This window comes from Lutra lutra, chromosome 4 (assembly GCF_902655055.1).
Source record: "Lutra lutra chromosome 4, mLutLut1.2, whole genome shotgun sequence".
Classification (NCBI taxonomy): domain Eukaryota; kingdom Metazoa; phylum Chordata; class Mammalia; order Carnivora; family Mustelidae; genus Lutra; species Lutra lutra.
In genome coordinates this window covers 67,099,793-68,253,225 of record NC_062281.1, presented here as the reverse complement: position 1 = coordinate 68,253,225, position 1,153,433 = coordinate 67,099,793, and the positions used below count along the sequence as shown (strand labels likewise).

At 38.1% G+C, this 1,153,433-nt stretch overlaps 14 protein-coding genes, 4 long non-coding RNA genes, 4 other non-coding genes and 5 pseudogenes across 63 annotated transcripts in view; 11 read left to right on the top strand and 16 right to left on the bottom strand.

Moving 5' to 3' along the window:
- Positions 1–46,330, top strand: part of TRIM55 (tripartite motif containing 55) — a 64,145-nt gene extending 17,815 nt beyond the window's left edge. Inside the window, exons 5-12 of one of the 10 annotated variants that reach the window (XR_007126756.1) lie at positions 3,036–3,269; positions 3,614–3,636; positions 3,740–3,864; positions 5,362–5,615; positions 6,958–7,210; positions 36,028–36,146; positions 43,531–43,732; positions 44,290–46,330. Coding sequence is in view for 9 of the 10 variants with exons in the window: in XM_047726724.1 (XP_047582680.1) it covers positions 3,036–3,269; positions 3,614–3,636; positions 3,740–3,864; positions 5,362–5,615; positions 6,958–7,210; positions 8,586–8,673; positions 25,005–25,110 (1,083 nt within the window). In the remaining variant the exon portion in view is untranslated. Of the gene's footprint in view, positions 1–3,035; positions 3,270–3,613; positions 3,637–3,739; positions 3,865–5,361; positions 5,616–6,957; positions 7,246–7,663; positions 8,245–8,585; positions 8,674–23,694; positions 23,790–25,004; positions 26,002–36,027; positions 36,147–43,530; positions 43,733–44,289 lie in introns of those variants that run through there. The other 9 variants (XM_047726724.1, XM_047726726.1, XM_047726728.1 and 6 more) reach the window with 9 other exon arrangements.
- On the bottom strand, positions 26,884–37,596 carry CRH (corticotropin releasing hormone). Its single transcript, XM_047726734.1, has 3 exons — positions 37,491–37,596; positions 28,754–29,057; positions 26,884–27,999 (listed from the first exon to the last, which is right to left on the bottom strand). Exon 3 carries the CDS (start codon positions 27,983–27,985, stop codon positions 27,395–27,397), a length of 591 nt encoding a protein of 196 aa, XP_047582690.1. The 5' UTR covers positions 27,986–27,999; positions 28,754–29,057; positions 37,491–37,596; the 3' UTR covers positions 26,884–27,394.
- Positions 46,331–109,271: 62,941 nt separating the features above from the next.
- Positions 109,272–216,244, bottom strand: LOC125098665 (uncharacterized). The gene is made up of 6 exons (XR_007126903.1): positions 216,129–216,244; positions 214,938–215,124; positions 183,746–183,841; positions 131,323–131,618; positions 129,903–130,070; positions 109,272–109,390 (listed from the first exon to the last, which is right to left on the bottom strand). It is a non-coding gene; the product is annotated as an uncharacterized LOC125098665 (long non-coding RNA).
- LOC125098664 (protein BTG3-like) lies at positions 196,878–197,512 on the top strand (annotated as a pseudogene).
- A 3-nt stretch (positions 216,245–216,247) lies between the features above and the next one.
- RRS1 (ribosome biogenesis regulator 1 homolog) lies at positions 216,248–218,589 on the top strand. Its single transcript, XM_047727689.1, has one exon. The coding sequence runs from the start codon at positions 216,370–216,372 to the stop codon at positions 217,465–217,467; it is 1,098 nt and encodes a 365-aa protein (XP_047583645.1). The 5' UTR covers positions 216,248–216,369; the 3' UTR covers positions 217,468–218,589.
- Positions 218,590–219,439: 850 nt separating this feature from the next.
- ADHFE1 (alcohol dehydrogenase iron containing 1) lies at positions 219,440–258,687 on the top strand. 5 transcript variants are annotated; one of them, XM_047727229.1, is made up of 16 exons: positions 219,440–219,540; positions 226,346–226,383; positions 228,461–228,507; positions 229,289–229,342; positions 229,531–229,685; positions 229,831–230,027; positions 231,595–231,672; positions 232,778–232,883; positions 235,380–235,532; positions 238,629–238,727; positions 241,834–241,912; positions 242,099–242,195; positions 244,773–244,930; positions 251,571–251,645; positions 251,940–252,690; positions 252,898–253,156. In XM_047727229.1, exons 1-15 carry the CDS (start codon positions 219,476–219,478, stop codon positions 252,021–252,023), a joined length of 1,485 nt encoding a protein of 494 aa, XP_047583185.1. In that variant the 5' UTR covers positions 219,440–219,475; the 3' UTR covers positions 252,024–252,690; positions 252,898–253,156. The 5 variants fall into 5 exon arrangements, with proteins under 5 accessions (XP_047583185.1, XP_047583187.1, XP_047583186.1 ...); XM_047727231.1 differs by lacking the exon at positions 251,571–251,645; XM_047727230.1 differs by lacking the exons at positions 251,571–251,645; positions 251,940–252,690; positions 252,898–253,156 and adding an exon at positions 258,287–258,687.
- Positions 258,688–278,239: 19,552 nt separating this feature from the next.
- Positions 278,240–302,206, top strand: VXN (vexin). Its single transcript, XM_047728416.1, has 6 exons — positions 278,240–278,765; positions 283,100–283,155; positions 290,812–290,962; positions 294,990–295,051; positions 297,859–297,950; positions 299,778–302,206. The coding sequence occupies exons 1-6, from the start codon at positions 278,699–278,701 to the stop codon at positions 299,959–299,961; spliced, it is 612 nt and encodes a 203-aa protein (XP_047584372.1). The 5' UTR covers positions 278,240–278,698; the 3' UTR covers positions 299,962–302,206.
- Positions 298,821–304,522, bottom strand: LOC125099062 (uncharacterized). Its single transcript, XR_007127017.1, has 3 exons — positions 304,430–304,522; positions 299,136–299,259; positions 298,821–298,963 (listed from the first exon to the last, which is right to left on the bottom strand). It is a non-coding gene; the product is annotated as an uncharacterized LOC125099062 (long non-coding RNA).
- Positions 304,523–371,503: 66,981 nt separating this feature from the next.
- Positions 371,504–411,508, bottom strand: MYBL1 (MYB proto-oncogene like 1). Of its 3 annotated transcripts, none has more exons than XM_047727459.1 (16): positions 411,061–411,508; positions 401,048–401,153; positions 400,661–400,732; positions 398,033–398,125; positions 396,468–396,688; positions 391,856–392,030; positions 389,617–389,688; positions 388,804–388,908; positions 385,037–385,270; positions 383,612–383,980; positions 381,139–381,281; positions 380,509–380,623; positions 376,287–376,403; positions 376,089–376,193; positions 375,463–375,642; positions 371,504–374,156 (listed from the first exon to the last, which is right to left on the bottom strand). In XM_047727459.1, the coding sequence occupies exons 1-16, from the start codon at positions 411,078–411,080 to the stop codon at positions 374,028–374,030; spliced, it is 2,256 nt and encodes a 751-aa protein (XP_047583415.1). In that variant the 5' UTR covers positions 411,081–411,508; the 3' UTR covers positions 371,504–374,027. The 3 variants fall into 3 exon arrangements, with proteins under 3 accessions (XP_047583415.1, XP_047583416.1, XP_047583417.1); XM_047727460.1 differs by having other exon boundaries at positions 385,037–385,135; XM_047727461.1 differs by lacking the exon at positions 375,463–375,642.
- A 15,429-nt stretch (positions 411,509–426,937) lies between these two features.
- On the bottom strand, positions 426,938–458,180 carry VCPIP1 (valosin containing protein interacting protein 1). The gene is made up of 3 exons (XM_047723585.1): positions 455,190–458,180; positions 444,307–444,393; positions 426,938–432,655 (listed from the first exon to the last, which is right to left on the bottom strand). The coding sequence occupies exons 1-3, from the start codon at positions 457,891–457,893 to the stop codon at positions 431,784–431,786; spliced, it is 3,663 nt and encodes a 1,220-aa protein (XP_047579541.1). The 5' UTR covers positions 457,894–458,180; the 3' UTR covers positions 426,938–431,783.
- Positions 458,181–481,850: 23,670 nt separating this feature from the next.
- Positions 481,851–635,349, top strand: SGK3 (serum/glucocorticoid regulated kinase family member 3). 7 transcript variants are annotated; one of them, XM_047723589.1, is made up of 18 exons: positions 496,172–496,276; positions 557,043–557,210; positions 566,085–566,293; positions 572,461–572,544; positions 578,134–578,206; positions 586,193–586,268; positions 593,441–593,528; positions 598,439–598,488; positions 600,994–601,051; positions 606,224–606,307; positions 606,419–606,550; positions 610,363–610,475; positions 610,566–610,602; positions 611,189–611,275; positions 622,601–622,696; positions 624,734–624,889; positions 629,642–629,731; positions 633,543–635,349. In XM_047723589.1, exons 3-18 carry the CDS (start codon positions 566,216–566,218, stop codon positions 633,711–633,713), a joined length of 1,473 nt encoding a protein of 490 aa, XP_047579545.1. In that variant the 5' UTR covers positions 496,172–496,276; positions 557,043–557,210; positions 566,085–566,215; the 3' UTR covers positions 633,714–635,349. The 7 variants fall into 7 exon arrangements, with proteins under 7 accessions (XP_047579544.1, XP_047579543.1, XP_047579545.1 ...); XM_047723592.1 differs by lacking the exon at positions 496,172–496,276 and adding an exon at positions 549,181–549,276; XM_047723590.1 differs by lacking the exons at positions 496,172–496,276; positions 557,043–557,210 and adding exons at positions 549,185–549,276; positions 561,726–561,871.
- LOC125099436 (U6 spliceosomal RNA) lies at positions 501,413–501,519 on the top strand. The gene has a single exon (XR_007127165.1). It is a non-coding gene; the product is annotated as a U6 spliceosomal RNA (small nuclear RNA).
- Positions 611,624–612,836, bottom strand: LOC125096740 (dnaJ homolog subfamily A member 1-like; annotated as a pseudogene).
- A 1,382-nt stretch (positions 635,350–636,731) lies between the features above and the next one.
- LOC125099260 (60S ribosomal protein L39-like) lies at positions 636,732–637,162 on the bottom strand (annotated as a pseudogene).
- Positions 637,163–637,541: 379 nt separating this feature from the next.
- Positions 637,542–670,865, top strand: MCMDC2 (minichromosome maintenance domain containing 2). The gene is given in 15 exon segments (XM_047728720.1): positions 637,542–637,650; positions 640,391–640,583; positions 640,678–640,808; positions 640,877–640,936; positions 642,951–643,146; positions 643,979–644,101; positions 644,220–644,333; positions 647,258–647,383; positions 649,063–649,300; positions 652,927–653,132; positions 655,586–655,752; positions 656,449–656,628; positions 659,979–660,121; positions 665,038–665,147; positions 670,476–670,865. Coding segments are annotated over 14 exon segments (2,055 nt in total). The 5' UTR covers positions 637,542–637,650; positions 640,391–640,489; the 3' UTR covers positions 670,643–670,865.
- A 1,623-nt stretch (positions 670,866–672,488) lies between these two features.
- On the bottom strand, positions 672,489–676,089 carry LOC125097569 (uncharacterized). The gene is made up of 4 exons (XR_007126555.1): positions 675,939–676,089; positions 673,591–673,703; positions 673,297–673,361; positions 672,489–672,907 (listed from the first exon to the last, which is right to left on the bottom strand). It is a non-coding gene; the product is annotated as an uncharacterized LOC125097569 (long non-coding RNA).
- Positions 673,434–673,521, bottom strand: LOC125099565 (small nucleolar RNA SNORD87). Its single transcript, XR_007127275.1, has one exon. It is a non-coding gene; the product is annotated as a small nucleolar RNA SNORD87 (small nucleolar RNA).
- A 23-nt stretch (positions 676,090–676,112) lies between the features above and the next one.
- CSPP1 (centrosome and spindle pole associated protein 1) lies at positions 676,113–957,916 on the top strand. Of its 15 annotated transcripts, XM_047725298.1 has the most exons (32): positions 676,113–676,254; positions 725,604–725,700; positions 807,762–807,870; positions 815,713–815,812; positions 843,193–843,296; positions 844,017–844,040; positions 848,072–848,152; positions 849,310–849,411; positions 851,156–851,598; positions 862,868–862,966; positions 864,325–864,392; positions 878,534–878,627; positions 880,090–880,147; positions 882,093–882,301; positions 884,679–884,800; positions 885,155–885,233; positions 903,426–903,555; positions 905,579–905,726; positions 914,672–914,824; positions 917,693–917,805; positions 920,934–921,083; positions 921,484–921,630; positions 924,110–924,214; positions 926,182–926,248; positions 927,032–927,149; positions 938,719–938,858; positions 941,194–941,334; positions 943,302–943,348; positions 945,449–945,512; positions 950,538–950,647; positions 955,087–955,225; positions 957,058–957,916. In XM_047725298.1, exons 3-32 carry the CDS (start codon positions 807,772–807,774, stop codon positions 957,264–957,266), a joined length of 3,663 nt encoding a protein of 1,220 aa, XP_047581254.1. In that variant the 5' UTR covers positions 676,113–676,254; positions 725,604–725,700; positions 807,762–807,771; the 3' UTR covers positions 957,267–957,916. The 15 variants fall into 15 exon arrangements, with proteins under 15 accessions (XP_047581254.1, XP_047581251.1, XP_047581258.1 ...); XM_047725295.1 differs by lacking the exons at positions 676,113–676,254; positions 725,604–725,700 and adding an exon at positions 797,382–797,584; XM_047725302.1 differs by lacking the exons at positions 676,113–676,254; positions 725,604–725,700; positions 957,058–957,916 and adding exons at positions 797,382–797,584; positions 956,424–957,042.
- TCF24 (transcription factor 24) lies at positions 695,569–705,564 on the bottom strand. 2 transcript variants are annotated; one of them, XM_047725319.1, is made up of 3 exons: positions 705,338–705,564; positions 704,328–704,740; positions 695,569–698,000 (listed from the first exon to the last, which is right to left on the bottom strand). In XM_047725319.1, the coding sequence occupies exons 2-3, from the start codon at positions 704,715–704,717 to the stop codon at positions 697,887–697,889; spliced, it is 504 nt and encodes a 167-aa protein (XP_047581275.1). In that variant the 5' UTR covers positions 704,718–704,740; positions 705,338–705,564; the 3' UTR covers positions 695,569–697,886. The 2 variants fall into 2 exon arrangements, with proteins under 2 accessions (XP_047581275.1, XP_047581276.1); XM_047725320.1 differs by lacking the exon at positions 705,338–705,564 and having other exon boundaries at positions 704,328–704,753.
- PPP1R42 (protein phosphatase 1 regulatory subunit 42) lies at positions 707,067–766,418 on the bottom strand. Of its 3 annotated transcripts, none has more exons than XM_047725316.1 (8): positions 766,237–766,416; positions 759,736–759,952; positions 756,122–756,288; positions 754,706–754,844; positions 751,225–751,341; positions 725,916–726,033; positions 717,473–717,603; positions 707,067–707,101 (listed from the first exon to the last, which is right to left on the bottom strand). In XM_047725316.1, exons 2-7 carry the CDS (start codon positions 759,862–759,864, stop codon positions 717,473–717,475), a joined length of 801 nt encoding a protein of 266 aa, XP_047581272.1. In that variant the 5' UTR covers positions 759,865–759,952; positions 766,237–766,416; the 3' UTR covers positions 707,067–707,101. The 3 variants fall into 3 exon arrangements, with proteins under 3 accessions (XP_047581272.1, XP_047581271.1, XP_047581274.1); XM_047725315.1 differs by having other exon boundaries at positions 766,242–766,415; XM_047725318.1 differs by lacking the exons at positions 707,067–707,101; positions 717,473–717,603; positions 725,916–726,033 and adding an exon at positions 734,974–735,126 and having other exon boundaries at positions 766,242–766,418.
- On the bottom strand, positions 760,592–760,721 carry LOC125099564 (small nucleolar RNA SNORA51). Its single transcript, XR_007127274.1, has one exon. It is a non-coding gene; the product is annotated as a small nucleolar RNA SNORA51 (small nucleolar RNA).
- COPS5 (COP9 signalosome subunit 5) lies at positions 779,560–797,292 on the bottom strand. Of its 4 annotated transcripts, XM_047725314.1 has the most exons (9): positions 796,824–796,962; positions 796,576–796,666; positions 794,435–794,669; positions 793,132–793,260; positions 792,391–792,456; positions 791,776–791,861; positions 786,276–786,387; positions 781,891–782,039; positions 779,560–779,795 (listed from the first exon to the last, which is right to left on the bottom strand). In XM_047725314.1, exons 3-9 carry the CDS (start codon positions 794,618–794,620, stop codon positions 779,711–779,713), a joined length of 813 nt encoding a protein of 270 aa, XP_047581270.1. In that variant the 5' UTR covers positions 794,621–794,669; positions 796,576–796,666; positions 796,824–796,962; the 3' UTR covers positions 779,560–779,710. The 4 variants fall into 4 exon arrangements, with proteins under 4 accessions (XP_047581270.1, XP_047581267.1, XP_047581269.1 ...); XM_047725311.1 differs by lacking the exon at positions 796,576–796,666 and having other exon boundaries at positions 796,824–797,288; XM_047725313.1 differs by lacking the exon at positions 796,576–796,666 and having other exon boundaries at positions 796,816–796,954.
- LOC125099567 (U11 spliceosomal RNA) lies at positions 813,727–813,859 on the bottom strand. Its single transcript, XR_007127277.1, has one exon. It is a non-coding gene; the product is annotated as a U11 spliceosomal RNA (small nuclear RNA).
- On the bottom strand, positions 828,399–828,919 carry LOC125097568 (coiled-coil-helix-coiled-coil-helix domain-containing protein 2-like; annotated as a pseudogene).
- Positions 957,917–959,124: 1,208 nt separating the features above from the next.
- Positions 959,125–1,107,624, bottom strand: ARFGEF1 (ADP ribosylation factor guanine nucleotide exchange factor 1). Its single transcript, XM_047725294.1, has 39 exons — positions 1,107,069–1,107,624; positions 1,058,091–1,058,121; positions 1,057,413–1,057,569; positions 1,056,076–1,056,222; positions 1,054,202–1,054,381; positions 1,051,443–1,051,719; positions 1,047,398–1,047,508; positions 1,036,222–1,036,397; positions 1,034,937–1,035,070; positions 1,031,126–1,031,360; positions 1,021,550–1,021,649; positions 1,021,088–1,021,227; positions 1,020,873–1,020,981; positions 1,019,994–1,020,195; positions 1,013,149–1,013,260; positions 1,012,604–1,012,809; positions 1,012,255–1,012,339; positions 1,006,758–1,006,929; positions 1,004,629–1,004,780; positions 1,000,911–1,001,039; positions 999,865–1,000,023; positions 999,471–999,621; positions 993,481–993,571; positions 988,454–988,494; positions 988,190–988,359; positions 987,441–987,592; positions 987,124–987,296; positions 986,167–986,327; positions 985,080–985,210; positions 981,881–982,010; positions 980,642–980,777; positions 980,423–980,561; positions 978,664–978,736; positions 970,298–970,430; positions 966,550–966,689; positions 964,861–965,029; positions 963,378–963,516; positions 962,291–962,408; positions 959,125–960,587 (listed from the first exon to the last, which is right to left on the bottom strand). The coding sequence occupies exons 1-39, from the start codon at positions 1,107,190–1,107,192 to the stop codon at positions 960,423–960,425; spliced, it is 5,550 nt and encodes a 1,849-aa protein (XP_047581250.1). The 5' UTR covers positions 1,107,193–1,107,624; the 3' UTR covers positions 959,125–960,422.
- LOC125099058 (60S ribosomal protein L26-like) lies at positions 1,039,043–1,039,757 on the top strand (annotated as a pseudogene).
- A 19,588-nt stretch (positions 1,107,625–1,127,212) lies between the features above and the next one.
- Positions 1,127,213–1,135,398, top strand: LOC125098754 (uncharacterized). The gene is made up of 3 exons (XR_007126940.1): positions 1,127,213–1,127,331; positions 1,130,483–1,130,637; positions 1,135,131–1,135,398. It is a non-coding gene; the product is annotated as an uncharacterized LOC125098754 (long non-coding RNA).
- Positions 1,135,399–1,153,433: the final 18,035 nt, after the last annotated feature.

Here is a 1,153,433-nt window from a genome sequence, read left to right as displayed (position 1 = left end):
CAAGGCCAGACACCAACAATAAATGGCAGAATGGTTTGAGAAAATGATTTAACTCTGCTGGACTTCAGTTTCCACATGAGTGAAATGATTGCTCTGGAGCAGGTTACTTCTGATATTCCATGCAACTTCAAAATTCCACAACTTAATAATTCAAATTAAGGATAATTAGACCTAAGTTTAGTAAGCACTGATATAGTACCCATAATGTGTCAGGTAATATTAAAAGGGTTTTATACAGCATGTAGTTTTATAATAATAATAATCAAGCATGAACTGTGCATAAGGTAGCATTTGATATATTGTAAATAAGTAAATAATAGTTCTATTAAATGATAGTAATTTTATTAAAATTAATATGGTCAAAATTACTAGAAAACCCAATGGAAATAAAATATACTTGGAATTGAAAATAATGTAAAAATAAAGTGGTTATTTCATTTAAACCACTAGATAAAACACTAGCCATGACACATCATTTCGCATCATTCTCATTATAAATAATTTGGGTTTTGTGAGCTTGAATGTTCTCACACATATTAAATCATATGGAAGAAAACTTTTCAGAAACAAAAGTATTCTACCAGTATCACATCTTACTATTTGTTATACATGTTTCAAGTGTACAACTTCTTTTAGAAAAATAAGCTAGAAACCATCAAATGTTTGCAGTAAACATTAGAGCTTCTGAACATCAAAGAGGCATATTTCAGGAATGCGGTGAGCACAAAGTTTCCTGTGAGCTTGAACAGAAAGCAATACAGGGAAAGAAAGTTTGATTGGGAAGCTACTAACAGGCTTCAGTTCTGAGGCCTCATAATGGTCCAGATCTCAAGCTAAAGGGCTGGAAATGGATGCAAATTTGGCAAGCCCAGTGATTTCCAGGTCTGGACATGCTTTGTGGGCTTTTGTCCTATTACCTTGACAACTGTCAAGGCTCCATGGATTTTCATCCCCTCCTCACATCTCCTCTGCTCCCGCTCATCTTTTATAGCCAAAGCGGGCATTGCTTCCACTAAGAAGCTCTTATTGAGCCATCCACCCCTGCTCCCCTTGAATGTCTTGCACCCATAAACTTCCATAAAACCTGCTATAAATCTTTAACATATTTCAATTATTCAGCCTACCTCCTTCATGCATTATTATTGTACAGAAAATATGATAAGAATTGATTGTGTTCCAAGGGAAGCAGTGGAGTGAGGTGTATTTCCTGCACATTTTTGGAGTATCTTCATAATCAACTATTTGGTTTAGGTTATCCATTTTTTCCCCTTACTCTAAGAATAGTAGAGAAATTGGGGGGAAATGAAACAGTTTTAAAAAACCTGTTTAACAGATATATACTGAATATCTGTTGTCCAAAGTGGTATATGTCCTAAGCAGACCCAGATTCTATCCTTAAAGAGCCTATACTTTAGATATTTAAGAAACTCATGTATAGGAAAAAAGTGATACTTGACACACAAGAGACCAGTGTTTACTAAAATGAAAGAACATGTAATAAGGGTCACAAAGGTCAGAGATGTCAGATAAATTGGACGGATTCCCAAGAAGCCTCCACTGGACAGGAGAGCTATGTTGGATCATTGGTGTCTCAAAGCCTGTTTTCAGCTGTAAAGGTCCTGGACCCAGAGAAGGTAAGGTCCAAGGAAAGTGGCATATATACACACCAAGCTTACTGGAGCTTGAAAAACCAAAAGGCCAATGATCAGGCCAACTGCAAAGTTAATTATGATTTAACATGGACTCAAAGAGAAGGAAGTTAAATGGTACTAGAGGTGTTTCAGCCACACAATGGAAATGCACAAGTCTAATCTCCCATACAGCCTTTCTCTCTTTCTCTTGGGGACTCAAAGACCAAATCCAGTATTTCCTTGTTTTAGACAGTATTGGATAAATAGAGGACTAGGTGGATAGAGGTATATGCCAGTAGTGGTAAATATTATGGGATTTCAGAAGAACTAAAAGATGGCATTCAGTCATAGAAATCAAATAACATTTTATGGAAGAACTGGTATTCCAACAATGTCTTTAAGATTACTTGGAGTTGGAGCACCTGGGTGGTTCAGTCCTTAAGCGTCTGCCTTCGGCACAGGTCATGATCCCAGGGTCTTGGGATGGAGGAACGTATGGGGCTCCCTGCTCAGCAGGAAGCTGGCTTCTCCCTCTCTCACTCCCCGTTTGTGTTCTCTCTCTCGCTGTGTCTCTCTCTGTCAAATAAATAAATAAAATCTTAAAAAAAAAAAGGATTACTTAGAGTTTGCAACTGTGAATTGGGAAAGAGCATTCTAAAAGGAGGGGAAATGATGAGCAAAGAAAGTGAGTGGTTTGTTTTTGCTGGATACAGGGCATTGTGATGAAGAATAGTACAGTACTATGAAGGAAAGCTGGAACCAGGTCATGGAAAAGCTGGAAAGTCAGTTATGAAGTTAAAATATTATTCTTTGGAAAATGAGTAGTCAGAGAAAAAGCACTGTACCGCAGGGAAATGTACTCCAGGAAAATGAATTTGGCTGTAGTGTATGGGTTTGCCTGTATAAATTCCAGATGCAGAGGCCAGTGGGAAGAACCAGAATCTCCATTCGAGGACTGAAACTAGGACAGGAGTAGTGTAGGTGGAGCAGAGAGACTGAAGGGTACAAACCAGGAAGTATCATGGTGTTTTCCTTACACACACATGCATATACACACACTCACCATAAAGCAAAATATAAAACTATAAGCTATCTAAGCAATATATAATTTTTTAAAAATGTGTCCCAATTTCTATGAAATTCTCCATTTATAAAGAACATAATGAAAAAGCCATTGATCCATTTAGTCAATTTGGTTGATTTGGGTTTGTCTAAGCATCAAATTTGATAAATATGAGATTTTCAAAGTATCAACACAATGGGAATCTCTATCTAAGGGACAGCTTGAAGGGAAAAAAATACCCTATATATGCAAATTTTCTTATCCTCCAAAACATTCCAGGTGATTTTGCCAAATAGACACTCTTTCAAACACTTTCTAACATGAGCTAACCCAACTAACAGGAATGCTGCAGAAAACAGAAACAGGAACTCTGTGAAAAGTTTGATTACCTGTATGGCATCCTGGAGGAGAGGAAAAATGAAATGACCCAAGTCATTACACGAACCCAAGAGGAGAAACTGGAACATGTCCGTGCTTTGATCAAAAAGTATTCTGATCATTTGGAAAATGTGTCAAAGTTGGTTGAATCAGGAATCCAGTTCATGGATGAGCCAGAAATGGCAGTATTTCTGCAGGTAAGTCTCCTTTTGGTACCTAATAGAACTAATCAAGAAGGTGGGTGCTGGAGAAGTAGTTGTCATCATATTTTTGTTATTTTATGTATATCTCATTTTGATTTATTTTACCAACTACAATATAAGCTCATTATGTGTTCACGTCTCCATCTGTTTAAACAACTTCATAAGCATATATTTAAGGGACCATGACATCACTTAATATAAGAAGGTTCTGGTATAAAACAGCAGTTATTCATAGCATTTAGAAACTAAGCTCTGAGATTTTCAGAGTCAGCAGAGGAAAGAATTAAGTCTTTGATGAAAAGAATTTAAGTAAGTCTGTCTTTTGTTTGCTTTCACAGAATGCCAAAACCCTGTTACAAAAGTAAGTAATTTTCATTTTATGGAAAAATGCATACTTTTCATTTTTACCCGAGGCTATCAAACATTAGACTGTGACAGAAAGTGGCAACTTGTCTTTGTTGCAGAATTTCTGAAGCATCGAAGGCATTTCAGATGGAGAAAATAGAACATGGTTATGAGAACATGAACCACTTCACAGTCAACCTCAATAGAGAAGAAAAAATCATCCGCGAAATTGATTTTTACAGAGGTTTGTTTTTCTTGTGACCATTTGGCCAAAGTTGCAGGTGTGTGAGAGCTGCAGCTGGGTTCAGCAGGAGAAAGAGGGGATTCAGGATCACCTCCAGAATAGATGTCGACAATTATACAAGGATCATAATCCAATGTGAAACTCTATTTCATTACAGATTCATATATTTGGTTGACAGTGTTTAACTTTGCACAGCACAGTGCCCATTAGAATGCCATTATTGGGCATTTGACTCTGAGCAGTCAAACACTTAATAATTGATGGTGATGATGATGTCTCAACAGCAACCCTACACGAGGCGTCAACCACAGTGCTGTGAAGTATTATGGAGTGCAAGGTTAAGGATGAGATAAAAATAAAATGTAGAAGACATTTGGAGAGATAGTGTAGCACAGCCACTCAATCGGACTTTAGAGGGCAAGAATAGTAATGAGTCACAAAATAAGTCACACCTGGAAACAAAACTGGCTCTCTGTGACCAGCTGTATTTCATGAGTTATAAATGCATCTCTACCATTTGGCCCAGAGACCACCCTCTTGGAAGTTAGTCCTCATGAAATAATTGAAAAGAGGAAAATAACCTTGGAACTGACCAAGGTTATTGATGGTCTTGATTCATCATGGTCATCTAGATGACAAGACACCTTGACTAGACCACTAATAACCAGGAAGCTATATCAGTGTATACAGATGTAACTTTATTTTTTTTAAAGATTTTATTTATTTATTTGATAGATAGAGATCACAAGTAGGCAGAGAAGCAGGCAGAGAGAGATGGGGGAAGCAGGCTCCCTGCTGAGGAGAAAGCCTGTTGCGGGGCTCGATCCCAGGACCCTGGGATCATGACCTGAGCCCAAGGCAGAGGCTTTAACCCACTGAACCACCCAGGCGCCCCCAGATGTAACTTTAGAAGCAAGTCTTCAGGATGTATCTTTTTTAAAAAATTACTTAATATTGTCATCTCTTCTTAATATTTCCTGTGGGAATATTAAGATCAATGTATTAGAAAAAGAGTCATGGCATTAACTGTGGCATAAGTCAGCATTCACTGAACAGAGGAGCTAAGGCATTAAAACAAGACAGGGTTTTGTATGTTTTCTGAGAAAGGGAAGAGAGTTGTATTTCCATTTAATTTGACACAGATAAACAAGTGAAAATCTCAGCCCCAGCCCTCCAGGAGCTTGCAGATGTGACAAAGTATGGTATAATGTGGCCAGGCTCTGGGTGTGGGGGTCAGGTACATAGTTCACAGTAGTAGTAAGGACTGCACTTTGTACTGGGAAGGGGAACAAGGAGGATGGAGATGGTTGGGCCCATCTTCACATTTCTCCTGTCCACATTTAACTAGAATGTGGCATATTTGGGCCATAGTCCAGTGTCTGATGGAGAAGATTTCCCTAGCCTGACTTTAATCTGGGCTGTTAAGTACTGGCCATTAATTGATTTCATAGCTGCAGTGGTAATTATAATGATTTTAAGAACACATTACCTTACCAGAAGATGAAGATGAAGAAGAAGAAGGAGAAGGAGGAGAAGGAGGAGAAGGAGGGGAAGGAGAAGGGGAAGAAGCAGAAGTGGAAGAGGTAGAAAATGTTCGAACAGAGTCATCAGGAGAAGAGGAAAGTCCAGAGAAAGCCTTGGAGCCCTCTCAGCTGGCCTCAGAGCTCCAGGCTACCACAGGGGCACTTCCAGTTTTCTCCCCAGAGCCACCTCCAGCCCTGCCACCCACTGCAGATGTCCCAGTGACACAGGTAACCATTCACTAATTCCCTCCCACAGGACGCACAGGTGTGCCTCCTTGCTGAACAGCCCAAACAATTTATTCTGCCTTAAGAAAAGAGTAGCTTTAGGCCAGACATTTGTATGTGAAAGACAAAGAATTCAGAGCAGTCACAATGTCAGGAGGGAAGGTCCACTAAGTGATTCAACAGTTCGTTGTTATCATTGGTTGGTAAGACTGAGTTTAACACAATTTTCCCACCAATAGCACCCTCAAATCTGAGGCAATCTTTGGAAATTTTGTGTGCAGGGGAGAGGGCTATGTGTGTAACATGTTAGTTCATAGAGATCCAATGTCATGAAGATTGGGTCTGCTCTGAAACCATTTGTGGGGTACAGGGTGAGAAATAAAATGAGTATACCTTTAGAACTTTGAATTTTCTGTAGATAATAAAGGTAGTAAATAGAGAAGTCATGCTAGTTTATCCCTGTCACATCTTTCAGTAAGTGGGCAAACAAATGACATCTAATTTTCTATATATCTGTCATTCGATGAGATTATATGTTAAAAGAACTGTTATAGAGATTTCCTAGGAGATAATTCATCCCAAATCCTGTATCTGTATGGCTGACCCTTAGTTTCTAAGATGTCACTATCCAGTTTTCAAGCCTTTCATGACACCTTCAGCAGAGAGGTCTCGACTTATGGAGTCTGTGGGCAATGTAGATTCATCAAAAAGGTGTCCTGGTTTTGCACCTGCTTTCAAAGTGGATTGAAAGTATCGATAGAAACAAAATGTCAGGGGGAAACTCTGAATTAAAGAATTACATTCTATGTTTGGTCTCCATAGGAAACCAGGCTAAAAGATCATTTACGGTTCCTCGACTCTTGAAATTCTGGGTATACCAATTGCCCTGAGTTTGAAAGAGGTGTGGTAACTAAATGAGAGGTGGATTTGATCAATAAGATCAATTTGGGATTTTAGAAAAGAGGTTTGGTGAGCCCACCTGGAATGTCAAAATATTAATCGTGGCCAATAGATCAACCTTTCTCCTCTATCAGATATTTTATAAGTACCCTTCATTCCAGGCATCTGCTATCTGTCTCAGCCTACCATCTAGAGAAGGACAAGCACAGAAAACAAGAGTGGGCACGTGAAGGTGCCCAGACAGAGGAGCCTGGGCAGCTCTCCTTCCCTGAGTTCTCGCAGAGGGTGGGATCAAGTTGAACATGTGCTAAATCAGGCACTGCACAGACAGCTCACTGTTTTCAAACCCAAAGGGAACTAAAACCGACTGCTTTTTCTTCTTCTTCTTCTTCTTCTTCTTCTTCTTCCTCTTTTTTTACTTTTGAATGTATCTGCCCCAATTAAGGGGGAGGTTGTGCCGACTGGCTCTCAGCAGACCACAGAGTCTGAAACTCCAGTCCCTGCAGCAACGGACCCTGCGGATCCCTTGTTTTACCCTAGTTGGTATAAAGGCCAAACCCGGAAAGCCACCACCAACCCACCTTCCACCCCAGGGAGCGAAAGTCTGGGACACATAGGGCCTCCTGGTTCTGAGGATTCGAATGTGCAGAAGGCAGAAGTGGCAGAAGCTGCCGCCAGTGAGAGGGCAGCAGTGAGTGGTAAGGAAACTAGTTCAACTGCCGCTACTTCTCAGGTTAGTGTTGATGCTCTCGTGTTGGAATGCTCCCCCATGCCACCTAGCGTCCTGCTGGGGTCACAGCAAGAAAGAAGGGCTTCCCAAGGGGCAGAAAGAAACCCTGGCTGTGGGGAAAATGCAGAAACAACTCATCCCCCAATGTGGGCTTGTTTGTTTGTTTGTTTGTTTAAGTCTGGTAAAACAAAAAAGAAAACAGATTGACTTAACTCTATGAGGTGACCCCACACCTGGCTTCCCGGGGGAGGGGGTCCAAGTACACCGGACCCTGACGCATGCAGTCGGAAGCTGCTTTGTCTGCGGTGCCTGGCTGCTGGCCCAGGTTTCCCTTTGCCAAGGCCACTTGCCCTTGCTCAGCCTTTTCTGTGTCCTCCCTGGGCTTCCAAAAACTAATCCCAAGCTTTTGTGTCATTCCCAGCAACCGTGAAGGAGCACGTTTGAACTGAGCTCTAAGTCTGCTCTGGAAAATAACCTCTGATTGACTCATGGATTCTGGGAGTGTGTTGGCTATGGCTAGAAAAAGATAGTCTTGGCTTGATTAAACCAGAGCTTCCTAAACATGAGCTGCTGGGAGCAGAAAAGCACAGGCTTTCCTACATTAGGCTTTTTTTAAGGGTCACTTAATACCTTTTTTTTTTTTTTTTTCCTTTTTATAATGTACTTTGAAGGCCATGTCTTTTTCCTACAATGGGTTAGATGTTTGCATGGCTCAAAGACTCCCTAGAAGAAATATTCTATAATTTCTTCACAAGGAAGAATGCTCATGGTTGTTCCATCCTTATGAACATTCTTAAATGATGTGTGGACATGAATGTTGCCCAGACATGGGACATCAAAGAAATACTCCCTGGTTTCATGCGCCGGGTCATCAGGTGATAATGAACAACAAACGGCATTTTTCAAAAAATCAGAAAGTTACTTATTTCTTGACTGTATCTGCTCAAGTGAACCTTAATTTCATGAGGTAATAAAGGGAAATTATTTTTGGAAAACTGAAAAGTAACATGTTTTTGTGTCATATATTTGTTTTCACAAATGAAAAATGACAAAAATAAATGTTTGGTATAAGGAAACATTTTAAGGTAGTTTTTCAGTTAAAAATGGAATGTAAAGTTTTCTAGAAAATTTATGGGAACTTTATTTCTAGAAAGTTAATTGGATTTCTTACATATTTAGTGGAAGTTGAGTCAGGAGGAGCTGTTTTCTGAAAACAGTGGTGCAAAACCCCATAATAGGAGAATGTAATAGGGCTCCAAACCAAAATGCAAAATCCATCTAAATGATGTTGAAAATATTATTTGTGATAATATCAGTGAAGCTTTCTTCTTGTTTTCTCACAGGAGTTAGTAATCTGCCTAGCACTTTTGGCTTTTCTTATACTTCACTACATCTGGCGTCAGATTCAGTGCTTGGTTTTTACTTTAATGGGTAGGAAATATTTTCTTTTCCCTTCACTAACATCTCATGCAGTTTCTTCCATAATGTTCCTACTCTATAGGCTCAGAGATCAATTTCTTCCCAACTTTGAGGCTCAGCCATCAAAAAAGATTGAAATTCTAGATAATACTCATGGCTTCAAGCTCCCTACAATGCAATCACCTCAAGGTGCCTTCCTGAGGAGAATTGCTCCGTTATCTAATCCTGCATGGAGGGGAATCCTGACTCAGAGGGCAATTATTCAGTAATCCACTAAGAATGGACCCTCCAGAATGGCCATGAGTGGAGGCCAGTTTCAAAAGTGTTGTGAGGATTCACTGCTCTTAAAGTAGAGGGAGGACAAGTTCAGGAATATATACAGTTTCCATAGATTAAGAAGCTACATTTCATATGCTTACACCAGAGACACCCAGGATGGGGCTGGATGACTCCTGTCAAAGATACGCAGGCAATCCTTGCACTGGTGGGCAGGTGGTCCGGGGGACTTCTCAGTTCTCTTTGAATCCTCAGAGTCTATGGTCTTTGCTGAGAGAGGAGATCTCTCAGAGAAGGATACCCTGGGCGCAGCACCATCAAGGGGATTTCAGCCAGGTGAGATCTGAATGAATAAAAAGCAGGAAGATCAACATTCATCCACCAGACATAAAGAATGAGAACCAAAGAAAAGTCATAAAGCCAAAATCTTTCCTTTTCCTACCCAAGTCTTTTCTTAATGACTGTTGTAAGATTTGCATGGGAACTGACATCTTGCTCCTTTAACAGCCTTTGGGAGATTATCAGTTTAATAATATTTAAAGATTCAAGCCTCATGTTCTTTTGAGTAAATGACCCTGTTGGACCTGAGGCCCAGCTCCTCGTGCCTATAACTCAGAATCAATTCAGGGTGACTGGTGCTGAAAGGCCTCAGCTATTTCTGGCCCATTGACTTTTTCCTGGGTTGACATTGACTCTTCTGGAAGCTCCCATCATAGTTCCTTTCTGCCTCATTAGCTGTCTGTTCAGCAATGACGGTAGGATCTCCATGGGTCCCTGTCATGTCTGAAACTATGGGTGACTAGGATTTACCCCCAGTGTCTAATAGTGAGCCAGAAACCTGTGTACCCTAGAATGTTCCTAGCGTCCTTACAGTCTGCTTAATATTTGTGGTGAAGAGCAGTGGGTAGAAGCATTGGCCATGGACTCAATGGGGCAAATGAGGGAGAGAGAAAACACCATATTTTACGGGAGTATCCTGAATCACTGTGGATCTGAATAATTGTCTGAAGAGTTCAGTTTATATTCTGAGAATTCAGGTTTGGGGTTTTGTTGCCATATATTCTTGTAATGCTTCTCTGAGGCTGCAGGGGGAAGAGTCATGCTTCTTGTCTGCCATCCACTGAGCCCATGTCATGTACCCTGACATTCACATGCCTGACTGCTAAGATGAGGGTGAGACAGTTGGGAGTGCCCTGGAGTAGGGTGATTGGCATTCACCATTGCAAAGAATATGGACAGATCAATAGAGACCTCACCATAGTATCAGATTCCTGGCCCCTGAGGATTTTTTTTTTTTTTTAATTTGACAGAGATCACAAGTAGGCAGAGAGACAGGCAGAGAGAAGGGTGGGGGGGAAGCAGGCTCCCTGCTGAGCAGAGAGCCCAATGTGGGGCCCGATCCCAGGACCCTGGGATCATGACCTGAGCTGAAGGCAGAGGCCTTAACCCACTGAGCCACCCAGGTGCCCCCCCCGAGGAATTTTGCAGGCCTGCTTCATTTTCACCACTTCAGAACCCGACTCACTAAATTAATATTTGTCCAACGCAAGGTTAGCTTATTGGGATTCCCTGCTTTATTATTAGCCTTTCCCTGGACATTTAGGATGTGACACAAAAGTTCTCCTCGATTCCACGATGGTCTTACCTCTCTTTACTATGTGTCAGAGAATCAGGTTGCCTGAGAATCTCAAGCATTTCAGGTTCACCGACTGATCTATAAACTCACTTCAGTCCCTTTCAGGCTTTTAAGAAGACAAATGTTCTGTTTCCAAGTGCCTTCTTCACATCCATTCACACAGTGAAACCTGCCCTTGCCTTTGCTGCCTGTGATTTCTGATACCGTACAATCTCCACTTTTTCCCGTACTTTCTCTCTTCACCCAATTGCATAGGCAGATTATATGTTAGAAACTGGTCGTGGCAAAAAACCAGACATCCGCAGTCTCCACCAGTGGCCACCTGGGATTCAGAGGAACACTGTTGCCTTTCCCCCACCACCCATTCTTGAAAAAAAAATAAATTTCTCAGCAAGGTTTGGATTCATCCCTGTGGCAAAACTGAATCCCACAGAAGACAGACTCTTCTGCAGGAGGCACTTTGAATCCTGCAACATTCTATTTCTCCCAGAAAACCCCATGAAAGCCCCTGGACATGAACTGGTCTTTAGCTGCAAAATTGCCCTCTAAGTTTCCACCTTTCTAGGCCGTAACTGTTGTATGTTCAGTCAATGCAAAGAGAGTTTAGGAGAAATAACATTTGATCTACCTCATGTATTAATGTTTACATTTATTTTGAAAAAGTTACATCACACCCTAGTCAATCTTAGAGGACAGGGCAGTAATAAGGTGGGAAAGAGGCGGGTCAGCTGCCCTTGGAAAGCAATCTCTGTGAGCCTCATCTCCTGGGCATGCCTTATTGTGGCCATTTCCAAGTCCAGTCTGCTTCCCTCCTTTGCCCTTCCTCTTATACAACTTACATGCAAATTACATCTGAGTGTTAAGACAAGGACCACTCCCACAACCTACACTCATGGACAACTGAGCATTTTATTGGGAATATATGTGGCAGTTAGATTTTTCCAAAGTGGGACCAGCAACAATGAAAGACCCTCCCTGTTTCCCTTCCTCCCTCCCTAAGGAGGCTTAGTGGCCCTGTGTGGAAGAATTTGTCCAAAGTGTTTAAAGGAAGCTGTTCAGGGAACAGGGATTTCCAGAGAAATGTCTTCCTGTTTGGTGGATTAAGTTGGCTGCTGTTCTGGCTGATACTTGAGCTGGACCATGCTGGCTGCCTCAAGGTCAGAGGGTCTCCTATTCCTCCCTCCCCACACCCCAGTGAGAGTCGGTTGCTTTGGAAATAGGGACTTTGGCATTAAAATCTCTGCAAATTTCTGCCTCTATAAGAACTCCAACTCACATATTTCACCAGAGTGTGAAGCTGTAGTTATAAGAGAACCTAGAAGCTTTACCATATCATAGCTATTTGTTGAAGAATAGAATAGTTACTTTCACATTCCATTCTTCAAGTCTGAAAATAGACAAACAAGTTGGGTAGGAATTCTGTCTCAGGCACTGGAAGGATCTATGAAATTAATAAAAAGGACTTAGGTTCCTGTCCTCCCACTTCTCTGCACCAACTCTGGGCATTTACTTTCTTTGAGCCTCAGTTTTCTCACAGGGAAGATGAAGTAATTACAAAAAAAAAGATTCATTGATTTACACAGTAGAGAGTGAGAAATGTAGTACTAAGAATTTTATAAATTGTTTCAGTATGTTTTCATTGGGAGGGTTACAGACTCAGGCCTGATGTAAGCCACACCAAGGGACAATAGTAACAGGTTTTCAGTGAAACAGACAGCCCATCGCATTTCTCAAAATATATGTCCTGCCTTGAAGCTCTTCCATAAATGTCCATTTCCCAAACTCTCCCAAATCTCTTCCGTGGCACGCTTTCAGCTGAATGTTTACAGAGCTGCAATTACCCCTTTTGATGCCATAAACTCCATAAAATCCATTACGGCTCAACTCTAAAGACCACCTGAGGGCACTTACAGACCTCACTGCCCAGTAGAGCAAATTCTTAGAATGTACGCGGTAGAGCTAATCACAGAATAGTAGATGAATGAAGAGAAGAGCAATATGTGGTTTAAAAATCTACCTGTTATAGTTCAATCAGTTTTGACAAATATGTAGCCTTCTATAGCTACTACACAATTAAGATGTAGAATATTTCCATCAGTCTACAAAGTGCTCTCATGTGCCTTTGCAGTACAGTTAATCCCCTCCCTGCATCCCCGTGGGTACAGTGTCAATCTTCCTTATGCGTTAGCCATTCTAATGGATGTGTATTTTATGTCATTTAATTTGCATTTCCCCAATGACTACTGAAGTTTAGCATCTTTTCATGTGCTTCTAAGCCATTTTGATATTTTCTTTGATGGAGTATCTGTTCACAATTGCCCTATTTCTTTGGGCTGTTTATCTTATTGGAGAGTTGTAAAAGTTCTTTATGTTATTTTGGACAAAACTCCCTTATCAAACATGTTTTACAAATATTTTCTCCTAGCATGTGGCTTGCCTTTTCATGTCCTTAAGTGTATTTTGAAAAGCAACCATTTTTAGTTTTGATGAAGTTCAATTTGTCATTTTTTTCCTTTATGCTTTGTGGTTTTTGTCTTAAGAAAGCTTTGCTTACCTCAAAAAATCACAAGGATTTTATCTCATTTTCTTCTAGAATTTTTATAGTTTCAACTCTTAAATTAGATCTAAGATCATTTTAAGTTAATTTTTGTATTGTGAGAGAAGGATCGAGGATTTTTTTTTTGTCTGCTTATTTTCCATATAGATATTTGATCCAACACTATTTGTTCCAACACCTCCCCCCAGTGAATTACCTTGATGATTTTGTAGAAATTCCAATGACCATATGTATTCAGGTCTATTTGTAGATTCTCTACTTTGAACCATTAATCTGTATGTTTGTCCCTCTACCAATACTGGCACTCTCTTATAGTTTTATGGAAGTCTCTAAATCAGGTAACGTAAGTCTTCTAATTTATTGGTTTTATTTGGCTTTATTGGTTTCCCTCTCTCTTTTTTTCTAAATTTTCTATTTCATTCATCTCTGTTCTTTATTATTTTCATCTTTATGCTTACTTTGGGTTTAATTTTCTCTTCTCTTTCTAGATTCTTAGGGTGAAAATTTGAATTATTGATTTGAAATCTTTCTTATTTTCTAATATAAGCATTAATGCTATAAATTTTCTTCTACTTACTACTTTAACTGCATCCCACAAGATTTGGTATGTTGTATTTTCACTTTCATTTAATTCAGAATATTTACCTTGAGATTTGTTCTTTGACCTATGAGTTCTTTAGATGAGTAGTGTTTATTTTCTACATATTTGGAGATGTTCCAGATATCCTTCTGTTTGATTTCTGGTTTGATTCTGTTGTGGAGAGAGAATACTCTTTATATGATCTCAATCCTTTTAAATTTAAGATATGTTTTATAGCCCAGAATATGGTCAACCTTGGTGGATTTTCCACGTGCATTTGAAAACATTGTATTTTCTGTTGTTGTTGAGTGACTGTTCTATAAATGTCAATTACATCAGTTAATTGATAGTGTTTTTCTTTTCCTTTTTTTTAAGAATCTTTTAAAAAATTTATTCATTTGACAGAGAGAGAGATCACAAGTAGGCAGAGAGGCAGGCAGAGAGAGAGGGGGAAGCAGGCTCCCCACTGAGCGGAGAGCCCGACTTGGGGCTTGATCCCAGGACCCTGAGATCATGACTTGAGCCAAAAGCAGAGGCTTAACCCACTGAGCCACCCAGGCACCCCAATTGATAGTGTTGTTCAAGTCTATGATATCCTTACTGATTTTCTGTTGACTTGTGTTATCAATTGCTGAGAGAAGAAGTTTGAGATCTCTGATTATAACTGTTGGTTTGTGTATTTATCCTCTCAATTCTATTACTTTTACCTCATGCATTTGAAACTCTGTTTAGGTGCATTTATATTTAGCATTGCTCCATTGTCTTGAAGAATTTATCCCAAGATAAGCGTTAAGCAAAACAAAATTCTTTTCTATCTCTCTTTTTTTGTGTGCGTCTGCCTGCTTTAATGGGTATGAGGGTCCTCATACACATATACTATCTTTTAAAGTAACTTAGCAAAGTTAGAAGGCAGGTGGGGAGAGCCTAGAGGAGAATGATGCTGACAATCCTTAAGGTGTAGCAAGTGTCCAGCAATAGGGAAGGCCTCATAGCCCCAATCCAACAATCCCGTCTCCCCTTCTGCCCCTAGCAATGTACAGGGCCAAGCATTTCAGGAACTGAAATAGCTGACATATCTAATGCTTTTAAGTGACTAGGCTGAACTTTATGATTCAATGACTGGTTGTCACTGGTCTGTGGTGCCCTATTTTTAGTTCTGATGTAATTAGCTGTATAAGCAAATGTCTCTGTATATTTTCATGATACACTTATGCCCTAATTCACTCCTTGTCTTATCTAAACCAGTTTTCACATTATTGACAGAGGCCACCCTATCATGGGCCAGGGACTTCCAGCACCAAGCTGCCTTCTTGGCTAAGAAGATCTGAGATTCCCAACCCAAGTATTGACAGGCAGGAGCGCATGGTCCTTTCTACTGTCTCAAGTGTTTCCAGATTCTTCCTATCTAGCATATCATGAGTTCAGACACAGAACCTAGGAACCACATTGGTCCCCTACACCTTTGAGCTCTTTTTTAAATTTTTTTAATTTATTTTTATAAAGATTTTATTTAGTTATTTGACATACAGAGATCACAAGTAGGCAGAGAGGCAGGCAGAGAGACAGAGGAAGGGAAGCAGGCTCTCTGCTGAGCAGAGAGCCTGATGTGGGACTCGATCCCAGGACCCTGAGACCATGACCTGAGCCGAAGGCAGAGGCTTAACCCACTGAGCCACCCAGGCGCCCCTGAGCTCTTTATTTTAAAATAGCAAAAGGGATATATGGAAGTCAATGCCAGTGGGCAAGTGTCACCAAGGAAAATCAGTCCATACCATCTTAGTCCCCAGTTCAGGCACTATAAATATTACCCTGTGAGGTTACAAAGGTGCTCCCAGAGAAAAATTAAAAAAAAAAAAAATTTCATAAGAGAGAGAGAGAGATAATGGTGGAGGGGAAAGGAGGAGAAAAAAGAAAGAGGAAGAAAGGAAGGCAGGAAGGCAGGAAGGAAGGAAGGAAGGAAGCCTATGGTTTAAAAAGTAGGGGCTTGCAGAGTCTTTTCCCTTCTTGAAGGGTTTATCTCGTAGGTTCTCAGAAACCAATATATGTGTCCCCAGATCTGAGACCTTATCAAATTTCTCATCATTCCAAGATTTGGTCTCCTAGAAGATATTCATGTCTTCCTAAACCAAGATGAACATTAGGCCAAAGTTCCAAGGAAAAGCACCATGTGGAATCCTGGGTCTCCACAGGTGTCATATGCAAAAAGATAAAATCATATTCATGCAAATGATCTTTGAGACCAAACCATTGATTCTGATTTCCAGGGCAAATATTAATTCTAGTTGCCACCTGAAGACTGAGAGGTGAGAGATGTTGGTCGCTAGAGGGCTGGAAAGCTGCTTTTCTGAGTGAATTTAATCTCCCAAGGTTTTACAGAACATTTTAAAAAATTAAGCAGGAGACCAAGAACATGATTTCCCATGAGTGTGACTACAGGTCCCATGTTCTTTGAAATGATCTATTTAATTTTCCAAAACAAACTGAAATGAATGAAAATTTAACTATGTTCTCTAAATTTAATTGAGGGATTCAGGGTGTCAAATTATTTTCAGACAGAAATCCCTACTGAGAGCAACTGGCTTGTGGGTTTTTTGTTTTGTTTTGTTTTTTTTTACAAACTCGGAGATTCAAGCTTACAAATTGCTGATATGCCAGCACCCTGCCTGTGCTGGAATTTAAGCTTGGTAAAAATAGAGAGAAAATTGATCAGGGCTCAGGACTGGCCTATATTTACTGCATAACACCATCAAGGACTTAATAACTCTAGCAGTTATAAGAAGTTATGATAATAAAATGCAGTCCATTTTACATAGAAAAAACTATAGGAGAGAGTAAGATTTTTCTTAAGGAAGTTTTAATGAGACCATTACATTAACATTATTAATGCTTTTTCATTTGTATTCTTCAATTGCAATTATTTTTCCGGCTTTTTTTTTTTTTTTTTCCTGTTGGGAAAGTGACTTCCTGATTACTGTCAAGTTGGGGGCTTTTCTAAAAGGACCAAAAAATGTCTATACTAAAATTGTAGGCTCTATTTCTCAGGATCAAATAGCATCCTTGGTAAAGGTTATTTTAACAGGAAGCTAAAATGGATGTATCCATTTGAAAGAGGGAAATACATGTTGTGTGTAAGCAGTATAATGAACTCATTTCCCGGGGCAACCTGTGCCTACAGCCCTACAATTCCATGAAAACAGTAATGCAGGCTCCAGGGAGAGCTCTCTGGGGGAGTTCTTACAACCAAGCTAGCTGAATTTTGCTTCCAGTGTCTTAAAACTGTTTATTATTCTAATTTAACCCAAGACCCTTGCTAGTGTTGCACATACTGGGGATTTCTTTTCTCCCACTACAACCGACAAAGAATTAATCCATCACCACGTTGATGCATCTGAAAAACCGATGCTGCGTGACAGGGCTGTCACTACTGTGTGTCCCTTGCTTTGTCATTTACAAAGTCTTTCACAGACGTTCTCTCATTCAAAGCTCACAACAATCCTGTCCAGGAGGAATCGTTAGGCTTGCACATTTTACAGGAGGCGGGAGCTTAGAGCCCAGTGATCTCTTGCCCCGCCCCACCTTGCCCCGCCCCACCTTGCCCCGCCCCACCTTGCCCCGCCCCACCTTGCCCCGCCCCACCTTGCCCCGCCCCACCTTGCCCCGCCCCACCTTGCCCCGCCACGGAGTGTGAGCTGTTAGCGTGCAATATACCCTACACCAAGCTCGCGTGTAGGAAAAGTGAGTGAATCCCCACTTTACATGGGTTGATGAAGAAGCCAAAATAGGGGCTCCCCTGCTTTCAGTCCCAGCTCTTGAGGCGCTGGCACAGACTCACGGGGCAGAGAGGTCTTTTCTAGGCCTCGCTGCTCGCAGGCGTGTGGCTGACCGTTGCAATGGCGGTACCCTCATTCTTAGTTGCACCCCACACTGCTGACCAACCTGCCTCTCTAAGTCTGACTTCCAGTGCTGGAAGTGGCCCCTCCCGGGAGTCTCCCATGCTCAACAGCAGCCGCTTTTCTCTTTGGATTTGTGGTCACTGTTAATCTCTCTCAGCACTCTCATTAGCGTTACTTTGAGCAAAGTCCTAGCCTCCTTGAGCCTGAGGTTTCTCATCTGTAAGTTGGAAATAGTAATACTATCAGCCTCCCAAGACTCTAGAAGAGGACTTGTTTGGCCTATTTGCCCAACACAAGGCGCAGAAGCTCCCGTCTGTGAGGAATTAATGATCAAATGAGCAGTTCTTTGTAATTCAGTACTTCTTTCAGAGTGGGTGAGAACACAGACTCTACAATTGAACACACAATCATCAGGTCCACATCAGAGAAGAAGGCTGGTTTTGTTCGTCAGGTTGTGATACCAACGTTTTAGCTTCTTCCTGCTCCCCACCCCGACCCCATCAGTGCCTAAATACCATGTTTAAAACAAAACAAACAGTACACACACCATAAATCTTACTCTGGATTAAGAAAAAGTGGTAAATTTAGTTTTTTCTTGTTTCATAGGTCTTAGGAAATTATTCTGCTTTCTGGTCTTCCCTTAACGAGGAGCAAAGCTCCCAAATCAAATCCACCCACTTCTTTTTCTTTTTAAAAAAGATTTGTTTTACAGAGTGAGAAAGAGAGAAGGAGTGTGGTGGGGAAGGACAGAGGGAGAGGGAGAGAGACTTTCCAGCAGACAGCCCCCTAAGTGCAGGGTCCAAAGACACCCACAGGGCTGGATTCCCGGGCCCCAATATCATGACCTGAGCTGAAATCGAGTTGGAACCTTAACCAGCTGAGCCACCCAGGCTCACCCATCACCCATTCCTTTACTTAGTGTGTACAGCTGCAAATCCTCCCAAGAAAAAATGCTTTTAGTGGGTGTTTTCCTTCTATAGCTCTTTTGGAGTGTACCTATTTTCTTCTTCCTGTAGCATTCACAGAGAGTGTGCTATATTTACACACCTCTGTGCTTCCTAATGCATCTCAGTTGCTCCACCACCAAGCAGAAACATCTGTATTCCTGTGAAAGAAATAACCCGCGGTAGAAGATCTGCCCAGCAGAATTTCCAGGGCTTAGACCCTCGGCTGTGAATTACAGACCACATCCTACTTATACCTCAGACACTGATGCGTGGTTCAGGTTCTTGGACGTATTCTCTTTTCCAGTCTGAAATCCATAATGCTTAAGCTATCCAAGGGCCTGCAGTTCAGGAATGCTAAGTAAGGAGCAGGCCAGTACTTGAGTTTAGTCTTTCTGACTAAACATTCTAGGCATGACCTCAGCAATCCTACTCATACCTGTTCCCAGCCTCTGACTTTGATTCTCTGACCCGGCCTAGCAGGTTCAGAGTAAAAACAGGGTGGTTGCCCACTCAGCAGCCTCAAGTCTAGCCTTATCCCTTCTATCCACATTCCTTTAAGGCAAATGGATTTCATTATAGATGGGTAAGTGTCCTTTTGAATTGGCCAAGGAGGACTGGCATTTAACAGGTGGGAATAACCAGATCCTTCTTTCAGGTTGAATTTGTGATTGGCATACACAGCAGCAGAGAGGTGATAGAAGCCCAAGGGTCGGGGCTTGGACACAAATTTCCTCACTGACCCCAACATCCCTTCAATGGTCTGACACAGTGGCTCCCATGTTCACCATAGTTGTCCCTCAGGATAAGACATGGACATTCCCATGCTATGTGGCAGGGGTGTACATTAAGCCATTAGCAGCATCCATTAATGTCTCAGTCATCATTCAGTTGATCAGATACCTTACTATCACCTAGACAAGGCGAGGAAATGGAACACAGGCAGGTAAACAACAGACCAGGATCATCAGTGGTAGAAAGAATGATCATTTGGGGAAAAGCAGATGCAGGCACCTCCTGGAGTCTCTAGGCAGCCTTGAAGAAGCCTGAGGGCACTGGTTACTGATCAGAGAGCCCAGCTTTTCACTTGGGCCAGCTAAAAAAAAATTTTCCCTCTTAAATGTGAACCCAGACTTGTGCGAGAGTGACTATCAGGAATGCATCTGTGTGGTTTGGGTCAGCCAGTGGATCATGTGGTGCAGGATGTATTTCGGTAAAGGGGCTGCTGCTGTTGCCTCCATCCTAGGATAAGGGCATTTCACTAGACTGCACCAGTTAGATCCCCTCTCCTAAGTGCCCAGGGACACATCTGGCTTCAGTTGAGCACTGAAGGCAGTTTTATGCTTTGTCAAGAATCTTGCTACAAGAAGCATGCTGGCTTAAAAAAGAAAAAAAAATCACGTTTAGCATGAAAATCAAGCCAAAGAGGGGCACCTGGGAGGCTCAGTGGGTTAGGGCTCAGGTTATGATCCCAGGGTCCTGGGATTAAGCCCCGCATGGGGCTCTCTGCTCAGTAGGGAGCCTGCTTCTCCTTCTTCCTCTGCCTATGGCTCTGCCTACTTGTGCTGTCAAATTTATTTCAAAAAAAAAAAAAGTCAAGCCAAAGACTCCATTGAGCATTTCATGCTCTTCTCATCAACGCTTTCCTACTAAAAACTAGCCTTCGGTTAGAGTAATAGGTTTGTGTGTCTTTAGAGACCACAAAGGTAACATTAATGTAAAAGCAAGCCAGGTAAAAGAAAAATGTTAATAAAAGCGTAAATACAAGATTTAATTTGCCTTCCTCTTTAATCTGAGCATAGCAACTATATAAGCACAAAAAAAAAAGGGCCACTGAAACCAGCCTTGCAGCAAAGCAGGCAAAAGGGAGTAGTGAGCACCATGGAAATCAGAAGAGAGAGAGAGAGCATACCCAATCCAAGGGGACAAAGAGTGGGGGTTCTCCATGCAGGTGCTGGATTGCTGTATTTCTGCTTTGTCAAGAGAACCTGCATATCCAGATTTTAATGTGAAGTCTCCTATTTTTTTTTCTTAATTTCTAATTGTGGTAAAACCCACATAACATAAAAATTACCATCTTAACCATTTCTGAGCATACAGTTCAGTAGTCTTAGTATATTCACATTGTTGCACAACCAATCTCCAGAATTTTTAATCTGGCAAAACTGAAACTCTGTATCCATTAAAAAACAACTCCCCATTCTACCCCTTCCCCCAGTCCCTGGCAACCTCCATCCTACTTTCTGTTGCTATGAGTCTGACTTCTCTAGATACTTCTTGTATTCTGTAAATTGAATCACAGAATATTTGTCATTTTGTGGTTTATTTCACTTAGCATAATGTCCTCAAGGTTCATCCATGTTGTAGCATGTGTCAGAATTTTCTTCCTTTATGAAGCTGAATAATATTCTTTATATGTATATGCTACATTTTAGTTATCCAATCCATCCATTGATGAACACTTGGGTTGCTTCCACTCTTGGCTGCTGTGAATAGTGCTCCCATGAACATAGGTGTGCATATATGAGTCTCTGCTTTCAACTCTTTTGGGTATATGCCCAAAGGTGGACTTGCTGGCTTATGTGGTAATTCTATGTTTAATTTTTTGAGGCAGTGCCCCACTGTTTTCCATACCAGCTGCACCATTTTACATTCCTACCAACAGTGCACAAGGGCTTCTCTTTCTCCACATCCTTGCACCTGATTTGTTAATGTTGCAACTAATTCAAGTTTGTATCAAGATACCACTCAAGCCACACAGTTCAGACCAAGTAAACACAGTCCATAACCTGGAACTGTCCTGTGCACAGAGACAGATGTCCACAGGCCTCTGGAAGAATGCATGCTCCTTGATCCCATCAATAAGCAATGATTCTAGATGACCTCACTTGATAGGATGATGCCAGCACATCATGAAGCTTTGGGTGGAAAAACCTCTCATCGCCCTACTCTTCTATGAAGTAAGAACCTTGTATCATAATCTGACATTAATTTTTTTCTTCTCAAAAAAAATTTGATAGTAACAGGAAAAAAAAATCCAAGGAAAGTATTTTATTTCTGCGTGGATCTGATTCATGAATACCTGGCATTCCTGGTCAAGTTCATCTAAGAAGATAGTCTTCCTCCTAAGCAAATGTATATCACTCCTCTCTACGGTCTTTTGTGGAGCTCAACTGAATTGTATCTCGCAGTTGAAACAGGGAAAATGCTGCCTCCCTAGTCCATTTCCTGCTTTTATTTTATGCCTAAAATTCATTTCTCAAATTATCTGAAGCCCCATAGTGACACAGCAGAGTGTTAGGTGATGGTTGTAAGTTTGGTTACTGGAGAAAAATGTGTAAAATTTAGTGTAATAAGGGACTAATAATCCTTTCTTCATCTTTTTATACATCTCAAATTAGACTGAAATGCAGGACAAACACAAAAGCAGGTAGGGAATTTCAGTGCTTGTCATGTTCTGTCCTTTGTTCAGCCCCATGGAACACCTGTATTCCCAAGAAATAGCATTTCCTGTGATAGAGGAGCATTTGGAAAACTACCTAAAGGAATACATATATACAATTCTATCTGAGGACAGCTATAGGAAAAAGGTCTGTTTATGATTTAATGGGCCGTACTCATAGAAACGAGGTTTCTAAATCTTTAACTCATTCTTCCTTTAGGAAAGAGCCATATATAAAGTTGGGCTACTTGGAGATACACTGGATAGATCATGGATAAACATGATTACAGTATGCCACAGGAATTAAATCCTATAATAACCAATTCTGACAAGATGATTGCAAATATAATCATTTTTCCTCACTGGGGGGGTCACTGCTATTGTATATAGTTCCTCATTAGCCGTCCCCAGGTGATTCTGCATGGTAGGGGAGCCTCTTCGCTAACATAAGAAAGGAAAGAAAGCAGGAGAAGGAAGGGGTGAAGAGGGAAGGAGGAAATGCACATTTTAAGAACACTTAATGTAAGTGAGGCATGTGCAAAGTGCTTTAGATGTATTACTTTATTTATTCAGTACTTACAACAGCCTTGTGAGATAGGGTCTCATCTCTATTTTACAAAAAGAAAAACCTTAGTTTTTTAAGTCAGAGGTTAACTGACTTATCCAAGTCATACAGCTAGTAAGTGGCTAGGCTGGGATTCTATGCCAGGCTCAACATCTTGGCATAAAACATCTTTGCTGAGATGGTTGGTGGGTCCCCAAGTTTACATAAACAAGACCAAGAAGATGGTGTAACCACCTGAAAATACTCAGGATAAATCTCTGCTCTTGGCAAGCACTCCGACACTGGCTTTTCTTCTATGAAAGACAGCATCTGTCCATATCATTTAGAAGGAAATCTAATAACTGCACAAAAACACAAGGAATATTAAAGGAGCAACCTAAACTACTTGATACTAAGTTTTGAAGGCTGTCAGGTACTAACAGCTAGAACTTTTTCAATGGAAGATAGATTTTCTTCTCAAGTACAGAAAAGCACAAAAATATATACAAATCCCAAAGGCAGTATCAAATCATTTGTTAGCCACCAGCAGTTTCGCAAAGATTATATCCCTCTACAGAAAATACCTTACGCTACTAGTTTTGCCCTTTAGATAGTTCAGAACAGCTGTCATGGAAGATTCCTCTAGATTAGGGTCTGCTTTCAAGGAAAAGAGGCTACAAAATGCACACTCCTGGTCTGTATGTTTAGGCAGAATTCAGTATCCACTTCTATAAAATTGTGGTTAGAGAAAGGTTTTCCACAGCTCATTGATATGCCCAGATCACTTGGATTGGGGGTTTATTTGGTTGTTTTTTTTATTTTGTTTGTTTTATTTTGGTTTAGTTTTTTTTTTTTTAATTTTGTTTTGTTTTTAGGATTAGTTAGAGTAAGGTGACTACAGTGGGGAAGAGAATAGTTTGATGTCCATAAAAAGGCACAGGGTTCTGTCAGGATGTTGTTTTTTCCACGTCAACTTCAAGGACACAGAGGTATCTAACCCATTACTAAATAGAATCTAATAGCATAATAGTAGCCTTTAAAAAAAAAAAAGCCCAATTTCACTTGATGTCTCAACTATTCCTTCATGGAAAACTACTTGCTTTGGTTTTATTCTACTGTGATTGAGTATGATTTCATGGCCTTTCTAAACTTTCTATTAAGGAACAACATGGCAGGTGGAAGGATAATCCCCGAACCATAAAGACTTGGGAGAATTTTACTGAACTTGAAACATTACCCTAAAACACATATTTATGGTAAAATCTGGGAAGGTGCAGGAAAAGCACTCATTTTCACTCTAAACTATTTTAAGTGGCAACAACACAGCGTACTTACCAAAATTCTGCTTTGTCATGTCAGCTTTCTATCGTCCATTCATGTAGCAGCTTCACAAAATCACCCCGGGCTTCTGCATTGAATGCATGTGCCTACCTCATTGCTTTGAAATCAGTGCCATTCTAATCCAGCAGGATAATTTTACTAGTGAAGTCATCAGAATTTGTTAGGCCATCTTCTGTAGCTCTAGGAAGAGCTGTGTTTGTCAAAGTACCTTTAAATGTAAGGAGTCTGAGTATACACATCAAATTGCATTTCAGCAAGACTTCTTTATGATTGTCCCCCATTTCATCATTATTTTTTCAACTCAAAACATCAAAAATTAATTTCACTTATGAGATTAGATTGGTCAATTACTTCAAAATCACAACAGTATCTGTCTGGTATCTATAAAGGATAGATACCTTTTATGGAGCTATCTATATAAAAAATAGATATCTCTTTAGAAATTTGATGTCATTAGATGTTATTGCCTAGAGAAAAAAAAGTCCTTTCATTCACGATTTGCTCAAAACTAAGCTTGCAGCTTTGCAAAAAATATACTATTTATGTATAAATATATAATGTACAGCACCATATAAGTTTAAAGTGTAAGTGATTTGACTTAACATATATTATGAAATGATGATCACAGTAAGTTTAGTTAACATCCACCAACTCATATAGATGCCAAAAAGAAAAAAGTGTGTTTTTTCTCATGTTTTTTTTTCCCTTGTGATAAAAACTCCTAGGATCTCCTTAACAACTTTCAAATATGTCAGACAGCGGTGTTAACTATAGTCATCATGTTGTACACTGCGGACTTTTCTAAACACAAGTTCCTATTAGTTCAATGCCACTTTCGGCTTAGTAAATCATATATATGTGAACTTAAAAAGAATAGCCTGGACCCTTTCCCAAGAACTTCCCTCCACTGCATGCATTACTGCTGCCCCTTTTGGGATCATGAGCGTGAATTATTTTCATGGCTCTTGGCCATAGCCAAGACATCCTGAGCTTGCTTTCCATCCCTAATAATAATTATGTTCTATATAATAATTATTATTATTATCCTTTCTCCTGAGTAGAAAAGTGACTGGACCAACCCAAAAGGACTAGGCTCTTCTTCCTCTGATCCAGATTTTCTTCTGTTGCAGATTGGATTTGAGGACCCTCCCCTCCAGGTACAGGCCGCAGCTTCAGGGAGTGGGAACGGAGCTGGTTCTGAGCCAGCCCGTCATGTCTTCTCCTTTTCCTGGTTGAACTCCCTGAGTGAATGATGTTCATTCCAGCTGCTGCCCTCTGTCTGCCTGGCTGAGATGCACACCAGCAGCAGGGAACCTAGGTGAAATTAACATGATGCAGGTGATGAAAGGGACCTCTGAACAGGATTTCTGCAAAAAAAAGAAGAAACCCTTAATTCCAGATGACTTTCCAGAGGGAAAACAATTTTGAGAAAATAGTTGCTGAAAATATTGGAAAAAAGAAATTTGACCTTATGCAAATCTTTTATTGTGTGGGAAACATTATGAAGAGTAGGTGTGATACGTGTGTGTGTCCGTAACAAGTGGCAAGTGTTAAAAAAGTGTGCACTACACTCTTGTCTCTAATAGGCACTGGCTTTTGTTATAATATCATAGTAGCTCTCTCTTTCTTCTTTAACATTGCAGTTGGTCAGTGAAATTCAGTGTTAATTCAGAAGTGACTGATTTATCAATATATGGACAAAAGGTAAATCATTGACCAAAGATATGAAACATTTTACAAAGGTTTCCTCTTTTCTATAACAGATGTCACTGAGGTATACCCAGAAATGTTCCTTAGCTCTGGTGACACTTCTTAGTCCAGAAGGCTGAAGGCCTAGGACATTTCTGGTGAATTTTTCTGATCTTAGTTAGATGTGCAGATATCAAGCACTTGAATTGAAAAAGAATTTCCAACAGGAACTGTCTATTTTCTTATGTATCTACTGAGGCACAAACCTGGTGAACCATAGAATAACTGTGTGTATTTAAATATCTATACACACACCATACCTATTTAAAATACATATATATATATTTAAATCATGATTTATTTGTCCCACCATAATGCCTCTTTCAAAAGTATTACTTTATTCTGTATGAACTCTTAAATAAATGCTGTTTTTAACAACTTAGTCTTATAATGACTTATTCAGTGTTTCATGTGATCTTATTAATATGTTAGTCAAGTGTATTCAAAGGGTCCCAAGGGAAGAAGCATCTTCATACATCCAAATTAATTTCAGAGTATTATACATTCAACTGAATTTTTTTTAAGTTATAACTCAACTACCAAAGACAAATGCACTGTAAAACTAATTGGATGTGCCTGTTCCATTTTCAAAATGCACAGTTTATATTCTTAAGAATTACAGTAATGAGGATTGGTATAGACATAAATGAGAAGAGCATTTGTGAAGTTATTAAAGTCAAAATATTTTTTATATAAAATATTTTCCCAAGTGCCATTTTATAGCATTTAAATTCGTTGCTTTAAGTAGAGAAGCTATCAAGTTTCTCCTATTAAAAGTAGGCACTGAAAATAGCATAGAAAAAGTATATCTTTGGTACCAAATAGTAGCTTGATAAAGTGAGTCTTTCTCATACCAAAAACAAAAAACAAGCAGTGTTGGCCCTATAGTTTGGAGGAATACCTTGCAAACCTTTCTCCTCTTTGCCTTTCCTCTTTCCCTGACCTCTACAATTATTTAACATTTTATAGTTAATCAGGGTTAATTATTATTTCCATTATGAATTGATCTATTCATAGAATTATCAAGTCTTAAAGCTGGAAGAAACTTCCCAAATTATTTTAACTTAACCTCAGAGGTGTAATCTGAGGTACAGAGAGGCAATTGCAGTATCTGTGTAAGCCACTGGTGTATGTTTGTATTTTTAGTAGGAAATTAATGCAAGGAGTTTTGTTTTCTCTTGTGCTGAAGTCAGGGTGAAGAAAGCCAGTAGCTGAGAGCTTTACTCCTACGAACATGGAAAAGGAAAAATAAAGTCACCATTATCTTTGCAGCTTTTATTAAAAATATAAATATTCAACATTCTCTTACACAACCAAATTGACCAAGGATTGGAAAGATGTTTTATTACTGAAACGTTTACAAGGAAAGGTTGATTCAAAGAGCTTACAGATTTTGTTTCACCCACCCAAGAGAATGACATTCTCTTTGGCTCAGACCACAACAAAATAAATTGGGTGACTTCTGTCTGCTTCAAAACATTTCCTTCTGGGTCTATACTTTCTAAACACCATTAAAGACACCTGGAAATGGAAACTCAGAGTAGACAATACAAATAACATTTTGTTGCTGTTACTGCACGTGAATACACTTTGTGCATGCTAATTAAGGAGTATAGGCTTTCTCGCTGTATATCGGCTAGGCTTCAAGCTATAAAAAAATAAACAAATGGTATTAGAGCAACGCTATGATACAGAATATTGTATTATTTTAATTTTTTTTTCATTTTTTGTGTGTGCTAAATACTGCATCTTTTTGGCCAAACGCACCGTTTTATTTCCCAATAATCTCCATCAGTTTCCTGTTGCTGTGAGCTTGCTGCGCTAACTGCTCAGCCCTGGCCATTTCCAAGACTTCTCGTAAGAGGTGGAAGGTGAGATCCAGCGAGATGGGAGGTTCCTCGGATCGCCTCTCCCTCTCCGGTGTCTCCTGGCGGCTGCCGAGGGCGTTCTCGGCTCTGCGCTCGGCGGGACCTGTGGGGCTGTCGAGCGGGCGCCGGGGCAGCGGCAGCTGCTGCAGCAAAGCGCGGAAAAAGTTGGCGGCCGCCTCGTCCGGCGAAAGGCGGCTGCCGCTGCCGCCAGCGACAGGTGAAGAGGCGGGCAAGAGGGGAGCAGCGGGGCTCTTGTTGAGGTTACCCAGGCGGAGGAAATATTCCTCCCCCATGCGAAGCAGGACGGGCCGAGCCTGCGGCTGTTGGGGCTGCTGGGGCTGCGGCGGCAGCTGGAAGAAATCCAGGGGCTGGGGGTGCTGCGGGGCCTGCCGGGCGCCGGGGATGGGCCCCCGGCTGAGGAGGGCCCTGCATGGCGGGCAGGGCAGGAGAGCCACCAGCAAGACGCCCGCGGACAAGAGCAGCGGCAGCCGCATGGTAGGGGCGCTCGCTGCGGCACAGAGGTGGGTGGAGAGCGGAATGAGAGAAGGGAAGAGAGAAAGAAAGAGTTGGTCAGAGTTTAGCTCAAATGGGAGGTGCGCTTGGGGTCTTTCTACCGGATACACACAGACGTGCCTCGGGGGTTCAGGCAGGCACTGTCCGCGGTGCTGAAGCTCTCGAACTAGGACTTCTAGAGTTGGGAGTGAGCTTGGGGGAGGAGGGGTTTCAGGAAAGGGGATGCCTACAGGGCTCAGCACTAAGCTCAGCCCCTCGTCGGGCTGGATTGACCCCTCTTCCGAGACCCTCGAAGGGTCTCTGAGCCCCCTTTCTAACGATCCCCAAAACTGATTCCCCGAACTCTAGAGAAGATCTACAAATTTTAGATCTCACCCCTACCCCCCCCCCCCGCCCTCTCCGGATCTTTCAGCGTTGTCCTCCAAATTGAGAACTGCTGCCTCCTCCTCCTTTTTCTCCATCCCAGCCCTTGCGTCCTTCTCTCAGGGGTGGAGATCGATGGTGGGGACTCGTCTACAAGGCCAGCGAGGAGTAACTGGTAGCAGCCGTCTAAGTTTGCTTTTGACACATCCCGGCTACTACCGGAATCTTGAAGCACAGTCAGCAAACACACACACGCACACACACAGGCGCGCACACACTCGCACTCACACACATACTCTCAAAGGGACACCCGGCTCCTCCGCGCACACCATGGCAGTTTAGGCAATGCAAAGTTGGAGGTGCGTTTCCGTCTAAGAGCTCCCTACCTTCTGAGGTGCTTCTGCAGGTGAGTGGGGCGCTGCCGCCTCTCTGCAGAGGGACGTCTGCGGGGCTTTTTCAGGGGTTTTCTTCCCTTCGCCTTTCTGTCCTCACTCTCTTTTTCTTCCCCTCTTATCTTTCTCTTCAATCTCTCAACGGACTTGGGCTCTGAGTTTCTCCACACCAGAGCCTGGAGTGGGATTTTATAGCGTCGACCCTCTTCAGAAACCACGCAGCATTTGCCTAATAAGCTGACGCTCTCTTGACAGCTCGATTGCGTGCTGCCTCTGCTCCTGCATAAATCATAGGGCCCTGCCAGAGAACGAGGGGCAGAGTTTTGCTATCTCAACACTGAATCTCACATCCAATTATATCAACAGATATTTATCGCCTCCTTGGTGACGTCAATGAGCCCTAAAATGGAAGGGCTTCTTATGACTTGTCCATTGACAAAAATTCTTGAATGAGATTTCCCAAGTGTGAAAACATACTGATCTCTTACTATGAAAGGCTGACTTTGGGGTCAGAAGGACATCGAATGAGAGGGGAGGGAAAAAGAAAGTGTGAGGGACAGGAGGTCTATCAATGCACAGTCCTATGGAGAAAGCAGCAACCAGTTCTAAGGGTTGGATCTGGATCCTCCTCTTTCCTCTCCCTCCTAACTTCTCTGACCAGTTGTCTCTGGCAACACCTCAGTATCTGAAAATAATACTTTGCTAGAGATAGGTGTTGCATCAACTTCCTGCCTGGTTAAGAATGATGAACAAGGAGATAGGATTGTGGGGATATCTAGCTTTTAAGCCTCTAACTGCTTTTTCTTCCCCAGAGCAAATAAAGGAATTATGAGTCTGCAGAAGCAAGACCAATAAGTCTCTTGAAATGAGGCTCAATTTTTAAAAAAAATGATTGGCAGGAGCTGCTTTCCATAATGAAGTGGCCCAAACTAGGGTCAGTTGGGGATGTAGTGAGATTTTAAATTCCCCCAGAATTTCACTGCTCCCTCTTTGTCTCTCCTGTCAGAATCCAAAATTAATAGTGGATTTTCTTATTCTCAAATTAGAGAGAGAAAGGATTTGTGAGAGGTGCATGAGTTATACAATCTTCATTTGGTCTACCTGATGCAAACCCAATGAAAGAAGAAGCATTTATTCTAACTTCCGGTTTTATATTGGGAAAGGCTCAAACTGCCTGATAATAGGGCTGAATTCATCACCTGCACTTGTCATTGATGAATATTGAGCCCATAAAAGGGTAATCTCATTCATTTTATTTCTAAATACTATTAACATCCATTATAGTATCCAACAGGGACACCCAGATTGTTGTTGGTTTTTTTCTTAATCATCTTTTTTTCCAAATTTAAATGCATGGAAACCTGATAAATACATAAATGCTCTCTGCTACCACAGAATGGAATGCTAAGCTTGTAAAACCATACTCAAATTTCAAATTAAATTGACACTATCATATAAGTAGGAGGCCGTTACCTCTAATTTTGCAGTTCAAAATGAAATTCCAAATTCTGGTGTCTGTGATTTAATTCAGCCTCTAGATAACCATGAGTTATTTATCAGAAATCTCCTGTTGCTCATTTCTGGTTAGCCCTGCTGCTTTCTTTGTAGCTACATGACAAAAGATGCAATACATATTTCAACTCCCATTTTGGGTCTATACTAATCCACAACTGCTCTTAGAAACAAAAGGAAGGTAGAAAGAGAAATGCTGGCAGTTTCCAGAGAATTCAGCATACAGTTGGATCATTGTGCTATGGAACGTACTTTTAGATGAAATGTACATAAGAGAACAAAGACATGTGTCTTCTGGGAAATACGTAGGTTGTTAATGGAAAATGAGAATTATAGAAAATGGTTGAGCTTCTATAGGGAAGCAGTGTTTTATGTTGATGGGGGCATACAGAACCTTGGTTTTTGTTACTGTGAGCTTTTTTTTCCCTTTGAGTGGAACTTAACTTTTTGTTTAATTTCCTTTATGACCCCTTTACTGTCCCCAGTGGCAGAATCAGCTTAGAGGTCAATCTGGAGGTAGAAGTAGATTTAGAAGTTCAGGTAAATGGATACAGAAAAAGAACTAGGAAAAGGATAAGACCATGAATTTAGCTGGGAAGGCCTGAGAGGTTCCTCCAGAGAAGATATACATTTTGGACTCTGACTAACCCTACATCCCTTCAGATCTCTCTCCTTTGGGCCATATGAAGGTTGTTGTTTTAGTATAGCTCTCTCATCACTGTTGAATTCTTGCTGTCAGATTTTCCTGGAGTAGGTAGTTGGTGGGAGACAGAGTTGCTTTGAATAGGGTGAGGACAAAAGGCCTGGATCCCAGAGGAGGAGGAACTGGGTAGAACAGCCCTTACTCAGTGATTAATCCAAAAGTAAGATCTCATTGAATCACTGACTTGAAGAGATCATTCCGTTTAAATGAAAACCAGAAAGGTTAAGTGAATTACCTAGTTAATGATAAAGTCAGAATTAGAATCCAGTTCTTTTGACTAGCAGCCTGTACTATTTCTGTAGCATAACAATATCTTTTGAGCCTCCCCCTTTTCTAGGAGACACACAAACAAATAGACATGAGAAGATAAAGTTAGATAAAGTGAAACATTCACACACCAACCCTAGACTTTCTTTTATTAAGAAATCTCCTAAGGCATAAGACCACAGAGATTTTCTTTGCATACTGATGCCCCAGCACCTCATCTTAAATCTCTGGGTGCACACACTGCAATTTACCTTTCAGCTGAATCTTGTATTATAATGTGAGGTTTTTAATGTATTGCCAATTTACAATGCATTAGTTTGATCTTCCACCTTAGTTCATGTTGGAGAAAAGGGATCTTTGGATGAAATACAGAGTTCTGTGGTTCTCAAAATAATTATATAAATGTGTGATTGGAGAAATAATATGATGCATAGGACTTATATGTGCAGTAAACTGAATGTCCAAGTCCGTAAAAATCACCACTGATAGATTTGATCCTACATGTAGGAGTAACTAGTCACTGGAGAACCAATTTAAATGCTTTTAGAACCTAAAAACACAAGCCAAGGAACATGGGCATAAAAATAGTGATTACTTTACATTTTAAACATTTTTTCAATAAAAACATACTATAGGATATAGTTAAATTTTGAAAGACATGGCACAGTAGCCCAATTAATAAAGAAATATCAGATATAATAGAACTGCTGGGCTTATCCTTGGCATCTGCATCTCCTTGCACTTTTGAGGAACATCCCAACATGTGCTTCTATTAGCAAAATTCATGGCAAACAAAGACAGTATCCAAGTTTGCTAACTGAAACATTTGTTGAAAGGAATCTACCATCTCCAATGACAGTCTTTTAAAAAGTCTATGGTAGATGTTTTGGTAACTGTTTGTGCTTCAGATATGTTAGTAACTGCCTTCAGCTTTCATAGGTAGGACTAGGGAAAGGATCTCAAACAGCACAACTACCTAACTGCTTTACCACTAATGATAACTTCTATTATCAAAGCCACTTATCCCTTGTAGAAATTTGGAAAAATCAGGAAAGTATAAAGAAGAATTTAAGATTCCTCAATTCCAAAATTGACAGATAATCTCAGTTAATATTTTGTGTCCCTTGAGAATTTTTCCTGACACATACACTTATGTAATTGAGATAATAATATGCTTCCAATTTTGAATCTCTGCTTTAAAAAAGAAAACAATCTCTCTTATTTAAAACATAAAAGTTATTGGTTGAAGGAATCTTTTCCAGATTCCTAAATTAGGCTTAGGATCTGTGCTCAGTGCTCTCCTAACATCATGAATGTCCTCCATCATAGAGTTCACATTTTTAAATAGTTACTGGTAAATATGTCTTCCTTTCTGGACTGTAAGCTGTGTGGCAGAGACTTGTCTTTATAAACTTCCTTATTCAGTACTCACAGCCCTAGCACAGTGCCAAAACATAGTAGATAACCAACACACCTTCTACATAGATGAACTAGAGAAAATGTGTTGAATGAAGTATAGAAAATGACCCATAAGCCACCCATCGAAAAATAACTAGATGAACATTTTATAAAATTTTGCAGTCTGCTTTTTTTGTTTAAAATATCTCAAATATTTTCCTATATCTAAATAACATCCATTTTATTGACTGCAAGGAGATGTATCACAATTTCTATACATTCCTCATTTTAGATCACCATACTAATGACCTGCTTTGTAATTTTTCTTCTACACCTTATCCTTGTACCTTTAGGTACTACATCTACAGAATCATTTTATGATCTTTCAAATATAAATAATATCTCTTAATTTCCAGATGGTAATGAGAATATTAGTATCACTTCAGCTTTTCAGCCTCCTGCATCTTGATCTCCCAGGCTCTCTCCTCTGTACTTTTACTTCTAGGTTGTCAGTGTTAATCTTTTTATAATCGTAGTTAAGTCTTCAGTGTTTTGACTATATATTGATCTAAAAGTCAAAAAGCAATACAGGTTTTTAACCATTGACTATGTAAAACTTGTTTGCTGCATAACCAAGTCATAGACTCTGATTATCTCTCCTTTCTTGTTTTTGTTTTACCAAATAATCTTTTTTCATATTCAACAGTCTGATTTTTCCTAGAATTACTCTCTTAATTTTGTCCCCCCCGCCCCGATTTTCTATCATGACAATTAATCTTATCAGGCCTCCTCTTCTATTTAAGACCCCTCTCCTTGAGCACTATGACATGCTGCTTTAGACTGGTTACTTTCTAAATCTGGTGCACAAAATTGAATTCTCAATTAAATTCATTATCTAGAATCGCATGATTTATTTCTTCCTGATTTCTGAATGTATTTTGCTGGAGCACATCCACAGTTAGCTTTCTAAGAAAGGATGTATGGTAAGTAGATTTTCTGACTTCTTGCATTTCTGAAAATGATTTTATTTTATTCATATAATTGCTTTCAATGATACTTTAGCAAGGCACATAATTCCAGGTTGAACACAATCTTACTGTAGGACTTTGAAAGTATGGTTCCCTGTGTTTTATCATCTAATGTTGCTGATTAAAAAAATCCAATTTATTCCGATTCTCATTTCTATATAGGACCCTTTTCCCTCTCATTCACACTTGAAGATTTTCATATTTTCTCTTTGTTGCTGATATTCTGAAATTTCACAATGATATTTGGTCTTTTTTCATTTATCTATTTGAATTTGGGGATTCTTATTCTTCAAGTGTTTAAAAATTTCTTGTATTATTTTTATTATTTTTTTTTCCATTTTCTGTTCTTTCTTTCTGGGACTTTTATTGTAAGATGTACCTTTCCTGTTGGTCCTCTCTGTTCATTATATTCTCTCTTTTTAAGGCTCTTTCTTTTGTTTTCTACTTTCTGGGATGGCTCCTAAATATCCTCCAACTCCTCAGTTAGTTTTATTTTATAGCCATATATTCAATTTCCAGGCCTTTTATTCTTTCTCCGTTCTTTCTTCATAGCCCTTATTTTTGCTTTACAGTATAATCTCATCAAATTTCTTTAAGAATATTAACTAAGAAAATTAGTCTTCTTTCCCTGAATCATCTATTCCATCTATGGTCATTTAAAAAAAAATTTTATATACCTTGGCTTCTCTATTTTATGTTGGAGACTTCCCTTAAATCTCTTAAGGTAACCTTTGTATAAATGGCGGTTCTCTCACATTTAAGAATTAGGTGACACAAAGCTGGCTGGGAGCTATCTATGAAGAACAAGGACCTTGTTATCAAGCAGCCTTCCATTTAGGGTGATTAGAAAGACAGCGAAACAGTCAATACTGTGGGATGTAATAGCCATCAATGTCAAATTATAGAAAACTTTACTGTGACACTATTCAACTTCAACTGAGGAAAATTTATGTATTAGTTTGTTAAAACTGCCAACACAAAGTGCCATAGACTGGGTGGTTTAAAGAGAAATTTATTTTCTCACATCTTCAGAGGCTAAAAGTCCAAGATTAAGGTGTCAGCAGGGCTGACTTCTTCTGAGGCCTATTTCCTTGTCTTGCAGATGGCCATCTTCTCCCTGTGACTTCACATGGTCTTTCATCTGTGTATATGACTTAATCTCATTTTCTTACAAGGACACCTCTTATACTGGATTAAGGCCCATCTATATAACCTCATTTTACTTTAATTACCTCTTTAAAGGCCTTATCTCCAAATATAGTCACATTCTGAGGTATGGGGGTGGGGGGCTGGTAAGAACTTCAACATATGAATGTTGGGGGGATGTATTTCAGCCAATCACAACATACTTTACAAATGTTTATTTCTTTGCTTTTTGCCTAACAGGTAGATATTTGAATGTTCAATGTTCTCACAAAGGATGAGAAAGATTGGTAGAGGGATTAACTCTTCCATATATAGACCTTCAAGTATGCTCCCTATTTTCACCCCTTTTCTCCTTCCTGCCTTTGGCAATACTTGGAGTTTCTAAGTCCTGAGCCCCTCCTGAGTTCTGCAGGTGGGATTCTTCCTCAGCTGCCTGCTCCTTTGTGTGGCTTCTGCAAAGACTTCCATACCTCTTACATAAGATACTCCATCTTCTCTGTTTTCCTTCTTCAGCTACCCCTTTGCAGACCCATTATAGCTGCATCCTCTGCCTTGTTTCCTCAGATACCACTTCATCTTCTCTGTTATTTCAGAAGTTTATTAAAGCCTCTTCTTATCTGCTTATGGTCCTCATCCTATTCTCTTTATCATTTGGGGTTTATATTATCATTTTAATGGGATCTCAGAGGGAGGGAAGGTAAACACCCATGTATTTTGGAAAGACTTCTGAATAGAGAAAAGTAGATTGTTAGAGAGGAGACTGGAGGAACAGGAGGCAGATAAACAACCTATGGTCTTTTGGTCATTACAACTGGGCCTCTGTAGCAAGAACATCACATACCAGTGATGCCAAGAGCTGTATAAGACAATGGCAGGGTCTCCTATGATTGCTCCAGGAGCCTGGGACACTACCTGTGGGTAGCCACACTCCTGTTTAGTGAAGGGGTAGGGCTTCCTTTCAGTTCCCCATCAGTCAATAATTCTCTCAGCATCCAGAAATCACTAGGTGCCTCATCTCCTTTCCTCAGAAAATGGTAAGGATTTTATTATCTGTCCCTTTATTTTTTCCAAAAGTTAGGAAGTAACTAACTCTAGGGAGATGACTCAGAGCTATAGAAAAGGGGCACGTTTCTGCTTCTCTAACAAGCCCTTGCCTTGATAGACATGACTGACCTTTCTATTTACATCATAATACATTGAGTTTTCTGTTTTAGGCTCCAGATAATGGATGGAGGGCAGTGAGAAGAAGTGCGTGAACTTTCTGTCATGAAGGGCAATTTGCAGCAACTAATCATCTTACAATAGTTGGTCATCGACCAAGCATCCTGCATAGGTATTTATATTCATGAACATTTCTTGACTTTAAAGAAAGATTTCTCAAAGAGCTCTCCTAGGAATGTTACTGGTGTTACAAAGGGAAAATAACAGGGGGGTGGGGATATAAAGAAAAGTTAAACACATTTTTTACTGCAAAAATTTCTAGTACTTTAAAATATTTTTCCTGCACTGTGAATATTCAAGTCTTCAGCTTTTCCCAGACTTATTTGACCACAAAGAAAGTATACTGTGGGACTAATCGGGAGATATAATAAGTCAAGGCATTTCATGGAGAGTCCAGCTTTACTCTTTGGCATCCATATTAAAGTACATGACTGAGTCATCTTCTACGACTCCTGGGAGAAACTTTAAGGATGACACTTTTTACCCTTGAAGAGAGGGTTTCAAGAGAGGGTATCTATTCCAATGCTTCTCAGGATTATCTGACCTGGAAAGGGTCACGTGGGAAAGAGCTGTAGAACTCTCCCTCACGACCCATAAATGGTCAGGTCTAATGCATACCTCCTCGTGAGGAGAAGAAGATGATCTCTATGGTAATTTAACTCAGTCAAAATCTGTGAGCCCACCTTGCAAAGGAGGACCTTCTTTGGGTATGAAAAGGCAGAAGTGTCCTAGACAAAACTGATTGCAATGGGTGATACTGGGTTTTTCACTAAAAAAAACTTGGTCACTCAAGAGACAGGATACAGTGAGGGCTGTAAAGGTGGACAGAGTGATGAGCAGTCAATATTTAGGAGCTGTGGATTTCAAAGATGTTGTTCCTGGTTGTAGGTGTAGACCTTTTCTGAACCTTGTTACAAGCTCTTCTCATCTCCAAGGCTTCTGACATTCACCTGTGGGAAATGTGAGGTTAGCTTTCATTAGGAAATCTACAGTTATGTGTGTGTGTGTGTGTGTGTGTGTGTGTGTTGTGTTTTCTGTTTTCTAGCTCTTTGCAAGATTACTTCTCATTCTGTAGCCCGTAACTCCTGGTACACTGCTTACACATGGTATTTACTGGTGTTTAGATTGACTACTAGATTGTTCTACTAGTATTACTAGTACTAGTTCTGACTAGTAGATTGTTCTACTTAAGAGAAGGACTATGTTAATTCGAGGTGGTCTCACAATTATGAGTCAACAAACCCTTGAAAGGATGGTTATATGAAACCTATATGTGGGAAAGAAAGGATCTGTCTCATTTGCCACAGTCACTGTTCTCTTTCCCATGAATTTTAGAAGTGATCTAAGCAACAGTGTTCCCAGGATAATGAAAAAGATTTTAATGGCCTCAAGCAGCAGTGAAGTTTAATGTTCCTATTCATATAAAGTTAAATATAGATACATAGTTGAGCCTCACCTCATTTTCCATCTTGTTTTCCTTGTAATTTAATTGTCAATAGCTGTGAAGTCCTGACTTGTGCTAATGTACTCTTCACAGCAACAATAATTGCAATAAATGATTTTTCAAATTTATATAGAGAAATACAATTATATAATCTGATAAATTTCTTCTGTAAAAGAAGTTACTCAGCTTTTTGACGCAGAACCATATCTGATTCCTATTTATAATGGAATTTGTTCTAATATCTTTACTTGAAGTTTTCAGTAAGAACAAAGCTCTTCAAAGCAGCCTTACAAATAGAATAAAGAATGTTACCTGGTTCCCTGTTCCTGTGGGGACGCACTAGACTTCTGATTGGCAGTTGTCCAATTACTGCAATATAGTTTTGACTCTATTATTTCCTAGGCGGGTGACCTTAGACAAGTTATTTAAATTTTCCAAACTTCTTTCCTTACTTGTCAAGCCAATATAAAATGTTGCTTGCTTTATTTGTCCCCTGTAGAGTTATGGGATTAAATGAGATAGGGAATTCAGGGCCTAGACTAAAGAAGCAGTCAATAAATATTAGGTATTACTGTGGTCAGCTAAAGACATGGTTGTTGTTACTGCTGAAGGCAGTGATTCTATTTAATCTCAGTTCCTCAGAGCCTAGCATCAGTTCAATATTTATTAAGCTTAATGCTTATTAATGAAATAAAATAAATGTAATCACTGAGATTTTCTAATACCAGAGGTTTTTCAGCCACCCAGATGATTTAAGAAAAAAAAAATTAATAGATTTTACTTTTTTTTTAAGATTTTATTTATTTATTTGACAGATGGAGATCACAAGTAGGCAGAGAGGCAGGCAGAGAGAGAGGGGGAAGCAGGCTCCCTGCTGAGCAGACAGCCTGATGCAGGGGCTGATCCCAGGACCCTGAGATCATGACCTGAGCTGAAGTCAGAGGCCCAACCCACTGAGCCACTCAGGCACCCCTAGATTTTACTTTCTTAAGAGAAGTTTTAGGTTTACAGAAATATTGAGCAGAAAGTACAAGGAATTCTCACATACTCTTTCTCTCCACGTTGGTTTTCCCCTATTGTTGTCATTATTACTAATGTCTTACACTGGTATGCTACATTTGTTACAACTGATGAGCCAATGTTGATATGCTATTACTAATAAAGTCCATTGTTTGCTTTAGGGTTCACTCTTTGTGTTGTATATTCTGTGACTTTTGACAAATTCATCATGTCATGTGTCCACCATTACAGTATCACATAGAATCATTTCATAGCCCTGAACATCCCCCTGTGCTCCATCTATCCAGCCTTCCTCCCTCCCTCCCTTCCTCCAAACCCTGATCTTTGTACTGTCCTTATAGTTTTGCCTTTGTCATTATGACATAAAGTTGGAATCATACAGCATGTAGCCTTTTCCGACTGACTTTTTTTTTTCACTGAGCAATATGCATTTCAGGTTCTGTCTTGTCTTCTGAAACAAAGATACATTTTTACTTAGGAATAGCATAATTTTGAGTTGAGAAATATCTGTTTAGCTGGTGTCACCCTGCTTGGTAGATGCCTGCTCACTTAAGGATTATTTTTGTGTTGAAACTTCTGTTCTTAGCCTGATCATTTATCCATTTAATTGAAAGTAGGTGTACTCAAAGGGGAATTTTACATTATAAGGAGGGGTTAAAAACAACAATTAACATTCCTAATAAAAAATAAAATCCAAGAATATATACATCTCTTTTCTATTCCAAGATCAGTAAGTCCCTCACTTCCTAATGGGAGCACCTTCATTGCCCCACAGGCTGCTACAGACTTGTCTGTCAGTGTCTCTGACTGGGTGATCTGAGTGGATGACCACTCACATCAAGTTGGCTAATGTTTCATTTATTTTCTCCATACCCTAAACATTCTTGGATGACCTCACTATTGTTCATTCTTAGTCTCTGGTCTAAGGCCAGGCAACAGAAAATAATCATTCATCATAATTTTTTAAAATCTCCTTTACTCATCTGTTTCCCTGAAGTAATCTCCAGACAGATACCCCATCTCCTTTATTCAGTCAGAGGGACGAGGTGGGGACAGCACAGGTACAGTTGCCTTCACAACTTTCCAGGAGGCCAGCCTTGGACTACCAGGCCTCTTCCAAATCTCATTTCCTTGATAATTTCAATGTTCATCCCGTTCCATCAAATATTCTGAGATACAGTTTCTTGTGCAGCCCTTCAGCTTCTTGTTACCTTCTTAATGTTTACACCTTTCAAGTACTTATAAACAGTAAGTCTCTCCACTAGTCTAAATTTAGAAAATGCATAAATATATTTATTTGGCTCCTTCAGTGGCTTTTCTAGGCACTTGAACTTTTCCTAGGGCTTTTCGTGAGAGAAGATGGGAAAGCTTAGTCTTTTTACTAAATTTCCTGAAGCTGGATCAATTTTATTTCTATAGAAGAGCTGCCATGTTCCTTCTGCTCCTATTTCTATGTCTAATTGTGGGGGTGGCTCCTGATCTTACAGCATGGCGCCACTGAGACTCCATTGCCATATACACAGGTGGCCTTCCTGTACAGTGCTAGGGTGGTGAGACTGGTCAGGATGGGATTGGGAGCATCAGGAAGGGGATGGCTCAAAGCAGGGCCCTTATGTCTACGCAAGTCTCAGTAGCATCCCCAAAGTAATGGCAAGGCCTCTGAAACCAAGTCAACTCTCTCCGACAATGAGCATCTTCTTTGGGCCAAGAATAAACATAAGAATGAACATAAGCAGTGACTGAAAATTGGGGCTTTGAGTTTTTAATGAAATACAAAAATGTCAACCCATGTTTCTATCTGCTGGGATTTTATCAGAAATCTTCTGATGGAAGGGTGCCCTGAAAGGGGCTGAGCAGGTTCTCAGGAACTAGCCACAGAGACTTCTCCTCTGGGAACTTTGGGACACTGCAGCAACTTCCATTTTGGTCAAGGAAAGTATAATAATGGCTTCCCTTGGTTTTGCTTCTTCCAGAAGCCTTTACCTTCCTTATTTCTCTTCTCACTGGAACTCTGCTAAGAAGCAGATGTTATTATCTACAGTCTACAAATGAAGAACCAGAGGTTCAGAATGTGAAAGTAACTTGGCTGATGTATCCCAGCTGATATATGGAGGCGTGCTGGGATCCCCAAAGAGCTCCTCTGTTCTCTTCTTCTCCTCTTTCTCACTCAGGCCTCCCAGAAGCTCTGGGGAGGGTTAGGGAGGGGTCAGATGATTTCGAAGGAACAGACCCCATATTTACCCCATGCTTCCGGTTTGTCTCCTTCCTCAGCACTAACCACAAGGTGTGATTATGAGGAATACCACACTACTTGTGTTCATGTCACTCACAAGAACACTATCTGGTCTTGGTGGGAACATCCCTGCAAACTTACCTAGGTATTATCCATAGTTATTTGCTGTTTGCTCTCGGTTTTTCTTCTTTAATTTTAATCCTCACACCTCTTCTATATAAACTATGATGAACATCCCATCCCATCTATCATTTGCAATCATTCCTAGGAGCAATGGGGATAATCTACTAAAAAATGTGCTTATCCAGATCTTCAAAATAGATTCCAACCTCCCCAAATCTCTGGGCCTTGAAAATATTTATGTGGTTTCTCATTCTATAACGGATGTTACATTGATGTTTATGCTTCACACCAGTTTCTAAATTAATATTTGCTATATGGAGGCCTGCTAATTAATATGTACCTTTCCTAAAATTTCAAATCAGCTATTTGAAATGGGAGGAAGGCAGAAAGCAACTTGCAAATTCTGTGCATAATGAAGTGAGGAACAAGCTCACATAATGAAGACAAACAATTATACAACATTTGCATGATTCTTTTTTCTTGCAACATGAGACAAGACACACGGAGCTGATTAGCATGCTGCCTTTGCCGTGAGTTTTGTTTCTTATTTCCCCACCATTTCGGAGGATTCTCAAAGCCTAGAGCAGGTCACACTGTTTTGTCAAAGTTTTCTTATGTTATCCTAGGAACAGTTAGGCAACCAAGATCACCTTGCCAAATTCAACCTGATCCTGGTGACTTCCGTTTCTGTGATGGTATTGGGGGTGTGTTCCTCAGCTGATATACATATGCCCACAGCAAGACCCCAATTCAGGCTCTAACCACTGAATCACCTAGCCAGAGAGTACTAAAATTCTTGCTAGTCTCCAAATTTTTACTGAGCTTCGACTATGTCCCAGCCCCCATGTTAGATGCTGGAGATAAAAATGAACAAGTAAAATACCTGTTGCCCTTGAAGTATTTACTGCCCATCAAGGAAGATATGTTAACAACATCTATAGTAAGCATTCTGTGAGTATGAAGAGGGGAGTCTACTCTGACAGGTGGGTGGAGAAAGGTTCTGGAAGAGCTCCACAGAAGGAAATTGATTCAGGCAAGCTAGGTATTCATCCAAGGTGATTGAGAGGCTATCAAATAGCATGGTTAAGAGCCCACCTTGGTCATATAAATTTTCTGTACCTCAGTTTCTTCATCTGTAAAATGGGGATAATGGTAGCACTTACCTCATACAGTTATTGCTATGAGGATTAAATGAGTTGTATAAAAAGACCTTAGTATGGGTTCTAAACACATTAAGTGCTCTGTAAGTGTTAGCTCCCATTATCTGAACTATGTCAGGAGCAGGAGAGGGAAGTCACAGCCTCAAGAAATGTTAAGTGCAAGTAAAGGCAGGATGTAAGGCAGAGGAAGAAATCCAAATGGATCTCATCATTCTGGCTTGGGTGATGGGGCAGTTGGTGAACATAGCAGGAGAGCGGTTTGGTATAAGAAGATGGCAAGATTTATTTGGGAAATACTGAGACTAAAGAATCTGGGGAATATTCAGAGAGAAACATCTAATCAGCAGTTGTAAATAGGAACGTGAGCTCTGGAGAGAAGTCTGAGCAGGGCTAGAGAACTGGAATCCTTAACAAGAGGTCGAAGCCATGGCTCTGAATGTTCTAGGGAGTGGGATGAGAAGAGAAGCTTATGAGGGAGCTGAGGACAGTCAAGATTTAAAGGGTAGCTGGAGACCATGGAAGAGACTGAGGAGGGGCAGTTCAAGAGTGAGGAGGAGAACCAAGAAACCATGGTCTCATGAGGCAAAAGAGAAGAGAGCTCTTGAAGGAGAGAGCAGTCAGAAAAATAAAATGCTGTACAGAACTGCCATGATAAAAAGATCAAGAGAGATCCATTTGGTTTGGCAGCCAAATCCAGGGGTCAAAGGGCTTGAAAAAGCAAAAGGGAACACTGAGAAAGCACAGAGATTTTAACTGCAGGAAGCAACCACCTCCTCTAGGGCTAGGGAAACAAAAGGCAGAAGTGGGGGCCACTGGAATCCAGGTCCTTGGAGGAGAAGCCCCACGGAGCTAGGCTCTGGTCTCTAAGAAGGGAGTGCTGCCCAGTGGTACTGACACCTCTGGAGCCTCAGAGAGCTGGGACTCAGGGAAGGGAGCCCCTTCAGCTAGACCCAATGTCTTGGAAGCTTGAAAGATGGACCCAGGAGAGGAGAGGCTGGGACCTCTGAGGAGAAGGGCATGATGCTGGCTCTGAGGGTGCTGGCAGAAGCAGGAGACTGGAATCAACTACTCCACATGGAGTGTGCGCATGTTACTGGAGAGATGCTGACCAAAGCAACATACAAATGGGGAAGAACAAACCCTTCCCACCTCCTTCTGCCTACCAGATTCCCTCTAGTGTCCCCTCTCAGGAAGACCCAGTGGAAACCAGATAATAAAGGAGAAATGGAGTTTGCAGACTGCTGGTCCCAGGATCCCAAAGCAGAACCCAGAACGGTGGTTTGAGGCTGAGCAACTGGTTTTATATTTGTATGACCGTATGAGCAGAATTTCAATGGTTTGGAGGAAAGCCATCGAACAATCAGTTGAGAAGTAGAAGTTAAGACAGTAAATCAGGACCATTTTTCCCAAAAAGTTTTGCTATAAAAAAGAGGAAGATAAAGTGGTAGATAGAGGTAGATATAATGTTCAGAAAGGGCATTTAATCATTTGTTTGTTTGTTCATTTGTTTACCAAGAAGGAAGACCCTAAAGCAAGTTTCAACCTGAGCCTGCAGCAACTTGAGTTCCATACTGATGAGTAAAGGCACCTCAAGGAGATGGGAAAGATGGAACCCAGGGCACAGGTGCAGGCGCTGGTCAAGAAAGAAGCAAGAGAACATCAATTCCTCTGAGAGGTGAAGATGTTGCACAAAACCAACCAAACTCAACACCCACTTTGTAAGTGATGTGCTTAGTCTACTAAATAATCTAAACTATCAAATGATCGAAAGTACCTCTCCTCTTTCCACCAAGGAGATCTTTCAGGTCTTCACACACATCATTACTGAGACCCTCTTGGACCACCCTATCTAAAATTTTAACCCATCCTTACCACATACTTAAAAACCCCCTTTCTATTTGTCTTCCTTAGTGCTCACATTCTATCTTAATTATTGGATCTATTTGTTGTCTCTCCAAAAGGCAGGGATTTTTGTCTGTTTTGTTCATTGTTGTAACCCAAAGTTAAGACAATACTTGACACAAAGCAGGTGCTCAATAAATATTTGCTGAATACATGAATGAATGAAATCCCCATTGTAAGTACTACTGAAACAGAGAAGAGGATACATATATTAATCAACTAGTATTCAGACACCTTCTTCTGGGCCCTGTGGGAGACATGGGAAAGGAAAATAGAGGAGTCTATCACAGAATTTATAATATTCGAAGAAATGAAACAAATTAGCACATATGGTAAACAAAGAATGACTGAACTCTGCCTTCTTTCTTCCCAGGCTCTATTTTCCCCTTCAGACTGGTCTCCAAACATCTGTCCCTTTCTTGGATCCCTGGAGACTCACAGTCCACAGCATCCTTTCTGCTCCCCAGCCCAGGATTCAGTGCTTTCAGCTGGTCAAGGTCATGAGCTTCAATGGGCAGAGTTCTTGGCCACCTCCTGGGAATAAGATTAGAGGGTCTGGGCCCACTGGTGCAGGTTTCTCACACCTGACATGTGTGTGTTTTGAAAGCCTTATCAGAGCTGACTTTGATGGGCAGCAGGAGCCCTCCAGGTAACAGGCTGCCAGTACTGTCAGCCCAAATTGGGTGATGGGGGTTGGGGGTCAAATCACCAACTGTCAAGGTGTTAGAAGAGATCTCAGACTGCTTCATGGATGCAAAGGATGAAAATCAGCAACACTGAATAAGCATATGCAGTTCTTAGATGAATCATTGGGTAATAGTGCAGTACTCTGGACTATTCCCACAAAATTCTGCTTATTCTTTTTTGAGCAAACCCAAATTTAGTGTGCTTAATGTGTATGCACACATACACATGACACACAGAACTGCAAAGACATCACACACACCTACAATACACAAACACAGGCAGATACTGAGTATGTACATGAAGACACACAAACGTACACATACACACACACTGCAAAGCTTGTCCTCAGCCAGAGAGTTTGGAGAAATAACTAAAAGAATAAATGAATGAGTGAATGAAATTAATGTTTTACCTGTAATCACTTAATAGAGGATAGAACACAGTAACCACAGTAACTCTCAACCCCGCCGGTTTAAAAGAGTTTCTTACTGAGATCAGAGTTTAAGTTCTTTTTTAAAAAATTCAAAAGGGTTCCTCCCCAAAGCTTTTGCTGTTACTAGAATTTATTATTTTAAAGGATCCAATTTATTGGGGACGTTTTCCTTTAAAGAGAGGAAATCTCTCTAAAGAGAATGGCAGTGTGTTTACTAGTAAATCATGCTGAAGCAGCAGAATTGGGTTCATGGAAAGGGCACTGGATTGGGAGCCAACTGAACTGGATTCCATTAATGTCTCTTTACTATTGTTAGATGCAACTGTGTGCAAATTACCTCTTCTCTGAGAGTCTCAGTTACCTCATTTATAACTGGGTGGTGAGGTAGGAGAGTGTTTATTTAAATATAGTGCACTGACCATCCACACTCATCTGTATTCTGTCCTAAGACTTCCTATAATAGGGAAAGCCACAGATTGGTTCTCAACTGGGTGGGAATTTTGCCCTACTCCCCAAGGATATTTGTGAATGTCTGAAGACACCTTTGGTTGTCATGACTGGCATCTGGTGGGTAGAAACCAGGGATGCTGCTAACCATCCTTCCACACATAGGACAGGTCTCACAACAAAGAATTATGCAGCCCAAGATGTCAAAAGTGCCAGTTAAGAAATCCTGCTCTTGACCCAACAGTTGATCTTGTACTTTTAAACCCTCTCCTTATTGGCAGACTGACAGATATCTATCTACCTACTGTTATGGACTAAAAAGTAAGCTTCCAAAATTCGTATGTTGAAGTCCTAACCTTCAGTACCTCAGACTGCCTTTGGAGATAGGGCCCTAAAGAAGAGGCAATTAACTTAAAAGGGGATCATTAGGGTGGGTCCTAATCCAATAGGCCTGCTGCATTTATAAGAAGAGGAAGGGACACCAAGCACACACATACTCAGAAGAAAGGCCATAAGGGAACACAGTGAGAAGATGACCAGATGTTGGCAAAATAGAGAGGCCTCAGGAAAAACCAAACCTGCCAACATCATGATCTTGGACTTGCAGCCTCCAGAACTGTAAGAAAATAAATTCCTGTTGTTTAAGCCACATGGTCCCTGGTATTTTGTTATGACAGCCCTAGAAAACCAATATACTCACTTTGCAAGTAACAAGAGGATTCTTTTCCAAAGCAGTGGAATACCCACAGAGAAAAGACCTCCAACCTGACAGCTGTGGGTTGCCAGGACTATTGCCTACTTCCCCACATCACATTAAAGGGAACTGCCAAACTGCAAGCATTGGCCACTCCCCTTCCCCCCTTACACACACACACACACACACACACACACATACACACCCTCAAAATCAGCTTATTGTCTGGTTCTGAAATACGATGGAATACTCAAATATCATTGGACTTTTGAAGAAATTCCTCAACATAAGAGAGACCAAGATAAGCAAGCAGAATATGTAACTCTGAAAGGAACAGGCATACTTTAGAAAAAAGCACAGTTTAACTTTTAGAAACTCTTTAATTATTATTCCTAGAAAGAGAAAAAAAATTATTGCATCAACAAAACACAAATAGCTAATGAGGAAAAACTATTATAAAATGAAAATGTGACTCTGAAATTCAAATAAATTGTGGATAAAATCTAATAAAATCACCAGGTAGTAGAATACAAAGCAGTGAAAAACCAAGAAAAGGTAAGATATAGAGAGGATCAGCCTAGGAAGCCTCACATCAAATCAACGGAGTGACACAGAGAGAAAACAAAGAGGAAGAAATCATCAACGAGATATCACAAAGGATTTCCAAGAGTCAAAGACTTGAGTGTACAAATTAAGATGCCAATCAAGTGTCCAAGGCAATGGAGCTACCTAAGTCACATACAGGCATATATGCATATACACATCCAGGCTCAGCATTACAGAAGTTCAGTATTTCAGTAATAAAGAGAAGGTACTAAGAAGCTTCAGCAGGAAAAAGAGAAATTTAAAAGATACTTATAAAAAACAAAAACTCTTGGGGCGCCTGGGTGGCTCAGTGGGTTAAAGCTTCTGCCTTCCGCTCAGGTCATGATCCCAGGGTCCTGCAATAGAGCCCTGCATCAGGCTCTCTGCTCAGCGGGAAGCCGGCTTCCCTTCCTCTCTCTCTGCCTACTTGTGATCTCTGTCTGTCAAATAAATAAATAAAATCTTAAAAAACAAAAAACAAAAAACACCTCTTACCAGCATCAGATCTCTCATCAGCTATATTGGATCTATGAACACAGTGGAGCCAAGGCCTTCAAGATTCTGAGTTAAAATGATTATCAACCTTGAATTCCATACAACTAAAAATCAAGGATTAGGGTGGAAAAAGCCATTTCCATAAATGCATAAACTGAAAAATATCACCTTTCACACTTGTAAGCAAGAGAGACCTCTGCCCTTTAGAAGTGCAATTTCTTGAGGTTCTAAGTTCCCTCCTGGGCCTGGGACTTAAGAGAGAGATGGGGAGAACCGAACTCAGATCTGATTTTGTATGTGTTCTGGTCCAGAGGTGTCTTCTTTGAAATTTCCTAAGGCCTCCTCCAGTGCCTGGGACCAGCCAGGGTCAGCAGAACCCCCCTGTAAAGCACCCTAGCCCAGACCAGGACCCATGTGGGTCCTAGTCTTCTTTCATCCCCCCCTTCATGCTCTTCTACCACCTACCCTATCCATACACCAAAAGGTTTCTTCAGATCCTGGGCAGACCCTGGTTCCCAGAGGACATCCTGGCAAGCGGAATGCTCATGCTGCATGGTTCATAAATTCTTTCATAGAATTGTGTGAGACTGGGCTACCAGAATGGCAGTGACATGATGATTTTTACTGACTCTCAAACACTGGATATAGGACAAGTTCAACACCAACAGACCATTGGCTTAAGCTGTGTGTGTGGGCCCATGTGTCAACTCTTCTCTGGCTTTGTTTTATGGTGGTTTCTCTGACCCTTAGTACCCAAGGGCAACCCAGGATGGCAGCAGGTATCCTTTATTCTATGTGATCCCAACTGAAGTTCTCTCCTGCCTCCATTGATGTAAAGACATTATGCTTCCCAGGTCAGCTAAATCTATGCCTGGTGAGAGACAGCCCTTCCTTGTGCGAGTGAGGCCTCTTTTCATTCCTCCTACAGTCCTCTCTGCTGGTGCCAATGAATGGAAGGCAGGGTGCAGTTAACATTAACATACTCATTTTCTGGGAAGGTAGTGGTTGCTGCATAAAGAATTCAACAGAAGAAAGATTTGAAAGATGGATTCTTCTAGATTTCTGTTACAAAATTTCAAGTGGTAAATTCAACATAGCCAGAATGGAAATAATTGTCCACATTTGCCTGCATATTCTGGATAAGAACTGCATTTGTAGTCATCATCAATGAAATATAGCAACAACTTTTGAGGGAATCATTAGAAGCCAATATTCACAAATGGTCTGATGGATGATAATGCATCATAACAATAACCAGTGTTCAACAATGGTATTACAGAATTGCAGAACACAGATCTATATTGTTTCAATGCATACAGTTTGCCACATGAACTCACAGGCATTGTGATTAATAACAGTATTGCTATTTTTTTTTTCTCATGGTGTAAGATAGTAAGGAATAATGCACTTGACAATAAAGAATATGGAGAATAAAGAAGAATCGTCACATATACTGATTGAATATTAAATAGATAAGATTCTTTCCATTACTCTAAATTTGCTCCAATAAAACACTATATTTGACATGTGTCAAATGTCTTGAATTTAATAATACTTTTTAAAATAAAATTATTTATGTAGAAAGAGGCCTCACAAAAATTACTTGTCTGAGGCCTCATATACCTAGGGGCAGCCCTATTTTTAGGAAATTACTTGAGGATCTGCTTTAGCCCATCAAGTAAATTTGAAAAAAGAAAACAAAAAACCAAAGTGAGGTGATCCAAGAAATAGGAGAGTCAACCAAGAAAAGAAAAGAGAAGTCTCAAAATAACAAATATGAATATAAATCTGGAAATCAATTAATGTAGATCAGAAGAGAATGGAGTGTTTCTGGGGAAAAAAGAAAATAGCTAATATAACTTAAAAATTTTGAAATGGAAAAATGATAACATAATTGTGATATTAAAAAAGGAAAAATGTTCATGTCTTCTGCCCATTTCTTGATTATATTATTTGTCCTTTGGGTGTTGAGTTCGATAAGTTCTTTATAAATTTTGGATACTAGCCCTTTATCTGACACGTCATTTGCAAATATCTTCTCCCAACAGACATTTCTGCAAAGACATCCAAATGGCCAACAGACACATGAAAAAGTGCTCAACATCACTCAGCATCAGGGAAATACAAATCTAAACCACTGTGAAATACCACCTCACACCAGTCAGAATGGCTAAAATTAACCAGTCAGGACACGACAGGTGTTGGCAAGGATGCAGAGAAAGGGGAACCCTCCTACACTGTTGGTGGGAACACAGGCTGGTGCAGCCACTATGGAAAACAGCATGGAGATTTCCTCAAAAAATTGAAAACAGAGCTATCCTATGACACAGCAATTACACTATAGGTATTTATCCTAAAGATACAAATGTAGTGATCCAAAGGGGCATGTGCATCCCAATGTTTATAGCAGCAATCTCCACAATAGCCAAACTAAGGAAAGAAGCTAGCTAGATGTCCATCAACAGAGGAGTGGATAAAGAAGATGTGGTGTATATACATAATGGAATATTAGGCAGCCATCAAAAAACCAAAATCTTGCCATTTGCAATGAAGTGAATGGAACTAGAGGCTAATATGCAAAGTGAAGTAAGTCTGTCAAAGAAAGACAATTGTTGTATGATCTCACTGATATGAAGGGTTGGAGAGGCAGGATTGGGGGTTGTGGGGGAAGGGAGGGAAAAATGAAACAAGATGGGACCAGGGAGGGAGACAAACCATAAGAGACTCTTAATCTCAGGAAACAAACTGAGGGTTGCTGGAGGGATGCGGGGGTGGGAGGGTGGGGTGGCTGGGTGATGGACATTGGGGAGGGTATGTGCTATGGATAGTGCTGTGGATTGTGTAAGACTGATGATTCACAGACCTGTACTCCTGAAACAAATAATACATTATATGTAAATAAATAAATAAATAGAAAAAAGAAGAACAAAGTTCAAAGTTGCCTGGGTAGCTCAGCAGGTTTAGCATCTGACTCTTGATTTCAGCTCAGGTCATGAAATTAGGGTCATGAGATTGAGCCCCACATGGGGCTTTGCACTGCTGAGCTTGGAGCCTCCTCATGACTCTCTCTCCCCCCTTCTTCTGCCCCTCCCTCTCTCTCTTTTTAACAAAAAAAGAAGAAAAAGGCAATTAGAAACTCATGAAGGGCACCTTGAGTGGCTCAGTCTGTTAAGTGTCTGCCTTTCACTGGGGTCATGATCCCAGAGTCCTGGGATCCAGTTCCAAGTCGGGCTCCCTGCTCAGCAGGGAGTCTGCTTCTCTGCCCCTTCCCTAGTTTGTTCTCTCTCTCTCTCCTTCTCTCTTGAATAAATAAAATATTAAAAAAGAAAAAGAAAATCATGGAAAAACAAAATGCTGGGGCATCTGGTTAGCACAGCCTGTTGAGCATCTGACTCTTGGTTTTGGTTCAGATCGTGATCTAAGGGTCATGGGCTCAAGCCCCATGGCTCAAAGCTTGGTGCAGAGCCTGCTTGGGATTCTTTCTCTCTCTCCTTCTGCCCTTCCTACTCATGCTCTCTCATTCTCTCTCTCAAATAAATAAATAAATAAATAAATCTTAAGTTAACTAGACTTGCTGTGGTAATCATTTTGCCATATATATAAATAATGAATCATGTTGCATACCTGAAACCAATATTAAGTAAAATTGAGAGGGAGGGGAGGTTGTGTTGAAATATGACAGGTTACAAAGAATTTTCTATGTTATTCTAATTATTCCTTTAAGTGTAAACTTCTTGGTTTTCCTATTATGTATAATTCCTATTGGGAATAAAATCTTTAGAAAATAAATAAATAAATCTTAAAAAAAAACAAAAACAAAAACAAAAACAAAAATGCTGACAAGAACCAATGTAATCACAGTCTTCCACTTGGCTCTATAGTAAACCACATTTACTTACCACACTTAGGTAAATGGGGTTTATTGACTGTAATCCTTTATAAACAACTTATAAACAAGACATGAAACACTCAGGGGAAGTCTGGGTGGCTCAGACAGTTAAGCGTCTACCTTCCGCTCAGGTTATGATCCCAGGGTCTTGGGATCAAGTCCCACATCAGGCATCCTGCTCAGCAGGGAGTCTGCTTCTCCCTCTGCCTGCTGCTCCCCCTACCTGTGCTCAATTTCTCTCTCTCTGTTGCTCTGACAAATAAATAAAATCTTTTAAAAAAGACACAGACAATTATGATCATAAAACAGAATGTAAATGTCACCAACTTCAGCAACACAGACATAAAAATTTAAATGATGGAAACTGGGAAGTGGGAAGAGGGGTAAAGGAAATAGTGGGGTGCCAACACCTTCATCTTTTAAAGTGTGAAGCCAAGGATTATAGCCTCATGATAAATTTAGGAATAAAATGGTATACCTTCTGTAGTCACAAAGTTATCCCATGAAGAAACTAACAATAGTGTTAAGACTATATTGGGAGTCTGGATAGGGAGACAGTAAGTCTAATGAACTAAATTTTCATATATTAGAGCACTAGATACAAAATAATGTCTAAAATTGAATTCAGCAAGATATTATCTTCTACAGAGTGGGATATGATATGCAATGGGGTAAGAATTTATCTTTCATGACAAATATTTTATTTTAAAATTATATGAAGATTTCAAAAAAAATTATATGAAGGTTTCTTTGTTAAAATTAAGTTTTAAGGGCCCCCTGGGTGGCTCAGTCAGTTAAGCATATCCCTTCAGCTCAGGTCATGATCCCAGCATCCCAGCCCCAATGTGGGGCTCCCAGCTCAGTGGGGAGACTGTTTGTCCCTGTCCCTCTCCTGCCACTCCCCACTGCTTGTGTTCTCTCTCTGTCAAATAAATAAATAAAATCTTTTAAAAAATAGTGCATCACAGCCATGCACTCTCAAACTGTATCTGGACAGCCATTTTACTTTGTATGTTACACATTTATGATTGTTGTCAGACTACTTAACAATGAGAAAATTCCATCTTTGTGATCAGAAGACAATATTACTAAGTATTTTAAAATATAGTTGATATATTTCTCTAAAAAATAAGTTTTAAATGCAAAAGAAACTAAAATATGATGGCTGGGCAAGATGATTTTTAAGATTCCTTTCACATCTAAAATCCAAGAAGTGCTTCCAAAGCTTAGTCCACTCAGGGAGAACCCTGGAATTTTTCCCTTCAGGAAAGCTATGTGAACGCAAGCTAGTCCATGCCACTGGGAATCTCACAAATATTATTTTGATACATGTCAAATTTCTACTCCTGACCTTATTTTATCTTCTCAGTAGCTCTACTAAGCAATTATTATAATCATCTGGGTTTTAGAGATGTAGTTCAATGAGACTAAATTAGCTTTCCTGAGTGACATGAGTTTTAAACTGCTAGAATGCAGTTGAATGCATGGCTTCCTTGTCACTCTAAGTCTTCTTCTTTCCCACTATATCATACCTCTTGCTGGGCAGAAAGAGAGAAGTAAGAAAAATTCTCTGCCCAAGAGCCAGTTCCCCAGTGAGATGTGTATGTGTGCATGTGTGTGTGTGTGTGTGTGTGTGTATACACACACACATACATACATACATACATACATAAGCTCCCCCTGGGAATCCGATGGAGAAGGCTGGCAAACTATAGTCTTCTTTTCTCCTTAGGCTCATGAAAAACAGTGATCTGTCAGTGCACTTCACCAAACCTTCGAGAGCTCATCAAAAGACTTGGAAAGGCCCGTCTAAGCAATGGGCACCGACACAGCATACAGCATCCAGAGGGCACTGGCTACAACCATTTGGACTCCCCAGCTGCAGCACTTTTCCTTACACTTGACCCACCCTCATTCTTGACATCTTTTGGAAGTCCCAAGTCATGGTGACATACTCCTACATTTCTTTCTCATGCTGCAATGAGGACAGTGCTTCCCAGACACGTGGCTGTCAGGAGTGTGGGGACTCCAGGAAGATTTGGGGTGGGCTGCAGCACATGCCTGTCAGACAGAATTTCCCAAAACCTGTCTTCCCAGGGAGCGCGGGGCCACTCATGTTACCTGTACTGACTTGTGCCTGGTGCTGCACGGCTGCAGAGTATCCAGAGAGGGTATGTTTCATGTTACAATAACAACAGAGCCCTGACCTGCAGAAATCCATGAGAAACTGGAGACTGCTTATATAAGTTTCAACTGAAAGTATTTTGTATTTCAAGTGGCTCTGCCAAATTGGAAACTGCACCCTCAGAGCGACTTTGTGAAGTCACTGTGGTCCCCACGTGATTCCTCCTCCTTCTTTCTCTAAGTGTTCTCCTTTCCTTGCCCCCAGTGCTGGCTACCAAGAGACGAACGCCACGGTGCACCCTCCATTTGGGTCAGAACAACACTACCTCTCCAGACTTCCTCCTCCTTCCCTCTTTTCTGAGAGTCGCATTTAGGAGGCAGCCCAGATAACTTGATAATGAATGGCACTGTACACTATATATTGATGTGCTGTCCCTCTGAATAACATGTTTGCATTCTGCAGGAGGCCTTCAGTGCCCAAGTCTAAGGGCTTGACAGATGGAGGAACATGTGGGCCCTGGCAGGTCTACTGAAGAGTGCGGCTGATTTGAAGCAAATAACTCGAAACTCCTCAAATCACCTCAAAGAGGCAACACCTGATGTCACTGATACAGAGTGCCAGGGCGTCCTGGGGCACAACAAATGACATAGGCCACTTAAAAGTTCCATTGTCCTAGCACTCTGTTTACTGAGGTGATGCCAAATATTTTTCTTTGGTCTCTACATATTTCTTAATATTACATTTAATGTTATTTCAGTTTCATAATCAGGTCTCTGGCCACACTAAGACCCAACGTATCAAAATTACACTATTTAGGGGCGTCTGGGTGGCTCAGTGGGTTAAAGCCTCTGCCTTCGGTTCAGGTCATGATCCCAGTGTCCTGGGATCAAGCCCCGTATTGGGCTCTCTGCTCAGCAGGGAGCCTGCTTCCTCCTCTCTCTCTGCCTGCCTCTCTGCCTACCTGTGATCTCTGTCAAATAAATAAATAAAATCTTAAAAAAAAAATTACACTATTTAGTAAAATAAATCCAGCAGATCACTTCCACACTCAGAGAGGTAAGTGCACCACTTCCTTGACATGTGGACTTATATATTTTTTTATTTACTTTTTTTTATTAATTTCTTTTCAGCGTAACAGAATTCATTGTTTATGTACCACACCCAGTGTTCCATGCCATACGTGCCCTCCATAATACCAACCACCTGGCTCCCCACAACCTCCCACCCCCACCCCTTCAAAACCCTCAGATTGTTTTTCAGAGTCCATAGTCTCTCATGGTTCATCTCCCCTTCCAATTTCCCTCAACTCCCTTCTCCTCTCCATCTCCCTATATTCTCCATGTTATTTGTTATGCTCCACAAATAAGTGAAACCATATGATAATTGACTCTCTCTGCTTGCCTTATTTCACTCAGCATAATCTCTTCCAGTCCCGTCCATGTTGCTACAAAAGTTGGGTATTCATCCTTTCTGATGGAGGCATAATACTCCATAGTGTATATGGACCACATCTTCCTTATCCATTCCTCCGTTGAAGGGCATCTTGGTTCTTTCCAGTTTGGCGACCGTGGCCATTGCTGCTATAAACATTGGGGTACAGATGGTCCTTCTTTTCCCTACATCTGTATCTCTGGGGTAAATACCCAGTAGTGCAATGGCAGGGTCATAGGGAAGCTCTATTTTTAATTGTATATTCTAAATGAAACAGGAACCAATGTTTTATTTTTAAATTTTTTAAAAGTATCTTGGTTTTTTTCCTAAGATTTATTTATTTGAGAAAGAGAGAGAGTGAGTGAGTGAGAGAACACAAGCAGGGAGAGCAGCAGAGCAGAGGGAGAAGCAGACTCCCTGTTGAGCAGGGAGTCTGACATGGAGATCCATTCCAGGACCCTGGGATCATGACCTGAGCTGAAGGCAGACACTTAACCAACTGATCCACCCAGGTGCACCCAAATAATGTTTTAAATCAATATCTAAGATCTGTCTTTTAGTGGCTAGGATATATAAACTTAGCCTCAATTTCTTGAATGGATATGCAATAAACTATTTATAACATTTTCTCTGTCCTACTTAACTTATGACTAATCCTAAACAATTAGAGAGTCAGATAGCCGAGTATTTAAAGAAGCAAACATCCCAAATAAATAGAGGGTCATTTCTAACTGAAATCTAGAGCCCCAAGCCCCTACAGCTACATGGCTACGGGGTCATTCACCAACAGCTCCAAAAGGAAGCTGCAAAAGGAATCCTACAGAATCCTGCAATTTGAAAATAAGGAAAAACAAAGGTGCCTTAAGATCTGGACAGCGTGGTCATCTGGTGGGAGCCAGGAAGACTCCCCAGGCACCTCTAATAACTTCAAAAGCAATCTTCAGCTTTCTATATACCTCATGAAATTTTACCACGTGGACCCTTCTCTTGACAATTTGGGAAATAAAAACCTGCATCAACTGCTGATTTTTTATGTTGCCAACATCCCTAAAACCTTTCAACACCTCCTCCCCCTACAAGAGAAACCTTTTATAAAGCAAGGCTGGGTCTGCCCCCAAAGCCTACCATTTCACTAACACTTAAAAACATTTTCTCAACATTCTCAAGCAGTGCTCAAAATCAGCCTGATATATATAGAGCCTCCATTGTGGAATAACAAGATTATTTTTATCATTTTCCGATTCTCAAAAATCTGACCTGTCACCAAAGAACTTCTAAAAATATCAGGATGATAATGATATCTTTCGTCATTTCCCTCCTGGCTAATGGCTGCATTATTAGAGTTGGATTTTTATTTATTTTCTGAGGGTCCTCTCTATCACAGCACTCATCTTTTTCATTGCTTCAAGATGTGGAACAGAATAGCTATCTTGGGAAGGTGGCTGACTTTTTCCCCATCTTTAAAGACAAGGTGTTTTTGCAAAACATTCAGCTCAATTCATTCTCTGCCTATCTCTCTCTTTTTTTTTTAAAGATTTTATTTATTTATTTGACAGAGAGAGATCACAAGCAGGCAGAGAGGCAGGTAGAGAGAGAGGAGGAAGCAGGCTCCCTGCTGAGCAGAGAGCCCGATGCGGGGCTTGATCCCAGGACCCTGAGATCATGACCTGAGCCGAAGGCAGCGGCTTAACCCACTGAGCCACCCTGGCGCCCCTCTGCCTATCTCTTAAATCACATTTTTGTGTTGGAAGTATATTGGAACGGATCCTAGAAAACAAATGCTGACTTAGAAGAAGTATTTTGGTTTTTTACCACGGCCAATTTAATCCAGCAGCAGCATTACTGAGTGCCTACTATGTGCCAGGAATATAAAGATGAATAAAATACTTCTCAAATAGCTCACAACTTACCAGAGTAGACAGTCCTGCTAACAAATAACAATAGTAGTCTATGAAAAGAGCTATAATTTCATTGTTGTTTGTATAAACATACAAGAATAAAAACACCACTAAGAGAGCAACAGATACTGTCTAGAGAAATCAGAAAGGAAATGGGAAGCTGAATGATGTATTAGAGATAGAACCCAACAATCTCTTGCTGCTCAGAGAGTCTGTCCCAAACTTGATATATCTGGGATTGAAAACAAAACAAAACAAAACTGGTTTTAGAGAGTTATTTAGAAATGTGTGCTTTCTGGATAGAATTTAAAATACACCTGTGAGGGTAAGTGCTCCCCCATTTATTCTTTGGTGCTCATTTTGGTGTCTTTTTTAGTCATGGACAGATCAAAGTATCTACTCATTGGTCTTCCAGATTCCTGAACAAAGGAGTGTTCCAACTGTAAATGCCTCACATGGAGAGGACTCATTACTCTAACAATAACAAATTCTATTTTCAGATTGGGCAAGGTACATCAATATGTTGTCAACTATTATATTGTCTATTACATTGTCAACAGGTTTTCCCATACTTTGACTATAGGTCTGGGGAGAACAAAATAGAGGAGACTTGGATCCAAGCAGGGACAAGAGTAGGCCCTTGTTCCAGTGGTAGGAGGCTAGGACCAGAGGGGAGTGAGAGCCAGTAAAGGACTGGCTTCATAGGGACATGACAGTGGAATCTAAATATTGTGACAGATGGTATCTGATTTAGGTCTTCCTTTTCCCTGCAGAAAAGTTCATCGAACATCATTATCTCATGTTGTTGTGTTAGTAAGTACTGGTGGATAAAAAGAAGGTTCTATATCCATGCTTTGCAGTTGAGTGAATTAAGTAGGCTGTGACATCAGAAAAATCCTTATGAGATGGCCAGAGATAAGTGGGGCAAAGCTGGGAGAGGGGTGGGACTTGGGTAGCACCTAGCTGAGTGGCAAGGGAGAGACCTGGGGTCCCACGTGTTCCTTTTACAAACTCCCAACCAAGCCTCCTGCTTTCAGCCCTGCTCAGCACACTTGCCTTCATGGATTCCATGTGTTTCCTACTCTAAGCCCTTCTGAGGTTCTACCTCAAAACTGGCTTGTTGCTTTCTCATTCCTTCCTATTGGCTTCTCTCCCCTGCAGACAAGCAGCTTTCAACTGCCCCTAGTCCAATAAGCATGTTACTGTCCTTCCGTTTGCTTTCCCACTTCCAAAACTGAGTTTTTCTCTCTCACCATCTCTCCTTTCTCTTGTTCTCATAGGTTCATGCATTTTAAATTTCTCTACTGTGAGGTTTTGCACAGGAGTGGAGATGAATGCATGTATTCAATCTGTGGTTTTCTTTCTCAATATATTGTATTTATCTATTCATTAACATTCTATTTACTTGAAAATAACATGACACCAGGACCTTGCTTACAATTAGCACTAGACATCCAAAATCAAGACCCTCGGGGTTGGAATGAATTGTAAAGGTCAACCTGTCTCTCATCAGATGTTTAATCCTGGAAACTCTTTAGCTTGCCTGATACAAATTTAATTTATTGAGTAAAAATGCATAAAGCTAGGTTTATGATTTTATGTGTCATTATATATCATACTTAATAATACTAACAATAGCTGCCATTTATGATACACTTTCCATGTGCCCGGCCCTGTGGTAAAGGGCATTTATGCCTCCCCACAATCCTATGAGGAAGTATTATCATGGTCCACTGCTCCAACCACCCCAAGCATTTTGCAGAGAAGGAACCTGGGGTTTAGTGCAGGTTTAACCCTCTTCCTGATTACTGGTAGCTTGTACATGATAGCCAGAGCCTAGTTTTGAGCCAGCTTTCTCAGATTCTAAAGCTTACTCTCTTAGCTGTGATGGTTTCAGATTTAACACTGTAAGACTCTCAAAGAACTTAATTATTCCTGCAGGGTATCTGGTGTGTGCTTTCTGCTTTTTTCCCACTTGTAGTTTTAGCCACTAATAATGTTGTACTTGCTTATTGTTGTCTACATTTGGGTCTTTAGGCTTATGATCCACAGTGGTCCCAGGCTTTTGTTTACCAGATTACTTTTCTTTTAAATTATTATGAACCCAGAAAATAACAACAATTTTTAAATTAGCTTAGGTCAAACAATGAAGGTAAATCTGTTGTCAAAAAAGACATGCTAATAATTTCTAGGTAGACAGTTGCATTTATCATCCATTATATAAAATCACTATAGCTTACATATTGAGTATAGTTAAGTTAGCATACTGACCAAGCCAAAGATTCTGGGTTTGGTGGGTTCTTTTTGTTAAAAATAATCAAACGGTTCTCCTGTCAACAATTTCAATGTTTGAGGGTATATCATTAGAAGAGGCAGATGTAATAGGAACTATCTGGAACCCCAAATCAGAAGACCTAGGGTTGAGTCACAGCTCTGCATTTCTGTATTTTGAACATTCATCTAATTTCTCTGAACCACAGCTTCAGAATGTGTAAGAAAGAGAACCTAATTCGCAACAGTACTTTGAGCACCACTGAGCCAATGTATGTTTAAGTGCTTGGCAGAGAGTAGGAGCTTAATAAAAGCTCATTTATCAGCTTGTTCCAAGAGACTCTAGCAGTATTGAAGAAATACTTGTTGAATAAATTAGGGAGTAGGAGATACATTGGAGGATATGTACAAGTAAAGAGAAGAGGTTGGATGTCTGAAATCCCTTTCTAAAGCATCCCCAAGATTCCCAGAGATGGCCTCCCTAATTATAACAGCTATACTAGTCATGGAGAGGCCAGAAACTCAAAGTGTCTACATTTAATTGTGTAGGGATCTGCGATATGTGGTACAGTATTACCTGTGATTTGTTTTACTGCTACCATTATTAATTATAAATCCTGCCCAGCAAGTCACAGCACTGAGTTTCATCTGAGTGCAGAAGATAGTAGAATCTTCTCTTAGACTCACTATGGATGTCTCCCAAGGATAAGCAATGCCACAGGAAAAGCAATTTATCTAGGTAAATACTATTATCTTCTAATGTTTAAAGTCTGCTAGACATAAATTTAAATACCAACGGAAAAGTCTTGGAAAGGTTTGCCTCTGTCCTAGGTCTTCCAACATCAGAAAGACTCCAGAGAGAAAGGGGGACATTTTTATTCTCTTGGGTATTTGAGAATAATGGCTCAGACGGGAGGTGGCATTGGGAATCCCACAAAGAACTGAATACTTAGGCTTAAATCAGAGTAGCCCCCATGTGCAGATGTTTCTACAGAATGTCCGGTAGGGCCTTTTATACCAGGAATACAGAGAAGGTGCAGCTAACTCCTGTAGGGTCATTTCAGATTGGATCCAGGCTCCTTAGAAATCCTTTGTGTTTAATCCCAACACCAGAATGGATGTGAAAAATGGCTTGATATTCTGGATTCATGGAGAAAGGAAGGCATGGGACAAAAGATCTTTGTCTCATCTCTTTCCTGCTTACCCCTCAAATGGTCCTTTCCTAGAGACACGTACCTCTCAAGCAAGAAATCATTTTGACTCTCAAAGACATCTATAAAAAGTGGGTGATCAGAGTAGTACAATGGTCCTTAGTGGGCCAGGAGCTACAAGATTGAACCCCAATCCCAGGTCTGTCACTGACAGAGCACTTCAAATTACTTAATCTCTCTGAACCTAGGTTTGTTGTTTTTTAATTGAAAAAAAAAAAAAAGAAGAAGAAGAACAGGGGAGTAGATTATCTCTCTAGACCCTTCTAATTCTAAATATCTCTGATATATCCATTAATCTGACAGGAATGAGTTTAGCTAACAAAATCATATGACTAGCAGGGAACATTCCATAGCTAACACTATAATCAAATACTTCTTGTTTCCTCTGTTGAGTGTCTGATGGAACTGAGTTAAAGGGTGGGGCTTCTGGATTATTGTCTGAGCTGTCCATACCAGAAAAAAAGATGAGCTGTGGCCTTTAAGCTGTTGAAAAGTTTTCTCACAATCTAAGTAACTTTGACACTATGCATCACAGCCTGACAATTAAATTTCTTTTCTCTCTAAATTTCAACCAGTGGATATGCTACATTGAAACCATTCTGATGTAAAGACATCTCTTTTCTCTCATCAGAGCCTAAAAAGCTGTCAGTGCCAGTTTCCTTATTAGTAACCAATCTGCTTGCTCAGACGGTGCCTCTCAGTTTATACCAAGAGAAAATGCTGTTCTCCAAGAACAGAGGAGCAAACACAGCTGAGGAATCGAGTAGAGCTGGGGTGGTTTGCAGAAGGCCACGGGAGCTGAAATTAAATGTGCTGCTCACCTCACCAAGACAGGAAAAGCAGAGTGATGCATACATGATGCCTGGGAAAACACTCTCTATGACTGCATTCAAGGAATTGCTCAGCTCATGCCTTGGCCCATGATTGCCTTTTCCCTTCATTGGGCACTCTTTTGAACTAGCACGAGCGACACAGTTTTCTCCGAGGGAGCTTCTTCCAGCTTGACAAAATAACCATTGAACCCCATTCCTTTCCTGCCAATGCACAGGAAACATGCTGTGTACCATCTGCAACCCAACCTGTAACTAGTTTATTGCAGAGCAAGGCAGTCTGGAAACTTGGTCTGCACCCCCCCAAAACCTCTAAGACCATTGAGCAAATGGGTCTCAAGGAAATCTGCTGAAAAAGGAAATCTGCTGAGGGTGGTTTGTCACAAAACAACAAGACCCCAAAGACAGGTGGCTGTTAGGCCCAGTGGAGGAAAATAAAACAAGGAGGACACTCAAAGGAGAAAGAATTTTTATAGACTTCCATGTGAATATCATGGGAAGTGGAAGTTAGGACATGGGTAATGGAAGTGAGGGAGGAAGGGTGGAGAGAAAACTGGCATCCCAGTAACGGAGAGCTCTGGATTTGAAGGCAATGGGAGTAAACTGGGAATCCAGCAAAGTCCATATTTTCTGTGGACATTTTTGTTATCCTCTGTACTCCCTCTCTTCCCCAGCTGATGGAGCCAATGGTTCTGTCCTGCCTGCAGTCTTAGATACTTTTCAAAGGAACAAGTGAGCAATTTTTTGCTTCCAAGAGCCCCTATATTCCTTGATTCTCAGACCAGAAATCTCTTTGGAAATTTAGGTGACACTATTCATTTTACCATCATTAAAATGACAATATCTTGCTGAACTAAAACACATCACCAGAAAAGCCAAGAAAATCAATCATTTGGATGTAAGCACTGAAATTCTCCACATGGGTTCTTCTGTGTTCTCCAATAATACTCACTCTTCTGTCACAGCCTGGTGGTTAGCTGAGTGTAAGTACTTTATTTTTTATTTCTTTTTTACTGTGGCCAAATACACATCCAGGAGAGTGTACATATTAGAACTGCACAGCTTTACAAACTGAACACAGCCATGCAACCAGCACCGAGATCAAGAAACCAAAAATCACCAGAAACTTCTTTCCCTCACCCCTTCCAGCCATTCTTCCCCTTAAGAGCAACTATTATCTGGCCTTACAACAGTTTAGATTGGTTTTGCTGGCTTTGTACTTTATAAAACTGAAACCATAAGGTATGTTCTTTTTTCTGGCTGTATTATTTCCCTCACCAGTGTTGGTGAGATTCATCTATATTGTTGGTGCAGGTACAGACTATTCTCATCACCATGCAGTAAGGTATCCTGCTATAAATACACCACATGTACCATTCTGCTGGGATGGGTTCTATGGTAGCTTCCAATTGGGGCCTATTTTAAATAGTGCTGCTATGAACATCTTGATACCTGTTTTTTGTAAACATATGTAGTCAGTCATATTTTCTTATAATATCTGGCCCTACAGTAGATAGTCATATATTTAGCTGCTTTTCCAGACTCCATTTTAAAAATCTCAGTAAGAAAGTATGTACTGGGTGTATTTAGAAATCTATTAGAAACAAAATAGGGTTATTGGACTTTCACATTGTCTCTCCACAATATTTTGTCAGTTGTTCTCTAAAATTAAGCAGCATCAAAATCAAAAGCTTCTGCACAGCAAAGGAAATGGTCAAGAAAACAAAGAGGCAACCCACGGAATGGGAGAAGATATTTGCAAATGACAGTACAGACAAAAGGTTGATATCCAGGATCTATAAAGAACTCAAACTCAACACACACAAAACAGATAATCATATCAAAAAATGGGCAGAAGATATGAACAGACACTTCTCCAATGAAGACATACAAATGGCTATCAGACACATGAAAAAATGTTCATCATCACTAGCCATCAGGGAGATTCAAATTAAAACCACATTGAGATATCACCTTACACCAGTTAGAATGGCCAAAATTAGCAAGACAGGAAACAACATGTGTTGGAGGGGATGCGGAGAAAGGGGAACCCTCTTACACTGTTGGTGGGAATGCAAGCTGGTGCAGCCACTTTGGAGAACAGTGTGGAGATTCCTCAAGAAATTAAAAATAGATCTTCCCTATGACCCTGCCATTGCACTACTGGGTATTTACCCCAGAGATACAGATGTAGGGAAAAGAAGGGCCATCTGTACCCCAATGTTTATAGCAGCAATGGCCACGGTCGCCAAACTGTGGAAAGAACCAAGATGCCCTTCAACGGAGGAATGGATAAGGAAGATGTGGTCCATATACACTATGGAGTATTATGCCTCCATCAGAAAGGATGAATACCCAACTTTTGTAGCAACATGGACGGGACTGGAAGAGATTATGCTGAGTGAAATAAGGCAAGCAGAGAGAGTCAATTATCATATGGTTTCACTTATTTGTGGAGCATAACAAATAACATGGAGGACAAGGGAAGTTAGAGAGGAGAAGGGAGTTGAGGGAAATTGGAAGGGGAGGTGAACCATGAGAGACTATGGACTCTGAAAAACAATGTGAGGGGTTTGAAGTGGCGGGGAGTGGGAGGTTGGGAGAACCAGGTGGTGGGTATTGGAGAGGGCACGGATTGCATGGAGCACTGGGTGTGGTGCAAAAACAAGGAATACTGTTATGCTGAAAACAAACAAACAAACAAACAAAAAAAGACAAAGTACAAAGTCAAAGTAAGCATGAATAAAGTTTAGGAACATTTGTCCCAGAAAAAAAATAAAAATAAAATAAAATCAAGCAGCAACAAGTAAGCTTAAGCTGCAGTCTTAAATCTTATTACTGTGGGATCACAGCATTCTCACTTGACAGACTCCTCCTGCCTCCTGGCAACGGCTGGTAATCACCCCAGTTACGTCGTCTATTTTCAGCTCATATAAAATTCTTCCTTCTTTTTTTTTTTCAAAGATACTTTTTCCCAGTCTAATTTTTCTTCCTTAAAATTCTTTGATTTTTAAATTAAAATATAAAGATAGACTAGTTCAGCCTAGTATCCTATCTTCAAAATGACACTGAAAAATGTTTTATGGGAATGTGGGAGAGAATAACCTTTCTACTTCCTCAGAGGAGATCCTTTGTTCTGTATTTTAATATGGAAACTTAATGAGCAAATTCAGAAAAATTATTCCCAGGCTGTGTGTGTGGTGGGGTAAGAAGGTGAGTGATTAAAACATGGTCTCCTGGGGCGCCTGGGTGTCTCATTGGATTAAGCTTCTGCCTTCAGCTCAAGTCATGATCTCAGGGTCCTGGGATCAAGCCCCGCATCAGGCTCTCTGCTCAGCAGGGAGCCTACTTCCCCCTCTCTCTCTGCCTGCCTCTCTGCCTACTTGTGATCTTTCTCTCTGTCAAATAAATAAAATCTTTAAAAAAAAAAAAAAACATGGTCTCCAAATTCTTTTATATCCCTCCCCTCAAGAGGTAGAATCTGAGTAGACTGTGACTGGTTTGATCAACTGAGTAGAGGAGAAGTGATGCCATGTGACTTCCTGGCTGGGTCATAAACAGCCATGCAGCTTCTGTTTGGTTCTCTTGGAATGTTCACTTTCAGGATGCTCCCTCTCAGAATCTAGCCACCAAGCTATGAGGTATACAAGCCACCTGGAGAGGCCACGTGTAGGTACTTTGGCCATTAATGTTAGTTCAGGAGCTTTTGAGTTCATCCCAGCTGTTACAGAATTGAATTGTGTCCCCCCAAAAAGATATGCAGAAGTCTAACTCTCAGTACCTCAGAATGTGATCTTATTTGGAAACAGAGTCATTGCAAATGTAATTAATTAAGATGAGGCCATTTGGAGTAGTGTGGGCCCTTAACATGTTCTTATCAGAGAGAGGAGAACACCATGTGAAGACACAGATACACAGGAAAGATGGCTAGGTGCAGATGGCATTAGAGAGTGAAATCATGCTGCCATGAGCCAAAGAGCACCTGGGGAGACCAGAAGCTGGAAGTTACAAGGAAGGATCCCACTCCCCCCTCCCCAGAGCTTTTGTAGGGAACATGGCCCTGCCAACACCTTGATTTAGACTGCTAGCCTCCAGAACTATCAGACAATACACCTTTGTGGGTTTTTTTTTTTTTAATTTTTTTTTTTAACACCTTTGTGGTTTTAAGCAACAAAAATTTGTAGTATTTTCTTGCGGCAGCCTAGGAAACACACCACCCAGATGCCAAACATGCAAGTAACAAAGCCCTCAGTGATGTCAGCCCCTAGCCAATCGAGTCTTCTCAGCTGAGAACCCAGGCACTGTAGAACAAACAAGCCATCCCTACTGTACCATTTCTGAATTCCTGCCCCACAGAACGTATTACGGTGGGGTTATCTTGTGCCTCTAAGTTTGCAGTATTTTGTCATATACTACTAGAAAGTGGAGCAGGAGCCATTAGAGTTTCAGGCATGGGAGCCTGAGGCCAGGCCCCTCAGTCTACCCTACACAGAAGACAGACCTGTCATCTCTGCTCTGAAAATGTGCTCAGCATCAGAGTGTCCATTGACAGAAAAGAGTAACTCAATCCTAGGGTATTCTGCAGGAAGCACGGGCTTTGAACCTGGAACAACATGTGCTATAAGCCAAGCCCATGCTAAAGGATTTCACGTGGGTTATCTCATTGAATCCTTCCAACAGCCCAAGGAAGGGGGTCCTATTTTAGGGCCACTTTTATAAATAAGGACACTGAGGCACTAAGAAGTTAAGAAACCTGCCCTGAGTCACATAGTTCATAGTTGGTAAAGCATAGGCTTCACACTTAAGGAAATGGTACCAAGAACCAAGAAGTTTACTACAGTCATTGGAAGGAAAGGATATGATGCAGCTGGTTTTCAGTGCAAGACAGTGACCCAAATGTTTATTTGCTTACTTAATGGACATTTCCTGAGTTCTCTTCTGTGTTATTTACTGTGTCACTTTGGGAAGGCACAGTCTTATTACCCTAAAGATTCAGACACGTAAACAAGCACCTTTTTAGTTTGATCCAAAGTTGAACTATTCAAAAGAAACTGTCTTGATTAGGAAAATGAGGGAAAATAAAGTAAACCAGTGTAAGGAAACAGTGGGGTTTCCTTGCTGGTAGAAACAGAGAGAAAGCTGAAGTCAATGATAACTAAAATTCTAAACTATAAAGCAAGCTTGGGGTTAATCAAGAAGTAGAATGTGAAATTCAGCTGTGATTGGGTCCTATGAATCCAAGCAAAGCCCCACATACTCTCAGTGGCCCAAGGCATCTGATTAGATCACATCTACCTTGGTAGGACAAAAATACTCATGACCACATCTAGATGAGTTCACTTTTAAACTTAATTTTCCCTTCAATCAAAATGTACTCTTCCAGGTCCCAATGGAAAGGAAAAACTAGGAGAAGGCATGGAGAATAGTCTGGTGGATGAAGGCATTTTCCTGCTCTCCTGATGCTCAGGACAGCCTGGCCACAATGGTCCCTCAGAGTGGTCACCTGGACAGATAGGTAGAGAAACAAATTCCAGACTCAAGGAGTTTGCCTGTGATGGAAGGCCCTGACTGTCGTCCAACCACTTGAAGGGTGAGGGTGTTGTACTGTTTTGCAAAACTGGCAGAAATAGGTCAATGAAGCTCCTGGAACCTTAGCTCACTCTCCTGGCTTTTTGTCCCCTCAGCCCAGTCACGACCGCTTTAACCTTTTCTTCAAGTGGAATGTTCCTTCAAGAACTTAAAATAGTTTCCAAAAATGTCTCACAGGAAACAGAAAAGGTGAGGGTTACATGGAGCTGGCTCACCCATTTTGTAAACTCAGATGAGTACTTTGATTTTTATTTCTGATATACTTTATTGCTGCTTTAAAAGGAGACAGCAAAAGGCATCTGGGGATGCTCTGTCAGGGAAGGAGTTCAGTCCAGGACTTCTGTAGACCCTCTAGAATATCTGGCACCCACTAGTCATCTGTGAGGAAGGGGAGAGACTGAAACCCCTAAAAGCCAAATAGTATTCCTTATTTCTGCTCATCACACAGCAACTCATTACCTACTGGCTTCAGAGCAAGGGAGACGTATTTGTAATAGAAAATAGTGTCTGCTATAGAGAACCTTTTGTTAACTCAATTATCTTTATTATGTCCAATGGACATGGAGCCAGGGTCACAACCAAAGCATACTTGGAAATGGTTTCAAAATTCTCCCAGTACCAATTGAGATATGCTTTTAACCTCCTAATATTTGCCCTTTCTCCATAGGAGTGCATCAAATGACATGGAGATGAATGGTCAATAGAAGATCCACTGAGAGGAAGACCTCTTTGAGTCTCTTATCACATGAAACAGTGCCTGAAGACATGATGAATGACGGACATTTCTGTCATCACACTAACTTTAGTGTGAGAGGCAGTATACTTAGAGTCTTCTGGGCCAAAACTTATGGGTTTGAATCCAGGCTCTCTGTAGTTTACTAGTTGTGCAATTTCAAACAATCTCTCTGGGCCCCTTTCCCTTATCTAAAATGGGACAATAACAGCATCTGCTTTCTCAGATAGTTGTAAGGCCCTATAATAATTGTGCCATAATGTATTTTCTATTATTTGTTATTAGTGTAGGAAAGGGAGCAAAAGAGTAGACTAAAATGAAACAACTGAGACCCTGAAAGTTAGAAAGCTAGTCCCAGATTCTGTGTCCTCCTTCTGAAACCACTTTAAAATTTTATTTATTTATTTTGACAGAGAGAGATCACAACTAGGCAGAGAGGCAGGCAGAGAGAGAGGGGGAAGCAGGCTCCCCGCTGAGCCGAGAGCCTGATGTGGGGCCCGATCCCAGGACCTTGAGACCATGACTTGAGCTGAAGGCAGAGGCTTTTACCCACTCAGCTACCCAGGCACCCCCTGAAACCACTTTAACCATCAGCATCCATGGTGGTTCTCCCATCCATGTGGAAAGCATATTCAGCAAAAACAAAGAGCCCTTAATTGTTCTCAAGTCACCAGAAACACATAGGAAGTCACATAAAACCAAAGTGAGATCTCCTGCTTTTATTACTGTAAAAGTTCTACTATACCTTATTGACAAGCTTCCCTGTGATGCATAATTAATTTGTAGGGCCATATAATCAAGGATTATCTGAAAACCAGTCAAGGGTGGCTAAAGTAGATTGGATTTGTCTACCTGTCAAATTGCTTTAACACACAAAAGTAGAGTGAGTAGAAGATGGATAATATGAGGTAAACCATAAGGGTTACCTTCTTTCCAATCCTATGCCAAGATTGGTCCTTGTTCCATAATAAGTGGTCTTCTCTGACAACATGCCTTAGATCTCTTCCTTTAAGAGTCACTGTCCCTTAAACTCAATAGCCCCCTCTTAGTACAATGCCTGGCACACAGTACTCTTGGTTTTTCAAAAAAGAATGACTGGATGGATGGATTGATGGATGGATGGATGGATGGATGGATGGAGAGATAGATGAACATCTCTTCAGATAACTAATCCATTTGAAAGACAAGTATCTAGCTTTTCACAAATCCCCAAGATTTTAATTATGGAAATTTCTGGATTGGATTTCACCCAAATCAGTTTTCTGTACAGACACAGGCTTTTTGTGCATATCATTATACTACAAATTGTCTTTTCAATTTCCACTAAAATTTTATCTCTTACTTGATGAGCAATTTTTGTACTAGCTGAGACACCAGCTGAAATAGTTTCACAAAGTACTTTTTTTCTCCTTTCTGTGGAGAATATATGGTGAATTGCTTATATTCATAGAACAGGGTCACTGTTGATTTTCACATCCCACTGTGTGATTTACCCAAAACTTCTGTTTTCTTAAACTATAACAGTCTTCGACCTCAACTTTCTCTTTACTTCTATCAGCAACACTGGGTTACCTTCCTTCCCAATCTTTTTCTAAAAACCATAAAAAAGTTCTAATTCTTTTATGGACACCACAAAAGATGTGGAGGTCTGGACAGTCAGCAAGGTGAACTCACTGTCTAAGGCTATTGATCTTACATACTAGTCAAGAAATATGGCACACAGAATTTGCTCCCAACTTGAGTCCCTATGACACAGTATCTCAACTTTCAGTCTACCTCCACTCACACTATATGGCTTCTCCTATTTAAAAAAAAAAAAAAAGCCCCCTCAGTAATAACCAAATCTCCTATGTACAACCACCTGAAGAGTGTAACATCAATATCATCAATATTTCAAAATATTTTCTATAAAGTAAGACAGTGAGCAAATTTGGGGTTTTTGTTCTTTAGCATCTGTTCAATGAGTTGGAGGAGGCCTTCAAGTTTTTCAGTTAATTATAATTCCTATTGCAGATAACATCATTCACTTTAAGACTTAGAATGAAGGAGTATTTTTGATAAGGAGTAATGTCAAGTAGTGTATGCTATGAGGTAATAAGTGCAACTCACATATACATATCCTTCCTTTGTGGGCTGGTCTTTCAGTTTCTAGTCTTAAGAATTCAAGCCAGCCTCTGTATTCTGGGCTTTGAGGCTTGAGCAGATAGAGTACTACTTGCTTCTCTGGAATTACTTTGCTTGGGTTACACCCTATTAAATATTCCAGGAGTTGTTATCTATTCATTTTAGATCTATATGAATATTAAGATATGTGGGGTATATCTAAAGATATTTCCTTTGCTGCCTGGAAATAGAACGAACTTAAACTTCAAGTTGGCTATTCAATCTGCAAATGCTTCCACTAGGAAATCTCCTCTAAGATTGTCTTTGCACAAAGGAAGATGTTCCTGGGCTGAATGTTTTTTTTTTTTTTTCCGGTTGGCCCTTGCTCTATTTTCATCTTGGTCTCAGCCCAGCCTACACCTCATTAAAACCATTTCTTTGTGGATTGACGAATAAAAAGGAAACCAATGACATGTAAAAGAACCTCTGTCCTAACAAACCCAGCTTCATAAAGGATAAAATCTCTTTATTGATAACAATATCTGACACTGGAACCATGCTTCACCTTTTCAAAGCCATTGGTTCCATAGGAATTCTCTCTTTAGAGCTCTCTGAGGTTGGCAATTATCACAGCGAAGTGCATGTAATTATCTGTTCAAGCCTCCTGACTGCTGGGAGACAACCCTGGGATCTCCATTCAGGGCATTAGATGTAACTAGGTTTCTAATTACACATTATGCAGCTTTGAAATGCAATGAAATTCTGGATTTCATTCAATTGAGAAAATACATCTAGATCCCACTTAGAGACACAATACCCACTATAGCAGCTAATGGCTCTGACCCAATGGTGGCTAGATGGCAATGCTACTAATCCACACATACCCATCTCTTCATGGTAGTCACGATGCCCAAGTCAGCTGGGCAGCAATGTGAGTCAATTATTAAGAAGCTGGTCCACTGTTTTTATGAAACAGATAACATCACATAATAGTTGAGGGTTTAAGGCATGCTTTGAGTTTAGTTTACAGCAGTTTTCCCAAGTAGTATGAAAATCAATATACCCCGAGATGCCCTCTTCTAGATCAGATCAGATTTTCCAAGAGATTCATATGCTCAGGAAGGTATGGGAAGTACCAGTTTCATAAAAATCTTTATCTAAAGAATGACTACAAAAGCAATTCAATTTTATTTCTAATATTTATGAAGTGAATACTGAGTCCTTCCTGCTAGATTCTCTGGCAGACACAAAGAGAAATAAAATAAATAAATAATAAAATAATTTCCTTCCTCTGTATCATGAGTTTTGCATATTCATTTCTAAATCCTCATGACAAATGTAAGTTGCAGATTCCATTTTACAGATAAGGAAGCCAGGGCTCAGAATGGTTAAGTCACCATAGCTAATAAACAACTAAGTCCCAGTCATTCTGGCTCCTTGTCACTACCTCCAGTCTTATGTTTCTCCACAAGAGAGAGAAGATACATGCCTGGAGCAAAATACAAGCAAAATGTTGTCGATGCCCAATGAGGGTAGAGATGGCATTAAGCAAATAAATTATTAGTGTGATCTGGACCAAGCCAGGAGGACTTCAAGGAGGAAGCAGGAGAACAGGCAAGATTAGGCAGATGAGAAGAAGGGAGCATATTATGGGGAGGAGGAAGGGCAACATTACAAATGCCATAGAAAACTTTATCTCGTGTTCTCAAACAAATTCTGAGGTTTACAGGTTTGTGAAAAGCTCATTTGAAATGGGCTAAATTATTGATGATGATTAAATGTTTAGGACTTTTCAGAAACTTCCACTGCTGGGGCACCTGGGTGGCTCAGTCAGTTAAGCATCTGCTTTTAGGTTCCCTGCTCAGCGGTAAGTCTGTTTCTCTCTCTCCCTCTGCCCCTCTTCCCATTTGCACTCTCTCAAATAAATAAAATCTAAAAGGAAGGAAGGAAGGAAGGAAGAAAGGAAGGAGGGGGAAAGTTCCACTGCCACCAGTCACATTGTTCTGCTCCATGAAATTCATCAGAGCATGATGTTGCCAAGGCCTCAGACCCCTTGGGAATGCAGGTTGCATGAAAATGCTAGGCAAGCCACCAAGCCCTGCTGAGGTTATGCCTGAAGGCATAGTGGAGGAGGGAGTGGAGGAGAACCAGACACATGAGCCCAAGGCCAACTGCAGCAATGGGTACTGTTGTTGATACACCTAACATCTTTTGTCCGAATTTCTCCTCAGGAAGAGAGGCCTGTGGGCTGCGTGGAGGAGCTGTTTCTCCTTTCCTGTATAAAGGAGTAGATCAGTCTGTGGAGTGGGGTGACTGTGGTAGCCATGAAAATGCATAACTCAAATCCCCTCCTGTGGAAGTGCTATGATCTGACAGCACCAGCTGCTTCCTCTCTCGACACCCCCTCACATTCACAATGGGGCCACGTTCCTCAGGCTGCTCCCAGCCAATGGCTGAGCACGATGCCAGCATTAGCACAGGTCCTTTTCTGAGAGATGCAGGAATCCTCCAAGGGATGACTTTGAGTTTGACCCAGGCCCTCCCATCAGAGCTGCGGTCCAAGGATCCATCCTATAGGATCACTGATTAAGGCAAGGAAAAGGATGCAGGGAAATCATTTTGGGGTAACAGAGGTCTGGGCTACCTACTCATGGAGCTCACTCGTGCCCTCCAGTGTTGCTTGCTCTTGACTCCAGATGCATGATTTCCATTCTTCTCTCAAAGAATGCCAGTGGGCCCGACTGACTTTTTGATGTGGGAGTACACTGGCTCCAGCTCCTAATGAGCAGTTCCTAATGCATATTCATTTGGTGCCACAGGGTCAAGCATTCCATCTTTACTAGGGCCTAGTAACAAACCAGGAACTGCTTCTCAAAAGGTAATAAATTAACAATACTATATAACACACTTAAAAATTTAAGAGGGTAGATCTCATGGTAACTGTTCTTACCACCATTAAAGGGGGTGTGGATAAAGCAAGAGGAAACTTTTAGGAGTGATAGATATTGGGACACCTGGGTGGCTCAGTTCATTAAGCATCTGCCTTTGGCTCAGGTCATGATCCCAGGTGCTGGGATCAAGTCCCGAATTGGGCTCCAAGCTCAGCGGGGAGCCTGCTTCTCCCTCTACTTGCTGTTCCTCTTGCTTTTGAGCTCATGTGCTCTCTCTCTCTTTCTTTTATGTCCTCACCTGGCCTTCCGGTGCACAGCCTTCCTGAGTATGGATATGTCTCTTCTTCTTATAAGGGCATTAATCCCACCATAAGGAACACACCTTCATGACCTCGTCAAACCTTAATTACCTCCCAAAGCCCTCTTCAAATATCATATTAGGGGGCACCTGGGTGGCTCCGTGGGTTAAGCCTCCACCTTCGGCTTGGGTCATGATCCCAGGGTCCTGGGATCGAGTCCCAGATCAGGCTCTCTGCTCAGCAGGGAGCCTGCTTTCCCACTCTCTCTCTCTGTCTCTCTGCCTACTTGTGATCTCTCTCTCTGTCAAATAAATAAAATCTTTTTTTAAAAAACAAATATATTTTGGGGATTGGCGTTTCAACATATGAATTTTGTGAGGGGTGGGGCACAAACATTCAGCCTATAGTACCTGGGTCCTTGCCAGGTGTTAAATCCCACGTCCCAAGAAAGTGTCCCCAAGAAAATGAATTCCTGTTCATCTAGCCAGACACTCCAGCCCCCTTAATCAAGCACCTCCAAAATCTAGTTCCAGGGGTATTTCCTTGATGGCAGGTATTTCCTTCATTCTTGAAACTCCTTTTGTGCCCAATCTCTTTCCTCCTTCATCAGGCGCAGCATGTTTTCAGTCAAGTTATGCCAGGATTTAACCTGCTATCCACCTGGCAGCCAGGTGAGGAAGTGGGAACAACTCCTGTTGTCTTGGGGAGGTGAGGTCTCCACAGCATCTCCCAGTGCAGGGGAAGTGCTACAATGTACAGGGGAAACTCTGAGGGTTTGAAAAGGCTGCAGAAACATCCATCCAGATCCCTGCTGTGTTCCAGTGTCCCAGGTTCTCTCAATCAAGGCCCTGATCTTAGCATGACAGACCTGCTGAACATCTGACTGTCTCTGAGCTCTGCAATTCTGTCTAGAGATGCTGCTCAGTGGGTCTCTTTGTGAGCTATCAAAGCCAGCCTCTGGCTCCCACAGTTAGCCTTTAACTGCTCGTCAAAGGCCCTCAGTTCCTCACAGACAGGCTCCCATCTCGTTCTCTGCAGGGCATCAGCACAACGAAGTAATAACCAACTTTTGCAGACCTCTTCCTCTCCCCACCCATAATTTTCAGTTCTCCTTACTAGGGTATTTTCTCTGGTCACCACTGGTTAAAGGTTGAGCATCTGGGCCTCCACCCTGTGCCGGGGATTACCATGCACTACATATCACTCAGGATGGTACCCTCTTTGCCTTCTGAGCTGTTTCACAAACTCATCTTATTTGCTTTCTCAGACCGCTCTTGGCACCACTTGCATTAGTTTGAACCCTTCAAGGGTTAGATGTGCAAGAGATTTGTTGAGGGACATGCCTGTGAAGGATAAAGGGGAGGAAGCAGGAAAAGACAGGGAAGACCCTCAGACCACAGTGCAGGTCTGACACCTGTGAAGGAAAGAGAACAAGAGGGGACTGGGTAAGGGGACTGGGTGTGGAAGAGCCAGGGACTGTAGCACAGTCCTTAGAAGCATTCAGTTGGACTGAAGGGGAGTCTTCCAGTCACAGTCACCAGATACCCACATCTCTCAGGAACGGACCTGCATTTCTACCCTTGCTATGGTCAGTCATTCATTGCAAGTGGCCCACAGGAAACACGACCTTGTAGGAATATGGTAGAGGCTCCAGTGAGCTAGCAGCTGGGGCTGACAGTTAACAATGCTCCCTAGAGCAGGAGATCTGAGTAGTGCATTTTCATGAGCACCAAATAACACACTAATGACCAAACTAAGTCTGGCCAAGATGTTAATGACTGATAATGGCTTGAGGCATTAGTCACTTTAAATAACATTCACATTTTGATAGCTCTATACAAAGAAACAACAATAATAGAGTCATTTTAAGATGTGTAACAGGACCCATGGAAAAAAATAACTTGGTGCAATTGAGTCTTCCTTTACTCTCCTCAAATCATACCATATAGGAAGCTATTCCACATGGTACATATGCCCTTGATATTCTCATAAAATGGAAATAGTACCATTTTAGAATTCAAGAGATTAAGTTTCGGAGTAGGGAAAGGAATGCTCAAAATAAAGTCCATTTCTGTTTCCCTATCTTAGGCTGAGAGGTGAGTAGTATTACGATTGAATGAAGCAATTTTCCACCGGCATTTTTAATAGCCAGTGAAAGAGAGTGGTGATGCCACCCTGCGCCGCCTCTTAAAACTAGAAGGGACGCTATAATTCATGTCCGTGTACATCAGTCTCCTGCCTGGCAGCAAACCTGTGTGCAAGGTTCTTATCCCAAATTCCCAGAGGTTAATCGTCCTTGGCTTGTGCACCTCCAGTGACAGGGAACTCACTGCCTCCTGAGGTAGTCATTTTGTGGCAAGACAGCTCTAGTTCTACAATGTTTTAAAAGTGATTGAGTCAGCACTCTTTGCCACACTTGGCCATATTTTCCACAAATTACCTCACTGACTCCTTACAATGACCAGACAGGATGATTTTTCCCCCATTTTAAAAATGGGGAGCCTGAGAAAGAGTGGCCCTTGGTATACCCAATGTCACATAGCTGAAATTCAACTCCAAGTCTAGTTCTATTCCTCAGTCTCCTCACAAATGCCTTAGATTATGTTGGAGTCAGTCTCTAGTTTCCACTTTTACTAGTTCCAGTTCAAAGAGAACAAACCTAATATTATTTAACACATGACATCCCTTCAAATATTTGGGTTATTCTATAACATTTTAATATCCAGGTTAAACACCCAATTTCTTGAACTATTCTTTGAATACATCAGTCCCAGATGTCCCCAAACATGCTCACCCAGACACACTTTAAGTCTCTAATATCCTTCCTAACACGGCACACCCTACACTGAGCATATCTTCCAGGCATCTTATAACTTGTGCAATGTGGAAGGAAACCATCATCTCCCATTCCCCACACACTATACTTCTGTTAATGCAACGACATTATGCTACTGACTCAATAAACTTATAAATAACTTAAGCCTCTAGGTCTGCTCCACATTATCAAATTGTATTCACATATTCTATATTAGTAAAAGTTTGGGGTTTTTTAAAAAATCATATTCATTCTGTTTAACTTAGAGCATATTAAAAATCAGTCTATTGCTCCAGCCTGTTCTTAATGCCCATGGTAGCATTTGAAATCATATGATCATCTATAAATTAGTGTTTTTGAAAGAGCATCTGAGGATTAACAAACACTGTAGAGACCAGCCTATTCCATTATCACCTATTACAGGATCTATTAAGACCTCATTCCCTCCTTCACTTCTAGTATCCTCTCTATCATAATGCTCCTGTTCCCTTCCTACTCATAGCAGAGCCCCTTGACAGAAGTGTCAGCTTCACCTGGGAGCTTGTTAGAAAATGCAGACTGCCAGGCCCCATCCCTCTTACGGAACAGAATCTGCACTTCAACAAAATTGCAAGTGATTCTACGTGCACACTGAATTTTAGCTGCTTCAGTCTATGTACCTTGATCAGGGGATTTAGCCCCTCTGCCTCAGTGTCCTCGCCTATCAGAGGGAGAAGGATGAGAGGTGAAAAGCCCTACAGCCCCTAAGACCTCTAATTCTCTGCCTTTTCTTACTTCCTCAGTTGCCTTGAATTGTCCCCAGAACTGTCCTGCAGTTCCACCATAAAGGCAGGGGAAAATTGATGACTGATACAAAGATATACCTCATCCCTTTCAATATTAATAGCCATAAATGAGAATCTTTAACTCAGGAGTGGCAAGGCTCTGTATATGCAGCCTAGAGTCATTCGATCTCTGTCCTAATTGAATTCCAGATTTTTAGCTGAGTTCCAGAAATATGACACTAACTCAGAGACCCATGCCACGAAAGGGCTCTGAGATATGTCCTGTCCACCTGGAGAGATGGGGATTTAAAAAGGCACCTCTCCATATGAGGTAAAAGCACAGGCTCCTTTGGAATCAACAGATTGGAGTTCAAATCTAACCAGTGTGCTCATCTATAAATTAGGAGTAGTAAGAGCACCCATACTGTGGGTCACTGGGATTATTACATGAGATTATTTCTGTGACATGCTTAGCCCAGAAGAGCTCAATAAATACTCATTATTATTTTTATTGTTATCCTTTCATATCTAGAACAGAGATAATTTCAATTATCTCACAGCACTGGTATAAATATCAAATAATGTGTATGAATCTACTTTGCACATGGTTACAAATTACCCAACATTTGTTTTTTTCTGACTTCTACTGATCACCCACAACACAGATGTATAATAAAGAACAAAACTGAAAAAAGGTTTATAGGTATCTGTCCTCTAAAAACCTGAACATCAAAATGAGGGTAAAAAGAAGAGAAATAAGCCAGAGAGGCTGGGCTCCAATCAAATTTGTTGCCCCTACACAAACTTGCAGTGTCACCACAACTCAATATTTAATCTATGTGTGTAAGTCAGCATTCTACAGAGAAACAGAACCAATGGGAATAAGACAGGTTGATTGATTTTAAGGAAGTGGCTGAAGCCCAGAGGCTGCAGGGCATGCTGGCGAACTGGAGACCCAGAGAAGAGCTGATACTGCAGCCTGAGCGCACAGACAGTCTGGAGGCAGAAATCCCTCTTCCTCTGGGAATAACTCGGTCTTTTTCTCTTAAGGCCCTCAAACCAACAGGATGAGGCCCACTCACTTTATAGAGGTAATCCGCTTTACTCGAAGTCTACTGGTTTGAATGTTAATCTCATCTAAAAATACTTTCATAGAAACAGCCCACCTGGTGTTTGACCAAGTATCTGGGTACTGTGGCCTAGCCAAGTTGATAAATAAAATCACACATCACACTATTTTACAGGTAAATACTGGCTCAATACAGTTTTTATTATATCTTGTCTTCCAGCCCCATAAGTGACTTATTCTACCAGAAAAAACAATGATTGCTTTGTTCTGCTTGTCCACTGCAACCACAATTAGACAGACCTGTACCCCTGAAACAAATAATACATTATATGTTAATAAAAATAAAAGAAATTGATAGATCCCTTTACTTTTTTAAAAAAGGAAAAGCCCTCCAACTTACTATGAATAACATAGTTAATGTTGTTACATGGGTGCAATATACCAGATCATATACTAGGCATTTTATACACTTTCACCATAACACCCACCAATCCTGCAAGCTTAAATGATCTCTCCTCTACTAATGAGAATGCTAAGGTTTCTAACAGTTGTATTACCTCACCCAGTATCATACAGTGAGTCACAACAGAACCAGAATTTGAATCAAGTTCTGTCATATTCCAAAGCCTTTGCCCATTTTACTATCACACTGCTGATGGCAAAGACAACTTAGTACAGTGATTCGTTTTTAAGGGGAAAAAAAGGTTAAACATTTTTAAAAGCTGGAACAAATGGCTCCACTAATTTTTCTATCCTTTTCTTCCCTTTCACTCTTCACTGCATTAGTATTTAATGTCATTTTAGGTGACAGAGAGAGAACATTCACCATTCCCTGTACATGATTTGTTCTAATAATATATCTTCCTCTTTTCAAACTGATTTTCCTTCACCAGTTAGTTATGATAGGTCTATCAAGAGAAAGTTACTGCATTAAAATAAAGATGCTCTATGGTCAGCTGCAAAGGTACCTTCTTATCCTGGGTGGTCACTTTAATGGCAATCTGTAAGAGGTCAGATCAGCTCCTCAATGCTCTCCTGTGCCCAAAGATAGTCATTCTAAGAGCAATGGGGTTCCTTGTCCTCTGACGACTGTATTAAGCATTTTAAAGTCTAGATAGAAATGAATTGTCCAGGAAAATCACAAAGCTCATGAAGAGAAATTGACCCAGCTCTAATGGACTGACAAAAAGAGGATTTTTTTTTAAAAAGATACTTTTATTAGTCACATAATTATCTTAATTGCCACTGCCCCTTAGTAATGTTCATTGTACAAAAGCTGTTAACACAGATGTTGTCTCTTCAGCATGGACTCCCTAACTGGCACATGTTGTCACTTTAGGTAAGATCTTCATATCCCTTTAAACTTCAAAATGCTCACCTCACAATTTTAAGAGGATTAAATGAGAGAATGCATGTGAAAAGTTGTTTAAAACTATAAATAAAACTATTTGAAAATAAAATTTTTTTTTAATTTTTATTTATTTATTTGACACAGAGAGAGATCACACACAAGTAGGCATAGAGGCAGGGTGGGGAGGGGGGTGGGGGGAGAAGGCTCCCTGCTGAGCAGAGAGCCCGATGTGGGGCTCCATCCCAGGGATCGTGACCCGAGCCAAAGGCAGAGGCTTTAACCCACTGAGCCACCCAGGCGCCCCAAAAAGCTTTTTTTAAATAAAAAAGAAACTCATTTGAAAGCAATTCAGTAGTCAAAATTTTATCTAAACAGTTTAATAACCCAAAGTTGAGAATACCCAGTAAATAGTAGTGTTGGATTCAAACACCATGTGAACACCAATGCTCGTGTTCAGAACAGCTCCCCTAGCTCATGCATATCCAACTTCCTTAAAACAATACATGAAGTCCCTGGGTTTCTGGTGCAGAGCATAAAGTTGTACTGCACAGAGCAAGCACATCTGGGACAGCTCACAGGAAGAAAATAGAGATTTCCCGTTCTAAAAATTTATATTTATATATAAATATATATATTTATATATAGGATATTTATATTATAAATATCATACATATTTGTATGATATATGACAGTTCTAAAAATTTATATGATATGACAATAACAAGTTGGGAAGATGAAAGAAATTTTCTAAACTCAGTAATAATAACACATTATAACCAACCATGATAAAAAGTCTTTCCATTCTTGCTATAGAAAACATGACAAAATGGCTGTCATTGAAAGAAATGGTAAAAAATTTACAGACAAAAATCTAGGCGAAAAATTCTATGACAATGTGTTAGGCATTTAATTCTATGACATTTGTTTTTAATCAGCTCTTTTAAAATCTGTACTTTGTTGTGATTTCTTGGTATAAGTAATTCTGTATCAATTTTGTATTCTAGTTTTTGTATTTTTTTTAAATGAGAAATAACAAAATTTTATCGGCTTTTGCCCCTTCAAAACTGAGTTCTACCCTGATTGCAGATTCTCTAGTAGGAGAGAATGTGATTAAAAATAGTGATTTGGGAAAGCAAATAAGAAATTCAGGCTTAGATCCTATTTAAACTTCTATTTCATAGTGATTATTCTTTTTATTCTCATAAGAATATCAATTTACCACAATTTAAGGAATACAAAGAAATCTTCATGTGAAAATTACTATAAAATAAGGTGTGTTTCACACAGTAATTTCAATGAAACAGTTATTAAATATTAATTGGGGAAATGTTTATAATAAATGTGATGGCACATACCAGCTCCCCATCTTATATAAATAGTAATGAGAACATGTATTTTATTTGAGCTAATATGATTACATTATGAATTCTTAAGTGGAAGTTAATCAAATATAACAAGTAACAAAATGAAAACAAAGCCTGAAAATATAGCACCCAAGACAATGATAAGTTGAGCTAAATAAAACTATCATGACATTATACACCTATGATGTTGTAATTTATAATAAGAAATAAATATATTTGGTCTTTGCCCTATTCCTGGTACAGAGCTCTTAAACCCTTATAAATTCCGAAGCAATAAGAGCACTAAGAACATCTTTTGTTTTTATATTTGGTCTTTGACCCCGGCCCCTGAAACCCTCATAAATTCTTAAGTGATAAGAGCACTAGGCTCCTTTTGTTCTAATGAGGTGACTCTGAGTGGGCTCTGGATGGCTCCTAGATGTGAGGGCTGGTCACCAGAAAGACCAAGCCATGATTAGAAGCTTGGAATTTTCAGCCCAATCCACCATCCTCCAGAGAGCAGAAAGGGGCTAGAAATGGAGTTAATAATTGATCATGTTTATGTAAAGAAGCTCCATAAAATCCCAATAGTATGGGGGTTGGAGAGTTTCTGGGTTGTGAACACAACCACATACCAAGAGGGAAACACACTCAAACTCCATGATGGCAGAAGCTTCTGTGCTTGGGAACTTCCCAGACTTGGCCTATGTACCTCTTCATTTAACTGTTCACCTGTATCTTTTACCAAATCCTCTATAAATTGGTTTTTTTCTAACATAATAATAATAAGAAGAAGAAGAAGGAAGCAAGTGAGGGAGGTTGGAGAAAATCATCTTTTCATCTCATTAAGAACGGTTATAAGAAAGAAGAAAAAGGGTGCCTGGATAGCTCAGTTGGTTAAGCGACCTCCTTCGGCTCAGATCCTAATCCTAGAGTCCTGGGATCCAGTCCCGCCTTGGGCTCCTGCTTTGAGGAGAGCCTGCTTCTCCTTCTCCCTCTGCCCCTCTCCTTGCTTGAACTCTCCCTCTCTCTCTCTCTGTCAAATAAATAAATAATATCTTTAAAAAAAAAAAAAGAAAGAAAAGAAAGAAAAGAAACTGGTTATGAGAGAGAGCAAAGAGAACAATTAAAAGACTATACATATGTTTATATTTATGTTTATAATTATAAGTTATATATGTAAGTGTGTGTTTGTTCTGGGTCTTTAGACCCAACTAAGTTTTTTAAGTATTTAAAAACTGCTCAAGAATATACAATCTAGGTAGGGTGAAAAAACAAAAATCACAAATTATTCATAATGGTAGGGTAGAACGCCAAGGTAGAGACAGGGTTATTAAGCAATATAACATTATTGTGACTTATTTAAATCTAAAGAATTGTCATGATTTAGTAGAAACTACTTCTAGGTAAAATAATAATATTTGTGGAGTTAAGAATTGCCTTGCCAAACAGAGTTGTTTGTTGTTTTTTTTTTTTTAAGATTTTGTTTATTTATTTGACAGACAGAGATCACAAGTAGGCAGAGAGCCAGGCAGAGAGAGAGAGGGAGAAGCAGGCTCCCTGCTGAGCAGAGAGCCCAATGTGGGGCTCGATCCCAGAACCTTGGGATCATGACCTGAGCCGAAGGCAGAGGCTTAACCCACTGAGCCACCCAGGCGCCCCCCAAACAGAGTTTTTAATAGCATCTGGCTAATAGATCTTATCACAGCTTCTGCCAATTTTTTACTAAAATATCTATCCATATATATATATATACTTGAGAAAATAAAAACATATAGCAGAATTATAATCAAAAAGGGAGGATTCTAACTCTCTCAGAGGTTGACAAGTCACACAAACAAATATAAAACTGGAAAGCATTTGAATAACATGATTAACAAGCAAAATCTAATAAAACATTACTTTATATACCACAAAAGGGAAAATATTCTTTTAAAACTCCTACATATTAGAAAATAGTATGGAGTTTCCTCAAGAAGCTAAAAATAGAACTACCCTATGACGCAGCAATTGCACCACTAGATATTTACCCCAAAGATACAAACAGTGATCCAAAGGGGCACATGCACCCCAATGTTTATAGCAGCAATGTCCACAATAGCCAAACTATGGAAAGAGCCCAGATGTCCATTCAGAGATGAATAAAGATGTGGTATATATATACAATGAAACGCTATGCAGCCATCAAAAAGGATAAAATCTTACCATTTATATAGATGTGGATGGAACTGGAAGGTATTATGCTGAGTGAAATAAGTCAGTCAGAGGAAGGAAATTATCATATGGTTTCACTCATATGAGGAATATAAGATACAATGCAGAGGATCATAGGGGAAGGGAGGGAAAAACAGGAATGAGAAGAAATCAGAGAGCAAGACAAACCATGAGAGACTCAGAAAGAAACTGAGGGTTGCTGCGGGGGAGGTGGCTGTGGGGATGGGGTAAATGGGTGATGGGCATTAAGGAGGTATGTGATGTGATGAGCACTGGGTGTTATATGCAACTGATGACTTACTGAAGTCTACCTCTAAACTAGTGATGTTTTCTATATGTTGGCTAATTGAATTTAAAATTTAAAAAAAAGAAAATAAACCAACTAAGCAAATTCACAAACTATAAACAGAACAACAAAATAAATATCAATAGAAGTAGAAAGTTCTAAGCAGAGAAATTAATAGAATGAAAAATACAGAAGAGTAGTCATGATCAAGAAAATCAAGAACTAGTTCTTTCAACAAACACATGAAATAAACCTTTAGCAACTGATGACAAAAAAAGAAAGGACATAAATAAAAATATTAAAAATTAGAAAGAGTAGGTAATTTTAAATAGAGAAATACAGAACAATATTTAAATCGTAAGAAAATACTATAAAACTTTGTGGAAATAAGTGCAAAAACCTAAAAGAAATAGGTCACTTTTAAGGAAAATTATCAAAATTAGCTCAAGAAGTAGAAACCTGAATAGATAAGTAACTATACAGAAAAATGAAAAAGCAGTCACAGATCTAGCCCTGATAAAAAGGCACTAAAACAATAAGGTTTGAGTTCTACAAAATGCTTAGGAAACACATTAATGTTATGTTATGTTATTCACACTATTCCAGAACATAAATAAGAAACTTCTCAACTCATTCTGCTAGACTATCCTAACCATAATTTCATAATTGAATAAAAATAGCAAACACACATGCACATGTGCACACACACAAACACACACCTATAGGTCATTCTCACTCATGAACATGATTATAAACATTCCTGTATAAAATTATTGGAAAACAGAATCAGCAAGACAGCTATTGAATATGCATAATAGGGACGCCTGGGTGGCTCAGTTGGTTAAGCAGCTGCCTTCGGCTCAGGTCATGATCCCAGCATCCTGGGATCGAGTCCCACATCGGGCTCCTTGCTTGGCAGGGAGCCTGCTTGTCCCTCTGCCTCTGCCTGCCACTCTGTCTGCCTGTGCTCGCTCTCGCTTCTCTCTCTATGACAAATAAATAAATAAAATCTTTAAAAAAAAAAAAAGAATATGCATAATATTCTGGCAGACTTTATCCCAGGATTATAAGAATTCTTTTTTTTTTTAAAGATTTTATTTATTTGACAGAGAGAAATCACAAGTAAGCAGAGAGGCAGGCAGAGAGAGAGGAGGAAGCAGGCTCCCTGCTGAGCAGAAAGCCCGATGTGGGGCTCGAACCCAGGACCTGGGATCATGACCTGAGCCGAAGGCAGCGGCTTAACCCACTGAGCCACCCAGGCGCCCCAAGAATTCTTTATTAGGAAGTCTATTCATGAAATTCACAAGATTAACAGATTATATGGAAAAATTTAATCTTTTCAAATTACTCAAATTTTTTTGATAAAAGTAAAAACATTTAATGAATTAAAAAGAATACAGTAGCAATGGGAGGGAGGACTTTCCTAAGGTAAAATATATCTCTTAGAAACATAGAATAGGGGTGCCTGGGTGGCTCAGTTTGTTAAACAACTGCCTTCAGCTCAGATCATGATCCTAGAGTCCTGGGTTCGAGTCCTACATCAGGCTCCCTGCTCGGCAGGGTGCCTGCTTCCCTCTCTGACCCTCTCCCTTCTCATGCTCTCTCTCTCTCTCTCTCTCTCTTTCATTCTCCCTCTCTCTCTCAAATAAATACATAAAACCTTTAAAAAAAAAACACAGAACAAGTATTATACTTTGAATTTGAGAAACAAGGCAGAGGATCACAGGGGAAGAGAGGAAAAAATGAAACAAGATGAAACCAGAGAGGGAGACAAACCATAAGAGACTCTTAATCTCAGGAAACAAACTGAGGGTTGCTGGAGCAGAGAGGAGTGGGAGGGATGGGGTGGCTGGGTGATGGACCTTGGGTGGGTATGTGCTATGGTGAGCACTGTGAATTTTGTAAGACTGATGAATCACAGACCTGTACCCCAGAAACAAATAACGCATTATATGTTAATGAAAAATAAAATTTAAAAAAATGTTAAATATTATACTTTGAGTTGACATTAAAATAACTCTTTCTTTTTTTTAAGATTTTATTTAATTATTTGTCAGAGAGAGAGAGCACAAGCAGGCAGGGTAGCAGGCAGAGACAGAGAGAGAAGCAGGTTCCCCGATGAGCAAGGAGCCTGATGCGGGACTTGATCCCAGGATCCTGGGATCATGACCTGATCAAAGGCAGCCACTGAACCAACTGAGCCACCCAAGTATCCCCATTAAACTAATACTTATTAAAATCAGAAGACAAGGATACAGGCAGCCAGCGAATACTATACTGGAACACTTACCCAAAGCATTAAGATGGCAAAAAGAATAAGGGAAAAATGTCATTATCTGTACAAAATAATGTTGTATAATACAACAGAATCAACCAAAAACTGTTAGAATTAATAAGAAACCCCCAAAGTTGCAGGATATAAACAAACCCCCAAAATTCTATATCTTAGCAATGATCAATTTTAAAAGGTCATTTAAAAAGGATTCTATTGGGCACCTGGGTGGCTCAGTGGGTTAAGCTTCTGCCTTCAGCTCAGGTCATGATCTCAGGGTCCTGGGATCAAGTCCCACATCAGGCTCTCTGCTCGACAGGGAGCCTGCTTCCCCCTCTCTCTCTCTGCCTGCCTCTGCCTATTGCCTGCCTCTCTGTCAAAAAAATAAGTAAATAAAATCTTTAAAAAAGAAAAAGGATTCTATTCAAACTAGCAACCAATAAATAAACAAGCTTATAAGTATATCTAACATAGGAACTATAAAAATTAACTAACAACAGAAGATTAGAATAAATAAGAAATATGCCCTTCAACGGACAAAAGGATAAAGAACATATGGTCCAGGGCGCCTGGGTGGCTCAGTGGGTTAAAGCCTCTGCCTTCAGCTCTGGTCATGATCCCAGGGTCCTGGGATCGAGCCCTGAGTCGGGCTCTTTGCTCAGTGGGGAGCCTGCTTCCCTTCCTCTCTCTCTGCCTGCCTCTGCCTACTTGTGATCTCTGTCAAATAAATAAATAAAATCATTAAAAAAAGAAGATATGGTCCATATATACAATGGAGTATTATGCTTCCATCAGAAAGGATGAATACCCAACTTTTGTATCAACATGAATGGGACTGGAGGAGATTATACTGAGTGAAATAAGTCAAGCAGAGAAAGTCAAGTATCATATGGTTTCACTTACTGGTGGAGCATAAGGAATAACACCGAGGACATTGGGAGAAGGAGAGGAGAAGTGAGTTGGGGGAAACTGGAGAGGGAGACAAACCATGAGAGACTGTGGACTCTGAGGGAAGGGGGTTGGGAGTTAGGAGGGCCTGGTGGTAGGTATTAAGGAGGGCATGTATTGCATGGAGCACTGGGTGTGGTGCATAAACAATGAATCTTGGAACACTGAAAAAAAATTAAATTAAAAAAAAAAGGAAGAAAACCATTATTTTAAAGTTGTCAATTTTCTCCCGAAATCAATCTATAAATTAAATGTTATCCCATACAAATCCCAACAGAATATTTTTAAAGGAACTTGACAAATTGGTTCAAAAATTCCCGTGGAAGAGAAGAATATAAAAACAACCAACATGCTTTTGAAACAGAATAACAACAGCTTTTCCTATAAGATTTCAAAAATATACTAAAAGGTTGTTTTAGTATTAAAGTAGTATGGTTAAGAAATAGGATAATAAATGGAAGGTAATAAAGAATCCAGAAATAGTAGTCTCTCTCACTTGTTCCCTTCCCTTGCCACACACACATACATGTGTGCATGAGTACACTCTGGTATTTGGTTAATATTAGATGTGACATTTCACATCAGGGAGAGGGGAGTAAAACAGAAAAGTAATTTAAGAATTTGAGGTATAGACAAAAAAACATCTTTCCCTCTACCCATCTTAGGTTCCCTGCTTGGGGCCTTGTATTTGGACTGACAAAAGAGAGATTAACAATAGTAAAGCATAAATGTATTTAATATAAATTTTGTATGACACAGAAGCCTTCATAGGAAATGAAGACCTGAAGAAGTGGTAAAATCTGAGTCTTTTTCTACTAGGTTTGATGAAGAGTAGAGAGTTGTGAGAAAATATGCTAGACAAAAGGGTATGAGCAAGGGTAGTAAAGTAGGAGAAATTCAGTAAGCCTAATATGTTTGGATTCCTCTTCAATCCCTCCATCTTCAAAGACAAGGATGCTCCTTTCCTCCAGGTATAAGGAGAGCACCTCTCATCTGAGGGTCTTATGACTTTCTTCCAGGTAGAAGGGGGTTGATCAGAAAGTTCTTCTTGTACCTGCCATTTCTCAGATTCTTCTAACTTAAAATATTCAAAATGCCAAAGGATCATATTTTGGAATAACATGTCCTAAACCCTGTCACATGTAAAAGCTATTTATTGCAATGCCATCTGTAATAGAAAGAACTTAAAGGAGTGTCCCTGAAACAAAGCATCAATAGGAGGATGGTTAAATAAATTACAGTAATCCACACTATGGAATACCATATAGTTATTAAAAAGAATAAAGTGGACCAATTGTACAGGAATAAAAGATCTCTAAAATACATGAGCTGGAAAAGAGCAAGTGGCAGATAATTCCTTGCAAAATAAAACAACCTCTATATTCACAATGTGTATATGTACACATATGTATGTAAAAGAGCAGTGAAATGACTAGAAAATTATATTATTAACGATGAATAGGGAAATGGGTATGTTTATGTGTATACAGGTGATAGCAGGCTTTAAAGGAAGATTACCATATTTTATTCTACATCCTTACTTGTTTTAATCTCTTATAAGAATGTAGTTATATACTGCTTATATAATAATATACAATTTCATAAACAACAATATTCAAATAATCAAGATTTTATCTCCTTTTAGGGGAAACACAACAGCAGTAAGAAGTCCTGGAACATACTAGTTCTGCCTCTTAAATTATCTGGATTAACATTTCCTTATCTATAAAATGAGGATTTTGACTAGATTATCTCATTTCTCTAATAAATTTTATATTTCTATGAGCCTATAAAATATAATTAAATATTTTTTCACTTTTTTATACTTTATTTCTAACTTGCATTTAACAATACATCAGTTTTATGGTTATATTACCATTTACTACAAGTGCAAAAATTAAATTTTTGCTTAAGTAAATTTTGTCTGCCACAAATACAGTTACCTACTTCTATACTTAAAAATGATAGAGTTTAGTTTGTTATCATAACAGAATTGCTACATGGTCAATGAATATTATAATGAAAGACAGGATACAAATCACACAATTGTTCTTGTTGGGAAAAAAATGTGGCTAATTTGACTTTCTTAAACTCTCTCAGTTCTATTCATTAAATCTGAGAAAAGAAAATGACATAATATAAGATTTCCATAAGAGAAGATCAAGCCTTTCTCCAGAAGAAGTAAAGAAAGAGTTTAAGCTAGAAAAAAAAAATGCCCTTCATTTGAAATATTTTTTTTTATTTTTATTGATTTATTTTTCAGAGAGGGAGACAGATAGAGAGAGCATATGCAGGGGGAGTGGCAGGCAGAGGTAGAAGCAGGCTCCCCACTGAGCAAAGAGCCCGATGTAGACCTCGATCCCAGGACCGTGGGAACATGACCTGAGCCAAAGGCAGACGCTTAACCGACTGAAATACTCAGGCATCTGAAATCTTCAAGAAAATATGTTCCCAATTCTTCAAGGTATTGAGACAAAGGCAAAATGACATTATTTGAGGGGGGGGGGAGATTATTTTCATGCAAAAGTGCCTGAATGATTCACCTAGAACTTTCTCTAGATCATCACCCTGATAGTGAATCCTCAAGGAAAGAAAAAAAAGAATTTGTAGGTTCATCAGCAAAGAGTTCTACCTTCATAAGCCACCCAGTCACTCAGAATCCAAATATAATTTGTATCCTGGTTCAGGAGGACATATAGTTGGAAAATGGAAAGAGTTCATGAGTTCAAGAATAAAGCAAGAATATCCACTCTTTCCACTATTGTTCAACAGTACAGAGAAAAATGACCAAATAAGATGTTCCTGGCTTGACAGTAAAATCAAAAGCAATAAAAGCAAAAATAAACAGGGGTTCATCAAACTAAAAAGTTTTTCCACAGCAAAGGAAACTACCAACAAAATGAAAAGGCAAACTGTCAAATGAGAAAAAATATTTGTAAATCATATACTTGAAAGGGGTTCATATCCAAAATATATAAAGAACTCATACAACCCAATAGCCCCCACAAAAAAATATGATTAAAAAAACGGGCATTGTATCTGAACAGACAATTTCTGAAGAAGACATACAGATGGCCAACAGGTACACAAAAAGATGCTCAACATCACTCATCATCAGGGAAACGCAATGCAAAACCACCATGAGGTATCACTTCACACACATTAGAATGGCTGTTATCAAAAAGATATGAGTTAACAAATGTTGGCAAAGATATGGAGAAAAGGGAACCCTCATGCACTATTGGTGAGAAGGTAAGCTGCTATAGCCCCTATGGAAAACAGAATGGGGGTTTCTCTGAAAATTAAAAATAGAGCTACCATATGATCCAGCAATCCCACTTCTGAATATTTATCCAAAGAAGATGAAAACGCTAACTCAGAAAGATATATGCACCTTCATGTTCGATGACTGAAGCATTATTTACAATAACCCAGGTGTCCATTGATAAGTGAATAAAGATGATAGGGGATATGTATATGTGTGTGTGTGTGTGTGTGTGTGTGTGTACACATACACAATGGAATATTATTATCTAGCCATAAAAAAGAATGAAATTTTGCCTTTTATGACAACATAGATGGACCTTGAGGGCATTATGCAGTGTGAAATAAGTCAGACAGACAAATACCTCAATATCTCACTTGTATGTGGAATCTAAACAAACTGAACTCAGATACAGAGAACAGATTGGTGGTTGCCAGAACCAGACTTGGGGTGGGGATTGGGGGGAGCACAAATAAGTGAAAATGGTCAAAGGGCACAAACTCCGGTTATAAATAAAATAAATATACATCCTAGGGATGTAATGTACAGTATGGTTACTATAGTTAATAATACTGTATTATATAATTTTGCATATTTTAAAGATGCTAAGAGAGCAAATCTTAAAAGTCCTTACACAAGAAAAAAAAATTTGTAACCACCTATGGTGACGGATGTTAACTAGACTTATTGTGATGATCATTTCACATTATATACAAATATTAAATCATTATACATCTCAACTAATATTATGCAATCCCAATCAAAATCTGCACAGGTTTTTCTGTAGAAATCAATAAGTTGAGTCTATGAACATATAAATGATGTAGAATGCCAATCCAACTTTGAAAAAGAAGAACAATGTTAGAGGACTTGCACTAGTTGATTTTAACTTCTTATGAAGCTACAATAATCAGAGCAATGTAGTACTGATTGCCTCTGGGTTGACTGGAATGGTACATAAGGTAGCTTTCTGGGGAAAAGTAAAAGTTCTGTATCTTTTGATAATTTCACAGGCATATAATTTTTCAAGATAAATATATCTGCATACCTGCCTATTTGTGGTGCTTGAGCTTCTTTGATAGACAAAAAAAGCAACAGCAGTGGAAGAAGAAATGAAGAAAGAGAAAGAAGAGGAGGAAGAGGAGAAGAAGAAATGCTTGCTTTCACAGCAGCATCAGGAGAAAGACAGAGACAGATAATGGAGAAAAAGTATAATAAGGAAAGTATATAACATGTTAGAGAGTGACAATATTGTGGGAAAGAGAAAAGTCCAGTAGGCTAAAGGATCATAAGAGCCCTGGGAGGATGCCGTTTTATACTGAGTGTTAAGATGATCTCAGTAGAGCAAACACCTGAAACCACGTTCCAACTTCTTAGAGGAAAGAACATTCCAGGCCTTCAGGCCTAGGAAGTGCAGGGAAGCCAGTGTACCCACAGGAGAACTTTCTTAGTGCAATTCCAATAGAATGGAACTTCCTGTAAAGATCCAGTGAGCACCTCCCTGAGCTGTTCCACCTGAGCTTAGTGAGCGACCTGCTGTCTAATGACATATGTTAACCCAGAGGACAATGGAAAGAAGAGAGAAATTGTGGCTCTTTACATTGGTTATCCCATTCTGTGTACACTTCAATGTTGCATGCTCGAGGCAGGAGGTGAAGTGCCTCATTGCTGAGCTCTGGTCACATATCTGGCATGGACAGACACTGGTGCACTCTCAAAAATTTTGTTTCTGAGAGATTAAAAACTAAAAACAAACAGAACAACCAAACAAAAACAGTGTTCATTTCCCAATGACTCTCAGGTCTTAATCATTCCCTGCACTGGGGTAGAGAAAGGGCAAATTACAGCAAATAAGAATGTTCCAAGCCCTTGAGAGCCCGCCAGAGGTAGGCAGGTGGCTTCTGGAAAGAAAAGAGTACACACGACCATAGCCAGAGTGCACAATTTTGAAGACAGTGGATATTTACTGATTTCCCAGAATATAGCACTGTGTGGTCACACAAATGGGAATTCACTCTGGTGTTGTTTTCTAGAAGACAGTCTATTTTGCTTGCTGTGTCTGTGATGGGCACCCGTGTGATAACGACAAACATCAGTTGGCCTAGCCAGTTCAAGCAGCTTTCCTTAATAATCTCTTTCTTTTTGTTTTTGTTTTTGTTTTTAACCTTGGGTCTTCATAAAGGAAGCCAAATACTAGTTGGAAAGAGCTGAGCCAACACTGTGATTCCTAGTTAGACATAAATGCCAAATACAAAAGAAAGCACAAATATTGGACAATGATCCCTCCTCTCTCAGACATAGCCCAGCTTAAGAAACTCATATCTAGAAATCAGAGCAGTAGCAGAGCCTGGAACTGTTTACTTGGAGATGTGAAGCAAGTAGGAGGAAATTTAGCTACTATTTTATAGTTCACTCCTGCCATTAAGTATATAACTGAGCCTAGTTTAGGGAAACTCCCTGCTAACTAGCCTGTACTGTCACTATGGATTCAAGCCACTGCTCTAGTTTAATGACTCCATAGAAACAGGGAAGGATCTACTTCATGGCAGTTAATTTTCAGTTCTACAGTTTTAAGAAAATATTTGGTATTTACTTAATAATGCTTATTAACTCAAAATCAATGTGAGTTAATTAACATGAAAGTGTTATCTAATCTTCTAATGTGAAGCACTTAACCGATGTGTTTCCCAAGTTTTCTCCCCATTGTATTCAGTTTTAATTTGTGTGACAAGTTTCACCTCACAAAATGCTTCCTCCTATTTGATTTTTCTTAAATGCATATTGAGATCTGTTTATATATTAATTTCTGCTAGAACGGTAAACTTCTCCTCCTTCACGTCTCTTCCCCAAAGGACCATAAAGGCCTCTTGAGTGGCTATAAATGTCTCTTTATAAACACTTAATTAAAAACGGTGTCACAGTTAGAGTCAATCTGGTCTGCACTCTGATGCCAAAAAGCAGTCTTTCAAGCTGTGCATTTTACTCTTAACTTTCCAGTGTAGCTTTAGAATCTCAATCAATTCTTTAAGACATGCAAATGTTCTTTTCCCTTTGGCTTAGCAGTAGCCACTGGGAAATACATATGTATAATTCCTTCCTGGTTATGCGTGTGCTGTAACAATAATCAAAGCCAGATGCCAAAGAAGCTATTTCAGAGCGTTTTTCCAACATTTAACTTTCAGCCTTCCTCTTGGCCCAGCCAGGTGGATCTTGAAAGTGCCACACAAAAATGCAGCCTGTTTGTAGGATTAATCTTAATGCATTCTCGCAACTTAATTTCTATTTCTGCTGTTGGGCCTCTTGACTACAGCTCCCTCTCCCTCCAACCTACTCTCCACTCTTGCTGGGGTGTTCTAAGGATGTTTCCAGGCCTGCCACAGACAGCCCTCTAGGTTCATCATCTTCATCCCCTTAACACCCAAGCCCAGTAACATACTTGTGCTCTAATTGTGGCATCACTAGCAATTCCCAAAGACACCATGGGTTGCGTGTCTTTGTACACATTCCCTCTACCTGCAATGTCCTTGTCGCCTGGTGATCTTCCATCCATCCTTCCACAGTCGGTTCAAAACCCATCTCCTCTGTGAAGTCTCTCTCACTGCTCTCCCCCAACCTGGGCAGAGTTGAGAATTCTCTGCTAGTTCCCATAGCACCATGGGGCCCTTCTCTACCCTAGTATCTATCATATAATCTTTAATTATGACTTTCATTACTGTCTCCCCACTAGTCTGTAAGCTCCTTAATAGTGAGGATATTTTTCATTCTTATATTCTCAGCTGCAGCACCATGCCTGGCATCTGACAAGCAATCAAGAAGTCTTCCTGGAATAAACAGAAGCTGATACAAATGTGGTTAAGTATGGATTTTCTGGCTCTCCCACACATTTGGAAGCATGTGAATCCCACACTATGGAGATGGATGACCTCTGCTCAAAGGGGGTCTAAATTCCCAAGCAAGAAAAGAAACCTACAAATGATACCATTTCTAAATGCCCTCTCACTGGATCCTTATCTCTGTGTCTGATGGTATATGGGAAAGGATCATGGAAGCATTTCTGCTGAAGGCATCCAGAACACACTACTATGGCATAACAATTATTTTGAGCTGCAAGTATTTGAATTCCTGAAAAGCTTTTTCTGACTAAACGCAGAACCTCCAAAAAAACCTCAAAGAGCTCAATTGTCATAAATTCCCTCCTCAGAAGCAAGTAGGGAAGATTCACTCTTCCACCTAAACACACAGTGTTAAAAAACCATTATTTCCCAACTATTTTCCTAAAAGCCCATTTACCTTTCCAAAAAGTCACTTGTTTTCCCTTAAGTGCGTTTGATCCCTACCCTTTCCCCTATTAGGAAGTCATTTGTTTTCATAAGTGCCCTTCTCCCTCTTACTTTTCCCTATTAAGATTGTAAATAACCCCCAAATTCTAACGACCCCTTTGAATCATGTTTTTCTGTGAACTTCCATGTACATGCTTACATGAATAAAAACCTGTCTTTTCCCTCACTGATCTGTGTTTTGTCAGTTTAATTTGAAGGCCTCCAAACACTGAACCTAAGAGGGTAGAAGCAGTTTTTCTTCCCCTACACACATTAATCTGTGCATGTGTGTATATGTATTTATGTGTCTATAGATACACACAGTCACATGGACAACTGGTCATGCCTACAGAAGGCTCCTATGGAAGATTCTGTTTGAAGGAAGAGGTCGATAGCTAAAATAAACAAATAAAAAACAAATAAAACACCAAGCCATAAAATGAGGCCATTTTTGTTGATGAAATTTCATCAGTTTTACAAAAATATGAATGGCCTAAGACCAGAACAGCAAGCTGGAAGGTAACCTATAGCTCCTACAGTGTAGGAGAAAGAAACCCAAAATTAGAGACAAGACACTAACTTTTGAGCCCTGTTCTGCAGGATGTGACCGCCTCCCCCATAAGATTCCTAGGCTGCATGAGAGTAGTGACTCTTTCTGTTTTGTAAGCCATGGAATCCTCAGGGCCTAGAAGAGAGACTGGGACATGGTAGCCATTCAATGGCTAGCTGTCAAACAAATGAACAAAGTCTCTTGTATTTATCTAAGGAACTCTGGATTCTCAACTTGCTAAAGTAACTTTTGTAAGCTGCAAATAATCAACTTTGAAATACCTATTTTAAAGATAAAACAAGCATAAAGACCTATACCAGTGAGTTGTTTTAAAGATTAAGTAAGATAGTTCCTGTAAAATACACAATAATGCCTAACACACAAAAAAATCCAATAAGGATTATTTTTATAATTAATATTACTATTAGTACTCCCTGGCAGAACTGAAGTTTCTCCTTGAAGCACTTTCATTATTAACTCCTTAGAGGCAAGGTATACGAAGGCTGGCTATTCTAGGCAAATTTGTTAACTTCTCTGAGTCTATAGTTCTTTAACATAAAACATGAATAATAATGCCTTCCTTCCAGGGTTGCTGTAGGGTCAGTAAGGTAATATAGATACTCATATAGTTGGCTTTCAATAACTATTAGCCAATTGTCAATCAACAGGCTCATCTTGGTGATAATAATGCTAATAATGACTGCACTTGGGGTGTACATTCTATGAGTCTACATAGATCATTCAGTCATCACAAGGTAAGCATTATTAGCCCCATTTTATGATGTAGAAACTGACACTCATAAGGGTTAAGAAACTTGTTTGACATCACACAGCTAATAAGGAGAGGAGTAGGATTAAAAGTGACATATACCTCAGCCCCACAGCACACAATCTTTTCTCTCGGTCCTGCAACTTTTGCAAGCCTTGCCCCGTGAACTCCTGCCTGCCCTGTCTGCATTGTCCCCAAGAGGGACACGTGTTACCCTGCATGTCAAGGCTAAAACACAGCACACCTCCACCCCTCATGAATCTGTCAGCCACAGAGACTGTCCATGGCAGGCAGGGACAGGGCTGTCCTCTACGTTGCTGGTTAGAGAAGCAAATTTGTCATCCACCCATAAGCAAGTATAAAGAATTTCAAGACTGCTTTTAAATCGGCCTCATTTTTATACCATTTTATCTCCACTCTTTCTCTTCTTTCTCAGCTTTTTCTAATCTGTACTTTACATATGTTTGTCAGATATCTGAAAGCATATTTGGAATAAAGTAGGAGTATCATAAGTAAGCTGGCAAACATACTCCACAGGGGATGCACTTGAATGCCCCAGGAAAATCCAGAAAGCACACTTCACAACAGAAGCCCTGTAACAGGAGACAAAAGCCCTGCATTCCAGCCCAACTCCCTGCTGAGTGCCAAGTGAGTCACACAGGAAAACCACACACCTTCACAACCAAGCTGCACCAAACTGCCTCACTGAGCCCCAAGAAGTTGTGAATGAGCTCGTGACTGTCCTGGACACAGGTCTCCAGGCAAAACAGACCTCAAAGAAACAGAGGCTTAGAAGCCTAACCTTGTACAACAGTACAACTGGGGCAGGAAGACAGAACCAGGGACCATGGTGGGTGCAGGCTTGAAAGAAGGTCCAGCGGCTTTCTCACAAAGTCAGTGCCTACCCAGGAGCCACCAGCAATTCTCAAGGCAGAAAAGGGGTGCAACAGAGAAGTCTTACTCCTGGTGCTGTTCTCAAGGAACAATAGAGAACAAGATTTAGGCATTGTTTTCAGAGATGCAGAGTCTACCTTCAATCTTGCTGCCTTTTCAAAGCTGGTGTCACCACTGCATGGTGAAACCTAAAATTTTGTCACAAACCACCCCAGCTTCAGGTCTAGATGGGTGCTGGTGATATTTTAGTTGCACAAGGGAAGGTGGGTATTTTTAAAACATAAATTAAGTCATATATCTCCCTTGCCTAAAACCCTCCAATGAGTTTCCATTTCACTTAAAATAAAATTCCAAGTCCTCAACAGACCCTACAAGGGTATGGCCCCTGCCTGCCTTTCTGAGTGAGCTCCCAACCCTCTCCCCTACCTCCCTGTACTTCAGCTACCAGAGCCCCCTCATGACGGAAAGGGCTGAGCCCACCCTGTTCTTCTCTCAGCCTGAGATGCCCCCAACCAAGATCTTTGCAAGGCTGGCTCTTGGGTCTAGCTAAGCCAGCACCTCCTCAGTAGGGTCACCCCTAACATCCTAAACCCCCAAAGAGTCATTGCGCATCTCATGACCTGGTTTTTTTTTTTTTTTTTAATTTTATTTTTTATAAACATATATTTTTATCCCCAGGGGTACAGGTCTGTGAATCGCCAGGTTTACACACTTCACAGCACTCACCATAGCACATACCCTCCCCAATGTCCATAACCCCACCCCTCTTCTCCCAACCCCCCTCCCCCCATCAACCCTCAGTTTGTTTTGTGAGATTAAGAGTCACTTATGGTTTGTCTCCCACCCAATCCCATCTTGTTTCATTTACTCTTCTCCTACCCCCTTAACCCCCCATGTTGCATCTCCACTTCCTCATATCAGGGAGATCATATGATAGTTGTCTTTCTGTGATTGACTTATTTCGCTAAGCATGATACCCTCTAGTTCCATCCACGTAGTCGCAAATGGCAAGATTTCATTTCTTTTGATGGCTGCATAGTATTCCATTGTGTATATATACCACATCTTCTTTATCCATTCGTCTGTTGATGGACATCTAGGTTCTTTCCATAGTTTGGCTATTGTAGACATTGCTGCTATAAACATTCGGGTGCACGTGCCCCTTCGGATCACTACGTTTGTATCTTTAGGGTAAATACCCAGTAGTGCAATTGCTGGGTCATAGGGTAGTTCTATTTTCAACACTTTGAGGAAACTCCATGCTGTTTTCCAGAGTGGTTGCACCAGCTTGCATTCCCAACAACAGTGTAGGAGGGTTCCCCTTTCTCCGCATCCTCGCCAGCATCTGTCATTTCCTGACTTGTTAATTTTAGCCATTCTGACTGCTGTGAGGTGCTATCTCATGGTGGTTTTGATATGTATTTCCCTGATGCTGAGTGATATGGAGCACTTTTTCATGTGTCTGTTGGCCATCTGGATGTCTTCTTTGCAGAAATGTCTGTTCATGTCTTCTGCCCATTTCTTGATTGGATTATTTGTTCTTTGGGGGTTGAGTTTGCTAAGTTCTTTATAGATTTTGGACACTAGCCCTTTATCTGATATGTCATTTGCAAATATCTTCTCCCATTCTGTCAGTTGTCTTTTGGTTTTGTTAACTGTTTCCTTTGCTGTGCAAAAGCTTTTGATCTTGATAAAATCCCAATAGTTCATTTTTGCCCTTGCTTCCCTTGCCTTCGGTGATGTTCCTAGGAAGATGTTGCTGCGGCTGAGGTTGAAGAGGTTGCTGCCTGTGTTCTCCTCAAGGATTTGGATGGATTCCTTTCTCACATTGAGGTCCTTCATTCATTTTGAGTCTACTTTCTTGTGTGGTGTAAGGAAATGATCCAATTTCATTTTTCTGCATGTGGCTGTCCAATTTTCCCAACACCATTTATTGAAGAGGCTGTCTTTTTTCCATTGGACATTCTTTCCTGCTTTGTCGAAGATGAGTTGACCATAGAGTTGAGGGTCTATTTCTGGGCTCTCTATTCTGCTCCATTGATCTATGTGTCTGTTTTTGTGCCAGTACCATGCTGTCTTCATGATGACAGCTTTGTAATAGAGCTTGAAGTCCGGAATTGTGATGCCACCAACTTTGGCTTTCTTTTTCAATATTCCTTTGGCTATTCGAGGTCTTTTCTGGTTCCATATAAATTTTAGGATTATTTGTTCCATTTCTTTGAAAAAAATGGATGGTACTTTGATAGGAATTGCATTAAATGTATAGATTGCTTTAGGTAGCATAGACATTTTCACAATATTTATTCTTCCAATCCAGGAGCATGGAACATTTTTCCATTTCTTTGTGTCTTCCTCAATTTCTTTCATGAGTACTTTATAGTTTTCTGAGTATAGATTCTTAGTCTCTTTGGTTAGGTTTATTTCTAGGTATCCTATAGTTTTGGGTGCAATTGTAAATGGGATGGACTCCTTAATTTCTCTTTCTTCTGTCTTGTTGTTGGTGTAGAGAAATGCAACTGATTTCTGTGCATTGATTTTATATCCTGACACTTTACTGAATTCCTGTACAAGTTCTAGCAGTTTTGGAGTGGAGTCTTTTGGGTTTTCCACATTTAGTATCATATCATCTGCGAAGAGTGATAGTTTGACTTCTTCTTTGCCGATTTGGATGCCTTTAATTTCCTTTTGTTGTCTGATTGCTGAGGCTAGGACTTCTAGTACTATGTTGAATAGCAGGGGTGATAACGGATATCCATGCCATGTTCCTGACCTTAGCGGAAAAGCTTTCAGTTTTTCTCCATTGAGAATGATATTTGTGGTGGGTTTTTCATAGATGGCTTTGATAATATTGAGGTATGTGCCCTCTATCCCTACACTTTGAAGAGTTTTGATCAGGAAGGGATACTGTACTTTGTCAAATGCTTTTTCAGCATCTATGGAGAGTATCATATGGTTCTTGTTCTTTCTTTTATTAATGTGTTGTATCACATTGATTGATTTGCGGATGTTGAATCAACCTTGCAGCCCTGAAATAAATCCCACTCGGTCGTGGTGAATAATCCTCTTAATGTACTGTTGAATCCTATTGGCTAGTATTTTGGTGAGAATTTTTGCATCTGTGTTCATCAAGGATATTGGTCTGTAGTTCTCTTTTTGGATGGGATCCTTGTCTGGTTTTGGGATCAAGGTGATGCTGGCCTCATAAAATGAGTTTGGAAGTTTTCCTTCCATTTCTATTTTTTGGAACAGTTTCAGGAGAATAGGAATTAGTTCTTCTTTAAATGTTTGGTAGAATTCCCCCGGGAAGCCGTCTGGCCCTGGGCTTTTGTTTGTTTGGAGATTTTTGATGACTGTTTCAATCTCCTTACTGGTTATGGGTCTGTTCAGGCTTTCCATTTCTTCCTGGTTCAGTTGTGGTAGTTTATATGTCTCTAGGAATGCATCCATTTCTTCCAGATTGTCAAATTTGTTGGCGTAGAGTTGCTCATAGTATGTTCTTATAATTGTCTGTATTTCTTTGGTGTTCGTTGTGATCTCTCCTCTTTCATGCATGATTTTATTTATTTGGGTCCTTTCTCTTTTCTTTTTGATAAATCTGGCCAGGGGTTTATCAATCTTATTAATTCTTTCAAAGAACCAGCTCCTAGTTTCGTTGACTTGTTCTATTGTTTTTTTGGTTTCTATTTCATTGATTTCTGCTCTGATCTTTATGATTTCTCTTCTCCTGCTGGGTTTAGGGTTTCTTTCTTGTTCTTTCTCCAGCTCCTTTAGGTGTAGGGTTAGTTTGTGTACCTGAGACCTTTCTTGTTTCTTGAGAAAGGCTTGTACTGCTATATATTTTCCTCTCAGGACTGCCTTTGTTGTGTCCCACAGATTTTGAACCGTTGTGTTTTCATTATCATTTGTTTCCATGAATTTTTTCAATTCTTCTTTAATTTCCTGGTTGACCCATTCATTCTTTAGAAGGATGCTGTTTAGTCTCCATGTATTTGGGTTCTTTCCAAATTTCCTCTTGTGATTGAGTTCTAGCTTCAGATCATTGTGGTCTGAAAATATGCAGGGAATGATCCCTATCTTTTGATACTGGTTGAGACCTGATTTAGGACCGAAGATGTGATCTATTCTGGAGAATGTTCCATGTGCACTAGAGAAGAATGTGTATTCTGTTGCTTTGGGATGAAATGTTCTGAGTATATCTGTGATGTCCATCTGGTCCAGTGTGTCATTTAAGGCCTTTATTTCCTTGTTGGTCTTTTGCTTGGATGATCTGTCCATTTCAGTGAGGGGAGTGTTAAAGTCCCCTACTATTATTGTATTATTGTTGATGTGTTTCTTTGATTTTGTTATTAATTGGTTTATATAGTTGGCTGCTCCGACGTTAGGGGCATAGATATTTAAAATTGTTAGATCTTCTTGTTGGACAGATCCTTTGAGTATGATATAGTGTCCTTCCTCATCTCTTATTATAGTCTTTGGCTTAAAATCTAATTGATCTGATATAAGGATTGCCAATCCTGCTTTCTTCTGATATCCATTAGCGTAGTAAATTCTTTTCCACCCCCTCACTTTAAATCTGGAGGTTTCCTCTGGTTTAAAATGAGTTTCTTGTAGGCAACATATAGATGGGTTTTGTTTTTTTATCCATTCTGATACCCTGTGTCTTTTGATTGGGGCATTTAGCCCATTAACATTCAGGGTAACTATTGAGAGATATGAATTTAGTGCCATTGTATTGCCTGTAAGGTGACTGTTATTGTATATTGTCTCTGTTCCTTTCTGATCTACTACTTTTAGGCTCTCTCTTTGCTTAGAGGACCCCTTTCAATATTTCCTGTAGAGCTGGTTTGGTGTTTGCAAATTCTTTCAGTTTTTGTTTGTCCTGGAAGCTTTTTATCTCTCCTTCTATTTTCAATGATAGCCTAGCTGGATATAGTATTCTTGGCTGCATGTTTTTCTCGTTTAGTGCTCTGAATATATCATGCCAGCTCTTTCTGGCCTGCCAGGTCTCTGTGGATAAGTCTGCTGCCAATCTAATATTTTTACCATTGTATGTTACAGACTTCTTTTCCCGGGCTGCTTTCAGGATTTTCTCTTTGTTACTAAGACTTGTAAATTTTACTATTAGGTGACGGGATGTGGACCTATTCTTCTTGATTTTGAGGGGGGGTTCTCTGAACCTCCTGGATTTTGATGCTTGTTCCCTTTGCCATATTGGGGACATTCTCTCCAATAATGCTCTCCAATATACCTTCTGCTCCCCTCTCTGTTTCCTCTTCTTCTGGAATCCCAATTATTCTAATGTTGTTTCATCTTCTGGCTCGAATTCTCCCCTCGTGATTCAGTAGCTGTTTGTCCCTCTTTTGCTCAGCTTCTTTATTCTGTCATTTGGTCTTCTATATCGCTAATTCTTTCTTCTGCCTCATTTATCCTAGCAGTGAGAGCCTCCATTTTTGATTGCACCTCATTAATAGCTTTTTTGATTTCAACTTGGTTAGATTTTAGTTCTTTTATTTCTCCAGAAAGGGCTTTTATATCTCCCGAGAGGGTTTCTCTAATATCTTCCATGCCTTTTTCGAGCCCGGCTAGAACCTTGAGAATCGTCATTCTGAACTCTAGATCTGACATATTACCAATGTCTGTATTGATTAGGTCCCTAGCCTTTGGTACTACCTCTTGTTCTTTTTTTTGTGGTGAATTTTTCCGCCTTGTCATTTTGTCCAGATAAGAGTATATGAAGGAGCAAGTAAAATACTAAAAGGGTGGCAACAACCCCAGGAAAATATGCTTTAGCCAAATCAGAAGAGATCCCAAATCGTGAGGGGGGAGAAAGGGGATAAAAAGAGGTTCAGGAAGAAAAAAAAAAAAAAGAAACAATTAAAAAAAAAAACAAGAAAAAAATATAAAAAGGAAAATATATATATATATATATATATATATATATATATATATATATTAGATAAACTAGTTAAAAAACGTTAAAAAAGAAAAGGGTAAAAGTTAAAAAAATTTAGCAGAAGAAGAGAAAAACAAATTGAAAAAGAAAAAAAAATTAAAATAACTGCAAGGCTAAAAAATCATGGGGAGAAAGCCATGAGTTCCGTGCTTTGCTTTCTCCTCCTCTGGAATTCCGCCGCTCTCCTTGGTATTGAAACTACACTCCTTGGTAGGTGAACTTGGTCCTGGCTGGATTTCTTGTTGATCTTCTGGGGGAGGGGCCTGTTGTAGTGATTCTCAAGCGTCTTTGCCCCAGGCGGAGTTGCACCGCCCTTATCAGGGGCCGGGCTGGGTAATCCGCTCAGGTTTGCTTTCGGGAGCTTTTGTTCCCTGAGCGCTTTCCGCTTTCCGTAGAGTTCCGGAGGACAGGAATGAAGATGGCGGCCTCCCGGTCTCTGGCCCGGGGGAGCTGAGAGCCCGGGGCCCACTCCTCAGTGCGCCCTCAGAGAACAGCGCCCAATGACTCCCGTCACCCTGGCCTCCGGCCGCGCTCCGAGCTGACCGAGCCTGTGACCGGGTCAAGGTAACCCCGAGCTTAGAGCTCACTCCTCAGCTCTGTCTCTGTAGCTGGCTTCCCCATTCTAATACCTGTAAGCTTTGCGACACTCAGCCACCCCTGATCCTTCTGTGACCCTGCGGGACCTGAGGCCACACTGACCCCGCGTGGGCTTCACCCCGGTTAAGCCTCTGGAGCGATGTCCCTCAGCGGAACAGACTTTTAAAAGTCCTGATTTTGTGCTCTGTTGCTCTGCCGCTTGCCGGGAGCCGGCCCCTCCCCCCGCGGTCTATCTTCCCGTTGCTTTGGATTCACTTCTCCGCCAGTCCTACCTTTCAGAAAGTGGTTGATTTTGTTTCTAGAATTGCTGTTCTTCTCTTTGATCTCCCGTTGGATTTGTAGGTGTTTGCAATCTTTAGATAAGCTATCTAGCTGATCTCCCACTACCTGAAGTAGTCTCAGCCTGCTACTTCTCCACCATCTTCCCCCCGCCTCCTGGTTTTATTTTTTAATGGAAGTATCACCATCTGAACTTATTTTGACCTTACTGCCTTCTTGTTTATGTAGCTTCTTTTTGCCAGAATGTAATTTCCATGAGAAGGGGCACTTGTCCTATTACCTCATTAAGCTCTGTGTCCAAGCCTTGATTTCATACCACAGAGCCAAACCCTCATGTTATCCTCTTTGCACTAGGAGGTCTCATATCACAGAAGGAACTGGTCTGACACCACAGTGCCTCTGGAAGGCATTTTGACCCAGAGCAACCTACCTCCACATCATAAAGTGTTGTCTCCATAAATATTTGTGGCAGAAAGGCAAAAGCAAGAAAGGCAGAAGAGAGGAGTTGCATGGGTCTTACTCTATTTATACAGTCCCTCATGCTCCCAGCAACAAAGACTCTGACCTCCCTTTTGCAGAACTCTAGGACTTCTCTCATCCAGGCAAGCCTCAGGGTCACAGAAGATGCTGGGTTCCTGGGAGCATGGACTATGTCCTTCCTACTCACTGGTGTGTTGGCTGGAGCACCAACCATGAGGCACAGCCTCTGACCTGGAGCTAGCCCTCAATAAAATACATGTTGACAGAGTAAATAAGAGTAAGGATGAAGGAAGATGGCTGAAGGCAATCCAGTTTCCCCCATCCCTGATGGCACTGTCCATCAAGGAGGCTTTGAAAGCATTACGGCAGGCCTCCCATCTTAAACATGCACCTGAATCATCCCAAAGAACTTCTGAAAAATACCAATTCCTGGATCTCACCTCCAGATTCTGTACTTCCAGGCTGGGGAGCTGATGCAGAGCCAGACTGCAGAGTCATGGTATTCAATCTTAAGGGTTCATTGATGGCTAGAATCCATATGAGGATTTTCTCCTTTACTTGGTCAATGGCCCAGAACTTCTGGATAATGATGAAGCTCAGTCATTCTCTATGCTGTATGGAACCTTGTACCCTGTGGGCATCTGAAGGATGTTGGTTGATATTAACAGTAATAAACCTTTCCTTTAATCCTTCTGAGCATCTTTTAATGAGGAATCCAGTTCTGCCATGTCATTGTGAATGACTGGCTTACAGGTCTTGAGCTAAGTATAATAGAATTCATCTAGTTATGAGGCAGGAAAATGAGTATAACCTTCCTGAATGTAGCCGGCAGGTACTGAGAAAGAGGCCAAGCCCTCAGCTCAGGCTGGGAGGAAGTGAGTGTAGCCTTCAATAGAAGTTTAGTAAGTGCTGCAAGAGTCACTTGAAAAGAAGGTGACAGAAAAACTCCAATGGAAAACCAGTCTTAAGATAACCCAAAAGTAAGTCTTAAAAGAGAGCCAGTTTGGGAAAAGGTAAGGTATCAAAGGCGAGAAATCAAATACCAAGCATGACCTCCCAGCAGAGAGCCCAAAACAATACAATGGTCTTTCCAGTAGGCAAGATATTATTAATGAGGTACTTTTCCTTCAGAGAGATCAAAGCATTTTGCTGTATGACTCACATTTGCCCTCTGCATTGTGATTAGATGATGACTGTGGCTGGGACAGAGGTGAGGAAACTGAGGCATGGGGGAATAAAGCAAAATGAAGCTGTCTGCATAATCTACCTGGGGCAAAGTCAAACCCCACATGAGTGGGTCTCCAGATTATAAAGCCCAGGTTTGTGCCCACTGACATTAGCCCACAGCTCATATTACAGCAACAAAGTACAGTATAGATTAGTAAGATCCAAAGAATGAAGTATCTGGATTAGGAGTTGTGAGGCTCAGACTGGCAGACTAGCTCAGATCTCTAAAATGGGCTCCCCAAAGGCTGCCCCGTGACCAAACACATCCACCTCTTAGCCCAGCCCTGGGTCAGCAAGACTGAATGGCCAGGTATGGTCTGGTGTGAACCAGGGATCCTCATTAGGGCCTCAGCCATAGAGAAAGAAGGGAGGAGGGGGGCCTCTTCAGGTTGCAACTCAGCCCCTCTGACCACAGTAAAGGGTGGAGAGCATACTGGTGGGACCCCTAGGCCACCCTCAGCCTTGTCTTCCTCTCCACACTTCCTACAGGTGACTGTCCATACCAGGCAAAAGCCTGGACAGGGTCTCCTAAGTTCTTCACATTATCCAGGGCCCTGCAGATGTTTCACTGGTTCCTCAAACTTAGCAGGCCTAAAATAGCACCGATCTTCCCCAGCAGACAACTGCTTCTTTTCTGTCTTCCCCAATTCAGGGAAGACCACCAGCATCCAGTTGGGCATTGTACCCCCACATCTCCATTCTGCGCCACAGATAGCCATCCACCCTCTCCTCAGCTGCACCTCCTCCTGGTCCTTCTTCTCTTAGCCACTGCCTTGATTCTGGATCTCAATACTCCCTGCCAGGGTTGCCACAGCAACCTCCCTCCCTAAGCTACCCTTCACAATGGCATCTCTGCAATGTTGCCAAGCTGGCTGTAATGGAATTCCTTTGTAGTTCCCCATCACTTTCAGAATTAAACCCGAACTCCTTAGTGTGGTACCAGGCCAAGATCTTTATGATTTAATCAATACACCCTCATCTCTAGTCTTTTTTTAATAGGAAGTGGGAAACTAATAACAAGGACTTAGGGATTATCCAAGTGGAGAAAGACCCCACCCTGTTTCTATGCCCCAGTTGTACCAAGAAACAATGTACCATGTCTCTGTCTCCATGCCTGGACAGGGAGCTCCCTTCCCCTCTTTCTCCACCTGGATAACCCCAACTCCAAGTATTAGTTTCCTAGTTACCACTGTAACAACATACACAAACTGGTTGGCTGAGGACAGGAAATTTATTATCTTATAGTTCTGGAGGCCAGAAGTCTGAAATCAAGGTATCAGCAGGGCCATGTTCCCTCTAGAGGTGTGAGAGAAGGAAGAGTTCCAGGACTCTCTCCTGGCTTCTGGTAGCTCCTTGGCTTGTGGCAGCATAATTCCAATCTTCCTGAGGCATCATCCTTGTGTATGTGTGTGTGTGCACGTGCACACGTGTGCACCTTTGTGTCTAAATCTTCCCCTTTCATCAGGATACCTACTGGGTTAAGGCACAAGCTAATGACCTCAATTTGACTTAATTAACTCATAAATGTGTTAACTCCAAATAAGGTCAGATTCTGAGGTACTAGGGGTTAGGATTCCCTCATATCTTTTGCAGGAGGGACAAAATTCAATTTGTAACAGTCCTTAAAGCCACAGCTTACACATCACCTCCTGGCTGAGCAGGGCTGGGTGCCCTTTCCCCGCACTTCCCTGTATCCTGTCTAGTCCCTGTCACATCATACTTATAATCCACTTCTCTGTGTCCCCCATCCTACCATGACTCTGAAAAAAGGAACCAATACCTTCATCTCTGTAGTCCTAGGTCCTCCTCTGCCCAGTGCTGGGTACATCATGGGCATCAAACATTTGGGGTTGAGGAATGAACACAGATGGTGATGGATTTTGCAAGCTGTGCCGCTGGCCCCATTACTTGCCTTCACCACAGGAGTACAAGGGAATACACGGTCAGCAGGCTTGACTGACCTCTGTCCAGACTCCAGGCTCAAGGACAACTAGGTGAGCTGGCAAATTTAGTCCATTTGTCTCATACCAGCCTGATCCTGATAGCTGTAAACTTCAGTAAAGACAGGGACCCATGGGGCGAAACTTCAGGATTGCCAAACCTTTGCCTTGAATATCATCGTTCAAGTATATTCATGAATGGCTGCCAAAATGAAGAAAGATTTTTTTCTTCTGGTTGATTTCCCTACTGACCTTTCTTTGAGCCTTATGAACCCGTTCTTCTAGAAAGAGATCCTTGAGATGGAACAGCAACTATAGACTCAGCTACAAAGTGCAGCTCACCTCTCCTCCAGCACTTATCCTCCTGGAGAAGTTAGGAGGCTGCAGATTTCACTGCTTCTTCACGTCTCACCCCCTGCGTGCCAAAAGCTACTTGGAGCTGGCCCCAGACCCTGCTGTGGCTGGAGCAGCCAAGAACACTGCTTGGTGCTGTGCCCTTTGCTTCTGTCTATAGCACCCTGCCTTCTCAAAGCAAGTTTTGAAATTAAAACCACTACGTTCCACCTCAACTATAGTAAAATATTGAGAATTCACTTGGAAGTATGGGTCACAGCTGCCCTTCAGTAACTGCCATGCCTAAGATCATGCCTGTGTTGAGGTTTTAATCTCCAACTTAATGAATTGTGAAACAGGACAGTCTTCTCTGTGCAGGACAACTCACCCAAGCAGGCCTGGTCAATAAGCATATGTTCAGATTCGCTCTTTTGTTTCCAGTGTGCTCTGGTGGGTTTGTGGCAGCATAATTCCAATTTGTCTCATACACATCCTTTTGATGTGCTAAGATCCTTCATGGTGATGGCAAAGTCCATGATTGCGTTCAGAGGAGTAATGCCACACAGGTGGGAACATACTCATAGAGGAAGAATCCTGCCACTTCCATGCTGCAGAGATTCTTTAATGTTCTCGAGAACATGAGTTCCCCATCCTGAGAGCCTCTGCTTTGCACCACTTGTCATTATACGAAAAATGGCTAGTTTTTATTGTATATCACCTCATTAACAATAATTGTGGTCATTTATTGAGCATCTGCTAAGTACCATTAAGCCTTCACAGCAGTCCTAGCTGTGAAATGGAAAGAAAATGAAATGAAATGCATCCAAACAGGAAAGAAAGAACTAAGATTGTGTTTGTTTGCAGATGGTATGATCTTATATATAGAAAACCCAAAGATTCACCAAAAAAATTCTTAGAACTAATACACAAATTCAGTATTATTGCAAGATACAAAATTAATCTACAAAAATCAACTGCACTTCTATATATGAACACTGTATCTGAAAGAGAAATAAAGAAGACAGACCCATTTATAACAATATCAAAAACAATAAAATATTTAGGAATATATTTAACTAAAAAGATAAAAGATCTGTTACACTGAAAACTATAAGATATTGATGAAAGAAACTGAGGAAGACACATAAATGGAAAGATATCCCATGCCTGTGGATCAGAAGAATTAATACTATTAATACTATCTATTAATACTATTTAATACTAATTAATTTAATACTAATTAATACTATTAAATGTCCATACTATCTAAAACCATCTACAGATTCAATGCAATCCCTATCAAAATTCTATTTTTTACAGATGTACAGAAAATAATCCTAAAATTCATATGGATACACAAAAGGCTTAGAACACCCCAAGCAATTTTCAGAAAGGAGAAAAAAGCTGGAGGCACTACAGTTCCCGATTTTAAACTATATTACAAAGCCATAGTAATCAAAACAATATAGCATTGGCATAAAAACATATAGATCAATGGAACAGGATCAAGACCCAATGAATACAGGGTCAACTGGTACTTGACAAGGGAGCCAAGAATACTTACTGGGTAAAAGATAGTCATTTCAATAAATGGTGCTGGTAAAACTGGATATTCACATGCAAAAGAATGATACTAGACCCCTATCTTATACAACTCAGAAAAATTAACTTGAAACGGATTAAGGACTTAAATATAAGAAACTGTAAAACCCCTAAAAGAAAATAAAGGGAAAAATCTCCTTGACACTGGTCTTGGCAACAATTTTTTTGGCTATTACACCAAAGGCACAAGCAACAAAAACAAAACTAAACAAATGGTATTACATCCAATTAAAAATCTTCTGCACAGTAAAAGAAACAATCAACAGAATGAAGAGGCAACCTATGGAATGGAAGATATATAGGCAAATCATATATCAGATAAGGGGTTGATATCCATAATATATGAAGAACTCATATAATTCAACAGCAAAATAATAATAATGATAATAATCATAATCATCTGGTTAAGAAATGGGCAGAGAATCTGAGTAGACATTTTCCTGAAAAAGACATACAAATGGCCAATAGTACATGAAAATATACTCAATATCATTAATCATCAGGGAAACACAAATCAAAATGACAATGAGATATTATCTCACACTTTTAGAATGGCTATTAAAAAAGAGACAAGAGACAGTAAGTACTAGCATGGAAGTGGAGAAAAGGAAATTTTTGTGCACTGTTGGTGGGCATGTAAATTAGTGCAGCTACTATGGAAAAGAGCATAAGTTTCCTCCAAAAATTAAAAATAGAGTTACCATATGATCCAATCCTACTTCTGGGTATATACCCTAACGAAATAAAACCACTATCTCAAAGAGATATTTGCTACCCCACCACCATGTTCATTGCAGCATTATTTACAACAACCTAGACATGGAAACAACATGAGTGTCCACTGATGGATGAATGGGTGAATTAAAGAAGATGTGCTATACACACACATACACAAGGAATATTTTATAGCCATAAACAAGGAAGAAAATCCTGCCATTTGTATCAACATGGATGGAACTTGAGGGTGTTATGCTAAATGAAAGAGGTCAGAGAGACAAATATTGTATGATCTACTTAAATATCTAAGAAAAGATAAACTCATAGAAAAGAGATTAGAAAGGTGGCTGCCAGGGGCTGGGAGTTGGAGGAATTGGAGAGATGTTGGTCAAAGGGTACAAATTTCTAATTATAGGATAAATAAGTTCAGGGAATCCAATGTATTTCATAGTGACTACAGTTAACAATACCTGTATTATAGAAAGTTGGTGAGAGAGATCTTAAATGTTCTCATCATACACACAGAAATATTGTAATTATGTGAGGTGATGAATATGTTACTTAACTTTATTGTAGTAATCATTTTGCAACATAAATGTATCAAATAATCACATTGTACACCTTCAACGTACCCAGTGTTATGTCAATTATATCTCAAAAATGCTGGAAAAGAAAAGCCTTCACAGCAACTCTCTGAATCTTTATCCCCACTCTATTAGAGAAGAAACAGATGGCTTATCTGCCAAATACTCACATGGTCAGTGGTGGCAAAGCCAGTGGGCCAGCCTGGGTGTGTTTGATTCCTGGGCCCATATTCTTCACTAAATCATCTTCAACACCTTCAGGTCTCCAGAAATCACAGTCAGAAATAAAACTCTGAAATGGATGAAAGACCTGGATGTGAAACAGGGATCCATCAAAATCCTTGAGGAGAACACAGGCAGCAAACTCTTAGACGTCAGTCACATCAACTTCTTCTTAGAAACATCCCCAAAGGCAAGGGAAGCAAGGGCAAAAATGAACTATTGGGACTTCATCAAGATAAAAAGCTTTTGCACAGCAAAGGAAACAATCAACAAAACCAAAAGACAACTGACAGAATGGGAGAAGGTATTTGCAAATGACATATCAGATAAAGGACTAGTATTCAAAATCTATAAAGAACTTACCATATGGTTTCACTTACTTGCAGAACATAAGGCATAGCACAGAGGACATTAGGAGAAGGAAGGGAAAGATGAGGGGGCAGAAATCAGAAGGGGAGACAAAACATGAGAGACTATGGACTGTGAGAAACAAACTGGGGGTTTTAGAAGGGAGGGGGATGAGGGATGGGTTGGCCTGGTGATGGGTGTTAAGGAGATCATGTACTGCATGGAGCACTAGGTATTATATGTAAACAATGAATCTTGGAACACTACATCAAAAACTAAAGATGTACTGTATGGTAACTAACATAATGTAATAAAAAAAATTTAAAAAAAAAAAGAACTTATCAAACTCAATACCCAAAGAACAAATAATCCAATCAAGAAATGGACAGAAGACATGAACAGACATTTCTTTCAAGAAGACATCAAATAGCCAACAGACACATGAAAAAGTACTCAACATCACTCAGCATCAGGGAAGTACAAATCAAAACCACAGTGAGATACCACCTCACACCAGTCAGAATGGCTAAAATTAACCAGTCAGGAAACGACATATTGGCAAGGATGTGGAGAAAGGGGAACCCTCCACTGTTGGTGGGAATGCAAGCTGGTGTACCTACTCTGGAAAACAGTATGGAGGTTCCTCAAAAAAGCTGAAAAGAGAGTTACCCTATGACCCAGCAATTGCATTACTGGGTATTTACCCCAAAGATATAAATGTAGTGATCCGGAGGGACATGTTTATAGCAGCAATGTCCACAATAGCCAACCTATGGAAAGAGCCTAGATGTCCATCAGCAGGTGAATGGTTAAAGAAGATGTGGTAGATATATATACAATGGAATACTATGCAGCCATCAGAAAATGAAATCTTGCCATTTGCAATGATGTGAATAAACTAGAGGGTATTATGCTAAACAAAATAAGTCAATCAGAGAAAAACAATTATATGATCTCACTGATATGAGGAATTTGACAAACAAAACAGAGGATCATAGGGGAAGGGAAGGAAAAATGAAACAAGACGAAACCAGAGAGAGAGAGACAAACCATAAGAAACTCTTAATCTCATGAAACAAACTGAGTGTTGCTGGGGAGTGGGGGAGGGAGGGATGGGGTGGCTGGGTGATGGACACTGGGGAGGGTATGTGCTATGGTGAGCGCTGTGGATTATGTAAGACTGATGAATCACAGACCTGTACCCTTGAAACAAATAATACATTATATGTTTTAAAAAAAAAAAATCTCTGAATGGAACAAAACTGAACTTTGTCCTCTTGCACTTCCAGCACAGAGTATGTAAACCCATCTTCCTGGCATAACTGGAATCTTCCTCAATTGTCTCTTCCACCCCCTGCCACCCCCAGTTGTTGACGCAAATGCTGGGATGAGGCAAGAAGGCCACCTGAGTGAAAGCACAGAATGAAGCAGCTCCAAAGAGATGAAAATAACCTCCCTGTACCCAAGTAAACCTCCAGCATATTGGGCCCTGTGGGAAGCCTTGCAGAGCCTCAATATAACAGCTGTGACTTAAGTTCCTGTCCCCACACTTTCTACAGACTATGCAGAAATGACATGGGTTCCTATATGCCTCACAGGGGAAAGCAACCCACCTCCCACCAGGCAAGCAGAGACAAACATATGTCATGGGTTCCTATAGACGTCACTCCTTCCACCAAGGCAAGAAGCCAGACTGGACAGGAGTCCAGGGTTTGAGTCCCAAAGATTTGTAGGAACTGGGTATATAAAGACAGGAAGCTGAGAAAGGGCCTCAGCTGACCCCAGCAGACAGGACTAAATACATACTTTTTTAAAAAAAATTCATTTCTAATTCATGCACATGGATAGAATGACTATGGGCCTGGGAACATTTGCCCAACTGCAATCACGACATTTCATTAAAGCATTGTTGACCCTGCAGGAGAAGCTGGGGGCACTAAAGGAGAAGTGTCTGCATCCCTTCTGCTTAAAGCCTTTCAGTGGCTTATCTTCTCTTTGGGAGAAGTCCCAGCTCGTCAGCCTGCACAATGTGACTCCTGCCCTAGCCCCAGGCCATCTCATGCCTGTGCTCCTGAGCTTCCACAGATGTTCGAACATACCTTGCTCTCCTCTCTCCAAAGCAGCTGTGTCTGTACCCAGAACATTATCTCCATGTCCTCCTCACCAGCTGACAGTTGCTCATCATTCACATCTCCACCTACCACCTCCTCCTGGAGCCCTCTCAGCTCCCTCATGTGCAGGTCAGACACTTCTAAGTTGTCTCCTAATACCTCCACTTGCTATCAAAGCAGTCATGCTGATGGAAACTATTACAAGACAGAAATCTCCCTGAGGGTAGGATCCAGATCACTGTGTTGTTATTATGCATTGAGTGAGCAATATTGTACTGGAAACACAAACTATAAATGAATGGAGCAAATGAATTCAGGGATAAAGCTTGATTTAGTCTCTCTGCCCCTGAGAGGTCTCCATCTGCTCTAAAATTAGATCCCTATCATCTTGTCTCCAGGGTCTGTCCAAGCAGGGAGTGCCAAGCCAAGGATCCACTCATATTCTTTGAGTTTTGACTATCTCCCATTAAAAATATAACCCATAAACCCAGACCAAGGATCCATCCTTCAGACACCAAAGGCCAAACCTGACATGATCAATAAGAGGGCTGCTCTTGCCGTCAGCACCAGGAAATGAAGAGTGATCCTGGCCCCGCAGCTCAGGGACACCGGCAGCTGCCCCAGCTCTGACAGATTACCTTGGATGCACAAAGAGTGTGTCTAAGAAGCAAAGAGGTTTCCTGTGCAGGAAGACGAGAACTGCACAGATATGAAGCTTAGCTGGTTGAGAGAAATTAGCAAAATGTTACTCTGTCATTTAGATGTATTTTCATTTTTCATTTGGCTCAAAGATATGCTACATTTTCTTTATGAATAAAAACTGCTACCAAATAACAATGACCTGTGCAGGAGATGGAACCCAATGTAGATTCCTTTTAATCCTAGAGCAGGAGAATAAAGCTGTCTCTTTATTATCAAGATTAATCTGACCAGATTGGAGAGTATTTTGGCATTTTTCTGCCTTTAGATTTGTTAGGAGGAGGCTTCAAGGGAAAAGCAACAATGTGCCAGTCACCCCAAGAGCAGCAGCTGCCCCTGGGCAAACTCTACACTGGCGAACTCTCACCCAACATCCTCCCCAAACCTGAAAAGTGGCCCAGAGAAAAGACCTTTTAGGCTTTTCACCCAGTTCTCAACAATCTCTCTTCTCTGGACAATGCCCCTTGCCAAGCTAGGAGTTCCAGTCATATTTATACTGTGACCTACCCTCCTGGCTATGGTAACCTATGTGGGCCAGAGCTGGAAATTCGGAACTGGGGTTAAAAGTGTCCAGTTTCCATCTGGGTTGGTCCCTGGATTGGGGAAAGCCCAGGGTCTTTGCAGACAGCCATTTTCTGCCAAGTGGACAGAGGAAGACAGTAAGCCAGAGCGTGGAAAAAAAAAAACAAGCCGGAATCAGATGCAGTGACAAGAGAGGGACTTTCTGGATTCCCCCACCTAGACCCTCACTACTCCCTTTCTCCAACACTTTCCCTTCTGGCCTACACTGCTGTCCACTGTAAATGAATTCCCAGACACCCTCAGACTCCGTGGAGCTCTACTTCTACCTGACTGATCCTCCTTGACTTGACAGAATGCTGGATGGAAAGAGCATTGATTTCAGTGCTGCATTTGTTTGTCTCCCCAGATCACAAGTGCACACAGTTTCCCCAGAACTCAGGTGTGCTCAACACATATTTATTGAAAAAGTAATGATATCACCCTCCTTGAAGGCTTCTCAGTGAAGGCTGCTCATTCATTTTCTTCCTAGACACCATGAAGAAAGGTGGACATTGTCCCTGCTCCTTACTGCTGCTTCTAGACACCCTTCCCCCTCCCTTATAAAAACAAACAAAACCCTAATAATGGCTACTCTTCTCTCAAGTTTATGACATCACAATCATCCATCCAGCTCAACTGCATTCCTCAGACAAGTTCTCCCCCACTTAATATGGACCCTCATCAGCCCTGGGTCCGATTCCAGCCTTTGGTAATTGCTCCTCAGGGTTACACCGAATTCATTTTGGAGTAACATTTGGTAATGGCCTGGTGAGAACTGATATGTCTGGATCATGGTAGCTACACGGTTGAGACCATGTATGCTAAATAAAGAAGTGAGTTCAGTCAATTCTGGTCAGTTTGGCTCATGCAAGCAGTTAAACTAGGGAAGCTGGCTTTGAGAAAATGCTCACCTCCCTTCCCTTTACAATAAGTGCTTTGACCTGAGTGCCTTCATTCCTCTCTAAAACTGAACTGAGTGGACATTACAGCTTTGGCACTTCTCTAAGACAATTTATTTGGCACCGTGAATAATATCGCAGATTCTTTATGTTTCATCCACACCAAAATGTAACACCACCATTCATTTATTACCCCTGTACAGAGCCAGGATAAGGAAGGTCAATATCTGTTGCTTGGGTGATGCAGTCTCTCTTTACAAGGCCCTCATGACCCGTATGTGGTTCAGTTATCCCTGAGTAACTAAATCCTACTGGGGAGAAGTACTGCAAAGAAAATTGTAATTATGCACATACGTAGCTGTCTGCACCACGCTTCAAAACCCTTTTATTTCTTGGTCTCTGTGCAACATGAGAGCTGTGCATGTGGAACCAATTAGGACCTGAGAGCTTCTCCCCACAAAATCAGAGAGCACGTTACTACTGGGACTCCCTGTCTGACAGAAGCTGTGGGGGTAAAAGCCACCCGCCCAACCTGGCAGGCCAGGTATAGTTTCACATGCTTTCCCAGGGCCCTAGCACAACCTCAAAAAAGCAGAGTTGAAATTGTTTGGCACTCAAAAATCAGACTCTTTGGTGCCCCACTGCTGCCCACTGCTTCCTAAGCAAGGAGAATCGTGCAGATGAATAAAGGAAGACATAGGAGGCCCTAACTGGGAAAAGTGACAATTTACATAAGGCCAAGCTATACCCTTGACCAAATCCAGACATCTCCAAGGAGGCACCAATGATAGGTGGGTACACATGCCTGCAAAGTCACTCCCGTCTGCACACTGGGTACACAGCAATAGTAATGACCCATTCTAACAATCTGCCAAGAGAGTCTGGCCATGAGGGGCTCATAGCAGAGTAATATGTACCACTAAATACACACACACACACACACACACACACACACACACACACATATACACACATACACTTGTTCTTGCCTCCCCCTACGTGAAGCAGCTCCCACATGTAGTGCTATGGTACAAAGAAGTCTGGATGGTCACAGGTAGGTGGGATGGCAGTGATATTTCATATCCTCTTGCTCACTGGTCTTGGCTGTTGCCTAAACCATCAAGCTCAAAACTTATAATCAAATGATAAAATTATCTGAATCAATCATGTACATCTTACTTTCCATTTCAGTATGTCATATTAACTATGTTATACTGTATAGCTCTAACGCATGTGATTGGCCCACAAAATCTTTAAGATTCCAGCTTTCCACTTAGGAATTATCAGCCAAAACAGATATAATATGCTGCATGAGATTCCTTTTCCAATTCAAGTCCTCACCAAGACATTCATCCAAGCACGTGAGCACATCTAAATTTGTTGTTCGTGGTCACGCTGCAAACTGACTTCAGATGAAAATTACTGAGCCTTCCCTCATTGATCTTCTCCCAGACCGTCCCCCCACTTCCAAGTCACATTTCTTAGAGCTTACGTGCCCACTATCCTGCCAGTTACCTCACTCTGTTCTTCCACACTCTGCCAAGGAGAAGGCCTGGCCCCCTCCCCTAAAAAAAGGTAGCAAATATCACTAAATTACAATGTCCCTGATACCAAGCAAACTAGACTATTTCAGACCTAAATTGTTTCTAGGAAGCTTGAGGTAAATTTATCAAAAAGTTGCTAAAGTCTATGTTTCTCTTAGAGGCAGCAACACACAGGCTGACTGAACCATTCCAAAAAGATGGTCTAGTCACTGAAAAACCTGACAGCCAAGGGCTCAATTCAGGCAAGTCTGGATTAGTGAAATGACATAGTTGATGGGAGAAAGAAGAAACCCACAGGAGTGGCAAGATTCTCCTCCTCATAGAGGAGGAGGGGGATCAGAGAGAGGCTTACAGTAGTAGGTGTTAGAAAAGTTTAGAATTCTGTTTTAAAGTTCTATGTCTTAGTCAAGACGATTTGATGAATTAGTTTTGATATAAACTGGTATCTTCTTAGCTTTAGATTAACACAATCTGCACAGCAGTATTCATTTTAGCATTGTTTATGATGAAAGACTGAAAGTCTATATGTGAGAGAACATAGTTAAAATTCATTTTAGCATTGTTTATGATGAAAGACTGAAAGTCTATATGTGAGAGAACATTGTTAAAATAATGTTACTCCACTCAATGGAATATTATGATATAATTAAAACAAGGATTCTGAAGACTGTCATACTATGGAAAATACTTAAGAAGTAGCAATAAGTCAAATGGCAAAGGGAACCAAAGTACACATAATCTATGTTATGATTTCACATTTTAAAGTAAAATTTATGCAAAGAAAAATATAGTCGGGCAGACAGTTCACCAAAACACAAATGGTTGATGTGTTTAGGTGATGGGATTATAGACTTTTTTCTCTTTTTTCTATATACCTCTGTTTTCCAAATCTAATGAACATGTACAACTTTTAATGAACATATTTTATAATAGATACTTATTTTAAAATATAAGAAAACTGTCTCAGAGACCACACTATAGAAATCAGAAGGAATCAGAAAAATACAGTTTAAAAAAATACAGTTTAAAAAAAATATGAAACTAACCTGTTCATCTGATGAAAGATGAGGGAATGCTGAACTGACTTAGAGGCTACTAGGGCAACTGCCCTCTAGAAAAAAATCATGAGACTTAATGCTGTGGACACAACCCCACATTTTTCCTTTCTCTCTTTTGCTTTACCACAGGGAAACAAAATATCAAGCAAGATTTTTCTTTTGATAACTAGAAGCAGGCCATGGAAAGCCTGCAAACACCTGCTACATTTTTAATTTTTACTCCTCTGTTACTTACAAGGCTTTTAGCACAGATGGTCTTTTTAAAGACTCTCCATATTCAAGATGCTGGACATTCAAGAGCTTCAAAACACTTGATGCGTTTTCATAAAGGTGATGACCTAACAGCTTTCTCAGCATTTAAACCTACTGGTTGATTTCCTCTCCTAGGTATTGGGTATTGTCTACTTTTCCTCCAACTGTTCTCACCTGTTTCCTCTGACCTCTTCATCCTATCCAAGTCCCTGTGAATTCACACTACGTTCTCTGCAATATAGAGGGGGGTTTCCTCTTAAACCATACAGGCCTCAAAAAAAAAAAAAAAAAAAAAAAAGGAGGATTATTAACCACAGGATCTTATTCAAATTCCAACAGGGGAAATTGCATTTGCCTTCTATCATTTCCCCTGTCATTTATTCGAAATACTATTTAATATCCCTTTCAAAATAAAACCTGTTGCAGAAAGGGCTGCCTCAGAGGGACCTGCCTCTTCTAGCACAGAGGAGATGATGTTTCAGAGATGTATGACTAATACTCCTGGGGCAGGAGCTGAGTACACTGGGATCCTTTGGGAGTAAAGGTACCTCTGAAGGATCAAATTGGTTTTTATTTTATGAGTGCAGTAGACAGTCCCATTAGACAGATTTTTTTCCCTCCAGCATTCTGCAGCATCTTCTGACATTCAGAATCAAGCCAAGAGCTGCTTTGTAATAGTGTGTGGATGACGCATTACACACTGACTCTGTGACATCATGTCATCTTGTTCTCAGTTACAGCAACCCAATGTGCCTGCCCTGCACACCCCAGCTCTGTGAGTCACTGCAGGATATATTGTCCAGGAAATGCAAAATGATGCTCTTCTTAAAAATTCATGATTTAAAAAATTGAAGCTTCCGGCTAGGGAATGTAGAGTGAAAAAAGTAAACTCTCAGGAGGGGCAAGTTCTCATTTCTGTTTTTCTTTTCATTATTGTTTAAGATCCTACAAGGGATTATAGTTTATAAATAAGCACAGCAAATGGTTATTTTCTTCAGTGTTTTATTGCCACAAAAATTAACTTTATTTTTCACCAACCAGAACTTCCCATTATAAGCAGCTATGCCACTCCACAGCCTAAGAAACTTTCACCATCGGGGCACCTGGGTGGCTCAGTGGGTTAAAGGCTCTGCCTTCGGCTCGGGTCATGGTCCCAGGGTCCTGGAATCCAGCCCCATGTTGGGCTCTCTGCTCAGCAGGGAGCCAATCTGCTTCCCTTCTTCTCTCTCTCTGCCTGCCTCCCTGTCTACTTGTGATCTCTGTCTGTCAAATAAATAAATAAAATCTTAAAAAAAAAAAAAGAAGCTTTCACCATCAAAAATGTTTGAATATCTATGTGTGTTTTATGGGTGTTGAATATAATTGTCTAAATAACCACCACTTACGCCTGAAGAATTCTGCAATACTAAACAATCCAGACACATACAAACTTACAGTGAATTTTGACAATGATAGAATAAAGAATAAAGTAAAAATCAAGAATAATCTACTAAGGAGAAAATTAAAATTTAGCCTTATCCAAATACTTCCAATCTGAACCAAAAAATCATGTGCTTGACGCCAAACACTGAGAATTCAAAGTTTAAAAACCTTTTCTTCTTCTGTCTCCACCTTCCAAATTTCAATAAATAAATGAATTGGTGAACCAAAGGTCCAGTGAACAAAAAATGGAGGGAAAAAGAGAAACAGCACGCATCGGGCTCTCTGCTCAGCAGGGAGCCTGCTTCCTCCTCTGGGGCGCCTGGGTGGCTCAGTGGGTTAAGCCGCTGCCTTCGGCTCAGGTCATGATCTCGGGGTCCTGGGATCAAGCCCCGCATCGGGCTCTCTGCTCAGCAGGGAGCCTGCTTCCTCCTCTCTCTACCTGCCTCTCTGCCTGCTTGTGATCTCTCTCTGTCAAATAAATAAATAAAATCTTAAAAAAAAAATAAAAGAGTAGGAGAAACAGCAGACATTAATCAAGCTGGGATGTTAATAAGGATAGAATCTCTTTCTGGCAAGGCTGACCTTTCCAAACCAGTACATAGTACTTGTCATTCCTAAAGCTTAAGACACCAGGACAACCAGACAAATAGCAAGAGCCCAGAACCCTCAGGGTTCAAAAGCAATCAGGCAGACAGCACACATTAAATACCCCCACTTGCCTCAAAACCACCACCCTTTTCCAATTAGAAATGCACTGTTGGGGTGCCTAGGCATCTGACTCTTGGTTTCAGCTCAGGTCATGATCTCAGGGTTGTTACATTGACCCCTGGGTAGAGCCTGCTTGAGACTCTTCCTCTCCCTCTCCACCACTTGTTCATGCTCTCTCTCTCTCTCTTAAACAACAACAACAACAAAAAAAAAAGTAAGAAAAGAAAAGCACTGTTAATGAGAGGGCAGCATCATTTGGGACTTTGGTTGCTACAGGTTTGATTTGGACTGATGTCTGGTTAAATCTCAAGGAAGTAAGCCCCATGAAGGTATGGGCTCCATGGAGGAGGGATCACTCTGCATAGTCACTTAACAGGAAAAGAAAGCCCTGGAACCACTATTGGATTTGGAAGTCAGTCAACCAGCAAAACCTAAAGGACCCTCTGGACCCAGACACTCTGTTACATCCCCAGAGGAATTTAATTCTCTCTGTGCCACAGTCCATTTATCCAGCAACAATAAGGGCAACTCAAGTCCTCTTCGCTGGGTATGCAGTTGAAAATTCAGGCAGCCTTCCAGAGATACTTCATGTACAGGTACGTACATGCCTAGCTATGCATTCTCTTTGCTTCATGGCTGGAGCACAGCTGGAGGTAGCAGGTGGGAAACAGAACAACTTTGCCTTTTTCCCCAGTATTACTCTGGGCCTGCCATGGGAAACTTCACTAGGGGTCCCAAATAGGTTCAAAGTCAATGTCCTGGAAGCAATAGTAAGGATTACAGCTATTTTTAAAAAGTTGTCAAAATTTCACAGTTATAGTGATGTTCATCTAAGAACCTAGAAATAATGGCAATTGCATGGCTTAAAATTAATGCAAAAGAGTAAAAGATACCCAAAGGCATCTAAGGCAAGATGGCTCCCAGGCTTGCAGTTTTATCACAACTTCATTGAAAGCAACTTCTATTTTAAAAAGACCCAGTCAATCAGAAGAAAGATCCAGTCACTATGGAAAGCTCTAATGGCCACTCGTTACTGATACTACAAAAAACAACTTGATGGTTGCACAGGTAGAAATTGTCAAACAGCTTTCCAGAAAGGCTATGCTTTTTTATATTCTCAACACAGCAATGTGTCAGTGATCTTCTCTGTATCCTTGTCAGCATTTGGTATTAGCATGTATTTTTTTAGTCATTCTGATAGGTGTATAAAAATATCTCATTATACTTCTATTTTGCATTTCCTTAATGGATAATGATATTGTACATCTTTTTGTGTGCTCATTTGCCCTATGTATATCCACTTTGGTGGAATGTTTCTCATGTCTTTTGACTAATAATTGGATTATTTGTTCTTTTACTGTTGAAGTTTGAGAGTTCTTTATAGGTCTTAGATACTAGTTGTTGTCAGATAATGTGGTTTGCAAATATATCCTCATAGTCTGTAGCTTTTCTTTTATACTTTTAATGAGGTCTTTCAAAGAGCAAATGTTTTAAACGTTGGTCAAGCCCAATTTATCAAGTCTCCTTCTATGAATCGTGCTTTTGGTATCCAAACTAAGAACTCTTTGCCTCGTTCTAGATCTCAAACTGAATTTTCTCATGTATTTATTCTAAAAGTTTTATAATTCTGCAATTTACATTTAATAAGTCCAAGATGCATTTTGAGTTAAATTTTGTATAAGTCATGAGGTTTAGGCAAGATTCATTTCTCTCTGCATGTCCAACTTCTCAAGGACAATTTGTTATACAAGTTATCCTTCCTGTATTTAATCCCTTCTGTATGTTGGTCAAAATCAGTTGGGCAAATCTGTATAGGTCTATTTCTGAGTTCTCTATTTAATTTCATTGATCTATGTGTGTAACTCTCTACAAATGCCAAACAATCTTGGTTAGTGTTGCTTTATAATTAGTTTTGAAATTGGTTAGAGTGATCACTCCCACTTTACTTTTCTCTTTCAAAATTACTTAACTATTCTGGTTCCTTTGCCTTTCCACATAGATTTTAAAATAACCTGTCTACATCTATAAAAATCTTGCTCGGATTTTGATAGGTATTGCATTAAACATGCATATTCTATTTGGAGAGAATTGATGTCCTTGCTATGCTGAGTCTTCTAAACCATGAACATATCTCTATTTATTTGATCTTTGATTATTTTTATAGTATTTTGTAGTTTGTATAATACAAGTTTTATTTATGTTTTGTTTGATTTATATCTATTTCTCTTTTATTTGTGCAATTATCAATGGTACTGCACTTTTAATCTCAGTGTCCACATGTTCATTACTAGGATAGAGGAAAACAATTCAATTTTGTGCTGGATTCACTTAATGATTATAGGAGTTGAGTTTTGTTTGTCTTCTGGAGGGGTACTTCTTGGTAGATTTTTCAGGATTTTCTAACAGACAATTATGTCATCTACCTCTAGAGATAGATATCTTCCTTTCCAGTATGTACAACTTTTATTTCCTTTTTTTGCTTCTTGCACTGGCAAGAATTTATAGCACTATGCTAAAGAAGAGTGATGAGAGCTGCTGCTTCCCACTTGTAGGAGGAAGACATATAGTCTTTCACCATTAAGTTTGATGTTGGCTTTAGGATTTTGTAGATTCATTTTATCAAGATGAGGAAATTCCCCACTAGTCCTGTTTTTCTGAGAGGGCTCTTTAAATAAAAATCTAAAAAATCTAAATTGCCAAGTGTATATATGTGAAGTTTGTATGAATATTCCTGTATTATCCTTTTAATATTTGGAGGAGGAAGACCTTTAGTAATATTCCTGCTCTTTGTAATTTGCATCTTCTCTGTGTTTTTTCTTTGTTAATCTTGCTGAACATTTGTCAATTTTATTGACTTTTTCAAAGAATCAACTTTTTGTTACATTAGTTTTCTCTACATTTGTTTTTAACTTCATTGATCTGTTCTTATCTTTATTATTTCCTCTCTATGCTTTCTTTGAACTTATTTTGTGGTTCTTTTTCTAAATTCTTGAGGTGAGAACTTAGATTATTGGTTTGAGACTTTTCCTCTTTTCTATTGAAAGCACTAAATGCTATAAATTTCCCTTAAGTACTGCTTTGGCTGTGCCCCCACAAATTTTGATATGTCCTATATTCACTTTCATCAGTTCAATTTCTTTTTACTTCAGTATAATCTTTGATCCAATGGATTACTTAGAATTGCACTGCCTTATCTCTACATGCTTGGAAATTTTCCTGTTATTCCTCTGCTGGTGATTTCTAGATAATTCCATTGTGGCCAGAGAGCATATACTTATGACTTCTGTTCTCTTAAATTTGTTGAGGTTTGTTTTATGGCCTAAAATATGTTCTATTTCGGTATATGTTCCATAAACACTTAGAAAGAATGTATATACTGCTGTGGCTGGGCAAAGCTTCCTATAAATGTCAATTAGATTTTGTTGGCTGATGATGTTGTTGAACTCTTCTATATTCTAGCTAATTTTCTGTTCAGTGGTTCTACCAGTGTTGCTAGAGGAGTACTGAAATCTCCAACCATAACTGTGGATTTGTCAATTTCTCCTTATAGTTCTATCAGTTTTTGCTTCCCATTTTTTGCAGCTTACTCTCTAGTACATACACCTTTAGGGTTACTATCTCTTCTTAGTAGACTGATCTTTTATAATTATATGATGTTCCTTTCTTATTCTAATTTTCTTTGCTTTGCAATATACTTTATGTGATATTAGAAAGCCACTCCTGATTTATTTTGGTTAATGTTTGCATTTTTCATCTTTTTACTTTCAATCTTTCTATATTGTTATATTGAAGTGTGTTTCTTATAGACATCATATAGTTGGCCATAGTTTTTAATATACCCTGTCAATCTCTGTCTTATAGTTGGTATATTTAAACCATTGACATTTAATACAATTATTGATATGTTGTGACTTATGGATGCCATTATATTTTTTGTTTCTCTTTGTTCTTCAAGTATTCCATTTCTGTTTTCTTTGGTCTATCTTAAACATTTTTTTTTAATTTTTATTTTTATTTATTTTCAGCATAACAGTATTCATTGTTTTTGCACCACATCCAGTGCTCCATGCAATCTGTGCCTTCTCTAATACCCACCACCTGGTTCCCCCAACCTCCCACCCCCCACCCCTTCAAACTCCTCAGATTGTTTTTCAGAGTCCATAGTCTCTCATTGTTCACCTCCCCTTCCAATTTCCCCCAACTCCCTTCTCCTCTCTAACTCCCCTTGTCCTCCATGCTATTTGTTATGCTCCACAAATAAGTGAAACCATATGATAATTGACTCTCTCTGCTTGACTTATTTCACTCAGCATAATCTCTTCCAGTCCCGTCCATGTTGCTACAAAAGTTGGGTATTCGTCCTTTCTGATGGAGGCATAATACTCCATAGTGTATATGGACCACATCTTCCTTATCCATTCCTCCGTTGAAGGGCATCTTGGTTCTTTCCACAGTGTGGCAACCGTGGCCATTGCTGCTATGAACATTGGGGTACAGATGGCCCTTCTTTTCACTACATCTGTATCTTTGGGGTAAATACCCAGTAGTGCAATTGCACGGTCATAGGGAAGCTCTATTTCTAATTTCTTGAGGAATCTCCACACTGTTCTCCAAGGAGGCTGCACCAACTTGCATTCCCACCAACAGTGTAAGAGGGTTCCTCTTTCTCCGCATCCCCTCCAACACATGTTGTTTCCTGTCTTGCTAATTTTGGCCATTCTAACTGGTGTAAGGTGATATCTCAATGTGGTTTTAATTTGAATCTCCCTGATGGCTAGTGATGATGAACATTTTTTCATGTGTCTGATAGCCATTGGTATGTCTTCATTGGAGAAGTGTCTGTTCATATCTTCTGCCCATTTTTTGATATGATTATCTGTTTTGTGTGTGTTGAATTTGAGGAGTTCTTTATAGATCCTGGATATCAACCTTTTGTCTGTACTGTCATTTGCAATATCTTCTCCATTCCGTGGGTTGCCTCTTTGTTTTCTTGACTGTTTCCTTTGCTGTGCAGAAGCTTTTGATTTTGATGAAGTCCCAAAAGTTTATTTTCGCTTTTGTTTCCTTTGCCTTTGGAGACATATCTTGAAAGAAGTTGCTGTGGCTGATATCGAAGCAATTACTGCCTATGTTCTCCTCTAGGATTCTGATGGATTCCTGTCTCATGTTGAAGTCTTTTATCCATTTTGAGTTTATCTTTGTGTACAGTGTAAGAGAATGGTCAAGTTTCATTCTTCTACATATAGCTGTCCAGTTTTCCCAGCACCATTTATTGAAGAGACTGTCTTTTTTCCACTGTATATTTTTTCCTGTTTTGTCGAAGATTATTTGACCATAGAGTTGAGGGTCCATATCTGGGCTCTCTACTCTGTTCCACTGGTCTATGTGTCTGTTTTTATGCAGTACCATGCTGTCTTGGTGATCACAGCTTTGTAGTAAAGCTTGAAAAAAAAAAAAAAAAAAAAAAGCTTGAAATCAGGTAATGTGATGCCCCCAGTTTTATTTTTGTTTTTCAACATTTCCTTAGCGATTCAGGGTCTCTTCTGATTCCATGCAAATTTTGGATTAAACATTTTTTATTGTTATTTAAATAATTTTTAAAAATCCTCAGACTTACTATGTTATTTTTTAATGTACCTCTTTGTATGGTTTTTTAGTGGTTGTTCAAGGTACTACATTATATACAGATAACTTGCACCTCTACTGATACCGTGGGGCAGGGAGGTAGTATCACTACCCCTGAAAATGCTGAAAGTCCTAACTCTCTACTAGGTCTCCTCCAACAGCACTCTAGCAGAGGGGTTTCCTTATTACAATGTGAAGAAGGTAAGTCTTTTCCAATGTGGGTTAAGGTAGGGCCATGGTTTTCCTGTGGTATTTGACTAGAGTAGAACAATTATCTTAAAGTTTTCTGTCTTGAGATTTGGCTGGAGTGGAGGAGGTGTAAAAAAAAAAAAGTTTTCGGTCTTAAAAAATATAAATAAATAAATAATAGTTTTCTGTCTTCCTAAGCTGCCTCTTTCCTAGTCCTTTTGCTACAGACAGCAGGCTTTAACAAGTGATTTCTTTGCACTTGGTGCTTCCAGATGACTGGTTTATCAAGCTCCAAGTCTCAGATTTATGAGACAAAAAACAAAACAAAACAAAACAAAAAACCCACAGGGAATTTACCATTATGTTGTTCCTTGAGTCTTAAGGTTCCTAGCTTTTCTGTCTTCTTCTTTCCACCTTTCATTCTTATATATGTTTTATATATACTGTCCAGGGTTTAGGTTATACTTAACCAAATAGGAAAAAGTACGTCTATTCCATCTTCCCATCTTCCCAGTACTGTAAGTGCTTCTTCCTTAGCTATTTAATAAAGAACACTTAAAATAACTAAAGAAAGCACCAGCTAGCCATTATATTGTCATATAAATATATTCACCATCAGTTAAATATATTTATTGTAAGATAAATAAACGTTATCATAAAATTTAAACTGAACTGGTATTTACTCTGATTCTCATTATCAGAAAACTGGATTTTTCTTTAAGGCAAAGAGAAGTTTTCTTCGAATGTGAAAATGATTCATTTTATTAATTCAAAAGACTGTTCAATTATCAACTTGATATTATGAATGTTATTTTTAATTTATTTATTTATCTTAGAGAGAGAGAGTGATAGTGGGGGGGGGCAGATGGAGAGAAAGAGAAACTTCAAGCAGACTCCCTGCTGAGCATGGGGCATGACATAGGGTTCCAATCCCACATTCTTGAGATCATAACCTGAGCTGAAGTCGAGGCAGACACTAAACTGACTGAGCCACCCAGGTGTTCAGTTATTATAAATATTCTCATATGAAAGTACATTTGTATCAGCTTGTTATAAATGCTGTAATTTGTGGCAGGTTAAAGATAGAGCAGTTTTTTTTATTATTATTAAATTCTGCTACAAATACTAGCATCTGTTACCACTTACTAAGAAAGCAATCTGTTTTCTTAGCTAGATAATATCCCAGTCTCTGTCTTCTTAAATGCTCTAACCATACCTTGTGTAATCTTTTTCAAGAAAAACATGAATTCTAAAGGCAAAATTCAGTTAATCGCTCAATCAGCCTCACATGACCAGAATCTTCTAAACTGTAGGAAACAAGACTTTGTTATATTTAAGTCTCAGGCACCAACTCCATATGTGAGGGAAGGAAGCTTCCTAGTTTCTTACACCCTTTCGTGTAAGAATAGAAGAGTGTCTCTAAAATATTTCAATGTTTTCATGAATATACCCACTAGCATCCCCCTACATATCACAGAGAATTCAATCGCTGAGGAGTAAAGTACAGGGGTGAAGAAGAAGTAGTGGACAGAGCATTTTACAGTTTTTCCAGAAGTGGAGCAGCTAATAACCATTCTGTTACAAAGTCACCTCTTGTAAGCTTCTGAAAGTCTCTACAAGCTTCTGAAAGTCATTTTAGGCTGGGATAAATAAAGCATTCTTTACAAAGGCTATTTTCAGGCTTTTAAAAAAAAACTTGCATTCTAGTAGAAAAGAGGGAGGGGTTAATAAAGTCCACCCACCTGGCTACCATTACCCGGTCCCCTCCCCAGGACAGTGGTTCTCAAATTGTGACCCCACACCAGACTTACCGAGTCAGAATCTCTAGAATTAAGGTCTAGAACCAGCATATTTAACAATCTTGTGGTAACTGGGAGATCTCTGCCTTTGTACTTCAAGGAACATAGTTTGAAAATCACTGTGCTTCAGTTAGTTTAATAGTTAGCATAACACAGAGAAAATCAGACCTTTCTGGGGAATATTAAGTGGAAACAGAACCACCAAAATCTCCAGTCACAGTGAACAATTAAAGGGCAGCCACCACAGGTGGTCCTGGGGTCCAGAGCAGGAATGTCGTCTGTACTGAAGACCAGACCACGCCAGGGTGGCTTCCTATTGTTTTTTGCTTCATTGAGTTATGAGGTGAATGGTAGTATAGTATAGGTAAAGGTAGAGGGGTTTTCTTTCAAATTCCTTTTTTTTTTAATATTTATTTATTTATTTGACAGATGGAAATCACAAGTAGGCAGAGAGGTAGGCGGCGGTTTGGGGGCGGGGGGAGCCGACTCCACCCTGAGCAGAGAGCCCGATGTGGGGCTCGATCCCAGGACCCTGGGATCATGACCCGAGCCGAAGGCAGAGGCTTTAACCCACTGAGCCACCCAGGCGCCCCTCAAATTCCCTTTTTTATGAAATAACTTTTTTTAAAATAGTGACTTATTAAAACATTTTATGTCTTACTAAAACATCTTACTATGGAAACACGACATTTAGAGAGAAATCTATTAGTCAACAAATGTCAATTCATGAACAGTGTTCTTTCTAAAGTTAACACGAATAATTTAATTGATCAGCACCATCAGCTAACATCAATCACCAAGGGGACAGAGGTAGCACTCCAAACAGAGAACAGAAAGAAGGGGTTTGGAGGAAGTGTGCTGCATGAAGTCACATATATATAGAACAAACAAATACCTATGCTGCCAAAAAGCAAAACAAAACAGGGTACCTGACAAGCCCTCATATACCAAACCACCAGAAGCAGGCAATGTTAATGTTAACACTGCTTTTACATGAACTGTTTATGTTTTAATATCTGATTTCAGATTTCCCATATCGCTTCTCCTGTATGTAGGGATTTCACAATTTTGCCTATTAAAGCAATAGCAATATTTGACTGTACTTTTAGTATCTTAAAAACAAGCCAGGATGTCCAAGAAAGGAATAAACAAATTTTAAAATATTTATTTCCAAAGAATATATAGTGGCATATGGGAAAACTCTTTATACAATGTTAATTTAAAAAAAAACAGAGATATAAATCTATATTTTGGTATAATAATGAGTTTGATCCCAATTTTATAAAATTTGCATACATATGTTTATTTGAGATAGGTTGAAAAGAAGACTGGAGTGAAATAAATGTATTGGCACATTTATTTCAACTCTGGATATTGAGTATATTATTTTCTGTTTTACATATTTTTGTTCTAAAATTGTCTACAATATATATTCATTTTATAATTAGGAAAAAATGTATTTTTTACATGACCAAGTTTCCATTCTCTTGAAATGTTTCTAGAATCTTTTCTACTTAGTCATGTTCTTTTTAACAATAAAATCATCCCCAACATATTTGAAAATATCTTTCAAGCACAAAGACATTGACCCCAAATATGAACACAAATCACTGAAGTTTTAAAATTCTACTATCCTATAAAGAAGAAGTGGTTCATATATACAATGGAATATTGCTCAGTCATCAGAAAGGATGAATACCTATCATTTGTATCAACATGGATGGAACTGGAAGGGATTATGCCAAGTGAAGTAAGTCAAGCAGAGAAAGACAATTATCATTTGGTTTCACTCATATGTAGAACATAAGGAATAGAGCAGAGGACCATAGGGGAAGGGAGGGAAATCAGAGAGAGAGATGATCCAGGAGAGACTATAGACCCTGGGAAACAAACTAAGGGTTACAGAAGGGAGGAGGGTTGGGGGAATGGGTAAGAGAGTGATGGGTATTAAGGAGGACATGTGTTGTGATGAGCACTGGGTGTTATATGCAACTAATGAATCGTTGACCACTACATCAAAAAAACTAATGATGTACTATATGTTGGCTAACTGAACATAGTAATTTTTAAAATTCTACTATCCTAGATCTTTCCATATGCCATGTATTGGCACATTTGTTTCATAAATAAAGAAGCTATAAGATAATAAGGAATTTTACCAGAACCTGGTGTGTCTGCCATATTGCCATTCACATTCTGTTGTACTTTAGGCTTTATAAAGGATATGTCAAATACTAACAACTGAGACTTCACCTGTTAGAGAGGCATAGCTTGAGGATATAAATCATACATACATCCTGTTCCTAATTAAGGAGGAAGACTGACATATGTCATTGGAGACAACATAACAGACAGCTCTTCTGTGACACCAGGTTTTACATTAGTCAAAATGTTGCTTAGGAAATACTTGTCAGGATAAGACAAGGTTATATATACTGTTACCCATGGGACTGAGGACAGTCCCAACTATATGTGTACAAGACAAAAAAATTGCTACATAAAATCTTTACTCTTGAGTTACTCCAGTGATATATATAGCAAAGTGAATTGAGATTTGAGCAAGGGGGCCCATGGATGGGCCTACACATTAGCTTTGTTGGAGAGATGTAGGGACAAGTTATCTCTGCCCATAGCTATAACTCACCAGTTAGCTGATTAAGAGCCCTGGGTTTATTTGTATTTCTTGGGCAGAGGACACACAGGGCCAGGATGGCTGTTATGAATTAGGGCCTTATGAATATCATGTGTTCATTTAGTAACCTGAATACTTCATGCCTTTTTTATACTTAGCATTTCATAGATCCCATATATATTTAGTGTATAATGAATATTTAGTACCCAGGACCTCGTGAATATTAGAGATATTTTGATCTTTTGATTCCTTAAAACCAGATAGAATGTATAAAGTTATCTAAAGAAAGAATGTGCCATAAAAACTGTAGGAAAAAAGAAGTCAGCCACTAACTGGTTGATTGAAGAATCATTCTACTACTCTCTTGTCACTTTCCACCATAGAGTATAAAAAAGCCAAACACTTCCTTTTCCAGCCTTCTTTGCAGCTGGAGGGATGGGAGACAGGCACATAAGGAGACCATGCAATGGGGTCATATTACACAATTCTGACAAGTGAAAAATAACTGGAAGTCTGCTGGGGATGTCTACAAGAGGTTTTGCTTTCATAACAAAAGGGACACTCCTCCCCCTATGTCCTCCTACCTTGAATGAAAAATGTAACCGCTACAATCAGAAAGGACATGGCATTTAGACTCTAATATATCTGGATTCAAATCTGTTTTCCCACATACTGGAGGTGCAATATTGGGCAAACACTTTAACATGCTTCAACTGTAAATGGGTTTAATAATACCTGTAGATGTTCCAATGAGAAGAGAATGATGCACCAGAATGGTCAGATGCTTGAATCCTCAGCTGTTTTGTTCTCTCCAACTGGCAGCTTCACAGAATTGCCAGATTTTAATCAGAAGGCACTTGCCACTCTCCAGGTGCAACCACATTCCTTGCTCTGCCCATGTCTCTGAAAAAAGTCTTTATTAAACTCTCTCAAATGGACCATTTCAGGGTGCCATGAACTTTCTGCTAGAGCCCCAACTGATGCAACCGCTGATGAAATAGGTGTATCTGAGGTGACTTCACTCAGACCAAGAGTAACCAGTCCAACCACGCCTCAGAGGTGCCCTTCAACCCAAAGACTCCTGAGCCAAGCCTTCCTCCCCTTAATGTCTGTTATTCTCTCCCAAGTTACCAGGAGAGAACTCTGGTCTCCTACCTATCTCAGGAACAAACACACACACACACACACACACACACACACACCACACACACACACACACACACACACACACACCCATCCCACCCCAACCAAAGAAAAGGAAATAACATCCAAGCGGGGTCAATAGCTGGATTAAACTTTCAGAAGAATAAAGAAAAAGCAGGAAGGACTAAAATACTTTAAACTCCATCTAATTTCATGTTATATCCCTAAAGCTTACCATAGTGCAGGCAGTGAATGAATAATAAAAAGGACTGCCCATGTCCACATTCCCAGTCCAGCCCAGGAAAGAAGGAAAAGCAGAGATGAAGGGAGAAAGCTTCCCTCACAACTAGGAGAGAGGAGGAGAAGGCCAACAATTACTCAGTAATCTCAATCAGTCTGGGATTATTTATATGTTTCATGTTATATACTTACCCTCCATTAATTTTGATCAGGTTATCAAAATCCTGAATTTCCTTATTTCCACCTGGTATTATTTCTCTTTTTTACTCTAGATTCCTCCAGAATTTGGACACACTGAGGTGTTGAGAAGCAACTTTCCTCAAGCTTAGTGGCCAACTTCCATTCATTGTGTAGCATGAAAATTAACACAACAGAATCCCAGTTCCTGCCAGAATTGAGCCATTTCCATAACCTTAGTGGCCTTGGGCTTTTCCTTCTGGCCTGTTGGGCTGCTAGCTCTCTGGTCTTCTGGCACCTCAATGCTATTTATACTACTCTATTCCCTAGTCCTGCTATCTTAAGATATGTCTTTACTGATGCTAGGACAGCCACTTGCTATTGACAGCAACTTACCAGTAATCAGCAGCAATTAGCAGCAGCTGCCTGAGTTAACACACATTAGAAGTAACTCAGCAAACTCCGAGGGAGAAACCTCTGAGAATTCGGACAATGACTAACCTCTTCTCATCCTCCAGCTGCAGAGGAAGCCTTACACCTATCTCCCCAGAACTCTAAAAAGGCTGCTAATGTACACTAGATCTTGTAAACTCACAAGGAGCCATTCCTTCTTGGGGTCTGCAACATATCTTCCTGGAACTCCTTCCATGAAACGTGGTTTGGCATGCTCAGGTGTAGCCAGATGGCAAGTGACTAGCTTCATGTTATCCTCAGTGATGAAGGTTCAAAAGTCATTCACCTCGAGCTTCTTCCATCAGCAAAGTGGCACCAAAGGATATCACAGGGGTGATGTTCAGAGGTGGCTCATAGAAAATGCATCTTAATACCCTCATTATTCCATTCAAGACACAAATCGGCAGTGCCCACCATCCAATGGCCAGAAGTCGAAGTCTGCTGAAAAACAAGACATGGTCATCAGTGTGGAACTGCTGGTCAACTCCTAGAGAAAACCAATCAGCAATCTACCTACATATCATTAAAAACAAACAAGTATTGCTCCTTTCTGCCCGTGGACGCCGCCGAGTAAGCATCGTTAAAGTCTCCCCTCCCACCGCCGTCATGTCTAAGTCAGAGTCTCCCAAAGAGCCTGAACAGCTGCGGAAGCTCTTCATCGGAGGTCTGAGCTTTGAAACAACCGATGAGAGTCTGAGGAGCCATTTTGAGCAATGGGGAACACTTATGGACTGTGTGGTAATGAGAGACCCAAACACCAAGCGCTCCAGAGGCTTTGGGTTTGTCACATATGCCACTGTGGAGAAGGTGGATGCAGCCATGAATGCAAGGCCACACAAGGTGGATGGAAGAGTTGTGGAACCAAAGAGGGCTGTCTCAAGAGAAGATTCTCAAAGACCTGGTGCCCACTTAACTGTGAAAAAGATTTTTGTTGGTGGGATTAAAGAAGACACTGAAGAACATCATCTAAGAGATTATTTCGAACAGTATGGGAAAATCGAAGTGACTGAGATCATGACTGACCGAGGCAGTGGCAAAAAGAGGGGTTTTGCTTTTGTAACATTTGATGACCATGATTCTGTAGACAAGATTGTCATTCAAAAATACCATACTGTGAATGGCCACAAATGTGAAGTAAGGAAAGCACTCTCTAAGCAAGAGATGGCTAGTGCTTCATCCAGCCAAAGAGGTCGAAGTGGTTCTGGAAACTTTGGTGGTGGTCGTGGAGGTGGTTTTGGTGGGAATGACAACTTTGGTCGCGGAGGAAACTTCAGTGGTCGAGGTGGCTTTGGTGGCAGTCGAGGTGGTGGTGGATATGGTGGCAGTGGGGATGGCTATAACGGATTTGGTAATGATGGAAGCAACTTTGGAGGTGGCGGAAGCTATAATGATTTTGGCAATTACAACAATCAATCCTCAAATTTTGGACCCATGAAAGGAGGCAATTTTGGAGGCAGAAGCTCTGGCCCTTATGGTGGTGGAGGCCAATACTTCGCCAAACCACGAAACCAAGGTGGCTATGGTGGTTCCAGCAGCAGCAGCAGCTACAGCAGTGGCAGAAGGTTTTAATTACTGCCAGGAAACAAAGCTTAGCAGGAGAGGAGAGCCAGAGAAGTGACAGGGAAGCTACAGGTTACAACAGATTTGTGAACTCAGCCAAGCACAGTGGTGGCAGGGCCTAGCTGCTACAAAGAAGACATGTTTTAGACAATACTCATGTGTATGGGCAAAAAAAACTCGAGGACTGTATTTGTGACTAATTGTATAACAGGTTATTTTAGTTTCTGTTCTGTGGAAAGTGTAAAGCATTCCAACAAAGGGTTTTAATGTAGATTTTTTTTTTTTTGCACCCATGCTGTTGATTGCTAAATGTAATAGTCTGATCATGACGCTGAATAAATGTCTTAAAAAAAAAAAAAAAAAAAAAAAAAAAAACAAGTATTAAGCGCCTCCTATGTTCCAGGCACAGTGCAAGCACTGGTATTCAGAGCTAAGGAGTTCACAGGCTGGAAAGAGTGAGAGATCTAAGTAGATAGTTATTATACGGTATGAGAAACAATGTGATATCAGCAAGTACTGTGTGCTAGGGAAGCTTCTAAGAGATATCGGGAAAGACTTCCTGAGAAGATGATGCTCAAACCAAGCCTTAAAGAACAAACAGGATTTGTCAGCACAGAGATGGCTGAGGGCACATCAGGTGCATATGGTCTAAGACAATGGGAGAAGCTGGGATCTTTGAGGTCCTGTACTTGTAGTTCAGCTGGTAGGTCAGGGAACAAGAAAGGCGTGAAGTAGCAAGAGATGAGACTGAAGGAGAGTCAAAGGAGGAAAAAGTCTAAGGGTTCTCAGTGAATTCCAAGGTTCTTCTAACCACTGTCTCTATTTTCTTAAAAAAGAGCCATGAAAAAATGAAATTTTAGGAATAGAAGAGAATTTGGATATCAACCACCTATTTTATACACAAGTAAACTCTGGCCCATGGAGGTCAAATCAGGGTAAGAGGCAGCACACTGAAATGATGGGATGATAGCAGTTCACATATGTCAAACATCTTACAGACCACCAAGCTGTCTCACTTACCACATATCAATAATGGAAGGAAACATGAACAAGTCAAAAGATTGAAGTTGTGAGCTCCCTCAATTGCTTCCTGGGGTGAGTGATCTTCGGTAGGCCCTTTTATGGCTCAGGATCTCAGTTTCACATCTACAGGATGAAGAGGCTGGACCACGAAGGGTTTTTCCAATTCTAACACCCCACATTCCTAAAAGCTGCTACTACTGAGTCTTTACTGCCACGCTGGAAAAAAATAACTTCTCCCTCAAAGGCCTGAAGTTGTAATTTTCTGAAGGTTTTCAGGGTAGATCTGACCCATATTTCTTTTCTTTTCTTTTTTTTTTAAAGATTGGGTGATGGATTGACTGATTGGACAAAGAGACACAGCCAGAGAGGGAACACAAGCAGGGGGAGCAGGAGAGGGAGAAGCAGGGAGCCTGATGCGGGGCTCAATCCCAGGACCCCAGGATCATGACCTGAGCTGAAGGCAGACATCTAACAACTGAGCCACCCAAGCACCCCTAACCCATATTTCTAATCATAATCCACTTTTTGCTTAAACGAACTTATCACAAATAATCTAACACCATCCTTATTAAAACGTCTCCAATTAAAAAAAAAAAAAAAACAAAACAAGGTGCCTTCATAAACTCTGGAAATCCCTCTAATCCCCAAAGAGTCAGGACTGCACTCCAAACTGAAATTGTTTCATGATATGCAAACAAAGGCCCCAAAATTATAGCTTTCTTTTTTAGTTTAAATTTAGGCACTAAAAACCTACAGGGACATTCCATAATAAAGAAATGAATATATTGCACCTTCTGCCTTTCTCATCATTTATTATTAAAGACATTTGCAGGAGAGCAGGCTCACATTGCTCAGGAATCCATTCAGGCCTGCTGGTAAATCTCATTATGAGGTGAGGAGCACAATCCAAGAGGTCCTTCATCTTACGGAGAGTGGAACAATGTGGCTGTCAACACAAAGATTGAGGATGAAGGCAGGCACTACACAGCAGGAGCAAAATGATGCCTCGGGAGCAGTGATCATATTTCAGGTAAATGACCTGAAAGTCAAGAGAAGAGAAAAAACTAAAAATGTAATATGCTAAGTTTTTCAACAATGGCCATTTCTTTTTAAAATAAGGGTTCTGTGCTTCAGGGCATTGTGCTCTGGTGTGGCATCTGAACATGGAAAGCTCAGCCTGTCCTCAAGGAGTTTACAAGGAACAGGAAAGATGACAAATGAGAGTAGAAGGCAGCAAGAGATGGATATCAAAAAATCAGAAGGTGAGTCCAGAGAGGACAGAAATCACATGCTAGGCGATCTGTGAGACTGCAACCAATTGGGGCAGAGCAGGGTTGTGGCAGGAGGTAAGTGAGGCATCTATCTGCCCACCAGGCTGTCTGGACCACGTCCCTAGCACCAGTCACTCTCCCTTTGCTTAACCATTTCCCTCCTTGCATCATCTAGATTTCCTTCCTTCCTCTCCTTCTTTCACTTGTTCATTGTGTATTCTTCCACTAAAATGTAAGCTCCATGAGAGCAGAACTTTGCCTTGTTCTCTTCAATGCCTAGAACAGTGACTAGTATGGAACAGGTACTGAATAAATGGTAGGAAGCAAGGCAGGCATGCAGGAAATAAGAGGGCGGGGAGGGAAATAGGAAGGAAAGGTACAATCCACAGAAATGAATTCATGTCCCTACTCATCTTTACCTTACATCCTATTTACATTTTAAAGTTTGATGTGGATTCCTTCCACTGAGAGAGCTACCCCTGCTCCTTTTAGCCCACCTAATTCTTAACTTGGCCCTAAATTCTCTTACAGTCCTGTGCCTGGCCATTCCCCACCATGTATCCCACCAAACTACACAATCATTTGTACATGCCATGTCTTTGTTCCTGCTATTCCTGTGCCTAAAATAGCATCCTTCTTGTACCTTTCTCTGCCAGATAAACTCCCACTCATTCTTCAAAACACAATGTAGCAATTTAGCAATATATAACAAAATGTTAAATAGCGCTCCTTTTAATCCATCTATCCACTGCTATAAATGTATCCTTGGGGTTTCCTCACACAAGGCAAATGTTAGCTCTTCTAGGAAGTTCTTTCTTAACTCTGAGGCCAGGCCACAGGCTCTCCTGTGTTCCAACAGCACACAGAGCACCACTTTCTTTCTTTTTCTTTTTTTTTTTTTTTAAGATTTATTTATTTATTTGACAGACAGAGATCACAAGTAGGCAGAGAGGCAGGAAGAAAGAAGGAAGCAGGCTCCCTGCAGCAAAGAGCCCGACGTGGGGCTCAATCCCAGGACCCGGGATCATGACCTGAGCTGAAGGCAGAGGCTTTAACCCACTGAGCCACCCAGGTGCCCCAGAGCACCCCTTTCATGTACCATTTACCCTATAATGTATAACTGTTTGTTTATAAGGTATTCTCCTCATAGTAAACCTGACCAGCTCAGGAAACATATATAGGCAGACAGACAAAAAGGTAAGCAAGAGAGGAAATAAATACATAAATACATACTTCCAAATAAAAGCTGGGGGTTGAGGGGAAGGATAATGCAATCTCCAAATAACGAATGAGAATCTTCCTTTTTAACTTATTGTGCACTTATTGTGTCTAATGTTGACAAATTTTTAATCTAAATTCTCCTCTAAGTGTCTGTACTATGCACTTTGATATTCTATGGTATGTTGCAGGCATCTAGGTCCTGTCTGCCCAAAGTATGCTGTAAGATTACAGTGGGCAGAATCCATATCCTGTACATCTCTGCCTGTCCCCATGCCATCTAGCACATGGTACACAGCAGGATTTCAATTACTACCCGGTTGACTGGTCACAGAAATAAATGAAGGCACAGGTGCTACTGACAGGTTTGAAACATCATCTATTAATAAAGAGATCAAACCCATGGAGGGAGAAGGGACCAAAAATGGCCCCTGACTAGCTCATATTAAAAACAAACAAATAAAATCTTTAAAAAAAAGGGGGGGGGGGCGCCTGGGTGGTTCAGAGGGTTAATAAGCCTCTGCCTTCGGCTCAGGTCATGATCTCAGGGTCTGCTTCCTCCTCTCTCTCTGCCTGCCTCTCTGCCTACTTGTGATCTCTGTCTGTCAAATAAATAAAATCTTTAAACAAACAAACAAAAAACCCTCTGAGGCTACAGATGAGTATCACTCTTATAATCTGAATTTACTGTCTATAACATGAATTTGTGACTTGTGAGAAAGAAACCTTATTTTGAAGGAGTACAGAAACCTATAGGAAGTATATCATAGTCTCTGATTTCTATACTCTCTATTTTCTGAAGAAGGAGAAGGAAAAGGAAGAGTATCACACACATAATTAATAAGAATGAATAGGCAAGTCACAGATTGGGAAAAATTATCACAAAACATATATATGGAATATTATTGCACATATACCAGATGGGCAACATTTTTTAAAATCTGACATTAATCAATGTTTTCAAGAATGTGGCTCACTGGGAACTCTCATGCATTGTTGGTAGAAGTATAAATACATCCAGGTACCTATAGTTGATTCTCATTATCGGGAGTAGTTATGTTCTATAAAGTTGCCACAAACACTGAATTAGCAAATACTTTCTGCCCCTGGGAGAAAAAGGGTTAGTTTCCTGCAAGTCTCTAATCACAATATTTTTGTCAACCATTCAGTACATAAACTTGTTTTATGTGTGTTTCTGTTCAAAGACACCTTATTTAATATGTGTTATTGATTCATCAACATTGAATTCATGGCTAATAGCACTATAACTTGAGTCTAAAGGAAACATCTAAAATACATATATTCTCCGTAGGGCATACCATAGCTTTCTTATGCTTAGGAACACTAGACAGCACTTCAGCACTACACTTGGGGCCCATTTTAAACAGTGACATCAACAAAAAAACACAAGAACATTAAAAACTTGGCAGCAACAGACATGGAAAGAACACTTGTCTACAATGAGCTGAAAAAAGAAGTCAGAGTGCCACCTGATTCAACCTCAGCTGGGAAGGTGCACATTGGCAAGTCAAATATTTTGCCACTCTGCACCTGTCTGTATTTGACCATGAAAGCAGCATGAGGACTGATTTTGGAGTTACAAATAAGTTCTATCAAGTAGGAGAAATCAGAACCTGCAAATAATGAGGATAGACTGTACATTGGAAGAGAGCATTTGTGGTCATTATTATAAATCAATTCAATGACGAGCATGCACTGTAATCCAGCAATTCCCTCCTAAGTATAAACCCTATAGAAAGTCTTGCACATGTTCAGCAGAAGGTATATACAGGTTCATTTGTAATACATCACTCATAATAGCCCCAAATTGGAAGCAACCTAAATACCTGTCCCCAGTAGAATGGGTAAATATATTATAGTAGAAGAGTTACCTAATTGCAATACTATATAGCAACAAGCATTTTTAAAATTTTTTATTTAAATTCAATTAGCCACATATAGAGCAACAACCACTTTTAAACTACAATTACATGCAACAATGTGAATGAATTTCACTAAGTGTAGAAGGAAAGATGACACCCATAATGTAGTTTTGAATGAAAGAATACTCACGGTATGATCCCATTTCATAAAACATAAAGTTTTTAACACTCCATTTTTTGTTGAAGAATATAAACAGGTAGTGGTATTACAAGGAAAAGCCAAAAAATTATTATAACAGATGGTTAAAATATGTACATAGGTTTGTGATGTGGAAAACAAAGGCAAAAGAAAAAATTAAGTTTCTTTACTGCTTACAGCCCAATGACAAGTCCTTGAAACAGGCAGAGTGGCATTCCTCTAGGAACTTGGCTGCCTCAATGTTAATACTTTGTTAAGGGCAAAAGGCAATCTTAGCCCGAACCCCCCCAGGATCCTGCAAGTCTACTTTAAAATTTATTTAGATGTATATAAATAATGTACAATTATAAAATATAAATATAATATATAATTACATAAAATATAATTATGTATAAAATATAAATATAATATATATTATTAATATATAATATGATATATCTAATATATTATATATAGAATTAATATAATATAAATATAAAATATATATTTATTTATACTTCAAATAAAAATTCCTTTAAAAACTTTATCTCTACCCCCCCAAGATATATGTTGTTGCCAATCATCCCCCAAGCACAGGGAACACTGATATACATCTGAAGGGTCTCATGACTAGGGTTTTATCAGACAGTAATAAATGACCTTTTCCCTAACAATAACTAGCCCCCTCAAGGTCCTATAAACCTTGCTTCCAAAATTCCTTAGAAACTTACACTATCCCTAACCCCTTCCCAACTTGAAAGTATGTGACTGGCCACTCCTCATAATCCCAGTGCAGCTCTTTCTGCCCATGGGTTCTGGTCCCAGCTTTAATAAAACCACTTTTTTTGCACTGAAGATGTCTGAAGAATTCTTTATTGGCTGTCAGCTCTGAACCCCAACATTTCCTACATCACTCTGCATACACTTTTCTGTGTATATAGTATACTTTGCTATATAGAAAAATTAAAATGTTTTTTTTTTAAGGGTCAGGATGCTCCGCGAGTAAAATTCTTATATGAAATGGGAAAGGAAGGCAAGGAAGACCTACTTACAAAGAGGCTTTTTAGCTTTTTCCAATGTTTAAAAGATTATCACCTTAATAAGAGCATACATCAACTTGCCTTTTCTTAATATTATATATGAGTTGGAGGGCCTTATCTTGTAATTAAATAAGCAAAACATGCAATGAATATATAGTGTATTTATACGCTTCCATTAAATGAAAGTAACCAACCAAAAACTAATCCTGAGTCTTTTGGTTTAAACTAGCATATGAGAACCATTAAGTTAGCCAAAGCCATATCTGAGCCACAAAAGTTAGTGCGTGAAATTGCATCTGACAGAAGTACCTAGAACCTTCTACGTAGAAGTGTACTAGTAAGAGCTCTAAGCACCTTGGAAAACAAACAAAAAGTCAAACTGTCTGAACAACAACATCAAAGCCCACAAAATGTGAAACAAAATAATCCTCACAATAACCAATTTTTCTATAGGATGTATAACTTCTCTTTTGATCATGATATTCAGTGGAGAGAACTTTTCATCTGTTAATCCAGAGTACATTACTTGTCCTATACAGATGAGTGACCTTGATTAATCATGTAACTGCTCAGGCCTCTGGTTTTCTCTCTGTAATACATACGTGTGGGCCAGCCATCTCTAAATTGCTTTCCAGTGCTAAGGTTCTCTGAAATCAAGAGTGAATTTTTTTTTTTAATTTAAATTTAGTTAGTGAACATACAGTGCAATACTGGTTTCTGGAGTAGAATTCAGTGATTTGTCACTTACATACAATACCCAGTGTTCATCACAAGTGCCCTCTTTAATCCCCAACACCCACCTAGCCCATTCCCCATAGAGGGAAATGTTTTTAAAGGAGAACCCTTCACCTTAATTCTTGCTCAACCTACAATTCATCTGCATTTAAGTGATAAATGACCTGACAACCAAAGAAAATAATAAAATCAAAAGGCAATAAGAATCTCAAGGGAATTATTATAATTATAATCTCCCTTACTTAAATTGACCTAAAATGAAGGTTGTTACCAATAAATCCCTCAGCATGTAAACCAAGAACACAGACCTTAGGGAACCAAAAGGGGGACATGATTAAACTGGAAGAAAATCACACATTTGAGAGTACAGTCATCTCATAGTTTCCAAATGGCCTTCCTCCAAACTGTTCCTCACTGGCCCTCATGAAGTTTCACAAAAGAACTCATTAGGCTTTAAGAAGTGCCGGTTAACATTTGTAATATGTGTTTCAGGTTATAATATGTTGCTAAATGTGAAGAAATAAAATCAATAATCTTTAATTCAAATAGAGCCATAAACATATTCAATTACCTGTTTGCCACAACAGCTACAGATGATATGATTTTCACCTTTTACTTAAAGCATTAGAAGGCAATTAGGTCAGGAGCCTTCAACAGCCAAATGGGTAACTCATCACTTCCTTATTAGCACAGCCCTATGGGTCCTGGCCTTCACTACTGGGTCTGGGTGAAGAGCTAATGTTTCTGAAATGCAATCTTTGTCCTCCACTGCCAGTACAACTAGCAAGTAAGGAAAAACTGATTTTTTTAAGGGCCTGTGTGGAGGAGACTGGTGTTAAATTCTACTTTGGTGTTTTAATAAACTGTTAAAATTAAAGATCAGATAATCTTATGAACATTTGGGTTTGTTAAAATCATCTTTCTCCAAATTTGAAAGTCTTCATCACTTTAAGCCCTACTCTCTCCCAGGAATTAACTCATCTAGAAGAGTCTTGATTTCACCAAGAGGAAAAAAGATATTCTAGATGGAACTTCCATCTTCCATTGGAAGAATGATGCTAGCTAACATCTACCAACTGCCAACAATGCCAGGCACTGTTAAATGTTTTACGTGCATCATCTCTTCTAAAACCATAAGTCTAAGTGGCTAAAACTATCATGATTCTCACTTTGCAGGTAAGGACAAAGAAGGACTGACAGATTAAGTAATTTGCCCAGGACCACACAGGAAATACTGAGTCTAGGACTGGAACCCTGGAATCCAGACACAGTCCTATAATGCATATCTTTTCCTCTACAGATTGTTGTCATAGTTGTCCTTCCAGTCCTACGTTATAGTAAACATCATTTAAGTTACCCAATAACGTCTTCCTCTGAGAACTGCCTACACACACACACACACACACACACACACACACCAGAAGAAGCCTGCAAACATGTACCTACTATGTTATTTCACCTCGGTCATAGCTGACTGGATCATGAGTGGACAACTGAGCTGTCAGGCAAGTCAGAATCTTAACAGAAAGCTCTAGTGTGGAAGCATTAGGAGCTGTCATCGTAATAGACAAGTTCTCTGGTGGTTGCTGTGTTTCCCAGAGCTGCCTGGCTTAGCCCCTTTCTGCCTACTGCTTATCCAGTTTCCCTAGAATTCCATGAAGTTTCTTTTCATGACTCTAGGTTACATAAGAGTGGTAACCAAGACACAGTCATTTATTCATTCAGTAAACTTTTCAAGCATCTGCTATGTGACAGGCACGTAGATGGAAACTTAGTGGGTGGAGCCTGACATTAAAACAACTAACCACACAAATAAATACATAGTTTTCAGTTGTAAAAATTGCCACAGCAAAAAGTATGGGTGCTATTAGAGAGGGAATTACTTTTATCATAAATGAGATAATTTATGTAAAGCACTTAGCACAGGGCCTGGTTCCTAATAGGCTCTCAGTGTATGTAATACTTTGGCCAAATTCTCTCTAAATAATAAATAATAGTTCTGGCACAATGTCTTCCTGGTTGAGGCCCAAATCCTGCCAAACTGTTCTAATTGACTGCTAATTTACTCCCTGTCTTTGGTTTCTGCTGCCAAATTATTATTCCCAAAATATCCTTTTATTATGCTGCCTATTCGTATTCCACGCCAAAGAATTTGGACTCTTTCCTGTAAGCCAGCTGTGAGGTCTCAGATGGGAGAAATGTAGGTAAGCAGGATTCTTGGTCACCTGCCCCCTACCCCAGGGAAAATAAAGGTGCCCATGGGGGCAAGAGAGTGCATGAAGAATGAATACATTCTTCATGTATTGAAGTACACAAAGTACCGAATACAGCACTCATAATTTCTATTGGGTTAAATAAGTAGTCCAGCAATCCAATCTAAGCAGGTCTGAGGTCCACCCTTCATTCTTCAGCACTGGAAAGACTGCTTTGATCACTCAGAGCAAACATCTATGGAAATGGTGAGTTCAGTAAAAACAAGTTCAACCATCTGTTCCATCTTCTTCGCCATACCTGGGGTGTTGGAAACATTCTCTTTTCCAAGCAGAGGGAGCTTCAGCAGAGGGAGACTCAGGTGCTACTCTGCCATCTATTCTCTCCTCCTCCTCCTCTTCCTTTTTCTCTTTCATCTCTCAGTCTAAAACATGTTGTGACATTCAATGCGGCTGTCATTCAATGCGTGGAACCGCAGCAACCACCAGAGAACTTGTCTATTATCTTGTTATTCAAGATAACAATCAATGCACAGTATTATGCACAAGGACCTAGCTGGTTTACAATGGGAATTATAGCTGTAGGAAATAGGGTTTATTCCTGGGAAGGATAATGAAAGCATTGAGAACTTGATTTTATGAATCATACTACCCTGTGTGGAAGCGAAGTTCACTTATGAAAAAATCATAACCGTTCATAAAACTAAATCCAAGACTGCCCCTGAAGGAGTAGTGAGTTCAACAAAACACATTCCTTTTTCCAGAGAAACGCTGTGATAACCATTAAATGACAACTTTGAAATGAAGTAGCACTTGGGAAATTTACTTACAAATTAGCAATTAAATGTAAACGTCCCTGCCTATCAGCTTCTTTCTCCCTCCAATTTTTAAATGTAAATTAAAAGAGATCCTTAGAGAATGTTCAGCAGAAAAAGGCAGAAGTAAAGCAACATTTTCTACCTCTACAGTGCTTGTCGACCCAATCAATTTAATGTGGGTTGGGCACCCCTCAACCTGAGTCCAGGAACCTCTACTTTCCTCCTTATCATCAAACTGAATTCTAGCGGAGACAGAGGGCACTTGTCCATGGAATTAGTGGGTTGGGATGCCAGCTGCTCGGTCTGCCTGCCTCTCTCCTATCATCGACTCTCACGTTTCTCAGGAGGCCAAATGGAAAGGAGGTAATAAAATTCTCAAATATGTTTTCCGGTTGATGACAAATTCAAAAGCCATTGTGCAGATTTTGCCCCCAACCTTCAAGTCCTGGGGGCTTGACAGAATAAAGTGGAAACACTTTAGGAAGGATAATTGGTATTCAGAGCAGACTTCAGAATAAACTATATGTTTAAATCTGAGAGCAGGAACCATTCATTCAACATTTATTGAGCCAGGAACCTGATTCAGAGCTAAGCATTCAAAGATCAATACCAGAATAGTACTTGCCCTTAGGGAACTCCTAGTCCAGTAGAGAGACAACCACTTTAAATATTTTCAGGAACAACACAGGTTTATATAGTATTGAAAAAAAAATTTTTTTGATGCCCAGTACCCACTACCCTTCTGATATTAGCACTTGATTTTGCCTACCCCATTGGATTCAGTCTGGATATAATAACTCAGTCATGATATGATGTCCAAGACCAAACCAAGTCAACTGGAAATCAATCTCACTGAAAGTTATACACAAGTTTCTACGGAACTACAGAAAAGGATTCATAACTCAGCCAGGAAAGATCAGGTAAGGCTTCCTGAAGTAAGTGATACTAAATCTGAGTCATGATAGCCAATCAAGAGTTAGGGAAATAGGGTCAAAAATAAAGACATTTAGGAGCATAATGCACAAAAGAAAAGAGATATATATCAGTGGAGGGAAGAAGAACAGCACAGTGGAGACACACATGTATAATTTATTCCAATAAAAAGTTTGAAAATAATATTGATATTTAAGCCTCACCCCATATCTACTGAATAAGACCGGGCATTGGTCTTTTTTACAAGGCTCCCAGATAATTCTAACTGCAGCTAGAAACTGCACACCAAACCATTAAAGGCAAACACCTGTACCAGCACAGCAAACCCTTCACATTCTGGTACCAGACTTCACTTCCCACTTACTTTTCCACCTGTTGGCCCTCCCTGCCCCCCCCCCTTTTTTAAACCAACAGTACTAAATTTCTTATAGGTCTTCAAACATACCACGCCTCGTCAACTATTTACACAGGCTCCTTCCTCCTCCGGACTCTAGGAGGCTACCTTCTTCCTTGCTGGGCATCTGGAAAGTTCTCCTTCTTCATGGCCAGCTCAAAGTCTAGCTTCCCTGGAAAGCCTTTCCTGACTCCACTACAGATGGAGGAGCTTCTCTCTGTTCTTCCCCAGCACCTATCCCTAACTCCACTGGAGTGACCATCTTAGTATCTTATAACACTTTTCACCTCTCTCTCCATGCTAGACTCTGAGCAAGGATCTTGTCTTATTTCTGTATCTCTAGCCTGGAACATATTGCTACCCAACAAATATTTGTGAAAATACAGCAAAGAGGAAGGAATCCACCCACCTTCTTCTTCCGACGGATACTGATTATACTAGCCACTATTTCTTCCACTCAAGTAGAAAGCCTTTAAGTCTTTAGAACTCCTTTTCAGAGTAGTCATGCAAGAGGAACCCTTGCTTAACTACAGAAATAATCAGTTACTCCTATTTCACTTTGATATCTTTGGATGTATTCAAAGTTGAGGAGGTAGAACAGACTGCCTTAGGCCAGGAAATCTTTTCAGTGTCTTATATAGCAACTTCTCCATCTTTGCCAATGTTGAAGAATATACAGGAGTACAGAGATCAACAGTCTATCTCCTCACCTAGATCATAGGCCCCTAGGGGACAAAAGCAACAGTTCATTCACTTTGAATTCACAAGTCATAACGTGGTATCTAGCTTAGAAGAGGAACTCAATAAATGTACAGAAATAAAATAGTCAATAGGTTGGGGTCCCAGCTGGATTCCCTCTGGGCCAATAGATGAAGTCTGTGTCTATGCAGAAATCATCCCCTCATTTCATTTCTCCAGTCAAGACTTTAAGGATCCTGGATTCTTATTCCAGCTCTGTCACTTACTGGCCACATGCCCATGTCTTCTTCCTTTCTCAGAGCCTCAGTTTCCTCAGCCAGAGAGTTTTCATTCAGAGTTTATGCAATTGCAGTCAGATAGTGGCTTGGCTAGAATCACCTTGAATGCATCGTCACTCACAGATCTGGCAATTAATGCTTGCATTTTCATGGGATGTAATCTGGGCTGTCAGCTGGAATACCCTGCACATTGCCTTGGCATGTGACTTGGGCTTCCTCACAATGCAGTGGCCAGGTTTCAAGAATGAGTGGCCCAAGAGAGCAAAGTAAATTCATGGCTTTTTTTTTTTTTTTTTAAAGTACATGGCATTTTTTTACCTAGTTTTGGATGTCACCCTCTATCACTTCTGCTGTACTGTACTGGTCAAGGCAGTCACAGGGCAGTCACAAAGATCCCGATTTCAAGGAGAAGAAATATAAACCTCATCATTCTATGGGAAGAACATTAATACCACATTTTAAGAACAGCATGTGGGATAGAAAATATTGGGTAGTTATCTTTGAAAAATGCAATGTGCCACACCTGCCTAGGATGACTATGCAGAGTCCTATATCATACATCAATCATATATCATATATGACATATATCAATGAGGCAGTGATATGAAGTACTTAGCCTGTAAATGGCATATGGTAAGTGCTCAATAAACAACAGCCAGAGGTTTTTGTTTTGTTTTGTTTTGTTTTGCCAAAGGTATTTTTTTAAATTAGTGTTAAATGGCACTTTCGCTTTCCACCTATGCCACAGAACCACACAGACTCACCTACAGATGAACTATGTAGTCACGTGGCCAAAGAAGGTCATATCACCAGTAAGTGGCAGAGAAAGGATAGAGCCCAAGCTATCTGGCTCCTGAGTTTGCCCCCTTAATCTCTATACCAAGAAATCCCTCTTTCAGAACTTTTTCTCATTGATGAACCTGAGAACCTGAGGAAGGAAGAAAGCAGCCATCAGTGAAATGAGCAGCTCATTAGGTTGGGAATATCCAGTACTAACTTTATGCCTATGGACACTGGTGGGATAAAGAACATCATCCAATCCATATGGAACATTAGCCAGGGCTCAGTTCCCAAAGAAGAGGATCTTCCTTGATCCTAGCATTGACTATGAACAGCATTTCGTTGTCCACCAAAACCATCCTGGGTCAGGAGAACCTGTTCATATCACTGTCTCTGTACCAATGAAGCTACAGAAAGGCAACTCAGGCAACCAGTGCACCAGGGAGGCAGGGGTTTAGCTGAGCTAAGTGCACAAGGCTGAGGAGAGGTAGAGATGGCCTCTCCTCCCTGGGGAGGCAGTAGGGTTTGAGAACATGGGCCCTGGAGGCAGTGACCTGGCTCCACTTCTTACCAGTTAGGGGACCTTCATGGTCTGAGCCCCAGTTTCCTTGTTTGTAAAATAAGGGAGTGACAATAAGACAACCCTTGATGAAGGGTTGCTGTGGGGATTAAAGAAGCCAGGGTTTGGAAAACAATGGCACCTAAAAAGTGTTCAAACAGCATTAGTGATGGTGAGGATTCTAGTGTTCCAGTTTAGGAAGCTCCGGAGCCCAGACGCTGACTCTCTTGGCAAACATTTAGACAAAACTATGCAGATGTGAAAGGCTGGAGACCCCTACCTACCACCCAGGAGCCTGATGAGACCTGCTGCCCCACAACTTGCATTTCTCCTTCATAACCTACATTGCATTGGCATTTCTTTTTCAGTTTCTGTCTTCCTACATAGACTATGGTGCCCAGGAGGGCACAGACCTCTTTTCTTACCTTTAAATTCCCAGCACAGTGCTTGGTACCTTGGTACTCAATAAATATTTGTTGAACTAACCAACAAATGAATAAAATAAAAATTCAACTCCCTGCTCAAAAAACAAAATAAATTTTTAAAAAAATCTCAGCCCTGTTGTCCAAATAGACAATATAAGAATTTAGTACGCTCAGGCGCCTGGGTGGCTCAGTGGGTTAAGCCTCTGCCTCTGGCTCAGGTCAAGATCTCAGTGTTCTGAGATTGAGCCCCGCTCTGCACTGGACTCTCTGCTCAGCAGGGAGCCTGCTTCCCCTTCTCTCTCTGCTTGTCTCTCTGCCTACTTGTGATCTCTCTCTGTCAAATAAATAAATAAAATCTTTAAAAAAAAAAAAAAAGAATTCAGTACGCTCTCCCTCCTCCTTATAGCTGTCATCATCTTCTCTACCTCTTGGGACTTCTTTCCTTCAGTAAGACTCTATTGAGGACCTATTTTGATTAGGTGCTGGGAAACAGTAAAAATTTTTTAAAAATAAAGATAAAAACTCTGCCTTCACAGAGCGATTTCTAGTATGGGAAACAGACACTGAAAAAAGCAAAATAATAAATAAATATAATTTCAGATAACAAGTGCTATGAAGGAAATAATCAGGATATTACAATATAAAATTTCTGGGTTGAGTAAGCTTATAGAACCAGCAAGAAGCATCTATCTGGAACTATGCTGACATTAAGTGGCCAGGACTTTTCTTCCTCCCTGGGCCTAAGACAGCCCTCTCTGAAGGATACTGGGCTGTTAGGTCATTAGGAGGCAGGATTCTGACACAAGTGCTCAACCCAGGAAGGGCTCTTCATCTTTACCAGAAATCCATGCAGGCTAGGGAAGCTCCTTCTACCTACTAAGGCAGCACCAGCAGGGACCTGTTAAAACTAAAAGGGCACCAAGCAGACCAAAATAGTACAACAAAGGCTCTGAAAATGAAATTATCAGTGAAACCACAGCCTACAAAAGGAGCCCAGGACTTGAATGCTAAACCTAAAAAGGGTGACTGCCTGCCAAAAAAAAATAATAATAAATAAGATCCAGAGTCTCATGTAATAAATAAGATATCCAGGATACAACCCATCATACCAAGAAACAAGAAAATCACAACTTGAATGAGAAAAGATAATCAACTGACACCAACACCAACACCAATCAGATGTTGGAATTATCTGACAAGAATTTTAGAGCAGCCATTGTAAATGTGCTTCAGCAAGCAATTAAAAATGCTCTTTAAACAATGAAAAAATATAAAATATATAAAATATATTTATATAACTTTTTATTATATAAATTATGTATAAATATATAAAATTCATATAAAAATATAAAATCTCAGCAAAGAACTATAAGTTATAGGAAAGAACCAAATGGCAATTATAGAACTAATAAATATAATAATCAAAATTTTTAAATCTGACTGGATGAATTCAGTAGTAAAGTGGAGATAACAGGAGAGAATCAGTGAACTTGAAAATACTTCAATACAAATTACCCAATATGAACAACAGGGAGAAAAGAAACCAAAAAGCAAAACAAAACAAAACAAAAGCAGTCTCAGGAACTTGTGGGACAACAATAAAAGATCCAATACTGGCATCACTGGAGACGAAAAAGAGAGTGGTTAAAAGAGTATTCCAAGAAATAATGGCTTAATATTTCCCAATTTTGGTAATAAAAAAAAATAAAGTGACAGATTCAAAAAGCTGAGTGAATCCTAAATAAGATAAATGCAAAGAACTCTATACTAAGACACACCATAATTAAACTTTTGAAAACTGAAGACAAAGAAAATCAAAAGCAGCCAGAAGCAAATGATATTACCCATGGAGGACATCAATTTAAACGACACCAGGTCTCTCCAATTTCTCATCTAAAACCATGGATGCAAGAAGGAAGTAGAACATTTTTGAAGTGCTGGAAAAGAAAAAAACTGTCCACAATGAATTTTATATCTCACAAAACTATCCTTCAGGAATAAAAGGGAAATAAAAACATTCTCAGATGAAAGAAAACTTAAAAAAAAAATGTTGCTGGAAGGTAAGGAATGGCTAAAACAGGTTCTTCAATAGAAAGGAAATGATAAAAGAAGGAGACTTGTGGCATCAGGAAGGAAGAAGAAACAACAGAAAGGGCAAAAATGTGGGCAAACAGAATAGATTACCCTTCTAACAAGTTTTCTAAATTATACTTGGTAATTAAAATAAAAATGATAATAATGATACTGAACACAATGATATTTAAAAGTGGAAAAGGTAAAGGGAGCTGAATGAAAGTAAGATTTTGACACTTCACTAAAAGTGGTAAATGCTGATACCATTTAACTGTGCTAAGTCACGTTTGTATACTGAACACTCAGTGCAACTACTATGAAAATGATACAAAATGATACACACGCAAACACTAAACTGACAAGTTAATAGTTTTGACAATCCACTGAGCCTGGTTCTAAGAAACACAATGTTTTTATCTAATACCTGACTGTCGATTTATGAAAAATATACTAATGGCAAAATGTTTATATGTTTGACTCAAACCAGAAATTGCATTATAGTCTGTTAACAATATATAAATTACTAAATGGCCCACTTGATATTTTTCCCCTGAGATGTGTTTAAAAGGATTTTCTTTATCTTATACATGAATGACTTCATGATACTTTTTTATTAATGTGGGTGAAATTACCATATACGCAATAGAAAAGAAAATATTTTCAAGAAAGTACACATAAAATAAAATTCAAAAAGTTCTTTATTCTTTGATAGGAATAAACTTAACCACTGAGGTTAAAAAAATAAATTCATGCCTCAAAGAACATTAGTTTAATGAGACGAGTCAGGAAAACTCTTTCCTTGAAACCAGTGTTTTAGAAGATCCTAAGATAATTGTATTCCAGGTAGATAAGTACCCTATGCAAACATCCTAAAGCAGAACACAGCTTGGTTTCATCCAAGAGTCTTCTATCAACTAGATTAATTATTTGTGTACCTTCTCTAATTGTTTTTTCCCCTAAAACACACGGATTCTTTTTGCCATAAGATTTTCACTGACACCTGCCATAAGGAAAAATACCAATCAATAACAAGAGCAGCAAAAATGGGAAAGTTAGTAGGATACTAGTAATCTCTCAGAGTAAATGGGGTCTGGATTTGTCTTGTGTCCCTTTTCTCCATCACTTCAAAAATGACTCCATGGAGGTTCCTACCTTTCTACCTTATCTCTTCCCGAGAGAGAGAGACACACACACTTTTCAATCTTTTCAATCACTTATCTTGGTACTTTTTTAAAAAGATTTTATTTATTTATTTGAAAGAAAGAGAGAGAGAGAGAGCACAAGCATGGAAGAGGGACAGAGGGAGAGGGAGAAGCAGACTCCCTGCTGAGCAGGGAGCCCAACTTGGGGCTCAATCCCAGGACTCTGATGTCATGACTTGAGCTGAAGGCAGACATTTAACCAACTGAGCCACCCAGGGGCCCCTATCTTGGTACTTTTAATATAGAAAACAAGTGTCAATCTGTGAACTTTTTCAGTACCCTGAGATTACTGGCTCTCAAGCAGGAGCAGTTTTGCTCCCCAATGGGACATTTGGCAATGCCTGGACACATTAAGACTGTTATGAGTGGGAAGTAGCTGCTACTAGCATTTAACAGGGAGAGGATAATGCTGCTAAATATCCTATAATGGACAGGACAGCCCCCACAACAGAGGATCATCTAGTCTGATGTCACCTGCGTTAGATTAATGACTATAAATGTGCATCCTAAGGGAATTCCAAGAACTCTGTCTCCCACCCCAGTGTCTAATCCTGATTTCTCCTTGAAAAGTCACCTTGATCTTTTTCCCAGAACATCAAAAACACTATGGGTAGTAATTCCCAAAAGATGCTCCATGTGTTATATGACAAAATTGTTCTACGGTGAAACAAGTTTCATAAATGTCTGGTCAAACAGAGATATATAGTTCCTCTTATTCTTCAAAACTGGCTAAGCTAGGTCAATAGAAATGGCTAAGGCTACAGATCAGAGTAGAAATGAGCACCAAGAACTATAGCAAGAGCTCTTTAATGACTACCAAAGAGGCAAAGAGGAAGATAGGGAGACTACAGTCTAGCATTCCACTGATAGAGGCTGGAACCAAATATCACTGCTGTTACTCACACCCATTGATTACCTTCACCTAGGCACCTAGGTGGGGAAAGTGATGGAGACACAAGTAACAGTGGTACCAGGAACTGTAAATACCTAAGTGAGAATTTAAACCTACTATTAGTTTCCTAGGGCTACCATTACAAAGTACCAAAACCTGGGTGGCTTATGAAACAGAAATGTACTGTCTCACAGTTTGGGAAGCTACAGGTTTAAGGTCAGGTTTTGACAAGATTGGTTCTTGTTAAGGACTATGAGTGAAGGATCTGATCTGGGCTTCTCTACTCAGCTTATATATAGCTGTTTTCTCCCTGTATCTCCGTACAGGAGATACAGGGAGTATTCCCTTGATGTGTATCTATGTCCAAATTTCCCCTTTTTTTCTAAAGGATGTCAGTCATTGGATGATGGCCCACTCAAAAATAATCCCGAAGTCTGTCAAACCTCAGACACAAAGTTCACATCTGTGGAGAGCCCACCTGTGGTGGCCCCTTCAAATCTATCCTATCCCCTACACCTGCTGCCATTTATTTATGTTAAATGGCACTGTAAATTGTAGCAATTATGTGGATCCTGACCTGAAAATCATCAGTGCTTATGCACCCGCTTCACAGACATTGTACTCCCCTAGAGAACTGGCTGCATTCCATTATGAAGTTTGAGTCTTGGAAACTATTCAGTGGCAGGTGTAGATAGCCAATAAATGACCCACTGATGGCCTGCTTTGGTGTTTGAGCAGGAGCCATAATCCAGGGGAAGTCATTCCACATCAACTGTCACTGATAATGACATGGTGCCAAATGTCTGCATATTCTTACTTCTCTCTGTATTTTTTATTTCATTTAAAAATATTTATAATGTCCTTACTATGTGCCAGGGATACAACAACCCTATGAGATAGGTATAACTGCTCTTCCCATTTTATAGATGGGTAAATCAGAAAGCACTGAAGGCATAACTTACCCAAGGTCACATAGCTAGTAAGTATAAGAACTCACATTTGAACTAGGCAACCTAGTTTCAGGATCCATGTTGTATTCATTGGGCTCTGCTGTCTCTACGTTGGCTTTGTAAGCCAATGTTATGTGACAGAATTTGTTCAAACCTAAACACAGAAAAATTCTGAGTATTCCACTCAGTTCTAAATATATGGACATTGCTCAGAGCAACCCTGCAAAATAGGTACTCTTTCTATTCCCACCTTATAGTCTGGTAAATTGAAAGACAAAAGGAGGTTAAGTAATTTGTCCAAGGTCACTTACAGTGTATCTCAAAAATAATGCTAGATGCTGGAGATACAACCTTGAACAAAGAAACCACGGTTCCTGCCTCACTGAACTGAAGCCACAGATAAGGACACAGCCAAGTAAACAGGCAACTGTAACACACTGCAGTAAAAGCTCTGCAGTAAAGGTTCTGAAAAACTATCTGAAGGGTTTGAAGAGGTGGGGGGTGGGATGTTGGGGGAACCAGGTGGTGGGTATTAGAGAGGGCACGGACGGCATGGAGCACTGGGTGTGGTACAAAAACAATGAATACTGTTATGCTGAAAATAAATTTTAAAAAAAATGATTAAAAAAAAAAAGTTCTCTGCACTGTGCCAGCACACAGAGGTAGTAGTCAGCCTTCCCTCGGGACACTGAAAAGACTTCCTGCGGACTGCTATTTTGACTTAAACCTGAAGATTAAGTTCGAAAGGCACAGAGATCGTAAAAAGGGGGAAACTTCCAAGAGAGTAAACTGCATTTGTAAAATCAGAAAGCAAGACAAAGGGCACAGTTCATTCTAGGAGTTAAAAGAAATTTAGTAGGATTTGATGTGTAAAATGCAAGGAAATGGAATGGCAAGAAATGAAGTGGGAAAATAACATTATGCCCTAAGAACAATGAGGACTCACTGAGTTTTAGGAGGTTAGAATAGCATCATCAGGTCTACCTTCAGAAAGATAAAGCTATAAAGCATGGATTGGTGGAAGGAAAACCAAAGTCAGAGAGTTCTTTCTCTCCATTCTGGGAGTCACTGAAATAAATCCAACTTAATATTGTGCCAGAATTAAGCTTAGTGATCAACTGTCTCCATGGGGTGTGTGGTATAATAAAAAAATATATTTACGCCCAGTTTCTGGCAGAACTCTTAGAACCCTTGGAATTTCCTTAGCAATAAGAGTGTCTTTTGTTATTCAAAAGGAGCCTCTTTTGAGCACATGTTATTTATGCCTAGGAATGATATTGGCTGGGGCCTTTAGACAGTTTCAGGATAGGACCGGTCACCAGAAAGACCAAGTGATTAGAGGGTTGAAACTTTCAGCGGCACCCACTAATGTCTGGAAAGGGGGAAGGAGGAACTGTAAATTAAGCTCTATGAAAATTCTTAAACAACAAGATTTGATGAGTTGGTTAGTGGACATATAGAGGTGCTGGGAAAGTGGTATCCAGAGGAACCGTGATTTACAGCCAGTCAGTCAGAAGTACAGGTAACAACCTAGATTTGAGACTGGCATCTGAAATACAGAAAGTTTCGTGAAACTGAGTCCTTAATCTATCTTCAGATAGAATGTGTCAAAACGGAGTTAAATTTATAGGATACCCTGTCAGTATCACTGAGAGTTGGAGAACTCTGTGGTGTGAAAAAATAAAAACAAAACTTTCACACATGTAGTGTCAGAAGTATTGAGAACAGAGGAGAAAAAGAGAGTTTTCCCTTACAGGGTCAAAGAGAGTGGTGTCCTGTGTCACTCCTAAGCCACTGATTTATACAGTTAGATAAACGGTGGTGCCATTTGCTGGGTGGAGGGCACCAAAGGAGAAGTAAGTTGAGAGACAGCAGTAAAAATGAGTTCCATTTTGGACATGTTTGGTTTTAAGAGACTGTAGGACATCCAAAAGGCAAGTGGATAGATGGATCTGAAGCTAAAAAGAAATCTGGACATGAGATAAATCTTTTTAAATTATCAATAAATAGGTGCCTGAGTGGCTCTGTTGGTTAAGTGACTGCTTTTGGCTCAGGTAATGATCCCAGAGTCCTAGGATCAAATCCCACTCCGGGCTCCTAGCTCCATGGGGAGTCTGCTTCTCCCTCTGACCTTCCCTCTCATGCTCTCTTTCACTCTCTCTTTCTCAAATAAATAAAGAAAATCTTAAAAAAAAAAAAACATAAGGGAAAAGAATGAACTTAAAAAAAATTATCACTAAATAAGTGCATATAGAACTCAAAAGACTAAATGCATAGACTAGGAAAAGCGCAACAGGGAAAGAGAACAGGGTTTCAGGTGACATCATCTTCTAAGTGCTAGCCAACAAAAGAAGCCTACAGAACAGACTGAGATGGCTCATTCAGAAGTAATAAGGAGCTGAGGCACATGGGTATCAGAGAACCCAAGAGAAACTAAAGGAAGTCTTTTCAAATGATTTTTGTGCTGTAGACAAGTCAATTAAGCAATAAATGGGAAGTATCCATCTGATTATGCCATATTGGAAAAGCAAAATGTTTGTTTCTGAGGGTTGTTTAGGAAGACAATCGTGGGCCCTCTGAAAAGAAAGGAACTTAACAAGCAATCATCTCTTGTCCTTCACTGTTGTAGGCCTAGCTGGTAGCTGGAAGATAAATCACTCAAGATCTTTGGGTGCCACTTGCAGCAGAAGAACAGCATCTTCAACTCTGTTTGGGGGCATTCACGTAATAGAACTTAATGCTGAGCTAATTTTCTATCTTTGGGTTCATTCTTTGGCAAAAGTTATAATCAAAGAGTTGGATATAATTGTGAAGGAGAAAACCTGACTCAAGGATCCTTATCCTACCTGTTGCCAATGATCTAGTATCCTACATTTTCCTATTCCATCTCCCAAGATACTATAATCCCTGAAGGCAATAGTTCGCACAGGTGTGTGTGCTGCAGCCACAGTTAAAATTTTTCCCTATATTCATCCCTCCAAATCAGACAGGTCTTTCCTACTTTCCCCTTTTTTAGAGTCCCATGAGCAGGAGATAAACCACTTGAGAGTACTGCAATGCAATGGAAAAAAGCTACTGAATCTGCAACCAGAAAACCTGGGCTAGATTCCCAGTTTTACCATTTATCAGAATGATGTGACATTTCGGTAGGTCATTTTTCCATTAATCTCTCTGAGCCTCAGAATACCTACCTCTCAAAGGTACATAGATTGGGAGGAGTGGGAGGGAAGTGTGTCAAAACTCTCTTTTAATGTAGTATAGAGTCATTCAGTCTTCCCACTGGATCTCTTGGATTCTTGGAACTACAGTTTGTCTAGCATGGAGTCAGATTTGCTTTGGTATCTGGTAAATCAATGGACTTTTTTTCATGTAAATTTCTGTGAGAACATTATTTCTGAAACTCTGTAAGAAGAAACAAACACCTCACTTCTGGCTGGGCTGAATTCTCCTGTGTTTAAACAAAGAGAGGTGTGATGAGCCTCAAAGGAGGAATTTCTTGTTACTTCCTGTTTTAGCAGCCTTATATAGAAATAGCAAACTAGAATTTTATGGTGCTTTACCATCTCCAAAGCACTCTTGCACATTTGATTTAAAACTACCCCAGGATAGCTGGCCCAAACTGTGATCTCACAACAGACTGAAGGCAGAAGCAGATATGAAAAACTCTTCTTATTATGAAAAACTGTTTTCTATCAAGCCAAACATAAGAAATTAGCAAAAATGTAAAACAAGGTGGCTCTTCTCTCAATTTTTGTCTTAGAAAATATAGTTAATTTTAATAAAAATATGTTAATTATATTAATATCTAATGGCTTTTTAATGAATTAATGTATAATTGTTTTAATTTCTAATGTGGAAACTATCAATAGATCAAACACATCAACCAAAACTGGGAGACGCAATGATTTTTAAGAATGTAATGGGGTCCTAAAAAAAAAAAAAAAAGAAAAGAAAGAAAGTAATGGCATCCTAAAACAAAAAAAATGTCTGAAGACTACTGTGTTGGTGTGATGCCCAGTAAAATGAAGTTTTATATATTTTTTAATTAGCTAATTGTCTTTATCAAGTTCAATTAGCCAACATCATTAGTTTCTGATGTAGTGTTCATTAGTTGTGTATAAGATTCAGTGATCATCACAATGTGTGCCCACCTTAGGAATTTTAAATATTTTTATTAAAAAAAATTGCCATTTGGAAATTACTAACTGTTCTTTGGGTTCTGATGATAGCCACATGGAGTTGCCTTGAAGCCTTCACTGTTCCTGGACAAGTCACCAAAATGTCCTTCAATTACTAACAGACATTGTGCTGGCATCAAGTTTCAACTCCCTCAAACCCACAATCACTAAGAGACTAAGCTTAAAGACTGTCCAAGATGGAGTGAGTGAATTTGTGGAAGAAGCCCAGAGGCTTCAGGTAGGGGCCAACAGGAAGGAAATGAGAACCCCACCTCCTTTGCTTCCTGCTTCAATTACTATAATTGTCACTTGACTGTGTTGGGAGGAAGAGATTCCCAACAATATTCCTCAGGGACACCCTAAGGTTAGGGGTCAGGTAAAGGGATCTTACCAGGACTTGGAGACAGCTAACCCACAGTGGCTACTGATCCATGTACAGATGGAAAAGACCATTTCATTAAAGGAAGTTATTGAGGACCTAGGGCTGCTTGAGCATGGGGTACCCATGGGGGAGGGAGGAAGTCCTTCCCCATTCCTGCCCTAGTCAGTTCTGGTCAGCGCAGCAATAGCAATGGCAACAAGCTTTGTATTTGGCAACTTCAATACCACCACACCTTCTATGACACAGATCCTGAATAAGTGGACTGTATGCCCAGGTTGGAGCAGTGACACCAGTGAGTGGGAACAGCAGCAGCAGACTAGAACAAGTGCCTTTATAGTAACGACCACTTTCCTCCCTGCAAGGCAATATTAACTGAGGCTGACGTCCTGGATTAAACTCCTAGTGTTCATGGACTTACCACTGAGGCGCCCCCTCCCAGCCTCACTTCACCCAGGACCTCTGGCTAAAATGCAGGTGGGGGGTCAGGGGTAGCAACTGGGAAACCACTAGGAGGTGACGTTTTTTGCACTCTAAACTGATGATACTAAACACCTCAGTTTCAGTGTCATTCCTGTGGTAGGCAGAATAATGACCTCCCAAAGACGTGGAGATATCCAAAGATGTCCATGTCCTAATCCCTAGAAGCTGTGAATATGGTACCTTACAGGGCAAAGAGACTTTCAGATGTGATTAAAATTAAGGACCTTAAGCTTGGGAAATTGTCCTGGATTATCCAGGCAGTTCCAATCTAATCACATGAATCCTCAAAGCAGAGAATCTTTGCTGCTCTGGTCAGAGACAGATGGGACAACAGGTGCAGAGAGAGGTTATATGAGGAAGGCTCCACCAGCCATTGCTGCTTTGAAGACAGAGGAAGGGGCCACAGGTCAAGGCCACTGAGAAAGGTAAGGAGACAGATTTGCCCCTAGGGCCTTCAGAACTGAACCTAGTTCTACCCTGATTTTAGCCCAGGGGAGGCCCATGTTGGAACTTCTAACCTCCATAACTACAGATAATAAATTAATGTTTAAGCTATTGAGTTTGTGAAAATGTATCACAGTAGTACCAAAAACAATTACTAAACAGGGCCCTGCCCAAAGAGAATTCCTAAACTCTCTCATAAAACATTAGCTTGAGGATTATATGGCAATAGCTAGAAGGGACCGGGTGAGCACAGAGTGAGAATAAACACCTCTGGAGAAGCTCAAATAGGGGATCCCAAGCAGCAGGAGACCTGGGAGTCCTTTGGTAGGTCACCCCCAGGCCCAGGAGCAAGTGATCTTAATGATTATATTATTGAAATCTCTTGATTACCATATCAGGACTTAATTTTAAAAGTTACTTATGGAATCATCTCTAGTCCCTGCATCTTCTCATGCATGATTCTTCTCATCAAATGGCACAAGTTCTTTTGGGAATAGTGTGTGCATTTTGTTTGTAAGTGGAAGCCTTGCTATTGGCTTCCTGGAAGGCCCAGATAAGGTTTTCTCTCATATTTCTCTGGCAAGGGCTTGCTTAGAAGAGGTCAAGGCAGCACAGTATCATTGTTAAGACCAGTTTTTGGAGTCAGACAAGTAGGCTTGAAAACTCACTTTCTACCACTTACCAGCTGTTTGGCCTTGTACAATTTCTTCGTTCACCTCCCTATGCCTCAGTTCTCTCAGCTGCAAAGTGGGGAATAATTATAGTACTTCCTCTTGGAGTTCTCTATGAAGATTTAATGAAATGATGCATATAAAGTACATGACATAGTGTTTTTACTATGATGTAGCCTGTGTGGGTCCTTTGAGGGACCCAAGGGTTACATTTACTTTATTACAAAACAGACAAATGGTCCTTAAAGAGAGATTCATCAATGTGTGCATGCCTCTCCCATCAGTGCAACTGACATAAGTCACAGCTACCAGCCAAATTAAAGTGGGATCACGTCTGTTCTCAAGAACAGGGAAGTTACCCTAAACAATTCAATAATAACATTTAACCCTTTTGGGGATTGGCCATGTGCCAAGTGCTAGTCTAAACCACATACATACATTCAGTCTTCAAAATAAACCTATACCATAGTGCTAAAACTATACCATAGCGCTATAACTATCCCCATCTTACAGATAAGGGAATTGAGGAACAGAGAGGTTAAATAATGTTCCCAAGATTACACAGCTGAGAAATAGTGAGACCAGTCATTCTGCTCTGAAATCCATACCCTCATGATGTAGTGAAATCATAATATGTCTTTGAATCAAGTCATAGTATGAAATATAAACCAATAAATCCAAAAGTACTGACCCTCCCCTTCATCAAGAAATAGGCAAGTACTGATTGGTTATTAATGATTTAAAGGAGCCAATTTCCTCAAAGAGTCAAGGGTTCCTTGGCAACTTTATATATATATATAAAGTTATATAAAGTTTTTATATATATATAAAATATAATATATAAATATATATATATAAAATATTTATATATATTTATATATATAAACTTTATATATATATAAAGTTACCATATACATATATATATATATAAAATATATATATTTTTTAATTTAAATTCTTGGTGACTTTTTAAAACTGGAGTTTAGGATAGGCTTAACTGATCTTACGTAACTACTTCTGTTGGGTGTTACACAGCATTTAAAATTTTGAGCAAAATTAGTATTATTTTAGGAGAAATATGAGAAGTACTTTTTGGATGAGTTGTTCCCCTTGGCCCTTGTTAAAGAACAAATATTCAACTGAGTAAATCTGAAGATCTAATTGGCTTTATTCAGTGATTCATGAACCCAACAACATCCTATTTAGCAAATGGAGAAATGCTCTGAGGAGTTATATAAAAATGGAAAGTTTTTATGGGAAGGAGGTTGGTGCAAGGAAGTTATTAGTAAAAGAAAAGAAAGATCGTTTCAAACAAGGTCACTTTCCCTTAGGGGGAACCACAGGTAGTCTTATTAGGTAGTTGACCTCCTCTTCCTTTGGGGGATGGAGAGAGTCCCTGTGACAGATTACCTCATTACAGCTGACTAGAAAATTCCTGAGCAATTGGTTAAGAATTTATTTCTGGGGGAGACTGAAACTGCAATTAGGTTAGGTATTGAGCCCCAGTTTGGTGACTCCATTTTGAGCCTGTGGTTTTCTTTTTAACACCCATTTAGCAAGGGCATTGTACAAAGGAGTTGGTTTGGGACACTATGGAAAGAAAGTATTAAACCAGACCAGACCTAGGACTTGACAATATCCATTTATCCCTTTGTCTTTTCAGTTTCTCCCTAGGCATTCTGCTAACACTTTATTCTTGCTGGGTAACTGATTATTTTGCTTTTCAATGGCTGCCCCAGTGACCTCAGCTAAGCTGTTGGTTGATCTCAACCCTAAACCATCATATTCTCCCTTATACTTGTCCTAGGTAGATCTCAAGGAGCTCTCTAAACAGTAATTACTTCTCATAGTCCCCTGTAGAATCCCCTCTGAGACCAGAGTCATTGAGGGTATAAATGAAAGAAAAAGTCCTGGGAATAAGGAAATTTGAGCCTCCTCCTCTCAACCTGGGGCTGTAGTTGCTGGTCCAATGAACATTTTGTTTGGCTCTGACTGGGATTTCCCTTCTTACCTTCCTGTGTTTTCTTGAGCCCATCTGCTTTCAGGGAATTAGGGCTGAGGCTGTAAAATTAAAGGTTCTTTATACTTAGTTTTCTTCCTTCTTCCCCACTCCCCATTTCACCATCTCAACTGAAACAATTCCCCAGGGGTGCCTGGGTGGCTCAGTGGGTTAAGCCTCTGCCTTCCGCTCAGGTCATGATCCGACTCCTGGGATCGACTCCTGGGATCGAGCCCTGCATCAGGTTTTCTGCTCAGCAGGGAGCCTGCTTTCCCCCTCTCTCTGCCTGCCTCTGCCTACTTGTGATCTCTGTCAAATAAATAAATAAAGTCTTAAAAAAAAAAAAATCAAAATCCATAGTGTCCTTTAAAAAAAAAAAACAATTCCCCAAAAGACTTTAAAAACCTTAACCAAAGTGTTCTCACTTAGCAAAACTTGCTACTAAGGCTTCTACCCCAGTTGAGGCAAGCATCTCAAAGTCAGTAATATAACTGGAAAGTGATTGGACTTTCACATCTGCGCCAACCACCTGCCTGCATAATGAATCATATAATTGGCACAGGTTAAGAAAATGTGAGATTATTTTTCAGATACACATAGTTGTGATTTTAAAGATAAAATAATGTGGTGTCTCTAATTTGTTTAAGTAAGTCTAATTATTTAGCATTTGTCTTCTTTGTTGGATGATATACTTTACAAGGAAGGAGAATGTGTATGCTTTATTCTCTCCTGTATCCCTGACCCACAATAGATGCTCAACAAATATTTCTTGACTGAGAAAATTAATATGAAAGTATCAAACAAAGTGCAGCATGAAGAGCAGTATGATCTCCAGAGACAGTAACCAGCGGGCCCCTCTGTGAATGCTGCTTTTGGATGAAGGGTTGTCACCAAAACAAACACTGCCAGCTTCAAAAATTTTGAATAGTACTAATCCTATAAAATGAATAGAATTTCAACAGACACTTTAAATGCATTTTATTTTATTTCTCTCATTTCTCAAAATGTTCTTCTTATTTTTCATGGATTTCAGTGAAGAAGAAATTCCAGTATAAATGTTACAATAAAAGGCAGAAACCTGGGGCACCTGGGTGGCTCAGTCCTTAAGCGTCTGCCCTTGGCTTGAGGTCCTGGGATCTGAGCCGCATATCTGGTTCCCTGTTCGGCGGGAAGCCTGCTTCTCCCTCTCCCTCTCCCACTTGTGTTCCCTCTCTCACTGTGTGTCTCTCTCTATCAAATAAATAAATAAAATCTTAAAAAAAAAAAAAGGCAGAAACCCTTTCTTGTCTGTAGAAGCACAGGTATGTTTTCCAATTTACTTTTGCCACAACTTCCCAAAGGAAACTCAAAGCTTGCCAAATTAAAATATTGTTAGAACTCAAACAATTCTGGGTCCTGGGGTTCCAGGATGGAGCCATGAGTCAGTCCCTGCTCAGCGGAAAGCCTGCTTCTCCCTCTCCCTCTGTTGCTCCCCTTGCTTGTGCCCCCACCCCATGAAATAAACACATAAAGTAAAAGAACAAAAAACAAACCTCAAACAATTCCACAATTCAAAGGAAGGCAAGTTTTTAATCACCTCTGGAATGTTCATCTTCAATAACATTTTTTAGGGCGAAGGAAGGATAAGCCCAAATAGAGCTCTAAAATTTTGAGCTATCCACTTTTATAACTCTGTTGGTGATAGAATTGTTGTTGCTTTGTCAAATCCTCCTGCAGTCTGACCCTTCTCTGTGGGAACCTGGTGATTAATAAAGCCCTGAATTGCTTCTCCTCCGGCCCTCACAGCTGGTAGGGGAAGTGATGGATATCACAAAGAAACACTGAACCAAGTTTTAAGGACAGAAAGGAAATGGCTCGTGACTGACAGGGAAGCATACCTAAATCCCCAGGCTATAGTTGGAGCTTTCCCCATCCGCCCTATAGGTCTATAGGGTGCAAGTTAATGAACCAATGAACTGTGTTTCCTTTCTCAGGTCCTTTGCTGATAATTAGTTGATTCAAGAGTGTCAAACAGAACCATGGCTTTTTCTGTGCTGTGACTCAAGTGCAAGTGTTCCATAGGAGCTAAGATTACAGGGACAGTGTCCCAATTCAGTGCAGATGATGAAATCTAATCAAACAAGGAAGCGTTGGAGAGGGGATGGAGTGATAATGGGCAGTGAATGTGACTTTGATTTAGAAAGTGACTTTATATCATCTGAAATAACGCAGTAACTTTCCAAAAAGACAGACCAAATTTATATAATTAGGTTCCCCAGACTACTGAAATTCCTTTCTGATAACTTTATTCTTTTGCTTTTAATAACGACTCTAGGAGAACTGGTATAGATGGGGAGGGCAGAAAGGGATTAGACATCCTCAAGCAGCAGACTGCCTTGAACTTAAAAAAGGCCAGGATCTGAAACCTCAAAGAGCTCTTGCCAAGAGAACATCTATAAGATGCACAGGGATTTATTGATTATAAAATGTATTGAAGGGGATCAGAATATGCCAACTTATAATATGCCACACTGGCATAAGATAACTGTGAAGCAGTAGAAACAGGAACTCTCCACCCTCCTATCTGACTAACAGCAGGGCAAATATTTCCCTTCCATAAAAATAATTTCCATTTGTAAATGTATGGCCCCCAATCCATTCCAAGAAGAGAACACATGATGTAATTAATATAGGACCATCCTTTTCTTATCTATCCATGTATTTAACAGACTTTGTTACTCCCCTGCTTAAAATACTCCAGTGGCTTCTCATTCTACTCAAAAGTAAATCCAAACTCTTTACTTTAGCTGATGAAGCTCAACAATCCAGCGCCTACCAATATCTCCAAATTTATTACATGCCTGCCCACTTAATATTTTCCAGCAAAACTGGACTTCTTTCTCTTGCTTGAATACGCCAGGCTACAGTTGTCAGAGTTAGCAAATAAAAATACAGGGTGCCTGGTAAAACTTGAATTTCAGATAAAAGTGAATTATTTTTTTGTATAAGTATGACCCATACAGTATTTGGGACACACTTATACTAAAACAGTACATATTCATTGTTTATCTGAAATTCAAATTTAACTAGGCATCCTATATTTTATCTGGCAAAGCTCATCCTTGTCTTAGTGCCTTTGCACTTGTTGTTGTTCCCTTTTCTGGAGCCCCTTGCCCCCACTGACCTTTCTTTGTCATTCAAATCACAGAGCAAATATCGCCTCCTCAGAAAATCAATCTCTGGTCATCCAATCTACATGGCTCCCAACACACACATCTCTCCCTAACCCAGTCACTCTTTATCTCATCACCTTATTTTTTCCTTTTTGACACATAAGCTCTATTAAGGCTGGCACTTTGTCCACCTTGTTTTCTCTTATATCCCATTACCTACAGAGCCTGGCATATAGCAGATGTTCAATAAAATACTTGCTGAATCAATGAATGAATGTCCTCCCAATATACCAGCCTGGATAACACCTGTACATCTGAAAAAGACTGATGTAGTTAGAAGTGAAAGGTCTTTTGCTTCAGAAAATGGAGGGGAGAAGTGTTACTAGAAGTAGCCATACAAACTGATCATATGCTACTTGAACTACACCCCTAGCCAAATTATTTTATTAACTTTACCATCAGAAATTAAGGAAAAAAGGAAAAAATTCTAATTCTTGGAAATGACCTAAATCATTCAAATTACCTTCCTTTCTAAAAAAAGGAAAAAAAAGGAGAAAATAGCAAAGTAAGCTTCGAATTTCAAGAAAACAAAGAAAAACTATCATGAATAAAATTTTTTTAAGATTTTTTACTCATTTTTTAGAGAGTGAGTGAGCATAAGCAGGGGTAGGGGCAGAGGGAGAAGGAGACTCCCCGCTGAGCAGGAAGCCCGATGATGAGGACCTCCTCTATCCAAGGACTCTGAGATCATGACCTGAGCCAAAGGTAGACGCATAATGACTGAGCCACCGAGGTACTCACAAATTAGATATTTAATATTGTTTATTCTAAGTAGCATATTAATTGCAGCTCAAATGTTTGACATAATAAACCTCTATTTTGTGTATGCTTTATAGAACAATTCTCTTGAATTAAAATATGCTTATTACCATGTTTAATAGAATTTGTACAATATTTTAAATTTTATGAAGTATTTTAAAATGTAGAACCCCATTTGATCATTCTGCATGCTCTAATCTGGACCACAGTTTTTCTATATTCAATTATTACAGAGGATACAAATTTAGTGTTACCATCACTTTTATGATATCATTTTAAAACCTCCAGGTAAAATATTGTTCCTGTCGGGAAACATCTGAATTACAACAATCTGTCTACAATGCCATTTTCAAGAATGCTTTACTGTAGAAAATAACAACTGCCTTTATATGGTTAGCTTTTTAAATTCTTAAATCCTATTGATCTTAATTTACCTGGTCAAAGTAGAATGAATGCACATTAAAGTGAGTTTCCTGATTTCTACTTTTTGCATTACAACGAATTACTAGTTCTTCAGGAAACTGTCAGTGAAAGAGAATACCAGAACAAGTATCTCACAACACATTTAGAGATTCTGTAAAAGCATGGTTACCATGGTCTCATACTCTAAACCTACATTTCTTGTTCCCATGCTTTTAAAGTTGAGTAGTCTTTAATTCTTCTTCAAAGCAGTTACAACAAAGGCTAAAGTTGAGTTGCTCTTCTGGGCTTCTCCCTTTAATGGCTGAGAGAGTAACTGACACCTTTTTGGCACAGGGATAATTTCATCTGTCAATGTGGCGTAGTTCCATTTGCTTCCTCATCCTTAATCTTCAGTTCTCTCTCACTGATACGCTGAACTTCTTCAGGACAGTCTGTTAGAAGTGAGCTATGGAGCTGCTGAATTAATTGCCTTTGCTCCTGCCATACCAGGAAGTCCAGCAGCAGACAGATCATGTGACTCCAAAATGGATAATTCAGACATCAGCCCAAAGTGAAAATGACTGGAAAAGGCTATAATCTTGAGTTATTCTTCATCTTTTTTGAACTCCCTATGACACACTTAATATGTTTTTGTTCTTTGTGCCAAGTAACACAACTACACAGCCCAGAATGCCAATTATTCCATTTTCCATGAGCTAAGGGATTGGAAGTTTCTTCCTAAAGTCTTCAGACGATCATACAGATTGCATTTCAGTTCTAAGCTTATCCTTTCACTCTTCTACATCTTCCAATTTTTACCAGCATAAAGTAAAACAAACCTTGTCCTCTTTTTTCCACCTGGCTATCCCCCTCCATAACACCCAGGAGACATCAGTGCCACTCCCAACTGAAGACTCAAAGGAACTCCTGGCAGTTATCCACCTGATTCGCCTGCTTCAGGAGAGCTGAAGACTCATACGCTCACTCACCCGCTCATTCGATATATATTTATTAAATGCCTCTGAGGCATGGTGCTAAGTACTGTGAGGAAATAAAGATGATTCAGATCCAGGGCTTATCCTGAAGGGGTCTAGTAAAAACATGCATACAAATAAACATTATAATGGCAGGAAAGAATGTGAGGTAATACATGGAGAAAAAGAGACTCTATAGGAGAGGAAAAGATAAAGAGTTGTTGAAGCTGACAGGATCTGAGAAAGCTTCATAAAGAAGGTAGCATGTGATGATAAGGTAGGTTTGAATCTCAGAGAGGGAGGGAAGGACATTTAAGCCCAACCACAAACTTGAGCAAATAAGGCAGTAGAACAGAGCACCAGAGCATACAGCATCTCCCAACAGACCAGTACAGTGCAGAGAACTGTAGACTTAGAATCGAAGCCCCTGGATCAAGCCCCAGCTTTGCTTTTAGTCCTGTAACCTTAGTCACTTAACTTTTCTGAGCTTCGTTTCCTTCTGTAAAGTGGATAATTCTTTTTCAAACTTGCACGCAGTTGTACAAATAAAATAGGATAAAAAGTTAAAGTGCATGTTTATAAATAACTTGTATCCCCTTTTCTCAAGACATTTCTCCCTAATTGTCCTGAATTTCTGCCTCCTGATTACTCCCCACAATTTCCCTCACCTTGCTTTCAATACCCCATCATCTCCCATCAGAAAAATAATTAAATCTCATTAAAGAGTGATAACTGCTTCTTGCAAGAGTGAATATAGGCACTATGGGTTTCCCTTTGAATTTGGCTTCAAAATGACACCCTTACTAAAACTATCCACAGAATTTACCCCTCTGAGAAACAAACGTCTTCCAAGTTCCAGCATATTGGTATTTTGGGCTTTTTTTCCTGTGCTAATTCACTGTTAGATATGCAGAAGAAATGACCTAATCATTGGTCAAAGTCAAAGACACATATACAACCTCAAAATGTTCCTTAAGATAATCACATCAGGATTTCCTTGAACCTTAGGTTATAAATTATAAGCAATTATGTTTGCATGATTAAACCCCTTCTAATATAAGCCTATAATCATAAAAGAAATGAAACATATAAATACTCACGCATATTAAAATAGTTACACTGCTGATCTTGATAATTTAGAATTATCTTATATTAATTATATCTTATATTAATTAAGATAATATTAGAATTATCTTCCTCTTAAACTTGAGTTAAAAAGTTGGGTATGGGGGCACCTGGGTGGCTCAGTGGGTTAAGCCTCTGCATTCAGCTCAGGTCATGATCTCAGGGTCCTGGGATCAAGCCCCGCATGGGCCTCTCTGCTCAGCAGGGAGCCTGCTTCCCCCCACCACCCTGCCGCCTGCCTCTCTGCCTACTTGTGATCTCTGTCAAATAAATAAATAAAATCTTTAAAAAAAAAAAAAAAGTTGGGTATGGCAAAAAAGAAATCGCAGAGTCAGGGTTTATAATTTTCATCTTTGTATTTCAAATTACTGATACAGTGTCCAGCATGTGCTAGGTGCTCAATAAATATTCACTGGACAAATGAATGAATGAGTAAAAATTACGTCTTTCATCCTACCTTCAGTCCCAAATTCCATCACAAACTGTATGTTCCATTAGTACCTTAAATTCAATAAGTTATAAACCAAACTTATCTCTCCCCTCAAAAAAAATCCTCTTTTTATGATTTTCTATTTCTATTATTAGTACCATCATTCTCTGAATCACCCAAGTTCAAATCTGCATTGGTTCCTCATCTCATATTCAGTTATCAATTATCAGTTATCAATTCCTGAAAACAGTTTCTTTAGGATGTTTCCTACATCTGTTTCTTCTTTTTTCATTTATCTCCACTGTTGACCACCTAAGACCATGGACCAATTTATCTTCCTAGGACTCTAATCACTTTGCTCCCTAGAAGGAAGGGGTATGCCTCCTTTTTCAAGGTGCCAAACACTAACCTGGCATTCAAGATCCCCCATGATCAGATCCAGAATTACCTTTCCAGCCCTAACTTGTATGGGTCCATTATATACACCTTATGTCCCAATTTGACAGGATTACAACTCATCATTCTGTTCAGACATTACTCCTTTTTTTGTTTCAAGTTTTTATTTAAATTCTAGTTAGTTAACAAGTCAAACTCTCTCTCTTTACAGATGACATGATACTTTATGTAGAAAACCCAAAAGACTCCACTCCCAAATTACTAGAACTCATACGGCAATTCAGTAATGTGGCAGGATACAAAATCAATGCACAGAAATCAGTTGCTTTCCTATACACTAACAATGTAACTGTAAAAAGAGAAATTATGGAATCTATTCCACTTATAATAACACCAAAAACCTTAAGATACCTTGGAATAAACCTAATGTTAACAACACTTGTTTCAGGAGTAGAATTTAGTGATTCATCACTTATATATAATATCCAGTGCTCATCGCAAGTGCCCCCCTTAATACCTATCACCCATTTAGCCCATCCCCCACCCACCTCCCCTCCAGCAACCCCCAGTTTGTTCTCTACAGTTAAAAGTCTCTTGTGGTTTGCCTCCTTTTTTTCTCTCTCTCTTCCCTTATGTTCATCTGTGGTTTTTTTCCCTTAAATTCCACACATGAGTAAAATCAGATAATATTTGTCTTTCTCTGACTTATTTTGCCTAGCATAATACATTCTCGCCTTATCCATATCATTGCAAATGGCAAGATACCACTCTTTGTGATGGCTGAGTAATATTCCATCGTGCGCACCCCCCCACACACACGTCTTCTTTATCCATTTATCAACTGGACATTCGGCTCTTTCTATAACTTCACTATTATTGTAATGCTGCTATGAACATCAGGGCACATGTGCCTCTTCAAATCAGTATTTTTGTAGCCTTTGGGTAAATATCTAGTAGTGCAATTGCCAGGTTGTAGGGTAGTTCTATTTTTAACTTTTTGAGGAATCTCTATCCTGTTTTCCAGAATGGCTGTACCAATTTGCATTCCCACCAACAGTGTGAAAGGGTTCACCTTTCTCTGCATCCTCTCCAACATCTGTTGCTTCCTGTATTGCTAATTTTAGCCATTTTCACAGGTCAAACTTTATTCCTTTTCTTAAGCCTAGAGAATCTTTAAGTCCAGCCTTGATGTCCAGTTTGAACATTTCCTCATCTATAACTCCTTGGTGACCTCCTTGGCCACAATAAGTATCCCCTCTATGAACTCCCAGACCACTAAGTTCAAGCCTCTCTTACCACCTTGGCTTTGCATTTTTAAAGTTCGAGCATTTGTCTTTATTATCCTCACTGGCTCATAAATTTACCTACTTACTCAAAAATAAGTATGGAGTACTTACTGCTACGCTCATGGAACCTAGATAAACACTGAAAAGTCAGCAATAAACAAGATAGTCATGGTCTCTGCCCTTGTGAAGTTTCCTCTGCCCCAAGAGATAGAAGAGTGTTCAAGGAACAGGAAAAAGCCAGAGCGGCTAACGGGGGAAAGTAGATGAGGCAAGGTCAGGGATGCAGACAGGACCAGAGGCCTCATAGGCCGTCTTAAGAAAGGGAATATTCTTTTAAATGTGAAGAAGTCATCAACGGTTTTACGCAGAGGAAAGAGATAATTGGATTTAGATTTGTCTCCAAAGGTTTTACTGGCTACTGTGTAGAAAATGCATTACAGGAAAACCAGTTAAGGAGGCTGTTCCCATATCTAGGCAAATAATGAGAGTGAAGATAGGGAAAAGTAGATGAATCGAGTACATTCTGGAAATAGAGATAAAGTCCACATGACTTGTTAATGGGTTAAATATAAGGAGAAAGAAAGAGAGGCATTAAGGTTGACTCCTAGCTTTCTGACATGAGCAACTGTAAGTACAGCACTGATTTATATGGAAAATGTTGGGGACAGAGCAGGTTTGGGGGAATGATTGGTAGATGAGAGAGGCTTCGACATATCTGAATGTTGATGGAAATTATCCAGTGGAGAGGAAATGATAGAAGATACAGGAAAAGAAGAAACCAATCCTCAGGGGCCCCAGGGTCATAAATTCTGGGCTACCTGCCAATCTAGGTGTTGGAGGGCTCAGTTCTATTAAAGTAAATGAGACCTGGGGCACCTGGGTGGCTCAGTCAGTTAGGCATCTGCTTTCAGCTCAGGTTGTGATCCCAGGGTCCTGGGATAGAGCCCCACATCAGGCTTCCTGCTCCGTGGGAGGCCTGCTTCTCCCTCTCCCACTTCCCCTGCTTATATTCCCTCTCTCGCTGTGTCTCTCTCTGTCAAATAAATTTAATGACCTAAAAAAAAAAAAAAAAAAGGAAATGAGACCTGAGACCACAGTCACTGGCTAATCAGGATGGAAGACTACTTGGTTATACATGCATGAATGAATGAATGAATTTATTCAATGACTAAAATTCTCTATCCTATTACTTATAACTTTCAGAAGCAACATTAAAAGAAGAAATCTTAGAACATTTTTTGTCATTGTTCCCTATCCAGCCCCTCAAGAAAGAAATCTTCACTGGAAAAAGGCAGGTTACAAAGCAGTATTCATTGCGTAATCTCCTACATGTACATGTGTGCACATATACATATTCTATACATATGATAAATAATAGAGGATGCATTAAAATGTAATAGTATCTTTATAATTGGATTACAAGTATTTTTTTCATCATCTATATTTGACAAATTACTACAATGAACATGTACTATTTTTGTATTATGAAAAAAACTAATAAATTTGTTAGATAAATACCTTGGGCTCTCAGACACACCCAAGTTCTAGGAAGGAAGGAAGAGACTAGCAGAGTCAGCAGCATAGCTTTATTCAAGGCATTTGGTCTGTCTGTTTGCCTGGTCTCTCCTGCCACAAGAAGTATGTATATCCTCCCCAAGCCAGGTGCTGTGGTCCCAACCACCATTCCCTCCTATGCTAGCTGCCACTTGCCCAAGAGAGTTCCTTTTTCCATATAGAAAGTCCAGACAAGGGGTCCACCACCATTTCTCATGTCACCATGTATAGTGTTTTTTTTTATGATTTTTTCAATAAATATTGCATTCATATATTTTAAAATTCAAAAGTACAGATAGTATATCATGAAAACACCTCCTCAAATCTCTGTTCCCTCTACCTAGCCCCTTTCCTTTGGGGAAACAAATGTTACCAATTTCCTGTGTAACCACCTAGAGATAAATTATAGATGGAGTAATAATTTTTTTAATTTAAATTCTGTTAGTTAACATACAGTGCAATATTGGTTTCAAAGTAAAATTCAGTGATTCATCACTTATGTATAAAACACAGTGCCCATCACAACAAGTGCCGTCTTTAATACTCATCACCCAACCTGCCCATCTCCCACCTACCTCCCACCACCAACCCTCAGTTTGTTCTCTATCATTAAGAGTCACTTTATGGCTTGTTTCCCTCTCTCCTTTCTTTCTTTTCCCCCTTCCCATATGTTCATCTGTTTTCTTTCTTAAATTCCAAATATAAGTGAGATCATATGGTATTTGTCTTTCTCTAACTTATTTCACTTACTATAATGCATTCTAGCTCCATCCATATCATTGCAAATGGTAAGACTTTTTAATGGCTGAGTAATATTCCACTGGGCATGCATGCACATGCACACGCGCACACACACACACACACACACACACACGAACACACCACATCTTCTCTATCTATTCATCAGTCAATGGACTTTTGAGCTCTTTTCATAGGTTGACTATTATCGATGATGCTTCTATAAACATTGGGATGCATATACCCCTTCAAATCTGTATTTTTATATCCTTTGGGTAAAATAACTAGTAGCACAATTGCTGGATCATAGGGAGTTCTGTTTTTAATTTTTTGAGGAATCTCAAAAATGTTTTTCAGAGTGGCTGAACCAATTTACATCCCTACCAACAGTGTAAGAGGGTGCCCCTTTCTTCACATCCTCACCAAGACCTGTTGTTTCTTATGTTGTTAATTTTAGCCATTCTGACAGGTGTGAGGTGGTGTCCCATTGTGGCTGTGATTTGTAGTTCTCTGATAATGAGCGATGTTGAGATCTTTTCATGTATCCGTTAGCCATCTGGGTGTCTTCTTTGGAAATGTGTCTATTCATGTTTTCTGCCCACTCCTTAACTGGATTATTTTAATTCTTCATAGATTCTATCAGAAATGTCATTTGTAAATATCTTCTCCCATTCCATGGGCTGCCTTTTAGGGTTTTTTTTTATTGTTTCCCTCACTATGTGGAAGCTTTTCATCTTGATGAAATCCCAATAGTTCATTTTTCCTTCTGTGCCCTAGCCTCCAGAGATGTGTCCAATAAGAAGTTGCCATGGCCAAGGACAAAGAGGTTTCTGCCTATGTTCTCCTCTAGGATTTTGATGGTTTCCTGTCTCACACTGAGGTCTTTCACCCATTTTGAATTTATCTTACTTCTTATTTATTTGTATGGTGCAAAAAAGTGGTCTAGTTTCATTTTTCTGCATGTGGCTGTCCAATTTTCCCAATCCCATTTGTTGAAGAGACTGTCTTTTTTCCACTGGATATTCCTTCCTGATTTGTCGAAGATTAGTTGACCACATAGTTGTAGGTCCATTTCTGGGTTATCTGTTGTGTTCCATTGATCCATATGTCTGTTTTTGTTTGGAGATTCCTCAAAAAGTTAAAAATATAACTTCCCAATGATCTAGCAATTGCACTACCAGATATATCCCCAAGGATACAAAAATACTGGTTCTAAGAAGCACATGCACCCTAATGTTTATAGCAGCATTATCAACAATAGCCAAATTATGGAAAGAGCCCAAATGTCCATCAACTGATGAATGGATAAAGAAGATGTGGCACACACACACAGAGGAATATTACTCAGTCATCAAAAAGAAAGAACTCTTGCCATTTGGAACAATATGGATAGAGCTAGAGCCCTCTGATCTAGGAAACAGTCATCAGTTTAAGAAATCATTGACCCCTTCCCAGCACACTGTGGAGGGTGGGGCAGGGGGAGAAAAAGCCCAGCACTAACCACCTCAGTTCTCCTTGGAGAACAGCCTCTTCCTCCAGCCCCCTGTTCTAGGATGACACAGTGAGTAACAACTAGTCATAAAAATCAGACTCTTTCATTTGTTTTTTATTATGTGGTATATTACTAAAGATTTAAATACAAAGGAAAAAATTGAGAGGGGGGTTAAGTAACTTGCACAAATTTTATGGAACTAAAGTTGATAAATAGTAAATAACCAAGAGGGTCTAGAGGCCTTAGAGGCCCCACGCCATGTAATCTCTACCAGCACCCCAACACAAGCTTTGAAATGAATAAATGCTGTTTCTCAGGATTATATGTATAGAGCTCTGGAGAATAGTCTTGAAGCCCCAACATCTACCAAACTAGCACAACCGCTCTGGAAATTCTATAGCTACACAACAGACGAAGGACAGAGCTGGTACATGATTTGACAGTGACAGAGAGAAAAGAGATGATTATCACTCATCCTAAAGATAACCCTGGGAGACAGACACTATTATCCCAATAGGGACACACCAAGTCTTTACCGATGAACAAATATAAGTTAAGTTGCTTGTCCAAGCAACAGTAGCTGAGGCAGGATTCCAACTCATATCACTCTTTCCTAAACCTAAGAGAGACAAGGGCCCAGTGCGAACTCTAGCTCAGGACCTCATGTCTTCTCAGAGTCCTATCTTTTGAGGGCAGACACATCAGATGTGCCTAGAGCACACCTGCCTAATTCCAACAAAGGTCTTTGAGAGAAATCAATAGGTATTTGTTGAAAATAAGTACTTATCAAGTCATTTCTGAGGAAAAACAAAAACAAAAACAAAACCTAAAAAGACCCTTCACAAGAAACCAGCCTCAAAGAAGCAATGCGAAGAGGCTAGCTGAAGGGAGAGGTGGTCTTAAGTACTTTTCCACTCCCTGAACAACTTACTGGGCTCCCCCCCCTGCCCTTACCCTTGTGATTAATAGAGCCTCAAGAGCTGTTCAGTCTCCAGGCCATTCCGCTCTAGGAAGCTTTGATTTGAAAAATGAGACAAGTAGTTTCAGTGCTGTCATCAATAGGAAATTAGGAGATAAAAAGAAATCTATTTAAATGGCTTTTAAATATTCACAAGGAGAGCCATTGGGTCTTGGCCATGTTCCTCTCCTCTGTGCCCCTTGCCCAGATACCCCATTGCATCAGAATAATGAACACAAACTATGCCACTGTCAGCAGATGCTGAAGACAGTTGCAGTGAGTACAGCCAACAATGGCCTGAACTCTCTTGCCCCTCAGGAACTTAGATCTTTGGGGATGAGGTTCAATAAAGAGTCTTTGAGCTTTTTTAGAGCAAGATGCAAGATAAGATGACTGGAGAGGTATAGCACAGGAAAATGACAATCTGATTCAAAAGAAGCCTTGCACCTTAGTTCTATGTAACTGTTTAAATTTGAGACTCAAACAATAATCTAGAGGCCCCTGTAGTCTGCAAATTTGTGGTCCTTTTTCCTTCAGAGAGGCAGAACAGGAAGTGGTTAAGGGCATGAGTTCCCATATCAAACTGGTTTCAAATACTGGCTCTACTGCTTACAAGCCACGTGACTCTGGCCATATTTAATTTCTCTGAGCCTCAGTTCCCTTTACCTCAAAATAAAGATTATAACAGCACTTTCCTCAAAGGACCCTTTTACAGATTAAATGAAACTATGGACACAAATTTCATTGTACACAATTAAAATCAGCTGTAATTATTTAAAAAAAAAGAAACTCTTAGGGGACTATAAATTGATATAACTTCATTTGACGCAATTTGCTGAATGCATCAAAATTTAAAATGTGAATTCCTGGGGTGCCTGGCTGATTCAATCAGTGGAGCATGCAACTCTTGAACTTGGAGTCGTGAGTTTGAGCCCCACCTTGGGAATAGAGCTTACTTTAAAAAATGTGAATTCCCTTGGAACTAGAGATTCCACTTCTGTGACACTTATTAGAAATAAACAGATGTAGATGTAAAGATGTTGGCAGATACACTATGTAACTGAAAAAAGCAGCAAAGTAAACATGCATCTATAGAGGAATGGTTAAATGAATTAGAATTCATTTTTACAAAGATATGTATTTTGTGGTAAGAAGAATAAGATATATGTGTTTCAACAAGGTAACAAATCCGTAATATACCATTCTGTGAAAAAAAAAAAAGGATTCAAGGTAGCATCTACTATATGAACTCATTTGTACAAAATATATAGATACATATTTAAATTTGTACTTAAAAGACCAGAATGATAGAAACCAAATGCTGGCAGTCATTAGCTCTGGGGAGTAGGATGGGCTGGTGCTTGGAGAAAGCAGACTTTCACTCTTTATACAGTTCTCCATTAGTTAAATTTCGACAAGCAAGTGATATTTTACATTTTTTAAAAGATTAGCAAGCCTCATACTTTTGAGTTTAGCCAGTCATAGAAAAATTAAGCAAATCAGATACGGACATAACTAGCAACTGAGGCTTTAAGCATATAACCATGTGGTTCATTTCAGCCATTTCAACTGGGTAAAATCCAATGTAATAAATAACAGAATTATGAAAATTTTACTTTGGGATACCTTAATACACATTAGTTCTCAAATTGTTTAACTGAATATATACTTTGTTTTCAACTAGTCAATGCAACCTTTGTTTTCTTTTTATTTCTGATCCATGAATTCCCTCACAAGCCTATATACCTTCCTGATAGGTATCTCCTCCTAGATATTCCAATGTGCTTGAAACTAACGTGTCTAAAACCAAATCTATCATCTTCCCAAAATATCCTATTTTTCCAAGGATAGTCCCACTCTCCCTGCCACCTGGCCTTGAAAGTCTCACTCTTGGGGTGCCTGGGTGGCTCAGTGGGTTAAGGCCTCTGCCTTCGGCTCAGGTCATGATCCTGGGGTCCTGGGATTGGGCCCTATGCCAGACTCTCTGCTCAGGGGGGAGCCTGCTCCCCTCCCCACTCTCTCTGCCTGCCTCTCTGCCTACTTGTGATCTCTGTCTGTCAAATAAATAAACAAAATCTTTAAAAAAAAAAAAGTCTCACTCTTATTGAGTAGTCAGGCCTCAGTCTTACTCCAGTCAAGTACTTTTTGTTTTTGATCCACAGTATCCCTGACATCACTCCCTTCTTTGCCATTCCCCAGGCCAGCCCCTAAAAACAGATATCCCACCTCAATGTCCCCTTGTATCTTGGTTATAGTATCTAGTACACTGTGGACATCTCCCCACTGCACCCCCACCAACTGCAATTCCTAACAGACTATAAACTCCTCAAAAAAAGGTTCATTTTCTATTCATCTCAGCACCCAGCATCCCGCCTAGGGTACAGTGGGTGCTAGTTTAATATTTTTTTCAGTGAACAAAGAGATGGAAAGAAGTAATTGGTCTTTCTTTCTAGTAGATTCTCCTTTTCCCACTTCCTTATCCCCCACCTATTTTCTTCAATAATTCTCAATAGTTATAATTCAATAGCATCATCATCATTGGTAATTTGCCACTTCTCAGATGAGAGCATAATCCTTTCAAATTCAATCATGAATGAAGTTTAAAGGGCTTTATTTGATATATTCAGTGCTTTTCAAAGAAACCTTGAAAAATTCAAAGCTATAGAACCTAAAAAACTCCAATAGGCCTTAAATTTCCATTGAGACTTTTACAAATCAGTGAAAATGAGCATTTATGAATCATTAGAGGGTTAAAGACCAAGTCCCCTAATTATCAATCCTAAAATATTATTTTATAAGGGAATGCACACATATTAAGAACAAATCATGTAATTTACAAATCATTTCTAAATAGCTCTCTATGATGTTCAGCTTATTAGGAGTTGTTAATATTCTATTACTCAGAGGTCATTAGCACATTCTGCTGGCAGTATAGATCAAATAATATCAAGTGACAAGGGGAGAACATGAAATATTCCAATTATGATTTCTTTTAAAAAGGGCTGCCATAACCTTCTCCCCAGAGTGCAAACTATATCCTGCAAACTCTGAAAATGCTACAACCTTTCTCCATTAAATGAGGTACCATCAGGGGAGGGAAAGATTACCTAAATAGAATAATAGCTAACATTTAATATGTGCCAGGCACAGTTTGAAGGGTTTTCCAATAATTCACAAAATCCTCACAAACAGGTAGTTATTATCCCTATTTTATTTAACAGGTAAGGAAACCAAATCCCCACTGAGATTTTAAGTAACATATCCAACCAAGATTGTATACCTCTTAAAAAGGGAGCCACATGTAGAAACATGGAGCTATGCCACTCAGACTCCCACTTCAAGGAAGGCTTTGTGGCTAAACACTATAAAGATGTATTTCTTGCCCATGCTACATGTCTTCTGTAAGTGTCAGGGTGGCTCTGTTCACTCTGGTCACTCAAGGACCTAGACTGATGAAATACTCATCATCCTGAATGCTTCTGATTTTCAATCCAGAGGCAAAGAGAGACCCCTGAGAGTCTAGTATTATTAATTAAATGTTCCTGGTTTAAAATGACACATATCATTTCTACATAAAGCTTACTGGCCAGAATCACAAAAAGATGAGAAATGGCAATCCCACCACGTGATCAGGAAGGAGAAGAACTGAAAATACTTGATGAATTGTACTAATCGCAGTCACATCTAGTGACAGAGATAGTCAAGGTCAGGGGTTCCCAAACTTGGCTATATGCATCTTAATCATTTGGGGAGTTTTTGTTTTTAGTAAAAATTGCCAGATTCCAGCCCATATCTACAAAATACAAATGTCCAGAATGGAGGCTGGAAATACATAACCCCCTTGCAGGCAACATGAAACCAATCTAAAACTATGCATCTGAGAATCACACCACTAGAACAGCTACAAGATTCCTTCCAAAGAAAGAATGCTATAAAGCAGGGCACAGACTTTAATAGACTAAGTTGTTTTACATATGCAAATTTAATTTTTATTAATTTCTTAGTCTCTATTAAATCTTTCTAAAGTATATTTTATGTATTCATAAATTATATGGAGTAAACCTCTCTGTGTTGACTCTGATTTCTATCAGCAAAGAATTCCCACCTTCATTCCAGCACTTTGTTGTCATCATGGTCCTGACTTCAGGAGACTCAGGAGCTAGTATGGCCTGCTATGGCCTAATAAACCATCTCCCTGGACAGCACAGTCTGTGGCTATGACCAATCCCTTGTCTCCCTAGTACATGCCCTGACTTCCAATCGCCATCCAAGTCTCACACACTGAGTACTGCTTGTCATAGAGAGAATTTTGATTAAATAGGCCCTTGATGGAGTTTATCAAACATATACAATGACTACTTAAATATATACAAACACAAAATTAGCCATATGCAAATTATACTCTAGCTTTTGTACAACTATAAAAACAACATAAATGTATGAAATAAAACCTAACAACTAAGAGATTGAATGCTTAAAATCAGAATGTCTAAGTTAAAACTAATTATTCCTCTTACAAATTGTGTCCTTTTGAGTGTTACTTAAACTCTTCAGGCTTTGGTCTCCTTATCTGTAAAATAGGAATGATAATAATTCCTATTATATACATTGCTTCAGGATTAAATTAAATAATCCACGTAAAGTATTAATGAATGATTATTTATTATTACAAAATCAATAACTTATAAAATCAAATAAAATACAAATTGAATATAATGTGATACACAACAATATAATGTGATAACATGATATTTTCCTGAAACCAAAGAGCCAACATGAATATGGTACTTAGCTATGACAGGTTGAGTCCCACATATCTATACTACTAACTGCATGATGACTCAGTTTACCCATCATATACCGACTTCTGGGAAAACTGCATTTGTCCAGTACACCATGATGGCTATGACCTTTTCCTGGAGTGAAATGCATTACTTGTCCATTGTCTTCCTCTGTACTATACCCATGAGTTATAACACAGTATTAGCACAAAGGCAGGCTTTGTGCTATTATGTGATACAGATTACATATCTGTATTTGGTAATAAGATGGCCATTAGGATTAGCCAGAAAATGTTTACTCCTATTTCCTAAACTGTCATCAAAATGAAAACACAATAAAGAACATTCCACAGGGGTGCCTGGGTGGCTCAGTTGTTAAGTGTCTGCCTTTGGCTCAGGTCATGATCCCTGGATCCTGGGATCAAGCCCCACATTGGGCTCCCTGCTTGGCAGGAAGCCTGCTTCTCCCTCTCCCACTACCTCGCCTGTGTTCCCTCTCTCATTGTGTCTCTCTCTGTCAAATAAATAAATAAAATCTTTAAAAAAAAAAAAAAAAAGAATATCCCAGCAAATCTTATGAGGAACCCTGCCTGGTTCCTTATGAGGAACCCCAGGAAGCCAAGAAAAAAGCTAATGGTGCTGGATGCCAGAATTTAGATCTTAAATGATAACCCAAGTATAAGAAAATGAAAGTTAACATAAATGCAAATTCCTACACTCCTGTCCAAAAGACAAACCACACAAGTATAACTGGGAAGATATATCCTGATAAGAGCACAAGTTTTAAGAACCAAGAAATTGTTTGATTGTCAATAGGATGATGTGCCTGCCAAATAGTAAGATCTTGGTTACATTATCAGAAGCAAAGTCTCCAAAATAAAGTGAGTTCTACCCTGCTCCATGCAAGTGAGATCATACCTAAAATCATGCATTTGGTACCATATGTAGCCCTTTAATAGGTTTATTAGTAAATCAGAACCAGTCTACTGTGGTGATTAATAACATGGAATCTAGAGTTCAGGGAATTGGATGGGAATTGGAATATCAGCCCCAGCATCTCAGACATGTTTGTTCACCACTCTGGGCTTTAGTTTCCTTATCAGCCAAGTCCTGATACTAATAATATGTATCTCATGAGACGGTTGTGAGAATTAAATCAGAAAATACATAGTAGTATGTACTGTAATCTAAAGGTAAAATGCTGAACACAATGTTAAGCCTTTAACTTCTGGCCCAGTGGTATTTAAATAATCCATTGGAAGTCCATCATTTTTGTTATTTTGGACATACTATGTTTTCATTTATCCAGAAAATGAAGCAAGGTTCAGCAGATGCAAGTTTTCTGGTATCCATTTTTAGTTTAATAAAAGAAAGAATTTTTTAACCATTATTGCTGTCTAGTAATGGGGTGGCCTGTCTCTGGGGATAGCAATGGCCCTGTCAGTAGAAGTATTAGAACTGAAACTAGGTGGCTATGGGGCTCAAACTAGATTACTTTTTAAGTCCCTTCCAACCATAAGAATCTATACTTCTATCTATATAATGATGTGGTGATTTCAAATGGAGTCTAGAAAGAAAAATCACCTGAGTGTATAAATAAATGAACCCAGGTTCACTTACTGAGACACATCTGCACTTGTTATAAACACTTTAATTTAGAAAATAAAATTAAAACTTGCATTTCAAATAGTTTTACAGCTATTTTCCTCATGAAAGATTAGTGCATTTTAAAGATTTTATTTTTTTTTAAGTACTACTCTACACCCAAAGTGGGGCTCAAACTCAGGGCCCCATAATCAAGAGTTGTATGCTCTACTGACTGAGCCAGTCAGGTACCTCCCACCTTTTAATTCAATTTAGTTAAAATACACTCTGTTCTTAGTTTCAGGGGTAGAATTTAGTGATTCATCAGTTGCATATAACACCCAGTGCTCATTACAAGTTCAGGTGCCCCTTTTACAGACTTTTTTTTAAAGTAATAGGTTAGTGTATTTTAATGATAAATGTTTGCAGTACATTACAAAGAAACAAGATCTCTAAGAATATATATGTAATAACAAACAAAAAACTGGGTGTATAAAAGTTTAAGTGAAATCCCAGAGCAGCAATTGTGTAATATCCTCTGAAAATGTGTAACAAGACTTGACTTTATGTGGAATCACTACATTATATATGTGAAACTAATATAATCCTGGATGTTAACTATACTGGAATTTAAAATTTAGAGAAAAAAGGGCTTGATTTTGGTTCCTCCTTCCACTTTCAGATCATGAAAAAAATCACCCAGAAGTGTATGAAATTCAATGCATTGAATATAGATGAACACAAAAATGCATATAAGAAAGAAACTATCACCAGATCATCTCAAAGCTATTCCTATGGTTAAAAATCTGCCTTTATGACTTTCATGCAAGAAGCAATAATGTCCCACTGAACAATTTCATACTTTTAATGTCATGAGGCAGTTTTGTAAAAATGAATATGGACGCTTTTGACACACTTCCTTCATATTGCTAAGGAATATACCTCCCCCAGAGAATGTTCATTCTCTGCCTCTACAAAGAGCATGATAGTCTCAACCCCTGGTATTTCCTCTTTAATAAATAGGGAATTTGTACATGGGCCAAAAAATGTCATTAAACACACTCCCTTTAGTCACTTGGTAATTTAGTTGCCATGGTAATCTTTGGTAAACTTGAAAAGTACTTTGAAGGGGTCATTTCCAATGCTTGTTTTTAAAATCCTAAAACTTTTAAAAGTCCTAAAGGATAAAGAGGCTGAAAACGCTTATCTCTTCAATGCCTCACCAAGGATTCATCGAATGGAGCACAGCTATTCACAATGTGACATGCATTATACCTCTGACAATGATCATTTCATCATTTCCCACCTCAAGATCATTCTTATAGACTGCCCATATCTTCCCAACTGAGTGAAAGCATTAACTTGGTTCTCCCTGGCAGCAAAGGGAATTAATTCATGAAATAAGCACTTTCCCATAATAGTCCCCAAAGCTTTTCACAATTGAGCAGTGTCATTTTTGGCCTTCCATCAATAATAGGGTGACAAATTATACTCTGAAGCAGTTTAACAAAGGAACATCAGATAACTTGGGACTTGAACAGATCCAGGCTGCTACCCAAGGAAACATTGTCGGACATGAGGCTCTGATGATTCATAGCTCTAACCCACTCTGTTCATCAACCATGTCAGGGCTCAAAAGGTTTCAGGAAACACTGTCTGGAAGACTTTTTTTCTGCCTAATAGCTACATTTGACAACTGACCTTTAATCTTTACTTCACATTATCATCCTATCATTAGCCAAGGATAATACACGAGCATTTTTCAAATATGATTTGATGGACTGAAGGTGTTCTAAAGATTTTTCATCCTAAGACACTATTATTAGCTTTATCAGACTCTGACTCTATCCTGCATTTTTAAAAAGAACTTAATTAACTAAAATTAATGGTTTCATAAAGTTGAATAAGCAGTCACACACTATTTGTTTTATTCTTTTCTGTGGGGCTCTCTTGGTCACATTAGAATATGATAACACTCATGAACTAAAGCAGTGTAGGCTGTGTGGTAGAAGGAGCACTGACCTGGAAAACAAGAGTCTGCTTTAACCTTAAGCAAACCATTTAATATCCTTTAATCTGTTGCCTCATCTGTAATATCTGAGGACTGAACAGAGCAAGAGAGCATGTGGCTCCTATCAGTATAGCTAGAACACAGAGGAAGAAGTAAAATACAAGGCAAAATGAGGTTTGGCCATGTAGGGAGGGGCCATACCTTGCCTTGTGGGCCTCCTCAAAGATTCTGATTATTTACGGAGAGCAGGAGAATATAACCTACTGAAGATATAAGCAAGGAGGTGATGTGATCAGAGATTTATTCTGGAAAGTTCACTATGGAGTTTGGATTCTAGATCAAAGCAAAGACATGGAACCCAGTTAATAAACTGCTTCGGTAGACTTGGGATGACCTGCTTATTATGTCTCTGCCCCTGAGGCAGAGGCCACTTCACTACCACCCAAATAGATCCAGCCCTGTCCCAAAGCTGAACTACTTTTTTAAAGGTAGATCCTAATCCTGCTTTCACAAGATTGTTAAAAAGCCCAGCACAGTGCTTTATCAAACTAATAGCAGTCCTATTCTCCATTCTCCCCACCTTGGTCCCAGGATCTTTTGGTTATGGGATCTTGGGATACTTACTTGCTACCTGAGGCCCTTAAAGTCAGAAGTTCCAGTCTCCATGTTGAGACTTCCTGGCTATGTGAACTTGGGCAGGTTGCTTACTATTTGCAGCCTTGGGATCCTCACCTGCAAAAAGTGGGGTAATAACTATCTCACAGTGTGCTCAGGATGATCAAATGAGATGACTTATTGAAAGCATTTCAGAAATCATTCTGCACATCTTGTGCTTCCCATTCCTGGTAATCAGAGAGCAGACCCTGGACCTTCCAGCCGGTTCCACCGTGGGTGGGCCTGGTGTGGCAGGCTCCTTTCTGCCCTTGGGAGCTGCACTAAATAAACCATCCCCTTCTTCAAATACACAAAACCATCATATCATCATAACAGATGACTGCCCTATCTGAAGGCCCTGCTTTGGCCTCACTCTTATTTAGTAATACCCACTCTGAAATACCCCTTTTTTCCAATAATCTCACTTTCTCTCACTACTAGCTTCTGTTTCTCTTAGATCACTCCCCTCCATTCTCTGCTACAATTTTCCTGTTAATGATACGAGTTCAGACTATTCTAAGAGAATTGAGGGTAGGAAGGTAGGAGAGGCTAGGAAGTTCCACAAAAGTTCCTAGAACATGTGTGCATGAGGAGGATGGCTGCTGCTTAAACAAACCTCATTAGTTTTCCAGCTGCCTCTGTGTGTGTATCTTTCCATCAACAGTGATTATGCAAATGTGATATTTGTTTTAATGAGCATGTCAGGTGTGTTTTGCTGTAACATTACATATGATTGACGTGGTATTAAAGTAACAACTTGATGACAACTGCATACGAATATGTGGAGCTGTAAAAAATAGAGGTCTGGCAAGCTTCTCTCTTCTAACAGTAGTACAATCTCTGCTGGACAATAGGAGCCGAAGTATCCTCTAGAGCAACTCCCGCAATGTGAAGAAAATTCAGATATTCATAATCCAAGCATAGTCATCCATACCTGCTGACTTCTTTGAGGCACAAGATTCCTGGGCTCCAACTGGCCAGTTGACTTAGGCAGGCGGTTTTCAGACCATATGTGGATTGCTTTGTGAAGCTGTATAGGGTTGAGGAAAGCACAAATTATATTCTGGAAGATACAAAATAGCAGAGTATGAGCATATAACAGAGTATGGATTCCCGTTTCTGCTCTTTCTTGCTGTATGATCTTAGTGGAGTTACTCTGTGGATCTGAATTTCCTTACCTATAAAGTGAAGATATGGGACAATGCCTAGGGTGCTGTAAGAATTTGATGAGGTACTAGCAGCAAAGCATTTAGCTTCGTATACGAGCCCTCAACAAGTTGTTCATGTTAGTAGAGACAAGGACAACCAAAACATTAGTTTTCTGTCCACTAGTCCAGTCTCTGTTCACTGTACTATATATTAGTGAAAATACTGCACCCTAGATCTGTCCTCCCATATTTTCCTCCCACCTCCAGCCTCAATTCTCTCTATCTTGACTGCCTCTCTCCACCTGTATTGAAAAATGTCAAACCCTCTTTTGAAAGATACATGTAAGTGACCAAAATAATGGGAACTACTAAAAAAAAAAAAAAAAAAAAAAAAAGGATGGGATAAAGATGGGAAATATTGGTATCTCCTTCTCAAGGGCTCTGACAGTTGTCTGACAGGATCAAGAAAAGAGCTCATTGGCAAGAAGGCTCTCCTCTGCAATTCCGATTCTTTCATTACTAGTAGATGGGCAAGGAGAAAGGTGGCCTGCTGGAGGAAGATTCCACCCTTCTCTGGGACACAAACAGGGACAGTACCAAGGAAACCAATACACCAAAATTGAGTAAGTTACCAAGACAACTTTTTATTAAAATCCATTTTCAGTTCTTTGATTTTATCATATGACCTCTAGTTATTGCTCTGGCTCTCCCTATCACAATACGTACTTATATATATATATTTCATCCAAATCACACAAGGTGACTATTAAAACACCAAACATCGGGGCGCCTGGGTGGCTCAGTGGGTTAAGCCACTGCCTTCGGCTCAGGTCATGATCTCAGGGTCCTGGGATCGAGCCCCGCATCGGGCTCTCTGCTCAGCGGGGAGCCTGCTTCCTCCTCTCTCTCTGCCTGCCTCTCTGCCTACTTGTGATCTCTCTCTGTCAAATAAATAAATAAAATCTTTAAAAAAAAAAAAACACCAAACATCATAAACCACCATTTGGCCATTTTATCTTCCTACTCCAGGATCTAGAAAAGTGTATGATGGGAAATTCCCAAATAACAACAATAACAGCAACAACAAAACTGATAGAATACCTGAATTCTTATGAAAATGATAGTAAGTCAGAAGGTTTTGATAATTTCCTCTTGTCATAAAGGTAAAAACAAATTTCATTATCTGAAAAGTCTGAGCATCAACAAGGACAACAACCCCTTATCCAATATATAGTTGCAAATATTTGGTTCCATTTTGTAGGTTGACTTTTCATTTTGTTGATGGTTTCCTTTGCTGTGCAGAAGCTTTTTTGTTTGATGTAGTGCTATTTGTTTTTTCTTTTGTTACTTGTGCTTTTGGTGTCAGTGTCAAAAAATAATTGCCAAGACCAATGTCATTGAGTTTCTTCTCCATGTTTACTTCTAGGAGTTATGAAAAGAGGATATTGAGAAGATGTTTATTACAGCATTATTCACAACAGCCAAGATATGGAAACAACTTAAGTGTCCATCAACAGATTAACAGATAAAGAAGATGCAGTATGTGTAGAAAATGGAATATTATTCAATCATGAGGAAGAAGTCCTACCATTTGCATCAACATGGATGTACCTTTAGGGCATTACACCAGTGAGATAAGTCAGATGGAGAAAGACAAATTCTCTATGATATCACTTAAATCTGTAATCTAAAAAAGCTAAACTCATAAAAACAAGAACCAGAGGGGTGATTATCAGAAGCTTGGCAGGTGGGATGGGGGAGTGGTGGAATTGGGAGACCTTGTTTAAGGATATGAACTTGCAACTAATAAATAAGTTCTGGAGATCTAATGCATAGCAGAGTGATTATAGTCAATGATACTGTATTATAAACTTTAAAGTTGCTAAAAGACTAGGTCTTAATTGATCTCACCACAAAAAGGAAATGATAATTATGTGACATGATGAAGGTGTTCATTAATGCTACACTGGTAATCATATTGCAATATATACAGAAATAAATCAACATTTTGTAACTTTAAATTTATACAACAATATATGTCAACTATATCTCAATTAAAAAAAATTTAAAACCACACACTAAAACCAAGGGCAACAAGTCTGACATTTAGGCTTATTCTCTTTCCAACAGTATGCAAGTTCTTTTTAACTTTGGGGCCAGTACCAGTAGCACTCTATTCCCTTCAAGTTCTTCTAGAGAATTTCTGCTCAATCTGCTCTTCTTAAAATGTAAACTCTTTACATATTTACCCCAAATTGTTTACCTTATGAACTAAGGTCCTATATTTCCTATGCCATTAGCAGACCAATGATGTCTCAGAATTTGATCAGCTAAACTTGGGTGTGAATCTAGTCTATGCTCTTCTTGGATTTTATTATAAGATGAATTTGTACATTTCAAATACTGGAGGCTTCTCTGAAGCTGAAATATCTGAAATTTTAAAAATAGCTTGGTTTAGGGTGCCTGGGTGGCTCAGTCAGTTAAGCATCTGACTCTTGATTTTGGCTCAGGTCATGATCTCGGGGTTGTGAGATCAAGCTCTGCCTCTGCTCATGCTGAGTGTAGAGCCTGCTTAAGGTTCTCTCTCTCCCTCTCTCTCCATCCCTCCCCCACCTGATCCTATCCACCCCACTGCCATGTGCACATGCACATCTTCTCTAAAAAATAATAATAAAATAAGCAAAAATAAATTTTAAAAATAATTTCAAAATAATAATAAAAATAACATGGCTTTAAGATCCACAAATAATGCAAAAACTTTTAAATAATTAAAATCAGCCTTCTCACTCATGAAAATTTTAGCTAGAATTCCTAACGAAATAAACTTTAACTCATATAAAATAGAATTAAATGTTTCCAACCAGGTTGCTCAAAAGACCCAACATGCCTAAATAATTAATTGACAGCCAGGAACTGGGTATCATTTCCAAACCCCCAAAATGGGGCTGAGCTGAATGAGCAAAGAAAAGACTTATTAAGTCAGCATGTCTCGGTGAGGCCTTCCTAAGCAGACAGCACAGTAACACCTCATCCTTCACCAGAGAAATAGCAATTCACCATCATATGCTACTATCTTTTTTATTTAAGAATAGCATTTAACAAGCTTATTTTGGAATCTGATTCGTTATCATTTTTAGGAAATGTAAAGGCCTTAAACCTTTTCCATACTGTGTGTGATTATAGCTAATTAAAGTTCACATCTTTCACAGAAAGGTGAAACATCAGTTCTAATTTTATATACTAGTGTGATAAAGAGCATAAAGCATCAGATTGAAGGTCAGGAGACCCAGGTTCAATTTCTGACTTCATCACTACTTCTCTCGCTTTTCTTAAATGTCTCAGTTTTTCCAACCATAATATATGGTCAGAGTTCACTAGAACTTGTTACATCTCCTTAGGACAGATTATGTCATCAGCATTTGTTTAAAAATTATTCAGCCCATACCATGTGCAAGACACCATCCTATTTGCTAGAAATACAATAGTGAACAAGAAAGGCATGATTCTAATCTCACAGAGTTTACATTTGTTCCAAATATATTCACTGCTATCCAATCACTGATATGATACCTTCACGAATTACTGAGGACATGTGAAGCCAATAAGTTATTTATTTACTTATTTACTAACTGACTTGGTTAAAGTCAACAAATATTTATTGAATGCTTATAATGTACAAGGCATATTCTACATGCAATGAGAAAAAAAATATGTCCCCCACTAGACTTACGCTGCAAGAAAATAGAGGTCATATTTGTCATTGCACTCTGTGTCCCCACTAGCCTGGTACCTGGTACTCAGAAAGTACCTGACATATAACTGCTGTAATGACCAAATGAGTAAATTTGTGAGTAGGAAAAAAAATTGTGGGCCCTGCTCTCAAGGGATTAGTATGTAATAAGGAATTTAAAGCATATGTGTATCAACTATAATAAATCATGATATGTTATAAAAAGACATGAAGGACACAAAAGTATTAAAAGCAGGAACTCCAAACAGATCTAGCGTATCAATGTTCATAGCAACAGATTCACAATAGCATAAAGGTGAAACCACCCAAATGTTCATTAACAGATGAAAAGAGAAACAAAATATGGAATATCCATACAACGGAATATTATTCAGCCTTTAAAAGGAAGGTAATTCTTTTTTTTCCCAAGATTTTATTTATTTGCCAAAGAGAGACAGCGAGAGAGGTAATACAAGCAGGGGGAGTGGGAGAAAGAGAAGCAGGCCTCCCGCTGAGCAGAAAAGCTGACACTGGCCTTGATGAAGGGCTCGATCCCGCCTGAGCCAAAAGCAGACACCTAACAACTGAGCCACCCAGGCGCCCCTAAAAGGAAGATAATTCTGACACATGTTACAACACAGATGAGCCTTGAATCATGAGACCAAATAAGACACGAAAGGACAAATAATGTACAATCACAATGACATGAGATAACTTAGAGAATAGCCAAATTCATAGTGACAGAAAATAGATTGGTGGTTACCAGGGACTGCGGGGAGAGGGAATGAGGAGTTAGTGTTTAATGGACAGAGTTTCTGTTTGGGATGAGGATAAATTCTGGTAATGGATAGTGGTGATGGTTGAACAACAATGTGAATTTACTCAATACCACTGACCTATACTCTTAAAAACAGCTAAGATGGCAAATTCTGTGTTATATATGTTTTCCTACAACAAAATACAATGTAATTCTAAAAAGACATGAAGGAGTTTCGGAGGCAGTGACATCTGCCCAGCCTAACCAAGGATGGGTTTCTTAGAGGTGGTATCATTTCAGCCTGCTCTCCACTTAATGCCTACAGATCAGAGTCATCACTTACTGGTAAGAACCAAGCATTTGAAAAATTAAAAAAATAAAATAAAATTTAATTTTAAAACAACAATAACAACAAAAACATTACATTTCCCAGAATTATTTTTTTTAAATTTTTTATTTGAGTATAGTTGACATACTATGTTCCATTAGCTTCAGGTACACTACATAGTGATTCAACTTCTCTATATGTTATGCTATGCTTACCACAAGTGTAGTAACCATCTGTCACTATACAATGCTATTAAAACACCACTATTAAAAAAAAAAAAAAAAAAAAAGAACCAAGCATTCGTTTTCACAAGGTTCATGAGTTCTATAGGACTCCTTCCTATACAAGAAACTGGTCAGAGTGGTTGCTTCTCAGCAGAGACACTGGAAGTCTGGAGAGTTAAGGATATAATGGCCTGGGGTGAAATTATTTCCTTTTCACTATACATTTGTTCCTTTTTAAAAATTTTTGGAGGGGAGGGGAAAAGGGAGGGAGAAAGAGAAGGAGAGAAAGAATCTCAAGAAGACTCCATGGCTAGCATGAAGCCTGATGCAGGGCTCAATCCCAGAACCCTGAGATTATGACCTGAGCCAAAACCAAAAGTTGGCCACTCAAATGACTGAGCCAGCCAGGCGCTCCTATGCTCTGGGTTTTAATCTTGGATCCTCTTGTAATAAATTGCAATTTATTCATAGAGATATTTGTGGTGGCAATACCCTGGATTAAAAGACAAGCTTCCTTAGACTCCTTTACAGTAGGTATGGCTAAGTGATTAAATTCTAGCCCATGAGAAGTATTATGTTATTTTCTAGAAGATTCCTTTTTCCTTCACTCTGCTTCCTTCCAGGAAGTGATTTTGAGGAAGGCACATGCTGAGGATGATGGAAGAGACTGGACACTTGGTTGCTGGTGGGATCCTGAAGCTTCCATCCAATACGTGGTTCCCTCCTGTGGATTTCTTTTATGTGACAAAATAAACCACTGTGTGGTTAAGACACAGTTATTAGGACTTTCTATTATATGCTGTTTACATAAGCTTTCTTTCCTTTTCCCCCACATATTCTTTCTTCTTTGGGCTCATTTTTTTGTCTATTTGTTTGTAATTCCTATACTTTCATATTTTGTAACTCACTCTCTGTTTTCTGGAAGTTTTCACTTTCTTGCTTCCACAGCGTTTGCAATCCACTCTGCCTTTTGCATAGGGCTGCTACTAGATATTCTCCTCCACCTATGACTGCTGTGGCCCATCATTCTCCACCTATGACTACTGAGGCCCATCATTCTGGCCTCTACACAAAATGCTGCACATTCTGCAGTTCTGCTATTTTACAGTTGGTTCCCACTAGGAATATCAGCTCCAAGAAGGCAGAGCTGTCCTGTCTACTTCCAACTATACTCCTTGAACTTAGAGCAGCACTTGACTTTTAGTAACCACTCCATAAATATTTCTTTGTGTTTATTTAGCAAATATTTATTGAGCCCCTTTCTAAGCAAATTTCTTCACTACGTTCTAGTATGGGAGAAAGAAAAATAAACATTCAATCAATCAATCAATGAAAAAACAAATGAAAAGCTAACCTAGTATTTTACCAGGGAAGAAGTGCTATGGAAGACCAGAGCAGGCAAAGGGGATTGGAGAACTCATGGTAGAAAAGGCAGGAGGGAAAGGAGGTCACAGTTTCCAATAAAGAAAGGACTAAATTGGCCCTTAGAGAAGGCAACATTTGAGCAAAGACTTGAAGGAAGTGAGGAAGTGAGCCATTCAAATATTCCAGGGAAGAGCATTCCAGGCAACTAGTACAATGAAGAAATAGCTAGTACAAAGGCCCAGTGGCTTCAAGAAATAGTGTTGAGGACACTGAGCCTAGAAGAAAGTGAGCAGGAGGGAGAGATTTAAGAAGAGATCAAAGCAATCTCAAATTTTATAGGTCAATCTCGGTTTTTTGGCTGTTGCTCTGGGTGACACAGGGAACCACTGCAGGGCTTGCAGCAGAAGAGAGACACGATGTAATTTTAATTTTAGAACACTCTGGCTGCTGTGTTGAGAACAGACAATAAAGGAATAAGAATGGAAGTAAGAAGACCAGTAAGGAGACCTATAATATTCAGATGACAGTTAAAAGCTTGGGCCAAGATGTAGAAAGTAAGGGGGAAATGATCAGATTCAAGATATATTCTGAAGGTAGAGACAAAGGGATTTGTCAGTCAATTGTGAGTGGAGTATTAAAAAAAGAAAATACTCCCTTGAATGATTCCAAGTCTTTCAACTTGGACAGCTGGAATAATAGTGTTGCCATTAACCACAACTGGGAAAACTACAAGCGGACCAGGTTTGGAGGAAGGATTTTAGTGTGGCTCTGTGAAGTGGGAGAAGTCTATTAGACATTCCAGTAGAGGTGTTCCACCAGATAGCTGGATATACACACCTAGAGTTCAAAGAAAAGTTCTGGGTTAGGAGTATAAACTTTGAGGTCATCATGAATATACGAAAAATGGGCTCTGAACAATGATAAAACCTATTTTCCTTTCTTGAAGGAATCTTAACGTTTTGCAGCTAAAAGAATGACTTCCAAAGAGTGTGAACAAGACCGTTAACCAAGGAAACAAATCAAAACCTCTATGATGCTTCCCATTCTTTCAGTTTAAGGCAACATGTCTCAAAACATGGTCTGCAGATCCCAAATCAGAATAAAACAAACATTCTTAGTGATTCTCACACATACTCAAATCCAAAAACCACCCGCTCTGTGTGTATAACTCTGAGGAAGAGAGTGTCATCTGGAAGTTTCCACTTTCATATCCATAACGGCAACTAAGTGTGGGTTACACGTGATGGACAGAACCTAAAGACAGAGTCACTAGGAATCCCTGATAACCAATTCATTTTATAACAGCCATAGACTGACACATGTTGCATGGGATCTATCAATATTCAAGGAAATATATTTCTGGGTAACACTCTGATTCATTTCCTGTATCATCTCCATAGCAACCTTGACCACTTGCCTTTAAGACAGATTTCTCTTGCTCTGAGTTATAATAACTTTGGTTCAGATGAGCATGTTTCTAGAAAGATGCTGCTGTTTCTCAGCCATATCTGCTTTTCTGGTGTCAACATTTAGAAATTTATATTCTCATGAATTTTTCAATCCTTGTCATCTTTATTTTTTTTTCTTTTACTAGTTTTTTGCTTGCTGATAAAGCTTAAGAGCACATGAGACTATATTATAGTCTCATAAATTGTAAAGTCCTTTCAAAGTGATTGGTTACTCAAAGAAACAAGCACAGAAGACACTTGGAAGGCCTATCCTTTAGGGGAAATGCTAGTTCCAAGAGACTGCGCAAACAAATTTAACAGGTTTCGTAGCTAAGTAATATTTTCAAATTTTCTGGGCCAGGAAAGCCACAAACCAAAGATCTCTTCAAATAGTTTGTCAGAATGTATGGCAGCTATAGGTTGTACTCAGGTACATTTCCTGCCTGGCCCTTTTGGGTACTAGAGTTATCATTCCTAACCTACATCAATTGTTCTCATGGGTTCAAGAACCTGGAGCTCTATTTTCAATCCCCTATATCAAAAAGAAAAAAAAAAAAAAAAAAAAAAACAACAACACTTGGCTCAGTATGTTATTGAGAATCTGGTATTAGAGAAACTTTAGAAAGTACTTAAGCCATTTTTTTTTTACTTAAGCCATTTTTAAATTATAAAACCCAAATTTGTGATATCTCTAGGTTTTATTTTCCAAAATTCTGTGTATCTCTGACTTTAGTTCTGCTGAACAAATAGTTTACATGTTAAATAACAGCTGTCACTTTCATTTGTCTCGATTCTAAAGTAAAATCATCTTAAATTTTATAATTTTATTGTATAAAACATTAATAAGTTTGATAGTTTGCATATAAGTTCAGCAAGAGTATAGAAGGACTAAAAGTCCAGAACAGAAATTAGAGATCCTAAGGATCCATGATCATGTGGTACAAGAGTCCCAGGCTGCAGGCCCATAGCATCTCTCAAATAGGCTCTGACCTCACCTCTGTACCCAAAGTGAACAGGACCCAGGAGGGGAGAGAGCTAATGTTACAGAGTCAGAAAGTGCTATCTCTGATGACTCCCTGGCACCATCTTAAGCACCTGATCCTACCTGGGATCTGGTGCTGGTGAGAGGAGAGCACAGTGGAGGCAGTAGAAGAGAGTAGTAGAAGACAGAGTTCCCTGGGGAAGTCACTCCTCTGAACATAAACCAGAAGGGGCAGCAGCATCAAATAAGAAAATATTGACTTTTCCTAATTAAACTTATGAGCTTATGACTCTTGGCAGACAGTAAGTTTCTAAATTATATCATTTTTTTACTTCCTCCTGGTTACTACTAAACAGATCTGAAAGGGCTTCATAAATATTAAGATAACCTTTCAAACTTTTATCGTCCACTTTTTTTAGATGGTACTTCATTCATATCTTGTTTCTTCCTGGAAGGCCCTGGATCTTATTCCCAAACTATTGAGGTACAGGATTTCCCTTCTTTCCACACATGGTAAGTAGGAAGTACCTGGCTATGAAGAGCACTGGGACCAGTAAGGGAGTGTGAAAGGCAAGCAGCAAATACATGTACATTACAATATCTGGGAAGTACTGCCCCTTTGTATATGCCTTCCATAATGGCATTTTGTCTTTCCCAGTTGGATTAACAATCCCTGCAATACAGGCATCTTATCTTTCTGTGGCATTTAGTAATCTGTTGCAATGGACATTCACTAAGAATTTGTTGACTCACAAGTGATGCAAACTAGAATATGTAAAAAATAAAGCTATCCTACCTACGATGTGTCCATTTTCAAGGTTGCAAATAACATAAGATGCTGTCATGAATGTTTAATAGAAAAGCTGCAGTGTGCAGGTTACATACACAGCTAATCTGGGAGCTATAAACTGGGAGAAAAATATAATGTAACAGAATGTTCTCAACACTTGCCTGCTTACAAGAAATTGAGAAATTACAATTTGGAAGGTATCAATAGTGTCTGCTAAATCATCTGTTATTAAATATATTATCAAGGGAATAAATCCTTTTGTTGCATATTATAAGAAAACAGATTTATACAAGATGTCAAAGGAAGGAAAGAGAGGGGAAAGGATATGTTGTAAAATATCCTTTGTTAAAATAGCAGTCGCCATTTCCCCTTTATTTTTATAGCTGTTAAATGACAACAGAGACAACAAAAACTAGTAGTCATTAAAAATTTCCAACTATATACATTTATACATTCAATTATACAATATTGCCTTACTTAGCAATTCTTTTTTACAACAACCACAGAAGATAATTCACAGAATTACCTCAAAGGGATCTCTAGCTGCTCTAGTAAAAACTTAGGAAATAATTTAGTTTCTCCACAGGACCATTTTCAGCAAGTCAATTATGACGAACTAGTTGACTGTGAACTCTAACCTAGCTAACAACATCGTGTGTTTATTGATGCAATGCTTCAAGCAATTGGACGGCGGGGGGGCAAAGAGAGTCTATAAGAAGCAGAAACAAGAGCTGAGGTACAGCAACATCACCACTATCTTCAGACAAGGCAAGGAAGGATGTGGCTAGAGACTACTGGCATGCCTCCCTCTCTGGGTCCTGCCCCTGTGACCTTCTCCCTACCCATGCATATCCCCCTATTACATCTGCTCTGACAACTGCCATCACCCTCCATAGTCCTTGCATGTATGATTTCTCTCTTGAACTAAGACAGTGGTCGCCTACCTACCTGGACTCTGTTTCCAGACTCTTTCCCTTTGACTGCCACTTGAGTGAAATTTCCATCAACGGACAGGTTTAAATCACTTCATTCCATCAACTTCCTAAGGCCTATAGCTCCTGGAGAACAGAAACACTGTCTTTCTCACTCTCGTATCCCAGTGCTAGCATGGCTCCTGGCACACAGTAAGTTTTCAGTAAATGTTGGTTGAATAAATATAGAATGAAGTGTGACATGCAAACCCCTTTATAATCTGGCCCCATCTGACCTTCATAGCCTCACTTTCCACTATCCCTTCAAATGTTTCAGCAGTTCAGAATTGCTCTATTTTCCCAAACACACAATGCATTTTAAAATTTCTGATCTCTAATGGAGCAACTCTGTTTAAAAGATTTCTTGCCCATTTCAATTTTTACCTCCTAATTCATGTGGTGAAGTTCTGACTGACACACATTAAATGAATGAATGAGCCAACAACTCACGGAATACCCTTGCCTCTATTCCTACATCTCACTGGCAAGACCACTCTGTCAACACTGCTTCTCCAATCTCCTTCCTGTCTGGATTCATATTCTACCACTTAATAATATTAACTAAAACTAGCTATGTGAGTCTGCACAAGACTCAGTTTCCTTATTTGTTTTTAAAAATGTGGTTTGGGAAACATTCTGGGATGATGTCAGCCTTGGTCTTTGTTTCTACTCTCATTCTTATTTCTCCCACTTTTTTTTTTTTTAAAGATTTTATTTATTTGACAGAGAGAGAGAGAGAGACCACAAGTAGGCAGAGAGACAAGCAGAGAGAGAGTGGGCGAAGCAGGCTCCCCGCCAAGCAGAGAGCCCAATGTAGGGCTCGATCCCAGGACCCTGAGATCATGACCTGAGCCGAAGGCAGAGGCTCAACCCACTCAGCCACCCAGGCGTCCCTCTCCCACTTTTTGATAAAAGATCTGGAAATAAAATATTTTACCGTGTGCTCAGGAAACAGAAGGATAAATAAGCACTTATGAAACACTTGGTGTATGGAGGGGGAGCAGAAAAAGAGATCAGAAAAGTAGGTTTGGGGTGGATTTGAATATATTCATTGAATATCATTTAACAAGCAAAATAAATAGCTAATGGGGGAAAAGGGGTGTGTGTGTGTGTGTGTGTGTGTGTGTGTGTGTGTGTGTGTGTTTGTTTTGGGTGGCTCACTGTTAAAGACAGAGGCAATCCTACCCTCATTTGACATTTAGTTCCCAAGGAAATTCAGCAGGGCAGCCAGTGGAGGACACATTTTGTTTGTAACTCCAGGAGGACCAAGCTACTGCAAGGAAACTGGCTTCTCTGAACAACCATGGGACAATGCTAAGATTGCCTAAGGGAGAACCAGAGCTGGAGACCACTGATCCTCCCCAGTATTGAGAACCACACTGCTTAAAGAGACCCCAAATTCTGCTCCATATGGGATTCAACCCCATCCCCCTATAGCTGATAAGAGCAGTAAAGAGTTTGTGGACCATACCTGAATAGGTGGCTCCTACTAAGGCAGATTTAATGGCAGAAGAAACCTAAGGAGAACTTTAATTAAAACATAATGATAACTCTTCCATACTGTTTTTCCAGAGTGGCTGCACCAGTTTGCATTCCCACCAATGATGTAAGGAGGGTTCCCCTTTCTCCTCATCCCTGCCATCATTTGTTGTTTCTTGTGTTGTTAATTTAGCCCTTCTACTGGTTTGAGGCAGTATCTCACTGTAGTTTTGATCTTTATTTCCCTGATGATAAGTGATATGGAGCATCTTTTCATGTGTCTGTTGGCCATCTGGATGTATTCTTTGGTAAAACATCTGCCCATTTTTAAACAGGATTATTTGGTTTTGGTATGGAGTTTTATAAGTTCTTTATATATTTTGGATACTAATCCTTTATCAGATATGTCATTTACAAATATCTTCTCCCATTCCATAGGTTGCATTTTAGTTTTGGTGATTGTTTCCTTCACTGTGAAGAAGGTTTTTATCTTGATGAAGACAACTCTTGGGTAGATTTTCTTTTTTCAGATTACATTTCTTTATTCACTTTTTTAAAGACTGGTTTTATGGATAGATCTATTTGAAGGAAAGAAATATATCTGGCAACTTAAAAAATAAACATTACTTCAGAATTTAAAACCTACAAAAAGAATCCAAAAAATACTACTGCTGAAATACAAAGTAGTAATCAGGATTAGTAAGCTAGAAGCTCTATAAGATTAAAAATATGACAGAGGCTTGCTGCCGCATAGCGCGGTCCGCTGTGGCGGCGAGGTCGGTTCCCGGCCTGGAAAGGGTCAGGATGCCAAATCTGTGGCCCCAGAGCGGCGGATGCAGGAAAGATGAAGAAAGAAATTGCTGCTGTTGTCTTCTTTTTCACAAGGCTAGTTCAAAAACAAGGCAAGTTGGAAAAAAAAAGGCAGTTGAGAGGTTTGCTGAGAAATTGACACTTATACATCAAGAAAAATATAAAAATCACTGGTATCCAGAAAAAACATCAAAAGGACAGCCTTACAGATGTATTTGTGTCAATAAGTTTCAGAGAGTTGATCCTGATGTCCTGAAAGCCTGTGAGAAGAGCTTCATCTTGTACAGTGATCTAGGCTAGGCTTACCGAAGGAACTCACTCTTTGGGTGGATCCATGCGAGGTGTGCTGTTGGTATGGAGAGAAAAACAATGCATTCAATGTTGCCAGCTTTGAAAATGAGTATGAGAACAAGCATGAAATCTCCAGGAAAGTTACCAGGGCCCTTGATAAGGTTACTTCTATCATTCAGGATCCTCTTCTTCAGATGAAGAAACAAGGAAGTAGAAGTGAAACCCACTTCTGTGACTGCGACCCCAAGCCCTGTGTACCAGATTTCAGAATTGATGTTCCCACCTCTTCCAATGTGGCACCCTTTGCCCAGAAAAAAGCCAGGAATGTACCAAGGGAATGGTCATCAGAATCACTATCCTCCTTCTGTTCCATTTTAATATTGGACTTGAATATTTACATATTATACATGAACTCTGTTGGATACGAGAATACTGTAGCAGCAGAAGATCTGTTCTAGCACCTTTGAGCATTTACTTTATGGAGAGTATGTAAGTTATTTATACACAGGAAGTCTATTTTATGTCATTGTTTAGAAGAATTGCATGAAATCATATATTTGCAAAAAAAAAAAGTAGTTTGAGGCATGACAAAAAAATATGACAGAGAGAAAATACAAATAAATGGAAATCATTCATGAAAAGAAACATGGAAGACAGTTTCAAGAAGTCAGATATGCAAGTGAAAATAAAGGCATTCCAGAAGGAAGAAAAGAAATAGAAGACAAGCCACAATCAAATAAAAGGAAAAATGAAAAAAGTTTTCCTGAGCTGAAAAAAAAACCCCTGACATTTCAAACAGCAGGGGCAACCAAGTGCCACGCAGGATTAACAGAAAAATATATACCTTTAGGCATATTCTCGTGTCACTTCTGACCTCCAAAGATTAAGAAAAATTAACATACACTTCCAAAGAGAGATCACATTACTTAAAAAGAAAAGAGAGTCAGAATAACTATCACATTCCTCCCTGATAGTACTAGAGTCCAGGAGAAAAAAAAAAAGAAAAGGAATACTGTTTAAGACATTTGAAAGAAGTGAATATAATCCAAGAATTCTACTCCTGGCCAGAATATCATTTATATGGAAGTTGGAGAACCTTCTCATTGGTGGGACCCCTCCATCTGGGGCCTCCTTCAACTTGCCTATGCCTGACTGAGTAATAAACCTTTGAATTACTTGGGGTCATGTCTCTGGTGTGTTATGTCTTAACATGAATACCTTTAAAGGAGGGAAGAGAGAGCCCTGCAATATGCAGGGCTAAATCATAAGAGGTAGAAGAAGGGCATTTTCAAACATAAAAGAACTCAGAATTTATACCACATATAAATTTTTTGAGGAAATCAAGAGAGAATACCTCAATTGAAAGAAAATTAAAACTAAATAATAAATTCATTGTAGGGGTCTAGAGTATAAGAAACAACTGTGATCCATGAATCTAGCAAAATATATAATTATGTCAAAATACATGGTGGTATTATGTTTATATAAGAAAAACAGCACACTTCTCAAGAGCAGGAATGGAAACCAAAAGATGAAGTGAATAATATCTTTGAAGTGCTGAGAGAAAATAACTCTCTATTGAGACCTGCATCCTCAAATAAACTATCTTTTATTAACTGGGGTAAAGACATTTTCCAATTAAAAAATCCAAGAGTTTGCCATAAGGAAACTTAACGAAAGAATTTTATAAGAATGTACTTCAGGAAGAAAGAAAATGAATTCAAAGTTTTAAGAGATAAAAAGAAAAAATGAGCGAAGATATTAATATACAAATCGATAAATTTAAATACATCACCTATAACTATAATGATGTCTAATTTAAGAGTTTAAAAAATAAAACTAACCTGTACCCCTGGGGCTAATAATACATTATATGTTATTAAAAAATAAAAAATACATATAAAAAAAAAACTAATATTGGCCAGCAATAGTAAATAATCTGATAGAGGATGATCAAAGTTCAGTACCTTCTACTATTTAGTCAGGAGTGTTAAGACATTGATTAACTTCACAACTCATTAAGTTAAATACAAATAATTATTAAGAGAAGAAATCCATGTCCATCAAAAGCTGTCATGTGCTAGGTGTCCAAATAGAAACCCCATTTTTTAAATCTATTTCACTCTCCTATTTTTATATACATGGTTTGCTTTAATATATTTTGATTCTGAATTCCAAAAGACCAATGTCATCCTCAAAGTGAACAAACTATATCTAATCTGCTCTACTTTTTCAAAGAAGTTTAAAAAAAAAGAGTATATATATGGAAAAAATCCAACCCAAAAGTATATGTATGGAAAAAATCCTTTTCCTTGAAAAGGAAAGCAGTGCCTAACTTCCAAATAATTAGAGAAAAAATGGAAGATTAAAAACAAATATGGTATTGTTCAAAATGGAGAGGGATAAAAAAGGAAAATAGGACAAATTTTTTAAAGACAGGTTAAAACAAACCCAAATATATATCCTAAATTCCACTGAAAGTTAATGGATTTAACTTCCCAGTTAAAAGATGGAGACTGTCAGGTGGATTTTAAAATTCTAGCTATATGCTACTCACCAGAAACATAGCTAAATCAAAAAGATGTAGAAAAGGTGAATATAAAAGGAAGAAAAGATATATTCTGGAAAAATACAGAGAACTAAGTGAAATTCAAAGTATCATAAATCAAAATGTTATAGGAAGCAGTAAAAGCATTACTTGGAGGGAAAGATATAGCTTTAAATACTTACATCTTAAGAAATAAAGTGTGAGGGGCGCCTGGGTGGCTCAGTTGGTTAAGCAGCTGCCTTCGGCTCAGGTCATGATCCCAGCGTCCTGGGATCGAGTCCCACATCGGGCTCCTTGCTTGGCGGGGAGCCTGCTTCTCCCTCTGCCTCTGCCTGCCATTCTGTCTGCCTGTGCTCGCTCTCTCTCCCTCTCTCTCTGACAAATTAAAAAAAAAAAAAAAAAAAAAGAAATAAAGTGTGAAAACTAACGAACTTAAGTCAAACTGTAGAAGTTTAAAAAAAGAATAACAAAATAAAATCTAAGTTGAAGATTAATAAAAGTCAAAATTAACATGTTAAAGATACAATGGAGAGTATCAATTAAACTGAAAAATAGATCTTTGTAAAATAGAAAATCTCTAGTAAGACTGATCAAGAAAAAATGAGAATAGACAAAATAATATTAAGAGTTATATGATAGATATAACCCTAGATAAAGAGGAGAATTTTTTAAAGAGACTATTATAAAAATTTTATGCCAGGAAATTTGAGCTGTTAGAATAGACAAATTTCAATGAGAACTGTGGAACTCCAGAGCTAGGGGAAAATAACACATAGAATTCATGACTTTTTTCCCCATGATCCGTTAGTCTTTCAAAGTTAAATTTTTTTATTTTATTTTTTTCTTATTCTATTTTTTAACTTTTCCTCTTTCCCAGTTTAACGTTTACTTTATCTTATCAATGCCTCTTTTAAAAAAATCTTTTAAATTTTTCATTGTTATATTTTATCCCTTCATTGTATTTAAACTTATTTTTTGTAAACATATAGTTTTTTTTCTTTAAAATCTTGGGATACAATTTCTTCTAACAGATCAAAATACACTCTAAATCTAGTGCATGGCTTTGTTCTAGTCTCCAGCCTGATCACATTCTCTCCTCTTTTTTTTTTTCTTTTTCCAACCAACTTCTTATCAATTCCTTTTTTAGAATCTTTTTTTAATTTTCATCTTTACAGTCATATTCCATCCCTTCATCATGTTTACCCTTATTTTTGTATATATGTAAGTTTTTCCTTCTTTAAAATTTTGGAAGGTAGTTTCTTCTAAGAGACCTGAATACCCCCAAAAATCAAATGGGTAGCTCTGTTCTATTCACCAGTCTATATCTATATCTATATATTCATTCCCCCCCCCGCCGGTTTCTTCTTCCCCTGGTTTCGGGTCTCTTCCAATTTGGTTAGCATATATTTTTCTGGGGTGTTTGCCACCCTTTTAGTATTTTGTTCTCTCATTCATCTATTCTTATCTGGATAAAATGACAAGGCAGAAAAACTCACCACAAGGAAAAAAAAAAAAAAACAAGAGGCAGTACTGATGGCTAGGGACCTAATCAATATGGACATTAGTAATATGTCAGAACTAGAGTTCAGAATGACGATTATCGAGGCACTAGTTGAGCTCAAAAGAGCATGTAAAATATTAGAGAATTCCTTTCTGGAGAAATAAAAGAACTAAAACCTACCAAGTAGAAATAAAAAAAGCTATTAATGAGGTGCAATCAAAAATGGAGGCTCTTACTACTAGGATAAATGAGGCAGAAGAGAGAATTAGTGATATAGAAGACCAAATGACAGAGAATAAAGAAGCTAAGCAAAAAAGAGACAACTACTGGACCATGAGGGGAGAATTCGAGAGACAAGTGATACCATAAAACAAAACAGTATTAGAATAATTGGGATCCCAGAGAAAGAAGAAAGAGAGAGGGACAGAACATATGTTGGAGAGAATTATGGTAGAGAATTTCCCTAATATGGCAAACAGAACAAGCATCAAAATCCAGAAGACAAAGAAAATCCCCCTCAAACTCAATAAAAATAGGTCCACACCCCATCATCTAATAGAAAAACTTACAAGTCTCAATGACAAAGAAAAAATCCTGAAAGCAGCTTGGGACAAGAGGTCTGCAACACACAATGGTAGAAATATTAGATTGGAGCAGACCTATCCACAGAGACCTGGCAGGCCAGAAAGGACTGGCGTGATATATTCAGAGCACTAAACAAGAAAAATATGCAGCCAAGAATACTATATCCAGCTAAGCTGTCATTGAAAATAGAAGGAGAGGGGGCACCTGCGTGGCTCAGTGGGTTAAGCCTCTGCCTTCGGCTCAGGTCATGATCTCATGGTCCTGGTATCGAGCCCCGCATTGGGCTCTCTGCTCAGCGGGGAGCCTGCTTCCCCCTCTAGCTCTGCCTGCTGCTCTGCCTGCTTGTGATCTCTCTCTCTCTGTCCAATAAATAAATTAAAAAAAAAAAAAAAGGAGAGATAAAAAGCTTCCAGGACAAAAAAAACAAAAAACAAAACAAAACTAAAAGAATTTGTAAACACCAAACTAGCCCTACAGGAAATACTGAAAAGGGGTCCTCTAAACAAAGACAGCCTAAAAGTAACAAACCAGAATGGAACAGAGACAATATCCAGTAACAGTCACCTTACAGGCAATACAATGGCACTAAATTCATATCCTTCAATAGTTACCCTGAATGTAAATGGGCTAAATCCCCCTATCAAAAGACACAGGGTATCAGAATGGATAAAAAAACAAGACCCATCGATATGTTGTCTGCAAAAAATTCATTATAAACCCAAAGACACCTCCAGATTTAAAGTGAGGGAGTGGAAAACAACTTACTATGCTAATAGACATTAGCAATATTAATTTATATTTATATATATATTTAATTTTATATATAAATAAACATTTATATATTTATATATATAAATATAAAAATATAAATATATTATATATAATATATATAAATATATAATATAATAATCTAATAACAAAAGAAAGCTGGGGTGGCAATCCTTTTATCAGGTAAATTAGATTTTCTAAACTATTTTTATTAACATATAATGTATTATTTGCCCAGGGGTACAGGTCTGTTAATCATCAGGCTTACATATTTCACAGCACTCACCATAGCACATAACCTCCCCAGTGTCCATTACCCAGCCATCCTATGCCTCCACCTCACCCCTCAGCAATCCTCAGTTTGTTTTGTGAGCTTAAGAGTCTTTTATGGTTTGTCTCCCTCCTGATCCCAGAACAAATTAGATTTTAAGCCAAAGACTATAATGAGATGAGGAAGGACATTATATCATACTTAAAGGATCTGTCCAACAAGATCTAACAATTTTTTTTTTAAGATCTCACAATTTTAAATATCTATGCCCCTAACATGGGAGCAGCCAATTATATAAACCAATCAATAACAAAATCGAAGAAACACATCAATAATAACAGAATAACAGTATGGGACTTTAAAACCCCCCTCAATGAAATGGACAGATCATCTAAGCAAAAGATCAACAAGGAAATAAAGGCTTTAAATGACCCACTGGACCAGATGGACATCACAGGTATATTTAGAATATTCCATCCCAAAGCAACAGAATACTCATTCTTCTCTAGTGCACATGGACCATTCTCCAGAATAGATCACATTCTAGGTCACAAACCAGGTCTCAACTAGTACCAAAAGATTGGGATCATCCCCTGCATATTTTCAGACCACAATGCTCTGAAACTAGAACTCAATCACAAGAAGAAAGTTGGAAAGAACTCAAATGCATGGAGGCTAAAGAGCATCCTACTAAAGAATGAATGGTCAACAAGGAAATTAAAGAAGAATTAAAAAGAATTTATGGAAACAAACAAAAATGTAAACACAACTGTTCAAACTCTTTGGACACAGCTAAGGCGGTCCTGAGAGGAAAGTATATAGCAATATAAGCCTTTCTCAAGAAACAAGAAAGGTCTCAAATACACAACCTAATCCTACACTTAAAGGAGGTGGAGAAAGAACAGGAGGTGGAGAAAGAACAGAAAGAAAGCCTAAACCCAGCAGAAGAAGAGAAATAATAAAGATCAGAGCAGAAATCAATGAAATAGAAACCAAAAGAACAGTAGAATAAATAATGGAACTAGGAGCTGGTTCTTAAAAGAATTAATAAGATTGATAAACCCCTGGCCAGACTTATCAAAAAGAAAAGAGAAAGGACCCAAATAAATAAAATCATGAATGAAAGAAGAGAGATCACAACCAACACCAAAGAAATACAATTATAAAAACATATTATGAGCAACTATACTCCAGCAAATTTGACAATCTGAAAGAAATGGATGCATTCCTAGAGACATATAAACTACCAAAACTGAACCAGGAAGAAATAGAAAACCTGAACCAGGAAGAAATAGAAAACCTGAACCAGGAAGAAATAGTAAGGAGATTGAAACAGTAATCAAAATTCTCCCAACAAACAAGGGACCAGGGCCAGGCAGCTGCCCAGGGGAATTCTACCAAACATTTAAAGAAGAATTAATACCTATTCTCCTGAAACTGTTCCAAAAAATAGAAATGGAAGGAAAACTCCCAAACTCATTTTATGAAGCCAGCATTACCTTGATCCCAAAACCAGACAAAGACCCCATCAAAAAGGAGAATTATAGACCAATAGCCTTGATGAACATGGATGCAAAAATTCTCACCAAAATACTAGCCAATAGGACCCCATGGTACATTAAAAGGATTATTCGCCATGGCCAAGTGGGATTTATTCCTGGGCTGCAAGGTTGGTTCAACATCCACAAATCAATCAATGTGATATAATACATTAACAAAAGAAAGAACAAGAACCATATGATATTCTCAGTAGATGCTGAAAAAGCATCCTTTCTTCATCAAAACTCTTTAGAGTATAGGGATAGAGGGTACATTCCTCAATATCATCAAAGTCACCTATGAAAAACCCACAGTGAATATCATTCTCAATGGGGAGAAACTGAGAGCTTTTCCCCTAAGTTCAGGAACAGGGCAGGGATGTCCACTATCACCACTGCTATTCAGCATAGTAGTAGAAGTCCTAGCCTCGGCAATCAGACAACAAAAAGAAATTAAAGGCATTTGAATCAGCAAAGAAGTCAAACTCTCACTCTTGGCAGATGATATGATACTTTATGTGGAAAAACCCAAAAGACTCCACTCCAAAACTGCTAGAACTTATACAGGAATTCAGTAAAATGTAAGGAAATAAAATCAATGCACAGAAATCAGTTGCATTTCTATACACCATCAGCAAGACAGAAGTAAAAGAAGGAGTTGATCCCATTTACAATTGCAACCAACACCATAAGATACCTAGGAATAAACCTTACCAAAGAGACAAAGAATCTGTACTCAGAAAACTATGAAGTACTCATGAAATTAACGGAGGAAGACACAAATAAATGGAAAAGCATTCAATGCTCATGGATTAGAAGAACAGATACTGTGAAAATGTCTATGCTACCTAAAGCAATCTATACATTTAGCATAATCCCTATCAAAATACCAACAATTTTTTTTAAAAGAACTGGAACAAATAATCCTAAAATTTATATGGAACCAGAAAAGACCCCAAATAGCCAGAGGAATATTGAAAAAGAAAGCCAAAGTTGGTGGCATCACAATTCCAGACTTCAAGCTCTATTACAAAGCTATAATCATGAAGATAGTATGGTACTGACACAAAAACAGACACATAAATCAATGGAAGAGAATAGAGAGCCCAGAAATGGATCCTCAACTCTACGGTCAACTAATCTTTGACAAGGCAGGAAAGGATGTCCAATGGAAAAAAGACAGTCTCTTCAACAAATGGTGCTGGGAAAACTGGACAGCCACATGCAAAAGAATGAAACTGGACCATTTTCTTACACCACACACAAAAATACACTCCAAATGGATGAAAGACCTCAATGTGAGACAGGAATCCATCAAAATCCTTGAGGAGAACACAGGCAGCAACCTCTTTGACCTCAGTCACAGCAACTTCTTCCTAGAGATATCACCAAAGGCAAGGAGAACAAGGGCAAAAATGAACTACTGAGACTTCATCAAAATACAAAGCTTTTGCACAGCAAAGTAAACAGTCAACAAAACCAAAAGACAACTGAAAGAATGGGAGAAGATTTCACAAATGACATATAAGATAAAGAGCTAGTATACAAAATTTATAAAGAACTTACCAAACTCAACACCCAATGAATAAATAATCCAATGAAGAAATGGGCAGAAGACATGAACAGACATTTCTATAAAGAAGACATCCAGATGGCCAACAGACACATGAAAAAGTGCTCACTATCACTCAGCATCAGGGAAATACAAATCAAAACCACAATGAGATACCACCCCACACCAGTCAGAATGGCTAAAATTAAGTCAGGAAATGACAGGTGTTGGCGAGGATGCAGAGAAAGGGGAACCCTCCTACACTGTTGGTGGGAATGCAAGCTGGTGCAGCCACTCTGGAAAACAGTATGGAGATTCCTCAAAAAGTTGAAAACAGAGCTACCCTACGACCCAGAAATCACACTACTGGGTATTTACCCTAAAGATACAAATGTAGTGATCTGAAGGGGCATGTACACCCCAATGTTTATAGCAGTAATGTCCACAATAGCCAAACTATGGAAAAAACCTAGATGTCCATCAACAGACGAATGGATAAAAAAGATGTGGTATATATATACAATGGAATACTATGCAGCTATCAAAATAAATGAAATCTTCCCATTTGTAACAATGTTGATGGACCTAAAGGGTATTATGCTGAGCCAAATAAGTCAATCAGAGAAAGACAATTATCATATGATCTCTCTGATACGAGGAATTTGAGAGGCAGGGCGGGGGGGTTTTGGTGGGTAGGGAAGGATAAAATGAAACAAGATGGGACCAGGGAGGGAGACAAACCATGAGACTCTTAATCTCATGAAACTGAGGGGTGATGGGGAGGGATAGGGTGGCTGGGTGATGGACACTGGGGAGAGTATGTGCTATGGTGAGTGCTGTGAATTGTGTAAGCCTGATGATTCACAGACCTGTACCCCTAGGGCAAATAATGCATTGTATGCTAATAAAAAACAAACAAACAAACAAGCAAACAAACAAAAAACACTTCTCCATCAGAAACACGGACACAAGAGGGTATAAGCTCCCTGAAGGCAGCTTCCAGCACCTTATGTTCTGTACCCCCCTGAATTCAGAACAGTGCCTGGCCCAAAGCCCCCTTAACAACAACAATAACAATAACAAAAAAAAAAGAACAGGCAAATTTCTAGAAATATATATCCTACTACAACTGTTTTGAGAAGTCAAATGGCTTCATCTTTTAAAATGGAATCAGAACCTTAAAAATCTCTTCACCAAGGTAATACCAAACCTAGATAATTTTATAGGTGAATTTTACCATACTTTCAAATAATCAGATGTTCCAATCTTATTGAAATTCCACCAGTGACCAGAAAAAGGAATACTCCCCAATTTAGCCAGTGAAGTTACTATATAACATTGATATCCAAACAAGACAAAGATAGTACAAAGAAGAAAAATTACAGATCCACCTCACCCATGAACATAGATGTAGAAATGTAAACAAAACATAAGCAAACCAAAATTAGCAGTATAAAAAAAGATAATACATCATGATCAGACTGGGTTTATACAGAATGCAAAACCTATGAAATACATAAATATAATTTACCACATTAACAGATTAAAAGAGAAAAAACTATATGATAATTGTTGGGATTAGACTAAAAAGGTTCATATCCTGGTTTACCATTTACTAACTGCAAGACCTTGGGTAAGCTACTTAATGCTGATGATCATCAATTTTCTCATCAATAAAATGAAGGAACTATTAATATCTACCTCTGAGTCCTATTTTTTTTTAAAGATTTTATTTATTTATTTGACAGAGAGAAATCACAAGTAGGCAGAGAGGCAGGCAGAGAGAGGAGGAAGCAGGCTCCCTGCTGAGCAGAGAGCCCAATGTGGGGCTCGATCCCAGGACTCTGGGATCATGACCTGAGCCGAAGGCAGCGGCTTAACCCACTGAGCCACCCAGGCGCCCCTCTGAGTCCTATTTTGAGAATTTGTAAAGATGATCTGTGTCGAATGCACTGTATCTGCTCCATAAACACTGGCTACATGTCTTTATTTCTCTTGTTACCATCTACAAGAACATCCACCCATCTTCCTCCTCCCCTCTATTCAAACCAGACCCAGGCTCAAAGGCCAACTCCAGTTCCTCTTCTTTCATAAGGCCTTTACCATTACTCCCTTTAGCCTTCATTTATCTACCTCTTCTACACAGGACAATAGTTCTTAAACTTCTGAAGGAGGAGTAGAGAGTCACAGATGTCTTAGAGAACCTAATGGAGGATTAAAAGGATCTATTCACAAAACTACACATGCACACACATTTGCATAAAACATAAGGGGATTCCTGTCCCTCTGAAGCCGATTAATGGAACCACAATTAAGAACTACTGTCTTGGGGTACCTTGGTGGCTCAGTGGGTTAAAGCCTCTGCCTTCAGCTCAGGTCATGATCCCAGGGTCCTGGGATAGAGCCCCGAATCGGGCTCTCTGCTCAGTGGGGAGCCTGCTTCCTCCCCGCTCTCTCTCTGCCTGCCTCTCCGCCTACTTGTGATCTCTGTCAAATAAATAAATAAAATCTTTAAAAAAAAAAAAAGAACTACTGTCTTGGGGACACCTGGGTCCTTGGGGACACAGTGGGTTAAGCATCTGCCTTTGGCTTAGGCCCTGATCGCAGGTTCCAGGGATAGAGTCCCAAGTCAGGGTCTTTGCTCAGCAGGGAGCCTGCTTCTCCCCCTGCCTGCCATTCTTCCTGCTTGTGCTCATTCACATGCTCTCTCTTGCTCTCTGACAAATAAATAAAACCTTTGGGGGAAAAAAATAAAAGGAAAAGGAACCTCGGTCTTCAAGTATATGCTTCACCATCACCCACTCTTTCTACCTGAGACCATCTTAACAAAAAGCACAGGATGCTGCATGGAGCTAGAAGCAGCAGAGAGAAGCTAGTGAAGCTCAATTCACAGATAAGGAAACAGAACCCAAAAAGGTGACGTGACTTACCAAAGCCATCCACAAGTACAGAGTAGCAGAGATGGAGCCAGAACCTGTCTCCTGACTCTCTCAAAGTTTCTCTGCAAAAGTGTGTTTGAATAATTCATCTCCAACTCACAGAACTCTAAAATTGAGAAATAATGTTAGCTCATTTTTGAGATGGAGCAATGATCCCTTGGGGAATCCATCCCCAGGTAATCAGGCCAGAAATTACTAAAACTTATTCTCAGAATGATAGTTACTAAACATACTAGCAACAAAATTATATCTTATTCTATTTTACCTTCCTTGTATTGAAATGCTCTCACTAGCTTTATCTGAAGCAACACCAAACCAGGAAACTCAAAACTGCCCCAATTTTATTATGTGAGGGGAGTTTACTTTGAAGCTTTTTAAAAAACTCTTCTACAACTGTAACAATCAAAGAACATCATAAGCCCTAGATCTTGGGCCCAGATAGACACAAATAAAGTCAATCCACGATCTTTCATTCTCATAAATAAATCTTCTATCTTCTTTCCTAAGAGAAATTTTTCCAGAACAGCTAACAAATAGTAAAATGTATTATACCTTGCTCTACCCTACCTTTCAATTCTCAAAGAAGTTTAATGGTAAGAGGAAAAAAACAGAAAGAAAAAAAGAAAGAAAACCATCATGAGTAACTTACAGAACATAATAATCCACCCCCACATTATTTTTTTTTTTTAATTTATTTGACAGAGATCACAGGTAGGCAGAGAGGCAGGCAGAGAGAGAGGAAGGAAAGCAGGCTCCTTGCTGAGCAGAGAGCCCAATGCGGGGCTCGATCCCAGGACCCTGGGATCGTGACCTGAGCCGAAAGCAGAGGCTTTAACCCACTGAGCCACCCAGGGGCCCCAACCACCCCCACATTATTAAACACTGATTAGCACTTGTGTAGTCAGTCTCCCTATGCACGCAAGGAGCTGTTTCACTCTGTGGAGTCATACAACCAACCTGGAAATGAGACAATGACTCAGGAAGAGGGAGAAGTTTGTAAAATGGGATATATTGGAAATTATAGGAAAAACAATATTGGAGCATCTGAAGAGCACAGGTTTTTAACAAACGTATCTTAGAGATGAATGGTAAAGGCCACCTAGTCAAAACCTTTAATTTTCCAGGTGAGTAAACTGAAGCCAGAAGCCTGAAACCTAAAAGGCCTCACCTCTAAAATCCATAGGCTTTCCAGAGAAGGGAACCTGGGACCCACAATAAGAAGTCAGCTTGCCCAGGTGAAAATTCATACTATCTTGGATAATGAGACAAGTACTATAATAACTGGAAAATTCCAGGAACATTATTTATATGTTCTAAATTCTAAATAATAAGTCCGTCTTAGGCTTTGGGGAAAAGTATACCACAGACACTGGATCTTCTGCATTACCAAGTGGCTCACAGGGTCCTAGATGAGGCTGTGGTGCATTTCTGGATGCTGTCAAGGACAGTGTCACACTACTTGTCACAAAACAAGTTTTTTTTTCTTTACTGTCTTTCTTTAACAAGGAAAAACACCTAGAAAATTGTAGGCTACAGCATTTTCCCTATTTGTGGTTATATTTTTAGTGTTTCTATCCATTGTTTTTATTTTTCATAGATCATAGTCTAAAAACAGTGGGGTTAACAATCTTTAGAAATAATTCTAAGTTAAGAGGGACCAAGAGGGACCCAAAAGGGTTCAGTCAGTTAAGCGTCTGTCCAGCCCCACATCAAGTCCCACATCAGGCTCCTCTCCTGCTTCTCTCCCTCTCCCTCTGCCTGCTGCTCCCCCTGCTGTGCTCTCTCTCCCTTTCTTTTTCAAATAAATCAATAAAATCTTTAAAAAAAAAAAAAAAGGAAGGACCAAGAATTAATGTTTATTTGGCATAACAATAACTTCATTATGTACTCTTGATATTGCTTATGTGGGAAATTAAGCAGAAAAATTTTATTGGCAGATTAATATATGTTCATACATGGGTTATAATTGCAAAGACAAATTGAAATCTGCATGACAATGAAGTTACTTTCCTTAGGGGAAAGGAACGCAGGACTCAACTGCCTAATCTGGAGTAAATCTCTCTAAAGTTTTATGAAAACTGTTCAGACTCTATTAATTAAGAAAAACACAAAAAGATTTCTTGCTCATTGCAATTTTACTCTCGCGAGTTAAAATATAATTTAAAAATATTTTTTAAAACAAATAGATCTAAATTCTGTTGTTAGATTCTTCAAGTGCAAATATCCCTAAAGTTCTGGAACTTCAGTTTTCTCTTTTAAATCCATCTTTCATTCTTATGTCGCACCTCTTATACAGGTAAAGTCTAGAGCCAAACACAAATCTCATTCCCTTGGGATTTAGTGAAGTCTTATGAAGGAAAACCATCAGCCAGTGGTGCTTACATATCTTACAGGTAGTCATAAGATTTTGGGAAATGAAGCTTTCTTGGCAAACTGCATTTGCCAATTTTTGAAAAACAGAAACTGTTGTATATTTCATAGATAGCAAATCAACTTAATTCTAAAATGCTACCATCATTTTTACTCTCCTCAAATCCAAAGTTCCCACTAGACAAATGTACAATGTTTAGTTATTATTCTATCTGCTTTTATACTCTCTATACAAAATCTTGATGCTGTATCTTCTCTTCATTTGTAAAACAAAACAATGGATTTTTATATAGGTTTCTGACTAAAACTGAAGCATATGAATACACAGATTTTGTCTATGATTAGGAAATTTCCAAAATTAAATTTTCCCTTCAAGTACTTCCAAATTAAAATTATAAATCAGTAAAAATGAACCATGTGGAAAAAAATGTAAGCATTTGAAGGGCCCCTTTCTGCTATTTTATCAAATTACTGGCACGTTGAACTTCCTAGACAAAAATACTCAAAATAACCATGTTCACAGCAGGATTAAAGATTGAATCATCCCTAACAATTTCTGCTACCAAAAAGGGGCAACTGAGAATCATTTAGAAAGTAAATCTAAGTTAATGCAACATCAAAAAAATGAAAAAAAATGTTTTGCTGAACAAAGTAGTTATGTTTTGGGGGAACATAAAAGTATCATTTTGTGCCTTTAACCTTCTAGCCCCTGACTGCACAGAAAAAAAAAAAAAAATCTCAGTATAAGTTCACTTTTGTTGCTGAAATACTTCTCAGTAGGTGCTAAAAAAAAATAATTGTTGGGCGCCTGGGTGGCTCAGTGGTTTGGGCCGCTGCCTTCGGCTCAGGTCATGATCTCAGGGTCCTGGGATCGAGTCCCGCATCGGGCTCTCTGCTCAGCGGGGAGCCTGCTTCCCTTCCCCTCTCTCTGCCTGCCTCTCTGTCTACTTGTGATCTCTCTCTCTCTGTCAAATAAATAAATAAAATCTTTAAAAAAAATAATAATAATTGTTGATTGTTCTGTCTTGTGCCTTATTTTTGCCTTTCTTAAAGAATGTTCTCAGCTACCTCTAGAAAGGTAGTTAAGATAGAAAGATAGGAGTGGGGAAGAAATATTTAGAAACCAAGCATAAGGAGCACTATCATGCCAAGGAGTAAAGAGCTATTTGGGGCCAGATCATGACCATCCAAGACCAAGAATAATCACTGTTTTTGTTAAGTAGAGAAGGGAGTTTATGACAAGAGTGATTTTGCCAGATCAGGGGAAGCAAGTCCTCTGGACTGACTTGAAGAGAAAATGCAGGGAAGGAACCATGAAGATGCTTCTAGAATAGTTCCCTGGGTCCTGGCTGGAAATAGGTAGCAGTCAAGCTGGGTAATTTAAGAAAGTCAAAAAGGGACTATTACAAAGATGTGAGCACGGTTTAAGGAAACTCACAAAGAGGAGTAACACAACAGCAAGAACCATACCAACCTCCAGGCCTGCAGGAACCAGGGGAGCAATAAGAGGAACTAAGAGCTGCCTGATTGGAGCTACGGCCTTTTAGAGGAACCAGCCAACCCATGGCAATCTACAGAGGGCTAGGGGCATACATGCCCTCACCTTAAACTCTTAATTCTTTACCCTCTGATGTCTGTCATTGCTTCCTGCTAACCAAATCCAGCTGGAAGCCAAATAGCAGAGTAGAGAGAGGAGCTGGAGAAATAGATGGAAAAGACCCAGTCTAGGGAAAAGGTAGTGGCAGTGGGAATGAAAAGATACAAGAACAAATTTAACAGAACTTTTAGACTGTTTAGATTTGGAGTTAAGGAAAGCTGGGGCACCTGGGTGGCTCAGTGGGTTAAGCCTCTGCCTTCAGTTCAGGTCATGATCTCAGGGTCCTGGGATCAAGCCCCGGGCTTGATCTGCTCAGCGAGGAGCCTGCTTCCCCCTCTCTCTGCCTACTTCTGATCTCTCTCTCCCTGTCAAATGGGTAAATAAAATCTTAAAAAAAAAAAAAAAAAAAGCCAAGGATGACATCATAGTTTCAGGCCTGAGTAGCCAGACTAGAATGATGATAACATCAACTGAGACTGTTTTTACTAACCATTGTACTCCCAATGTCCCAGCACAGTACCTTGAGCGTGAAAGGTTTTCCATAAACTTTTGTTGGGGAAAAAAATGTGAATGGATGGATGATGGAAGAAAGAAAGCAAATTTTCAGGAAAAGTACGCGTAATGTAGTCTTACATATACTGACTTTAGAGTATTGTGAAAGAGCCCACCAAGTGGTTGGAGATTTCAGTCTGGACCTCTGAAAAGGAAAGGAATAAAGCTGTACCTCTAAGAACCAACTGCACAAAAGTGGCAGCTGATAACAATGAGCGTGGATGAAATGGCATAGAACTGGGTATAAAGACAAAAGCAGAGTCTCATGACCAAACTTGGGATCTAACTGCCTTATGGGACAAAAGAAGGTAAGGAAATCAACAAAGAGAAAAGACAAAGGGAAAAAAAAAAAAGAAGATGTACAATCATTTTCTGTACTGTTAAAGTACATATTCACATACATTTGCATATCTTTGGTAGGCTTTCTTTTTCTTGACACTCCAAAATCCTGCCTCACATAAGGATAATACAAATGCAAGCTGGAGACCACCACTCACCTACTTCCCTAAGAGTTTTTTTAAGCCACAAGTCCCAATCTTACTAATCTCATTCACCTTGAATCTAATAGCCAACATAGATCCTTTTTTGAACTTAGAAAAGTCTATTTAATAGGTTTATTAGTTCAAACAATTATGTATTGAATACCAACTATATATCCAGAATTATCATAGCCAAAGTGGAAGTAAAAATCAGTCTTCCATCATAAGGAAATTAAAATTGACTTGGACTGTAAAAAACTATTCAGCCAGCATTAAACAATTAGAGTTCAATTAAGAACTGACATATGATTCAAACCAAATAGCATTTCACACAGTGAGGATTCATTGTTTACCATTTAACACCTGTTGATATTTACTTTTTTTTCCCCCTAACTCTGAAGACTGAAAGAGGAGCGAAAACCTACAAATGTGTCCTTCCTGTCAAAAGCCCAATCGTGCCATATTGTAAATTTCTCTTAACCTTTCCTTCTTCCTTACTGTTCCACACAGTCTCAATAATGTTTGTTTCTAATGTCTGAAATATGTCAATCATTCAAATGTTGTTGAATGAATGAGATGCTAAGCCAAGCCCAGAATAACCGTGTCAATGTCTGTAACACTCTCCTAAGGCAAATCACAAAACCTTTTAGTGGTCAAGGCGAGGTTCAAGACAGTTACCTAATATGGGCTTTGACTTAGCCTTGACCCCACAATATGAGTGGTATTAAAGATTTGCTGAGTACATAGAAAACCCCTGCAAATCCTAAAATGTTTTTTGTTTGTTTATGCGGCTCTATTCATAACTGCCACCTAAAATGCTTTTAGAAAAGAGGATAAAAGAAGATACTCTCTGATGCATAAAATGTGCTCACTAAATGTGTGATAAGCAAATGAACAAAGGGAAGCTGAGGAAAGATAGTGAACTCCAGAAACCAAACTAAGGGGGCAGGTACAGTAGTTGGGACTGTGCCTAATGCCCTCTCTAGCTGAAACTCGACTGAATCTATTTCCTAAGGGCTATTATGTCCATTTCCATGGGTAATTTTCCAGCATAACCCCCTCTTCACTATTCCCAACTTCCCATTAAAAATCAAAACCAAAACCTGTAAGCCACACAATCAGCCATGTGCCTTCCAAACTTGACATACATACTCATCGCCCAGAGATCTTGTTAAAATGAAGGTTCTGAATCATGACATCTGGGTTGAGGCCAGAGACTCTGCAATTCTAACTTCTCAGGTGATGCTATGCTGCTGGTCAACAGACCACACGCTTTTGTGTATAAAGGGCCTGAAAGACATTGCAGAGAATATACCTGTCATCTTAAAGCAAGAGTTAAGATCATTCCTGCTCCCACATTTCCTTGTTGTATAACCCTAGACCCTTAGACAAGTCATTTTACTTCACTGAGCCTCCTTTTGTGGAATATGGTGATTAACAATTGCTAACACTTACTGTTTACTGTATACTAGGAAATAATGTTTCATACTTTCAACTTATGAAATGGACTTAGGTTAAACAACCTGTCCAAAGTAGGTACTGTAAACCTAGATGTGATTCTTGGTAATTTGATGCAAGAACCTGGTGCATAATCACTGTATAAGATTGGGTCTTTAGCTTACTCCCAAGGTGATTAGAAAGGTAAATAATTGGTATTTAGCTGGTATTTAGCTAACATTTGTTGGGTGCTCATGTGTTGCAGACCAAGCTCCCTCAGAGACATATTAACTCATTTAATCCTTACAAAAGCCCTCAAAGGTAGGTACTATTACCACCCCATCTTATAGCTTTAAAATAGGCCAAATACCCGAAGGTCCAAGAGCAGTCAGGAGTGGAACTCAGGCAGTTTCACTGCAAAGCCCAGCTATCTTTTGCCACAAGCCTGGAGAGGATGTGATCCTGGGGCTCTGGGCTACCAGACCTAGGCTCGGCGGGAAGGACGCACCCCCGTGCCCACTTAGAGCAGTCTAAGTTCGCTCGCAAAGCAAAAAAACCTTCCACAACTAGCTTTATGTGCATCTTTGGGAAATGTCTTTCTCGGTCAACACCCAAGACCCCCATGAAAGGGTTCAGACTCTGGTAAAAATAAAATTTATGTAGTCCCAGAAAGCTGAGAAGCGAAACATCTAGTGAACTGATTTACCCTGAAATTGGTAACAGTCGCCCCTGGACCCCCCTCAAATCGCGACGCCCCAAATTTGCACCACCCCCCTCCGCCGCCGCATCCTGGGAGAGACAGTCCCAATTGGGCCGTGGAATTTGCAGTCTACGCTCCTTGCACCAGCACCGCCTACCTCCGGGCTCACGTCAAAGGGCCTCCGGTCCTCCCATCTGCTCTCCAACACCGCTCTCTGCCGGCCTTTTCTAGGGTTGCCGGGACAGAGAACCTGTTCCGGCTGCCCCGGAAGTGAAGCTTTCTCTTCCGGAACTAGCTTCTAGGCGACCGCACGTGGTGGCGTTTCCCGGGCTTGAGCCGGCGTTGGCAGAGTAGTGGTTTGAACTGTCTACCCGGAGCGAACGAGCCCAGGGGGAGCCATGGAGGGCCAGAGCGTGGAGGAACTGCTGGCAAAGGCGGAGCGGGACGAGGCAGAGAAGCTGCAGCGCATCACGGTGCACAAGGAGCTAGAGCTGGAGTTCGACCTGGGTAACCTGCTGGCATCAGACCGGAACCCCCCGACGGGACTGCGGCGCGCGGGAGCCACGCCGGAGGCTGAGCTGCAGGCCCTGGCCCGGGACAACACGCAGCTGCTCATCAACCAGCTATGGCAGCTGCCCACCGAGCGCGTGGAGGAGGCGCTGGTGGCGCGGCTGCCGGAGCCCACCACTCGCCTGCCGCGCGAGAAACCGGTGCCCCGGCCGCGGCCGCTTACACGCTGGCAGCAGTTCGCGCGCCTCAAGGGCATCCGTCCCAAGAAGAAGACCAATCTGGTGTGGGATGAGGTGAGTGGCCAGTGGCGACGCCGCTGGGGCTATCAGCGCGCCCGTGATGACACCAAGGAATGGTTGATCGAGGTGCCCGGTGGTGCCGACCCCCTAGAAGACCAGTTCGCCAAGCGGATCCAGGCTAAGAAGGAACGGGTGGCCAAGAATGAGTTGAACCGCCTGCGTAACCTGGCTCGCGCGCACAAGATGCAGGTGCCTAGCGCGGCTGGCATGCACCCCACGGGACACCAGAGTAAGGAGGAATTAGGCCGCGCCATGCAGGTGGCCAAGGTGTCCACCGCCTCTGTGGGGCGTTTCCAGGAGCGCTTGCCCAAAGAGAAGACCCCCCGGGGCTCCGGCAAGAAGAGAAAGTTTCAGCCCCTTTTCGGGGACTTTGCAGCTGAGAAGAAGAGCCAGTTGGAGCTGCTTAGGGTGATGAACAGCAAAAAGCCTCAGCTGGACGTGACAAGGGCCACCAATAAACAGATGAGGGAGGAGGACCAGGAGGAGGCTGCCAAGAGAAGGAAAATGAGCCAGAAGAACAAGAGAAAGGGGGGCCGGCAGGGTCCTGGGGGCAAAAGGAAAGGTGCCCCGCCCAGCCAGGGAGGGAAGAGGAATCGGGCCTTGGGAGGCAGGATGAATTCTGGGCCGCCTCCCTTGGGCGGCAAGAGGAAAGGAGGACAGCACCAAGGAGGAAAGAGAAGGAAATAATTTTCACCCTCGGACCCGTCTGTAAACCCTAGAGCTATACTAAATGTTAAGGTCTAGTTACGGGGGAGTTGGTGGGGCAGGAGGGTTGTTGAAGAAGGTGGCCGCTGCCTTCACTGAGGTTTAAGGAATAGACTGCCCTCCCTGCCAGATAGTATTATAAATGTTGGACTCTACAGATTGCTTTCCCACAACCAGGAATTTGGCTGGAGATTAAAAGATGTATTTGAGGACCCAAGAATCCAGGAAAAGTTAGTGGAAACTGGGAACGAGTTGTATATTTAAACAGACTTTTCTTTTTAACTTTGGACATATTGTGGGGGAGAGTTGGTCATCTTTCAGACTTAAAATTGATTCTGCATTATTTTTATAACAAGGGAATGTATCCGATGGGAACAAAGATTATTTTCAAAACTGGACTTAAAAATAACTCTTCTAAAGGTTTTTTAATAAAAGTGTGTCTGTCTAGTGTGACTGTTGACATTTAGGCCATTGCTAGAAATTCTAAGTAAAGCCAGGGGATACAGGGTTTCAGATTATTTTTATTTACTTTCTAAAAAACATAAAGCAGGTAATTTATGATTTCAGTGACACCAAAAGAAGTATGGGTTTTTCTAATAAGTATCAGATACAACATAGGAAGTGTAGTACAACTGGTGTCTCTTTGAAAAAAGATTTGGTGCTTTTAATACTGTAAAAACATTGATTGGCTGTAAATTATAAATTTGGGTTTCACTAAATAATGGTAATTATCCTCATTAATCCAGAAAATACTTAAATCTTTTTCAGCATTTATGTCCCCAATTTTTTTAAAACTTCAGGTAGAGTCTGTTTTGAGAAGAGATAAACCCACCAAATCTTTACTGTAACAGTTATCTTTGATTCATTTGTCAAACTGCCCTTAACTGGTTTGATTAGGTCAAATGTGCATAGCTTTTATGGATCTCTTTCCCTAATTGATTTCTGAAACTTGTCTTTGTAAAAATGAGTATCTCCTGAGGAGGATTCATAGTAGATCTAGAATCCAGGAGAGCCTTTTTGCTGCTGTTACATGCCCATGAGTTACTCTGCTCAGGTTTTTGGTCTGACCTTTGATAGTATATTAAAGTTGGGAGTTAATCTTTTTTCAGTATTGCCTAATTTTTATGTTATCTTTAGAAATTGCTATAGAAAAAAAGATTAATTCAAATTTCATGATATGTTACTAAAAATACAGATGTTCAATTGTTCTGTCTTAGGATACTTTCTGATTAAGTTAAAGTTGAATTTTTGCCACCATTGATCAACTCTCCCCCTGGGAAGTGGAGCCCTTGTCCCTGCTAAGCCCCAGAGTATAGTATAATCATGGAAGGTACAATTGTAACTACTGATGAAACCATTTAATGGTAACTTAACTTCATCAAAGGCTATTCTAGAGCACTTAACACCTTTTAAGTTCTCACCTGTCCAGGGTGTTTTGTTGTTACTGTTTTGTTTTGGGATTTTTCTGTGTTTGTTTGTTTTTAGACTTTAGATTTAGCAGTTGGACACAACACTGGCCCTGTTTTCAAACAAACAAAAAAAACCGGACTTTTTGCAAGGTCCTTATTTACTATTAAAACAGTTTAAGTGCAATGTCTTAATTTATTTGGAAAACAGGAAGGCAAAGTAGCATTTTAAAGGCATCAGTGGAAAAAGAATGCCCTTTTTTCCCTTTCCCCATATCCCCAGTATGTGAAATAAAGGTTTTTAAGTAGGGACACAAGGAAGCACCCACGATCCTACAAAGCAGTTACCTTTACAGCAATTTCAGAGGTGGTTGGTGGGACTGCTGGTAGGGCACTTGAGATTTTGACTCCTGGGAAAAAGGTCCTGATCCAAAGAGGGCTAATGCTGGGGCAGGAAAATTAGCATGGGGGTGGGGGGGGCAGTCTCCGCCCCGAGGGCGGGAGCTGGAACTGGAGGCCGGTGGCCGGGATTGGCTGGCGGAGGGGCGGAGGGGCGGAGGAGGGGCTACTGGAAGGAAGACTGCATGGCCATGGCTGCAGCCACCCGCACCCGTGTCGCGCACTTGCTGAGGCAACTGCAGCGAGCAGCGTGAGTGCAGGGCCGATGGGCGGGCGGGGGGACCAGAGGATGCCGCTATGCCCACGCAGTCCTGAGTGCGACCTGCCGGGCCCCGCGTGGTCTTACTCAGGTTACTTTCAAAAAACTCGGGGAAGGAGATCCCACTGCGCGTGCCCTCTTCACGTCAGAGTCGTGCGCCAGGTGGGACCGCATTGTAGCGGGGTGCCATGCAACCATGCACAGGGCAGCGAGGCAAGTTGCACCCTGCTTGTTCTATCGTTAAGGAAATAGGCGCAGAGAGGACAGTGCCTGGTCCCATGTCATGGTAGACATTGGAGGGCTTGGCACAGTGACCGAGACAAATGCATATATCCAATCAGCACATTTGTATTGGGTGTATGTTATGTGCCAAAAACTATCCAAGGTGCTGGAGATACAAAGGTGGAAGACTGGAGCAGTTTAAACTCCAGTGGGTAATTGGATGAGGGGACAGGGTTTGTGAAACGGGCCTGTGAGGAACAGAAGGGACAGGGAGTGCAGAAAAGAAAAACGGATGTGAGAAATTGCCAGGAGCTTCATTCCCTGGTATGTACAGGACGTTGGAGTATTAAATGTTATGACATGGCTGACCCCGCCCCCGTCCAGAAATAGAAGGTATATCATAGACCCCTGATAATATTTGTGGGATGTACAAATGCATAAGTCAGCCTGGGAAAACATGTAAAATTTTGATCTAATAGAGATAAGAGGAAAGGAGGGGGACTAGAGAGGAATTTGAGGTAACTGGAAGGAATAATGCTGTTGGCAAGAGATGTAGTTCCAGGATCTAAAAGAAGTTAAAATCTGGACCTACCTTCATGGAAGGAGGGGAGGGTGGAGAAGACAGGCCCTGAATAATAAGAATATAGCACTTATGAGGCACTTACTATGTGCCAGGCACTGTCCTACATGCTTTACATATGCTGTTAATAGTAACTGTAATCCTTACAACCCTATGCCATACTATATTATTATCCTTATACTACAGATAACAAGAAAACAGCATGAAGAAAAGGAGTCTGTCCAGTGTCACACAGCTAAGCAAATGGCACAGCCATAATCTGAACCCAGATATTCTAGCTTCACGGTCCTTGTTCTCAGTCCTATGCTAAAGAAATTGAATTATGTCCTGCAGATAATAGGGAATTATGGAAGCTATAGTTCTAATACTTTGAAATGCCCAATGGGGGGCAGGGAATTCCATGGCTAAATAAATAGGAAACTACCGACTGTTGCATAGTGCTTTTAGGGTCAGGATAATTAGCATACAAAAGACTCTGAGAAGTCCTACAGAGATGGAGGGGGAAAAAAAGGTTAGCTGTATTTAAACTCTTTGTTCTAAATCTGTGTTACCACAGAAGTTTTTATCAAGCAACACTATTCATATCCCTTGGAACCAGTGTCATGAGAACATGTTTTTGGAATGGTTGTATGACAAAGGAAGGTGGCATCATTAGAATATGTCCGCACTTTCTGGTGGCAGTGTACAGTCAAAGGAAAAGCTAGAAGTAATTGTAATGCTCCAGCTAAAAGGTGATGGCTTTGGGTACCAAGGAGAGCCAGCTGGTACATGGGGTAGATGTGAGAAATACTGAGTCTGTCAAAATCAGCAGGATTTTGTATCTGATAAGTGAGACGGGAGGAGAAGTTGAAGTTTCTAGATGGGGTATTAGGTTAACACTGGGGTCATTTACCAAGATAAGACTATATGCACATTAGCTGTAGGAGGAAGATGATAACTTACCTTAGGAACTTCAAATTGGACATGTCTCAGGTGAAAAAGACCGTCAGCAGGTAATTGATTACATTGTTCTGGAGCTCAGAAGTGAGTTGGAACTCACCCACGTGTATAGAGGACAGTTGAAACTGTGGGTGTGGAAGCAAAGGCCTTAGCAAACTGTAAACCTAGAAGGGTTGAGAATGAGGTCTCCAGGAGCAGCAATGTGTTAAAGCAGGGGTGGCAAAATGGGGCTTATTTTTTAAATAGGATATGCATTTAGAAAGTTGGAGATTTCAGATAAAATTTTTGGAAAATTGGAAATGGCATCATTGGGCCCACATTTCATCTGGAAGGTCTGCCAGAGCTGACATGAAGTGGTGGCCACCTCCTCTGAACAGGGCAAGAATTCCGGCTTCCCGAGAGACCCTAGCACATAGCCTGCCACTCATTCGGCACACCGGCTACACAGCCAGCCAGGAGCTCTGACCTCCCATTTACATTATCTACCAGCCGCCTTATGCACTTGCATTTGCAAATGATTTGCACTTTGAATGAAGGAAAAGGAGCAAGTATTAAAGGACAGGAACATGGCCAGAGAGGCAGGAGAAAGCCCAGGAGGGAAGGACTGCACAAGCTGCAGATTTGCAGTGTTCTCATCCCTGGGAGTACAGCAAGAAACAAAACAACCTGATATCCCTGGTGCCTAACTGTGTAGGTGGGGCAGGTGGGGTGGACAATAAACCAGTAAAATTTAGGGTATATTACATGTTGATAGGTATTGAAGAGAAAGTAAAGGAGGATGGCTCGTTGCAGGAGGGGATGCAATTTTAGAAGAAGACCTAACTATTAGTATCTTATTGCTGATATAATAAATTACCATGAACTTGGTGGCATAAAACAACACACGTTTATTCTCTTACAGTTCTTAAGTCCAAAATCAGTTTTACTGGGCCAAAATCAAGGTGTAAGAAGGCCACACTTCCTTCAGAGGTTCTAGAGGAGAATCCATTATCTTGCTCTTTCCAGCTTCCATTGCACTTCTCACAATGGTAAATCGTAGCTCCTTCCTCCGTCGTCACAGCCACCAATGTAGCCACTTGCTTCAGTGGTCACATTGCCATTATGTCAAATCTCCTTCTGCCTCCCTCGTATAAGGATGCTTCTGATTACATTTAGGGCCCACCCAGATAATCCAGGGTATCTTTCCATCTCAAAATCTTTAATTTAATCACATCTGTAGAGTCCCTTTTGCTTTATAATGTTCACAGGTTCCAGGTTATTAGGACCTGGATATCTTCAAGGTCTCAGCCAACCACGCTTGCTGAGAAGGTAATGGTTACAGGAAGACCTGTGCAAGGTGGAAGGAAAAAGCAAGCCATGTGGCTCTCTGGGAAGGTACTCGGAAGTGGAGAATACCAGCATGGTTTCAGAACATGGTGAATGGAGCAGAGTGGGTGAGGGGAGATGAGGTCAGAGATGCTGGGGGCTAGAGGGGGGCGGGCAAGGATGAGCCCAAGGTGTTTTGCCCTAACAAGTGGAAGGATGAAGTTGCCATTAAACTGGGGTGGGGAAGAGGCTTTAAGGGAAGACCAGGAGCTGAGTCTTGAGCAGGAGCTGAAATGCCTAACAGACATTCAAGTGGAGGTGTCGGAGGAGGCAGCTAAATCTGGAGTTTAAGCAAGACATCTAAACCAGAAGGATAAGAGCACAGAAGTCACTCAAGACCATGAGACAAGGTGAGTTCACTCAGGGAGTGAGAGTGGAAAGAAAAGAGAGGGATTCACAGGCCAAACCCCAGGACCCTCCAGCATTCAGAGTCAATGGCATGAAAAGAAACTAGGTGAGGAGCAACCTGGAAGCCAAGGGAAGTTTACCAGGGAGAAGGGAGTAGATAGAAGGATGCTGCTGACAGGTTGTACAAGATGAGGACTGAACTCAGAACTGAGTGGTATATTAGCAAGATGAAGGGCATTCGTGACTTGGCAAACTGTTGGTGGAGTCACAGGGCAAAGGTCAGTTGGAGGGGGTCCTAGAGAGAATGGGAGAAATTGGAGAGCCTTTACAGGACTATAGGCAAGGAGAGCAGTGGGGGCAGCATCAGGAGAGGGAAGAATAAGAGAAGGTTGTTGTTCATATAATAAAGGGGAAAACATGGGACGTCTGGGTGGCTCAGTCAGTTAAGCATCTGCCTTCGGCTCGGGTCATGATCCCGGGGTCCTGGGATGGATCAAGTCCCACGTCAGGCTCCTTGCTCCCCTGAGATTTAGTGCACAGGAGAGGTGCTGACCTTTACTAAAAACTTGGCCAGTTTATCCTAGCCAGTGATACTGGGAGGAAAGCCAGAATAATCAGACCAGAACCAGAGGTTGGGTAAATGAGAGCCTTGCTCTACCCATGGTTTCCTCAGCTTTTCAAGAGTAGAGAAGCCCATCAGTGGTTTCAGGCTGTCCTAAAACAGTGGGGGAACCCACAGTCCATTCTTCTTACCCAAGCTCAGGTTCTCTGTCTTGGTACAACAGGAGATGAGAGAAAAATCTCAGAGGATTTTAAACATCTGCATTTACTTACTCATTTACTCATTTCTTCAGTCAGTATTCCTTCAGGTGGTATTAGTTTGTGCCTGTTGCAATGCTAGCCATTATAGATGAGGTTGTGATAAATGGCAGATCTTATCTTGCCACCACAAAATTTACAATCTAGAGGCAGATGCAAACAGAAGAAGAGTGATAATGGTTCTAATTGGGAGGGAAGCATAGTACAGACCACAGAGGGAGAGTGCCTACCTGGGCCCAGCCTTAGGGAGGACTGCCCAGGGTAAGTGACATTTCAGCTGTCACTAGAAAGGATACTAATTACCTGGAAGAAGAGGCGGAAACATGTTTCAGGCAGAGGAAATAACAAGGACAAAGTTCTGGAGGCAAAAAAGAGAATGTGTGGCCCTCCCATTCACAAAAAAAACGAACTTTCCAAGAGCTCCGGAGATGGACAGAGATGAGATTACCAGGCTAGAAAGATAAGCTGGGCCCATGAGGCAGGGCCAAGTCTGAACTTTATCCAAAGGGGGTGAGGGGAGAGGGCATCATTGGAAATAAGCTCCTGACCCCTGTGTGGCAAATGTGGAGCCAAGAAAAGCCCGTTAGGGGCTCTGTAGTTATTCAGATGAGGGAGGACACTGAAACCAGAGATTGGCAGAGGACCCACGAGAGGTGATGGATTTGGCTAGAGAAATACTGGGGGGCCTTGAGTGTTTGCTATAAAGAGTGAAGGGTGAGCCCAGGATAGAACCCAATATTTAAGGAATGAGCAGAGTGGTAAGGGAGCTGGAAAAAGAATAATTAGAGGAAGCCCAGGTGAGTAGGTAGTCCTGGAAGCCACGGAAAGCATTTCACCCATCCAAGGAGGGGGTGGCTCAGTGTTCACTGCTAGGAGAGCAAGGTGCTGGGAGGGGGGGAGGTCCTGAGAACTAGGAATACAGCAGGAAAGCTGGGACTTGTTGAGACAGCAGCCAGATTTCAGGGAGCCAGGCAATGTGTGGGAGGCAAGAAAATGGAGCCAGCAGACCTAGGCCAGGAGGGGAGACCCAGAGAAGATGAGCAAGCCAGAGGGGACAAGAGGTTGAGACTTTGAAGCATGAAACTCTTAAATACAATGACAAAGATCAAGTGAGGAGGAAGACTAGGAAACACAGGACAAATGGAGGCCCCAAGAAGGCAAGAGAGGATGGGACTCAAACCACAAGTAAAAAGTAGAAATGATTAATCAAGGCAGCCTCAGAACCTAAAAAATATAAAATAAAAAGGGGGAAGAGTTTAGGAAAGCATGTGCTCCCACATTCCTGGTCATTGGAAAGTTTAGAGTCTGGAGATTTTCTTCCCTTTGCCTCCACTTTCTTGTCCTTGGAGGGTGTAAAGCAGGGAAAGTTCTCCAAAGAAAGCCCACCGGTGAAGGACAACACCTTGGCGTTGCCAACTGTGTTTTCCCTGTGGCAGCCTGAGAATGGCTCACCCCGGCTGGGATGGTCGGGACTCTCAATACTTGGCACTTTCAGCCGTGTCCAGGAGGTGGCAGTGTTGACTCATGGTGGTGCTCACACCGGTTTCCTGGTGGCTTTGACTCAATCTGTTTTTGAGGTCTTGACCATTGAGTTGAACGCTCTTCTTTCCTTCTCCACCTTCCCCCTCAGATGTTTTCACTCCAAATTTAAAGGGGGGATGGAGTGGTTGTCCACTCACGTATCTACTGGGACCCCCACTAGGACAAGGTCCTCTGGCAAAAAATAGAAACATACAACCCTTTGGTGCCGCTCAAATGCACAGCAAACAGGAGAAGAAAGGGACTATGCAGGAAACAGGAGGCTACCAATACTGAGAAGGGAAACGGAGCCAAGGGCAGAGAAACAGAGTGGGAACTGAGAAGAGGTGAGGGATTCGAGGAGGACAGAGTGACAGGCATGAGCCCACTTTAGGCCACAGGGGAGCGGGGAGAGGGGGACTCAGCCACAGGCCCAGGGGAGGGAACCAGCACAGGGAGGCATCCAAGGGGCTGCAGGTCCCTGGAGCTGGGCTGAGAAAAGATGGAGGCGTGAGGTGGTGACCAGTGAGGACTGCATGCCCACTGAGGGCTTCTCAGAGGCCCAGAGTCTGTTTCAAGAAAATAAACACATTGAAGACAATGAGAAAGTACAAATTCCCCTGGGTGGGAGGAATGGGAGAGGAAGTGCATTGAGTAGTTAACCTTGGGTAAATTTGGTAGAAGTTCCTAACCTGGTACAAGAGCTGGGACCTCATAGACACTAAGACTCCATCTCAAACTTCCTTGTATCCCCAGAGGACTTATCTCAGCTTCCTGTACACATATATTGAGCACCAACTGAATAATTCCTGAAAGAATGATCCTGCAACACTGGAAAGACTCTGAGTGGACTTCTTGTCCATGATGATTTCTGGGTTTTCCTATGGAGCATTTGCCAAAGCTACTACTTTGATAGCATCTCAAGAGTAGAATGCAGTGTGAGTCACATTAAAGCATCCTATCTTCTGGCTTTCTAGTTTCACGTTTTTTTTTTCTTTTCCCTAGATGCCAGTGCCCAACTCATTCTCATACTTACTCCCAAGGTAATAATACATTTTGTGTTTTTAAAGTGGCCAAAATTTCCAAGCCCTCCATTGGCACTCATAATACATTTGGGAAAATGATAAATCAAGGAAATCAAGGGATGTGAAAGTTGGAATGGTTGCCTTTTCACTTGCAACTGGTAATATGTAGTTCTAATTATATGACGGTAGCTGAACGTGTGCTGATTATGTTTGACTCAAGTATATATTTAATGCTATTTATGATAATTTTCTATTTCAAAAAGCATTATTTGCCAAAGCTAAAAATGGGGGCATAGATGAGATTTTAAGATCATCTGAGTTAATCAAATTAATCAAGATGAAATCTTTGGACAGTCTTAATACATCTCAGGAAAGAAAGAGGCTAAAGAACAAAGGTGGTTCCTAGAAGGAAAAAACTTGTTTGTATCAATTTAAAAAAAAAATTATATTTCTTAGTAATTAAAAATAATAACAAAAGTTTTCAGTTCTCACAAACATCTTAATCCTTCCCAACTCCATTGTCCACAGAGCAGCAGGAAACTCATTGTAGCTTCAGCATGTCCTCAGAATGTCACATGAATTACTGACACAAAAACTGATTTCACCTCTTAGAAGGAAAGGTCAAATCTAAACAGCACAGTGAGAATGGAAACAAGGGGGGCTGCCCGTACAGGAAACTAAGCAGAACCCACAGAGGAGCCTGTTGGGGAGTAGAACAGAAAGAGTGACTGAGGGCTTTTTCCTGCCACCGGTGTGGTTCACCATTCAAGACAAGCCAAGGGACCTCCCAGTCATTAATGACCGTCTGCTAGGTGAAAACATGGCCAGCCTTTAAGGTCCTCGTGAACATATGCAGAATTTTGTCTTTAGCTGGTTCTTTCCAATTCTTAGTTGATTTCAACAAAGAATTAGTAGTCTCCTGTTTGGGAGCATAAAATTAGTAAATTAAAGAAAGATAATCCCACTGTTTTCTAGATTCAATTTATGTCTTTCCTAAACTTCAGTAGCAAGATTAATAAATTATTTCTTTACAGTAGATAAGGATCAAAGAAATTTGAATTTTGATTAAGGATACCCTTGCTCTCAAGAATCCAAAGGTAGATTGTTGTCTAGTTTTGGTCTCTTGTTCTTTTTTTTTTTTTTTTTTTTTAAAGATTTTATTTATTTATTTGACAGAGAGATCACAAGTAGATGGAGAGGCAGGCAGAGAGAGAGAGAGAGAGAGAGAGAGAGAGAGGGAAGCAGGCTCCCTGCTAAGCAGAGAGCCCGATGCGGGACTCGATCCCAGGACCCTGAGATCATGACCTGAGCCGAAGGCAGCGGCTTAACCCACTGAGCCACCCAGGCGCCCTGGTCTCTTGTTCTTTAAAAAAAAAAAAAAAAGAAGAAGAAGAAGAAGTAGTGGAAATTGTTGCAGACTTTTTTTCAATCTTATGACTGACGAGGAGTGATGAAAATAAGGATAAAACTCATTAAGTGGGGCTGTCTTGTTCTGATATGACAGGAAATCATTTCTGCCATAACTAAAACCTGATATTATAAAGAAGTATCAGTTTATAAAAATTTTTATTAAATCTTACAAACAGAACTAAATTTTTACATACTTTAACTTGAAAACTATAAACGTCTTACTGTGATAATTTTTTCTCTATGGAAAAATATTTTAATTCAAACTGATCACAGTTGTTACAAGAAATGTAAGCAGGACTCTAATTAATTAATTTACTAATAATTGTTCTCTAACAGTAATCTAACTCCAGAGTCTAGAGGGTATTTTTTCTAGAGGATTTTTAGACATTGTTTCGAAAGTGTATTTTATTTTCAATGAAGAAAATATTTTAAATAACTATTTTCACACAATCAGCATCAAGTTAGCATTACATTCTCTTAAAATGCAGATTTTAATTTCAATTTGATAGGCAACAATGAAACTTGAAAATACATTTTGGCTAAGGCTTTTAATTTTCTTTTAAAGGTAAGTCTTTTTAAGGGAGATGCTTATGTTCACTGCTGAAATACCAATTTACTATCAAAAACCATTATTTTTGCTTTGTTTTTGAGGCCTACTCTAACGCTAATTTCTACATTTCTGTAGCTCCTGGATTTGCACCTTCTGGGAAAACAACAGATTATGCCTTTGAGGTAGATATAATCAATCCATTCTTTCTTTTATGAATGACTTGAAAAAATACTAGAGTATTTTGCTAATGCTTTTTTTTTTTTTTTTTTTTTTTTAATTCACGAGGGACAGAGAGAGAGGCAGAGGCAGAGAGAGAAGCAGGAGGGACTTGATCCCAGGACTCTGGGAACATGACCTGAGCCGAAAGGCAGATGCTTAACCAACTGAGCCACTGAGGCACCCACTAATGCATTATTATCTCATTTGAAATCTATTATTAATTGGTGTTCCCTAATCTCATTATTTGATCATACCCCATTTAGCAAAGTACCTTGTTGGGGTAATGGAATACAAATCTTCAGATAACATGAGTAATGTTTAGATATTGTCTGTCTTTTGTTCAGCCATCAAAACAGGACAAAGTCCCAGTTCTACAAACTCTCTAACGTACATATGTTGTAGGTTACAGCTTAGATTTGTAATTATAACAATTCTAAAAGAGGTCCAAGCAATCTTTTGAAGCAAGAACAAAGGAGCAATGAATTCTGACGAATTTTTATCACACTATAATTATATAATTATTTGTTTAAATCTCTGTCTCCTCCTAGTTCAGGAGTCATAAATTAAAATGAAGGACATGCTAAGGAATATATACTTTACGTGCTCGCTTCAGCAGCACATATACTAAAAATAGGAATATATACTTTATTCTCTACACAGTAAGGAACGATTCATTTCATTTATAGGTTTTTAGAAATGAAACACACCTATATCTAAGTCTTTTTTTTTGTTATTTTTCCGCAGATGGCCGTTTCAAATATTAGATATGGAGCAGGAGTTACAAAGGAAGTGGGAATGGCAAGTATTTAAGATTCCTACAGTCTTTTTGTTAGAAATGTTACCTGTCTTTTAAAACAAATGCAAACCGACAACAATTGAGTCCTTTGTTTTTAAAAATGTGCAGTGTTAAGTTAGCCAGAGAGAGAGAGTCTATTGCAGTTCTCAGGCAATGAAACCTAACTTATAAATTATTTTTGTTGTTTTAGGACCTACAAAACATGGGTGCTAAAAATGTTTGTTTGATGACAGACAAGAACCTCTCCCAGCTCCCTCCCGTACAAATGGTTATGGACTCCCTAGTAAAGAATGGCATAAATTTTAAGGTTTATGATAATGTGAGGGTGGAACCAACAGATAGAAGGTATTATTTTATTGCTGCTATTTACTTTATGTAGAAGCCAACACATCTCACTGTTGCTTAAAACTTGCTCCAGGCCTTTAATGGTGTGGCAATTTATTTCTGAAAACAATAATGACATGATGGCTTTTCTTTTCCCTTCTCTAAGCTTCATGGAAGCAATTGAATTTGTCAAAAGCAGAGCTTTTGATGCCTTCGTTGCTGTCGGTGGAGGCTCCACCATGGACACCTGTAAAGCCGCTAATCTGTATGCATCCAGCCCTCACTCTGATTTCCTAGACTATGTCAATGCCCCCATTGGGAAGGGAAAGCCTGTGTCTGTGCCTCTTAAGCCTCTGATTGCAGGTAAAGACTGTTTGTACGTTTTATTTTGCAATTGGCAAAAGGTCTTAGGAAAGATGCAAGCCAGGAATTTTAGGGTATGTTTCCAAAGCTTTCTAATTTCTTCATTTCAGTGTAGTACAGTGTTTGGAGAGCAGAACCGATAGCAGTTCATTTATGTTTTAAAATTCTGATCATTATTGCACAGACGGACGATTTGGGTCAGTGGTGGGAAAGTTTGCAGATTTATGCTAGGCAGTCATTGTGTGAAGGAGGAGGGAAGGTTATCGTTTCCATATTATTAGATCCCTCTGTTGGCAGGTTTGTCTTCTAAACCCCTCTCTGCTTTGTCGCATTCTGCCAGCCACCGTGGAGTTTAAGGGGAACATTCGCTATTATTTTTCTGGTGTTGACTCAACCCTTTCTTCCACACAATGGCTCTTCAGCTGACCTGGGGCTTTGTCTCTTCTCTAGGACATGTGGCCAGCATGGCCACGTCTCTCTGGGCAGCATCTGCTCTGTGGCTGCCCTGGGGACAGACACACAAGTCCAAGTCAGAATAGCTTTTCTGTCCCGCACAGAGCTTGGTATCTTTGGGTCTTTTCTTCCCTCCCTTCTATTTTATGGCTGTTAGCGTATTACTGCTTAAAGTTTTATAGTGAAAATGCACTAACTGGTAACTGGACAATATCTGTCTGAAGTTTTGTCCTCTCTCTTCTCCTCCTCAAATGCCCCCACCGTGAATGGGCCCCATGATGGTATAGGAGTAAGTTGAAGGCAGATGAACTGCTTTGATGTGAATGAGCAATCAGCAGGGAGCAACATAATTGATGTCTGGCAAACGGAACCCTCTGGTGAAACTGTGTCAGCATCACACAGAGGGGTGATTAGTAAAGTTTAGAAACTTGACAGAACTACAAAACCACGGAGACTAGCAAAGGCAGAACGTTACTGTGCTTGCTGCCAGGAGGGAATAAAGATGTCTTTCAGAGAAGGCATGTATGAGTTTTCTAACCGAGATGCCGAGCAGCCTGCCTCTGAATGCCCGGCTGCAGCTGCGTAAGCTCGGGTGCTCGAGTTCCTGGGGTTCCTAGCTGTTGATGCAGAAACAGGACACATAATACAGGGTAAACATACACACGTGTTAGTACAGGTATGGACACCATACATACATGTCAGGCCTGTATACATGCTGGCGCAGGCAGTGACATCATACATATGTGTTAATACAGGTAAAGCTATCACACATACTCATCGAAGTGCATGTAGACGTTAGACATGCCTACACGTTACGCAGACATGAACACCGTGCACGTGAAATGTGTGCATATTAATGGAGACACTGCCATCACATATGCATAGGAAACGTGTTAATGCTGACAGGCACGCTATTACGCATGCATGTAAATGCCGACACGGACAGACATATGAAGCATACATGCGGATTAACATAGATACGGACCTCACGTGAGCAATAGGGGGATCAGTGCTTCCTTCTCTAACTTTGTTCCTTGCTTCCTAAGGTTGAATTAAGTATCTCCACTGACCTTTACTTAGATGCATTATGTAAATTAATGTTATTTTATTCAAGTCCCAACTACCTCAGGAACTGGGAGTGAAACTACAGGAGTTGCCATCTTTGACTATGAACACTTGAAAGTAAAAACTGGTAAGAACTGTGCCCATAAAAATCGTGTTTAATTCTCTCTCTTACCTTTCAACCCCGTGGCCTTTTCTTTAATCCTAATATTTAAAAATCAAGGAGTTATAGAGCTAAGGGCATGTATATACACACATTTTCTTTCTTTTATCAAGTACATGTAAAAATATGAAACAGTCTAATAAACTTCTCTTTGAGAATTACCTACAAAGCATACTGAAATGCCATAATCTTGATTGGCCATTTCTCTGCTCAAGTTAGTAACTGTACGTCAGTGCTGAATGATTATTCCCTTTCTTGGACATCTTTTCAACACTTTTTTCAACATTTTAAATCAATTCCATTGAGATATAATTTTTATATAATAAAATGCATACATTTTAAGAGTCTGGTGAATTTTGGCAAATAGATATACCCATGTAACCACTATCCCAACCAAAGTATAAAACATTCCCATCACTCCAGAAAGATCCAAAGGTCCCAGGCTTTTGTAGCAGAATAAATTGATATTTGGCTGCACATTTATAGTAACTTCTCTTTTTAAAATTAAATGACATTATCCTTTGATGTTACTGAAGATAACAGTAGCCAATACTTGAATTTAATCTTACAGTTTTTCAAAGACTTTTACATAATACTTTCTAATAAGAGCCTTACATTAGCTATGTGGGATAGAAGCCCTATATGGTTATGATCTAATGGAGAACTCAGAGAGACTAAGTGACTTGGCCAAAGACAAATAGCAAGCTGCAGAACCAGCACCCAAACCACCAGTGTGCTAGTAAACCAGCTCTCTGGCATTTAATCATTTAAGCCCCAGTTTCTAGTATTGGCCAATTTCTTTGGTGTAAATACTCCCACCATTGACAGTGACATCATTCAAACCAGAGTTGGGAAGAGATGTGCACACTTGGCTCCTTCAAACAAGGAGCCTGAGATCCACTGAAAAACCCAGGTTTCTGACTCCAGATCTCTTTCCACTATTCTTGTTGCCTCCCTTCATGAGAATGAATCTCATATTTTTAATTTAAGAATAAACTGTTATCCTAAAGTAACTTAATTTCTTAAAATGGTGTCCATACCTTTTGCCTCTGTTGAAAAATCCCTGTTTTAGGCATTGCTTCCCGAGCCATCAAACCCACACTGGGACTGATCGATCCCCTGCACACCCTGCACATGCCTGACCGGGTGGTTGCCAACAGTGGCTTCGATGTGCTTTGGTAAGTACCAGTGCCAACGGGAAGGGCTTTTCCAGGCCCTGCATCTCTGGACTGTATTTTCTTGCTGAAAGCACTTGCTAAGCATACCTCAATTAGTGTTCCACAACCACCCCAGCTTTGGCTGTCATTATCCCCTTTCCTAGATGAAAACATGGAACCTATAAAGGATGGTGTTAAGATGAGCTCCTGGATGAGCCTTAGGCCACTGTTCTGGATCCACTGTGCCAGCCACAGCTGCTGCCACAGGGACACAGGGAAAGGAGTGGGTGGAGCTGCCATGCAGCATCTCAGACCCTGCGTCTAGGGCTACAGGGAACAGGAAAGAGTCAGGGCTACCATAGCATGGAAGAGGGCAGGAAAGGGAGCTGACATCCCCTGAGCGGGATTGTGCTCACATGTCAGGACTTCGCACACATCACCACCTCACTACAGCTCTGCACCACACAAGAAAGAAACCTGCCGTGGAGATGTTCAGTAACTTGCCAGAGTCATGCTGCGTGTTCCCTGGGCTTCAGCTGCCATGGCTCCCTGATCCGTGTTCCTTCCAGGGGCCTCAGGGAGACCCACAGATGCCTTTCACATTCAGCATGTCCCAAACTACCTATTTCATCTACTTGCACGTGTACATTTTTTCAAATTCTAACATCTCTGAACTCAGAACACGTCTTAAGATCTGTGGCGCAACGGTACGATTTTCTTCCTCAGTGGTATTTTTAATGATGCGTCTTATAATGCATGACATCTTAAATTCAATGAAATCCCAATTTATTCTCCACCTCCTCCCACCACCTCACAGCTTCTCCTGAGTCCCTTAAGTTAGTGAGCAGCAGGGCTTGCTATGAACTTCTTTCTTATGTCCGCACATGGCCCAGTACCTCCTACCACTTGTCTTGCTGGGCTCTCTCCTGTCTGCTCCCTCCACTTGAGCCTCATTGTTCCCACCGTGGTTCAGACCTGCCCAACTCTTGCTTGGATAATTGCAGTGGTTTCCTCATCAGTGTCTCTGCTTCCATCCCATAGTCCTTCTATCTGTCCTCCATACCGGCCTCGGCAAGTTTTCAGAATGCAATATAATCATCACATATACACACACCTCTACCTGACAAGTCTTTTAGTGCCTTTCCACGCCTACTGCCAGACGGCCAAATTTCTTTGCCCTGGCATGTCCCCAATGCTCAGCTCTTTATCTCTTTGGAGAATTCATATTCCAATTCCACTGGAGCACCCTACCCTTGATGGAGCCTTTGCTGACAGCCTCCCCACCTTTCTTCTCCTCAGGTACAACTGACCACTCCATCCTTTGCTCTTCCGCATTGGGTGGACTTCCCTTTCACATGCTCATCTTCACTGCACTGTGAGCTGGATGAGGACAGGACCATCCTACTCCCCTCTCCATCCCTGCCCCTTGGCACAGTGACTGTCACATCATAGGTATTTGGTTAATATCTCCCCACATGGATGCTCCATTCTTGCACTGCCCACAGATTGGACAGATTAAGAACCATAAAGCCATAGCATCCATCCACCAACTATTTAAAAGAATTTCCAATGGTTTGTTCAAAAGATGTTAACTGCTTCTCAGGTGTAGAAGAAATTCTCCATTCTAAGACCAAAAACCATAATTCATGCCTGAAACAGTTCATCTTACATTGTGTTCCCAAAGCATCACTGATCTAGATGGCTATGTTTTGTTTTGTTTTGTTTTGTTTTCTCTCTTCTGCATTTGATTCATTAGAATTGATGGCAGGCCATTAGGTGGAGGAAATTTTGAAGCTTGGTCCTTGAAATAGCCAACCTTTAGTTGAGAGAATATCAGAAAAAAGAACTGAATTTTATTTTTCAGGCCAAAATTTAATAATAATGAACTGTAAGTTTTACAACGTGCTGGTCATTATTCTAAGTACTTTATGTGTACCCCCTCTTTTAATTTTTACAGCAGCACCAGGAAGGCATACTATTGTTTGTCCTTGTCTTAGAGTCACAGGTTAGATAGTGAGTTACCCCACGGCTGCTACAGGAAGGTCTGGTGCTAGGATTTACAGCTCACCCTGGCGTCTGTGCTCTCACCCATTGCACTGTACTCTTAATAGAAGGCTCATGTAACTATGACCCTCCTTAGGTAACAGGAGTTTAATGGTAAATATATTTTACAAAGAAATCATTTTTTAGATTCAGGGCTTTTCTTCATGACCCAAATAATGTAAAAATTCAACATCATAAAGATTTATTTGCACTAGAAAGGGGCCATATGTAATCCAGCGACATATACTGGTCAAAAAATAATGCTGTTAATATAAACTTCACTGTTAATTTCTGTAATAAGCAATGACTATTGTAGACAAGAGTCTGACCTGGTGGAACGCACTGTGATTATCACTGCCACGGAGCTTATCTGCAGTGGAGTGAGTACTGAACATGTCCAAGAAAGTCTGTAATCTGAATGGAGGGGAAAAAGAAGGTGCTTTCAATCTGTGTGTTTTAAATATGTCTTGTTAGCCATGCCCTGGAGTCCTACACTGCCCTCCCCTACCACATGCGGAGCCCTTGCCCTTCAAATCCTATCACCCGGCCAGCATACCAGGGCAGCAACCCAGTCAGTGACATCTGGGCCATCCACGCACTACGGATCGTCGCTAAGTATCTGAAAAGGTATGTGGCCCAGAGGAGATAGAAACGGAACAGAACGGGTACCTTGCTGGCTCAGTCAGTCAAGCATGCAAATCTTGATCTTAGGGTTGTAAGTTCAAGCACCACATTGGATGTCAAAATTATTTAAAAATAAAATCTTTAAAAAAAAAAAGAAAGAAAGAAACAGAACAGGAAAACCACATTCCACCCTCACATAAAATGTAGTGTGCCAGATCCTGAAATAGCCTGAGCACGCCTGTTCACCAAAAGATTAGTCAGTGGATATAGAGGAACACCAGAGACCAGCAAGCTCTGGAAGGATGAAAAGATGGGGAGGGATGCATGTGAGGACAGATGAAACGTGAGTCCTTCAGTCTGAAAAGGCAAAGGCAAGGGAACAAAATATGAGCCCCTGATTTCTGAAGGATGCATCTAGAAGGATTATTCATCAAAGCCTTGAAACCAGAGCTCAGGTGAGGGCAGATGTCCTCTGAGATTTGGCTACACCAAGAGCTGAAATGAGACCCAGAGAGGCAGATGGCCAAGCCCATGCAGGCCCTGTCTGAAGGCAGAGTCAACCCAGTAAGCAAACTCACATGAAGTGAATTTAAGAAACCAATGTCTAGCAAGGGGAGATGGAGAGGAGAAGGGAGTTGAGGGAAATTGGAAGGGGAGGTGAACCATGAGAGACTATGGACTCTGAAAAACGATCTGAGAATTTTGAAGGGGTGGGGGGTGGGAGGTTGGGGGCACTAGGTGGTGGCTATTGTAGAGGGCACGGATTGCATGGAGCACTGGGTGTGGTGCAAAAATAATGAATACTGTTATGCTGAAAAAATAAATAAATAAATAAAATCTTAAAAAAAAAAAAAAAAAGAAACCAATGTCTAGAGTTGTCTGTCCCAGGAGATATAAAAAGCTTTCTGTGGGGTGGCTGGATGACGGACATTGGGGAGGATATGTGCTATGGTGAACACTGTGAATTGTGTAAGACTGGTGAATCACAGACCTGAACCCCTGAAACAAATAATAACATTATATGTTAATAAAAAATAAAATAAAAAATGTGGCTTTCCTGAACTGAGATATAAGTACAAAATACACATCAGATTTTAAAGATAGTATGCAGAAAAAGAATGTAAAAATTTCAATAATTTTTATATTGATCATATCTGAAAAATGTTATAGTTAAATATTATTATGGTTAAAAAAAATAAAAATAAAAAGCTTTCTAAAAGATTTCAAAGGATTTATAAATGCTATAGCCATGATTGGCTCCTAAGAGAGCAAAGATGTACTTAGAGATGAAAGCTGATCCCTGAGACATTAAGACCTACGCAAACCCAGACTCACTCTTGTACATGTAACAGAAGCAAAGAGCATGGCAGGTTGGACCTAGATGTAAACATGGTGCTTCCTCTGGCCCCAAGCCGGTAGCTGTACCGGAGAAGGAACTCAGATTGCATTTTGTCATAAAGCAAAGGGAAGGGACACAGAGCTATTTCAGGAGACCATCAGGGAGCAGGGAAGCACTTGCCTGGGTAGTTGCAGATACAGATAGTGGTCAACCAGCATGAGACAGGGACAGAAGGCTTGGCAGAGCAGAGTGGAAGGTGAGGGGGTGTAAAGGACAGAAGGAAAGCTAAAGCCCCATCATCTGCTCTTTCATCTTGGCATTCAGGGAATAAGAAACGAACGCTGGGTTTGGAAAGGAGCCACAGATGCCTAACCATTCCAAATGAAAGGAGAAAAAGGCTGTAGCACGCTTACTGCATAACAGGAGCCCTTACTCCAGGCAAAATCGTGAAAAGCAAGCAAGGGGTGGTTTGTCATTCTTGGCAGTCTTCGGCTTCCTCCCTGGGCAGGGTTTCTTTTTTTTTTTTTTTTTTTTTTTTTTTTAATTTTATTTTTTATAAACATAATATATTTTTATCCCCAGGGGTACAGGTCTGTGAATCACCAAGTTTACACACTTCACAGCACTCACTATAGCACATACCCTCCCCAATGTCCATAATCCCACCCCCCCTCTCCCAACCCCCCTCCCCCCATCAACCCTCAGTTTGTTTTGTGAGATTAAGAGTCACTTATGGTTTGTCTCCCTCCCAATCCCATCTTGTTTCATTTACTCTTCTCCTACCCCCTTAACCCCCCATGTTGCATCTCCTCTCCGTCATATCAGGGAGAACATGTGATAGTTGTCTTTCTCCAATTGACTTATTTCGCTAAGCATGATACCCTCTAGTTCCATCCACGTTGTCGCAAATGGCAAGATTTCATTTCTTTTGATGGCTGCATAGTATTCCATTGTGTATATATACCACCTCTTCTTTATCCATTCGTCTGTTGATGGACATCTAGGTTCTTTCCATAGTTTGGCTATTGTAGACATTGCTGCTATAAACATTCGGGTGCACGTGTGGGGCAGGGTTTCTAAGCCAGCATGTGCAGGATGGCTGAGCTGCATGTGCAAGGGGCCTTTGAGAATTTGCTTTTACAGAGTGGCGTCGGGACATCTAGAGCAAGCAAAGGCTCATCCTGCAATAACATCCCACTTCCATCACTTCCATAAGGAAAAATATTAAAATAGTACATGTGGTTTCAACAGATACTAAAAGAGGCCTCCAGAGGGTTCTATTTGGGGCAGTGTCACAGAAAGAAAGATGGCCGGGCAGGCTGCTTTTAGCCTACAGGTAGCCCCAGGCAACAGGGACTCATTTCAGAGAACCAGTCTGGGCCCTGTCCATTCCGAGTGTGTGTTTACTCGCAGTTCATTCACAGCTGCCGTCAAGCTCACTGACAAATGAAGAAGAAGAATGAGTCTTGGGGCACTTTTCTAGAACAGCTCACAGTCCAAGGGTCAGTGCCTTGCTTCCCCCAGCACTTTCATCACATGAGCAGCCCGACAGCATATTTATTATGCCTTTGCCCAAAACCATTGATAAGAAAATATGTTTCCCTTCAGTTTTCGTTGAGAAGACAAGGTGTCGTTTGAATAAGTTGCCTAATTTTTCTTCCTACCAAGTAGAATTTCTTTCTTCCCAGGTCTTTCCCTACGGCAGCTCTTGATTCGATAGGAAATGCCAATGTTGATGTAGGTATTTATATCATCCACAGGGCTGTCAGAAATCCTGACGATCTTGAAGCAAGGTCTAATATGCACTTGGCAAGTGCTTTTGCTGGCATTGGCTTTGGAAATGCTGGTGTTCATCTCTGGTGAGCAAACTTGAGATTTTATTTCTTCACCTAAGCTATTGCTTTTAATTTAAAAAAATGTTTGTAATTTAGGACAAAGGGTAAGACCTAAATATGCTATAGAAAAAAGAAATTTAACTGAGGGTCCTGGAATGTTTTCTTAATTCAAATGTAATTTATTGGGTCATAGATTTTTGTTTAAGTTTTATTATATTTTTTTAAACATACTCTAACCCTAATGTGAGCCTCCAACTCATGACCCTGAGATCAAGAGTCACGTGCTCCACTGAGCCAGCCAGGTGCCCTCATAGATTTTTTTTTTTTTAAACAGGCTTGAGATACACGCTATAAAATTTACTGATTCAAAATGTATAATTCAGTGGGATTTAGCATATTCATGGAGTTGTACAGCCATTACCACAATCGATTTTAGAACATTTTATTGCTCTGAGAAGAAATTCCATACCCTTTGGCTGTCATCCATCAATCCTCCTACACCCCCCAGTCTTAAGCAACTACTAATCCACTTTCTGTCTTTATAGATTTGCCTGCTCTGGATATTTTATATTAATGGAATTAGATAATTTGTGGTCATTTGTGCCTTTAACTTAGCAAAAGGTTTTCATGGTTCATCCATACGTGCATCACTATGTCGCTCCTTTTTGTTGCCAAGTAACATGCCACTATATGGATATGCCACATTTTATTTTCCATTCATCAGAAGATGGACACTGGGCTGTTTCCACCTTTTGGCCATTATGAATAATGCTGCTATGAACATTTGTGTACAAGTTTTTTGTGTTGATATACGTTTTCATTTCTGAGTATATACTTAGGAGTGGAACTGTTAGGTCATATGGTAACTCTGTGTCTAAATTTTGAGAACTACTACTGTGATCCACAGAAGCTCTACCATTTTATATTTCCATAAGCAGTGGATAAGGGTTTTGATTTCTCCACATCCTCACCATGTGTTGGGGATTTTTAGAACCTCAAATGCAAGATTTTTTTTTTCCTCCTACTAATCTCTCACAAAAAGAAAAGGATCAGAATCATTATCTGTAGCCCAGAATTGACTTGTTAGATCAGAACTTTTTGGTATGATGCCTTAACATTGAATACCTATGATCACTGAGAATTAAGAATAGGCCTTTGCTGTGGAGGGTATAGTGGAGTCACCCCAAAACTTGGCTGCTGAGAGCATAGATTGATAACACCTTTCTAAAAAGCAGGTGAGTGGGGTGCCTGTGTGGCATCACTCACCTGCTTTGTGGTTGGCACAAAACCAACTCTTGGTTTTGAGTCTGGTCATGATCTCAGAGTCATGGGATCGAGCCCTGTGTTGGGCTCCACACTCACTGCAGAGTCCGCTTAGGATTCTCTCCCCTTCTCCCTCTGTCCCTCCTGCTAGTTCTCTCCCTCTCTCAAGTAAATAAATAAATCTTAAGAAATAAATAAATAATAAAATAAAAAGCAAGGGAGCAAAATCTCCCAAGAGCCTGAAAAATGTTTATATCCTTGGGCCCACTAATTTTAGTTCTATGAATGTAGACAAAAGAAATCATCATCATATGATCAAAGAATTTCTTTATAAGGATAGTCACCTAAGTGGTATGTATAATCGAAAATTTTAGAAACAATCTAATTTCCAACAGTTTGGGAATGGTTAACTGAAGTGCAGTACACAAAGAATAAATATGGCTATTAAAAATAATGTTTTAGGGGCACCTGGGTGGCTCAGTGAGTTAAGCCTCTGCCTTTGGCTCAGGTCATGATCTCAGGGTCCTGGGATCAAACACCCCATGGGGCTCTCTGCTCAGCAAGGAGACTGCTTCCCCCTCCCTCTCTGCCTGCCTCTCTGCCTACTTGTGATCTCTCTCTAACAAATAAATAATCTTTTTTAAAAAAAGAATATTAAGTAACCAAAGCAATGTTTGAAACTGTATGCACATATGATCATAAATTGAAGATATGCATGATAAGACTAGAAGAAACATTGTATAATGGTTATCTTGAAGAAATAGGATCGTGGACCATTTTAATTTTTACAAAGAACATACACAACTCTTAAAAGAAATCAAACTAAGATGTTGGATATCACTAGAAAGTTACTTTTGAAAGCTACATGAACCCTTTCACATCATGAAAGCACACTAAGCAATAATTTTCCACATACTGTGAAGCCCAAGAAAGGTCAAGCATATTCCCAAATAGCAATTCAGAGAACCAATAGCTTCTGATCCATCTCACGAAAGGGATAGGCAAGGGATACCTTTTTGGTATCCCTTATACCATTCACCAAAATACTTGGTCTTCCTATGAAATGTTAAGTCTTTTGCTGAATAAGCCCAAAGTCATCCAGTAACCCACAGAAAAAGACTTATGGACCATTTTACTATGGTAAAGCCTTTCATTTACAACATATTAATTATAAATACATAAGCTTCTCACAAGATATATCTTCCGGGTCATCCAGTAAACTAAATTAGTCCTGTTTGTTCACCAAGAATTCAAGAGTATATAAAAAGTGTTTTTTCATCAAAACAAATCAAACCTCACAAATAAAAACCATGATGCCTTTACTTGATAGCCTTTCAGACTACAATAATCATTTATGAGTCAACTCTATTAGTATGTAACATTTGAAAAGATGTATCAATTATCGATGGGACAGATCACTGGAGGGTCAAGCTTGCATGTCTAACACAGCACATCTTGGCTCTTAAGAGTCCCACCCATCGTCAGCTGTGCAGGGGCACGCTGCCAAGCCAGTGCAGAACAAAACCCAAAATGCATGCCCTGAAGCTTATTAAAGAAACTTCAAAGTACATTCTCGATTTCTTCAAGATCATGAAGTTAATCAATGTGTTTGGGAAGCAATTTCTGCATTTGACCTACAACTCTACGAGCATTTAAATTTGAACATTTCAGAGGTTTTGTTAGCGAATACACAAAATGTCCAATGCAAGAATATATTGTTATATCAAAGAAAACAGAATGTATCACTTTGTGAGATAACTCTTTTGTCAAGAGACTGTGAAGGGCTCTCCCATAAAAGTATGTGTGTTTTGTTACTTTGAATTTCTGATAGCTATGTGTCAACATAAGGACTTTTTTTCTTTTCTAGCCATGGAATGTCTTACCCAATTTCAGGCTTAGTGAAGACATATAAAGCAAAGGATTATAATGTGGATCACCCACTGGTGGTAAAATCATAACAAATTCTTTATTTAAATTTCATGTTCTTTGCAGTTGCCATAAATGTATTTGTTATGTGGATTTGTCAATTCTTGATTGCTTGGAGTATAGGGTAAAGTAATTCAGTATCTAGAATAATGCAGGCTGAAGACCCAACTTTGCCCCAATGGTCACCACATTTTGTTTCTCTTCAGCCTCATGGCCTTTCTGTGGTACTCACCTCCCCAGCGGTATTCACTTTCACAGCACAGATGTCTCCTGAACGGCACCTGGAAACGGCAGAAATATTGGGTACGAACCATTACTCATGAATCTGTGACCTGCATATGTGGAGCATTTTGTAGGGTTGCTTCTGCGGATAAACTATAAAGGATAATAATACCCATAAAGTTTCTCTGAAAGAGTTTAATAATAAAATGTGAGTGACCTGCCTAAAGTCCTATCTAGCACTAAAATTCTGTAATTTTGCTTCTAATAGTCTATTAACAATGAAATGGAACCAAATATTGCTTATGTTAAGGTTGTAGTAATGCTATTTATCTTGTTTTCATCCCTAAGGAACATGAAACTCTTTACATAATATTAATATTGCAAGTGCCTTTTGCTACATTTAATAGGTAATAAAAAGAATCTTGTTTCAGGAAGTAACAGTACATGCCCAATTATAGAAAATCTAAACCACCAGAAACTTTATAAAAAGATCCCAAAAGAAGAATTTGTTTTGCTGCTCTGTAGAATAAATAATGTCTATAACAAGACATCCACAGTGCTTTCTGAATCTCACAAGCAATAAAATTATATGCAGCCTAGCTTCAATGTTAAGTAAAAATTTAGGGTATTTTTCTAAGATGAGAACTCTTTCAAGTAGACTTTGAGAATCTGATTAACTTTCCAAACATTCTATTCCCATACTTATGTTCAGGGTAGGGAGGGAAAAGCTAAAAAGAAACTTCATTATGCTCTTCTAGCACCAGCCATTGGAGAGGTTATTTCCAAGAAGATAGGCATGACCACAGACTGCTTCCATGTGCCCTGCTTCACCTCCACGTCTCACACTGATGGGTGTGCTTCCGTAGAGTTCCAGGTGCTGGGCTGTGCAGGGAATGCTAATGAGAGAAGTCCACGGTAGAGAAGCAGAGCAGCGGCTCGATTTCCCAGCATGGGCTACTGGAATATGGTGCCCACCTTACCAAGGATCTTCTGTCCCTTTCCCTTTTGGATCGGGGGTGTTTTTTAGCCATTCTGGGCACTCAGATAGATGCCTGGTAAATATGCAGTGGCGAGTTGGAAGGAGCCCAAGTAGTAGGCTTGATGTATGGTAAATGAGAAAGTCTTAGAGAACTCAAAGCTAAAATTCCAGGCAACCAACAATGTTACTGAGAAAGCAATTCCTCCAGTAGACAAAACTCAGGGTAGAAGAACCCACCAACTCTTCTCCCTTGCATAGGAAGATTTGTTTACTGTGATTCCATACTTAGCCATTAAATATTTTAACTCCCAACGTAATTTTAGGTTTTCTCAGCTTTATACCAACTTACTCTCTTTCCTACCCTTTTTTCTAAACACTTCACAGGAAAACCCAGAGGCTTTGATGGTGTGTTTTATGGCAGCAATCCCAGGAACATAAAAACCTCACAAACCTTATATCATGTGTCACCTTTCCACCTAATCCGTATTTCAGCTGCCACTGTGTAATACAGACTGGTCTTGTCAGGCAAGGTTTACCTTCCATCCAGCCGCTCTGCCAACTAGTCTCATATCGGGTTCTATTTATACCTTTTCCTGGATTACTAAAACAGCTTTTGCTGTCACAGAAGAAAAAAGTTAAAACTAATTGAATAGTGTGCTTCAGTAGGGACATAAACTATACATTCTAGTCTCTTTTTGAACAATACAGAGAAAGGCGGCTTAGACTCAACATGACGTGTTTGGGATAATGACTTAAGCCACATCTGTTTGTCAGAGCTTCACTTCCTGGCAGTGAATGTGTTCGACCAGAACGGCTGAGGGGCTGGAGAGCTAAGGGTCTGGGGACTCTCACTGCTACCCTGCCTGAGGCCAGCACCCCTAGCTCTTCCACACTGATGTCTCTCAGATTTCATGTATCGATTACTAATCGTGTCCAGATTTCCACCCCTTGGCACCCGCCTTTCCCCTTCACCAACATCATTATTACCTACAGAGTAAATACTGTTTTCTGAGAGTCTTTATGTTCTTAGTTCTGTCTGACTAGTTCTGCAATATTTACTTAGAGGAACCCGCCCTGCCCTTTGGCAATGAGGCCCAAAATAAGTTTTATAGCTATAGAAAGGAAATACTTCCTTCCCTTGCCGCACATAATCCATTTTTGTAATTTTCCTCCTATGGGGCAATGTTGGAGCTTTTCTACCTCTATGTCCTTGCCTCATAAGGTCTTCTCCTAAGATGTTGCTGTGAGAAAAGACACTGAACACATAGACCTCTAGATGTCAGCAAATTCCAGGCCTTGAAAGTTACATAAGCTGTGCTTTCTCCTACAAGTGCTCCTTCCTCCTCATCCAAACACCAGCCTTCTTTTTTGGTCTCCTCCCTGTGCTTCTTTGCTTGGCTGAGTTCCTCTTCTTCCCACCACACCAGGGGCGAGCAGTCCATTGCAAATGTGAAAGCCAGCTCAGCCTCAGCCAACTTCTCTACAGAGGACCTCGGGGTTCTGCAGGCTGGCCTGGCCCATCTGTGTTCCGTGGGGTTGGTCGCTGGGCTGGCCTCCATGTGGAGGCACAACAGTGCTCTTGTCCTTGGTGGTAGGGAAGCAGCAGGTTATATATTCAGCTATCTTGTGACTGAATGACACCCTCTCTCTCTCTACAGTCAGCACTTTGTGTCTTCTAGGAGCTGACACCCGCACTGCCAGGATCCCAGATGCTGGGCCTATTTTGGCAGACACACTCCGGAAATTCTTATTCGATCTGGATGTTGATGATGGCCTAGCTGCCATTGGTTACTCCAAGGCCGATATCCCTGCATTAGTGAAAGGAACGCTGCCCCAGGTAAGAGATGCAGTGTGTCCTCACTCCCTTCCGAGAAGTACAAAGCTGCTGGGAAAACATGGTCCATTTGGGGTGTCTTGGGGGAAAGGAAAACCCAGGGGTCCTCCAGCAGCTTTCAGGTCCCCTCCACACCAGACAGCAGCTCTTCTCTTCCCCTGTGGGAAGAGGCCAGTCTCCCCCACCTTTATATTCTTCCATAAAACTGGCTTTTTTTGAGCTTTTATGATATAACTATAAGGATCTTTTATAAAAACTCAAGGCAAAAGCAATCACATTTGTCTTGAGGTATAGCAAAATTTCCCTTTTTACCAGTTCTGCTCTTTTAAGAGTCTTCTATAAAACCACCTGAAGCCGTTCCAAAAGGACTACTAATATTATTTTATATTATAAACATTATAAATTCCTACTATTTTGTGGAAAAATAGGCATAGCCTTTAAATCAATATTATTACAAAATCACTTTTTAATGTATCTGGGAGAGTCTATTTTATACACATATATACCTATCTGTGTCACTTTGGGTCTTATTTAAATGTTGCTTAAGAATTTAAACTGAGCTGCCAACCTTGATTAGGTAGAATCTAATAGATGTAGAGATTCCCCTCTAAATTTCTTACGGAGAGAATTTACCTTCCCATTGCACCTCTCTCACATTTTGATCAGATACCCTTGTGCTGTATCAGAATCTAATAGGCTAAGACCCCGCTCACTGTAACTCACCATAAAATAGAGCCAGAGCCACAAGCTCTCGGGTTTTGGACCACACCATGCTCACCGTGCCCAGAGTGCTGATTTAGTCCCCCTGTCTAAAATGGGAAAGACATGGATCACTTAAACACAGTAAGGATACGAGGGCAAGGCACTTCTACCCAGAGTTAAGGCAAACAGATCTTATTACTGATTCTGAAACAGAGTTAACTAGACTATCCACCCTGCACACACTCCTGCTTACTCTGAGTGCTTTTCCCTCACCCCACTCTAAACAAAAGCCTCACACTAGCTGCTTCTCTGCTTGGCAACTGCTTAGAATGCTGAAGACCTCACCACTCACATAAGTTGATACTAGTACGGACTGGGTCAACGGACTCACATGTCCTAGGAGGTAGGTAGGTAATAACAATGAACAAAGTAATTTAAAGCAGCAGGGAGTGATGGGACTTTGGTGAACTGGGAAGTTCCCAATCCATCTTATTGCGTGAGTGCCTTTTCAGCTACAATGCATTATCCCCCCACAGAAATTCAGGTCCCCTCGCTGAGTTCCCAATTTCCAAAAAAAAAAAAAAAAAAATCCAATTGGTAGAATTTCCAATTTCCAACAAAAATCAACAGTATGGATGTTTGTATTGTATTCCCTGATTACCCACTGTACAAACCAAACATGGCCCATGGGCCAGCAGGTTCCCTGATTTAGACCACAACCCAATGGCCTCAGCTGCATCTAAAAATATATAAATGAGGGGCACCTGGGCAGCTCAGTCGTTAAGAGTCTGCCTTCAGCTCAGGTCATGATCCCAGGCTCCTGGGATCGAGCCCAGAATTGGGCTCCCTGCTTGGCGGGAAGCCCGCTTTTCTCTCTCCCTCTCCCCCTGCTGGTGTTCCCTCTCACATGGTGTCCCTCTCTGTCAAATAAATAAATAAAATCTTTAAAAATAAAGTAAAATAAAATATAAATAAATGAGAAAAAGAAACGTCTCTAAGTGTAGCTGAGCACTTGGGCTAACTCACAAATGCTTAGTTCTAAGCAAAAGTCCAAGGGACTAAATAGCCAAAAGATAGGACCAACACAGATATTTTATCCAAACCTACTAGGCTGTAAATTCCATGAGTACAGGGACATGTTTTGCTCACCCCTCCTCAACTGCACCAAGCACAGGCTAGGAAATGTGTCTAATGGACACATACCTGCAGCCCTCTCTCTTCCAAAGAATTCTGTGCAGATGAACATAATAGCTGAATGGTGGTAACTTTTTCAGAAGTTTCCTTATACTTAGTAGGGCCCACCTAATGACAAAAAGCCATGAAAGGCTGAGACCAAGTGATCACCACAGTTTTGACATGGCCTTTGGCTCTGACAGCACGGTTCCAGTGATAGTGTCCGTTCTGCAGGAGGGGTTCGGGAAAGTTCTGCTGCCTCAGGAATGTGTGTTTGTCAACCTGCAGGGATGGTAGCCATGATTTTCGGCTAAAACTGTGTGATATTCTTGGCTATTTCATTGCTAGCGGCAACGCATCTTCCAGCCATCGGCACATGCTGGCAAGTGTTTGCTGTTTAAATTCTACTGCACTCAGTCTTTTACTTTCAGAAACTGTTCCAGAAAGCAACAGATCCAGATTAACATTTGAGACCATCTACTAACACAGCGAGCTAATTAGGTATCATATTAAATGCCTCAGGGCATGTATCATAAGGGGGAAATCACAGAGAGCAAACCCTTAATTAGACAAAACTAATTTCTTAGTTTCACAAAAGATGCAAGGTAAACTGGATCTTTTGAATACAAGTCCTGTCTGTAGAGGAGGCCAGGATCTCCTCACGCCGTATTCAAGAGGCAGCCCCAACACGAATGCTGCTTTTTCCATCACGTGTCTGTGATGGGCGGGGGGGGGGGGGGGGGGGGGGGGGGGGGAGACGTAATTTTAATAGACTAGCACTAGTTCCATTTTGGAGTCCATGGAGTTGAGTCCGTGTTTCCATATACAGAGAGGGCAGGGGATTCACAGGACTTCCGGAGGGATCTCCGCCATAAGCCTGTTTTGCAGATGAAGAATGATTATGGGTTTTTTGTTTGGTGTTTTTGGCAGTGGTGGACATTTTACAGGAATGCTATGGCAACTTCAGAGTTTTACACACACAGCAGGCTAATCTTCACTTACTAGGATCTACAGGATTTAAGGTCATGAGAGGAATAGCCTGGTTGCTGCGAAGAATATTGCCAGAAAGATTATTTACATAGTCAACATTTGATAAAGCTTCTTTTATGTTCAGCAAGGAGGGATCAGTTTTCTCTGGAAGGAACAAGCAGGCCAGTATTCTTGACCAAACACCACATCCCATACCGGTGGCAGCAAACAGCAGCCCTGTGTACGGAGGCTTCCAACCGCCATAGCCATGCAAGGGGAACAGGCAAGAATAAATTAATCTTCCAAGTGGGGTTTCTGAAACCTCTGGAAAAAAACATTTACATTTCAAATCAAAACATTTCATTTCTGAGGAGAGCTGTCTACCAAAATGAGCACTTCCACTCCCTGGCTGACAGGCCAGCCGAAACGTTATTTTATGAATGTGCTAAAAGCAGTAGTGAGGATTTATTTCAGTGCCCATGTTAATCAGTTGTCCTTCGGTCTTACACGTCTATAAATAATAGCGCATTGCTGAACACATCTTAATTTCAGGGAGTTTAGCTTTTATATGGCATAGAGGATATGAGTAGGGAGAGATCACAAACTTTACGTCCTCATCTAACCTATCGCGGGGTATTAGATATATGAGGGAGAAACTCAGATCAGCTTGGCCTCCAGTACTTCTGAGACTCCTCAACTACTTGAGGAACAGGATCATTTTAAGGGCCTCTGAGCTCATCAGAGAAGATTCTTGTTATAAACAGAACAGTGTGGCAGGAATTGTCAGCCATAGTCAATGCTGAACTTCAGTCCTCAACCCTGCCAACACAGATGTACGCCACCATGAACAAGTCTCTGCCTTGCTATGGATTTTAAAAATTCTTTAGAGTCTCTGAAGATCTGCTGCAGTGTAAATATTTACTTTGGCTTTACCCATACTCCTCAGCATGTCCCGCCATCCTTCTCCCATCTGTCCATCCATCCATCCTAATTATTTTATTTATTTGTTTGACAGATAGATTACAAGTAGGCAGAGAGGCAGGCAGAGAGAGAGAGAGGAGGAAGTAGGCTCCCCACTGAGCAGGGAGCCCGATGCGGGGCTCGATCCCAGGACCCTGGGACCATGACCTGAGCCGAAGGTAGAAGCTTTAACCCACTGAGCCACCCAGGTGCCCCCCCCTAATTATTTTTTTAATCATGGTAAAATATACTTAACATAAAATTTACTATTCCAACCATTTTTAAGTGTACAGTTCAGTGCCACTGAGTATACTTAGTGTTGAGCAACTATCACTACTATGCATTTTTATAACTTTTTAATCATTTCGAATAGAAACTCTGCTTTATTGCTTAATGGTGAAATAATAACTCTCCTTTCCCAGCCCCTGATAAACTCTATTCTATCCTTTGTCTCTATGAATTTATCTATTGCAGTTACCTCATATAAGAGGAATCAAACATTTGCCCTTTTGTGTCTGCATAATGTCTTCACTTAGCATCAATCTTTGATGTGTCTGAATTTCATTCCTTATTATGGCTGAGTAATATTCCATTGCATGGATATGCCACCTGTTGCTTATCCCTTCATCTGCAGAAGGACACTTGAGTTGTTTCCACCCTCTGGCTATTGTAAATAGGGATACAATGAACACTGGTGTACAAATATGTTTTAGTCCCTGCTTTCAGTTCAGTCTATTATATACCTAAATAAAATTATAGGATCATAGGGTAATTCTCTGTTTATCTTTTTGAGGAACGGTGAAACTGTTTTCCATAGAGGCTTCATCATTTTACATTCCCATCAACAGTGCATGAGGGTTCCCATTTCTCCACATCTTCACCAAGATTTCTTATTTTCCATTTTTTGCATAACTGTCCTGATGATGGGATGTGAGAACTCATTGTGGTTTTGAATTGCATTTTGTTAATGACTAAAGATGTTGAGCATCTTTTATGTGCTTACTGGCTATATATCTTCATTCAAGAAATATCTAGTCGAGTCTTTTGCCTAATTTTTAGTTGGTTTGTTTAGGGATTTCTGCTGTTGAGTTGTAGTAATTATTTATATATTTATATTCTAGCTATTAACCCCTTATCAGATCTATAATTTGCTAATACTTTGCTCATTGAGTTGTCTTTTCAACCCTTGAGAGTGTCCTTTGATGCATAAAAGTTTTAAATTTTGATATAGTCCAATTTACCTATTTTTTTAATTGCCTGTGCTTTTGGTGTCATATCCAAGAAATTATTGCCAAATCTAACATGAAATTTTCCTGTTTTAGTTTTAGTTTTTAGTTAGAGTTTTAATTTTAGCTCTTACATTTAAGTCTTTACATTTAGGCCTATTTTGAGTTAATTTTTAATACATCCTTCCTATTTTCCTTCTCCCTTTTACCTTACAAATACTTACTGAGGTCCTACTATATACCATGCATTGAATGGGATACAGGAAGGAAGAAAATGAAATCTCTTCATTCCCTCAAGGAGCTTACATTCTAGTGAGAAGACAGACAATGGGCATCTAATCAAATATACAAATAAGATACAAATGAAATCATTTCAGATAATGATTAGTGGTATGAAGGGAAACCTGGGTAATGGGATAGTGATTTTACCTGGGACAGGAACTCCGGCAAGGGTGGTCACAGAGGTTTCTGACTAGAGGTGAAGGCAGCCATGTTAAGATCTAGGAGAGGAGATGTGGGAGAAGTGCTCCAGGCAAAGGGAAAAGGACCTGAGACAGGGTGAAGATGAGCATTTTTGTGGGACTGAGAGGGGATGGTGGGGTTAACGGAGATGAACTGATGGGAGAATAATCAGCGCTGAGGTGAGCCACAAGGCAGGAACAGAGTGGCATTGGAGGCCATGGTCTTGTCATTGCAATGGGAAGCCCCAAGAGAGCATTTAAACAAGTAATGATATGAACAAATTTATACTGGAGGGAAGTTATCACTCTGGGCTGTATGGAAATGGCCTCCAAGGGGAGAGAGTAGAGCAAAAGTGGAAACAGACTTTTGGAGGCAGGAGTCAGGATGACTTAGACTTGGGTGTGGTGGAACAGGAGGTGATAAGTGGTCATAGTGGGGATTGACTTTGGAGGTAGATCTGACAAATTTGCTGGTGGATTAGAGAAGGGAAAGAGGAATCAAGAGGACTCCTAGGCTTCTCCCTGAGTGACTGGGTGTCACTGCTGTGATGAGAAAAATGGGAGGCAGGTGGAGTCCGTTCTGTCTTGATGATGTGAATTTTGAGATGCTGATATCCCCCCTCCCACCATTTTCATTAATTCGAGAAAGAACTGTCGAGCACCCTAGCAGGACTGGGCACGAAGAGTGGGCACAGCCCTGCCCTCATGGAGTTGCCTCACCTACCAGCTATGCTCCCACACAAGTACTTATCCTAAGAAAACAAACCAAGAGGCCCAAGAGAATGGAACCCAAACTCTGGCATATACCTTAATTTCATTTAGGCCCAGAAATTTGGACACAGGGTAGTCATTATGGTATCTTTTAATCTCCTGTCCCATTGGGATTAAGGAGACCCTGCTGGGGGGTATACATTGCAAGAGGGTGTGCCATCTTCACTGATTTCACTCACTAACAGGAGAAATTGAGCAAGTCACTGAATTCATTTAGGAAGGTAGAAATAAAACCTTAGTTCATATTAAAAAGGAGTCACTTATTGTCCACAGCCTGAAAGATGATGTCCTAGTGAAGTCTTTTTTAATATACCTTGAGTCCAAGTTGCAAAATACTTTGTCTTTGAAGTGAGGGACAACCCAGTTCTATTTCCTTGGCAGCACCTGCTGTGCCTGGGACAGTGGTTTCTGCACAGAGACCCTCCCCTGGCCGAGGCTGCTGTCCAATGGAGTTTGGTCAGTATTGCACTGTACCCGAGGTTCATTAGGTTTTGTACTTTGGGCAGAAGGCTACTGGCTTCTGAACATAAGGCAAAAGCAATGGCTTTTGAAAGCTTTGTGGGAAAGTGGAGTCACTTGATAAACTTCTGAGTTGGGGGACCAGCTAGCATGAAGCAAACAAGAAATAAGATTTTTAAAGATAGGACCATTCTCAAGTTTCTTACTGCCAAGTTAACTTACATAACCTAGTAGCTTTAACAAACTATCTTTTCAAAACCCTGGGTAAATCCTTTTTGCTTCCTGTTTCAGGAAAGGGTCACCAAGCTCGCACCACGCCCTCAGTCAGAAGAGGATCTGTCTGCTCTGTTTGAAGCTTCAATGAAACTATATTAATTTTCATTCTCGCTGATAGAATTACCACTGGCCATCACAGTCCTAACAACAGAAGCCAAGCTAGCCAGAACTGTCTTTTCAACTCCACATAAAACATACCTGTTACCAGTTTTGAATGTAATACAAACTTATCCTGCAAAAGATTCCCTGTGCTCAAAGTCAAGCTACTTCCATAAAACGGTGGGAAAATGACCACTATGTCAGACCTTGGGCTAGACTTTAAGGATCCATGTTCCTGCCCCAAACCCCACAGATTGCCACTGCTCTATTTACCAAATGGGCAAAAACTCAGTATCAAAAACATAAATGTACATATCCTATGCCCAGTAACCCCAGTCTAGAAATTTATCCTACAGAAATACTAGCACAAGCATGTTAAGAAGTATGTCAAGGATGTTTCTGGCAGCACATTTCCTAATAAAAAATATGAAAGAACCTAAATAGTCACTAATAGTATAGAGATAAATCACAGTATATTAAGTAATGGAATGCTATAGTGCTATCAGTAAGAATGAGATAAATCTATTGGAAATATGCCTGTGATATACCACTAAACTGGAAAAAAGCAGAACAATTATATCTTTACATGGTCTGACTTTTACTTACTAAATTATATATAAATATATGTCTAGAGAGACAGAAAAGGAGACATGTCAAAATATTAAAAGTTGGGGCGCCTGGGTGGCTCAGTGGGTTAAGCCTCTGCCTTCAGCTCAGGTCATGATCTCAGGGTCCTGGGATCGAGCCCCGCGTCAGGCTCTCTGCTCAGCGGGGAGCCTGCTTCCTCCTCTCTCTCTGCCTGCCTCTCTGCCTGCTTGTGATCTCTGTCAACTAAATAAATAAAATCTTAAAAAAAATATATATATATTAAAAGTTATCACTGGAGAAATGGAATTTGGGGTATAGAGAATTGAGAAAATAGTCACTTTGTGTTTTATACTTCCTGTTTTTATTTCATCAACATCTATATTGTTTGGCTTTGTTACAACAAGCACATTTTCTGATTTTAAAAGGGCCAAAGAAATAAAGGGGCAGAACAGAAAAATTCCACCTCATTGTTTTAGGTCAGATTCATCTTAATTTATAAAAGTACTAGTAACTAATATTTAAGGATTAAAACAGACTCAAAGAGGTAAAATATTAGAGACTGATCCTCAGATAAATAAATTGTTCCTTTGAGAAAAACACTAACATCCTACACGGTAATTCCCTCTTTGGAAAGATATGTTTGGTGCTCAGAATAAATTAATTCAAAAGGAAGCAGTGTTGCAGTTTATAGACTTCAGCCTTGCAAGTAGAATCTAAGGATGGTCGTCTGCCTGCTATCCCCAGCCTCCAGAAACTTCTACAGCTCATTTCTCCTCATAAAGGTTCCCACACTGATGTTTTTTGCCTGCACCAGCTTTGGCAATCTGGATCTCGGTGTACTTGGGATTTAGTCATGTTTTAAACTGAATTAAAGTTTTAATCAAATAAGTTATGTATATATAATAACATCAGGACTTTTAAAAATGCAAGAGAAGTGCATTACTTCATTACTTGCCTTCAGCCTGGCCAGGCCCACTTTGTCTGTATAAAGTTCTTTATTTCCTTAAGATCTTTTAAATAACACTGAGATAATGTTGATAGGTTTCTCTAACTATAAACATAAAATATGGTCAGTACCAAAAACTGCTAATACAGAGATAAACACAAAAGAAAGTATTTGTTCCTACTGTACCATCCAGAAGACAGCCACTGTTAAAAATTTGGTTTATGTTTATTATATGCATGAATGTATTTTTGGCTTAGAAATGATATCATTAGGGTATAGTTTTAATTCATACAGAACACTCAAATCATTTATACCAAGTGGCCAAAAGGCAAGCATAGGACAGTACCAAAAGAATTTCAGTTATACCTTGCAGACCATAACTAGCTAAAATTCACTCCAGCGTTTCATGAGTATCATGGGTTGTGAAGGCAGAAGCTGTGTGACTAAGAGTACAGCTAAACTCTCTGGCCATCTGAGATCCTTCAGGAAACTTGAGTAAAAGTTGTTAAGGTCTCAAAACAGCTTTGGCACAGCAAAAACATGTATGCGTCTCTCCATCAACCCACCCTCCCAAAAAAGTCCAGGCAAGATCTAGAACCCTTATATTCTACAAGGTGACGTAGCATCACTAGAATGACATTAGGTTAGGGGTCAAGGGCTGTGGGCTCCACTCCAGTCCCTTGGTCTGTCTTGAGTTTTACTCAAGAGACCAAGGCCTCTTCCAGCTTGAAGATACTATGCCTAGATTTTATGTATCCCATAGTCCTTACTGTGTGATTTTGAGTTTAGGAAATGTAAAATAATTTGAGACACAAAAATGCATTCTCAATCTCAAATGTTCGATGCCTTTACTACCAGTAGCCAGATGTCTAAATGTGACTCACCAGGAGGAGTGTTTGGTATTCATACCGATGATGACTCTGTAGAGGAAGGATTTAAAGGTCAGGCATGAAGAAACAGATTTAGGAAGACTTCGTGTTTTTTATCTTAATACCCATCATGTTGGTCCTTACAATTTCAGAATATGGAAAAGTGTTTCTTGACTAACCAGCTATTAAAAGAGTGTGAGAGAAGAAATTCAGCCCATTTCTTTAAACCAAACACTTTGATATTTCTGAGACAACAAGTATATTTTTCTAAGTCAAATCCTAGTTCCTATTACCTTTAAAAGATGAAAAACTTCTTAGGGGTTATAGCTCCATTTATATGGATTAATTTATTTGCTACGGCAAGAAAAATTAGAATAATATTCAAAAGTTTGTATAATATCACTTTCACAAAAATACCACATTTGGTGGAATTTTCACTTAAAATACATGTGTATCCCTAACTTGTTTTATGATATAGAATACTGATTTGTTTCAAGCACATCAAGTTTATGATTTTTGTCAAGTGCCACAATAAAAAGCCTATTCGTTTTGTACTCCTCTCACTTCTCCATGCACCAGAACGGCTGTGCTGGGCTTGGCATTTCTGCATAGCTGTGGACACAGCTGTGGGGCATTTTCCAGTGGTCAGTAAAGTCAGTCCACTTTTGTAAAATACAGACAAGTACAGTATCAAAATAGAGAGCAAAACTTGCTTTCCTGACCTTTTAACCCAGAGAAAGATTAATGGTTGTTTGGATTAGAAACTGTACCCTAATGAGGGACTGTTGCCTCCAGGGAGTGGGTCTGAGAAAGGGGACTGTTCACCTCTGGGTCAACATTGCACATACTGCCCTGTCTCTGATGACCAGCAACCCCAAGCTGAGACAGCTGTCCAGGCCCTCCATCAAACGCCTGACCCTCAGCTGTAGCGGAGGCTGGCCCACATCCCCGCCATCACCATCACAATGGTCTGCCCAGGGTAGTCTCCAGGGATGAGCTGCAGTTTGAATGGGCAGAAATTGCTTCTTGAAGCCCTACGTTCAATTACCAGCAGCTGGGGGTGGGAGGGTCTAGTTTCTGTTGCTATTATTCCACTGTCTTTCCAACCACCCCACAACTCTTAGAATAAATGCACACCCCCTGCAAATTGCAGTAACTGTTCGTGATTTTGTCCCATGTGAAATCCCTCATGAAACTCTGTGCAGAACAGCCAACTTTAAAGTAACCCTACTTCATTCTTTCTGGCTTTAAGTACTGGCTTTTTAATTTGGGGATTTTTAATTGGTTTTCCAATTTATAAAATTGGAAAACTGATTAAAATAATCATGAGCGAAAAAGAGAAAATAACTACCATCATGCCATTACCCAAACACAGCTGCTATCATTTGATATACTTCCTTTCCATCTTTTTCATTTGGGTGGTGTAATTTCCAGCTCATTTCCCTTAAGGCATGACATTTTAAGTATTTTCTATGTTGCTACATAATCTTCATAATTATTCTTTTTAAAGGTACACAAAGTTTTCTTGAATAGAAATTTAAACACATCCTTATTAGGGGCATCAAGATTGCTTCCAAATTTTGACCCCTACTAGTGACATAGCAATGAATAATGTGTATATGTCTTTTTTTTTTTTTTAAATCATATTCTAAATTAAGTTAACCCCAAATTGAATTTTTATATTACGAGTATGGACATTTTTATGACTTTTGATTCATACTACCAACTTGCTTATACTCCACTATTGTCTTTGTGTCCCTTCTCCTTTAATCCTCTCTTCAAAATACACAGTATAAGCCAGCAAGAAATGAAACGGAACTCACATGGATGACCAGGGCTAGGCTATTTGTGCAGACCTGCAAAAGTCTCCTGTGGTGTTTTTTTTTTTAATATCAGTGTACCTTAACAGTTCACATGAACAGATTAAAATTTTCAAATAAAATTATGAGACTTTAGTGTTACTTAATTCAAACTGTAGATCACCAAGACCACTTGTCACTTTTTTTTCCTTCTAGAACCTTCCATGAGACCCTAAACCTGTGGGCTTGTGTTATTCATTGCCCCCCGTTTTCCTGGCCAAAAACAAACAAACAAAAACCCACAGGGACATTATAAATATCCTTTTCTATAAGGCTGTTCTAGAACCATCCAGGCCTATGTGCAAGAATTGCTACACTGGGAGAACATAACCAACAACCATCTCCACCAAGATCCCTCCCACGGGTCTAAGTTGCCCCTTTAATCAAAAACCTCTCAAATCTTTGCAATTATGCACATTGGTCCCATGTGCCTTTGGCAACATTTACCGGAGACCAACGTGAACTATATACCAAGCATTGCATTGGAGAAAAGAATGTTTGTGAGGCAACATACAAATGGAAAGAGGTCCAAAGAGAACCACCAGGCTGGAGTGGCCACCTGAGTAAGGACAGGCTAATTTTCGTTCATTTTCTATATCTCCTTTAACTCCTATATACTCAGTACACAGCTCAGCACCTTAACAAAATATTTTCCCAAAGGAGGAAGGAGATCATGTACTTGGGAAGAGGAAGATTGGGGTTCTGCAGGTAGCGGTGATGGGGGGGGGGGAACAAGGGAATGATTACAGGAACATGACATTTAGGGGTTTTTTAGTAATATTTAACCAAATAGTGTCACTTTATAAATATAAATATCAACACTTAGGAAAAGTGGAGGCCCATTTACGAGGGCATGTACTACAGCTGGCAACAATAATAAACTAAAAACAGTAACAGTTTCATTATAACAGTTTCAAGTAAGAGTCATTTACTGGGTCCTCAACCTGTGCAGTCCCTTAATCAAGGAGTTGCCCACTATGAGAGAGGCATAACTGTGTCCTTTTTGCACATATGAGGAAACTAAGTTTAAAACAAAACAAAAAAATAACCAAAACAAACAAAAACCAACTTCACACAGCTAGTAAGGGGTAGGACTAGCACTCAATCCCAAGGTCATCCTGACCCTGCATTTCCAGCCACCAAATTCACTACCTTTCAAGTGCCTTCTGTTGTCTGAGAGCTTCTTGAATTGCATTTAAACACTGTACACCCCTGTGTACAACGCAATACCTTGAACACAGTAGGGGACCCATAAGTATTTGCAGAATAGAGGATCTTATTTCATTAAAAGGGGAAAAAGGAGAAGAAAAACAAAAGAAGGTCCTGCAAACCTTTGACACGTCAGAGAAAAGTGGAGCTGGCCATGCTGGAGGTCACACAGAAGGGTACTGGGGGTGAATCCCAGCCCTGCTTCTTACTGAGTAACCTAGGGTAAAGACTTAGATTTTCTGAGCACAAACAACCTCATAAGGTTGTTATAAACATCAACAGGAAGTAACGTATGCGAAATGTCTACAACAGTGGCTGGCCCACAGTCCTTGCTCAGTAAATGTTATTTCTCTTCCCTTTCCTGAATGCTAGATTCACAGGAAGACTTTCACCCCAGCAGTTGACTAGCAGATCACTACAGTGACATCAGCTGTACACTAAGGGCTTCCAAACTTCCCTCAGAACAAGAAGTACCTGGGATGCTAGTTAAAGATATAGGTCAGTCCTTTCCTCCTACCCTGGAGAAATTCAAATCCTGTCAACCTGGTTTGGAACCCAGGAGGCAGCTGGTAAGTCAATTTGGTTTAGGAAAGTTAAACAGCACCTGGGCCTGTCTGGTGGCTTCTTGGCATAGATGGTGATGGAAACAGAGTGGCAGTCTCATCCTTCAACGTGCATCAGAAGCTTCTGGAGAGCTTAGTAAAATACAGGTTGCTGGGCCTGGTCTCCAGGGTTTCTGATTCACTAAATCCAGGTGGGAAGTGAGAATCTGCATTTCTAACTGGTTCACAGGTGATGCTGCTGATCGAGGAACCACACTTTGAGAGGATGGCAATTTTCTCACATTTCAAACTTACCTGGCTCAGATTTCAGCTGGAATTGGTTCTACATAGCATGTGGTAAGGCAATGAGCCCCTGAGGAGTGTCAGGACAACACCAGAAACTTACCTCAGGACTCCTCCACCAGACTGGGAGACCATGCCTGAGCGCTGTCCTGCCTCTTCCCCACCATGACTGGCTTGCCCTGCAAGCTCCTGCCTCGAATATCCACCTTATTTTCAGGCTAAGACCTTTCAGGATGTGCCCATCAAAGCCTGAACAGAAAGAAGATGCCGCTTGCTTATGACTCTAGCCTTGATGGTATTTGCTTCAACCACGAGGAGACTATTAAAAAGTACATGAAGTAACAGTACACCAAGTCTCATTTCAGTATAATTGGTAGAAAGAATATAAGACTCCCAGCTATGAGGTTTCCAGACTGATAAAACCACTCTAATTTGTTTAAAAAAGAAAGTAGCTGGGTGCCTGGGTAGCTCAGTCATTAAGCATTTGCCTTCGGCTCAGGTCATGATCCCGGGCCCGGCAAGGAGCCCCACAATGCGCCCCCTGCTCAGTGGGGAACCTGCTTCTCCCTCTCCCTCTGCCCCTGCTTGTGCTCTCTTGCTCTGACAAATAAATAGAATCTTAGAAAGGAAAAAAAAAAAGAAAGAAAGAAAGAAAGAAAGGAAAAAAAGAGAGAGAGAGAGAGAGGAAGGGAGAGAAAGACAAGACAGACTAGGGTGCCTGAGTAGCTCAGTCAGTTAAGTGTCCAACTCTGGATCTCAGCTCAAGTCCTGATCTCTGGGCCTTGAGTTCAAGCCCCATACTAGGAGCCCACCTAAAATAAAAAAAGAAAATGAAAATCCTCCTTGTTAAATTCCTATTTTTAAAGGTATGTTGTAAAAAGTTTCCAATTTAATGTGAAAAGGGATGTAGAAAGATTGAATACAGAGAAGTGCTTATAATTATTGGTAAAGTAGGTCCTTGGATATAAATCAAACTAACTGTGCTTCAAGAGCAAAAGTGCCAAGGTGAAAAAAAAGGACAGCTACTTACATCTAATTAGAAAAAAGCAACGCAGTGGTCGTGCTGCTCACTCATAGGCACCACAGGGCTCCCTGTTCTGGCTCTTGTCCTTGACATCCGGCATTAGTTATCTACCACATACCCTTGTTAACCTTAGAAAATAAAACTGCCTGTTATTTTACCAGCAAAACGTGGTCTTATTTTGAAACAGCAGCGAACAGCGATCCAGAGTAAGCACGCCACTGCAAAACCATAGGAGAATACCCGGATCAAAGGAGAGGAGGGCAGTTGGATGGGCTGATATAAACAAAAAGCCCATTGGCCTAACCTGGGAGTTTAAAGGATAGCGGCTTCTCATTGGTTATGTTGTGACTCTTTCTCATTGGCTGGGCTGTTGCCGAGGCAGAAGGAAAACCTCTCCTGCTCCAGCTGGGATAGAAATGTTCACCCCAAGGTGCGGCTCTTCCTATTGGGTCTGCAATTGACAGCACGTGGTAGGGCCCAGGAGCGCCCCCTGCTGGCCTCCAACTCCATTCTAAATGAGATATCCTTTCATTAATTTTCACGGCCTTGATAAAGGGTTTTAGATGATCTCACCAAAAATGAGCGCAGGCAGGGAGGACTGGTCCCCTGTCATGTTACTGAAACACCAAAATGTATAGATTTAAAACGTTTGATTTAAAATTGAGTAGAAAAAGATATTCCCTAACTTTGCAAAGAGAGAGAGACGGAGCACCTTCCAAACTTTCATTGATTCCACCCTATGTCCCTGTCTGGCCAATAGCAGGGTATTATCTTTGTTAGCCTGGATTCCCCCACCTTTCTTGGGTAGCCTCAGTTACCCAGTATGATGTACTGAATTGTTTCCCCCAAATTCATATGTTAAAGCCCTAACTCCCTCCACATGCGACTGTATTTGAAGGTAGGGTCTACAAAAATGTATAAGGTTAAAGGGGTTCATATGTGTGGACCTTAATCCAATCTGACTGGTGTCCTTCTAAGAAAAGGAAATTTGAACACAAAAGAAATACAGAGATGCATGCACACAAAAGAAAGACCATGTGAGGACACAGTGAGAAGGTGGGCCAAGGAGAGAGGCCTTGGGAGAAACCAAACCTGCTGACACCTGATCTTGGACTCCTGGCCTCCAGAACTGTGAGGAAATAAAATTTTGTGTTTCAAGCTGCCCAGTCTGTGGATTTTGTTATGGTAAACCTAGTAACCTAGGATTTGCTGGCAAATGACAGAGTCTCGAAGGATTTACATCAGAAAGGGCTAAGCGCCACTAGAAGAAAATAAAGTAGTAAATCCAGAGGAAAGAAAGAGAAGAAAAGACTTGAGGCAGCAACATGAGTGTAACGAGATTCTTAGGTGAGGTGAGCAGAGAGGAAGAGATGAGGGGCAGCCAAGAAGCAGGCACTGGAAGATAAATAGGGAGAGAGTGGTTTGGTTTTGTTCTTAAACTTTGTCTCTGTATTATGAATGGAATCCCCTTTGGAGTGTCTCAGGAGACGGCGATAATGACATAGATTGTTTTAAAATTCTTTCTGCAAGTCAGACTTGTGCTGTGATGCTTTTGCAAAATGCAACACCAAACCAAGCCTGATTCAAACTATGAAGAGTTTAGGTTATAATTTTAAATAAGTACAGCAAGAGCAGTGATCAAAAAAAAAAAAAAATTGGAAAGGCTTCATGAAAGAAGTGATTCCTTGTTGAACCATGAAGGAAAGATGGATTTAGATAGGAGGTAGGACATTCCAAGGACAATGAACAGCAAGAACAATAACACAGAGTTTTCAACAGTTCAGCATTGCTGGGGTGTCAGATGCAAAGCAAGAGTTGGCAAGTTGAGGCTGGAGAAGTAAACGTGGCCCAATCCTGGTTCCTTGCTGGAACTTGGAACATACCGAGAAAGGTGGTAGAAACCATCAAGGATGAGCTGGGTGTCAGAGACAGAACTGTATTATAGATTGGTCACTTGGACATGTGATAACAATTGATTCTATGATAACAATTATAGAATAACAGAAAAAGATCATTACAAATAAGCTTATATTTCTTTCATCTTTCTCTGTATTTTTATTTTTAAAAATTTTTTAAAGATCTTTTATTTGACAGAGAAAGAGAGAGACAGTGAGAGAGGGAACACAAGCAACGGCGAGAAGGAGTAGGAGAACAAGGCTTCCTGCTGAGCAGGGAGCCCGATGTAGGGCTGGATCCCAGGACCCTGGGATCATGACCTGAGCCAGAGACAGACGGTTAACAACTGAGCCACCCAGGTGCCCTCTCTGTATTTTTAAATTTTTATTTGGAAATAATTATAGATTCAGATGCAATTGAAAGAAAAAACACAGAGAGAGATCCCATACACCTTCACACAGTTTCCCCCCATGGTAACACCTTGCACAACTATAGTGTAATATCACAGAAATTGACACTGATACACTGCTTCTGCCTTATTCAGTTTCACAATTTTACATGAACTCATTTGTGTGTGTACTCAGTTCTGTCACATTTTGTCACATGCGCAGATTCATATGGCCACCACTACAGCCCAAATACGGAACAATTCCATCACAAGGATGCCCTGTGCTACCCATTTAGAGCCAGAGCCACTTCTCTCCCTCCCCAATCCTTGGCAACTACTAATCTCTTTTCTATTTCTATAACTTTGTACATTTTAAGCACAAAACCTTTTGAGATTGGCTTTTTTTTTCCCCACTCATCATAATTCTCCTGAGATTGATTAGGCTATTGAGTGTACTAATAGCTCCTTCTTTATTCCATGATGTGGATGTGCCACAGTTAACCATTCAGCTGCCGAAGGACATTTTGACTGTTTACAGCTTGGGGCTATTACAAATAAGGCTGCTATGAAAGATTGTGTACAGGTTTCTGGATGAGCACAAGTTTTCATTTCTCTGTGTTAAATGTCCAAGAATGCCATATGGTTTTGTTTAGTTATGTAAGAAACTGCCAAACTGTTTCAGGGGGCTGCACCATTTTACATTCCCACCAGAAACGTGTGAGTTTCTCCACATCCCACCAGCATTTGCTGTTACCACTGTTTTTTATTTTAGCTGTTCTGGGAGGCATGTAGTGAGCTCCCATTGCCGTTTTTCATTTGCATTTCTCTAATGGCTAATGATGTTGAACATCTTTTCAAGTGCTGATTTGCCATCTGTATATCCTCTTTGCTAAAATGTCTGTTCATGTCTTTTGCCTATTTTCTAATTAGATTATTTTTTTACTGTCGAGTTTTGAAAATTCTTATATATGCTAGCTATAAATCCTTTGACAAATATGTGGTTTGCAAATGTTTTCTCGCAGTCCACTGCTTGTCTTTTCATCTTTTTTTAAATAAACTATTTTTTAAGATTATATTTATTTATTTGACACAGATAGAGAGACAGCAAGAGAGGGAATACAAGCAGAGGGAGTGGGAGAGGGAGAAGCAGGCTTCCCACTGAGCAGGGAGCCTGATGCTGGGCTCCATCCCAGGACCCTGGGATCATGACCTGAGCCGAAGGCAGACGCTTAATGACTGAGCCACACAGGCGCCCCAGTCTTTTCATCTAATTACAGAGTGCCTTTTCACAGAGCAAAAAGTTTTGATTTGATGAGGTCCGATGTATCATTTTTTCCCCTATCTTGCTTTGGTGTCAAGTTAAGAACTCTGATTAGCCATAGAGCTCTATGATTCTATCCTAAATTTTTTCCTAAAAGTTTTAATTTTACATATAAGTCCATGATCCATTTTGTGTTAATTTTTTTGAGAGAGAGAGATTGAGAGTGCACTCATGAGTGGGGGCCAGGGAGGGGGACAGAGGGAGAGAGAGAATCTTAAGCAGGCTCCAAGCCCAGTGCAGAGTCTAATGCACATGATCTTATGACCCTAAGATCATGACCTGAGCTGAAATCAAGAGTCGGACACTCAACTGACTGAGCCACTCAGGTTCCCCTCCACTTATGTAGATCAACATTTCATTTCATCGGCATTTGTAATTTTTAGGACACGGTTCATAGGCATGTCTTGTTACTTTTTTTTGTTTTGTCAGTTTTATACCTAAGTATTTTGTTTTCTTTACAGCGATTATAAGTGTTTTTTTTTTTAATTTCTGTTTCCACATGTTCGTTGTTAGTATACAGAACTGTGATTTTTGCACATCTATATTATATCCTGCAACATCGTTGATTCCTTGAGAATCATAGGCAATTATGCCATCTGCAAACAAAGACAGTTTGATTTCCTCATTTCTAATATGTACACCTTTTATTTGCTTTTTTTTTTTTTAATTTGACAGACAGAGATCACAAGTAGGCAGAGAGAGAGGAGGAAGCAGGCTCCCTGCTGCGCAGAGAGCCCGATGCGGGGCTCAATCCCAGGACTCTGGGATCATGACTTGAGCCAAAGGCAGAGACTTTAACCCACTGAGCCACCCAGGTGCCCCTTATTTGCTTTTCTTGATTTATTGCATTGGCTAGAACTTCCAGTACTATGTTCGGTAAGAGCAGGGAGAGCAGATATCCTTGCCTTGTTCCTGATCCTAGGGAGAAAGCATCCAGACTATAACTATAAGGTTAGCTGTACAGTTTTACAGGTGCTCTTTATGAACTAAAAGAATCGGTGTCATCTTTTGAAAATAAGATAAAAAAACATATCTAAGGTTTTTTTTTAAAGATTTTATTTATTTATTCGACAGAGAGCGATCACAAGTAGGCAGAGAGAGAGAGGAGAAAGCAAGCTCCCTGCCGAGCAGAGAGCCCAATGCGGGGCTCAATCCCAGGACCCTGAGATCATGACCTAAGCTGAAGGCAGAGGCTTACCCACGAAGCCACCCAGGTGCCCCCATATCTAAGTTTATGTTTAGGTAGTTTATTGGAGTTCAGTTATTTTTATAATTAATAGACAAAGCAAGCTTTTCCATTTCCATTATAATCCTGTTAAGGTGTTGTGCAGGTATTATAATTTCCAGTTTTCAGATAAACCTTTTAAAAATAGAGACTCCAGGGGCGCCTGGGTGGCTCAGTGGGTTAAGCCGCTGCCTTCGGCTCAGGTCATGATCTCAGGGTCCTGGGATCGAGCCCCGCATCGGGCTCTCTGCTCAGCAGGGAGCCTGCTTCCTCCTCTCTCTCTGCCTGCCTCACTGCCTGCTTGTGATCTCTCTCTGTCAAATAAATAAATAAAATCTTTAAAAAAAATAAATAAAAATAAAAAAATAAAAATAGAGACTCCAATAGAGTAGATTGTCTTGCCTAAACTTACATGCAAATTAATAAACTTACACTAAGTCCTAGGGAATCAGTTCAGTAACATTTACTGTAAACCTAATACTGAGGGCATGGCTGAGCTCTTATGAGCCAGGCACTATAAGTGCTTCAGGTGTGTTATGTCATTTAATTGCTCAAAACAGCCTACTGAGGTGGATATTGCTATTAACTCCATGTTATAGATGATAACATCAAGCCTCAGAGAGCTGTGTAAGTGACCAAGGTCACACTGCTAGCAAGTGGTAGCAAGTAATTTGGACATAGACACAGATATCTCCCTTAACCACTCAGTGCAAAATCCTGTGTCAGGTTCTGGGGATACAAAGATGGATAGAAGAGAGACCCCTGCTTCCAAAGGAGCCCATAATCCAGCAGGGGAAACAGATCAGCATATTTGCAGCTTGGTTCCTGAAGAAGCCACAGCCCCCAGTCAGTAAATTATCTCAACAGTGTTAGAACAGCTCAGTAACATTTGTTGATTAAATAGCTAAATGGCAGGAAAGAAGGGAGAAAGAAAGGAAGGAAAGAAAAGGAAGAAAGTAGGAGGGACGGAAGGAGGAATAGAGTCATCATTCTGGTTTCTTCAACAAATCTAACATTGTTTGTATCTTATACAGAAGCTTCTAGTAGAAAGTACTTTCTACTTTCCATAAGTAGATTTCCTTAAACCAGATCATCTACCTGCTTCAGACAGCCTGACCTTTGCACAATTGTGCTGGTAACAGTGACTAAAAACTATCAAATATAAATATCATGGAATAACAGAACAGAAAAAAATGGCAGGAGCTGGTCATCCAGAAAGAAAAGCAAATCCCTCACACACAGCTTTATGGAATAGACAGGTTCAGCCATAGCAGCTGCCCAAGGAAGGTAGGCTTTCCTGTCTGAGAAACTTTGACCTCAGGTTCCCCAAACTCCCACCACCTCACAAGACCTCCAACACCTCCAACACCAAGCTCACCTCTTCTTCTTCATACCACAGGTAATGTTTCCTGCAGGGCGGAGACTCCAGGAGACACACGGGCAAACACTCTCTTCTCAATACAGTGTCCTTTCTCCCTTCCCATTCCCTAATTCTCCTTCTCCTCCTCTTCCTCTGTGCTATGTTACGACCACTGGGAAGTACTAAATCCCAAAGAAGAACAAGAAATATGAGTTAACAGTAACTGAGTGTAGATTACACAAGTTCTGTTCAAACACTTTACATATTTTTCAATGTTGTCATTTTAATAAACTAATGAGTCATTATTACACCTTCCTCTTCACCCCAAACATATACAAAGCCCCCTTGGTTTGGGTCCACCACCCCCCACCTGGATCACCACAGTCACCTTCTTGATGGCTTCACTGCCTCCATTTCTTAACCTCCAGCAATCCATTCTCCACACTGGGCCCAGGATGGTTTTTCTAGAACCCAAATTGTCTGACCATGTTTTTCGTTTAATTAAAATCCTTCAAGAGAAGGCACACATCCCATAGTAGACCAGCAAGGCTATGAGGATCTTGCCCCTGCCTCCCTGACCAGCCTCCTGTCCACATGTGGACCCTTCACTGCAGCCTCACCCTCCTCCCTAGGGACATCAAGGAACACTTGTTGAGGTCTCCTCTGCCCATGACATTCTCTTTGTGCCTCTAGCTATCACTCTGTGGCGTAAATATATCTTATTCTTTGTCCAATCATTTATTGCCTTGTCTAGCTCCCCCTCTAGTCTGTTAACTAAGGGTAAAAGACTTTGTCTTAATCATCTCTAGAACCTTACCACCTCGCCTGACAGCTGGCATACACACCATTAAATTATCAATAACTTGGCAGCAAAGAATGGGAAGGAAAGAATGAAACAACTGGTCTGATTTTTTTACTACACAATATGATTTTTCATTGGCTAAAGTCTTGAACTTTGCAACAAAATAAATGCAAAGCCTACATTGCTCCAGATCCTCAGCTACAACTACTGAGCAGGAGAACAAACATGTCTGGCCGGTTATATCCTGATATAAAAATAACCTGCCAAAAAGCAAAAAGTGTTCTAAGATATGCCTTCTGAAGTCCAGGTCAACTAAAAATGTTGGGAGGGCAGCCTTGAAGGGTCCACAGGATTTAGAAACCTTCCCTCTTACAGATCAGTGCACAGAGAACCCCCCCCCCATCTAGGCCAATGAGGGACAACTTTGTAAAGAATAGACAACGATTTATCTCCACAAAAGAAAATCTTCCTACCATTAGTAACACCATTGACATCTTAGCAGCTTTTCCATTATGAATTCGACATTTCCTTTTTCTTCAAAGCCCAATTTGAGTGCTTTTTTTTTTGTAAAGTGAAATAAAGCCATCAATAGACAATAAAAGCTATGCAATATTTATAATTAGAGGTCTCCAGAGTATATTTTATGTTACAGAAAATATTGAATTTCTAGGCCTTCCCTTTTAAATCCCTTAAAACCTTCAGCTTTAGAATGAGAGACTCAAACTCTTCTCTCAGGTCTTAACTTTTTATGTGGCTTATTACTTTTTTATCCCCTCTAAAACTCTAAATCCCTTCAACATAGCTTCGGTTCCTTCCATGGCTGAATTGGCAGTAGGCTGATCTTTTTATTGGTGGGTAATGGATTTAGTTTGATTGCTGACACGGGAACAATGAGAGGATAAACAATTCCATTTGTGGCCATGAAATTCCCCATCTGTTGAGTGCGTTCATGACTGAAGAGTGCTGGGCAGAGACAGATGAACGAGCCCGCCACGCCCTATGTTAATGACATCCGTCATACAAGCTGAACATGTGGCTTCATAAATCAGGAGCTAATAGCAACTCTGGTTGCTCATGTCATTAACTCGCCAGCCGCTTAAATACCTACGAACGCACCATAACGTGGAACATAGAGACCTGAATTGCAATTCTGATCTTACTAAAAAAAACCAGAGGTAGCAAGGGAAGCCATTTTTCTAAGTTTAAAAACAAACAAACAAACAAACAAACACCTCTTTCAGATGCATACTTAAATATGTGTAGATTTTATCTCAGATCTATACTATCTGGAATTGGTTTCAAAATACAATGGGTGGGGGGAGTGGGCAGAGACATAGATGAAAAAAGATCAGCCATGAGTTGATCCTTGTTAAAGCTTGGTGATGGGAACTTGAGACTTCTTTATACGACCTCCTTCCCTTTTGTATGTTTAAAATTATTCATAATGAAAAGGTTTTTTTTTTTTTAATTTGAAGATATGTGGAAAATGGGAGCTTCCATTGTTGAGCATGAGCATTTTTTGCCAAATTCTCTCTTAAAGAAAAAAGCTATGCTCACACAACAGTTCAAGCATGCGACAAGGCAAGTAAGCCCTCATCACCAAAGAGGCAAGCAACACGTTTCAGAGGGAGAAGATAAGGCAACACCCACTGCAGGTTTTCAGGTACCCACATCACTCGCAGTCCAAGCTCTAATGGCGGGAGATTATTGTGTTTGAGAAGTTTCAACAGTTTCTCCACTCCTCACCCTTTTGATTTCCCACAGCAGTGAGTTACCTATTGTCACCATCACTTCTGCATTTTGTGGCTTTTTTTTTTTTCATGGACGTTCAGTCTTGGGTGCTTAAATTTGAGGGCTGTTGTCAAAGTCATGGAAAATGAAAGAACAAAGGGAAAGGAAAATAACAAAAGGAGAGTGGTAGTGCCCTGTTCAAAGGACTGTTCAGTTCATTTCTGTTAGATAAAGCCTCTTAACGCCACCCAGGACACACTGTCTCAAGTTCAGCCGGATTACCAGAGGAAGGTCTAGGTACATCTCCATCAATCCTGATATTGTTGCAAAGCCAGAAGAGAAGAAAGAGAAAAATCTGTGCCTCTACCAGCCTCCTGACTCCTAAATTATATACAAATAGAGTGTTGCTATAATTTATTCATGATAAAAATCACTGAGTATATACTCTGTGCCCAACACTTTGCTGGGCACTGGGGTTACCACAATAAATAGGGCACATGCTTTTGTTGGGCATGCAGACAAACAAGCAATCACTGGAATATGGCCCCCCTGACCTGCCTTGGGAATCTTCCAGTAGAAGTGATACTGAAAGTGAGAATGTCAAGTGCAAAGCTCAAGAGCCAGTGGAGATTTGGCAGGTTAGAGAACCTCTCGAGCTGTGCTGTCTGATATGGTGACCATGAGCCACACATAGCTATGGAGCCCTTGATATAGGACCAGTCCAAGTTGAAATGGATTGTATTGTAAATGTAAAGTACATACCAGATTTTGAAGACTTGGCATAAAAAAAGACAAATATCTCATTAGGATTTTTATGTTGATTATCTATTAAAATGATAATATTTTGGATCTTTTAGGTTAAATAACGGATATTATTAAAGTTAATGTCACTTATTTCTTCTAACTTTTTGAGTGTGACTACTACAATGTTTTAAATTAGACATATGGCTAGAATTACATCTCTATGGGACAGTGCTGCTCCAATGGTTCAGGGTAAGTATGGAAATAGGATGGGTTGAGAGCCATCTTGAGGGAACGGAGAGACTGTACGGTCCCCTGGTATCAGAAAAGGAACAAGAGTCATTTACTATCTCCCTTAAATATCAAACTTCAGGTCTGAAATTGAGCTCCTGACTAGATTCTCCTCCCCCAGCTGCTGAGCGTTGGTGGCTGACAGCTCACCCCTCACTTCCCACCACGGCTTGCCCCACTGTAGAGAATGACCTCGCCCAAGACCATCCCCTTCTCCAGGTGGTCTCCAACTGGTACCAGTCAAGTAGGAGGTCAATTAGGAGACCTGACCAACTACCTTGACCCAGTTTGGGTAAATCTGAAGGCTGCCCGGCCTCCACATTCCTTCCTGGGGTTGGGTGGGTTCCTCGTTGGGACTACAGGGCATCCCAGTAACTTCCTCCGCCTGACCCCACTTCCTTCACGTAACCCCTGGGTGTTGATCCTGCAAGCACTGGCCAGCCAGCTTGCTCCCTGCAAATTTCATCTCAAAGTCAGCTTCCTGGGAACTGGATCTGCAACAGGATCTGCCCTCCAAATCGCTTCCTTTTCCAGCCTTCAGCTGTGCCATCTTTAACTCCTCTCTTTCTCTCACACCCACAGCCTATTGGTCAGAAATCCTATTTACCTTAAATCACATCCAGAATGTAACGAGTTCTCACCTCCTCTTCCACTGTCACTCTGATCCAACTCCCCACCAGCTCTTACCTGTGGTTCTGCAAGGTCTCTCACTGTCTCCCCCTGCTTCTACCCTTGCCACCCTTCAGTCCCTCTTAACACAGTAACTGGAGTGAAGGTCTCAAGCCAGGTCATGGCCCAGCTCTGCTCAAAGCCCACCAGGGACTTCCCATCTCACTCAGAGTAAAAGCTAAATCCTTGCTATGACCCAGCATGCCTAAGACAATCCCAGTTTATATTTGATTGCCCAGAATAATTTAGTAGTGCTTGCCTTCCCCCTCAAAAGCAACCTACTTTGGATTATAAATTACATAGTTACCCTATCTGTAAAGCCCTTTGTGTAGCTTCCTGCTGTCTTTTGGGCCTCATCTCCTATCATCTTCTTGTCCACACTAGTCCAGTGACTCCAGAATACTCTGCAAACAAGTAGATAAACTTCTGCCTCAGGATATTTGCACTTGCTGTTCCCTTGCCTAAGATGTTCTTCCCTCAGTTATTCACAGGCTAACTTCCTCATGCCCCTCAGGATATTCAAGACCATTTTTTTGGATGAGGTCTTCCCTGGCCACTCCTTTTAAAACTGCAAATATTTGGGCGCCTGGGTGGCTCAGTGGGTTAAGCCGCTGCCTTCGGCTCAGGTCATGATCTCAGGGTCCTGGGATCGAGGCCCACATTGGGCTCTCTGCTCAGCAGGGAGCCTGCTTCCCTCTCTCTCTCTCTCTCTCTGCCTGCCTCTCCGTCTACTTGTGATCTCTCTCTGTCAAATAAATAAATAAAATCTTTAAAAAAATAAATAAATAAACCAACCTTTCTTTAAAAAAAAAATAAAAAAATAAAAAAAAACTGCAAATATTTTACTTACTTATTCTGGTGTCTTAGTCCATTCGGGTCTGTAATGAGATACCACAAACTGGGAAGCTTATAGACAATAGAGGGGTGCCTGGGTGGCTCAGTTGGTTAAGCATAAGACTCTTGGTTTCAACTAATGTCATGATCTCATGGTCATTAGATGAGCCCTGCACTGGGCCCAGAGCTTGCTTGAGATTCTCTCCCTCTCCCTCTGCCCCTCTCCCTACAGCCTGCACATGCACACCTGGACATTGTCTCTCTCTCTCTCTCAAAGATCTTTTCCTTTTTTTTTTTTTTTTTTTTTTAAAAAGGAGTCTCTCTGGGCCCTTGGGTCACTCAGGTGTTAAGCATCTGCCTTCAGCTCAGGTCATGATCCCAGGATTCTGGGATCGACCCCCACATTGGGCTCCCCACTCAGCGGGAAGCCTGCTTCTCTTTCTCCCTCTCCCTCGCTTGTGTTCCCTCTCTCACTGTCTCTCTTTGTCAAATAAATAAATAAAATATTTTTTAAAAAGTCTCTTGTAAAAAAATTAAAAATAAAAATAATAAACAATATAAATTTATTTCTCACAGTTCTGGAGGCTGGGAAGGCCAAGTTCAAGGCACCAGCTGTCTGTGTTCTTGTGACTCTTCCCAGTCCATATGTAGCTGGTGCCTTCTCACTGTGTCCTTATGTTCTGGAAAGGGTTAAGGAGCCTTGTGGGGTTTCTTTTATAAGAACATCCATCCCACTCATGGGGGCTCCAACTTTGTGACTTAAACACCTCTCAACGACTCCATGTCCTCATACCACCACATTAGGCACTAGGATTTTAAGATATGAATTTTGGTAACACAAACATTCAGACCATAGCATCTGGTTATCATCTATCCCCTTCCATAGGATGCAAGCTCTGTGAGTTTACACTTCATCATCCCCAGTGCTTGGTGCATGGTAGATGTTCAATAAAGAGCTGCTGGAAAAATAAATAAATGAAATATGGATGGCCTTCAAAAATATTAGGCTAAATGAGAGACGCCAGACACAAAAGTTCACAAATTGTGGGACTTCATCTATATGAAATACCAGAATATATCTGTCTGCAGAGACAGAATGCAGACTAGTCATTGCTAGAGGTTAGAAGTGGGAGCAGAGGATGACTGATGGGTACAGGGTTTCCTTCCAGGGTGAGGAAGTATTTTGCAAGTAGGTAGTGCTCATAGTAGTGATGGTAGCACAACACTATGAATATACCAAATGCCACTGAAATGTATGCTTTAAAGTGGCTAATTTCAGGTTATGTGAATTTCACCTCAATAAAAAAAGAGCACAAAAACCCAAATATGAATGAGCGAACAGTGACGGAATGGTGAGGTTGGGCAGTGTCCTGGTTTTGCTGCCCCTGGTACTGTGTGGGGGCTGAGGGCTGGTATTCATTCCTCAGGTTCTAGGACTGAGAACCAGGCATGATCCACTGTGAACCTTACACAGCTCTGATAACAGCCCAAAGCAGAAATCAAGCTGCAGTCGTAATGGTCATACAAAAGTTCTGCATGTCATTTTTCAAATGATTTCCTTCCAAATAAATGTGATATGCTAGATTCCTCTTGATTCCTGAACTTCTTCTCTTGTCAAAGATCATAAGCTTTGGGTTCTGATGCTGGCTCGATATCTTAACAGCTACCAAATATTAGATCAATGGTGCTCCACTGGGGTGAATTTGCCCCCCAGGGGACATTTGGTAACATGCGGAGACAAGTTTGATTGTTACAACTGAGGGAATCCTACCGGCAGCTAATGGGTGAAGACCAGGGCTGCCATATACATCCCGCAATGCCCGGGAAGATGGTCCCCACAACAAAGAACTATCTGGTCCCAGATTCTGATGACGGCACTCTCGCAAAACCCTGTCTTAGACCAATCGCCAAGCTGTTGTGGGCCTCAGTATTCTCATCTGTTAAATGGTGATACTAGTGCTGGGCCTACTTACAGGGTTGTGATATAAAATAAAAAGTGAGCAAAAGGATCATAGCACAGTGCTTGGCACATAGTAAGTGCTTTTTTTTTAAGTATTATTAGACCAAGACTGCTTCTGGTTATCTCGACTATTGCAGAACCTAATAAGACCAGGTGAATTTGTCTTCTCCCCTTCTGCAACCTTCGCTGTGAGCATCTAACACAGGAGCAGCACGGATCACAAGGAGATGGAGTGTGATCATCACCTGGGTCAGAAAACCCACTGCAATAGGCTTGCCTGACTTAGCAAATAAAAATATAGGACGCCCACTTAGATTTGAATTCCAGTAAATAATAAATGATTTTTCATATAAGTATGCCCCGTGTGATATATGGGGCACGTACCCTATGCTAGGAAACCAATACTTATACTACACCAGAAAGACTCTTTGTTAATTATCTTAAAATGTAACTGGGTAACCTGTATTTTATCTGATCACCCTACCTCCAAGCACCTGCCCTCTGACAAGGAGAGTCTTTTTCACACACAGAGAACATCAATTTGCCTAAGTTAAAGATTGAAACCATCTCTCTCTCCCTCAGAGGAACTGAAAGGTAAATGTTATATCCGTTAAAATTACGAACATATCTCCAATTTCACAAAATAAACCACTGAAGATTGAACATAGAGGCCCTCCCTAAGTCTGCACAGATTAGCACCGGGGGAGGGCGTGGTCAGGACTTTGGAGTCATCATGACTGACCAGGGTTAGGGTTTTCTTCTGTAAAGTAGTAGTGGGTCCACCTTGCCAGACTGTTGTAGGACTAACATATAAAATGCCTGGGACATAATAGCAGTTCAACAGGGATATCTTTGACATACTGTTGGCACATGATGGGCTTCAGTAAATGGGGGGCGAATGGGCCAAGGTTGTACCTCACGAGCCAGGGGCCATAGACCACCATTCATGTTGAGAGGTTACCATCCCTCTGCTCGGCCCCTAAATCCACATCCCCCTGGTGCTTTTAAAGCCACACACTCCCAGAAACCACTCCAAATCTTTGGAATCAGAAAAAGATAGGGGTGCAGCCCAGGCTTTATCAAGCCACGTAGCAGGTCTGATGCGTAATCAGGGTTGAGAACCACGAGTCCAAATCTTGGAGGATGGCTCTTTCAAGAGTGGTTCTCAAACTTTGGCGAAGGTCAGAGGCCCCCAGAGAGTTTGTTAAAATGCAGATTGCTGCGCTCTGGGAGTTTCTGATTTAGGAGGCGGGGTGGGTCTGAGAATTTGCATGTCTAACATTTCCCTATTTCCTTGCTGCTGCTGCTGCTGCTGCTGCTGCCTGAAGACAGTTTGAGAACCACCTCACTCCACCCAAGCCCTAGTCAGATATTATTATCATTGTTTATTTTTTAAGATCTTATTTATTTATTTGAGAGAGAGAGAGAAAGCATGAGCAGGGAGAGGGGTAGAGGGAGAAGCAGACTCCTCACTGAGCAGGGAGCCCGATGTAGGACTCGATCTCAGGACCCTGGCATCATGTCCTGAGCAGAAGACAGATGCTTAACCAACTGAGCCACCCAGGCACCCCTCATCGGAGGGGTGTTTTTAAATATCTATGCCTTGGCCCTGGAGAATCATATTTAAACCCTCTAGTGAGGGACCTGAGCTCCTCCTATTGCTAGTGCCTCTGGGTCAGGAATGTCTGCTTTCCTAAAATGAACTTTTTGCTCTAATTCCAAAGTGTGCCCTGGCACCAACAATCAGAAATTTCATAGGAGCCCCTTAGAAACTCAGTCTCTCAGGGCCCACCTCAGACCTGTGAAATCAGAATCTGCATTTTAACAAGGCACTAATTCCTATCACATTAAAGGCCGAGAAACATTGCTTAGGATTCAACTGAAATGAAATTTTTTCTAAGAGGCCTCCTCCTAGCATCTTTGTGATGGTCTTTCTCCAGAACTCAGGTTGGAGAAACACAGCTAGCACCACTCAGCCCTCCCCAGTAGCCAGGCAGATAGGTAGCCAAGCCTGCAATAAATAAGTAAAGTCTTCCATTGACATTAATTGTCTGCCCTTTGAGACAGGGTAGAAACAAAATTTTAAAATTGCAAGTAAGTGGGCATCCCCGTGCCAACAGTGTAGAATCCTCATCACTGACTTCCAGAACCTGAGAGAAGAGGAACCCAGGCCAAGACAGACTCTACCTGACTTAGGCTTTGGCTGACCCTGGCAGGGGTTGCCACCAGGACTCACAGGCATGGTGTGTACTCACTGTTGCATACAGGTGATAGAGTTTATATTCCAAAACAAGGTCTCAGCCATACACCCCTTCATGGACTGTAAGGTATCTGGGCAAGGAGCCCTGTAACTATCAAATGTGATCAAGATACTTGGCTCAGAGCCCAAAAGCCAAACAGTATAACTGTGACCAAAAAAATTAATAATAACATGTATTGCCTAAGGTGTGGGGAATAAGCCCCTCATATCCTATTAGTGAAAGTGTCAACCGATGCAGAATTTTTGCAAGGCAATGTGGAAAAAGCCCTCAAAATTTTAAACACTGATATGCTATGACCCACACTCTCACAACTAGAAACATAGCCTACAAAAAAGTTAGAAGACATGTATAAAGATATATATATTTGAATGTTCTCTGCAGAGCTGTTCATAACTTTTTAAAATGGAAATAAGCTATAGGTCTATCAAGAAAGGAGTAGATAGGGGCTCCTGGGTGGCTCAATCTGCTAAGTGTCTGCCTTGGGCTCAGGTCATGATCCCAGACTCCTGGGATCAAGCCCTAAGGCAGGCTTAACTCCTGCTCAGTGAGGATTCTGCATCTCTCTCTGTCCCTCACCCTCCTCATGCTCACTCTCTCTCTTTCTCAAATAAATAAATAAAATCTTCTTTTAAAAAGGAGTAGTTAAATGTGCAGTAGTCTTCTGCACATTTATTTTAAATATGGGAACTATAAATGTTTACACACGAATGCATACATGCATACCTCTGTGTATATGTAGTATGATTCCATTTCTATTTTTTAAAGTATATATATATATACTTATAAATATATAAATAAGGACAAACAAATCTGGAAATGTACCACCAATCTGTAAACAATGATTGCTTTTAGGAAGTGAAGCTAGAATAGGGGAAGTAGATTTCACTTTTTCTGTATACCCATCTTTAATTTTTTGATGTGTTAATAAGCATGTATTTTTATCACTTCAAAAATACTTGCAACAGGTAAAAATTACTTCTTAAGAACTGTTTTTCTCTGATTGTGTTTCATTACATTAGCTCCTTTAGTTCTGTGTTTCAGGTTTATTCATTAGATGTAATACAATATACCCTAATTGACAAAGTTTGGACTTTCTTAGAAAAAACCTAATCCAGCCTGGATTCCTTAAGATTAAATTCAGGTGACCCTGATTGGCTTCTGAGTACCCTAGAAGGTTCTTAATTTTTTTTGTTTATTTGACAGAGAGATCACAAGCAGGCAAAGAGGCAGGCAGAGAGCAGGGGGGTGGTGGGGGAAGCAGTCTCCCTGCTGAGAAGAGAGCCTGATGTGGGACTTGATCCCAGGACCCTGAGATCACAACCTGAGCTGAAGGCAGAGGCTAACCCACTGAACCACCCAGGCGCCCTGAAGTTTCTTAATTATAATTTAGTATCAGGTCCTTGAAACTACATTTGTGTCTTCTAGCACCTACTCTTTACTATTGTTACTTCTTATTAAGCATGTGGTTAACCAAAACTTCATGTTTCTTTTTAATAAAATGCTGGTATAAGGTCACCCCAATTCTGTATTATATAATTTTTTAATGTAAAGGTAAATGTTTACACTTGGTTTTATTAAATTCCATGTATATTTTATTTCCTACAGTCTGTTAACATAATTTTAGTCTTTTAACATAATTTTGGATCTTGCTTTCTATTTGGATATTCCCCTAAATTTTCTATTATTTAAAAATGAAATTGGGGCGCCTGGGTGGCTCAGTGGGTTAAGCCGCTGCCTTCGGCTCGGGTCGTGATCTCAGAGCCCTGGGATCGAGCCCCGCGTCGGGCTCTCTGCTCAGCAGGGAGCCTGCTTCCTCCTCTCTCTCTGCCTGCCTCTCTGCCTGCTTGTGATCTCTCTGTCAAATAAATAAATAAAATCTTTAAAAAAAAAAAATGAAATCACTTGGAGGTTATAAAATGTATAGACATGTCTTCAGACAGTACTCTTTTTATCTGACAATGACCAAAACCTACTTAAACAAAAAGGACACTTACCAGATAAAGACCTAAATATCTCATTGGAAACTATTAAATTGGATTATTTTTCTGTCCCTCCCTTATCTCTGCCTCTTTATGCTCTTTCTCAATTCTCCACACCCACCCCTCTCTCTTCCAATACTTTGTTTACCCCCAACCCCCTATCCTTTGCACTGGCTCTCACCCACCTGTACAGGTAACCACAGACCCACCAAGTATGGGTCAAAGTGAAAGTACTTGCTCTCCTCCCCCAGCTAAAACTCTTTACCCTGGATTTGCATTCAGGCCTCAGGCCCTGTACAGATCATTGGTTCTATTTATTTCCACAGGCTTCCCCTCAATGTCATCCCTATTGACCCTGAGAACCACCTAGGTATTGAGAGTTTCTACCTTTCCTTTGGCCCCAGCCGAAGGCCCAATTTCTGTTCCCAGGAGGTAGCAGTCTGGGTTACGTGTCTACCTTGGTCCAGTCAAATATGGTCCAGGGGACAAATTCAGATAGAATAAACATGGCTTCCCAGAGCCATCCTCTGTGGCTAGGGGCAATTCTGAGATATAAGTGTAATATTGACAACTAATTGATAAGTATATGCCCCAAATTTGTCTACTATAGAAACAGCAGTGGACACCAAGTCCAAGTCTAATAGGTCTTTAAACCCCTAAGTTCAAAATAGGGGGCAAGGCTTTGGAGGTAAAGAATGGAACGTAATTTAATGATTAAGTATATTGATTTTGGAGTCAAATTAGGTATTAAACCCAATTCTGCCATGCATTCCATATTTTAATCTTGGGCAAATTACTCAGTCTTTTCATACCTCAGTTTCCTCACCTTATAAAACAGCAAAAATAATGACTAGTCTTGTTGGGTGGTTGTACACATTAAATAAGATTATATATCACACTGCCTAGCTCTTAGCAAGTGTTTAATAAATGCCAACTGTCATTATTAATATGATTACATCATCATTATCAATATGAAGAAATAAATCTGTCATGGTGTAATGAAAGATGGTGGGTTTGACATAAAACAAACATTTCAGACATACCTTATTTCTGTGTGTATATATAGAATATATAAGGTAAAATATAGGATATATATTGTTCTACATAAATACAGGATAATAGAATATATAGGATAATATGTATTAGGATATTTAGGGTAAGAAAAATAAAATCTTATAAATCTAATCTTCCTGTGCTACCTTGGGTGTGAGGGCACCGCTCATTACCATGTCTCTACTAGCACCTGAAGGGCTGTACAAGGAGATGCTAAATAGACCGCCCTCGAGAGATGTCAGCCTTGTCATGTACCGGCATGAGGCAAAACCGCTCTGGACAAACAGTCCTTTTGTTTAAAATAGAAACTTAGAAGGAAGCCAAAGTAACACACGACAGATTACTGAATATCCAGTTCTTCTGGAGTGGGGGGTTAAAAAGCTCCCTGCATTTCTGAAATGAAAAGGGTAATTGCTGGTACCAAAATTCACATCTCTTTTTCTGTGGAATTCTCCAGCCAAGCTGGGCACTAACCGAGCGGGCGGTTTCACTTCATCCTTACTTCACAAAAGATTTCCAAAATCAGTGCAGCAGACACGGCAAAATAAAAATGTTAACTACATCCTGGCTGGGAGGGGACTGAAGCCTCCACGCTCAATCAAAGGTTTACAATAATAGGATTCATAAAAAAAAAAAAAAAGACAGATGGGATTAGAAAATGTTGCAGTGAAGACTCTGGAATGAGATGAGATCACAGCACCAGCCTGTCTTTTGTGGACCTGCACAATGATCCCCGAGCCAGACTGGATTAGGAAACCTCGCGACTAGGGGTTCAGAGAGAGGCTTCCGGTTCCCGGCACTTTGGGGGAGAGAAGGCTGAGACGATGCATCAGATTTACAGCTGCAGTGATGAAAATATAGAAGTTTTCACCACCGTGATCCCTTCCAAGGGTGAGTAAAATCGCCCTTGACGGTTTCCTTAACGCGGCACCTTCTGCCGGAGGTTAAGGACAATCACGTGCTGTTTTACTATGGCTTATCCTCAGGTCTCTCCGAGGGGTTCATGGGTTCGCTGTTGTGATGGTATTTGTTATTGTTGTTGTTTCTGAAAAGGACGTACATGGATAAACATCAGTCATTGAGAAACAATCCCTCAAAGGGGTTGGGGAGAAATGCGGGCAGTTAAAATGCTCCCCATTCCACTTAATTCAGTACTGGTAACCCAATATGCCAAATGAAAGTGACAGCAAGCCATTGTTTTGGGAAACAGAGATGAAAACAACATTCCCAGAGCAGCTAGAGAGATTCTTTCTTCTTCTCCAATGAGCAAGTGGGCTCTGAAATGAGATCCAGCTGGCTCAAAAGTATGATTTCTAACCAAGCCAATAAATGTGAGGAAATAGACTCCCGGCAGGGGCCTGAAGTCTAATAAAGTGGTCAAATAACGTCCTGCCCCGGGGCTGGCCTCTAACGATGATCCGAGGGCCCCCTCCCAAACTTCACCTGGAACGAGCGCTGCCACAACGTGTGACTCTGTCAGTTCCTGTGCTGGGGTGAATGGTGTCAAGTCCCAGGGAGGCCTTTGTGTGCGAGCTCAGCAGCCAGCAGGTGTCTGGTTACTGGACAGTTCCCTCACACCCCCTCTAAAGCTCAGCCCTCTCTTCTGCTCCCTCTGTTCTCTCCCCACGGCCCCTGCCTTGCTGGGAGAGGCTGGGACTCTGGCTTAGCCCTGGTCTCATTGTCAGACTTGAATGAAGGGGGCTGGATGTTTGCTGGTGTTGTGCCCCCTGCTCAAACAATCCCTTTCTTCTTTCCGTGTCAGCCACTGACAGGGTCACTGCTAGGGGGAGGGGGAGGGGAAGGGAGAGACTCAGCCTGGTCACAAAGAGACAGCCAGCAGAACATAAATAAAGCTTTTGACATATATTGCCACATAGAGAGAGGAAAAACAAGAGCGAGGAGTCTGCCCAAGTGCAGGAGTTGGAACTCTGTCTGGAGATTCTGAAAAGTACCTGTAAAGTCAAAGCTGACCCTCGGACCCAGCAGGTCCATTTCTGGATACTCTGACTCACGGATGTTCACAGTGGCACTGATTCTAGGAGAGCAAAATTAAAAACAGCTTCAATGTCCTTGAGGAGGGGAGTGGGTAAAATGTGGTGTCATTGTACTATGGAATATTCCACAGTTGTCAACAGGAATGAACAAGATCTATGTGTGTGGACACAGATCTCAAAAGCATAATGTTGAGTGGAGGAAAAAAAAGGCTGGCTGCAAATTTTATATGTATGATAACAATTACTATATCTGGCAGTACAAAACAACTTATGGATACATATTCAGAGACAGAGAGTATGAAAACATAGGCTGGAAAGATGCAGACTAAATTAGTGATCTTCGTAGCCCTGGGGAGAGACAGGAGTAGAGTTAGGGGAGAGTAGGAAGGGAACCTCAACTTGCCCAATTTTGTATTTCTTTACATGAGACAAAAATTGGAAGCAAATATGAAAATGTTAAAACATGTCTATTTCCTGTCATATTTTTCCATTTAACATTTTTTAAAGAAAAAAATCAAAGCCAAATAGCCCGTTTTAATTAAAAAGTTACTCAACAATTCAGGAGCAACGTCACACTTCACCTGACTAAAAGCATTTGAAACAGGGCCTTTTACTCCATATGCTTAGCACAGTGGTCAAGGAACTGCGGGTCACTTCTGCACTGTGTGACCTTGGGCAAGCTACTTCATCTCTTTGGGCCCGAGTTTGCAGTTTTATAAAAGGGAGAGCTAGAATTTACCTCCCAGGGTTATTACGGTGGGGGGGCGGGGTGGGGATTAAAATACAGATAAAACCTATAAAGCATTTAGTATGAAATAAATCACTTACAAAATGATTTCTATTTTTATTCCATATTTAGAACAATGACTATGTCCAGTCAAAGATAAATATTTAATCCTGTATTCCATTTTCATTCATGGCCATCTCCTGGTCATAAACAAAGTACTCATTGGTATTCATGGACATTTCACTGCTCAGGAAGTCGTTCTCTAGGAAAGGAGTATTTGCAGTCTTACCTTAGACCATGAATGGAAGAAATTCACTTCTTCCTACTTCCTTTTTTGCCTCATCTTGCTTTCTCCAAAGCTATAGAGCAGAGGGCTTTCAGTGAGAGAAAGGCGGTGCTAGCCCTTCTTAAGTCACCGCTTAGAAGAGAGATTGGTAACTCTTCCGCACATCCCCACATTCCTTACCTACAGAAATAGAAGGTGGCTTAATTTTATCTAACTATCTTAATAGTTCTCCCGGGGATGCCCTTTTCTCAATGCTACCATTTAGGGTGACCAAAATGGCCAAGATATTTTCTGAGCACAGGTTCAGCAGTGTGGGCAGTGTGGCCAATGGTTAAGAGGTTAAGAGGCAGTGTGGACAATGGTTAAGTTCCTGTGAACTGTGGGACCCCTAACTTCAGTATCCCCACCAATAAAATAGAGATAATGCAGAGTACCTGGTTCACAGAGTTGTTACAAGCAGTAAATGAGATAAGGCAAATAAACCATCACCTGGTAAGGCTCAATGTGAGCTATTACTACCCTTCTCTTGAATTATATCTTTCTTTCCAACACAAACATACATACACATATTGGGTTCAAGTTAATATTTCTATGTATTTTTTTAGCTGAGCCATCTTAATGTCCCACAAAACTATGGCAGCAGCAAGTGTTAGAGCGTTACTTAAAGGCATGGGACATAAATATCAAGTCTATAACAGGACCAGTGTGGATTTTTTACTTTCTGGAGAGAAAGAGAGCCCTTTAAGGGAAAATTTCATAGACAAAATTCACAGTAAATACGAAGGATAAAAGCTGCGGTTTTACCAAGAAGTTATACCAGAAGTTATTTCCTGAGACACACTGGAGGGGGTTTAATTCTAGGGTGAATGGCACCACAGTGTTCAAAATAATTCTCTTGAGGAGAAACAGCAATGGGGAGAGGTTGGGAGAGGAATCGGGGAATAGCAGGAGGAAATGGAGAAAACTCCGGAAAGAGAAATCCTAATGGAATGTTATAGGATCTAAAAGTTATCAGCTACTCTTTCCACCTGCCTTCAGCTTGCAGAGATGGAGGACAGTCATAATAACCACCACTGATTCCTGGGAAATTACTCCTTGTCAGGCACTGGCCCAGGGGCTTTATAAAAATTAGTTCATTTCATCCTTGCCACAGCTCTCGGAGGTGGGTGCTGTTTATTCCCGCTGTCTTACAGATGAGGAGAGGAAGGTGTGGAGAGGATGGGTAATTTGCCCAAGTCACATAAGTGGCAAGTGGTCTAGTTCTGGTCCACACTCAAGTGAAAGGAGTTGGGAACCTTGGCTATTAATATATTATACAGCACACTGTATGCCAGGTTTCATGGCTATAGGTGCTCTGAAGAAAATACCACGACCCAGCCCTCATCTGGTCACTTATCTGATATGTGACAAGGAGTAGTCTCAGTTCTAGGCGGTGACATGGTTGGTGGGATTGCAGTTCTAAGTAAATCATTCCAGCAGCAGGATGGAAGAGAGATGCCAGAGTATCTCTATTTTCAACAAAACACATGCCTTCTTCCAACCAACTAACAATTTTTTTAATGCTTAATTGATTTTTTAACCTTTCTACTGTAGCAAAACATACGTGATATAAGATTTGCCCTTTAAGCATTTTTAAGTGCATAGCTCTGTGGCATGAGGTCCATTCACATTGTTGTGCAGATATCACCACTATCCATTTCCAGAACTTTCATCATCCCTAACCAAATCTCTATGCCTGTTAAATAACAACTCCCCATTCCCTTCTTCCCCTAACCCCTCTGTAACCTACTTTCTGTCTCTGAGTTTAATACTCTAGGAATCTCATATAAAGGACCATACAATATTTGTCCTTTTGTGTCCAGCTTATTTCACTTAGCTTAATGTCCTCAATGTTCATCCATGTTACCACATGTATCAGAATTTAATTTCTTTTTAAGGGTGAATGATATTCCATTGTATGCATATAACACCTTCTGTTTACCCACTCATCTTTTAGTTGGACATTTGGGTTGTCTCCACCTTTTAGCTGTTGTGCATAATGCTGCTATGAACTTTGGTGCACTCAGCCAAGTAACATCTAAAATTGTAATTACACCCTGATTATTCTCCCCACCTCCCCTCCTCTGCACCCTTCCCCACTCCAGGGGCAAACCCACTCTGAGGCTACATCAGCCTCAACCTGTGTTCTCTAAAACCTTTCCTATCTCTCTCTTTGCAGTGTCCAGTCCAGCCAGAAGAAGAGTCAAAAGCTCTCAACACCTCTTGACCAAGAATGTAAGGACAACTTCAATTTTGATCGCTTTTATTGGTTTCCATTACAAAAGCAGCATCTAACTCCTTCACTTCCTCTCCCCTGCTCTCAATAGTGAGGAAGTTTTTCTCTATGACATGTGGCTGCTGCTCAATTTCCTGTCTTCCATTTCACCAAAATAATTGACAAATGTCTACCAGACAGCAAAAAGCCCTGAATCAGACTCCCCTATTCTGACATTTTCCCTAGACACATAGAGTAAATCTCATTCTCTAAAAAAATTGTTCTTATTTAAACAGAGTCCACAATGAGTATAGCATTCCTGACTTAGGTGTTCTCCTGTTGCTGGCATTTGTGATGTTCTGTTTTTTCACTATTATAAATAGCATTGCAATTAATTTGAACAAAATACTATTCTTTTGAATTAATTCCATGGTAAATTAACAAGTAAGGTTAAGAATAGTTTCATCTATCCATTGATCCATTCATCCATCCAATAGTTTCATTCCTACTACATAAGAGACACTATGCTAGATGTGGAGAATAGTGATTTTTTAAAAAAATGGTTTCTGCTTTTACAGCTTTGTCACATATTACCAGGAATTCTAAACAGTTGCCAGGCTTCCAGCAATGTTTTTCCATTTACCTCCAGCCTCACTGACTTTCATTTTTCTACATTATCTTTTGCTACTCTAATAAGCACTTGCATTACCTTAAAATTAGTTTACATGTCATTGGAGCCAAAGGATGCTGTGAATTTCTCATTTTACTTACAGATTTCTTTATACAAAAGCTGTCAATCCATCTTTGTACTTTCTCTGGAAAGGTTTACTGCTGATTGTTTCCTCTTGGTTATGCTGGAGTTTCTATTTCTATCACAATTTTTCAAGGAACACCATTTTGATTTTCTAAGTATGTCAATTTTTGAAGGCCCATTCTCCATTAAAATGAATTTTTTTTTTTTCAGTGTCCTGGGAATGAGATGGAGTTTTAGTCATTTTCATTTTTTTTTTTTTAAGATTTTGTTTATTTATTTGAAGACAGAGATCACAAGTAGGCAAGAGAGGCAGGCGGAGAGAGAGAGGAGGAAGCAGGCTCCCTGCTAAGCAGAGAGCCTGATGCAGGGCTTGATCCCAGGACCCTGGGAACATGAGTGGAGCCGAAGGCAGAGGCTTTAACCCACTGAGCCACCCGGGCGCCCCTAGTCATTGTTATTTTTACAAACATTACTTTTTTAAATTCCCAAAGTAGTGTGTGCCTATTCTATTTCAAATACTATGAACATAAAAAATATAATAACAGAAAATTCTAAGAAGCTGTGGAACATAACAGGCAGGTATGTAGACTTAGAGTCCAACTGCCTAGACATAAATTCCAGTTCTATCCATTTCTAGCTAGGTAACCTTGAACAAGTTGCCCACCATACTGGGATTCAACTTCTTGTATTCAAATGGGAATAATAGGAGCACATATCTCAAGAACCACTGGAGAACAAATGATTTAATACATGTAAAGTGCTTAGTCCAGAGCCTGACACACACCCAGTATTCAATGAATGTTGGTGCTTTTTAAGTGAAAATTTCCCATATACCAACATATCATTATTATGTTCCATTGCTCGATAACATACCATTTTGCAATTTGCTTTTTTCACTAATCTATAAATCTTGAATCTTTTTACATGTCAGTTAATTCTTATAGATCTACCCCATTCTTTATAAAGGCTGCATATCATGCTATTATATGAATGTACTATAATTTTCTTCCCAAATCACATCTGAAGTTTTCTAGAATATTTAACCAAATTCTACTAAACAATGCCACAAGCAATATCCTTGAACATATTTTTCATGCTCTTATGCAAATGTTTTTGAGGATGAAGTCACAGATATGAAAATGCTTCGTCATGAAATCAACACATTGTAGTCCAATGTTATATGTCAATTATATCATAATTAAAAAAAGAAAATGCTCAAATGCTCAAAGGATATGAACATTGAAAAAAATTTATAGCCATTGTCAAATTCTTAGCAACTGTGTTTTAAAGTACCTTTACCAAAACACCTAAGTCAATACTGTATGTCATCAATGTTGTTAGTCTTTGACAATCTGATAGGTGAAGGTATCTCGTTTTAATTTGCATTTATTTAATTATTAATATCATTCTTCATCTTTTCAGGGATTTTGATTTTTTTTTTCTCTATATGTTCCTAATTCATGTCTTTTGCACATTTTTCTGTTGTCGTATGTATTTTTTAATGACTTTTGGGAATATTTTATATTAAGGAAGACAAGGGGAGTGTCTGGGTGATGCAGTTAGTTAAACATCCAACTCTTGATTTCAGTTCAGGGCTTGATCTCAGGATCATGAGTTTAGCCGCTGCCTTGGGCTCTGTGCTAGGCATGAAGTCTACTTAAAAACATACCAAAAAAAAAAAAAAAAAAAAAAAAAGGAGGAAAGAAAAGGACTTTGAATGGATGGAAAATTTCTTTGTGGTAGGGCAAGAGATTCTTACCTTTCTCCTCATCCCTGAAAACTCAAGCCCACAATCTAAAAGAAATATGCTCCTGATTTTCAAGGAGTGGGTGTTACCAAAAATAGAAAGGGAGGGGCACCTGGGTGACTCAGTCCCTTCAGCAGGCAACTCTTGATTTCGGTTCAGATCGTTATCTTGGGTTTGTGGGACTGAGGCCCACCTCAGGCTCTGTGCTCAGTGGGGAGGCTGCTTGAGGAGTCTCATTCTCTCCCTCTCCCTTTTGTCCCTCCCTCCATTCACACTTGGGCTCTAAAATAAATAAATAAATCTTTTAAAAAGTGTAAAGGGAAGGGGTTGTTTGTAGGTCATTTTCAGTTTAAGGGAAGTTTCACAAAAGACTTTTTGGTCAAGGAGCTTGAGTTTGGAATTATTACTCTGGATTTGAAGGAACCACAAGTCATTCATGACTCTGGAAAGATCCCTTGGGAATTGGGAATATTTAGTTCCCCACCGCGTTCTTTCCTTGAATTTCTAACCTTAAACAATGTTACTGTCTGAATCACTCCTAATACCTGTATCTGCTGGCTTTGTAAGGACAGAGCAGTGTTTACAAAAACTTTTAAAATGGAAACTAAATCACCACACTTACTAATAATTAATAGGTTCTAGGGAGGAAATCCTCAGGAGGTTTCAAACCTTAATAAAGAAGACAACTCTCAGTGGAGACAGCTTTCTGGAAAGCCACTTGACTTCAGCCAGCCCTGCAGAACCAAGCTCTCAGGTTTCCTGGGAGTGGAAATTTTTGAGAAAGACAGTTATGTTTATGGTTTATGACTTTCCCTCTCCAAAATATTTTTACTCAGAGTAAAAAAAAATGACTCAAGTATATGAATACATATTAAAATTTGCTTTTGATTTAAAAAAAAATTAGAAGCTGGATCTTGTCTTCAACTATGCAGTCTTCCTCCAGGTGAGACAACTTAATAATGCCCTCTGGTTTTTGAGCTCACCTCTAAATTTCTCATTTCCCCTAACATCCTGACTCATCCTTTGTTTGCAAACCTCAATGTCAGCTGTACAGAACATTCAAATTAGAAAAGACAAGAAAGGTCTTAGTCTACCTAAGATGAAGGAAGTGAGTCCTAAAGAAAGAACTATCTCTGATTATTTGTTTTCTCATCCGACTGGCTCTTGGCTGCCTTTGAGCTCCCAAGGAAAACATTCACATTTTGTAACTGCTTAAATCTACCAAGGTTTTGAATTTTCTTTGTCCTGAAATTCTTATTTGTGTCTGTTGTCCTTGGGCTACCATGTGGAGTCAGGTTCCCTCCTTTACAAAGATCTCCTCTCTCTAAACCATCTTAGTGCCCCAGCATCACTAAGATAGAGAGTCAGGACCCCCCAGGGGCCACTGATTCCCCAGCCTCATCACAATGAGCAGTGGTACCACTACCAGGAAAGATGGAAAAATTAGATTGTAAATGTCACATTCTCCCCAGAGCTCAACCTTATCAGAGAGAACTTGGCCTGCAAATTTACTGATTTTTCAAAATGTCCTGAGTGATTGATTGCCCTTGAAATTTCTTATCTGGATGTAGGCACTTCTCTGGGTCTTATAAAGAGCGCTCACCCAGAAGTCATAAAACCACAACTCTCATCCTGGCTCTTCCCCTTATAACTCTGTGACCCTGAAGACACATGATCTCTCTTGGACTCAGTTTCTCTATGTGCAAAATTAGGGAGTTGGGCTAGAACATTGCTATGGATCCCCTCAGCCCTAAATCATGATGATTCTCCATCACCTAGGTCTCACCTGTCTTTCCAGCCCCCTACCAGCCCCCTAGGCTGGTGAACAAACAGAAGTGAGACTTGAAGATGTCAGTGGATGGAATCCTAAGGCTTGAGTGTTAGCCCATGACTTCTCTTCTTCTAATCTCTGACCCAAGACCAGCAGGGGAACATCAGTGTATTACTCTAGTACATCCCCTCTACTTTCAGAAGGCAGTTTGCTGACTAGGAAAGGAAAGGCAAATCCAACACCAAACCTGCCTCTCCCTTCCTTCTCCCCATTCCCCAGTCTTACCCCTGTACCGGGAGTGCGGGGAGAGGGGGGACACTAAAGAGCCTGCTCTCAGACCAGTTTGTTCTAAGACCAGCAGTAGCCACCCCAAACCATGTCCTAGAGACCAGAAAATAACCCAGGTTTTCAGGAGGCCACAGCCATCTATTCAGCTGCCCATTTCCTGGTGAGAGCCAAATGTGCTCCCCCGGAGCCCTCTCAGAGCCTCTGTTACTGTGGGAAATGAGAACCAAGTACAAGACCAGCTAAGAAAGGGCACTCTTCTGAGTGCCTCTCCTCTTTCCTTTCGTGTTATTGGCATCCGTTATTGGCATCCTTTGGGGCCTGGAGAAGACACCCAGAAGAGGCACCTGGCCCTAAGTCATGACTTGGGAAGTAACCAACCTCATCCCTGTCCCCTGGGAGCTCCTACCTCCAGCAGAGGGTTGAACAGCTAACCTCTGGGCTCCCTCCCTCCCGGTTCTCTTCTCCCGCACCACAGTGCAGAGAAGCGATTGCTTGCGGAGGTGGAGTTTCTTGTTCCTGAAAGGGAATGTTTGCTTCCCTTTCAGAGGAGGAAATGCTGGGTTTCCCTCGTGGACTCCACAGGCTTTCTTTACCTGCTTTGCTTTCTCCTTGTACAAAGTAGGTCTGAAAACATACCAGTCTCACTCCTCCTTACTAAGAAGAATGCTGACAGAGTGAAAATAAAATCAGAAACATCTGTGACAGCTGTGTCAGTAATGAGGCTCAGGAGTCTCTTATTCAACCTGGAGGGTCACATTCCAGGGGAGAGCCCTTAGGCCAAATATTACACATCCAGGGGGAACGTATGTGGCTCTGAACCACCATTAATATAGGAAATTCCAGTATTCTGGGCAACACCATGGCAAAGCAAGGGGCCAAGGGGAAGGGAGGTAGGTAAAGAGGAGAGCAGAGGAGACTGGACAGTCAATACTGGACCACCCACTGAGCTGGTACAGGGTGGGCCCAGGGCTGCCCCCAGCCTAACGGAACCACCACCTTCTAAACATACCACAGCTTATAAATGGATCAAATCAACCCATTGTACACCTTACCAAATCATATGTCAGTGGACATATGATATAGCTGGGAGGAAAAAGGAACATATTTTAAATTATTGGGAAGGGACCACCTCCTGCAGTGCCCAGAGAAGAAAAGGTACTAATCCTCCATGTTTCTGAGTGATCAGCTTTCCCCAAAGCCACAGGATGAATGGTTCTGGGCCCTAAAATGGGCTTGAGAGGAGTTAATTTCCTAACCCAGATAAGGCCAAATTGGGTATATATTAGTTTTCTGAGCAAAGGACTCTGTGGTAAACTGAAGGGAAGAGTGACAGCTTCTAGTTTTCTCTTCAGGAGACATGAACTGCTCTCTGATTCTGTAGATAAATATGTGGCTTGAAGATAGAGAGCATGCTCTATTACCAAAACCTCTACAGATGATAGGCATTTACTTCGCCCCAATAGAGCAAGGACACGCAAGAATATCTCCTTTCCACGGAACCACTAATTGTCAAGGCTGGGGCGTGACCACAAATGGAGTTACCGTCTTCATCACGGACAATCTGAGAGGAGAAAAAAACAACAACTTTGTTTTCACTTTCACTTAATGACTGTTCAACATCTTTTCATGTTTGTGGTGTTCCGTTTACCAGTTGTGTTTCTATTGTCAATGGCCAGCTTCTGGTTTTTGCTCCCTTTTTCTCTTGTTTTCTTCTTCTTTATTGATTTTTAGGTGTTCTATGTACATAGGGATCATTCCCCTTCATGTGTAACAAATGTTATATTGAGCCACATTCAATTCTTGTGTGTTTTATTTGTTTTCAACATGTATCTTGGATCTGTCTGGTATTTATTTTGTTGTAACACATGTGAACACAGATCCATTTCCCCCAGTGACCTGCCATTTATTGTAACAGTATTAAAGATCCAATTTTTCTCCACTAAATCGAAATATCACCCTATTATAACTTTTAAAAATTTAGTTTTATTTGCTTCAGCATCCTCCAAAAGCAACACCACTGTTCTATGTGGACAAGTGAGGGGGATCCGTCCAAGGCTCGGAGGGGTCCACCTAACTTGCAGATGTGCCCAGTGCCCAGGACCTGGTACGGAACGTGCCTTCACGGGGCATCTGATGAAGGAGCAAACAAATGAGTCAGTGTAGACCCCAGAGCAGCTGCTGTGCACTATTGAACATTCTAACCAGATTTAAAGGAGTGAAGAAATTCAGAATGGATGACCCCAATGTCCTGGATATGTATAAAAATATGCAGGATAGGAGCCAAAACCCACTAAAATACCCTTCATCACTCCCAGTATTAAGATAAAATATGGCTTTGTCTCAAGTTTTTTACATTTAAATTATTTCAACGATTTGAGTATGTTTATTATAACTTTTAAGGCCCATTTCATTGGGTCCTGACAAAAGGGGTATTTCCTCTTACTCTACTTCCCCAGATAACTATTCAGCAGGTGATCATTACTGAAAACACCTTAGGTCTTAGCATTCTGACTGGTTTTGGGGAATTTCCACTTAGGAAACCATGTGTAGTGGAAATTCATCTCCCAGCTCCACCTCACACAGGCGTTCTGCAAGGTGAAGGAAGTGTAAGCATGTGGAACTGTGCCAGCAGCTTTCTTCTTTTTAAAACCTGGGACTTGGTTGGGCCCCAAGTCCTGTCCCTAGCTCTTCCCTCTGCTAGAGCATTCAAAAAACTGTCCTCTGTTTGAACAAGGGTGTCTTCTTCTCACAAAGACTGTTATGACCCTGATTTCCAAAACTGTCATCATTCCAAACAGCCTGTTCTGTTGCCAAACCATGTAAGGCCCCAGGGTGGGTGACAGGTCTGGCCCCAAGACCCAGCCAGGCTCCTGACTCTGTGAAGGGGGTGCTGGTGAGGAACCCCGGGGACCCTCATCTTCCTGCACCATGGCACCATTCGGCCTGCTGAAATTCAGTAAAAGCGGTTGACTGTCGGAGGCCAGTTAACCCAAGTTGTCTCACTGCTGCTAGCATTCTCTGGCGTCAGGAAAACTCCAGCAATGCCCTATCGGCCCGAGGTGCATCTAAAGATCCGAGGAGAGGCACAAGCTGACTGTCCTTCCTCCTCCCGGCAGGTGGTGATCGAGTCGGACCTCTACACGCCGCGGCCCCTGGAGCTGCTGCCGCACCGCAGCGACCGCCGCGACGGCGAGGGCCGTAGGTCCGGCCGGCTCCACAGCGCGCGGCCGCAGGGACCCCACCTTGCCAAGGCCCCGGCCAGACCCGGTACGTGCGCCCTGGTTCAAGTCCCTGGAACCTCCCTTTGTGACGCGCTTAGACCAGACGCCGCAAGGCAGGAGACTTGGCTTGTCTTTTCCAACAACCTCACGCTCCTCCCCGGCGTCCTCCATCGCGCCGGGGGAGCGCAGGTGCTGTGGCGGGGGCCGTCCGCTTCCCGCCCTCCTCCCTCGCCTCCTCCCTCGCCTCCTCCCTCGCCTCCTCCCTCGCCTCCTCCCTCGCCTCCTCCCTCGCCTCCTCCCTCGCCTCCTCCCTCGCCTCCTCCCTCGCCTCCTCCCATTCTCCGCGCGGGCCGCCCCTGCGCTGAGTGCACCTGCTCTCGGGCCCCACCTACAGAGCAACACAGAACACCCGCCTGAAAAATACCCTGGGCGGGCAGAGATGCTTTCCACTTGCCATCTTGCTCCCCAGGAAGCCCTGCTGGGTTCCAGAGATGAAAATCATTATGTTCTGGGGGAGCGAAAGCTAGTGTAGGCATGACTCATGGACAAACAGAAGCTTACCTTATTTATTTTACAGGCCGTGTTTGTAATTATATAGGCTCTTTATAAACTGCCAGCTTAAGATCTCACCACTGTAAATGTGAATGACTTAGGGCTATTTGAACAATATCTAAAAAGAATTTAGGGACAAATTTGCTTTGAAAACTGGAAACATTATAGACTTAACTTCAGCACTATTTTTTAAAAATGGCCCCTACCCCAAGTAGTTCAACAGGAATCTACGCCTAGCCCTCTGGAGTCTGTGATGGTATTTTGCCTTTAATTGCTGCTTTAGGTTATTTCTGTTATGTCCACAGCCTAAAGTCATTCATATTTTAACTCCTAAAATGCACAACAGAAAGTTTGGGATGTCCCTCTCAAGGCATTTGGGTGTCAACAACTTTGTATGTTGTAAGAACCGAAATTATACTTCATCGAGTATATCTCTTCAATCTTCTATCTTCTCACCTTCTTCGTAGATGCTCGACTGGATCTCTAAAGTTTCCTTGATCAGTAACACCCTGATCCTGTTTTTATGATCCGATGTATAATAACGCATAAATCACGCAATACTCTCCAGCTAAGTGATTACATATACACATATGTAGAGTGAAAGCATTAGGAAAACCACAATCTGCCTTGCAAATTAAGAGGAGATAAATTTTTCTCTGTGTCTATATATAGGTGGGTGGGTGGGTACATATGTGTGTAGAAAGGGAAAAAGAGAATATCTTTGCTACAAAAAGATAAACTGGATTTACAGCCATGTTTCTCAAATTTCAATGTGCAAAAGAATCACCTGGGAATCTTGTTTTCATGCAGATTCTAACTCGGTAGGACTGAGTAGGGCCCCAGATTTTATGTTTCTAAAAAGCTTCTGGATGATGTTGATGGTGTTGGTCTGAGGATAATATATTGATTAACAAGGATTTAGGGACCAGTTAAATGGGTAGTTCTCACAGTGGGGGTCCCCAGAGCAGCAGAATCACCTGGGAACTTGCTGGAAATGTAAATTTGGGGTCCCACCTGAGACCTATTGAATCAAATTCTAGGGTGGGGCCCAGCAACCTCTGATTTAACAACCCCGGGTGATTCTAATGCACACCGAAGGGAGAGGACCCCTGGTTTGCAGCACCCCATGCTCATTTATAGAAAAGGAAACTGAAACCATAGAGGCTGTTTGATCCAAAGTCACACTGCTTATTAGCAACAAAAACTGAAGTTAAATCTTAGTTCTTCTAATTTGCTAGTCAATGCCTCCATCCCCCACCCCCAGAAAAGAAGGTCTTCCCAACCATCTAGCTTTAGGTGTCGCTTTCCTTCCTAAGTAGCTTGTGGAAGCTTGACTGTCCAAGTCAGACTTTTATTCTCTAAGAGAACAGTAAGTAATGAAATGGAGAGAATCTGCCCAACATGTGACAGTCAGCTCATGCAGGGAATGTGCTAGTCAGGTTAAAAAAAAAAAAAAAAGATTGAGCTGGGCATTGATTCAATTTCTTCAGCTCCCCCAATCTGATAGATTCCAGAGGGGGTTGGGGAAAGACAGAGGGTTTCTGAGTCAAAGCCAGACCCAGGGCTTTCCACGGGAAAGGCTGAGGCACTGAGTCTTCCATCCTCCCATCAGAAGGATGTGTGTCTCCAGAGATCTCAGATCTGGGGGCTTGCTTCTTTTCTGAGCTGTAGGAGAAGGCTCCTGGATGATGTAGCTTTCTCATGTGGGAGAAAGATTCTCTGAGGAAGTTTGGAAATTGCAGGGACTCTGAAGGCAGAGACCCAGCTAAGAAACTCTCTCATCATGAGGCCTGAGCATGTGAGCCTCAAATGCCTGGAATGGGGACAACAACCTCCTAGGCCCTGGAGAATCTGCCACCTATAGAATGTCTCCACCAAGATGTCCTCGGGCACCTCAGAACCAACTTGTTCAAATGGAAGGAATCCCTTCCTTTCTTAGCAGGGTTATTTTCCTTAACACCCCCTAGTCCTCCCTACCCCCACTCCACCCACCATGTCACATACTAAACACTGACAATGTCAACTCCTGTATATGTCTCATCTCTCCCTCTTGGTACCTACCTCAGGCTACCCGGGCTCAGACCCAATTCATGTCTGGTGTGTAGCCTCCAAGCCTGGCCCTCAGCCAGTAGTCCTTCTTTCCTTTACAAGGTTACCAGAGGGGTCTGTCTAAAGCAGAAATCTGCCTCTGCCATCCTTCTGCTCCAGTGTCCTTCCTACCCCCACTGCCCTCCAGACCATGTTCAAGCCCCCCAGAATCTGTTCTCTGCTGGCCTCTCCAGGGCCACCTCCTGTGACACACTCCTGTCCCCACCCATCCATATACACAGAAACCCTGAGCTGCAGTGCAATTCTGGGACTGCGCCATTATATTCTATTTCTGGGAACTTCCCGGACCCTCTTCTTTCTGGAGATTGTCCTCCCTGTCTCTACCTGGCAAATACCTCCCATAATGGGTTAGGGTGTCCATCAGTCACGTTTCTTCAGCCCTGCAAGTCCCCCAAAGCAGTTTGCCATTCCCTAGATCATCCTTACCTGGCTTCCTCTGTTATGTATCTCCGATTTCCTCATCTGGAAAGTGAGGACTATTATGATTCCTACCTAACAAGGTTATGGTAAGGGTTAAATGAGATAATGTCTATGTGTTTTATACTCAGCACAGTGCCTGACACAGTAAATACTCAAAACTCTGAGCTGCTATTATTACTTATACACTATAAGTTATGATTCAATCTTGGTAGTCTTTAACTTCATTTTATTAGCATTGAAATGTTTTCTTCCTTGGGTTGGGGAGTGTTTTATCTCTATTTTTATAGTGTGATAGGATGGGGCTTGTTCTGGAATGTCTGCCCAAGGAGAGGACTAGATCGAAAGCCAACTTTCCCCTACCTATTGCCAGCTCCCTCAGCTCAACACCTGGATTCTCAGAAGCTAAAGACTTCAGGGTAGAGATTACTCAGAAGTAGGTCGGGCTTCAGGAATAAAGGTATAGCAAGAAGGTTCTCACGTAAGTCCTGTGTAGCCAATGTCTCAGGACTCTGATAATCTCCAACACTCAAACATCATGAAGCTGGGCCTCCCACCGCAGGCAGGCTTCTCTGCTCATTTCCAGAGAGGACTGCACAGATTTAGCAAGCTAAATCGATCCAGGCAGTAAAGACTAAACTCCTGATAACCTCTTGTGATGTGGCACCTTAGGAAGGAAGGACAAGCTAAGGGCACAATCTCTGAGCACCTACTGCCTGCAGACATACTACTAAATGCTTCCACACACATGATCTTCTTAGACCTTAGTTCTACCCTCCCCACCCCACACCCGGAAGAGTGCCAGGGATGCAGGTGACCCACTCGACAGTTGTCCTGTTGCCTGACCCTCCTGCTCAATCTTGCTGCTTGGCACAAACGCCTTTAAAAATTCCCAGCTTGTGACTGATTAGCTAATGAGATCATTGACGCAGAAGCGGGGGGGAAGTGGAACACAGAGTACCACTGAGTAATGACTCCTCTGTTCAACCTTGCAGTGGGGAGTTCGGAGCCCAAATCATCCAATCTGTGTGGGAATCGAGCATATGGAAAGTCTTTGGTAAGTAAAATAAGCCTGGTTAGTTCTCCATGTTGTGCTTTAAACTCCTCACCCTGTCCTTTGTTGCAGCCCTGAAGATTATTAGAAAAGCCTACCTGCAGGTTTTCGACTCCCAATGTCAGTCAGCTCACAGCACACCACTGGATGGTGTTCTCTTTCTTGCCAGAAATCCAGCCCTCAGGCAAACAGAAAAAGGTGTTGCCTAGGGGACATCTCAAACACAGGGAGAAAGAAGTGGTTTCTGTGGTAGGCCCATGCCAGGTGGACATGCCCGACTAATTCCCAGGGGCAGCTAAGAGGGTCAAGAGCTGCCTGTCAAGGGTCTTAAATGTTGTGAAAACATGAAACACCAGGCATCTGTACCCAGGACACCTCTGGAGGACGTCTATTCCCAGCCAGGGTCTCTGGAGGCAGACTCTGAGAAGCAGGGTAGGGGGTATGAGATTTGTATTAGGGATCAGTACCTGTGACAGGAGGAGGGAGTTCGGATTGCTAGGAGGCTGAACTGCCATGCACACCGGATACCTCCTGGCGTAAGTTCTGGGGCCATTGCTACCCCTCCCCCTTGTCCCGAGTTGGGCCCAAATGGCCAAGCCTTTGTTTCCTCCTCGCTCCATTATGGTACATGAACTGCCCCCGTGGTGGCAGCTTGTCCTTCTTTGAAGACAGATCAGGGGGTGCACATCCAGATCTAGCTCAGGGTCCTTCTGGGGAAAAAAATCTCCTGCATCTTCTTCTGGGCATGAATGTGGGTACCCTTTAGGATTGCACAGTAGGGGGTGGAATCATGGCTAGAGGTGAGGTCAGCTCAGGCACCCTGGGCTCTGTGAGCAGCAGCTCCCCAGATGGGTGGATCGTGCCAGGTGAGGACTAGAAGAGACCCTGGAGATTGTGTGGGCCAGCCCCCTCATCCTTCTGGAACAAACTGGACAGTGAGCCCTCTGCTCCCTGTCTGAGCAGAAAATCTAATCCAAATACCTCATTTAGATTATCCCTGTACTAGGAGAACCACAGAAAGAGGAGAGATGGGCCAATCTGTTTTATCAGGAGCCCTCTGCCCCAACCTAGTCCTCAAGAGAAACTGAGGATGGCTGGGCCATTGCCACAGATTTCCAGGCCGTGACAGCTCAAAGAGCTGCCCTTAGCTGTGGTCAGAAGAAGACCAAAGTTAAGGGGAAGAGGGTGGCTCACATCCTTGGATTACCTGCTCCAAGCCTCTGGGCTGGGCTCACATAGTAGCCTTGGCAGAGAACTGCTTCTGGGAGACCAGAAGGAGTTGCGATGGGACAGGATGGTCATGGGGACCATGACAAAAGAAAGGCAGCAGGACTGACTCTTTCCCCTGAGCCTGAGACAGTGAAGTAGGGGTCCTGCAGCTGATCAGAGGCCTCTTATCCCAGGGTGGAAGAATGAGTCACAGCTCGTACAGCTAATTCTGACTCAGTGCTTCAACACACTGGTGGAGGACTGAGGACAGTGGAGAAGGAGAGGCCGTGTATATTCCCGGGGCTGGGCTGTTGGCACGATGGGGAGGGAGAGCTCCCGAGAGGCCACAAGGTGGCACAGTAACTCTGCCCACAACATTTGGCCAGCTAGGGAGAAAAGGGGACAGTTAATCAAGATGTCCTCTACCTGGAATTTCCCAGCAATTCCAAGAATATGGTGACCCTAAGCCTTCAGTGGGGTTGGGGTGAAGGAACAAAGCATAGCATATGCCTGTTGACTAAGCCAATTCTGGATTTAACCCTCGTTAGGTCATCATACTTCTTGAGCACTCACCATCTCCTTTAGGAAGGCTGCAGAGCACCACCAAAGGGATTAAGTGCCAGACCCTGACACACATCATAGCACTTTTCTGAGAACTGGGAGCCTATGAAACAAGAAGAGAACCATAGACAGAACTGGGGAAATGCCGAAATATGTCACATAGGTACTCAGTACTGTGGGGACATGGGGCATGAGGACCGAGAGAAATCAACTCAGGCCACCAGCCTGAGGAAAGGCCTCCAGGAAGAAGTGGCCCCGAAGGGCAGGCAGAATCGAGGCTCTGTCCAGAGGATGAAGGAAAAGCCGAAGGAAGATGCAGAGCTGCGCAAGTGCATGAGGAAAAGCTTTGTTGAGCATGGGAATGAGCGTGAGCAGGAGGGGAGGCAGGACCAGCCATACTGGGATGGGAGCTGTCACGGTACCCATGGGGGATTAACAGAAGTAGAGCTGCATAGATGAGGGAGAGCTGGGTTCTGAGGAGCCTGTGCTTCCAGAGTTGGCCTCAGTCTGGCCTGCAGTGGGGAGGCACTTCAAATCCAACAGGGCTGGAGTCAGTGGTCGGGCTGGTCCAAAGCAAGGAGTTCCCGGGTGACTGGATCAGAAGGCTGCGTGTGGCAGAGGAGATGGGGGAGAATGGCACTACCTAAGGCAGTCTTTCAAAGCATGAATCTGCAGGATTTGACAACAAAGTAGACACAGGTAATGGGGGTGGGGGCAGGGGACAGAGTTTTCAGGTAAAACTGAGTTGTGCTCTCTCTCTCCCTCAAGTTCTCTGGGTCAGTGGTTCTCAATGTGGGGTCCTGGGACTGGCAGCACCCAGGAACTTGTTAGAAATGCAGATTTTCAGGCCCATGTCAGACCTATTGGATCAGAAACTGGGGTAGGCCCTCAGGGGAGTCTCGATGCCAGTCAAAGCATGAAGACTATTGCCCTGGGTGGTGGATCGACGGAGCCATCCCCCTTTCAACTGATTCCGGTCAATGCCAGAGTTGGGATTATGGCCACATTCTCACCTTCCCTTCCCCTTCTGCACCATGCAGATTCCTCCGGTGGCCCGGATCTCAGTGAAAGCCCCCAGCGTGCTCGAGGCGGCGGCCACAGCCTCAGAGAAGGGAGCTGTTCTGACGCGAGGGTAAGTGCCAGGGCTCCCCACCCACTCCTGGTCCTGTCACACGAGAGTAACAGGTGGCCCAGCTTACAGACACTCAAGATGCTAACACAAAACCCATGCCAGCTTTAAATTACCTTTTAATGAGGGCAATAATCCTGGGTCTCTGTGGCGCCTCATCAACTGTTTCCCTAGGATTAAGCTGAAGTGTTTTTGATGGTTTCCACTTCATTAACACCACTCTTTAGACTTGGAGAAGTGTCATTTGGGAGAGTTTTTGGTTAATTAGATAAATGTAATCACAGGTCGCATTCTGAGCCTCCCTGTAGGCACAGTGGTGTCAGAAATGTCTCATGAATTAGGTGAAGGGCCCCGGCCCAAAGGTAAAGAAATATGTAAGATACCAAAGTTTCAAACCAAATGTATTAACCCCCATGTTATTGTTAACTCTGATCCAGAACCAGCAGCGAGAGTAGCAGGAGAGTTAGATAGTCCCCTCCCCACCCCAGCAATTCTCTCGCTGCCTTCAAGGTTGCACTAAGAAAATGGCAAGCAGGTGTCTGAAACTCAAGTCAACATGTACATTGATGCCCCGTCACGATCGTCCATACCACACATAGTAGAAAAGTGGCTTAGGGGGTAATGAAGGGTGTGGGCTCTTGACTCCCAGCTTCTTGCTTGCCCAGGGCCACCACTAACCCGCTATGACTTTAGCCAAGTTATTGTAACCTCCATGCCCTCACTTATTTCAAAACAAAAACAAAAAAATGGGGATGATCCTAATACCCCTCTTGAGGGATTATTGTGAGAACAGAATGGGATGATACGTGAAGAACGTAGCGCAAACTCTGACTGTTTTATTTTTCAAGAAACCTACAATCTAGCAGTTGGAAAGACACATTCTTGGGAGCATGTGAGATGTGTACACTGGAGGGACCATGGGCTAAAATATCAACCCAAGTGTGTACACCTTGGAAGCTTGGGAGTCCAAGGAGGAAGCAACCAATATGAAGCTCTTCTAGATAAAAGAAAATCATCTAGAAAGAATTATAAAAACCAAGTCACTCAATGTACTGGGACCTAACTGGAGAAAAATCAGAAAGGCACATGGATTGTTTGAAGGTCTAGTTCAAATGGTCCTGAGCAGCAGCGGCTGTTGCTGGAAGTTGGAGTAAGCCCACAACAACCTGCTGAGCTAAAAAGACCAACCTTTCTGCTCCATATAGCTGTGTCCAGAAGGTTCTCCATGGTTCCTTTCTCTCTGAGCTCAGATGTCCTCATTTCCATGTGTTCCTGGAGGCTGGCTTTTGAAAAGGAAGGCCATTTCTTTCACCTAGGAGGAGGAAGTGAGGAGAAAGATAAACATTCATGGAGGTCTACAAGGAGCCCAATGCTTTATTAGCTCATTCTCCTCCTCACAAGTCCTGTGAGTTTGATGATATTATCCCCCTTTTGTACATGAGGAAACTGAGGCTGGCTGAGATTAAGTCACTTGCCTGAGGCCAGTCAGTGAGCTCAAACTTTTTCAACAGCTTAAGGCTTTGGGAAGCTTGCCCTTTCCATCAAGATTGTTAGTCTATAAGTGGGACGGGTGGGAAAGGAGAACTTGGGACATGAGCAGAACTGGAGATCCATGAACCACTGTGCCCAGAGCCACCTCCTTCCCTCACCCCATGTGAGGATCCTCCAAAAGAAGTCATCTGTACATGTGTCCCAACAGTGACCCTCTATCCTGGTCACAGGATGTATGAGCAGAAGAGAAGTAAGAGTTGTGTCTACTCCTTGAGGGCAAACATTAAAAGTCTGACTCTGTGAAATAACTGTCCTCCCTCCCCCCTGGCTTTTCTTTAGATCCAGACATCTCAAGAAGATGACTGAAGAGTATCCGACCCTGCCCCAGGGAGCAGAAGCCTCCCTACCGCTGACAGGAAGTGCTTCCTGCGGGGTCCCTAGCCTCCTCCGGAAAATGTGGACAAGGCACAAGAAGAAGTCTGAATATGTGGGTGCTACCAACAGTGCCTTTGAGGCTGACTAAAGGTGACTCTCCCCAGAGGCCATGCATTGGTCAAAGTTCACTGCATATGGGGGAGAAAACTTCAGATTGGAACTGAGCCACATTCACCTCTGCTAGTAGCTGGTCCAAACACATCACCATTTCTTATTAACCAATAGCCCTGCCTTAGGGTACAGGCAAGGGACTCCCCTGGAAGGCAAAAGAAAAGTGTGCCTTCTTAGAACCAATAAAGCCATTGGTCTGAAAGTGGCTTTGGGAGATAGATATAAACTCTGTCCTTATCTTAAAGCAAAATCACACCACAATCAAACTTTCCCAACCCATTTTAAAGACCTCCAGGGAAGGAAGCAGGCAATTCCTCAGTCTTCCTTGTGAGTTGTTCTAATGTATGTGATTTCTGTTAAAAATATAAGAGCTTGATGTTTGTGAACACAGTGGTTCCTACTATTCCTCTTATCACATTTATTTCATCTTGACAAGGTATAATTTCTAAAGACAAAGCACTATATATTTACTTATAGTTCTAATATTCATTTCACAGTATTCTCAAGATCAGTATTGATCATTTGGCATGATTGCATGAATTCTCTATTCTTTTACGTGCAGCTTTTCTATAGAGAAACATGATTAAAAATTAAATGTTGAATGCTAATGTTCTCTGAAGTGGCATAGGCTAGTGAAATTAATAATACCTTGCATTGGCAAAATGATTTTAACTTTCCCGTCCATTATCCCTGCTAAGGAAAGCACAATTGTACCCAGTCTACAGATGGCGAAGCCAAGGCCTTACGAGAGACAGTTAGTGGAACAGGATACTAGGTCCTCAGGTCTGCCAGACTCCTTGCTTTGCTCACTCTAGCAACTGATTTGAGGAGGGTTTGGAGGGGTAGGAATAGGACTCTGGGAGCAATGTTTGAAAGGAAAAATTTGATAAGGTTGGAAAAAGTAAGTGATTTAAATGAAATACATCATTAAGTATTGGGTTGACCTTGAAGAAATTGCCTTCTCTGTAGGTCAGAAACAACCGATCAGTTTCATATGGTTCAACTTAGCATATAATACAATATTGTGCTTTCCTTCTTTTAATGGAAATGTCATCATCAATCCCATAGTTAACATCAATAGACTTACAATGATCATACAATACAACAGCTCTCATCTATTAAATGCCTACCATGTGTCAGACATGACACTGAGCACTTTACATACATTCTCCCTCACAACTCTGACTGAGATGTCCTTATTTATCCATTCCAATGATGAGAGTTTAAAGCCATTAAATGATTAGTCTCAAGGCGCCTGGCCCACATGGGTGTCAGGATTCAGTGCCTGGTGTTTGTATCTATTCCTTCACACAGAATAGTTCCAAACACAAAGAAAGACCGAGGTTAGTAAATAATTTTCATCTCAAATGCTAACCACACATGACTGGCAGAGGCCGCCAGGAGCACCATGTGGCAGCAGAGTCTGAGACGCAGGCGTGCAGTGGTCAGTTAGGAATGCCGGCCTGTGCAGGCCATCAGCTCATGGGTCCTGCATAGCTGTCATCCGTAGCCTCAACTCTGCCCCCAGAAGGCTGTGTTCTAATTCAGAAGCTTAAATTAATCTAACCTGTTTAGCAAAATCAGACACTCCATGGTGACACGGAGTCAGAGACTCAGCCAGAAATCACCACGTCTTGGTACAATAAGGAATTTGGCCACGTTACCAGTCTCAACTCATAGGCTCATACTCATAAGCTACCACTCTGGCCATGTGTCACCTTTTGCTAAGTTACCTGCTTCCGCATCTCCAGGTGAACCGTAAGGAGGCATGGAGGGATAAGAGGACTGGGTTTTGGCTTTCATCTTGCTAGGATCCCTGCCCTTCAGCCATTGTTTTAGATGGTCAGCACCCAATCCTCATGTTGGAACATGATTTGGAGATTCGGGCTTCGAGTACTCTTTCAATGAGGGCCTAGTCTCAATGGACTAATAGTCTTGCACAGTACCGATAACAGGGCCTGGAGCACAGTTACGAAGCAAGCAGGTGATTTATGCTGGACCTATCAATCAGAGATTCCTAAAACTATTTATTTCAACTTATTTAGTCAATAGCTGATGTCCTCCATTTATATGGGGCAGCAGGAGATTTCTGTAGGATGGAACTGAGTTATTTATTTTTAATTTAAATATTTCATGATGAAGTGTTTGCCTTGCATAGAATGTTTTAACTGACCAATTCAAATAAAAATAAAGTATGCTTTGTTTGTGACATCAATAAACCACCATAAGAGTATGAGGCTCCTTCATTGAATGAGAGAAGGCTTTCACCAAGGGAAAGAATTATGAATCTGGACCTCACTGTTCCTTTACCTAAATGAAAAGGATTGTGAGAAAGAATCCAAAATGTTCTTTCCATCCTAAGGCAATGTCTGGTTTTGATATTATGGGCCCTGCCCAACAGTCAACACCAGGGCCATTTCTGACAGGGCTTGGCCTGGCATGACCTGTCCCCTCTGGGCTCACCCTCCTCCCCAATGCCCACCCCTCAGTCCTCACCACAAATCCCAGGGGGCCCACTGGGCATCCCAGCCTACTGGCCTCTCTCCCCTGAGGCCAGGGCAGGCAGAGCCTTTTTCCTCCATGCCCACCTCCTGTTCAGCCTCCCTGGAGCCTGCCCCTGTGACTCACATTACAGCCACTTGCAAAAGGGCGCCAAGGCTAGCTCAGACTGCTGTCCAGGATGACGGAGCCTGGAGTCTTCTCGCGCCAGAGGCACCAGGGTTTCCAGGACATTTAGGGTAATAAAATTGCCTCTGTTAGGACCAGGTCCAGTCAAATAGTTCAGTTCTTACTTGTGTGCTCTCTGGCTGTCTCCCCACCCCTCCCAATCCTTGTGTTGCCTTCAGAGCAGGCAGATGGGCAGTGGGTAGGCAGAGCCACGGCAGCCAGAGCCCAATTTTAAAAGGAATCATGTGATGTGTTGTCTCTGACTCTAAATTGGCAGAGACCTAGGGACCAGCAAGGAAAAACACAAGAAGATGAATCTCCTGAGGAGACTCTAATCCTCAGGAATTGCAGTTAGTGTTTAATATAAGAAATTCAGCCTCTTGCCAACATGCCCAGGAAGAAAGATTTCATTTTGCAGATAGGCCGCATGCCTAGAAAAAAGTTTTCTATTTGGGGCGTTTCTTGGGTCACTCTAGACTTGGGGCAAGATTTGCACATATGAATATCCTTTGCTGGGAGGCAGCATAGAGTTTGGGAAAAGGCATGTGCTGTCAAAGAGAGTGGCTGCAGGAGAAACCTGACATGGGACTTGCTCATTGATGGGGCAGCTGGGCCTGGTTCTTAGCCCCTAGTTAGGGTCTCTGGGAAAACCCAGTAGAGAGATTCATACCACTTCACATCATAAGCTTTTCCCACAAGGCTGCCACTCCTGGAGACTTCATACATCCCGAGTGCTGGGCAAGCCCATTGGAGCCCAGGTTACCATGATGTTAAACTCCCCTCTCAGGGGGCAAGCAGCTAGGCCTTTCCCTGACAGCCTAAAAAGGGTCTGTGCTTTTCCAGGAAGAACAGGAGGGACCTGAATCCCACCCAGGCCCAGATAGCAGGGGAGGGGTGAGGGAAGTACCTGGAATTCTGGGCAAGTGCTGATTAACATTTCAGACTCCATCCACAGAAGAGCTAATTGAGTTTCCTGCTCTTTGACCACCTGGGCCCCAGCCTTCTTCAGGGAGAGGTCCTACCTCAACAAGAACCAGCTCATTGCTCACATCACCATCCACAGAGCTCAGGAGTTTACCCAGCCAGGCAACTGCAAGGGCTTGGTGTGGGGGGCAGGCTTCAGCGGTTGATCAGCAGCCCCTGATAAACAAGACACCGCTATTTCTTTCTTTTTTTTTTTTTTTTAAGATTTTATTAATTTATTTGACAGACAGAGATCACAAGTAGGCAGAGAGGCAGGCAGAGAGAGAGGGGGAAGCAGGCTGCCCGCTGAGCAGAGAGCCCGATGCGGGGCTCGATCCCAGGACCCTGGGACCATGACCTGAGCCGAAGGCAGAGGCTTTAACCCACTGAGCCACCCAGGCGCCCCGACACCGCTATTTCTAAAATGAAATGCCACAGATAGTCCTCCAAATGTGATCATATTCTCTGGGTGGCAATATTCACATATAGGGCAGGAGGCAAAGCAAACAATAAAGATGATTTCTTTGTTTCTCTCAGGACTAGCTCTGGCCACAGCAAACCTGTGATGAGGGCAGGCTTATTCCCAGTTTCTCAATGTCTGCCTACCTCCATCCCCTTTCATCTTCCCAGTCAGCATCAACACACACACATACCTTTTCTCTGTGTTTGTTCCCCATCCCCTCCCTCCCTGGTGGGGTCTGAGCCCTCAGTGGTGCCCTTGGCCTGCTCAAGGCCCCCCTCAACCTCTGTCTCACAAAGGGCCTCCCACTTTGAGTACTCCATGCCCTGAATTTCTCCAACTGCCAGAAACTCACTAGCTGTGAGAGCCTGAGGAGTTGTTGGATGGCATGTTTCTTGGATTCAGTTTCTTCTCATTGTTGAATAGCAAACGTAGTATCTTCCTCCTCAGGTCCCAGAAAAGATTAAACAAGACAATTGGTATTAATATACAATGGCATGCACAAGTATGGTGGTGCATGTGTGGAAATGTCTGAGTGCTTTGGCACTAGCTGGCAATGGCCAATGCCCAGAATTCCCCCAAAGTACCCTCCTTGGCCCTGGGTGCCCAGCCCTGCTCCGGGACTCTTGCAGACCTCCCCATGGATCAGCAGCTGTAGGTAATACCTAGTACTATGGAGGGGCAGGGGGGCTCCAAGACCCACTGAGTACTATGACTCAGGTTTGTTCTCATTGGTTGTCTGCCCATGCTATGCCAGTTGTTAAAAATTTATACTCTCTCCCAGAGACTAATAACCTTAAAAATAAAACTGCCAGTTATTTTACTAGCAAATATGGGTTTATTAAGGACTAGCAGAAAACTGCAATCTAGGACAGAGAAGCTATATCAAAATCAAAACCATAGATAAGTCCAGGAAACAAAGTAGAGGAATGCTCTTTTCTAGAGGAAGTGGGAGGTTGATAGGGCAGTTAGAAAGGACAAGCCCATTGGAGTAAACTGGGGGTTTCAAGTATAGTGGCTTCCCAGTGGCTGAATTATGTCTGTCTCTCACTGGCTGGGCTGTTGCCTGGAGAAGAAGAAAGCTTTCCTTTCTCTTGCTGGGGTAGTCAAGTAGGAGCCACATGCAAAATCCACCTTTTCATATTGGATTAGCAATAGATGAAGAGTGAAAGTGTGTGAGAGCTCCCCGTGCTGACTCCATTTTAGTGAGATTTCCTTAATTCATTTTCACAAGATAATGAGTTTGGGTGTGCCTGTCTTGTAAGTTGAGGCATAGACCACATAATTATAAGGTGAGCTAAGGTCCGGAAGGATAACCCTTTTAACAGTGTAAACTGTTTTCAATCCTTTATTCCTCCAAGGAATGGAGGAAAGGTTTTCTTAGGAACCTGGACATGAGGTGAAAGGAGGGGATTAAGGACGCTAATGCGGGAACAAATTCAGGCTACTTTCTCTACTTTGTCTAAAGTTCTGTTTATCCCCCATCAGTATTTTAGATACCTCAGATTCAAAGTGCAATGCTCCCCTGAAGCAAGCATCCTCCATCAAGAAGAAAAGAAATGGCCACCGTAGGTGTTTCTGCAGGGTCTCCCTTGCCAGTGCTCTATAGCGTGGATACCTAGATATGTGGGATGGTACGTAGGAGCATCAGATTCAAAACTGGAAGCCTGATTCTTTTTTTTTTTTTTTTTTTAAGATTTTGGTTATTTATTTGACAGAGAGAGATCACAGTAGACAGAGAGGCAGGCAGAGAAAGAGAGGGAAGCATGCTCCCCACCGAGCAGAGAGCCCAATACGGGACTTGATCCCAGGACCCTGAGATCATGACCTGATCCAAAGGCAGCAGCTTAACCCACTGAGCCACCCAGGTGCCACTGGAAACCTGATTCTTAAGACTCAACTCCACAATGATTTGCAGTATGCTTCTCTCTCTCTCTCCCTCTCTCTCTCTCTCTCTCTCTCTCTGTGTGTGTGTGTGTGTGTGTGTGTGTGTGTGTGTGTGTGTGTGTGTGATTGATCAAACTGCCTGAGTTATTTTGCGCCTCCATTGTTGCTCATCTGTGAAATATGGATTAAGTTACCTGCATGGTGGACCTCACAGGCTGATGAAAGATCAGAAGAGAGCTGGTGCATAAAAAGGCTTTATAAATTGTGAATTGCTTTTCTAACATATGGTGTTATGCTAATCCAATCCATTCAGAAAGAAGCAGAGCAGGGAGCGAGAAGTGACTCAGGAAGCTCAAGACAGGAATGAGGGCTGAAGAGCTAGTCAGCAACCTAAAATAGAATCGTTTGCAGAGCCTGGGGCCAGACTGCAGGGCCAGGCCCGTCAGCAGCTGGCAGGCAAGAACTCCAGGCTGGCAGGGGCCCAGGCTACCTGCTCTCCGGGTGTGGCCTGCGGGGTCAGTGCCTACAGCCGGAGATGGCTGCCCACGGGCCAGCTCAGTGCCAGCCAACGGCCACTGGCCTCCAGGCAGGAAGTGGAGGGCAGGAATTCACTGTGAAATCACTGTGAATTCAAACAGCTCTCCCTCTCTAGATGTCCCCTTGCTGCCAAATGCTGCCCTGGCCTCTTGCCCATATTCCCTACCAGCGAAATTAGACTGCAAATGAAATCTACAAAGCACGTTGGCCCAGGAGAGCACAGGGCCTGCCCATGTCCTCCTGCTCCTGGAGGGAAGCTAGCCCCTACCCATCCTGTCTGGCCGAGCTCCAGCCCTTTCATTCTGAGGCAGGTAACAAACCCCTATATCCACGGGACTAAAGACAAAAGAACTACTGAGGGATTGGGGTCTGGATGCAAGCTGACCTGCTTGGGCGTAACTAGGCAGGGATTTGATGTTTCACAAACAAACACTGCTCCAAGGCATTCCTGCTGCTTGCTCTGGCCAAGGAAAGCAAGGTAATAGCTCAAGGAACGGTGACCTCATCAGCAAAGCAGGCTCCCCAGTCTCTCACACAAAAACCCCACAGCCTCAAAGGACCCAGGAGACTGTTTGTCATGAAAAGTCCCAGAGTGGACTGCTCTGTAGGGTGAGCAGGTGGCCAGTCTGGAAGCGGGCTGGGAGCAGGGAGGAAGCTTTTTTCCTGCTGTCTGGAGAAACCACCATTTCAGGGCAGAGGGGTAGAGGATGGAGGCTGGAGGTGGGAGTGCGGGGGAGCATTTCCACCTCAGGGTCCTCCCTCCTGCCACAACATAAAGAAACCAAAACAAAGCCAAGGCTATTTGTCATTTCGGCTCTCTTGGCTCTCTCTCAGGGCCCTGGCCAGGATCTGAGCCATCAGCGAGCTGCTTCGGCCGCCTCTGGGGAGCTGGGTGCTGCTGAGACCATTTAGCCTGGTCCTGTTTCCCTCACCTGCCTGCTACTCTGTTTGCCCTCGGGATGTGGGGAGAGGTGGAGATTGGGGAAAGAAGTAGGAAGGGGAAAGGAAAAGGGATGCCTGGCTGCTCTGACTCTTTATTCTCTACTCCTCCAGCCTGAGGAGAGGAAGGGCAGAAAGCCACTCTGGCTTCAGAAACGGGAGAAACTCACTTGCAGTTAATTGCCCAGGGCCTTGTGCCAGGCACTACCCGAAGCCCCAGGCTAACTAGACCTACCTTTCCCGGCCCTCCAGCACCGTGTGGTAGACTTCTTTACGCTAAGATAAATGCAGGTGTATTAATAGGAGCAAACACTTCTTGGGTATTTAGCACTTGCCAGGCACCATGCTAAGTGCTTAAAGTGCCTGGGCTCCTGCAATATTCCAGCAGTGCTATCGAGTTCTTTCCTTCACTCTCTCCGTTTACAGAGGCTGAGAGAGTTCACAGCGTGTCTGAGGCCACGTGGCTATGGGTGGCCGACCTGGACATACACCCCAGCAGTCTGACCCCAGAGCCCACCACAGGTAGAGGTCCAGTTTGTACAGTGCTCTCAGGGGCCTCCCTCGGGACAAATGCCATGTGCCCCAGCACATGGGGCTTCTCCACACAAATACACTTGCCTTGTGGTTTGCCTTGAAGGGGCAGCTGCCCAGAGGAGGCAAAATTCACTCAAATATTGCAGTTAAAGCCCAAGGTGTCTTTGGACATGTTGTAGCCAACAACAAGATAGGTTTTATATATATGTATATATATAATACATATATAATATATATAATATACATTATAATATAATATATAATATATGTCTTTGGACATGTTGTAGCCAACAAGATAGATTTTTTTATAAATGTATATATACATAATACATATACATATAATACATATAATACATATATATGTATTACATATATATAATATATTATTATATATGTTATATAAAAATATAAATATTATATATAATATAATATATATTATATAAAATATAATATATTATAATATATAATATACTATATTATATAATATACATTATATATTTGATATAAAGTATGTAATATATGTATATATGTAACATATATGTGTAATATATGTTACATATAATGTATATAATATATACATATATGTAATAATATATAATGTATTATTTGATATAGAAAATAAAACCGTATATGTATTCGTTCTTCCTCCTGCTCTTCCCTGCCTAAACAGCTCAGTCCTAAGGTAGTCTGGCCCAGCAGAGAAGCCTAGGCCTCCATGCAGGGTGAGAGGGCAGAGCCACATTGACCCAGACAGAAGGCAGGTTGGATCCTTTTGAGATAAAGGACACCACTGGGACAACTGGAGAAACTCGAGTGGGATAGGCAGATAGATGGCAGTTGGGTATCCTTGTGAGCTTCCTGATTGGGTGGGTCTGTTGGGGTTTTCGAGGGGAATGTCTTTGTAGGGGGGCATATGATGCCAACAACTTATTCTTTTAAAATATTTTTCATTACTAGTCTTACCTTTTCATTTACTTTTTTTCCTTCCCCTAAGATAGCAGAAGAGAGGTTCTGTTGTACACATGTTAGATTCAGCCACAAATGAAAACAGAATTAGTCTCAAAAGACACAGGTCCAGGGCAAAGGACCAAAATGGACTGTTTTGGTGTAAACAAGGTGAGTCTCTCAAAAGTAGATGCATGCTCCAGATCCACTGAGTCAAGTTCTAGAAAGTAGGCATGCAATCCAACAATTTGTACCAGTGTCCCTGGCCTCTGGCTTTCCTTATTTCTGCTGTGGCTTCCATGAGGGCACAAGCTAATGGTTTACTTGGATTTTTGCCTCGTCTTTCTTCTGGTTCACTTCAGCCTACACATTTGCTCCTTCCTCCATTTGGCTCTCACAGTGCAGTGCAGAGGTTTCCAAGAACATAGTGCTAAGGTCAAGAGATCCCCTTTTCATTTACTTTTAAAACAAATTAGTAATGCATATACATGCTCGCATTGTGAAGAAACATCAAGCAATACCAAAGTTAGTCACTAAGAAATGACTAGGGCATCCTTCCCTCCCTTTCAATATCAGTGCCTTTTTCAGAAGCCACCAGTATTATCAAGGTGGTATCTTCGTAGAATACAAATATGTAAGGGAGAGAATAGATCTTCAAGTTGTCATTGCGAGAAAAAAAATTATAACTATTTGAAGTGATGGCTGTTAACTCAGCTTATCATGCTGATCGTCTTCCAATGTATATATATATATATATATATATATATATATATATATATATATCACATCATTGTGTTACATGTCAGCTATATCCCAATAAAACTAAAAAAAAAGCCAAGAAAAAAGTTAGAATTCTTACTATAAAAAAAGAAAATGTTGTTGTTAAACTTCCATTATGTTAGTCGTTGAAGTCAAAAAAGGTTAATAAAATATACTTTGCTTTTGAAAAAAAAAACAAATATATAGGCAATTGATTTTATATGGTACAGAGGAAAGAGGTTATTTGCATTGTGCTTTCAATTTCTCTATAAGTTTGGGACTGTTTCAAAATGTCTTAAAAATTCACAAGAAAACACACACAAACCAAACATGAGCCTCAAAAGAAAATCTGCTCTCATGCTGGGGACCCCTCGGGCCTATCTCTGGGGTCTCCTGTCATTAGAAGCACTAGTGTAAGGAGTTTTGGGGAGTCTGGGCACACCCAGGCCACACTGTCCAGAAATACCAGGTGCTCTGTGCTCCACAGGGAGGAGAGGGTTCCCTCCTCGTGGATATATGCTCCCTGGGTTTCTTTACCCCTCCAGCCTCTACCGGGGAGTTCCAGCAGAAAAGGTAACATAAGCAGCAGTACTTTGGCCTTCAGGTTCTCACTGCCTAGACCCTGCACCCCTGCCTCCACCCACCATTCCCACAACAAACAGCTCCCACGGCCCTGGCCTGCAAGGGTTCATCACACTTTATTGATTGCAATAGACAATCGGTCTAAAGAAGAAATTGTCACTGTGCTCTGGGTTTCCTCTCCGAAGGCAAGGACTTCTCTGGAACTAGTTAATACCGATCGAGAAAAGGACAGGGAGGGAGGGAAGTAGGAGAATGTGCCAAGTGTAATGGTCGTGTCCTCAGCCTGGGACTGTCCTGGCTCCTGAGGTGTCGCCCCTATACACTTGTGCACCAAGAAGATGGCACCTACCTGCTCCTCTGGGTTCAGGGCAAAGGGCATGGCTATTTCCCACATTTCTGGTTATCTTTTCTGTTGGATAGTCTTTCATTTTAAGGACCAAGGGAAGGGTAGAAACTCCCGTGTTCCTGACCAGAACCACAGTTAATTTTCAGAGGGAGGAAATGCTGTCTGATGTTCTAGCCTATTACTCAGCAGGTGAGCTGATTGCGAAAGACAGTGGTTGTGGTTCCAGTGTCCAGGGCAACGGCACAAACAGTGTGGGGGGGTGTTCAGGTCAGTGCCCTGGGCTCCCTCACATAAACTTCCTGCATCATGCATGCTGGGAGCAGGCAGGGCAGAGAATAAAACAGGGAGGCTTCTTTTTTTTTTTTTTTAATGATTTTATTTATTTATTTGAGAGAGAGAGAGAGAGAACATGAGAGGAGAGAGAGATCAGCGGGAGAAGCAGACTCCCCGCCGAGCAGGGAGTCCAATGTGGGACTCGATCCCAGGACTCCAGGATCATGACCTGAGCCGAAGGCAGTTGCTTAACCAACTGAGCCACCCAGGTGCCCCAACAGGGAGGCTTCTTGATGTGAGAACATTTCCCCAGCCTCAGAACATTTCTGGGGCCCTTAATGTAGTGAATAAGAAACCAAGGACCTAATTCCCACCCAAGTCAATTGCATAGGACCTCCAGAATGACTGCCCCTCTCTCACATGAAACTCGGATTTGTGACAGGGGTGTAAGAAGCATATTCTCCTCCACAATCTAATAAGGAGTTTGGAAATGCAATCTCCGCCTTCCTGTGAGACAAAAAAAAAAAAAAAAAAAAAAAAAAAAAAGCAAAAGTTATCATAAGGAAACACCAGATTCCTCAGGGCCTATATTGGAATTACTGGGCAAGCAAGAAGAAGAGGACGTTAGGAAATATGAGCTAGCAGAAGTGAGCACAAGGAATCGGATGCAAGAATGCGTGATGGCAGTCAGAAAGAGAAAGAGAAAAGACCAGGAGTTGAAAGCAGCTTAGAATCAGAAAGCAGGATGACTTCAGATAGGAGGAACTGACCATTCAGCAAACTGGGCTAGACATGGAGAATGCAAGTTGAGAAGATTGAGAAGACCGTCCTTGCTCTTGAAGACTGAAACAAGTCTCATTGAAGACACTAACAAAAACCAATTTGAAAACTGTAAAGTTTTGCAGGCGAGGTAAACACGACACCAGGAGAGGTAGGCACAAGGCAAGATTTATTAAAGGCACTCTTCAGCGAAGTCTCAGGGCTTGGGAGAAGGGGAGCCAGGAAAGTCGCTGGGAGGAGGTGGGCACCCTCAGTCGAGGTTCTGGGACTCACAGAAAGAGAGAGGGAGAGAGAGAGTGAGTGAGTTGGGGAAGTCGCACTGGAAAGGAGTTGGCGGGGGGTCTTTTATCAGGCCAAGGTAGGGCATGGGCTCACATCCATATTTGGTGATCAGAAGGTATGAGGGCTCCTGATACTCCTGTTTCCTGCATAGGTGTCGGGTTACCTATGGAGACTTGACCTGGGCATACACCCTTTTGGCGGGAGAGTCTAGGGTTAAGGAAGGGGGCAGGGGACTGGAAGATGGCGGCCCTGGCCGTCATTTCTATTGTTCCTCCTGCATTTCCAGAACCCGCCGACCCAACAAAAACCACATGATCCAAGTCACAGACAGTTGAGGCATTTAGAGGCTAAGGGAAAATAAAGGAGTTAAGATCTGACCGGGGAAGTCAGGGACATTTAAGGTGGTTATTAAAAGGATGAGGATGAGCCAAGAAAGGGAAGGCGCTGAGTGCCTTCCAAAGGTAAGTCAATTACAAAAACTTGAAGGAAAGGGCAAAGAAACCAGTTCAGGGAGACTTCTCTTACTGTGAGGGCAGGTAGCATTCGTGGGCAAAATGTCTGGACTCGTTGTCAAGGGATTTAGAAATAACATTACAGGTCAGCCTGAACTCAAAGGGATGGTGAGCAGGGGGAAAGAGGGAGAATGAGAATGGTCTTGCTCATACTTTGCATACAATCTGAGGCTTTCACCTCAGATTACTTACCTGTTAAATAGGGATAACAATATGTATGATAAGGATAGCCAATTATCTAACATGTTTTTGGGGAGGGTATTCATTAAATGATAATTTTAAGTAGGAACCCAATAAATTCTTGGTGTTTTTTTAAATTTAAATTCAATTAACATATAATATATTATTAGTTTCAGAGGTCGAGCTCAGTGATTCATCAGTCTTATATAACACCCAGTGCTCATTACATTAGGAGCCCTCCTTAATGTCTATCACTCAGTTATCCCATCCCCCACCTCCCTCCCCTCCAGCAACCCTCAGTTTGTTTCCTATGATTAAGAGTCTCTTATGGCTTGTCTCCATCTCTGATTTTATCTTGTTTTATTTTTCCTTTCCTTCCCCTCTGATCCTCTGTTTTGTTTCTTAGATTCCACATGAATGAGATCACATAGTATTTGTTTTTCTCTGATTGACTTATTTCGTTTAGCATAATACCCTCTAGTTCCATCCATGTCATTGTAAATGGCAAGATTTCAGGTTTTTTGATGGCTGAGTAGTAGTCCAGTGTGTGTGTGTGTGTGTGTGTGTGTGTGTGTGTGTGTGTATCACATCTTCTTTATCCAGTCTTCTGTTGATGGACATCTGGGCTCTTTCCATAGTTTGGCTATTTGTGGACACCGGTGCTATAAACATTGGGTGCATGTGCCCCTTTGGATCTCTACATTTGTATCTTTGGGATAAATACCTAGTAGTGCAATTGCTGGGTTGCACCAACTTGCATTCCCATCAGTCCTTTAAGAGGGTTCCCCTTTCTCCACATTCTTGCCAACATCTGTCATTTCCTCACTTGTTAATTTTAGCCATTCTGACTGGTGTGCAGTGTTATCTCATTGTGGTTTGGATTTGAATTTCCCTGATGCTGAGTGATGTGGAACATTTCTTTCATGTGTCTGTTGACCATTTATATGTCTTCTTTGGAGAAATGTCTGTTCATGTCTTTTGCCCATTTCTTGATTGGATTATTTGTTCTTTGGGTGTTAAGTTTGATTAACTTCCTTATAGATTTTGGATACTAGGCCTTTATCTGATAAGGCATTTGCAAATATCCTCTCCCATTCTGTCAATTGTCTTTGCTTTTGTTGACTATTTCCTTTGCTGTGAAAAAGCTTTTTATTTTGATGAAGTCCCAATCATTCATTTTTACCTTTGTTTCCCTTGCCTTTGGAGAAGTGCTAGCAAGAAGTTGCTGCAGCCAAGATCAAAGAGATTTCTGCTTATGTTCTCCTCCAGAATTTTGTTGGATTCCTGCCTCACATTGAGGTCCTTCATCCATTTTGAGTCTATTTTTGTGTATGGTATAAGGATATGGCTCGGTTTCAGTCTTTCGCATGTGGCTGTCCAATTTTTCCAACACCATTTGTTGAAGAGACTGTTGTTGTTGTTTTTTTTTCCCCGCATTGGACATTCTTTCCTGCCTTGTCAAAGATTAGTTGACCACAGAGTTGAGGGTCCATTTGTGTGGGCTCTCTATTCTGTTCCATTGATCTATGTGTCTTTTTTTTTGTGCCAGTACCATACTATCTTGATGACAGCTTTGTAATAGAGCTTGAAGTCTGGAATTCTGAAGCCTCCAACTTTGGCTTTCTTTTGCAACACTTATCTGGCTATTTGGGATCTTTTTTGGTTCTATATAAATTTTAGGATTATTTGTTCCATTTATTTGAAAAAAAAATGATGGTATTTTGATAGGGATTGTGTTAAATGAGTAGAGTGCTTTAGGTAGCATAGACGTTTTCACAGTATCTGTTCTTCCAATCCATGAGCATGGAACTTTTTTCCATTTCTTTGTGTCTTCTTCCATTTCTTTCATGAGTACTTTATAGTTTTCTGAGTACAGATTCTTTGCCTCTTTGCTTATGTTTATTCCTAGGTATCTTATGGTTTTGGGTGCAATTATAAATTGGATCAACTCCTTAATTTCTCTTTCTTCTGTCTCGCTGTTGGTGTATAGAAATGCAACTAATTTCTGTGCATTGATTTTATATCCTGCCATGTTCCTGAATTCCTGTATGAGTCCTAGCAATTTTGGGGTGGAGTCTTTTGGGTTTTCCACATAGAGTATCATGTCATCTGCAAAGAGTGAGAGTTTGACTTCTTCTTTGCCGATTCAGATGCCTTTAATTTATTTCTGTTGTCTGATTGCTGAGGCTAGGAGGACATCCCTGTCATGTTCCTGACCTTATAGGAAAAGCTCTCAATTTTTCCCCATTGAGAATGATATTTCCTGTGGGCTTTTTATATATGGCTTTTATGATATTGAAGTATGTACCCACTACCCCCACACTGTGAAGAGTTTAATCAAGAGTGGATGCTGTATGGGGCACCTAGGTGGCTCAGTCAGCTAAGTGTCTGCCTTTGGCTTAGGTCATGATCCCAGGATCCTGAGATTGAGTCCTATGTCAGGCTCCCTCTCATCAGGGAGGATACTTCTCCCCCTGCCCCTCCACCTCCCTGCTTGTGTTCTCTCTCTCTCCCCACCAAATAAATAAATAAATAATTTTTTTTTTTTTTTTAAAGAAAGAAAGGATGCTATACTTTGTCAAATGCTTTTTCTGCATCTATTGAGAGGTCATATGGTCTTGCTCTTTCTTCTATTAATGTAGTGTATCACATTGACTGGTTTGTGGAGGTTGAATCACCCTTGTAGCCCAGGAATAAATCCCACTTGGTCACGGTGAATAATCTTTTTAATGTACTGTCGAATCCTATTGGCTATTATCTTGGTGAGAATTTTTGCATCTATTTTCATTGGATAATGGTCTGTAATTCTTTTTGGTGGGGTCTTTGGTTTGGGGATCAAGGTAATGTTGACCTCATAGAGAGAGTTTGGAAGTTTTCCTTTCGTTTCTATTTTGTTAAATAGTTTCAGAAGAATAGGTATTAGGTCTTCTTTAAGTGTTTAGTAGAATTCCCCTGAGCACCCATCCAGCCCTGGACTCTAATTTCTTGGGAGATTTTTGATTACTGCTTCAGTTTCCTTGCTGGTTATGGGTCTGTTCAGGTTTTCCGTTTCTTTTTATTTCCATTTTGGTAGTTTGTATGTCTCTAGGAATGCATTCATTTCTTCTGGATTACCTAATTTGTTGGCATATAGCTGCTCATAATATGTTCTTATAATTGTTTGTATTTCTTTGGTGTTGGTTGTGATCTCTCTTCCTTCATTCATGATTTTATTTATTTGGGTCCTTTCTGTTTTCTTTTTGATAAGTCTGGCTGAGGCCTTATTGATCTTATTAATTCTTTCAAAGAACCACCTCCTAGTTTCCTTGATCTGTTCTATTGTTCTTTTTTTCTATTTCATTGATTTTTGCTCTAAACTTTATTCTCTTCTCAGGCTGGGTTTAGGCTTTCTTTGCTCTTCTTTCTCCAGCTCCTTTAGGTGTAAGGTTAGGTTGTATATTTGAGACCTTTCTTGTTTTTTTGAGAAAGGCTTGTACTGCTATATACTTCCTTCTTAGGACCCCCTTTGGGGTCCTAAGAAGCATCCCAAAGATTTTGAACAGTTGTGTTCCCATTTTCATTTGTTTCCATGAGTTTTTAAAATTTTTCTTTAATTTCTTGGTTGACCTGACCATTCTTTAGCCTCCATGTACTTGAGTTCTTTCCAAGTTTCTTCTTGTGATTGAATTCCAGTTTCAAAGCATTGTGGTCTGAAAATATGCAGGGAATGATACCAATCTTTTGGTACCATTTGAGACCCGATTTGTGACCCAGGATGTGATCTATTCTGAAAAATGTTCCATGAGCACTTGAGAAGAATGTGTATTCTTCTGCTGCTTTAGGATGGAATGCTCTGAATATGTCTGTGAAGTCCATCTAGTCCAGCATGTCATTCAGAGCCCTTGTTTCCTTGTTGATCTTCTGATTAGATGATCTGTCCATTGCAGTGAGTGGGGTGTTAAAGTCTCCTTCTATTTTCAATGTGTTTCTTTAATTTTGTTATTAATTGGTTTGTATAATTAGCTACCATGTTAGGGGGATAAATACTCAACAATTTTTAGATCTCCTTGTTGGATAGACCCTTTAATTATGATATAGATCCTTCTTTTATTACTGTCTTGGTTTAAAAATCTAATTTGTCTGATATAAGGATGCTACCCCAGCTTTCTTTTGATGTCCATTAGCATGATAAATGGTTTCTACCAATTTACTTTCAATCTAGAGCTGTCTTTAGACCTAAAATGAGGCTCTTGCAGACAGCATATCAATCGGTTACTTTTTTATTCAATCTGATATCCTGTGTCTTCTGACTGGGGCATGTAGCCCATTTACATTCAGAATAACTATTGAAAGATATGGATTTAGTGTCACTGTATTACCTGTAAAGTCACTATTTCTGTATATTGTCTCTGTTCCTTTCTGGTCTGTGTTACTTTGGGGCTCTCTCTTCACTTAAGGAATTTTCTGAATAGAGGGGTGGGTATCTGGAAGGTTTGGTGCTTGAAGCTGCAGTGATGGAGGTCCTTGCCCAGAGCATGGCACTCTGTGACACTCTGGCCCAGGGAAAAAAATGTGACCCCATGGCTAGTTGTGCCTCTTAGTGGAAGGAACTCTGGGCAGAGGACATGGAGCCAAATTTCAGGAGAATGATACTGGTATGGGCTGAGCTGTGTCCCCACCAAAAAGTCACATATTGAAGTCCCAACTCCCAGTACCTCAGAATGTGACCTATTTGGAGATAGGGTCTTTATAGAGGTAATCAATTTAAATGAGGTCATTAGGGTGGGCCCTACTTCAATACAGCACGTCCTTGTAAGAAGGGGAATTTGGACATGCTTGTAGAGAAGATGGTGTGAAGCAATGTAGAATGAAGACCATTATCTACAAGCCAAAGAGAAAGGCCTGGAACAGAGCCTTCCTTCTCATCCCTCAGAAGGAATCAACCTTACTGATACTTTCATTTCAGATTTCTAGTCTCCAGAACTGTGGAACCATCAGTTTTTGTTGTTGAAGCCACCCAGCCTATGGCACTTTATTATGGCAGCCTGAGCAACTAACACAGATGCCAACCCTACTGTGGTCCACTGTGGTCCCCTTCAAACAGTGTTTCTAAAATTTGATAATGTGTAGATTTTTTTTTTAAGGAAGGGGAGCCATCCTCCACACCTATCCCATAACAATTGAAATCATTTTTCAATTATTTTTATAATAGTATAATTAGATATAAACATAAAAGCAAGCATAAATTTATATTTTTGCTCTTGTAGGATTATGAAATCAAAACTGAATTGTTCTCTGTATTAAAATGATCAGTTGAGAAGATATTTGCAAATGGCATATCTGATAAAGGGTTAATATCCAAAATTTATAAAGAACTTATCAAAATCAACACCCAAAAAAAACAAAAAATCCAGTTAAGAAGTGGGAAGAAGACATGAATGGATACTTTTCCAAAGAAGACATCCAGATGACTAACAGACACATGAAGAGATGCTCAACATCACTCATTTCAGGGAAATACAAATCAAAACCATGATGAGATACCAACTCATACCTGTCAAAGTGGCTAAAATTAACAACACAAGAAACGTTGTGGCAAGGATGCAGAGAAAGGGGAATACTCTTGCACTGTTGGTCAGAATGCAAACTGGTACAGCCACTACAGACAACAGCATGAAGGTTCCTCAAAAAGTTAAAAATAGAACTATCCTGTGATTGGGCAATTGCATGACTAGGTATTTACACAAAGGATACAAAAATATAGATTTGAAGGGGTACATGCTCCCCAATGTTTATAGCAGCATTATCAACAATAGCCAAATTATGGAGAGTACCCAAATATCCATCAACTGATGAATGGATAAAGAAAATGTGATACACACACATATACATACAGTGGAATATTACTTAGCCATCAAAAATGAAACTTTGCCATTTGCAACAACATGGATAAGTTAGAGTATATTATGCTAAGTGAAATAAGACAATTAGAGAAAGGCAAATACCATATGATCTCATTCATATGTGGAATTTAAGAAAGAAAACAGATGAACACATGGGAAGGGGAAAAGAATAAGAGATGGAAACAAACCATAAGAAACTCTTAATGAGGGGCACCTGGGTGGCTCAGTGGGTTAAAGCCTCTACCTTCAGCTCAGGTCATGATCCCAGGGTCCTGGGATCGAGCCCCACATCGGGCTCTCTGCTCGGCAGGGAGCCCGCTTCCTCCTCTCTCTCTCTCTGCCTGCCTCGCTGCCTACCTGTGATCTCTATCTGTCAAAAAAAAAAAAAAAGAAAGAAACTCTTAATGATAGAGAATAAACTGAGGGTTGATGGAGTAAGGTGGGTAGGGAATGGTCTTAAAGGGTGATGGGGTATTAATGAGGGCAGCTGTTGTGGTGAGCACTGGGTATTGTGTGTAAGTGATGAATCACTGACTCCTACTTCAGAAACCAATACTGCATTGTATGTTTACTATCTAAAATTTCAATTAAAAAAAGATTATCCATTGAAATAAAATCACAGAATTTAAAAATTCTTGTGGCGATGTTGGTGGCTGTACTTTGAAAGAAAAATACCCTAAAGAATTTATATGCTGGAGAGATAGTGTCACCATAAAGCAATGCCAGTGGATGGTCATCTGTGAAAAGTCCCAGGAACCATAGAATCAGATGGACACCTGGATCGTGCATTAACACTGCTGTGTCTCTAAAGAAACAACTTCTCCATTCCCCTGTAGAGAATCTTCTAGATGCTAAAAAATTGATAGCTTCCCACAGCTCAGGGCCTGTAGTCAAATGTTGAAACTCTGAGCAAGTAGGAGGCTGTAGAGGAGATATTTGGGATGGAGATAGGCAGTCTCCCCATGTATGCCGTCGGCCTCCATTTTCACTGCATCTATTCTGTAGCAGACTCACAGGCTTGGCTTATCAGAAATAAATAAGTAAACAGACAAATAATTTTTAAAGTACCCCATGTATTATAGGCTGAATTGTGTTCCCCAAAATTCACATGTTGAACTTCCAACCCCTAGAACCTCAGAATGTAGCCATATTTAGAGATGGGGTCTTTACATAGGTGATTAAAGGTTAAATGAGGTCATAGGGCCAGGACCCTCATCCAATAGGACTTACAAGAAGACAGACACTGGGGCTGCAAGGCACAGAGGAAGGGCCATGTGAGGACATAATTGGAAGGCAGCCATCTGCAAGTAAAGGAAAGAGACCTTAGGAGAAACCAAACCTGTAGGCAACTTGATGTCAAACTTCTAGCCTCCAGAACTGTGAGAAAACAAATATCTGCTGTTTCAACCACCCATTCTGTGGTGTTTTGTTACACCATCCCTAGAAAATTAACCCCCCCTACACGGATGATCTCTCTCCAAGCCAATATCCCCCAGCACACTATTTGTTCATGACATGGGTGGGTATCTCTCCTGCAGAGAATTGTGCTGGCTGCTTTGGGAGTTGCTGAAATCAGGGTTGGATATTTGTTGAAATGTCTTATCTCCCCTACCAAACTAAATCCTGAGAGGCCAGGACTCTGTCTCACTCTGCTGTGAACAAGAGCACACAGGAGTCTCTCAACCAGTATTTGCTGGATATATGAATGAAAAAATAGAAACAGGATGTAATCTAACTTTATGTTTAGAAATAGATAAAAAATATACACCAAATCATTCATAGAGATGATCTTTGAATATGGAATTATGGATGACTTCATAATTTAACTTTTGTTACTTTTACATCAGTGTTTTCTTTACCTCCCACAATAAATTTGTACTATTATAGTAAGATAAAAGAAGGGATATTTTACTTTGCTTTGCTTGTTGTGTTTGAGTATCCAGAGCTGTTGTTCACAGAGACACTGACAACAGAATTTAAGCTCATTCCCTTGTTGATGGTGCCTTGAGGAAAAGAGGGACCTTGTGGAAGACCTGAGCCACAGGGACTTCTCTCTTTGCCCCCCTGAGACCAGGGCTTTCACTTAGAATAAAACCCCAAGATCGTCTGCCAGTCCCAAGACATGCAGTGTGAAGAGAATGTCCAATATCCAATATAGGCTGTGAGGGAACAGTGAATTTGACACCAAGACCTGGGTATTGCCTGCTTTGGAGGCCACGGACAAGCTTTCTAGACATTCATGTTGGGTGGTCCAGGGAGATGAGGCCTGTGTCCATTCATGAAGCTTCATAAGCACTTGGCCACCCTGCCTCCAAAGAAACATGTTAAAGGTTTACAAAGACTACAGCTCACTCTTGGGCAAATTCAGCATCTGTTGTGTAACATAAATGGTCCAGAACCCTGCAGCCAAAATAATCTCCTACTTTATCCAACAAGAAGCTCTCAAATCCCCACTGCCAGAAGCCACCCATAAGGTCAATCATTACCTACAGAAGGATCCAAGGGAAACAGCTTGTTAATCCATTAGCACAGCAGAAAGAGAGTCCCAGGGGATTGAGATGAAGGTATTCCATGTTGTGATAGAAGGAAGAAATTGAGCAGTATCTATCACAGTTTTTCTCAAACGTGAGCAATGCACAGACCCCTTTTAAAGGGAAAAGAATGTTACCTGTATCCCCAGTACTGACTCAATTTATTATTATTCTAAGGCAACTTAAATATGTACAAACATACAATTAGGTAGGAGAACAAGCTTAAAATATGGAAATGTATGTTGAATATGGAAAGCATAAAAACGAATAAAATCAAAATTGTTCCATCACTTGAATGTGACCAGTTGAACTGTTTTGCTGAAACTAATTCACTGCACCCCACAGGAATGCAGGGCTGACCCACAGCAGCACAGTTATCCCGCTGGAGAAACGTGAGCAGATAGTGCTCTGACCACCTTCTACCTGAAACACCACAAAGCCTCCATTGTACCAACAGCTACCGGCCAATCTGGTCTTCTCTTGGCTCCAGCACATCCTTTACAGATTCCACCTCCCCCCATTCCTTTTCTTTTTTTTTTTTTTTTAAAGATTTTATTTATTTATCAGAGAGAGAGAGGGAGAGCGAGCACAGGCAAACAGAATGGCAGGCAGAGGCAGAGGGAGAAGCAGGCTCCCCGCAGAGCAAGGAGCCCGATGCGGGACTCGATCCCAGGAGGCCGGGACCATGACCTGAGCTGAAGGCAGCTGCTTAACCAACTGAGCCACCCAGGCGTTCCCCCCCCCCCATTCCTTTTCTATGAGATGATTAAAGATATTCTTACCTACTTGACACTGATGCCATTATATGCATCATTGACAAAACACTGACACTGAGAAGGGATGCTCATAAATTCATTAACAAGACAATAACCCAGCTCGCCAAGGAGATGCTAGATTATCACATATGAAAGCACATATTCTTAAATTCTCATTGATAATTCTGTTGGATCTCCAGTTTGAGAAACTTTTATTCCTTTTATTCAGCACTACTATCCAGAGAAAATAAACTCGGGGAGAACAAAGTTGGAGAACCCTTTAAAAAAAAAAAAGCATCAAAAGACTATGATTGGATGCCTCAAAAAAGTTCAAAAAAGAGCACAAAGAATTGAAATAAGTTGGGGGACATAAACAGAGAGGAAAAACAAACAAACAAAAGTTACCTGGTTTAATTATTGAAGATGATGACGGTTTGGGGTTTGGTTTTGGCTATGACTAGCCCTGGATTTATCCTAACCATCTTATTATAAAGTAGTAGTTAGAACATGTGGTTGAATCAGACACCCCTGAGACAGATTTCCATCCCATAATTTCCCATAATCACAAGAACAGGCTTGGCTTTTCTAAATCTCAGCTTCTCTCTCTACAAATAGGAATGATAATTTTACCTTCCTCAAGGGATTGTTTTGAGGATTCAGTTAAATAATCTATGTTTTAAAAAATCACTAATACATTGCATGGCACATAGTAAGTGCTCAAATTAGTAACTACTTTTCACATCAGATTTATTTAGCCACATTAACCATAAAACTAAGCAAAGGACTTTAGAATACCTAAACTTAATAGTGGATAGGCATGTATTTAATCTTATATTTTAAAGCATTTTTCTTAATATATACATATTCACAAAATAAAATTTTATAAAACATGTTGAAATTATTTATAATTATTGATTATAAATTAATTACTTATTATCAACAAATAATTACTATCAAACATTATCCAAAAGATCTTTCAAAATTTGTAGCATTTTCCAATGATTGGCTTCTCACAGATCAATTCACTGAACCAGGTCTCCTTAAAACCGCATTTTAAAATTGTGTGAAATTTTATCTTAAAATTACTTCACTTTGTTAAATACACTTTAAATATTCAGCAGGAGGGAAAATAAAATTTGCTTTACATGTTTTAAAGAATTGGGTAATTGCTGGGTTACTTAAGCAAATGATTTGTATAAAACAACTCTTACAGAAAACAGAGATGCCAAAATTAGTAGAAACATGATTTCCAAGGAAATAATTTTTGGCTGGGGAAAAAAAAAAAAGTCATTGGAACGAAGTCAAGAGATAGGCTCCTGTGTGTGTTCTCTGTGTGTGTGTGTTTTCTCTCCTCCAGAAAAAAGGAAATGTGAAGTAGTACTACATCTAGGAAGAGGATTTAAGGGCTTCCTTGAGATGAGCAGATAAGTTTTATCAAGGGTAGCATTTAGGGGGTTGGAGGAAGAGAAACCCCATGTGCAGTAATGAAGCAGGAAGACCACCAATGATTCTCAAGGAAAGCAACACAAAGGTTAAGATCCATGTGACTTGCAGAGAGCTCACAGGCAGCCAATGGCCCAGGACTTATAGGCAACGAGAAAAACCATAGCTGGCTAACAATCTGATTTATCTCCCAAACTTACATACTTTTGGAAGTAAACGGGAACACAAAAATGAATTAAAATTATATAAACTTCAAAATATTCATTTTAATGGATAAATTGAATATATTATAAGAGTGGACCTATATACTAATTGTACTCCAAAGTAAAATTCTTTCTTTGAAAGTAGTCAATTACCATATATATTCAAGCAAAATAAGAACAAAAATTTATTCATATGGATTGTCTGACAATTAAAAATAAAGTCATTCTTGGTACATATTTATGTAGTTTAATCAGTTCCTTACTCATATCTTACTTATTGAAATATTTTGAAAAGTATAGTTTTTATTACACTCATAAGTTTTCATTATTTTATGAAATTTCCCACAATTTTCTGCAAAGTTGTATGCTATGATTAATAAATTTTTTTAAAGATTTTATTTATTTATTTGACAGAGAGAAATCACAAGTAGGCAGAGAGGCAGGCAGAGAGAGAAGAGGAAGCAGGCTCCCTGCTGAGCAGAAAGCCCGATGTGGGGCCCGAACCCAGGACCTGGGATCATGACCTGAGCCGAAGGCAGCGGCTTAACCCACTGAGCCACCCAGGCGCCCCTATGATTAATAAATTTTAAATGGTATACATCTTCAATTGATTCCTCTATGGACAGCAAAATTTTTAGTTGGGAAAATAGTCTGTACAGGTTCCAACATACCGAGTAAACTGAGAATAAATTCTGCCAAATATAGAGATTCATAGTTCTAATTTTTTCTACATTGAAATGTATAGATAATTCAGACCAAATATTTTTGTGGATATTATCATTTTTCCTAAGGTCAAAGTATATTTCTTTAACAAATATTTTTATAAATGTTACAAAATTATCAGCCTTCTAGTTGTCATTCCATTCCCACTTCAGAATCTAAATTAATTCAATTAAAAGTAGGGGTTTTGTCAAAAGACCCCACAAGTCAAAATCCTCCAAAGCACAAGTACAATTATAGATTTTTTTTTTAATTAAAACTTTTACAACTGTTTAGCCCTCCATGTTTAACTGTTCAATTTCTCCTTTGCTTTGTAAGGGTAAATTTCACTATCTTCCTGTTTGCAACTTTGTTTTCAATTGTTTTCAATTGCAATTTGTTAAAAGATTCCAATACTAAAGTTCTTTGGTCTTGCATTGACTACCTCCATTAAACATTTAAAACTGATTTTCATCTAAATGCAGTCAAAGAACTTGCTTCTCAAAAAACATTTCCTCTGCTGCTAGCTGAAGCCACCACATTAATATCAATGGTTTCACATTTTGAATATATGTAAGAAAACTTGGAATTAAAAGTGAGTGAAATTCATCTAGAAGAAATGGCATTTGATCTAATGAAAAGTCATGCTTCACTGAGTAATACATAAAAGTATCCTCTGTAGCTGTACCACCTTTCTGCCCAGTCTTATTAAAATTAAAACAAATTGTTGGGGCAACTGGGTGGCTCAGTCTGTTGGGCTTCCCCTCCTGGGGTCATGGGATCAAACCATGGGTGGGGCTCCATGCTGGGGAGTGAGGGAGTCTGTTCTACTCCCCCTTTCCGTCTGTCTCTCCTCCCCACTGCTTGCACACTCTCTCTAAAATAAATAAATAAATCTTTTAAAAAATTAGAACAAACTTTGGAAGTAGATGTTGATGTATCCTCAGGAGACATGTGTCTTCTGGTTTCTCTGTGGCCACTATGACCCTCTATCGTGGACAATAAATGCTGACAAACACTTTGTTCAAGTTACAAGTTCATTATCAATTATCTTGAGACACAGAAATCTGACTAATTTTTCATTAAACGTGGACTTTTTTTTCTTTTTTATTTAATTTTTAAAAAAATTTTTATAAACATGCAATGTATTATTAGCCCCAGGGTACTAAACATGGACTTTTAATTTTCTTAGCCAATTATTGGCAGAAAGATTTACTGCAAAAGCAAAAAAAAACAAAAACAAAAACAAAAAATACCCACTAAGTGTTATTAGTTTCCCAATGCTGCTGTAACAAATTACCACAAACTTAGTGACTTAATAATAATGCCAGTTTATTATCTTGTAGTTCTGGTGGTCAGAAGCCCTAAATCAGTCTTACTGGGCCAAAGTCAAAATGTTGGTTGAACTGGTCCCTTCTGTCCAATTAAAATATGGGCAGAAGACACGAACAGACATTTCCCCAAAGAAGACATCCAGATGGCCAATAGATACATGAAAAGATGCTCAGCCTCACTCATCATCAGGGAAATGCATATCAAAACCTCAATGAGGTATCACCTCACACCAGTCAAGAGGGCTAAAATAAAAAACACAAGAAACAACAAGTGTTGGCAAAGATGTGGAGAAAAAGAAACCCTCATGCACTGTTGGTGGGAATGCAAACTTGCGCAGCCATGGTGGAAAACAGTACGGAATTTCCTCAAAAAATTAAAAAGAGAACTACCATATGATCCAGTAATTCTACTACTGGATATTTACCCAAAGACTATGAACTAATTAAAAAAGATACACCCCTATGTTTATAGCAGCATTATCTACAGTAGTCAAATTATGGAAACACCCCAAGTATCCATCAACAGATGAATGATTAAGAAAATGTGATTATATATATATATACGATGGAATATTACTGAGCCACGAAAAAGAATGAGATCTTCCCATTTACAACAACACAGATGAATCTAGAGAATACAAAACTAAGTGAAATAAGTCAGATAAGACAAATAGCTTATGATTTCACTCATATGTGGAATTTAAGAAACAAAACAAATGAACAAAGGAAGAAAGAGAGAAACCAAAAAACAAACTTAATTACAAAAAACAAACTGATGGTTACCAGAAGGGAGGTGGGAATTAAAGAGGGCACTTATTATAATGAGCACTGCGTAATGTATACAATTGTTGAATCACCATATCATACACCTGAAACTAATATAATACTGTATGTTAACCATACTGGAATTAAAATTTTTTAAAAACATTTTTAAAACTGGTCCTTTCTGGAGGGGAGAATCATTTTCCTTACATTTTTCTATGTCTTGAATTGCTTGGCTCGTGATCCCTTCCTCACATCGCTCCAATCTCTTGTTCTGGTAACATCAGCTACTGACTCAGAGCTCCCACCTCCCTCGTAGAAGGATCTTTGAGTACATCAGGCCCACCTGGATGATACAGAATAATCTTCCCATCTCAAGATCCTTATTCAGTCACAGCTTCAACACTCCTTTTGACCTGTGAGGTAGTACAGTCACAGGTTCCGGCGTTTACCACATCTTCTTCAGAAGGAGGGTGTTACTCCACCTACCACACAAAGCGATGTAAAAACTAAACGTAGATTTACACAGCACGATCAATGTCACAGCAATGCCCTGTGAGCTTTCAGATACTCTTCATATGCTCTGAGTACTTCTCAGCCCCTATTTCCTAATATCTCAAGTCCACTTATATTAGCCTATATTTTCCCACATCTCACACTGGCCACATTGACTATCAGCCTGGCACTTAGATCCTGTGGCATCCCACAGGCCAAAACGTGGGTCCCAGCACAATTGACTGGAACACCAGGTCACCAACAGTGATCAGCTGCTGTTACGGCACCAACTACCACCACCTGGGAGGAGAGGGCATTCGTGCTCCCCAGTGGCAGCCGACCAAGAACACTTTATCCGCAAATATCCTGCCCGCTCTCCTTGAAAAGAAGCCGATGGTCATGCTGCATCTAGAAAACTTCAAGAAAGCAACTGGTGTGCCTCATGGTATTTCAGATTTAGCCCTGCATTGAAGGAAGAACTGCAGTGCTGCACTGTGTCTTGCGTCCTGCTGGCAAAACCAGGAGCCAGCAGTGGAGACTACCAAACCCACCACTGCTTATCTCAGAATTGGCCATATTATTACCTCCTTTTTAAAAGGAAAATTTGGACAAATACTAATCCAGACAGGATGCTAGAATAAGAGATATCATAAAGACTGTTCCAAGCCAATCTGGACCTCTGGTTTTACTCTAATAAGTGAAAGAAAAGTTAACAGTTCCTTTAAATTAGAAAGAAAGAAAAAAGCAAGCCAAGCATTACCTAAGCAGCTGCTGATAATTAATCATTGAGGTTAATGACAATGGAATTTAACCTGTATTGCTTACCTCTAGATTATGTATTTCTTTCTTTATGAGAATAAATTCATGGGACATCTGGGTGGCTCAATCGGGTAAGCATCTGACTCTTGATTTTGGCTCAGTTCATGATCTCGGGGTCGGGAACTGGAGCCTCAAGTCAGGCTCTGCACTGGGCATGGAGCCTGCTTAAGATTCTCTCTCTCCCCCTCCCTCTGCCCCTCTACCCACCCCCCATTGCTTGCACTCTGTCTCTACAAAAAAAATAATAATAATAATAATAATAATAATAATTCATAATAGCTTATTTTACAAAGGAGATATATATTTTCAAGGAAAATGTTAAGAGAACGGATCATAGGGTGATCTATGAATTCTCATTGCTCACGAACCAATCAAACCTAAGCAGGGCAACACCCACCGGCAATTATCCTAATTGCAGTAACTACACAGAAAACCAGCCTGGAGATTCAAAAGCTTGTAAGTACTCACAAATACTGACTCCCCTCGGGCCAAAACCAACCCTGTCTATTTATATTCCACACCTGCTTCTGCACAGAACACTCGTGATCACACATTCCCTTTCTCCAGACTCCGCCTTGTAGGCATCCTTGGCCAATTTCCCCTGGGTTCTCCTCATCTCCTTACATCCCCAGTTTTCTGGCTAGTTTCTCCTGCCCCCATGCTCTAACTGTAGGTGTCCCCCTAAACTGAGGCCTCAGCCTTTGTTCCTCCTGCTTGACAGTTACCCTCTTGGAGCATTAACCTACAATCCCTGTAACTGAAGGTCCATCTCCTCTCTTGATACCCACCCAAACTCCAGGCCCCACAATTCTTATACCTTAAGTCCACTCCAGACCTCACCTATTTTCTTTCTGTGAATTTTAATGCGACCAGAAATAGATATATGCTATGTTCTCTACACGTTTCATGTATGTACATTTGCTCCTTCCCAATCTGAGTACAAGCTCTTCGAGTAGAGGTAAGGTCTTTCACACATTCATTCAACAAACGTTAACTGAGAGCCGACTATATGCAAATACTGTTTTAGATACATAAACAGACAAAACAAAGATCCCTAGCTTCATGAAGCTAAAATTTTAGTGGGCTAGGGTGAGGAGATACAGGGGGCAAGGAGAGACAATGAACAATCAACTAATAACCAAGTAAATTGTATATAGCATATGAGTAGGTAATAAATGCTCAACATCTTTATGTGGCTTATAACTATTGTATTGGACAGTGTAGGTCTAATGCCTTAATTACCTGGATTTCATTCAATTTCATTGGGGAAAAAATGTCAGAAACAAACCAAGCTGTGATATTAGAATTCATTTTCTCAAATGCAAAGCAGCCCACTGCATCTACAAATACCACAATGCAGGTGGTGGAAATAAACTGGGATCGTTGGCTTGTCTGCTTCTCCTGTTCTAGAAAAAGCCAACAATAGAGTGACTACTTTGGCAAATTCAGGTGCTCAGGCGGCTCCACTGGGTGCTCTAGACTCATACCCTCAGGGTTCAGGCACCAGATGACCCCTTTCCTCGCTATGAAAAAATTGAAGAAAACAAATTGTCCCACAGGCCCTGAAGGGCAATTACAAAGGAGAGGTTCCAAAAATATTTGGGAGATGACATCACCGGAATCAACAACTGCTTGCCAAGTTTCTGAAGAGAACAAGCCGCATTAGAATGTCCAGCTTTTATGAAAGCTATGGCTCGCCATATCACCTTGTGGTCAGAGGCGGAAGCACACGGTTTGCATGCAGATTTGTGAGGCAGCTGTTTCGACAGGACAACTGTTTGACAAAGCTGCATCAAAACCATCCCATCCCCAAACTCAGTGTGCACCCCTGACACTTGCCCTGTCCCTGTCACCACCATTTATGGAGGATTTTTGTTTATGCTATTGCTTTCTGATATGTATTAGTCTTATAATTTATTTCTTCTTAATGAAAAATTATATATAACATGCAGCATTTGTATAAAAAGGTGTAAGCCATTACATTTTTTTAAAAGATTTTATTTATTTGTCAGAGAGAAAGAGCACAAGCAGGGGGAGAAGCAGGCTCCCTGCTAAGCAAGGAACCCGAAGCAGGACTAAATTCCAGGACCTTGAAATCACTACCCAAGCCGAAGGCAGACATCTAACCAACTGACCACCTGGGCATCCCAGTAATTACCTTTGTATGTGCTTATACGTGGACAGTGTATCTCTGGAAGGATCTTTTTTAAAGGGACAATGATCCCACCTCTGGGGTAGGATGTAGGGCCCTGGGGATCAAGCACCAGGAGAACCTCACTCCTCACAAGATATCCTTTTGAACTCTGAATTCTTTAAGCATATGCATCTTTTACTTCATCTTTAAAAACCTTTTTCTGAATTTATTTTTTAGCAGTTCTGGTTTCACAGAAAAAAATAGGCAGAAAGTACAGAGAATTTACACATACTCCCTCAACCCTTCACTCTCTATTATTAATACCTTGCACTGGTATGGCACATTCCTTACAACTGACAAGCCAATATTTATAAATTATTAAAGTCTACAGTTTACATTAGGGTTCACTCAATATTGTACATTTGGCTACTATAGGTCCAGCACCTGTTCTCACAAATGGGTACTCTCAGGTTGTCCTACCAGCAATCTCACTTTCTATATGAGGAAACGATGGCTCAGAGAGGTTCAGTAACTTGCCCAAGGTCACACAGTCCCTAAGCAGTTTCTGTCTGCCTCCATCCTAGATTGGCCCATTATCCCACAGCTGTAGTGTATCTGAAGCACTAGACCAGCCAGCATGAAATCGCTTGTCTTTAAATTTAATAGGAAAAGAAAAAAAATCTCTTGAAAATGTTTTCAAACGGTGGCTCCATGAACATGAGCCACAATAACTCCTCTTGAGAGGGGAAATACTTTGGCCACTTGAGGTTAAGAAATATTGCCCCACCCTCAATGTCATGGCTACCAAGTCAGTGAGCTCCCTACTCACTGTGCCCTCCACTTGAGTCATACAAGTATACCAGGGATGGGAAAGGGGAAATTCCACTTGATACCAGAAGTCCTATTTCAGCAATGAGTGACTCAGATACCACTGACAGACTCCCCGCCCAACCAATCAGCCTTGTTAAGGAGGCACATGCTTTCAGGACATGCTTAATGGGACATGGGCTTCTAGAGCCCCAATTTTTAGCATACTGCCCCAAATCTGCAGACAAAATGTTCAGAAAGCTTTCAGTGATTTAGTTTCCCTGTTGACTTCCTTTCTTCAAAAACCATGAGTTGAGGGCCCACTGGCTACACCAAGGAGAAGGCAGGTGGGACAGACCCAGAGCTAGGTCAGTAAAGCAATAAACATAGAAACCGATGAAGAACAAAGAGAAGGGGGGCAGGGCAGGGCGAGGAGGACTTACTAGTATTTTCTGGGACTTCTGTCTTCAGGGAGATTGCTTTTTTTTTTTTAATTATTTTTATTTTTATTTTTTATAAACATGTATTTTTATCCCCAGGGGTACAGGTCTGTGAATCGCCAGGTTTGCACACTTCACAGCACTCACCATAGCACTTCAGGGAGATTTCTTTTGATGTATACCACAGCTACAATAAAACACAATCTGCTAAATATGCCTCAAGAACAGCACAAGGCAGATATTATGGGGATTCAAAGTGAACCAAATGATTTGAGAAACTTAGTTACTACACACAATTTGAAAATTATGTGCAGATCTTGGCTTCTAGAGCTGTGGTCTACCCAACTGGAGCATAGACGTCACCCAGGAGAACGCAGAATTGTAGACTCCACCCAGACCCACTGAATCAGGATCTGCAATGACTGAAATCCTATTCTGGTGTGTCCGTGAGTCAGGCTTGAGAAGCCCTGGTTTAGAGCCCAGTGGCTCTAAAGCTTGCTTTAAATATGGTTTGGGTTTTTTTTTTTTTCTTTTAAGGTAAACAATACTCAGAACTGAACTCCTTGTGTTGTAAGATTGACCTCACCACAACATAATCTTTCAAAATGTGTACTTCTTTTCCTTAAGTGCATCTCGTATTTCCAATTCTTTCTTTATTCAATCTGAGAGGGATGCAGGTGTGTGGGGCTCAAAACAGAAGGAGACAAAAATAAAAGATCCTCTCTGGGAGGCAGACAGGGCTGGCAAACTCCCAGTGGATTCAGTTTTAGAAAATAAAGCCTCTGTGCTTGGAGGCGGTCTGAGGCCATCGGCTCTCAGATCTCTGTTTCACCTGGCCTGGCAGCTGTTCTGCTGAGCGACCACAGCAGCACCAATGCGTGCCCTTTTGTGCTGATCACATTTTGTAGGAGGATCCAGAAGCATGTGAGGAGTACCTATCAAGTGTTTAACAGGGGCTGCGTGCTCTCAGGTATAGAAAGGCATGGTCAACGATGTGTGGAAATAATTTTAAGAATAGGTAGAAAGCGGGGCACCTGGGTGGCTCAGTGGGTTAAAGCCTCTGCCTTCAGCTCAGGTCGTGGTCCCAGTGTCCTGGGATCGAGCCCCACATCGGGCTCTGTGCTCTGCAGGGAGCCTGCTTCCCCCTCTCTCTCTATCTGTCTGCCTCTCTGCCTACTTGTGATCTCTGTCTGTCAAATAAATAAATAAAATCTTAAAAAAAAAAAAAAAGAATAGGTAGAAAGCAAGTCATACCAAAAGAGAGATACAAACCAAAGAGGATGAATGTTCGGATGAGGGAGAGAAAATTCCTGGCTCAGGCAATCCAGGAAGGCTTTGGGAAGGAGGCTGCAGAAGCAGCTGGGCCTTAAATGATGGTTAGGATTTCAAGAGGCAGATATGAAATTAGAGCATTTTAGGAAGAACATCTAGCCCAGAAAAAGGGTGGGGGCACCAAGAGGAAGGGTTTCTCCCAGGAGATGAGAGAATCTGACTGGGGCAGGTGAGGCGGCAAGCCTGAAAGGAAGGCCGAGAGTTCGGTCATAGATGATCCCAAATGCCCAAGTGTGGTAGCAGGAAGTCCCGGAAGATTTCTGAGTAGAGTAATCATATGACCATATCTGTGCTTTGGAGTTCTTACACACCAGGGCATTCTTCGAAGGTGAGGGACTCAATGGGCAAGGGTAAGAATTTAGGGAAGTCCTGCTGCTTCCTATGAGTCCCAGTTGAAAGTATAGATATTATCCCCTTCCTTCATGTTCTTCCCTCTCCTCTGCTTCCCACCAACAATGCAATCCCGAAGATCAACATCTCGATGGTGGCTGGGACTGGAGTACAGTCCAGCCCCCACAGAGGCTTTCCTGAAGGCTGGGAAGTGGCGTGAGCCCTGTTCCCAGGAAGATAGCCACAGAGCACAGGTGTGTCATGATAGGCAGTAGTTAAGCTGCCGATTTATCAAAGTCTGGGCTGGTGATGATTATCACCCGGCACATTCACCATCAGAAAGGAGAAGATGATCAGATAAGAAAACCCACTTGACAATGAACTCTTTTCACCTGTAGTTGTTTCTGGGTATGTGCTGTTCTAAGAACATTCTGTCCCTTCTTCAGTGAACTCAATTCCCCTGAAACAGCTGTTGCTTCTTTCTCCTATCACTCAACTTGGGAGTGGGATAGGACTGCAGAGCCTTTTTGCCAATTCCCTCATTTAATGGGGAGGCAGAATGACTTGTCCAAATGCAACCAGCCAAGCTAGAACAGAATCTTTGAAAAATATATAAAATATAAAAGCTGGAGGGGCGGGGGGTCCCTGGCATTCCACACACACACTTGGACCCCGAGATCATGACCTGAGCCGAAGGCAGAGGCTTAACCACTGAGCCACCCAGGTGCCCCCCACACACACACTTGGAATTGGGGGTGGGGAGGCTTCCCTGTCGTCCACGTCCACCAGGCTGTTGGGTGTCCAGGAGGGACCGGTTCCAGCCTCAGTACCCCTGACCACAGAAGCAGGCCAACTGCCTGACCTGTCTGTAGGGTCTGGCCTGGATGTCCCCACCCTTGGCCTGACTCCCATTTTCACTCCTCTTAAAAACAGAAATGTAACAGAATTTTAAACTGTTTAGAAGGGAATTTAACATTAAGAAAATGCAATTTCTTCTGTTTGGCCTACACCAAAATACAAAGAGATTGGTGTGAAATCACTTCCTCAATGAGAACTAAGTGAGACACGCTCAGCTGCTTCCCAGTGGAGGCGGGGAGTTATTCCCCTCTCTCTGAGTCCTTGTGAAGGACCACCAAACATCGGGAAAGTCCCTGCTGAAGAAGGGTTGAGAGCTTAGGGCTGCTCCAAGACGCCTTCTCCAAGTCACTGCCACAGGCCTCACCGTATCAAAATATCCCCTCAGGCCTTAACTTCCTTGTGCTTTGAGTTAAACTTACAAAAGGAGAAAAGAGATGACTAGATAAGTAAGACAAGGAACACTGAAAGTTGTAGGCAGATTTCCCTTAGACTTGGCTTTTGTTTAATCACCTGTGCTAAAACACAAGGCACTGGAGCCAGACGTTCCATTTCCAGAACAGTGTCAGTCAACCTGAGGGCAGATCCTTGCTTTGGCTTCTGATTTATCGAAACAAGGTGAGATTCCTAGCCTCAAAACAACCTCGTGTTAGAAAACACTGAAGCCAGAAAGACTGTGCTTCCTGAGCGTAGGATAAAGATGGACCAGAGAATTGTGTCACCCAGCAGCCAGCTTTATAAGGGAGGATGAGAGCTGGAGAGTAAGAAAGTACTCTTCAGCCTAATACTTAGGTCTGCTGTGCCAACTGAATATAATGTATTCCACATATGGAATTTAAATTTTTCTAGAAGCCCCATTTTAAAAATCAAAAAGAAACAGAGAAATTAATTTTAATATTTTCACTTAGCACAATGTAATCAAAATAGTATCATTTCAATATGTTGCCAATATAAAAACGATTAGGGAGAGGTTTAACATTCTATTTTGTCCTAAGTCCTCAAAATCTGGTGTGTATTGTACACTTAGAGCACACCTCATTTCAAACCAGCCACATTTCAAGTGATGGACAACCACATGTTCTGTGTTGAACCCTTCAGAGTTAGAGAATTAAAAATAAATGAAAAAGATAATCTTACGACACCAGTATTCTGAAAAGAGGCTGCCTACCTCCTGCAATAAGGGCAAAATCAGGGAAGATACCACACCACAGTCTTGACAGGGTTTGTTTCAACTTTTCCCTGACCCTGTGAACTGGGTATTATTCTCTCCTTAGTGACAGTAAGGCAACAGAGTCAGAGTCACACGATGAAGAAGCGGATATGGGATCCAAGGCTTCCTGACTCCTCATGCTGGCCATACAGTGTTCTGGAAGAGCCCCGCTTCCAGGAGAAAATTTCTGAGACTCAGAGGATGCTCAGTCTGGTCCCACACAGATTTTACCCGCTTTTTAGAAAACCAATGACATGTCAACGCAACAGAGATGCATATCTGTGCATATTATCCAGGATGGTTTTTAGAAATGTGGGGTTAGAGGGGCACCTGGGTGGCGCAGTTGGTTAAGCATCTGCCTTTGGCTCAGATCATGATGTCAGGGTCCTGGGATCGAGCCCCGTGTCTGTTGGGCTCCCTGCTTAGCGGGGAGTCTCTTTCTGCCTCTCCCTCTCCTTCTGGCCCTCCCCCAGCTTGTTCTCTCTCTCCCTCTCTCTCGCTGTCTCTCTCAAATAAATAAAATTTTTAAAAAATAGAAATGTAGGGTTAGGTGGGAAGGTGGATTCAAGCAGGCTGGCCATGGGCAAACATGTCAGTAGTTTGGAATCACTCTGGAGCTCCTTCTCCCTTCACCTCTTTCCTGGGTTCTTATCCTGGACTCACTCACTACAGACCCCTCCCAGTTCCTCATGTCCCCATGGTACATCTGGATGCAGGATCATTCCCTGCGTGCACTGATCTCTGCTTAAATGACAAGGTGTGCTCCTGTGTCAGACTCAGGTCACCACACAGATGCAACAGCGGCCCTCTGGAGAGAACGCCTAGACCGGAAGAGGGCAAATCAGTGGAGCAGATGTTCAGAAGATAGAGAGGGACATTTATATCATTTCCCTTCACGTCTACTGGTCCAGGTCAGTAAGGTTCTGGAAAAGAAGGCTCCATTCAAACCTAAACAACAGGGCATTTCCCATTTCATCCAAATAGTTCCCAAGCCCAGGTAAGTCCTGTTTACTATAATCAGTTCTGCTGCAGCCTTAATTAAAGATAGGATTCCCGGGGCACCTGGGTGGCTCAGTGGGTTAAAGCCTCTGCTTTCCACTCAGATCATGATCCCAGGGTCCTCGGATGGAGTCCTGCATCGGGCTCTCTGCTTCAGCAGGGAGCCTACTTCACCACCACCCCCTCTCTGCCTGCCTCTCTGCCTATTTGTGATCTCTGTCTGTCAAACAAATAAATAAAATCTTAAAAAAAAAAAAAGGTGGGATCTCCCCAGGTGGCAGGACCACAGGACATGCTGCTACAGAGTAAGGTTCTGTCTACTTATCTCCTGTCTACCTCCCTGCTACTCCCCGCCCCCTACCCCCCCCCCCCCACACCAAACACAAACACTCTACAAGCCAACCGGGGTCAAGGAGCTGGCCCTGTGTCCTACCTGCCAAGTCTTGTTCTGCCCATGAACTCTGGGCTAAGATATCAATGAGGAAGCAGGGAGGATTCTCTCTGGGAGGTCCCTGTCCCTCCCTCCTCCCCATCACCCTTTGTCTCTGCACGTGCACACAGCCTGGACCCAGCACAAACTCATCCCTCACTGAGGTCCTCTGCCTTCAAAGAATTCTCTGAACAACGGACAGCCTGCGCTCACCGGAGTGCAAACATCGCTCTGCTCTCTGCTCCCTGAAAGGCCATATGGAAACTCCCCCTCGTTTGTTGGCCCACATCTGACAGAGCAAAGGGCTTTTATCTCAGAAGGAAAGAGCCCAGTTCTGAGCAGCAGCCACGCCCCTAAGCACACACAAAGTCAAAAAGACAATTGTCCCAAAGGCCTGTCACAGAGAAGTTTTGTGTGTGCGTGTGTTTTTTAAAAGAATTTTCTCTTCCCGCCAAAACGTCCGTACCGGCAGCATCCGCAACAGCAGGTCCGTGGAGAGCCTGCCATCTGACCTGCTCGGCAAGTCCCTAATTGCGTCCCATCTGGTGTCTGGCACACACAAAGGCCACCGGCTCAGCTCCGCCCCCAGCCTTTCTCCTGGCTGTTTTGCGCGTTCGTGCAGCCTGCGCTGGGCCGCCCCCCTGCCAGGCCCGAAGGGGCGCACTAGCGGGCGCCGGGCCCAGGGGCCTCCCAGGCGCTCAGACCTGGTGCACAGCTCGGGGGAGGAGGACAAAGGCCGCGCCTGGGGCGGAGGACCTGCGCTTTGGGGCGGGCACTGTGCACGTTTCGTCAGCCAAGGCCTGACAGGTGACGACGGTGGACGGGCTCTCAGCCAGAGAAAGTGGACGGACCAGCCTTAGGACCCCAAGGAGCTTTGGCAGTATGCATGAAAATGCGCTTGCCTCTGACTCAGCAATTCCCAGCTCCTAGGAACACCCCAGAAGGCAATTCAGAAAGGCCCAAAGGCAAAGCTGCCAAAGGTTCCCAGCACCGTCTTTTTGCAAAATAGCAAAAGCCTGGAAGCAACACTAACAATTAAGAATGGGTTGGATTGCAGAAATTGTGGAATGTACACACTATAAAATACTGGGTAGTGATGAAAGGTAGTGCTGGAGACTTGGCATCAAAGGGTAGCCACAAAAACATTCTTAAATTTAAAAAGCCAGTTACAAAATAATATATATACCATCCCATTTCATTATAATATATTTTTATTTAAATTTATATATACATGCATGAATGTGTGTATCTCTGTATGTTGGGAAAAAAATATATGTACCAAGCTGTTAGCTGATTATTTCTGGTTATTGAGTTTATGGCTGATTTTTTTTCCTATTTTTGATTATCTGTATTTTCTGACTTTTACATATTTTCCATAATTGTATAATAGAGAGATTTTTATAATGAATGCTGGAGTCAGCTCTCTTATTTACTTATAAGTATTATCTAAAACCATGGACTAGATGAAGTCATCTGAAGGAAAATATAGAGAAGGGGCTGCAGGGCAGAGGCCCGGGGACACCAATATTTGGAAGTTGGGTGTAGGAGGATGTGGACACAGGAAAGGAAACCAAGAAGTGAAAGGCAGTAAGAAAGCAGAAAAGCCAGAAGAGTCCCAGAGGCCAAGTGAAGAAAGTGGCTCAAGCAAAGGAGAGAGGCACTGTCCCAAGTCCCTCAAAGGTCAGATAGTAAGATTAAGATAGCAAATTGGGCAATGGTTGCCAAGATAGAATTTTATCAGGATAAGAGGGAAGATGAGGAAGTGGAGTTCTGCTGTGAAGAAAAGGCAGAAACATGGGAAATGGAGAGTGCTGTCCCCTGAGGGAGGGCTGGTTTTTTGTTGTTGTTGTTTTGTTTTGTTTTGTTTTAAGGTGGGAGATACTTCAACACTGTTTAAGGATGACAAGAATGGTCAAGTATCGAGGGTTGCTGAGGAGAGAAGGGAGGGTTGCAAGTGTAACAAGCTTGGCTGAGGGGCACCTGGGTGGCTCAGTCATTAAGCATCTGCCTTCTGCTAAGGTTATGATCCCAGGGTCCTGGGGTCTAGCCCCACACTGGGCTCCCGGCCCCATAGGAAGACTGTTCTCTCTCTCCCACTCCCCTCGCTTGTGTTCCCTCTGTCACTGTGTCTCTCTCTGTCAAATAAAATAAATAAAATCTTAAAAAAAAAAAAAAGCTTGTCTGAGTGTGGCCAGGGGCCCTCAGCTTGCCCTCCTCAAGGAGGAAAAAGTACAGCAACAGGTGGGCACAGGGCAGGCAGCTTGGGAGGTATGGCCGGGGAAAGTGAGGTGTTCCTACGCTGTTCTAGACTTTTTAAAAAATAAACAAGTGAAAAAAAAGCCAGCTGTGAGTGAAGGGAAGTCTGAGGAGAGAGACGAGCATTATCTCCTCAGACAGGCGGGAGTCTCCCTTGCAGGGGTGCAGGGTAGGGCTATGCAGCAACCCTGAGGGACTGCTTGAGGTTTGTGGCATCCATGCACATTTTACAGAAGGTCGGTTGGCACCCTTGTGTGTTAGCCTCTAGCCCTGCGCTGGTGCTCTGTGCACAAGCGGGCTTCCCAGGATGAGGGAGGAGATGGCCAGGGCGCAGGTGTGTGCTGCCCTGCAGGGAGTCTCTCTCCTCTGAGCACCCCTTCCTGGTGTGTTCTAGCCCATTCCAGGCAATGGCTTCTCCCAGCCCTGCCTAAAGCCTATTTACTGACCTTAAATCTTAATTTAGAGAGAGGCCTGGGTGGCTGTCATTAAGCTTCTGCCTTCTGCTCAGGTCAGGATCCCAGGGCTCCCTGTTCAGCAGGAATCCTGCTTCTCCCTCTCCTACTCCCTTCGCTTGTGTTTCCTCTCTCGTGCTCTCTCTCTCTCTCTCTCTGTCAAATAAATAAGTAAATAAATCTTTAAAAAAAGAAAAAGACTTAATTTAGGGGTCTGCAGGCTTCAAAGAGCAGAGGGAGGTGCTGTCACTAAGCACATGAATTTTAATTATCTGTTCTAAAATTAAAGTAGGAGTTCCTTGAAGGCTAGGAGTATGTTATCCTTATTTCCTGAATTCTCGGTATAGAACTTAAAAAGTAGGAGCTCAATAACCAGGTGTTGAAGGAAGAAAGGGAAGAAAGGAGGAGGGAGGGAGGGAGGGAGGAAGGCAAGCAAGAAAAATTTTCCCTGTTTTAGAAGTGAGGAAATCAAAACTCTGATTTCAAACCCTGCTTATAAATCCCACCGAGAGTTACATATTATTATGGGTCCTATTATCAAATACATGATTTGAGCCAGAGAGACCCTGCATATGATTCACTTATGCTTATTGTCCCAGTATAATTATTAATGGAGTCATCAGAGGACACTGAGTTCAGACTGGGGCTAGTTACTTGAGGGAAAGCTTTCAGAGCAATCTGCAGACTGAAAATCCAAAACTTTTCCATGGTTTTCATATGGATTAGTAACAGATTCTCACTTTTGACCATCTCTCTACAACCCCACTGTATTACACATGGGTGTGAACTGAGCTATATCTATTTTAAAATATTTTGCTATTTTTTAATTTTGTTAATATTTTATTGATTACACAAAACAAACAAAACCGAATTCATTTTTACAGCTTTTTTGAGGTATAATTTACATACCACAAACTTTGTTCATTTTACTTGTCCAATTCAGTAATTTTGGATAAATTCACAGCTGTGAAACCAAACTATAATAATTGGACTAATTTTATTTATAGGCAGGAAATCATGTATATCTTCAGCTTTCTATTAACATGAATTACTTAATGCACTCAACTCCATCCCCAAATATACATTCTGTAACTCTCTCATTCATTCAATTTTGTAATAATTTATTTCTCTCAGGAAATGACTTCAACTCTTAAGATAATAAATGGAAATTGCAAAACAGCAATTATATTCTTTTTTCTTTAATTTTATGCAAGCAGGCACAAGTGGGGGTGGGGGAAGGGGGGAAAGCAGAAGGAGAAGGAGCAGACTCCCCACTGAGCAGGAATTAGGATGCGGGGCTCAATCCCAGGAGCCTGGGATCATGACCTGAGCCGAGGGCAGTCACTTAACGGACTGACCCAACCCACAATGATCATATTCTTGAGTGTGATAATACTTTGGTATTTTTTTCCCAGGACACACTCCATCTTATGTTTTCACAAAAAGCGAGGGGTGGGGGAAGTATCACAAATGAGAACATCTCTCTCTTCTCACACGGCAGGGGAAAGATGGTAGCTGACAACTGACGATTAATTACACGGCCCAGAGACGTTCTGCCTCCGGGTTCCTTGGCTGGGTCTCACCCAACCATTCCACCTTCTCAGCCAGCTACTTGCACTTGTGGTGATTAGTAAACAGATATCCTGACTTGCTATTTTCTCTGGATTGTCAAAGAAGAAAATCCATGTGGCATTTGGGTTGTTTTCCCACGGACCCTTTGCTCTTTTCCACAGCTCACATTCTATGTGAGGATTTGGGGTTGGAAACTGCTGACTGACTTCTCCTTCATCACAGACCCTAGAAAGACTCTAGCATGGTGCACTGAAACCTACTGCTACCATGTTCCTTCACATTCAATATTGTAGAATCAACTACTCTGCCAACTAATTTTTTAAATATGAGTGCAGTTTCTGATATCAATGTGCCAAGAAAATAGCAACGAGGGCTAAATCCTTACTTCTCATCAAGCCATCCAAGAACATTGACAATATAAGCACGTGTCTGGAAGAGAATAAAAGTCAGAGATCTTTCTAGAACCCGCCAGCAAAAAGTTCTGGAAATGGAGCTCCTAATCCAAGAGCCCCAGGAGTGGTTCCCAAACATTTAGATATAAGATTTCAAAAATGCTGGGCGTTTGGAGAAGTGATACATTTGGAGTTTGCTATAGCTTGCCAAATAAAGATTTTCTCATTGTTTTAAGAAGAAAGATTATTATTTGAATATCCCTAAATACAAAGAACATGTTCACAGGATGATTATTCTATAAATTAATTAAATTATGTTTTACTAAAAAATGTATTTTGCCTACCTACTTTTCTCAAATAAAAGTATATCCTCATCTAAGATAGAATCATGTTTCATATACACAATGGAATTAGAAAGACATTTTATAATTCTCCAAGCAGATCAAAAACCTAATCAAGGCAATCCCAAACTGAATGCTAGAATTCAGGCAATATAATATGGTGCTGCAATTGTCTAATGAGTTCCAAAGAATCCATGTTCTTATCCTGTTCCCACTACCCCTTAATTTGTATTATGGCCTAGAGAAACTATTTCCTATCCCATTCTTCAGCAAACCTGAGAAAACATTCATCTTTATAACTACGTCGTAAAAATTTCAATGAGAGAAACCAATTAAAGGACTCACACCACCCAAATAAGATACCACTAGATCTAAAGTGCTCATTAATTATAGTAAATTTAGATATTATCATCATACCTAGTCTCCAGATTCATTTATGACTCCTTGGTGACATCATATACTTTCTCCTTCAGAAACTGAACAGTAAACCAAAGATAAAAGTATAAATTAAATTGACTACTTCGAGCCAATTAAGTGAGGTTTATCAACAACCTACTATCAACTGCCTGTCCTCCCTTGGTCCTGTGATGGGCAGAGACAAATCCGGATGTGGTCCTTAAGGAGTGAGATGGACATGAAGCACAGGCCCTCAGCACAAAAGGTGTGGTGTAGCCTTGGTGCACAGTGTTTGGGAACAACAAAGAGGAGAGTATTTGTTCCTATCTCTCCCACAATGTCAAACTTCTTGTGCTTCCCCATTTTCTGTATAACTTTTCCTTTTGAAATGATTTCTCAATGGAATAAAAGGAACAAAGATAGTCTTTCATAAAGCCCTTCAAACTAAGTTGGGTTCACCAACTGCTGACATTTTAGCCACATTTACTTTATCATTCTACCTACTCCCCCCCTCTCTGTATGCATACACACATACACACACACCACACACACACTTTTTCCTCATATTATCTAAGAGAGTTGCAGACATTATCCTTCTTTTTTTTTTAATTAATTAATTTATTTTTATTTTTTTATAAACATATAATATATTTTTATCCCCAGGGGTACAGGACTGTGAATCGCCAGGTTTACACCCTTCACAGCACTCACTATAGCACATACCCTCCCCAATGTCCATAACCCCACCCCCCTTCTCCCAACCCCCCTTCCCCCAGCAACCCTCAGTTTGTTTTGTGAGATTAAGAGTCACTTATGGTTTCTCTCCCTCCCAATCCCATCTTGTTTCATTAAATCTTCTCCTACCCCCTTAACCCCCCATGTTGCATCTCCACTTCCTCATATCAGGGAGATCATATGATAGTTGTCTTTCTCCGATTGACTTATTTCGCTAAGCATGATATCCTCTAGTTCCATCCACGTCATTGCAAATGGCAAGATTTCATTTCTTTTGATGGCTGCATAGTATTCCATTGTGTATATATACCACCTCTTCTTTATCCATTCGTCTGTTGATGGACATCTAGGTTCTTTCCATAGTTTGGCTATTGTAGACATTGCTGCTATAAACATTCGGGTGCACGTGCCCCTTCGGATCACTACGTTTGTATCTTTAGGGTAAATACCCAGTAGTGCAATTGCTGGGTCATAAGGTAGTTCTATTTTCAACATTTTGAGGAAACTCCATGCTGTTTTCCAGAGTGGTTGCACCAGCTTACATTTCCACCAACGGTGTAGGAGGGTTCCCCTTTCTCCGCATCCTCGCCAGCATCTGTCATTTCCTGACTTGTTAATTTTAGCCATTCTGACTGGTGTGAGGTGATATCTCATTGTGGTTTTGATTTGTATTTCCCTGATGCCGAGTGATATGGAGCACTTTTTCATGTGTCTGCTGGCCATCTGGATGTCTTCTGTGCAGAAATGTCTGTTCATGTCCTCTGCCCATTTCTTGATTGGATTATTTGTTCTTTGGGTGTTGAGTTTGCTAAGTTCTTTATAGATTTTGGACACTAGCCCTTTATCGGATATGTCATTTGCAAATATCTTCTCCCATTCTGTCAGTTGTCTTTTGGTTTTGTTAACTGTTTCCTTTGCTGTGCAAAAGCTTTTGATCTTGATAAAATCCCAATAGTTCATTTTTGCCCTTGCTTCCCTTGCCTTCGGTGATGTTCCTAGGAAGATGTTGCTGCGGCTGAGGTTGAAGAGGTTGCTGCCTGTGTTCTCCTCAAGGATTTGGATGGATTCCTTTCTCACATTGAGGTCCTTCATCCATTTTGAGTCTATTTTCGTGTGTGGTATAAGGAAATGGTCCAATTTCATTTTTCTGCATGTGGCTGTCCAATTTTCCCAACACCATTTATTGAAGAGGCTGTCTTTTTTCCATTGGACATTCTTTCCTGCTTTGTCGAAGATGAGTTGACCATAGAGTTGAGGGTCCATTTCTGGGCTCTCTATTCTGTTCCATTGATCTATGTGTCTGTTTTTGTGCCAGGACCATGCTGTCTTGATGATGACAGCTTTGTAATAGAGCTTGAAGTCCAGAATTGTGATGCCACCAACTTTGGCTTTCTTTTTCAATATTCCTTTGGCTATTCGAGGTCTTTTCTGGTTCCATATAAATTTTAGGATTATTTGTTCCATTTCTTTGAAAAAAATGGATGGTACTTTGATAGGAATTGCATTAAATGTGTAGATTGCTTTAGGTAGCATAGACATTTTCACAATATTTATTCTTCCAATCCAGGAGCATGGAACATTTTTCCATTTCTTTGTGTCTTCCTCAATTTCTTTCATGAGTACTTTATAGTTTTCTGAGTATAGATTCTTAGCCTCTTTGGTTAGGTTTATTCCTAGGTATCTTATAGTTTTGGGTGCAATTGTAAATGGGATCGACTCCTTAATTTCTCTTTCTTCTGTCTTGTTGTTGGTGTAGAGAAATGCAACTGATTTCTGTGCATTGATTTTATATCCTGACACTTTACTGAATTCCTGTACAAGTTCTAGCAGTTTTGGAGGGGAGTCTTTTGGGCTTTCCACATATTGTATCATATCATCTGCGAAAAGTGATAGTTTGACTTCTTCTTTGCCAATTTGGATGCCTTTAATTTCCTTTTGTTGTCTGATTGCTGAGGCTAGGACTTCTAGTACTATGTTGAATAGCAGGGGTGATAACGGACATCCCTGCCGTGTTCCTGACCTTAGCAGAAAAGCTTTCAGTTTTCCTCCATTGAGAATGATATTTGCGGTGGGTTTTTCATAGATGGCTTTGATAATATTGAGGTATGTGCCCTCTATCCCTACACTTTGAAGAGTTTTGATCAGGAAGGGATGCTGCACTGTGTCAAATGCTTTTTCAGCATCTATTGAGAGTATCATATGGTTCTTGTTCTTTCTTTTATTAATGTGTTGTATCACATTGATTGATTTGCGGATGTTGAACCAACCTTGCAGCCCAGGAATAAATCCCACTTGGTCGTGGTGAATAATCCTTTTAATATACTGTTGAATCCTATTGGCTAGTATTTTGGCGAGAATTTTTGCATCTGTGTTCATCAAGGAAATTGGTCTGTAGTTCTCTTTTTTGATGGGATCTTTGTCTGGTTTTGGGATCAAGGTGATGCTGGCCTCATAAAATGAGTTTGGAAGATTTCCTTACATTTCTATTTTTTGGAACAGTTTCAGGAGAATAGGAATTAGTTCTTCTTTAAATGTTTGGTAGAATTCCCCTGGGAAGCCGTCTGGCCCTGGGCTTTTGTTTGTTTGGAGATTTTTGATGACTGTTTCACTCTCCTTACTGGTTATGGATCTGTTCAGGCTTTCTATTTCTTCCTGGTTCAGTTGTGGTAGTTTATATGTCTCTAGGAATGCATCCATTTCTTCCAGATTGTCAAATTTGTTGGCGTAGAGTTGCTCATAGTATGTTCTTATAATTGTCTGTATTTCTTTGGTGTTCGTTGTGATCTCTCCTCTTTCATTCATGATTTTATTTATTTGGGTCCTTTCTCTTTTCTTTTTGACAAGTCTGGCCAGGGGTTTATCAATCTTATTAATTCTTTCAAAGAACCAGCTCCTAGTTTCGTTGATTTGTTCTATTCTTTTATTGGTTTCTATTTCATTGATTTCTGCTCTGATCTTTATGATTTCTCTTCTCCTGCTGGGTTTAGGGTTTCTTTCTTGTTCTTTCTCCAGCTCCTTTAGGTGTAGGGTTAGGTTGTGTACCTGAGACCTTTCTTGTTTCTTGAGAAAGGCTTGTACCGCTATATATTTTCCTCTCAGGACTACCTTTGTTGTGTCCCACAGATTTTGAACCGTTGTGTTTTCATTATCATTTGTTTCCATGAATTTTTTCAATTCTTCTTTAATTTCCTGGTTGACTCATTCATTCTTTACAAGGATGCTATTTAGTCTCCAGGTATTTGGGTTCTTTCCAAATTTCCTCTTGTGATTGAGTTCTAGCTTCAGAGCATTGTGGTCTGAAAATATACAGGGAATGATCCCAATCTTTTGATACCGGTTGAGACCTGATTTAGGACCAATGATGTGATCTATTCTGGAGAATGTTCCATGTGCACTAGAGAAGAATGTGTATTCTGTTGCTTTGGGATGAAATGTTCTGAATATATCTGTGATGTCCATCTGGTCCAGTGTGTCATTTAAGGCCTTTATTTCCTTGTTGAACTTTTGCTTGGATAATCTGTCCATTGCAGTGAGGGGAGTATTAAAGTCCCCTACTATTATTGTATTATTGTTGATGTAATTCTTTGATTTTGTTATTAATTGGTTTATATAGCTGGCTGCTCCCATGTTAGGGGCATAGATATTTAAAACTGTTACATCTTCTTCCTGGACAGATCCTTTGAGTATGATATAGTACTCTTCCTCATCTCTTCTTATAGTCTTTGGCTTAAAATCTAATTGATCTGATATAAGGATCACCACTCCTGCTTCTTCTGATGTCCATTAGCATGGTAAATTGTTTTCCACCCCCTCACTTTAAATCAGGAGGTGTCTTCGGGTTTAAAATGAGTTTCTTGTAGGCAACATATAGATGGGTTTTGTTTTTTTATCCATTCTGATACCCTGTGTCTTTTGATTGGGGCATTTAGCCCATTAACATTCAGGGTAACTATTGAGAGATATGAATCTAGTGCCATTGTATTGCCTGTAAGGTGACTGTTATTGTATATTGTCTCTGTTTCTTTGTGATCTACTACTTTTAGGGTCTCTCTTTGCTTAGAGGACCCCTTTCAATATTTCCTGTAGAGCTGGTTTGGTGTTTGCAAATTCTTTCAGTTTTTGTTTGTCCTGGAAGCTTTTAATCTCTCCTTCTATTTTCAGTGATAGCCTAGCTGGATATAGTATTCTTGGCTGCATGTTTTTCTTGTTTAGTGCTCTGAATATATCATGCCAGCTCTTTCTGGCCTGCCAGGTCTCTGTGGATAAGTCTGGTGCCAATCTAATATTTTACCATTGTATGTTACAGACTTCTTTTCCCAGGATGCTTTCAGGATTTTCTCTTTGTCACTAAGATTTGTAAATTTTACTATTAGGTGATGGGGTATGGACCTCTTCTTGTTGATTTTGAGGGGGGTTCTCTGTGCCTTCTGGATTTTGATGCTTGTTCCCTTCACCAGATTAGGGAAATTCTCTCCAATAATTCTCTCCAATATACCTTCTGCTCCCCTCTCTCTTTCTTCTTCTTCTGGAATCCTAATTATTCTAATGTTGTTTCGTCTTATGGTGTCACTTATCTCTCGAATTCTGCCCTCGTGGTCCAGTAGCTGTTTGTCCCTATTTTGCTCAGCTTCTTTATTCTCTGTCATTTGGTCCTCTATATTGCTAATTCTTTCTTCTGCCTCATTTATCCTAGCAGTCAGAGCCTCCATTTTTTATTGCACCTCATTAATAGCTTTTTTATTTCAATTTGGTTAGACTTTAGTTCTTTTATTTCTCCAGAAAGGGCTTTTATATCTCCCGAGAGGGTTTCTCTAATACCTTCCATGCCTTTTTCGAGCCCAGCTAGAACCTTGAGAATTGTCATTCTGAACTCTAGATCTGACATATTACCAATGTCTGTATTGATTAGGTCCCTAGCCTTCAGTACTGCCTTTGTTCTTTTTTTTGTGGTGAATTTTTCTGTCTTGTCATTTTGTCCAGATAAGAGTATATGAAGGAGGAAGTAAAATACTAAAAGGGTGGCAAAGACCCCAGGAAAATATGCTTTAACCAAATCAGAACAGTTCCCAAATCGTGAGGGGGGAGAAAGAGGATAAAAAGAGGTTCAGAAAGAAAAAAAAGAAATAATTAAAAAAAGAAAACAAATAAAGAAAAAATATAAAAAAGAAAAATATATATATGTTAGATAAACTAATTTAAAATATTAAAAAAAGAAAAGGGTAAAAGTTAAAAAAAATTAGCAGAAGAAGAGAGAAAAAAATTGAAAAAGAAAAAACAATTAAATTAACTGCAAGACTAAAGAATCATGGGGAGAAAGCCATGAGTTCCGTGCTTTGCTTTCTCCTTCTCTGGAATTCCACCGCTCTCCTTGGTATTGAAACTGCACTCCTTGGTAGGTGAACTTGGTCCTGGCTGGATTTCTTGTTGATCTTCTGGGGGAGGGGCCTGTTGTAGTGATTCTCAAGTGTCTTTGCCTGAGGTGGAATTGCACCATCCTTACCAGGGGCCGGGCTGAGTAATCAGCTCGGGTTTGCTTTCAGGAGCTTTTGTTCCCTGAATGCTTTCTGTAGAGTTCTGGAGGACAGGAATGAAAATGGTGGCCTCCTAGTCTCCAGCCCGGAGGAGCTGAAAGCTCGGGGCCCCACTCCTCAGTGAACCCTCAGAGAATAGCGCCCAATTACTCCCGTCTCCCTGGCCTCTGGCCGCAATCCGAGCTCACCGAGCCCATGACCGGTTCAAGGTAACCCCTAGCTGAGAGCTCACTCCTCAGCTCTGTCTCTGTAGCCGGCTTCCCCATTCTAATACCTGCAAGCTCGGCGACACTCAGACACCCCCGATCCTTCTGTGACCTTGCGGGACCTGAGGCCACGCTGACCCCACGTAGGCTTCACCGCGGTTTAGCCTCTGGAGTGATGTCCCTCAGCGGAACAGACTTTTAAAAGTCCTGATTTTGTGCTCTGTTGCTCCACCGCTTGCCGGGAGCCAGCCCCTCCCGCCGCAGTCTATCTTCCTGTCGCTTTGGATTCACTTCTCCACCAGTCCTACCTTTCAGAAAGTGGTTGATTTTCTGTTTCTAGAATTGCTGTTGTTCTTCTCTTAGATCTCCCGTTGGATTTGTAGGTGTTTGCAATCTTTAGATAAGCTATCTTGCTGATCTCCTGCTACCTGAAGTAGTCTCAGCCTGCTACTTCTCTGCCATCTTTACTCCTCCCCTATTTTTTTCTTATTCTATTTTTTATTTTTCCTCATTTCTATTTTAACCTTTTTTTTTAAATATTTTATTTATTTATTTGACAGACAGATCACAAGTAGGCAGAGAGAGGCAGGCAGAGAGAGAGGAGGAAGCAGGCTCCCCGCTGAGCAGAGAGCCCGACGTGGGGCTCGATCCCAGGACACTGGGATCATGACCTGAACCGAAGACAGAGGCTTTAACCCACTGAGCCACCCAGGCACCCCTATTTTAACCTTTTTAAAAACTATTTTATCTTATCAATAACTTTTTAAAAAATCTTTTTAAATTTTCATTGTTATAGTCATATTCTATCCCTCCATTGTACTTAACCTTATTTTTTGTATACAGATAGGTTTTTCCTTCCTTTAAAGTTTTGGGATACGTTTTCTTCTAACAGATCAAAATTTACCCTAAATCTAGTGCATGGCTTTGTTCTAGTCTCCAGCTTGATCACATTCTTTCCTCTTTCCTTTTTTTTAACCAACTTCTTATCTTATCAATTCCAGTTTTAGAATCTTTTTAAATATTCATTTTAAAGTCATATTCCATCCTTTCATCATGTTTACCCTTATTTTTGTATATATATGTTTTTCTTTCTTTAAAATTTTGGGAGGTAGTTTCTTCTAACAGAACAAAATACCCAAAATCAAGAATGTGGCTTTGTTCTACTCACCAGTCTAATATATATATATTAATTATATATATAATTATACACGCTCATACGTGTACGTGTGTGTGTGTGTGTGTGTGTGTGTGTGTGTGTGTGTGTGTGTATTTTTCCTCCTTTCTTCTCCCCCCAGTTTCAGGTCTCTTCCAATTTGGTTAGCATTCATTTTTTCTGGGGTCATTGCTACCCTTTTAGTATTTTGTTCTCTAATTCATCTATTCTTATCTGGATAAAATGACAAGGTGGACAAACTCACCTCAAAAAATAGAACAAGAGGCAGTGCCAACAACTAGGAAACCAATCAATATGGACATTAGTAAGATGTCAGAACTAGAGTTCAGAATGATGATTATCACTCTGCTAGTTGGGGTCAAAAAAAAAAAAATCGAAGATACTAGAGAATCCCTTTCTGGAAAAATAAAAGAACTACAATCTAACCAATTTGAAATCAAAAAAGCTATTAATGAGGTGCAATAAAAAATGGAGGCTCTTAACTGCTAGGATAAATGAGGCAGAAATTAGTGATATAGAAGACCAAATGATGGAGAATAAAGAACTAAGGAAAAGAGAGATAAACAACCACTGGACCACGAGGGGAGACTTCAAGAGATAAGTGATACCATAAGATGAAACAATATTAGAATAATTGGGATTCCAGAAGAAGAAGGGGGGGGATGGAAGGTATATTGGAGCAAATTATAGCAGAGAATTTCTCTAATTTGGTGAAGGGAACAAGCATCAAAATCCAGAAGGCACAGAGAACCCCCCTCAAAATCAATAAAAATAGCTCCACACCCCATCATCTAATAGTAAAACTTACAAGTCTCAGTGACAAAGAGAAAATCCTGAAAGCAGCCTGGGACAAGAGGTCTATAACATACAATGGTAGAAACATTAGATTGGCAGCAGACCTATCCACAGAGACCTGGCAGGCCAGAAAGGACTGGCATGATATATTCAGAGCACTAAATGAGAAAAAGATGCAGCCAAGAATACTATATCCAGCTAGGCTATCACTGAAAATAGAAGGAGAGATTTGAAAACCTTCCAGGACAAACAGAAACTAAAAGACTTTGCAAACACCAAACCAGTCCTATGGGTAATATTGAAAGGGGTCCTCTCAGCAAAGAGAGAGCCTAAAAATAACAGACCAGAAAGGAACAGAGACAATATACAGTAACAGTCACCTTCAGGCAATACAATGGAACTAAATTCATATCTTTCAATAGTTACCCTGAATGTAAATGGGCTAAATGCCCCCAATCAAAAGACACAGGGTATCAGAATGGATTAAAAAAAACAAGATCCATCAATATGTTGTCTGCAAGAAACTCATTTTAGACCAAAGATACCTCCAGATTTAAAGTGAGGCGGTGGAAAACAATTTACCATGCTAATGGACTTTCAAAAGAAAGCTGGGGTGGCAATCCTTATATCAGATAAATCAAACATTAAGCCAAAGACAATAATAAGAGGTGAGGAAGGACACTATATCATACTTAAAGGGTCTGTCCAACCAGAAGATCTAACACTTTTAAATAGCTATGCCCCTAACAAACACCCCAGTCACTGCAATGGACAGATCATCTAATCAGAAGATCAACAAGGAAAGAAGGGCTCTGAATAACATGCTGGACCAATTGGACTTCATTGATATAATCAGAACATTCCATCCTAAAGAAACAGAAGAATACACATTCTCCTCAAGTGCTCATGGAACATTCTCCAGAATAATCACATCCTGGGTCACAAAGTGGGTCTCAGTTGATACCAAAAGATTGGGATCATTCCCTGCATATTTTCAGACCCCAAGCTTTGAAACTGGAACTCAGTCACAAGAAGAAATTTGGAAAGAACTCAAATACATGGTAGTAAAGAGCACCCTACCAAAGAATGAATGGGTCAACCAGGAAATCAAAGATGAATTTTAAGAATTCATGGAAATAAATGAAATGAAAACACAACATTTCAAAATCTTTGGGACACAGCAAAGGCAGTCCTGAGAGGAAAGTATATAGCAATACAAGCCTTTCTCAAGAAATAAGAAAAGTCTCAAGTATACAACCTAACCCTACACCTAAAGGAGGTGGAGAAAGAACAGCAAAGAAAGCCTAAACCCAGCAGAAGAAGAGAAATCATAAAGTTCAGAGCAGAAATCAATGAAATAGAAACCAAAAGAACAGTAGAACAAATCAAGGAACAAATCTAGGACAATCTAGACAAATCTAGAACAAATCTAGGAACGTGTTCTTTGAAAGAATTAATAAGCCCCTGGCCAAACTTATCAAAAAGAAAAGAGAAAGGAGGCAAATTAATAAAATCATGAATGAAAGAAGAGAGATCACAACCAACACCAAAAAAGTACAAATAATTATAAAAACATATTATGAGCAACAATACACCAGCAAATATGACAATCTGGAAGAAATGGATGCGTTTTTAGAGGCATATAAACTACCATATCTGGATCAGAAAGAAATAGAAAACCTGAACAGACCCGTAACCAGTAAGTAAATTGAAGCAGTCATCAAAAATCTCCAAAACAAAAACAAAAACAAGCACCCAGGGCCAGGCGGCTTCCCAGAGGAGTTCTACCAAACATTTAAAGAAGAATTAATACCTATTCTCCTGAAACTGTTCCAGAAAATAGAAATGGAGGGAAAACTTCCAAACTCATTTTATGAGGCCAGCATTACCTTGATCCCAAAACCAGACAAAGACCCTATCAAAAAGGAGAATTATAGACCAATAGCCTTGAAGAACACGGATGCAAAAATTCTCACCAAAATACTAGCCAATAGGATCCAACAGTACATTAAAAGGATTATTAACCATGACCAAGTGGGATTTATTCCTGGGCTGCAAGGTTGGTTCAACATCCGTAAATCAATCAATGTGATACAATACATGAATAAAAGTAAGAACAAGAACCATATGATACTCTCAATAGATGATGAAAAAGCATTTGACAAAGTACAGCAACTTTTCTTGATCAAAACTCTTCAGAGTATAGGGATAGAGGTTACATACTTCAACATCATCAAAACCATCTATGAAAAACCCACCGCAAATATCATTCTCAATTAGGAAAAACTGAGAGATTTCTCCTAAGGTCAGGAACACAGCAGGGCTGTCCACTATCACCACCGCTATTCAACATAGTACTACAAGTCCTAGCCTCAACAATCAGACAACAAAAAGAAATTAAAGGCATCCAAATTGGCAAAGAAGAAGTCAAACTAACACTCTTTGCAGATGATACTTTATGTGGAAAACCCAAAAGACTCCACTCCAAAACTGCTAGAACTCATATAGGAATTTAGTAAATTGTCAGGATATAAAATCAATGCACAGAAATCAGTTGCATTTCTATACACCAACAGCAAGACAGAAGAAAGAGAAATTAAGGAGTCGATCCCATTTACAATTGCGCCCAAAATAAAAAGATACCTAGGGAAAAACCTAACCAAAGAGGCAAAGAATCTATACCCTGAAAACTGTAAAGTACTCATGAAAGAAATGGAGGAAGACACAAAGAAATGGAAAAACATTCCATGCTCATGGATTGGAAGAACAGATATTGTGATATGTCTATGCTACCTAAAGTAATCTACACATTTAACACAATCCCTATCAAAATACCATCAATTTTTTTCAAGGAAATGGAACAAATAATCTTAAAACTTATATGGAACCAGAAAAGACGCCAAATAGCCAGGGGAATGTTGAGATAGAAAACCAAAGTTGATGGCATCTCAATTCCAGACTTCAAGTTCTATTACAAAGCTGTCATCATCAAGACAGTATGGTACTGGCACAAAAACAGACACATAGATCAATGGAACAGATTAGAGAGCCCAGAAATGGACCCTCAACTCTATGGTCAACTAATCTTCTACAAAGCAGGAAAGAAAGTCCAATGGAAAAAAGAGAGTCTCTTCAACAAACGGTGTTGAAAAAATTGGACAGCCACATGCAGAAGAATGAAACTGGACCATTTCCTTACACCACACACAAAAATAGACTCAAAATGGATGAAAGACCTCAATGTGAGACAGGAATCCATCAAAATCCTTGAGGCAAACACAGGCAGCAACCTCTTCCACCTCTGCAGCAGCAACTTCTTCCTAGAAACATCACCAAAAGCAAGGGAAGCAAGGGCAAAAATGAACCATTGGGACTTCATCAAGATGAAAAGCTTTTGCACACCAAAGGAAACAGTCAACAAAAGCAAAAGACAACTGACAGAATGAAAGAAAATATTCGCAAATGACATATTAGATAAAGGGCTAGTATCCAAAATCTATAAAGAACTTATCAAACTCAACACCCAAAGAACACATAATCCAATCAAGAAATGGGCAAAGGACATGAACAGATATTTCTTTTTTTTTTTTTTAAGATTTTATTTATTTATTTATTTGACAGACGGAGATCACAGAGAAGCAGGCAGAGAGAGAGGAGGAAGCAGGCCCCCTGCTGAGCAGAGAGCCCAATGCAGGGCTCGATCCCAGGACCCTGGGATCATGACCTGAGCCGAAGGCAGAGGCTTTAACCCACTGAGCCACCCAGGTGCCCCATGAACAGATATTTCTGCAAAGAAGACATCCAAATGGCCAACAGATACATGAAAAAGTGCTTTAACATCACTCAGCATCAAGGAAATAACCAGTCAAAACCACAGTGAGGTACCACCTCACACCAGTCAGAATGGCTAAAATTAACAAGTCAGGAAATGACAGATGTTGGTGAGGATGCAGAGAAAGGGGAACCCTCCTACACTGTTGGTAGGAATGCAAGCTGGAATCTAAAGCCACTTTGGAAAATAGTATGGAGGTTCCTCAAAAAGTTGAAAATAGAGCTACCCGACAGCCCAGCAATCACACTACTAGGTACTTACCCTAAAGATACAAATGAAGTGATCCAAAGGGGCATGAGCACCCCCAATGTTTATAGCAGCAATTTCCACAATAGCCAAACTATGTCCATCAACAGATGAATGGATAAAGAACAGGTGGTATATACCTACAATGGAATACTATGCAGCCTTCAAAAAGAACCAAAATCTTGCCATTTGCATCAACATGGATGGAATCGAGGGTATTATGCTAAGTGAAATAAGCCAATCAGAGAAAAATAATTATCACATAATCTCTCTTATGTGAGGAATTTGAGAGGCAAGGCAAAGGGCTGTGGGGGGAAATGAGGGAAAAATTGAAACAAGATGGGATCCAGGAGGGAGAAAAACCACAAAAGACTCTTAATCTCAGGAAACAAACTGAGGATTGTTAAGAGGTTGGGGGGAGGCATAGGGTGGCTGGGTGATGTACATTGGGGAGGTCATGTCCTGTGAATTGTGTAAGACCGATGATTCACAGACCTGTACCCCTGAAGCCAATAATACATTATATTTTAATTTAAAAACTTTAAAAAATTAAACAATAAATAATGTGTTTTTAATTTTTTAAAAATAATTCATTATACAACATAGTACACTAATCAAAATCATGAAACTTGACACTGGTATGATACTGTTTTCTAATCTATGAATTTTTGTCGCGGCCGGCATGACAGATCGACCAGGAAACGTGAGGGTAAGAGGATGGTGAAAAGAAATTAAGAGACAAAGAGATGGGGGCAGGAGGGACACTGAGGAGGATGTCCAACAGTGCTGATTTTATTCCACATCTTACAAGCATTTATAAGGCAGATCACAATAGAAGGAGTAATACATCAGTACCTAGTCAGATGACTGCAGTTTCTGTAACAAATTTACATTAACTACAAGTGATGCCAGGTAGTCTAGCAAGACAATCAACCAGGGAGTGGATTATGGGAGGTACAGGAACAACAAGGACCAACTAAGAATTCATGACCCTGGCCACATTGTTCCATTCTGTAGGGGAGAGTGTGGGAAGTCACATAGGCGAGCCCACGACACATAGCACAGACCCTTTTCTCAGTGTTACTCAACTTTCCCGTCCTTAACCTTGTCAAGGTATCCGGACTTTGAAGGAGACACAAGTCAGGGCCTGGTTTGATCCTCGACTCCAACCAGGCCGTAGTCTCCAACAAATTTTATTCAAGTGTTGCTAATTGTTATAGACTGAATGTATCTCCCCAAAATTCATATGTTGCAGTTCTAACCCCGAATTGTGACTACATTGGAGATGGGGCATCCTCAGAAGCAATTAGGGTTAAATGACCTCATAAGGGTGGGGCCCTGATCCCTATAAGAACAAACACCGGAGTGCTCTCTCTCTATCTGAGCTCAAGCACAGAGGAAAGGTCATGTGAGGAGATGAGGGAAGGGGTCCTCTACAAGCAAGGAAGAGGACCCTCACTAGAAAAATGAATTTGCAAACACGTTAATCTTGGATTTTGCAGCCTCCAAAACTAACAGAAAATAAACTTCTGTTGTTCAAGCCTCCCACCGTATGTTATAGCAGCTTAAGGAGACTAGCACACTAATGTTCTAAATGACCTTCATAGCAATGTCTTTTTCTTGCCCAGCAGCCAATCTTCCCAGAACTCTTAAAGCCCTTTATCTCCCCCCTCTTCCTTTACTTAGGAAACACTGTCATTTGTTTTTGCTGAACTTTCCACATGTGTGTGTTCATCTCTCTGGGGAAGCTTTAAGCAATGTGAATCTTTGCTTTTGTCTTGCACGTCTGTGACTGCTACCCACAGCCTCCACAGGGGCCTGCACACAGGAGGTATTCATGAATATTTGTCAGTTAATTGAATGGGAATACATTTTAATCACTAGCTGCATTATGGCTTAGAGCCAATGGTCATTAAATGAACCACACCTCAGTGGCCTCTCTCATTTTGTTGCCAGAACAAATTTTTCTGTTGTTACGTGGGAATAATACATACCATATCTTATTTACACAGAGGCTCTAGTTTATAAAAATAATTCTTTGGTGGGATGCCTGGATGGCTCAGTCGGTTAAGCAACTGCTTTCGGCTCAGCTCATGATTTCAGAGTCCAAAGCCTGCTTCTCCCACTGTCTGATGCTCCTCCTGTTTATGCGCTCTCTCTCTCTCTGACAAACAAATAAATGATGTAAAAAAAATTCTTTGATCATGCTCAGAGCTGGATAAGCTCCCAAATTCCTTCAGGATAAAGTTCAACCTCTTTCCAGGATTATAAACATCCTTCAGGATCTGAACCTAATGTGCATTTTCATTGTATTATTACTTACTCTGCTCTCCACATTCAAACCAAAATGGGCCACTTGTCATTCTTTAGGAATGTTCTTAACTTTCCATTCTCCACCCTTTTCTCATTCGTATTCTCTCTGCCTAAAATGTAATTCCTCCATCCATCATTGATCAAAATTACCCTCTAGCATTGAGCCCAACATTGGATTAGAGCAAAATTGAATTGTTCTTCCATATACACATCTGCATTTATTCCACAAAAATTTATTGAGCACTTACCATATGCCAAGTACAACACTACATGCTCATACTACAGTAGTGAATGAGAGAGAGCGAGTTTCCTGCCCTCCTAATCATCCTTGCCTCTGCTAGTTGGACAATGTATTCTGAGAATTTGAGCAGGATTTCTATTTAGAATGACTTGTTTTCCTGATATGATAATAGAATAGCTCATCATTTGGCCAGCAAAAAAATGCCTCATTTTTGTAGGAAATCCAATGGTTGATAGACATACCCATTCATTATCTCATTTAATGCTACCTCAAAGGTTCCCCTTCCATGAAAGAAGATACCGAATTCGGAAAGGTCAAGTTAACTGACCAAGGCTGATGTCAGATATAGATGAGAATCCTGGCCTTCTGACCCCCTGTCCAGTTTTACCACCTCCAGAAACCAGATGTGGAGGAGGGACAAGCAATACTAGCCCAACTTTATAAATGAGAAAGTTCATTTAAGCCCAGTGGATGTCAGCATATGCTGTAAAAGAAATACAACCTTAGTGGTATTTGGAAATCAAATTCAATTTCACTTCTTCCACCAAGATAACATCAATCATATACCAAAGCCTTGAGAAAAAATAAACCACTTGCTGCAATTTATTTGAATTCATAAGTTCAATTGTCAGTGAATTGGCCTTGCTTTATCAACAACTAACCCTATAATTCACCAACCCAGTAAAAAATTCAAATGCAAATAATTCTTCTATAGTTTCAGTCTTGTTTTATACTATTAAAGTAACTTAGCATTTCAGAAAATTTGGAGAAAAAAAAAACCTCACAATCCACAAATTCTGACATTCCACTGCTAGCTTGAAAGTGTTTCCTTTTGTTTTTCACCAGACCCAAAAATTTTACATTACCGCAATTATAGTTCTCATACTCTGCTTTTATTTTTTTCACCAGATAGTCTATTCATACTTTTCTGTGTTTCTACATAGTCTAAAAACAGAACAGGTCTTGGAATCAAAAGAACCAAATTCAAAGTGCAGCTCTACACTTACCACTTATCTACAGGGCAGATGTAGATCTTACGGGGCTCAAACCTTTTGCATTTTGGGGATGGGAGAGTCTTGAAGAATACAAAATTCAGAGTAGGATTAAATACTTTTTTGGAGTGAAAAAAAGAAATCACAACACATTCTGGAGATTTGGAGATTTTGATCTTCTGAGCTCTCTTGGGGTAATTTATCAGAAATGCTTATACAGAAATGCCCTCTGATTATAATCTGATTTCCCCTCCTCCCTTCCACACCGTGTGATTCCTGAACTCAGAGGGGACCTGCAAGTGGGGGCCCTAAAGCTTAAGCTTCATTTACTGCTTTATAGTAAATCCACACCTGCCATTATGACCTGGGGCAGATTGCATGACCTCTCTGGTCCTCAATTTGCTACTATAAAATGGGTAATAACTACCTTCAGAGGTTTCTATGAGAACCAAGTGAAATAATGCAGAATTCAGTGCTGGAACCCATGCAGCACCACACAGGCTGGTTATTGCTCCCCTAACCCCAAGGATCCGGAAGTGGAGGCTGCTTTTGGGACACCATACTGCTCCCCGCCTTACAGAGACTATTTCCCTTCCAGTTACATTATTGTCATTTTTCAACAATCTATCCCTTTCTTATGTCAGTTTTAATGGATTTTTAAGCTAATAGATTTTGTTAGTTTTTTACAAACACTTCTCCAGCAATTTATAGTTCAAAATAGGAATTAAATAAAGCAACTCTTTATCCAGGCCTTCTCCTTAATTATTTCTTCTGAAAACAATACCTAATAAAATCTGATTTAGGGTTTTGCTTTGGGGGGTTTGTTTCCTTTGTTTTTCGTTTGTGTTTGTTTGTTTGTTTGTTTTTGGTTGTTTTTGGATGTACTGAAGCAACTACAAAAAGAGGACTCAGGAGATTCAACCGCTCTGGCCTGTGAGCAGACGGGCCATTCATAACTTTGTAATTTCCAATTTGGAGCAGCCTCCGATGAATTTCCTGCCCAAGCTGGTCTACTTATGGAACAAAAGCCTGGAGATGTGTTTGTTTCACGCCCCATTGGCGGTGCACGCTGCTCAGGGCTGGCCTCTTTGGTGGCCTGTATTCATCCGAGGGACTCACCGCCCTCTGCAATCTGGCTTTTACAAATCACTACAGGGAAATCCAGTGTAAACAACACAAACATGCTTTCCTTCAAGCCACTGGTACTCTGCCACCGTCGTTTTTATCTTGTAAGTAACCCCTAACGGTTTTCAATGAACTATTTCCTGTTATTGCTTCCTCACCAGGAAAGGTCCCCTTTGCTGGGGCAACTTTCCCAAAATGCTTCGAAAAGTCTGGAAGTTGTCCCTAAGTCATTTTTACCACAGTTTACAACAGAGAAACCTCTAAAAGCCATTTTCATATGGCTGCTTTTTACCGGATATCCTACAGGCTCTGGCAAACAGGAACGAATGAGGTACCTGTCAGATAATACACAGCCTGGGGAAAGGTGCTAATACCCCAACAGGCAAGAGATGTCGAGTGTCTCATTCCATTTTAAAGAATTTGGCCTTGGGTTGTAGTCCTGTCTTTGTGAAAGAAATGCTTTTACAATTACAGCTACTGTATCCGCAGTTCAGCTACCTTCTCTCATCCAATAATGGAAGAAAAGATGAGCAGAAAACAACCTTTGTGGGTCAGAGAAACAAACTTAAAAAGGAGGCTTGGTACATCTCACAAGCAGTTCTGGGACAAAGGAGCAGGAAAATGGGCTGCATACCACCTCTGGGTACTGGAGAGAGGACACAAGTTACCAGTTAACTAATTTTATTTTATTTTTTAAGATTTTATTTGTTTATTTGAGCGAGAGAGAGCACGAGCCAGTGGAGGGGTAGAGAAGCAGACTCACCGCTGAGCAGGGAGCATCTAAGGGACTCACTCATGTGGGACTTGATCCCAGGACTCTGGGATCATGACCTGAGCCAAAGGCAGATGCTTAACCACTTAACTGAGCTACCCAGGTGACTGCAGTTCACTAATTTTAAAAAGAGTGGGTTGTGAGGTATAGCTGTTACTTCCAGGATTTCTTTTACTAAAATTCTCTTTCATATTTAAAAAGGAGTATATGTTTAAATATACGTAGAGGGATGCCTGGGTGGCTCAGTGGGTTAAACCGCTGCCTTCGGCTCAGGTCATGATCTCAGGGTTCTGGGATCGAGCCCCACATCGGGCTCCTTGCTCAGTGGGGAGCCTGCTTCTCTCTCTGCCCCTGCCTGCCTCTCTGCCTGCTTGTGATCTCTTTCTCTCTCTCTGTCAAATAAATAAAATCTTTTAAAAAATAAAAATAAAAAAATGAAATATACGTAGAGAGGGCACCTGGATAATTCAGTCAGTTAAGCATCTGACTCTTGATCCCAGCTCAGGTCTCGATCTTGGGGTCATGAGTTCAAGCCTCGCATTGGGCTCTATGCTGAGTGGTAAGCCTACTTAAAAAATAATAACAACAAAATAAAATAAAAATACACACACAAGCACACGCACACACACACATAATTGAATACTTATAAGGAAATTTCCTTAAATATTGAAAGTAAATGTCTAGTAAATGTGTATTCTTTAAGAGCTATAATTGACCTCAGATTTTAAATTAAATTTATAAAAATGGGAAAAATATGTCTGCTTAATCAACTTTTGCTTCTATGGTAAGCTTCATTCTTCCACCACTTTCAAGATACTTGGCCCACCTATTTACATTCCAACCCAAAGGCATGAGAAATTTGTACTAATTCCTACTATTGTTCTCCCCAAAGCTTCAACACAGGTTTCTTCTCTATATCTTGAATTTTGGCCCTATATTCTTCAAACATTAGGCTGAGCTGATTTGGCTTTTTTTCTGTTAACATCAATGTAGCTTGATAGATGGTGATTCCTAATAAGAAGAGTGTGCCCAATCCCATGCCTGGGAAGAATGCTTCCCACATACACATATATGAGTATATATTTACTGGATAAATGAATAGTAGAGAAGCCCTATTCCATGCTTTTTAAAAAGTTAGTGAAAAATGAGAATGAAACTAAAATAGTGAAGAGGGGGGAAAAGGAGTCTTTAAGATAAAGTCCACCTTATAAGGGGCTTTCTGGACAGCTTCTTTTCATTGACTACAATTTCTGAGCATGTATTGTTGAGCACTTAATGAAAATTTGACCAGGAACAAACCTCTGTTAAACACTGCAATGGTACCCTAATATGGGAAGCTGAATAATGACCTCCAAAAATGTCAATGTGTGAATTCCCAAAACTCCTAAGCATGTTACTTTACATGCTAAAAAGGAGTTGGCAGATGTGATTAAATTAAGCGTCATGACATGGGGAGATTAGCCTGGATTTTCCACATGAACCTAGTGTAATCACAAAGGAGACAGAGGGAGATTTGACTAGAAAGAGGAATGTCAGAGGGATTTGTCATGAGGAAGACACCACCAATTGTTCTGGCTTTGAAGATGGAGGAAGGGACCATGACACCTGAAACACAGCCAGCCTCTAGGGGTGAGATCATGCAAGGAAATGGATTCTCCTGTCAAATTTCTGACTTTCAGACTATAAGATAATAAAGATGTGTTGTTTTAAGCCACTAAATGGTTAGAGCAGCAATAGGAAACTAATAGAAAAGACTGCAGTGTAATAATTTCATTTTTCATAGAGATATCTAAGATCTTTCTCTTTCAAACTTCTATGATCCAAAATAATTGAGCACAGTGACTTGAATAGGATGAGTTGATAGTCTTTGAGCTGAAACGACAAAATTATGGGCAAGAGCTAACTGGGTGATAAGAAACCAATCAACCAAACTTGAAGTTAAAAAACTACCTAATATGGGGCACCTGGGTGGCTCAGTGGGTTGAAGCCTCTGCCTTCAGCTCAGGTCATGATCTCAGGGTCCTGGGATCAAGCCCCGCATCAGGCTCTCTGCTCAACAGGGAGCCTGGTTCCTCCTCTCTCTCTGCCTGCCACTCTGCCTACTTGTGATCTCTTTCTGTCAAATAAATTAACAAAAAAATCTTAAAAAAAAAAAACTACCTAATAAAAATCCAGTAGGACCCTTTATTATGCATTGTTTTTAAAGAATTTTCCCAATAACTTCCTTGATATGGCTTTAAGTCATTTCAAGTTTTTTTTAAATACTATTTCAATAAACTCCAGAGACCTGTAGGATTTCATAGTAAGCACAATTACAATACTGATAATTACAATAACTGATAAGGTCCTAATTGTATGTGTTGAGTTTGATTTTTCTAGAGTCCATATAAACAGATTATACACATTTGTAAAGGAAGATTCTGCCAGAAGTAGCTACAGGTGGGCAGTGAGGACCAGATCAAAGGGTTTGTCCTAAGAGCTGGCATTCCTTCTTCCAACACTCCCCAAAGTGGTGCCATAGTTCTTGTGTCCTCTTGAAACCTTGAAAGACACAGAGGTTAAGTCCAGAAATACATCTTTGCCCCCTCCAGCTGTGGCCGCTTATGTTGGAATACATGCTTCAGCAGATACAGTAGAAGCCAAGAAAGCCTGTCTTCTTGAAAGGCTGTGTAGAGCCTGGATAGCCAAAGCCAACCAATAAATAATTTTAGCCTCATTCTGTTCATATTCTTATATTTTCTCTCTCTTCCTCTTGACCCCTCCTACAGCTGAGGATTCTATTCAAGCACCATTTCCCGAGAAAAACCTTTCCTGTCCAACCGCCCAACTAGCTGGAGCCCTTTGTTGTAGACCTCCATAAAACATTGTATTCCTTTCCTTCAGAATGCCTATTGTGGTTGGTTTGTAGTTATATATTCATTAGGGTGGTTATTTGTTCAGAGTGTGTCTCTCTCCCCACCGTAGGGGCCAACAGCAGGACACCACAAAATGTGCCCCTTTGACATCTTGATTATTCTTATAAAAAGTTACTTAAGAAAAAGCTAATGAAAGAACACTCAGCCCCTACTCTGTCCTCCTAAAAGCAGGAAACAAATCTTCCATATGAAAACTACCTTTCCTGTACTAAAAAGTAAAAAGACATCTTTATCATCAGAGACAGGGACTTCACAAAGCCAAGGAAGCTATGGAAACAAATCTGTTTGTTTTGTTGTTGTTTGTTTCTAATCAACTACCTCAGCTTTAATTCTGCTTAGAATTCCCTACCAATTAAAGCTCCCAAACACCTGTTTTCTTTATCCTGTCACTTCCTCACAGATTTATTGTCTCTTTGTCTAAAATTTATAAAAAATTCCTTTTTTATAAATCTATTTATAGATTTCTTTGGGTCTCAGATTTCATTTTCATTTTCATTTCTTTAGGTCTCAGATTTCGTTATTGGGCCTCTGTGCACACATAATAAAACTTTGGGGTTTTTTCCCCATTAATCTATCTCGTGTAAATTTAATTCTTATTCCAGCTGGAAGACCTTGAAAGGTAGAGGAAGAATTTTTCCTCTTTCCTATACCACTAAACATTAAATCCCATGATTAGAACCCACTCTGGTTTATCCTTACTAATTTATGGTCGGACATGATCAGTACTGGCTGAGTGAATGAAGGAACGAGGAACCTAAGGTGTGGATCCAGGCTCCCTTCCTTCACCACTAACATATTCTTGGCTAAGCTATAAATCAAGTCACTGCAGATGAGCCAAACACCAGAAGACAACGCTCTAGAACATTTAGAAAATATTTGTTGAGGGCCCACGTGGAGCTGGAGCTTTTCAAAGAGCCACAAATCTAGAGAGGAGCCAAGGCATACCCAAAAAACTCTAACAAAGGACAGAAGTAATGACGACTACAAATGACATAAAGTACAATGGAAATTCAGAAGAGGCAAAGGGACCACCAGTTGAGATGATCCTGCCTTATTCCATGAACCACCTTTCTTGATAATATTCCACATTCCTTTGCTCCCCAGTCCTTTTCCCCCGTCCATTTGACAAATGGAAATGCTGTCTGCTTCTTCTGCTGCGGCCCTGGGTCATCCAGCCCCAGCAATGGATGCCAAGGGTGAGACAGATGTGTACCGCTATGTATCAGTGCAGGGTCCCTGCCTGTGGTCATGCTCCCCAGCTGAGGGAAAAAGTGAGGCTAAATTAACACCAAACATCATGATGCACTTAGCAGAGGGCCTGAACTCATGCTTGCCAAAATGAGTCCTCAATGTTCCTTGGCAGTTCTCCTGTGTTACCCTGATCAAATTCCTTCCTTGTTTTCCTCAACAATCATTTAAAAATTCTTTACTGTCCTCAGATCTCTTGACGGTGCCTCCCACAACATCAGTTCCTCCTGTCTTTCTCAGGAGATGACCCTGCTTCTTACTCTACAAAAGAAACTGAAATCAATGAATTGCTCTCTGAGGAGAGTCCTCACCCAGGGGCAGGCTCCCCTCCTGGAGTGGCCCACTTCCAATAAGAAACCCAGGTCTCCTCGCCTGACTTGGGACATCTTCAACGGCCACCTGAGCCTCAGAGCTCCCCATGGAGTTGGCCAAGTTCTTCACTGAGTCAGCATTGTGGTCAACTTCTCTATCTGCCCAATCCTGCTCCCTTCCCTTCCTCAGGTATTGATTACAAGAGCTCTAACATGTTGCACAATCCTGCATGCTCATCTCCATCAGACTGTTTCCCAGGGAAGACATGGTCTACCAGGGCTTGCCTGTTTCTTCAGGGGCCTTGTTGCACGGTCCTCCACCAATCTCACCCTTCACTCTGGCTTTGGGGGTTTTGAATATGGAATGACTGTTCCCTCCACAGAACCTTACACTCCTTACCTAGTTACCTCATTGCCTCTCCATCTGCCAGATCTCACTTCACACACAAGTTTCTCCTAAGGAAAACAGATTAGTTTCCTTTGTCATAACCTCTCATGGGACTGTATTTCTCTCCTTGATAGCATTTGGAGTTCTACCTCCCCTCTCAGAATTTAAGCGTATTAGCAGGGCTGCTTGGTTTTGCTATTATATCCTTTGTGTTTTGCATAGTTCCAGGTGGTGTGTTAAACACTGGACACATTCCCTTGGGGAACTTACAGTCCCCTTAAAGAGACAGTAATATAGGGACACCTGCGTGGCTCAGTCTGTTAACATCTGCCTTCAGCTATCATGATCCTGGGGTCTTGGTATGGAGTCCCACATCGAGCTTCCTGCTCAGCAGGGAGCCTGCTTCTCCCTTTGCCTGCTGCTCTCCCTGCTTGTGCTCTCTCCTTCTGTCAAGTAAAATCTTAAAAAAAAAAAAAAAATGAGAGCGTAATATGGAGATTAACTATGTAGTAGACCTCCATCTTACTCCTGAAGAAACTGAAGCTTGTGACAGGTGTGATCCCAAGTTCAGCAAGGAGAAGAATTGGGATTAAATTAATGAACTCCAAAAGCCTTAGGGTAAAAGGGAAGTGGGGAAGAAAGATTCCAATAATTGTAATTTACTAAGTTGGTCTGTGGCCTGAAATAGATAGCGTTTCTTCTGAATTACAAAACGTTGTCTCTGTAATTTCCTAGTGATTTAAAATATTAAAATATTAAATTATTAATTTAATTAAACTTAGTTTTAATTAAAGATTAAAATTATTAGAGATTAAAAAATATTGCCCAGTGCACTAGCCACTTGCCACATGAGGCTATCAAGCCCTTCAAATGTGGCTGATCTGACTTGAGACGGTTATAAGTATAAAATGCACTTTGGATTTCAAAGACTAGAATGTGGTGGGGGAAAAGGGGTAGAAAGAATATAAAAATACCTTATTGATAATGTATATTAGATGTTAACATAGTATTTTCGACGTCCTGGTGAAATATAGTAAACCTAAAAAAAAAATGTAGAAACCCTCTCATCTATCATGATTTGCACGCATTGTTAAGCAAAAGTGTTGTTAACTAGAGAAGTCTATTAGTCTATTAGCCTACTAGCCCCGGGTGACAGGAAACTTGGGAACTTGGGAATGAGGAATGTGGGTTAATCAGATGAATGAATTAAGTGAATGTTGGTTAAGAGAACACCACACTGAAAAGACAGTAACACATTGTGCTACAAAGAAATACAGCTGGTAAGGTGCAAAGTACTAGTGGACCCCTTGAGATAGATGAATATTTGCTTACTAGGAACTTGATGAATGTAGATATTCCAGTGGGGTAGGAGTGAAAGCAAGAGACTGAGCAGAGCTGAGAAATGTAATTGTGGAATATTTATGGGGGGAACTGTGACTGTTGAGTTTGGCTTGAGTTAAGAGTTCATGAGATGGAGTGGAGTAAGCTCTTACAAATAAAACTTTGGTATGTTTGGCACATACAGCCCAAGAAACTACTCTCTCACTTCCCGTAGCAATCTTGTATACATTTACTTTAGCAGGAGAAATGGGTTCAACATATGCTGGAGAAGAACAGTGAGAAGCTCATAACTGAATGCATAGTTCTTGCAGACTTGTAAGCATATGAGTGGAACCCTGCAAGGGACATTTGTTACATTTTCACCTGGCAGAGCACTTTTATTTCCCTCTACTATCCAATCTAAGCTTAATTTTTTAAAAATTTATTATTGAAGTATACCATACATACATACAGGAGAGTGCACCAAGAGAGCTTGGATTTATATGAACCTAAACACATCCATAAAATTAGCACCCAAGGCAAGAAATGAAGCATTGTAGTATCCCAGAAGCTGCCTTCCTCAAGGCTCCTTTCGACGACCCTCCCACCCAGGGCAACCACTACCTTCTAATAGCATACACTATTTTTGCCTGTTTTTGTATTTTTATAGAAATGAAATCATATACTCTGAACTCCTCTGTGCCTTATACTTAATTTCAAAGAATCAATCCAAATCTCAGATGATTGAATGAATCCCAGCTCAACATTGTACTGTGAATTTGGACAAGTCTCTTAACCTAAGTCTGTGTCTATATCCACAAAAGTGGATTATACCAATGTTTACCTGATAGAGTAGTCAGGAGGATTAAATGACATACTTGTGACTGGCACATGGCCCCAGCTGCTACACTGTACCTAGACTTTTAGACTATGGACTTCTGGGTGCTACAAGACCCCTGGATGGTGCTAGCCCAACCACTTCTTCATAGTAATCGGGGAAAAGAAATCCACACTATCTAGGAGTGACCAAATTCTCAAATGAGCTTCTACCAATACGAGGAAACCTGGTTACTTGATCCATCTCATTTTTTGGCCTAAGAAAAATAGATGCTATTTCTGTTACATACTTAATCATATCCCCTTCTTATCCATACTTAATCATAACCCCTTCTAGAATATCAGCTTCCTATTAACCACAGTATCCTCAATACTTAGCACCAGGTACTGTATGCACTTGGTTAAGTATCAGTTGCTAGTTGAATGAATAAATAAATGCTAGCTGTACTAGGGATTAGGAAATAATGTCAGAATTTGATCCAATCTTAGGGAAGGAAACAAACCATTAAAGAGACTCTTAATCTCACAAAACAAACTGGGGGTTGCCGGGGGGAGGGAGGTAGGGAGAGGGTGTTTGGGTTATGGACATTGGGGAAGGTATGTGCTATGGTGAGTGCTGTGGAGGGTGTAAACCTGGCGATTCACAGACCTGTACCCCTGGGGCTAACAATACATTATATGTTAATTAAAAAAAAAAGAATTTTATCCAATCTTGAAGTACGGTTAGCAAAACTGCAGTAGTAAAATCACAGTAAAGTCAATCTCCCTCGCTCTTTCCCTGTGCTGGCCAGGAAAATCCACTCAAACCGAGCACATTCTGTAGTTGGAACTTGAATAAGTACATCAGATCTGAGACCTTCAGAAATAAGGTCAGTATAGTACACTGCTTTTAGTACTGAGTTTGCTCAAATGTAACAGCTTTTAACAAACATACTGATGCCAACACACTAAAAAGTTTCAGAAACATTCTCTTGACAACATATGTCAGCCATGAGTAATTTTTTTCCTGGTACACTTTATCTTGGTTTTCTACTGACAATATTTCACATATTATTGACTGTAGCTAATTATTAAAAAAAAAAAAAAAAAGCCAGGGAAGGGGAAAGTATAAAGTTCCAATGGAATTTCACTTGATTCATTTTACCTTACACTACTTAATTAAATTTTCACTTCTCACAGAGTGGTAAGTACCTCTTCAAAAACTACCATCTGTTTTTCAATATAATTAAAGGTCTGATTGGCTGGCAAGTCTATCACTCTATAGCTTCATAAAACAAGCAGGAAATTATGTGGTTAAAAAAGGAGATGAAAGGGCGCCTGGGTGGCTCAGTGGGTTAAGCCGCTGCCTTCGGCTCAGGTCATGATCTCAGAGTCCTGGGATCGAGCCCAGCATAGGGCTCTCTGCTCAGCAGGGAGCCTGCTTCCTCCTCTTTCTCTGCCTGCCTCTCTGCCTGCTTGTGATCTCTCTCTGTCAAATAAATAAATAAAATCTTTAAAAAAAAAAAAAAAAGGAGATGAAAGACTTTAACACAGTAATAGTTTATTGACTATAAGGCAAAACTCATTTCATATGGATAACTAAGAAGCCAAAGCTATTTCTAATCAATCTATTGTGTAAATTATGGCTATTATTCTCATAGTCACGATGAATTTTTTAAAATTCTTTCAATATTTACTGAGATCTTCTAAGCACCATGCTAGACAAGGAGCTATAAATAGCAGTCCCCACTCTTCAAAACAAGTCTAGTGGGAAAGTTTTATGGAAGCACTAGGGTAATCAGGCAATGATTCACAGATCTGTGCCATCAAGGATGAGTAAAATTTTAACAGGCTAAGAAGACAAAAGCAAAACAATCATGCAGAGGAAATACTACAAACACAGGCACGGAGGTAGAAGCATGTACATCTGTGTTCTTGAAGAGCCAAGTCACCAGGTCTAGGTTAGGAAGTGAAGTAGAATTATTTTTATTTAGGCAACAAACTACAGAAGGTCTTTGAACAAAAGAGATGTGATCAATCTATGTGGTTTTTATATCTGTTTCCTTATGCTTTCACAGCAGAGAATGTACCTCGTCCTCCTAGCAGTTGTATTTCATACTGTAAATTCATAGACCGACATTTCAGTTTCATGTGTCAGTCTTGCACACTTGAGATAAGTATTCTACTGAAGGGTAAACTTATTTTTGGTGAGTTAATCTATCAGATTTCTAAGCCTAGAAAGCTAAAGGTAAAATCTAAATGGTGATGAATTCACTGAGGTAATATAATACTGCACAGACCTGGCTGGGTGACCATTTGGCCTTGCAGGTAACACCCTGATGAGAAAAACATGCAGCCAACAATACTATATCCAGCTAGATTATCATTGAAAATAGAAGGAGAGATAAAAATCTTCCAGGACAAACAAAAACTAAAAGAATTTGCAAACACCAAACAAGCCCTACAGGAAATATTGAAAGGGCTCCTCTGAGCAGAGAGAGCCTGAAAGTAGTAGACCAGAAAAGAACAGAGGCAATATACAGTAACAGTCACCTTACAGGCAATACAATGGCACTAAATTCATATCTTTCAATAGTTACCCTGAATGTAAATGGGCTAAATGCCCCAATCAAAAGACACAGGGTATCAGAATGGATAAAAAAACAAAAACCATTAATATGCTGTCTACAAGAAACTCATTTTAGACCCAAAGACACTTCCAGATTTAAAGTGAGGGGGTGGAAAACAACTTATCGTGCTAATGGACCTCAAAAGACAGCTGGGGTGGCAATTCTTATATCAGATAAATTAGATTTTAAGCCAAAGACATAATAAGAGATGAGGAAGGACACTATATCATACTCAAAGGGTCTGTCCAACAAGAAGGATTGTTTAAAATCTAACAATTTGGGGCGCCTGGGTGGCTCAGTGGGTTTCGGCTCAGGTCATGATCCCAGGTCCTGGGTTCGAGCCCCACATCGGGCTTTCTGCTCAGCAGGGAGCCTGCTTCCTCCTCTCTGTCTGCCTCTCTGTTTACTTGTGATTTCTCTCTGTCAAATAAATAAATAAAATCTTTAAAAAAAAAATAAAATCTAACAATTTTAAGTATCTATGCCCTTAACATGGGAGCAGCCAACTATATAAACCAATTAATAACAAAATCAAAGAAACACATTGACAATAATACAATAATAGTAGGGGACTTTAACACCCCCCTCACTAAAATGGATGGATCATCCAAGCAAAAGATCAACAAGGAAATAAAGGCCTTAAATGACACACCGGACCAGATGGACATCACAGATATATTTGGAACATTCCATCCCAAAGCAACAGAATACACATTCTTCTCAAGTGCACATAGAACATTCTCCAGAATAGATCACATCCTGGGTAACAAATCAGGTCTCAACTAGTACCAAAAGGTTGGGATCATTCCCTGTATATTTTCAGACCACAATGCTCTGAAGCTAGAACTCAATTACAAGAGGAAAGTTGGGAAGAACTAAAGACATGGAGGCTAAAGAGCATCCTACTAAAGAATGAATGGCTCAACCAGGAAATTAAAGAGAATTGAAAAAAATTTATGGAAACAAATGATAATGAAAACACAATTGTTCAAAATCTGTGGGACACAGCAAAGGCAGTCCTGAGAGGAAAGTGTATAGCCATACAAGCCTTTCTCAAGAAACAAGAAAGGTTTCAAGTACACACCTAAGGCTACACCTGAAGGGGCTGGAGAAAGAAAAGCAAAGAAAGCCTAAACCCAGCAAGAGAAGAGAAATCATAAATATCAGAGCAGAAATCAATGAAATAGAAACCAAAAGAACAGTAGAACAAATTAACGAATCTAGGAGCTTGTTCTTTGAAAGAATTAGTAAGATTGATAAACCCCTGTTCAAAGAACAAATAATCTAATCAAGAAATGGGCAGAAGACATTAACAGATATTTCTCCAAAGAAGACATCCGGATAGCCAACAGACACATGAAAAAGTGCTCCACATCACTCAGCATCAGGGAAATACAAATCAAAACCGAGATACCACCTCATACCAGTCAGAATGGCTAAAATTAACAAGTCAGGAAATGACAGATGTTGGAGAGGATGCGGAGAAAGGGGAACCCTCCTACACTGTTGGTGGGAATGCAAGCTAGTGCAGCCACTCTGAAAAACAGTATGAAGGTTCCTCAAAAAGTTGAAAATAGAGCTACCCTATGACCCAGCAATCACACTACTGGGTATTTACCCTAAAGATACAAATGTAGTGACCCGAAGGGGCAGGTGCACCCGAATGTTTATAGCAGCAATGTCCACAATAGCCAAACTATGGGAAGAACCTAGATGTCCATCAAGATGAATGGATAAAGATGTGGTGTATATATATAATGGAATACTATGCAGCTATCAAAAGAAATGAACTCTTGCCATTTGCAACAACGTGGATGGAACTAGAGAGTATTATGCTGAGCAATATAAGTCAATCAGTGAAAGACAATTATCATATGATCTCCCTGATATGAGGAATTTGAGAGGCAGAGTGGGGGGTTTGGGGGGTAGGGAGGGAAAAAATGAAACAAGATGGGATCAGGAGGAGACAAACCATAAGATACTCTTAATCTCATGAAACAAACTGAGGGTTGCTGGGGGAAGGGGGGTTATGGAGAGGGTGACTGGGTTATGAACACTGGGGAAGGTATGTGAAATGGTGAGTGCTTCGAAGTGTGTAAGCCTGACAATTCACAGACCTGTACCCCTTGGGCAAACAATACACTGTATGTTAATAACAATAATTAATAAATACATTTTTTTAAAAAAAGAAGAGTCATATGGAAATATTTAAAAGCAGTTGAAAATATGGCTCTGAAAGAGACTGTGAGTATTTCTACTTCTTGATAAGGAGGTCAGGTTGTGTTAACAGATAAAATCACCTGTATATGTAGGACTAAAGGGAAAAAAAGTCTAAGAACAGAATGTTGGGTTAAGTCCTTAACAGATCAATCAATACCATAAAACAAAACCAAAGTGAAACAAGGAATGCCAAGTCAACTTGTACACAGATGCTTTATTATAGATGTTAATAGTCAACATTGTATGCAAGATTCTCTTACAATGGAAAGTTTTCCCATACATCAAAAAACTCAGTTTAGTCAGGGTAATTGCCGTATTAATGTGAAAACCTTACAACAAAATGCAGTATTATATATGTGTAGTCAGTTTCCAAGTATGGCTGCTACATGTATGTCTGGCATTTTTATAACATACTGAAAGGAATTCAAATGAACACAACAGTATAAAGATGACTTAAGATGCCTGACATGTTTAAGATTAAAAATCTTCTTGCAAAAAGCAACAAAGCAGTTAACTAAAGGATTCAACCAATACCAACCCAAATATGTACTATGTCCAATAAGCCCAGGCTTATCTGCAATATATTATACTTGGGATAATTTAATGCTCAAGAAAAATTATGCTTTAAAAAAATATAGCTCTTCCAAGATATACTTTGGTGACTGGAAACTATGTACATCCAAACCAGCTAAGGGCTTTGGGCTACATTAAAACAAACAAACAAACAAACAAACAAAAACCATTATGTGCTATTAGTTCAAAGTAACTGAAATTGAAATGATCCAGTATGATTTTGCTACAATCATTGGTTTTATAAAGTGATATTTCTGTGAGAATTTCACTAATTAGGAAGCAAACAACAGACTTAACAAACACACGAAGGAGATTCAAATTGGCTCATCTATTTGTTATCAACAAGGCATAATCTTGGTACCATACATTTTCTTCACTTCTCACTACATATAATATGCAAAAATGAGCAAGTGGATTTAAATAGCTTAAAACCCTTTTAGGTCTACTGTTCAAGAACTAGGCATTAAAATACTTAGTATTACCATTTCTATTAACGTAAAAACATCAGAAAATCTTAAGCTGTCTTTGTTTTAAGGCATAGTATTTTGGCATTTGCAAGAATTTGCCTGGTAATGGTTGATTCCATTAAGTTAACTTGAGAACTTGCCATCATTTGCTTTTTACCTTTTCACACAGTGCAAGTTGTGGTGGCTCTTTCCTTCTCTCATAGCAGCAAGCCGATTCTGCTATTTTTTATAGCAGCATACTTCAGGAGTGGAGAGGGAGAGAGTGTGTCAATTATAAATAATTACAACTACAGTGTACAATTCTATTTGCCTGTCAGTGTTTAAGTTGACAGCACACCATTATATGTCTCAAAAAAAAAAAAAAAGTACATAAAATCTCTACACAAAAGCAAATAAAGACATTCTTTCAAAAAGAAATAAGTGCAAACACCTAAAACAGGCAACTGAAGCAACTGTTGTAACCTGTAGAGAAACATAAAACATTTATAAAAGGACAAAATATTTTTATAAATAAAAAATAATGTTCTCTACTTCTGAAACACTGAGTAAAAACAATAAACTTCTAAGTGCAGACTGTTTTTAGGGACCCAAGTACCATATTATTTGTTTAAACAAAATGCAAAAATTTCAAACACATATACAAATCACCAGATTAATTTATATGACCCCCCATATAATTTAAAAAGAAAATATTAAATTATTATTTAGTACTTTTTAGAACTACTTTATAACCAACATGATTTAAAGGGCATAGTGCAATATTTAGGTAGATGTGACATACAGTGTAGATACTGTATTCTTTGCAGCTATAACTTACTACTGTTTCATATTTCATACTTAAACATCAAAATTGTTCTTTATGTTAGCTGTAAATAACAGGAAACAACACTGGCTTCTAGACACCCTGTATAGGTATAAATATCTACATTTAAGCTTTAAAAATGAAAATAAATTATAAAAAGACTTTCCAATTTACAAAGTCTTCTTGCTCCTACATACTGTACAATACATTCAACAAAACTCTCAGCTCTTCTGAGATTTATGAAGAAAATACTGACTCTTTACTAATAAGGAAAAAAACCTTTATCAATGCTTTTTGTTTTTAGTACTATGCTCAAATAAATACATTTAACACTGTAGTTAATTTTATAGTTTTTGAAAAATACCAAAAATTAGTAGTGCAACTTTCTCTCCTTCTTTTCAATTTCTTTCCACTGTATTTCTTTGTAAATGGTAGCCTAAGTCAGTCAGCACATAGGCAAAAGTACTTCATAAAACCATGTGTGCTTCCCATACATAGACTAATTACAGAAATCACACATACTCATAACCTATCTGTAACAAAACTGCAGCATCAAGAGAGTAGGAACATACATCTTCTGAAGAAAATATGTGAGAACTTACTTTTAGGATATTTATAACATTCTAACACGGTTTTCCCATCTTGTTCTTTTAAAAACAATTTTTAAAAATCTCATCTCTTAAAAAATTAACTATGAAATTACCAACCCCTTACTTAAGTGGCTGGGCATCATGCCTGCCCAATATGAAAAAAGATGCAAACCGTTTTAGGGTTATATTAACACTTTAAAAACAATTAATTGACAAAAATTTCATTGCAACCTAATTTAGTACAGAATACAGTAAAAGTAGGGCATTTCATCAATTTTAATAACAATTACAGTATGAGAGCTCTTGAAGTACTGCTGGTAGCTGTGTAGGTGCTCAAATATCTTCTTGCTTGTTCAGTCATGATAAGTTGGTCTTCCGTCTTCCCATAAACCACTGTTTCCCATTCACAGTTTGACTATGAAAGAAACATTAATAGTGATGTGAAGATTACTAAAATAACTATCCATTCCACTTTACAATTCATTACACTTTTAAGTCAATTATTTCAACCAAATGGATATTTAATGATAAATAATCACTGTAAAAAGTTTTGATGATGGCACTGTGATACTTCTTATTAAACAATGTTTTAAAAATACATACTGAAATATTTATGGTCAATTTTTTAAGTCCATCTTTTTCTCTTTTTTTAATTAATTTTTATTTTTAAAGGTCCATCTTTTTTAACTACCTACATTGTTCATAGACCTGTGGAAGCAATTAAAAATTCTCTACCCACAACCCCACAATTCAAATCAGTCTTAACACAGAAAGAAATGTCAAGTCTTTATTGCTTTAAAATTTTGCTAAGGATTTAAAGAGAGGATGTAATGTCAAAAAATGAGCCAAGAATGCTTTATGTTTTGCAAATTAGGAAATATATTCATAATACAAGATCAAATTTGTGTTTGCTTCCTTGGTTTTCTTCCTTTATTATAAAGATTACTACATTATAGGTATGACCTGCTACATAATATATTTTCCTGAAAAGTTCTGTGTTGAACACTGGGAAATCAAACCATTTAAAATGGACTAAGAGAATGTGCTACATGGCTCTTTGAAGGGCAGCAGCTAAAGACAGAGATGAGGTGGCAACGTCTGATGGTCAAAGATGTTTTCAAGGACTGCTTAAATGTCAGGAATGCTAGTGCTGCAGTCACTGTGGTATAAAGAAGATAACTTCTTCCTCAATGAACTCTCAAACTAGCTGGTTTGAATTCTTAAGATAATGTAGTAAAAAATCTTCCAGTCTTCATTTACAGCGACATAATGGCTGCATAGCAACAGAAAAAAAGAATTTTGTTTTATAACTTCTGAGCCAAAAAGTTCACTGGAAACAACTGTACCAACAAAATCAAGCTGAAACTGCTTCCAACCACTTACCCTTTCAAGATAGCAATTAGGGCTACACATATTTGTTACAGAAGAGATGCCAGAAGGAGACTTAGGTATCTTTAGTTTAAAAATGAAATCGTGCTTAAGAAATCACCAGAAGAGACTCTGGCTACAACTTCAATTGTTTAATTTATATGTGCTCTGATGAATGAGTCTCTCAAAAACCCAAATTTAGTTTGAGTGACAGAATAATGATGAATGTTTAGTTACTGTTATAGTCAGTTTTGAATCTAAAAAGAAAAGGTATAATTTGTGATCAGTAAGTCCAAAATGATAACTGAATAAACAACAACAAAAATCACTGAAAGAAACTTATAAATTCATACCTGAAGGTTCTTTTCCAATGTGACAACTTTAGAAGTGTTAGGGTTTGGTTTCTTTATATTAAGTGTATATGTTTTGTTGGTTGAGTTTATATCTTGTTTTTCAGGAGTCAAGTTGCACCTATTGTCATGTATTTCCAATAATGGTATCATTAATAAAGATGTTGTAAATATATTTTCTGACTAAGAGAGAAAAAAGAAAGAGGAAAATAACCAATTCAAAAATGGAGACAAATAGAGGGACTACTGAGTAAGTGGTGGTGGAAGCCCTGTTCATTTCCCTCGAAGAAAGCTTTTGGCTCCAACGAAATTTCTAGTAATGTAGTAAAATTAAATATTTCAGAAATTAACCAAAGATAAATATTGAAATTTAAAGTTTTGAGAACTACCATTTTTTGACATCATACATAAGAGAGCAAACTCCTCTCAAAACAAAACAAATATAAAAAGCAAGAAAGTAAATAAAATATTCTCTACAGTTAGTAGTTTCTTTCTGAAGTAAGCAATATAAATACTAAAGGAAACTCTTTATCAATCTCTAATGCACTAACCACACAATGAGTAAGAAACAAGAACCAGCAGGACTTAAAGCAATCATCTTAACAACAACAAAAAAATTCTTCACAAACCTGCATGTCTGAAATATCTTCAGTCAATAGTTGAGTACCTGGTTCTTCTTTTTCCCAATTATCTAAGACTAGTGATTTTCTGACTTTCTTTACAGAAGCTGTATGCTAGAATGAATAATTTACAATAGAAACATTATGGCAAAGTCACTTATATTTTTAAAATAAAGACTTTTATTAACAATAATATTGTAAGATTACCTCCTGTTTGCAGCTTTTGTAAGCAGGTTCATCTTCCTCTTTGAGGAATATATCTGTTCCAGTTTCTTCTTTTAAAACTTCCCGAATATCTTCTTCCAAGAAGGCAAGTGGCTGTGACTAAATTGTTTTTAAGAGAGTTATTAAAGAGTCTTTTATAGAAATTTCCTTTTCCCCCATGTATACATCTTTAATACTTTTTCATTATTGGCATAATTTTCTCCCAGTCCCTGTAGATACCTAAGTTGAATGAATTAAGTAATCAGTTTTATGGCAAAAATAATACTGCACATTGCAAGCACTGAATGTAGTGTGACACTTTGTTCACTCTAGGCTTCATTCTAGGCTTCCTCCTCCTGAGGAACCTACTGTAGCTCCTGCTTCAATCAGGAGCCTCAGAATTAAACAGATAAGAGATTATTTCCCAAATATTTTTATATAAAAATAGGAAAAATAAGAAGTAAAGAACAAATTGGAACTATACTAGTTCTCCTTATTCTACTTTTATTATACTTATTATATTATAATTACTAGTTAACACGTTTCTCTTACCACTGAATGTGTGAGCTACTTAAGAGCAGTGAGCACATCTTTTTCATTTTTGTGTGTATCTCTGTACATCTAGCCTCAAGCTTGGAGCTGAGATAGTGTTCAAGAAGTAGTGTGTGGTGTGTCTATGTGGGTATTAGAAAGAAACTTGGGTATGGGCTGAATAGTGGAATAGTCTCAAAATATTATTTACCTTGCTTCCAATCAAATATCTAGGTCTACCACGTAAGTCAGAAAAATGGTTGGTTTGTTTTAGAAAGAGACAGCGCACACATGTGGGGTGTGGAGCATAGGGAAAGGGAGAGAGAGAACCATAAGCAGGCTCCATGCACAGACCCACTTGGGGTTCAACCTCAGGATCCTGAAACCATGACCTAAGCCGAAATCAAGAGCTGGATGCCCAACTGACTGAGCCACCCAGGCGCCCCCAGGAAAAATGTTTTTAATTATATCAAATGACACCTATCATACCCCAGATCTGCTTAAAAAAAAAAAAATTAATCACTAAAGAACAAACTGACAGCACAGAATGACCAGCAGCTTATATTACCAAATTATCAACAAAACTAGGGAGAATAACATTTATGTATAAATGAGATTTCACAGCACTTACAAAAGCTTTAATAATGGAAAGAGAATTTTTCAAGTGCTTGCATCTACAGCCTGAGACATGCAGGAATTATATCAGTATTTCCATGTAATGCTCCAAGAGCTTTTGTTTTAAGGATTATATTTCACAAAGAACATTGATTAGGTACTCTTAAAAAAAAAAATCTATGATTTGTTTCTCCCTCATAAGAATACAAATGTCCTAGAGAAGTGCCTAAGACACAGATGAATTCATTCACTACCAAGAATTATTCTTTTTTTTTTCTTAAGATTTTATTTATTTATTTTAAAGAGATAGCACAAGTAGGCAGAGCAGCAGGCAGAGGGAGAGGCAGAAGCAGGCTCTCCACTGAGCAGGGAGCCCGATGAAGGACTTGATCCCAGGATCCCGGGATCATGACCTGAGCCGAAGGCAGGAGCTTAACTGACTGAGCCACCCAGGCATCCAAGAATTATTCTCTTAATTGTCCTAATGTGACAAAGAAAAGAACTACTGTACTTAATACTTGTGTTTGACACTACCAAAATTTAGATTTATATTTAAAGAATTTCCAGAGTTTTTAGTCTTTTGAATGATCTTCAGCAAACATTAGAAAAATCAATGTTTATTAAGAAAACAACAGATAAGTCAAGCAGAGAGAGTCAATTATCATATGGTTTCACTTATTTGTGGAGCATAACAAATAGCATGGAGGACATGGGGAGTTAGGAGAAGGGAGCTGGGGGAAATTGGAAGGGGAGGTGAACAATGAGAGACTATGGACTCTGAAAAACAATCTGAAGGGTTTGAAGAGGTGGGGGGGTGGGAGGTTGGGGGAACCAGGTGGTAGGTATTAGAGAGGGCATGGATTGCATGGAGCACTGGGTGTGGTACAAAAACAATGAATACTGTTATGCTGAAAATAAATTTAAAAAATGATTTTAAAAAATTAAAAAAAAAAAAAAGAAAACAACAGATACTTGGGTGCATGGGTGGCTCAGTCATTAAGCGGCTGCCTTCTGCTCAGGTCATGATCCCAGGGTCCTGGGATCAAGGCCCACATCAGGCTCCCTGCTGGGTGGGAAGCCTGCTTCTCCCTCTCCTGCTCCCCCTGCTTGTGTTCCCTCTCTCTGTGTGTCTCTCTCTGTCGAATAGATAAATTTAAAAAAAAAAAAGAAAAAGAAAACAACAGATATTTAAGGTATACCAGATTAAAATTCTGGAACCCTCTGTAAGAAATGCATGTGACTCATAGTAAGATACATTAGAAAACTAAATGGTTAGGGACACGTGGGTGGCTCAGTTGGTTAAGTGTCTGTCTTTGGCTCAGGTCATGATCCCAGGGTCCTGGGATCCAGTTCTGCATGGGGAATCCTTTGCTCAGTGGGGAGCCTGCTTCTCCCTCTGCCTGCTGCTCCCCCTGCTTGTGCTCTCTCTCTGACAAATAAAGAAATAAAATTTAAAAAAAGAAAAGAAAACTAAATGGTTAGCATATTGTAGGTACTCAGTAAATAACTGGAGAAGCAACAGGAGGAAAGAAAAGCGAAAAGTGAGCTTCCTGCAAACGAATGTATGAACATATATTTTAGAAAATTACTAAATCATTATTTTCTTTTTATCTTAAATTGCTGATGAAAATAATCTGTTTTGGGAATGGATAAATTCTTCCAAATGAGAACAAACTACCAGGGAACTTGAGGTCACTTAAAACCTGATTTCTCATGTGCTATTATTAAAGTAACAATTTTTATTCAATTTATATGCTGAACAAATGACCCTGAGGCACTGTAGAATTCTTAAGTGCCTTCAAATCACTGTTTATTTGTCTATCTCCCAATTAGGTACACACTCCTAAGAAAACAAACAACATATCTGACAGGTTCAACATTACATCCCCAAAGCCTAGCGCAGTGCATGGTACCTACTAGCTTGTTGAAATAATGATGCATTTTAAATGAATGGCAAAACACTGAAACAGATTAGTCCAATCAATTAGGTAATTCCATACAGTGGAATATAATACAAATATTAAAAATTATGAGATACATATATACACATTAACTTAAAAAAATTACAAGGTAGTACATAAAGTGTGATCTCACTTTAGTTATGTGTACATGCACAAATCAAAGTCCACACAGCTAAAAAGAATATAATTGCTCACAGCAGTCTAAGGCGCTAGGGGACAAAAAAATTTCATCAATCCTACTATGTATCCTCTAACCAATATTTTCAAAAGAGGGAAAAGAACAGAAGATTTGAGGGTATGACATTCCTTTTGGTAAAAAACTGATTAAATCAAGTAAATTAGAATGAATGAATCTTGTCAAAATATGACTAAAAATACAGGAATATAACTAAACTCTCCTAGAAGTGACCAATATTTTTAAAATATTTTATTTTTAATGAACCTAACTTGTCAGAGACCTGTATCTACCTAGAATTAGAATGCCCATAGTTTTCATCTAACATATTTCAAAGTTGACTATATATCTAAAAGCACAGATAACACTTTCTACCTCCATTTATTAACTACTATTGCTACCATGATTAATCATCACAACAAGTAAGTACATGCTCTTTGAAACTTAGCACCAACCCCTTTATTTCACCTATCTTTTTAATCTCCAGAAATAACCCTCTGGGATGTGTTTTATGATCTCCATTGAATAGAAGAGTAAACTGAACTTTAAAGAGGTATCCTGATCAATCAGTCATAAGTATTATTAGGAAAGTGCTTATGTATATCAAAATATTAAAATTACTTTATTCTACAGCAGGTATCCGCCACAGAAACTACTAAAAGGTGGGTTTTAGTATTAAGGAAAGGGTCCAACTGACACTTGATTTGCTTTCTCTATGTGACTTAATGTAAAAAAGTATGAATTCCAAACAAGCCAAGCAAAGGCTTATTTACAAGTCAAGGGAAAGGATTCATACAACAAATTCAAATTTATAAATCAAGAAATAAGCTTTTTACTAATTTCAGTGAACATCTTTTCAAAATGTAAAAAAATCAAAGTTAAAGATCAAAAGAATTTTTATTAAGATCAGGATATTTCTTAAAAATAAGAAGAATATACATACCACAATTTTAAGAGGTCCATATTTTTTCTCTTGAGCAGCAAGCGCATTCTTAAAAGGCGTAGGAGTTCTTGGTGTGGTACCCAATATAGATCTTCTAATAGTAGGTGTTCTAAACCTAGCCAATCATTTAGATATTTGTATTACAGTCAAAATTTGATTCTATAAGGGTTAAGGAAGGCAAACCCATGATAAAAGCATACACTAAACTTTTCTAGCATACACGTTTTATTTAAACATTCCAGGACTATTTTATAGTAGCTTGCCTAAACTAATTCTTACTCCAATCAATCATCTTAAAATAGAAAAAGACAAATGTAGAAAAAAGTGCTAAAATTGTTATTTTGCTTCATATCAAAGTTTTCCATTACCTGTAGCTGGTTTTCAGTCAGTAGGACTGAAACATAAGGTTATGATCTTTTTTTTTAATGCTAAGTCCTATATGAATAGGGATTAGGATAAATGGATGAAAAGCTTTTTTTAAACACAGTCATTTTTATTATTATTTATAGGTAACCCTATGCTCAAATGTGGGGCTTCTAGTGACAACCCCAAGATCAAGACTCTCATGCTCCACTGAGCCAGCCAAGCACCTCATTAATCTAAAATTGTGCTTCCCATTTTCTCACTTACCCTACATTTTCCTTTTGATCTTTGGGGGTTGTTTCCTTGTGAAGAGGAGTTGTAATGAGAACTTTCTGCCCACAAATAGGGGTTGATGTAAATGAAGGATTTTCTATATTAATTTGTTCATTTCCAGGGCATGTGTTGAAAAACTAAAAAAGAGCATTTAAAGACAATTTCTAGAATGTTAAAATCCCTACAGAAATATTAAACTGATAGGATTTTCAAAGATATTTTCAAATAGAAGATATTTCTCCACTCCTTCTAGAAAAGAATTAATAATATTTCATTTACATTCCACTTCAGGAAAATTAAGCTCCATAGGGCAGAAATTTTAATGTTGTTTATCACTGCTTCCCTAGCTCTTTTAAGTGTTTAGCATATAATAGGCTTTCAATAAATAGTTGCTTAACAAATATTCGAAAGTTACAAAACACAGTGAAATAATTTTATAACTGTATTATCAAATAAAAATCTATAGAAACCATAAATAGCTGCTATGCTAAATTTAACAGTTTCACATAACAGTGTAACTGGAAAAAAGTTTTATTATTTTATTAATATGCAATCTTTATCTTTTTCTTGATAAGTCTTTGAATTCTGAAAATAATAATGCTTTGCTGATAATATAGCTGTCTCAAAAATTGCTACAGAATTGCTATCAAGAATCCATTTTCTAGGGGCGCCTGGGTGGCTCAGTCGTTAAGCATCTGCCTTCAGCTCAGGACATGATCCCAGGGTTCTGGGATCAAGTCCCGCATCAGGATGCCTACTCAGTGAGGCGCCTGCCTCTCCCTCTCCCACTTCCCTTGTTTGTGTTCCCACTCTCTCTCTCTCTCTCTAATAAATAAATAAATAAAATCTTAAAAAAAAAAGAATCCATTTTCTAAAGGACACAATTTACTCATTGAATCTTAACTTACATATAATCATGAAATACCGACTGACTTTTGTAGCCAATGGAATAGAAAGAGTGGTAGGAAGAAGTGGAAATTATGTTAAGGCTACTTGGGGTTTTTTTTGTTTATGTTTTTGTTTACATATTTATTTATCTGAAAGAGCGAGAGAGATCACAAGTAGGCAGAGAGGCAGGCAGAGAGAGAGGGGGAAGCAGGCTCCCCACCGAGCAGAGAGCCTGATGCTTGGCTGATCCCAGGACCCTGAGACAATGACCTGAGCCGAAGGCAGAGGCTTAACCCTCTGAGCTACCCAGGCCTACCACGTTAAGGCTACTTGTAACTGGAATGAATCCTAGCTCTAACACTTCCAGCTCCTAAGATTTACAATACACTTAGCCATAAAATTAGTAGTCAAATGCTCTCAAAACCCTGCCATGGTGTCCATCACTTATAGGATAAAATTCAAGCTCTTTACTCTGGGATACAAGGTCTTTACTATCATGCCTCAACCTTCTCTGCTACTTTCCCCTTAGGATTTATTTTCAACAAAAATTGCTAGTGTTACAAACTCCAAAAATAGAAAATTACTAGTGTGCCCAACCCAGTTTCACCTTCCTCAGATGCTTTGTAACTCTGAGAGCTGGGGTGGTATCAGAAAATGCAACTATTCAAACTGTAGTCTGTATAAATGGCATCCCCTGAAGCACAGGGTAAATAATTTTCAGAGAACAAGTGTTTATGTACAGTCAGATTCTCCAACTTCCTAGCATCAAAGGACATCTCCAATAATATCCCAGCATCTTCCAAGTTTATTTGACCATTAAATTTCCTTCTTATTCCATAATACTTTTTAACCTCTACCAAGACACTTTCAGCAAACATCAGCTTCCTTCTCTTACTAACGGACTGTGGACAAATTAACTTCCGAAGTTGTTCCATCTAACTCCTGAGGTGTTTTGGAAGAGGATTAACTGAGATACTATAAGAAGAGTGTTTGGCATACAACCTGGAACACAGTATTCATTAAGAAAAATAGTATTATAAAATAACAGATATAGTTTGCCTTGTATCTCTTGTAAATATCTACTGCCCAAGGATGTAACTCCAAGAGAAAGTGGGTGGATATAACTCCAAGAGAAAGTGGGTATCTGTTCCTGACATCCTTAGAAAACCTTCAGACACATGAAATTCTTACAGTGAGCAGTTGTCTATGGATGTATACCTGATATCTGTTGAACGGGTTAATCAGGAAACTGGATCTCAGTCTCAACTCTGACATTAGATAACTGTGGGCAAACCATTTTACCTTTCTGGGCTTATTTCCTGATGAGTCCTATAAAGATGTACAACTACTTATCTAAAATATCCCTTTTAGCTCTAAAAATTTTAAGATACTATAACGTAACTACTACACCTTATGAGATAGCTTCTGATCTACCAGAGCTTAGCACTCTCATGTATACATATAAATACCTTATCCATTTTTATGTGTTATCAAAGCAACAAACTGCTAGTAAGGATATTAAGGATCTAATGTAGTTGAGCTCACCAACATTTGGAAACAAACAAAAACAACCCACTACCTGTGAAGGAGAAAATGGTAGTGTTTTCACCGGTGTGTGTTTTAGTGCTGTATTACCGCCATCAGTGAAAGAGCCATCGCTATGTTCGCTGCTGGGGGACTGACCCACTCGCATTCTTCTCTTCTTTCTGAGAATGGTTGGTGGAGTGCTAAACTTGGCCACATTTGGGGATGTTACAGGAACAGCCTCACTGTCTGCACCATTACAACTGTTTTTTTTCCCTTCAAGTACAAGGCTGACATTAAATTGACATTCCATGGCTCCTTCGTTGTGTTGAATTCTCATTAGTTTGACTGGGGTGGACTTGACAGGAGAAGCAGCAGTATCAGAAAGATCAAAACTGGTAACATCACTCCATGCTACAGGATCCTGCAATAAAATAAATCCTTAACTAAAGCTAATGCTTTAAACTAGTTAAATGTGATTTTGAACATAGAAAGACGACTTTTACAAAGTTAACTACTCGTTTTTTTCTTTTCTTACTCAACTTTTTTTTTTTTTTTAAAAGAAAGACTATTTGAGAGGAACAGATTATGGTTTTACTACAATTCCAATTTGGAACATTCTGAAATAATATTTCATCTAATTCAATAGCTGCAGCTTACTGTCAAAGTATCTTAAGTAAAAAGAACAAATTATTTTATGTTATTATCAAAGAATATAGTTCATAAAGCTTCACTCTATTCCACATCAGAAAAATACTATCAAATTTGATATAATTTGGTAATGTGTATGGAACATCTCCAAAATGGTCATACATTTGGATCCAAAAATTCAGTCTAACCTAAGGAAATAATCATGATTTTACACAAGGGTTTACATAATATATTCTGTAATTTTTAATACTGAAAAACTGGATACCATCTAAATGTTCAATAATAGTACACTGAGTAAATAAATTTTGTTACATTCATATGTAGAATAGTATGAAGTCATTAAAATTGAAGTCTGAAAAACAGTTAAGAAACCAAATACATGTTTATGATATAATGTAGAAAAAAAATCCACAAATAATACATAAAAGTATTTTTTGGTTTAAAAATACATGCACATATATATATATTATATGTATAATACACAGCCTGAAAGAAAATACTTCAAATTATTAACTCTGGGCTTCTGGAGGATTTTTCTTCTTTACAGTTTTGTCTAATTTCCAACTCTCTCTAATATGTTTGTATAACTTGTATAATAAAAAATTATTAAATTTTATTTTTTAAAAATTTTAGACCAAGTACATACTGAGATAGATATAAAGTTTTTTGTTTTTCCCAAGAGCCATTGCAAAAAATCAGAATAAAATTAAGCATGACATAAAAGGAATGCTTAAGATAAAACTGGTCAGTGTCCCTTAAACTAAGTTTCTGAACATGAAACCATGTAACTAAAATTGAGCTTTTGATAATCTCACAATTTCAAACTTACAGATTCAATAAGTTCTAGAGTCTCTGCAAATTCTGGGATGGTCTGTAGAGAGGACAGCACAGCATTTGCCTCTACGGCCAGGAACTTTGTGGGTGAATTCTGCTGAGCAGACAGAGTTTGATTTTCATCCATACTGTAAAACTCACTAGTGTGCTCCTCGAGGCTATTTAGAGTATTAGACATGCTATCATCCATGAGGAAACTACCAGACCAGCTAGAAAAGCTTCCAGGTTGCTAAAAGTACAAAAGAAATGTGAGTATTATTTGTCATTCTTAACCTAGGCATAAATTTGGCTTTTAAGTAAGAGTTTTTTCTAGGATACCATACTTCACAACATTTCAGCTAAAAAATATAATAGCAAATACATTGTCTTTCCTCAAAATGGATGTAAACTTTTTTTTCATTAAATATCTTGTCTATATTTCTTTTTTCTAACTAAATTGTTTTTAATTTATAAAGTCATGGTAAGATAAAACTAGCACATGTATACAACATAAAGTTCAAGCTCCCAGAATATGGTCTCTCTCTACCTTTTACCCTTCATCTCCCAACACTTTCACTCATTCGTCCTCCTTTCAGGGAATACCAAATACCCAACTATTGTTGTTGCAATTCCCACAGGGGTTACTCTTTGATCCTAAAATGCCTTTGCACATACTACTGCTCCCTTTATCTAGAATGCTCTCCAACATTGACCAGGGAAAACTTTTATTCTTCATTTAAGATACACTTCAAATATTGGAAAGTGGTCCATCTCATCATCCACTTTTACCTTTCCACTTACAATAATGTCCAGTTCATCTACTTTGCTAGAATATAATCATTGCCTTTCAAGAATGAGCTCAAATAGGATTTCTTCTAGGAACCCTTCTCTGACTACCTAAACCTTGGATAACTCTCTTATGTGCCCCCATAAAACTTTGTGACTTATTTTCTCACACTACTTCCTATTTCTTGTCTGTGTCCTCATTGCAGAATAAATCCTTTGAAGTCAGAGACTGTGTCATTTTTATCTCTCTGAAGAGGTACAGTTGGCAATTATCTTTTGAGCTTAGCTTCCTAGTGTCTCATAATAAAAAGCAAGAAAGGAGACCTTGAAAGGTCATGGTTAAGAAACAATATGCAATTCAAAAGTTGTTAAGAGTGGATCCTAAGAGTTCTCATTATAAGAAGAAAGTATTTTTCCCTTTTTCTTTTCTTCTTCTGTTTTGTACCTATATTAGATGACAGATGTTAACTAAACTTAATTGTGGTAATCGTTTCACAATATATATAAGTCAATTTATTATGCTGTATACCTTAAACATACAGTGCTGTAAGTCCTATCTCAATAAAACTTGGGAAAAATATGTAAAGTATATAGCTCTATCCAATAGAACTCTCAGAGATGCTGAAAATGCTCTTATATCTGAAACTTCTCATTATGAGAGGCACTAGCCGTAAGAGCAACCAAAATGTGACTAGTGCAACTGAGGAACTGAATTTTTAAATTTCATTTAAAATTAAATGGGGCTAGTAGCTACCATATTTTAGAAAGCACATTGTCCTATCCATAGGAAATACTCAATAAGTGGTCCCTATCATTTTTAAAAATAAAAATTACTAGAATGTGCTAGATAGTCGCAATAGCAAAATGTTAAGTTTCAAGTAAGGTGAAAAAAATTTCCAACATTGTTGTAAAATAAGTTCCACCTGTTTCAAAGTTTCTCCAAAATAAAAGAAACTAAAGCACTCTTATTAGCATAGACAACTTCTGAGTTTACAGTCACTTTCCGGAGATAGGTTACAAGCCATATGCATTTCAGTTAAATTTGGAGGTGGGAAAAAGATTCAAAAAGATGACTAGGGGGGCGCCTGGGTGGCTCAGTGGGTTAAGCCGCTGCCTTCGGCTCAGGTCATGATCTCAGGGTCCTGGGATCGAGTCCCGCATCGGGCTCTCTGCTCAGCAGGGAGCCTGCTTCCTCCTCTCTCTCTCTCTCTCTCTGCCTGCCTCTCCATCTACTTGTGATCTCTCTCTGTCAAATAAAATAAAAAAAAAAAAAGATGACTAGGCCCAATGGAAAAACCACAGAGTTGCATTCAGACTCAGCTGAATATAAATTTCTAACAACAAATTACCTACTCCGCAGAATTAACATAAGGATTACTGAGAACACATAAAACACATCTATAATGGTCGAACATAATGGATACTCAGTAAAATGACAATAATTACTATCAAATACTTTTAAGAATACTTTATATGTATATGGACTCTACTCCACTGGGTGTAGCAACTTCCCTCTAAAATCTAGAATCTCCAACCAGATATTTACAAGAGTGGATTTTAGATAAATAAGTTCTAAAAAAAAAAAAAAAGTAATAGCTTTCTTCATTTTAAAGCAAAATGCCATATCTTTTAGCTAGTTATATCTCCCTATCATTCCTGTCATTCCTAAAAATGACAGAAACTATCAAAAAAATTAAAAATGGTTTAAACATGATATGGTTATCCAGAAATGTGGACTCTCCAACCATAACTGTTTATTTCTTAATAAAATCAAAATTAATTTTAAAATAAGTGCACTTCAGGTCTTCCTATTTGTCCATGATTTTTGCAATTGCAAAACAAAAACTATGCTTCCTATGGCATGCATCTTGTCTGTTACAGTTAACAAATGTTTTTATTAACACTTTTAAATGGTATAAAGTCATCACCAGTTGCCTCATAACACTACTTCAAGAACTCAGTTATTCTATTTAGTAATTCTGCATTAGTTCCCAGTCACTGTGAATGGACAGTCCCCTCATTAACTCCCAAACCAAGAATAACCTTTTCCTAAATGCAAAAACTTAAAATTGTCATTTAAGTATAAACTTTCTTTCTTTTAATTCATCTAACATAGCCTAACTTAGCTAGAATGAATACCATTTATCCTAATTTAATACTCTTAATTATTCCCATCAACCAATATTCATATAAAAATTTCTTTAAAGAGGAGTGCTGGGTGGCTCAGTGGGTTAAAGCCTCTGCCTTTGGCTCAGGTCATGATCCCAGGGTCCTGGGATCCAGCCCTGCATAGGGCTCTCTGCTCAGCAGGGAGCCTGCTTCCCTTCTTCTCTCTCTGCCTGCCTCTCTGCCTACCTGTGATCTCTGTCTGTCAAATAAATAAATAAAATCTTTAAAAAAAAAACACATAAAATTTAAATGTGCCCTTTCCCTATAATTTCTTAAGTTATTTTTTTTTCCAATTTACCAAATTTGTATTCATAATATAGCAAATAGGAAAAAATGCTCAAGGACAGAATAAAAGCAATTTAGAAGCACATAAACCTCTACACATCTATTAAATTCTTTATTTTTCAAACATTTTTTTCTATTAAAGCTATCATTACCAGGAATGTCTAAAATAAAAAGAGCCAAAAATCATAATAAAAGCAAAGTCTATTCTAAACCAGACATCATTTTCACAAATATCATTATGCTACTAAATGATATATATACATATTCAATATATACATATTGAAGATCATACTTTAAGTCTCCTTGACATTTACAACTCAAGAAGCATCTTAATACAGAACAGAATACAAAATATGTTTAAAGTGTTATATATCAAAATCGGGCAATCTCAACACTGCAAAATAGAAAAAGTGTTTTCCATCCACATTAAAATCTGAAGTCATACTGAATAGTATATTAGTACATGAAAGTCAATGCTAATGAAAACTATAAAAGCACATAAAGGATTCTAACAAAATCTAAACACTTAAGCTTATTTCTTACCGATGAAACTCGCTTTCTTCTAACTTCATTCTCAGCTGACATAAGAAGCAACTCAAGTTCCTTTATTTTTTTTTCCTTATCAGGATCTTCATCAATGAAGGGTGGCTAAAGTAAGTTAAATAAAAGAGAAAGACATGCTACTTAAACAACTGTTTTATTATTATTATTATTATTATTACTGCTCTAATTTTTATCTTCCATGCAACATAAAATCTATTTTCTCTAATAAAGGTTAATACAACTAAATACCAAATGCTCAATATCACAATCTCTCTGGTATCTAAATATTTTCAACTTAACAGAAAAGATTTGGGAAATTTATTTTATTATTATTATTTTTTTAAGTAATCTCTACCCTCAACATGGGGTTCAAACTCATGAGCCCAAGATCAAGAGCCACATACTCTACGACTAAGCTAGCCAGATGCTCCCAGAATTAGGAAATTCAAATGCATGAAAAAAAAAGTATTCTGTATCATCTATATTAATTTAGAAATTAATGTCTGGAGTCTGTTTTATTAAATCACATGTATGCACAATTTATCTAATTTAAGAAAAATACAACCCGAATGCTTTACACTGGAAAAATGAAAGGACCGCCCTACTGGTGTTGTCAACCACCTAACATTTGTACATTTATATTTCTCAAACCCATTTATAAACTTTCTCCTTTAGCGTTAGAATATTCAAAATAAGCAGAACAGATAGTATTGTTTTTGTCCTAGTTTTATGAATGAGGAAATAAGACTATTAGACTTTCAAATATATGTTGGAAAGTGTTTCCTTTTTTTTGGGTTATAAATAAAAAGTTACCTGAATAAACGCAGAAGTCTGAACATGTTCTACACAATTGCCTTCAGGTGACACATACTGATAGCCTGGGATCTAAAAAGTATTTAAAATATTAGTATCATACATATAGCACTATATAATTTTTTAAAATCTAAGGTAAAGCATGAAAACTCTTGACAAAATAACAGCATTAAAAACTCAAAGTATCTCTGTTAACTTTGAAAATTCATTTATATAATAGTTTCTAATAACTAATCTTTGTTCTTAGAATCTATTAATGAAAAGTAACTCTTAGGAAAGACCTATCTTCTCCTGGATGAAATACAAGAATTACTTGGCATATATTTATCAGCAAATCAGTCTATTATCTACAAAATCCACCAAATTATTTTTTTACTGTGCTATTAGAAGGATTGCTCTATTTCTGGAAGAAGATAAAGTAATTGTTCTTATCTTTCAGAGGAAGGGCTTGATCCATATGAAGCACTCACAAAGACAGTGACTAAAGAAAGTTTTTCAATATTCATACCTCCTACTCCTATCACCACCCCATGCCAATCTCTGTGTAAAAAGATATGAAAACAGAGGATTCTTCTATCACTTGTCTTAGAAAAACAGTCAGAATCACTCGTGCTTTTTAATACTCTGACAACAGACCAAGAATTATTTTCTTTCTTTTCCAAAGCATCTGTAGTAAGAATTTTGGTTGCATGCAAATTTAGTGTGCAATGGTAGAAAGAAGCATGAGAAGGTATTTTTAAAAACCTAAAAACCTAATATAATAAGAAATTGTTTATTTTCCATAATGCCTACCTAAATCACTATCTGATGCAGAATCATAAAATACTACTAATATAGAAAGAACTTAACTTTCACAATACCTGATTTGTATGTTATCACTAAACTTTCAATGAATTAGAAACTTATTTTTCTCAATCTTTTCATTTAAATCTGTGACAGTATTTCACACCATTTTTTCTTTCAAGTCAAAATTAGAATGATTTTTTAGTAGCTTAAATGAGTTGAATTATGAATGCACAAATTTTTTAAGAATTATAAAAGTACAATAAACAATTCTTAAAGTACAAGAAATATCCTTATTTTCCAACATATTTTGATTGAGACTGTTAAACACTCCCTTGACCCCAAATAATTTTTAAAACTATGTTTCTATGAGTTAAAAAATAAATTTAAATAACCTTTCTAAGACAGAAGCAGAATGTTTCAGTTTATGCTGCTGAAATCTAGGACTCTAAAGAAAAATGTAAAGAAACAGACAATAAAAACCTTCAGGTACTGAGTATCAGCAGGTAACTATACTGTCTTCACATGTTTTCCTATTTGTAAACTAAGATGTCATTACTTTTTAAAAAGGATTCTTTTAAACTTATGTCCAAAAAATAAAGTCAGTTTAATGAGGTAAATTCAAATCAAATCTGTGCATACTAACCACAAGATTTTTAACACTCAGACAAATTTTATCTTTTGGTAGAAACTATTATTAAGTCCTGACTTAATCTTTACATTTTATGTGATAAAAACCAAGAATTGTTCAACACAAAAAATGGTATGACAGATAGGCAGACAGAAAAATATAAAACAAACCTTATGAAAACTCCTAAACTAATTTCTTGCAGAGAAGAAAATGCACTTCCCCTATCAGGAGCTTGGGAAATCTCTACTCTAATGAACCTGTCTAAACAAAGACTGACATCACTTAGTTGATTGGTTACTAGGGAGAAAAGTGAAATTGAGTGCCATCAAAGAACCAATTAATTATCTACCATACCTCCCAAAATGATGAATGGATTTTGACTATTTTCTCCTTAAAACCATTTTATACACACTTACCCCTTAGAGATAAGCAATACTACAATTACACAAAATATTTTTTTAAATGGAAACTACAATGGATGTTAAAGCACAGATGACCATAAGCTTTGAATCATAAATGAAGATTCAAAGGATGGTAGCATTAGGAAATGTAAATACTAAGTTTCTTAACTGGATAATATAAAAATTACCAAAAAAGGGAAACATTTTAATGAGTCTGTTTCCAAAATATTTATCAATCAAAAAAGTAGAGATGAACCTCCACTAATGGTTTAACAGCTAGTTATGGCAATTTTTTTGCAGTTTGGAAATTTAATTGTCTATTCCCCTTAATATATGCTATATCTGTTGTATTAAGAAACCAAACATCCTCCCAAATAACAACTAAAGAAATCTTTTAAATAATAAAGGTATTAAAAATATGTGCCTGAACAGGTATGTAAAACTGATTCTGGGTTTGCAAATGGTCCATAGTCGCACAAGGTTTGTGTTGAAGTTTCGATGAAGATCGTTCTGATTTTATTCCATCTTGTAAGTAGCCCTCCTGTTCCACTTTTCTTCGCATGGTAGAATTCCAATGATTTTTGATAGAATTATCAGTCCTAAGAAATGAAAGTGTATAATTTAAAAAGGAAAAAAAGGATTCCACAAATTTTAACACTGTATAAAGTGTACAAAGTGCTTAAAACAAATTTTTACAAATAATGAAACTAGATACTTTCTCAATTCAAATATAAACTGTCAGGCAGGCACAGTTCTAAACTGGAGATAAAGCAGTGATGACAAAGTCCCTGCTCTCATGAGGCTCACATTTGAAAGTGTGGCAGCATGGAAGGAGAGAAGAATAGAAAAACAAAAATTTAAATAAGAAGAAAAACATCAGTGCAAACTAAATTCAACAATACATAAAAAGATCATATACCATAACCAACTGGGATTTATTCTAAGGATACAAGGATGGTTCAATATCTGCAAAATCAATCAACACCATATTAACAAAATAAAGGATAAAAATCATATCATTTCAATAGATGCAGAAAAAGTATGTGATAAAATTCAACATCCATTTATGATAAAAACTCTCAACAAAGTGGGTACAACAGAGGAAACATATCTCAACATAATAAAAGCCATACAGGACAAATGCACAGCTAACATCAAAGTCTATGGTGAAAAGCTGAAAGCTCTGCCTCTAAGATAAGGAACAAGACAAGTATGCCCATTCTTGCCACTTTCATTCAACATAGTTTTGGAAGTCCTAGCCACGGCAACCAAACAAGAAAAAGAAAGAAAAGGTATCCAAATATGAAGAAGTAAAACTGTCACTATTTGCTGATGACATGACTATATATATATACAAAAAAAAAAAAAAAAACCCCATGTAAAGAATCCACCAAAAAAAATTAGAATAAGTGAATTCAGTAAAGTTGCAGGATGCAAAATCAGTACACAGAAATCTGTTGTGTTTCTAACACACTAATAACAAATTATCAAAAAGAAATTAAGAAAACAATACCAGTCACAGTTGCATCAAACAGAATATAATACCTAGGAAAAAATTGATCAAGGAAGTGAAAGATCTGTACTCTGAAAACTGTAAGACACTGATGAAAGAAACTTAAGATGGCACAAATAAATGGAAAGATAGACTATGCTTATAGACTGAAAGAATTATTAAAAAGTGCATACTACAAAAAGCAATCTACAGATTCAATGCAATCCCTACCAAAATACCAACGGCATTTTCATAGAGCTAGAATAAATAATCCTAAAATTTGTTACAGAACCACAAAAGGCCCCTACTAACCAAAGCAATCTTTAGAGAGAAGAACAAAGCTGGAAGTATCTCACTCCCAGATTTCAAACAACACTACAAAGTGATAGTAATCAAAACAGTATGGTAATGACACAAAACAGAAACATAAGTCAAAGGAACAGAATAGAGTCCAGAAACAAACCCATGTTTATACAGTCAATTAATCTTCAACAAATGAGGCAAGACCATACAATGGGGAAAAAAACAGTCTTACCAATAAATGGTGCTAGGAAAACAGGACGACTACATGAAAGGATGAAACTGGACAACTTTCATAAACAATATACAAAAATAAACTCAAAATAGATTAAATACTTAAATATAAGACCAGAGACCACAAAACTACTCAAAGTAAACAGGCAGTTAGCTCTTGCACATTGGTCTAAATAGTTTTTTCTTGAATCTGTCAGACAAGGGCAACAAAAACAAAAAGCACTACATCAAACTAAAAAGCTTCTACACGGGGCGCCTGGGTGGCTCAGTGGGTTAAGCCTCTGCCTTCGGCTCAGGTCATGATCTCAGGGTCCTGGGATCGAGCCCTGCATCGGGCTCTCTGCTCGGCGGGGAGCCTGCTTCCTCCTCTCTCTCTCTCTGCCTGCCTCTCTGCCTACTTGTGGTCTCTCTCTGTCAAGTAAATAAATAAAATCTTTAAAAAAAAAAATTAAAAAAAAAAAGCTTCTACACAGTGAAGGAAACCATCCATAAAACAAAAAGGCAACCTACTGAATGAGAGGAGATATTTGCAAATAATATAACCAATAGGGGTTAACATCCAAAATACATAAAGAACTCATACAACTCAATATAAAAAAAAAATTAAAAATGGGGAGAGAACATGAACAGATATTTCTCCAAAGAAGGCATACAAATGGCTACTAGACTTAAAAAGATGCTCACTAATCGTCAGGGAAATGCAAATCAAAACCACAATGACCCAGGGCGCCGGGGTGGCTCAGTCAGTTAAGTGGCTGCCTTTGGCTCACGTCATGATCTCAGGGGTTCTGGGATTGAGCCCCACATCAGGCTCCCTGCTCAGCAGAGAGCCTACTTGTCCCTCTCCCTCTGTGTGCCACTCTGTCTACTTGTACTCTCTATCTCTCTGTCAAATAAATAAAACAAAACAAAACACAATGACCTATCACCTTATGCAGGTCAGAATAGCTACTATCAAAAATGACAAGAAAAAACAAGTGTTGGCAGGGATGTGGAAAAAAAAGAACCCTCATGAACTCTTGATGGGAATGCAAAAAGATACAGCCACCATGGAAAACAGTATGAAGATTCCACAAAAAATTAAAAGTAAAACTACCACATGATCCAGTAATTCCATTTCTGGAAATTTATCTGAAAAAAACGAAAACACTAATACAAAGATATATGCACACCCATGTTCACTGCAGCATTATTTACAGCCAAGATATGGAATCAACCCAAGTGGCCACTGAAAGATGAACAGAAAAAGAAGATGTAGTGTATGCATGCAATGGAATATTACTCAGGCATAAAAAATGAAATCTTGTCATTCACAACATGGAGGGACCTAGAGGGCACTATGCTAAGTGAAAAAAGTCAGATAAAGATATATACCATAGAATTTCACTTATCTGTAGAACCTAAAGAACAAAACAAACAGAACAGAACAGAAATAGACTCATGGATACATAAACAAGGTGGTGGCTGCTGGCGGGCGGGGGGGGGGGTTGGGCAGAGGTTGAGCGGAGAGCAGGGAATAGGGGAAGGAGATTAAAAGTACAAACTTCCAGCTATAAAACAAATAAGACATGGGGATACAATGTACAGCATAGGGAATATAATTAATAATACATAACAATTTTGTATGGTGACAGATGGTAGCTAGATTTAGCTTGGTGATCACTTAAAAATGTATATAAATGTTAAATTACCAAGTTGTACACCTGAAAATAATATAATATTACATGTCCAAAACACTTCACTTGGAAAAAAGCAAAGAAAAACATCAGCACAATGCAGATCATTAAAGTAAGATAAGAAAAGTGAGTAACTAGGGTAATTTGATAGGTGGTCTAGGAAAGCCTCTGTGAGGTGACAGTGAAGCTACGACTGAATAACAGGAATGAACCTGCCATACAAGGGGAGAAAAAAAGAGCATTCCATATAAAGACTTAGAGAGGGCAAAGGCCTAAAAGCCAGGAACAAACATGGTCAAGAAAAACAAACCACAAATTAGAGAATCCCAATATTTTTTCACTACAATACCTATGTTGGAAAGAGTTCACTGGTTTCCTTTTTAACTAAACTTGCCTTTATAAAGTGGAAACCTTCAACCTACAGTTACTTGTAGTATAAATTCCATCCTCCATAAAATATACAAACATTTACTGAAAATCAACTACATACATAAAGTGTTAAGGCTCTTTATATTAAGGCTAGCTTCAGTGGACAGTAAAAAGATATATAAAAGACTGAAAACATCAGAAGTTCCTAAGCCTGGTTTGGTAAAAAACATGATGTTTTAATTTCCTTACTCACAAAAAAAGACAGCATTGTTTGCTTTGCATATTTCATTACTATATGAAAATTAAATATATAGGTAAAAGCATTTTATGAAGTACCATACAGAGACTACAACAATAAAAAAAAATGCATACCTTCGAGTGAGGTATGGATTTTCCTAAGGTTGCTGGTCTACTGTACTACAGACAATCAGGAAACATTTGAACCAGTGCAATGTATACAGGGGCATATCACCTTCCCTTAGGGAAATTTTGTATTTTAGCCACATGGATATATATACTACTCCCATGATTTGAATCATACCATAATTAAGAATTGAATTTTCTCTAATGAACTGCCATAGCTTATTTCAGCCAATGTATCTGCTATTCTCTGGTCTTATGCATAGAATACAATATGAAAGAAATCTCTTCCATTTAGATTCCGTTCCAACCAGGTTTGTACAAAAAAGGTCTGACTGGCAATGATATGTAAACAATCTGGGGAGTATATTAACTGTTCACATAATCTAAAGGCCCATTATTTTACTGCACAAATTACTGCTATAAAATATTAAAAATGTAATTCTATCCCTTACACAGAATTTATTACAAATAGGTGCAAAGATTCCCTGTCTAAATTTCAATTATAAATAAAAGTCATGGGGATCCTTGTAAACATATTTAATAGTAACTTAATAAAGATCAAGTTTAAGTACAGGGAAATGTATATACACGTATACAAGCACCTTCCAGGAAGTAGTTTGGCAATTTCTGCCCAACGATTTCCCAACCGCTTATGTGCTTCATAGATGATCCTGTCCTCCTCTTCTGTCCAGGAAGATTTCTTTACCTCAGGATTCAGATGATTATGCCATCTTTCTCTACACTGCTTGCCTATTCTTCCTTTCAAATGTTTTGCAATTAAAGACCATCTTTTTGGCCCATATTTCTGAACTAATTCAATAACCTAAGAAACAGAAAAACAAAGTTTAAAAAACCATTATCTTTTTAAAAAATAAATAACTCGTGGGGATGTAATGTACAGTGTGGGGACTATAGTTAACAATATCGTAATGCACATCTGAAAGCTGCTAAATAGATCTTAAAAATTCTCATCACAAGAAAAAATTTTTTGCAGCTACATATGGTGACAGATAACCAGACTCATCGTTGTGATCATTTAGCAATAAATACAAATAGCAAATCATGATGTGGTACACTTGAAACTAATATAGTGTTATATGTCAATGATACCTCAATTAAAAAAATTATTACCTTGACAGAATTTTAAAACGTAACTCAAGAATACTATTTTTAATGCATTAAATCCAAACCACAACAAGTTTTCTAATACTCATTCATCATTTGCCAAGTACAGAAATACAAACTTATCTAAAATATAAGGTGCTAATTAAAGCAAGTTGTAAGTTAAATTGTTTTCATTGAAAATTAACTTAAGACAACAGTAAAGATGCTGAGACTTATAGATTTTCTACTTTTATATCTTTTTTTAAAAAGCTTCAGCTGAAAGCCAAATAAATCAGTTTGGAAGAAAGAAGGATCTAGAAATTTACCATCTTCATTTCTTCCTTTCTCACACTAAAAGGATACAGATCACACATTGTAAAACCTATCACTGGCCATCAATTAAACCAGATCAGTTCTGAGCCTGGTGAATTTTGTTGTTGTTTTTGTTGTTGTGGGGGCAGGGTAGGAAACATGCCCTAATTCCCCGACTACATTAATGTTTCTGCAATAAAGAACATGAACTAAAGGTCAATTCCTAGAGGAGGGCAGCAACATCCCTATTCTTCTCAGACTTTTATAAGACAAGGAATTACCTTAGTTTTTTAAGTCATCCAACTCTTTAGAAACACGATGCTCTGCTCTCTCTCTTATTTGGGGGCTCATTATAGGTCAAGAGGGATAGTTAAGAATGACTTTCTTACATATCATGTTATCAGATAAAATAAAAATTAAAAATTGTTTCGAAAATGTTGACTCTATTTTCAACAAGAAGCTACACCCTAAATGTTGCTAACTTAAGCTCTAAATAAGAGTAAGCTGACAGCATTTTTCCTTCTGTAAACCAAACTCTTAGAAAGAAAAAGCTATATATATTATACTTGCTTTGACGTGATTCAGAAAAACTATATTTCAAGACACTCAACTTTCAATTCTTCTACAAGCAGCACCCAAAGAACAAAATCAACGTGATTTAAACATATTCTTTGTGACAAAACAATGTATTAGGAAGAAAAAAAAAGCCAGTCCACCTACACAGTCAGAATAAAGAATATGAACACATTACCCTCTGATCTTCTTCTTTAGTCCAGGGACCCTTTATCAATTCTGGATTTAAAACTTTCTGCCATCGATGCTGGCACTGAAAATCTGAACGATTCTGAAAGAATTGATGATTTTGTTATTGAACAACTGTCTTCCAGAAAGCAAGTCAGCCTAAATTCAAGAAGCAAGTCTTCAAGAATAATGTATTCAATAATATTCTGTAAACTGGGAGTCCCTAGGTGACTCAGTCAGTTAAACATCTGCCTTTGGTTCAGGTCATGATCCCAGCATCCTGGCATCAAGACCCACATCGGGCTCCCTGCTCAGTGGGGAGCCTGCTTCTGCTTCTCCCTCTCCCTTTGCCTGTTCCCCTGCTTGCTGTCCCTCTCACTCTCTTTCAAATAAATAAATTAAAATCTTCAAAAAAAAAAAGAAAAGAAAAGAAATGTTGGGTTAGGTCAGAAGGTGGATTCAAGTAGGTTGGCCAAGAGCAAACATGTCAGAAGTGGATTTTGGAATCCCTCTGGAGCTCCTTCCCCCTTCACCCCTCTGCTGGCCTCTTATTCTGGACTCACTCACTACAGACCCCTCCCAGGTCCTCATGTCCCTGTGGTACATTTGGCCGAGTGTCATTACCTGGGTGCACTCTCCCTCTGTGCTCTCTCTCAAATAAAGAAATAAAATCTTTAAAAAAAAAATTATTTGAACTATAGTATTTCTCAGGGCACCTGGGTGGATTAGTCAGTTAAGCGTCTGTCTTCAGCTCAGATCATGATCTCAGAGTCCTGGAAGCGGCCCCTGTCCTAGGGCTACCTGCTTAGCAAGCAGTCTGCTTCTCCCTCTCCCTCTGACCCTCCCCAAACTCATACAGGCTCTCTCTCAAATTAAAAAAAAAAAAAAAAAAAAAAAAAGCTTAAATTGTAATATTTATCTTACATGCCTGTGTCTTGATTCATTTTTAAATTAGAGCCTTTGGCAGAGCTTAGACTATATATATTATTTTAATTTATAAGTATGTATCTCTACAGTGTGCCTTATAGCAAAATGCGAAGTTATTTAACACAGATGTTACCATAAAGAAATGTATCCAATATTGAGGAATAAAAGAGAGTAGACAGAAAACTATACAAAGCAGACCTTATGAACTCAAAGAGCATAGCAATCTGAATTGATACAGTACAGCAGTACTTAAACCTAACTTTTTACAATTTAAAAACCCCTAAAGGCATTACTAGGCCACTGCATGGCATTTTAAGGATTTTTATAAAAGATGACCTTCAAGTTTTCAAGAAAAAACAATATAGCTATATGAAAGATTATGTAACTGATATAGTTCAATTATTTAAATGTTGAGGCTTAAAAGGAAAATGAATTTACCATGATGAAAAAGCCTTATGTGGAAACATTCCAAATTCCAAAAATCATTAACAAATGAAGTAGTCAATTCATGACCTAGTAACTCTTACATATAATAATAATATATAATAATAATAACAAAACATTTAACTTCATGACTGATTCAGAGTTTACAAAAATACTAGTTCATATACAGGATTCTGGATAATGTTGATTACCAGTGGCTGTCTCTGTGCCTAGTGGATCTCAAATTATGTTTATTTAAGCTGTTTTTCTTTATTTATGGCTTCTAAACATCAATGCTGATCCACTTTAAGGCTATCATTTTCTTCAAAATAATCAGGCAGTTTCTGCATGTCCTGTAGCATTTCTCTGTTTCCTTCATTTACTGCTATATCACTGAAGATAAACTAATAAAACTAATACAAATAACTTCTAATTTAGTTTGCATTTACTGAACACCTGCTAAATGGCAGGGAATATGCCAAAATCCTATATATGTTATTTCTAATTCTAACAATATTACAAAAACAGTACTATTACTTCCATATTATAGATAAAGAAGCTGAAAATCAAAGAGGTTAAATAATTTTTCTAAGACCAAACAGCTAATGGAGCTGACACTTAAATATAGTTTAGACTGACAATAAGAATTATGCTCTTTTCATTATCTGTTCTCAATTTTCAGGTTATGTTGAAAAGCATCATAAGAATTTAGAAAGAACATGGGTGACCTGGTTTCTGAAACCCATGGTAGTCAAAACAGAAATTCAAATATGAATATTTTGCCTTTAATGTAGTAAGGAACAAAAGGAATGTATGTGAAAACACTTTGTAAATTATAAAATTACATACTAATGAATAGTATGTGAATAGTATGATGAACAATTAAGTATAATTCTTTTAAAAATCAATAACACCTTAAAATGCAAACATTAGATAACAAACTTTTAAAAGATCTTTTTCTGATTTTATTGATCAGCTGCCAAAAGATTTCAATGTATTTAACTTCTTTTAAATGTTTTAACGTTTATCAACAAATATTTATAAAGCCCTAACCAAACTTAGCATCATTTTCATTTTAGATTAATAATCTTTTTAGGCCCCTATATAAACTAATTATTAGAAAATCAGATTTTCTGATCTTTGGCCACACTATAGGAAGATCAGAACAACAGAGATGTTTTTAGCAAGGAAACCTAAGTCTAAAATAATAAAGACACATTTCTGAAAAAGAGCAAATTTAATCCAATGACCTATATCATCCATGTTATAAATATAATAGTTGACTTACTTGAAGATGACTAGCAATTAGAGTCCAATCATCAGTTCCATGTTGTTCAACCAACTTCTTTAACTTATCATCCTATTAAAACAGGAATGAAAATTAGAAAGCTTTCTTCCCCCACCAATAACTCTCCAATTCTTTCATGTCATATCTGACAGCCATCTGTAGAAGGACAAGCCACTATAATACAAGCTTTCCCATTTACTCTACTCTTTCTGTCAGTCTCAACATCAAACTGCTATTCACACCCCTGGTGGAAGAAAAATAGGTGCACATTAGTTGATGAATAACTTTTCTCATGTTTTGCTTTTCAGTATCTTTCTATCTTTATTAAATATTATTATTAACAAGTAAATACAAGTATGAAATTAGTAAGCGTTATCACATAATTACCTCATCTCTTGTCCATTTTACTCTGTTCCAGAGTTTCTTCAATCCTTTTTGTTGTGGTACTTCATAATCATGATCAGCATACTGAAGGTCATCATCCTCATCCTCGCTAAAAAAATAAATTAAAAGCCACAATTGTGAAATCAAGAATTACACGTAAACTTGTGAATTCAATCTTTGAAACTGTGTATACAGGTATGACTGAAGCAGCCACTTAGACTGACAGACATACATCAAATTAGATTATTGAAAATATAAAAAATTAAGAGTCATTCAATTGGTAATAGCTATAGTTCTTACTGACACCAGAGAAATGATAAGCCACCAGGGGTCAATTGATAACCTCTATGTATGCTAAAGAGTTTGGCTTTTATTCTTTATTTGACCTTTATCCTAAAGAGTTAAAGGACTTCAAGTAAGAGAAAGACAAATATCTCGTGTTTCAGAAAAATCACTGGCAGGAATGTGGAGAAATGGAGGAAGGAAGACCAATTACTAATCTTTTACAATAACCCAAGTAAGAAATTATTAGAGCCTGACAATGGTAAGGGTAAAATACAAAACAAAGTTACATCTAGTTAAAACAAACAATGGAAGAAATGATCTATAAAGAACTCCTCAAACTCCATGCCCAAAAAACAGATAATTATGTCAAAAAATACGCAGAAGAAATGAACAGACACTTCTTCAAAGAAGACATACAAATGGCTAATAGACACATGAAAAAATGTTCATCATCACTAGCCATCAGGGAAATTCAAATCAAAACCACATTGAGATTCCACCTTACACCAGTTAGAATGGCAAAAATCAACAGGACAAGAAACAACAAGTGTTGGAGAGGATGTGGAGAAAGGAGAATCCTCTAACATTGTTGGTGGGAATTCAAGTTGGTGCAGCAACTTTGGAAAACAGTGTGGAGATTGCTCAAAAAATTAAAATTGAGCTACCTTATGACCCTGCAATTGTACTACTGGGTATTTACCCCAAAGATACAGATATAGTGAAAAGAAGGGCCACAGGTACCCCATGTTCATAGCAGCAATGTCCACAATCGCCAAACTGTGGAAAGAGCTGAGATGCCCTTCTACAGATGAATGGATAAAAAAGATGTGATCCAGGGGCACCTGGGTGGCTCAGTGGGTTAAGCCTCTGCCTTCGGCTCAGATCATGATCCCAGGGTTCTGGGATCGAGCCCCGCATGGTGCTCTCTGCTCAGCAGGGAGCCTGCTTCCTCCTCTCTCACTCTCTGCCTGCCTCTCTGCCTACTTGTGATCTCTCTGTCAAATAAATAAAATCTTTAAAAAAAAAAAAAGAAGATGTGGTCCATATATACAATGGAATATTACAGCCATCGGACAGGATGAATACCCAACCTTTGTATCAACATGGAGGAGATTATACTGAGTAAAGTCAAGCAGAGAAAGTCAATTATCATATGGTTTCACTTACCTGTGGAGCATAAGGAATAACATGGAGGACACTGGGAGTTGGAGAGGAGAAGTGAGTTGGGAGAAATCAGAGGGGGAGACGAACCATGAGAGACTGTGGACTCTGAGAAACAAACTGAGGGTTTAGAAAGGAGGGGGTGGGAGGATGGGTGACCCTGGTGGTGGGTATTAAGGAGGGCACGTATTGCATGGAGCACTGGGTATGGTGCATAAACAATGAATCTTGGAACACTGAAAAAAGTAAAATAAAATTAGGACGTTAAAAAAAAAAAAAAGAAAGGTGGAAACAAGAGGATTTTGCAAGGAGTAAGGATACCTCCAAAACTTCTGATTTTGTGAGCATAAACAGAGCTATCCCCTGAGACAAAGAATAGAAGGAAGGGGTGCCTGGGTGGCTCAGTCAGTTAAGCATCTGCCTTTGGCTCAGGTCATGATTCCAGGATCCTGGGATCAGCCCTGCATCGGGCTCCTTACTCAGCAGGGAGCCTGCTTCTCCCTCTCCCTCTTTCTGCTGCTCCCCCTGCTGTGCTCTCTTTCTTTCTGTCAAATAAATAAATAAAACCTTAAAAAAAAAAAGAGTAGAAGGAAAAACAGAACTTTGAAAGGGAGAAGAGAATGGGGAGGGTAGGCAGTTTTGGACTAGCTGATTTCAAGGCACTTGAGGAATATACAAGTGAATAATCTTGAACAGCACTGTCCAATAAAAATATAACAGATATGGACATTGGGGAGGGTATGTGCTATTGAAAGTACTGTGAATTGTGCACGACTGACAATTCACAGACTGTACCCCTGAAGCAAATAATAACATTATATGTTAATTAAAAATTTAAAAAATTTTAAAAAAGAAATATAACACAGTCACATATCTAATTTCCTGGTAGCCACATTTTAAAAATAGAAACAGGTCAAAATAATGTTAATTATTTAACCCAATATATTAAAAAATTACCACTTCAACACATACTCAACATAATCATGAACTAGTTTACATTTCTTTTTTTACTCACTAAAGTCTCAAAAAATCTAGTGTGTATTTTATAGTTAGAGTACATTGTAATTCAGACTAACCACATTTCAATAGCTTAATAGCAGCATGTGCTATGAGGGGGAATGGCTATTTTGTTGGGCAGAGCAGATCTAGGAAGGCAAATGGGCACATGGATCTTCTGCTCAGGTAAGAGGCCTCGGATAGACACACAGTTTTGGCAATCACCAGCATACAGAAAACAGTTAAAGCCATGAGAACATGAAACCCCAGAAAAGAGGGCAGATCTTTATGATAAGCTGGAATAGAGGATTTTGAGTAGTTAGATTGAAGACAGTCATGAGCATCTGAAAATAATAAGAGCTAATTTATTTAAACTTTCTAAGTACCAGACATTAGGTAGTCTCTGAAATTTCTGTCTTAAAACCCCACAACAACCCCAAGAGGGAAATATTACTATTCCCACTTTACAGAAAAGGAAGACTTTGACCTAGAAAAGTAACTTCTTGCCCACAGTTATACCAAATGTATCATGACTGAACTCCAAAATGCACTATTTAACCAGTATACTGCCACATACTAGAGAAATAGGGAAGAGGATACCAAGAAGCTGGAAGATACCAAAGATAAACCTGAAGTACATTTTGAAATCAGAACAAGATTTAGTTATAACTTAACTACTTATTTTGCATCCCTGTACATATTAACCTCTTAGGGCTTTAGTTTACCTGTTTGTGAAATAAGGATAATATATTAATACTACCTACCTTATAGTGCATCTTTAAGGATAAAATTAAATGAAAAAACATATAAAACACCTCATATAGCACATAGCACAAAGAGGTAGCTCAATATTAGTATTATGTGCATAGGCTGACTGTCCAACATTCAAGATTATTTCTGCTTTATTATATCCAACTCTTTTCTAAAAATATGCTCTGATTTCAAACTGCTCAAGTTTGATGATTAACCTCTAATGTAATATATTTAGAACATATGGATAGTTCCCAATATCTACATATAGTTTCTTACAAAACTGAAAAATGAAGGTCTAGATTTAATACTCTCTATAGATCCTTTACAGGAACTTCTGATTTCCCTTGATTTGTCAATTCTATAGGACCAAATTTTTTTTTTTTTTTTAAGAAGGCTCCATGCACAATGTGGGGGTTGAACTCGTGACCCTGAGGTCAAGAGTCACATGTTCTACCAACTGAGCCAGCCTGGCATCCCCCAGGACCAAAGTTCTTCATATCAACCAAGCAAGACACAAAGATCCCCAACTCCCCTACCTATATAAACTATCTATCTGCTTCAGTTTTAACATTCCAGTGCTCTCTCCCTAAAACAATAATCTGCCAGTCCTATGCTTGTTTTGTTGAACTAATCTGGAAATAAAGACACAAGTTTAAATAAATAAACACCTGTAATTTGCTGCCATCTTCAGCTACCAGAAATATCCACCCGATTAGCCAAGATTAAATAGTTAAAATGGAGATGGTTCATGATCCAATGACTTAATAAATTTCTCATTTCCTTTTTTTAAAGATTTTATTTATTTCCTTGACAGCGAGCAAGCAGAAGTAAGCAGAGTGTCAGGAAGAGGAAGAGGGAGCAGCAGGCTTTCCACTGAGCAGGGAGCTCAATCCCAGGACCTTGGAATCATGACCTGACCCAAAGGCAGATGTTTAATTGAGCCACACAGGTGCCCCAACTTAATACATCTTTTTTTTTAAATTTCTTTTCAGCATAACAGTATTCATTGTATTCACTCAGCATAATCTCTTCCAGTCCCGTCCATGTTGCTACAACAACTTAATAAATTTCTAAGAAGGCTACCAAATCAGAAAAAACACCTTATTGAGGCTTCCTGTCCAATCTGTATGTACTCATGGCATCTATCATTCCCTTTTAATGGTCATCACACATGCCAACCTTCCCAACCAAATAGTAAGTTCAGGAATGCAAAGAACATATCTGATACATTCATCTTTCAGCACCAAGCACAGTACCTATAATATTTGTAAAATTAATGATCAGTGAATTATCTTCCTTACTCTTTTATTACCTCCTCCAAGTACTCTGTATTCCAAAATATTACCCTCTCTTCCAACCCAATGAAATGTCCACCTCCCTCAATACAGCTGTTCTCAAGTGGATATGAGAGAAAACATTTTTTTAACAAATGAAAATACCTCTAGGAGAAGGGGAAAGAAAAACATTCTCATTTATTAAAAAGGACTCTCAAAATCCAAATGCACCTCCAAATGGTAGAATTTTAAGAAGCATAACCTGCTGAAACAAACAAACAAAATATTCAGTACAGAAGGGGTTCTTTGGTGTGTCTACTAATATTGCCTAGCTTTTCCTAGAACAGTCCCCAGCAACATTACCACTTTCTACCATCCCAAACAGCCCTCAGTTGTGGTTTTCACAAGTTCCCTTCTTATTCCCTCCCCTCAATCCCAACAACTTTCACAGCATAGCTGAGACTGCTTTTAAAAATTAGGTTATTATGGGGCACCTGGGTGGCTCAGTGGGTTAAGCCTCTGCCTTCGGCTCAGGTCATCATCCCTGTCCTGAGATGGAGCCCCGCATCAGGGTCTCTGCTCAGCAGGGAGCCTGCTTCCCTCTCTCTGTCTGCCTCTCTGCCTACTTGTGATCTATCTCTGTCAAATAAATAAATAAAATCTTTTTTTAAAAATTAGGTTATTTCTAGTTCAAAACAATGTTTAATTTGGGGACTTGCCTATATAAATCTTGAGTGTTCAAAAAAATATCTACATCACATCTAATCTGTACAAAATTCACTGTAGATTCTTATGAAATTATTTTAAGGATATGAGTCCAAAGATGTCACTTTGGCCAAAAGACTAGTTTCCAAGGAGCAATTTTCCTGAAAACTTGTTCAACTTTAAAATTCAGCTTTATTTTTTAACCTCATACTTGATTTGTGAGAGATTTCTATTTCTACATGAGGTTTCATTCTCTGTTTTGCATCAGCATGGTCATCAGTTTCAGAGAGTTATACAGCCCAGTCAATGTTCAGGAAGCTGGGTTTTTTGAGTGGGTGAGTATGAGGGAGGATTAAGGTAGAATTCTTAGAATCATCTACCACTGGGACTTTCCTGGAGTCTATCCACCTAGCTACTTCTCAGTTTTAGGATAAGTTATTTCTATATTGGTTAAGTAATTGTTGAAAGAATGATGTAACTTTGAAATACGTGTGACAGAATAAGATCCTAGAAACTTATCAGTATCCTTAGCAACAGAAAGATGCCTGAGAATGTGAACAATTTGCCAAGAAAAAAGAGAAGGGATAAAACCCCACAGGTAATCTCACCAATATTCCACTTTCACCACTGCTTAATAATGGTTAGACACCATCAAAACAAATCTGCTCTTTTTTTCTGCTTTTTCATATCATCTTTTAGCATTTTTATATTGTAGCAATCAGTGATAATATATAATAACTAAATAAAATCAACTCCTTACTACATAAATAAGTGATTTTTAATCTAGGATGACTGATCTAGAAGACAGCATAGTTAGCTGAAATTATTTCGCCAGTCACAAAGCAAAAATAGAAAGGAATTTGGTTTCTGAATCTTCATTCAGGACTTGGTTACTAGAATTACTCTGCCAGTTTTAGTTAAGTCAAAGAAAATATTTATTATATAACTGTATAATATATAAACTAAGCACTACATTCAAATGAAAAGGTTTTTTTTTTTAAAGATTATGAATGAACAAAGTGATTAGGGTGATTATGAAACAGCAAAATGAAGCGCGCGCACGCACACACACACACACACACACACATAAATACTATGACTCATTAGGCCAGGAAAATGGTTAAGAGAAACTTTACACTGGGTGAAAGCTAATAGGATATTACAGTCATAATTTACCCTGTGAAATAATACACAAATAATTCATACTTGACTATATTAAGATAAAACATTTAAGAAGTTCAATTTTAAAGGATACTAATTATTCTATGTAAAAAGAGTAAAGTGGGGTACTGAAAGGAAAAATTTGAGAATTTTTTTTAATTTACTTTTATTTGAAAAGAATCACTGGTTCAAAATTAAAGACATATCAATAGTTCTATCAAATCTGCTCTAATAATCATTTCAACTTGATCATATTTTAACTCAGAGACTACATCAAATCTGAAATTTTTATCAAAATCCAAAATTACATCTTTAATTTTACCTGTTTTGATAGGGCAATTCTATTTTTTTTTAAGTCCATTTGAAATCAAGGTATGAAAATTTACCAGGTTGATTTAAAAAAGTGAAATCAGGCCACCCGGTGGTTAATATTATGTACTGCATACATGAATATTTTATTTCCAAACCTGGACTGCAAACTAGCAAAATTATAGTAAGACAAATTTGACTTCATTTGACCAGTATGAATAGCAATACTGAAATAAATACTTAAAGAATTCTACCTACCTACTCACAAACAAAAACGATCACTGAATTTTTCTATTTCATTCCATTTGTATATATATGTTTAAATGAGCAAAGATGATTACAAAAAGGTTCAAAACGGGAAATAGATATTAAATCTAGACATTAATTTACAGATCCTAAAATCCAAATGCCTAGATTAACAGACTTAAAAACTGGGATATAGAATTTACTTGCTTTTCCAAAACAATGTTGCTAGTTAATGACAAAGCTGATTTAAAAAAATCAGTTCTCATTTTCAGTATTCTTTCACCCGTAACACTCATTTTGCTGGAAACAACATAGTAAAATTGCTTCCCATACACACATATAACCCACTGAAAAACATTTTCCAATGAAAAAGCTGGCTTTTAGCTTTCCAATTTAGTGCAGTCACCAGTTACCAAGTGTAAATACCTGAATCTGTTACAACTTAAAACAGGTCTTCTAGTTTCTAAATGACATTTTTCAAAGTTTATTTTTAAGGGTAGATCTAGCTTTTAAAAACTAAAATTAATTACTCAATACATAAATATGCTTAAAAATCAAATACACGTTAATAACATATACCAATTTTGATACTACCTGTAAATTATATCATTAAAACCCCCAGTGAGATCTTAAACTATTTAAAGTCACAACACTAAATGAGCCTTTTCCTTTATGTAAATCTAGGTCAGAGATACTAAAGCTATCTTAAAAATCAAAAGAGCCAACATCCTCCAGTTGTTTCAACCTGAGGTATCAGGTTTTTTTTACTTTTTTTTTTCCCATATCATATAGAAAAAAGTATATTACAGGATTTATGCTCATAGTCTTATGCAAAACTTTTGTACAGCAAACTATAGTTTTCATTCAAATACTTAGTTGTAGAGATCTTAAATTGACTAAATTATTTCCTTTCTCAACTATAAATTAGGTTCATATTATTAAGACATTTAGTCAATAGGCATGAGACCAGACTTTGCCCAATAACTTCCACCCTCAAAACAGTTCACATTCTATTATATTCTAAGATAAATAAGACATATTTTCATATACAAGAAATATAATTCAGAGCCTGAAACACATTTAAGTGTAAAGACCCTACGTAATACAGCATTTAGAGATGATAATTTCTCACCACATCCTCTACCTCTATTTGGAGCATAGTTTCACCCCCACCGCATTTAATTACTCCAGCCTTTTAAATCATTATATAGTACATTTTAATTCATACAGCTGACAAGGAACAAAAGTGAACAGTACAATTAATATTTAGACCTCAATGCTCACGGTATTGTGAACAAAAGAAAATAACGTACACAGGCAAATTCGTCATTAAATCACTTCTCCTTTCTTAGTCTATTATTATGAAGCAATCAAAAACTATGAAATGAGCAGAAAAAATCAATTGGAGGAAAGGGTTCTGACATTCAAGCATCCATGTCTAATCATAACTAAATGATGATGATTGCATTAGGTAAGACATTCTTTCAAATAAGATTAACATCAATACTGATAGATAGATAATGCCACACAATGAATATAAACAAAGTTCTGTTTTGGGGTTGACAAAGTCATTTGTCACTTTGCTTAATGAAGTTATTTTAAAAATTCTGTATATTTAAAAATGCACAAGAAAAGGCCTAAATCAGTACCTCAGTAATTATAATTATAGGAGCTTTTAATATCTATCTTTTCTGAAGATTAGGAAGTTAATTAGAGCAGTTATTCTCACCTGAGTGATTCTGCCCCGCCCCCCCCAACACATATTTGGTAATGTCTGGAAACATTTGATTGTCATAACTCAGGGAAATGGTGTTATTGGCATCTACTAGACATTGGCCAGGAATGCTGTTAAACATACTACAAAGCATAGGGCAGCCCCCCACTACAAGGAATTATCTAATCCATTATATCAGTAGTAACAATGTTGAAAACCCTGTTGTAGAGAGGTGGGTCTACGTGAGTGGACGTGTGTATTTGTTACATTTGAGGAGTTTTACCTATATTGCAGTTGCTACAAAATAAATCTAAAAAGGACTTGTTTTATGCTGCTTTCTGCAAAAATACCTTACATACAGAAGATGATTAATAAAGCAACAAATGTTATGTGTAGTTATTACCAATTTTTAAGAGGAATTCGCAGTGAATGAATCTTAGTACTAAATTTCAACTTGGGAAATACCTCTCTAAGACTTTAAGGCTGTGAACCTAGATAAACAAAACTACTTGGAAATCCTGCCAAACAGCTTTTCAAGTTTATTTAATACTACTGACAAAAGACAATCTCATTTTTTGTCATCTAAGGGGTTACTACACAATTTAGGTGTAGCTACTATAGTAACGTGTAAATAAAAATTAGATGAGTAAATTTCTCCTAGCAAGTTCTCCAACAAATATTATGCCCTACCTCTCTGGGCAAGACTTAGTTACGGACACAGCCAAACACGGGCACTAAAAATATTCAGTGAATCAAACATTGTTTTAAGATCAAGCTACTGGTAGTAACAGTGTAACAACTTCCCAGCAGAAGATACTAAAAATATACACATAAAGCTGAGAACAAGGGAATGGTAATTACAGAAAACATCAAAAAGGTCCTCTCTCTTCAGCTATCCCTCAGAGGATTTTCCATACCTGTCAAGGCACCAAAGATGGCAGAGGGGTCCCAGCGCAGGTTTATCACAGAGTTCCTACTTTAACTGATTCCGTAATTCAGAAAAAAAGAATCTCTCTGAATACCATTTTCGAGTCGTCGGGACTGTCCATGAGCACTTTTATGTGCGTGGAGTACTCCCTGAAAGCGCGGACTTACCTAGCAAGAAACTCCGACCAAGAGGGGACTGTGAGAGGCTGAAGTCTGGACGTGAGCTGTGGGGAGAATCAACTCCTTACAGCAATCTGGGCATTTGTTACTCTGTTACTCACGTTCTGCGCCTTAAACACAGGGGTCCCCAACTCTCCACATGTCACGGCTGCGATGGGGCCAGCTGGGTCGGAGAGGGCTGCGGGGCAGCGGGAAGGAAAACCTCGGCCCCAGCTGGGGAGGGCCTGATGGGGAAGCATTGGGAAAGGGGAAAGAATCTAGCCGAGACACTGCCAACAGGCCTAAGTGAAAGAGATGTCACCCACCTGCGCGACCTCTTCGCCATCCTTCAAGTACCGCATAGGCACGGGCTGGGCGGGGACGCAGTTCAGCCTCCTCCAGCCTCAAGCGAATGTTCCTTGTCCCCGACCCTCCAGCCGCTCCCCTCGCTCCCTCTCCGAGGCGACCGAGAGTGGAACGCACGTCCCCGGCAGGGCAGGACGGAGGGGCGGACCGCGACCCGCCCCCGGCTCTCAGTGCAGCTCCTAGCCCCGGCCCGGCCCGGTCAGGAATGCCCCCAACATGTCAGCAGGCGCGCTCCCGCCCTCCGCCGGCCCCTCCCGCCGCCTCTCAGCCTCTACGCAGTGGTCCCAGCTCAGCTCTGCGGCGGGCGCCTACCCCCGCCCTCACCCCGCAGCGAGCAGCTCTGCAGGGCTCGCAGCCTCCTGCAGGGTTTTGTCCGCACCGCCGAATCTCGCGCCCAGCCTCCCTCAAGAGCCGCCGTTTGAATCTGCGCACGCGGCCCCGAACCTCATTGGCTGTAGCGGCCGCACGCGGGGGGACGAGGGCGGGGCGGGGAGAGCGCGCGCGACTATGGGCGGGGCTGGGGAGCTGGAAGTCGGGACTGGAACTCGCGGGAGTCGGGGAAGGAGCTAGGAGTCAGGGGGTGGGGCCGCAGGGCCGGCTCGCGGGTACTGCCTTGACAGGACCCGGAGCGCGCCGAGCGCCGCACCGCGCGGGGCCTGCTGGGAAAGCGAGTTCCGGTGGTCGCCTAGAGGCGGGTCCGGAAGCTGCGGCGCGAGTCCAAACTTCCCCGGGTTCGCGGATACGGTCTTTGGGGGTTGGGCGGCTGCGCCGAGGCGCGTACCCGCAGCCTCCTTTCAGCTACCGCTCCTCCACTCCTAATTCCTCGTGTGTATCCCGCCTCATTAGTTAGGAGGCGCGGTCTTCCGTCTTGGGACAAATCTAACCATAAAATTTGCGCGGCCGTTATTGTTTAAGAAAAAATGTGAGCTTTATTTTGCCCAGACATCAGAGCTACTGCAATAGGCGAAGACTGTGGTAGGAAACCGAATATCAAGAATGAGCGGACTGACAGCTGAAAAAAGTTTTTAGCTAGAGTCGTGTTTGGCCCAGAAAAAGGGAATAAGCCCAAGTGTCGGTCTGATCATCCCTGGGCTCCCTCTACGGGAAATAATTGAACCCTGATGCAGGAGAACAATGTACGAAGACAGGAGCGGACTAGAAATTTTGCCTAGATGAATCAGTATGGTAGTCAACTGTAAAAGGTGACCTTCCTTCGCAGGAGAGACGAGAGGAAGGGAGAATTGCACGGAAGGAGCTTCCAGTAGTTGTAACTACTCTAGAAGCTTCAAGTGTGAAACTACGAACTGCTGGGATCAAAGAACATTGAAGTAGTTTACAGTAACAATTAGAAATGGTAAAGAATCCAAATTTGCAAGGTAACATGCTCTACTGCATAGAGCACTAAACCACATGTTAATATTATAACAAACTTATATTTTGCTATTTTGAAGTTTTACGCGTCAATTTTTGCAAATCAGAGATGCAGGTGCAAATGTGAATTGAGGGGTTTGCATGCACTAGTTTCAAAACTTAAAACGCCTTTTTATAGTTCCTTTTTCTCAAGATATGGGTTCTGGGAAGGTGAAACACCTTTTATTTCATTCCTTATTGTGTTGCTTGTTCACTTTTTTTTTTTAAACCTAATTGAGAAAGTAATGTCATTTGAAAACTGATTTCTGATTTACTCCTGGTCATACATTACTCTACTTATTTATATTCTAACAGAGAGCAGAGTTTCTCCTCTATATTAGGCTTTTTATACAGAATACTTATTTAGAGCTTGAAAGCAGATATTTTAGACTTTGACACTACACTAAAGACCCCTCATTTTAGAGACAGAGAAAAATGTAATTCCCCAGAAAGATCACTTTGCAAATTCATATAAATCGCTTATAAAGAGACAAAGTGTGCCATGAAAGTGCTTCACAGTCATTTGAATACACACTTGAAGGTAATTGAGAGCTGGGCTTTTTTTTTTTTTTTTCTTAAAGCAAAACATACATTTCAAAAGAGTTTTTACTCAGAGTATTATAAGTAACTCTTAAAACAACTATGGGGGGGGGAGCAATGAAAAAAATGGGCAAAAGGTTAGAGCAGACATTTCACCAAAAAAAGATAGACAAATGGCAAATAAGCCACATGAAAAGGCGTTCCACATCTTTGATCATTAGAGAAATGCAAATCAAAACCACAGTGAGATACCACCACACAGTAATTAGGATGGGGAGGGGGGAGACTGATACACAAGTGTTGGTAAAGGTGAAGATGCTAAGCAAACACAACTTTCATGCATTGCTGGTAGAAATGCAGATGGACAGACACTTTGGAGAACAAATGTTTATAGTGGCTTTATTTGTAATCACCCAAAACTGAAAACACTCAAAAGAATGTTATTCTCGTTACCACACTTCTCACTCCCTGAGAGTTGGTTTTAAATAGCCTGTTGAAGCTTCTCAAGTTCTTCCACAGAGGTACAGGGGATTGAATACCAAGGGGAAAATGACTGGGGACAAGTGTTGGAAATTTCTTTAAAAACTATTTTACCTTTTTTTTTTTTTTAAAGATTTTATTTATTTATTTGACAGAGAGAGATCACAAGCAGGCAGAGAGGCAGGCAGAGAGAGAGAGAAGCAGGCTCCCTGTTGAGCAGAGAGCCCAATGCGGGACTCGATCCCAGGACCCCAGATCATGACCTGAGCCGAAGGCAGCGGCTTAACCCACTGAGCCACCCAGGCGCCCCAAAAACTATGTTACCTTTAAAGACTCATAAAGTTTTCTTTCTACTCCATGACAAATATATTCCTATTTTTAATTATAAAAATTATTTTTAAAATATTTTTTAATTTTTTTTAAAGTAATCTCTAAACCCAGCGTGGGGCTCAAACTCACAACTCTGAGATCAAGAGTCACATTCTCTTCCTACTGAGCCAGCCAGGTACCCCTATAAAAATGATTTTGAAATTATTTTAAGAGTATGTACTAATTTACTTTCTTACTCCGAATCTTTAAATAAATTGCTTCACTATTATTAAACAAATGAGCAGTAAAGTGCACCGTGCTCATCCTGCCCATGGCTATACCAACTTATTCTCCCACAAAGGCCAAATACTCCCAAGGTTTGCTTATGTTGTTTGAAAAGCTTTTGCTGGCTTAATATAGTACCTGAGAGACTATACTTTTAATAGAGCCGTATCTATCATTCCCATAGATTTTTGTTCTGTTTATTGCTAGAATCCCAGTCCCTAGAATAGTAATACATCAATATGCTCAAATACAATCACTGTACAATGAATAAACAAAGGCAAATAATAAGCACATGAAAAAATATGTTCATAAAAAGTATAAATTAGGGGGCCTGGGTGGCTCAGTCGGGAAGACGTCTGCCTTTGGCTTAGATCATGATCCCGGGGTCCTAGGATGGAGTCCCACGTTGGGTTTCACACTCACTGGGGCCTGCTTCTCCCTCTTCCTCTGCCTGCAGCTCCCCCTGCTTGTGCTCACTCCCTCTGTGTCTTTGTGTCAGATAAATTTAAAAAATCTAAAAAAATTTTTTAAAAAGTGTAAGTACCATTTTATGACTACTAAGGTAACAAAATATTTCTAAATTCTGTCAAAAAGTTTGAGTAATTCCTTGATGTTAGTACTGAAACTGGTATAATCCCTTTGGAAAGCAATACCAAGCAAAAGCTGTAAAGATGTGCATAGCCTATGATGGACATGTTATCACAATATACTGTAATTTGGAGCACCTATGTGGTACAGTTGTTTGAGTGTCTGACTCTTGGTTTCAGCTTGGGTCATAATCTTGGGGTCCAGGGATGGAGCCCCACATTGGGTTCCATACTCAGTGGGGAGTCTGCTTGAGATTCTCTCTCCCTCTGCCTCTCCCTCTTGTGCTCTCTCTCTCTCAAAAACAAATAAATAAAATCTTTTTAAAAATACTGTAATTCAATGCAAGCAGAAAAGATATACTTCAATGCTTATAGTATTATATTTCATTAAAAGCCCAACTTGGAAGTATTCACATTTTGAGACTAGTTTAAGTGGTTCCCATCACTAACAATTATACAATCAGTAAAAATATTGCAATATTAACACAATGCCATTAAAAGTCTGTTATGCGACTGGGCCCTTCTAAGTGTTTCACATGCATTCATTTTAGGTAATATGCTGAACTTGTATAATTATAAAATCCTATGAGGTAGGTACTATTATTTTCATACATAACAATCCTATGAGGTAGGTACTATTATTTTCATACACTTTATAAAAGAGAAAAATAGGACACCAAAAGATTAATTTGTTCAAGGGCATATAGTGGCAGAACGAAGATTTGAATTAGAAACCAAGTTCCCAATCACTTTACTACCCTAACATCCATGAACATTCAACTATCAGTATAGTATAGATGTACTATAGGACGGTGTAGAACAAAGAGCTAGTAGCAGAACTGTATGCTTAATATGTTGTTTATGTATGTAAAGTCTCAGGGTATATGTGTATGTGGGTATGTGTCTAACATTATAGAAAATGGTCTATGGACTGCACACCAAACTGTTTAGCAGTATTTTACTTTGGAGGGAAGGATGAGATGGGAGCAGGGCCGGCTTTAACTTTTTACCCTGTGTATTTTTGTATTATTTAATATTTTAAAGCATAAATTCTTGTTTATTTTTTTAATTAAAAAAAAAAAGAACTGCAGGGGCATCTGGATGGCTCGGTCAGCTGTCTGCCTACAGCTCAGGTCATGATCTCAGGGTCCTGGGATCGAGGTCATGTTGGGGTGTCATCCCTGCTCAGCAAGGGATCTCCTTCTCCCTCTCCCCCTCCTTCTCTATTTTTGCTCATGCTCTCTCTTTCTCAAATAAATAAAATCTTAAAAAAATTAAAAATGAAATAAAAAATTTTAAATGAGCTGGAAATAGAAAGAAATAGCATGTTATATAAAACTTGCCCCAGCATTGATAATGCTAAATAAATATGCTTTGGCAGAAATGGTGAAACCATATATTATGTGCTCAATCTGAGAATAAAAATCAGATTTAGAATTATATCTTGGATACATAAGTATCTGTTTCAACCTCTCCCCACCACCAATGTATTTTGGTAATCTCTACATTTAGGATATTATTTTAAGTTTGATGGAAATTATAAATAGAAATCATACTGTCATAGGCAGTTATAAAATTCTTACTTTGGCTTTTAAAGGTAAAAATGAGTGGTTGATCTGCCAGAAAAAAAAAAAAAAAACCGTAAGAGACAAAAATGTTTTAAAGTGTCCCTATTTCAGGAGTATGGGCTATGTAGGTGATGGGGATTAAGGAGTGCACTTGTGATGAGCACCAGGTGTCATATGGAAGTGTTGAATCACTATATTGCACACCTGAAACTAATATTACACTGCATGTTAACTGACTGGAATTTAAATAAAAACTTTTTTAAAAAAGAAAGTGTCCCTAATTCAAACCAATATTCTTTGCTCTACTCTTTTGTAGTAGATAGAATAATGGCCCACCCTAAAGATATCCATGTCCTAATTCCCAGAACCGATGAATATAATATCTTAATGGCAAAAGGGACTTCGCAGTTATGATTAAATTAAGGATCTTGACATGGGGATGTTAGTTCGGGTTATCCAGGAGGACCCAATGTAATCACAAAAGTCCTCAAGAATGGAAGAGAGTAGCAGGAGAGCCTGACAGATTTGGAGATGCTATACTGTTAGTATTGAAAATGGAGAAAGGGGTCATGAACCAAGGAATGCAGGCAGCCTGTAGAAGCTATTACATAAATCAAGAAAACAGATTCTCCTCTCAGATTTTAGCTCAGTGAGATTCTCTTTGAACTTCTGACTTCCAGAAGTTTAGGATATTAAGTTTGTATTGTTTTAAGCCAAAGTTTGTGGTAATTTGCTACAACAACAATAGGTAATGGCCTTCTCTGAAATTTTCAATATTTTTGGCTTGTGATGATACAAGAAGTGCTTTCTCTTCTAAAGGTGATCTTTTATAGTGTTCGAATTTTAGCACCTCTTTACAACAAAGGAGCCTACCAACTGAAGATTCAAAATGAAGGATAGGAACTTCAGATTAAGGGAGAGGGTACTCAGGGCATTAAACAAAAGAAATAATTTACAGAATACCACAAAATCCCTAAAGCAGGAATCGCTCATCTGTGGGAAACACGACTTGTGCCAAGATATGAAGGTATGTGCTTCTTTTTAATTCTAAGCTTTCTACCTCTACTTTCAATTTTATCACCTTCCACATTATCAGGAATAGTATCTTGTCTTTTTTTTTAATCCCCAGCCTCCCCTTCTCTCCTGGCCTAGTACATCCAGGCACTCCCAAAGGAAACAATGAATTTGCAAGATTTTAGGGGAATTTGTGGTTATTGAAGGTCATTACTGGCATTTAGAGTGCCAGTTCTAGAACAGAAGACTCTTGTAAAGTTTGAAACAGTCCTGTGCAAGGAAGAATTATCCTGTGTTCCATCCAACATTCAACCAGAGAGTAATGTAAGTGAAAAAAACGCTAATTAAGTCTCAAATCACCTTTTTTTTTTTTAACTTATAAACACAAGTGCACAAGCGTTGGGGCTTTTTTTGTTTTTGTTTTTGTTTTGCAATTTAAAATGCACTATTTCCAGGGTGTCTGGATGGCTTATTTAGTTAAGCATCTGCCTTGAGCTCAGAGCATGATTCCAGAGTCTCTGGATTGAGACCCACATGGAGCCCCACAGTGGTCTTCCTGCTCAGTGAGAAGTCTGCTTCTCCCTCTGCCCTTCCCCTCTGCTCGTGATCTCTCCCTCTCTCAAATAAGTCATCTGTTAAAAATATACAGTATCTCCAGAAATACATCGTATGTAAACCAGGGGAAGACTGTATTTTATTTTGTTCAGACTTAACCAAGAGTTTTTTCTCCATTTAAAAAAAATCACATCACTGAGGGTTACTCAGCTCAAGATTTTATGACAGAAATAAAGCCCACTGGTATCTGTTTCTAGCTATGGAGTTCATAGCTAGTTCTACATATATATCAGCTGGATTAGTTGTACTTGATTGGCTTTATTATAAAATTTCTTCTGTTTCTCCTCCATATTATTGGGAGAGCATTGAATTGATTTTTTAAAAATCTATGTTACCTACACCTTAGTAGGGTACAGGAAATAGAATATATTATTATAAAAAGAGGACACTGACTCCAGTAGGTTTAAAAATTTTGATCTAAATATATTCATCCATCCCTCCCTCCCTCCCATAACTCTGTATCTGCTATCTTCCCTTCTTCCCTTTCAGCTAAACTACAAAGGTGTCTTGACTTCACTACTCCATTCGTCTACAGTCCTCTCATAATCTAACCTTTACCATCACCATCCATTGAAACTGGCTGCAAAATGTGGGAGTAGAATTGTGGCTTTTAAATCCAGTGGACACTTAAAAAAAAAGAAATTCATTTTACCTGAACTTTCTATAGCATTTGACTTTACTACTTCCTTTTATTTGAAACTTTCATCCCTCATTTCCTGTGACCTCACCTCCATAATTTCCATACCTCAAAGCATTTTGGAAGTCTCTATTCTTCTGCCAATGTTGGCACTCTCCCAAATTGCATGTAGCTGTCTTCTCACTGTACACTTTCTTCCTAGGCCATCTCATCTCCTTCTACGATTTCAGTCACATCCTAGGATTCACAGATCTTCACTTGCAACCCTAACCCCTCTCCTGAACTCCCTCTCTTTCCCCAAATTCAACATGTCCCCAAATGGAATTTACTCCTTTTCTCCCAATCTGTAATTATTCCTGTATCTTATTCCAAATTAGTAGCACCACCATTCAGCCTCTCAACTCAAAACGTGAGAGTCTGGATTGGCCTTTTTCCTGTCTTCCAACATCCTCTCCTTGACATCCCCATTGCCAGTGGGTCAGTTCAGGCTCTCATCTCTCACCAATTATAGCAAGTCTTTTAACTGATCTTTCATCCTCTAATCTTATCCAATTCACTGTATCCTCCACTTGACCACCTGAAGTATCTTTTAAAACATAAATCTGTTTAAATTATAATATCTGCCTTGGGAAAGTTTCAACTTCTAATTGGAGTCTCAGAAAACCCTTCTCATTTTGACATTTGGGATCACCTCACCTGGATTACTTTTAAAGCAATTATGGCTACAAACATATTTTGAATGCCATAAACCTTAATAACATAACAGCAATAGTATAGCTAATAAGAGTGCGGAGGCAGAATGGGAGGATAAGGGATATTAGAAAGTGTAGAAATGATAATTTCTTCATTTTACATACTGGAGAGTTGAGATGTCTAAAATTGATGGTTCAATAAACAGATCAGTATATTACATTAGGTTAGAAAGATGATCTAAAGAAAGCAAGGACATTCATTTTTCATAATGGAGGAATCAAATACAGTCTAAAGTTGATAAATCAAGAGATTAGACATGTTAGGGAGGTAACTACCAAAATAGAAAGTTGATTTAGCAATTGAGATGGAGGAACTGGTCTTTCTATATAGTTTTGAAATTTTTTTAAACCAAGTACATTCATTGCTTTGAGAATAACTTTTTAAAAAGAAAAATAATTAAGGTCCACTTTGATGAAATCTTTTTTTTTTAATTTTATTTTTTATAAACATATATTTTTATCCCCAGGGGTACAGGTCTGTGAATCACCAGGTTTACACACTTCACAGCACTCACCATAGCACATACCCTCCCCAGTGTCCATAATCCCACCCCCCTCCCAAACCCCCTCCCCCCATCAACCCTCAGTTTGTTTTGTGAGATTAAGAGTCACTTATGGTTTGTCTCCCTCCCAATCCCATCTTGTTTCATTTACTCTTCTCCTACCCCCTTAACCCCCCATGTTGCATCTCCTCTCCCTCATATCAGGGAGATCATAGGATAGTTGTTTTTCTCCGAGTGACTTATTTCGCTAAGCATGATACCCTCTAGTTCCATCCACGTCGTCGCAAATGGCAAGATTTCATTTCTTTTGATGGCTGCATAGTATTCCATTGTGTATATATACCACCTCTTCTTTATCCATTCGTCTGTTGATGGACATCTAGGTTCTTTCCATAGTTTGGCTATTGTAGACATTGCTGCTATAAACATTCGGGTGCATGTGCCCCTTCGGATCACTACGTTTGTATCTTTAGGGTAAATACCCAGCAGTGCAATTGCTGGGTCATAGGGTAGTTCTATTTTCAACATTTTGAGGAACCTCCATGCTGTTTTCCAGAGTGGTTGCACCAGCTGGCATTCCCACCAACAGTGTAGGAGGGTTCCCCTTTCTCCGCATCCTCGCCAGCTTCTGTCATTTCCTGACTTGTTAATTTTAGCCATTCTGACTGGTGTGAGGTGATATCTCATGGTGGTTTTGATTTGTATTTCCCTGATGCCAAGTGATATGGAGCACTTTTTCATGTGTCTGCTGGCCATCTGGATGTCTTCTTTGCAGAAATGTCTGTTCATGTCCTCTGCCCATTTCTTGATTGGATTATTTGTTCTTTGGGTGTTGAGTTTGCTAAGTTCTTTATAGATTTTGGACACTAGCCCTTTATCTGATATGTCATTTGCAAATATCTTCTCCCATTCTGTCAGTTGTCTTTTGGTTTTGTTAACTGTTTCCTTTGCTGTGCAAAAGCTTTTGATCTTGATAAAATCCCAATAGTTCATTTTTGCTCTTGCTTCCCTTGCCTTTGGCGAAGTTCCTAGGAAGATGTTGCTGCAGCTGAGGTCGAAGAGGTTGCTGCCTGTGTTCTCCTCAAGGATTTTGATGGATTCCTTTCTCACATTGAGGTCCTTCATCCATTTTGAGTCTATTTTCGTGTGTGGTGTAAGGAAATGATCCAATTTCATTTTTCTGCATGTGGCTGTCCAATTTTCCCAACACCATTTATTGAAGAGGCTGTCTTTTTTCCATTGGACATTCTTTCCTGCTTTGTCGAAGATTAGTTGACCATAGAGTTGAGGATCTATTTCTGGGCTCTCTATTCTGTTCCATTGATCTATGTGTCTGTTTCTGTGCCAATACCATGCTGTCTTGATGATGACAGCTTTGTAATAGAGCTTGAAGTCCAGAATTGTGATGCCACCAACTTTGGCTTTCTTTTTCAATATTCCTTTGGCTATTCGAGGTCTTTTCTGGTTCCATATAAATTTTAGGATTATTTGTTCCATTTCTTTGAAAAAAATGGATGGTACTTTGATAGGAATTGCATTAAATGTGTAGATTGCTTTAGGTAGCATAGACATTTTCACAATATTTATTCTTCCAATCCAGGAGCATGGAACATTTTTCCATTTCTTTGTGTCTTCCTCAATTTCTTTCATGAGTACTTTATAGTTTTCTGTGTATAGATTCTTAGTCTCTTTGGTTAGGTTTATTCCTAGGTATCTTATAGATTTGGGTGCAATTGTAAATGGGATCGACTCCTTAATTTCTCTTTCTTCTGTCTTGTTGTTGGTGTAGAGAAATGCAACTGATTTCTGTGCATTGATTTTATATCCTGATACTTTACTGAATTCCTGTACAAGTTCTAGCAGTTTTGGAGTGGAGTCTTTTGGGTTTTCCACATAGAGTATCATATCATCTGCAAAGAGTGATAGTTTGACTTCTTCTTTGCCGATTTGGATGCCTTTAATTTCCTTTTGTTGTCTGATTGCTGAGGCTAGGACTTCTAGTACTATGTTGAATAGCAGGGGTGATAACGGACATCCCTGCCGTGTTCCTGACCTTAGCAGAAAAGCTTTCAGTTTTTCTCCATTGAGAATGATATTTGCGGTGGGTTTTTCATAGATGGCTTTGATAATATTGAGGTATGTGCCCTCTATCCCTACACTTTGAAGAGTTTTGATCAGGAAGGGATGCTGTACTTTGTCAAATGCTTTTTCAGCATCTATGGAGAGTATCATATGATTCTTGTTCTTTCATTAATGTGTTGTATCACATTGATTGATTTGCGGATGTTGAACCAACCTTGCAGCCCTGGAATAAATCCCACTTGGTCGTGGTGAATAATCCTTTTAATGTACTGTTGAATCCTATTGGCTAGTATTTTGGCGAGAATTTTTGCATCTGTGTTCATCAAGGAAATTGGTCTGTAGTTCTCTTTTTTGATGGGATCCTTGTCTGGTTTTGGGATCAAGGTGATACTGGCCTCATAAAATGAGTTTGGAAGTTTTCCTTCTATTTCTATTTTTTGGAACAGTTTCAGGAGAATAGGAATTAGTTCTTCTTTAAATGTTTGGTAGAATTCCCCCGGGAAGCCATCTGGCCCTGGGCTTTTGTTTGTTTGGAGATTTTTGATGACTGTTTCACTCTCCTTACTGGTTATGGGTCTGTTCAGGCTTTCCATTTCTTCCTGGTTCAGTTGTGGTAGTTTATATGTCTCTAGGAATGCATCCATTTCTTCCAGATTGTCAAATTTGTTGGCGTAGAGTTGCTCATAGTATGTTCTTATAATTGTCTGTATTTCTTTGGTGTTCGTTGTGATCTCTCCTCTTTCATTCATGATTTTATTTATTTGGGTCCTCTCTCTTTTCTTTTTGATAAGTCTGGCCAGGCGTTTATCAATCTTATTAATTCTTTCAAAGAACCAGCTCCTAGTTTTGTTGATTTGTTCTATTGTTTTTTTGGTTTCTATTTCATTGATTTCTGCTCTGATCTTTATGATTTCTCTTCTCCTGCTGGGTTTAGGGTTTCTTTCTTGTTCTTTCTCCAGCTCCTTTAGGTGTAGGGTTAGGTTGTGTACCTGAGACCTTTCTTGTTTCTTGAGAAAGGCTTGTACCGCTATATATTTTCCTCTCAGGACTGCCTTTGTTGTGTCCCACAGATTCTGAACCGTTGTGTTTTCATTATAATTTTTTCCATAAATTTTTTCAATTCTTCTTTAATTTCCTGGTTGACCCATTCATTCTTTAGAAGGATGCTGTTTAGAGTCCATGTATTTGGGTTCTTTCCAAATTTCCTCTTGTTATTGAGTTCTAGCTTTAGAGCATTGTGGTCTGAAAATATGCAGGGAATGATCCCAATCTTTTGATACCGGTTGAGACTTGATTTAGGACCAAGAATGTGATCTATTCTGGAGAATGTTCCATGTGCACTAGAGAAGAATGTGTATTCTGTTGCTTTGGGATGAAATGTTCTGAATATATCTGTGATGTCCATCTGGTCCAGTGTGTCATTTAAGGCCTTGATTTCTTTGTTGATCTTTTGCTTGGATGATCTGTCCATTTCAGTGAGGGGAGTGTTAAAATCCCCTACTATTATTGTATTATTGTTGATGTGTTTCTTTGATTTTGTTATTAATTGGTTTATATAGTTGGCTGCTCCCACGTTAGGAGCATAGATATTTAAAATTGTTAGATCTTCTTGTTGGACAGTTCCTTTGAATATGATATAGTGTCCTTCCTCATCTCTTATTATAGTCTTTGGCTTAAAATCTAATTGATCTGATATAAGGATTGCCACTCCTGCTTTCTTCTGATGTCCCACTTTGATGAAATCTTTTATAGATTACTTCTTTTTCAGCTATTGATTTAATTTTTTCTAATCACTTCACTGTACCAAAAATAAATTTAATAACATTGTTAAGTTTATTATACTAAATAGAAAGTGAAATCACTTTCCATAAGAAAGATCACAAAATGAAATAATCTTAATTTGAGAAGCAATATTTTAAGCACAAATTTGTATGTTGGTTACTAGTCACTTAGGTAGTAGTACTCCTAAACAGAAACAGAGGAGATGACAAATACCGGGATAGAGCCATGAGAAGCTAGAGATAGAAATGGAACTAATCTTCCTATAATCCTGGTAATGGTTAAGAAAGCAAATAATTAAGGGTTTCTAGCTCCTAATTTGATTCTCACTTTACTATTGTGCTAAAATTTTTGTTATACATCGATGCATCTAATTTATACTGGTCATATTCAGTAGCAGAGATACCTTTTAGTTTCAAAGGATAAGCTCATATTCTGAAGATGGTTTTATGCACTGAATTTAGAATTTCATTCTTTTGCACTGTTTACCTTTCCTTAGCAACCCTATTAGCACAAGCTTTCTCAAACTTTGTCATGCCTATCTATTCAGTCAGATCACCACCCTCTTACAGGAAGGATTTGGCGTCTAAAGTATGGCAGACATAAGCATTGCACTTAATTTCACTTAATGGACTGACCTAATAAATATTTTTAGTAGTAAGTAATATTGCCAATTTTATTTTTATTTTCTTTTAATTTCTAAAAAAGATTTTAATTTATAAGATTTTATTTATTTATTTGACAGAGAGAGAGATCACAAGCAGGCAGAGAGGCAGCAGAGAGAGGGGGAAGCAGGCTCCCTGCTGAGCAGAGAGCCCCATGCGGGGTTCGATCCCAGGACCCTGAGATCATGACCTGAGCCAAAGGCAGAGGCTTAACCCACTGAGCCACCCAGGCGCCCCCCCTAATTTGATTTTAAAACATCATATTAATTCTTTTGGTCTTGGCTCATAACATCACCTCTTGGGAAACCTTCTCTAAGCCACTAGCAAGTCAGGTTAGTTCCTCCTGTAGTGCGACTCCCACCACCCAGTATTCCCCCCTATATTTGCACTTGTTTAAGCAACTCTCTAATTCACTAAAAATATAACGGCAGGAAGTGTGTCTTTCTTGCCATTTTATTATTCCTTATTTGTAGCAAAGTACTTGGCACATGATAGATTTCATAGAAATGTTTTCAAGATACAAGGAGCCCATGAAATATCCTTTGAGAAATAGCACCTTGGGGGAGCCTTCCCACTAAAGCAACAGACCTGCTCAGTAAATGACAATCATTCCAGGTTCTTGAAATAAGGGAGTTGGGACTTTTATCTAACCAATGATTCTCAAATCTACCCAGATCAGTCATCTAAGAAATTCTGAAATCCTCCTTTAAATCACCTCCAAATTTGGAAGAAGATAACAAATCCAAGGAGGGAAGAACTTGGGGTAGAGGATTGGGGTTCAGGTAGGGAACTTGTGTGAAGTGAAATTAAAGCCAGGTAATACACACTGAATTCATTTCAAACCACACTGGTATATCTGAAAATAAGCTAAATTTAATAACAGATGTTTATAAAGATATATGTGACCACCAAATTTTACTCCTTTGCTAAATTACAAGCACTCGGGTTAAGAACTTAGGCTATGGAGTCATAAACATCCGGGTTTAAATTCAGCACTACCATCTATTAAGTCCAGAATTTGGGTAAATTACCAACCTGAGCCTGCTTCCTGAAAGACGAAAACAATGATGTTACCCAACCACAAAGGGTTGTTTTGAGGGTTAAACTAATTATTGCATGTTGTGTTTCACATAGGTATCTGGATATAGGGAAATGGTCACTAAATGAGTTATTATGAATGTGTTTATTGCTTGTCTTCATTACTGGGATGTAGCTCTAAAAGTTACATGGAATTTGTCTCATTTAGAACTATTTCCCCAGTTCCTAGAACAGGGGATATGTTGAATTTTGGTTTTTTTTTTTTTTTTTTTTTTTCAGGAGAGGGGTTGGGGTTGCAGGTGAAGATCTGTGATTCCTAGTATGTGACTGAATCAACATTATGCTTGAATCATCCATTCAGTGTTTGTTAAGCACTGATCAAAAGCCAAGCTTCTGTTCCATGTGGTATGACAAGTGGACCAAAGACAGGTTTAGTTCCAACTAGGAAAGAGCACAAGTTTAAAGAGCCTCTAAGTTTTTCACCTCTGTATACTGTATATAGTTTAGAAAATCAAAGACTTCAATTTTTCTGTATACATTTTTAATGATTAGAAACAATCAGCTATGCACTCATAATTGCAGTTACTGGAGTCTGAAAAAGCCAGTCAATAAAAACAAAATCCATACTGAACTGTCATAAGTAGGATGATTGTCTTATTTTATTCACTGGAGTTTTTGAGAGCTCCAAACTATATGGTATATGACCAGTGGGACCCATGTACAAGAACTTGAGTCCAAGTTTGGGCAAGTATAGCCAGCCAAAGCATAAAGCAAAGCTAGTTATGTTTAGTTTACTTGGAGCCCACACCAATGTCATTTGTCCCATCAGCACTATGCCAAGAGCAAGTGAGCCCATGATGACATGATTGGCAGAACAAGGGCGTAACTAAAGAACCAAAAGGTTATAGTAGAAACTGAGGCCTTGAAAGGCTCCATGACTTGCCTTAGGTCACAGAACAAGTTAGTCACAAAGCACAGAATATCAGTTCTCTGGATTTTCAGTATTGCATGTGGTCATAAAGCTCTTGCATAAATATGTGAACACAGAAACCATTGTTTTTAGCTCCTTAACTATCACAAATAAAGCAGGTTTTAACCTAATAAAACAAATTATTTAAATAATGTGTGCCCTATGTATGAGGATTTATCCATTTTAATGTCAACTGAACTCTATTATTTTGATATGTAAATAACAGTAACAGTAAACATTTAAGTGTTTACTGTATGTCAGGCACTGTTTTAATGATCAAATATGTGTTAACTCATTTAATCCTCACAACCACCCCAGGAGTAGATGCCTTCATCATCCTACTAGAGAAGAAACTGAAGCACAGACAGATCACACAATAAGCAGTGTGCCAAGATTCAGTTCTAGGAGTCTAGCGTCTGAGACTCTGCTCTAAGTTAAACAAGTCTATTCTAACAGAATAGATATTAAGCATACACATTAAAACTTAAAAGCAAATATAAGTCATATTGATTGCTAAGCCATGGAAGTGTTGTTACTATTTTCTGTATTTCCCTTCATCCCCTCCTTATCTCTAACCAGTATTTTTGAAAATCAGCACAAAACTAAGTTCTCTCTTTATTAGAACATGTTTTGTCTTTAAAAATTCAGTAAGCATTACATAACCCAAACGTAAAACGTCTAAAGGAATTTTGCTAATTCTTTTCTAATTGAGTCAATTTCATTTACACTGAGATCACAGTAAAGGGGAGAAATTCCTGTTCCTATATGATGTCCCACTAAAGGAAGTTTAAAAAAGATCTTTATTAGAGTTAAGAATTCCTTTATAAAACTAATCTATATTTTCATGGATTATATTGAAGTGTAATTCCAGGAAACTCAAGAATAAAAATTATTTTAAAAAGCTATTGTGGAGAAGTCGAGGGGAAAATCAGTACGTATTAACTTATAGTTTTATTAATATAAAAGAAAACTTCAAATACTGTACAGTGAGGTGTGCTGTAGAACACTATATAGTTATAATACACTATTATCAATTATTTATTCTCAAATGTAATATATACAGCAACAACAAAATCAAAGAAAATAATGGGTAACAGCCAGTGCCTTAGGGATGATGGAACATTTATACTATTTAACTGAGCAGTTAAAGCACTTGCTATGTAATTTTTCTAAATATTTACATTACCACTTATTTTTATATTTTCTAAAGAGCATTTCCCTTCAAAAAGTAGACTCTCCAGCTCTTGGCACTAACTCTTAAAGTCCAATAAACCTGAAAATATTGGTAACCTTTTCAGTCTTTTATTGCCCCACCACAGGCATAAAGGCTCAGGAAGGGACTCGTGCATTCCAAAGAAAAGTATGCAATACCTTCAAATTTTAATACTAAGTAATTGATACTCACAAGCAGGTAACATCAACTAAAACTTTTTTTTTTACTAGTTTTCCTTTTCTTTTACAAGAGAATAATCATTGTATTAATATTATACTACAAAAGCATGTAGACTCCATAATTTAAAAAATTAAATGTCAGATATACAAGTAATGGCATTTTCTCCAATAATTCACAATTTTTACAATTTCTGCTATTTTGGAACAAACGTTAAAATTTCCACGATTTAATTATCATTAAATATGAATTGAAACACTTAGCATCTCCAAGAATTATTAAGAATGGCAGAACTTAACAGTTAACTATAAATCTTACAGTAGTAGTTCCTCTTTGTTACTTTATTTCAGTAAGCATTCTACTATGGTATGTTTTCAAGTGAGTAGTTCTGACTTGAAAATTAATTTCTTATATTAATTATGAAGAGCTTTGAGGATGTACAATTTTGTTAAATTATATAGGATAACCTTGAACTGCAGGATATAGCTACCCAACTTATATGGAGTATGTATCTCACTACTGCTGTGATAAAAGGTCATTTAAAATTCATACTGAGTGGAGTTTAATTCAATTTTGCAAAGGCTTTTATGAAAATCCTAATATGGAGACCTTGGTTTGGGAACCATGAAACTCTCAAAATCTACTCTGCAGTATTTTAAGTGTGGGCCAACTGAAATTCCTATAGAAAAATGAGGACAAAACTGTATTGATATTCTAAAACAAACATAGTATGATACTGTCATTATATTGACCAAAGCATAATTAATGACAGAAGTTGTGAGTTTACTTCATACCTAAACACTAGTTATTCGGGAGTCCTAAATATTTAAAGAAATGTTCACTAGCAGCCAGTATTAGTAGGCAACTACATAAAATAATACTGTTATAAATTTTGCATTTAGTTGCTAACATATGATGTCAGTACAATTCTCAAAAACCTGTCATTAGTAATATATGAGTTGCTAGCAAGTGATCTTCCCTGAGGTAAGAGACCATATGCAAAAGTCTGCTCATTTCAAACCAAATTAGATACTTAAAAATAATGGCAATAAGGACCTGCGGCTGGGATTCACAGATGCATTTCAGATTGGTATCTTAATTGCAAGCAGTAGGCTTGATTGTAAAAATCAAACTAAAAATCATCAGAAGATATAAAGCAAATTTCACAGTCAATAGCATTTGCTAAATTTCTCAGTCTTTATCCTAACATTTTCCAATAAGATACTTGAAACATAGTGAAAGGGGAAAAAATAGGTCTTGGGGTTGCTCTTTAACTAGTTCCTGAGTAACCATTCCCTTGGCGTTCATTAAATTCTAGCTCATAATATTTGGCAGTGTCTTGTGTTCTTCAATTTCAACCAGTTTCTCATTACTAATATTCTAGACATACACCACCTTCAAACTCTACCTGGACTTTGGGTCATCAATTCAAACTTGGTATGATTACCTACAAAGTGGATTACTGAAGAAAAAAATTTACAATTTTACTTCAAGTTTCAGTGAAACATCACAAACAGAATTATAAGATTGAGCTATATGTTACATCTAAGGCTAAAAAAAAATATTTTAACTGATTTATGATCTCTAGCTTGAACTCAAAGCTGTGGTGCTCACAAATGGCAGTACTAAAAAATTAGAATTCTACAGTCATCTATTTGATTATGATAACCATATGGAACAACAAAAGGATGAAAATTAAGAACTTAAATTGTTTCTAAAACTTCTTTGTGAAGATGATACCTGGCTCACTTCTCAAAAACTACTAATTACCCCAACCAAATTTCAGCAGATTTAAAATAATTTCAAGATATCTGACCATTCTCAAAATCAAGCCTTTTATTCTTTATCAAGGGAGAACCCAAACTATTATAATATTCACACCTAACCAGCTTCTAAATAGCATTGCTGTGGCAAGAGAAATAGTGTTATCAGAGATTTAAGCCCTTCTCCTAATGTTCACAGGTGCACTCTAATTTGACTAAATGCAAGTATTAATATAATAGGAAGATAAAATTTCCGATATTTTTCTATATGCTATGAGTATAGTTGTCTGTTATTAACGAAACATGCCAAGCCACAGGTGAAGAAAATATTTGTTAAAGGAAAGGTGATTATATCATTTATCTGAAAGCAGCACATTTGCTTGTTAAACAGTTTTCCTGTATTTAAATTAATAAGAAAAGTCAGTTTCAGTGGCTGAAAAAGCCAAAAATAATTATAGTGGTTAGTGGTATTTGTAATTTTTAGTTTATTACACAGAAGCCACCTATACTAACTAAATGGGAACTATTATTTGGTAGCTGCAGTTCCTTATGCAAAACGCACAATATAAAAGTCCTAAATTTTCCTGCTCTTTAGATATTAAGATAATTGAAAGTAAATTTAGAAGAATTGAGATAAAATATGGTTTAAAATGGGATGTGATAAAACTAACCTAAATATCTATCTTGCTCAGATATCACCTGCAGAGTGTCTAGATTCTCCATTCTTTCCTTACTCAAATGTAGTACTTCATTTAGTAAGTGGATTAAGTCAGAGATACTTTCTTAGAAAGAAATCCAAAACCTCCCTCTTTTGGAAACATAAGTCAAAATACTGTGTAATATTCATTTTGAATCAATAGACTGAAATTTTGAAACCTGATAATATACTTTCTTATGTACATTTTTTTAGACTGCAAACACAGTTCTGCATCTGTTACATGTGCAAACAGAGACAGCCAGGCTTTAAATGCTCTAGATAAGAGATTGTATTAACATACATTTTGTCTTTCATCCATTCAAATTCAACTTAATTTCAGTGAACAAAGGAAAAAAATGGATTGAAATGTACACTTCAGAATACAGATTTGCAGAACAGGATAAATAGTGCAATACCAATCTCAGGTTAACATTCTTTGTCTTTAAGATAATAAGCATGAAAGCTGCTTTTTGAGGAAACTGGCACTAAAGTTTTGATGAATACACTATTTAAGCAAATGCCCAGTTGATCAGGGTCTGATGCAGTAAAATTTGCATCCAAATCCAAGTGAAGCCAACAGATAAAGAAAATCTTATGGATGCTAAGGAAAAAAGGAAATGTTTTTGGTTCAAAGGGGCTCAAAGACACTTAGCATGTACAAGCTTAAATACCATTGATCAAAATTGTAGAACAATGTAACTCATTCATAAAGATAAATTCTTATATATAAATTCTCTGTGAATCTGACAGACTCTGAAAATTAAAGATTAACTACTGCTACCATTATTTTTATATTTTCTACCACACTTTGCAATCAACTTTTCTGCAAGATTAAAGAAAAAAAAAATTCAGTGGTACTTGACCAGGCCAGGATTAAAAAAATAATGGTAACATATTATCAACAACAGAGCACAAAATTGGCTGTGTTGGCTCAGACAGCAACATTACTGAATCACATTGACTTTATCATTTTAGAATAGATATTTTCCCCCTAGCCTTGCTCAAATCAGCAAAATGTTTTATCATTACACTCTATTCTCTAGATATTTTCACCAAGAATACGTATCTCTATGAATGTGTTTATGTTCACGGAAACATCAGGATCCCAGTATCTAATAAATCCGTCTATGAATTTTAAGATATAATTTAGTTCTGATAACCTTCAAATTTACATAAGTCTTTTGACACTCTAATATGTGGAATGGTTACCTTGATGATATCAATGTTAGCAAAATCTCATTTCCCCGCCAGTTCTAGCCTTTTCAGAAAACCAAACATTAGCAAGAAAATTTTCATGTTTGAAACATTAAGACTTTCATGGAATTAAAATTACAAAAAACTTCCAATGAACCACATATATGGAAGAAACTCATCTCAGCAGATCTAATAACTAATTTATAGGAATTCAGAGCCAGCCTGGGCAGCAGTATATTAAAAGCTATTGCCAGTCACACACTTGCTGTCATGCACTGAATAACAAGATAGAATCTTTGAATTATATACGTACAAGATTTTTATGACTAATCAAGTTATGTGGCCCAGCCAACAAATGTTACATATTCACAATAAACATTCTGCCTTTATTAGCCTCTAATTAAATCAAGAGTGATCCATTGGCTCAGCTGTGTTTGTCATCTCAGCATCTTGACTATCCATCTCTTCAGGCTCCTCCACTGAATTTCCCTTTTGTGCTTTTGACCTTGTGGCAAATGCTGCTCCCAGGGCCTCTGTCACACAGCTATCAGTTGTTTCTGTACTCAAATTTTCAGTGCCACCAGTTAAAGAAAAAGATTCAGGTAGGCCAGTCTGAAGACTCCCAGACTTCACAGAAGAACTCACAACTTCTACTTTCCTTTGAGGAAGATCAGATGGTGACTGCTCTGTACTTTGATCCCGCAAATGCTTGTCCATCGAAGCCTGGATAGAAGAAACCATTTCCTGCAATTTTTTTCGCTGGGCCTCAACCAAATCAGGATCAAGCTGCCTGCTGTCTCTCATTGTAACTACTCCAGGAGCTATTCGAATAAGCTCACTGTTACTAGGAGCAGCTGTGAATACAGAAGGCTCTATTTTAATGGAACTATTACTAAAGTCTGTCCCTGTGTTATGCTTCCTTACAACTGGGGATTCCCTAGCTCTTGAATCAAGGTGTGGGTTACTAGATGCAGTTCCTAAAGAATGCCCTTTTCCCTGAAAGGCAGTTACATTATGAAGCTGCTCAGATTTCTTTTTTACTACTCCACCACTACCTAGTTTTAACAGCCCATGTGAGGGACTTGATTCTCTACTTCTTGTAGTAGCCTCTGCTCGAACCTGACTTACAGCCTCTTTAACTAAATCTTCAACATCAGGACCGATGGGGAAATGTCCTGCAGCATCCACACACAATTCCAGTCTATCTTCAGTAGCATTATAGACAAAGGTTTTGCCAGGCAGATGTGGAAAAGTACAATGCTTGCCATCAGCCATACCTAAAGAAGGGAAAAAAACATATTTAATATATTAAAATCTTACTTAAGTGTAGTAACGAAAATTGTAGTTGAAGTAGTGAATTTTCAACAATATCCAGATCACAGTTTTGAAAACAAAACTAATTAAAAAATAATATTAATAGAATTTACTACTATTAAAAATATCATGACAGCGCTCGCTTCGGCAGCACATATACTAAAATATCATGACAGACCTTACTGTAGTTCCCCAGGAGAAATTTTTTTGTTTTATATCATTAACCTATTACAAAGTTAGGAACAGGGCTTGAAACAAACAGCTAAGCTATGAGAAAACACTAGCAACGGTATTAGTAAAACAACTGCTTGCATTAAAACAATGAGAAAATATACTTTCATTTACTAATTAAAATTTAAACTTTGCAAAAATACCTATAAGGGCAAAATTTGCACAAAAATGCTGCAGTATGAATTAAAATTAAAAATCCTAAGTAGCTCTACTGAATTACAGAATACCAGAATAAAAGTGGTTTTCTCAGTGTACCTTAGGTATGTATATTTCACAAATATAAAAGACAATGAACTTTCAAAATGAGATACCCCATAGTTAAAGAAGTAATTATGTGGGCATATTTAGGAAAGCTAACATTAATGCACTGTGCCTTTGGTATAACTCTAAGCAATGACACTTGGTCACAATATAAGAAAATTTTTTTTCTTAAAAAAAAAAAGGTGTATTTCACGTTACTCCTCTTATTCCTCTCTGGTAAGTCACAACCACCAAAATAAGCCTGAAGTACAGATGCTCCTCAAATGGACTGGGCAATTTAATTTACTTCTCATAGTCAACTAATGTAGGAACAGAAGAACTTGAAAGCAGGCTTCTATTTTCTAGTTGAGGAACTTGATCTCACTCTCTGGTATTCCAAAATTTTATACTTTTTCCAGCTCAGGTATAAGAAAATTGTGTGTGTTTTAAACTATCCAATATCCTTACATTTTAAATTTGTTTCTCAAAGTATATTACAAGTATGCAAAAATGGGGGTTTTCAAATTTCATAAAGCCAAAGATTTTCTATGTTAACAACAAAAGAAAGATACAGTAGAGAACTCTTATTTTTTTAAGTAAGCTCCATGCCCAGCATAGAACCCACAAAGTAAAGAACTCTTAATAATATATGGTGCAAATGGTTATGTTTATGGCAAAATATAAAGGCAAAAGCAAACTACTTAAAAATGAATGAAATTGTTAGTGCTACACAAATACAGAGGTGGAGAATGAGTGAACTCTAGAATGCTTAGTGGGCATTTAGGTAGTCTCCAGCTTTGTAGGTTTTTTTTTTTTTTTTAAGATTTTTATTTATTTATTTGACACAGAGAGAGATATCACAAGTAGGTGGAGCGGCACGCAGAGAGAGAGGGAAGCAGGCTCCCTACAGAGCAGAGAGCCCAATGCAGGGCTCAATCACAGGACATCTTGACCGAAGCTGAAGGCAGAGGTTTAACCCTCTGAACCACCCAGGTACCCCTGACTTTGTAGTTTATTAGGAATAGTTCTTCCTCCTCTGAAAAAAGCTACAGAGTGGTTCTAATGTATCACTGTGAATATTCTAAATAACCAGAGAAAAGAACTAAACTGCAAATGAAATACACAGTAATTTTAAATAAACATTCATTTCAGTGGTAAGTATCCATTAATAAAAATCCAACTAGAATTTCCTCTTGGAACGTTTCTGGCATAGGTAAGTGACAAAAAGAGACAGACAAAATTTAAAATTAGAGATGTGGTCTCAATGGTTCCTTTCAGGCCACAACCTTGGAATCGGCTTATTACCAATCCCCTACCTCAGAGATCTGTAAATAGCCCATGTGAGGGACTTGATTCTCTACTTCTTGTAGTAGCCTCTGCTTGAACCTGACTTACAGCCTCTTTAACTATTAATCTTCAACACCAGGACCGATGGGGAAATGTCCTGCAGTAACCACACACAATTCTAGTCTATCTTCAGAAGCATTATAGACAAAGGTTTTGCCAGGCAGATGCGGAAAAGTAAAACTTGGTTCAAGAAACAAAGGGAGCAAAGAAGAGAATTTTGAATGATTAAGTCCAGAGATGACCCTAAGTAAAACTTTCAAACATTCACTTCAACAGATGACACTTATTGAGTCTCACTGTGTGTCAGGAACTAAAATAGACCCTGAAGATTCAAATAAAATGTAATTCTTAGGAGACAGGTACAAACAGATCATTATAATACAATCAGGTAAGTATAATGATAGGTATACTCAGTTCACTGATTATTTGATATTAAATGAGAAAACATGCAAAGCATAACACAGACTGCTTAATATAAATCAGGCAGTCAATAGTTTTAGTTCCTCTATTAGATCAAAAAGTTTTGTAATTGTTTCCAGACTGCTATTGTGATGCTTTCCCTTGGTCATTCCTGGAAAGAATCATAGTCCCACATATCAGAGTATTATTCACAATGAAACACTGGAAACAGTCAAAGTAAGCTTTCAACAAGAAGAGAATGGCTAAGAAAATTATGGTCTATCCACCTGATGGAAGTAATATGTAGCTATTAGGAACTGATATAAATAAGAAACCTATGATGCCTCATATATATAGTAAAATGCACATGAGTAGCAGGAAACAAATCTAAGTACTGTAATTACAATCAGGCCTAAACATGTATGTATGAGACAAATACTTAAAAATCATAGGTGATGTTACCGATTTCTATAGTTTCTAAACCTTTTACATTATTAAAAATATTCTGAATATGTATTAAATACTTTATGCAAATACTTTATGGGCTGTACTCCCTTTAAGCATAATCATTTACGTTTTATGTAACTTATGTAGTCTTGAATTTTAAGAATCGTGGTTATTAAAATTCCTATATCTCATATCAACAGTTCCATCACACATTTACACACAAAAAATATATACTAATATTTAGAGCTACATTCTTCCTTATATCAAAAACAAAAACAAAAACACACCCAGAAATGCATCAGGAGAACAATGGATGAATAATATTAAAAATGATAAAACAGAATACTATGCAGTGATGAAAATGAATGACAGTTGAACCCATCAACATGAATAAATCTGAAAACCTGTTGCATAAAAGAAGCAAATCACAGAGAATATATATAGCATAATTTTCAATTTCCATTTTCATAAAGTTCAAACACAAGCAAAACTCAACATTATAAAGATAGCTATACAAGTTTTAACTAAATTTGTCATCTACATCTGCATTTATCTCTACATAAAGACCTGCAAAGAAACTTACATTTTAAGCAAAAGAACTTTAAAATATCTTTCCAAATATAAAGAATAAGAATATTAATAGTCTAGTTAGATTGGGAAATATTTCTCTTCTAATGTAGATATAACCATATGTTTGTTAGGGTGGATTTGTAAAAAAAGAAGTATGTTCCAATTATTGGAGGACATGGGTATATGTGTTTTGGGTGATATACTTTGATTCTTTGACCACAGGATAATAATAATGATTTGCCACATGAATCTGTCCTAAACAAAAGAGGTAAGGGGCACCTGGCTGGCTAAGTCAGAGGACATGGGACTCTTGACCTTAGGATCAAGCGTAGGAGCCCTACATCAGGTGTAGAGATTACTTGAAGAAATGAAATTTAAAAAAAGATAAAACCCTGCTACAAACATTAGAAAAGACTGTATTTTGAAAAGTAAAATAACAATGACCCATTTCAAGTGGTTGTTATAGTCAAAAGAATTTTAATTATTCTGCAAATAACAGCTGAAATTCTAATAATAACAAACATTAGCTAATTATTTATTAGGTACCAGACCCTTTGCTAACTGCTTTATGTGCACGATTTCATTTGATCCTAACAACCCTGAGATTATAATACCCCCTTTACTAATGAAGACACTAAGACTTAGAAGTCACACAGGGAGTAAGTGGTAGAACCAAAATTTGATCTCAGATGTTCTTACTTCAGAGCTCTAAACTACTCCCTAATAAGGTTAAATTGAGACAGGAAACATTTGAAAAAACTCTAATGGTTCTACCAAGAGATAATTCACATAAAACTCATTTTAAGTGTACAACTGAATGGTTTTACACCCCGAAAAGAAACCCAAACCCATTAGCAGTCACTCTCATTTCCTCCCCTTACCCTAACTCCCAGCCCTAGGAAATACTGATTTACTCTGTCTCTGTAGGTAAGCCTATTCTGTGACATTTCATTTAAATGGAATAATACATGGTCTATGTGACTGGTTTGTCTCATGTAGCATAATTTTTCAAGGTTTATGCATGATATAGCATGTACCAATACTTCATTCCTTTTTCTTGCCAAATAATACTTCATTGTATCCAAATACTAAATCTTACTTATCCAATCACCAGTTGGTGGAAATTTTGGGTTGTTTCCACTCTTCACTATTATGAATAATGCTATTATGACCCATTTGTGTACAAGTTTTGCATGGACAGGTTTCATTTCTCTTGGGTATACACCTAAGAGCAGACCTGTTAAATCTGAGGAACTGCCAGACTTTTCCCAAGTGGCTGTACCATTTCACAGTCCTACCAGCAGTATGAGGGTTCCAATATCTCTATATCTCCTTGCCAACAGTTCTTATTATCTGCCTTTTTGATTATAGCCATTCTAGTGAATGTGAGGTACTATGTCATTGTGGTTTTGATTTGCATTTCTCTGATGGTTAATAATGCTGAGCATCTAAACATCAGTTTATGTACTTAATGGCTGTTTGTATATTTTCTTTGGAGAAATGTCTATTCAGATATTTTGCCCATTTTTAAATCAGGTTATTTGGCATTTTACTGATGAGTTCTTTATGTATTTTTAAAACATCGTATGTATTTATTTCTTTGAGGAAGAGAGAGTACACAGCAGGGGAGAGGAGCAGAGGGAGAAGAAGCAGATCCTCAAAGGGAGGAGCAGGGAGCCTGATGCAGGGCTCAATCCCAGGGCCCTGGAATCATGGCCAGAGCCGAAGGCAGACACTTAACTAACTGAGACACCCAGGTGCCCCAAATTCTTTATATTTTAGATACAAATCTATTATCAGATACGTACTTTGCAAATTTTCCTCACTCTGTGGGCTGTCTTTTCCTCTTTCTTTTTTTTCTTTTTTTAAGAGAGAGAAAGCATGAGAGAGAGAGCAGAGGAGAGACAGAGAATCTTAAGCAGGCTCCTCGTCCAGCACAGAGCCTAACATGGGGCTTGATCTCACAACCTGGAGATCGTTATCTGAGCTGAAATCAAGAGTCAGACGGTTAACCAACTGAGCCACCCAGGTGTCCATCTTTTCACTTTCATGATGGTGTCCTTTACAGCACAAAAGTTTGTTTCTTATTTATCCACTTTTCTCTTTTGTTGCTTGTACTTCTGGTGTCATATCTAAGAAGGCTTTGCCAAATCCAAAGTCAAGAAATTTTATGCCTATGGTCTTTTTCTATAAGTTTTCTAGTAGTAACTCCTATATCTAGGTGGTGGATAAATTTGAGCTAATTTTTTATTTGGTGTGAGGTACAAGTTAAAACTTCATTCTTTTGTATGTAAACATCCAGTTGTCCCAGCACCATTTGCTGAAAAAACAATTCTTTCCACATTAAACTGTCTTAACATTAGAGCTAAACATTTAAAAAAAATTTGAAACCAGAAACATGAAACTATTTAGTACATAATCAAAAGTCATCCCCATAACCACCCACCATGTACCCCTCCCCCACAAAAAACAAAGGAGGGAACTTCAGTTGCACGAAAGTGCATATTTACCCTAATTACTGAGAACGTCATTAATCAATCGTCACACTAACTTTTAAAAAACCATTAACTGATATCAATATAATTCAGGATGTAGAATAAAGCTAAAATGGAAAGTAAAAAGAAAGGGATGCCAAAATAAGAGAGGAGAGGATGCTCAGAGAGAAATTTATAGCTTTAAATGCTTTATTAGAACACAAAGTTTATGAACAAGAATCTAAGCTTCTACATAAAGAACCTATAAAGAAAAGGGCAAATTAAACCCAAAGCAAGCATAAAGAAGGAAAAAATAAATGTAAAAGCAGAAATCAATGAAACTGAAGTCGGAAAAACAACAGAGAAAACCTGTGAAACAAATGCTGTTTCTTTGAAAAGATCAGTAAAACTGATAAACCATGAGCTGGATTGGTCAGCAAAACAAGAGAGGCACAAATTGCCCATACCAGAAAGAGCTACAGACCTTACAGATATTAAATGGACAGCAAGGGAATATTATGAACAATTTTAGCCAATAAAATTGGATGAAATGGAAAGACTTCTTGAAAGACAAAACAAAACTAACAAAGCTTACTCAAGAAAAAAAGACATAAATCTTAAGAGGATTCTATTAAATAAACTAAATTCATAGCTAAAAACTGTCCAGCAAAGATAACTCCAAGCACAGATGGCTTCTCTGGTGGATTCTACCAGTTAAGAAAGAAATTACTGTATCAAAGTATTACAAATCTACCAGAAAACAGAAGAGGAGCAAACACTTCCCAACTCTATTTTATGAAGCCAACATTATCCTGATTAAGTAGTCATTATAAGAAAGCTACATATCATTATGTCCCATGAACACAGATGCAAAACTCTCAACAAAATATGTCTGAATTTGAATCCAGACATGCATAGTTGGTTCAACACCCAAGAATCAATCAGTGTAATTCACCCTACCAATAAACTAAACAGAAAAACCATTAAGATCATTTCAATAGATGCAGGAAGAGAACACCTGATAAAATTCAACATCCATTCAAAATATAAACTTTCAGTACACTATCAATAGAAGGGAATGTCCTCAACCTGATAAAAGGGCATTTCTGGAAAACCTACAGGCTGAATTGCTTTCAGGAACAAGGCAAGGATGTCTGCTCTCACCACACCTATTCAGCAATAAACTTATTATAGCCACTGCAATAAGGCACGTGAAAGAAATACAAGGCATACTGACTAAAAAGGAAGAAATAAAACTGTCTTGTCTTTGCAAAAGACATGATGACCTACATAGACAATTCCACAGAATCTGCTACCAGAATATGTGCATATAAAAAGGTCACAGGATATGAGGTCAATGTATAAAAACCAATCTTGGCTCTGGATGGCTCAGTCAGTTGAGTATCCGCATTCAGCTTCGGTCATGGTCTCAGGGTCCTGCGATTGAGCCCTGCATCAGGCTCTCTGCTCCGTGGCAAGTCTGCTTCTCCCTCTCCCTCTCACTCTGTGACCATTCTTGTTCTCGTTCTCTCTCAAATGAATGAATAAAATCTTCTAAAAAAATAAAAAATTAAAAACCAATCTTCTTTTTTTAAAAGATTTTATTTATTTATTTGTCAGAGAGAACACAAGAAGGAGGGAGCAGCAGGCAGAGAGAGAGGCAAGCGGAGGGAGAAGCAGGCTCCCCACTGACCAAGGAGCCCAATAGGCACTCGATCCCAGGGTCCTGAGATCATGACCCAAGGAGAAGGCAGACACCCAGCGGATTGAGCCACCCAGGCGTCCCTAAAAACCAATCTTATTTTCTACACTAGCAAAGAACAAAAGGAGTTGGAATTTTTTTTTAAAACATTTATTTATTTGAGAGAGAGAAAGAGCAAGAGAGAGAGAGAGCAGGGGTGGGGAAGGGCAAAAAGAGAGGGAGAGAAAGTACTAAGCAGACTCGGCGCTAAGTGCAGAGGCCAACAGGGGGCTCAATCTCATTACCCTGAGCTGACTGACAACCTGAGCCAAAGCTAAGGGTCCAATGCTTAACTGAGGCACCCCAGGAAACTGGAATTTTAAAAAAGCATCTTTTACAACAGCATTCCCAAAACATGAAATATTTAGGTGTAACTCTAAGAAAGGATATGTAAGAATTATATGCTGAAAATTATAAAATTTTGATGAGAGAAATTAAAGAACACTTAAATAAATGGAGAAATATAATATTTTCATGAATCAGAAGATTCGATGTAAAAATATCTTGACCTTCAATTTGATCTACAGAGTCCATAGATTACAATAAAAATCCCAGCAGACTTTTTTGCAGAAACTGTCAAGCTGACTCTAAAATTTATATGAATAAGCAAAGCATCTAGAATCCCAAAAATTTTTTTTGGAAAAGAATAAAGAAGTTTGCAACTGACGTGGATAGAGCTAGAGAGAGTTTTATGCTAAACGAAGTAAGGTAAAGAACAATGAATACCATTTGATTTTACTCAAGTGGAATTTAAGAAACAAAACAAATGAGCAAAGGGTAGAAAAAAGGTGGGGAAAGCAAGAGAGGCAAACCAAGAAACAGATCCTTAACTGTAGAGAGTAAACTAATGGTTACCAGAAGGGAGGTAGGTGGGGGAATAAGTCAAATAGGTGATGGGGATTAAGGAGTGCACTTGTGATGAGCACCAAGCGTTGCATGGAAGTGTGGAATCTCTATATTGCATACCTGAAACTAATATTACATCCACTATATGTTAACTAACTGGAATTTAAATGAAAACTTAAAAAAATAGAAAAGAATAGATGGAAGACCCATAATAATTGATTTTAAGAATTACTATATGGATACTTTAATCAAGACAAGGTATTGGTGAAAGGAGAGACATACATCAACAAATCAGAAAACAATCTCTAAAAATAGATCCACACATATACAGTCAATTGATTTTTTAAAATAATTTTAATGATGCTATATTTCGCATATACTTCACCCTTTTCAACTGTATGATCCATGGTCAACTGATTTTTTTTTTATAGATTTTATTTATTTGACAGAGAGAGATCACAAGAAGAGAGAGAGAGAGAGGAGGAAGCAGGCTCCCTGCCTAGCAGAGAGCCCGATGTGGGACTCGATCCCAGGACCCTGAGATCATGACCAGAGCCGAAGGCAGAGGCCTAACCCACTGAGCCACCCAGGCAGCCCTTGGTCAAACTGATTTTTGATGAAAGTACCAAAGTAATGCAATGGATAAGGTATACTTTTTTCAATAAACAGTGCTGAGACAATTGGATATCCATACATAAAAAAATGAACCTCAATCATACCTTGTAACATATTAAAAAAAATAAACTTGAAATAGATTATAAGCCTAATATAAAACCTAAAGCTATAAAACTGATAGAAGAAAACACAGAAGAAAATTTTGTCACTTTTGACTGGGCAAAGATTTTTTGGATAGGACACAAAAAGTATAAAAAGAAAAAACTGTTAATTAGTTATCAAAATTAGAAATCTCTGATCTTCAGAAGATACTGTTAAGAGAATGAAAAGCCAAACTACAAACTGGGAGAAAATATTTGCAAAACACTTACCTGATAAGTGATGTATGCCAGAATATATAAAGAACTCTCAAAACTCAACTAAAAAGAAGATTCAAACCAATTTAAAAATGAGCAAAAGAAGGAGGAAGCAAATAAGCACATGAGCAGATGCTCAACATCATTAGATATTAGGGAAATGCAAATTAAAACCACCTAATAAAATAGTTTTAAAACAAAAACTGATACTACCAAGTACTGATAAGGAAGAGAGAAACTGGAACTCCAATACAGTGCTAAGGAATATAAAATAGTCCAGCTACTTTGGAAAATGGTTTCGAAGTTTCTTATAAAGATAAGCATGTATCTTACCATATGACTTACCATATGACTCAGCAATCCCACTCCGGTGTTTACAAAAGGAAAGTGAAACATGTCCACACACAAAGACCTATACACAAATGTTTACAGTGGCCTTATCCATAGGAACTCAAAACTGAAAATCACCCGAATGTCCTTCAATCATTTATAGATTTTCAAAAATATGATACATCCACACAATGGAATACTACTCAGCTATATAAGAAAATAAACTAATATAAGCAACCAATAGACAAATCTCAAAAGCAGTAAGGTAGAACAGAAATTGGCAAATTTTTTCCTGTAATGGAGCAATACAGTAAATACTTTAGGTTTTCAGACCATATAGTTTCTGCCACAACTATTCAATTGTGCCATTGTAGTGTGAAACAGCCATAGTGAAAACAGCCATAGACAACAGGTAAACATGAGTGTGGCTGTAATTTTGGTTTTTTTTGTTTTTTGGTGGGTTTTTTGCTGTTTTCTGAGAAAACTTTATATACACAGGTAGCAGGCCTGATATGGCACCTGGGGAAGTAGTTTGCCAACCCCTGTGCTAAATTCAAGAAGCCAGACACAAAAGATTATATTAATCCATTTATATGGTGATATGGAAAAGGAAAACATAAAGAGACAAAAAAAATCAGTGGTTGTCAAGTCAAGGCCTGGGGGTAGGAGTAAGGGATTACTTAGAAAGAGGCACAGGGCAACTTTTTGGAACGATGGCAATACTCTGTATCTTGATTGTGGTGGTGGCTACATGGCCATATATGTTTGTCAAAATTCATGTATCTTTATATCTACAAAAGGTGAATTTTACTGTATGCAAATTATGCTTCAAGAATCCTATCTTAGGGAGGGAGGGAGGGAGGGAGGAAGGAAGGAAGGAAGGAAGGAAGAAAGTGAAGGAGGGAAGAAGGGAGGATAAGGTAAGATCAAGGAAGAAAGGAAGGAAACCAGCCAGCCAGCCATTCTTTGGTCCCTGATTCAAATAAACTGAAAGAAAACAAAAATTTTTTTTGAGACAATCAAAAATCAAGGAATTATAAACACTGACTGGGTATTTGGTGATGTTTTAAAAATTATTTTTCATATTTTTAATATGTGATAACCACATTGTAGGTTTTTTTAAAGTTCTTACTTTTAGAGATACACACTGAAATTCTTACAGATGAAATTATATTATATCTGGGATTTATTTTAAAATAGTCCAGTGAGGGGAACAGAAGTACTGATAATTTTTGAAGCTAAGTGGGTAAATAGGGGTTCATTATATTATTCTGCTACTTTTATGTATGTTTGAACATTTCTACAACAGCAAAATTGGTTGGTTTTTTTGAAGAGAAAAAAAAGTGTGTAAGAGATAAAAACCATAAAAACCATAAATAATGATTATGCAGTTAATGTATACATAGGTCAGGTAGATGAAAAAATGAGAAAAGCTAGAGTGATAAAGTCTGGGGCCAAAATCATTCACATCAATTCTGAAAAAACATGTGAGGTAAACACACACACTGCTCATCATTCTCTTAAGACCATAAAACTGAAGATACAGTTGTATACTTTCACATATCTTTATAAACAATGCATACACAATGTGGAAAGAAGTTAGATATAAAATGAGCAATTTCTTAAAATCCATAAAACACTGAGGTATATAATGATAACAGCCAAAACACAACAACAATAACAAAAATACTGTACTTTCTGGTTCTGGTATAGTCACTACCATTATAACCAAATCTGTTTCTAATTTCAAACTCTGTCTTTAGTTATTATTAAGAATTGTATACAGAATTTAATGAGAAAATAGCAGCAAGAAAGTAATAGGAGACTTTTTAGTAATATTATAGCAGAAAAAATAGCTGATAATATCAGAAAAATCTGTTTTAACTAGGCAAACTGCTAAAGAAGAACATATACAAAAAACTGATGTTGGAAATAGCTTTAGAATATCTGACCTTCTTAATCTTACAACAGCCTAAGTGGAGATATTATCTAAGAATAAAATCAGATATTAACTATACCCATGGTTTTCTTCATAATATTGTAGAATACTCCACCCTGCTGGAACATGTGAGGAAGCCCCTTTGCATAAGACCACACATCTTCTCCTGTAAAATAAAAACAGATATAGTATTAGCAACAAACAAAAGAGTTCAACCCAAGGTTGCTTAATGATTAACTTCGAACAGAGATTGCAGAGCAGATCTAAATGAGTGACAGTGCTTGGTGTAATATAAGGAGATGATACGGAGTGATGAGACTGTGACAAACTAGAAAATCCATGGCCCATCCCAGCCACTACCAAGTGCTGTCATAGAAGAGTATAGGCCCAATATTTTACGGCTTTTCAGAAGCCAGAAACCTCAGTTTTTCATGTGAATTCTCCCAATTTTTAAATGTAGGAACTAATTAAAAAATGTCTTTAAAACTACATGAGTCAATACTGGGCATATTAAATTAAACAAAATATATCTGAAGACACCAACTCAAAGGAAAGTAGTTCATAACCTTGAACTAGAGGAACAGAGGTGGTTATTGAAAAATACTCATTTTTAACAAGTAGAACACAGAAATGTGTATTCTCTATTTGTTTAAACCAAATAAAAAATAGATGAAAGGGTCTACGGAGAAAAGTAAATAGGTAGACTAAAGATAAGTAATTAATGTTGTATTGTGTTATTCCAAAGTTGACTTTCTTAAAAAGAAATTTAGGGGGAAAATGCCTTGTTGAAGAGATTCAAAATAACCTTAGAAGTCTACAAAATATCCACAAGCAAATGACCATTTCACAAAAATATTTTTTTGAGAACATCCTTGGCAGTGACTATTTCAATAAGAAGTTTCAAATAAAAAGACCGATAGTCACTGTTCAAAAAGTTAGTGAAGAATAGAAGAACATAAAAATTAGTTAATTTTGAGGATGCTGGGTGGCACAGTTGGTTAAGCATCAGACTCTTGGTTTCAGTTCAGGTTATGGCATTGTGGGGTCAAGCCCTGCATCAGGCTCCACACTCAGCTCAGCATGATGTCTGCTTGGGATTCTCTTTCTCTCCCCCAAACAAAAATTTTTTTTAAGATTTATTTATTTATCTTTTTAACAGAGAGAGTACAAGCAGGGGGAATGGCAGGCAGAGGAAGAGGAAGAAGCAGGCTCCCAACTGAGCAGGGAGCCCAATGCGGGGCTCAATTCCAGGACCCCAAGATCATGACCTGAGCTGAAGGCAGATGCTTAAGGACTGAGCCATCCAGGTGCCCCAATAAATGATTTTTTTAAAAATTACTTTTGGTTTGTGGAATGACTGTTTTTGTTTCTTTATACTTTCATTATTTTCTAATCTGATAATGATAATACCATATTTACAGTCAGGACCTTTTTTTAGTTAATATTAACAAAGATCAATTTTTATTTTTCATACTAGAAAATTTTACTGGATCTCACGTTTGAATGGAGGTTACTAATGATGTGGCTTAATCATTATATACATGCAATCTCTCAGAGTTCTAACCCCTTCCCACATTTATAAACAAGAATATAAATTTGCATGGCAGTTAGCTAAAGTTTAGAGTACTCAATACATCAGTTTAAAGTATGCAAATTTTAAAAGCCTTGGCCCTTAAAGTTTCAGTTAACTAGTACATTTACTTAAACACAAACACTTCATTCACTAATGATACAGTATCACTGGAATATGGCTAAATTTAAGGGTGGACATATGAATTTGATTTTAAATTTTGAATATTAGTAAAGCCTCCAAATACAGTAGAAGTTCTGATTGTTGGACTTATCATTAAACTTCATGTGGATAACTACTTCTTTTTTTTTTTAAAGATTTTATTTATTTATTTATTTATTTATTTATTTATTTATTTATTTATTTTTAAAGATTTTATTTATTTATTTGACAGACAGAGATCACAAGTAGGCAGAGAGGCAGGCAGAGAGAGAGAGAGAGAGAGGAGGAAGCAGGCTCCCTGCAGAGCAGAGAGCCCGATGTGGGGCTTGATCTCAGGACCCTGGGATCATGACCTGAGCCGAAGGCAGAGGCTTTAACCACTGAGCCACCCAGGCGCCCCAGGTGCCCCAAAGATTTTATTTATTTATTTGACAGAGATCACAAGTAGGCAGAGAGGCAGGCAGAGAGAGAGAGGAGGAAGCAGGCTCCCCGCTGAGCAGAGAGCCCCATGCAGGGCTCAATCCCAGGACCCTGGGATCGTGTCTTGGGACTAAGGCAGAGGCTTTAACCCACTGAGCCACCCAGGCGCCCCTGGATAACTATTTCTATGGCAATAACCTTTCATTTAGTTATCAATGTTACCTTAAATGTACTAAGTATTTTATAAAATACTCAATATAATTTATTTGGAAAACACATAAAAATTATATAGTAGTGTGGCGCCTGGGTGGCTCAGTTGGTTAAGCCTCTGTCTTTAGCTCAGGTCATGATCCTGGGGTCCTGGGATTAAGTCCCTCATTGTGCTCCCTGGTCAGCAAGGAGTTGACTTCTCCCTCTCCCTCTGCCTACTACTCCCCCTGCTTGTCTCTCTCTGTCAAATAAATAAATAAAAGCTTTAAAAAAATTATTTGGTAGCACTTACATTTTTTTTTGGTAAAAGTCTGAATAGGTCTCAAAATTTAGTGAATTCTCCCGAACTGACCACCACTAAATACTAGTTAAAAAAATGACATTTCCTAGTATTTTACATACCTTACTACTCCTTATTTAAGCAGGCAGAACTCTAAGAAGTAAGAACTCTGTTGGAGTGTTTATCAACCTTGTTTTCATTCTATCTCTCTAAGGATCCTTTTTTAAAAATTACTCCTAAAGGTCCCTTTAAAACACTTTGCTGAGCAGCCTCCTCCATGGCACTTGAGTACTACAGATAGACAGATATACTGCTTATCTGTTTATATACTGCAGTATATCAGAGTTTTACTCATTAAATATTTTGTTTACCCTCTCTCAAGAACCAAACTTCACCCCCCTTCAAAGCAGTATGTGGCCTCTTTGAGTATGCATGCTCTGTTGCTTTAAGGGAAGGATAAATAAATTGAAACCTCTATTATCTACCCAGCTTTGAGCAGGCACTTTACATAGCTTAGTTTTTTCATCACAATGAAGTTCTATCTTACAGAAAAGGAAACAAACTAAGCAATTCTCCCAAGATCAAACAGCTTGTAAGTGGCAGAGACAGGATTTGAATCCAAAGCTTAAGCCATCCCTTTCCACTGATACTAAACCTTTACCAAAGGTCAAATTGTGTTACAACATATATGACAGAACTATCCAGTTTTTTCTTATAGAAACACATGGCATGTAAAGAAGATGTGGGATATATACATATATATACGTATGTATATATACACACACACACAATGGAATACTGTGCAGCCATCAAAAAACAAAATCTTGTCATTTGCAATTAAGTGGATGGAACTAGAGGCTATTATGCTAATCAAAATAAGTCAATCAGAGAAAGACAATTATTATATGATCTCACTGACATGAAGAATTTGAGAGGCAAGGTGGGGAGTAGTGGGGGAAGGGAGGGAAAAATGAAAAAAGATGGGACCAGGGAGGAAGACAAACCCTAAGAGACTCTTAATCTCAGGAAACAAATTGAGGGTTGCTGGAGGGTTGGGGTGGGAGAGATGGGGTGGCTGGGTGATGGATATTGGGGAGGGTATGTGCTATGGTGAGTGCTGTGAATTGTGTATGACTGATGATTCACAGACTTACAGCCCTGAAACAAATAATACATTATATGTTAATTAAAAAAAAAAAAAAAGGAAAGAAAGAAAAAGAAATCCATGGCATCAACAACTGGTTGGGAAGAAAAAATAGACAAATTATTTCCTTTGGTATACAAATACTTCCACTAAGTCATGTTTGTTGGTAACAGAACCAAGAAAAGAGATTAGAGATCAGGAAGCAGGAATTGTTACACTCTGCACAAGTGCCCAATCAGCATCATACTGCTCTCCACTGCATTTGCCCTCATCAGGTCTATAATTACCTGGTTCAGGCCTGTCTCCTGCCTGCAATACCGCCATCAGCCCCTAACTAGCTTTCTCTCCAATCTTGTTATCCTCAAATCTCTCCTCCTTCTGAGTTATACCTTTAATGGTTCCCCAAAACCATACCATAAAGTCCAAGTTCCTTTTTCATGGCAGATAAAGGCACTCAAAGAGTCATCCTTGCATTCTCTCCTATCTCACATCTCTCACTGCACTGTAACTTCACTTTTATAAAGCAACACCACCAAACTGGTCTGGTTCCCAAAGGTCAATAATTGCTATATATTCTTTAAAACTCAATTCAGGTGTCACTTCCTCTTGGATTCTTCAGAGAGGCAGGTAAGTAGACACCTGCCTTGTTACTCCTATACAGGAGATGAGCACCACAGCCCTCACTGCCCTGCAGGTTAATTTACTGTACTTTTCTGCTTCCCCTTCTAGACTGGCTTCTCAAAGTCAGGAAAAGGTCAGTGGTCTATGTGACTTCTATTCCCAGGGCCTGACACAGTGCTAGGTAGAGAGCAGCGCTCTCAACATGCATTGAAAGAATATAAATGAATGAACAGTATAAATGAGGTTTTTTCCTTTTAACAACTCCTGAAAGAAGTTCAGAAAAGCTTAAATGAAGCTGCACAATGATAACTGTTCTTCAGTGTTAATATAGATAAAATATAACTAATGGAACCATCTATACCTCTTCATGATTCTAATTAAAAAAAAAAAAAAAAAAAAAACCGACAGCAAAAATGAAAGGGAAGGGCGCCTGGGTGGCTCAGTGGGTTAAAGCCTCTGCCTTCGGCTCAGGTCATGATCTCAGGGTACTGGGATCGAGCCCCCGCATCGGGCTCTCTGCTCAGCAGGGAGCCTGCTTCCTCCTCCTCTCTCTGCCTGCCTCTCTGCCTACTTGTGATCTCTGTCAAATAAATAAATAAAATCTTAAAAAAAAAAAATGAAAGGGAAGACTTTCAGTTACAAGTTTCCAGTTTATCAAATAAGTTATGAGGATGTAACGTACACATGTACATATTAACTATAATTAGTAGTAATACTATATTGTATATTTGAAAGTTACTAAAAGAGTAGACCTTACCAAAAAAAAGGAAAGAATTATTTTTCTACCATTCCATTAGAAAGCAAACTCTAAGAGAACAGGAATAGCTTGGTAAAGCATCTAGCAAATATTATATTCACTAATATTTTTGTTAGTCCCCAATTAATTTTACTTTATAATTCATCTGTTTCTTCACAGTAAACAATAAAGTATTTATATCCAACACATTGTGTATAGATATAAATGTAGAAAGTATATGCCACCATCATCAATAATCTCTGTTCACATTTCATCTTCCTCAAATCCTTACTCCTGAAAGTCTTTAGTTCTCCTACCTAAATAGTAGTTATAAATGGCAGTAATATTACAGATGGTTTTTCTTACGCTTTATCTGACTTTTTTCCTCTTGAAGAGGTAATTTTTAACTTTCAAAAAGTATGTTAAAGTGAAACACTTTTTAAAATATCACATTTTTCTAGCTTTTACTACTACTAATAAAACCATGGTGTTAAAGTGGGCTTAAAAGCTCATCATTCCAATTTTCTTAGTGAATTTTTAAAAAGCCAATTTGAAGTTTCTACTTTGAAATTTATGAAGTGAGCAAATTTTAAAATCTAACATCTATATGAAATATAGATGTTTTTAGTGAGGTATAATTGACAAACATTACATTAGTTTCAGGTGTATAACAGTGAGCGATTTGACAACTCTATAGGTTATGCTATGCTCACAACAAGTGTAGCTCCATCTGTCACCATACAACACTATTACAATACCATTGACTATATTCCCTATGCTGTACCTTTCATTCCCACGACATTCATTCCATAACTGGAAGCTGTACCTCCCACTCCTCTTCATCCATTCTGCTCACTACCCCCAACCCCATGACCATCAGTTTGTTTTCTGAATTTATGGGTCTGTTTCTGCTTTTTTTGTTTTTTAGATTCCACATATAAATAAAATCATATGGTATTTTTTTCTCTGTCTGACTTATTTTACTAAGCATAATACCCTGTAGGTCCATCCATGTTTTCACAAATGGCAAGATCTCATTCTTTTTCTATGGCTGAGTAATGAAATATCTTTTTAGGGGCATCTGGCTGGCTCAGCTGGAAAAGCACTGCAACTCTTGATCTTGGGGTTGTGAGTTTGAACCCAGAGTTGGTTGGTAGGGAGTATTAAATAAACTTAAAAAAGAAAGAAGAAATACATTTTTTTTTTATTTGACAGAGAGATCACAAGCAGGCAGAGAGGCAGGCAGAGAGAGAGGAGGAAGCAGGCTCCCCGAGAGAGCAGAGAGCCCGATGTGGGGCTCGATCCCAGGACTCCGAGATCATGACCTGAGCCGAAGGCAGCGGCTTAACCCACTGAGCCAACCAGGCGCCCCAAGAAATACATTTTTAAAGACCCTCCCCCCAAAATACCTAAAATTAACTCTGAACTCAAGTATCTATGACCATAAAATAAACTGGCCAAAATGTAAATTTAAAGTACAGACATGGGACTATTTCTACTAGAAATAATCCTAAAGCTATTGGTTAGCTGAAAGAATTGTTGCCATATCGCCACCCTTCCTGCAGATCCTCCCATCTAAAAATGTATCTGTCTTATCAACAGTCAAAACCATTTCTAAGAAAGGCAGGGCTGTTTCTCTCCTTAGACTGAGTCCCTGAAGTGTAACCAACCCATACAACTTTTAGTGTCATCGTTAGCATTAAAAGATGCATACATCATACATATACAGGCACGCAAACCTGTATGAAAATGTTTTACACACACACACACACACAGTCTGATTTTCTCTAGGAAGTAAAAATGTTAAAGACAACGATCATATTTTACTTCATATGTTTGAATTCTTTGAATATTTAAAAATAATATAATCTTGTAATTGAAAAACTATGAAGGAAAATAAAAGGTGCCAAAGTAGTTGAGTACAGAAAGGAACAGAATCAATGTTTATACCATATGATAGTATAGTATATGTGCTGCTGAAGTGAGCACCAAAGTATGATAGTATAAATTCATGTATAACATACATTTATCTTATATCTATATGCATTTTTCAGGAAGATAAATGATATATAAAAATCAAACAAGTTTCTCAACTCCTGAAAGGCTGCTAACCTTATAGTGAAGTGGGGTAAATATCACAAGCAGTTCAATTCTGTTAAAGCAATGCCAAGCTGACAGACTCTTTTTCACAAATTTGTCTTTATATTTGGAAAAAGAAAATTAACTCAAAACTTAGTGGAATACACTAAGAAAAAAGAAACTAGCCTAGTACTTATGATCAATGATATGTCATGCCTACCACAAAGAAAATCCACCAAAAAACGGTCTACGATGGGGTACCTGGGTGGCTCAGTGGGTTAAAGCCTCTGCCTTTGGCTCAGGTCATAATCCCAGGGTCCTGGGATCAAGCCCCGAATTGGGCTTTCCGCTCAGCAGGGAGCCTGCTTCCCTCTCTCTCTGCCTCTGTCTGCCTCTCTGCCTACTTGTGATCTCTGTCAAATATATAAATAAAATCTTTAAAAAAAAAAAAGGTCTATGAGAAAATTTAATAACATATTTTGTAATGCCAAAGTCACTCACATATAAATAATGAAGATGACAGTCTGCAAAAATTGCTCAATAGTCTGCATAAACTAGATTAAAATGTGAAATATTATAGGTAGAACATTATTTCATTTTAAACTATCATCATATATTCAAAGTGACTAGTTCCATGAATGGTTCATACTGAGCAAAGGACTGATGCATTTGTTGATACAAATAAATAATAATTACAATGCCCTCAGTTGAGATCCTGCAGGTAAGTTTATGGAGGGCAAGGTCTATGTCTCATTCATCTTTGTATCTCCAGCACAATCTCTAGCTCTCCATTCATTCATTCATTCATTCAACAATTTATTTGACATCTAATAAGTGCCAGGCCCTAAACTAACATATCAGCAGCTTAGCTCATATCTGGTAATTCACAAAGTAATTTCTGCATTTTGAATTTGCCATCTTCTAAATAAGCCCTGTCATTTTCCTTTTTCCAGCCCTCTCCAAACTAAACATCAATAGTTCTCCAGCACTCTTTACATAAGGTTGTATATGTGTGCATGTGTTTGTGTGTGTGTGTATACACACAAATATACAAGCATATATATGTATATACACACATATATCCCCAAATTGACATTTTACCACCACATCACTTTTTATTAAGAATATCTTCTAGGGGTGCCTGGGTGGCTCAGGCATTTGGGCATCCCACTCTTTATTTAGGTTCAGGTCACAGTCTCGGGGTCATGGGACTGAGTCTGCATCCGGTTCTGTCCTGGGCATGGAGCCTGCTTGGGATTCTTTCTCTCTCTCCCTGTGGCCCTCCACCCCGACTTGTGCCTTCTCTAAATTAAAAAAAAAAAAAAAATCTTCTACGTAATTCAAATAGTTATAGAAAATCAGAAGGTTAAAAAAAAAAAATGAATGTTTACAGAGCTTACTAACACAGGCCAGGTACTCTCTTACTATTTTATAGCAGAAAATCTCTCAAGTGCTACAGTATGAAATTAATAAAACACTCTTTTTACGCTCAAATTTTGTTGGGAATAGATTTAAACAGATGTATGGGTTTAAAGTGGCAGCAACATAAATGTTGGAGGTAAAGAGGGAAGAGATCATAACAAGAAGACATTATCTTGTTGAACTCACTGCAGTCCATAGTCTAGTATTCAGATATTCAGGTCCAGAAACCTCAACCTAAACTCAAAAAGTGAGTAATTATAAACCAGAACTATATTTTACTGATTTTCACTACAAAATGTATTACGATACTGATCAGACTTAAAAGTACTGATCACAGTCTCGCTCCTGCCAATTTATTTATCTACAATGGAGAACACAGCCTTCTAAGTGAACATAATCTTTATCTGCACTCTCACCTGTCCCTCAATACTTTTATCAGGAAGTTAAATGAGTGCTTAGAATAGATATTTGATGAATAAAGAATCACTGAATGATACAGTTCTTTCAGCCAGGCCATGGTGAGGACTGATGAAATATTCCCACCCTTAGAGATTACCTTTCTAGGTACCAGAATTTTCATGAACCCCAGATGATGTATTTTTTCCCTTTGTACAGCAGTGTATAAACTGCCAAATTCTGCTTTTCAGTTCTTTTTCAATGTTCAATGCTGACCATCCATTCCATTTCTGCTGACATAGCTTTTCTTTAAACATGTTAATGTCATCTATTTAATCCAATCAAAAACATTTCAAAGTGCCTACAATCTGCTGGGTACTCTACTAGGTCACTGAGCATCCAAGGTTAGATAAGAGATGAGCTACATCCTCAACAGTTCGCCTTCTATTGAGGAAGACCTTTTCTTTCCTGTTTTTCACCTGGGAGAGCGCCAGTTTTTAAAGTACCTTCTGCATATACCTAATTTTAGCCATTCTCTAACGATGTTATTTAATTTTCAGAGTTCTGGGAGTATTTTAGTGTTGCCCTGGTACCAACTACAAAGGGTATTTTGTAGAGAAGAGGCAACTAAAGTCTTGGGGAGTTAAGTAGCTTGCCTGAACCACTAAGTTAAGTAGTGGAGCCAAGATTCAAATTCTAGGTCTTTCTGACTCCAAAGATCACACGATCTTTCCTCTATTTCATGAAGTGTCTAAGAAACCAGAAACTAAGAGAGAGAAATACACAGTGCCTAATACATTTCTTGACATATCCCTCAATTCTATGGCTATGTCTGCCAAAATAAAATCAGCAATATCAGTATCAAGTTATAAATGTGTACAGAGCTTTTAGATCTCCTATTAACTTCTAGGCCCCCAAATTTAACAAACCAGGAATAAATAATCTTCATTTTGGTAGGTCAATGCCCAATTCACTGATATTTACTACTCTTAGAAAACAGAATCAAACCCAGATCACTTTTCCAGTTAAAAGCTCTAATCTCAGCAAAAATAAGGCTCTTCTAATATGTAATATAAATTTTAATTCTACTTTAAGCCTTAGTAAAGCATATTAAGAGTGATTTTAAAAACAAAGATTAAACAAACATGTTAAAAGTGCACTGTTGGAGCATATCCCAAATTATCTAAAATCATCATGTAATTTACATATTTGGTTGATATTTTTAATTTATGCTTAATTATTAAAAAGAAACACTTCTTAAGCAACCCTATTAACATCTACCTGTTTCTTTTATTTCTCATGAGTTTATAATAGTTCATTACAATTGATGGCACAGAGTCAGTAAGCATAGGAATTACTTAAACACAAATCCTAACATACAAATAAAAATGTGATGAACTGGAAAAGGAAGAACAGGAAATGGAGGACAGAGACTATTAGGCGGGAGTGCAGTGAGAATATAAACACCAGAAACTGCAATTCATCAAACAGGAAGTCCTGAAATCACATGACATGCAGGAAAAGAAAATTTTAAAAATAAATGAAAAGGGACAAAGTGGGTAAGCTCAATAGAGCCCGGGGAGGCGGGGGAATATTTTTAAAGATTTAAACAGAGACATTATAAGGCTATAAAAAAAAAAATCACAACAATAAATTATATTGAAATAATCTGGTGACAGTTAAGGGACTACTTTCACTTTCTTAAGTTATGTTGTCCTAAATATTTAATCAGTAGAGAATCATGCTAACATATATCCATTAACTGTTAAAACAAAACAAAACCGAAGAAAATAATCTCCTCCTAAACTTTATATATAATCAATTGATGACTAGATTTTTTTTTTTCCCACAAAGACAACAGAAAAACTCAATGCATTATATTCACAATTAAGAAATAACTATCTAGGTTAAAATGATCTTACCCATTAATGTTGCTAAAAGACACAAGGAGTACATTTCCTTGTCAGCTTGCTCCTGAAGTTCCTTAGATAGTTTACCAGTAACAGCAATCTCTTCTTGTCTCACAGTGTGGGCTGAGTGTGCTGCAGCAGACTGACCACCTTCTGCTTTACTTTTTAGAATCTCTATTGTAATTCTGTCACCATGCTGCAAAGGAACTGGCTCCTTTTCCATTCCTGCCTGGGGTGGCATTAACTCTTTAGGAGGAAAGCCATAGCGAATACACTGTAAATAGGGAGGAATGTTAAATTCTCTGGCTATGCTTTCTTGAAGCTCAAAAAAGGTTGTTGAAGACTTAAGTGTAACCATGGACTGTCGTCCATCATTAGTTGTTATTCTGATCTTTTTCTCCTTAGAAGTCGTTGGTGAATAGGGAGCCTTGGTAGGGGTTGCAGGTGCAGAAGATGGACCATCACGAATGGTACTAGGAGAAACAGTCCTGGGCTGACCTTTTTGTTCTTGTTTTAACTTCTCTGTTTTCCGTTTCTGCATTACAGCAGCCTGTTCCGTAATATTCTGTTGAATAGTTCTTTCAGTTTTACTCATGTTTAACTCCTCCTTGTGCAAAGTTTTCGTTTTCTGTCCAGTGAGAATAATTTTAGTTGGGAGCTGAGACTCCGACTCTTGTCCTTGTACATCTCCAACTCTTTGGGCATGAGCACCATCTATATTTACAGGAGTATAATCATCAGGATTCTTTTTGGCAGTCTGATGCAATATAGTATGGACAACTTTCTGAACCAGGATTTCACTCCCAAATTCACCTGGAAAGTGCTTGGTAACAAGTTTCATTGCAACATCATAAACATTACTATTCAAAGATGAATCACTTTCATACTGGAACCAATATACTGTTTCTCTGACCACTCTTCCACCCCATTCCAAAGTAATAGGAAAAGCTTCTGGTAGATTGTCATACTCTTTACCATCCCAAAAATGTTTGAATCCACAACCACATTTGCCACCAGTGGACCTAGAATTAGTTCTGTCCCCATCCAAATACACAATAGACCCATCTCCTCTGACCCTTCGCACAGAAGTGCCATGGCACCAATTACAAGCTGTCAGGTTACTCAATCCATAGTCTGGTACCAGAACATCTTTCACTGAATCATATGAGCAAACTAAATTGTTCAAGGGAAAGCTATAATTTTTGTCAGGCCTCAGCTGTCCATGAGTACTTTTTGCCAGGTTATACAGTTTCCCTCCTGGAGCCAACCACTCTGGAGGAACATGAAGTTCAGAAAGGGCACCACAGAGCAAACATTTGTGAAGGCGATTATCCATTACTGCTTTTTTAGCAGCTGCTGTGACTTCTTCAGGCTGAACTCCTATCACCCCAGTCCTCCTGTAGAAATACTGATGGACATCAGCAACCAAACTAGGATGGATACCATGTTTGTCCATAAAGACTTCTTCCATAGCAGCAACAAGCCTAAGCAAATACTTATCCTGCAAACTTCTGTCTCCTCCAATAACACAACCACCATCTTCCTCAAGTTTAATGTACTTTTTAATAAGGTCCTGAGGCACACCCCAAGCTTTAGGCAGCAAATTCATAGGCAATTTGGGCAAAGCAGCCCCTTTTATGCCTACCAAGGGGATATAATGGTTTCTACCAGAGCTACTCCATGCAATACAGATTGGTTTGTTCAAATGACCATCTCTCCCTGTGCACTTCTCTGCAGGGATGAGCCCAGGCAGAAAAGTGGCTGAATAATCACCAGAGCTTCTCATGCCACTGAGAGAATCTAGCAGAATAATAGGGCGATGTAATACATTGGCAAGGCCAAATATGTGGATGTTCCTCAAGCCTAAGGGAACACCTTCAGGTGGTACAAACAGAGGGTCACACTCATTGATAATGTCCTCCCATTCAGCGGCATCAATGAAGTCATGGAACAGGGCTTGATACTGGGCCAGGTGCTGCTGAAAGTGTTGTTTAAGATTCTCTCTCAAGGCGTGCCAGAAGAGCTCCCGGCCTACTAAAGCCCGGGACACAGCATGCACCAAGCAGTGTCCATCCCCATCCACGTGAACTGGAATGAGGCATTCCTGGCTTTTATTGGCCCGCTTGATGTCCTCGAGAGTGTCATGCAAATACAGGAGGCTTCCGGAGCGGTCCTTGCCGTAGCCCACCGTGTTAACGTGCTCAGGTTCGATGAGGAAGGCGCGGTCACCGAGTAAAGCGCAATCGAACAGTTCACCCTGGTTCATGTCCCGGAGAAGCTTAGCCCTGCCTGTCTGTTTATCCATTCCATACCGAGCTAATATGGGCGACAACAATTTGCAGTGGTAGTTAGAAAGGCCCATCACCTTTACCAGTTCCGTGTTCTTCTTGGGTGCCCCTGTCACCCCGAGCAGCGCGTTCCGCAGCAGGTTGTGTAGCACTACGTCCGGATCGGTCACCTCCTCCACCCCCAGCAGCTGTTGCTGCTCGTGCCGCTGTCCGCACTCGGTACACTCGATGCTGACAGAACCGGAGGCCGGGAAGAACAGACGCGCCTGGCACTTCGGATCCGGGCAGCTCCCGGAGAGGATTCTCCGGTCTCTCCGTTTCGAGAGCCCCCCCGGAGGAGCCGCCGCCGCCAGGGACGGCGGAGTCTGCGGAGCCTCAGGGGGAGGAGGTGGAGGCGGCAGCGGCGGCGGCGGCGGCGGCTGAGACATACCTCTCGGCTCTCGTGTCTCGCTCCGCGTCCCAAGCGACCCTCAAAGGCTCATAGCCCAGACCCCCCACCAGCCCGACTCTGTCCAGTTCAGGCCCAGGGCGAATCACTTTCCTTTCCCTACCAGCTCCTCCTCCTCCTAAGCGAAGGCGGAAGCGCCGGACGTTGTTTCTCTTCTTACTTCTCCACTGCCGTAGCCGTTGCCCCGAACGTAACGGCCACCACCCTACCCAGCACTCACACTCACTCACTCTCGCTCTCTCTCTCCCTCAGACACACAGACATACACGCCCTCACTGAGAGTGCGCAGGCGCAGCTACCGCTCTGCCCTCTGGGAATTAGAGTCTTGCAGCCTCTGTCCGGGTCGTTGAGTGCTAGGATCTTGGATCCAGAAAGAACTACAAATACCGTGAGGCCAAGCGGTTCAGCTCCCGCGGAGAGGAGGAAGAGGAAGGCAGTAGGAAGGGGGGCAGAAAGGAAGAGTGTCACTCATGTTGGCTGCCGGGAGTTGTAGTTTTAACTGGATCGCCTTTGTCGACTTTCCACTTCTGGGACGCAAGCAAAAGAGAATGAGAGACCACATTTCCTAGGATGCCCTGCGGTGCGTTCAGCCTCACTTCCCCCTTCCGCGGAGAGGTGGATACAGGGAAGCTTGGTAAAAACAGAATTAAAGGGAATGGGTGTCGGAAGCCGAGGGTCTGAAGTTCTCGACTCATAGAAGGGGAGGGGAATGAAAGGCTCTCAGTAAAGAAGGTACAGTACATAAATGTCCAGCGATATGGCGGGCTGGTAAATTGAATGAAATGATCTAATCTAGACTGGAGGTCGTAAAAGAAAAAGGGGGAAGACAATAAATTCTCAGTATGTCTTAAGGTCTTTTTTTTCTGCCACACTTCTCTGTTCTCCTTTCTGCTGCTATTCCAAACCACTGAGGTGCCTAAGTCCCCCTTTCTGCCCTTTTTCCCCTCTCTACTGAGGGTCACTGAGGCGCCATTTGTTTCCTAGTTCCGTGTACATCTTTAAAGTTTACAGTACAAATAACAATACCTTGGATGCGTATAGAGTCGTATATACATACAGAGCCTTTTAACTAGATATAATTTGCTACTTCGGCCCTCTCCTCAGAGAGTTATAACAGCTATCATTTACTAAGTTCTAGTATATTCTTGTCGCAGCCTTTACATACACGATAATTTGATCTTCGTAATAACCTTGTTAGAATCTACGTCCGGAAAGAAAATGACTTCCTCAGGTTCACACAGCCAGTTAGTGACTGTTAGGCATTCAGATCTACATCTGTACCCATTTTGCAGACAGGGATATAGGCAGGAAAGGTTAGGCCAGTTTTATATAAAATAACTAATTTCCCATTACTATTGCTTTATAGTTTACATAATGTGTTCACATATATCATCTCATCCTCCCACTAGTCCTGTAATATGTTACCAGGTATTGTTGACTCCATTTACAGTTGTGGAAACAGAGTAGGAGTTAAGTGACTGACTTGTCCAAGGTCAAATCACTAGTGTATCTCTGATGCAGAGTGCTTTTTACACTAATTTCTACAAAAGAAAAGAGCTGTTAAGCCCAGACCTTTTTTTTTTTTTTTTTGAAGATTTTATTTATTTATTTGACAGAGAGAGATCACAAGTAGACGGAGCGGCAGGCAGAGAGAGAGGGAAGCAGGCTCCCCGCTGAGCAGAGAGCCCGATGCGGGACTCGACCCTGAGATCATGACCTGAGCCGAAGGCAGCGGCTTAACCCACTGAGCCACCCAGGCGCCCCAGCCCAGACCTTTTGTTAAGGCTCTGAGTCTCTTAGTGACTCAAGGAGTGGTAAAGATGTTTACCCTTAAGAAGGCAGCACAGCTTTATTTTATTGTGTGCTTTGAGACTGCCTCTTCATGCAAAACACATTGATACGTTAATTGAAAGCTAGTATTGTTTTAATTATTATTGTACAGTCAGCCCCTTTCACTTATTCTGGAAATTCTTGCTTTCTGAAACCTTAGATAAGTGAACTGTCTCAGAATTTCTGAAACATTTGGCACAAAACAGATACATCAGTGCAGTCCATGAGGTCATTTGAGTCTTCTGCCCCTGCCAAGGGAATTGTTTACCTTATAGGTTTTTTGAGTAAATAGAATTTGATGCTTTGAAATGAACCATCTGTAAGACACTCCTAAAGAGTATTAGTGCTGACTTTCATCCTAATTATTGTCTACAGTTTTCTTCCAAAAAAACATGTTTGAAAGAGAAATTCTTCAAGTGTTTTTTTCTCACCCAATTCTTCCTGGTCCATGCAAAAAATGATGTTACCTTCATACAAGATAGGTAATGTTACGTAAAAGGGATAATTTTCAATAAAGTTTTTCTTAATTCATGCAGGAAAAGTTGTTTATTTCCATTCTGACAACAGTTTGGTGATCTTGGGACTGATTTTTTATTGTTTATAAGTTGAGAAATTAAATGTGCCCATTAAGTGGAAATCACTGTTTACTGTTACTGAGAAGTTACACCTGCAGTGAAATTTTATTCTCCTCATACAGAATCCAAAGCATTGAATTGTGAAAGCTTCAGAGCAAATGAAAGATAATGGTAGTGTGCACACTGGCATGCACTTTTATGTCTTGACATCACCAAGGCAGATTTTCCATACTGATAATACATTTAAACAGTGAAATAGATTTTTTCAAATTGCATCTGAATGTGTCATTCTGAATCATACTTGACAAAATCATACTTGGCAAAACCCTACTGAAGAAATGGGTGGCCTTGCTCTGGCTTGTCAAGCACTATCCATTTGACTAATCCATTGTCCCCATATGAAACCTTGATTAGTTAGAAACATTCTTCCCAAACTAAATCTGACATTTAAGCTCATTTGTTACTGTAGTTCTACTAGTTTTAAGAATGATTCTTTTGAGAGGAAAAAACAAAATACCCTGGCATAAAGCACAGTAGGGGGAAGGGGGGAGTTAAGTTTTCAATCAATTCTGGAGTTAAATTAGGTCATTTAACCTACAAATCACTTATTTAACAAGTCTGTAGATGCAAAGTTCAGAAGGAAGAAAGCTCTCAAATAAAGGGGCAATGATGGGTTTTTTTAAAAATAGTTTATTTGTCAGAAAGAGAGAGCACAAGTAGGGGGAGCAGCAGGCAAAGGTAGAAGCAGGCTCCCCGCCGAGCAAGGAGCACGATGTGGGACTTGATCCCTGGACCCCAGGATCATGACCCAAAGTGAAGGCAGACACTTAACCAATCGAGCCACCCAGGCATCCCAAGGGGCAATGATACTAACCACACCAAGTTCAATATGTGAATTAATCTTTTATAGGCATTTAGAAGGCATGGGTACCTGTAAAGTAAGAAAATTTTGTTAGGACAAAATATGACATGCTGTTTCTTACAAAGCCATAGAAGTGCAGAAAACTAACCTGCTTATGTGAGATACACATGCTTCCTTCCTCTTCTTCCCAAATTCCATGACCTTAATTGTCTAATAACTTTCACAAGAACTTTATGAGATTCTTAATAGTTCTTGTTCTTGTCTCAGTATTCCAGATGGGGAAATGAGCGGAGTCCCTATTAGCTGCTCTGATACATACCTCTTCTACCACTTTTATCCCAGCATCACTTCTATCTGAATTGCCAAAATGTAGTTAAAACCGAAACCCTTTCCCTACCTGCCCTATAAATTTCTAGTAGGACACTTCTAAAATTCCTGTATTGCTGTTAGCATACCTAGTAAAGGCAAAAGCAAGAGGCATCCACTTAAGAGAACAACCATCGTTTTTTCTCTTTTATATTGGAAAAGGAAAGGAATCATAACTTTGGGGATTGTTAAAAGTCAGCCACATACTTTTTTTTTTTTTTAGATTATTTTATTTATTACAGAGAGAGCACAAGAGGAAGGAGGGGGACAGGGAGAGGAAGAAACAGTCACTGAGCAGGGATCCTTGATGCTGGGCTCAATCCCAGGACCCCTGAAGCATACCCTGAGCCAAAGGCAGATGCTTAACCAGCTGAACCACCCAGGTGCCCTAGCCACATGCTTTCTTATATGAAATATACATTTGTACTAAGAGTTGACTATATTCTTCCAGATTTATCTCCCAGTCAGACTTTGAGTCACAAGCTTTTGTTGAATCTCAGGGTGGACATGGACTTAATTACTGGAATAGGTATTATAGGAGCTCAAAGGGACACAGAGGTCATCCCTGACCCAAAGGAACTCAGAGTCTAACAGAAGAAATAGGCACAACCAAATTGTTCATTAATACAGGTAGAATAAAACATATAATTGATCAAAACAATACAAGAAAATAAATTTCACAGATGCTATGAAAATTTTATTGAGGGCTTATTGTAGGGTGGGTGTTTTTAAGAATATTATCTTAATCTTTAAAACAATCCTGTGAGGGGTTTCTGGGTGGCTTAGTCAGTTAAGCATCTGCCTTCAGCTCAGGTCATAATCCCAGGGTTCTGGGATCTAGCCCTGCATCAGTGGAACCCTGTGTGGGGCTCCCTGCTCAGTGAGGAGCCTGCTTCTCCTCCCTCTGCCACTCCCCCTGCTTGTGCTCGCTCGTGCTCACTCTCCCTCTCTTTCTCTCTTTCTGTCAAATGAATAAATAAAATCTTTAAGGAAAAAAAAATCCCGTGACAATGGTAGTATTGTTTTTATTATACAGATGAGAAGATTTAACTCCGGAAGGTTAACATTATTATTATCATCATTATTACCACCCAGCTAGCAAGTAGCAGAGCTGGGCTTCCAGTGAAGGTTTTCTTCCATATTTACTCACTCTTTCCACTGCATCACAGCTGCTTTGTGATTTGAGAGAGAATTAGTCAAGAAGTGAGTGCAAACTGGTGGCCAGTGGCCAAACTTGGCTTACATGTGTTTTTTGTTTGGCCAGTAGCAGTTTAACTTTTTTTTTTTTTTTTTTAATGTGAACATCTTTGCACAGTGGCCAGCACTTTACTCTAACATCATATACCAGGTCCCCTTGAGACATATTACTTGCCTGGCTCTAGAAAGCATTTGCGTTTTCTGTATCAGACAGCAACTGGGGACAGAGAGGAGCAAGTCTCAAAAGGCTCATGAGAAAGGTATTTTAAAGGGCAGGAGGACTTTGTGAACAAGAGTTGCAGAGAGGGGTGCCTGAGAGGCTCAGTCAGTTAAGGTAGGCTGCTGAGCCTACATTCATATGGTAAAGGTCAAATTCTACCTGGTCACATCTCTACATTGCCAAACAGAACTATTTGCAGTGATGGAAAAGTCCTATGTCTGTCCTGTCCAATATGGCAACCACTAGCCACATGTGGCTATTAGGTACTTGAAATGTGGCTAGTGCAACTTAGGAACTGATTTGTTAACTTCATTTAATTTTTTAAAAGCTTTTATTTATTTATTTGACAGAGATCACAAGTAGACAGAGAGGCAGGCAGAGAGAGAGGGGGAAACCAGACTCCCTGCTGAGCAGAGAGCCTGATGCGGGCTTGATCCAAGGACTCTGAGATCATGACCTCAGCCGAAGGCAGAGGCTTAACCCACTGAGACACCCAGGCGCCCCTAACTTTATTTAATTTTAATTAAATTTAAGTAGCCACATGTGACTGTGGCTCTCTGTTGGCAGGACAAATACAAGTCCTTACAGCTGTTAATTCTACATTAAAATTAGTGATTCCCCAAATTCCAGTGAGTTCCTTACTCTGGTGGGGGTCAAGGGATGGAGACTGACTGTAAAAGGGAACAAGGGAACTTTTTAGGATGATGGAAATATTCTTCATCTTGATTATGGTGATGACATGGATGTATACATTTGCCAAAACTCATCCAACTGAACTCTTAAAAAGGGTGCATTTGTGTGTGTGAATTATACCTCAGTAAAGTCAGTTTTAAAAAAGGAAAAAGGGGGCACCTGGATGGCGCAGTCAGTTAAGCATTTAACTTTTGGTTCTGGCTTAGGTCATGATCTCAGGGTCCTGGGATCCAGACCCACATCGGGCTCTGTGCTCAGCTCAGAGTCTGCCTGAGATTCTCTCTCCCTCCCTCTGCCCCTTCTGCTTGTGTTCTCTCTTTCTCTCTCTCTCTCTCTCTCTCTCTCTCTCAAATAAATACTTTTAAAAATGGGGGGAGTAAAAGAAAAAAAAGAGTTGAGTTCCTGAGTTCCAGAGATAGATGTTCCACCTCTAGTCTATTTAAAGCATGCCTTCTGCAATCCCATTTTTTCCCCTAAGAACCAGCGAAGTCTTTACTACACATTACAGGACCCTGGGTGATCTGGCCCTGGCTACTTCAGACATTATTTCCTTGGCTCATGCTTCTGTCACACTGACCTTGTTGGTCCTCAAACACTCCAAGCACATTCCTGTCTCAAGGCCTTTGCACTTGCTTTTCTTCGGATTGGAAAACTTTCCCCAGGTAATCATTTAGGTGCCTGCTCAAATGTTATCCCCAGCAAGATGCCACTCCTGCCATCCTCTTGAAAATAACACCTCTGTCCTTTTAACCCTCCATGTCCTTATCCTGCTCACTTTCTTTACAGCACTAATCAGTATCTGAAATTATATAATTACTTGTCTATTGTCCTCCTTGCCCATTAGACTGTAAGGCTGTTCACAAGGGCAGGCAGTTTGTTGATTGTTAGATTCCCTGTGCCAGGCACACAGTAGCCTCAACAAATATTGCTGAGTGAATGAATGGCTATCATGGCCATATCCATGGCAGTGTTTCTGAGACTGAGATCCAAGCATACACCTTCATAGAAAATTCACAAATTCTCTAAAAAATGTTTTAAAATCCTGTGTTGGCATTCTGGTACTAGTCTAAAACAATATTTATGAATTCTCAAATGAGCACCTTACAATATGAGTTTTGAATGCCTGAGTTCATGTAGAGTTTAGGATTTTGTACCAGGGGAAAACCAAAGGACATCATGACAAAATGATTAAAGATTTCATGGTTATTTTGATAGAGTTGGGTCATCACATGTCACCAGGAGCCTAGACAAGCCAAACTCAAAAGAGCCAACACTCCAACTGCCAGTGCTACATTCCAGTTAGAAACAAATTGCACAAAGCACACATGCATGTGGACACAAACATACACACTCATTCAGAATAACTTAGTAGCTGTAAGTAAATACACAGGAATACACAGGAATTGTTTTGTGGTTTCCAGCACTAATCAGATTAGAGACTATTAAATTAAGATGTCATGCTTAACAAGGGGTGAGGCGCCTGGCTGGTTTAGCTGGTAGAACATGTTAACTTTTTTTTTTTTAAAGATTTTATTTATTTATTTGACAGAGAGAGAGATCACAAGTAGGCAGAGAGGCAGTCAGAGAGAGAGGAGGAAGCAGGCTCCCTGCTGAGCAGAGAGCCGGATGCGGGGCTTGATCCTAGGACCCTGGGATCATGACCTGAGCTGAAGGCAAAAGCTTTAACCCACTGAGCCACCCAGGTGCCCCAGAACATGTAACTCTTGATCTTAGGGTCCTGAGTTCAAGCCCCACGTTGGGCATAGAACTTACTTTAAAAAAAAAAAAAAAGTCAGTAAGTCAGTCAGAGAAAGACAATTATCATATGATCTCCCTCATATGAGGAAGTTGAGAGGCAACGTGGGGGGCTTAGGGGTTAGGAAAAGAATAAATGAAACAAGATGGGATCCGGAGGGAGACAAACCCTAAGAGACTCTTAATCTCACAAAACAAACTGAGTGTTGCCTGTGGGGGAGACGGGTAGGGAGAGGGTAGTGGGGTTATGGATGTTGGGGAAGGTATGTGCTATGAAGTGTGTTTTAAACCTGGCGATTCACAGACCTGTACCCCTGGGACTAATAATACATTATATGTTAATAAAAAATAAAAAATTTAAAAAGAAGTCAGATACTACAAATGCTAACCCTATCTTAAAATAAGTGACTACTTCACAGTTACCGGGTGATAATTAAAATTGGCATTCCAGGATTTTGTAGCACTAAAGTTTTTATTGAAATATGTGATCTGATCTCAAACTAGCTGCAGAAAACCTGGGAGTTATTAATACAGTGTATTATGTGCACTGTATTAATGTGCAAACTGTATCTGTGCAAACAGGTATCATTGCATTGACATTATTAAAGTAAACATAGACACATTTAATATAGATCAGAAGTTGCATTTTAATGCTCATAAGCCCAACAGTTCACAATTCGAATTAACACTAATTTTAAATGGTTGGATGAAATAACCACTGTCCTTGGGGCAGGAGAGTGCTTATCACTGCAGTTATATTACTATTCCTTCTCTCATCTTTTTCTTTTCCTTTATTTAAAACCCAAGGGTACTTTTGGTATAAAAGAAAATAGGTTCAAGAGTTTACTGAAAGAAAAACTTTATCTTCATTCCCATTACAATCTCGAGTTTTTGTAGAATGTCCTGATCTCTCCATCTGAACCTTCTAGCGCTGTACCCTAAACACAGTCTAATTCGATTCCCTTCATGGGTATGACATAAAGAGTCAGAAAAAGCATTACTTGACACATTTTTTTATACATAGAGTCTCATAAGACATTTTAATAGGTGAGAGAAGAACAAAAGTACAAGGCAGCATACTTTCTTAGCCCTTTGGGTCATTTACATAAATCCTTTCATAATATTCCAAGATAAAAATGCATTATAAGGGACGCCTGGGTGGCTCAGTTGGTTAAATAGCTGCCTTCGGCTCAGGTCATGATCCCAGCGTCCTGGGATCGAGTCCCACATCAGGCTCCTTGCGTGGCGGGGAGCCTGCTTCTCCCTCTGCCTCTGCCTGCCATTCTGTCTGCCTGTGCTCGCTCGCTCTCCTCTCTCTCTGACAAATAAAATCTTTAAAAAAATGCATTATAATTATGTACAAGAATATAAATGCAGTCTGCAACATTTCTATTTCGGTGGGCAGGAAAGTATTGGAAATTATGTATGTACTAAATTAAAGCATCAGCACTAGGTGTCAGTAGACCACAACATTGGAGAGGGCCTCAATTTGGGCATTGGTCAAATAGCAATAAATGGACATATGTCTTTCACAGTAACACCTCTTGCTGACCATTTTCTCCTTCAAATACTAATTTTCAGCCTGACCTTACTAAGTGTGCTCCACAAATTCTATGGATATTAATAGCTATCATGTTGAAGGGAGGGGTATAGTCAAGTAAATTTGAAACAATAAGTAAACGAAGTTAGTTTTCTTCTTTTTCCACTAAGGACTTCTCATAGCCTTTCTATGCTGATATGACACTCTGACTCCAGAAGACAAGTAGTGATGCTTCTAGAACATCTGGGGAGAGAAGGGCTTAGTGGCAAGAGTTGGCTTGCAGCATAACAGACTAGGATGTATTACATCTTTCATTTTGCACATTACGTTATTTACCCTGTATATTTTGGGGTGATCTGGGAGTGCTGATGGAGATTACAGGGATGTTAATACACTAAGCCACCGTTGGCATTATTATTGACGTGTAGCACTTCCACACCCCCATAGCCACAAAAACATTTTCAGTCTGTGTCAGAGGCATATATTTTAGGAAAAAACAACACAGAGAAATAGTGCCTCTCATCATGGTCTCTGCTTTCATCAGTGTGCTTAAAAATGCTTGTCCATATTTTCTGGTAGTTCATGGAGGCTTTTTTCCATTTAATGCTGACATGTATTTTTACACAGGATGTAAGAGAGAGATTCAGCTTATTTATATCTTTATTTTATATCGCAAAATACCAGTTGCCCCCAAACCTTGCACAAATATGTTTTTTGTTTTATTTTTAGGTCCATAACACTTCAGATCAACTTACCAATAAGTTCACAATGTAAAACAGACCATTATGGCTGAAATGTAAACTAATGAGAGTTACTTCAATTTGCCTGCAGCCCTTACCCCCATTCCGACCTCCTCACAAGGTGTATTTTGAACACCACTGGAAAAACTCATCCCCTCATAAATGGCTTGAAATGCCCTTCTGTAATATGCTACATTAAAATGTTTATTTATCCCAATTATTTTTCTGTTTTTCTGCCAGTCCCATACTTTAATTAATTTATGGAGCCTCAGACCTTTTTAATGTGACAGAAGAAGAAATGGAAACATTTAATAAATAAAATAACATGAGATTTTGGGGGACCCATAAAATTAGCATATTTCTTTAAAATGTCTGTTATTGGTAAGAGTTGACCAAATCCCTTCAATATTTAGAAGATTAACTTGGTAAAACCATATACTGATATGTTACAAGTTTACAATGTTGATACTCTTTGACATACAAATCACTTATAAGATTTAACCCTAAAGAAATAGCGAGAAATGTATGGGAAAATTTTGCTGTTGTTTATATTATTGATAGTATTGAAAATGTTCCAAATTTTAACAATGCAGGACTGGTTAAATGAATCCTGCACAGCCATGAGCCGGGATACTCTAGCCATTACAGTGATGTCATAAAAAAGAAAAATACCTTATTGAGTGCTTGTGATGAATCTGGCATTGTACCAGTCACCTTGATTGTATTGTCTTAAGCCTAACAATATCCCTAGATGATAGGTATCATTATTCCCATTCATAGAAGAGAAAACATAGAACTTGAAACAGCTAGTGAAATAGTGTTGCTGGAATTCAACCCATGTCTGCTCTTTACCCTTGTTCTTTTTTTTTTTTTTAAGATTTTTATTTATTTATTTATTTGACAGAGAGAGATCACAAGTAGGCAGAGAGAGAGGAAGGGAAGCAGGCTCCCTGCTGAGCAGAGAGCCAAATGCGGGGCTCAATCCCAGGGTCCTGGGATCATGACCTGAGCCAAAGGCAGAGGTTTAACCCACTGAACCACCCAGGCGCCCCAGCTCTTTATCCTTGTTCTTAATCACTGTCCGAATGATATGGGAAAATATTCACTATTTACTGATAAGCTATTGTCTTACAAACAATTTTTTTTAAAGTAGGTTCCACATCTAATGTAGGGTTTGAACTCCTGACCCTGAGATCAAGCAAGAGTCTCATGCTCTCTACCAACTGAGCTAACCAGGTACCCCAAATGAAAATAGTCCCATTTTTAAAGCAATCTCTACACAACATGGAGCTCAAACTTACAAGCCCAAGATCAAGAGCCTCCCACTTTCCCAACTGAGCCAACCAGGTGCCCCTGATGATGAGCTATTGTTTTAATGTAGTTTAACTGACATTAAAATAAACAACAAGCAAAAAACGTCCTCCTATGTGAAATCCCTCTCCTAAGTTAGTTATGCTTAGTCATTTTTTTTTGCCCAAAATGAATTTACCTTTACACATGTTTTTTAAGTTGATTTTTTAAGTGCCTGCTTTAAGAATTCAAACAGTACTGAATATTATAAAGTAGCTGTACCTTTAATCACAAATTATATATATGATTGGATATACTCACAGGCTTTTTTTTATGTTCCCTCAGTTCTGTCTCTTCTTGCTCTGGTGTCAGCTTTAGGCAAAGTGAGGAGAAGGATCTGGGAAGGTCTAGATGGCTAACTTTGAACACAGGAGAGTCCCTTACATGTGTAGCATGGTGGTTAGAAGTGCTGGTTCTGGAGCTCAGTTGGTTAGACTGAGTACCAGCTTTTGAATTTGAGCAGCTTGCTTGTCTTCTTTATACATCAGTGTCTTCATTAAATGAAGGTGGTCATTGAACCTACCTCGTAAGATCGTGGTGAGGATTAAACCAATTGGTGCACGTAAAGTGCTTAGGACAGTGCCTGGGACACAATAAATGTTCAACCATTAGCTACAATGGTTGTCGATGATGATGATGGTATGATGCATGTGTGCAGAGATGAGGAAGAGAAGAGAAATAACTCATGAGTGCTTACTATGTACCATATGCCTGCATGATCTATTTGATCCTTCTGAATTAGATACTTTTATTCCCTTTTAATAAAGATGAGGAACCTAAAATTCAGGGTGGTTCTATATGGAAGGAATAGAATATATTATTAGACCCATTTCTAGGACTAAGGACATACAAATACCAAAAGCTGCCTGACTAGAAGGTAGAAAAATGTGGAGGAATGAGATGAGAAACAGGCCTGCAGAGTCATACCACCCTTTGGGGCCAAGGGGCAGTGTTCCAACATTCAGGACTGAGTGGGTATCTAACCCAATCTGTGGGTATCAGAAAACTGCTTTGAAAATCCAACTGCTTTTATACTGGTTGTATTTGCTGTAAATATTTCTTGTTTTCTTCTCCCTTTTTAAGTACCAAGATTATTTCTGAACAGCCAGTCTGTCTCAGTTTGTATTTTGAGGGAGTAAAAAGGAAAAAGGAATCTTTGGGCACCTTCTGGAGCTTTCAGGTAGAACATGTCAGACACCAGGTATCCTAGGCTTCAAATGCCAGAAGCCTAAGAGGGAAAAGAATGCAGGGAAAAAAATCCTCGAGGTGTTTGGGTGGCTCAGTTCATTAAGCATCTGCCTCTAGTTGGGCTCCCTGCTCAGCATGGAGCCTGCTTCTCCTTCTCCTCCCGGCTTATGTTTGTTCTCTCTATCTCTGTCGCTGTCTCTATCTCTCAAGTAAGTAACTAAAATCTAAGAAAGAAAGAAAGAAGGAAGGAAGGAAGGAAGGAAGGAAGGAAAGAAAGAAAGGAAAAGAAAGAAAGGAAGGAAAGAAAAGGAAGAAAGAAAGAAAAAGGGAAAGAAAGAAAAAAGAAATCCTCTTCCCCAGAGGCTTCTGGAGTGTTCTCTGCTCTAACCTTAGAAGCTTTTGAATAATGTTGCCTAGAGAACGGCCTTTTACTTACTCATCTGTCCAGCATGACTCATCCCTAAGAGTGCGGAGTAAGTGAAATTTTACAGTATTTATGTTTCTGTGACTTTTATAAACATGATGATGTGGAAAGAGCATGGACTTTGGAATTGGACAGGCCTAAACTTTGTCACCTGGTACTTGTGTCCTTGTGGGCTACTTAATATCTTCTCTGGGCTTGGGGTGTCTGGGTGGCTAGGTCAGTTAAGCATCTGCCTTTGGCTTGGGTCATGATCCCAGGGTCCTGGGATCGAGCTCCACATCAGGCTTCTTGCTCAGCAGGGAGCCTACTTCTCCCTCTCCCTCTGCTCCTCCCCTTGCTTGTACTTGCTCTCTCTCAAATAAATAAATAAATAAATACTTAAAAAAAAAACTTCTCTGCGAATTGTCATGTATAAAATAGGAATAATGAAAATCCATTTCAAAGAATTGGTGTGGGGCACCTGGGTGGCTCAGTGGTTAAGCCTCTGCCTTCAGCTCAGGTCATGATCTCAGGGTCCTGGGGTCGAGTCCCGCATCGGGCTCTCTGCTCTGCAGGGAGCCTGCTTCCTCCTCTCTCTCTCTCTGCTTGCCTGTCTGCCCACTTGTGATCTCTCTCTGTCAGATAAATAAAATCTTTAAAAAAAAAAAAAAGAATTGGTGTGGACATGAAATGAGGCAGCAAAAATGAAAGTCTAACCTCTGGCACAAAGTATAAAGAATTACCCTGGGCACTCATGCCTTGCCTTTCTCTGTCAGACTGTGCGTTCAGAGTGAACATTTGGCCACATCTTGTATTTATTTTTATACTTTACTACTATATCCCTGTGCAGTGCTTTGTTTACAGTGAGCATCCTATAAATAGGGACTTGGCAACACTGGCATGCATGCACGGGAGTGGACTAATGGGTAAACAATTTTAGGTGTGTCCTAATGTTGATTAATCCATTTATCCTGTCAGAAAGAAAAACTGTCAAATGTCAATCAATGAGATGTGCAGTCAGGGCTGAAGAGTTGGGCAGGTTGTTCCTTGCACAGGGCCAGTGGCTCTGGGGGACAGTGGGCACCAAGCCCATGGCCCCCTCTACTTGCAGAGCCCCCTGAGAGCTCCTTGTTTCCATTAACTCAAAGGCAGTCTTCTGTGGGTGAACCATAGCCTCATCTCTTCTGACACCTGGGGTTCCTCTTACAGACAACTTGTTTTGCTTGATTTAAATTGTTTTCTTTTTCTCTCTTAATTATTAAATGCTTAAAAGGTAAAAAAGATACTGTGATATTTATTCACCCATCCTTTGAGATGAGTAATTGTTATCACTTCTTTGAAACTATAACATAATTTCAGACTTTTAGAAAAGTTGAAAAAAATATTAGTTTCCACACACCTTTCACAGTTTCCCAAGTGTCAATATTTTACCCACTTGCTTATCCTTAGCTCTCTAAATTACATATGCAGATTATGTTTTTGGACCATTTAGGAGAAATTTCCCTTCTTCCCACTTCATTCCTTTGTTCTTTCATTCCTTCCTTCCTTCATCTCAAATAAAACATATTACATAAAACTAATACTTCCTTGCTTCACCCACTCCCTTCTCTCCCTCCCTGCCTTTCTTTGCCTTTGTTAGGAAACCTGCTGTGTTACATGTTTTTGTCCCTCTACTATGTATGATTAGATCTACAGATACTGAACGTTCATTATTCGTTAAGACTTGCTTTGTGACCCAGTATATGATCACTTTTATGACTTTTCCTTATAACCTGAGAAAGAATATGTACTCTTTAAATGAGCCAAAGGGCACCTGGGTGGCTCAGTGGGTTAAAGCCTCTGCCTTTGGCTCAGGTCATGATCACAGGGTCCAGGGATCGAGCCCCACACAGGCTCTCTGCTCAGCGGGGAGCCTGCTTCCTCCTTTCTCTGCATCCTTGTGATCTCTGTCTGTCAAATAAATAAATAAAAATCTTTAAAAATTTTAAAAAAGTAAATGAGCCAATAGCGGGGTGCCTGCGTGGCTCAGTCAGTTAAGGGGCTGCCGAGCTCAGATCAGGATCTTAGGGTTCTGGGATCTCAGGGTTCTGGAGTTGAGCCCAGCAGCAGGCCCTTTGCTCAGTGGGGGGCCTCCTTCTCCCTCTGCCTCTCCCCCTGGCTTGTGCTCTCTTTCTCACTCTCTCTCTCTCAAATAAGTAAAATCTTAAAAAAAATAAATGAGCCAGTAGTTATAAACCACTTGCAACAGTGCCTCACACATCATAAGCACTGTGTGGTATTAAATTTTTAAGGCAGTGTACAGTTATATATAAATCCACTGGCTAAAATTTGTTAAGCGTCTTGTTCAAATTTTGTATACCCGATCCCTCAACTCTCAAAGAAGTTTGCTAAAAATCTCCCTGTGATCATGGATCTGTATATTTTTGCATGTATTCTGCCAGCCTTTGCTTGCTGGTTTAGAAGTGAGAGATTCTGGTCAGTTGTCAGCATCCCTCCTGTTAGTGTTTCATTGCACAGCGGAGAACTAGGATGGAAGTCAGAGCACTAACTGAAGGGAAAAGGCATCATGGGGAAATGAAGTTTATGAATCCAAACACGCAGAGAATCACAGTGGTGGTGACATCTCTTTTTTGTAAGCTTTTGCTCTGCAGCCTAATCATCATTTGCTACACCCTGATATTTCTCCTCCCAAATGCCCCGACCATGCGTTGCACCATCTCACTCCACTCCCTCCCCCACCATCCTTCAACTGTAATTCTTCTGAAGTTTAAGCCAATTTAGGGGATAATATTCTCCAAATGCCCTCTCCAATATTTCAAAACTAAATTTCAACATTTCGATGATATTTATGGGACTGGAAGCTGGGGAAGAAATGTTCCTTAACTGATTCATTGAAAATCAGATATTGTTGACTATATTATGATAAACAGAATACGCATGGAGAGTGGGAAAACAAACATGAAATAAAACCAAGTAAGCTGTGAAAATTGCTGAAAGAGAAAAGAACTGTTTCTGTAAGGAAGAAAATAGTGGGCGGGGGCGTGTCCTGTGATGTTTTGTGGAAGGAGGTTCCAAGAGGAGTCACCAGCTCTGAGAAGGTTGTGGCCAGAACTGAACGTGGCAGCTGAAGGGCTGAAAAAAGCCAGCAGGGCTGGATCCTGGTGAGTAGCGGAGATCCCGCAGGAGAGGCACCGGCTAGTTCACGGAGGGCTGTATGAGCCATGTCAGAGCTTTTGATTTTATCCCAGGAACTGGAATGCATTGAAAGGTGTTAAGCAGAGAAGGAGGTGACCACATTTATGGTTTTAAATATAGCTCTAGCTAGAAGGTGGAGAATGACTGCAGAAGATCAAGAATGGAAGCAGGGATACCATTCATAGCAACTTTTGCAAATGGGGCTTTTGGTGAGCTCAGAATATGTCTCCCTCTTCTCAGAGAGTTTACCATAACCACAACAGCAAGTGAAATAGACTTTAACTTCATTTGTAAAGGATCCTTTGTACAGTTTGTGGTGACCATCATAGACTGTTTATAGGTCTGGAAGATAGAGTTATAACCACAACTCTACCTCCAATTTAAATTTTGCAGGTGTTTTGTGAGAACTTTTTATTTTGAAAAATTTAACTTTCATTTAAAATGTACAATTAAGGGGCGCCTGGGTGGCTCAGTGGGTTAAAGCCTCTGCCTTTGGCTCAGGTCATGATCTCAAGGTCCTGGGATCAAGCCCCACATCAGGCTCTCTGCTCAGGGGGAGCTTGCTTCCCCCTCTCTCTCTGCCTGCCTCTCTGCCTACTTGTGATCTCTCTCTCTGTCAAATAAATAAATAAAATCTTTTAAAAATTGTACAATTAATTCCCATTACCTTGGAAATTACTTACTCAATGATTGTCAAGTTTGCTGACATTTACTTCATCTGTCACTTTTTTTCTTCCTTTGTAGAATTATTTAAAAGCAAATCCCAAATATATAATTTTGTCCCTTCATATTAAGGATCCATCTCCAAAATATGAACATTTTCTTACATACTACAAAGCCATAGTCATAAAATTAACAATTTATTGCTAACATCTAATGCCAATTTCATAACCAAATTTCTTTAATGTCTCAAAAATGTCTTTTCATAGTTCGTTTGTTCAAATCAGAATCTAAATAAGACCTGCGCATCGCACTTGGTTGTTAGATCTTCTAAGTCTCTTAATCCACGTTACTGCTTTTTCTTTTTTCTCCTTTTTTTTTCTTTTTTTCCTTTTTAAAATTTATGTTATTGACTTGTAGAAACTGGATTAATCCTGTAAAATGTCTAACTATTTTATAATAAAAACTGTTTTTTAAAAAACAAGATAAAATATGGGGTTTGAGCCTTTAAACTTCCAGTAAGTCAGACCATCTCTCTGGAATGTTCTTTGAAGTGTCTGGCATACAACACAGTTGGTGAACCATAAACACTCACCACACTTGGCACGCACATGCAAGCTGTTAAATAAGAGTGCTTGTGCTTAATGTTTTAATTTTATCACTCAGTATTCTCAGGTTCTTGACCTGCTTACTCACTGTGATTTGTCTACTGTTATTAAATTAACAGAATCTGAAAATAGCAGTTTCTCAAATGTTTTCAAAAGCAATTAAGATAATGCTTCAGTTTGCTAACCTCAGCCCCTTTCACTTCAGAAATTAGAAAATTAAAAATAGTTGAACTGGCATTAATAAAAAGCCAGGTTTTTTTCCACTTCTAGGATGCACAGAAAAAGCAGTGGCCAAACAATCCATGTTTCCTTCACCTCAATGTTGGTCTCTCCGAGAAGGATGACTTTGATTTCTTCACTATAATTAGCCTCTGTAGCCAATGGCAGAGTCTTATTATCTGCAGTAAGTAGAACTAGATCACTAGTTCTTTTGGCTTTGCTGTTTCAACAGGTTATAGTGCATACATATAATTGACAATACTATGGTTATATAAAATCTTGGCATAGCGAAAACTGGATAAAGAGTAATGGGAACTCTGTACTATCTTTACAACTCCTCCAAATATAAAATTATTTCAAAGTAAGACTTTTTTTTTTTTTTAAGAGAGGGAGAGAGAGGTGGGGAGGGGTGGAGAGAGAATTGTAAGCAAACTTCATGCCCAGCATGGAGCCCAACGTGGGGCTCGATCCCATGACCCCAAAATCATGACCTGAACAGTGATCAAGAGTTGGATGCTTAACTGACTGAACCACCCAGGTGCTCCAAGATGTTTTAAAATATTAATTTCCTCTTCTAAATGATGATCTTAAGGAAGTACCTGGTTATTCCATTAATGATATCATTGCTTTAATTATTTTTGAAGCCTCTTTTTTGGAACTAAAATCAAAGGTCATAAAACTGGAAGATTGTAAGAGATCTGAGGTGTTATCTAGTCCAATCTCCCAACCATTCCAGAGAATCCTGTTATGTACCATAAATTATTAACCATTCCCCTAGTGGCTAATATGTAGGTTGTGTCCCAAATTGTCCTCTTTACAAAGTTTATTGTACATATATCATTTTTGTACCCATATCTTTGGACACATTAGGGATATTTTAGTACTCTATATTTCAAAAAGTAGAATTACTGGGTCAAAGGAAACACACGTTTAAAACATCGATTAAGTCCTTCCAATTTGCCATCAAAAAAAGCTGTATGCTTCTACCAACAGTGTGTGGGTATATACTGACATAGGTTGCTAGCAATCTTTTCTATTTTTCCTATTCTAATAGGGGGCCTGGTAAGTTTGGGGCAGTGGGAGCAGCCTGCCCCTATGGGGAAGAATATTCTACCAATGGCATATTTTAGACTTAGCATGATGATATGTTTATTATTTTGAAAATTCTCTACAAACAGTGCGCCTCCTGACTGCTTGCCCTCCTTCCTGCTGACTGTTCACCCACCCATTCCTACTTGGTGTACTGCTGCTGATAGGTAAAGAAGCCATCTTGTTTAATTAGTAGTGAGGTTGAACACACACTTATTTGCTCAGCAATGTGTATGCCTTCTGGTGTGTTTTATTTTTTATTTTCCTTTCCTTATTTTAAAAGAACCCTTTGGGGGCGCCTGGGTGGCTCAGTGGGTTAAGCCGTTGCCTTCGGCTCAGGTCATGATCTCAGGGTCCTGGGATCGAGTCCCACATCGGGCTCTCTGCTCAGCAAGAAGCCTGCTTCCCTCTCTCTCTCTCTCTGCCTGCCTCTCCGTCTACTTGTGATCTCTCTCTGTCAAATAAATAAATAAAAAATCTTTAAAAAAAAATAAAATAAAAGAACCCTTTGTATATAATGGATAACAACCCTTTATTACCCAGTCTGCAATTGTTCTGCTGTGTGTCACTCATCTTTTAACTTTACAGTCTCTTTTGCTATATGAAAGTTATGGTGGTGTTGGAGGAAGATACAAGTAAGATTTATTTATTTATTTGGGAGAGAGAGAGAGTGAGCGAGCAGGAGGAAGGGCAGAGGGAGAGGAAGAGAGAATCCTCAAGCAGACTCCCTGCTGAGTGTGGAGCCCGATGCGGGGCTTGATCCCAAGACCCTGAGATGGTGACCTGAGCTGAAATCAGGAGTCTGGCCACTTAACTGACTGAGCCACCCAGGTGCCCAAAGTGAGGGTTTTTTTGTTTTTTTTTTTTAAGATTTTATTTACTTATTTGACAGACAGATCACAAGTAGGCAGAGAGACAGGCAGAGAGAGAGGGTGAAGCAGGCTCCCCACTGAGCAGAGAGCCCAATGTGGGGATCAATCCCAGGACTCGGAATCATGACCTGAGCCGAAGGCAGAGGCTTTAACCCACTGAGCCACCCAGGCGCCCCATCCAGTCATCATTTTCTGATCAGTCCCACACTGTCCTATTTACTATATAGTTTCATAGTTCTTTCAGTGTCTTATAAGCCAACTCTTATTTTGTTACTGTTGCTTTTCAAAACCTTCTTGGCTGTTTTGAAACATCTAGTTTTCCAGATAAACTAGAGAATCAACTTTTAAATTTAAAAAATTCCACTGGGATTTTGATAAAAATTATATTTTATTTATAGATCAATACGGGGAGAATTGATTTTAAAAAATGTTGAGGTTTCTTATCCATATATGACTCTCCATTTACAAAGACTTTATATGTCATTTGGTAAAACATAATTTTTAATGGGTTTTGAATATTTTTTATCAATTTTATTTCTAGGTATTTTATTGTTGTGATTATTATAAATATGTCATTTTTCCATTTTATTTTTGAACTGGCTCTTCCTGATACATAGTAAAGCTATGATTTTTATATATTCCTTTTGTACTTAGTATCTTGTATTACTATACTTTGTTTACTTAACTCTCCCTTATTTCTTGGTATTAGGTTGTTCCCAAGTTCTGATGGTCATAATTAGCATTGCTATAAACATCTCTAATCAGGTAATTTTTTTCCCTTTAAATTTCTTCCCACACATGGGAAACATCTGTTTTACATGTTTTACTGGGTAAAACAGATTTAAAAGGTCTATGAAACTTTATGGCTCTTAGTACATATTTCTCTGGGTAATCTCCTGAGGGGCTAGCCCCCTTTCCAATTCTGCCTGTAATAACATCAGCAAATCAAGTAACAATGATGAAGATAATGACAGTGACAATGATGAGACCAATTGGTGAGAGCCTGTGCTTTCCATGACTTTTCTCATTTAATACTCACAATGAATCTATAATATGCTATTGCTGTAACATATGAACAGATAAGGAAACTTAGGTGCAGAGAGAGAGGGTAAAATCTGCACTCATAGCTGGTAGGAGCCAAAGTCAGATGTGTGGTGTTCCATGGTCAAAGCCTTCTTCCTATGTCTTCTCCAAGACCCGTTCTTTTTATTTTTCATTTATATTTGAGACTTTAAAAGGTATATGAGGGGCACCTGGGTGGCTCAGTGGGTTAAGCCTCTGCCTTCAGCTCAGGTCATGGTCTCAGGGTCCTGGGATTGAGCCCCGAATAGGGCTCTCTGCTCAGCAGGGTGCCTGCTCCCCACCCCACCCCTGCTAGCCTCTCTGCCTACTTGTGATCTCTCTCTCTGTCAAATAAATAAATAAAATCTTCAAAAAAAAATAAAAGGTATGTAGGCCTGAAAGTTGTTTCACTTGGCATTTCTTAACCATTAAGTAGGTTGTTAGGTAACACATGTTAAAACTCTTTATCATCTCCTTTGACCACTTATCCAATAGACTGGTGATGTTAATTATATATTTGTAAGAACTCTCTCTATAAATTGGAATGAAAGTTTTAAAAGATTATATTTTTTCCCCACACCTTTACAAATATTATTGGGTTTTATTGCCCATCAATTCTTCCTCCCTCTATTCTAATTTATGTCTTCTGTAAATCCTTCTTATCAGAAAATTCCATTACCAGCATGGAGAATATTAAGTAGATGGAACACTCTTATTTCATTCGTACAGTAGTAATAGTAGTAGCAGTAGTTAATAATAATAACTGAGCGCTTATCAAGTACTAAGGATATAATACACATAATCTTACTTAATCAATTCTATAATCCAATAAGATATTATCTTTGTTTTACAGATGAAAAAATAGGCTCAGATTCATCAACTCAGCCAAGGGCACACAGTTAATAAAAGGAAGTCCTGTCTGTTACAAAGCCAATGTTCCTAAGAATAATACTGCTGGCCTTCCATTATGTAGGGAATAAAATTGACTCTCTTTGAGAAAAAAAAAATTCTTTATCATGCTAAGAAATCTTCCATACCAATTTATTTCTTTTTAAAATTTTGACTGAATGGGTTTCTTAATTGAGCTGTAATTGACATATAACATATTAGTTTCATGTTTACAACATAATGATTTAACATTTATATATATTGTGAAATGATCACCACAATAAGTCTAGTTAACATCCGTCACCACACCTAGTTACAAAAGCTCATACCAATTTCTTACAAGCTTTAGATCAGAGATTTTTAATTTAATTAAATATGTTCTTGACATTAACTTATGGTTTTTTTTTTTAAGATTTATTTATCAGAGAGAGAGAGAGAGAGCACAAGCAGGGGGAGTGGCAGGCAGAGGGAGAAGCATGTTTCCTGCTGAACAAGGAGCCTGATGGGGGGATGGAACCCATGATCCTGGGAATCATGACCTAAACCAAAGGCAGATGCTTAATCAACTGAGTCACCTAGGCGTCCCTGTTTTCTGTTTGTTTTTTTAAGATTTTATTTATTTATTTGACAGACAGAGATCACAAGTAGGCAGAGAGGCAGGCAGAGAGAGGAGGAAGGCTCCCTGACAAGGCAGAGAGCCCGAATGCAGGACTTGATCCCAGGACCCTGAGATTATGACCTGAGCCAAAGGCAGAGGCTTAGCCCACTGAGCCACCCAGGCACCCATCCCTGTTCTTAATATTTACAAAGAACCTTACATTTCTCTTTCCTAGTCTAGCTTCTGCTTCTTGTGGTCTCTGGGCATTGACACTCTGGTCTCCAGGGGGCACTGTTTCCCCTTTAATCAAGCATTTGACACCTAATTCCTCTAGGTACCAGTAAGACTGGGGAAAGTATTTAAACAAAGTTTACAAAGGATTCAGATGAACAGAAGGCAAATGAGGACAGAAAATAATATACAACCAGATAATCTGGTTCACTGAATGCAGAGTAGGCATTTCAGTATTTGACACAACCTACCTAGCTTCCTACTGCATGCACAGAGCAGAAACCTTTTTTTTCTCTCCTGCACTATGTCCTCAAGCAAGCAAAATTCTTCAAAAACTGGCTCTGAGATTGGTCAGGCTAGTTCCAGCTTAGGGCTTCCTTCCAAATTCTAGTTTCTAGTTTCAGCATATGCCTCTCCCTACATACTAGACACTAAGCGTGTCAGCCCTCTTCTGGGAAGAAGGCATCGTCTTCCTGGTTTGTAGCTTTACCCTATTGTTTGGGAATAGTTATTTATGGGTCTCTCATACCCCTTCACGTCTTGGCCAATATGCCAAGAGTGCAAGGCCCTCACAGCTCATATTACATAACTATCACTGCATAACAGAAGACTCCAAAACACAGAGGCTTCAAACAACAAACACTTTTTTTTTTTTTTTTTTTTTTTTGACAGTTTCTGTTGACTAGGAATCTGGGTATAGCTTAGCTGGGAGCCCTTGGCCTCAGAGTCTCTGATAAGGCTACAGTCAAGGGATTGGCCAGGGTGCAGTCATCCTCAATCTTGAATAAGGGAGATTCTGCTTCCAAGGTCACTCAACACAGCTGTTGGCAGGCTTCAGGTTCTTACTCACTGTTAGCCAAAGACATCCTTTCCTTGCTGTGCAGTTCTCTCTGTGTGGCAGCTTACAATGTAACTGTCTGCCCCTCAGAGTGAGTGAGAGAGAACATGAGAGGGTGCCCAAGATAGAAGCCACAGCTCAGAAGCAACATCCTGTCATTTGTGCTGTATTAAATTAGGTGGAAATGAGTCAATAAATCTAGCCCATAGTCTGCTGGAGGTGATTACACAAAGGAGTGAAGACCAGGAGGCAAGAACCATTATGGGCCATGTTAGAGGCCTTCTACCACATCACTTTTTACCCAAGTGATTTCTCATGTTTATGTTTGCAGCAACCAATTTTTATTTTTATTTTTTTTTTAAGTAATCTATATGGCCAACATGGGGCTCAAACTCATAACTGCAAGATCAAGAATAGCATTCCCTACTGACTGAGCCTGCCAGGTGCCCCTACAGCAGCAATCTTTTTTTTTGTTTTTTTAAGATTTTATTTATTTACTTGACAGAGATCACAAGTAGGCAGAGAGGCAGGCAGAGAGAGAGAGATAGAGAGGAGGAAGCAGGCTCCCCGCTGAGCAGAGAGCCGGATGCTGATGCCGGGCTCAATCCCAGGACCCTGAGATCATGACCTGAGACAAAGGCAGAGGCTTTAACCCACTGAGCCACCCAGGCACCCCTACAGCAGCACTCTTGAGAGATAAAGTAACATCTCCCTCTGGGACAAAGAAACTGACTTAGCTTTTTGCTTGCTGGAAAAGCAATGGGTTCCCCAAGCTCACCGTTCCCCCACTGAACCCAAAGTCACTGCATGTGTGGCCTCTATCTGGGCTCCTTGGTGTTACGCTGGTGGAACTTGGGGGCAAGAGGAATTGATATGAACAATTCGTGTTTTTTATCCTGTGCTGTGGGCGAAACAGTTTTTTCTTTCTGACTCAGATGTCTCACATCTTCTTTCAACATCCGTGAAATAGTAAAGGCTAACTTACTGGCTTGTAAATGGGATAAAATCAAATTGCAGACCTGACAGTTTGACTCAACAGCACAATTCAGAATTCTATACAGGCCTGGGAGACCAGCATTCATACAAGAGATCCATGTACGTATTATTCATTTTATTCAACACTTACATGCCAGGTAATTATTCTAAGAGTTTACGAATATAAACTCATTTAATCTATGGGGTAGAGACTATTAAAAATTCCTGCTTTACAGAGGAGGAAGAAGAGGCCCAAAGATGTTGAGTAACTTGCTCCAAATTATACTGCTCATAAATGTCAGAGGCTCATTATTCAAACAGAAACAACACAGACAGTCTGGTTACACATCCATTGATCCAGTGTATCATGCTAACTGTTCTGAGTTGGGAAGGGGTGGAGCAGGGAGAAGATGGGGGGAAGGACCAAATAGAGAGTTAATTCCTCAAAGCATTTGTTGAAATCATCAATTTAGAGTTTCTTATTCCTAACATAGTAACATATTGTCTTGTTTCAAAGGATATTCAAAGGATTAAACTCTACCAGTCATATTGATAAATGCTTTGATTTCATGTGTTATATTTGACTTCTTAGGAATTGATTTAGAACACTTGTTCTGTATTCAGAATATGAAGGTTAAAATGAACTGTCCGGGCAAAAATCTGAACATGGAGTTTATAACAGCTTTATTCATAAGTGCCAAAACATGGAAGCAAACAAGATGTCCTTCAGTAGGTGAATGGATAAACTGTGGTAATCCATACAACAGAAAATTGTTTAATGCTAAAAAAATGAGCTATTAAGCCATGAAAAGATGGGGGAGAGGCTTTAATGTATATCACTAATTAAATGAAGCCATTCTGAAAATGTTATATACTGTTTGATTCCAACTATATGACAGTCTGGAAAAGGCAAATCTATGGAGATAGTAAAAAGATCAGTGTATGCCAGGGGTTGGGAGGAAGGGAGGGATGAATAGAGCTCAGAGGATGTCAGGGCAGTGAAACTCTTCTGCATGATACTATAATGGTGAAAACATGTTATTAGACATTTGTCCAAGCCCATGGAATATGTAACAATGAGAGTGAACCCTAGTGTAAATTACAGACTTTGAATGACAACGATGTGTCAATGTAGGTTCATCCATAACCATCGAAGTACCACTCTGGTTGGGGAGGGGGTGCATGTGTGGGGGCAGGGGTTATCCGAGATCTCTCTACTTTCTGCTCAGTGTTGCTGAGAACCTAAAACTGTTCTAAAAAATAAAGTCTATTTTAAAAAATGCTTTGAAAATGACAGCGTACTTTAAATTATAAAATATTATGAATAGTGTAAGCATGTGTAGGAAGTTTTTGTTAACATCTTTCTCTACCTGTCCACGTCCCCCATGCCCTTGACCTCATCTTCCTGCCTGTTACCTCCTCCTTTCCTTAGCAAGTGTAAATAGCTTGGCCCCCACTTGGCCTCTCTTCCTCTGTTCCACTGTCCTTCTCTTGAACCTTCCCAACCCAGGTTCAAGCCCACTGTCTGTTTTCTTCGTGGCTTTAGCATGGCCGCAGAGCTCAGCGTCAGAAAAACCACAACGGTGAAGATGAAATGTATTGTACAACTGCCATTCTTCTCCATCAGCTTATCCCTCAGTGTTTCCTACAACTGTTTCTGTGTTTCTTAAACCAGAGCTTTGTGCTTAAAATATGTATCGGTAAGTTTTAAGTGTAGTTTGCTTTACTGATATTGTACGGTTTTGAATACATTTTTCAAAGTCTTTGGCCCTTTCTTCCTACTTACTCTACAGATATTATGTGTCAGCTTTTTTGCATTTTTATAAAATTGGATTTATGCTATTAATTAAGCTGTTTTCTATTAAAATAATCCGGCTTCTAATGAGCGTGCATATCTATCAATGATGATTCACCCAAAAATGCTTAAATGCAAAAATGCATTAGCAAACCCAGGGGGTTGATGTGTTTAGAGTTGCTTTAATTATTGGTGTCTTTTGAGAAGATTCTGTGGAAAAGTTGAGTCATACTCCCTTCTCCAATGTGCCTCCATGCCCTGGAATAAGCCTCCCTTTTTCTTAGATTAGGGTATCTCTTCCCTTAATGAGCTCAATCGAAAGCTAATTCAATCCTTTCCACATCTCTTTTAGCAAGAGTACAGACGGCTCCCTGGGTCCTAGGGATCAATGCTAGTGGTCTCAAATTGGTAGCCCCTGGGGCAAATTTCCTTGATCGATGTGGCTCATTTGGCCTGCACAGTGTTTTAAGAAAACCTGAATTTGTTCTTAGCATTTTGCAATTATGCCATTTCACATTAAAATGTATATTGTGAGCTTTTTTTTTTTTTAAGATTTTTTTATTATTTGAGAAAGAGAGAGAGCATAAGAGGGGATATGGTCAGAGGGAGAAGCAGACTCCCTGCTGAGCAGGGAACCAGAGGAGGGACTTGATGTGGGACTTGATCGAGACTCTAGGATCATGACTTGAGCCAAAGGCAGTCACTCAACCAACTGAGCCATCCAGGCACCCATTTAGCTAGCTATTGCTAGCTTTTATAGAAAAAGTAATAGATCGGGCAACATTGGGCCCATGTGCTAACATGGCAACAGCTGGTAGCAGCCATTAGCTGTCCCTTTAAAGAGGGCATGCACCTCTTGCCTCTCATGAAGACTGCCAGTCAGTTACCATTTATCATCTCACTTTCACCTCTTCTGACACTTAGGTGCCTTCTCTCAGGTGCCTTCCTGGTGCTTTAGGCATTTAGTCTGTAAACTCTTCTACACCTAGTCCTTGCTGCCTTTCAACCAGCACCACGCATTGACATGGAAGGCTCTGTGGTGCTTTAGAAAGACCATGGGCTTCAAATCAAATGGACTCATTTCTGCCACTTACCTGCTGTGTGACCTGGCTAGGGTTATTTCACCTCTTTGAATTTCTGTTCCTTTATCTATATAAAAAAGGGGGGGGATAATGATGGTGTGGTTATGTGGATTAAAGGCAATAATGGGAGCACCTGGGTAGCTCAGTCGGTCAATCTTGATTTTGGCTCAAGTCATGGTCTCAGAGTCGTGAAACTGAGCCCTGTGTTGGGCTCCACACCCAGTGGGGAATCTGAGATTCACTCTCTCCCTCTCCATCTGCCCTTTCTCCCCCCATCACTTGTGTGCGCAAGTGCTTGCTCTCTCTCTAAAATAAATAAATCTCAAAAAAAATAAATAAAGGCAAAAATGTACATAATGTGCTTCTGAGAGAGCCAAGAAGAGGCAGGAAATACTCAGTGAGTTTGGCCTGCCTCTGAGCTTACCTCTCAGGAGATGACAGGGCTAATCCTGTAAGTCTCTAGCATGGTCAGTTCATAACTAATTCGTATGATACTCTGAGGTGATACTATGATATTCTAGGTACAAATAAAAATATAAGAAACTAGGGACACGTGGCTGGCTCAGTTGGTAGAGCATGTGACTCTTGATCTTGGGGTCATGAGTTTGAGTCTCATGTGGGGAACAGAATTTAGTGAAAAAATAAAATTTTAAAAAATTATGAATAAGTAAAATATAAGAGGCCAGATAGTGCTTAGGTAAAATTTATATTCTATAATTGTCATCTGTCATCATTGAGGAACCATAATAGGTTGTTAGCCAACAGCAACTTCTATTGCTTGGAGAATAATCCTATGGCATGGTAAATTGATCTCTTGCAATTAGAAAGAAAACAAAAATGAAAACATTGTGAGTTGGCATGTTTTCCAAAACGTGGGGGAGGGGGGTGGACAATTCTCTATATGCCACACTCGCTCTCACTGTAACTTGTAGAGTTCCTGATTTATCTATATACCTATCTTGCTTTTTATCTGTTGCTGTAGCAAATTACCACATACTTAGAGACTTAAAACAACACAAGTGTGTTTTAGCTCTCTAGGTTTGAACTCTGACATTGGTGGCACTGAGCTAAAATCAGTGTGTCAGCAGGGCTACACTTTTTTTGCCCTTTCCAACTTCTAGAGGCCACCCACATTTCATGGCTTGAGGCCCGTTTCTCCACCTTCAAAGCCAGCAATGTTGTATCCCTCCAACCATCCTTCCATAGTGACATCTTTTTCTCTAACTCTTTTTTTGCCTTCGTCCTCTTCACTTTCAAAGACCCTTGTGATCACCTTGGACCCACTCAGAAAATCCAGAATATTCTTCCTATCTTAAGGCCAACTGAGTGGCAACCTTAATTCTATCAGCAACCTTAATTCTATTTTAAAATTAATTTTTATAAATTGAGATATAATTACATATTACATCGTATTATTTTCAGGTGTGCAGCATAATGATTCGATATCTGTATATACTGCTAAGTGATCACCGCAAGTCTGGTTTAACATCCACCACCACACATAGTTATAATGTCTTTTTTGTTATAGAAATTTGAAGATCTAATCTCTTAGCAACTTTCAGATATACAATACAGCATTATTAACTATAGTCACCATACTGTGCATTACATCCCATGACTTATTTAATTTATAACTGGAAACTTGTACCTTTTGACCACCTGCACTCATTTTACCTACCCCCCTCCGCACCCAACCCTGCTTCTGGAAGCCACCAATCTGTTCTCTGTTACCTGAGTTCATTTTTGTTTTGTTTTAGATTCCATACACAAGTAAAAATCTATAGTATTTGTCATTTCTTGTGTGACTTAATTCACTTAGCATAATGGCTTCAAAGTCCATCCATACTGTCCACAAAATTCTTTGCCATGTAATGTAACATACTTAGTTTAAGGTTCCAGGGAGTAGGACATTGGTATCTTTTGGAGGCCATCATTCTGCCTACCGTAACAAGTAGGTACATCACTATGAATTTTATCTTACCTAATCTTCACAACAACCTGATGAAGTAGGAACTACGTTTACAAATTAGAAAACGTAGGAAATGTGCTTCAGTCCAGAGCTTGTAAGCAGCAGTGAGATTCAAACTGAGAAATATTTTCCTCTAAAGCCATGTACTTAGTCAGTACACTATACTGAAATTTGTTCAAATGGTATTTTCTTTTTTTTTTTTTTTAAAGATTTTATTTATTTATTTGAGAGAGAGACAGTGAGAGAGAGCATGAGCGAGGAGAAGGTCAGAGGGAGAAGCAGACTCCCCATGGAGCTGGGAGCCCGATGTGGGACTCGATCCCGGAACCCCGGGATCACGACCTGAGCCGAAGACAGTCGTCCAACCAACTGAGCCACCCAGGCGTCCCTCAAATGGTATTTTCTATTTTCTTTTTTAATTAAAAAATTTTTAAAGATTTTATTTATTTATTTATTTATGTGAGGGGAGGAGGGGGGCAGAGGTAGAGAATCTCAAGCAGACTCCACACTGAACATAGAGCCCAACGTGGAGCTCCATCCCACTACCCCAAGATCATGATCAGAACCGAAATCAAGAGTTGGATATTTAACTGACTGAGCCACCCAGGTGCCCCTCTATTTTCTGTGAAAATGATTATTATAGTGAAAATTGGATTTTGGTGGGGCAGTGGGTTAGCCCAAGGAGTATATATGTATTAGTTAAAATTCAAATAAAAATATTGTCTCGGGATTGCCTTAATGTGCTGCTTATATTTTTCTAAATTGAATTTTATGTTTTCACAGACTTTTGCAACTAAGTCTGACTTTTCATACCATGCCCTAAATTGTTGATACCACTTGCTTTTAAAAAGTCAAACAGATATAGTTTCCTCCAGAGGCTGTGAGCTTTGACTTTGCTTATTTGCAGAGTTTAAATGGGACCCCAGGTAGTTACGTGACTCAGTTTCTTGGTGTGAGTACCTCGCATCAGGTTTTTTTTTTTTTTTTAATTTAGAGAAATGGTATGGGATTCCATTGTAGGAGTTTAATTTCTATGATCTTAACAGCTTTTTCTTCGTTTTTCATGATTGTTTCCTAATGCAAATAACTAGCAATTAAAACTAATTTATCCCAGTCATGAGTTGAAATTATAAGTAATGAGATAAAATTTTAAAGAGGTGGTTGAAGCCAAATAGCATGCTTGTAAAACTTTCAAACAGTATGACTTGAAGAAACACACCACACAAAAGTGGTGAGGTAGTTAAATTGGCAATGTACTGAGGAATACGTTCCCTAGTGAATGTACTCCACATAGCAAAAGGGAAAAATTAGTGTGTTTTTCTCATTTTCTGTCAAGGATATAAAAACCGCCTGAAAACACAATCCATGTTTGTACCTTGAACCTTCCTTCTGTCTTAACACGGTGCTTTGAATAGGAAATGTTTATTGAATCAGTGAAATTTATATTTACATACGATTGCATAAAAAGCACTTTGTAGATATCTAGAAGAGAAAATAAGTCATAAATGGTTTATTTAAGCTACATAAAAAACCAAGTGGGTATTCGAATGACCAGTTTCAAGTTCAAATCCCAGTCTACAGCAAATCATTATCTAGGCCAAGGGCTAGGAGTGGAAGTAAGGGAAGGAGCTGAGAAACAGGTGATTCTGTGAAGATTAGTTGTGGGACCAGTTCTTTACTACATGTTTCATAAATTATTATTTTTTAAAAAGATTTTATTTATTTATTTGACAGAGATCACAAGTAGGCAGAGAGGCAGGCAGAGAGAGAGGAGGAAGCAGGCTCCCCGCCAAGCAGAGAGCCTGATGCTGGGCTCGATCCCAGGACTAGGATCATGACCCAAGCCCAAGGCAGAGGCTTTAACCCACTGAGCCACCCAGGCGCCCCTGTTTCATAAATTATTTTAAACTACTCTTTGGGGGTGGGAATAATATTTTTAATTTCTACCTCTCTTAGCCTAGCATAGTATCTGGCATACACTAGGTAGTCAACAAATAGTTACTGAATGAAGAGGAAAGAAAGCAAAAGGCATTAAATTCTTAGATGACACCAAACCAGAATGCACATATGTATAAATTATGTATTTGTTATCTCCTATTCTAATATATTGTACACATTGTAAAACAGAAACTCTAAATATAAAAACATGAAATAATCAATATACTTTAAATAATTTAATGGCATTTTGTCAAGAGTATAAAAGCCTTTCTGCTTTCATTTGATGTTTTATTATTTGGTACTTTATTACTTTTTTAAAATCTTGGTTTAACACTTTGTGATATAGTGAGTTAAAGATCTGGTTCTGGGTTTAGTTTATTCTGATATTACATTTTAATAGCTGTCATAGCTGAAAAAGATACTCAAAAAGATATTTAGATTTAAATTGAAGAAATACATTGTTGTTGGCTATATCTATTAAAGTATTCATTGTCTTCTTCATTCTCATCAACCAGCTCTGCAAAGGTTTTTGTTGGAGTCTTACTAGTAAATACCCATTTTCTCTGCTATCAATGAGCAATTCTTGAAAACTAATTTAAAGGCATTGCATTTTAATTAGTTTAAGGCCCACTGAAATTATTTGGAAAGTATTTAAAGAAATCAAAAATTGTGTTTCCAAAATTTTTAAGTATGCGTATATGAGAGTTTTAAAAGGACACACACAGGGGCGCCTGGGTGGCTCAGTGGGTTGGGCCGCTGCCTTCGGCTCAGGTCATGGTCTCGGGGTCCTGGGATCGAGCCCCGCGTCGGGCTCTCTGCTCAGCGGGGAGCCTGCTTCCTCCTCTCTCTCTGCCTGCCTCTCTGCCTGCTTGTGATCTCTCTGTCAGATAAATAAATAAAATCTTTAAAAAAAAAAAATAAAAGGACACACACAAACACAAACTGTTTTTTTTACAGCAAAATTACACACTGACAGAAATATTTCTAAACATAATTTTCAAACATTCTCTCCAAAGTGTTTCTTTCAAAACACATGCACACTTAAAAGAGAGGGTAGATGGAATTACTCTCTCATGCAATGTTAAAACTTCACCTTAAAGGAAAATACTACTCCCAGAAAACATAGGGAAATCTGGATCCCTTGTTTTTGTTAGAGGAAAATACATCTTCATCCTAATATTTATTCTTTTAAGTATTAATAATAACCAGTGCTTATGTAGTGCTTATTTTCACGGTAGATTTTTATATATTAGCTTATATCATCCTCAGAACAACCTGATTCGGTAGATACAATTATGCTCTACAATTTACAGATGAGGAAACGAAACCTCAGAGATGTTAAATAATTTGCCCAGGATTACATGGCTGGTATGGCGGAACTATGGTCAGACCAGGTAGTGTGTATGCAGGAGCAATGCTTTTAACACTAAGTGTCCTGAATACTTCAGTAGAAGTTAAAGAATTTCCACAATGACTCTTCATCTCAATACAAAGTATTTTATAGTTTCTACTAAAAGGATTTGTTTTTACAAGACTAACCACATTGATGATCTCCTATGCTACACAAAACTGCAGTACACAGATGTTGGTTAAAGGAGAGCTTCCCTGCAAAGGAGAAGCCCACCCTTCTCTGGTTACCTCACAGAGCACATCAGTGACTGTCTGACAAAGGACTGTATGAGCAAGCCCAGGGTCAATATGTATGCTAAATAGGAAAGGTTAACTTCTTTCTTTTTATTTGTTTTTTAAAATTTTATTTATTCATTTGAGAGAGAGAGAGAGAGACAGAGACAGAGAAAGCAACAGAGAGCATGAGTGAGGAGGAGAGGGGGAAGCAGGCTCCCCACTGAGCAGAGAGCCTGATGTGGGGCTCGATCCCAGGACCCTGGGATCCTGACCTGAGCCAAAAGCAGATACCTACTGACTGAGCCACCCAGGTGCCCCTAACTTCTTTCTTTGGAAGATAAAACAAATAGACATTGGAGTAGTTTCTTTCTTTTTTTTTTTTTTTTAAAGATTTTATTTATTTATTTGACAGAGAGAGATCACAAGTAGATGGAGAGGAAGGCAGAGAGAGAGAGAGAGGGAAGCAGGCTTCTTGCTGAGCAGAGAGCCCGATGTGGGACTCGATCCCAGGACCCTGAGATCATGACCCGAGCTGAAGGCAGCGGCTTAACCCACTGAGCCACCCAGGCGCCCTGGAGTAGTTTCTTTCTGAACTGTATTAGATTGTCTTACATGCGCTTGGGATGTACCCCCCCACCTTGGATTTTTTTTTTTTTTTTTTTTTTACTTAACAAATATGATGAAATTCAAAATCACTGAAGAAAAGTACAGTTTTGATAAAATAGGTATAGGGATAATCAAAACAACCTCTTAAATATAATGCATAAGAAGGCTAAACAAGCATTTCAAGTTCAGATTTTAAAATCTGATAATGATGAAATGTAATTTTATTTTTTTTTTATTTTTTTTTTTAAAGATTTTATTTATTTGTCAGAGAGAGAGGAGAGCGAGCGAGCACAGGCAGACAGAATGGCAGGCAGAGGGAGAAGCAGGCTCCCCGCCAAACAAGGAGCCCGATGTGGGACTCGATCCCAGGACCCTGAGATCATGACCCGAGCTGAAGGCAGCGGCTTAACCAACTGAGCCACCCAGGCGTCCCATGAAATGTAATTTTAAATGTGAGAGGGATTTTAAGTTGCAATATAGGAGTGTGAATTAAGCTGTGAGAGAATGCTCTCACTGTACTAAGGACTTACCTGACCCTTCATAGAGTTCCATGTCTCATACTGGGCATCTTATCTAAAGAAGAATATGGAGAATTTGGGAAGAATTCAGATGAGAGTCATAAATCGTTTTAAAAAAAAAAAAGGGTGTGAGAAAAATTTAAAAGGACGGGGGTTGTTTACTCTAGAAAACCTAGAGAATTTAAGGGTTTTCTGGTCTATGAAAAGTTATAATCTCTTAAAGTCTGAGTCTTTGACACATCTGGTTGAGCCAGACACACATGCCTTAGAGAATTAGTTGCAGAAATAACAGCAACATACTCTTTTAAGCCAGAGGCTGTTAAGCCTTTGCATTTGAAAGGGGTTCAATCATTCATTGTACATAATTAACAGTAAGTAACTGAGTCACCAAATGAATAGTGTTTAAGAAAAGCTATTATTTCCTACTGATAAGCAACTAAAATAATTGTTATCTTCAAAGTCCACCTAGCAGGTTTGAGCTCAAATGCCTAGTATAATTCTCTGAGGAACACAGTAACTGCTGACACAACTTATATATCTGTCTTAACAGATATAATTTATGTATGTAACAGGCTACCCAAACAAGAGACAGGAAAAAAAAAATGAGAAAGAAAAAAGGGTGATTTGTATTTTGTTCTTGATACTCATAATAACTAGATTGAAAGACAATGAGGTTTCCTTAATTTACTTAGTAAGGAAGGATAATTGTTTTACTTCAGATAATTAAAGGTCTTAGCAAGATTTAAAATAATTTCTAGCAACTTTTTATCAAAAAGCTGTGCCAGCAATGTAAGGGTTCTGATCTCTTAACACTTGCCCTTGGTTTTTCTCAGGAGTCTAATATAGAAAGTGAAAAAGTCCTGTGATCTAAAGGACCTTATATTTGACCCTAATGTAGTCTTGCTTCAAAATGGTTTTCACTTTGTTACAAAACACATTTGAATTCAGGCACTTCAGTTTTGAGTCTGAACATGGCTAATTTGGTCTAACAAAGATGTTAAGCTTTGGGCCATTCCCACCCCCAACACTCAAAATGAGTACACTCTGAACCATTTTCTAAATGAAGGAAATAAGTTAATTTGGCTCTGTGCCAAGGTGGTATAAACCAGTGTCAATACTCATCAATTCCCATGAGTATCTGATTTTTTCTAACTATCCCTTAGGTGGCTTTGTTTTGTACTAAATTGTTTTGCTCAGAAAATTCAATAAATTAGTCACTTTAATTCTCATCTTCTTACCTATTTCACAGCAGGCTTTACAGATGAACTATTTCCTGAGCCAATTCATGGCTTGGGCTATCCTTAAACTAACCTCCCAAGAAAAATGTTGTGGGTTTTGTTTTTGTTTTGTTTTTGAAGTTGTGGGATGCTGTGATTTGTATATTGAACGATAAACATAGATGGAAACTGTAGCAACAACTCATGGTGTCTGACCCGCTTTAAGAGATGAGTTTGTAGTAGAATAAAGGAAAAGGTGCTATGATAGCAATACAAATAATATGAATCAAAAACATCTTTGCTTTTGTAAACATGTGGTTGGTAGCACTATTCTTCTCTAGTCTTACTGATTTATCTGCTATGAAACAAATATTCTAATGCATGCTGGCTCTCACTTCTGTTACCAACTGACTTATGAATAGAAGCCATTCATGTCTCATAGCTGTCATTTTGTCAAATTTTCTCCCTATAGGAAGTGATATTTTTTATATTGTTATGCTCCTCAATGCTTCCAAAGTTACAATGAAGGAACTACAAATAGAGGACTTTATTAGGATATAAAAAGTCATGATTGTTCCTTATCAGGCACCAGTTTAGGGAAAAGGTTTTCCACTTTGAAGAGTAGGTGAAAACCAAGCACTCATCTCATTGGAATATGTTACTTAAAAGAATACTGTATTCTCTTGTTAAATAGTTGTTTGTTTTTGTTTTTAATATTCGGGTCAGTGGTTTACAGTATGACCAGTCCAATTTTCTAAAGTTCTGAACATAACTATTTTATGGTTTTTTTTTCCTGTTACTTTTAGGACCTCTACAAAAAAAAAAAACAAAAAAAAAAAACTCTCTCCAAACTCTAAAATTTGACCATTCTTAATACTAGTACAAAAGGAATACAAAATATTGACATTTTTATATCTCTCTTAGAGCTACTCAGAATGATGATGACAAGAGCTATCAATTGATATTATGCACCAGGCATCCTACTAAGTTCATTTGATTCTCTTAGCAATTTCATAAGATAAGCATTAATATTATCTGTTTCATTGAGAAGAGATAAGTACTATTATCCTATGTTATTGATGAAACCAGTGCTCAGAGAGGTAAAATAATTTGCCCGAAGTAGAAAGTGGCAGAACCAGAGTTTAAAACCCAAGTCTGTCCAATTCCAAAGCTTATGCTTATAATTTGTACATAAGCTTTGTAAATATATGAACAAAATATTTGCCCTATCTGCATGAATAGAGTCATTATTTCCAGAAAAAATATTGGAACCCACAGTTTAAACAAAAAACTTTTTCCGTTTTAAAAATTTATTTGGATGAAACCTTTTATAAAAGCATAAATATCAGATAGACATTTCGCTTAAACATTCAACTTTTCTTTTACTCTATAAACTTAAAGAAATTGGAAACATAATGGAACATGGAGATATGATCTATAAGTGAATATGATTAATCAAAGTGATCAGACTTAAAGTATGCCTTTAAAATTAATTTTAAGTGAAAAAGCCCTTTAAGTTTGTGAATACATTGACGACCTCTAATATTCTGAGAAATCATAGTAGTAAATTGCAGCTCTCAGATTATAAATGCAAAATACGCAACTTCTTACCGTTGAACGTGGCTCACCCAGCTTCTTATCTTAAAATTTTGTGGGAGGTGGTGTGAATGCATGTGTGTGTGTGTTCTTCACAGCAGGAAGACAGATTTATTCTGAAAATGTAATGGCTCCCAGGATGTTTTGTTTTTTAAGGAGGAAGGAAGAAGGGAAGGAAGAAAGGAAGGGAAGGAGGGAGGGAGGGAAGGAAAAGTTGAAATGTCATAGCCAGGTATGTATCTCTAAAGTGAGAATGATGTCATTATATTTGGAGTTTAGTGACAAAATTTCCTTTTGTCTGAGAAATTTTTCAGCATGGTGAATATGGTTTTAATTAAGAGATACACTGATTATTTGTTGGTTTTTGTTACAAGGGAGGAAATTCTGTAGCTTCTCTGTGCCTCATTTTGTGGATCACAGTGAAAACATACAAAGGACCATAGCAGTGTGTTGATTTGTATCTACTGTATTTTACATTTATTTCCACATGCCACTGAAAATCATTTAGAAAGTTCTGCAGCATTATTATGTTTTGAAGTATAAAAATATTGGATTCACAATTCATTGTCTTTAAGAAGGAAAAGGTCATACTATGTTAATTGACGTTACAAATGAATATTCTCAACCTTACTTGTGGGTTAAATTTTTGAATATTATTTTAAAACACAAGGAAATGTCCTCTGTTTAGGAAAGCCACACATAAACGCTGGCTTCTCTGATTACCTTTGGAAGTTTATTTGTTCATAGATTTATGGCATGTTCTCTGGAATCTTACGATCTGAAGTATATAGATCATCCCTCAAAATCTAAAACATCATAGAGCGCCTGGGAGGCTCAGTGGGTTAAAGCCTCTCTGCCTTCAGCTCAGGTCATGATCTCAGGGTCCTGGGATCCAGTCCCGCAGGAGCCTGCCTCCCCCTTTCTCTGCCTGCCTCTCTGCCTATTTGTGATCTCTCTCTGTGTCAAATAAATAAGCTCTTTAAAAAAAAATCTAAAACATCATATAGACATGCTATATCTTTGTCTGAGTCTATCTTCAAGAGATATCATATAAAACTTAAACCACAGTAGTGTTGTGGGGCAAATGAAAACCCTACTCTGCTTCCAAATCCTGACCACTTTATTCCACACCCACTGAATCGCGTCATTCTTCGTTTTCCACTCACCTTCTTTACCTCTCTTTATCTGGGGAAAAAAAGGAGACAAAATGCAACTTTTATATTTAAAGAATGAGAAAGAGTAATAAGAAACTGTAAAGTGTGACCTCAAATGACTTGGAGATTTATGGAGATTAAAAAAAAAAAAAGTGGACTTGGAAAATGCGTGGAAAGGAAATTTCTCTGTCCCCAGGATCCGCCAATTTCTGACCTATCTGTAAACACAAAAGCCAAAACACTGCTGATGAAAAAAGTAGAAAACTTCAAATAACCCTAAATGAAGCATAGTTGTTCCCCTAAATTATTTGGATACTTATTTCACTTCCCTGAGTTTCCAGTTTACAGCCAGCCACGGGCCCACCAGGCCGTTCCCGGGGTGATTTTTCCTCCTCCGGCTGCCCCGCGGTCCGGCTCTCGGGGTACGCCAGGGTCGTCTTCCCCGGGCGGCCGGTGCGTCGGCGCACGCGGCTCTCCAGCCCCAGGGCAGCAGTCACTAGCAGCTGAGCCGCAGGAAACCCCGAGGAGCTCCAGCCTCTAGACAAGATCCACCGGTGTCTGCTGAACTTTGCGCACGCGGCGAGGCGGGAGGCAGACCGCGCGCTGTGGCCGGGCTTTCGCCGGGGTGCACTGCAAAGAGATTTCCGCGCCGCGGGCCTGAGTAGGGGCCGGTCAGCCTGCGGCTCCAGCCGGGCGTCGCAGCCCCAGCCTCGGCGCGGGCGGCCTCGGGCCGCACTGCCCGCCGCCCGGCTCTCCCTGGCCACCCGGCACACTGCGGGAGGAGCCGCCGGCCTCCGTGACGCGTCAGGGAGGAAACGGCGGCGCCCGGCGGCCCTGCGGGGAAGGAGGAAACGCGAGTGCGCTCGGCTCCGCGCCCGCCGCGCCAAGAGGCAGCACCGTGGAGCGGGGTAGGTGCGGGGCCGGCCGGGACCCAAGGCGGGTGGGCCAGCCGCAGGGTCCGCGCGCGTTCGGGCCGCGGTCGGTGCCCCCTGGGCGGGTGAGACGGGGCGGGGCGAGCGGTGCCTGGGCCTCGACTGCTGTCTCTTCTTGGAGCCAACGTGACTTTCCCGGGAGTCTTGGCAGCTCCCCTGGCCCCTCAGACCGAAAACCTCCGAGTTGGTGGAAGGGGAGAAGCAATCCCCCCGCCCAGCCCCCGACTCGAAGAGTTTGTGGTCTGTGTTTCCTCGAGGTGCCTTCACATTCTGCCTTTTGACTCCTAAACGCTCGAGCCGTGTCAGTGGATGGACATTGTTAACACAGTGCGCAGCTTCCCAGCTTAGAGGAGCCGGGAACTGGGAAAGTGGGAGACCCCCACCTGAGGTCGAAAGAGGGTGCGGGTCACCTGCGAGGATCCGGGATGGAGGGAGGCCCCGGGAGTGGGGGGCACGGGAATCGTTAACCTGTCGTCAGCGGACTGAAATCTGAGACGAATGCTTTACAACCCTTTCCGTCTCTTCTTAAAGTGAATTTGGCTCTGTTGATTCCCACAGCTTTAGTGTTGATACGTACCATCTAGAGCACTTTCGGATTTTCAGATTTGTCATTTTTAGTGGTGGTTAGTTGGGAAGATAGAAAAAAAGAAAGAATTCATCTCTTGAGACTCAAATTCTTTCATCATTTAATTTTGCACAGTGATTTCTGAACCAGGAGTAGAATTTTGGCCCTACGCAACAGACCATATACTTGAGGCTGCAGGTACACTTGAGAAATGCAGGAATAAATACAACAGAGCACTACGGTTCCCGAGTCTTTATTTAAAACTATCAGACTGTTATGTGCTTTGACTCTCTACTTTGTTTCTAGGTTGAGGATTTACCCAACCAATCTGGGAAGTGACTTATTTAATAAACACTTAAATGGTTCTTACCACATGCTTGGGCTCCTTTTTAGTGTTTTATAAATATTAACTCAAATTGTTAACGCAAAATATTAAATTATAGCGGTTACAACAGTGAAGAGGTTGTGTACACTTCAGTTCCCCAAATGTCATTGCAAGAGCTAGAAACATTAGAGGAAGTTTCAGGCATATTTTAGGACTGGGTGTGCCTTTTGGCGCACTTGGCTACCACTCCTGTAAGACCAGCAGCCACCCCTTCACTCCCTGGGGGAAGGGAGTCTGGAGCTATGGGAATGAGGCCTCTTCCTTGCAGGTCTCTGCCAGATCCCTAGCATCGTCTGTAAAATAGTCTTTCTTATCCACGATAGTGCCATCATTAGCTAACTCTGGAAAGACCAGAACTTCCCCCTTTTTCAACTGCCACTATAGGGAGCCTAATTTTGTTTTGAAAAGGAGCTTTGTTCCTAATCTGTTTGACAGTTGATGAAACCATAGTTTAGTGAAATGTACTATAAAGTAGGCTGTTTTTGCTTGTACACGTCAACATAACAAATAATACTTTGTAATTTTACTGCCATATGTTTTGGTAGCGTTGAGTTGATAGATCAACCTGTTTAGTGTCCATTTTGTGACTTGCATATTTGCAGGGAGAATATTTTTCCAGAATAAACTACCCTCTTTAAGTGAGTTCTTGGCCTGATGGTCAGGTTGGTAGAGACCCAAAATGGTGAATCATGGTTCTTGTCATTATGGTGATTAGCAATTTGATGTCAAAAGCTGCATGTCATACTAGCTTTCTCTTTCTAACTTTCTCTATCCCCCATTTAAATTTCCAGAGAGATGAATACATGAGACTCTGAGCCTTATTTAATAGGATTATGAGGTGTCTCCTGGAAGCAGGGGGGTTCACTTTTCCTTTGGTATAATCCATGGTACAACAGACAGTGGCATTCGTGAATTCAGTTCAGCAAAATAACAACTAATGATTTCATGGTTTACAGAGTGCTTCCAGATATATTTGTGAAGTTGACAAACATTTTTTTAATTCCTGTTTTTACAGATGAGGAAACTAAGGCACAGAAATGTTAAAATATCTTAGCCAAGATTGTACAGCAGGTGGGGAAGAGAGCTTGAATAGACAGCAGGTGTGTGGACAGTGCCTGGCATGTGCCAGCCTGTAATAAACATTGTGAAGTGAATGATTCCAAATGACTTCAGATTTCTTGCTCTTTCCAAGCATTATGCTTCCTAAACACCGTAATTGATTTATGCCCAAGAGATTTCCGGGCCTACACCAGTTATTTCAAACAATATCTGATACTGCAAATAGCTTTTTTGACAAAAGAGATGAGAATGCCCTTTGGACTCATTTCTTAGGATTTGTCAACTCTGGTTTTTGAAAAAGCAATAGGCTGGTTATTTTGTTCTCTTCTCAAACATCTTTCTTTTTTCCTCTGATTTGAAGATAGTTTAGACTGGATGTATGGTTTCATTGTTTGTGTCTACCGCTTCTTTATCTCTCTCTGCTCATTGAAGGTCATTTTTATGGACTACAAATCACTGTAGGTTTTCAGTGGCAGTGAACTCAATTAAGCTACTTAGATTTATGACCAGGTTCAAACACAATGATCATAGGTATTACTATTTTTTTTTTGAAGCATGACCCTATACTACTACTACTACTATATTTTTTGAAATGTTATAAGTACTTTAGTATAAAGGGTCTTTAAAAAAAAAGTTTTATTTATTTAAGTAATCTCTACACCCAGCAGGGGGTTGGAACTCAAGACCCCAAGATCAAGAGTCTTACGTTTCCTGACTGAGCCAGCCAGATGCCCCAAAGGGTCTTTTAAAAAAAACAACAACCAAAAAAAAAAAAAAAAACCTCTCAACTATTTATATCCTTCCCGTATAATCTCTGTTTCCTATAGTATGTGACCTGCAGATAGTTAACCTTCAATTAGAGAGGAAACTATGGCCAGTACCTGCAGGGAGGAATTGAGAAGGGTATCATGGAAAAAAGAGAGATGGGGTGCCTTTCCCATGAGCACTATTAGGTGGAAAGAAGCCCTTCATGAAGCCAGACTGAGTCATCTGCCTGTCAACATTCTTCTGTGTGGGGGTGGAATAAAATACTTTTGAAACCTGTCTTGTTTCAGAAACTACTTTACCTTTTCCAATCCTCATATTTTCTCTCTCTTTCTTTAATTCATGTAAATTACTGACTAAAGTGCTGATTCATGAAACTCAAATTATGTAACATGTTATTCCTGACAGAAACAGCTCCCACATTATTTTAAGGGACTCAATGCTTCTGTTTTCCTTTACCTATTCCATTCCTTATGGTGGCATATTTATTCTCATTTCACTTTTTTTTTTTCTATCTCATGGAGAAAAGTAAATCTAAGCGGTGCTGATTCCACATCTTATAGTTCATGTCAAAGTAATTTTAACTTAGTACTAACTTTGAGTTAATTGTCATTGCTGAGGAAGATGACGTGGAAATCAAATGTTGAAGCCTGAGTCAGAACATCGATAATAAAATTTTATTACCTGCCTGAATCAAGCCAGGGGGTTTTCAAAGGGAATTAGGACAGGGTACAATGTCCTTGCCCTTGTCTGGTTTCCCAGGGCCTCTCCTACTTCCCACAGGTCCTGAATATCTGTCTTGGTCCATCTCTTTGTAGCCACCATTTCTTCTCTTATTCAAAACCAAAATCTGTTTTCCTTTGATGGGGATGGGGTGAGTGAAAGGCAGGTGAAGGGAATTGTTGTAGGGTAAGAGACTGATAATATGTAAGAGGGAGGACAGGAGATGTGTGGGTGAAATAAGAGATCTTTAGTGAGTTCTCATGGCAGATTTGTGCAGAGTACTGGCCTCCCCCAATGGGGATATATTGGAAGACCTACATGGGATCAAAGAATATCTGGCAAGGATTAAAAACATCTACTGGTGTGTGATATTGGCCGGCAGAGTTACTTGGTACCACCAGTTGTGGAAGGATCGTTATAGGTAGGTGTTGCTTTAGGCCACTGTATAAGTTTGTCTGCAGATAATTAGAATGTAGAGGGCTGGTTTTGTGGCTTTTAACTTCAGAATAGGAACAATTTGACAGGCTTTTGGCTGAGTAAAGGCCTGGTTTTTTGTACCTTTTTAAAGGCATACCTTTTTTGGAGAATGTGTGTAGTGTTGAGATAATGTTATTTCTTTTACTGTTTTGTGATTTTGGATAAATGACCTTGTATTTACATTGCATGTAGTAGTGAATATGATTCAGGATAATTGCTTCCATTCAGGTTCCTGATATATTTGCTATGCTAGTCAATACCAAGCTTTTTTTCTCTGTAGGTAAAAGAGACTTCATATATAATATATTCATATACAAAATTGGACTCGTTGATGGACTAACCATTCCACAAGAGCTGGATGCAATGTCTTCAAGTACAGTGAGGCTTCACTAGGACCTGACCAATTTTTTTGCTTGAGTTCAAAAATGAGAAGGACCCTGGGACACCTGGGTGGCTCAGTCGGTTAAGCGGCTGCCTTCGGCTCAGGTCACAATCCCAGCATTCTGGGATCGAGTCCCACATTGGGCTCCTTGCTCTGCGGGGAGCCTGCTTCTCCCTCTGACTCTACCTGCTACTCTGCCTGCCTGTACTCTATCTCTCTGACAAATAAATAAAATTAAAAAAAAAATCTTAAAAAAAAAAATGAGAAGGACCTTTATTACTCTAGTTACTTACCTCCCTGTTTTAAAAATAAAAATAGATTAAAGTTAACTTAAAATGATCTGGTTTCCAACTCAGTGTCATATATGCAGACAAACATACATATGAAACCATGTGTATAGCCTATATAACCTAATGCATATGCATGTTATATATATATAGGACAAGCTAAGAAGGAATATAAGAATCCTTAGTTTCCCAAGAAAACACTATACATCATCTCCTTCCCCCATTTTAATTTTATTATTGTCTCGTATTTTCTGAACATTATTTTTAATTACAAAGGTATGCATGCCCTTAAATTCAAGTAACTGAGAAGTATGTTAAGTAAAAAATGAGTCCTCTCCACTCTAATCTTACCCACAAAGATAACCTCTCTTAGCTTTTATATCCTTATAGACATTTCCCCATGTTTGTATATATTTGTGTATCTATAAATGTACATCGAGGTTTGGTTTTGTTTTTAAAAACTTTATCAGTGCTCGCTTCAGCAGCACATATACTAAAATTGGAATGATACAGAGAAGATTAGCATGGCCCCTGTGCAAGGATGACATGCAAATTTGTGAAGCGTTCCATATTTTTTAATGAATTCTGTTATGATGAAAAGAAATTTAAAAAATTGCACAATGAAAATAGTAAATAACTAAAAAATCACTATAATTTTAGCTACTTTTAACATGAACTTATTTCAACATGAGAAAATGTTGATTCTTTTAAATTTTACCATTTAAAAAAAGCAAAAACAAAGACAAAAAACAACTTTAACTATCAGAGAGAGAGAGAGAGCTCAAGCACAAGGAGGGGAGCAGCTGGCAGAGGGAGAAGGAGGCTCTCTGCTGAGCAGGGTGCCCGATGTGGGACTCAATCCCAAGACCCTGGGATCATGACCTGAGCTGAAGGCAGAGGCTTTAACCCACTGAGCCACCCAGGCATCCCATGTACATTGAGGTTTTTTGATTTTTTTTTTTTTTAATGGGAATCATTCTACCCAATTTGTTCTTTTGTTTGTTATTTAACACTTTATCGTGGATATCTGTAGATCTGTATAAATTTTGACAGCTACATAGTGTTCCCCTTCATAGCTAATAACATTTTCTAGCCACATTACTTATATGTTCCTTCTTTTGTATCTTTTAAAATGTATATATATTTTATTTTATTATTTTTTCAAGATTTTATTTATTTGACAGACAGAGATCACAAGTAGGCAGAGAGGCAGGCAGAGAGAGAGAGGAAGGGAAGCAGGTTCCCTGCTGAGCAGAGAGCACAATGCTCAATCCCAGGAGCTAATCCCTGGACCCTGGGATCATGACCTGAGCCGAAGGCAGAGGCTTTAACCCACTGAACCTCCCAGGTGCCCCTAAAATATATTTAAATCACCACAGTAATATATTTTTCCAGACAAATTTAAAAGAAAAAGAGAAACTAAGAATCACCAATAAACCTACCTACCATCCATTAATAATTGCTATTAGTATTTTACAGTACATCTTTCTAAACTTCTGTGTATATCCATATTTTCAGTGTCATTTAAAAAGTTTCTCTTATACAGACTTGCTTTGTTGGTTAGAGAATTGTGTTTATGTAGCCAACCAACGTCATCGATTCCATGCATGTTTGAACCAGTTACTTTACAGTTTCCTGGCCACCTGCCATACCCTAAACCTGGATAACGTGCATGGAAATTTATAGTAGTGCTCATCAAGGGGACGAGGTGAGGGTACATGGGTGGACTGATAAATCCATGCAGATCAGCATAAATCCTTCTAATGGAGGGCAGTCAATGCTTGTATTTTAAGCACATCTAAAATACAAGATGTTTAAGAGGAGAGACGATGCGGGCGCCTGGGAGGCTCAGTCATTGAGCATCTGCCTTCAGCTCTGGTCATGATCCCAGGGTCCTGGGATCGAGCCCCACATCTGACTCCCTGCTCTGTGAGAAGCCTGCTTCTCCGTCTTCCACTCCCCCTTCTTGTGTTCCCTCTCTCGCTGTGTCTCTCTCTGTCAAAAAATAAATAATATCTTTAAAAAAAAAAAAAGCGAGACGATGGAATATCCACTGTAATTGTGATCACTATAGGAGAAGCAGAAGTAATGGCCTTGAACCAGACAGAAGTGTTAAATTCAGTTAAAAATAAGAACAGCTGAACTTTAGATGTTTTGAAACAGTCTCCTAATGATAAGCACATGGTTTGGAGAGCTTGGTTTAACAAAGCTCCCACCAATGGTAGGAATAGATGACCTTGAAGTTCCTTATGATCCTATTCTACTATAGGCTGTCTCAGGGTTAGTAACACTTGGCTTAGTATAATCTCATACATACAACTCCCTAGTTGCATACTAACTCCACCAGTCTTTCCAGATGGCACCTGTCCAAGCTAACATCTCTCCACCCACTGAGCATGTGCACAGCTCACACCCATATGTCCTCTTGCAGCCTTTCCCCCTTTCTGAAAGTTTAGTAGCCTTTCGACCGTTTTCTTTTTTCCTTTTCTTCCAGCTTTTGCTTTAAGGAAATCTCTGTTCTTTCTCCATCCCACTCTGTTCATTTTGGTCTTGAGCAAAAAAGATACTAATCATGGTGATACAGCTAAGAACAAGCCTCTAATAAGGGAAAGGAAAGCTTTTAGTTTGGGAGGGAAGGTAGAGATTATGAAGTCCTAGTGGTTTCAACCTTCAAAGCCCTTGAGAATACCCAGTAATTCCTTTCAAAATTTCCACAGAAGACTCCACCCACCTCCTCTTCTGTAAATAAGCTGGTTTTCCTTAAGCATTGGCTGGCACGTATAATAAAATTTAAAACTGTTTATAATTGGGCGGGGCAGTTCATGTCATTGCAATAGCATTGTTTCGTGCTCCTTTTTCCCCATTGAAGATTTAGCTATATTATGGACTGAATAGACTTTTAGATAAGACAACTCTTCCCTTCAGAAAATACATCTAGTTCTAGATATCTGGTTTAAAACAATCTCTTTGGTTTTAAGTAAGTTGAAGACTAAGAAGGCTATTTTAGATTAAAGGTTAGCAGTCTTTGAGAAGTGGTATGTCAAGATTCCAAACCCTTTCCTTCCAGATTTTCATCAGCAGAGATATGCACTGGTGAGAAGCATAGATCAGCCTTTCATCCTTAGGAGTCAGAGAAGAAGCAACTGGTTGCAATAATGTTAAGCTGCTACTGGAGACTCTCTCAACCCAGGCCCAGGTAGCTGACATCATCATATCAAATTCAGTTCACCTGTAAAGGTGTTTTGGCCAGACGTCTTGAGGAACTCCACACCAAGACAGTAGATCTCGGGGCACCTGGGTGGCTCAGTGGGTTAAAGCCTCTGCCTTCAGCTCAGGTCGTGATCCCAGGGTCCTGGGATCGAGCCCCGTATCAGGCTCTCTGCTCAGTGGGGAGCCTGCTTCCTCCTCTCTCTCTCTCTCTCTGCCTGCCTCTCCACCTACTTGTGATCTCTCTCTCTCTCTGTCAAATAAATAAAATCTTTAAAAAAAAATTAAAAAAAAAAAGATAGTAGATCTCAGCTACACTGAGAGTAAAGGCCTATTTTTTCATAAATATTAAAGGAAAAGGTTTTGAAAAGACATTTTCATTCAGCTTTCAAACAACCTAATGCTAAAATTGATGCTGGCTTAAACAGGAAAGTTCTTTATCATTCGTTTATTTGAACTGAGTTAGTAAACATTCAGAAATTAAGACCTTGCTATAATTTTAAGAAAGTGGTTCTTATTTTTGTAGTTCTTTGTGTATATAGTTGGCATTTAATCCATTCTGACATTAGTAGCTCTCTTTTCTGATTGAGCTCCTTTTACCTCTACTCTCCCTTCTCATGAATGTTTGGTTAAAATATTTTTGTCTGAAAAGGAGTTAATGAAAGATAAGACACTCGCATGTTTTAGTAGAGAGAACATTTTAAAAGAGATTTATGAGACTATACTACCTTTTCTCTTTGAATTTTGTTTCTTTCCTCTTTTGGATTTCCTTTATTTCTGATTCTCACTGACACTAACATCATTTATGTTTTGCCTGTTTTAAAAAAGATCTTATTTATTTATTTGACAGACAGAGATCACAAGTAGGCAGAGAGGCAGACTGGGGGGGGGGGTGCGGGTAACAAAGCAGACTCCCTGCTGAGCAGAGAATCCAATGCCGGGCTTGATCCCAGGACCTTGAGATCATGACCTGAGCCGAAGGCAGAGGCTTTAACCCACTGAGCTACCCAGGCACCCTATGTTTTGCTTTTTAAAAGTTCACTCATGTGTGAACAAGAGCCCCGGCCTGTTGAATTTATTTGTTGCTTTCATTGGACATTTAGGATTAAAAATTTGCCTTTGGAATGAAGAATGATACATATAAATTGCTACTTTTGTGTAGAAAAAAAACAAGGAAAGAAAAAGGATATATTTTTGCTTTCTTGTCTAAGCATAGAGAGACTCCGGAAGGCTAAGAAATTAACAGTGTTTATCTATTTGGGATTGGGTGACGAGAGTTGGGTGGGTAGGGACACGGGTGGGAAGCAGACTTTTCACCCTGTCTTTTATATTCTCTTGGTTTGAACATGTCAATATGTAACCCATTGTAAAAATCATTTTTAAAATCTGACTATTGGTTTCCTGACTTAGAGAAAATAAATCTATCCTTTTCTGTTTTCCCTTTCCCATATGTCTTTAGGAAAGGTGTTTTTTTTTTTTTTTCTTTCCGGTAACACAATTTTATATATTTTATTTTTTTAAGTTTTATTTTAATTCCAGTTAGCATACAGTATGATATTAGTTTCAGGTGTACAATATAGTGATTCAACAATGTTATACATTTCTCAGTGCTCATCGTGACACTCGTACTCTTTATTTAGTTCCCATCACCTATTTAACCCATCCCTCCACCCATCTTCCTTCTGGTAACCATCTCTATAATTAAAAGTCTGTTTCTTTATTTGTCTCTCTTTCTGAAAGGTTGTTGTTTTAAATCTTTTAAAAATAATCCCTGTGTAGTCTAGTCTTTTGTGGGGATCTTGACCTGTTCCCTTCTGCTTTCTCAAGTGTGGTGTCTTAAGATTCATTATGAAGCCTTCTCTTAGGAAATTCTGATGCTGCAAATACAGCCAAGCCTTAAGTTCTTGTTGGCTTATTTGATGAATCATTTAACTGACATTGTCTGTAATATTCTGCCAACTGGATACTCAGTTGTTTCCTAAGAAAACTGCCAGATAATAACAACATAATTAGTGCAAAGTTAGTTGATTTTTTTCCCCGTGGTATCTTGTATTTTATCATCATGGTTATAATTTACCTACTTAAGAGTATATGAATTGGATACCTATAGAAAATAAAGGTTGGTTTCCTTTAATATTTAGATAATTCTGCTCTTTTTAGTACACACTAAGCCAAAAAGTTTCTTTCATCTGGACTTTTGTAGTTTTTGTCATTAGTGACCTGTATTTCACTTTGGGGAGAGCAAAGAAAAAGGAATTAATATTTGTTGAGTATATATCATGTACTAGATGTTTTAAGACATTATCATTATTATTTTAAAAGATTTATTTATTTATTTATTTGAGAGCGAGAATGATTGTGTGCAAGCAGGAGGAGGGGCAAAGGGAGAGGGAGACAAGCAGACTCCGTGCTGAGCAGGGAGCTGGACAGTGCATGGCCCTATTGCAGGACCCTGAGATCATGACCTGAGCTGAAATCAAGAGTCTTACGCTTAAACAACTGAGCCACATAGGCACCCCAAGACGTTATTTTATTAAATATTCAGAGTAACGGGGAGTAAGTGAGTACTTTTATTTTACAGATGAGCAAATTGGGGCTCAGTGAGGTTTTGAAGGGAGCTATACATAGGCAGCACAGGGCAGAGCTGATTTGAACACTTCTACCTGGATTTACTAGGCGGTCTCCTGGGCCTTTGAGGAGGGGGTAAAGGCTGACTTGGCTTAAACCCCTCATCTGAAAGAACAGGCAGTGTTGATTTACAGATAATGCAGATTACCATCTGCTGTTGAGGTAGTGGTTAAATGAGTTTGAAGACTGGTTTTTCAGTTTTACCTTATTATTCTGAGACTTCTTTGTTTTAATTTAGTAACTGGTGCCAGACTTCAAGAAGAAAGCTGACTGAAAATGTTTTAAATATGTATTTCTTGCTTAATAGAAAAGTGCTTAAAATTCTAAATTTAATTACTAAATGGGTTAAATTCTGAACATACAAGTTTTGAATGTCTTCTGTTGGTGTCTGCAGAGGTATTAACTCTAACATATGCTGTTGTCATGCTATTGTCTAAAATTGCTTAAAGATGATAATCAGCACCACTTATATAAATCTGGAGATCAAGCCATCGGCAGGTACAGTCTATCGTTACGCTCATCTGTGATGGATGTTAGCTAATGGCTATATCATGTGCCTTGGCAGTTCCTGGGATGAGCTCCTGTTTAACTAAGTAAGAATGAAAGATCATTTTATGTCTCAAGTCATATTATTCCATTATCTAATGTATTTATGTTCTGGGCAAAGATGGTAAGAAAGAAATTGAGGAAATTCATGTGATTAGAAAAGTTTAAAAATAGGTAAAATGTCACAGATAGTGAATGAAGAGGACAGAATAACATACTCTGGAATCTGTTACACTTGGGGTGCCTGGGTGGCTCAATGGGTTGGGCCTCTGTCTTTGGCTCATGTCATGGTCTCAGGGTCTTGGGATCAAGCCCTGCATTGGGCTCTCTGCTCAGTGGGGAGCCTGCTTCCCCCCCCCCCCCCCCCCCGCCTACTTGTGATCTCTGTCTCTCTGTCAAATAAATAAATAAATAAAAATCTTTTAAAAATTAAAAAAATCTTTATAATCTTTCCCCTTTGAATTACCTTGGCATCCACGTAAAAAATCAATTGACCATAAATGTAAAGGTGTATTTCCGTACTCTCATTTTTATTCTAATACCAATGCCACACTGCCTTAATTAGCTTAGCATGGCTTTGTAGTAAGTTCTAAAATCAGGAAGTATGAGTTCTCCAACTTTGTTCTTTTTCAAGATTGCACTATTTGGGGGCTATTGAATTTCCATATGAATTTTAGAATCTGCTTGTCAACTTATGAAAAAGTGGCAACTGGGATTTTGATAGGGATTGTATTGAATCTGTAGATCAATTTAGAGAATATTGCCATCTTAATGATATTGTGTGTTCAGACCTATGAACATGGGTTGTTTTTCCATTTGTTAAGATCTTTTATAGTTTTTCAACAATGTTTTGTAGTTCTCAGTGTATATCTTGTGCTTCTTTTTAAAAATTTATTCTTAAATATTTTATTCTTTTTGATACTCTTGTAAATGGAATTGTTTTCTTAATTCATTTTATGTTTGCTCAGTGCTACTGTATACAAAAACAAGTGATTTTTTTATTGAACCATAATTGACATAATGTTGTATTAATACAATTTATTTTTATTTTTATTCATCTTTAAAAAATATTTATTTGTCAGAGAGAGCAAGAGAGAGCACAAACAGGGGGAGTGACAGAGGGAGAGGGACAAGCAGACTCCCTGCTGAGTAAGGAGCCCAATGTAGGACTCTATCCCAGAGCCGTGGGATCATTACCAGAGCTAAAGGCAGACACTTAACCAACTGAGCCACCTAGGCACCCAGTACAATTGATTTTTAAATATTGACCTTGTATTTTTAATCTCACTGAATTTATATATTAGTTTGAATAGTTTTTTGGTGGATTCATCAGGATTTTTCTATATACAAGATCATATTATCTGCACATAGAGATAGTTTTACTTCTTCCTTTTCAATCCAAATGCCTTTTATAACTTTTTTCTTGCTTAATTGCTCTGGCTAGAACCTCCAGTAAAATGTTAAATGGAAGGGAAGAGAACTGATATCTTTGTCTCATGTCTGGTAACAGGGGAAGAACATTTAGTCTTTCATCATTACATGTAATGTTAGCTGTGGGTTTTTTGTAGCTGCCCTTTATTAGCTTGAGGAAATTCTCTTCTTGGTTTGCTATGGTTTTAGCATTAGAGTGTTAGATTTTTCAAGTGCCATTTCTGCTTCTGAGATGATTGGGTAGTTTCTGTCCTTTATTTTGTTAATATAGTATATTACATTTGCTTGGTATTCAGATGTTAATCCAACTTTTTTTTTTTTTTTTTAATTTTTTTTTATTTATTTGACAGACAGATCACAAGTAGGCAGAGAGGCAGGCAGAGAGAGACAGGAGGAGGCAGGCTCCCTGCAGAGCAGAGAGCCCGATGCGGGACTCGATCCCAAGACCCTGAGATCATGACCTGAGCCGAAGGCAGAGGCTTTAACCACTGAGCCACCCAGGCGCCCCGTTAATCCAACTTTTTGTTCCTGGAATAAATCACCTTTGGTCATGGTATAGAATAGTTTTTATATGTTGCTGGATTTGGTTTGCTGGTATTTTGTTGAGGATTTTTGCACCTATATTGATCTATACTTTTCTCGTGATATCTTTATTTGATTGTGGTGTCAGAGTAATACTGGCCTCCTTGAATGAGTTCCTTCCTCTTCTTTTTCTTTGGGGGGAGTGAGATTTTATGAAAGATTAGTGTTAATTTTTCTTTAAGCGAGACCTTGGCTTTTATTTGTAAGAAAGTTTTTTTTTGATTACTAATTCAATCTCTACTTGTTATGTATCTATTTAGATAGTTTCTATTTCTTTAGTTTGTTTAGATAGTTTTTTTCTTCTACAAATTTGTCCATTTCATCTAGGTCATCTAATGGGTTGGTGTACAACTGTTCATAGTATTTCCTTAAAATCCTTTTTACTTCTCTGAGATTGATAGTGATGTTCCCATTCATTCCTTATTTTAGTAATGAGTCTTCTCTCTTCTTGATCAGTATGGCTAAAGGTTTGCCAACTTGTTAATTTTTTTTCAAAGAATCAACTTTTAGTTTCTCTGTTGTTTTGCAATACTCGATTTCATTGATTTCTGTTCTAATCATTATGACTTACTTCCTTTTGCTTGTTTTGGGTGTACTTTGCTCTTCTTTTTCTAGTCTCTTAAGGTGGAAGGTTAAGCCATTGATTTTTAGATTTTCCTTTTTTAGTGCAGGCATTCGCAGTTACACAATTCCCTCCAAACAATGTATTAGCTGAATTCTAGAGGGCTTGGTTTGTTGTGTTTTCATTTTCATTTATCTGAAAGTATTTCCTAATTTCCCTTGTGATTTCTTTTTTTTTTCCCCCTCCCTTGTGATTTCTTCTTTGACCCCTTGGTTACGTAAGAATGTGTTGTTTAATTTCCACATATTTGTGGATTTGCTGAATTTCCTCTTGTTACTGCTTTCTAGTTTAAATCCATTGTTGTCTGAGAACATATATGATTTCTGTCTCTTTAAATTAAATGAGGCCTTCTTATGGCCTAATATATGGGCTTTCCTAGAGAATGCTTCATGTGTACTTGGGAAGATTACGTATTTTGATCCTGTTGGTAGGACTGTTCTTTAGATGACTATTAGGTCTCATAGGTTTATAGTATTGTTCATGTCTTCTTCCTTATTGGTCTTCGGCTTAGATTTTCTCCTTAATACTTTTAAGGCATATTTTAATGTTTCATGTTAGTATAAATATAAAAACTCACTGTCAAGATAAAAGACTCAAATGTGAACTTATAATGTTTAGTGTGCTATTTAAACAAAACTAAATTTAAAAATTATTTACTTCATTATTTTTTAATATTAAAATTTAAATGTAACTTAAGTTCAGTAATATTTTCTCAGGTCCATGATTCTTTTATGTCTGTGTGATAGGATTTGCTAATGAAGTGCACTAAAATATTTTTTTCAGACAGTATTGACACTCGTCTCAAATGAGTCAACACTCTTGTTTGATCAACTTACCTGTTAGGAATTATGAGTTTACTTGCTAACATGTGGTGGAGGTGACAGCTGCAAAAAAATAGCGTAACATCTTCACACTAACCATAACTGGTGAGTAGTTGGATTTTCTTATTTTTCATTTTCTCTCTCCCTTTTTAAAAAAGATTTTATTTTATTTGAGAGAGAGAGAGAGCACAAGCAGGGGTTGGGGCAAAGGGAGAGCAGATCTCAGGATCCCCAGCCAAAGGCAGCCCTTAACTGACTAAGCCACCCAGGTGCCCTTTATTTTTCCTTTTCAGTGGTAACATTATTTGATCTAGACCTACACGAATTCTTTGAAATACACATTTCAGAATTTGCAGTGGTAGAAAGGCCATGTGAAATTCAGTTAATACAGGCAATTAAAAAATAGTTTTTAAATACATAAATATATGAATACCAGTATATTCTTATCCTCAACTAAAAATACTGAACCGTTTAGTACAATGGGTTTGTGAAGACAATATAATTTACTTTGCCTTGTAGCATGTATAGAAATTATAATTATAATGCATTTTAAAAGTAGACTATTATTTATAAAAAAGCAAATATCCACATTTTAGTTAGTTTTTTTTTTTTTTAACCATAGTTTGAATGATCTCTGATTTGATGAATCCTGTCCTCTAACAGTGACCATTTTGGAAGGACATTTGGCCTAGGTAGATAAAGGGTGTGGGTCAGGGACGCCCAGGTTGCTCAGTTGGTTAAGCGGGTGCCTTCGGCTCAGGTCATGATCTCAGGGTCATGGGATTGAGCCCTACATCAGGCTCTCTGCTCAGCAAGGAGTCTGCTTCTCCCTCTCCCTCTGCCGCCCCCCCTTCCCACTAGTTCATGTGTGTGCACTTACTCTCTCCCTGTCAAATAAATAAAATCTTAAAAAAAAAAAAAAAAGGATGTGGGTCAGAATGTAGAGGAAAAATTCTACATCATTTCCTGATTATCCAGATTTTTGGATTATCAGAGGCAACAGCAATTTAGGAGAAAGCATAGATTGGAGAACAAAGAGTAGCTACAGAAGAATCAAAAAGAATGTGATACGGAAAAAGTATAGAAGTGGATGAAGGAGGAGGAGGTAGCTACAGAATTCTTTATAGGTCTTTGGGAAAGAAGCCAGTACACAGAAATGAGTTCGTAGGTTTTCTAAATCTTTATCTACCTCTGGGAGGGAAATTTCTGAGAGTGAAGTGTGTCATTGGGACACATCCTCTTAAGCAGTATAGTTATTGCAGTAATGGAATTTCCTCTTTCCGTTTAGATCATGTGGCAATATTTTCTGTTGGCAACACTAAACATCTAAAGGAGTGAATGTGATTGTTTTGTTAAGTTTTTAAAAATCTTATGAGCTAACTTAGAAAAGTGATGATGGATGTAAAAATGCTTGGCATAGGAAAGGGCACAAAGTAGGAATGTGATAAATGTTGGCTGATGATAACCTATCCATAATATTCTATAATGCTTTTTAGCCTAGTGTAGGAATTTAGAAAGCCATGTTACAATGTTAGATCTGCCACTAACTTATTAAGGGATCCTTAGCAAGTCACTTGATTTTCTTTGGTTGTAAGTTACTCAGATTTCCTTCTACCTCTAAAATGCAATGGTTCTATTGAATCCATATAGAGGGAAAAGCTTTAAATAAAGATTATTATTTTAATAAAAGTGGAAGTTTTGTTGTTGTTCTCAACTTCTACAATTTTAACTAGGGTACACTACATGAATAAGATTCTTTATAGCATTATCTAAAGCCAACCACTGCTTTATTTGAAAACAAAGGGTTTCTTTACAGTGTCATTTAGCCTGGCTTTGCCATGAATCCAAGAATTATTCTACACTAATCAGAGAACAGTAATTCAGTTGTGCTTAAATTTAGAGTTCCACACAGCCATTCACGAGAGATGAATTGAGGTGAACAAGTACTTCTAACTTAATCTGCAAAAGTTCTAAAATGTACGGGTGGAATGTACTGTAGGAAAGTGAAAAGTAGGTTGGAAGTATGGCTCTGATGCAAAGCTGTTGGAGAAACAATTGCTGCTTTTTGTTATATTTTCTGATCTGTGTGATTTCTAGCAAAGAAATTAGTGATGATGTAAATTTTAGGAGCATTTTCAACATTTTGAAATGTTGATTATGGTGTGGCTATTTGATAATGAATCAGTATGGTTGGTCATTTTTATTTTAAAAAGTGCTTGTATGGAATCATATTCATGTAGTTGTGAAGGAAAAAACTCTTGTTTTCCTTTACATGCAGTACTCTGAACAATTCTGTATTCTGGCCATAAATGTGTGGTAGTTTTTCAACATGCCAAGCAATTTGAGACACCAACTGGGTGTCTTAAAATTTAACTCAATCCTGATACCACCTAACTGGAGATCCCACAGATTCAGAGCTCAGTTCTATGGAACTGTTGTCCTACTCCCTTCAGCCAACAAGTGCAAGGCCAGGGTGTTAACTATTCTTTTGACCAACAGGCTATAAATTAATTTCCCACGACTCCCTTCTCGTGTTGATTAATTTCCTAGGGTGGCTCACAGAACTCAGAAAAAAAAGTTTATTTACTAGATTGCCAGTTTATTATAAAAGCATATAACTCAGGAACAGCCAAATGGAGGAGATGTGTGCAGCAAGGTATGTGGGAAGGGATGAGGGATGCTCTCAGTCGGGGGTGCACCACTCTCCCCCCACACCTTCTTGTGTCCCAATGTGGAAACTCTCTGAATCCTGTCCTTTTGGTTTTCTATGGAGGCTTCGTTATGTAGGCATGGTTGATGAAGTCATTGACCATTGGTTGTTCTATTAAATCTGTATAGAATTTATTTGAACTCCAGCCCCTCCTGAGAGGTGGGAGGTGGGTTGGTAGGTAGGACTGAAAGTTCCAACCCTCTGATCTAATCAGCATGGTTCCCCCTGGCAACCAGTCCCTATCCTTATATTACCTTGGGGCTTTCCAAAAGTCACCTCATTAATATTAACTCAAGTGTGATTTAAACAGGCTTGTTATATGAATGACAAAAGATGCCTGTTTCAGGGTGCCTGGGTGGCTCAGTCATTAAGCATCTACCTTGGCCTTAGGTCATGATCTTGGGGTCGTGGGATGGAGCCCCCAATGTCCTCCCTGCTCAGCAGGAGGCTTGCTTCTCCCTCTCCTACTGCTCCTACTTGTGTTCCCTCTCTCCCTGTGTCTCTCTCAGTCAAATAAATAAATAAAATCTTTTTAAAAAGACACCTGTTTCACCTCTTTTGTTTTTAATTTTTTATTTTTTATTAACATATAATGTATTATTAGCCCCAGGGGTACAGGTCTGTGAATCGCCAGGTTTATATACTTCATAGCACATACCTTCCCCAATGTCCATAACCCCACCACCCTCTCCTTCCCCACCCTCCCCTGACCTTTATTGTTTTTCTCACTTAAGGAGCTTTGCCAGAAACTGACAAAGACCAAATATATGTATTTCTTAATATAAATCACAACATCACTGTAGTATACTGTTTGGTTTTAGGAGGCAAATTATACTCCAAGATGGAGTTTGTCTTTACCAGTGTGAAAATTAATGGGAAACCTCACTAAAATGGAGTCAGGATGTTCAGCAGGCAGAGCTCTCACACCCTATTACTCTAGTCAACTGCAGACCCAACAGAAAAAGGCAGACCTTGCAGGTGGATACTACGTTACTCTCAGCAGAAGGAAGAAAGGCTTACCTTATCTCACTTAACCATCGGCCCAGCCAGTGAAAATCCACTATACTTCCAGCTCCCGGTTTACTCCCAATGGATTTTCTGTCTATAACTGCCTTTCCAACTTACCCCCCCCGCTTTCTCTATAAAAGAACCTACTACTCCTTTGTTCTCTGAACTTGCCTATGGTTTTACAATTCTTTTTATTCCCGAATAAACCCATCTTTTGCTAGTAAAATAACTGGATGTTTTATTTTTAAGGTCAACACCAGCAATTTATTTAATGCAGGTTCACTTAGGCATTTCATAAGCCAATAGCATATAAGATAATGTCTCTTAATAAGCCAACAAAGAAATAATAAACCCCAAAACAATGATAAATCAAAAATCACATTATTGTTCCAGGCAAGGGGAAATGAAAGAAATAAAGTCCAAATTCAGTTGAGGTTTACCTTTATATAGTTGGTACTCGGGAGAGAGAGCTCCGCCAGCCGAGAGCTGATGTTATACAGTCAGAACAGAAGTAAAAGACCCTTGTTGCCGGAGCGTGTTGGTAAGGAACAATGGCACTGACGCTGGTGGGAAAGATGTTCTTTGTGGGGCCACTGCAGTTTTCACCACTGTTGGGAAAAAAGAGTTGCCTTTCCTGCATGGGACCCACCAGCTCATCGGGTCTTGGGAGAGCTATTTAGATTAGCAAAGGGTAGCCTTGCCAGACTGAATACTCACAGTCTTCACAGACTCTCCGTGTTTATAGTCTAAATGTCCCCTTGCCATAAGTTGCTGCTTCTTATGTTTTATTGATAAGCCCCAAGCATGGCCCTTGGCAGCCGAGCTATGGAGTGCTTATCAACAGTAATGGATGAGACGATGAAATCCTGACACAACCTACTTCATTCTCACATCAAAACAACTTTACTCTTAAGAACAGTTTCATTTTTGTCATAAACAAGTAGATTTGAAATCCTATCAAACCAATATGCAACATCCTTGTTTAAGAATTGTTAACATTATGAGAATGAAAACAATTTTTTCTGCCTCCATTAAGAGAATACAATATACTTTAAATATCTATGTAATCTTTAGTGGAAAAACCAGGAGGCGAGCCATTCAAATGTACCGTGGGTTTTTTAAATCTTAAACTCTTGCTATTAAAGTTCATTTATTATAATTCTGTGTATATTGCCTTAAGTTCAGTTTTAAAAGGAGGGAAGAGTGGAAAACAAGTTGCGAAACACCAAAGTAATGGATGGTGGTTATGAGTCATTATGGTTTATTGTGCAAGTATGTACAGTAGTAGAAGGATCTGTCAGGCACAGCTCTCTTAAAATGACAGATTCATCAAATCCTCAGTGAAAAGGATCCTGTGTATATTTAATGGAAGTCTCTTCTCATGAACTTTCTAATCGTTAAAATATAAAGTTTGGGTCACTTGGAGAAGGCTCTGGGTAAGGGACTGTGTTGAAGACTAGATTACTATAAAGACTATGTTACTTTGTTGGTCAGCATTTGCTTTTAAGCCTGTCTAGGACCCCCAAGATCTAGCCCTATCCTGGAGGACAGTATTGACTTTTAGACATTATACAGGTAGAAAGCAAGGAGTGCTTTCTCATTTCATCTCAGGTAATTAGCCACAGACTTAACATTTTGTGTTTCAAGAGCTATTTTCTTTTATTTTAATTCTGTCATTGAAGTTTACCACTCAGGTTTCGATTTTAGTATTTCTCTTTCATAATTAAAGCAGAATGAATCTTTGGACTGTGGCATTTAATAGAACCTTTATTCAAACTTTTATATAGTCATATGTTAAAAACAGAATACTTCTTTAAAAATGTATGCAAGATGGTCACAAATGTAATGAATGGCAATGACAAGCATGTTATGCATAGAAGGAGCAGGTTGCCTTGGGCAGCTCATTTCTTTCAGCTCCTTTGAGAAATTATACTTAAATGTCGTTAAGAATGGGCATTCCGGGGGCGCCTGGGTGGCTCAGTGGGTTAAAGCCTCTGCCTTCAGCTCGGGTCATGATCCCAGGGTCCTGGGATTGAGCCCTGCATCGGGCTCTCTGCTCAGCGGGGAGCCTGCTTCCTCCTCTCTCTCTCTGCCTGCCTCTCTGCCTACTTGTGATCTCTGTCTGTCAAATAAATAAATAAAATATTGAAAAAAAAAAAAAGAATGGGCATTCTGGGGGTGCCTGGCTCAGTTAGTTAAGCGTCCGACTTTTGGTTTTCGCTCAGATCATGATCTCAGGGCTGTGAGATGGAGCCCTCCATTGGGCTCCACGCTCAGTGCAAAGTCTGCTTTGAGATTTTCTCTCCCTCTTCCACTCTACCCACTGCTTTCTCAAATAAGTAAATAAATAAATCTTAAAAAAAAAAAAAAGAATGGGCATTCTGGACTTATCTGGACTTTAGTTCAAATAGTGGTTCAACCACCTCTGAGTTTTTCACCTGTAGAATAGTCATAGTAATAAGACATATCTCATAGGTTTGCTATTAAGTGTAAAATAAATAATACTTGTAAAGCACTTACCACAATGCTTGTGATATAGTAGTGCTCAATAAATGTCAGTAATTAATAATACACTAGTCTTCCTCTATCTTTAGGTCATAAGTTCTAAGACCTTCAGTGGATCCCTGAAACCAAGGATAATACCAAACCCTATATCTATTATGTTTTTTCCTATGCCTATATATATATATGATGAAGCTTAATTGATAAATCAGGCACCATAAGAGATTAACAATAATTAATAATAAAATAGAACAATTACAACAATATCCTGTAATAAAAGTTACATGAATGTGCTCTCTCTCTCTCTGAAAATATCTTATTATACTGTATTTTACATTCTTCTTATAATGATGTGAGATGATCAAATGCCTCTGTGATGAGATGAAGTGAGGTGAATGACATAGGCATTGTGACAGAGCGTTAGGCTAATATTGACTTGATGACACATTTAAGTACTATCTGCTTCCAGACTGTAGTTGACAATGGGTTACTAAACCCACAAAAAGCAAAACCATGGATAAGGGGGGGCTACTGTATTTTTAATGGATAAAATTTTATGACTTTAATTTTATTTCTCTTTTGTTAATTACTTCAAAGGAAGACATATGCCACAACGTTCCCTTCAGAAGTCCTAAGAATCTTTTGGAAAGAGAGAGAGATCTGGAGAATGGCAAAGAAATGATTCTTCAGAGATTATTCCTGACCTAAGCTTAAAGATGATAAGCCTATTCCCCCTGTTGTGTCCCCAAGAGTCTGACTTTCGGACGGTTGCCCTTTTTGGACTACACAAGCTCTCTGTGAATGATTAGAGCTACTCCTCTGGTTTACATGTATCTTTTGCATATGAATTCCAAATCATGACTCCTACATGACCTTTATCCTTTGCCATTCAAACTGATATGCCCTTGCCTACTACCAGATAACTAGTGTCACATAGTGCTACCCTACAGGTAGTTCAAACTCAACATACATAAAACAAAATATGTCTTCTCTACCCTCCTCCTGATGCCCCATCCCCACTTTCCACTAATTTTGTCTTCCTTTTATTACCCCTATTCAATTTATGGTATCCCCATCAACCTGAGAGGCATTCTAGACTTCTTTGTCTCCCTTATTGTCTACATTCTGTCATTTACAAAGTCCTCCTGATTTTACCTCCTACATATTTCTCGTTTTTCTCCTAAGTTCTATGTCAGCTATAGCCTCTTAAGGCCTTCATCATCTCTTGCCTCTTTCTCTAGGTTTCTTTAACCCCATCTTGATCTTGCCCCATCTTCATTCATTCTCTGTAATTCTTTCAAAGTGATTTAAAGTGAAATGGCCAATGTCATTCCTACACACAAACACCTTCTTCATTTCCTATATTATCAAGTCCAAGGTCCTTAGCTTGTCTTATCAGTCTCATTTGATCTTCTGATCTTTACTTATTGACTAGTTCTTTCAGGTTCATGCTCTCAACTCCAGTAGTAATTACTTCCACACATACTGTGTGTCCAGTTTGGAATACTGGTCCAGACTGGAATACTGGTCATGAACTTGTCCACTTACCAGTTCTCAGCTCAAGAGCCACCTTCTTTAGGACATCTTCCCTAACTTTCATTTTCCTTGCTATACTGTCTTCCAAAATATAACCACTTGCCTCTCCTCTGTACTTCCACTGTAACCTCTGGATACTTTTATCCTAACAGATTGTTGTATTGGAGTTATCTCTTGTAGCCCATCAGGAAGTGTTGAGCTCCCTCGGACACCTTTAAAAGAGTGCTTTTTTCCAGAGGTGGAAGTCACAGATGTTCTTAAAATTACTTACCAGGGTGCCTGAGTGGCTCAGCTGATTAAGCAACTGCCTTCTGCTCAGGTCATGATCCCAGGGTGCTGGGATCAAGCCCCACATCAGGCTCCATGCTCAGCAGAGAGCCTGCTCCTTCCTCTCCCTCTGTCTCGCAGCTTGTGCTCTCACTCTCTCTCTGTCAGATTAATAAATAAAATAAAATCTAAAAAATAATAAAATAAAATAGAATTACTTATCAATACAGGAGCACTAATAGTATAAGAAAAAAGTAATATGACTTGGTTCTATGAAAATAACATTAAATTCAGACATTTTATGTAGACACTTTCCCAATTATACTTAAGCACCATAGGCTCTCCTTACTACACCAGAATGCTGACATTAATGTGGCTCAGCTTTCAACAATTTGTATCCATTTCATTAAAGGTCAGGTTATAGTATATGAAGTTATTTGATTTAATATAGTACAGCTCATAGAACATAGTAGAATCTCAAAAAATATTTGTTGAGTTGATGAATACTAAACTCAGTCTATGCAGACTGGGTCTTTGTGGTTAATTGCTCATGTTAGTCTGGCCATCTGCTCATACTTTAAACAACAGGCTAAAAAAATGGAGGCAAAAAAATTCCTCCATTCTATCTTGCATACCAGAAGAGATTAATCTTTTTAAAGCCCTATTTTAATTGCATGCCTGTCTTTCTTAACCTACAATAGCTCTTTATTAGTTCAAGTCTGAACTCCTCACCCTGTCTTACCCATTCAACCTAATTTTGGGCGCCAACTTCTACAGAATCATTCTGTACAGTTAGATCCACTTACTTGCTAGGCAGGAAATACAGATTGGTTGTTCTTACTTGAACCTGATTTTGACTTTTCAATCTAGGCTTTAGCGTCAGGGTAGAGACTTTCAAATTATATGTCAGTACCCTAAACAAAAACTTTGTGTTCATTAAATATTTATTGAGTGCTCCCTATGGGCTAGGCACTGGAGCAGTGCATGGGGTATACATGATACTCTAACTCAGCATAACCTCAGCCCTCATGGAGATTCCAGTCTAATTGTGAAGGCAAATAATTATAATTCAGGGCAAAATGTGCTAGCACAGGGGAAGTGCTCCTGGAGGCTAAGTTCATAGCAGGAGCATCTAACCCAGCTAGGAGATCAGAGAAGGCTTCTTAGGCTTGGTGACATCTAACTTGGCAGCAGTCAATGGGTTGCGCGTTACAGGTTCAAGGAACAGCAAGTGCGGAAGTTTAGTGGAAAGAGAGGCTGGTATGCTCAAGAAAATGAGGGAAGTTTCTTAAGGGTAGATCTTAAGTACAAGGAGCCGTCTGTATTAGTGTAGTAGATCTGAAAGAAAAGAAAGGATATTTCTTTATCCTATCAGAGACTTACTTCCTCTTTTCCTCAGGGTCTAAATTATTCAAATAAATTCATTCTTTTCTTTCATGGACGTTTTAAGAACGGAAAAAATCACAATGAATAAAATAAGCTTCTGTTGTTTCACTGCTCTGCTTCTATTCACATATTATGTTGCTTTTAATTTAAGTAATTTATGCATACAAAATTAATAAGTTTCACTGGGGTGGTATAGACATCACTGTAGTTTGCTAACACCTCCAACTCCCTTAGAGCATTTCCTTGGATCTACTCATTGGATCTCCATTGCTATCAGAATTACATTAGACTCCTCAGCAGAGTTGTCAAGCCTTTCATGGTTAGTCTTCAACCTACCTCTCTCTCTCGATTTTCTACTTGTCTCTTTCATTCAGACTTACCCTCTGCCCTGCCCTAACTTTAGCACACCCTGTGTTTTCCTGCATTTGAGCCTTTACTTACCTTCTCTTCACATGGAATAGCTGCCTTCCCTTTCATTGCCTGTCAGATTATGATCCATTCTTGAAAACTCAGTTCAAATTCTTTTTCTATCAAGTACCTGATTTTTTGCTTTCTTTCTTGCCACCTCCAGTTCTCCAGAAGTGTTTTCTTTTCTCTTTTCAGTAAAACATACCATAGTCTTTTGCAGTGTTTTTTTGAAAAATGTGGGTTGCAAACCATTAGTGACTTGTGAAGTCAGTTTAGTGGATTGTGATCAGCATTTAAAAACCTAGAATAATGGGATGCCTGAGTGTCTCAGTCAGTTAAGCATCCAACTCTTGATTTCCCCTCAGGTCATGATCTCAGGGTCATGATCTCATGGCCATCAGATTGAGTCCTGTGTCAGACCTGCTCAGGATTCTCTCTCTCCCTCTCCCTTTGCCTCTCCCCTTCCCTGCATGGGCAGATGCTCTCTCTTTCTCTGTCTCTAAAAACTAAATAAATAATTAATTAAAAAATTTATAAAAACCTGGAATAAAATAGAAAATATCAGAATATGTTATGTATCAAAAGGAGTACGAGTTTCCCCCACTATCCAAGAATAGGCTCCTGTGAAACGTTTTGTAAGACAAAATGATGTAAAGCAAAGAAGCAATTACCATTAATTTACATGGAAACAATTTTAAATGTTCCCTGATCCAAAAAATAACTTCTTAGGCTTTTCTGATACCTTAGGATACATCTTGTTAATGGATGCCCAGAATAAATTGTAGATGAAGCAGAGATGCTCAGACAGTTCAAAGCTGTTGCAGCTTGACGCCGAGATGCTGAGTGTAGTTCTGGGCAGAGAACTTGGTGATGTCACTCTGGCTGCTTGGGGTGTGCACTTTCTCCATAAACGCCCACTGCAAAACAAATGCTGAATGCCATTTTTGTGTTTCACCTTTTTGGTAAAAGCAAAAATCCTCTTCAGATTTCTTTCAGTTAGCAAAAACAGAAACTGAAGTAGGTTTTTCATAAGACCAGTGTGGTGTAATACAGACTTTCAAAAAGCAGGGGATACCTGCTATTGTTCTTGGTAATTTTGTTGCAGATGTGTGTGTGTGTGTGTGTGTGTGTGTGTGTAAACGCGTGTGTGTGTGTGTGTGGCGCCACTCTGGCTTATCATGTAAGAAATATTTCTTGGAGCACCTCGGTGGCTCAGATGGTTAAACGTCCAACTCTTGATTTCAGCTCATGTCCTGATCTTGGGGGGGTCTTAAGATCCAGCCCTGCGCTGGGCTCTGCACTTAGTGCCAAGTCTACTTGAGATCCTCTGCCTCTCTCTCTTCTCCTGCTTGCTTTCTCTCAATCTTTCTTTCTCTCTCTCAAACTCTCTTTCTCAAATAAATAAATACAATAAATCTTTAAAAAAGAAATATTTCTTATTATATACTTCTTGGTAAAAGAATTTTTTTGGAAAAACAGTGGTTCACATTATATCTATGGATTAGTTCCCCACTTAGAATATATATTAATATAGCTTTTCGCCCTTTTGGCTAAGATCAAGTGTAGAATATATATTACTTTAGGACAAGTACTTATCACCTGGGCTCTAAATATTCCACCCTTTCCAATTTATATGGTATCTAGGATGTTTTGTTCATTATAAGTGTTGATTTTCTTTGAGCTTGTCTCTAATTATTCCTAAATCCTCGAACAGCCTTGCCGTAAGATTGCCCTTACAGTTTAGTCAGACAGATTGGAATCTCCCAGTTCCCTCTCCCTCATCTGGAAAACTTCCTTCAGGATTCCTCTGCTCTCCAGTTCCAGTCTGGGTTGCTGCTGGATTGTCATTCTGTGCATTCTCTTTGCCTCTTACCTGGGCTGGATCCCTTGATGCTGCTTTTGTGGCCGATTCCATTATTTTGGTAGAGCACACAGTCCCATATCTTAATGAGCTATTGTACCTTCACATTTGAATGATAAATTGGCTGTCTGTAGAACTCTGGTTGAAAACTGTTTTTCCTCAGACTTTTAAAAGTATTGCTCTGTTGTCTTCTGGTTTCTACTGTTGCAGTTAAGACCCATGCCATTCTTATTCTTGAACTTCTGCATGTGACTTCTTTATTCCTCTCTGGAGCTCTTAAGATCTTTTATACATTCTATTCTAAAATATTACAGTGATCTGGCTTGTGAGGAGGTCCTCTCTTCAGCCATTGTGCTAGGTACTCAGTGAACATTCTCAAGGTAGAATTTATGTTGTTCCTGTTTTGGAAGAAGTCTTTGGTAATTTCATTCTCACTGTTTTCTCTTTGTAGATCTTGGTTTAGTTCTGTGTTTGATCTTTTGCATTGGTCCTCTGATTTTCTTACCTGTTTTTCCTGTTGTCCATCTCTTGCTATTTTTGTCCTACTTTCTGCAAGTGTCCCTCAACTTTATCTTCCAACTTATTTATTTGTTTGTTTGTTTCTTTAAGATTTTATTTATTTGACAGAGACAGTGAGAGAGGGAATGCAAGCAGAGGGATTGGGGGAGTGAGAACAAGGCTTCCCGCTGATCAGGGAGCCCCATGCAAGGCTTGATCCCAGGACACTGGGATCATGACCTGAGCCAAGGGCAGACACTTAACTACTGAGCCACCCAGGCACCCCATCTTCCAACTTTTTTATTGAAATTTTTGTTTTAGCATCATTGTTACTTTCCAAGAGCTCTTTCTTATTCATCATTAAATTTTAAAAAATTTAGATTTTTTAAAAAAATAATTTAAAAAATTATTTTATTGGAAAAAAATCTTGTTCCATGCATATAGTCTCTTTTATGTCTCTGAAGGTATTTTTTGTGTGTATAGGTTAAAACCTTTTGTCTATTCCTGGTATTCTATTTCTTATTTTTTATTTGTTCTAGTTTGTTTCATTTTTTTTCCTCTTTTACTTTGGTCCTTTATATTAGAAGTTTTTCTTAAGTCCCTGATGATCATTTAAGAGTAAAGCACTAAAAATTCATTGAAAACAGAATAAAAATTCTACGAATCTGAGTGGAACTTGTTAAAGGTGAGCCAGCTTGTTTGCTGTGGACCATCACAGGTTTCATCGTCAGCAGCTGCATTCTCGAGGACTATTCAGTATTTTCAGACAAGAAGCCTCTCATCTCTTTCCTTTTGCACCAAAATCCTGAGCCTTTTCATGGAATCTGCAGAGTAGGTCAGCTCCCTCCTGCCTGGCGTCCCATCTGCAGGCCCTTAGGTTTCACCTTCTGCCACTCTGCGCATTTTCCTTTCCTTCATATAGTATGAGTTTGTTGTCTTTTGTGTATTTTCTGTTGTTTGTGGTGACTTCTGAGAGAAAGGGGTGAAATATCTTTATAACAACATATTAAAATGAGAAATCCTTTCCTGGGCTTTTTAATTCATGAATTTCTCCATGTATGTCATTAAAAAAAGGAGGGAATATACTAATATTTCTCCTACACAGGTAAGTGGAGACCCAATTAATGTTAATGTATTTATGTAGATGAAATCCTTGTGTAAGTATTAAATGGCATGCTGTTTTCCAGAGAGCATAGAGAGAACGCTATGTAGATTTTAAATTACCTTTTGTGAAACAATGAATCTTGGAACACTGAACAAATAAAACAAATTTTTTTTAAAATTAACTTTTGTGGTTTCTCATTTCAAAAAAAACAGAGGTTCTCCCTTTTACTTTTAGATTTTGGCAACCCTGTGTTTGTTGTCTTCTCATGGCCAATTCAAATATCGAGAGTCTGACATCAGGAGACAATTCATAATATGAAGCATGCTGAATGTGGCTTTGTGAAAGTTGTTAGTTCTCATGATACTGAGGTGTGAAGTTTACTTTTAAAATAGACTGTTTTATTCCCTAACCTCATTTTAATGTTCTTTTTCTTTTTGAGCATCTGACCATGATTTTTCCATCCCCGTGACTTCAGTAAAATTTCTTACAGAGCAATTGCTTACAAATAAAAGACTATCTTTAAGTAGTTTAAATAGCCATAGAGTTTTTGAGTAACTGTTTTAGAAGGGCCAGGTCCAGAGGAGTAGGAGAGCTGGAAGGAACTGAGATGTTGCCATATTGTGGAAGAATGGTAGTACACATTATTTTAAAATTCTTTAACATGTGTGCAGTTTTAGTATCAAGCTAAAAGGCCTCTTTTAGACTTAGAGCCACTTAGCAATTTAGTTTTGTTTTTTTTTTAATCTGTTTGATTTGCTAAGTCTTTTTCAAAAATCAATGCTTCAGCATAGCATTGCAGGTAGAGAGCAAGTGTTGGTCAGGCGCTGGTTTGAATTCCAGCACTGCTGAGCAAATTACTTAATGTCTCATTTTCCACTTCTGTAGAATGGAATTAAGAAGGTACCTTTACTGGGGCATCTGGCTCAGTGGGTTAAAGGTCTACTCAGTTCTTGATTCCAGGGTCCTGGGATTCAGCCCTGAGTTGGGCTTCCTGCCCAGCAGGAAGCCTGCTTCTCTCTCTCTCTCTCTCTCTTTGCCTACCATCCCCCACCCCTTATGTGCACTCGCACACGCTCTCTCTCTCTCAAATAGATAAATAAAAACTTTTTTAAACAGTTGTCTTTATGGGGATAACATGAGAGAATGCATATGGAGTCCTCAGTACAGGGCTTGGCTCCATTAATAATAGTTAATTCCTTCTATTGAGGTATGTAAAGCATCTAGCTCAGTGCCTTTTCCTCCTACTTTCCTCCTACTTACTCAGAATGTTCTGCTGAACCAAAACTACCAGTAGGAAGTTATATAATTCAGATCCTTTTGCCTAATTCTTAGAAGTTTTAATTTGGAGATAGTTTGAGTAAATTTAAAAAAAAATACTTCCACTAACATAGTATCTATTTATGATTTATGCTCAGAGTTTTCTAAGAGTTAATCCTGTCTGTGCTGAATTAGCAACCTATGAGAACAATAGTGCGTTGCAGGAGGGAACTCCAAATTTTTGAAATAACTTTTCTTTGCCAAGCTACTCAGGCTTTGGGTATTACCTAGGGGAATTTATGAATATATCAAGCCTTGATAGATTCTTCCTTTTTATGTTAATGTACTGTAAATATGCTGGGCTCATCCTGCTTGTGGGACATGTTTGGTCTGGGCTGTTCCTTGTATCACCAGTACACCATCCTCCTGGACCTGACTGGTGCTAAGGACCCCCAGGACAAGTTCAGCTCTGTGCTGACTCGCATTTCCCTCTAACGCTGCTGATTTTGAGATCAATAAACTCTCTACTCTGACAAGTAGAAGGAGCAGGCTCATCAATTTTAATTTTGAAAATCGCCTGCATGATATTGTCATCAATTTGTCTGAGTTACCTTTGCAAAGATGGTGGACTCATCAATTTGAAGCCCATTATGTCAGAGATGGCCATTAGGGATTTCTAATTTTGCTATTAAATTATTTCCAGGAAACTCTACCTAGATATTCTAGCTGTATGAATGCTTATGTGAGAGAATGATAAAGAAAATATAGAGTAAGGGATGGATCTATTTTGTATCATTCAGAGAATTATTCTATAATACAGTTTCTGAAATTAACTACCTTTGGTCATCATCTAACAAAATGGACAAAATTCGATTTGATTCATCTGACAAAAAATTATCAGTTTATTAATGGGCTGTTTCTTGCATTTGGAAGACTAAATTCTAATTTTGAAGGTGAATATTATGTAGCCTTACAGATATATTTTTATTAAACTAAAAGTCTCCATTTATACTTTTTTATTTAAAAAGTAGACGATCTGGGGTGCCTAGAAGGCTCAGTTGTTAAGTGTCTGCCTTGGGCTCAGGTCATGATCCCAGGGTCATGGGATCAAGCTGTGCATCAGGCTCCCGGCTCAGTGGGGAGCCTGCTTCTCCCTCTCCTACTCCCCCTGCTTGTGTTCCCTCTCTTGCTATCTCTCTTTCTGTCAAATAAATAACATCTTTAAAAAAAAATAAACAAATAATTTTTTTTAAAAAGTAGAAGTTTTAACATCCCAGGGATATAGTGGACCTAGATATGAATTGTTTTAGATTTTTTTGATAAGCTAGTCAGTATTTTTTAAACATATTATTAAATATATATGAAAGAATATTCACAGCATATGTGGAAAATATAAAGAATAACACTAAAACAAATACCATGTAGCTACCTCTCAGTTTAGAAAATAGAATACTAATAATACATCAGGTTCCCCATGTGCCCTTCCCCAATTCAGTTCACGTCCCTCCATCCACCAATTAACTATGACAAAACTTTGTATTTATTAGTCTCTTGACTTATTATAAAATGATTTTTTTCAACATTTTTATTTATCTCAAAGCAGTACCTTACTAAATGTTTTGCTTTTGAAACTTATATAAATGGAGTGATTTCTCCTGATACCTTTCCTGGTAGTGTTGGTGGCAGTCATCCATATTGATGTGTACAGATGTGGTTCATCGATTTTCACTTCTGTTAACATTCGGTTGTGTGACTGTCCAACAATTTAGTTATCTATTCTTCTCCTGATGGACATTGGGTCATTGCTAGTTTTTTGACTAGTACAAACTTTTATTTCTTATACATGTCCCTTGTTGCACATGAGTAAAAGTGGAATTGCTAAACAAATTGCTTATTTCCTGAATTTCATGAAAAATGCAATGTGCTTTTCTTTGAATTTTAGGCGGATTTGAGATTGAGAGAATGTATTGCAAATCAGTGGTTTGAAAATTTAGTATCAATTTTAGCAATTTGTTCTAGGAAAAATAGTTCAAATTATGTAAAGATAGTTGATTTATTCAGAAAAGTCAGGAAACGAAGAATTCTAGGTTATTTAAATATGTTTATACATGGATATAGGTCTATAGATATGAGATAAAGATATAGTCAATTTCAGGAATCAGAATATAATCTTAATAATAACAGCTAACTTTTATTAAGTATGTATGAACCAGGATGACTGTCCTGGTACGTGCCAATTGAATAATTGAAGATAAGCCACTGCTGCCTGGAAATAGTTTTGTGTGTGTGAATCTCTGAATATGGGCAGTGGAAAAATTGCGTTCAGATTTCTTGATTTAGGGAGAAAAGAAGGAATTTTATATTCATTCAGCCTGTTTTAGTCACTTCATCTTCTGTCTGGAAGTAAAATGGACTGTAAGATGCTGAATTAATTTTTCACTGTGATATTTGTATTTTTACAAATTCATGATGAGTCAATAATGGCTGTGGTAATTGCCAACTTTACAAATAATGTTTATCGCTAGTGCTTTCCTTTGTATATATCTGGAATTTATGTGTATTGCTGATATAATGCCCTCTCTTCTGAGAAACCCTTGTTTTACAACTATCTAAAATTTGCTGACTTTTAAGATTTCCTCCCTTCCTCTGTATTTAAGATATTTATTTTTGCCCCTGCCTGGGCCAGGCACCTATTTGTCTAAGTGCTGGAGATGGGACAAGAAGCTAGATCCAATCCTGTCCCCAAAGAGCTTAGAATATATCTGGACATGTAATTCCTGGGCAACTTGCTTTGCTAAGAATTGGTTCTTAGAGAGTCTTGAGAACAGGGGAGAGAATGCCTTCACTATTAAGATATTTTTTAAAAAACCTGTTCTTTGATTTAAAATAAATGTACAATAAATTTAAGTTCTTATTTACTTACTTACTCATTTTTGTAGGTAATTTTAATATATCTACTTTCAAAACTTTAAAGAAAAGTTACTTATTATAATTCTTCCTAACAGAATACCGTTCTGTTTTCTTATTTGGATTTCATGAAAAAGGAGAACTACATTTTTTGTTGCTTCAAATATTTTTTTAATTCCATGAGTCATGACTTTTGGAAACTTCTTATTCAGAAAACACAGTAGTCATTGATTGCATCTTGTGATTATTTTAATGAAATCATAAGTATGGCATAACATTTAGAACTATGTCAACAACACATGGGATGGTACCTTGAATCCACAGATACTCATGTACTTAATAAATTTGGATATTTTAGTACTGGATTGCTTCACTAAAAGAAAAAGTAGTACATCACAGGAATAATCTTTGGTTACTAAATATCATTTTTAAAAGGTCAATCTAAGAAGGACTATAAAGTGTCCAGTAGATATGGTCATGAGGAAAGCACTGTGCTATGTGTCAAAGCAGTTTGGGGAGGTGAGGGGTGGAAAGTGGTGACATTGTGTTGAAGAGTGAAGAGAGGAGAAGACAGCAAGTGTGGACTCTGTTCATTTAATACATGAATTTGTAATAGAGTGACTAACTACTGCAGGGTTTCCTTGGACTCGGGACTTCAGCACAGTCCCAGGCAAAAGGGAGCATTTGGTTATTCTACATGCTAGGTTTGGTGCTAGGTTCTGAGGTTGTAAAAAATAGATGTGCAAAGAGAGAATTATTATATAACATAATTTAGGTTATAAATTTAAGGAGCCATGCGAACACAAAAGGGAACACTCCCCAGTTTGCACAAGGTGGTCAGAAAGAGAGAAGATGAATCCAGAGAAAGAGTAGGAGTTACCCCAACAAAAAAACAGGGGACAGAATATTTCAGGCAGAGAAAGCGTGCAGCATTTGGTTTTTAGAGAAACACAAGTCGTTTTTTCCTGAAAGAGAAAGGCAAGTCACTAAAAGGGAAGAGAGCCCAAGTTCTTTACCACAGGGTTTGGATATGTAGGAGATGTTAAGGGGGATAATGTCTGGTGGTCTCCATATCTTCAGTGAGACTGGGGCACTGTTGAGGGAGAGGAAAAAGAAAGGAGGTGGGGAGTTTAAGGAGAGTGGGGAAATCACAAGTTTCTGAGATAATAAAATGTGATTATATTAGAATCTAAGAATTACAAAGTGCTAGAAGAAATAGCTAATACTTAGATATTAGATACATAGGTATCTTAAGAACATTATCACCACAAGAGATAGATACTATTATCTCCATTTTACAGATGAGGAAACCGAGCCACAGAGAAGTTAACACTTGCTCAACGTTATGCAGTTCCTAAAAGGGAGAAGCCAGGACTCTGTAGGTCCTGGGACCCTTCACTCTTTATCTCTGCATTCAACACATTTCTACATGTCATTCAACCTGACACTCACACTTATATCTTGTGGTATTTTTATCTCCAGGTGAGGGGACAGTAACCAAGGTAGAATCTTGTCCAAAGTCACTTGGATAGTCAAGACATATGGTTAGGGAATGTGCAGGAAAGAACAACTAAAGACACTATAAATTGCTTGCACTTTCCCCCACATTACATACTTTCCCAACTTCAAAATAAATGAATGTGATCCTACCCTCTCCATACCCCAGAAATATTCTAGTCATTCGTTTGTATTTTGGTTTTTTGAATTCAAATGCACTTCCCCCAGAAGTCACAGATGACACTTCTTAATTCCTAACCAGGTTGCAAGATTTTTAATATTGGCCCTAGATTTTAAATGTCCTCTAAGCCCTGAGTTTTGGGGAAGTGGTAGTGACTGTTTGAATATTAGTTTAAAAACGTGCCATTGTGGTGGGAGAGAAGTCTTCAGAGACTCAGAGGTGGGACTTCCAGAGCTTTAGAAGAATTGGTTGTTAAAGGTGGTTGATCCTTCCAGCAAGGGCAGACAAGGGCCCTGATAGCAAGGGAAAGAATGGGACTGTATATTTTGGATATTCACAGATTGGGGGGTTTCTGTTTAAGTTGTGACCAGCTTTGACTTTGATAATTTCTGCATTTGCAGATGAGGAGAGATAGGGTAAAGTTAAGGAACATTGCCCCATTTTTATGTTACTAGTTAATGATTGAGCCAGAACTCGAGTTAAATCTCTACCCCCTTAACCTATTGCCCCAGTGGGATTAAAAGCCAGTGAGACTTTACCACCACCAATGCACTAATTTGTTGGTACATCTCTTGCCAATGGCGGCTGCTTCAGTACTCCCAAATGCTTTCAGGCAGGCTCATAGATCTGATGTTTTCATCAAAACGCTCTAATGTGAGAAAGACAATTATCATATGGTTTCACTCATACGTGGAATATAAGAAATAGTGCAGAGGATCATAGGGGAAGGGAGGAAAAACTGGATAGAAAGCAATCAGAGAGGGAGACTAACCATGAGAGACTGTTGACTCTGAGAAACAAGCTGAGGGTTGCGGAAGGGGTGGTGCTTTCGGGGATGGGACAACTTGGTGATGGGCATTAAGGAGGGCATGTGATGTGATGAGCACTAGGTGTTACACGCAACTGACAAATTACTGAGCACTACATCTGAAACTAATGGTGTACCTATGTTGGCTAATTGAATTTAAATTTAAAAAAAAGCAACAACTCTGTAATGTTGTGACACCACACAGCATTCCCTCACTCATTCATCGAGTGGCCCTAGTATGTCAGGCATTATCCTAAACCCTGCCAACCCAGTGGTTAATGTGACAGTAACAGACTCTGCTCCCATGGTGCTTAAGGAGAGACAGTCATAAAATATTCACACCAATTGTTTACATTTGTGTGATAAATTGGATAAGTATTGGATACTATGTGAATATAACAAGGGCCCTAACCTAAATCCAGGGGGAAGGAATGATTTCCTGAGGAAGTACTATTCAGACTGATCCCTAAAAGGCAAGTAGTAGTTAGCTAAGTCTTATGGACTGAATTGTGTTTCCCTCCAAATTCATATGTTGAAATCCTGACCCTTAGTACCTCAGAATGTGACTGCATTTGAAGAAAGTCTTTAAAGAGGTAACTAAGGTTAAGTAGAGCATTAGGGTGGGCCCTAACCTGATATGACTAGTGTCCTTCTAAGAAGAAATGAGGACACAGATATACACAGAGGGAGGACCAAGTGAAGATGCAGGGAGAAGATGGCCATCTACAAGCAACGAGAGAGACCTCAGAAGAAACCAACTCTATAGACACCTTGATCTTCTAGAATTGTGAGAAAATAACTTTCTATTGTTTGAGCTGTCCAATCTGTTTTACTTTGGTATGGCAACCCTAGCTGACAAATATATCAAATGAAAAGTAGAGGTATGAGTGTTCCTGGTAGAGTGAGTCTACAGACTCAGAAGAAGGTTGTAGTTGACTAGTTTGGTATTTAAAGGGACTCTTTCCATCTATTTGGAGGAATAAGAGAATAAGAATAGTATGTTACCCATATTTACAAAACCAAAAATTTTTTGAAGTTATGGGTTACCAAAAACTAACAAAGATTCCTGAAATTGAGTCATATATCCAGTCTTTTAAAAGATAATAATAATCTGGATATGTAAAATATGTTTATGTATATATATATATTTATTTATTTTTAAAGGAGTGGCTTTTTTTTTTTTTTTTTTTTTTTGAGAGAGAGAGAGAGAGAGTGCACATGCATGCGAGCAGGTGGGGAGGGTCAGAAGGAGGAGAGAGAGAAACTTAAGAAGGCTCCATGCAGAGCACAGAGCCAGACTCAGGGCCCCATCTCACAACCCTGAGATCATGACCATAGCTAAAATCAAGAATGGGATGCTTAACTGACTGAGCCACCCAGGTGCCCCTGTTTATGTATTTATTAATGACCAGGTCTTCTGACATTATCATATGTAGACCTGCTTCTAAAGTGCATTTTATGTTTAAGGGGTTATTTTGCCTGGGAGGGTCTATTTCTGCCTTCTTACGCCTGAAAATCCAATGCATAGTTGGAAATAACTGAAATCTTATATACATGATACCTTTGATTGCTCAGGCCCCTACTTGTCTGTCCTTTTTTACTAATTATATATACTAGTAGTTCTCAAACTTTTTGGTCTCAGAACCCCTTGCCCTCTTAAAAATTATTGAGGATACCAAAAAGTCTGGATTTATGTGGATTATCAATATTTACTATATAAAAAGTTAAAACTGAGAAATTTTTAAAAATATTTAAATTAATAATATTTAGCTATTATATATTAACATAAAACATTTTTATGTCAAGTGTTTCCCAAAACTAAAAAAAAAAAATAGTGAGATTAACACTGTTTTACGTATTTTAAATCTCTTCAATTGTATCTGGCTTACTAAGAGACAACTGGATCCTTATACCAGCTTCCGCATTCAAACAGTTACAATATGTTGTTTTGATTGAAGTATGCAAAAATAAATAAATAAATAAATAAAACACAGACCTCACAAAGATATATAGTGGGAAAAAGCAGGGTATTTTAAAAGAACTTCCAGAAAGCTGTGAAGATTCTTCTTTGATAAAGATTCTTCTTTGATACTATACCAAGACTTGGCACGTGGCTGTTTTTGGAACATAAGCTATGTGGCTTTAAAAAATAAAAATTCTCTCACAGTTCTGGAATCTAGAAGTCTGAAATCAGGGAGTCAGCAAGTCCACATTCTCTCCAAAGACTCTAGGGGACATTTGTTCCTTACCTCCTATAGCTTCTGGTGGTTGTCTGCTTTCATTGTCATGTGGCTTTCTCCTCCATGTGTCTCTGTGCTTCTTCTCTTCCATCTCTTATAAGGACACTTGTCACTGGATTTAAGGCTCACCTGGAAAATACACAAATGATTTTATCTTGTCATCCATTTGTGGGGCTCCCATTCAACCCATTATGGTCATCTTACATTTTGAATGGACCTTTGGTGCATGCATGTTTTTATAACTCTGTCTTTGGGAAAATATTGGTTCACTAATTTATGCAGATTTTCCAAATGTTGACTCATTTCATTTAACAATATTTTTTAAAATCTCATTTATTAATATCCCTGAGTGCATCAGAAAATCTTTCAGTGGAAGGAAGCAGGCAAGCTCATGGGGGAAGACACAACTTTTCCAAAACTCTTAATTTCACTTTAAAGGTTGAATTTTATCATTGCCAACAAATACATGGAGTTGTTTTCCTCAGTGTGACAGGCTTACTTTGTTCATTTTCAAGAAAATGTCTGCCAAATACTGAAGTTTGGCAAATATTGTCATTTGTCAGTCATCCTTTTCAGTAAAAATGGTGTTCTCTGTAAAGCAGCTAGTTTAGCTTTTAACTCGAACAATCACACAAGGAAGGACTTTCCCTCCAGACAATCCTTAGACTTTGGTGATACAGCAGAAGTGCCTTATGCATACTCACCATTTTGTCACACAGTATATTAGAAACTAATGGACTCAAAGGTCAAGATATATTAAAATGTTTTTGGGCGCCTGGCTCAGATGGTTAGGCATCTGCCTTTGGCTCAGGTCATGATCCCAGGGACCTGGGATGAAACCCTGCATCAGGCTCCCTGCTCAGTAGGAAGCCTGCTTCCCCCTCTCTCTCTCCCCACTGTTCCCCTGCTTGTGCTCTCTTGCTCTCTCTGTCAAATAAATAAATAAAATCTTTTAAAAATTTTTAATAAAATTTTTACTGTTGGGGCACCTGGGTGGCTCAGTGGGTTAAGCCACTACCTTCGGCTCGGATCATGATCTCAGGGTCCTGGGATCGAGCCCCACATCGGGCTCTCTGCTCAGCGGGGAGCCTGCTTCCCCCTGCCTCTCTGCCTACTTGTGGTCTCTCTCTTTCTGTCAAATAAATAAATAAAATCTTTAAAAAATGCTTAAAATTTTTTTTTACTGTTTTTTCAAGGATATCCTCAAGTGAACTTGGCTTTTTTCTCTTTTTAAACTCCAAGTGAGTAACAATGAAGAAAACCATGAGGAGGATAGCCATGAACCTGCCTTCCTTCATGCCAGGACATATAATAATACCTAGCAATTCTAGGTATTATTACTTTTGCACCATCAGTGCAAATCAGTGAAAAAGGCAAATAACATCTTAGTGTTATTGTGAATATAGTTTGATCTCGCAGATTCCCTGGAATGGTCATAGGACCTTCCAGGGGTCCATGGACTATACTTTGAAAACTGCTGATGTACATTTTAGAACTAAATCACCATGGACTGATAAAATTTTTAATATACGTGTATTTCTTATTACTAAGACTCCTTAGAAATGAAATGTATCCATGTACCTAAAAATAAAAAAACCAAACAATACAGGAACACTTATAATGAAAAACAACACTCTCTTACCTCAGCCAGTCCTCTGTAGCAAACTCTGTTTTAAGGAAAGATACCTTTTTATTATAGAAAATTTCAGACCTCTACAGAAAGAGGCTGAATGGTGGAATTAGCCTTCATAAACATGTTGCCCAGTTTCAACAATTATCTATTTATACTAAATCTTATTCAGCTAATCACACCCTCTTCCCATCTCCACAAATTTGAGACAAATCTGAGACATCAGGTCATTTCATCCTTAAATATTTCTATATTTTTAAAAGATTTATTTATTTATTTATTATTTTGAGAGAGAGAGAGAGTGTATGCCAGCATGGGTAAGGGCAGAGGGAGAGAGAAAATCTCAGGCAGACTCCATGCTAATAGCAGAGCCCAATAGCAGGCTGTATCCCAGGACCATGACCCAGGTCAGATCATGACCTGAGCTGAAACCAAGAGTCAGATGCTCAACCGACTGAACCACACACACACCCACTTAAATATTTCAGTATTACCTCTAAAATATAGACACTTTTCAGAAACATAACATCATATCTTTAAGAAACCACAATGATTTCTTAATGTTATTAGATATCTAGTCATCCCCAATTGCCTTATAATTTTTTGTTTGTTTAATCCAATTAAGATCCAAATAATATCCATATATTACAAGTGGTAGTTGATATATCTTTTAAGTCTTTTAATCTAAGTGTTTCCTGCCTTTCTTTTTAACCTTACAACTTACACAATGAAGAAATGGTCATTTGTCCTGTAGGATTTACCACTAAATTTTGCTGATTTCATCCCTGAAATGTCATTTATCATGTATCTCTGACCCCTGTTTTTCCTATACATTGGAAGTTAGGACTAGAAACTTTATGAGATTTGGGTTCAAATTTTTTGCCAATAATACTTCATAAGTGGTGGTGTGTTTTTTCTTTTGGGAGACAAAATGTCTGGTTGGCTGTCCTATTTTAAGGGAGCAGTCATTGATGATCATTGCCTAGATGCATTAATTCCTTAGAGGTTGCAAAATGGTCACACTCTAATTCCATTCTTCTTTATTCATTCTTCTATAAAAGGCAATGTCCCTTCATCAATTATTTGGTTACCTCAAGGTGTAATTTATATGGGAAAAGCAGTATAAAGTCTTTTTTTCTTTAAAGATTTTATTTATTTATTTGACACAGACAGAGATCACAAGTAGGCAGAGAGGCAGGTAGAGAGAGAGGGAAGCAGGCTCCCTGCTGAGCGGAGAGCCAGATGCAGGGCTCCATCCCAGGACCCTGAGATCATGACCTGAACTGAAGACAGAGGCTTTAACCCACTGAGCCACCCAGGTGCCCCAAGCAGTATAATGTCTTGATTCCTATCATTTATATGCCATTTATGTACCAATTAAAAAAAAAAGATTTAGTTCCTTAGTATCACTCATAGATAATCCATGAGGTTTGTTTTGTATTTTTTAATGATTTATTTATTTATTTGAGAGAGTGCACGAGTGGGGGAGGGACAAAAGAAGAGGGAGAGTGATTCCTCCAGCAGACTCCCCACTGAGCATGGAGCCTGATACAGGGCTCAATCCCAGGATCCTGAGATCATGACTTGAGGCGAAACCAAAAGTTGGCTGCTTATAGACTGACATTCATTGTGTTTCAGTTCACCATAGTCATTATTCTTTTTTATGCTTGATTTTTCCATCTTTGGTTAACTCTGCTTTGGTCGTAAGGCCTTTGACATGACTCTAGTGCTCATATGAACATAGGGGAAGGGAAGGAAAATAAAATAAGATAACAATTGAGAGAGAGGCAAACCCTAAGAGATGCTGAACTCTATGAAACAAACTGAAGGTTGCTGGAGGAGAGGTGGATCAGGGGATGGGATAATTGGGTAATGGGCATTAATGAGAACACTTGATGTAATGAGCACTGGGTGTTATATGCAACTGATGAAACACTAAATCCTACCTTTGAAACTAATAAAAAAAGAAAGAGTCTTAGAAGTTAAGTTCAAATGAATGAAGCTATTAGTGGTAAGTTCTGGGACCCAAATTGGAAAAGAACAAATTACCTATTTATAACATAGTCTTTTGAATCATGAAAATACGATGGGAAATAATTTTCCCCCTTAGCATACAAAAGAATGCATAAAAATGTTCTTGTACTCTGTCTCCATTAATGGAATCTGAATTAGTCTTTTATTTTATTTTATTTAAAAGATTTTATTTATTTATTTGACAGAGAGAGAGAGATCACAAATAGGCAGAGAGGCAGGCAGAGAGAGGGGGGACAGAGAGCCCAATGCGGAGCTTGATCCTAGGACCCTGAAATCATGACCTAAGGCTAAGGCAGAGGTTTAATCCACTGAGCCACCCAGGTGCCCCTGAATTAGTCGGTCTTTTAAAAGAAATATGTGTAACTAATCATGGATTAAAAATTACTGACCAGATCATATAAATCATTTGAGACAAATTTAAACCCAAAGGCCTATTCCAAATTCCAGTGTCAAATAAAATTACTCAGCACATCATTAATAGATGATTTTCTGCATACAAGATTAATAGAAAGGATCAGACTTTTGAAAGTTGAGAAAAAAGATTCAATTGGATGTCAAATTCAAAGATTTTATTTCCTCTCTAAGATGAATAACCTTTAATTGTTGTTTATCAAGTTCTATTTTCTCTGGCCCACTGCTCTGTAGGTCTTCAGTGTAATTATATCATAGGTCACTAATTCTGTTTTATAGAGTTAGGTCCCCTTCACTATAACATTAATATTTATGTAAACCAATGTTGATTTAACAAAAGATATATAAACACTGTTACATATAAAAATTATGTGGAATTTGAGATACATAAAATATTTAAAAATTGTTTTTAATCAGAAATTTATACTTAATCAGTCTTTCTCTATGAAATTTTCAGGTTCCTTTATATTTCAGTAAATGTATAGTCCCATTGGTGTACTTAAACTTTTATTGTGTTCCTTTATTATAGTTCATTTGTTATTATATCTTTAATAGTGTGTTATGTTGTATTCCTGCTTCAACTTTGTTTCTTAGTATACTTAGTATATCAAGTTTATTCATAAAAGTTATCAGCCATCTCAGAATTCTAGGCATAAAGTCTGAGAAAACAGTGGAAGTTTCACATTAATCTGCTCTAGAGTATTAGCAGTAAGTTTCTTAGAAATTCATTGACTTTTCAAAGTTATTCTATTATACCTGGTTAAGTTGTCATTATAGAGAGGCGATATAGCATAGTGATTGAGAACATGTACTCTGGAACCAAAGTGGCCAGATTCCAATCCCAACTCTGCCAGTTAATAGCAAGTGACATTGAGCCAAGTGATTTGGCTTTGTAGGTGTTTCTTCATCTGTAAAATAGGGATGATGGTTGTGCATGGCTCATAAGCTTATTGTGAGGATCAATATATGTAAAAGTGCTATATGACTGTTAGCTATTATTATTTTGACTCATACTATTAAGAACATTAGCAATTATGGGGCACCTGGGCAGCACAGTCGGTTAAGCCTCTGACTCTTGGTTTTAGCTTAGGTCGTGATCTCAGGGTAGTGAGATCGAGCCCAGCATCCAGCTCTGAGCTCCACACAGAGTCTGCTTAAGACCCTCTCTACCTCTCCCCCTATTTTTCTCCTCCCTCAAATAAATAAATAAATCTTAAAACAAAGAACATTAGCAATTATTATCAGGGCTACAAATAGTTCTAGTTATTTCCTATTAATGTGCAGAAATATGTCTATAGGTATTTTGTTAGGAAACTGTAATATTACCTATTATGTGATTTTTCAAAGGGTTTTAGACAAGCTAGAGTCAAATACATTCTCAGAAAAACACATCTCTAATTTTTTAATGGAAGCCAAGAGGATTCATATGCAGAAATTTATTTTATATTAATTTGTTTCTTTCAATATTATGTGGCTGATCTGTGTAAGAATATCCTAAGGACCCTAGGAATAATAGGATGAATCACATATGGACCTTGCTGACAGTTATCGACTAATAGAGGACTAACAAACAAATAAATAACTCTGAGGTAGAAAGCAAGAAGTGCAGATAAAATGCTCATAGAAGCTTTTTTTTTAAGATTTTTTTTAAATTTATTTGACAGAGAGAGAGAGAGAGTGGTTACAAGTAGGCAGATAACAGGCAGAGATAGCAGGGGTTGGGGGGAAGCAGGCTCCCTGCAGAGAGCCTGATGTGGGGCTCAATCCCAGGACCCTGAGATCATGACCTGAGCCAAAGGCAGAGGCTTAACCCACTGAGCCACCCAGGCGCCCATAATGCTCATAGAAGCTTACAGGAAAGAGAGTATGTATGCCCCACTAAAAGACTGAGAAAAAATCTTGAGAAAAAATCTTGAATAATATTCAAATAAGGATATTTGAAGGATATTTGAATAATGCCATGAACAAAGAGCTGGACTTATGTATGTAATGAGGTTCTGTGTTGCATGTAAAGGAAAGGACTTCTGCTTGGAGGATGGGAGGGATGAAGGGGAAGTAGAGTTATGTGATGGTCACATATGAAGGCTCTAGAAGGCTAGGTTGATGAGGTCTTATTTACTCATCAGTGGGATATGGTTAAGGTGTTTTCCACAAAATTAAGGTAGCATTCATGTAACATAAAATTAACCCTTTTAAAATGAACAATTCAGTGACATTTAGTATATTTACAATGTTGTGCAATCACTCCTATCTAGTTCCATTTTCTTCACCCCGAGTTAAACCCCATGTCCTGTAAGCAGTAATTACCCATTCCCTTGCGCCCCAACCCCCCAACCCCATCACATCCCTTGGCAACTACCATTGCGTTAGGGTTTCTGTGGCTCCACCTATTCCAAGTAGTGGATTTATTCAGGATGTGTCCTCTTGTGTCTGACCTCTTTCACTTAGCATAATGCTTTTGAGGTTCATCCACAGTGTAACATCTATCAGCACTTCATTACCTTTTATGGCTGAATAATATTCTGTTGAATATATATAGCACAATTTGTTTAACCATTCATCCTTTGATGAACATTTGGTTGTTTCCATCTTTTGGCTATTGTAAATAGTGCAATTATTAAAATGTACATGTAAATATTGTTTTGGGCACATGTATTCAGTTGTTTGGGGTATATATCTAGGTGTGGAATTGCTGGGTAATATAATAATTCTGTGTTTAGCTTTCCGAAGAACTGACAAACTGTTTTCCTCAGTAGCTGCTCCATTTTACATTCCTACCAACAATATACAAGAGCTCCAGTTTTTCCACATTCTCACCCCCACTTGGTTTCCACTCTTTTATTATTATTTTTTTATTATTACCATCCTAGTAGGTGTTTTAGTTTTAACTCTTATATTAGGTCATTAATCAATCTTGAGCTTATATATAGAGTGTGAGGTAGGAATCCAACTTCATTTTTTTGCATATGGATATCCAGTTGGCCAGCCACTATTTGAAGAGACTACCCTTTCCCTGCTGAATGATCTTAGCACCCTTGTTGGAAATTAGTTGGCCATAGATATATGGGCTTATTTATGGACTCAGTTCTATCCCAGTGGCTAATAGGCCTAGCTATCCTTGTGTTAGTGTTCTATTGGTTTCATTACTATAACTCTGGTAAGTTTTGAAATAAAAAACTTTGATGCCTTGTTCTTTTTCAATATTGTTTTGGTTATATAGGGAGTGAAATCTCCAGGGAGTTCACATAGAATTGCAGGATCATTTCTGTAAAACAAGGCTGTTAGAATTTTGATAAAGATTGTATTAAAATTATTACAGGATTTGAACAGAGAAAATGATGTGGCTAGAATTAAATTGTCTTAGACAACATTCTACAATCTGAATAGAAAAAGAAAAAGAGAGGAGTCTGGCAGACCATTAAAAAAGTTAGCACAACAGAAGGCTCAGACCTATATTATCAGAGTGTAGGAAAGGGACAAATGCCAGACAGGGTGTGGAGGCAGACTTGAAGGGACTTAAGAAAGTGGTCCATTCATTTAATGATTTGCACCCCATCGTTATATGCCCCAGGCCCTGCAGATGCTATGGTAAACAAGATGGATATGTTATTTTACTTTCATGGACCTTGAACTCTAATGGGGCAAGAACAGGGGAACAGTAAACAGTGAAATAAAGAGCAAATTGTGATCGCAGTGCTATGATGAAAATGAACAAGCCACTATTATAGAGGTAACCGAGGAAGGCCTATTTTATATAGGAAAGGCCTCAATGAAGAACAGCTATTTATTTATTTATTTTTCAGTAGGCTTCATACCCAGTGTAGAGCCCAATGTAGGGCTTGAACTCACAACCTGGAGATCAAGAGTTGGATGTTTAACCGACTAAGCCACCAGGCACACCCCCCCACCTTTTAAAAAAGATTTTATGCATTTATTTGAGAAAGGGAGAAAGAGTGATCATGAGCAGGGAGGAGTGGCAGAGGGAGAAGGAAAAGCAGACTACCTGCTGAGCAGGGAGCCTGACTCGGAACTTGATCCCAGAACCCCAGGATCATGACCTGACCCAAAGGCAGACACTTAACTGACGGAGCCACCCAGGTTCTCCCCTTTTATTATTTTTTTAAGATTTTATTTGTTTGTTTATCTGTCTATCTATCATCTATCCATCTGTCTGAGAGAAAGAAAGAGAGCCTGAATGGGGAATAGCAGAGGGAGGGGACAAGAAGACGCCATGCTGAGCACAGATCCTGAAGCAGGGCTCAATCCCAGGACCCTGAGATCATGATCTGAGCAGAAATAAAGAGTCAGAGGCTTCACTGACTGAGCCATCCAGGTGCCCCTCTGTCTTTTTGTGTGTGGGTTGATTAGTCTGGTTTAGCAGTTTGACTAATTTTTTTTTTAAATTTTATTTATTTATTTGACAGACAGAGATCACAAGCAGGCAGAGAGGCAGACAGAGAGAGAGGAGGAAGCAGGTTCCCCGCTGAGCAGAGAGCCCGACGCGGGACTCGATCCCAGGACCCTGAGATCATGACCCGAGCCGAAAGCAGCGGCTTAACCCACTGAGCCACCCAGGCGCCCCGTGACTAATTTTTTTTAATTAACTTTTGGTCTCATTGACTTTTCTCTTTTCTCTTTCATTGGTTGTGCTCAGATCTTTATTACTTTCTTTCTTTGTATAATACTTTCCTTTAATTTGCTCCGTTTGTTTAGTAAGATAGAAACTGAGGTCACTGATTTGAGAAGTTTCTCTTTTTTTTTTTATGCTATTGTCTCCTAAGTACTGTTTTATTGCAACCCACAAATTTGGGTATGTTGTATTTTAATTTTCATTTAGTGCAAAAATATTTCCTAGTTTCCTTTTGATTTCTTCTTTGACCCATGGGACACTTAGAATTATATATTGATTTCACATACTTGGAGATTTTCCAGATGTTTTTCTATTATTGATTTCTAATTTAATTTCATTGTAGTTAGAGAACATACTTAGTATGCCTTAAATCCTCATAAGTTTATTCAAACTTGTTTTGTGGCCCAGTATATGGTCCAACTTGGTAAGTATCTTGCGTGTACTCAAAAAGAATTATATTCTCATGTGTTTTAGTGATCTATAAATGTCAGGTTAAGATGGTTAATAGTATTGTTTAGATCTTTTATGGTTAATAGTATTGTTTAGATCTTTTATATATGCTATGGTCTGAATGTTTGTATCTACCCTCAAATTCATACGTGGAAATCTTCACCTCAAAAGGTGATGGTATTAGTAGGTAGGGCCTTCCGGGAGGTAATTAGGTCATGAAGGTGGAGCCCTCATAAATAGGATTAGTACTCTTACAAAAGAGATCCCACAGAACTTTTTCCCTTCTATCAGGTGAGGACACAAAGAGAAGATGCTGGCCATAGATCAGGAAAAGGGCCCTCACTCAACTCTGCTGGCCCCCTGATCTCTGACTTCCAGTCTCCAGAACCCATGAAAATTAAATTTCAGTTGTTTACAAGCTACACAGTCTGGTATTTTGGTATAGCAACCCAAACTAATTAAGACAATATCCTTGCTGATTTTGTACCGTTATTATAAGAGTTTTTAAAACCTCTAAAAATAGCATATGCCTATTTTTCCTTCAAGTTGTTTCATTTTTTTTTCTCATTTATTTTGAAACTCTGTTATTAGATACATAAATGATTAGGACCCTTTTTTTTTTTTTTACAATTTTATCTACTCATTTGATAGAGCAAGAGAGAGAATGCACAAGCAGGGGAAGGAGCAGAGGAGAGGGAGAAGCAGCCTCCCCACTGAGCAGGGAGCTCCATGTGGAGCTTGGTCCTAGGATGGGGGATCATGACTCGAGCTGAAGGCAGATGCTTAACCGACTGAGCTACCCAGGCACCCCCATAAATGTTTAGGACTTTTATGTCCTCAAGGTGAATTGATCTCTTCATAGTTATGAAATGATCTTTTTGTTCCCTGGTGATATTATTTGCTTTGAAGTCTACCATATGTGATATTATTATAGCTGCTCCAGCTTTCTTTTGACTAGTGTTACTATGGTATATTTTTCCATCCTTTTACTTTTAACCTATTTGTGTCTTCATATCTGAAGAATAGTTTTTTGTATGTGAAATATAATTGGGTCTTGTTTTATTTACCAGTAAGACAAATTTTAATTCTGTTGTTTTGACTATTGCTTTTAATGTTATTATTGATAATGAGTTAAGTTTATGTGTGTCCTCTTGTTACTTGTTTTCTATTTGTCTTATGTGTTCTTTGTGTCCTCTTTCTTCTTTTCCTACCTTATTTTGGGGTTTGAGTATACTATTTTAATTTATTATAGTCTATCTTCAAATGAATTATGCCATATCACTTATAGGAGGCTTACACCTAATTATACAATATACCTTTCAATAATATACTTCCATGTCTCTCCACCTAACCTTTATGCTATTGTTGTCATACATTTTACTTACATATAGGCTATAAACCCCACAATAAATGATTATGCTTGTTGTTTTAAATAGTTATTATCTTTTATAAGATTCTAATTGTAAAAAACCAAACAAACAAACACATCTCTTGTTACTATTTCCACTGTTCTTCATTCGTGGTACATATTTCCAGATATCTGGAGTCATTTTTTATGTGTCTGATGGACTCCCTTTAACATTTCTTGTAGTGCAAGTTTTCTTGTTACAGTCTTTCAGTTTCTGCATCTGAAAAAAAAACTTTATATTATCTTGAATTTTGAAAGATATTTTTTGCTGAGTGTAGAATTCTACACTCAGGACTTGAAGTTTAGGACTTCAAAGATGTTGCTTCACTGTCTTTTTCTTGCATGTTTCTGACAAGAAATCCGTCAATTTTACTCTCGTTTCTCCATATATAGTATGTCTTTTTCCCCCTTTTTTTGCTTTATCACTGGTTTTTAGTAATTGTATTATGAAATATCTTGTTGTAGTTTCCTTTGTGTTTCTGATGTTTGGGTTCATCAAGCTTGTGAGATCTGTGGGTTTATAATTTTCATCAAATTTTGAAATGTCAGTCATATTTCTTCAAATGTCTATTCTGATCTTTCCCCAGCTCAGTTTTATCGTCTTCTTCATAGACTCCAGCTACAAGTATGTTAGGCTGCTTAAAGGTTTCCCATAGCTTATTGATTCTCTTTTTAATTCCTTTTTCTCTCTATAATTCATCTTGGAAATTTTATGTGTCTTCAAGTTCACTAATCCTTTCTTCTGCAGTGTCTATTCTTCCATTAATCCCATCCAATGTATTTTTCACCTTAGAGATTGTTGTTTTCATCTCTAGTTTGGATTTAGAAAATTTCCTTCTTTTTTTAAACGTTTCTTTTATTTTAAATTATTTAAAAAAATTTTTTTAATTTACTTGATAGACAGCGATCACAAGATCACACAGAGATAACAGAGATCTCAAAGCTGAGAGGCAGTCAGAGAGAGAGGAGGAAGCAGGCTCTCTGTGAGATGCGGGGCTCGATCCCAGGAACCTGAGATCATGACCTGAGCTGAAGGCAGAAGCTTTAACCCCTTGAGCCACCCAGGTGCCCCGGATTTAGAAATTTTTCTATACCTTCTTTGTCTCTACTTAATTTTTAAAATATATTACCATGATAATAACTTTTTTAAAAAAATTTTTTAAAGATTTTATTTATTTATAAGTAATACAGAGAGAGAGATTACAAGTAGGCAGAGAGGCAGGCAGAGAGAGAGGGAAGCAGGGTCCCCACTGTGCAGAGAGCCTTATGCGGGGCTTCATCCCAGGACCCTGGGAGGCTTAACCCACTGAGCCATCCAGGCGCCCCTATAATAACTGTTTTAATGTTCTTGTCTGCTAATTCTAACTGCTTTTCAGTTGTTAGTTTCACTGATTGATTTTTCTCATTATGAGCCATAGTTTTGTTTCTTTGCATGCTTTGCAATATCTGATTGAATGGCAGATGTTGTTGAATTTTAGCTTATTGGGTGCTGAATATTTTTATAAGCACACCTGAATTTTAATTTGAGATGCAGTTAAATAACTTTAAAATAGTTTGATCCTCTTGGATCTTACTTCTTATTTTTTTGGCAGCACCCAAGCAGCATTTAGTCTAGGGCTAATTATGCCCCAATACTACAGCAAGACCCTTCTAAGTACTCTATTTCATTGAATTGGGAGGTTTCTAGTTGGCTTGGTGTGAATAGCCATTATTCCTGGCCCTCTGTGAGTGCCTAATACTTTTCCTTTTAATGCTTTGAGATGGTTTGTTCTTTCCATGACCTTGAGGACAAGTGTACACTGATCAGTACTGTTGAATTCTCAAGGAGGAACTTCAGCAGATCTCTGGGATTCTCTGTGTTGTTATCTTTTCTCCCTATCTGAGTTATGAACTCTAGCTGTCTTGTTCTCCCTGGTCTCATAGTTCTTGCAGTTCCCTCTTTTACGGTCATGGCCTGTAAGTTCTCTGAGGTGATAAGCTGGGGCAAATCTTGTTCATTCCCCATCTCTGAGACATCAGTCTCCTTCATTTGCCTGATACCCATCTTGAAAACTGTTGTTTTATATATTTTGTCTGGCTTCTTTTTGTTGCTGTTGTTGGTTCAGGTAGGAGAGTAAATATGGTCCTTGTTATTACATCTTGGCCAGATTTAGAAGTTCCCTTAAGGCTCTAATCTTAATAATTACTTCACATTTTTAGAAGAGGAAGAGAAACATTCCAAGAGTCTATAACCAGTAGCCTCTGGTACAACCAGTCTGTAAAATGAAGTGTGACTGTTTTTAATCTGCCTATTTAATACTTTCTAAACATCCAGAATATTATAAAGGTTTGCTGTGAGTAGTGATTTATAGATTGTTTGGGCCAGACTTCAGAGCTCTGGGGCCTCCTTTAAACATGCCAGTGACATTTTCAAAACACAAGGGGCCATTGATAGATTGCAAATCAGTTTTCACTCTTACTTGGTAGTCATTCTGCAAACTTGGTCTTGCTTCTACTTTTGTCATCTGGGTAAGGTTGCAGTTAAGGAAAATTTACTCTCTAAAGATGTGAGTAGTATGTAGGGCATCTTAACATAGGCAGTTTACCATGATTGGAGCGTTTATTTCTTGGACATCAGAAACCTTTCTAGTCCAACTCTGAGAAGCACTGTGTGATTCTTGTTTATCTTATTCTTCAGAATTTATTTGAAATTGAAGGGCAACTCTTACAATCTTATTTGCATGAGAAGAAAAGACCAGTATTTTAATTAAAGCGAAGGAGAGAGTGAGGGCTTAACAAAAGCTGAAAATAATCATAGACTAATGACTATCTTCTTAAGCACTTACTCTGGGTATGTCACTTGTTTTGGCAATGGGGTGACAAAAGAATGGGTCGGCTACTTTTTATGTACCTCTGTGAATCTCATAGATTCAGACTTCAAAACAAGTCTTATTTAATAGCAATTTATTTTCCCTTTTCTTTCTTTCTTTCTTTCTTTCTTTCTTTCTTTCTTTCTTTCTTTCTTTCTTTCTTTCTTTCTTTCTTTTTTAAAGTAATCTCTACATCCATCGTGGGACTTGAACTTTTGAACTCAAGACCCTGACCAAGATGAAGAGTCACCTGCTCTCCTGATAAGCCAGCCAGGCACTCCTGTTTCCCCTTTCTAAAAATCAGTCACATCTAACTGCCTATCAGAGCTTTGGTTAACATGAAGTAATAGGTGTTATTGCAGTGTCACATAATTTCAGATAAAAACAGAATCTGGGGCTCTTGGCTGGCTCAGTCACTGGAACATGTGACTCTTGATCTTGGGGTTAAGTCTGAGCCCCATGTTGGGTATACAGATTACTTAAAAAATAAAAATATAGGGGCATCTGGGTGGCTCAGTGGGTTGGGCCTCTGCCTTTGGCTCGGGTCATGATCTTGGGGCCCTGGGATCAAGCCCCGTGTTGGGCTCTCTGCTCGCAGGGAGCCTGCTTCCCCCTGCCTCTCTGCCTACTTGTGATCTCTCTGTCAAATAAATAAATAAAATCTTTAAATATATATATATAAATTATATATATATTTTTATATATATATATTATATATAATTTATATATATATGAAAATAAAAATATAAATTTTCTTAATTAAAAAAACCAGAATCTTACAGTTATAGGTAATTTGAACAGCCTAATTATAGATGAATATATAATTTCTTTTAGGCTTTTGAGATACTGAAAATAGCTTTTTTTTACTTAACTGCCTGGAGCCTGGGGTTATCCAGGAAGGAGCTTACAGTTTAGTTTTAGAGATAAATATAAATAACAGAAAAAAAAAACAAAACAAGGTAGGCCTGCTAAGTGCCACATTGAGTGGTGCAGATCCTAAGTGTTATAGCATTTTATTGGATAGAGAGGTCCCTGAGCTGAGCTATCATAATCTGAATAGGTAGCTAGGACTAAGAAATATTCTGAGCTGGGAAGCAGTGGATATAAATGTTCAGTGGCAGGAATGTTGGCTGTATGTTGTGGATACTACACAGTGAAGAAGCAGTCTGCCAGAGAGTACTTGGAGATTAGGTAGAAAAAAATAGGTGAGGGTCAGATCCAAGAACCTGAGTTCTTTGGTTTTGTACTTTATTTGGAGATGGCAGTGAAAGTGAGAAGGTTCATTGAAGAGACTCTATAATGGAAAAAGCCAAGGACCTGATGACCAAATGTGAGGATTGAGAGGGAAGAGTCAGAGGTTTTGAGCTAGGACAAGAGTTATTATTGCAAATAGAAAAGTTTGAAAGGAGAGCTTGAATGAAGTGATGCCAGAGATCCCTGAAGTTTTTTCTAAAAATCCCCAATTTCTCTGTGTGGCTCCTGACTGGACAGCACTTTCCTTATGGTCCTTTGCCCTTAATTGCTGAATCTTGCAGGATGAAATTAAGTTTGGAAGGGTATTTAGAGGTCATGAGGTCACCTGGCCCAATCTCTTTATTTTAAAGATAAGCAGATCTGGGGCTTTGGATATTGTGACCTCCCTTAGGGCCACACAGCTAGGCTGGCCTCTTGGCACTGTTTTCTGAAATTCTCCCAGCAAATGCTGCTTGTTAGCAAAGTGGGCCTTGTGTTTCCCCACCATAATTTAATTACTGTTTGACTTGATTCCTCAAATAGGTTTTCACGTTCAAAAATCAAATAAACAGGGGCGCCTGGGTGGCTCAGTGGGTTAAAGCCTCTGCCTTCAGCTCAGGTCATGATCCTGGGGTCCTGGGATCGAGCCCCACATCGGCTCTCTGCTCAGCAGGGAGCCTGCTCCCCCCTCTCTCTGCCTGCCTCTCTGCCTACTTGTGATCTCTGTCTGTCAAATAAATAAATAAATAAATAAAATCTTTAAAAAAAAGTTTAAAAAAATTTAAAAAATCAAATAAATTAATAGTTAAAATAATTCCTTCTGAGTGGTCTGATTTTTTCCTTTATCCATACATGTAGTCACAAACCTTGCAGTACACCATGGGCATTAATGCCAAACTCAACCTGCGTTGATTATGCTCTCTTGAAAAGTGCCTGAGCTATTTGAGGAGAGAAGGAATGAGTGAGTCTGAAGTGATTCCTACTGAGAGTCTTTTCCAGAATTTTCCCCAAAATGAAAAACGAGGATGTGTGCTGGAGATCAGTAAAGAATTCGATTGCTTTTTTTCCCCCTCTCAACCCTAGTTCCTATGATTTCTCATGCATGGAGCCCGGAATTCATGTGTCCTACCCTACCTAAGGAGAACAAGATTAGCTAATGCGCTTATTAAGTATAAACTCGGTTGCTTCAAGATGTCTCACACAGTCCTACACGTCAGCTGGAACCTGGGGAGAGGGCCTTCACTTTCCCCTCCCAAGTCTCTTTCCTCATCTTGCCACATGGCTGCCTGTCTCCCTTTCCCGGTTCCCTCGGCCTGCGTCCAGCACTCCCTCCCTCGGGGTCACACACCCCCAAGCCCTCCTGGCTTTATTTATTTACAGCCTCCCGGCAGCATCCAGACTGTGGCTTCACTCAGGTCCACCGCTTTCTAGCGAGCGAGGGGCGGAGCTGAGTGTGCATAAGCCCCGCCCCTAGCCTTGAAGCAGGCTAGTGGTCGGGACGGTTCCGTTGATTGGTGTGGGCGGGGCCTGATGCGAGGGGCGGAGTCAGGAGGCCGGGCCAAGGCGGGGAGGGTGGTGGGCCGCGCTGGGGGTGGGAGGCTCGGCGCCGAGGCGGGTAGAGTGTGGCGCAGCTCTGGTGGCGCTTCTCGCTCGCTATGCGTCGGGCGAGGGTCCACGAAGGTAAGTGCGGGAAGGGGTCTGGGCGCCGCGAGAGCCAGGTGAAGGAACCCCGCGGGCGCGTTCGAGCCAGGTGTGGTTTGGTTGGACCGGCCCCTGGGCCACTTCCGTGCGTAGTAGGAGCGCGTGGTGCGGCTGGGCGGCCCCCTGGCGTGAACCCCCAGAGGGAGGGAGACACCGGGTCCCGCTCTAGTTTTGCAGCACTTGTTCACGGCATTACCGCCGGGACAGAACACATTTGGGTTGCTCCACACACTTCTTCCCTAAATCTCGAGAGACCTCAGGTACTGAGATTTTATATTCTTTAAGAGTCTAGTTCGTGGTTCAGGACTGGAGGAGAAGCTCGATAACGAATTTGCAGTGCAGCTTTATTTTGACTTCGTGTTTTTCAGTTTGCAGGAAGAGTGCGACTGCTAATGGGACTGTTACTTAAACAGGGACGCCAGGATTTATATAGGCAGTGTATGGTGAAAGTTAAGATCTCAAGCTTTGAAGCTAGAGTGCCTGGGTTCGAATCTCTTTATTAATTGTGAAAACTTGAACAATCTGTTTAATTTCTCTGTGACTTTGTTTCTGTACATGTAAAATGAGAATAGTGATAGTTCCATCCTTAAAGTATTGTTATGAGGATTAATCAGTACTTAATTCCGCCTGACGCATAGTCCACAATAACGTTGGTTATTTTCTTTATTATGCATTTAGATGGGCATTAATCTATAAAGCTGTCAACACCAGAAAATCTTTCCTCGGAGTCGTAGCTAGAAATGTTTGGGAACTCCCTTGGAATTTCAGAGACTGAATCCCACCAGATAAGGTCTCATTACTTTTCTCATCTACTAGAGATGTGATCATCCACCTGGTTTCAAATCTAATCCTCCCTCAAATGATGCAGAAGCTCGAGTGTCTTAAATGCTGTTCTAAAAGAGGGATGAAAAAAGGCAGCACGTTCAGAGAGGGTATCATCATTTTAAACACCAGGCTCTGGTAGATTTGTTTAAAAGAAGGTCATTATCACTTTTATACAAAACTTACAAGTTGTATTACTTGGGATGGGTGCTTATTTGTACTATTACTACAAAAGGAGGTAAACCAGAGTACCCAAATACACAAATAACCTAAACATCATAGGAATGGTAATTAGCCACATGGAATCTTGGAATTGAAGGGAATCTGAAAAGTCACAACAGCTGCCCTTCACAGATAAGGATGAGGCCCCAGGATCCAGAATCAATAAAAAGCATAATTTAGCCTGCAATTCAGTTCTGCTGAACGACAAATCATAAAATCAAAGAATGATAGCAATTCTGGTTTTGATAATTGTACTGTTTTTATTTTTGACAGTTTTATGGTGCTGTGAATGGTTTTTCTCTCTGCAGCATCCTCCTTGGTAGCTTAAGTGCATGATTCATAATCATTCTTCACCTTTGATTTAAATCACAAGTTTCAAAAGTTGCTACATCAATGATTGCTTTGAGAACAAGATGATTGTCTTCTTAAGCTTTGTACAAACATGTTCTAACAGTGCTTTGGTTTTGTTGTTTTAAAATGTAGTCCTTTTCTCCCAGGTAGGGAACATAAACAGCCAGTGTAAACAAATTGACCTACTAGGCAGTTTGTTATCAACTGTGTTATTGGTGAAGTTTTCTTGATCTGGTAGGACAGAGTCAGGAAATGGAACACTACATATTAGCCCAAGGAAATAGGACTGGGTCATCAAAGAGATACACTGCAATTGCTGCTAACTTCAAAAGCATCAAGAGTGAAACTATATGAAGATATTTCTATGTTAGTTGCTGACTCTTTCTTGGCGCCTTGAGTGGTTCACTCCCTCACCTCTAGGTATTTGTTTAGATGTCACTCTCAGTCAGACCCTCCTAATTAAAATTCCATACAACCCCACTCTTCCTATAATATATATTTATCTCTCTATTTACTTGTTCATTATCTCTTGTCTGCCATTGGAGAGTAAGTTCCATGTGGGCTGTGGTGCTTGCCAGTTGTGTTCACTGCTGTATCCTAAGTGCCTGGAAACAATGCCTGGCACTGGAAGGTGTCAGATTTGTGCATATGATGCAGACATTTCCAGCTCGGGCTAGTATTTACTTAAACCAATTTGCTGTCATTTTGCCTTGCTCTTCCCTCCCCCATTCCTAGATATTTATTCTAATTACCTAGGAATAAAACCTTGAGGCAATCTTAATGCCTCCTTCTACCTTGCACTCCACATGCAAATAGCTATTACTTATTTCTTAGGTCAATTTTTTTGCAAACCTGCCATTCCTATTGTTGCCAAACCCCGGTTTCTTCAAGCTTTCCTCCATTTCATTCCATTCCCTGCACCTACAACCTTTCAAATTACCTTTTCGAATGCCTTTACATCCTCATCTGCACAATGAAATCCAGAGTGAGAAGCCTGGCATTCAGAGTTCTCTACATGATTCAAACACACTTTTCCAACCTCTGGCTCCTATATGTAAGAAAAGTGATTTCCAGTTTATACTTGTAAAATAAGGCTTTAATGATAATGCCATGTAAAAGCTAAAGGTGAATGTTGTGACAGATTCTCTTTTTTTTACCAAGTGCAGTGGATCTTTTCCTGTAAGTGGGCAGGAATTCAGACAAATTGAACGAATGGCTATTCTTTGTACCGAGGACTTTTGCTGCCCTTTCTGTTTTGAGTGCCCAGCCTTCAGATCCTCCCTCACATGTTACAATCATCCCAGATACCTAGAAAAGCTCAGTGGGAAGTGTTTTGTTTTGTTTTGTTTTTCCTTCCTCTGAATTCTAGAAACGTTTCATACTTTTCTTAGAGAATGTTTTGCATAGTAATTCTTTGGGCACTTATCTTTTCTTTTTGCTACATATTAGCTCCTGGAGGACAAATACCACGCACATAAAAGTTCCAGTTACTTTTTTAAGGAAAAATGACCCCCACTTCTTTGTTTTTTAAGTAAAAGTGAGCTTAAAGTTCTATTTTATAGGTCTTTAAATCATTAAATATTGAGCTTCAACAATCATTTCTACAATATGGAAAATTAAGGAAGAAGGCAGGGGTAAATTCTACATAAAAAGATCCAAATGAAGATACTGAGATCTGGATTCAGAGAAGGAAAGAGGTGTAGGGAGAGCAACGTACCCAACACCCACGTAATTGGACACACAGAAGTTTAAAAAGATACACAAAACCAGTAGGGCAAGACAGACTTTATGGAGCAACATCTGCAGCTTTGGTTTTTCTTGTGGGGGAATTATTCCTAGCTTTATTTTGTTTTTGCATCTCTACACACAAATAATGTCACTCTGCTTTGTTTTCTGAACTGGGTAAGACTGAACTTTCTCTTCCTCATTCTGGTCTGCAGAATGTAGTTTACTTGCTTTCCCTTATTTTTAAACTAATAAAATGTTCATACTTCTTTCTTATTTTCCTGTATATACGGAGAAGTTATATGCCAGAAGCTTTTAGTTCTTCAGAGAAAAGAGACGGATGGAAGATACTTGAGTTTATCTATTGTGTGAAGCTTCCAGTTTTATTATTTGATATCAGCATCTGGTTCAATATATTTTGTTTCATTTCATTACCAACATGTCCTTGCACATACTCCAGTTGAGTGAATGCTTTTATTTTGCGTGTGATTTTTTTTCTAATAAATTAAAACTTGTCTCTAGGACATCTGTAGACATTTCTGAAATTTAATTTTCTCTCTTGTTGCTTCCCAGACCTCGACTGGGGTTTTCCCATTCTAGGACATGCATTAGCCTAACTTACTCTCTTTGTTCTTGATTATGAGTGTTTATAGGTGTTGACTAAATTTATTTTACCATTCCTAGGATGAAGCTGCAATTTCTATTGGTAGGAAAGAGTTGGTAGGGAAAATATATATAAAAGTCCTAATTTTTTTAATGTTACAACTTTAAGGTAAAAATCTGCATATTATTTTTACTAATAAGTAGCTAATATAAGTCAGGACTTAAAGCTAATATACTACAATTTAAATTTAGATTCAAATCGTACTATTATTTAAATTTCTTCTTTTGTGCTAACCAGTAAAGTTTTACTTTCAGAAGAAGAATCTTTAAAAAAAAAAAAAAGAATTTTGAAAGCAAATATTTGCTTTGGAGTAAAGTTTCCTTTATCACACTGTATAGGCATCTGTGTTTACCCTGAGTTCTCCTTGTTTTCAAAAGCCTTAGTTAAGGGTGCACATCAGATGGATCATTCATACAAATAATAAAAGATGGGGCCCAGACTAATTACACATCTCTAGCACATGGTCAACACTGTGTAAGTATCTGTTAAATAAATCTGTATTTTTCAGGATTTTGTTCGAGTACTATAGCATACTAGTCTGTTTAATAATGGAATTAATCTCGTAAAGAGAAAAGTGGGAATTTTGGGCAAATGGGAATTTTTACATGCCTCTCTCCACCTGTTTGTTGAAAGAATAAATGAAATGTGTACCACCCAGTACATGGCAGTATGAAAGTCACAATTTCTACAGTCTAGTCAGGGAGGTTCTCAACCTACAAGATGTAACCTTAGATGATTATGAATGCTAAGATGGAAAAAACCAGGGTGATGACAAATTATTTTGGGGAAGGAGCACTGTAGTTAGGTGGTCCTGAAGGCTTGTTGCAGGAGGTGGCATTGAAACAAAGCCTCAGTGTGACGAGCTGGAGAGAGAGAATGCTAGTCAGAGGGGACACAGGTACAAGAGATGAGATGGGAGAGTGCTCAGTGTGTGTGAGAAGTAGGAAGGAGGCTGTTCCCACGGGAGTCTAGTGAGTAGGGTTGTGGGAGGCACTGGTGGGATGCAGCTGGAGAGATGAGAGATTAGGCCATGCGAGTGTTTGTAGGTTATTATCAATAATTCAGAGTTGGATTTTATTCTAAGGGCAGTGGGAAGCAATAGAAAGGATTTAAGCAATAGGGTGAAATTGTCAGATTTATAGTGATGAAGAAAATGACCCTGGTTACTATGGGAATAATGGATTGCAAGGGGTAAGAGAGGAAAGAAAGAGAGCAGATTGGAGGTTCTCTAAAGAGACTGTGAAATGTGATGGTGATTGTTATCTTTGTGGGGGGTTCTTTGGCATTTAGTTGTTTTGTTTTTGGTTCTCCTCACTTTTCCCAGTCTTCCCAGCCAGAGAGCCAGAGCAAGACTTCTTAGGACCTGCAGTATTTTACCACTGCTAATTGTGTGAAATTCCACGTTCCTTTTTCTCATATAATCATCCATCCACCCATCACTCTCCAGTGATCACAGTCCTCCAAGAATCATCCTTGAAAGTGTTCTTTGTTCCTGTCCTCCTGGAACATATACTGGGAGTGTGCTTTCCAATGGAAAAGCTTGGGAAGCCAGGAATAGGGCTGGTGTTCTGGTAATGGGGAACCCAAGACAGTGACCTTAGGAGGCTGAGAATGACAGCAGAGCATTGCAGCTTCAGTGAACATCTCTACTCTGTCAGTTCTGGAACCTGTGGAAGGACATGTTATCATCTGGACTCGGTTTAGGACCGTCTTTCTTATCCTGGCAGCTTTGAGTCTAGTATTGGAAAACAGAGGACTGTCAGCTGTTCCTCCTACTGCCTCACTCAGTCCTTTCCTTAAATATCTGTATTAAATGGAGCCAGTTTCAGAAAACCAACAGACTCCTGTAACTTTTGTCAAAGTTTTTGGATACTCCTTTCAAATTGCTGGGTGCAGACTATTCTTCTATATTGTGTCCCAAATTGACTATTTTACACATATTTTATTTCTAATTCATGTATCATTTTCTTTATCAAGAATCAGGATAGGGGGTGCCTGGGTGGCTCAGTGGGTTAAAGCCTCTGCCTTTGGCTCAGGTCATGATCTCAGGGTCCTGGGATTGAGCCGGGCATTGGCATCGGGCTCTCTGCTCAGCAGGGAGCCTGCTTCCTCCTCTCTCTCTGCCTGCCTCTCTGCCTACTTGTGATCTCTGTCAGGTGAATAAATAACATCTTTAGGAAAAAAAAAAAAAAAGAATCAGGATAAATAAAAGTACCTCAAACAAGAGATGTGATAAACCTTGGAAAAACTAGGACTGCTTTGTGATTACACAATGAGGGAAAAATCAAAGAGGGGGTGCGGTGGGGATTAGAGGAAGGATATATTAGTAAGGAAGGAAAACAGGAAAAGTTGTAACTGATTCATCCTGTGATATGTGTAGGGAGAAGGTTACTATGTGTCTTCAATTTTCAGATCCTGTTAGATTTTTAATCTGTTCTGCAGTGAATTTAATTTACAGATGTGACAAAGATATGCTTTGTTTCTTCTGGATGTGTTTGGAGCTAATATTCTGAAAGGCGGAAGTAAAACAGTTACAAATTATATACTATTACAGTAAGTTTTCATTAAAGTAACTAGTTATTTTGGAGTAAGAATTCCCAAGGGCCTTTTAATGTAGTTTTAAAATGAAACCCAACTCTCTTGGCCTGTTCTCAGGAATAATTCCTGCCCCCTTCCCCATGCCCGTTCCTTTTCATATTCTCTGGGTCAGTCCCCATTTTCCAAACCATTCCTATGCCATGCCTCAGGTCTGAACAGGGATTTTCTTTTGTCTCTTTGTCAGTTCCCTCCTTTAGGACCCTTGTTTCCAAACATCCAGCACCCAGTCCTGTCACCCTGCTGAAGAAAATTTGTAGTTCTTCCAGGTTTGTGTCCTGCCTTTTGGAACAGTATTGTTCTTAATTTCCTTTTATGTCTTGGTGTAAATCACTGAACCCCTCTCTGCCATATTAGTTGAGAGCGGATACTGATAATTATAAGTGTATCTGTCTTGTAATTTTGGGTAGGGTCCACTAGTCAGTGCCAAACAGTATCCATGTGTGAAAGAAATGGAGTTAAGAACTTCTGCTTAAATTTTAGAGGTAAAAAGCTGGAGAATCTTTGGATTTTCTTATAAAACATTTTTTTGGGTGTCTGAAACAGAGATGGACAAGATCCAGGACAGTAATTTTATATAATGGACAGAAAGACAGGCACAATGGTGAAGGGGGAAAATGCTCTAAAAAAGGCTTTAACTGATATTAACTATACTGGAATTGAAATTAAAAACTTAATTTAAAAAAAGCCTTAATCAATGCTTACCTATTTTAAGCAGTATTTTTAAAATCAAAATTTTAACATAACATGATTTTGGACAGTTTTCTGTCATGGTGTTTCATCCCTATTTCTACTTTTTATTTCAGAATAAAAAAAAATTAAACCTATTAATGATTTTTTTAACCTTTCTCCCTCCCCCCTTTAAAAAAACCTATCCTGTGATAGCATCCTTTCTTATGTCCTTCTTCTTTTTTTTTTTTTTTTAAGGATTTTGTTTATTTATTTATTTGACAGAGATCACAAGTAGGCAGAGAGGCAGGCAGAGAGAGAGGAGGAAACAGGCTCCCTGCTGAGTAGAGAGCCTGATGCGGGGCTCGATCCCAGTACCCTGAGATCATGACCTGAGCTGAAGGCAGAGGCTTAACCCATTCAGCCACCCAGGTGCCCCCTCTTGTGTCCTTCTTATTTCACAATTTAGCCCTTGATCGTCCTTGTGATGGGACCAATACTCAGGGCCTATTCTGTATCCCACACTCTTGGTTAGATGTTGACGTATGATGTTTTATGAAGGTAGGCCACTCCTCGTACAGTGCTACACAAACCTGACCCCTCCTGGTGACAGAATCAGAAAGCTGCTTTTCCTGCGCATGGCTTTCTTTTCTATAACCTGATAGCTAATGGACATCTTCACCCCGTATCTCCAAAGGTAATTTAGAAGAAGAGGATACCTGCAGTAGTACTGTAAGGAATTGAGAGACAGTGTGTGCACCCCAGGCTCTCAGGTCAGAGCTGTGATCACCATACGGGGCTACTCCCTGAAGCTGTGTGAGAATGTGGACCTTGTAGCCTAGGTTTGTTCATCTGTAAAATCCAGGTAAAGATATTGATGTGTCTTTATGAGGAACAAGTGATGTGTTAGCTCTAAGGCATGCTTCAAATAGTGCCTAGCATTAGCACTCAATAGATACTCGTTTCTTAGCCTTAGCAGTATTGACATCTTAGGCTAGATGACTTTCTTTTGTAGGGGCTGACCTGTGATTGTACAGTGTTTAGCATTGTCCTTGACATGTAGCCACTTAGCAACCCCCCAAGTTGTGACAACCAAAAATACCACGGCATTGTGCACTGTCCCCTTGAAGAGAACCACTATCACTATACATAAATACAATATTTACTAGCTGTTAGTCTACCTTTGCAAATCACTGTCCCTCCTAAAGTCTGGCTGGTCCCTGAAAGTTCTGTTCTCATCTCATCCACTTCTTTTTGTCATGTTGGACTTTTCTGAGTTGATTGGCTAGGTGAATATCAAGGTTAGTTCTTGCATTCTGAGTTAGTATCTGAACTTAGTCTCATTAGAGCCACATGACCCACCCCCTAGGTGAGCCTGCTGCCCCTGGGAACCGATCCACAAGACCGTATTGTGATTCTCCAGCAGAGTGAGGGCAGATTCTTTTCCCATTCTTCTTCTCCTTCTTTTTTAAGATTTTTTTTTTCTTAAGTAACCTTTGCATCCAATGTGGGGCTTGAACTCAAGACCCCAAGATCAGGAGTTGCATGCTCCACTAACTCAGCCAGCCAGGTGCTCCCCCACCCCCATTCTTCTTTTGAAAAGCCTAACATACCTGTGACCCTCCCCCCAAATTCCAAGTTTTATCCCCCCATGAACAACTTCCCTTTTTATCATTTGTTTTTCGTTTTGGGTTCTTGTATCAGTCCTCTTCTCTGTTTTATTTCCCTGACTGGCTGTAAGATGATTTTGCAGGATTTTAATTGCTTCAGTTTCACAGAATAAACATAGATTAGGTTATAGTAGTAGCAGGGTATCTTTTTCATAGTTTCACTCCTGACCACTTAAGAATAAATTTATGAGCCTTCTCTGATTAACAGAGGACTCTTTAGAGCATATATATGTTGTAGAGGCAGTGTGGTATGAGTCCTGAAGGCAGACCACCTGGGTTCAAATCCTGAACCCACTACCTGGGGCAGATTACCTTTTTCATGCTGCAGTTTCTCCTTGGTTTTCCTGTCAGTAAGGCTTTGGTGAGGAGCCACAGTCTGGCTTATAATAAACTTAGCTACTAAATATTAAATGTTGTTAGGTTACTGGATTGATTTAGCTTGAAGGAAAGGAAGACCTTATTTAAAGCGAGACAGTGTAGTATAACAAACAAGTATCTATAGATTTTGGAGGTAGTCAAATTTGGACTTAAATCCAAGCCATTAACCGGATAGTAGCTTGGACAAGTGATTTCTTTCTTTAAATAATAATAATAATAATAATAATAATAATAATAATAATAGTTATTATTGGGTGGCAAGTGATTTAATCTCATTGTTTTTCTCGAAGCAGCATCCTCATTTCCAACATATGATTTTAGCTTCCTTTTTCCAGAGAAAATTGAAGCAGGCAAATGTGATCTCTTTCAAACTTCTGCTACAGTGTCTGCCTGGCTTTATTTTTAGTTAGGCTGAGAATATATGACAGTCTTCGTTTGTGGCACTTCTCTGTCATTTCGTGGTATACCATGCATACACGTAACATCACACTTAGGTATTGAAATTTTTATATTGCTTATCATTCTTCCCCATGAGATAAGGTCTTTGCAGGTAGGATTTTCTCTTCTCTTTGTCTTTCTATTGCTTAATGCCTAAGGAATGCCTAATAAGTATGTTGAACAAAGGAATAAAAAGTAATTTGAAACAAATGGCTATGTATTAGATTCAATTTATTGACTACTTATACAGAGCTAGGTCTTTTTCTTATCTCATATGCTTAAACAACCATATGAAGTAGGTGTTGCTAGCCTCATTTTCCAGATTAGGAAACGAGGGTTTAGATTAATTAATCTTGTCCAGGGACTGAGGTGGAGAATTGTAGCATTTTATCCCCACGGACAGAATCATCTCTCAGGAGTTTATAGCCTTAGAGGGAGGAACCAGTACTACCAAACTGCAGCTTGCTCAGGAGGGAGCAAGATGAGCAAATGTTTCCCGCCCCCCCATCATGCCAGAGGCATGAAATCAACCAGCAGCTAGAAAGCAGGGGGGCCTAAAGTGTGCAGGCTGTCGAGGTCAGCATCCCAGGGCGTGGAACAGGGTGGATATGGATCTGAACACACAGAAAGGATATCCAGCAGAGTCCTCCCCTTCCTGTCCTTCAGTATTCCTCTTATACTTTGGGCATAACACTTATGTTCCTAACTCAGGGGAAACACAGTCTGTCACTGACAGGCACTGTATTCAGTGCATTCACACTTCCACCTGGAACCACTGCCGGTGTTCAGAGAAGGGAACAGAGAAGAAAACTAAACTAAAACAAAATTGCTATAGTCTTGGCATCTGTAGCTAGTCTTTTGCCTCAGTTGATAATAATACCTATTTTATGTTCCCCTACCCTCTTCCAACACCTTAGCTTGTCAGAGTTTCCTAGTGGAGGACCCCAAACATTCATTCCCACAGGTTCCAAGTCTGTTTATTGAGTTGCCAGTTTTCCATTGACCAGTACTGTTAGACATGCCCCACCGAACTTCCTTAATTCAAATATGTGTGTGTGTGTGTGTGTGTGTGTGTGTGTGTGTGTGTATTTTAAGATTTTTATTTGTTTATTTGACAGACAGAGATCACAAGTAGGCAGAGAGGCAGGCAGAGAGAGAGGAGGAAGCAGGCTCCCTGCTGAGCAATGAGCCTGATGCGGGGCTTGATCCCAGGACCCTGAGACCATGACCTGAGTCAAAGGCAGAGGCTTTAACTCACTGAGCCACCCAGGTGCCCCTGAATCTCCTTAATTCAGACATAATTCCCCTCTCCACGCTGTGTAATGACTCCAAGTTTCCTCCTGGAAATCCAGATTGGTCACTTTACTGGGGCAGTGACCATTTTCTTATCAGGTTGGATGGCTTGATAAACCACACATGGCTAAGGGATAGGCTTAGCTTTCAGTTTAACAGGACTAGACTGTTTTCTTGGTGAAAGCATCCCTCCACCAAACCCGAGGTTGTCTTGAGAAGGAAAGGGTTATAGTGTCATGTTAAAGCAGAGGTTCTGGAATGAGACATCACTTCAGGTTCTGATTCCGCCAACTACTTGCCTCAGTGACTTCAAGCAGTTACTTAGCCCAATTCCGTGTCTATTAGCTCCCATGTAAAATGAGAGTGACAATAGTATCTCCTAGGGTTACTGTGAAAATTAAATAACAACCCAGTGCCTAGCACACAGTAATAATAACCATCACTATAGTTACTGGTATTAAAATACATTATAGAGTTTAAAGTACAAGTTTGTAAAACAATATTTTCCATCATTTTAATACATGAGTACACACATACTCCTAATACAGACACATTCTCACACCCATATATGTTTATAGACATATAGAAAAAAATGAAATATATGCCAAAAAAATTGACTGTACGTGTCTGTTGTGTGCTAAGATGATGGATATTTTTCTGTGGCTTTTCTATATGCCTTTAATTTTTATGATTATTTTTTATTTTTGTATTCAAATGGCAAAGTTACTCAGTGAATTTTATGAATAATTTGAAAGTGACTCAAGAAGGTAATTGAGCCAAATTTCATCACATAAAAACATAGTTTTTAGCCCAGGTTTAGTCTTCCTTATTGATGAAATCAGGGAGAATATCACGCTTCAGCCAGTTGCGTCTTTTTTTTTTTTTTTTAAGATTTTATTTATTTGTCATAGAGCGAGAAGCGAGAGTGAGCACAGGCAGACAGAGTGGCGGGCAGAGGCAGAGGGAGAAGCAGGCTCCCTGCCAAGCAAAGAGCCCGATGTGGGACTCGATCCCAGGACGCCGGGATCATGACCTGAGCCGAAGGCAGCTGCTTAACCAACTGAGCCACCCAGGCGTCCCCAGTTGCGTCTTTTTGAGAACTGAAGGTGCATTGAGTCGGGACCATTGCTGTTCTGATATTAGTTTATATGTTGCTAATGGGTCTCCATGTCAACAAAATGATTTGTATTGTCAGAGAGCCGTGCAAACACAGACATTGCCTTAAGATTGAATATGAGTACTACAGAAACTGGTATGACAAATACTTGATCATTCAGGAACCTTCCATGTTTAGGCATCAAAAGCAAGCAAAGAGGAGGCCTAGGTGGCTTAGATGGTTGGTCATCTGTCTTCGCTTCAGGTCTTGCTCTCCAGGTCCTGGGATCGAGCCGCATGTCCACCTCCTGGCTCCATGGGGAGTCTCCTTTTCCCTCTCCCTCTGCCCTTACCCTGCCTGTGCTCTCTCTGTCTTTCTCTCTCTCTCTCAAATGAATAAATAAAATCTTAAAAAAAAAAAAAAAGGCAAGCAAAGAAGTGTAAGCAATGATTCATAGCACCAAGATGAGTGAATTGCTTCTGAAAGAGTGATTTCATTTTCTCAGATATTTCTGCACTTCTTTGGAATTTCTGATCCCACGAAGTTCAGGCCAGGTCACAGTGGAAAATAAGTACAACTTTTCTTTGAGGTCTAATAGATTGATTCTCTCAGGATGCTCACGAATTCCCAGAAGTCTTAGATCTGAGTTTGGTAAATACCTTCAACAACTTTCTGCTTCTCAGTCATCTAACTAGTTAAAATAATCTTAACTTGGCACAGCCAACGTCCACTCCTTCCAGTACATCTGCAAACCTCTCCTTTTTATTTTTATTTTACTTTATTTTTTTAAGATTTTATTTATTTTATTTATTTGACAGAGAGAGATCACAAGTAGGCAGAGAGGCAGGCAGAGAGAGAGGGGGAAGCAGGCTCCCTGCCGAGCAGAGAGCCCGATGCAGGGCTTGATCCAGGACCCCGGGATCATGACGTGAGCCGAAGGCAGAGGTTTAACCTACTGAGCCACCCAGGCGCCCCCTCTCCTCCTTTTTAAACTTTTTAAAATGTTTATTTAAAAAAAAAATGAAAGTACAACGTATGGGAATATGCTCTCCCCTTTGAAAAACAATTCAAATCTTGTTCTCTCCAGCTCTTTTACCAGTGAGCCATCCTTTAGCCATTGGCCACAAGTCAGCATAGATACATACCTTGGGCATGCATTTCTCCTGACACCACATGTACTGCTCAGAATTGTGCCTAATGGGAAGAGTTCCCTTCACCACTCTGTCAGGACTATCCCTTAGTAGAGCTACAGTGTCTCATTTCTGGTTGGGGCTAGCATACCGTGCATGTCCATTCACAAATGGGCATGTCTTTTCTCTCCTCTGCTAACTGATCGTAGGATCCTCTCCATGAGTGTGTGGTGCCAGAGCTTACGAGGAAGGTGTTACAAGTACCAGGTTTTCCTGCGGTTTACTTGTGCCTTCCAGACCTGCTCAGGCCCAGTCTTGCTTTCAGCATATCAAGTGGAAAGCTTTTGTACAGCCCAGTTTTATGAACTGGTTGGTCAGATAATACTTCCCATGACGGGCTGTTCTTACTACATAGTCTCTTGGTTTCCCGTGGGCAGGGATATAATCTTTGCCAGAGCTGAGTAGCAAGCCAGGAACCAAATGGAAAAAACTTATTGACAGTACCCTAAGGAGTCTGTAACTCTTACTCTTCTCTGGATGCTTGTCAGAGGCTTCTTACCCCATCCCTGTCTGCTGTGTCCTTTGTAGTACTAGTGGGTGTGCTAAAGCATAGCCCCAAGAGTCAGGGCAGCTTCTACTGCTGAAGAACCTTCTCTTAAATCAGGCCCCAGTAAAAACTGGCAGCCTCATGGGTTACCCAGTATAGAGGTCAGAGCGGCATATTCACGTATAAAGCTCACCAGTTATGTTATGTCTTTCTTAGTGGACATGGTGCCAAGTGTAGCAATTTTACTTCAGATGCAATATCCTGCCTCAGACCTCTGGAACCATAGAAACCATCAATGTGGTGGATCCCTGAACTTCCATAGCTTTTATCCTCTATTCTCTGGCTTGTACGTATATCTTACAAAGGCATCCTGAGTGCTTGCTACTTCTTTGTTCACAAGATCCGATTGACATAGTGCCACCTGTGTGATGGACCAGTGTGGTGATCTTTGGGATACTGAGATGATCGAGGTCCTTCCAGACTATATTATGGCAGTGCAGAAATAGCCCTCAGGTAAAACACTGTCTGGCACTTGGTAGGAAATTGCATCATACTGTTCTTACTGATGATGATGGAAAAGGAAGCATTTGCTGGGTCAGCAGTTATCTACCAGCTAGCAGAGGTTTTGCTCATTTTCTCCAGCAAGAAGTATCACATTTGGAAGTGCAGCCATGATTGGCCTCACCATCTGTTGTTATGTTCCAAGATCTTTCTGGCTTTTGGCAAGGAAAAAAAGGAGATATAATAGGAATCAACGCCTCTGTATCCTTCAATGTTTTTGATAGTAGTACCGATTTCTGAGCTTCTCCCATGGATGTGGTACAGCTTTTGGTTTACTTTCATAGTAGGGAGAAGGGAAGAGTTCCAGGGGTTTCTTCCTGGCCCTTTCTTCCATATGGCTTTTATGACAGAGGACAGGGAACCAATGTGGGAGCTTGGCCAGTTACCAAGTATATCCATTTGCACAAAAATTTTAGGACTAGGGAGGTAACCACAGGATGGGCCTGTGTTCCCATGGTACCCACCATGGGATACCAGGGTTGACTTCATCACTCATCTCTTTCCTGGAATGAGATAGGTGCTCTGACCTGTGGGCCCTGCTTTGGATCTTCAGGGATTAGTGTCAGTTTAGGTCTAGTGTCTAGTAACCCTTGAAAAGACTATACATTTCTCTTTCCCCAGTGGGCAGTCACCCCTGTGCATAGGTGCAGGTCTCTCTCAGGGAGGTCTGGAAAAAGACTGTGGCCATTATAGGATCACAGTAATCTCCTATTTAGTCCTCCTCAATCCTTTGAATGTACTCCCATATATGCTCTTCAGACTCCTGCTGGTAAAAATTTCTGAGATTCTGCAAATTTTCCAGTATAAAAGTGGTCTCTTCCCAGAGTCTGCTTTGAACTTCTTCCTTGGTTCTTGTGTAGCTAACTGTCGTTAGGGTGCAATGAGGGGTGATAGGAATAGGTAGTTAGGAGAATTGGCATCCCCCTAAGTGCTGGGCTCTATACTAAATTGCCTACTATACTTGTGCTCTGGGTATCTTGTATGAAACAACTTATCCTGCTTCCGAGCTTTTTCCCCCCTCATCTGTTTCTGATGCCATTTAATGTCATACCTTATTGTCCCTTCCAAAGGGAAGACCTGAGACTTGATGTCCTCCTCTAGTTCTGCTCCTGTGGATTGTGCACAGTTAGGCACAAACAGACATTCAAGCTCGTACATAATACGGTACCAGCAGGGCCCACCATGCCCCGGGTCTCACATTCTCAAGGGATAGGTGTGGAAAGTGTAGCACTGTGACTTCCACTCTCTTGTCATTTCTGCTACAGATAGAGAATGGGCTGATGTGGGTCTCTGGCTCCTAGGCAAGGTTAATCTGCCTTAGAAGAGCTAAGTTTCCACCTGCTCTGATTCTGTGGCAGTAGAGTGCTGGGACTGCGGGTAAGACTTTGATCAGGTGTCCGCCCTGGTCTAATGGGTGAGCTAAAGAAGATAGCTATTGTTATGCAGCACTCTGAGCTTAGGAGTGGGTCAGCTACATATCTATGTTTTCTGACAACTAATTCAACTACATGTAAATCCTTCTTGACTGCATTCATCCGGTCTAGCAAAGTGGGTTTTGAATCCTCTCAAAGGAAGCACCCTTATAACCAGTTCAGACTCACCATACCTGAATATGCAATGCCTATTTACCAATAGATAAATAGAGATATTTAAAATTTAAATTTAAAATTGATAGAGATATTTAAAATCATTGCTTCACTATAATTTATTTACAATTACTAGATCTGTTGGTGTGACTTCCTAAAATTAGTCACCAGGGAAACTGGCAAAGTAACTCTTTAAAGGGTATTATTTTGTATCAGTAGAGAGAGTGGGCTGCTGTGTGTAGCAAAAGTGACATCAGTTTGACATTTCAAGCCCTTTGTCCTCAGGCAGAATGATAATAACATAATTGTATTTGTTCTATAGGAAGATTGTAATATCTTTGACCAGGGGCCCAGGGCATAAAATCCACAGTTGTTAAAATGCAGCTTAGCGCAGTGGTTAAGAGTCAAGACTGGAGCCACACAGCCTGGGTTCACATCCTGGATGGGTTAATTTATTTAATGTCTCCATGTCTCAGTTGCCTCACATCTAAAACAGGAGTAAATAATTACTATATAGGATCCTAATCTGAAACAGGCTTCACCTGCTCATCTTGATGCAAGAAGTCTGAAAAAACACACTTTGGGGGTGCCTGGCCAGCTCAGTCAGAAGAGCAAGTGCCTCTGAATCCCAGGCCCATGAGTTCGAGCCCCACCTTGGGTGTAGAGATTACTTAAATAAACTTAAAAAAAAATAAAATGGAACATACACATTGAAAAACCCTGCTTGAAATATAACAAAATAGAACCCTTTTAGGTGCAAGTTGGCGTCAGTTCACCTGAACTGTAGCTCCTAGAATTTCTTCATAGTAAGGAAGGCAGGTGGGACACACGTGTTTGATTGTGGTATAGCTATTGATGGGGCAGAAAAACTATATCTCTAACCTGGGCTGTGCTTTAGGATCAAATGTAAATTCCTGCCAGAATAAGCATAAAATGGGTCCTGTGAATAATGACAAATCATTGTATTTTTAAATTATTTTGCTAATCCATGCTTTCTTTTTTCTTTTTCTTTTCTTTTTCTTTTTTTCCTGTTGATTAAGGTTGCATGATGGAATTTGAATATTACCTCAAGAGGTTTTATGTTTTCTATTAGCTGTGTCCTCTGCTGACTATTTCTTCGGACTTATTTTTTGGTGTCCTTTTGAGACAATAAACTCAAAGGGATTATAACATGGACTACAAGGAAAGCTGCCCAAGTGTCAGCATTCCCAGTTCTGATGAACACAGAGAGAAAAAGAAGAGGTTTACTGTAAGTATGTAATATAAAGCATATGGAGAAAAAAAATGAATATAGATAATATTTCCATATCTGCTTTTGTTCTTCCCTAACCTAGAACTCCTCCATCTGATGTTTCCACATAATCCAGATCTTACACACCTTTAAAATTATATATCCTCCACGGTCTTCCCTTTGTACTGTAACAGAATATAGTTTCCTTTTCAGATTTTTGCCTGTTTACTTATCCCCTGGGAAAAGGTTATGAAACTCCAGTCCTCTCACTAGAAATTGTGCAGGCACAGTGATCTACAGACATGCACATAATTTCACATGCATTGTCAGGAGGTGAATGGACTCCAGAAGTCATGGATCCCATGTTAAGAACCCCCGTCTTGCAATTTCCACAGCACCTTTCTTATGACATTAATCATTTTCTACCTCAGTTTTTCAAGTATTTAATCCAGTATTTTATCTCTTTTTTACCTGAAAGGCAAAGTCCATTTCTAATTTTATCTTTTTTATCACCGTAATATCTAATATGGAACTATAAAGAATAAACACAGTGAATGTTTGCTGAATCATTGTATCAGTGAGAGTAGCCATTTCTCTAATTAGTGTAATGAAACATCCTGTTTTATTTCCAGTAGTCCTGTTTGTGTGTATATTCAGAGATCCCCTGCCCTCCTCCCCCTGAAACAGTATCATTTATCTTGTCTATAACTGATCTGCTCTTCCTTGTAATCTTCCACCACCTGCTGAGTAGTATAAAGAAACTCATTTAACTCAATTCTGTTTAACACTTAGTTTGAGCTAAAATTTAAGCAGTTCTTTAAGTTAAAAGGCTACAGCTGTCTTCATTCTACTCTATTTCTATTTGAACACATGCTTCTCCAACTTGACATCATGGTTTGTGAGTGGAGAGGTGTCCCCTTTCATGGTATTTATTGAGTCAGTGATTGACCTCATGGTAGCCTGCTGAAGGCTCTTGCATTCTTGTCAGCCCTCTAGATCTTTGCTGTTCCGGGTGTAGAGTGACTTATCTGGCAAACAGCCAGCTGTAGTTGACCTGATCTAGCCCTGGACATTTTGTTGGCATCCACTGCTGGCATCTGCAGTCAATCAACTGATTTGTTATCTATTCTCTGTTGGCTTAGCCAGAGTGGTGGTGACTCTTGCTGACCCAGCTTCCTCTTGGCTCTTGATGGCTGTAGACCCCACTGAGGCTCTGCCATTCCTTTCACTGCTCTTGATTCAGGTGGTCTACCCTGACCTCTGACCTGGGGATCACCGTGCTTCAGCCAGTTGCATCCATGACAAATGATTTTCAACTCAGAGTTCATGTCACATGGGAAAACTGAGGAGTTAAACTAAACCCTTTGGTCTGACCATTCCAGTCTCCTCCTCCTTTCCTTCATTCCTTCCTTCCTTCATTTTTAAGATTTTATTTATTTATTTGTCAGAGAGAGAGAGCAAACATGCAGGGAGAGTGGCAGGTAGAGGAAGAAGCAGGCTTTTTGCAGACCAAGGAGCCTAATGTGGGACTTGATCCCAGGACCCTGGGATCATGACCTGAGCTGAAAGCAGATGCTTAACTGACTGAGCCACCCACGTGTATTTTTGTTTTGTTTTGTTTTTAAGGTTCTATTTATTTATTTGTCAGAGAGAGAGAGAGAGAGAGAGAGAGAGCGCAAGCGCGATCCAGTCTCCTTTCTTAAGTAGGTGGGGCTGGAACCCCCAATGACACTTTTCTCCCAAAGTCCCAGACAAGGAACTGGAAACAGCTTCTGTCCTTCTCTCCTGTTTTCCTTTCCTTTTCTTTTTTTAAAAAATTTATTTATTTGATAGAGATCACAAGTAGGCAGAGAGGCAAGCAGAGAGAGAGGGAGAAGCAGACTCCCTGCTGAGCAGAGAGCCCAATGTGGGGCTTGATTCCAGAACCCTGGGATCATGACTTGAGCCGAAGACAGAGGCTTTAACCCACTGAGACACCCAGGCGCCCCTGTTTTCCTTTTCTTAATAAACTTCCATACCCTGTACCAAAGCCCAGAGGAGAGACTGAGGAAAGACTGCAGTGTATGTCTGGCCATTTGCCTCTGCTCAGTGTCTGTTACAGCAGTATCTTAAACATTGTTCATTTATTCCACAATCTTATAAGCAAGTCTTAGAAACATCACATTGATGGTAAATAAGAGGTCAGTGTACCTCAGTAAAATAGTGAAGTGTGTGAAAGGTTTTTTTCCTTCCCTCTTCTTTTTTTTTTTTTTTTTTTTTTTTTTTTTAAAACCCATGAGCATTCTGTCCTTCAAGGGCATAACCTCCTGCCAAGTTTGATGGAAGCTCATGTATAACAAATACAGGCAGTGAGTTATCTCAGTGTCCATTTACTTTTCATGATAGAGGTATTTTCGTGCCATCTGTGAAAGGTTCAGGAAGTCTGTAGCATTGCTCTTACCCAGCTGTTCCCAGAGCTGTTCCCTGCATTCTTGAAGGCCTCCTCCAGATCACTTTGTTCATTTCCTTGCTTCAGATTATCAAATGTTGCCTTTGTAGAGAGGCTTTTTCTGACCACCCTATATAAAATAGCACCTTCACAGCCCTCCCTACTCCTACTCTTTATAGTACAGTAGAGGTGTACAGTAGAGTACACCTACTGTCTGTCCTACTTATCCTATTTAATTTTGGGAGGGGTGGTTGGTGAGGGGCAGAGAGAAAGGGAAAGAGAATCTTAAGCAGTCTCCAAGCTCAGCAGAGACCCCAACACAGGGCTTAATCTCAAAGCCCTGAGATCATGATCTGAGCCTAAATCAAGAGTCGGATGCTTAGCCAACTGAGCCCCCCAGGTGCATCACCCGTTTTTTTTTAGTATAGGCTCCAAATCCAGCATGGAGTCCGCTGCAGGACTTGAACTGACAACCCTGAGATCAAGACCTGAGCTGAGATCAAAAGTCAGATACTTAGCCAACTAAGCTACCCAGGTGCCTCTACCCTATTTAGCTTTTTTTTTTTTTTTAAGATTTTATTTATTTGACAGAGAGAGACACAGCGAGAGAGGGAACACAGGCAGAAAGAGGGAGAATCAGGCTTCCTGCCAAGCAGAGAGCCTGATGTAGGGCTCGATCCCAGGACCCTGGGATCATGACCTGAGCTGAAGGCAGATGCTTAATGACTGAGCCACCCATGTGCCCCTCCCCTCTTTAATTTTTTATTAGCAGTTATCACTACTTAATATATTTTGTGTTTATTTATGACTAGACTAGGCTACTAGCAAGATCCTTTGAAATAAGAACTTCCTTCACTGTTGCTTTATCAGTACCCAGAACAGAGTTGGATATTTTAGAAGTATTTGTTGAATTGATGTTGAATGAAGAGTAGTACTGAGTTCACATGTTAGTTGCTGATCACTACAGGGCAGTCCTCAAGAACCTCTGTTCTAGTCAACACGGATAGACCCTACCTCACCCAACGCAGACTCTGTGTTGACCCTCAGTGGGTCTCAAATGCCTGTGTCATACTTGGGAATGAAAACAGAGATTGTGTTATTTGCCATTTGATAATATTTTTATACTCTAGTTCTCATGTCTTTTATATAGATCTATACTGTGAAGCTTGCTACAGAGAAATGCATTATCTTCTAGGATGTCTTAACTTAAACCAAATTTAAATTATACTTTCATTATTTATCCATTCAACAAATTGTCATTGAGTTTTTGCGTCATGCTAGGTGCTGTTCTAGGCACTGGGGGTATGGTAGGTAGCAAGAATGAAACAGCCCTTGCTCTCAAGGAACTCACTTTCTGGTGGTAAAAGACAGGCAGTAAGGAAATACTAAAATAATAATAATAATAATAATAATTTTATATTGTAATAAGTATTGTACTGCTATCTGCGAATTCTTGTGCATCTTTTGCAAATGAAAGTGTTTTTTAAAATTTGAAGAGTTTGTTGTTACCTGTTGGTGTTTTATTTGAATTCACGTAATAGGCCCTTGTTTAGGGCACCTTGGTGATTCAGTCACTTAAGTGTCTGCCTTTGGCTCAGATCATGATCCCGAGGTCCTGGGATGGAGCCCTGAGTTGGCTTTCTCTTTCTCTGCTTTCTCCTTCTCTCAAATAAATAAATAAAATCTTAAAAAAAAAAAAAAAGCCCTTGTTCGTAAGTCATACGGCTGATTGGTAACTTCATGGGGCTTTATCTGAAGCAGGGCTGCTTGTGCCTGGAGCCTATTTGTGGTTTCTAGTCTTGGCTGTCCTTGGGTAACCATGAGAAACCACCTTACCATACTAGGAAGCCAGCATAGCTAATTCAAGAAGCTTGCAATCATCTAAACCTAAGTTTCTGATTCTTTGCTAGCAGTCCTGTCTGATCCTGAGTGCTCCATGAGTTAAATCTGTAATCTGGTCTTAGAAACACCATAGCTTCAGCGGCCCCTTAACCAGGTTCTTTAACCTCTACTTCCCTCTTCTCTCCTCGTGAGCCATATCATCTTACAAATAAATCTGGTGTCTTACATCCAACAGCTTCCTCTAAGACTACTTGATGCCTTCTTGGTTAAGACCAGAAGAGCCATGTTATCACCCACGACCAGATGTATGTAGCTCATATAGGTGCCTGGGTGCCCTTTTCCTCTCAGTCTAAGTAATCCATCACTTAACTCCAGTGACTGATACCGAGAGAGGACTTTGTTTCACCTTCCAGATAGGACCTTATCCTCTCTCTCACAGAGGAATGTGGTTTGCAACCTGGGACCCTTCTCACTGTGCTTTTGCTAATGTGACCATATCTTACAGAGTGCTATAGAAATTCTCATTCTAATCACATGCAGTCTCGGAGAGGTGCTTTCCTCAGAGTATTATCTAACTATGAACTTGTGAGCATAGCTTTCAATCTTTTATGGGAGAGGATAGTTTATACATATTTGTATGCCCATGTTCTAAAATAAACCTGGTTTACTCCCAAGTTGTCTAAAAGACTGTGGACAGCTGTATTGTAAACTCCAAAGTAATTCCTATCTCTTTAATTCATAACCCAAGTCATACATCATTGAGCTTTTCCTCAAGAAAACCAAGAACCTTGGTTCTTGTTACTTTTCTCTTTAAAATGACACATGGGGCATCTGGGTGGCGTACTTGGTTAAGTGTCCGACTCTTGGTTTCAGGTCAGGTCATGATCTCAGGGTTCCGGGATCAAGCCCTGTGTCAGGCTCTCTGCTCAGTGTGTGGAGTCTGCTTAAGACTCTCTTCATCTCCCTCTGCCCTTCCCCACCCCTCATGCTTCTCTCTCTCTTTCTCTCTCAAATTAATCTTTAAAAAAGGAAGAAAAGAAAGAAATGAAACAGATCTTTAGAGACCCAAACCATCCTCTCTACATTATTATGTTGAATTATACTCTGAGAATATGGGATGGGATGAATTATCAGAATTAATTCTGTTTTATAGTGGTTGATGATTTGATACTGGCTCTGGTATATAAAGGGTTAAAAGATTTGCATTTTAATCTCATAAGTCTGTGAATTTGGGCAAATTTTTAAACTTTTTGAGCCGTAATTTCTAATGTATATAGTAAGGGTTATAGTATTTGTTCTGCTTACTTCATAGGGTTGTTGACTCTGGTAATATGAAGTTATATATATTTATATATGATTATTAAACACAGGTAAGGTAGTAGTAGGAAGTCTGAGGATAATTCCTGGTTTGAAAACTACTGTGTACAAGATGACCTAGAAGGAGAAGAACTTTTAGCTGAGTCTTTACTGTGTGCCAGGCATCACTTTTGAAAATACTCTATAATTTCAAGATAATGGTTACTGCTAGGGAAGAAGAGAGGAGAATAGCATCAATTGAATCTATAATGTTGTAATCTTGGGGGAAAAGTTCTGAAACAAGAATGGCAAATGTTAGAATTCAGACATCTGAATGAATTCACAGGTGTTCACTGTGTTATTCTTTTGAAAACTGTAGAAATATTTCATAACATTTTAAAAATAAAATATCTCCTAAAAAATAAATAAAATAAAATATCTCCTTTCAAGAAGACTGAGTCTTTTAGCCAGTATACTTGTGTATTTTAGAGAATCATGCATAAACATGGATGTCTAATATCAGTTTCATGAGTATAAAAATGGGCGATTCGCCTACTAAATAGCTAATGAATTTTTTTTTGCAATCAAGTTTTGTTAATGCTATTTTTTATTTCTACAGGTTTATAAAGTTCTGGTCTCAATGGGCAGGAGTGAGTGGTTTGTCTTCAGGAGATATGCAGAGTTTGATAAGCTTTACAATACTGTAAGTAAATGTCAGTCTGCGGGAACTTTGTTTGTTTTAAAGATTTTATTTATTGGGGTGCCTGGGTGGCTCAGTCGTTAAGCGTCTGCCTTTGGCTCAGGTCGTGATCCCAGGGTCCTGGAATGGAGCCCTGCATTGGGCTGCCTGCTCAGGAGGACTGCTTCTCCCTCTCCCACTCCCCCTGCTTGTGTTTCCTCTCTTGCTGTGTGTGTGTGTGTCTCTCTATCAAATAAATAAATAAAATCTTAAAAAAAATTATTTATTTATTTGACAGACAGAGATCACAAGTAGGCAGAGAGTCAGGCAGAGAGAGGGAGAAGCAGGCTCCCCGCTGAGCAGAGAGCCCGATGTGGGGCTTGATCCCAGGACCGAGAGATCATGACCTGAGCTGAAGGCAGAAGCTTAACCCACTGAGCCACCCAGGCGCCCCCCTGGGATTTTTTTTAACACAAAACACCTGAGGGTTCCTGGCTGGCTCAGTTGGAAAAGTGTGCAACTCTTGATCTTAGGGTTGTGAGTGCAAGCTCCATATTAAGTATAGAGAGTATTTAAATAAATAAAACTTAAAAAATATGTAATGAAATAAAACACCTAAGACAACTTACAAATGAGAGAGACTTTTTTTTTTAAGATTTTATTTATGTATTTATTTATTTATTTGAGAGAGCATGCAAGGGGACAGAGGAAGAGGAAGAAGTAGGCTCCCTGCTGAGCAGGGAATTTGATGTGGGATTTAGTCTCAGGACCCTGAGACTATGACCTGAGCTGAAGGCAGACACATAACCGACTGAGCCACCAGAGGCCCCAAGAGAGATTTCTTTGATTAAATAATATTCCTTCTCAAACAGATAAGCAGAAAAGGGTAAGAGATTCTTCAGAAGCATCCTAACTTTGGAATTCCTTCAAAAAAGGGTGGAGAGAGGATTGTTGAGAATTTTTGAGTAAACTCTTAAAGATGTGAAAATTATATGTGCAACTTAAAATACAGTTAATGTCAGAATATTAGAAATAAATTCTCTCTACTGCCTCACTAATAGTTGTTTATTGTCTTTTTGTTTCTGGTTAAATTGCCCAGCAACTAGATTTAGGTCTGAAAGTTTGTCATAAGCTTTTATAGTTTCATTTTTGGCCAGAGTTAAGTCTTCGGTTCCAGATTTTAAGTAGCCAACACAACTAAAATGAATATGGGCTTTTTTAAGTTCTGACAGTTACTGGTAGGTGGGGGGTGATATCTGAGGGATCATTAATCATTTAAATTAATATAAACTATTTTTATATATTCAGAATTTAGATATTAAATATTATTTTTAAGGAGGAAGCAGGAGCACCATGGCCTAACACATCAGGCCAGATCAATGCAGAGACCAGTGCTTGTGTATTATTGTCCATTGTTGTGTAGGTATTAATCATACACACCTAGGAGGCCAAAGAACACCACCCGTGTTGGTCATTGTAGACCTCACATTATTAAGACAGCTCTATTCCAAGCTTTGCTTCAATTAAGGAAAAAAGCATTTATGCTTTAAATCCCAAATTTAAATTTTTTTCTGCCCTAAGAATAAATAGGAATCTCTTTATGTAATTATTTAATAAATGGTAGATTACCAGGTATCCTTCAGAAAAAATTGTTTCATATTAAGAAAGTAATTTTTTTCAATTTTCTTAATGCTGTCTCTTGATTTTAAAAAAGTAGGATTAAATAGATGCAGAAGTGTGTGACTTACCATTTGTAAAATCTTTAAATATGGAGGAAGTTAAGCATATCTCAGTTATGAGATAACTAACTTCCTAAATGGGCCTGAATGAATCCAGTGGCTACCTGTACAACATTCCATGTTTTGTTAAGTCATGAAAGTAAGGCTTCTCTTTTTTTTTTTTTTAAGATTTTATTTATCTACTAGAGAGAGAGAGAGAGACAGAGACAGAGACAGAGTGCGTGCGGGCACATGAGTGGGTGATGGGCAGAGAGAGAAGCAGCTCCCTGCCAAGCAGGGAGTCTGATGGGGCTCAATCCCAGGACTCCAGGATCATGACCTGAGCCAAAGGCAAATGCTTAACCAACTGAGCCACCCAGGTGCCCTTTCCAATTCATTTCTATTTAGTATTTAACTGTGTCTGTTTTTCTTTGAAATAGTATTCAAATGCTTTGCTAGTTAAAATTGAACTTTTAAAGTAATACTTAAGTTTTTTAAATGGCATTTTTTCCTATGTAAAATTAATATATATTCTAGGAAATCTGGAAGGTGGAGGAAAATAAGTGTTTAAACTTAAAAATCACCCCTCCTATGTTGCTACTCCGAGGTAACTGTAGTATTTTTACTGTGTTTTCTTCTGTTTTTAAATTTTTCCTTAATGCATATGTAACCAAACTATATATATTTTTTTAATTGCTTAATTAGAGGCTATTGAGGCAGTCTTTTTTTACTGTAAGTGAAGCCATACTTTTGAAACAAAATAAAATCCAAAAACAATTCGTACATGAGAATATCTTCTGTAATGTTAATCATTTTTATTTATTTACTTAATTTATTTTTAAGTAGGCTCCACATGCAGTTTAGAGTCCTAGGCAGTGCTCAAACTCATGACCCCAAGATCAAGACTTGAGCTGAGATCAAGGGTCAGATAGTTTATTGACTGAGCCACCCAGGTACCCCATAATGTTGAGAGATTTTTTAAAAATTTACATTAAAAATATAGTTTATATTGGAGACTGGGTGAGGGTTGAATACCAGCTCTGGTTGAAATTCTTAGGTACCGTTATGTAAATGATCGGCATTTTTTGAGGATTGTACAGATTTGACCATAGCTATCATGATGGTACTTTAACAAACATATGCACATACAGATAGTTTATATAAACTTCTTAGAGAAATAAGATCAGTTTTTTCCAGTGAACTACGAATAATTGAAAATCTGAGGTTCTTTCTATATTTGCTTAAATGATTATATGAGCCAGATTTACCTTCTAAATGTGTTCCCTTCTGTAGAATTGTTTATAAGAAGGAGGAATGTATGGGGATGTGGCTTAAAAACTCAGCAGTGTGGAATTCTTGTATGAGTGAAGAGCCATCCTCATGTCATGATGGTTTCATGATTTAAGTAACTAGAGATTACGGATGTCTGGGGTGCCTGGATGGCTTAGTTGATTAAATGTCTGCCTTCAGCTCAGGTCATGATACCCAGGGTCCTGAGATCAAGCCCCACAGCAGGGAGCTGTATCCCTCCCTGCCTCCCCACCCCCAACTTGTGCACACACTCTCTCAAATAAATAAATAACTAAATAAATCTATAAATAAATAGCTAGAGATTAATTAGTTTAGGGTGTTAATATTTGAATATCTTTAAGTATAAAGAAGAAGTGAATGATTTGTTTGGGGTACCCTCCCCCACCATGATCACTTTCATTTCCTTATTCCATCAAACACCCCATCTTAAGCTTTCTGCAGAAATTTTTCCTCAAATGTAGTTGAGTTTTTATTATCCTTCTCCCTCATTTTTCCTGTATTTCTCTTCCTTTTTTCATCTTTCTTATTTCTCCATTTTCTCTGCCTGTTTTTCTGTAACTCCTAATTCTGCATCTTGCAGTGAGGGTGACAAAGCAAAAAACGGGAATCATGTCAGTTGTGTTCCTTGAAACCACGGAAGTGAGGTTCAGCCTGGCCTGGATTTCCCTAAGTTGTTTTTTTTTTTTTTTTTAAAGATTTTTGTTTATTTATTTATTTGACACCGAGGGAAAGATCACAAGTAGGCAGAGAGGCAGGCAGAGGGAGGGGGGAAGCAGGCTGTCCGCTGAGCAGAGAGCCCAATGCACGGCTCGATCCCAGGACCCTGAGACCCTGACCTGAGCTGAAGACAGAAGCCCAACTCAGTGAGCCACCCAGGTTCCCCATCCCTAGGTTTGAAAACACAAATTCTTTCCCTGTGCTCCCTTTAGAGTAAAAGAAAAAAACAAAAAGTAAAATATCTATTCTGTAAACATTTTGTCTATAGAAATGTATTTTTATGATTGTAGTTTGCATTTTAAATTTTTTCTTTTTTTTTAGATTTTTATTTATTTATTTGACAGAGAGAGATCACAAGTAGGCAGAGAGTCCAGCAGAGAGAGAGGAGGAAGCAGGCTTCCTGCAGAGCAGAGAGCCCGATGCGGGGCTTGATCCCAGGACCCTAGGATCATGACCTGAGCTGAAGGCAGAGGCTTTATACCACTGAACCACCCAGGTGCCCCTGCATTTTAAATTTTTAATTGTAGAAATTATTGCACACATACAGAAGTAGAGAGAATAGCACAAATACAGAAAATAATATAATGTACCAGCCAGCTGCCATAGGTCCAGATACATGGCCATTCTTGTTTCATCTCTTTCCCTAGCCAGCCCACTGTAATTTTGAAGCAAATTTTAGACTTCGTATCATTTCATCTGTAAATATTTTAGTATACATCTCTAAAAAGATAAGAGTTCTTTAAAAATGCATACACAGGAGCTCCTGGGTGGCTCAGTGGGTTAAGCCTCTGCCTTCGGCTTGGGTCGTGATCTCAGGGTTCTGGGATCGAGCCCCAAATCGGGCTCTCTGCTCAGCAGGGAGCCTGCTTCCTCCTCTCTCTCTGCCTGCCTCTCTGCCTACTTGTGATCTCTGTCTGTCAAATAAATAAATAAAATCTTAAAAAAAAATGTGCACACACAGTATTAGTAATCACATGTGAAAATAATTAACAATAACATTTTAATATCCAATATTCAGTCAGTGTTTATATGACTGGTTAATAAATCTATGAAGTGTCTTTATGTCACAAAGTCTCCCCCTCCACCTCTCTTTTCTTTCCTTTACAATTCTTTGTTGAAAAAGCAGGGTCATTTGTCTACAGATTTTTCAGTCCGAATTTTGCTGACCGCATACTCATGGTGTAGAGTGATTAATATTCTTCCATTCTTTGTATTTCCTGACATTTCGGTAGTTGGGTATGGGTGTGTGTGTGTGGGTGTGTGTGTGTGTGTGTAGTTTTTTGACATCAAGCTTATAATAAAAATAAGCCTTAACCCATTTTAATGACTTTACTGCCCCAAATTTAATGTCTTCGGGGCTACGTTGTTCTTTGTCTAGGGATAAGCAAATCTGATAAGCAGATGTATTAAAATTTTAATAAGGGGTAGGCTAGAGCAGAGGCTATTGGAAAACAAAATTCACCACTTTCTTAAAAACAATTGTCAAGTCTGTTCATTTAGAAAGAATGCAAAGATCACAACTTCTCTTGAGGTAATAAATGATGAGTAACACATATTCAGAGCTTTACTCCAGATTCTTATCTAAGCTCTAAAATTATCTCCATTTTACAGACAAGAAGACTGAAACACAGAGATGTTAAGTAACTTATCCAGATACTAAGTGTTCTATTGGGACAAAATAGGATGGTTAGACAAGCTAACATTATTTTATCGGTATAATTTAATATTGTATTTATTTGATCATGATGTCCTTAAAAGTATGCCTTATGGATTTTCTTGAAAATCAGATTGTAATTTGTTTTGGTACATGTATAACCAGAAGACTTAGAAAGTTAGGTTCGTATAATGTCATTTTTTAAAATTCTAGTTAAAGAAACAATTTCCTGCTATGGCCCTGAAGATTCCTGCCAAGAGAATATTTGGTGATAATTTTGATCCAGGTAAGCAATACCTTCATAGATCAGCCATAGTGATAATTGAAGTTTGAAGTAATAGGTAATGTGTTGATTGTACTGTATGGTGCACGAGGTTTCACAAAGCTAATCAATTTCGTGTTCTTTGAGCATAATGCCTCAGGAGGGGGTTTTCTGTGTGCCAGGCATTGTTTTGGGATTTTTTTAAGATTTTATTTATATATTTGACAGGGACAGCGAGTGAGCACAATCAGGGGTAGCAGGAGAAGGAGAAACAGGCTCCCCCTGGGCGGAGAGCCCTATGTGACGTGGGGCTCCATTCTAGGACCCTGAGGTCATAACCTGAGCCAAACTTAGCTGACTGAACCACCCAGGCGATTCCCAGGCATTGTTTTAAACACTTTGCATGTTGTGGGTTTTTGTTTTTGTTTTATGTTCAGTTAGCCACTGTGTAGTACATCATTAGTTTTTGATGTAGTGTTCAGTGATTCATTAGTTATGTATAAAACTCAGTGCTCATCACAGCATGTGCCCTCCTTAATACCCAACACCCTGTTACCCCATCCTCCTACCCCCTCCCCTCTGAAACCCTCAGTTTGTTTCCCAGGGTCCCTAGTCTCTCATGGTTCATCTCCCTCTCTGATTTCTCCCCGTTTGGGTTCCCTCCCTTCTCCTATGGTCCTCTGTGCTATTGCTTATGTTCCACATACGAGTGTAACCATATGTTAATTGTCTTTCTCTGCTTGACCTACTTCACTTGGCATAATCCCCTCCATTTCCACCCATGTCGATGCAACTGGTGGGTATTCATCCTTCTGATGGCTGAATAATATTTCATTGTGTATATATATCACATCATCTTCATCCATTCATCTGTTGAAGGGCATCTCGGCTCCTTCCGCAGTTTGGCTGTTGTGGACTTTGCTGCTATGAACATTGGGGTGCAGGTACCCTTCTTTTTACTGCATATATATCTTTGGGGTAAATATCTAGTAGTACAATTGCTGGGTCATAGGGTAGCTCTATTCTTAACATCTTGAGGAATGTCCATACTGTTTCTCGGAGTGGCTGCACCAGGTTGCAGTCCCACCAACCATTAAGAGGGTTCCCCTTTCTTCACATCCTCACCAACACTTGTTGTTTCCTGTTGTGTTAATTTTTGCCATTCTTATCAGTGTAAGGTGGTAGCTCATTGTGGTTTTGATTTGTATTTCCCTGATGGCTAGCGATGTTAAACATTTTTTCATGTGTCTGTTAGCCATTTGTATGTCGTCTTTGGAGAAGTGTCTGTTCATGTCTTCTGCCCATTTTTTGACTGGGTTATTTGTTTTTTGAGTATTGAGTTCTTAATAGATCTTGGATTTCACCTCTTTATCTGTAATGTCATTTGCAAATATCTTCTCCCATTCCATGGGCTGCTTCCTAGTTTTGTTGACTATTTCGTTTTCTGTGCGAAAGCTTTTTATCTTGATGAAGTCCCAAAAGTTTTTTTTTGCTTTTGTTTCACTTGGTTTGGAGACGTGTCTTGAAAGAAGTTACTGTGGCTGATGTTGAAGAGGTTGCTGCTTATGTTTGGATCTTTTAATTCATTAAGTCCTCACAAAACCCTTTAAGCCGGGTGTTCTTATTATCATCACTGTTTTATAGATAAGGAAATTGAGGCACATTTAGGTTAATTAATTTGCCCAGGGTCACAGCTAGTAAGTGTCAGATTTGGAAATTAAATTCAAGCAGTCTGGCTTCAGGTAAATTTATAGGTCATTAAGGATAATTTGGGGTACTTTTGTAACCATGAAGGACATTCTTTGTTACATCCAGAATATTTATTAAATATATACTGTATACACAAGGACTCTGCAAGTCTCTGAATGGGATACTAAGAAAATGTCCTATTGTTCACCCTCAGGAAGCCTCATGAAACATAGGCTGTCAGGAGTCTGGAGCTATATGTCTGAAGCCTCAAGTCTGGAACTTCTTTCACTTGAATACATAGTATCAGTCCAGGTTACAAATGGCTGCTTACAGAGAGACAGAAGTCTCCTTATCCACCACATAACCTCCTTATGCAGATGAGAAAAGCTGTCTATCTATGCTACAGGTGAATCCTATTGAGCTGGAGTGCTGTCTATCCTTATCATCTATCTGGCTTACCTTTGTAACTAATTTGCTTGTAGCCTTGTAACCCATTAAACCTATGATTCTGTATATGTCTGCTTTCTTGGATCTCTACTCAAGACACAAGTTCTCACATCACTTATCTTGATTGGACATCTTCTCTGCAACTTAGCCTTCTATCATTTCTTTACCTCTCAAACCTTTTCCCACTGTGCCCTGTGAAATTCTGTTCATGATTAACAAATTCATCTTCATCCTCCATCTTTTTCATATTTCTTGTACATTCTTGCTTTAATTAAACTTAGTTTTTTCCCCTGAGGTAGCCGGATCATTCCCTATAGCCCTCTCAACTAGAAGCTCTTCATTCTTTTACACTTTATGAACCTCAGGATTGGAAAGGGTTCTCACTTCCCCTGTTATGAGTAGAATTTTTTTCTCTTGAGAGAATTTAGCACACTTCATTGTCATTGCCAGTCTGTCTTATCTGGCTGTAGAGTTTATGAACATTGATTTTTTTTTTTATCGATTTATAGTGCCTGGTAGATCTTGGGTTTTCAATAAATACTACTTGAATAAAAGAATTCATTAATAAAAAGAAACAAATTAAAAAGAGGGAGCTCTTGCTCAGAAGCATAGTTCATAGAGTCAGAAGACTGAGTTGCCACAACAAAGCTAGATTGGACATTCTGCAGAATTGATTCTACAGGTCAGTGCCTTTGTACTCATTTTGTTTTTAGCTGCAGAATGCTTTTTCCCAGTGATATCTCTTGCAGAATATGTCCTGTCTCGAACAGATAAAAAGGGAGCTGCTTTGTTGGTAGAGCAGTGAAATGTGTCTGCAGAGCACAGGCTGAAAAACGTCAACATGGACAACATGTTAGTCCTAGAGTACCTACCCTATTTGGGTAAAGTGAGTATGAAAAACGACGTGAAATCGACAGTGTGTGATACACAGTAGGCACAGCAGAGAGAAGAGACAAGATAGAGGCTAGAACACTGGCTAAGGGACTGTTCTGATAGACCTTACATTAGATAATCAGAACAAAGACTGGTGTGGAAATGAGCTACAAATGGAGCAGTATGTAGAAACTCTTGTAAGGAAAAATCTGTAAGAAATCTACTTTCTCTGTCAAATAAGTAAAGAAAATCTTAAAAGAAATCTTGGTGATTGCTTAGGTAAAGGAGATGTAGAGAAGAGAATGAGAGACAAGTGAGGTGTCAAGCCTGGGTGAACGAGAGAATGAATTACTGTGAAGTGGCAGGAAGACATCTGAGAGGAGTCGAACTGTGTGTTGATAATAGAGACTTGAACTCAGGCTGGAGTTCTGGAGAGCCCTTAGTTGAACCTAATAATAGAATCATTTCATTTCGTCTTGGGAAGAAGACAAAAAGATAAAGACATCTCTGTGTTCTTATGTCATAGTTTAATAAGAGGATGTCTCCATATTCTTGTTTTCACTTCTTGATTCTGATGGTTGACAACCTCTCTAAGATAAGTTTTATATATCTGAAGGTAGATTTTAAGAGTTATTTTTGCCTGTAATTTCCAGAGTTAAAATTTCATTTTGAATTTAAGGATCTTTCTGTAGAGAGCACAGAGATACCTATATTTTTTATATTCTAAATGGTTTACTATCAAGTCTTTTGCCCGTAGGATCCTGAGGTCAGTATACAAACTACTGTTTTTTTGAAGCTTAAAAAAAAAGTTTATTTTATCTTAACTACTGAAAAATAAGTATACAAAATAACAAAATCAATGTGAGTCCAATAAGAGATAGAGCTTGTGAAATTTAGAGAATATGAATGTTAGAATATATAACTATTTGCTCAGTATTTTATTTATCCATTCACAAAAACATCAATTAACATCAGTTAAGTACCTTTAATAACACTTGGTTAAGGGCTAAAGATAAATATTTTTTAAAGGCATGATCCTTCCACGGCTTGTGTATAAACCACTTTTATTTCTTTAACCCTTACTAATTGAAGAGAAATAGGTTTGTACAAAATAAAAAGACAACTCTCCATTATTATTCTAGTCTTTGCATCCTTCTGAAGCCAAGACATTGTACCCATCTAGTTCTTCATAAGACTTGGTGTAGGTACCAGTGCCTCAGGAAATTTTTCTTAAGTGCTAGTCCCTGGGCAGAGTTGGGGAGCCTCTTTGCTCTCATAGCAGCTTGTGAATTCTCTGTTAGTTCCTTTGGTGTGCTGAAGTAGTGACTTGTTTAAATTTGTTTTCCACTAGAATTTGAACTTCTTGAGTATAGGTACCATGTCTTAATTAAACATTTTTATATTTCTAGTGCCTTGTACAGGGTGAAGTGTCTAATAGGTGATTGGTGAACAAATGAACAAATGTATCCATGCATGCTATTTTCAACTAGTCACTTATTTTGGAAGGTCTACTTAATATTAGGTTAAAGATTTTAAAAATCGGGTGCCTGGGTGGCTCAGTGGGTTAAGCCGCTGCCTTCGGCTCAGGTCATGATCTCAGGGTCCTGGGATCGAGTCCCACATCGGGCTCTCTGCTCAGCAGGGAGCCTGCTTCCCTTCCTCTCTCTCTCTGCCTGCCTCTCTGCCTACTTGTGATCTCTGTCTGTCAAATAAATAAATAAAATCTTAAAAAAAAAAAGATTTTAAAAATCACTTCTCTTAGAACTTAAACTTTCAAATAGTTGAGGATTCTGAATTAGGTACAGTAATTTTGTTAACCATGTTACTCCTTTTTTTTTTCCTTCACTCGGGTGACTTTTATTTTGAGTCCCAAAATGTTATAGCTATAAAGAGAGCTTACAGATCATCTAATTCTATCCCTTACTTGACAGATTAAAGGGAGGAGTCTGTGGTTAGAAAACTAGGCAGTGGCACAAGTGAGATTTAATTACATCTTACACTCTGATTCCAGTGTTCTTTCCCTATAGTAGGCTGTTTTTTAAAATGCTGCTACCATTATAATAGTAACATATAATAACAATATTTATAATAATAATTCAATAATATAATAATAGTAGCAGTAGTAATAATAATAACTGTGCCATTATTTGAGTTCCTAACTGTAAAGTAGCTTTTTTACCTCCATTTCATGCATGAGGAAAGTAGAGACTTAGCAAAGATCAGCCACACAGCTAATATATAGCCGAATTACATTCATCCAGGTTTGTTTATTTCTCTTTTCATTTTATTGTCTGATTTATGCATGCTGTCTTTTAAAACAAAATTCATAATATTATTATGTACATGTTATTTTAAAATTTTAGATAACTTGTTTGGAACATTACAAAAATCTTAAACTTGTTTCCTAACCTGAAAAGTGTGGGTTAGGACTGGGAAAAAAAAAAAAAATCTGGTCCCTGGGGGCTCTAGATATCTTTTGGTGGTGAATATAATTAGGCATGCTGGCCACGAGTGGCAGTATTAGGATTAAAACCCAAGGCCTCCTTACTTCAGAGTTTGGTGATTTTTTTCCCGCTGTCCCACAGTATTGGAAATTGTGTCCTCTTGGTTGATTTTTCTTAAAGTAGTGAAATGACAGAGAAATCTGTATAGGTCATTTTCATATGCACTCTAAAGACTAAACCTCTCATTTTATTGTCTAAGCATTGATTTCAGTCTCTAATTGAAATTTCTTTTGAGTTACAACAGATAAGTTCACTTAAGTTCTTCATTGGAGAGATTTTTAAAAATATATTTCTCCAGGCGCTCCTAGGTAGCTCAGTTGGTTAAGTATCTGACCCTTGATTTCAGCTCAGGTCATGATCCTTGGGTTGTGGGATCAAATCCCACACAGTGTGGAACCTGCTTGGGATTCTTTCCCTCTTCCCCTCCACCCCCTCTCCCTATGCACAAGTCTCTCTCTCTATATATTAATCTCTACCTGTAATTCTTAAAGACAGTATGTCAGCTGTATATAAATTCTTGGGATTCACCCAGTAATGGACTTGTATCCATTTTAATCTTACCTGGAATTTTTAAAGATACTTGCATGCTTAATGTTTATCTACAAATTAAGCTTGGAATTTCCTCAAATCTCTGACTACTGTAGGGCTTCTTTTTTCATTACTGACTTCTTTCTCATGTTGGGTTTTCCATAGGGCTTTCAAAAACTGTTCAAAGTCAGCAATGAAACGGAAGTTCTAATTATACTTACTGCAGCATGGGCTGTAGCTCAACTAAAGAAAGAAACTTACTCTTATAATTATCTCCCAGTGTAAAATGTACCTTTAGTAAGTATCCACAGAACAGGTTAGAGCTGCATCCCTATAATCATTAACTTTTCTCTATCTCAAATGTAGTCATTCATTTTTAGTTTTCTCCTATATTACTACATTCAGTTCCTGAAAAATAACTGTTTCAAGTGTAGTTCCTTTTTTTTTTTTAAGATTTTATTTATTTATTTGACAGAGAGAGAGATCACAAGTAGGCAGAGAGACAGACAGAGAGAGATGAGGAGAAGCAGGCTCCCTGCTGAGCAGAGAGCCCAATGCAGGACTCGATCCCAGGCCTTTGGGATCATGGCCTGAGCCGAAGGCAAGAGGCTTAACCCACTGAGCCACCCAGGCGCCCTCAAGTGTAGTTTCTAATGTAAACGTCACCTAAGCTTTACACTGTGGTAAATAGAAGAATGCCCTTGGAAGAGTTTTATAAGATACCATCCTGAAATTCTTCAAGAAATTCACAGTTGGACAAGAAAAATGTACTAAGTGCATTTGGATCTAACAGACCAGATCTGACTTATATTTTTTTCTTTTATAGCCATACCTTACCTTTAAGAAATGGAAATAAACCTAAGTGACTAGAAACAACCCATAATTTTGGTGACAAACATTGTACATTAAAACCTTTATTAAGTAGAAACCATTTTACTAAACCAAAACTCATTCTTGAGTTGAATATTGTTTATAGATTTTTATTGAGAAATTCACCTTTTGAGACACTTTCTCAAGCGTTCTGGTTTTTTTTTTTTTTTCCATTTTTAGAGTATATTTCTTAAGAATTAGGGCTTAGGTTGGTGGATTTGTAACACTACAATAAATAACAACAACAATAACAAAAATGGTAATAGCTAAAGATCGTGCTTTCTGTCTACCAGACATTTTACTGTAAACTAATATGCATTGTCTCAATCCTATAACAGCATTAAGAGGTCTAAAATTGTATCATTTTACAAGTAAGGATTTAAATGTCAGAGAGGTTCAAGATCAGTTAACTAGTAAGTAGCAAAGATGCTTGAATAAAGTATTTTTAATTAGAAGAAACTTTTGTGCTTAACCTTTATTGCTAACCTGCTGATGCATAATCCTCAATTATCAAGTCAGAACACTTTGAAGTTGCTAGACAGTTGTTTTTTAGAAAATTGTTCCATTGTATTTTTCAAGGGATGTTTAGCAGGGGGAATTTTTTAGCAGCCAAGTTTTGGTGATACTAACCAAAAAGTAACAAGAATTACTGGAAATCCTTGTAACTGGTTACAAGGATTCAGTTAACCAGTTACAAGGATTTCCAGTAATTCTTGTTACTTTTTAAAATTAGTGCAGTTTTCCAACACCAGTGTCATTGTGTTAATTTTTATTCATTACCTGGTAGTACTTGAGGAGTTGGACAAAGCAAAGCCCCTCTCCAAGTTTTATAGTGAATTTATTTAGAACCTAAATTGGACATTTCTTTGGAGAGTTCTCTTTTGGGAGATATGTTTTCTGCTTGATTTTAATTTTATAATCATTGTATTTATATATTTAAATATATATATTTTTAAGTATTATTGTATATCAAGAAACATGAATTAAGAAATAGCTTATTGATCAAAATGCACTCTTTTCATTGTCCATTGTTACATAACTGTATTGATAATCACAGTCTGACATAAATAATCCTAATAGTTTATGTCTCTCTTAACAGATTTTATTAAACAAAGAAGAGCAGGACTGAATGAATTCATTCAGAACTTAGTTAGGTATCCAGAACTTTACAACCAGTAAGTAATTGTCATTGTGTTTTGAAGAAGCCAAATCTAAGAATATTGAATAAGCTACTGATAAAGATTTTATACATTCCTTGGAATATTATTGTGCTGTGTTTGTAAAATCCTCAAGCAGTTTTCCCCTGGTGTTCTTAATCTTCTTTTCCCTCCATCAACTCAAGGCCCCATCAATTCAAGGCCCTAATTATTGTCTTTCTTTCTTTTGTACTTGTATTAGCTTTGTAGATTAAACTCGAAAGAACTTTGCATAGTACAGAGTTACATAGTGCAGAGTAATGTAATTTTTCTAATTATATTCAGAAAGGATTTATTAAATCACTATGTTGTACACCTGAAACTAATATTTACACTATATGTTAACTAGCTCAAACTTAAATAAAAACTTTTTTTTAAATTGCTCATCAGAATTTTATTTTGTTTGGTTTTTGGGGTTTGGTTTGTTTTGTTTTTGTTTGTTTTTTTGACATATGCTCAGCCAAAGGGCTGAGCTGATTTATATATTTTTATTTATTTATTTATTTATTTTTCTAATTAACATATAGTGTATTATCTGTTTCAAGGGTACAGGTCTGTGATTCATCAGTCTTACATAATACATAGTACTCACTACAACACATACCCTCCCTAGTATCCATCGCCCAGCCACCCCATCTTCCTATACTCTTCTTCTCCAGCAATCCTTCATTTGTTTCCTAAGATTAAGATCTTTTATGGTTTGTCTCCCTCTCTGGTTTTGTCTCATTTCATATCAGTGAGATCATATGATAATTGTCTTTCTCTGAGTGACTTATTTCGCTTAGCATGATACCCTCTAGTTCCATCCATGTTGTTGCAGATGCCAAGATTTCTTTTTTTGATGGCTGCATAATATTCCATTGTGCATCTATGTGTGTGTGTGCATGTGTATGTGTACACATATACACCACATCTTCTTCATCCATTCATCTCTCAATGGACATCTGGGCTCTTTCCATAGTTTGGCTTAAATAAAAACTTTTTTTAAAAAGAACTTATTAAGTATCTGCTGTATGCATTGGTAATGAAAAAACCTGCCAGAGGCATAGGCTCCCAGTCTAGTGGGAGAAACAGACATGTAAACAAGCAATTAAAGGTAAGAAAGTTTTATGATAGAGGTACTAGAAGACAATGGAGAAAAATGTAGCCAGTTTTCCTTGGGCGGAGGGCAAACAAGCCTTCCTGGGATTTAAAGGATGTGCAGTTGTTCAAGAAAAGGTAGGGAGTACATCCAGGGAAAAGGAATAGTACATGTAACAGAATCTACAAAAAGCCGGACATGTTGAAGACATTTAAGTGTTTACATTTCACAGTGACAAGAATATGGAGTAGGTTTTCAGAAAGGAGATAAGGCTGAAGGAGTTGGCAAGGGTCATGCGCGCATGCCACGATCCTTGTTCCACCTGGAGCAGTATTCTGTTGACCCAGACAAGGTCTCCAAGCCTTCTCCACCCAGCATTGCAGGCAGCCACTTAACATGAGGGGCTTTCCCAGCCCTGTGTGGGTTTCATGCTACTAAGCTGGAAAGGGGTCATATCAGAAATACCTAGGAACATACAGGTAGATCCATGGCTTGACATGTGTTTTCATTTTTGGGTCTTCAGCTTAGATCCACTCCCTAACCATTAATTTTTGCTGTCTGCACTTGAGATTACTTCAGATTGTCACATTAGTGGCTTGTTTGAAATAGAGTTCATAAATCAGGAGGTTGAATTTGTCTTCTTTGACAGAGCCTCACATGGAATAAATATAGAGCAAATGTTGTTGCTGGTGATTATTTCTCCTGGCATTTTGAAGTGTTACTCAGAACCTCTACCGCTATGTATTAAATTCTAAATATTGATTCTGGATCTGGAACTATAGCATTTCAGAGATGTTATATTTGGTATTAAAAGTCAATTAAAAGCAATTTGATTATTTTCATTTTAACATTATACCATAAAACACGTAATTCTTAAGTATATAACCTAATCAATTTGATTATTTTCATTTTAACATTATACCATAAAATACATAATTCTTAAGAATATAGCCTAATGGATTTCTATGTACCTATATACCTGATAATGCCACCATTGCATTCAGGGTATAGGACATTTATAGAATTTCAAAAATAAATAGCCAAGAGATTTTTCAAACTTAATTTCTCACTGACATTTTCTTTTTAATAAAAAATGACATTTTGTATTTTCTGAATCTCAGCTTGGTGTTGACAGAGCTTTGTTAATTTTCACACTTTTACTTTATACCTCAAACTATGAAATAGATTAGAGAGAGCAAGAAGAGAAGCCAATCATCAAGTGTATCTTGAACACCTAGTGTGTACCTGTTCCTCCTGTGTTAAGGAAATGCACTTTAAAAATACCTTTACTTAATGGGGTACCTGGTTGGCTCAGTCAGTGGAGTGTGTAAGTCTTGATCTTGCGGTTGTGAGTTCAAGCCCGTGTTGAGTGTAGAGATTACCTAAAAAATAAAAATACCTCTGCTTGCTTATTTTAAAACTATTTATTAAAGTTTATGTTTAGAATTATTTAAAAACTGGAATAAGATAGGTTAATACTTACATCTCTGATTTCTAGATTAAATAAAGAGTTTTCTGAGCAAATAAAGAGTGCATGATGCATTGTAAAGTAAAACAATGATGTTTGACTTAATAAAAACTTTTGAACACCAGAAATCACAAGTGAAATTAAAAACCAAAAATGTAGGAAAATCTTCCCATAGTAAAGGACAATAGATAAAATATACTTAATATAGAAAGAGCTTGTACAGATAGTACAACTTAAGACCCCAAAAGAAATAGACAAAGCACATTAATGATTTATAAAAGAGGAGATACAAGTGGCTGATTAATTACCAGAGAAACTGGTATTTCCTTATATAAGAAATGCAAATAAGAGTAAAAATACCTTATTTTAGCTTTATTGCAGGATAACACATACAGAAAAGAGCACAAATCATGATTTTACAGCTTAATGAACTATGAGAAGTTGAACACATCTAAGTTCCCACCCCTGAGGCCAAGAAATAGAACATTATGAGCACACTGGAAACCCCTCACATGCCTCCTCTGAAACTCTCTTCCTTCCCTCCTTCCCAAAGATAATGATTCTCCTGATTTTTAGCAGGATAGATTAAGGTGCCATTGTTGTACTTTATAATACATGGAATCATACAGTATGTATTCTCTATCTGGCTTGTTTTCAACCATGTAAGAGTCATTTATGTTGTTGGACACAAATATAAACACAAATATGTTGTTGGACAAATAGAATTTATTGATTTCCACTGCTGTATAATAACCCATTGTATGAATATACTCCAGTTTATCCATTTTACTGCTGATGCACATTTATTTTTATTTTGTTACGAATAATGTTGCCATTAACATGTCTTTTTGTGCACATGTGCAAATGTGCAAACATGTGACAAATCTGGAGTAGAACTTCTGGGTTGCAGTGTATATGTTTAACCTTAGGGGATAATGTTAAAAATGTTTTCCAAAGTGATTGTACCAGATAATACTTCTACTATCCATGTCTGAGATCACTGCTCACCTCACCAACACTTAGTATTGTTAGTCTCTTCAGTTTTAGTCATTCTGATGAGTGGGTCGTGGTATCTTACTGTTGCTTTAATTTGTATTTCATTGATTACTAATAAAGTTGAGTGCCTTTTCTTTAAATTACTATTTTTCACTTATATTATTAAAGATAGTAATATAAACTAATATTTAATGCTAATAAGAGCTAGAGAGAATTTTTACAATGTTCATATACTGCTGGGAAAGAATAAATTAGTATAATCTCTCTGGAAATCAGCTTAACAAACTGTATTTAAAGCCTGAAAATTATTTATAAATCAGTGTATTTTTAAAAATCTATAGTGAAAATGCTAAATGCAGTTCTAATGTTGTGCATGAAGATTATCAATTGCAACATTATTTATAGCAGTGTAAATTGTATAGTAAAAAGTTGGAGGACATCTATATATATATATATCTTAAAACTGAAGAATCATTGAGTAACATTTAGTGTACTCTTATACAACATCATACATCTATCAAGAGTGACTGTTTACAAGGAGTCTTTAACAACATGGGGAAATGTTTACGATGTAATATTTAGGTGAAAAGTAGTTAAGATCAAAATATTTTAAATACAGGATGGTCTTAACAGTGCAGGAAAAAAATTGAAATAAAATATCACCAACATTAGTAAAAGTTGCCTCTGTGTGGTAAGATTGAAGATCCTCAACTTTTTAGTTGAGGATTTTTAGTGCTTGGCTGAGGAGCCAATGGGGTGAAGCTACCATCTGTGGGATTATGACTCAGGGCCTCTACATCAGAATCCCATCCAGGCGAACGATAGGGCAACGCCGTAGAGCCTCATTTGGCCTCGGGTGGCCTCAGATGGCCTCGGATGGCCTAAGATGGCTGGTACACTGTGGTCCCTGCCGGCAGACCACTGCATGTGCCTTGTGTGGCGCGGCGTGCCCCTCCACGTGTCAGGACTGGGGTCGGGTGTGGAGAGCCCCTCATCTCAGGAAACAGGGCAAGGCCAGAAAGGAGGCCGCCCCTCTCCTCGCCTGTCACGCAACACATGATCGTGGGGAACCTGGTGCTAAACCATTTGGAGACGGCCTGCTTCTGGGTCAGGGCTTCGTACATAGCAGAGCAAGCAGCTCCCTCGCAGCGATCTATTGAAAGTCAGCCCTCCCTCGACATAAGGGTTTGTCTAAAAAAAAATTTAAAAAGAGAATAAAAAAAAATTTATTGAGATAAAATTCACATAAATATAATTCACCCTTCTAATTATTTTTTTATTTTTTTGTTTTTTAAATATTTTATTTATTTATTTATTTGAGAGAGAGAGAGTGAGAGAGAGCATGAGCGAGGAGAAGGTCAGAGGGAGAAGCAGACTCCCTGTGGAGCTGGGAGCCTGATGCGGGACTTGATCCCGTGACTCCAGGATCATGACCTGAGCTGAAGGCAGTCGCTTAACCAACTGAGCCACCCAGGCGCCCTCTAATTATTTTTAAAGTATACAGTTTTGTGGTATTTAATATAATCACATTGCTGTACAACCATCACAACTATCCAATTCTGTTGCCTCAAGGCTAATGTAACACCATCACTCCAGAGAGACTACAATTGACCCTTGAACAACATGGGTTTGAACTGTGGGTCTGTTTATGCATGGTTATTTTTTGATACCTGCAGGACAGTACTGGAAATACATTTTCTCTTATGGTTTTCTTAATAACATTTTCTGTAGGTTCCTTTAAGAATACAGTAGGTAGGGGCGCCTGGGTGGCTCAGTGGGTTAAGCCGCTGCCTTCAGCTCAGGTCATGATCTCAGGGTCCTGGGATCGAGCCCCGCATCGGGCTCTCTGCTCAGCAGGGAGCCTGCTTCCTTCTCTCTCTCTCTACCTGCCTCTCTACCTGCTTGTGATCTCTCTCTGTCAAATAAATAAATAAAATCTTTAAAAAAAAAAATACAGTAGGTAATACATATATTACAAAGTAAGTGTTAATCAGCTATGTTAGTGGTAAGGCTTTAGGTCAACAGCAAGCTGTCAGTAGTTAAATTTGGGGGGAATCAAAAGTAACACATGGATTTTCAACTACATGGGGCATTGCTGTCCCTAACTCTCATGTTGTTGAAGGGTTAACAGTACTTTTGAATTTCCTCCTTTCCCCCAACCCTTAGCAACCACTAATCTGCTTTTCTATCACTATGGGTTTGCCTATTGTGGACATTTCATATAAATGCAGTCTTATAATATATGACCTTTTTCGTCTTTTTTTTTTTTCTTAGCCTAATGTTTTTGACATTCATCCATGGAATATCATGTGTCAGTACTTCATTCCTTTTTATGACAGAATAATATTCTATTGTGTGGATATACTACATTTTGTTTGTCCATTCAGTAGCTGATAGACATTTGGGTTATTTCTCATTTTTGGCTATGTGAATAATGCTGGTATGAACATTTGTGAGTTTTTGTGTGAATATGTTCTTATTTTTCTTGGGTACATACCTAGGAATGGAATTGCTTAGTCACATGGAAATTCTATGTTTAACTTTTTGAAGAACTGCCAAACTCTTTTCCACTGTGGCTGTTATACGTTCTCATCAACCCTACTATTTTTTAAAAATTATTTTTCATCTTTCTGAATTTCCTACAATGAATGTATATTTTACTTAATCATTAAAGACAATGTGAGGAAGAGATACCTCAGTTACAGGGATTAAATGATCCCTCAGGGTTGTCATTAATGCATCCTCTCAGTGCATTAGTGCACCAAGGCCTCTCTTGTATTTTAGTCTCATTTTTTTCTCTTCATGTTTGATCTTCCTACCCATCTCTTCATCCCTCCCATTGATACCCACTTTCATGTATTTGTTATGTCTTTGGAATTTGTTTTATTGAGTATTGCTTCATGTCTGTGAATATTTAATATATATATACAAAAATGATACTGTGCTACCTTGTTTCTGACTTGAGTAGAATTCTCTGTGGTCAGTGACCATAGCTTTCTTAACTAATTTCTCTAGTGGCAGATGTCTATTTTGCTTTTGATTAACTATTAGAAAGTTACAATCAGTATCCTAGTTATGTGTCTTTCAAAACTGCACATAATTTTTTTTTTTTTTTTTTGTGGTTTATTCCTAGAACTGGAATTTCTGGGCCCAGGAAAAATGCAGACACAGTTTCACCAAGTATTGCCAAATTTCTTTTCAGAAAAGTTGCCTTATTTCACATTCTTACTAGCAATGCATGAGGGTGTCTCTTTCCCTATATCCATACCAACTTCTGATGTTATCTTTCTAACTTTTAGCCAGTTAATGGACATAAAATGACATCTTATTAGTGTTTTAATTTGTATTTCTTTTATTATTAATTAAGCTAGACATCTTCCTTACCATTTGGGTCTTTTTCTTTATGAACTGCCTTGTTGATATCTTTGACCATTTGTTGAATTCCCTATTTTAAAAAAATTAATCAGTTTGTTCCTTTTATAATAATATTGATGGATTGTATTGGCTTTCATTCTTCAAATATTACTGTGGTTATTTTCATTTTAAAAGGGAGAAAAGCTATAGAAATGCCTTCAAAGTCATAATAAAGTTAATTTTTGTTTTTAGTCCAGATGTCAGAGCATTCCTTCAAATGGACAGTCCAAAACATCAGTCAGATCCATCTGAAGATGAGGATGAAAGAAGTACTCAGAAGGTAGTAAGAGGGATTGTATTTTTTTTTAAAGAAAAAATACCATTCCCCAAAGATGAAATTACTGGCAACTTTACGGCAACATATACTTAAAATTATGTAATTTCATCCATTGTAAATTTTCTACTCTCTAGAATACATAAAAACAAATGTGTACACCTTTTACTGATTACTATTTCTTATAAAATTTGTAAAATGAGGACATCTGTGATAAAAAAGCAATACATGGTAGCCTTTAGTAGGAAGAGTAGTAGAAAGTTTGTTAGTAGAAATTTTGAAAATAGATGCAGGGGCACCCAGGTGGCTCAGTCGGTTAAGCATCTGCCTTTGGTGCAGGTCACAATCCAGGGTCCTGGGATCAAGCCCCGCATCTGGCTCCCTGCTCCTTGGGGGGCCTGCTTCTACCTCTCTCTCTGCCTGCCACTACTCCTCTGCTTGTGCTCACTCTCTCTCTGTCAAATAAGTTAAAAATCTTCAAAAAAAAAAAAAAAAGATGTATTGCTTTCTTATCACTAACCAGAGGCAGTAATTTTTAATATTTTAGTGGTTTTCTTTCTAATCTTCTCTTAATACATAAGTATTTTTTACTTACCTAATTTTAATTGCATAGTATGTACAATTTTATATTCTGCCTTTACTTTACATCTTAATTTTTCATCATTATATATCTTCATAATCATTAACACACTTAAGCTGTTTTTTTGAATTTTGACCAGCAGGAAAGGCCTTTCAACCAGAATGTTAATTGAATACTTCTTCCTCTACATTGCTAAGTTTTTATATTTAGAAAGCCAATCACTATACATATGCCAGTTGGCATCAACTAAGTCTTATTCCTGTAGGTACAGGCACATAATCAGTATGTGTTCCAAATCAAGACTAGAATATTCTTATTTTTTTTAATCAATTGTGATAACAAATAGATAAATAGAATAAGCTGTAGCATATTATTAAGATGTTTTCAACATTTACTTTAGAAAGTGAAGTGAGAAAGGTAAATTATAAAACTTAGCCCTGAGAATTATTATTTAGCAATTAAAATTATAATGAAAAAGTATATATAAACATGGTAACACCTTTATAATTAAAAAGTGATGAAAACTCTGTATGTTTGCTTAATATAGACATAAAAATCAAAGGTGTTGGGTTGAAGGGTATTTTTGTCTTTATAATGTCTTATTTTGTCATGGTTCTGTTTTTGTGATTTAAAAGATAACATGAATCAGAATGTTACTGTCGCACAGCTAACAATCTTCATTTGGAAAATAGGCCTATTCTTTTTTTGTGACTACTATAAAGTTGTAATTTTCCATCTCTGATGCCACAAGAGGGTTTTCGGTTTAGAGAACTGATTTATCTTTTCCATTTGTGACATGGTTGGTTCTAGGACAACATAAAAGGATATTTTAATTTTAGATCTGTGTAGCTTGTCAAAAGGGAAACAAACTAGGATAGCACTTGTATAAATAAGGCATAAGAAGGAAAAATATTATATAAAAATGTCATACAAATGGATTTTTGAAAAGGACACTTAATAAGACCCCAGTAGATTAAGAGAAAAGAGGCATGAAGAAATACTGTTAGTAAATAGATATGTGGGGGAATGTTCAATCCATCAGTGCCAGTAGCAAGTGAAATTTGCACAACAGAGACTTTTATCTCTGCCGAATTAACAAAAATGTAAAGTAAATAAAATATTTCAGGACTGATAAGGGTAGAGCACAGTAGGCACCCTCAGGCTTTCCTGGCATTGGCATAATGTTATGCAACTCTTTTGGAAAACAGTTTGGCAATGTTTACCAAACATGAAAATATTCAAGTTATTTAGGAGTTGATGCAAATGAAATGTTTCTTCACACAGAAAAGAATACTCACTGTAGTACAGTTTATATGAAAAATTAGGATCAATTTAAATATTAACTAAATAATGTTTGTCCCCATATGTACATTTTGAGAATATTTTTTAGGATAATAAGTTTTGACATACTGTTATCCGAAATCAGGGTATAAAATTTTATAGGCATATTCTCACAGTATTATTCCAGTCAGTTTTTTAACGTTATGTAAAAACTAAATGAAGTTGCTGTAATATTTGCAAAATCATTGGTTAATAAGGTTATAGATTTTTCTTTTTCTTTTTTTTTTTTTTTTTAGGATTTTATTTATTTATTTGACAGAGATCACAAGTAGGCAGAGAGGCAGGCAGAGAGAGAGGGGTTGGAAGCAGGCTTCCTGCTGAGCAGAGAGCCTGATGCAGGGCTCGATCCCAGAACCCTGGGATCATGACCTGAACCAAAGGCAGAGGCTTTAACCCACTGAGCCACCCAGGCACCCCAGTTATAGATTTTTCAAAAGCATTTTTTCTTTCCATATTTTCCAACTATGAGTATATATTTTTAATTGAGAAAGATGAAACTATTAAAATATTATAAAGAATAAAATGTATGTAACCCTGATTTTCCATGTTTTGCTTGGCAATCATGTTGAGAGGATATAGGTTTAGGTCATTTGAAAAATAACTTTCCTTGCTGTAGGAGACAGCTGGTTTTGAAGAAAGAACCAGATTAAAGAGACCTTCCCAGGTTCTGGTCCCTGTTCTCTGCCATGTTTCATTCAGATCTGAATTTCATTTCCTTTCTCTTTTTTCATCCATAAAATCAGAAACTTGGACTAGGATCTCTTGCAGTTTTAAAATATGGATTAAAAAAAAAATCTTCAGAAAAGGGTGAAAGAGAATCTCAAGCAGACTCCCTGCTAAGCGCAGAGCCTAATCAGTGGCTCAGACTCAAGACCCATGAGATCATGACCTGAGCCGAAATCCCCGGTGGGATGTTTAACTGACTGAGCCACCCAGGCACCCTGGTGTAGCTGTTTGTTAAGGACTTCTAAATGGATAACTTAATTAATAGCCAGAAAATATCTTTCAGGGCATCTGGACCTTTTACCTTATTTAGTGAGAGAAAAGTAGAGGCCAAAAACTGTCAAGAAACTTATGCTTCTTATTAGTGTTCACTGTTAATAAATTGTTAATTTATTAATATAATTATTAATTAATAAACAATTATAATTAATAAACAAAATTTATTAACAATATAAACTATTAATAAATTATATCTCATCCTTGGTTTAGTATAATCATTAAAAATAGTAGATAGAGTAAAAGTTAGCTAATTATATTTCCCAATAATTCATTATCATTTTGCTCGGTGTGATTCAGGGCATATAGGTTGTCCTATTCTTTAATCCATGCTTATTGAATTCCTCTTCCCTCATCTATATGAGGAGAGTTAATTGAATGGAAAAGTGATCCAATTTGGGGGGGCCTGGGTGGCCCAGTTGGTTAAGTGACTGTTTCTTGGTTTTGGCTCAGGTCGTGATTTCATGGGTTGTGGGCTTGCCTGCATGGGGCTCCACACTGAATGGGAAGTCAGCTTGAAGAGTCTCTCCCTCTTCCCCTCCTCCTGCTCACCCTTGAGCTCTCTCTTCCTTTCCCTCTGAACTAAATCTTTAAAAAGAAAAAAAGGATCCATCAGTTTTCTGCACTTTCATTAAAAGAATAAATGTATCAAAATTGTAGCTTAGTTTGTATTATGTTATCAGATTCTCTGGAACACTATAATATATAAACAGAAAAGATTCCTCCATGTTAAAATTACGGCACAACAGGATGCTTCTCATTTCTCGAAGATTTTTTATACATTTTTTTTTTGTCTTGTGCTAGATTGTGTGGTCTTCTGTATTTCTGTCTTCTGGGGGCTGAAAATGTATTATATGAAGATTTTTCATGTAGAGATATTGATAGGAAATTTTGTTTTATAAGTTAAAAGCTGGTGCCAGTATTGTTACTGTTTAAGAAATGTACTATGCTTAGGAACTTTTGCCCTTTATTTTTAAAAGTAGTTTGCATTCTGGAGATTGTAAGTTTCAAATGAATTTAAGTGGAAATCTGTATCATGTATGTCTCTAATAAAAAATTGCTTAGGTAAAATTTTTTGGTTCTGATTAAAGAAAAATTTTTTAAAGCTCGTATCTATAGCTTACTTGAAGGATAATTATGCAGGGCTGTAGTAAAAGTATGCATATTTGGGATATCTATAACTGTTTTAATTCTCTATGCATAAGGAATCTCAAAGGGAATTTATGTGAAGCAGAATTCACTTACAGTTGGTTTTATAAAAAGTGCTCATGTTAAAAAGATCATGAGATTAATCTTACAAGATTTGGGGTTAAATTTCTAGCTGATTATTAATTAGTGAGCGAGAATTTTTTTTTTAGTTAAATTGCTTTATGGCATAGCAAGTAAAGATTTACTTCTAAATTAATATTAGGGATCAAATTTACTATATTAATTATTATAAAGAGAAAAGGCTATCTAAAATTTTTATTTGACTACAGGGTGGAATTAGAAAGAAAAGCACTCTTATCTACATGTATTTGATTTAGAAATAGGTCTGTCTCCTATAATTCAATCCAGCTTTACAGTCTTCATCATCATGATATTATCATTTCCATATCATAAATTAATAAACAATTATTTGAAAATTTGAAAAAACAGACAGCCATTTTAACTAGCTTTTTAAATGTAGAAATGATCCTTCCTAAACTTGGTTTCTACACCTATCTCTTGTCCAAGGAGCTTTCCCCAGTGTACTTCATTTGCCACCCGTGAGCTTTATTTCTGCCTTGTGATTTTCCTTACAACTGCTCTTGAAATTTATCATAATTATATTGATTGTGTGTTTCCAAATAAGTTACTGCATTCATTAAGAATTAGGACTTCAGGCTTCTTTTTCATGCAATACATCCAATATTTATGGTAGAGTTAGTATATTTTATTTCAGAAACATTCACTGACTGATAACCTTGAAGCTCCAATAAGAGCGTTACTGCTTTTTTTCCCCTCATCCCAACAGCTACACTCTACCTCACAGAACATCAACCTGGGACCATCTGGAAATCCTCAGTAAGTCTGTTTCAAACCTCCTCTAACTGAATTCTGAGAAGACCTTCTTTTGTGCATTTGTATGTACATACCACTTTAATTAGACCAGTTTAACTAGAACCCTGAAAAATATAATAACCATAGTTATAGTGAATATAATACTATCATATGCTTGCCTGTTTTACTGCTCTAGCTTTGCATCGCTTTGATAGAGTTCTGAGGAGTTTTTAAATCCACCAATTGTAATTAGGTTCTGCTGTTTCGCTGTTATTTTTCTCGGGTGTGGGTGTGTGTGTGTGTGTGTGTATGCGTGTATGCGTGCGCGCACATGTGCGTGCATGTGTGTGTGTGAAGCCAATAGACTTTATTTCTAAGGAGATCTTAAGTCCTGGGAGGTTACTCTGACAGAAGCATCCATACAGGCTTAATGGGTATTCTCACTGGTACTCAGTGTTACTGATGCAACCCTAGTTGTCAGCCAGCTTGTTCCAGAGGAGTCATGATGGACATTAGCATAGTAAAGGGTAGTAAACTTGCTTTAACCAGTTCCTCTCATAGTCCCTTATTTGCTTGAGCACAGGGAAGGCATTTTTGAGGAAGAGCAGGAATGGCAAATACAGACTTCATCTTGAATGTCAACTCCAGCATTTCATTACAAGTTAGACCACTGAATGCAAAGGATTCCAGGGCTACATCTTGGCTCAGCTGGAGGAGTGCCCTGACTGATGAGTGGTATCTGCCATGGTTTGGAGAACGTATAGTGTTGCTGTACTTGGCTTGTAATGATCCTTCAGGTTCACTGCATTCATTCTCAAGTAGTCTGTCTTTTATCCCAGGACGTAATGTTTCCCTCACCCTTTTGATCCACTTACTGAGTAAAGACAGATAAGAAATAGCCAAAAGATTGGGTCATTCAGCACTGCAGTAAGGTAGAAAAACTGGGAATGTGATGTCACACAATCAGGTGAACAAAGTGTCTCAAGAGGGTAGTAATTCACTCTGTTAATGTTGCTGGTAAAGCAAGTAAGTGTTGAGAATTGACCACTGGACTTGATAAGTCATTGGTGACCTTTGCAAACCATTTCAGTGGTATGGTGGGTATAGACCCTGATAGGAAGGAGTTCAAGAGAGAATTAAAGGACAGGATAGCAGGAATAGACAAAGAATTTAGATCTCTTACTTGAGGAGTTTTACTGCAAAGGAGAGCAAAGAAATGGGGGAGGTGGTAGTTGGAAGGGGAGGTTTGGTTTTGAGCTGCTTTTTGTTGCCAAACACAGAGTTGGTCAGGCAGCGCAGAAACAGAAACTGACTTTCAGTTAGGATTTGTCACCAACAATTAACACTGGGGCCTTGGGTACTGCCTCAGTTAGCCTATTTACTATGTTTGAGGAATTTGCATGATTTTTTGCTATTACATTTGTTTAAAAAAAAAACTTTCAGTATCTCAGCATATCATTCAAGAACAAAGTAGTCCAAAGAGCAGATTCTTGAAGAAGAAAAATACCTGAGCCTAGTTAACTATTTATCTCCCTAATCTTTACCTGTTATTATTTAACCTAGACCTGGTGTTACTCTCATGTTTGAATTGACCACTTATCTCAGTGATGAATTAAAGAAAATTTAAAATCTAGGGACACCTGGGTGCTCAGTTGGTTAAGCGTCTGCCTTTGGCTCAGGTCATGATCTCAGTGTCCTGGGATTGAGCCCCATGTCGGGCTCCCTCCCTGCTCAGAGGAGAGGTCTTCTTCCTCTCTCTCTGCCTCCCCCTCCTGCTTGTGGTCTCTCTCAAATAAATAAAATCTTTAAGAAAAATAAAGGAAGTTTAAAATCTAAATGGAGTTATTCTCCTCTCCCTAGTCCAACTTGGGATTCAGAGTATGTTGAAGGAAAAAGCTCTTCTGGCTGCTTTGGCTCCACTTTCTGCTGCCATGTTCTTTTGCGTACCTACAGCCAATGTTGTTTTCACCTGACAGATCAATATAAATAAAGGACAAAAGTAGTATTCCTTCTGGTTTCTCTACTGGATTTCCTGCATTACCATCTATGAGAATAAGCAGAGAGGTCTTCTATGTGTAATGTACAATAAGTGATATTATATGTCCAAAGAATTGCCAGATGAGGTAGTCCTTGGAATGTATTACTAATTTATATAGTTACTCAGTGTCCTTATTAACAACATGGGTGAGGTTTATGGTTAAATAAAATTGACTTCAAAACTATATATATATATATATATATCCTTTTCTCCCAAAGGGACTATTAATGAAATCTGTCTTAAGCAGAACCTAACAAGGCTTTAATAAAGTTGTAAAATGTCTTATCAGCAAGGAGATATTTACTATTATCCATTATTACCTATTTTATATTCAAGATGAGGAACTACACATGTGAAACCTGGAGTCTTCATGCTAAAATGTTTTTTGCCCAGCATTTTCTTAGTAAAGAGTGAGGTGCTAAGAAATGTTTAAAAGTTAACATCTTTCCAGTTTCTAGGAGGCTAATTCTTGTCATCGTTCATTTTTTCAGTGCTAAACCAACAGACTTTGATTTCCTGAAAGTTATTGGGAAAGGCAGCTTTGGCAAGGTAAGAGTGTTTTTATTTTGCTGCTCAGTAAATAAGTACTTCAGGAATGCATGCCTTATACATTCCAGGCCATAGAACTTGCTGGTATGCAGGATAAGGAGTTAAAATGCTTTCTCTACCTTCAAAATACTTAGATAGTTAAGGCGTTTACTCAAATTTTAACATAAAGTTCATTTGTTTGAGTGTTTAGATTGTTTATGAATAACAGTGCCTTGAATATTCTGGCATATGCCCTTCTTGGTGCATATGATGCATGTTGGTTGGATATACAGCTAGAAGTAGAACCAATGTGTCACACAGATGCTGGCACACATTTAGCACCTCTCATGTGCCAAGCAGTGTACTGGCTTCTGGTTAGTTAGAGTATTGAACAAAACTGAGAGTTACTACCTTTGTGATGCTTGCAACCTCATAGGGGAAAGAGGCGATTAAAAATATGCAGTCAATAAATAATGAAAAGCAGTAATGGGGACTGTGATGTAAAACATAGAATAGAATGTATGATAGAGGACAATAGGCAAATGGGGGGAAAATTCCTACTCAGGTGGGTTGGTCAAGGTCGGCTTCTTTAAAGAGGTTCTGTTTAAGCTGAAGCTGGAAAGACAAAAATGAGCAACTGTGAAAATAACAGTTGGGGAAGGAAAGGGATGTGTGAAAACCCTGCCGTTCCTCATACAGTGAGCGTCAGATGAATCATACAACTTGACAGTGTGGCCATACCAAGGAAGGAGAATCTGCTTTAAGGCCAGAAGCATTGTAGATGGAGTTGCCAGAATCGTTAGATATATTTAAGTGCTTTTTTGCATTACGCTTCAATCTGTAGTGAAAATAAATATGCATGTGTTTAATTATGGTTTGCTACATTCTGAGCTTTGGGTATCTCTAGTTTGTTTTCTGAGTTCCCTGGATACCAGAAACTATAACCATACAATTAAATCCATGTGTGTTAATTTAGCACATACATGTTGACCACCCACTACATGCTGGGTATTGTGCTAGTATAGCAACAGAAAGTTAGAAAGGGATACTGAGCTCAGAATGCTCAAGTCTGTTGGGATGTTAGAGATAATCTATTGTTAAAAACAAAAAACATTGTCTTTTGGAAACTTCATGTTTAGATCTAGAGTCTACCAGGAATTGGTTCTTGGATATAGCATGAAGTTGTAAGGTCACAGTTCATTTTTTCCCTATTGATGTCCACCTGACCCACACAATTTACTGAAACAGCAGTTCTTTCCCCACTGATCTGCAGGGTAAACTTCTTCATTTATCTAGTGTCCCTATATGCATGGATCTTCTTCTAGATTTTATATTTTATTTTTGTTTCAAGATATTATATATTATTCCATCAGTCTGCTAGAGTATGTAGCTTGATATCCAACAAAACAGGTCCTCCCTCCTTGTTTTTCAAGAGTTTTAGCCCTGGGGCGCCTGGGTGGCTCAGTGGGTTTAAGCCTCTGCCTTCAGCTCAGGTCATGGTCCCAGAGTCATGGGATCGAGCCCCGCATTGGGCTCTCTGCTTGGCAGGAAGCCTGCTTCCTCCTTTCTCTCTGCCTGCCTCTCTGCTTACTCGTGATCTTTGTCTGTCAAATAAATAAATAAAATCTTAAAAAAAAAAAAGTTTTAGCCCTTTGAATATCTTTTTAAGTTTTAAAAAGTCTTAAGTTTTAATCTGTAGGTCAATTTGGGAAAAATTATTATTTTTACATTATTGAGTCTTCTAATCCATGACCATGGTATATCCCTTTCTTTTTTTTTTTTTTTTTTAGATTTTATTTTTTTGAGAGAGAGGAAGCAAGCAGCACGTGTGGGGGGAAGGGGTAGAGGCAGAGGGAGTAGCAGGCTCCCTGTCAAGCAGGGAGCCCAACACGGGACTCAATCCCAGGACCCTGGGATGATGACCTGAGCCAAAGGCAGAGACACCCAACCACTGAACCGCTCAGGCACCCTGGCATATCCCTTTCTTAATTAATTCATCTTTAATTTTTCTCCATAATGTTTTATAGTGTTTTATATAGAGTTTTACACATCTTTGATTAGATTTATTCCTGTGTGAAATATCTATGCTATTGAAAACTGGTGTTAATTATTGAAGCCAAACGTATGCCATTATCTATGTGACACATTGGTTCTACTTCCAGTTGTATATCCAACAGACATGCATGCACATATGTGCTAAGAAAGGCATATGCCAGAATATTTATGGCATTGTTATTCATAAACTGTCTAAATGTCTGTCCATTAAAAAGTGGATTAAACTGTGTAATGCAGTTTTTCACAGAACTAGAACAAATAATTCTAAAATTTATATGGAACCACAAAAGACCTTAAATAGCCAAAGCAATCTTGAAAAAGAAAAAACTGGAGGTATCACAATCCAGATGTCAAGATACACTACAAAACCCCTGTCATCAAAACAGTATGGTAGTGGCACAAATATAGACACATAGAACAATGGGACACAATAGAGAGCCCAGAAATAAACCCACAATTATACGGTCAATTAGTCTTCAACAAAAGAGGCAAGAATAGGCAATTGGACAAAGTCTTTTCAACAAACAGTGTTGGGAAAATTGGACAGCTACATGCAAAAGAATGAAACTAGACCACGTTCTTAAACCATACACAAAAATAAACTCTATTTGATTAAGACCTAAATGTGAGAATGGAAACCATAAAAATCCTAGAAGAGCATACAGGCAGTAATTTCTCTGACATTGGCTGAAAGAACACTTTTCTAGGTATGTCTCTTGAGGCAGGGGAAACAAAACCAAAAATAAACTCTTGAAACTACATCAAAATAAAAAGTCTCTGCACAACAAAGGAAATAATCAACAAAACAAAGAGACAGCCTAGTGAATGGGAGAAGATATTTGCAAATGACATAGTTGATACAGGGTTAGTATCCAAGATAGGTAAAGAACTTAAATAACTCAACACCAGAAAACCAAGTAATCCAGTTAGAAAGGGGGCAGAAGAAATTAACAAACTTCTCAAAAGAGGACATACAGATGGCCAACAGAGACATGAAAAGATGCTCAACAAATCAAAACCACAGTGAGATATCACCTTATACCTGTCAGAATGGCTAAAATCAAAAAGTGTTAGTAAGGATGTAGAGAAGGAAGAGCCCTTGTGCACAGTTGGTAGGAATGCAAACTGGCACAGCCACTGTGGGAAACGGTATTTTAATTATATATATATTATATAAATATATAAATTATATATATTATATAAATATATAAATTATATAAATAAATATAATTTAATTATATTTTAATTTTATAAAATAATTTAATTATTTTAATTTTCCTCAGAAAATTAAAAACAGAACTACCATATGACCCATAAGTCTACTATTAGATATTTATCCAAAGAAAATGAAAACACTAATTCAAAAAGATATATGCACTCTTTGGTTATAACAGCATTATTTTACAATAACCAGGGCATGGAAACAAACCAAGTGTCCTGGACTTATGAGTGTATAAAGAAGATACAGTATATGTATATACATATCCATACACACACACAATGGAATATTACTGAGCTATAAAAAAATGAAATCTTGCCATTTACAACAAAATGGGTGGATCTAGAGAGTATAAAGTCAAATACTGTATATCATTCATATGCAAATTTAAGAAACAGAACAAATGAGAAAGTGAGAAAAGAAGACAAACCAAGAAACGACTCAACTATAGAGAAAAACTGATGGTTACCAGAGGGGAAGTGGGTCGGGGGGATGGGTGAAGTAGGTGAAGGGGATGAAGAGTACACTTACCAAAAAAAAAAAAGTACACTTACCATAATGAACTCTGAGTAATGTATAGAATTGTTGAGTTACTATACTGGAATCAAATTGTGTGATGTGTTATTCTACACAACAGTAAAAATACAAAAATTGTGCTGCAGGCCACAACATAAATACATATTACATTATTTAGAATGAAAGTAGTCAGATATAACTTTATATGATTTCTAATTACATAAAATTCAGAAAAAGACAAAACCTGAAATTGAGATAGTTGAGGAAGACAGGGATAAAAGGGCAGAAGGGGCGCTTCAGGCTACTGATAATGTTTTATTTTTTAAAATTTAACATTTTAATTTAAATTCCATTAATTTAACATCCAGTGTAATACCAGCTCCAGGTGCACAGTTTAGTGATTCAACACTTACATATAATACCTGGGGTTTTATGTTGTAGTGAGGAAGACAACACATACACTAGAATATAAGGCCCAGTAGTGTCCCTTGTCACTATGTCAGGTTATCTTAAAAATCCATTCATTCATTCATTTATTTTAAAGATTTTATTTATTTATTTGTCAGAGAGAGAGCACAAGCAGGGAGAGCAGCAAGCAGAGGGAGTAGCTGACTTCTGGCTGAGCAGGGAGCCCGGTGCGGAACTCAACCCCAGGACCCTGGGATGGTGACCTGAGCCAAAGACAGATGCTTAACTGACTGAGCCATCCAGGTGTCTTTGAAATGGGTCACTTAATAGTTAACACAACTTGTTGGGCATCTTGAATCCCTTAAAGTTATTTGCAAAACCCTAAGTATTTTTTTTCTGGGGCAAGAGTTTCTAAATTTCCTTAGATCCTTGAAAGTGCGTACAGCCCAGCCCATTGTAGAAACTCAGCTACACATGGTGCTTCTTTCTCTGAATGCTTCTGAATTAAAAACTTGTAAGAGAAACCTAAATGTTAAAACAAAAATGCATTTTGATCACGTAGAAACCATTTCCTTCTCTGTTTTTTAATCTATCCATGAAGTTGATAGCCTCAGTATTTTCTAAGGACACTCTTTAAGACTCAAGGCTGGCTTGTGTGCACACTTAACACTGAATACACTTGAGAATCTCAAGCAGTATAGATTCTGGGACTTAAATTTAGTAAAAGTCTCAAACATCAGCACATTAAGTGACAGAGAAATGGTACCTGGCTATTCAAGTGATTAACATCCCTTTTTTGTTATTGTTTTATTAAAATATCTAAGAAGAAGTGGAATAAAAATTCAGTAGTTTTCAGTTTTCAAAACTAAAACATCATCTGTGTCCGATTTAGACTTTCTTTTTACATAATTTAAGTATGAATTTGTTGACAAGTGACTTATTTCTATCAAAATATTGAAATGTCTAATAGTTTGCACAATCTTGAACTACAACAGGTTCTTCTTGCAAAAAGGAAACTGGATGGAAAATTTTATGCTGTCAAAGTGTTACAGAAAAAAATAGTTCTCAACAGAAAAGAGGTAAAATAAAATAGTGTTGTTTTTCCTAAATCCATTTTCTCAATTAACAGAATTGTTTTCTGGTATATAATACAAGTTGATCCTTTACTTTTTTTTTTTTTTTTTAAACAGCAAAAACATATCATGGCTGAACGTAATGTGCTTTTGAAAAATGTGAAACATCCATTTTTGGTTGGATTACATTATTCTTTCCAAACAACTGAAAAGCTTTATTTTGTTCTGGATTTTGTTAACGGAGGGGAGGTGAGTTTTATGATTAGTTTTCTAATGTTGATAGTGTTTGGAAAAACTAGAATAAAGTCATAGTTTTCCTTTGCTTCACAGTTTTTGGAAGGCTAGGCCAGCATTAACAGCTATTGGATTCAAGATGCTGGCTAATAAGCACAAAGCAAGATACAGAGAACAGTTAACAAAGCTCTTAAACAGCTTATGGTGTGTAGGTGGGAAGAGCCATAAAAGAACCTTGATGTGAAGCTGCAGACTTCATGGGTAATATAGCAAGAATAATACACTGAAACGTTAAAATAAAACATAATTTGTATTTAGATAATTACTGTCTCCACAGTTGCATATAAAGATTATTCTAGCCTGTCATTGTCTAAAACATGCAAACTATAATCAGACAAGAAGATCCTCTAATAAAGAGTTCTGTGGTGAAGTCAGTGTGGAAAACGTTTCATGTTCTTTCCCATTGGCAATTAACAATATGTTTCTTGGTGATTCACAGTATGTTTCAGCATGTTAAAGACTTTGAGTTCTGCCTTAAACAAAGTGAAGATTTCTTTGAAAATATTTACTTAGCATGCAGTCCCTTTTTGTTTGAACCAAATCTGTTAATAATATTCCCCCAAACTCTGAATTAGAAGGATATTGAAATACATTTTGGAAAACGCTACTGTCATGATAATAATTATGGAAATAGTTAACATGCATCAAGTAGACTGAATGTGCCCAGGACTCTGGCTCTCTATTATTTTATCTTCATAATAATCCTGTTATATAAAATAAAGAAACTGAGGCACAGAGAAGCTAGGTAACTTGCTCAAGTCATGTGGTTAGTATTAGAACCAGGAATTGAACTCAGGCAGTGTGTCATTCCAGGATTTAGAGAGTGGACCACCCCCTGTTCTTCTGTTTCTCAGTCCTCACACCTTTCTAATTTGATGTCTGACCTCCAAGTGTCTCTAAAAATTATTTTCCCAGATTGTGTCCTAGACTTAACAAAAGGATCTTTCATCCCCTGGTCCTAGATCAGAGAGAGAGAGGAAAATAATTATTTCAAACTTAATATAGTATACTTAACTGTACAATAAAGGAATTAGAAGGGAGACTGCAAACCTGAAAGGTGATTAGATACACCTGGGTTATTTGGGGGGGGAAGATCGTTTAAAGAATCATTATTCAACCCTCTGCATTTGTATGACAAAAATGCCTCCTTGCTGTAGAGGCAAAACTTTGAAGGTTGAAGATTTGAAGTTTGTCATTTTTTTCTGTGTGTACAGGAGTGCTAACATATGAGAATTTATTGAGGGCCTGGAACCTTGTAATTACTTTACCTGCATTATTTCAATTAATCACGTAACTCTTTGAGATAAATACTCTTCTAAGGTTCAGAGAAGTTAAGTAACTTCCTCAATGTCACCATGTTTTCTAGTAAATGTCACATCCTGGATTTAACCTGGACCTGAGTACCAATCCATGACTTTGAAATGTCCTGCAATTAGATTAGATTAGATTAGATCCTGTTGCAAGCTTCCTGCTTTGTCTGTGGCTTTTTGTCTTGTTTTGGGACCTTGTGTCTGATCCCGTTTTACACAGTGATCACTCATAAACTGAGTGGCAAAGGTGGGAAAATGTAGGCTTGTACTCTAAGAGAGAAACTTGGCTAAGATAATGGGAAATAAAAAGAATGGAATAGAATGTTGGGGTTGGTGGAGGAGAAGCTGAATGGGACAGTAGTAGAAGGGCAATAAATATGAGAAAGTACAGAGAGAGGTAGGAGGGATATAATTTCATTATGGGTTTCCTGTTATTCTTACTAGTACTGTCCCCCTGACTTTTTTTTTTTTTAAGATTTTATTTATTTATTTATTTATTTATTTGAGAGGGAGAAGCAGACTCTGCTGAGCAAGGAGCCCCATGCGGGACTTGATCCCTCCTGGGATCCTGTCTGGAGCTGAAGGTAGTTGCTTAACCAGTTGAGCCACCCAGGTGTCCCTCTTTTTTTTTTTTTTTTTAATTTAAATTCAATTAGGCAACACATAGAACATCATTGGTTTTCAGATGTAGAGTTCAGTAATTCATCAGTTGATAGTCCCTCTGATTTTCATACTTAACAGTTTAACCTTGACATGTGTGCTTACTTTGATATGATACTAGCATATAGACAAGCCTTCCCAAACCTCAGCTTCCTCATTAGTTTTTTGCCTGAAACTAGTTGGGTAGATTAAATAATACAAGCACATAAAGTCCTCAGCATGGTGCCTTTGATTTAGTTAGCTATCGTTGGTGTATGGTCAGATTTTCATTTTGGGTAGTTTTCATTAATATTATATTGGATAGATGTGCTCAGATAAATAAATAGAATATTACAGTACTATTAGTTACATCTAATAGAGGGAGTAGTAGGGCCAGACAAGAAGGAGTATTTCAGAAATAAAAGATAAAAACAGAAAAATTTATTCAATAGATAGAGAGGCTAAGGGTAAAGGAACAGTCTGGATGAATCCCAAGCCAGCCTCCACATTCCTACTCTGTCAGGATCTGTTATAACTGATCTTCACCATAACCTTTCAGAAGAGGTTGAGAAAAATTGGGGGATAGTTTTTGTAAGAGAAGTTAAATGAATTGCACACAGAAAGAGAAGAACTAGAATTTGAATCCAAGTCTGATCAGCTTTAAAACCTGACTCTTCTCACTGTACCTTGTTGCCTCCCATAGCTCAGAGGGCTGAGTAGAAAGTGATGTCATTAAGGATAGAATACAGCAGCAGTAGCAGTAAATCTGCAAAGAAGACAAGGGACTCTGTTCCAGACAAGTTGAATGTGTTGGCTTGTGAAATATTCCAGAAAAAGCAGCAGACGTCAAGTCTTTGCAGGAGAGGCTCCAAGCAAAGGTGTAGATGGGGTATGTCCACATGAAAGACGTCAGCACAGAGGTGGTTAAAATCACTGGATGGATCAGGTTACCTGGGCAGGGTATCCAGAGAAAAAATAACAGTGGAGAAACTGAGGCCAGACACATTGCTATCCCTGCGGTGTAAGGGGCTAGAAAGCAGCAGAGATGGAATTCTCCAGGGAAGAAGGAGCGAGATCATTGTTTTAGAAGCCAGGGAACTTTGAGTAAGGACCTAGGGCAAACTTCGCCCAGGCAGGTGACCTAATGAGAAAAGGACAGATGGTAAGAAATAAATACGATTTCAGAAGTACAGGAAATGAACAGGAGAGGCTGCTGCTTAGCACCAGCCATTTCTACCGCACTGGAATTTAGGCTTGATGTTGCTTCGCTTCCTCCCCCACCCCCAGAAGAAACCAAACCTGAATTTTTACTAAAAGTTTCTCCATTTTTAAATGTTAACAGTTAATTTAGATTTTTTTCTAAAAACAGTATTTGGCTCAAACACGTTGTATCTGTGGGTTATATTTGGTCTGCCGCCACTTGTTTCCAGTCTCTGAATAGTGTTTGATTTTTTTCTTTCTTTTTTTTTTCCCCCCAAATGAAACCACAGTCAGAAAAGGGGCTAGTGAGAGATCTTATTTCACTCCATGGCAATGTCAGCATCATCGGTCTTGATTGATAATCTTTTCCAGAGTGGTAAGGACATTGCCACATTGAGGACTGAGGAATAAATGAGAGATGAGCAAGTTCAAGTTAGCAAGGGTAAGGAAAGATGTGTGGTTGAAGAGAGAACAGGGGGACACATACAGAGTGAGAGTTCTGTGCTTTTTATCTCATGTTCAGAAGAACCAAAATCCTATTTTTTGTATTTATAGGATATATTTGTTTCACTTTATGTGTGAATGATCCTAATACCCATTTCTTTTTCCATTTTACAGCTGTTTTTCCACTTACAAAGAGAACGGTCCTTTCCCGAACACAGAGCTAGGTTTTATGCTGCTGAAATTGCCAGTGCATTGGGTTACTTGCACTCCATCAAAATAGTGTACAGGTACGTTTTAATGTATTTCTTGTAAAAATGTCTTTTTTTATTACTTTATTTCAGTTAATACTCAGTTTTGCTTTTCTTTCCTTTTAATAGAGACTTGAAACCAGAAAATATTCTTTTGGATTCAGTAGTAAGTATTATATTTTTTAAAAATCTGCCAATTCTCAATTTTATTATCATTATACTTGGTGGAAAAAAGGCAGTCTCAAAGGGCAGCCTCATTCCATTTATGTAACAGTCTCCAAATGACAGAACTACAGAGATGGAAAACGTGAATGGTTGCAAGGTGACAGGGACAGTGGGAATAGGGGAGTACAAAGATAAAGGGGTAGCATGAGTGTGTTCCTTAGTTCCTTTGGGGTGATGGATAGTTTTCTATCTTGATGGTGGCAGTAGTGACATAGATCTGTTACATCTCTGCTGCATAGAACCACACTTACATATACACACACACAAATGCATGGGTGTGAAAACTGAATAAAATGGGCAGTCTGGTTAACAGTAGTCTACCAATGTCAGTTTCCCGATTTTCATATTTTACTACAGTTATATAAGATATCAGCATTGGGAGAAGCTGAGTGAGGGGTACACAAAACTCTTATGTACTATTTTTGCAGTTTCCTGTGGGTCTACGATTATTTAAAAGTGAAATGGTTTTAAAAATTGTCAGTTTATGCCCATGCATTGTTTTATCTTACTGCCCCTCTGTTTGTCAGGGACATGTTGTCTTAACAGATTTTGGGCTTTGTAAAGAAGGAATTGCTATATCTGACACGACAACAACATTTTGTGGGACACCAGAGGTAAGAAATAGGTTTCATTTGTTGTTTATATAATCTTGTGTAAAATATAAAAATGAATCACAAATTGCATATACAATATTCGATATCAGAAAAGTAGAATAAATCTCTTATTTCAGAAAGCTTTTAGCCACTTGTATATATCTGATAATCATCCCTTCAGAATGTTTAAAGTTTATTGATTGTATTTTTTTTGCTTTTATATTTGAGTTTTTCCTTCATTTAACTTTTAAAACACTACTATAGTTGAATATTAAAACAAAAACAATAGCAAGTAGTGAGCTATGAGTATAGTCCTTCACTCATTCACTACTGTATATAAAATGCCAGCAATGTTATTCACTGGCCCCATTAAGAGGTCTGACACTGAACACCACCCCTGAGATGATGTTCATCATCCTCATATGCTTCCCCATTGTAATGGCGCCATCTTTCCTGATTTGGATCAAAGTCCACCAGTTCTACCTGGTCCATTTCATCAGTCTCTTCTACTTCCTTCCTCTCAGGTAGGAGTTTTTCCAGCAAAGAGAGTTTATCAGTAGAGAGAAAGCCATTCTCAGGAAAGTTTACCTTAAATTCGATGATGAAGCGACCCTTCTCATATGGTCTACGATAAATTAGCGTGCCTTCATTTAGCACACACTTGATATCTCCATGCTTGGCAATTTGACCTGGGTGAGAAGCGATGACAGTGGTGCGGTTGTGAAGAGTAGATACTGGCTTTTGAAAACCGCACAGTGCTTCAGCCAGGCTGTATATCCATACACATGAAAATGTCTTCTCCTTGCTGAGTAAAAACAGCATGGTCCTTCTGATCTAAAACAATGATAGTATCTCCTGGTTCCTGTCCTGGTTCTTGATCTCCTTCACCATGGAATGTTATCTTCATGCCTTTGTCAATATGAACTTCCAGAATCTTCTTCTCTCGAACTATCTTCCTTCCATTGCAGCTTTTACATCCATCTTTAGGACTGATCCGTTCCCCATGGCCCTGGCACTCCATGCACACAGATTGAATTTGCTAAACCATTCCAGGTTCTATCTGATGAATTCTTATTTGCATTCCATTACCTCGGCAATTGGGACAACATTCGACCGCTCCTTTCTTACCACCTCAGCCTTCACATTTATTGCAAATCACATTCTTTTGCAGAGCTGGTTTTCTTGTTGCACCATTATATAAATCTTCTAAGGTTACTGAGAGCTGATACACAACATTTTTACCTCTCCTTTCTACATTCTTCCTCCTCCTCCAAAAAGCATATCAAAGATGTCCATGATGGAGCCAAAACTACCACCAGCTCCACCTTCTTTAATTGCCTGTTGCCCTCCTTTGTCATATAATTCCCTTTTCTTTGTATGAGAGAGTACTTAGTAAGCTTGAGAAATCTGTTTAAACTTCTCTCCTTTGTTTGGATTCTTACCAGGGTGGTACTTCAAGGCCAGTTTCCTGTAGGCCTTTTTCAGTTCTTCTTGGGTGGCATTGGGTTTGACCCGCAAAACATCATAGTAAGTGGTTTCTTTCACCATTTTCTACAGCCGGTGAGAGGCCCGAGGCTGGTGTGGGGAAACAGGAAGGAGCGCATTACTCTGCGCAGCTCGGGCAGCCGCCGCTCCTCCTCCTCTCACCGAGCATTCTGGAAAGTTCCCTGATTGTATTTTTAATTGTGATTATAAGCTACTACAGATAACCCAACAAAGATATAAATTACGCTTATTTGTTTTTATCTTTGTTTTTTAAGATTTTATTTAAAGTCAAGTTAGTTAACATAGTGTATTATAAGTTTCAAGGATAGAATTTAGTGATTCATCAGTTTCATAGAACACCCAATGCTCATTACATCAAGTGCCCTTAATGCCCATCACCCAATTACCCCATCCCCCCATACAGTTATTTGTTTTTAATGTTAAAAGTTTACCTTAGACTTTTTAAAGCATTTGATTAGATTTCTGATCCTTTTTTAAAAAAATCACCAATCAGCATGAAGAATGTATTAAAATTGTAATGTTTACACCACACTAAATATATTAACACCATTGAAATATATACTTTAGGGGCACCTGGGTGGCTCAGTGGGTTAAAGCCTCTGCCTTCAGCTCAGGTCATGATCCCAGGATCCTGGGATCGAGCCCCACATCAGGCTCTCTGCTTGGCAGGAAGCCTGAGTCCCTTCCTATCTGCCTGCCTCTCTGCCTACTTGTGGTCTCTGTCTGTCAAATGAATAAATAAAATCTTTAAAAAAATTATATATATAAATATATAATATATATATTTATATATATAATAAAAATAATTATACATATATAATAAAAAATATAATATAAAAATTATATATATATTATATATATATTATATATATATATATACACTTTAAAATGAGTAGATTGCACGGTATGTATCTAAGTAAAGCTGTTTTTTTAAAATAAGTTAAAAGTAAATATTGATGTTGCCTATAATTAGTGGCCACTATATTGGTTTCTGTTTTCTCTTTTTCTGTGTGATGAAAATATCTTATAATAAAATAGCCATGTATTTAACAGAAGAAAGTAAAGCAGTGGATGTAGAGGAAAGAAAATCGTTAAGTCAGGGTGCTTAGGTGGCTCAGTCGGTTAGGCATCTGCCTTCAGCTCAGATCTGATCCCAGGGTCCTGGGATAGAGCCCTGCATTGGGCTACCTGTTCAGCAGGGAGCCTGCTTCTCCCTCTCCCTCTGCAGCTGCCCTGCTTGTGCTCTCTTACTCACTCTCTCTGTCAAATAAATAAATAAAATCTTGAAGAAAAAAAAAGAAAACCACAAGTCAGAATTAATCAGAACATCTCGTCTAATCATCTAATCATGTTAGCTAGCAGAAAATGTATCCTTCCATTTGAGACAAATAATACTAATCATTACAAGTTATGTTAAAGTCTTGCTATTCTCCCTACACACACACACACACACACACACACACACACACACACACACTTAGTTTATTTTAAACTATCCTATCTTAATTCTAATGGTTATAGTGATCTTAGAAGCCAGGTAATATTTCATCTTTTTTTAGAATAATTGCAAATGTCATGATGAAATGTGTGATAAAATGGTTCACATGAGACTTTTAATCAAGATCAGAAAATTTAAGAAAAATTAAAAGTAAAAATGCTTTGAAATTTTTTTCCCTTCCTTTCTCTAATCTACCATAGCTCTTAGATATATTTGTAACCATTCTAGTTTGGTTTGTGTATGAAGAAACATTTTTTTGTCAATGTATATTGAGTTTTTAAAATATGGATGTATTTTTTTGTAAATTATATCTCCTTTAAGTTGATTTTTTAAATTTTTTATTTAAATTCAATTAACTAATCTATAATATATTATTAGTTTCAGAGGTAGAGGTCAGTGATTCATCAGCCTTACATAATACCCAGTGCTCATTACATCGTGTGCCCTCCTTAATGTCCATCATTCAGTACCCTATTCCCCTTAGCCCCCTCCCCTCCAGCAACCCTGTTTATTTCCTAATACTAAGAGTCTCCTGCAGTTTATCTCCCTCTCTGATTTCTTCTTGTTTTATTTTTTCCTCTCTTCACCTCTGATCCTCTGTTTTGTTTCTTAAATTCCACATATGAGTGAGATCATATGATAATAGTCTTTCTCTGAGTGAATTATTTCACTTACCATAATACCCTCTAGTTCTATCCACATCATTGCAAATGTCAAAATTTCATTTTTTGATGGCTTAGTAGTATTCCATTGTGTGTATACACACACACACACACACACACACACACACACACACAAACATCTTCTTTATCCATTCATCTGTCAATGGACATCTGGACTCTTTCCATAGTTTAGCTATTATGTACATTGTTACTATAAACTTTGGGGTACAGGTGCCCCTACAGATCCCTACATTTGTATCCTTAGGGTAAATCCCTAGTAGTGCAATTGCTAGGTCTTAGAGTAGCTCTATTTTCAACTTATTGAGGACCTCCATGCTGTTTTCCAGAGTGGCTACACCAGCTTGCATTCCCATCAGCAGTGTATGAGGGTTTTCCTTTCTCTGAATCCTCACCAAAATCTGTCATTTCCTGAGTGGTTAATTATAGCCATGCTGACTAGTGTGAGGTGGTATCTCATTGCGATTTGGATCTATATTTCCCTGATGCCAAGTGATGTGGAATATTTCTTTCATGTGTCTGTTGAACATTTGTGTGTCTTCTTTGGAGAAATGTCTGTTAATGTCTTCTGCCCATTTCTTGATTAGATTATTTGTTCTTTGAGCATTGAATTTGATAAGTTCCTTATAAATTTTGGATACTAGTCCTTTATCTTATATCTCATTTTAAACATCTTCTCCAATTCTGTCAATTGTCTTTTGGTTTTGTCCTTTGCTGTGCAAAAGCTTTTTATCTTGATGAAGTCCCAATAGTTCATTTTTGCCTTTGTTTCCCTTGCTTTTGGAGACATGTCTACCAAGAAGTTGCTGCCTGTGTTCTCCCCTAGGATTTTGATGGATTCCTATCTCACATTTGGGTCTTTCTTCCATTTTGAGTCTACTTTTGTGTGTGGTGTCAGGAAGTGGTTCACTTTCATTCTTCTGAATATACATACAGAAGAAAGCTGTCCCAGTTTTCCCAACACCATTTCTTGAAGAGAGTGTCTTTTTTCTTTTTTTTTTTAAAGATTTTATTTATTTATTTGACAGAGAGAGATCACAAGCAGATGGAGAGGCAGGCAGAGAAAGAGAGAGAGGGAAGCAGGCTCCCTGCTGAGCAGAGAGCCCAATGCGGGCCTCGATCCCAGGACCCTGAGATCATGACCTGAGCCGAAGGCAGCGGCTTAACCCACTGAGCCACCCAGGCGCCCGAGAGTGTCTTTTTTCCATTGGACATTCTTTCCTGCCTTGTCAAAGATTGGTTGACCATAGAGTTGAGGTTCCATTTGTGGGATCTCTATTCTGTTCCATTGATCTATGTGTCTGTTTTTGTGCTAGTACCATACCGTCTAGATGATTACAACTTTGTATTAGAGCTTGAAGTTTTATTACACCAGCTTTGGCCTTCTTTTGCAACATTTCTTTGGCTATTCAGGGTCTTTTCTGGTTCCATACCAATTTTAGGATTCTTTGTTCCAACTCTGTGAAAAAAGTTGATGGTATTTTGATAGGGATTACATTAAATGTATATATTGCTCTAGGTATCATAGACATTTTAACGATATTTGTTCTTCATGAGTATAGAACATTTTTCCATTTCTTTGTGTCTGCCTCAATTTCTTTCATGAGTGTTCTATAGTTTTCTGAGAACAGATCCTTTGCCTCTTTGGTTAGGCTTATTCCTAGGTATCTTACAGTTTTGGGTACAATTGTAAATTGGATCTACTCCTTAATTTCTCTTTCTTCTGTCTCACTGTTAGTATATAAACATGTAACTGATTTCTGTGCTTTGATTTTTTATCCTGCCACTTTGCTGAATTTCCATATGAGTTCTAGCAATTTGGGGGTAGAAATTTTTGGGATTTCCACATAGAGTATCATGTCATTTGTGAAGAGTGAGAATTTGACTTCTTTGCCAATTCAGGTGCCCTTTATCTCTTTTTGTCTGATTGCTGAGGCTAAGACTTCTAGTACTGTGTTGAACAACAGTGGTGAGAGTGGACATCTCTGCTATGTTCCTGACCTTAGGGGGAAAGTTCTCAGTTTTTCTCCACTGCGAATGATATTCACTGTTGGCTTTTGATATATGGTTTTTGTGATATTGATATTAAAACTCTGAAGTTTTAATCAAGAAACAATGCTGTACTTTGTTAAATGCTTTTTCTCTATCCGTTGAGAGGATCATCTGGTTCTTGTCCTTTTTTTAATTAATGTGTAATAGATCACATTGATTTGCAGAGGTTGAACAACCCTTGCAGCCCAGGAATAAATCCCACTTGGTCACGGTGAATAATCCTTTTAATGTACTTCTGGATCCTATTGGCTAGGATTTTGGTGAGAATTTTGGCATCTGTGTTCATCAGGGATACTGGTCTGTAGTTCTCCCTTTTGGGAGGGTCTTTGCTTTCGTGATCAAGGTAATACTGGACTCATAAAAAGAGTTTGGACGTTTTCCTTCCATTTCTATTTTTTTTTTTAAGATTTTATTTATTTATTTGAGAGAGAGACAGTGAGAGAGAGCATGAGCGAGAAGATCAGAGGGAGAAGCAGACTCCCCATGGAGCCGGGAGCCCGATGCGGGACTGGATCCCGGAACTCCGGGATCATGACCCGAGCTGAAGGCAGTCGTCCAACCAACTGAGCCACCCAGGCGTCCCCCATTTCTATTTTTTGAAACAGCTTCAGAAGGATAGGTATTAGGTCTTCTTTAAATGTTTGGTAGAATTTCCCTGGGAAGCCATCCAGCTCTGGACTCTTGTTTGTTGGAAGATTTGATTACTGCTTCAATTTCTTTTCTGGTTATGGATCTGTTCAGATTTTCTATTTCTTCCTAGTTCAGTTTTGGTAGATTATACATCTCTAGGGATGCATCCATTTCTTTCAGATTGCCTCATTGTTGGCATATAGTTGCTCTAATATGTTCTTATAATTGTTTGTATTTCTTTGGTGGTGGTTATAATTTCTTCCTTTTATTCATGATTTTACTTAGGTCCTTTCTCTTTTCTTTTTGATAAGTCTGGCCAGGGGTTTATCAATCTTATTAATTCTTTCAAAGAACCAGCTCCTAGTTTCCTTGATCCATTCTACTGTTCTTTTGGTTTCTATTTCATTGATTGCTGCTCTAATCCTTATTAATTTTCTTCTCCTGCTGGATTTAGGCTTTATTTGGTGTTCTTTCTCTAGCTCCATTAGGTGTAAGGTTAGGTTGTGTATTTGAGATCTTTCTTGTTTCTTGAGAAAGGCTTGTATTGCTGTCTCCTTCCCTTTTAGGACCACTTTTGCTGCATCCCAAAGATTTTGAATGGTTGTATTTTCATTTTCATTTTCATTTGTTCCTATGAATTCTTTAAATTCTTCTTTAATTTCCTGGTTGACTCATTTCTTCTTTCATAGGATGCTCTTTAGCCTCCTTCTATTTCAGTTCTTTCCAACTTTCCTCTTGTGACTGAGTTCCAGTTTCAAAGCATTGTGGTCTGAAAATATGCAGGGAATGATCCCAGTATTTTGTTGAGACTTGATTTGTGACCCAGTATGTGATCTGCTGTGGAGACTGTTCCATGAGCACTTGAGAAGAATGTTTATTCTGTTGCTTTAGGATGGTATGCTCTGAATATATCTGTGAAGTCCATCTGGTCCAATGTGTCATTCAGAGCCCTTGTTCCTTGTTGATCTTCTGATTAAATGATCTGTCCATTGCAGTGAGTGGAGTGTTAAAGTCCCCTACTATTATCAGTGTGTTTCTTTAATTTTGTTACTAATTGGATTATATAAATGGCTGCTCCCATGTTAGGGGCATAATTGTTCACAATTGTTTGATCTTGTTGGATAGACCCTTTAGTTTTGATACTGTGTCCTTCCTCATCTTTATTACAGTCTTTGGTTTAAAGTCTAATTTGTCTGATATAAGGATTGCCACCCAGCTTTCTTTTGATGTCCATTAGCATGATATAAATGGTTTTCTACCCCCTCACTTTAAATCTGGAGGTGTCTTGGAGTCTAAAAAGAGTCTCTTACAGACAGCATATCAATGGATCTTGCTTTTTTATCCAATCTGATACCCTGTGTCTTTTGATTGGGGCATTTAGGCCATTTAAATACAGAGTAACTATTGAAAGATAAGAATTTAGTGCCATTGTACTACCTATAAATTCACTGTTTCTGTGTATATTGTCTCTGTACCTTTCTGGTCTTTGTTACTTTTGGGCTTTCTCTTCACTTAAAGTATCCCTTTTAATATTTCTTGGAGGGCTGGTTTGGAGATCACAAATTCTTTTCGTTCCTGTTTGTCTTGGAAGCTTTTTATCTCTCCTCCTATTTTGAATGACATCCTTGCTGGATAAAGTATTTCTGGCTGCTTATTTTTCTCATTTAGTACCCTGAATAGATCATGGCAGTTATTTCTGGCCTGCCAGGTTTCTGTGGATAGGTCTGCCTCCAATCTAATGTTTCTACCCTTGAAGGTGTGTCTGAGATTTGCAAGTTTCGCTGTTATATGTCAAGGTGTTTACCTATTTTTATTGATTTTGATGGGGCTTTGTCTGTGTCTCCTGAACTTGAATGCCTGTTTCCTTTCCCAGATTAGGGCATTCCTCACTATAATTTGCTCCAATATACCTTCTGCCCTTCTCCCCTTCCTCTCCTGGGATCCCAATTCTAATACTGTTTTGGTTTATGGTATCACTTATGACTCAAATTCTCCCTTGATACACAGTTGTTTATCTCTCTTTTTCTTTTTTCTTTTTTTTTTTTTTAAGATTTTATTTTTTATTTGACGGACAGAGATCACAAGTAACCAGAGAGGCAGGCAGAGAGAGAAGAGGAAGCAGGCTCCCTGCTGAGCAGAGAGCCCGATGCAGGGCTCGATCCCAGGACCCTGAGATCGTGACCCAAGCCGAAGGCAGAGGCCTTAACCCACTGAGCCACCCAGGCTCCCCTATCTCTCTTTTTCTGAGCTGCTTTATTCACCAACATTTTGTCTTCTATATCACTAATTCTCTTCTGCCTCATTTATCCTAGCAGTTAGAGCCTCCATTTTTTATTACATCTCATTAATAGCCTTTTTTATCTTGACTTTATTAGATTTTAGTTCTTTTATTTCTCCAGAAAGGGATTCTCTAGTATCTTCCATGCTTTTTTCCAGTACAGCTAGTATCTTTATAATCATTATTCTGAACTCTAATTCCAAAGTCTTACTTATATCCACACTGATTAGGTTTCTGGTCATCAGTACTGCCTCTTGTTCTCTTTGTAGAGGTGAGTTTTTCCATCTTGTCATTCTGTCCAGAGAATAGATGAACAAGAAAACAAAATACTAAAGTGGCAACAACAACCCCAAACAAATCAGAAGAATGCTGAAACCGGGGGTTGGGGGGAGAATTAAAATTTAAAAAAAGAGAGAAAATAGTCAACCAGGTGAACAGAACAGACCCAATACACTGGATCCTGTGTGTATTTTGGTCTGCTTATTAGAAAACTGATACCAAAATTGTGAAGAAAGAAAAACATATATGTACAAAAATAAATTTAAATATATTGAGAAGATAGAATGGTACTGTAAAAATGAAAATTAAAAGACAAAAAAAAATAGAATATAAACAGGTGAATGGAACAGAGCAGTACACATTATCCTGAGAGTATTTTGGTTTGTTAGAAGAATCTACATCCCAAAATTGGAAAGAGAGGAAAGGTTATATATACACACACAAAAAAATTAAATGCCTTGAAAAGCTAGGATGTAACCATGAAGACAAAAATTTAAAAAAGACTTTAACAAACAGAAAGAAGAAAAAAAGAATATAATTAGACAAGTGAAGGGAATAGAGCAATATACTAGACTCTGTGTATATTTTGGTCTATTAGAAGAAACTGAATCACAAAATCGTAAAGAAAAAAATTATATATATATATGTATATATATATATATATACATATACACACACACACACAAAAATAAAATTAAATACAAAAAAGATAGAATGTAAGTGCAAAAATGAAATTAAAAAAGATTTTTAAGAAGTTGATTAAAAAAAGAAATTGGTGGAAGGAGGAAAAAATTAAAATTGAGAGCTTAAAGAATCGTGGGAGGGGGGGAACGTGAATTCTATATACCATTTTCCCATAGCCCTGGAGTTTTGCAGTTCTTTGTGATTGATAAACGTGGTCTTAGCCAGATGTTCTTGGTCATCTTCTGGGGAACCTATTGCAGTGGTTCTCAGGTGTCTTTGCCTGTGCAGAATTAACCCGCGGTTTATCTTCCCATATATTGCTTTGAATTCAATTCTCAGTCCTTCCTACTTTGCAGAAAGTGGTCACTTTTCTATTTGTAGAGTTGCAGCTATCTTTCTTAGATCTCCAGTTGAGTTGGCCGGTGTTCAGAATGATTTGATATCTAGCTGAATTCCTGGGGCCAGATGAAACTAAGGTCTCCTACTCCTCTGCCATCTTGGACTATCTCAAATGTATATTGATTGTACAGTCATCAAAATCTTTAAGTCCTATAGTTTTTAGAGAGGAAACACAAGTTTTTTTGGTCATCTAAATCCAAATATAATCAGAAATTGCTAAACCCTTTCAATATATTTTCCCATTTATTGGATCACATTTTATTTTTAAGGATTATTTATTTATTTATTGGGGCGGGGGGGGGACACACAAGCAGGGAAAGTGAGAGAGGGAGAAGCAGGAGCCTGACACGGGGCTTGATCTCAGGACCTGGGATCATGACCCAAGCAGAAGGCAGATGCTTAACGACTGAGCCACCCAGGTGGCCCTGGATCACATCTTTTTTTAAAAAGCCTAAGAAGAATTATTTCCTTATTTCATATAGGAAAAGAAAATATATATTTTAGAAATCTCAAATTCAAATTCACCATGTTATATGTGTGAAATTATGTTTAAATGTTTTACAAATAAAATGTGCATAGCCGGGCGCCTGGGTGGCTCAGTGGGTTAAGCTGCTGCCTTCGGCTCAGGTCATGATCTCAGGGTCCTGGGATCAAGTCCCGCATTGGGCTCTCTGCTCAGCGAGAAGCCTGCTTCCCTCTCTCTCTCTCTCTCTCTCTGCCTGCCTCTCCATCTACTTGTGATCTCTCTCTGTCAAATAAATAAATAAAATCTTTCTTTTTTTTTTTTTTTTCGGGCGCGAGGGAAGGAAGGAAGGAAGAAATAAAATCTTAAAAAAAAAATGTGCATAGCCTTCTAATAATTTACACAACTTTTCTAAATAATATGTTAGAGAATTATAGTAGTAATTATAGTAATTACTTTAGTAATTAATAGCAATTACTCTTATAATTCTCTAATAACAATTCTTTTTTCTTTAACTGAAGGGAAAAATGGATTATAATTGCCTTATTAAAAATTCTTTCTTCAAGAGAAACAATTATGAGTGATGACCAGAGGAATTTCTAAAATAAATTAATCTTGTGAAAGACTCTCCCTATCCCCCAGCCCAATACCTAGTTTAACATAGTGTTACAGATATCTGCATTTGTTTTCCTCTTCTGTTCACCCTAATTGCATCCCATCTGTTGGGGGGAAGTGCTTGAATACCCAACGAATTAAAAATCTAAATAATGTTTTTAGTATCATAGTAGCATCTTAAATTTGTTAAATTTCTTAATTATTCCTAAATTTTATCATGAGTTATTTATTGAGTTGCTCTAATATTTAATGTTTTCCATAGTACCTTGCTCCTGAAGTAATCCGAAAACAGCCCTATGACAATACTGTAGATTGGTGGTGCCTCGGTGCTGTTCTCTATGAAATGCTGTATGGATTGGTATGTATTTCTGCTCTTTCATTATTATTTCAATATATTTTCATTGTTTTAAGTTGTCTCTCTTTTTTATTAATCCCAGGGACTCTTATCTAACATTGATGGAGTATTAGTAACCTGGTTAAATGAATCCAAAATCACATTAGGAATATACACAAAAGGAAAAACTTTTCCTTTGTTACTAATTTTTTAACGTAATTATTTCTCTGTCATACAAATCACTACTTATACTAATCAGGTATTCCCATCCTACTTGCATTTTTTAGAAATAGACACTAGCTATAACATTAATATTATTCACTTTCATACAGTTTACCCCATCATTCTACCCAGTTTCAAAAAGATGGAAGAAAAAGATTTTTGTATTTATTAGAAGATCATATCTTTTGGTTGCCTTGTTTTTTATTTTTATAGGGTTAATACTGGTACTCTATTTCTTCTGCTGTTGGAAACCCTCTATTCCTTTTACTGCAAACATGTCTAGATTTTATTGAAAAAAAAAAAAGGATGTTCACTATGAAATCATTTACCCCAGTTTTTATTAATTGACACATAAGGCTAACCAGTGCTTCTGATTAACATGTGAAAGTTGTTCACTATATTAATTAATATTCCAACCAGGGACACCTGGCTGGATCAGGTGGAGGAACATGCGACTCTTGATCTTGGTCTCTTGACTTTAAGCCACATGTTGGGTGTAGAGATTACTAAAAAAAAAAATAAATAAAATATATCATTACAACCAAAAGCAAGCAATTTAGGACTTTGGTTAGTTTACATATTCTTGTAGGAACAATATATATTTTTCTTTACACTTTTTGAGGTATTTAGAGCAGTTTCTGGAGTCCTTTTGTGATCTCAAGAGTGTCCAGCAGCCCCATGCTGGAGACCTTGTGCTCATCACCCATGCTGCTGCCCACACTAAACTAAATATTACCATCAGCAGAGACCTGACCTGGGGCTCGGTTTTTTTGTTTCGCTTTTTGTTTTATGTGGGAATTCCCCGCCCCCCGAAAACTGGGGAGCTCTCAGTGAAATCCAAAACATGAGGTTGCGTGTTAGTGCATTTGTCTTATGTTGCTAACTTTGAATGACAGATTCCTATGACAACCAACACTCTCTCTTCTTTGCCGTTGCTTATTAAAAGATCTCATTTTCTGGTAATGCCGTTGACTTGGAACACCTGATATACCTTCCTTTCTTTAGATGCTAGGTATTTGCTCTCCTGATATTTTTGAATCCTTTAAATTTCTTCAGAGAACTATGAAAGTGGAAAATACTGTCATTGTATATAAAATGCAACTGATTCAAAATGGAACATTTGAAACATATACTTCAATAATGACACTTATATTAATTAACTTTTTAAAAATAAAGTTTCAATTTTAAAAAGTAAAAACATTTTTCTTTCCTATAAAAAAGAAAGTGACAAGCTGTATAGCTGCTTTAACATTAAAAATTATTTTTAGTGTAAAAGTTAACTCAATGGTTAATAGGCTACTCCTCATGTTGAAGCTGTACAGGTCTTCAGGCTGTAACAATAGAATTGTAATTCTGCAGCGTGCACCCATAATGCTGTCATCACCACAATCACGTAGGAAGGAGCACTTCTTCAGGTCTTCCATCTCTACTGGAAATCTCTGTTTTAGTTCATTTATTTCCAAGTCTCAAGAAACTATTTAATATTTGATCTGTGTTGAATCTCTGAATGCAGTCATTCTTTCCTTATGCTGATAATGAGATTGGCGCTTTTCTCTAAAACGGATACTATTACAAGTTTTACACAATTTACACCTACCTGCAGGGTGGTCTTGAACATTCAGCAAATGCATATTGGGCTCCACATGTGCTGGGTTCTACACCCTCTTCAGCTTGGAGACCACCCTACAGATGTACACGTGCCCACAAGGCCTGTGCATTCTAGATCTGTCCGGACCCACACTGATCCCTGTAGAGCAAGGCCAAATCCAACTCTTTCAACCCCATTTCCGCATAGCATAATTAACCCTAATTCTATTTTCTTTTTTTTCTCCCCACCAGCCTCCTTTTTATTGCCGAGATGTTGCTGAAATGTATGACAATATTCTTCACAAGCCCCTGAGTTTGAGGCCAGGAGTGAGCCTCACAGCCTGGTCCATTCTGGAAGAACTCCTAGAAAAAGACAGGCAAAATCGACTTGGTGCCAAAGAAGACTTTGTATGTACATCCTTCCCAGTACCTGCTTTATTTAAAGCTTATTTTAATTAAGGTTTGAAGATAAATTCTTATTTTATGTGGCATTTACTGGGATGTATACAGCCCTTAAATAGCACCATGGGAAAGAAGCATGCTTGTCCCATCAGTTCTCCACCAGTGTTTATGGGTTTGAAGCACTTATATAGGCTTTCCATTTGATCTTCAGAACAGTTCGAGCCTCTCCTCTTCATCCTTCCCATCCTGTTTTCACACCCTGTTACTTATTTTTCATTTATAAGAATTTTCCTCCCTTTTTTAAAAAAAATGTGTGGCATGCATTTTTTTGGTTACCTAAACTTTTAAATCATTTTACTTAAGAATTTATTGAGTGCCTCCTGTCTGCATGAGATAATGCCTTTTGCCTAATAACTTTTCTTCTGAGAATTTGGTGACACCTCCCTGAGGTAGTTATAGAATCTACAGGTTTGTTTGTTTTTGTTTTTTTTTTAACAAATCAGGGCAATTAGGGGCACTTGGCTGGCTCAGTCAGTGCATGGAGTGTGCAGTCAATAAATGGAGTCTTGATCTCAGGGGTGTAGGTTTGAGCCCCACAATGGGTGGAGCAATTACTTAAAAATAAAAAGTATTTTTAAAAATTAGGGTAATTAAATTACTTGTGTAGCTACTGGTGTTACGTTTTTGTATCAATAAATTCATGACCTTTTGGGAATATGAACTTTTTTTTTTCTTAAAGATTCTATTTATTTACATGACAGGGATCACAAGGAGGCAGAGAAGCAGGCAGAGAGAGGGGGGAAAAGCGGGCTCCCTGCTGAGCAGAGAGCCTGATGCGGGGCTCGATCCCAGGTCTCTGAGATCATGACCCAAGCCGAAGGCAGAGGCCCTAACCCACTGAGCCACCTAGGCGCCCCGGAATATGAACTTTTAAATTCATTTAAATTTCTCACAAATTCAGGACACCTGGATTGCTCAGTCGGTTAAGCGGCTACTTTCTGCTTAGGTCATGATCCCAGGTTCCTAGGATCGAGTCCCACATCGGGCTCTTTGCTCAGCAAAGCATTTGCTTCTCCCTCTGCCTGCCTCTCCACCTGCTTGTACTCTCTCTCTCTTTCTGACAAATAAATAAAATCTTAAGATTTATTTATTTATTTATTTGACAGAGATCACAAGTAGGCAGGCAGGCAGGCAGAGAGAGAGAGGAGGAAGCAGGCTCCCTGCTGAGCAGAGAGTCCAATGCGGGGCTTAATCCCAGGACCCTAGGATCATGACCTGAGCCAAGGCAGAGGCTTAACCCACTGAGCCACCCAGGTGCCCCCAAATAAATAAAATCTTAAAAAATAAATTTCTCACATTCTTGGGGGCTGTGTATCAGTTGTGAACTTGCACTTGAATAACAAATTTGTCTGCACTGCTATGTCCCTCCCACACTCCCCAGTTCAGTAGGTTGCTCTGTCAACAGTTTTCCATCTAGCTTGGATTCATTCCATAGTCCGTTGTTTCATTCAGTCTTGTTAATACTTTACACCTTCTCACCCCTTGGTCCTTTTATGCATATCACTAGCAGAAATCCCAACCCTGGCTGAATCTATTTCTTATCTTCTGGGCTGCTGAATAGTGCTGAAGAAGGTTGCAGCACCGGCCATACTGGAAGCACTGTCAAGTCCCAGTGACTAGTCTCCCCTGTGCTTCACCACCGCCTGGTGATGCTCTTGTGTTTCTCTAGCTGCTTCTCCTCCTCTCTGTATTAACTATTTCAGACGTTCTGCAAATTTCCAGACTCCTTTTCTCCTTCTTCACTTTTAGCAGATGATCTTGCCTTCTAAATTATAGGGAAAATAGAAATCAGCAGAGCAGAACAACCTCAGTCAAACAAACTCACTGTCAGACCTGCATGCCCCTGCTTGCTGACGTTTCCTTCTTTCTAATGTAGTGGAAAAGGCCAGTTTCCACCCTTGCACTGGATCCTGACTCCTCACAGGGAACCCTGTGCATGCCTTTTTTCTGCACAGATAACTACTTCTTTTTGTTAGGGGTCCTTCCAGTCAATAATTAAACATTATCAAGTCTCTTGTTTCTTTTTTTTTTTTTTAAGATTTTATTTATTTATTTGACAGAGATCACAAGTAGGCAAAGAGGCAGGCAGAGAGAGAGGAAGGGAAGCAGGCTCCCCGCTGAGCTGAGAGCCTGACGCGGGGCTCGATCCCAGGACCCTGGGATCATGACCTGAACTGAAGGCAAAGGCTTTAACCCACTGAGCCACCCAGGTGCCCCAAGTCTCTTGCTTCTTAAATCTTGTTTCAACCATGCTGTCCTGCCAGGTAGTACTTTTTCCCTTCACAGCCAAACTTGCTAAAAGTTTCTGTACTCATTTTTAATTTCCCAGTCTCTTCTCATTTCTCAGTTTACCAAAAATAACTACTAGAATTGCTGAATCAGGGTCATGTGGGTGGCTCAGTCAGTTAAGCGTCTGCCTTCAGCTCAGGTCATGATCCCAGGGTCCTGGGATCAAGTCCCACATTGGGCTCCTTGCTCAGTGGGGGAGTTTGCTTCTCCCTCTGCCTGCGGCTCCCCCTGCTTGTCCCCTCCCACCTCTCTCTCTGACAAATAAGTAAAATCTTTAAAAAAATAAAAATAAACTTCCAGTACTCTTACATAGGCTTCCACAAGATCCCGCAGTCATCTCATGCTTTCCTTTCTGTATTTCTAGGCCTTCTTCCATATGTCCTGTGTAAGATACTTTATTCAACCTGATGGTTAAGTGTTGTGGTTTCTTGTGGTTGTCCTAAACCCTCTTCCTTCTTCTGTGCTCTGTTCCTGGACAGTCTTAGTTGGCCCAGTGGCTTTGGTTATCTGTATGTCTTCATTTCACGTGTTCATAGCTCCAATCCAGACCTCTCTTCTGAACTTGGGACTCATAGGATATCTGCCTGTTCAACACTACCCTTCGGATTTCTGGAGAGGACCTCAAACATCACATGTTCCAAATTGAACTTCTGCCATTTTCCTTTTGTGTGCGTCAGGTCAGAAATCTGAGTCATTCTTGACTCCTCTTTCTTCCTTACTTCCATATTCAATGGGCAGCCAGATCCTATTGTATTTACTTCCTAAATCTTTCCCTCATCCTCACACTTTTCTACTCCTACTGTGACTACTCTTTTTCTACCATTTTCAACTTTTTTTTTTTTTTTTTAAGATTCTTTTTTCAGGTAATCTCTGTATCCAATGTGGGGCCCAAACCCACAAGCCTGAGATCAAGAGTGAGGCTCCACCCACTGAGCCAGCCAGGCACCCCTACCATTTTCAGCTTCTGTTTGGCCACAACACTAGCTATTTTTCCTTAATCTGCTCATGGCTTTCCAGTCCATTTCCCTATGACAGTCAGAGTGGTCTTAAAAAACAAACCAAAAATTCTCCATACTTGGGATGTTCCTAAAACTCCCTCATGACTTCTCACAATCCTAGAATAAAATAAAAAATTATTAATGTAGACCAAATATGATATGGCCTGTTTGCCTTGTAGGCTTCCCCTTGTGTGACAGTCCCAATTCTTCCCTGTACTACAACAATACATGACTCATCTTCTTGACCAAACTAACCCCCTTTGCCCCTTCAGGACCTTCTTATTCTGCCTGGAATGTTCTCTCCCTCATTTTTTATATGACTAATTTTTACTCAACTTTCAGACCTCCAATCAAACATTACTTCATCTCCAAAAAGTCTTTTTAAACCCACCAAACTAGGTTGGATCCTACTTTATACACTCCTGTGTCACCTGGCAGGGAAAATAACTGCAATCAATACTCTGCGAGCTTTTGGTAATATTAACTCTGAATGGAATTTTTTTTTGGTACAGTTATCAGTTTATCAGTTTGATCTGCCCCAGTGTGTAAAAAACTTTTATCTTTTTTTTTTTAAAGATTTTATTTATTTATTTGACAGACAGAGATCACAAGTAGGCAGAAAGGCAGGCAGGGAGAGAGGGGAGGAAGCAGGCTCCCCGCTGAGCAGGGAACCCGATGCAGGGCTCAATCCCAGGACCCTGGGATCATGACCCAAGCTGAAGGCAGAGGCTTTAACCCACTGAGCCACCCAGGCGCCCCAAAAACTCTTTTATCTTTTACCTAACTTCTCTTTTACCTCTCCCATTCAGACAGTAATTACAGTTCTTTGTGCTTATGTAGTCCCTTATTCTTTTTTTTTTTTTTTTTTAAGATTGATGTATTTATTTGAGAGAGAGAGCACAGAGAGGAGGGACACAGGAAGAAAGAGAGAAAGCGAGAGCCTTAAGCAGATTCCATGCTAAGTGCAGAGCCCAACATGGGACTTGATTCCACGACCCTGAGATTACAACTTGAGCCGAAACCAAGAGCTGGACGCTTAACCGACTGTGCCCCCAAGGCGCCTTGTGCCTTATTCTTTTCATACCTCTTTTATGTCCATATTTTCTAGTCCTTAAAATAGCATGTGAAATATCTAGGACAGAAATGTTAACTCCATTTTACCTACAAAGAAATCATGACTGTGAAGGGATATAACTTAGGTTGGTCATTCTAAGTAACTGTCTTTCATGTCTGCTCTGGTGGTAGTCTCCCCACTACACTGTCTTGCCCCATGAATACCATAAGTATTTACCTAAAAAGAATTATTGAGGGACAAAGTGGTAGTGGTTTGGCTTCATCTAATTATTCAGTGAGTACTTAATTACATTTTTCAACATTAGTAAAAACTGTATGTATTTCTTTAACATTCTAGCTTGAAATTCAGAATCATCCTTTTTTTGAATCACTCAGCTGGACTGATCTTGTGCAAAAGAGGATTCCACCACCATTTAATCCTAATGTGGTAAGAATATATTCAAATCTTATTTTTAATATAGTGAAATGTAGAACTGTAGCTAATCGTAATTTTAGCAATAGATCTCAAAATCTAATGTGAATGAAATTGAATCAGTACCTAAATATCTGAAAAATGTGTCTCTCGGATTTGTCTGGTACACTGATAACTTCAGGATGACCAGTAAAACTGTAGTTATATTACATTGGTAAGAATATCTTTTAGGATAGTAATTATGAATTGTTTCTTTGGAGCATGTATAAGAAAGGGATGAGCTTGTTAGATTAAAAAAAGATGCAAATTAATAACTGATGTGTCTCATGCCTATAAATCAGCAAACATTTTAAGTAACATTAATACACATATTTTTCTAGATTGATATGAAACCAGATACAAGCAAACATTATTAATGGTAATGTAAATTGTTAGATACCTTTTTGGAAAATAAAGTGTTCATTTAGCTTGGCTTATTAAATCAACTGATGGAAACACTTTACCTAAAGTCTTTTTTTTTTTCTTTTTTAAAGAGGAAAGCTTCATCAAAGATCTGTTTACAGCATTAACAATGTTGGAAATTTGGGGAAATAAGTACATAACAGTTGGGAAATGTTTAATAATCATCAATAGGCTAATGATATTATGAACTATTGAAAGCTATATCTATAGGCATATATACTTTTATGCATTATAATATGTAATTTATTCCTCATGCTACCAAGTTACTACCATTACTATCCTTATTATTATATATGTTTTATAAATGAAGAAATGGGAAGTCAGAGATGCCACATAGCTGGATTAAAAAGTAGCAGAGCAAGGATTCAAATCTATGCCTCATTGCACAATCACTGTTCTATTCATGCTTTCTTATACTCAATTGCCCTTTCTTGTTAAGTGAATGGTAATAACAATAAATGTAAAAATGAGCAGGTACTTAGAAAATCCTTATAATGTTAAATAAAAACATGGCAATGCTTATTCTATCACATAAAAAACATGGCAATTTTTGTGATGTATTATTATAGCAGTAAAAATAACAGTTAAGGACTAGAAGAGAATATAATATAAACCAGGATTGATTTGGGGTTGTGGAATCATGGGTGAATTTTTTTTTTCTTTTACTTTAAGTGTTTTGGTGTTGTGCAATTCATGACATACTTTTTTAGTAAATTAGTACAGAATAAGGAAATCGTTTTAGGAAAATATTATTTAGTCTACTCGTTTTGTTAAAGATTTGTTTCAGTGCATAGCTTGTGGCTAGTAGTATTTAATAGGTGAGACATTTTACACCTATTAACATAACAATATTTGTAGATTGCCTTATTTCATATAGCTTATCCAGAAGTGAGTGACTCCATTAAGGATAATTTCTGTCCCTAATTTCTAGAATTTGCTTTAGGAACTTAGGACCTTTAAGAATTATTCTTTTTTTTTTTTTTAAGATATTTTTTTTTTTTTAATTTATTTGACAGAGAGACACACAGTGAGAGAGGGAACACAGTAGGGGAAGTGGGAGGGGGAGAAACAGGCTTCCCGCCAACCAGGGAGCCTGATGTGGGACTCGATCCCAGGACCCTGGGATCATGACCTGAGCAGAAGGCAGACGCTTAACCACTGAGCCACCCAGGTGTCCCTTTAAGAATTATTATAGTTTTCTTTTTAAATTAAAAGTCTTACTGAGTTTAGTTATCCTCAAATAAATATGTCATCGGGCCCATTAAAGAGTTAGGTACTCCTAAGCAGTACTGGAAATGGAAACAATGTTGACTTCAGAGTCAGTACCTCCTTTTGAATCCCCACTCTTTTATGACTAATTAATTAAATTTTTTAAAGCAAGATCCCAGCCGAGAAGCCACAGAAGAAATTGACAAATCTGGCCACATTAAATTTAGAAATGTCTACATGGTAAGAAAGAAAAAAAAAACACTTCAAATAACAAACTGGGGAAGATTTTTAAACACTAAAGGCATTCTTACAAGTCAATGAGAAAAAGACCAATGACCAGTAAAAATATGGACAAAATACACAAAATATGTAGTAACAGAAAAATAAATATATGTTGTTCAAATTATTATTGAAAAATAAATACAGATGTTCAAATTGACTGACAAATTCTAACAGGTTACCGTTTTCCACTTAACATATTAACAGAGATCAGAAAGAGTATGATAACATGAGTGTTCTCATACTTTGTTTTTAGTACTTGTATCCTTTTATTTAACCCTGACATCAGTTCTATGAAATAGTGCTGCTATTTTCCACATATTACAGATGCATTAACTTAGGTGCAGAAAAGGTTGACTAACTTCCCTAGAGTTTAAAGAACTAGAATTTGAGCTCAGGCTCTTCAAAGACCAAGCCCTCCTTCACTCTTAACATAAGCAATGCAGTACTATTCCTGTCAGTACTAGCCATGAGCCAAAAGGGCATTCATAAAATATCTTTAAAGTCAAGAAAAGAACATTTGCCGTCCTTTACAGAGCACCATCTACATGTCAGATTCTGGGAATTTTATGTATTAACACATGAGATCCTCACAACAACCTTAACAGGTAGGTGGTAGTATTCTTCCCTAAAGAAGTGGAAACAACCTCACAGAGATAGGGTAGTTTATATAAAAAATTAGAGCTAGCAAACTTCATAGCCAGAATTCAAACCTTAGTCTTATTCCAAAGCCTGTTCTTCTGGGGTTACGTGTAAGAATTTGATGACATTTTTTATATTACATAAATACAAATTCTAGCATTCTTCTTCCTCTGTAAAAGAATTTCTCTTATTGAGGGATCTCACATTGAAGGATCTCTCATTCTGTCTGTGCTCTGCTGTTTGTAGCTTACCAGGCTAGCTGTATCCTTGGCTTAGAATATCTGCTCTGAATCCTTGTCTGTTCACCTCAGTTAGACTTGATGACCTAGACATGCTAAGAATTCCCTCCCCCTTAGCGCACAGAGAACCTAGAGATTTAGGGATGAGTTCTAAGAGTGAGTCACCTGAATTTCTCTCTCAGTTTTTATCTGGGAATACATCGGAAGGGAAGAATCCGTTAGCTTGTATCAGATTTGTAAAAGAGGATGAAGAAGAACCGCTTCCATCAAGCAGCTGCCAGGCTTTACTTCCCAGCTTTCTGGCTTCTTTAGGTCTCTACAGCTAAGGTGTCCTAGCCAAAGGCTTAATGACCTCTGTAGCACAGTGTTGTTTGCAACCCCTTCATTTTCTCCTCAAAAGGCTTTACCTGCCCAGAGTACAAAAACTGGATGGGCAAGCATTTTATGGAACTCAAGTGAAAAGTGCCATCCTGAAAACTTACCTGGGCTCCTTTTCTTTCTTTTTTTTTTTCCTAGATTTTATTTATTTATTTGACAGAGATCACAAGTAGGCAGAGAGGCAGGCAGACTCCTGCTGAGCAGAGAGCCTGATATGGGGCTCGATCCCAGGACCCTGAGATCATGACCTGAGCTGAAGGCAGAGGCTTAACACACTGAGCCACCCAGGTGCCCCGGGCTCCTTTTCTAAACTTAAAGATCGTGCTGGATAGAGAGAAAGGGGGTCAGTTGCAAGGCCTGAGGTTCAAATTAACATAGGTCAAGCTTCTGTTATGCTAGCCTTCCTCACCCTTGTCTCCCCCCACTTCCAATAAGAACTTTGCTGGAAGGATGGTAAACTCTGGAAAGGAAAAGCAGAAATTGTTCCAAAGAAATTGTGAAGTAGGAAGACATCTAAACTTGCCAGGAATAAATATATACATTCTTGAAGGGTTTTTAAGGAAAGACTAAATTAATGAAAAGCAAGCTAAGGTAATAACATGCTTTTGATGTTTTAGGCAGGACCAGATGATATCAGGAACTTCGATGCAGCGTTTACAGAAGAAACAGTTCCATATTCTGTGTGTGTGTCTTCTGACTATTCTATAGTGAACGCCAGTGTGCTGGAAGCAGATGATGCCTTCGTTGGTTTCTCTTACGCACCTCCTTCAGAAGATTTATTTTTGTGAACAGTTTGCCATCCAGAAACCATTGAGCATTGAGACTGAAACTCTTCTTTGTGTGAATATATTCAAATATGTTTAACTAGTGCCTCATTTTTACATGTAATGTTAAAAACTATGAAAAATGTATTTTCTGCTGTATGCAAGAAAATAGGGCATTTCAAAGAGCTAAGTTTCGAATTAAAATTTGTATTATTGTTTATTAAGCTTATTTTTAAACTGAAATTTTAAAAGCTATTGTTCTCAGCATTAACCTATTTTTAAAAAAACTTTTTGCTAATGACTGTTTCCCCCCCCTGAGTTTACACTAACATCTACCCAAGACAGACTCTTTTTCGACAGCCTTTTTCAGTTTGGTTAACATACATTAATGCCTTTCTCTCTACTTTTGACCTTTGTTCTCAGATCAGAACTATGCAATTGGTATGTGGTTGTTTAAGTAGAAACCACATCTTTCCATGATAAGTCATTGTTTGACATAATCAGTTCTTGGTAGGATTAAAACGTAAAAGCATCGTTAACACATGGGCTGTGAGTTAACACTTTGAGTAAGTGTTCATTCTGCAGATCAAATTAAGAAATAACAAAGGAGATCCATTGCTTTTGAAATACCAATTCAAATTTGTGAATTATTTTTTCTCTGGAAGAAAAGTAAAGGCTTAATAGAAAGTTTAGAGTATTTCCAAAGATCTGAAGAGTAATAAAAAACTACTGGATTTTTTTTTAGGTGGTGCCAAAAATGAATGTCTCTGTGTCATGTATTTATATTACAAATACATTCTATTTATGTTCATTCTGGTCTTTATGTTGTTAAGTAGTCCTGAATCTTGGCATTTGCTTTTGCAAACAGCTGTTCAAAACTGTCTTTCTAATTGGTTAATGAGTGAAAAATATTGAGCCTTCTCAGAGTTTTTACCTAATTGGGGATTAAAAAATAGAATAGCAAATTCTTGGTCAGTATTAATATGTATTTCACAGCAATGTAATAAAAGTTAAAAATCAGGCAGATGCAATGTCAGTATCTTTATTGTCCTAGAAAAAGTACAGGAAACTGACCTTAAAATCATACTAAAAACAAACTATGTACTTGTCATTATAAAAGAGAATACAGAAAAACTAAAAAATAATGTTTGTCTTGGTATTCTGCTTCTTAGAGACTTTTCAAGTCCTGTAGGAAACATTGTGAAAGTTTAAGGACCAAGTTTATATGCTTCAGGAACAAGCATTCTTTCCATGTATTTTCTCTTGAGAAAGAAATCACAAAAGCATTTTACACCAATAGCCTTTGGCTTAAAAATGTTCAGCAAAATGGGAGAAGGGGAGTGTGATTTTGTTAGATTAATAATATTTGCATCCAATACACTGAATCTTCCTTCAGAGGTAAGACTTTAATAGCAACACTGTAAATATTTGGTTTATTTGGCACTACTATAAGTTCTGCTTTTACACAAAGTTCTTTGCTTATTATAAAGCAAAATAAAAACTGTAGTTTCTTGTATGATTTTTTTTACTCAGTCATTCCTTAATTAAACTGCCAAAAATTAAAGTGCAATATTGTATATTTTTAAGGACAAATTTAAATATTATGCTGATGTTTGTTGGATCACAAGAAATACAAATCTTATAGTATAATAAAACTAGCTAAAAGATTAATAAGCATCTAATTCCTGTCATTATTTTAAATTGGTGATGGTTTATAAAAGTCATTACAAAATGAATTATTTGTGTATGTGAGGGATAAATGTATAAAACTTTGGACAAACATAAAAATAAGATTATCTAGATTATCAGAGGCTTACATATTATTCAGGGAATAAACATTTTCCAAGTTTCAAGTTTATTTTTTCTTTCAGAGCATGCTGTCTTTTAGAAAAAAAAAAAAAATAATAATGTGGGGGCGCCTGGGTGGCTCAGTGGGTTGGGCCGCTGCCTTCGGCTCGGGTCATGATCCCAGGTCCTGGGTTCGAGCCCCACATCTGGCTTTCTGCTCAGCGGGGAGCCTGCTTCCTCCTCTCTCTCTGCCTGCCTCTCTGCTTACTTGTGATTTCTCTCTGTCAAATAAATAAATAAAATCTTAAAAAAAAATAATAATCTTTAGAAAAAAAAATGTGTGCCCTTTGAATAGTTGAACCATTTTGTGGCTATTTCCAAAATAAATTCAAAGGTCTAAATGAAGAATCCCTAACATTCTTCATGTTATCTCTTATTTTATTGTGTATGGTACAGTGAAGAGCTTCCCAGCCATTGTTACATCATAGTACACACTAAAATTGACAAGTCTTGGGCATAACTGGGGGTGAGATGCTAAATGATGTAGATAGAGACTGGAAGCAGTATCTCCATTCAAAATTTTTATATGCCAGAATAATTTTTGAACTTAGGATATTTACAGAGAGATCCAACAGACACTGTTTGAGTATAATTTTAGCAATGGTAAACATTTAAAAGGTGGCTCTGTTGTATATATTTTACCACAGTTTAAAAAAAAAACAAAACCGGGCGCCTGGGTGGCTCAGTGGGTTAAGCCGCTGCCTTCGGCTCAGGTCATGATCTCAGGGTCCTGGGATCGAGTCCCGCATCGGGTTCTCTGCTCGGCAGAGATCCTGCTTCCCTCTCTCTCTCTCTCTGCCTGCCTCTCCATCTGCTTGTGATCTCTCTCTGTCAAATAAATAAATAAAATCTTTAAAAAAAAAAAAAAGATTAAAAAAAAAAAACCCTATACCCATTATTAGTCATTCTCCATTTCCCCTCAAGTCCAAGTAACTAATCTACTTTCTGTACAGATTTGCCTGTTTTAGGCATTTCCTATAAATGGAATCATACAATATGGTCTTTTATGTCTGGCTTCTTTCACTTTGCATAGTGTTTTCAAGGCTCATCCATGTCGAAGCATGTATTAGTACCCCATTCTTTTTTAAGGCCAAATAACATTCCATTGTAGGGATATACCACATTTTATTTTTCTGTTTATCAGTTGGTTCCGCTTTTTGGCTATGAACATTCATGTATAAGTTTTTCTGTGAACATACGGTTTTTTGTTTGAGGTTTTTGTTTGTTTTTTTTTTTTTTAAGCCGGAAGTTCTCGCATTTATTACTGAACCAACCTACTGGTGCAGAGGCATAGTAACAGAAAAATCATTTCCCTGATAAAACCTATCTATTGGCCAGGTAGGAAGGATGTCTACAGAGTGATAGGATAGAACACAGGATCTTCACGTAGTTTAAGTATGTGGTGCCAATTAGGTGTGTCTTCCCATGATGTGTGATGCCTTATACACCCAGCTCCTTTCTTCTCCAGTGCCTCCTCTTGGAGTTGTACCTGATATTATTACGTTTTCATCCGAATCCACTGGGGAATGGGACGATTCTGCTTTTGTTTCTTGGCCAGGAATCGCCTGATTCTGAAAGTCTTGTGAGAAAACACGGCCAGACACTGCCAGACCAATTTGAACATGTTTTAAATCCCCTCATTATATATGTATAATAGATAATGTGTGGCATGGACTTGCTGGATCATAAAGTAACTCCACCTTTGAAGTAGTCCAAAATGTTTTCCTGCTTGATTACACCATTTTGCCTTCCCAGCAGGAGAGTTTTCAAATAAAATAAAAACAAAAACCAAGGAGACACTTTGCCTATGAAAACAACAAAAAACAAAGATTTGTTTCTATTCTTGTCCCTCTTCTTTGCCTTACAGTGAAGGTGCAACGTTGATTTAAAGAGGGAGGAGGAAGAGTCTGGGTACCCTCCCTGACGAGGGGTGGGGCGGGGTCCCGGCAGCCTGCGCGCCACCAACGGTGCAAGGTGTGCGCATGCGTGGGAGTGCTCCTTGGGTGTTGGTCTGAAGAGAGCGCTCCCTTGGCAGGCTTCGGTGGGTCGGGGTTCCGGGTCGCAGAGGCTGCGGATGGCGCGGTGGAAGACGTTCTAGATCCCAGGGTGTGAGGTCAGATTCGCTCTTATCCGATTTGTTTGTGAGGTGTTTTACTGCAACAGGGTGAGAAGACGCGACTCGCGCCTGTTCCAAGTGAACCAACACACTTGAATTCTTTAGAGTATGGAAACACTTGTAGAATTTTATCCCCGTTCTCTTATTTAATGCCTTTCCACAGGCTTCCATGTCGTGACTCCCCTTTCCCTTTCTCAAAAGTGAATCTACTCCCAGGACCTCTGTTTTACATAGGTACTCTGGAGCTTTATCTCTCGCCGCCTTTACTTTTCGTTTCTTTTCTTTCTCTCTCTTTATCTCTTTCTTTCTTTCTTTTCTTTTCTTTCTCTCTCTCCCTATCTTTTCTTTCTGTCTCTCTCTCTCTCTCTCTTTATTTCTCTCTTTCTTTTTCTCTCTTTCTTTCTCTCTCTCTCTCTCTTTCTCTCTCTGCTGGACTCCAAGAGCCCATCGGAGTTACGGTCTCACAAGTGAACTTTACATGATTTTCCTACGCTTCTCCGGAGTTCCATACTTCCATTAGAGCATCATCATCCACACACTGCCATCCTGAACACATTTACAGTTTGGTCACCATGTCCAGCATGAAAACTTTAAAAATCTAGAATCCGTCGGCTCTCCCTCATTTCATTCCAGCTGTGCAGGGAACCCGACATGGGACTGGATTCTAGAATGCTGAGATCAGGATGTGAGCCCAACTAAGGCAGACATTTAACCGACTGAGCCACCCAGGTGTCCCCCTTGTTAAAACCTCTGATGGCTTTTCTTTGTCTATCTATATAATCATCATGGACTTCAAACACATTAATAATCTGATTGAGACTGACCCATTTGATTACCAATAGCCTCCCTTCATTCAGCCCCAGAAAACTTACATTCAAATGAAGCACAGATGTCCTGAACACAAAATACACTTTAAGATCATTGTACTATGACCACTGAAAAACTCTGAACTTTCCCTCCTGTGTAATAGCAAAAGAACAGTCTCAGTTAACTTTTATTTGGAAAGTAGCCTGAATACAAAGTAGTAAGCACATGGATTCAATAGTGTAGGTCTGAAAATTGGGGTAACAAGGGGTTACCCTATCTTTGGAAAAATCCTCCTGTCTTTTCATCTCTTCCAGTTAGTGAAATCTTTATCAAATATCACCTTTAAAGTAGAATTCATTGCTTTTTCTCTTGACCCATTGTATTAAGTCAGAATGTCTTAAAACAATAGAAAATATTATGACCCAACACAAGGATGATGTCATTTTGTGAACTATTTAATATATCCTGTTCCTTTTGTGCACCTTAGTACGTTAATATTTTTTAAGATCTTATTTATTTAGGGGCGCCTGGGTGGCTCAGTGGGTTAAAGCCACTGCCTTCGGCTCAGGTCATGATCCCAGGGTCCTGGGATCGAGCCCCCCGGCGGGCTTCCTGCTCAGCAGGGAGCCTGCTTCCTGCCTCTCTCTCTGCCTGCCAAATAAATATTTATTTATTTGGCAGGCAGAGATCACAAGTAGGCAGAGAGGCAGGCAGAGAGAGAGGGAGGAAGCAGGCTCCCTGCTGAGCAGAGAGGCCCGATGTGGGGCTCAATCCCAGGACCCTGAGACCATGATCTGAGCTGAATACAGAGACTTAACCCACAGAGCCACCCAGACACCCCAGTACATTAATATTTTTATAGCAAGTAAATTGTAAGTTTTTTACGTATTTCTCAACCCTCACTGTACTCTTTGTGAACAATAGAAATCATATTTTATTTATCTTTGTATCCCCATTGTCTAGGACAGTCTGATATCCGACAAATAGTAAATGTCCAATAATATTTGATAATGAATAATGTGATGGTTATCATTTCTGAGTTCTCTAAATTGGCAGATCCTTGAAGGCAAGATCCAGTTTTAATCATTTCATCCTTAACACCTAATACAATTATTGATATATATTGTTTCCAATTACTGTTGGCTGTCTTTAAATGAAGAACTTTTTATAAAAGATTTTATGTATTTATTTGTCAGCGGGGGAGCACAAGTAGGCAGAGCAGTAGACAGAGGGAGAGGGAGAAGCAGGTTCCCCGCTGAGCAGGGAGCCTGATGTGGCATTCAATCTCAGGATCCTGAGAACGTGACCCGAGCTGAAGTCAGATGCTTAACCGACTGAGCCACCTAGCCGTCCCTTTAAATGACTTTTGCATATTCTGTTCTCATTACCAGGGTTTAATGTTTTATGCTGGTCACTAATAGAAGATTTAAAGCCAGAAGAGGCTTTATCATCTAATACAACCCCTTTGTTTTCTACAGATGAAGATAACTGAGCCAAGAGAGGTTAGGTGATTCCCCCACAGCAACTAGGAAAAGCTGTAGCTAAAACTAAGTTTTCAGATTTTTTAGGTCAACTACATTTAACTTTGAATTTTTGAAACAACTTTTACCACTTTAATTTTTTAAGCAACCCTGCAAGGGGACCTCATGATGTAATATTATTTCAACAAGCATTTTTTGGAAACACCTACTCTGTAAAGAGACAGTTGAGGCTCCTGTTCTTAGATTTGCAATCTTGTGGAGAATCTGCTGACCTACTATTGATAAAAAATGTTATTTGGAAAAAAAAAAAAAGTTTTGTTTCCTTTTGGGTAGGAACTTAAGTTGGAAATTTTACTTCATTTCATTTCACTCTCAATTTTAAGTTGAACAGTTTGTAAGGTTTTATTAGAGATTGTGAAGTGTAAATTCTAATTTTATTTTATTTCCAGGTATTCTCATCTTTTTTGTGTGTTTCGCCATCTGTAGTCTTTACCAGCAACTGTGGTTTAACCAATTAGTAATAGAGAAGAATCATTAACTAGGAGAATATGTCAAATTTGAAAATGAAAGAGGCAGCCCTTATCTACCTTGACAGAAGTGGAGGCCTCCAAAAGTTTATAGATGATTGCAAATACTTCAATGGTATGTTCAGCAAAGGTGACTTTATATTTTGGAAACTTTAAAATAAATTCCTACATGTTACTATACTCATTTTTGTATTTGTGTATTTTTACAGATTCAAAACAAAGTTATGCTGTCTATCGATTTAATATTTTAGTAAATCCCTCTGATATTGTTGAATTGGATGCTGAACTTGGAAATCATATTTTACACGAGCCTTTAAAAGCTGCTCAAGTTTTTCAATCAGTAAGTTAAAGAAAAATAATTTCATGCCACATGGAATTTTTGGTAACTTTGTTTGTTTGAAATCACAGGTCTGTTTTACTGCTGTTAAGACTCTCTCATTAATTGGACAATTACAGACTGAAACTCAAGTAAGTTTTACTTAAATTTAACAAGAAAACTAGGATAAAAAGCTTTGAAGATTACTTGTAAATAAATCTTTTTTTATTCATGTTTTTATTTAAAAAGATACTACATTTTTTCGGGGCTCCTGGGTGGCTCAGTTGGTTAAGTGACTGCCTTCGGCTCGGGTCATGATCCTGGAGTCCCGGGATCGAGTCCCGCATCAGGCTCCCAGCTCCACGGGGAGTCTGCTTCTCCCTCTGACCTTCTCCTCGCTCATGCTCTCTCTCACTGTCTCTCTCTCTCAAATAAATAAAATGTTAAAAAAAAAAAAAAGATACTACATTTTTTTCAAAGTTCAATAGAATATCTTAAATACACATCTTTACTTCCTGTATTATCATTTGTAACAGTGAACATTTTTATAATAAAACATTCTAAACATACCCCAAAATAAAGAGAATATGTATCATTCAGATCTAATAGTTTATAATATTTTGCCATTACCTGCATCATCCATTTTTTACCAAAATATTTTAAGACAAATCCCAGACATCTTAATGTCACTACTACATCCTTTAGTATCAACCTCTAAAAGTTGTGGCCATTTTTCTTACACAACCACAATGCCATTATGACCCTTTACAAAATAACAATTTTTGGTATCCTCTAATACCCAATCCATATTTAAATGTGCCTATTTGGGCTCTCAAGAGCATTTCACAATTGATTTGTTCAAATCAGGATCAAAACAAGGTTTATATATTATAATTGGTTATTGTATCTCATTAAACCTCTTTTAATCTAGAGCAGTTTCCTCCCTCTTTCTTTTATACCACTAAGTTTTTGAAGAACTAGTTAATGTCCTGTACAATGTTTGGATTTGTCTCATTTTGTTCTTATGGTATTTAACTTATTCTTCCATATGCCATATTTCTGGGAAATAGAATTGGCTCTAAAAACTTGCTTAAATTCAGATTCAACTCATTTTGACAAGAATACATCATACTTATTGTCATGTATTTCATACTGCACTGCATTAGGAGAAATAAACTGTTTTCCACTTTTAGTAACCGTACAATTGATCAGTGGGTTCTGGTAATGCCAGTCTGACCTCTTCAATATACACTCTCCCATCAACTTTCACCTAATAGTTTTTGCAGCCATTGATGACCATTACGTAGAATCTATTATTTCATTAGAAGTTGTAAAATTGTGATTTTTCTAATTTCAGCAACCTTTTGAATTTATTAACTGAAATTGTTCTATAACAGGAGTTTTCTCTCATCAGCTATTTGGTTACCCTAAAATACAGTTTGTACCTGAAGGGCAGAGTAAATGGTTGATTCTTTCCATTTATAAATTTTCAGAGAATAATGAACTGAAATCTGAGAGCCTCCAATGATGACCAATACATTTTTTGGTTTCATTTATCCTTTTTTTTTTTTTTTTTGAGGAACTCATGAATTTAAAAATATATACAATATATTTCAATGAATCTTTGTCATTCTTTTTGATGTATGTTATTGTGCTTTTGGTCCATTGGGAGTCCCATAAGGTTTGTGTTTATGTCCTTTTGACACATCCCATGTTTTAGTTTTTGTAGCTACCTTGATTTCTGGCACAAAGTGGGGCAGCAGGTCTGTATTTTCCTTCCTAGACCTGTAGTCAGCCATTTCCCTTAAGCAGCCTTGGTTCTTTTTGGTGAGAAATAATATTTAAGAAATCACAATCTGGGTACTGGAAGGGTTCATTGCTATTGGATCCTCATTGTTTTATAGGTCTTTTCAGTGGATATAACCAGGAAATTGCGCTTTTAAGGAAAAATTCTTAGTTCATAATAATATTTGCAATTAAAATATAAGATATAGGGGTTTGCATCTTTAATTTTATATTTAAATCTTTTGTCGTATGCTTAAATTTTGATTCCTGATAACACTAACAAATTATTTACCTGATTTACTCTACAAATATACTTACTATAGTGTAATGCAAGTCCAAATGAATCTGTAATTTTTAATACTATTTTTACATTTCTATTAGATTAATATAGTGCTGAAGTTAACACATTTACCTCCTCTGCGAAGTTATATTCTTGATCTTTGTGAGTTTCCACTTGATTATGCATCTCAAAGATTTTATATGATGCAAGGAATTGTGATTGCAATGACAACTGTAACCAAGTATACACAAGGTGCAAGATTTCTTTGTTCAGATGAAGCATGCCCTCTTTCAAAAGGTAGATATAAAAATGTAAAACAATTTATTGTTTAATCCTAAATCATGTTTACCATTAGTTTTATGAAACATGGAGTAGAAAGAATGGAATAAAACTTGATGTTTCATGTATACAAGTTTACTTTGCATAATCCTCAGGTGCATTCTTTTCTTTCCCTTCTCTCTCCCACAATATAAGAGGGGCTCTTGGATTTTTGAAGTGCTTCTTCTCATACACTGTTCCATGACTGTTCGTGCTGTTTCCTCTCCCTATAATGTACTCTCTCAAACCTTTGGCTTATCTTCAGTTCAGTACTTCTCAGGACATCTTTTCTATTCATCTCCACTTCTCATTGGGTTGGATGTCATGCCTCCTCTCTTCTCTCTGAACCCTCTAAATGAATACCATATATTGAAATTATCTGTTTCTTATTGCTGCCTTTTGAAACTCTGTTTAAGGATCTATATCAAGAGTGCCTTGGGGCTCCTGGTGGCTCAGTCATTAAGTGTCTGCCTTTGGCTCAGGTCATGATCCAGGGTCCTGGGATCGAGAGCAGCACCACATCGGGCTCCCTGCTCAGTTGGGAGCCTGCTTCTCCCTCTCCCACTCCCTCTGCTTGTATTCCCTTTCTCACTGTGTCTCTATCAAATAAATAAATAAAATCTTAAAGAAAAACAAAAAGAGTGCCTTAACATAGTGTCTGGCAAGAAATAGCCATGCAATAAATGTTAATTGACTGCTCTGAACCCACATGCAAAAGTGAATTAATTATACCTTGAATTAGAATAATTTTAAAGGATTGAAATGGGTAGCTAAATCCAAAGCAAATTTAGCTTACCTCTGTTTTCTTCAGGATTTCAGTATATAAGAGTGCATGTGCCTGGTGCTACAGAATCTGCACAAGTAAGAAATGACTTTTGTGGTAATCTATGTTCATCTTCACTTCAAGAAGACAGAAAATTTAGAGTACTTGGTGGTAAAAATGCATTCATATTTTGTAATTATAAATTTTAAAATAGTATTTAATATCTTAATGTGGAAATTAGATTGAATGTATATCAAATAACTAATTGTTTTTTTGCTATTGCCTTAAGATAAACAGATAGTTGAAATAATCACAGCAAAGGCACTTCATGCTTTTCGAGGATATTCTAAGAACCAGCCATTTAGGTTTCAGTCTCTTACAATTTTTTCTAAGAGGTAAGTAAGTTTGTGTGAACTAAAAACAAATAGCTGTAAAATATATAAAATATGTAATTGACTTGTTTATAGCTATATAGTATTAATGGTACTTCTATAGCTTAGAATCATAGGTCTTATTTGACTGTCTTAAAGAGTCATATTTAACTAATGTATCAGTTATTCATTGAGTCATACATCATTCACTTAATATTAGTGCCTGCTATGTCCCAAGCACTGTGCTAAGTTTCAGGGACAAAATTATTTATGGTAATGTTCTCCCATCATTTTATGTTGTGTTTTACGTAAACATTGGAGTTATTTTATTTATTTTTTAAAGATTTATTTATTTATTGAAAGAGAGAGAGAGTTTGTGAGCAGGGGCAGGGGCAGAGGGGAAGCTGACTCCCCACTGAGCTAGGAGACTGATACGGAGCTCAGTGTCCCCAACAGGGAGATCAGGACCTGAGCAGAAACCAAGAGTTTCAACCACTTAACTGATTGAGCCACTCAGGCACCCGTGGGATTATTTTATAATGTAAACTTCATGAAGATAAGGACTTAGTTTTTTTACTGCACATAGTAAAACCTCAATAAATATTTGCTAAAATTGAATGAGCTGTGACATATGATTAACTGTTGAGAACTGCATGAGTAAAGACCTGTGAGCGGGCAGGAGTCTGCATGGAGGAAATCATTATCGGTATTAATTACCCAGGGAAGAGTGAGTCTTCATTGAAAAGCCAGAACTGTGAAATGAGGGTGGGGCTCAGGCTCTTTTCTTGGGCTGAAATTGGAGGAATTAAACTGTTTAGAAGGTAGAGAACTTGGATGTCAACCATGTATAGGAAACTCAAGATTTAGGGAAACAGAAATCAAACAAGAACTCTCCACTGTGGCCTGACAAGGATGAGGCAGGCATGTAAGCTGAGATGATAATAGGTCATTTTTTAAAAGTTTTTTTTATTTATTTGACAGAGATCACAAGTAGGCAGAGAGGCACGCAGAGGAGAGAGAGGTGGAAGCAGGCTCCCCGCTGAGCAGAGAGCCTGATGCAGGGCTGAATCCCAGGACCCTGAGATCATGACCTGAGGCGCAGGCAGAGGCTCAACCACTAAGCCACCCAGGTGCCCCGATAATATGTCATTTTATATAGCAGTTACTGTGTGCCAGTCACTTTTACATATATTAACTCATTTAGGCACAACTGCATCAAGTAAGTTCTATTGTTATCTCAATTTTACAATTTGGAAACTGAGGCCCAGAGAAGTAATTTGTCCAAAGTCACAAGCTAGTATGTAGTACAGCCATCATTCAAATTCAGGCATTCCAGCCTCAAAGTCTATCTTTTTAATTACTTAATTCTATTATATACTACATACAAACCTGATAATATAGAAAGATAAGTGGCTATCCAACTCTTATTTTGGTAGAAAACCCTTTCTTCAGATAAACTCTTATATAGAACCTAAATGAATTTTAAAGATTAATTTAAAAAAAACAGGCCTTTTGGGATTGACATTAGAAGAAATAACCAGACTTCCCAGCTTCCTTACCTTTTTCTTGACCTTTCCTTGACCTCGAGATACATTTGCCAAACTCTGTAATTCCATGGAACAGTTGAAAAACAATTTGCTTTTATTTTCTCCTCGTAATTCGTTCTGTATCCTTCAGTTAATTGTTTTTGTTAGTTTGTTTGATCAGCTGACTGGTTTGTAGTTTTTATTTTCTCAATTCTTGCGCCCAATTCTTCCCTTCCAGTCTACAGGGTATACCAATAAGCTCTGTGGAGCCAAAAAAAAAAAAAAAAAAAAGGAGGGGGTCCTGGGTGGCTCAGTCAGTTAAGTGTCTGTCATCAGCTCAGGTCATGATCCCAGGGTCTGGGATGGAGTCCTGCATCAAGCTCCTTGCTCAGTGGGGACCTTGCTTCTTCCTCTGGCTGCTGTTTCCCCTGCTTGTACACACTCTCTCTGACAAATACGTGAAATCTTTATTAAAAAAAAAAAAAAAAAAAGGCCAGAGAGAGAAGGAAAAAAATGATTAAGATCACTTTTTGATCTTCTTCATGGAGAATGCTAATCCTGTCCCTCCTTTTAAGCCTTTCTTTCATAGTTTTACAACCAACCAGCTTCTAACTGTGTAATTGAGGATCAAGATTTTTAGTGTATGTTTGTAAACATAATTTTGGGGGGGTGCCTGGGTGGATTAGTTGATTAAGCATCCAACTCCTGATTTTAGCTCAGCTCTTAATCTTGGGGTCGTGAGGCTTAAGCACCTCATTGGGCTCCATGCTGGGCATGGAGACCACTGAAAACAATCAATCAACCAATTTTGAATTTGTGCAAAAGCATTGCCCAGTCTGTAGATGTGAGAAGGGAAACCTAGCATACTGCAAGAAGGTAGACTTTGGAGATTGCCATATCTAGATGTGAATTTCAGTTCTGCTATGTACTGTTTAGCCTTGTACAATTTGCTTAACTTCTCAGTTTCTTCATATACAAAGCAGGAATAGCAATATCTAACAGTTTTCAATTAGATAATAAATGTAAAAATACCTGCCTATATTATAGGTAGTGACAATACCTTTTAAAATTATTTTCTTCTCAAATTATTATTTATAAGGTCATTTTTTATTAATGTTTTTTATCATTTAATGCAAAGACATTTCATTTTAAATAGGTTGATCCTGTTTTTCCTTTGTCTTAGAGGAGACTGTCTTGTTGCTTCTTAAAATTAATTCATCATTGCCTATAAATATCAAAATTTACCAGCAATGAAATTGCCTCAATTTACATTATCAGTGTTACTCTATGTAGAGATTACACACAAAAGTAAATGCTTTACAACTCACTTAAGTACTAAATTCTTACTACCTTTAGGTATTTGAACCATACAAACATGTACAAGTTTCATTTAGTGAATACATATTTTCTTTTGTGTTTAATCATCTTAGATGAATCAGTGAGTAAAATGAATATAGGAAATGAGTATAAAATTATTGGAATTCCAACCTGTGTAAAAACTTCACAAACTGCTGTTTGTATAGAGGCAAATAGTATCATTTCTTGCAACCCAAAAGGTAAGGAAATTGTTAGTATCATATATTAACAAATATTTAAATTTAAGTCCATGTGTTCAGGAAATAAGTATTTGCTCAGGAAATAACTATTGCTGGGCACTCTTCTAAGAACTAGGTGTATAGTTATAGTCAGGATAATCAAGGTTCCTACTCTTAAATCATATGGGAGACAGTCAGTAAACCTATAAACTAATCAATAAGACAGTTTCAGATAATAAATGCTATGAAAGAAATAAAATGTGATAACATAGAACCTTGCCCACAGGAAGGACTCCTTTTTTTGCCTAAACTTTATTTTGATTTTTTCATAATTAACAATGAGAAAATTGTGTCCAAATGCCAAGAGTTAGTCATTCATGAAAAGATTTTTCTACCCAACTTTTTATTTTCTAACTAAAGCAATGTTAAGCAACTTGTGGTCTGAGAAAAAAACCCAATACAATAGCATCCTTTTCCTCATCTGAGCTGAACCAATCAAGAATAAGATAACAGAGAAAGGCAGATGGGGGCCAAAATATACCTTTGTTACTGATAATTTCCTTTAACAACTCAAACATAAATAGGCTTGAAGTAAAAGTAGAGAGCAGACCTAGTCTTAACTTGCCACACAAATAATTAAAGTAGGAAAGATTAGTTAAATCTTGAATAAAGTTAGATTTTTTTTAATCACTAGATAACCATCCGCAATAATAGAGGACCAAGTTGAATTTAAATGCAGGTGGATTCTAGATACCTCTGCTTGTCTTGAAGAGAAAAGCTTCTTAAAAGAATAAAAGTATTGAAGAAAAGAAGCACAAATGAGCAATAGATATTTTAATGATATTTGACATATTTTTTGCTGTGAAGTGTTTCCCGATTTATTGATTTGGTAGCAGAACATGACTTATATGTAGGTGAAAAAGTGTGCTTTCTCATGCTGCACTATAGAATTAGGCAGATTTAACCACCCAAATGTGGCAGGAGCTACACTAAAGTAGGTCTCCCTTGGTCCATGGGCTTGGATGAATAGAAAAAATCATTGATCTGTGATGGCAGCCCCCAAGAGGAAGGAGAAAAGGACTGAGTTATGCGTGCACAGCTATTCCTCCTAATGATCAGCTGGAATAAATCACTCATTTTTTTTAATTTTTTTTTTTTAGGAGCCGGATAGAGTAAGGGAATGAGGAAGATCTAGAATGTTACAGTATAGTACAGTACAGTGCTTTCTAAGTAGTAGAGAGTAAATCTTCCTTTTTAAACAGCACCATTCAAATAATTCCCATTCTGCTGTTTAGCCTTCACTAAAGGTGGTTATTATTTTAAACATAGAAATATAGAACCAAACATTGTAATACAGGAGCCCCGCCAATCTGGCTTTGTTCATCTAGGTCTTAAAAGGAAAAGAATGAGGGATTTGCTTGCCCCCATCACAGCCAGTCTATGTGGACACATGGGGTAACTGCTTCCTTTTATTATATTCCCTGGGATAAAATTGAGAGACCAAAGTGACCTCTAATCATAGTTTAATATAATTTATATTATATATATATAAAATAATTTAACATCATAAGAATTTGAATATGGTATTACTAGAAGAACTATAATTTGATAATATTTTTGATAAATGGAATTAGAGATCTATAATGTCATTTTCTTGTTTTAAAACCCTTTTTAACATATGTGTTAATATTTACTTCCAGTTCCCTCAGGAATTAGCGACAATTTCAGGTATCTTCTCTCTTTGACTTCCAGCTCATGCTGGAAATTTACAGCAATACTTGCCAATATCTTTGCATCACAAATTGTTCCACCTGGGACTTACAATTTACTCAAGCTTTGTTTGCTGATGAGTCTAGTACAGACAAGTGACCGTAACAAGGAACTGAAAGATTGCCTGGATATTTTAATTATAACAAGTGATATTCTACTTGTAGACAGGTAAAATATGTGATACGAATGTTTTCAAAGTATAAATTGGTCACGGATTTGCATAAATCCTTTCCATGAGCATTATTATAAAACAAATATTTAGAATTCAACTGGGCATTATAAATATTTAAATAAACTTTTATTAATAAATTTCAAAACTTTAAAAACAGGAATTGATAAATTGGATATTAGCTTTCAATATTTTGAGAATCTAACCACGCAGAATTTCACCAGTTTCCCCACTCAGACCTTTACAAATAAATGCATCCTTCACAGGCTTCCTTTTCCCTCATTCCCGATTTCAGTGTTCTACTTTTTTATTTGCTTTCATTTTAAAATAATCTTCCCCCCCAAGAGCCAGCAAGCCAACAGGCCATTGTCTTATTTTTCTCCAAGATTCCATTAAATAATACGATGCACTGTATACAAATAAGTCTGTAAAAAGTATCAAAATTACTGTTTTGGGACTATCACCCTAACTTTGGAATAAACTTCTATTCAGCATTTTGGGGCTCTCCACTAGGAAGTACCATTTTTAAAATCACTTAAATGTTCAAAAGCTAGGGATAAACTTCTTATATTAATACCTTGGATGCATTTGTAAAGCAAAAACAAATTTGTAGAATGAATTTAAAATTTAAAAAATGCAAATTTAGCTTAATTGGACAGATGATGTTTTGCTAAACTTAAATTAAAATTAAATTGCAATGTAAATGTGGTACTAACTGCTACAGATTGCACCAATTTAATCTTCCACTGATGAGCATGGGAGTATTTGTTTCCTCACAACCTCACCAACACTAGGTATTATCAAACTTTTAAATTTAGCCATCGAATGGGTGGAAAATGGTATTTTATTTTAATTTGCACTTTTTAAATTGGAAGTAAGTTTTAGCATCAATCTAAACACTTCTATTATTTTTCTATGAACCTCTATTGTCCTCTTTTCTATTAAGTTGTTTATTCCTAAATGATTTGTGGTATCTCTTGTAAATTAAGGCCTTTGTCTCTTTTCCTATTTGTCATTAACCTCTGGCTTTTCCTGTGGTATTTTGGGTGGTATGAGAGATTTGGAGGGGTTGTTTCATTTTTTAGGTAAAATTTATATATAGTGAATTAATCAGATCTTAAGTATATACCCTAATAAGTTTTGACAAGTGCCTACATTGTGATAGCTAGCACCAAAATAAAATACAGAACATTTCCATCACCTCAGAAAGTTCTTTCACTTAGTTCCTATTTCCACAGGTGATTTCTGTCACCGTAGGTTAATTTTCCTGTTCTGGAACTTCATAAAAATAGAATGATATAATACATACAAAGCATATTCTTTTGGGCCTAGTCTCTTTTACTCTACACATTTTTGAGATTGACCCAGTTGTATTTGTTAGTAGTTCATTGTTTTTATTGATGGGTAGTATTCCATTATACGAAAGTACCAAAATTTGTTTATCCATTCTCCTAGTGATGAACATTCATTGGGTTTTGCATGTTTTGACTGTTATAAATGAAGCCACTGTAAACATTCCTATACAGGTCTTTTTATGGACATGTGTTTTCATTATCTTGAATAAATACCTAGGAGTAGAATTGCTATGTCATTAGGTAGATATATATTTAACTTTATAAGAAACTGTCAAACAGTTTTCCAAAGTGGTTATACCATTTTATATTCTTACTAACAATGTAAGATTCCAGTTGTTTCTATCATCACCAACATCTGTTGTTGTCAGTCTTTCTCAATTTAGCCATTCTGGTGCATGTGAAATGGTATCACATTATGGTTATAATTTGCATTTTCCTGATGACTGATGATCTGAGCTCTTTTATATTGGCTGCTCATATATCTTCTTTTATGAAGTGTCTCTTAAGTCCTTTACCCACTTTTAAGAGGGGTTGTTCTAGATACATATCCTTTGTCACATATATGTAGCATGAAATTTTTCTTTCAGTCTAAAGCTAGTATTTTTTTTTCTTAAAAATGTCTTTGATGAGCAGACTATTTTGTTTTGATGAAATTCAATTTATTGAATTTATTGGGTTTATTTAAGTTTAATGTTTTCTCGGTTCTGTTTAAGAAATCTTTACCTATGGGCACCTGGGTGGCTCAGTGGGTTAAGCCTCTGCCTTCGGCTCAGGTCATGATCTCAGGGTTCTGGGATCAAGCCCCACATTGGATTCTCTGCTCAGCAGGGAGCCTGCTTTCCCCCCTCTCTCTCTGCGTGCCTCTCTGCCTACTTGTGATCTCTGTCTGTCAAATAAATAAAATCTCTAAAAAAAGAAGGAAATCTTTACCTACTCTAAGGTCATGGAGATGTTCTTTTATATTTTCTCCTAGAAGCATTACAGTTCTAGCTTTTACATAGATCTGTTATCCATCATATGTTAATTTTTGTATATGTTGTGAAGTAGGAGTCAAAGTTAATGTTTTTTCCTGTGCATTTATACAGTTTTTCCATACCATTTGTTGAAAAGACTTTCCTTTCCTCATTGAATTGTTTTGACACCATTGTTGAGAATGAATTGAACTGGGTATAAACTAGATATAAAATTGAACTGAGCAGATATCTGTTTGGAGCCCATCACAGGGCTTGAGCCCATGACCCTGAGATTAAGACCAGAGCCAAGAGTCAGATGCTTAACCAACTGACCCACCCAAGCGCCCCACTTGGGAGAATTTTAGAAGAAATATTTATGACTTTGGTTCACCCCTAGAATGGTTTGGGGTGGGGCTTGATATTGGAATTTTAATAATATCCCCAGGCGATTTTAATGTGAGGTCGGGTTTAAAACCACTGCTTTATAGGCTTGCATAAGTTTCTTTCTAAATCTCATTCCCCCATTTTATATATCTTCAAACTAACATCCAAATTCCTTAGAAGGCATATAAACTAGAAATTTTACAGCATCTACCTATCCTTATTTAAAGAATACTACTTCATCCTCTTTTGCACTAGATGTCTGTGTCAGCTCATCATAGTTGATTGCACCAGCAAGCTATGATTTCTGTGGGAAGGTTTTGGAAGCTAAGATAATCATAATCCTTTCTTAGAATTTAAATTTGAGAAATGAAGAGGCTGAGGAAATTGGCAAAGAGGTTGGAAAACAGATGTATCAAGAGTTACGACAATACATAGGCATCAGGGATAGTCATTATGGGCTACTGTCAAGCCTAAATGTGAAAATTCTGAATAAACAAAAGAAAGCAATCCATAAGGAGGAAGGCCAGTTCAAATGACATCTCTCTATAGCTTTCTCTGACTGCCTTCTGGGAAGAAATAATACTCTCCTATGGATATTCTCATGAAAACATTGTGTTTTAGTTTTTTGTTTATGTCTTTCTAGGCTGTGAACTTTCCAAGTTAAGGACCATGTCTCATATATATTTTTATCCCTAGAAAAGGTGCTCATTAGGGGTACCTGCCTGGCTCAGTCAGTAGAGCATGCAACTCTTGATCTTGGGGTATTGAGTCTGAGCCCCATGTTTGATGTAGAGATTACTTAAAAATAAAATCTAAAAAAAATGTTCATAAACCACTGACTCAAACTAAATTTTAATTGCGTAGCTGTTATACATTATCACTTCTGAAAATCAAACCTTGAATAATATTAATGAGTAATTTATTTTTTCCTAGGCTTTTGAATTTTAGTATAAACCTTGTGCCCCGTGGTATACGTCATCCGGTCTCTACTGAAATTTTTCCTACTCTATCCAGGAATAAGTATGGAACTGGAGCAGTTAGCATTCAGGCTGGCAGTGCTTTGCTAGCTAAAGGTGGTATCTGTTTTATAGGAGACTTGGCTTCACACAAAAGGGATAAACTAGAACAGCTTCAATCAGGTAAATAATATTTTTTTCTAATTAATTTTTACCTGTTTAACTTACTGTCTCACCAGTGTCAAGGAGATACTTAACTGTTAAGATTATATTGTACACATTTTAGGAATTGAGAAATTATATTAAATGACACTTCTCATTTTACCTTTATAAATAAAAAGAGAGGAATTTAATATGCAAATATACTGTTTTAGCTTTTGCTCTCAGTTATGCTAATATGTGAGTTTGTATTGGCCCAGATTTCTTTTCTTGTATTATTGTTTTAGCTAGGACTTCTACTCTGATGCCGAAAAACAGTGGTGAAAAGAGACCTCCTTGTCTTGTTCCTCATCTTAGTAGGAGAGTTTTGAGTTTGTCACCATTAAATATGGTGTTAGCTGTAGGTATTTTTGTAGATGTTCCTTTCCAAGTTGAAGGAGTTCCCCCCCATGGTGAAGTACACATAAAATTTATGATTTTAACCATTTTTAAATATACAATTCAGTGTCATTAAGCACATTCACAGTGTTATATATAATCCTTACCAGTCTCTATTTCTAGAACTTTTCATAATTCCTAACAGAAATTCTGTATTCAGTGACACCTGGGTGACTCAAGTTGTTAAGTGGCTGCCTTCAGCTCAGGTCATGATCGCAGGGTCCTGGGATCAAGTCCTGCATCTGGCTCCTTGCTCGGCGGGAAGCCTGCTTCTTCCTCTTCCTGCTGCTCCCTCTGCTTGTGCTCTCCGTCTCTCAACCTCTCTCTCTGACAAATAAATAAAATCTTAAAAAAAAAAAAAAAAAGTGGGGCGCCTGGGTGGCTCAGTGGGTTAAGCCGCTGCCTTCGGCTCAGGTCATGATCCCAGGTCCTGGGTTCGAGCCCCACATCGGGCTTTCTGCTCAGCGGGGAGCCTGCTTCCTCCTCTCTCTCTGCCTGCCTCTCTGCTTACTTGTGATTTCTCTCTGTCAAATAAATAAATAAAATCTTTAAAAAAAAAAAAAAAAAAAGGAAAGAAACTCTGTACGTTATACAATAACTCCCTGTTCTTCCCTACCTCCAGCCCCTGGTAGTCTCCATTCTACTTTCTGTTTTCATGAATTTGTCTATTCGAGAATCTCTTTTCTTATTGTTGAATAAGATTCCATTTTATATATATACCACTATTTAAAAAAAAATTCATTCGTTTGTTGAGGGACACTTAGGTTGTATCTATCTCTCGGCTATTGTGAATAATGTTGCTCTGAACATTGGAGTCCAGGTATCTGTTTGAGTCCCTACTTTCAACTCTTGGGTGTATACCTAGAAGTGGAATTGCTGGATCATAAGTTAATTCTATGTTTAACCTAATGAGGAACCACCAAACTGTTTTCCACAGTGGCTATGCAATTTTACATTCCCACCAGTAAAGGATGAAGATTCTAATTTTTCCACATCAGTCCTGTCACATTTAATAACTAATAAAATATTTTTAAAGGAAAAAGCTTTATATATTATTATACTTAACAGAAGCTTTTCCCTTGTGTTTGATTAAGGAGCCCGGATTTTTAGACTACACTGGGCCCACATACTAAGTAGCTGGCCTTGGCTTACTGGAATAGCAAAAATTAAAAAGATTGACAACAAATATTATCAAGGATGTGGAAAAACGGGAATTCCTATATATTGTTGATGAGAATATAACATAGTACAACCATTTTGAAAACTGCTCCGGCAGTTTCTGTAGAGTTAAAAATACGTATTTACCTTATGACCCAAAAGAAAGATAAATATAAACAGAAGACTCTGTTATCATGAATGAGGAGAAGACTAATTTGAGAACTGTTTGGAAGATAGAATCCTAGGAATTGGATTGAATCCATAGATTGAATGATTACAAGGGGTGAAGGAAGGATAGAAAGGAGATTATGTTGCTTCTACATTTTAATTTGGGTTTTAAGTAGTTGGATGGTGATATCCCTAATTGTGAGTAATCCACACAAAGTCATTTGAGGAAGAGAATGATGAATTTGGTTTTCAACATGTTGGATTTGAGATGTATTTTCCCTAAGTCATTGTAGTTTATATTTTCTCTCAGTCTTATGCTCTTTCACTCTTACATACAAGTCCTGCTTTATTTTTTCCACATAAAAGAACATTGCTTAATTTCAGAACCCCCTTGTAAGCATAACCTATATGACCCGTCTTTCAACACTCTACCTATTTCACCCAGATACTGACCATAATTCCAGCTACATGGCTTAGACTGTTGTTCTCATCAAGTCATGGGACACATAAACACGCAAATATTTTTCTTGTCTTGTTCTTTTTATGGCAGATTCTCTAATTTAACCACATCTTGCAAAACAACCGAATTTACTTGTGTCTTTACTGTCCAACATTTAGAGTGTAAAATTCTATATAATAATATTTGTTATTAATTTGTAGATATATAGGCCTAAATGAACTAAATAATAAATGGGTAATGTCTTTTGACTTAGTTGTGGAAAGCAGAAACATCACAGTATATATCCCAGGAAAGAAGTTTGGGGATGATGTTAATCAACAAATGACTTTTCCAGTTCAGTGCAGTTTTTGGTCTTTTATTGATATGGATTCATCTTCAAGGAAAAATATGCAGAAAACAAACACTCTAATTGGTCAGATGGTAAGGTATATGTATATTTTATTTTTAGAATGTTCAGGGAATTTAACTAGATTTTAATCTCAATTTTTCATTGTTCTTAATGTTTTGTTATTAACCCACGTCTATCTTTAATCAGAGAGTAGAACTAAATAATGATATGATTGTTTGAAAATTTTCATTTTTTTAGTCATGCAAAGCAGGTGTCTGTTTACTAGAAATTATTATTTGAATAGGCAGTAGAGTAGGCTTTAATGAATCACGTGTAAGAAAATAATAAAGAGCATTCAAAAACTTGGTCATATTAAGGGTGCCTGGGTGGTTCAGTTGGTTAAGAGATTGCCTTTGGCTCAGGTCATGATCCCAAAGTCATAGGATGGAGTCCTGCCTAGGGCTCCCAGCTCCACAGGGAGTCTGCTTCTCCCTCTGACCTTCTCCCCTCTCATGCTTTCTCTCACACTCTCTCTCTCAAATAAGTAAATAAAATCTTTAAAAAAAAACTTGGTCATATTAATTTCCCATGCTACTCAGGAATCACTTTAAATAACAATAATAACAAATACTAAAATAAAAAATAGTTACATATTAATAAAATATAATAATATAAATATGTTAATAATTTAAATAATTATAAACAGTATTTAATTTATAATTATTTCTAAAGTGTTTGTGGAAATGCTAGAGTTTAATGTTTGTCTTTTACATTTTCATTTGGTGTAGGATTGCAGTTTGATTCCAGCAAATCTTCTAGAGGCATTTGGATTATTGATTAAGTGCAATGAATCATCTCCTTGCTCTCCACTTCTTTCTACTGTGCAACATACTTTAAAGAAAGCCATTGATCCTGAAGGGCAGCTTTATGTAGCTTCTAAGAAGTTCACAACTGAAGATTTTGAAAAGGTACAAGCAGAAGAAATGAGTACCAAGCATACTTGTGCTAATGTTTCTCAATTGAAATAGAACTCAATTGAGCAGTTTTCTTTATTTAGATTTCTTTTATTCCAAGTCCCTTTCAGCTTTTAAATACTTTAAGGACTTTGTATAGAAAATATTTAGGACTATAATTAAATAAAAAACTGTTTAAGGACAATAAATATTAAAATGTTGAGTTAATTGTTTGTACTACTGTCCAAATAGCTTTAAAAATCTTAATAAAAAGAAAACCCAATAGAATCTTTCCATGGGAAATTATGATGAGAGGCTGTATAGGTATATAGTTATTTTCATTTTACAGACTATTCAAAGGGATTTACTTTATATAAATGCCTTCGGAGTTCTGACTTTAGAGAATACCTGTCATAACTCACTAACCCATTTCAGTGTCCTGCCGTGAAAACATGTGCAGCATGTTCAGAGAACCTGAGAGTAGATGATGTAAATTAGCAATGATTTTTATAGCTATTAAAGGAACACAAGTATTTACAAGTGATGCTCTTTTAATATTAACTATTCAGAATTCTGGTCACTGTAGAGTTAAAGTACCTAGATAGGATAGATAAAGGGCAGGGAATACGGGGAATGGGAATCGATGAGTCATTAGAATTTTTTTTCTCACCTGCCTTCCTTGTAGGCAGATTGCATGGGTAAAAGGAAAACTGAGGCGGTCTTAAAACTGAATTATGAGCATTGTTTATTCACATAGCTTAAAACAGAAAAATAATATTTATGATACATTAGGTATTTTTGTTTGTTTTATTTATTTACTTATATTTGGGAGGGGGCAGAGGGAGAGAGAGAACTTTTTTTTTTTTTTTTAAGATTTTATTTATTTATTTGACAGAGAGAAAGAGAAAGCACAAGCAGGGGGAACAGCAGGCAGAAGGAGAGGGAGAAGCAGGGTCCCTACCGAGCAGAGCACCTGATGTGGGGCTTGATCCCGGGACCCTGAGATCAGGACCCTGAGCCAAAGGCAGATACTTAACTGACTGCACCACCCAGGTGCCCCAAGACAGAATCAAGAGGCTCCATGACCAACACAGAGCCCAACATGGGATGGGGCTCCATCTGACAGCCCTGAGGTCATGACCTGAACCAAAACCAAGAGTCGGATGCTCAACAGACTGAGCCACCCAGGCACCCCTGTTTGTTTTAATATATAAGAAAAAGGTAGTTAGTCTCTAGGAATTTGTGTGCTAAATATATAGACATACTAATGACCAGAGAAATTTTTGCCCAGTTTTTCTCTGAAAAACAAACAAAAACCCCTTGGGCTTTTTAATTAAGTCTTTACTGAATACTTTATACTTATGAGCCTACTTCTGTTCTTTTATATTCTCACAGAAAAATAAATCTTTAAATAGTTTGTCATTTAAATGATATAAAAACAAGATACAAGAAACCATTAGGAGACAGTTTAAGTGCTAAACTGGGTGGTGCTAACTCTAAGTACTCTAAGTATTTTAGGAATTCAGGAAGGAAGATGTCAAGTAGAATGCAAGAGTTGGGAAGACTCAAGGAAGTGAGACTTTAGTTGATCCTTAAGAAAAAGTAAGAGTTAGAAGACAGGAAGGATGGACATTTTAAACAGGAATGAAAAAAGGAGCAAAGACAAAAGTAGAAATGAATATACCTGGAAAACTGAGAAGACTTAGTTGACTGGAACAAAAATTAGAGTCATTGGGATTAGGATTTGGCAAATTTACAATAAGCCATAAAGCTCAGGCAAAAAAAAAAAAAAATTATAGTTGATTCATCAGACTGTAGAGAACAGTTGGACTTTACTAAGCCTGTGAAAGAGCAAAAATGATGTCTCCAAAAGATAAATCTGTCCATTATACGAAACAGATTGGGTGGAGTGTGTCACAGCCTGGGCTCTCCAGGAGGCTAACTGAGATGAGTTTAGAGTGTCATTGTTTACTCAGGAGTGCTCTTCTAGCTCTTCTATTAATACCTGTGGAAGGGAGGAGGAAGCAGGATTGGGCAGAGAAAGGAGTCAAGCTGGGACGCAGGCCCAAGGATAAACCTACACTGAGCTCTGGAGGTAAAGAGATCCACCAGGGATTTCTTTGCTTTGGACAGAAATAGACTTTTTTGGTAGCACTTGCCCCACTTCTACCTCAGTCATTTGATATGGGCTGTCCTGAGGCATTCCCTAAAGAGGCTGACACCTGGAGGCCAATGCTGACAGTACTCCCAGGAGCTGGGAGCAAATCCTTTCCTGAAGGGAGAGACAGCTGGCACATTTCTGCGACTCCATGGGGTGAAAGCTAGAGAGAGCTACTGATATTATTAATAATATTATTATCCAGTTCTGAAGGTCTAGAGGGAACTGTGAAGTATAAGGAGAATAAAGAAGACAGAACATATCAATACAGGACATATCTAGATCCTTTAAAAAGTTGTATTTAAAATATAATATTATGGTTGGGGCGCCTGGGTGGCTCAGTGGGTTAGGCCGCTGCCTTCGGCTCAGGTCATGATCCCAGGTCCTGGGTTCGAGCCCCACATCGGGCTTTCTGCTCAGCAGGGAGCCTGCTTCCTCCTCTCTCTCTGCCTGCCTCTCTGCTTACTTGTGATTTCTCTCTGTCAAATAAATAAATAAAATCTTAAAAAAATAATAATAAAAAATAAAATATAATATTATGGTTAATAGTAACCTTAATATGATTAAATTTTCCTTTTGATTCTGCGTTGAAAAAGCAGAAAACAAACAGGATGGTGAAAAGTCTGAAAATTATGTCACGGATTAAGGATTTAAGGGACTGGGAATCCTCAGGAAAAAAAGGCAAAAAGCTCAGAGAAGACAGTGGTAATCATTATGTTGAGGGCTTGTTCTGTCCTGGAAAGTCCACCTTCAAAGTGGTTAATACAATGCCTCCCACATAGTAGTGTTCAGCTGGAGGGAGGGCAGGTAGCTCTAGGGCCCATGAGAGAAAGTTTTAAGGAAAAAAATTGTCAAAGAATTAAAGCTATTCAAAGGGAAATGAGCTGCTGGGGGAAGCCTCTCCCACTGAAAGGATCTAAGTGAGCCTTTTATTCCACTGGAAGCAAAGACCTGATCCTCATTGACATACATTGCACAGAACATTTCTGCGCTAAGAGGGAGAAAGAGATTATTCTGGCTAAACTTTAACAGTATTTACAAGACTATGATTTTAAATGCTCAGTGACTTTGGGGATAGCCCCAGATATTTAACCAACTTTGATGTAAATAAAATATACAAACTTTGGATATTTGTAATATAGATTTTATAATAAAGTTTGGAAATTTCTTTTTTCTTAAGTTTGAATTTTTCACACTTTTAATTTAGCTGCTGGCTTTTGCGAAGAATTTGAATGTAGAATTCAGTTTGGAGGCAGAAAGAATGATTCATGGCTATTATCTAGCAAGTCGAAGGATCAGAACAGATTCTATAAGTGGATCAAAACTGTCAGCTTCTGCATTAAAATACTTGTAGGTATTCAATCTAAAATTTTAAAACCAGTATTGACTTTTAAATGGCGTGTTTAATTTATTTATGTTGTACTTCTTTCTTTCTTTCTTTGATTGCTAGTTGTTTGGTTTATAATTTACCTTATTTCAAAAGGTTTTAAGGTGATATAACAATTCCTTTTGTTATACGGTTACATCATGTGAATGCCCAATACTTATTTTCATGAAAGTATTTTTTAATTGGAATATCTGTATGGACTGGGTTTAAGTACACTGATTTCAAACGCAAATGATTGTTTTTTAAAATGTGGCTTTTTTATGTTCAGGTACTTTTTAGTTGAGCCTAGAAAAAATTCTTTTTATTTTTATTTTTTTAACTTTTTTATTTATTTATTTGACAGAGAGAGAGAGAGCGCGAGGGAGCACAAGTAGGCAGAGTGGCAGGCAGAGGGAGAGGGAGAAGCAGGCTCTCTGCTGAGCAGGAAGCCCAGTGCGGGGCTCCGGGGCTCCATCCCAGGACCCTGGAATCATGACCTTAGCCAAAAGCAGCTGCTTAACCAACTGAGCCACCCAGGCACTCTGAAAAAATTTGTTTTAAGTACATTGCTCCCTGTACTTTTAAATACTTTAAAAGACTCATCTATTATTGTTCTTAGAGAAGTCATTTTATTTTGTTTTATTTTTTAAAGATTTTATTTATTTATTTGACAGAAATCACAAGAAGGCAGGGAGGCAGGCAGAGAGGAGGAAGCAGGTTCCCTGCTGAGCAGAGAGCCCCGCCTGATGAGCCTCTGAGCCAAAGGCAGAGGCTTTAACCCAGTGAGCCACCCAGGCACCCTAAGAAATCATTTTAAAAAACTAATTTTTATAAAAGTAAAGTATGGACACAGTAAAAGAAAAGTCCGAAATAATGAGTACGGTGTCCAGCTAACTCTACCCATTGCTGTCCCAATCTCTAGAGAGATAATCACTGTTAACAGTTTTTTGTGTTCTTCCAAAAATTATCCATTCAAATACTAGCAGGTACAAACATATGTAATTTAAATATATGATGTATATTAAATACATATATTATTTGAATATGTTACATATTTTAGATGAATATGTTACTTAAACATATTATATGTATAGATGGTTGCTGACTTAAGATGGTCCTATGATTTTTCAGCTTCATAGTTGTGTGTGAAAGTGGTGTGAAATGTACACATTCAATAGAAATCATACTTTGAATTTAGAATTTCTGTCTTTTTCCCAGCTAGCAATATGCAGTAGGATACTCTCTCCTACTGGGCAACGACAGTTGGGCTGCAGTTCTTAGTCTGCTACGAGATTAAAAGGGTAAACAAATGGTACACAAACAACCATTCTATATCCTTACAGCCACTCTTTGGTTCACTTTCAGTGCAGTATTCAGTAAATTATGTGAGATAGTCAACATTTCATTATAAAATTAGCTTTGTTTAGGGGCGCCTGGGTGGCTCAGTGGGTTAGGCCGCTGCCTTTGGCTCGGGTCATGATCTCAGAGTCCTGGGATCGAGCCCCGCATCGGGCTCTCTGCTCAGCAGGGAGCCTGCTTCCTCCTCTCTCTCTGTCTGCCTCTCTGCCTGCTTGTGATCTCTCTGTCAAATAAATAAATAAAATCTTAAAAAAAAAAAATTAGCTTTGTTTAGATGATTTTACCCAATTGTAGGCTAATGTAAGTGTTTTCAGAATGTCTAGGGTAAGCGATGTTTGGTAGGCTAGGTGTATTAAATGCATTTTTGACATGATATTTTTAGTTTACAGTGGGTTTATTGGGATGTAAACCCATTATAAGTTGAGAAAGATCTAAATATAAAAATCTATCTATATGAATAGATATGTAAATATCTATCTCTATATTCATATAGCTCTGTATGAGTACAGAGATAGATATTTTCCTTTTGCCCAAATGGAATCATGAATGATTTACATATTGTATTATAATACTATCAGAACATAAGGAATTACATTATTCTGTACTGTGTTCCAGTGTGGCTGTACCATAATTTAAACAGTCCCCTATTGATAAACCATTATGTCATTTGCTATAAATTAATGTGTAATTTCAAACAAATCATGAAGTAGGACCAGGAGTAGAATAATCCATTAAATAAATAAATAAATATCTTGTTATAACTGCAATATAAAATAAGTGAAGGACTGGCAGGAAATGTCAGATATAGGTCTACAAGAGATAAATATGTTTAATTAACTTTCCTAGCTGTATATTTATCTTCATAGAGCAGAAAAAATTCCTGAAAATAAGAGAAGGTAGACATCAGCTGTCATGTTTTAAAATGGTGAATGGAATTTTGTAATGTTTGCCATTTTCTTTTTTTTTTTTTTTTTTTTTTTTTTTTTAAAGATTTTATTTATTTATTTGACAGACAGAGATCACAAGTAGGCAGAGAGAGAGAGAGGAGGAAGCAGGCTCCCTGCTGAGCAGAGAGCCCGACGCGGGACTCGATCCCAGGACTCTGAGATCATGACCTGAGCCGAAGGCAGCGGCTTAACCCACTGAGCCACCCAGGCGCCCATGTTTGCCATTTTCTGAAGGAATATTTAAAATACTCAAATCAGGGGTGCCTTGCTGGCTTAGTTGGTGAACGATGCAACTCTTGATCTTGGGGTCACGAGTTCAAGCCCCACATTGGGCATGGAGCCTACCTAAAAAAATTATTTTTACTTTAATTAATTAATTTTAAAGGGGTTCCTTTTTTAAAGATTTTATTTATTCACTTGATAGAGAGAGGGAGCACAAGCAGGGGGACAGAAAGAGAGAGAGGGAGAAACAGGCTCCCTGCTGAGCTGGGTGGGAGCCTGACATGGGACTTGATCGCAGGACCTGAAGATCATGACCTGGGCCAAAGGCATACGCCTAAGCATCTGAGCCACCCAGGCGCCTCCAAAAAAATTTTTTTTAAAAAAGAAAATAAAATACTCAAATCAGTACTTAAATACTCAAAATCTTGAAAATCCTATTGTCTCATTTTTTCCCTCTGTAGCAAAAAGATATTTCTTTAAACTCATATAGCCTCAGTTTACATTTGACTATATTGGTACAAAAATAAAGCAGAGTTAAATTCAATGTAATAACTCCACTTCTTCCCATTGTAGAAATAAACACTAGAGTTGGAGATGGGGTTTATGAAATAGCAAAGTAAATGAACTCAGAAGAGTCCTAAACTTTAAATTTTTCTCCTGCTTCTTTAAACAGGTACCTAATAACACCATCCTTGCTTTTCTGGAGTAGAGCTGAATAGTACTCTCTTCTCTTTCCCTGAAGGGTCTTATACATATTCTGTTGTGGTCAACACTTTTAGGAGGAGCTTAGGTGAGGACATCAGGAACATGATAGTCAGATCTGAAAATAAACAACTCTGGAGAGATCTCCATAGACTCAAATGATGATCTTGGTCTAACCAAATATGAATGGATAAGAAAAGGTTGATGTCTTTTTTCTTTTTTTTAAAGCTTTTATTCATTTGACAGACAGAGATCACAAGTAGGCAGAGGGGCAGGCAGAGAGAGAGAGAGGGGAAAGCATACTCCCTGCTGAGCAGAGAATCTGATGCAGGGCTCAATCCCAGGACCCTGAGATCATGACCTGCGCTAAAGGCAGAGGCTTAACCCACTGAGACACCCAGGCGCCCCATGGTTGATGTCTTAATATGAAAAAGACTTGAGATTTCATTCTTGTTATGTTTAATATGGGTAAACAATGTAATATGGCTGTTAATAATACTTTGAATTCAGGTTGTGTAATAGAATATAGTATCTAGAGTAAAAAAAAAATGCTAGTTCTGCCTCACCTCTGCATTGCTGGTTAAATCACACCTGTAGTACTATACTGAAAAAGAATATTAGCCAAATCTGGTCATGAGGAAAGTAGCCAGAATAGTGAAGGGCCTGAAAATTACATCTTACAACACAGTAAAAGAGCTAGGAATATTTTATCTTAGAGAAAAGAAAACATAGGGCAAATAGGAAAGTTGTCTTTGAATATTTGAAGAGCTGTCATATTTAAGAAGTATTAGGTTTGTTTTATAATCGCAGAAAATAAAACTAGGGACCAATGGATAGAAATTTCAGTGAAACCAATTTCAGCTTTAATTTATATAATCTTTGTGGGTGAGTCCCAAAATTTTCAAGTGCTATATTTGAAATTATAATAACTGTGAATTACTATTGTTCCCATTTTATACCTGAGCTTCAAAAAAATTCCAGAAAGTAAATGATATATATGAAGTCACACAGCTAGAAAATTCTAAAGACTTAGCCCATGTTTTCTGATTTCCAAGCTCAGCGATCATCAAATACATTACATATACCTAATGAGAGCTTGAGGGAAATTTTTTAGGTAATCACAGATTAATTTAAAAATAAAAGATAAAGGACTGGATTCCTAGTGAGCCCTAGGAAAAGTTCAGAAGAGACTAGACAATAAGAAGCCTGAGATATTGTAGAGAAAATTGAATTATCTAATAGGAGTCCAACTTTGAGGTCTCTTCCAAAACTAAAATTTCAAGATTCTATGAGGTCTTTAAATAGATGAAGAACTGGAAGAAAACACCAAAGATATCTATAAGAGATATTTAGTTAGGTTAATTTTCCCAACTGTGTATTTATCTGAACAGAACTTGGGGAAAAGGGTGTAGAATAATAAAAATGAAGATAAGTCAGGTTGGAAACCAAGTCTTTGATAACAAGTCAGGATATTTGCTTTTTCTGGAATAGTCTATTGAACTTAGTAGGAAAAACATGCTTTGAAAAGAAACTAAATTTTTTTAAAGTAAAAATAAGCTAATCTTTAAAGTATGGTTTATGTACACATATGTCTTGGTTTGTTCCTGCCAAAATATATATTATCTTTATAATATCAACATATTTTGATTAGCATCTATTTTCTTTTTCAGAGTTTCCCTAGCTGAAGCCCATGCTCGACTGAACTTAAGGAGTAAAGTGCTTAAAGAAGATGCACTGATTGCAGCCCTATTATTTGAAACATCTCTCACACTGAAATATGGTAATCTATTAAATTTGTTAATGGTCACTATAAATAATTATATTTAAATATTCTTAGTCTGTTAAAATAAAATGTTATATGTATTTTAAATATTATTTTAAAGAATAATAAATTTTTATCAGATAAGGCCTGTTTGAATTTGAACACTTACTAATTGTTTATAGGTAGTATCATCTGTTAAGTTGCTTATTGTGTATGATTGCTTGGATATTTGAACTTTTGCAACGCTTTCAGAATTCTGTAAAAACATGCACTTAATACAACACAGGAGGTGATTTTGAATTCATCTTCCTTTTAAAATAGCATGTAACATTTAATTGTCAAGCAGTCCCCCTCAATGGGACATTTAGCACATAGCTAAAGAAAATGTGATCATCTGGCATCACCACCTTTCTGAATTGCTAGCTATACTAACCCTGTGACTATAGCATTTAATTATTTGAAATTAATTTGAGCTTATTATGGTTTTGCTAATAAAAACATTAAAGGGCTCTTAGGGTAAGAGTAAAGAGAGTTATTCTCACAAAGGTCTTTGTTGAATTGGATGAGACATTAATTTTGATAAAATATAACCATCCTTGAAACCAAACTTTGGTTCCAACCTTAGGAATTAAAGTATGTATTAACATTGGCTTTTCTGTGTATGTATGTTCAGTGCTTAAATTTGCTTTAAATTCAGTTTATATGATAATAACTTTTTGCAGAGATTCCTTAGAACATTAGAACTTTGTTCTATAATTATCTAAATCAAGCATTCTTAACCTGAAATTCATGAATACTTAGAGAGTTCTAGGGGCTCGTGAATCTCTAAATTCTATAAAAATTTTTATGTGTATGTGCTTTATACGTTTTTGCTTAGAGAAATGAATAGTAAGTTTTATGAAGTATATCTTATAGGTCTGTGATCTCCATAAAAAGTTAATTATCATCCTGAATTAATTTTATGTACTAAGAGAGTAAAATATTGGTTCCCAACCAGCCCTAAGTAAGAGGAATGATATAAAAATATTTTTTGGATACAGAAACTAATAGATTGTACTCATGAACTAGATTTAGAAGCTGGGACAGAGGGTAGAGGGAAGAATTAAGGAAATCTCCCAAACTTCTGCCTTGAGCAACTGAGTGAATCATGGTGCCATTTACCAAGTCTAGGAAAAAAGGAGAAGAAGGGTAGGGAGAAAAACCAAATGATAGTTACAAGTTTGAGGCATCCTACATAGGTACCAATAGACATACAAGAATCTGGAGTTTAGATGAGAATTCTAATTTAGAAATTTAATTTGGGAACCATCAGCATAGAGATGGCACTCGTAGCCATGGAATGGATGAAATCACTTGAAATCACCTAGAAAGAGATTATACTAAGAACTCCAAGGACTGCCCTTGAAGAATTTCAATATTTAGAAATGGGGTTGAGTTAGGAGGAACTAACAAAGGACACTGAGAAGTAGCAGCTAAAATATAGAAAGAAGTGTAGTTATAGAAGATTAGATTTGGCAATCTAGGGGGTAGAGTGTCTGTGATCAGAGCTACTTCAGTGGAGTGGGATTTGGGTGGGATACACACAGACAATTTTGAGATGTTTGACTCTAAAGATGAGGAAGAAAAATAGGGTATTATCCAGAGAAGGATGTGTGGTCCAAGAAAGGATAATTTTTTTTTAAAGATTTTATTTATTTATTTATTTATTTATTTGACAGAGAGAGGGGGAGAGAAAGAGCAGCAAAGGGAGAAGGAGAAGCAGACTCCCTGCTGAGCAGGAACCCCGATGTGGGACTCAATCCCAGTACCCCAGGATCATGACCTGAGTCAAAGGCAGATGCTTAACGACTAAGCCACCCAGGTGCCCTAGTTGGTTTTTTTGTTTGTTTGTTTTTTGGGGTTTTTTTTAAGAATAAATAGATCTGGGGCGCCTGGGTGGCTCAGTGGGCTAAAGCCTTTGCCTTCAGCTCAGGTCATGATCTCAGGGTCCTAGAATCAAGTCTTGCATCCGGATCTCTGCTCAATAGGGAGCCTGCTTTCCCCTCTCTCTCTCTCTGCCTGCCTCTCTGCCTGCTTGTGATCCCTGTCAAACAAATAAATAAAATCTTAAAAAAAAAAAAAAGAATAAGTAGATCTTATGATGTGCAATAAATAGGGAGTAAACAAATGACACTACAGAACTGGGGGAAGATCAAGGGAGTAAAATCCTTAAAAAGGTGAGAGAGGATGGGATCCACAGCACATGTGAAAGAATTGGCCTCTAATAGAAAAGACAGTTCATTTGATAGGAGGAAGACAAATGGATACAGAATTAGTTCTGTAGATTTGGTCATATACTCTACACAAGGTCATCAGCTAAAACAAAATGTTTGAGGAGAGAAGAATGGAATATAATAGTCATGTTGTGGGGGACAGTTGTGCTAGACAAACCCAGCAGGGTTGTCTGGCAGTGCAAGTTCCCATCCAGCTGACGTTTCTGTGGTTCATTTAAAGTGAAACCAAGAAATGCCAATTAGGTGATTTTCTGCCTAGCAGCCCAAGTGTAAGCATAAAGCAAATGTGCTCGTGCAGAGTTGAGGTTTTAATATTTGAGTGTGACAGAGTATTGTAGAGGGGCAAAGAAGTTGGGGGACTGGCTTGGCAGAGATTCTTCCTTTAAAAAAGAAGGAAGTGAGGGACACGTTGGCTCAGTTGGCTAAGGTGCTGCCTTCAGCTCAGGTCATGATCCCAGGGTCCTGAGATTGAGTCCTGCGTTGGGCTCCTTGCTCTGCAGGGAGCCTGCTTCTCTCTCTCTGCCTCTGCCTGCCACTCTACCTGCTTGTGCTCTCTCTGATAAACAAATAAATAAAATATTTTAAAAAAATTTTTTTAAATAAATAAATAAATAAGAGGAGTGAATTGAAGAAAGCTGATTAGAGGCCTTGGAGATAAAAGACCTGGAAGCTGGAAGTATAAAAGGTAGTGCAGGGAAGCGGGACATCTGAACTAATGGTTTTGAAGTAAGTTTTTGGTGATCAGTTTCCTGTGACCTTCCTATGCATAGTGGAGGTAGAAGGGAAAAGGTCAAGACTGGGAGGTCTGAAGTTAAAGAAATAATTCACATGGAAATCATGGAAAGGCAAGCATTAGGGAAGAGAGGAGATTATGAGCCTTGTGCTGAGAACTGGTTGATGACTTTACCATGGAAGAGAAAGGGTAATAAAGCCAGGTGGCACTAGACATTAGAGGAAAGAAAGAGAAAAGCAGGGTTGAGAATGATCTGGTCTTGCTACAGAGGGGCAGCAAGTTGGGCACTGTCTCTGTCTTGTGATAGTAAGGTATGAGGTGTTTTGAGAAAAAGCAGCTTCATCTGAGACAGCCACGGGGAAGAAAGCAGTGTCTCAAGGGACAGCAAAGATTCAGGTAATATAAAGGAAGTAGTAAAGGGAACAGTCACAGAAGTCTGAGGCTACAGAAATCTGAGGCTATATAATTGTTAATTGATGACAGAAGGCTCTAGGAAAAGTGACACTCTCTGCTTGGCTACCCACTCTACATCTGGCCACAGTGTGACTATTCACTGTTCCATGTTCATTCAATGAATCAATAATGAAACAGAATTTAAGAGCTTAATTCCTACAGTAACAGCCAGTTCTTTTTTTCTTTTAAATTGTGGTAAAAAATATCTAACATTTACTATCTTAACCATTTTTAAGTATACAGTTCAGTGGTATTAAGTACATTCACACTGTTGATACCATCCTTCTCTATAACCTTTTCATTTACCCTAACTGAAACTCTGTATCCAATAAACAATAACTCCCCAATCTCCCCCTCCACCAGGCCCTGGCAACCACCATTCTTCCTATTTTTATAAATTTGACTTCTCTATGTACCTCATATAAGTGGAATCATGTGTTTGTCCTATTTTGTCCTGCTTGCTTCACTTAGTGTAATGTCCTCAAGGTTTATCCATGTTGTAGCATGCATTAGAATTTCTTTCTTGTTCAAGATTGAATATTCTAGTGTATGTGTATATGTATGTATGTATATACACACACACACGCATTTTCTTTATCCATTCATTCAACAATGGACCTTAGATTGCTTTTACCTTTGGCTATTGTGAATAATGCTATTAACCTGAGTATACACTTACCTCTTTGAGACCTTGGTTTCAAATCTTTTGGGTATATACCCATAAATGAAATCACTGGATCATATAGTAATTTTTTGGATAAAACACCATACTGTTTTCCATAGGGTTGTACATTTTACATTCCCACCAACAGTGCACAAGGACTTTGCCAACATTTCATTTGCTTTTCTTCACAAACTTATTTGCTTTTTTTTTTTTTTTTTTTTGTGTAGTGGCCATCCTTATGGGTGTGAGGCAGTATCTCAGCATTTTCCTAAAGTGATGTTGACCATCTTTTCATGTTGCTTATTGGCTAATTGTATATCTTTTTTGGAAGAATGTCTGTTTCTCTTTTGCCCATTTCTGAATTGGGTTGTTTTATTCTTGTTGAGTTGTAGATCCCCTATTAGATATGATTCTCAAATATTTTCTCCTATTCCATGGGTTGCCTTTTCACTCTGTTGATTATAATGTTTGATGCACAAGTTTTTTATTTTGAAGTAGTCTGATTTACCAGTTTCTTCTTGTTCCCTGTGCTTGTAATGTTGTATTCAGGAAATCACTGCCAAATCCATTGTCAAGAAGCATTTCCCCAATTTTTTGTTTTTTTAGTTCTTATGTTTTAGTCTGCTATAAGGTAAGGGACCAACTTCATTCTTTTTTATGTGGATATTGTTTTCCCAGTACCATTTGTTGGAAACTGTCCTTTCCCCATTGGTCTTGGCCCATATAAAAAATCATCTAACCATATATTTGAGGGGTTATTTTCAGGCTTTATATTCTATTCCATAGGCTGATGTCTGCCTTTATGTCAATGGTTTTAAATAACTGAAAAACATACAATGATGTCTTTATCCTCAGTCATCCATTTAATCCATTTAACCTTTATCAAAGTGTTTCCATACCTTCTAATACCTTCTCTCCCTACTTCTTCCACCTCCTCACATCGCTACTCAGGTTCAAAACTGTAATGACTACATCAACAAATAACAAATTTCTGTAGTTTCTGAACTTTAAAATGTAATCAACGTTATTTCTTCTTGGCACTGGTAAGTTTGTGCATGTACTGAAACTATCTCATGAGTCTCAAAAACAGGTCGGCTTTAAATGATTATTGAAATATTCTATTAAATAGGTCAGAACTTAGTTTTAAAACATACTATTTTGTTGAAAAACATTTAGCATTTGAAGAAATTCTCATTAACACTTTTTTTTCCTTCTTTACTTAGGGGCCGCTGTATTTTGTGTTGCTCCAAATGCAGTATTTCCATTTGAATTGTATAATGAAGAGTATTTAGAGCAAAGGGACATCTATCTGACTCAGTGCCAACAGCAGCTCCAACAGTTTATTACCACATATGGACCTGGGACAGCTCTTTTCACTAGCGATGAATAGCCAATCTGAGGATATTTTCTTCATATTTAAGCAGTATAAAAGTGTGATTTTGAAGTAATGCTTCAGGTAATACTATGTATAATAATACATTAGAATGCTATCCTAAATGTATGAAATATGGTCTCAATATGAAAAACTTACAAACCAAGCAATGTTAAAAAAATCACTTTTATGTAGTTCCCTCTATTTGTCACAAGATGGCAACAACACTGTAAATGAAAATATTTACCGGGCACCTGGGTGGCTCAGTGGGTTAAGCCTCTGCCTTCAGCTCAGGTCATGATCTCAGGGTCCTGGGATCGAGGCCCGCATCGGGCTCTCAGCTCAGCGGTGAGCCTGCTTCCTCCTCTCTCTGCCTGCCTCTGCCTACATGTAATCTCTCTCTCTCTTTCTGTCAAATGAATAAATAAAATATTAAAAAAAAAAAATATTTACCTACAAGTCATTTTAAACCATTTTTCATGCACCTGTGAACTGGACAAGAGCAATTTCTATAAATAGAAGCCTCAAATTTAAGATTTCATACTGTATTATATACTGTTATGTCCATTATATCATTTTGGAAGCCCTAATTATAGAATAAGGGAAAGCTTGGATATTCCCCATTTTTTAAGCCAGGTTAAATGAAAAAGTAATTTAAATCAAAGGGCAAGAATTGGCTCTTTAAACCTAATTGGTTACAGGAAAGGTACCAAAAGGCAAAGAAACCAATCTGCAAACCCTTTGTTTTTGGAGGGAAAAGATCTACTCTGAAAGGTGGGGCAGGGGTGGATTGGGGAGAGTAAGACCGAGAAAATATGCTTAACTTGTAAAATCCCCAAATCCTTCTCATTTTTCAAAGCTTAAGAGAAATTATAAAATAAAATTTAAAAATACATATAAAATAAATAAATCTTACTGAAAGGAAAATGTCATTACAAAATTGCCAAAATTTCACCCAGATACTACCATGCTGATTCTTTAGAAACTGGTACCTCATGGAGCTTTTTAACCATAAAGATGGGACAGGTTTTTCTATGGACCTTTGACAAATCATTCAAAAATAGTGAATATACACTAGTCACAGATACTCCTGTTTAGAAAAAGCTAGTTTTCAAAAACAATTTACATATTGAAGTTCTGTAATTCTAGTTAAGACCTTATTTTGTGGCATCTTTTTTGCTATACAGGTTTTGTACTGTTTGACTTGCCATATTGAAATTGTAACTTGGATAAAGGCAGGTCATTATATACTGTGGGACTCAAGAGGGGAAAAGCAAGATTTACCTAAACCTCCAGTTAGGAATTGTTTTAGAATTTTTTTGGAAACTTCTATTTACTTATTTGAGAACAAGCATAAAAGGGGCGTGAGAGGGAGAAGCAGACTCCCCGCTTAGTAGAGAGCCCAATGTGGGACTCAATCTCAAGACCCTGAAATCATGATCTGAGCCAAAGGCAAACACTTAACCGACTGAGCCACCCAGGCAGTCCCTATTTTTAGAATTCTTGTAAATCCTCAAGTACTGGACAGACTGGACAGTCGTCCAATCACTATTTTCTGTAATGTAACATTATTTGTTTTAGTAATGGATCAGAATTATTTTTTTCAGAGCAATTTTTTTTTTTAAATTTTATTATTGAGATTTACTCATGAGCGAGAATGAGGGAGGGGGAGCAGAGGGAGAGGAGAGCCTAAGCATACTCCATGCTCAGTGCAGAGCCTGATGCTGGGTTTTATCTCACAACCTGAGAAGAAACCAAGAGTCAGATGCCCAACTAACTGCACTACCTACCCCAGGGTTACTTTTTTATTCAAAGGTAAAAACAATAAGATTTAAATTTTAAACAAATTCCACAGGTCATAAGGCGATTCCAAAATACTTGTTTTTTAGGTATAATAGCAGGTTCTGGAGGAAACCTTATGGTTATCTAGTTTGCTGAAATCCCCTAAGGCAAGAAAGGGCAGGAGAACTGGAGGTACTAGAATGTCTCCCTGGGTGACTGCCTTCTCAAAGGGAATCATCCACAAATGAGCTAGTTATTGACAAGAACACAGTATCCTTAAAGGATGTTAAAAACAAGTCTGACTAGTGATTATGAAAATGGAGCAGTTTAGAGATATTTAAAAAGTAACAGGCATTACTGACCAGTAATTACAAGTACTCAAAGAGTATTTTTTCTACATCATTTATTGTGAGGTGATCAATGTTAAATAAAATATTAATTTTATTATCTGTTTCATGTCTTCTTGACCAATTCTTCATTTCTCCTTTCAACTGCATGTCTCTACAAAAAAAAAAAAATCAGAAACCAATAGTGAAAATCATTCCATAAATCAAGAATCAAAAAGAAACCATACATCTGACATACACAATTTTTTTTTTTTAAAGATTTTATTTATTTATTTGACAGAGAGAGATCACAAGTAGATGGAGAGGCAGGCAGAGAGAGCGAGAGGGAAGCAGTATCTCTGCCGAGCAGAGAACCCGAAGTGGGACTCGATCCCAGGACCCTGATATCATGACCTGAGCCGAAGGCAGCGGCCTAACCCACTGAGCCACCCAGGCGCCCCATACACAGACAATTTTAACAGGAAATGGCACTAGCCCACTGGAGTTTCAGATACTTTTGAATTATTAAATAGCTGTGATTATTGACAAATCATAATTACTTACTTGAGGCAATGAATTTTAACCATGACAGTTTTGGACTTGAATATTCATCTGCAGCTACCTATACGCTGAAAAGAACATTTCACCCATTTTAATTAAAATTGCATTATATTGTGTAATTCACCTCAACAATATAGGTTACTGGCATCTCAGTCTTAAAATTATTTCTTCAAAGAAACCCTCAGCTGGGTAAACGGCAAAAGTAATTTAAGTCATCATTGTGCCAGCTTTAATTTAAACCTATGTAAAAAATGTATTAAACATTAAAAAGCACACAATTAACACTAAATTTGGTACCTCATTACGTGCAGTTGTGCTCCTAGTGGTTTTATCACAGCCATCCTGTAAGCAGTTTCTGGAAAACATCAGGATGACCTTCATTCATCTTCACCTCATAGGCTCTGCTGCACCTGGAAATTAAAGTATTTTGAGTTCTCATTTGTACTTGCATCCATTTGTTTGGCATCTAATATGTAAAAATGGTCCAATAAGATTTTTTTCCTTCTTATCAGGAACCATAAATGCAGTAATATTTGCAACCTTCCTGACTCCCAACTAACTTAATAAAAACCACGTATTTTTCCATATAGTGGAAAAATTTTCTCTTGTTTAACACACCTCTAATGAGCAAAGTATTTTCTGCTTAATTCTTTTTTTGATAGTCAAAACAGATAAACCCCAAATTTAAAATCTCTATAATGATTTGAGCATTTTAGTATTTTTGACTGTTCGGGCCCTAATAATTCTATAAATGATCTTTCCAAGCTGGAAATGGGTTTATTAGCATGAACAGGAAAAATGGTGGATACATATGATGGTTCTTTACTGTGGTAGTATCGATTTTAAGACATGATGGTCCTAATGAGTACCTGGCCATTGCTTTTCTGTCTCAGAGCTTGACAAGGATGAGATATGAATCAGGTTAAAGGTTAGATATATAAAAACAAGTGTGCAGACCTCCAACCAAAGCATCACAATAGCAAATCTAATATAGTTTTACAGCAGATACATTATGTTGGCATCATTATTGGGAGAGTCTTGTGGAATTAAGTCCCAGGTTGCCTGAAAGCACACTTAGGCAGTGCAAAGGGAATGGCCAGGACCACAGATCATATCCCACAGCACCCCAGGAGGATAAATCATTGAACCAGACAGCTACTGGAAATGATTTATGAAGACAGAGCAAATGCTGGACCTTGCAAAACAATTTATCATTTTCAAGTCTGAAATAATTTCACATAATCAATATTAGGAACACAACCTATTAGTTATGAATAATTCCAACTGGAAAATTTCACTGTAATGAGATTCATGAAAACTACTGACAACTACATGCATAATCCCATCTGTGTAGCCTCTAAGAATGTTTAGAGATAAACGTATCTGGAATGAAACTATCTGTCCCACTCAGCTCAAAAAGCGGAGAGCGACAAAAAAGCCAGATAACAGGCGTCTCAGGATGGAAGGCAGGAGAATGGGACGGGAAAGAAATGAGATGCTATTTTATTGGTAAAATCACAATTAATGGTTTGGTACCCTCTGTATTTATTATGCTTCAGGAATTACCTACATTATCAATATTTTTACCAAACATTAGACTGAAAATTTTTTAAAAATCCCAATATTTATCAATAAAAATTGGATTCAAGCCCCTTAGGCCTCAAAATAATGACTAATACCAAATTTAAACTATTTTGCAGCCATCACAATTGCCTTGTCAGCAACGTATTCGGAGAGGGAACAACAAACCACAGGATTTTACCAAGTCTCGTAGAAGAAGTATTCATTAATACCTTGTTTTTGAATTGGCAGTATTTTTCCAGTCTCCTAGCGGCTGACCTGGTTTCTTCCCTCTTAGGTCCAGAAATACACATCTCTATACAAACGCAAACATCTAAGGGTAGATAGAGCAGGCATTTATGGCCTGTGGGGCGGGGGCGGGGATCTATACAGAACGTGTTGTTCTCCAACTTCAATACCACGTCTCTGGCCTATCTAGAAAGGAAGACTCACAAATGCGACTACTTAACTGTACTAAATCCCTACCAGAACTGTTCCTAAACTGTTAACAATTTTAAATGCCAATCACAAAGTATAGTTTAATAAAGGTTGTCCTAACTTCCTGGAGCTAATCCCTTCCCGATTTTACAAAATGCTCCCTTACTAGGGGTAAATACGCAGCCCATTTAGCGGACCTTAAAACCGTCTAGGCTGCACACAAGGTTTTGCAGGAGATACAAAAGGGCTCCGGAGAAGGGCCGAGGGGAGCACTAAACCTACCCGCCGTACCCTCTACCCACCTCGGAACGACCTGAATCTGAGAAGACGCTTTATTAATTCTTGAGGTTAGAACAGTTGAAGCCAGGGTTACTAAAAGAGAAGGGTCAGGTTAAGAGTCGCGTCTGGTTACTCAAAAAATGCGACAGAGCCAACGACCGGGAAGTAAGCTCCAGCCGCGTCCACTTAGCCGGGGGTGGGGGGCGGGGGCTGCCTCCCGGGCCGACCTTTCCGCTGAGCTCCGGCAAGGGTCAGAAGCCCTGGGCGCGGGCACCAAAGGTCAGAAGGCCCGAGGCAGGCATGGCTTCCAGCACGGAATCAGGTTCCCGGCAGGGAACAGGAGGAACTAAAACCGCGAGGACTCCCACCTCGAAGAGCCCTGCGACTGGCCCTCAGACGCTGCCACCCGGCCCGCTTGGCCAACGGGGCCTCACACACCCTCATCCTTCGGTGGCCGCGCGGAAAAGAAAGCACAGCTCTTCCGCCGCCCTTTCGGCGCTTCGGGCCCCGCCTCTTCCGGTGTTGGCCCCGCCCCTGTTTGGGGATCGGCTGGGGCGTTCGCCTGGCCCCGGAGCCCCAGCTGAGAGCTGGGGTTGGTAGTCGGTTTTGGGGCCCCAGCATCTGGCCAAACGTGTGGCGGAGCCTAGAGGTTTGGCATCTCCGCCTGCGGTGAAATGCCACAATGTAAGTTCATACTGGGGGGACTTTTGGAACTCTGTAGAGGCTTTCAGGGCTCACGAGGACTTCACGTAGAGCGATTTCACTGAGCATGCAAATGTTTAATCTCCCAGTTTATAATGGGCCGAAGAGAGCGGAAAATGCTCCAGAATGGAAGGGTCTCCCATTCCTAGTACAGTATATTTGCTTAGTCTTCTACTCTCACACGTAGTTCGGTGCGTAAAAAACTGGTGGTATTGGGGGCGCCTGGGTGGCTCAGTGGGTTAAAGCCTCTGCCTTCAGCTCGGGTCATGATCCCAGGGTCCTGGGATCGAGCCCCGCATCGGGCTCTCTGCTCAGCGGGGAGCCTGCTTCCTCCTCTCTCTGACTCTCTGCCTGCTTGTAATCTCTGTCTGTCAAATAAATAAATAAAATCTTTGAAAAAAAAAAAAACTGGTGGTATTGGACATCCCAATTTAGAGTAAGGATCTCTCTCTCTCATTCGCTCCCTGGAAATAAATAAATAAATAAAATCTTTAACAACAACAGCAAAGAAAGAGAATATATTTATCACCCCCAAACATTTTCTCATGCTTCTTTATAATGTCTCTTTCATGCCCTCCAACCCCCTCCTGCAAAACCCATCCCCAAACAACCACTGACTTTCTTTCTCTCACTATACATCAGTTCGCATTTTTCTATAATTTGCTTAAATGCAATCGTATACTATGTACTCTATTTTTAGAGGAGGGGGAGGGGCAGAGAGACGGAGAGGGGAATTTTAATAAAAATTTATTTTAATTAATTATTTGAGAGTGAGGAAGAGCTGGGGGAAAGGGGCAGATAGAGAGGGAGAGAGAGAATCTCAAGCAGTTTCCCTGTGGATCATGGAGCCCAAGGTGGGGGGGCGGGGCCCGCTGGATCCCATAACCTGGAGATCATGACCTGAGCCGAAAGGGAGAGTCAGATGCTTAACTGATTAAGACGCCCAGGTGCCCCTACATGTACTCTTTTTTTGTTGGCTTCTTTCATTTAGCATAATTATTTTGAAACTCATCCATGCCATTGTATGTAACAACACTTAATTCCCTTTTTAGTGCTGAATAATTTTCCCGTATTTGGATATACCGCTATTTGTTTATCCATAGACCCATTGATGGACATTTGGATGTTTCAGTGTTTGGCTATTACAAATAAAGCTGCTATGAATATTCATATAGACTTTGTATGGACATGTGCTTTTATTTCTCTTGGGAAATAGCTAGGAATAGAAATACCTAGGAGTAGAAATACCTAGAAGCTGCATTTTGTGATAGGTGTGTGTTTAATGTTGTAAGAAAAATGTAGTATTTCTCACTCCCATCAGCAGTGCTTGAGAGTTCTGGTTGTTTCACATGCTTGTCAACACTTGATTTTTACTTTAGACATCCAAATAGGTATCTAGTGATATTTCACTGTGCTTTTAATTTGCCTTTCCCTGAAGAATATTGAGCATCTTTTAAAATGCTTATTTGCGACCTGATATCATTTGCAAGTATTTTCTCCCAGTCTATAACTTGTTTTCGTCATTCTTTTAATAGTGTCATTCAAAGAGAAGTTTCATTTTGATGAAAAACTTTATTATTATTTTTTAAAATATTTTATTCATTTATTTGACAGAGATACAGCGAGAGAGGGAGCACAAGCAGGGGGAGAGGCAGAGGGAGAGAGAGAAGCAGAGTCTCCACTGAGCAGGGAGCCCCATGCAGGGCTTGGTCCCAGGACCCCGGGATCACGACCTGAGCCGAATGCACATTCTTAACGACTGAGCCACCCAGCAGCCCCTTAATTTTTTTCTTATAGGGATTTGGCTTTGGCTGTTATGTCTAAGAAACTTTACCTAAGTCAAACTTCTGGAAAGTCCTCTTCCCCTTCCCCCAACCAGAGACGAGCTCAGTTATTCCTCATGAGAATAAATATGCCCTTCTCAGGACACAGATCACTCTACCAGGCTCATCAAATGACTGTTCCTATCCAAGATTCAGAGCTATGTCTATATAAATTATTTCATGAATTTTGACCCAGTAAGCCCCCTTGACTCTTGATTTTGGCTCAAGTCATGATCTCAGGGTTGTGAGATTGAATCCTGTGGTGGGCTCTGTGCTTAGCAGGGCATCTGCCTGAGATTATCTCCTTTTGCCCCTCCCCCTACAGGTTCTCTCTCTCAAATAAATAATCTTAAAAAAAAAAAAACAACTTATCCAATCCAGACTTTTAAAAACCTCATAAATATTCTGCTGCTGTTGCCCTCCCCTTTCTAAGATGCTATCAAGACTGTCAAGGCAGTAGTCTCCCTTACTTCTCTTATCCCTCCCTCCTTACAAGTTTTTGTGATAAGCAATGAACTTGACTTTGTTCTTTTTTTTTTTTTTCAAGATTTTATTTATTCATTTGACAGAGAGAGAGCACAAGCAGGGGAGCAGCAGGCAGAGGGAGAAGCCAGCTCCCCACTGAGCAGGGAGCCTGATGTGGGGCTCGATCCCAGGACACTGGGATCATGATCTGAGCCAAAGGCAGTCGCTTAACCAACTGAGCCACCTAGGGGCCCGACTTGACTTTGTTCTACCAACAGTTTATTTTGGCAGTCTTTTCAAAGAGTCAGCAGTCATAGCAGTCAAAAATAAATACACAGAAAGAAAAGGAAAAGAAAAGAAAGGAAAGGAAATAAAAGATGTCTCCAAAAGCATTGGTAGACTAATAGAGTATCCATCTACATCCACATTGTGTCATTGTGTGTGTGTGTGTGTGTGTGTGTGTGTGTGTGTGTGTGTGTTTTAAAGAACCTAAACATCCAGAGACTGGTAAAATAAATTACAATACATCCAAACAGTGGAATGGAAATCCTACTTTTGTCTGGCAAATTTACTTACCCCCTTTTCCAGACTTTTTCAGCCCATTTCTCCCCAGTGTCCTCTTTCCCCTCCCCCCCATTCTTAGGAGGAAACTTATTAGGTAAGTCAGAACCCTTTAAGAGACCACAAAGAGAAACCACAAAGTAATTGAAACAGGAAAATTTAACATAAAGAATTAACTGTAGGGACGCCTGGCTGGCTCAGTCGGAAGAGTGTTTGATTCTTGATCTCATGGTCATGAGTTTGAGCCCATGTTGCATGTGGAGGTTACTTAAATGAGTAAATAACTAAAAACTTAAAAAAAAAAGAATTATCTGTTAAGGGATTATAGGGATTATCTATTAAGAGAAAAAGAAAATTTTAAAGAATGTGGAAATAACATATTGAAGCTGCTACTCTCTGAGCTGAGACAGCCTAGCAAGGAACAGATTTGGTGTTCCAAGCCCACTCCAGACTTTGCGGCTAAGTGAATGGTAGAGAAGTAAGGTGCCCTCTGGATGGCTGCGGAAAGCTACCCACAGGAAGGTGCTATGTGGTGCTGGCCACAGTGCCCTGTAAGAACCTGTTGAAAGGAGCAAACCAGAAACAGGAAGAGAAGCTCCTCCTGCAATCTCCCTTCAGTACCCATTGCTGACAAACCTTATCATTATGTGTTTGGCGAAAGGGAAATGTTTATATGGGTCAGGTCCACTAACACAGAGTAGTAATATGGGGTAGATCTGAAGATGAAAGCAAATTGGTAACGGAACATTTTTTCTTCTCCATTGAACAAAGAGAAGCCAGCAGCTGGGAAATCCCCATCCAATGGGCACCCCTCTATGCATTAGTGCCCACTTTCTCCATCTGTGTTGTTGCTCCCCAATGTGTCCCAGCTTCTTGGTTATCTCCTCCTCAAGGATGCTCCTTCAAGTATCTTCTCTCTTCTGTGTCATCTCTCTCTCTTTTACCAAAGGACTATTCCAGCAGCATATAAACATGTTCCAGTTTCTTTATACTGTTTATTAATTTTTGGTTGCCTCATATCTGTTCCTACTTCTTTTGATAAAAGCACGTACTGGTATTGCCGCAATTTACATTTCTACCTCATCTCACCTCCAAACTAACACATGTTTTCCTACTTCACCGTCTCCCACACTGAGGGTGGGAGCAGGTAATGAACCTAGACCTGACTTTTGACCTTTCATTTTCTTCTCTCTCTCTTTTTAAAAAATTTTATTTATTTATTAGAGAGAGAGATCACAAGTTTGCAGAGAGGCAGGCAGAGAGAGATGGGGAAGTAGGCTCCCTGCATGCAATGATGTGGGGCTCAATCCCATCCAGCCACCCAGGTGCACTTTGTTCTCTTTTTCTATTGAAGCCTTTATATATGTTCTTCCTTTCTAATGGAAACTTAGTTTAAGTCATTTCTTGAGATTACTTTTCCTCAGCAAAACTTAAAGTTTATTCCTTTAAACTTTGCTCTTAATAGTAAAGGGATTTCAGGGATTTAGAATTCCCCTTTCCCTTTCAAGTCTATCACCTTCAAAGGGACTTAAGAAAGTTAATGTAGAGGGATGTCTGGATGGCTCAGTTAGTTAAGCATCTGCCTTCGGCTCAGGTCATAATCCTGGGGTCCCGGGGTCCTGGGATTGAGCCCTACATAGGGCTCCTTGCTCAGCAGAGAGCCTGCTTCTCTCTCTCCCTCTGCTGCACCCCTCTTTGTATTCTCTCTCTCTGTCAAATAAATAAAATCTTAAGAAAAAAAGTCAGTGTAGAGACAGGGTTGCCAGATGACCTTGATTAATGTGAATAACTTGGGGTACCTGGATGGCACAGTCGGTTAAGCCCTTGATCTCAGCTTCGATCTTGATCTCAGGGTTGTTGAGTTCAAGCCACATGTTGGACTCCACACACAAAAAATAATGCGAATAAATTCCCATTATGCTTAAAAAATAGCCACTTGCATATATGGTCAATTGATTTTTGACAAAGATGCTAACACCATTCAGTCAGTGGGGAAAAGACAATCTTTTCAACAAATGATACGAGAAAACAGTATCTACATGCAAAAGAATTAAGTTCTTAAATTAACTCAAAATATATCAAAGACCTAAGTATAAGAGCTAAAACTATAAAACTCTTTGAAGAAAACAGGGGAATAGTTTCATCAGTTTGGATTTGGGAATAATTTCTTGCATATGACACCAAAAACATAAACAACAAAAGGACAGATAGATAAGTTGGACTTCACCAAAATAAAAAACTTTTCTGCATTAAAAGACATTGTCATAAGAATGAAAAGATAATTCACAGAATGGAAAAAAAATGGTTGCAAAGCACATATCTGATAAGGGGTAGATATTCAGAATATATGGAGAACTCCTAAACTCAACAGTGAAAAAACCAAGCAACTCAGTGCAAAAATGGACAAAGGACATTAATAGACATTTCTCCAAAGAAAATATACAAGCTGCCAATAATCACATGAAAAAGATGCTCAATCTAGCTATTCAGAAAATGCAAATCAAAGCTGTAATGAGATATTCACACCCATTAGGATGGCTAATACAAAACAACAGAGGCACCTGGGTGGCTCAGATGGTTAAGCATATGCCTTCAGCTCAGGTCATGATCCCAAGGTCATGGGATCCCTCACTGGGGGGGATTGGAGTCCCTCACTGGGCACCCTGCTCAGCAGGAATCCTGCTTCTCCCTCTCCCACTCCTCCTGATTGTGCTTTCTCTCTCTCTGTCAAATAAATAAAATTAAAAACAAAAACAAAATAACAAACATTGGTAAGAATATGGGGAAATTGGAACCCTTGTATCATTCCTGGTGCATTGCTCCTGAGAATGTAAAATAGTGCAGCCACTGGAGAAAACAATATGAGGGTTCCTCAAAAAAGTCAAACAGAATTACCCTGTGATCCAGCAATTCCACTTCAGGGTATGAATCCCCAAAAATTGAAAGCAGAGACTCAAACACTTATACACCAATGTTCATGGCATTATTCATGATAGCCAAAAGGTAGAAACAACCCAAATCCATCTATGGATGAACAAACAGACAAAATGTGGTATATAAAAGCAACTGCTGGGGCGCCTGGGTGGCTCAGTGGGTTGAGCCGCTGCCTTCGGCTCAGGTCATGATCTCGGGGTCCTGGGATCGAGTCCCGCATCGGGCTCTCTGCTCAGCAGGGAGCCTGCTTCCCTCTCTCTCTCTCTCTCTCTCTCTGCCTGCCTCTCGGTCGACTTGTGGTCTCTCTCTGTCAAATAAATAAATAAAATCTTTAAAAAAAATAAAAAAAAATAAAAGCAACTGTTTACAATGCATGCCTCTAGAAAGTGAAACTTGGGGCTTGTGGGAAAAGTGGAATTTTAATTTTTTATTGTATACCATTCTCTACTGTTCAGATTTTTACTGTGCATATGCAATTTTATAATTAAACTTAAAAAATAATTATCAAATAGCACATTTTTGCTTCCAACTGCATAAATAGACCATTTCTAAAATCTGTCCCTTCAGCTCATCATCACTCCATCCTTCACCCTTAACCTGCATTATGAAAAGTGTTGGGTATTCTCCAGCTATGAGCACATCCCTGGGGGTTGCTGGTCTCCAAGTTGTGAACTGAGTTAATGTTGCCAGTTTGCAACATTACACTTCCACTTCAAGGGAAAAGAGTTATGGTTTAAATCTGATATAGCAATTTATCAAAAGTAACTTTTTAAAAAAGAGCCACCGATTTGAAAGTATAACCAGGATTACCTTAGAAAGTTTACATTTTGTAGATGGACATATGTGTGGATTCAGGGAATATAGGATATTATTTTCTCTTAAGCTGTCAGAATCTATAGTCTGTACTTTACACATGTAAATCTCATTAGTAAATTAATACATTTGCCCTTCCGTCCTTTTTCATATTAGTGAATGATTTGGAGAACCTCCTAGTTCCCCTAGATGTTTGCAGCAGAAAATGAGGTTGGAACTGGAAGGAAGTTGGCTATAATAACCACATGCTTGTGCTCTCCCTTGCTCGAGAGTAAGCATGTCAAAATAGAGTTAATGCAAGAGAAATGTAAATGACCCTAGTCATAAATGCATGACTTTTATATATAAGATCCTTTTACCTCAGGCAAGATTATTTTTAAACATAATATTGACATTGAGATAATCATAGCATTTATACCTCTCGTCAAGGTTAAAGTTCCAAATCTGTGAAAAATACATTAAATTGTCAGAAAATAAGGCACTGATCTGAATGAAAGTTGATTCTTAAACACTTGGAAGTACATGAACTTTACTGAGATAATTTTGGTCAAAATTACCTAAATTACTTATGATTTCTGCCCGGATCTAAAATAATGAGTGGCTTTAATTGTCAATATGAGACACTAGGGTTTTCCTTTTCTGCTGAAAAATTTAAGTTTTATGTTAAGAGTAAGCCTTTCAAACAACTACTTAAATCCTTTGACAAATTCTAAATGTAATGGAATGTTATTGGAATTATTCAAGCTGACCAATGGGACCTGAGGGAAAGTCCAACAGGAGACTTCAGGGAAAGTTTTCTTCTTTGATGAAAAGACACAAATGGGAAGAAATAGCTCTTCTTCCCCTAGATATCATCTGTGAAAGAATTCTTGGCATTGCTGCAGCCGTCTTGTTAAATGAGGGAAGCTTGACAGAAATGGCGGAGTAGAAAGGAGAAAAAAATCAGGCAACTTGAAGACATCAAATAGTCACCAAATTAACAAGGCGGGGAGGGGGGGCGCACTCCAGTTCAGGCTTCTTGTTTTGTGAAATAATACGCTTTTCTTACCGTTTAAAGAAATTATTTAAGAACGATTACATAGAGAGTTGAGAATGTGGAAGTAATTGAAAAATTCAAACTAAGGTTAAATTATGTTGTTATTCGTACCTTAGTGATGATCTAATGCAAATGATAATACCCCATAAAATTAAACATAGCATAGATTCTGAATGTTTCTTCAACAGTGTTTTGTGCATACGCACGAGAGTTTCTCTATGTATGCTTGTATTCTGGTAAACAAGATCTAAGAAAAAACAAAACACCTAAGCCTGATTTGTACCCGTTGCAGCTTTCTGTGGTGTCAATATTCCCATCATGGCTGATTTCAAGATGCTAACTATTTAACAACAGGTTTATGTAATACCTGAATACTTGAATAATTAACAGCTGGTTCTCACAGGATACTATTCCCAAGAAGCTAAATTGGCGGGTTGAAGGAATGAAGGAGGAATACATCTTCACACTTAATATAGTCAAATTGGTTTTCAAGGGATAGTACCATATCTCTGTCAAAACTTGTTTCAGAATTTAAACTTTTTTGCCAATCTGATAAATCTGGAATAGTATTTATTGTTATTTTAATTTGCATTTGCCATGAGGTTGAAGAGATAACTTTACATATATTTTCTTTTTTCCTTAATTTTTGTATGTTTTTTAATCATTTGGGTTTTCACTTCTGTTAAGCCCTAGCCTTCATCCAATTGTTTATTGGAGTATTTGTAACTTTTAAAATTGATTTATGGGATTTCTTTATATATTCTGGATACTAATCTTTTGTCAATTAACAGTTACCTGCATGGCAAAAAACTTTTCCCAGTCCTTATCATTATATTTATGGTGTTTTATGTTGTTTGGAAGTCTGTATTCTTCTCTCTGCTTACCAGCAGCTCCCTAACACCCAACACCTCTGCATTCCTATGGAGAATTTCTGGCTATCTTGAAAACCAAATTCTTTAATGTGCCTTTGAAGGCCCTCCTTGATTTGCAAATTGGGAATGACAGTACTCATTCGTATGATTTTTATGAGATGAAATGAGATAACATATGGGAAGTATTCATACCCCTTCCCTGTGCTCGCCTTTTCCCTCCCTCCCACTTTCTTTTTTTCTTCCTTCCTCGCTCTTTCTTCCTTTTTTTTTAAAAGATTTTATTTATTTGACAGAGATCACAAGTAGGCAGAGAGGCAGGCAGAGAGAGAGAGGAAGGGAAGCAGGCTCCCCACCCAGCAGAGACCCCAATGCTGGGCTCAATCCCAGGACCCTGGGATCATGACCTGAGCTGAAGGCAGAGGCTTTAACCCACTGAGCCACCCAGGAGCCCCTGCTCTTTTTTCTTTCTCTCTCTCCCTCCCTCTCTTCCTTCCTTCCTTACTTCCTTAAGATTTTACTTATTTATTTGAAAGAAGGGAGAGCACGAATTGGGGGAGAGGGACAGAGGAAGAGGAAGAAGCAGACACCCCGCTGAGAGGGAGCCTGTCCTGGGGCTCCATCCCAGAACCTGGGATCATGATGAGCTGAAGGCAGGCACTTAACTGAGCCACCAGCCCCCCCCCCAACCCCCCGGAAAACAACATATTCTTGCTTTTCCCTGTGCCTGGATTACTTTTCTTGTCCCTCTTTGCCGCCTTCTTCTTCTTCTTTTTTTAAGTAGACCCATTGCAGCTTGAACTCATGAACCCGAGATCAAGATCTGAGCTGAGATCAAGAGTTGGGCACTTAACCAATTGAGTTACCCAGATGTCCCCCCTTTGCCTTCTCAGAAAAGTCTTCCTTTATCTCTTAAGACTGGGTCAGGTGTACATAGTAGACACTCTTGCTGTCTCTGTAGTCACCCCAGCTCTCTTCCCAGATAATTGAGACCCTGATTTTATTTGTGTTTTGTGCCTTGCCTTAGGGCTAAGCCAATCTGTTTGCTTATCTCCCCTGCCTCCTGTGGTAGATGCTGGAGAATGGGTCACTTGATAGCTATTTGCATTTCTGTATTTGAGAGGCTGAAAAGCTAAGTATTGCGTATTTTAAGACTCTCTTGCAGCTAGGATTCTGTGACTGCTGATCAAATGCATTGATATAAGACCTGAATTCTAAATCAAGTTATGTGATGAGAAAAGCAGGCCACAAGCCATCTATTTTGCTGACATACATGAAGCAAAGGCAGTGTGCTTCTAGAGTCAGCCACTGTAGGGGTAATTTCCTGTTTGGCTGGCAGAGTCCAGATCATTGCAGAAGTATCAGCTGCCTTGGCAGCCCAGGTCTGTGGAATGATTTTAGAAATTGTTCCTATGAATTAAGCCTGAGTTTGTTTCATCTCAATGACTCTGTAAGTCACTAATGCTCTAAAATATGCTTCTTTCTTTTTTTTTTTTTTAAGATTTATTTATTTATTTATTTGAGAGAACAAGAGAGTGAGCAGGGGAGGGGCAGAGTAGGGAGAGAGAGAATCCCAAGCAGACTCTGCTGAGGGCAGAGCTGGACGTGGGGCTGGATCCCAAGATCCTGAGATCGTGACCTGAGCCAAAACCAAGAGTTGGACACTTAATGGACTGAGCCACCCAAGCACCCCATTCTTAATCTTACTATTTATTTTTATTTTTTAGAGAGAGAGTGCACATTTGTGCATGGGGGAAGGGGCAGAGGGAGAGGGAGAGAGAATCCTAAGCGGGCTCTATGACCAGCATGGAGCCTGATGTGGGGCTGGCTCTCAAGACCGTGAGATCATGACCTGAGCTGAAAACAAAGAGTCAGATGCTTAACTGACTGAGCTAACCGGCGTCCTGCATCTTTCTTTTTAAACTAGTTGGGTTCAACAGAGCCCAGACTGATAGCACCTTGTACCTGGGGTGACCTTGTGTCTCAGTTCTGGCCAGTGAGAAATAAGTAGAAGGCTTGGCCCCTGGTGATGTTACAAAGCCACCATACCAGTCCTGGACTGCCTACCTATGGATTTCTTTTACATGAGAGAATAAAGTCCCAATTTATTTAAGCCCCTGAGGTTGGGTCTTTTTTATTAGCAGCTTAATGCAATTCCTAACTGATATAGTAAGCAATGGACAGTGTGTACTGTAGTGGTAAAAAATATTAGCATAGTAATAATAGAGTATTATATTGTTAGTATAGTATTAAAAAACGGGCAGAGGACCCAAATAGACATTTTTCCAAAGAAGACATCTAGGTGGCCAATAGACACATGAAAAAATGCTCAACATCACTGATCAGCAGGGAAATTCATATCAAAACCACAATATCACCTTACACTGGTCAGAATGGATAGAACCTAAAACACAAGAAATAAATGTTGGTGAGGATGTGGAGAAAAAGGAACTCTCATGCAGCATGGAAGGGAATGCAAATATGGGGGTTCCTCAAAAAATTAAAAATAATACCATATGATCCATTAATTCTACTACTGGGTATTTATCCAAGGAAAGTCCAAAAACCGGCACCCCATATTTATTGCACCATTATTTACAATAGTCAAAATATGTAAGCAATGCAAGTGTCCCATCCACAGATGCATGGATAAAGAAGATGTGGTATATATTTACGATGGAGTATTACTCATCCATAAAAAAAGAACAAGATCTTGCCCTTTGCAACCCCAGAGGGTATAATGCTAAGTGAAATAAATCAGACAGAAAGACAAATACTATATGACTTTAGTCATATGTAGCATTTAAGAAACAAAACAGATGACCAAAGAAAAAAATAGACAAAGAAAAAACAGACTTGAATTCAGAGAACAAACAGGTGGTTGCCAGAGTGGAGGTGGGTGGGGGATGAGTGAAATAGAGAAAGGGGATTAAGGGAACAGTTAATGATGAACACTGAGAAATGTTTAAAATTGCTGAATCATTATGATGTATACCTGAAACTCATGTAACACTGTATGTTAGTTATACTTCAATAAAAAAATCATGAAAAAATGTTTGTGGACCAACTTATGATTTATGAATAAAGACTCTGAAGCATGATATAGCAGTGTGTGTGTGTGTGTGTGTGTGTGTGTGTGTGTGTGTGTGTGTGTGTGTGTGTAATGGAAAGTGTAAAAGAAAAAGTGGTAGAGTATGGGCAATAATATAGAATAATATAGGTAGGGGTTTCATAGGCAAAGTTAGAATGTTAGAGACCTTTAGATAATAGAGAATCTTTAAAGGGATTTCAGCAGGTGTGTTACATCCTCAGGTTTGCATTTTTGATAGGTTACTTGGGTGTGGCTGAAACTACAGGTAACACTGCATGTTAAATCTACAAATTGCAGGGTAAAAGGTGAATACTTGGAGTAATTTTCTGTTGTTTTTTTTTCCCCAAGATTTTATTTATTTATTTGACAGACAGAGATCACAAGTAGGCAGAGAGGCAGGCAGAGAGAGTGAGGGGAAGCAGGCTCCCCACTGAGCAGAGAGCCCTATGCGGGACTGGATCTCAGGACCCTGAGATCATGACCTGAGCCAAAGGCAGAGGCTTAACCCAAGGAGCTACCCAGGCGCCTTTGGAGTAATTATTCTTACATTTGTGAATCTAAGAGTATCTTTAGGGGAATCCTTTAATGTGCAATTACTAAATCGGAGTGTATACACTTAAAATATTGAGAGATATCACCAAACTATATTTAAAAGGGCTTACACTCCAACGGTGTGACAGTCCTCATTTTCTTATTCTCCCCAATAATGGGTATTTCAGATTTGTACCATTCTTCCCCCCCCCCCACCTCTGCTCCATTTAATATTACCAGGGAAAGGGGAAGAAAGGCATGAGGATAAAAACTAGAGATTTATTTTCATCAAAAACATACATTCTTGGGGCACCTGGGTGGTTCATTCGGTTGGGTGTCTGCCTTTGGCTCAGATAATTATCCCAGGGTCCTAGGATTGAGTCCCTCATTGGGCTCCCTTCTCAGAGGGGAGCCTGCTTCTCCCTCTCTCTGCCCCTCCCCATCCCTCCACTCATGTGCTCTCTCTCTCTCTCAAATAAGTAAACTCTTAAACAAAACAAAACATTCTTAAGCATTAGGGCCTGGTTAAAATAAACTAACTCCAGTATGCCAGAAAAATTAATCATCACTTACCTTCTGAGTCCAGTTAACCGTTTTCTCACAGTTTATTGAGACATAATTGACATATAACATTGTCTAAGGTGTAGAACATAATGGTTTGATATATATATGTTTTGTGAAATATCACAGTAAGTCCAGTTAACATCCACCTCACATATTTTACAAGTTTTTTTTTAATCTTTTTTTTTTTTTTAAGATTTTTTATTTATTTATTTGACAGACAGAAATCACAAGTAGGCAGAGAGGCAGGCAGAGAGAGAGAGGGAGAAGCAGGCTTCCCGCTGAGGAGAGAGCCCGATGCGGGGCTCGATCCCAGAACCCTGGGATCATGACCCGAGCCGAAGGCAGAGGCTTTAACCCACTGAGCCACCCAGGCACCCCTTAATCTTTTTTTTTTAAAGATTTTATTTATTTATTTGACAGACAGAGATCACAAGTAGGCAGAGAGGCAGGCAGAGAGAGAGAGGAAGGGAAGCAGGCTCCCTGTCCAGCAGAGAGCCCAATGCGGGGCTTGATCCTAGGACCTTGGGATCATGACCTGAGCTGAAGGCAGAGGCTTTAACCCACTGAGCCACCCAGGCACCCCACAAATTTTTTTTTCTTGTGATGAGAACTTTTAAGATCTACTTTCTTAAGACCTTATAGTTATGGTTATATAGTTAACTTTTGTTAACTATAGTTATCATGCTGTGTGTTAACATCCCCAGGACTTATTTGTCTTACAACGGGATAGTCTATATCACCCTGATAGGTGAAATATGTTGTTTCATTGCTTTTTAAATTTATATTTCTTAATCATATGTGAGTTTGTCTTTTTTATAATGATATTGGCTGTTTTCTTGTTATGAACTTATATGATTTGCAGAAGTTTCTACTGAGTTGCTGGCTTTTTTAACTTATGAGAGCTAATTTTATTTTTTTAGATTTTATTTATCAACTTTTGTGAGAAAGAAAGAGAGCGAGCAAACACATGATCACAAGCAGGGGGAGGGGCAGAGCGAGAAGCAGACTCCAACTGAGCAAGGAGCCTGATCCAGGACCCTGGGATCATGACCTGAACCAAAGGCGGAAGGTTAACGGATTGAGCCACAGGCACCGAGAGCTGATTTTTATATAAAGGAAATTACTACTATAACTATCTTCTATGTTGTGTTCTCCTAGTATCCCTCCTACCCCGGTTTGCTTTTTGTCTATTTGTCTTGTTTATGATTTTTCTTTTGTTTTATGAATCTATCTTTATATAGTCAAAATTACTCATCTTTTCCTTTATGGCTTTTTGGGTTTTATTTTGTTTTGTTTTATTTGTACATGTGTCATGCTTCACCTTGCAATCTTTAACCCTCCATCTAATTGAGCTAACCAGCCAGAGAAGACATTCTCTGGCGTCTCTGCTGTCTATACGCATTTCCTCAGTAATTATATCCTATCCACTTTATGAGCTGAGGGGAACAGGAGGAAAAGGCAAGGGAAATTTGTTGAAGGCAAACACTAAGCCAAATGCTTACTACAGTGAGAGACCTAAAGCAAAGAAAGGTTTTTCCAGCAGGACTGGGGGTAGGACACTGGAATTCCTGGGCCATCCAGGCAAGCAGCCTAGAGCAGATAAGAAGCAGACTCTCCAAGCTTGAGTCTGAATCCTGGCTCTGCCACTGACTAGCTGGGCATCCCTGGGCAAGCTTCCCATACTCTGAATTTTCCTAATCCATTTGCAGAGGTCCATGAATGTCCTCCGTGTCATCACAGTCCCTTGTGGAGGTGTGTTTTAAACTATAAGGTCAAAAAAGCCCACACAACTGAACAATTATGTTGTAAATTATCAATGCAGATAGTTAATCTAAATGATTAAGTGGGGTTAATGTCCACACGACGATTTGAGTGTGAAGAAAATAATGTGGCTCTATGTCCTGTATCCAACCTCATCTTGTTCTGGAATACCTGCTCTGGAAGAGGAAAAATATCTGACAAGCAGGCAGTTAAATATTCAGTCAAGTAAAAGCTGACTCTATGGAGACTGTTTTCTCCTCTCAGTGGGCTTCTTATCTGTCCTTCCCCCTCAGTCCCTGTCTAGCTTCAAGGAGAAATTATGTATCCGAAGGAGGCAGAGGGAGAGACCGCAGGCTCCCATACCTTTCTGCCCTCTGGGTCTAGACCTGACGGACATAGTGTGCCTGCTATACGGGTGTCATGCTGGTGTTACTGCTGGGGCCCTGAGTTGGCTTACAGCCTTCCATTTTGAGGCCCCCTAGTCTGCCATCTCCCGGATTCCTGGCATCCTTGCTTCTGCACCTCCAGTATGCCAGCTGCCCTCCGGATCCTCGCTCAGCCAGTGCCTCTCACCGCCTTCTGCATGGGTGAGGCTTTGGGTGCTCTTGTCCAGGGGTCTGTGGCCTCCCAGGCTTTGCCTAGAGAAGTGTGACAAGGCCAGCCTTTGTCGCCACATCCTTGCTGCCCCACATTTCCTAACTCTATCCAAAGCGGATGACAGTAGAAAATTACGTCTGCACAGCTGCCTTTCTTCCTGTCTGCCCCTTGGCCTGACTCTCCCCTCTATTACCATTTAGTGCAAAACTCTCTTTAGAGGCCTCCAATCTTGGCTGTTAATAACAGAGGACAACTTTTGGAATTTCAGATTTTTATTTTGTCTTTCAACAAAGTTTGAAATTTAGGTCTATTATCTTACTAGGGATTCTGAGTCAGTTTTGTGATTTCAAAGGCGAGCAATGACTTTATTCTAGGAATCTCCCTTTAATCAGAGGTCCTTAATTCAGTGGATAGGGGAGGCTGCACACCACTAAATTAGTTTCATATTTAAAAATATATGTTCCCTGGGGCACCTGGGGGGCTCAATTGGTTAAGCATCTGCCTTCAGTTCAGGTCATGATCCCAGGGTCCTGGGATGGGAGCCCCACATCCAGCTCTCTGCTCAGTGGGGAGTCTGCGTCTCCCTCTCCCTCTGTGCTCCCTCTCAAATAAATAAATAAATAAATAAATCTTTAAATACATATATACATATGTATATATATGATCCCTTTCTCTTGTTGGTAAACTACTTCATGCCCCAAGGAACTTTGTTCACACAGTTGTCCCCCAACTCACCTCCTGTTAGGAAGTAGGATTTAGGTTTTTATCTACAATCTATTTCTTTTTCCACCTCTTCTGGCCTCCCCATTCCTCACTTCCTCAAGTTTGACTTAAGGGTGGATCTTGAGTAACCTGCTCTCTCACCTCTCACCATTCATTTTTGCGGGAAGCTCTGCTTCCTTTCACCAAGGGAAGGGAGACCACTAATGTAATGAGCGAGTATCCCTAGAGTGGCCATAAGTCTGGGTGCGGCTTGCATGGGTTGGGGGAGGGGGAGAGAACAGCAGTTACTATTTGAGTGACAAGAAATTTCTGTCTTGAGTCCAGCCATTCCCATCACCACTACCAGTCTAGACATTGTCCAGCTTCTGGCATTGGCTGTCTGGCCGGAGAGGGAAATAGAACCACTGGGGTCTAGACCTTCCTGATACCTTGTGTGGCTGCTCTCTGGACCTTGCAGGCTGGGTGTGGCTCAGCACCAGCAGCTTTTTTTCTTGTTCTGGTCTTGTTCTGGTGTCAGCTCTTCTGAAGGCAGTCTCTCCAGTGTGTTCCAGAATAACACTCTCAGAGTCCAACTGACTCCATGGTGGTCCTGGTCTCCTCTTTAAGAAAGGAGGATTTGGAAATAGCTTCCTACTTCCCACCTTTCTAACTTCTCTTGACTCCCCTGTTTCTGCCATTGCACACCACCTTTTCCACTTGGTTATGGCCTACGTTTCAAGACAACTCCAATATAGGAGCATATAATCAGCAAGAAGCACAGACATGCCCCACACAAAGGAGAAACAAACTTGCACAGGCCATTTAAAAAAAATACTGATCCACACGATAAACACACCTACATAAAGTATTTAGATGCTTTCAAATAGCAAACATTTAAGATTTTTAAATTGAGTGATTTCAGAACTTACTGGAAAATAAGAATGTTTAAAATCAATTGTTATTTAGACCTCACATTGACCATAAAGATGGAGACAAGTGATTTAAGTCCACCTCCAGAGCTCCCCATGGACATACTTCTTGGTTCTGAGAAGGCAGGAATGCATGAGTTTCTTCAGGAACATGCACAGGCACAGGAAATGACTATTGACATAATCTTTAAGCCTAATAGTTAAGATTATTCTTCAGTTTATAATTTAAAAGCTTCTGACAGCTGAATGCTATGATACAATTTATAATGAAAGAGTTTGAATGATTGAGGTATATTTCACTGAGCTGGTTTCTCTTATGAGTTGAAACTAAGACTTGTATAAACATAGGAAGGGAAGCCCTTCCCGGGTTTATGTAGTTAGGCAAGAATACTTAATATCCCACATTCCCAACTGTGCTGCAGTACCATTTGTGCTGTACTTAAAGTTTATAGAATGCAAATCTATAGGATTTAAGGGGCATTTTTTTTCCAGTAAACAATCTTATCCTGCTACCAGTATGTAACAGAAATAATATTAATTTCTTTGAGATATACAATTTGATATTTCCCTAGTGTTCCTTTTAAAAATGGGAATCTTAGCTTTTGGATATTTTTAAAGTTACAAGAAGAACAAAAACAAAACTAAAAAAAACAAAAGTGGACCATGGAAAAAGAGAACAATAGTACACTAACAGTTGTAAGTCATTTGGGAAACTGTAGATAATCACATCCTCCAGCAATGTTTTAAAAAAAAGAGAATTTGGGGTACCTGGGTGGTGCAGTGGGTTAAGTGTCCAACTCTTGGTTTCAGGCTCAGGTCATGATCTCAGGATCCTGGTATCGAGCCCCCTGTCGGGCTCTGCGCTCACTGGGAGCGTGCTTGGGATTTTCTCTCTCTCCCTCTGACCCTCCCTTTTGCTCTTTCTGCCTCAAATAAATAAATCTTAAAAAAAAAAAAAAAGAAGAGACAATTTGTTACCATATTAAAACAGAATCTGGGTGCCTGGGTGGCTGAGTGGGTTAGGCCTTTCTGCCTTTGGCTCAGGTCATGATCTCAGGGTCCTAGGATCGAGCCCCTCATCCGGCTCTCTGCTCAGTGGGGAGGTGGGGAGCCTGCTCCCCCGCACCGCCCCCCATCTACCTCTCTGCCTACTTGTGATCTTTCTCTGTCACATAAATAAATAAAAATAAAATCTTTAAAAAAATAAAGCAGAATCTTCCAAGGCTTGAAGAATCCAAGTTCATATCTTTTCAAATAAAATACATGATTGATATAATCTGCAATAACCTATACTTGGTTAAGAAAGCATTTGGATTAAGCCATTCTGTCAAAGAAAGATATCTATTATATAAATTTGGATCAGAAATAATCTGTTTGATTTATAATTTCTTCTCCTTACCAGCTAAGAATACAGTTTTATGTGAAGCCAACAAGCAACTTGTCTTATAATTACACCAAGTACAATTAATTCATGTGTTGATTTTTAAGGGAATCATGTAAGCCACGGCAGAAATGTTTTGTCTATATTGGCTTCTTTCCTCAGAATGGCATTATGATACCCCAAGGCTTAAATAAAAAGATTAAATGATGTGCTGGAAAATATATATAGAACTACCTCGCTCCACTAAAAGAGAGAGAGAGATCTTACTAGAGTCTTACTAGAGTCTGAATACTTTCTCTTTTCTTGATAATAACTGGTTAGTTGCTTTCATGAATATTAAATGAGGACCTGTGAGAGAAAGAGAAATTATTGAATAATTTAACCTAAAATACAATTTCAACTAAAATAATGTCTGGGTATTTCAGTAAGGTCAATTAGCATTTATTTTCTTTTTGCACAATTTCTTCTAAGTTTATATAAAGTCTCCATGAATAGATAAGAAAACCACTGTTTTGGATATCTATAACTGCAGATTAAAGTAGTTGGGCCAAATAAGGCTTATAAAAATGCAAAACCAATCTAATGTGTGAATAGATTTCCCCACCCTTACTCTATATCCTAAACACCCTCTTCCATTGCAGGATTTTTATTTTCCACATAATCCCTTCCTTATTAAGTTTTAATTTGTAAAACAGCCTATATATGTATATATGTATATATATACATATACATATATATGTATATATACATATATGTGTATATGTATATATATAGGCTGTTTTACAAATTAAAACTTAATATATATACTTAATATATATTATATACACTTAATACATATACCTTTAATATAATTATTGATGCATAATCTACATGTAATAAACTGCACTGTATTTTTAAAATCAGAAAAGGAAACAATATTTTTAAAGTCTGTTGGAATTGGTTATACTTCTAAAAAGGCACTTCAGGTGCCTCGTTAGTGCAGTAGGTAGCGCATCAGTCTCATAAAAAGGCACTTCCCTATCTAAAATTTTCACTATAGAAGAATTTAAATGTGTGTCATATTGCTAAGAGCTGAAAGAAATGACAGATATTTAGGATTTCCCTTGCAGATTATGGGATAATACTGTGACCCAAGTATACCACCCCTCCCCAGTTCTAATATATACTCTATTAAGGGGAGCACCATGAAGAAGCTAATGCCTAATAGTTATCCATCTTCTATAACTATTTCAAATGTACCTTAAGTACCTGAAGTATTTGTAAAATATCCCCAGAGACAGATGCAAATTTAACAGACTAAATTAATTTTCAAATTAAAGCTTTATTTTAGTAATACCTTTATCCTGAACGTGCACCGTTAATTTAAACAGCATGCTCCTTTGAACCTTTGGGTGAAAATATGCAATTTCTCCCTTGAGATTTTAAAAGCTACCAAAAAGTGTTAACATATTTAGCAATTTAATGAGATATTATGAAAACCTATGACAGAAATATACTTCTTTGGCATTAAAACATTTCTTTTCTGTAAGTGGACAAGAAGAAATAAAAAGTAACACTGCCAAAGGCAAAGCTTAACTAACAGGATGATTTAGGGAAGTCTGGCAATTTAACAGAAGTCATAATTTCCCCCCAATTAAATTCTTTAACAATGTAGCCAAATAGATTACTACTAGCAAGAAAACCATTTCTGAAACTATTGCTATCAAATGGAGTATTTAGAGTTCAGTTTCAGGTAATTTTAAAGAACTTTGATTTCATGTCTTAAGATAAAAGATTAGTCATAGCACTCTTTATGGCAATTACTTATAATAGTGAATGGCTGGATTCATACCTCATTTTCCATTTTATTCCTTTTGATGGTATATGAGTGGGTAAATATATTCACAAATATTTAAATATACAAACATTTTTGCTACATATTAATATGTAGAAAATTTTTCATTGCATGCCTTCTTTTTTTAAAGACATGCTTTGGTCACATTACTAGGAGTATTCACATTAAAAATCATAAAAATTACAGGCTATCAGACATGAGCCAAAATATGATAATGTTCAGCTGAATCAACTGAGTGATGGTTTTTGCCTTCCAATGGTCTTTTACCTCATTTCACTGCCAAAAGCTTGAAAGAACACTGCAGTGAGGAGAAAAATAAAATGATGGTTCAACAGCTATATTAATCAGTTCAACCCAGTCCATTAATATATTTTCCCATTTGCTAATCTTGGATCAAATTCAGCTTCTTTAACCCTAGGTCATTGAGAATTAAATGAACTTTACAGTTGGAAAGAATAGTGAAGACTGAGGAGAAAGAGAAGAAAAGGAGTTAAAGATATGACAAGAGTCCTGTTTTGAGATTCAAAGTGGTCCCTGACAGACATTTCTGCTTCATGGCTCTGACCCCCAAGCTCCTGTTGAAAACAAAAACAGGCACAGTCAGGCAGAACAGCTGCTACCTGGACACCTGGTATGCAGTGTCGGGGGAGAGGACCACGGTAGAGGACCTTCCTGATTGTACATTCACATCGGGGCAGATTCAGGGGGGATATGCTGTGGCCTGATAGAGCTCAGGGTAGTCACTGGGTGTCCTCAGACCCCCTCAAGGAGCAGATCAGGGCCAGAATTCCCAAATCAGACAGGTTTTCTCCTGTTTCATAATGGCCAAGTAGGTAGATTGTGAACAGCAACTGACAGGGGGAGAAGGAGCATTGGCAAAGCTGAGATCATGACCATGAGGGGTTGACTCTCTGGACGGGGCAGCAGCCGCCCCTGCTCCTCTAGTCCAGGACCTGAAAGAGGTGGCGGGGATATGGAGGGCCCAGGGAGGAGAATGAGGAGCACTGTTGCTCAGTGACACTCATCTGCTCTTCACACCAGGCTGCAGGGATTCCCAAAGCCTTCCAAAAATTGGAAACGTAATACGCTATTTCATAGTCATCCAGGAAGGTGGCCAAACCCTGTCTAATACAGCAAACTCTTCCAGTACTCCAAACAGGTTTTCTAAGAGGGAACAATAACTAGTTGTAGAAGTACTGCAACTTCCTAATACCTCAACAATCTTCTCATACATCTTTAGCTGAAACTGAATAAATGATCTCACATCTTCCAATAGAAATGGCTTCTCAGACCAACTTAAGCACAGACTGGTTTTCACAAAAATGGAATATTGGTGTCTTTATTTTTAACTGTCAAGACTATTGATAGCTATCAGCTTTTCAGGGTGTAATAGATACCCTATAGAAAATGTGTACATTCTTTGGATATATATATACATGATTCTTTGATTTTTGTATCTTTCTTTTTTCTAATAGTTTTTCTCGCATTATACAGTAATGACTATCTCTCACAATGGATAGATAAGCTATGTTTTATGCAATACTGATGATTTCCTTCCACATTTATTTAGATTAGACAGATAAACCGGAACTTCCCACTATGGATTCACATGTAAACTTTCAGGCATGATGTTTGTTATGTCTGATGTAATAAATACAGAATGATTTCCTACTATTTAAAAACAATGGATGCCACTTTCTATCAGCACCCATCAGGGAAAAGCCTAAGGCTGTGAGTCTGTTGGAGTACTGCCACGATTTGCTTTTTCTCCAGATCCAGGATGCTTCAGAAACTGACCAGTAGCACCAATGTATAATCTTGATCGCATGGGCCATTTCTGAAAAAGAATATTTAAACAAGAATCCAAAAGTTACTATCTGAAACAGCTATGTCTTTACTAGTAATATTAAAAATTCCAAATGCCTCAAAGCAAATGCAGTATCACGAAGCTAGCAACAATTGTAATTGTGAAGTCTAAGGAACGGCATAAGAAATGTTTTTTAATGCTAACAATAAAAGTAAAAATGTACCAAGACTTTGATTATAACTGTATAAAATAATATGGATGCAAATGGACAAGAACTTCAAGAAATCATAGAGAATGAATATAGTTAAGTGAAACAAAATATATCTATCAACAGTATTTTAATTTAAAACTAAATATAAAATAAAATTGAGCCAAAAACAAGATCCCTGGCTTTAAAGATATTTTGAGAAGTTATACATGATAAATATATGTTCCCACTTATCATAGAACTATAATGAGAAGTGAGTAATTCAACTATGTACACATTTTATCTAGGGGCGCCTGGTGGCTCAGTTGATTAAGCAACCAACTCTTGGTTTCTGCTCAGGTCGTGATCTCAGGGTCCTGGGAATGAGCCCCATGTTGGGCTCTGTGCCCCTCCCCCTCTGCTCTCTCTCAAATAAGTAAATAAAAATCTTGAAAAAAAATTTTATCTAGCAAAAGTAGCATCTTGAAGTTACAAATGTTATAATGTTTGGTGTTATGTAGATAAAACATCCAAAATAAATGTCTGGAGGCAGCGGCATCCTACAGCATTAACCTTTCAGTAATTAGCATATTTGTATTCTGATTATGAATGTTCTAATGTCACTCTAAAAAATGGATAACCTTTCAAAAATAATATAGCTTGTTACCAAATAGACATGGTGATGAAAAACATATTACATAAGTAGTACTTTCAGATATTTTATTTTGAGGGGGGCTGTCTGATAGTCAGTTAGTTCTAAGGTCTGTGAAATACTAGTCAGAGAAATGCTACTTTTATACAAAGAGAAGTCTTTAGACTAATAAAGTGCAGCTCCCAAAGGTCCATTGGATCCCACATTCTCCAGAGAGTAAATGCTGCAGCGAGTAGCAAGCTGTTTTTATCACTAAACATTCACAGGCCCACTGCTGGTTACACAGCACAATGAAATGTTCTGAAATACGGACAGATAACCTGCAGTGCTCAAATAGAGATACAATTATTAACAAGGTAAAGACCCTAAGAACTTCAGATTCTTAACTCAAGCATCATATTAAAATTACGTGGGGAACTTTAAAAAATACTGATGGCCATGTCACACACCAGACCAATTAAATTGGAATGGACCTCTTTTTGCAGAAGTTGAGTATAAGGTAGAGTCAGATTATACTTCCGAGTACAGTATTATCACCTAAACTGGCATTCCAGATGTAAAAGGTAGCATTAAGGGATAGTAAGTAGGCATGTGATACCATCCAGGAAACTACTGTTCCTAACAACCAACAAGAGTTCCAGTTTTATGCCTCCAGATATAAGAAGTAAATTTGCTCTCATGCAGTTTATTTTAGAGTCTATTTTATTTTAGAGTCCTAAATTCTGACTGGAAATCTATACTTTAAACACAGATAAAGTATAAAATTTGTGTTACTTAGAATTTAAAATGATCTACTTCTGTATAATCTTCCTACAAATAACCTTGTACTTTACATTTGATGTAGTAATAACACTGACACTGAGCTACTTATTTTTGCATCCAGTTCAGGTTTTTGCTTTTTTTTAAAATCACAGATGTGCATTCTTTTATATTCCGGGGGTATCACTGGTCCTGTCCTTGGGTTCTTGCCATGGGCTGATAACCTCAGGGGTTTTAGAAACTGGTCTGGGGTTTTTCTGATCTGTCAGGAGCTGACATTGTTAGGTCAGATTCGAGTCCTGCATTATACTGAAGAACGTTGTGCTACAATGCTATGGACTGAATGTTTGCGTTGTGGCCCCCCGCCCCCCAACCAAATTCATATGCTGATGCTCTAACTCCCAATGTGATGGTATTTGTGGAAGTAATTCTGGTTGGAAGTATTGAGATTAATTGTGGAAGTAATGAGGTTAAAAGGGTGGGTTCCTCATGATGGATGGATTAGTGGTCATTTTTTTTTTTTTTTAAGATTTTACTTACTTATTTGAGAGAGAGATTGAGAGAGGATGAATTTTGGGAGGGGCAGAGGAAGAAGCCAACTCTCTGCAGAGCAGGGAACTTGACAACCTGGGCAAGAACCCTGGGATCATGACCTGAGTGGAAGACAGTTGCTTAATCAACTGAGCCACCCAGGCACCCAGATTAGTGGTCTTTTAAGAAGAGAAAGCTTCTTTTTTCCTGAGAAAGAGGGAGGCTGGCCAGCTGCAAGATAGGCAGAGAACTCTCACGAGGAATTGAGTTGGCCAGCACCTTGATCCTAGACTTTCCAGACTCCAGAATTGTGAGAGAACAAATTTCTGTTCTTTAAGCCTTCCGGTCTATGGTATTTTGTTATTGCAGCCCAAGTGGACTAATACTTGTAGTTAATAGTGTAGAGCTAACTAAAATAATTTCAAGTGTAGAATTTTTGGCATATTATAAACCTGTACTTCTCAGTCTTTTAAATTCCTGCCTCGTATTCCTGAGCATAAAAATCTCATGCTTAAACTTTGGGTATAATTTGAATATTCCATATGCATTAAATATATTTAAAAGCAAATAAAATAAACATTCTACTGAATGCTCTCTGGTATTTCTGATATGTGCTACCTGGGTGCTACTGTACTGAGAATTACCCGAAATCATGCAACCGAGTGTAGAGACAAACGAAGGCATCTGTGTTCCTTGGCGGGACATAAGTAATTAATGAAGCAATCTTAAAAATGTATACTTGGATTTTTGGGGTGCCTAGCTGGCTCAGTGGGAGGTGTGTGTAACTCCTGATCTAACAGTCATGAGTCTGAGCCCCACATTGGTGTAGAGATTACTAAAAAATAAACTTTAAAAAATGTGTATGTGAATTTTTGCCTCATTTTTCATGAACTTAATAATAAAACTTGGGGCTCCTGGGTGGCTCAGTGGGTTAAGCCTCTGCCTTCGGCTCAGGTCATGGTCTCAGGGTCCTGGGATCAAGCCCCGAGTCTCAGGTCCTGGGATCGAGCCCCGCTTCTCGAGCCCCGCATCGCGTCAGGCTCTCTGCTCAGTGGGGAGCCTGCTTCCTCTCTCTCTCTCCGCCTGCCTCTCTTCCTACTTGTGCTCTCTGTGTGTCAAATAAATACATAAAATCTTAAAAAAAAAAAAAAACCCAAAACTTTATTTTAAGAACTTTGTACTTCGAGGGGCACCTGGGTGGCTCAGTGGGTTAAAGCCTTTGCCTTCAGCTCAGGTCATGATCACAGAACCCTGTGATCAAGCCCCATGGGGCTCTCTGCTCAGCAGGGAGCCTGCTTCCCTTCCCCTCTCTCTGCCTGCCTCTCTGCCTACTTGTGATCTCTGTCAAATAAATAAATAAAATCTTTAAAGAAAAAAATAAAAAGAACTTTGTACTTCGATTTTCCAAAAGGCTTCTAATGACTTTATTCAACTTAATTTAATGTATACACGTAGTTTTAAGAGTCAGAAATAAAGTGTAAGTAAAATGTCGGTTAGGCTGCATGTCAGTTTCATGCCAAAAAAGCCAGTTGACTGTTTTACATATCACCTTTCAATGGTATGTCTTAACATTGTGTAGATTAACACAGTCCTGATCTCTATTTTACCTAATAAAATTTATTTAAAACCATGTTATTTCATGTTGCTTAGAACAATCTAGCAAACTCACAGGATTAACCAAACTGAACCTGAAAATCTTAAAAATGCACTCTTGGATTCTGGTGTTAAATGATCCCAAAATAACAAACTTTGTATTTATTTTTAAAATTGTTGTATAAAATTGTTATATATGTATATTATCAACAGTGAATCTCCAAGGATAATGCAATTAATAAAATCATCTGTGCTTTTCTCCCAATATAAGAATCTGAAATATATTCCTAGTCTCTTGAAGGATCACTGCCCTTTGGTACTCTGATGCTAATCAAATTGCTCACATCCCAGAGGGATAAAAACTGCTGTTTTAGGCTATGCCCCAGGATCCCAGTCACGTAAACCTTTCAGCTTCATTTTAGGTACTCTTAATGTAAATTCCCCAAAATGCTAAATCCCAATACAGATAATAAGGACTGATGACTCAATGTTATGGCCTTGAAATATTTGTTAACAGATCTTTAATCATCAAAGACATAATAATACTATGTCGTAAGGCAGAAAAAATAATCTCAGAACACTTTTTAACTATGGGTTACAACACCCTTAGTTAACTAAAAATTAGTACGATCAGAATATTTTTATTTCTTTTGCATTAGATTAATCAAAGATAGACTTAATACTTAAGCATTTGGTAATATCCATAAAATAATGTGTTACAGGTGGTTTCAATTAACGTGTATGAAATCTCTTTCCTCCAAACATCCAAAAGCACATGGTTATAGCTCACTTATGGTACACAGAACATTATCCCTCACAGTACCGTTATTTTATTTTTGTCTTTGTCTCTATTATATATTCATTTAGGGCAGGGATTGAGTCTTACTCTTAATTGTATCCACTCTCCTAACTGTGCTTTGCACACAGTAGTTGCTCATTTTAAAACAGACTAGACACTTGTTCAACCATCATCAATTTCATTTTAAAGAGGAAATCCTTGGCCTTGTTTCATTATCCCTAGAATTGTCTTTTAAAATCAAAACAACTGATTTGAGGACAAATGAAATTTGATTTTCCTTAAGAGTTATAAAACTACAAAAACACTTGGTGCCTGAATCAAATACAGAAACCAAAAAACTCCTGTTAAGCTTACTGTTAGAAGAAAATTATTAACAATATTTATTCAAAAAGATACTATAAGAAACAAAGGTGAAAAAAATTTGATTTCTTATCTGAATTGTATCTCCCAGAGAGGCATTTAATAGATGCATTATGTAGTAAAGTCTATTTAATGTTAAACTTTTTTAGAGTATTTGGGAAATGTCAAGTTAAAAGAAATCTAATATTAATGATATACTTGAAAATCAATCTAATGCAGACTATAGAGCAAAACCCCTAATAATGACTTTTCAGGGGAGATTATATTATACAGCACATGAATATAATGAGGTCTATCATAATTATAAACACGATATTTCAAATTTCTATATTCAAAATAGCTTGAGTCTATCATCATGCTGATTATATTTGCAAAGTAAACGGTTAAGCATCACCACATAATTTTAATTTCAGTTAACATTAGAGAGTGTGCTTTACTACATTTCAATGATGGTTATTCAATAATTTATGGAACATGGATATGCTTACGGCTAAGTACTAATTTTGTATTTGTGTGTGTGGGAAAATATTCCAGAATGGTAGAAACAAAAATTTGAAAATTTAGATTTAGAAAATATAGGGAAGATAATGCATTTTGAACAGAAAGCCACCATGAATGCTGGATTTTGAAACCATGGAATCTAGGGCAATGCAGAGCCTAAGCACTGCAATATAGATAATAAATCATAACTTTATACACCATGCTAAATGAAACCCTGACCATTTTACCTACATGTAATATAAAAAATTTTACAAAATGGAATCTAGGGGCTAATTTTGCACATTACAGAATTTTAACATAGTATTGAATCAGCTTAACATACCCCAATCTATTGTGAAATTTACATAAATACATTATAGTTTTTCTAACATCCTAGGTAACTGCCTAATCCATGATAATTAACCTTTATTAAAACGGACTGAAAATTTACTCCACAGGATGGCAGAACGGTCTCACTTTGTTCTTACCAGTTTTACAAAAAAAATCTCAACATGGTTTCCTGGATTATTTAAGGGGCGGTAATTCCATCACCCCCTGTAATTCGTGAAACTTTTCAACCATCTGATAAAAACCACGACTGAAATGTAATTATGTAAATTAAACCCTCAAAGGCTCATAAATGTAAATCTGATAATAAAAATCCCCAGAACTTGCCAAATACCCCACCAGACATTCCCAAGAAACTAATCACTTAGGAAAGGATGCATCCTGTAAGTGGAGTAAGACACCCCTACGACCCAAGCCACTTTGGGTTTAAATCCACTACCTGTGAACAGTTACAGAGTAGCATTTTGCAGTGAGGACCTGGCTACCGGTGCCTTTGCGGGCCAAGGTCACTTTCCGGATCTGTTCCCCGTCTCACCCCGTTCCGCGGCGTCTGCCCGGGAGAGAGGGCTATAAACTCTCTGGCCGACCCGGACAGAGGGTTAATGTGCCCCGCTCCCTGGCCCAGCGCAGACCGCAGTGCCTGCCTACCTTGACAGGGTGTAGGTAGCCGTCGCCGCGCAGGGCGCCTAGCCCAGCATCCGCCGGCGCCTCGGCGTCGTCCTGCAGGCTTCGGGTGAGGTGAGCAATGTAGGTAGTAGCCAGCAGCAGCACGTCCAGCTTGGACAGCTTGGTGTCCGGCGGCACCGACGGCAGCGTGCGCTGTAGCTCCAGGAAGGCGTGCCGCAGGGTCTGCACGCGGCTTCGCTCCCGCGCGGCGTTCGCAGCAGCCGGCCTCCCGCCCCCCGGGCGGGCGCTGCCTCCCGGGCCCGCGGGTCCTGGCCCTGCCCTGCCCGGGCTCGAGTCGCGGGTGGCGGCCACCGGGGGCGCGGTCTCGTTGCTAGCGATCCGGGAGCTGCCCGCCGGGCCGTCGCGGTCCATGGCGGCTTCCCGCGCTGCGTGCCCTGCAAAGGACCCAAGGCGCGGTGAGGACCGGCGCGGATCCGGGCTTAACCAGGGGAACCGCAGGCCTCTCGCTTCAACTACACGCGGGGCCGGACCATCGACGTGGCTCGGGGCGTTCTCAGAGATGAGGTCGTTTTGTCTGGGGCGTGTTTACCTCCCGGCGCCTTGGGAGAATTGTGGGGCCTGACAGTTCCTGGGCTTAGAAGGCTCAGGAGGGGCATGGACTTTACTTATCACGGACAAATTTAAGTGAAAGGGCTATTCTACCGAGGAGGGGAGATCTCGGAAGCACAGCTCCGGTTCGGAACTTGTTGGCACTTCTAACCAGTATGCATCAGTCCCAAAGAGAGATGGGCAGGTCATTCTCTCCGGGCGCAGCGGGAACCCCTGGCCTTGCCAGGGTCCTCAGTGCCCACCCGGGCAGCCCTCGCACCATTCGTTACCGAGGCCAGTGATCACGGGGGTGACGGCGGGAGCTCATTCTAATTTCTGCGGGAGGAGAGGGCATCCCTGACCTCACCTTGGACTAAGGCACCCGCTGTCCTAACGAACCTGGGGACCAAGCGGCGCGGCTGGGGTCGGACCGAGGTCCTCACCTTTCCTGGAGCGGCGGTGCAGGGCTCCGCTCCGCTGCACTAGCGGGCCAAGAGCGTCGAGCTGGGTCTGAGTGGCCAGGGCCGCACAGGTCACTCCATCCTCGGCCAGCCGAAGTCGACAGCCGCTTTTAGGCCCTGCGGGGCGCGCCTTTTAGGCGGGCAGCCCGGTGGCCAGGCGTGTGTGGGCGAGACTCTATGTAGGGTTGGGACAGCAGCACCCGCCGGGGTCCGCGCCCACCTGAGGGGCTTTGCCAGGAGCTGAGAGTCATTAATCAAATGATCCGGCGGGGCGGGGCTACGGGGGGCGGGGCGTCATCATGACTCCGCCCCCGCCCCGTCCCGGTTCGCCCCCAGGCGTGACTACAGGCGCTGCACGTCGAGCGTCCGCGGTGCTGAAGGCCAGTGGGGCTGCCTGGCGAGTTACCTCGCCTCGCCGCGAGCCTTCCGTCATGGGTCCGGCCTGAGCGCGGCCGCCTCCTAGGCAGGCGCTGGGCTGAGGCGGGAACCCTGCCGTTTTGCCGAGCGTGACTTTTAGTTTTCTGAGGAAATGTGGAGTGTGCCGCTGTGAAGCGCTAACCTATTATTCTACCACGAAGGTAAATGTTTCCTGCCGCCCTGATTGAAGCAGTAGTCCCTCCGGCTCGGTCCTCCGTGATCAGCTCATAGCCGCTCGGATATAGTGCGCCGACGTTGAAAGCTGAAGTTCCCCAAACCAGAGTAATCGGCTCTGGGATCGCGGTCGCTTCTCCCCCGGTCGCTTCTCCCCCGGGGGCGCGGACCGTTGCCCTAGTCTCCGTCGCACAGGCGGGGCCCTGCTTTGTGTCGTTTTTGGACCTAAAATTCGTCCTGGCCCCGCCCCCCTTCAGGGAACTCTCCTGGGCTGTCCAGCACTTGGGGACCCACGGGAAGCGTGGCTTGGAAGCTGTGCGGTGAGGCCTCTGTCCGAGGCTCTTAGAGAACTAACGGGGGCCTCGGCGCCGCTGGGCCTGTTCGGAGCCCGCGGGGGAAACGCTGGACCCGGGAAGCCCCCAACCCTGTGGCTGCCGCCGGCCCCGGACCCAGGGCCTTCAGAGGTGAAGTCCCAGCGGACGCACGATAGTTTCTAGAACGTAGTGTGTCCTTGAAATAGGGCCCTCAATTCAAAGAGCAGGACATTTAAAAATCTTTGGAGTCAAGACAGGATATCAAATTTAAAATATCATTGATGAAATTGCTCTTGTATATGCGATGTAATTTCTATACAATTGGACCTATTAAGTAGTACGTAGTGATGGTGATACTTGCATTTTAATATATCATTCCACACTTCAAGTATATTAGTGGATCAGAATAATCATCATCTTGAGTTTTCGTTCAATAACTGTAATTAGATTTACTCTTTAGAAAGGAATGGGCCAAAATACCATTGACTCAAGAAAGGATTACTTTCTTTTGATGAATGAGGAAGCACATCTTTATTTTCTCAGTAAATTGTAATGAGGCATAAAGCAATTGAAAAGCAATGCTTCAGATGCCATAAAGAAGCAAATCAAACTGCTTAAAGGCTTTTTATATAGTGAGGTACCCTAGAGCTACAAACTACAAAAGATGATATTGCCTAATAGTATAAAAGTAAAAAAAAACAACACAAACACAAACGTTTCAGATCACTTAAGGCTGAATTTACTTTTTTTTTTCCTTTTACTTTTGAGTTACGAAGAAGGTGAAGTTTGGGTATGTCACTTCTTTGTCTGCAAGCTTTCAGATTCCTTCAAAGAGAGATTCCTGTATTAATAGAGAAAAAAGACAGGAATATTTAAAAAATGGAAGTTCTCCAAAATGGGAACAAACATATAGACTCTAGGATACAACAATAGTAGAGGCTAATGCTTAGTCACCCAACTGTGTGAATCTTTTTAAAAGAAGCAGAAAGATTCCTCCCCACCCCCAACCCCAGTAGAGAAGAATGTGGAAAATCTGTGTGTTGGGAGAAATGTGGAAATAAGAATTTTGGAGGGAAGATGGGCTGGGCTAGGGTGAGGCAAAGATGGAGGGCTTCTTATCTTTTGCACCCTTGTCATCTCACATGCCTCACGCTAGCCTAGCCTGCTAAAGTCTGCTGTTAAGTGGAGGAGGTGGGGTGGAGGTGGGGGCTTCAGGCAAGCTCTTCATTGATAAGAGGCTGGAAAGTGGACCTCTGTGTTGCCTGATAGGTTCAAAAGAAAAGACTGGTGACACAATACCAACCACTGCGGGCCATTTTGTCTTACCTGCTACCACTCTAAGCAGCCTCTCGAAATCCTTTCATGATTCTAGAGTAGTCCTATATCCGGCAAGAAGCCATTATTTGCCAGTAAGTTAAAAATAGAAGATGAAAATCTTCACATTTTCAACATTACATACGTTACTAACAGGTACTTTATTTAACGATATGTGCAAACTGCTTTACAAAAAAACACTTTATTTTCTCATTTAGTCTACAAAAACCCTTTGAGGATTTTACATTTTATGGTTGAGAAAATAAGAGTAAGCAGGATTAAGTAATTTGTCAAGGTCACACAGCTAGCAAGTGGCAGAGACAGGGTCTGAGCCTGGCCGACTGATCCTAATTCCTTGTGCTTTTTACCATACCTAGTCTATTTAATATTTGTAGAGTTCTTCATAATTTGCAAAACATATTTGTACCTATCATTGCAATAAGGGATATATTTTAACTTGGCTCCCTATTAACAATTCAAACATTCTTTTCATAGTATAGTATATTCTTTGGAGTTCTTGTATAGTCTTCCAGAAAGTAGATGGCTTTAGAGTGCTATAGATTTTATTTCATGGGGTATGGTGTAGATCTTAAAATTATATGTCTTTCTCTAAATATATCAATTTGTCCTTAACTTACTATCTTTGTGATGTAAAATAATCACACATATCAGTGGAGAAAATACATTGCTGTTTTATATACATATATAGTATAATAAAACATAGGTTTTATATAATTGGTGCTTTTTTTCACCTTTCAACTCTTTCCCTTATTGTTAAGGTATGATATATATTAAATTCATTCTTTTGAGTCTATAGTTCAAGTTTTGATAAAAACTACCACAGTAAAGATATGCAGCATTTCATCACCCCACCCTTCCATTCCTTTGTGACTTTGTGCATTCTACTCCCAGGCCTTGGCAACTACTGATCTGTTTTCTGTCCCTATAGTTTCACCTTTGCCAGATCGTCATGGAATTATACATTGTGTGCTCTTTTAAGTTGGCTTCTTTTAAAAATTTTTCTAAGTTTAAAAAAAATTTTTTTAATTAAAAAAAATTTTTTTAAACTTTTTTTAAGTTGGCTTCTTTAGCTTACATGGTTCTTCAAGATCTGTCCATGTTGTTTTGTGTATCACTAGTTCCTTCCTTTTTAATGCTGAGTAGTATTCTATTTCGTGGATATACCACAGTTTATTTATCCATTCCCTAGTGTCAGACCTTTGGGTCGTTTTGTTTTTGGTGATTATGAATAAGCCTCTATACATGTTTGGGTATAGATTTTTCTGTGCATATAGGTTTACATTTCACTTGGAAAAATACCTGGCATTAACAGTGAGACTATTAGATAAATTAAGCACATGTTTAACTTTATAAAAGCATGTCAGACTGCTTTCCAAAGTGGCTGTACTATTTTTGCATTCCCACCAGCAGTGCATAGGAGTTCCAGTTGTTCCTTATCTTTGCTAGCATTACCAGATTCTTTTTCTTTTCATCCACTATATATTTTTTAAGAAAAATTAAGCCAATATTTTAAAATCCATTGGTTTCTTAATCTAGATATCTTGGTTGCCAGTTAATCTGATTTGTCAACTTTAAGAACTTGAGAAAGCTCTGCCTGGCTGCAGTTTTGGAGCAGATAGCTGCAGGTGCCCTTAGGTGGACACATGCTCTCCAGTTCACCTCAATCACACTCTCCCTGCTTCCCTCACTCAATTTACCTGAAGGCGTTTTTGAGACTCCTTGCAGAGTAGGTGAGAGCTTGGCTTTTAGAGTCAGTGACCTGAATTCAAGTTTTAGCTCTGCCTCATTGCAGTTGTGTGACTTTGGGCCCCGCTCTAACTGAGCCTCTCCAGTGCTTCTTTTCCCTGGTTATAAAATAAGTCTGATAATATTCTTATCTGAGAGGGTTCTGCCGTTTTTAAAATTTGGAGTAGTGAATATTCAGGTATCAAAGTAGACATTTTAAAATGGGAAATAACATAATTCTTAAAAAGTTAGATTTTACATAACTCTTGTTCACAGAGTAAGTCATTGACAGAGTTGAGACTAGAAGCCACAAAACCTAGCTTAGATTTTTCTAAAAAAACAAAAAACAAAAACAAGAACAAAAAACCCCAAATTTTGTTGCTTACCATGATTGCTTTTTTTAAAGGAGGGTTGTCCTAATTTCAGAAGGGTTCTTTGAGAACTAACTACAAATCAATGTCTTAATATTATACCTACATTATTGGTATATAGAAGTTTATTTAACATATAAAATGAATTAGACTGAGGTTAGGTTTAACACAGCATAATTAAAGGCATTTAGAGCTTTGTGGATGAATTTATATAAGATCATCCCGGAGTTTTGTAACTAAAAATATTACCTAAGTTTTAAAAACTCTTGAGGGACATAGAAGATCTGTTGTTACAAGTGTTCAAACATAACCTTAGCAGTGGTGAAAGTTATTTTTACTGTTTTTAAAGTTCATTTTTAACTCAAAGAAACCTAATACTTCCATATTCTAACTAAAGATAGTAGGTATTTTATAAATAGTTAAATAATGTACAGTGAACATTTCCCAGTGAATTATGGGTCCCAGAGATTCACATTCCTTAAAAGTATCTGAAACTAAGGGCATTCTAGCCCAGCTATGCAGTTATTTTTACAGTAACACAAGAGAGGAATTGACTCTATGGACATGGTTTAGGCTTGAAAGATAAACAATCAAGTAATAATTTGTTTTCTTCAATGTACAGTGCTCTGCAGTATTCTCAGTGAATCTTATTTACAATATGTAAATGCATCTAATGTCTATTTTAAAATTACTAAGTCTTAAGCACCTCCTAGCATATTTGAAAAGAGAGGAAACATCTGTCAGAAGTATTTACTGTGACAAACACAGAAAGAAGCAATCATGTGTACACTTTTTAGTACCATAAATTATTTTTAATTGAACAGTGAAGGCATTTGTTTAGAATCAGCTGTTAAATAAAAAATAGTTTTGAACTAATCTTTAATTAAAATGTACATTGATAGTATCAAGTTCAGTTTGAGGGTCAAAAACAACGTCAATGAGTCTGACTTTTTCCTCCCTGTAGGGAAAGCAGGCTTGTGTAAATATACATGAGCACAGACTGCACGCATTTATAAAGGAGGTAAAAAACATTCCCCTGTCATTGGACAGATGTTGCTTCCCTGTGTTCACATAGGATACAGGCACAGCTCCTAATGTGTAGAAACTTAAAGAAATATGGGGCACATACTTTTATCATTTTGGAAGAAGACTCTTAAGTTCTTTTATACCGCTGAGCATTAAATGTAGACTATAGGGGACATGTTTATTGACGCTAGCTCATTTTCCCCTTAAAGTAATTAAGGGGAGGAGTTGCTTTAATCAACTTTTTAGATTTTTAGAATTTGTTCTTAGTGGGTTTTTTTCAAGATTTATTTATTTGAGAGAGAGAAAGAGAGAGTGAGCGCGTGTGCGCACAGGATAGGGGCAGATGGAGAGGAAGAGAGAGAGTCTTAAGAAAACTCTGTGCTCAGTGCAATGCTGGTCAAGGGACTTGATCTCACAATCCTGAGATCATGACCTTGAGACCACGAACTGAGCCAAAATTAAGGATCAGAAGCTTAACCAACTGTACTACCCAGGCATCCTGAGGATATTTTTTTAATGCTTTAGTGACCATCTATTCTCATTTTCTCTTAGCTTTATGCTAAATTAATAAAATATTAGTGATAAGCACACTCTAAAAATCTATATCAAGAACTTGATGAAATTCCATATTGGTCACCTTTTATTAAAGAGAAGTAGAACTGATATTCCCATTTGGTAAGATTTAAATCTTTTATGATACCAAAATATTTTGGCATGCCTTCAGTAAAAATGTTACCAGAAGATATAAGAAACTTTAAAAATATTTATGTAATATTTTTTCACATTATAAAACTGAAGACTTGGATTGAACATAATTGACTTCAATGACAGTGACAAAAGCCGGACATTCTTTATTTCCTTCTCACAGGAACCTCTGTTCTGCTGGCTTCTTTGAGAGCATCCTGTCTTTGCAGTACATAGTAGTCAGAGACGCACTTAGCTCTGTATTTAGTGTTCCTAGCTAGGAAAATGAGGATAAAATGTATTTGCTGTTTTGTCAGTGCAATCCTAGTAATTAGAGCTTTGCTCGAGGCTATAGAATATGCTGTATATGCCACAGTTCACAACTGATCTAACAGTAGTGTGTGGTGATATATAGAATTTACCAACTGTTTTCTGAGTCTGTGTTCATTTTTTATTGTTTTTTTTTCCACCTTCGTGACATATTAGCAAAATCTTTCAAGATGCTTGGCAAAGAAATGAAACTGAAGAACACTGTTGTGGAAATGACACTAATTAGGTAAATCTTTTAAGAAACTAACAGGGTGATCTATGGACAGAGTGGCTTAGGTTTTGATGGTAATGGCAACAGACATTTGCATGTAAAGTTTGCAAATAAAGCAGTAAAGGAAACTCTCATACAGCTTTTGTTTTTTGTTTGTTTTGTTTTGTTTTGTTTGTTTGTTTGTTTGTTGCTTTGGCGAGTGGAGATGAGCTCAGATTCCATATCCTTTTTCCTCTCCCCAAATAAAGCATTTTCCAAACTCACAGGACTCTTTCTCCCTTATGCCTCTGTCCCAGCAAGTCCCTAAGCCACTCTTCAGGGAATGGAGGTAGGACAGTACACCAGTGTTGTTCATGGGTCTTCTTTAGGTTAGCTAAATTAAAGAATGCGAAGTCCTGTCCCTTGATTGGACTCTGCAGGCAGTTCTGGAAAAAGGAAATCTATTCTAGAGTATGTACACTGGCTCTGATTACTTTCTCAATGAAACATGCTCTTGTCCCCTTCATTATATTGTAATGACTACTGTGATATGACTACTGTGATATGATTAGAAAGATCAATAGAGCAATCATATTGATTATAAATGAGAAAAACTTGAATGAATAAATTATAGGATGTATTAGAATCTGGTTTATAATGCTCATAGCATTTATCACACTCCACAGTAATTGTATGACATTTAACTCTCCAACCAGCTTGTTATAAGACCTTTGAGATCAGGACTATCTCATTTGAGTTTTTATATTCATATTGCCCAGCCTATAGCAGGTGCCTCTTCATTTTGTGAATAAATGAACTTATTTTCAGGGATGATTTATCTTTATATTGAAGCAATACCATTTTTTATTTTTTATTTTTATTTTTTAAAAGATTTTATTTATTTATTTGACAGACAGAGAACACAAGTAGGCAGAGAGGCAGGCAGAGAGAGAGAGAGAGAAGCAGGCTCTGCACTTAGCAGAGAGCCTGATGCGGGGCTCGATCCCAGGACCCTGGGATCATGACCTGAGCCTAAGGCAGAGGCTTTAACCCACTGAGCCACCCTGGAGTCCCAGAAGCAATACCATTTTTTAAAACTAAGAAAACATTTTTCTCCTTAGGAAGAAACTTAGGTCTGATTCATATGGAGCTACATTATGCATATACTCAAGGTTTAGAATAGTGACTCTTCAACTATTTTTTTTAGATTACAAACCCCTTTGAGAATCTAATGAAGCTTCTCCTTCAGGGACATCAGATTAAGAACTTTTGGTCTGGAAAAGTGGTGAAAGTAGCCTACCTCTGTAATACTCTCGATTGCCCCTCCTTTCTGCCACTAGTTACCCTTGGCATAGCCTTCTGTTCACTAGTGGACCACCCATTGTCAACTAGGCCTCAGGCTCCTTTGGTATGATCCCTGCTCATTCAGACATATTTATCTGCTTCTGGGATTGTCCTGAGTCACTTGCCCTACCTCAGTGATTATATCCAATCTGTGACTCCTAGCTCTTCTTGAACTAGTACTAGTACTACTACAACTGTGTGGTTATTTGGATAGACCAAAAATGAACTTTTTTTGGGCAGGGGGCAGGTGATTGATCAAGAATTGAGACCCAAGAATAAGACAGTTAGAGGGCCTCTCTTCCTCTGTGTTGTTGACAGGATGTCCCATCTTCCCAAAAAAGAAAGATCACACAAATACTTGAAAGAATCTACCCCATATCTTCAATAATTTTAAGGTTATATTCTTGGGAGCTTTGTGTGGATGCATTTCCATTTGGAAGTTATCTCTGTATATCAGAGAAAAAGTCTAATTTTGGCTTACTCACCTGTGGGTAATAAAGAGGAACTATGTGATGCATTGTTCCAAATTTACTTGTAGTGTACAAAGAGTTTAAAGGTTCTGCTTTGAAACTAGTAACTAAATTGTAATTTAGTCCTATGTCCTATGATAGCATTAGATTATCCAAAGTTATAATTTATCAATGGAATTAAAGTTAAATAGATCCAAAATAAGACCAAAAAAAACTCAGTATCCCAGATAAAATATCATAGACTTGCATACATAAAAACTTATCCAGGAATGTTTATGGTCAGCTTTTATAGCCAAAATGGGTACACCAACATTAATATAAATATTAACTGCATATTAACTGCCCTTGCATCCTGCTGTTCTGAGTTTAGTTTTTCAGAGTGTTTAACCTTTAGGGATAGATTAGTTACATATAGTTTTTGGAGTGTGTTCATACCTTTATTTTGGCACGTAACATTCTATATCATTTCCCTATTGACAAATCCTCCTCCCTTTCCAGCAGTTATTTCCTTTTAAGTGGGGACTATTTTATTCACCTCTAAGTCCAGGGTCTAGCATAGTTCTGTGTATATCCAAGGTGCCCAATAAGTATTTATTAAATGAATAAATGAATGTTTCCATAGAAGCACTACGTAAGTATATGCTAAAAGATATGCATATATTTTGGATTTTGTTAAAGTGTTTGATTTTGTTTCCAAATTTGAGTTACATAGTTATTGGCTATATTTAAGACAAGATTTTTTATCATAAGATCCTTGAAGTCTGAAGTTATAATCCCTATAATCTTGTCATAATCCCCAACATAGAGATCCAAATTTATAAGGCTATCAAAAATATGTAAAAGGGGGGCGCCTGGGTGGCTCAGTGGGTTAAGCCGCTGCCTTCGGCTCAGGTCATGATCCCAGGTCCTGGGTTCGAGCCCCACATCGGGCTTTCTGCTCAGCGGGGAGCCTGCTTCCTCCTCTCTCTCTGCCTGCCTCTCTGCCTACTTGTGATTTCTCCCTGTCAAATAAATAAATAAAATTTAAAAAAAAATATGTAAAAGGTCAGGAAGTATAGAAATTACTATCTTCCTGAGAATTCCTGTTCACTTATAATGGATTTGGTTGGATAAGGGTGTCTTTAAAGTTTCATCTTAGTTCTTCTAAAGACCTGAAGGTATATTGTAGATTTTAAAAATACATATCTTCTAGACTTTAATTCATGTTTTCCATTTCTTTTGAGAAATAATAACAGAGCCTTAGTATAAAGACCACAGTGTTAAGTTGTTGGCAACAGATCTAAGGATAGAGTTATCGTGTGCTACGTACACGTATCCACAGATGTCACTGATGTTAAGCCTGAAAGGCTCAGAACTGTGTCATTGTGTTTGGATGAAAATGGCAAACTTGTAGGAGGCGAGAGAGGATATCTACAAGTGGCCAAGGGAGAATAACTACTTCTGAAGAAAATTCAGATAATTTTCTCTTGCAGCTAATCAATTTTCAATTTCAATTGTATTTTCATTGACCTTAGAGTTTATTTTTCAATATAGTAAATCATATAATCTATTAGAATACTTAAGTTTTTTATATTATAAAATTTTCTCTGTAGTTCCTTTTTATTTATTAAAATTATTTGTTTATAATATTACATATTTACTCATCTGAAGATTTTCCTAAATTCCCACCAATCTGAAGTGAATTTCTTTTTTTTTTTTTTTTTAAGATTTTTTATTTATTTGTCAGAGAGAGAGGGAGAGAGAGCAAGCACAGACAGACAGAATGGCAGGCAGAGGCAGAGGGAGAAGCAGGCTCCCCGCCAAGCAAGGAGCCCGATGTGGGACTCGATCCCAGGACGCTGGGATCATGACCTGAGCCGAAGGCAGCCACTTAACCAACTGAGCCACCCAGGCGTCCCTGAAGTGAATTTCTAAGTAGAGGAGACATCATTGTCCTTATATCCAAGCATAATTCAGCCAGTCATTGCTAGAGCAGTCACTAGAAACCAAAGCTGTTTGATAAAGTTAAATACTTTTGATTAATCACTGCTATCTTTGTGACCTTAGACAAGTTATTTCATCTTTCTAAAACTCAGCTTTCTCATCTAAAAAAATGGATATAATAAATTATCTTTGCCATAGGTTATAATGATCAAATGCAGTGATATTTATAGATATCTGAAATGTTTAGCACAGTAAAAATTACCTCTTCCCTTACCCGTTCTTCTTTGTCTCCTAGACCAGAGTGCTTTCTATTTTAAATTATTAATGATCATTATAATACCAAGTATAGGAAGGTATGAAATGATACTTCTGTACTATGTAACAATCTATACGGCTTTTAAAAATTTACATTAAGAATATTTTTAAATTAAAATTATTTTTTTAAAGTTTTTTTTTTATTTGTTTATTGACAGACAGAGCTCCTTGCCTTTTTACCTTCGCTTCTCCTCACCTCAACCTCCCTATTCTAGAGTGGCAGAGCTCCTAGGATATGGTATCCATGCATGAAGCCTCACTACACTATTAGAGCTTCCCTTGCCCTATTCTCTTGGCCTAACGCCTTTCTACAAACCCATCCCATTAGCTGTGAAATAGGAGGACCATTAGCATTCAGACACTTCATGGAACAGAAGAAGAGGTTCATTCCAATGTTGTAGACTATAGAATCTGTGAAGAATGAATTCTAGGATGCTCCCAAGTATGATAAAGATAATTGTTACCTGTTATACTTGGCTGCATTTAGTTGCATAAGTTAAGCAAGGGAAGTTGACCTGTCCTTTGTATTGTAACCTTAAGCATAACATGAACAAAATAGTCAAGTGTTAGGGCATGTACATAAAAAAGGGGGGTTCCCTAGGTTAAGTGGGTTAAGTGGGTTAAGCCTCTGCCTTCGGCTCAGGTCAAGATCTCAGAGTCCTGGGATCGAGCCCCGCATCAGGCTCTCTGCTCAGCAGGGAGCCTGCTCCCCACCCCTCCCGCCGCCACCCTCTCTGCCTGCCTCTCTGCCTGCTTGTGATCTCTCTCTCTGTCTGTCAAATAAATAAATTTTTTTAAAAAGAGGGGGACAGGGGGCGCCTGCGTGGCTCAGTGGGTTAAGCCGTTGCCTTCGGCTCAGGGCATGATCCCAGGTCCTGGGTTCGAGCCCCACATCGGGCTTTCTGCTCAGCAGGGAGCCTGCTTCCTCCTCTCTCTCTGCCTGCCTCTCTGCTTACTTGTGATTTCTCTCTGTCAAATAAATAAATAAAATCTTTAAAAAAAAAAAGTTAAAAAAAAAAAGGGGGACAGGTTACAGAGTATAGGTCAGAGATGTGGTTGTCATACATTTTTATTTTGATGGAAACTGAGATTTTTGCACTGCTGCTAAACACACATAATGTTTAGTGTGTGACTTAGGTTTCACAGTTTACATAGCTGATTGTTTCATCATTTGCATAATTAATATCATGCACTTTTGTCAGATATAAGATTATACATTTTCCTCTACCCCATGGCTCTGTTTTCATAGCTGACACAGTCAAACTCAATATGAATCAAACATAGTTTTGTTAACAGTAGCTATCATTTTCATATGTAAACATTATAGGTAAAATTTCCTAGGAATTGTAAATAAGTTTTAAAAAAAACCCCAAATCTTAAACAAAAAATCTAAACAAAAACCTCTTATTTCTTGGCATTTGTTGTTGTTGTTGTTGTTGTTGACTAGAATAGTCTCTCCTTTAGTAGAAGGGTTAACTAATGAATGACAGCTTGCTTACCTAGTATGAGTTACCTGCATCCTTTGTTTTACTGTTCCTTTTCTTGCTGATTTTCTTGGCATCTTTGGATGCTTTCCAATTTATTAGGAATTGTCTTTCCATATTTTTAATTTCTTTGCCATCGAGAAATTCTAGAGAAAAAAATAAATGTGTTAAAAAATACTATATATATACTTCTGGTTTAAGGCACATGAACTTAAATTACACCAGAGGCTGAAATAAATATCTTATAAAAATATCCTATTTCTACAACTTAGTTTTTGTTAAGCTTTTACTTATTTTTAATTATTTTTTTCTGATTTCAAAGAGAATGTATGCTTATTATAAACAACTGAAACATGGTGAAAAAAACATAAAAAGGCTCTGTAATTACTATCCATGACTCTCCTTAACTATCACCAACAAAGATAATCATTGTACACAATTTGATATATGGTTTCCTTTCTAGGGCCACATGTAAATTTCAATTTTTAAAAATAAGAATGTCATATTCAATAAAATTTAGATATTATCTATTCATTTCCATACTATGGTTATTATTCTTGAGAAAAAGCAAAACATATTTTATGTCAAGATGAACAAGAAATTTTGTACATTTAGCATGGTATTTTAAAAGCACATACATTAATAATGCTTATTATATCCCAGGCTTAACCAGCTGAGCCACCCAGGCGCTGCTATTACTTCCTAGGACATAGGATATGATAGGGACAACCCACAAAACTGGCCTCTTGGTTCTATGAAGATTTTAGCTATGTTTACGTTGTGTTCCTCTGAAAGAGTTTTAAAAAGTTGAGCATCTTAAATTACACAAAATTTAATTATATGTAAGATATTTGGAAAATACAAAAAAATGAGAAAAGAAAAAAATTAATATTGCCTGTATTCTACAACAAAAATAATCACTAAAACCCACTATCAGTATATTTTTAACATTTTTTTGTTTTTTATGTATGTGTATATATTATATAAGGTTGGAATTCTCTATTTATATAGTATTACATCCTAATTTTTATTATTGTATTATAATCATTTTACCATGTCTTTCTTTAAACACAATTTTTAATGGTTGATAGTATTCCATTGTATATGTATATATACTATATATACTATAAAATATCAAACTATTCCCTTATAGGACATTTTGTATTATATGTAATTACATGAATACATGTGGCCTTCATTTAATAAAAAGACTATAACAAAATTTGCTATATAGTAGTTTTTTAAGGTAATTACATATTTTTCTTTCATTATCCGTGTAATGTCTTCTACTGGATCCCAGAATGTGAAAAGGAAGTAGTAAAAATTTTTTAAATCATGTTCTTACAGGGAAAGTGACAGTATCCTGATACTGATTGCATTACTGAAAATATTTTTTTTAGATTTTATTTATTTATTTGATGCAGAGAGAGAGATCACAAGTAGGCAGAGTAGCAGGCAGAGAGAGAGGGGTAAGCAGGCTCCCTGCTGAGCAGAGAGCCCAATTCGGGGCTTGATCCCAGGACCCTGAGACCCCGACCTGAGCCGAAGGCAGAGGCTGAACCCACTGAACCACCCAGGTGCCCCGCACTACTGAAAATATTAACATTGCTACTTAAATATGATCCATAATATTGTTAGATCCTAAGTACAAAATAAAGTGATGAAACTGGAAATATAAACTAGAACCATAAACTCCAGAAGTATAATTGTTTCCATATATTGTCCCATGTACTTATTGTAACTGAAACTGGTACTCTCCAAATTATAATGTAAGAAATTGGCTAAATATTCTATTATCAAACATCTTTGTACTTACAATTTTATATTAAAGATCATTCTTTTATGCTTAGTTTTCCCAACCACTTGGATTTATTGCTATCTTTCCAGATTTGTTTTTATTAGTAATTGTATAATTTGTTAGTGTATTTTTGGGTGTTATATATGTAAACCAATATGTATTTTTAAAATGTTATAGGGGTGCCTGGGTGGCTCAGTGGGTTAAAGCCTCTGCCTTCGGCTCAGGTCATGATCCCAAGTCCTGGGATTGAGCCCCGCATCAGGCTCTCTGCTCAGCAGGGAGACTGCTTCCTTCTCTCTCTCTCTGCCTGTCTCTCTGCCTACCTGTGATCTCTGTCTGCCAAATAAATAAATAAAATCTTTAAAAAAATAAAAATAAAAAAAATAAAATAAAATATCTGTTATAGAGCTAAGGAATGAAAATCCAAATCTCTTACCATGATCCCTTTTTCCTCATGCTTATGATGCAGACAGAGCTGAGAAATGACTAGGAGACTGTGCCTTAGTTAGCTTGATTTCTTCTTTTAGAAAATAATCATGTAGAGGTGGTTCAGGAAGGGAAGCCAGGTAATGGACATAAGATCAAAGACCTATGAGATTTGTTTTAATGAGTTGTTGTTGTTTTTTTTTATAAAGATTTTTATTTATTCATTTGACAGAGAGAGATCACAAGTAGGCAGAGAAGAAGGCAGAGAGAGAGAAGGGGGAAGCAGGCTCCCCGCTGAGCAGAGCCCGATGCCGGACTCGATTCCAGGACCCTGAGAGATCATGACCTGAGCCGAAGGCAGAGGCTTTAACCCACTGAACCACCCAGGCGCTTTTTAATTAAAATTATTAACTTTTTAATTTTAATTCCAACTAGTTAGCACATGGTGTTAGATTAATTCTAAGTGTACAATGTAATGATTCAACAATTGTATATATTACTCAGTGCTCATCATGATAAGTACATTCTTTAATCCCTTTCACTTATTTCACCCATCCCTCCACCCATCTCCCTTCTGGTAACCATCAGTTTCTCCTCTGTAGTTAAGTGTTTGTTTTTTGGTTTGTTTCTCTCTTTCTCTCTTTTTTTTCCCCTCTTGCTTATTTGTTTTGTTTTTTTAATTCCACATATGAATGAAGTGATATGGTATTTGCTTTCTCAGACTGACTTATTTTGCTTAGCATTACACCCTCGAGCTCCATCCATGTTGTTGCAAATGGCAAAAGTTCATTCTTTTTTGTGGCTGAATAATATTCCATTGTATATATGTACCACATCTTCTTTATCCATTCATCTATCAATGGACACTTGGGCTACTTTAATAATATGGCTATTGTAGATAATGCTGCAATAAACATAAGGGTGTATGTATCCCTTTGAATTAGTTTTTGTGTATTTTGGGGTAAATACCCAGAAGTGTGATTACTGGATCATAGTTCTTTTTCTAACTTTTTTTTTTTAAAGATTTGATTTATTTATTTGACAGAGAGAGATCACAAGTAGGCAGAGAGGCAGGCAGAGAGAGAGAGGGAAGCAGGCTCCGCATTGAGCAGAGAGCCCGATGCAGGGCTCGATCCCAGGACCCTGAGATCATGACCTGAGCCGAAGACAGAGGCTTTAACCCACTGAGCCACCCAGGCACCCCCTTTTTCTAACTTTTTAATGAACTTCCAGATGGTATTCCACAGTGGCTGCCCCATTTGCTTTCCTACCAATAGTGCATGAGGGTTCTTTTTTCTCTACATCTCTGCCAACACTTGTTGTTTCTTGGAGTTTTTTTGTTTTTTGTTTTTAGCCATTCTGATAGCTGTGAGGTGATATCTTATTATAGGTCTGATTCATATTTCCCTGGTGATGAGCGATGTTGAGCATCTTTCATGTGTCTATTGGCCATCTGTATGTCTTCTCTGGAGGAATGTCTGTTCATGTCTTCTGCCCACTTTTTAATTGGATTATTTGTGGGTTTTTTGGTCTTGAATTGTATAAGTTCCTTATATATTTTGGATACTAATCCTTTTTTGGATATGTCATTTGCAAATATCTTCTCGACTCAGTAGATTGTCTTTTAGTTTGTTTCCTTTGTTGTGCAGAAGCTTTTTTTTAATATATGTGGTAGGAACATTTAACATGAGATCTACTTTGTAAACAAATTCTTTATTAAAAAAATACCTATTTTTGACTATAGGTACAACTTTGTACAGTAGACCTCTAGAGATTATTCATGTAGCTTCACTGAAACTTCATACCCACTGACTAGTAACTCCCCATTTACTCCTTCCTCCAGCCTCTAGCAACTACCCTTCTACTCTTTGATTCTATGAATGTGACTATTTTAGGTAGATCATATAAGTGGAATCATGCAGTATTTGTCTTTCTGTGATTGGCTTATTTTATTTAGCATAATGTCCTCAAGGTTCATTCATGTTGTCACATATTGCAGAATTTCATTCTGTTTTAAGGCTGAATAGTATTTTATTGTATATGTATCTACCATGTTATCTTTATCCATTCATCTGTCAATGGATAGTTAGGTTGTTTCTACATCTTGGCAATTGTGACTAGTGCTGCAGTGAACACAGAAGTGCTAATATCTCTTCAAAACCTTAATTTCAGTTCTTTTGAATGAATATACAGAACTGGGATTGCTAGATCATATAGTAGTTTTATTCTTAAATTCTGATGCACTGTCATACTGTTTTTCAAAGTCGCTGCACCATTTTGCATCCCCACCAGTACTGTACAAGGTTTAAATTTCTCTACATCCTCACCAACTCTTGTTGTCTTTTGGTTTTTTGATAACAGCCATCTGACAGGTGTGTGGTGATACCTCACTGTGGTTTTGATTTGCATTTCCCTGTTGATTAATGATATTAAGCATTTAAAAAATATACCTTTTGGCCATTTGTAGGTCTTTGGAGATGTGCCTTTTTAAATCCCTAGCCCATTTTAAAATCTAGTTATTAGATTTTGCTGTTGAGTTGTAGGAGTTCTGTATATGTTTTAAAGCTTAACCTCATATCAGATGTATAGTTTGCAAATATTTTCTCCCATTCTGTAGGTTGTCTTTTTACTCGACTATTTTCTTTACTGTGCATGAGCTTTTTAGTTTGATGTAGTATACTTGTTTGTTTTTATTTTTGTTGCCTGTGTTTTTTGGTGTCATGTCCATGAAATCACTGCCAAGACCAATAGCATGAAGGTTTCTCCTGTGTTTTCTTCTAGTTTTATAGTTTCAGGTCTTCTGTTTAAGTCTATAATCTGTTTTGAGTAGATTTCTTTTGCATGTGGATATCCAGTTTTCCCAACAATATTTGACTGTCCTTTCCCCACTGTGTATTCTTGGTACCCTTGTTGAAAATCATTTGACCATTTATGAATGGATTTATTTTTGAGCTTTCTATCCTATTCTGTTTGTATATTTGTCTTACACCAGTACTATACTGTTTTGATTGTTGTATTTTGTCATATACTTTGAAATCAGGAAGTGTGATGCCTTGGTTGATTTGGCTATTTGTGGTCTTTTGTGGTTGCATATGAATTTTAGTGAAATTTTGTGAAATTTTCAATTCTGTGATAACACCACTAGGATTTTGATAGTGATTGTACTGAATTTGTTGATTGCTTTAGGTATTATGGAAATTTTAACAATATTAAATTTTCTAGTTCATGAACATAAGATGTCTTTCCATTCATTTGTTAATTTCTTTCATTAGTGTCTTGTGGTTTTCAGTATACAATTCCTTTTTTTTTTCTTACCTTACTAGTTAAATTTATTTTTAGGTATTTTACTTTTTTTTTTTTAAGATTTTATTTATTTGACAGAGATTGTAAGTAGGCAGAGAGGCAGGCAGAGAGAGAGGAGGAAGCAGGCTCCCTGCTGAGCAGAGAGCCTGATGTGGGGCTCGATCCCAGGACCCTGAGATCATGACCCGAGCCGAAAGCAGAGGCTTTAACCCACTGAGCCACCCAGGTGCCCCGGTATTTTACTTTTTTGTGCTATTGTTTTCTTAATTCACTTTTCTGATGGTTCATTGTTACTGTGTCAATATGGCTTTAAAGATTGCTTTTGGTAATTGTTAATGGTCACACTAGATTATGAAGAAATTAATAAGGATTTTATTGAGAAAATCAACTGACAGTGTAATTTTTTTAATTATAAACTTTAAGGCACATTTTATTGTTTTGTAGAATTTCACTGGAGAAGTTAAAAATAAATTAACTTAATTGTCTCTGAAGGAGAAAGAACTTTTATTTTTTTATTTTTTTTATAAATCTTTTTTTTATAAAGATTTTATTTATTTATTTGACAGAGAGAGATCACAAGTAGACAGAGAGGCAGGCAGAGAGAGAGAGAGAGAGGGAAGCAGGCTCCCTGCTGAGCAGAGAGCCCGATGTGGGACTCGATCCCAGGACCCTGAGATCATGACCTGAGCCGAAGGCAGTGGCTTAACCCACTGAGCCACCCAGGCGCCCGAGAAAGAACTTTTAAAATATATTAAGGTGAAAGAAATTATGTTTAGAATAGGTTCAGTTTTTGGGTGAGGGCTGGTGTTGAATTTTATGAACACTTCAGTATTAATAAGGTATTTTGGTGTCCTTGCTATAATACTGCAAATATGCAAAATACTGGAATCCTTACCCTGGGTCTGGTTCTACCCTTTAAAGCCAGCAAGGCATAAATAGAGGAAAAGAAATGCTGCCTGTTCACTTTATAGATTTCAGATCTTGAAAAATTCACATTGCCCACACAGCATCATTCATTTGTGGGTATACTGCCAGTTCAGAAAGTCCCATTCTTTTAAACGATTTCCAACAATTCATATTCATGCATCCCTTAATGAGTTGTTCTTAACACAAAATTTGTTTTCACTCAGGCTAAGTAAACCAAATGTGTGGCTTGTCATTCTGTTTGGTGAGGACTGGGTTATTTACAAAACATGTCTTTCCTCAGTCTTTACTGGGACACATCAAACCAAGTCTTCAATTCATTTTTGGTTTTGGTTTTTCATTTAGGAAAAAAAAGCACATGAAAATAAGACAAGTTCTAGGGGTGCTTGGGTGGCTCAGTTGGTTGCAAGCATCTGCCTTTGGATCATAATCCCAGGATCCTGGGACTGAGCCCCATGTTGGGCTCCCTGCTCACCAGGGATCCTGCTTCTCCCTCTCCTTCTGCCTGTTCTCTCTCTCTCAAATTAAAAAAAAAAATCTAAAAAAAAAAAGATTAAAAAAAAGAAAGAAAGAAAAGACAAGCTAGAACCAAAGAGGAAAGACTGAAAGGACATATAATAAAGTGTTAACAGCAGATTTATGATGGGATGATGAATGACATTAATATTCTTTTCTTATTTTCTGCATTTTTATAAGAAATGTGTATTAATTTTAGGGGTGACTAGCGCACTTAGTTGGTAGAACCTGTGGCTCTTGATCTCAGGGTTGTAAGTTCAAGCCCCACATTGGGTATGGAGCCTACTTAAAATTAAAAAAAAAGGGAAATGTGTATTAATTTTATAATCGCAAAATATGTTTAGGAAAGATTTATTTTTAAAAAAATTTTGACTAAATCCTATTTATTTGGAAATCAGTACCTTCTCTTCACATCCTTTACTTCATTACCTATAGTACTATATAATGGGAAGTGTTCCCAGAAATGGTTCCATGAACATAGGAAGGTCCTTAAGCATCTAACATTAGTTGTATTTACTCTGCTTCCTAAGGAAAGTAGACTAATAGAATTGTGTGCGGTAAGCAGGAAGGGAAGGAGATGGAGAGCTGGGGGAATGTACATTATTGTAGATTCATTTGCACAACTTACAGAAATTACGCATGACTGTTTTCCTGGTGTATTTTCTGTTTCCTTCCTTTGGCTCGTGGGGTCAAGTGTGGGGGGCAGGGTGTGATCCTTGAATATGTATTTGAAAAATATTTGAAAAATAACATATTTTTATGTATTTTTTTTTAAATCTTGGATTTTTGTGATATACCCTTTGTCAACCTTTCCTCCCCCAAGAGAACCACAGCATAACATCATGATCAATCAAGGTTTACTACAGCTATGAGCTTTGAAATGGTTTTGCCATGCATTAGTTTTTTATACCCAAGTATATAGCATGTCACAGAAGTTCAGATATAGGAAACTGTTTCATGAATCTCCTTTGTGAGAAGGCAGTGTTTGTCTCTTTAATGTTGTGTAACTTGGTCCCTAGTGAAGAGCTGTGGTCTAGTATTCCCATAATCAGGCTGTTGTTATTTCTAAGGATCTCATAAAGGACTCCCTACCTTGCTCCCCTTTCAAATGAGAGGAATCCTGTACGTTCTTAGGGCAATTGTCAAGCAATGAATACTTTGATTAATTTTTATCTACAGATCCAAGAACTGAAGAGTCTCTTGGGATCTTCAGAGGATTTGTGCCAATGAGAATTTGACAAAAGGTCAGCAAGTTCTACACATTTTTCAAGAAAGGGTATGTGGTGCCTTAATTATTTCTGAACAACAGATATTTTTCATGTTTTATTTCTCAATTTTAAATTTGCTTTTACTTAAAATATTGAACTTAATATTGTACTTTCATAGATTCAGATATATTTATATTTTTCAAGGCTTGATATTAAATTAACTAAAAAGTTAACCACTTCTCTTTCTCTAGGAAAATTATATTAATATAATATAAATGTATACCCAGTGATTTGGACACCAGTATCAGTCTGTCTCTGTATTTAGGTTTGAGACAAACAGGATTTCCATTTAGATCCAGTCTCCACAGCTTCATCAACTTGTTCAGTAAAAATTCCAAATCCTATAATTAGAGAAGGAAAAGCAAGACACAAGTATTTCATAATCATCAATATTTCTTTCATACCAGTTAACTGTTTTTAAAGGTAATTACTGCTCTTCTAGCTAATTACTGTTTTTCTAGGTACTTAGAAGGTGTACCATAAATCTTTTTTGAATAAAATGGTCTATACTACTAATTGATCTTGTATACATCTAGGGGAATAACTTTTCTTTAGAATAAGGTGGTGAGAATTACAAAGCTAATGAAAATTCTGAAGAATAGCAACAGGCAAGCACCTATGATTCTTCCATTTGTTCTCCTCAAGCCAAGACCAAAATTATAGGATATAAAGGAAAATTTTAGGAAATACAAAGTATAGATTAATTCATACATGTTCTTAATTGCAAAGCTGAAAGTAATTGGCAGTGCATTGCTTGGTATTTTTTTTCCTGGTATCATTTCTTTACCTTCAAAGCTTAATATCTACTTATTTGTACCTTCTGTCTCATTCTTTGCTTGATCCATGTTTCTTGTTACTTAGATATTTCATTTTTCCATTTTTGGAAAACTTTTTTTTTTATAAGACTGCATTTATTCTTTAGATTTCAGAAAATAATTTTTTTGTGTTTAGTTTTGGCTTTTAGAGGGGGAGGGGAGGGGAGAGAGAGAGAGAGAGAGAGAGAATCTTAAGCAGTCTCCATACCTAGTGCAGAGCTCAGTGCCGGACTTGATCTCACAACCCTGAGTTCATGACCTGAGCCTAAAGTCAAGAGTTGGACACTTAACCGACTGAGCCACCTAGGTGCAGGCACCCCAGAAAATATTTATTTATTTATTTATTTATTTTACTATGAGTGCTGACAACAGTTCCCTTCCACATACTAAAAATCCCCACAAGGAGCACCTAGCTGGCTCAGTTAGTGGAGCATATGACTCTTGATCTCTGGGGGGTGAGTTCAAGCCCCATGTTGGATGTAGAACTTACATGGGGGAAAAAAAATCCCCACAGAACTCTTCCACATCATGGAAGTAACAAATTTGGAACATCCAGGAATATGCCTCTATCTACATGAAGGAATGGTATTTTAGGGGAATAATTACAAGGACAGCTGGGTGGGTATCTAGTATCCACTGCAGAGCACCTGGTAGTTCTCTTCATTTTTTTTGAGACCAATGTCTTCTTATATAAAATGGTAAAAATATTTCCAGTTCTACCTACTTCATTATTCAACAAAATACATATTGAATCATGGGCTAAGTTCTGTACTAGACTCTCAGATATCCAAAAAAGTAATTTGTGAAAAAAATATAGGGGTTTTAAAAAAAATAGACAAACCCTATCTTCCTGGCCCTGCTGTTTACTGTATGACCTTAGGCAAGTCTATGTTCTCACTTATAAAGTATGAAAGTTAGGATTAGTTGTCACATATAAATAAAGTGCCTGGAACAAAGCAGGTAACTAATAAATATGTTTTCTTTTTGTCTGTCCTACCACCTCTTATCTAATAACCTTTCTCTTAATTTTGATCAAGAGTGTAAAAATTGTTGTTGGGAAGAATAAGCTTCTGACTCACTGAGTAGTAGTTGATTTCTTATAAGAAAGCTGTCTTCAAAAGTTGTAACTTCATCTTTCAGTCTTGGGCCCTGGATTATTTCCTTTCCACAGCATTTGTTCAACAGCATTAGATACAGCCATGATTATTTTATGTGAGAGTTTCATTTAAGTATTTCTCTTAGTCTAAGACCTCTAAGGAAAGAATTGTGCATTGGATTTTTGTAGTGTTGAATATGATGCCATCACCCAAAAGTTGAGTAATAATAATAATAAGAAAACTTAAAATGTATATAGATAAAAAGAATCCTGTAGAGTTTTGTTAATTATTCCTCAGTTGATAAATGACCCACGACATACTCCCTCCAGTGTGTGTTTATTTAAGACTAAACTAATCCTTTGCTGAAATATGATTACCCTTTGGATACGCTCTGGTAGTTCATTGCCTTCCTGTCTTTAATAAAATGCTTTTGCTTTCCTGCCCTTCAATGTTACTAAAGGGAGCAGACAGTTTTCTGGACAGTCTCTGTTTGATAAATGATCATGTCAGGCTATCACTTAGAGGAGTGCTGCAAAATACCGAGGAACTGATTCTATTTCCCATGCAGGGCTGGTGCCCAACCTCCTATGTAGGCGCCTGCAGTAACTGGCAGTGCTTGCTCTACAGTTAATGATGGCCACTGATGAACCTGTATTTGACCAGCATGCTCCAATCTTTATTGGAAATGTCTGGTCCAACTGTCCTAACTAAATCTAAAGACAGCCATTTGTCATCCCCCTGACTGCTTGTCATCATCTGCCTGGGAAAATCTATAATTTTTGGCTTGTTTCTGACTAAACTGTGGAGTGAATAAATTTATCTTTGGGTTACTCTGCTTGTCAGGATCAATATTGAGCAGAGGTTGAATAAATTAGAAACTGGAAAAACATGACAGGCCATAGTGGTTTGTTCATTTGTGTCTTATAAATCAAATATTTAGTTTAGCTGAGAGGCAGGCACATCAAATTTTTTATTTCCACCATTCATTCTGAAGATGCTTTACTTCATGATAAATGGCCATCAGAAAACCAATGAAGTAAATCACTAATATATCTGACTGAGATGAACTTTTCAGATCATTTTATTGATTTAGCAAACTTTGCAGACATAAACACTGCAGGTAAAGATTTTTTTTAATATAACTTCTTTCAAATTTTTATACATTTTTGCAACGATGATGTTTATTTAATAAGTCATCAAGGTATGTAATATTGGCCTTAGTGAAGTTTATGGCTCATCAACTACTTATAGAAATGGAAGTTTTATTGTAAATGGTCAGTGAAGTTTTAATATTTTAATAGATTAATGAATACTTATTTAAAGGAGTTATAGGAAAGAATGCAAAGGAGTGTTAACCAAAAGTAAATGTCATTTAAACTAGAGCCCTCTGAATTTAAACTTTGGAGTATTGTTTGGCCTAAAACCTCTCTTTCTTCTCCTCAGTGGTTGACTTTGCTGTCTACTGGGGAGAACTAGGTCATTGCCCACAGTTTTCTCAGTTTTCGGTCTTTGGTCTCACACTTCTTCCATTCCTCTTTCCTATTTTTGTCAACAAAGGAAGAGTCCTATTTTTTTTTCTTCCAAACTAATCAGTCCTCTTGATCTTTTCCCTTCTCTAGGCCTTTTCTTCTTGGGGTATTCTTTCTCTTGCATTTACATTTCTAACCTTGCTCTCCTTTCATCCTGTCTCTTAAACCTACTATCGCTACACTTCTTGAAAGAGTAGTACAGCAGTGTTTATCAAACTTTTATGTGCTTAAGAATCACCTAGGGATCTCATTTATTAAATGCAGGTTCTGATATGTTTGGTCTGGAACAGAAGCTGAGATTCTGCATTTCTGGTGCTGATGCTGCTGGTCTTAGGACAACATTTGGAGTTACAAGGGTCTAGGCCACTGACTGTGCTTCCTCAATCACTGGGCACCCCTGCAGCCTGGTCCTCCTGAACAGGCACTGCTATCCTTATTACTGAGCCATACATTACCATCTCAGACTTTCTCAGTTTCTTTGGAGCATCTTTTCTTACTGACTGCTCTCTAATGGTATTTTTGCAGGCTCCCTGGATCCTGAATTAATCTCTGACTCTACAAGTAACAAACTTCTGACCATAGAAATCCCCAGTATATAAATAAGCTGTTCTATAAAAGTTGCTTTTGAGACTGGAGAAATCATTTCATAAAAAAGAGCTATACCAGTGGACTGTTACCTGAAATGACCCATGGAAACAACCTATTTAATTGAGAAAAAGCCTAAAGAATATCTGTGCAGCGACAATGTTATAAAGCCTCTCCAAGGACATAGTCCCTGTGGCAGATGTTCAGGGATCAATTCACTTACTTATTTTTCTAGAATCTACATTTATTTATTTCAAACTTGTTTTTCTTCCCTGGACCACAGCAGACTGTAAAATCATGGCTATAAAAACAATTGTCTAATAGACCATGATCTCCATTTATGTGCATACCTTTTACAGAAAAAGAATAGCCACATTGATGAAAATAGTAAAACATCTGTTACACTGAGGAAGGAAGGGTCATCTGTACATGACAGGAAGAACCATATTTTATGGGAAACTACATTGGGCATTTCACCAAATACTCTTCCCCTCATATCTAGACAATATCATTCATGATGGCCATTTAAGTGATCACATAACCAACATCTTAAAGACACCCATATTCTTCTGTCCATGGGCTCTGGCTTTATATATCCAATTGTCTATTTAATATTTTGTCTAGAAGACTATGAAGGCACCTCAAACTCTATATGACCAAAACTCATCATCTTCTCCCTCTCCACTGAACCTGATTCTTGAGTTCTCTATTTTCTGTTGTGCAAGGCAGAAGCCAGAGAATCATTCTTGACCTCTCCTTCTTCGATGCTCTGTATATCTAACTCACCACCAAGTTCTGTACACTTGATTTCCAAACAGCTCTCCAGAGCATCTACTTACTTCATCTCTACTCCAGCTCTATTCAAGTTTCTACCATCTCTCACTTCTTAACTAGTCTAGCCTCTTCCAAGCTATTCTCCACACTGTAGCTATGCTGGTCTTTTCAAAATGCTACTCTTCTTTTTTTTTTTTTTTAAGATTTTATTCATTTATTTGTCAGAGCGAGAGAGGGAGAGAGAGCGAGCACAGGCAGACAGAATGGCAGGCAGAGGCAGAGGGAGAAGCAGGCTCCCTGCCGAGCAACGAGTCTGATGTGGGAGTTGATCCCAGGATGCTGGGTTCATGACCTGGGCCGAAGGCAGCTGCTCAACCAACTGAGCCACCCAGGCATCCCTCAAAATGCTACTCTTTTGGGGCACCTGGGTGGCTCAGTGGGTTAAGCCTCTGCCTTTGATCTCAGGGTCCTGGGATCAAGCCCCACATCGAGCTCTCTGCTCAACAGGGAGCCTGCTTCTCCCCTCTCTCGGACTGCCTCTCTGCTTACTTGTGATCTCTCTGTGTCAAATAAATAATAAAATTTTTTTTCTTTTTCCTTTTCTTATTCCTTCCACAGAGCTCAAAAACTTTAAGTTGCCCTGCCAGAATTTTTGTTGTGGTTATATCTTTTCCTTTTAATTTTTCTTAACTATCTTTCTCATTGCTCAAACCTGAATCTTGATTGGAAGATTTGAAGTTATTTAACTATCCTTAGGGATAGTTATTTTTCTTTTTTTCACATTTCATGTATTTTTTTGGTAGCTGTATATAAGGAATCTATGGATGTCCATATAAAAGCAGTTGCTCTAAGTGCTAAAAACCTTGGATAATTATAGGGATTTTGTTAGGAGTCTCTAATGATGTCTACTTCTTTTTCCCCATGGCACAAAGCTGTCTGTTGTTGAAGACTTTGAGGAAGGATGTCAACGACCTTATGTGTGGCACATTGAGCTTTCTTTCCCATGGCACTGGGTTTGATGTCAGCAGCTTTAGGGCAGCTTCAGTCAGTGAGTATAAAGAATGGAAAAATAAAAGCAAAAAAAAAAAAATGGAGATAGTGACCCCAATAATACATTCCAAGAAACAAGTTAATATTCTGTAGCTAAACTTCAACATGTCCTTTTACTAAGTCATTGGAAGTTGATTTGAAATGGACCACAAAGAGTATGTTTATATTTTAATTGTTATTATCATTTTTAATTTAAATTTAAGTTGGTTAACAATAGTGTACTACTGGTTTCAGGAGTTTAGTAATGTATCATTTAGATGTAACACCCAGTGCTCATCCTAGCAAGTGCCCTCCTTAATGCCCATCACCCATTTAGCCCATTCAGCCACCCACCTCTCCTCCAGCAACCCTCAGTTTGTTCTCTAGACTTAAAAGTCTCTTATGGTTTGCCTCCCTCTCTGTTTTAAATCTTATTTTATTTTTCCTTCCCTTCCCCTGAGTTCATCTGTTTTGTTTCTTAAATTCCACATGAGTAAAATCATACATTTGTCTTTCTCTGACTGGCTAGTTCTGCTTCGTGTAATACACTCAAGTTCCATCCATGTTGTTGCAAATAGCAATTGCATTCTTTTTCATCTCTGATTAATATGCCATTGTGTATATATACCACATCTTCTTTATCCATTCATCAGTTGATGGACCTTTGGGCTCCTTCCATAATTTGGCTGTTGTTGATCGTCATCTACTAATGTTGGGTAGTTCTATTTTTAACATTTTGAAAGAGGAACCTCCATACTGTTTTCCAGAGGGGCTATACCATGTTGCATTTCCACCAACAACACAAGAGCACATTTTAAATGAACCCTGGGCAAGTCTATATTCACTCTTCCAAGAAGATATGCAGGGCATTTTAAATTGCTTGTCTTTTTTGCTGGAAGAAAAAGAACTTGAAATTTCATCCTTACTTCCTGGATATCTTCGCTTTATGGGAGGAAAAAGCAACTTTTGGCATAGTCCAGCATCTGGAACTTGCTGAATGGTTTATATTCTTTCTGCAGATGGTTGAATATTTTTTTTTAAGATTTTTTTTTAAATTTATTTGACAGACCGATCACAAGTAGGCAGAGAAGCAGGCAGAGAGAGACAGGAGGAGGAGACAGGCTCCCCGCTGAGCAGAGAGCCCGATGCAGGACTCTATCCCAGGACCCTGAGATCATGACCTGAGCCGAAGGCAGAGGCTTTAACCACTGAGCCATCCAGGCACCCCAATATTTTTAATTTTTTGATTATTCATTCATTCTGTAATCACACAGTAGGTACCTGTTATGTGCCAGCACTCACTGGGCTGAACTCTAGGGAATTCTGAAATAACAAAAATTCTTTGCTCTTAAATGCTCTCAGTCTAATGGGAGATATGGTGATATATGATAACAGAATTCTATTAACCAGGTATTCCTTACCAGTCATTCAGTCATTTTTAAATTGGATTTTTTTAAAATCAAAGCAATGCAATCAACACTGTTAAAAAATAAGACCATGGGGTGCTTGGGTTGCTCTGTGGGTTAAGCCTCTGCCTCTGGCTCAGGTCATGATCTCAGGGTCCTGGGATCAAGCCCTGCATCGAGCTCTCTGCTCAGCAGGGAGCCTGCTTCCCCCTCTCTCTCTGCCTGCTGCTCTGCCTACTTGTGATCTCTCTCTCGCTGTCAAATAAATAAATAAAATCTTTAAATAAAAAAAAGACCTTAAGTTTTATAACAAAACTTAAAGAGAAACTGAGGACTTATAAAAAACCACTTTCAGTTTCTGACCTGGGCCGGTTCACCCCTCCTTAGGCAACCTGGTGGTCCCCCGCTCCCGGGAGGTCACCATATTGATGCCGAACTTAGTGCGGACACCCGATCGGCATAGTGCTCTACAGCCCAGAACTCCTGGGCTCAAGCGATCCTCCTGCCTCAGCCTCCCGAGTAGCTGGGACTACAGGCGCGCGCCACCGTGCCCGGCCCACTTTCAGTTTCTATAGCTATTCCTATACATACTTACCTCTACATTACTAAATAACAGGTGTTATTTATTGATTTTTAAATCTTAGATAATTATCTACTGAATTCCTACTATGGAACATGATGATATAATTCTTGTAAGTACCACTCCAAACCCTAATAAACTTCCCTTCCTCAATGCTGTCAATAGAGTTAAATTAAAATTGTTGATATGATTAGTATTTATTGACTATGTAATTAAGCTCACTTAAATGTTATTCAAAGTTAAATCACATAATACACTATGATTGTTTTTTATTTTCCCTGGAGTTAAATATTGGTTGATTATTTGCTTATTTTTATATGTATTTATTACCAATTCAGCCTGCTACAACCTGGGCTGGTAAACTATTCTAAGACTTCACTTCAGATTTACTTCATATTCATTCTGGGAATTTCTTTTTACTTTCTCCTGCTTCCTAGATCCTGTGTCTTCCCTTTTCCTAGTTTTCTATCCTGTTTAGATGAAATTCATTCTTTAAGAGGTGCCTGAGAAAGGGACATAAGTTTTTTTGAAAGCTTGCATGTTCAAAGATATTTTATACCTCATAATTGATTGAAAATTAATGGAGTATATAATTCTAGGTTTAGAATATTTCTATCTCAAAATTTTGGAGACATATTTCTACTGTGTTCCAGATTAAAAAATCTGATGATTCTGATTCCATTTTGATTCTTTGTATTATTATCCTTTTTTCCCTCTGTCAAATTCCTTAGGAATTCTTTACTCCTGGTGTCCTAAAAACTTTTAAGGATGGACCTGGTTATGTATCATTTTCCATCCACTGTGCTGGCATTTGGGAGACTTGTTTCAATCTGGCAATTCATGTCCTTTGGTTTTGGAAGTTTTTCCAATATTAGTTTAAGATTAACTTTATGGAGCTGTAATTTACATAAAACAATATGCATCCATTAAAATACTAACTCCTATACATTCATATAACAGTCACTATAACCAAGACAAAATATTTTCATTATTCTGTAAGATTCACTCCTGGCCCATTCCAGTCAACCTTTTTCGCATTCCTGTTCAAACATTTGTTTTTACTTTTCAAGAGTTTCATATAAGTGGAGTCATACAGTATGTACTCTTTTTTGTCTAACTTATTTCACTCGATATACTGTTTTCTAATTTGTCCATGTTGTTGTGTCCATCAATAGCAATTCATTCATTCTTATTGTTGGGTGATATTCTATGGTACAAAATATAGCTTTTCTTATCTATTTCCCATCTGAGGGCAACTTGGTTGTTTCTAAAATTACAAATAAAATTATTATAAAGAATTGCATACAGATATTTGTGTGAACATAGGTTTCTATTTCATTTGGATAAATACCTAAAAATGGGTTTGCTGAGTCATATTTATTTACATTAGTAAAAAGTATATATTTAACTTTATAAGAAACCGTCAAACTATTTTCCAAAGAGGTGTGCCTTTTAGATTTTCCTCAGCAATTAATGAGAAACCCAGTTGCTCCAGATCCAATCAAAAATTGGTGTTAATGGGGTCGGAGGAGATAGTCCAAGATGGTGGAGGAATAGGAGAACTTAGTTTCATCTGGTCCCAGGAATTCAGCTGGATAGCTATAAATCATCCAGCACACCTGTGAATGCAACTGGAGATCTAAGAAAAAGAATAGCTGCAACATTGCAAATAGAAAAACAACCATTTTCTGCAAAAGTGACAAGACAGAGAACTCACCTCAAAAAAAGAGAACAAGAGGCAGTACTGACTGCCAGGGACCTAATCAGTATGGATATGAACAAGATGTTAGAAGAACTAAAATCTAATCAAGTCAAAATTAAAAAGGCTATTAATGAGATGCAATAAAAATGGAGGCTCTAAACACTAGGATAAATGAGGTAGAAGAGAGAATTAGTGATATAGAAGACAAAGGGATGGAGAATAAAGACACTGAGAAAAAGAGAGATAAACAACTACTGGATCACAAGGGGAGAATTTGAAGATAAGTGATACCATAAAGTGAAACAATTTTAGAATAATAGGGATCCCAGAAGAAGAGGGATGGAGGAAGGGAGAGGTGCAGAAGGTATATTGGATAAAATCATAGCAGAGAACTTCCCTAATCTGGGGAAGGAAGCAAGCATTCAAGTCCAGAACACACAGAGAACCCCCTCAAAATCAATAAAATAGGTCAACACCTCGACATATAATAGTGAAACTTGCAAATCTCAGCGACAAAGAGAAAATCCTGAAAGCAGCTCGGGACAAGAGGTCCATAACTTGTAAGGATAGAAACATTAGACTGGCAGCAGATGTACCACAGAGACTTAGCAGGGCAGAAAGGACTGCCATGATATAGTCAGGTACTAAATGAGAAAAATACGCAGTCAAGAATATTTTATCCAGCAAGGATGTCATTCAAAAACAGAAGAAGCTTCCAGGACAAACAGAAACTAAAAGAATTTGTGATCACTAAAAAGGCCCTCAAGAAATGTTAAGAGGGATCCTTTAAGTGAAGAGAGAGCCCAAAAGTAACATAGACCAGAAAGGAACAGAGACAATATACAGAAACAGTGACTTGACATGTAATACATTGTAACTAAATTCACACCTTTGAGTAGTTACTCTGAATGTTAATGGGTTAAATGCCCCAATCAAAAGACATAGGATATGAGATTGAATAAGAAAGCAAAACCCATTGATATGTTGTATGCAAGAGACTCATTTTAGACACAAAGACACCTCCAGATTGAAATTAAGAAGGTGGAAAACCATTTATTATGCTAATGGACATCAAAAAAAAGCATCGGTGGCCATCCCTTTTATCAGACAAATTAGGTTTTATTTTTTTTTAAAGATTTTTATTTATTTATTTGACAGAGAGAAATCACAAGTAGGCAGAGAGGCAGGCAGAGAGAGAGGAGGAAGCAGGCTCCCTGCTGAGCAGAAAGCCCAATGTGGGGCTCGAACCCAGGGCCTGGGATCATGACCTGAGCCAAAGGCAGTGGCTTAACCCACTGAGCCACCCAGGCGCCCCACAAATTAGGTTTTAAACCAAAAGATGAGGAAGGACACTATATCATAATTAAAGCATCTATCCAACAAGGAGATCTAACAATTGTAAATAGTTATGCCCCTAACATGGGAGCAGCCAGTTATATAAGCCAATTAGTAACAAAACTAAAGAAATACATTGATAACAATATAATAGTAGTAGGGGATTGTAATACCCCCACTCACTGCACTGAACAGATCATCTCAGCAGAATGGAAAGGAAACAGGGGCCCTGAATGACACACTGAATCTGATGGACTTCACAGATATATTCAGAACTTTCCATTCTAAAGCAAAAGAATACACATTCTTTTCAAGTCCACTTGGAACATTCTCTAGACTAGATCACATATTAGGTCTCAAATCAGATCTCAACCAGTACCAAAAGATTGAGATCATTCCCTGCATATTTTCAGACCACAATGCTTTGAAACTGGAACTCAATCACAAGAGGAATTTGGAAAGAACTCAAATACATGGAGGCTAAAGAGCATCATACTAAAGAATGAATGGGTCAACCAGGAAATTGAAGAAGAATTTAAAGAGTTCATGGAAACAAATGAAAATGAAAACACGACTGTATTCCAAAACCAAAGGCAGTCCAAAGATGGAACAATATAACAATACAAGCCTTTCTCAAGAAACAAGTAAGTTCTCAAATACACAACCTAACCTTACACTTAAAGGAGCTAGAGAAAGAACAGCAAATAAGGCCTAAACCTAGCAGGAGGAGAAAATTAATAAAGATCAGAGCAGATATCAATGAAATAGAAACCAAAAGAACAGTAGAACAGATCAAGGAAACTAAGAGCTGGTTCTTTGAAAGAATTAATAAGATTGATAAACCCCTAGCCAGACTTATCAAAAAGAAAAGAGAAAGGACCCAAATAAATAAAATCATGAATGAAAGAGAACAGATCATGACCAACACCAAAGAAATACAAACAGTTATAAGAACATATTATGAGCAACTATATGCTAAAAAATGAGGCAATCTGAAAGAAACAGATGCATTCCTAGGGACCTATAAACTACAAAACCGAATGAAGAAGAAATAGAAAACCTGAAGAGACCCATAACCAGCAAGGAAATTGAAGCAGTAATCAAAAATCTCCCAACAAACCAGAGACCAGGGTTTCCAGGGGGAATTCTACCAAACTTTTAAAAAAGAATGAATATCTATTCTTCTGAAACTATTTCAAAAAATAGAAATGGAAGGAGAACTTCCAAACTCTATAAGGCCAACATTGCCTTGATCCCAAAACCAAAGACCCCACAAAAAAGGAGAATTACAGACCAATATCCCTGATGATCATGGATGCCAAAATTCTTACCAAAATCCTAGTCAAGGGGATCCAACAACCCATTAAGAGGAGTATTCATCATGACCAAGTGGGATTTAATTCCTGGGCTGCAAGGGTGGTTTAGCCTCCACAAATTAATCAATGTGATACACTACATTAATAAAAGAAAGGACGAGAGCCATATGATCCTCTCAATAGATGCAGAAAAAGCATTTGACCAAGTACAGCATCCTATTTTGATCAAAACTCTTCAGAGTGTAGGGATAGAGAGTATGTACCTCAGTATTATAAAAGCCATATGTCAAAAGAACACAGCAAATGTCATTCTCAATGCGGAAAAATTGAGAGCTTTTCCCCTAAGGTCAGGAACATGGCAGGGAAGTCCATTGCCACCACTGTTATTCAACATAGTACTAGAAGTCCTAGCCTCAGCAATCAGACAACAAAAAGAAATAAATCCATCTGAATTGGCAAAGTCAAATTTCCACTCTTTGCAGATGACATATTCTCCATGAAAAACCCAAAAGACTCCACACCAAAATGTTAGAACTCATACAGGGATGTATGTAGGAATGAAACATGGCAGGATATAAAATCAATAAACAGAAATCAGTTGTATTTCTATACACTAACAATGAGACAGGAGAGAGAGAAATTAATGAGTCAATCCCATTAACAATTGCAATAAAACTCACAAGATACCTAGGAAAAAACCTAACCAAAGACGCAAAGTATCTGTACTCAAAAAACTACAGAACACTCATGAAAGAAATGGGAGACTGACACAAAGAAATGGAAAGATGTTCAATGCTCATGGATTGGAAGAACAAATATCTTTAAAATGTCCATGCTACTTAGAACAGTCTATACTTTCAATGCAATCCCTATCAAAATACCATCAACTTTTTTTCACAGAGCTGGGACAAAGAATCCTAAAATTTGTATAGAACCAGAAAAGACCCCAAATAGCCACAGGAGTGTTGAGAAAGAAAACCAAAGCTTGTGGCATCACAGTCCTGGACTTCAAGCTCTGTTACAAAGCTGTAATCATCAAGATGGTATAGTACTGGCAGAATAACAGACACATAGATCAATGGAATAGAATAGAGAGCCCAGAAATAGACCCTCAATTCTATGGTCAACTAATTTTGGACAACGCAGGAAAGAATATCCAATGGAAAATGTGCCTTCAACAAATGGTGTTGAGAAAATTGGACAGCCACATGTAGAAGAATGAAACTGGACAATTTTCTTACACCATACAAAAAACTAGACTCAAAATGGATGAAAGACCTAAATGTAAGACAGGAATGTAGAAGAGAACACATGCAGCAGCCCCTGTGATTTTGGCTGCAGCAACTTCTTGCTAGACACATCTCAAAGGCAAGAGAAGCAAAGACAAAAGTGAACTATTGGGACTTCATCAAAATAAAAAGCTTTTGCACAGCAAAGGAAACAGTCAACATGACCAAAAGACAATGGACAGAACGCAGTGAAATATCAGATAGAGGGCTAGTATCTAAAATCAATAAAGAATTTATCAAACTCAACACACAAAGAATAAGTAATCCAATCAAGAAATGGACAGAAGACATTAACTGACATATCTCCCAAAGAAGATATACAAATGGCCAAGAGACACATGAAAAAAATGCTCAACATCACTTGGCATCAAGGAAATACAAATCCAAACCACATTGAGATACCACCTCATAACAGTCACAATGGCTACAATTAACCACCCAGGAAACGAAGATGTTGGTGAGGATGCAGAGAAAGGGGAACACTCCTACACTGTTAGTGGGAATGGAAGCTGGTATAGCTACTCAGAAAAAGAGTATGGAGTTTCCTCAAGAAGTTAAAAATAGAGCTACCTTATGACCCAGCAATTGCACTACTAGGTATTTACCTCAAAGATTGAAATGTAGTGATCCAAAGGGATACCTGCATCCCAATGTTTATAGCAACAATGTCCACAATAGCCAAACTATGGAAAGAGTCCAGATGTCCATCAACAGATGAATAGATAAAGAATATGTGGTACATATATACAATGGAATACTACTTAGCCATCAAAAATTGAAATCTTGACATTTGCAATGATGTGGATGGAACTGGAGGGTATTACACTAAACAGAATAAGTCAATCAGAGAAAGACAATTATCATATGATTTCCTCATACATAGAATTTAAGAAACAAAACAGGATCATAGGGCAAGAGAGAAAAAATAAAAGATGAAATCAGAGAGGGAAATAAACCATAAGAGACTCAATCATAGGAAACAAACTGAGAGTTGCTGGAAGGGAGGGGGCGTGAGGGAATGGGGTAACTGGATGGTTGACATTAAGGAGGGCATGTGATGTAATGAGCACTGGGTATTATATAAGACCGATGAATCACCGACCTCAACCTCTGAAACTAATAACACATATGTTAATTAATTGAATTAAAAAAAAGAAAAAACCCACAAAAATTGGTATTAATGGATAAGGAAGATGTGGTATATATTTATATACAATAAAATATGACTCAATTCAATAAAAAAGAATAAAATCTTGCCATTTGCAATAATATGGATGGAGCTAGAGTGTATTATGCTAAGCAAAATAAGTCAGAGAAAGACAAATACCGTATGCTTTCACTCATGTGGAATTTAAGAAACAAAGCAGACAAACATATGGGAAGGGGGAAAAAGGGAGAGAAGGAAACAAACCATAAGATTCTTTTTTTTTTTCCTTTTTTTTTTAGTTTCAGAGGTAGAATTTAGTGATTAATCAATTGCATATAATAGCCAGTGCTCATTACATAAAGTGCCCTCCTTAATGCCCATGACCCTATAAGAGACTCTTAATGATAGAGTACAAACTGAGGGTTGATGTAATGAGTTGGGTAGGTGATGGGCTAGAAGAGTGATCTGTATTAAAAAGGGCACTTTTGTGATGAACACTGGGTGTTTTAAGTGATGAATCACTGAATCTGCTTCTGAAACCAATATTGCACTGCATGTTAATTAAAATTTAAATAAAAACTAAAAAAAATTGGTATTATCAGTGTCTTTAATTTTAGCCATTATAGTTGAATCACACTTTGGTTTAAATTTACTTTTTCCTGATGAATGATGATCTCAGCATCTTTTCTTGTATTAATTTACCATTAGTATATGTTCCTTTATAAACTTTGTTGTGATCTTTAGCCCATTTTTAAATGTATTGCTCATCTTCTTATCATAGAGTTTCAAAAGTTCTTTATACATTCTGGATAACAATTGCTTATGACATGTATGATAGCTAATATTTTCTCTCCATCTGTGGTTTACCATTTCATTAATGTCTTTCAAAGAATAGAAGTTTTTTTAAAAAAATAGATTTTGATGAAGTCCAGTTTAAGGTTTTTTATGGGTCTTGCTTTTTGTATTCTTTGTGTTTGAGTTCTTTAAAGAACTTTGTCTAATCTATGTTTTTTTATCTAATGGTTTTATATCTTAGCAGTTAAATTTAGATTTGATCTACTTTGAGTGAATTTTGTATACAATATAAAGGGTGAAGGTTCATTTTTTTCTATTTCGATATCCAGTGGGTTCCACCAGCATTTATTGAAAAGTTAATCCTTCTCATTGAATTATCTTGGAATCTGTGTAAGAAAATCAGTTGAACACATGTGATTTCTTTATAAATCTTGATCTCTGTGTCCATCCATGTCACTAATGCACTGTCTTGATTATTGTAACAATAAAGTAGTGAAATCAGGTAGAAAGAGTTCTTCAACATCATTTCTACCAATATTATTTCAATATTTTAGGTCCTTTGCATTATCACATAAATTTTAGAATCAGCTTGTCAATTTCTTTAAAAATTTTTGCAGGGATTATGATTGGGATTATGTTGAATGTATAGATTAATTTAAAAAGAATTAGCATTTTAAGAATATAGTCTTCCAATCCATGAAAATGGTATTTCTCTCCATTTATTTAATTCTTCATTAATTTATTCCAACAGTATTTTGTAGTTTTTATATTGCACATATTTTAAGTTTATCCTTAGGTATTTCATGTTTTTTGACATGAATGGTTGATGGCATTTTTAAAACAATCATTTTCCAGTTGTTTAATGCTAGTGTGTGAAAAATGATTTTTGCATGTTGACGTTGTTTCCTGTGGCATTGCTAAGTTTATTCTATAAGATCTAATAGCTTTTATAGATTTTTTATGATTCCTTATTTGTCAAATCATGTCGTCTGCAGGTAAAGATATTTTTATTTTTTTCCTTTCCAAACTTACTGTTTTTTGTGGTTTTTTTTTTTCATTTTCTTGACTTATTGCATGGCCAGGACTTCTGCTATAAAGTAGAGCAAACATCCTTGCTTTATTCTCAGTCTCAAGGAGGAAAGCATTTATTCTTTCATCGTTAGGTATGATGCTATTTATAGATTTTACATGAATGCCAATTACCATGTTAAGTTCCCTTCAATTTATTCTTTGCTGAGAAGTTTTAAAAAGATCAAAATGGGTGTTGAATTTTTAAAAATGTATTTGTGCCTCTGTTGAGATGATCATATTTCTCCTTTATTTTGTTTGGTGAATTACATTGATTCTTTTTAAGATTTTATTTGTCAGAGAGAGAGAGAGCATGAGCAGGGGGAGGGGCAGAGGGAGAGGGAGAAGCAGGCTCCCTGTTGAGCAAGGAGCCTGATGTGTGCCTCAGTCTCGGGACCCTGGGATCATGATCTGAGCAGAAGGCAGGCACTTAAGTGACTGAGCCATCTAGGCATCCCAAATTACATTGATTTTTGTCAATTGGTTTTGTCAAACCAATATCAAACCAATCTTTCATTCTTGGGATAAATCTCACTTGATCATTATGGATTATCTTTTTATATATTGCTGGGTTTTATTTGTTAATATTTTGGCAGGGACTTGTGTTTCTGTGTTCATGAAAGATATTGTTTTCATTTATTTCATTCATTGTATTTTCTTTTCTTGTAAAGTTGGGAATAGGAGGATAACGTCAGCCTGATAATATGAGTTGAGAAGTATTTCCTGCTTATCTGTTTTCTAAAGGAGTTTGTGGAGGATTGGTATAATTTGGTTCTTAAGTGTATGATAGAGTGTATCAACAAAGACATCTGCGTTTGGAGTTTTCTTTGTGGAAATGTTTAGAAGTATTTATTTAAAAGATGCAGAGCTAAAAAAAAAAAGATGCAGAGCTATATAGAATTTCTGTTTCTTCTAATTTGTGTATTTCAGGGAATTTACATTTTAGCTAAGCTGTCAACTTTATTGGCATAAAGTTCATTACAACATTCCTTTATTATCTTTTTAACCATAGCAATGCATTTTTCATTTCTGATATTGGTAGTGTCTTCTCTCTTTGTTTTCTTATCAACTCACCTGGAATTGATTATTTTTTATTTTTATTTCCAAAGAGTCAGCTTTTGCTTTGATTGATTTTTCTGTAGTGAATCTATAATTCTATATCATTGATTTCAGCTGTTACCATTATTATTTCCTTCTTTTGAACTGAATTTGCATTTACTTTTCTTGCTTCTTGAGGTGGCAAAGTTAGATAATTTTCCCTCTTTTGTAATATAGGCATTCAAAGTTATAAATTTCCCTCTAAGCACTATGCTACTGCATCCCACAGATATTCAAATTTTTTTCATTTTCACTCAGTTCAAATATCTTCTAATTTTCCTTACGATATTTTTCTTTGTCCCACATTTAAAAATGTGTTTTTAGGGGTGCCTGGGTAGCTCAGTTGGTTGTCCAACTCTTGTTTCAGCTCAGATCATGATCTTAGGGTCCTGAGATTGAGCCCCGTGTTGTGCTCTGTGCTCAGTGCAGTGTTTGCTTGTCCCCCTCCCTTTCTTCCTCACCCTGCTTTCTCTCTCTCTCTTTCTCTCTAATAAATAAATAAAATCTTTTAAAAATAAAGGTGCGTTTTAAAGTCTCGAAGTACTTGGAGATTTTAAGCTCTTTCCTTTATTCCTAATTTAATTCCATTGTGATTAAGTAACGTACTCTAAAATTTCAGTTCCTTAAAGTTTTTGAAGCTTGCTTTATGGCTCAGCATAATGGACTATTTTGGTGAATATTACAACTTCTGTTCTTAGGTAGAGTGATCTGAGTCAATTAGATTAATTCAGCTGACTGTGTTTTACCTATTTTTTTTTTCAATATTTGCTGATTATAAAAAAGGTCACTTTTTAATAATTATTTTGAAATCTCTGTTTTAATTATGTATTTGTCTTTCTCTTCTGCCAAATTTTGCTTTCTGCATTTTAAAGCTCTTTTATTAGCTACATATCTTTTGAGGCGTATTATGTTTTCTTAATGATTTGGCACTTTTTAATCATAAAATTTCCTGATCTATCTCTGTAATATTTCTTATCCTAAAATCTGTTCTATCTTATATTAATATAGTCACTCCAGCTAATTTTATTATTTGTGTATATATTTCCCTATAATTTTACTTTTAACCTGTATATATATTTATCTTTATAGTGTTTTCTTGCAGAGAGCATGTGATTGGATTTTCAAAATCTAGTCTTACCATCTCTACCTTTTAATTGGAATGTTTAGATTATTTACATTTAATATAATTACCAATATTACTGAGTTTAAAGTACCATCTTGCTATTTGTCTTATCTGGTCCCTTTTCCTTCTTTCCTGCTCCCCCCTATTTTTGCCTCTCATTTTCTATTACTGACTTACTAGTTACAAACATTTTGTTATTTTAATGGTTGCTTTAGTGTTTAGAACAATCATCCTTAAATAAGCACAGTCTTTCTTCAAATAATGACATCATTCCATATGTAACCTTAGTACACTGCCATTTCCTCCCTCCCTGTCACTTTTGCTATTGTTATTTTACTTTTACATGTCATTAACCCATGATCTGTGGTTATTATTTTTGTTTTAAAAAATTAATAATCTTTTTAAATATTTTATTTATTTATTTATTTGAGAGAGAGTGAGAGCATGCATGTGCATGTGAACACACAAGTGAGAAGAGGGGTAGGGGTTGGAGACAGACTCCATGCTGAGTGCAGATCCCAACATGGGGTTCGAGTCCAGAACCCTGAGATCACTACCTGAGCTGAAACCAAGAGTCAGACAGTTAAATGAGTAAGCCACACAGGCACCCCATTTCTCCACAATATTGCCAACACTTGTTATTATCTGTCTTTTTAATTATAGCTATCTTATCAGGTATGGTGTATAATTGTGATTTTGATTTACATTTCCCTAATGACTAATGATGTTCAGTATCTTCTCATGTGCATATTATCCACTTCTATATCTTCTTTGTAGAATATCTATTCAAGTTCTCTGCCCATTTATAAATCAGTTTGTCTTTTTGTTATTGAGTTGTGAGAGTTTTTTAAATATATTTTGGACACAAGTCTGTTATCAGTTATAGCTCTTGCAAATATTTTTCCCCAGTCTGTTGGCTTGCCTTTTTCACTTTCTTAATGGTATTCTTTGAAGTACAAAAGTTTTTAATTTTGTTGAAGTCTAATTTATCTTTTTTTTGTTATGCATTTAATGTTGTATTTAAGAAGGTTTTGTCTGATACAAAGTCATAAAGATTTATCCCAATGTTTTCCTTAAAGAGTTTTGTAGTTTTAACTCATATTTATATCTTTGACCAATTTTAAATAGATTTTTGTTTATGTTATAGAAGGAATCCAACTTGATTCTTTTATATGCAGCTATCCAAATATCTCAGCATTATTTGTTGAAAAAACTATTCTATGACCATTGGGCTGTCTTGGGTGTCCTTGTCAAAAATCAGTTGACATAAATGTGAAGGTTCACTTCTTTTATTTTTTTGAAGATTTATTTCTGGATTCCCGTCTCATACTTATGACAATGCCACACTGCCTTAGTTACTACAGATATGTAGGAAGTTTTGAAATAGGAAAGTGTGAATCCTTCAACTTGGTTTTTTTGTTTGGTTTTGTTTTCCCAAGAAAGTTTTGACTATTCTGTGTACCTTAAAGCCACTATTCCTTCAAAGCTATTTTCTGCTTCCTCCTTCATTTGGGCTGCTATAATAGGATACCATAGACTGGATGGCTTAAGCAAAAAGCATTGATTTCTCACAATTCTGGAGGCTGGGGAGTCCAAGATCAAAGTGCTGGCAGATAGTGTGATCCTGTGAGAGCATTCTCCCTGGTTTGTATATGCCTGTATTCTCATTATATCTTCACATGGCTAAGAGAGAAAGTCGTAGTCCCTTCTCTTCTTAACAAGACTCTAATCCTATTCATGAGGTCTCCAGCCTCAAGACCTAATTATTTCCCAAAGGCCTCACCTTCAAATACCATCACCCAGGGGGATAGGTTTCAATTTATGAATTTTAAAGGGACACAAACATTTAGTCCCCAGCATTGCCCCTACTCCTCCTAGGACTCCTTTTACATACATGTTTGAATGCTTGTTATATTCCACAAGCCACTGAGGCTCTGTTCATTTTTTAGTGTTTTTATTTTCTGTACCTTTAAGTTTCAGTAATTCCAATGCTATAGATTTAAGTTCACTGATAATTTCTTCTGTAACATTCAATCTACTTTTTAAATTTAAATTTTAGTTAGTGAACATACAGTGCAATATTGGTTTCTGGAGTAGAATTCAGTGATTCAGCACTTACATATAATACCCAGTGCTCATTGTATCAATTGCCCTCTTTAATGTCTAATCTACTTTGAATGCCATCCAATTAATTTTTCACTATAGATCCATTTTTCAGTTTCAAAAGCTACTTTTTTTCTTTGCATCTTCCATTTCTCTTCTGTTTGTGTTCATGCTTTAAATTCTAGACCATATTTATAACAGCTTTTTAAAAGTTCTGTTTTCTAATTCCATCTTCCATGTCATTTCCAGATATTTTTTCTTGAGTGACTTTTCTGCCGTTATGATTTACATTTTCATGGCACTTGTTTGCTATTGCCCTCCCTGCATTTGTGGTCTGGAAAGTGCCTTCAGGCAGAAAGCTGGGATAATTAGAGAGCTCACCTTGTTTGTTTTCTTTCTCTTAGGGTCCATAGTCCTGTGCACCTCTAGTCTAGTGACTGAAAAAGTTGTTTCACATATTTTATCTGGCTTTCTGGTGTATGTGCGAGTGTGTGTGTGTGTGTGAGAGAGAGAGAGAGAGAGAGAGAGAGATGATTCTTGTTTTGGTTTATACATCATAGCCCATTATATTATTTTTAAATATAATTTTATTTCCTTTTCCCCCCATTTTCTGATTCTTATATTCTTATTTGTCATATGTTGGATCTCCTGAATTAATTTTTTAAATTTCTTTTTTACTTGATTATTTTCCATTTTTTCTCTTTTGTTCTTTCTTGGAGACATACAATTTTGTCATTTAAGCTTTGTATTGAATATTTAATTTCTTCTTATTTTAAATACTGCTGTGATTTTTCAACTGCAGTCTCTCTCTGGATGAACTTCTTCACAAATTAAACCTGTCCCTGGTAACTTTAAGGTAGTCTGTCCAGGTAATCTTTTTAATTTTTTCTTCCTTCATCTCATCTTATTTCGAGTCTAGCATTTTTGTCCTGTTGTATATTGAAATTTCAGGTATGGAGAAGTATTTCATGAAAAACCTCAAGTTCTTCAAGTCTTAACATGGAAAGAAATTTCTAAGAGGTTCATGTGGCTTTGGTTAGAAGAAAAAAGTGCAAAGCCTTGTTAAAGTACTCCATTTCTGAAATATGAAAAACAAAACAAAACAAAACCCAACCATGATACTTGACCAGATATAATCTCACTATTGCCAAATCCAGTAGATTTCTGTCAACGTATTATCTGCCCTCATGTCAGCCACTCAACAGCATCAAATGCAAGGAGCCATTCCCTCTTTCTTGAAGCTTCTTTTTCTTGTCTTCTTCTACATCATTAACTTCTCCCAGTGCCTTTTCATCTAAATGATCTCTAAATATTGGAATCTATTCTCTATTCCTACTGTCTTTCACCCAGAGTCATAGCTTTAAATATCCTGTTAATACTGTTGACTCTCAAATTTTCCTATCTTCTCCCTTGAATTCCAAATGTCTACTTGGTCTGTCAATTTCACTGTCCAGTAGACATTTCAATAGAAGGAAGTCTTTTATTCCATCCCTTGTACTTCCCAATTTGTAAAGGCTACCATGTCTCCCCAGATCCTCATGCAAAAAAAACAATGATTCATCCTTGATTCTTCTCTTTCCTTTATTCTTGTGCACCGTACTCAACAAGTTCCGTAGGGTCAATAAAAAAAAATACCTCTAATCCATCCACTCCTTTTCATCTCCAAGCAACCATCTTTTCTTAACTTTTGCAGTAGTCTCCCAACAGATGTCTTTGCTGTTATTCTGGCAACACATTCTTTTTTTAAAATTTTTATTTTTAAAAATATTTTATTTATTTGAACTAGAGAGTGAGCAAGTGAGAGAGAGCATGAGCAGGGGGAGAAGCAGACTCCCCACTGAGCAGGGATCCCAGTGCAAGGCTCCAGGGACTCGATCCTAGGATCCCAGGATCATGACAGCCAACGGCAGTTGCTCCCTCCAGGCGCCCCCTTGCAACCTATTCATCACATAACTGATAATCTTCTAAAAATATAATCCTTTTAGTGACTTTCTATTACATTTAGAATAAAATAAAATTCATGACTATGGCTTAAAAGATCTTTATGATCTGACCCCTATCATAATCTCACGTTTAACTGTTGCCTCTTCACTCATTCAACAATTATTTATTGATTACTTACACTGTGTTAGAGACTGAGCTAGGCACTGGGATGCTTATCACAGTAAACTGGCCTCTTTTTTGTTCCTCGGATACTCAGAATCTTTAAATCTTCTGTTCCCTATGCTTGGTATGTTCTTTTCTTAGCTCTTTGCACAGTTTGTTCTTTATCACTCTTCAGGTCTCAGCATAAGTATCATTTCCTCAGAGGAATTTTTCTCATAAACTGATTTAAAATACTAACCCCTTTTCCATTATGTCATCCTATTTAATTTCTTCATAGCCCTTTTCATGATCTTCTCTGCTTATTTATTTTCTGACTGTTCCCTCCCGTCTCATTTTAATGGAAGCTCCTTGAGGGTAGAGATGCTGTCTGTCTTGATTATGGTATCCTCAGTGCCTAGAATGTTTTTGGAAGACATAGAGCACTGCCTGGCACATATAATATTATAAATATTTTTAATAGATTAACTTGATGGGGATGGGTTCAGGGAGAACTACACAGAGGAGGTAACATTGAGTTCATTCTTAAAATATAAGGATTTGTTTATTTAGACTTTTATCTTTGGGCTGAATAATCAATAGTAATGAAAGTATTTATTTTGGTTACACATTTTTCCTGATTATGCATTAGTATAGCTTAAGAATCACTGTAGGTGAAATAGCTTGGTCTTAATGTCATTCAGAAAAACTTCCTTTGGAATCATTTGGAGCCTAGCATTTTTGTCCTGTTACCGAACTTTCATTTTCTGTTCAGAGTTAAAACCATAATAGAGGATCTCCTGAGTGGCTCAGTTGATTAAGCATCCAAACCTTGATTTCGGCTCAGGTCACAATCTCATGCTCCATGCTCAGCACTACATCTTCTTGAGCTTCTCTCTCTCCCACTCCAGCTGCCCCTCCTCCCTCTCACTGTACTTGTGCTCTCTCTCTCTCTCTCAATAAATAAATAAAATCTTTTTTAAAAAGCATAATAGCATAAGGCTTTAAGGATAATGACAATAACTGAAATGAATCTTGGTAGTAATTATAATTAACAACTAATCAGATCCTTTAGAATATATTTACCATTCATTACCAAGCATTGCGTGTAAAACCTGGCTTACAAAAACATTTGGGAAAAATACTTAAACTGCACTTAAAATTGATGACAATTTGGGAGACTAGAATTCTCCACTTTTCTCTCCCCAGGAAAAGTGAGTTTCTGTGACTGGCCGCTCTGTTTCTATTTTCCATGATGAATAGAGAATGTTACACACAGCACAAATCTCTACTTAATAAAAACTTAGACTCCAGGCTCTGTCACTCTGATTAGGATCATATGCATGTGTAGTGTATTTCATATAAGGCTGTTGATCTACCACAAAATCATATTCATACAAATACTGTAAAATCATCAAAAAATTAAATAATTTTGATGAATACAAAATGCCCAGTGGGGGAAAAAATCTAGAAGAGCAGTCTAAAACTTAAAAGATTTTTGAATGTAGACTTTATCCCATGAACTTCTTACATCCTTCATGTTGTAAGATGCAAGAACTAACTGGGTCATGCTTCCTTATTGGAAGCATTCCTTATTTTTATTTTATTTTATTTTATTTATTTATTTTTATTTATTTATTCCTTATTTTTATTTTGAATATCCATCCTGATTGTTCAGTGACATTTTAGGTATTTGGGGGAATTTATTTGTAGTATAATATTTTCATAATTATCTACTGCTTATAGTAGTTATGGGACTAGCCAGGTAATAGGTCTGAATTTGGAAACAAGTCAGGGGAAACTTTTTTAAGGTCAGTGGATAGATGTCTGGAAGTAGTTTTGAAAACAAGAGCTCTGTTTATGGGGGGGGAAAGCCCTTCATTGCGCCTATGGCTTCAGGTAAAGAAATTATACCCAGCCCACCCTATTGCCATACCAGAAACTGAGGTCATGGCAGTGGCTCAGCTTACAGATGACTGTTTCCAGGAAGCCTTTTCTAGCCCCAGGCTGAGTTGGTGCTGCCACGATACTTATGAAAACAGAATCACAATGTAGTCCTCTTACTTGCTGACTGTGGATTTTTTGAGCCCTAGGACTTTATCCTTCCTTCCTCTGAACTACACAGAATACTACAGTGTCTGACAGACATGTAGGTGCTCAGTACATATTTGAATGAATAAATAATTGAATGAATATGGTATTATAAGATATAACATGTCATGAATACAGCTGGCACAAATTAGAATAAGTTCAAGATCCAGATACTTGCTCAAGGAGCAGCAGCCAGGAGAGAGTTCAGATCTAATCATAGTTACTAGAAATTCAGTCATTGGGAGATCAGAGTTAAGTGGTAAGAAATCTAATCTCCAGAGGGAAACATTTGATGGAAAAATAATACAGAGAGGAAAAGCACATATCTCCTTCTCAGAGAAACCTCTTTCTGTTGGTGAGGAGTGGAGGCATAGGGGTATGGAAGAGAAAAACAGGTAAGAGGACAGAATTGTGCAAATACAGTAAGAAGCTGAGATTCATATGCTAGTTTTAGAGTTAATCCAGAATAGTTTTTAAAGTAATAAATTTTATAGATATTTAGAAAAATAATTACTTTTAATTCACAATTTCATGTAAATACTTTAAAATTATTTTTTCTTTACATTACCTTCACATGCAGAAGTCGGTTGTCAACTGCTATGAGCTGATTAAGATTCTCCAATATTTCTAGGTCTCTTATGTCATCAATATTATTATTGCTGATATTCAATATAGAGAGGGATTTCTGTAAGAAAAATAAATTAGCATTAATAAATAGTCTAATTAAATGCTGTATATAGTAACCAGAAATCTTAATTTGTGAAAAATATATCAGTTCAGGCTATTTTGCTTTTTAGGCAAGAAAATTAAAAGCCATGGAGATTTTGTTTTCCTGCCATATTTTTTCCAGACATAACTTTAAGGACTTTAGTAATTGTGATATGACTTACTATTTTTGTCTAAAATTCCTTCATAAGTCTGATTTTCCTCTTCTAGAATATAAAAGAAATTTATAGAAAAAAGAAGCCAGGAATCAAGAAGCAAACAAAAAAAGTGCCCCAACAAACAAATGATAACAGAGTGTAGAGAAATGGTTATTTCAGTTTAAGCAAATTATCTTTTTGTGTTAAATATCACTAAGATTTGTACTTACATAGGAAGAAATCATTTTTGTCTATTTTTTGAAATAGGAAAAATGACTTAGAGATTATCTGGTTTAATTTTTATCTTTATCTCTCTTATAGTTTTCTCTTGACAATCCATATGTTCAGAGGGCACTTAAAATAAAAATTAGCTAATTAACAAGCAGTATGAACATCACTATTAGTGAGGACATAAATACACAGTAGAGAAGCACTAAACCAAAGCCATCTTAAAATCTATGGCCTAATAATCTCTACCAAGACTGAGCTGACCCACCAAGCCATCCATAACTAACCTTTAGAGAAAATACTTCTTGATACTTTTTAAGAATTTAAAAAATTATGCCTTATATTTAGAATTTTAGAATCTGCTTGAATCTATGCAAAAATTGAGCAAGCAAAATGTTTATACTGGCGTTTGTAATAAAACTAGCCATCCTCATAGAGGGATCAATTTATTTGGGTCAGTGGAGGTGAGCTGAGATACACTTGATTCTATGGGGAAGATAGGGAGAGGGTAGGATAAAAATAAGATCGCTTCTTTCGTTTCCAATTTAAAGGACTATTTTTCAATTTTTATAAATTCGGTTCACAAAACTTTTATTGCCCTCTTTTTCTGGGCCCTCTAAAATAAAGCCAATGAAATCTATAAACACAGAACCATTTTCCCTTTATGTCTCTTGCCCCAGAACTGAAGGTAGCCTATCCTAACAAATCCCATTTTGAGAATTAGCAAAAGCCTCCATTGCGCCCCCTGGCTTCTCAACTAATTGTGACACCTTCACCATGTATCTGGATGTCAGGTCACAGTGGGAGATTCATATCTGGTACTCCCAGATCTGCCTGCTTCTAACGAAGCAGAGCTGTATGTAGTGCAACCTACAATCAGATCAGAATCCAGCGAGAAAACATTTCATCATCATGATTCTCTAGGTTGTTTAAAATTTGCCAAATAGTTGTGCATGACTCTTTCTTTAGGCTTTTTCCTAATATTTTAAATTTTGAATCATGATAATCACCAAGGCAGAAATTATGAATGAATTGACATCTGGACTAGAACCTAATAATTTACATAACCTTTCCACAACCTTCTTTTGATCCTTTTAGTACTGTAGAGGCAGGCATTATTATTCCCACTTTATAGCTTCTTATCTCTGAGAAATTATGTGAGAAAAGTTCATTTTAACCCTCAAGTAAAAGCTCAACTGTTTGGAACCAGAAGAGACCCCAAATAGCCAGAGGAATGCTGAAAAAGAAAACCAAAGCTGGTGGCTTCACAATCTTGGGCTTCAAGCTCTATTACAAAGCTAAATCATCAAGAGTAATGGGTACTGACACAAAGACTGATACATAGATTAATGGATCAGAATGGAGAACCCAGAAATGGATATGGACCCTCAACTTTATGGTCAACTAATCTTTGACAAAGCAGGAAGGAATATCCAATGGAAAAAGAACAGTCTTTTCAATAAATGGTGCTGAGAAAATTGGATCGCCACATGCAGAAGAATGAAACTGGACAATTTTTTTACACCATACACTAAAACAGACTCAAAATGGATGAAAGACCTAAATGTGAGACAGGAATCCATCAAGATCCTAGAAGAGAACAAAGGCAGCAACCTCTGTGACTTTGGCTCCAGCAACTTCTTTGAGGACACATCTCAAAGGCAAGGGAAACAAAAACAAAAAAAAGTTATTGGGACTTCAAGATAAAAAGCTTTTGCACAGCAAAGGAAACAGTGAATAAAAGGTAACCTACAGACTGGGAAAAGATATTTGCAAATGACGTATCAGATAAAGAGCTAGTATCCAAGATCTATAAAGAACTTCTCAAATTCGAATCTATAAGGAACTTTTCAAAAACCAAATAAATGGGCAGAAAAAATGGGCAGGAGACATGAACAGACATAGCTCTCATATCTCTGAAGAAGACATACAAATGGCCAACAGACACATAAAAAAAATGTTCAACATCACTCAGCATTAGAGAAATACAAATCCAAACCACACTTGAGATATTACCTCACACCAGTCAGAATGGCTAAAATTAGTCAGTCAGAAAACAACAAATGTTGATGAGGATGCAGAGAAAGGTACATCCTCTTACACTGTTGGTGGGTATGCAAGCTGATGCAGCCATTCTGGAAAACAGTATGGAGTTTCCTCAAGAAGTTAAAAAGCTACCCTACGATCCAGCAATTGCACTACTAGGGATTCAGCCCAAAGATAGAAATGTAGTGACCCCAATGTTCATAGCAGCAATGTCCATAATAGCCAAACAAACTTTGGAGAGAGTCCAGATGTCCCTTGACAGATGAATGGATGAAAATTATATATATATATATATATATATATATATATATATATATATATAAATACACACACACACACAGATACATATATATCTATATATATATATGTAGATCTGTATAGATATATACACATACATACATACACAATGGAATATTACTCAGCCTTTGGAAAGAACAAATACCATTCACATTGATGTGGATGGAACTAGAGGGCATTATGCTGAGCAAAATAAGTCAATCAGAGAAAGGCAATTATCATAGGTTTCACTCATGTAGAAAATAAGAAACAGCACAGAGGATCATAGTGGAAGGGAGGGAAAACTGAATGGGAAGTGATCAGAGAAGGGGAAACAAACTAAGGGTTGCTGGAGGGAAGGAGGGTGGGGGGTGGATAATTGGGAGATGGGCATCAAGGAGACACATGATGTGATGTGCACGGGGTGTTATATGCAATTGATAAATTATTGAACACCATATTTGAAACTAATGATGTACTATATGTTGGCCAATTGAATTTAAATTAAAAAATTCTCAACTGGCCATATAAACATACAGAGCATATGTAATGTTCAGATATACCTTTGCTACCTTCCTGTTCCATTATAACTGTTAATAACTATAGTCTTTGTCAGAATACTCAAATTGGCCTTACTGCCAAAGAATGAAGAGTTCGTGGATCAAACAGAAGCTTTTCTCCAAGGGGAAGCCTCTGACTCTCAACATGAAGTTCTCTTAGTCCTTCTAATCCTTCTAAACCTTCTATGACAGCAATGTAATTGCCTCCCAGATACCTGCAAAATATAAAACAATTTTAAATACACGTTCTGAGAATCATGGTCTGTAAACATGGCAAAAACATAACAATCACTGATCTGAGTGAAAATTACATATGTGGAAATTTCAGAATCGTCTTCGTAATGAATCAATGAAAGGTTTATTTATATGATTCTTATACTTAATTTCATCTAAGAAATAAGTTTATTTTTTTTAAAGTAAGAGAATTGGAATAGTCCTTATTAAATGATCTACCAGTATTACTTTTATATATTAGGTGAAGAATCATCTGGGTAGAAGGGTCTTTTTTTTTTTTTAGGCTTTTTACAATTTATTTCAGAGAGAGTGTGAGAAAGAACATGAGGGGGGTGGAGGGAGAGGGAGAGATAGACTCCTGCTGAGCAGGGAGCCCAACACAGGGTTCTATCCCAGGTCCCTGAGGTCATGACCTGAGCTGAAGGCAGATGCTGAACCAACTGAGCCACCTAGGCTACCTCCCTGGGTATTAGTTTTAAAAATGGAAGATTTTTGCGCCTAACACCAGAGACTCTCTTTTGGCTATCTAGATCAGAACCCAGCAATCTGCATTTTTTTAAAAGATTTTATTTACTTATTTGACAGAGAGAGATCACAAATAGGCAGAGAGAGAAGGGGGAAGCAGGCTCCCCGCTGAGCAAAGAACCCAACATGGGGCTTAATCCCAGGACCCTGAGATCAGGGTCTGAGCGGAAGGCAGAGGCTCAACCCTCTGAGCCACCCAGGCACCCCACAATCTGCATTTTTAATTAGCATTTTCTACCCTACTCTCTTCCCATTCTGAGGTTCTTGGCCTACTTTTTGAGAAGCACTGGTAATTCTTCCAATCTGGGAAAAATGAATACACCAGTCTTCATTGTTGAATTAAAATCATTATAGGCAGTAAATGCCTTTTTACAATCAAATCAACAGTATCAACTCTGTGACCCTGCCTCTTTGAGATGTGTGATTCTGAAAGGAGAGCTCATCTGGTTTCCATGGAAACTTTTTTCACCAGTTGAGTCTTTAGGGATGCTTTAGGTATCCTTATAAGTGCGTAAGACAACTCACCCTCCTGCAAAAGAAAAGTGTATCAGGCTTAATGAAACAAATTGCCAAGTATTACATGTGTAACAGTTTATTTTGTACGAATAATACTATAAGAGAATAAAAATTGAGGGCTGTTCCGCACAACTGCAGATAATGGAAAGGCCCGCATGCAAACATATTACTGTAATGATTACAAACAATTACATTACTTAAAAATAAAAGCACTTACAGTTTTTCCAGTTTCTTTAATGACCTGAGGTTCTCTATACATGAAAGACAATTGTTTTGTAGGTATAAGTGAGTCAGATTTGTAGCGTAATTCAAGTTAGTCATTTGACTAATACGGTTATCATACAAATATAAAACACTAAGATTTTTGCAAGGAGAGAGGTCTTCCTAAAAGAAAACAAAAACAGGTCATACTTAATTTCTCCTGAAAATTTAGAAGTTTGTTTTAAAGAAAGTTCTTTACTTAACCGTTCTGCGAATTTCCTTATGTTTAATATAAAAGAAAAGTATTTCTCTGTTCTTAGCACAGTCAAAACAAGTCTTGAATGATAGTAAAATTAGTTCTAGATTTTGTATTCTGTAACTATATCAATAAAATTGTATTTGTTAAGAAAGATTTTCCTAGGGCAAGCAGTTTTCCTTGGAAGCAGTTAGGTTCCTCTGGAAGTTGAAGCATTTAACAAATTATTGCTTCAACATTATAAATCAGGGTTTAAAAAAAATTTATTTATTTATTTGAGAATGAGTGAGAGCAAGAGAGAGGGCATGAGTGCAAGGGAGGGGTTTAGGGGTGGAGGGAGAAGGAGAAGAAAACTCGCTGCTGAGCCTGAGTTAAACTGAGTTAAGCCGAGATGCTTAACAGACTGAGCCACCCAGGCACTCCTATAAATCAGGTCTTAATCTTTCTCTAGGATTGTAAGTAAACATGTTTGTGATACTGAAAATGGGAAGTCATATAGATAGTCAGGAGCAATAGATTAATAAACTACGATAATGCTATTGAAGGGAATGCTCTTTCACCATTAGATATCCTTTAGTTTCTTTAGCAATATTTTGTAGATCTCAAAATGAAAACAGTACATTCAATATGACCCACTATTGTAAAATTATATTAAAACATGCTAGAAAAAAGACTGGAAGGACATCACCTACATGTTAATAGTGGTCTTCTCTGCATGATGGGATTAGGCCAGTTTCTTTTAATATGTATTTCATAGAAATGCACACGAGTTACTTTTTTTTCTGATTGAAAAATTTTTATTGATAAGTAACTGTTAAGAACATTCATTTCTCTTGAGTCTGCTGTCAACTATAATCTATAAAAGCAAGTTATACTTAAATTATAACATTCAACAAAGAGAATTTTTTTTAAAAAAAAGGCAGCCACCGATGAACTAATAAACACAATGTGCTTTCTCACACCAGTTACTTTTGAGATAAGAAAATAATTAAAGGTATATATTTTTTTAAGTCTGCCATTTCTTATGTTGTGGTAGAGTCAGCCTAGAGTAAGCAGGCAAGAGATAAAGTTATGCTCAAAAGTACCTCAGCTTGGGGTGCCTGGCTGGCTTAGTTGGTGGAGCCTGAAACTTTTGGCCTTGAAGTGGTAAGTTCGAGCCCCACATTAGGCATAGAGATTATTTTTTTAAATAAAAATAAAATCTTAAAAAAAATCTTAACTTTTATTAAAAAGATTTTAAAAATATAACCACATCTTGGGAATTGTGTTTACAAGGTATTCTTAGTGTGAATTTTTTTTTAGAGTGAGAGTAAGCATGGGTGCACGTGCATGTGATAGGGTTGGGGGTCGGGGGAGAAGGACAGAGGGAAAGCAAGAGAGAGAATCCCAAGCAGGCTCCATCCCCAGGCTCCATCCCCCTGACATGGGGCCCAATCTCATGACCCTGAGATCACGACCTGAGCTGAAATTAAGAGTGGGGCACTTAACCAACTGAGGCACCCAGCCACCCAGGTGGCCCAACTGAATTATAGTTGGCCTTTGAAGAACTGCATGGGTCCACTTATATATGGATTCTTTTTTCTATAAATATTGTATAATACTGCAATATATCTTATCTTTCTTATGATTTTCTTAATAACACTTTCTTTTCTCTAGCTTATTTTGTATGCATATAATGGAAGGACTTTCAATTGTTGGGTGATAGGGTGTTGGGGAATGTGATGTGGGTGTTGGTGTCCCTAACTCCTGCATAGCTCCAGGGTTAACCGTGCTTTAACTAGTTTGCTTTGCTTCTAAAAAAGATCATCTAAACCAAAGGAGCACTGATTGTGAGGAGACAAAAGAACATTAAATGGAGGCTCTCTGCAGAAGACAAGTCTGTAATGGTATGATGAAGTAGAGAGTTTTCTGGGCAATTGGATTCATGGGGAGAAGAATCACTAAGAAACTGGAAAGAAGGGATGCCTGGGTGGTTCAGTTAAACGTCTGCCTTTGGCTCAGGTCATGATCCCAGAGTCCTAGGATCGAGTCCTACACATCCTCCTACTTGTCTGCTCTCACCCTCTCTTTCTCTGACAAAAAAAATAATATAATTAAAAAAAAAAAAAAAGAAACTGGGGCGCCTGGGTGGCTAAGTGGGTTAAAGCCTCTGCCTTGGGCTCAGGTCATGATCCCAGTGTCCTGGGATCGAGCCCCACATCGGGCTCTCTGCTCAGCAGGGAACCTGCTTCCTCCTCTCTCTCTCTGCCTGCCTTGCTGCCTACCTGTGATCTCTATCTGTCAAATAAATAAATAAAATCTTAAAAAAAAAAAGAAACTGAAAAGAAATACAGAATAGGAACTTGGTAGAGTCTCTGCAAAAAAAAAAAAAATTATATTGATTGAGAGTTGTGCTTGGAGCTTTGGTATTTTTTTCATTCATTTTGATAAGCATTTATTAAGCACTTAATATGGGTTAGCGGCTGAGATGGATTGGAGGGGGAGCTTTAGAGTGATGTGAACAAAACAGAACATCATCCCCGCCCTCACATATCTTATATTTCTGAGAAAATTTCTCTTGTCTATAGTCTTTAGCATTTTATTGTAGACAACAGAAACCAATACAAATGGCCTAAAAGCGTTATTGCTCCTTTTAAAGTTTCCCAAAAGCCAAGAATTAGCTAAACACAGAGAAAATATAGTGTCAGAGTATATTCAAACAAACAATCTTGTCTGATATAAATTATAGTATAATCTCCATTTATATAACCAGTTAAATTATGAGTGAAAAAGATTTCACTGTTTAAAGTTTTGAAATACGGTATTTGCGTAGTTAATTCTTGCTATCTTGTTTTAAAAGAAAAAACTCAAATTCCAAGGAACTGGAATTAAAAAAGTATTATCTTTGAAATTATTTTCTAACATCCACTTTCTTTTTTTTTTTTAAGATTTTATTTATTTATTTGACAGAGATCACAAGTAGGCAGAGAGGCAAGGCAGAGAGAGAGAGGAGGAAGCAGGCTCCCCCTGAGCAGACAGCTCCATCCTAGGACCCTGGGATCATGACCTGAGCCCAAGGCAGAGGCTTTAACCCACTGAGCCACCCAGGCTTCCCTAACATCCACTTTCAAATCTAGTTTGCTACACTATAGAACATTTCAGGGGGACATATATATTTAGCACATGTATTTAACAATCATGATGGTATATTTTATAGAGACTTAGTTTTAATAATTTTAACATCAAAAGCAAGAAATTAAAGTGAAAACAATATACTAATCAAAACACAGTAAGTATGATCAAAATATAGGTAATAAGAATGTATTTTCTGATACCTATTTTAAATTTTACATTGTTAGTTATGTAAAAATAGGAAACAATTTCAGAATTCTTACAATTGCATCTATATTTTTGTCTGAAAAATTTATATGAGTTATTTTCTTCAGGTAGCGTGAGGTGGTTTCTTCTTTTCGGGGTTTAAGATTGCTATTTTTGGCTATTAGATCCAAGGTTAGTCGAACCATGATTTCTCCCTGAATCAAACTCTCAGCAGTAGCTCGGTTCTGATACCATCTCAAAAGCAGGTTTAGGTGTTGTTTTATGCCCAACTTTCTAAAAATAAAAAAAAAAGAAATATTATGTACATGATAGTTTAGGAAAAATTATTCTGATGTTTTAATTTTCTTATATAAAACTATTTGATAAGCTACTTCAGAGACATTTTTAAAGGCACTTAGGTATTTTCTAAGTTTATAGACTTAATTGTTTTTAAAACACCAAAATTAATTAAATATACAATGCTCATTCACTTCTACTTTTAAATCTTTTCCTCTCTCTAGTACTGAGTTGTTACTGTGGGCATCTTTTAAAAGATTTTTTTCCTCTAGAGAAATATTATCTGATATTCTCATATGAAGAGACTAAGGCCCAGAGATCTGTCTCAAACTACTGAAGGTAGTGGCAGTTGAGAATGCAACCAAGTCTTCTGGCTCCTTTTTCCATAGTACCCATGGTGATCATATTTTCAAAACCCTGAAAACAGAACACGTCATGTAAAAACTGTTATGTTTTTATGTTATGTTATGTTATTAAAAACTGTTATGTTATTATGTTACTACAACTGTAATCCACAAAGAGGCAACATAAGGCAGTGTTTTTCAGTCCAGACTGCCTGGTTCAGATTTTGGCTCCACTGCCCCCTCGTCAGGCAATCTTGGGCAGGGTAAATCAGTTTTGTTTTTTTTTTTTCCCTAGTGTCCCCCCATTCACAGTACAAACCAGGCAAAGGGCCTGGGCTGAGGTATATTTGGTGGGTTTACTCTGCTTTCTCTTTCTGTACATTCCATGTAAAAACATAGCCAGTGGTAAGCACCAGGAGGCTACATTACCTCTGTTTATTATACAATTAGGTTAATAATGGTACCTACTTCCAAGGAATATTATGAAGATTACCTAAGATAATCATGTATAGAATATTCTGCATGGTGTCTGGTACACAGGTCAATAAACATTTGCTATCACCATTATTATTTTATTGTTTTGTTCACAAGTAAGGTGAATACTATTTATTTCACTGTTTCACCTGGAATACATTAGGGTTATTAAATAAGGGGAACATACTATCAATAAAATATTGCTTTATGTAAGAGATCCATATGTGGTCCATAGGTTTAAAGTAACCCATTTTTTTCAATTATCCTGGAAGTATAGCTATTTAAGTGATAAATATCCCAGTTTTGTAAAATTTATTATATTTTTAAAGTACAGTTTAAAATTGAGTGATATTATTCTCCTATATCTGGAATTTCACCAACCAAACACCTCAGTTTGCATCATATTCTGGACAGGAAACCAATGCATCAGAAAAAAAATGAATTTAGTAGAAGATGGCCTCCAATTTGTATTCTCATACATTGACATATAACTACACAGGCTATATTATATAAAATGCCCACAATAAAATATTCAAAGATATGGACTGTATCCATATATACTTCAGAATGCAAAATGTAATCTATAGAATAAAATTGATAAATCTTTGTAGATTTTTGAAATTTGCATGAATTCATTTTACAACCAAAATTTAAGATTATTGTTTACAGATCAAATTTCAAACATGACAATAATATTCTGAACAAAGTTTCTAATTAAGTAAAAAAATCCTATTTTTAATATTGCCTGAAAAATACTTCATAATGAAAGTATAAAGAAGAACACCACAATCATGGACCTATAGTCCACCTTAAAATATAAAACATTATAAATACATTTGGGGGGCACCTGGGTGGCTCAGTGGGTTAAGCCTCTGCCTTCAGCTCAGGTCATGATCTCAGGGTCCTGGGATCGAGCCCCGCCTCGGGTCCCTGCTCAGTGGGGAGACAGCTCCCCACCCCCCACCCCCACCTGCCTCTCTGCCTACTTGTGATCTCTGTCAAATAAAAAGAAAAAAAAATTGGAACCTTTAATCCCTTTTTAGAGTTTAGTGTTAGATGTCTCTTATTTTTAGAGTTTAGAGTTATATTCATGTCTTTATACTTTTACTACAGATGTATGCATATTTAAATAATATATAGTACTTTTTAAAATGTATTTTTACAGTCATAAATGACACTACTCTGATTCCAACTTTCTTTTTTGCTTAATGTTTTGTTTGTGAGAATCATCAGAGTTAATATGTGTAGCTCTAGAATATTTGGATCGCTGTGTAACATTCTTTTTTTTTTAAGATTTAAATTCTTTTTTTTTTAAATAAAGATTTTTATTTATTTATTTGACAGAGAGAAATCACAAGTAAGCAGAGAGGCAGGCAGAGAGAGAGGAGGAAGCAGGCTCCCTGCTGAGCAGAAAGCCCGATGTGGGGCTCGAACCCAGGACCTGGGATCATGACCTGAGCCGAAGGCAGCGGCTTAACCCACTGAGCCACCCAGGCGCCCCTTTTTTTAAGATTTTATTTGTTTGACAGAGATCACAAGTAGGCAGAGACGCAGGCAGAGAGAGAGGGGGAAGCAGGCTCCCTCCTGAGCAGAGAGCCTGATGTGGGCTCCATCCCAGGACCCTGGGATCATGATCTGAGCAGAAGGCAGAGGCTTTAACCCACTGAGCTACCCAGGCGCCCCTCGCTGTGTAACATTCTATTGTAAGGAATTTATTTCCTACAATGATACATCTTTAGGTGTTCTTTTCTTCTTTTACAATGTTGCTTTTATGATTCTTATATACATGTCATTTTTAACACACGTCCAAGAGTTTCTTTAGGGTTTAAAACTGGGAGTGGCTATTTCTGGGTTGGACCTTTTCAGTTTTGCTATTAATTGCCAAACTGTTCTCCAAAGGAGTTTTACCTGTGCAGTTAAGAGAGTTCTTTCTTCTTTACAATGCATTCTGTACCAGTGTCAGCACTTAATATTGGCTATCTTTTTGCTAATCTGATGGGTGTGAAGTGATATCTCATTATTTCTGTTTTTCTCAGATCTTTTTTATAAGTAAAAATAAAGCAAAAAAGGGATTTGAAAACAGCCAGGTCAGTATTCTCATCTCCTCCTTGTGTTTTAATTTGTATTCTAAAATTACTAGAGATTGAGGGTCTTTTCCTGTTTATCACCATGGGGAGTTCCTTTTCTGTTAATTGTGGTTTCTTATATTTTGTCCATTTTTCCTAATGGGTTGTGTTTTTATAAGTAATTTTTAGATACACTGTATTTTTTTCAGATACCAGTATTTCTTTGATTATATATGTAGCAAATATCTATTCCCCGATTATACTTTCTCCTTTTTTTTTTCCAGTTTATGTTTAAAGGCATTTTCTAAAAAAAAAAATAATGGGGCGCCTGAGTGGCTCAGTGGGTTAAGCCGCTGCCTTCGGCTCAGGTCATGATCTCAGTGTCCTGGGATCGAGCCCCGCATTGGGCTCTCTGCTCAGCAGGGAGCCTGCTTCCTCCTCTCTCTCTGCCTGCCTCTCTGCCTGCTTGTGATCTCTCTCTGTCAAATAAATAAATAAATAAAATCTTTAAAAAAAATAAATAAAAATTAAAAAAAATAAGCTATAAATTTTTAATGTGGTTAAATGTATCATTTTTTTGGCTCATGTTTTATGCTTTTTGTGGCTTATTTAGTAATTCCTTCGCTAACCACATTTTAAGACAAAGACCCTTTTTTTCTTGTAGACATGTTTAGGTTTTGCTTTGCACATTTTGTCTGCATTGCTGTGATCAGAGGCAGCAATCAGTGGTCAGAGGACAGATCCTTGATGTTTAGTGGCTAGTGTGCTTTTTGCCCATTTTGGCTTCTGCAAGCTGTGTGTAAGGTGCTCCAGAAACCCGTGTAGCTTCTTGCTATGGGTTTGGGTGTAGGGGATTAGTTGCTGTAGAGGTGAGATTGACCAAAGTTTATTGAGGTTTATGGTCTATGTCTTCCCCTGGAAGTTATAAGCCTTCAGTAGACACCAGGTTCTAAAATATTTACACCAGATTCTATCAGTGCATTTGTTGTGTAGGTGGAGAAACAGATGCATCCTACTCAGCCATATTCCCAGAATCCTCTCTTCCTTTTTTTTTTTAAGATTTTTAAAAAATATTTATTTTAAAAGATTTTATTTTATTTGACAGAGAGAGACCCAGCGAAAGAGGGAACAAAGCAGGGGGAGTGGGAGAGGGAGAAGCACACCCCCTCTGAGCAGGGAGGGAGCCTACCTGGGGCTCATTCCTACGATCCTGGGATCATAACCTGAGCTGTAGGCAGATGCTCAATGAATAAGCCACCCAGGCACCCCGAATCCTTTCCTCTTTAACTCTTTCATACACATTTTAAAATTAAAATTGTAAATTCTCACGTTCCATGAAAAATCCTGTCAGGATTTTGTTAAGAATTGCATTGAATTTATAAACAATTTGTGAAGCACTAACATATCTCTAATATTGAGTCTTCTTTTCCATCACTGTGGTATGCCTCTCTATTTTAGGAGTGCTGCTTTAATGATTTTCAATAGTTTCATAGTTTTCTTGTAATTAAGACCATGCATAATTTTTTGGTCATTTTTAAGGATCATATCTTTGTTGATATTGCAAGTGACTTTTTTTTAGGAATTACATTCTCTCTTTTTTTTTTTTTTAAGATTTTATTTATTTATTTGACAGAGAGAAATCACAAGTAGGCAGAGAGGCAGGCAGAGAGAGAGGAGGAAGCAGGCTCCCTGCCGAGCAGAAAGCCCGATGTGGGGCTCGAACACAGGACCTGGGATCATGACCTGAGCCGAAGGCAGCGGCTTAACCCACTGAGCTAGTGTGTAGAAATGAAGTATTTTAAAAAATATTTGAAATATTTAAAATATTTTAAAAATATGATTTCTTTAGCTACTATTTTAAAATTTTAGAACTTTTTCTGGAAATTTCAAATATCGTTTTTACACTGATAACTGTAGTGAAAATGCATATCTTAAAGTGGTTATATACCCCAGGATTTCTTTCTTACAGCGGAGGCAGGAAACTGTTGTACAGGTGGCCATGCACAAGCAACCCTGTGTTATAAAAGAGGTGATGCCCTATGGGGTAATTTTTATCTGTGGGGGACAGAAGCTACAAATTATTTTTTCTTCCTTCTTTTCCCTGTGAACTTTTAGAAGACACAGCCATTTCAAAGGTCTCACTGAAGACAGCTCTGGTCTTCAGGGTTATATACTGGGCTATATTTGTCCTCCTTCCATCTCTCTCTCATTCCTTTTTTCCTTCTCTCCTGCTTCCCTGAGATTACAAACCCCCCAAAAGTGTTATCATTGAGTCTTTGCTTCAGGCTCTGGTTTCTAAACTGGGCTAAAATGGATAAATTTTGTATCATCTAAATCCTCATGAATGACCTTGCTATAAATGGATTTTGTCTGTGGGTTCTGGTACACAAGCTGGTGTTTGCATAGAAATTAATTTAATTATCTCAGGTAATTAAAAAAGCAAAGGGGCAATGGACCTCATCAACAAGCTATAGGAAAACTTTCCAGGGGCTTGAATATGGAAAGGGAGCTAACTGAATCAACCCATAACACACAATGATACAGACTTTATTCAAAAGAACTTGCATTGTAGCGGTCAAATCCAGAGGAGAGGATTTAGTTTCATCAGAACACCACTATTCATCTTGTTAATGTAACATTAATTTGAACTTTATTGGTATTGTAGTTTGCTTTAGAGATACTATAAGCTCCTGGTATTTAAATGGAACCTAGTTAGGGTTTGGACGCATTTTAGAACATTATAATAAAAATAATTATGTCAACACTTGTGGGGTGTCCTTGCTTTTCTTTAAAAAGAGGTTCATTATTTTCTAAAGTTTGAGAAACAGCCTTTTCATAATTTTTCATTTCTAGATACCTGTTATTTGGGGATTCCTCCTGCCTAGGATATCTCTTATCTCTCCGGATTGCCAGTGGGGGACAGCTTAGAGCTGCTTTACAGACTCTGAGAATCCATTTTAGTGGACGCTTTGCCTTGGATTTATCTCTTGGGGTTCCCACGGGCTACAGGCAGTGGATGTTTCCGAATTTAGTTTGAATATTTCCCTTAGCGAGCCTCAGGCTCACTGGCTTCCCAATGCTCTAAATCGCCCGGTCGGCTCCCAGGCTTTCCTTTTCAAACTCATATCCGTCTCACAGATCCCGCTCCCTCAGCCCGGCGCCCACCCTCTAGCCGTGTCTCCCTCCTCTGGAGCTGTTTCCCACTCTTGCCTGATTCTAGCCATTTGTTTAAAATACAAAAACTTCCAGACTGATTTTCTGTAAATTCTAGATGTCCAGAGATAAGGTTTAGGGTTTTTCATTTTAACCAGTGACCCAAGAAAGTCTTAATGGCAGGCAAGTTTGAGAAACGTAGCTCTAGGGTTTCCTTAGTCCCACGCCTCTTCCCTGTAGGTACCTCACCACTTGCGGGACGAGCCGAGTCTGGAAGTCAAGTCTGTAAAATTTCGTAGGCGCAAGGTTCCTCAGCAGCCCTGGTGCGGTTGCCTGGTGACCAGACGCTTTTGCCAGGGCCGCGGTTTCCGGGCAATCTCGCGATGTCTCCGGAAGCCCCTCTGCTGTGGCCTGGCGCGGGGTCACTGTGACGCGGCGGCGGGACGTTAGACGGGGTCCGGGTGAAGCCACTTAGCTTGGCGAAGCCGTGAAGCCTTGGTCATATTAGCGGTTTAGTGAGCCAACCAGCAGCCTAAACAGTTTTTGTCAGGGCACAGTTTCCCCCTACCGGATTATCCTGTTGCCAGTTTTGAATGTTCCCTTGCCCAATAACCACCTTTACCCAGTAGTCGGAGGAGGACATTGAACCAAAGTACAGTCCATTCTTCACTCTTTCCTCGGGTAACATCCAAAGTCCTTAGGGTAACATTCCAGTTCTTTCATCATGATCAGCTTCACTGCTTGCTTCTTGTCCGGCTATTCTCCAGTATTCCAATCTGACACTTGGCCCAATATCCCCTGTTTAAAAGAAATTTCCCCTCTCCTCATAGCTTCTCAAAGTAGCAATAGGACACACCTTATTTCCTCAATTCTTAATTTCCCTTTTGAGTTTCAAGGACCCAGCTTGAAATTAGCACATCCTTTTTAAAGGTTTCCTATGTACTCAGTCTTGTTAAGTGTTGTTCTTCTCTGCCCCCAAAACAACTAGGATATATTAAATTCTTTAGCATAGCACTTAACACATTACTATGTATCTGTTACCCATTTTCTGCAATAAGATGGTAAATTCTTTGAGGGCAAGGATTATGTCTTTAACTTCTCTATTCTCCGGACCTAGCAAAGTGTCTTATACATTAGCAGTCACTTCAAAAATGTTTGTAAAACAAGTAACATATAAATAAAGGAGACCAACAATAGAGCAAGGAACAGACATTTACAGTGGGAAGACTGGAGCTCATTAAGGATATGGTGAATTGAGCAATCAGGATGTAAGGGACAGTACAACCTGGAAAACAGTAATAGTTGTGATCTTAGTGGGAAAGGGGGGAGGGGGAGAGAGTAAAGGATGGGGGTAGGTCTGGGAAACAATGGAAAGTTGTCATTGCTATTCCTGGAGCAAAGAAACATCAGAACAGAAAACTGTTAGAGTTCCAAGGGAACTTAGAGCCCATGTGACAGTCCAACTTGTCATTTTGCAAATAAGGAAACTTCCAGACCTAGAGGAAGGAAAGAAATATGTGAAGGTCCCATCTGAGGTGACAGAGAAGGAATTTCCCCTTGGGCTCCTGAGTTGAGGCTCAAGTCCCCTTTCCTTATGCCTCACTGACTGTTACAGTAACAGTAGCCTAGAAAGAAAGATAAGGGGATACAGACTGATGAACCCTTACCCCATTCAGAACATTGTTGCTAAAATCCAGTTGTGAGGGAATTTTGGCCTGGATTAGGTTGAAGGCAAAGGAAGTGTCAAGGAATGAACAAATTTAGGAGGCATCTTGAAACACTGTTTAATAGAGATCGATAGGATAAAAAGGGAGGAAGAAGTTGAAGATAATTCCTGGATGTTGGCTAGGATAAAGAAATGATAGGGGAGAAAGAGGAGAGGTGGCAAGTAAGTTAAGGTGAAGTGGATGAGTTTGGTTTATAGCTGTTAAGTGTAGAGTGAGATAGGCTTAATAGTTTCCAGGATAGAAGTAACCATTGAAACCATGCAGTCATAAATGATAGTGTGGGAAAAACTAAAGCAAAGAGATATAGGAAGTCAATAACTATGTCAACTAGTTTGGATAGAAGAGGGAAGCAAAGTTAATTAACATGTCAGAGACAGAGTCATCAGAGGTGATATTTGTTCGGAGAATAAATAATAAGTGAATCAGAACCTAGTAAGTTAGATTCGGATACTAGGGAAAGAGTTTGAAGAGGAGGGGTACCTACAGAATAAAAAGGCTATAGAAGGATACAAGAAAGTAAAGAATTATTAAAATAATACGACTAAAGGGGCACCTGGGTGGCTCAGTGGGTTAAAGTCACTGCCTTCCGCTCAGGTCATGATCCCAGGGTCCTGGGATTGAGCCCTGCATCAGGTTCTCTGCTCAGCAGGGAGCCTGCTTCCCTTCCTTTTGCTCTGCCTGCCTCTCTGCCTACTTGTGATCTCTGTCAAATAAATAAATAAAATCTTTAAAATAATATGACTAAAGTACTAGGGCACAAATCAGATGCCCTTTTTACCTGTTTTGTAGGTCATTCATTTGGGAACAGCTTTATTAATGTAAGCAGGGCTGTTCTATGTTCTGGGTTGCTCTCACTTAACTTGCTGCTAAGATTACTTTGCTGGAAGCATGTTCGACAATACTTGATTGAAAATCAGTTGCTCTGTTAATCATTGTTTTGTAACAATTTCACATATTATAAAAATGTATGATCTCATTGTCATAAAATTATATACACATTTAAATGTCTAAAAGGATATATATATCTACATCTATGCATGTAAGGATTTAGATGTAGATCTATACCTCTATACCAAAAAAAGTAATAGTGGTTATTTCTTGATGGTAGGATTATGACTGTTTCTCTCTCTCTCTTTTTTTCAGTAATCAGGGTTTTTAAAAATGATAAAATTATTATACTAAAAGTTCATTTTGGATTCTGATCTTCATGGAATTGGAAATATCTTTGTGGCTGCTGGTATTTAATTAATTAATTTTTTAAAAAAATCACCAAATTGCTAATGAGTTTTTTTAATGCAACAAGTTAAGCTTAAGGGAAAGTATTTTCTCATTGAGATGTGAAATATAATTCCTGTCTAGTGGCACACAGTGTTAAACAATCATCTGTGTATTTTCCAATGTGGCAGAAATTTGGCAGACTATAAGAAATACTTGTCTTCAGTGACACTTTTGTAAGTTCAGTGTAAAATACTCTAAGATTTACACTCTGACAAATGCTGGTAAATTTGTATCGTAAAAAAAAAATGTTGTGAAGTCTTGAGAGTCATTTTAAAAGGTACTGTTGGAAGACTAGTGCTACAAACGCACATTTTAAAACGTTTCCCCTCGAGTTTCCAAGTAACTTTAGACAGAAACACACTTTTTGTTTCATATATTGCTCTATCTTTGTCAATTAAATGTATATATTTCCCAACATCCTAGAGTACATATTATATAGCCCTTTGTGAGGCCCTAAGCAGACATTTTAATGATTAGTTACTTTCATTAAGAAACCAACAAATTAAAGGGCCTAGACATGTATATCATCATATAACTTTGTACAGAAAAATTAGCAGTTTTTGGAGTTAATTCTTTTTTTTTTTTTTTTTTGTCTTGACCTTATAGATTGGTAAATATTAGTGAGTATGGTAAGCAGACTTCTAAGATGGTCTCAGTGATCTTATGTCCTGGTATTCATGCCCTTGTGTGATCCCTTCTCCTTGAGTGTGGACTGGACGTAGTGACATTTTCTAACCAATAAAACAAAGCAGTTGATGAAACGTCATTTCTGCAATTAAGTCACAAAATATCGTGACTTTTGTCTTGCTAGCAAACCCTCTTTATTGCATTTTTGGCTTGCACTCTTTTATAGGTCAAACTGTTGTTTAGGAGAGCCCCACCTGGCAAGGAACTGAAGATGGCCTCTAGCCAACAGCCAATGAGGAACTGAGACCTACTGTTGAAGCTTGGGGTTAATCCTGCTCTAGTTGAGCTTTAAGATGAAACCTCATCCCTGGCCAATACCTTAATTATAGCCTTGTGAGAGAACTTGAAGGAGAGGACCCAAATTCCTGATCCATGGAATCTGTGAAATAATAAATGTATATTGTTTTAAGCCACTAAGTTTTTGCATAATTTGTTAATACAGCAATAAATTATACAGGAAACAATGGAAAATTCCCTTAAGGAAGGAAATTTTGCTTAGAAATTTGGGATATTATTCCCATTTTCATAGGATACTTGGAGAGGAAGCTCAGAGAAAATAAAGTGACTGTAGGAAGTTTTAGCTTAGCTAGAATGAAAACTTTCTTAACAAGTATCCATTTATAGAAGCTGCAGTTGTAGAATCAGTACAAAGGAAACTCTTTGTTTATGGATGAGGGAGTTTCCATTCAAGGTACCACTCCCAATTTCTGTAACCTGGCGATGATCTTTTAACTGAGAGCTTCATGACTTTCTAACACCATGTGTATACAATATGGACACCAATAATAAATAGTATTTTAAAAACATAGTAACTGATTTCTTTTTTTAATAACTGGTTTCTGTCATTTATTATATAATATATTCTATGAATGTAAATGATTATTGCATAGGTTATATATAAAACAATCCAAGGTATTTCTCCTTATTTCCAGACCTATGCATCCACATGGCTGCTAGACATTCATTTCACCTGGAGATGAATGTCTTAGAGTCAACTAAAACTGATATTGTCAGAAATGAACCCAGTTCCATTTTGTGCAAATCTGATCATTCTCCTCCATTTTCTCTCTAGGCAACAGCCAATGAGGAAGTCAGTCCTGCTCACAATCCACCATACTACCCAAAATAGAGCCTGGGAACCATCCCCAGTATTGCCTCACATACTAGTAGTACTCGCACAATCCGTCATCATATTAAGTTACCTTAATCTCAGAAATTACTTTCAAATCCAACTGTCTCTCCATTGCCCCTTCACTACCTAAGAGTGGATGTGAAAGGACTATGTTAAATTCTGTTGTATTTTTTAACTTCTATTAATTTTAATACACAAAGACTTTTTCTCAAGTTCTAGTATGTTCAATATATAAAATATCTTTTCTAAAGTGGTTCACTTTCATCCTCCACTAGATGGTCAAATTGTAATAAATATAACATATATGAAATGTGACTATAAATTGAGAGATCTAAGTTGAAAATCATTAAAGTCACATATCATAAAGTTCATATATCTTACATTAAACTATTTTCTGAAGGATAGTTTTGTAAACATTGCCACTGCTGGTCTTATTTAAGTTTCATTCTATATTTCTGAAACATCTACAATCTTTAGAGTCTAACACTTTAATTTGAGTCTTTTAGAAAGCATTAGTAAGAAAGGGACTTAATTTTATTTATTTATTTATTTAAAAGATTTTATTTATTTATTTGACAGACAGAGATCACAAGTAGGCAGAGAGGCAGGCAGAGAGAGAGGAAGGGAAGCAGTCTCCCTGCTGAGCAGAGAGCCTGATGTGGGGCTCGATCCCAGGACCCTGGGATCATGACCTGAGCCGAAGGCAGAGGCTTTAACACACTGAGCCATCCAGGCACCCCAGTAAAGGGACTTAATTTTAGATTAAGTCTAGGTTTCACGAACAGTTCATTGTTTATGTTTTAGCAATTTTATTTTTATTTTTAAATTTTTATTCATTCATTCATTCATTCATTCATTTAGTTGTTTTAAGAGAGAGAGAGAGAGAGAGCACAAGCAGGTGGGGAGGGAGGGAGAGAGAGAATTCCAAGCAGGCTCTATGCCCAGCACAGTGCCAGATGTGGGGCTTGATACCCTTCCCCCTGCAGGAGCCATACTTGGGACTCTATCCAATGACCCCACGATCATCACCTGAACTGAAATCAAGAGTCAGAGGTTTAACCAACTGAGCCATTCAGGCACCCCATGTTTTACAAATTTTAAAAAAATTGTCTTTTGAATAAGGGGTGAGGAATCTCTGTTTTCTAATATAGATCCAAGACTTTGCTGAAGTTGATCAAGCCAATAATAAGTTTAGCAAAAGTTTAATTAGTTGGTGATGATTGAGGCCAATAGTAAAATGTAGCAATGTAACATTTTCTATTCTCAGGTCTTCCACAATAATTTGTTAAAATCAGTGAAAACATCTTGTATATCTACCTTATTTAGTTGCTTATTATTATTATTATTGTTATTGTTATTAATATTATTATTTTTGACTCCTGTCTTTTTTTTTTTTTGGGGGGACAGTCAGCTTACTTGAAAAGAACTCTTCTCCTTCATGCTTGTTTTTGAGAATGGCTCTTGCTTTTTTTGCTAGTGTGTGGCCCTTTCCATATTTCTGCAATAGTGACTCTTTAATGAAGAAAATCCTTTTTTCCACTTTTGCTTTAAATCTACTAAGAAGTTTGGGAAAAGATACTCATTTTATAAAGACTGCACAGTCAACAAAAGTCAGTTTCCCATAAAGACATGAGCACATTTAATCTTACCATTCTAAAAACAAATATTGTTAATGTTTTTCAAATACAAATTGAAATGTCCATTGTATTTATTTCTTCAGTGAACAAATCTTCACCAAGTACCCCATGTACCATTGTTCAAGCTGCTGGGGATACAAAAGGTAGTTAGACCAAGTCCCCAGGCCTATGGAGTTTACATCCTAGTAAGCGGAGACATAGAGTGAAGAAGTAAATCAATGACAAAGATAATTTCAGATTGTGGTATAGTTTGTGAAGGAAATAGACTGAAACAGGAGTGTAGAAGTAGGGAGGAAGGAAGGAAGGGGAAAGGTGTTTCCTTGAGATGAGAAGGCAAAGTCTCTCTGAGGAGGCAGAATTTGAGTTGAAACTTGAAGAATGAAGAGCCTAATATGCCAGGCCTGAGAGCCGGAGAGCAAGTGTTTCAGGCCCAGGAAGCAGCCAGTTTGAGGGCTTGGCAGGTGTGGGGTGGGGTGAACTGCATGAGCATAAGGACCCAGAGGACATTGTGGCTGGATCCTATTCAGGATGGAGGAGAATGGAATGAAAGAAAAATAGGAACCAGATCAGCCCTTAAGCCACAGTGAGAAATTTGAGTTTTGACATAGAGCAACATTTAACCCATAAAGCAGAATGTAAAATTTCCCTTTGTTATTAGAAAAAAACTGACTTTATTATATTTAGAGTTTGAAGGAGAGAACAGTTGCCACTTTATTATAAGCTAAGATTCAAGATCTTGATTGAAATGTAATGTTCTGGGGCACCTGGGTGGCTCAGTCAATTAAACTTCGGACTCTTGGTTTCAGCTCAGGTCATAATCTCAGTGTTCTGAGATAGAGGGTCTGTGCAGGTGTCGGGGGTGTGGGAGGCTGCCCCTTGGGTTGGGCTTGGAGCTCAGCCTGGTATCTGCTTGAGATCCTTTCTCTCTCCCTCTCCTCCTTCTGCCCCTCCCCCCTTGTGTGTGTGCTCTTTAAAATAAAATCTTTTAAAAAAATGTAATGTTCTTGTAATGTGATATTAATATGATATAGTATTATCAAAGATGATCTTAGAAACCTGGTAGCAAGAGCCTGAGAATTAGAAAATATAATTTCTACTTGTGCTCCAAATTCTCATATTTAATATAGCTTTTGTTTCAGTTTTGCTATTTACTGGAATAGGTAAAGCACTTCTTAAGAACCTAATTTTTAGATCTGGGGAAAACTAGAAGTTCATAATCTTGATGCTGTCTAAATGAATTATTTCAATAGTTAATAGTTCCTTAGTTTTAGGTGATATAGTATTTCACCTTAAATATTGAGACTATTTAGAATGTTCAAAAATGATCTCCCTGAAAGTGGTGTTCATGTATAATTCTCACATCAGTGATATATCAAGTTAGCTTTTCTGAGGCTATAGAGCACTTCAGATGGTTGTAATTATTCAACCATGGTTGTGTCCTCATAATATAAGATCATAAATTAATTTCTTACTTAGCCTAATTTATGTTACTTCATTTAAGCCTAGAATCTTAAGATAATAGCCTCAAGTATACTGGAAACACATGCAAGAAATGATAGATGGATTACATAGGAGTTGAAGTAAAAGATTAAAGCTAAACACATATGGTTTTAAAAGATTTAATATCATAAAAACAGTAAAAATAATAAATACAAATATATTTAGTACAAATAATAAAGTGAGGGTGAGGATGGGGTATGAAGTAGCAAATTCTGGGAATAAAAATGGAACCTTTAAATCAAACATTGATTTGGAGATGAGCTTTTACAAACTAATTTTTCAGGAGTACTGGTAGTTTAAAGTAATGACTATTAATAAACATATTCATAGTTATGTGAAAGAGATTTACAGTTCTCTGTAATCTAATGCAAAGGTCACAGAGCTATATTCTGGACAATATACTTCTTTATGCATTGCCTCTTAGGTTATGAAAAGTACAACTGTAGTTCATCAAAATGTGCCCCAAGGCACAATACCATTTTACTCAGTCATTAGAAAGTTTAGCATAATTGCTTAGTATAATCCAAAGAAAATATGAGTACAGACATCAGGGACTCTCCAATTTGTTAGGCAATTGTTCCATAATTTTTGGCACCAAGATAATCCACATGTTGAAAAAGCAATTAATCACTGGTGCTAGTTATCAAGCTATGATTTTAGCTATTTCCTCCCAAATTTGACCCCAAATGACAGAGTTCCTTATTTTATTTTTGTAATATTCTGACTTCTAAGATCAAAAGTTTAAATATGCCAGTTTGGTTATAGTTGACTTAAAATTTGTGTTATTAGTTTTCTAAAATAAGTGGATCATAACTTAGTATTTACAAGGATAGATTATTTCTTCCACTAATATTTGGATAAACAGTTTAGAATCCTTTAGAAACTTATAGGCTGATTACCTCAGAAGTTAATTGAAATCTTTAAACTAGCATTTTTGCCCCAAGAAGGTAAATTTATTTGCTGTTGGAACTTGTATTGAAAATAAGACAAAACAAGAGAACACATGATTAGGTTTTCAATTTTCTAATATTTTGCAAACAAAATTACATATATACATCAGTTATTAAACAGTGAATGAGATAAATGCCTCATAATTGAACATAATCATCTTTTACTTATTTTATTTTATAAGGATGAGTTAAAAAAAGCTGTCATTTTGTATAGTATATTTTCCTATCTTCATAAAAAACAAACAAAAAAAAACCACCAAACCAAACATCTCCTGCTCCCACATTGCTCACTGATATATTTCTTTGGTATTTATAGTTAAAACAACCCAGAAATAAAGAAAGAAGCCTTGGAAATTCAACAGTCTCTGTTTAGTTCAGTTTATTCAACTACATGTGGATACAGTGCAGACTTAGCAATATAAATGAACTCCTCTCTGCATGCATGACTTACGCATCTGTACCTCATCACTCATGGAACGATTTTTGGAAACTCTGAACCTCTGCAATATGCAGCACTCCAACTCCCAGTTTCTGTGATTCATTGTATAGTTACTTATGTTCTTGCTCTTCTGTGTTTATTTTCAATATGCCTGTGCTGTTGGGCAGTTTATTATTATATTGTGCAATGCAGTGATTTTTCAAAATCCTGAAAACCAGATAGTCATACTAATTTGTGACAACAATCTTCAGACTTCATTCCTCAAGTGGAGTACATGATGTTTGGTCTCAGAGCTTATTTTCCAAATTCAGAAACAAATGGAACACGAACAGTGTTTGTTCCATTCTCTTCCTGTTGGTTCTTTGGGTAGTACTGCTGGTTTCAAAATAACAACTTGTGTGGTGTTTTAATTGTTAGTCAATAAATAAAACCTGTAGAATACTCAGTTCATAACTGGAGAGTGTAACCAAAAATGGTAGTAATGCATAAATTCTCAATAATATACATAGAAAGTACTGTTGAATTGTTTGGAATAAAGACCTTGAGATACTAAAACAATCTGGAAAATTTGGAAAACCCTCGATTCTGGGACCTTCCTTTATATACCCTTAACAGGTCCCATTTCCCATTCCATATGCACTGAGTTCTTTATGTCTGTTCCAGCCTGTGCTTCTGGTTCCAGTCTTATTATTTGGACACTGGGATTAAGTTTTTGATGACGAGTGACATTTCCTGTAAATTATCACCAAAGGGCTTGAGAAATTATATCTGAAAAAAAAAAAATGGAAACTGAACAAAAAACATACTTTACTTAGAAAATGTTCTTTTCAGCTCCTGAATAGCTCAAGAGTGTAAGATAATACTTTGCAGGAAAAGACAACCCCAATTCACAACTTAGTTTCTGAATGATGGCTGCAATTGAACTCTGATTTCCTAAAAGCTCATTAAAATTGGAGTACTTATGCCAAAAGTGACCATGACAATACAATTTAAAGATATACTTTAAAAATATTTGTAAAGGAACTTGCTTTTTAATAAACCAAGTACATTTACAACAAAATGCAAGTGTTCCTGAGTCCTTTTTGCCTGGCTACACCACTGAGTAGAGGGGACATTATTGGTTGCCTTGTAGTATCCATTTAACCTTAATTTGTAGTAGTTATGAATCTTGGGGATTATTCGTTCCATTCCTACTTCCAGGCATGGCCCTTAATTGGTCTAAACAGTCCCTATATATAATCTAGGTGTGGGCTCATAATCCATTAGACCAGTGTGAAGTCTGAACCTTACCCTAACAGCTCTTTACCCCTAACTGGATGGTGTGGTGTGGTGTGGTGTGCAGCCAGTTTGGGGGAATACAGCTTTAGATTCAGGCCAACACGTGGAGGGCAGAGCTGAGAACTATAACAGGAAGCCTAATCAAGTTGTGCCTAAACCAAGTATGATTCTGGACTCTGGGGTGAGGTGAGCCAATAAATTTTTACTCTTTAAGCAACTGTTGTTGTGCGTATATGTGTGTTACCTCCAGTCAGTGCATCATTACCAATATGAGTCCAATGAAGTTAGGATTGAAACACTTTCTTTTCCTAGGTATTGTTGTCATAGGCACTTTCCATCACACCAAGGTGTCTTAATTGTTTAGGTAATAAATGTAAAATTAAATGTGGATAACTGTATTTAAGTCTTAGAATGAAAATTGCTAGTGTTTTCATGGTGGCTCCAATGGCTCCTTATTACTCTTATCATGTCAAAAACATTAACCATTCAGTCCTGTGAATGAAAAACCTCAACAAGCTTGTCAGTGTTCCCTAAGGTGTTGCTGAAAAAGACTATGGCAGTAAATAGATTTTGGCTGCTCATTGGGGGCAGTCTTTTTTTTTTTTTTTTTTTTTTAAGGTTATAAAAATGAAGGTGAGTTTGATCCATCTGAAATTGGGGGTGCCTTTTATTTAAATAGTTACAAAATGAGGGGCTCCTGGTTGGCTTAGTTGGTAAAACATGATTCTTGACTTCAGGGACAGGAGTTGAGCCCCACATTGGGTGTAGAGGTTACTTTAAAAAAAAAAAAATTAAAAGGTTGAGACCAAAATGCTAACGTATCATTAATTGTCCAAGAATGTATTTGGATACCAATGTTAGTGGGCTTCCTCATCTTACCAAAGATTACCTCAGTGCTAAATCTAATAGAAAACTTCTGGCTTTCTTTTCCTTGACCTCTTGGCAGAATGTCAAGTCACTAGTAAATTACCTTAAAGTTTCTCCTCTGCTCTTGTGGTCTTCTCTTCCTCTGGTGATTTTTGTATTTGATGTTTCCATGATTTGTCTTGTCTTTTCACTATTTTCCACAAGTCATTTCATTTGCTTTCAGCGTGCCTCACCCCCAGATCTCTTAACAGTGCTCTTAGAAACATCAGTCTGGTACATTTCTGCTGTTTAAAACTCTTACTCCAAATTGCTGTTAGGATAAAATTCAAAGTGCCTCTGCAGAATCTATCCTCATCTTATCTATTGAAGTCATCTTTTGCTACTTCTCATGTCCAATTGGACACTCTCAGGTCTCACTGAATTATCAGTTCTTGAAGGTACTAGGTTCATGCTCTCTACCTCTGGCCTTCTACATGTTGCTGTACTGTTTATAAACTTGCATTCCCATTATGCTTTTCTGGCTAGTCCTCCTATCTTTCTAATTTCAGCTTTATGTCAGGTCACTTCTTCCAAGAAGCCTACCTGGGTAACTCCCTGGTCTAAGTGTTCCTCTTGAGTTTCCCAGCATACTATTTCTCTCTTCATACTAGTACACATAGGTTCTTGTTAACTTAGCTTTAGCCTCCATTGTAGCTTCTGTGTGGACAGGACGGTGGCCTTGTCTATCTTGTTCAGAATATCTGCAGAGTAAAATTTGGCCTATTCAGTAAAGGTACTTAGTAAATATTTGAATGAGTAGAAAACCTATGTTAGGCTCTGTCTTAAGTTATTTAATTTTCAGGAAAATAACTCAAGGTGCGACATGGTTAACGTTCATAAGAAAATAAAAATGTTATGTTAAATTATATTTTAACTAGTAGATTACCAAAAGAAGGTATAAGTGAATTAAAAAGTGGCTCTGATAATCAGTATGGCAAGTGAAGTGCTGAAATTCTTTGTTTTAAATTTAGAAAATACGGGGCGCCTGGGTGGCTCAGTGGGTTAAGCCGCTGCCTTCGGCTCAGGTCATGATCCCAGGTCCTGGGTTCGAGCCCCGCATCGGGCTCTCTGCTCTCTCGGGGAGCCTGCTTCCTCCTCTCTCTCTGCCTGCCTCTCTGCCTACTTGTGATTTCTCTCTGTCAAAGAAATAAATAAAATCTTTAAAAAAAAAATAAATTTAGAAAATAGGAAGGTTCCAACAAATATTTCTTCCTTTTTTCTATATCTTTTTATTTTTATTTTTTTGTGCTATGTTAATAACCATACAGTACATTAGTTTTTGATGTAGTATTCCATGATTCAGTGTTTGCGTGTAACACCCAGTGCTCCAGGCAATCTATGCCCTACTTAATACCCATCACCAGGCTCACCCATCCCCCCGTAACCCTCCCTTCTAAAACTCTGTTTCTCGGAGTACATAGTCTCTTATGGTTTGTCTCCCATTCTGATTTCTCCCCCTTCATTTTTCCCTTCTCCTAATGTCCTTCATGCTATTCTTTATGTTCCATAAATAAGTGAAACCATATGATAATTGACTTTCTCTGTTTGACTTATTTCACTTAGCATAATCTCCTCCAGTCCCATCCAAGTTGATGCAAAAGTTGGGTATTCACCCTTTCTGATGAGTAATATTCCACTGTATATATGGACCACATCTTTATCCATTTGTCTGCTGAAGAGCACCTTAGCTCTTTCCACAAGGGAAGAAACAACAATGCTGGAGAAGTTGTGGAGGAAGGGGAACCCTCTTACACTCTTAGAAGGAATGCAAATTGGTGCAGTCACTTTGGAAAACAATGTGGAGGTTCCTCAAAAAATTAAAAACGGAGCTACCCTATGACCCAGCAATTGCTCTACTGGGTATTTACCCCAAAGATACAGATGTAATGAAAAGAAGGGCCATATGCGCTCCAATGTTCATAACAGCAATGTCCACAATAGCCAAAATATTTCTTTCTCTTACAGTCAAGAACATTAAAGGATACTAGAAAAATAATGTAACTGCTCCCACAAAATAACGGAAGAACAATTTAATTTTAAAGAGTTTTATTACACGATGTTAATATTCAGGACACTTCAGAGCACCTTATACTTCTAATCAGATTTTTGGTAACTGGTTTTAAAGTGTTACTTGAGTATTTTTCTCATACTGGCTTTCAGTCAAAAGTACTACTTAGTGATTGTTTAAGAGATGTTAATTTGATTAAACAGTTTATCCTTAATAACCTGAGACATCAATCCATGGATAGCTTCTATGGTAGTTTTGCAGCTGGAAAGAAAAAACACATCACATAATGTCATAAGAACATTAAAACTGTTTTGAATATGCAAGTTCCCTCCCCTCCATTTCCATCCTTGTACCCCCAATAATGATTTTCAGTTCTATTTATACTCCATGAACTACAATTTACAGTTTACTCTTGTAATTTTTAGCCTTCGTCATGTCTTTTAACCATTTCATTACAGTTGAACCTTGAACACCGTGGGAGTTAAGGGTACCAAATCTTCCACTTGATTGAAAATTCACATGTAACTTTTGACTCCCCCAAAACTTAACTACTAAGAGCTTAGTATTAATGGGAAGCTTAACAATAACATAAACAGTTGATTAACACATATTTTGTACATTACATATATTATATACTATATTCTTACAAAAAACTAAGCTACAGAGAAGTATTAAAAATCTACATTTATATTACTGTACTGTACTTAAATACTATACTAAAAAAACCCCCACATATAAGCAGATCCATGCAGTTCAAACCCACATTGTTTAAGAGTCAACTATACTTACTAGAAGCTTCACAACAGAGCAGTATAAAATTTGATATAACTTACAACAGTTAATTTTGTTACTTATCAACAGTTTTGGGAAAAGTTCCATTTTGGAAGGTGACTGAAGTTATATATAATTCATCGTTACAGACTGATTCTGATATTACATTAAAATCTAACTCCTTATTGTTTATTACTTAGAATTATTAAAAAAGAGATTAATTTAAAGAATACTATGCTTTTTCCCCCAAAATAATCACAAACATCCTTCAAACAATTAAAGGTCAAAGTCAATGGGTGAAGGACTTAGGTTTTAAAACTGATAAAAAATAAAAAGCAAAAAACAGTAAAACCCCACAATATTTAGAAGGGATACAATTTTTATAGTTACCCACAAAAGGAAAATACTCTACCTGTTTACTACTACTTTTGTCCTTCCTACATTTCTTCTTATATAATTAGAGACATTACCATTGTGAAATTTTTGCTTGCTAAGAAACTGAGGTGTAAATGTAGATAAAATTATAAATCACAAATGATATAAAGATAGATAAGCAAAAGCATACACTCATATAAAAAAATGAGACCTAATATTAAAGAAAGATTAAATTTTTAACCAGTTCACTAGCTTTATACCTTCTAAAAATTCAAAAAGAGTACGGTAATTTAACCCAAGATGGCTTCTGCTCCTAACACACTTTACCTTCCCATCTCCCTTTTCTGTCCTCCTGACCAGTCCGATTTTTCTGAAGATGGATACCAAGGTATCAGTTTATATAGATGTCAACATAATTTTCCCTTATTCTCTGCAGCTAATTATCACATTAAAGTTCAAACTTATATGAAAGTACATGCTATTTAGGGGGTCTTTCCAATCCTCTATGCATCTGAAGGGCCACGTGATTATTTCATAAGTTATCAGAGAAAACATTCCAAGTTTGTTCCTAATAAATTCTTGGTAGTGCAATTTGGGATACTAAATTACTGTATTAAGATAATTTCAGAAGAATAACTTAAGAGAAATGCAGTCATTTCTTTTATATTTAGGGGTTTAAAACTTCATAAAAATAAGTTTGATAAATTTAAGAAATCTCAATATAATCCCTCAAAAGACGATTAAGTTAGAATAGATTTGGATGTCCTTTTGCAGAAGTTTTTTTTTTTTTTTAATTAACATATAATGTATTAGTTGCCCCAGGCATATAGGTCTGTGAATCATCGACTTACACACTTCACAGCACTCACCATAACACATACCCTCCCCAATGTCTATAACCCAACCACCCTCTTTTTTTTTTTTTTTTTTTTTTAAAGATCCAGTGATGGATTGGTTTTCTTTAGCTACATCTAGAAAAGATGACTGGCAGTTTTTTAATAATACATTACCTAGATCTTTAAACCTTAAATGTTTTAACCTAAATTTTCTAATTTGCATTTGATAACTCTTAAAGGTCCCAAGAAATCAACATTCGGGTACCATTCTAAGTTGTAAGTAAGTTGAAACATAAGGAATTTGAATCCAATTATAAGGTACACATTTTGAAACAAAAAGAACTAGTTAGGGATAGGTACAGATTTGCTCTTACCTGTCTCTTGTAGCTTTGGCAAGTTTGTCTTCTGACTTTCTGTCATGTGTTTCTAAACCCAACATGAAACTCCCTCGTCCCAGCTGGGCTTCTGACTGTTCTAATTTTTCAGACAAATCAAAGACCTGACCAGTGGTATAGTCTGCATTCTGTAGGGAAAATGGCATTGTGTCAGTGTGTGTGTGCATATATATATTTTAACGTATATTTTTTCTTCTTAGAACATTTCATTTACAAAGAATTCCACCATGAAATTTAAGTGTGATAGTCCCTGAATTAAGAAATGAGATTTACTTGTACAAACTGACCCCAAAGTTCAAGCAGTTCAAGTGTGGAGTTTTCCCCCCCTTTATAATTTCAAGATTAAATCTGGAATTCTTCTTTTGGACTCATTAGTCTAATACTTGTTATTATGAGAGGCTGTGAAGTAGATAGGCCAGAGTCTCAGTTTTGGTCCTGCTGCAGATTAGCTGGGAGGCCTTGGGTAAACTCCCTAGTTTTCTGTGCCTTTAAGTTGTCTTCTGAAAATTGGGGAGAGGACAGTGATAATTTCTACATTAAGGCTATCATGAAGACTAAATTAAATAATGTATATGGAGTAATGTATATAAAGCTCTTAGGACTGTCCATGGCACCTGGTAAAGGCTTAATAACTATTAGCTAATTTTGTTATTTGTTCTTGTTGAAATTTCAGCATTTAATACTGAACTATTTTTATTTTTATTTTTATTTTTTTTTTTTAACAGATTTTGACTATTTTTTTTTTAAAGATTTTATTTATTTGTCAGAGAGAGAGGAGAGCGAGCGAGCACAGGCAGACAGAATGGCAGGCAGAGGGAGAAGCAGGCTCCCCGCCAAACAAGGAGCCCGATGTGGGACTCGATCCCAGGACGCCGGGACCACGACCTGAGCCGAAGGCAGCTACCCAACCAACTGAGCCACCCAGGCGTCCCAATACTGAACTATTTTTAAAAAGTAACATTTATCTTAGGTTTTCTGATTATAAAGTAATAGTTACTACAGACAATTTGGAAAATGTAGAGCAAAGTAAAGAGGAAAGGAAACACTTATAATCCCTCCACTTAGCTGTAATCCTGGTTATATTTTAGAGTATTGCTATATGCTTGCACACACACCTATAAATACCATTTGTCCCTTAATATTTCATACTTTTTAAAAAGAAAAACTTTAACAGTTATATATGTACACCTAAGCATTAAACACTTGAGCATTTTTATGGTTTTTTTTTTTTTAATGTTGTGGTCTAAAATACAAAACAACTTTTCACTAAGATGTGTTATGAAGTATATGTTCCATTTCTTTCCCTTATCTTCAAAAAAGAGTGAAGATTAAATAAACAACTTGGAAACAATTAGTACATTACTCTATTTACTCAATCTGTAAGACAGTGTACAAGTTCAACCACCAAACATGAAAAGTTATTTGCTGTCATCATACTCACTACAGAGTGCCCTTTACAATGCTACCAGCTCTTCCAATGATTTTATAAAGTGCTCTTTTAAATATGCAATTATATTCACTTTGGACCTAAATGGTTTAGGACACCAAGACATTTTCCCCTCTACAGATCTGAAGAAAAACTTAAGGTTTGTAAACCACTTCACATTTGGAAGATTTAGCTAAAGCCATAAAAATGTTAAGATGGCAGGAACCACAGTTATACTATTAAAATGAAATAAAATAACATCATTCACATTTTAAACACACAGAAAATGAATAGGGAACTAATTTGTTAAATCCAAAAATAACTTTTTTTTTCCTGGTAGCTTTTAGGTAGTATGTGTTAGCTGGAGAAAGAGATGCATTGAACATATGTCTATGAATTTTTTCTTTTTTTTAATTTTTAAGATTATTTGAGATAGAGAGAGTGTGTGCATGAGAGAGGGAGGAGCAGAGAGAGGAGAAGCAGACTCCCTGCTGAGCAGGGAGCCCAACGAGGGGCTTGATGCCAGGATCGTGACCCGAGCCGAAGGCAGATGCTTAGCCGAATGAGCCACTCAGGAGCCCTATAAATTTTTTAAAATGCTGTAATGAACTATATATACAGCCACAAAAAAGAAGAAAATACAATTTAACCTAATTTAACCTTTTCTTGATTATTAATGTCCTCAACATATGCAGTGCTGGAATACAGGGATAACCATTGGCTGGCTGAGTAGATAGAGCTGTTTGCCTTTAGGCAAAGAAAGGTTCAGACTGCTCTGGTCTTAGTGTTTTTCCCTCTGCCATTATATGTCACTTCTGGTTCTCATCAGTATACTTGCCTCTAAGGAAGCAATGCATACAAAGCATTTAGCAGTATATGGCACAAAAGAAGCACTTCATAAATGTTTGCTATAATGATCATTTTCCTTTCTTCTAATTTGCTACTTCTGACTGTTAAGGTTACAAAATAAGAATAAGAAGTCTGTCAGAACTCTTTTTAAAATCATAGACAGGGTCGCCTGGGTGGCTCAGTCAGTTAAGTGTCCAACTTTTGGCTTCAGCTTGGGTCATGATCTCAGAGTCATGGGACCAAGCCCTCTGTTGGGCTCTGTGCTCAGCAGGGAGTCTGCTTGGGATTTTCTCTCTCCCTCTGCCCCTGCTCAGGCTCTCTCTCTAAAGAAATAAAATCTTTAAAATTAATAATAGAATCATAGAAATTATGCTCAAGTGAGGCCTTTTCCTATGAACCAAGAAATGAACCAAACAAAAAATAGTAACTTGCGGACGCTTTATTATATGCCAGGCACTTTGTTAACTGATTTACATAAAGAATTTCATTTAGGGACACCTGGGTGGCTCAGTTGGTTAAGCGGCTGCCTTCGGCTCGGGTCGTGATCCCGGCATCCTGAGATCGAGTCCCGCGTTGGGCTCCTTGCTCAGTGGGGAGCCTGCTTCTCCCTCTGCCTCTGCCTACCACTCTGTCTGCCTGTGCTCATGCTCTCTCTCTCTCTAACAAATAAATAAATAAAATCTTTAAAAAAAAAAAAAAAAGAATTTCATTTAACTGTCATGGTACTTAATGATGTAGGTAGGTACTGTTATCACTGAACCACTGAATTTAGTCTCATTAAATAAATTTCTGAAGGTCACACACATCTAGTAAAGTGCCAGAGTTCTTTTTGAAATGAGTTTACCTTGTACCAAATTTTGTGATTCTAACCATTATGTTATTCTGTACTATGTGAGGTGGCCTACTTTAAAAAAAAAAAAAAGGAAAAGCAACTGTTTGTGACTAAGCTCCAGTAGAAGCTTGTAAAATAAATATCCAAGTTATGTTTTAATGATATATTTGAAAAAATTCAGTGATTTATTTTATCTTATTTTTTGTTGCCCAGCATCTGCTACTTTAAGTTAATGATACTCTGATTTCCTTCTGGGGACGATGCTTCCTAATTCTTAGTCCATGTGCTCCTGAGTTTTTTCTAGCCCAGCCCAAGCAGTGAAGTACTTGCCTTGACACAGCCACTCATGGTGCTCATTCCCTTGGCCCAGAGCAGGTTTAAGATGGGCATGTGACCTAAACAAACCTCAGACACAATGAGGTTTTGCCTGGAGTTATGCGTGACTACGAGTATCCTGATCTTCTCTTTTGAATGTGAAAATGAGAGGCCGGGAGGCCTGAAGTTAATGCTGCCATCTTGTTTTCCTTTCCTCTCCCCTCCTTTTTTTTTTTTTAAAGATTTATTTCTTTAAGAGACAGCATAAGCAGGAAAGGGAGAGAGCGAGGGAGACAGAATCCCAAGCAGACTCTGCACTGAGCTGAGAGCCCAACACTGGGATCAGTCTCATGACCCTGACGTCAGGACCTGAGCCAAAACCAAGAGTTGGACACTTAATCCCATGTGCCACGCAGGAGCCCCTGCAATCTTGTTTTCACAGGAAGCCCAAAACTGAAGCTGAATGATACGAAATCAAAGCTAAGACAGAACGACAAAGATCTCACAATACTGTTTCAGTGCAAACTTGCCTGTAGTAAGCCCTACTCCTGGACTTCACAGCTTAAAAGATTCTCTTTTTTGATTAGGCCAGCTTGGGTGGGTCTCCTGTCACTTGTAACTGGGGTCCTACCTGATGCACTTGACTCAACAAAAAACAATTATTTCTAGTTTTCTCTCTGTTGCTTTAAGGCAGGGGCAGATTTCACTTTCATCTGGCCACCTATATTTGTCACTTGGACTTAATCTCAATGCCACATGACACAGATCTTGGCTTCGCCTAGTATCCCAATCCAGCTCTGGTCATGTGCAGAATCTAATCCCAGCCCTGGTGTCTTGGCTAAGTCAGGTATAACCTTTCCAGGAAAAAGAGTTTCAGATATTAAACAACTTAGTGTAGCTTAGATAAAATTCAAATGCATCCCTTGGAAATATAGTACTTACAGTAAGCAAACTAGAGGAACTCAGCGTATTCACCCAGTATTTATTCCACAAAAGCTCAAGCAATTTGCGATCCAATGAGGATTTGAAATATGAGACTTCTAAGGCATAATATCTATGAAACAAAAGGACAAGTTTAGTAAGCTAAAAAAAAAAAAATTCAACCATATCATATAAAAGTTATGGCCAAATTTAAGTGAATTACATTTTATATCCAAATAGTTATGTTTTAGTTTTTAGTCCAATAGAACAATAGGTAACCATGGCTTCCTTACTCTTCAGAGGCATGGTTTTAAATCTTCTGTTAAACTTTAACTGTTAAACTTCTGTTAAACTTCAGAGGCATGGTTTCAATCTTCTGTTTTAAATCTTCTGTTAAACTTTCTTGTGTTAAATTTCTTCCCACTATAGAGTCCAGCATTCCCCAAAACTTAACAATTAGTCAGAACTTCTGAATAACATATGTTTATCCATGTTATTGAGTTCATAAATTCTAGCCAAAAAGCATATAAACTTAATGAACTGCTTCTCTAGGGTCAATGAAATTTTTGGTAGGCTTTTAAAAGTACTGAAAATGACATGTGGCTTTCCCATTTCTTCCTTCTAATTCCCTAATTAGGATCTATTGTGTGTTTTTTTAAGATTTTATTTATTTATTTGATACAGAGAGGGAGATCACAAGTAGGCAGAGAGGAAGGCAGAGAGAGAGGGGGAAGCAGGCTCCCTGCTGAGCAGAGAGCCTGACGCGGGGCTCAATCCCAGGACCCTAAGATCATGACCTGAGTCGAAGGCAAGAGGCTTAACTCACTGAGCCACCCAGGTGCCCCAGAAATATTGCTTTTTGGAAAGCAAACCTCAAAGTAGAATCCTTAGAGTGCCTAAAAAAATACTACTTTTAAAGGTGCCTAATTAGGGCGCCTGGGTGGCTCAGTGGGTTAATGCCTCTGCCTTTGGCTCGGGTCATGATCTCAGGGTCCTGAGATTGAGCCCCGCATCGGGCTCTCTGCTCAGCGGGGAGCCTGCTTCCCCCTCTCTCTCTGCCTGCCTCTCTGCCTACTTGTGATCTCTGTCTGTCAAATAAATAAATAAAAAAAAAATCTAAAAAAAAAAAATAAAGGTGCCTAATTTATAACCAGTGAGCGCAAGAAATATTTGGTTAAATGTATGAAAAACATGTATTTTTAATGTAATAAATATTTAAATACTCACTAGGTTCTGTACATCAATAGATACAAACAAACAAGAGACTTTTTTTTTAACCTTAAGGAGCTTAATACTATTTACAGGGGAAATGTGGTATGAATCCACAAAAAATTAAATACAATGATATATACTAAATAACAGTGATGCTATAGGGCATATATAGAATTAATCACCACCAATTAAATGTTAGAAATACTGAGTACTCTCAGTGTAGACAGAATTGCCTGAGAAGGCCTAGGGAGAAGGCGGGACTGAGAGTAACCCTTACATGAGTCTATGTGCGGATATGTTGACAGCAAGGAGGGCATTAAGCAGGCATCATTGACTTATAAACAGGAAAGTCATAAAAGGAACAGTAAATAAATCACTTTGGCTGGACAGTTAAGCAAAAGCAGAGTAACTATGTGAGGGGAACCTAGAAAGCTTTGTTGGGATCTATTTGGTAGAAGATACTACACAAAAGGTAATAAAATTTAAACTTCATGGGTGGAGGGATGGGTTAGATAGGTGATGGGGATTAAGGAGTGCACTTGTCATGAGCTCCAGATGTTGTATGGAAATGCTGATCACTGGATTATACACCTGAAACTAATATTACACTGTATGTTAACTAGAACTTAATAAAAACTTAAAAAAATAAATTTAAACTTTATCTTCTAGGTAGTGGGGACTAATGGAAGATATTTGAGCAGAGCATGATAGGGCCAAAGAGGTGTTTTAAGAGGTGTTTAAGAGGTGCTTACGATAGGATGTGTTTCAGAGAAACAGTAGGCAGGGAGACCACAAAGGATACTACTGAAGTGCAGCAGATGTGAAGAAAGGCTCAGACGCAGGTTAGTGGTGCAAAAGATAAAAGACAGGTGGACACCATAAGAAATTCTTGTTGAATTAATTCAGGAGTGAGTGAAGAAATTAAAAAAGAGTAAGAATTTAAGGACATCAGAATTAAGTGAGGGTCTTTTCAAGATTAAGATACCTATGCAGATCTGAAGATGGACAGGACATGGCTAATGAAATGTGCAGGTGAACAGCATATTTCTTGAGCACCTATTATGTTCTGGGTGCTTTACATACATTCTCATTTAGTCTTTCTTATAACCATACACATAAAGCATTTATTATTCCCAGTCTGTAGACAAAGAAATGTTCAGACAGCAAAGATTTTACTCAAAGCTACATAGCTAGTAAGTGGCAGAGAAAGGATATGAAAAGTTTTATCTACTATCAAAACTCTCATAGTTTTATTTTTACATGCAGACTGTAGACATTTAAGAGAGTATTTAAGAAGTAAGATCCCAGGAGTAAGGGAGTTAGGTATGGGGAGGGGATGAGGGGCCCAAGTAGAAAAGGTCAGCTTTAGAAAGCAGGGGGCTGTATCTCTGATACTTGAGGGAAAAAAAAGAAATGAGAGATGAATATAGCAATAGACATTTGGATTTATAAAGGATGGAAAATAAGGGAACTCAAAGTTCTATAGAGTTTATGTTTTAAAATTAATGGATCACCTTAATGTAATTAGTTTTAATTCCATAGGCTGATGCAATGAAATTTTTTGTCTAGCATGTAGTGATTAGCTGCAAATCTCAGTAGTAGAGTTGAAAACAAGAAGAACATTCAAAATTACTTGTGTAGCTAAATCCTCATCTTCTGTACGGGAAGTCAATAATAGATACTGTCTAGAACTGAAAATCAAGAAGTAGCGCTATCAGTACTTGTTTGAAGATATGGGGTAAATACATATAGGAATAACTATAATAGTTTAAGTGACTGCCTCTGGGGGATGGGAAAAGGGAATGGTACAAATTGTTATTTTTCATAATAAGTTTCATAGAACCATTTTACTCTTTAAACCATGCTCCTGCATAACACTGATAACATACAAGCTAACTTAAAAAAACAAAACAACCCCTGTATCCTATTTTCACTAAGGTTCTTCAAAGTTAAAAATATTTACTATCTGCATTATATTCTTTATTTTAAACAGACTTTGGGTGTGCAATATGATGTGGGATTTAAGGCAGGAAAGAAAGACCAATATAAACTAGACGTAATACCTTATCACCAAATAAGTTCGGAAATGGATCTATAAGCAGGCAGCCCCAAACCCCTGCTCTTTCAGCCTGGCACTATGTTTCATTAAAGATTTTAAACAAAAATAAATCAAGCCCCTTATTTGCCCTAGGAAAGAGTTTATTCTCTCTTATTCAGGAATTGATCCTAAGAGAATACCTTTGACTATCTAAGTAATTTCAGATTCCAAATTCTAGGCTCTAACAATGTAGATAGCTAGAAGGTGGCTCTTCTTCTCTGATGGGCTTGTATTTTAGTAAAATAGGAAATGTAGGTTTGTTTGGATACAGAAAGCATAGACTGCCTCAGTCTTTTTTCTTTCAAAAACTGCTGTTGGTAGTGTAATAAGTAGTGTAGGTATTAAAGGTATAAGCTTTTTCTATCACTATAACTCAATATAAATGAAAAAAATTAACTTTTACGCTGAGAAAGTATCACAGCAAAGGTGTTTCCATGCTTAGGAGCAATTCTCTCAAACCAGAATGGCTTAAATTTTTGTCTTCTTTAAAAAATTCTTTTCCAATAGGGCAAATTATGTGATTTAATCCCAAGTCTCTAACTGAAAAATAAAAAATAATCTTTTTTTTCCCCCTGAAGTATGTCAGGGATGACTGATATATTTTATAACTCAATTTTAGAAATTCTAGAATTTTCTAAGAATTTCTGAATGGAAGAATAAGAGGTATTCCTAAAAGTTTGGATAGGAGGTATGGAGAAAAGGGGACCCTAATCATTTAGGTAACATTTTGGGGGGGATGCCCACCCTTTTATGTGCCATGTCTGATTTAAATGTTAGTCTACAGCACTGAATTAAGTCTATTGTAATGAATTTCACATTCTAAAGGGGTCAATAACAAGGAATCAAAAACATGTCAGAATGGTAAGTGCTAAGAAGAAAAATAAAGCAGGGAAACTGAAACAAAGTGACTGACTGGAAGGTGTTATTTTAGACAGGGTGACCAGTGAACATTCTCTGTTAAGGTGACCCTTAAACAGATACTCCATGATTAAAGTAGTCAGTGAGCCACATGGAAATAGGAACAATTTTCTCAGAAGAGGGAACAGCAAATGCAAAGGCCCTGAGGCAGAAAGTTGCCTGGCACTTCTGACAACCATGAGGAGGCCCCTGTGACTGGACTGGAGAGAGCAAAGATTTAGTGATAGGAGATGAGCCCAGAGGTAGTACGGGTCAGATCACATAGGGCTGTTAGTCCATCATGAGGACTATGGATCTTATTTTTGGTGATACAGGAAATCATTCTGGAGGAGGAGGAATATGACCTCACTTACATTTTAACAGAATCAATTTAGCTGACAAAAGACCTTTAAAGGGGTGAACAGAAGAACTGGAAGACTAGTTAGAAGGCTAGTACTTTGGTTCAGGCTCCAGAGTGTGGTGGGAAGGTCAATGTGATGTGGCAAGATATATTCAGAAGGAGAAAACTGCTTTCACTGACTTAATACTTTTAAAACTTGAGATGTAATTCAAATACCTTAACATTCACTATTTTCTTTTTTTTATTAATTATTTTTATTAACATATACTGTATTATTTGCCCCAGGGGTACAGGTCTGTGAATCGTCAGGCTTACACACTTCCCAGCACTCACCATACAATATTCACTATTTTAAAGAAGTATATAATTCATTGGTTTTAGTATGGTTTCTTTAAATTTTGGAGTGAAAATGCTTAGGATGAAGTTTACTAAACAGAACCTGAGGGGCATCTGGGTGGCTCGGTTGGTTAAAGAGGCTGCTTTCAGCTCAGGTCATGATCTTGGGGTCCTGGGATAGAACCCTGTGTTGGGCTTCCCGCTCGGTAGTGGTAGTGGTGGGGGCGGGGGGGGGTCTGCTTCTCTCTTTGCCCTTCCCCCTTGCTCATGTACTCTCATAAACAAACAAATGAAACTTGGTTACTATGAGAGCTTGCAGACATGCTTGTGTCAGGTTCATCCTGAATACAACTTTTTTCAATTGTTAATTTCAACAATGGGCCAAGTATCTTATACATTGACAATATTTATAGTTGTGTGAAAGGCAAATAACAGGTTAAAATGATTATTAATAAAAATTTCAAACATTATCCTAAATTCTGTATTCTTACTACAATTTTAAAACGGATTATGAGGTGCATTTCATCTGAACCTTTATTTTCCTCTGTGAAATTAAGGGCTTGGACTAAGGATTCTTAAGATGATTGTGGTATCACATACACCTTAAAATTACTTACTGTTTGCAATGTACACCAAAGTCTTCTATTTTATTAAGTGGGATAGTCTGGTACTCAGAAGGTCCTTCATCAGGGGGTTTGTAGCCCTCAACAAAAATGGAGAAAACAGAATATTAAAAAAAACCACACACAAACACTCATGCAGAAAAACATACTTTCTACGCAGCTTTCCATTTATAGAAACATTAATTCTGGGGAGCCACATATTGAACTTAGACATTCCAGTAAAAAAAGGTGCTTATTCTGTCTCTCAACCCCAATGATGGCCAATGGTTGGATTTGGTTTATAGATTCATTTTTCTTGTCAGGGGATGTACACGTATGCTAATATCTATTTCAGTTTGTAGGGACAGAAACAGATGTATTTAGCTTGTGGTCTAGTACCTGTCAGAATGTCACGATGGACACACAGGTACTTATTAACAAACGAAAACTGCTTTCTTAGCAACATATAACACAAATGTGTTATCTTTTGCTACAGACAATTTGTTTTGGTCGACTGCTATTTTGTAAATATTTTCAAACTGTTTAGGACAAAACAAGGTATTAACCATAACATGACTTTAAAAATAAGTCATTTAAAAAGTTATAAGGACTTCAAATTTTAAAAATTACCTTTGGGTATGTCCTAAAGGCTCCAAGATTCACTTTCCCTGCAGATATTGTTCTTGTTGGGTCAATCTATAAGAAAGATGTATTTGATATCTGCTAGTTATAAAACTGTTATATACTTCCATTTGTTTAAATGTTAAAATTAGAACTACATACGTATATATAATACTATGCATGCATGCACACATACAAAAACTAAGTAAAATAACCAAATAATAGGAAACAATAATTGGAAAAAAATAACCAAACCAAATAACAACAAAGTTGAATAAAGTGGTTAAGTATAGAATTATCATAATTAATTTAGAAAGTAGATCTAGTTATTATACTATTTAACAATGTTATCTGAAGACTTCCTCATCTCTTTTTCAAAGTTTTCTTTTACTAGAGGAACAGTTTCTACCTTTCTCATAGTAACCTGGATTGCATCTAAAACACTGTGAGCATAGCAAGAGCTGCTCTAGCAATTTCTGACTTACTCAATTCAGTCAACATTACTGAATGTCTACTGTTTGCAGGGAACTAAGACATAGGTGCTGTGATCACCCTCATCTTACAGAGTTGGGGAAGAGTTGCAGAGAGGTTAAGTAGCCTGTTTGAAGTCCCAGCTTCTAGGAGGTGGAATTCAGATTCAATCCTACGCATAATGACACCAGACTGTTCTACAGTTTTTATTTCTCTGTATACTTGCTTTAATAAATCTTCATGAAGAACTTAATTAAGACTGATTGTAAAAATACTTACTACTACTGCTACAAATGGTTCCTGGAACTGCTGATTGAGCATCTGAGTACTAACATCAATCCCAGAAAGCCAGCAGCCATAGCCAGGATGGCTGTGATACCAGCCAATTGCATTTTCAAGGCGGCCAACCTAACAAAGAAGGCAAAGAAGACTGAGGATTCTGTTTAATCTTAGAGACACTTGTCATTTGTCTGCTTACATAGCATTATGATAAAATGAAAACATGCAGAATAGTGGATAGCATATGCTGCTTTTAGGTTAAAAAAGCATTATTTCCAATAGGTAATACCCAAAGCACAATACCTGAAGCTTCAGGAATAAAATTAACAAGACACAAGTAGAGTAAGGTTATTCAGTCTGCTTCCTACCTTGTTCCCCCCAACTACCCAGATTCTCAACCCAGATGTAAACCACTATAATCACTGCTTATATACCTATCTTACGGACATATTCTCTGCATATATGTAGATTAAGAGAGATACACACAACAACATACCACATACAGTGCTCTACACTCTGCTTTTTCAACTCAACACAATATCATGGGGTTTGTTCCAAGTAGATAAAATATATAGATAACTACTTTTTAATTTTCATTTCTCTTAAAGGCAGGCTTACAGTTCATTGTATAGCTATACCATAATCTATTTAATCAGTTTTATACTCAGGAACATTTAGGTCATTTCCAAATTTTTGGTTTTAAACATACATCTGATACTGAGTGTGAGAAATAAATTTTTTTTTTTTTTTTTTTTACTGAGATATGGACGTATAACATTGTATTAGTTCAGGTATACACTATAATGATTCAATATATGTATATATTGCAAAATGATCACAAGAAATGTAGTTAACATCCATCACTGCACATTAGGTACAACTTTTTTCTTATGATGAAAACTTTTAAGATCTACTCTCTTGAGTTTTTTTTTTTTAAATTTTATTTATTTATTTGACAGATAGAGATCATAAGTGGGCAGAGAGGCAGGCAGAGAGAGAGAGGAGGAAGCAGGCTCTCCGCTCAGCAGAGAGTCCGATGCGGGGCCTGATCCCAGAACCCTGAGATCATGACCTGAGCCGAAGGCAGAGGCTTAACCCACTGAGCCACCCAGGTGCCCCTTGAGTATGAGTTAAAAAAAAAAAAAAAAAAATCCATGCCAACCTTTTACACATTTTACATAGAAATTGTTGAAATTAAAATATCAACTTTATGTAAAGAGGATAGTTTTAAGTTTAGAAACTCAAGAGTCACCACGAGACTCTTAACTTAGAGTTACTGATCTTTAAGGAACAACATTTTTACCTGTTTGGCGTTTTCTATATATGCAGCCATGTACTCATATGCAGCTGCCTGAGCATTTACTCGGGTTTCAGTGCCCTCTACAGGCAAAGCAAAACTGTCCATAATGATCATGGTTTCACCGTCCACCTTTCCTAGCATTAAGCCCATCACTTCTAAGTTGCCTCCCGATCTGGCATGCATCACCATTTTCAGTAGAGCCAATGCTGAAATTTTGCAGTACTTAAAGTAATGGTGGCTACAAAACAAAAGCACAGTATAATTAACTTATATAAAACATAATTTCAAAGACAGTTTTTGTAAAGATTACAAGTAAGTATTGAAGGAATTTATAGTGATGGGAAGGGGAAAGAGTGTAGAATGTGGAAAAGAAAAAGGAAGTAGCTTTACTGCAGGGGATTGGAAATGATAAACATGTCAGGGTCCTGCAAAATATTTCCTCTCAGGGGAAGGGAAAAGTGTGAAATAATTTTTAAAATATGCTATTCAAGTAGAAAGGAATTACATGACCAGTTCAATAGACTTTTTCTCAATTAATTTTGGAATCACCAAATCTCTCATTCTGACTCTAGTTGGATGGTTGTGCCTAAAGATTCTCAGGCCTAACTTTCTCCCCTAATGGTTCCAAATGTGGTCTCTGACATCCATCTGCTTACATTTGAGTCTACCCTGCCATGCGGCTGTAGCCTTAGAGATAACCACTTCATGTCTGTGCCTTAATTTCCTCATCTGCAAATAGGAATATTTCAAAGATTTGTTGTTAGGAGGAAATAAAGTAAGTGAAATAATGTATCTAAAATGCTTAGCTTACTGCCTGATGTACACTAAAACTTTGTAAGTGATAGCTGTGATTAGTTTTAGCCCATCTATAGTACTCTCGAAAAAGTGTATTACTTTCTGTGCCATCAGCCTCAGAATTGAAAATGTAGCTCTAATATCTTTACTTCTGCTTCCATCACTGTTTCAGTTTGTCATATGTAGATGTGACTAAACTATCTTGAATAAAATTACAACTTCCGTGTCACTGATGCAGCCCAGGAGAGCTAGGATGAATATAATTAGAGCCACAATCAGACAGTAAAGCAAGCAGATAGTGTTCAAATATTTAATAGGTTATAGCAACCTTAAATGTATAATGTTATAAAAGTAAGCAGACAGCAGTTTTTAATAATGTGGTTGGTCAATATCTCTGAGAAGCCCCCCCAACCCCCCCCCCACTTTTTTTCCCCCTGAGAAGCCTTTTTAAGATGTCTGCCCGCAGATTTCAGTCAAAACTGAGAAATATGGAGACCTGGTCTTGGGAGTCAAGACATGAATTAAAATCTTGGCTCCTTCATTTACTGGGAAAAAGAAAAAAAAGATAGTTATTGTGCTCCCATTACATACATTGTAGGCCCTTTTAAATGTATTATCTCATCTAATCTTTATATTACCAATAGATAGGTCTTAATTCCTTTTTACAGATAAAAAATGAAGATACACAAATTTCCTAGGGCCAGTCAACTAACTAGTGACAGTCAATGACGTTTGAACTTCAGTCTGTTATTCACTTAAAAGTCCATTGCCTCAGTCTGATCATGAAATGTTACTTACATTTACTTGTTTCTTATTTGCAAGAAAAGGGATGAAAATACAGTAAGATTGTCATGCAGATTAAATAACACATGGAAATCCCTAGGTCAGTGCTCAGCCCATATTAAATACTTGATAAACATGCTGTCCTTGCTACCTCCCATTTCTACTTTCTACTCTCTCCCTCACACAATCTGCTGTGGGTAAATAGTCCTTGACTTGTCATTACTCCCAGAGAAAAGGGACTTTTGCTAAGGAGCAAAGAGCTTTAAACTCTACGGATAAAATTCCTAGCTCTTGAGATCCGGTGGAGTAACGTTTTGGGAGACTGGGTGGAGCCTCGTTGTTTCTGAAACAGTTATCAGCAGTCAACAATGAATTATAGAGCTCTGAAAGATGGCTCACAGTCATTTTAGAGACCCCTGGGCTGATCTGGTTTTTAAAGACAGGTGCAGTCTCCAGTCTGAGATAAACTGAAGGTCCCAGCAAAGTGTAAATCGACGCAAGACTTAAAGCAGGGTGTGTGGCATATATATGACAATACAGATAATAAGAAATGAGATGATACTCGCTTGTCCTTTTCCTCTTACATCCTCTGAAATCAAATGGGTTAAAGAGACAGGGGAGTTGAAGCAAGCCCCCGGAGAGGGGTTTTGGCTCTACCTGAGGAGACAAAAGGACCAAAATTTCTCAGGGGCATATTCTTCTCCCTGCCCATGAAAACACAAACTCTCCACCCTCTCCAACTCCCACTCCCCCTGGGTGTCCTAAACTCCCGCCGCCCCTTCCCTCCCCTGCGTTTCGCCAGGGACCTCCTCACTCCTTAGTCCAGGGCTTCGCCGCCAGTATTTCTTGCTGTTGTTTCTTGTCGTATTTGTAGATTTCATCGATACTCTGGGCTTCCTGCATGTTGTTGGCCAATTCCCAGGTTTTCTGAGCCATGCCACTCCCGGACGCCGCCATCGCCGAGGAATCGGAGAAGTTGTCGCCTCCACAACCGAGACGCAACTTTACCTCGCTAGGTTCCCGGGTGTGGGCTTCGGACCCTTCCCACCACAGGTACAAACTCGTACTAGTCTCTCGAGGCAGCCATGACACCTAGAACCGGAGGTGAAGTCGGTACAGACCATTCGGGGATTGCGGGAACGCTTTCGGGATGCCACTATATAAACAGCGGTTACATAATAGAGACAGAGAAGTCTTCTTGTGGCTGAAATGAGAACGTATTATCGTAGAAAATCACACGTGTGAATTAGGACAAACACAATAATTGGGTATGAGAATGGTATAGCCTTCCCCGCCGGAAGAAGGTCATGTTACCGTTTTGCCAGAAACTGGAACTGGTCTTCTTTGTTCGTACTGCGCAGGCTCGGCCTCCGCCATATTAAAAATGGAGAGATCCTTAGGCTGTGTTGGAGAGAAAAAGCTTGTTTTTATGTGGATGTAGATATCTTAAATGTTTGTTGAAAGCCCAAACAATAAGGATGTCTGTGAGAAACTTGAGATATAAGTAGTTCTGGAGGCTAGTTGAGACGAAGATAAACGTGGTATTCTTGTTTACTTCCAGATGAGTCACTACACGTGCGTAAAATTCTGTAGCTTGGTTTGGCACTACGCTTCGCTAGCGGGGAGTTCTCTGACATTCCAAGGAAGCTATGGAAGCCTCGCGGGAGGCTATGATGGTGTCTTTTGTCGTGTTTGTAAAAGTTAACATCTATATAAGCTATTAGTGTTCCGAAAAGTCCAGTACTCAAGTCTTACAATTAGTTTACGATTTAATCTTCAGCATAACTCTGTGATACCTCTTCCTGTCCCCAAGTCCAAATTAATCTCAGCAACTTGTCTTCTACCCACAGTTAGTGAAATGTTTAATTACTTCCCTTATTTCCTTATTTTAGGTGTTTTTTCTTCCCCTCCATTCTCCAACTCCACACTAGATTCTAAGCTCCAAAACCTAGGAATCAGTTCTGTGTTCCTTGTTTATTCCTGACACCCAACACAGATGGTCAGTAGTTTTGTTTGTTTAGTTTTTGGCCTGGAGTGGAGGAGAGAGGGGAAGAATAGCATCACAGCTCGCCTTTCCATCTTCATCTTTAATCACCCTGAAACTTTGGATGTGTGGTCATCTTTGCTTAACTACTCTCCCCTGGTGGTTGTGTTGTTTTGTTTTTTGCCTGGGAGCTGAAATTAATCTTTAAAAACACAGCTCAGTGATCTCTACCTTGAAATCGTTCTTGACTTCCTCCACTCTCCAATAATGATTCCTTTCAGGTGTCTTTAAATGTCTGTAGGTGCTTCTGTAACTGTTACATTGCATTGTATTTATGTATTTACTTGGAATTTTTTCTTTCCACTGTAAGCTTCAGAGCTCAGGACACTGCTCTGAGTTGTGTCCTCCCCTTATAGTACTGTGTATGGCAAATAGTTAAAATAAAAACAGAATTAGCGAATCTACACCCCTTCCTGCAGTTTTGACATTAACTTCCATTTGAAGAAAATTTGTTTTTAAAACCCTCTTACAAAGTAATTTAGGATAAAGTATTCTTACTTCCACTCTCTTGGGAAGCTAGAGATCTCTTTTCTAGAGGTGGCACATGGCCGCTCTGTATTGGAGTGAGCCGAATATGTTGAAATTAGTTATAAAAGCCCAGGACAAACGTTGACCAGACTCCTTGGAGAGGAAAAATACGCAGGAGAGGTGTATGCCAACACTTTTTCTCTCACTGCCACCCCTACCCTTTTTTACTTCCCACGCCGTCCGGGGCTTGGTAGGTTTGGAGGGGCTAGAATCGATTTAGCTTGGGAAGAATTTCCCATGATTTAACAAGAGAACCGGCGAGCGTGCTTTGCGGCCTCCGGGACGACAGGGGGCGCCCCGACCACGCAACCTTACACCCGGCCGAGTGGGGGCGGGGTCGCATTCGTCCGTTGGGGAAGGGCGGGCGGAGGGCTCGGCTTTAGAGGCGGAGTCGGGGCTATCAAGCTCGGCTTGTCACAGTGTTCCGGTGCTGGGCTGCCGTCGCTGCCTCTTCTGCTCGCGAAGAGCTTCTCTCGGGCGCTGTGCGTCTTCCCCAACGCAAGCCCGCTCTCCTGAGTAAGCCAAGTCAACCACTGGTAGGAAGCGGGCCTGGCGGGGTGTGGTCAGGGGGAGGTGGTGTCCCAGGGTTCGGTTCGCGGCCCCGGGGCAGGGGCGGAGGCAGGGGCAGGGGCTCCCTGGAGGTGGAGGTCTCACGGCGGCCACGCTGGCTGCGGAGCCGGATTCGCGGGGTTTGGGAGGGCGAGGTCTCACAGACGCCGGGCTAGGGGCGGTGCCCGAGTTACAGGGTTGAGGTCGGTATCTCAGATACAGAATCCTGGTCGGGGCTTCGCAGCAGTTCGGCCGGGGACGTGGGTTCCGGGTCTCGCTGCTGCTTGGTGGCTCGGGGATGGTGCCTCAGTTACGCGGTCTGGACTCTGGGGCCCCGGCAGCCACCGCCGTCTTGGGTGCTGTGGAGACCCGGTTGCCTGACGACGCGTTGACGCTTCTTAACGGGGCCGCCACCCACAGCTCCCGCGTGCCTTCCCTCCCCAACAGCCGGCTCTCCGCTGCTGGGCTAAGCCTTCTGGAGCACTTTTCCTTTTCTGGGTGCTGGGTGCTGGGTAATGGTTAACGTTTATAGAGTGTCCGCTCGACGCGGTTCTCAACGCTTTGCTTTTTTTGCAAGTGAAATTTATTCAATCAGCACAGCCCTGTGAAGTTGGTGCTGTTAATACTCTGTTTTCCTTAAGCTCGAATCTCTTCTAATTGCCTTCATTTTATGCTTGGTGTCTGGAATTGGGATCCAGTTTTCAGTAAATGGGGGACTCATTTCTTGAGAGCAGTGGGACTCATTTCTTGAGGGAAGCTGGCTCTCAGATTATAGGATTCAAAAGTTTACCTTCACTTCCGGCAAACAAACCAGCTGTTTCCAAACACCTCGGAAAATGCCAAGAACCTAATAGCAACCAATATAGGTTTGCAAAAAGCCATATATCCTCAGAAGGATTCTGTTTTATATGAAAGAACGGTATAACATGTTGACAAGCAAGAAGGAATCCCACGAAAACCAGTGAGATGCTGCTTTCTTTTCTGAATATTCTTTCTAGGAGGACACGGGCTCTGTGGTGGTTAAATAGGTTAAATCCTCCCCGGGGATGAAATTTTAGGTCTCTTGCGTACAGATGACCTTCTGAAAGGGAGCAGATGGCTTTAAATAGGCTAAATTGAAAAGGTTGGTTTCAGCACATTTTTTACTCAAAGTTCTTAGGCACGTGTGATTTATTACAAACTTTGAGCAGACTTCAGATTATTCTTTTAACATTTTGAATTGTGTTCCCACTGCTATACTGAGTGGGAGGCAAAGGTGTTTGAGCAAGTGTTCTGGCAATTTTGCATAAGCCAAAGGCTAATTTATGCTACTGTTCTTCATCACCATTAAGGACGTAAGTTGCTAAAGGCCTTAATTGTGCTTTTCTGTATTCACTCTGTCTGTATCCTAACCTTCACCCTTCCTCCTCGGCACCCCCCCCCCCCCCCCAGTTACTTGATAGCAACATTTAGAAGGATTTGTCAGAATTTGGGTATGCTCATGGAAGCAAACTGATCATGTGGATGTCATCTGCTAGGAGAAAAGATTAAGTACTTTTCATTTGGTGGAAAGATGTCTAGATGGATGGGAAATGAGAAACATTGTTCTGGTTCACCTCTTCCCTTCTCTTTCTTCTAAGACTTTCATAGGCTCCTCTCTGCATCCCACGGACATATGTTATCACTCTCTGCTGTTCTGTCCTCAGCCCTGTTTTCCCACTCTAGGGTCTTTTTTTCAAAGGAATATTTTCTCCTATAGCTGTAAAGATCATTTTAAAAACCTACTAAACCTTACCTCTAGCTCCTGTCTTGGACTCTTTTGTGAATTCCAGACATATTCAAATTGTTTTCTTTATATTGCTGCAGGATCCTTTATGGGTATTTCACATCAGTCCCTAACCCCAAGTCTGGCCGGATGTAGCCCTGTGACATGGGGTATTATCTTGTCTAAATCTGATGGCAGGGTTCATATTTTAAATTTTCTATCTCCTTATCATCTGAATAATGCCCTCCTAAGAGAGGGGAGTATTTTCTATTTCTTATGCTTCCAGAGTGGGGAGGAAATTTACACTTCACTCAAGAGGGAAAAAGATGGGAACATTTTCTCCTCTCTTTGTGATTGAAGAAATGGGGAAAAGAAATTGGGCATATCCCATTATTTCTGGGTCTTCTGTTTTTTTTTTTGTTTTGTTTTAGATTCACCAAGGCTTAGCACAATGAGTATGTTTTGGTCTGCTTATATTTCTATCTATATGATAAACAAAAAGGGCCTAAGTTTAAGAATTAGACTTTTTTTTTTTTTTTTTTAAGATTGTGTTTGTTTATTTGAGAAACAGCAGAGTAGGGCAGGGAGCATGAAAGGGCATAGGGAGAGGGATAAGCAAACTCCCCACTGAGAAGGGAGCCTGACACAGAGGGCTCTGTCCCAGGACCCTGGGATCATAACCTGAGCCAAAGGCAGATGCTTAATTGACTGAGCCACCCAGGCACCCCTAGACTTGTTGATTTGGATTATGATAAGCAAGTGTCAATTACTGGTGATTTAAATTCCAGTGTATTTTGGAGGCTTTCTTTAAAAAGGTAATTACTGATGTATATAAGTACTATTGAAATATAATGAGTTAATGAAACAGCTCTAATTTGTTGATTTCTCAGTGTCAGGTGTGCCGTGCATTTTATGTGTGCCATTTAGTTTTTTCTTCGTAACAGCTCTGAGGTAGATATTTCCATTTTACAGATGAGGAAACTAAGAGGGAGGTTAAGGAACATACTGAGGTTGGCCACATAAGAGTCAGTCAGTGATGGAATTGGGTTTCAAGTCCAGATCTTTCAGTTAAATTATTTTTTTTTAAGAACTTTATCATCTGTATACTATGTACATAGCTACTGGGGTAAAAACAACTTGATAAGACTTTAAAAGAAGTTGTGAATGATTTTTACAATGTAGGGTGAAGGAAAATAAAAAATCCCCTTGAGGTTTCTTTCAGCTGATTTTCTTGTAACTTAATCTTCAAATTATAAATATTCTTAATCTATTTTGTACTTAGGCCGTACTTACCAACTCAGTCTATGTGATTCACTAAATCTTGAATAATTTTGTAGTTGAAATATGTTTTATGTAAGTTGTCATATGCTTGAAGGAGTGAGAAAGAAAAATGTGGTCATGACAGCTGGAAGCTGGGCTGCACTATCACCAAGGCCTTGGTGTTACTAGAAACTGGCTTGACACTAGTGCTTAGGCTTGTTGTTCTTCCACTGAAGATAAACAGTTGCACAGAACATCAACATTCGAATAAAGCCCTGTGTCTGTGATAGATCAAGAGAAAAACAATACCACTCCATAATCCTGTCCAAACACAGAGAAAACATGAATGTTGTCCAAGCTACAGAAAACCAAGCATCCCATGTCACAGCTGATGAGTGATGGCTGTCTCTTAACCAGTTTACAGCTTTAGATAAGATTTGTTAAGATGTCCAGTCATAGAATTACTCTCACCTTTTGACAGCCTTCAATTCTGAGCAAAGCTCTGCTCCCAAATCACCTTACAAGCTGCAAACCCTATTTGTCTTTTCTAACACCTCCATGTTAAGATACTCCAGATTTCCCCATGGTGAGTATCAAGGATTCATTCATCCCTTGATGCAATGTGATAAATAAACCGAAGTTTAACCACAGTAGTGTTCCTGGTGGTCTTTGGAGGGCGTTGCCAGAAGAAAGCTTATTAGTATCCTTGATTTTTCAATTTAAAAATACTATAGTCTAATCAGATAGTAGAACAAAATTAGAAATGATTAAATGTATACTTATATCTAATGAATTTGTTATTTTAGTTATGGCATATAGTATACGTACTGCTATTGTTTAAAATATTACTATGGTTACATAAAATCAATTTTAGAATTTATAATGGATATTAAAGGGTTAGATTAAAGGGGAGCACGTGGGTGGCTCAGTTGGTTGAGGGTCGGACTCTTGATCTTAGCTCAAGTTCTTGATCTCAAGGTCATGAGTTTAAGCCTTGTGTTGGTAAAGGGGAGCACGTGGGTGGCTCAGTTGGTTGAGGGTCAGACTCTTGATCTTAGCTCAAGTTCTTGATCTCAAGGTCATGAGTTTAAGCTTTGTGTTGGGCTCCAATGCTAGGTGTGGAGCCTACTTAAAAAAAGAAAAGAAAAGAAAAAAAAATTAGACTAAAGGGAAATTTTAAGTATCTTTAAATTCAAGAGAGAACTTCCAAAACTTTGAGTTAAATGAACTGTTAATTTAATAGTTGTTAACAGTATTATGTGGAGACCTTAGATCAGAGTGAGAGGCTTACTTTTTGTTTTTTAGATAATGACATTTCTGCTTAAATTTTGTATAAAATTCTGTTTCAAAGTATGTATTATTCCATCATTTTATTTCTATTGGACATAAAGTAGGGAAATTAGGGGATTTTAAGAAATGATTTTTTTTTAAAACATGAAAATTACTGTTCACTGTTGAGCTGTTTTGAATTTTTACTAGGAAAAATCCTTTGTCATAATTAGCAAATTAAAAATGGCTTAACTATGTTAACTTTTGTTGGTTTGGAATGTATTTTGTTAAAACCATATTTTAAAATCAGTGTTCTTTTTAGAAGTAAATAATAGAATGAAGTTCATATTATGTACTCTTTAATGGATATAAATTTCAACTTTTTTATTTTTTATTTTTTTTAAATATTTTTATTTATTTGACAGAGATTGCAAGTAGGCAGAGAGGCAGGCAGAGAGAGAGGAGGAAGCAGGCTCCCTGCTGAACAGAGAGCCCGATGCGGGGCTCGATCCCAGGACCCTGGGATCATGACCCGAGCCGAAGGCAGAGGCTTTAACCCACTGAGCCACGCAGGTGCCCCTCAACTTTTTTTTTAAATGAACATGTCCATCACTGCCAGAAGTTTCCTCATGCCACTTTTTAAAAATTTTTTAAAATTTAAAAAAAATTTTTAATTTTATTTTTTAAGAAGATTTTATTTATTTATTTGACAGAGACACAGTGAGAGAGGGAACAAAGCAGGAAGAAGCAGGCTTTCTGCTGAAGGCAGATGCTTAACGACTGAGCCACCCAGGCGCCCCTCAACATTTTTTTTTTTTTACAAGATTTTATTTATTTATTTGATAGCATGCACAGAGGAAGTGGTGGGCAGCGGGAAAGGGAGAAGCAGGCTCCCCACTGAGCAGAGAGCCTGATAGGAGGCTCTGTCCCAGGACCCTAGGATTATGATCTGAGCCAAAGGCAGACACTTAACCCATGGAGCGACCAGGTGCCCCTCAACATTTTTTTTTAAAGGTTTTATTCATTCATTTAAACAGAGAAAGAGTGGGGAAGGGGTGGGAGCAGGGGAGTGTGCAGAAACAGAGGGAGCAGCAGAAGGAGAGGGAGAAGCAGGCTGTCTACTCAGTAGGGAGCTCAGTGCAGAGCTTTCCATCCCAGAACCCCAGGATCATGACTTGAACTGAAGGCAGACGCTTAACCAACTAAGTCACCCAGGCACCCCAGTATTTTTTTTTTTAAATTTTAGGTAAAGCTTGCTTTTCTATATTTTTACAAGTTATTGTCTCCCAAGTATTAAATTCAGTATATGCTTTTTTTTTCTTTAACTCTCTTGCATTTGAAATTTTTGACTAGTTCTTTCTTATATCTTTTCTTTTCCTTCCAAATTATGTTGATTGGGTTTTCTTTATATCCTTCTTTTAAATATTCCTCTCTATTTTTTTCCAGCTTCTTCTGTAACCCCCTCAAGTGAACATTGCCCGACATGTTCGGCAATATTCTGGGTCATCTCTTTTTCCCTTGTTCGTGCTCATTTCAGCTTAAACTATTACTTTAACATAACCAACTCTTAAACATTTCCATTGTGGTGGTCTTCCCTGAATGTGTCTTGAATTTCTAAGTATCTGCTGGAAATTTCCATTAGCATATCTTTTTAACTCCAATTTAACATATCTAAACCAAACTAGGCCAGAAAACTTCTTGTGACTCACTCCTGTTAAGGATTCTTTTTTTTTTTTTTTTTAAGATTTTATTTATTTATTTGACAGACAGCGATCACAAGTAGACAGAGAAGCAGGCAGAGAGAGAGGGGGAAGCAGGCTTCCTGCTGAGCAGAGAGCCCAATGTGGGACTTGATCTCAGGACCCTGAGATCATGACCTGAGCCGAAGGCAGAGGCTTTAACCCACTGAGCCACCCAGGCGCCCCCTGTTAAGGATTCTGTCCATATTTAGCTTCCAGGACTTAAAACCTTTGTCATCAGTGACTTTTTCTTTCTTGCCACACATCTAATTAGTCACTAAGTTTCATGTTTTTGAAAAAAATGTTAAAAAAATTCCAAGTTCAATGAGGAAAGAATAGTTTAAAAAAGTAATATTAGAATAATTTTATATCCACGTGTAAAAAATTAAACCTTGATGACTGAACTGCACTATTTGCAAAAATTAACTTGAAATGGATCAGACTTAAATATAAGAGAAAACTAGAAAACTTCTAAAAAGGTAGAAGAAAGTATCTGCAATTCTGGGTTAGGAAAAGTTTCCTACATAGAACACCAGAAAGCACAAATGATTCAGAATTGATGAAAAGTGAATGAATTAGTGATTGAATTAATTGGACTTCATACAAATTAAAAACTTCTGCTCTTTAGAAGACATCATCACACAGATGTTTACAGCAGCTTTATTCATAGTTGCTAAAACCTGGAAGAAGCAAAAAATTTGGAGTACATGAGTGGCTAACCACACAATATATTATTCAGTGCTAAAAAGAAATGACCTACAAAGACATGAAAAGACATGGAGTAACCTTGGATGCATATAAGTGAAAGAAGACCGTGTGAAGTCTACGTACTGTGTGATTCCAACTGTTTGACTCTCTAGAATAGGCAAAACTATGGAAGCAGTAAAAAAGATCAGTGGTTGCCAGGGTTCAGAGCAGAGGGAGGAATGATAGGTGTAACACAGAGGATTTGGGGGATAGTGAAGCTGTTATGTATGAAACTGCCATAGTAGATACATGTTATTATATCTATGTATGAACCATAGAATGGATAACACCAAGGTAAACCATAATGTAAACTATGAGGTTTGAGTGCTAATTATGTATTAATGTATGTTCTTCACTGATAACAAGTGTACTATTTTGGTGGGGGATATTGATAATGGGGGAGGCTGTGCATTTGTGAGGGGTTGTATAGGAAATCTGTACCTTATGATCAGTTGTGCTGTGAGCCAAAAACTGCTCTAAAAAGTCTTATTAAAGAAAGAAGGCAGTAAGAAAACTTAAACCGTACACTGAGAGAAAATATTTACAAACCATGTTTGATAAAGAACTGGTATCTTCTATATATAAAGACCTCTTACATTTCAATAATAAAGCAATTTAATTTTAAAAATAGGCATAAGATATGAAGAGACATTTTGCCAGCGGTTAAATACATGGATCTACAAATGGCAGATAAACACAGAAAAAGATGCTCAATATTGTAGTCTTTAAAGAAATGCAGATTAAAACCACAATCTGAAACTATTACATAACCAATGACTGAGGATCAAAAATGAAACGACTAAGATGGAAAAGCCTGAAAATATCCAGGGTTGATCAGGATGCACTGCTGGTTGCAATGTAAAGTAGTCCAGCTATGTCATACTTAGAGGAACAGTTCTCCAGTTCCTCAAAATGTGAAACATGTTACATATGACTCAGTAATTCCACTCCTAGGTACATCTAGCAGAACTCGAAGCATATGACCATGCAAAAACCTGAACACAAATGTTCATAGCAGCATTATTCATAAATAGACCTCAGTTAGAAACAATCCAAATGTTCCATAATGGGTAAATAGGTAAACTGGAATTTCTGTACGATGGAATACTGCTTAGCAATAAAAATACCTGCTACTTACTGACAGATGTAACTATAAGGATGAATCTCAAAAACATTTTTAAGTGAAAGAAGTCAGACTACGTATTATATGACCAATTATATGAAATTTCTGCATTAATCAAAAACCATAGAGACAGAAAACAGATTGATGGTTGCCTGAGCGGAGTGGAGTAAGAACTGACAACAAAAAAGCACGGGGGAACTTCTTGGGGTCATAGAGGCATTAGAAAATGTGGTTGTGGTGATAATTACACAACCATGAATTCACCAAAACTTAGGGAAACTGTTCAGTAAAGTGAGTAAATTTATGAATTTAAAAACAGTTCCAGGCCTTACTGAAAAAAGGAAGGAATTCATGAGTCCATACTGATAATAAGCTGATAAAGACATGTGGAGGAAGGAAGGGCTTGCAGAATAGCATAAGTGCCAACTGGTAAATAAATACTCAGGGAGTAGTAGAATTGGAATATTAGAATTTTGTAGCCCTCTTTTTTTTTTTTTTTTTTTAAGATTTTATTTATTTGACAGAGATCACAAGTAGGCAGAGAGGCAGGTAGAGAGAGAGAGGGGAGGAAGCAGGCTCCCTGTGGAGCAGAGAGCCTGACGCAGGGCTGGATCCCAGGACCCCGGGATCACGACCTGAGCCGAAGGCAGAGGCTTTAACCCACTGAGCCACCCCGGCGCCCCTGCATGTTGTTAATTATCCTAAAAATATTGTGGTATAGTTGTGCTGATTCAAGTTTTATTTTTTAGTATCTGCAAAATGGCTGATAATTTGGATGAGTTTATTGAAGAGCGAAAAGCCAAACTGGCCAAAGACAAGGCAGAATTGGAAAGTGATCCACCTTATATGGAAATGAAGGTAAAGTTAATAATTTTCTTTTAGCATGTTTCATTAAAATTGTCTCTGAAGATTAGCTTTCTGTAAATGCGAAACATCCTTTTCAGTGAGAACCTTCTGTTTCATACTTTTGTTTGGGTGTCTTGTCACTGAGTCTGAGAGCCTGATTCTGGACAAGATCACGTTGATTATGAATGTAGTTTTTCTGTTGTATTGTTTTGTATCTCACCATTTCTTCTGTCTTATAGGGTTTAATTAATAATTGCTGTGCTTCATAAAATGATTAGAAGACTACCTCCAGTATGAGGAACTTTCAGAATATGATAGATACAAAAACAAGTTCTCATATTCTATGTATCTAAATGAAAAATACTTCAATAAATTAATGTCTTTAAAATTTTTTTTTTAATCTACAAAAGTGAATTTATTGAAATAGTTTATTTTGGTATATTTGCTTTTCAGATTAGAATTTGTTCAACTGTTTCTGAAAACAATGTTTGAAAAAACTTCCTTAAAGCTTTCCTAGTTTTGGTGAAGGAGTGATTGATCCATTTAGGAAATACTTATTGAGTCTGTGCTAGGTACTATGCTAAGCTCTACTATAGCACTAATCTAGATAGATGGGGCACCTTGTCTCTTAAGCTCAGTGTATTGATAAGATAGAGGATATAGATTAATCTTGTTTTAATATAGTCCATTGTAATCAAAGTCCCCATATCTATTGGCTAACCCGACAGCCCTGGCTTACCTATTGCCCCATGTCTCATCTGGTTCAGCATTTGTCTTGGGTAAAGGTATAGAAAGTATGGGCATCTGGTTGACATGATAAATAATATGGTCACCCTAATTATGAGGGAATTTTACTTAAGTAGATAACATTTATTGTGCGCTAGTTATGGAAGAGGCTTAATCTTTTATTCTGTTTTTTTAATTCCAGTATAATTAACATACAGTATTATATTAGTTTCTGGCATACAATATAGTGGTTCAGCAATTCTGTACATTACTCAGTGCTCATCATTCTAAGTATACGCCTAATGCTCTTCACTCCCACCCACCTCCCCTCTGGCAACCACCATTTCTCCAAATTTAAAAGCCTGTTTTTGTTTGTCTTTTTTTCTTTGTTTTATTTCTTAAATTCCATGTATGAGTAAAATCGTATGGTATTTGTCTTTCTCTGATTGACTTATTTCACTTAGTTTAATATCCTCTAGATTCATCCAGGTTGTTTGCAAATGGTGAGAGTTCATTCTTTTTTATGGCTGAGCAATACTCCATTGGGTGTATATGTATGTGTGTGTAACTGTGGATAAATGCTTGGGTTGCTTCCATATCTTGCTCTTGTAAATAATACTGCAGTAAACATAGGGTTGTACATATCTTTTTGAATTAATGTTTTCATTTGCTTTGGGTAAATACCCAGTAGTAGAAATAATGGATCATATGGTAATTTTACTTTTAATTTTTTGAGGAACCTCCACAGTGATTTCCACGGTGGCTGCACACTGGTTTGCATTCCTACCAGGAGTACATGATTTTTTCTCCACATCCTCACCAACACTTGTTTCTTGTGTTTTTGATTGTTGCCATCCTGACAGGTGTAAGGTGATACCTCATTGTGGTTTTGATTTGCATTTTTCCGATGGTTAGTGATGGTGAACATTTTTTCATGTGTCTGTGGGCCATCTGTATGTCTTTTTAGGAAAAATGTGTATCCAGGTCCTTTACCCATTTTTAAATTGGGTTTTTGGAGTTGTTGTATTAAATTCTTCGTGTATTTTGGATATTAACCTGGTATTGGCTATATCATTTGCAAATACCTTTTTCCGTTTGGTGGGTTGTTTTTTTGTTTTGTTTTGTTTTTTACTGTGTTATTTTAGTCACCATAAAATACATCATTAGTTTTTGATGCTTCCAAGATTGTTTATGTGCAATTAATGCAATTAATAGTGCTCCATCCAATACGTGCACTCCTTAATACCCACCAGCAAGCTCACCCATCCCCCCTCTCTCTCCCCTCTGAAAAAAAAAACCCTTAGTTTGTTTCTCAGAGTCCACAGTCTCTCATGGTTCGTCTGCCCCTCTGATTTCCCCCAATTCACTTTTCCTTTCCTTGTCCTAATGTCTTCCATGTTATTCCTTATGTTCCACAAGTAAGTGAAACCATACGATAATTGACTCTCTCTGCTTGGCTTATTTCACTCAGCATAATCTCTTCCATTCCCATCCTTGTTGATGCAAAAGTTGGGTATTTATCCTTTTTTCATCGCTGAGTAATATTCCATTGTATGTGTGAACCACATCCTCTTTATCCATTTGTCTGTTGAAGGGCATCTCAGCTCTTTTCGCAATTTGGCTATTGTGGGGGTTGTCTTTTTGTTTTGTTGATGATTTCCTTTGCTGTGGGGAAACTTTTTTTTTTGATGCAGTTCCAATAGTTAAATTTTGCTGAAGGACACATATCTAGAAAAATCATGGTAAGGCCAATGTTTTAAGATCTTATTGCCTATATTTTCTTCTAGGAGTTTTATGGTTTTAGACCTCACATTTGGTCCTAATCCATTTTGAGTTTATTTTTGTGTATGGTGTAAGAAAAGTCATCCAGTTTCTTTCATTTGCACGTTGCTGTCCAGTTTTCCCAACACCATTTGTGGAAGAGACCGTCTTTTTCCCATTGCCTGTTCTTGCCTCTGCTGCTGCGGATTAATTGACCACATATGCTTGAGTTTATTTCTGGACTTTCTATTCTGTTCCATTGATCTGTGTGTCTATTTTTATACCACAACCATACTATTTTTATAATTAGAGCCTCCTAGTATATCTTGAAATCTGGGATTATGGTACTTCCAGTATTTTGATTTCTTTTTAAGTCTGCTTTGGCTTTTGGGGTCTTTTGTGGTTTCATACAAATTTTAGGATGATTCTATTTCTGTGAAAAATGCTGTTGGTATTTTGATTGAAATTGCATTAAATCTGTAGATTGCTTTGGGTAGTATAGATTTTTTTTTTTTAATTTTTTAAATTTATTTTCAGCGTAACAGTATTCATTGTTTTTGCACCACACCCAGTGCTCCATGCAATCCGTGCCCTCTCCAATAGGTAATATAGATATTTTAAAAATGTCTGGTTTTCCAGTCCATTCCGGAGCATGGAATATCTAACCATTTGTTCATGTTGTCTTCAATTTCTTTCATCACTGTTTTATAGTTTTTACAGTACAAGTCTTTCACCTCCTTAATTAAGTTTATTCCTAGGTATTATTTTTGGTGTAGTTATAAATGAAATTGTGTTCTTTTTTTTTTTTTTACCCGATTTTTTTTTTATTGGTTTTTAAATTTTTTATTAACATAGAATGTATTCTTAGCCCCAGGGGTATAGGTCTGTGAATCGCCAGGTTTACACTTTACAGCACTCACCGTAGCACCTACCTTCCCCAGTGTTCATAACCCAATCACCCTCTCTCTACCCTCCTGAAATTGTTTTCTTGATTTCTGTTTCATGATAGAAATGCAATGGGTTTCTGAATATTGATTTTTTTTTTTTTTTTTAAACCTGGGGCCTTATAGGATTCATTTATCAGCTCTAGTAGTTTTTTGGTGGAGACTTTAGGGTTTTCTGTATTTAATATCATCTACAAATAGTGAAAGTTTTACTTCTTTCTTACCATTTTAGAGGCCTTTTATTTCTTTAACTTGTCTGATTGCTGTGGCTAGGACTTTCAGTATTACGTTGAATAAAAGTGGTAAAAGTGGACATCCCTGTTTTGTTCCTGATATTAGGGGGCAAGCATCAATTTTCCTGTTAATGTTGTTAGCTCTGGGTTTTTCCCATATGGCCTTTGTTATGTTGAGGTATGTTCCCTCTAACTACTTTGGTGAGAGTTTTTAATCATAAGTGGATGTTGTACCTTGTCCAATGCTTTTTCTGCATCTCAGAAATGTATATATAGTTTTATCCTTTCTCTTGTTGATTTTATGTATTGTGTTGATTTGTGAATATTGAACTACCCTTGCATCCCAGAAATAAATCCCACTTGATTGTAGTGAACATTTTTTTTCTAAATGTAGTGTTGAATTTTGCTAATATTTTGTTGAGGACTTTTGCATCTATATTCATTAGAAATAGGGGCCAGTAGTTCTCTTTTGGTATTGTCTTTATTTGATTTGAGAATGAATTTGGGAACTTTCCTTCCTCTTCTATTTTTTGGAATAGTTTGGAAAGAATAGATATTAACTCTTCTTTAAAATGTTTGGTAGAATTCACCTGTGAAGCCATCTGATCTTGGACTTTTGTTCCTTGGCAGTTGTTGATTTTTGTTCCTTGGCAGTTGTTGATTACTGCTTCAATTTCATTGCTGGTAATTGGTCTGGACACATTTTCTTTGTCTTCCTGGTTCAGATTTGGAACATTGTATGTTTCTAGGAATTTATCTATTCCGGGTTGTCTAATATGTAGGCATATAATTTTTCATATTCTCTTATATTTCTGTGGTGTTGGTGGTTATTTCTCCTTTCATTTCTGATTTTGTTGATTTGAGCCCTCTCTTTTGGTGAGTCTGGCTAAAGGCTTATCAGATTTTGTTGATTTTTTACAAAGAACCAGCTTCTGGTTTCATTGATCTGTTGTTTTTTTAGTTTCTATTTCATTTATTTCTGCTCTAATGTTTATTATTTTCTTCTTTCTACTGGTTTGGGGTTTTGTTTGTTCTTTTTCTAGCCCTTTAGATGTAAGGTTACGTTACTCTTTTGAGATTTTTCTTGCTTCTTGAATTAGGTATATATTGCTTATAATCTTGCTTTTTAGAACAGCTTTTGCTGTATCCCAAACATTTTGGTCCATCATGTTTTCATTTTTATTTGTCTCTGTGTATTTTTTTATTTCATTTATATCTTGGGTGACCCATTCATTGTTTCGTAGCATGTTATTTAACCTGCATGTATTTGTCTTCATTCTGTTTTTTTTTTTTTTTTTTTTTTTTTTTTTTTTTCTTGTGGTTGATTTCTAGTTTCATATCATTGTGGTCAGAAAAGATGCATGATATGACTAAATTTAATTTTTTTGAATTCGTTGGGACTTGTTGCCTAATATGTGATGTATTCTGGAGAATGTTTCATGTACACTTGAAAGGATTGTGTATTCGGCTGTTTTAGGATGAAATGTTTCTGAACGTATCTGTTAGAGCCACCTGTTCAATGTGTCATTTGAAGCCACTGTTTTCCTTGTTAATTTTCTGTAAGGATGATCTCTCTGTTGTTGGAAGTGGGGTGTTAAAGTCTCCTGTTACTAGTATTGCTACCAATACTATCATTACTATCAATAGTAGTATTGATTGGTACTTCCTTTATGTTAATTAATAGCTGCTTTATGTATTTGGGTGCTCCCATGTTGGGTGCATAAATACTTAAAATTGTTCTGTCTTCTTGTTGAGTTAATCCCTCTATGATTGTGTAGTATTCTTTTTCTCTTGTTACATCTTTGTTTTTGTTTTTTTTTTCTTAAGATTTTATTTGTGTATTTGACAAGTAGGCAGAGAGGCAGGCAGAGAGGGTGGGGGAGGCAAGCTCCCTGCTGAGCAGAGAGCCCGACGATGAGGGGCTCGATTTCAGGACTCTGAGATCATGACCTGAGCCAAAGGCAGAGGCTTAACCCATTGAGCCACCCAGGCGCCCCTACAGTCTTTGTTTTAAAGTCTGTTTGTCTAACATAAGTATTGTTACCCCCATCTTTTCACTTGAATTTGCACGATAAATATTTTTCTATCCCTTCACTTTCTATCTGTCTATGTCTTTTGGTCTTAAAAGAGTCTCTTGTAGGCAGCATATATATTGTGTCTTGCTTTTTTTTTTTTTCTTCCCTTTTTTTTTTTCTTTTTTTAAATGGGGCACTAGGACCAACGATCACAGCTGCTCAGGCACCAGAAAATTATGATTCTGAAATCTCTTGATGTCCATTTCACAGGAAGAGCAATGCAGCTGCCTAACATGTGCCACTCATGACACAGCCCTTTTTTGTGCGTCTTGCTTTTTTATCCGTTTAGTACCCCATGTCTTTTTGGAGCATTTAGTCCATTTACACTCAAAGTATTTATTGATAGGCATGTACTTACTGCCATTTTGTTAATTGTTTTAGTAGTTCTTTGTTCCTTTCTTCTCTTGCTCTCTTGTGCTTTGGTGGGCCTTTTCCAGCGATATTCTTGTAGGTTTATATATTACTTTAGGCTTATATGTAACATCTTATACATATAGCAAGCTGTTATATTAAGTTAATGGTTGTTTAAGTTTGAACCCATTATAAAGCACTAAATTTTTACTCCCATCTCCCCCATGTTTTAGGTATATGGTGTCATATTTTACATCCTTTTATTTTGTGAATCCCATTACTGGCTTTTTATAGATATATATTTTAAAAAGATTTTGTTTGTTTGAGACAGAGCACAAGAGAGCACAAGCAGGGGGAGGGGTCAGGGAGAGGAGAGAAGCAGGCCATCCGCTGAGCAGGGAGGCTGATGTGGGGCTCCATCACAGGACCCTGGAATTATAACCTGAGCTGAAGGCAGATGCTTAACTGACTGAGCCACCCAGGTGCCCATATAGATATATTTGATTTTACTTCTTTTGTGCTTTAACCTCTGTATTGGTTTTATAAGGGATTAATTCTGTTTTACTATGTTACTATGTAGCTGTGAACTTTTTTCCTTTTCTACTTATCTTATTCCTGCTATGGCCTTTCCTTTCCACACAAAGAATCCCCTGTAACATTTCTTGTAAGACTAGTTTAGTGGTAATGAATTCCTTTAAGTTTTGTTTGTCTGGAAACCTTTATCTTCTATTCTGAATACTAGCCTTGCTGGATAGATTATTCTTTGTTGCAGGTTTTTTCCTTTCATGGATGAGACTTAGTCTTAAGAGACTACATTTATGATTCACATGAATCTATGAGATAGATACTGTTATGCTCATTTTCTAAATGAGTAAACTGAGTTATGGGGAAGTTAAGGTCACAGAGTTAGTAGAAGTAGGCTTTGATTCCTGACATCCTGACTGTAGTACTTGCTCTCTTAACCACCATACTACGTTGCCGTCTTTCCATAAAAGCTGCTCTGGTCAAGGAGTTGTGTCAAGGACTTTCATGTATTATCTTACTGAATCATAATATCCCTGCTAAGTACGTGGAATATTTTTGTTTTACAGATCAAAAAAGTGAAGCTCAAAGGGGTTAATTCATCCAAGTAACACAGTGGTGGCTTCATGATTGGAACCATCATATGTCCAGCCCCGAAATGGTTTTGAACCACTCTTTTCTTAGGACTAGGTTATAGTGTTTGAAAAGAGTTATTACATATAATTTTATTATAACTACTATTGTTAAGTAGTACATAAATCATGATCTTTAAGTCTTAATTCAAGTATCACTGCTCAGTTAGGTCTTTCAGTCCCTCCTGCATCATTTATGGCCGTTCTTACCATGCTTCATTTTCCCCCATAGACCTTACCTGTTACTCTCTATGTATTACATAGTCTACTTACATATTATGTTTATCATTTGTCCCCTCAGTAGTTTGAATTCCATGATGGCAGAGATTCTCATATGTTCTTTTCATTTGTGTTTCCAGTGCCTGGGACATATGTAGTAGGAACTCAGTGAGTATTTGTTGATAAATGAATTCTAATATTTAATTAGAATTTACTACATTTATTACAGTGTTAAATGCTTTTGGTTAATTCCTCAAACGTAACACTTAAACTTTTTCTATGATGCATCATGTAATTTGGCCAAGTCATTTAATTAGAGTATTGAGTGTACAGTGTATATTTAATGTAGATTTTTTTCCCCTTACTTTTGTAAATATAATGTCTCTTTCAGGGAAAGGCATCAGAGAAGCTTTCTGAAAACAGTAAAATATTAATCTCCATGGCTAAGGAAAACATACCACCAAACAGTCAACAGACCAGGAGTTCTTTAGGTATGTCATTAGGTTTGCCAAATTGATTTTAAAGTATTCTTAGCAGGCTATTGTGAAAGAGCTTTGTATTTTCAGAAAAAAAGATTTTTTTGGAATTGCAGTAACTCTTTGATTTCTGGAATCTTACATATGACTATACTGTCTGCAAAGGAAATAAAATGCATACTGAGAACCACCTACCCATTTTAAATGGTATTCCTTTATAATCTATGGAAATCATGGCAGTAAGTATATACAATATAGATAAAAATTAATTGAAAAATTTGAATGGAATTTGTGTGTGAGAGGATAAATGTGTTAACTGCATAAAAATGATGGATGTTTATTTAAAAATCAGAGTGCTTAGTGGCTACAAAATGCTATTGAGTGAGCATTTTAATTATAGATTACTATATTAGAATTGTACAGAAGTTAATATTGCAGCTATACTGAGTTTTTGAATATGGTTTATTATGAAAATATGTAGAGATTTTTTAATGAAGTATAAATAACATACAGTGTTATATTCAGGTGTACAAACGATTGAACAATTCTATATATTACTTGTTGCTTACCACGATAGGGGTGGTCATCATACAACATTATTGTGGTATTACTGACTCTATTCCTTATGCTGTATTTTTCATCTTTGTTTGGATTTTTATCTATTTCACCTGTCCCCTCATTCACTTCACCTTTGGCAACCACCAGTTTAGTTTGCTATATTTGAGCTGGTTTTTCTGTTTTTCGTTTTTTAGATTCACATGTAATTGAAATGATACGGTATTTGTCTTTCTCTGACTTATTTCAATTACCACAATACCCTTTAGATCCATCCATGTTGTTGCAAGTGGCAAGATCTTGCCCTTTCTTATGGCTGAGTAATATTCATTCCTTATATGTAACCATGTTGTCTTTATACGTTTGCTATTGATGGATACTGGGTTGCTTCCCTATCTTTTTATTGTAAATAATACTGCAGTGTGCTTAGGGGTGATATCTTTTCAAAATAATGTTTTTGTTTTGTTTGGTTAAATAACCAGTGATGAAATTACTAGGTCATATGTTATATTTATTTTTAATTTTTTGAGCCATCTCCATGCTGTTTTCTATGAAGACTAAACCAGTTTACATTCACACCAGTAGTGCACAAGGGTTCCTTTTTCTCCATGTGATTTTCTCCACATGCTTTGTCTTCACTTGTTGTTCCTTATGTTTTTGATTGTAGCCATTCTGGCAGGTGTAAATGTGGTTTTGATTTGTATTTCCCCGCTGATTTATGGTGATGAACATCTTTTTATGTGTCTATTGGTCATCTTTATGTCTTCTTTGGAAAAATGTCTCTTCCTGTCTTCTGCCCATTTTTTTAATTGTATTACATGTTTTGTTTTGTTGGGTTTTTTTGGTGTTGCCTAAGTTCGTTATATACTTTTGATATTAAACCCCTTACTGGATGAATTGTTGGTAAATATCTTCTTCTCTTCAGTGGGTTGTCTTGTTTTGTTGATGGTTTCCTTCATTGTGCAAAAGCTTTTTATTTTAGTGTAGTCCCAGTATTTTGTTTTTGCTTTTGTTTTCTTGCCTTAGGAGACATACATAGAAAAATGATGCTAAGACTGCTGTCAGAGGGATTATTACCTGTGTTTTCTTCTTGGAGTTTATGGTTTCAGGTCTCACATTTAGGTCTTAATCCATTTTGAGTTTGTTTCTGTGTATGGTGTACAAAAGTCATCCAGTTCTATTCTTTTGCATGTAGCTATCTATTTTTCCCAACGCCATTTATTAAAGAGATTATCTTTTTCCCATTGTATATTCTTGGCCTCCTTTGTCATAGGTTAATTGAACATGTAAGTGTGGATTTAGTTCTGGGCTAGCTATTCTGCTGCATTTATCTATGTGTCTGTTTTTGTACCAGTACCATAGTGCTTTGATGACTACAGCTTTGTAGTATATTTTGGAATTTGTTATTGTGATACCTTCATTTTTGTTCTTTCTCAGTATTTCTTTGACTATTCAGGATCTATTTATTTATTTATTTATTTTAAAGATTTTATTTATTTATTTGACAGAGAGAGATCACAAGTAGGCAGAGAGGCAGGCAGAGAGAGAGGAAGGGAAGCAAAGCAGGCTCCCTGCTGAGCAGAGAGCCCGATGCGGGACTCGATCCCAGGACCCTGAGATCATGACCTGAGCCGAAGGCAGCGGCTTAACCCACTGAGCCACCCAGGCGCCCCTCTTTTTATTTATTTTAAAGGTTTATTTATTTGACAGAGAGTGAGAGAGCATGTGAGCATGAGCAGGGAGAAGGGCAGAGGGAGAGAATCCCAAGCAGACTCCCTGCTGAAAGTGGAACTTGATGCTGAGCTTGATCCCCAGACCCTGAGATCACAACCTAGCTGAAATCAAAAGTCAGATGCCCAGCTGACTGAGCCACCCAGGAGCCCCAAGGCTCTTTTTAAATTTTAGTATTGTATTTTGGAAAAGCTCCTTTATTTCTAAGGACCCCAGTTTCCTTATTTATAACATAAAGAAGTTGGGTTATCTTCCAGACCTAAATTTTTATGAATTGAAATTTTGATTATTGCCAAAGATAATTTTTTAAAAGTAGATTCTCTTAAGCAGTACGGTTAGACAAAATCACTTTGAAATTCTGGGTTACAGCTTGCTTTGGATTGTACCTGTCATGCTTTCGTGACCTGGCACAGGTTATTTAAACTCTGTTTCCTTATCTTAAGAATTGGCATCTACCTTAAACAGGTTATTGTAGCAATAATTGAGTACATGTGAAAAGATCACTGGCACATAGTTGGTATACAATAAATACTTATTTTGTGACCTCATATCTTTTTTAATGTAGGTTTTGGTTTTTGAGAATTAAGAATTTAAGAATTATTCTTTATTACATGCACAAATGATAGATAGTTTAAAGTCTAGTTTAAACACAGTGACCTCTGTTTATTCCTTAATTGGTGTTCTTTAGGGCAATGTCTTACGCCTTTTCATTTCATACATTCCCTGACTGACCTTATCCACTCAGAGGCTTTATATGCCATCAGTGTGTTCATGACCCCTAAATCTGTATTCCAATCCTGATTTTTTTTTTAATTGAACTCTGGACCCATATATCTAATTTCCTATTGGACATCTATACTTGGATGTCATGGGCTCAAAATTAACATATGCAAGATTACCTTTTTTCTTAAACTTTCTGGTACTCTCATGAGGTGTTTGCTTAGTAATCCTCGACTCCCTTTGTCCCTTTGCCTCCCACAGCAAGTAATTACATAAGTTCAGTTGACTCTGCTGCTTAAATTTAAAAATAAGTTGATTTTTCTCTAATCCCACAAACATTATTTTATGCAGGCCTATGCTGTCTCAGATTTTTTTCTAATATTCTTTTTGTTTTATGGTCTGGCCCCCCCAACTAAGTCTGCACTGCCCTCATTATCCTTTCAGAAAACAAAGGATCACATTAACCTTGCTCAACTCCTTCAGTGTATTCTTATTTACTGTATGATAATTTTATCCTTTTATTGCTCTTCCAAGACTGTGTTGGCTGTTTATGCCTTGTGCTTCTGTCCCATTGATTCTCCCCGCGAAGTGTAGTTTTGAATTTACTTAGCTGTCTCTTTTACTGCAGTGGTATACCAGCTTGCCTGGCATTGTATATTTGCTGCCTAGCATAGTGCCTGGCACTTCATTAAAGTTGTTTTAAATGAATGAAGGTTCCGATTGCAAAAATAAACTATTCTGTTGGGTGTGTAAAATTTAATTTTCATAGTGTTTTATTGCCAACTGAAACAATAATTGTTTTTGTGCTTTGAATCTTATTAAAGAACAATATATAATTTGATTAATTTGATAACTTATCAGTATTCAGGTACTGACTGACTTGAATAATTGTGGCCTTAAAATTAGGCCAAATGCACATGAAAAGATGCTCAACGTCACTAGTCATGAGGAAAATCAAATTAAAACTACAAAGAGACCACATCATGCCCTTTAGAATGGCCATGATCAAAAAGACGGATAACAAATGCTGGCATGGAACCCTTGATTGCACACTATTGTTGAATTGAAGACATGCATAGTGAAATAAGTCAGAAAAATGTAGTGCATGATCTCACATGTGGAATATAAACAGAAAACAAAACCAGACTCAGAAAAAGAGCTCAGATTTGTGGTTACCAGAGGTGAAGGGTGGGGGCAGGGGAATTAGAGGAAGGTGGTCAAAAGATCTTAATTTCCAGTTATAAATAAGTACAGGGTTTAAAAATAAATAATATATACATACATATTATGGAAATAATGTATAGCATGATGATTACAGCTAACATTGCTGTGTGATGTATAGGAAATTTGTTGAGAGTAAGTTCTAAGAGTTCTCATCAGAAGGAAAATGTTTGTCTTTTTTTTTCTTGCCTTTTCATTTTATCTCTACAAGAAGATGGATGTTAGCAGAACCTATTGTGGTAATTATTCCACAGTATATTTAAATCAAACAATCAAGCTGTATGCCTTAAAGTTACACAGTGATGTATGTCAGTTATTTCTCAATAAGATTGGAAAGAAATCAGGCCAAATATGTAGTTTGTCATGATGGGAAAAATGTAAAAGAATTTGGTATTAGAGAGTTTTCTTTCTTTCTTTCTTTTTTTTTTTTGAAAGTTTTCTCGTGGTTTCTTACAGGATTTAGGAAGCAGACTGGTCTAAAAAAGGTCAAATTTGGAAATTATATTTTGAATTCAGTTCTTTGATACCCTACGTGAATAAGTAATTAAGCATAGTAGTTATCAATAATATATAAACTGGCAATATTCATTTAGCTAGTGAAAATCTATTGATAGCTCATGATGCAGCTATCATGAACCCCACTGCATTTTCCTGATTTTTCTAAATTCATCTCTGTTAGTGGTAATATTTATGGGTAATGCTTATCCATATAGCTTATTCTTCCATTCTCGTTCCGTACCTCACACAGAAGTATTTCAGGAGTTGATTTCTGACACCCAACTACCCAGGGTTGAACCAAACTTCACAGTTTAAGGGCATAGTCCTCCACAAGGCTTCTCTTACTTTGGACATTAGTAGCTAGTTTTATTGGAGTCCACAGGCCATCCTCTATTCTGGCTACAAATATGGGGGTTTCCACTACCCTGTCAAATTTGATAAATCACTAGAATGACTTATAGAACTCAGGAAAGTGCTGTACTTCATGATTACAGTTCTGTTGTAGCACAGGCCTCAGATTAGAACTAGCCAAAGAGGGGAGATGGATTAGGAGTGGTCCACATGTGAAGCTTCTGTCAGCCTCAGGATACGTCACCCTCCTCTCCTGCAAATTCAGTGATTGCCAGCCAGCATGCCCACCTGAGTTTCAGTGTCCAGAGCTTTTACTGAGATTTCACTGGCCACATCCCTCAGCCTCCAGACTCCCTATTTTCGCCTGAGGTCTGGCTGATGTTAAATGGTTGAAGGGTCTAACCCTCTAATCACATCTTTCCAGTGTGGTCTTTCTGGTGTGACCAGCTCCCATCTATGTTATCTCTTCAGCATAAACTATTTAGGAACTGACCATGAATTTGTATAAACTATTGGGTATGGGTCCCAGGGACCTACCATGAATATTGCGAGCCTCTCATCACTCAGAGTATTCCAAGGATTTAGAAATTAACCTTCTAGGAACCAGGACAAAGGATAGTGAATAGTTCTTTATTTTATATAGCATGTACATGGTTTAGTCTATATAAGTCAATGAAATGATGTCGTCAGTAGGAATTTCTTAGAATAACTTAGGTTTAATGAAATATGGGAGTCAGCTGAAAATGACCTGTAGAAGTAAATGATACTTTCTATGCCATATCTAGGCACGTTAGTGATTTTTTAGGTAAAAGGAATTAGTCGACTTTTACTAACTCCTTATTGTATTTATAACCAATATTAGAAGTGCTTTCATTAATTTTTAAAGTGTGTAGGTCTATGTACCTCAGTTAAATATCATCTTTTTAAATTTTTCTCTTTCTTAGAGAAATTGAATATTTTCCTTTAGGTTGAGCATTATTATTTTTTTAAAAAAAGACTTTATTTATTTGACAGAGAGAGAACACAAGCAGGGGGAGTGGGAGAGGGAGAAGCAGACTTCCCGCTGAGCAAGGAGCCTGATGCGTGGCTTGATCCCAGGACCCTGAGGTCATGCCCTGAGCTGAAGGCAGACGCTTAAAGACTGAGCCACCCAGACGCCTTGAGCATTATTACTTTGATTCTAATGCTTTATATCCTAGAAGATATTTTAATAATTGACATGACATAGCCAGTACTTTCACCGTTTTTGCATATATACCTATTTTTAACCCACCATCTATAGATTGTGCTACTTTTGAAAGGTAGTATTTGGCTCAAATGGTGAAGATAGAAGCATTGCTTTGGTTTGAGTTTTGTCAAATTTTTTTCTAGTAAAGAAATAAAATTTGCACATGCAATATGATAAAGTGTATAGAACAGAGACCCCCTGGTTGGCTCAGTCGGTTGGGTGTCCAACTCTTGATTTCAGCTCAGGTCATGATCTCAGAGTCTTGAGATTGAGCCCTGTGTCAAGTTCTGTGTCCAGCAGGAAGTCTGCTTCTCTCTCTCTCTGTCTCTCCCCTGCCCCTCCCCTTGCTCGTGCTCTCCATCTTTTTCTAAAATAAATAAATAAATCTTAAAAAAAAAATTCATAATAGTTTGAAAATTTGTGACCCTCCCAACCCTACCCTCTAGTCTTCTCTTCTTAAGCAGTATCTTGTATATAATTTCATGGTTAGACTGTGCATATGTGTATATACCCCTTCTTTTTCTATATATCTGGTATTATAGGTCCTGTTCTGTATTTGAAAATACTAGTTTTGTGATTTACAGTATAGGGACATGACCACAGCCTTTTGAGATTAAAAAGCAGTGGAATACATCTATTTGACCTGGAGCAGTTCCTGTCTGCTGCTAAGGTTTTCATTACAGATGCAAGAAAAAAGTGTCCTAATTGTGGCAGCCATGATTGAATGGGGGAACACAGGGGGAAACATGGAGAAAGAATTTTTGCAACTCAGAAATAACTTGTAAATACTGAAAAGCCAGTTATATTCCAAAAAAGAAACTGAAATTTTAGTTAAAAAAAGGTAACCTAGACCTGGGCATAAAACTATATTAGCCAACCTTTATCTCTGGGTGTAAAGAAAGTTCATTGTATACCAAACTGGTACTTGCTGTGGGTTATGGAAGATGTCATATAGCACTTACTATGTTATATTGAAATTATATGCTTGCTTGTTTATTGTCTAGATGCTGTTCGTTTGGGCAAAGACTTATATACCTGTTTATCTCCCCAAGACCAGCAAAGTACCTGGCATATGGGTGGTGCTTAGTAAATATTAAATGAAGATTTACTGAGTCAGTATGTATCTTGGAGGAGAGGTTGGCTTTTAAATGTGGCAATGTTGAAATTTATTTTAAAAAAACTAAGTGCAGAGTAAGAAGAAATCCATTAAGAAACTTAGTATTTTCAGTAAGTTATTTAATAAAATTTCATGAATTAAAGGAAATGCTAAGGACAATTTTCTTTTTTCTTTTTTTAAAGATTTTATTTATTAGAGAATGAGAGAGTGCAAGCATGAGAACAGGGAGGGTAAGAGGGAGAAGCAAGCTCCCCGCTGAGTAGGGAGCCCAATGCAGGACTCAATCCTGGGACTCCAGGATCATGACCTGACCTAAGGGCAGTCGCCTAACCAAGCTGAGTCACCCAGTTGCCCTAAAAACAATTTTCTATCAAAAACGGTCTCATTTATAAGAAGAAAAAGATGTTAGGTTAACCTTAGATAAATCTTCAAATTCAGCAATTAATATGTCACCATATTTGTCAGTGTTCTTCAGAGATCCACAAGAATGCGTATGAATAAGTAAATACATATAATACATAAATACACACCCACACACATATTTATAGAGGGAGAGAGAGAGAAATAATTAAGGACTTGGCTCATGATTATGGAGGCTGGAAAGTCTAATATCTGTAAGGTAAGCTGTGAAGCTGGTGACCCAGGGAAGAGCTGATGTTGCAGTTCTAAGTCTGGAGATTGTTGGCAGAATTCCTTCTTGCTTGGAAAAGGTCAATCTTCATTAAGGCCTTCCACTGATTAGATGAGGCCCACTCACATTATGGAGGGCAGGTTGCTTTACTCAGAGTCCACCAGTTTAAGTGTTTATCTCACCCAAAAAGCACTCTCACAGAAACATCCATAATAACGTTTGACCAAATATTTGGACACCATGTCCCAGCCAAGTAGGCCCCTAGAATTAACCATCAGAGTCACTAATGAAATCTTTTCTTTTATTGACTTTCTTTACAAGTGGCATAGAAAAAAATGTTAAAAATTCAATGTAAGTAGGGGGTACCTGGGTGGCTCAGTTGGTTAAGCATCTGCTTTTGGCTCAGGTCATGGTCCTGGAGTCCTGGGATCGAGTCCCGCATCAGGCTCCCAGCTCCACAGGGAGTCTGCTTCTCCCTCTGACCTTTCCCCCTCTCATGCTCACTCTCTTTCTCTCTCTCTCTCAAATAAATCTTTTTTTTTTTTTTTTAAGATTTTATTTATTTATTTGACAGACAGAGATCACAAGTAGGCAGAGAGGCAGGCAGAGGGGGGGGAAACAGGCTCCCGGCTGAGCAGATAGCCCAATGCGGGGCTTGATCCCAGGATCCTGGGATTATGACCTGAGCCGAAGGCAGAGGCTTTAACTCACTGAGCCACCCAGGCACCCTCAAATAAATCTTAAAAAAAAAAAGAAAAGAAAAGAAAAGAAAAGAAAAAAAACACAAAAAACTGCAAGTAGGATTTCACATAACTGTTAGCACCAATAAATATTTAGTGTTTGCTGACTTATCTAATATTGCAAGCGTGTTATGTGGACAAGTTAGACCTCTTAGACAAAATTGATAAATTCCTAGAAAGGCCCAAATTACTGAAATTAATTGAAGAAGAAATGGAAAATCTAAATAGACATATAACATGTAAAGAAATTGAAATCTTCATTACAAGTCTTTCACAAAGAAAAGCCCAGGCCTGGATGGTTTTGTTGTTGAAATCTACCAAATGTTTAAAGGAGCAATAATATCATTACTTTATAATCTTGAAGCAAAAGAGAAAGGCACACTTCCCAACATACATTGTGAGGCCAGTATTATCCTAATATCAAGGCCAGATGAAATTTTTGTAAGAAAAGTAAATTACAAGTTAGTATATCTTTTGAATATAGATTCAGAAATCATAAAATATTAACAGATTGAATCTAACAACATATAAAAATGATTATACACTCTGGCCAAGTGAGCTTTATCATAGCAATGCAAGTTTTTAGTCTTAATATTTTAAGATTAATATATACCAGATTAATAGAATTAAGGACAGAAAGCGCATGGTTATCTCAATAGTTGCAGAAAAAAGATTTGACCAAATCCAACACGATTTATGATAAAAACTGTCAACAAACTTGGAATAGAAGAGATCTTTCAATTCTGAAAAAGAGCATCTGTGAAAAACCTATAGCCAACATCACACTTAATAGTTGATGACTACAAAGCTTTCCTTCTAAGAGCAGGAAAAAGACAAGGATTTGTACAGTTACCACTTCATTCAGCTTTGTGCTGAGTGTTCTAGTCAGTGTAATGAAAGACTACAAGAAATACAAAGCATCAAAGTTAGAAGTAAAACTGTCCTTGTTTGCAGATGGCATGATTCTGTTTGGAGAAATCCTAAGGACTACACAAAAAAAACTATTAGAAATCATGAGCTTATTAGTAAGTTCACAGAATATGAGATCAATTAAAAAAAGTTGTTTCTTTATATTATAGCAATGAACAATATGAAAATATTAAGTAAACTGTTCAGTTCCAGTAAATGGTGTAGTGCAGTAAAAAGTGATCTCTTTGCATTCTTGTGTGTTTTTCATGGTCTTTATTAGTGCAATATTGTAAACTTTGGGTTACACCCTGGAATCCATACAAAGTGCCGCTAGTGATGCTGGGAGTGCCCCCAAGAAGCAAAGTCCTATTACAATAAAAATTGAATTGGTTGATACGTAGATTAAGGTCTACTGCTGTGGTTGGCCCAGCATTTCAAGATCATTGAATTCTGTGTTAAGGACCACTGTGAAAAAGAACAAAAAAGGAAATTCATGAAGCCATTGCTCTGCTACACCAGCAGGTGTGAAAACCTTGCACTTTTTGTGAATACCTTTTTATGTTTTATTGAAAATGGAACCTTTATGTAGGTGCAGGATTGCTATAAGAAAGGCATACCTATATACTGTACTATGATTTGAGGAAAAGCAAAGTTATCATGTGGCAATTTAAAGCAAAAGGAAGATGAAGAATCTAAAGGTGGAGAATTTAATGCCAGCAAGGGATGGTTGGATAATTTTGGAAGGAGGTTTGTCTTAATGCCAAGATAGCAGGGGAAGCAGCTCCTGCTAATGAAGAGGCAGCAGACAAATTCCCAGATGCCAGTAAGAAAATCATTGAGGAGAAAGAATATCTGACTGAACAAGTTTTAATGTAGATGGAGGTCCCCTATTTCAGGAAAATAAAAATACCACAAAGGATATGTGTTAGTAAGGAAAAGAAGCAGTTGATATTGTACAATGCCCCTGCCTACCCAGAACCCCATGATTTCAACACTGAAGATGTTGAATATTCTACTTGCCCCCAAACACAACATCTTTTTATTCAGCCTCTAAATCAGGGGGTTATATGGACCTTTGTAGCTCATTACATATGGTACTCCATGGAGAGGATTGTCAGCAGTATGGAAGAGAGAACCCTGATAGGGAGAGCACCGTGAAAGTCTGGAAGGATTGAAGAGGTCATCATTTTTGTAGGAAAAGCCATGAAAGCCATTAGGCCTGCAGCAATAAATTCCTGCTGGAGAAAACGGTCTCCAGATGTTGTTCATGACTTTGTAGGATTTATAGCAGAGCCAGTCAAGGAACTTATGAAAGAGATTGTGGATATGGCAAAAAAGAAAAAAATGGTTTCAAGATAAGAATCTTGGAGAAGTTCAAGAGTAAGTAGACACCATGCCAGAGGAATTAATAGAAGATGACTCGATGGAGATGAGTACTTCCAAACCATGGCAAATGATGAGAAGGAAGACCTCGAAGAGCAGTGATAGAAAACAAATTGATCTGACAGTCTGGCAGAAGTGTTTGAGTTATTCAAGACTGCTTTGACGTCTTTCACACCAGGGGCTCTTCGGTGTTATGGGCACTGAAATTAGAGGACATGGTGGGGGAAGGATTGATAGGGTATAGAAACGTTTTTAGAGAAATGAAAAAACAACAGTTAAATTACAATGTCTATTCCTAAAGGGATACTAAGTGTGCCAGCCTCTCCTGGCTTTGCTCCCTCTTCTTCCACTTCTTTTGCTTCTGAGACAGCAAGACAGATGCCTCTTTTTCCTCCTCCTCTTAAGCCTACTCATTGTGAAGATGACAAGGATGAAGACCTTTATGATGATCCTTTCCACTTAGTGAATAGTAAGCAGTTATTGCACTGTACAGTAGTTGCAGTTATCTTTTGTGTCTTAGTGTGAAAGTTTAATAACTCTATGGCAAGAACTGTATATTTTTGTGTTATTATTATTGCCTAGATATTCATTACATAGAACATTGCATGCAAGACTTCTATGGAAATGGATAGCCTATCCTTGTGTAGGAATAAGGTGAGTGATGTTTAGTATAAAATTAATTAGGTTTCCTATGTTTTATATCTTTGCTTTCAAAGAATTACATTATCATATAGTATGCTGCTCTTGTAACTGAAGAAACTATCATCCTATCATCATAGATAGTGGTTTTTAAAATAATGTGACAGTGTTTCCTATACTATATTATGAATATGACTATAATACTGTATGCCATAAAAATTTTATAACAGTTTGTTAGTGTATAGTTTAGGCTACTATGAAACATTTGTATCGATTTTATGAGGCTGCCATAAAGTAATCATGTTGCTGCTTCTTTGTTATTAATACATGTCATTATACCTGTAAATATAAATTTCTTTTTCACATTGTCTTTTTTTTTTTTTTTTTTTTAAGTAAGTTCTGCACCCAATGTGGGGCTTGAAAGGGGGTCTTCACTCTACTGACTGAACCAGCCAGGCACCCATTATCATTTCATTTTTGATGTCTAGTGTTAGTAATACATATAATTTTGACAATATTTTAGTCAAAAGATAAATAAGATAATATTGATGTAGGTAACAATGTGATTCATCTCGTGAATAGATGATGTACACTTAATAGTATTGATAAATATAGTAAAGTACTATCAATGTATTTTCCTTATGATTTTTTAGGGGAGGGAGAAAGTCACTTTATTCTAATTAATTCACAAATGAGAATATCACAAAGGGTGATTTAAGGAGACACACAAACATCTGCCCAGTGCCAAACTCAGAACATTTGAGTGAACTTCTACATAGTAAGAATACCCTTTTTCATTCTAAATCCAAAGATAGCTGTATTTAATTATGAAGGAGAGGTTTACCTGGTGGTTTTATACTTTATATATTCACTATTAATTATATTTTTATGCTAAATTAGCTTGGTCATGAGAGATGATTTTCCATATCTTTAATCTGAACTTCTTGATTAGGCTAATTGCATATCTACACTGTTTCAGTACCTCACTGAAACCTTCACAAAGCTTAAGGTCACCCTGGTTTTGGGCACATTCCAGAAACTGTTTCACCTCCTAGTGGCATGGGCCAAACTGCTGCTGCTGGTATGCTGACTGGGTTCCCTGAGGCTTCTGGTAAGTGATGTCAGGCCTTGAAGGCTCAGTATTACTTCCTTCACAAGCCCCAAGTAATGGCATGACCCATCCTGTGCCCAACAGCAGAGCCCACAGCCACTCCATCTGCTGTGGTTGCCATTTGGGCTATGAGACCTGGCTGCCGCAGCAGATGAGCCAACAGCAGATGGTGGAGCTGCTGCTGAGGGCTGAGCTGCTGGTGCTGGTCTAGGCACAGCTCTCATCTGAGGTGCCCGGCTGGCTGGAGGGGCCATGTGGAAGGTGTGCCACTAGCTTGTACAGGGCTTGGTTACTTGCAGAGCAGCTCAGTATCTAGAAGTCCGAGATTCAGTGGAGACCCCAGCGGCTTCTTCTGTATGATATAAGGAACATTTTCCTTAGCTTTGTGGGGGCACTTGGGTGGCTTAGTCGTTAAGCATCTGCCTTCGGCTCAGGTCATGATCCCATGATCATGGGACTGGGCCCCACATCAGGCTCCCTGCTCAGCAGAAAGCCTGCTTCTCCCTCTCCTACTCCCCCTGGTTATGTTCCCTCTTCTGCTGTGTCTCTGTCAAATAAATAAATAAAATCTTAAAAAAAAAAAAGGTATGGGCGCCCGGGTGGCTCAGTTGGTTAAGCGACTTGCCTTCAGCTCAGGTCATGATCCTGGAGTCCCAGGATGGAGTCCCACATCAGGATCCCTGCTCAGCAGGGTGTCTGCTTCTTCCCCTGACCCTCTCTCCTCTCATGCTCTCCCTCTCTCTCATTCTGTCAAATAAATAAATAAAATCTTAAAAAAAAAAAGGTATGTGTAGATTTTCAGTGGCATGGGGGTTGCCACTCCCCCCTCCCCCATTGTTCCAGAGTCACCTGTTCTTAAAAGTGTATTTAACAAACTGTGCAAGACTTATACACAGAAAACTACAAAATGTATCAGAGAAATTAAAGAATGTGCAAGTGGAGGGAGAGATATTCTATATTCATGGATTAGAAGTCTCTCAACATTATCAGATTGCCAAGGCATAGCAGAGATGCTTGTGACTATTGTAAGGTATACAACAAGGCAAGCAGTGTTTAAATAACTCATGAAAAGTTCCCCCCTCCCCAGGAATTAAAAAATATCTTAATTCTCAGTGTTCCTAATATTTTAAACTTTAGTATAATAATTATTTGTTTCCTTTTTCTTAATTTCCATATGTGTTTATAACTGACAGAGTTTGTTGTTATTGTTGGTAGTGGGTGTTTTTTTTTTTTTTTTTTTTTTTTTAAGATTTTATTTATTTGACAGAGGCAGAGAGAGCCAAGCAAGGGGAGCAGCACACAGAGGGAAAGGGAGTAGCAGGCTCCCTGCTGGAGCAGGGAGCCCAACAGAAGACTGGATCACAGGACCCTGGGATCATCACCTGAGCTGAAGGCAGATGCTTAACCATCTGAGCCAACCAGGTGTGCCCCTGTAGTAGGTTCTTTTTGTTTTTGTTTTTGTTTTTTTACTCTTTTGACAAAAGTTCATAAAAGTCACAGAACAATCATAGTTTTCCCATTGATCTTTAAGATTGCTGCACCATTTTATTTTGTGTGGTGATCAGTGCAGTACCAGCAGGCTTCTTGATAGCTGATTTATAAGGAAATAAAAAGAACTTGGATGGCCATGACAGTCTTGAAGAAAAAGTTGGAAATAAAGTTGGAAAACTTAGTGTTATTATATATAAAAACTTGGCATGAAATTATAGTGATTAAGACTATTTAGTTTTGGCATGAGGTTAGACAAATAGACCACAGGGACAGAATAGAGAGGATTTAAACAAATCCATTATATACAGATACCTGTTTTATGACATAGGTGCCTCTGCAGTTCAGTGGAGAAAAGAATGGTCTTTCCAGTAAATGGTTAAGTTAGGCATCCATACTAAAGAAGAGAAAAAAAAGAAACCTTAACCTATACCTCACACTGCATAATGGTATTAATTCAAGAGGGATCACAGAGCTAAAGGTAAAACTTAATACTATAAAGCTCTTAGAGAAAACATAGGAGAATGTCTTTGAGACGTTGGGGGTAGATGAGAATGTCTTAAATAAGACAGGAAAAGACCTAATCATAAAAGAAAAGTCTGATAAAATGGATTTCATTAAAATTAAGAACTCTTCATCACAGGGGTGCCTGGGTGGTTCAGTGGGTTAAGTGTCTGCCTTCAGCTCAGGTCATAATCCCAGCGTCCTGGGATCAAGTCCCATATTGGGTTCCCTGCTGAGCAGGGAGTCTGTTTCTCCCTCTCCTTCTACCCCTTCCCCCACCTGCACGTGCTTGCTCTCAAATAAAATCTTAAAAAAAAATTATTGGTTTCTCTTTATTATTTTTCTTGCCTGTTTCTCCTTCTCCTGCTCCCCCTGCTTGTGTTCTCTCTCTCAAGTAAATAAAATCTTTTTTTTTTAAAGAACTATTCATTATAATACATAGCAGCCATAGGTATATGTATAAAATCTATGTATGTTTATGGTGTAAGAGAATGGTCCAGTTTGATTCTTCTGTATATAGCTCTCCAGTTTTTCCAGCACCATTTATTGAAGAGACTTTCTTCCACTGGATATTTTTTCCTCCTTTGTCGAAGATTATTTGACCACTTAGTTGAGGGTCCATATCTGGGCTCTGTGTTCGGTTCCATTGATCTACGTGTCTGTTTTTGTGTCAGTACCATGCTGTCTTGGTGATCACAGCTTTGTAATATAGCTTGAAGTCAGGCAACATGATGACCCCAGATTTCTTTTTTCCTTTTTCAATATTTCCTTGGCAATTCGGGGTCTTTTCTGGTTCCATACAAATTTTAGAATTGTTTGTTTTAGCATTTTGAAAAATGCCACTGGTATTTTGATCAGGATGGTATTGAAAGTATAGATTGCTCTGGGCAGCGCAGTCCTTTTAATGATGTTTATTCTTCTGATCCAAGAGCATGGAATGTTCTTCCATCTTTTTGTGTGTTCTTCAATTTTTTTTCACAAGTGTTTCATAGTTCTTAGAGTATAGATCCTTTACCTCTTTGGTTAGGTTTATTCCAAGGTATCTTATGGTTTTTTGGTGCTATTTAAATGGAATTGATTCTCTAATTTCTCTTTTTACAGTTTTATTGTTAGTGTATAAGAAAGCAACTGATTTCTGTGCATTGGTTTTTGTATCTTCCCACATTACTGAATTGTTTTATGAGTTTTAGTAATTTGGGGGTGGAGACTGCTGGGTTTTCCACAAAGTGTCATGTTATCTGTGAAGAGAGAGAGTTTGATTTCTTCTTTGTTAATTTGAATGCCTTTTATTTCTTTTGGTTGTGGGATTGCTATTACTAGGACTTCTAGTACTATGTTGAACGATAGTGGCAAGAGTGGGCATCCTTATGTCCCTGATCTCAGTGGGAAGGCTGTCAGCTTTTCCCCATTGAGAATGATATTCACTGTGGATTTTTCATAGATGGATTTTATGAAGTTGAGGAATGTTCCCTCTGTCTCTATACTCTGAAGAGTTTTAATCAGGAAAAGATGCTGTATTTTGTCAAATGCTTTTTTTGCATCAGTTGAGAGGACCATGTGGTTCTTGTCTTTTACTTACGTGTTCTATCACATTGATTTGCGAATGTTGAACCACCCCTGCATGCCAGAGATAAGTCCCACCTGGTTATGATGGATAATCCTTTTAATGTACTGTTGGATCCTGTTAGTTAGGGTCAGTATTTTTTTTAAAGATTTTATTTATTTATTTGACAGAGAGAGATCCCAAGTAGGCAGAGAGGCAGGCAGAGAGAGAGAGAGGAGGAAGCAGGCTCCCTGCAGAGCAGAGAGCCCGATGCGGGGCTCGATCCCAGGACCCTGGGATCATGACCTGAGCCGAAGGCAGCGGCTTTAACCCACTGAGCCACCCAGGCGCCCCTGTTAGTTAGGATCTTGTTGAGAATTTTGGCATCCGTATTCATCAGGGATATTAGTCTGAAATTCTCCTTTTTGATGGGGTCTTTGGCTGGTTTGGGGATCAAGGTAATGTTGGCATCCTAGAAAGAGTCTGGAAGTTTTCCTTCTACTTCTATTTTTTTGAAATAGCATCAGGAGAGTAGGTATTATTTCTCCTTTGAATGTTTGATAGAATTCCCCAGGGAATCCATCAGGCCCTGGACTTTTGTTTTTTGGGAGGTTTTTGATACACTGCTTCAATTTGTTACTAGTTATTGGTGTATTCAGGTTGTCAGTTTCTTCCTTTTTCAGTCTTGGAAGTTTATAGCTTTCTAGGAATGCATCCATTTCTTCTAGGTTGCTTAACTTATTGGGATATAGCTGTTGATAATAATTTCTAATGATTGTTTCTATTTCCTTGATGTTAGCCATGATCTCCCCCCTTTCATTCATAATTTTATTTAGGTCCTTTCTCTTTTCTTTTGAGTAGTCTGGCCAGTGGTTATCGATCTTATTAAGTTATTGATCTTATTAACTCTTTCAAAGAATCAGCTTATAGCTTCATTAAAGTGTTCTACTGTATTTCTAGTTTCTAATTCATTGATCTCTGCTCTGATCTTAATTATTTCCCTTCTTATACGTGGGTTAGGGTTAATTTGTTGTTGATTCTCCAGATTTTTTTTTAAGATTTTATTTATTTATTTGACAGAGATCACAAGTAGGCAGAGAGGCAGGCAGAGACAGAGGAGGAAGCAGGCTTCCTGCTGAGCAGAGAGCCCGATGAGAGGCTCAATCCCAGTGACCCGAGCCGAAGGCAGAGGCTTTAACCCACTGAGCCACCCAGGTGCCCCAATTCTCCAGATTTTTAAGGTGTAAAGACAGTTTGTGTATTTGGGGTTTTTCTTTTTTTTTTGAGTGAGGCTTGGATGGCTATATTTTTCCCCCTTTAGGACCACATTTGCCATACCCCATAGGTTTTGGATTGATGTGTCTTTGTTGTCATTGGTTTCCGTGAATTGATTAAGTTCTTTGATTTCCTGATTGACCCGAACATTCTTTTTTTTTTTTTAATTTAAAAAAAATTTTTTTAAAATTTTCAGCGTAACAGTATTCATTGTTTTTGTACCACACCCAGTGCTCCATGCAGTCCGTGCCCTCTCTAATACCCACCACCTGGTTCCCCCAACCTCCCACTCCCCCACCTCTTCAAACCCTTCAGATTGTTTTTCAGAGTCCATAGTCTCTCATTGTTCACCTCCCCTTCCCCCAAACGTTCTTAAGCAGGATGGTCTTTAGCTTCCAAGTGTTTGAATTTCTTCCAAATTTTTTCTTGTGATTGAGTTCCAGTTTCACAGCATTGTGGTCTGAGAACATGCAGGGAATAATCTCAGTCTTTTGGTATTGGTTAAGATCTGATTTGTGACCCAGGATGTGAACTGTTCTGGAGAAAGTTCCATGCGTGCTCAGGAAGAGTGAGTATTCTGTTTTAGGGTGGAATGTTCTGTATATATCTATGAGGTCCATCTGGTCCAGTGTGTCATTCAAAGGTCTTGTTTCTTTGTTAATTTTCCGCTTAGTTGATCTGTCTGTTGCTGAGAGTGGAGTGTTAAGGTCTCCTACAATAAATGTATTATCAGTATATCTATTTTGGTTAACAGTTGGCTTATGTAGTTGGCTGCTCCCGTGTCAAAGGCATAGGTATTTACAGTTGTTAGATCTTCTTGTTGGATAGGCACTTTAAGAATGATATAGTATCCTTCTGTATCTCTGACTACAGTCTTTAGCTTAAAATCTAATTTGTCTGATATGAGAATTGCTACCTCATCTTTCTTTTGAGGTCCATTGGCATGAAAAATGGTTCTCCATCCCTTCACTTTCAGTCTGGATGCATCTTTAGGTTCCAAACAATTCTCTTGTAGTCAGCATATGGATGGATCATGTCCTTTTATATGGTCTGCAACTCTGTGCCATTTCATGAGAGCATTTAGGCCATTCACATTGAGAGTGACAATTGAAAGAAAGAATTTTATTGATGTCATGTTGCTTGTGAAGTCTTTGTTTCTAAAGATTGTCTCTGTAAATTGCTGTTCTATATCACTCTTGGGGTCTTTCTCCTTTTATAGAACCCTCCTTTAATATTTCTGGTAGGGCCAGCTTTGTGGTCACATACTCTTTGAGTTTCTGCCAGTCTTGGAAGCTCCTTGTTTGTCCATTCATTCTGAATGACAATCTTGCTGGATATAGTATCCTTATTAAAATGTCTATGCTGCCAAGAACAATCTATACTTTCAACGCCATCCTTGTCAAAATAACCATGGCATTATTCAAAGTGCTGTAACAAACAATCCTAAAATTTGTATGGCACCAGAAAAGACCCTTAATTGCCAAGGGAATGTTGAAAAAGAAAACAAAGCTGGGGCATCACATTGCCTTATTTCAAGCTATATTACAAAACTGTCATCACCAGGACAGCATGGTATTGGGACAAAAACAGATACATAGATTGGTGGAAATGAATAGAGAGCCCAGATATGGACCCTCAACTCTATGGTCAACTAATCTTTGACAAATCAGGAAAAAAAAAATCCAGTGGGAAAGAGACAGAATCTCTTCAATAAATGGTGCTGGGAAAATTGGATAGCCACATGCAGAAGAATGAAACTGGACCATTCTCTTATACCATACACAAAGATAAACTCTAAATGGATGAAAGACCTTAATGTGAGACCGGACTCCATCTAAATCCTAGAGGAGAACATAGGCAGTAACTTCTTCAGCATCAGCTGCAGCAACTTCTTTCAGGACATGTCTCCAAGGCAAGGGAAACAAAAGCGAAAGTGAACTTTTGGGACTTCATCAAGATAAAAAGCTTCTGCACAGCAAAGGAAACCTTCAGCAAAACAAAGAGGCAACCACAGAATGGGAGAAGATATTTGCAAATGACACTACAGACAAAGGGCTGATATCTAAGATCTATATAGAACTTCTCAAACTCAAACACCCAAAAAACAGATAAGTCAAAAAATGGGCAGAAGACATGAGCAGATACTTCTCCAAAGAAGACATACAAATAGCTAACAGACACATGAAAAAGTGTTCATCATCATTAGCCATCAGGAAAATTCAAATCAAAACCACATTGAGATACCACTTACACCAGTTAGAATGGCAAAAATCAACAAGGCAAGAAATAACAAATGTTGGAGAAGTTGTGGAGAAAGCTCTTACAGTTTTTGGTGGGAATGCAAATTGGTATAGCCACTATGGAAAACAGTGTGGAGGTTCCTCAAAAAGTTAAAAATAGAGCTACCCTGTGACAAAGCAACTGCACTACTGGGTATTTATCCGAAAGATGCGGATGTAGTGAAAAGAAGGGCCATATGCACCCTAATGTTCATAGCAACAGTGTCCACAGTAGCCAAAATGTGGATAGAGCCAAGATGCCCTTCACAGACGAGTGGATAAAGAAGGTGTGGTCCTTATACACAATGGAATATTTCATCACCATATTCTTTTTTGGGACTTACATGCTTCTTGTCCTCCCTGTAACCTAACTATTGCATCAACAAGGTTGGGACTGGAAGAGGTTATGCTAAGTGAAATAAGTCAAACAAAGTCAATTTTTATATGGCTTCAGTTTTTTGTGGAACATAAGGAATAGCATGGAGGACATTAGGAGAAGGGAGAAATAGAAGGGGAGACGAACCATGAAAGACTGTGGACTCCGGGAAACAAACGGAGGGTTTTAGAAGGAAGGGGGTTGGGAGGATGGGTGAATCTGATGGGTATCAAGGAGGGCACGGATTGTATGGAGCACTGCGTGTTTTATGCAAACATTGAATCATGGAACACTACATCAAAAACTAATGATGTACTGTAATGGTGACTAACATAACAAAAAATTTTTTTAAATCTACATATGTTTCTATGTATGTATATGTGTGTGTATAAAATTTACATATCAGAAGACAACCATTCAATTCTGAAAATGGACAAAAGACTTGGATAGCTGTTTTCAAGAGGGAAATCCAGGCATTGCAAAGGTGCTCAGCATCATTAGTTGTTAGGAAATACAGATTGAAAGTACATTGAGACACCATTGCACAGAAGTATAATGTCTAATATTTATAATACCAAGAGTGGGCAAGGCTGTGAATTAACTAGAACTCATTCATAGCTTGTAGGAATGGATAATGGTGCAGCTTTGAAAAACTGGCAATATCTACTAAACTCTGTGACCTTATCCAGTGACCCAAGAATTCCACTCCTAGGAAAATAGCCAAGAGAAATACACGTGTTCACCAAAGACATGTACAAGAATGTCAATGGAATTTTGTTCATAATAGTGCTTCCCCCACCCTCCCAAACAGCAGGGAGCAGCTCAAATATCTGTTAACTGTAGGATGGATTAAAAAAAATTGTGATGTATTCATACAATGAAAGGAGACACAAACTTAATGCTGTGCATATAGCTACATGGCTGAATCCCACAGAAGTAATATTGACTGAAAGAAGTAAAATATGAAAGATCACAAATTTAATGATTATTTTTATTTGAGATTCAAGAAGTGTTTCAGTGCATCCACATTAATAGAAGTCTGAATACTTGTAAGCTCTGGGAGGGAGTATTCATAGGGAAGGAGCATAAGTGTGCCTTGTGAGGTGGAAAGAAATCTGAGTTGTTACAATAGTGGATACTTTTGTGCAAATTCATTGAGCAATATACCTAAGATTGTGCTTTTTGGTATGTATATTCTTCCTCAATTTTTAAAAATTGGGCTTGTGGGACAAAGTTTTCTTTGCTTTCCACAGTAGGAAGTGCTTAAAATCAGTATTTTGGGATTTGCCAGAAAACTTTGATTTATTGATACCCTATACATTTGAGAAGAGAAACCATTAAAGATTTTTTTTTAAAAGATTTTATTTGAGAGAGCGCATAGGGAGGGGGGAGGGAGGAATGGCAGAGGAAAAGGGAGAAGCAGACTCCCTGCTGAGCCACAAGCCCAATGTGGGACCCAGTCCCAGGACCCTGGGATCATGAACTGAGCTGAAGGCAGATGCTTAACTGACTGAGCCACGGAGATGCCTCACCAATAAAGATAGTTTAAACCAAGAAGGATCCTGATGCTTGAAAGGTCAATAGAAATTAAAGTCCACTGTTCTTTCTGCTATTGCTTACTACCAGCTAACCTATATTGAGTATGTTCTGTGTGCCAGATGCTGTGCTATTTTTCTTCCTTCATTTAATCTGGAGTTGGAGTAAAGGCCATATTCTTTTTTGGGACTTACATGCTTCTTGTCCTCCCTGTAACCTAACACCTTTGAAATTCGCAGATCAGTCTCTTGTATTCACTTCTTACTGCAGTTATTCACAGAGTCAGAGCCATTCCTAATTCCTTCAATATTTAGTGCCTTTCAGTTTCTTGGCTTCTTCATGTTGTGATATTGTTTACCACTCTTCTCAGCCACTTGCTTAAATAGTTCTGTCTTCGACCTCTGTTACCAGTGACTGAATTACAGTTGCAAGTATTTTCTTTGATGACCACTTCTCGTTTTTTCAGCTGATTTTCTCTTGTATCCTGCCTCTGACAAGTATTCCAAATATTTGACATTACCAGGACTTAACCATCCATTGACTCTACTCCCTTGAAGGACCTACCCTTTCATTATTTCTTTCCTTATGCAGCCTAAATTCCATGGCCTATATTATCGGACTCCCTTGCACACCCTTAATTTTCTTGCCTCTGTTTCCCTTTATCTTATCCTTTTGCTGAATCTCATCTCTTGTTAAATTTGTCTCTGAGTCTCATGTGTGCTGCTATGTATGTAGCTGCAGTTGGGTGGTGAAAACCTACAACCAGGTACTTGTTTTTACTTTAAAGTACTGACTACTAACCTAAGGTGTGTTCTCACTGCTGTTGGTGGGTTTATTACATTTCACTAATCCATTGCTATCCTGTTCTACAAGACAGCTATTTTATTTTTTCTTCTCTCCTCAAACTCCATTCCCCATCCCCCTGTCCATGGTTTTACTTTATATTTCACTGCAAAATAGAAGCAATTAGAATTTACCCTTACCTCTGCCAGCCAACCCTCATCTGTACTATAGTCTGCCTTGTATTCTGTTACCATAGATTGTCATTGTTAGACCACCTCCTCTCCTTATATAGCATTCTGTCCCTTTTCACTGAAAATATCATCACTCCATCAGATTTCCTCATCTGAATCATAAATTATTTTTCCTCTTTTAGAACATTTATGTATTGCTATAATATCTCCTATTTTGTAAAATCCTTTATGTTCCTCCAGCTACTGTCAATTTCTAGGTTCTTCATTGTAGCAAAAGTTAGAGTTGTTTATGTTTATTTTTAATCTCCAATTCCTCTCACCTCAGTTTCTTAAGACTTTTCCAGTCAGGGTTACTTCTGTGCTGCTCACCCACAAACATCAAGGTCTATAGTAACCCTTATGTAACTACATTTAGTGAGCAGTGTACAGATCTTAAAATTTTCAACCTACCTGCTCCACTTAGCATCTTACTGCTTTCTTGAAGTATTTTCTTCACTTGGCTCCTGGTTTTCTTCCTATCTTACTAGTTCCTCTTTGTGCAGAACACTTGTAATAAAGCAGGCCTGGGACTGACTATCCTTAGAAAGTCCTGTCTGCAAGGCTGGCCCGTGGCTAATATCTTGAACTTAAGTAGTAAACAGTTTCCTGTACTGGTCTAAAACTTCCTCTAAATGATAAGGTCATTGTGCCTAAATAAAATTGTTATTTTATGACATGATGATCAAGTAGAACACCTGCTTTCCTTTTGGGGAATCTGGAATCTTGGTATATATGCTTGGCAGAGGATGTCTGTGTGACCAGCTCTGAATAAAAACCAGGGGCACTAATTCTCTAATGAGCTTTCTTAGTAGACAACACTTCACATTATGTTGTCACAAGTTGTGTCCTATGTGATTCCATTGGGGAAGAATTCTTGGAAGTTTGTACCTAGTTGCCTCTGGACTTTGTTGTGTGAGCCTTTTCCCTTTGCTAATTTTGCTTTGTATTCTTTCATAGTAATAAACTGTAATCATGAATATAATGCATTATGTAAGTCTTTCTAGTGAATCACTCAGCCTGGAGGTGGCTTGGAAGACTTCCAGCAGACTCCTTTTCAATATTTTTTTCTGGTTCCTTTTCAACTCCCTTACCTCTAAATTTGGGTACTTGAAGAATCCATCTTCTGTGACCACAGTCCCTATGTGTTTTTATCCATTTCTAGGCAATGTCCTTTAATCTTATATTAAAATATTATTGATCCGTATTTTAGGCTCTGAAATTTTCTCGATTTATTTTTCATGCTCTAAAGTAATTATTTTGGAAATCAAGCAAGATGATTACAGATTACTAAAGTAAGATAGAGATTTTACTCTTGTTACTAGAAATTTTGTGTGATTTTTAAAAATTCATTTTAAATACAATTATGCTTATGGAAATTTGAAAAAGAATTATAAAGAAAGCAATTACAGTGTTAAATTTAAAAATTATCAGAAAGGAAACAACAGAATTTTACATTGCAGAGAAACTCTGAGGTTTAGACTAAACTAGAAAATTACCATTAATGTAAAGATTTTGGGAAATAGACAACAGGAAATTGATTTTTTTTTCACTAATTTTTAGTTATATTTTAAATTATCATTCTGTTTTAGCATTGTAAATTTTAAAAAGATTGCATACTTTAGTTTTAAATAGTTTATTTACCCCATAACTGCTGTAGAAACTAGTACTTGTAATTGATACAGTTCTGAAGCATAATGTTAACTGTCTTAGAGTCACTGATGAACTTGGTAAAGTGACATCACTTCAAATGGCCCTAAGATGACACTGATGCTTTATTTGCCACTAAAACCATTATAAGACAACTGCTCTGAAAAAGTAAGTCTGACCATGTTTCTTAATTAAGTCAATTGAGATGCCATAGTTCATGCATAGTTTAAAAGGAGCAGAATACTTAAATTGTTCCATATGTTTGTTTTATTTCTCTGGCCTACCTCTAATGCCATAAAATATTGGTATTAGATGACAAAAATAACAGTTAAAAAGTTAGTATTTTCTTTTGACTAAACCTTAAACTTAATAAAATTTAACGTAGTTCAGAAGGCAATCAGTATGTATTCTTCCTTGTCTCTTAAGACAATTATTACAAATACTGTTTGTGGCAATAGTAAAAGGCAAAAATTCTTGATAAATGAAATTGAACTTAGTATAATAGTGATTTACAAATGAAAATCACATTTTAATTTCTAGTTTTCCACATAAATCCACCAAGCAGAATTGAAAACCTGTATTAAAAAACCACCTTAAATATATGACCTTTCAGAAAGCTGTAAATTACTGCTTCCCTGAGTAGGAAAGCCTGGAATGTTGAGATGTATCATCCTTGCAGCATTGTTTTCTTTTCCTCCTTGACACAGTAGAGTATCCATTGTGACTAGAGATAAGTACCTTTGTTTACTAGTTATTATGCTGCTTCTCTATGCAGACTGCCTAAAATCAGAAATGAATACTAAAAATTGTTTACTTTTTCCCTTTCTTTCATTCTTTCCTCTTATTTAATGATTCATTCATACATTCATTTATACATTTATTCAATAAACATTTCTTGGTTATAGGTTGTATACCAGGCATTATAAAATTGAGTAAATTTTGAATAAATGAAGGCCTTACCTTCATTGACCTTATGATTTAGTTCCACTTGTGATACTCCATTCTGAAAGTGTAAATCAAAGGTATTTCTCTCTTTAGGCTTAAATGTTATATCTTTAAAAATAAGGTTTAGATTCCTATGTGATGAAAGAATGCTTTTCTAGAATGATTTAAAAATTTAAGCATATGGGATACTTTAAATTCTTTTGGGAGACAGTTGGGAGCGTGAGTGAGAGGCATCCCTAAGGATGTCTACTTTACTCACTATTATCAGGATTATGTAGGCCAGAAGTGTTTATCAAGAGAATTCCATGATGTTCAAGGTGGAAAGTGGAATTTAGTATTCCATAAAAATCAACAGACATACATTTATATGTATACCCCTTGGGCTTTCTCCCCCTGAAATATTTCAGTGATGTAATAAAGCAGTTATATGACACTTTATGAAAAGTCCCATCATTTAGCTGCATTGTGAGGGACTAAGACACAAAAATGGTGATATCCATATTAGTTTATAAACTATGGTTTATTATTTAGTCTATGTTCTTTGGATTGCTAACTAATTAAGGAAAATATTTAGAAATGATAAAATTTTTTTATACTATGGTATTACATAGTAGGACTAAAACGGAGAGGAGCTTCAAAAATCTAAATAATCATCTGTTCTCTGTGCTTCTTGAAAGTATATAATTTGATTTTAACTGCTTTATTGAGATATAATTTACATATCATAAAGTTTCCCCACTGAAATTGTACGACTCTGGTTTTTTTCAGTATGTACAAGTTGTACAAGTAACGTACATGTTGTACGGACATCACTATTGTCATCACCCCAAAATGTAATTTTGATTTTTGAGCTCTATATATGGAAATGTGACTCAAAATTAAAGTTTTTCTTTCTTTACTTTTCTTTTCTTTTTTTTTTAAGATTTTATTTATTTATTTGACAGAGACACAACGAGAGAGGGAACACAGGCAGGGGGAGGGAGAGCAGAAGAAGCAGGCTTCCCCCTGAGCAGGGAGCCCAATGCGAGGCTCAATCCCAGGACCCGGGATCATGACCTGAGCCACGGTAGACACTTAACGACTGAGCCAACTAGGCGCCCTGAAAATTTAAGCTTTTCTTAAAAAATTAACATCCTTCCATGGAGTTTCTGTTTGGGATGATGAAAAAATTCTGGAAATGGCCTTAATTTTGTGTATGTGGTGATGTTTGCACAGCATTGTGAATATATTAATGCCACTTGATTGTATGCTTAAAAGCAGTTTAAATTTAAATTCTACATTATGTATATTTTACCACAATAAAAATTAATATCCATGTATATGAAATCAGAATTAGTGGTTTAACTTTAATAAAAGTTCTTGGAAATTTCAGCCTGAGCCATGCATAGTACTAATAATTTTTCCTTGAACATGTTATAACAAAGATACTCTTATAGTAAAAAAAAAAAAAATCACATTATTAATTTTCATGGACTGGAAAACAGACCTTAAAATTGTTGTAGGTATTTATCTTTATAGAAATTTCAGTAGAATTAAGTGAAGAAACAAAGGTAATCAGCTTTTCTTTAATTTTGTACTGTGTGAAAAAGCCAGATGCCAAACAATGCAGAATCATTTATCTAAAAGAAGAAGTAAATACACAGACACATGCACACACGATAATTTAAAAGTATCTGTTTATAGATGCATGAAGTCTCTGGAAGGAAATACAAGAAATGGTAATGTTGGATGTTTTGGGCAGGAGAACTGGGTGACTGGATTTCATGGGTGGGAGGGATATTTTCCATATGTGTGAATGCATGACCTGCCAAAACATTTTAAATAATTCATTATCCTGATCCCAGTCTCAGAATCAAACATGACTCTGTTCTTTTCTACTGTGCTTTGGTGACAGCAGATTATATTGAAATTGACATTGATTTGAAAATGAGCTATATTACCTGTTTTCTTTCTAGGAATTGATTATGGATTAAGTTTACCCCTTGGGGAAGATTATGAACGTAAGAAACATAAACTAAAAGAAGAATTGAGGCAGGATTACAGACGTTATCTTACTCAGGTAACATATTCTTTTAGTTTGCTGGATCTTGTGCTTCAGAATTCATCTGCTAAATCTGTTTTCCTAAGGTTTTAGTCAAAAGTGTTAATTTTTTAGGTTATCATTGGTATCTAATAGTAGGATATTATAGTGACAGTTAAGGGACATATATGACATTGGTAGAAAGTGGTGCTGAGAATTGGTGCCATGGAATATTCTTAATCTTTGCAGTGGAGTAGTTTTAATTTTAAATGAAACTATAACTTCTGGTTATCATGTTTTCTGTAGACTTATCATGGTTTTAAAAAGACCTGATCATGATTCCCTACTCCTGTACTCCCCACGACCATGTATTAAAATGATACACGGGATTCTAGTTGCCACTTATTTTCCTGTCAGCTAAGCTTTTAAAAACTTCATTTAACATATTTATTTAGCTTCCAAAGTCTTTATGATTTAATCTATTTACTTAGTGGAACCCTTGTTTTAAGTATGGTTGATTAAATTATGTAATTGCTAAACTAAAGAGTTCTTCCAAGTTTTGAAATGCAATTTAATTTTTAGCTTATCACATTATTTTAAACAATTATGTTTCTAGTCATCCCAGGATACTCTATAGTTTTTTTTTTTTTAATACTTAATAATGTTTGTTCCAAGTGTATAATTATTTATTCTGATTTGCACATGGAGAGAAAGAACTTTGAATACATTTTATCAATGGTTTGTTTCCTTTGACTTTAGGGTATTACACAAGCAAAAAGAAAGGTAGGGTTGCCTGCAACCTTTATATTTCTTTATTTTTTTTAGATCTAGTAGCTTGTAATTATTTTCATTTATGACATTGCTTTGAAACTAAAAAGAAAAATAACTTCATTTGTGATTTCGAGACTTTTGAATGATAACATTTTGTATCCTTGCTTTTACCAAGATGGCAGTCTGTATTTTGTAATTTTTCATTGATACAATCAAGCATTCTTTTTGATTCCTGCTTTGCATTTATTTTTGTTGCTTTCTTGTGCATCTTTTAGAAAGATTTTACAGCTATTATAAGCCCATTTGTTTTCAGCATGCCAGTTTTTTTCTTCAAATTAGGCTCACATTAAGGTTAATAAAATAATAGATACTCAGGATATTCTAAGATTTTTTTGTAACTCTGTGTTGTCAAGATTTGGATTACTCAGTATTTTTGCACCCAAAACCATAGATTGTGTTTGTAAATTTATATTGGAAAATAAAAACACTGTAGTTTTACAGAACTTTTTAAAATTGAATCTCACACATTCATTCATCATTCAGCCAACACTTTTAAGCACTTATGAAGAAGAATCTCTCTTCAAGGTGTCTTAGAATCTGGTCGTAGAGACAACATTCATACAGGTTAGAAACTGTAACTAGGAAGAAGGTTATAATGATCAGGAAAGATCTCAAGGTGTTATTTTGTGAGACATTGTAGGATAGGTAGGATTTGGATATTCTAGAGGGCAAATCAAGGAGAGGAAGCTTTTCAGATAGAGAATATACAATGAAGGACTTGGATGGTAGGCTTTAGCTTTGTATGAATAAGGCACATGTGATTTAACAGTCTGAATAGGTTAGAGTAGATTCTTTTTGAGGGTAGTAAAAAATCATAATGTAGGTAGATAGGATAGAATAGATTAGATTTTTTAAAAAGGAATTTTATTTATTAATTATTTTTATTATGTATTTATTTACTTATTTAATTTTTAAGTAGGCTCCATGCCCAACATGGAGCTTCAACTCATGACCCTGAGATTTGGAGTTGCATGCTCTATAGAATGAGACAGCCCAGCACTCCTAGATTAGATTTTTAATTTGGTATGTGTGAAAAATTATACCTCTATAAGCAGCCTGTGAAGACTTTGATAACTCTTTCAGGACTGTTAGTACTGCATATTAGAGATTCTTATCTTACTGTTTATTTTAAATTACTGCTACAGATTTTTAACTTCTGCTTCCACTAATTTTTAGTTTGCTCTTCATACTACTTTCCATAATGATCCTGTCCCTTACCAATTTAAATACTTCAGTGTCTCCTCACAGACCTTAAGGATAAAAATGCATACTCCTTAGCATGGCATGTGAAGTCTTTGATGTTCTAGCCCACCTTCCTGGCCTTGTACCTCAATATTCTCCCCATCTCCTACTGTTCCTTATTGGGTTGGGTTTTCCTCTGTTACCTTTTTCACTTGTGGATATTATATTTCCTCATAGAAGATCTTAAAAAAGAATGGTGGTAGGAGGCACAGGAAGAAATTGCCTTTATGAAAGAGAAAAAGATCAAGGAATAGAGATCTTTAAATTCAAATGGATATGAAGGAGTTTTTGGTGTTGGGATATCAAGAATATGGTTGTGATAGAGGAGCAGTTGTCCCTTAATATGTAAGAGAAAAATTTTGGTTGACGTCTGAGAAAGTGGGCATGGAAAGGAAAGCATGGAAAAAGGAAAATTAGGAGAAAGGAAAAAGGAAAATCCAAATAGGATTTGGGTAGATGGCTGCAGTGGTTTTCTTGACCCCTAGGAAGTCCTGTTCTTTCTAGATTTTTTCCTGTGGCTTTCTGACTTTTGGATTGCATGGATATTTCAATTAAAAAAATTTAAGTCCTTAGATTTTGCCAAGAAGAAACATTAAACAACTGCCATCTTCTTTTCAGTTTTTAAAATAGAAGACACTTGACCATTTAAAAGTGTAGGGAAAGCATATTCACAGAAGAACAATTTTTAAATTGAATTAGTAAATATATATATTTATAGCCCAGAGTTTTCTCCTGAACCTCACACTTTTCCATTTGGCTACCTGTCTTAGAAATCTAATGGGTATCTCATGTTGAGCATGTCCAAAAGGGAACTCTAGATTTCTATTTTTCCCACTCCACCCATCTAACATACCATACTCTTCATTATGTTTATTATTTCTTGTCAGTTTCCTGTGCTTGAATATAAGCTTCAGGGAGGCAGGGGTCTTTGTTTTCTTCACTGATGAATCTCAGACATATCAAACATTTTGGGGCAGTCGGCAGTCGGCAGTCAGTATTTGAGTGAATGAGAATATGTCTAAAATTTAGCTTTTAAAATAACTCACTCTACTGTCCTTATTATTATTATTATTTTTTCATTTATTGGACATTTCAAACATCATTCTGGGCCTGTATTGGGAGTGTGAATTGCCCAGCGAAGGAGTGAGGATGCTGTCTCTCTGTCTTCCCAGGGTTGGAACTCTGAATATGTTTTTTTGTACATGTGTAACTCTACAAAATGGCTAGGTTAATGGTGTACTTTTTATGTAAGAGCTAAACTGACTCAGGGATCTAGTCAGATATCCTGTTTTTTCCCTTGACAAATAAGTTTAGAGTTCTAAACAACGAGCTTTCAAATTAGCTTTTGTAGCATAACTTATTTGTAAATTCAGATTCAATGAAATCTTATATTTTTATTTTTTAAAAAGATTTACTTACTTATTTTAGAGAGAGAAAGCACTAGTGTGAAGGGCAGAGGGAGAGAGAGAAAGAATCTCCAGCTGACTCCACTGAGCGTAGACTCCAGCACAGGGCTTGAGATCACAACACTGAGATAATGACCTATGGGCACTTAACCGACAGCGCCATCCAGACATCCCTCAATGAAACCTTATTAATCATTTAGTTATACTAATCACTCTGCTCCCAAATGCTTTGAATGTAATTATATTGTAGCAGTTGGTACATTATATTGTAGTTATTTGTTTACATGTTTGTTTCCTCAGCTGAACTGTAAATTTCTTACATAGAGAGGATATAGTCTTATTTTTGTCTCCTTACCACCAAAAAAAGTAACTGGAAAGTTTAAGGTAGTCAATAATTCATTATTTAATGAATAAATAAAAGGCATGGGACTATACAGGTTAACAAATATCAATTCATTTAATCCTCATAACCTAATGATTTAGATGGCATTATCCCTTCCTTAAAAACAAAGAAGTTGAGTCAGAGATGTTAAATAATTTCCAGATTATATGACTACCAAGCAGTACCAGAAGTTGGGGATCATATATATTTTTTACTCATCCTTGTGTTTGCTTTATAGTATTCAAAAATATTTTACATTTTTAATCCTCTTTGAACCTTATACCAGCTTTGATAGGTAGGCAAAGCAGATAACATTTTCATTTTATGTAAGAAGACTGAGGGAAGTTAAGCAACTTTGCTCATTGTTCTAGAACTGAGAAGTGTTGGGACTAGTCCTGGAGCCCAGGTCTTTTGACTCCTAGTCTGATGCTCTGTCTACTACACTGCATTATCTAAATCTTTAATGAACAAGGATGGACATACATATACGGAAACAGTGTTCATCGTTTATATCTTTAGGCATTTGAGTGGCTATCCCCTCATAAATTATCAGAGGAAAATTAGTAAAAAACATTATTGCAGCATGTATGCAGATCTTGGTGAGGAAGTTTAAATTTGCCTCAAATTTGCCGAAGACTAGTAGAGCACTGATAATGAAGAATATGTGCTTAGAAAAGAAATATAAATTGGGAAAGAGTTTCCCTTTTCCCATGCTTTTTAATCATCTGGAATATATATGTTGTAAATGAAAATTAAGACCTGATTCTCCTCTTCAGGGACTTTTTGATTGGAAGAAAGTTCTGTGTTCCAATTACTTTTGTGCTTTCTGTCTTCATCTCCATTTCATTCTTTTGCTCCGCATAATGTATAGTTTAGAAAATAGAATGTAAAGACACATTTATGAAACATAAAGGCAATTAGGTAATATATTTTTTTAATGTGTATATATACAGAAAAACTTTCTGTCCACGAGTGAAACAGATCCATCTACTCTGGGAGTTTCTCTTCCTATTGGTGAGAGGCTATCTGCCAAGGTAGGTGGATAGGAGTACTTATTGTGGGTAATAATTTTGTGAGGTATCAAAATAGTTAACGTACTCCTGACTGAAATGCAAGCAGAAGATTATATCATTTCCCATTCTTGAATATATGTCTTTTTAAAGAAATCTGTGGGGTCTCTAGTTGTGCTGTTTTTAAAAGAACTTTTGAATATAATAACATTTATGATGATGTGATATATCTTTCATATGTGAATTAATTGAATATTTAGAATTTATGTTTTTCAGCATTGGTTTCTGAGCTATAAAGTTCATGCTGTGTGTCACAGTTACCAGTGAGATGAGTGAATGAGAGTATACTGAGCTTTGATGTAGGGTGTGGTCTGGAGCTATTTGAATGTGTTTTTTTTTCACTCTACAAATACATGTACTTACTCTTTAGAGGTGAAAGAGATAAAACACTGCATACCCCTTGTAGGGACTGAATTTCCAAGCCAGATCACTGATCATAACATAGTACATAAGACAGACAGGTAATGTTTCAAAAGATGACCTAGGTAATCTTTAATTTCTTTTTTTTAGATTGTGCTGTTTCAATGACAAAGGAGATATGAAGGCTTAAAAACATTTCCTAATATGTGTTTTAACAGAATATTTATATTATAGTGTCTGTGATAATTTTACCTTTTTATGTTTTTATATAATCAAACTTCCTGATATTTAGGAAAGAAATGAATAACACTAGGTCTTTTGAGAGTGGGGTGGGGGAATAGAGGCAGGAGATGTCTCTGAAAAAGAAAGAAGGTAACCTGGTCAAATCTTGGTAACATGATAATGACAGGTCTCCTGGCAAACACAGTCATGTAGTTACTAGTGGGAAAGATTTATTTATGAATGCTTTTAGTTGAAGCAGCTCCCTTCTGTTAAAGGTCTTCTCTATTAACCTGGACCTAAGCGTGTAGTAATGCTTATTTTAATGTGGCAAGAAAGCATTGGGGAATTGGGGAATTGCATTGATTGTTTCAGACCTCTTCCTGCCTCTCTTGTGCCTTGCAACTACTTCTATCCGTGAAATTATTAATAAAGCTTGATTCTGGGTAAGATCTCTTATTTTGTATGAGTTTGAACATAAAGGTACTTTTTTAAAGGTACTTTGAGGAGTTTTAACATTACCTTTTCGTTTTTATTTTAAGGAAAGGTTGAAACTTGAACGCAATAAAGAATACAATCAATTTCTCAGGGGTAAAGAAGAATCTACGGACAAGTTCAGACAGGTAGAAAAGATTAGTACTGAGGTAGGTTTTGCTTTTAAAGTAATACCAGAGGTTGAACATTTTGTACTTACTTGAAAAAATATATATTTTTAAAGATTGTATTTATTTATTTGACAGACAGAGATCACAAGTAGGCAGAGAGGTAGGCAGAGAGGGAGAGAGGAGGAAGCAGGCTCCCTGCTGAGCAGAGAGCCCGATGTGGGGCTCGATCCCAGGACCCTGAGATCATGACTCGAGCTGAAGGCTGAGGCTTTAACCCACTGAGCCACCCAGGTGCCCTGAAAAATTTTTTTTTTTTTTAAGATTTTTATTTATTTGACAGATCACAAGTAGGCAGAGAGGCAGGCAGAGGGAGAGAGGAGGAAGAGGCAGGCTCCCTGCCGAGCAGAGAGCCCGATGTGAGGCTCGATCCCAGGACCCTGGGATCATGACCTGAGCCGAAGGCAGCGGCTTTAACCACTGAGCCACCCAGGCGCCCCTGAAAATATTTTTGTATGTTGAAAATTTCACTTGGTTTTTATGTAAATATTTTAAAGATTAAGCCAAATTTAACTAAACACAGGGCATTTTAATATTTATTTTTATTAATGGTTTTATTGCATATTGAAGAACTTACCCTACTTTTTACTTCATGGGTGTGATTTAATTTTTGAGATTGGCTTTAAGTGATGTTTAGTTTTTACTTTTTATTTAAAAAAATTTCTTTTTTTAAGAGAGTGCCAGCAGGCAGGGGAGGGGGCCAGGGAAGAGGAGAGGGAGAGTGAGAATCTTAGGCAGACTCCATGCTCAGCATGGATGGAGCCTGGCACGGAGCTCTGTCTAATGACCCTGAGATCTTGACCTGAACCAAAATCGAGAGTTGGACATTAAGGTACTGAGCCACCCAGGTGCCCCTAATTTTTACTGTTGTTTTTTTTTTTTTAAAGATTATATTTATTTATTTGACAGAGATCACAAGTAGGCAGAGAGGCAGGCAGAGAGAGAGGGAGAAGCAGGCTCCCTGCCGAGCAGAGAACCGGATGTGGGGCTCGATCCCAGGACCCTGGGATCATGACCTGAGACAAAGGCAGAGGCTTTAACCCACTGAGCCACCCAGGTGCCCCCTAATTTTTACTTTTAAGTGATTTTTAAATGCTGACAATTTCTAGTTACATATTTTTTTCCAAATTTAAGAATGGTTGATATTAGTAGGGCCAAAAATTGACCATTTCTATATTGTTTGTATTAAGAATTTAATTTGAAATATTTTGAAGCAGTATTACCTGCCAAAAAAATTCGTATCTTTTGGGATAGGAATTTGCATTTAGTTATCCTCTCTTTTTGTAGCCAATTACCCGTATCACTGTTGCTTGTTATATTTTATTTATTAGGTTTTAAAGGATAACATTTCCTTGAAGTTTTTTTTTTTCTAAAGATAAGTTATTTCTTTTGGGTGATTAGGCCTTGGAGTTCAAATGAGAAATAGACTAAGCATCCTATGAGGGTGTAACATAAGAAATAGCATTGCAGGGATGCCTGGGTGGCTCAGTTGGTTAAGCCGCTGCCTTCGGCTCAGGTCATGATCCCAGGACCCTGGGATTGAGTCCCACATCGGGCTCCTTGCTCGTCAGGGAGCCTGCTTCTCTCTGCCTCTGTCTGCCACTCTGCCTGCTCGTGCATTCTCTCTCTCTCTCTCTGACAAATAAATAAATAAAATCTTAAAAAAAAAAAAAAGAAATAGCATTGCATTAAGATCTGTTTTTTGTTTTCTTTTTTAATTGACCAGCACAAGAATCAAAGAAATAAAAAACCTATTAGTCAGGTTAAGCCTGATTTACCCTCACAAATACAAACATCTTGTGAAAATTCAGAGGGTCCTAGAAGAAATGTCTTATTAACTCCTTCGGAGGCATATGAAGAGCTTCTAAACAAAAGAAGACTAGAGGAGGACAGATACCGACAACTAGATGATGAAATTGAATTAAGGAATAGAAGACTCATTAAAAAAACTAATGAAGAAGTGGACATTTCCAATAAAAAACCTCAAAGGTTTGCCAGCAAAGCTGACATTCCAGATAGAAGATTTCACAGGTTTAATGAGGATCGTGTTTTTGATAGAGAGTATTATAGACCTGATCAAGATCCTGAAGTAAGTGAAGAAATGGATGAGAGGTTTAGATATGAAAGTGATTTTGATAGAAGACTTTTGAGAGTGTATACAAATGACAGGTATTTACTTCATTTTTATTTTCTTTCTTTGCTTAGTATTAATGTTACTTTCTATGATTATGTTATGGAGAAGCAGTTTCATTTATCTACATACTTGGTTAATTCTAAGATGCTATCAGTTTGAAGTTATAGGATTATTTTCTATGTGCCACTGAAAGAACAAATAGAACCCCCCAAGATGGGGGGAAAAGGGACCCTGTAATAAAGCTGGGACACTTAAAGGCTACAACCTTCATGTAAAATTAAACGGGAAATAAATTTTTTCACAGAAGGGGACAGAAAGGAAGCGTCCATGTTTCAACCTTGGCACTGAATGGAGGGATTAAAAAAATAGAACAAAATCCCTCTCTGAGGTTATGAACTGTAAGTCAGTACTGATTCAGGTTTGCAGTCTGAATTCATGTTGCCAGTATTGTTTAAAAAACCTTGAGGCAAGAATTCAGGGTTGTTTCAGATTCCTATTGCCCCTATGTGAATGACAGGAGAAACAAGAATTCTTTGCAATAACTTGAAAAACTTTAAAACCAGGTTGATGGCAATCCCAGTTACAGATGTTAAAATGTAGATTAAAAGGACAGTTTAAACGAGATGAAATATAGTTTATTCCTTTAATGTTCCTGTGCTCTCAGTACTTCTATCAATATACTTTACTCTTTTTAAGTCACTTATTAAACACTTACTTAAGTGAAATGGTATCAGATTTTTACTATCAGATTTTCAGATGCCTTTCAGTTCTTTGGGGTGATTTTTTTGGGGACACTACTTATAATTTCTTAACTGCTACAAGTGGTATTTTGTTTTATTAAGTTACTTATCTTAATACTTAAAATTTGCTCTATTTTCATAAACTTTTGGAGATAGAAATATGGCAGGGTTCCATATTTGTCAGTAACATGTTAACTTGAAAGGGTGAAATCTAAATTTTAAAGAGTTTATGGGACCTGTTTTCTTAGTCCAAATAGGTTACCATTTAAATATTTTAGAACATTTCTGAGACATAATGTTGTGCATTGAGCATTCTAGTTATTAATAATAATACAAAATCTTTACACTTCGTTGTCTTCTGCTCTTCATTCTGTAGCTATTACAGCCTGGTCACCCAGTCTTTTTAGTAATAAGTGATGTGAGTGATAGACTATAATTTTGCAATGCTACTTGTCATTTCTATCTGATTTGAATCTAATTGTACTTCACAAAACAGTCTAAATCCTACAGTGTTTTATATTTGAAAATATTTATGCCCGAAGGTAGTCACAGGCTGCCTAAACTAAAAGAGCTCTCAATTGGGGAACTGCAGGTAGTTCTTGGACTCTTGGTTTTGCTTTCTTTGTACATGAAAACATTTTTTTCTTTATGGTGTCTGTTTATCTTTAAAATGTAATGTAATGCTATCTTTTAAGTTTGGAATTTCAAGAAACTTATTATGATTGCTTTTAAAATATGTTTAATCTATTATTTTTATAATTATATTCTGCAGTAACTTTATACTGGAACAAATGAATTTCAGCCTAATTATCTGAGAACTATCTTTTTTTTTAATATATTCCACAGTTAAAAGGACCTCTTTTTATATAATCTTCTCCAAGTAGTATTTTAAGAATAGATTAAACATGAGAATGAGTGAGAATAATTCCTGTTACATGTTTTACAATGTTTAGAAATATTTCTTCAAATTTAAATCATTATTATGTAATACTTCCATTTTGGTAATGCATAAACTTATATCTCTTGATGTAGGGTTTTTCACATATGTCTCTAAGGTATGAGGTTAAAATTGAATTTCTGTATTGCAGATTTGTAGATTCCTTAATTCCAGCAAAAAAAACCCCAAATTCACTAATGTAATTAAGTAGTTTTTATTTAGGAGGCAGAGTAGTAGATCGGAAAAATGACTTTACTTATTAGTAAAATTTTTGACTCTACAGAAATGTGTAACTGCATTTGGCCTCTTGCGCTAACGATTTATTCTTTAAAAAAATATTTTTTAAGTATAGTTGATATGCAGTGTTATATTAGTTTTAGGTGCACACATAGGGATTTGTCAGTTTTATACATTATGAGGTGTTCACCACAATATATATAGTTACCATCTCTAACCATACAACATTATTATAATAATACTCTCTGCATTCCCTATGTTGTATTTTTCATCTCTGTGACTGACTTACTTTTTACTACAGGTTTATATCTCTTAATCCCTGTCACCTATTTAGCCCTTTCCACCCATGCCCCTACCCTCTGGCAACAAGAGTGTTGTCTGTACTTAATGAGTCTGTTTCTGTTTTTTGTTGTTTGTTTGCTCATTTGTTTTATTTTTTAGATTTCACATATACCTGACTGACTTATTTTCACTTGGCATAGTACCCCCTAGGTCCATCCATGTTGTTGAAAATGGCAAGATCTTATTCTTTTTTATGGCTAATACTCCATTTTATAGCTATACCACATCTTCTTTTATCCATTCATTTATGGATGGACACTTGGGTTGCTTGGCTATTGTAAGTTATGTTGCATTAAACATAGAGGTGCAGCTATCTTTTCAAATTAGGGTTTTCATTTACTTTGATTAAATACACAGTAGTGGAATTACTGGATCAAATAGTGTATCTATTTTTATTATTTTGAGCCATCTCCATACTGTTTTCCATAGTGGCTGCACCAGTTTACATTCCCACTACATTGTACAGTAATCCCTTTTCTCCACATCCTAACTAGCACTTACTACTACTTGTCTTTTTGATACTAGCCATTCTCAGTGGTGCGATGTGATATCTATCTCATAGTGGTTTTCATTTGCATTTCCTTGATGGTTAGTGATATTGAGCATCTTTTCATATGTCTGTTGGCCATTTGTATGTCTCTTTCAAAAAACTGACTACTCAGGTCCTCTACTTGTTTCCTAATCAGATTATCTGCTTTTGGGTTTGAATTGTATGAGTTCTTCATATGTTTTGGAAATTAACCCCTTGTAGGATGAATCATTTGCAGATATCTCCAATAGATTGCTTTTTATTTTGTTGATACAGGTTTCCTTTTTGTACAAAAGGATTTTATTTCGGTTTGGTCCTGATAGGTTTTTTTTTGTTTTTGTTTTTTGTTTGTTTGTTTGTTTGTTTTTGCTTTTGTTTCCCTTACCTTAGGAGACATATCCATAAATTTGTTGCTAATGCTGATGTCCAAGAGACTGCTGTGTTTTCCTCTTAGAAGTTTTATGGTTTCAGGTCTCGTGTTTAGGTCTTCAGTCCATTTTGAGTTTATTTTTGTGTATGGTGTAAGAAAGTGGTTCAGTTTTTTTTTGTTGTTTTTGTTTTTTTCAATTTTCCCAGCACCATTTATGGAAGAAATGTTTTTTTCCCCATTGTAGATTCTTGTCTCCTTTGTTATAGATTGACCTGAGTTGAAGGCAGATGCTTAACCAGCTGAACCACCCAGTATATTAATTTTCTATCCAGCAACATTACTGATCTCATTTATGAGTTCTTGTAGTTTTTTGGTGGAATCTTTAGGACTTATGCATATAGTTTCGTGTCATCTGCAAATAGTGAAAGTTTTATTTCTTCCTTACCAGTTTGGATGCTTTTTACTTCTTTTTCTTATCTGATTGCTATGATTTGTACTTCCAGTGCAGTGTTGAATAAAAGTGCCAAGGGTGGACATCCTCCTCTTATTCCTGATCTTAGAGGAAAAGCTCTCAGTTTTTCACATGGAGTATGGTGTTAAGTGTGTTGTTTTTCATATATGGCCTTTATTAGATGAGGGTCTGTTCCCTTTGAACCTACTTTAAGAGTTTTATCATAAGTGGATGTTGTATTTTGTCACATGCTTTTTCTGAATCTGTTGAGGTGATCATACGCTTTCATCCTTCATTTTGTTAATGTGTTGTATCATGTTGATTGTTTTGCATCTGTTGAACCATCCTTGCATTCCTAGACTAAATCCCAATTGATTGTAATGAATGATTCTTACTGTATTGTTGAATTTGGTTTTCTAATATTTTGTTGAGAATTTTTGCATCTATGTTCATCAGGTATTTTGGCCTGTAGGTTTGTGGGTGATTTTTTTTTTTTCTTTTTTCTTTTTTGTAGTGTCTTTGTTAGTTTTATCAGGGTAATCCTGGCCTCACTGAGAGAATTTGGAACTTTTCCTTTCTCTTCTATTTTTTGGGAATAATTTGAGAAGGATGGGTGTTAACTCTTCCTTAAATATTTGATAGAATTCACCTGGCAAGTTATCTTCTCTGGGACTTTTTTTTTTTTTTTTAAGATTTTATTTATTTATTTGTCAGAGAGAGAGAGATCACAAGTAGGCAGAGAGGCAGGCAGAGACAGAGGGAGAAGCAGGTTCCCTGCCGAGCAAGGAGCCCGATATGGGACTCTGTGATCCCAGGACACTGGGATCATGACCTGAGCCAAAGGCAGCTGCTTAACCAACTGAGCCACCCAGGCGTCCCTTCTCTGGGACTTTTGTTTGCTGGAAGTTTTTTTTTTTTTTTTAAGATTTTATTTATTTATTTATTTGACAGAGAGAAATCACAAGTAGGCAGAGAGGCAGGCAGAGAGAGAGGAGGAAGCAGGCTCCCCGCTGAGCAGAAAGCCCGATGCGGGGCTCGAACCCAGGACCTGGGATCATGACCTGAGCCGAAGGCAGCGGCTTAACCCACTGAGCCACCCAGGCGCCCCGCTGGAAGTTTTTTTATTGCAGTTAAATTTCGTTATTAGTAATCAGTCTGTTAAGATTTTCTGTGTATTTCTGATTCAGTTTTGAAAGATTATATGATTCTGGGAATTTTTTCATTTCTTCTAGGTTTTCCCAATTCGTTGGCCTATAATTTTTCATAGTAGTCTCTTAGAATCCTCTGTATGTTTTTGGTGTTAGTTGTTACTTCTCTTTCATTTCTGAATTTATGTAAGTCCTTTCTCTTTTTTTCTTGATGAGTCTGGCTAAAGGTTTATTAATTTTGTTTTGTTTATTGATCCTTTCTATTGTTTTTTTTTTTCTCCATTTAATTTATTTCTATTCTGATCTTTGTTATATTTTTCTTTCTACAGGCTTTGGGTTTCATTTGTTATTTTTCTAGTTCCTTTAGGTATAAGATTAGATTGTTGGAGGTTTTTTCTTGTTTCTAGAGGTAGGCCTGTGAAATGTTCTTAGGACTTTCACTGTGTCCCAAAGATTTTGTACTGTTGTGTTCTCCATTTCATATTTCTCCATGTGTTTTAGATTTTCTCTCATTTCTTCATTGATCCATTGCTTGGTAGAATATTGTTTAGCCTTCACATTTTTTGTGTTTGTTTACTTGCTTTCTCTCTTTTTTTTTCCCCTTATAATTGGTTTCTAGTTTCATAACCGTTGTGGCTGGAAAAGATGCTTGATAGGATTTCAGGCTTCTTAAATTCATTCTGACTTATTTCGTGGCCTAGCATGTGATCTATCCTGTGGAATGTTTCATGTGCACTTGAAAAGAATGTGTATTCTGCTGTGTTTGGATGGACTGTTCTTTATATATCTGTTAAATACATCTGGTGTAATGTGTCATTCAAAGCCACTGTTTTCTTAGTGATTTTCTGTCTGGATGATATCCACTGATGTAAGTGGGGTGTTAAATTCCTCTACTATTATTATATAACTGTCAGTTTCTCTCTTTATGTTTGTTAATATTTGCATTATGAACTTAGGTGATCCTATGTTGGCTGCATAGATATTTACAATTGTTAATCTCCTCTCAATGGATTGATCCCTTTATCATTATGTAATGTTCTTCCTTATTTTTTGTCTAAGCATTTATTCATGATGTAATGTAATCTTAACCTGAAGTTCTTGACAAAAAATAATTATAACTGATTATGAGAAGTACAAAATTAATTTTCCTTCATTTTTGTAAGTTTCTCTTTTTCTCTTTTTTTCTTCTAAAAGTCAGCATGTGATAAATTCCAGTTTGAATTTTAAAACAATTTTTGGTCTCATTTTTTTTCTAATTACCCCATAAACAATTTCAAGTATGATAATGTATTTGTTAATGAACTATTTTATCCACTTTAGATATGGGAAAGCTAAAGCCCAGGAATGATGTTACACTTCTGAACTTATCATTAATCATTGGCCAGTGTTTTTAAATAATTAACAAAGTAGTTAGCATTTTGCTTGACACTTGCATTCTTTGTCTATGCGTGTGTGTTTATTTATGTGTTATTTATTTATAAATATTTACAATTTGACTAAAATTTATATTTGAGGAACTTTTAGAAATTGAAGGTAATGGTGTATTTCATAGTACTTTGAAGTTTGTAGGCTCTACTTAAATGTGGTCATCCTAGTCTTTATTATTTTTTAACTTGACCTGTATAAGTTAATATATCACTTTATTGTGTTTACTTTATAGCCAATGTTAATGAGTAAAAGAAACTTTTAGCTTTAAAAAATGTTTTTTAAAGTTCTTATGTGATTAATGCAGTTAGCACTTTCATTCTATTTAACTCTTGATATTTGTTAGTTTGTAATCTTAGTAGTTATTTAATAAAATTCTGAAATAACATTCCATCTGAAATTAGAATCTGTATGTTAGTCACATAGATGAGTACGTGCTTACTTACTGTGGGACATTCTAAGAAATGTGCATGCTTATTATGTAAAATGTAAATGAGGAGAAATGGTTCATTAAAACTTGAGTTATTTAATACCTTTTTTCTAATACATATTAATTTTCATTTGTTTCTGGAAGGGCCTCTAATACTAACTTTTTTCTCCATTTTAAAGATGGCCTTGATATTAGAAAAACACTGTTACTGAATTAAAGCAAATAAAATTGTGAAATAACTGAAAACAGTGAGGAAAATGGTAACCCACAGTTAACAGCTCAGTATTTTTCTTTTAACATCTAGGAGAGTACCTATAATAGTAGAATTCATTCACATTAGAGAAGTTCTTGGTATGAAAACAAGATGATGTAGCCATTTTATGAATTAGATTTTTTTTTAAGTAAGGAGAAATTTGTTTCTTCTTAGCTGTGAGCTGTATGAGTCTAGGACTAATAGATGGTAAATATTTTATTTTTACAATGTGTTATTCTTAATAACATAAAACATTGCAAATTTATTCCTAAAGTAGTTTGATTCTGTGGTTTGTTAAGGAAAAAAATAAGTTATTCATTATCACTTAGGAGTTGTTCATTTATATTTAAATTAGCTGGAAAAAACCTATACTTTTAGAGAATTTGCTTTGCTTCTGTAAGAGTAATTATTTTTTGGAAGGTAGAAGCATGTGTTAATTTGTAGAGTAAACTTGGCCTCTAGCCTATACCTGGTTTCTTTGGGCATTGAGGTTTGAACCTAATTAAAGTTATTGACCCATGTCTTCCAGGAAGTAGAGAGAAAAAGCTTTTTCCATTTAATATACCTGTTAACTTTTTCTTTTGATAGTAGGATGGTGGAAACCATTTACAATTATTTTATTATTTCAGTTAAATCTGATTTGGTTTGTCAAAGCAAATTCTTATTTGAGCTTGTCTCTGACAAAATCAGTGGATTGAGGTGTGGTAAACCAATCTATGGATTTAAAGCCATAGAATATTTAGATATATTGGTTCTGGGTCTCAGGGATAGTTTTAATTAATCTGGTACTGGCTTTAAACGTATAACTAAACAGAAAGGACTTCTCAGGGACAGACGACCCAAATTGAACTCCTGAACTTTCATTAGAATCAGATTGTTCTTAGACATTTAGTTGAGTTTATTACTATTACCATTCCTTGGTTTTCCTTAATGTTGAGAGGATTGAAGAGAAGAGATAGAAATGATGAAAACACTATTGGCTCTCACCAATTCCTATCTTTCTGGAGAACTTCATTGTCTCAGTAAAGGCTTCTTTTCATTTTTTTCTTTTCTCTTTCTTTCTTTCTTTCTTTCAGAGAGCAAACAAGTATATGTGGGGTCGGGAGAAGGGCAGAGGGAGAGAGAGAATCTTAAGCAGGCTTTACACCCAGCACAGAGACTGTTGCGACATGACCTAGAGATCATGACCTGAGCTGAAATCAAGAGTTGGGTGCTTAACTGACTGAGCTCCCCAGGCACCCCTCAATAGAGGTTTCTAAGATAAATTATAAGACGACCATAACAGCTGTTAAAGGAACTGACAGGGGTAGTTAATAGTGATTAGATGTTAGATTTATTAGAAATATGAAAAAAAAGTTCAGTAAATTAAGGAAATTCCATTATAATTATGAGGGTATTTTTAATAGGAAATAAGGTAGCTTACTTGCCATTCTATAATTTGGCTTTACAGCTTATTGGTTTCCCTTCTGTTTTTTTTTTTTTTTTTTGGTTTTGTTTTTAATATAGTAGTAAATTTAAAAAATATTTATAAAATCTCTGTAAATAGTAATTTTTCATTGATTTAACAAAGTAAGCATAGTCATATCATGAGTCATTCAATAAATTAAATAGGATGCCTTAAGATTTTATTTTATCCTTTTTAGTGAAATGTATGTCTCTACTTTTCTTTGGCCTCTTAAACGTTTCTCTAGTCTTGATTTTATCATAAGATTTTGTTTTTATCGGTGACAAGACGGGATTTTTATTGTTATGGTAGTGATTTTTTTTTCTTTTTTTAAAGCTATATTCCCTATGGGCACTTCATTAGGAAGTCTTGTAATTTTACTATAGAATTTAACAATGAGACCTTAACTTGACTCAAAAATAATTTCTTTAAATTTCTTTAATTTAGAATGGACTTTAAAAATGACGTTTTGTGTTTATGGTGCTTACCTTATTAAGATAGCTATATATACTGAAGAACCTACAAAACATTTTTTGCTTTGGATACAATGCTTTGGATGCTTTGGATATATCATACTTTGGTATACAGATGCTTTGGATATATCATACTTTGGTACAACTGCATAAAGATAAGCTAGAATTGCAAGTCTAAATGTTGCTTTTAGGAAACGTAACTGAAAATGCAGAAAGTCACAAACTCTTGGATAAATTTTAGTGTATAATAAGTAGCCTTTAATTTTAGCCTTTAAAAAAGAGATAGGTTTTTAAAAATTTGTAACTTTAAATTTCTCTAATTTGTTGGGAGGCACCACTATACCACATCAACACATTTACTTTTGTCTGTTGAGTCATGGGAGTCCACCCCCAGGTGCAGTGATTCATCAGGAGTACTCACAAGACTTCCTTATACAGTTATATTCATGGGTATGATTTATTACAGCAAAAGGATATAAAGTAAAATCAGCAAAGGGAAAAGGGGCTTGGACAAAATCTGAAGGCAAGCAGGCACAAGTTTCCAAGAGTTCTGTCCTAGTGGAGTCACACAGGACGTGCTTAATTCCTCCAGCATTGAAATATGACAACATGGGTGTAATGTTGTCTACTAGGAAAGATCATTAGAGAGTCAGTGCCCAGTTTTTTTATTGGGGGCTGGTCACATAGGCACCAAGGATATATGAAAATTCTGAATTTCTTGAAGGAAAGCAGATGTTCAGCAAAAACTATATTGTTTGAATAAACAGTTTAGGTACCGTGAGCCACATTAGTGCTTTATTAGTCCTGAGAATGGTAGGACTCCCCCCAAAATCTATGTTTCCAGTGCCAGCCAAGGGCCTGCCTTCCAAAGAGGTATTTCTAAGGTAGGCAATTTTAGGCCTGCACTATTAACTCTTTTCTGCTCATGCATATTGAGTATAGACAAGTATAACTAAATCTGGTTGCTTGGCATTATTAATTACAAATTTGAATTTGAGTTTATATTTATCAATTCTTTAAGTGGTGGAAATAGGGAATGAGAGATGCTAAACTGATATGTCAGTTTAAAACAGAGATTTGGGCACATAGGTTTTAGATCTAAAACCAGCTCTGTTTTGATAAGTTGAAATAAGTTGACATTCCTTTTTGGAAAGGCTTGTGGAGGGTTCTGTTGTTTTAGATATGGATAAAAAATTGAAGCTATTTGGGGTGCCTGGGTAGCTCAGTGAGGTAAAGCCTCTGCCTTTGGCTTAGGTCATGATCCTAGGGTCCTGGGATCGAGGCCCGCATCTGGCTCTCTGCTCAGCAGGGGGCCTGCTTTGCCCTCTCTCTCTGCCTGCCTCTCTGCCTACTTGTGATCTCTGTCTGTCAAATCAATAAAATCGTAAAAAAAAATTTTTTAAGCTATTTATGTGTCATTCCAGGTCAGATATGTTGAAGGTCACAATTCTGGATAGTTTTTTCTCCACAGATAATATTGACAGTGGCTTGTGTGATGGACACAAGTGAAGAAAGACTTCTGTGCTAGCTCTGTGGAGAATGAAAAGTTTTTCTTCTAAAAATTGCCATTTTTCTTAATGTGAAAATGAAATTCACCTACAATATTGATAATACTTTAACAGCCGTATTTCTCTCTAATAGTCCTTTTGAGAGAAAGTATAGTTTGTTAACAGCCATGTGAAGAAATATGACTTGTGAAATGCTGATTTTCATGGATGCTGATAAATGTTGTGTGAAAAGTCATGTTGGTTTCTCTGGTATGAGGAGTTAAGCTAAAGAAATCAGTGTTTGCCAAGTGGAAAAAAAAAGATTAATTGAAAAAATTTTAAGGATTATTTTCTGAAAAGGATTAAAAAAATTCCTTTCTTTTTTGTTGTTCATGACCTTGTGAGTAAAGTGACCATTTTTTACCAATGTATCAGACTATTTGTTTATAATGTTTTCCCTTCACCTATTGCTAATATTTATTCTTCCATATGATTTACAGTGTTAGCAAATGTTGTGCCTTGCCACATTTAATTTAATAGTAAGACAGCTGCTACATTTTTAAGATAAAAAGCTTTGTATATGCAGTGAAATAATTTCCAGAATCTATGAATTTTGTTTAAAAAAGAGATCTCATTGTGAAGTTGCCTGTAATGCTCATGAGGGCAAGGACCCAGTGCTTAGAAAAAATAGTACTTGACATGTAATAGGTACTAATTAATTCTTTGAATTAAATGAATGATAAAATGAGTATATGTAGAGTTTTGAAATTAAAATTTTCTAGAAGTTATATTGGAATAATTTATAATAACCTTTTGTTTTAAAGACTATTGAATCCAAACTCTGTTTCTCTTATTAACCAGCAAGTCATACTTGAATTAAATCTCCTTCAAATTAATTTTCAAATGTGTTTGCGGTAAAACTTCATTATAACTCTTTGTTCACTTTAACATTTCCAATATCAAATGTAAAAACACCAAAGAGATCTAAGAAGGTCCACTGTATGTGGAGCAAGCTCTATAAGCTAATGTGTTTTTAAGGATGTACGGGAACAGACGAGGGGATGTACCTCCCATGGAGCATGGTGGTGATGTCACAGAACAGTCAAACATACGTATTTCATCTGCTGGAAATAAAAGGTATAGTATGTCATATAAATTCTGCCCTTCAGTCTTTACACTGTGAAATGGCAACCACTAAAACTGGTTTACTGGGGACTCCTGGGTGGCTCAGTGGGTTAAAGCCTCTGCCTTCGGCTCAGGTCATGGTCTCAGGGTCCTGGGATCGAGCCCTGCATCGGGCTCTCTGCTCAGTGTGGAGCCTGCTTCCGCCCCCCTCTCTGCTTGCCTCTCTGCCTACTTGTGATCTCTGTCAAATAAATTAAAAAAAACAAAAAACAAAAAAACTGGCTTACTGAATAAGTAGAATGGTATAGTATGATAACAGCTTTCCTTATTTAATAAGAAAGTAATTAAAGGGAAAAATAAAAGAATTTAAGTGAATGGTGTTAAATGAGAATTTATAGTACTTTACAGCATTCTTTTGAACAGCAGTGTTTGATTATAAGTGTGCCAAGGTGTTCCAAATAAGTCCCTATAGTTATAAAGTATATATAAATTTGTTTGAAATAATGAAAGGAGAAATAAGCATGTAGTTTAATGGATTAAAAATCAATAAAATATATTGGGAGTTACAGGAGTGATATAACTTAAGTGGAAATAAACTGCAATGTGAGCTTTCCTTTGAAAAAAAATTTTTTTATTTTCAGCCTATTGAGTAGGTAACTTTTATGCTTACTTTGTAAAATTCATGCTCATAATAATTCTGTCATGATGAAAAAACGAATTATATGTATTTTATGTTCATGTTCTCTTTTTGTTGATAGTTTTTATCATTTTGGTGGCTTTCTTATATTGTACATAAGTATAAACGATTCCAAATCTGTAGTGTATAATGAAGATAGTAATGTCATATGTCAGGAAAGGTATCTATTTTCTTTGAAAAAAAGTATTCTATAGAAGTGCTATAAGTAAGATAATGAGTAAGATAATTTGCTGTTTGGGTCTGATTAGGTTTCCTTTGAGGGGTTGTCTTTTTTTTTTCTCCTCATTTCTATAAGGAAGGAGTTTTTAAGAGATGATCTTTTTCAAGTGTGTGAATAAGTATCTCTTTTCTCTTCTTTTTATTAGGATTTATGTGTATTTATATTCATTTTCCTAACTGGGTTAACTGTTCTTATGAAAAAGTTTTATTGGGAATCTATAGAGCCATTGATGTAGGCTGAAGAAAAAGGTTATATATTTATAGAGTGTGAATATCAAGGTCCTACTATATAAAGAGAGAAAATGCTGTGATTTTACCCTGACTTTAAAAATATGTGACTATTATGGTGTCCATAGTACTTTGAAAGCCCCATAACTCATACCTACAGTTTACTTTAAATTTTTGTTACTTGAAAATCATCTGGCCTCTTAATTCTTTTTCTTTTTTGTTTTAGTGCTCGAGACAATGAACCATCCAAATCTAACAGAGAGCTCTGTAGTCCTTTTGCAGGAATGCTCTTTGGTATGTACAAAACATCCAGTTGATTAAACTTTTGCAGACTGTTCTTGACAAGGCTTTTTTCTTTCTTCTTTTTTTTTTTTTTGGTATTTTTTTAATTTATTAACGTATAATGTATTATTTTTTCAGGGGTACAGGTCTATGAATTGTCAGTCTTACACAATTCACAGCACTTACCATAGCACATACCTCCCCAGTGTCCATCACCCAGCCACCCTGTCCCTCCTGTCCCGCCTCCAGCAACCCTCAGTTTGTTTCCTGAGATTGAGTCTCTTAGGGTTTGTCTCCCTCTCCAGTGCCATCTTGTTTCATTTTTCCCTCCTACCCCCAACCCCCACCCTGCCTCTCAAATTCCTAATATCCGAGAGATCATACGATAATTTTCTTTCTCTGATTGATTTATTTCACTTAGCGTAATACCCTCTAGTTCCATCCACTTCATTGCAAATGGCAAAATTTGGGGGTTTTTTGATGGCTGCATAGTATTCATTGTATATATATACCACATCTTCTTTATCCATTCATCTGTTGATGGACATCTAGGTTCTTTCCATAGTTTGGCAATTGTGGACATTGCTGCTATAAACATTTGGGTGCACGTGCCCCTTCCAATCATTACATTTGTATCCTTAGGGTAAATGCCCAGTAGTGCAATTGCTGGGTTGTAGGGTGGCTCTATTTTCAACTTTTTGAGGAACCTCCATACTGTTTTCCAGAGTGGCTGTACCAGCTTGCATTGTAAGGAGGGTTCTCCTTTCTCCGCATCCTTGCCAACACCTGTCGTTTCCCGACTGGTTTATTTTAGCCATTCTGACTTGTGTGAGATGGTATCTCATTGTGGTTTTGATTTATATTTCCCTGTGCCAACTGATGTTGAGCACTTTCTCATGTGTCTGTTGGCCATTTGGATGTCTTCTTTGCAGAAATGTCTGTTCATGTCCTCTGCCCATTTCTTGATTGGATTATTTGTTCCTTGGATGCTGAGTTTGTAAGTTCTTTATAGGTTTTGGATACTGTCCTTTATCTGATACATCATTTGAAAATATCTTTTCCCATTCTTTCGGTTGTCTTTTGGTTTTATTAACTGTTTCCTTTGTGGTGCAGATGCTTTTGATCTTGATGAAGCCCCAGTAGTTCATTTTTGCCCTTGCTTCCCTTGCTTTTGGCATGTTTCTAGGAAGAAGTTGCTGTGGCTGAAGTCGAAGAGGTTGCTATCTGTTCCCTCAAGGATTTTGATGGATTCCTGTCTCACATTGAGGTCTTTCATCCATTTTGAATCTCTTTTTGTGTGTGGTGTAAGGAAATGGTCCATTTTCATTCTTTTGTATGTGGCTGTCCAATTTTCCCAACACCATTTGTTGAAGAGACCCTTTTTTTTCCATTGGACATTCTTTCCTGTCTTGTCAAAGATTAGTTGACCATAGAGTTGAGGGTCCATTTCTGGGCTCTCTCTTCTGTTCCCTTGATCTGTGTGTCTGTTTTTGTGCCAGTACCATACTGTCTTGATGATTATAGCTTTGTAATAGAGCTTGAAGTCTGGAATTGTGATGCCGCCAACTTCGGTTTTCTTTTTCAACATTCCTCTGGCTATTTGGAGTCTTTTCTGGTTCCATATAAATTTTAGGATTATTTGTTCCATCTCTTTGAAAAAAGTTGATGGTATTTTGGTAGGGATTGCATTAAATGTGTAGATTGCTTTAGGTAGCATAGATATTTTCACAGTAATTGTTCTTCCAATCCATGAGCATAGAACATTTTTCCATTTCTTTTTTTTTTTTTTTAAGATTTTATTTATTTGACAGACAAAGATCACAAGTAGGCAGAGAGGCAGGCAGAGAGAGAGGAGGAAGCAGGCTCCTTGCCGAGCAGAGAGCCTGATGCGGGGTTCGATCCCAGGACCCTGAGATCCTGACCTGAGCCAAAGGCAGAGGCTTTTTTTTTTTTTTAAAGATTTTATTTATTTGACAGAGATCACAGTAGGCAGAGAGGCAGGCAGAGAGAGATAGGGGAGGAAGCAGGCTCCCTGCTGAGCATAGAGCCTGATGTGGGGCTCGATAACAGGACTCTGGGATCATGACCGTAGTTGAAGGCAGAGGCTTTAACCCACTGAGCCACCCAGGCGCCCCAATATTTTTCCATTTCTTTGTGTCTTCCTCAATTTCTTTTATGAGTACTTTATAATTTTCAGAGTACAGAGTCTTTGCTCTTTGGTTAGGTTTATTCCTAGGTATCTATGGTTTTGTATGCAATGTAAATGAGATCAACTCCTTAATTTCTCTTTCTTCTGTTTTATTTTTGGTGTATAGAACTGCAACTGATTTCCATGCATTGATTTCATATCCTGACACTTTATTGAATTCCTGTATGAGTTCTAGCAGTTTTGGAGTGAAGTCTTTTATGTTTTCTACATAAAGTATCATATCATCTGCAAAGAGTGAGAGTTTGACTTCTTCTTTGCCGCTTTGGATGCCTTTAATTTCTTTTTCTTGTCCTATTGCTGAGGCTAGGTCTTCTAGTACTATGTTGAATAGCAGTGGTGATAATGGACAACTCTGCCATGTTCCTGACCTTAGGGGAAAAGCTCTCAGTTCTTCCCTTTGAAAATGATATTTGCTGTGGGTGTTTCATAGATTACTTTTATGATATTGAGGGATGTACACTCTATCCCTACATTGTGAAGAGTTTTGATCAGGAAAGGATGCTGTACTTTGTCACATGCATTTTCAGCATCTATTGAAAGTATCGGGGCGCCTAGGTGGCTCAGTGGGTTAAAGCCTCTGCTTTTGGCTCAGGTCATGATCCCAGGGTCCTGGGATTGAGCCCTGCATCGGGTTCTCTGCTCAGCAGGGAGCCTGCTTCCTCCTCTCTCTCTCTGTCTGCCTCTCTGCCTACTTGTGATCTCTGTCTGTCAAATAAATAAATAAAATCTTTAAAAAAAAAAAAAAGAAAGTATCATATGGTTCTTATTCTTTCTTTTATTAATGTATTATATCACATTGATTGATTTGTGGATGTTGAACCAACATTGTAGCCCAGGAATAATTCCCACTTAGTCGTAGTGAATAATCCTTTTAATGTACTGTTGGATCCTATTGGCCAGGATTTTGGTGAGAATTTTTGCATCCATGTTCATCAGGGATATTGGTTTGTAATTCTCCTTTTGATGGGGTCTTTGTCTGGTTTTGGGATCAAAGTAATGATGCCCTCATAAAATGAGTTTGGAAATTTTCTTTCCATTTCTCTTTTTCTGGAACAGTTTCAGGAGAATAGGTATTAATTTTTCTTTAAATGTTTGGTAGAATTCCCCTGGGAAGCCATCTGGCCCTGGGCTAAAAGGGTAGCAATGACCCCAGAAAAATATATGCTAACCAAATCAGAAGGGACCTGAAACTGAGGGGAGAAAAAGGAGGGGAGAAAAAAAAATACATATCTATATACATATACATATACATATACATATATATATACACATACACACACACAGATATAATTAGGCTGGTGAATAGAACAAGAGCCACACACTTGATTTTGGGTGTATTTTGGTCTCTTAGAAAAAAATGCCTCCCACAATTTTAAGGAAGAAGAACTTATATATATATATATATACAAAAATAAGGGTAAACATGTTGTAGGAATGAAATATGACTGAAGATGAAAATTAAAAAATATTTTAAAAAAGGAATTGATAAGAAGTTGGTTGAAAAAGGAAAGGGGAAAAAAAAAGGAAAGAATGCGATCAGGCTGGAGACTAGAACAAAGCCATATGCTAGATTTAGGGTATATTTTAATCTGTTAGAAGAAACTGTATCCCAGAATTTTAAATAAAGAAAAACTTATATGTATACAACAAATAAGGTTAAATGCAATGAAGGGATAGAATATGACTATAGCAGTGAAAATTAAAAATGATTTTTAAAAAGGTATTGGTAGGATAAAATAGATTAAAATAAGAAAGAGGAGAAGTTAAAAAAATAGAATAACAATGAAATCTAACAAATTTTAACTTTGAAAGACTGAAGAATCATGGGGAAAACAGCCATGAAATCTTTATGATGCATTCCCCTCACTCTGGAGTTTCAGTTCTCACGATTGGTGAACTTGGTCTTGGCTGGATGTTCTTGCTGATCTTCTGGGGAAGGGGCCTATTGTGATTCTCAAATGTCTTTGCCGAGGCAGAATTCCACTGCCTTTGGGAGGGGCCTGGCTAAGTAATCTGCTTGGGTTTGCTCTCTGTAGCTTTTTTTCCCTGAATGCTTTCCATTCAGCATGGCAGAAGAGAATGAAAGTGGTGGCCTCCTAATATCCGACCCAGAGGAGCTGAGTGCTTGGGGCCCAGCTGCCCAGTGCGCCCTCAGAGAAAAGCAGTCAGTCACTCCTGTCTCCCCAGTCTCTGGCTGTGCTTCATGCTCACCCAGCCTGTTATAGTGCATTTCTGTCTCTGGCACATGGCCCCATTCGGAGTCTCCAAACCCAGCAGATTCCTGTAGTGTGCTCATGCACCGTTCCTCCTGGTGGTGGAAGGGGGAGGGTGATCTCCCTGATTCTGCCACCTTGTGGGTTCCCTGCTTGAAGAGCAGTGGCTCGACTCTGCTGGGGATAATTTTTTAAGGTAACCCCTAGCTGAGAGACCAGTCCTTGGTTCCATCTCTGTAGCTGGCTTCCCTGCTCCAGTACCCCGGGGCTCTGCTACACACAGGCACCCCTGGTCTTTTTGTGACTTCGAGGGACCTGATACCACACTATTGTAGTGAAGGCTCCCCCCACACCCCCACTTAGCCTCTGGAGCAATGTCCCTCAGTGGAGCTGACTTCTAAAAGTTCTGATTTTGTGCTCTGCTGCTCTCTCTTTTGCTGGAGCTGGCCCCTCCCTTCTGGGGTCTGTCTTCCCTATCTTCCGTATATTGCCTTGGATTCACTTCTCCGCATGTCCTACTTTCCAGAAAATGGTAGCTTTTCTGTTCGTAGAAGTGCTGCTATTCTTTTCTTCTATCTCCTGTTGAGTTTATTGGTGTTCAAAATGGTTTGATAACTATCTAGCTGAATTCCTGGGACCCTACAAAATTTCGATCTCCTACTTCTCCACCATCTTGCTCCTCCCTCTCTAGATAGGGTCTTTAGTAAGATGTCAGTATTGTCATTAAAACTATTTTTATTAATAATAGAAAACTCTTATCTAGTGCTTACTTTATGGTAGACTCTATATGCTAAATAGTTAATGTGTATTGTATAGCTCCTTGTATAATTTTAAAGTGAAATAACTTTATTTAATGATGAGCTTTCCATAGAAGATAAATGAAATATTAATTTCAGTAACTTCATTGTAGTGTGGCTATTTCTTATATTCTCTTTTATATGCAATAGTTTTTTTTCTTCATTCTTCTTCTTTTCTTCTTTAGCTAGTATAGAACTGCCTTACACTTTAAGTTTAGTTTCCCTGAACTAAACCTTTTTATCCCTTGATAAACATCCTTTTCCTATATTCTTTCCCAGTAGTTTGAGAAGGTGTTTTGTTCAAACCATGATCATAATACAGATTTTCTGTTTATTTTATCAGAAATGAAGGTCACTGGTTAATATAAGAATGTTGATTTGCTACTTGTCATAATTTCAGAAACAGTGTGAAGAGAGGGCCTTACTTATTTCCTATGTATAACTTTAAAATAGAAAAGTAGTCTGTTTTCTGTGTAAAAACTATTAGAAAAAATGACCTGAAATTTGGTTTCAAGGGAAGTATGTGAGGAAATTGGATAAGTTTAGATTCATTCAACTTGAAAGTAGTCAGTAATTTAAATCTAGGATTAGAGACATTTTATTGCATGATATTCTCAGATTTTTGTTTTCTTGAAATGGCTATTGTGAGAAAATAGGGCATAGCAACTAGAATTTTATCCTTTTTTTTTTTTTTTAAGATCTATTTATTTGAGAGTGAGAGAACACAATCAGAGCCTGATGTGGGGTTTGATCCCAGGACCCCATGATCATGACCTGAGGCAAAATTAAGAGTCAGCTGCTCAACTGAGTCACCCAGGCACCCCCAGAGTTTTTTTTCTAATGTAGTGTCTTTAAAGTGAGAATTTACCAGTGTAACCTATCAGTAGGTGAGAGTAAAGGCTTCATTCTTATGATGTATTTTGTTAAACATGAAAAATTAGAGAAATGGCTTTCTTTGTTCAGAGCCCACTGGCAAATAATTTTATCAATAAACGGATTACTCTGCCCTGAAATTTTAACATAGAATGGCATAAATTTACCATTACTGTAATCCTGAAATTTATGCATGAATATTTGTTGAGACAATAGACTCTAATGCTTAGGACAAACCATTTAAAATCATTTAATCCAGTGATTTATCTCATGAGTTCCCCCCCGCCCAGCCTATATATGTATGGAACCATAGGGAACTCCAGAGGTAGCATAATGGGATTGTTATAAAATTCTCATTTCAATTGAATTGAAATTTGTCTTCCTATAATTTTGCTCCAAGGATCTAATTTGGAGTCTTGTGCTTTATTTTAAAAATTAAAACAATGACTACTTAAAGCAAAAATAACAATATATTATGGGTTATAAAAGATTCATGGATTATTTAGAGGTATAGCTTTTAAATTTTCAAATATTTGGGAGTTTTCCTCCTGTCTTTTTATTATTGACTGCTTGTTTAATTCCCTTATGATCTGAAAAAAGTTGGTATAATTTCATTTATTTCAAATTTGAATTTAAAAAATGTTTTTAATGGCTTAGAATATAGTTTATCTTGGTGAATTTTTAGTTTGTAGTTGAAAGAATGCGCATTATATGGTTGTTGAGTGTAGTGGGTTTTATATGTCAAGTACATCAATTGGTTGATAGTGATGTTCGTGTCTTGTGCATATGTAACGATTTTCAACTCTTCTTCTACCACTTGTTTAGAAATGTTTTAAATTCTCTGCCTTAGTGTGGTACCTGGAGTGCTGGAGGAATTTTCTTAGTGTGCCTGCACTTTAATTAATTTTCAGCAGAACCTGCCTGACTCTGACAGAGTGATTGCTGTTGCCTTTTCTTTGGTGCAAGGCTGATTCTGTGCATCTGGTTCTCAGAAGTGAGTCTCAGTGTTCCTGATGCTTCCCAGAGTGGTACCCAAACTCTTCCTTTATGTTTGTGGAGGGTCTTGGGTGAGAAGACCCTTCCTCCTAACAGTAATAGAACCTCACTTTATATAAGTGCAGAATGCTGGGTCCTGCAGGTTTTCTGCTGTTCAACCAACCAGTAGAATACGGCTATTGCTTTTTATGAAAGAAGGATTGGGAAAGCATGCAGTGTTATTTGGCCTCAGAATGGTCTCTTTCTTGTGTCTCATGTTGTCCTGTCTCCAGTCTCTCTCAGAAACATCTGGTGGAGGTGGAGAAGTGAGTGCAGATGCCTCTTGTGTCTGGCTTTTCCAGAGAATCTATGTTTTTACTCTAGCCCACAGAAAGCCTTTAAGAATTCATTAACATTTCAGCTATTCCTACCTCCTTTTAAGGCAGCTGCCTACTTCTCCATACTCTAGGAAAGGTAAAAAATTTGTTGGATTATCCCATCTCTCTTTGGTTTTTATTATACCCTTTGGAATTCACTTCACTTCGTTGCTTATAACCTCAGCTCTCTGATGGGCTTTTTAAAAGTTACGGTTTTATGGATGATGTGCTTTTTCCCCATTGTAGGGTTTGAGCAGTGTTCTCTTATAGCTTTCTGCTAAGTAGAAGCAGAACTCCCCCCTTTTTTTTTAAATAACAACTTCTATTCCTTCCTCATTATGGTCCGATTTTTAAATATATATATATATATATATATATATTTTAATGAATCTTTAAAAAAAAATGGGTGGTACACCTGGGTGGCTCAGTTGGTTAAATGGCCAGCTCTTGCTTTTGGTTCAGGTCATGATCTCAGAGTGCTGGGATCAAGCCCTGCGTCAGGCTCCAAGCTCAGCTGGGGAGCCTGCTTGTGGATTTTCTCTCCCTCAGCCCCTCCCCCTGCACGCATTTTCTCTCTCTCTCTCTCTCAAGTAAATAAATCTTTAGAAATACATATTTTTAAATTTTATTAAACCCAGTTAATTTTTATAAAATATAATTTTAAAAGATTTTATTTATTTATTCAACAGAGAGAGACACAGTAAGAGAGGAGGGAACACAGCAGAGGAGTGGGAGAGGGAGATGCAGGCTTCCCACTTAGCAGGGAGCCGGATGCAGGGCTTGATTCCAGGACCCTGACATCATGACCTGAGCTGAAGGTAGACACTTAACACTGAGCCACCCAGGTGCCCCTTTTTTAAAAATATGTTTTTAAAGCTTTTATTTATTTATTTGATAGAGACACAGCAAGAGAGGGAACACAACTTTTCGTTGTTGTTTGTTTGTTTAAGTGAACTCCATGCCCAACGTGAAGCTTGAAATCTGGCCCCAAGATCAAGAATCACAGGCTCTACCTACTGAGCCAGCCAGTTGTCCCTGTGTTCCTATTTTTATTTAATACTTGGGCATAGCTCTCATAGCTAATTGAATATCTTTGTTGTTCCATCGTCTGTTGTTCATGTGTTTTTTTCTATTGGCTAACATTTCTAATGGTTATTGGTCATTATATTAGTTTTCTATTGCTGATTCAAAGATGAGCACAAATTTTATGGCTCAGAACATCTCACATTGTCTTACAGTGTCTGTGGGTCAGGAGTTTAGGCAGGTTCTCTGCTCAGGTCTCTGAAGGCTGTCATAATCACTGTGTCAGTCAGGCTGTTTTCTTCATCTGAATCTTGAATAGGGGAGAATCTACTTCTAAGCATATTCACATTGTTGGCAGAATTCATTTACTAGTGGCTGTATTACTAAGGGCCCTGGTTTCTTACTGGATGTTATTGGAGACTGCCCATAATTCTCAGAGGGCATCCATAATTTCTTGTCACATGGGCTTTCTTACCATGGCTGCTCACTTTATTATGCCAGCAAGGAGATTCTCTAAACTCAGGGAGGGCTTTTACCTGATTATATCAGGCTCACCCAAGATAATCTCCTTTTTGATTAATTCAGACTTGAAATTTGACCTGGAATTGGTACCCTAATCACATTAGCAAGGTCCTTTCACCTTGTCATATTCTGTTGGCTGGAAGCAAGTCATAGGTCCTGCCTAGGGGAGAGGTTTATACAGGGAATCAGTACCAGAAGGCAGGGAATATGGGATCTGTCAGAATTTTGTCTACCACAGTCACATTTTTCTGATACTGAAGAACTAACCTTTTTGAGGTCTTTTTTTAAAATTTTCTTTGGGACATTGTAAAGTAGCCTTCTTCATAGGGGCAGTTTGGTCCTATTACTATCAAATGACCTTTCTGGGGGCTCTTCCTTGAATAGGAGACCACTGAGAACTCATTTCCTGGCTAAAGCTGGAATTTCTACTTTGGGGATGTCCAAGAATTTTTCAGTTTGTGTCCTTCATAGTTTTTTGTCCAGCCTATTGGAGTTTTATCCTGTGCATTTATAGACGGTGCATAGTAAAGTCTTTTTTTTTTTAAAGTAAGCTCCATGCCCCGAGTAGAGCTGATTGTGGGGCATGGACTCATAACCCTGAGATCAAGATTCAGATACTTAACCGACTGAGCCACCTAGGTGCCCCTGAAGCTCTTTTGCTTCTTTTTGAAGCTTTGCCCTACACTTCCAGACATTTTATTTTTTATTTTATTTTATTTTTAAAAAGATTTTATTTGTTTGACAGAGAGAGACACAGTGAGAGAGGGAACACAGCCAGGGCAAGTGGGAGAGGGAGAAGCAGGCTTCCCACTGAGCAAGGAGCCTGATGCGGGGCGTATCCCAGGACCCTGGGATCATGACCTGAGCCTAAGGCAGAAGATGCTTAACGACTGAGCAATCCAGGCACCCAACTTCCAGACATTTTAGCCTCCTGAATTTTTTTTTTTTAGATTTTATTTATTTATTTGACAGAGAGAGATCACAAGCAGGCAGAGAGGCAGGTAGAGAGAGAGGAAGGGAAGCAGGCCCCCCGGCCGAGCAGAGAGCCCGACGCGGGGCTCGATCCCAGGACCCCGAGATCATGACCTGAGCCGAAGGCAGCGGCTTAACCCACTGAGCCACCCAGGCGCCCCAAGCCTCCTGAATTTTTATCTTTATCTGATTTGCTTAGTTTTCTGGCTTTGTTTGGTTCTCCTTCCCTGTACCCATGGTCTGGAAATTGTATTCAGGCAGAAGTGGCAGTGCTTAAAGGGCTCATCTCATTAATTTTCCTTCACTGTTTTTATAGTCTTGTATTACCTATTGTCTAGTGTCTGAAAAATAATTATTTCATATTTTGCCTAGTTTTATTATTTTCTTTTTATGGTAGGAGGTTATATTCTGTGTTTATTACTCCATAATGATCAGAAGCAGAATGGATCAATCTACCTTGATTTAAAACATTATTAAGCTTGCTTAATATAATCATCTTACTCCTATGGGAGCTTCACTGTTGCTAACATCTAGGCTTAATGGGCACACTTAGATGCTCTATAGTCACTGATGATAGGGAGACTAATAAGGTAGTAGAGAAATTGCTGGTTGAGTTGCATTTTTGATATCCAGTGATTGTGTGGTGTTCCAGAAGAGGCATATCTAGATTAGGAGTGTCATTATGATATGCAGTAATAACATTGATGAAAGAAATTGAGGAGGACACAAACAAATGGAAAGATATTCCATGCTCTTGAATTAAAAATTGGTATTTTTAAAAAAAGATTTATTTATATATATATTTTTAGATGGGGGGTGTAAAGAGAGAGAGCAGGTGCAAGTGTGCAGGCACACAGAGGGGCAGAGGTGAAGGAGAAGAGGAAAAGAATTTCAAGGAGACTCTGCTGATTGTGGAGCTCTATGTGGGGCTTGATCCCACAACCCAGAGATCATGACCTGAGTTGAAACCAAGAGTTGGATGCTCAGCTGACTGAACCACCCAGTCACCAGTAGAAGAATTAGTATTATTAAAACATCCATACTACCCACAGCAATCTACAGATTCACTACACTTCCAGCAAAATACCAATAGAATTTTTTACAAAACCAGAAAAAAATAATATTAAATTTGTATTGAACTACAAAAGACCCAGAAATTTTGAGGGAAAAAAAAAAAAAAACCCTGGAGGTATCACAATTCCAGATTTCAAGATAGTCCTACAAAGCTTCCAGTAATCAAAACACTATGGCACTGGCATAAAAATGGACAGATCAGTTTCCTTCCCTCCTTCCCTCCCTTTCCTTCCTTCCTTCCTTCCTTCCTTCTTTCTTTCTTTCTTTCTTTTTTCTTTCTGTCTGTCTTTCTTCAATCTCTTTAATAAATGGTGCTACGAAAACTGGACAGCTACATGTAGAAGAATGGAACTGGGCAGCTTTCTTATACCATACACAAAGATAAACTCAAAATGGATTAAAGACTTAAGTGTGAGACCTGAAACCATGAAAGTCCTAGAAGAGAACACAGACAGTAATATCTCCAACATTAGATATAGCACCATCTTTCTAGAAATGTCTCCTGTAAGGGAAACAGAAGCAAAAATAAACTATTAGAACTACACCAAAATAAAAAGCTTTTGCACAGCAAAGGAAAACATCAACAAACTGAAAAAGCAGCCTACTGAATAGAAGATATTTGCAAATGATACATCCAATAAGTGATTAATATCCACAATATATAAGAACCTATACAACTCAACACCAAAAAAAAAAAAAAAAAAAAATTGGTGCCTAGGTGGCTCAGTTGTTAAGGGTCTGCCTTCAGCTCAGGTCATGATCCCAGGATCCTGGGATTGAGCCCCACATCAGGATCCCTGCTCAGCAGGAAGCCTGCTTCTCCCTCTCCCACTCCCCCTGCTTGTGTTCCCTCTCTTGCTATCTCTCTCTGGGTCAAATAAGTAAAGAAAATCTTTTAAAAAATTGATTAAAAATGGTCAGAGCACTTGGCTAGATATTTTTTCTAAAGAAGACCTACAGGTGACCAACAGACACTTGAAAAGATGCCCAATATCACTAGATGCCCAGTATCACTAATCATCAGAGAAATACAAATCAAAACCACAATGAGATATCATCTTATACTTGTCAGAATGTCTAAAATGAAAAAAGAAAAGAAATAATATGTCAGTCAGGGTATAGAGAAAAAGGAACTCTCAAACACTGTTGGTGGGAATGTAAATTGGTACACTGGGGAAAAAAGTGTGGAGTTTCCTCAAGAAATTAAAAATAGAATGCAGTATTAGGGGCTCCTGGGTGGCCCAGAGGGTTAAGTTTCTTCCTTTGGCTCAGGTCATGATCTCAGGGTCCTGGGATAGAGCCCCGCATCGGGCTCTCTCTGCTCAGCAGGGAGCCTGCTCCCCCGCCCTCTCTCTGCCTGCCTCTCTGTGTACTTGTGATCTCTCTGTCAAATAAATAAATAAAATCTTAAAAAAAAAAAAAAGGCAGTATGATCCAGTGATTCCACATTGGGTATTTACCCCAAGAAAATGAAAACCCTAATTTAAAAAGATATATGTACCCCTATTTTGATTGCAATGTTATTTACAATAGCCAAGATGTGGAAGCAACCTAAGTGTCCATCAGTTGACAAATGGATAATGAAGTGTTATACGCAGACAGGGGATTATTACATAGCCACAAAAAGGATGAGATTGTGCCACTTGCAACAACCTGGATAGAGTGAGTTGTTATCATGGCTAAGTGAGATTAGTCAGAGAAAGACAACTCTCCTGATTTCATTCATATGTGGGATCTAAAAAAACAAAATGAATAAGCAAAAATGTGAAATCAAACCTAAAATATAGAGAACAAAGTGATGATTGCCAGAGGGGAGCAGAGTGGGATGAAGGGGAGTGTCAGATACAGACTTTCAGGTACGGAATGAATGTCATGGGAATGAAAGACACAGTATAGGGAATGTAATCAATGATATATAAAAGCATTATATGGTTACAGATGATAGCTATACTCCCGGTGAGCATAGCATAATGTGAAGACTTGTTGAATCAATGTTTACACCTGAAACTAATGTAACATTGTCAACTATGGTCTAAAAAAATCACAGTAATCACTAAAGCATGAGCGGAGAGAGGGCGAATGGGGAGACTAATCAGGAGGTTATTGCTGCAATTCAGGTGAAATGTAGACAGGTCCTATCCAGGGTTAAAGGTGGTGAGAATAATAGGACCCACACATGAAGTGAATAAAGAAGTAATGAGCATTCAAAGTTACATGAGGTTTAGAGGGTTGATATTCTTGCTGTTACCAGAAAACAAAGAGGAGCAATTGCTTTTGAGATGTTCAGTTTGGACACACTTAGCAAATTTAAGGGGCTTGTAGGAGTTATTAGTGATGATATCATCCCAATTATTAGAAAAATGGGGATGGGGATTATTATTCTTCTTAAAAAATTTTTTTCAGAGACCAAGTGTGCATGTGAGAGGTGGGGAGGGGCAGAGGGAGAGGGAGAGAGAATCCCAAGCAGGCTCTATGCTCAGTGTGGGGCCCCATGCAGGGTGGGATCCCATGACCCTGAGGTCATGAACTGAGGTGAAATCAAGGGTCAGATGCTTAACTGACTGAGCCATGCAGCCTCCCTTAGAGTATTCTTTTTCTTTTCTTTTCTTTTCTTTTCTTTCCTTTTCTTTTTTATTTCCTTTTCTTTCTTTCTTTTTTTTTTTTTTTAAAGATTTTATATATTTATTTGACAAAAGAGAGAGAGATCACAAGTAGGCAGAGAAGCAGGTAGAGAGTGGGGGGGGGGAAGCAGGCTCCCTGCTGAGCAGAGAACCCAATGTGGGGCTTGATCCCAGGACTGTGAGATCATGACCTGAGCCAAAGGCAGAGGCTTAACCCTCTGAGCCTCCCAGGTGCCCTGAGTATTCTTTTATTTAAAGTTTTTGACTAAGTTTAGAGGTTTGGGAAAGCGTGATGTATTTTGTGATTGACATATAAAAGATACTCAGAAATTATGAAATTAATTGAGGTAATATACAATTTTGCCTTTTATATTTTCTGCATGTGCAGTAATTAATTACTCTTTGATGTAATTAAAAATGGAGGCTTTTAAAAATTCAAGTTTCTAGTTGAAGATGTTGCTTAAGAGTTAAATTTTTTTTTTCTTACCACTTTCTAGGAAGTGAAGATAGAGAACTTATTCAGAAAAGGAAAGAGAAATACAGACTAGAACTGTTGGAACAAATGGCTGAACAACAGAAGAACAAGAGACGGTAATGAAAGGTTTGCATTTAAAAAAGATGTTTGAACTTAAAATGCATTTATGTAGGGTATGTGGGTGGCTTAGTCATTTGGGAATCTGACTCTTGATTTCAGCTCTGGTCCTGATCTTGGGTCATGTGTCAGCCCTGCAGAGGCCATTTGAGGTTCTTCTCTTTCCCTCCCCCTGCTCGCATGTACTCTTTCTCCCACTCTCTAAAATAAATAAATAAATAAATAAAATCTTTGAAAAATGCTTTTGTGTAAAATGATATGGTGATGAAAATTATATAGTAAAATATGGGGATATTTTTCCCAAGATGATTATGTGTTTGTAAGTCACTTCTATTTCAGCCTCTACATTCTATATCAGCTAAGGTACTAAAACAAATACTATATGAGTGTTCATTTATGGTGCCATATAGGTAACAGATGAGACTATTTGTATATTCTATAACAGGCCTTTTATATACCTTTGTTAATTTCTTCAATTTTTTATTTAGAGTAGCATTTAATGTTATCTACATGCCCACAAATATGAAATGGAAGTATTTTGTTTTATAACAATGTGAAATTATAAGCATACCCATAAATGCAATATAAAAAAATAATCATGATAAATCCAGATTTATATTGTATACGACTCTCAGTGTTTGTAATCTTTCTTGTAGAAATAGTTGTGAAATAATAATTATAGTTTACAATTAGGAATAGATATCTTGTTTCCAGAGAATTTGAGGCCATATACTATTAACTTTTAGTTTTGCCTTTTTTCCTCTATGTTAGAGAAAGCCATTATCTAATGTTTTATCTTAGTCATTTCTAACATTTTTTTTTTTTTTTGGTAACATCTTTTTCTTAAAAACTCTGTTTAAATACTTTAAAAGTATGGTATTAATTTTTAATTATTTACCCTTTAGTCAACAAAACATACACATTCCGTAAACATTTTTGTTTCACAAAGTAAAGATTTTGTTTTACTTCTGTAATTCTGTGTGAATTACTGAGGCTTTGAAGTACTCCAGGCACTAGTTTTTTGTTTTTTTTTTTAAGATTTTATTTATTTATTTGACAGAGAGAGATCACAAGTAGACGGAGAGGCAGGCAGAGGGAGAGAGAGGGAAGCAGGCTTCCCGCTGAGCAGAGAGCCCGATGCGGGACTCCATCCCAGGACCCTGAGATCATGACCTGAGCCGAAGGCAGCGGCCCAACCCACTGAGCCACCCAGGCACCCCTCCAGGCACTAGTTTTAAGACTTACTGTAAGTCAGTTTACATGTGAAATCTAGTTTACTTTGCACCAAATAAAAAATTTAGTTTTAAGAATTATTTAAGATTTTATTGTCAGTTAAAGGAATTACTCGTACTTGAAGATGTTACTGAATGAACTTTGTGTTTAAGTTTGTTTTAGTAATTACTATGATTTTGATAGTGTTTGCTATAACTGTTTAATATACAGAATTTTAATTTTGTTCAGAGAAAAAGATATGGGACTCAGTGTTGCAGCTTCTGGAGTACAAGACCCTGAGAAATCAGTAAGTGTTTCTGGCATCTTTTAATGTTTACTCTTTCATTTAAATAAGCCTCACTGGTAATGACAGGTAGAGATAGAAGGTATTGGGCAAAATATAATAGTAGACCAGTTTGAATAGTAATGAATTCAGTTCTCATAAAACCTAAGTCCTAACTCTTACTTGTTTATTCCTCTAAGATAATTTTTCCTTTTTCATATGTGTGGTTTTTTGTGTGTGTGTGTGTGTGTGTGTGTGTGTGTTTAGTTTGTTTTAAATTATTTCTTTCTGCTTTGTTCACAGGCAATATCCAGGGGAAAGTTATCTCAGTTTAATTTACAATAAATATTAATATTTTTCTCGAGTTTATCTTACCACTCTTGTTAGATTGAATGATTTCCAAAGAAACAGTATTCTTTGATTCTAGTGTTTAAGCATTTTAGTAATTTTTACTTACTCTAAAACTAGAGACATAATAATCTTGTTTTTACTTTAATTTTGCAATTCTCATCATTTAGTGGAATGAATTACATCATTGCAGTTAAGTAAGGAGGAGGTAATAATTTATTCCTCTTCTCAAAATATGCTTTTTCTGTAGTAGGATATGCTAAGGCAAGTTTTTATCTTTGATGACTAAGAAACTTTAATTTCATTAAAAAGTTCATTCTTAGAAAGAATAGAGCAACTTAAAATTATTCAACTTTAGGCAACTTTTAAGTATATCCTCTGAGTTATCCATTTAAAGAAGTTTAATACTGTGCTAATATTACTCTTATGTGCTTTTTGACTGCTCATAGAATAAAACTTTTAGATTAATCTGAGAAATCATTCCTGAGGAATTAAATATGGTGGGGAAGAAAGGATAATTCCGAAGCTAAATATATTTTCCTCTATCAGTGAATACCTATGAAATAGTTTTCACAATCAAAAACTTTCTTTTAAAATCTTGAACTTTTAATGTAATATGGTAGTATGCTAAACATTTAATTTAATTTATGGATACATTATATATGGTTTATATTAGTATTTGATGGACTTTCTTATTTATATTTGAATAAAGCAGCCTTTTGAGTGCCAAGTTCCTTTATGAGAATAAATAAGAACATTAGATACAATAGTTAAACCATTACTTTGGGGTTTACTTTTTTTTTTTTTTTTTAAAGATTTTTTATTTATTTATTTGACAGAGAGATCACAAGCAGGCAGAGAGGCAGGCAGAGAGAGAGGAGGAAGCAGGCTCCCTGCCGAGCAGAGAGCCCAATGCGGGGCTCGATCCCAGGACTCTGAGATCATGACCTGAGCCGAAGGCAGCGGCTTAACCCACTGAGCCACCCAGGCGCCCCATACTTTTGATGTCAAATTTTAGGAAAAGATACATAAATGATGTTCTAAAACAGGGGTTAGGAAACTAGCCTATGGCCAAATCTAGTTGCTTCCTATTTTTGTAAATAAAGTTCTATCGCAGCACACCCTCACTTACTATTTAGATACTGTTTTGGGCTACTTTGGTGCTATGATTGAGTTGAGTAGTTCTGAGGAAACTGCATGCTTTGCAAAGCCTGGTATATTTTCTATCTGGCTCCTAACAGAAAACATTTGCTGACCATTCTAGAGAATACTTGATGTCAGAAATGCTAGTTGGATAGAGAAATAGCACAGTGTTATAGTATAATAGAGTTTTATATTTAGAATTAATATCTGGCTCCAGTTATTGCTTGATTACTTATTAATGGCGAGGCCTTAGGTGATTTATATACTTTCAGGAAACCTCATTTACCCCATTTATAAAATAAGGATTAGATCTTCAAAGTCTTTTATAGTTATAAAAATTCTTTTATTCTGTTACTAACTAAAATGCCTGTTTACAATCTCGGATAGAGGGTCTTTTGAGGTTCCTTCCACCTTTAAATTTCTACCTTTAAATTTATGATTATATGTAACAAACAGATTTTTTTTTTCTTTATTTTAGCCTGATAGACTAAAGCAGTTTAGTGTGGCACCAAGACGTTTTGAAGAGACGATACCACCTGAAAGACCCAGAGTAGCTTTCCAGACACCTCTCCCTCCTTTATCTGCCCCATCTGCCCCACCCATCCCATCAATTCACTCCATCCCATCTCAGAATGAAGATTTGCTCAGTGGACCCAGCTGCACCCTTGGTGAAATGGTGCCTCCCAGGTGCTTGTTTAAAATGTTTTGTGTTTGGGAATTAGGTAAGGTATCATTGTATTTCAGGCTTACAAGGATTTGCTGAAGCAGATTAAGTTGTCCTTCAGAGATTTTTGTATGATTAACAGCTTCTGTGAAAGAATTTCTCTTGAAATTTGTGTTACTAGTCTTTTCTCTTATAAAAACAAGGGAAATCTTTAAAACATTCTTTTACTGTTTAAAGATGCTTTAATAGTTTTAGACTGTGTAACTGCATTTAGTATTTAGTTTTAGGTTACATTTTGGAATATCTGTTATTAAAAACTTTTAACATACAAAAGCTATACATTTTCTTTAATTTTATAATTTCCACTTGGCAAACACTGATTACTTCTTTCAGTTTAAGCGGAAAAAAATTTCTCATGTGGTTCTTTTGTATATATTACTTTATTTTGGCTTCTGTTTCCTTCAACTCTTTCTCTGCAATTACTTACAGGCTATGCAACTCAAATACCTGAAATAAAAAATGTTTGAGATTATAAAACCTATAACTTAGGTATTAGGGTAAGGATTTGATTTTTATAGATAAAAGGCATAATGCTATATGAGACTGTACATAAAGAAAATTTTCTTGTGAACATTGGTATTTTTCTGGATGGCGCTTTTTTCCCTTAGTAGGATTTGAGCTTATTTTTTTTCTTACTATTAATGTATTAATTATAGGAGAGTGTTTAATTAAGTGGTTTTCTTTTTTAACATTGATATTTTCTGTGCTGTATAATTTTGATCCCACCTAGTGTTTTGAGTCAGGAAGTCATTAGATGAAACAAACAAAACATCTAATAAACACAGTATACACAGTGCTACAATTTGTTAGTTGTAAATAAAAAACTATTTTCTGTGCTATACTTTCTTTCTATAAAGAAAGAAAGTGTGCTATACTTTCAGTAGAACTTAGTCTTTAATTAAATAAAGGACTATATTTTCTGTGCTATACTTTCTTTCTATAAAGAAAGTGGGCTATACTTTGAGTAGAACTTAGTCTTTTATTTACAACTAACAAATTGTAGCACTGTGTGTACTGTGTTTATTAGATGTTTTGTTTGTTTCATCTAATGACTTCCTGACTCAAAACACTAGGTGGGATCAAAATTACAGAGCATAGTATGATGGTCTCCACAATGGTTTAGGGATTAAAATGGTTGGCTCCACTGTCTGCATTTTGGGAATACTACACCTTTATAAAACTTCAGTTTTCTGATTTGTACAAGTGAAATAATAGTCTTTTTTTTCTTACCTACTCTTCCAGAGCTGTTGTAAAGATCAGATTCTGTATAAATCTCTATACAAATTTAAGATATAATGATGTTGACATTTCCCTTTCATAGCAGTTTCTCGACTGCTTTGTTGACATACCTATGCAGTGAGGATAGTGAGGTTAGACACATTGAGTGGCCAGTAAGTGTGAAAAATATTAATAACTGGAGAGAACTTGAATGCCTTCTTAGCTCTTCAGAATTGTTTTTGAAGTATTCAACGAGGGATAATCTGTTAAGATACACTCAAAAGGGAAAACATTCCAAAAAAAAAAAAAAAGGAAGACATTTCATTCCAGGATGCCCCCTTTTCTCCTTTTCTCTTTCTGGTCATCTAAAGGAATTTGCCTTTTCCATTTTTACTGTTAGAAAGTATTGCCGTGGTGCAAATCGAGAGATGTTTCCTAATCAGCAATGAAGTGCAGAAATAGAGGTCTTCAAAAGTTTATGAAAGATAAAACATTATGTCCAGACTTCACTGTTAAGTGGCTTCTCTTTCACATTATATATGACTTCCTTTGAAAGAACAATAAATTATTTTAGAATTAAAAAATACATTCTTTCCCCCCAGTCAAATGGAACCATTTATAATCCCATTTATACCTATTTGCCTTTTCTTCCTGCATTATCCTCTTTGTGACTCTAGCAACATGGCAGAAGCATTGTCTTTTCTAGAAAGCCTTACTTCTTTCTTCCTTTCCCCTATGTGATTTATATGTCCCTGTTCCATATTCCTACAGCACTGTGTATCTGTATTGTTTAACTTACATGCTGGGCTGTAATTGCTTGTTTATTTCTGTATTACTTTGAGGGACAGGGACCATGTTTGTTCAATACTGGCATAGAGTAACTAATTAGAAATGAATTGTTATTCAAAGTTTTTGTCTTATGTGTTATAACTTAAATTCTGAGATGTGGTAGTATATTTTGCTTTTTGAATCCTAATTTTTGATAAGAGATTAAAGCAAGATGGTGGTCTTTTCTAAAGCAGCAATAAGGTTTTCAATAAAATTGTGCAAAAGAATTATGTCTTGATTTTAAAAAATTGCAGTGAAATATGAGAAAATTTTTCCAATTTTCTTTTGATACAGGATTGCACCTCTGCCTCCTCCTCCCCTACTGCCACCTATAGCTACTAACTATCGGACTCCTTATGATGATGCATACTATTTTTATGGGGCCAGGAATAATTTGGATCCCAGTCTTGCTTATTGTAAGTTATCTATAGGCTAAATATTTTTTCCTAGTGATTCAGTTAGGAAAATTATTTTTTTTGTAAGCAAAAATAAATAAGTTGAAAAACCACAGCTTTACTTAATTCAGATATTCATATTTATTGACTTAAAAATGCCCTATTTTAAAACTCAGCTTTATTTCATAGTTACTTGTTTTTTATTCAGCTTTAAGAAATGTCTATTTTGTGGTTTCTTGCAATGTTCTTTGCTAACTCCTGAGAAGGAAATATGAAATTTTTCCCTGAGGTAACATTCAGTGTGTGACTTTTTCTTTAGGAATAAAATGTTAATAAATGGGTACTCTGAAATAAATGTGTTTGTTTTCTTTTAAGGTGGTTCAGGAATGATGGGAGTACAGCCTACAGCTTATGTTAGTGCTCCTGTCACCCACCAGCCAGCACAGCCTATTATGTAAGTTATTAAAATAATAATTTGTCTTCCATAGAATCTATTGTTTTTTCTTTCAGAACAAATCTAACTTAACTGTCAATTATTGCTTAACCAGTATATTCAAAGTATTGCTTTTAAGTCAATGTTTCATAGAAAGTACTTTAAAAAAATTAAAAAGTATTTTAAAAAATTTTAAAAAAATTAAAAAAATGTTTCATAGAAAGTACTTTTAAAATATTGAGAGAAAACTTATTTTCAACATTAGAGAAGTTATGCATACATATTGAGAAATGAGAATAGAAAAAGCATGGGGCGCATGGGTGGCTCAGTGGGTTAAAGCCTCTGCTTTCGGCTCAGGTCATGATCCCAGGGTCCTGGGATCGAGCCCCACATCGGGCTCTCTGCTCTGCAGGGAGGCTGCTTCCTCCTCTCTCTCTCTGCCTGCCTCTCTGCCTACTTGTGATCTCTGTCAAATAAATAAATAAAGTCTTTTAAAAAAAATAGAAAAAGCATATGAAAAAATTGAAATTACCTATAATCTCCATCCAGTGATAGGTGCATCTAACTGAGCATTCAGGAAGTCTTATTTAGTCACAAAATCATATACACAACATACACCAAAATTATCTTATATTGTTTATATTGTTCTGTAACCTTTTAAAATTAAAAATATATCATAAACATCTTTTCCATGTCAATAAGTATACTTTATAGCATTATTATTTAAAATTAAACTTTTTATTAGAGATAATTATAGATTCCCATGATGTAATTATAAGAAATAATATAGAGACATCTTGTATTCCCTTTACCCAGTCTGTAATGCTAAGATCTTGCAGAATTGTGGTACAGTGACATAGCCCAAATATATGACATCAGATACATTCAAGATACAGAACATTACCGTCATCACAAGGATCCATTATCATGCCCTTTCAGCCACACCTAGTTTCTTCCTGCCCCTACTCCCTCCATAGGCACTAGGAACAACTAATCTGTTCTCCATTTCTTTAATACCATTTAAAAAATGCTATGTAAACATGGAATCATATATGTAACCTTTCGGAGTTTACTCTTTAAAATCAGCATAATTCCCTTGGGATTCATCCAGTTGTTGAATGTATAAATTGTTTATTCTTATTGCTAAGTAACATTTCATTGTATGTTTGTACCACAGTTTAAACATTTCATCATTGAAGGACATTTAAGTTAGTATGAATAAAGCTGCTGTAAATTTTCGTGTACAGGTTTTGAACATAGCCTTTAGTTCTTTAGGATAATTGGTCAGGAGTGTTATTGTTGGGTTATATGGTAGTCACAACTTTGTTTTATGAGAAACTGCCAAACTTTTCATAGAGACTATGCCATTTCACATTTGTATTGGCAGTGTATCCAGAATCTGGTTTCTTTACATCTTTACCAGCATTTGGTGTCATGACTTTTGTTTATGCCACTTTGATAGGTGTGTAATGATACATCATTGGGGTTTTAATTTACGTTTCTCTGATAGTAAGAATGCTTAACATCTTTTCATGTATTTATTTGCCATATATTTGATGAAATGTCTCTTGATATTTTTTACACATTTTATTTTACTTATTTATTTTTTTAAGTAGTCTGCATGCCCACGATGGGGCTTGAATTCACAACGCTGAGATCAAGAGTTGCATGCTCTACTGACTGAGACAGCCAGGTGCCCCATTTTTTACACATTTTAAATTGGAGGGTTTTTTTTGTTTTTTTTCTACTGAGTTTTTGAGGGTTCTTGATATATTCTATATACTAGTTCTTTGTCAGATATTTGGTATGCAAGTATTTTCTGTCAGTCTAAAACTTGTCTTTATCCTTTGAGTAGGGTGTTGCATAGAGCAAAACTTTTAAATTTTGATCAAGCCCAATTTATCAGTTTTTCCTTTTATGGATCGTATTTTTAGTGTCAAATCTAGTATTCTTTTTCTAGGCCTAGATTCCAAGGATTTTCTCTGTTTTCTTTTTTTTTTCCCCTCTTTCCCTAAAAGTTCTATAGTTTTTCATTTATGTCCATGATTCATTTTGTGTTAATTTTTAGGTAAGATGTGAGGCCTAGATTGAAGGTTTTTTTTTTCCCCCCATGGGTGTCTAGTGGTGCCCAGCATTATTTGTTAATAAGATTACTTTTCCTCTATTGGATTACTTTGGCATCTTTGTCAAAATCCACTGGACTAATTTTGGTGATTCTGTTTCTGGGATTCTGTATTCTATTCCATTGATCTGTGTGTTTATCCTTATGCCAGGAGCATTGATTATCATAGTGCTGTAGTAAGTTCTGAAATTGGGGACATGTGAGTTCTCCAAATTTGTTTTTCTTTTCCAGGATTGCTTTGGCTGCTGCAGGTCCTTTGCATTTCAATGTGAATTTTAGGATAAGTTTGCCAATTTACGCAAAAAGTCAGTTGAGATTTTTGGTAGACATTATACGGAATCTGCAGACCTGCTCAGTATTGCCTTAATTTTTTTTCAATTTCTTTATTGTGGTAAAATACACATAACATAAAATTTACCATTTTGAGCATTTTAAGTGTGTAGTTCAATGGTATTGAGTACATTCATATTGTTGTGCAACCATCACCACCACCTGTTTCTAGAACTCTTTTCATCTTGTAAAACTGACTCTATACCTGTTAAACAACATTTCCTTATTTCCCCCTCCTTCTGCCCCTTTTTGTCTCTGTCATTTCAAATACTTTAGATGCCTCATAGAAGTCAAGTCTCATGTAACTCGTCTTTTTGTGTCTGGCTTATTTTACTTATCATAATATTTCAAGGTTAACCCATGTTGTAGCATAAGTCAGAATTTCCTTCCTTTTTAAGGCTGAATAATACTTCCTCATATGTAGATACCACATTTTGCTTATCCATTCATCCATCAATAGGCACTTGGGTTGCTTCCATGTTTTGCTGTTGCAAATATGCAGCTGTGAACATGGGTATACAAGTTTGTCTTCTAGACTTCGCTTTTGGTTCTTTAAAGTATATACCCAGAAGTGGAATTGCTGGATCATATGGTAATTACCTATCAGGTAACCATTGTACTGTGTTCCACTGCAGCAGTACTATTTTTCATTCCCATCAACTGTACATGAGGGTTACAGTTTCTCACCTCCTCACCAACACTTGTTATTTTTGTTTTATTTGATAAGAGCCATGCTAATGGATATGAATTGTTATCTCATTGTGATTTTTATTTGCATTTCCTTACAATTACTGTTGTTGACTGAAGTTTTATGTGCTTATTGACCATTTGTCTGTCTGTGGAGAAATGTCTGCTCAAGTCATAGTTCATTTTTTAATTGGGTGGTTTGGTTTTTTGGTTGATGAATCTTGAGTTCTCTTTTTTTGTGGATATTAATTCCTTATCAGATAAATGATTTGCAAATATTTTCCCCCATTCTTTGTGTTGCCTTTTTACTTTGTTGATAGTACCTAGCAACACTATCAATGCACACAAATTTTTAATCTTTTTTTTTTTTTTAAGATTTTATTTATTTATTTGACAGAGAGAAATCACAAGTAAGCAGAGAGGCAGGCAGAGAGAGAGGAGGAAGCAGGCTCCCCGCTGAGCAGAGAGCCCGATGCGGGGCTCGAACCCAGGACCTGGCATCATGACCTGAGCCAAAGGCAGCGGCTTAACCCACTGAGCCACCCAGGCGCCCCAAAATTTTAATCTTCATGAAGTTTTATTTGCCTCTTTTTTTCTTTTTTGGCTGTGTCTTTGGTGTCCCATCCAAGAATTATTGTCAAAACCAAACTGTGAAGCTTTTTTTTTTTTTTTTTAAAGATTTTATTTATTTATTTGACAGACAGAGATCACAAGTAGGCAGAGAGGCAGGCAGAGAAAGAGAGGGGGAGAAGCAGGATCCCCACTGAGCAGAGAGCCTGATGTGGGGCTTGATCCCAGGACACTGGGATCATGACCCAAGCCGAAGGCAGAGGCTTAACCCACTGAGCCATCCAGGCGCCCCCAAATTGTGAAGATTTTGCCCCATGTTTTCTTCTAAGAGTTTTATAGTTTTTGGCCTACATTGAGGATTTTGATCCATTTGGTATGAAGCGTTATTAAGGGCCCAGCTTCATTTTTCACATGTGACTATCATTTTCTTAGCATCATTTGTTGAAAAGACTGCAATTTTCCTATTGTATGTTCATGGCACTCTTGCAAAAATTATTTTACTTTGCATGCATGCATTTAGTTCTGAGCTCTATTCATTTGTTATATATGTCTCTTTATATGCCACTACCATGCTGTTTTGATTACTGTAGCTTTGTGGTAAGTTTTAAAATCAGGAAGTATGAGTCCTGTAGCTTGTTCTTTTTCAAAAATTTTTGGCTATTTGAGGTCTTGAGAAAATAACAGTAAGGGTGTCTCCTCTGCAAAAAAAAATCATTGAGTTTTAGATAAGGCTTGCATTGAATGTGTGCATCACTTTAGGTAGTATTGACATCTTAGCAGTATTAACTCTTCTAATCCACGAATGGGGTACGTTTCCATTTATTGTCTTTTTTAATTTCTCTCAGCAATGTTTTATAGTTTTCAATGTATGTACAAGTCTTTCACCACTGTTCTCTCTTTTTTTTTTTTTTGTGATTGAGAACTATCATTTTTTTTTTAATTTTATTTTTAATAAGCATATATTTTTATCCCCAGGGGTACAGGTCTGCGAATCGCCAGGTTTACACACTTCACAGCACTCACCATAGCACATACCCTCCCCAATATCCATAACCCCACCCCCCCTCCCAACCCCCCCACCATCAACCCTCAGTTTGTTTTGTGAAATTAAGAGTCACTTATGGTTTGTCTCCCTCCCAATCCTGTCTTGTTACATTTATTCTTCTCCTACCCCCTTAACCCCATGTTGCATCTCCTCTCCCTCATATCAGGGAGATCATATGATAGTTGTCTTTCTCCGATTGACTTATTTCGCTAAGCATGATACCCTCTAGTTCCATCCACGTCGTCGCAAATGGCAAGATTTCATTTCTTTTTATGGCTGCATAGTATTCCATTGTGTATATATACCACATCTTCTTTATCCATTCGTCTGTTGATGGACATCTAGGTTCTTTCCATAGTTTGGCTATTGTAGACATTGCTGCTATAAATATTCAGGTGCACGTGCCCCTTCGGATCACTACGTTTGTATCTTTAGGGTAAATACCCAGTAGTGCAATTGCTGGGTCATAGGGTAGTTCTATTTTCAACATTTTGAGGAACCTCCATGCTGTTTTCCAGAGTGGTTGCACCAGCTTGCATTCCCACCAACAGTGTAGGAGGGTTCCCCTTTCTCCGAATCCTCGCCAGCATCTGTCATTTCCTGACTTGTTAATTTTAGCCATTCTAACTGGTGTGAGATGATATCTCATTGTGGTTTTGATTTGTATTTCCCTAATGCCGAGTGATATGGAGCACTTTTTCATGTGTCTGTTGGCCATCTGGATGTCTTCTTTCCAGAAATGTCTGTTCATGTCCTCTGCCCATTTCTTGATTGGATTATTTGTTCTTTGGGTGTTGAGTTTGCTAAGTTCTTTATAGATTTTGGACACTAGCCCTTTATCGGATATGTCATTTCCAAATATCTTCTCCCATTCTGTCAGTTGTCTTTTGGTTTTGTTCACTGTTTCCTTTGCTGTGCAAAAGCTTTTGATCTTGATAAAATCCCAATAGTTCATTTTTGCCCTTGCTTCCCTTGCCTTTGGTGATGTTCCTAGGAAGATGTTGCTGCGGCTGAGGTCGAAGAGGTTGCTGCCTGTGTTCTCCTCAAGGATTTTGATGGATTCCTTTCTCACATTGAGATCCTTCATCCATTTTGAGTCTGTTTTCATGTGTGGTGTAAGGAAATGATCCAATTTCATTTTTCTGCATGTGGCTGTCCAATTTACCACTGTTCTCTTTGATGCTATTATATTGCATCAAATATTCTGTTCTCTTTGATGCTATTATAAGTGGAATTGTTTTTGTAATTTCCTTTTCAGATTATTTATTGTTTGTGTATAGACATGCAACTGATTTTTGTGTTAACTTTGTATCCTACCATTGCTGAATTTGTTTTACTAACAGGTATTTTTTTGTGTGGGGGATTTAGAGTTCTCTCTGTATAAGATCATGTCAACAATGAACAGAAATTTACTTCTTACATTCCAATTTGGATGCCTTTTACTTATTTTTCTATCCTAATTGTTCTGGCTAGAACTTCCTATACTATGTTCAATAAAAGTAGAGAAAATGGGTACTTTGCCTTGTTTCTGAACTTCAAGGAAAAGCTTTCCATCTCTTAAATATGGTATTTATTATGTTGAGGTAGTTTGCTTATCAAGAAAGATTGTTGAATTTTATTATTCTTTTTCAGCATCAGTTGAGGTGATCATGTGTTTTTTTTTCTTCCATTCTGTTAATGTGGTATATAGTATTGATTGATTTTTGTATATTAGCCATCCTTGTATTCCAGGAATAAACCCTCCCTTGACCATTGTGTTTAATTCTTTTAATAGGCTTTTAAGTTTAGCTTGCTGGTATTTGTTGAGGATTTTTACATCAGTGGACACAAGCAATATTGGTCTGTAATTTTCTTGTAGCATCTTTGTCTGGTTTGGATATAAGGGTAAAGCTGGCTTCTCAGCATGTGTTAGGTTGTCTTCCCTCCTCTTCAAGGTTTTGGAAAAGTTTGAGAAGGATTGATATTAGTTTTTCTTTTAAGTGTTTGGTAGACTTTACCATTGAAACCATCAGGTCTGTGGCTTTACTCTGTCAGGAAATTTTTGATTAATGATTCAATTTCCTTACTAATTATAGGTTTTTCCAGACTTTCTATTTCCTTGTGGTTTAGTCTTATATTTTGACAATATTAAGTCTCCAATCCATGAATGTGGAATTTCTTTAAAATTATTTGGGGTTTTTAAATTTCTTTCAACAATGTTTTGTAACTTTTAGACTATTTAACTTTTAATTTATTCCAAAGTATTTAATACTCTTTGGTGTTGTGAATGGAATTGTTCTCTTAATTTCATTCCCATATTATTCATGGTAGTTTGTAGAAATACATTTGAATTTTGTGTATTGATCTTGTATCTTGCAACTTTGCTGAACTCTTAACAGTTTTTAGTGGATTTCTTAGCATTTTCTGTATGCATGATTATGTCATCAGTCAATGAGGATAATTTTATTTTCTTCCTTTCCTTCTTACACCTTTTATTTCTTTTTCTTCATTAATTGTCTTGCTTAGAACCTTCAATACAATGTTGAATAGATCTTATGAGAGTGGGTATCTTTATCTTATTTTGATCTTAAGTGGAAGGCATTTATAACCATTAAGTATGATGTTAGTTACAGGTTTTTTGTAATTGCCTTTATCAGATTGACAAAGTTTCCTTTTATTCTTTGTTGATTGTTTTGATCATAAATGGTATTTAGAATTTTAACATATTTCAACATATTTCTAAATTAGAAGTTGAATTTTGCCAGATGGTTTTTCTGCATTTAATGAGATGCTTCAGAGGTTTTTGTTCTTTATTCTATTAATATGGTATATTATGTTAATTAGTTTCAGATCTTAAATCAACCTTGAATTCATGTGATAAATCCCACTTGGTCATGAAGTACTATTCCTTATTATGTGTTGCTGGATTATTCAGTTTGCTAATTTTTGGTTGAGGACTTTTGCCTCTATATTTATGAGTGATATTATTCTTTGGTTTTGTTTTCATGTCAGATTTTTAAAAAAAATTTTTATTTATTTGAGAGAGAGTGGATGAGTCGGGGGAGGAGAGAAGAAGGAGGGAGGAAGAATCTTAAGCAGACTGTGAGCTGATGGTGGAGTCCAGTGGGGGGCCCAGTTCCACAAGTCTGAGATCACAACCCAAGGTGAAACCCAAGACTTGGGTGCTTCACTGACTGAGCCACCCAGGTGTCCGTTCATGTCTGATTTTGGTATCAGGATGGTACTAGCCTAATAGAGTTAGTTGAAAGTGGTCCTCCATTTTCTGTTTGGGGTTTGTGAAAGATTGTTTTTAATTCTTTCATTGTGGTAGAATTTACCAGGAAATTAATTGGCTCTTGTCTTTCCTTTGTGGGTAGTTTTTGTTTGTTTGTTTGTTTTTTGTTTTTTTTTATTTTACTAATTCAGTGTCTTTACCTGATGTCAGTTTATTTAACTCTTTCTTGTGTCTGTTTTGGTAGTTTGTATCTTTCTATGAATTTATCTACGTCATTAAGATGATCTAATTTGGGGGCGCCTGGGTGGCTCAGTGGGTTGGGCCGCTGCCTACGGCTCGGGTCGTGATCTCGGAGTCCTGGGATCGAGCCCCGCATGGGGCTCTCTGCTCGGCGGGGAGCCTGCTTCCTCCTCTCTCTCTGCCTGCCTCTCTGCCTGCTTGTGATCTCTCTGTGAAATAAATAAATTAATTAATTAATTAAAAAAAAAAGATGATCTAATTTGTTGGGATAGTGTTGTTCATAGTATTCCCTTACAGTCTTTCTAATTTTTATAAGGTCAGTAGTGATATTCTTTCTTTTTTTCCTGAATTCAGTAATTTTAGTCTTTTTCTTTTGGTCATTCGAGCTGAACTTATGTCAATTTTGTTGATCTTTTTAAAGAATTAACTGTTGATTTAGCTGATTTTTTCTCTTGTGCTTCTAATTTCCATTTCATTTATTTTTTCTCTGATCTTTTTGTTTCTTTCAGTTTGCTTTTAAATTTTCTAGTTTTTGAAGGTGGGAGGTTAGGTTATTGATTTGGTGTCTTTTTTAGTGTATATAAATATAAATTTTCCTTTGAGTACCTTTTTAGCTGCATCCCTGACATTTTATATGTTGTTTCTTTATTTTCATTCACTTCAAAGTATTTTCCAATTCCTTAAGAAGGGTAGACATGGTATTGACTATCTGGAAATCTAGGAAAAGGAGAAAGGAGATTTCGATGACTGGAACAAAGGGAAAAATCAGGAAGGGAGACATCTTGACCCAGCATTCCAAGAAGATGAAACCCTGACCAGTATCAAGCCCAAGAGGGAAAGGGTATCGCCCAAACTCAGGGTCCCCTGTGAGGGGAAGGGATTGATGGTCCCAAGACTATGGAAGGACCCAGAAGAGTTGTCCCTCCAGTGGTCGATACACTGATTGTTGACTGAGCCCAGTACTGGGGCTTGATCCTGCCATGGGAAATCAGCCAACACTTAGTAATAATTCCTAATGCTCAAGATCTCACAGAGTCCTCTTAAAAATGAAAATTTTGACTCACTTAATATTGGTTGACAAGGAGATCTGGTTGAGATGGATCATGGTAAGCAGTGTCCAGACCTCATGTATAGTGCCACCAAAATATGGCCTAGTGATGTGGGTGACAAAGAATTGCACAAATAGTAGAGCCATAAGCAGGACAGCATTTATTCACTTTCCCAGGGGGAGAAGAGGGACCAGACATCAGGTGAGATGTTGGCCCCAAGTTTCTTTCAGGCTGAGCCCTTTAAGGGTTTGAAGATGTGAGAGGATTGTCCCTGTGTCCAATTTCTCCTTTGATTTCTTCATTGATCTGTTGGTTACTTTAGAGTGTGTTGTTTAATTTCCACAAAATTGGGGTACCTGGGTGGCTCAGTTGTTAAGCGTCTGCCTTTGGCTTGGGTCATGATCCCAGGGTCCTGGGATCGAGCCCCACATCAGGTTTCCTGCTCCACAGGAAGCCTGCTTCTCCTTCTCCCACTTCCTCTGCTTGTGTTCCTGCTCTCACTATCTCTCTGTCAAATAAATAAATAAAATCTAGAAAAAAATTTCCACAAAATTGTGAATTTCTCAAATTTTCTTTTCTTACTCACTTGTGGTATAATTCTGTTGCAGTTGGAGAACATACTTTGTATGACTTCAGTCCTTTTAAATTTAATGAGGCTTGTTTTATAACCTACATATGGTCTGTGCTGGAGAATTCTGTATAAATTTGAGAAGAGTGTGTATTGTCCTCTTGTTGAGTAGATCATTCCATCAGTGTGTCTAGATTTAGTTGGCTTATAGTATTATTTTCTGTATTTCCTTGTTGATCTTCTATGTAGTTGTTCAGTTGTCCTTATCTATTATTAGAAGTGAAGTATTGAAGTCTATTATTTTTGATTTCTCTGTTCTCTTCTGTTTTTGCTTTTTATATGCTAAGTCTCTGTAGTTATGTATATGTATGTTTATTATGTCTTAATGTTAAGTTGACCCTTTAACAGTATAAGAGATTCTTTTTTGTGTTTACTAATGGCTTTTGACCTAAAGTGTATTTTTCTGTTATAAATTTGCTACTCTTGTTCTTTTTTTTTTTTTTAGCTTGTATGCTATATAATTTTCCATGTCTTATCCTCAATTTATTTGTGTATTTGAATCTAAAATCTGTCTCTGCAGACAGAATACTTTTGCATCCTGGTTGTTTCCCTCTATCTCCCCTCCCCCCCGCCTTGTCCCCTGGCCCACCTTTTTCTGCTAGCTTCTGCCTAAATTTATGTATAGTGCAATTCTTATTAAGATAGGATTTTTGTCAGCTATTTTGCTTTTTAAAAAAAAACAACTCTTTTGTTTTTCTTTTCATCTATTAATGCCTTCTTTTATGTTAAATATTTTTTCAAAGATTTTATTGATTTGTTGGTTGATTGATTTAGAGAGCATGTTCATGCACCTGCCAACCAGGGAAGGGGAGAAGGAAAGGAAGAGAGAGAAGCAGACTCCCCATTGAGCACAGAGCCTGATGCTGATGCAGGACATGTTAAAGAGTTAGATGCTGGGATGCCTGGGTGGCTCACTTGGTTGGACGTCTGCCTTCAGCTTGGGTCATGATCCCAGGGTTCTGGGATTGAGTCCCACATCGGGCTCCTTACTCAGCAGGGAGGATGTTTCTGCTTCTCCCTCTGCCTGTTGCTCCCCCTGTTAGTGCGCTGTCTCTCTTTCTAACAAATAAATAAATAAAATCTTTAAAAAAAATTGCTTAAACACCTGAGCCACCCAGGTGCCCTTATATTAAATTTTTTTTTAAGATTATTTATTTATTTATTTGACAGAGAGAGAGAGAGAGAGATCACAACTAGGCAGAGAGACAGGCAGAGAGAGAGAGAGAGGGAAGCAGGCTCCCTGCTGAGCAGAGAGCCCGACACAGGACTTGATCCCAGGACCCTGGGATCATGACCTGAGCCGAAGGCAGGGGCCCAACCCACTGAGCCACCTATGCGTCCCAAATATTTTATAGCATTCCTTTTTTAATTCTCTTTTAGTTATTATTTTTGTGGGCTTTTTTGTTTTGTTACAGATTAAAATTACTGTGTTAATTTAAAAGAATTGAGTTTAGGTCAATATTAATTTAAAATAGTAAAAAGTTTTTTCTCCATTTTTCCCTCCCTTTTCCTTGATGCAATTGTTGTCACACAAATTACATCTTTATACACTTAAACTTGTCAACACAATTTTATAATTCTTTTTTTTTTCCTTTCTAGTTCCTTTGTTTCTTTGTGTATTTGTCTTTTAAGTTAGAGAGGAATATACACTAAAAACATATTTTTAATATCTTTTATCTTTGTGTATGTATAGTTAGTTACTGATGTTCTTTATTTCTTTGTGTTTACTCAAGTTACTGTCAAGTGTCCCTTATTTCAATCTTAAGTGCTCCATTCAGTATTATAGGACATGTCTGTTAGTGATGACTTCTCTGAGTTTTTACTGAATGGCCTAATTAGCTTTCATATTCTAATTTGCTTTTATTTTTGAAGGATAGTTTTCCTGTGTATAGAATTCTTAGTTAAAATTCTTTTTCTGTCAGCATTTTGAATGTCATCTCCTTGCCTTCTCATCTTCATGGTTTCTGATAAGCTGTTAATCTTACTGAAGATCCATTATACATGATGAGTTGTTATTTTCTTGCTATCTTAAAGATTCTCCTTTTGTCTTTAGGCATTTTGACTATAATGTATATGTGTATGGATCTTTGAGTTTTCCTGCTTAGAATTTGATGAGCTACTGAATGTGCTGATTAATGTTTTTCATCAAATTTGGGAAATTTTCAGCTATTATTCAAACATTCTTTATGTACCTTTTTTGTCTCCTTTCTTTCTGAGATTCCTATTATGTGTATATTGGTATACTTGATGGGGTCCCCCAGGGTCTCTGAAATTCTGTTCATTTTTCTTCAGCATTTTCCCTTCTTTTCCTTAAACTGGATAATCTCAAGTGTCTTATTTTCAGGTTCAGTGATTGTTTCTTCTGCCTGCTAAAATCTGCTGTTGAGACCCTCTAGTGAATATATCTTTTCAGTTTTTGTACTTTCCAACTCTGTAATATCTTTTTTTAAAAATAATTTCTCTTTTTTGATATTTGTTAAAACATTGTTCTTCTCCTTTCCTTTAATTCTTTAGATATAGTTTTCTTTAGTTTTTCCAAGGTATTTGTAATACCTCATTTAAAGTCTTTGTCCAGCAAGTCCAACAGGTAGGTTTCCTCAAGGACAGTTTGTACTGACTGATTTCTTTTTCCTGTTTATTGTATATACCTCCCTGTTCCTTTGCTAGTCTCTCATAAATTTTTTTGTTATTGAAAACTGGACATTTAAAAAGAAATGTGGCAACTGTAGAAACCTGATTTTCTCCTTCCCTAAGGCTTATTGTTGGTATTTGTCAGTGTGGCTCTTTTTAAAGTAACTATTGTGAACTAATTCTATAAAATTTATATTCTTTGTCATATATGGCTACTGATGCCTCTTCTGGGTTAGCTTAATGATTAGGTCATGACTAGACAGAGATTTCCTTAAAGGGCTTAAATTTCCTCAAAATACTTAAATCTGTAATACTCTGTGTTGAATGTTTTGTGTTTGTGTTGGGGCATGTTCAGGACAATATTCCAGAAATTTTCATCTCTGCTTTAGCTTTTACTTCTAGCATAGAGCCTGAATACCAGCAGAAATGAGAGATCAGGGTGTTCTCACAGCTCTTCTGGATATCTGCTAATTCTGCATATGCATGTGGCTTTCTGGAGTCATAGGAATATGTTAGTTTTTCAAGTGGTTATGTTTTTCCCTAATTTTTCTTTTGATTTTTTTTTTTTTTTTTTTTTTTTTTTTTTTTTTTTGAGGGATTGGTCAGGCCTTTGCTTGCCCCAGTGGTTTTGCTGCCACAGATGACTGCAGTATTGCACAATGGCTGCTGATTTTCTTTCCTTTTCTTTTTTGTTAAGATTTTATTTATTTGACAGAGAGAGAGAGAGATCACAAGTAGGCAGAGAAGCAGGCAGAGAGAGAGGGGGAAGCAGGCTCCCCGCTGAGCAGAGAGCCCGATTTGGGGCTCGATCCCAGGACCCTGAGATCATGACCTGAGCGGAAGGCAGAGGCTTAACCCACTGAGCCACCCAGGCACCCCTGCTGATTGTTTTCTACAAACACTTCATGATAAGAATATTTATACTGAGCAAGCTCTAAGTATGCTTTAAATAAAGGCAGGCTTTTCCAGGGAGCTGCCAGATAGGTCAAAAGTGACATTTTCCTAGAAATTGGCCCTTGGGGGAGCTCCAAACCTGTTCTGCATTTCCAGTGGCAGTGCTGCCGGTTTTTACAGCTGCCATTTGTGGCAGGCTGTTGGATTTTAAGGTTTCAGTAGAGCTAGGCGGAAGTTGAATGGGAAGGGACAGATTCACATGCCATAAAGATTGTTCTTAATGAAAATTTTTCTTTTTTTCATTTTTTAAAACTCTTCTTGGATTGTTGCAAGCTTTACATTAATTTTCAAACTTATAAAAAAGTTGATTTTGGCAATTTTTTTAAAAAAGATTTTATTTATTTATTTGACAGAGATCACAAGTAGGCAGAGAGGCAGACAGAGGGAGAGGGAGAGGAGGCAGGCTCCCTGCTGAGCAGAGAGCCCAATGTGGGGCTCGATCCCAGGACCCTGAGATCATGACCTGAGCTGAAGGCAGAGGCTTTAACCCACTGAGCCACCCAGGTGCCCCATTTTGGCAGTTTTTAACAGTGTTTTCAGTACTTAAATGGAGTAACAGATTTTCAGAGGTCCCTACTTTGCCATTGTGGAAGTGTTTCCAGTTTCAGAACACTCACCTCCATAAGATCCCTCATACCCATTTACTGTTAGTTGTGAGTCCTGTCCCCAGTATAGTTGTTTTTTAAGTTGTCTTTTTTTTTCTATTTTGTTTTTCTGAATGCCACATTACAAAGTTTAAAATTGTGATATAAAGTAACAGTTAAATAGTGGAATTACTTCCTTAATTTCTTACAAACTATTTCCTAATGTATTTATTTTTATTTCCAAGCATTTTAGCCTAATTAGAGGTGGAAGGAACCCGCGATTCTGTTAACTCTTTCGATGTGCACATGATCTGTCATTTTTCCAATGTTTTATTTCTTTAACACAGCTGAATTCATAGGTAAAAATGTTATAGGAAAGGGACTTGTAAGTCTTCCATTCAGTCCCCCAAACTATTCACTGCTGGATGACTTGTCCTTAGAATTTTAATTGTTCAAATTAGATACACATTTACTAAAACAATAATTATCATAATAGCAGCAATTTCAGTTTATAGAGTAAGTATATGCTACTGTCATGTCATTATATGCATTATACATTATATGTATCAATATTTGCAGCTGAAGAAATTGTAGCTCAGCTATATAAAGTGACTTCCCTAAGTCCTCCCTGAATAAGCAGTTAAGGTAGAAATCTAAAGTAGTTTTCTCTGGCTGCAAAGCCTTAACTCTTTGCCACACTTTAGGCAACTTATCAAAATTACATTGTAATGATTTGTGATAACAGAAGAGGTTATAATTATTTTGTAAACCAACGTTTGCCACCTATACAAAGTATTGTCTTTTTGGCAGCAAGGTCTTATTTAGGACCAAATTAAAGAACTTCAGAGCTGAAAAGGATGTTTGTGATTTCTTAACATGAGGTATGTAGGTTTCAGAGGGGCTATATAAATCCATTGAAATATTGTATGCATAATTTATGTGTGTGTATGATATATATATACATTCATACATATGTTTCTGCAATGAAAGTAGATTTTAATCAAATTCTCAAATTCTCAAAATATCACAGATTCCCTTCTCAAAAATTAGGAGATACATTGATGGGCATCTGCGGATATAGTGAAGACCAAATTATCTCCTATAACTTTGACATTGTCATCCACTTCTCCAGTTTTGATATTTGCATGGCATTATCCTTAATAACCTCTTTGTCACATTCTTTTCTTGCATGTCAATAAATTTGACTGTCTTCTCTCTGGTGCACTTCAAGGTCTGGGTGATATCTAAGTAGTAAGAGCTCTGAATCACCAGAGAAAGATGGATAAAAAGGAGGAGAGGAAGAGGAGCCTTCATTTGCTGAGGAATCACTGCTCCAACTTTACCCAACACTTAGAATCACCTTTGGCACAATTTCCATCCCAGGTCTCATAAGCCGGACAGAGTTTTAGAGATTCTATTGGTCTTAAGCCATCAGTATCATCAGTAAAATCTGTAACGTCTCTTTAAAAAAAAAAAGAAAAAAAGTATAACTTTATGTATTTTTTCTTCTATTTATTTTTTAAATGCTGATAAAATATTAAATTAATAGTTTTAGCAGCATTGCTGCATACATAATCATTATGTAGAAAGCAGTTCTAGGAAATGGCAGTTTCTTAAGAAATTAAACATGCTTATCAGACATCACTTGAATTGTCCTCCTAGGTATATACTTCAGAGAAATGTAAATATCTGTACACACAAAGACTTATATGTGAATGTTTGTAACAGTATTATTCATAATACTTCTAAGTATAAACAGTTCAAATGTCCATAAATGGATAAATGAAATGCATTATATCTATATAAATGAAATACTGTTCAGCCATAAAAAAGAATGAATTATTTTAAAAAACATTTTATTTAAATTTGATTTAGTTAACATGTAGTGTATTACTAGTTTCAGGGGTAGAATTTAGTGATTCATCACTTGCATATAACACCCTAGTGCTCATTACATCAAGTGGCCTCCTTAATACCTATCACTTGTTTTTCCCATTTCCATACCCACATTCCCTCCAGCAACCCTCAGTTTATTTCTTATGGTTAAGAGTCTCTTATGGTTTGCCTTGCTCTCTGTTTTCCCTTCCGTTCTATGTTCATCTGTTTTGTTTCTTAAATTCTACATATGAGTGAGAGCATATGGTATTTGTCTTTCTCTGACTGACTTATTTTGCTTAGCATAATACCTCTAGTTCCATCCACATTTTTGCAACTGGTAAGATTTCATTCTTTATTATGGTTGATAAAATATTCCATTGTGTGTGCGTGTGTGTATATATACACACACACACTCACGTATATGCCACGTTTCCTTCATCTATTCTTCTATCAAAGGACATCTAGGCTCTTTCCATAGTTTGGCTGTTGTGGACATTGCTGCTATAAACATTAGGGTTCAGGTGCCCTTTTGGATCACTGTGTTTGCATCCTTTGTATAAATACCTAGCAGTGCAATTGCTGGGTCCTAGGTTAGTGCAATTTTTAACTTGAGGAAACTTCATACTTTTATCTGGAGTGGCCACACCAGTTTGCCTTCCCACCAACAGTGTAAGAGGGTTTCCTTTTCTTTACAATATCAGCAACATCTGATGTTTCCTGACTTGTTAATTTAACCATTCTGACTGGTATGAGGTGGTATCACCTTGTGGTTTTGATTTCTATTACTGTGCTGCTGAGTGATGTGGAGCATTTTTTCATGAGTCTGTAGGCCATTTGTATATCTTCTTTGGAGAAGTGTCTGTTCATGTCTTCTGCCCGTCTCTTGACTGGATTTTTTGTTTTTTTGGGTGTTGAGTTTGGTAAGTTCTTTTAGATTTTGGAATTTGTAGCCAGTTTGTTTTGAGAGATTGGTCTTAAATGACCCCTTTCAACCTTTTTCCATTCGCACATGCAGAGCCCCCTTCCTCTTAAAAAGTCTAACAGGGATGCCTGGGTAGCTCAGTCAGTTAAGCATCTGCCTTCGGTCAGGTCATAATCCCTGGGTACTGGGATCAAGTCCCACATGGGGCACCTTGCTCAGTAGGGATCCTGCTTCTCCTTCTGTCTACTGCTTCCCCTGCTTGTACGCTCTTTCTTTTCCTCTCTCTCTAACAAGTAAATAAATAAAACCTTTTAAAAAAAGAAAAAGTTAACATCTTTTAGGAATGATTTGTTTTGGCTCTCCTCATCTTCCCTTTTCTTTAAAAAAATTTTTTTTTGTGGGGGGAGGGAAGCAGAGAGGAAGAGGGAAAGAATCTTCAGCAGACTCCACAGAGAGCTCTGGGCTCAGTCTCATGACCCTGAAATCATGACCTGGGCTGAAATCAAGAGTTGGACACTTAATCAACTGAGCCACCCAGCCACCCCATCCCCATCCTCATCTTTCCTTTTATCCTCTCATGATCCAGTGAGACAGTATACATAAACATATGTTTATCCTTATAGAAGATTGTAAATAAATTGGATAACTTAGATACACAAAAGGAACTCATTATTTGAAATGAGGATATTTTTGGAGATGAGAAGCCTCCTGTAGTCTCTTTAATAATATAGTTTTATTATAAATCTAATACTTGAGTTTATCTTTTGTAATTCAGATTTTTAAATGTATTACTTTCTTCAAAGTGGCTGCATTCCTGTATTTAAGACAAATAGCACTTTTTTGCTTGAGATTTATGTAACCATAATGTATTTTAAACTTTCCTTTTTTGACTTTTTGCAGGCTTTTCAAAAATTTGAATATTATTTGGGACAGACTTTTTACTGTCTGTCCCAAATAATATTCTTGAAATGGCTAAGAAGTTATTACTTTATATTAGAGTACATTTATTAAATAAATTACTAGTTATGATATTGGGAGACTTATATTGTTATTTCTCTACATTCAGAAAAGTGCATAAGTCATATATGTACTGCTTGATGTATTATCAGCAAGTTTTCACCCCCATGTATCTGTCATGTGGGTCAAGAAATAGATCTAATAAATTTGGGAGTTCCATTAATTGTGAAACAGAAACAGTAGAGAGAGCTTAGTAAGGGGACATTTACTTAAGGATTTCTCCTTGACCTGCAGGGAAACATTTTTCCATGTTTTTAAATCTGTTTAAACAGTATACTATTTCAGAGGAGAAATGTCTTGTTTTGTCATAGATGGATTAAAATTATTATGTACTTGATATAGGAATGTGGTTGGACAGAATGAACTGAAAATTACAAGTGATCGAGCAATAAATTCAGGATTGTTTTTTGAAGATAAACCAAAGCCTTCAAAACAGTCACTTCAGTCTTACCAAGAAGCTTTGCAGCAACAGGTATTCATTCATTCATTCGTTCTCATTGTATTCGTTCATTCATTTAATGTTGAACATTTTATGTGTTAGCTCAGTGGTCCCTTAGAACTCAGCTTGGCAGAGGAGAAGCAATACCACTCATTTATATTTCGCTATGATAAATTTTGGTGCAGCTAGATTGGAATACTTTTGGAAGCACAGGATAAGAATAAATGCCTGGCAGTTAGGAGGGCTTCATTTGTTGTTGATACTTGAACTGCATGTTAAACAATGAATAAATTTTAAATTCCTGGCATATTCAGGGAATGGAAATCAATGTGGGAGAGGGGCTGAAATATTATAGTGTGCTGGATTGTGAAGGATTAACTAATAAGGAATTTTCAGTTTTATCCTGTTACAGAGAGCCTAAGGGAAGAAAGTTTAAGCCAGAGAATGAGAAGAATAGTTGATGTGAATACCTGTAAGTTTTAGAGGGGTAGCTAGTTGTGATGTATATGATTGGGAAAAATGTGGCAGAGAAACCTTTTCTGTAGACTATTGAGGCAGTCCAGACAGGAGGTAAGGAGGCTCTTACTAGATAGGGAAGATGGGAGGACATCTAGAAGACAACTCTGGGATTTATTGATAGGACTTAGATAGAGGGAATGAGAAAGAACAGGGGGCTTGAAGATGATTCTGAATGTTGTAGTCTACAAGAATAATGAGGCTATGAATATGAACTAAGAGAAAAAAGTAGAACATTTTTAGGGAGGAGGATAATGGGTTCTGTTGTAGGTTGTAATATTTTAAGAAAGTTTGCTTAAAAGTAATTATATCAAATATATGGGGTTCTTGGGGGAGTATCCATATCTCTGAGAGGATTCTGGAACTCTTAGCGGGTATATGTCCATCTGAAGTACTTCTCTATAAAATTCCACTTGGATTTTTTTCTAAAGCTCTTTTTGTTCAGATTTTACATGGGCAGCCTCCTTGAAAATGGATTTTTTTAAATGGTAGAATTACAACTTTATTTTCTGGATGGTAGATTTCTACAATAAAAGATTGAATTTATATCTGTTTTCAAATGAGCATTAATAACACCACTGGCAAAACTACATTGCCTAACTCTAGAATTTTATTTCATGTATGTGATGTCCTCTTAGCCTTGATGGGGTGGTTGCTTAAATTTTCCATGGATGTGGTTATGACTTGTGTGTGTGTGGGGGGGGGGGTTGTGATTTTTTTTTTTAAGATTTTATTTATTTATTTGACAGAGAGATAGAGATCACAAGTAGGCATAGAGGCAGGCAGAGGGAGAAGGAGAAGCAGGCTCCCTGCCGAGCAGAGAGCCTGACGTGGGGCTTGATCCAAGGACCCTGAGATCATGACCTGAGCAGAAGGCAGAGGCTTAAACCACTGAACCACCCAGGTGCCTCTGTGGTTATGATTTTAAGAGTAACTTTCCAAAACGTAGATACTTTTTCATTGCCATCCATTCCTAGAGACCAGCCTGTGCTTATATTTGATGATGAAAAGACCATATTGTATGCTTTCATAAAGTTGTACTTAAAGTAGCCCAGAATTCTCTGAATAGCTTTGAACCTTCAACCTCTTGACTTCTGGGAATGGAGTTTGCCAAGGGTAAACTGAGTAGGTCTGGTGAGATGTGGGGAGTAGTTTATGGCTGGTTAGGTCCCATAACAGGATAGATGAAAAAGGGAAGTAGGGAGATCCTGTTGGTCCTCATTGCAACTAGTGAGGTTTAGGAAGGAATAGCTCGGGTAGAGGTTGGTGGGAAGGAAGAATTTGTTCAGTTACAGCTGGCATCAGTGGCTGGAAAGCACTCTAGAAGCAATGATAAGAGGGACCAACAGCTATTTATTTTAGCCAAGGAAGTGTTTTTAAATTGGGTATTCCATAGATTTGTGATTTCAAATTTTATAGTGAGGCAGATTATAAAAAAAGAAAAAAATCCAGTTTTTTTCTCTAATAAGAAAAATAAAAACTAATATTAAAACTAAACTTTGTATCAGAATACTTGTTAATACTAATGTTTCTTAACAAGATTCGGGAAAGAGAAGAAAGAAGGAAGAGAGAACGTGAAGAAAAAGAAGAATATGAAGCTAAATTAGAAGCTGAAATGAGAAGTTACAACCCCTGGGGAAAAGGTGGAGGTGGTGCTCCTCTGAGAGATGCAAAAGGAAATCTGATAAGTACGTTATTTCCATCAATCTGTTGTTTTTAAAAGAAACTGAAATATTTTTAAAATTTTAAAAGAATGGTGGGGGGCGGGGGGTAGAAGTGAGTATCATAGCCTGTAAGGCAAGGTCTCTTTTTATATAGCTTAATGCAAAAGAGATATTTTGCAATACATATAATAACAGGTTAGAAAGTCTTTTTTTTTTTTTTTTGGGAGTATTCATTTAATTTTATTACATGTTTTTTCATCCTCTAATGATAATAATTCAATTGCAGAGAAAAGCTCATGTTAGTTGACAGGTTTTTACCCAAACCAGTAGTTAGGTTTTTTTTAAAAAACATCCTGGTAAAAATAACAAAACTCTTATTAAATTTTTTTTTAAACTAGTAAGACATATTTAAAATAAGTGATCTGAAATAGTTGTGGGGTGCAGTATTTCATAGATGCCATATACCTGCACAGTGCAAGGACTCCATGGAAAAATAAAGACCAGATCTCAGAAACTTTCTGGTAGGTTGCAGAAACATATTAATTTGTCTTTAAGTTATGTACTCTCAAAAATATTTGATCTAGAGGGGTGCTTGGGTCTCTTAGTCGGTTAAGCGTCTGACTCTTGATAACTCAGGTCATGATCTTAGGGTTGTGAGATCGAGTCCCACCTTGGGCTCTGTGCTGGGTATGTAGCCTGCTTTAGATTCTTTCTCTCTCTCTCTCCCTCTGCTTGACCCCCCCCCCAACTTTCACATACTCTCTCTCCCCCTCTTAAAAAAAATGTTTGAGATAAAAACAACAACAGCCAGCTCTTTGAAAAAAAAAGGTCTTATACAACTTGTTATATATATTGGGATGGTCTCTGATTAACTTTTAGATCAGGATAAAAATAGACAAAGATAGGTTTCTGAAAATTGTTTTATTAGAATAGAGAAATGAATAATAGAAACCCAGTAAATGGTAAAAATGTAGATTTCATTTTGTTCTTCAAGTATTACACATTATTATAGGGATAGTTGAGGGATGTAGTCAGAATACTTTCTGGTTATTGAGTTATTAAGAGTTCTTAAATATTATGCTTTTGCTTTGTTAAAGATGGCTTTTTAAAAAGATGTATTTGAGACCCACTTAAATTACTAAGATACATCTTTTCTTCCCAAAGGATTTGTTCCTTTCCTTTCTTCACCTCATACTTTGTTCATGGTTTTGAAGACTAGAACTCTTACTCTTTTTATAGATGAGGTGATTTTAGATGATACATAGATAAACATTTCTTATCTTAAAAGTTAAATGTTGATTTGAATATATATTAAAAAAACTGGTTTTTCATTGGGTAGTACTATATTTCCTTTTAAAGTACAGGTATTAATTAGTTCAGGCATTTAACAAAAAGTGCTTTAACAAACACCCCCTAATTATCAGAAGCTTGTGGCTGAAGGCTTAAGGCTGTAAAAGTTACTTCTCACTTATGTTTCTTTCTGATGCTCTTTGATTGGGTCTCCTCCAAGAGGTGACTCAGGAATTCAGGGCTCTTTTCTTGTATCATTCATCCACTTTGAAATCCTTCACTTATAGCAGCCAAACAGGGTTTAGTGGTGGGAGAATTAGTTGAGAGTTTTGTGGGGGTTCTGGCCTAGAGGTGGAGGGAATATTGCTTTGTCTCTTTGCTCCAATATTCAGACCTAATTATAAGGAGATCTAATTATAGTGCCTAGGAAGAGGATATGAGATTGCTAAGCATCTAGTCAAGTCTTTACTATAGTGAATTTAAATTGTGAATTGATAGAAACATAGTAGTTACTGGGAAGGAGGTACTTAAATGCCTGAAACTTTGGTAAACACTGGAATAGAATAATTTCCTAGGACTTTCAAGCTGGCCTCTAAGATTATTTCCAGTTCATGCAATACAATGATGTTGTTCTGTATGTGTTTAGTTGGTGGCAGGGAGTAGGATAAATGTGGATTATTGAATTATAAAATACTGTTTTATTGTTTGACCTAATAGTAATGAAGCAGACTTTTCTGTGTTTTTCATTTTTAGCAGTAATGTTTACTTTGCTTATTTAATGCGACAGTCATGCCATGTGATAGAAAAGTATACTGTTTTATCAAATACAGTGGAACTCTTTTTTAAATGGTATTTTCAAAGCAGGTAAACTCATCCCTTAAGAGTTATCTGTTTGTGACTTGATCTGTTTTGGAGAGGGAGGGAAGGGAAGGAATGTGATTTATCTGTTCTATTTGAAACATGTTGTAAAGATCTGTATTCTTGTTTACTTCATGTAATGACCAAGATCATATAATTTCTGTACTTTCTGTTGGCCCACTTTAATTTGGCAGCTGGCTTCTCTAGTTACTCCTGTTTTATCTTTGATCTTTTATTGCAAAGAAATTAAGGAAATTTAATGTTTATCCTAAGCTCTTTGGGGAAGATGTCTATAAGGGGAAGTAGTTATTAATAAATATTAAAATCTATTACCCAGATGACTATTACCAACTTTTTTTTTTTACATCAACCCTCCCTTTTAAAGTAAATATTTCTCGTTTTTATTATTTGTGTGACACTTAAAAATCTGTTTCTCTTCTTAGCTCTTTTTTCAGTAAAGTTCTTTTTAAGTTCCCATAAAACAAACAAACTACATTCTAAGGACTTTTAATGGGTGAATGAATAAACAAACTGGTACATTCATACCATGGGTTGCTACCTAGCAGTTCAAAGAATGAACTATTGATGCACATAATAACTTGAAAGACTCTTCAAAGAAATTACGCTAAGTGAAAGAAGCCCCTTTCTAAAGGTTATATACATGTATATTCTTTTTTTTTTTTTTAAGATTTTATTTTATTTATTTGACAGAGAGAGATCACAAGCAGGCAGAGAGGCAGGCAGAGAGAGAGGAGGAAGCAGGCTCCCTGCTGAGCAGAGAGCCCGACGCGGGGCTCGATCCCAGGACCCTGAGATCATGACCTGAGCCGAAGGCAGCGGCTTAACCCACTGAGCTACCCAGGCGCCCCTACATGTATATTCTTAAAATTGATTTTAGGGATAGTAATGTTACATGAATCTATCATATGTTAAAATTCTTAAAAACTACTCCAAAAAAATCAATAAAATTAAAAAATACCTAACCAATTTGAAAGACAGCAGAAGTATTTTAGTTCTAACTGATTAATAGTGAGATTAAATGTTTCTTCACATATATTTGATTTAGTATTTGTATTTCTTTTATGTATAGTATTTGCCCCAGTTAGATTTATGTTTGTTTTTATGTTGATTATTGAGACACAATTTGCATATGACACAATTCACCCTTTTTAAAGTGTATTATTCAATGAGTTTTGACAACTGATTCCAGGAGCCACTGTCACAATCAAGATTCAGAACATTTCCAATTTATCCAACCCTTGCCAACACCTCTGATCTGCATTCTGACAAAATAGTTTTGCCTTTTGTGTCCTTTTCTCCTTAGTTTTAGTGGTTTATCCATGTTGTATGTGTTTGTAGTTTACTTCTTTTTATTACTAAATAAGACTCTACGACGTGGAGGTATCGTGATTATGTATCCTTTTACCAGTTGATGGGTATTTGGCTTGTTCACAGTTCAGGCTGTTATAAATAAAGCTGTTATAAACATTTACCTTCAGGTCTTTACGTGCACATAAACTTTCATCTTTCCTGGCTAGATGCATAGGAATGGAATTCCTGGGATGTATAGTAAGTAAGTGTATATTTAACTTTGTAAGAAACTGCTAGATCATTTTCCGAAGTGGTTGTGCCATTTTGCATTCTTACCAGCAAAGCACAAGATTTCTGGTTGCATTACATTCTCATCAGCCCTTGTATTTAGCCTTTTTATTAAGTAGGTAGGACATCTCATTGTGGTTTTAAAAAAAGCAAACAAAAAAGTTTTTATTTTGAAATAATTCAAGATTTAGAGAAGAGTTGCAAAGATATAGAGTGTACCCTTCACCTAGCTTCCCATGATGTTAACTTCAGTAATCTAGCACAGTGTTCTAAATGAGAAATTAAAATTTTAATTTAATGAGCTCTCATTTCCCTTGGAATGTTTATACCTTTAAGATATACAATACCTGGGTGGCTCAGTTGGCTGAGCATTTGTCTTTGACCTGGGTCATAATCCTGGGGTCCTGAGATCAAGTCCCATATTGGGCTCCTTGCTTAGAGGGAGCCTGCTTCTCCTTCTGCCTGCTGCTCCCCCTGCCTGTACTCTCTCTCTGACAAATAAATAAATAAAATATTTAAAGAAAATAAAATATACAGTTCAGCAGTTTTTAGTATATTCACAGAGCTGTGCTACAAACACAAAGTCAATTTTAGAACATTTTGTACATTGAATTGCCTTGATACGCTTGTTGAAAATCAGTTGACTACAAAATTATTTATGGACCCTTTAATGTTCTGTTCCATTGATCTAGATGTCTGTCCTTATGCCCATATCATACTCTCTTGATTACTATAGCTTTATAGTAAGTTTTGAAATTGAGAAGTGTGAGTCTCCCAACTTTGTTCTTCTTTCTCAAGATTGTTTTGTCTACTTGACTTCCCTCCCTTCCATTTTCATTGAAATTTTACTATCAGTTTGCCAACCTCAACAAAAAAGTGTGGTAGGATTTTCATTGAGATTTCATTTACAAAAAAATCAATTTGGGACAGCCAGCATCTTAACTATATTGAGTCTTTTGATCCATGAATGTGGAATATTTATCTGCTTATTAACTCTTAGTTAACATCTTTTAGCAGTATTTTGCAGTTTTCAGGTATTGTAATATATTTTGTTAATTGTATCCATAAGTATTTCATGTATTTTAATGCTATTTTAAATGTTAAATAATAATTTAAAATTATCAGTAGTCATTTCTTCATTGCTCTTGTATAGAAATACAGTTGATTTTTCTGTGTTCTTGGTTAATGCATTAGTTTTAGTAGTTTTTTTTTTTTTGTAGGTTTTTTGGGATTTTTTTAATGTAGGCAATCATGTTATTAGCAAACAGTTTCACTTCTTCCTTTCCATTGTCTTCCTTTCCCTACCTTTTAGTTATTTTGCTTATGTTTTGCACTTGTTCGGATGCTTAGAAATCATGTACAATGCTTAGAAATCATGAGAACAGATGGCCTTGTCTTGTCCGATTTTAGGTGGAAAGCATTCAGTCTTTTCACCATTCAGTGTAATGTTGGCTATAGGTTTTTTTGTAGATTTATTTCTGTAATCAGGTCTAGGACATTCTCTTCTATTCCTTCTCATACTTTTCACATGACTATATGTTGAATTTTGTCAAGTGCTTTTCTACATCTTTTGAAGTGATAATTTCATCTTTCTTTATTGATACATGGTGAGTTACATTGACTAATATTTTTGAGATTTTTTTTTTTTTTGACAGAGAGATAGCACAAGTAGGCAGGGCAGCAGGCCACCGGAGTGAGAGAAGCTCAGACTCTCTGGTGAGCAGGGAGCCTGAAACGGGGCTCAATCCTAGGACTCTGGGATCGTGACCTGAGCCTAAGGCAGATGCTCATCCAAGCATCCTGAGCCACCCAGGTGCCCCACATTGACTAATTTTTTAAATGTTGAGCTGCTCTTTCATCCTGGCATCAACAGGAGTAGGGAGAAGTTTCCTGTTTTGTTGCTAGAATTTACCAGTGAAGCCATCTGGGCAGGGAATTTCTTTTTCTTCCTTTTTAAAAAAAATTTTTTTTAATAAATAAATAAAAATGTTATAAATTTCCTTTTGAGTATAGCTTTAACTGTAGCACACATTTTGATATGTGGTATTTTCATTTTCATTCAGTTAACTTTTCTAATTTTGTGATTTTCCCTTGACCTATTATTTAGACCTGAGTTTTTAAAATTTCCATATATTTGTGTATTTTCCAGGTAACTTTCTTCTGATCACTTCTAGTATATGTTCTCTTGTGTTCAGAGAATATACTTTTGTTATTTTAATATTTTTAAGTTCATGAGATTTATTTTATAAGTCACCAGTTAGATTTTCATTTGCCTTAGAGACTGTGATCTTAAGTGTGTATATTTTAAGTTAATTTTGAAATATGTGTTATTAGTCAAATTAGGGTTGGAAATTTTCTTTAGCTCTCTGAATTGACTTATAGAAGAGTTTGTATAATCAGTCATGATCGCTGAATAATCTTGGGTCTATAGAAATATTTTCAGACATTTTCTTAAAATGTTTTGGTATTTTCCATCAACCAACAGCTAACTCACAAAATTAATTTGATGGGGCGCCTGGGTGGCTAGTCAGTTGATTGTTTGAGTCTTGATTTTGGCTTAGATCATGATATTAGTATCATGGGATTGAGCACCATCATGGTATAAGGGTCATGGGATCAAACACCGTGGTGGGCTCTGTGCTCAGATAGGAGTCTCCTTCTCTCCTCTCTCTCCCTCTGCTCCTCTCCCAGGTCATGCATGTGCATGCTTGCTGTCTGTCTCTCTAAATAAGTAAATCTTAAAAAAATAAAATTTTAATTTCAAAGTATTTAGGCTTATAAAAAATGATAAATAAGGAGTGAAAAAATTGTTTACTGTAACTATCACGTGATTTAGTCCTGGTCTTATAAATTGTTCAGAGAGTAGGACTATTTTCCCATTTGTTAATCTGTAATATTTTCTTTTGTTATTCTCTTCTTTGTAGAATTATTCTGTAATGCTAGTAATTTTATATTAAATGATATGGTATACATTTTAAATGCCATTTTTCAGTGGCATCTTTGCAGTTGGCAAATTATACTCTTCACCAAAGTGCCTTTTTTAATTTTGATTTTTAGCTGATTTTAAACCTTTTATTATTCAAACCACCTCACGGAAAGACAGACAAGAAGTGACTACTTGATTGATAGTGTTTTCTAATAAGTAGCAATATGGAGTTGTTGTGATTGTTTAATCTGATAGTCTTAACTAATTACATACTCTGCTGACATCACTTTCTTTTTACATAAATACATTCACTTATTGACATTGAGAGGACTGTGTATAATCACAACAGTGAAGTAAAACATGTTCATGTGTTTCTTTATTTATAGAACATTTATCTCTTAATTTATGGTTTGTCTAAGTGAATATCAAAATGAGATTGCATTCCCTGAGCATTCATTAATTTGGTAACAGAGCTCAGGTTATCATCTTAGAAGGAGTGAGCTTGATATACCATACTCTTCTAATAGAAAATGGAAGAATACTGTATGTATTGTTATTTATAGTGACTTCTCATTTATATGGAGTGCTCTTACGCTGTTCTAGTGAATATTGGATGATGAGATAGTGATCTCCTATTTGAGTTTTTTAATGTAATTTGGTGACTTTAGGGACCACAGCTGTTAGTTCATGACCTCAACTTTATCATCATCCTTCTGTTTTCATTTATCTTCCATATCCAGTTAGATCCCAGGATTTGGTGGTGATTGCAGGAGCACCTAGCTACTTTTGCCTTACCAATTCTTGGCAGTTCTTTTTGCAATCAGTTTCTCTGTGATTTCAGCTAGTCCCTTATTATCCCAGTTGTTTTGTGGAGAAGAACTATTTTTTATTTTGTTACAGCTTGTTTTTAAGATTGACTTGTTGTTTTACCTGATATTTTGTGCTCAAATTTTTGTGATCTGTATGTGGTATCTACTGCTTTGTGACAAATTATGTAACATGTAATGTTTAATGTAACAGACATTATCTTGGGGTTCTGTAAGTCAGTTTTTAAATGGGTTAGCTGGGTATTTCTATCTCAGGATCTTTCATGAGTTTGGGGTCCACAATGGCTCCTAGGGCTATAGTCATATGAAGGCTTGACTGGGACTGGAGAATCCATTTTCAATATGGCTCCCTCACATGGCTCAGGAAACCTCCGTTCCTTTTCATAGGGGCCTTTCCATAGGGTTCCATCAGTGTCATTATGATAGAGTAGCTGGCTTTCTTCAGAATAAGTGATCCAGTAGATCATCAAAGTGGAAACCATAATGTCTCTTATGAAGTAGTCTTGGAAGTCATATGCCATCATCCTGCAATATTTTATTCATAAGAAGTGAGTTACTAACTCTGGCTTATGCTTAAAGGGAGGGGAATTGAACTCCATCTTTTTTTTTTTTTTTAAGATTTTATTTATTTATTTGTCAGAGAGAGAGAGAGCGAGCACAGGCAGAGTGGCAGGCAGAGGCAGAGGGAGAAGCAGGCTCCCCACAGAACAAGGAGCCCGATGCGGGACTCGATCCCAGGACGCTGGGATCATGACCTGAGCCGAAGGCAGCGGCCTAACCAACTGAGCCACCCAGGCGTCCCTGAACTCCATCTTTTAAGGGAAGACCATCAAAAGAGTTTATGGATATACTTTAAAACTCTGCAGTACATGATTATATTTTTTCATTACAAATACTAATGTGGGGGTACCTGGGTGGCTCAGTGGGTTGAGCCGCTGCCTTCGGCTCGGGTCATGATCTTGGGGTCCTGGGATCGAGTCCCGCGTCGGGCTCTTTGCTCAGCAGGGAGCCTGCTTCCCTCTCTCTCTCTCTCTCTCTCTGCCTGCCTCTCCGTCTACTTGTGATCTCTCTCTGTTAAATAAATAAATAAAATCTTAAAAAAAAAAACCAAATACTAATGTGGTTGAAGAAATTTCACTATGACTTGTTTTGAATTGTTGCTGTTCTGTATTAAAGAGATGCCAACTTCTTAGGTAACATAGATATGAATATAGTTTTTATGAGTTGTCAAAGATCTACTGACATTCTTAAGCTCTCTACTGATTTTGAGTTTGTTTTATAAGTTATTTTTTGAAAATCTTAGAAGTTTTAATAATTCTGTTTCTATTTTAGGGCACCAAGACACCATTGATTTATTTCAACTCTGTCCTGTTGTTTTCTCTCTGATTCTCTACTTTAAGAAAATGTATTAAGCATGCTAATTACAAAAGTGTATGTGTTGAAATAAATGGCTTATTTTTCCCTCTCAGCTGATTTGAATAGGATGCACAGACAAAATATAGATGCCTACCATAACCCAGATGCAAGAACATATGAAGATAAGAGGGCTGTTGTATCTCTAGACCAAAATTTAGCCACCTCAAATGCTGAGAACCTAGAAGATTCTACAAATAAAAACTCAGGTTTTTAATCACATTCTATTTTTTTTGTTTGTTGACGTTTCTAAAGTTGTTCCGTAACATTTCTCTTCTCTTGCCTGACAAAGGTCATATTGTGATTTTGAGAACTTGGTTACACTGAGTCAGGAAGCATAACAAGTTATTCATGTTATTTATAATACCTTTTCTTAAATATTTTGACAAAAATGAATAGGGAAATATACTTTGCTTCTTAATACTATGTATTTCTTCTCAGCCTTATAACTTATGGATACTTTAGCTGCTGTTAAAATTTTTATTTTGCTGGTGGGAAGACTTTCTTAAAATCAAATAGTCTCTTCACACAGATACAGACAAATAATCTCTCTTGCTTCTTATACCCATAACTATTTGAATTAGTGAAAATGCATCAGATGTGATATGATATATTGTACAAAATAATTGCTTATTTTTATTATTTTTATTTTAGTTGTTTATTTTTTACTTATTTTGTAATCATTTGCCTTCCCTTGTGAAACCAAAGGACAAAGAAATGAAGTTTAATTTTTTTAAAAGTTTAATTCTGTATCTGGTCACATCTCCCTTTCTTAAGCAATATTTTTGATTTTTTATTGAACAACATCCTTTAATTAAAGGTTCTATAAATAGGAAATTATTCAGTAGCTTTCTTTATGATTTGACAGGGAAAGTTGTCATCTTTCTTTATCAAGGTTATATGAAAATATGTTACATATTTTAAAATCGAAGGAAATTTAAAAGATATATCTATCACCTTGCACTATATTTTGATGCCTGTAAAAGTAATCATTTATTTACTACAAATTCTATTTTTGTACTTCCACTAAAGTTTTGATTTTAGACTAGTAAAGAGCTTTACATTAGAAAGTCCTAAAATATCCCTGACTAATCATTTAGTCTTCAATTTTTTTTTAAAATTTTAACCCATGACTGCCTGTCCAAACAGGCAGATATGATTAGAATCACCAGCCTTTCATCTTTGATGGTAGCACTAATCTCTGTGCTCTTTTTGAACATTTTAGGAGATGTGCTACTTGTGGTTTCCATGGACAGCTTGTACCACTGTTGGATCTCTAATTATGAGAAAGTGCTTTCTTGCTTTAGTCCACAATAGATTTTTACCCAATGGATCGAGCCTTCATTTTTGGAGCACTAAAATTGAATTTTAAAATTTTTATGCAATTATTAATTTGGCTTCCACTCTTTGTATTAATTCATTGTGCAGTAAAAACACCTTTCATTTTATTGAAGGGAATTTTGACTTCTTTGGATACATCATTATTTTTCTCTTCACTTCTTTCTTCTACTAGTCTGTATTGAGATCCCAGTTCTACGTACTCCTTCTCTAGCCTTTCTTCCACACCTGGTGTTTGTAGTTGTGTCTTCACCCAGAACTTTCTTTTTTTTTTTTTAACATGATAATGTTAATAATGATTTAGACATCTAGCTGTGCTTATCAAGCAGAAACTTAACTTTGCTTATCAAACAAAAACACTGGAAAAAATCAAGTTTCTATGACCCTTTCCCAAGAAAACACACAAGCTGAATGATTAAATATCAAAGCAGAATTAACTGCCTATTGCCTTTCTGAACAATGCCAGGGTTTTGGTGCTGTGTATATTTATATATGTATATGTGTGTTTACACATACGCATACGCATGTGGCATTTTAATATTTTAAAGGCCTTAGGGAATTTGAATATATCTTAAAATTGAATGTTATAATGTGTGCTTATGTTTTCTCTTCATTAGTCCTGTTTGAGGCCTTTCCTCAAGTTCATTCTTTTCTTTTACTTTATGGTTCTAGAATGAAGAACCATATTTATGAAGTCCATACTAATATGACTTAGTGTTTGCTTATTGTGATGCCTAGATACATTGGGTTAGAGCATGTGTTTCTCTATGATTTTATTTTAGTCATGCATTTATTTTTAAAAAACTGCTTATTTTTGAAAACTTAATTTTGTTTTGCTAATCCACCTTTTCATTATAACATTTTAAGTATTGAGTTGACTTTCTGTTGATCTATTCAAGTAAGCATTAGTAAACTTAAGCACAAAGGAAAAATAGGCCTAAATGGCAGCTAAACTGCAAAGCATGAGTGAGAGAAAGAAATGCTTTGGATTGATGGTGTAAAGACTAAGTCAGTAACTAAAAAATAATATAAAAAGTTATGTGAGGCTTCCCTGCATTTGAAGAGAGACTCCTGGGGTATAATTATTTTTCAGGTTGCCTTTATGAAATCATTTAATCCTTCCTCAGAGTATTATCCTATTTATAGGAATATATAACATTTTTATTGTTCATGTTATATACCATTACTTTGAATTTTTTAAAAAAATTATTGCAGTGATAAAATAATCATTCTAGTTTGTAAAAAATGTTTTCAGAGCTGGCTTTCTAATCTATTGTGAACCATAGATGGAAAGACTTGGAATTACTGATTTGTCTTAGAAGACAAAATTTTAAAATATATGTATATATACTAGATTTTAATATATAATTAAGAATATTCTTAAGAAGAGGGTATTTACATAAGAATTTAAATGTACTTTTTTTCTTATATAAATTTACTTTAAAATCTTTGCTGTAGTTAAAGTTGTTTAGGCTATTTGTTTCCTTGGTGTCTTTCAGGTATAGACATAGTAGATTTTTCAACTATATTTTTGTTTCACCATTTTTCTTTCTCTCATTAGTTTTCAGCTGGTCTTCAGATTCTAATCTCAGCCTTCCTCTTCTGATTTTTGACCTCTTGACTTCCATAGTTAGCACATATATTCACAGTATGGAATTAGTAGCAAACTTTATTTTTTAACCTTTATATTTTCTAACCATTGAGTAATGGTATGTTTTTTGCAAAATTTCTCTTTCAAGGTTATATGCAAACACAGAGCTCTCCTTTTGCTCGGGGAAATATATTTTGTGAGCCTCCAACTGAACTTCAGATTAAACAGCAAGAATTATACAAGAATTTTCTTCGTTTTCAGGTGAAGTGCTTATTTTATCATGGTTTCAAAGTTTTATTAAAAATTTTTTTTTAAGATTTTATTTATTTATTTGATAGAGAGATCACAAGTAGGCAGAGAGACAGGCAGAGAGAGTGGGGGAAGCAGGCTCCCTGCTGAGCAGAGAGCCCGAAGCGGAGCTCGATCCCAGGACCCTGAGATCATGACCTGAGCTAAGGGCAGAGGCTTAACCCAGTGAGCCACCCAGGTGCCATGTTTTGTTAGAATTTAATAAACTAAACTTGCAAAGATTTTATTCACAGGATAAAGAATAAATTCTAAAATATCTCCACAGTTATTTAAGATCATTTAATTTACATCAGATATAGGTAGTATTAAAATGATGTTATTTCATTTATATCTGAAAAAGGAATATAGAGACATGTTAGGCATGCCAGTTGTCTTACTCCTTTCTAGACTTTATTAAATCATTAATTGTTAAAGAATTCTGACATTTCTAAAACTGAATGAAGTAAAATATTCACTTATTAGGCGTAGAATGAATATGTCTAGATGCTTAATGGGTTAGTAGAAAATCAGGTTTTTTCCCAAATGATATATTCTTGACTCACTAGAGTTTGTAAATTATTAAAAATCAGATGTAATCACATTTTGCCATTATTTGCCTCATTTATGTATGTAAGCAAATAGCATTTAAAAAATGGTAGAAATGCCCAAAGGAAAACACTTGAGTTCCAGGGTTTATTAAACAAACAGAATTACTGAATACTCATACTGTGCCTACTTTTGTGCTGAATACTAGGGTTGGAGCCTGAGGTGAAAGAGAAGGACTCCTAATTTTCTTCTTACCTCCATGCCCCTTAACATCCCATTATCAGATTCATCCTGTGTCTGGGTGGTCTCCTTTTGATATGATTTCTCATGTTATCTCAAAAACTGGTAATAACTTTTCTTTTCTACAGAAAATATCCAAATTCCTTAGTCCAAGATCAAAGGCTATCCAGTCTAATCCAACCTCTTAAATTCTCCTTAAAAAGTTCTACTTAAATATGTCAACTTTCTAATCCTAATTATTGTGTACTCTTCAATAAGGCAGTGATGTAATGGATATGGGGTGACTGATCTGGCACTAGTGTTTAAGATGTATTTTTGAGGGATTTAAAAAATTGGAAGCAGGGGTATTTTACTAGAGTGGCAACAATGGAAATGGATGGAAAGACCTTTGTAAGGATCAGCAGAATGGATAGAGATATTGAATGCAAGAGAGTGGCATCAGAAGTCCCTATGGGGGTCGCCTGGGTGGCTCAGGTCACCCCTGGGTGGCTCAGGGGTGCCTTCAGCTCAGGTCATGATCTCAAGGTCCTAGGATCTAGCCCCGCATCGGGCTGAGGCAGGGAGCCTGCTTCCCCCCTCTCTCTATGCCTGCTTCTCTGCCTACTTGTGATCTCTCTCTCTATCAAATAAATAAATAAATAAAATCTTAAAAAAAAAAAAAAAAGAAATCCTACAGTATTGGCCACTCATATAGCTGCTGATTGAGGGTCAGAGAGTCACCTATTGAACTTGAAATGCCCTGTGCTATACTGCCCATAATGACAGCAAGTCAAAATTATGTAACTCCTATTATACTTAACAAGTGTTAGCATGGTTTAGGGTAGAATTAAGGGGGAAAAACAATCTTGAAATTAGAGAGCCTTTTATTATTTAGAAGGTACTTTTGCATATAATATCTCATTAATCTTCAGGCTCACCGAAGAATGTATTATTATTTCTGGTTTATGACATGCAACTAAAATCCAGGCTAGGACGCTTACCCATGGTGGCAGAGCCAGCAAATTGTAAGGCCAGTGCTTGAATCCAGGTCTCCTGACTTTAAGTATCTTGCGCACTTAACTTTTTAGAGGGCTCTAAGAGTCTTTCCCTCTGGAAAAAAGTAGTAGTAGGGGAAGGTTTGACTATGTCAGTTTTAGACTAAGTTTAGCCTTCAGTTCTCTCAGCCTATAAATCCTCAGTGCACCTGTGAATGGATTGCTCTCGAATGGTGGCTTACATGTTTTTCTTTTGGCAGCCCCTTAAAACTTTCCCTCACGAGCAAAATCTAACACAAAACTCTAAGAAAATTTAAAATATCTAAATGGTATTTATTATTACTATCAACACTAAAGTGTCAGACAAGAAGTATCCCCAAACTTAAATGTCAAAAGAAATGTTATAAAATGTTCAAATCTGTATACCAAGATGGAAGCCTTAGCTCCGTGTATGCATAAAAAAGTAATACTGTTAAAGTTAATGCAGCAGAAGTCCTTATGTGGTTAAAATTTGATAAGTAATGTACGATTTTTAATTACAGCTTTAGACATAATTAACTTTAATCTTTTCAGCTGTAGGATACAATTTGGTAAAATAGATGCAGGACCCTTGATGCACCTTTGTATTATACAGCGAAAACAGTTGACCTAGATGATAGATGTCCTCTTTCTGTTGAACTGCTGTGTAGCATTTTTTTAAAAAGATTTTATTTATTTATTTGGCAGACAGAGATCACAAGTAGGCAGAGGAAGGGAAGCAGGCTCCCTGCTGAGCAGAGAGCCCTATTTGGGTCTCGATCCCAGAACACTGGGATCATAACCTGAGCCGAAGGCAGAGGCTTTAACCCACTGAGCCACCCAGGCGCCCCTGCTGTGTAGCATTTTTGTTGGAATGGCATTTCTGTGGATTTCTTGGGTTTGTGATCCATTTATGATTGTGACCCATAATGGAGAAGTGACTTTGTAATTGTGAGTGTGTGTGTGTGTGTGTGTGTGTAGTAAGAAGAAGAGGGAACTGAGTGATAAATATGAAGTTTTGTTGTATAGATCATAAAGCACTTCTTGGAGATATAGACATTAATAACTCTTTTTACCAGGTGACAAAACTGAGTAAGAATGTTTCCTTAAAGTCACTCAGTGAGTAAGTATTCGGTGGAGCTGGAATTTTACTCATAACTCAACATTACATAATGTAGCCTCCCTAATAAATATCGGAAACTGAAAAATTTAGGAACTTAAAAAGAGGGTATGAATGTTGAATTCATAGGATACTACAAAATATTACATGGTATTCTAACTTTCATTAGTTTCCCAAAGTAGTAACTAGGTTTAATTCTTCAGATTGAGGAAAAGAAACAAAGAGAGGAAGCGGAGCGAGAGAGACTGAGAATTGCAGAAGAAAAAGAAGAAAAACGGCTTGCAGAACAGAGAGCGCGAATTCAGCAAGAGTATGAAGAGGAACAGGAAAAGAAAAGGGAGAAAGAGGAAGAGGTGCATTTTTTTCCTACTTTCTTTTTCTGCTTACCCTGACAGTGAAATTTTTATTTTATCTTGGAAAGGTATTACAGAGAAGAACAATCCTAGAGTACATTTAGAAAATTTCAGATCAGTATCCATTTATTGGATACTATTGTATTGAAGTAAAAACTAAGTTAAGAAAAGAGATAAGTGATGATTTTTTTAAGCCAAAAATTAGTTTAGGCTGACCAGGATGTTATAAAAGATGCCTAATACTTTATTGTTAAATAGACCTCTTCTTTTTTGTTAAAAAACACTATATCATCTGTATCTTCAGTTTTATCTCTTTATTTCAAACAAATAAGGCAACAGGTATTTGAATGGACTACAGGATGTATGTTTGGAGTGTTGTATTTTTCTCTTTATTTTAAAGCAAAGGCTAAAAAATGAAGAGCTTATTCGGTTAGCTGAAGAAAGACGAAAAGAAGCAGAAAGGAAGAAGAAAGAAGAGGAAGAAAAACATAATCTGCAGCTTCAACACTACTATGCAAGAGAAAATATAATCGGGGAAGAAACAAAGGTAAGTTTCAGACAAAAATGTCAATTAAACCTGTAGTTTAAACCACTTTCACTGTGGTCTTCTTAGCAAAAGGGGGAGTGGAGGAGTTGCTTTTTTTCCTCCCTTCCATCATGCTACTTCATCTGAGTACAGCGCACTGAACTTCCTATATAGGTCATGTCATTGCTTTGCTGCTCTTTGCCCCTCAGTGAATATAAGGGGTTTATTTACCTTAGTCAGTCTTGCTCCCATGGTCTGCGGAGTAGCACCCAGCCAGCTATTTGTGAGAAGAGTTAAGTACAGAAATGGAAAGTGTCTGGAAACTTTTGTAGCAATTCGTCAAAGTAATTATATGTCTGTTGGATCTGTAAGAAAGTTGGACTTAAATTGTGTAATGTCTTTTTAAAAATTTTTAATGTATTTGGTATTTCATTTTTACTGTTTTACACTTTTATCCTTGATGGATTGGAAATTTAAAAAGAAACTGCTGGTCACGGTGGACTGGTTTTAAAGACTGTATCTGAGACTGGTTGATATTCACCATTACATGTGTGGTGAATCAAAGTTATCAGACAGAGGTTTTCTCTCTAGAAAGACACTTGGCCTCTATGAAGCTCCAGTTTATACCCTTGGTCATTTTTCAAAGCTGTATTTCAAATTTTATATGCATAAGTATCCCTGGGGATTTGTTAAAAATGTATCTTGAGGTCTTATATACAAAGTGTCTGATTTTAATATGAGGGTAGTCCAGGAATGTGCATCTTACAGGCATTCTTGGGGGTTCAGATGTAGTTGGCCTGTGGACCACATCTTGAGAAAAACTCTGTATGTGCTATAGGTTTAGCCCAATTTAATGTAAGAAAATAGTTTTCAGAAATTTAGATTTATACGGACATTATTTCTTCTAAGCAGCATTCACAAAAAGACTACTTTTTAACCAGTGGGCTCATCTAGTGTACTTACGATGTAGTTTGGTATACTATAGACAAAGTGAGCCATTTTTGATGGGTTCAGATACACTAACTGATTTCTCACCTCAGGATTTTATGGTGAAAGAAATAAGTGTTTGCAGTTAGAATCTATTGAAACATTATTTGAGAGAAAATTTATAAGTAACACCTGTGTTTTTTGTTTTATTTATTTTCAGTGTTCTAGTAATGTTAGGCAATACCATTTATTGTTAAAGTTGTATATATATTTATTCTGCCTTTTAAAATATTATTGAAATGTCATTCATTCATTTTTAAAATTAATAGTATTTATATTTTTTAGAGCTACGTTAGGCTTATAGCAAAGTTGAATGGAAAACACAGAGAATATTTTCTTGTAAAATTATTTAAAAATGAAAGATAATTGTTAGTTTTCCAGTTATGTTCCTGCCAATTTCTTATTATGTTTAAGAGAAAATGCTTTCCTTAGGAAAATAGTTTTATGACTGTTCTAGTTCAATTGTGAAGTACCATAGTTTTAAATCAGTTTTATTCCCTTTAATGTATTTTGCTTTCAGTGATGAAGTTATCATTACTTCATGAGTGGAGCATGCTTTGTTTGCTTCATCCTCTGTGGTCTTTTAGAAGATTTCTTTTGTTTTTATAATTGTGTTTGTGGTCATCTAGTGGTCTTAAGAAAAAAGAAAATCTATTTCTAACTTTGTCAAAGTCACCAGTGAAAGTGATATTTGATTTTGTACCATGCAAAATGAACAGTTCAATATCCATACATACATACATAGTCTGGTCTGGGTGTTTTTTGTTTTGTTTTTGTTTTTTGTTTTTTAACCAGATAATTATTATTGGATTTTGTTGGGAATTTTTATGTTCTCTGCATTTTGATTTTAATGTGAAGTTGGGAGCTGTTAACTTTATTATGCCATAAACAAACCCTCTTTTATCTCTTATGGAGACATAGAATGCTGTTGTGATCTGGAAAATTCCCTCATTGTGATGCTCTTGGTGACAAGGGATCTAGGTTTTATAGGTTGATTTATATTATTTTCCAGAAAATAGTTTTTGTGTTTTGTGTTGTCCTGTTTCTTTTTATTATTAAGACAAGTATTTTTCTTAGTTCTATTTTTTGTTTTTGTTGTTTTCCTAATACTTGGTATGCTGTTGCTTTACTTAAGTTTGTTGAATTTTTTTGTTCTAATCCGAGAGTCCTTTTGTTTTAAAATCTATATCAATTTATGTTTATCATAACTGATGTTTTCGATCTTACATAATTGAATTTCTGACTTTGTTTTGGTAATAAGTATTTTATTAAATAAAGGCAATAGCATTCTGAACTCCCTAAATGGTGTTATTAACTATTAGGAGTGTTTGTGTACACAGACACATATATATGTATATATACATGTATGTGTGTGTGTGTATACACATACATATGTTGGCGTGTGTGTATATATATACATATTTGTTTATATATGCGTGTGTGTGTGTATACATATACACACATACATATATTATGTATGTACATATATATACGTATAATTTTTTTCCTCCAGCGCTTGAGACAGCCTTCTCCTGTAGTTCCTGCTCTTCAGAACAAAATTGCAAGCAGACTTCAAAGACCTCCTTCAGTTGACAGCATCATAAGTTCCTTTATTCAGGTACATATTTTTTCTTTTGATTTGTTCATCTTAGCTAAGTTATTTCCGATGAGGGGAATTGAATGAGATTTTTTTTTTTTATTCATCATATTTAGCTATGTTATAGTTTTTCAGTTCTGAAATATAGACAATGTTTGCATTTATTTGTTGCATCAGCTGTAACTGATAATGCTTGGTGCCATAAAGTTTAAATTCTTTTGACAGAGTATAATTTAGCAAATGGTTTTTGTCCAACCCTCTCAAGGCCTTTTCTTTGGTAACATATTATCTGGCTAGCTATAGTTATGCTAATGAAGTCCCTTAAACTTTCGACTGAGCTGTGATTAAAAGAGAGCTAGGAGAATGTTCCAGAAGAGTTGATCCTTGAGTTGACTCTTGAAGAATGAGTAGGAAGTTGGCATAATGAGGAGGAATCAAAATCATGGAAGTATAAACCATATGGCACACATGGAGAAGAATACACCTTGGTTTGGTTTGGTCTGGCCTCAGAAGGCCTGACCAGGGCGTCAACAGAGGTAGACGTCAAGACATAAGTAGGATGTTGTATGGAGTTTGACTTTATTCCCATAAATGAGTGGATACCAAATGGACTAATTACCAGAATAGACAAAGCAAATGTTAGAACATTGTCCTGAATCCCACCCTCTGAGATTCTGATTTAGTAGGTGTGTGGTAGATAATGAATGGGTATGCTTTGTAATACTTTAAGTAGGAGAATGACGTGTCATAAGTCGGAGAATGGCAATATTTGTTTTATATAATGTTCTCTCAGGCATGGTGTGGAGATGTATTTTGGAGGTCGGATAAGACCATAAACATGGGGAGAAGTTACAGTGGTTTTGCAGAAGTCCACTTGTGAGACTTTCAGGAATCAAAGCCAGTGACACTAAGAACTGAGAATGGGTGAAAATTTTAAGACATACTTAAGAGACACAAGTAATGGCATTTACAGACTATGTTTGTGGGGTAGGTGTCAGTGACAACTTTCAAGTTTCTTGTTAGATTTATATAGAGTGGGTGGTTGAAGATACAGTTTGTGGCTAAGGAAGGAGCTCTCGACTGGTTTTATAGATTTGGAAGCCACTAACATTTTTCCTTGTCATATTAGTACAATTGTCTCAGATGAATTTGGGGGGAGTAAAAAGGGCTGAGATTGGAATACCAGGGAATTAAAAATACAAGAAGCAGAGAAAGGAAATAAAGATAGAGAATGTGACAGAGAATAGCAATATCAATTGCTACTGGCCAAGTAAAATAAGGGTGTAAAATGCCCATTGAATGTATTATTTGGGGATCACCTGGTGACTTTGGTAAAAGCTGTGTTAGTGGAGTGATAGGATAGAAGCAAAGGTAGTAGCTGTGTGGTGAGAAGTGAATGGGCATGAGGAAGTAGACACTGTGTTGCATCTGTTCTTGAAAGGATGGCTGTGGAGGGAAGTAGAGAAGGGATAGTAGATAATGATGAAGGAGAAGGTAAGAATCTTTTTTTTTTTTAAGGAATTTTTTTTTTTAAGATTTTATTTATTTGAAAGAGAGAAAAGAGAGAGAGAGAGAGAACACAAGAAGTAGAGGGTCAGAGCAGACTCCCTGTGGAGCAGGGAGCCCGATGTGGAGCTTGATCCCAGGACTCCAGGATCATGACCTGAGCCAAAGGCAGTCATTTAACCAACTGAGCCACCCAGGCACCCAAGAAGGAAGAGACTTTTAAGCATAAGCTGAGAAAATAGAGTGATTGGAGGAGGTTGGAGTCACTTACTAGATACAGAGAACAGGTGACAGGATTGTATTTGGATGGAGCAAGGACACTTCCATTGTGATGGGAAGGAAAAACATGTTAGGTAAGTGTACAGGTTGGATAGGAGGAAATCTGGTTCCTTTTACATACAGTTCCTTCAAAAAATTATTCTTTTCAAGCTTCTGAATAGGGAAGACATACTGAGTGTATCTTTGTTATGATTGTTAAACAGGAAAGTTCCATATCCAGGGCACAGTCTCCTCCGGTACCTGCCAGGAGAAACCAGCTCCGTGCAGAAGGTAGAGTTAACTATTAAGTCTGTAACCTGTAATATTTCTCTTTTAAGCTTTTTATTGAAATAATTATAGACTCACAGAATGCTGCAGAAGAGCATAGTGAAGTCCTGTGTACCTTTCCTGCAGCTTTCCTCAGTGGTACTATCTTATATAGAACAATAACCAGGAACTTGACTTGGTTGGTATGCTTCACAGACCTCCATCGGGTCTCACAGTTTTAACACAAAGTAATTGGTGTGTGTTTGTGTTTGTGTGTGGTTCTGTGCATTTGTATTATGTATAATTTGTATAACTACTACACAATCAAGGTATAGAACTGTGGTATCAGGGGTGCCTGGTGGCTCAGTGATTAAGTGTCTGCCTTTGACTCAGATCATGATCCTGGGGTCCTGGGATTGAGCCCCACGTCAGGCTCCCTGCCTCTCCCCCCTTCTTATATTCTCTCTCTCTCTTTCTCTAATAAAATCTTAAAAAAAAAAAAAAAATGAACAAGAAGAACTGCGGCATCACCGCAAAGGAACTCTCTTATGTTGTGGTGCTTCTTTATAGTTGCTCTCTCCCCAGCCCAAGAATATTTCTAAAGTTTGGCAGTTCCTGTATTTTCAGAAATGTGTGTATCTTATGGGTATTCATAAATATGATCTGTATTTATAAAACATTAAAAATAACTTTCATAAAATTTTGTCTCTAAGCATTTTAGTTTTGTGTAAGCCTGGTTATGTTTTAATGTTTAATCTTCTGTGCTTATGCCTGTTTTAATTTTTACTTATTAATGTGAATTTGCAGAGGAGAAAAAAAATGTAATTATGGAGTTATCAGAAATGAGAAAACAGCTTCGTAGTGAAGAACGGCGTCTACAAGGGCGGTTGCTACACATTGACAGTGATGATGAAATTCATATAAGGCAAGTTTCAACTTGAGTTTTTTGTTTGTTCTTGTGTTTTGTTGTTCTTGTCTTCAGGAAAAGGAATTACAGATAAATCAGAACCTATCCAGTAATTCTACAGTTTTGGACCAGTATTATTTCTTTATTGTAAAATCGCATATATTAGAATGGATAAGTAGCATGCTTGAGAAAAGTTTTTAACAGATTGTTGGTGAAATTATAATACTGAAATAGCCTTTTCCATGAAAAGAAATATAGCTAAATAATTATATCCTAGTGGAGGGACTCAGTGCAACTAATCCAAAACAGTATATGATTTATTAAGTCTATTTTTGTTTGTAATATGTGATAGGTTTTCTTTTTCTTTCTTTCTTTTCTTTTTTGGCAAAGTGGCTTTTTCTTTAACCAATATGCTTTTACTTTTTTTTTAATGTAAATTCAATTAATTATCATATAATGTATTATTAGGTTCAGAAGTAGAGGTCAGTATTTCATCAGTCTTATGTAATACCCATGCTCATTACATCACTTGCCCTCCTTAATGTCCATCACCTGTTTACCCTAACCCCCAACCCCTCTCCCCTCCAGCAATGCCCAGTTTGTTTCATATGATTAAGAGTTTCTTATGGTTTCTGTCTCTGATTTTTTTCTTATTTTATTTTTTCCCCTCCTCCCCTAAGATCTTCTGTTTTGTTTTTTAAATTCCACATATAAGTGAGATCATATGCCAGTTGTCTTTCTCTGATTGATTTATTTCACTTAGCTTAGATTTATTTCACTCCAGTTCTATCCTTGTCATTACAAATGGCAATTTCATGGCTGAGTAGTATTCCATTGTATGTATTATATCACATCTTCTTTATCCATTCATCTGTAAGTGGTCATCTGGGCTCTTTCCATAGTTTGGCTATTATAGACATTGCTGCTATGAACATTGGGGTGCAGGTGCCTGTTTGGATCACTACATTTGTATCTTTGGGGTGATTCTCTAGTAGTGTAATTGCTGGGTCGTAGGATAGCTCTATTTTTAACTTCTTGAGGAAGCTCCATACTGTTTTCCAGAGTGGCTGCACCAGTTTGTATTCCCACCAACAGTGTAAGAGGGTTCCCCTTTCTCCCACATCCTCAGCAACATCTGTCTTTTCCTGACTTGCTAATTTTAGCCATTCTGACTGATGTGAGGTGGTATCTCATTGTGTTTTGGATTTGGATTTCCCTGATGCCAAGTGATATGGAGCATTTTTTCATGTATCTGTTGGCCATTTGTATGTCTTCTTTGGAAAAATGGCTGTTCATGTCTTCTGCCCATTTCTTGATTAGATTATTTGTTCTTTGGGTGTTGGGTCTGATAAGTTCTTTATAGATTTTGTGATGCAAGCCCTTTATCTGATAAGGCATTTGGAAATATCTTCTCCCATTCTGTTGGTTGTCCTTTGGTTTTGTCAGCTGTTTCCTTTGCTGTGCAAAAGCTTTTGATCTTGATGAAGTCCCAGTAGTTAATTTTTCCCTTTGTTTCTCTTGCCTTTGGGAAAGTGTCTAGCAAGAAGTTGCTGTGGCTGAGGTTACAGAAGTGGCTGCCTGTGTTTAGGATTTTGAAGGATTCCTGTATCACATTCAGGTCTTTCATCCATTTTGATTCTATTTTTGTGTATGGTGTAAGGATATATGGTCCACTTTCAGTCTTTTGCATGTGGTTGTCCAATTTTCCCAGCACCAATTGTTGAAGAGACTGTCTTTTTTCCATTGGATATTCTTTCCTGCTTTATTCAAAATTAGCTGACCATAGTGTCAAAATTAGCTGACCATAGTGTTGAGGGTCCATTTGTAGGTTCTCTGTTCTGTTCCATTGATCTGTGTGTCTGTGTTGTGCCAGTACCGTACTTTCTTGATGGTTAGAACTTTGTAATAGAGCTTGAGGTCCAGGATTGTGATGCCACCAGCTTTGGTTTTCTTTTTCAATATTCCTTTGGCTATTTGGTGTCTTTTCTGGTTCCACACAAATTTGAGGATTATTGTTCCTGCTCTGTGAAAATAGTTGATTGTATATTGGTAGGGATTGCATTGAATGTGTAGATTGCTTGAGGTAGCATAGACATTTTAATAATATTTGTTCTCCCAGTCCATGAGTATAGAACGCTTTTCCCATTTCTTTATGTCTGCCTCAGTTTCTTTCATGAGTGTTCTGTAGTTTCTGTAGTATAGATCCTTTGCCTCTTGGGTTAGACTTATTCCTAGGTATCTTAGGGATTTTGGTGCAATTGTAAATGGAATCGACTCCTTCATTTCTTTTTCTTTTGTCTCATTGTTTGTGTATAGAGATGCAGTTGATTTCTGTGTATTGATATTATAGCCTGCCACTTTGCTGAATTCTTGTATGAGTTCTAGCAATTTTGGGATGGAATCTTTTGGGTTTTTCACATAGAGTATCTTCTTTACCAATTTGGATGCCTTTTATTTCTTTTTGTTGTCTGATTGGTGAGGCTAGGACTTCTAGTACTGTGTTAAACAACAGTAGTCTCATTAGACATCCCTGCCATGTTCCTGACCTTAGAGGAAAAGCTCTCAGTTTTTCCCCACTGAGAATGATATTCACTGTGAGCTTTTCATATATGACTTTTATGATGTTGAGATATGTTCCCTATATCCCTACACTGTGAAGAGTTTAATCAAGGAAGGATGCTGTACTTTGTCAAATGCTTTTTCTGCATCTATCAAGAGGATCATATGGTTCTTGTCCTTTCTTTTATTAATGTAGTGTATCAATCACATTGATTGATTTGCAGAGGTTGAAACACCCTTGCAGCCCAGGAATAAATCCCACTTGTTCGTGGTGTATAATCCGTTTAATATACTGTTGGAGTCTATTGGCTATGGTCTTTCAATTTTACCTTTGGATCCTACTGGCTAGTATCTTGGTGAGCATTTTGGCGTCCATGTTCATCATATTGGTCTGTGATTCTCCTTTTTGGTGGGGTCATTGTTTGCTTTTGGGATCAAGGTAATGCAGGCTTCATAGAAAGGGTTTGGAAGTTTTCCTTCCATTTCTATTTTTTGAAATAGCTTCAGAAGAACAGGTATTAATTCTTATTTAAATATTTGATAGAATTTTCCTGGGAGGTCGTCTGGCCCTGGGCTCTTGTTTCTTGGGAGATTTTTGATTACTGCTTCAATTTCCTTGCTGGTTTTGGGTCTGTTCAGGTTTTCTATTTCTTCCTGGTTCAGTTTTGATAGTTTATAGGTCTCTAGGAATGCTTCCATTTCTTCCAGATTGCCTCATTTGTTAGGATATAGTTGCTCATAATATGTTCTTAAAACTATTTCTATGGTGTTGGTCATGATCTCTCTCCTTTCATTCATGATTTTATTAATTTGATTCCTTTCTCATTTCTTTTTGATAAGTCTGGCCAGGGGTTTATCAACCTTATTAATTCTTTCAAAGAACCAGCTCCTAGTTTCATTGATTTGTTCTACTGTTCTTTTGGTTTCTATTTCATTGATTTCTGCTCTGATCTTTTATTAAATTTCTCTTCTCCAGCTGGGGTTAGGCTGTATTTGCTGTCCTTTACCAGCTCCTTAGGTATAAGGTCAGGTTGAGTATTTGAAACCTTTCTTATTTCTTGAGAAAGGCTCATATTGCTGTATCCTTCCCTCTTAGGACCCCCTTTGCTGCAGCCCAAAGGTTTTGAGCAGCTGTGTTTTCATTTTCATTTGTTTCCATGAATTTTTAAAATTCTTCTTTAATTTCCTGATTGACCCATTCATTCTTTAGTATGATGCTCTTTAGCCTCCATGTATTTGAGTTCTTTCCAACTTTCCTCTTGTGGTTGAGTTCTAGTTTCAAAACATTGTGGTCTGAAAATATGCAGGGGAGGGTGCCTGGGTGGCTCAGTGGGTTAAGCCTCAGCCTTTGGCTAAGGTCATGATCTCAGGGTCCTGGGATCGAACCCTGCATCGGGCTCTCTGCTCTGCAGGGAGCCTGCTTTCCCCCTCTCTCTCTTCCTTCAGCTCTGCCTACTTGTGATCCCTCTCTCTCTGTCAAATAAATAAATAAAATCTCTAAAAAAAAAAAAAAAAGAATGAAAATATGCAGGGAATGATCCCCATCTTTTGGTACCAGTTGAGACCTGATTTGAGACCCAGGATGTGATCTCTTCAGGAGAATATTCCATGTGCACTGGAGAAGAATGTGTATTCTGTTGCTTTAGGTGGAATGCTCTGAATATATCTGTGAAGTCCATCCGGTCCAACGTGTCATTCAGAGCCCTTGTTTCCATGTTGATCTTCTGCTTCGATGATCTGTCCAATTCAGTTCCTGGGGTGTTAAAGTCCCCTACTATTATTGATGTGTTTCTTTGATTTAGTTATTAATTGGCTTGTATTTTTGGCTGCTCCCATGTTAGGGGCATAAATATTTACAACTATTAGATCTTCTTGTTGGATAGACACTTTAATTATGATATAGTATCCTTCCTCATCCCGTATTACAGTCTTTGGTTTAAAATCTAATTTGTCTGATACAAGAATTGTTAACCCAGCTTTCTTTTGATGTCCATTAACATGATTAATGGTTTTCCACCCCCTCACTTTCAATCTGGAGGTGTCTTTCAGTCCAAAATGAGTCTCTTGCAGACAGTGTATGGATGGGTCTTACTTTTTTATTCAATCTGATACCCTGTGTCTTTTGGGGGCATTTGGCCCATTTACATTCAGAGTAACTATTGAAAGATATGAACTTAGTGCCATTATATTACCTGTAAAGTCACTGTTTCTGTATATATTGTCTCTATTCCTTTCTGGTCTATGTTACTTTTGGGCTCTTTCTTTCTTTTTAATATTTCTTCCAGGGCTGGTTTAGTGATCACAAATTCTTTTAGTTTCCGTTTGTCCTGGAAGCATTTTTATCCTTTCTTCAATTTTGAATGAGAGCCTTGCTGGATAAAGTATTTTGGGCTGCATATTTTTCACATTTAGCACCCAGAATATATCATGCCAGTCCTTTCTGGCCTGCCAGGTCTCTGTGGATAGGTCTCCTGCCAGTCTAATGTTTCTATCCTCATAGGGACCTCTTGTACCAAGCTGCTTTCAGGAATTTCTCCCTGTGTCTGAGATTAGCAAGTTTCACTATTATATGTCAAGGTATTGACCTATTTTACCTGATTTTGAGAGGTTTTTCTCTGTGCATCCTGGACTTGAATGCCTGTTTCCTTTCCCAGATTAGGGAAGTTTTCTGCTATAATTTGCTCCAGTATACCTTCTGCCCTTCTCCCTTTCCTCTACTGGGATCCCAATTCTAACATTGTTTTGGTTTATGGTATACTTATCTCTCGAATTCTCCCCTTTACAGCCAGTTGTTGTTTATCTCTTTTTTTCTCAGCTTCTTTATTCTCCATCATTTTATCTTCTGTATCACTAATTCACTCTTTTGCCTCATTTATTGTAACAGAACCTCCATTTTTAAAAAAAGATTTTATTTATTTATTTAACAGAGAGAGATCACTAGTTGGCAGAGAGCCGGGCAGAGAGAGAGGGGGAAGCAGACTTCCTGCAGAGCAGAGAGCCCGATGTGGGGCTCAATCCCAGGACCCTGGGATCATGACCTGAGCCAGAGGCAGAGGCTTAACCCACTGAGCCACCCAGGCACCCTAGAGCCTCCATTTTTATTGCATTTCATTAATAGCCTTTTTTTACCTAGTTCTTTTTTTTTTCTAGTATAGGCTTCTTTAATGTCTTCTATGCTTTTTACAAGCCTAGCTAGTGTTTTTATAATCATTATTCTGAATTCTAGTTCTGACCTTTTATTCATGTCCATACTAATTAGTTCTCTGGCCTTCATTACTGCCTCTTGTTCTCTTTTTTGAGGTGAGTTTTTTTGTCTTGTCATTCTGTCCAGAGAAGAATAGATGAACAAGAGAACAAAATACCAAAGTGGCAACAATGACCCCAGATAATTATACACTAAAAAATCAGAGGAGACGTGAAACCAGAAAAAATAAAAATTAAAAAAAAGGGAGTGAGAGAATATAATCAGGTGAACAGAAGAGAGCAATACACTGGATCCTGTGTGTATTTTTGTCTTTTTGTTAGAAAACTAGATTCCAAAATTGTAAGGAAAGAAAAACTTAAACATGTTTAAAAATAAAATTAAATACAATAAAGTTTAGAATGTTACTGTAAAAAAATGAGAATTAAAAGACAAATAAAGGGAATATCGACAAACAGGTGAACAGAACAGAGCAATACACTACATCCTGAGTGTATTTTGGTCTGTTTGTTAGAAGAAACTGCATCCTAAAATTGTAAAGAAAGAAATACTTTTATATATGTATAAAAATAAAATTAAATACAATGAAAGGCTAGAATGTAAGTGTAAACATGAAAATTAAAAATTTTTAAAAAGAGTTGATAAAAAATAAGAAATTGGTTGAAAAAAGAGCAGAAAAATTAAAATTGAAAGCCGAAGGATTGTGGCAAAAGACCATAAATTCTATAGACTCTTTTCCCTTAGTGCTGGAGTTTTGCAGTTCTGTGTAATGGCTGAACTTGGTCTTGGCTGGATGTTCTTGCTGATCTTCTGGGACAGGGTCTGTTCTGCTGATTCTCAAGTGTCTTTGCCCCAATCAGAACTGCATTGCCTTTGCCAGGGGGCCATGCTAAGTACAGTGGTCCAGTTTGCTCTGTGTGGTTTTGTTCCCTGAAAACTTTCTGCTCTACTTTAGAGGATGAGATTGAAAATGGCAGCCTCCCAATCTCTGGCCCCATAGTCAAAGGTCGGGGCCCACTCCTCAGTGCACCCTCACGGATGAGTGGTCAATTACATGTATCTCCCTGGTCTCCATATGTACTTCTATCCTCACTCAGCTTGGACCAAGTGTTTCTTAGGCATGCAACTCAACTGGAGTCTCCAAACCCTGAGCCTCCTATGGCGCACACTTGCGCCACTGCTCCCCTTGGGGAGAAAGTGGGGTTAGTTCTGCCACTTGGTGGACCCCTGCTTGGAGTGCAGTTGCCAAACTGTTTGGTAGTTCGTGATTTATGGCAACACTGAGAGCCACACCTGGGTTTTCTGATTGCAGCCCTCTTCCCCATTCCAAACCCTAGGAGCTCTGCCACCCTTGGCATCCCTGGTCTTTTTGTGACCCTGAGGATCCCAAGACCATACTGTCTCACCTAGGTTTCTGCTCTCTTCCAGCAGCTGAGTGTGTCTTTCAGGCAGGGCCATCCCTTACTGATTTTGTGCTCGGCTGCTGTATCAGTTTCTGATGTTGGCTTAGGGAGGCTCCCTCCCTCCCCCTGGGGTTTACCTCCTATATATATAGCTTTGGATTCATTTCTCCACACCTCCTACTTTGCAGAAAGTGGTTGCTTTTCTATTTGTAGAGTTGCAGCTATTCTTTCCTTAAATCTCTGGATGAGTTCGCAGGTGTTCAGAATGATTTTATAGCTACTGGTTGAATTCCTATAGCCAGACAAAATTAAGGTCACCTGTTTCTCTCCTATCTTGGACTGTCTTCACCAATATTCTCTTAGATTCACATTCTTGAATTTTATGTAGATTAAGTTGCCTTCATAAAACATTTATCCATACCTGTTGAATCTCTTCACTGCAAAATATGGGATATTTAATGTATATTTATTTAACCTAATATAAAACATTTATATTGAGTGTTTTATCTGTCCTTCCTTACTGCCAATAATATATTTATGGTGATGATGATGATGGTGGTGGTGGTGGTGATGGTGACAGAGATGTTGGGATGGGGGAGGAAGAAAGTAGTAGTACTTTTTTGAAGGAGTACCAGAAATACAAGCCCTAATCATGAAATGTTTGATAGGATTAGACTTAGTAAAGAATGAGTTTGGGGTGGCACACCGTTTTTCCAGGTTTATCTGAGAATGGACTCTTTGTCTCATCACAGAAATCAGTGAGTGAAAATAATTGATTAATTTCAGTCCTTATGTACACAAGGCAAATTGGTGCAGAAGTTGCTTTGTAAGCTACTCTAAGTGGTAGAGAAGTCCACACTGAGAAAGAGATAGTTGAAATAAGACTAGAAAATTATGAAAACATTCTCTTTACTTTCCCTTTTTTAGTCTTCTACAAAATCAAGCACAGAAATTTAGTCTTTGAGGGGGAAAATGATATAGGAACAAAAAACTTCAGAGTTGGAATAATCATAGACAATTACATTTTAAAACTATGTTTTACATTTTCCATCAACAATCTATTTTATAAAATACTTATTTTCTAGAAAATAACTTCTAAATTATTAAACATTTCTGATCATTTTTGCCAAAAGGACTCATAAATTTTTTAAAGTACTGTTCTTCAAACTGCAGATTGCAGTCTTTTGCTAGATTTTAAAATCAATAAAGTGGATAACTACCACACTTATTTTTTAAAAGGGTTTTTTTTTTAAATAAATGATTTATTTTGGCATCATTTTAAAGAAGAGTTGTAAACATAGTACAACTTTTCCATATGACCCTCACTTAGTTTTCCCAATTGTTAACATCTTGTGTTACTGGAGTCTGTCACTACTATTGGAACATTACTACTAAATTCCAGACTTTCTGGATTTCTCCTGTTTTTCTATTAATGTTCTCTTTCTGTTCCAGAATCTAATCAATATAGGTACCACATTGCATTTAGTTGTCATATCTCCTAGTCTCCCCTGGTCTGGGACGGTTTCTTAGTCTTTTCTTTGTTTTCATGATTGTGACAGTCTGGAGGAGTATTGGCCAGGTAGAATCCTATAAGAATATCCCCCAGTCTGTGTTTATCTAAAATTTACTCATGATTAGACTGGTGTTAAAGGTCTTTGGACAGAAGAGCACAAGGTAGATGGTCCTCTCATCACATCCTATAACAAAGGTATATGGCATCTACATGACATTCCTGGGGATGGGAACCTTCATCATTTGGTTAAAGTAGAATTTGCCAGGTTTCTCTGCACAGTTATTATTCTTAGGACAAGAATCAACAAATTTGGCACACAGCTTAGGAGGTAGAATTAAGCTCCATCTCCTATAGATGGGGTTAGTTATCTATATATATTATTTAAAGTTCTTTTGTAAGAAATATTTGTCCTTTCTTGGGGAGCTTGGGTAGTTGAGTTGATTGAGCATCAGATTTGATTTCTGCTCCAGTCATGGTCTTGGAGTCATGTAATTGAGCCCCATGCTGGGCTCTGAGCTCAGTGGGGAGTCTCCTTCTCTCTCTTTCTCCTTTTGCTCTTCCCCCTGCTCGTGCTCTTGCACTCTCCCTCTCTTTCTCTCTCTAGAATAAATAAATCTTTAAAAAAAATTGTCCCTCTCTTCCCTTTTTTATTTATTCAATCATTTATAACACTTTTGTGTATATTTATTTTGTACTTTAGGGTATAATCCATTCTCCGTTCTTTCTGAGCACTTCCTTTTTGGTATTATAAGACACACTCCAGGATCCTCTTGTATCTCCCCTACCCCAGCCCTGAAATCAGCCATTTCTCCAGGAAGCCATGTTTCCTCATGGAGAATGGTATTTAGAAACCAAGCTCTGGATGTTGGGTATGCTTGCTGGGTGTCTTTGCTTCTGGATCCCACTAGTGGACAGAACTAGATAATTTAATATATGTATGTGTACTAAGTCAAACATATCTGTCATTGTTCCTGGTCTATCATTTTGTATATTTATTAAATTTATAGTGATGTTTAAGACTGTAATCCAGTATGTGATAGGAGTTTAATGTAGCAGCTTAACCTCCAAGCTTGGTTGGCTAAGTAAACATAGTGAGAAAATTTCAAAAATACAGAATGGCTAGATAATGAAATGTTAACACACGCTGGTAGTTTTCAATGGATAATTCTATTTTATTTATCAGCTATTTCTAAGTAATTGAGAGGTCAGTGTAGTTTTTTAAATTTACTTTGTGATGTTATGAATGACTTCACTATTGCAGCATTACATATTTAAACATGCATGTTTAACTTATTGACACTTATTTTCTTTGTTTCATTCATAAATTGAACACTGTACTCTCTTTTGACAAACTAATATAAGAGAAGCCAGGCAGCTTTTCAGTTTTCTCATTTGCAAGTGGTAACAATAATATTTACCCCATGAGATTTTAGTGAAGAATAAATAGATGTACGTATTTGAAAGTACCTTGTAAATTCTACATGCTAATTTAAGTTAGAGAATATATGTTAGATTGCCATCATTTAGCAAGAACTGGTTAAATACATTTACTTTGGTTTAATTTTCAATATGTATCACAATCACAATCACATTTGAGTTGATTCTTTATTCCAGTTTTATAAATTGTTTCACAAAAAGAATCTCTTATTCATTAATTAAGCTCACATTTTTGAGCTCTTACTTTGTGCTAGACGCAAAACAAATATTAGGCAGCCCACATCCAAGGAAGATCTAATAATCTAATTCCTAATTTAGCAGCCTATTTATCTTTTAGCCTTAATGGAAACTAGGCAGGAGTCCAGTTTAATGGCCTCCTAGAAGCCTTTTTAAAATTTGTTTTGCATTGTAATGAATCTGTGTTGCATTTCCTGTCACCCTAGGTGGCTTACTATTTAGAGGTCTTTGTCAGCCTTGGCAGGGTACTTTTGTGACCCATGTGACTCCTTACCCTCACCAGGAAAGGAAACTCCAGCAGAGCAGTGGTATTGCCTTTTGGGATCCAAGCTGTTCCCTTCTAAGTGCTTAATGTAGATTTAGTGAACAAAGAAATGAAGGCAGGAGTTGGGCCAAGCTCTGACAATTATAGCTTAAATCCTCATTTTCAGAAATAGAGGAGGTCTATCAAGTGCTGCAGGAAGCACGGGTAGGTCTTTCTTTTCAGGGCTAGAGACACTGTCCCCCATCCCTTTCCTCTTCTTGGTCACTCCCCCAGAGCCCTAACAGGAAACTCACTAAGCTCCCTGACCATTATGTTAACTTCCTAGGTACCACAGAAGTAGACTATTAAATGAACTAATTAGAGAATTGAATTCGCTGAAAGTCCTTGTAAAATTAGTGTTGGAGACAGTGGTTAGTACCCTTTATATTGGGAAGTGTATTAATACCATATTTCTCTGTATAATTTTTATTTTAGGCTGAGGGAAAGGTAACATTTATTGATTACCTAACATATGTCATGTACAATGCTGGGTACTTTACAGTGTATAACTTCACTTAATTAGAAGGAATAGACATCATCTGCATCATACAGATGATGAAGTCAAGGTCAAACTGCCAGAAAACAGCAAAGCTGGTCTTTGAATCTTGGTTTTGCTGACTTCAAAGACGGTGGTCTTTCTACTATGTGAACATTCTGAGGTAAAGCTAACTCATTTACTCTCCTAATAAGGGTCTTTGCATCAGAATATCTTGAAAGAGTACACTGACCTAGGGCCTTTACATCAGAATATCTTGAGAGAGTACACTGACCTTTACTATATTTTTTAGTATAGGAGATTGAAATTATAGATATTAAAGTTTTATAATATTGTGTGATGTAAGATGCCAAATTTCTTGTAGAGGGAGTTAAATGTAAGCTCTGATTCTCTTCACATTAAAACACATTTACCTAAATTTGTCTTCTGTCTATAGGAAAAGAGAAAGGAATCCCATGGATATATTTGACATGGCTAGGCATCGGCTACAAGCTCCTGTCAGAAGACAGTCGCCTAAGGGCTTAGATGTTACTACTTTTCAGAATATTCATGACTTCAATGAGCTGAAAGATAGAGGTGAGTAGAATGCTGCTCTTTTAGATACAGCCTGTGTTCTAACCATATTCAAGTACTTACTTGTATCCTTTTTCTAAAGTAAAGTTTCATTTAGGATACCTATTTTAAATAATGATGAATAAAATTTCTATATATTTTAGTTCTTCACTTTACCAATCTAGTAGGTGAAACTTTAGTTTGTCTAACTCTTCTTTTGCAGAGCATACAGCTTTTAATGATATATATATATTTTTTAAAGATTTTATTTATTTATTTGAGAGAGAGACAGAGAGAGCGTGAGTGAGGAGAAGGTCAGAGGGAGAAGCAGACTCCCCATGGAGTTTCGAGCCCGATGTGGGACTCGATCCCGGGACTCCGGGATCATGACCTGAGCCGAAGGCAGTCGTCCAACCAACTGAGCCACCCAGGCGTCCCAGCATACAGCTTTTAAAGCCTCTCCGGAGTTGATTAGATCAGGTAGACTAATGAGAAGAGTAGCACTTGTCGTTAATGGAACGGGGACAAGGCAAGCTGAGCTTAGGAAAGAGTCTGAGAAGGAACAGTCAGAGTGACTGGAGAATGTGGTATCCCGAAATCTAAGGGAAGAGAATATGTCAAGGAGAAGGGATCATGTAAGAGGAATAGTGCAAAGCGTCGGTTGGATCAGAGGTCACTGGTGATCTCGGTTAGATCTTTTTCAGTGGAATTAGGGCATCAGAAGCCCATTAACATGGGAATGAGGATTGACTAGGAGGCAGAGTGTTGGAGGTAGTAAGTGTAAGACAGCCCCTGGAGGAGGTAGGCTTGGCTGGGAAGGGGAGGAACTTAGGGTCCAGAGCTGGGGGAACAGGGTAGAATGCTAATGTAAAGGGCTGTGACAGGGTAAGAGGTGTGTGTAGGGTATGGGAGAGAGAAGGAATGAGGAGAGCAGGGTCCCTGAGTAACTCGGGCAGGAGCAAATGGAGAATATTTGAAGGAAGAGAGTTGAGAAGATTTGATGTAGCACTTAGAAGGAGCAGAGAAAGCTTAGTAGAGAAATAGGATTACCAGGAGACACAGGGGCCTGGGAGACTGAAAATGTATAGAGGAACCAAAATGTGTGTTATATGTGATTTTTCTTTTGGACCATGTAATAGAGCAGGTGTTGGAGTCAAAGTGGCAAATTGTTGGATATGTGGTCATATATGATCTATACCAGATGAACCAGAACTGAACTTTTCTTCTTTTTGCTTTTTAAATTAGTATCTATTACAGAAAGTTTTGAAAACACAGAAATCTAGAGAGGAAAATCACCTTGCTCAAACCACCTAAATATAAGCACCATTCATATTTCTAGTCTTCTTTCTGAGCCTATTTAAAAGAAAAACAAGATAAAACTGTTACTTAATTTTCTCTTTTGTTTTTCATTTAGATTTACAAGTGTCATCAGTTACATTTACTGTTGTCTTTTAATGCTATGATTTATTGATAATTTACTATATGCCAGGCAGTGTATTAAGCCAGTAGGTCTCAGAGTTTGGTCAGGGGACCTGTGCAGTCAGGCGGTTTTCATTATAAGCCAAGACTTTGTCTTTTTCATGCTTATTCTCACATGTGATATGGTAATTGTGATAACTTTTGATTATAAAGCTTTTTACATATTTAGGATCATTTCTTCAAATTATATTCCAACAGTATAATTTGTAGATCAAAGGGAATAATAGTTTCAAGGCTTTTTAGATGTATGAACTATATTTTTGTTCTCGGATTTAAAAGTTAAGTTTTATCATTTTCATTCTGCTCACCTCATATTCTTGAACTTGTGGCATAGATGAATTCTTAGATTGTCATTTCCTCCACTAATGACCTCTCTCCTAAAGTTCCAGCCAGTCTGCATTTATCTTGCTTTTTGCATATTTACAAGGGTGAAAATATTAATTGGCTTGATTACATTATGTTTTCATAATGTTTCATATATGTTAGGGACTGGCTGTGATTAGTGTCTAATGGCTCCCTGAGTTGTAGCCGTGTGACTGACTGCTTGGCTATATGTGTACATAGTTGCCCAGCTGTGTGCTCTGGGGGAAATCTTGGGGAGTGGGAAAGTACGGATGGAGAATGCATAATAAGCTACTGCTTGTTCTGGGGTGGGGTAGGGGGGCTTCCTTTTAATGTTGCTAAGTTTGTGAAAGGGCATTTACTTATAGAATATTAATTTTGTGTTCTTGAGTTTTATGATAATTTTAATACCTTTTGACTTTGGTGATACTTTATTATTCCTCGATTTTGAAATTAGGTTCCTCATATGTTTACTGAAGTTTTATAAAATCTCCTTTGGAAACAAAGATCGAACTTAGCTATATATTTTTTGTACTAGATTCAGAAACACGGGTTGACCTGAAGTTCATGTACCCAGATCCTCCGAGAGATCACCACACCTTAGAGATCCAGCAGCAAGCCCTGCTAAGAGAGCAGCAGAAGAAACTGAATAGAATGAAGATGCAGGAAGGTGCTGAAGGTAAGAAATTGTCATTCCTATCTCAAAGAGTAGCGGTGGGTTGTTTGTTGTTGTTGTTGTTGTGTGTGGCTTTTTTTCTCTCTGGTGTGGATTGCAGTGCCAGGCAGCTTCCCACTGGTAGCTCCATGCTCACTTGGCCCTTTTGGCAGATAGTCCCAGAAAAGGACAGGTCCCCGAGAGGGCTCGGATGGGTGTGGCTGAGGCACGTTATGAGTGAGAGGGGTCCAGGGAGGATGGAGTACCTCAGCTAGGCCACGTGACATCTGTAGCAGGAAGTAGGAACCAAGGGAAGGAGTGCTGGGCAAACACTCCAGTGCCCTGTGGGGCATTTCTTTGCCATGTGTGTCTGACAGGTTTTGGTAGGGCATAAAATCTGTTCAGCGACACTGGGCTGTGAATGTGTGTTTGTATAATCAGCCAATCAACAGATGCTTCCTGAGTGCCTGTGGTGAGCACAGGTACTGACACATATCCAGGGGATGTGGTGATGAATGAAATAAGCTATTGCTGTCAAGGAGCTTATACTTTGTTGGAGGAGTTAGAGGCTAAATAAGCCTAAGCGTGCTGAGTGCTGTAAAGGAGAAATCTAGGGTCCCATGGGAGTATGGAACTGGGGTAGGGGAGCACCTGACAGCAGAGTGGGGGTAGCTGCTTCACAGAGCAGAGCATCTTATGGGCCCCGTTGGCCTAGAGTCCTGCAGGCCATTGAGGGTGGCCATGGAAAATAAGCCCTAAAACACAACAATCCAGTAATAAGAATAAGACATTCTCATTCTCAGGCCTCAGGATCTGAGGAAACTTTTTTGACCATGAGACATAATCACAGGAATAAGTTGTGCACCATTTTGGGCCCAGGTCAAGAATTTAATAAAGATTGATATAGGGAAAGTCTTTCGTCCATCTAGTACAGAACTTTTCACGATGGTCTCATCACCCTCTGACAGCATAGTAACCCACATTCTATGGCATGTCATCAGAGAAGAGAAACTAGTACATTTTTAACCTTTACAAGCATTTTGGTGGAATATTTCCTTAGGAGACCCTGCTGATCTGATGTGGTGCGGTCTTGGCATATTCGGCTGGTTAACTGAAAAGTAGTCCCCAGGTGGATAGATGCAGGTGCATTTGGGCACGGAGGGTATCCATCTTCCACAGCAGCCACCGACCAACTTCCAGTAAACACTATGATGACTGAGTTCATAAGAATGTGGTTTAAATATGGTAAAACAATCACATACATGGTATAAAATATTCTAAGAAGGAGTATAGGCTATCATTCATTGGTACCCTATTTATTCCCAAAGGCAGTCTCTAAAGGACAAAGTGCACTATTGGATGCACATAGGAAAACTGGTCAAATCAAAGAGGGGGCTTTGGTTGGGGCACCTGTGTGGCTCAGTGGGTTAACCCTCTGCCTTTTGGTTCAGGTCACGATCTCAGGTCCTGGGATCGAGCCCCACATCGGGCTCCCTGCTCAGCAGGGAGCCTGCTTTCCCCACTTTCTCTCTGCCTGCCTCTCTGCCTACTTGTGATCTCTGTCTGTCAAATAAATCAATAAAATCTTAAAAAAAGTGGGGGAGGCTTTTGGGATACCTCCTCCAGAATCTCTGTGTAACTAGGTGCCTGGAGCTGAAAAATTCCATGTGAGGGACCCGTGTTTAAGTCCACTCAGCAACTTTCTACCCAGATTGCGGAAATATGAGTGAAGCTTGAAGAATCCTGCATTATTTTCTTTTTCTCCAGACTTCAGTTTTATGTTCACAATGATTTTTACTTTTGTCTATTCAACTAGAATGGATGCTGAACTAGTTATAAATATATTTGTATATATAATTATAAATTAATAAGTAATAGCTTAACATTCTAAAATGTGATAGTTGAAAAAGAATTTACAGTAGAGAGCTGGTCACAAAGGATAATATTGTAAAAGTTTTTATTTTTAAATGTTTTTTCTCCATTAACTACAGCTGACTTGGATGCCATCCCAAGTGCTAAAGTACGGGACCGCAGAATGGTAAGAAACCAGTTACGATTTTCCAAGCTAGTTTTTGGGGGATAAGAAATTTTTAGGAATATGGTAAGTGAGTAAGCCAATTTTGAATATTGAGTTAAGAAAGAATTTAACTCTTGTCTCATCCCTGTAGTGTGGGTATTTAGAGATATATTAGTGGAATATGTAGAGAGAAAGCATATTGTTATACGAAGTATACTGTGGTTATAAGACTTCAGAGCTAGGCTGTTCAAGTTGGTCTGTTTTTAGCCGTGTGACTTCAGGCAAGGTATTTAATCTAACTTAGTTTTAAACATGGTAAGTTTTGAGATGCCTGTTAGACAGTTGGAACTGGCAAGTAGCAGACAGGTAAGGGAGTTCAGGGGAAAAGACTGAGGTTGGAAATAAATTGAATCTTCATACACACGAGTAACAGTAACAATATTATTGCATTTTCAGATTATAAAGGTAAGGCTCAGCTCAGCTGTTTTAGTAGCCCAGGGTTACCAGTTGGTAGCTGTTGGTGCTTCATTTGAAGTGATAATGATGTTGCTAATAGCTACCAGTTAGAGAGTGACCACCCTATCTGTGCTAGGTACTTGGCATTTATTTCTCTCAAGTACACAAGATATGCATTCTTTGTGTGACGTAAGAAACGGCGGGCCCGTGATCACGCAGTGGTAAGCTGCACAGCCCAGGCTTGAAACCAGGGTGGTCTTGAGAGCTCCTCCTTGTCCCCATACATCCCTATTCCTGAAATCTCTGCAGGTTGGTAGGTTTCTCTGTATGTGGCAGCCATATTTCTCAATGAAAAGATACTGAAATTTTGGTTAAAATCCCGGATTAGTAACACCATATTTTGCTGAGTAGTAACTCAGTAGAAACAGCTTATCATGGCTGTTACCAAGAAGCTAATAAATTTTGGGGTCCTCATCTCCCTAGAAACTGGATTGTATAGTAAACCCAAATGAAAAGTGGGGCAGGTTGTCATGGAGAAGATAGAGCTTACCTGGACTTGGATCACTTTTCAGATACATGAAGGACTCTGATGAGCAAGAGAGGCTGGGTGGTATGCAGTGCTAGGAACACCTGGTTCAGACCATTTGGTAAATATTAGAAGCTGTTCATGCCAAAAAGCAAAAGTAGAATCAGTAGGTGTTAAATTAAAAAGGAAAGTTAAATGCAATATATGGAAGAATTCAGTGATAATGCTGTGAATTCTGATAATGCTGTGTATTAGTGGAATATATTTAGGAATTAATGGATAGCTCTTCAGTGGAGTGTTCTAGCACATCCTAGAAATCTGCTGGGGAAGTGGTGGTGTGTGACTTTAGGCTCCTTCCAACATATAAGGAGATAGTATTCTCTGTGTGTAAATCTGTTAATCTCTTATTTGAGAGCTCATTATAAACACAATCCTAGTGGTATTCCCCCCCTACTCTTATGTTCCCTCTGTATCTGTGCTATACCTTTGTGACAGCTGCTGTCACATAGGGCTGTCATTGTCTGAGGGCATAGCCCTCTCTCTCCCCCATGAGATTACGATCCACTCCACAGCAGAAACTCTTGCTCATCTTTGTTCTGGCATGGAGGAAATAATAGGAAGTACACTGTACAAATGTACTAAAAGAATGAATAAATCTTGGCTATGGTTTAAAGACTTAATTTTCATTTATTTATTTTTTAAGATATTACTTATTTGTCAGATCGAGAGAGAGAGAGAACAAGTTGGTGGAGGTGGCAGGCAGAGGGAGATGCAGACTCCCTGCTGAGCAAGGAGCCCCATGTGGGACGCAGTCACAGGACCCTGGGATCATGACCTGAGCCAAAGGCAGATACTTAATCAACTAAGCCACCCAGACATCCCAGTTTAAAGACTTCTAATGTTTAATTGGGTTCATTGCTTCATACTGTTTTCATCGCAGTATTGTGACCCTTAATAAAACGGGTCTTTCTTTATTGGGTACTGGAATGTGGCGTAGGAGGCAAGCAGCCGGTCCTACCTTTCTCCATTCATTTTTGCTACTTTTGGGGACAGTGTGGAGACTTGTGCCTCTCGGTACAAATTTGTTGTTTTTCCATACAGGACTAATAAAAATCATTAATATATGATGTTTCTTTTAGCCTAGAGAGGACTCTGATGATTTCTTGAAAACTTCATTATTGGAATCTGATAGTGCTTTTATTGGTGAGTATATTTCTTTTACCAATCTAGTTATTTAAATATTAAGCATTTATATTTCTTTTAAGTATATTTCTCCATACTTAACAAAATGAGCACTTCACTCTTTGTTTTGCAAGGTGGCAAAAAGGGAATATTCTATTTTATTAACTTAATAATCATCAAATATGACTTACTCTGATTCTGAAAACTTTGTAACTAAAGTGAACTTTAGAAGTCATAGGAAAGGTTCACACAAAAACTTGTACATGAATTTTCATGACAGCTTTACTATAATAGCCAAAACTGGAATCAGTCCAGATATCCTTCAATAGATGAACAGTTAAAGTATAGTACATCCATTCAATGGAATATTACTAAGAGATCAGTGGGTCAGGATCAAGGATATTTTATCAGTATCCGTATCCTGGGTGTGAGACTGTTGCCTTCTTTTGCAAAACATTACCACTGGAGGGACCTGGCCAAGGTATGCAAAGGACCTCTTTGATTTCTTAAAACTGCATGTGAATCTTTCAATTTTAAAAGGTCATAAGGATATTCTTAGTTTTAAGGAAAAATAAATCTCACAGTACATTTACGTATCTTCTTAAGTACTGTAATACACATGTAATTATGTACTCTGATCATAAGCATTTCTGCTGTCTTAGGGCCATCAGGGAATTAAATATCCTACATACTAGTTCTATTTCATGAGATGAAAATTCCAAACTAGCCTATACTTTTTCTTTTAGTGAGTGTTTCTTTTCCAGGGTGTCATATTGTGGAGAGTGAGTACAGATAGAGAAACTGGGAGGAAGGAAATAGGATAGGGAGGTTGTCTATGGACGCATCAGGGTAATGTGACCTGTTCCTGCCAAAAATGAAGACAGTTTGGGGCACTCAAGATGGTGTCTTGGACTATTTCATTATACTAGACCAAAGATATAGCAATCTCTCTTCTTGATATCCCATGGTCATGATTGTTACCACTGTTCTAGTGAATGTGGGTAAGGCTTTTGTGTGTGTGTGATAACCTAGATGAGAAAGTTCTGAGGATCTAAATATGTAGGATGTTGACTACAGTTAACAGTACTGTACTGTAAACATGAAAGTTGCTATGAGAGTGGAGTTTTAATATCCTCACCATAACAAGAACAACACCAAAATGGTAATTCTGTGAAGGAGGAAAAGGATGTGTTAACTAGCCTTCCTGTAAAAAACATTTTGCAATATGTAATTGACCCTTGAACAACATGGGTTTGAACTGTGTGGATCCAATTATATGTGGATTTTTTCCCCGTAAATACAGTACTGGGGAAAGTGTATTTTCTCAGTAACAATTTCTCTTCTTTTATTGGAAGAATATATATAAATTATATGTAACATATAAAGTATGTGTTAATTGTGTTATCAGTAAGGCTTCCAGTCAACAGTAAATTCTTTGAGGAGTCCAAAAGTATATGTGGCTTTTCAAACATGCAGGGCCCCTGCATTGTTCAAGGGTCAGCTACATATGTAATATCAGATCATCACATTGTACACCTTAGACTTACACAGTGTTCTATGTTTGTAGTAAATTAAGCTGGAAAAAACACAAATTGACTATAGAAAAGAAATTCTATCAATAATAAGTTTCTAAAACAGAAAGCACCAGGTCCAGATAGCTTCACTGGTGGATTCTCCCAAACGTTAAGGGAAGAATTCTGTCAATTCTCTACAACCTCTTCCAGAAAACAGAAGCAGAGGGACACAATCTGAGTGTCCGCATTACCCTAATACCAAAACTAGACGGAGAAGAGCGCAAGAAAACTACATACCAGTACTTCTCATGAACATAGATGCAAAAATTCTCAGGAAAATATTAGCAAACTGAATTCAACAATGTGTGAAACTTGTTTACATTCAGTTAATATAATTAATCAAAATGTAATCATCCTATTAACAGGCAAAAGAAGAAAAATCACATGATCAATATCAGTAGATGCAGAAAGGCACTGAACAAAATCCAACACCCATTCATGATAACTCAGCAAACTAGGGCTATAAGGGAGCATCCTCAACTTGATAGAGAACATCTACAGAAACCGTACAGCCAACATCATATTTAATGATGAGGAGATAGTAACTTTCCTGTAAAGGCCAGGAAAAGGCAATGAGGTCTCTTCTCACTGCTCCTCAACATCATTGTGGAAGTCCTAGCTGATGTGCCAAGTCAAGAAAAGGAGGAATACAGATTGGGAGGGAGAAATAATACTGTCTCTGTGCACAGATGGTATGATTGTAGGAAATCTGATGAATAAAAGAAATCCTGGTACTAATAAGTAGTTACAGCACGGTTGTAAGATACCAGGTTAAAACACAGAAGTCAGTTGCTTTCCTAGATGTACCAGCAATGAACAAGTGGTCTCAGAAATTTAAAACACAGTTTCACTCACATTAGCATCCCCTAAAAAAGAAATGTGTAGATACAGATCTCGTACTGATTTTATTATGAAAAAAACTATAAAACACTTATGAAATATAACAGGTGATTTCATGTTAATGGATTGGGAAATGCAATATGGTTTAAGATACCAGTTCTTCCCAACTTGACCTATAAATTCAATACGATCCCAGTCAAACTGATTCTCGAGTTTATATGGAGAGGCAAAAGATCCAGAATAGCCAGCTCAGTATGTAAAGAGGACAAAGATGAAGACTGACGCTTTAACTTTATAAGTTAACAGTAATCAAGTGGTGTGGTATTGGCAAAAGAATATACAAATAGATCAGTTGAACAGAATAGAGTCTAGAAATAGAGCCAAACAAGTACATTCCATTGTGTTTTGACAAAAGAGCAAAGGCAGTGCAGTGGACAAAAGATGGTCTTTTCAACAAATGGTGCTAGAACAACTGGACATCTGCATGCAAGAAAAGGAATCTAGACACAGATCTTACGCCCTTCACCAGAAACAACTCAAAGTGGACCATAAATCCAAATGTAAAATGCAAAATTATATAACTCCTAGACGATAACAGAGGACAAACTTAGAACAACTTAGGGATGATGATGACATTTTAAATACAATACCAGAAGTGTAATCCATGAGAGAGATTGGATAAACCAGACTTCTTTGAAAACTTTTTCTTTAAAAACTTTAAAAACAGTGGCAAGAGAATGAGAAGACAAGCCAGAGACTAGGAGAAAATACTTGGCTAAAGACCCATCTGATAAAGGAATGTTAGCCAATATATACAAGGAACTCTTAAAACTCAACAATAAGGAACAATTCAATTAAAAGATGGGCAAAAGATGCAAACATATTTCACTAAGACCTACAGATGGCAAATAAGCATATGAAAATATGTCTTTAGGGAAATGTAAATTCATAACGAGATACCACTGTTAGAATGGCCAAGATCACAGGAACTCTCACTCAATGCTGGTGGGAATGTAAAATGGTACAGCCATTTGGGGAGACAGTTTGGAAGTTTCTTAAGAAACCAAAACATACTCTTAACAATCCTGCAGTCACACTACTTGATATGTACCCAAAGGAGTTAAAACTTATGTCCATACAAAAATCCACACACAGATATTTACAGCAGTTTTATCAGTAATTTCCAAGACCTAGAAGCAACCAAGATGTCTTTCAGAAGGTGAATGGATAAATATACTGTGATACAACCAGACAGTGCAATATTATTATTCTGTGCTAAAAAGGAATGAGCTACAAAACCATGGAAAGATACAGAGGATCTTTGAATGCGTGTGCATGAAAGAAGCCAATCTGAACAGGCTATGTACTGTATGATTCCAACTATATGACCATCAGGAAAAGACAAAACTATGGAGGCAGCAAAGAGATCGGCAGATACAGAGGAAGGAATGGATAGGTGGTGCACAGAGGAGTTTTAGGGCAGTGAAGCTATTCTGTGGATATTGTCATACTGGATACATGTCCAAACCCATGCAATGTACAACACCAAGAGTAAAGCCTCATAGAAACTACAGATGTTGGGTGATAATGTGTTAGTGCGAGTCACTGATTTTAACAAACATAGCACTCTGTTGAGAGTGAGGTAAGCTATGAGTGTGCGGATAGGAGGTGTTTTCCACCCTGTTTTGGTCTTTTTTTTTTTAAAGCAAGTGCATTAGTGGTTGGGTATATAGAGAAATCACAAAACTTTATTTTTGGAGTTTTAGAAAATCACATCTCTTTCAGTAAAATGTAGTTATTGCTGCCTTTAAAAAAGCTGTACATTTTAAATATCAGAAATTTGAATATCCCTTATAGGGCAAATGGTAGTATTGTATCAATACTAAATTTCCTGAATGTGATAATGAAATTGTAGGTATAATATAGGAGACGGTTCTTGTTCTTAGATAGTACATACTTCACTATGTGGAGATGAAGTGTCAACTTACTGGTTCACCATCAACACCATCACCCCCCCATATAGAAATAAAGTATATGTGGCAAATAAGAATGGTGATTTTAGGTATTTATTGTATTGTAACTTTCCTTTAGGTTTTTCAAAATAGTCTTTTAAAATAAAGAGTTGGAAAAATTCTAAATGTTATAAGTGGATTACCTCCACGATCACTAGAGAGGTTGTGATCAAAAAGACTGACAATACCAAGTGTTGGTGTATGGGTTAACTAGAACCTTCTTATATTGTAAAATGATAGAACCACTTCTAAAAATGGTTTGGCAGTTACTCAAAAGGCTAAACATAGAGTTAAACAGAATATCCAATAATTTAACTCCTAGGAATATACCCCAAAGAAATGAAAACATATGGCCGCAAAGACATGTACACGAATGTTCATAGCAAATTAGTAACTGTCAACTAGAAACAGTTCACAGGTCCATCACCGGGTGAATACACAGATAAAATGTGTATTCCACAAAAGTTACTGAGCTGTTTGTGTACATTTGTAGTAGCTGAATTTTATTATATGTAAATAATATCTTAAAGCTAGTAAAAAAGAAAGTATTGGTTTAGCACGGAGTAAAAAGATTTGAAATGGTGGATGTTTAAGGCTTCTCCTTTGTGTGGTCTTCCTAGGTGCTTATGGCGAGACATATCCTGCCATTGAAGATGACATCCTCCCTCCACAGTCCCAGGTGCCCTCTGCAAGGGAGCGCAGGAGGAACAAACAGAAAGGACTGGACTTTGTATGTATGAAGTATCTTTTTCTTTTTTCCCTTTTCAATTTAGGAGAGGTCTGGGTTCTGACGCATGCTAAATTGGTTTGGTCCACAAGAGACTCGTTTGAAGCCCAAAGACACCCCCAGATTGTAAGTGAGGGGGTGGAAAACCATCTATCATGCTAATAGATGTCAAAAGAAAGCTGGGTTAGCAATTCTTACATCAGACAAGTTAGATTTTTTTTTTTTTTTTTTTTGAGAGCGAGAATGAGAGAGAGAGAGAGTGACAGAATACACTAGCAGGAGGAAGGGACAGAGGGAGAAGCAAGCTCCCCGCTCAGCAGAGAGCCCGATGTGGGACTCGAACCCAGAAGACTGATCATGACCTGAGCTGAAGGTAGATGCTTAAACGACTGAGCCATCCACGCACCCTGAGACAAATTGGATTTTAAACCAAAGACTGTAATACAGGATGAGGAAGGACACTATTATCATAATTAAAGTGTTTATTCAACAAGATCATCTAATAGTTGTAAATATTTATGCCCCTAACATGGGAGCAGCCAAAAATACAAGCCAATTAATAACTAAATCAAAGAAACACATCAATAATAGTAGGGGACTTTAACACCCCAGGAACTGAATTGGACAGATCATTGAAGCAGAAGATCAACAGGGAAACAAGAGCTTTGAATGACACACTAGATCAGATGGACTTCACAGATATATTCAGAGCATTCCATCCTAAAGCAACAGAATATACATTCTTCTCCAGTGCGTATGGAACATTCTCCAGAAGAGAGCACATCCTGGGTCTCAAATCAGGTCTCAACCGGTACCAAAAGATTGGGATCATTCCCTATATATTTTCAGACCATGATGTTTTGAAACTAGAACTCAACCACAAGAGGAAAGTTGGAAAGAACTCAAATACATGGAGGCTAAAGAGCATCATACTAAAGAATGAATGGGTCAACCAGGAAATTAAAGAAGAATTTTAAAAATTCATGGAAACAAATGACGAAAACACAACTGTTCAGAATCTTTGGGCTGCAGCAAAGGGGGTCCTAAGAGGGAAGGATATAGCAATATGAGCCTTTCTCAAGAAATAAGAAAGGTTTCAAATACACAACCTGACCTTATACCTAAAGGAGCTGGTAAAGGACAACATACAAAAGGACAACAATACAGCCTAAACCCAGCAGGAGAAGAGAATAAATAAAGGTTAGAGCAGAAATCAACAAAACAGAAACCAAAGGAACAGTAGAATGGACCAAGGAAACTAGGAGCTAGTTCTTTGAAAGAATTATTAAGATCAATAAGCCCCTAGCCAGACTTATTGAAAAGAAAACAGAAAGGACCCAAATAAGTAAAATCATGAATGAAAGAGGAGAGATCATGACCAATACCAAAGAAATAGTTTTAAGAACATATTATGAGCAACTATATGCTAACAAATGAGGCAATCTGGAAGAAATGGATGCATTTCTAGGGACTTATAAACTACCAAAACTGAATCACGAAGAAAGAGAAAACCTGAACAGACTCATAACCAGCAAGGAAATTGAAGCAGTAATCAAAAATCTCCCAACAAAGACTCCAGGGCTAGATGACTTCCCAGGGTGATTTATACCAAATATTTAAAGAAAAATTAATACCTGTTCTTCTGAAGCTGTTTCAAAAAATAGAAATGGAAGGAAAACTTCTGGACTTTTTCTATGAAGTCAGCATTACCTTGATCCCAAAACCAGACAAAGACCCCACCAAAAAGGAGAATTACAGACCAAGATCCCTGATGAACATGGACGCCAAAATTCTCACCAAGGTACTAGCCAGTAGGATCCAAAGGTACAATTGAAAGACCCTATGCAGTAGGCTTCAAACAGTACAGTAAAAGGATTATTCACCACGACCAAGTCTATATATATTAATTAATTTTATATATACATATAACATTATATATATATATATATATATATATAAAATTCAGCCATCAAAAAATGAAATCTTGCCATTTGCAGTGACGTGGATGGAACTAGAGGGTATTATGCTAAGTGAAATAAGTCAGAGAAAGACAATTACCATATGATCTCACTCATATGTGGAATTTAAGAGACAAAAGAGAGGATCATAGGGGAAGAAAGAGGAAAAAAAAAACCAGAGAGAGAAATCATAAGCGACTGTTAATCATAGGAAACAGAGTGCTGATGATTGCCGGAGTGGGGATGGGTGGAGGGACAGGGTTAACGGAGATGGACATTAAGGAGGGCATGTGATGATATAATGAGCACAGGGTATTATGTAAGACTGATGAATCCCAGGCCTGTACCTCTGAAACCAGTAATATGTTACATATTAATTTAATTTAAATTTTAAAATGAAAATAAATAAGTAAAAATAAAAAATATATTGGGGTGGTCCAGTAATGAGTGAGCACTTGCTGTGGATAGAGGGGACTGTAGGCTCCACCACCAAATAGTTCCCTAACCTTAGTTAGGTCAGTGAACTCTGGTACCTTGGCTTCTCTGAGGTAGTGTTTTCCTATCTCCAGATGTGGTTATAAGCCTAGCAGTCCCTGGCACAGAATGTTCATTCCACACCCTAATCTTCCTCCTCCTCTGTTGCAGAATATTTGGATTTCAGAAAGTACAAGAAGCAACTGATAAACGTTTATTGCAAAGTCTGCTTTATCCTCTTAGACACCTAAGCCTACTATATACTATTTTGTTCAGATAACCTGTCCAAGGTCACGTTCTATAGGAAGGCTGATATTCAACCTATATTCTTTTCATAGAATGTGTGTAAATTTTTTTTTTATTTTTAATTTATTTGACAGGCAGAGATCACAAGTAGGCAGAAAGGCAGGCAGAGAGAGAGAGAGGAAGGGAAGCAGGCTCCCTGCTGAGCAGAGAGCCCGATGTGGGGCTCCATCCCAGGACCCTGGGATCATGACCTGAGCCGAAGGCAGAGGCTTTAACCCAGAGCCACCCAGGTGTCCCTGTGTCAATGTTTTTACAGTATAACCAGTAAAAAAGCCCTAGTGACATTGTGTACTTTGTTGACTAGATAACTTTGGGCAAATTCTTAAACTGTGTGTTGTCCTATATATGTGACATGGAGATACAGTTCGATAATATATATGAACCATGAGCACTGAATCAGGTCCACAAAGGATAAATGCTGTTATTAGCATTGTTACATGTGTAGCTTTAGTAGGTGGAAGTAACTTGTTTCCCCAGCAACCACCAGTCTACTTTCTGTCTCCATAGCGTTGCCTTTTCTGGATACACAGACATGAGATACGGTCAAGTTTTAGCATGTCAGTACTTGCCTCCTTTTTATCGCTGAGTAATAGTCCTTTGAATGGGTGTTCCACATTCAGTCTATCCCTTCAGCACTTGATGGACATTTGGATTGTTTATACTTTTGTGTACAAGTTTTCTGATGATTTTCATTTCTGTTGCATGCATACCTAGCAATAGAATTGTTGCATTATAGAAGTAACTATGGTCAACATTTTGAGGAACTGCCAGACTGGTTTTCCAAAGTGGCTACACCATTTTATACTTCCACTAGCAATAGATGAAGATTCCGGTTTCTATATCATGGCTACACTTGTTACTGTCTATTTTATTATAATTATTACAATCATCCTAGGCAGTGTGAAAGTAGTGCCTCATTGTGGGTTTTTCATTTCCCTAATGATGTTTTAAGATGTCTGCAAATCCTTTGCCCATTTTCTAATCAGGCTATTGTTGATTTGTCAGTTATGTATTTGAGATACAAGTCCCTTATTACAGGTATGATTTGCATAGTTTTCTCTCATTTTGTGGGTTGTCTTTTACATTGTTGATGGGAGTCCGACTTACCAATCTTCTGTTTTATCACTTGTGCTTTTGGGGTCTAATCATCAGAAACCATTACCTAACCAAGTTACTTGTGTTTTCTTCTAAGGAGGTCAGTGATCTACTCTGAGTTAATTTTTGCAATTGATGTGAGGTGTAGGGATCCAAATTCATTCTTTTGCATTGTGGACAATCCAGTTGTTCCAGTAACATGTTGTTGAAAAGGCTCTTTTTTCCCCCTAGTGAATTTTGTTGGCCTTTTTGTCCATAAATGTAAGGGTTTGTTCCTGGACTCTATTCCATTGATCTTTAAGCCACTACCACCCTGAATTGATTACTGTAGCTTAATGGATTCTTAGCCCCTGTTGTTTCACTTTTTTTACCTTTTGGGTCCTAAAATTTCCCATCTTCACCCAGCCTGGCAGCATTTACATATTATTATCACAGATGCTGTATCTTTACCTGAGCCTGCATGAATAAACACTAGAACTTAAATGGAAATCTGTAGCATTTATATTCTACTTTATTCCTTACACTATATATTTATCAGGAGCAAGAATATTTTTAGGTTCACTGATTGAGGTCAATGATTGTTTCAAAAATTCTCTTTTCTAATTACAGGATAACAGTCATCCTAATATGCCAGCAGATGGTCTCTCTTTAAAATCTGTGTCCAGTATAAATATTGATCAGCTTAGGATGAAAAATGAGGAACGGATGCAAAAACTGAATGAACTTCAGAATAAACCGATTAATACAGGTAAATGGCCAGTCTTAAGGGACTACAGCACATTCTGTAAGAACTCAAACCTGTTTACAAGGAAGTTTTCCCTGTTGGCTGGGGGAGGATGCAATGAATTTTGAAATCCCTTTGAGTTGTAAGGCCTAAAACCAGACACTATCCAGGAAAACCTGGACTCCAGATCAATTTTGCATCACATTCTACCAGAGAGGGTATGCTTTTTGAGTGGATTTTTTTTTTTTATTTTTAAAGATTTTATTTATTTGTCAGAGCACAAGCAGGGGAAACAGCAGGCAGAGGGAACAGCAGATCCCTGATGAGCAAGGAGCCTGATGGCAGGACTTGATCCCAGGACCCTGGGACCATGACCTGAGCTGAATGAAGGCAGACGCTTAACCCACTGAGCCACCCAGGCGTCACTTGAGTGGATTCTAAACCGATGAAATTTTTATTACATATATCCAGACTCTCTTTGCTTTCAGCAGGGAAAATGCTGATTAGTATCAGCATCTCACTCCCCTCACCGAAGTGAGGAATTATTAGAAACTAATTTGACAACTTCGAGGTCTTTAGAGAACACATCTATTATAAATTTACAGTACTACGAACAAATTTTTTAACTTTTTTGCTTGGCTTTCAATGCCATAGACAAAGCAAAGCAGCCCCAGGTTGATGTTTCTTTTTAGAACAGAAGCCAAAGTTTACTGTTTTCCTTAGGGCTTCATGGTCTCTCGTCGTTTGGGTGACCAGCAGGATGATTCCTTAGGCAGCTAGTGAACCCCTCAGTACTAGTTTTAGCGAACAGTACAGTGGTCTTTTGGGACAATTCCCTTTAGTCTGTGAGGCTACATACAATAATCCTAATAGTAGCCTTCCTATCTTTAACACTTCATTTAAATTTAAAACTATACTCCTATAATCTCTAGCAGTCAGGGTACCGTATGTTCTGGTGGCAGTTCCATATCAAATGCCAGCACATATGGTAAACTGATGGAGCAGTACTTTTCATATCATACCTGAAAAAATGTGGACCAGTGGGAAAACAGTTCTTTAACTCTGCACTGAGGATTGCCTATTCTTAAATTTCTTTTAGAACCAGTAAGGGTGATTAATATTTAACAGGGATATATTTAAATTGAGAAAAGTAGAGCATTTAAAGAATCTCTTAGAGGTTTTCAGCTTCTAAACTTCTTTTTAATATTGTCCTTTCAAACAGGAGCTTTTTGGTACGATGTGGAGTGACTGCTTATTAAATTGACTGCACATCTCCCTTTGCTGGGCTAATCCTTCACAGACCGGGAGATGTTAAAAAAAAAAAAAAATGACATCACAGGGTAGGAAGACAGATTTTCCTAGTATATCTAATAAGTAAAATACAGAGATAGTTGAGTATATTCAATTAAAGAATGAAACTTAAGGACCTACCTTTTAATGGAGTAGGTAACAGCCTCTTAGATTAGGTACAAGAATGGATGTAATTTCATCTCCTGTCACCTGTCTAGTGCTTTCCTAAAAGGATTTCCTCTTCTTAGAGCATCGGTAACAGGTTTGGAGTATTTAAAAGTTTTGTAAGGTTGCATACACTTCTGCAGTCAGCTTAACGTTTATCGCCCTCTACTTTGCTGTCTTTGGAATCCCTGTGGGTGTTGGCACCACAGAGTCACCTATTCACTTGACCGTTTTCTTCCTAACTCTAAATGAGGGACCTGGACAAAAGAATACTTTGTAGAACATAATCCTGTGGAGAAATGCAGGGCTGGAATGGCTTAAATTACAGGAAGGAGATCTGTGTGCATTTCACCTCCTTGCTACCAGTGTTACCTGAGTCATGTCCCTCTTGCCTCCTTTAGACGATGAGAGTTCACTGGTTGACCCCGATGACATGAAGCATGTGGGGGATGATGGATCAAACTCTGTAGCCACTGAGCCCTGGCTCCGCCCAGGCACCTCAGAAACGCTGAAACGGTTCATGGCCGAGCAGCTAAACCAGGAGGAGCAGCAGGTTCCTGGAAAACCAGGCACTTATAGTTGGCAGGGCCTGTCTACAGCCCATGGTTAAAATAAATCTGTACTGGACCCAGCAGTGCCTTTTAAGGTGAAAGGAATGTCAAATCGGAACCTTTAATAATACGTGTGCTACTTTTGGCCCTGTTACTTACACAAGTATCATCTGTATATAAGGTGTTTTTCCCCCATGATGATGTATAATAAAGATGTATATATTCTGTACATAAATAAAAGGCAATGATTAATTTATATAATGTAGAATTATACAGAATTATTTTTGCATAATTTTGCCATAAATTGGGGTGGTAATGAACTCTTGGAATCAACTACCATATGTGCATTATTTTAAATTCTGCTTGTCAGTAAGATAAGGTGAATAAAACAGGTGTCTTAACAATACTTTAAAACCTGAATATGCTTGTATGTACATTTGCCATTGGTAATGCTATTCAAAATAATTCATTTAATAAATACATTGGTTGTAGCTGAGTATTTCAGTTGCTAGGTAATGAATCAAATGTGCTAGTTATTTCCATGTCTTTTATAGCTACTCATTCAGTATAAATGATGGGGTAGTCATAACTGATTTTATTCCCATAAGCCATACACTAAATACATCTTTTTGCCTCTGTTTATGCAAATGAAGGCATGATGTTTACTAATTTGTATGACTTTACTCAATAGAAATAAATTATTTTTTATTAGCAATGTCAATTTCTTATTTTAACTGGAGTTGAGGTTTCTAGACAAGGTGTTTTGGAAGTTGAAGACAGGACCACCCAGGGTCCAAGGACAGAGCCTGGAATTGTTGCTGTGCCACCACGGACCCTTGGATATGTGCGTCAGGTCTTCCTAATCACTCCGTAAGTGGTACCTTTAAAAAAGTAAAGATTAAATCAAACTCTGGGAAATAATTCATTGGTCTTTAGCATTATGATGGCTGAGAACACCCCCAGGCACTCCTTCTTGTACATTTCCACTAATGGAACTAATGGCAGACAGTGTAGACAAGTTTACTACAAGTGTGAAATTTCTCCATTTTGAATTTTAGCTATGCATATTTTATACTCAATTTTGTAACCTAATCATTGTTCTTTTACGTGAAGATTTTTCCTTTTTTTTTTTAAATTTTAAAAGATTTTATTTATCAATCTGACAGATCACAAGTAGGCAGAGAGGCAGGCAGAGAGGAGGAAGCAGGCTCCCCGCTGAGCAGAGAGCCCGATGCGGGGCTCGATCCCAGGACTCTGAGATCATGACCTGAGCCGAAGGCAGAGGCCTCAACCAACTGAGCCACCCAGGCGCCCCAAGATTTTTCCTCTTATATCTTCATTTGAAAGTATCACGAAAGCCTCTGTCTCCTGTAGGGACGGTCCTGAAACTATACCACAAAATAACAAACCACCAGGTCATTTGAAACACTTACATCAGATAGATTGGAAGGTCATGGTGGTTCCCAGCTCTAGCATCCAGCTGGGCTTGCACGGGGCTGTCTTGGGGGTAGTAAATATGGTATACCTATAAATGCATTGTTCAGTAACTCATCTAAGGTATGAGAGCAAAGACTGAACACTTCTATTTTTAAACACAATCATTAATGTTCCATTTTTTGCTCAATGGCATAGTATCACACAACTCCTAGGACACACAATGCCCCCCTGACAAAGTGCCCCAAAAGCGACTTAAGCTCTCTTAGCATTCACACAGTGTAGCCTTATTTTGGGTTATATAATTTTAATTATGAATAACCTATGGCTGAGAAAACATGACCCTAATGCCAAAAGCTGAAAAATATCAGAACTAAAGAACACTGAATTTGTAGTTCTGGCCAAGAATATTCCTAAATTGTTCAGCTTTTAACAATCAATGAAACATGGGGCTGTAGATTACACAGGTTTTGATTGCACTGATGAAATAATCCAAAAACTTTATTGACCTATAACCTGATTAGAATATGCCAGATGAGAATCAATATTGTACAGAAAGTTGTACAGAATTTTTTACATAGAAAACTTTACATCTGTACCATATACATTTTATCCATCTGAAAAAATTTTCTACATCCACTGTTAATACGGAATGCTTGACAATCTTGTCTTTTTTTTAACCATCAGAGCACAATTCACAGTATGAATACATTTCCAGTAAATCTAACTCCCCCAACCATGCCAGATTTGTTATTTTAACATATTCAACATTAAATTCTGTACATAGAGTAAAATCTACATCAAGCCCCGCCACCCAAAAGAAAAAAGAAAGTGACAGCAACCTAGATTCATTTTGCAGTGATTCAAGTTTCGGTCCATGAAGGATCAACTCTATTTTAATGGCTCATCTTTAGAAGCCCTAAGAGAAGTATATTACAGGTAGTTAGGTCAGTAGGAGTATTTTCTACTTTTTTTTTGTTGTTGGTCATGACAAGTGTCAGCCACAACAGCTTTCTGGGCATGTTAAACCCTCAAATTTTCCACCCCCCCCACAAAAAAGGGCAAAACCAAAATCCCCACAAAATAAAAAAGACAAAAAGTTCAACCCAAATGTTTAGTGCATTTGACAAAATATTATAGGTATTTAGCAAATGAATAAGAAAATAAAATTAAAATAAAACAGTGCAGGAAGAACTATATAATGTTTAAGATTTTTATATTACAGACCTGCATCTCTGTACATTTTTCACAGAAGGATGATTACCAGTATCTCAGATAGCCTGAGTGTGCAAAAATCTTCAGAGTAAGAATACCATAGTTGCTAAATATCTTTTACCATGAATAATTTCTTCTTCTCCCTCCCACCCCCCAATTATAAACATTTTATCCTTCAAAATACAGCTCTCCTGAGTTGTACTTCCTGCAGAAGTTCAGATCTTTACATCTATAGTTCTTTGGGTAAAGTTTTACTTCCACACCTGCCGAAAATATATGGGGCTCTCCCTGCTGCCAAGGACAGGGGAGGACACATGGACACAAGCGGACACTGTGGAAACAGGCTTCCTGCTCAACATGAGCCCAACATGACAAACAGAATCCACCAGACTACTAAGTAGGGACTGGAGCGTTGCAAGTTTGAGTTATAGTTCTAAGCATCTTTACTGGTAACCCTCAAACACTGCAATTCAGAGAAACCGTTTTTCAGGTAGGAAACCTCAGCTCCAAGGTCCTTTTAAAGAGCGGAGGGATGTAAACGCCAACAAAAAAATACCGAGTTGCCATCATTGCTTATTTATTCCAAGTTCCTGTTCGGGTGGTTGTGATATCTGAAAAACTACTCCAATTCGCAGAAAAAATCTTCTAAGAACAGCACGAAGTTCAGGAATCAAATCAAATTGCATAATTTCACATAAGAGAGGGTAGTAGAATGAAGCATGAGCTTTAAACTGGGGAGAGAGGGAAAGAAATTGCTCCATTAGCACTGCTTGCATTCCAAACCACAGTAGCTCAAATGCCTTCAGAGTCAAACTCCTTCAGGGGCCCGCACTGATCAATGAAGACAGGAAAGGCATCTGCGTAAAGCAGGGACCGTACTGATCATGGAACTGAAGAAGGGGTATTCAAAAGATGCACTCAAACGTTATTCAATCACCTACGCTTATTTTGAAAAACATTTCCCATTATATTTCCTTGACAAACTTATGACAAACTTTTAGTATCACTGCTTTTCCTGGGTAATAAGCAGAAGTAAGAAAACAAGCAGGAACCACAGGTGAGTTTTTTTTTTAATAAGCTATGGGTTACTGAAATAATCTTGTTTCTTGAAGAAAATTTGAATTTTTATGGAAAATTCTACCTAATACTGTGGTATAAAATTGCAATCTCCAGGCAAAGATCAGACTTTCCACATTTATAGTTTTACTGATGTACTGTGGTCGTCTTTGCTGGAGTTCCTCAATCTCCTGAATACAAGTTGCCTGCCTGTTTTCTCTCTGCTGCTCTCCACACCCAACGGGGGACTAGAAAGCAGTATGATCGATGGTGGCACAGAAGCCCGTGGTGGAACCAGACAGACTGGGGTCTGGAGGCCTTCCTGGCCACACAGCTGCTGATGCCTTAGGTCACTTCTCCAAGCTTTATCCAGCCCAGGAGTCAGAGGTAAATGCATGTAGACCAGAGCACATGACTTGGGATGAACATCTGTTCAACACCGAGTGACACCCATCTTGACCCCAATCTCAGGCTACCTCACTAGGCACTTTTAAACCAATTCAGGGATCACAGCAACTGGTTTCCAAGTATATGAGCTACAAGTTGCTGTATTTTTTAAAAAGGGAAATGCATATTTTTAAAAATCTGAATGTATTTAGTTGCGTATGTTGTTGTGTATATTTAGTTGTATGTATTTAGTTGCGTATTTTTAAATTGGTCATCATTTCTACTGCTTTCAAATTTTTTTTTTTTTAAGATTTTATTTATTTGTCAGAGAGAGAGGGAGAGCGAGCGAGCACAGGCAGACAAAATGGCAGGCAGAGGCAGAGGGAGAAGCAGGCTCCCCACCGAGCAAGGAGCCCGATGTGGGACTCGATCCCAGGACGCTGGGATCATGACCTGAGCCGAAGGCAGCTGCTTAACCAACTGAGCCACCCAGGCGTCCCTGCTTTCAAATTCTTAAATGAGTTTATGGCCCATTCACTAGGGCTCCTGTGTTACATGGAACTGATAAATATGCCAAAGGAATGGCTGAAGCCTGGAGCACAGGCCTCAGACCCAGAAACAGCATTGGTGAGGACAGAGTATAGGCCCAGAGGTTGGGCAGGATGGCAGTTTTCAAAATGAAGCAGTAGAGACTTCAGGGGTCAGGATGGGAGACCCAGAAGCTTCTCAGGGTGTCCCAAAGGGATTCTGATTCCTTCTTTACTGAATCCCCTACACTGCTTAGACAACAAAGCAGGGTGAGGAGGGAGAAGACTGAAACACCCATGAGGAAAGGGGCCACCGTGGTCCAGGACAAAGTGGCACCATGGCCTGCGCTTTGCTGGATCCACCTCTGAGCCTCGGGTCTGCAAGCTGGCACCCCTGCCTCCCGCTTGAGCATGATGCTGGTCAGGCTAGAAATGCTGGGCTGAAGAAGACATCTCATACTTACCCTATTGTCGCTTATCTTTAGAACTTTAGTTAGAAACAAAAGCAGTAAGTTAGTCCAGGCTTCCCGATGACTCTCTGACGTTAGAGTAAGGAAGTAACTTAGGGCTTCGCTGCAGACACTGTAACAGAGAAGGCTCACTTTGACATGTGCTGCATACCTGCTGCTACAGGCGTTCACAGAGAAACAACAGCTGGACGAGGTGGGGAGGGACTACTAAGAACTGGTTAAGAGTCTATCTGCTAACACTAGCTAGAGTGTCAACATAAACGTATCCTTTTCAAATGAGAAGAAAACCAGACGTTAAAGAAACCATTGCAACGTATCAGGAAATGCATTTTTCTGAAAGTTCCATTGAATTTCAGAGACCCTGTGCAGCAGCACACGTACAAGCCTGGTGTTAAGAAACCAGGGCTGAAATCTGGGGCGGCTCTTCCCTACACTCACTGTGAAGGTGAGACACTTCTGGGTCTTAAAAATCTTATCAGTAAAGTGGGGAACAGGGACAAAGTCATCTCTTGAAGTTCTAAAATGTACTTAATTGGTCTCTGAAAACATCTATTCCCTGAGAATATATGCAGATACAATGAAGAAGACCGCATTCTTTCTGAATGGCATATTTCATTCATAGCATGAGTTTAAAATTTAAAGAACAGAATCTTAAGCGGTCATGAAGTAAAAAGAGAATGCAAAAAAGGTAACACTAACAAAACTCCAAATATTTTTTCACACTAAATGCAGGTAGGTTTTCACTTTCACATATGACCTGTTCGTAAAAAAGCAGTTATCTGTGGCATGAAAAAGCCCAAAATCTCTGAAGTTTTAAATTTTAAGGGAGAAAACTTTTTTCCTGTCCCATAGCAGTAACAACAGACACGATCTGCTCATGTCAGCAACTGTGCAAAGTGCGTCCATCTATAGGACTGTATCTAATTTTCACAATTTCTTCCTTAGGCCCCAAGCTATTTGCATGGTCCTGCAGCGGGACTGAGATGTGGACTCTGCTCTGAGTACAAACCTAGTGGCCCTTTTCTACTCTGTACCATGCAGCCATATGGGTCAAAGGCAGAAACTGAACCAAGAGTCTTACTTTAAAAGCCTCTGCTGGACCTCCTCCCAGGCACTAACCCGGCTCTCATCCATGTACATCCGGAAGAGAATGCGCAGCCCACACGCAAGGCTGCTCGTCTCCTGCTTCAGAAGGTTAGGTTTGGATTTGCCCTTGAAGCCTGCAGGAAAGGGAAGTTTCCAGGATTAATTTAGGAAGGCATCTTACAGAAAGACAAAAAGCCTTGTATGAAGGCACGTTTTGTGTACATTCAGCTGTGGCATCTGCTGCTTACAAAGCACTGCCTGAGGTGGCCCACAGGGACAGGAATTGCTCAGAGAAGGCACACCTTGAGACTGTGGGGGAGGTCAGTGGACTGGAGGCCCAAGTAGGAGGTGATTTCTAGGTTTAAAATGTCCTTTCTTTCAAGCTGGGGAGCAGGGGGAGGTCGGAATATGACATACAAAACCATGTTGGCCTGGGAAAGCAGAACTCCTCAAATGAAATTGCACCTGAAAGCTCCGTACAGCTTACAGGAGGGCTCCTGGATGAACAGGGGCAGACCTCTCAGGAGTGAGGAGGTTTCAAAAGGCCACCAGCATGGTGAAGGGCCCAATGTATATGGAAACAGGGAACCTGGTGACTTTAGCAGGAGTGGTCCTGGTTGAATGGCAGAAACAACTTGGGTTGAATAAAGGGGAAAAAATATAGACTACTCTTCCTAAAAGTTAGGCTGTACAGGGAAGAGGAAGAGCAAAGCCATGGGCTTAATTAGGAGTTGAACAATCACTTTAGATTAAGTAAAATATGCAAATATAAAGTATCCAACACTACTTCACAGAGTTTGATGTTCAATAAATATTAGCTCTCTTTTTTTCTTCATATTCTGCTGCCTCTCACTCTTCCAGCACTCTTTTTCACCTGAAGTGCCAAATAACTATTTCTTAAGTAGAAAACCAAATGTCAGTTTAATTATTATACTTAATTATATACTATATTTATATAATTAAATTATACTTAAAATTTTCCAACTTGTTAAAAAATATGCCTCCCTCCCTCAAAATATCCACTTCCATTCTGAGGTATGGCCATTCCCAGATAAGCACGGAGATGTCATCTGAATACATATGGAAGGATGTCACGTCCAGGACCTTTACACACTTTTTCTCATAAGAGGGCACCTTTTTATATGCTGATGGTATCGACAGGGAGGCCCAGAATGGGTGAACAACATGAAAAAAAAATGAACAGTCAAATCAAGTAACAGACTGATTACACAAGGGGGAAACAAATTTCCCCTAGCAGTAGCTTATATTACACATTATAGTATATATTATATACATATTATTATATACTATAATAAAAGTTCTGGCTGGTAGACTGCCTTCCTACTATTATTAAGGTAAAAAGTTTATATAGTGTAAAATGCATACACCCGAATTATACAATGCATTCTGATAAATGTACACCTCTGGTGCACAAGTGTTAATGGTGAACATTAAAATGTAATACTTGTGTGACTTACCTGCTTTCCACAGAGCAGTCCTCTGTTCATTGTTGGAATTAAATGCTTTTGCAAATCTATGGGACTCTAATAAGCAGTCCAGTAGCTTAAAAAGTTGTTGTGATGTTAAAAAGCGGTACATTCCTTGATCTTGTGTATCAACTCGAACATCAAAGTCCACAGCATCTCTCTTTGGAAAACAAACCACCACAGCACATGTGTGTGTGTGTTTTATATACATACACACACACACACACACACACACAGACATGTTCACAAATTTTAGTAAGTTTAGAGCTCAACGTTCCTCAAAGATCAATTTTACGATCAAGCCACAGAACTTAATCTCTTTTATCGCAACAGGAAATAGGGAGAGGTCCATCTTTCGTTACTGCATTTCCAGAATCTTCCTTCCATGCATCCTAGTCATCAAGGGCCACCTGCTATCTTTCCAATTCCCTCCTCCTATCTTTTGACTCCAGGAGCTCTTCTCCTGTCCGAGCCTACAGCCTTTCCTGTTCCTTCCCTGACTTAGGTCCTCTCCTCTTAACCAGTTTAGACTCCATGCGCTCCAGTTATAATTATTCTCTTGCATAATCCCTCGCTCTTTTTAGATTAATTAGCTGGCAAAACCACCTATTCCACATCCACACCCACACAATAAACAGACTGGAGAAAACAGACTGGTTTTAAACCAGTGGGCTCTAGGTGTTGCCCAGCAATCCTGCACTGCCCTGGTCTGCTTTCCCAGATGACTAACTCATGTTTTCCCTTCTCTATGTATCTAGAACTCTCTTCTCAGCCTCATTTGGTGGATAATTTTTCTTATCATCTCTATCAGAAGAGACATCCCACAAACTCCCAACAGTAAATGGACCAACCTTCCTGTGTTAATAACCAACACACTTTGTTGTTTTCCTATTACAATGCAGAGCAGCCCAGGCTTCCATTTAAGACAACCCCCCAGGGGCTGGCACTAGACGCAATCCCCGTTCACTTTTCAAAAAGACTGTTCTGCAAGTGCCCCGGTCTTCTACATTCAGTTCTCTTTCTTCCCTGGAGAACTCTCATCAGGGAAAATGCTGCAATGCTGTCAATCTTAAAGACAATACAAAGCAAACCCTTCTCTTGACCCCTTCCATCCTCCTCAGCAATTATTCTATTTCTCTGTTCCCCTTTACAGCAAAACTTCCCTTGACAGAATTAACAATATTTGCTGCTTCCAATTCCTCTCTTGTACCCATTTCCATAATACTTTTGTCCCCAACATTACAATTAAATACATGTCAAGGTCACTGAAGTCTACCAAATTGCTAGAGGGTGATTCTCAGATGAAATATTACTTGGCCCTCTAAGCATTTGACAGAGAATCACATCCTTCTTAAAACATTTTCTTCATTTGGCTTCCAGGACACCACTCTCTTGCTCTCCCCTTGCCTCATAGATTCTTATTCTCAGGCTCTTTACCAGCTGCTTCATCACTAGGAGCTCTAACCACGGAAGCCCCGGGGTCCCAGTCAGCGATGCTCCTCTCAGCTGTTCACACCTACTGCCTAGGGCATGTCATTCAGTCCCATGGTTTAAAATGACATTTCTGTGATGAAGGCCCCAGAATGAAATCTCTAATGTGATCTCTGCTCTGAAGTCCAGACTGTGAAAGCCAACTTCCTCCTCAACTTGTAAAAGCAGCCATTCCCCCCATATCTGTACCTGTGCGGCGGCTAGGTTTTCGGCATCTTCCTTCTTACTTGTGGCTGGGAAGAACACAATGTTGTCGATAGTCTGGATGAGTTCCAGCTGCACAACACATTTAATCAACAGGGCGGCAAACAATTTTTGTTCTGGAAATTCTGTGAGGAAACCCACCCCAATGCACATGCAAACAAAAATTATTTTGAATCCTTTATAATTTCTATGACATTACAATGCTAAGGAAATATTTGTATGTATGAAGGTTATCTGAACATTTCACACTGAGGACATACTGCTTTTGCACATAAGCACTACTCAATAAAAAAGTAATCAATTTTTAGAAAAGCCTTACAAAATTAATTTTTTAAATAAAAATATTCCCAAGGACTTAAAACAGTAAATAATGTTCAAAAAGATCCCATTACAACTTTTAAAATAAGATTTAGGTTATTCTTTAATAAAAATGTGACAAGTGGATTAAAAGCTAAGATTTTAGTAGCATTTACTAGAACTCGTTTGACCTTTGAATGTAAGTAATATAAAAACCTATACCAAAAGAATACAACAGGAACCAGATCTGTGAGAAAGGAAGTGAGGGACAGCCACAAATTCTGACAAATGGGGTAATACTGAGGGTTAACCAGAGCACACGTTTCATTTGGATCCAGGTTAAAAACTGTAGCGAACTATATTTTTCAAATGTATCCATAAACAAAATCTATAAAAAGTTATGCTAAGTACATGATCACAAAACTAACCAAATTTCAAAGTAACAAAATGCTCTCCATGCTGAGCAGACAAGATGAAACATAGTTAATTCCTCTAGCCCAAACGAATCTGCTCAACAAGATATTTCTGACAATCCCCCAACCCATAAGGACATGTTCATAGAAGAACTTCGTATTTCCCTGACCGTCCCAGTTAAGCAAATGCTGAAGCACAAGGTAGGAAAAGAGGTCTCAACTACTGAGATGCTGCAAGAGCAGTGCTGACATGTGGCTCCAAGAGAGGCCCAAGGTCATACCTCAATCCTGGGATGTCAGGGCCAGCTCTTCCAGTGAGCTTTCCAGAGGCAGGTGACTGCCCAACGGGAGCAGCCTGTTTACCACTCTAGGGCAACGACTGGCTCAGCATTGGATGACTTAGAATTCTTCAGTCTGCTTTTGTTTTTAGTACAAATTCCCTTTTGTGGCACCAATTTGTGGAACTTAAATTCATGTTTTAGGGATAGCAAAACAACTCACATGAATTTATTCTTATTGAGGTCATTCATTAATAAAGGTTCCTTTCCAGGTAGTTTTCAGAAATGCTGCTGTATTTAATACTTACTACTAGATCACATATCAAAAAAAAAAAAAAGAAAAGAAAAGAAAAGAAGGAAGCCACAAGTCCCACAACTGTTCCTCTTCAGTGTCTTTTTCTTAGTCCTTTACCTCAGTCAGAGCTGACACGTATCAGTCATTCCTTTACCTCCCCCATTCAAGTCCTAAAACTCAGTTCCTAGAGCAGGAGACTCCTGGCAGTTCAGCTGGGAGTCAGCTGACGTCTGACAGGATGTGTTCTCATTAGTTCTAACATCAGCTGCTAAGGGTGGGAAGAGAAGCAGGGTGAACTGAGAGTATGGCTGATGAGGCTCCACTCTGATCAAATGGGCAAAGCTGGACCTCTCTCTGCTTTCTGGTGTCCGTGGAGGGTAAGGATCTTAACTTTAGACTCACTAGCAATGACAGCAGCCTGTCTGGGGACAATATCTGTTTGGACAAATTTTACTCCTAGGGTTGGTTGACACTGCCAGAGTTATGGTAGGTGACAGTGTTACTGGTTCACCCAAGCTAAGCAAAGATTAACTATGTGGGACAGCAGCTACAGAGCCAAGGCCCAAGGCTAGATGGGGCAGTGATGTTTTCTGCAAGTGTACATCCTGCAGGCAGGATGAAGTACTCAGGTCTGTGTTACGATTCTTTTGAGTAGGAGAGAGTCAGACAGCAGATGGCTGCCTCCATCAGACAGCAGAGGAGCCATCACCTGTCCACTTAATCAAAGGGCCATTTGTTCTTCTCCCAGCTCCACCTATTCTGAGTCAACAATCCTATGGTGAACTGTTCCTAAAGAACTTCAAGGGGAGAGGGAGATGGGTGTCTAACAGAAGGAAAGAAGTATGAGTCCTCAGCTCAGGGTGGGCGGGGCACAGCACTCTGCTCCAGTTAAAGGTACATTCCTAGCTTAGCCATGTGATAACTTTCTAATGTAAGATGACCATACCCTTCCTTTACAAAGCTAAGTGTATTTAAATCCCATCTTGGGGCTGAGAGAAAAGTCATTCACTATTCTGTCCTCAAGGCATGTTCCAGTGCAGACTAAAGCTGTCATGGATTCCTGCACAAGCCATGCTGTTCTCTAGAAAACAGGAATCAAAAATGTAAATAAGCCACTCACCAACTACCTATCTCCCTTTTAGGAAGTTTTAGCAAAACACAATGACTGAAGCTAGAAACTCCTTTCAAGTAAGATACCAAACCTATCTTCTCTCAAGAAAGAGTATAAAACACCTAAGATTAATAAAAAATTCTCTGAAAAAAAAAAATTAACTCAAAATGGATCAATGACCTAAATGTAGAGACTAAAAGCGTAAAAAATTTTAAAAGGAAAACCTTCACGATCTTAAATCTGGCAATGGATTCTTATCTACGACACTAAAAGCAAGAGCAAGAAAAAAAAATGGGTTTCATCTGAATGAAAAATTTTCTGTGTAAAATGTTATCAAAGAAATGTAAGACTTATACAACAGGGAATATACGCATCTGCGAATCATATATGTGACACAGGTAGAGTATCCAAAGTGTGTAACAAACTTAAAATTCAACACAAAAAGACATAAACCAATTAAAAACGAACAAAGAACATGAATAGGTATTTCTCCAAAGAAGAGACATACAAATGGCATGAGCACATGAAAAGATCATTAGGGTGACTGCACAACACTGTGAATGTACCAAAAATTTTTAAGATTTATTTTAGAGAGAGAGCATGCACACAGGGGAGGGGCAGAGGGAAAGAGGGAATCTCTAGCAGACTCCCTACTAAGCATGGAGCCTGACCCAGGGCACCATCCCAGGACCCAGGGTCACGACCTTAGCAGAAACCAAGAACTGGCCACTCAATCAAGTGAGCCACCCAGGCGCCCCTAAAATGGTTACTTTTCTTAATGTGAATTTCACCTCGTTTTATAAAAGCAATTAGAGTTGTCCTGCTATCCTCTAGGGAGGAGGTGGCTTTTCCTTGGTGTTGTAATATTCCTTCAGTAAACAAAGTTGGATCAGTTTTGTAAAAAGTAGAAGGGATTTCCCCTTCTTTGTGAACAAAACAACGAGGGGGAGCGGAGGAGACGTGGTATGGGGCAGCTGAGTGTAAAGAAGACTGGCTCCACAGGAAGCTGGGTGCTCCTGCTTAGAAAGCACTGTAGAGAAAGGCCCCTCAGGCCCCACTTTTGCAGAAAGGATATGGGGCTAGCATGCAGAAGGGAATGGAGAGAGAAGACTCATGTGCTTGAGAAAAGACCTATGTGTCCGACACAAACATGAGCTGAAAGCATCTACGGAAAAAACTGGTACTACAGGTATTAGGGGATGTCTAAGTTGGAACACACACGGTAACAGTGACTACACCATCAATTACAGTATATATTCTGTTCATATCAAAAGTAAAAGCAAACATTTCATCCTTTACCTATATAAAACAAAACACACTATTAGGAGACATAACTCACTTGTTGTATGTTTAATTTTGCTAACTTCTTCATTCACAGTAGAGACAGCAGCCAGTGGTGCTTGCTGTCTGTTATCTGCAGATCTTGGCTGAACAGAATCCTGAATATCGACAGATTTCTGTGATATTGTATCCTAATAAAACAAAAAATTCATTGTAAGTACAATGAATAAAACTTAAGGATGAAAACAGTTTCTGGTGTGCTGTTTTTGAAAAAAATGAAGTGTGTCACTATGAAAAAGACATTCTATGCAGTGTGATACCAGACACAATGAGAAAATTACTTAAAGTTACTGACGCTTGGGGGAAATCGGAGCAGGGGACAAACCATGAGAGACTGGACTCTGAGAAACAAATTGAGGGTTTTGGAGGGGAGTGGGGTGGTGGGTATTACGGAGGGCACGTACCGCATGGAGCACTGGGTGTAGTGCATAAACAATGAATTTTGGAACACTGAAAAAAAATTTTTTTAAATAAATAAAAAAAAAAAATAGTTACCTATGCTGACAGCCTTTAAGAGAAAATCTTCCTTTCTAACCCTCATTTGTTTCGGGCCTGGTACCACCCAAAAACACTAAAAAAAAATGCAAGGCTTCACTGTGTGGGAAAGCTAGTCAGCAATATCGATGAATTGTCATGAAACCTGTTTAAACAGAACACATATGTGGCAGCGGTGGGAGACATTTCTGCAAGCTTTGTGTAGGTGGTGCGCAGGAAAGCTTTGTAGGGATGAGTTTAGGGAACGACATTCTGTCATCCAAAGGAACTGGTGACCAGAAAGGTCAGTGAGAAGCTAACTGCGAGTGTGGTATCAGGAAGAAAAGCTCAAGTCCAACAGAACTATACCAGACCTTCGCTCCAGCATTAGGTATAACCTTGGAAAAGCAAAGAACACTCTTGAGTTAAGGTTTTCTAACCTGAAAATGGAGAAGACACTTTTCTTGTAAGTTATTAAAGATAAGGTAAGAAATGCAAAGCACTAGCACAGTGTCAGACAATATATGATAGCTGGCATTACTATTCTAGCTTTATTTTGTTACAGCAATACAACACACTCCAGGTAGAATCCAGAACATGGTTTTCAGAGGAACTGAGAATTCTAACCTAACAGTCTCAGCCAGAAGCGACCTTCACCTGGGTTTCTGCAAAGAAGGCAGAGGCTTATGTTCCCTAGAAAGAGTGCTAATCAAAACAGTATTTTAACTTAGATTTAAAATGTCACAGTTTATGATTTTTCATTTGCTGTTCCATATAAAATGGGGGTAATGTACCAAACAGGTTCAAAAAATTGCTGAAAGGATCAAATGTGAAAATATTTTTTAAACAGTAAAGAACTACACAAATCCAAAGCCATATTATTATTGTTATAATTGTTCTTACTCATCTTTGTATTTTTCGTGTTTAATACACAAGAGGACTTTAATAATAATTATATAGACCCAGTGGAGTAGTTGGGTAATTTCTTTGGCCACAATGGCCTATAATACACTTAAGAAAATATTTTTTGAAGATTTTACTTATTTAAGAGAGAAGAAAGAGAGAGAGACACACAAAGAGTCCGCCTGCAGGTGCATGAGCAGGAGGGAGGGGCAAAAGAAGAAGGAGAAGCAGACTCCTGGGCAAGTTGGGGGCTTGATCCCAGGACCCTGAAAACATGACCTGAGCCGAAGGGAGACACTCAATGGACTGAGCCACCCAGGCCCCTATAATGCACTTTTAGATAAAAACTTAAATGGAAGAATGCATATAACAACACTTCTAAATTTGTAAGTTCTTTAAGGGAATGTTTATTGTTTAAAATTAACTATAAAAAAACCAACTCTTTCGGGATGCCTGGGTGGCTCAGTTGGTTAAGCGGCTGCCTTCGGCTCAGGTCATGATCCCAGCATCCTGGGATCGAGTCCTGCATTGGGCTCCTTGCTCAGCAGGGAGCCTGCTTCTCCTTCTGCCTCTGCTGCCACTCTGCCTGCCTGTGCTCTCTCTCTCTTTCTCTCTCTCTCTGACAAATAAATAAATAAAATCTTAAAAAAAAAAAAAAACAACACAACTCTTTCTAACTTGTACATTTTAAGAAGTATATTTTAAAGGAGAAACTAATCAGTTGACAATTAAAAATGTATTGTCTTACTGAATATAAGTAAAAACCATTTTTTTTTTAAAGCACTGGTTTTTAAAATTTTTTTGGTCACTGGCTCTTTTGAACATTCTGGTCATTTCTAAGAAGCTTCTCCCCAGGAAACAAAATGTGCAAAAAACTAGGTCACAGTACTTGGGATTTAAAAAGTCTCCTTTACATTAGAGGAATTTTTTTTTAAGTTAGGCATATTGCTTTCTGATTAACCAACGTAAATGAGGATGATTTGGGGGGTAATCTTTGCATTTTTTAGAACAGCTTTGTATCAGGAATATGCTCACACTTCCCCTTTTTAAAAGGACCCTACAGTGGAAGAGGAGCTCCTATGAAAGAAATCTCTATGTATCAAAGTGGAGACATCTCCTAGCTATTCCAAATATAAAATGCCAGTCTCCAAATAAGATTTCAATTTTTGAAACACTACATATAATTAACATAAACTATATGTAGAAATGAATGGGAAAATAGCTGGAAGGATATACATCACAGTATTAAACACTGGAGTTGTGGCTGAAGGGGCAGTGTAAAAAGGGACTTGCATTTTTTTAACCGTATTTTCTGTACTATCCAAAAAAAATTTTTTTTTAATTAACTGGGTATTTTTCTATTTTTTGTTTTTATTTTTTATTTTTTTTTAATTTTTATTTATTTATTTGACAGAGAGAGATCACAAGTAGACGGAGAGGCAGGCAGAGAGAGAGAGAGAGGGAAGCAGGCTCCCTGCTGAGCAGAGAGCCTGATGCGGGACTCGATCCCAGGACCCTGAGATCATGACCTGAGCCGAAGGCAGCGGCTTAACCCACTGAGCCAGCCAGGCGCCCCTATTTTTTGTTTTTAAAAAGTAGTTCTTCACCACATCAGTCCTGGACATGCACCTGTGCCAGACTGTCACACAGGTCACACTGCTTGCAAGTCTGTGGAGATGAAGGAGAAGACTGATTGTCGTTCCAGGAAAAGGTGGAAGACGGCCCAAGTTCTTGAAATCTGGTGATGCCACTATCAATGATATGGCTCCTGACAAGCCTATGTGCTGAGAGCTTCTCTGACTATTCTCCTTTGGGCCATTTTGCTATTCGTGACGAGACAGATGGCTGCTGTGGGTGTCATCCAAGCAGTGGACAAGAAGGCAGCTGAAGCTGCTAAGGTCACCAAGTCTGCCCAGAAAGCTCAGAAGGCTAAATGAATATTATCCTCAATACACACCACCCCAGTCTTAATCAGTGGTGGAAGAACAGTCTCAGAAATGTTTGTGTCAATGGGCCATGTAAGTTTAATAATAAAAAACTGGTTAATGCTAACAATGCACTGTAAAACCTTCAGAAGGAAAGGAGAATGTTTTGTGGACCTTTTGTTGTGTGTGTGTGTGTGGCAATTTTAAGTTATTAGTTTTTAAGATTAGTACTTTTTAATGGAAACCACTTGATCAAAAATCTGTCCCAGAATTTTCAGACCCATTAAAACAAAAGTTCAATGAAAGAAACAAAAATAAGTAAGAAGTAGTCCTTTAGTGCATAGCAAGAAATATTCAGCTGAGAATGACAGTGTGGAAAATATTGCAACTTACTGGCAAACTGTAAGTTGTACAGAGAAGAGAAAAAGGAAAGCAGAGTGAGAGAAGCAGTGGCAGCAGCAGCAGCTCTGTGAAGGCAGCAGCAGATCACAGAGGAGACTGTGAATTGGTCCTGAGGGGCACCGCTGGCGCAACCCAGCAGCAGCCCAGCCTCTGAGCACTCACCCCCCCACATGTGGTTCCAACAACTTTATGTGCATTACCTGACTTAATTCTAATCACAAGACTCACTCTAACATGAGGTTTAGGTAACTTGCTGAGGCCACAGAACCAGTCACTGCAGGGCCAGGATTTCATTTTGGTCTGGCATCAGAGCCCATACCGCAAACTACTATACTATATGGCAGAAGCAGCAAAAGAGAAGCCCACAAAGCAAGCAGGGGTGGGCCAAATTTAAGAAAAACAAAAAAGAAAGCAAGCTCATTCTGGGCTTGAAACAGGACTTCATAAGTGCTGGAATCTATAATGAATAGACATCTCTTGCAGATCAGGGTCATGGAGCAATGTGGCCCCAATATATCAGATGTGACTGTTCTCTAAAAGATCAATTCAGAGTAGAACTCTTCTGTGAAATCTAACTTTCAGCCATTGACAATTATTTAGGAAATTTAAAAGTTGTGTGGGGGGGGTACAAACTGACCAATGGACACTAGTATGCTACCTCTGGCCTCTTGGGTTTAAATTTAATAAGGCCAGATTAAATAATAGCACTGTTTTAATGGTAATTTCCTGATTTTGTTAATAGCACTGTGCTTATGTAAGTACTTTTGTTCTTTTTTTTTTAAGGAAAAACACTAAAGAATTGAAGGAATAAAGGATATCTTATTTTTAACTTACTTTCAAAGAACTCTCAAAAGTTTGTGGGGTGGGGCTGGGGGGACAGTGAGAGCAAAAGGAAGGAATGAGGGACGAAATGATAAAGCAAATGTAGTGAAATAACATCTGGAGAAATGTGGTGTCATGTAGTTTTATGTGTCAGCCTGGCTAGGGTATAGGATCCAGTTACTCAGTTCCAACACAAATCCAAGTGTTGCTGTGAAGGTATTCTGTAGATGTGGTGAACAGCTACAGCCCGCTGACTTTAAGTAAAGGATATTATCTTCAATTATATGGCTGGAGCTTCATGTGATCAAGTGAAAGACCTCATGTCTCCCTAAGTAATTCTGCCTGTGGACTGCTGCTGCAACTCCTGCCCGAGTTTCCAGCCTGCCCGACAGATTTCAAATTATTGGCACCCATAATTACAGAGCCAATTCTGTGAAATTTAAATTAAAAAGAAGACAGATATATGCACATACATATAGTATACATATACACATGGATAGATACAGGTATTTCCCACTGGTTCCATTTCTCCGGTAGAACACTGACTGATACAGATCCTGGTACCATGAAGTGGGGCACTGCTATAATACATAAAAATGTGGAAGAGGCTTTGGAATTGGGTAATGGTAGAAGCCAGAGGAGTTCTGAGGCATAGGACAGAAAATGCCTAGATTGCCTTGAAGAGACTGTTAATAGAAAATGGACATTAAATTCAATTCTGGTGAGGATGCAGAAGGTGGTGAAATGCATGATGGAGAAATCTTCTGTCTTCTGTCACCCTAAAGAATATACATATGGTCATGGAATAGAATGTGTACAGAAATACGAATGATAGGGCGCCTGGGTGGCTCAGTGGGTTAAGCCGCTGCCTTCGGCTCAGGTCATGGTCTCAGGGTCCTGGGATCGAGTCCCGCATCAGGCTCTCTGCTCAGCAGGGAGCCTGCTTCCCTCTCTCTCTCTCTGCCTGCCTCTCTGTCTACTTGTGATCTCTCTCTGTCAAATAAATAAATAAAATCTTAAAAAAAAAAAAAAAGAAATACGAATGATAAAAGTGTTTCTGGTGAGGTCTCAGAAGGCAACTGGGAACATGTTACTGGATAATGGGAGAAAGGTGATACTTGTTAAATAAGTAGCAGAAAATCTGGTTCAAATGGTGCTATACTACTTGTGTGGAAAACAGAACTTGTAAGTGATGAACTTTGATATTTAGCTGAGGATATTTCTAAGCAAAAGGTTAAAGATGCGGCCCAGTTTCTTCTTGGTGTTTACAGAAAAATGTGAGGCCAGAGAGATACTCAGGCAGGAACTACTAGGCAAAAAGAACCTAGCAAACTTGATAATTTGGAGAATTGTGGCCTATCCAGATTGTGAAGGATGCTAAAATCGGAAAATTCATTGTTACAAAAACATTTCTTCGGATAGTTAGACAACATTTTGATGAAAGAGATTAGATGTGTGTATCCAATGGATCCAATCAAATACCTCAGGAGAAGCTTGGAACAGAGAGAAAGTTATCCAGAAAGGTTCCATAAATAACACTCTTGACATACACGAGAGACCCATGGGATTTTGAGAATGATATACTAGCAGAACACAGTCAGCCTAGACTCACAGGGACATACATAGGATAAAAGGAAGGCTATCAGATCTCTGGGATTCTACTGGCAAGCTATAAGGCTGCAAACACATGCTAATCTTTAAGAAGAGCTACTGGGGCACAAGAAGGAGCCATGGGCCCAGAAGGCAGAGTATCAAGGTACAGAATTATCCTCAGGCCTTGAATTTTTTTTTGGAAGATTATTTATTTGATTGAGAGAGAGGACAGAGAAAGAGAAAGAAGAGAGCATGAGTGGGGGGAGGGGCAGAGGGAGAGGGAGAAGCAGACTCCCCACCCAACAGGGAACCTGACTTGGAGCTCAATCCCAGGAAACTGGGATCATGACCTGAGCTGAAGGCAGATGCTTCACTGACTGAGCCACCCAGGAGCACCTCAGGCCTTAAAAATTAATACAATTTGCCCTGTTGGGTTTTGAACTTGTTTAGGACCAGTGACCCTTTTATTCCTTCCAATTTCTCTCTTTTGGAATGAGGATGGTTAGCCTGTGCTTGTCCCACCACTGTATTTTACAAGCAGGTAATTTGTTTTCTAGGTTTACAGGTCCACAGATGGGGACAGAAGATGCCTCCAGAGGAGACCACATACGTGATCTAGATGGCTGCGATGATGAGATCTGGGACTTTAGATATGATGTTTAGATCAGATTTGGGACTTATTGATGCTATAATAAGTTGAAACTTTTGGGAATACTGAAATGGCATGAATACACATTTTGCCTGAAAGATGAACGAACATGAATTTTTGGGTGCCAGAGGGTAAAGACTGCAATAGGTTGGACAGTGGCCCCAAAACAGTATATCTAAGTTGGAACCTCAGGTACTTATGAAGGTTACTTGGAAAGAGGGTCTCTATAAAGATGTAGTTAAATTAAAGATTTTGAGATGAGGAAGCTTATATCTTATAGATATAAGAGATAGCTAATGTCCTTAAAAGAGAAAGGAGAGACAGGTATGATACGTAACAGATTTGACTTTACACAGACATTTAAAAATGGAGGGAGAGACTGGAGTGATGTGTGTACAAATCAAGGAACGCCGAGAGTTGCCAAGAGCCACTAGAAGCTGAAAAAGGCAAAGGAAGATTCTCCATTAAAGTCTCTGGAGAAAATGCAGCCCTGCTGATGCCTTAATTTTAGGCCTTTGGCCTCCTAAAATAAGACTATATCTGTTGTTTTAAGCCACTAAGTTTGTGGTATTTGTTGTGGTAGACCTAGGAAACAAATATATTGGGTGAAAGGTATATTAAAATTCTTTGAACCGTTACTGTAATATTTCTCATAGGTTAAATTATATCCAAATTAAAATTTTAAAATAAATACCCAATAATATCTTTAGCTTGGCATGGAAATCCTTTTTAATTCTTCTTCCTTTTTTTATAAGTAGGTTCCATGCCCATCAAGGAGCCCAACACGGGGCTTGAACTCAGGGCCCTGAGATCAAGATCTGAACTGAAATTAAGAAGTGGATTCTTAACCAACTGCACCATCCAGGTGTCCCTTTGCATGGAAATCCTTACATAATCTCATGCCTGGCTCTTGAAATTCCCAACATCATTTTACTCTGTCTCAAACTGTCTACATTATAAAATAATTTAAAATACTTCCTTCATGGCACGTACAGAGATAAATTTTAGCCACCTGGGAATTTACCATTATGAAGCTTAACAAGAATTCTGGACAAATTTATGCCATCTTTTAAATTTATTTTTATTTTTTTAAAAGATTTTATTTATTTTGACAGACAGAGATCACAAGTAGGCAGAGGCAGGCAGAGAGAGAGGAGGGGAAGCAGGCTCCCTGCTGAGCAGAGAGCACGATGTGCGGCTCAATCCCAGGACCCCGGGATCATGACTTGAGCCAAAGGCAGAGGCTTTAACCCACTGAGCTACCCAGGCACCCCTATGCCATCTATTTTAAAGACCTGGACTCACATAGGGGCGCCTGGGTGGCTCAGTGGGTTGGGCCACTGCCTTGGGCTCAGGTCATGATCTCAGGGTCCTGGGATCGAGCCTCGCATCAGGCTCTCTGCTCAGCAGGGAGCCTGCTTCCCCCTCTTTCTCTGCCTGCCTCTCTGCCTACATGTGGTCTTTCTCTCTGTCAAATAAATAAATAAAATCTTAAAAAAAAAAAAAAAAAGACCTGGACTCACATAAAGAATTTGGCTCGTAGTAAAGTTACTTCTCACAAGCAATTTTAAATATGATTTATTTATGAAAACTTACCAGCTGTTTTTCATTCACAGGAGATGGAGGTGGGGGAACAGTTTCTCCAGAAGAGGGACGCCAGGTTAAGAGCCTTTAAAATACCAAAGTCACACCAATCACTGTGAGTGTGAAACAGGACACATCCAACATGTGTTTTGGAACAGGCATAAAAAAGTCACGAGAATATGCCCAAAACAATATAATCCTTCTCTACTACTGAAAAAAATCTAGTAAAAAGTTTAAAATATGTATTTCCAGAAAACAGAAATCAATCAATTAGCATATAATATAATCAAAAGAATACTATGGGTCATCAGTTAAAAAAAAAAAATTCTGAAAAGTTTCAAAAACTTTAAACTCACTTTTTTAAGTATTAATGTCATTAAATATTTCCTAAAGGGAAATTGAGAAAAGTTTGAGACTTTTCAAAAATTTATAGAACTCTTTAGATTCTATTTTTTTTAATGTATAAAAATAAATGAAATAAAATTTGGCCCAAAAGAAGAAACTAAGTTGCCATCCCTGACTGGATATTTAGAAGAGAAAGATGACTAAGGCCCAAGTTTTTGCTTCTGAGAAGCAGGAGCTCCTGGGAAATGGAGTAGACAATGGTAGATATATCATTTCAATTCAATATGGAAAGAACTCTGGTACAGTTATTTTCTATTAAGAAATGCTTATTAGATGATCTTTAAGATCATGTATTTTAACCTGCATTTGTAATCCAATAAATTAAAACAGAGGCAGTTCCTAAAACAAACAAAAAAATAAGAATGTTCAGCCTAGCTGGTTTTTGTTAAGACTTCACAGGGACAACAGCTAGGCAAGACTTCATACTGTCTTTTGACATAGATAAACTCTGACAAAAATGGATCATTTGTCAAGTACATTACATTGTTCCAATAAAATGTGCACTAAAAAATAAGAAAAGTTTGACCAGTATTTGTCCTTTCAGTATAGACCCACCTACAGACTGCTTTCCTAGAGGTATGTCCCTTTTGTTTGACTTCCAATGTCTTATTTATTAGGATACTGACAAGGGGATCATATCAGTGTAAACATATTTCACTCATGTCAAGAAGAAGTTTATGACGCTTAAAAATCTGAACTCCTGGTTTTCACACATTGCTTTATGTCAGTACATACACATGTTATCTACTTAAGATGCTTTAAGTAAGATTTAAAACATCTTATTAAGTAGATTTAAAAATAGTAAATCTAAAGTAAAACTTTCTGTAGGTCAGATATCCCCAAAGTTTGAGCTGGGAAGTAAATTCAAGTACGTCCTACAAATAATCCAGATGCTATTAGTCATTTAGTGAGACTACATCTCAGTTTCTCCATTGATAAAAACTCCTTCACCACAATTCAATTCCAAACTAATTCATTAGAAGAGGACAATTAACTATAAAATATATTTACAAATAAATTTTCCTTAGGTTATTCAGTCTATAGTAACTGAAATATATGTTAAGTTTTTTTTGTTGCTTTTTTAAAATTCAAAACAACTGCTTGCTTTAAGCTGGATAAATAAAACCCTATTAAAAAGTAGAATCACCTCAATATGATCAATGACCATATGATGAATCAGACTGAAGTGTTTGGTTATAAAAAATTTAATTCAAGTATCTGCTATGGTTTATAGGAATTTGATTTGAAATAAATACAAATTCATGGAACACAGTTTTAAAAGAATTTCTGTTAAAAAAATAACTAGTTAAACTTTTTACGTCTATCATTCAATATACAAATATAAAATAAAGTAAAATCCTCTTACGCATGTGGGATTGTGGTTTTGAAGATATCCAGTGTGCAGTTACAAGTTTTATCCCAGATTTCTAGGGTAAATTTCTCACCATTCAGAATAACAACATTCTCTAAGCAGTTTGTACCAGATCGTGCTAACTGCTCATTGTCTGTAAAGAAAAGAGCAATTCATTTATATATTGTCAGGGCCACATTTAACACTTTGTGTCACTATTTGCTATAGACCTACCTTGCTGCACACACCAGTAGAGCTGGGCAAAAATATCATCCAAAAGTACATCACTGAGTACCTCTAAATACTGAGTGAATACATCACAGATCGCATAAAGTGCATGATTACAAGTCGTAGTCATCCATTCAGCTTTCTAAGGGAAAAAAGTCATTAAAAGAAGGTCAGACCATTTGTCAACAACCAGAATTAAAGAAGAAATATGCTTGCATGTTTAAAAGCTAAGGCTGTCCATCTTCCTTTCAGACCACTTAACTTCCCTCTAGAATATTACATTCACCTCAACTCACTGAGATCTATTTTTCTCCATTATTCTGTAACAATTTATGTATAAAGTAATTAAATTTTTTGCATTATTTTTGATTTTAAAGATTATCACTGAATTGTCTTGCTATTAACATTATAACTCTTCTCAAACAATATGCATGAATATCAACACCTGGCCTTGCTCCATAATATGACAGAACATAAAAGAGAAATAAAGAGGAAGGAAATAGGAATTTATCCAAGTGGGTTTTGCATAAATTTAAAATAAAACTTTCATGCAGTATGGTTACTTGAAAATACCATAAATGGTTAATAGGGCCATACAAAATAAGTGTACATCATTTATTTTTCTCAAATACATAAAGGACTAATCTGGACTAGTGATAATTTTCATGTACAGTTTTGTGCCAGTGCATATACATATGTTTACATTATCAGATGTTTTCAGTAAGAGTCTACCCGTAGATTCAAAAATCACAGATCTAAAGTAAAACTTGCTGCAGGCCACACAGTCCCTTATGTTTCATTTAATATAGCTGTATGGGACAAAACAAGAAAACCTGAGGCTCTCTCCGTACATTTATTGAGATTCATGCTATTATTTGTTTTTTAGTAAAAGACACTGAAATAAAATAAATAAAACTTATTACTATGTATTCTTTACTCACTTCAGAATAAGAAGTCACTATGAATATAAAGAAAGCTACTGGTATCTGTAGTTGTGGCAATATTATAATGAGGAAAGAAACTGGAAGTTCAACAAAAACACTGAAAACAACCAATTCATTAACTCAGTTCTATCCCCAAATAGGATTCTTGTTTTATAAAGACATAACTTTTTATTATAATGAACAGCTCTCCAGGAACTTTTTTTCTTTTCTAAGTACTTGATTTGATCTACTAAACTGCATTAGGGAAAATACCCAGAACCTTTTAACTTAACTGTGTTAAATGAAATTTTTTTTCTCTTACCTCTGTCTGCTGTTCTGGCAATTTCATGTTGTCAAAGATTCTGAAAACAATTCTAAATAAATCCTGCCACCAGTGTTTTTCATAAGTGTGGCCGTAAGTTTTCATTATCTCGAACATTACTGTTAAACCCCTAAAACAATAAAACACAGTGGGAAGCTATAACACAAAAAATATGCCACATCAGAATACCCTCTTAAAAGAGTTCTTAGAGGTCATAAAGCTACTAAAAAAGTCTAAAACTGGTTTTAAACTAATAAAAGATATTCAGTTTTAAGAAATTTCCACTGTAAAACTGGTTTCTTTGGGATGCATCATGTAGGAGAAAATTCCAAAGGACTTGGCCTTAAAATGTTTTATTTCACTTTTCTCCCACTCCCACCCCATCATTCCAGCATTTTAAAATTGTAAATGAAATTAAAGATTGCAAATAATCATCATAAAATTAGTTTCTGGGAAATTTTTTTCCAAGAGTTACAGGACTTTTTAACTAACATTTTAATTGTTCATAGATTATCCCTGAACTAAAAGATTTATAAAACTGATCCACTAAGACATTCATGTGGCAGTTTGTTTCCTACTATATGCCAGGGATAGAACAATGCTTGGCACACAATAAGTATTCACTGAACAAATAAACTGCTTAGTATCACATGCACTGTCTTTTGAATAAGTGTTACAATTAAAACTCAACACTGCCTTCTTGATTCCTTATTATCTTCCTCTAAGTAATAATCCCTTCATGTAATCATTAAAAAACTTGATCTGTTCTTTATACGTTACTTTCTTCTAGCAAAATAGGTATCTTTCCAGTAAGAAAAAGGTCTATATTTCTAAAAAGTCTGATGGTACACCAAAACCAAATGTTATCTGAAAGACTCCATAAGCACTGGTTCGTAGTTCAGCTCATTTGCTGCTATGCTACCTCTGGGTCTGGCACATAATAGGCTCTAACTATTTGTTAAATAAACGTGCAAATGGTACTTTGGTCCTATAGCAAGTTCACAGCAGTTATTTGATCCATAAGTACCTAATGTGTATAATGAAAAGTAAAGGAGCCATAGTAAAGAAATTCCTGTGGAAGTAACATACTCTTCTTTTGGAAAAGCCTGTTGGAATTCATGTTTCCCCTTACAATGGAACAAGGCTCCCTCTTCCTCCATCTCCTGAGCTTGAAATTCACCTCCTCCCACTCTAAGTAACCAGATGCTAAATCCCACAGCTAGGGATAAGGGGATGTGGGAATCCTGTTTTTTTCCAGGCCCACAAAGCAAACACAGAGCTACAGAGGTTTCCAAGATTTTCACAGTTCAAGAAACCTTTTTGAAACAATACTTAAGTTGCTGGTACAGGGAAAAAGAGTATGTGAGACCCTAAGTTAATGAACCAATCCTAAATCTATAAAATTTTAAGGCAATCAAATGAGAACACATGTGAATGTACTGTGTAATTAACCTGTTACACAAATCATGGTATTACATTTTTTAAATGTAATCTAAGATCAGTCCTTAAAGATCCTGGAATGAAATAAGAAAAAGCCACTACTGAACAAAGTTTACTCATGTTTTTCCTCTCCTTTATTAACTAGAATATATATTTTCTCTTCTCTTTAACAACCAGAACTCCTTCATAATCTCAACATGGGATATGGCAAGAAGGAAAGTGGGTGGTCCCAGACAAGGCTCAAAAACTAAGGAAGTAGGAAGATCCTTCATCCCCTCATCAAATAAATTTCTACAAAGAAACAAGAGCGGATATGTGCGTGTGTGTATGTATGTATGCCAAGTTTATACGATGTGTCTGTCATGATATATTAGCTGCTCCAATGATGTGGCTGGTCAATTCAAAGCTATAAATCTCAGTAATTTAGTTTACATGAATCAGGGGCTATCTTGAATTTTATCAAGTTCCTAACAGGTCCACTGCCAAACAATTTTCAATGTCTAAAATGCTGTATACTGTTCTTGTGATTATGAAATTCTATTACAAATTCCCAAGGTTTGAGTCCTATTTTGGACTGCTTACCTAATTTTATAAAAATTTCCATGATAAATAAAAATGAAGTTTCTTAGGATATGTATCAAACTCCACCTTGGATGGGGATGAGGGTGGTTGTGATATAAGAGGAGGTTGTGGTATATAAGAGGAGGAAGGAGAGATTCATTTCTTCATTATAGTTCTATCACTGATATCTTACAAGTCTCTATTTACTACCTTTCCAATTAAAAAAAAAATCCAATAAAGTTAATTGCCCAAATGATTAATGATTCTCCCTAAAAAGAAGATGGGCTATATAAAAGACAGATTTTATTTAAACATATAATTAAACTCATGATACCTCAAGTACTCATCGACAGGTAACAGGATATATAAATCAGTCATGTCAATTTGGCAGTAAAAAATGTAGGATAGGGGCACCTGGGTGGCTCAGTGGTTAAAGCCTCTGCCTTCGGCTCAGGTCATGATCCCAGGGTCCTGGGATTGAGCCTCACATTGGGCTCTCTGCTCAGCGGGGAGCCTGCCTCCTCCTCCTCTCTCTCTCTGCCTGCCTCTCTGTCTACTTGTGATCTGTTTGTCAAATAAATAAAAATCTTTAAAAAAAAAATGTAGGATAAAAATTTTCTATGGGATTGGCATGAGCTGTAACGTAAGTGTCAACTGAATCCTTATCCAGTTACATTATATCCATAGAAGTTTCTTTACAAATGAACTATATACTCATATAGTCTTTTACTGAGAATATACTTTTGAAAGAGTGCACTTCTTTTTTAATAGACCTATATTATTCAAAACTCTGTTACTATGAAGACCAGTCTTCAAAGAGAAATGGTTCTTTATCTAAAGTTCACCAAGGATGTGCAATGAGAAATTCTTTAGCATTCATCAGGAAATAAATTTTGCCACTAACTTCAATTTTTAATTAGAAACAAATGTATGAAAAGACAGAATGTGTAAACTAGTAAATTAACATAGAAGCCAAAACTCAAAGTAGTATGCTCGACTAAAATCTGAAGAAAAAGTAGTATTTCCACTTTTACTGTTGCTCCACTTAACATTTTAAAATCTGCCTATCAAATAATGACTATATTTGATAAAACACATGACTTATGGACTTATGGCCTTCAACTACTGAACTTATGTTCACATAAAAAGAAGTCAAAATGAGCCTTTCAAAATCGTAGTTACAAACACTGATTGTTACCTGGTTCTTACATCTAATTTGCATCTATTGATGATACAGGATAACTCAAAGAGAATTGGGAACCATCCTCTCACCCAAACCCTGTCTTCTGGCGCCACGTTCATATCATCACTTGTGTACTCTTTGAAAGCCTTCAAGAAGAAAAGTAGATATACTTAAGATAAAACATAACACCTGTGTATTATTTCTCCCCCCAAATTTTTAAAATGCTCTACAAATCAAAAGGGGGCGAATTTGATAAACAATTTATAGAAAGATAGAGATTGTAACTGTCTATGAAGAGCACTGCACTAAAATCCTGAGGTTGGTTTCAGCTTCAACTCTGTCATCAGCTTTTCTGTATTATTATATTCGGCAGGTTAAACCAGGCTTCCATTTTTATCCTTTCCCTGGTTATGACACATGCAGCCTTATCAGCTTCCCTGGGAAGTATGAAGGTCAAATGAGTCAATGCATGTAAAAAGTACTAAGTTCCCCCATAGGTACACATTAGTATGTAGTAAAAAAATTTTACTACCAAATTCTCTTAATGATAGTTAGATTCAGATATGCAAGTTAAGGCTAGCAGCCAGGTTGCCAAATCAACTTTTACTCAGTGCTTGAGTCCACGCTCATCCATAGACAGCCACTTCAGTACTGTATAGCACCATAGGCAAGAAATAGTATGGTCTAATGGCTAAAAACATGGGATTCAGTTCAAACCCTAGGTCTCCTTTACTAGCCCTGCAACCATGGACACATTTTTTAACTTCTCTGTGCCTCAGATTCCTTATCTGTATGGGGCTGTAACACTACCTATACCATAAAGTTAAGAACATTAAACAAGTTAATATGTGTAAAGTACTCAGAAAAACACCTGATATCTTTAGTAAATGACAGCTATCATTACACTTGGAAAAACAAACACCTGACACTTTTAATAAATGATAGCTATCACTACTAATCACTTAAGTCTGAAACAAGTTCAGATAATTTGGGGGTTTACTGAAAACTAAATGCTTCATATACCCTCAATTCCCAAATAAACTTTGATCTCAGACTGGAAATAAATATTCAGCAAAATTTTGTTTACTAAATGACGCTATACCTGAGGTCTATCAGACACATATTTTGCACAATGGCGAATAAGTCGAATTGCTTCCATACTTGTGTCTGGGAAAGCTGCATTGCACGCAAATTCAGACAAACACTTCACTGCATCCTGGAAAGAATCAATGGTCGCTGGAAAGTGTTTTTCAAACACAAGAGCTGAAAGGATGGAAAATATATCAAAATAATGTTTTCAATTATTCTTAACTGCAACAAAAAAACACCAACCCCAGAAGTTAAAGCATACTTAAAGGTGAAGGGTTTTGATGTCTAACAGACATCACTTCGTATCTGTCATTACTGCTTACTTGACTGTCTGGAGTAGTGGGGAGAGGTACACAGTGTTTTCTTTACACTATAAACCCAACACACAAGACAGTGACAGTACAGTAGGTACTGAATCAGTAGCTGCTGAGATGAATATACAAAATTGCGTTCAACCTATCTGTATCGCAGTCTCTTAATCTATGAAAAATGATGAGGGTCATCATTATCATCTGTCAGACAGGCTTAACTTACAACCTCAATATTTAATTCTCCCTTATAAGTCAAAGGAGGCTGTATAACGGAGTGGTCAAAAACCTCTCCCTTGCTTTGAATCCCAATAACTCAAGCATGCACCCCATGTAGGTCACTTGACCTCACTGGGTCTGAGTTTCCTGATCTATTTAAAAAGGTATAGTTAAGATACATAGCTCATAGAGTTGTTGTAAAGACCAAAGGAAACACATTCAATGTGCTTACTGTTCTTGACACTGGTAAACATTCAATAAATGTTAACTATAATAACATAATAACAATATTACTATCATTACGAACACTCTACAGGCAAACCTTGTTAAACTGAAAACCCAGAATAGGTCTGTGATCTTATATTTCTATTATTTTCTGAAAACATTAAAGCTTTGCTTTTTTTTTTTTTTTTAAACTTGAATGCAGGCAGAAGAATACTCACTGACAATGTGCCCTGTTGTTTGGAATGCAAGTTCCACTATGCTTTCATCTTGATCGGATGCAGCTAGATGAAACACAGAGAAAATATTCTTCCATCCAGACCGAATGTTAGCAGCTTGAGAATTAACCATTTGTGCTATACACCGTACAACCATATCTCGAATTGTTGGAGACCTAAAATATTAATATAATTGCTTGGATATGCATATACATAAAACCCATCAGTTTCTTTTTTTTTTTCCTTTCTTCTGTTTTCCCCCTGCTGTGGAAAATAATAAGGTATTTTTCTGATATTAAGCAATTCAACAAATATAATACCTGTTCCTTTTCATTATATGTTCAAAGGGTCTTAAGAAATCCTTCTGGAATCTGAAATTAGCAAGCTCCCCTTTTTCTAAAAACTTCATTGACAATTGCCTCAAGGAGTCTACTGCAAAGATAGCTACATCTTCATTAGGATTACAGCCAACCTGTAATGGCAACAGAAATATAGGGTGCTAAGGTGAGCAGTGAAAGTCTATTTCTTCATTTTTGTTTTAGAAAAAATATATCACTAAGAACACAAATTGGTAAATCCTAAAATTCTCCACAAAGGCACTAGGTGTACTAACAATATTTTTCAACAAGAAAAACACATTTTATTTTTAATTTTTTTAAGATTTTTTATTTATTTATTTGACAGAGATCACAAGTAGGTAGAGAGGCAGGCAGAGAGAGAAAGAGAGAGAGAGAGAGAGAGGAGGAAGCAGGCTCCCGGCTGAGCAGAGAGCCCTATGCGGGGCTTGATCCCAGGACCCTGGGATCACGACCTGAGCTGAAGGCAGAGGCTTTAACCCACTGAGCCACCCAGGTGCCCCAAGAAAAACATATTTTAACTAAATACTTAAAACCTACAGCAATCATTTAAAAAAAAAAAACAAAAACAGGATTCAAAGGTTTTCCTACTTTTAATTACAAAAATGTAATTTAAAAAAGGTAGAAAAGGAAAAAAAATCTCGATTAGATTTTAAGGAATTTTAAAGAAAAAACATTACAAATGAAAGCAAATCCTACAATTATTCAAATACCTTATTAAAATGATCACCAATAACTTCCCAAATTCGAGACCACTGCAATCTTATTCTTCCCATGTTGTAATATGATATTTCTACTATTTTTTGTAGACTAAACATTCTTGGATGTGTAGTGGAAAGTAATTCATCCATAGACACAGCACAGAGCCAACGGACAAAATCCACTATAATATAAATAAATTTATCTTTTGTTAGCTTAACTTTCAAGTCTTTTAAGCCAAAAACCAACTTATAAGTGAAACAAATGTATATACTTACCAATAGCGTTTCCATCTAGCCTTGTAGACCCTGTAAATATTCTAAAGAAAAGAAACATAATTCAGAAATTTATAAACTCTTACATCTGTTACATCAATTCAAAAGTACCATGAGGTACTTGCTACTTTAAATCTGGTTTAGGAGAACAAAAAATCAGGTAGTCAAATAAATTCTAATATATCATTTCATAACAAGTATAGTTTAGATGTTCCTCTCTCCCTCCTTTGCATTCAAAAATATAATAAAGGATATATTGTTTTAATTTTATTAGTAAGCTTACACAAACACTAGATCAACACGAGACTCTAAAGATAAGGAAAATATCAGTTTGTAAAACTAAGTGACTAACTGGCAGAGTACAAAACAGAAGGTATTTTTCAATCTTTCCTGATTATCTACTAGCATTAAACATGCTCTTAAGATGAAAAAATTCTTTGTTTTTACAAGTAACATACATTTGATTAGAAAACTCATTATGTTAAATTATAAGCAACCTAACAGAAGCTTGCAAATAGTCTCTAATAGTTTAACTAAGAAGTGGTTAAATAACTTTTCCTGGAAAATTCAAATGTTTATAGAGTTAAGCTGTGTTGTCCAGGTTTGCCCAGCTTTCTTCACTGAACTTTTTCTTTGTTTCAAAGTTTCATATAAGATTTTGGCATAGACCTATTAGTCCTCTTCTAAAGTCTGCATTTTTACTGATGCTCCGGGTTTGTAACCAAGGGTTTGATGCGCCTTCCAGGGTGAACTGATATACCTCAATTTATACTGTGTACCATAGGATTTGCATGGCAAAAAGGAAATGTTAAAGGCAGAAGCAGGTCAAATATTAAGCTTAGAAATAAAAGTAATCTGGGGCATCTGGGAGGCTCTGCTGGTTAAGTGCCCAACTCCTGGTTTCAGCTCAAGTCGTGAACTCAGGGTCATGAGACTGAGCCGCCTGTTGGGCTCCGTGCTTACTATGGAGTCTACTTGGGATGCTCTCTCCCTCTGCCCCCTCCCCACCGACCCGCTCACCTCTCTCTCTAAAATAAATAAATCTTAAACAAACAAACAAACAAACAAAAAAAGAAAGAAAAAGTAATCATAGTAACAGTAATCGCTACCAATAATCAAAAAAGTGGGTGCTATTCTAGGTGTTTTATGATATATCCACTCACTTAATAATCACAAATAGCCTGTGAAGTAGGGACTAGTCTACTTCTAATTTCATAAAAATAGAAACTGAGGAACAAATATATTTAATCACCTCAAAGTTACAGAACTAGTAAATGCTACAGCCAAGGTTCAAACCAGGATGGGCATACGCCAGGGTCCACCCTCTTAACTACTTTGATATACTGCTTCACACTTACCTGAGCAAAACATAAACACTTAAAATATATCCTGGTTTTTTCCCTACTATGCCCACTATACCCATGTTGTAAGTATATCATGATTTTTTTAACCTCAGTGCCCTTGAATGTCTGTCCACGTGTCCTGGCAATGAGTAACAAATACAAAACAGCCTAAAAACTGACAACGTGATGACTCACATTCTGATCTCCTGCTAAAGGAATATTTTAAGATTTCCTCTATTGCTCTTGTCAGTAGAACAAAATAATTCAAAGATCTGGCTGAGAACATCATCTGGGGGGAAAAGTAGAATAATAAAGGCCCCATTTAATCCAGTGGTTAGACTGGATCCAGAGATTAAAAAATACAAAGCCTACAACTTCTCACATGAACAAAAATGAAAATGGCTGGCATACACATTATAAATGTCACTAGGCGATTTCTCAAACTACAGGTATTCTCATAGGTGTTGGCTATAAAAAAAAATAACCACAATGATAAAACTAAACAGTAAATAGGAGAAACAACAAGAAAAGGAAGAAAAGAAAAAAAAATTCTTTAGTCGGAGAAGGAAGCAAACTACAAAGAGTAAAGGAGTGCAGAACAGAAGCAGAGATGGAGATTATACGCAATTACAGTGGAAAGAAGCAACAAATTCTCTGAAGGCCCTAAAATGATGGAGAACAAAGACAAAGAAATACCAGTAGCAATCAGACAAGTTTACAGAGTCAGGGTGACAAAAGTTAGAGGGAGCATGCATCCTGAAAAACGGCATTCAAATTCCTACTCACTTTGGTAGCCTCTGAGGGGTCATTTTATTTCTAGTAATGCCCCGCCACAGATAAGCCATATGGTAGGAGCTTGGCAGTCTGTGGAGGCATTTCAAGTTCACCTTCATAAACTAAGGCAAGAGAACGTAGCTATGTTTCACAAAATTAGTCTATGAAACGGATTTTACATTTCCTGTATGAAAAAAGCCAAGGACAGATGCACAAGAATCTTGTGTGTTAATATTTAAAGACATGTCCAGGGGGTGGGGGGTTGGATGAGCCTGGTGGTGGGTATGAAGGAGGGCACGTATTACATGGAGCACTGGGTGTGGTGCATAAACAATGAATCTTGGAATGCTAAAAATAAATAAATAACAAAATAACTAACTAACTAAATAAATAAATAAAAATCATGTCCTGAAAACTATGAGCAGGAAAACAAAATGAGAGATTACTGCTCCAGCCACAAAATGAAAAGCAATGCAGCAATACCAAAAAAAAAACAAAAACAAAAACAAAACAAAAAAACACACACACACAAAACAAACAAAAAAACAAAACAAAAAACAAAACAAAAAAACAAAAACAAAGGAAGAAGAAAGAAAGAAAGTTGACAAAACCTGCAGATTCTGGACCACATAAACTTTAAACTGTATGCAATACAGAGGCAAACTAAATTACTGTACATGTAAAAAATTTTTACAGTGAAAATATCAGAGGTAACACTTATTTCTAAGACCTAATCAGAAGATATTATGAGCAAATGTAGTTGGGGATGAGCTACATGTATTTTCTGAAGGGAGACAGAAAGTTCCAAAGTGTGAGATGGGTCAGTATAAAGATAGATCTGGTGTGGTTAAAATTAATAAAAACATAAACTCTGGTACTGGTTTTTAACTTTTAGTGGTAACTCATTCCAGGAAAAAATCGATTCCTGTACAGTTAGAATAGCTTTTAATAAAATCATATATTTTTTCTCTTAATAAACAGGCACTATAATTAAGCAAAAAAAACTACTTTGATTTTAAACATTTACTTCCTATACTTGTCATAACAGATTATTCAGAACACCAGACTTAAGGATAAGAAAATGACTTGTTACAAGTACAAAACTTTCAGGATGATGCCTGACAATGTTCACAACACTGACTTGAATACCTCCTCAGTTATCTGACTTAGCTTATGAATTTAGAGTCAGAATATTACATATGAAAATATACTCAGAAACTGAAATTCAGTTTCTGAAATTCAGAAAATATACTCAGAAAGAAATTCAGAAGAAATTTAATGAGAAAGTTAAAAGTACCACACAAGAATATAATCTAATAGTAAATCAAAGATGTAACTTTTAATACTTTTATTACAAGTTAAAATTTAAATGTTGAGGTTTTGTGTAAAATCAGACATTGGATTTATGTTTGGTGATGAGAAGTTTGAGACAACAAAGTACTAACAGAATTTATGTTAAGACTCCTCTAAAATACCTTAAATTCTTAAAATGGAGAGGCATATCATTTACTCAAACGAGTGGTATGTCTCCTCGCAACAAACAGTGGATGGATGGATAAATTAGAACTGGCTTTGGTCATATAAAATATACTATGGATATAAATAGTAGGTAAAATGTTAACTCTTGCCCGAAGAGATTCTCATAATGACAGTAAAATCATCTGGAAACAAGCTACCCTGAAAGCAGAAGGGCATACATTATTACACTGCTCTCCAGCTGTACATGCAGGCAGAGAGGTGGAGAGGATAAGAGCGTACGCTCAAGACACATGCTGCCTGAATATATGTCCTGGCACCACTCCTCAAAATTCTTTGTGGATGAAACCGTTATTGCAACAATAATCAAGATTAGATTAGTTGGGGGGATGAGCAAGTTATTTAGGCACCCCGTCTCAGTTTCCTCATTTATAAATTAAGGACAATAATAATACTCATCTCATGAAGTTGCTGGAAGTATTAAGTGATAAGTAATACCCGGAAAGTACTTTGAAAAGCGCCAAGCACATGGTAAGCCTTCAAGTCATACAGGGAGTATTAGAGGATATGCAATCTTTCTTCAGCCTTCACCAGGAAAAGGCAAATGACCTCCTTCCCTTATAAAAAAAAAAAGAGTCTGCAAGTGAAGATTACAAGTTCTTTTCAAAGAAAAAGTGGCAGGGAATATTTCCAGGTTCAGTAGCCACTGAATACTCTAGTTCAGTCTGTACTAAAGAGCAAGAAGTTTTATCTGAAGTAAAATTCTGGATTAGCACAAGTCTCCAAGCACCAAGAAAAAATACATACTATACATCTGCAAGTTCCAACAGAAGTAATAAAAAAATCTGAATGTCAGTGTTGTAAAATGTTAAGTTTCAAATATTTGGGGATTCATCTAGAAAAAGCTAATCTTCAAAAGAACACTTAGTATGGGGTCACTTTTAGAAAATAAACTAAAAATGAGAAATACTTGGTAATAAGATACACTCTGAAGTCCTTTCCAAAGAAGTTTGCAATGAGAATTGCCAGCAAATCCTTCATTTACCCATAATGCAGTCTTACATCAAATAGAACCTGAAAGATTACACACCATTTTCATTGAGGGATAATGACACCAATTAGTTTTCTATAAAGAAAATAAAACATGTGTTTCTTTTCATCAAGATAACCATTTCCCTAATGCCCATTAATTTCTAATTTATATTAATGTAAATTTTCATACTGTTTATCTCCTTCAGATATTCCACGATCTAAAGAGCAAAATTATAGGTACTTCACCATCAGATCACCGTCTATCACAATATATAGTCTACTACTTAAGGAAAGTTATTTTGGCAATAATTTTTCTTTTTTTAACCATTACAGAGCAAAATGTACCTAAATGTTATAGAATTAAAATAGTATTCATTTGAAAAAGGAAAAAAATAAATACTTTACCTATCTACAGCAACAACAACACTTTGAGAACTGGTTTCTCCGATGGATTCCTGAATACTTGCTATCTGCTTCCAGTCCACATTTCCTCCGACTACCACACATAAAAGAGAGTCATTTCAGTTCGAAAATAATTCAGTGGAAGAATATACTTATAGTTCTAAAACATATTTCTGAAATCAGTTATTTTCCTATGAAAGAAACAAAGCTTTGGGTAAATAATATTTTTGGCATCAGTGATCTATCAAGGCCAAATGAGCTTAATTAGCTATACTAAATGGCCTATGGACATGGATGGTTATAAAGACAAATTGTGCTTCCAGAGATTAACAAATTAGGGGCACTGAGAATTCAGACCACAAAATTAATGACAGTACACATAATTTCCCTTAATGTTTAAGAAACAGCACTAACTGTAGTTCCAATGTTATCTTCTTAGGATCCCTAATTCCATATAATTAGATCTCCCTTTTTAATCTCCAGTCCTCTATTTACACACGCTTTTTGGAAATTTTAACTGTATTTTCTAATATCTTCTTATTTAAAAGAATCAATTCTCTTTCCCCCCAAAATCAGTTCCATATGTTGAACAGCAGAACAATTTTCCCAGTTTTCAAACTCTTAACCTCAAAATCATCTTTTTTTTTTAAAGATTTTATTTTATTTATTTGACAGAGAGAGAGAGATCACAAATAGGCAGAGAGGTGGGCAGAGAGAGAGGGGGAAGCAGGCTCCCCACTGAGCAGAGAGCCCGATGTGGGGCTCGATCCCAGGACCCTGGGATCATGACCTGAGCCGAAGGCAGCAGCTTAACCCACTGAGCCACCCACATGCCCCTCAAAATCATCTTTGATATCTTTCCCCTCCTCCACCAGTCACTAAATCTTTCTTTTGAACTGTTTCTGGAACCATTCCTTCATTTTCATCCCTACTCAGTTTAGAGCCTTATAATTCCAGGGCCAGATTATGGATAGTTTCCTGACTGCTTTCCTTGCTGCTAATTTTTCCCCTCTTCAATCTCTCTCTTTCCAGTCTCCTGTCAGATTAATTCTTCTATCTCATCATATTCATTCTGCTTACTATGACTTTCAGGATAAAGCATAAACTTTTAAAGCCTAGCATTTAAGGCAGTACCCTTCAACATTCTAGACATTACAAAATCTATTCAGGCCATCCCTCAACTATCTAAAACCCAAACTGAGTTCTCAGGAAGGATTCCTCCCATTGTTCCTCTGAACGAAGCATTTACTTAAATAAGTAATAGTCAGATCAGGATTTCTTCCATACAGTTTCACATAAATTAGTATGGTGTGTTAATGTTGCCTTCTCAGCACAATTAAAAGTTCCCTGAGGCAAGAAACCAGGTCACACACACATTTTTTTTGTTGTTATTTCTCGACATCACTCCATATTAAGTCCAAAGGAGATACTAAGAAATATCGGTTGACTCAATTGACCAGATACTCACTAAATGCCTTTATGACTGCAACCATAATAGATGATGATATTATTTAAAGCAGTTGAATTCAAATTCTCTACCAGGAACTGAAAAACGTTAAAAAGATGTGATCCTTGACCTCAGAGAGTTTATAATTTACCAGGAGACACAGACTGAGACAGACTTATAATCACCTTTAGTAAAATGCAGTAATTCCTCCATCGACAAGATAAACTAATGACATTTAATACAAGCTTTGCTAAACAGAACTAATTTTGGTAGGGGAAGGAGAATAGGGGTATTAGCTCATGGAAAACCTTCATATATAATGATATATTAATTCAAGTTGGACCCAGAAGGATAATCATGTAGAAAAGGAACAGTGTATACAAACTAATGGAAGGATGATAGTAAACATCGTGTTTTAACACACTTGGTTAAAGCCATAATGGAGGATCTAGCTGGGGACAAGAGAGATGGGACAGAACAGTAGTAGGAAATGAAGCTAGAAAGAAAGGCTAACCTTAAAATGTGAAGAACCTTGACTGTTATGCTTAGCGTATTGCTTTTGAAAACAGGGAATAATATGGGGCACCTGGGTGGCTCAGCTGGTTAAGCGACTGACTCTTCATTTCAGCTTCAAGTCATGATCTCGGGGTCCTGGGATCGACCCTATGTCAGGCTCTCTACTTGGGAGGTAGTCTGCTTCTCTCCCTCTCCTTCTTCCTCTGCCTCTCACCCCTGCTCATGCACATGTGTGCGTACTCTCTCTCAAATAAATAAATCTCAAAAAAAGAAAAAAAGAAAAGACTGAAAACAAGCAACAATAGACTTTTTAGAAGACTGACATAACGCAACCTATTTTCTAAAAGATAATTTTGGTACTATCTGTAGAACACAGTGAAATAGGAGATACTAGAGCTAGAAAGACAAAGAGTCTCTTTCTATAATATAAGTGAACAAGGATGAAAACCTGAAATACGTGACAGGAGAGCTGGAGTGGTTAGGAGAATAGTGTCAAGCAACACTTGGGAGCACATTACAGGAATTTAATGAAGAAAAATCTATAAGAAAAAGTAATGCTCATAACCACTAACTTCTTTCGTGTACCATCTGAATGTCCTTCCTACAAAGCTTTTATTTTTATATTTAAGAGCTTTTATTTTTATATTTAAATATCGTAATCTGTAATCATTATGAAATATATTTAGAGGAATCAAAAAAAATTTGTTTATCAATCCAAAGGACCTATTTCAAAAACACATGGAATCTTCCAAAGATCTGTATAACAGCACACCATGATAGAGAGTTCCATCTTTACCAAACAAATTACTCAAAAGCACAAATACTTAGATAAAGAACAAAGAGGTAGGAGTGAATATTCACTTAAGATTTGTATGTCCAGGGGCTCCTGGGTGGCTCGGTGGGTTAAAGCCTCTGCCTTCTGCTCCAGTCATGATCCCTGGGTCCTGGGATGGCGCCCCGCATCGGGCTCTCTGCTCGGCAGGGAGCCTGCTTCCCTTCCTCTCTCTCTCTGCATGCCTCTCTGCCTACTTGTGATCTCTATCAAATGAATAAATAAAATCTTAAAAAAAAAATTTTGTATGTCCAAAGCACTGAATTTTTAAACTCTGACATACACCTTAAAAGCACAGTATGGATATAATTCTAACAATCATATGCTACGTGGGCACCTGGGTGGTTTAGTTGGTTAAGCATCTGCTGGCTCAGGTCATGATCTCAGGGTCCTGGGATCGAGCCCTCTGTCGGGCTCCCGGCTCAGTGGGGAGTCTGCTTCTCCTTCTGCCTCTCACTTGTGCTCTCTTTCTCTTTCCCTCTCAAATAAACAAATAAAATCCTTTTAAAAAAATATGCTGTGTATCCTCAATAATTAAAAGTTTCAAGTTTCCAAAAAGTGGAAGTACAGACTTGCTATCAGTCAGAAAGTCAGATAAACATATACTCAGCCCCATTACTGTAGTTATGTGGAACACTAGAATGTGGATGCTAGGGACGCCTGGGTGGCTCAGTTGGTTAAGCAGCTGCCTTCGGCTCAGGTCATGATTCCAGCATCCTGGGATCGAGTCCTGCATTGGGCTCCTTGCTCAGCAGGAACCTGCTTCTCCCTCTGCCTCTGCCTGCCATTCTGTCTGCCTGTGCTTGCTCTCTCTCCCTCTCTCTCTGACAAATAAATAAAATCTTTAAAAAAAAAAAAAAAAAAAGAATGTGGATGCTATCAATAAAGGAGGATATTAATTTATTTTTTAAAGACCATATATATACAGAATGTCTGGACTACATCCTCTTCTAGCCTAAATTCTGACTATAGCATCCTGCTGAAGAAAACAGCTGCTGCCTGAGTAAATGACAGGGCACAGATGGACAGGGATGGACATCTGCCACACTGGGCTAGCTGATAACCAATGAGATGGCCTGAAGGGAAGACTCTGCTCAACAGGGGCCAAGTCAACAGACTGAATCCCTCTAGGATATAGACTCAAAAATGAGAGACCTAATCAATCAGGAATGAGTGGAGAATGGAGCATGCCAAAAAGAGAAGTAGATGACATAAGATGAAATCTAGATAAAGCCTGAAAGAGAAGTGGAAGAATATGGCTGGCTGCTTGAGTGGCTTGGAAGCTTGAACTTTTAATTTCATTTCCAGATCCAAAAAGTGTTTATTTTTATGTAAATTCCATTTTCCTGAAGTGAGAAGGCAAGTCATCTCATATTCTTACAACTTAAGTAGCCCAACAATAATGATCAAATTAATTTTACTTTCAAGTATATGAGGAAACATTGTCAGCAAGTATCATTATTTCTCTTATTTGACTAAAACTTTTAAAAGATAAAATACACCACCAGTATTTTATTTTTAGTGTAACCTACTTCTATTACTTGCTGAAGTTAAGCCCTGGCAATTTGCACCTGTCATTATTTTAGTCTTCTTGTACTCCTAAGGCTGTGTCCAAAAAGAAAAATGAAAAGGGGGGGGGGTTTCAAAAGTTACTGAATCAATCAATGCACATTCATTTCACTTGTTGGTAAGTATTTTTCATCTGTATCTCAGACTTCCAGGTGAGTGATACAAGTCACTGTAAATGTGCTCACTGGTTCTAAATCCTGCTGGGTAAGTTATTAGGTCTACACCTTCACATCTAAAACCACCACATCTAAGATCCAACTGGGGTAACAGAATGGCCCTGCTGGCTGCCATGGCTGAAATATCGCTAAGAAATAACTGTCCCCAGTCCAGCTTGAAGCCACACATGGTCCTGGTGCTGCTTCTTTCCCTACGGATCATTTTTTCAAACTTGGAAGATTTTTTTGGATTTCCTTAAAAATTTTTACTGTGAGCAACAACAGAGAAATCACTAAAAGATAAAAAGATAGAAAATATCCAGAAATATAGTGCTAGAGTAGAAACCTTAAAAGGTAAATATTCCTAGATCTCATCTCTTTCCTGCTCTTTTTTTAAAGTCATGTCTCTAAATTTCTTGGATGGAAGTGGGGTGGGGAAAATGGCTAGAGAACAATCCACAAACCATTAATATACCAGCCACTGTGTGAAGTCCATTTATACATATTCTTATTTAATCCTAAGACCTCTATAAGTAGATATTACTATTAGTTTGCAGAAGTGGAAACCAAAGCTCAGAGAGTTAAAGTAACTTGCACACAGTAAGGAAGATATACGAAAGAATTCAAACCCCAAAGTATGGTATTCAAAGCCGAAGACAGTCTACATGTTTCTTCCCTGGTAGTACTCTTTCCATTTATGACTCAGAATCTATTGTCTTTGGGGCTCCTGGGTGGCTCAGTCATTGGACGTATGCCTTCAACTCAGGTCATGATGGTCCCGGGGTCCTGAGATCCAGCCCTACATTGGGCTCCTTGCTCGGCAGGAGGTCTGCTTCTCCCTCTCTCACTCCCCCTGCTTGTGTTCCCTCTCTCACTGTGTCTCTGTCAAATAAATACAATCTTAAAAAACAATGTACTGTCTTTAGTTCTTCTGTAGCCATTCTCACCAGTATTTTCCTTTGTTCTACTGGGTTAAATCTGGAAGTTCCTGGCCACACTGAACAGATAAGGAACCACGGGAAAGTTTCTATACCAGTATAAGAGTTTTGTTAGGACTGCATAGTGCCTTTTAAGAAATCTGAATGTGAATGCGTTCTCCAGGTGCCCCAACTATTTATCATCTTATACAAGCCTTCACTCATTTAAGTTACCTGCTTAGTGTTGAAAATAGGTCATTTTAAATTGCGCCTTTCTCCTATTCCCAACTATGAGATTTAGACTAAGGGCCACTCAATGTTGCAAACTAGACCAGGCAAAAATGGTCTGGTTCTCTTCATGGTCTTCTTCCTTTTCCCATAAGGTTAGCCAAAGGGCATTTTATCATCTCCCTCTAATTATATTTCATTAATTCATTATTAATTCATAATTCATTAATAAAGTTATTCATTAATTCACAATTCATTAATAAAGTTATATATATTGAACAAGTTAATAATCTCTGATACTTCATAAAAATAATTTTTAAAATTCTCACCTAGCCCCAGACCCACAAATTCATCAGGAGCCTGATCTTTTGTTCCAGTAAGAGATCCTTCTCTGCCCCGTACTGTTCCAGAAATGTATCGAGGTTTCACTCCAGTTCCTATAAGCTGTGCAAGCTCCAACTGACTGATGCACTTCAGAATCTTCATTATTTAGAAAAAAATAATAATTCCAAGTTAAAAATGATTACAAAAATACTTAAACATACAGAGCCAGGATTTAAATAAATATAGGCTACATTATAAATCATTATAAAAAGCTAAATAAACGTATCCTGAATACACTAAATTTTTTCCCAAACACTTTAAACATGTCAGTGAGTAGAATATTAAGCATTAAGTCATTTTATAAACCAAACTGCAAAGTTGAAAATGAAGTGCTTATACCTCATGCCATGAATTTCCTAAATAATTTCCATCTGTATGAGCCACAGTGATAAGGGTTTTTATTGTGTCAATGTTCTTCTGTTTCATTTCAGTAATACCAGAACTCACAGTAAGTAAAGTAAATCTTGCTAGTGCCTGGACATATGCATCTCTTTCCAGCTATAAAAAAGAGAAAAGTATACTTACATTGTTATAAACACAACAGAGTGATCCCTAATTCCCTACTAACAAACTGTTTACTTGTTTAGTAGTTTTTAACTGACAAATTACATACCTCAACTATAGTGTTTTAAGATGATAAAATAAAAAAGGATGAATTTCTAAAATCTAAATGCAATGGAGATGTCAAATTAAGATGAGATTTTAGTGACAACAAATGGATTCATATAGTAAAAAACATTCCTGGAGTGCTTATGTTTCAAGTACTGTGCAGACCGGCAGAAACATAATTTATAAATGTGCTTGTTTTTTCTCTACAGCGAGGCTGTGCTTTTTAAGCCATAAGATTCATAAATAAATGTGAAATGGGTTTTGTTTTTTTTTTTTAAAGCAAGCAAGCTTTGGCTAAAATTTATTATCAGACAAAGTATATAAATTACTAGAAGGGCCTGGCTTCATGAAAATTAAGATACTTGGTTCTTTCCAAGGTAACTTTTCTTAGGTTTAAGTGAAGTTATAAAGTAATATAGAAAAGCATGTAAGTATGAAAAAATATGATACAGTAAGTATGAACATGCAACATATTTAAATAAGATATTCAAATAAACATATAGAAATTCAAAGTCTTAGAAACTTTGGCTACAGCTAATATTCTGCAGAGAAAAAAAATGCTAACCAAAGTTGCTATGATGATTCCAGATGCATCAATACAGAACCACCTCTTCTATCAGTTTCTTGGAAAATTAAACATTAGATTCACTTAAATTCCATCATAAACTTGAAATTAGTTTTTGGTAAGTCAAACATCAAAAAATAATTTAATTATAGCCATGACATATGTAATTTATGTTTTCCAGACTGGCTACAAAGGCAAAATTCTTTGTTACCTGAATGCTGAAAATGCATGCAATTCTGATTGCACATCTTATACCTTCCAGGCAAAGAGAGGCTACTTCAGTATCATCACAATCTTGCAGACCCACACTAAACGCAGCCAGAAAAGGTGTCCAAGCCAACTAGAAAAGTTAAAAATTGAAACTATATCATGAATATCAAGTGATAATTAAATTTTATGATAGTAATACACTGATATTTCTCAAAGCTTCAGATAATAAAGGATTTGAAAAAGTTCTGGGGAAAAAAACTGAGTTTTTTGGGGGTAAAAAATACATAATGTTGCCTGGGCTTAAGTAAGTGACAGACAGGAAGACAGTAAGACTACAAATTCAGTAGAGGACCTCAGGCATATTTTAAGTACAGAATCTATAAATTATTCACATCAATAAGAAGTGGAAACTGTCACTATTCACAAATGATGTTAGTCTTAACCCTACTTTCAGAATTCATCTCTCCCTGCAAAATTTGTCCCCTGCAGTATTTCACAGATTTTATTTCTAAGAAAATTCTTTTAGTCATTTTTCTACTCGCAATAATTACATTATTCTTTTTTCTTTAAGCCTGCTCCCTGGACATCATTTAGCCTTACTTCTTTTATAGTCAAATATTTTACCTTGAAATATCAGTGATATGCCTGGTTCCTTGTTGGACAACACTTAAAAAGTATAGTTCAATAAAATACTTCTTTGTTACAAACTGCGAAAACCAACAAATACTAAATTTTACCAGTAGGTAACACTGAGTACCTAATGTAAACCAAACAAAAAGGGCTACTTTGGACTACTGAAAATTCTGACATCAAAACATATGTGTATACATTGGTGTGTGCTTGTGTAACTTTTAACTGTCTAATATGAGCATTTGTTGCTTTTAATAGGTTCTAATGAAACAAAACTATATTTATCTATGTAACCATAAAGATGAAAAGACTTATACCAGTGTACTGTAAAAATGACAACTAGAATTTTTAAAAAGGTAAAGTTTTCAAGATTATTAAGAAAAAAACATACCCAAAGGATTACCCAAAGCTTTGTTTGTAACATCAGAAAGTTTAGAAGTATATAATTCCTAAACAAAGGAACATAAGCCACAGTACCTTATTTCTAGTCCTAGCTCTGCCACTTAATCTCTCTGAACCTCATTTTCTTCCTCTTTAATATCTGGACTGCCACTACAGAAAGATGTTTTGGGAAGCATATGAAGTACAGTACTTTTAAAATATGAAGTACCACATGGAAGTTATAAATTACATGTTCTATTGTAAGAAAAGAAACAGCACATCTATTCAGAAACCTGTGCAATATTTATACAAGAGAAGTATAAATGGTTCTTAAGCCAGTGAAAAATATGTTTAACTCCATTAGGAATTAAAGACAATTATTTCTCCTATCAAACTATACCTAATACCCAGGGGTTAGTGAAATTATCCATTCATACTGAATATGTCTTTGGAAAATACAATTTGGCAATATTTAAAAAGATTCTTAATAATATTTATATCCCCAATATTGTATCACATCTTAGAAATCTCTCAATTTATTCTGCTACTTAGCCAACGCTTGTTTACTGAACACTTACTATAAGCTAAGAATGGTGCAAGATATTGGGAAAAGTAAACAGAACATAGTCCCTTGCCACATGGAACTTAAAATATAATAAAAAGACAGATACTAAATTCTAAAATCAATAAATATATAAACACAATAGTTGTAAATACAATGAAGGATAAGCATGGCATACTATGAAAAGGGACCAATTTTGGATGGTGGGGGTAGGGTAGACCTGTCTGAAAAGGTAACATTTTAAAGCTGAAACCACTTGGGCAAAGGAAGAACGGGCATTCTAGACAAAACACAGCTTGTAAGAATGCTCGAAGAGAAAATAATTTAGTATGTTCTAGAAACTGAAGGAATGCTAGTGTGACTGCAGCCTAGTAAGACAAAAGAAATCTAGCAATGAGGCTGGAAAGGCAGGTGGAACCAGACCACATAAGGTTGCAGATGTGGGTGTGTTAGTTTCATCATAGTATGCAAAGTTAGTGAAGGGCCTTAAGGAAGAAGGCAACATTTCATTTTGTATTTTAAAATGATCATTCTGGCCTCTGTAAATGGATAAGAGGAGCACAAAAACAGACATAAGGATATCAGGACACTACAATAGTAAGAGAAATGAGGATATCTGGAGAGGTTAATGGCAGTAGAAATGTCAGTAAGAGGGAAGATTCTTAATGCTAGTTTAGAAGATGTTTAAATAAACTAGAACTAATCTAGAGAATAAATAATAAAAGCTATTCATGAAAAATTTTTAATGATACCAGGAAATACTTATTATGTGAGAAATAGCAAGATACAAAATTCTACACATAGTATGGTCACAATTATTCAATTAAGATTTAAGGAGTGCCTGTTAAGCATCTGCCTTCAGCTCAGGTCATGATCCCAGGGTCCTGGGATTGAGCCCCGCATCGGGCTCCCTGCTCAGCAGGAAGCCTGCTTCTCCCTCTCCCATTCTCCTGCTTGTGTTCCCTCTCTTGCTGTCTCTCTCTCTGCCAAATAAATGAATAAAATGATTTTTAAAAATATTTAAAAAGCAGTATTTATATTAAAAAGTAGTATATAAACATATCAACAGAAGTTTTTTTCTGAGTGATAAAATTATGGCTGGTTTCCTCTGCTTTTTTTTTCATTCTCCACCTCCACCAACCAAAAACATTTGAGAAGAAAAACAAGAATATAAGACTATTCAAAACAAAACAAAAAGGTGCTTTATAAAAATGTTTCATAATAAGGAGAAATTGTTTCTTGTATTGTTTTCTGTATTATTCCAAAAGATAAGGCTAGTCATACTCCACTATTCCTTTTAACAATGCCTCCCCTAGGCTCCTCTCCCCGATCCCACAATTCTTCACCAACTTTTGGAAATAACATTAACACAAAGAAGTTGGAATAGAGGTAGAACTATAAAATTTTAGAGCTAAAAGAAAGCACAGAAATCTTGTAGTCCTCTTTTACTGCCCATACATATGTATACTTAATATCTGAATGAGAACTCAAATCATAATCTTAGACTCCACAAACCATCCTACCACACTGTCCCACAAATTGGAATGTACTTTACCCCTTTTTTCCCTTTTCAACCTCGACTAGACTTTCCTTGTAATCCTTATTGTTTCACTGCTTGCTTACCCTCGCATTTTAGAGAAAGGGTAGGAAAAACGAACAGGAAAATGAAGAAGGGATAGGCAATCAAATTTTAAAGAACCAGTAAGTATCATTCTTATTAGATCAACCTGTAAAGACAAATAACACTTGCTTTTCTTCCTCACTCTACTCTTTGCACTGCAGGTATACTCGGAACTCTCATGTGAGTTCCTGGTCAGAAGTTCAAGATCACTCTGAAATTTAAGGTAACTCCAAAGGTTTAAATAGAACTCATTTGGAGAAAAGCAGGCCAAAGATGAATGATCATTCTCTGAAATCTTCTCATTCTTCTTTCTTAAGGTATACACTTATTAATTGACAATAGTGTATACCTTTTCTCATTCTCTTTAAGAAAAAATTTCTATCTGCTACATCCTAAATAACATTGCTTTTGCTTCCAGGTCTACACTTATGGGCTATAATTACTGTTATTTCCTTAACTAAAAACACAATGAACAAAGTTACATATAAATGTATACTGCAACCAAAATTTATTAGTAACTCTTACCTTAAACATGGGTCTCACATGCTCCAAATGTGTTGCACTTGTAAAAGGTGCCTGAACATGGCTCACAGCTTCCATGAGTGCTTTTGCTGTCTTGGCCATTTGTTCCATTTCTAAGTTATACAGAAGCCTTCTTTGTTTTTCACTGGCTACATCTGAAATAACAAACACTATTAGCATTTAAGAGATAAAGCATTTTAAATGTCTTTTTTACTATAAAATAATAAATACCACCAATTAATACTAATAAGGAATAGTCTTAAAAAGCCATACACAAAGTTCACATAAGGTGTGATTCCATTATTTATATAAAATATTCAGAGTAGGTAAATCCATAGAAAAGAAAGCAGACTGCTGGGAGCCAGAGGCTGGTGAGAGGGAGGGAATGTTAAGTTTAATAGGTACAAGGGTTTTATTTTGGGTGATGAAAATGTTTTGTAACTAGACAGAGGTGGTGGTTGCACGACAATGTAAATGTACTAAATGCTACTGAACCATTCACTTCAAAATGTTTAATTTTATACTACATGAATTATACCTCAAAAGGGGGAAAATTCCTGAACTAAGAGTTGGGGTAAGTGGAAAACCTATGAGAAGGAAATAGAGTAGGTATAAATCTGGCACAGTGGAAGAACTAGGGAAACAACCCAAATATGGGATGGGAAAATATGAGGAGACAAGTAAAAGGCAAGGGCATCCTTGGACGACACAGGCTTGAATGACGACTCCCGAGTTAACAAGAAACCAGCGGCCCTAACATTCCGGGATAACATCAATATTTCAGTATACCTATAGCCTTCCCATATCCTGCTTCTCATTGATACTCTACCACCATGGACAAAATAGGCCAGAGAAAGGAGGGTAAGAAGATGTTTTATTACGGGTCTGTAAAAAAACAGCTAAGTCACAGAATTGGCATCTACTTAGGTGTGAGAATGAAGTCTTGAGCAATATATTTAACAACGTTATAAGCAGAAGAGCTGAAAATAACACAACCAAGCAAACTGCTGATTGGTACTGGACTGCAAAATGAGCCAAAGACACCAGTTCAAGATTTGGCTTTGCCACTTTTTGGGTTTTAGCTGTACAGATTCAATATAACGTTTTTTACGTTATACTCACCTTATAGATTCTATGATTCTAAGTTTCCTAACCTCTCTGGACTTCAGTTTCCTCATCTATAAAACGAGGGGAGTACAAAAACTCCTTAGAATCATCTTCTACATTATTCCAAAAGGTAAGGCCTTTTGGAATAATGTAGGTATATTTCACAATTCCTTCTAACATCTCCCTAGCCCCTGACTCTCATAATTCTCTATCAACTTCTGGAAATACATGTATCACAAAGGCCCTCAACTTCTGGAAATACATGTATCACATAGGCCCTTGCTCCTCTCCTGGCAACAGAATTGTGCTACTGCAATCTGTTCTGTGACATAAAGCTTGAGATTTCATTTCCAGGTGGAGTGCTCAGAAAGGCAGGAGTCTTCTTTCCATATTATATATTCTTGAGCTGCTATATTCTTGAGCCACTACCCTCATCTTATTTTTATAGTTAGATTTTGGTTCTAATTTAATCACCACTGCCCACATGTATAGCATGTCTAGAATGGAGCCAAGCCCACACTTGGCTTCCCATGCTGGTTACATCTAGGACCTCTATAATGATATAATTTGTGGTGCATCTGAAGGAGTGATTTCCAACTCCATGAGCTCCCTCACAATTTTAACCTTCCCCAAATCCTTGACTCACTCCTACTTCCAGCTTATGTTTATATATAGCAATAGATGAACAGATAGAATTGTGTTGCTTATAGATGATGAGGAGGCAGAAAAAGACAGAGCTGAAGTCAGACTAGCAGGGCTGCCAAAGTTGTCTTGCTGATGTCCAACTACATGCTGAGATTTACTACTAAATTGACAAGTATCTATTAAATGCACATGAATCCATGCATATTATACACTTCTATTTTTACTCAGAATGTGGGGGAAAAAAACATAATTAGATCAGCAAACTGTATAATACTTTTCATTAGAATAGTATCTGATTTTCTCTAAACCAAGTGAAAAACTCTTGGGAAACCTTATTTATCCTCCTGAACAATCAGAATTTAATTGATTTGGATACTTACTTTGCTTACTTGATTTTGTAGGGATTGTGAGTTCTTTTGTTTCTTTCATTGATATCTTTTTTCCAGCTATTTCATTATAGATAGCTGATAGGTACTCTTCAGGAAGGTCTTTACTGTCATTGATACCTCTATTCATCTTTATATATTGTTCCTTTGTCATTTTATTTTTAACCTAGAGAGGAAAAACCATTATAATTCTTAAAACTTACTTAAAAATTACTCCTATTTTAAGAATATGTATACTCTTAGGAGAGAATTTATAAATACTTTGAGGACAGGAAGGGGAAAATATTCAACATGTATTAAAATGAAAAACAGTCCTAGAAAATGAAGGCAATATAGAAAAGACCTAGCCTGGCATATGCTAATACACCTTCTCAGACGGGCACACAAGCAATTTATAGTAAGAAACAGGGAAATCAAATAATTAAACTATTTGTTTTTGCCCAAGGTTTAAGAGCTCTAGCTATAGTCTTTAAAAAAGGACCATGACAAATATTAAAAACATATGGTAGTAAAAAGATTCAAATCTAGGGGTGCCTGGGTGGCTCAGAGGGTTAAGCTAAGCCTCTGTCTTCAGCTCAGGTCATGGTCTCAGGGTCCTGGGATCGAGCCCCGCATTGGGCTCTCTGCTCAGCGGGGAGCCTGTTTCCCCTTTTCTCTCTGCCTGCCTCTCTGCCTGCTTGTGATCTCTCTCTCTCTGTCAAATAAATAAATAAAATCTTTAAAAAAAAATTCAAATCTTAGTTTGGGAAAACATAAATATGTTGTAATGATTTAAAAGCTGATTTTATATAACAGTGGATGCAAAGTAACAACTCAATTCATCTAAAATCAGATAACAATCTCCCTGACTGACTCAGCATGGCAAATGAATGTTAGGTGATCCAGGTGAAGTATCTTCTGAACATTCTGTCTTGTTAACAGTAATCTAAACAGGAATGTCTTGCACCATACCTTGATCAGTCTGTGGAATAATAATTTGTAGTTTATAAGATGTAGCCCTGTCACCAAACTTGAGAACTAGCACAGTCAAAATGTTTGTATCTCCAAAAACCCATCCAGGTCTTATGACGTCTCTGAAGATACAGGCATATCTGGGAGAAACTGTTTGGGTCCACACTACCACAATAAAGTGAGTCAAATAAATTTTTTGGCTTCCTAGTACATATAAAAGTTGTATTACACTGTACTATAGTCTACAAAGTGTGCAATAGCATTATGTCTAAGAAAACAATGTACATACCTTAATTCAAAAATACTTTATTGCTAAAAAATACTAACCATCATCTGAGCTTTCAACGGATCATAATCACTGATCACAGATCATCATAACAAAGGTAATAGTAATGAAAAAGTTTGATATATTGCGAGAATCACCAAAATGTGAGAGACATGAAATGAGCAAATGCTGTTGGAAAAATGGCGCTGACAGACTCGCTTGATGTAAGGTTGCCACAGACCTTCAATTTGTAAAAAACACAATTATCTGCAAAGTGTCATAAAGTAAAGCACAATAAAATGAGGTATGCTGACTATTTATTCAATTATATATATTCCCACCTTCTCCCATTAAAGAATTTAAGGCAACTCTAAAGATAAGACTCCTGTTAATTTATACAGTGCACAGAATAATAAGCAAGCCATAACTTTAAAAACTCATCTTCAGTCAGCACTTTAAAAAAAAAAAGTAAGTAAAAGGTCATTTCTCCTGGAGTTCTGACAGATAATAAAAAAATAATGACTCAGGGACACTAAAATGAAAGACCATACAAATGCTGCCAATAAGACACTAAAAGAAGATAAACATCACCTGGAGATCTTGAGCATGGCATATTGTTTTATACCATCATGCCAGAGACAAAAAGAAGTCTTGATAAAAATCTGAAGTAGCAGTACAATACACTTGTGGGTCTGGGTTGGGAAGTGGGCATGGGAACTTTCAGAAGTGGGAGTAGGGAATACATGAATTTCAGATACCCTAAATAAACATATACATCTCAAACAGAACAATTCTGGCACAATGGGATTCTGAAAGTCAGATAAAACATAATCTTACTTTTCTTTTCCTGCTTATCTTTTATGGAACATTCCACTCTTTTGTTTTCATGTGCTTATATATTTTTTTAAAGATTTTATTTATTTGACAGAGAAAGAGAGATAGCAAGAGAGAGCACAAGACTGGGAGTAGCAGGCAGATGGAGAGGGAGAAGCAGGCTCCCCACTGAGCAGGGAGCCCAACTCAGGGCTTGATCCCAGGACTCTGGGCTCATGACCTGAGCCGAAGGCAGGTGCTTAACTGACTGAGCCACCTAGGTGCCCTTCATGCGCTTATATTAAGCTGTGTTTAGTTTCAGTGTTTAAGTCACTTAAAGCCAACTGTTACTATGATGGAGATTAATACACACACACACATTAAATGTGTTCTAAATATGCCTCAAATTTTTAAAAAAATTCATTGATTCATACAATATATAAAAAATAGTCTAATTATAAATATTCTAGGTGAAAAAGAAACATAAATGACTTGGTTTAGATATTTTAACTCTGAAAACAAGTAAGAATGAAAAGACCTAGTTTTAAGGAATTCCTTTAAAGTTTACCTGTGTTCTTTAAAAATGATGTCATTTGTTATAGTTCATGTAATCTTGATGTAGTCTTGATGTAGTCAAAGCATATGGGGTCATGATTATGGGTTCAGTTCTCTAACTGAACTTTCCTTCATAGCAACTCATAAGCTCTTCACTAACTACAGGCTGCATATCAGGACATGATGCCAGCCAGCAGCAGTCTAACCAGGAGTGGGGAGACTACAAGCAGTTACCACTGCTAGACCAGGATACCACGCACATGTTCTATGGACAGAAATAAGTGCCATGAAGACACAGAACTGTTCTCAAGTTGTTTCCTAACTGATCTGTGTTCAGAAACTTTTAACAATCTGGGTACTATTAAAGGACATTAAAGGATGTTTCAATATTTCCTCAAAACAAATTTCACCAGGATGTACATATGTATGGGAAGATATGACAATAGATGCATATAATGCTGAAAACTCATTTACAGAACCAAATTCTTTTAAAAATATAACATTTGGGACGCCTGGGTGGCTCAGTGGTTAAGCTGCTGCCTTCGGTTCAGGTCATGGTCCCGGGGTCCTGGGATGGAGTACCACATTGGGCTCCTTGCTCGGCGGGGAGCCTGCTTCTCTCTCCGCCTCTGCCTGCCACTCTGCCTGCTTCTGCACGTTCTCTCTCTCTCTCTGACAAATAAATAAAATCTTTTTATTTTTATATTTTTTATTTGTTTATTTTGAGAGAGAGAGAGAGAGAGAGGCAGAGTGAGAGAGAAGGTTAGAGGGAGAAGCAGACTCCCCATGGAGCTGGGAGCCCGATGTGGGACTCGATCCCAGGGCTCTGGGACCATGACCTGAGCCGAAGGCAGTTGCTTAACCAACTGAGCCACCCAGGCGCCCAAATCTTTTTTAAAAATTTTAAAAAAATACAAATATAACATTTTAAAAATAAACAGGTGGTAGTGTATTGATCTGGACCAAAACACCAGACAGAAAACTCTGATATGAAGGTATTCAAGTAAGTCACCATCTGTAGATTGCCTTATAACACCATGGAAAAAAGCACACTGTGTAATATTAACCTGAAAGGGAGCTGCTTTAACTACACTCCCAGTAATATGCCAAGGGAAATTTTTATTTGTTTTTTTAAAGATTCTACTTATTTCTTTGAGAGAGAGAGAAAATGCATGTGACAAAGCACAAGTGAGCATGAGCAGGGGGAGAGGTGGTGGTGGGGAGTGGAGAGGGTGGGAAGAGGGAAAAGCAATTTCCTTCTGAGAAGGGAACCCTATGTGGGGCTGGGATCATGTGGGTCCTGGGATCATGACCTGAGCAGAAGGCAAGAGCTTATCTGACTGAGCCACCCAGGCACCCTGCCAAGGGCAATTTTTAAATGATTAAAATAGTAAATGACTTTTTAAGAAATGTCTATATAAAATCAAATAAATCGCTGATAAATGCATAGCTGTTGCATGTAATGCAATGCTTAACAGTAATTCTGCATATAATCCCCATCATACATTTGATATATACTTTCCATATCAACCCTGCCTTAAACGTCTCAAAACACACAAAAATCCCTATTTGCAAAGTTTAATCTTAATCTTCAAATAAATTTTAATTTTTCCAAACCTCTAAGATTAGTAATAGTTTATTTCCTAAGAATAACAGATATCATTAGATGTTTATCCCTGAGAAGTATAATGAAATTCTTGCAAATAAATGAATTTATAAAGGCAATTTTCCCCCAAAGATATCAAAATATTGTTCTGAAACAAAGTATAAAATACCTAAAACTTTAAAAATAATTTTTTTTGCTAATGGATATCAGAAATCAAGTGACGGTTCCTTAATATTTAAGAAGGAGTTATGAATTTTAAGAGGGAAAATAATTATCTCAATATCCTAGATATCTAATATTTTAAAATTACTGTTAATTTTTAGGTGTAATGATATTGTGGTTATATTTAAATAGAGAATGTGTCTTTCAGAGATATACACTGAAATAAATACAGATGAAATGATATGACACCTGGGATTTACTTCAAAATGATCTGGGAGACAGAGAGGATAGAGAATGAATAAGACCAGCCATAGCTGGTAACTGTGGATGCTGGGCGATGGTCACAATGAAGGATTCCCATACTAACCACTCTATTGCTTAAGTCTGAAATGTTTAAAAGAAAAAAATAAAGTTTATGTAGTGTTTTTCCATATTGTAATAAGTATAAGCAAAAGAACTAATATACATATTCTTAAAATTTATCTTAAGCTTTATACAGCTATTAATCATGAGACAAATATAGACTTACTTTTCAGGTATCTAAAAGTCTAAATAGAATTATTACCAAAAAACTTTTTTTTTTTTTTTAAGATTTATTTATTTAGAGGCACCTGGGTGACTCAGTCAGTTAAGCATCTGCCTTTGGCTCAGGTCATGATCCCAAGGTCCTGGGATTGAGCTCCACAGTTGCTGTGGGGATCCCTGCTCAACAGGCAGTTTGCTTTTCACTCTGCTTCTCCTCCCTGCTCATGCTCTCATGTTCTCTTGCTCTCTCTCTCTTGCTCTCCTAAATAAAGTCTTAAAAATTTATTTATTTATTTATTTTGAGGTAGAGACAGACAGAGAGCATGGGAGCACACCTGCATGAACTGGGGGAAGGGCAGAGGGAGACAAAAATCTTAGCAGACTCCCTGCTGAGCGTGGAAACTGACACAAGGCTCCACCTCAGGACCCTGAGGTCAGTACCTGAGCCGAAAGCAGTGCCCCCAGAAACCACATTTGTAAAATGAATACTACACCAAATTAAATATCCCAATTTGGTGACTGATTTCACTGAATAAGATTAAAATTTCAACTTGTACTTATTGAATTCAAAAGAACTTATTTAATTTGTACTATCTATTATCCATTATACGTACCTGTGGACTGTGAAGATCTGTGGTCAGCATGATAATTGAATAAGCCAAAACATAAGCAGTATCTGCACTAGCAAAAAGGGTTTGTCTGGAAAAGTAAGTATATAATGTTATAAACTTCTTTGTACAGTTGCATTTAAATAAATTATCTCAAACCCCCATAATTTTCTCTTGCAGGATTTATGTTCTAGCTCATATTACAAGTGTTTTTATGGAATTGTCTTATCACTTCTAGATGACAGACAATCTAAATTCTCTGGGTGTAAAAGATGATGAATCTTCTGATGCTCCCTACCACAGTGTCTTGGATATAGCTGGCAACCAATAAATACTTGAATTTGATCTTTCTTACCCTTGGTTGCATTCGAGGTATCTTGCAGCAAATTTTTCCATCAACCGATCGATTTTCTGAGCTTCCCCTGGAAGACGGAATCCTTCCAGAAACATACGGAGGGCTGAAACAAAGTCCTTTCCTGAAAAGTCATGTTGGTCCACAAATGCATACATGACTTCTTTGTTAAATTTATCATTATCTCCCAGGAACTCACCCACTTGAGTCTAAAGAACAAAAGATAAAAATACTGATATCAATGAAATGTTACATTTGCCACAAAGACATTTAAAGAATAGAAAAATCTATGATTCACAGGTTTTGACCACATGGTTAACTATTTCAAACATGAAACTGAAAGTTAAACACACATGTTTATTATAAAAAGATATTCTTTTGAGTTTAGAAAATTAAAAAGCAAAATTAAGAATACCTAGGTTATTCTTTAATTTTTACTTACATACTTAGGAGGGCACTTTTAAAGGGGAAACAGTATGTATCATTATTAACTTAAAAAAGGAGTTTTACAGAGAACGTTAGAATTTTTTAAAAAATGGTATTCTTACAGAGTCTAATCTTTCCTCTTGATGTAAGAATTGGGCAATATCTTCAGGTGTAGTGCCAAGCATTCCTTGTTCTTGGAGGTACTGTATTCCTCTCTTTGGTTTCTTATTAAATCTAGATGATGTTAAAGTTAATAGAAACATTAGAAACAGAAAATCATTTGAAAAGAAGATCTTAAACTACAGTAAATTAATTTTCTAATACCACTTAGAAAATAGGTTATCTTATATAATCAATGCATGAATATGCAAAACATCACATGCAAAGTTTTATTTTTCTTTTCTTAGAAAAGAGTCTAAAGCAAAAAGGCCATCTTTATCAATGATATGAACCATTTTACTATTTGAGATAATGTCATGTTGTAGATAAGCTCTGAGTAAGGATATAAATACTAAATACCTCATGCTTTTAATATTTATATTTTCCTTAATGCTCAAGTAATCTTGGTTCATTCCATATACACCCACTGATTAAGTCTAAGTTTTCTGCTTTTATATTTTTATTTATTTATTTTTAAATTTTATTTATTTATTTGAGAGAGAAAGAATGAGAGAGCAGGAGCATGAGAAGAGGAGGGTCAGAGGGAGAAGCAGACTCCCCGGTGAGCAGGGAGCCCAACATGGGACTCGATCCCGGGACTTCAGGATCATGACCTGAGCTGAAGGCAGTCACTCAACCAAGCCACCAGGCACCCCAGTTTTCTGCTTTTAAAGAAATCTAGTGACTTTTTAAACAACAATCTGACAGCATTATTTCCTTTATTAAAATAATCCCTAGATACCTGATGTTTTCAAAGTCAAGTCCAAACTGACTAGATCGATAGACAAAATCTTTCTCAATACAGCTCTAGTTTATCTCATCCCCTCTCATCCATCCATCTATTCCCATATCCTAAAAGCAGAAAGCGTTTCTGCAGTCGATTTTCTCAGTAAGTCCTTTACTTGCTCCATTCACTGTGGATTTCTCCTTCATGCTTACGGATCCAGTTCAAAGGTCCTTTCCTTGTATCCACATCATTTAGTTTCTACTTTTATTATACCACTAATTACTTTGGTGCCTCATCACCTGTCACCTGGGTAATGGTACTTAAATGGTTTTGCCATCTTCTGTTTTGCTCACATTCTAATCCATCCTTCGGGCAACTGGTGAAGAAATATGTTGCTGCTCCTCCTCTGACTAAAAGCCTTCAATACTAATATGCCAAAGTCAAAAAAACAAGATTAAAAACTTGTTTACATGGAGAATAAGGTCTTCTAGAATCCAGTCCAACTCAATGATCTCATTTCATCTCCTGTGACTGCCCCCCGACCCTGCCTCTGCCACGTGGATCAATAGTCCTCAAATGTTTTTCTTCTCTGTGCTGCTGCACTTGTCATTTTGTCTAAAATGTCCTTACCTGTCCTGTCCTAATGATTCCTGTCAAGTCCTAATTCATACCATAAGTCAAACATCTTACAATGTTTTTAATTTTAATTTTAAAATCAAACATTTTTCACTGAGATAGGCACAATCTCTGCTCTCTAGAAGCTCTCTCCCTAATAAAACAAACATGATTTTTTAAAAATTATAAAATTAAAAATGCAGTAACTAATGTATTGACAACGTAAGATAGCACAAAAAAGGAAGTAACAAAGAGAGATGGTTGTGATATATTTCCTGAGGAAGGTGACTGTGAAACTGAGCTTATGTATTTCATAAAAAGAAAAAAAAAAAAAAAACATCTCAGAGAGGAAGGGGGTCATTCTAACACATGGAAACATAAAACAGCACGACATTATAACAAACAGCTCTGAGTTGTTGGAAGGAAGAAGTAAGCTAAAGAAGTGGCAGGTGATGAAGCTTAGAGTCCAGCAAGCAGACCTATATCATGAAGGGTACTATATGGGCCCAGCACGCTTCCGCTGCGCGACTCTGCTATGAAGGGTACTATATATCCTATTATAAGAAGCTGTGACTTTATTCTTTAAAAGCAAAGGGGGGGTAGAAACAGAAACACAGATCTCTCACTCAAGAGAGATCATTCTAATTAAGTGTAAGAAAGACTACAGAATAAGTAAGATCAAAGAAAGGTAGGCCAATTAAAAGATTACATGAGTCAAGGCAAGAAATGGTGCTGGTTTGACTTGCGAGAACAACCGTGGGAGATGGAGAGAAGAGATACATAGCACAGATATTTAGGAGGTACATTCAACAGGATTTACTGACAGATTAGGTCCAAGGGGAAAAAAATCTAAGTAACTCCCAGGATTCTAGCTTATAAATTTGGTAGCAAGCTGGGTTACTAGCCTAACTAAGAAATACAGAAACAGAAGTTTTCTATTTGTCTTTTGTTTTTGGTAAGAGTATTAGAGGTTGATTATGGAGAGAATTGAAACTGATAAATTTTTATGTTATGGACACACTGAGTGTGAGAACCTAAGCAATACCCAACAGAGATGTCCAACGCGCAATCAGAGACATGTGTCTAGACTTCAGTAGAGGTATTTATGCATAAAGGAACACTTGAGAGTGGTGACATGCTAGCACATACAGTAGCTGAAGCCCTGAAAAAGAACATGATCATCTAGGAGAAATTACAAAGTAAGGAAAGAGCTGTGGGACAGAACTCTGGAAATGCTAATCTGTATGCAGGAGATAAATAGCCCACAAGACTGAGATGGCATGGTCAGAATGGCAAGAAGAACAAGACAGAGCGGTGCTACAGTCACGAAAGAGTGTAATGAGAGCATAACAACATGAAAACATTCTCACTAAAGTATGAAGCAGAGATCAAGTTCAGGGGCAGAAAGGCTGACTAGAGACTAAGAAGACCTCCACTATGAAGTCCTGTGATGACTCCAACGCAGTCCCCAAGTACTTCAAATAGAGTTATCGTATCTTGGCAGCACTCTGTATGTGATTATGGACAATACATGGTATTATTTTGGAAGACCATTTTTGCCCATATTTAGGCTATAATCTCAAATACAAGAACCAACGCTTTCATTGTTCTTGGCATACAGATCCAAACACCAAATATATGTTTGCTGAGTAACAATTTGCTAAGAATTTCAATATGAATATCTGATTACACATACTAGACCTTGAGTCCCTCAGAAGCCATGGCTCTTTCATTCATCAAGTTTCCCTAGGACCCTGCATAATGTCAGGAACAGATGGGACTTTGATAAATATTGACTGAAAAATTGGAATGAATGAACTATTAATGGCTATTTCCTGAGGCAATTTTGTGAGATTTTATACAATAAACATGTACACATTGTCTTTTTTTTTTTTTTTTACATTAACAATAAAAAAATGGAACCTGAACATTCACCAAAAGGTACTGTTTAAGAGTCAGGAAGAAATGCTTTATAGAAGTAGCAAACCAAAATACAAGGGAATTTTTAATAGCTTATAATAGCTAGATCCACAGAGAAATGTCAGCAACTTCATTTTTTCTTTCAGCTTCTCTTTGAAAGACATGGATTAAGGAGAATTTCAGACCAATATCACTGATGAATATGGATGCTAAGATTATCAACAAGATCCTAGCAAACAGGATCCAACAGCACATTAAAAAGATTATCCACCATGACCAGGTGGGATTCATCCCTGGGTTACAAGGATGGTTCAACATTTGCAAATTAATCAATGTGATACAACAAATCAATAAGAGAGAAGAACCACATGGTCCTCTCAATTGATGCAGAAAAAGCATTTGACAAAATCCAGCATCCGTTCCTGATTAAAACGCTTCAAAGTATAGGGATAGAGGGAACATTCCTCAACTTCATCAAATCTATCTATGAAAGACCCACAGCAAATATCATCCTCAATGGGAAAAAGCTTGCAGCCTTCCCATTGAGATCAGGAACACGACAAGGATGTCCACTCTCACTATTCTTGTTCAACATAGTATTAGAAGTCCTAGCAACAGCAATCAGACAACAAAGAGAAATAAAAGGTATCCAAATTGGCAATGAAGAAGTCAAACTCTCTCTCTTCGCAGATGACATGATTCTTTATATGGAAAACCCAAAAGACTCCACCCCCAAACTACTAGAACTCATACAGCAATTCAGTAACGTGGCAGGTACAAAGTCAATGTACAGAAATCAGTGGCTTTCTTATACACTAACAATGAAAATACAGAAAGGGAAATTAGAGAATCGATTCCATTTACTATACCAAGTAGTACAAGAACCGTAAGATACCTGAGAATCAACCTAACCAAAGAGGTAAAGGATCTGTACTCGAGGAACTACAGAACACTCATGAAAGAAACTGAAGAAGACACAAAAAGATGGAAGACCATTCCATGCTCTTGGATCGGAAGAATAAACATTGTTAAAATGTCTATACTGCCTAGAGCAATCTATACTTTTAATGCCATTCTGAACAAAATTCCACCAGTATTTTTCAAAGAGCTGGAGCAAATAATCCTAAAATTTGTATGGAATCAGAAGAGACCCCGAATTGCTAAGGAAATGTTGAAAAACAAAAACAAAACTGGCGGCATCACGTTTCCTGATTTCAACCTTTACTACAAAGCTGTGATCACCAAGACAGCATGGTACTGGCATAAAAACAGACACATAGACCAGTGGAACAGAGTAGAGAGCCCAGATATGAACCCTCAACTCTACGGTCATATAATCTTCCACAAAACAGGAAAAAATATACAGTGGAAAAAAGACAAGTCTCTTCAATAAATGGTGCTGGGAAAACTGGGCAGCTATATGTAGAAGAATGAAACTCGACCATTCTCTTACACCGTACACAAAGATAAACTCAAAATGGATAAAAGACCTCAACATGAGACAGGAATCCATCAGAATCCTAGAGGAGAACATAGGCAGTAATCTCTTTGATATCAGCCACAGCAACTTCTTTCAAGATATGTCTCCAAAGGCAAAGGAAACAAAAGTGAAGATGAACTTTTGGGACTTCATCAAGATCAAAAGCTTCTGCACAGCAAAGGAAACAGTCAGCAAAACAAAGAGGCAACCCACGGAATGGGAGAAGATATTTGCAAATGACAGTACAGACAAAAGGTTGATATCCAGGATCTATAAAGAATTCCTCAAACTCAACACACGCAAAACAGACAATCATATAAAAAAAATGGGCAGAAGATATGAACAGACACTTCTCCAATGAAGACATACAAATTGGCTATCAGACACATGAAAAAATGTTCATCATCACTAGCCATCAGAGAGATTCAAATTAAAACCACACTGAGATACCACCTTACACCAGTTAGAATGGCCAAAATTAGCAAGACAGGAAACAACATGTGTTGGAGAGGATGTGGAGAAAGGGGAACCCTCTTACACTGTTGGTGGGAATGCAAGTTGGTGCAGCCTCTTTGGAGAACAGTGTGGAGATTCCTCAAGAAATTAAAAATAGAGCTTCCCTATGACCCTGCAATCGCACTACTGGGTATTTACCCCAAAGATACAGATGTAGTGAAAAGAAGGGCCATCTGTACCCCAATGTTTATAGCAACAATGGCCACCGTTGCCAAACTGGAAAGAATCAGGATGCCCTTCAACGGACGAATGGATAAGGAAGATGTGGTCCATATACACTATGGAGTATTATGCCTCCATCAGAAAGGATGAATACTCAACTTTTGTAGCAACATGGACGGGACTGGAAGAGATGATGCTGAGTGAAATAAGTCAAGCAGAGAGAGTCAATTATCATATGGTATCACTTATTTGTGGAGCATAATGAATAGCATGGAGGACAAGGGGAGATGGAGAGGAGAAGGGAGTTGAGGGAAATTGGAAGGGGAGATGAACCATGAGAGACTATGGACTCTGAAAAACAACCTGAGGGTTTTGAAGGGGCGGGGGGTGGGAGGTTGGGGAAACCAGGTAGTGGGTATTAGGGAGGGCACATATTGCATGGAGCACTGGGTGTGGTGCAAAAACAATGAATACTGTTACGCTGAAAAGAAATTAAAAAAAAATTAAAAAATTAAAAAAAAAGAAAGATATGGGTTATTAGAGGAATGAAAGCAGCATGGTACTATTTGGATAGAAGACAGTCCAGGAGCAGGCTGATGCCACTTGGCTTAGTGGGAAAACTTTGTAAGATCTGGGTCTGGTAGAGTAGCCAGGTTGGAAAAGGAGGTCATTACCTTACCAACATATAAAATTGAAATTGGTGACAATGGATCAATAACAAGAGTAGCACATTTGTAATCCAACAGGAGAAAATATAAAACCTATAAAGAAGCAATGTTAGCTAGCTATTAGAAATTTCATACTGTAAATTTTTTGTCTTCTCATCTGCTTAGGAAATACAATTGGGGGATTTTATAACTGAGCTATCAAATGAACAATGTAAAACTACTGAGCTGATATTCACCAACAGCATGTAAGGTATGCTGCAAAATTTATTTAATATGCATTATAAACGTCTCTTGGGCTAGACTGCAATAAATGAGGAGAGCTGAATAAGAAGCCACCAGAAGTCTTGGATACAGGAGACCTCTGCCCAATTTACTCATTGAAAGGTGGTCATGAGGGGCGCCTGGGTGGCTCAGTGGGTTAAAGCCTCTGCCTTCGGCTCAGGTCATGATCCCAAGGGTCCTGGAATCGAGCCCCGCATCGGGCTCTCTGCTCCGTGGGGAGCCTGCTTCCTCCTCTCTCTCTCTCTGCCTGCCTCTCTGCCTACTTGTGATCTCTGTCTGTCAAATAAATAAATAAAATCTTTAAAAAAAAAAAAAAGAAAGGTGGTCATGAGAAGGGAACAGAAATATTCCAAAGATGTAGAGAAACCCAGGGCAAGGATGATACAGTACTAGCAGAAGAATATTCAGTAACATTTCTTCCTAAAATTGGACACTCACAAATCTATTCCTTGTTCTATTATTTCTTTTTGTTGTTTTAGGACTTCAAATTGTTCTGGATTATCAGTGCCAGACATCTGCGTACTGTAGCTGCCTATTCCTGATGATGATGTTGACTCCAGGGAATTCAAACTTCCGTATCTGTTTATTGTCTCAGGGTGTTTGATTTCACTTGTCTCTTGCTCTAACGGTTTTTCTTGACCTGTAAGTAGAAAGACTGATACAGTAAATTAATCTCTCAAATATGTAAAAGGTTAAAAAAAAACTGTCAAGGCAAGATATTTCAATGTTTCTTAGATAACTATGCAATACCTGGAAAATAATGAGTGCTATCACAGATAATATACTCTGATATTAAAACACACTGGAATTAGAATATGTACAATGTGCACTATTAAAAGTTCTTTTTGCAGTTGCAGGGCTAAGTAGCCACTGGGTTTCTGCTCTCAGTTCATGCCTCATGAGAAATAATTTTCCCTCAAAAGACTCTTGACTGATGGAATACCAGGGTAGCCCAGTAGCTATGAGCTTTTCTCCTAGTAAGGGTAAATGTCAAATATAGGTGAACAATTCAATCTTAAATATCTTGGCTTGTGTAAGTTTTCTTCTCTAACTATCTTTTTACAAAGCTGCATAAATATGCTTCCCTTTAACATATTATTCAAGTATTTCTAGGAAGATTTAGAAGAAAAAAGTTTGGATAACTAAGTTGGAAATTCCTAATTTTAAAGCTAATATTTAACTCATACAGAATGTTTTCTTTATCAACTAAATGAACAAAGAGGTCACAAAACTGGCCTAAAGCCAACTGGAACTATCCTCTTCAAAACACCATTCACTTGAAATGACAAAGAATTAAAACTCAAAATATCACCTTACCAAGAGTTGTCTGAGAGTTGGGATTCACATACTGATCCTTACTCCATTCAACCATACACTTCAAAATTGACACTAAACATTCTAAACCTTTTTTCCTCAGGCTCAATTCCTACAAAATAATTCATAAAAAGAATAAAAACAAAAAGTTCTTTTAAGAAAACACATAGCTCTTCCTTGACCAAGTTTAAATTTGAAAATGCTTTTAAAGTTCTTACCTGAAGATTACTCATACCAAGTTCTTGACTGCCCCGTCCTTGAGCAATTTTTGATAGATCATTTACTAGTCTTTCAAATATATTCGCTGCATTTAAATCACAGTCATAGTTTACATAAATATCCACTACACTCTGAGCATCTGTAACAATATAATATATTACTTTTAAAAAAGGCATCAAGTAAGTAAGTATATTTTGGACTTTTAAATAGTTTTTTGTTTTTGTTTTTTTTAAAGATTTTATTTGTCAGACAGAGAGAAAGAGAGAGAGAACAAGCTGGGGGAACGGCATACAGAGAGGGAGAAGCAGGCTCCCCACTGAGCAATGAGCCAGATATAGGACTGAGTCCCAGGACCCTGAGATTATGACCTGAAACTAAGGCAGCCACTTTACTGGGGAGCCACCCAGGCATCCCTTAAATATCTCTTAATAAGGAAAGATAATAAAGATAATTTCAAATACCTGCACAGATCCTTGTCAATGTCTGAATAACCATCCATTTGTGGTCAAATGAGCTGGTAGAAGTTTCCAAAATGTACAGGAAAATTTCTTTAAAGAACACCTGTGATTAGGGAAAAACCTCTGTTTAAAATATTATTTGTAATGCATATATGTGATCACTTTAAATATCCCAAAGCTGTACAGCAGAGATTAGGACCCAGGCTCCTCTGGGTTCAACTCCTTTTGAGTTCTATCTCTGAAACATCAGTACTAAGCTAACTTGGGTGTGTGACTTAAACTGAGCCCTCATAGTAGGGAGTACTGAACTTCACATTGTTTTGTTTGCTATCACACAGCCACTACACAGGAAATCTGCAAAATCCTCTGGTAAGAATTTCATGAACATATTTACAAAACTAATGTAATTCATACTTCACTTTTTAAACCCCCAAAGATTATAAATTTATTTATCAGTTATGTTTTTCTGATGTTATAACAGGTGCCTAATTTTCCTAAATTTAAATGTATCTAATGCACTAATCCACACAATAAAAAAAACATTTTTTAAAAGATTTTACTTATTTATTTGGCAGAGAGAGACACAGCAAGAGAGGGAACAAAAGCAGGGGGAGTGGGAGAGGGAGAAGCAGGTTTCCCAGAGGAGCAGGGATCCCAATGTGGGGTTTGATCCCAGGACCCTAGGATCATGACCTGAGCTGAAGGCAGACACTTAACAAATGAGCCACCCAGGTGACCCCCAAAAAATATCCTCTTATACTATGATATTTTTATAATTACTCACATAGTGGAAATCTCTACTATCTGAAAACAACAAGCTATTTCTTACTATTCTTTACACCAAATGATGTCAAATAAAAAGGAGTTAACCCAATTAAGTAAATTACAACTTAAAAGCTAAGAAAAGGGGCGCCTGGGTGGCTCAGTGGGTTAAAGCCTCTGCCTTCAGCTCAGGTCATGGTCCTGGGGTCCTGGGATCGAGCCCCGCAGAAGGGAGCCTGCTTCCTGCTTCCCTTCCTCTCTGTCTGCCTGCCTCTCTGCCTGCTTGTGATCTGTCAAATAAATAAATAAAATCTTTAAAAAAAAAAAAAAAAGCTAAGAAAGAGTTTCTACATTCAAATTTATTTTGGAAAAGTGACTGATTTAAGAAGGGATGACTCAAAAAGAAAACCAAAAGCCACACGTTAAAATTTAGGGAGCTTATATGCTCCAGAAATGCATACTGATAACATGAGGTGACTAATGTCTTTCTCCCTCCTAATTGGGTGAGGTACCCTTGAAATGTGCTTTTCTTTCACAAAATCCAACAAATTTCTATTACTTTCTTAATGTCAGCAGCATTTTCCACAAGAGCGTAACTTTTTAAGAAGGTAGGGACCAGGTCTTTCTGGCTAAGCACTGTATCCACAGTGAATAGCATACAGCAGCTGTTCAATAAATATTTACGATCACATTTCCTAAACACTGCCCCTAGGCAACCGCTGCAGCCAACTCAGAGATGCATGACAATATCTGAGGGAAAATTCAGAAGAAATATACATCTGTTGAATACCTATCACAAGACTGCTCAGTTTCAACATTAGATCATATTACATTCCTTTCAGTGACATTAGTTTCACAAACCTGAGTTTTAGTGATTGCTATGATAAGGGGCAGGGACTGCATTAAAGTCAATGAGGACTAAGAAATAACGGCAGCAGTATCCAAGTGGATTCCAAGGTCTGAGGAGGTGGGCAGTGTCCAAGAGGCATGTACATTTCAGTAGTCAAGTAACTATGACTACTTAATAATGAAATAAAAACATCATTTAAAAAAATTTATCTGTATTATTTTTCTTCAAATGGAGACTACATTGTTAAGACAAATATTTGTTAAAACTGTTGGGTACTTCTCTTAGCACAAGTACACTGTGAAAAGATTAGAAACTGTAAAGGTACCATGAATCAAGAAAGTTTGCCTCCTTGCTGTGAAAGCAAGGGGCAGTGGACAGGACACTTGCTGAGGCCAGAGTGCATGGGTGGCTGCAGTGCCCCCCTGTCCCTTGTCTGAGGCTGGTGAGCACAAGCGCATGTGGCATTCTCTTGCACCCAACCTAAACTCAGCAAACACAAAGATGTTTGCCACAGCACTGCTGAAATCCACGGGCACTGCCTTTTTGAAGTCTGAAGGCAGCAAGGGTGCCCCTTCCCTGACATTCTCCAGCTGCCTTACTACAGCCAGTGAGTGTGTGCAATCCACAGAGGAGATATCACTTGATTGCCTGGCTCTGGTGGCCAAGAGAGCTGGCATTCAGAGCAACATGGGAATGTAACAATCAGAAAGACTTCTTGGCATGCCACCATCCAGAGGGCATTGCACAGACAGCAAACTGAGACACAACAGGTCTTCCTGTAAAAAAGCTCTATTTACTTAGCTCTACTTACTTAGCCTGAGAACAGGCTTCATGTCTCCTTCACCTCTAGAGGTGAAAAAGGTGCTCCCAGGGACTGTAAACAGGAAGAAGCCATGTTTTGCACCTCCCCTGGCCTTGCTACAATTAGACCAGGCTTCCAACAAAGGAGCTTCTGCACTTCCCTGGGGTCAGGATTTTTGTCACTGTCACGCAAGGGACATCTCCAGATCTCCTAATCTGGAGAATAGGACTGTATATATCTGCATATTTAAAAGTAGCTGCCTGAGGGAGTGGCTTCCAAATAGCCTGAAACTAGGTGCTAAATGAGATTCCTCCCCAGGGATCACTGACAGGACAAGGCACATCCACAACAACAGATGCGTAGCAAGAATAAAAGAGGGGTCTGGATAATCACAAAGGTTCCAGGGACAGCCAAGAGACAGGGCAAGTTTGAATGAGAAGGATCATTACCTGCACAAGGCCACTTCCTGAAAACAGAGAGGTACCTGTTTCACCCAATACACAGAAACAGAGAGTCAAGCAAAATGAGGAAACAGAAATAGATTTCAAACAAAAAATCAAGACAGAAGCTCAGAAAAAGATCTTAATGATATGCATATAAGTGATCTACATGATAAAGAATTCAAAGTAGTGGTCATAAGGATGCTCACAGAATGTGGTACAGGAATGGATGAGAACTTTAAGACAGAAAATGAAATAGCAAACAAGTCAAAGAGCTAAGGAACACAGTTAACTGAACTGAAAAATACACTTGTGGGATTCAACAGAGACGGAACCAAACAGGTAAGGACCAGTGATCTACCAATCAGGGCAGTAGTCCCAAAAGGAGAAGAGTGAGAGAAAGGGGCAGAAGACTTATATGAAGATTTAATGGCTAGAAATTTCCCTGAGGGAAAGAAACAGACATCTAGGTCCAGGAAGCCCAAAGAGTTACAAATGAGATGAATTCAGAGAGGTCTACACCAAGACACGTTATAATTAAAATGTCAAAAGTTAAAGATAAAGAAAAATCTTAAAGCAGCAAGAGAAAAACAACTAGCTGTGTACAAGGAAAAACCCGTATCAAGAGATATCTGAGCAGAAACTGTGTGGCCAGAAGGGAGTGACATGAGATATTCAAAGTGGTGAAAGGAAAAAAAAACTTCCAACCCATACTCTAACAAGCAAGGTTATCATCTGGATTTCAAGGAAGGACAGAGTGTTCCAGACAAGCAAAACCAAAGGAGTTCATTATAATTAAACTGTCTTTATAAGTAATATTAACAAGACTTCTTTCAGCTGAACAGAAATGATACTAATAAACAAGAAAACATACAATAGTAAAAATCTCACTAGAAAAGGCACATTATAGTACAGGTAGTAAATGAATCACTTCTAAAGTTACAAATAAAGTTAAAAAAACAAAAGTAGTAAAATTAAGTAAAACTACAATAATTTAGTTAAGGGCTACATAAAATAAAAAGATGTAAAAAGCAACATCAAAAACATAAAATGGGGAGGGAGTAAAAATGCATTTTAGGAGTGTGTTCAAATTTAAGTTGTGATCAACTTAAAATAAACTGATATATACACAGGGGGATAAATCTGAACCTCACCATATCCACAAACCAAAAACTTGTAGTAAATATACAAAACAAAATGAGAAAGGAATCTAACCATAATGCTAAAAAAAAAAAAAGTCATCAAACCACAATGCAAGAGAAAAAGAGAAAGGAATAGAACAGTCAGGAAAAAAATTAACAAACTGGCAGTTAAGTATTTACCTATCAATAATTACTTCAAATGTAAATGGACTAAATGCCCTAATCAAAAGATATATATAATGGCTGAATGAATGAAAAAACAAGACACATCTATATTACTTCCAACACGAGACTCATTTCAGACGTAAGAACACATACAGACTTCAAAGTGAAAGAATGGAAAAGATATTCCATGCAAAGGGAAGTGGAAAGAAAGCTGTATTCATATCGGACAAAAAAGACTAAAACAAAGACAGTAATAAAAGATAAAGAGGGGCAGTAAATAATGATAAAGGGGTCAGTCCAGCAAGAAGATAGAATACTGATATATGCGCCATACATAGAAGCACTGAAATATATAAGGCAAATACTAACAGACCTAAAGAGAGAAACTGACAGCAGTACAGTAAGAAAGTTCAATCCTCCACTTATATGAATGGATAAATCATCCAGAGTATCAGTAAGGAAAAATTGGTCTTAAATAACCCATAAACCAGATGGATTTAATAGATGTACAGGTAACCCTTGAAAAACATGGGTTTGAACTATGCAGTCCAACTTATATTTGGATTTTTTTTCTTCAAGTTTTTTTTTTTTAATTCCAGTTAGCTAACATACAACGTAAAATTAGTTTCAGGTGAAGAATTTAGTGATCCATCTTTTACCTACAACACCCAGTGCTCATTGCTACTAGTGATCTCCTTCACCCATCACACATTTAACCCATCCCCCTCCAGTAACCCTCAGTTTGGTCTCTATAGTTTGTTCTGGTTTGCCTCTCTTTCTCTCTTTTCTTTCCCATATTTTCATCTATTTTGTTTCTTAAATTCCACATATGAGCAAAATTATATGGTATTTGTCTTTCTCTGACTTACTTTGCTTAGTATAATATTCTCTAGCCCCATCTTATGTGGATTTCTTTTGATAAATATAGTACAGCACTGTAAAGATATTTTCTCTTATGATTTTCTTAATGTTTTTTCTCTAGCTTACTTTATTGTAACACAGTATATCATACATACAATATACAAAATATATGTTGATCGACTGTTATCAGTAAAGGCTTCCAGTCAATAGTAGGCTATTAGTAGTTAAGTTCTGGAAGAGTCAAATAGTTAACATGAATTTACAACTATGCAGGAGGTCAGTGTCTCGAACCCTGTATCATTCAAGTGTTAACAGTATGCAGAACCCCAAAACAGAATGTACATCCTTCTTAAATGCACATGGAACACTCTCCAGGACAGATCAATCACATTTTAGACCACAAAACAAGTCTCAATAAATTGAAGAAGACTGAAATCATATCAAACACTGTTTTCAAACACAATGGTTTAAAATTAGAATTTACAAAAAGAAAAACTGAAAAACTACAAATAAGTGGAGATTAAGCAACACATTACTGAACAACTGAGTCATAGGAGAAATAAAAAACTACCTTGAGATGAATGAAAACAAATTCAACATACCAAAATCTGTAGGATGCAGCAAAAGTGGTCCTAAGAGGGGAATCATTGCAATACAAGTCTACTTCAAGAAACAAGAGAAATCTCAAATGAACAACTTACTTTCTACCTAAAGGAATTGAAAAAAGAATACATGGAACCTAAACTTAGGAAGGAAATAATAAAGATCAGAGTGGAAATAAATGAAAGAGAGACTAAAAAGACAATAGAAAAGATCAAAAAACAAAGAGCAGATTCTCTGGAAAGACACACACATTGACAAACCCTCAGGCTGCCTCACCAAGAAAAAAGAGACAGGGCTCAAACAAAATCAGAAATGAAGTAGGAGATTACAGCTGATTGCACAGATATAAAAAGGATGACAAAAGACTACTATGAACAATTATACACCAACAAATGGAACAACCTAGAAGAAATGGATGAATTCCTAGAAACATACAATCTTACAAGAATGAATCAGGAAGAAAGAGAAAATCTGAATAGACCAATGACTGGTAAGGAGATTCAATCAGTAATCAGTCTCTTCAATCACTGGTATCGGGCAAACGGACAGCTGTATGTAAAATGAAACTGAACCACTATCTTATGCCATATACAAAAATTAATTCAAAATGGATTAAAGACTTGTCTGTAAGACCTTTAACCCTAAAACTCCTAGAAAAAAATATAGGTGGTAAACTTGTTGATATCTGTGTTAGTGATGTCTATTTGGATCTGATTCCAAAGGCAAGGGAAACAAAATCATTAGTAAACAAATGAGACTACATCAAACTAAACAGCTTCTGCACTGCAAAGGAAACCATTAATGAAATGAAAAGGCAATCTACTAAATACAAGACATCTGCAAATCATATATTTAATAAAGATTAATATCTAAAATATATAAAGAACTTACACAACTCAAGAGCAAAACAAAACAAAACAAAACAAAAAATCGATTAAAAAATAGGCAGAGGATATGAACAGACATTTTTCCAAAGGAGACAAATACAGATGGCCAATAGGTACATGAAAATGTGCTCAAAATCACTATTCATCAAGGAAATGCAAATCAAAGCCACAATGAGATATCACCTTACACTTGTCAGGATGGCTATTACCAAGAAGATAAGAAATAACAAGTGCTGATGAGGATGTAGAGAAAAGGGAAATCTTGTGCACCACTGGTGGGGATATAAACTGATACAGCCACTATGAAAAACAGTATGGAGGTTCCTCAAAAAATTTAAAAATAGAGTTACTATATAATCATAATCATAAGCAATCCCACTAATGGGTATCTATACAATGAAATGAAAACACTAATTTGAAGAGATGCCTATGTTTACTGCAGCATTATTTACAATAGACAATATATGGAAACAGCCTCAGTGTCTATGAATGGATCAAGAAGATATTATATATATGTACAACAGAACACTACTCAGCCACAGAAAAGAATTCAAATCTTGTCATCTTCAACAACATGGATGAAACTTGCAAGTATTATGCTAAGTGTAAAGGCAGAAAAAGACAAATACTGCCATGATTTCACTTACACTTGGAGTCTTAAAAACAAAAAAGAAACAAAGCTCCGACTCACAGAGAACAGGCTGGTGGCAGACAAAGGGGTGAGGACGTGGAGGTTCTAAATGGGTGCAGGGGATTAAGAGGTATAAACTCCCAGTTATGAAACAAGTCATGGGATGTAATACACAGTGTGGGGAATAAAGTTAATAATCTTGTATTAACTTTGTGAGATAGCAGATGGTAACTAGATTTATTGCACTGATCATCCTGTAATGTACACAAATGTTGAATCCTTACATTGTACACCTGACACTAATATAATACTGTTAAATCAGTTATACTAAACAAATAAAAAAGAAAGTTTAGAACTCTCCAAATTGTGGACTAAATAAAACTCCTAGATTTGGAGAAAGAGGAAAGTAAAAACTTTAGCTACTTTGAGTTATCAAATTGTACTAGTAAGCAACAGCCTACAATTGTAATTTAAGACATCATGCCCATCAACAGGGGCTCTAAAAAAACCCCAAACTTTTAAAGATTTATAGAGCACCTAAAATGTAATACGTGTAGTATAAGAGTATCAAAGACACTTTGTCTACAAGCATTTTCTTGAAAAGTTGTGCAATAACAATTTTCTGATACAGACATGTAAATTAATGTCTATGGAAAAATAACATTATTGAAACTCTGAACTGAACACTCTTATAAAATGAATACACATGTAATAACAATCTCAACACTGCTTTGCAAATTTAGATTTTCTTATGTCGGCTTTGCTTTCTACAACTAGAACACAGCTTATCTTGCATTTGAATATGTGTAGCATTTTTCAAAAGCAATCTACACTTGCCTTGTTTGATCCTCATGCTTTCCATAAGGGACAAAGGAGAGTGAAATAAAACTTATTTCTTTAAACACACAGAGCGATACTACAACAATTTTGTAATGAGAATCTACCATGTGAGGACAAACAAAATTTCTTACCAATATTTCCTTTAAATTTCTTACCAGTATTTCCTTTAAATTTGTGCTTCCAAAAGTTTTATACATCAAATTTAATCTACAAAATAATAATCCCAATTTATATGACTTCTGTGATATCTGGTTCTTCAATTTATATTTCACAGTCTACTAAAATGTACTTAAAGAAGTTGAGTCTCAGTGTTCAGAAGTCTCTAACTAAATGAATGTAATCTCCTAAAATTATCTAATGGCAATTTAAATGCTTCATCATCACATGAAAGATTTTTGGGTTAGTAAGGAAGCAAAAGGTCCAAAAGTTTTTTAAAAATCTCTTTTAATTGTAATGCCTGAAGATAATGAGAAGAATTATCAAAAAATAGCAACTGTTCCTAGTTAAATGTCTCCCATTATTTTGACAGACATAAGACAAATTAAAATTTGACAATATATATGTACCAGAAATTGTTTCCTGTTCAAAATTTGGCCTCATTTATGAATCTTTAACTTAAAATATTAAGGCCTTATTCTTATTCCCATAATATTCCATGTGAATTTTAATAGATATTGTAGAACATTAGTAATAAAGTATAGTAAGATTGTTCCACCCACCTCAAATCTCTGGGAAATGATAATTTATCATTTGCACATTTGAAAAATAATACAAAGCAAAATTAAAATTTCAAACTCCTAAAATAAAACACTAAAAATGTAATCCTTCTTAATAGCCTCTTTAAAGTACCCGAAACTTAGACGGCTTAAAACCATGTAGATAAAGTATATATTTAAAGCTTTCTTTTAAGATAACCAAATTCACTACTATATACAATATAAACTATGGCAAAATTATTGTGAGGGCTGAACTAACACAAGACATCTAGAATCATTCATTCAACCAGTATAAATTCCTTGAAGGCAGGGCTGTGTCTAATCTGATTTTGTATTCTCACTGTTCACCCATCGCTTAATATTTCATAAGCACATGCTAGTTGAATGAGTAAATGAAAAAGCAGCACAGTTGACCCCTGAACAATGTGAGGGTTTAGTGCACTGATCCTTGTGCAGTTAAAAATCCACATGTAACTTTGGTTCTCCAAAAACTTAACTACTACTGTTGACTACAAGCCTACTGACAACATAAACATTCAACTAACACATATTTTATACATCATATGATTTATATGCTGTATTATATTGTATTCTGTATTCTATTATATGCTGTATTATATTCTGTATTACAATCAAGTAAACTAAAGAAAGAAAAAGAAAATCAGAAGGAAAAAACACACTTAGAGTACTGTAACAACACTTATTGAAAAAAATCCACATGTAAGTGCGCCTCCTCAGTTCAAAGCAGTATATTGGTTCAAGAGTCAGTTGTACATGAAAATTCATAAATATTATTTCACATTCTGAAAATTTTTCTAGGGAATGAATAATCTGATTTAAAACATAAAACTAATGAAATACCCAACAATGCAGAACATACCTCAATTTGCATCTTCAGATGTGTCTTGAAGTTTGACAACAAAGTGAGAAATATGGAAAGAGAAAGCTCAAAAACCTCTGGTACAGATGAGACTCCATTTTTTGAAAGTGCAACACACAGATACTGCTTAATTGCATTAATAAACATCTCATTTGTCCTGAAAACAGGTCCTGCATTCTGCAGAATGGATAGAAGTAACTGCAATGAAAGAATCTTGGATCGTAACTCATGAGACCTAAAATGTAAAAAAGAAGGCACAGTATATGGACATATTTAGCATTATGGTAATAAAAGGGTGTTCCAAAGATATTTCCTGGTACCACAAAATTTCACAAACTTTAAAATGGATAGGAACAGAACACTCTACCACATAAAGCACAGTACATGAATGAGCTTTGACACTAATAATGGTAGTCCCAGTTACATTCTTAAGTACCACATAATCTCATAAACTTTTTATACGGAAAAGCAATCATTCAAACATATTTAAAATCAACCTACTGTTCCTTCGTACACAGTTGTTCTTTCTTTCACAAGCATATTTCACCTTTTAGAAATCACTGAGTTTCCCAGATTATGTGCCATATTTAGTATATAATAGTTCCACAGTATATAATATTTAATAGTTTAGTATATAATATACTTTTTTCCTAGGTATGCTACTCAAAAACCCTAAACAAAATTAAAAGTTTTGGTTGTATGAAGAAGCTATAGGACTATTTCAAGCTTATTTTTTCAATAACCATTTAAAGTTCTTTTCTGAAACACAAAGAGGCTTTTAGAACATTTATATTTCTTAATAGTCTACACATTTATTCTAAATATTTTAATATTGGAAAGCAAAAAAACTCCTTTTCAGCTTAAATTTCCACCTTTTTTCTGATCAATATACTATGCCATATTCTGATCAATATCTAGCATTATAATTATCAGATTTCACACATTTAATTTTTCTCTCATTAAAAGAGGCCTCTTAAGACCAATAGACCAAGAACCCATGCAACTTTTCAAATACAGAACACACTTAACATGTTCTAGCAGCTAATTACTTTATTCTTCCCAAGTGCTGTATCATTGGTGTCACATTCACACCACAGATAACAAACTTAATTGTTCTTGATTTCTCCCTTAAAAATTTTATGGTTTTATCAAGTATTTCAAGAACCTAAGAAACTCTAAGAAATACTTAATTTCATGTAAATGGGAATCACAAAAATATTACCATCTTTGAAATAAAACTGAAACCAATAATATCATTACTTGCTACATATCAACTTTCCAAGATGGCTATGTGCAGCAAATATAGTATTACCTCCCCTCCACCAAACAAGCTTAAATTAGGTTAGAAACAGTGCAAGGTTAGATTATGAAGAGCCCACGAAAATATGGTATGGGTTAAGTATCTCCCCTTCATGCTGAAGACTTCCAGAGCTTTTATATTATGACTACTCCCTAGTCTAGCTAATTTATTATCTTCTCTGCTCAATTCCAGTAGTTTTTAAAACCTGTAGCTTATGATTATCAAACACATAAATTTTTTTTTTTTTAAAGATTTTATTTATTTATTTGAAAGATAGCATGAGCGAGGAGAAGGTCAGAGAGAGAAGCAGACTCCCCGTGGAGCCAGGAGTCCGATGCGGGACTCGATCCTGGGACTCCAGGATCATGACCTGAGCCGAAGGCAGTTGTCCAACCAACTGAGCCACCCAGGTGTCCCTCGAACACATAAATTTTTGTTGTGGTTTTTTTTTTTTTTTTTTTTTTGTATCCCCAGATCTAACAAAATGCCTTGTACACAGTACGTGCTCAATAACTCATGGATTTATTCACACACCCAGCTAAACATTTATTAAGTACCAACTATCTATAAGGCATTCATTAATGAAGAAATGATCAAATGATTACCTTATGACACAATGAAGTACACTTTTATAGGCAAAAGAAACTAGAAATTTCAGGTCTACAGATTTTCACTGGGTGGTTTCAAATTATGATTCAAGCTTAACGAACATTTCCTGGAACATCATCTTAGCAAGATCATAAAACATCAAGAGAAGCAAGGCAAAAAAGAAAATTATATAACTACAAGTCATTAATTTTGGGGAAAAAATCATTCAAGATAGGAAACCATAAATTCTCTTCTAGAAAATGAACAGTTTCTAGGGGTAGAAAATTTGATTTCTTCTGTATTCAATTCTAATGTTTAATGTTCCTGATGACCAAAAAGGTCTTTTTTACGTTCGAACAAAATTTCTAAATATTTGGTTTAAGTCCACTGAGTAGGAGCATAATTTACATTATTTCTCTTAAGAATCCTTTGTAATATTAAAGATTGCAGCTTTCCAAAACTAGATTACGCTTTATTTATATAGTGCTAAAGAAATGCTCCCCACCATAAAGAACTTCTTAAAATCATGTCTTTTGTTTTCTTTTCATTTTGGGTATTTTAAAGAATTCTCCTTTTTCTGCTTATTTGTATTTTTCCAAATCACACTTTTTAACAGTTGATATGGAAAAGTAAGTATCTGAGACTTTAAAGGTTAATAACATTTTTAAATCATGGCAAAGATGGCAATTAGCAATAACACTAAATTCTTAAGTTACTTCCTCCTCAAAGTCTTCCAACAATTTGGAATGAGATGGTTATTTTTCCTGTTACAGTGAGAATAAGAAATTGAAAAAATTCTGAATATATTCTTATACATAGGGTATAATCAACTTTATACTGCAATCTGAACAAACTTAGTGCTTTTTCCATGGAGTTTACATTCTCAAAATACAGAAAAATCAATGTTTTCTTTCTGACTCTCAGGATTTGGGCCTAAAAAGATTTTAGAATTTTGGGTTTTAGGGCTTAAAAGATGTTTCTCACTGAATCAGTACAATGTGACAAAATAAAACTGTATAAAATATAACAAATGTGGTTTCCCAAAACTTACAAAGTTTTTCTTTTTCCCCCAAACTTACAAAGTTTTTATTGTAACAGTCTCTAGTCTTTCGTTTTAGGTGACATTTAGAAACCAAAATGCTCTAGAGTTTCTAAAAAATGAAGTAGTGTTGCTTACATTTTCCCCCTATTTCAATATCCTTTTTACAAAGCTACTCAGGCCAGGCTGACTTCAAAATTTCTTTCTCCAGAAAGTTCTCCTAAAATTGTCCTGCTGCATTGCATCATGCTGCAACATTAGCGAGGCATGGTTCTTTAATAGTGCCCAAACTCAGTCTCAAGCAAAAATTAGTTATATTTGACTCATATGAAATGAAAGATATTTGGTGATTTCTGGCAAAAAAATGGCACTTTCCTACAGTTTAAACTAACATATTTGACAGGAATCAGCCAAGTGACTCCCATCTCAAAGTACTTCCTGTTTCCCACAGAGAAAGGTATCAAATTAGAGCATTTTTCAGACCATAATAAATATGTAGTATCTTTCATTATGAATTTTAAAATTTATTTCTCTTAGGTTTTATTACCTTTCAACTGGTAGCTTTCAGAAACCTAGCACGAGGCTAAATGTAATAGGGCTAACTAACTCCACAGTTACTCATAATACTGAAATAAGAATTCTTTCAATTGTTCAATCAGGAACATTTCTCTAATGCTATTGGTATGCTTTGGGAAACAGTGTAAGATACCCAGCAATTTTCAAACTCACTGTTTTTCAAATACATATTTTAAAAAGCAAAATAACCATAAAATGTATTTTTGAGAGTTCTATGGGACAAGAATAACAAAAAACTCCAAAGACTATCTAACAGTAAGTTTCAATCTTAAAAAATTGTTATTTGTCAAGAATAGCTAATGACTTACTTTGGATCTGGTGGTCCATCTGACAGTGGTTTCATGGACAGTTTACACAATGACCTGAATACTAGAAAGGCATCCTTTTGTAAAATGTGGGAAAACTTAGCACCAGGTGAAGGTCCTGAAGAATTTCCAGATTCCTAAACAAGTTAACATACCATGTAAATAGAGAAATTTGCCAGTGTAAAACCATTTCAGCCTTCCATATATTTTATTCAATTCTGTAATATATGGAGGGGGTTCTGCTACAGGGGAAACCTGATAAGGAATTTGCCACACTGTTTCTCTTTAATCTGAAATACCACCCTCCTCCCCAGCAGTAAATTAATACCTTAAAAAATAAATTCTTATTTTTTAAATAAAGATTTTTTATTTAACAGAGGGAGAGAGAGAGCATAAGCAGGGGGATTTGCAAAGGGAAAGGGAGAAGCAGACTCCCCACTAAACAGGGCACTGATGCAGGGCTCAGTCCCAGGACTCCAGGATCATGATCTAGGCCGAAGGCAGATGCTCAACTGACTGAGCCACCCAGGCACCCGAAAAAATGAATTCTTTGAAAATGCTCTCTTAGCCACCAAAAAACTCTTGAATTTTATCCAGTTCATACCATTACTAACAAAATCTAGCACATCATGCCCTGACAAGATATCTCATCCCTGGCCTAAACCATGCTTTCCATTACCTGCCATTGGGTGTTTTATGTTTTTGTTCTATTTGATGTTTTATCTCCTCTTCATAGAGAGACATAAAACAACAAAAATTGTCAAAGCAATGTTTCAAAGTTGTTAACTGATGAAGGTCAATAAAGCCAAGAAAGCTGAATCTTATACACAGGGCAATGATTTACTGTAGGACTTCCTTATCTAAAATAAGAACACACTAAATACAGGGAGGATGAGAAGAATCTATCACTACCATAGTATAGATTTCATTGTAGCCCTGAATGAAAGTAAGATGAAGTTCCCTAAATGTCTAAAAGTTCTTTCTCATCCAATGATACTAGAACTGTCCTATGAATATATGATAAAAATGCTCTTTTTAAATGCAATTTCAATAGGGGGGAGCATAGAGAAGATGTGAACAATACCAAATAGCTTAGAGTTGTAAGTTTAACTATCAATATATTTAGGGAATAAACTGCTTTGATTTATATCAATAAGAAAAACCCAAGTCTTTATTTTCCCAAATTATAATCAGCCAGCATTATCAACTACATATATTCACCATAAGGTGCTGGTAGCCTATAACATCTGAAAGATTAACAGGATATCCCCCTACCCCCCACTGATACCTGAGTATCATTGGAAGAGACAGACAATCTGTCATCAGGTAAAGACGGTGTATATGCAACAGAAATTGGTGTTCCTGGAATTCCATTTGCTTGAATATTTTCACTGTCGCTACCATCCTCTATAGTTCCAATGTTGCCATCTGCACTTGCATTTATAGTAGTCCTTTCTCCCATATCTAAAATGGTAAGAATAAAAAAATATGCAAATGCATCTGACTTAACTGAAGTGTACTGAAAAAGCATAGAGTATTTAAAAGTCAACAGTGGCAAAAAAGCAATGTGAAGTAGTATGTATTGGCACCATTTAAAGGTCAGCATACTTAGTAGTAAGTATGCATTTGGAATACATCCAAATATAATCCTTAAGTAGCTCTAGCTAGGAAACACACTTAGCTGATCAAAGGCTAACTGGTATGTGCCAAAACAGGAGCTTACTTTTGGTCTCCATTATCATTTACTAAACTTTGTTCTAATGAACGCTAATGCCTTAAGACGTTAACAGAGGTTCTTCAAAAAATATTCTATTACCAAGTAGTTAGAGATATGCTGGGAAATAGCTTTCTTCATTATAGTCTTTATAATATGCTCTCTACAGGGAATATATAATATGCAGTGTTTCCAAAACTATTTTACCATGAGCCCCTCCTTCCTCTTTTTAGAATACCTATTAATAACTCTAATAATATATCCTTTAGAACATACACAAGGAAGAAATGGCTACAACACTGAATATTTTTCAGCATGTTACTCTGAGTAATCATACCTTTAATTAATATGAACAGAAATAAATGACTGTCAGTAAAACAAAGAGATAATGCAAATAATATCCAGTTTTCATAACTACTCTAGGTGTAACGTGCATTATTTTAAAAAAGAAACATGTAAGTGTCTGTGGCCGTAGCTCAGCCATCTGGCAGAAAATTGCTCATTTCATGCTACCAATTAAAAGAGAACTATAAGCAAGGGAAACATACTATGCTATAAGGAGCAGATTTTGGAATATGAAAGACCTGTATATCAGTCATGTCTCCCAATTTAACTGGATAACTTATTTCATCTTTCTTTGACTCAGTTTCTTCATCAGCAACAAAGATAATGTTCGTGAGGAATCACCAAAACACAAATACCCTACATACGCACGATTCATAAAGAACATGAGTGATTCTCAATCAGTGGTAGCTATTATTTTGTTGATAACTGATAACATATGCCCAATTTTTGACTAATTCAGTAATAAAAAAAGTGTATCTGGTATCCCAACTCTGAAGCTGCTTTCTGCTCTCCAAGTTAGAACACCCTGGATAGATTAAACTGGATGATTTCGAAGCATGTTTTACAATTAACAATTAGTACATGAAAAAGATACTCATTGATAAAATTTACTTGGGAAACTCTGCATTACATAAAACAGTTTTCCTAGTGGCCCTTTCGGAGCTTTAACGTGCTAATACTAGACATGCTTAATGCTGTTATACCTTTCAATATATATATGTATGTATTAATGTGCTATGGCTATAAAAATACATATTATTTATTATACATATCTTACATATATAAAAATGTTTACTATGCAAAGGATTCTCTGGAAGAAGTCATAAAAAATTTAATGATGATTATCAGAAATTGATAATTATCCCTCAAAGCACTTATTCCATTTTCTGTCAACACCCAATTACGTCGCCTCCCTCTGCCCCTCCTTCACTTTCCCTTAACAAACAAACAAATTACCGACTTAGCTAGGAAGTAGGTTAAGTTAACATAGGCTACACTTCAGTCTCCCTTATCCCACCATAAAGTTCCTTGACATCACATCAACAATAATCTTTCTCTTTCCTCTCATTTTAGAGGGGAAAAAATACTCCTTTGTACTTCTAAAGCGATCGCTTCTCGGCCTTTTGGCTAAGATCAAGTGTTGTACTTCTAAAGCGAACTACCATTCACCCTCAAACCAATCTCTTCTAGCATTCATTAGACCTTCCCCCTACTCAAGTTTTTTCTTGCAACACTGAATTTTCAATCTCATGTATATGACTGAATCTTCTCCAATACTCAATAAACATATTCAAATCTTTTAACTGAAAAAAAAAAAACTTCCTTCAATTCTTGCTACACCTCTGCTACTGTCCATTTTTCTCATTTTTTCACATTTCCGAGAGGAATAATCAATATTTATTGATGATACTTTCCTTCCTCCCTTCCTAGGAAATTTCTCAGAAGAACTAAAAACATTCTTCACTTTACTGCTTCCTACAAGTTAACTTAAAATCTCTCAATTTCCTCATTGTAAAAGAGGGAATGGTAATAGCACCTAAATATCCCAGTGCTGGGGGAGGATTAAGTGAATAAATATAAGTAAAGCACATAAAATCATTTGGGATACACAGAAAGTACTTTAAACAGAGTTAGATATTATTATTCTCTATGTCTTCTCCTCTAATTCTCCCTCTAATTATCTCCTAAATGTAAGTGCAGACTTCTGTTTTCAAAGTGGTAATTGAGTCCACTAAAAATTAACTTCTCTTTTGATGAATCCCATTGAAATTACTAGGAAAAATATAAACAAGAGACAAATGTAATGTTTGTAACATTACTGCTATATTTCACCAGTAAGTTTGATAATTGCTGGTCTGGTATTTTTCACCGGTATGAAAAAATTCAAGTTAATCCTGACTTAGAAAAGTAAAATGACATCCAGGCACACACATACTCATATACTTAATTTGATAGAGTATCTTCCAAAAAACAACGGCAATTATCAAACTTACTGGTAAAATACAATAGTAATGTTAAAAACAAAATGAGGTTCCTTGACATCTTTAACATGATTCAGTATTTTCTAGAGGTTCAAACCAATGTTTTATAACAGAAACAAAAGAATAAAAATTAGAATACTGTAAAAGAAGAAACAAAGACAAAATACATTCTTCACCTAAAAAAACTCAAGATAATCAAATAAAAAAGTTTTAAAACAATACACATTTAGAAGGTGAATAAGTAGGAGATAAATATGGAAAACTAAGGGTTTTTCTATATTCCAATTAAAGTAGGAAGTGGGAGCCTTTTGTGGCCATTGCTGAAGTGCCAGAGACCAAAATAAAGTTCAATCCCTTTGTGACTCCTGACTGGATCAAGAACAGTAAAAGGCATTTCAGTGCACCTTCTCGCATTTACAGGAAGATTATGTCTTCCCTCCTTTCCAAAAAGCTAAGACAGAAGTACAACATTCAATCCATGCCCATTCAAAAGGATGATGAAGTACAATTTATGTGAGGACATCACAAAGGTCAGCATATTGGCAAAGCAGTCCAAGTTTACAGGATGAAATACATCATCTACACTGAATGAGTTCCGTGAGAGGAAGTGAATGAATGGTACAACTGTCCATGTGGCCATTCATCCTAGCAATATGGTTAGCACTAGACTAAAACTGGACAGAGATGACAAAAAGATCCTTGAATGTCAAGGCAAATCTCACCAAGTAGGTAAGGAAAAAGGGCAAACATAGAGCAGAAACAACTGAGAAGATGCAGGAATAAAATAATCTTACAAACACTTTAAATATAAACTTAGAATTTTTTAAAAAAGAAATTAGAAAAAAAAAGTAAATCAGAAAAGGACTCATCCAAAATACTAGCAAAACTAAAACAAAAAAAAAAACACAGAAATAATTTAACAGGAAATGTGCAAGAGGAAAAGGAAGAAAACAATGAAATTTTAATAAGTGACATAAAAGATCTAACTGAATGAACTTACGCTTCTGGATAAGAAGGTTCAATACTACAAATAAGATTTAACTCCCCAAGTTAACTTATAAACACAATACAAATTCAATCACTAAATAAAACTTTTTTTTTAACTTAATGAACTGGTTCTAAAGTCATGTAGAAGAATACATTTACTAGATGTTTAAAAAAATTGGCAGGGGCAGGGGGACTTGCACTACAAAGATCAAAGTGTACTATAAAATCAAAATATTTTAAACAATTCAACACCAGATACAAATAAATAGCTCACTGTTACTGTAGACAAAACACAAGCAGAATCATGTAGGATAAAATTTCAGAATCATGTAGGATAAAATTTCAAATTAACTGGTAAAGGAATTATTCTATAGGTTAGTTATGAAATCACACACTATACAGAAATATCAATTTCAGATGAATTACAAATCTATATTCAAAAAGTAAAAACAAAGATATTAGAAAAATGTAGGGCAGAATATTTCTGTAATCTTAGGGTGGTAAAATCCATTCTAAGCAAGACAAAAGCAGAGTTCATACACACACAAGAAGACAATATTTATTACATCTTTTATGTGTGGTCAAATAGCTGCTCAGAACAATAACACAGGCAAAGGCTAAACAAAATGAAAACAAAGACTGACTAGAAAAAAAACTATTAACAATACACTGAATAAGGGTTAATTTCTTGATGTGAATAAACCCTGAAATAAGAACAAAAAAAAAAACAAAAGGAAAAACAGGCAAAAGTCATGAACAAACAATTCAGAAAAGTATTAATAGCCCACAGATATTCAATTGGACCAAGAAACTGCCAACATTTGACCTATAAAAATAATGGCTTCTCCCTGGGTTTTGATCCTACAAGTTATCAGAGAAACACAAATTACAACTGTAAGATATAATCCATCTAGTAAAGTATAAACAACACACATTATATAAAATTTAAATATCCATACACCTTGATCAAAGTATTCCTTTTTTAAAAAAGTATTCCATTTTTTATAAATTTATCCTAAAGTGCTAAAAGATAATCTATGACGAGAATGCTCCTCAGAACAGTGTTTATAAAAAAAGCAAAAACTTGAAAATAATCTAAATGTTTGTAACGGCAATGTTATATCCTTCACTTTCAAGATTGCTCCAGTAGAACTTGGGATTCCAGTAGAACCCTGAACACACCTCTATTCCAGGACTTATAATATTGACATTATCTATTAATGAGACTTTTTCCCTCACTAGATTTTAGACTCTTGAAAGTCAGGAAGATGTCTTATTGTCCTTGAAGCTCTAATACGCAGTCTAGCATTAAGTATTTTTAAATAGTAGATCTTGAATCTATGTTATTGAGTTGAATTTACTAGCACAAATTCTCTGATTTGGCTGATACAGAAGTAAAAAAATACTCAACTAGAATCTAAGAAAGTTAATACAGAGCAGGTTGAGGTTTTTGCTGTGGAAGAAGACACTGAGCATGTTTTCAGAATTCAAACTAATTCATAAAGATTCATAGTTCAAGAAATACAAAGTAGAACTGGTAATTAAGAAACAGTGAAGTGACAAGAGTTGAGGCACGTGCTGTTTGAAGTATTTGCTGCCTCTCACTTGCCTGTTCTACACATGGAGCCACAGCTTTGCAGAAGTTCCTTTCTGACTGAGCAGCAGAAGTGCTGTCCTTACAGGAAGCCCTCACAATAATTTTGCAAACAAATTAACAAATCCCCAAAAATAAGAGGCCGAAGAACCATTCAGTAATCACCAAGAAGAATAGTGGGAGAAATTAAAGATCTTGAAAGGAAGTGCTCATGAAATGGCTTAGTAAAAGTAAGTGCTTTGGGTTTCAAAGCTTAAGAAAATGTAAATGGTGCAACAGAAAGGTTAAAATGAAGAGAGAAGGAAAAAAATGAAAATACGAAGGTATTCAATAACCAAAAATTCTAAAGGCCAGTATTTGTTGTGAATTACTCATACATCAAAACTGATAAGCATCTAATGAAAAGACTATACAAAAAAACCTAAGGGAAAAAAAATCAAATAACAGAAAGATTATAGATGATTCACTAAAAAAAGAAATATAATGGCCCTTATATTTGAGAAGATATTTAATTTTCATCCACAGAGAAATGCAAATTATAACCAAACTAAGAAGTGGATAAAGAAGATGCGGTATACATACACAATGGAATATTACTTACCCATGAAAAAGAATAAAATCTTGCCATTTGTAACAACATGAATGGATCTAGAGGGTATTATGCTAAGTGAAATAAGACAGTGAGAGAAAGACAAATACCATATGATTTCACTCATAGGTGGAATTTAGGAAACAACACAAATGAACAAAGAGAAAAAAGAGACAAAAAAACAAACTCTATTTAAATACAGAGAACTGGTGGTTACCAGAGGGGAAGGAGGAGTGGGTGAAATAGGTAAACGGGATTAAGAATACACTTATCATGATGAGCCTTGAGTAATGTATGGAACTGCTGAATCACTATACTGTACACCTGAAACTAATACAACACTAAACGTTAAATATACTAGAATTAAAAAAATAATAATAAACTAAGAAACATTTCTCACCTAACAGGTTGGCAAAAATTCAAAACTTTAAATTCCACTAGCAATTATCAAGAAAAAGGCACTCTTACATATTGCTGGTAAGAGTGCAAAATGGTACAAAAATAAATAAATAAATAAATAAATAATAGTGCATAATGGTACAATACCTATGAAGGGACACTTAGCAACAGCTAATTAATCTTCATATTCATTTACCACTTGACCCAGTAATCTCACTTCTATGAATCTTTCCTCAATATAAACCCCCACAAATATGAAACAACACAGATGTACAGGGTTATTCATGGCAGCATTACTTGTAATGGCAAAACACTGGAAACAATCCAAGTTCCTGTCAATAAGGGACTAGTTAAGTCAACTATGATACATCCACATAATAGATTACTGTGCAGAGAGCCAAGAGAAAAAATAAGGAAAATTCCTACCGACTAAAAAGAGTATTTATAGCATATATTAAGTGAAAAACAAAATGGGGGGATGCATTCTAAATACACATTTATTTAAAAAAATTGGACTTTAAATTAGTAAGTTGTTGCTGAGAATTTGGGTTTTTACTGTGGGAAAAGGGAAATACAAATGTGAAATGTAAGATGAAGAAAAACCTAGTGGCACTGGATGTGACCTGGAACTATCAATATGAACTTGTGACCGTAGATCTCCCTGTCTCTGTACATTACAAAGGCTAAGAAGTAACGACACCATAACACCTCAGCAGGAATGAGTACACCTAGTCGCTAAATATAATTGCCCACTAAAAAGAACAAAAACTCCTTAAAGAAGTAACTGATTCCAGAGCTGGGGCAATGGAAAGTTGAATATTTAACTTAAAACACCTTGTTTCCAGAAAACAAGGAAATGCTCAAGATAATAGAATCACATCAGAAAGACATAGGAGCTGGATTCTTACTGGCCAGATTAAGAACAAAGAATAATGGTAAATGATTATAATACAATGCATAACAAAAGAACTCACGAGCTCACAGTATTATTTTTTTTAAAGAGGAAGAGCTCTTCTCCATAGAAAAGCGTCAATTAATGTTAGAATTATGAAATCACTATTTTGTAACCAATGCAATATGTAAGTCAAGGATCATTAATGGATGCTAAAACCACAAAGTGGACAGATCCTTCTATGATCTTGCAATAAGATTATTTATTTCGTATTTCAGTTGACCTACATGGGGCTTAGGAGTGCCAACCCCTCATGTAGTTGAGAACCGTGTAATTTGACTCCCCCCAAACTTGACTACTAATAGCTAACTGCTGCCCAGAAGCCTTACTGAGAACATAAACAATTGTTCAACATGTATTTTATACTGTATTTTTACAGTCAAGCAAACTAGAGAAAAAAAATCCAAAGAAAATCATTAACAAAAAGAAAAATACATTCACAGGACTGTATTTATGGGGCAAAAAAAACTCAGATAAAGCAAATCCATGCAGTTCCAATCCATGTCATTTGTTGAAAGGTCAACTATAGTTATAAAGGTAAAAAGTCTCCCTTACACTGAAGAGACCTGGTGGTCATCATCTTAACCAAGTGATGAAACATTATCACTAATAGGGTTAACTTGTTATGAACCAATTAACGTAACATGATGAATAAGAAGTACCAACATTACCTATGCAGTATTCTTGCAAATCCATTTAATCTAAATTAGGAAACGGTTATATCAACTCAAAATGCATAACACTCTACAAATAATATCATACTCTAAAAAAAGGTAAATGTTATGGAAGATGGGGGAAGAGGCAAGAGGGCTTGTTCTAAACTAATGAGACCAAAGAGACAGAATCAAATGCAGCAACTGTACTCAGATCCTGTACTTAAAAAAGGAAAGGGAAAAAAGTATATAAGAGAGACATTTTGGGAATTTGGGGACATTTTAAAATGTAGTATTTATATTAGATATTCTTAAAATAATGTTAATTTTCTTAGGTGTGAAAATGAATTATGGTTATGTATGAGAATGCCCTTATTCTTAGAAGATATATGCTGAAGTATTTAGGAGTAAAGTATCAAGGCATATATAACCAATTTTTTTAAAGGCTCAAGGAAAGATGAGCAAAACGCACATATTCACATACATATATGTGTGTGTGTGTAGGTCTATTTAAAGACACATAAAACATATGTACCAAAATTCTTAACAAGTACTGAATCTAGAGGAAGGACATACAAGTGTTCACTGTACTGTTCTTTGGACTTTTGTCTAGGTATAAAAACGTTCTGAGTAAAAAGTTACAGAAAAATGAGAGAAAAATTTCACTTCACACTCTGAATTGATATGTATTCGAGACTGGTGAAGTTTTTTTGCAAAGGGCCAGTTAGTAAACATTTTAGGCTTTGCAGGCCATATGGTCTGTTGCAACTACTCAACTCTACTTTTGTAGTGCAAAGATAGCTACTGAAGGCAAAACATAAACAAACAAGCATGTGTTCCAGGAAAACATTATTTACAAAAAAAGGCAATGGGCCAAATTTGGTTCATGGAATATAATTTGCCACCCCCCCATATACATTATTAAACTTTTAAAGACTGCATGGACACACAATGCTCTTTCTTCCTTGATTCTAAATATACAGGGTTTTTTGGGGTTCGTTTTAAAATTCATATTCCTCAAGATCATGGCTTCAACTATTAATTTTAACAGAAGGACTCCCACCTATAGCACCTGCCTTGATATCTTACAGCAGATTTCTATATTTCTATTATGTATTTCATAAAATTCCCACATGGATGGTGTACCAGAAGCACATTTAGTAGTCAAAATAAAATTTAGTACATTTTTCCCCAAGCCAACTTCTCCTCCAACATGATTTAATTCTACCAGTTCTAAACCATCCGGCTACCCATTTAGGCTGAGAAACTGGCTGACCACCCATGCATAAAGGAGTTAACACAGTAGGCCTGAGACTGCCTATCCTCAGAAAGGTGGGCTTTTAAGGTTGGCCCTTGGCTGGCACCCAGGAACTTACATTTTGGGAGGGTTCCCACCATTCCCAGAACTAGTAAGAGTGGCTCACTGTGCCTAAACCATTTGCACAAATAATGTGGTTTATGCTAAAAACCAGCTTTGCTTTAGGAAATCTGAAATTTGGGTACATGCAAGTAAAGGGAGACAACATAACTTTGGGCACTGAGTCTAATGAGCTGCCCTGGTAACCAACACTCACAATCTGATGTGGAGGAATTAAGAACCTTCTGTGTGACTTCACTAGGACAGGATGCTTGAAGTGTGCATTTGATTTCCTGCAGACATTGCCCCCATATGCCTTTTCTCTTTGATGATTTTGTACTGTACCTTTACCTGGTAAAAATTTTAATGGTGAGTATAACTAATGAATTCTGTGATTCCTTCTAGTGAATCACAAAACCCTGGGGTATTCCTGGGGATCTTTGACACACCTTATAATTTCTCTTTCTCACCCAGGTATTTTATCAGTTGCAAAGTCTTCTTGATTTAACATTCATTATCTCACTTCTCATTCACGTTTCCCTCTCCATTTCCACCGTTTCATCCTATTGAGGATTCCGTTACTACACTAGTCTCCCACTGTACTTTCTACTTCCCCACTCAATTTCTTGGTACATAATTCTAATTATTCCATCTCTTAGTTTAAAGATCCTTGATGGTAATTTATTTTATGATGGAATGAAGCGTAAAATCTTAAACCTTTAATCAGCAAGTTTGTTCTTTAACCTTAGTTTCTATTATATGATATCACATACTTTCTACTTCAGCCAAACCACCAACTGTCAATTCCCAGGTGGTAGTCTGGCAGAAGTCCTCTCCTCTAGACTTGAGCCAACAGAGCTTCCAATACATCAAATACCACTCCCCATACCTGTGTGAATCCATACAGTCTAAGTTCAAGTGTCATCTCTTACATGAAGCCCTACTCGATCACTTTAGCTGGAAATAATCACTTTTTTTTTCTGAATTTTAATAGGATGTTAGCTGTTTCTTTGTAATGGCACTTATCACTTGGTCTATCTTGGATTAACTTTTGTATCCTCCTACAGTACCACACAACTGTATGCACTTCCTTAGTATTTGCTGAATGAAAAGATGAAAAAATGAGAAGGCAATCAGATGGACGCCTGGTTCTAGTGTTGCATTAAAGAAGAAAATATATTCTTAGGAATGATGCTACAAGTGGGAGTTAGATATTGCTGAAACAGTATTATTGTCATTCAAGAGCCATAGTGTACATTTAATCATACATCTAGAAGTGTATGTAGCAAGGTACTATGCTTAGTCCCGTGCAAAAAACCATGGGTAAATAAGCTTCAGTGAACTGGTCTCAAATCTAATCCTCTCTACAAATAGTACTATTTATGGAAAATGTGAGTTAAATTCCTAACAAACTTTACGACATCTTTATAATACATCTTTATAATACAATCCATAAGATAGGAACTGGCCTTATATCAACTATACATTGGTTGTGATAATAAAGGTGTAAGAAAGCATGTTTTTTTCCAAAAAAGAAACACATATTCAAAACCAAATCAATTTTAGTATTTTCTAGTTTATAGAGTTTAGAACATGTAGGAGGATAAAGCATATATCTCTGCCACCAAACATAAAAACAAAAAAATGAAATGGCATCAACTTTTCTTTAATGCAGTAGGGGAATAATGGGTTTTTATAAAAGATTATAACTGAACCTGGAGGAAAAAAGGGAGTAACTGTTTTATAATTAAAGATACTTAAGTATTTTTCCTATACACACACTCCAATTTGAGCAAGCTTATATTTTTGCTCCACGCATTATATAAATAGCCCCCGTAGTGGGATGAAATATTCAAAGACAGAAAAAACTAACTTTGAGTGAAATACACTACCTCCAACAACGATGTTCACCATTTCTTCTACAATGCTCTGTACAATGTCTTGTGGCTTTTCCTCACAGTCATGGTTTTCTCCATCATATAATATGTCATTTTTAGATAACGCTTTAAAAAAGAAAAATCCAAGAAAATATTAATTTTTTGTAAACTTTACTAAACATTTAAATTTAAAAACCTTCATTAAAAATTAAGAATAAAAGAAAATATGATAAATGAAACTAGAAGCGATTATAAGTTAAACCTTCAAAATTCGTACCTAACCCAAATTAAAAATATTTATAAATTCAAGTCAACTTAAAAAATGCTTTACCTGAAAAACTATTAAATGATGATTCAACTTAAGTAGATTTTCTAGATTATTCCTTTAGGAACCAAATACTTTAAAGTTGTTTTTTTTTTTTTTAAAGATTTTATTTATTTGACCAGAGAGAGAGAAATCACAAGTAGGCAGAGAGGCAGGTAGAGAGAGAGGGGAGGAAGCAGGCTCCCTGCGGGGCAGAGAGCCCGACTCGGGGCTTGATCCCAGGACCCTGCTGGGATCATGACCTGAGCCAAAGGCAGAGGCTTTAACCCACTGAGCCACCCAGGTGCCCCTACTTTAAAGTATTTTGAATGAAAAAAAATTTTTTTTTTTTTTAAATTTCAGAGAGAGAGAGAGACAGCGAGAGAGGGGAATACAAGCAGGGAGAGTGGGAGAGGAAGAAGCAGGTTTCCTGCCTGTGCAGGATCCCAATGCAGGCTCGATCCCAGGACCTTGGGATCATGACCTGAGCTGAAGGCAGACACAATGACTGAGCCAGCCAGGTGCCTCTGAATGAAATATTTCTAACACATCTGACACTCTTATAAGTATATATTAAATGTAATTAGAGCCTACATTGATTAATTCAGTTCATCAGTAATAACAAGCTCATCATTGTGCCTTAATATTTTTGAGGTTCTTAAAGAAGAGACATAGGGCTACCTGGGTGTCTACCAGTGCTTTCCAGTCCTTCCTTACTCTTTCCCCCAAATAATCCACATATCCAGTGTAAAACCAAATTTAACAAGAAAAGAATTCGTTCCCCAATTTAACAATCAAAAGCAGATTTAAAAGCCCATCAGAACTTCTGAATAGCTTAAGAGAAACTGGTAAAACCTGACACTCCAGAGTTAGCTTGCAGATAAAAATAGGATTTCCACTGGGTTTCCTGAAATGCCGCAAATATCTCAGGAAGGCTCAATTAGCACTTTGGGATGCTTTGGGATCTGGGACCCTATTCCAAATGGCATCACACTGCATATTAGTTGATAGGGCTAACACACCCATTCCCACTCACACTACTATAAAGGACCACTACTTATGATTCTGGCTTCCAGAATCTTGTCCTCTCTCTTGTTCACCACTACTAATCTATGTTTGCTACATTCTATAAAATACTGTATGCCACAAGGGGAAATTTGATTAATAAGCATACCAAATCGGTTTTATAAAAAAAATTCAAGTACAATAACACTTAAATTTTTAGCAAAGTAAAAATATATAAAATTACCTCTGACAAGGTAATTTTTCCACCAGCCTTAAGCTTTGTATTTTTTTAAGATTTTATTTCTTAAGTAATCTCTACACCCAACATGGGGTTTGAACTCACAACCCTGATACCAAGAGTCACACACTCCACTGACTGAGCCAGCCAGTGCCCCTAAACTTTGTATTTCTGTGCTCTAGTTGGCTAAAATTATCTAGAATCTGAAAGTTAGTTTCAACAAAACTAAATACACACAGTCACTAATATGTGTATAAAATAACTAGTGAATCAAGAGTCAATTCTCACACAAATAATCTAACAGAAATAGATTAAAGTAACAGTAATATTACACACAGGAAATCATTAGAGAAGTTAACTATTATGTCCAAAGTGATATAACTAATTAGTGATAGAGAAGTGATTCAAAGCAGATAATCTAACTCCAGAGCACTCTTAACCAATGCTTCTCAGGAAGAATCTTTATTTTTATCAGTGATTGGGAGAAAACACCTCTAGGCCAAAGTAATCATTACTATAGTACAGTGAGTTATGTTTTACTTATAATTCTGTATCCTATAAGGTGACTCATACACAGTAGATGCTTACATTCCCTGGGTCTCAGCCCATGTTGTTTCTTCTATCAGATAATCTTCTAGCTAGCCAATGCCAACTCCTATACAACAAGATTCAACTAAATCATGATCGCTTTCTCTACAAAGGTATTGCCTAATTCTCCTAAGCAGAATGACCTTGTGCATGCCACTTTCAGGATATTTATCACATTATACATCATTTATACACCTGACCATCCAGGCAGACCATCAGTACCTTAAGAACAAAGTTTTTATCTCCATCAGTTTTTTTTTTTTTTTAAAGATTTTTTATTTATTTATTTGACAGAGAGAAATCACAAGTAAGCAGAGAGGCAGGCAGAGAGAGAGGAGGAAGCAGGCTCCCTGCTGAGCAGAAAGCCCGATGTGGGGCTCGAACCCAGGACCTGGGATCATGACCTGAGCCGAAGGCAGCGGCTTAACCCACTGAGCCACCCAGGCGCCCCTTATCTCCATCAGTTTTTTAACCCCAAGTCCCACATAGTGCCTAAAACATAGTATGCTAAATAAATGGTTTACTGAATCCATGAAGAAATGAAGGAATAAATAAAGCCCCAGCTTTATTAGAGATTAGCCCTTTCAATCAGCCCCTTTATAAACTCACAGTAAAAGTAGGTGAAATTCAGGCAAGGGCAGACTAGAACAGATTTACTATTAGCTTTACTACTGTCAATGGTTGGATTTATTAAAATTACCCCTTTTAAAATAGATAGTAAAGGACTATGAAAAATAGCGAAAAGGCATCTAAACATACCACTGTTGATGTTCATGCCACTATTGTTGTAAAAAAGATGTGGCTAAAAAAAAAAAAAATCAAGAGCTGAAAATAAATTACAGAAGTCTTTTCTCAAAGAAAAATCTAGAATTCAGATAAACTCTTACTAAGCCCTAACCATCCTACCTCCACACAAACACAGTGAACAGGCAAGAGAATTTCCATCATTTTTGACACCAACCTAAGAAGCAACAAAGGGAACAACCAAATTCCCTGGAATAGCTAAAGCTCAAAATAATGTTTGGAGGAAAAAAAATCACTTCATGTGATTATTTTTAGAAAAACAAATTAGTAAAATAAATAAATGTAATTTTTGTTATCTTGTAACCTTTTTTCAAAAAAGATTTTATTTATTTGAGAGAGAAAGAAAGCACAAGCACACAAGAGTGGGAGGAGAAACAGAAGGAGATGGAGGGGGTATCTCAAGCTGACTCTATGCTGGGCACGGAGCCTGGAGCCCAACTTGACTCTCGGCTTGATCTCATGAACCTGAGATCATGACCAGAGAGCCAAAACCAAGAATCAGATGCTTAATCAACTGAGCCACCTAGGGGCCTCATCCTTTTCTTATAAGTAAATTTACTTAGAAAAATAGTATTGGAGAATATCTCAATTTTAGTGATTACTACACATCAGGACATAAAAATATTTCTGTATGTCAGGCAGTTGGTCTCTCAAAAGATTTCTTTTTATACTAAATTTCATTACTTTATAGACCATAATATTTTTCCAAACCAGTAACATTCTGATGCCCTAAAGGCTTCAGTCATATTCCAGAACCTTACTAAATAAATAGGTCTATTGTTGGCTCTGAAACAATTTTAAGGAAAAAACTCAAGTTCCTATACAACATGCTAACAGATACTTATGACCTCTTTTAGTAACATATATCTCCTCCCAAACAAATCTGTAAATCGTATTACTCATTAGATACCAATGAATGCATAGTATCATTAGTAGGTGTCTTGTGTGTGGAAGTCAATTAACTTCACCACTTAGCATAGAAAAATCCACATTACCATAATGTGTCTGATATCCATGAAGGCATACTACCCTCCCCCCATTTCTTTCCCAAATATGCGTGCCTACACTCTCCCCTTTAACACACACACATGCCCCACAAAAACCCTTCTCAAAAAGATTACTTTCAGCTGCAGCTGCCTGATCAGCTTCAGTCTGTTCATTTTCTGCACTGGAAATATCAGATCCATTTTCAGGTTCTGTGTCATCCTGAAGGCTTTTATCCACATCATTTGTATGGGAATCAAGATCCCCTTCATGTTCTTGGGACATGTGATCAACAGTTTGAGGTGGCAAATATCTAAGTTGAGGTGATTCAGGCTCATGATGGCTTACTGGAGACTGCAACAGATGATGATGCTGCCGATGCCTTTCTTTTTCCATTTGTTTGGCTTCCTGCAACTGGAAAAAAATAAAATAATTTTCCAGTACTAGTAAAATGAGTTGTTTAAAATTTGGAGGGATAATGTTAAGCTGAACTATAAATCCTTTATATATAAGGCTACACTTTATACATCAGAAGCAAAGAACATAAAATATACTAAAACTACACAAAAACAAGTAACAGTGGTTACTTCTTAGAGGGATGAAAATTGGTACATAAGAACAGAGATGGAAATCTTTCAGTATGTATCTTCTCTTCACTACTTTTGGTGTTTGAATCATGTGAATGTATAACCTAAACACAACAAAATTTAAAAACTGAAATAAATTTTAATAGCCTCAGAATAATAATCGGATTATTGCCAATAGTGGATTTTCTGAAAATCAAATAAAAGTTTCACTAACGGAGGGGAAAAAGTGGATGGGGAAATAAAACACATGCTCATTTTTACTCATACATACATCAAAATCTAGATACCACAAGAAAGCAGTTAATAGTAATAGTTACCTATAGGGGTGGGGGTTAAGAAATGACCAAATTAGAAACAAGAGTGGAAGGGAATTTTCAGTGTAACATGTTCTTCTGTCACATTGTTAAAGCTCTTCATAATTTAAAAAAAATAATAAAACTGCACTTAATAAATAAAATAGCAATGAATACTTAAATTAAGTACTTAAAACTCAAATCAGTTATCTTAATAGGGATGAAAAACTGTATCAACAAATGTTGAATTTTATTTTAGAAGACCTGTCATTATTATATATACAATACCACCTATAAAACTGGCTTACTTATGCTAAAAAGGTAATGAACAGAACCACAGGATTTCATTTTTTAGCACTTTATTGCTTTTAGACACATCTCTTCTGGTCCTCATGGCCTAATAAGAATGACTCTCACAGAGTTATTTCCATAAAGGTAAATACTTTACTGTGCCCGAAATGAACATTTCATATTTCTTAGTAATATTCCAGTTTATGTGGAAATACCAGAGCTAATTATATGAATTTATAAAATAAAAATAAATTTAAATTAAAATATTTTAATGCTCAAAAGGTAGGAAGAACCTTGTAATACGCATGGTCCAAATCCCATATTTTACAGATACGGAAACTGATGGGCATGACTAGATGCACAGTTGGAACTGGAACAGAATTTTCAGACCAATACTTTAACCCACTCATGAGAAAGTCAACTTCCAAATTAGCAGTGAAGAACCTACAACTTGCAATGGATTCCTACCCTCAACCTAAACTTCAACAGATCTGCGCTATGGTTTAGTGGAGCAAGCGCATGCTTTGGAATCATAGATAAACATGGCACTGAATTCTAGTTCTATTTATTCCAGAGTTACAGAAATTCTAGAAATATCCTTTAAAAAATGTTATTGCATGAAAATAAACCTTTAAACATTTTCTATAGACTTCCATACTTTCTAGACTAGGGTTTCTCAACATCAGTGCTACTAACATTTTAGATCAGATAATTCTTTGCTGTGGAGAGGGGCTGCCCTGTGTGCTTCAGGGTATTTAGCAACATCCCTACCCTTTACTAAATTCAGATTAAGTACAATGTCAGATCCTTGATTGAATCTTGAAACAAAAAAAGGACATGTGCAGGAAAATTGGTGAAATACAAGTAGGCTCTGCAGTTTATTTAAAAGTAATGTACAAGTGTCAATTCCTGATTCTGATTATTATAATATGGTTATATAAGATGCTGGCATTAAGGAAAGAGAGTAAGAGAGATCTCTCTGGAATATCTGAAGTTTAAAATGGGCTCAAAAAAAAGTTAAAAGTTGATCTGTAATTATGAAGACCTAAACAATTTAAAAATATGTACAAATGATTCTTTAGTTGATCTCTTACCCCACCAAATGTATTTCCACAATATAGATACCTATTTTATTTTTAAAGGACTCAATGACTAAAATATTTTATAGCAGAATAGATCAAATTAGGTAGTTTTATATCTACATTAAACTGATCTATTAAGCTTGACTACAATAAAAAATATTATCAATTCATAAACACTTCCATGAGGATGACAACAATAAATATCTTTCAAATTCTACTTGTGCACCATGAAAAATGTTTTTTCCAAAGTCAGACAAGTCAGTAAAACCTCAAAACAAAGCAAAATAATTCCACAGATCTCCAGTAAGTAGAACTGTAAATGAAAATATTCTTCTCTATAAGCACAAAAGATTTCACTATAATTTCTCTATAAACTCTTTTCTATATTTGATGCCTGTGGTATTCTTTAAATCTATCTGTTTTTTTTTTTTTAAGATTTTATTCATTTATCTGACAGAGAGAGATCATAAGTAGGCAGAGGGGCAGGCAGAGAGAGAGGAAGGGAAGCAGGCTCCCCGCCGAGCAGAGAGCCCGACGCGGGACCCGATCCCAGGACCCTGAGACCATGACCTGAGCCGAAGGCAGCGGCCCAACCCACTGAGCCACCCAGGTGCCCCTAAATCTATCTGTTTTTAATACTTACTGCTTGGTTTTCCATGCGTGCAAAGATAACATTTAGCATCTGAGTAAGAGTAGCTTTGGCTGTTGTCTGATTGATGAGATTTTTGCTTGCTAGATAGATATTGTAACATGTTCTCACAGCTTGCAGGACAGTTCCTTCATGAATTTCTATGTGTTGAGATGTTACTGCAGTAAGTAAAGCCTTTAAAAAGAAAGACACACACACACACACACACACAAAATAAATAAATAAATAAAAAGAAAGACACAGTTGAAGCAATTTTCTACACCCAGAGTTTCAGCACAAAAATATGAGTATTTTCAGACACCATTACCACTTTCAGGTACACACTAACAGAATTCTCAGTATACCCAAGAGAATTTCTACCAGCCATGAATACATATCTTCAACTGGTAATAATTTCCAAATAATCCAAACCTAGAAAACTAGAAAATTATTCAATCATACTATTTCAAACCAAGTTTCATTTTAATAAAAATATTACTTAGTTTCTTAAAATGCGCAGCATTAACTCTGTCACAAAAGAACAGAGATATGCTTCGTATGATATATCTGTTGAATGAGACTGTCAACTTTGGAGAATACACAATGTCCTACTCACTTCCAAATTTTTCTGAGATCTTTCTTATAGACCAGACTCAATAAATGTCCTGCTGTTGTTGTTGAAGAGGTTTACAAAGAGAATACAGCATTAAAATATCAGATTAAATTAGAATAAAGCATTTAAAATACTCCTAAGTGAATCCTCCAACAAAGTCAACAACTTTAATTTGCATGAAAATTCATACATTAGGGTACTTGCAATTTCACAAGAGCAAGGACTCCTCGGTCCTTTTATGCTGTACAATGCTATGCAGTCAGCACTGAGTATAAGCTAAATAAACAATGACTCGTATGAAGCTGCAAATGATAGGCCAACTGACAAATGATAAGCCAACAAGCTTTTTTAAAATAAAAATATGACTTGTGAAGTGAATACAGCTATGAAACTGAAAGGCTCAGAAGGGGCTACATTCACACATGAAAAACACTTGATACATGTAAATGATTTCAAAAGTACTAAAGGTATAAGAAAATTTTACTGTATAAATGCATCACCACTACCATTAGTAGTCATATTAAGAATTCAAAATTTATAAGAGACTGAAAAAATAACTGAGTGACTTTTCTTTTTTTTTTTAAGATTTTATTTATTTATTTGACACAGAGATCACAAGTAGGCAGAGAGGCAGGCAGAGAGAGAGAAGGGGAAGCAGCTCCCCGCTGAGCAGAGAGCCTGATGTGGGGCTCAATCCCAGGACCTGAGAACATGACCTGAGCTGAAGGCAGAGGCTTAACCCTCTGAGTCACCCAGGCGCCTCCTGAGTGACTTTTCTTTAAAGGAGTTTAATCATCCAGGTATATTATAGCACAAAACCAGCACAAAGTTCGGCTAAGCAGGTTCAGCAGATGAAAAGGTACAAGGAAATCAGGAAAGCTGGTACACAAATAGTTCACATGGTGAAGCATGAGACTAGAGGTCAGACTATAAAGGGTCCAGAAGTAGAGAAAAAAGTAGAGGGGTCAAAGGAACATCACATGGACCCTAAAGCTCGGAAGATGGAATATGTACAGTCAACATTCCAGAAACTGAAAACTCTGGGGGCCCAAGCCTAAATCGGGACCTTCAAAATAAAAGACTTGGAAATATAATCTTCCAGTGAACTCATAACATTCAACAAAACCCCCCTATATGGTGTTTAAAAAGCAACTAAATTACCTCTATTACAGCTGAGAAGCACATAAAATGATCTTTCAAAATATTTCCAAGATAATGGCTTCTGATTTTAAAAACTAGAGATTATGAATGACAAATTCACTATATAATCAGTTACCTTTATTATCTGCAACTGAACTCCTTCATCTGTTTGAGGACCTTGGAAGCAGCCACAAATTGTTTCAATAATTCTATCAATTAATTTTTTGCCTGGTGTTGTACTATCTGGAGCATTGCCAGTCAAGTGCCCATAAGCAATAAGTTTCTGAAATGGGAAAAGAATCCAAAGATCCCCATTAAGCTAATAAATATGCTAATTAAATATACATTAAAATTATATAATTCAGTACTATTAAACTTTTTACATAAAAACATTAAAGTAAAATCAAAGCCAAGGTTTTACCAACTTTTCCTGAAGAAAACTTTATTAGCTATAAACATGTAAAATTACTGATATTCATAATAACCACAAAAACATAATAGCCACAATAAAACCATCAGGCAATATTTTGAGAAAGCCAGGTCTCAGACCTTATCTCTGATGAATCAGAATAGCTTATTGCATTCTACCTAACCACTACTGATACTGCTTTTGTGAAAGCTGTATTAACACATTTAAGTGACTCAAAATCTCTTTCCACATCAGATCTGTGAAAATGCAGAAAACTCAGTTTCCATGCACTGGCTATAAATCACAGATTTGTTCATTCATTATCCATTATAGCCCTGAAAGCCTTAGAGATCATAATTTTAATTTTTCAGGGAAAACAAGGTTATAAATCAAATGAACTTAATCTATCTTCTGAAAAAAATCATATGAATATGGTCTTTTCCTAGCCATTGAAATATTAGTTCAATAGGTTTAAGTTCCCAAACAGTAAAAATACCTAAAAAGATAAGACCCCTCTATCTGGATATTTTACAAGTATCTTAAGTCTTAAGAGAATCCTCTGTGTGTGTGCATGTAAATTAAACAGGATGAAAGATTTCAGGAATTTTTCTGACATAAATGAAAATCAGAGCTTTAGTCTGGCAGTGAATATAAATACTAAACTGTCAATATTAACCTATTGCTTTAAATAAAACAGAAGGCATTTAGTAAAATCATTTGCAAATGACCTAGTAAAATCTGCAAATCATGAAATATGTAAATTCAGCAGCAGGTTAAAAGTCTTATTGTTCTTTCATCTCATTGATGGAAAATGAGACCAAATCGACATTTAGTAAAGATAATGTGTCTCACTAAGCTAACTAATGATTTTTGTTACCCTTAAACTAGGAACATTTTTTTACAGCTATTATTTTCTCTCTCTCAAACATAAGCAACCATTTGGTCTCTTATCACAACAAAAATATTCAAGGCTTTCATGGAAAATGTCTGAATAACCAATTATGAGTAATGTTTAGAAACACATTCAATTAAATAGTTTTTAGATAATGATACTTTACACATACCTGTAAACAATCAAGAGATGTACTAACTATACGAGGACATTTAGACTGGCATGCCAATTCAAAGGGTAAGAAGTACTTGTCTGCTTCAATAAAATTTGTCTTTGATTTTACTGGTGGAAGGGTGCTTGATCCACCTTTCGCTTCTCCATGAGGAGGACTAAAGGAAAAAGAAGAGTCCGAATAGAATATCACATTTTTCATATTGATGATAAATTCATATAAAAATACAAAGTTTCAGTTCTAAAGGGAATTTTACTAAGCCAACTTTTATCTTCCCATATTTCATAAGGGTACCCAAACCCCAGGGAAATTTCAATGTGCTACAGGTCAAAAGCTAGTGGCCAGACCTGTAACGAAACGCAAGAAAATCAAATAAATTAGTTATTTAAATACTTAGAAAGTATTTAAATTACAAAACAATTAAATATTTAGTAATCCTCCTAAATACGAATCAAAATTTTTAAGCGAAGACTTTAAAAACATATCAGATGGTATTTCAGGGATACCCTTATATACTTATTTATGAGATCTTTTTGCTTACATTTCTTAAGCCATTTTTACTAGTTGTATTATAAAGATCACATACAGAAAATCTGCCACATATAGGTGATTATATTACTATTTTGGCCAAGATATGTCTGCAAATTATTTTTACTAAAGAAAAGAAACCCCACAAACCTCTGTTTTTCAGTTTCCGCTTTTATTTCCTCTGGGGAGAAAAAAGAGGCATATGTTAGAAAACATGACAAAAGAAAGATCATTAAGTAATTTGATTATAGGCTTTGTAAACTCATTTGTAACTTCTATAAGAAGTTGGGAAGAATGCAAATTCAAAAGAAATTCAGTACTAAAATTCTCTTGCTGCTAAATGTATTAATTTACACAGTTTAATGAAATAGAGTTTAATGTATTTCAGTTTAATGAAACTATACAAAGAATATATATTAATAACCATAAGGTTAAATACAACTGCGGATTACTAATTCCCAAAGAATTCCTTTCTCAAAGTAGATTTTTTTTGGTCAAGTAAATATACTAACCAGAAGCATTAATATTGAGAATGGAATATTATGTATTCAAGATATAAAATATAGGGTACATGTTCAGTGAGGGGTTAAAAAAAAAAAAAACTCTACATGTAATCACTCTTGCGATTATCTCAAGACATCAGACCAGGACTATAACTTCTTGACCAGTACATGTGCTGATATTTAACCAATATTTCTACTTACGACTACATAAAGCACTATAAAACTACACATGCCCGGTCCAATGGGAAATTTTCTCTTTTGTTGTTTATAACTTAAGAATGAGGTAAATTAGGTAAATCCTACCTGTAATAAAAGACCCTTAAATTTAACTGATAGTCTTGGGGGGGTCGGGGGAATGTCTGGTTAACTGATTAACCTGTCTGAAAAAAGTTGGAATTAAACAGTCAATAAACATTTATAATTACTATTATTGTAACCAATAGTTCTTGAGAACAACTATGTACCAACATAATTAAGCCTCACAGCCCTATGAGATTTGTACTAACATCTTCATTTTAAAGATCAGGAAAGTGAGGCACCAAGAGGTTAATTTGCTCAAGGGCTGCATGGCTTGGGTGTATGGCTAATCAGGTTCCACAACTGAATAATCTAATTCCAGATCTTGGTTTCTAACCACTCTATTACATAGATTATCTATGAATACTGAATAATGTGTTAAATTTGGTATTAAAAGAAACTACTTGGGACGCCTAGGTGGCTCAGTTGGTTGGGCACGACTGCCTTCGGCTCGGGTTCATGATACCGGAGTCCCGGGATCGAGTCCCACACAGGCTCCCAGCTCCATGGGGAGTCTGCTTCTCTCTCTGACCTTCTCCTTACTCATGCTCTCTCTCACTGTCTCTCTCTCAAATAATAATTAAATCTTTAAAAGAAACTACTAAACTATAATAATTAGTAAAAGTCATCTGGAGACTATATAAAGCCCTTTATAAAGTGGTTTTGTCAATTACTTTGTCATACACACACAATTTAATTCATTACCTACTCTGTGCCAAGCATTTGGTATTTGGTGTTTCAGTCTAGTCTTCTGTGGATTAAAGCTCTTTCCATTTTACCAGTGGTAGAAGTGGAAGGGGGACAATATGAAACCAGTAACTGTAGATATTTAAAATACTACTTTAAAAAAAGCTCACAATATCTGATACTAAAAAACTGTATAGCTCACCAATACATGTAATTAAAATTAATTTAAATCACCTTAAAAATACAGTACGAATGAAGGAAAAATCATTAACTGCCCCCAAATCTTCATTAAAAATTTTAATGGCAGTTTTTGTAGAAGGTGAATTTCCATTTATAAAAACAGTAGGAAATAGGGTATTCTGGTTAATAATACATTAGTTAAGAACATCAGAAGTAGCTTATTTTAAATACCACTATGATTTCACACCACCTATTACTAAATAGCCGTGTGATCTCGGGAAACAACCCTCACTTCACTACTAGATGATGGCAAAAGTCTCTTATATTCTAAAACATCAGTCAACAACTATGGCTCACATGCCAAACCCACCCACCACTTTTTCCTGAGTTTAAAAATAGTTTTTACAGCTAAACATCTCAACACTGTCGTCAATTAATTTGACAACAGGGTACACTAACCTTCAAACTCAGTGAAGGTGTTACTCCACCTAAGAGAATTCTCCTTAGACCAGGATTACAAAATTTATACTCGATTATGATTATTTTGGAATCTCTCAATAAAAAATCTGTGTAAATTTCTTTGTCTTTCTCCTTCTCTGTGTAAATTTGTTTTCTCTATTAACATAAGTAATTACATAATATCCCTGATTTTTCTTCTTGGCCTGAAAAGCCCTTTATAGAAAAGTTGCTGACCTTTGCTCTAAAACATTAGGGTTCAAGGATCTTATCAGACTCTATGAACCATTTTATTCATATGCTTCCATTATTTTTATTTAATTTTTTTTATTTTTTCTAAACACATAATGTATTATTAGCCCCAGGGGTACAGGTCTGTGAATCGCCAGGTTTACCACCTCATAAGCACTATCATAGCACATACCCTCCCCAATGTCCATAGCCCCCCCCCACCCTGATTCATTATTTTTAAATGTCCATATTTATCTACCATTTATTTATTTATTTTAGTGGGGGCATAAAGAGAGAATCTCAAGCAGACTCCCCACTGAGCGTGTAATCTGACAAGAATGCAATCCACAAACCTGAGATCATGACCTGAGCCGAAATCAAGAGTTGGACATTCACACAACTAAGCCACCCAGGCACCCCTAAATTGTCCATATGTAATAGTCTAATAAACATACCCACATAACTACATTGAAGGTATGTTTCTCTAATTCAGATAGTAATATATATTTTTTAATCTCCATATACAAAGTTAGTAGTATTCAAACTGATCTGGATAAGTTTTTTTTTTACAGGAATAAAACAATTTAACTTAACATTTTTAATGTTTTTTTTTTTCAAAGATTTATTTATTTATTTGTCATAGAGAGAGAAGCGAGAGTGAGCACAGGCAGACAGAGTGGCAGGCAGAGGCAGAGGGAGAAGCAGGCTCGCTGCCAAGCAAGGAGCCCGATGTGGGACTCGATCCCAGGACGCTGGGATCATGACCTGAGCCGAAGGCAACTGCTTAACCAACTGAGCCCACCCAGGCGTCCCCATTTTCATGTTTTAAATTACCTTGTACTAAATAGGAGTTTTACTTTTTCCTTTCCCTATACACTTATAACCACAGTAAAAAAGTTTTAAATGTTTTGATAAAATCTTTTTTTAAAGATTTTATTTACTTATTTGTCAGAGAGAGAGAAAGAGAGAGCACAAGCAGGCATAGTGGCAGGCAGAGGCAGAGGGAGAAGCAGGCTCCCTGCTGACCAAGGAGTCCGTTGTAAGACTTGATCCCAAAACCCTGGATCATGACCTGAGCTGAAGGCAGCCGCTTAACTTACTGAGCCACCCAGGCGTCCCTGTATTTGATAAAATCTTTTAAAGGTAACAGAATAATTACAAGTTGTTCCCACTGACAACTATCAACATAGCTTACAGGGTTATCTTTCTGGTCCCACAAAATGCTTTTATTCATAGAATCCCAAAGACTGTGTATTCATTTTAACATGTTTCCTTTCCAAGCCATTTGAGACTACTTAAAGACATCGTCATAAAAAGTAATCAAGATTAAAAGGACAAGGGGCATAGGGGGAGGCAGAAAATAAGTACTTCTCAAAATATTTAACATAACAGTATGATAAGCCACAGTATTTTTTGTTTGTTTGTTGTTCAGGCTATAGGTATGTGATTCATCATCAGTCTTCTGTAAGAAAACTCACTACAACACATACCCTCCTCAATGTCCATCACCCAGTTATCCTATCCCACTACCCCCTTCCCCTCAGCAACCCTCAGTTTGTCTCCTGTGATTAGAGTCGTTTAAGGGTTGTCTCCCTCTCTGGTTTCGTCTTGTTTCATTTTTTCCTCTCTTTCCCCTATGATCCTCTGCCTTGTTTCTAAATTCCACATATCAGTGAGATCATATGGTAATTGTTTTCTCTGATTAACTTATTTGCTTAGCACCATATCCTTTAGCCACAGTATTGTAAAACAAGCTGAATTTTTAAAGAATATACATACTACTTTACATTTGTGCAGCAATGTAGAGTTTAAAACATTTCCACACATTACCTAATTTTATCTCAAAGGACAACTCTTCATTTTATGGAGGAGGAAACCATGTATCAGATTTGTTAATAATAACTTTAAGATCAGACAGCTGGTAAGTAGTGATCCAGAAACAAGTTTCTTCTCTGGTCTTAGTTTATAACACAGGACATACTGTGGTTATATTTAAGCAACCTTCTATTAACTATGGAACTGAATGGAAAATTCATTCTACAATTATTAGGATAAACATTTACAGCAGTGCTTCTCAAAATATGGTCTCAGAAACCAGCAGCATCACCACCAACCACCAGGACCCACACAGACATACTGAATTAGTTAAGTATCAAATTAGTACTCTAGCGATGAGTCCTACAGTCTGTGTTTTTACATGCTTCAAGGGAATTCTGATATGCAAAAAAGTTTAAGAATCACTGCTATAAAGCAGTTAAAAGAATGAGTCAGAAGATAGTTGAGTTTTATTCACCCGGCTTTGGTTTCACCACCCATTTATTTACTTGTAATATTTTGGATGAGTGAGTACATTCTAAAAAGGAATTTCCTTTGATTTTCTAATAATGAATACCCAGTAATACAGAGTTTTTGAGGCAATTATTTTAATAAATTAGGCTCAGAAGCAGTTTGCTTCATGTTGGCCTTCAACAGTAGAATCAAGAGTAAACTAATTAATTCTCACTTATTAAAGAAAACACACCTGGATGAAAAAATATTAAAGCATCAAATAAGAAATATTAGCATACTCAAACTAAAACCACATAGTGCTTAACTGTGAAATACTTTGCCTTTAAAGTGAGAATCATGACAAGGATGACCACAAACAGCAAATATTTTTTTACACTGCTTTGGAAACACTAGACAACGCAAATAGACAATATTGGATATCGTTAAGAAAAGTCATCACTTCTGAGCTGAAATAAGCTAAAAAATCAGATGATGAATCTGTTCAGTGATAGTTAGGTTTTTTAAACTATGTAGTCCTAGACCTTTAAAACTTTATTACTGAAATTCTTGTGGGAATTACTTTCTCTCTAGGCCATTAATTCTCCCTATTCCTTCAGAACTAGTTTTATAAAAATTTTGAAAACTACAGAATCACAACCACTGCCTTATATATATAGAAAGATAAAACTTGAGGAAATGGGTCATTTGGGAATTAGCATAAAAAATACATATTTGAAGTACTTTGAAAGAAATACAAGTTTATTCCTTCTAGGTACATTAAATAACTGGAACCAAGTTGAACACAACTGATAAGGCACAGGACTTACTTAATAAACAGGAAAGATTTACTGAAAAATACTGATTATACACACGTATATGCCTGATTCCCAAAGTGTATTAAATATTCCCTCACATAATATTATGCTATCAACCTGCTTAGCAGCTTTTCACCCAATGAAAATACAAATACAGACTTCAAAATAATACCAATACAATTCAATCAATTTCCATCATCTACACATTATGAACAATTTAGATCTACCCTCTCAAGACATTATTTTGTCTTAAGTACAGTTGTAGGACAACAGTATTTACTCAGTGCAAACTAAACTGGTAATGCTAAAGAAAAACCTTATAAGTGAAATAATAGTTTAGTTTAATAAACACATTAGAACTTATACATCCAAACTGCGTCTCCTTCAAAGCAGCATGTAGGAGGATATGCATCAATTATCATAATAGTGCCAGTATTCAGAAATATTTGTGGAATCATTGTTTGCAGTTCTTTCCTGCCTGTTTCTTTTAAATGAATAACCCCACAGAAGGAAAAAATCTCTAGAACGGAATCGGAGTCTAACCGCCAATAAGCACAGTTGGCACAGAGCCAAGTATGAAGAATGGTATGCAACCACAAAACAAAACTTAACTTAGTCCTTCTTTGAACCATTTCAAATGTGTGTAAGTTTAGTTTAGAAAAAGAGAATACAACTCTCTCTTAGCCTCCAGAAGCCTGCAACCCCAAACTATAAAGATGTATAGGATCAATTAAAAACAGTGATTTGATCAATTATGACTATCTATATGTATGTGTTGTGTGTGTGTGTATATATGTATACATATACATATTATATATATATATATCGAAGCAACTTTTAACAAAAACATTTATTAAAAAACAAATGCACCATAACTAATGATGAATTTTATTGACTACACAATAAAAAAAGAAAAATAATTATAGTGCACATGAACAGTCATGAGCATTATAAAAGGGAAATACAGATTAAAGAACAAATATGGCTAACACAATGTCTTATGCATGGTAGCTGCTCAATAATTATTTGTAGAAAATTTTTAAAAGCACAAATGCAGAATTACTTTGAAAATAACATCTCCTTTGGATGTATATATTCTACTAGGTTTACTTTTTCAAAGCCCAATTATGTGACTTAAGAACCGCATTTTATACAGCTAAGGATTAAATAAAAAATACAGAAGTTAAATAGAATGCTACAGTAACCTAAAGAGGAGGCAATGGCCTAAACATGTGACAATAGGGATGAATAAATGTGAATTCCATGAACACCTCAAAAGAAAACCAATGAAACAATCGCACTTATCTAGGGGAGGAGAGGCTGTCAGCAAGAGGAGATCTGGCTTGCATAACTGCATAATAGAGGTACCATTAACTTAGACACAAAATGCAGTTTTCTCACTACCTGAGAGAGTAGGGGTAAAGGACAGGGGTGAAGAAAAGGTATGTTTTAGTAGCGTTTTATTTTAAGCCATTGAAATGTTCAAGTGGCACTATTCAGTAGATACTAAGACATAAATTTGAAAATCAGGACACGTGTGGCAGGACTATATTAGTCTATACATGGTCAATGGTCACTATATCTATCCTATCCCACACGGCTTCTGCAAAGTACCTTGCAGGACTCCCTCCAAGATACAAATCTAAATTCTCCTCACCTTGAATCAGGGCTAGTTGCAGAGATACGTTTATAAGCAGCAGAATGCAGTGGAAGTTAACAGAGGACAACTACCAACATGAGGTCAAAGAAGGGTAAGCAGCTACTACTTACCCATTACTGCTTCTGTTGTAATGCTAGGTCTCCAGACTACCTACTCTTAGAATCCAGCAGCCCTGAGGTGAGAAGCCTAAGCCCCAAGGAGTTCCGTCAACAATCCCAGCTGAGCCCAGCTCTCAAGTCATTATAGCCCAGGCACCAGACTTCTAAGTAAAGAAGCCTCCAAAGGATTCTCGTACCCAGCCAATCACATCTCAGCCAGTCATTTGAATCTCCTCAGCTTAGGCCCCAGACAATGCGGAACAGCAACCAATGCCCTAATTGAAATCCTGTCCCATAGAGAATCTGTAAGCATTAATAAAATAAAATTCTATTATTATTGATCTCAACTGCTTGAGTATCAGTGGAACTTTGAGAATAAAGGTGAAAAGTGAAGGTTCCACCATTAAACAACAAAAGCCACCTAAGGGATAGCTTACACATAACTCAAACTTTGAATTTCCAAATTAACTTTACATCTTTAAATTTTTTAATTACTTGTAACAGAAAGGCACTGTATAACTCTAAAACTTTTCAACATTTAGGTCTCCATCTTGGGCCAAGATAATGTGTAATTTAAGTTCTCTAATGAATTTAAAATTTTTTTCCATAATAACAACTTAAAACTAGGATTTAAAAAAATTCTAACAGACTGAAACTGATTCTTGAATGTCTGGCACATAAACTATACTGAGATCTTGAGAAATATTTTCTAAGATGATGAAAACTAAAATTAGCCCACCAAAATCGCATGAATAGGAACAAGTTTAATAAACAAAAAAATCTCATATTTGTATATTTTACAATTGGCAGAACAGTTTTACATATATCTTAGAATAGCATTCAGTATTACCAGCATGCCCACTTAAACAGAATGAAAAAGCCTGTAAGTAACTTACACCAAGATGACAAGAGGTGTTTACCGAATGACTTAAGTGTGGTTTTGATACGAACCAAGCCGAAATCGAATGGTTGAGTTTTAACAACTCATTAATGAAAAATAATATTACTCTTACAATGTTATCATAATTATTTTCTAATAAAACCACTGTGCTGCTTATTACTTCAAAAATAGAAGGAATCCTATTTCAAAAACCAAAACCAGAAATGTGACTTGAGTGATAAATATTCCAAATCAACAATTTTCTTTTCCATTCCAGACTTTATGTATAAAAAATACTAAAAATACAAAATGAAATCTCAATACAATTCAGACCAGTGCCTGCCTAATTCCACTGAAGTATTAAATATAGGTAAAGCAAATATAAGAAAACTCAGTAAGTGAAAATAAGCATTCAAAGAAATCATGAATTATGAAAATGATCCTTTAATGGAACTTAATATTTAGATAGAAAAGAATGCAGTGGCTGTTCACTGTCAACAACTTGCAGTGACTACAGTGAAAATCAAAAAGAACAGAGTTATTGTTCCAAGTGCTAACACCCCTAGTGGTAAACAATCAGACATTTCATAGATTCTGCTCAGTATAAGATATAAAGAAGCAGTACTATGGGGGTCATGGAAGGAATACTGTATTTTAAGTCAGGGCCCTGGGCTTGGTCAAAGAAGTGGAATACAGTAGAAAGAAATGGGCTGAAGGCCCAAAAAGACAAGAGTCAAAATCCCAGGTCTGTCACTGCATAAACTTTTTAAACCTCATTTTACAGATTTTTAAAACGGCGGGGGGGGGGGGGGGGGGGGGGGCGCCTGGGTGGCTCAGTGGGTTAAACCCTCTGCCTTCGGCTCGGGTCGTGATCCCAGGGAGCCTGCTTCTCCCTCTCTCTCCCTCTGCCTGCTGCTCTGCCTACTTGTGCTCACTCTCTGTCAAATAAATAAATAAAATCTTAAAACAAAACAAAACAAAACAGGGATGATAGTATCTAGTTGTCTATCCTGTAAGAATATTAGGTTTATTGAAGAGGTGTGAAAGTGCTTTGTTTGAGCTAGATTTAATCTTTTTTCTTTTTTTTTTTTTAAAGCAAAGTTTTAAATATGAAAAAGTACAAACAGGGGTGCCTGCCTGGCTGGCTTAGTTGGTAAACTATCTTAACTGTCTTCAGCTCAGGCCATGATTTCAGGGTCCTGGGATGGAGCCCCATGTGAGCTCCTAGTGCTGCCTGGAGCCTGCTTCTCCTCTCCCTCTGTCATTCCCCCTGCTTGTGATCTTTCTCTCTCAAATAAAATCTTAAAATAAAAAAGGACAAACAATATAAATACTGAGTAACCAACCACCCAGACAATTTGATGAAAGCATTTTATAAATGTATACTCTTCCCAATTATAAGGAGGCTTTTAGAACAAACAGCTATAAGTTTGGGTTAGTAAAAGTATTTAAATTTGGAATAGAGGTATGTATAGTCAAAGGCTCCATTTAAAATAGACAATAGAGGAAATTTTTAAAGCAACACATATGCTATATATAAATGCATGAACACTTGCTAAAAGAATTTGCTAGAAATAGTACTAGTGTTTGCCTAAAGGGAAAAAAATTAAGTGACTAAATAATAGGAAAAACATTTTTCATCTTTTTCTTTGTACTTTTTAAACTTCATACTATATGTATATTTTAACTAATTTGAGAAATTAAATTAAAAAATCAAGCAAACAAGACAATAAATATTTTCATAAATATTTTAATGTTTGGCTTAATATTAAAGGCTGATATCTACTTACTTTTAAATCTAGAAATATTAATTTCCAATTTCAATGTTCCTTAAAAATATTATTATAAAATTTTTTTTGCATTGTTTTTATTGAGATTTTTAGATCTTAGGGACTACTTTTTCCTCATAAAAGCAGCTCTAATCTTAAAGGAAAAATGACTTAACCTCTCAATATTTACACTATACAAAATTTTTCAGGGTGTCTGGGTGGCTCAGTCGTTAAGCATCTGCCTTCAGCTCAGGTCATGATCCCAGGGTCCTGGGATCGAGCCCCACATCGGGCTCCCTTCTCTGCGGGGAGCCTGTTTCTCCCTCTCCCACTTCCTGTGCTTGTGTTGTTCCCTCTCACACAGTCTCTCTCTCTCTCTTTGTCAAATAAATAAAATCTTTAAAAAATTTTTTTCAGCAATGTATCTAGTCTATAAATAAGTTATGCTCATTGTAGTCATAATAAAAACATCTCATTAATAATACATTTATGATTTTATCAGAGGGTTACCAGTAGTTAGACATAAATAAATTATTCTCCAAAGAAGTCTCAGTAAAATTATCTTAGTACAGAGTAGCAAAATTTTACACATATGTACATTAAAAAGTATAAGGAATAAGAATTAAATAACTGATGCAGCACTGAGTGTTTTGAGTTAAATACCAAATATTCTTATAGTCTAGCATACAGACCTTGAAGAGCAATCTACATATACTTTGAAGAATGACATGTAAGTCAAAATTTGACCCATCACAAATACATATGAAACACTAAATCTGCATTTCTCATAACTGTATGGCAGAACTTACTGAACACATACATTCACAATTTTAATCTCCAGAAGCACCACCATCGAGTTCATATCTTGGTTTGTCCTGACACTTAACAACAAAGTTGCAATACTAAGGTAGAAAATCAAATGCTTGATTCTGCCCTTCCAAAATATATTCTAGACTTTGAAAATGTCTTTTTTGCATCTCTTAACTGTGAACAGACTTGCATACTGATACCACACTTTTTTTTTGATACGACACTTTTTGTAGCACAATTTTCAAAAGCATGATAAAACAAGTTAAGTTATACACACACATATTGTTAGGCTTCTAATACAACTCTGTATTTGAGGAATCATTTCATTGACTCAGTCTTTCCCTTACAGTTTTGATCTATAGTTCCCCCATCTCTATCCCCTCAATTAACCATCATTTCCCCCGTGAGGTAACACAGAAGATTTTATTCTTCTTAGTAGTGCTCTTCACTTATCTAATTACTTGCTCTGTGTCTCCATTTCCCACCAGATTGTAAACTCTGCAAAAAAAAAGGACGCACCCTGTCAGTCTTATGTACCAATTCATCTTTGGTTCTTATCACAAGCTGCACATACTAACACCTAATGTCTACTGAGCGGCTACCAAGTGTTGGGTACTACTGCAGGTGATTTCAAAGTATCTTATTAGATCGTCCAGCAACTTTGAGATAGATGCTTTTGTTTTCTGATTTATACAAGGAAAACAGAGATACCTAAGTGACACACCTGGGGCTACACACTTAGTGACAGGGACAAAGTTATTAACATAGTGGACACTCAGTAAATGATTGCTGAATGAGTAAGTGAATGATCATAAAAATCTAGTAGAGGATGTAAGTTATACATGAAAACAATTTTTAAAATTCAAGATAACGTCAGGGCCACTGAAATTGATAAAGGGTAGTCTGTAGACCTTAAAAAAAAATTCTAAAATTTGTAAATAAGTCTATGGCAAATAATTCGCCTCATAAGGAGAAACGTAGGCAGTGGCTAACCTCATTACTGGCTAAGTGACTTACTCCTCAGACCAGGCTTGAAAAGTAATACAAAACGGACTCAAATTCAAGCCTCAGGAAAATCATAAATTACTATACCCACATCAGAAACTCAATATTCCAAAGTGTAAATTTTAAGTCCACCAATGCCACGATCGTTCTACTTTTTAAAATAATTAAGTACTAAATTTCAAGGAACAAGTAATAATTCATCTAAGAGGCCAGAAAAGTCAGAAGTATAAGTAATAGCTAAGCAGGAAAGCCCTCAAAAAGAAGGTGCTACCTGAACTAAACCTCAAGGAGAAAAAGAATTTAGGGAGGTACAAAGTACTGGTTTAAAAAAAAAAAAAAATAATAAAAGGAATGACAAAGAGCACGTGAGATGAATTGCATTGTGGCATGGGGTGTTCAATTGGTAAAGATAGATAACCCTCAATAAATGAGATGATAATCAACTTAAAAAATGGACCAGAAGATCTGAATAGACATTATACATCATATAAGCGAGATACATTAATGGCTAACAGGTACATGAAAGGATGCTCAATATGATTATTCTAGGGAAATGCAAATCAAATCCACGAGATGCTATTTCACAGCCCATTCTAAAGATAAACAATAAACAACTGTTGGAGAGGATAGGGAGAAATGGAACCCTTATACATTGCTGGAGGTAAATAAAATGCTGTATATGTTTATAAAAAATAAAAAATTAAATAGAAAAAAGAAAAAAGAAAAAAAAAAGTTAAACATAGTTTGCTATATAACCTAGCAATTACAAACTTAGGTACCTAACTAAAAGAAATAACATATATACACACAAAGACTTCCATGTGCAGCTTTATTCATAATTGTCAAAAACTGGTAACCCATCTGTCCACCAATGTGTGAATGCATAACCATATCAACTCATACAATGGAATGCTACTGAGCAATAAAAAGGGACTAAATATCGATAACAAGCTAGCACCAGGATAAAACTCATTATAAAACATTATGCTAAGAAAAAAGTCATACACAAAAGATTACATATTATATGATTCAATTTACAGGAAATGTCCTCAAGGGGCAAATCTACAAAGATGGAAAGTAGGTAAGAGGGTGCTGAGGGTAGGTATGGGATTAATAATTAAGAGACATGAGGGATTTTATAAAAGTGTTGGAAGTGTTCTAAAACTGATCTACGATGATGGCTACACAACTCATTAAATTTACTAAAAACAACAATAAAACACTAAGTTGCACAATAGAAATAGGGGAATTATAGGATATGTAAAATATACCTCAATAAAAGACTTCCATGATTGGATGTAGAGCGCAAATGCCATTTCATGTATATTCTTTAAGTAAACACAGCCCAGTAAAGGGACTCAGCTAAAATATAGGAGCCTTAAGCCCAGAAAACCAACAAAAACCTCCCATAATTGTGACGTGCTATGCAGGCTCCTGCATCAGGGGACAAATTTTTTTTTGTTCTCTAAAATTATTTCCCTCAGAAAAAAAGAAAGCCATCTTTACTTGAATCCTTATTAAGTATCCCTTTCACAGTACATACACTCTTTTAACAATTTTTAAAAACTTTATTATGGAAATTCCAGACACATTCAAAAGTAAAGAATAAATAATATAATGAATCCCATGTTCCATTATGGGAATGGGAATCCCATGTTCCATTTAACAACTACTTCATGCTCTCATTCTTTAATGAATTCAATTAAAGCAAAATCCAGGTATAAATCCATTACAAATATTTCAGCATTAAATTACCTTTAAGTTTCTTTTAAAAAATAATTATAAAAGTAACCCAAGATCACTTTAGAAAATCTGGAAACTACAGAAGTATATAAAGGAGAAAAAAACAAAAAACAAAAACAACCATAATCCCACCATACAGAAAACTCTTATTAACCTTATAATGCATAATCTTACCCCTACACACATTATTTTTAATGTAAACTTACATAAGTATAATATGTGTTATGGAAGGTGTATGAATTGCAAGTGTTCAGTTTGATAGATTTTCCTTTACCAAAATAACTGCATTAATTGCTACTTTCCTTTGAAAAACTGAATGATTTAAGCAACTGCCTTAATATTATGTAGATACTTATGGTTTTGTACATAAACTGTCTATAAATACATCTCCTTGCCAACCACAATGTAGGGGATAAAAACATTTACTGACTATATATACTGTGTCATTTAATCCTGTAATAACCCAAAGAACTAGGCATTACAGATGAGAAAAGAGACTCAAAAGACTTGATTACTTTCTTGTCTCAGATCTAACAAATGGCAGAATCAGAAACAGAATTAAAAAACTGTCAGGGCTTTTGTCTACCATATCATGGCATCTATCTAAATGAACAGTATGAAGTAAACAGAAAGAATGCTGATTCTTCTCTCTTATTCTAAGACTACTAGTTCTTTTGCTTTTTGTACAACACTTATAACCACCCTAGACAACCTAAATAATAATGTAACTTCTTTAAAAGAGTAGCTTAAATAAAATGTGCAAGAGTGCAGAAAGTCCTAGGACATCACCAAAGTAAAAAAAAGAATTCTAATAACCAAACAACTCAAATTTCTTTAGAATGTTATGTGTTTACTAGCAAATTCTAATATTTTAAGTTTTATCTTTGGTCCTTACCTTATACAATATTAAAAAAAAAAAACAAAAAATAAAAAATTCAAAATGGATCAAAGACCTAAATGTAAGAGCTGAAATTTTAAAACCCTTATAATAAAATATAGAGGAAAAGCTTCATGAAACTGGATTTGGCAATGATTTCTTGGATAGGACACCCAAAGCACAGGAAACAAAAGTAAAATTAGACTACATCAAAAGTAAAAACTATGTATAAAAGGATATAATTAACATAGCGAAAAGTCAACCTAAGGAATGGGAGAAAACATTTGCAAATCATATATCTCAGAAAGGGTTAATACTCAGAATGGTATTTAAAAAAAAAAAAAAAAAATCCTACTACTACCCAACAATGAAACAAAAAACCTGATTTAAAAATGAGCAAAGAATGTGGAAACACATTCTCTAAAGAAGGTAGACAAATGGCCAATAAGAATATAAAAAGATGTTCAACCATCACTAATAATTAGGTAAATATAAATCAAAACTACAATGAGATTACCACTTTATCATCATTAGGATGGCTTGCTGCAAAAAAAGAAAAAAAAGTAAAAAGGGTTGGTGAGGATATGGAGAAATTGAATACTGCTGGACTTATTTATGGGAATATAAAATGGTACAGCTGCTACTCACGACAGTAGGGAAATCCCTGAAAAAATTAAAGTATTATATGATCCAGTAATTCCACTTCTGAGTATACACCCCCCAAAAATGAAAAGCAGTGTCATGAAGAGATAACTGTACATCCATGTTCTTATAGCAGCATTATTCATAATAGCCAAAGATGGAAGCCACCCTAGTCTCCTTGACAGACAAATGAACAAACAATAAATGTCGTATATAAATACAATGTATGTATACATTTGGCCTTATAAAGAAAGGAAATTCTGACATATGCTACAACATGAATGAACCTTGAAGACATTATGTTAAGTGAAGTAAACCAATAACAAAAAGACAAATACTGTATAATTCCACTGATATGAATTACTTGTAATAAATTCATAGAGACAGTAGTTGCCAGGGATTAGGGGGACGAGGGAGAAGAGATAATTATTTAGTTCTACAAGACGTAAAGAACTCTAGAGATTAGTTACACAACAATGTGAATGTACTTAACACTACTGAACCACACACTTAAAATGGTTAAGACAATAAATTTATGGTATGTGTATTTCACCACAATTTCTAAAGAAAAAAACATAATTTGTTTTGGCCAAGATGTAGTAAGCCCCATCCTCACAAGTCCAACCTCTTAGAACTAGGAAATCCTAGAGCATGTAATACAACAAAGGAAGACTGAATGGTAGAGAAGGCAAAGGTAAAGAAGGGCCTTGAGACTGGAGGAATAACAGAGTGGTGATTCCCCAGGTTTTCTTTCTGCCTCCTATATATCCCGATAGCAGCTGAAGAAGCCTGTAACTACTGGAGTTGCCGTAACAACCTGTAACTACCAACAGGCACAGACTCCCCCACCCCCCAAAAAAAGCCTCAAGAAAATTCATCTTCCTCTAGCCAAAAGACAGGTATAAGAACAGCCAATAGAACAGAAAACTTTATTTAAATATTATCTGCCCAACTGTTATCAAAGACTAAAGGAAAAACTGCATCTGCAGTATTATGGGGCTGAAGGGGGTAGCTGGACTTATATTCCCACCTGTGGCAATGGGGCAGAACAAGTGACCCCTAAGCCTTCCCCACAAACAGTAATGTCAGCAAGGCTGAATGGGCAGTTAATTCCAATCCCACAAGACCGCAAAGAGGAAGAATAGAGTGGTGCAAGGTGGCGCTAGTCGGCAATACTCTATCTTTAGGAATAGCGTTGGCAGGGTCACACCCAGCTCAGCAGCAACTAAACAGTTCAAGTAGGCCATTTGCTTTCACCCACCCTGGATCATTAGTCCCAGGAAGGAGCTGAACATCCAAACCCACCTGGACATGCATACTGTATCTAAACAGGGTGACTATTTGCAAAATGAATATTAAATAGCATCCAGAATCTCTCACATAACTCAAAATATCCAGGATACAATGGAAATCACCCATGATACCAAGTACCACAAAAATCTCCACTTCAATGAGCAAGAAAATCAACAGATGCCAACTCAGGCAGACAAAGACATTAGGATTATCTAACAAGGATTTTAAAACAGCCATCATAAAGATTCTTCACTAAGCAATTATAAACATATGTTGAAACAAATAAAAAAAGTAAAAAGTCAGCAAAGAATGATATATAAAAAAAGAACCAGATGGAAATTTAAAAACTGAAAAATACAATACACAAAAGTAAAACTCACTGAATTGATTCAACAGCTAAATAAATATAATGGAGGAAGGAAATCAGTGAACTTGAAGATAGAACACAGAATTAACCAACCTGAATAACAGGCAAAAAATAAGGGGAAAAAATGAACAAAGCCTCAGAGATCTAATAAGAATAACAAAAAAATGTATTATTCATATAACCAAAGTCCCAAAAGGAGAGGAGAAGAGTGAATGCAGGGCTAAAAGAGTGTATGAAGGTAACAGCTGAAGACTACCCAAGTTTGCAGACACACATAAGCCTACAGATTCAAAAAGCTGAGAAACCCAACAGAGTAGGATCCACACAAACACGTGCCAAGACCCTTAATCAAACTTCAGAAAATTAGGGACAAAGAAAAAAATTTTTGAAAGCAAGTAGGAGGAAAAAAAAAAAAAGATGTATTACCTATGGAAAAACAAAGATTCAAAGACGGAAGAGTTTCTCATCAGAAAATATGGAGGCCAACATTTAGAGGCAATGGCACATTTCCAAGAGCTGAAAGAAAAGAACTGTAGTCCAAAGCTCTATATCCAGTGAAAATATCTTGAAGGTATGAAGGTAAAATCAACCCTCTCAGAAAAAGGAAAAGGTTATTACCACCAGACCAACCCAAAAAGAAGTTCTTCAAACTGAAAGGAAATAGTAAAGAAGAAAATTCGAAACACCAAGATGTAAAGTACAAAAATATGGGAAAATCTAACACTATCTTTATCCACTTCAATTTTATAAATGATATTAGACATTTGAAATAAAAATAAAACACTGTTTTATGTAGTTCCTACATACGTAGAGGAAACTATTTAAAAACAATACTACACAGGGGTAAGAAAATGGGACTTAATGGAACAGCTAAGCTTTCTACACATTACTCAAACTGGTAACAATATTGACATCAGTATACTCTGACAAGTTACATATGGATAATGTAATATCTAACATAACCACAAAAGAACCAAATATTGAGATACACTCAAACTCTATAAAAAACCAAAATGGAGTTCTAAGAACTGTTAACTAACCCACATAAAAGCAGAAAAAGTGATACACAAAAAAAAAGAAAAACAAAAGCAAAATGGCAGTATATTAATCTCTAACGTTTTTCAGTACTACTTAAACGTAAAAGATCTAAACACAATAATTAAAAGATAGACTTTAGCAGACCAATTTTTAAAAAAATATGAACCAACCTCTGTTTTCTACATGAAACTGACTTCAAATATAATGATAAGATAGGCTCAATGTAAATGAATGAAAAAAGATTGACCACATAAACATTAATCAAAGAAAGGGGGGCCTGGATGGCTCAGTTGGTTGGACCGTCCGACGCGATTTCAGCTCAGGTTATGATCTCAGAATTGTGAGACTGAGTACCACACTGGGCTCTGAGCTGACCTGGAGCGTGCTTGGGATTCTCTCCCTCCTCTGCCCCCTTCCACCATGCATGCACTCTCTCTAACTACATAATAAAATAATCCTTAAGGAAAAACAAAACAGGAATGGCTATATTAATGTCAGATGAAGTAGAAAAACAAAACAAAACCAGAGACAAAGAACATTACAGAGTAATGATAAAAGGGTCAACACACCAAGAACAGCAATCCTGTATGTGTGTGCAACAAATAAAAGAGCTTCAAAACACCTAACCGACAACCTCCAATTTTAGGTGAAGACTTCAACAACCTCTCACAACATTAATAGAACTACTAGATAAAAACTGAAGAAATGAATTACACCATTCAATCAACAGAACCTAAATTTATAGAATACTCTACTCACACAAAAAAATGCACATTCTTATCAAATGCCCATGAATATCAGCAACATGATCCATATCACAGACCACAAATTAAACTTCAACAAATTTAAAAGAACTAAAATCATACAGAGTAATATTTCTGCCCCTGGTGGAAGAAAATCAAAGAATCGTGGGGAAACAAATAGTATTTCTGAACAATTCCAGGATCAAAAGAAGTCCTGAGTAAAATTTAAAAATACTTGGTACTAAATAATAATAAACTTTCAACAAAAAGTTTTATGGGACACAGCTAAACTGTACTAAAAGAGAACTCTATAGCAATAACTGCTTCTATTAGAAAAGATATCAGGTGGGATTTATCCTTGAAATGCAATTAATCAGTATGATACACCACATGAACAAAATAAAGGATAAAAGCATACAATCAGCTCAACAAATGCAGAAAAAGCATCTGATTAAGGTCATCTTTTCATGTTAAAAAAAAAACTCTCAAAAATTGGGTACAGAAGGAATGTACACATCAACATAATAAAGACCATATATGACAAGCCCACAGCTAACATCACTCTCAACAGTGAAAGCTGAACTTTTCCAATAGGATTGAGAGAAAGAGAAGGATGCCCACCCTCACCACTTCCATTCAATAAACTACTGGAAACCCTAGCCAGAGGTATTAACAAGAAATAAAAGAAATCCAAATTAGAAAGAAAGATCTAAAACATGTTTACAGATGACATGATTTTATATATAGAAAACCCTAAAGATGCCACCCAAGAACTGTTAAAACGAATAAACGAAAAAAATAAAACTGTTAAAATGAATAAAGGAGGGCTGGATGGCTCAGTTATTAAGCATCTGCCTTTGGCTGTGGTCATGGATCCCAGCGTCCTGGGGATAGAGCCCTGCATCTGGCTCCTGCTCAGCGGGAAGCCTCTTCTCTCCTCTCCCACTTCCCCTGCTTGTGTTCCTCTCTTGATGCATCTGTCAAATAAATAAATAATTCTTTTAAAATAAAAACTAATAAAGGAATTCAGAAAAGTTGCAGGATACAAAATATGTAAGAATCTAGTTTCTATATGCCACAACAAACTATTAGAAATTTTCTATGTAAACAAAATACTCAGAAACAAATTTAAGCAAGGAGGTGAAAGATCTGTACACTGAAAACTCTAAGACATTAATGAAAGAAATTGAAAACAACACAAATCAACAAAAAGATATTTCATGTTCATGGACTGGAAGAATTAATACTGTTAAAAATGTCCATGCCATCCAAAGCAATCCACAGATACCAAGGTCATTCAGGTCAAAATGTCAAAGGCATTTTTTTTTCAACAGAAATAGAAAAAATAAACAATCCTGGAAGTTTGTACTGAACTACAAAAGATCCCAAAGACCCAGAGCAACCTTAGAGAAAGAATGAAGCTAAATCATCATACTTCCTTGATTTCAAACTATAAAGCAAAAGCAGTCAAAAACAGTATGGTACAGACATAAAAACAGACACCCAGGTCAATGAAAACAGAAAGTGAGTCCAGAAATAAACCCATGCATATAAGGTCAACTAATCATCCATGAAGGATCAGAGGAATATACAATGGGGAAAGGATGGTCTCTTCAATAAATGGTTCAGGAAAACTGGATATTCACATGCAAAAGCATGAAACTGGACCCTTACCTTATACAGTGCACACACAAAATCATTTCAAAATGAATTAAAGATGAACATAAGACCTGAAACTGAAAAACTCCTAGAAGAAAAATACAGGGGGGGGGGGTGCCTGGGTGGGTTCATGTGGGTTAAAGGCCTCTGTTTTCAGCTCAGGTTATGATCCCAGGGTCCTGGGATCGAGTTCCACATTGGGCTCTCTGCTCAGTGGGGAAATCTGCTTCCCTCTCTCTCTGCCTGCCTCTCTGCCTACTTGTGATCTCGGTCGTCAAATAAATAAATAAAATCTTAAAAAAAAAAAAAAAAAGGAAAATACAGGGGATCAGCCTCTCAATGCTGGTTTTATCAATTATTTTTCGGATTTGACACCAAAAGCAATAATAAACAAGGAGAACTATGTCAACTAAAAGCTTCTCTACAGCAAAGGACGCCATCAACAAAATGAAAAGGCAAATGTACAGAATGGGAGAAATTATTTGCAAACCATGTTTCAAATATAGGATTAACATCCAAAATATATAAGGAACTCATACAACTCAATAGCAAAAAGACAATCTAACTAATAAATGGGCAAAAGGCCTCAACAGTCATTTTTCCAAAGACACACAGATGGCCTACAGGTACTTGAAAAGGGAATGCAAAAAACCCACAATATATCAGGTTCATATCTATTAAGATGTCTATTATTAAAAGAGAAAAAAAAGCTGGTGATACATACTGATGTGGCAGTAAGGTGATATGAGGACATGAAAGCTTTGCATTAGAGCTCTCCCAGACTTTATGGTTTCTTTGATGGTCCTGATCTATATTCCTACAGTACTACTGTATCCTAAATAGAGCACTTTCCTGAGTTCTGAGAATTGTTCCAGCAATCTGACGAGGAAGTGGGAACCTCAAATGTTGTAGCCAGTTGGTTAAAAGTACAGATGTCCTAGAAACTCTAGAGCTTAGGGCTAGTGTCTTGAGTGAGGACAGTTTTGTGCAGGACTGAGAACTTAACCTGTCAAATGTGACCTCACCTGGGTAGTCAGTATCAGAACTGCACTGCACAGACATAGACAGCAGCCCAGTAAAGAAAATACAGGAGCCCTACCACGTCTGAATACACAGGTAATATCCTCAACAAAAATATTGGAAAATAGAATCCAGTAACCTAGGGAAAAAATTATATACCATGACCAGCTGGGATTTAGTCCAAAGAGCTAAGGTTGATTTGATAATTCAAAAAAAATCAACCAATGTAAAGCATCAGTGAAGAAGCTAAAGAAGAAAAATCATATGGTCATATCAACTGATGCAGAAAAATCATCTGACAAAACTCAACATGATAAAACTCTCAGCAATCTAGCAATAGAAAAGAGTTTCCTCAACTTTTAAGAATAACTACAAAAAGAGAAAAATAGTGAGTGTGCAGACAAACTGCATCCCATGTTGCAATTGCTATTGGGAATGTAAAATGATACCACTACTCTGGGAAACAGTTTACAGTTCCTTCGAAGTTAGCCATGCAATAACCATATGACCCGGCAAAAAAATCTGTACAAGAATGTTCATTCATTCAGCTTTGTTCATAATAGTGAAAAACTGTAAACAACCCAAAATGTCTTCAGTGGGTAAATGATTAAACAACTGTGGTACATCCACTTCATGGAATGACACTTACACCCAAAAAAAAGGAACAAACTACAGATACAAGCAACAACCTGGATGAATCTCCAGGGAATTACGCTGACTGGGGAAAAAAAAAATCCCCACAGGTTATATACCATATGATTCCATTCTATAACATTTTTTAAAAGACAAATTTTATAAATGGAGACAGATTAATGGTTGCAGAGTTTAGGAATGAGTGGATATGGTTATAAGGGGATCCTTGATGATGGAACTATTCTGGGTCTTGACTATGAGAGTGGATACAGGGAACCCATGCGTGTTAGAAAATCATGTATAGCTAGTCCACACACACAAATGAATGTATGGACAAGGGGGTAAATCTGAATGTGATGGGAGGACTACTGCAATGTTGGTAGCAGGCTGTGAGCACTGTAACTGTATGTTTACAAGGTGTTACCATGGGGTACACTAAATAATAGATACAGACATGATGTGTGTATTCCTTCTTACAACTGCATGTGAATCCATTATTATTTCAAAATAAAAAGTTTACCTTAAAAAATGGAAAGAAAAAAAAAAAAGAGTAGCTACAACAGACTTGTGGAAGATAGGGAAGTGGGGAGGACCCAAAGTCCCTCATCCCACAGATAACTAGATAATACCCACACTCGTATTAAAACAAAAACAAAACAAAACAAAAAAATATGACCTGAAGACTAGCAGCCAGCTAAATGTAAAGAGGAGTAACAACAAAAAGTATATAGGATGGGCAGAGACATGGACAAAAAGACCCATAGGACTGTCTTGAAAGGGAAGAGAACTGTGGGCGTGGAAAGGGGAGAGTCAGACTGACATGAGAGAGCCTACATAAAGAAAAAAGAAAACCAGACAGGCTGAATTTCCCCAATTCTTAAAATCAGTAACCCTTAACACATGGAACTTTAAAAATCAGAAGGCCCCTGGGAGAGCAGGGAGGGCAGAGTTCCCTCCCTTCAAAAGACAACACAACAAAGAGCCCCCTCCGAGACACTGCATAGAAGCAGCTGTGTGAAAAACTGCCTGGGGGACATGGAAGGGAAATTTGTTTACAAATCTCAGAGCAAGTGATGGAAGGGGGCGAGGATCTTGGAGACCTCTCTAGGAATAATGGAACTGGCAGGGCACCATTTCTCTACCCTGCCACCCGCCAGTATACATACATGGAGCACAGACACCTGAAGGAACTAGCGTGGGGCCATCATTCACTATCTAGCTTGCTAACAGTGCACTGGGCCCCAGAGTTATCCTGTGAACACAAGAGGACTGAGGTCCAGATCCCCTCCTATAGCAAACTCACCTTTACCCTGCTGGCACGGAGTGCCTCACCTCCACATTTCCTGCAATTTGGTGATACTCCATCTTTGGCAAATGCATGGTTTGATGTAATTTATAACCAAGGTAGCCACAGACTGGCCCACTAACAATACTGGGAACAAATTCTGCCCACATTTAGCCATAAATGGACTAAAGAGAAAAAAGGGCTCAGCCACACAGCATGCCCATGCAGCAACACATACAGGAGATACCCAGAAGTGCCAGGTTCTGTAAGCAGGGACACTGCACTTACTAGGACACTACAGGACCTCTTCTTCATAAGACCACTACTTCGAAGAGCAGGAGACATAGCTGACTTGCCTAACACACTGAAACAGAGTTGGACAAAACGAAGAGATAGAGGAATATGTCCCAAATGAAAGAGGACCAAATCATAGCAAGAGAGCTAAATGAAATGGAGGTAAATAATATGCCTGACAGAGAATTTAAAGTAATGGTCATAAAGATATTCACTGTGATATGAGAAAAGAGTGGACAATCTCAGTGAGACCCTTAAAAAAGAGAAAACATCAAAAGGTACCAGTGAGAGATGAAGAACTCAATAACTGAAATGAAAAAGACACTAGATGGAATAACAATAGATTAAAGGAAGTAGAAGAATGGACTGGTGACCTGGAGTACAAAGTAATGGAAAGCAGTCAGCTGAACAGGAAAGGGAGAAATAATCATAAAAAAATGAAAACAAACTTAGGGAACTCTGACACTATCAAACATAATGACATTCACACATTATAGGGATCTCAGACGGAAAAGAGAGAGAAAGGGGGCAGAATATTTATTTGAAGAAACAACAACTGAAAATCTGGGTAAGGAAATAGAAATCCAGATCCAGAGGCACAGAGAACCCTGAGCAACCCAAGGAGGTCCATATAAAGAAACACAGTAACTAAAATGGTAAAAAAATAGTGATAAAGAGAAAATTTTAAGGCAGCATGAGAAAAGAAGGCAGTTACATACAAGAGAACCCCAAAAGGCTCTTAGCTGATTTTTCAGCAGAAACTTGGGAGGCCAGAAGGAATGTCATGATATATTCCAAGTGCTGAAAGGGGAGGAAAACAAACATACAAACAACAAACAAAATACCTGCAGGCCCAAAAATACTCTAGCCAGCAAGGCTATTATTCAGAATAGAAGATACAGTGTACCAGAAAAACAAAAGCTCAAGGAATTCATAACCACTAAACCAGCCCTCCAAGAAATGTTAAAATGGGGACTCCAAGTGGAAGGATAGATAGATCATTAGTAGGAGTTTAAAAAAAAAAAAAAGTAGAAAACACAAAAGCAGCAAATTAAGTTATCTACAAAAACCTGTCAAGGGCTTCACAAAAGAAAAGGATATAAAGTATAACACCATATACCTAAAATGTGGGAAGGATAAAAGTAAAAATTTAGTGCTTTTAGAATGGGGTTCAAACTTAAGCAACCTAAAGTTAAAGTAGACTGCTATATGCCATAAGATATTATATAAAAAACAATGCAACCACAAATCAAAACCAGTAACAGATAGTACGCAAAACAAACCAAAAAAAAGAGTATTCCAAACATATCACTAAAGAAAGCCCACAAACTGTGAGAGAGCAAGAGAAGGAACAAAGAACTACAAAAACAACCATAAAGCAAGTAACAAAATAACAATGAGTACATACCTATCAATAATTACTTTGAATGCAAATGGATTAAATGCTCCAATCAAAAGATAAATGGTGCCACACTGGACAAAAATGCAGGACTTATGTACAGGTTGCCTACAAGAGACTCATTTCAGACCTAAAGACACATGCAGATTGGAAGTGAAGGGACGGAAAAGCATTTATTTGCAAATGGGAGTGAAAAAAGCCAGGGTAGCAATATTTATATCAGACAAAATAGACTTTAAAACAAAAACTGTAACAAGAAACAAATAGGGACACTATATAATCATAAAGGGAACAATCCAATAAGAAGACATAACAACTGTAGTTACATACCCAAAAAGGGAGCACCCAAATACATATAAAGAGACTAATAAACATAAAGGAAGTAATCAATAGCAATATGGTAATGGGGGGGGCTTTAATACCTCACTTATATCAACAGCCAGATCATCCGAAAAGAAATTCAAAAAGGGAAAAGTGGCTTTGAACGACATGTTGACCAGCTATGTCTAACAGATATATTCAGAATGTTCCATCCAAAAAACAACAGAATACAACATTCTTTTCAAGTGCACATGGAACATTCCCCAGAAAAGATCATAAGTTAGGACACAAAAACAAGTCTCAAAAAAATGCCAAATGACTGGAGTCATACCATGCTCTTTCTGATGCATGTGGTCTGATGACCACAATACTATGAAACTAGAAATCAACCACAAAATCTGGAAAAAACACAAATAAATGGAGGTTAAATAACACACTACTAAACAATGAATGGGTCAATCAAGAAACAAGAAGAGGAAATAAAAAAATACATGGGAGAGAGTAAAATGAAAACACAATGGTCCAAAATCTTTGGAATGCAGCAAAACTGTTCTAAGAGAGAAGATTACAAGCAACAGAGGCTTAACACAACGGGAAGAAAAACCTCAAATAAACAACCTAACTTTACACCTAAGGGATCTACCAAAAGAACAGGCAAACCCAAACCAGTAAAAGTAATAATAAAGATAAGAGTAGAAATAACTGACACTGAAACTAAAACACAGATCAGTGAAACAGGAGGCTGATTCTTTAAAAAAATTTTAAAACTGATAAACCTTTAGCCAGACTCATAAATAAACAAAGGCTCAAATTAACAAAATCAGAAATGAAAAAGAAGTAACAGCTGACATCACAGAAATATAAAGGATTATAAGAGAATATTATGAAAATTATATGCCAACAAATTGGACACCTGAAAGAAAAGGATAAATTCCTAGAAACATATAACCCTCCAAACCTGAATCAGGACTAATACAAAATTTGGACAGACTGATTACCAGTCACAAATTTTATCAGTAATCAAAGAACTCCCAACAAAGAAAGTCCAGGACCAGGCTGTTTCACAGGTAGAATTCTAACAAACATTTAAAGAATATTTGAGTTAGTATCTATTCTTTTCAAACTATTCCAAAAACTGAAGAGGAAGGAAAGCATCCAAATTCATTCTATGAAGCCAATTATTACCCTGATACCCAAACCAGATAAAGACACTACCAAAAAATAAATAAATAAAAACTATAGACCATCATTGCGATGAAGACAGATACAAAAATCCTCAACAAAATATTAGCAAACCAACATCCAACAACAGTACTTTTAAAAAAATCATTCACCATGATCAAGGGGGATTTATTCCTGGGATGCAAGGATGGTTTAATATTTGCAAATCTATCAATGTATATATATCACATCAACAAGAGAAAGGATAAAAATGCATATGATCCTTTCAATGGACGCAGAGAAGATCTGACAAAGTACAACATCCATTCATGATTAAAAGGTTTGAGGGAACAAACCTCAACATAATTAAGACTATATATGAAAACCCACAGCTAACATCACACTCAACTGGTGAAAATTGCTTTTCCCTAAGGTCAAGAACAAATAAACTTTTATTCACATTGTACTGACAGTCCCAGCCACAGGAATCAGACAAGAGAAAGAAATAAAAGGCATACCAAATTGGTAAGGAAGACGTAAAACTTTCACTATTTGCAGATGACATGGTACCATACATAGAAAACCCCAAAGACACCATCAAAAAACTACTACAACTGATAAATGAATTCAGTAAGTTTGTAGGGTACAAAAATCAACATACAGAAATACACTGCATTTCTGTGCACTAATAATGAATAGCAGAAAGTAAAATTAAAACATCCCATTTACAATTGCACCAAAAATAATAAATCTAGGAATGAGCTTAGCCAAAGAGGAAAGCAAAACACTGAAAAAAAAAAAAAAACAAAACTGAAGAGGACACAATGGAAAGATATTGCCATGATCATGGATTTGAAAAAACACACACTGTTAAAATGTCCATACTATGCAAAGCTAGTCTATAGGTTAAATGCTATCCCCATCAAAATACCAATAGCATTTGTCATACAACTAGAACAAATAATCTTAAAATATTTATGGAACCATGAAAGACTTCAAGTAGCCAAAGCAAATCTTGAAAAAGAATACAACTGCAAGTATCACAATCCCAGATTTAAGATATAAAGCTGTAGTCATCAAAAGAGTATTGTAGTGCCACACAGACACACAGATCAAGGAACAGAACAAACTCAGAAATAAACCCATGATTATATGGCCAATTAATGTTCGACAAAGGAAGCAAGAATAGCCAATGGCAAAAAGACGGTCTCTTCAAAAACAGAGTTAGGAAAACTGGATAGCTACATGCAAAGAATGAAACTAGACCACCTTCTTTCCCCATACACAAAAACAAACTCAAAATGGAGTAAAGACCTGTGAGACCTGAAACCATAAAAATCCTAGAAAAAAACACAGGCAGTAATTTTGCTGATGATGGTTATAGCAATATTTTCTAGATGTCTCCTAAGGCAGAAAAACAAAAGTAAAAATAAATTATTGAGATACATCAAAGTAAGAACTTTCTCACACAGCAGAGGAAACAACAAAATAAAGACACCTACTGAATGGGAAAGATATTTGCAAATGACATATCCAATAAAGGCTTAGAATCCAAAAAATATAAGGAAATTATATAGCTCAACACACAAAAAAACCAAATGATCCCATTAAAATGGGCAGAAGACATGAACAGACATTTTACCAAAAAAAAAAAACAGATGGTGAACAGATACATAGAAACATGCTCAACATCACAGATCATTAGGGAAATGCAAATCAAAACCACAATGAGATATCCCCTTATACCTGTCAAAATGGCTACAATCAAAAACACAAGAAACAACAAGTGTTGACAAGAATGTGGAGAAAAAGGAATCCCTTGTGCACTGTTGGTAGGAATGCCAACTGGTGCAGCCACTGCAGAATATAATACGGAAGTTTCTCAAAAATTAAAATAGAATTATATGATCCATTACTCAGTAACTCCACTAATTGGTATTTACCCAAAGAATACAAAACACTAACTGGAAAAGACATATGCAACCCTATGTTTATTGCAACATCATTTACAAGAGCCAAACTAATGGAAGCAACCCAAATGTCCACAGACAGATGAATGGATAGATGATGCACATCAATACAATGGAATATTACTGATCCATAAAAAAGAATGAAATCTTGTCATTTAGAAAATGAAAAGGTAGGTTAGAGAAGTTATTTGCAAGTCACACATCTGACAATGCACTTGTGTATGGCACAAATATGTATTTTAAATAAATGAAATATATATATATATTTTTTAACTCAACAGTAAGAAAAAAATAACCAAATAAAAAATGAGGCAAGAGTTAAGACACTTCACCAAAAGGATGTAACATGGCCAATACATGAAAAGATGTTCAGTATCAGGAACCATTAAGAAAATGAAATGAGAACCATATGATATACTACGACACACCTATTAAAATACTTTAAAAATAGTTAAAGTATAGATACCAACAGAGCTAGTGAAGATATGGAGCAACTGGAACTCTCTCCAACAGTGATGATGAAAATGTGAATGGTATAGCCACTCTGGAAAAACACTTCGGAAGCTTCTTTATAAAGTTAAACATATACTTACCACATGACCCAGCAGCCCCACTCCTGGGTACCTATACCCTAGAGAAATGAAAACTTATGTTCAAATAAAAATCTATACATGAATGTTTTATAGCAGCTCTAGACATACTAACAAAAACTGGAAACAACTCAAATATCCTTTTCGATGGTGAAAGATAAACTGTAGTATATGCATACAATGTACTATCACTCAGTAATAAAAAGGAACAGACTATCAATACATGCAGCAACTTGCTGAACGAAAAAAGGCCAAACTCAAAGCTTACATACTATACGATTTGATATATGTGACATTATCAAAAAAGACAAAATTGTAGTGACACAGTGACACAGAACAGAGCAGTGATTGTCAGGGATTAGAAATGGGTAGAAGTTTGTGACTGCAAGGAAGTAGGGCAAGAGAATTTTGGGAGGGTGCTAGAACTATTTGATATCTTAATTATGGTAGAGCTTACATAAATCTTCACGTTTAAAATTCATGCAACTGTACACAAACACACAAAAGAAACCCAGTTTTACTTATACTAATGTAAAACACAAAATTTAAAAAGCAAAATAAGATGCTCAATCCATGCCCAGTCTTAGTGAAACAGGATCTCCAGTATGGTGATGCAGCTGATGGCATTTTTAAGACACTTCACAGGTGCTCCTGGTGTACAGCCAAGAATGAGAACAGCTGTAATTCCTTGAATCTGATTTCTCTATTCCTCTGTTACATCTTCACGTCAGGTTCTTATCTCTCACAGGACCTACTGATTCCTCATCTCTCTTTGAGCCTTACTACATTAGTGCCCGAGTGACCTTTGGCATGATAAATTTCAAGCTCTTCAGCACAAGACCCTCCAAGATCTGACCCCTATCAACAACTTCCATCTCTCGGCATGACCTTGTATTCCACACTGCAATATTGAAAGAACACTCTAAATCCCTGGAAGTGACCTACTATTTCACACCTCTAGGCTTTCTGCTCAAACTACACTCTTTGCCTGGAATTCTACCCCCACCACGAAGTTGCCTGGCAGTACCGTTTAGAATGGTTCAGTTTTATGTTTATGTCCACTCCCAACTAAAAATCTTCAGCAGTTTTCTGCCCATGCTCCCATCACCTGTATACTGCCCACAACCTCATCTCCTACAGTTCCTGCCTCACATTAAGACTCTTAAAAATGCCATTTTCTGGGTACTCTCTCCAAACTTTGTGTTTCTCAGCTACTCATGCCTTAACTAATGATACTCCTCCTTCCCAATAACAGTTTTCACCCACCCATTTTTCCTAACACATATTCTCATCCGTCATAGAATAAACAGCTGTCATCTCTAAGAAGTCTTCCTCTGCACTCCAGGCTAACAGAATTACACTTCTTTGTCTCCATAGCATTTCTGGTTTTCATTATCAACATCTACCTTATTATGCTGAAATTATTCATGTGTTCATCTCCCTCAATTTGCTCTTAACAGAAAGGGTCATACTTTAGATCTTTATATTACTCAGGCTTAGCATAAAATCTGAACAAACAGGTCCTTAACAAATGTTTCTTAAAGAAAGAAATTACGAGAGCAAATTTACTGGGTATTGTAATATACATCTCCTTTTCCCAAAGGACATAAATGGCTAACTATATGCTGATAATACCTAAACTTCTATCTAGAGCTAGCTTGCTCTCTCCTCAGCTTGTCATGTTACGTCAACTAAACATCTTTATTTAGATGTCCACATGAACTTGAAATCAATTTAACCAAAACTGGAATACATATTGTTCCTCAATTCCTCTCTTAATGTGTAATTTCCTTGGTAAATGGATTCCAATAGCCCAAATCACATTAGAAACCTCAATCATCCTAAATGCCTTCCTCTTCCTCAGTTCTCACAACCCAGTTATAAGTCCTACTGATTTACTGAGATCTAAGCTCTCCATATGCGCCACAAGTTCATGCCCTGCTTCTTCAAATCTGGGCTATACCAACCGTTATTAGTATAATGGTCTTCTAAATGGGCAGAAGACATGAACAGACATTTCTCCAAAGACAACATACAAACAGCCAAGTAACACATGAAAAAATGCTCAACACACTCAGCATCAGGAAAATACAAATCAAAACCACAATGAGGTAACACCTTACACTGGTCAGAATGCCTAAAATTAACAAGTTAGAAAAAAAATTTCAGGAGGTGTAGAGAAAGGGGAACCCTCTTACTCTGCTGGCACACAGCTGGTGCAGCCACTCTAGAAAACAGTATCAAGGTTCCTCAAAATGGTTAAAATAGAACTACCCTATGAGCCAGCAACTGCACTACTATTTACCCAAAGGATACAAACACAGTGATCCAAAGGGGGCAGCCTGCACCCCAATGTTTATAGCAGCAATGTCCACAATAGCCAAACTATGGAAAAAAGCCTAGCTGTCCCTCAACAGATGAATGGATACAATGGAATATTACTCAGCCATCAAAAAATGAAATCCTTACCATTTGCAAAGACATGATGGAATGAGAGGGTATTATGCTAGCGAAATAGGTCAATCAGAGAAAGACAAATACCATATGATTTCATTCATATGTGGAATTTAAGGAAAAAAAAAAACAGAGGATCATAGGGGAAGGGAGAGACAAAATAAAGTAAGATGAAAACAGAGAGGAAGACAAACTATAAGAAACTCTTAAATGTATGGAAACAAACAGGGTTGGCTGGAGGGAACGTAGGTGGGGGATGGGGTAACTGGGTGATGGGGCATTAAGGAGGAAGCAGCAATGTAATGAGCACTGGGTGTTATATGCAACCAATGAATCACAACTCCAGCTCTGAAACTAATAATGCACTATATGTTAATTGAATTTAAAATAAAATCAAATATCTATATATATATATATATATATACACATTTTATATATATAATGGGCTTATTGCCTCCAGTTCCAAATCCTAGCAATTTATTTTTCATAATGCCAATAATCTTTCTGAACTGCAACACCCACACTTCACTCCTTTACTTGCACTCAACCGTCTATATAAGAAACAGTCTAAGATCTGTAAGATCTTCTTCTTGCCCTGTCTTCCCCAAACTCCTCTCTCCTTATTCACTCTATCAAACTACACCCTATAGCCACATGGAACTTCCTGCATTTCCCAAAAGGGAGAGCCGTACTAACTCATACATCTATGCTCAAGCAACTCATTCTATCTGTAATGTTCTTCCATAGTAAGTCATTAGTGATTGCAAGCCTGATGTCTAAGGTAGATTCCACTATAAAGCTATACCTGATTCATGCTCTCACACAACCACTACTCTTGGAAAGACTGGTCAGTTCTTCCTTTGGGTTTCCATCAATTTTATATATGTCTACATTAGCAGCATCAATGGGTTTCCATCAATTCTATGTGTGTCTACAATAGCACATTTGTATCACCCTATAACATCTGTTTATTACAATATAGTTCCCCCCAGAACACTAAAAACTGCTTGAAGGCAAGGGTCATACATGATCTCTAGCAACCACAGATCTAGTAAAATTATAAGACACAAGAGGCGTTCATAAATTGTTATTAATGCAGACTAATAACCCTGGCTTTTAACCATGTGGTAAAATCAACAGTTCACAATGACAAATTTAACACACAAAACATTTGATAGTCCCAAACAGCCACATGGAGGCAAAATCCACTAATTTATCTTTTTAACAGAAAATAGCTAATAATTAGCTTAGCCCCCAAACACATAAATGAGCTCTCACCAACAAATTTTAAAAAGTGCTGACATGGGCACCTGGGTGCTCAGTGGGTTAAGCCTCTGCCTTCAGCTCAGGTGATGATCTCAGGGTCCTGGGATGGAGCCCCACATCGGGCTCTCTGCTATCCTCCCTCTCTCTCTCTGTCTCTCTCTGCCTGCCTCTCTGCCTACTTGTAATTTCTGTCAAATAATAAATAAAATCTTCAAAAAAATAAATAAAAAAATAAAAAATAAAAAATAAAAAGTGCTGACATATTTTAATAGTATACATTGCTCTTATGTGTAACAAAGTAAAGTGTGTTTTTAACACTTTCTCAATTCACCATTCGGCACCTTTCTATCTATTCTGTTACCCACAACCTCATGCTAGCCTTAGGTTATGTAAAGGAGCTTGTTTCAGGGCTGTCCCAGTTCTGTAACGTCCCATGTTCTAAAATTAATCCATTCTCTTTTCCTTTGCAGTCCAATATCTCATTCCTCTCAATAGGCAAAACTCAGGTTGATGATGAGCCAAGGAAAGCATTCTCCCAGAAATCTAAGGATAGCACCAACAAATGAATAACTTGTATGTTTAATATTTCCAAATATTATCTGCATTTTAAAGTTAATTGTAAATGCAAATAAATATTGAATTGGTATAATAGGAGAGAAGATTTTTTAGGAGAAATTTACCAGTGGTTAGGAAGGGAAAGAATACAGACATTTATCAGCTCAAGACTAACCAAGTTGTAATTGCATTACAATAGAATGAACACAAATTTTTTGGCCCACGGATTTCAGGCTAGTATTTATCAATATAAGAGAATAACAACATCTACAACTCAAAGTAGTATTTTATGACTCAACTGAATATATAGGAAATACTTAATAAATGACAGAGTCTATGTATAGTTGATTCTTGAACATGGGGGTTTAAATTGTCCAGGCCCACTTATACTGTTTTATTCTGCTTTGTTGAGACTGACAGCAAAAGCCAACAGGCCATTTATTTACAACTGCCCACCCCAGTCTCTACAGGACTGAATGGAAGACAGCTGGCACATAAAGCCATGCCTTCTGTCCTCTAAGTAATAAAGGGATGCCTCCTCAGACCATGAGCAACTCCCTCTTCCCCCATGGCCCAGGACCAGCAGAGCTGTGAGCTGCCCTGATGCTGCACTAGGTCAAGCACCCGTGGCTGGCAGGCAAAAGGCCATGCTGAGCAGAAAAAACACACCTAGTGGGCAGGGTGGGCACTGGTCTGGGAGCCCTTCTCCTCCAGTAGCCTAGCAGGACTGCAGGCCAGAATAGCTGAAGCCTTGGGGGCCCCTCCCACATAGCCAGTCCCACCCATCCCCAAGCTCTCTGTGGGCCCACTCCCACAAGGCCGGCAGCCACCAATGGCCACAGACCATTGATGGACCTCCAGACAGACCGACTGTACTGTGCCTTCAGGACAGTGGTGCTGCCTAAGGCTAGCCCATCATCTGCCTTGTTCTGAGCCAAGTCTACCCAGCCTCGGGTACTTGCCAACTCTGGGCCAGACCCACCTCCATGGCACTGGACTTCTTACAGGCAGTTTTTTTTTTTTCCAGAAAACGTTAAGTATGGTAATTCATGGATTTTACCTTTTGAATTTCTCAACTTTTTTCTTCCTAGCTTACTTTATTATAAAAAAACAGTATGATACTTTTAAAACACAAAATACATGTTAGTCAACTGTTCATGTTACCGGTAAGGCTTCCAGTCTACAGTAAGCTATTAGTAAAGTTTGGGGAAGTTCTGACTGTGCAGGGTTATCGGTGTTCCCAATTCCACCTTGTTCAAAGGTCAGCTGTAATTGAAAAGAACGTGGTATCCACTCCAGAAAAGATGCAGACCCAAGAATTTGCAATACTAAGTGGAAACCAGTTAACACTAATGGACTTTTTAATAACATCAAGAAACTCTATTCGTCAATCAATTTTCATACCTTTACTAAATGGGTTGAAAAAGTACAATGGATACATACATGGAGGGGTCTTCTAAACCTGCAAACTTTTCTTCTTATGAATATTAATTAAGAAATCTTAGGATTTATCTGAGATGAAAACTAAGGATTCCTTGTGTTTTCAAAGATACAGCAACCAATGAAGTTTTCTAAGACTTTTTAATTCTCAGATGATACTTAGGTAGATTACCAGAGACAGAAATTTTAAGTAGTTCCTAGTCAAAAGTCTGTTTCGAACAGTTATTCTCTATCCATTTAGAGTAATCAAAATGAGAAAGAGCAAGATGGTATTACCTGAAAAAATTTCTTTCTTAGTGTCATAAGCTAATAACTGATGAAGCCTAGAATACGATCAATTTTTATTGATAATTAGGTGTCTCTAAGCAATACCTAAGACCATTTGAACTGTCCCTGTTTTAGTACCAGGCTGACATGGTGATAATAAATGTGACTACATTCAATCAGCTAGTTTTGATATCCTCCATCTTCTTTCTCAGTTTTATTTTTTACATCAATACGAAGACAACTACTTATCTTTTTTTTTTTTCCCTCTTTCTCTACCTTTAAATACCACAGGCCTGGACAGAAAAACAAATAATATATAAAATTAATATATAGAAGTTCTGGGGCACTGGGTGGCTGCAGTGGGTTAAGCCTCTGCCTTCTGCTTAGGTCATGATCTTGGGATCCTGGTATCGATCCCCGCATCGGGCTCTCTGCTCAGCAGGGAGCCTTCTTCCTCCTCTCTCTCTGCCTGCCACTCTGCCTACTTGTCATCTCTCTCCGTTAAATAAACAAAATCTTCAAAAAATAAATAAATAAAAAGAAGTTCTTTAGAGCTATAGATTCTTTAATGACATATCTTCTCTAACAACCTTATAGATATATGGTAGTTCTACTGAAAAACAAGACAATGGAACAGGTCTCTCAATATATGTTCAAAATTTCCTTATATTTGCAACACTTCTTCTATGTATACCTATAAATACTTGTTCAAAGATAAACACTAGTATATAATTATATAACAGATTATGTAACTTTCATATATTTCCACTCATTTATCTCCTATATCAATGAATATATTTCCAACATGTCCACTCACTATTCAGTGCGTTGTAGTATTCCAAACACCATTATTTATTTAACCTACCCCATATTGTTTACCAACCTTACTTTCAACTTTAGTAGTCATAAAGAGCACAACGATAGATGAATTTGTACAGAGATCTTTACAACATGTCTGATTATTTTCTAACAATTTTTAGATGTTATTTGAAGGGAAGAAAAATATTATTTGAAATAAAAGGGATGAGACAGATGAAGGAGACATGAAAGAGAGGAAAGAAAGGTAACAACGGAAAACAAGACAGAGAAGCGGGATAAGGCAACAGATTAAAAAAAAAAAAGACATGAAACACTATATTTCACTTTATTACCAGAATTGCTGTTGCTGTTCTATCATTTTCAGGCAATTTGTACTACTTAGGTTTAGCTAGGGTAAAACTCTTCCTTGCAATCTTAAACTAAAATTACAATTCCTTCTTTGAAAGCTTATTTTCTCTGACTAGATATTTATGGGATATAATTTTTTTTTAAAGATTTTATTTATTTATTTATTTGACAGAGAGAGATCACAAGTAGACAGAGAGGCAGGCAGAGAGAGAGAGAGAGGAGAGAGGGAAGCAGGCTCCCTGCTGAGCAGAGAGCCCGATGTGGGATTTGATCCCAGGACCCTGAGATCATGACCTGAGCCAAAGGCAGAGGCTTAACCCACTGATCCACCCAGGCGCCCCTGGATATAATTTTTAATCCTTATTTTAAAGAATATCCATGAATTGAAACTTGTAAGAATGTCTTCTGAGCTTTTTTTCTTCCTAGAATATGGGCAGTTAGCATGTAAAGGTTTTTTTTTTAGTGCAGCCATTTCAAAATGTCTCTGATTATTACTTTGTTTGCAATTTCAAATTAATCTTCTTTCATTAGGAAAAAAGAATTATCCCTACATTAGCATCTTTGTTAGATACTTAGTTATAGCTCATCCTTTTAGCTTCTTTTCATTCCTTCCAGATCTAGAAACAGATTGCCATTAATCTTGGATTTCCACAATGGAGTGAATTTTCTTCCATTTCCACAATTTAGCGGTCATTTGGTGGGTCACATCAAGGGATATTAACCAGGTGCACGGTTACTTTCTGATGATTTTTAAAGTGCCGTCAATTCTTAAAATATGCTTTTAGGAATCAAGAATGTATTAATGCATCGATGCTCATATGATTCCTGAGGTTTGAAAGGAAGAGAGATAAGGAGGATCAGGTAGGAGATGAACATAAAAGGAGTGGTTCCCAAAAAAAAGGAACTGAAATACTGTGATAAATTTTTAAGTGAAAATTTCAGGACAAAAGTTTAAAAAATAAACATGAGGGGTGGCGCCTAGGTGGCTGGTGGGGTTGGGCCTCTGCCTTCGGCTCAAGTCATGATCTCAGGGTCCTGGGATCAAGCCCCGCATCAGGCTCTCTGCTCAGAAGGGAGCCTGCTTCCTGTCTCTCTCTGCCTGCCTCTCTGCCTAATTGTGATCTCTCTCTCTGTGTCAAATAAATAAATAAATAAATAAATCATTAAAAATAAATAAATAAAATAAAAAATAAAAAATAAACATGAAAACCTGAGGAAAAGCAAACATTTTTGACATTTACTTTCCCAACTCAAAGATACTTTATTTTCTTACACATCTCCTGGAAAGCCAAATTATAACAGTGACTATCCTTGACAAAATATTTGGGGACATTAATTTAATGAATCAACAAAAACTTTACATTAAGAAATTTTAGTCAAGCAAACTAATGAGAAGTCTTAATTATACAGAATAGCATTAGGCATGCATGAGTGGCAATCAAAGCTCCTTATTTGCTATTAATCAAAGATCACATAACTTCAATAAATGTTAAAGGTAGAAAGCTTTAATGAGCATTTTCAAAAGCATTTTATCACATCTTGTTCCATTAGTCATTCTCAATTCAAATTAGCACAGTGCATAACATGGTATCTGACTGATGAGTTCTCAATGCCACTTACTTGTTTATATTTTTCGTAAGTGGTATTCAATGAGACCAAGTTGGTAGAAACCATTTAGGAGGTGGTGTTAAAAAAATTCAAAGGATATTCAATTTAAGATTTAAAACTGCTCAGTAAATACTCATAAATATGATTTTAGTTTAGTAATGAAACAGAAAGACTAATCTTTCCCAAAGACATTTTTCTTTCAAACCAAGAAAACCAACCAAACAAAAATAATTACAATGATGATAATTTGAATGCCTAACTTTTTTACAGGGAAATCAGATTTTGGCATATTAATCATTTAATCAAGTGTGCTTTTGAAATGTAAAGAAAATTATAAACTGAAAAAATATTAACTATTTCAAAAGGAATATAACTCAATGAATATACAATCACATATAGAAGTTTAAGATACCATACTTCGGCAGGAATATAACTCAATGAATATACAATCACATATAGAAGTTTAAGATACCCATACTTCGGCATACTCGTTGACTTTTTAAGAGAAAGAAGTGTGTGTGCTACATATTAACCAAAAGTTACCATTTCCTCTTAATTTGCCATTGAAGAGTCTTCTCCAATAGCCTCAGAATGTGGGTTGGGGTGAGAACAAAGAGAATAAAGTAATTTCACTTCATAGATACAAACACAGAGATTCATCACTGCATTTATAACAAATACATTCTGATTAAGATTAATTTCTGTCCATGTATCTTGTAGTGAAACAGTTCTCTAATCATAATAAAATCCCTATTTTGGACACTGATATAAATTTTAAAAGCTCAATTATTAAGTCTTAATTGTTAATTTAATTATTAACTGGTATCAAACTACCACACTTTTTTTTTAAACACTTTATTTCTATTCACTCTTAGAAGATTCAAGTGGTTCCATTTTCATTTCTAAGGATACAACAAGCACATTAAAAATTACACATAAGTTTTGGCTTGTCACACATTAACACATTCTCAAATCACTACGTAAGAATTAAAATTTAGGGAATAGGCATGAGAGCCCAACAAAATAGATGAAATAATCAACTTCTTTCCAGCTATAACACTTTTAATCTTATATATAAAAATAAATGGTAAGACAAGCTAAGCATCATATTAATAAGACACTAAAAGTAAGTATTAAAGTACAAAAAATAAAAATACTAAAGTTTGGGGGGGAAGCAACATTATAAAAAATAAGACATGAGGACTAATTAATCCTGTTAGATATCATGTGAGGGCACTATGCTAATAAAAAATGAATAATCAATAATTTAAGAATAAAATACTTTTAACTTCATAACTGTTTTTTTACCTGTCAATTCAATGGGAGAAAATGAACCTATTAAATACTTGCTATTATACCCTAATAAATTCAAGAAAATAAGCACCAAAAAACTCAAAATCTATAAAAAAAACAAAAATATACACATTCTGATTATAAAGGGGAGTTTCAGGTCTTCATTTTCTACTTTTAGAACAGAAAAAAAAATTGCAAAGAAAAAGATGAAAAGGAATGGTTACATAAAAATAAGTCCAAACCAATAACTCTAAAGAGAATGAAAACTCTTGTCTTCCTCAGCAGATGACTGTATACTTGCATCCAGCATAGATAGAGTACATTTATGACAATTCTACCTAAGGAACAAGAGCCATAAATGACCACACTCTCCCAGCGAACTCAGTGTTTACCATACATAATTCTGTATACATAATATTCAATGAATTTTGCGGGGATTAATAAGAAAATATATTAAGAAAACTCTGTGCAGCAGAATTTAAATGGAAATGTCCCCAAACTCAAACAACACTTTGCAACAGGAACAGGAGCACCTGGGTGGCTCAGTGGGTTAAGTGTCAGCCTTCAGCTCAGGTTATCATCCCAGGGTTCTGGGATGCAACCCAGTATCACGCTCCCTGCTCAGCGGGGAGCCTGCTTCTCTCTCTCCTCCCCATGCTATCTCTGTTGCTGTCTCTGTCCCTCTCTCTCTCAAATAAATAAATAAAAACTTAAAAGAAAAAAAACAAAAAACAGACAACATTATTAAAATAAAATGCTTGGTAAGAAAACAAAGTACACATATAGAAAATGCATATGAAATAATATGAGAGACTATACAATTGAGAGTTATGACAATTACACAATATTGTATTTATTTCAATTTTATTTACTTACTTTAGAGAGAAAGGATGTGCATGCCTGAGTCAGGGGAGGGGGTGGGGGAGAATTTCAAGCAGACTCCTGCTGAGCGCAGAGCCCCACAGAGGGCTGGATCTCACAACCCTGAGATCATGACCTGAGCCAAAATCAAGAATTTGGACACTTAAACAAATGAGCCACCAGGCACCCCACAATAATTATATACTTACGAAAGCCACTGAATTTATGGAGACTCATGACTGTTTGAACACATACATGGTATACTCTATAAATGGAAACTCAAATCAAATTGGGTCTGAAAAGTTAGGATAAAGGGAACTTTTATTAGTTTTCTAGGGCTGCGTTCACACATTATCACAAACTTGATGGCTTAAAATAACAGAAATTTGTTCTCACAGTTCTGGAGCCCAGATATCTGAGCTATCTCTGAAGGCTCCAGGAAAGAATCCTTCTTACCTCTTCCTAGATTCTGGTGACTACAGGAGTTCCTTAGCTTATTTATGGCAGCATAACTCCATAAACATTAACAATTATTTTAGGTAACAGAGTCTTACTTCCTATTAGATAACACTTTAGTAAGAGTTTGTTTTTGTTTCAATTCTTAAAATGATTTTAAAATGTTATAAAATGCTAAGATAAAAAATTAGAGTATTTTTAAAAGACAAGGAACTCAAGTACCATAAGATCGCCAGAATCCTTGGAATGTCATGGGACAGCTGTATTTTCCAAATGGCTTAAATTATTAAAATCTTACTTTAAAATTTTGTTTAAAATCTTACATACACAGAAACACACATGAATCTGGTTGACTTAAGCAGACCACAAAATGGTTTTTTTGTATGACAGATTCAGAGATGCAATTATTAACATATAATACATAAATACCCCTGAGAATCACTCAAATGTAGAGAGCAGTATTTTTCTATACTGCTGTTAGATAGCTGTTTCTTCGTTCTGTATTTTGCCCTTTCTCTTTCTTAACAGTAACTCTTTTTCCATGGAGGCCCTTCTTTCCCTTTTTGTAATCTGTTAATTATAAACAAAGATTCATGGGTAAGGGCGCAGGTCAGTTCTGCCACATTAGGCCCAAAAGACTTGCTCATATTTTAACTCTACCAAACATAAGCTCTAAACCTCAGTTTCTTCATTTGCAAACTGCAGATAATAACGGCACCAAAACATACAGGGTTGTCTGGAGGACAAACTGAGATAAAGACAATAAAGTAATTGGCACAGAACCTGGCATACAGTAAACAATAAATGTCAGCTATTTCTTTTTCCTTCTTACTATTGCCTTATAAATCAACTAGCTCAATTTTTGAAGACTACATCTGTATGTGTTGTGTTGTCAGAATAAAGTATGGAAAAAATACCTCAAAAAGTTAATAGTGTCTCAAAGAAATAACACTTCATATCAACTAAGATGGCTAAAATAAAAAAGACAGTAATAATCTTGGCTGGCAAGGACATATGATAAACCCTCCTATGTTGCTGATGGAGATATAAAAGGAAGTAGCTACTTGGAAAACAACGTAGTTTCTTAAAAAGTTAAACATAGATTTATCATATGACACAGCAATTCTACTTCTAGGTAGTAACTATATAAATATTACACACAAATATTCACAGCAGCATTATTCATTCAACTCAAACATCCATCAAAACTGGTGAATAAACAAAATGTGGTACTCCACACTCTGGAATACTATTTATAATAAAAAGAAATAAAATATTGATACGTGCTACAACATGAATGAGCCTCAAAAACATGCTCAGTGGAAGAAGCCAGACACAAAAGACTCTATCTGTATGATGAATACTTAAAGAATATACAGAAAAGGCTTATCTAGACACAGAAAGCAGATCAGTGGACACCTAGAGCTGTGGGAAGGCACTAGAGATTTACTGGGGTAATGGAAGTATTCTGAAACTGGATTATGGTTATGGCTGCACAACTCAATGAGTTTAGTAAAAATCATTACATTTAAAATGGGCAGTTTGGGGTGCCTGACTGACTCAGTCAGAAGAACATGCAACTCTTCATCTAGGCTGTTTGAGCCCCATGTTCAGTATAGAGATTAATTTTTTTAATGGGCAGATTTATACTATGTAAATTATACCTCAACAAAGTTGCTTTTTATAAAATTAGCAATGGCTATCTTCACCTAACAGTGTCATGGTTATTTTTCTCCCCAGTTTTACTTTTGAAAATGGTTTTTAAAAAAGGTTTTGTTTGGGGACGCCTGGGTGGCTCAGTTGGTTGGACGACTGCCTTCGGCTCAGGTCAGGATCCTGGAGTCCCTGGATCGAGTCCCGCATTGGGGTCCCAGCTCCACGGGGAGTCTGCTTCTCTCTCTGACCTTCTCCTCGCTCATGCTCTCTCTCACTCTCTCTCAAATAAATAAATAAAGCCTTAAAAAAAAACTTAAAAAAAAAAAAGGTTTTATTTTAAAAAACAAAAAGAATAAACTGCCAATTCATTGGACTTATGTATAATTAAAAGTAAACAGAGTAAAGACAATGGGATTCTCCTCTGAATTAAGTACTTGACCTTCATGATACCTTCTTTGCTTATATTTTTATTATTTCATTCCTTAGCAAGTTTCTAGACAGTTATTAAACAGCTGATTAAGTGATTCAAAGTTGAGTGAGAAATATTAAATGTCCCACGTGAATTTTTCTAAAGATCCTATCAGAGGTAATACTGTGATATGAAATATTTATAGATTTTTTTTACCATCTTTCCTGGATGAGAAGGTAACACAGGCTATATAGACCTATGTAGTTATATCAGTCTAATAAGCAAAACAAAAATACTAAAAGAACATAAACTTTTTAAAATACTTGGTCCCAGTACCCTTTAAAAAGAACTTTTTCAAGAGACTCACACACACTAAAGCCTCAGAATAACTACTGTCTAGATTTATGAGATAGAAGTTAGCCAAAGACTGCATTTGACTATTTGAACACATACATGGCATACTCTATAATGGAAACTCAAATCAAATTGGGTCTGAAAAGTTAGGATAGGGGAACTTTTATTAGTTTTCTAGGGCTGCGTTCACACATTATCACAAACTTGATGGCTTAAAATAACAGAAATTTGTTCTCACAGTTCTGGAGCCCAGATATCTGAGCTATCTCTGAAGGCTCCAGGAAAGAATCCTTCTTGCCTTCTTCCTAGATTCTGGTGACTACAGGTGTTCCTTGGCTTATTTATGACAGCATAACTCCAATTTCTACCTCCATTTTCACATGGCCTTCTTCCTTCATAGGTCTTCCTGTCCCTTCGTCCACTTATAAGGACACCAGTCATAGGATTGGGACCCACCCTGATCCAAGATGATTTCATCTGGAAATCCTCAACTAATTAAATCTGCAAAGATCCTATCCCAAAAAGGGACTAGGCCAGTTATTTATTAACTACATGAAAGTTCGCTCTTAGGAAAAAAAAAAGCTCACCAAAAAACCCTAACAACTCAAATTTAAAATTATTTTGTATATTCTCAGTTGGAAATATCCTATCATTTTAATTAATTCCTTTTCTCAGTAGAAAGCATCCTATTATATAATCAGGAAATTCTATCATTAAAAAATTATAAAATATATATAAAGAGTTGGATGAAAATGTTTTACTGTAACAACTTATTTCCCAAAGGTTATTTCTCTCCTGGTGTTCCTCCTCATCATGGTGAATGCCCTAACAACCTGTAGCTCTGGCAACTAGTCTGTTGTCATACAAGCAACCCATCAGCAAATTCAGTGGACTCCTTTAAAATATATTCCAGGCGCCTGGGTGGCTCAGTGGGTTAAGCCGCTGCCTTCGGCTCAGGTCATGATCTCAGGGTCCTGGGATCGAGGCCCGCGTGGGGCTCTCTGCTCAGCAGGGAGCCTGCTTCTCTCTCTTTCTCTCTCTCTCTCTCTGCCTGCCTCTCCGTCTACTTGTGATCTCTTTCTGTTGAATAAATAAATAAATAAATAAATAAATAAAATATATTCCAAATGCAAACAATTCTCATACACTCCCCGACCCCCTCACCCCTGCCTAATCTAAATCACTACCAGTGAGCCCTTTAACATGTAAATTTGCTATATCACTCTCTTATACAAACTCTGCAATGGCTTCCATCACAGATAATGATAAAATCCAAAATTGCTCTCCTCTTCCATCCCTCTCCCTCTTACTCTCCCCTCAGTCACCTAAATCTTTCAACCTGGAAAAGCACCAACCACACACTGTCTTACTGTTACCTCTATTTCATTCACGTACCTAAAAGGCTGAATCTCTCTGTTCTGTCAATTCTCTGCTGAAATGTCACTTCAGAGAAAGGCCTTTCCTGACCACCTTATCTAAAATTGCACTCCTGGGCCATTCTCCCTTTACCCTTCTGAACTACTGCTTCAGAAAATAACAATCTGACAATCCATGTGAGTTTGTTTTTTTACTGTTAGCCTCAATAAACTAGAAAGTAAGTTCCATGAAAGTATGTTTGGTTCAGTGCCATATGCCCAGCACTGGAATAATACCTGGCATAGCGCTAGCACAACTAGTATCTGAATGAAAAACATACCTAACTTTGAATGGCGACAATAATTTTTTCATCCATTTTCCCTTTTCAAATATCCCCTCCTTCACTCTGTAAGGTATATTATGAGAAGTATTTCCTCAAATTATTTCCCATTCACAATACATTTTTATTCTGCTTTGAAAAAACAATTACAATAGACGTTCCTCTCTCCAAGTTAAATATTAACAGGAGAGACAACCAGTTGCTTGCCTTTAGATGGGATGGGAAACAAAGAGCTAGTAAGCAAACAGTCCTGTGATCTGATACCATTCCTCCCAACTGCTCCTTATTTCTGATTTTCTTCTTCCTTCACTGCCAACAGAACTGCCTTCCCAGGGCGCCTGGGTGGCTCAGTGGGTTAAGCCGCTGCCTTCGGCTCAGGTCATGATCTCAGGGTCCTGGGATCGAGTCCCACATCGGGCTCTCTGCTCAGCAGGGAGCCTGCTTCCCTTCCTCTCTTTCTGCCTGCCTCTCTGCCTACTTGTGACCTCTGTCTGTCAAATAAATAAATAAAATCTTAAAAAAAAAAAAAAAAAAAAAAAAGAACTGCCTTCCCAAAACACAATCACTAATCTGGAGAATGGTCTCATGTTTATGTAGGGCTACTGTATCTACTGTATTCTATCTATACCTTATCAGTAATTAGGGCCTTTCTTTCCCTTTAATAGTGTCCCAAAGTAAATTCCAAGGAACAATGTATCACAGAGACTCTGAAAGGGGTCAAATAAATTAAGAAAAACTTCAATAAGCAGAACAGAGCAGGTATCTTCCTTAGAAGACTTTCCAGAATCTCAACTATGTTAATGTGCATTCTAAATCTTCACAACGGAAAGTATATACACTGAGACCCAAACTTACTTTTTCAACTCAAACTTAACAGAATCTATCATCAATCATTTCATTTCACTACTCTTTTTTCCTAGCTACCTCAAAAATTCTGGCAGTCTGACTTACTGAAAACACCTTTTACCTTAGATATTGAGGAAGGTTTAAAAGGAGATTTGCTAATGGATTTAAATTATAAAATGTTCACTGCAGCATATTATTTGGGAATAAATCATTTTTTTTCCACAAAAGGTGAAGAGTAACAAAATTTGGTATTACCAAAAGTAGCATAAAATTGGGGTCAATAGCACTCAAGTAATTCCTCTCCACCCAAATAGCTCTTTTTTATAACACTGCTAACCAAAATAAGGGTGGGACTGGAGGTATAGTAGGAAGTTCTGTAAATTTCTGTAAAATCTTATATCTACATTTCTGGGGGTAACTATAATTACAGGTAACAGACTCTTAAATAAACTAAATCAGTAGGATCACTTTAGGATACAATAAACAACACAAATTCATATGCTGTCTGATGCAAAAATTACTTCCCTCAAAAGTCCTCTTTTTCTCCATTCTCCCATATCTCAAGGGATTCCACCCTTATGAATGCCCCTGCATGCCTCCCTTGCCTCTAAAACCTTCTTGTGGTCACCCTTTTCACTCCTATTCTGTATCAGTGCCAGCTTCCAAACTTGAACTAGTTCATCTTAACATTTGCAGAATATCTTTGTCCATACCTGATGTTAGCAGCCAAAGTTGAACTAGTCATAGCCCTAACATCAAAGAAAGTTCTAAAACTTAAAGAGGCCTGACTGGAATAGGGCGCAAATGCACCCTCCCCCTGAGACAAACAATGCTACCTTCAAGTCAGATCCTGCAACAATCCTAAATTCTTTGAAACTAAAAATAGCTCAGCTGTTGTCTCATCTGCCAGCAGATGGCCAGACTATTTTTAATTCAGGATTCTAGAGAGCACGAATGGATCACGCTAAGCTAGGGCAGCCTAGAAGGCCTCTGCAGAGTTGTCTTAGCTGCAGAAAGCTGTAGTGGGGCAGGAACCAAGAGAGGGCAACCTGGAGCTGTTCTTCTGCCCCTGGGCTTCACACTGATTGTAACAACGAAGATGTGAGGGTTTTTTGTCTGTTTTTTTAACCATTCTGTACTTCAAAATGAAGTCTGAAATGTAAGATAATTTGATAAAAATTTTAAATAATCTGCACACCCTTTAAAGTTTTCATTATTTTTTTGTGAAAATAAAATTTCCTTTATGTGGTATCTTTGAGGATGAATTTTGTTTTTAATAAAGTGAAATCTCTTCTGATCTTGATAAGGTGTGCTAAAAGTTTTACTTTAACCAAAAAAAATCATTTTCTTAAGAATATGTGATGAACTGTAATTTCAACAGTATTATTTACAGAAAAACTATTTATAACTGGCCATTGTTAAAAGGTAACGGAATTTTGAATACCAGTGCTCTGAAATCACCTCACATGGCAATAAAATGATTTTAAAACACAAAAGGATTGAAAGTCTGACATACTATATACTTTTCTGTTTATTCTGTCTCCATTCAGCTCCTTGGTAGGTGCTCAATAAGTATTTGGGGGTGGGGAGGACGAAGAACGCAGGCAGGTGTATTTAGAAGGGTTATTTAGAAAGTACATTTAGAAGGATTATAGCAGTCACTTCTATGCTTCCACCATCCAACTCCTACCCACTCACAACCTAATCTAGATCAGGGATGACCACACCAGTCCTTTCCAGTTTACCATTCCTGCTTGATGGCCACAGCGATTATCAAGAGACCAACGTGGGTCTGGATTCTCAGTAATGAAGAGAAAAGAGGAGCTTGTAATAGTTTCCAGAGACAATACATATTTGAAGACACCATCTTATTGTAAAACATTACATTTTCTGTAAAAATGAAAGGAGTTATCCCACCAATTTGTGATAATGTATGTGGATGACTAGAAGGAAAGAAACAAAGTTCATACATCAGGGATCCACTATCTTGAGATCAAGGAGACTTTGCAGGAGACTAAATATAACTTTTATAAAATTTGAGAAAAAGCCTTATACAGCTTTAAAAAAGTATTGTGTTGCCTAGTCCTTGCCTGGGTAGTCATATTTCTCGTAACAATCTTCTGCTAACTATATGGAAGAGGCAGGCAAAAAAGTAAAACCAGCAAAATCTGCAAAAGACAATTCCCAGTACACCTAACACACACTACCAAGTAGCTCCTAAATCTAGATACCACAAGGACCAAGCCCTAAGCCCTCTAAAGATGCCAATCAAGAAGGGCAGGAATACTCAGTGCACAAGTTAACCAAACTGTGTTCACGGTCATGGCACATTAGAGGAAATGTAACCTTACAATAATTAAGTTCAATATCCTGATTTACAAGGAAGGAAACTAAGGCCCAATGACTTGACTGCAATGTAACAGAACTGGGATTTAAACCCAGGATCCCCAATTCTCCTTCCACAGAACTCTCCATCAAAACACGCTCAACTTATTGGCATTTTGGAGTGGGAAAAAAAATATGTATACAAGATACACTCCATTTCATTGGTCTAATACTTATTACTTAGTATACTAAAATAAAATTAACATGGAAAATCTGGTCTCAAACTAAAACTTTACTTTGCATTTCTTAAGTCCTTTAACCTGCAAATTATTTATAAACCTACAAATAATTCTTTTAAAAACTCAAAATCACTTCTTCCCTCATACCACCTCAATTTAATAATTACTCCTTTCGGGACCTACATAAATTCAATTTTTTTCGCTATACAAGGTTTTCTCATACACCCAGAACAGTATTTCACTAGCTACAAGGATAAAAAGATGAATTTCTGATTCACGAAGGGCCAAAGGACTAAACTTAAACCCACTATACTACAGATACAAAAAAATTTTAATGAAATTTCTTCAGTAATATTTTTCATAGCATCACACCTTAAAATAGTTTAAGAAGAAAAACAGTATAGCTTATTGTGCCAAGTTTTTTTTAAAAAGTACTCTATTTTAATAATTTAAAGGTCTTTCCTGTCTTCACTCTTTACTTTAACACACATTTAAGTTTTCCGGATTTCTCCCCCTTCAAGAACACTTCTTCCAAAGCCCATTTAACAAGCTTGATTTTCTTGTCAATTTCATGTAGTCTATTTCCACTGCTATAAAATAAAAACAGAAGCATTCGATATTACTCTTTGTGTTAAATGTCCTGGTCTTTCCCTAAACGATTTCATCTTTAATGGATGCAATAGATCAGTGTTCCCCCTTTAACAATTCTTCATCTGCTTGTCCTCACTATAGGTATTGTTTGGATTTACACTGCTATGGGATTCAATACACTAGATCTCCTCCGTCTGAACTATAAATCAGAATTCAAGCTTGAGAGCAGCTGCCACTGTCCAGACATGTGGCTGGTGGGTGTCATTGTCTTTTTCATTTTCCCCATTCCAAGCCCTCCCTTCCTTGTCACTAAAGCCAGCATATTTAAAGGTCCTTCCCTTCCTGGCTTTTATATGGCCACCCCCACCCCTTAACCTCTGGTCTTGCTCTTCCAGGTCAGCCCAGTCACATACAACATCACTCTGTTTTTTCCTGTAGCGGAGGAGGAGAGATGTCAGAATGGGCTACACCTCTTGCCAGACCCCTTCTCAAGACTGTCAACAAGGGAACAACTTCGGCCTATCTTCCAAAGTACCACACCAATAGACAAAGTTATCAAAATTACGATACGGAACCCTTCCCACGCCCAATCTTGACGAATCAGCTCTACCTCAATTTCCAAGCTAAAAAACAACAGCTCATCTTCTGCTCATCACAAAGGGTGCTAGCCCGTCCGCATCGCACGGTCCACCAGCAAAATCTCGATACTCTCAAGTCGATTCCAAGCCCTGCCGCGTTCCCGGAGCCTCGCTAACTGCCCTTCCTCCTCCACCCTGCCGCTGCCCCACATCCAGCCGAGTTACTGTCAACTCCAGCCCGGGAGCAAAGAGCTTCGCGAGGGCTCCCTGAGGTCAGTGGCGCCGGCCTAAGGCAGCCCCAGACGACCCCACCTCCCGTGGCTGCTGCCGCGCCGCCCCCCCACCCCCACCCCGGGGCCTCCTCCCCGCTCACCTAACGCCACCTCGCACGCTTTGCGCAGCTGGGAGTGATGCGCCTTCTTCACTTCCTTGTCGGCCAAAATCTTCTCCAGGGCCCGGGTCAGGAACATGTTCTTCGTCTTCTTCCCCTCATACATGGACGCAGAGAAGGAGGCGGCGGCTCGTCCGACCCGCGGCTCCCAGCGGCTGGAGGGAAGGAGGAAGAGGGGGAGGAAGAGGAGAGAGAAAGAAGAGGGGGTGGAAGTGGGGGAGAGGAGGCGTGGAGGGCAGCGGCGGGATCACGAAGGGACAGGCAGGTGAGAGCAGCCGCGGTGCGGACGAGGGGTGCGGAGATCTTCACCAGGTCTTAAGAGGCCGCCCCTTGAGGGCCGCGCCCGTCGGACCGCCGCTTCTCCCGGCCTGGGGTCGCTTCCCGGCCACCCCCCTCACTCGCCCCTCCGGCCCAGGGGCGGCGAGGGAGCCCAGCCCGGGCGGCCGTCTGCCGGGAGTCGAAGGACAAGGCGGCGGCGGCGGCGTCTCAGAAACCCAGAGAGAACACGGCAGCCCTGGCTACTGTGGGGATTAACACCCGCCGCGGCCGCGGACTAGCCTCCATCACCGCCGACCTGCCCCGACCGCCATGTTGGGAGGAAACGACGCGTCACGCAGCGGCCGAACGGCTGCAGAGGAGGAAGCGGCGGCGGCGGCGGCGGCGGCGACGACGGCGGCGCTGCCTGCCCAGAGCGGCCGCGGCGCCGGGAGGCTGGAGGCGGAGGGCGGCGCGGGAGGAGAGGCCCGATCCGCAGAGCTACGGTGGCCCGGCGGGGCCTCGTCGCCTCCTGCGTTCGCCTACAGGGCGGCGTGGGGCGTGGCGGGCGCCTTGCGGCGCCGGGCAGGCACCTCCCGGCGGCTCCGCTGCGGGGCGGAGGACCCCTGGTACCCTTCCTCCCACGGGGTGTAAAGGACTCCCAGCTACGGTGCTTGCACTTCTCCGACTTCCTGAAGGTCCCATTAGTGGAAGTGCAGTCCCTTCCGTTCCAGGGGTCACGGAAACACCCGCATTGCCCATTCTCAGCCCTACAGTGTTTCTATCTGCCGCGCTCGACTCTAAATTTCCTTACTAGATGTGCAAAACTGCTATCCAGGACCGTGCCGGTACCCTCGGACTACCTCAAGGAGGAGTCTCTCTTAGGAAGAGTAAACTAAAACCAATTTGACATGGACTCAGGCATGTTTCACCTTTTTTTTTTTTTTTTAATCTCTGTAGGATAAATCGGTAAACTGTAGATTTCAGATTCTTTCTGAACTGAGCTTGAAGTTAAGCCAACAAGTAAATATTTCGGGTTGATGAGGTCCATTAGAGCTCCGTGTTTCTGTGCTTTTAATACTAAGATGCAGTGAGGACAGAAAAACCAGTTTAAGAATAGAAAAGCTTTAAATACAGATTACCAGAAACATGTGACCATGTGTCTGCTTTGATATCAAAGAATAATTAAAACTTCTACTGTGTTTAATTCAGAGCATACAATTATGAAGAATGCCATAAAGTATATGTGAAGAATTGATACAGTGATTTAGGTGCGTGCTTACAAGTTCAAAGCTACTGATTCCCAAATTGTTAAGAGTGTCTCTCACTTCTGGTCCGTTCTATTGCCTTGAGTAGGGACTTGTCCTAATACAATCACCCAAAGCCACGAATGGAGGGGCTATGAAGTGCCAAGATTTGGGACAGGCTAAAAGCCATGAGAAATAAAAATGGAAACCTTGAAGGTGACCCTGAATTAAAGTAAAAACATAGATTAATTTTTAAAACTGTGGTGTTTAATTCTGAGAAACAAATAAATTCACTAATTTCATTTTAAAGACTATTTCTAGATTCCTGGGGACTGGAGAGTCAATATACTAGATCAGACATAATTCTGATTTCCATGTACACTCAAAGATTTAAAAAACTTTTAGAACAAGCTGTATTTCTAATTTATATTTGTTTCTTCATTATGCCAGGGTGCCAGGTAATGTTGAAAGTGCTGATCACCAAATCTATTTACTCTTCTTCCTCAGTACAGAGATGTATTATATTCCCCAGCCTCCCTTGCAATTAGGTGTAACCATCTAGATTTAGCTCATTAAAATAATAATTCCACAATCAGTTTTCCATGCTGTTTCTCTTCTGTGGCCACATGCTAAAGATGGCAGAGCACAAATTAGAAGGAGCCTGAGTCCCAGAATTACCACTTGGAAGAGAGCCATCCACCCATCATGAATATTTGTTTCAGACTTTGCATGAGCAAAGTAAATTCTTCAGTTATGTTTAGCAGCTAGCTTTGTCCTAAACAAAACATTTGGCATTGATACAACAGATCTCAGAGCTTAAAAAGCCCAGAGTCTCCTGCATAATACATATCAAAATCTGTAATCATCTTGTCTGCTTATTTGTTTATTGATTGATTATGTTTCCCTGGTAAGAGCAAGGACCTCGTCTGTCTATTCACTTCTCTATGCCTAGCATCTAGTATAGTCACTAGCATACAGAAGATCTTTAGAATGAACTTGAATAGAAACTTGGTTGAATGAAAGATACTGGACCTAAGTCAGGAATGATCCTTGTGAAATGATCCTGTGGAGCTTAGCATATATGGTAAAGAAAAAGAATATTAAGTAAATCACTAGTGAATGTATAATTACAAATGTGTTAAGTATGATTACAAAATAGAGTGCTATGAGGAGATCTTTAGATTTTAGATTCAGGGTTGGCTATCATAAGTAACATTTAAACTGAAACCTGAAGGAAGAGTAAAAATTAGCCAAGCGAAGACAGGCAGTCTTTTGGGGTAAGGGGGAAGTTTGGCAAGTTTCAGGAACCAAAACAAGGCAGTGTGGCTGATAGTTATCAAGGCAAAACCGTGCCAGTAAAGATAAAAGAGGGAACTAGGCACCAAACCATATAGAACCTTATAGGCCATGGTAAGGGTTCAGGATTATTTCATTCCAATAGCAGTAGAAACCTGTTGAAGGCTTAAGTAGAGAGTGAAGTAAAAGTGGGAATCTAAAAGTAGTCCCTCTGTTGTGTGGAGAATGGATTGGAAAGGGACAAGAGTGGATGTAGGCAGAAAGTGAGAATGTGATTACAACAGAGCATCATGGAGTGGGCTGGGGTCCAGAACCAACATGCAGGATTTTAGAGCTCATGTCCTGCACAAAGATGGCAAATGGGGCTGAAGTCCAGGGCCAACAGCTGCCCAGGGGAAGGGAATCCTTTTTTCTAACTTGTATAAACATTAGACCAGTGGTGTCTGAGTGATGGCCATGGAGATGGAGCAAAGTGGACAGATTTGAGATACATTTTGGTAGCAGAATGGACAGGACTTAGTAATGAACTGGAGTGAAGATAAGTGGAAGAAAGAAGTCACAAATGAATGTCATGTTTCTGACCAGAGCCAGAGAATGAGTAGAAATGCTGTTTGTGGAGATGACCTAGACTGGGATAGGAACAAATTCGAGGGCAAGGACACAATTTTTAGTTTTAGAACAATTGACTGCTCTGTGATACAACCTAACCCTCTCAAAAGGAATGGCCTGCATCCTTTCTCCCAGAGGACAATTCATCTTCCTCCTTTGCTGAATTTAGGGCTTCCACCCAAAGCGGATTGTGATGGGGGCAGGCGGTATGCAGCTTTGGGAGGTAGGCATTCTCACTTAACTTGAAATTCAGTACAATAACTCTGACCTGCCTGGAACAACAACAACAACAAAAGATAAGACTCTAAAAGAAAGATGTCCTTGGAAGAAAAGGGGGGCAGGTAATATTTTTAGTCTGTTATTCACAAGGATGGGGGAGATGGGGAAGGGGAAGGGGTTCCAGGCTCAGGCAATTTTTACACAAAATGTTAAGTGTATTTTCATGTACATGTTTCCTTTATTGCTGCTTGATGTTTATCTAGCTTATTTAAATAAATTCAATCTCAGTATTAACTTGCATTTGACCATTGCTATTTTTAAAACATTCAAATTCTTCTGAAATACCTATGATTCTCTAAATTTTAAAATATGGTTTTCTTATACGATTGTTTTTCCTGAGTCCATTTTTACCCCTCAGTCTACAGTCTCACCTTCTATCACTTAATTGCCCCTCATCATTTTCTCTTTCATCCATAACTTTGCTGTGGTGGCTGCCTTTTCTCTTTAGATAATATTCCCCCTTTGATTCCAAAGAGTCAAATAATATCAAACAATAAAAGACTTTGACCTGGGTTTTAGCACCTTGGTTGGTGTGCTTTATCATCATCCTTTTATTTATTTCTAATTTTTTTAAAAAAAGATCTATTTATTTATTGGGGGGCATGAATGGGGGAGGGGCAAAAGGAGAAGGAGAGTGAGAATCTCAAGCAGACTCCCCACTGAGCCTCATGTGGGTCTTGATTTCATAACCCAAGATCATGACCTGAGCCGAAATCAAGAGTCCAACTCTTAACCAGCTGAGCCACCCAGGCACCCCATCATCCTTTTAAATATAGATAGAAGTTTGGTGTAGCATGAAAATTAAATAAAATTTGAATATAATTTTAATTAAGTCTTGAGAACATCTGATTGTGGTTAAAAGCCAATATTCGTTAACACCAAAAATAACATCATGTTCAATTGACTAAAAAAAGTAGTCTTTCACATAATCTCTAAATTCTATTAGCTTTCAAAACATTCCATCATCTGACCCTTCCGAATCTGCCAACTAATTTCTCTATAGTAATAAATATTTATATAGAGCTTATTATGAGCCAGGCATAGTAACCCAAATGAAGAAGTTTCCATTATTATCCCTGATTTGTAGATGAAGAAACAGAGAGTTTAGACAACTTGTCCAGGCATACAATTTATAAGTGGTGGCGCCAGGATTACAGTTTGGAAAGTTTGGCTCCAGAGCCCATAAGCTCTATTCCTTCTCTGAACAGTCTGTTCTTGTAACCTTCCCTGCCTACTCTCTCCTCTCCTGAAATACACATGTAGGCACAGAAGTTCCAGCCCTTTCTTCCTGCAAATCTTCCTTCTATCCCCACACCACATACCCACACAAACACCAAGCTCTTCTGTACCTGCATGCCTTTGTTCATTCTTCAGCACCCACCAGAGCACCCACTACCACTTTCTTTTGTTTGCTCTCCTCACCAGCTTCCCAACTTTCAAAACTTCATTAAAATCCATCACCTTCTAAGTTTTCTGTCTCCAACAGCACCAATCCCTCCCTCCTCTCCTTATAAAGCATCATCTACCTCACACTTTATACCTAATTCTATATCCATAGTAGTGTTTAATGAGACCACATTTTTAAAGACCAGGGATATAAGGAAAGATTAAAGCAAGCAACTTAATAAAAGTTGAGGAACACTGGTTAAATAGAACCTTATCAGTTTTGCTGAGACCATAACAATGACATGACTATAAGACCGTATCCAAAGTAAGTCCAGTCTGCTTTCTTGCTTTTCATGTGAACAGGCTTATAAGTTAATGTGATACATTCCTCTTTTATCAGTCAGCTTCTTTTAATCTTGTTTATTAGGGAAGTAAGTGAATAGTGTCTTCAAACTCAGAGGTCCTGCTCTTTGTTCTGCAGAAAAACTATCAATACACTGGACAGGGCAGACAAAGGGAGAGCATGGTATATTGAAGAATTTGATTTAGAAAGAAAACAGGAGCAAGCACATTTTTATTAAATAAGAGACTACATTATGGTATTTGATAATCACAGTGAAGTTTAAAAAAATAGAATGCTGCAGAGAAAAGTTACAAATCTAGAGCAAGAAGTTGGAAGTAATAGAATTTTTCGTGAATTTTAAATAATCAATTATAATGTTTTACAGAGTAATAAAACTGAAAGCATTAGCACTTAAATTTCTTTAAAAATCTCTAAATTACATAATTCTGTAGAGGAGTGGAAAGTACTTACTAGTAATCCATGATACTATTCTCTCTTTCCTGCATACATAGTTACAAATTTTCCAGTAAAATCTGGATGATAGCTGATGATAGCTACTACAAAGTAGGTGTTTACTTTATATGAATCCCTTGCCTTAACTCATTTAATCCTTAAAACAACTCAGCCATGTGTATGGTATTATTCCTCTTTTACAAATGAGGGGGGAAAATATTACGGAAGTTAATTGCCCAGGGTTACAGAACCAAATATATCTGTCGCTTGTCAAAGTTCATGCATGCTCTTAAACACTGAGCTATCCTGTGTTTAGTCACATATTTGTATACATCCATTTGAAAATGCTTTTTCACTAATACTGTGCCAAAATTAAAGTAGGACCATATCTTTTCTTTCCTTTTCTGGAGGTCCTTTTTTTTTTTTTTTTAAATTAGAAATGGGAATTTTTAGGGCACCTGGGTGGCTCAGCAGGTTAAGCCTCTGCCTTCAGCTCAGGTCATGATCTCAGGGTCCTGAGATCAAGCCTCACATCGGGCTCTCTGCTCCGTAGGAAGCCTGCTTCCACCTGCCTCTCTGCCTACTTGTGATCTCTGTCTGTCAAATAAATAAAAATTTAAAAAATCTTAAAAAAAAAGAAATGGGAATTTTTATGAAAAGCCTGCCTTTTAAAGAAATTGAAATGTAGTTTGAAACTTTCTAGAAAAAAAAATCTCTAAGCCCAGTAAGTTTTACTCATGAATTCTATAGACATTTAAAGAAGAAAAAACACCAACCCCATCTCTTTCAGAAAATAGAAGATGGAACAATTCTCAACTTATTTTATGAGACTAGCATAACCCTGAAATCCAAACTCCATAAGCAGTACAAAAAAAGAACTACAGACCAATATCCCCTAAGAATATAAATGTAAAAATATAAAATATTGGCAAATCAAATTCAGCAATATATAAAAAAATAATATGCCATAACCAAAGGAGGGAAGGTGGGGGTTCATCTTGGGAATGCAGACCTGTTCAGTATTAGAAAATCAAGTGATGTAATTGACCACACTGGGAAACTAAAAGTAACTATATGATTATATGAATTGATAGGAAAAAACATTTGACAACATTCAACATTTATTCACGGTAAAAGCTCTCAGCAAACATTCTCACCCTGATTAAGGACATTTAAAAAGAAAGAAAAATATAGGCAACATCATACTCAGTCGTGACAAAATTCGATGGTGAAACATTGAATGGTAAGATCAGAAACAAGGCAAGGATGTCCATGCTCACTACTCCTATTCAATATCATACTGGAAGTTCTGGCCAATACAATAAAGCAAGGGAAAGAAAAGGCATGCAGATTGAAATGTGGGAAACAAACTGTTCTCACTGACAGTCAACATAATTTTCAATGTAGAAAATCCAAAGGAATCTACCCAAACTCCTAGAACTTATGATAACTAAGTTAAACAAGGTCAGGATATAAAGTCAATGCATAAAAATCTATTGTATTTTTATACATTATCAATATACAATTTGAAACCAAAATTTTAAAAATACCATTTACAACAGAGTCAAAAAATGAAATGTTCGGGCGCCTGGGTGGCTCAGTGGTTGAGGCCTCTGCCTTCAGCTCAGGTCATGGTCCCGGGGTCCTGGGATCGAGCCTCACATCGTCTGGCTCTCTGCTCAGCAGGGAGCCTGCCTCCTCCTCTCTCTCTCTCTGCCTGCCTCTCTGCCTGCTTGTGATCTGTCTGTCAAATAAATAAAAATCTTAAAAAAAAAATGAAATGTTTGACTATATATCTAACAAAATATATACAGGATCCTATGCTGAAAACAAGATGGTGATGAAGGAACTCAAAGAAGACCTAAATAAATGAAAAAATAAAAGGTGAAACATACAAAGTTACAAAAATTTTTTTTTAAACTTTTTATTTTAATTCCAGTTAACATACAGTGTTATATTAGTTTCAGGTGTAGAATATAGTAATTTGACTGTTCCATGCATCACTCAGTGCTCATCACAACAAGTGCGCTCCTTAATCCTCATCACCTTTTTAACTCATCCCCTCACCCCCTCTCTGGTAACCATCAGATTGTTCTCTATAATAAAGTTTCTTGCTTGTCTCAAAAGAATTTATTTTTCCTATGATGAAAACTTTTAAGATTTACTCTGTTGGCAATTTTCAAATATACACTATAATATTATTGGTTATAGTCACCATGCTGTATATTACATCTCCATGACCTATTTATGCTGGAACTTTGTACCTCTTGACCCCCTTTACCTGTTTTGCCTATACCCTAACCCCCTCTACCCTAGGAACTTCCATTCTATTCTCTGTATCTATGAGGGTTTTGTTGTTGCTGTTGTTGTTTGTTTTGTTTTCTAGATTTCACATAATATTTTGGTTTCTCTTATTTCACTTAGCATAATACCCTCAAAGATCATCCCTGTTGTCAAACATTGCAAGATTTCATTCTTTTATATGTCTGAGTAGTTTTCTACTCTGTGTGTGTGTGTGTGTGTGTGTGTGTATACACATCTTCTTTATCCATTCATCCATCAGATAAATAATGTGCAATGAATATAATATAGCATATATCTTTTCAAATTAGTATTTTTGGTTTTTTTGGATAAGTATTGAGAAGTGAATTTATGGATTGTATGGTAATACTATCCTTTTCTGCCTTTAATTTTTTGAGAAGCCTCAATTTTTGAGGAGCCACCAGGCTCCATACTGTTTTTCCATAGTGCTTCACCAATTTTCATTCCCACCAAGAGTGTACAAGGGTTCCCTTTTTCCACGTCCTTGCCAATACCTGTTATTTTTTCTCTCCCTCTCTTTTTTTTTTTAGTAATAGCCATTCTAGCAGGTGAGAAGTAGTGTCTCTTTGTGGTTTTGATTTGCATTTCCCTGATTTTTAGTGATGTCAAACATCTTTTTATGTGCCTATTAGCCATCTGTAGGTCTTCTCTGGAAAAATATCTATTCAGATCCTCTGCCCATTTTTTTAACCAAATTTTTTTTTTGCTATTGAGTTATATAGTTTTTTTTTTATATATTTTAGATAATAATGTCTTACTGGATATATGATTTGTAAATACTCCCTCCCATTAAGTAGATCACCTTTTCATTTTGTTGATGGTTTTGTTTGCTGTGCAGATGCTTTTTATGTAGTCCCACTTGTTTATTTTTTGCTTTGATTGCCTTTGCTTTTAGAGTCAGTTCTATAAAGTCATCACCAAGACAAAGGTCAAGGAGCTTACTGCCTATGCTTTCTTCTGGGAGCTTTATAGGTTTTCAGGTGTTACATTGGTGTCTTTGAGTTAATTTTTGTGTATAGTCTAAAACTGTAGTCTAGTTATATTCCTTTGCATGTGGCTGTTCAGTTTTCCCAAAACCAAATATTAAAGAGAAGGTCCATTCCCTATTGCTTATTCTTGTTCCTTTGTTGTAAATTAATTGGCCAAATATACATAGTTTTATTTCTGGGCTCTCCACTCTTTTCTGTTGTTCTGGGTGTCTGTTTTTGTGTTAATACTGTTGGCAATACCATACTGTTTTGATCACTTTAGCTTTGTAATATAGTTTGAAATCAGGGAGCATAATGCTTCCAGTTGTGTTCTTCTTTCTCAAGATGACTTTGGCTATTTAAAGTCTTTTGTGATTCTGTGCAAATTTTAGGATTATTTGTTCCATTTACATGAAAGATGTCATTGGGATTTTCATGGGGATTGCACTGTAGGTTGGGTGATATGGACATTTTCACAAAATTAATTCTTCAAATCCATGAGCAGGTAATATCCTTATACTTGTGTCCTCTTCAATTTCTTTAATCAATGTCTTATATTCTCTGGTGTGCAGGTCTTTTGCCTCTCTGGTAGAATTTTTTTGTTTTTGGTTTTGGTTTTTGTTTTCATTTTATTGTGTTATGTTAGTACCATACAGTACATCATTAATTTTTGATGTAGTTTTCCATGATTCATTGTTTGCGTATAACACCCAGTGCTCCTGCAATCCATGCCCTTCTTAATACCCATCACCAGGCTCACCCATCCCCCCAACCCCCTACCTTCTAAAACTCTCCATTTGTTTCTCAGAGTCCATAGTCTCTCATGGTTGTCTCCCTAGGTATTTTTAAATGCAGTTATAAATGGAATTGTATTCTTAATCTCTCTTTCTGGTACTTCATTGTTAGTGTATAGAAACACAATAGATCTTTGCATGTTGATTTTGTACCATATAACTTAACTGAATTCATTTGTTAGTTGTTACAGTATTTTGGTGGAATTTTTAGATTTTCTATATGAAAAAGATACTGTCTGCAAATAGTGGCAGTTTTACTTCTTCCTTACCAATGTGGATGCCTTTCATTTCTTTTTCTTGCCTAATTGCTCTGGCTAGAATTTCCAATACTATGTTGAATAAAGGTGGTGAGAATGAGCATCCTTGTCTTGTTCCTAATATTACAGGAAAAGTTTTCAGCTTTTCATAGTAGGATATTAGCTGTGTGCTTAACATATATGGCCTTTATTATGTTGAGGTATGTTTTCTCTCTATGTACCTTGTTGAGAGTTTTTATCACAAATGAATATTGAATTTTGTCAAATATTTTTTCTGCATCTATTGAGATAATGATTTTTAGCCTTCATTTTGTTAATGTGGTCTATAATATTGATTGATTTGTGGATGTTGAACTATTCTTGAATCCCAGGAATAAATCCCATTTGTCATGATGTGTGATTCTTAAACATTATTGTCGAATTCAGTTTGATAATATTTTATTGAAGATTTTTTGCACCTATCATCTATATTCACAAGGGATATTGACCTGTACCTACCTTTTTTTTTTTTTTTTTTTTTTTTTTTTTTTTTTTTTGTAGTGTTCTACTTTTGGCATCAAAGTAATGCTGGCCTTGTAAAATGAATTTGGAGGCATTCCCTCCTTTACAATCTTTTGGAATAGTTTGAGAAGGAGTATTAAATATTCTTTAAATATTTGGTAGAATTAACCTGTGAAACCATCTGGTTCTGGAATTTTGTTTGTTAGGAGGGTTTTGGTTACTGATTCAATTTCATTACTAGTAACCAGTTGTTTAAATTTTCTATTTTTTCCTGATTCATATTGCAAGATTTTAGGTTTCTAAGTATTTATCCATTTCTTCTCCAATTTGTTGGCATGTAGTTGTTCATAATAGTCTCTTATGATCCTGTATATTTCTGTCATATGAGTTGCAATTCTCTTTCATTTCTGATTTTGTCGATTTGAACCCCCTCTTTTCTTTCTTGGTGAGTGTAGGTAAGTTTGATGATAAAATCCAAAGAACCAACTCTTAGATCCATTGGTCTTTTTGAACTTTATTTCATTTACTTCTGCTCTAACTTCTTCTAACTTTGGCCTTCATTTCCTATTCTTTTTCTACTTATTTTATGTATAAAATTAGAATGCTTGAGATTTTTCTTGCTTCTTTTTAAGATTTTATTTATTTTTTTGACGGGGAGAGAGAGAGAGAGAGAACAGGCAGGGGGAGTGCCAGGGAGAAGCAGACTCCCTGCTGAGCCCCCATGCAAGCCTCAGTCTCAGGGATTATGACTTGAGCCTAAGGCAGATGCTTAACAGACTGAGCAACCCAGGTGCCCCAGTTTTTCTTGTTTCTTGAGGTAGGCCTGTATCACTCTGAACTTTCCTCTTAGCTTTTGCTGCATCTCATAGATTTTGGAAAGTGGTACTTCCATTTTCATTTACTTAAGGTATTTTTAAATTTCTCCTTTGACTTCTTCATTGACTCATTGGCTGTTCAGTAACATGTGGTTTAATCTCCCCATAGAAAGGATTCTTACAGTTTTTGTCTCATAATTGGCTTCTAATTTGAAACCATTGTTGTTGGAAAAAATGCTTATATGATTTCAATCTTCCGAAATTTATTGAGACTTGTTTTATAGCTTAACAGATGATCCATCTGGAGAATCTTCCATGTGCACTTGAGAAAAATGTTTATTCTGCTGCTTTTTGATAGAATGTTCCATATCTGTTAGATCAGATGTATGTCTAATTATCATTTAAGGCCAGATTTTTCTTATTGGTTTTCTGTCTAGATAACCTATCCATTGATGTAAGTGGGATATTAATGTCCCCTATTATTGTGCATTGTCAATTTTTCCCTTTATGTCTGCTAATATTTGCTTTTTATATTTACGTGCTTTTATGTTGGGTGCATAGATATTTACAAATGTTATGTCCTCTTACTGGATCGGCCCCCTTATATTGTGTAATAATCTTTTTTTTTTTGTATTTTATAACAGTCTTTGTTTTAAAGCCTATTTTGTCGAAGTACAGCTACCCCAGTTCTCTTTTTGTTTGTTGTTGTTTTTTTTCATCTTTACCATTTGTGTGGAACATTTTTTCCCACACCTTCACTTTCTTTTCTTTTCTTTTTTTTAAAGATTTTATTTATTTATTTGACAGAGAGAGATCACAAGTAGAGAGAGAGGCAGGCAGAGAGAGAGGAGGGAGCAGGCTCCCCGCTGAGCAGAGAGCCCGATGCGGGACTCGATCCCAGGACCCTGAGATCATGACCTGAGCCGAAGGCAGCGGCCCAACCCACTGAGCCACCCAGGCGCCCCGCAAAGCTAGACATTATGGGGACTGGCCATTCCATTGCAGGTCACAAGGGTTGGAGTGTCTGATATGAGGCACAAACCCTACACTCTTATGGAAAAGCCCTGGATCTGTGCAATCCCCTCCAGCTGCGGGTCACTGTGCTGGTGCTGGGTTTTTGTTGAGAAGGCATTTCCACTTCTCGTACCCACCCAGATGTTGCTCTTTTACACCCAGATGTTGCTCCTTCACAACAGCTAGTTTTCAGATCTTTTTATGAGGGAGTTATTTCATCTGTACGTGTAGATTTAGGGTGTCTGTGGGAGGAGGGGAGTTCAGGATCTCCCTATACTGTCATATTGGACTGCTCCCCTCCCCCAACAATTTTTTAAAAGAAGTAAAAAATTGGATGAATCATAATACCCATCAGTCTTAAAATAAAGTTGTGAAAATTGAGACACTTGTATTAACAAAGGGATAGACATATAGATAACAGAAGAAGATGAAAGTCCAGATGTCGACTCATAAAAATAGGTTTTTTACAAAGGTGCAAAGGCAATTCAGTGTAAAAGGATAGTCTTTTCAAGAAATAATGTTGAAACAATTAAACACTCATATGTGGAGAGAAAGCCTTAGCCTAAAAGTCATACTTTATGCAAAAGTGAACTAAAAATATAGTATGGATCTAAATATAAAGTGTAAACTATAAAACTTTCATAGGATAGGATAAAATCCTATAGAATTTTAGGATAAATCTTCATGAGTTGGGGATAAGCCAAAGTTCTTAGACATGACATCAAACCCATGATTCAGGAGCACCTGGGTGGCTCAGTGGGTTAAGCCTCTGCCTTTGGCTCAGGTCACAATCTCAGGGTCCTGAGATGGAGCCCCACATCGGGCTCTCTGCTCGGCAGGGAGCCCGCTTCCCTCTCCCCCTCTACCTGCCTCTGCCTACTTGTGTGTTTTCTTTCTCTCTCTCTGTCAAACAAATAAATAAAACCTTCAAAACCATGATTCATAAGAGAAAAAATTTGATAAATTAGATTGCACAGAATTTAAAATTTTGCTCTGTGAAAGACACTTAAGAGAATAAAAAGGTAAGCTACAAAATAAGAAAATATTTGAAATCACATACCTGATAATTTACATACAGAATACAAATTTTAAAAATTCTTAAAACTCATTTAAAAAACCATCTAATTTTAAAAGTGGTAAAAAACTTGGACATTTCACTAAAGATATACAGTGGCAAATAAGCATGGGAAAAGATGTTTATCTCATTAACCATTAAGGAAATGCAAATTAAAACTAGAATGAGATATTATTGTACATATATTACAGTGACCAAAATTTAAAAAGCTGGTAATAGGGGCGCCTAGGTGGCTCAGTGGGTTAAAGCCTCTGCCTTCGGCTCAGGTCACGATCTCAGAGTCCTGGGATCGAGCCCCGAGTCGGGCTCTCTGCTCAGCAGGGAGCCTGCTTCCTCCTCTCTGCCTGCCTCTCTGCCTATTTGTAATCTCTGTCTGTCAAATAAATAAATAAAATCTTTAAAAAAAAAGCTGATAATATCAAGTGCCAGAGAGAATGCAGAATAATGTAAACCCACACTGCTGGCGGAAATGCAAAATGGCACAGAAATTCCTAGGAAACAGTTTGATAGTTTCTTACAAAGTTAAACACTTAGCATGTGGCTCAGCAATCCTACCCCCAGATATTTACACTAGGGAAATTAAAAGTTATGTTCACACAAAAACCTTTACACATGTTTATGGAAATTCTATTCATCTTCACTGAAAATTGAAAACAACTCCTGGATTTCATTGAATTAATGGATAAACAATGGTACATCTATAATGGAAAAGACCTCTGCAATACAAAAGAACAAATTATTAATACATGCAAGAACTTCGATGGATCTCAAAGACATTATGCTAAGTGAAAGAAGGCAGTTTCAAAAAGTTTCATACTGTATTACACATTTCTGTGACATTCTCAAAAAGGCAACATTATAGAGACAAAAAAAGCAGTGGTTATCAGCTGTTTTATGGGGAGGTAGGAGATGTCTACAAAAGGATAGGGAGAGGGAGAATTTTTAGGGGAAGTGGGAGAAACGTTCTGTATCCTAATTATGGTTGTGGTTACACGAGTCTATACATACATGTGTTTAAATTCATATAATTGTTAAGAAGAACTCAATTTTTCTTTTCTATAATTTATAAAACCCTCTACTTCTAACACCACCAAATATCAACTTTACTTCTATGAGGCTAAATTAAGATCCCACTGGATATAAGATAGAGATGACTAATTCTGGAGAATTAGGTAGTAGAATTTAGGTAATGGAAAGAAGCATAGTTTTGCTATATTAAGCAGTAGAAAAATGTAAGTGGTATTCGGGAAGGTCTGGCTAGTAAAGAGGCTGTATCATATAGATATGCCATGAATGGAATTTTCTGAATCATTGCACATGACTCTGCTCACATATAAGCAAGCAAGACTCTTAAGTGCATAAATGATTCCACTGCAATAAGTTACTTTTTTTGGAATTCTCATGAACACTTACATACTTTCAAAGCTTTGTAGTGATTCACCACTGTTTTAACATGAGTTACTGCAATTTCCTAACACTCCACTCATAATTCCAAGGGAATCCCTTATATACTTGAAGACATCAACATTGTTTTCTTTTTTAAATATCACCACTGTAATGTAGCTAAGTCTTTTAATTTTTGAAATATTTAAGAAAAATATGAATTTATTATAGGCATGATAACAATTTAGTCTTAATCTTGTGTATAAATATGTATCCTCCATGGCTGGAAAACTGGATTATAATTTGTTTTCATTTGCAGTGTTTAGAGTTGTCAGTTCCAATTATATTAATTTAAAATTATTTTTTGAGACTAGTAAATAAACTAAGGTACATCCATTTAATGGCATGTTATAGTCATAGTAAAAAATAATGTACTGATATGAAATGATCTACTAAGTATAAAATCTCTATTAAGTGTAAAAATAGTCAACTTTAGAATAGTAGGCAGTTTATTTGTGAAAAAATGCAGCAAGGTTTATACACAAACATACACATGTAGTTACTTAGTCTAAGTAAGTGTATTTTTAGAAGAATACAGAAGTGGGGAGTTCAGGGTGTTCAGGGTGAGAAGAGGGGACATTATTGGTGACCATTTTATATCTTGAATCCTGTGAATGCATTACCTATTATAAAAATTTATAAAAATAAAAATCATTCCCCTTGCCTTCAAAACAAAGTATCTATGTGTTTAAAAAAAAAAAAAAGTAATTTGCCCGGAAAAAAGAAGAAACGATAATTCAGTTTCCTTTTTGGTCCCCCATAGTCTCACTCAGTAGAAATGCATTGAAGAATAAATTTCTCATTGTACATGTTTGATGCAATTTTTGTTTTCCTCACACAAAAACTCTGAAGTATGTAGGATCCTTTGAATACCCTAATATCTTGCTATTCAAAGTATTGTCCAAGGACCAGTAGCACTGGGAACTGGCTAGAAAAGCAGAATCCTTGTGTGCTATTGCCGACCTACTGAATCAGAATCAGGGCTTTAACAAAAATCCCCGCAAGGGAACTTATGTGTACCTTCAGATGTAAGAAGTACTGCTCCAGAAGGCAGGGTGGAGTTGCATGGAGACAGTGTCAACAGCCCTAGGATAGGTAAATCAGGGGTCTATCAGGGTTATGAGAGAAAGGTCACTGAACAGGCTCTGGTGAAGTTTGTTGATGAACCAAAGAGAAACTTAGAAAGATCCTAGAACTGTGACAAATCACTAAATTCTACTCCTGTAACCCGTATTAACTAGAATATAAAAGTTGAAAGAAAGAAAGAAAGAAAGAAAGAGAGGAAGGAAGAGGAAGGAAGGGAGGGAGGGAGGGAGGAAGGGAGGAAGAAGGAAAGAAAGAAAAAGAAAGGAAGGAGGAAAAAAGAAAGGAAGAAAGATCCCAGAACCTAAGGTCAAAAGGGAAATCCTAGCTCCTGGGTGTAAATAAAAATGCAATTTATTTTCTATTTCATCTGTTAACAGCCCAACAATGCAGACAAAATCATCAATGGAAGCCCTCTCTGTCCCCAAGATACATCCATTAGTTGTTTTAAAAGCCAAACCAGGGGCGCCTGGGTGGCTCAGTGGGTTAAAGCCTCTGCCTTTGGCTCAGGTCATGATCCCAGGGTCCTGGGATTGAGCCCCGCATTGGGCTCTCTGCTCTGCAGGGAGCCTGCTTCCTCCTCTCTCTCTGCCTAGTTGTGATTTCTCTCTGTCAAATAAATTATTAAAAAAAAAAAAAAAAGCCAAACCAAAATAAACTAAAACTCTTGGTAAGATTCATCAAGTCTTCCCACTTCTGGCCTTTCCCATTCTCACCACCATTTAGCCAAAGGCAACAGCGATTTTCTTTGAAAATAGAAGTCAATTCTTATCACTCCTACATTCAAACACTTTCCAGTGGCTCTCCTTTTTACTCAGAGCAGGAGTCAGAGTCCCCACACAAAACCATAAGGATCTATGGAATGCACCTACCCCCAGACACTCAACTAAGCTCTCCTGGGCTTGCTCAGCCCAGCCACACTGACCTCCTTGTTATTTCCTGAACTTGTCAAGTGTTTTCTGCTTCTAGATCTTTACTCTTGTTCCCTCTTCTAGGATCCTCTTCTTTCAGATAATCTATGGCTCACTTCCGTCAGGTCTCTGCTCAAGAGTCATCTGGTAAATGAGGCCTTCCCTGACAGGTTACATAAAATAGCCACTCCCCACTCCTCTATCTCCCTCACTCTGTTTTATTTTTTCCCATAGCACTGACTGCCATTTCTCATACATTTATTTGTTGTCTTGGTTTTTTTCCTCTCTAGAATAGAAGCTCCTCAAAGGCTAGAACTTTAACTATTGCTAAATCTCCAGTGCCTATAAGAGGGATAGTTGTTGATTGAAGGAATGAATGAATAAAATAACCAACAATTCATTCATTCTTACATCTACTTGGGTTGCCATAAAAAAATACTATAGACTGGGTGGCTTAAACAACAGAAATCTATTTCTCAGTTCAAGAAACTGGAAATCTAAGATCAAGGTGCTGGCCAATTTGATTTCTGGTGAGGACCCTCTTCCTTGCAGATGGCTGCCTTCTCCCTGTGTCTTTGCATGACTTTTCCTCAGTGCATGCATGTGAGATCTCTACTCCCCACTTCTCATAAGGCCACCAGTCCTATCAGATTAGGATTCCACCCTTATGACCTCATTTAACCTTAAAAGTTATATCTGCAAATAGTCATGTTGAAGGTTAGGCCATCATTTAGGGGGGACATCATTTAGCCCATAGCAGATTTCACAATCAGTTTAGTTCCACAAGAGAAATTGCCCTGTTAGGCTGCATTTTCTTTTTAATTCTTACCCCATTCGATGCTGCACCTGGTATGTATTTTAACATGAATTCCCCTGAACAGGAATGCTGCAGACAGGGAACGCCATTTGATATGATTGTCCCTGGGTGCAGGGGTAACTCTGGACATGGAGATGTTAGGACTTACACTAGGTCTCTTATAGCCAATAGTCAGATGTCCCTGAAAGTATATTTTTAAATATTGAAGAAGAAAAAAAAAGCATTCTAAGTGTTCGTTGCAGTTACTTCTCAGTCCCTTATCTTCCTTGACTTGGAACTTGAATGAAATGCTTCTTTATGAAATACAAGGAATTGCAGCTGCTCTGAATTGCTATGTGTCCATACCACAGAGCAGTGCAGAAATCTTTCCTGTTTGCCAATTGCTTCTGCAGTTGTGTATTAGGAACAACTTAGAAATACATTTAAGCAAACTGCCTTTTTGCAAGTATTGTAAATCTCCTTAACTGTAGGATTTTATTTTATTTATTTATTTTTTAAAATCCTTGTCACTAGACTCATTTTTGGACAAGCTTTGGCATACAGATGCCAGACTGTTTCTTGACCAAATTCTAGACCAAATTCTACTCAGGCTCCTCTGAGTCTTTGTAACCAGGCCTCAACCTTGGCCTGTAAAACCCACAGACCCTCTGTGTAAATTATTTCATCCACTCCCCTGCCTCCTCACCCCACCCTCCACACAAAGAGTCTTCAAGAAACACTAGCATAGTTTCTAACAACTCAAATCTGCTTCCCTGGGATGGTAACAACAGCCCCCTTAGATTCCTGCTGGAGAAAGCTCAGTGCTGCCCAGGAGAGTTTACTGTTTATTCTAGCCAAAACCTGGTGTTGGGCAGATAGGGCCTCAAAACTCTCTTTTAGAGCAGATGCTTTAGAAAGCTTGCAACTATAAATCTTTTCTCTGTCTACCACCCTGAGTAGTCCTCTCAAGAGTCTTTATTTGAAACGCAAATATTCAAAAAGCTAACTCTTACCCTATCTCCCAGTCCCAATAGGGGGGTAGGGGCCACAGCAGGCTCTAATTTGCTCTACTGCCTCAGCTTTAAAGATGGGATAAGGGGAGAAGTCAGGGGTTCCTGGGTGATTCAGTCCTTAAGTGCCAGTGCCTGGGATGTAGCCCCACTCAGCAGGAAGCCTGCTTCTCCTTTCTGCTCCCCCTGCTTGGGTTCCCTCTCTCGCTGTGTCTCTGTCAAATAAATAAAATTTTTAAAAAAGAAAAGAAAAGAAAAGTTGGGCACCTACTCGACTCCATTGGTGGAACATGTGACTGACAGGGTTGTGTCAGGGTTGTGAGTTTGATCCCCATGTTAGCTGTAGAGATTACCTAAAAGTAAAAATCTTCTTTAAAGAAGATAGAAATTTGTTTCTCCTCAGGATAAGTGCCAGTTACAGACCCAGATGGCCTGTCCCATGGAAGCTTACCACTTCTCAATGCCTTTCCCTCAACATACTTCAACTTTAAAAAGTCTCTTTCTTAACTTTTGCTTTGACAGAGTTGATTTCAGTTTATGCTGGACCTTCTTCCATATCTCAGTGGTTATACTGAATAAAATCTACCCTTCTTGCTTTAACTAGTGTCCAGATTTATTTATCTTGTAAAAGACTAGCCCCAGAGATTTTGTCTCAGGGGATCTAGGGTGGGGCCTAGGTGTCAGGATTTTATAAAACCTCCAAAGAAGTGTCTTTGGACGCACAGTCAGCGTTGTGGATAACTGCTATAGGACCATGGTTCTCAAAGTGGTGTCTCTGGACCAATGATACTATCTTCATCTCCTAGGAACTTGTCTGAAAGGCAAAAATGCTTACACCTTACTCCAAACCTCCTGAATCTGAGACCCTGAGCACAGGGCCCAGCAATCTGTGTTTTAACAAGACCTCCTGGTGATTCGGATGAACTAAATTTTGAGCACTACTGGCACAGAGGGTTAAATTTGCTCCATGAAATAGAATTAGGATTTGGTTAGTTAACTGTGACTTGGAGCCCAGTTCTGTCAGTAAACATTAACCTGAAGAATGTGTCTGGGAAATTTCCTATTTTTGCTCTCCTCCCTCTCCCTCTCTCCCCACCGCCCCCCAGTTTTCTCTAAAATGAGAGCTAAGAGGATCCTGGTCCACCAAGCTCTTAGAAAACTTCACTATTTTTTTTTTAAGATTTTATTTATTTATTTGACAGAGAGAGGGGGGAGAACACAGACTCCCTACTAAGCAAGGAGCCCGATGTAGGACGACTCCAAGACCCTGGGATCAGGACCTGAGCCAAAGTCAGATGCTTAACTAACTGAGCCACCCAGGCACCCCTGATCTTTTAAGTTATAATACAATCACTAAATGGCCATGACAAAATGGACCTTTGGAAATGGTGAGTAGAATCCAGAGCTTATGAGTTGGATTCTCATCCCTCTCCCCTTAAAAATTCCCAGGTATCCTAAAACGTGTTCTTTGGCTAACATTTTTATAACTGGGTGTTTCTTTCAGAGAAATACTTGGAAAGAAAAATGATTGTATTTGTATGTGACTGACTTTCCTTTCTACTTTGTTAGATGAAGATTAAGTATGTTTGGTTCCAGAATATGTAGCACGAGGCCTTTGTGAGTTTCTTCTTACCACCAGAGAGCGGGAGGGATGCTGGCAACCATTCCTTCCTGACAGAGAAGGTCACTGAGAGGGAGTACAGGAAAAATTATTATATTTTTCTACTTTCTGTTCTCTCCAGTGACAGTCATGGCTCTTTTAATTCATCCCTTCATCTCATTTGCAAATGGAAAAATATATTCCACAAAAAAAAAAAAAAATCTCTGCTCCTGGAAATATTTGTTTCAGAAAAAAAGAAAAAAAAAAAAAGAAAGGGAAAAAAAAGGTATGAGTAAGGTTTATTTTGGACAAATATATTCTCTTGCTTTTCCAAGTTAAATATGTATGTAGTTTTGTAAAATAAATGAAAAAGTATTTACTTTTACATACACACAGAATTCTTTCAAAGCATAGAACATAATCCTTAGCGATGGAAACAAACAGATTTTGACAAAAGAAATATCTCTTTGTATTTTTTACATTAGGGTCTTTATTTTGTAAACAGGGACTAGTTTCTAGAGTTTTACCTCACCCAGGGCAAATTAGCAATATAATTTGGGGAGATGCCATTCCTGGAAGGCATCAGCAGTTTATGTCCTCTGAGAATTATCAGACGTGCTTATTCTTCAAACAACTAAAGTGTTTGTGGGAAATTTACTAAGTTTTCACTTACGTCCATGCTTCTTTTAAATGGCTTTGAAACTCTTCAATAACTGCCTGCAAAGAGTCTCAAATCCAGCTGGAACTACCATTGCCTCATTCAACAGAGCATTCCTGCCAACAGGTTAAACCAGTCTCCCAGAATCTGTCCATTCCCTGCACCCCCCTCCCCCGCCATGTTTTAGCAGACAAAAGTGTGCTCAGTTGGGAGCAGCACGGGTGGTCTCTGCTCAGCTGAAGAGATGATTATTTCCCTGCACTGCCTCTCCAATGATATTATCCACCAATCCACCTTGAAATCTTAGAGACATTTCTACAAGGTTCATTACTCCACTTCATTAAGCAACAGGTCCTGCTTGTTAAACCTAAAAAAAAAAAAAAAAAAAATAGCAGCAAGCAGCAATTTTAGTAGCATTTCCTAATTGCAGGCTATGACACACCTGTGTGAACTTTAGACATTAAGACTGCTGGTATGGGGGAAAGAAACTTCTCAACTTTTTGAAACTTTTAGACTGTCAATATTCATGGGTAGGAGAAGCTGAAGAAATGCCTGTTCCACAACTTAGTATATGTTTTATTTTATAAAGCTCTCCATGCAGCAGGTTGTGGATTTACATCTCATAGGAGGATAAGACAATGTACCAGTCTTCAAAAAACTGACGGGGGGGGGGGTCAGAAGGGAGGATGTACAACAGTAACTAATTAACTGTGAAGCAGGGTGAAATAAGTGATAATATAGAGACTTAGGCAGAGAGCTAAGGGAGCGAAGAGCCAGGGGTCACCAAACAAGGTCCTGACTGAAGGGAGGTTTTAGGCAGCAGCACCAGTGGTACTGTTCAAAGAAACACACCATAAGATGAGAAAGCAAGACTCAAATGGGACCGATTCAATAGTAGATCTGAAAGTCCTGGGCACATGTTTTCACCTATTGTTGTAAGAAGCACTTGGCATTTGAGTTGAACTCTGAAGGAGAAAACCACTTTAAAATGAAGAGAAGGGTATTATTGCAGCTGAGGGAATAGCCTGGAGATAGTGAATTGACAGTTGGAGGTTCAAGAGTAAGATGGGGAATGCAGGGTTGATGGTGTGCTTCCAGCAAACTACTTGGACAGAGAAAACGGGAGTGGGAATTTAGGTTAGACAAAGCACTGGCAGTTTTATGTAACATGCCATGGAATTTGGAGCAAAGGAAGAAAAAGGTGGCTGGTTCACCACCCCTTCAGATAGATTGCCTTTTTCTCTGCTCTGCCTGACCTGGTCAAAGATTACCAAAGGAGAATAAGAAAACCATCATGTTGCAACAACAAGGACACTTTGTGGCTCCCTAGTGTTGTAACTGATTGTGAAAGAGTCCATCACTCCTACCCACCCAGACCCCTCTCTTACCAGTGCCACTACCTCTTCAATGGGTGGCGACACCGATAATTCCACCTCAGCTTGTCTGACAACCTCCCTCCCAACCAGCTCAGACTGCCACAGTCACCACCGCAGCCTCCAAGCACCTTAGGGGAAATGCAAGCAGGGAATAATGCCGGAAAGCAGCTGCACACTGTCCTGTGGAGAAAGTCATGCTCTGCCTGTTAAGGAATTCTGTGGAAAAGATACAAGTCCGCTGATGGATTTATTTAGATGCTGCCTGCTCTTCTGTAGGTCCTCAATAAATATTAAATTGAAGTTTAATTGTTCATAAGCCATTAAAATTGTCATTTTTTATGTGTGAGTCTTCATAAGTCAGTTTTCTCATGAAGTGATATTAAGAACTTTAAAGAACAGTGAGGGTGTGCTCATTTTGGAGTCTAAATGCTCAATTTTACCACTGCCTTCATTACCGTTTCAGTATGATTTGAAAAATAATAAACATGAGGTTTTCCTAATTATAAAGGTAGTATGTATATACGGTATATATATAGATACGGCTCTTTTAAAATCTCCTAATAAATAATAATGAGACTCACTGTATTCATTTCCAACTGCTGCTGTAACTAATTTCTACAGATTTAGTGCCTTAAAACAACTGAATTTGTTATTGCATAGTTTTGGACGTCAGAAATCTGACCCAAGTCTCAAAGGGCTAAAATTAAGCTGTCAGCAGGGCTGTGTTCATTCTGGAGGTTTTAGGGGAGAATCTATTGCCCTGCCTTGTCCAACTCATTAAGGTAGCCCCATTCTCTGACTTGTGGTCCTCTTCCTCTGTCTTCAAAGCCAGCAACTTAGCATCTCTCTGATCATTCATCCACACTCACAGCTCCCTCTGACTCTCTTCTGCCTCTCTCTTCCAGTTTTAAGGACCCTGGTGATTATACTGGGCCTACCTGAATAACCCTCAATAATCAAGGCTCATCTGTTTACCGATTAGCATCTGCAAACTTAATTCCTCTTACCATGTCAAGCAACATTCACAATTCTAAGGATTAGGACATGGATATCTTTGGAGGTGAGGGAGTGTTATTCTTCCTTTTTTTTTTTTTTTTAAAGATTTTGTTTATTTATTTGAGAGAGAGAGACGATGGTGAAAGAGATCATGAGAGAGCAGAAGGCCACAGGGAGAAGCATACTCCCCATGGAGCTGGGAGCCCGATGTGGGACTTGATCCTGGTACTCCAGGATCATGACCTGAGCCAAAGGCAGTAGTTTAACCAACTGAGCCACCCAGGCACCCGGAGTGTCATTATTCTATCATACTCGTAATCTCTATTCAGAATCAGTAATCATAAACATTTTTGAAAAAGATTTATTTGAGAGAGAGAGAGAGAGCCAGAGTGGGGGGGAGGGGCAGAATAACAGAATTTTCAAGCAGACTCTCCAGCTGAGCATGGAGCCCAATATGGGGCTCGATCTCACAATCCATGAGATCACGACCTGAGTCAAAACCAAGAGTTGGCTGCCTAACTGACTGAGCCACTGAGGTCCCCAGTAATCATAAACATTATAATTTCCTAATCTTTGTCAAGTTCACATGTATGCAAATATGTACTACATGTAATAGACTGTTATCCCATTTAAAGTGGAGTAATGTCTCTTCTGGGAATGGAGTTTTCTGAATAACTGTAGACCATGGTTTCAGTTTTCTGAATAACTTGTAAGTCATTCTCTACTGGTTTATAATCAGTAAAGCTACTTTGAATATAATACGTGGTTACCGAAGATTCAATAAAGATGCCCCCCACCCTACCCCCTAATTCCCTTTTCTTCATTCAGAAGACAGCAGAAGTGGAGTGAATGCATTGAATGCATTAGTGTATGCTGACTTAGGAGTTGGTCAAATTTGCCTCAGAAGTTTTAAAACTTTCTTCCTGGGAGGAAACCAGAGTTGTTCCAATGAAAATAGGATCAATTGGCAGTAGTGAAACCTGGATGTGTTCACACTTGTAACACAACCTTGTATTACTCATACTCAGCCTACTGAGTTCTGAGAAAAAGAAATTATTTATATATTCTAATAATTTGTGTCTAAATGGCAACTATTTCCTTTCTCCTGCAGTGTTCTAAGATTACATGAATGTAAAGAATAGTACTCTTGATATCAGATATTTTTCTGCTGGCAGGTTACTCATGAGTCATCACCAAAGATTTTTATAGGATTGTCCTCACACACTGTTCTCTAGGTAGGGAGCTGAAAGCAGTATAGTAATTCATTCTTGAAAAATTTCAAAATGGCAATATCTGTTTGAGTCATCAGTAAAACCAAGAAAACCATTTGGAGTTTACTTTGAGTAACTTAATTATAACTACAAAGGATATGTTATTTATATATAGGCCATCTTTTGCCCAAAGATTATAAATCACTAAAGTACTATGTTATTGCTTGAAAGACAGGTAAGAAGAGACTTTTTAAAAAGAAAAAGATTTTATTTATTTATTTGTCAGAGAGAGAGAGAGAGCACAAGCAGGCAGAGTGGCAGGCAGAGGCAGAGAGAGAAGCAGGCTCTCTGCCGGACAAGGAGCCTGATGCAGGACTCGATCCCAGGACCCTGGGATCATGACCTGAGCCGAAGGCAGTGGCTTAACCGACTGAGCCACCCAGGCGTCCCAAGAAGAGACATTCTGGTAAAGTTTATCTTATCTGGTGATAAGAGAGAGGGTCTCTCATTTTAACTTTCCCCCCTCTATTCATCCCCCAAATTCCAAACTGGTGTAAGGATGAGAGGCAACTAAGGCCAGATATGGGTGACAAATAATAGGAGTCCCTTGATGGTTTTTTTTTTTTTTTCTTAAGATTTTTTTGAGAGGTGGGGGGTGGGGGAGAGAGAGAGAGAGAGCATGCGAGCATGGGAGTGAGCTGGTGCAGAAGCACAAGCAGGGCAGAGAGAGAGAGGGAGGGGCAGAGGGAGAGAAGAAATCTCCAGCAGACTCTGAGCAGGGAGTCAGCACCAGCGGCAAGGCTCTATCTCAGGACTCTGAGATCATGACCTAAACCAAATCAGGAGTCAGATGCTTAACCAACTGAGCCACCCAGGCACTCCTAGAAGTCCCTTGCTGTTTTAATCTGGGTGTGGCCTGGGGTCTCCCTGTCCCCTGATGTCTAGATAAAATGAAATCAGTCCCCCAGTTCCAAGGCTTGTGACTGATTTCTCTAAATTCCTGGGCAGTTTATAGTCTCAAAGTCACCTCTGGCTCCACACTTTTTTCTTAGTTTATGGATTATTTCAGGGTCACACATTTTGCTTCTGGCTCATTAGCACATTGACTCAGATGTCACATTCAGGTTCTTTCCCAGTTTTCACCCCGGTCCCCGGTCCCCCCGCTCCCCCCCCCACCCTCCTTATCTCCCACTCCAATCTCACAAGGTGGTCTGCACGACCGGTGGCTTTACTGAGACGGAGGGAAAGATGGAAGTGGAGACCTTGCCAAGGGAATTTCCAGTGCACCACCCTCCTCCTTCACCTGGTGTCCCAGTTTTCTGTCAACATTGATTGGGCTCCTCCTCCCTCTTAGAAGCAAAACAAATTCCTCGCATTCTATCATGCAGAACCGGTCAGTCATTTCTTCTCTTCCTTCAGCACCTTCCAGACCCTGGGTGCTCATCTCCTCCAAATGGGCTCTCAGGTATTTCCCTAGAATTCTATTGCCAGCTCTTAGGATAAAATATAGAGAGCTGAAATTTTTATCATTTTAAAACTCCAGTGTTTTCAGCCCAGAGAAGACTAATGTTTCTTTTATTCAACAAATAATTTTTTTGTGCGCTTATTTTATGCCAGACCTTATTACCAGAGCTGGGAACCCAGCTGGGAATTGAAAAGTCCTGGCCCTCGTACAGTTTGTTCAAAACCTTTCTCTTCCATAGGACAAGCAGTGATGTGAATAATTAACAACTGTGGTAAATACCACAAAGGAAAATCGCTGAGTATTATCTGGAAGGGCGTGGCTGTGGCAGAAAGGGGTGAGAGTTGAGGGAAGTTTTCCTCTCATGATTTTTAATTTGTCCAGAATTAGAAAAGGCTGGTTTACTCCTAGGCCAATGTTCTCTTCTCGGCCAATGCTGCCTCTGAAGACACCACTGAGATAGGAACAACAGTATTTGCTACATTTCTGTCCTGAATTAACCGATCAATTCAGCAAACACTTCCTGAGGGACTGGCTGTATCTGGTACTTGTGTTAACAGTATAAGGAACTTACCTACAACCTAGACGGGGTGACAGAAAATATACAAAACCAAACCAAAACAAAACAAAAACACAAAGAATGAAATACGTGTTCAGAGAGTAGGAAGTGCAGTAACTGAAAAACAGTGGCAGTGTGGGCAGGTGGTGACAAAAAGCCTTACCAGGTGCAGAAGCCCAAACAGTGAGGAGCTTGCTCAAGAGCATGTCTAGTTACAGTGAGCTATGTTCAAAGTTCCTGAGGCAGAAAGAAACACAGTTGGCCAGTCTGACTGGAGAGAAAATTACGTGAGGCCAGAACAAATGAGAGGAAGGGTGGAAGGGCCTTGAGTGGAGCCAGGACCCGGCTTAGTTAGGGGGGATTTGACAGACCATGGGAAGAGTTTGTTTTTCCCTCAACAAGAGTAAAATGTAGTAATCTGTAGGGGAGTGACTCATCTGATTTGTATTGTAAGAAGTCATTCCAGGTACATGATAGAGAATAGATTGTTTATCATCTTTTTATAGTAAAACACCCCAGGGGCACTTGGATGGCTTAGTGGATTAAAGCCTCTGCCTTCGGCTCAGGTCATGATCTCAGGGTCCTGGGATGGAGCCCTGCATTGGGTTGTCTGCTCAGTGGGGATCCTGCTTCTTCCTCTCTCTCTCTCTGGCTGCCTCTCTGCCTACTTGTGATCTCTGTCTGTCAAATAAATAAAATATTTAAAAAAGAAAACAACCAAAACCCCAAACTTTTATTTGAGACAGGGAAGCTGGAAGGACCCCATGAAAGACTGCTTTTTTGCTGCCTCTATTCTTTTTTTTTTTAAAGATTTTATTTATTTATTTGACAGAGAGAAATCACAAGTAGGCAGAGAGGCAGGCAGAGAGAGAGGAGGAAGCAGGCTCCCTGTCGAGCAGAAAGCCCGATGCGGGGCTTGAACCCAGGACCTGGGATCATGACCTGAGCCGAAGGCAGAGGCTTAACCCACTGAGCTACCCAGGCGCCCCAGTGCTGCCTCTATTCTTGCCGAGACCTCCATCTCCACCTTACATGTGTCTTACAGAAGAGATAGTGTATATCGTCCTTGTAAAGGTCAAGGAGTTCATGATTTCTTTGGAGTCTTTTAGCACAACAGATAACATCTAGGGGCCCCCAGGTGGCTCAGTCGTTAATCGTCTGCCTTTAGCTCAGGTCATAATCTCAGGGTCCTGGGATCGAGCCCCGAATTGGGCTCCCTGCTCAGTGGGAAGCCTGCTTCTCCCTCTCCCACTGTCCCTGCATGTGTTCCCTGTCTCACTGTGTTTCTCTCTCCATCAAACAAATTAAAAAAAAAAAAAAAAAAGATAACATCTAAGAAGTGACCACACAGGGTCCTCATGAACTGAATATTTTCCAAGACCATTGACTCGCCAAGAGCCCTGGCTCCTGGCCATATGTGACTTTCAGGGGACGCCTAAACACTTGTCTTTGTTCCTGGATGCCTGAGAAGACATGAGCACTGGACCACAACCCTCAGTAAAAATCCCAGACCCCAAGCGAAGATAAGACTCACTCTCCATTCCTTTTCAAGTCTCCCAGACACTATGTATTTGCACTCTTTCTAGGTCTTCAATAAACTCTGCTCTCACTTCCTCTTGGCTTGCATTTGATTTCTGCCCTGGGTAACACCAAGGACCCTCTTGGTTGGTCCTGCAGGAATTCCCTCTGTGTCCTCGGACCCAGCCAACCTGCATCATATCAATGCAGGATTGGTTAAATTATGATATATACTTACAATGGAATATTATGAAGCCCTAAAAAGGGTGACATGTCTATTGTTGACACAGAAAGATGTCCACGTTATAGTAACTGGGGAAAACAATTAGGTTACAGTACAGTGAATACATAGAGCTTTAATAAGTCTGAAAACCAAAAATGTTTATATTACTTATCCCTGGGTGGTGACAATATAAAATGTTTTCTTTTCACTTTTGCTTACCTATATCTTCTAGTTTTTCTACTGGAGTAATAAAAAAAAAAAAAGGGCAGATAAAAATCAGTTCATGAGACAGAAGATTAGAATATGGCCTGACAGAGAAAACATTTAAATATAGTAATGTGGCTTTTTCATTTACCAAGAATTATATTTATAGCTGACTTCAAAACATGAAGAGTGTGTGTAGCACATTTCAAATGTTATTCCATAAAATTTATAAGGAAAGACTAAAAGTGTGATCACAGATATTATTTCTTAAAATTAAAGTTCATAGTATTTCTTTTTCCTGTATGTGTCTTTATCTTTGATCAGACATTTTCTTAGGCCCAGTGTGAAGTTTTTTCCCCACTCGAGTGCCAGTTTTAGAGAGTGCTTCTGACTGTTGCATTGCTTTATTTTTTAAATTGGTGTTAGAAAATATTTCTATTATTGTCCCACTTAAACTTTTCAATAAAAGCTATATGAAAAGGGGGTGACTACAACTCATTGGAATATATCTAAGCTCCTGTTGCCATTAATGAGTTTTTCCCTCTATTTTCCCTCTGCAAGTATTGCATAATTCTAGGCTTCTTTTGTTCAATGTTTACACAGTTGGATGATGTTTGAAATCCCTCAAATATTAGGTATTCAATAATAGGAGCACACCTAAAGGTCCACAGGCCACTATTTGATTTTCTGACTGTAGCAGCATGGGGTTAAGTTTTTGGCAATCTTAGTCTTTCTGAACTCCCTTTGTTAATTTCAAAGGAATCTTCTGAGTTTTATATTTCAAATCATGTTTTACAGTAGATTGTTGTGAATGTAATCAGGTTTTTGACTTAAATGCTTGTAAAAACTGAAGGTTATTTTTCTTGTTCATTTTTTTTCTTTTTTCTTTTTTAAAGATTTTATTTACTTATTTGACAGAGAGAGAGAGCAAAAGCAGGGGGAGTGGCAAGAAGAGGGAGAGGAAGAACCAGGCAGAGGGAGAGGGGAAATGCAGGCTTCCTGCTGAGCAGGGAGCCCTATTTGATGCAGGGTTCCATTTCAGGACTTTAGGATCATGACCTGAGCTGAAGGCAGGTACTTAACTGACTGAGCCACCCAGTGCTCCTTAAAAAAACTCTTTTTAACAAAAACTACATTACTAAGCTACCTAGCTACAGAAATGACATACCCTTGTTTTATCTCAGAATCTAACCCTCACCACTAGCATTTTTATAAAGTTTTATTGTTGCCAAAGCCATTTCACATATATCATAGATACAGTATATATATAGATAGATATAGATATAGATATATATCATAGATACAGTATTACCAAAGATGTCCTTAAACTTTAGATGGTAGGTATGTAAAATAATAATAATAATACACAGCATTTATTATCTCGTGAAGCCTAACTTCTCAGCAGCCAGAGCTAGTTTTAAAGACCGGGTGACAGACTTGCTAACCTTGTAATTGTTTATGATCAGAGCAAAACCTTAACAGGTTTTTAGTCCAGTCAGCACCAAATACCTTCTGTTTGTAGGCACCAGCACAGAACTTGAGAAATGGGATTAAAGTTAATTGTTGTTTTCAAGAAGCTTCCAATAAAATAATTTTTAATCAACTAATTACAATATGAATTAGAATGACATATTCAAGAGGTACATTTATGGAAATAAAAAATGAAATTTGACAAGAAAGTTCGAAGAAACCTTTTCGAAGTGGTGGTATTTAATCCAAGTCTTATCAACACACACACACACACAGACACACACACACACACAAACACACGCACACATATACATGCACACACACATGCACAAGCAACACCCCTACCAGAATCATCATTCAAAGAAATCTGCTGCTTAGGAGGCTTTTCATTTCTAATGAAATGGTTGGTAATCAAAATATTTTAGGAATCACCTCTAGAAACCCTGTCTGAGTCACAGAACAATCACCTCCTTTTCATTATAGTCACACTTAGTTTTAGTATACTGCCCACTGGTCAGCTCAAGCAGAAAAACATTTATTCCTCCCAAGGGAGAAATGTTATCTGGAGCCCAGAATAGGTTGGCCTCTCCCATTTCTTTGTGGTTTGTAGAGAAAGGAAGGATATATCTGGGAATTTACATACCTTTCTCTGACAGAGCTTTGTTTTGTCGGTGATTGAGCCTAGATGACATGTGGAAGTTCAGAAAGAGTTGCTGGCACGAAAGAGGCAAGCTTATCTTAAGTGGAAATATTTAGTCTTCAACAAGATAAGGATGTTCAGTAACACGTAAATGGAGATTTCAGTCATTTCGTCTAAACTTTGCTGCATGTAAAAGAAGAAAGAGTATCTGTTCTTATTTTGTGTGTAATTAAAACAAGCAAGTCTTCTCTGAGAAATATTTGTTGAAATTGGGAAGCTGAGGACCAAGCACAAATCACATAATCTTCACATCAGAAGCTGTGCATCTCACTATGCCACCAAGGATGGAAAAACTTTTTTCTTCCTCTTTGTGGCTACCAATCCTTATAAAACCAAAGGTAAAGGGAACATCGGAAGTAATTTGGAAGTACACTGCAATTTTGTATAATGTCGAAAAATGGAATAATAAAGGTGGAAGAGAGTAGATTAACAAGTGGGTAAATAAAGAAGGAAGGATGAATTTGGCAGTGGAGGAAGAGAGGGGAGAGAGGAAAAACTACAGTAAGTGGAAGAAATAGGCTCATATTGAGGGTGCTAACATATATCACTGCTTTTTTTTTTTTTAAAGATTTTATTTATTTATTTGACAGAGAGAAATCACAAGTAAGCAGAGAGGCAGGCAGAGAGAGAGGAGGAAGCAGGCTCCCTGCTGAGCAGAAAGCCCGATGCGGGGCTCGAACCCAGGACCTGGGATCATGACCTGAGCCGAAGGCAGCAGCTTAACCCACTGAGCCACCAGGCGCCCCTATATCACTGCTTTTAAACATGCTAACTTACACCGCATCTTTGAGGTAGGTCCCTTGTACTGTTGTGAATGGGACTGGAACAGAAACTCATGACAGGGGAAATTTCTTGGGATAACATTTGTTAAACTGGGTTTTGAACCCTATATTCTTGAGGAAGGTGGGTACTTGGATCAAATTTGATGGTTTCTATTTGATGATAACCTTTTAAAATTTTTTACATATGCATATTATGAATCACTAGATGACCATAACAGAATATTATCTAATACTTTCATGGCAGTTTTTACTTTTATATTTACTATTGGGTAGGTATAAATAGCACTGAGTTACTTAATTCTCATGGGCTAATTAATGATAAGAGTAGTGGTTAAGTTAACAAATAACATATTTATGCCAAGTAAAGACCAAATGAATTATTCTGTGCTTGTAAGAAGAATAATGTCTGGCCAGAGAACATATCTGAGGGAAGATACATTTAGATAAGAAGGGGGACAAGAACCCAAGAGAGCCAATCTTAGATGTGGGTTCGGCCATCTCATTGCAAATGGTAATTTGGATTCAACAAAAGGGATAATTGATTACATTGTTAATTTGAGTTTAATTCATTTTCCTGGTTTTATTTGAATTTGTCAGTTTATTTTGGATTTAAAATTATAAGAAAATTATATGAATTATATGAAGGCCAGAAAAATTATATGAAGCCCAAAAGTATAAGGTATTTGTAATTTAAGTTTATATATGTTTAAATAATAGCATAGTAAAAACAAAAATTAGGGCAAGTCTGAGTCTGAAGGAGTCCTATTTTAATTTTAAAATTCATTATATTTATTTTTTAAAGTTTTAATTGTAATTCCAACTAGTTAACATGCAGTGTTATGTTAGTTTCAGGTGTACAATATAAGTGATTTAAAAATTCTATACATGTAAAGGGTCTTTTTAAAAAATTTTCAAAATTTTTAATAAACATATAATGTATTATTAGCCCCAGTGGTACAGGTCTGTGAATAGCCCTGTTTACACACTTCACAGCACTCACCATATCACATACCCTCCCCAATGTCCATAACCCCACCCCTCCTGCCCACCGCCACCCTCAGTTTGTTTTGTGACATTAAGAGTCTCTTATGGTTAGTCTCCCTCCCGATCCCATCTTGTTTCATTTATTCTTTTCCTACCCCCCAACCCCCCTATGTTGCATCTCCACTTCCTCATATCAGGGAGATCATATGATAATTGTCTTTCTCTGATTGACTTATTTCGCTAAGCATGATACCCTCTAGTTCCATCCACGTCATCGCAAATGGCAAGATTTCATTTCTTTTGATGGCTGCATAGTATTCCATTATATATATATATATATATATATATATATATATATATATATACCACCTCTTCTTTATCCATTCATCTGTTGATGGACATCTAGGTTCTTTCCATAGTTTGGCTATTGTAGACATTGCTGCTATAAACATTTGGGTGCACATGCCCCTTCGTATCACTACATTTGTATCTTTAGGGTAAATACCCAGTAGTGCAGTTGCTGGGTCGTAAGGTAGCCCTATTTCCAACTTTTTGAGGAACCTCCATGCTGTTTTCCAGAGTGGTTGCACCAGCTTGCATTCCCACCAATGGTGTATGAGGGTCCCCTTTCTCTGCATCCTTGCCAGCATCTGTCATTTCCTGACTTGTTAATTTTAGCCATTCTGACTGGTGTGAGGTGGTATGTCATTGTGGTTTTGATTTGTATTTCGCTGATGCTGAGTGATGTGGAGCACTTTTTCATGTGTCTGTTGGCCATCTGGATGTCTTCTTTGCAGAAATGTCAGTTCATGTCCTCTGCCCATTTCTTGATTGGATTATTTGTTCTTTGGGTGTTGAGTTTGATAAGCTCTTTATAGATTTTGGACACTAGCCCTTTATCTGATATGCCGTTTGCAAATATCTTCTCCCATTCTGTCAGTTGTCTTTTGGTTTTGTTAACTGTTTTCCTTTGCTGTGCAAAAGCTTTTGATCTTGATGAAGTCCCAATAGTTCATTTTTGCCCTTCCTTCCCTTGCCTTTGGCAATGTTCCTAGGAAGAAGTTGCTGCCTGTGTTCTCCTCAAGGATTTTGATGGATTCACATTGAGGTCCTTCATCCATTTTGAGTCTATTTTCATGTGTGGTATAAGGAAATGGTCCAATTTCATTTTTCTGCATGTGGCTGTCCGATTTTCCCACCACCATTTGTTGAAGAGGCTGTCTTTTTTCCATTGGACATTCTTTCCTGCTTTGTCGAAGATTAGTTGACCATAGAGTTGAGGGTCTATTTCTGGGCTCTCTATTCTGTTCCATTGATCTATGTGTCTGTTTTTGTGCCAGTACCACGCTGTCTTGATGATGACAGCTTTGTAATAGAGCTTGAAGTCTGGAATTGTGATGCCACCAACTTTGGCTTTCTTTTTCAATATTGCTTTGGCTATTCGAGGTCTTTTCTGGTTCCATATAAATTTTAGGATTATTTGTTCTATTTCTTTGAAAAAAATCAGATGGGACTTTGATAGGGATTGCATTAAATGTGTAGATTCCTTTAGGTAGCATAGACATTTTCACAATAATTGTTCTTCCAATTCATGAGCATGGAACATTTTTCCATTTCTTTGTGTCTTCCTCAATTTCTTTCATGAGTACTTAATAGTTTTCTGAGTACAGATTCTTTGCCGCTTTGATTAGGCTTATTCCTAGGTATCTTATGATTTTGGGTGCAATTGTAAATGGGATTGACTCCTTAATTTCTCTTTCTTCTGTCTTGTTGTTGGTGTAGAGAAATGCAACTGATTTCTGTGCATTGATTTTATATCCTGACTCTTTACTGAATTCCTGTACAAGTTCTAGCAGTGTTGGAGTGGAGTCTTTTGGGTTTTCCATATATAGTATCATATCATCTGCAAAGAGTGATAGTTTGACTTCCTCTTTGCCAATTTGGATGCCTTTAATTTCTTTTTGTTGTCTGATTGCTGAGGCTAGGACTTCTAGTACTATGTTGAATAACAGTGGTGATAATGGACATCCCTGCTATGTTCCTGACCATAGTGGAAAAGCTGTTTTTCTCCATTGATATTTGCAGTGGGTTTTTCATAGATGGCTTTGATAATACTGAGGTATGTGCCCTCTATCCCTACACTTTGAAGAGTTTTGATCAGGGAGGGATGCTGTACTTTGTCACATGCTTTTTCAGCATCTGTCAAGAGTATCATATGGTTCTTGTTCTTTCTTTTATTAGTGTATTGTATCACATTGATTGATTTGTGAATGTTGAACCAACCTTGCAGCCCTGGAATAAATCCCACTTGGTCGTGTTGAATAATCCTTTTAATGTACTGTTGGATACTATTGGCTAGTATTTTGGTGAGAATTTTCGCATCTGTGTTCATCAAGGATATTGGTCTGTAATTCTCTTTTTTGATGGGATCCTTGTCTGGTTTTGGGATCAAGGTGATGTTGGCCTCATTAAAGGAGTTTGGAAGTTTTCCTTCCATTTCTATTTTTTGGAACAGTTTCAGGAGAATAGGAATTAGTTCTTCTTTAAATGTTTGGTAGAATTCCCCGGGGAAGCCATCTTGCCCTGGGCTTTTGTTTGTTTGGAGATTTTTGATGACTGTTTCAATCTCCTTACTGGTTATGGGTCTTTTCAGGTTTTCTATTTCTTCCTGGTTCAGTTGTGGTAGTTTATATGTCTCTAGGAATGCATCCATTTCTTCCAGATTGTCAAATTTGTTGGCGTAGAGTTGCTCATAGTATGTTCTTATAATTGTCTGTATTTCTTTGGTGTTAGTTGTGATGTCTCCTCTTTCATTCATGATTTTATTTATTTGGGTCCTTTCTCTTTTCTTTTTGATATTCTGGGCAGAGGTTTATCAATCTTATTAATTCTTTCAAAGAACCAGCTCCTAGTTTTGTTGATTTGTTCTACTGTTTTTTGTTGTCTATTTAATTGATTTCTGCTCTGATCTTTATGATTTCTATTCTGCTGGGTTTAGGCTTTCTTTGTTGTTCTTTCTCTAGCTCCTTTAGGTGTAGGGTTAGGTTGTGTATTTGAGACCTTTCTTGTTTCTTGAGAAAGGATGTATTGCTATATATTTTCCTCTCAGGACTGCCTTTGTTGTGTTCCACAGATTTTGAGCTGTTGTGTTTTCATTATCATTTGTTTCCATGAATTTTTTCAATTCTTCTTTAATTTCTTGGTTGACCCGTTCATTCTTTAGAAGGGTGCTGTTTAGTCTCCATGTATTTGGGTTCTTCCCAAATTTCCTCTTGTGATTGAGTTCTAGCTTCAGAGCATTGTGGTCTGAAAATATGCAGGGAATGATCCCAATCTTTTGATACCGGTTGAGACCTGATTTAGGACTGAGGATGTGATCTATTCTGGAGAATGTTCCATGTGCACTAGAGAAGAATTTTTTTTTTTTTTTTTTGCCCTTTAGACCAATTTATTTTATATCCATTTAAAATATCATCCAACAAAGGACAATGAAGTTTACAGCTGGGACAGGTATACATAACTCGAGGCATTTGCAGTCCATCGTGCCCATTGAATAACAACTTTGCTGCTGAAATTTCTTAAAACTTACCAAACTAAAACAAAAGCCTGAATGATACAAAAGGAGGAGCATTTCGGGGTAGTCTGTTCTGTCAATTGTATTCTGTTGCTTTGGGATGGAATGTTCTGAATATATCTGTGATGTCCATCTGGTCCAGTGTGTCATTTAAGGCCTTTATTTCTTTGTTGATCTTTTGCTTGGATGATCTATACCTTTTAGTGAGGGGAGTGTTAAAGTCCCCTACTATTATTGTACTAATGTCGATGTGTTTCTTTGATTTTGTTATTAATTGGTTTATATAGTTGGCTGCTCCCCCATTAGGGGCATAGATATTTAAAATTGTTAGATCTTCTTGTTGGACAGACCCTTTGAGTATGATATAGTGTCCTTCCTCATTTCTTATTGTAGTCTTTGGCTTAAAATCTAATTGATCTGATATGAGGATTGCCACCCCAGCTTTCTTTTGATGTCCATTAGCATGGTAAATTGTTTTCCACTTCCCTACTTTAAATCTGGAGGTGTCTTTGGGTCTAAAATGAATTTCTTGTAGACAGCATATTGATGGGTTTTGTTTTTTTATCCATTCTGATACCCTGTGTCTTTTGATTGGGGCATTTAGTCCATTGATATTCAGGGTAACTATTGAGAGATATGAATTTAGTGCCATTGTATTGTCTGTATGGTAAGGGTCTTATTTTCAAAAGAGGTCTGTTCATTACTCAAGGTTGAGAAACACAGTTATAAACTGTAATGGAAGGGCAATATTACCCATGACTAAATAATATCAAACTCTGGACCCGTAATATTAAACTAGAAAGTTCTGTGAAAATTGAATCATGTTTGACTATCGGCTTATTACTGTTCATTCACAGGTGTTGTTTATTCATCTTCAATTATTGCTTTCAGAACAATGGGTCTTAGTATCTTAGTATCTTTCATTTTTTTCTTCTCCTAGTAGATCTGAAAATAATTTGTTAGTGATAAAAAACCTTGACCACTTACTATATGGAATGGTTGAATCTCTATATTGTACACCTGAAACTAATATAACACTATATGTTAACTACAGTGGAATTAAAATAAGAAAAGCATCAACTATTTTAAATGTCTATTTTTAACATTTAAATACAGTTTAAAGGGCAACTCAACTATAAGTGAACTCACTCTACAGCATCTACCAAATGGTTGGAGGTGCTGGAAGGTGCCATTGCGTATGCTCAGACAGGAGTAAGATCTGGGTGCTATAGCCAGCCTGCTGTCTCAGGGAGTCTTTGGTGATACTCACAACACACAAACATTTGGAGACTAAACAACATGCTACTAAACAACTCATGCATCAGTGAAGAAATCAGAGGAAATTAAAAAAAAATACATGGAGATTAATAGAAATGAAGACACAGTAGTCTAAAATTTTTGGAAAGAAAGCATTCATAGGAGGGAAATTAATAGTGATAAAGGCCAAAGTCAAGAAACAAAAACACAAGGTCAAATAAACAGTTCAAACCTACACTTAAAAGAACTGGAAAAAAACTAAATCCCAAAGTAAGAAAGAAGGAAATGATAAAGATGAGAGTGGAACTAAATGAAATAGAGTTAAAAAAAAAAAAAAGCCAAGGAAACCAAGAGCTGGATCTTTGAAAAGATAACATTGATAAACCTTTTGCCAGACTAGTAAGAAAAAAGGAGAGAGAACTTAAATCCAATCTGAAATGAAAAAGTAGTAACTACTGACAACACAGATATACAAAGGATTAGAAAATACTACTACAAAAAAAATTGTGTGTTAACAAATTGGACAATCTAGAAAAAAAGGATATGTTCCTAGAAACACACAATCATCTAAGACTGAATCAGGAAGAAATAGATGATTGGAACAGACTAATTACTAGTAACAAAACTGAAATAATAAACAAAACAAAAACAAAAAAACGACTGCCCATCTGGTCCAGGACCAGATGATTTCACAGGGGAATGCTACCAAACATTCAAAAGAGTTAATACCTATTCTTCTCAAACTACCCTCCAAAAATAGAGGAAGGAAAACTTTTTAATTTCATCCCATAAGGCCAACATTACATTGGAACTAAAGCTAGACAAAGACACTACAAAAAACAAAAAACAAAAAACAGGCCAATAACCTTGATGAACATAGATACAAAAATCCTCAATTAAATATTAGCAAATTGAACTCAATGGTACATTAAAAGGGTCATTCACCACAATCAAGTGGGATTTACTCCAAGGATACAAGGATGGTACAAAATATGCAAAATCAACATCCTATACCATATTAACAAAATAAAGGACAAAAATCACATGGTCATCTCAATAGATCCAGAGAAACACATGTCAAAATTCAACATCCATTTATAATAAAAACTCTCAACAAGTTGGGTTTAGCAGGCACATACCTCAACATAATAAAGGCCATACATGACAAACCCACAGATAACCTGACACCCAGTCATAAAAAATGGAGAGCTTTTTCTTTAAGATCAAGAATATGACAAAGGTATCCACCCTTGCCATTTTTATTCAGTATAGAACTAGAAGTCCTAGCCACAGCAATCAGAGAAGAAATAAAAGGAGTCCAAATTGGTAAGGAAAAAATAAAACTGTCAGTATCTGCAGATGACATGATACAATATAAAGAAAACATTAAAAATTCCACCAGAACACTAATAGAATAAATGAATTCAGTAAAGTCATAGGATGTAAAATTAATATACAGAAGTCTGTTACATTTCTATATACTAATAACAGAAGCAGAAAAAGAAATTAGGAAAACAATCTCATTACAATTGCATCAAAAAGATAAAAATACCTAGGAATAAATTAAACTAAGGAGGTAAAAGAGCTATACTCTGAAAATTATAAGACATTAGTGAAAGAAATTGAAGATGGCACCATTAAATACATACCATGCTCATGAATGGAAGAATATTGCTAAATGTCCATATTGCCTCCCCAAATTTACAGATTCAATACAATCCTTACCAAAATACCAGTAGTATCTTTCACAGAATAGAACAAATAACTCTAAAATTTGATGGCAACCAAAAAGATCTCTAAGCCAAAGCAATCTTGAGGAAAAAAAACAAAGCTGGAGGTATTATAATCCTGGGTTTCAAACAATACCACAAAGTTATAGTTATCAAAACAGTATGGTACTGGCACAGAAATAGACACATAGATCAATAGAGCTGAATAGAGAGCCCAGAAATAAACCCACACTTACATGGTCAAGTAATCTAAGACAAAAAAGACAAAAATACACAATGGAGAAAATACAGTTTCTTTCATAAATGATGTTCAGAGAACTGAATGGCTACATGCAAAAGAATGAAACTGAAACCACTTACCCTATACAGAAAAAAACTCAAAATGGATTAAAGACCTAAATGTGTGACCTAAAACGATGAAACTCCTAAAAAACAAAACAAAAACAAGCACAGGCAGTACTCTCTTGTACACTGACCTTAGCAACATTTTTCTGAATGTTTCCTGAGGCAAGGGAGACAAAAGCAAAAATAAACTATTGGTTCCATCAAACTAAAATTCTTTTGCACAGTGAAAGAAACCATTAACAAAACAAAGAGACAACCTACTGAATGGGAGAAGATATTTTCAAGTGATATATTTGATTAGGGGTTAAATTCCAGAATATATAAAGAACTCATACAAGCCAACACCAAAAAACCCAATCTGATTGAAAAATGGGTCGAAGACCCAAATAAACGCTTTCCTAAAAAAGACATCCAGCTGGCCAACAGACATGTGAATGAATGCTCAGCATCACTAATCATTAGTGAAATGCAAATTAAGACCACAATAAGAGTTTACCCTACACATGTCAGAATTGCTAGTATCAAAAAGACTATAAATAACAAGTGTTGGTGAGGATGCAGAGAGAAGGAAACTCTTGTACATCGTTGGTTGGAATGCAGATTGGTGCAGCAGCTATGGAAAACAGTATGGAGGTTTCTCAAAAAATTAAAAATAGAACTACTGGATATAATCCAGCAATTTCATTCCTGGGTATTCACCGAAAGAAAAGAAAAACACTAACTTGAAAGAATGTATGTGCCCCTTTGTTCATTGAAGCATTATTTACAGCAGCCAAGGCATGAAAGTAACTTAGAGCTTGAATTGATAAAGATGTGGTCTATATTCACAATGGAGTATTACTCAGCCATAAAAAGGAATGGAATTTTGCCATTTGTGACAACCCAATGGACTTAGAGGGTATTATGCTAGTGAAAACAGTCAGACAGAGAAAGATGAATACTGTGTGATTTCTTTTACATGCAGAATATTAAAAAAATGAACAAACAAATCCAGAAAGAGTCATATTCATATACAGAGAACAGAGTCATGGTTGCCAGATGGGGTGGTGGGGTAATGGGCAAAATAGGTGAAGGTGATTAAGAAGCACAAACTTCTAGTTATAAAACAAAGAAGTTGCAGGTATAAAAAGTACAGCATAGGGAATATAGTCAATAATATTGTAATAATCTGGTATGGTAATAGATGGTAACTACACTTATCATGATAAGCACTGTATAATGTATAAAATTATCAAATCATTATTTCATATACCCAAAACTAATACGACATTGTGTGTCAACTAAACTTTAGTAAAAAAATTGTCCATTATTTCAATAATATTTATTGAACAGAACATATTGCCAGTCATAATAATTATATAATTTATATGTACTTTTTATATTTATATATAAATATTTAAAATATTTACATAATGTTTATATACAGTTGACTCTTGAACAACATGGGTTTGAACTGTGGGGGTCCACTTATATGTGGATTTTTTTCAACAAACATTTGTGCAGTACATAACATACTTTCTCTTATGATTTCTTAATATCTTCTTTTCTCTAGCTTACTTGAATATAAGAATACAGTATATAATACCTGTAACACATAAAGTATGTGTTAATCAACTAAGTTATTGGTAAGGCTTTTGGTCAATCGTAGGATATTAGTAGTTAATTTTTTGGAGAATCAAAAGTTACATGCAGATTTTCAACTATGTGGGTGTTGATGCCTCTAATCCCCATGTTGTTTAAGGATCAACTATATAAAGTAAATAAAACATATTTATATAGGTAAACTAATTATTATAGGTTGATCAGTAGAGAGATAAGACAAGGTTATTAGCCTTGAGAAGCTCAAAATCTAGTGGGGGAGATAAGGATGAAAACATAAAATACAAAGCAATAGAAATAATTACATATGTGTGAATTGAAACAAAGGGTAGACAGAAACTAATTATGCTTAAAGGAGAATTGGAATTCATTTTTATTAGGACTTATTATTCTCTGTATTATAAGCTAGAATTTTCAGATTCCAGAGTAAGAGGAGAACATCTATGTAGGGTCTCCCCCGCCCCACGGTTTGAGATATTATCTAACATATGTAGGATGTAAAATGTGATGATTTCATACACATGTATATTGTATATTGCAAAATGATTACCACAGTAGGGTTAGTTAACACCTCCATCCTGGGTAGAGTTTTAAAAATTTATCTCAGTAAGGAGACTGACCTGCAATAGTGTGGAGAGTGTGATACAAGAATTTGCTACACATGATAACAATTGCCTAATGTACCAAGGAAATGTTGAAATGGCTCCTTTAATAAACTGTAATTGTATGATAGCCTATGTAAATAGAATATAGTGAATAATATGATGCAGTAGACATATGCATCACTTATTTCATTCATTCATTTGAAAAACTACCTTTTATGTGCAAGATATTGCACAGGTACTAATGAGAAAACAAAAACTAATAAGGTATATTGCTTCAGGGAGATTTTTAGAATGTAGTGAGGGAGGTAAAATAGACACAAGTGACTACAGTCCACACTACTTTGTGCCAAGGAGCTGGAGAACTGTATAACCAAGTATTAAAAAGTTCAGAGAAAATGCTTAATTTGGGGATGAGAGAGGACTTATTGGGAGAACATGGCTGTGAGCTTGGTTATAGGGACAGGTAGAAGTTTGGTGGGCGGCTATCATAGAGAGAGGGTGAGTGTCCCAAACAAAAGAATACTTTGAACCACATGAGCACGTTTGTAGAGGTGGGAAAGTGTCAGTCCTATTTCAGGAACAGAAAGTAGTCTAGCGTGGTTTGAGTATCAAGTACATACAGCAGAGTTGTGGGAGATAGTTTCTGAAAGATTAATTAGCAATAAGTCATAGGGGCTTAATCTTGGCCCAAATAGGCAATCCCACAAACATTTACTGAGGGCTTGTGACATCTCAAGCATTGGAATTCAAAGATGAATGAAGTCCTTGCCTTCAGGAGCTCAGATACGCCATCCCTGATGACTTGGAGAGGTTGGGGATTAGAAAACATGAGGGTACAAGCAATGAAGAAGACATGTGAGAAGAACTATGGGAACAATGACCTCTCACTGGGTGAGTCAGGGAAAACACTAGTGAAGAGATAATATTGTAACTAGGTCTTAATAACTGAGTGCAGAAAAAACAAGAACATGATGTTTCTTCTGCATATGAAACCCCACAGACGTGAAAAAGCTGATTTAGTCAAAGAGCAATATGCAGTCCCATGTGACTCAAGGGGCCAGAACTAGAAGTTAAGGCTAGAGAGGAACGTTGGGGTCAAAATGAAAAGCACCTGGTAGGTTGTGGTAAGAAATCTGGACTTAAGTCTTCAGTGATTTTTCAAACATTTGGTATTGTGACATACCTTCAAATACCAGGATTTTTAGCAGGACACAGAAAGGATCAAGCATCTGGAAACACCAAACAAGTCAGCAGCAATTATAATACAAACAACAGTATAGTGAGTCTCATGGTGTCTATGAAAGCAGCCATAGTTACCTCACTATTTGCTAGGTTGACCCTCAGCACCTTCACCTTTTTTTTTTTTTTTGAATAGAGCTGTTTACTCCCAGACATAACAGCTGTGAATCTGGGGAGGCAATGTGCTCAACAAGTTCCAATAAGCACAAGGTAGTTCCCTTGGCATACACTTGATGAGACCCCAAGTCTTTTCCCTCTTATTTGTAGCAAGTTGCATTCTACTTAACAGCCATAAGTTGCTCAGATCAGCATTCTGACAGAAATTACTGTTAAAAGTTTTAATCTTGGCAAAATGGAATTTTACCTATTGATCAGAAGGTGGTTGTATGTTTGCAAAAGCATGCAAGGCAGAGGGACAGAGTATTGTGTCTTACCAGATGCAAGCCATTGGTGCAGGCAGTCCTGAAAAACCTTTAAAGAGGTAGATCCTCTAACCAAAGGGATGATATGGGTAGGTTAATCAAACTGCCATTTGTAAAATTGGTCAGAGGGAGGAGAGGCTGAGAACTGGGAGAACATTTCAGGCCAGAACTAGGATCAGAAATAGGGCGTCAGTAGAAAGGGAGATTAGGGGCCATTTTATTAAGAAAATACAGGATTTGGCACTTGATTGGATGGAGAAGGAATGTTCTGAAAAGGAACCAGAGGTAGGCCTGATGTTTTATGCCTGGTGAACAGAATATTGGTGCCATTAACAGAACCAGGAGAGCAGGAATGACAGCTGTGTGGAATTACATGAGAAATGTGGCTTTGGGTAATTGAGGGTTTTTAAATTCATTCATTCATAAGTTTTTTAGAGTGAGAGAGAGTGGGCTCTGGGTAAGTCTGTGCCCACGCAAGTTGGGGAGGGGCAGAGAGAGAGAATCCTAAGCAGGCCCCATGCACAATGTAGGGCTCGTCATGGGGTTTGATCTCATGATCAGGGTAATTGAGTTTTAAATGGTAGTTACAAATTAGCCAAGATTAGTGATGTTTTTCAGAATATTCTTATCATTCTACTAAATACCTGGGGAAAGTAAATATTGCCCAATATAGCAATTCAGTCTTTTTGGGCCTTTTAGCATTTCATATGTAACTCCGAGGATTTGTTATTTTTTTAATTTAAGATTTTATTATGAAATAATCTCTACACCCAGTGTGGGGCTCTAATTTACCACCCTGAAATCAGAGTTGCATGTTCTATCAACTGAGCCATCTGGGTGCCCCATAACTCCCTTGCCATGCAGTTTTGTTTGTAATAGTGAATTTACCCGCAATTTCCTGTAGAACCCATTAATATAAAAATATTCCCAACCATTATAGATAGACCTTAAGAAGTATTCTGGAAAGTGGAGATGGTTCTCAACTACTTGCCAGTCTAGGGATTCTAATAAGTCTCATTCTCCTGACACACAGGCCTATTAGGTTGTTTCTGGGCCCTTGCCTTTCTACACTTGGGTGGGGATTATGCAAATAGCATACAGACCATAGCAGTAGTTGACTCTAGTAGGTAACCTTTAAGCAGAATGGTAACTAGGTGACTCATTTTTGAGCCCTATTATTTCTTTTTTTTTTTTAAGATTTTATTTATTAGACAGAGATCACAAGTAGGCAGAGAGGCAGGCAGAGAGAGAGAGAGGGGGAAGCAGGCTCCCTGCCGAGCAGAGAGCCCAATGCCGGGACTCCATCCCAGGACCCTGGGATCATGACCTGAGCCGAAGGCAGAGGCTTTAACCCACTGAGCCACCCAGGTGCCCCAGAGCCCTATTATTTCTTTTACTGCAAATGAGGAAGTTAAAAAAAAAACAAAACAAAAAGCAAAAACCTTTTCTTTATTTAGTTTAGTTTTCTTTAGTTATTTCCCCAATTTGAAGAGACAAAAAGGCATATTCCCAGACAAACCCAAACCCACAATTTAGTGGACCCAAGCACAAATCTGAATGACTCCATTTAAAAAAAGGCTTTTCTTATGATGCATAAACCAGAGTCAGGAGCCCCAGATTTTCTTGGGGTCCCTGTGATGATGGCTTTGTTAGTGGTCCTCATCTTATTACCCAGGTACACAAGAGGGCACAGGGGAGGATTTCATTGGCATTCATACCACTAGACCAGTTTGCAGCACAGAACATATCAAAACACACCCTTGACAGTCTGGAGTCCTACCCATATTCCCTGCTGGAGCTGTCAGTAGTAGCCTTCCAGGGTGAGCTGAGTTTGGAGCTTTGGGCAAAGGACCCTGCCCTGCAGAACGGGGAAGGTGGAGGGGGTAGGGGAGTGATGAGATAGGTGGTTTTCCCCCTGAGTTGTTTTTGTTTTTCAGTAGCAGCATTTCCTCCCTTTCAGCCACAGATGAATCCAGAGTTCTCTAATTATTAAAGGCTAATGGTTCAACACAGTTTCATTTCTCCTGGTCCCTGAGCTATCATGAAAGGTGTTGGTGAAGTGAGTTATAATTGGTATAAGAAACTTTAAAGTAGAAGGCACCATGCTATTCTAGCTTTGTAGTAAAAAGGGCAGGTGGGTGCCATTGGTTATTTCCACCTAGTCCGTAGTAGCAGAAGCAGCACGGAACCTGTGGTAAAGCTGGGGATTAGCGACCCTGCTCCCAGAGCCCCATGGTCCAGATCAAGCATTCTGGTTTGAGGCACAATAAAGTACCATTTGGCTGACAAAATTAGGAGGATATATATATTATCCTTTTTTCACATGTTAGGAGACTCAGCTTCCCTCTCTACTCATGTTTCTTTAATGCTGTTTCTATGGGGTTAGTTTCCCACTTTCAAATGTAGAATAAAATTAAGGAAAGTAGATTAAGATTGGATAAAATGTGCAATGTTCTCTCAAGCCATTGTAAATTTAGGAATGTTTTAGCAAAACATCTGGCTTTTGGTTTGGTTTTGTTAGTTTTTTTTTTTTTTTTTTTTTTTTTTGGACTTTCCACACAGACTGAGCCCAGGTGACAGTGTATGGTGAATGGTATTGCTTGGGGGCACAAACCTGTATTGCTGTGACCTCTGTGTGACCTCACAGGGATCAGGGGACTGGATCTGTCTCCTCCCTTTATTTTTTATTTTTATTTCTTTTCAGAGTAACAGTATTCATTGTTTTTGCACCACACCCAATGCTCCATGCAATATGTGCCCTCCTTAATACCTGGCTCCCCCAACCTCCCTTGCCCCGCCCCTTCAAAACCCTCAGATTGTTTTTCAGAGTCCATAGTCTCTAATGGTTCACTTCCCCTTCCAATTTCCCTCAACTCCCTTATCCTCTCCATCTCCTCCCTTTAACTAGGGTCCTTTTCCAGCAGGAACTCAGCCCTGCCCACAGCATATCTGAAAGATAGGATGCAAGTTTCATCA

Bases quoted from the DNA above. Each gene is read 5' to 3' on its own strand.
- COPS5 (XM_047725311.1), bottom strand. From the start codon at position 796,966: ATGGCGGCGTCCGGGAGTGGCATGGCTCAGAAAACCTGGGAATTGGCC. The intron at 782,040-786,275 runs GTAAGTACTATA...TTTTCCCTACAG, and splicing joins GTTCCTCTAGTTTGCTTACT to AATGCAGACTATACCACTGG. The intron at 779,796-781,890 runs GTAAGAGCAAAT...TTTTCTTTCCAG, and splicing joins GCCAAAGCTACAAGAGACAG to CTGCAAAACTACCATAGAAG.
- CRH (XM_047726734.1), bottom strand. From the start codon at position 27,985: ATGCGGCTGCCGCTGCTCTTGTCCGCGGGCGTCTTGCTGGTGGCTCTC.
- CSPP1 (XM_047725295.1), top strand. The intron at 807,871-815,712 runs GTAAAGTTAATA...TGTCTCTTTCAG, and splicing joins CACCTTATATGGAAATGAAG to GGAAAGGCATCAGAGAAGCT. The intron at 851,599-862,867 runs GTATTTACTTCA...TGTGTTTTTAAG, and splicing joins AGAGTGTATACAAATGACAG to GATGTACGGGAACAGACGAG.
- SGK3 (XM_047723588.1), top strand. From the start codon at position 566,216: ATGGACTACAAGGAAAGCTGCCCAAGTGTCAGCATTCCCAGTTCTGAT. The intron at 598,489-600,993 runs GTAAGTCTGTTT...TCATTTTTTCAG, and splicing joins GGACCATCTGGAAATCCTCA to TGCTAAACCAACAGACTTTG. The intron at 610,603-611,188 runs GTAAGTATTATA...TCTGTTTGTCAG, and splicing joins ATATTCTTTTGGATTCAGTA to GGACATGTTGTCTTAACAGA.
- VXN (XM_047728416.1), top strand. From the start codon at position 278,699: ATGCATCAGATTTACAGCTGCAGTGATGAAAATATAGAAGTTTTCACC. The intron at 278,766-283,099 runs GTGAGTAAAATC...CTCTCTTTGCAG, and splicing joins CACCGTGATCCCTTCCAAGG to TGTCCAGTCCAGCCAGAAGA. The intron at 290,963-294,989 runs GTACGTGCGCCC...TCAACCTTGCAG, and splicing joins CAAGGCCCCGGCCAGACCCG to TGGGGAGTTCGGAGCCCAAA.
- PPP1R42 (XM_047725316.1), bottom strand. From the start codon at position 759,864: ATGGTTCGACTAACCTTGGATCTAATAGCCAAAAATAGCAATCTTAAA. The intron at 751,342-754,705 runs GTAAGGCCAATT...TTTTTCTTACAG, and splicing joins GAACTCTTCATTCTTTGGCA to AAATCCCTCTCTATATTGAA. The intron at 717,604-725,915 runs GTATACATTTAT...TTTTTTCTCTAG, and splicing joins ACTGGTGTCCAAATCACTGG to AATTTCTCGATGGCAAAGAA.
- RRS1 (XM_047727689.1), top strand. From the start codon at position 216,370: ATGGAGGGCCAGAGCGTGGAGGAACTGCTGGCAAAGGCGGAGCGGGAC.
- TCF24 (XM_047725319.1), bottom strand. From the start codon at position 704,717: ATGGACCGCGACGGCCCGGCGGGCAGCTCCCGGATCGCTAGCAACGAG. The intron at 698,001-704,327 runs GTAGGCAGGCAC...ATTCTTTTTCAG, and splicing joins GCTACCTACACCCTGTCAAG to AAATGGCCCATGCGATCAAG.
- ADHFE1 (XM_047727229.1), top strand. From the start codon at position 219,476: ATGGCCATGGCTGCAGCCACCCGCACCCGTGTCGCGCACTTGCTGAGG. The intron at 226,384-228,460 runs GTAATAATACAT...ACATTTCTGTAG, and splicing joins TTCTCATACTTACTCCCAAG to CTCCTGGATTTGCACCTTCT. The intron at 228,508-229,288 runs GTAGATATAATC...ATTTTTCCGCAG, and splicing joins CAACAGATTATGCCTTTGAG to ATGGCCGTTTCAAATATTAG.
- ARFGEF1 (XM_047725294.1), bottom strand. From the start codon at position 1,107,192: ATGTATGAGGGGAAGAAGACGAAGAACATGTTCCTGACCCGGGCCCTG. The intron at 1,051,720-1,054,201 runs GTAAGTATTAAA...ATTTTTTTCCAG, and splicing joins CACGCATGGAAAACCAAGCA to TTGCAGGAAGCCAAACAAAT. The intron at 1,031,361-1,034,936 runs GTAAGTCATTAG...TTTACATTTTAG, and splicing joins GATGGACCACCAGATCCAAA to GTCTCATGAGTTACGATCCA.
- MYBL1 (XM_047727459.1), bottom strand. From the start codon at position 411,080: ATGGCGAAGAGGTCGCGCAG. The intron at 400,733-401,047 runs GTAATTATGTGA...CTGTTTTAATAG, and splicing joins TAAAATGGACAAGAGATGAG to GATGATAAGTTAAAGAAGTT. The intron at 385,271-388,803 runs GTAAGAAATAAG...TTGTACTTTTAG, and splicing joins GAAGAAAGCGAGTTTCATCG to CAACCTGGAAGCTTTTCTAG.
- VCPIP1 (XM_047723585.1), bottom strand. From the start codon at position 457,893: ATGTCTCAGCCGCCGCCGCCGCCGCCGCTGCCGCCTCCACCTCCTCCC. The intron at 444,394-455,189 runs GTAAGATCATTT...TTTATTTTACAG, and splicing joins TCTTTTAGCAACATTAATGG to GAGAAGATGTGTGGTCTTAT. The intron at 432,656-444,306 runs GTATAGTTAATA...TCCCTTCTTTAG, and splicing joins TATTATGAAGAAAACCATGG to GTATGGCTGATGGCAAGCAT.